Below are 1,002,289 nucleotides of genomic sequence, written 5' to 3' on the forward strand. Positions count from 1 at the left end.
ATATACAAGACTGCGACACGATTTCTAAACATGATACGTCACGTGCTTGTCGGTTTGCAAATATTTCGCTCTGACACCGTCAACTGCGACATGCAAAAACGCAGAAAGACTCGTGAAGCGTCACGTTTTAAGACGCACGTTTAATTAAGACATATCTGACCTACAAGTTGACGACTAGACATAACTCCTTACGAATGAAACTAAAAGATCATTGACAAATGGGTATTTACCTTGCTACAGTTATTAAATGTGTTTATTTTACTTTTTATATCTTTCTTGTTCTTGTTATGTTTTTTTTTCTTATTTTGAAACAAAGGGATGAGGCCGCATTTAACATTACGGATCAGACTCCCTGCCCAAATTTGTGTAAATTGCTTTTTAATTAGATCCATATTAATCAGATCATATCTTAATTAACGTAAATTTCACGTTTCAGAAATGCAGAGGGAACCGGGGATATTTAGAGGGCGCCATGCTATATTAAAACAAAATTAGTTGGATTCGCTATAGACGGAGGCTCTCTACTGTCCATAAGAACATCTGATTAGGGAATTTGCAATAACAAATTAATACTTTGTGGTAGTAAATTAATAATTTGTAATAAAAAATTAGCCTTATTTATTTTAAAAAATGTGCCAAAAACTTAATTATGTGTAAAAGCAGGTGGTAAAAACAGATTAACAACTAAACAAACTGTTAATAACTGAAAGATAAATGAGTAAAGTTTATTTGCACGGCGCTAATCCGACTTTCATACAAACTCCTCAGACGCTCTTGTCAAATGGGTTACTAATAATACATAGTTTGATATAAAAGTTGACGTCAAAATAAAATAAAACTGTTAGCAAACTGCTTATCTACTAGAGAGCCTGTGTAAGAGAATGTGTAAAAGTAAGTTGGCCTGACGTTTCGATCCTAGCAGGATCTTCTTCAAAGGGTAAAAAAGTAAACACGTGACCCCAGCCTTTGAAGAAGATCCTGCTAGGATCGAAACGTCAGGTCAACTTACTTTTACACAAAAGTTGACGTGTGAATTAATTCAGTCATCTTAAACTATTGTAACTAGTAAACCCTAATTCTTTCACGTTTTGGCTTCTTTTAGGATTACATAAGGCTTTAAGCAGTTAAACTATTCTAGAAATGTTACTAATCTGTGTTCAATGAAGATTGAGATATAATCAATACTCAACAGAAAGAATGTATTGTTTTGTTTCTCCCTGTGCTCGAAGTACAAGTTAGTTGCGGTTTCTTCGGAGCCTTTGAGTATGCATTTCCATGAACAAAAAAACACACTTCCTATACGCGAATATCCTTCACCAACAACAAACATTTCCTGTGGATATTTCCTAGCTAGGTTCTGGATGTAGAGTGGAGTAAGTTGCCCATGCCTTATATTGTGTGACTTTACTTTTCACAAAATAAAAAGGAATAAAAAGTGTCTTTTCGCCGGTACATGGAGCTATTTCGGGCCAGGACTGGGGCTTAAGGTATTTACGCAGGTTCTGGGAAAATGATATTGAACTTTTCGTGCCTAAACTCTGACGTTATATGACTTTTATTCAAATTGACTGGAGGATTTGTTTATCATTTGTTTTCATGTAGATATTAACGTCTATGATAACGGTCGTATGTGATTTGTGAAAGTCGGATTACTGAAGGAAATTCCAAACGATGGTAAATCTCAGAGGAGAAGGCCGAGAGAGAGAGATGTACGTCCTTTGCAACTGGGTAAGTTTCCCTGTTCACCTTACATCTTGAATGGATAGTAAGGTATAGGATTTAAAATAAAACTACGTCAATAACAATGTATGCCCACCACAGAGCAGGTAAAACGAAACACATTGGTCCAGATCCCATCTTGATAGCTTGTTACCGTTTCTGCGATATAACAGTTTGAACACTACCCTAGCATGATCTGGAGAAAGTTCATTGCGAAATTATATTTGATGTACGGATCCACGGATAACACCTCAAACTTTTTCCTTCCTTTTTACTGATGCAACTCAGGTCCCTCTAAGAGTGACACCATTTTTTTGTTTCATTTCGATAAAGTCATTTGATCATATACCATACCAACATAAAAATATTCTTCCTTTGTACTGATGCAATGAAGGTCCCTCTACAATTGAAACCATTTTTTGTTTCATTTTGATCAAGTCATATGATCATATACCGTACCAACATCAAAAAATATTGTTCCTTTGTACTGATGCAATTAAGGTCCCTCTACAATGGAAACATTTTTTTCCATTTTGATAAAAGTCATTTGATCACATACCATACAAACATAAAAATATAATACAGTCGATCACACCAAGTGAACTATTAGCCTGAATTTTTTAGTTATAGTCATTTTGTGTGTGTGTGTATCAATTTGAAAGAAAAATAATAGATTGGTTGCAGCCCATGTATGACATCACAGATTATTGAACAATTCACTCATCCAAAACAATTGACTCAATATTAATATATTTAACAAGTTGGAAAAAAATGGCTATACCGTCATCTCACATTAGACCATCTCACATTGGGCCACATACGTCTACAGTATCGATGTAAGGGGACTGGGGGAGGGGGTTAAAAGTGAATCAACTTGTTTAGTTTTCGTGCTCAGGCTCTATCTTGAATGGGGTTTCTTTCATAGCGTCTGTTGCTCTATCAATGGTGTCAAAACACCAAACCTCCCCCAAAAAATAACTTATTCTGTTCTGCTTTATCAGGACGGAGATTTTGTTGAAATGTACAACTGTCAAGTACGCGGAGCGAAGATTCTGCTCTCCGAGAGACTGTGCTTCTCTCCTCTGTGTCATCGACCTTGAAATCTTGGAAATTTAAAGACTTCATTTCACTGCTCAATACATCTTGATACATCCTCAGCCTTGTGGGCATGTTACTATAGTCTGAGCATATTATCTTTTGCATATAATGTTGAGTGCTGGGAGCATGTATAGATACATCGTTAATATATATGTCGGTGTAAACGTAACCGGCGGAAAGTACTGGAGTTGTAATATAATTACGCAATGAAAACAGACGAAAATGGGCACAGGACAGTATGTGGGTTAAACTCGAAGGGTTGAACTCTTATTTTATTCCTCTTTCCAGTGTAAATATACATAAAATGTCATTCTCTTACCGGTACATAAAAGTTCATAACACATTGGGATGTACTCTTCCGGTTACTTTTAGATTGCGCGGAATGCATGACAGTTCATTTTCATTGTTCATTATCAAATATAGTGTAACCTTTATATATCAGTCGTTTTACTTGTTGCATATCTATATATATATGTATACCTACATGTAATCTAAGATTTAATTTTTGTAAACCGTTTCTATTGCCCTCGAATATAAGCATGTTCAATTGCTGAAGTACTTTTTATCGGTTCCCTAACTAATCTTACTTAACTTAATCTTAATCACAAGATATACTTGCCTACCGCCCTCACATTTCATTAAACAGACACATTGTCCATTTTCTGAAACCACTCCCTCTATTACGAGCTGGAAAGCAACGATATCACCGTTTGGTTGACAAATGTACTATTGTATCTGTAGTATACAAACTACGTAGTTTTGGAAAGTCTTTTCTCGGCAATTCATTCACCAAACAAAAAATCTGCGTTTCTGAAATTTTCAGTCCTAAGGTCCTAAGAAGCAAATAATTTATCTGGGTTACCACGGTGACTAGTGACGTATAGATAAATGATTTGTAGTGATTTTTTTTTTATGACGCCAAAGTTACTATAAGTACATGACTCCTATATTTCCTATACACCAACGTGACATCCGCTGTAGCCTATAGGCCTAACCTAGTGTGTTCGGCTTTAAGGTCGGCTTACGTCTCCAAAATTCTGCATCTGAAATTCTTCATGTTTATAGAGGTGGTAACATTCATACAGTAAGTATAAGCCACACCCACGTGACAATATGTCCTCTGAATACGATCTTTTGTTTTTCTAAGGCAATGTAAGTTTGATACCGGACATCTGCACCATTAATAAAAGAAGCTGTGCAGTATATAAAGTTTGCCTTATTAAAACTATAACGACGAAATGTATGAAGTATTAATGTATTTCAGCTATACTTGGAGGTATTAACCAAAATCGGTGATGAAAAATGTGGTAATCTGCACATTTTTACCGATAGTAAATGAACATAAACATGTTAGAGTTATGTTCTTATGACCACAGATCCGTATACGTTATATCCACCCCCTCCGCCCCTACACCCCACCCCCTCCTCCCCGTGGATAGCCACCATCATTTCATAACGGGCGCTATAACACGTCACTAGTTGTGTCATATACGGGGGTTTATAACTAGTAGTGATGTGTAATATACAATAGCTGTCACTGTCGATTTATTACAGTATCTCTTTTATGTTGTATGAAAAGTGTTATGTTATCTATAGAGTTGTGCTTAAGGATTGTAGAAGAAAACAATACAGTTCGTTACAAACCAGATCCCAAGGATATGTGAAACAAATAAACAGTTTCATGTTTCTGTAAGGTGTGCGTTATTTAAACATTAAGATTGGTTACAAATTCCTTAAACACCAATATCCGGTGTTTATTTGATAATGTTACGCTCTCTGTAACCATCTATTAGGTTATGATTAATAAACAAGTGTAACTCAATTGCCTTTTCTAAAAGCAACCGGTTGTAAATGAGCCCTAGCCTGAGATGTGTGGCCACTGTAACTATATAGTCTATTGATAACCAATCAACCAGTGCAACAAGTAGATGAGTGGTTATATAACCACTTATTGTGTGTTAGGAAGAATATAGTATGTGTATACTATATATGCAAGATCAGAGTTTCTGTCAATAGCCTATAGCAACAACAAAAAATGGGGAGGGGGGGGGGGCGGGGAGTTTGTACTTGTATCCAGTAGGTATATGAAAATATAACCTCTAGCTCTCTATGACTGTTGGATAAGAACCATCAAATAACAAAACTCATGATTGGTTATATAACCACTGAAGCTGTGTTACAAGGAATGATGTACCTGTATAACCAGTGGGTATATGATAAGAACGCAGTCTCTGTAACTATAACCTTCTAACAACAGAGAAACAAGTGCAGCAAACTTGGCGTATTGTACTCCGAGGAATATTGTACACAGTGGGTATATGAAAGCAAAGATGTCTTTGTAACTAGTCGGATAATAACCAAGAAACAATTATAACAAAATCGGTGTGTGGTTATATTGATAAAGTTTGTTATAACACTGAAGGTGTTTGTAACAGTATGAAGTATATGAACACATTACTGTCTTTTTAACGAGTGGGGGAAATCAGTGACTAATTGCTATCCCTTCGTGTGAATTCATCCTTAGAAATAACTCTTTCTGATTAACGCGTAGGCCTAAACAATATTGAAGAAATTGAAATTTCGATCTGATCTCAAATTTTTTATCCTAAATTTCTGCAACCGAACATGAAATATCACGACTCTGGGCCAAAACGTCTGTAACAAGATTGAAGGAAAAAATATATATAATTATATTTATTTATTATTTGATGGAAGAATATTTGCCTTTCTATAATTAAGTTTATTTTCGTCCAGTCAATAATTTTTTATTTCCTTGAGCAACTTTCAACATTATTTCATCTATTTGCGAGATTTCGAACATAGAAGTTAAGAAATCACCTAAAGATGGAAATTTCCCTCATTTCAATTTGATTAATTTCACATTTTTTACACTTCTTTTAGCCCTGCAGCATCCCAGTAGAGTAATTAATTCATCACCTTGTTTGCTACAGGCAAGCAATAATTTTTGTTTGCCACATGACAGATGCCAAAAAATAAAAAAATGAAGGTTTTTTAATTTTATATTTGTTTTAATAGCATATATATATATATATATATATATATATATATATATATATATATATATATACATATATATATATATATATATATATGTATGTATATATATATATATATATATATATATATATATATATATATATATATATATACATATATACATATATACCGTATGCAATTATACTTTTTAAGTTATATACACTTGTGTAGAAACCCTGTCCATAGCGTTTATTATTCTGTCGCTATTCGATGTCCAGATGTTTGCCGAGAAAGGGAATCATAGAACAAAATAACTATAAAAATATTTATATAGTTTAAAGAAGTGACGGTTAAGTTTGAGCTAAGAGAGACATCGTTGTTGTGACCAAGATTTAGTAAAGAATAGCACAGATTATATGCGTCGCCATTAAACCCTATAAATACAAACAAATGGCCACAAATTCATTTTGCACAAACACGTATTCCAATACGGTCAAATATACGCTGAAAAGTGTTTGGAAAATTGTGATCATTTTGAGCATACATGTACCTTGTTTTTCTGGGGGGTTTTTTGGTTGCTTTTTTTTTACATTTTTTGTTGCATTTTCTTCGTGCAGTTTCTTTTTTTGCACCTAAGCAATTTCAATTAATTTAAACCTTTAAACATATTGGCAGCCTCTTTTGTAAATAACAAACCTGTTCGCACCCACAAACGTGACTCTCAATTTTCATGTTTTTATTTTTGGTACTGGAGAGAAAAACACTAAACTTTTCTAGACCGAAAATTGCAATTTATCAGCAAACATCACGCATCGTAAAATGTTTCTAATTTGGATGAATATCACTTTATTTCTTAATAAATTTCGTATGGTACGTGATACATCTCAACAGCTGTTAATATCTCATATTTAAATATTAACTTTAAAGGAGATCCGTTTGCATCTTGGAGAGTTATCTACATATAGTTGTCGATTTACTTAGTTCAATATGTCAATATATATAAATATATACATATAAATAAATACATATAAATATATACATATTAATATATATATATATATACATATATATATAAACATAAACATATAAATATATACATATAAATATTAATAAATAAATACGTATATATATATATGTACACATATATATATATGTATTTATTTATTTATATTTATATATGTATATATATATATATATACATACACATATGTATGTATATATATATATATATATATATATATATATAAATATATATATTACACTCACAACCAGTCTTGTTGCCGTCTGAGTGTATAATAATGAAGTAAACAAACTTGATACTAGTGATCGGTGGCATGTTTTTGTAATCGCAGATTAAAACCCGATGCAGCTGTTTGAACAAACTCATTCGAGCAGAAATGAAATTACAAAGTATCAACTAAACTCGAATCTAACACTCATGTCTCTCTGGGGTGCCCATCTAAATTAGATGAAGCACCATCTCGAAGAGGCTACAACTTCTGTGCCCTGCATTCTCACAGCAAAACAACTTTGATCTAATAATTCTTGCGGTTGTTATTCCTAAGAGATATCTTAACAATTCTGCTCACAGAATGATAGGTGGATAGATATAGGCCTATACTTGTGTACTCCACGCTCCGTTTCTTTATACGTGATCGGTATTTTAATACAAAAGGAATGTGCACGCAAGAAAGGTACTATTTGAAAATGTTTAATACAACAAAGTTTGAAGAACACTTACACTAAATGAAAAATAAATAAAAAATATTCATATTAGACTGCACTTGATCAAACTAAGAAACATTTCTAACATTTCCTCGTTTTGGTTTCGTTATCGAATGACCATTAAAAAAATATAGTTTATAAATTATATGATGTATACCTTTGAAGAAAGAATAATCTTCGCCTAGACATTTATTTAAATATATATATATACAACAAGAAATAATGTTTTTTTGTATCATCGACTTATCATCCCCACAATTCTCACTAATTGGGTCGAGGCAATTGTTTTAGACCCAGATCCCTTCTATTGGCTACAACGATTAGACAGAGAGATAGAGAAAAAGAAAAAGAGAAATTGATAAAATAAATAGAAAGAAAGGAAGAAAGTTTATTTCGGAAGATTAAGGTATATTTCACTTGAATGAACTATATTGTTCATTTTATTTAGCCACCAAGCAAAGAACCATGCAACTTGGTATATTAGTATTTTCTATTCTATTTTGTTTCTGGCAATAACATATCTCTGCCCAAAAATACCACTTTTGTCTTTCAATTATACATATCGAATTAGTGATAAAAAGTGTGTTGACTTTGGAAATCGGAAATCATTATTTGAGATCTGTTTATGTTTCATGAGAATGTCACGTGGGCCAAAGAACATGTGATGGTTGAGTAATGACAACTATAACAAGATAATATATATATGTATATATATATATATATATATATATATATATATATATATATATATATATATATATATATATATATATATATATATATATATATATATGAGATAAGGATATAACAGATAGAAGTACTAAAGAGACGACAAAACAAGATCAGTGTCGAAACAGACAAATTACCAACATTGTTTGTCAATTTGATTTGAACGCATTTTGAACGCATGTATAAAAAATAAAACAAGGCTGTTAACAAACTGTTATTTCTAATAATTAACTACAAACAAATTCTTCTATCTAAATGTAAAAGTTACCGAGGGCGATGTGGTCAATACTGGTAGGATCTTCTCCAGAGGCAAGCCGGAACATTCCATGCATTTTTGAATATTGTTGTCTTATTTTTAATATTAGAAATAAACAACCTTCTCATCTGTGGCAGGGAACACACTGTAGGCTATTATCTGTATCTTGATAACCCACGAAGAGCTTTTCGACTTTAAATTTTTACCTTCACAGTCAAGAAGATTTTCTTATTTCATCAATCACCGATATAAAGATCGTCCTCAAGAACTTATCTATAAAAAAAACCTTACATATTTTTTTCCCTTTTCCTTTTTTTTGTTGGCATTTTACATCAAGCACTCCCCGGTTTTTCTGCTCTGGCAGGCAACAGAACCCCCGTAGGATACATTAAGCGATCGCTTGAGAGAAGAGCCTAATCGACCGAAACCCGATCCGATCTCAAATAAAATGAAGAAACTTTTGATGAAAGATGACTGTTTGATAATGGCGAAAAATGGTCGCCTACCATTTCACTTTCATATCCACAGGGAAATAAAAGGCTGGTATCTGACGGTGGGAGAAAAATAAAAGGAAGATAAAAAGGAAAAAGAATTATATAGTGCCGAGTGTCGGAAAGCAATTGGAAGGCGCCCATGTGCTTCATGTCGGTTAGATTGAATAATTTCAATGATTTCATCGTCTAGGGTTTTTGTTTTATATTTCGTTCTTTCGTTCCACATATGGCTTTTGCTTCTTGTGGGAGGGCTGTGGGAGGGCTGTGGGAGGGCTGTTGGAGGGGAGGGTGGGGTGGGATGCGGGTTGGAGGGTCCGCTGTGAGAATAGTCACGATGATAACTAACAAAGAAAGAACAAAATACTTCGTTTTTTATCATACTAGAACGATCGTTTCAAATTGATTAAATTATGGTATTGCAAGTCACATTTTCCCTACCATTTCATATTATATCGTATCGTAGTTTAACCTGACATAATCATATATCATACCATCATACCACGTCATGTCATATCACATCGTATCGTATTTTAACCTGACATAATCATATATCATACCGTACCACGTCATGTCATATCATATCGTATCGTATTTTAACCTGACATAATCATATATCATACCATACCAAGTCATGTCATATCATATCGTGTCGTATTTTAACCTGACATAATCATATATCATACCATACCACCTCATGTCATATCACATCGTATCGTATTTAACCTGACATAATCATATATCATACCGTACCAAGTCATGTCATATCATATCGTGTCGTATTTTAACCTGACATAATCCTTAATCATACCATACCACGTCATATCATATCACATCATATCGTATTTTAACCTGACATAATCGTATATATCATACTATACCACGTCATGTCATATCATATCGTGTCGTATTGTCTCGTATCACATCAAATGTCGTGTCGTGTCGTACTAATTGTCAACATGTCGTCCATTGTCAACATGTCGTCCATTGTCAACATGTCGTCCTTTGTCAACATGTCGTTTGAAGACATAAATTATTTGGTATTATCATTGAGTTTGTGTTTCATCTGGGGAACAGACAAGTGTTAGAGCAACAGCAAACAGCAACATTAACCATGAATATTTCTGCCATCCTTGCAATAGTCAATTTGCTAAAATACTTTAGTCCAGTCACTAACTTTGACAAGCGTTTGTTGTTTTAGGAATAACTTATCTAAACCTGTAACGTGTATAGCTAACACTCAGCCTGCACTGGATACTTTTAAGTATATACAACAAAAGGGTATTGTTGTCTTGTTGCCTAATTCATGTAGGCCTATAGGCCAATATCTGTTGCGTCTAACATTATGTTTTAAGCGTCTCTTAAAAACACATTTATTCCAAAATTTACAGTGATTTGTCTTGCATATTTGTGTACTTGTTTTAAGCGCTTTGAGGCCTTTGCATAAAGCGCTATATAAATATTTGCTTATTATTATTATGACCACTCCAAGTCACTAATTCCTAGGATTAAACTATGGTTTCCAGTCGTTTCCACTGATAAGTTAACCATATACTTATCGGTATACATGGTGATATTAGGCAGATTTTTAGTTTTACTATGTTTTAGTCCAAGATAAAAAGAAAACTTTGAGTGCTACTCATGTTTCTGAAGCTTTTCGCTTTTTCAAGATATTTGCTAAATCTCTGGAATGATCATTTAACGCTATTTTGATGATAACGAAGGCTTAATGTTAATGTTAATCCATTGTCTTATTAATTCTAGGAACTTTGACCCAAAACATATTCGTTTAACTGCATAACGAATCACCCTTCGGTAAAACACAACAGCATATATATATATATATACATATTTTATACGCAAACGACGGATTTCTTTCAAAACAAGCTGAATCCTCGTGAATCTGTGAATCCGAATGAAGACAAATAACACGGATGATATAAATCTTCAGTATACCGTTAGAAACAATTTGTGATTCATGAGAAAGGAAGAAAGAGGGGCTGAAAAACCTCAAATTACTCTTCACGGATTTAACAAGAAGGAAAAAGTGATTGATGGCAAATAAATGCATCATACTGTTTGCCAGTAAGGATTGATTCCTCTACAGAGAACATTAACAACAACAAAAACTGCACTGATTTTGCATTATAAGCTTTCGTTTTCCGTTTTGGTTCTTTAGTAAAAACTGAATCGAAATATTTGTCAGTTTTCTATTCAGACTGGTTTCCGGAGTTGTTTGGTTTTTCGTCTTTCTGCGGCAGACTGATAAATGCGAACTTCCCCTTTTTTTTTTTTTTTTTTTCTTCAAATAATGAGGTCCGGCTGTCTGCATACAGAACACATCAATATCCATGTCACTGCGTGCAGATTGAGATTACAATAAGTAGATCGAAACGTATACGTCATAACGGTTCGGAGAGATTTGTCTTGCCCAACTGACAGACAATTGTACAATAGAGCAACACCCCTCCTCAACTCCACCCCCTCAACCCCCCCTCCCCACCTTACCAATATCAATATAAAAAATACGATAAAGTACAGTCGGCAGAAAATTAAATACAAATATGATTATCTCCGGTTCTACTCTAGAAATCAAACCTAATTTCATAAGCACGATTTTGTTAATGGTTAATGGAGGAAGGAACATTAATATCTTCCAATGTTTGTTAACCCCATTCATCCTGAATAATTACACCATTTGCTCATTGTGCAATCCAATGTTTCACAAGTATCTCTGGGGCTGTTTTACTGTATTTTGTATTTTATCGTTTTTACGTATCTTGCCAGCTTTGTTTTATGTCTTATGTCTTAGTATTTGAAAGTCTGTTATATTTTGTGTGTATTTTATGTACTGTACGTATGTTTTATATTGTGAGCAATCAATTGCCCAGCTTGGGATGCAATAAAGAGAATCTGAATCTGAATCTGAATCTGAACCATATAATGTTTTTGAAGATAGCACAATGCCCAGCTGGTACCCAAACAAACCTGAACCTGGCCGAGTTGTCTTAAGCTAGACCTGCATACAATCGAGACGCATTGAGCTTCTTTAAACCTGAAGTCAAAAATAAACGATGAAATCTTCAATCGTGTAAAAAGATACAGACTTAAACATTTATGGGCTGTAAAACCGAACAGACTGCTTTACCAGATTAGTTGAACAACCTACCCCATGCAACGCTTAGTCCTATATTATTTAAGTTAAATATAGGATGAAATTAGGACGAAAATCATGCGACTCCGTCTTAGAAAAAACCTGTGTCTCTTTCCAAAGTAATCTCACCTATCAGCAATTTTTCGTCAAATTGACAAATATTGACAGAAAGTTATACACATCCTTCCGACTACCTTGTTACAGACTTCAAAGAGAGTTTTCACTTTGTATGTGCAATATTATCAACAAGACGTCTGAAAATGAAGATTTTATCGCTTCTAGTAAAATTGAGAATTTCTCGTCTGGTTTACCTCTTTTTGAAAACAAGAAGAAGAAGATGAAGAAGAAAAAAAACAGTGGCAGTCTTTTTTTCCTTCTTGAAGATGTCATTACCTTTCATTTTCGGAGCCTATACTTTCCCTTATATTTTGTTTAATGCAGTTTGCTTTTATCCTTGCCGCCACTTAAAAGGAAGACTTAATTTACCTATAGCTTCCTGCTGGCAGCCATAGCTATCGAGTTACGATCTTCAAAAAGTCACGCATTCCTTCGATTTCATGTGATATATAGCAACAAAAAAAAGGCAAAACATTACACATTCCTATACGAAACACTAGCATGTTTAAACAGACTAAAATATTTGTTTGTCGAACTAGAAAAAAACAGGAGGGAGAAGAATATAAGCTTCACAGTTTTGTTATATCCTCAACGAAATGATGCTTAAGATGTATTCCCGTTTGGGTTTAGACGTGCCGATGAATTACGAGAAAGCTTATCGATTTTCAAACATCTTTGCCGTGAGTAGATTATTTTTACTCCGGGGGATTAAAGTAACATGAGATGAATTGCAACAATCATGTAGTTTGATGTTTTTGAGGGTTTTCTGTCCGTATCTGTATATTTTGTATAAAATGTTTTTTTTTTCTCTCTTCTGTGGTGAAGGCACAAAACATGTATTCATAGACAATGAATTGTCATTTGAGCCTCTGCCTGAAAGATGGGAAATGCTTTTAGAGTTATCCAATGGGATCTTTTCATAGCTGTCATTAAATGTTCATATATATATATATATATATATATATATATATATATATATATATATATACATATATATATTATGTATGTGTAGCCAGTGGTACTCGGTATGCGATTGGTAAAGATGTTTGAGCGGCTAAGTAAACTATAACGTAGGTCGTTCTTTTCTTAATGTCGTCGGGACGGAAATCCTTGTCATTAAGTGAGTGATACTATTAAGAAAATGCTTCTCAGCTGCAATTGTTTTGACGAGATAAAACATTTCCAAGACTCCTCAATAGCTTCTGCAATCTCCATTTTGTGTATCATTTCAGCTGCTTGGCATTACCGTTAAATTGTAATCTGACGCCTAATAGACGGATAAACTTCACACAGAGTAATCCCTCTGATTTTCAAGGATGTTTTACCTTTTGAAGGACAGATTTCTGAATTTTAGAGATCTCGTAATCACATTTATGAAATGATGTGACATTTACGCCACATTTGCTCGACTATCCGTTGGCGCATAAACCGTCAATCATGCTACATAGGCCTTTACCGTATACGTGTTATATATGATCATCCATGCGTTTCTCACCCAGCCTGAGTAAAGCGCCACCATAAACATAAAGATTCATTTTGTTGTTGGTTTCATGACGTCATTTCCTGGTGGTAGTTTTCTAACTGGTAACAATTGTGGTTGTGAAAGGACCTTGATTTATTGCTGGGGACTTCTGAAGTGGATGGAAACTCCTTTACTCCTCAGAACCCATCCCTTTATAATTTTCACTATTGTTTCCATTTGTAGAATTGCCACTCAATATCATCTCATCAATATATGGTTATTTTAGTATGTCTTATCGTGCTATATATACTGCCTGATATAGGTGCAGGGGAATAGAGGTTTTCTTGCTGGCGTCCCTTAGTTTCTGAGGAAAATATTTGTTTTGTTTTTTGTTCACATAGCAAGTCGATTAATCGAAACAGATCACATTTTTTCACTCACAGTTGCTTCTAAAAGCGACCTGTTAAGAGCTAATACACTTTAAGGAACCCCACAAAGGTCTCCATATCTTATTTGCTCTTTCACAACAATGGGAATAGTCCCTCATCCTCCCCCCCCCCCCCACCCTCTTCGTACAGCATAGGTCACTTCAAATGTCTACCTTATACCTTTCTTATCAGATATAATATAAATAAATCCTAATAAATCATAATAAAAATATAAATAATCATATTTTACGTGACACGTATAGGAGAAGTCACCGGGGGCGCAGTGCAAAAAAGATACCAGTGGCGTTATGGTAGACTAGGAAAGGTGCGTTAGTGTAGTTTCGCGACAAGTAAGTATCGTCGTTCGTAAATAACCCAAACCAGTGAGGTTTTGGGGGTATTAAAGGACTTTGTGGTGGCTCGAGTTGATTTCTGAGCAACTTCTGAATCTTTAAAGGAGAACCACACCCTCATGGATGGATAAATCATTCAAGAAGATTAAAAACCTAAGTCAAGTATTGTAGAGCAGTTGCCCAGATGACTTCACAGCCCCCCCCCCCCCTTCCCACCCCTATTGTGATCCAACTTTCTGGAGTAGTTGAAGGTTTTAGCCTGTGAAATAGACTTATATTTAATCAACAATATATAAACATATTTCGTGTTAAGGGAAATATTGAGATGGATGGGGTTTCAACTAGCAGTGTGGAATACTTCTCTCTTCAATATAAGTTTCACATTGTTTTTCACCATAAAATGCTTTCTTAAATAGTGCCACATCGATTACTACTGGAAATTAGCTTTAAGTATTACATTGTCTACCATTCACAGACGTATATCCTTCAAAATCAGTTCGCCATATACCTTCATAACACTATTGTTTATCATATCAATATCCCTTTAAATATTAAAATGTCAACCGTTATTATGCATATCCCTTTTAAGTGCAACATTGCCAAAATAAAAAGATCCCTATAATTGTCACCAAAATAGCTAAGTACCATTCATATTGTCTAAAGACTACTGGAAATTACCTTTAAGAAATTAACTGTCTGTATACCGACATATCCACGCAGAACCAGTTCGTTATAAACCTTTATCATGCTATTGCTTATCATTATGACTATCCCTTTAACTGTTACATTTTCCACTATACTATGTTGCATACCCCTGTGAATTGCCACATTTTCTGAAATAAAAATATCCCTTTAATTGCCACCGAAATAGCTATTAAATTATACCATGTCGTTTACTAATGAACAATAACTTATTACGTTGTCTTTCACCTATCCCTTTTGCGTTGAATATTGTTATTGAAACATAAGAGAAACATTACCAACTGGCTATCCCTTTAAGTGACACATTTTCTGCATTATACAAATATCCTGTTCATTGTCACCGAAATAAAGGTTTAATTTCCCACTACAGCAGCTTTGGGGCAATTTCTTTCTAAATAATAAAAATATCAATTTAATTTTCACCGAAGATTAAATATCACATCGTAACTATACTGCCATATATTCTTACAGTCTTACATTGTCTACTATCGGCATATCCCATCCAGTACCTCTTTAACTTAATCTTTCGTTATGGCTATATTATATTCTACGGTGAGACTAACCCGTCTATTGCCACAGTCTGACACCCAAATAACCATTTAAGCATTACATTTCTCTGCGATTGCAAATATCATTTCATGTGAGCGTTTTTCCCTAGAGATTTTAACTCATGGTAAAGTAGTTCCGCGCATAATTGAAAGTAAATACATAGCTTTTAAGAATCTTGGATATTTTAATAATTATATCATGTCTCGTATCATCACGTTCATTAAGTGTTAATAACGGCTTTATATATATATATGTATGTATATATATATATATATATATATATATATATATATATATATATGTATATATATGTATATATATATATATATATACATACATACACACACACATATATACACACATATATATATATATATATATATATATATATATAATTATATATCAAATCTTCTGCATCATTATCCGTTTATCAACAATTTTTTGCTATTGGAGAGTCTCTTCAAATGTGAAGATTACATTGCATAAGTGCGAACGCCTTCTACATCCACACGGTCGTAGTATTGGTTATACACAACTGTTGTTTGCAGGACATTGACACAATATGGAAAACAGTATATAGAACATTATTGTTGAATCTAAAGCTCGACTCAGAAGTGGTGCAGAAAATTCATGTCTGTTCATATGACAGACAAAATGCATCACAGTTCGAATACAAAAGATCAATGATTGCTGTAACTAGGTACGCCGAGAGCCAGGGGTCGGGTCCAGGGACAATTTACATCACCGTACTTTTTTTTTTAAATCTTTATTGTACATTCACGAAATGAGAATAAGTCATTCTTTATCCCATATAATCTCCGGCCACCTCATTGACCTCGTGCTCCGGGGCTGTTATCCCATAATCCCTCCCTCTCAGACGTAGTCAGGCACCTACCGCGCATGCTCGACTCGTATATCCGGGTCAGGTCACGTGATACAAACACAATGACGTCATCCACTTGTACATTGGCTACATATATAACCCCCACCCCCTCAGGCAATCACTCTTTACTGCAATTGTCTGTATATGCTCACAACGTCTGTGCTGCCTTTCATATGTATATCCCCCTAACCATATCCACACAGCCCCTCGACTGTGTATATAACCAGTGCGCACCGCCTACGTCTATGTATATAACTTGCGCGCCGCCTTTCGTCTATGTTACTTCCTCATCTGTCTATCCAACATTACCATTACAGCTACTCCTCTGCTTATCACCACAAACGTCCAGAATAGACCGTCCTCCCCATATCCACTTCTCCCCCATCAAACCACCTACCTTACTAACACTCACTGACGTAAATCTCTGATCAATCCGCGGGAGGATAACCCTTCAAAAGCTTGAAGACTTTGTACACTCATTAAGGAAACGCTTTTAGCTTTTAACTCATAAGTCAGAGTAAGTAAGGGTAAGCGTTGCATTTCGACTTTGCTTTAGATCAGAAAAAGTAATCTGCGGAAAATCTTTCCCCGTCCAGAAAATAAATTAAGAGCACTAAAATGAGATACAATTGCTTATGCTACTACACAGGCTGCCTCGAGTATAGTTAAGGAAACGAGTCAATTATGCATACAATGATATTTCGAACGGAGAGACGAGAGTTCAAAGTAGAATTTCTACAAATAATTTAAAAAAATTAATCTAATCATTTGGAGGGGAAGCAAACCAAAACCATCTTCATTTATTCAAGTGTTAGAGATAATATAATGTACCACTCCCCATTCTCTCCAACCTCATCTCACAAGCAAAATAGCCAACTCAACCGTTACGATGTGTCTAAGTGTTAGAGATGATACGATTAATCCAGGCTAGCGATACACACCCCGCCCCTAGTTAAATCTAGGTAAATTGCCAATTTCATCTATGAGAAATTATTGATCTTTTAAAATGAACTAACTTGTGTTTAGTATTTTCCTAGTAACTTTAGCAACATTTTTTACCAACGACTGATTTTTTGCAGCCGACTACAATCATTACGATATCACCATTGACCAGATTTCATCCACTGCTTAAAATGAAACCGCAAAACTAACAGAAATATAATCCAACACATTTTTTTTATAATCTGAATGTGATATTTCATATTAAATATAGCAGTAATTGTTATAAGGTCGTTCGGAACCCAGTAATTTCAAAGTGTCACGATTGAAGAAGGTTAACGTGTCCATCGGTTTGCTGATCCGACATAATTTTTGTTCATGTCATTTTAACATGCTTGGTGGTTCACATCATTCTTTGAAAATGAGTGATTTTGTCTGAATCTTGTAAGATATAAAAATGAAATATATTTTCATAGAATCCAGCAACCTTGAAGGAGTAACCTGGAGAGGGTAAGAAACCGCCAATTAACCGCAATACACATACATTAATCAATGAAGATTTGATAGTGTTACACTTCATAATATACTGAATAAGAGCTAATATCGGTCGAAAGATATGCAAAATCAAATTTATTGGCTTTTTAATTTCCATTTCTCAAACCAAATTTCGTATCATTACCTATTCCTAAATGTAGCATCTTTGTTTATACATAACTTAAATGTATTGTAGGTAGTTTTAAAAACAAGAAAATACGGTAGTAATGTGTGTGTGTTTGTTTGTTTTAAAATTTATTTAGTGTCACAGTCACAGTCAAATATCACTCCCTCTTTTACAAAAGTTATATGTACATATATGCTATACGTGTATATGTTTATCCATGTACCCGATTGGCTTTACTGCGCTATAAGCACAATATACTGCAGTAGCATCCATACATTTTGATCCAATGTTCCGCCTTCTAACAATATTTATACTTAGGTCAACGTTTACCGTTGAAAGAATCTGAATTTTCCACTGGGATCATGAAAAGCATTTACTTTAAAATCGTTTTCCTGCAAATGCCCTGGAGTCTCTTGAGATGTGTTTTTCTTCTTTCCTCACTTTTCGAGTGAGAACGTTTGGTGTCGAAGATTTATCGTCTCAAAACAAACTGTGTAATGAACTATTGATTAAATGTCGTCTTCCTTTACTCACCTTACTAAATCAAATTGCGGGGGTAATGTAGCCTCACTTACCCAGACTAGATAGAGCCGTTCAAAATGATAAGTATATAGAAGTTCACTTTAGTTGACTATATATATATATATATATATATATATACATATATATATATATATATATACATATATATATATATATATATATATATATATATATATATATATATATATATATATATATATATATATATATATATATATATATATATATATATATATATATATATATATATATATATATATATATATATATATATATAGTTGAGGTGATCATTGCTGCAGCAAGACTGAATCAATTATTTATTTCCATTTCGAAGGAACTGTCTAGCCGTGGAACGAATTAAGTACCGAAACTGCGCAAAAGCCATCGATTTCGTGACTATGAATATCTTTCTCCTATTATCCTTGCTATACTAGCTGGTAAAAATATTCAGTCTTTTAGGTGGAGAGAAAAGTTAAGAAAGAAATCTTTCTCTATATTTATCAAACAAAACTCAATAGACAGCTAGCAGATATTCATATAATTATGCAAAATGTTTGTCATTTTGAGATTGAAAAAAATGATTTTGTTAGATACTTTCATCCTCCTTTAGGCCTCCTAGAAGATTCTTGCAGTGGTGACAGAAGATGGTTCAATCTGAAGTGTTGGGTGGGTTGATGGGTGGGTGGGGGGGTGGGTTGGTGGGTGGGTGGACAACATTCGGAGAACGGTGGGAGTATGATTTGAGGGGGCAATTAAAAACTTACCACAAGCTTTCCGACACAAGGGATCCTCTTTGCATTTAGTGTACCACAAATTCCAGTTTTTTTTTTATTTCAGCAAAAGGGCACTTTCAATTATATGTTTCGTCAACATGGTATTTGTAATAACATATTCAGTACCTTTTTTTCTTGGGAATAACACAAGGGCAACTTAAATTTTATTACCAAATATGGATACTTTAATTTATGACAGAGGCAGTTATGCACAATACTGGGGAGGGGGACATGCAGTGCCTCTGTGCGCCCTGTCTCCAACGACCTTGTCTATCAATGCTGAAGGCGAGATGCGATATTAACAGTTTAAGAATCTCTATAGAATCGGCAGTCTTATGAGCGGTGTCGTTACACAAATTCGTAAGCGTATATAGGTAAGGCTCGCTCGTATATACAACCACTTGCTTATACGTGCTTTGCATTACAAAAAAAGACAAAAATTTCGGTAAAATCCCTTTTTAATGTTTATTACAACATTGCTGTTATAGATAAGTTCTTTCTCTTGGTTATTAGTAGTGCTTGAAGTGAGCTGAGCTTGAAATGACGTAGGCCTATTCGATACTGCAGACATTGTTATCAGTTTATTGATCATATATAGATATACTGACAAAATGAGACTACTGTCTAAGTATACTAATTTTCATTACAAGTATCACATTAAGAGATTGAAGATTTATACAATTTTTTTTCAGTAATTCCGTCATTTGGTATACTTTCTGAGAGTAGTGATGACAAAGTCCAAGTCGCTTCAATACTGCTTTCAATACCGGATACTCTTAAATCTGCACATCGCGTGGTGTTGTGTAGCTGTGTGTCATTTTCTGACCAGTTCATGAATATGCACAGCAGACGTTGATTGTGAGTACAATGTCCCAAGCACGAGTACAAGGTCCTTAATTTGAGTACGATTTAGAAGCTATGAATACGAGTAGAGGGTAATGTACTCGGGTACCAGAACGGACTGGAGTATACTACAAGTCTGATTCACACATAGTTCTATACTCCTCTTTCTATACCTAAATGATCTATATATGTGCTTACCATCATCTCGCTTCTCTGAGTTTGCCAGTTATTAACTGTATATAAGTAATATATGTGTCTCACAAATGCAATATATATTGTTTTGTACCACTGCAATATTTTTGGGTTATTTATCATTCCTTTATACTTGATGCGATTTAGGGTGGAATCAAATCGCGAAATGTCTTTCCAGTCTGGTCGTGGTCTTTACTAAAATTTTACGGTTGTGAAAATTTCAATACAAAATGTACATTTCAAAGAACAGGAGGAGCTATTTGTTCTGCATTCGGGACATATACCTGTCTTCACACAACTGCTGCACTTTTACTTGTACAACCAGATGACGTCATATTTCTTATTCGAAGATAACACTATTTATTTGAATGCAGTGTTGATAGAACTATGGAGTTGTGAATGGAGTTATGGATGGAGTTATGGAGTTAATCACATACAGAAATTCAAGAGTCTCAAAGTGGAATCAAATGTATCACAAAATATAACACATGACTGGGCAGCTTGTACTTTCAAGTAACCTCCGTTCTTTTTTCCATATATTTCTTCTTAAATTGAAATCAAATTTGATCTGACAATCTATGGAACTAGATTTTAGTGTATGCAATATCTTTGCAAGGAATGTATACAGAGTCAATGTGTTGTTATGTGTTCTTATAACTTGTGCCTGCGTAATGTTGTGCTGTGTTGTGTTGTTGAGTTGTGTTATGTTTTGTGTCGTGTTGTTGAGTTGTGTTATGTTTTGTGTCGTGTTGTTGAGTTGTGTTATGTTTTGTGTCGTGTTGTTGTTTAGTTCTGCTGTTACCTTTCATGTTGTGTTGTCTGATGTTGTATCGTTGGTGTTTACTTTATGCTGTGTTGTGCTATGCTGTTGAGTTCGGTTGCGTTGTCCTGAAAATGTCGTAACCTCGTCCTCCTGAATTTCGTTTGTTAAGCTGCTTTGTCTTGTTTTCGTTCCATACCGCGTTCCATGTATTGTCATATTTCTTCTTCTATTTTATAACCACCCATTCCTCATTCACTGACGGATAAATTACTAGCGATTCAAGCAAAATGATACCATTTCTTACCTTCCTTTTTTTTTTACTTCAAAGCTCATGATGGCACTAATTGAGTCGGTTATTCTGTCATCGTAAACTTAAGAAGCTCTTCACATAACCAAAGGCACACGTATAATCAATTACTTTGTATGGAAAATGTGCAGTTTGTCCAAAACGAGTTTGAACTGTTATAGATGTAAAAGAGTCGTTATAAGACGGTACATTTTGCAATTTAACATACGAGTATATAACGATCACTCGAGCTTATTGTTGCTCGTTAAAATTGCTAATCGTGTGGAGCACTGAGTCATAACATAAGCAGTCAATTTCACGCGGAACTGTATTAATTTACAACATTTATTGTTGTTAATGTCGTATACGAGAGAAGGAAGATTTATGAAGGAAGCATTTTTTCCCTTTTCCTTTCGTTTAAAACGATAATTTGTAGCAATTTGTAACATCGTCAAGTATAACACAAGTGAAATGAATTGTTTTGTTATTTTCTTCAGTAAAGTCTTGGAAGAGTTTTGCATTAACCACAAGATTACGTTCACGAACCAAATGAGAGATGATTTTACTGGAAGCTGTTTAGTTGCTATTAAGCAGGCACAATTAAGTAGCTCATAAACTTTTTTTTTTTTTGCTTTGTTGCCGATCTCAGAATGTATGGATACATGCATGTGTCAGCATGTTTTCTCGGAATGTTTTTCGGAATGAATATATATATATATATATATATATATATATATATATATATATATATATATATATATATATGTATATATATATATATATATATATATATATATATATATATATATATATATATATATATATGTATATATATATATATATATATATATATATATATAATATTTGTAGCAAGTGATATGCTATTTCAATTGCATCAGTTTCAAGTCAATCTATTCCAGCTCGACATAACAGAAAGATGTCTCTGTAAAAGTATATTTGGATCGATTCTTCAGTTTTGCTCAGTTTTGGCCTCCTATTAGATATTAATAGATACGAACGCCAAGGCTTATAGCGCGAGGCTTGTAGAAAGAAGCAAGGACGAAGAGATATAAATAGTTGAAACTATACTAAAAAGCTAACATGGAGTAATAAAAACCCATCACTCTTTCACTACTGCCTCTATTCGCGATATACAGTTTTAATCCCATTATATGGTATAAGTTGGTTTATCGTGTTATAGATTCCGGTAAATGTCCAAGTTAGAGAGGTATACGATGTTATGTATATTCTCGGAATGTTTCACAAACAAGAGCGTCTTTGAAACATGACTTGCTACTCTATGACCAGGATTCATAGTTTGAAAGATAATCGCCAACGCTACTGTAGCCCACTTAAAAATCTCTTTGGAGGTACAAATGGAAGTGCTTGCTGTATTTATCAGCCGATACGCATAGCTGGTACATCAACTACTTTTATGTCACACAACCGTGCATCAGTAAGTATTACTTTGTGTTCGTAACACGGTAACAAGCGTTACAGGTGGCACTGTAACAACTGCAAAGCTGTTAACTTGTTCCCATGCATGTAAGACAAAGAACTGCGCGACTGGACAAGGAGTCTATGAAGATGAGAATGGCTACGAGATGAAGTAAAGGAGGTACGGTACCGCTTGAGTCCAGTTCACACCTCTCTTTAAATCACGCCAATTCGTCATTCCGAGAACGAAAGCAGACCATGTTCGGGTATATCCATAGGCCTATACTAGCATAAAACGACCAGATAAGACTTCAATTTAGAATCGCGTATTAATGAACTCGCACTAAAGTGGTTGATACAGCAACTACTGTTCATATCACACAACCGTGTGCATCAGTAATTACTACTTTGTGTTCGTAACACGGTAACAGGTGTTACAGGACATGAAACAGTAGTTACTGTACGAGCCATGAGTAACGGGTGCATTTATCTTTCTACATTTCCCAAGCACTACAAACGGGAATGCAAATTCCTGTAAGTACAAACCTTGACAATTACATATAAACCGTATACATTTATGCAAAACGCATACATACATTATGTACCTTTAACATGACAATGCATACATGAAAAGCTACCTGTATGTATCTGTACACGTATCGTGCGGTTCATCTTCTGAAGATCAAATCTGTCGTGACCACTTAAATTTATAGAGGGAATTCCCCCTTGGGCTTCATTCCTGAGAACTCGGAACAGAAGATGATTAAAATCCAAAAGGTCAAGACGAACTTGGGACACACAAAAAGGAATTAAAATTCGTCTATACATCTGATACTTGCCTCTGTCAATATATATATATGTCTTGCTCGTATCACCAAAACAGCTTGTACGTAATTTGTACTGCGCCGTCCATATATCGTAAAAAACTGTTAACAGCTTCGCGACCATAATGACAAAGTACCACGCAGAGAGTTCAAGTAACATATGGCCAAGTTGGAGCGACAGAGGGTCAACCCCCCCCCCCCTTGTATGGGGCACCAGTCTGCATGTATACGCTTATAAACCCCTTCTCGGTATATCGCCATTTACGGTCCCCTGTATGTGCCAGTTAAGTGATGTCGTCGCCCATGGTTGAATCCATAATAGTTTAAATATAGGAAACATCTGTTTCACGTTCGAGCTTATTACGAAAGATATTTTCAAACTATTGGTAGATTATTACGAGGATTTTCAAGTTTCATTCGTGACATTTTACAAGCAAAAAAGTATTATTTTTGGACGAACGTTGTTTTAGTGATGTTGTCGATATTGTATACCAATGCGGAAGAGAGGTCATATTGTTTGAAAGAACATTTAAACCAGGGTTGTCCAACCTTTTGCAGAGGAGGGCCACATGGAATGATTACGATGAAGGAGGGGGCCGCATGAACCCTACGCTCGATTTTTCGATTTTTTGCCCGAAGCCCAAGGCAACAAAATGTGAGCACTGCGCGCGGAGCGCACTGATTTGTTTTCCTTCCTGATAAAACAGATGAATAAAGTCAAGCCGCCCCCCCCCCCCTCCGAGAGTATCACACTAACTGACTTGTATGCATTTTTTTTGGACCCAGAAGGTTCGAAATATTGATTATATAGCTTCAAATTGTTATCAATAAATCTGCTCACTAAAATTTCGCACCGTAGAGCATCTCTGGCGGGCCGGACGCAAACCTGCGGCGGGCCGGACTGTGGCAAGCGGGCCGTAGGTTGGACAACCCTGATTTAAACCATTGCTGTCGTAGTCTGATTGGGTAGAACGCTGATCTGGATAACATTTCTTCAATTGGCACCCAGTATGTCCTCATTCAGTTAAGATAATTATTCATTAAAAACAATACAAAGTACATATTCCCTTATACCGCAATAAAATAGGTGAATATTTTACATTCGAACGCGTCTTTACTGTAAGTGCCTGATTATCTCAAAGGATTTACCAAACAAAAGCTTCCATTACCCTCCTTGACTAAATGAATAAAATGCCTTCGATTTGATGGTCAAATAAATACACTTGTCAAATATCAAGTTGCATGAAAAACGTTAACTATAGACGCTAGTTGGTAGCTTTCTTTTTAGATCTTCTTAAATACGTGTTTGGTCAAATAATCACCGAGAAGTTCAACCTGGGGATTGCAAGCATAATATTATAAGAGGACTTTACTGTCCTATTCAGAGGGTCACTTTCAGATTAACATAATGGAACTAATAGTACCACGATATATATATATATATATATATATATATATATATATATATATAGGCCTATATATATAGGCCTATATATATAGGCCTATATATATAGGCCTATATATATATATATATATATATATATATATAGTCTGTTAGCCTGTCTTCGAATAATTTAAGCTAATTTTACCGGACCTGTAAGAGGCCGCCGTTTGTCTGGAACGTGACTTGGTATAAATTCGTATCTTCGCTTTAATTGAAGGCAGAGCACGTTCAATTGCGTAAAAAATCGATAATCCTGGTCTCTTTGTTATTGTTTACGTATTGGTTTTAACTGTTTATGTTGTTTAATTTCATCAAAAGGCAAATTATATAAAATCTCTATATAAACCTACATTTTGGAGAAGAGAAATAGCTGTCAGTTGAGGATTGTGAATTTCATGTTGATTCATGTTTACGAATTAAATGTCACCCAATAATATAGAGTTATGAAATGAAATACTTTGCGACAACATCGTATTTGTTATATCTGTCGTGGATTGATGAATCATATGTTGATAATAACACGACATGATTGGTCATTTCATTGTCAGATAAATGAATTAGATTGATATATAATATTCCTATACTAATAATAATAATAATAAAGATTTAAAAATATTCTTTTAAAAATAAGTCTCCGAATTTTGAATGTCTTGCAACTCACACAGAAAGACGTCCCTGGTTAAGGAGATAAGATTTCTCAATTTCCTGTCGTATGTAGAAAATGATGACAAAGGCGATCTGGTGTTCAATTGCAGGCAATATTTAGTATGAGGATGTGAGGAAATTGCACGTTAACCTGTATTTCACTGACAGAAAAGAAGGCAATAACATTTGAATGTTAGAAAAAAAGGTAAAAGATTGCAATGAGAAACTTGATGTGAAAATTGAGATTCAACAAGCCTTTATATAGTAGAGGCGACATTTTTCTTCGCGAGTGTATGTACATAACCAAACTTGCATTGAGTCCGTATACTCGTATATACTGCGAGTATTCATACCCATATATTATCATATATCATCATATAGCAACATATAGCATCATATAGCATTATATAGCAACATATAGCATCATATAGCAACTTATAGCATCATATAGCAACATATAGCATCATATAGCATCGTATAGCATCATATAGCATCATATAGCTTTGTTATACTTGTATTCGTACTCGATCATCTTGATTTGTACTCGCACAAGGTACTCGGGCCATTCTGGAAATATAATATATATATACTAGTGAAGCGTGTAAGATTACGTATACACTCGCTCTTAGTGCCTTTTTTTCTCCTCGAATCCAAACTCGTACAAACCGGCAATCTACTTTATTTGTACTCAGTGTATAGTAATAGTCGACATTAACCGACATTTCCGACATTATCCAAGCCAAATGGAGACAAAAAGTCCAACATTACTGATCAATTTCAGTAGCAAGGCCTCCTACTGTATAAACAGAATCCCGGCATCTAAATTGGAACGCCCTTTCCAAACTAAACGTCGAAATTTTTTCCGTAGTAACAGATACGTCCAGGCGTATTAAGCTGTCATATTGTTTCTTTAAAAGTGTTAGACTATATAGAAACCTATGTTTTTTCATATTTCTTCTCTTCCTGTACAATTTAGTTAATTGCCACATTTTTCTTTTTTTTAATTTAGCTCCTATACCTTCTCGAGGATGCCAAGAGTATAATAAATCGGAAACCGTAAATCACTTGAAACTGAAACTCTCACTCTGAAAGCAAAAAGTGTTGAAAATCAAGCATCAATTATATTGAAATCCAAGATGCACTTGGTGTTAAAGTTTTTTATATTCAAAACTGTTTATAAAAGTTTGGATCGAACAATTTATTCGCCGATAATCTATATTGATCCATTATCTGCTCATTAATACTAACAACTGGTGTGAATAAATTTGGATAATTTTGATTAATTAATTAATTAATGAACTTGGTATTTAAAAAAAACGATATTATTGATGATCAAAATATGTACAGATTTCCTACGAAATATGAATCGGTTTTAACATTTAAGTATGAATCAAAACGAGTTTGGAAGATGTTATTGATATTATTTCCATTATGGAGGAATAAATTGTCAAAGGTACCTCCGACCGTCTAATAAAAATCACCTCACGTTTCCCAAGAGCGCTTATCGATATATTCTTCGACATAATCAGACACGGGTCGCCAGAAATTCGTGATAAAACGTGACATAGGTCGCTGCCGGGCAATTTCTGACTGTTTTTACTGTCGACGTATTTCTGAGGCCCTTTGGAATCTATTATGATATTTGAATTTGAGAAAGAAAACGACCTGGAATAGTGAGAAAAGGGTAGTCAAACTATTTTTCTTAAGTTTTCCAGAACAGAGATCCAGTTATATAAAAAATAACCGATATCTATAGTTTATATAATCAAAGTATATAATATTGTGTATATAAGTCTGTAGACTAGCTAAAGTCGATAGCAAACGTTTCGCCCATATTCGGAAAACCAGTTGTTACAAATCTGTGGTATCTCGAGGGCCCCTTAGAGACACCTTACAGTGTAGTCATAACAAATATTCCTTTGAGTTTGGGGGGGGGGGGGAAGGAGCAGTTCGGATTATTTTAAGGAACAAAAGTTTTTTTGTAGGATTTTACTACTGCACGATAATTTTACTTTATAGTGATAATACGAGCATTGAAGCTAGGATGATTTTGTAAAGTTTCGCCGACCGGACCAACCCCCACCCCCCCCCTCCCACCACAAACTCTAGTTGGGACAATGATAGCAAAATCGAACCAAATGTACTGCAATGAAAATGATAACATCTCCAACGCGACATCTCCCTTCCCCACCCCCTCCCTTCCCGACCCCTCCCTCCCCCACCCCCTTCCTTCCCGACCCCTCTCTTTCACACCCATTCCCTTCCCCACCCCCTCCTTTAACTAAAATATGTGTTAAGCTGTTAACGGTCCATTTTTTTAAGGGTTGAAATCAATGAACTTTCACTGATTCAATAATAAAGAAAAGTTATAAATTTAGACCACGAGCAAATTCTAGTGGAACACGTGACCAGATTTTTTTATTAATTTAATCAAGGAGTGAAAAGGGGTAATTTCATATTTATTTTAAAATTTTCAGATCAATATGACCATCTGTCTATCTCTGCTCTAAATTAAGTTATCCAATTGGAAAGTATTGACGTCTTGTGTCTATGGATACCTTTTTCGATGAATCTGCTTGCATCATATAATAGGGGATGAGAAAATTGTCCCAACTCGTACTAGTTTTGTGTGAAAAGTTAATGTTCGTAGTATTTAAGTTTGATTGGTCGAAGACTGCAGGCTGCAGGGATTGAGTGGGGGGAGGGGTCTAGGTGGCGGGAAACTCTCATTTTCTCCAACTTATCGTTTCGAAGATCGTTGGTCGGCGAAAATTGGGAACGTAGAAAAGATGTTTGCGATTCAGAGTGCCGAAAAGATTTGTGACTTTAGAACAAGATTCTCTCTATTTCCATCTCTCCCCTCTGCCGCCTCCTTCCCTTCTCTCATCCTCTCCTCCTCTCCTCTCCTCCTCCCCTCCCTCCTTCCTCTTCTCCCTTTTGCCTCTCCTCCAAACCAAACAAAATATACTTCTCGAGGAAGCTATGGCAGTGAAGGTATATAAAACCGACGGTGATACTAGAACGTATATACGCATTTACAGTCTGTTTATTTGGTCAACTTTTATTCCAAGTTGAAGCTCATACCGAATATCACTTAATAAAGGCGAATGCAGGCCTGGCGAGGTGGGGTGGGGGTCGATGAAGGTAGCAGCCACGGGAGTCCTGGGTTAAAAAATAATACTGGTCAGGGGTAATATGGGACGCGGAACAACGTATTCTCATTTCAGATTATACTTAATAAAATTATGTACCCTGTAAAAAGGTTTGGTACTGCACGACGGCACGGCCAAATGTTCAACATAATCGATGATTCTTGTAACAGCAATAGGTTGGTGATATTCCTCTATGTCGTCCAGAAGTCCACATTTCACTTCACTGCCACCCTTCTGCCCCATCCACTACCCCCTCATTATCACTGCCCCCCTTCCCTAACTGGCGTTATGCGTTATTATCCATAGCGTAAAGTATTCATGTAACACGCTTTTATATGGAAAAGAAACTGTGTGTGAAATTTCCATGTGTTTTGGTCTCGTAGAATTCAGAAGTATTACATCGGTACAAAATCGGTCACGTGAGTTTTAAATTTTGTTTATTATACGCTGAGAACTCTTGTCATTTGGCCTGCGGGAGTAAATTTTTATGACTAAGGCAGGTCGATGTTTTAACTAAGGTTGATTTGTGACAAATTTGTCAGTAAAAATGTGTCTAAATGGCTTGGAGTAGAAAGTATTTAGCGGGTATAGCCAGCCAAGATATACGTAGCTCGGGCTAATAACACAAAATGAGAGCTAATATGTCGGTTACGTGCCAAGGTGATCGGATGCTATGACGTCATCAGTGCCCTGAAGTCAGGGATGGGAGGAGGAAGATAGATAACAAAACATGTAATATAATTTACGCTAGAAAGATTGAACCGGGATTTAAAAAAAAAAATCATTTCTTTTCTGTGCTCCTTGAAAGATGTTGTATCAAATTGTTAGATCTATCTCTTAATTAAGTAACAAAGACCTTTGGAACTTGCAAATAATAAGCAATTAAGTCTCCTTTTGTCGTATCTTTGAGATGATTGCATGGAATGTAGAGACCCGTTTTGGTCTCATATACAGTGGCGGAGCGTCCATACAGTCAGGGGGGGGCGGATGTCCCCCCTGACGGACTCAAATGGACTACTGGCGCCCTTTTCAGCTTTTTACTACTTTTTACTTATTCGCGAATATTGACTTTTTTATTGCTCTCATATCTACCTATTGACATTTGTCACATTTTGTTGGTGTAATTTTCTGACAAAATGCTCTAACGGCTATTTATTCTTCGTTTATCTGCAAATTAGCAATGCCCGGAAAGGGTCATTTCCTGCGATCTAGGGAGCATCTCTACTCAAAAAAATTCTGTACGCTCCGCGCCAACCTGTGGTGGCGCTCCGCTAAGATAGTGTCGAAAGCGCCCCTACAGACCATTCTCGCCCCCTCTGACCAATACCCCTAGCTCCGCCACTGCTCATATACAGGTACAGAACGACCACTTTCGGTTTAAAACGGAAACGGGGAAAGCAAATGGTTCCAACATATCGAAACTCGATATAGTCCTAAAGGGATGTAGTGGGTGGGAGGTAGAGGGGATCATATATGGACGCAGCCGTCGTTCATAAGATCCCATCATACATGCTAGGGACCCACACATATACAGAATTTGGACAATTTGTAGGAAGGTTAATATAGGTTATGTCTATTGGTATGTTGTACTCAATCCAAAGGGCTACAACACTTAAGGCTGTACCAACTCCGTGAAAGAGAAGTATATACATTATATATAGTCATAATATAAAACAAAAAAACTGACGCATTTTCCATATATGTCATATTGAAATATCCGAAGTAGGACTTGCGCCCCAAGGACTATATACAAATTCCTCAATTTTTACATGGTCTAATGTTTCTTTGCTTCTTCGGAACAAATTGATAAGTGCAGTGCTAAAACCTCGCGGACGGCAGAACATCTTGCCCTCTACCCCCACCTGTGGTATAAGTGTTCGAGATGTGATAACACTGTCTCTTAGCGCATAAAACGTAACCAAAAGATAGTGAAGACTAGAAAAGTTCATTTCATTTCTTTAAAATGCATTGTAGGAAACAGAAAGTTATCCAAGTTTAGAGGCGAATGTGCATGGTAATCACATTTGAATTACACATCTTGTTTTGAATTGGAGCCATCACTCAGGTATAATTTCGGAATGATATAAGCTTGAAATGAGATCTGGGCCTGCATGTAAACATATATGATGCACATGAGATTTCTATACGTTAATGTAGAAATCTCGACCTGTAACCTTATATATAGCAGGCTAAAAATATCAACATGAGTGAACGTTCCATTACCCTAAAGAACGGTCTCTTTCACCAAGGTATATTTCTTTCTACTTTGACGTTTTTCTGGGCGAAAATGATGTATTGTCTTCTTGATCCACCCTTTTTTAGCCGTCTTGTTTTATATTTTCTGTTCTCCTTTTTCTTTTCTCTCTTTCAATCTTCCCTGTGTTACTTAATACGTCACGAGTCCCTTAAATTTCTTGTATATAGTCTGTCTGCAATATGAGATTCAAACATCGTATATATAGTGAGGACTGGAGGTACAAAATACTATCGATAAAGGCCTACTATAGTGTTTTTATGAGATAAAACATATAAGAATAGCTTACATATTAGAACTGAAAGACTTACCGGTAGTATAAGATAGGATTGAAGAGAAAAGCTCGGTATGATAACCAACAAATCATGTTGAAAGGATTTTGGGATTTTCTCTACATGTGCTATAGGCTATAGCACATGTATAGGCCTATAGCCTATAGTATAGGCTATGTATGAAACTAATGCGATTAATCGATGTAATAATCCAACCGAAACCGTCGACTTCACGCTCTTCGTGGTACACCCGGTTCGGAAACGAACGGTTTGTGAACTCTCTAATAACCTATTACGATTTTTACTGACCCCGTGATACTAACAAGGACTTTACGTACCAAACTTCGACAGCTTATGCAGAGTTCAAGGAGAATTAATTGTGTATTGGCCTCGCCTTACGGCAAGAGTACGTCGTTTGGCTTTTATTAAGTTTACGCGTGACAGAAACGCAAAACGCTGCACCATGATTCTTTGTTGATAGAGGGATTATTTAGTCAGTCCAGTCCTAACCATTACACTGACAGTGACACGTTAGCCTAATATAACATTGACCATAAAACCGTTACAGTTGACCATATACATTCAGCTTAGGCTCCTTATACTATCGCAATATATCATCGCATATATGCGTAGTCCTTAGATGAATTTAAACGAGCTTGGTCAAATGGATAAACTTCTTCTGCTTCTGTTTGTCTGTAACGTTAAAACGAAAAGGTGGTAACAGTTTGGTTGTAAAATCCAATTACGTCAAGCATTAGAAGCTAAAAGCACTTAGGGGTAATAAACCAGAAGCTTCTCCAATTTATTTTCATTCTTTACAAAAACTTATGAAACAGCTGTATATTTAAGGCCGAGAGTATTTTAATCATTCTTGGATGGTAATGTCATGGATCTAATTCAAGGACATATATTTTCCACGAAAACACTTACACCTGTAATTTTGCAAAAAAGTCAAGACAGAATAGCTGTAAGAGAAAAACATGGTACAAATAAATATATATATATTATGTTCGATGCGGGTGACGGCGCCTGCGGTGGAATTACGACCTTCCTTACCGGTTTCGAACTTTTGGACATACAATCAGCGTCCGTTGCCTAGTGGTTAGGGTGTTCGCGTATAAAGCAGGAGGCCCGGGTTCGAGTCCCGGTGGAGGCTGGAAGTATTTTCACTGTTCTTGATTTTCCAACTCGTTGCGATTTCGGTTATATATATATATATATATATATGCCTATATATATATATATGCCTATATATATGTATATATGCCTAAATATATATATATATATATATGTGTGTGTGTGTGTGTGTGTAAATGTCTTACTTTATTGCATTTAACAATCTACCTTAAATTGATCTCAAGATGTTTCAAATGATAACTCAAACACTCTGCTCATCGCTACAGTCTTATCGAATGATCAAATATTTAGAGCACGCAATTACAGGGGCGTGTAAGAGGAGCAATAGGCGAAAAAATATAAATTTTTTATCTCTCCGCTTAATTCTTTATAGAGTTTGTTTTGGAAGTAAATATATACATTTCTCAGGTATGTGACCCCCCCCACCTACCCTCTCCCCTATATCAATGTGTGAGGTGAGTATATAAGATCTTAACGCTACGGTAGTTTATTGCAGCCATAATGTCCATAATGCAAACTATTAATCGTTTTAATTTCTATGAATAACTTTCGTGAAGAAACAAGCTATTGGTTTTCTATCTCTCTTTCTCTTTTGGCAATAACTCGAATATCCTCCTATAACCACGCACTGCACCAATGCCATACAGTACGTTACCAATATGCCTATAACTCAAGTTTATGTTACCCTGTTCATTGCATTCAATGCATATTAACTTTACATCGCTGCGCATGCGTCTAAAGAATAATTACTGTCCTGGCCGTGTCTCATTTATAATCAGAATTTTAACATCATTATTTGACTTATAAGGGTTACAACTTAATTTATCAAAATTGATCGAAAGCGGAAATTAATGACATGTTTACAAGCGAGGTTCCCATAGATCGGCTTGTATACTATCCATTTCCATGACTCCTGCTCTATTGTACCGGTTTACATATAAAGTATACAGAACACCTATATAGTTGGAATATGTTCGTATAGGTTACCCTCTTCTGACTGTTGTCTTGTTATCTTACTACTTTTCACTTACCGATGATACGCCTTTAGAGAAAATTCACTTCATAAACACAGAGTCACAATGACATGTCATACTGTCCGACTTTGACAACACATAAATGCAGCCTGTATATCCCACAGTCTATATCTTACTAAGATGTAGTAATATACAATATAAAACAATATACAATATACCACATATAACCTACACTATGTATCCCACACCCGAATTGTCCCAGAACGAGTTACAACGGGGACAGATCTGTATATATACTAGTGAAATAACTTGCCAAGATTTACTGAACACTATAGTCTAGTATTGTTTCAAAACGTTCTCAAACAGTGTTCCATACTAACACCTTTACGCGGATCATAACAGGACACACGCGTGTCTAGTATTTAACAGAAATACCGCATTCCACACAGTGTACAGCCTATACCCAACAGTGACCTCTTCCAAGAAAACAGTGGGATGTCCCCCATACGACATATACAATGGTGATGATTCTTATATTTTTGAATAATTTGTCTGCTAGCATATATACACTTTATCAGCGACGTATATCCTGATGAAGTATACTGCCATGTCCTACTATCTGGATGGTAGATCTATGTCTAAATTACCATTCGCCTTTTACCAATAGACATTATTTAATATATATATATACAAGGGCGTAGGAACGCCAGCCCCCCCCCCCAGTGAAAAATGTGGAGGGGCGGAAGTATCATTCCGCCTCCCCCGCTTCGCAAGTCAGAAAACCCCTTTTTCATTTCCAAATGAGAAAAAAATCTCATTTGGAGCACCAAATTGCATCTAAGGCCAGGTGAAAATGCAAAATTATATACAAAATGGAGTGGGTGGGTTGAAGTGTGCTATATTGCACCAAATTGCATCTGAGGCCACCTGGAAATGCAAACAAATTCCCAGGCCGGCCATCAGTCTTCAGCCCCCCCCCCCCACTCAAAAGTACCTTCCTACGCCACTGTTTATATATATATATATATATATATATATAGACAATGTAGACACATGTCCCAATATAGACTACAACGTTGACAGTTAGAAGTGAAGTAACATCCACTTGATCATGGCCAGCTTAATGATCTGTTCAAAATGCCTTACAGAAGCGCTCAACTCTATGCTCTTCTTTGAATTGTCATTCCGGTCAATATGTGCTCACAGTTTACAACACCAAATATTCCAAGCTTCCCTCAACAATATTTTGTACCTCATCGTGGTTTCTCTGAAATCCACTATTCCCTATATCTCACGTCAGTATATGGAACCACTGAAAATAACTATTAAAGATTATTTTTTGATGGATCTATTACAGCTTTTGTGTTATCTTATTCTTTTTTCTTTCTTTTTAAATATTCCTCCATATCGTTTTTTTGTGTGTGTGTGCTCATCTTTGGAAGCTATGCTAGAAACAAGACATAGGCATTATTCAAACAAGCAATCCATAATTGGGCAAGAGTTTGATGTCGCTCTCTCACGACTGCCTGTAAATAACTAAACCCCCAAAACCCGTGACTCGCATATCAAAAGAAATTCAAATATTGTGGAGATTTAAATAAGTAAACTACTTATTGCTTAAGTGAAAAGCCCCCTTTAGCTAGAGGCCTCGTGAGAGGGAACCCTGCCTGTTTTCGATTCTTATTTATTGAAGATGGTTACACTTTCGGTTTACTTATTCAAATGTCGGCGGGATTCGCCCGAAAGCAAGACTAAACAGAGTTGCTTTCCCATAGGAAATCACGAAAATAATTCGCCATCGTCAGATAAGCTTTAAGTTTCTTTTTAAGTCAGACCTTGAAGTGGTAGCATTTGCCAAATCAATGGGGACATTTTACCACTAGAGGGTTTTTCTCTCTGAACGTCACAAGCAATTTGACTCCACTCTATACGCAATACTAGTGAATTTCTTTTAGCTTTGCAATGCCTTCCAAAGAGCGTGGGTCTGTTTTTAAGAAAAGAGGTTGGTCTGACAAACTCTCTTATGACAAGGTCGAAAAACGCACACCATATATACTGAAAGTAAAACTAAAGAAAAACTGGGCAAGGTATAATAGATAAACTTACTTTTTTTTAGGAAGATAAGGGTGTCGAAATTAATCGAAAATATTTATTTCCCTTGATAAAGGAAATGATTTAAAATAATTGCCTAGCGGGAAGAACATATTTTTGGTATACATTGACCGTTGATCGAAGTTCTTTCCATTGGGTCTAACGAAGGTAAAACATTTTGTGCATTGTTTCTAAGCCTTGTGATAAAACTTACCTATAAAGTCAAAGGTCTTATTTTAAGCCATGCTTTGTAAGTATGAATTTGGCCAAAAGTTTCTACGAGGAAATTGTACGTCTAGCATGACTGCTTGGTCGTCGATCTTATCATACACGATATAAAGAGACTGTTTTAAAACTCATCTATTCCGAGATCGGTTATTTTAATTTTCGCATCGATGGTGGTGTTGATTTGTTTCGATGTTCGACATCAATAAATGCTGGTGGGTTGAGAACGGTATTTTTTTATAATCTTTTATTAAAAAATATTCGCCGGTTCGGGAATAGGCATCTTCGCCTGGCTGGAGTCATTCACCGCTCAACATTTAATAAAATGAGAATTAACCTTAACTCCACACGGAAGGCCTGAGGTTTTTCCAATTACTTTGTAATAATGTACGGTAGGCTAGTCTAATGAATGTCGTTAAGAAAGGGATTCACTTACAATGGGCGACGGTTCGAAGTGAGAGAAAGATGCAGCTTATGAAGGATGAGAAGAAAAAAATGAGCTATAAAACTGGTAAAATGATTATAAAGCTATGTTTGAGAAGGATATTAGGCTGCTAAAACTCTCGCATCACGAGAGTCCTTGTGACATTCCAACGAATTAAGCGGGAAAAACCATGGAAACCGGATCCGAGTGTCGTGTCTTCGAATGGTTTTGAGCATACGTCTTTTTCTGGTGTACAAACGTTGCTACACCAGGGAATAAAAATGATACAGAAGATATGAATGTATATTCTTGACACGAGTGACCTGTTTAAGACCAATTTCTACATTCAGATGAGGTTTGCGTGGATTAAATGTTTGTTTAGAATTTCTACTTCGCTATAGCGAGACCTCTTCAGATTTGAATTTTAAGTAATACTCTGCATCTCGACTATTCAATCCCCCCCTTCCCTAACGTGAACGATTTTCAGTATTTCCCAAATTACAAAAAGCTTTTAAATTCATAAAGTGCAAATAATACTTTTCACAATGGCAGTATACATGTGGCAAGTGGAAAACCGAGTAGACTAGTATTGTGTTTTTAAAATATAGGTTGGATTAACTGAGAAAAGAAAACTTCCGCCTCTGCGATTAGGAAAACCTAACCTCTATTTCGTCGATCTTCCTGTCAGTTTAAATCGTGTTTATTTTGGTTTTATCGATTAAACCTCGTAGCTATATATACTCACGAAAAGTCACGCAGACAGAGAAGACAGTAACTTCTTGCAACATCCTATATCCTATACGAATTACTGCTCCCGAAGAAAAGGTCTTTTCCCTCGGCGACAAGTTCACCTTTTCCAGTAAGACCCATTAACTATAAGAAAGTAGGCCGGATTTGATAACAACTGTTCGTGATAGAAATAAAAAAAGAAATCTTCTTCCGCCATCTTGTCAGTGCCTCTAGGGTTTTTAGTTCTATAGTATCGGTATATTATTTCTAGATTGAGACGTTAAAAACGCCTTTAGCCATCCTCACTTTCTTTTTGTTCCATGAGAACAAAATAATATGAAAAAGGATCTTTTACATATTTGATGTCATCGAATTTCCAGACGGAATGGCTTATTTAAGACATAAAACGTTAAATGAATTACCGTTTTTTCGCGCAAACTGTGTGTCCTGTATGTAACAGATTGTATCATTGTGACGTCCTACAATAATGTATAGCCTATATCTTATAGAGTATATATCTTACAGAGTATATATATATATATATAGATATATATATATACATAAATATATATATATATATATATATATATATAGCCTATATATATATATATATATTTATGTATATATATATATATACATACATAGTCTGTGTGTGTGTTTCCTTATTGAAGAAGTATACCTGAAACCCATCCTTTTTTCTGTCTTTAGACAAAGAGTAAAATCCTGGGAGACATCCCGAAAATCAAACGAGCAGACAGGAAGATTGTTTTTTAAGTTTTACTGTATTTCCATCGGTCGAATTACAAGTAATGGTGTTTGAGGTGAATTTGCTCTGGGGAGGTTTGAGGTACCTTTTTTCACGTAGTTCGTTGTACGGAGTTCCATGTGAAAGGACATCCGGAACTATTTTACAGCAACTCTCCTCCCGTTTCATTCTTTGGCAGTGTATCAATTGGATATGTATGTGTTCAATGTATATGTTGAGTAGGTCTTAGTGTATTGTGGATGTAGATATCGATTTGACTGTAGGTATCGATGTAGATATCGATTTGACTGTAGATATGAATGTAGATATAGTATTAGTTGTGGATGTAGATGTGGATGTAGATTTGATGTAGACATATACATGTAGATAAAGATGTGGAAGGAGATATACATGTGGATGTATAGATGTAGATGTACATGAAGATATACGCGTGCGTGTAGATGTACACGTAGGTGTGAGTCTAGATTGTAGGTTTATTTTGCAATTCATCCACACAGATATAACAAACCTTTTAACTTTCATATCGCAAATGAACACATTATGTAAATTAGATATGGCTACTGACGTAACAGGTAAACGTTACATGCAATTTGGAATTCACGAGCAATATATATTGTTGCTTAGTGTAGTAGTATATATAACATATGCCTTCCTAATTGTTATAAATTTGAATCTATACGATGACTTGCAAACAGTACTTGACAGCAAACTATTTGTCAACTACATATATTTTACGAAACTTACACATTATGCGACCCACTTCATATTATGTACTGACGTCACAGTTACTTTGATCTCCCGTATATATTGTATCATGAGCATTCATTCGTGCTGATGCTGAGAACTAGCCACTTACCTCCCCTGTCGTCTCGGTTCTTTAAGGACGCTCTCATTAACGAAATCGTCAAGCTCCTTTCACTATCTTGAACATTGTCATCGTTCCGTCCTTCAAGTTTGTTTCAACGATGACGTCATAAACACGTGTCTGTTACACGAAGCGGCTGATTAAAGTGACATCGTTAAGAGTCTTGTCGGTACGAAACTTTTTTTGGAACAATAAAATTTGGTGACAGCTGAAAGTCTCGAAGACGGTACATAATCCACGAGTGAATCTTTCAAGTAAAAGTGTTACTTGAAATCTTCATGAAGTGTTTAAAGCCTTGTCCTTCTAAAATGTCTGTCGCCAACTCATTCTGTGACGCAGATTCTAATAGGACACTGCTATCTTTAAAGGAAAAAATATTTCGTTTGCTATTCATTAGATACAGTTAGAAGGGTTTGTCGTTTATGAGCATGTTAAGTTTCGCGTATTCGTCACCTTATCTAAAGTAAGTACTTCATAGTGATTGTGAGAGTTTACAACAAACTTGTAAGAACAAAGTTAGATTTCATGGGGTGTTATGTGGAAACAAGGGTTAGAATGCTTGTGTGTAAAATCAATCTCAAGTGAATCACGTTTTCTGTGTAACGAACCTTCCGTGCTTCCGTGTGATATTTGAAAGACACAAATAAAACCAAGTGCTTTTCTAATTTGCATAACCTTTTTTCAACATTTGGTAGCATAATACTCGGTTAGGTTAGAAATTTGAATACTGTACAAGAAATGACGAAAGGATAAGTTTATGAGTTATAAAACAATTAAATAAGGGATGAACGACCATATTGAAAGGAGAACATATACTACAAATAATACGTAAGAATAGTTAACACGTAACGAGAAAATTATTTGATTAACTTTTCTGATAAATTATATTACCTGTTTAGCTGTTTGCTGCCATTTTGTCACTTACAAAATCAAAATTTATCTTTATTTCAGTCACTTTTAGTCATACTGGAAGAACAATGCATGTTGCTACCATAACTATTTAGCGTATTTGTTTAAGGAAACATAGTAAAAAATATGCCTTGATATTTCTCCTTCATTTTTATAGAATGACGATAGGCATAAAAACTAGGTTTGATAATTTTTTAACCGTTAAAAACCACTGTAATCAGTCATGGTTGTATATTTACATATCTCTTATAATATTGGAGAAAAATGATCCTTTCAGCAGCTGAGGTTAAAGAATTGAATTCTTATAGGCTACACACAACGTTCGTTCTGTTCCTCATATTCAACAGAAAACCTAATGTGAAAAGATTGGACTTAATCCTTTGAAATGGCATATTTTTTCACACTTTATAGGCGTACTACAAATTTTGATGGACAAATGGTTTTGAATTTAAAATGCATGTGCTCTGTTGTGATTTGAACGCGAATTGCTTCATTTTTTTAAATAATTTTTGAAACAATGGATTAACATAATCAGTATAAAGCTTGCAATCAGGAGCTGCTGACATAATCAATTTATACCCTTAGAGGAAAATTCCAGAGATTTAGCATATTTTAAAGGAGAATAATTGAAAACCGTAATATATAGATATATGGAAATATTACTATTATCACGCAAGCTGTTTTCTTGCAAGGTCTGTAACATCTTAAGACTAAACTTATATTCCAAAGACATCCTTTAAGTAAGATATATGTAATAAACTCCATCTATGACGTATCATACCAGGTTACAACTCCATTTGATTTTTTTTTTGTCGCAAGCGGGAGGAAGCAAGGGATTATTGTTAATTACTACCATAACATTTCACTCACGTATAGCCTATACTTGAACGCACAGACAAAAAAATAACCAGCAAATGTTTTATAACACTGGCTTTTCAATTTTGGAAGTATATAACGTGAGTAATTTGAAACGTGCTGGGTAAATCTTTCGCCATTGTCGTAAATTATTGATAAACTATATACTGCCTATTTTACAGCCCCTGTTAAGACCTAAAATTGCGTCATATATTTGTCATATATTTACAATATAAATTTCCCTTCGTGATATGGTTCGTAATAGCTTACCCGGGATTTATTTGAGATATATTTCTTTATCAGTCAGTACACAAGGATCCTGAAAGTTTAATTCAAAAATTTATGCCTGCTCATGAATTCTTCCGTTTCTGTTTATTAAACAAAACATATTTCTTTTGATTAATACTTCCGCCCAGCGGTATCAGGTATACACGTATATGTATATTGTAATGAACTATACATAAATTCATTGCTGTCTGAGTGTATATCGATAACACGAGCATTGTATAACTAAGATTACTATATATACATAAGGCATAAATGTGGGGAGATTTTCACACCTATATGCAATAAATTACTTACAGATATAAGATGGCAGACGGGAGGGGAGGGGCGGGGAGGGGAGGGGTGGACCAGGGAAAGGAGTCCAAAATTCTTAAAACGATAGTCCAGACCAATTTTTTTTATAACTCATGAAAGGAGCCCGCGTGAAAAAAATTTAGTTATATTTCTCGGGCAAGTCGTTACAGCCCCCCAAATCAAATTGGGCTCCTACGCCTATGCTACTAAGGCTACTAACTAAGTGTGGTATTCCCCTTCCACAAATAAAAGAACATTTTTATGAAGATTGATATTTATTGATTCTTTCTTTATCAATATTATCAATCTTATAATTTGCATATTAAAACAACAAAATGAATGTACAATGAATATTGATTATCAAGATGATACTTGTGTTGCTTCCTCCATTCTCCTTTCTTTTCATTTACTTTGAAAAATTCCACCCAAGTGGCCTCAGATTTTACCTCAAGGGATAAAATGTCCCAAGGTTTGGAGAGAATAGAAACAATTCTCTCGATTTTATACGTTTTGAAATTATATCCTCTCGCTTAAAAGTATCACATAACAAAGAAAGTAAAATCTATATCTCATTTTTGAAACCAAACCACAGAAATGTGATAATAAAAGAAGAAAAAACTAAGAGATTGACATTAAAGACGATTTTCGGTTAGTTCTAGTATATTTGCTAAATTAATCTTGCAAATATTTCAAGTTTCTAGTATGATGTATAGATATATTAGTTTTTAGTTGACGAGTCCGTGAAATACTTTATTACATGGCTAAGGATATACAGGTAGTGTAATGTATTTTAACCGTGCACACTCAGTGGCTGATCCATATTTCTCGGAAGATGATACGGGAGATGAGCATCGCTACATATTGAAATTAATATTTATCGAAATACCGAAGCGTGCCATTTTCCATCTTGCACCTTTCTTTCTTTCTTTTTGCAAAATTTATTTTTGGCAGATAATTTGAGACGATTTCGGGTAGCGTCCCTGATTCGTATCTCCTGCAACTTAAGTAAGTAAGTCAACTTTACATATCTGCGGTGAGCAACACAATGAATGATAACAAATACAAAGAAAAGCATTGATAATATACAACAGTTATATGTAGTCTAAACAAAATATACACTAACTAGCTCCAACAGCGCAAATAAGTGGAACGGCCCACCCCCCACCACCCTACCCCGTGAAGTTCTTGTTGTGAATGCTAATGGCAGTGCCTATAAACGAAGACCGATGTCTATTTGTGTGTGACGTCAGCGACCTCAATCTACCGCTACGAGCAATGATACGGCTGGTTAGATGATTAAGCCATATTAACAGTTTTTTATACAAATGCTTAAGTAACGTACGCTCGGCTAACTTTTATCATTGCTTTTGAAAAGTTGTGAATCCGAAATATGCCAAATGATTTATACATATGCAGTGAAATAATTGTAATAAAGATAATAACTTGTTCACTCCCCTCAAAAATTGAAAAAAAAATCGCTCTTTAAACAGTGACGTGTTCACATTGTAACTCAGAGGAAGTACATAACAAACATATTCCTATCAGGGACCCCGACAGATGTTTGGTATTATCAAAGGGGTGGGGCAGTGGTCAGACCAATGTCCAGTGGTGGTGAGTCCGCCTGTGTCCGCACCACGTCAGAGTGAAAATCATTGTTGTGATAATTATCCTGTTGAGTGTGACTTAGCCCACTGGCCCTCCGGTGTCGGGGGCCCCGTGCTTGGTTTGATCTTTTTTTACTTAAAAAATTAAACTGTTCCTGAGGAACATTGAATTTATTTCGTAAGTGATCATGGTTAGATATGAAGCATATCAACCCACTATTGTGGTTTAGTTTTTTTTCTGTGTATTTCGATTACTTGTTTGCATCATCGTCATCATCGTCGTCATCGTCATCATCGTCATCATCGTCGTCGCCATCGTCGTCGTCATCGTCGTCATCGTCGTCATCGTCGTCTTCATCGTCATCATCATCGTCATTATCGCATCATCATCGTCATCGTCATCATCGTCGTCATCATCATCATCATCATCATCATCATCATCATCATCATCATCATCATCATCATCATCATCATCATCATCATCATCATCATCATCATCATCATCATCATCATCATCATCATCATCATCATCATCATCATCATCATCATCATCATCATCATCATCATCATCATCATCATCATCATCATCATCATCATCATCATCATCATCATCATCATCATCATCATCATCATCATCATCATCATCATCATCATCATCATCATCATCATCATCATCATCATCATCATCATCATCATCATCTATTTTTTGTGGGATATAATGTGTATATATATACCACTATAACCTAACTTGATTGAATCGATTTAACTTGTTTTACTATTTTCACTATTGTTCATCTTCAGTGGATGAAATCGCGTCACATTTTCGGCAATCGATGGTTACTGTTATATGCATTTCTCTTAACGTATGAATTGAACCCTCTCATGTATCGCACACCCTGTTTTCAATAGATTTCCCTCCTACTGTAAGTAACAACTGAAAAAACAAATTTCTATGTCCTACCTTGCTTTGGGGAATTGAAATAGGGCAGCCATATATTCCGTTTTCTATTTCAACTCTATGGATATTTCCAAACGTAAAGGTTTCTCAAAATGCCCCAAGCTTAGGTCTATTGTTTCCACTCTCAAGATGCGATAAGAGGAAGAAAATGTTGATTCGGATCTTTAAGAAGTGGAACATGAAGAAAAGAGGTCAGCTTTTCCAAGCATTTCCTTCAAGGGAAAATATAAAAATGGAGGTTGGGGGGGGGGGCAGTACGTGACAAGTTCTTCAAAGACACAAATATATTGCACGTTATTCGTAAACGTCTCTTTCCTTACACTTTACATATGACTTTTAAGGATATAATCTGTAAACGTTTACGCCATAAAAATGGAACATTGTAAAAGTGTGGGGTGTATGGGGTAAGGCGTGTATAGATAAGGCGGGATATTGGGAGGGGGAACTGTGGGGTGAGGGGATGGATTTGGTACAATGGACATAGGGTGGGTAAAGGAGGGTGGGACTGGGACGGATTGAGATGGCGTAATGGTTAAGGGATAGGATGAAGATCTGCAATGCCAAGACTCCTTTAAGTAAGTAAAAGAGTCACATTAATGCGGATATTATGATATTATATGAATTTATGTAGGATACTGTAGTAAAAAAGGCATTAAAATGAAACTTCAAAAGAAATCTCAATACACTTTGGAATGCTTCCTTGCCTTGTGTTTAATAAGACTTTATTTAAATTTGTAAAACCAATACTTTCTCTGTGAGCAAGTGATAAATTGTAAAATTATATAGCGAACATACATTTTCAAAGGTAATTTTAGTGAGTTGTACTACTTTAAACCACTTATCAAATTTCATTACCGTTAGATACGACATGAACACACAGATTCACAGATAGAAGCAAACACAGACTCAAAATCCCGTCATTAATTCTCTGATTATACGTATTCTCTGGAATGCATGCGTATAAACGTATACAGTGTGTACGTTTTATACAAACGCATGTTCTGATTGTTTTATACGATAACAAAATTGTTAATAGAGAAGTGTATGTTGTATACTGTGCATTATATGACTGATTAATAAAAGTGTACCACCATTGTAATGATCTATGATTCTCTGTCTAAAATATGTAAACGATAGCAATTAATATTTGATATTACACATCTGAAATAGAAATAACACATCACATGTTATTTTTGTATCCATATTGATGTTTTGTGAACAGTTTTTGTGTGCACTCTTCGTGTACTAAATAGATACTTATTTTACATACCATTGCATATTGCGTAGATACGTACAAGCTGCAAATTCTCCATCGGTCACACTACTTTGGAAACTACACATTATCTTTATATTTCCGTACGCTATGTACGCATGTCAGGCCCGTACGCAGTAAGGGTGGGGTAGGGGCGAGCGGCAGCCATTTCAAGGTTCACATTTTCCTTGGTATAGAGAATGGTCATTCGTGTTGCAGGGGGAGGGGTGGGGAATGGGGGTTAGAGTATACTGCGTCAATTGTCGCAAAAAAACTTGATGTAATTTACAAATTAATAAAAACAGCACCACGTTGCATATTAGCACCATTATACACCTTACAATATACACAATGTACATCTCACCCAGGACGACGTTAAAGAAAAGGTACCAACCACATCTTCAATAACTGCACCACCTTAATTGAATTAATTCGCTCTGGCAATAATTCGTACAATCCCTATATTTGTTTATGATGCTACAGTACTTCATATTTCGCTCTTCCTCCCTCCCAGCCCAGCCCCCCCCCCACCTCCTCTCGCCAACCCTTATCTCCCTTCTTCCCCTCTCCCATAGAGCAAGCATTTCATAGATCAACATTTCAGCTTTAACAAACGGAGAATAACTATCGTGACATCATAGATTCCTTTAAAACTGATTGGCTCATGTGACCTGCCTTTTTTTCGGAATATTAGAAGGTTCTGAGATTCGATAAAACTGCCACCCAAAAATGGAAATTATCGATTTGATACTTAATACATCTTATTTAACTTAATTCAGGATGGATTGATGACTCTATTCCCATAAATGCCGGCGGCAAACTCTGCTATTTGGTAATAAAGAACTACTACAACAGAAATAATATAAAAAAACCCGGGAAGTAACAGAAATTCTTTTGTGGGTGTGTCCAATAATTTTTAAATTAAGCGTCAGACATTTCCGTTATGATAATTAGCTGTGTATTAGTCACATATGCCAGATGACGTCACAGAGCCAGAAGGCAAGGAGACTTGAAGGAGAAAGATAGATTAAAAAGAAAAGAAAAGAAAATTATCAAATATTGTTTACATTTCATGTGACATTAGTATTCCTTCTATACCACGAAAAAGAGTAATTTCCCGCTTCGGCAGTGATTTAAGAACCTGCATGTGTTAGTTATAATATCGACATTGGCTCATATAAATAGTGTTGATTTTTACCTTCAACATTTTACTATCGCCTTTTTTTAATGTTTCTCTTCGGAGCGCTCCGTGAAATTAAAACTAACAATCCTTAGATTGATATGCCAGGGTATCAAGTACTAATTAGATTACACCTACGTGATACCAAAAATCTATATAACAAAAAAAAGAAAAAGTCTCTTGGACGTTATAAGCTCTGGTTGAGGAAAAAATCCCTGTCATTGAACCCAGAGCTATAATCATCTGCATTGGACGCCAAATTTTATTACTCCTCGTCGTAATTTCTTTTGAGAGGGTAAAATTTCACAAGTTTTTTTTTCTCCCCGCGTTACGTATATATATATATACTAATGAGATTTTCTGATCAATCTACCGGATAAAGCCTCATTATACAGTGTGTTCTCATGCAGTTGATGTATATATTGTGACCATGTTTTCATTACTGTATGGATGCAAAGCTTTTCAATATGGTAATCACATTAGCTAGTAGTTTTCGAACTGTAAGAAAGAACATTTCAAGTTCAACAACCATAGTCAAACGAACGAATGTTGATTTTTACCCCGTAACGGTAGCTCAGAAATGTGTTGGGATAACACAATGCACAGGAGTTACAATGTACTCAAATTTGTCCTTTATAATGATCCGTGCGGTGGGCGGAGCGTTGGGAGTGCATGGTTATGATAGCGTCAAACAAATTGTGCGATCCCACACAATCGCACTGACGTATATTCTAGTTAATCCTCGGGTTAGGTTTCTTGTTTATTATTTACCTGCAAAGATGTTTATTCCGACTGTGTGTTTGATGACGTAAATGTATAGAGTAATATCAAACGGCAGTTCCTCCTACAGGACACAAGAAACATGTCTTTTATATTTGTGTGGATTTTTTAAGGTGCAATTTCGTGATTCCTACATAAGAGACCAATTGAATTGGCGTAGATTTGTGATAGATTACTAGAACCGAAGGTCGGTGTATATTCCTGAAAGATAGAAAAGCTAGAGCAACCTTGCCTGCCCCCTCCCCTCCCCCTGGGGTCAATGACACACGTGACAGGAACCCTCAAGTTTGTTTGTATGTATGTATGTATGTATAGTGATCTTCCCGCAAGCAGGAACTCGCGAAAGAAGCCACGGAGGCTTATAGACTCGCAAGCTGACCGAAGCCAATCTCTCGGCACACATCCATTTAACGTCCATGTCGGGAAGTTGTTATTGAACAACACCCTTGCCAGACGACACACATTGCTTTCGGCGTGGAATCGAACCGGGGATCTCATGACTGGGAGACGCCGGCGTTAACCACTAGGCTATACACTCCGCCTAACCACTAGGCTATACACTCCGCCTAACCACTAGGCTATACACTCCGCCTAACCACTAGGCTATACACTCCGCCTAACCACTAGGCTATACACTCCGCCTAACCACTAGGCTATACACTCCGTTTATGACCTGAACAGTGTTCTTTTTTATAAAAGCAATAAAAAACTCCATTATCAAGTTACGTCATATAAAAAAGTACTATTTCTTGTTAATGAAAACGTAGGCTACAATAGTGCACCATTTTTAGGAAAACAGTAGCTGATGAGCCGTGGGTCACAGGGCAATATCCCCTCCCTCCCTCCCCCAACCCCACCCTCCCTTCAATTCTGTGACAACGGTGAAACCTTCCCCTCCAATTACCAGTGTCCCTTTTTCGTTAATGGAAAGTAACATATCATATTTCAGTTCTGTAATATTAAAAAATGTTTTTCATCGTTCTCCCCTTTCACATCCCTGTAAATCCAGTCTTCCATCGCCCTGACCGCAAGGCAGACAAAAAAAAACTTATCAGGGGTTGGAGAACGATTTGGAGAACTCAGTTGCTATAGCACATTCATTTCTCAAGTCACCTTGGTCTCATCCCGGCACTCCAGAGCTTTCCTTACTCTTTCCAAAATATACTAAGCAAACCAGTGACGTACACAGAGTTTAAAGGAGCAAAGGGAGCGGACGGGGGATGGGGGGTGGTCTAAAATCCCCCGAATGATTAGCGTAGGGACAGGAGTCGTTCAGGGAAGATACAGAGGCAGATACTATGTAGGAGGCGGTGTGGCCTGGTATTGAAGCTGAGTTCATGTAGGGAAAGTGGTGCATTATGGGGCATATTTAGACTATAAATCTAGTGTTTTATATCAGGTAAAAACGCAAGAAATGGTCTTATATACTTTCTCGAATAAATGTCAACATTTTCCCGTCCGAACGTTTTTCTCCGTGTGACGATGGAGGTGAGGGCATGCCTCCACAACTCTTGCGCACGTCACTGCAACAAACTGACGAAATCCCAACAACAGGAAACTCTTTCATTATTTATCACGAATTCTTATTTTACCAAGAGCTCTATACTTCGTCTTTGGAAAATTCCTTCCCACTCGGTTTTCTCGGTTGCATTTTATTGAAGAAAAACATTGATGCTCTTCTGGTACTAAAATTACAACCAAAGGACCAATTTTTTTTTCTTTTTGTGTCTTCGGCAACATTTTACTCAACGTTGTTGGTTAGATACAGACCCATGCAGTGTTGGGTAAAACATTTTTCAGTGTACAGTCTGTGTCTTGTGTATAAGATGCTCAAAGACAGTTGTGGTGATCGAATGTCGATTCCTTTAGGTTATATGACACTTATACTGCATCGGTCTCAATATTTAATGTAACAGACCATGATCCCGTATATTTTGGATTCTTTTTATTTCACTTCAGGGATTTATATGTCCAAACAAACAGTATTGTACTAGAAATTTACAGAAACTGTTCGATAGAGTTTCGGGGTATCAGCGATCTCAGGGCAAAACACTGCTTTGATATTTTACTGCTCTGCAAACAACACACAGAGAACACAGTTACTACTGTAAATCTTAAAGTTTTGTAACAAAGTAAAAACTAGATTGTACTTTAAATCGGTAGCATGTGCTATTATAGGATTACAGTAAGAACTTAGGATATGTTTAATCCCAACATATCCAGCTGTTGAGAATTGCTGGGATTACATATATCCTCAGTTATTACAGTAATCCTAATAGCACATGCTACCGATTTACCATATATAGCACGATCCAGTTTTTATACTGTGGTACAAAACTTTAGGATTAACATTATAGTTATGTACTGTAATCTCTGTGTGAATCGGCTGCTGCAAAACATGCGATAATTAATGAACTATGCACAGAACAGAGCAAAACAAAAAAGTTAATGATACTACACTCTCATAAAACATAACACGTAAACAAAGAAAAGACTACGCAACACCACGACGAACAACTTTAGCATGTAGCCTCAATATTATGAACGTAGACAGTTATTACCTCATCAGTGAAGGACTTTAGCTATTTCTTCTTCTTTTTCTTTCTGCATCTTCTTCTTCTTGGTTTGGTTTAGACCTGCTCCTAGTGGCGCCGGATCCACCCAAGAGACTTTCTGTCTTCTTTTGTTTTTATTCTTTTTCGTTAGGGATGTTTAAAAAATTTGATTCGACTTTCATTGATGATCCTGGGAGATTTAATTTCGTTTTATTTTATCGTGGTTTATTTTTTGTTTTTTCTTATATCATGAGGGGGCTTTCTTTTACAAGTTTTCACAAGTAGGGTTTTCTAATTTCCGTTTCATCTGTCGTTTTCCCCCTTTTTCTACATTGAAGCTATTTTAATAAGATTTTATTTAAGATAGCCTTGTCACCCACAAGGGACAGATAGTTTAATTAACTTGGCTCAATCTCATCAAACTCTACATTGAATGACAACAAAGCACTTAAGCTTCAAGTATTTAGCACAGATCATTTTCTCATTTCACGCGTCTTATACAAGTCGATGCTACTGTGTTTCTTGAAACAACATAAGAAACATCGCCTTGGCGTATTCCCTGGGAGCGTATGGTTGAGAGGAAGGTTTTCTATCTGCATCCGAAGAGAGAAGATGCTCGCTGACTGCTTTAGATTCAAGAGAAACAAAAACTAGAAGAATGTTCCGCGGCCAAAAAATAAAAAGAAAGGAAAAAAGAAAATCAGAGTAGACACTAAAAGGCAAAGAAACAAAGATCTCTTTGCTAATGACTGCCTGAAACAATAAGCAATCAATGATCAATGAGATACTATACGAGACACGCGGAGGATTCTAAATGCTGAAGAACTTACTTAAATGCAAATAGCAAAAGAAACTTGCATCATTATATACGTATACATCATATATGATGTTTATATAGCCTATATATATATATATATATACATATACATATATATATATATATATATATATATATATATATATATATATATATATATATATATATATATATATATCATATTTAATTATTTATAAAGGCAGGCGATGATGACTGAGTAAAGGTCGTAAGTATATAGTGCCAATGTGTTTACAAAGATTACATCAAACTGTCGGTTAATTGCATATTTTGGGAGAACGCGCAAATGGAATCTATTTAATGGAAATGGGATACATACAACAGACCTTTTTATAGTTGTATTATCTGCTCTGATGTTTCATTTGTCTAATATCTGTTTAAATAAATTTATGCATATTATCGGTAAATATGATTGGGCTGTCCTCACGCCTGTATTGTAATTGATGTATGTTGTAATGTCAGAGTGGACTTGATATTAGTCTGTATTTTAATAAAAACCCACAATATAAATTTATATTTAGTGGAAAACATGTGAATACATATGGCTTCAGAGTAAATAATGACGTCACCATAACGCCGAATAAGATATATATTTCTTACAAGCGACCTGCAGGAAGCCAAGCAATTCAACAATTGAATCTGAGGTACATTAAAAACACTTGACAACGTATCACTTTTCATCAGAAGGCCTTTGGAGACACACTTGTTCCTTCAAAATTACGTCGCAGAGGACTTTTTCTTGTGATCCATTTCTTGAAAGTAAACTTTTTATCTGGCAAAAATACGTTTTGGCCAAATTCCCTGAAGTGAAGATAGGAATAAAGATAGCCTATACTTTAATTTGCATAAAGTCTTCAACGGTCTGCTATGAATATTTCCCACGCTGCGTAGTGTCACATTTCCTATACCATCGGAATAGCTCTTAAACTTTCGAATTGTTCCCGATATATCGATATTGTATGTATATAATGTATGTATTTTAGATCATTCTGCAAGCAGGAACTCGCGAAGAAGCCATCATTGGCTTATCAAAGCTGCAAGCTGACCGAAGTCAGTCACTTAGATTCATAATTAACGTCAATGATTATGAATTGTCAACAACTCTGTAACTGGACGACATACATTAATCTTGGAGTGACTCGAACTCGAATATTGAATTCTACTAGCTGTAGAAATTTACATAACGCCATGTCTTCATTAATCCCAAATTGTATACATTATCAATTTAAAAATTATACCCTTTTAGCTACATTTTGATCTGAGTATTTTCAGCGCCCCGCTTCTCAAATTTAAAATAAATTAAACTACACATTATTTGTTAATAAACGCTAGAATAGTGAAATTCACATTGTATTTTTTTTGGCCGAATTTTTTTTTGAGGTTTGCCTACCTCAAATGAAAGTCACGTGTCTCATTGCCCCTCGAAGCATGCACCCATCCGCTACCGCCCCCCCCCACCCCATCCACTCCAGATTGAAACCTATTTCGAATAACTCAACTTGTGACCAATTCCCCATGAGAAATAAGATTTCGTTTACTGCCTATAATGTACATTAGTTAGTTTATGTAACTGTCCTTTAGTCAGTCTATATATTGATGGTCACTTATTTAGCATTACATTTCCCAAAATGTCCCCCGTAGCCGTTATTTTCGTCATGTAGCAAAACAAAATGAAGCCGTCAATAATAATGACCTATACATTAACAATTTCACAATCTCTCAAAGAAACTAAAATATCCGTGGCATATATATTCTGCTATGAAGTGATGGAGTGGGACAGTACGAGGTTTTTTGTTGTTAATAGGGCAAGTAGGAAATTGATCTCGCAGCACATCAAAGACCTATTCGATGTTGTTGTGGTTTATCCTATTACAGGGGGAGGGGGGGGGTGTGGGGAAGGAAATGTCATTGCTATTTATATACTTGAATGATAAGCCAACAAGCCAACTGGGTATATTTAGAATTAAGGTTATAAATTACAAAACAAGAAACGACCGGGTTTCTATTTCATCAACTCATAATTATTACGCAAGTAGCTGTTTTATGTAATTACTTATATAATTAGGTATAGGTTAAACCTACTTACGAGACACAAACTGTGCATTGGTGATGTGAGTAAAGCTCACAAGACGACAGCTTATATATTGAGAATTAGGTTTAAAAAAAAGAAGGAAGCAACAATTTATTTTGCTCTGGGCAACTATATGATCTATTGTTATTAATGCAATTAACGCGTTTATATTGACCAAATGTCAATATGTTTTCATATTTTAAATGATCATGCTAGACCTATTTAGTCAATATAAATGATGTGTCAATGATAACGATGCATTTTTATAATCTACTTCATAAAATTTCTGCAAAATGAATCGATATTTATGTTTTGAATTTGGATATTTAAACAGAATTTTGCAACAGCTTTAACTTCATCAGTTATAATGAGCTGTTGGTAATAATTTTCTTAACAGTCAGACAATAGGATTAAAATAGTCATTTTTGGTGGATGTAGGATTTTTAAGACTGCATTTCAATGACGTTCTTGGCAAGCCAAAATGGTCAATAATCTATCGATTAAAAGGGGTTATCGGTAGATAACAACTGCGCTATACGTTGAAGAAGAGGTTTTTTGAACGACTTACCAAGTTGTTTCGGAAAACCATGCATGCTTCGGTTGTCAACAGATAGCTGAAGAGAACAATCATTGATTTCGCTTTGTTTTAACTCTGACATTAGGTTGACGCATGCATGTGCAATTAGCGTAAAACGATAGAGAAGGTTCCATGAAAAAACCTAAAGCACCCGTTAAATTGTTACATAAAGTTGATGTTAAGTATTTACAGTTTGCAATAAGTAAGTACCCACTTTAACGTTTGGTGTACTTGCTATAAGTAGCTATTCACTTCAGAGTTTGTTATAAGTATTTGCTAGAAGTAAATACTCATTTTAGATCTTGTTATAAGTACTTGCTATAAATGTAAGTATTCACTTTAGAGCTTGTTATATAAGTATTTGCTATTTAAGCAAGTTCTCACTTAAGAGCTTGTTATATAAGTGTTTGATGTAGGCCCTACGAGGTAGTCCTCACATTAGAGTTTGTTATAAGTTCTACGTACTTGCCAGTATAGTATACGTATACTTAAATCTGTATTTTGCATTGCGCTATAATATAGTTCTGCACGACCAATCCATGTACAGTGTAAATACATACACAACATTTTTATATACGCCTCAATTTAAACTTAGAAATCTATGAGATATAACCACTTGTATATGCTCATTTCAATACTATATCAATCGTTTGATGTTACGTTTATACGGTATACCGTGCATCGGTTTCATAACATGCCACTATATAGGTCTTTGGCAAATTCAAGATGAAATGCAGAGGTAATCAAGCTAAGAGTATTATCAAGGAGGCTTATACCGTGCACGCATGCTCAGGTATATGTCTCTTCCCAGTAATAGGGTTACTGAAATGTAATTAGTGCTGTAATATAATGACAATCAAATTGTACTCCAACAATAAGAAATTGCGTCAAGGCTAGACGTATATACGGTATGTCGTAAAGATAATGCATGAACCAGATAGGAAACCCTATTTCTCTACATATATTTTGTTGTAATATACATATTAAAAATATAACCACCACAGTAAGTGTTCTTTGGTTTTCGTTGGTTCTCTGCTTAGATGTGTTGTGGTTTTATGCAATGAGTGAATTCTAAACTAAACTAGAGTGCTATAGATAGGACTGAAGTGTGTGTTCTTCCTGATATTTAATATAGATGAAACTAAAGTATGTCATATTTTTGTATGACATTGCTGTGGAAATTTTCAAGTTTCGCCAATTATTAAATCCTGTATACAGAGTTTATCATATATTCCACAAAATTATTACTTGTTCAGTTAACAGTTTATAACAAAAAAACACAAATTTCATGAATCTATAATGAGAGGAATTTTACCATTTTGCTGCAAAAAGATTATGTTTAACAATTGTCACCGATTAAACAATTTGCAACAAAAATTGATAAATTGATTAATTAATATATTTCACCAGTTTTACCTTTTACAAAGAAAAATGATAAATTACGCTCAGGGAACCACAATTGCAACAATGTGTAGAAAAATGATAAATTGATCAATTAAAAATCTCGTCATTTGAACAAGTTTGCCACAAAATGATTCACAATGCTCGCATCAGAATACCATCATTTCAACATGTTTGTAGCAAATTGATGAACAACAGCTTGTCATTTTGACGGCACCTTAACGTTTCCCATATATTATTAGTCATTAGTATGCAGCAAGCCTGTGAATAGCATATTTTATTTGTTTTCCTGTATTTTGAGCTCATTATTTGTCATATAATTTGTTTCTTTCTTGAGAAGAGCAAAGATATAATGGCTAGAACGAGATTCGAACCAGTGAACATCACAGTAACCAGCCCTGTGTTCTACAAACTGAGCTACCCAGATATCAGTTGGTGACGATCCTTGTGTAACGTTTAACCAGAGATCACACCCCAATCTTCAGTTCATTTATTTATTTTTATCTTCCAAAATATACCATTACATAAGAATCTATAGCATCATATATATATATATATATATATATATATATATATATATATATATATATATATATATATATATATATATATATATATATATATATATATATATATATATATATATATATATATATATATATATATATATATATATATATATATATATATATATATATATATATATATATATATATATATATATATATATATATATATATACATATACATATACATATATATATATATATATATATATATATATATATATATATATATATATATATATATATATATATATATATATATATATATATATATATATATATATACAACACATGACTACATCACATACACAACGATACCGGTATACTTTACAGACTTCACACAAAAAAACGGGGCAAAATAATGAAGAACTGGAAATAAAAACTGGCGTGAACATGATGTGGTCAAAGGTGTGAAGTAATCAGTGTGTCGTATATACTATGTTTTATAGGGCTATGTTATTTTCATTTCTATTAAACGCTTCTTTAGAAGATCTGTGGTAGGCGTACTTTTACCGCCATAAAAACTTCTTACCAAAGGTGTTTCAGACACACTTAGAGTGTGTGAAATTAATCAATTCAAAGTAAGTTTGAGGCGTTTTGAATGTGGTAACATCCACTCTCGTTTTTATCGTCATCTATGGATCACATGTTTAAAGTAGCTTGCTGGGTTGTTATTAGGAGTGTTTTTGTCTTTTTTATAGAAATCTCGTTTTACTGTTCCCGCCTGTTTCCACTTGTTTAGTAATAAATCTGGTTGTTGATATAGCCTATATTGCGTATGAGCAAACGGCTGCAAAGTAGACTACTTTTCCTCTCAAAACACAAATTTTGGCAATAGTGTATACCATTGTAGGTATAGTTAATATTCCTTCATTATCGTTTTATGTTAATTAGGATGTAGAAAACGTTTTTCTATATATATTTTTATTTTTTATTTTGATAAAGGACTTTATTTTTATGTAGGAATTAATTATTCCTGATACTTGTGTTTAGCGTAACAACCCTCCAGGGATGGTAATTAATTCAGATTTGCTGTACGAGCAAAACGGCGCGAGTATTAGTACAGGGAACCCCCCTCCCCCCCCCCCCCCCCCACGTATGGCTACCAGTACAAGGCTCTCGGCGGGAAACGAGTACTTAATTTTGTCCTAATATCTATACTAGATTTTCTAAATGATTTTCGACTTCGAGTATAAATCCACGCGGGCGAGTATTGGAGTACACAGGTAATTATTAGCTAGACTATGAGTACGAGACTCACAACATGTATGTCTCTTAACATTGTGGAGCTGTTAAAGGGATGTATGACACATGAGTACGGGAAAACAAAGTTACAATATGTCTTTTGTATATTGAGGGAATGGACATTGACTGCAGTATATAAGGTTTCTCACGTATTTGCATTTGCATGTGAGCAATGCTTTGGTTCCACTCTTTCCTTCCGTATAGTTATACGAGTCATTTGTGATGTTAATGAGTGTTGAAAGGATATAACTATCCAAGCAATTACAACTTTATTACAAATATTCCGGATTGTTCGTTGACATTTTGATATCGTTAATCAAAGCACGGCTGATTTCTTTTCTAACGTATATAGTCTATACTGTGGCAATTCCCAGAGCTTCCAGTGTATAACTTATAATAGATATCGGTTGGGTACAACGTAGAAAAGGGTAATAATCGTTTAGGAAAACCGTCGTAGATTAGAAATTTAACGTTTTCGGTTTAAGATTAAGGTTACCTTCCCCAACCCCGCCACCCCCATTCCTTGCCCTTGTGCCTACTTCTCTTTAACGTCAGTGTCAATATTGAATATAGCATACTGATACGCAGTATTGAGAACGTCACACACGTTGGAAGTATATCAATCCTGGTGTTGCCAATAACGTAGTGTTCAAGTTGCCTTTAATTTAGGCTTAGTGTTTAATGGTGAATTCATATGTCCAAGATGAAGCCGTAGAATGCGCGTTATAAAATAGGTTTTCAGGAAGAGACCATCGCCTTACCTCTATACACTCCTCAAGAAAGAAAAAAAAATGAAGAAATAAAGCTCTCAAGAATCACGAGCTAAAGGTTGAATCAACTGTTCAAGAATCGACAAAATAATTAGATGAGGCGTTACGGAGAAAAAGTAGGGTTTCGGCTCTCAGGTAGTCAAGGTTGAATAAAAGCCAACGGAAAGATTTAAGAACCCCACACTTACAGGGTTTAATGACTCACATGTAGACAACGTGTTCTGATACATGCACACTTGGTGACTTATGGGCAGAAAACATAAACAAACAACAACAGCAACAACGGGGACATGCACTTCTATAAGCTAGTCAAGCTTGTATAGAAAGGTCGGGGGGGGGGGGTGACGTGTAGAAGGGGGGGGGGGGGGGTGATGAAGGATCACAAACTTAGAAATGACTTCAAAAACACAAGGGATCATGTGCAATTGGTGAACACGTCGTAATCAATAGGGTGATATTCATTCTACGGAAGTTGAGATTTCTGACAGCATATGACAGGCCTCAGGAATCAAAGTGCTATTGGGGTTCAAGAATCACTACACTAAAGAATGTGCTTTCAATACTGACCTTCAAGACATCACCCTAACCAACCCCTCACGTATATTACACACTATTCCCTTTAAATATTGTTTTTTTTTTCTTCACACATCTCATTATATAATACCCTTTTTTATTTTCATATTTGTCTCAGGTGTTGAAAAGAAATACATATCCATGAAGACAAAAGGGGACTATCAAGTACTCGAGAAGGTAAACTAATTTTTTATGACATTTTTATTCCAAACAATCATGCGAGAATAAATGTATGTATGTACGCATGCTTTTTAGATCCTCCTGCAAGCAGGAACTCGCGAAGAAGCCATCATTGGCTTATCAAATCCGCAAGCTGACCGAAGTCAGTCCCTTAGATTCATATTTAACGTCCATGATTATGAAATGCCAATTGGCAACAACTTTGTAACTAGACGACATACATTAATCTTGGAGTGACTCGAACCGGGACCTTATGATTGAAAGGTACCGGCGTTAACCACTGAGCTAACACTCCTCAATTGATATGTACGATATGTACGAATCAATAATTGATATATACGAAACGCGTACATGTTTTTATCCTATATATGTTATACACTTTGAATTTTCCATCAACCCCTCTAGCCGAGTGTATGGAGGCCCCTGTGTAGTATTGACATATATCATCTAACCTCAAGCTATGGCGTCGGTTGCACTTTTAACAGTACATTGTTAGCAATTATCAGAGACAAAAACAAAAAGCAGGAAACTTGAGTCACTTTTTCGTTTCTTTGTACTTTTTCTCTTGTTCCTTAGCGATTTAGTTATGTGTATATACCTATATGTGTATTCCATGTACATACGGAGTCTCTAAGCGTTGTTCTTTGAACCACTTGATAATAGATATAAATGTATACAAATATGTAACCAATCTTGTTACGATGTTCATATAGTCAGAAGACTATATAGATACATGAATGTGTGTTTACATAGTTCTGCTTCCTTTGAACCACGTGTTATATAGATCTATGTGGACACATATGGAGTTTTTCTTGTTCACAATTATGATACGAAAATCTATATTGATGCACATTTATATTTATATAGAAGATATATATATATATTTATATATATATATATATATATATATATACATATATATATATATATATATATATATATATATTTATTTATTTATAGATACACATAAGTATATACAGAGGTAACCGTCGTTTGAATCTAGCGATGTATAGATATATTTGTGTATATATCTTTTGAGGGGACTTTCCGCATCATGATACAGTTTTTATCGTAAAGACATATAATAAAAAAGAATCATAATAATTTAGGGAAACTGTATGACTGTTCCTAGCAACAGCAACAGCAGTTAGCAATGCCATCATTTCCATAAAGGTTAAAGATGTCTTTGCTTCTTTTTCTCAAATCATTATACCACTGAGGAAGATAATATATACTTACAGGCCAGTCTTGTATATTGATGAAACTTCTAAATAGGGAGAACCCATGGCTACAGTTACTACTAAATCTTCCAAAATGCATCCTATTTCAAGGATAGATCCACAACGATATTATCGTAAAAGAAAAGTACAGCTATTAAAGGCCATCTATCGTGATGACGTCACATTCCACCTACTGTGAACCACTTGCTATAGAACAACGGTGCCAATTATACATTCAAAACAACTATATCTAGAGTTAGGAACAAAAAATTGAGATGGGGGTTTCCCACTAACAATGTAGAATATAGTTTTCTGTTCTATGTAATTGTAATGTACATTATCTGATCCTGCAATATCCCTTGAAAGAAAGAAGATGCTACTAGCAGATAATGTGACTCTTCTGAGAAAGATATCACGTGTTTTTTTTTCTATTTAAATTTCATGTAAGGACCAGCAATTTGAGAATGTACGGCTTCGTTAACGATTTTACATTATATGTGATGCGAAACAATAATAACATAACATAACGGTATAGACAAGTGTATATAAACGAAATATGATTGTTGCTTCATTAAGTTTAGTCAATTAACTTTCTTTCGTAGCAAAATGAACTTGTGATTTTAACTTTGATCAACTGTCATCATGTTTTAACAAAAGATGACAGATTTGATGAAAATTTAGAAAACAAGAAAGAAAAGAAAATTCCGAACATCAAAATTCTTCTAGATTTGATCAATTACATGTTTGCTCTAAAAAAAAAGAAGGATAGGTTTGAACATATCGTAGGCAAAAAAAAAACCCAACTAAACTCGGTTATAGAATGCTCTGTTATACTGCAGAAGAATCGGTTTTCGTAATGTAACCGATGTGTATTTTCACTTTGTGTGTTATTTGGAGCAAACACGATTCCAGGCGAAGCGAGTACAGTGTAAAATTGTGCATGTTTGATGACTTCCGACGTATGCAGACTGCAGTATGTATATATATGTGTGTGTTCGTAGAGCTGGATACTTTACTGAGCGATAAGCATACACTACATTAAGTAACTGTACAGAGTTACATGCATGATTGCATTATCTCAGTGTGCAGAAGTGAAGTGTCTCTGGTTGAGTAATACTCCACACGGAGAGAGGAGCATATAGAGGGGGGGGGGGGATCGGAAAGGAGTACGTGAAGGAGCGAAGAAAGGTGGGTTGATGGGTAAGGAGTGGGTAAGGAGTGGGTTCTCGTGCTTATTTGCTTTGCTTCAGACTTTCCTTTTAAAGAAATTAGACACTCTTTTTGTTTGTCTTTTCTCCGTTAGCTTCATGTTATCCGCTGGATAATATCAATCACGTGTACAAACTTCTTCTTATAGAAAAGGGCACCTTGAGAGGTCTGGTATTAAATTGGTCGATTCGATATCGATGTGGTCATGTTTTGGGTAGACTCAAAACCACAGACATCGTGAGAGGCTAATTGACTCTGCTTCGTATAATCATTCAGGAGAGTCACGTGACAGTGACCGTACAGTATATATAGTATATTCATGATGGTTTTTAAATCCCACGGATACCCAGTATCTATAATATGCAACATGACGTCATCAAAAGAAACGTTGGGCGAAATTTCAAACCCATGGTAAGATTGATAATAACCAATATAACAAACCATTGTACTCAAATCAATAACATTTAATAAGTCATTTGAGGGGGACAGAATGAAGCAAGAATCTGGTCATACGAGTCCTGCTGAATAGATTCTTCTGTATCACGTACCCATCACATGTACAACACATATACACGTACCCACCACGTACCCAACTCATACACACGTACCCATCACATATACATATACATCACATATACATACACAAGCCACTATTAGACATAGCGAACATTGCGCATTAAGACGTTCTTATACATTATCTCGTGTCTTTACTCTTCCTCTTCGCCTCTCTCCTTTCTGTTTTTTTCTTTGCCAAATTTTCCCTTTTACTGATCTTTCTTTGCATTGTGAATCTTCCTTTATGTCGAACACGTATACAGTCTTTAAACCAACGAAACGTGATAATCTCACTATTTTGTGACATTTTGCAGCCTCTGAATCCTGACGACATCTTCACTTAAACGACGTTTGTACGATGTGTTACGTAAACATATAGCTAAAAGCATATGAAAACAAGTGTTAATTGAAAAAAAGCAAACATACAATAGGTCTATTTGTGACAAAGCGTGTAGGCTTATATAATGTTTAGTGTACGAAGTAATAGGGCAAGAAACTACACACGGTATAAAACATACATGACGAAGCAAAGGTTCTTACGTTATATGTATATCTGCTTGTGGCATGTAACAGAGGCGGCATATGATATAGTACAAAGTTGATGTGTGTTTGTAGTAGTGAGATTATTTTATGTCATATGGAACGTACGTTATTTTGTGTAATGATACAATCCATTTTAGCAAATGAAATTTGTATTATGTGTAGGCCTATAGGGAGCATTATATTATGTGGAATAACCATTCATATTTCACAGAATGAATTTTTTTATTAGAATACACTATTTCATGTACAACGAAACCTATTCTTTCATGTAACGTCACCACATTAAACATTACTTTAAACATTATATTATGTACATGAAATACTCATTTACAGTGAAATATTCTCCCTGCGTTCATGTATCATTGGAAATTCCAAGTCATACTAAATACAGCGAAATTAAACACCATGTAGTTAAGTGGAGATAGACAAAATGTAGTATAAAACTCATTACAATGCATTTATGCAGCATTGATACAATCTATTTTGTGGCACATTATATATCATGTGGATGAAATATTCTGTTATATGGAATGAAACCGTTACATACTTTGCAAACTGTGTCAAACTGTTTCATTTGAACATTCAATTATATGGAATGATTTTTTTTTTCGTATAATGAATTATACTGTACAGTATACAGTGTAGGTTGAAATATTATACTTACATTGCAATGAAATATAGCTAAAAATGAAATTCTATGAAAACAGTAAGAGATCAAATAATGTATCTTTTGTTAAGAAACTGTTTCATTCCGCACAAAGGCAGGTGGTTCCTGTGTTCAGTGAATGCAAAATATTCTTCTATATCGACATGATTAAACTTCAGGAAAACTGCAGTTCTTCATGGCTATATGAAACACTCTTACGTTCTATTAGGCCTAAAATGTTTTACGAGATAAACGAAACGTCATCGAGCAATGCCATTAAATGACGGTCAAGGACAAAACGTGTTTTGAAACATCGAACAAGCATTGATGACTTGAAGAAAGAATCTGAAAAACTTTCCTCTCCCATAGTATAGATTCATTGCTATCATCAGCAGATATGGTCCATTGATTTACGGCCAATCTTCCGTTACAGCAGTTTGACGGGAGACGTTGTGATATGTCGTTCGTTGTAAAAAATTAAATGTTGTGCAAAGACAGAGGGTGTTTTTTTTTACTCTTGATGTTTCCATTTCGACCATATTTCACGGCTTGCTGATGGATCATAAACTTAAGATATCCGACAGTTTCATTCGACGGAGTGCATCAAAAGTGGTATATATCAAATTCACATCGTATAACAACGGAAACCAATGAGACACATGTACTGTAGCGATGTGGATAGTTTATAATCCAACGGAGACGAACTATTGGTTAAGTTTGTGGTAAATTGTGGGAGAATGAGTACCTTTTCCTTGTCATTCGAGATTACATTTTGATTTGGAAAATACCTTGATAAGCCTATTTCCCCAGTATAGTGTTAAAATGGTGCGTTAAACAGGTACAAGCATATATTTGTATCGTTGTTAGCAGTGAAGTTGTAATAAGAGTTCCTTCAGCAGAATCATAACGGTTGCAGATCTATATATGTCTTCACAAACAGAACAGGACTTAGTGAAGTAACACTGTATTTTCATACCAAACACGTTTTTAAGAGGGAATTGTTGAGAGTGTTGTTCACAATGAGAAAAATTCCCTTCTTTTTCCTAAATAGAAATACGTACGTGTAAAGTTAGTTGTTATTACTTGAAAAAAAGCAAATAATGCGTAGCAATTAAGGAGTTACTTCATGAAAATTTAGATTTGTATACTGCAACGACTTAATAATGGTAAATACTGCAAACCTCGTATAACATTTCACTTTGGTTTTTCAGAGGGTGTTACAAGAATGTTTCTACAAGAGGAAGTGCATGGGCAATACGCGCGCACAGCCGATCCAGTCGTTTACATTTGTATACGCTATCGCTCAAAATATTGTAATTAACAAAATAGCTTGCTTACTGTTAACCTTGCTAATTTATACCAGTTAAAACTTTGAAAGCGAAGAAAGTTCATAGACTGTATTCTATTTGAAAAACTTGGAATTGCGTGGAGGGTTAGAGTCTTTTTTTTTTTTTGTATTGTAGGTTAATTAGTACTTTCCTTTCGGCAATTTTTGCAAATTTTATATTTTGAGGTAATATACTGACTATATTGCCAAATACGAAATAAATATAATACTGATTGGAAGTGATTCTTAATACAGGATGGTTTTAGACTGAATTTTAGTGTTGCCATAATGGTATATTCCAACAAGCAAGGAAAAATATCAGAGCTTGTATAACTTAACTATCTATATGTCCAGTACCATTTCTTTTTTAAATATTCCCCTTAAACTATTTTTTTACAAAGGTAAATCGATGATGAATTCAGCTCCTCTGTCTATATAACTAGTACGTAATGGTGATTATCCATCAAATCGGTCAAAAGGGGTGTTGTTTTTTAAACGTGCAAATGAATAGAGCGCTCAAGGATAACTTTACTGCTCGAAAACTGCATGTGTAATACTGTGCTATTTTTGAGGCCATAAAAGTCATTTATGTTTTCCTAATCTAGTATTTAGTGTTTTCTGACCAGCAAAGTTTTGATTGCAGAGCTTCTGGTGTTCTGAGAGCCAGTTCTTAGAAACAAACGTGATATAGCCAACAAACACGTACTGACATTATTAGGTTTTACTGATTTTCAACATATTTAATTTAAATTTATGTTCGCAGTCATTCTTTTAGGTTATAATGCGTCTGGTGGAAATATGATTTATTTTCAGCAAGAACGATACTGACTCTAGCATGCGGCTCAGACTACGACTAACACAGCGCATGCGCAGTTTCGAACCCAAAGGAAACGTCCGCACAGAATTATACTGGGGTTTTAAGTGCATGAGTAAACATGCTATGGTATGCAGTAGAATGATGGTATACAAAACACAACCAGACACCAATACTTTATAGTTCAGCAATAACATTTGTACACATAATCCTTTGATCGCATAGCGCTATGTTAAACTGCATGTGAATATGCTGAAGTAGTATGACATTGTATATATATATATATATATATATATATATATATATATATATATATATAGGCTATATATATATATATAGGCTATATATATATAGGCTATATATATATATATAGTGTATTTTACTGAATTGCTTCAACTAACGAGATAATTACTTTCAGATAGTACATATAGTATCTACATTTTGAAGGTTAATTTTGAACCAAGAAACATAAAAAAAATCCTCACAACCTTGAGCACATCTTAAGAACAATGCAAGGGCTCTGTGTAAATTTCTAGTAACGTAGATCCATGCAGTTTTTAATTATCTACACGCACGGTTTGTACTTTATAGCATGATTGGCTCCAATCATATTCACTCGATCAAATATAATTATGCAAATGCCGTGTAAAACTCTTAGGATAGTTCTTTCCTTTTAGTTGGAAAGGGTATACAATTCGCTCGGGTTAATTATAGACTGACATATTCAGTTAATGGCAATAAAAGCCCCAATTGCCACATGCATATTAGACTAGACCGTGCATCAGTATAGGTGATCTTCATAAGTAATTGATTTGTTTTAAAAGGTTACTGTAATTTATCAACTTACATAACTTGACATATTAAGAACTGCAACAAACTAAAGAATTTTTTTCTGTATTTGATTGTGACAAAAACCACTCGGACAATATTATGTAACACATAGCTCTCACCTGGTCATTTATAGATAAATGTATAAGGCGAACTTTGAATTCATTCCGATGTAAAGTGTGAGGTGACTGGACATAAAAAGAGATGTGCGAGCTAAAAAAGAACTTCCGTTTTTTTTTTGCGAATGGGATAGAGTAGCTGAAAGCTTCAATTTACTTTGTAAACATAAAAATTGTTTGTAATGCATTTAGTATTCTGGTGACGATTCATACACGAATACGGTCGCCAACGTCTATAGTCATGTTACATATACGTCATTGGGGATATACTGATAAAGTATATATGTTTTACCACGTGTTCTCAGGGCTTGAATGAACTTCGCAATAAGCAAACACGTATACCTAACCAGAATTGCAGGGCACTAAAGGGCGATGTAACCAGTTGGTTCCCTACCCCAATCAACTCGTCGCACGGAAAAGAAACTACCAAGGAAAAAATACGTACAAAAAAATGAAAGACAATTGCATAATTTATCATAACTCATGTATTGACAATTTATATCATTTTACATTGGATGTTACAGTTAGGATTAAGTGTCTTATATATTGGTGGGTATTAAATATTTGTACTCAGAAAGTAACATTAATGCCATATTCAAAACTGGCTTCCAGATCTAATGGCATAATATATTAATGCTTGCTAGAAGTATACAAAGTTACATCTACTGCAATGCAAAACTTTCACGTAAAATTATCCCCACCGACGACGGTTGTTAGTTTGTACATTAATAATGCATTAACGATTGATCATTGGATCAAACAGCGCAGAAATAATAAAAAAGCTATAGATAACTTCAAACTGTGGAAGATAATAGCTGGCTCTTACGGAATCAGACTTCCAAGCCAAATGGTTTGTTTAGTTTCATGATTTCCTTTACGAGGAAAATAGGAAAAGGTCATTGAAGATGACCTATAACCTATGACTTATATATTTACAAACTGTCACCGAGGTTCATATCAAATACAAGTATAGGCTTAACTGTCGAAAAGATACAACATATGAATGGCTTAAAGTTAAATACATTGTTAATCTATTAAATATGCTAGACATGCCATCCGTCGATCTGCTGCTTATAGATATGGTCACACTTTTCCTCGATTTAGATGTTGTTATTGATTTTCCAACTCTTTTAAAAAATCGCTACAGGGTTTTGTTCTGTTCTTAACTTATCTTCTTATCTGAACGATGTGTATTGATCAGAAAACCCGAGGAAATTGTTTCTTAAAAGCTTTTAGTGAAAGTAATATTGCAGCCGAAAGTCACAAAGCAAGCCAATTGAGAAAGTACATCGTCCTTTCATCGCTTAATAGAGTTATATTTACCGCAGGGTATATCTTTTCCCTCTTGTGATCAACCATAAAGTTCGTGTCCAAGTTATAGCTAATCATCATGGAAACCACTTCTTGCTTCAAAAGCATATCAGTGTATTTCAAGTCACTTCTTAACACGTTTCAATTAATATAGTGAAATGAATACCTTGATACTTTCTGTTATAAAACAAATAATGGTTCAGTAATTTATTCGTAACTATAAGAGTCGGAAAAATTTGCTCAAAATAATGTGCAAATCAGAATATTAAGCAATAATTTCACATCAACTGGGAATGTGAACCAGATATGTTTTATCTTAAAATATTATTTCATGTCCATTCATGTTTTCTCTCAAATATTACAGTTTGACTTCACTTAATTGCTATTACGTTCTTAATGCGTACTCATCAAAGTTCATGATAGCTTGTATTCCCCCCCCCCCCTTCTTCTTGTGTGGTATACCCTTTCTGCATGGATACAACCGTACAACATTTCAATGTGTCACTCTACATCGAATGTTTGTTCTCGTATTTCATGTATATTTATGTGTATGTATACACGTAAACATACAGAACACACATACATAGATACATATACATACACACCATGTGGTTTAACACACGTTAAGAATACCCAATTGATGATATACTTTTGAAGGTTTAACTGCAAAGATTATAAACAATCACATAATTGCTCGTTTCCATCAAAAGGAGTAATTAATGCTTTTCTATTTTAACTCATACAAAACGTACATGCACCATTACTTTACTTACTAGCAAGGGAAGCAACTGTAGCGAATCGAAATAGCACCATACATGACTTTAAAAAAAAAAAAATTAAAAAAGGATTGTTTGAGATTAGTTATAATTGTTTGCAAGTTGTCACAAGTTTGTTTACAAAATGTTTACTATGAATCAAACGTATACAGAACCATTTCAGGGTGTCATTAGATGATAATGGGTGTTTAACAGACGGCTTCGATAACTAAATTTGTAAATATATTATAATGCTAACCCCAAGACAAATTTTAAAATTGATGTAATGCAGCAAAAGTCAAACATGTCAAAAGTAAAAAAAAAAAAGGTAGTTTTCGTTCTTTATAATAGTTCGGATATTTTCCATATTAATCAGTACAACACTTCATTGAAGGATATTTAACTAACTGATTTACAAGTTGAGGGAAAATGACATTTGAAACTTACCGGATTGACGTTAGTTTCAAATGTCAACTTCTCCTAACCTATAATTCATATGATACGCGGTGAAGTGTTGTTTTGCAATTTTTGAATTATTCAGAGAAGTGCGAAAACCTCTGGACTTCTTTCAAAAAAAAAATGAAAAACAGAAAATGATACGGGTGGAGTCATATAATATTTTGTAATCGAAGACCTAATGAAAGTACATAATAGCATTTTCTTCAATATGAAGATTTTCGTCTGCACCATACTTTTTCCCATGACCATTTCATTAGACAACTGTTTATTTCGTCAAGATTTAAAATGAGGATTCATTGTTCAGGTCAATGAGTTGCATTGTTATGGTATTTTACTGTAGACTTAATGAATATGCATTGATACGTAAATACGCAAATCACGCAAAACAAAAATATTAATTGAAGCAAGCTTTCAAAGTCTATTTTTAGTTTCCATTCATATGGAATTTTTCTGATGATCAAATTTAACTAATAAATTTCCTGGTCTTTCATTGTACTTTAAAGCTCTCCTTTTCTGTGTGAGAAATTTTAGAAAAATATTTCCGCTATTGTTAAATACTGTTGGGGTCATCAAATGTAACAACTTGGTGCGGTTGCCTGTTAAGCATAATTCTGTAACCTAAATCAAGCCATTGTTGCTACAGGAAAACAAGAGATGTGAATAATAAGGGGTCATTGCATTTTGCGATTATAATTTGAAATGAATTCAGACGATGATGTTTCATTACTTTTCCATATATCAAAAGAGCAGTTTCCAGACGACTATGAGATGGGCGGAAAGAGGTGGAAATTCGGTCAGAGCACGAGAAACGTAGCCTTGATCGATTATCGTGTTGCAATATACGTAAGCCGTATAGATCTGGTAATGCCGTATATACTGTAGTGGTTGTATTTGTAAAAGTTCGTGATTGATTTCCCCTATAGACTAAACATGATTACATATTTAGATTTATCATTGAAACTAAATGAAAATTAATTACACTAGCATATTTTGAATGTGAAACTGACCTGCTGGGTTGATCATAAAAATATATAGTCGGAAGTGATTGAAACATAAAAACAAACCATTAACAATAAATCTACACAATGAAAAACATTTGTAGTAGAAGATTCATTTTTTGTTACAGCTGTTTTTACAGCTGTTTCCGACGAAAAGCCTTTGAATTCTGTAACTGACCTGAAATCATGCGCCATGATGCTTTATACACCAACTCGATTTGCATACGTCAGGCATGGCATTGCAAAAAAACTGTGCAGTTCATACTTCATACACTTTATGCTAAGAAGCATGCAGAACTTCGTGACAATTATTCACCACTCAATTTCAGATTCACTAATGGAGGAAGGGGATGAGCCTCACCTACAGTATTTGGGGAAGGGTTGGGGCGTTTGTATAAGTTGTAGCTACAATATCACTTCATATATTATTAATATATGTATCATAGTATTCGCAACTACAAATTTCCAACATTATAAGTATAGAATTTCAAGGTGACTCTCATAGACTGCACACCTACGTAACAGTCTTTTATCTCACTAATGCTCTCATACCACAAAACCACTGCGGAGATCTTAAAGATTTTGCATAAATAATGAAATACAAATTAAAAGGCATTAGAGAGCACGCCGATTCGTGTGACAGTACTTCCATTTAAGTCCTCTTATAATCACAATGCTGAGATGGAGAGAATTTCAACTTACGCTGATTAACTATAGCATACAAGCGAGCTTATATAATTGCGTCAAGTATACAGAAACCACTTGTTCTTTCAAAGTAATATTTCTTTTGAACTACGGAAATCCACCAATCCATTTTGCAAATAGAGTAGACAAGAAGGGAAAAAAAACGAATTATCAATGCCATTCTTAATTGGATGTATAACTGCGTTCGTGCAACACCCATTATTTCTCTTTCAATAAGCATCAAACGACCACAGTCTGCATGTTAAGCAGCAGTGTACATCTACAGTGGATAGTGTCAACATCTAAAGAAGTTGCACGATACACGTTAGCTGTATAAACATTTAAGAGCGCTCACTGTTGGATGGCTTACAAATTGATATTTTAATTACAGGGAGAACGACTATCATAAACTCGTATTCCGTCATAAATCATATAGTCACTAAAAAAATTGGTATGTAAAAGCTGAAAAATATGTAAAAAGGTACAAAAAAAGGTAATGAAAAGGTTCATTCTGAATAACAAATACTGACCATTGTCAACCTGGTTAAGAAAGGTACAAGTATGCTTATGTGTATCAAGTTGAACAATATCCAATTTTCCTTTGTCAAGGTCCAAATATATATTGATAAAGTATTCAAAATAGAAATAAACCTAAAATCAAAGCTATATGTTTGGTTTCTGTTATAACGGTTATTTGCATAAAAATGATGACGAATGCTGCAACTGAAATGTTGAGTTAAAATGTTGATTTACTATAATAATGAAATGTTGACTATTCATGACTACATGTTGCAACATTTACTTTGTGCATAGCTTATTAATCATTCTACTGGAATGACTGTTAAATGGACCGCATAGGAAAGTGTTGAATTTATATTTGGGTTAGAATTTCGACAAAAAATCTGATAATTGCTAAATACTTCAAAATGTTTGGGAAATGAAATGAGAAAGTCGTCATTAATTTAAAAAATACTGAAGATCCAACAAAATTGCCTTATTTTGCTGCATTTCTTAAGTCTTATTTTCCAATCTGCATATTTCATCACCATGACGACTTTTCCTATCAATATTTGCAAACATGAAAAGCAAGTTTATTCAAAGGTTTCAAGTTTTTTTTTGTTTTAAATAGTACAGTACCTGACTAGGGAATCTAATGAACTGCATCATTATTAGGTTTTCAGTATCAAACAATAATCAAAATCAGGACAAAAAACAGCTTCTTTAAGGCATTATCTCGACTAGCATGAAGGACCAACGCAGCTCAGAAAATGAATGACTTCAAAGAGAAGAATCCTTGCATGATCTTATCTAGCATACACTGATTATGATACAATACTGTGTTTCGTTGCCTACACAAAAATGTATTTCCATTCATAACATCCCTGACCACTCAACTAAAACTTGAAGGACTTCCTTGTACCAGCAATCTTACCAAAACTATCAAATTAGTAGAAATTAGTGCCAAATTCTAGAATTTTTCTTCCAACATTCATGGATGGGGAAACAGGATGCATATACCATTCTTTCTCAATATTGATCAGTATCAAAAGTAGTCGGTCATGATTTTTTTCGGGAAACAATTATACCTCAGTGAATTACAGTTTCACTTGAGATGGTAATAAGAAGGAAAAAATTGCATAATTAGAAGTGGTAACTACTCTTTACCATGTTATGCATTAACCAGTAATCTCACATAACTATTAAGTGGAATTTAATCATTTTCTCAATTCCAATTAATAGTTATGTGAGATTACTGGTTAATGCATAACATGGTAAAGAGTAAATTACCACTTCTAATTATGCAATTTTTTTCCTTCTTATTGAGCTTTCCTTGCTAGAATAAAGCCCAGGAAACAATGACACAAAAGTGTCTTAGAAGAAGCTTTTCTGTTTAAATTGAGTTTATTAGTAAACAAATTCTGTAGTTCAAATTTCAATACCACATGTTGGCAGAGCCCAAACAGCCATGTTTTTCTTCAAATCTCTCTCTCTCTACACATATATGTATATATATGTATATATATATATATATATATGTATATATATGTATATATATATATATGTATATATATTTATATATATATATATCTATCTATATATCTATATATAAATATATCTATATATATATACATATGTATCTATATATCTATATATATATCTATATATCTATCTATATATCTTTATATCTATATATATATCTATATATATATATGTATATCAGATATATATATATATCTGTTTCACTACTATTCATCCTTACTGAAAGCCTATTCTTATGAAAGCGAATTTTCACCTCAAATCATTAACTTTAACCGAAAATAAATTGACTGAATACAAACAGAAACTGATCAATCTTTCCACAATCTTCCCTTTCACAGGAGAATTATTGCAATGTTTAACAACTGACTATCAAAGATTGATTATACAGTTGAAGATGCCCTAGTATCAAATTTTGCCATCCCTGTCAATCTAAACAAAAAAAATCCAGTGGGAAATTAACAATTGGTCTACTTGATGGTGATCTTAAAAAACAAACAAGCCACCCGCAAACAAGAGCTTAATAATTCATTCCCAGTACGTAGTGTGTTCCTATTATCTTTAGAAAGCAGTAGCTGTCCAGATTGGTTACTTAGCAACCGTAACCGGGAAGAAGCTCCAAATCGCCTTTATATCCATGCCTCCACGGACGACTGGCAATTTAGCCCTTGAATGGCTTCATGTACACAGAGAAGCAGTCAAGCACATTGCGAGCAGTAAAATGTCTGTGAGAGCTACATAAACATATAGCATTATGAGAACATTATGAAACATAATAGGCAGATCTATATTAAATGGGAAAAAAAATAATGATAAAAAGATTGAATGGGTCGAGCTAAAACTGAATGTAATATGCAGTATGTGCCAACATCCTCTGCTAAAAGAGAAATGGCACACGAAAAATTGGCATAGATTCTGGCATGACATAAAGTAGGTGCAGTATAATATGCTTTCAAATACAAACCGCATACAAGCAAAGCCGACATATTTCTCCCTATGTGAACAAGACAGGAAAAGGCAAGAAATCAATCTATATAAAGTTGTCCGATAAACGGACTTTAACGATTGAAAAAAAAATTTAAAAGCCTATTTTAGTTACAAAACACTTTACTTACTTGCTTTGCAAAAAAATATATGAATAATGCTGAGTCAGATGCTTTCTTGTATCTAACAGTTTTGGAAGTTTCGTTTCTTCTCACCAATCATGACAACTTCTTGATCAATGTTGAGTGATGAATAGATAATAACCAGAATTTTAGTAATAAACAGCTTTTTTCACATCACCAAATGCTGCACCTTCCAAGATAAATCCATTTTTGGAATAGTTTTAAGTAACAGACAGCAGCTTTTCAATATGATCACACCGCAGTGGTATTCAACCCAGTGACAAGTACAGTACCCTGAAAACTGTACAACTGTTGATATTGCGTGTATAAACAGCTGCCTCAAATCTGATTTCAACCAGGGTATAACTGACAGTTCAATCACTGATGACAAATTCATGAATACATTGGAAGAAGAATTCATCCATGTTTCCAATCCCAATTCTCAGAAGAATCATCTCAATTTATCATTTTCACAAACAGACTCCTTTTTAATAGAAATAAAATCTTACTGGTCGCTACCGTATGTTAGACTGGTAAATCGTCGGGCTTAGCACAAAATTCCGGCAAAGTCCTCTTTGGTGTGCTGAAAATACTGTAATTCGCGACAGTTCTAAACTCGGGCATACTTAGAGCTCTCCTGGTCGGCGGAAGTACCTGTTCTGAAATGTTAAACGGGTGGACCCGCTTGTCCCGTAATCGGACGGTGTTAAACGATCGTTTCCTCAAAACGTCCAACAGACTATCGTCTTCCGCTCTGTTCTGGATCGTTTCGTTTATGACCGCTTTCAAAATGAGCGGGACCTCCTTCACGTCCGGCTCCCTCTCTAGAAGATCGCGGAAACGTTCTAAAAGTTTCCCCGTCTCGATACTCAGCACACGTCCGCACATATCCTCTAGTTCCATCTGTACCAAGGGAGGTACTTCGTAATACTTTGGTGGGGCGGCGGCTAGCCACGTGTAGTCGGCGATGTTTTTACGCTGTTTCTCCTCCCGCTCCTTCTCCCACTGTATATGCTGCAGATGTTTCATCTGGTTCTCCAGTTCTCTGAGTATACAGTCCTTAGTCATCGTCGATTCTGCCCGTTCAGGCACGGCCGAAGTTGAGTGAGCACTGAATAACTGACTTAGCATTATGGCAAGATGCGGCAGATGGGAAATCGTTGGCCTTCTAAGCTCTCATGGTGGAAGGTGGAGGAAGCATGTACAACTGTAAAATGATCAAAAAATAGTCATATAAATTAAAAAAAAAAAAAACATGCCAAAAAATAAATTATGCACTCTACTGTAGAAGATGTGTGAGGGATGGAATAAAAATATGTATGTAAATTGATATTCTCTAGTCAGTATGTATTTATAGCAGTAGAAGAAAATTATCATCTACAGCTTTTTCTGCAAAACGCATATTACACTGCTCGGGGGGGAAGGAAAAAATTGAGCGGTAGTTCGGAAGTAGTTCCCAAAGCGCAACGATTGTGTTACTGAACAAGCTTCAAATGACGAATGTATTACGAGTACTTTTTTTCGCCGCAAAATTTAATTGATTTGATGTTTATATACAGTTGTGAAGTACTGTATAGTGTGATAGTACTACTTTTGAGGAAGTGGATTTTCCAATGTGTGCTGTACAGTACATTAGAAAAACTGGCATTGTAACTTTTATTAAACTGCCGGGCAGGTTGGAACTGAATCTTCAAAGGGTACAATTTTCCCTCTGTACAGTGCAAAGTTGTTGCAATGTAACAATGTTCTATGAAAACAGCTGTGAAACAGTACCCCACAATACTACCACTACGGCTTGTGTAGTATGCTTTGAAATACCATACTGTAGGTTATTCCAGGACACTACTTAACACAATTTTGTCTTTTACAAGGCTTAATTTGAAAATATTTTTGGAACTGTTTGAAATGCATGAACATTCTGTACAGTTGCTTTACATCAACTTCATAAATATCCAGCTTCAATAAACATACTATTTCTGAGATGTGAACACACTGTAGAGTTTACAGGATCAACAAATTTTTCAAAACCTTTTTGGTTGATCCAAAATTGGTTGATCCAACAATAGGCTTTGCGACAGTAAGACTGACAAGTGACAACTGTTGCATAATATTACATCAAAAATAGTTTTTCCTTATTTCAATAATAATTGATCACTCAGAATATAGATTGGTATGCCTTTTGGGAAATAAATATGTTATTGTACTGTACTTGGACTAGGCAGATCAAATGTAATGAACAGGATCTCCATGATTCAAATCGTGTCCATGGAGATCTATGTGTTACTTCCTTAAGATCCCATCCCTTTGTATCTATAACCAAATCAAACCATAACCCCTCCACCTCACAACCTTGCATTAAATGGAGGATTCTATAACCAAATATGATACATGTGGTGTTGATCAGTCTACTTAATGCAGCACTTTCACTAAATAACGTTTACATTTACAATATGAATCGGCTGTGATTAATTTATTTAGGGGCAGCAACCGCAATTAAGTGTGGCACACAAATGTAATGTTTGCAAACTATATATATAGTTTTTGACAAGGAAATAAAAATCAAATAAAAAAAAATACTGTCATGCAATGAATTTTATCCTAGAAAATCACAGGAGCCTTACTCACCAACTCTTAAAGAAGTTCAGCTGTCTGCATATGAGAGAGTAAAATTCCCACAAGAAGTGAACATTTATCAACTAACAAAACCACTCCTGGAGCTTAGGCAGAGGAACATGTCTTCCAGTTCTGTTTGCTTTCCTAGCACTGAATCCTACAACCCTATTATGTATCTGGGCCTTTCTGAATTACAATTATTATACTCCAGTTCACTAAATTGAACTTTTGAAGATTGAATTCTTGCAGAGAGACCCAGACGTCAGGCATCACGAAGCCACAATACCATTGAGCAAAATCCTCTCTAATTAGGTTACTGTATTGTGCAAATCTACATGGCTATTAGCACTCCGTTACACAGTATTCTCTGCTATAGAGAACAACAGAGTTGCACACGAAGAAACAACGACAAACACACTAAACAATAGCAATCACTTAACAGAGAGTAACTTACTCGAAGAAAAGAAAGTTATAACAGCGAATAAGGGTAACGGCCTCACAACAGAGCGGTAACTCCAAGTTTAATCAAAAATGAACAGCGATTGCTTTTGTAGCTCAGCTACGTACACGGCAGATCGCGGTTCATTATCTCCGATCGTGACAATGGAAGCACGGAAATTTACTGAGCAGATATACTCGCATCCCCTTTTATCTCAGGCGGCGTTACGTTGCCTGAGATTCGCCTAATGTTTATTTACATCTTGTGTCAAAGGTCATTAACACGGAAGTATAAAAGTTGTTCATTAAAGCCTACGTTCTTTAGGCTACAGTAGACTTTACTTTGGACAGTATAGTGTAGATACGGTAAAATCAAAGTATCTGTGTGTGTACTGTGCACAACGGAACCTGGTAACAAGTGACAGATCACAGTAAATATTGTATGTACACAGGATTTGGGAGGAACGAACTGCTTGTGGGTTCTACGCCTTCCTTGAAACTTACGATGTCTCAACAACGAATGAAAGGTGTTGAAGAGCAGATCCAAGAAGATTGGGCGAACAGAGAATATATCGAGCTAATAACGAGAAATATCAAAAAGATAGCAGACTTTCTCAACTCATTCGGTAGGCAGAAGTTACGTCAAGACTCAACACTGGGCAATATCCAGACTTAGCATAGGCTAGGCTAAGTTAGGCGTAGCTCATTCATACTACTAACTAGGACAATTATAGACAGTATAAGCCAACATCTAATTAAGCTTCAACTTACGAGGTGAAACTTGATAAGTTATGAAGAATTATTGGGCCTAACACAGCTGAAGATTACAGTGTAACTTTGTAACTAGTCGTATTCCAATGGGTCTAAGTTAGATTACATGTCTAATGCAGGCTGTTCCCCAAATCCATTGACTGAATTGTATCTAATTTTAATAATCAGAAACTTGGTATGTAAACCCTGAGATGATATTCAACTCATTTGGTCCTTTGTACCTGAAGAAGAAATAGGAGGCCTAGGCCTACATATTACATGTACAATGTCTGTGACATGTGCTTGGACAGTTTGTGTACACAGTATTTACATTAGTCAAATAGTGCATTGAAGAACTATGGGCCTAACTACCATGTCACTCTTAATGTTTCCATAGATTCCCACTGAAAAAACAAGTGTAGCCTACAGTGAACCATACACATTGTCAAGACTTGATACAGAAATGCTCAATTGCAGAATACCTAGCAACTGAATCTCACAGAACTTGACCTGAAGTCCCTATCGTAAACAATGTCTTTCTCAAAAAGACCTCTGCGTGAGTTGCGGAGTGTTCTGCTATTGCTTCGAAAACGTGTTCAAAAAGTGTTCAAGACTTAGTACTGTACACCAGTAGGCAACTCAGGAAGCTCTCTTCATTCAGTGGTATGTAATTCCTAATGTTGTTATTCCTGTCAAACAGATGTCTAGAAGTAGGCACTGACTGCTAGGTAAAACTTTAATGACACTGAAGGACATTAGTTTTGCTACAGTTATTTCCCACCATTACTTCTGCCATGAAAGCAGTACATTTCCACTTTTTCTTTAAATATAAAGTCTCCTCAAAACTGTAGGCCTACGCAGATAATTCACTGTCGATCAGCTTGTTACTGTGTCAGTCAGAAAGTATTTGTCAGTCAGTCAATCTATAATGCAAGTTTATAAATAGTAATAAGTTCATTCAATAAGGGTGTACAGTATAGGTTAATACAAAAGGCTCTTTATCCATGAAAATTAGTACACTAGGCTAGGCTTTCAAGATAATTGCATAATATAATGGGTTGGATAGCCTTTGATGTGTCAAACAGGGTTGCTAGGCCTATAAGTTAAATGAAGCAATAGGTTTCAAAAGTTATGCGTTTCCGTACTATTAAAGCTAAAGAGCAAGCCTAGAAACTAAATGTAGCTTATGTCGCAATTAAGCAATTTTCAGTTGGTAGTACTATACAACAAATATGTAGAACTACCATCTTTCTACAGTAGTGGCAGAAACTAGAGGTAACCAGTTACAATTGTGATGTATTCCATCATTTCACCAAATTAGGCCGGTCACCTACTGTACTGCAACAAAACAAAGAGTATGAACACAATTTCATGATCGTATCCAAAGAAGTGAAACACCGTAGATAAGTGTCAGATATGTTACAATGTTGTCTAGTACAGTATGTGAGAGTTTGGGATTTATGGTAGCCATCCATATCTGTAAGGTAATTCATAACTTTCAGATTTTTGTTCTCAGATCTATATTATAAAATTGAACTCTGCAGATATTGTCCTCCCCCACCCCTGAACCCACTCAGCACCCCTTGAAATCAGGGTTACACTTTCACCTGTTATCATAAACAATATCCACAGTATCAAACAGGAACAGTAAGTCTCCAATGAATAAAAATCTTGTAAAATTGATGAAAACATTAAAAAAAAAATTAGAAAAAATCAGTTCAGACATTGTCCTATTTTTCTATATCGGTATGTTTCATTCATCCAAGTGATAACACTTCCAATTTGTTTCAATGTCAAATTGTCTCATAAACAAGACTTTTAAATAAAATAAAACTGTTAGCAAACTGCTTATCCTCTAGAGAGCCTGTGTAGGAGATGTGTAAAAGTAAGTTGGCCTGACGTTTCGATCCTAGCAGGATCTTCTTCAGAGGCTAAATGACAAATAACGTACAGTTACAGAAGGGACAAAAACACGCACAGAATACAGACAAGCTAATGAGCATGGTAAACACAAAGAGATAGATGTAAATGAAACATTGTCTGATTAGTCAGTGACTTTACTGTACTTGGCAGTAATGACATTGCTGTGCATTTGTATACAATCTAGTCAAGTATTGTGTTTGCTATCGTTACTGTACTTCTATTGCCCATTATGTCTCTACATTGCCCCCCCCTCCCCCCCCCCCTTTGTTTTCCACTTTGCTTATTGTCTTCCTAATCATAAACAACATCAGGCCTACAACTTACCACTAGCAGTTTTTGACCTTTGCTACATTATTTCATGTTTGTTCTTTCCTTAAAAGTAGTTACTGTAGGTGTAAGGTTACCATTTCATTTAGACCTTCATGTGTTTTTACGTTTTGAGTAAACTAGTTCCTTCAAACATTTTCATTTCATTTCAGATACTTCATGCAGATCGAGACTTGCCTCCTTAAACGAGAAACTATCTGCACTTGAAAGACAAGTTGAATATTTAGAAGCAAGGGTAAGCAGACCTGCCATGTTTACCTTTAGAAGTAAAATGTCTCAGAGCATCACTGAGGCATCGAACCAGTTTTGCTACGTATTTTGCTGGCAAGGCAATTCACATGTTCTTTACCCAAGATGTGAAGACATATTTGGCTATGTTTTTGATGCCATGCGGCCATTGTCGAATGTACAAAGTTTGAGATATACTTTATTCCTCTCTTACCTCTCTCCAAGCAACATAGCCACTTTCCCCTAAGATCTACCCGACCGACATAAATTGCTAACATTTTTAATAGCGCCACCACCAAATGACGCCAAGACCATACTGGGAAGAAACAAGGCTGTGTCCTTGCTCTGCATCCTGCCCTGAATTTTCAAATCCAAGGTTGTCGGAATTTCTCTGTTTTGTTGAGCTAAAATTTGATACCAAATCAGTAGTATTTGAGAATTTGTCATATAGTAGTGTACAGCTACCGAAATTTCTAAAGAGGATTCCATTAATTTAAGTAAGTGTTTTAACTTTCATTTGATTTATATAATCATACAACAAGATGATTTTTAAATTATTTTTGAGTTAATAAAACTCATTATCATAAACTCTCAGCTAAATCTCTGAAATGACTTATGTAGCTATAAAGAGGCATGGTCGTTTACGTATCTTTTGGGGAAGGTGAGATATTTTCCCAATTTCTCAAATTGATCACTTTGCAAGTAAACACTGTACCCCTCTGAGGCCATTGTGTACATTTTGGAAAATGCTGAACTCATTTTATTGTGAGGTATAATTATGTGTAAGTTTTCATTATATATACTGTACCGTACACACTGTTTCGTACAGTAACACACATTTAACAGAATTTTCCTGCTTAACTTTACTCCACAGATTGCTAAGTCTGATGTTTGTTAAATAGATGGAACATATAAGGTTTGATGCTACTACTTTAAGAGATAATTTATATACACTGTACACCCACATCACAGCACAATATTTAAAGCAGACAGTTGTGCTCATAGCTACAGTAGTAACATATAAGTTGTTTCTCACAGAACCACACATTTAACAGAATTTCCTGCTTAACTTTCTTTACTTCACAGATTGCTAAGTCTGATGTTTGTTAAATAGGTGGAATATATAAGGTTTGATGAGCTATTACTTTAAGAAATAATTTATATACACCATACACCCACATCACACCACAATATTTATAGCATGCGGTTGTGCTCATAGCTGGTAACATTCTGTGCCCCACCAGATTTTCTCTGTTGTATTCAAATATTTCTAATCCAAAATCCAAAAGTCCAAAATGGTGCTATTGATTTATTATCATCCGTTTTATGACAACAACAGCTTCTGCCATGATCATTCTTGTAAATTATAAATAATGCCGAAAGACTAGGTCAGGTACATTATGTCTGCAATGAAAAATGTGATATTCTTTCACCGAAAAATACAGCATTATTGTATTTTCTTGCGGGAAAAAAAACATTCCTGTACTGCACTTTCTTCAGTGTTTAACATCTGTTGTGACATCAGTGAAGACCAAAAAAAAAGAGCCTTAAATGGTGTTACTAAAATTTATATCTTGGTGGGAGATGTTACCATGGGAACACAATCAGCTGCTTAAAATTCTGCTTTGGTTATTCCCTGAAAGGGCACTTCAGGTTGTAAGGAATAAAGAAGAGTTGAGAGTTTGCATTACTTTGGGATAACTTGTGTGCACTTGCACAAGTTATGTTTTTCTTGCTAGAAATTAATTTAAATAAATTTGCACATTAATTTTTTTTCAACTTGGTCAGCACTGAAGTTTTCCCTTTGTTGTTATGTTAGCCTTTTTAATGCAATGGATTTATCTGCAATTCTTCACATTCGAACTGCCGTCACGAGGAAATAAGTCTTCTCAGGGTCTTTGGGCTTTGTGTTAGCCGGTTGAAACCTGTTCGAGCTCAGTAAGGAGCTCCTTCAGGACAGGGATTGATTGTTTTTTTTTTTTAAGAAAGACAATAAACATGTTAGAGGGAGGGTCGGACAGAGAGTTTAATCCCCTAGATTATTGTTGGACGAGAGAGGAGGTTTTGGCTTTACAGATACTGTATATATGGCATTTATAGGAATGGTTCCAGGTGGTACAAGTAATTTTCTAGGTCAGGAATCCCAAGAAAGGAAACTGAAGGAGAGGGAAGGCTTCATACTAAGGATGGGTGGCAGCAGGTGGGCTATATTCTGCAGGTGAACCCTAATTTATTTAGTGAAGGTCAGAGGTCATTTTCAGTCAACACAAGTCTGAGAACATTGTAAACGTGATATCTCATGGAGGATATCATGGGTTGATCTGAAGCTTAGTACAGTACTGTATGTGGATGTCCCATACATGAGTAGGTTAATGGAACTGTTTTTAGCTCTGTTTTTTATCTCAAAAGTCAGCAGAGGTATGTGTCAGAAAACTCCATATGAAAACATGATATCTCACATTTGGTACAGTATGTGAAACTCCAATACTGACTAAATAATGTTTTCACTGTATTTTTTTTTTAATGGAGGTTTATTAAGGTCAGAAAAGGTCACAATCTGAAAACTTAAAAACAAAGAAAGTTGAATGAATCTGATACTCAGTAAGGGGATTTTGCAAGATAGGTAGTGGGGATTAAAGGTCACTTTTAGTAAACAGAGATCAAAGAGTGAATAATTTAATAAACCCTGTACAGTATATCTCGTTGAAGACCAGAAAAGATTTCTAAAAGATGCAGGGCTCGATTTGCATCGTTAAATCCTCACTGTTGCCTTTCTGGCAATATCACACCAAGTGAAATAAAAGTCTTGAATTTTTCATTGCAATGGAACTTGGCTTTTATGGCGTTTTATGTATTTGATATTGTGCAGGTGATTTAGAACCAATAGGATAAAAAAGGATTAGACTGTGGGTCACCTAGAGTATCATCGAAAAGATAGACAAGCTGTGCACCTTTTCTGGTTATTTTTTTAATAAGTGGGCAAAATCCCAAAAAATGCAGCACATTTGGGAGAAAGTGAACCAAGAAATGTTTGGCATAATATTGTCTTATTAAGTGTCGTGTTTTGGTGAATGATGCAATATTAGCTGTCCAGATCTGAAGTTCGTATCGGTTGACAACGACATCCTCTCAACAGCCCGGTTATTTAAATTTCACATCGAGTTGCCAATCTGTGTATCTCTCAGGCCGAGTCAGGCGAACACGACACTTTTTTTACTGTTTTTTTTTACTTCTCCAACAGCCACAAAAGTGCAGCTCTGTAATGTCTTATGCATTTATGCATGAAATTTGCTCAGACCTTGCAATGTTTACATTAATTGCAATAATATACAATTAGAGGTAGCTAAATTTGTAATCGAGAAGTGAGATGCACTTTTTTGCTGTATGACTTAAAAAAAAAAAATGAAATCACATACTGAAAGTTGGCAACATTTTTGTTTTCTTTCAAATGTCAAGCTTTAATGTTTCTTTTCTTGTTTTATAATGTTCAAAGGAGTCACGGGAAGTAATGAAGTGTAAAAATTTTGCATAGCACTTTGAAAGCTATGAACTTTGCCTCTGTTACGGTTTCTGTTTACAAAAACTGCTATGAATTTTTGCACTTGTATAGTATAGCAACTTGCCCATCATTTTAATAGCATGTTGCAATATGGATACCGAATAAATTATTTACTGGGTCATTTTCAGCTTGTAAGAGGAGTATCAGTCACCAGAAAGTTCAGAATTAATACTACTGTATGCTTTCGGGCTTAGAAATCCTGGCTATTTACTGACTATATGCAAAGCACTACCGTATGCTATCGGGCTTAGAAATCCTGGCTATTTTACAGACTATATGTAATACTACCATATGCTATTGGGCTTAGAAATATTGGCTATTTACTGACTATATGCAAAGCACTATCGTATGCTATCGGGCTTAGAAATATTGGCTATTTACTGACTATATGCAGTACTACCCTATGCTATCGGGCTTAGAAATTCTGGCTATTTACTGACTATACACAGTGGATTTCACCATTTTGCCAGTAGACATTCAGAACATTAACACAACGATACAAAGCAGGGGAACAATGGCCTGTCACAAGACGGCAACATGAGTTCCGTGCCAAACATAATCCCCCATATTACTACCGATTATCAGCAAACTTTATGGGGCTGTTTCCATAAGCCTAAACAGCGACTAGTGTGTGCTGTAATTCAGGATAAAAGCCATTGGGAACTTTGTTTTAGCAAGTAGGACTAGTGAGCACTTGCATTTTGTCACAAGCTAAAGGTGCAAAATTCCAAAGCCAGACTACGGACAGATTTTAGAGTCAGTGCTCGTATTTCATTTGTGCATGTACTAAGCAAAATTAGTCAACCTACTATACCAATCATCCATTATGTAGATGTGTAACCGTATTACCCTGTAAACTTTTATGTCCACACTGCGATTGTATGGACTTTTGACATAAATTAGGGGACCTTGGGTAGTGGAATGAAATTAGGTAATCGAAGAATTGGACTGAAGGGATTATCAAGTGTTTGCTATGGGTCGTTGTTTGAAAACGTACAAAGGGTTCATTAGTACTGCGATATATATGTTCTTTGGAGTGGATCAACAGTTGCTCATGAATATTCGCGAGACTTATTCACTCATTCTGGGTGTTAAGGATTGTAAGGTCAAAGGTCATGCAGCGGCCATTTCTAACTGTTGTTTTGATAACTATTAAAATACAAGTATACCTTCTATGTACACCAATAAATACAACTGTAGATATTCATGAAATTTGCATATATTTGCATAAATTTGCATATAATGACTTGGAGGTACTGTACTGCAGCTTGGTCAGTTGTTAATAACTTAGTTAGTGGTGTAATTGTCTTGTTATTTTAATGAATAACAACTGGTAGCCTACACAATACTGCATACTTCTGACCCTTGACATTAACATCACATGCAGTATCTGCCCGGTTGTCATGGGAAACTGGGACACTGTCATGACCACATAATCTCCACGCAACAGAAAAAGGTGTAGCTACTGTAAGTACTTAAGTTGTACAATGTCTGGAGAATGTCTGGAGAATCAATAAGTACAGTACATGGCATCAGAACCATTGATAACTAGCATCTCAATATGTCTAGCCTTGGGCAGCCAAGTGAACATTGATTCATTTTTCCAAAACAAAATGGTCTTCCAAATTGAAAAACAAATGACTTAAAATGTAGCATGTTGCTCAGTTGTTCCCAATATGAATAAATACTAAGTACTGACTACAGTACATTCCATTTTGACTCCCCACATGTACAGGAAGGTGATAGTTTGATCCTTAGGATGGGGCATAGTCATTGTGATAATATAACAATAACTTTATCCCACCCCCACCCCCCAAACTTACCTTATTATTACTGAGGATCTACAATGTGGTGAATATGTTGGCAACATTCTCACTGTCATCAAGGGGTGCATAAAGCATCAACTTTCCTTTTGTTTCCCTCCCCCGCCCTCCCCCCGCCCACCCCTTCTCCTTTTATGGGAAGGGGATAAAGGGATGTTGATTACATAGTGTATTATACACAGGTACACAAATACAGTGATTACAACATTAATACAGTAAACACTGCACAAATAAATTTTTGTAAAAAAAAAGAAAAGAGAATTAAAAAAAAGGGACAAATTGATATAGTTGTGTGGTAGTGGTATTCTACTAAATTTAACTACCGAGTTAAATTGCTCAGTTTGTGGAAATCCAGCTTGTTTACTTAAACTTGTATTACTCAGTATTGCAAAGGTACTTAAAGGATTAGTTCAGGTGTCACAAATGTTTATCTTATATGAAAGAGGACAATAAAAGAAACCCAATAGTGAAATTTATGCAAATATCTTTTTCCGTTTAGGAGATATTCAAGTTTAAAGTTCTATCTGATTGTGTAGAAACTGCTGAAATCAGACTACAGTAGCTGTGATGTCATATCCTCACATTCCTGAAAAGTCTTTGTTATTTTATTAAAATATTTTGTAAGATTTTATGACTAACAACCAAAAGATACGTCAGGAGATTTCATATTTGTCAAGGGAAGTATTTGGGATTTAACATCTGAAGAATGTTTGATTATATTTTTTTTAGATTTGTGTAAAAAAATGTAATTATTTTTTAATGAAATATATTGACACATGTTAAGGAAGTGAGGGTGTGACATCACACCCTCACAGTTAGTCTTTCTACACCAGTCATTTGCAAAGAAATTTTGAATCTTCAAAGTGTGATATCTCCTTAACAGAGCATGCTATCATGGTAGTTTCTTCACTATTCTGTTTGTCTTTTTAAGTTCTTTCATACAAGATAGACATGTCAGACACCTGAACCAATCCTTTAACAGTACAAATATGACTGATTTGATCAGTTGTATCCTGGTCACCTTTGTTGCACACACACACACAGTAAGAAATATTACAACAAAGTCTACAGTATCATGTGCCCGAATAAAGCAGCAAGCTTCGTATATATGCAAATGTTCGAAGTGAAGACTCCAATTAAAAGCTGGATTGTCATGTTTGCAAAGTGCTTTATTGCCAGGGAAGTGTCCAACAAATTCACCCTAAGGCACCCCTGCGCTAGATTTCAAGAATTGAATTTGAATGTTAGAAGTAGGTTTGGGTGAAGATAATTTTTTAACAGTCATCCCCTTTGCTTCCCATCTTCTTTATCTGTTCATATTTTTTTCTCTCTTTCTGTCTTGATATCTTTCATTTTTGCTTGCTTGAATAACAAGTAGACCTAGTGATCTGACGTTATCCAGGTCTCTTTTACCTGAGCTATGATAAGAGATTGTCAGCTATTGTAGATCCTTATCTCTCTGACAACTTTTTTGATAGTCATTTTTTGATAGAGAGATAATATCATAAAATACTGTAAGGTCATTTTATAATTTCATTTGAGTGAAATTCAACTGGGAGTGGGGGAGGTAGGGTGTGGGGGAGGGGGGGAGGGGTCAGTGATAGTTCCCAGTTTACCAGAATTAGAGCTATTAAATCAAATATAAATTGGTTCATTGGTTTGTTTAGGTACAGGAGCATCCTACAAATCCCGGAATAATTTAAGTTAGTGTTGTAAATTGCATTGTAAGTACTGTGCATTTTTTTTGGCCCAACAGGGTTGGTAGTGGTGAACACATTGCTCCACACAACCCCACACAAAGTTATAAACAGTAGTTAGTACACTCTCCGAATGAACCCATTTGACATCTAGTTTTTTCCCCCGGATTAACAACCCCAGGGCCAGTCCACACCAGACCACCCCACCACAAAGTTATAAACATCTATTTTTTTTTTTTCTGATGGCAGACCCCTAACTTTGGGGTGGGCTTAAAAACGCCAGGGCCAGTCTACCCCCTCCTTTTTTTTAAATCCTGGAACCTCCCCGATGATAGGCATTAGAGTACATAGAACATCTGGTATTCTCGGTCTGTTATTTCATAGTGACCCAAGTTCAAAAGTTGAATGGACATACAATAACGTGTGGTTGTTAAGTTTATTCTCTGAACATGCAACATTAATGAGACTTACAGTATCAATGCTTCATAGAAGGAAATATCAGAGGTTGCCATGTTAACAGTGCAAGAAATCTTATGATCTTTCCCATATAAGATATATGTAGTAAATATAATATGCAGCATTTAAGGACCCAGATAAGAAAGCAACAAACAAACGATGGTCAAGGAGTATCTGGCCAGGTGACCGAAGGTTTCAGTCCTGCCACTTAAATCAGCTTGAGGTAGCCCCCGTATGGTGTGAAGCAGAGCAGACCCTGGATATGAATACAGTCTCGGCTACTGTTTGATAATTTATATTTAACAAGTATTTCAAACAAGGACCTGCTGAGGCCCTTTATTATCGTGCCTTGGCATGCATTGTCTACTCATCTTGTCTGTAAATGACTGTTTGACTGTTTCTTCTATACCGATAGAATTGTTGTTGTCTTTTTTGTGGCTCACTGTGTATGCATCATGCAGATGTCTAGACCCCTCGGCTAGTGGGCTGAAACCAACCACCAAGTAAATACCAATTAGGACAATTTTGGTCGCATGGGAAACATTTGCATTTTCACTTAGAATTCAATACTGCCTGTCTAATGGAAAGATAAACAGCCCATTTACACAAGCCGGCATAAAGTAGTTACACCCTCAAGGGTCTACTGTACTGTCCTTTGCTAGGGGTGAGTGGGGGGATGGGTGTGTGTCTGGTGGGGTGGAGTGGGAAGCGGGGGTAAATATTATGAATTGTGCCCAAATTCTGGCAGTATTGTCAGTCTTGTAGTGTGAGTATAGCTTAATAGATTTGTACAAGATCCTGATTACGAGTACATCTTTCCTTAGTTTAAGTTTAATTTTCGCTCAAGTACTACAAGCCTGTTTAGTGCGATTCCCTCAATAGCTTAAAGAAGGGTCCACCGGTAATAGAGTTTGGGATATATTTGTCGCTGTTGTGATGAGTCGGGATAAACATTTGACTGTCACAGTATTTGTATTGAATCTTACACAAATTACAATGTATGTAACATGAATCATACTTTTTCACATCTAAGAATATATTTCAGAATGAATAATTTGAGTTTGTTAGATTAATTTTCAGTGTGGTGTTGTCCTAGCAATCTGTAGAGTCTCATTGCTTAAAAGTCACCCCAGACTACGCTTCTTTGTGAAGTGCATCCCCGTTCTGTGTTTCCTAGACACAAACCTTTGGAGATAAGGATACAAAGTTACGATATCCTTATTCAATAAATCTGCAGGAGAGTCCGGATCTGAAACGTTGCTCCACATATTGATTATCAGTCACCTTGATATATCCCAAAGCCTTTTAAAATAGTTCGCTTAATTCGGTTTAGAGTCGGTAATGCACGTAAATGTCGTCTGCGAACCGTGTCAAAGCCTAAAAGAATTTTACCGTTTGATAATTGCTGGAATGTGCAAGTTTAGATACTTAAGATGAATGTAGCCACTCTATAAGATCAATTTATTCTTGAATTATTCCATTTATGAGTAAATTCAATATATGCAGGAGAGAAACAAGGCATGTGGATAAGTCCTTTTTTTTTTTTGTTAAAGTCCTTTTTTGTCAGGGCTAGTGAAAGTATACTGTAAATCTTGTACTTACTAATACACTGGAAATATTGTAAATGGTAGACTACTGTACCAGTTTGTGATACTTCTCAAATTTCTACTTCTGGAAAACAGGGTGTGTCTGCATGGGTTCTGTTGTTTGGTTTTGTTTCTTTAGAGCAAGTTAAAATAAAGTCACCCCCGAAGTAGCCCAAGTTAATTAGCATTATGTATCGAAAGATTATCAAGGTCTTGTTATAGAGAGTTGTATGGTTTTTACTGAGGCAGGCGCGTAGCGAAGGGGCAACCGCTATATTTTTTTGGTATGTTTTTATGATATCGCTAGTAATTTCAAAATAGAAAATGCTTAGATGCAACTTACAAGGCCTGGGAAGTGCGATTTCCAGCGATCTGGGAGGCATTTTCGGCCAAAATTTTTGTGCCTGTTGGTGGCACTATGCTTAGATAGTTTCCAATGCCGAATCTACGGCTCTGATAGTTTGCCTACAGGTTCGCCCCTCCCTTGGTAAATTCCCTGGCTACGCACCTACACTGAGGATTTGTCTTTCAGTCAGAGAATGACTTCTAGCTCTGCGATGCTGATTAGACTACATTTCAATATTGTTAGAACTGTATCTGTGCCGTCTGATGTTTATTTTTAGTTTCACAGCAGTTGCTTTCATTTTACATTACTTTTTGTATTTTTGGCTGAACTTTAGGCATCTCGACAAAATTCAAACATCTCCCCTTCGTATCAGTTTCGACACTCTTTTGTTTTTGTTTCTTTTATTCCATCTCGGTGCAGTTTGAGTTAATTGAGTCATCAGAGAGTAGATCTGTCTCACTTAACCGGGCGAAATATCAACCTGTCGCCGAGTCTATTTTTTTCTTCGACAGACGAAAGACCAAAAATAAAAAACAAAAAAAACCCCCAAAATAAGCAGATTCTTTCGGGTTCTTACATTTCTTCCATTTCTCGACATTCATATTGCAGGTAACGAAAGGTGACACACTAATGTAGTGATAAATCAGAGATTCAAGCAAAGTTGCTGCGACTTCAGATGTGATCAGGGATTGGGTATCATCTCGTGGCGTGTTTGTCGTCCTGGATAAAGTGACAGCAGAGGGTCATGTAAACTATGGAAGAGGGAGAAGGCACCATCCTGTCTGAAAATGACGAGATGAGCGTAAGAGTTTGCCGAGGGAAAGGAAACCAACTGAGGAGAGACAGGAGAGATGAGATGGAGAGAGACAGAGAGAGAAAGAGAGAAGATGATGAAATAAGTGATAGTAATTACAAAATGCAGAGACAGTTGGCTTGAAGGATTGAATCTTGGAGCAAAGATGGACTTTTCCTCAGGATTTTTTCAAACTTTATTAAAAAACAAATAAGAAGAAATTTGTAAATAAAAGGATTAGAGATAAGAAATTAAGTTCTGAGATCATTTTCAAGTTTAACTGTCAGAAAGGTTCCTGTTTGTCATGTAGTGGTATTTTGTAACCTGTAAAGATATTTTTTCAGAATTGTTAACACATGAACTATATCGGTCACCTCTTGGATCCGACCCACTGGACGTTCGCGCATGAAGACATGAGACCTGTATCCTACAGAAACGAGTTTTGATCGTGGTGTCCTCGATGAAAAATCCGTTCTTCCAAACATGTTGAAACTGTGACAAATTTAACATGGCATATTTAGCAAAGGACAATTGCTGTACATAATAATTACCGTGAAACTTACAGTTTCTGAGCAGATGAAGGTACAGGAGTTCTGTAGGTGTAGCCTTCTCTGTCCAAGCGGGAAATGTTTTCATATTATTATTTTTTTGGTTATGTCACTTTACAAATGTAAACCACCTGCTTTAGTTTAACCAACAACTTTTAAGTGTTGACAATTCAAACACTGACCAAGTAGTCGACCAACCTTTATTTTCCAGAGAACTTCATCGTAACACTCTCTTTTATGTACTGGACATGACCAATCCTACTTCTGATAAAAGTTTCCTGAAACCGGCCACGCCCGCCCTGAAAGAATGAGACCTGATTAAGCATGTCTGGCATGACCTACTAGTTTTTAATAGCAGTGCCCCCCCCCCGCACACACACTGAATGACTGATGCACACACATAACTGTCTCCTGTAAACTGCCAGTGCTCATTTTAGGTCATATGCAAAATTACTTTCCCATGGTTTAGTCAAGTTTGACATGTGTATGGCCCAAGGCACTAGATGAACGCCTTTCTAACTCAAAAATGTGAGCAGTAAAATGATCACAAATATCTTTGCATATGTACTTTAATTGGAAAGCCCTCCCACTAAGCCTGGCCACCCTTTTTTCCCCTCAAGCCCCAGAACACTGACATGGCAGTTGGCTTTAGCAGGTTTATAAATACCAAATTTTAATTGTTAAATATCAAAATATTTTCTCTCTGAAAAATCTCCTCTGTGGGACCTTTACTACTGCTGCAATGGAGCCAGGTTGCTCCTTGTAATGTCACCGAGATTGGACTTTATATAATATATCACTGTGTGTTGAACTTGCATTAACTGAAGTACAGTAGGTATTGTAGTGAATGAAAACTCCATTCCTGTTACATTGCAAAAAGTGACATCTTCTAATTACATATCACCTTTTGGGGAAAGTGTCAATTTGCGCTCAGTTATCACATAGTACATTAATTTGATGGTCATGGTTGTTCTAGGAACCCCCTCCCTCAACTACACCCCCCCACCCCACCCTCAAGACTCAATTTTAAGCTGTCATTAGATAAAGAACTTATACAGAAGTAAGACAATGGAATATAATTTGTACTTTTTATATATATTTCATGTAATCTGCCATCTTATATGTTATTGCACTCCATATAAGTACCCTGGAGAATAAAAATTGTACATTTGTATGTGATTGTTTAATAATGTTGATTTTTTTTTCATGTTTCAACTTGTTCTTGACCTGATCTACTTCCCATGAGTTAAGTGTTGTAATTCAGGTATATGTAATATTTAATTAGTTCACATATGTTGTCATCGTTGGATTCCTGCATCTGTTAAGCCAATTGGCAACAGTTATTTTCTCACTGATGTTGTAGTTTTCTTCATTAATTCAGGCAAAGATCCTTGCAGTCTTGGGAGTAGACTCATTTACGGAGTAGTCAAATGTATAATTACTTTTCTTTCCTTCTATTTTTATACTTTTTTCTCCATTTTTACTTGCTCATCCACCATCCCCCCCTCCCCCTCCCTGCCCAACCTCCCACACCCTCTCTCTACACCAGATTAGGCCGGATATAGTTTGCATAGGGCTATAGAGGCATACCCCATTGGGGCTTAACGGTAGCCTCCATACTGTTTTGTTTCAGATGAACACACACTTCGTGATGTACCCAGCACAGCTACACAAATAGATAGCACGAAAAGTGTGCACGACACTTCCATTAATTCAAATAATTATATTTATATATATTTTCCCCCTCCTTAACCATCATCGTTTATTTTATTAAATAAAATTCACGTTATTTACCTGATTACCCACATTCTTCAATAGCGGATGCCCATGAGAAAACACATTCTGTCCATGAAAACGGAAAATGGGTTAGTAACATTAAGTGTTAGGTAAAACATATTTCTGCACTTTATACATACTCTTTACGTTGATGGCAACATAATAACGTGTTGTATTCATGCTGTTACTGCCAAGGTTAGAATGCCATACGGTTTTCATGTACTATCCAACCATTTGGTTCATCGTGCATATTTTGACTTGAGGAAAGAAAATCAATAAAAATTAAATTTAAAGGCTACACTCCGAGGCCAAAAAGTAATGCATGAATGCCGACTACAAGACTGACTGAAAAACACTTGCTTTTTTTTGCCAGTTTGAGAAGATCTGGTTATCGTCTACGGGCGAGAGAATAAAGTAAAAGCCGGTTCGAATAACTGCGAGTTGGAACACTTTTACAAGTAATTATAGGCCCATAGATTGAAACAACCTTGCTGTTCGTGTTTTATTTTAGTTTATTAATGTTATTATTTATTCGCTACATTGCCTGGTTTAAAGTTTGTCTTACATTATTCATTACAGTGGTTACGAACATTAGTAATTGTAGCATATTAGAGTAAGCGCATTAACAATTGTATTAGATAAAAGTGTAGGCTAGTAGTAATAAATGACATTTTTTCATATCCAAACTAATGTGCCATTAGGTACAACCATATAAAGATGCATATATCAGATTTATGTAGACCAGTTTAACTTGCTTCGTCGTAAAGAAAGAGCACACATTAAAAGGGTGTGAAGACTCGCGCACAAAGAAACGTCTGATGCCGGTAATCTGACCTAATTTCGAATGAGGTGTACTGTAACAGAAGTGTTAGACACCACCTTGGATTCCAGAAAATACACACACAGCTTATACCGTCGGTAATTAGACACTAGACATGGTCAATACCCACAAGACATGTACATAGCAGCGATGGACATGTCAGGTCTAGATAAAAGATAACAATGTAGGCTATTACGGTCTGCATTTTGAAGCGACAAGAATAAAACTTCACTTACAAGAAACTGAAAGTAGGGCAGCACGCGGTTTGGGGCGAGTCTTCAATGCCTTCAAACGTTCTATAGGTCATTTTCATCAATGTAGTCAGACTTACTTAATTCTGTTTAACACACATACCATTCTGCCAGTTAGTAGGTTTTTCCATTAGCAACATCAAATAGCATACAGGAAGACATTCCTTCGTAAGGGACACTACTTATAACATTATAAAGCATATACGTGGGCACAACTTCATCATATGGTGCAATATGTATGTATGTACTCAACATATAAAACCATGAAGCAATATAGTCTCAGAGCGTGTATGAAGCAATAACAAGAATATCAGTAATTCGATTTAATCGAAGACGTAACTTAAATCTAAAATGGTTAAAGACGCATTTGGGTGTAGTCTAGACTGCCTTAAGTATTTCATAGGTGAATATATGGGGGAACTGCTCTAACAGTTCTAGTTTGTTGGTAAACTGTCTACCGATATAACTGATCGAAACTATCGATCACATATTATACTCTTCCTGCTTAAAGATCGTATACTAAAATGGTTCAAGATTGAAAAGAAAATTGTTTAAGAAAAAATACAAGACAAAGTACCGATGTAGAAGCCTGTTTCTTTCTTTATCGGGGAGGGGAAGGGGCCTGGCAGGGTGTGATTTTGCCAGGTGTATTATGAATGAAACAAGGGTCTCCATCAAATCCATACGGGTTTATTTTCCCCTCTCCGTCGTCAAATGAGGACGTGCTGTTTTTTTAAAACAACGGTGACAACATTTTTTGATATGAAAGAATGCGTCTGAACACGGACGTATTCGAGCACTGATTTAGTACTTTGCGTCCTTATGCTGCAGGACTAACGGGCCTGCTATATCGATATGTTCTGAAACACTGCTAAAATGGCTGTCTATCTTTGAAACTAAAACGTGTACTTTCTAAGTTTTTTTTCTCGAAGAAAACTCCGATTGAGCGGCAGACCTTTCACAATGACAAATTTACTAATTATCACATGACTTTTTTTTTTTTTTTTTGATGTTGTATAATGTAATAGCTAAAATGCTTCTTTTATAGTCCGAAATCCATTCTTTTCTTCAAATGTTTTATCCGTATTTACAATATTATATTATGGTTATCAAAGTTATTTGTATCGTATAGCTCAGTTTTTCTTCATTCAACAGTTTTACGCTCTAAGGCACAAAATATATGTAAAACATCAAAATTAGGGGTTCAATTATAGTGAAATAGCACATAATAACAGAGTAACACTTGTACTTTTCACGGAGTTCTCATCGCTCAGCTGAGATGCATGCTTCATCGAGAATGCAAGACTAGTATAATTTGTGACCCACTCGGAGGTCATTTCTCCGCAATGCTCAGTATCATGGTGTACTACATTAGTACACCAGCACTATAGGCCTATAGCTGTAAGTATTTATGGAAATGACTGTCAAGATTAATCCAAGTGTCTTTTCGAGTGGAAAAGCCACTTTGCGAGTGATGATGGGAATCGCGAGTGTGTTGTTTGGTTATATATGCTCATCTTCTATTCATGCTAAAATTTGTTCGAGCTTCGAGTCAGTGAATATGGAATGTATGCATTTTGTATGTGTAATTGTACGTCTGTGTATTTAAGTAAGTTATGTGCATCGTTTTTTTATTGTCATAGGCCTATATCATATCAGGCGCGGATCCGGGAAGGGGAGAGGGGGGGGGGGCGATGTACATTTTCCCCCCTCGCAAGCCCACACAAAAATTAAAATTAGTTATCAGTACAACCTTGCATGTAGGCTACAGACCAAATTTATATCCTAATAATACACAGAATGCATCATTTCACGTCAGTGTTTTTTGGTGGGGGGTGGGGTGGGGTTGGACCTCAGATCCCCCTACATGGGAATCGACATCAGCGACTCCGGCCATACACACTTTGATTTCAATTAGGCTGGATCCGTACCTGCTAGTACTTCTATTATAAAATTATGAAATTACCAAATGTGTCACACGCGCTAATCAAAATTATGGAAATCTTGCTTGCAACCGACGCTTTGATTAAGCCACTTTTGTTGAACATTTTGACACCGCATTTTGAAAAGATTCTCATGAATATTTATGAAGATTGTTTCATTACCGCCTTATTGTCAAACTGAGGCATAAACCTGAGGCTATATCGTACAAAGGAAATGCATTTTCATGGACAAAAAACAAAGAACGTTTTTCCTTCACAAACAAAAACATTACGAGCTATAATGATGTGGATAATTGGGTGCCATCATTGTCTTTGAAGATGCCAAGTTTTCAATTGGTCAGAACATAACCCAGCCGGACCTAAAGATTTTCCCATCTTTTCATCGACTTCAACTTCTTTGACCGTTCCTACTAATACAAAAGTGGGGATACGTCCAACGCCCCTCCCTCCCCCCCCCAAAAAAAAACTTTTTCATCTTGCTCAAATTGAAGTTGGGACAAATAAAAAAAAATATGCCCGTTTTCTGAGCATATTACATTTGTTTACCGCCTAATTGTACAGTCCGTCTTTCAGGGCGACTGTATATGCATGAATTCAGACATGCAAGTTTAGCGGTCGGCCCCTATCTTGTGAGCAAATATTGCAGTCAAAACCTTACCGTAGTACTCTCGCTTGGCGCTTGATCCGTACGGAAGCGCAGAAGAGACATAACTTTGCGGGGGGGGGGGGGGGGGGGTTACACGCTGTGAAGACCGTGACGGTGTCAATCTGAAAATTAGCCAAATCGTTTAACAAACTTAATTGCTTCGTTTAGACGTAAAAATATGAAAGTTAGCCTTTTGCACATTATGGTACCATCTTGGACAAGCGTCAAACTATCTGAATATTACGGTAATATTAGTACATCTATTCAAAACCGCAATTTTATATTCATCTGTACTTAGTGAGCAAAACTGTTATTTTCAAATTTCACCATTTTGAAGCTTGGTGTCGAATCTTCCAGTGGAATCGTCTCTTCTATACTTCCGTAGCCCCATCTATAGAAAGAATGGCTAACGCCCCAAATGTTTATGGCGTATTATTTCACAGCCCGACCCAGTTCAATTTTTGGGAAGGCCAGTTACTATCAAGGCCACATTGTAGTAAAGAAATATTCTTTATTTGGTATAGTCTAAGAGACAAGCATGTGTGTGTGTGGTGGTGGGGGGAGGGGGGGGGGAGTGGGTGGTCGATATGGGGTCTCATAACCTTTGATTAGCTCTCCGATGATGATTCGTGGTTTCATAACTGGTCAGCTTCGATGACTATATATAGTACAATCATTATTATGTTAACGCAGAAAGCTGCTTTAATGAATCTATAAACAGCATGGCGACCGCGAAGACACAACATCCCGTGGGTTCGGCTATGTCAGAAAACTCCTAATGACACCAAAGTGGCATGTCTCTGAGAATACCAAAAGTTGTTGGTTGATGGAAAGTATCACTCAAAATTACATTCGCTTGGAGCCCTGGACTCGTTTCCTGATCCCCAAGTTGCGACACATATAAGGTCATTAGGCTCAATGCATTGCAAAAAAAAAAAAAAGAAGCAAAGCTATTACATTCATTCGTTGCTTTCAGAGTGAACGGTTGTCCGTGGGAATATCATATTGCACTTTAGAATACAGACACTGGCGCATTCCAGTTCGCAACAACACCACTGGTAATCAGTGACACATCTTATACATAACTTCAAATGTCTCAAAGGCCATTTGTGGCAATTTAACTAGCTTATGTGTCCGTCTGTTTGTAAATCAAGTACAAAGGACAGTGCCGATGCTTTCATAAGAGCCAATAAAAGGGAAGCTTTAATAAGGAAATAACTGCATATATATTATGGGCTCTTAACCCAGTGCATTTCGAATTGCAAAATTTATTTTAAAATTTAATGTGGTGTTATATTCTGTTAATTAAAGGAATGTATATTTATGAAATGGAGATAAAACAAGAATAGGAACAATCGAAGTGCACAAGTTAGACAGAAGGTGAATATTTCTACCCCCCCCCCCACCCTGGAGATTTCTCCCTCTATACCCCCACGAAAAAATGTCAACCAGTATCACCTCGTAAAATTATGACATTATGCAAATCTTTCACAGCAGTGTCGTGTGTCAATTTTCCTCAGCCTGCAGTAGTATACGTGACCCTAGTACATACCAACTGACTTTGGCGATTGCAACAGGCTTTCGCTAATGCAACTCAGTTGCTAGTGCGCACTATACAGAACTTGTATTTATAAGATACGCTAGTACTGTGACCCACAACAGATAATATTGGCAGGTTTGCACTTTGGAAAAAAAAATTGTTTATGATTTCGGTTTTAAAGTTTCGGTGATTTACACTAAGAATTACATCATTGCTGTAAAGCAAATCTACATATATTGTATTGAAAATTACTCTTGCCCCATTAGAAAAATAACTGGTCCTCTTCTTGTCATGGCTGTATCTAAGTCAAGGTGTATTTAGTTTCCAGGGTTGATGTGTCTACCTGATACATCTCACGAGGCCCAGAAAGAGAGAGGAATACAAAGTCCCAAACTTGCTTCATATCTTATCTCCCTCTTCTTTCGTTCCTTTTCTCTTTTAAACAGAGAGTATTAATTTCAACTTAATTGTTGCTACCGATACAACCCTCTTGATAATGACATAGCCTTTTTTGTTTTTTGTTGCTTGCAGTAATTGACAACTTGTTCTAATCATTCACATCTCTATACATTGTGGTCGATGGAACTTGAGTTTGATAACAAACCCCGAGTTCACCAACCGTCCTCACGTGGCCGTATCTGTTCTAGTACTTCTCCTCGGCGGCGGTGGTGTATATGACCCCCGCATATATACATCTTGACATGTACTTTAACTGATATCAACAGCCAGCCTCGCATCCCTCCATCCTTTGACATATCTCATCCTGGCTTCTTGGCAGATTTTGGAGAGATTGAAACGATAGGCCTCCTTACCATCTCAGAATTTCAATAACTGTTAGTGACATCAGTAAGAAAAAGGGGGGGGGGGGGAACCACCATTTGCACCTTTGCCCTTCATAAAATTTCAGAGGGAACTGCTGTCTCAAACTTGTATGAACGTTATAAACATCAAGAATTTCGTCTTCAGAAAACGTCGCGTATAGTTTATTTTCTGTCAGTTCAGCTGACACGCACTAACATTGAAATGAGCTTCAGGCAAAGAACTGGAAAAAAAATGGGAGAAAAACCTTCCAAAATGCCATCCCTGAAATTAGGGGTGTTAGAAGTGAATGGAAAAAATAGAATCTCTTAGGTTAAGAACTGCTTATCAAGCTTATGGAAACAAGGAAACAATTTTTGATTACATTATCAATAAAAAAAAAAGTATTGAGGCTTATGAATGTGATTTTAATATCTTTATTATTCAACTTTCTTTTCTGAACTATATAAAAAGACCAAGTTTCTGTATGTAATAATAACTAGGAATGTTTGACTTTGTTTAAAACTACTACACTATTCTTTACCCTGCAATGCCAAATTCAGAACAGGTTAAGAGATTGGAAATCACAGAAATGCTAAACAATCTGTGATTTCTATCCAAAAAGGGCAATTAACTGACTTATCATAATAAAAAAATCTTCAGACCCAAGCAGAGTCAGTGTTTCTAGGTCACCCGCTGAACACCTCAATAGGATTGAAGAACCTCATTCAGGATTCAAACCAGAGCACTGCATGGTCACTGCCGGACAGTGGTGTAAATGAGTCATGACTGATATCGCATGAATATCAAAAGAAAAAAGAGTATAAAAGTGACTGATATATAGTCATTACTCGATGCAACTCATGTATGTATGTATGTATGTATGTATGTATGTGTGTTTGCGCGGGCGGACGTGTGCGTGTGGGTGTGGGGTGTGTGTATGTTTGTGAGTGAGTGGGCAAAATTAAGTATATCGCAAACTCCTCCTAGACCCGAAGTCCTGTCAAGTTCAAGCTTGGTTGGTGGGTGCCTGACCATATGTTAACTCATGCCTGCGTGATTGATGACGTCAAAGAGGTCGAAGGTCAAGAAATCTAAAAATTGGGTTTTAACCATTTTCTGCATGCCAACTTGTTGGACAAAGGCATTAAACCACATTATATGTAGAGAATGAAGAGACAAAGCTTAAAACAAGACAGATTTAACTGTTAAGGCTTGTAGTTAACGGGTCAATTGAGTTAATGTTAAAATTGGTCTAAATTGTGCAAAAGTGTGTGTCGTGAACTTCTCCTAGACTGAAAGTCCGATCAGGTTCAAACTTGGTGGGTAGGTGCCTGATCATGTACTGTAAACTTGATCTTGGGTGATTGGTATAAATGTCATAGGTGATAGGTCAAATACCCAGAAACTGTAGCCATTTTCTGCTTGTCAGTATGTTGGAAAAAGTCATTAAACCACAAAATATGTAGACTATAATGGAACAAATTTTAAATTAGAACTTATGCAGTTGTTCAGGGTCAAGGTCAAAGTTCATTGTAGATCCATTCCATCATAGAAGAGATGAGATGCCATGGATTGCCATCTTGTCTTATGTTTTAATCGTAATAGATGCATAAGATCCCATATCAAGGGAGTTTATTAGGCAAGTTTCATTCGTTTCTGTTTTTCTCGACAGGAAAGATATGATTGATAAAGATGGCTACCTTCAAGGTATGCAAGGAATTTAGATGACTAATGAAGCAATCCATGACAGAATGAAGGTGAGATGACAAAACTATTAAGTAATGGATCATTCATCTGTCAATTTGAGTATAGTTTCTTTAGCCTAATGTTAGTTTAATTGCTTTGTTCAAGTGCTGTCCTAACATTGTTAATTGCTTCGTTCAAGGGCTGTCCTAACATTGTTGGTGTTTAATATCATTAGATGCAAGGTTACATTGCGACTAACATGCAACATCATGTAACCTGTTGACAATTTCAAGTTTCATTGCTTGCACTACATTTCGTGTTTAATAGAATGCTGAGTGAAACTACCCACTGCTGTAGGTGATGAAACATTTGGTGTTTAATCCGCAAGCTCCAGCTCATTCATTGGGGCTTAAATTTCAACTCCTACCCAGAATCCAACGAAGAGAGTAAGTGACGACTGCTCCTGTAACGCGACAATAAGCATAAGAGACGGTGGTATATGAAGAGATCTTATGGGCAAAAAGTTAACACGTCATTTAATGAAAGTAAAAATATTCCCCATCTTGGTGGGGTGGAATTCATTTCCCCTGTGGGTTGTATAACAAAAGAGAAATTTCTTAGCAATGATGATTATTAATGCATCTTTGTGTGATTGATTATTAATCCATCTTTCTGCTTAGACTTTGAAGGACAGCGTAGTAAAATCAGAGGATTCCGTGAAGAGACTGGTAGCAGAGATCAAGATGCTAGGTCAAAGGGTCGTTCAATCTCATAAAGCCATACGGTACAGAAGGAGGAAGAGCCAGGTACATTTTCAAGTTTCTTCCATTTAGGTTTGGTACCTTGAGAGTACAAGATGGATATTGTGCTCGCATTGTATAAAATTATTGGTAGCAATAGGCTGGAGACAATGGGTTGTAGGACTACTGTTTGCGAGCGGGTCACAGATATGGTCATGTGCGAAGAAAGTTGGAAAGAATTTCAAAACTAACCAATGAGTCTGTCTTGCGTACAAAGATTTACATCGCTGCTAAATAAACCCGAGCGCGTTTAGCAGGAGTGTCAAGCATAGATCAGGGACGTTTAAATTCGGTTAATATGTACTATTTATGGTAGTTCGCAAGCGAATATGTTTACCTAACTTATATGGAATTGATACCAAGTTTTTGTATTGAATGAGTGCAGTTCAATTTTATGTCCCCGCCAACCCCACCCCACCCCAGGAAAGAAGTATCCCTAACCATGATGAAATATCACTTAGTAATATTCAGTCTTACCAAAGGCGATGGAGTACAACAGAGTCCGAACTTTAAAGAATACATCAAGTTTATTTCCTTGGTCCTCAGATTCAGTGTAAAGTACATTTGGTGAATATTGTAAGGATAACAAGCTCGTTCCCTTTTACCTAGAACTGAATAAGTATTCACGCAAAGCAAATTGCTCTTTTTACCCATCATGAAAAGTATCTGTGCAGTTACTAGTGTATTGGAAACAATATTATACCTGCCATTAGCTTTGCCGTAATGCAACTGTGCATTTTTTTTGGGGGGGGGGGGGTTTCCCTTTAATTGTATATGCATTGTGTCACGTTTGTTTTGACAAATAAGGCTTTGCTCTGTGCAGTGATAATTTTTTCCTATAATCCCAGAGATATAAATGTAAATGTATTTAGAGGAAAATCTTGGAAACCCTACACGTAAAGAGACTATAGGAGAGAATAGGTCGGGAGGATGGGAGAGGGGGGGGGGGGCGGGTCTTGGTGGAATATTTAGGGACATTGCAGTTATTGTGTGTTGTCCTCCATCTATATTAAAGACCTGTAATTTATTTGTAAATAAACACCCAGTTACCGTAGTATTTTGCTGTTTTGGATGCAGCCAGGGGTGGGACCTAGATTCCCCATCTCTTAGATTTTGTCTGTAACCCCACCAAAACACATATATCTAGTACCACTAAACCCATTCCGAACTCTGTTTTTCCATTTACCCGAGAGAATCTTGTTATGAAATTGACTGACTTGCTACACAAGTGCAAAGATATTAGGGTTTTTTTTTTCAATGAACAGAAACTCTAGTATTATCATCAATATAATGATAAACAAAATGGAGAAACTTTCAGCACCTGTATTCACAATAGTAAATACTTACTTATTGCCTCCACCCCACCCTCCACTTTAATATTATGGCTTTGCTTTCAGATTAATATGGGCAGGTTTGAGATGTAGTAAATTTCTCCATCCGTGTTATTGTCAGATAATGAAATGAGAATAAGAATTAATAAAATTGTAAAAGAAATGTTTCCTTCCTCGACAGCATGACTTCATATCCGTCGCTTCTTCAGTATCTACCTAAATGACAAAATGTAGGCTTAATTTAAGACACAATAATATCGTAGTCCACCAGAACAAGGTTAATTTGAGATTTTACACTCATACATTGCTGATCCAGTTTCAAGCTATTCACCGTTAAAATATGCTAAACCTCCGGTATGTTCCTTTAAAGGCTAACTTGATGATGTTATCAGCTCTTCTAGTACAGGCTTTAATGTTAATGTTAACCCATTGCTTTACATAAATTCTAATAACTCACTTAACCAAAGCATGTTCCTTTAACTTGATATTAAAACAATAACACCCTTGCACCCCATTGAATGAAAATTAAACACCATCTGTCCAAAAGTTGACGAATTTGTACTACCACTGTAAACATGTCATTTGAGACAGGTAAAACTCTGTTTGTGATTTTGTGTTGGATCTGAGGAACTGAGCTAAATGGTTAAAGTATTAGACTAAATAGTCCTGTCACTCTATACCTATGAACCTCGGCAAATTAAATGGTCGTTCCCTCAAAAATTAAAAGTGGCTTAAAAAATCCATCCTGGCGTGATAGCACTGTTTTTCAACAGTTCACAACAAATTAACTGAGATTTGTTTCTTAAGTCATCTTTTTCATGAAGTTTTCCTTCATGTCTTTCCATTGTAATAAAGCTAAATCTATTGCAACTCAAATAGTTTTGGCCTTCATGTTGTAAAATATTCCTTTGTATATAATTTTATAATAATATTCTGTAACTACTGTAGTTGATACAACAATACTAGACATTTTACTATTAGATTGGTAATATATATGAAAAGAAAAATTGACATTTCTGACATTACATAAGTTAGGGAAATCATTAAATGTTCTTACATCTCTGTCTGTGGCTCCGACACCATCCCACCAAGAAAGTGTTACTCCCCCACCCCCTCCCATCACCGAAAGCAATCCGTTTTCGCCCTTAAAATTATTAGCTATCGTTGACTCATTCGAGTCTTCAAATGTAGCATGTATGATCTACACTTTATGCAGAGTACTTTCGTCTACATGACTTGTGTATCCCGTTATAATAATTTTCTTTCATACTCTTTTGTTGACAGAACCATCTATGGTGTCCACCATGGAACAGCTCCCCGAGAGACCTCCAGAAGACTTTAATTTGGAAGAGACTTGGGAAGATGACGAAACATCAGACAGAGACAAAAATTGGAATCCCAAGCCCCCTGTAGCCGATTCAGATCCCTTCTCTAGTCTCATTATGGACATGAAAGCCTCCATCTCATCTCCGAGTAAAGTACGGTCTAACTCGGACCAGATCAGGAAAGGCTTACTAGACGATAACCTCCTGAAGGCAGAAGAAGACAGCAAAGTTCGTTCCATTTCTGGTAGCGACGTGCCGAACGCTTCATCAATCCAAAATGACAAGCTGATGGAAGTTTCCCCCGAAGGGATTAGAAATAGGACTAAAGTTGAAGAAGAATCGGAAAGTGATTCATTCCAGCTACCAGATAGTCCTGCCGGTCTCGAACTTTCAGGATCACAAACTTTTTGAGCCATCGATGTTGCAGCTTCTTAAAAGATATATGTATATATTTATTATATATATATTATATATATGTATATATATTTATGTAAGCTTTTCTACTTTTTTGTTGTTGTATGAAGATGTGTGTAAATATTGAAGCACTAAGAATATGCAGTTTTTTTGCCTTGAAATAGCAAGAGATAAAATGGAAAATACTGTTATGAAGGCTGTACTTAAAACACTTGAAAAACTGCTTTCCTAAATTTTAAGGAACATTTTGGCAGAATTTTTTTCTGGAGGAATCTATCTATATTTCATGCATAGTCTTAAATACTTCTGCAATACCATAAGACCATCTCTGCCCTGCACCTTAATATACCGGTGTTTTTATCTCTCTTGTATGTTTTCAAAGTGCTCTTCTCAAGGTATCGTGTTGTAAATTTTCTCAGATTTACAGATGGAAATTATGAAAGGTTTCTCGTTAAGGATGGTCATGTGATGATGCTAAAGGATAATCTGTAAATAGTCTGTAAATTCAGAAGAGAGGAATTTATAAATATCCTACGCCAGGAATCTTTGATTGATTCCTAGCCAAAATGCAAAAGGGAATCTAGACGTGTATATATGCAGGTAAACGTATGTTTATGTGATGTTCCAACGTGTAAACGGGATGACTCACCAAGCATGTCTTGCATGAATTTCATGAAAATTAGGATGTAAATTTACAGCACTGAATTCTTTGGCTGCTCCAGTTATTAAGCGGAGTCAAAGGTCAATTGAGGTCATCAGCGGCCAAAATACAAAAACCTTGTAGTCGAGTTAAGTGAACATCTGTAGCATCTGTAAAATGTCATAGCTGATGATAGGTTCCCCCCCCCCCACCCCCTCACTGAGCATTACACTTTTGGCAGTTCTGTTAAGAGGTCAAATGTAAATTGGAGTCATCAGCTGCCAAAAGCCTGAAATCCTTTTCGACATCCTCATGCTCAGAAATGTACAAGAACTGAATGTTCAATGAAGAGGTAAAAGGTCACTTAGGGTCAAATTCTGACCACCTTGATAACTCCAAAAGTTAAGGTCGGATGAATCGCACACCTGGTATGATGGTGCCCCCACTGTGAGTTCTCCATTGCAATCATTTCCTTTTCGTGAACATAATTTGGTCAACTTCAGTTTTAGTTTTTGAAGTGGCTCAAAGTACAGATAGGTCTGAAGTAACCTTGAACAATGCATAAACAGTCAATGAGGTAAATGATATCTGCTTCAGAAGTGATAATCATGTGTTGGATGATCTTAAAGCACACCTCAAGTGATCCCTGGCAGTTGTCACTAGTTGAGTCTCAAGGGGGTCAACAGACTCTGAAAAGTTGCCTTCTTCTGTGTAGTCTATATATACTAGATGACTTTGTTATTAAAATATTTTAGTGTATTGAAGGGGTAATGTCCATTTGCTCCTACATATTCAACATCTTTGGGTCTATATTTCACATAAAAGGAAGACTGTTCTTTCTGGATTTTAAAACATTTTTGGCCATAAAACCTATGTACTGTAAAACGTTATCAGTGACTGAATAGGTTGATGTCCAAAGAGTGAGTTTGTACACCTTGTTGTGGTCTAGAGAGCTTGAATTGTCTGATCATTTCTGGTTCTCACTTAATTCTTGAACCAATGTTAACTCACTTGACTCTACATCAGTCAGATAGTCAAGTGGGATTTTGTGCAAATTATATGGCAAGAAAATCACAATTCTTTGCCCCTGTCTACAGAATGTTAAAACTCCTCTCTTTGGGGGGTTTGATATAGATGCAATATTTTGTTGTCACTAAGTGGACATAGTTTATTTGCAAGTTTTGGTTATTTTTTTTTTACTTGTAAGCTGCAAAAGAAAATGTGAAAAATCGGTGGTGAGTTTTTTTTTTACTTGTGCTTTCACTGGAAGAATAAAAAAGAAGAACATGAGTTGATATTGAACCAGGGACCTTGTGATGCTTATTTTTTTGTGTCCACCACTAGACCATTAGGTGAGATGATACTGTTCGATGCATTTTAAATATTTAAAGATCCACCTGCTCCAAAGAAAATTAAAAGGCTCTGGTTGGGTCTTGAACTCATGACAGTGTGTTTGTCTGCCTCTCCCAGTCCAGAGCACTAACCACTGCGCCACATCAACTGTTGAGAAATAATGCTCGTTTCTAATATTTAAGGTTCATAATGGAAGGAAAGAGGTATAAGAATAGTAAAAGGAAAACTGCCTTAACTGGGGTTCGAACCCTAGACAAGGAGTTAGTCTTTCTCTCCAGGTACAGGCACTACCCACTGTGCCACTGTAACTGTTGAGAAATATAGCTCATTTCTAATATTTGAACTTCAGAATGGACGGAAAGAGGTATATAAGAATAGTAAAAGGAAATCTGCCTTAACTGGGTTTTGAACCGTAGACATTGAGTTTGTCTTGCACTCCAGGTACAGGCACTACCCACTGCGCCACAGCAACTGTTGAGAAATAATACTCGTTTCTAATATTTCTACTTCAGAATGGAAGGAGGAAATGGCAAAAGATCAAAATGCGTCGAGCGCCCTCTCCAGACACTTCTTTTGCTCAGTTTGCAACTTCAAAGGAACAATAGAAAAAAAAAGGAATCATATAGACAAAAAGCCTTTCCCGGTCAAATAATTACACAAAATTGGTGTATAACAAAAACAAGGGTGTCTTCTACACCACGTCTAATTTTAATGTCGATGGGTGTTTCAGAGAGGACAAGAGAGGAGGCTGAAAAGAGGGGGTTTTCCAATTTGTACACTTATAAAGAACACGTATTTCTATCTTGTACTTTGGGACCACGTATCTCCCGAACGGAAGCAGATATGAGCCTGGGAGTTGCAGATTTGGGCTCCTGAGCATCGATTACTCCCTGTTACGTCTTTTGGGCTAAATCGATTTTGGTTGAATTTTTGGCAATTTTTATTTGCGCCAAAAATAGGTTTTTTGCCTAAAAAGTTAAAAAAGTACCTCTTTTTGGTACCCAATTCCAAAATAAACTTCAGATTCGTAATCAGCGTGTCGAGAACTACCAGAAAAGATACACATTTATCGATTTTGCGACAACAAATTTTTGCACCTCAAACTTGCAAAAGTAAGACCGAAAAACTTTTACGACGAACAAAGGTTTAAAATCTTTTGTTGCCCCTAAAAGTTTTTCTATTGTTCTATTGTTCTGTTGCAAACTGAGCGAAAGAAGTTTTATAAGAGAGCGCTCGACGCATCTTGCCAGTGATACGTGATTTCAAAGCAGTCAAATCAAACCTTTGTTTGTCATTTTGAGTTTTATCTTGACATTTATGAATAAATGGGTCAGTTTTGGCAAAAACTGCGAGGGGTACGTACCCATTACGGTTTTTTTAGGTGAAAAAAACTTGTTGTCGCAAAGGCGATATATGTGTATCTTTTCTGGTAGTTCGCGACACGCTGATTAAGAATCTGAAGTTTATTTTGGAATTGGATGTTGTGTGGGGCGTGCAGGGGGGGGGGGGAACTGATTTATGATTTATGAAAAAAATAGAAATCTATAGACAAAAAGCCTTTCCCGGTCAGATAATTACACGAAATTAGTGTATAACAAAAACAAGGGTGTCTTCTACTCCACGTCTTATTTTAATGTCGATGGGTGTTTCAGAGAGGACAAGAGAGGGGGCTGAAAAGAGGGGGTGTTCCAATTTGTGCACTTATAGGAACACGTATTTCTAGCGGGTCCTTTGGGACCACGTATCTCCCGAACGGAAGCAGATATGGACCTGGGAATTGCAGATTTGGGCTCCTGGGCATCGATTACTCCATGTTACGTCATTTGGGCGAAACCGATTTTGGGTCAGTTTTGGGGACAAAATCAAATCAGGTTTTTTGCCCCCACGCAACATCGAATTCCAAAATAAACTTCAGATTCGTAATCAGCGTGTCGCGAACTACCAGAAAAGATACACATTTATCGACTTTGTCGTACGAGTGAGCTCGACGCATCTTGCCAGTGATACGTGATTTCAAAGCTGTCAAATCAAACCATTGTTTGTCATCTTGATTTTTTATGGTTTATAAGGTTCTAATTTTTGACAAAATTGTTCTACTGAAAGTTGGGGAGGAAAGGGTGGGGGTGGGCTGGGTTGTATTATGCATTACAAAACACATTACAGAATGTTTCAATAGGCTTAAAAGGGTGTAGTAGACCTATTGCTTTAGTTACAAGGCCTTTCAAAGGGCAAAACGATTTTTGAGAAATATCTACCTTTCATATCGACTGCAATATCATCCTGTCTTGTCAAAACAATTTTGTTGGCAAACTAGTCTGTCAGATTATTCATAACATCCTGTTATATGTATGTGTGGGTATGTTAAGCAAGGTCAACTTCCAGTTCCATTTGTAAGGACCAGACAAGTTCTCAAATCGCTCTCTGTTTTTTCTTCTACAACTAGAAATAAGAGAGAGACAGACAAGAAATAAACACGGAAAGAAAAGGAATTTCAGGACTGCCTGTTTATTTTTCCACCTCTTGCGGAACACGATATTACCCCCCCCCCCACCATTTTTGATTGAAAATTAATTCCGAGTTTAGAAAGGTTTGGGTAACAGTAAATTTTGTCCAAAAACTATAAATATTGGAAAAGAGAAGACCCTGTCACTCCCCTGCCTGGGATTAAGAGTCGATCCAAAGTCTACTCTTCCAACCAACCAAACACTTCACAAAACAGAACCTCTTTTCTGGAAAGGAAAAAAAAAACACTTCAGATCGACCTGGGTGATCTTGCTGTACAAATACAACATCACGATTAGTACCATGGCAATTTCTTAACAGCGTTTCTGACCGTCATCATTCACTCTTCGATAACCATTTTTAGGTTTCATTATGTCAATATTCAAATTTGGTTACATAACACTAATTAACTACCATACAGGATATATATACATTCAACTTTTTATCTCAATTTAAACTTTTCATGAACTTTGTATCATTTTACAGCCTTGCAGTTATACCTCGCTTCACCTTCCCAATTTTTTTTTTCCATTCTTTTTTAAATATTTCTGTGCAAAGGATCTTTTTCCAAAAATTTTAGTTAAGCTAACTACATGCATGGACTATACAATCCCTGGGGTATCGGTTCCCATGGTGACTGCAAAACCCTCCATTAAACACGAACGCTCACATGACGACAACATGGAAAATCAGGCATAGGAATCATGCTAATTTTGATATATGACATGAATATTCATTGTGCTTGAAGTTTCAGTACATCTGTAACAAGCATAATTTGCTCCAAACTTGTCTATAAATACTGCCACTTTCCATTTGTAATATTTCCCTTCAACCTCTACTATTGTTACAAATCTCTTAATAAGGCATCACCTGACACACAATGGCTGTAGAATGAGTCATTGCAACCACATCACCATGGTAACCTCACAAAATAGGCAAAATACCAAGAAAGTTGTTGAATGAAATGGGATGTTTTCTACTTGGCTGCTCTCTTCCTGCTGATCTGAATACTTTGATATGTCAATACAAATTCATGAATATTCATTAGCCCTGCACTAAACTAACATCAGCTAATAAATATTCAAAGCCATAACACCAATATTTATATATCCCAATGAACACCTGTTCCTGGGATGGCCTCTGCTCATTGTTAAGTTGTACATGTTTACCATGTGGACACAATGCCAAGTTTTTGGCCCTTGGTAAGACTGTTCCTTTTATCCACGGGACAATGGTACAGCCCAGTCACTGAACCCGCCCAGAGGTACACAGGAATACACTTCCTCGTGGTCTGAAGATGGCTATTCCCTTATTATCAAATCACAGCATGCATAACTACAGGTTTGTTCACACCCCCCGTGCTAGCTTTTTAAACTTGTGAAATGCATTTGAAGTTTACAGGCAAATATTATTCTGCATCATCATCATAGCTACACCTTTCATAAATCAAGATCAAGACTAGATACAAATAACGAGTCAACAGCGGGCTAATAGAATTCATACTTTAACAACCGGTAGCCGTTTTTCACTGCTTTTTCTGTGTTCGACTTTAAATAAAAAACAGAACACAGTTTAATATTTCTATATATATGACATAGATGAAACAAAGACATATATGATAATTACCTTAATTTTGTTTTGTTTTCGATACTTTTTAAATTGCACTTACTAAGGTACTCCTACAACTAAGTTTTAAGTAGGTCTGAATCCAAAGCCAATAGAAAAAAAAAAAAATGGAAAAAAAAAACTTTCCTTCAAATATGGAAAACAGTTTATATATGTCAAAGAGCTGTAGTTATCATGATTTCTATCACTGTGACCTGGCCTCGAAACAGAAACAAAAGACGAAACTTTCTCTTCACAACATGCATGATATTAACAACAATGCAAACATTCAGATAGGTTAAAAAAAAAAAATACAAATGAGAATAACATTTCAGGGAAATACAAAAACCGAACCAACTCGTGGTCCGGTTACGGAAACCCGGGAATGCAAGAAGGAAGGAAGGGGCCTTTATGTGCGCCACTCTCATACATATCTACACAAAATACTAACCGAGGAAAGTGATACGACTCCAATGCTTAAAATCTGTTCCGACAAATACATGATATTATGTACTATACAAAAAAGTTACATTATGCAACTGGAGTAAATAGACCGTGTACGCTCTGCGATCCTGTTAGCCTAAAATTTAAAAGAAAAGTAAGGGGGAAAAATGATAAAGAGAGGGAGAAAACTTTCCCCTGGAACATAATGCTGATCCAGTCTAGAGTTTATTTCACTATTTAACAACAACCCAATAAACTTATATAATGGAAGCCCAAAAAAAAGACCAAAAAAACTGGACATTTTTATACCGTTGACCTCTGCCCTGACCACTTCCCGTAGCCGTGGAAATTCGAGAGAAGCTTCTCGCATCACGGAGTAGGCATATACTTGTCCTACATGTAGCTGTTATAAAGCGTCTACAAACATAGTACTTGCAAAGAGAGAAAATATATATAAAAAATCGTAATAACGAGAGGGGAGGGAGGGTTATTGTGATCAGTACTTGGGAGATATGCTGGCCCCCTCTCCTTCTCACAGCGTTGGACAGTTGAACTCTCACAGTACTGCTTACTAACGTTTACAACCAACTCTCCACACAAACAAACTTATGAAAAGAAATTTGACTCGTCATTTTAAAAGTAGTGATTCTTCCTCTAGCTCTCCACCTTTTTGTCCTTCTTCTTCTTTGACAAGAATGATGGCGTTCGGAACTTCTTTTTCTTCTTGAACAGCAAGAGGGACGAGTCCTTCGAGGGGGAACCTTCCACGCTCTGACTGCCCTCGGGGTGGGGGAGGGTGCCCTGTCATCGTTGCCATTCACGAATGACTGTGGTCGTTTCTACTGTCCCCGGTTGATCTGAAAGAGTTGTGAAGAGAGAGAGAGGATGGAAAACTGCGATCGTACAAGAGAGAGACATTGATGAGATCATAATTAAATTCTACCATGACTGTATCAAACCCAACAGAAACGCACCTATTTATGCATGTGATGTATTGAGTGGGCCATAGTATGGTCTCTCATGGCTTTAGAACTTACATACATACATATACACACTCACATGAACATACTATAGCCAACTTATTTTAAGTTTTAAGATGGTTGTGCTGGGTGAAGAGAGAGGAAGCTGGAGAATATAGGACTAAAATGAATTGTAAGATCACAATCCACAGCTAGATTATGTAGCCGTGTCTTGAACAGGAGGAATGACAACGACCTTCCATCTCTCTCTCTCTACCAGTAAGTGGTACGCTCTAGCAGACTATTACCTCCGTGAATGGTCACAGTCTTAGTTGTAATTTTCTGTGTTCTGATCTTCTCTCCATCCTCTCTCCTCCTTGGTTTCTTTAATTTCAGTCTCCTCGGCTTGCACGATCAGCTCAATCTCCTTCACATCTGTAACGAGGAAGAGGAGAGAAAAGTTGATCTATGAGTGAGAGATGATGATGATGATGATGAAATCCATTGTCTGAGAGTGGGTCAACACCACCCTCCAGAGGTGTGATGCCAGACCATTCTATTTCAGCCTACAAGCAGGGTATAAGCTAGGGTGATGGTGTAAGTAGGTAAGCAGTGGTGGTGGGGGAGGGAGGGTTGGGATGATAGCGGAGTTTAACAGAATTGGAGTGGGAGTGTAGGACTAGGAGCAGGATTTTAATGTGGTGGGATGGGGAGGGGGTAGCATGATGTAAGCCAGAAATGGAACTGCTGAGGAGAGATTCAAATCTGTGTTGCGAGGAGGAGGAAACGTATGGAGATGGGTTTTCTCACTCTCCTTGAAGAGTGAAACAGACAGACCATAACATCTCAAATAGGGTGTAAATCTGTCTTTCATGGCAATTCCCTTTCCTTGGGAGGAGTAGGGGAAGGGAAGGGGGGACAAGGGCTGAAAGGTCATAGACCCAAATCGTGTCAGTGAGCCCTCATATCAGACCAATATGCCCAGCCCCTGGACCCCTCCACCACAAAAAAAAAAAAAAAATTATCTACAGGACTTGTAAAATCAGATGAACAAACCTTGACCAGTTTTGTCCGCAATTTATTTCTTGTAATCTAGGTTTTCTCTCTCTGACATCGACGTGAATGGATTGGGAGGGTAGGCCGTGTACAGTACAGCCTCGTCTTGGTACTCCCTCTGGATAAGTTCTTTAGACTTGGAGTAGACGTGAGCATTCAGGTCGATTGGCTGAGGAGGGCAAAATCAAGGAAGACGAGGTGTGAGCTGTTAATTCATATTTATAAAAACCTCTGTTGTGTTTCTCTTGTCCCTCTTTTGACCAAGACAAGAATCAGCAGAGGATGAAACCATTCATCACATTGGTCAGTTTAATTTTCTCCATATAATACAATTCATACTTCTTTGTTATATGTGTATAATATAAAACGAACTCATACTTCTTCCATTTGTAATATATAAAGGTGGCCATCATGGCATGAAAATATTACATAAAATATTGCAGAAAGACTGTCAAATATACATCCCTCTCTCAAGACGGAAAGCAGAAATGTGATAGTGTTATTTTTGAAATAATGTACATGCAGAGGTTCATCATAATCATAATTATATATATGGATAAATGCATTATAGGTTTAATGATTTGTATCAACTTAGTTTAGTTTCTAGAAAAAAAGGATCAGGAGGGACATCAAGTCCCCATCAAGGACCCTATAGGAGAGGAAAAAAACTGAAGACACAAACACTCAGACCCTATAACAATGCTTAAAGTGCTTGTCCAAAGCATTCTTAAACCCATTGACACTACTTGCAAGTACAACTTTCTCAACCCTATTACAAAAAGTTATGCCGAATATTAATCCTACTATGTGACTTTTGGAGTTTAAGACAATGACCTCTGGTACGACTACTACTAGCAAACATGAAAAAGTCTGTAAAGGAGAAATTATTGTCAAAACCATACACAATCTTGAAAACCTGAATCAAGTCCCCAAGTAACCTCCTAAGCTCCAGTGTGGTGAGATTCAACAGTTGTAACCGCCTATAATAGGGAACACTCTTTAAGGAACTAATCATCCTAGTAGCCCTCCTCTGGACCTTTTCAAGTACTTCCTTATCCTTAGCAAAATATGGGTTCCAAGCCTGCACAGCATACTCCAGATGAGGCCTAACCAACTGCTTATAAAGCCTACCTACTATGTCCTCTTTCAGAAAACTGAAGTTCCTCTTGATCATACCTAAAACCCTATTACCTCTTTTAGCAGCTTCAAGACAATGTTTAGAAGGTTGCAAAGATGAGTCAATGTAGATACCTAGGTCTCTTTCAACAAAGACCTCCTGTAACTCCACACCATTAATATTGTAGGGATACTTTTGGTTACTACTACTGTACCTACTGTATGTGCATTACCTTGCCTTTTTCAATATTAAAAAGCATTTGCCATCCCTGAGACCAGGAAGAAACCTTAACCAAATCCGTTTGAAACTTCTCAGAATCGCTTTTGGAAGAGATATAATAAATCAGAATATAATTTGGTGTCATTAGCAAACTTCTTAGCTGTACACAAAATATCTCTGTCAATGTCATTTATATAGGCAACAAACAACAAGGAACCCAAAACAGACCCTTGTTGAACCCCACTAGTAACATCCTGCCAAGAAGAAGCACAGCCATTAATTACCACCCTCTGTTCCCTATTACCAAGCCAATTCTCGATCCAAGGCAGTAAATTCCCATTGACATCCATACTCTTCAACCTAAGTAAAAGACGCTGGTGGGGCACTTTATCAAATGCCTTCTGGAAATCCAGGAACACAACATCTACAGACTTCTACCTATTTAGTGAGCTTGTTACATCTTCCATAAACTCAAGGATATTAGTGAGACAAGACCTTTTTTGACAAAAGCCATGTTGAGACTCTCTGATCAAAGACTGACTACTGAAGTGACTGACCATACACTTTTTAACAAAAGACTCCATGACCTAACAAACAACACTAGTGAGACTAAAGGGCCTATAATAACAGGGCTTACTCTTATTACCCTTCTTGAAAATTGGGGTAATATTAGCACATCTCCAGTCCTTAGGAACATAACCTTCATTCATAAATTTACTAAAAACCAATGAAAGTTGAACGCAGAAATGGTGTGCAAAAGTCTTCAACAGATACGGATGGATTGCATCAGGTCCAGAAGCTTTAGAAACATTAAGACGAAGCTGCTCCTTTAAGACAACCTCATCCGAAAATAAGACCTTATCCAATTTAGGACTATCACTTCCCCCCCTGAAAATCTGGAATACTACTCATATCTTCCCTTGTAAAAACCAACACAAAATAGTTGTTCCATAGATCTGCAAGATCCTGACTATCAGTAACTATATTATCAGCATGTGGTGCCCTACGAGAAACAATTGCATCTTTAACTTTCTGCTTTGACCTGACATAAGAAAAGAAGGCCTTTTGGGTTATCCTTAATATTTAGGGCAATGTTAATTTCGAAATTCAATTTCACATCAGAGACTAAGCATTCTACCTTCAGCTGATGAATTTGAAACTTGGCCAATAGAGATTCAGAATTAGTCCTCCTAAACAACTTCCACATTACAACTTTACATTTATATACATTCAAGCTTCACTGAGATCTATGATAGCAAAGAGCAATAAAAAGTAAGACTTGCAACTCTTGACAGGAGGAACTCTAAACAGAATACAGATAAATTTGTCAACAACCGGTTGGAAGAAAGACAGGACCCAGTGACAAAAGCTTGTAACGGTTTATCCAAACCCAGGAAGGAAGTAATCATTGACCGTCACGAACGCCCATTACGATAATTACGACCAATTTTAATTAAAGGCAACTGTACTGCTATCTCTTTGTTTTATAGTCTCCTTTTAAAGTAGAACGATAGTGACAGAAAAAAAATCTCTCATTTTCATATATTATGTAGTTTATATGTTACCAATCAACATATTTTTTTAATTTTCCAAATAGCACACCGGAAAGTTATAAAAAAGGGAATTAAAACATCGTTTTTTCGCCTCCGTAATTTAGGAATTTTCAAACACTGCAACGACCTTGAACAGCCCTCAGGTCAGTGAATGACGTCACTGTGATGATCTTTTCTGTTGTGAACTGTTCAGTACGGAGCTGTGCGTGCATTTCGTGTCAGCATAACTGTTATTTTCCGGCGTAATGTTCAAGACATAAATAGATAATGAATATCATAGTGTTTCTTGATTTCTTCACCACGTGTTTACAAGTTTTTTTTTACGAAATTTGCGGCGATTTCGCAACGATTTCCCAATATCTGAAGAGGTAACTCGCAAGCTGACCCAAAGTAACGTAAATCTCAAGATCACGTTTTTGGCGGCTTTTATACAGAGTGATGTATGAATGTGCTCACTTACCAGTCAAACTGGCACAATAACAATAGTGATGATAGTCTCAAACGTAGATTAGTATAACATCCGAAAGAAAATCCAAAGTTCTAAACAAAGTAGATTCGCTTGTATGCACTAGGCCTACTGTAAAACATAAACGTTCCTTGTTCCGTGCGTCATTAAATCCAACAGAAAGGTTTCATTGAGCTTGAAATACAACCGCATTTGAACTCAATCGAGTTGTTAGTCTAGCTCGAACAATTTTCTCACTACATGCAATGCCTATTGCGTTTATTCACATGCATGCCTCGTGGTTTGGGCTTCAGGAGAAATCGTATTCTAGCCCAACTTCACGTAGGTCCGCAAACGGTACTTTCACACTGTGCAAACATAAGTGACAGTGTGCGCTACCGTAAGTAATACTTAACCGATGTTTTGTTTCGCTCACACATTTCCTATTCGTATTACATTTAAAGTGGTTTGGAGGGTATGAACACATCTCTGCCCCCAAAAACTCTGCCTAAGCGACGTCCATGCCCCAATTGAAATTTGCACGTGGATTCCCTCCTCACATAGTCATTAGGTTGTTCACGTCTGACATGTCTTCCAGTTCCAACACTTACTGTTGCATTTATCGGGATATATATAAATAATGCGGCATAAAAGCATCAATCTTTCAAACTTTTATTACTTTAGTGACCTTGCCACACGCAAATTTCAATTGGGCCCGAGAATCATCTTCTGTGAAGTGGGCAGAACAAACTTTCACATTCTTGCCATGAGAAACTCCTGGTGCGATGAAGTCTTTCCTGGTTCTCCTCACAAATCGTATCCAGAGTTTCCGATATCTCTCACTACTTTTTCCGCTTGGAAAATTGAAAAAAACTTATTGTAGAGTCCACATTCGTTCTGTTGCATCCCCCTACAACGCAATTTCTTGGATTTTGCTAGTGGTTTACGTTGTTTGTCGAGTCCAATATAGAGTAGGTTGCAACTAAACTTACACACTAAGTGCACACTGCTGAAGTACACTCACGTTGTTATCATCATAATGACGTCACATGTCACTGTAGATCACGTGATCATCATATCGCTTTTCGCGAAAAGCCCATTTTTTGTTTAAAAAATCAACGAGTTTAGGAATTTTTTTTAAGCCTTTCCCAACATCGGATTAACTTGAATTTTCACATGTGTAAAATGGAAACCAACTAGAATACTCTTGAATAAAATCGTATTTTTTCGTCGATGGTGAAAAATCACTATCGTTCATCTTTAAATTTCTTGTTTGTTCACTCTTCTCTCAACAGTTCAAAGAAGCTCATCTCATTTAATAACAATGGCTTTTAAGAGTCCAAGGTAGTACAGGTGCAGAGGAAAAGAATGCCACAAAATGTGACAACTTAACATGGTCCTGGAGTGAATGCTGATTGGTCGAATCATCCGAAAGATGAGAGCATTGTACATTAAGCAGGACATGTAGAACAACACTGACCACAAATCTTGATATCTCCCTCATTTCAGCCCCCTCTGACGGCCAACAATCTCCCATCCTCCACCCCATCCCAACCCAAGTGAAAGCGGAAATATTACCAGAATTTGTCCCAAAAAAATGTAATTATTATAAAATTTTGAATTTTGTATTCATATTATACAACATTATAACAATTATTTGGAATAACAAGTTTGAAAATATAAAGTAAATGTGAGTGCAAGCATGCCAAAACAAGAGAAAAAGAAAAAGGAAAAATTGAAATGTGAGCAGGCACAGGCAAAGCAGTTAATGTGCAGATAAATAAAAGGAGGAAGAATACAGAACCAAAAACCAAAAAGAGACCTTAATAGAGAAATGAACAAAAGCACTTTAAGTATTGAGATTTGGGCTGCTTGAATGAAGTGCTTGAATGCAGGAAAATTTTTATTGACAATCCACATTTATTGGTTTGTATTTAACTCCTTTTTTTCAGCTTAAATAGGCCGCACAACGTACGTTAAGGCATTATTGTTTTTATAACCATTTCCACAGCTGTTTGTCTGGACTGGAAAGTGATAACGAAAAAACGTCAAGCCGCTTTCTTTTTTGCGGGACAAATTAATTTCAAGAGTAATATTTCTTGATTCTTAGACTGCTAAAAAGTGTTAAAGATCCGCCACGGCTGGATTGTATGCGTTCAACTTGCCAAGAAAACTTCCTCCACAGGTTTGGTTAAATTACTGTTAATCAATCAATTCAGTTGCCCTAAATTCTTCTGAAAGCCTTTGATTTATTAATTACAGAATTTCATTATCAGTAGGGCTTGTTTATTAAAATTACAATTCATTCTTCTTAATTTTAGTTAACCATAAACATAGCTTGAAAAACAGACCTTGTTTCTTACTATTTTCATGATCAGTACTGCATGTGGATTCCTCACATAGTTCACGATCAGCTATCTGCGGTATTCTGTTCATAAAGTGTTGTGTAATGGGGCTGAGCAAGAGTCTTTCCAGTAATACTGTTGGAAAAGGGAAGATCACTGATGGAGTAAATAAAAACAAACAATTAAATGATACCTTAAATAACTGTTCACCAGCTGATAAACATACTTATATTCTTAAATCCAGATTAGTCATAGTAATATACCGAACATGTGTTCATCTGTGGGTGTGAGAGCAATTATTTACTCTGTCACTGAGAATTTCCCTCATGCAGTGACATTGTTGGCACGACTCATGCTCAGCCTATTCTTGTAACATTTGCAAAGAAAAAGTTAAGCTTACCTTCTGAAAGGTTAAGTTAAAGATGAACGATAGTGATTTTTCAGCATCGACGAAAAAATACGATTTTATTCAAGAGTATTCTAGTTGGTTTCCATATTACACATGTGAAAATTCAAGTCAATCCGATGTTGGGAAAGGCTTAAAAAAAATTCCTAAACTCATTGATTTTTAAAACAAAAATTGGGCTTTTCGCGAACAGCGATATGATGATCACGTGATCTACAGTGACATGTGACGTCATTATGATGATAACAAAGTGAGCTCAGCGTAGTGTACTTCAGCAGTGTGCACTTAGTGTGTAAGTTTAGTTGCAACCTACTCTATATTGGACTCGACAAACAACCTAAACCATGCAGAGAGGAGATTTGATACACTGCGTGAGACATTTAACGGTCTAATTTTAATAAGGTGTTATTGTTCCTGCTTTTTCTTGTCGTTTTAGTGAAGCCGACTGCCCCAATGTAAATTACGGAATAATCGGTCATAAAGCCATCTCGGGCCCAATTGAAATTTGCGTGTGGCAAGGTCACTAACGTAAAAAAAAGTTTGAAAGATTGATGCTTTTATGCCGCATTATTTATATATATCCCGATAAATGCAACAGTAAGTGTTGGAACTGGAAGATATGTCAGACGTGAACAACCTTATGACTATGTGAGGAAAGAATCCACGTGCAAATTTCAATTGGGGCATGGACGTCGCTTAGGCAGAGTTTTTTTGGGCAGAGATGTGTTCATACCCTCCACACCACTTTAAATGTAATACGAATAGGAAATGTGTGTATGCTCGAGCGAAACAAAACATCGTGTAAATATTACTTACGGTAGCGCACACTGTCACTTATGTTTGCGCAGTGTGAAAGTACCGTTTGCGGACCTACGTGAAGTTGGGCTAGAATACGATTCCTCCTGAAGCCCAAACCACGAGGCATGCATGTGAATAAACGCAATAGGCATTGCATGTAGTGAGAAAATTGTTCGAGCTAGACTAACTACTCGATTGAGTTCAAATGCGGTTGTATTTCAAGCTCAATGAAACCTTTCTGTTGGATTTAATGACGCACGGAACAAGGAACCTTTATGTTTTACAGTAGGCCTAGTGCATACAAGCGAATCTACTTTGTTTAGAACTTTGGATTTTCTTTCGGATGTTATACTAAACTACGCTTGAGACTATCATCACTATTGTCATTATGCCAGTTTGACTGGTAAGTGAGCACATTCATACATCACTCTGTATAAAACCCGCCAAAAACGTGATCTTGAGATTTACGTTACTTTGGGTCAGCTTGCGAGTTACCTCTTCAGATATTGGGAAATCGTTGCGAAATCGCCGCAAATTTCGTAAAAAGAAACTTGTAAACACGTGGTAAAGAAATCAAGAAACACCATGATATTCATTATCTTTTTATGTCTTGAACATTACGCCGGAAAATGCTGACACAAAATGCACGCACAGCTCCGTACTGAACAGTTCACAACAGAAAAGATCATCAGAGTGACGTCATTCACTGACCTGAGGGCTGTTCAAGGTCGTTGCAGTGTTTGCAAATTCCTAAATTACGGAGACTAAAAAACGATGTTTTAATTCCCTTTTTTATAACTTTCCGGTGTGCTATTTGGAAAATTAAAAAAATATGTTGCTTGGTAACATATAAACTACATTATATATGAAAATGAGAGATTTTTTTTCTGTCACTATCGTTCTACTTTAACCTGCTAAAGTTCTTTCAAAATGGTTAAGAAGGTTGGCTTCTGCAATTGCATAGGCCTAAGCACACATACATTATTCTGGAAGCTCGGCCTAACCTAGTGACAATTAGGCCAGGTCTAGCTGCCTATAAATAGTACTATTCAAACTATTTAGTTTATTAGAAAAAAAAGGATCAGGAGGGACACTCAAGTCCCCATCAAGGACCCTATAGGAGAAAAAAAAACAGAAGACACAAACACTCAGAGCCGATTACAATGCTTAAAGTGCTTGTCCAAAGCATTCTTAAACCCATTCACACTACTTGCCGGTACAACTTTCTCAGGCAAACAATTCCACTCATTCACAACCCTATTAGAAAAAAAGTTATGCCAAATAGTTTGTGACTTTTGGAGTTTACGACAATGACATCTGGTACGACTACTATTAGCAAACATGAAAAAGTCAGTGAAGGAAAACATGATACACAATCTTGAAAACCTGAACCAAGTCACCATGTAACCTTTAGTGTGGTGAGATTCAACAGTTGTAACCGCCTATAATAAGGGGCACCTTTAAGGAACTAATTATTCTAGTAGCCTTTCTCTGGACCTTTTCGAGTAGGCCTACTTCCTTATCCTTAGCAAAATATCGATTCCAAGCCTGCACAACATACTCCATTATGAGGCCTTGTCAACTGCTTATAAAGCCTAACAACTATGTCCTCTTTCAGAAAATTGAAGTTCCTCTTGATCATACCTAAACCCCTATTACCTCTTTAAGCAGCTTAAGAGACAATGTTTAGAAGGTTGCAGAGATGAGTCAATGTAGATACCTAGGTCTCTGTCAACAAAGACCTCCTGTAACTCCTCACCATTAAAACTGTAGGTATACTTTTGGTTACTTCTACCAATATGCATCACCTTGCATTTATCAATATTAAAAAGCATTTGCCATCCCTGAGACCATCAAAAAACGTTATCCAAATGCGTTTGACAAGGACGGCGATTTGTTTCAAATATTGGGGGGGGGGGACATTTGCTTGGGTGCAGGCGCGTAGCATCTTTCATCCCCAAACTTGTTCACGCGCTTCGTGATATTTTGCATATTACTATCTAAGCGGAGCCACCATCGGTTGGCGCTCCGCGTACAAGAAAATTTCTGGTTTTGATAGCCCCCCAGATCACCGGAAATGGCACTTCTCAGGCTTGAAAATGACCAACTAGATGTACACTTTTGCCTGAGAACCAAGTTTTACCCAATAGTTTTTTTTCATCCATAACCCTTTTCAAGATTTTCACCAGTCACACATCATGTTCGACCTCATCGCATCTCCTGTGGATCATTGCTTTTGTAGGTAATACTACATAACGGCCCACAATACCCATCAGCCCCACTTTTCAAGGTTTTAAGGCCATTATTCGTTCAGAATTTGAACAATAAATTCACTTCAAAACATGCCCATAATGTTGCACAAAATATCATCTATGGACAACCAATATAGATAAAAAAAAACTTCAACCCCTAACAGAACAGTCAAAATTGCCTGAGTAGAGGTATGGATGATGAAGAATGTTGGTCAGGGTATTTTCGAAAATTCAGACACAGTTAATTTATTGGTGTACAAATATTAAAACCTCTTATAACAGCTACTGTATTTATACATATCGATGTGGATCATATTGTATGTACTTACACTCATACACAATAGATGTACAGACATTATGATCATAATCATGAGTGACAACATGCTATATGGTCACAGGTCACAGAAACGACCACGAAGAGTCATTTACCTCATGCAGTATGTGTTGGATGAAGTTTTAGCTACCGCCAAATATGATTTGGATAAATAATCTCACGCATTATTTTCTATTTATAGCCACACAAAAAGACTCTCACCAAATATTGGGGGGGATATTAGATAATATATCCCCCACCTAAAATATTAGCCCTGGGGGACATGTCCCCCGCCCCCATCCCCCCATGATCGCCGCCCATGGCGTTTGAAATTTGTCAATCTCAGAATCGCTATTGAAAGAGACCTGTCAGAAGAATAGTTTGGTGACATCAGCAAACTTCTTAGCACGTACACAATTAATATCTCCGTCAATGTCATTTGTATAGGCAACAAACAACAATGGACCCAAAACAGACCCTTGTGGCACCCCACTAGTAATGTCCTGCCAATAACAACATTAACATTGCAAGCATGCATTGTTAATGTTACTTGTTAGGCTACATCACATTCGTGCGAGTCTGTATGCAGCTGCAGTCTAGTGTTAATATTCTGGCTGACATTGGTTCGTTTAGTTGTACGCAGTGTATGTTGTCAGGCCTAGCCTATCGTTACACTAAACTAGCCAATATACTCAAATAGCACCTGCATTAATAATACAACTTACTATTTGGCCTATAAACGTCCCGAATTTTAATGATAAAAGTGCACATCCTTGATTTTCAGTAGATGCTTAGGCTTTGTAATAATACTTGGTGTTCTGGTCACAGCAGATGTCGATTTTCTGTTCCAAGTTGATACGAGACGCGGTCTCACTAATACTAGCAGTAGTACCGTGCCATCTTTTCAATAGGCCTGTGTACCGTACGTGTAGTGTGTGCGCGTGCGCGTGACGTTCACCGTACGTGCAAATGTCTGGAGTGAGCACCCCCCAACCCCATGGCACTAAATTCAGTGTTGACACTCCTGATCACTTTAAATGAGATCTTTCTTATCATCGCGCCGCATATTAATAAGATGTGTGGTACATGGTCGGCCAAATGGGGAATCATGAGCAAGTTCGGAGACCCTTTCCCGTGACCCCCCCCCCCGCACCGCTTGTCAGACCTGGCGATCGCGACAAAATATACGTCGAAATTTACTTACATATTCCATGAGTTACAGTAATGAGCTATGAAAAGTACTATAATTCTTGCTATGTCTCGGTGTGTGTCCTATGGCGAAACGCACAGATTTGACAAATATATGACGGTTCTGTGAAGTCTGAAGTATCCAGATGGGTGAAACTGAAGAGATGACGCGGTGTCGGGGCTGATTCAGGTTTTCACCTTATCATGTGAACTATAAGATGGAAATGTTTGCAACATCCTATAGAAAAACCTTCTAGCCTGAAAACAATGTGAATGTGGGGTACGTGAGGGGGGGGCAGGTCACATGAAGGGAACCTCTAAAGAGCCATTTAAAGAAAAAAGAACAGCACCTTTCGATAAAACAGTAAAATTTTTAATTTCTGTAGTTTAGAAACTCTCCCCCCCCCCCAGCATAAATCCATGGGTTGTGTGGAAGGTGTATACCCCTAGCTCCCCCTTCCCAAAACTCTTTTTGTCAACACAACCAAAAACAACCAAAAACGTAAAGCACATATTTGCACAATCCCAGTGTAGACCTTATGAAATACCTAATTTATAGCCCAAATATGCCTCAGAATGCAGCAATTTATGTCTGTTTAATGGGGAAGGGGCCAATCCCCATTAAAAGGGCGTTGACTTGATGGACCTCCGAGCCACAATCTGTTCTTATTCAAATCACTGATCAATGCTGCATACTTGAAAAACTTGATAACTTATCAAGCGATAAGTTGTGCTATTTTCGTTAAACACACATACTTCAAATGGCATAATTTTATATGCATATTAAAATCTAATCTAAATACATATTATAACCTGCAGATAATATTTGAAAGCTGGTCGTTACAGCTCAAACCAAAGACAAATGATATGCCTTCTATGATCCCTCTTGAGAAATACAAAATATATTAACGACACTAGAGGAAGCAATACTGCTTGACAAGACATGGTATATCGTATCACTTGTCAATCGCAAACACTATACACTACACTTTATGCCCTGATTAATACTTATATAGAATAATTTGATTCAAAATTATTTGAGATGCACTTCAAAGACAAGTATTTTTTTTTTTAATATATAGAAGTGAGGACTGATATGGAATATATGATTGTGATTTGTTTAGCTACCTAAAAAATTATGTAGCTGGTACAAGTTTCCTATAACCAACATAACCTTTTCATATGGTTGTGACAAGAACCTTGCTTTACTATATTACATTTCATCAGTTGTACTCGATACTTAAAGGCACTGAACACTCGCCCTAAACGGCGTGCCACGCACGCGGAAAAAGTGAACTTTCCGTTGCTTGCAAGTAAAGTTTTCTTCTTGTCGCTACAAAATGCAGACAGTAGTGAAATGTGATACCTTGTTATCTTTTATCTAGACCTGAGATGTCCATCGCTGCTAATTGTACACTGTGTTGTGGGTATTGACCGTAGCTGTACACTAGTGTCTAAGTACCGACGGTAGCAAGCTGTGTGTGTATTTTCTGGGATCCATGGTGGTGTCTAACACTTCTGTTACACCTCATTCGAGACTAGGTGAGATTACCGGCATGAGACGTTTCTTTGTGCGCGAGTCTTCACACCCTTTAATCAAGATATCACTACTTTGAAACCTACGTTTGAGTTGAACCATTGACTCGAGTCACTGTATTATCTAGATCTATGGGAAAACTGTCCATGAACTTGTGTTCGAGTTGCTTTATTTCTCTGAAATTTAGTGACTTTCTTCCTGTCTTGTTGCATAACTGGTTATAGTTCCTGATAATTCGACATGAATTGAATATGGACCACTGACTCAACAACCACTGGAGACTAATAATTCTTCAGATCCTTGGCTAGATGAAGTAATGGTTTTGTAATACAAACTGTATACTTTATCAATCCTGTTCTTGAACCATTGACCAGAAAATTGTGTCCGTTCTGGAGAGGAGTATTGAAGGAGAACCGGACTGGTGGTGTGCTTATAATAATCCCTCTGCCAAATACAAATACCAAGGAATTTAATTAAGAAAATAGAGAATTGCACATAAAGCACTTAGGGCAACATCTTTATGTTGTCCTAGGTGAATTCAACTCTTTTCACAACACTTTGGACTTCATAGCATAAAATAAACACTTAGGGCGACAGTGGTGATTTAGTGTACAGTGATTTCGTCACACTGGACCATTGTTAAGACTCCAGTATGTGCACCATTTATAATAATCCCTTTGCAAAGTACATATAGCAAAGAATTCAATTAAGTAATTAATTAATTTCACATATACATGTCACCCTATGTGAAATTAACTCTTTTCACAACACTTAGGGCAACATTTAAGACTCCAGTATTGGTACTATTTATACTAATCCCTTTGTTTAATACATATAGGAAGGAATTTAATTAACTAATTAATTAATTCCACATATACATGTCACCCATTGTGAAATGAACTCTTTTCACAACACTTAGGGCAACAATTAAGACTCCAGTATTGGTACTATTTATACTAATCCCTTTGCTTAATACATATAGGAAGGAATTTACTTAACTAATTAATTAATTCCACATGTTCATGTCGCCCTATGTGAATTTAATTCTTTCCATAATACTTAGGGCGACATCGGCGATTTAATGTAATTACGTCACACTGGACCATTGTTAAGACTCCAGTATGGGTACTATTTATAATAATCCCTCTGCAAGTACATGTAGCGAAGAATTTAATGAACTAATTAATTAATGCCACATATACATGTTGCCCTATGTGAATTTAACTGTTTCCACAACACTTAGGGCGACATTTGAGACTTACTGTTATTACGTCGCACTGGCCCATTGTTAGCACTCCATATGAGTTCTGTTTATAATAATCCCTTGACTCAATACATCTAACAATGAATTTGATTAACTAATCAATTAATTCCACATATACATGTCGCCCAATCTGAATTTAACTCTTTCCACAACACTTAGGGCAACATTGGCGATTTAATGTAATTAAGTCACACTGGACCATTTTTAAGACTCCAGTCCGGGTATTATTTATAATAATCCCTCTGCAAGTACATATAGCAAAGAATTTAATGAACTAACTAATTTCACATATACATGTTGCCCTATATGAATTTAACTCTTTCCACAGCATTAAGGGTGACATAGTATATAAACAACACTTAAGGCGACATTTGCAATTAAGTGTAATTAAGTCCGACTGGCCCAATCTATTCTACTTTATCAGTTTACACAGTAGTTACTGTATCTAATACGAGAATCGGGCTAGGACCATTTGGCGCATGTGCTTCCATTTTGTGACTTTATGATCTATATGACACTGTTTGATCTTGTTTCTTCTGTTTAAAGAGTGGTCCCCCAGAGCATAGGTTACAGGCCCAAAGAAGCTGTTTATGGTGTCAAAGGGAGGGTGGCTTAGGGGGTGGGGGTTTGAGGGGGGTGCCTTAACTGACAAGAGTTCGTTTCTGATAAGAGAATGATCCAAAAACTGGCAAGGTAGAGTTAGAAGGTGCACCTAGATTGTTTATAGCCCCGACTCCACTGTGGACTGCAGATTCTGGTGGGTCTATTTTCCGGGAAAAGTTTTTAATCAGTGTGCCACACGCCGTTAGTAACAGAAGAATAGATCAGTTTGTTCAAGGCTGAGTCTATACTAACCTGAGTTCATGACCTGAGTCCTTATGCAGCAAAGCGGATTCAAGTCCACAGTTTGGTGTTGTGTACTCTAGCACTGGTGCTGCAGACTTATATATAAAGGTGTGTAACTGAGAAACAGAACATGGAAAATAGGAATTTCAACCACTGGTGTAATTGTGAATGTTCTACAAAATATCAACTTTAAAATAGAACATGAACATGCCCTTAAACAAAAGAAGGACAGTTATATTCTAAATGGCAGAGCCTGGCAATTTACAAGTAGTATGCTTTATATTAAGAAAATGTTAATGATTTTTCCAAACCCTGCTATTTTATTGATTTATATGTGGAGGGGGGGGGGGGGAGGGGTTAGCTCCAGGTTCTTTGGACATTCAGGACTATGATATAACTTCCTCCTTCATACTTGCTTAAGACCATTATGATACACAATATAAAAACAACATTTAGGGGGTGACATTAATAATGTTGTAACTAAATCGGAGTGTACTGCATGTGATAGGCCCACAAGCAAGGAGTATGCTGCAGTTGTACCTAACATCAGTGATAAGTTTTAGTACTTAAGCATTCTACATTGCTTGACCACATGTGTCGCATTCTAAATTTCTATTCAAATGGTAAGGTATATACTGTATATAAATGATGTAGTGTACAAATTCACAATGGTTGATCCTATACCATTACTACTATACCATTACTACTGGATTCAGTTTGGAATGACTGTTGCCACCCCCTTCACTGTTATCTTAATGACAATGTAATTAACAGAGGCAGTGGCAGACTGAGACAGCCGTACACGAGAACTAATCGCTATCGTAACTCGTTCACTCCCCGTGCAATCAAACTTTTCAATGTCAACTTAAGTCGCTAGGCTGTTGCAATAATCTTTTATCCTGTCCTTGTCTTACTGTTTTTATTCTCATTCTTTAATCTCCATCTGTATATATATATCCTGTTGCATTTTCCTATGCTCATTTATTTTTGTACTGTTTTGAACTTTAATGTGCGAGACACTAATTTCCTTATTTGGAGCAATAAAGTTTTACTTACTTACTTACTTACAACATAGTAAATGTTCTTCAGAAAATTTTATCCATTATTGTGAGAGGAGGTAGAGGGTTAAACAAATCAAAGATAGAATAAGCTTATATGATCAGAAATTTCCTTTGCTGAAAGCATGCTACATTGCTTGACTACATGTGTCGCATTCTAAAAGGACCCAATAGTTACATTTAGGTTGGCAACTTGATTTTGGTTTTCTTAAAAAAACCCAGAATTACTATCCAAGAATCATTAAAGTTTTATGTTTAAAAGAAGAAGTTTGAGATCTACCGTATGTGATCACATGATTAAGAAATCAGTCTACCGTATGTGATCACATGATTAAGAAATCAGTGTATTGCATGTGATACAGTGGAAACACTTGGGGCGGATTGATATAGACTCTAATAGGTCATGCCACATTAAGTAAATATGAATTTTTAAAAATACAAAATGATACTTTCTGTAGTCGTCACAATCAACATAAACCTGAATTAGATGCAGTCATCCTAGTAGGTCCTTAAAGATGTATTGGCAGAGATTTCAGTATGCACAATATGTAATACAAATATGGGACATTTTTGTGTAGTGTGTATGCAGTATTAACCAGGTCAAAGTCTGCAACTTTTCTGCAACTTTCTTCAAGCCGTTTCATTTTTAGTCCTCTATAAGTTCTCTCAGAAGAGTTGTGGCGTATGTCGACGATGGGAGTTTGAAACTTATTTCCATATTAAGGTCAGCTTCACTGATATCAATGCCACATTTGCAGATTTCTAAACTTCCATCTTTCAAGGCGCTCGGCCTTTTCTCATTGCTGTCATCTTGGGGTCTTTGGGCCTCTCTTGGAGTAAGTGATTCTTCTGAATTTCTTCTCCATCGACCTGCATTTATTTCAGCTTCATGGGAATCCTCAACATCTTTTGTTTCACTCTGGCCTCGGTTGAACTCCGAACAACGAGATACATTCCCATCTTCACGGAACAAGCTCCACTGAAATTCCAGTGGAGTTTCAATGAGACGTCTGTAATCTCCAGGAACGTTCAACTGGAGAGAATTCAGTCTAAATTGACAAGATTCAAGGCCGTATGTCTTGAAAAGTTGTAGGTAAGCTTCACCTGTTCTGTTTTCAGGATATTTCACCATGTTGCCAGGCAGAGGCAACACGACATTTTTGATACTGTAAGTCAACTTATCGGATAAGTCCTCAGGAGAAGCAATCTTAACCTAAAAGGAGAAAGAAAAAATGAAAACAAAAAGTTGACAAGGAAATTAAAACTCATACTTTTGGAAAATCAAATGAATTATTGGTTAGAATGGGGTTCAAGCCAGTCTGTCAGGAATACAAGTTGTATCTTCTACAATGGTGGCAATTAACATCCAGTTTTGTTGTACTCTGCAAATAATCTTCAGTGCATTATTAATCAAATCACCTTGAAACCTTAAGAAGTTTAAGTTTTTATTGATATCTGTAAATACTAACCTCAGTTTTTGTAACCTTTCCAGCTTCAGTGGTTATCAGATCCCCTGGAATGACGTCGAAACCGTGGTCCAATATTCGTTGTGTCACCATATGATTCCATAGCAAACTTGTGAAGCTATGAATGTACAACTGCCTCATACGATGAGGTATTCCTAAAAGTGCTTTACAACATCCTGAAGAGGAAATGAGAACAGAATGCAATATCAAAAAAACAATAATCACACTGCCTCATTCAATGTGGTTTTCCTAATGATATAGCCTAGTATTTTACAACATCATGAAATCCAAGTATGAAGAAGAGAGTGCAATATTAAGAAACAAGTTTAGAACACTGCCTCATTCTGTGAGGTATTCCAAGAGATTTACAACATCCTGAAATATCAAGAAACAAGTTTAGATCACTGCCTCATCAAGTGAGGTATTCCAAGAGATTTAAAACATCCTGCAATATCAAGAAACAAGTTTAGAACACTGCCTTATTCAATGAGGTATTCCAAGAGATTTAAAACATCCTGAAATATCAAGAAACAAGTTTATAGAACACTGCCTTATTCAATGAGGTATTCCAAAAGATTTATAACCTCATAGAATATCAAGAAACAAGTTTAGAACACTGCCTCATCCAGTGAGGTATTCCAAGAGATTTAAAACATCCTGAAATATCAAGAAACAAGTTTAGATCACTGCCTCATCAAGTGAGGTATTCCAAGAGATTTACAACATCCTGAAATATCAAGAAACAAGTTTAGAGCACTGCCTCATCAAGTGAGGTATTCCAAGACATTTACAACATCCTGAAATATCAAGAAACAAGTTTAGAGCACTGCCTCATCAAGTGAGGTATTCCAGGAGATTACAACATCCTGAAATATCAAGAAACAAGTTTACAACACTGACTCATTCAATGACATAGTTACAGGTATATGTCATTTTGTGATGCCACACTACTAAAAATCTGTACCATTTACAGGATATCAGACCAATGATATTGTGTGGTATTAAATCTTCCCACTAGAAGTCACATGGTCCGAGTTTGTTACTATGCAAGAAGTATTTCTAAAATTGTTAAACATTAAGAATGCTTTGTCTAACATGAATGAAGCATTGAGAAATCCTGGTAGAATGTGTTGATCAATAGAATGAATGTTTCACAATTGTCTATATACAAACATTGAGAGATACAGTAATTATTGAGGTTGATGATCAAGTCACCATGGCAAGAATACAGGACAGTGTGATTGAGAACGTTCGGAACATCTGACATGAAATTGACCAATGAAATATCAGGTGGGTGGTACTGTAAATAATACCCACTGCTACACTGCTGTAGCAAAGTATAGTTTCAATTATACAGCTTTTAGAATGGCTAGATGTATGGCTAACATCAGGCTCTATGTTCAATTTAAAATATTGACGTATGTCAAGCCAACCCCTTCAGTGTTCTCACGTTACCGATTGTTTTAACAATAACAACAAGTATTTATGTGCAATGGATTTGTCAAATAGAGCTGAGATTAAACCGTTACAGCTTATACTTTTCGATGATAAACAAAAATACAATTTTTAATGATCCACAATAGGTCACCTTTTGGTCAAATTTAAGTAAATTCTCTGCACATATCCTACAAGTAAATAACTTCTTGTACAGCCCGAAAGCAATAGCCTCAGCTCAAACTTGATATGCTAATGAGTCTAACTAAGGAACATGTCTACTACGGAAATCGGTTGTAGGCCTATGTTTACGTAAGGTAATTTTTGCTGGGAAAAGTATTAAACAGACCCCCCCTCCCCCCAAGCGGTGTTACATTCTGTATATAATACTAATGCATTAAATTTCACACAATAGATTGTAGTTGTGTATCAGCTCCTTACATAGCAGATTCTTCCAAGACTGCCAAATCCTAAACCCACTGCTTTAAATCATGTACTTTTCAAGCTTTTTCCATCTCTTGAAATATCCTCATTAATACAGATTGAATCATCTCATAAGCCCAAGGGTCAATAAGCACTGACAAGATGCTTTTAGATTTATATTGTCCATTAAAGAAATTGATTGAGGGGGGCAAAAATAGGTGCGAGAAATTTCCTTCAAAGTGCAGTGAAATATCAACAGCAACATGTTTGTTCTTTCTCTTCGATTTCTAATACATCACAATTACTGAGCATAACTATGTTATACTGTAGAACGATAACGATCTCATTTATACTGCTAGAGTAGAAAAGGTTCTACGTTTCTGGAAATAACACAAATTTATGTCATTTTGTCTAAACTATAATTACAATCATTCTGATGCTATCCATTATACTTCAGAGTATTTGAGCCCATCATCAATATCATCCACTGAGGAAAACATTTACATTTTCAAAGTTTGAAGAAATATTGCTAAAAGTAAAATTAATGTTTATTGAGCTTTCCTAAATTCTAGTAATGGTGAAAAAGGATATCTGGCCTCTTTTGTTAGTTTTCAGTACTGAGCAATATGTCCTGCTAATAATAATACATCATTTGCAAAGATAAGAGAGACAATTATGAGAATTGTTTGAAATTTTAAAGGGGACATGAAAAAAAATGTCAACCAAGATCCTTGATTGATTAAAGCTGATATCCTTGTAATAAAATTTGCATTCCATTTAACACAGGCACACAAACATGTATGTTTGCACACATGAACACACCCAGGGGTGCTTTACATTCAGACTGGAGACCCCATTGATTTTTCCATTGTTCAAATCCATGTACTTTAATCTTAACAATACCCTGAAACAGAATTCTTACGACATGGTCATTCTTTGCGAATGACATTTGTGTAACTGGAATTCTTTTGTTCCACTCCTCAGGGATAATACAAACAACTGCACATGTGTGCACACACACATTAAACACACAAAATACACACAAAAAAGTCAACTATAAAGTATCCATCGATACCATATTAAACAAATACAACAGTATCGATGTGTAACTTTACAGAAAGTCAGAAGTTCATGTAAACACTCCATTTTATGAATTATTTTAGTGATTATTTCGCCTGCCATTGCTCTCTGATGGATGAGGTGATTAACAGACCTCAAGGAATTAAGAGCGTACACCATTTGAAGATGATGTCCGTTGTGTTTGCATAAACCTTTAAAGCCACTCGACATGTCTTGGCTTCCGACAAATTGCTCTGTAATACCCAGGGAGTTAAATATGTATATTTTGGTAATCCACATAACGAATGTCGAAACCTTCGTTGGGTGACACTTTCCTTACGGATAGGAATTAACAGGAAGAGGCAACTGTGATGTAACACAAAATGTCAGAACGTGTATGCGTATCTTGGGGAAATCAGAACAGCGGCGAAGGGTATTCTCAGCAGTCAGACTTTATGAGTTCATCATGACGCTAACAAAGGGCAGAAAAGGGCAGAAGGTACAGGAGAAAGCATTTGTGGGAGGAGTACTGAAGAAAACAAGTTACATAAACACATTTATCTCTCGATAACTTTATTATTAACAGCCCATACTAACTCTTTTTTTTTTTTTTATTGTTTCTAAGTTCCCAGTTATATTGCTATACTGACTAATGCTTAAACAAACCTCCTTTTTTCTTTTAATTGGATGGATTTTGCTAATAAATTAATACCAAATATCCATAATTTTGTTTAAATGATGTAAAACATTTCCATTTTGATATTTCTTGTTTAGTCTAGTACTAAACCATAAATCTCAATTATTAATGGATATCAAACTTATATTCCGTCTTTTTCTCCTCTGTGTTTAACGGTCAGGATTCTTTTGAGGAAGTCATTCGCAAGCAAATGTTACACATGTACTGCGACATGGAATGTTTCCGCTGAAAATTCAAGACATGTCTGTTTATTCAAAAGCAGCTGGTTCTGTGTATCCTTCGGGCATTTCCCTCCGAGATCATTTCATTTTCCACTAAATTAACCGGTGAATTGTTCCGTACGAATGCTATGAAATATTTCCTCTCATGCAGAAAGAGTTGGGGTGCAGTCGGCTGTTAACAAGCCTGATAATGTCTTGACAATATATAGACAAGCTCGGACTAGAAATTTACATGAGCCAGCCTGTAGGTACATATGTTAAGAGAGTATTGAAAGCCTTCAATACAGAGCGTTATGACTGATTTTGAAGCGAGAAAAATCCTTTTGAAAAGAGTCCACATATTTGTGAGAAAATTAAATTGACACACTGACAGTATTTTTGTGCTCGTCTATTGAGACATCAAGTTGAAGTGTGACGAAACAAAAACTGCTTTAAAAAAAAAACTTTCCCTTCAACACAGGTTAAGAAAGCAACTCCCAACAGTGCAGGCTACATTTCCATATCCCTTTTAGCATTCAGGAAATAACTGATCTGGTCTAGCATAGCAAACTTTTAGTCAAAATTGGTCAAATTGCTATACAAGTTCAAAGATGTATAGCACTTTTTTACACATGAACCACAGTTTTTTTTTTTTTGGTAAAAAAAAATCATAGCCTTCCAAATTTCTACATAAATTTGAATACTTAATTATTCTCAGAGCATTTGACCAAAGCTCATTAATCCCAGCGGTTAGATTACCTAGTCTAGCACACATAACATTGGATTTAAGTTACTTATGAATGGATCAAAGAGAAATCATAAGGCATTTTGGCCTTCACAACAGCTCTTCAAGATTTGAGTTGGATGACATTAATGGCTACATGTTATTTACATGAAGCTTAATGGGTGTTATGCGTTTTATATGAAGAGCTGGATGCTATGTTATTTATATGGGAGACATGTAGTAAGCTATGGATGCTACGTTACTCAAATATTAAGCTATAAGTAAAATAGGAGGATACACTGCTTTATATGAATCTATGAATGCTACTAACTATTGTTTATATGAAGCTTTGGATGCTATATTGTTTATATGCAGCTTATGGTCCTGATATGTTGTTTATATGAAGCTATGGGTCCTATGTTGTTTATGTGAAGCCATGGGTCCTATGTTGTTTATATGAGTCCATGGGTCCTATGATGTTGATATGAAGTCATGGGTCCTATGATGTTGATATGAAGTCATGGGTCTTATGATGTTGATATGAAGCCATGGGTCCTATGTTGTTTATATGAAGCTATGGGTCCTATGTTGTTTATATGAAGCCATGGGTCCTATGTTGTTTATATGAAGCCATGGGTCCTATGTTGTTTATATGAAGTCATGGGTCCTATGATGTTGATATGAAGTCATGGGTCCTATGATGTTGGTATGAAGTCATGGGTCCTATGATGTTGATATGAAGCTACGGGTCCTATGTTGTTTGGTTATGAAGCTATGGATGCTATTTTGTTCATATCCAGCTATGGGTCCTACAGTATGTTTCTTACATGAAGCTATGGGTCCTATGTTGTTTATATGAACACATGTGTCCTATGATGTTTATATGAAGCTATGGGTCTTATGATGTTGATATGAAGCTACGAATGAACAAATGGATGATGTTTTATTTGAAGCTAACAGTGCGTTGTAGTGATATATAAAACAACAACAGAACAGTAACCCTCATAATTGGACTGAGGAGCTGAGTTATCATCAAAAATGAGCTAAATTTCCTGGTATTTCAGAGATTTTATAGCTCAGGTAACTTGAGCAGTGCTATGGAAACATTTAGCTGCACTTGTTTTTGGAAGTTTCTTTTTTGTACTGTTTGATTCTTACATATCATACAAATCATCCAAACTATGGCACTCTCTTGAACGGGTTCAGTACGACGATACATTAAATACTTCCACCAAATCAAAGTAGGATTATTCACAGTAGATATAATAAGTAGTCAGATAGAGAGAGAGCACTGTTGTCTTTACGCCAATGTTTTCCTTTCGTCCAATTAAGGAATGAGGAGGCAGTGAATCATTAAACGTTCAACAAAGAACAGTGATGCCCGCAGTCATACATTGATGTGTAAGCAGCAAAGGTCTCTGAAATAGGTGACTTTTGTTCACATTGATAATTGATCTCAAATAGAATTACATTTATCCATCTGTATCTATGTATGTGTATGTGTATGTCCATGTCTGTCTGTCTGTCTGTGATATGGAATTTTTATTCTTTCGTTGTCATTATTTCTCATGTTTTCGTTCTTTGATTGATTTCATAGAATTTGAAAAGACCATCCAGTTAAAACCTGTGATATATCAGTCCTCGGTAGTTAGTACACTATCTGTTAATGTAGCTTCAAAACTACATTTTACTGAATTTCACATTCATCATCGAAAAAAAATTGTTTTAGCTTTCGGTGAAGTTAAAGGTAATTACCTTCTTGTTCTATACCATGTCGGTGTAGCGCCCTCAGTATTGCACACTCTCTGACCTTGTAATGAGGCATCACTTTAAGAGCAGCCCTGCAGTCATGTGTCTCCTTGAAGATTCGTTTGGCCTTGTTAACAAGGTCGTCTTTGTCAGAATCAGGAGAAAGAATCAAATCAACCGCCCGTTTCTGAGATATGAAGTAGAAAGTAGAAAGCTTATTGGGTGTTTCTCCAATTCTTGTGTGTATGACCAGTGGTCTACTGAGGACACTTTTCAGACTTTAGGGGACAAATTAAGAAGATACCAATATAATCGATGGAGATGGGGGGGGGGGGTTGGGGAAGAGGCTGATTTTCACCATGCCAATTTCTCATCTACATCTATTATCTAATATTTTACGACCAATCTATTTGAATTTTCACATATTGAATGATTGCGATGAAGATTTGTAGAAGGCACCCTGGGGAACCTAACTGTTTTGAAATAGTACTCAGGAGGTATATTTCTCTTGCGTATAGGGTAAGGGGATGCGGGAGGCAAGTTTCCCCAACTTTCCCTAGACTATCAGTATGTCACTTTTTACTATAAAGAATTTGTCCAGAGATCTTTCATCCCATTGGATAGCATGGGATAGCATCGGATGGGAAGTAGGCTGAGGAGGTATTTTCCTTGCATTTGAGAAAAAAAAATTATGCTCAGTTTCAAAATAACTATATATTTTGCAATTATTGACCGTAGGCGTAATTCACGTTCATGATTTTTCCTCTTTTCTCTACAGATAACAGCAAATATGTTATTTCTCTGGAATTTTTTGACTACCCTCTTTACATTTTGAAGGGTCGAGACGCCCAGTTTGAATAAAATGGGTTCATATGAAAACCAAGAACTTTGTTAGTAGTTATTGAGACCATTTTGTAGAAGACATTACTAACATTAAATGTCAACAATAACAGACTTAAAACTTGCCAGAGACCCAAATAATGGTCTCTCATACTCAAACTTCAACACTCACTTCATAGCCACACTCATATATAGCTTTGTTGCTCACTGAGACACTTAAATCGTCTAATTGGATGCTCAAAAATGTCTGTGAATAAATTTGAAAGGCCAGACCCTCCAAAATGGTACTTTTGATGATTTTCATGAATTCTAGAATGGCTAATATGTGGGGCCGATACTCATGACCTTTAATGTGTTGACTGAGATGGTGAGGCACACATCATCATCAAACTTTAAAAGGTGGTATTTAGAGGCATTAAGCATATTTTTAGGTGAATATTTTGAAAATATAGAATGAGAATATGCACAGCTCACCTACACTCGAAAGATTTCTGAGCTATGTTAAAATCAATAGACATCTTAAATAGAAAAGTGTTTATACCGTTTGCAACGTTATTCCACGAACCTTAACTCTATACACGAATCAAATCGTTTGGCAAAGTAGATTCTCTCATTTCATCAAATTTTATGTTCTTGAAAAACTTAAACTTGATACATGATTTTCCAAAATCTACGGGATCCCAGAGGGAAGCTCTAATCGTGATATGAGCCACGGTTAAATGTAAAACTGGAAGTTCATATTCCACATTATTTCTGATTCAAACCCTTGTTACCTTACGCTGCACTCGAGGGTACTCTCAGGGTCTGTTTCACCCTGAGGATGTCTGATCCATTTACCAGATTTAATGAATAGACCAGGAAGAGGCCCCAAATGTCTCTCAAAGGTACAACATTTTGTACATTTTTAAATTGTCTAAAGTTTGTTATAAAAACCATGTAAAACTTTATTGACCACTATTGAAGAAAGTGATAATTAGATGTTACATAGTGAAAACATTTCTAGATATAGCTACTGTAATTAAATATGGGTGGAGAAATGTAAGCACTTTGTGAGAATATTTTTCACTGAGAAATATGACACTCACAACATGAACTAATGAAACCCAATATAATATTCAGGGTAATTTTAAAAATTGTGAGTTTGAACCTTTAAGAACAGCAGCTCCAGAGCAAACAGGAAGTGGGAGATGACCTTGGATCACAGGGGTGACCTAAGGGTCCAAATTCATTTTGGTTTGTAACACACCATTACTAATGACTTCCATCAGTGCAGGTTACATTTCTAGAACAGTTTTAGTCTTTGCAAAATTATTTAATAACTTCATAGTACTTCACAGTGATTCACCAATCAGAGTGGCTGGAACTTAGTCTAGCATTTAGACTATTATTAAAATCAGATCCTTAGAAGCAACAGATAAAAAACAATAACAGGAACTCAAATAGTAAATACAACAATAACAGGTTCATAATATAGTACTAATTAAGTATTATCAATGACATTAAAAAATATTGTTTGGTCAAATTTACTGATTAACAAAATGATTAAACAAAACTGCAGAGGGCTAAGTTCAATACAGCTTATATGTTAAAGACAGAATATTTTATAGGTAAATACCTTGAAAACTAAATAAGATGTACTGTACAGACTGAGGAACAGCACTCAAATGTCATGGAGCAGAGTACAAGTAGAATTTTATTGGGGGAGAATCTGCAAACCGTTCTGCCCCCCCCCCAAAGAAATAAATAAAAAACAAGGAAAACACCCCATAATCACATATAAGGTTGAACCCTCATGCAGTCAGATCATGTGGGAAATTACTGTTATGCAAATGAGCAGTGATATTATTGCTATGATGGAAAACTTACATAATCCTTCTGTAGCATGGCAAGTCCCACATCTGCTGTTAAACTTCCAGATGGTGTCTGACATAGCTCCCCAAATCTCTGTTTACCAAAATAATTGATGAAACCGTCTCTCTGAGGAGAAACGTAATTCCAGATGTAATCATACAAGGGGAACGGCAACCGTTGAGAGAAGACTTCATGACAATATGAATCAAAAGTAAGATATACAGAATATGTAATTCATCCCAATGGCGAAGACCTAGACTTTGACGTCAACTCTGTAAATATTTTCCTTCGCTGTCAGTTTTTTACTTGCGATGATTAATATCCGCAGTATATCATATCAGATCTTGCCATTTTTACGTCGCAACCTTCAAAACTTGACTCCATTCTACTGCAGGAAAGCCCAGCATTAAACTCAACTAATAAATACATTCATGATATATACTAAACAACAGAAAAATACTCTACCTGGAGAATATTGCCTATAAAACTAAGTAGCAAAGAAGACATTTATCAAAAATAATATGATGTCCGTCAATTACATAACCCCAAATATTTTGGGGACTGCCACATTCTTATCAAATTCAATCAAATTAGTACAAAGGTTAGTATTGCAAGGTAATGGAGGAAAGTTTTCTGTGAGTTTTAAGTACATGTGTGATTGGGTTGACTTTGGCATTGTAGTTTACACAACTTTATGCCAGACTTCAACTTAACTGTAAGTCTCTTTCATTTGTCTTTAGACATATTTTTTTTGTCAGTTTTCCTATGAAGAAAGATCCTGATAGGATTGGAACTTCAGGCTCTCTAACTCTCATAATTCCAGCTGCTTCCGTAGGCTTAAGTTATAATCCGCAAAGGTTTTTACCGAAACCTACTAAGTAATATTCAAATTCTGACTGGCAATTATCAAACCAAGACATCTGTCTTGATTTCTGTAACCAAGTGAACGTTAATTAGCAAGTATAATTTGTAATTTCATAATTTTGCTAATTACACTGGCTAGACTATTTACCGTGTTGTATTAATTACCTGCAAAAAATCATTCTGACATCTTCATTTGGGCTCTCAATTTCTTTGTCAAGATAAACTGTACTGTTGCGTGATTTAAATATCAAATCGAGTCGAAAGGTTATCCAAGGGAAGAGGCTACCTCTTCTTTATTGACAAATATCATTCATCAATTGAATGGAAATCAGAACTACATCTACAATTAGAAATCTTCACCCTATTTAATGTTCATGAATAATGACAAACACAATATGCTTATTCAGAGGTAGAACAACACACAACTCTGTAAGGTTTTCACCTGAAAGACTGATAAGAGGCATGGCCAGATTGGCCAGTATACTAATATAAGAAGAGGATGGACCAGAAGCTAATAAACATATCGCCTTGCACACACATCGCATGTGCTGTATATGAATTCCATTATTAGCACCTTACTTTCACAATGGCCTCATATTTTCCAAAGACGACATTTCCTCCCCCTCCTTTCACATTTTTTTCTTATTCTTTCTTTTCCCAAGTTGTTTTATCTTCAAATGTCAATGACTCTAAGTCCCACATAATAATGATGATGATGATGATCATAGTGTTTCTTCTTGTCTTTCCAAAATTGAAAATTTTTCAATTTGCTGGTTGTTGAGGGGAAAAAAGAGGCCGGATATTTTCAATAAAAGGTTTACAAAAATAATCTGCGATAAGATTCCCAACTGATTTGTGACCCTATTTACAAGTCTCTTCAGGGATAGGATAAACTATAGATGATGTGCTTATAATCTAACTTGAATTATCATGCCCAAAAAACAAAAAATTAAGGATAGTCAAGCACTTTTTCTTTTTTCTTTGTCAAAGATAATAAAAGAGGGAGATATTTTCAAAAGAGATTTGCTCTGACTTTCTTCTTCTTTAAAGGAGACTACGAACATTTCTATTACTTCAATCGCTGCAACATTTGTTTTAGTAACTTTCTGTGTAATCAAGTTGTCTCGGGTGCATCATCCCTAAGAGGGGGGGATGCAAAATAGAAAGTTCTTGTAAGAGCCAGGAGCAAAGATGTATCATCCATGATACTTTAATATGTAAAAGTCCAACCCGGGGGACAAAAACATGTGAAACATTGTGAATATTTTATTCCCCTTTTGGGAAACATTACAAGTCATCGAACTCAAAGTATTATTGAGTTGCCCATCTTTGTATTATTTTTTATCAAGTGTGATGAAGACCTTAATATCTCAATTAACAAATTGTCTCAATTCTCAAGAAGAAGAAGATGAAGAAAGAGATTTTAAATGATAATGACACCTCCTTCCTCAAACTGCTCCCCACAATAGATGTAAGTGCTATTTACCAATAGAATCTAAAGTATAATTGCTTTAATATTCTGCTAAGCTTTGCTTAACAAACCTTGAGGCATAAGAGACATGAGTGCTTTGGCTCATTTGAACTGCTATCCCAGTAAAGATTGTGCATATGATTTGTAGATTTAAAGCAGTCTGTCAAACACAATGGAAAACAAACAACATGAAAAGCACACAGGGACAAGAAACTATTACAAAAGTAACTAAAATTTAGAACTTTAGGAGAAAGTAAATGAATATAGAAAATACAGAAATTAAAAATGAAAAGACTAAAATGATAAGTAGGAGTACAGCAGATAAATACTCAAACAAAAGGAAATACTCAGACAAAAGGAAAATATGAAATAAAAGCATTTGAATTTAAAAAAAATTTTAAAAATTAAAAGACATAAGATCACTTTGACTGATATAGCTAATCACAATCCACTTCCTCTCTAGATGATTTTATAGTTCAATGCCTTACTCCAACCCCTGCGGAAAAATATGCTTTTGAATGTCTTAATTTTAAGTGTTACGTCTTTGTGCAGTTACATCTTTTAAGGGTTTTTACCTTCAATCTCTCAATCCTCCTCACTAAGTCCTCCTTCAGATTGGATTCTCTACACGAAAGACAACAATTGGTAGTAGTTTCAACGTCCTTCAAGACCACATTTCGGACGATCAGTCTAAATCGATTCCCCCAAAGTTCACCGGTCGTGATTGGGCCAGTTCTGCTGTGAAGGTTTCCGACTTTCACACTTCTCTGTGCTGCGGCGAGGTCATTCAACAAATTTGATACTCTGTGTAAAGATTGGAAGGTTTCATATAAGGAAATTGTAATAATTCACCTATAATAGTTAATGTGAGTAGTAAAATACTGTAACCAATATTTTTGTAACATTCATAAAGACTGTTTCCATCCAAATCCAAGTGCCCAGTTCTTTTTTTAAGCAATTGCTATTTGGCAGGTGGAGGTCCTAACCATGCCACCTTTTCATGTTCTTATTCTCATTCCATATAGTCATTGTATATATTTTACATAGTCATTGTATATACTTAACATAGTCATTGTATATATTTAACATAGTCATAGTATATATTTAACATAGTCATTGTATATATTTAACATAGTCATTGTATAACATAGTCTATATTTAACTACACTGCACTATTATGACAAGGATTTTCTTTAACCCTTCATGGTCCCTTAGAATTTCTAAAATTTATTAGATACTGAACAATTTAATTTTATGCATAACAGAAACAGAACAAGCATGGTTTCAACATGTGTTGTTAGAGTTTGCCCCTTCGGTACAGTTAGCTAATCAAAAACCTGTACAATAATGATTGCCAAATGAGTTGTGTTTCTGATAAGTTTTAGTTCAAAATAAGTGGCTTTTACTACCTGTGCAATGGTTGGTTCACAGCCATAAACTGCATAGTTATTGCTCTCTTGTCTTTGATTCCTGCATAGCTGATGTCAGATGGTTGGACCCTTATTGCCCTTGCAATTATCTGAATGGCGTCGAGGGTCTCGAGATTGTTCTTCCATAGTGTGAAACCTGAGTTGAAAGAGAAAAAACAACTTCCTGAGATCTGCAAAACTTTCCCCTCATGAGTAGAATTTCTAATGTGAAATTTGTATGTATTATTTATTAATCTTGACCACAATTCAGATGGATAGTTGGAACTGTTTATCATTTTTAAATTCTGTTTAGTAAGGTTATCCATTCAAGGGAAACCATGTTAAAGTTAAGTTGTCTCATTGTTAACAGTTCATTTTCTTAAACCCTGCTTAGACATAACTTTAATCCAATGTCCAAAGAATCTGCAATATTTCTAAGAAGGAACTTTTGCATGTTGTCATTTAAATGCTGCTTGTATTAAGGTACCTATTTGATTGGATACATGGGTAAACTGAGTAATAGGAAAGTCCTCCTAATGTTCTTCAAGGTTACCTCTCACATTTCATTTTTCCACTGAAAGCAGGATCCCAGTCTTTTCCAAATCCCCCTCATCTCAATCATAAGATGTAGCTTGCGTTCTTTAAGGTTTTCAGCATCAGAAAATATAATCACACAATTGATTTAACTTTCACTTTAAAGTCACATCTAGAACCTTTCCAGACTGAAGCAACTGGCCTGTGCAATATTCAGTGTTACAACTAATACCTTTAAATATCTCAGTTGTAAAAATTAATCAATTTATTTACTCTTACACAATTGGAGAATATTATATGTTGTGACTCAGTGCTGACTTTGAGTCAGAGCTCCATAGTTCCCACAGTAATCACAGCACAGTACTTGCTATGAACAAAAGAGATCTTAAACAGAATTAATTTTTTACTATAATTCTGAAATTTGATAACACCACCATAACAAGATAAAATGTTGTAAATATCATGAGTATTGGCCCACGAATATGCTAGAAGCTTTAATAGAAAGTCAAATAATGGTCGCCTGTGCACCAACTTTGCAGTTCTTATGTTAGGGACAGTTAAAAGCAGACGGGACGAGGAACGCAACGGTCTAGAGGGAGTATAAAGAGAAATTAAATCACAAAGGTACTGCGGTGCAATATTGTAAATACATTTAAAAGTGAGTAATAAAATCTTATAAGATATTCTTTCTCTAACTGGAAGCCAATGCAAGTTATGTAGAACGGGTTTTATATGATCATATTTGGAAGTACCCGTTACAAGTCTGGCAGCAGCATTTTCATGTAATTTTACGAATACTCAATGTCTGGAAATAATCCGGATATTTACAACCATCAGGAAAATTAATAATAACAAATATAATAGCTAATACTGATGACCAGTAAACCATGTGTTGACTTTAAAGTAATTTTCCTTACTGAATGATTGATTTCATATAAATTTACAAATACAAAATGTCTGGAAATAATCCAGATATTTAGAACCACCAGAAAAATACTAATAGCAAATTTTATAGCTAATACTGATGACCTGTAAATCATGTGCTGGCTTTACCAGAGTAAAATATCTTGTCCTTGGTGTGATCAGACTTCCTCTTTTGACCTCTTGACTTTTCTTTGATCCTAAGTTGGATCCAAGATTTTGAAATCCCATCTGTGTCTCTCGTAAATGTCTTACTCTCAATGAGTGATCCGTAGTGTCTATGAATAAGTCTGTGTACATCAGTCCTGACAGACTTGCAGGCCATATGATCCAGATCCAGCTTCTCGTTCACTTCTCGTCTCGAAACAAACCTGAGCAAATTGTCTGAGTCCTCTTCAGAGAGAAGTGACCTGAAAGTCAAATACATATCGTCGACAGAAATTTTCATCTCGTGGTCATTGTCTACGACTGCGTGGAGGTGCGGAAACTGACGTTTCACTGCAGAATATAATTGTGTCCTTTGTTTTTTCTCATGAAATATGCCTAGGGACAATGGTGATATCCTGTCAGTTTCATCGAGTTTAGGTGGAGCACTTTTGTTTATCCTAGCCCTCTGTGTTTCTGCATAATCTTGAATGTTTTTATAGATGTCATCTTCAAGAACACTGGTTAATAGCACAGATGAATTCTTATGATCTTTTGTAATGGGTACCAACTTCCTGGTATCTTGGTGGGAATCTAATGATGTGTACTGGTCTTCTTTAACGATGTTCCTGTCTTGTTGCAGTGGAATAATGTGTAATGTTTCACTGGTAGAAACATGTTTGTCTGGTGAACTGAGCACTGCATCCTTCCCTGACAAATTAATTTCAGTGACCTGAAAGTCAGATGGTCTGGTCTTTATGCATCCTTTAAGTCTGGGTGATTCAGATCTGAAGCATATCATTCCAAACATACTGAACTGTATTGGTTAGAAATATGGTCCACTTCTTATTTGATCTGTGGATGAGAAAACAATGGATTTAATGACAAGATCAATAGGTGTGTACAAGTAAGAGGGCCTGACATTTCAATCCTAGCAGGATCTTCTTCGGAGCAGCACATATTATCTTACACTGTAGGCTCTCAAGTGGATAAGCAGTTTGTTAACAGTTTTGTTTTATTTTGTGAGATCAATAGGTAACAAATATGGATCTCTAATGTAATACAGCCTAAGTGCAAACCCTATTCTTGAAGAGCATAAATCAGGGATAAATAGAGAATATTAATTAATAGACAGTCATATTCTACTTTGGTTGTATTTCATAACAATCAACTACAAATTTATACAAACTACTGGTTTGGATTATAACATATGTTAATGAATGTTAATCATACATGAGCACATTATAGCATAACCCACATTACAGGTGCACTACCAACATTTTGGTAAGATTGGTTATAGTGTTTACATGGGTCCAAAAATTGGGTACCGGGTACCCGAGAGCCGTTACCCGCCGAGTGTCAGGGTACCCGGGAAAAAATTGTTTACCCTCGTGTATCCCGATTTTCAAGAAATTACATATTGGATGCTATAATAACTGAATTATATTCTCTACTGACAATGTTTTCATGTACAAATACGTAGGTGTAAGATAAGGTATGAAACCTCCCTCAATAATTTCTATTTGCTTTGTTTCTTTCATTAACTTGTTAATAGCTTCATATAATTAACATCACTACTAACATCGCACTACCGCCGCTGCTTATGCTTGCTCTCCACCTCTTTGGATCAGACCATATAAATATCCAATTTAGCTCTTAAACAGTTGTTACTACTACTATTTTTTAATGAGGCCCAAGGTTCGCATTAGAGGCGAGATTGCGCGATTCATGCAATTTGATCGCATTTGGAATAATTGATTAGAAAAAAGCCACTTGCTATTATGATTTTTTCGTTATCCAGTCTTTAAATCATTAACATCTCGTAAAATTCCTTGTCAGTCGTTCCTTCTATGAAATAAAGGAATGATAAATCATAATTGTGAGAATTCTTTCAGTTTCTTCCACACTAACACCGCACTAAGTCAATGGGGAAAATCAAGCCTATACCGCTGAAATTGTAATATCCTTGGAATACTTTCATTATTGCTGTTACGTTCGACCACATGGTTGCCTAACACCACACTAATCAATGTGGTAATCTAGCCTAACGTCTTGTTTATTAGCTGAAATTGTGAGGCAATTATAAGATATCCATGGAATACTTTCATTATTGCTGTTATCTTCGACCACATGGTAGCCTTAACCCAAACTAAGTCAATGGGATCTGCCTAACCATCGGTTTGCCCCCCCCCCCCCAAAAAAAATCACACAATGTGTAGAATTCAGGTATTAAATTAGGAACGGGTAGTTTCAGGTCGGGCGGGTACCTGGATAACCTATGCAAACACTAGTCGTTAATGAACTGATGAAATGTTAATCATACATGAGCACATTATAGCATAACCCACATAATAGGTGCACTACCAACATTTTGGTAAGATTGGTTAACTGGCTTACACAGTTTTAATGCCACAGTTGATATTCAAACTGTGTCATCAGGCTAGCTATTATTAAATTTAAAAGGGGGAGGTCAAGGCTAGTCTATATGAGTCCTTTCATCTAACGGTATCCAGTCAAAAGGTCCCTTTACCAAAACGTCCCCGCCATTTTAAGACCAAAACGTCCCCGCTTTTTACCAAAAACATACCCGCAGTCAAAACGTCTCCGTGAGTCAAAACGTCCCAGCTTTTTATAATCAGTTGGAAGACAAGTGTGGATGTTTTTAGTTCAAATCAAAGCGTAAGGATAAGTATAGTTTAGGTTGAAAACACAGTTTTTAGGAGTGGGAAGTGCCGGTTATGAGGGCGGAAACATATTTGAGTATCATTTTCTGAGGTAAGATAATATAAATGGAAAAGGGAATGCAAGAGGGTTGTAGGGTAATTGGATTTGTTTAAACACGAGTTGGTTTCTGAAAGAATAAATACGATATTGAGGGAAGGGAATAAAAAAGATTTTTTATAATAAATAATCAGCAGTTATTTTTACGACACTTAAGCGACCACAAATGTGGGAGAAGCCCGCAAGGGCTTATGGATTACAACTTACACGTCGATGGCTTCCAATTCAACATTTAACTCAAATTTTGGAATCTTTTCAATTTAGAAAGTCATTTCAGATGGGAAAACCGTAGATTTCTCTTGGATGAAAAACCCACCTTACTATGACCCGGCCGGGAATCGAACCCCGAACCTTCCGATTGCTAAGCTTCATTGCTTCAAATGCCACCGCTTTTATCCACTCGGCCACAGTTTGTTTGTTTACGTACAACAAGTTACTTTTGGAATATGCGAGACGGGCTGGATGAAAGTGATATTTTCCTACAGCACATACATTTATTTTTTTTTCTGAAGACACTTTATATTTTTGATTTTCGTGATTGTTTGCCTAATTTTCTACCCTATTCCAGAATTTATTCTGCCTTCTTTTTTTTTGATGGCCTAGAAGGGGGACTACGGCTAAAGCCCCCAGCCCCTTTTCCCGTCTCTGCCCTAAACGATATAGTCCTTCATGATTTATTTAGCGCTTGTAATCCAACTTGCATGCCGATAACTTAGCCAAATTATAGGCCGTGGCTATTCTTATGACTAGTCGTAACAATTATTGTTTGCCTAATTTTCTACCCTATTCCAGAATTTATTCTGCCTTCTTTTTTTTTGATGGCCTAGAAGGGGGACTACGGCTAAAGCCCCCAGCCCCTTTTCCCGTCTCTGCCCTAAACGATATAGTCCTTCATGATTTATTTAGCGCTTGTAATCCAACTTGCATGCCGATAACTTAGCCAAATTATAGGCCGTGGCTATTCTTATGACTAGTCGTAACAATTATTTATAAACTATTCTTACGACATAGGCGAATTCAAGCGCAGTAAAGTAAATAAAGCAACGGCGCATGTAGTGGGGTAACCCTAACCCTAAACACTAACCTAACCCTAACCGGAAATTATTGTTACTCCTAGTCGTAAAAATAGTACTCCTAGTCGTAAAACTAGCCATGTTAAAGCAACTGCGCATGCGTATTTATAAATTATTCTTACGACTAGTCATAAGAATAGCCACTTTGTAAATTATAATTTAAAATTAATATATTCACAACTGTGAATGAATGTGACAGACAAGGATGTTTTGACTTACGGAGACGTTTTGACCAACGGGGACGTTTTGACCAACGGGGACGTTTTGACCAACGGGGACGTTTTGACCAACGGGGACGTTTTGACCAACGGGGACGTTTTGACCAACGGGGACGTTTTGACCAAAAGTGGGGACGTTTTGGTACGGGGACGTTATGGTAAAGGGACGTTTTGACTGGTTGGCCATCTAACGTTATGGTGTAGCCTAGCCTTCAATTAATTTGGGCCTAGCCTAATCACAACCTACGAATTGGTTAGGCATAAAAACTATCTTTGATCTAGCCCAGCCTTGCTTGACGTTAGACTAGAGTTAGACTGTTAGTACTTAACCTTGGCTACGATTTTTCATGAATCTTGATATGAAAAACACTGCAAGGTCCTCTTTGTTGATCGTTGTTACGTGTGATGTGTAACGTTATGTGCCTTTACAAACAATTTCGTTTATATATTATCACAATTCTGTGCAGACTGTCAGGTGATATTGTCAGCTGGTTCGGGCGGCACTAACAGTAACAGGTGCATAGAAACTTGAGTAGCAAAATATATTTTTTATTCTTTATTTTCTAAAAGATGAATTTAGTAAATATTCCTTCTATTTTTTAATGAAATAAATATTTCAAAAGTGTTTATTATTCTAATTTTGCCTTTTTTGTTGAATGTAACCAACTTATGTGATAACTTAAAATAGATTTGACTTCGTTTTACCTATCAGATTATCGACTCGCCCTAGCAACCGCTTGCAAGCAATTTCTGATTTTTGATCAGACGAAATGGTAGAAAAATGGCAGCTACCCTGAAATATCGGGCTGCTCTGTCAGTAAAACAAGCCACGTCTGCCTTTTATGAAGGGGATAAAAATCCAGTTTACAATGCGTTCTCGGAAGAGTATAGGCTTTTCATTCAGTATATGCAAAGAAAAGTTTCAACCTCATTTCGAAAGAAGGACGACGAACCCTTCTCAAGAGGGTAGGCTAGACTGACTAACATTAGTATAGTAACAGTAACATGTCTGTCATTAGGACTAAGCTAAATTAAGCCTAGTCTAAGTTGCCTTATAAGTTTAGCCTTTGACCTGGCCATGGCCTAGTGGCCCGTAAGCTCATGCCTTATAAGTTTAGGCTTGACCTGGCAATGGCCTAGTGGCCTGTAAGTTAATTTGTTTCTGTTTTCACACTATGTTCCCTCACAATCCAGCAGGGTATGTTTGTCAGCGCTGGTCCACTGGAATGGATAGTCTGAATAATCAAAAGCACCTTAATGGAACCTAAGGCTAAGGTACCTACCTAAAGTGTATTCAAACTGCTTGTGCTATCAAGTATCATGCACTATCATACATTGGTGCACCACTTTGAAACAGGATAAATGTGGGATCTCATGCTGTATTTGCCTTCTTTCAACATTTATTTTTGATCCTCCCTGCTCACAGATCAAACACATTATTTACACTATGGAACAACTACCAAGCCAGACTTCCAGAGACCTTCTTTCAGAAAAAGGTTATAGAAATGGGAGATTTCCTTGTGACAATCAAGGTATACACATGATTTATATTTTATCCTCATATTGTATCGTTTTGAGTCTTCCTGACACTACTGCGGTAACATTCTCAAGTAGCTTGGCTTACAGTTACTCAGGTACCGGTAATAATTTTTCTGTTATTGCATAATAATATGCTATACTAATTGGGTCAAGTGCTACTTTAAGTGCAAAGATGTATAGCACTCGTTTTGTTTTGTACAGAGTGAACATAGTATCTTTAAAGAGACAAGATTTAGAGCCTTCACAAGTGCGACACAAAGTTGAACACTAAACTATTCCCAGTCAGTCAAGCTAGATCAATTGCCACTCTACTACAGTAAGTTATTTTGTGTGGATGGGATAGGACTATCCTAGCAGGCAACTATTCTGTCTCTCTGCTGTATAGGCCCTAACTATAGCACGCTATCATGGAAAAGTTTCTTGAGATTACACAATCGACCTGCCTTGGTCGTAAATGACCTCTTTTTACCAATTAGTCTGCAATGCCTGTCACATATTTTTTCTTGTGTGAGGGTCTTTGTGTGAACGCTGTATGGTTAACTACACTGTAGACATAAACATATTTCCACACTGTTTACACAAAGAGCCTAATGGTGTTAAGAAGCTATGCAGGCTAATTGAGGTCGATTTACAACTGTGGCAGGTGGATTACATAATTGCAAAAATTTTCTAACTGTAGCGTGCTATAATTGGAGCCAATAAAGCAGATTTTTAACCTGTACATTTGGATCCTTCACCAATTTTAAGCCCATATCAGTGGAGTCCATGCCCTTGTCATTAGCAGTTTTTGTGTTTCACTTTCTGATTTTCTGAAAATGCCATTGCTTATAATGTACATAAACATTTTCCAATTCCAGGAGTACAATCTTGCAGTGTGGCAATGCTATGGCAGGTACTTGGATCAGTTTGGTGATCAGCATATTGAAAACATAACAGACATCAGCAATGTGGTTGAAATATTCTTTCCAGATGGATTGGAAACTCAGCAAGCAAGTTTAACAGTAAGTTGGTTGATGCTTAGTAGTTACACTACTGTTCCTGTTATACTATAACTTTATGTATATGTGAAGTACTGAAATGAAAAGTTGTATGGTTTTAAATATGTAATGTTTTGTAAAGAAATCCTCTGTTTCTCATACTCTATTATTTTGCTTTCCCAAAGGAGATGTAAGTAGTCCATCTGTTCTAGTCAGATCCATTTGGTAGAACCATAAAATTTCGAGACCTGCCCTCAGCCCACCCCCCCCCCCACCTACTACAGTGCAGCCCATCGCTACTTTTTGTTGTCACAACCTGTGCAGTGTAAGATGACCTATAAACATTTGCATTTCATTACTAGAGCTCTTTGAGTGGGAAATAAAAAATAAAAAGAAGGTTATTAATATTTGCATCAATTGGAAAGTTTAGTTGAAGTGTGTTTGGTTGAATGTGTTTCTTCCAGTTCCGTGCATTATATGGGAAGAGCATTTGCAACTACCAGCTGGTCCTCCTTACGGACCCCAAACTTCAAAACTCTGAATCTGTCGCCAAGTGCTTGAAGATTTTGGCTTTCCTCAGATTGATCACCCAGGTTGTTCTACCCAAGGAGCCATTATGCTGGCTTGTTTACAATGGTAATTTATCTCATTTTTCCTTTTTCTCAGTGTTTTATTGTTTGTTGTTAACATAAGTTCTGAGAACCTTCTCATTAACGTTTTTCAAAACATCAATTCTTAATAGAGTATTGTGGTGGCAATTGATTACAGTATGTGCCACACTACAAGTTGAAAACTTTTCTGAATGTCTTCTACCCAACTCTGCTGTAGATGTGATTTTTGCCAGATTTACTTTTGACACCAAGAAGTATGTTACACGTGATATCATAAGGGCAAATCTTAAACAGCTTTTCTTTCCTATTGTATTGTTACTTTCTTGTTTTGTCTGGAAAATGTGTTAAATTGGAAGTGTTTCATTAACTGACAAAGGCGTCTGACTTGAAGCTTTCAACAATGTACACTTTCTGTAGTGAGAATATTTTCTTCCTCTCTGGATAAATATCATTATGATATCATTGGCATTGTCAACATTACACCCTAAAAGGGTACATAAAGTAAATTGTGGATAGAAGAAATGTAATGGATATGGGCATACAAGTGTACAAAGCGGGTTGTGAATCCTCATTGCTGAGAAAACTTTTACTCTTGAAGTATCAATAGCTATGTCAGTAGTGCCCAGTACATTGTAAAATTATTGTCTAATTATTTTGGGGTCATCCTCTCATCGTATTTACTCACAATCTTTCTCCTTTTCAATTCTCAGGAACAATTCACATCTACAGTGTATCACGGCACTTGATGACACTTGGCCATTCTGCCAAGGTAAGCTTTTTTTCCATTGTATCTACCAAGTCATTATGAAAGTGGAAAGAAAAGAAAATCATGAACAAGGCTTATTTATGGCCCAAATTCAGTCCTTTTTTCCCTTCCTTGTCTTTTATTTAATTTATGTATATTTTTTTTTTATATTTACATTTCCATCTCTGTAGGTTCTAGAGTATTTATTGTGGGCCTGTATGTGTACTGAGAATTCCGTACCATTGATGTCGGTCAGATACTTACAGTGGAGGACAACCTTATATACAGCAGTATGCCAGTGTTACTATGACTGTAAAACTCCACAACATGCTGAGGTACTGTGACATTTACTTACTCTGCCTTCTCTCCCTCCCAACCACATCTTCTATTTCCATCACCAGATCCACTGGCGTTAGTTTGTTTCTTTGATAAAATGTGCTATTTAGTATGTTACATTTACATGGAACTAATATGCTACATTCAGTGGATAACTCCATTGGTAGAGCAATTACCTTTTATTCGTAATAGGTCACCAGCTTAAATTATTTTCTAATCAACATCGTCTTTGCTTTTTTCAAAATTTATTTGTCGTGTTCCAGTCGGGCTGCTAATTACGAATTGCTTTAGATGCATATCACATTTTAACATATTTAAGTAGAACATGTAGACTGTAAGAAGTGTTTGACCTTAAAATTTCAGTAACTATCTATAAATATCGGCAATCCTGTAAAGTGTGTCTAGCCCTAGTAATGTTTACATGTTTCTTGTGTACTTAAACTCCAACAGTAAACTACTTTACTTTCTGCAAACTATCTGGGAACTTCCTTTTTGAATGTCTAGACAACTTGAAACTTTCAAATGGTGACTATATCGGCAGTAAGATTATCTTGTCAATTCTATTAAGGGACTTTATCAACCGGCATTCTGATGGCTGTAATAAGCTACCTTGAGCCCTACAGTTGTCATTCTGCACCACTTTTGTTGCATTTATTATTTATGGTCGTGTCTCGTTTGGAACTTCTCTCATCAGAACTTTGCAAGGAGGGCTCTGGGGAAAGTCAATGAACTGAGCCAGCTAGAAAAGATAAGCTCCTCTACATTGACAGCGGAGACTGAGGCAAAGTTCCGTCAGTCTGCAGTTAAGGTGAGCTTGGCACATTATTCTGCATCTTAAAGATTTTTTATTATAGTCTGTATTGTTTCCAGATATAAACTATCAGGTGTCAGTGACCTATAAGATATTAAATCTTCTTTGAAATTCACTACTCTTGCTCCAGACGTGCTTTTTATCTAATGGGGGGAGGGGCTAGGGGGGCTGGCTGGTAGGGGAGTATTGGATTGAAGAAAAAAAATTGTTTAAATGTTGGAGATCGTTTAGTTTACCTTTGACACTTTGATCATTTCTTTGGAATAATTTATTTAATATGTTCAGTTATTGTATAACAAGGATAAAATATCCCATGAAATAGTTTGTCATCATGTTTGGAAAATTTTGCAATGAGAAACACAACTTTAAAAATTATGGGAAAGGTTCAAAAACCTTGTTACAAACTATTAACAATTTGCCACTCATAGTTATGTAGAACTTTGACATAGCTTATGTTTGGTTTTCTAGTAATGCTGAATAAAAAAACACAAATTTTCATAAATATGTCTTCAGATTATTGATGTTTCATTCTTCTTTTCCATAATTCAGCTTGGTATCATGATTTTTAAGCGGTCAGTCTTTGATGCTCGAAAAAGGACCAAGGGCTTACTGAGGCCTAAGACCAGAAGTAATCTGAAGGATTCTCAGTCGGTAAGTTAGGGTTGTGCTAAACCCTGATGCTAATCAAAACAAACAAATTATGGTAATATTAGTCAAAAATAATTTATATAAAAATAGTAGAGAATTGCATTTTATTTGTTGTTAGTGTTATCTGGTATTGATAAATGGATATGGAAAAAGCATGCTTTGTAAACAAACCCATACCAGTATGTTTTTCCTTCTGCTGCATGATATGCACTTGCATGAAATACATTGTATTTATGTACTATAGTATCTTGTTTTCACTACACAGTATTAGATAATCCTCTGTGTTTAATGTATGTATTGTTTTGTGCATGTAACCCATTCAGTTGAAAATATTTCATTTAGGTATCTTTCTGTTGACTTTCACTAATGTGCCTTAATGTATCATGAATATTATCAGGTACACAGTCTCAGGTCGATTAAAGTTAGTATGGAAAATAAATCACTTTTGAGTTGAATTGTAGATACATGTAAAATTTCAGGAAATAGTTCTGCAATCTGTTATATATTTTTATGTTTGTTTTTTAACTACATCACAATGAAAGGGTACTTTAGCCTAGCATTTTGATGATGCGTTTTCCGGTGCGATGTCTCAATTAAAAAGTTCCAAAGTCCTATCCTGATTTATATTAGCCCCTGAATGGCCAAAATAATGCTATTGTTTCTAGGTAATCGCCAACAGTATAGTTTCTAGAACTAGAGCTCCGACTGTTTCAATCAGATTTGAATTATACGAGATTGCTCATAGTGTTTCTGCAGTTTTGAACTCCAATGCGAGGACATTTTTCATGTCATCGTGTAGTAGACAAACAATAAATGAAATTCCGTTGGCTAAGATTATCTCAGTTAAGAATTTCCATCCTACTTTGACGATAGCCCACGGAAGGCCGGACTGTTACTATTGTTGCTAGTGACGGTCGATTGATTTGGCACAAAAACACAAAACAGAGGATGGAGGAATTGACTAAAAAGCACGGCAGTGTAAGTATGATTGCTAGACACTGAAGAGATGCTGTGTCAGTTGATGTGCTACCATCCTTGTCTTCATGTTCCAACTTCTCCACAGTCTCTTCACCATGTAAACTTTCTGATTCAACCATCAGCTTACCACCATTGGTCAAATAAAAAAAAAAATTCTTCTTATTTTCTTGTTTTCTTTGTCAAATATTTTGAAATTACAAGTTTCAATAATCAAACTCATAATAATTCTGATAAACTGTATACTTTATACAGTATGTACTGTAATAGTCAACACTGTAGACTCTTTTAATCATATTAACTCCTCTCTGTATAACTTTCCTATTTCCTTCATTTAGTGCCGTGTCTGTACTAATGTGGATGTCTTTAAATTGAGGGCTTTCTGTGATTTGTATACCACTGGGCAGGGAATATTTTAGTGTTCAAAGTTTGTATAGCATTTGGAAGGCCCTGAATTTTCTCTCATATATACTATGGCTCCCATGTAGAAAACTGCTCAAACGCCTTTCCATTGTATAGAATTTGACCATTTTGCATCGCATTTCGCAATGACTGGCTAAATTATTCAAATTGTTGTGTGTAGTACAGTGAAGCCAATTCGCAGAGTAATTTTTTCAAGGGATTTTTTATCTCAGTTTTGAAAGATGTCTCAGAAATTTGAGGACTTAAATATGTACTTGAATTATAGTCAAGCGGTTTGAAAACTGCTCCATCTCAACCTCTCATGATATATACCATTTTCATTTTATAAAGGAACTGACCTTATGACCACTAATAGTACCAACCAAACTTTGACAGTGTGACAGTGTTCACATATTTTACCATTGTATTCAGTCAAATACAACCAACACATGCCACATGTAGCTGAACAGCACAGCAAGGACTACCTTGGCTGTGAGTTGTAGATTTGTGGGTATGTCCTACTGAATGCCAGCATCCCTCCTAAAAATATACTTAAGAAGATCCTCAAAGGTCTTTCGTAGGTGCACTAATGCTACAAATTATCCCCAGGAAGTTCGATTTAGACAATTTCTCAGTGAGGAAACAATGATAAATTGGGTATTGTTGGCCATCTTAGGTTTGTTGAGGCAATGATTAGTCAACTCTTATGAATATGATTGTTGGCCCGGAATCAATCATGCAAAGTCCTTTGTCCATTTTACTTTGTTTAACTTTGTTAGATATAATTGTACAGCATTACTAATCACTGTGCAAGATATTAGATATGATGGTATCTTTGTCCACTAATATTAACTTCTGGATATAATGTTGGTTTAATATTGTTGGAGTGTTAGTTCATTTCAAACACATATTAAACATTGTGACATGCATTCTACACAAGAATTGTCAACTTCTCTCCAAACTGTTTAAGAAAGCCCGGATGCAAATGGACCTCCGAAGTAGGAGGATTTACATAAGGACAATTTCAGGAAAGGATGGTCCAGTGTTTTCATACATTATTAGTTGCAAGTATTATCTGTAAGGTTAAGTAAGTTGATTTGTGTTTATTTGTCAATTCACTAACAGCAACCATGGCCTCGCACTGCAGTGGAAAAGCTTCTTTCGGACATGTTCGAGGGGAGTGCTGCACAGTTTCTGGCCATTTTGGAAACTCTAGCAGACAGCACTCGAAGGACATTGCTGACCAGTCCAGCGGCAGCAGATACAGAAGATCACATTCTGGACACATTCTCAGAACTCTTCTTTGCTGGTCTGGAAATCATATCAGGTAGGTATCGGTAGTCTTTGAGAGGACACTTGACCCTGAGGATATATAGTATGGAAATTCCCTTGTTAATGAAGTAAACCTAAACTGTTAAAAGGATAAATCCTAAGTCAAAAGTTGTCATTTGCAGGCAATCAAAGATGGCTGGCTAACGTTCCATAGTTCTATTATTTCAGCACTATTAAGTAGTGCTGTGCCGTTTACACGTTTAAACGTGTAAACGAAGGAAACATCGTTTAAACGTTTAATAAAACCTTATGAACGTTTAAACGAAACTATGATATCAACTGAAAATTAAATTATTGGCAAAAATCGCGTATCCATTCCCGTGTTTATTTTGTCGACTACGCGAAATAACAACACAACTTACGATCAGTCGAATCATAAACCGCGAACATAATCCTACTTTTGCCCCCCCCCCCGATGTATCCGGCGATATGAATGGCTTAAACTTGAACGCTGTTATCCTTTTGTGAAAACTTCCTGATTCGCGGCACAAGTGTACTTTATATCGAGCCGACAGCGGCGGCGCAGATAATCCAGTCAATGCAAGTTCGATCGAAATGATTACAATCCCTGTCCATCACGTTGAACTCTCCGACCAGACAATACCGGGTCGAATACTCGACTTGGTAATAGTTGTTCAAATACATGATCAAAGGAAATGTATCGATTGGAGATCGTAAAAAAAACTCTGAAAATCAGTAGAGAAATTACCAATTGTGTACGAAAAGTAAGTTGGTACACCTTTCAAATTTTACGAAAGATCCAGCAAAACACTTTCGAAAAATTCACGCGAAACTGGCAAATCGTGCTAAATGCAACTAATGTCATGTATACAAGGCTCTAGTACACCCATTTATAAATAAAACGTAAGACCACATCTGGTGTTAAGCGGGGGGGGGGGAAAGAAAGTATTTTCTAGAATTTCCAAAAATACGGAAAAAATAATGTCCTACCATAGTTAAGTGTATAGCAAATAGCCTAACCAACTCGTCTGTTACGGATCTCACGTAACTACAAAAACACAACCAATTGTATTTTGCGAACTTGACGTTTTCTACAAGAACATGGAAATAATGTTAAGCATTAGTTAATCATGCCGTGTGGCCTAAAACATATTTTATTACAAGGTTTACTCTCATAAAGATGACCATAGCTTGATATCTTGTGCTGCGTGTATTAACTGTGCCTCGTGTATCATGGGGAATACTCCATGAAACGTTTCTTGGAAACGTGCCAAAAATGTTAACAAGCAGGTGTTAGACAGGGGATGAGCGCGCAGTTTGTACCTGGGAAAATTCTGAGCACATATACAGTATCCTACCGTAGTATTTAAGTTAGGTTAAACCGTACTGCAGTTGTAAACTGATGTACGTTTAGTGCGTTCTATTCATTGTTAGGCATTCTAGAAACGGGGCTTTGCCGAACGTTTTTTGTTTCATAATATCGGAGGTTCTGTAAGTTAAACTTTTTAAAGATTGTAAAACAGATTAAATCTCTTTTCATTTTATAACATAATACAGCTACTCTAACTTGTCATTTAAAATTTTTCATCAGCTTCGTGACAATTTAAATTCAAAAAGTTGTCAGTATTTTGCATCCTCATCTGCGAATTTTTTTATCGCCAGACACGCAAAAAATTCCTTTTCCTTTTCCGGGGTCTTCGCCCCACCAGGGCCCTGGGGCGGTCCCCTGGACCCCACGCCTTTATGCTCGGTGTTTTCTCGCGATTTTCGCGAACGTTTAAACGTTTAAACGAACGAAAAATCGGCCATTTAAACGTTTAGGTCTTTAAACGAAAACTCACAGCCCTACTATGAAGTACAAGAAAGAATTTTTAATAATTGCATAAATATCTCTTAGGTCATATGATATCCATGTTTATATTAAACTTTGTATAGTGTAAGTTCTTTTGAGAATGAAAAGTCTTACAAATATAGACTCTGTACTATTATTGACATTTCTTTAGTGTTATTTTTGATCAACATGTTAAATGTGATCTTCAAGAACTATGTAGTAATGTTTAAGTTCAACTTAGTAGCTAAGATCTGACCGCTAAACTTACTCCCTTATTTATTTATTTACTTCCAATGCTTAAAACATTTTATATTAATATATGGTTACTTGTTGATCTCAATGATAAAAACATAAACTTCTTAATTTCAGGTGGTGGAGGTCATGATCCTCGCACTCCGCAGTCTGTTTCCAGCGTCAGTCTAGCCGGTGTGATCAGGGGTTTTACTTTGATAGACAGAGCAACCAGCTCTGAAGATGGCGTACCCATATCATCTGTAGTCAAGTTCCTCAAGTGTGCTTACAACTACGAACAGTGGGAAGTGTACGACATGTTAGTGCAACATGCCATAGATTTCATTAAGGTAGGAGAAGTGTTTTGACTGCTACAGAATTGAAAAGGTTACATCGTTTCTCAACATATGAGGTTGTAGATATGCCAAAATTATGTTTGCATGATCTATTCTGTTACAAAGAAGTATTTAACTTTTACTTGAAAATGTGTGAATCTGCACAATCTACAAAAACGAGAAAAGATTGAAACCTTCTATAAAGAAAAAAAACCAATTTAATTTTGAAATAACAAATTATTTTTGTCCTTAAACATGAATAGAATGATGGAGATCCACAGCTCGCTGGTGATCTTAAGTCACTGGAGATACTGCAAGTGATGGAGCCATTGAACCCAAAGCGTAAATCCAAGAGATCCTCCGGCCAGAATGATGACGGTACATTGTACAGTGAACCAGTCACCTTACCTCTACCCCCCAGTGGTATGTCTGTCTGAAATATTCAATAACATTCAATGGTTCTTGTCGAATTTTACCACAATTTATCATCCCGAATATAGTGAAGGTCTATAAACTCATATATCCTGCCCAACTTATTGCAAATTAATAAATAAATAAATAATTGAGTTGATTGGGTCAGTTTTATAAAGTATGTTAATGTTCACAGGCTTTGAAATTCAGATTATTTACTGGATTATTAGGCCAGCGGATTTCTCTGTTTGAAAGAGGGAAAAAGCACTGGCATTTTGCTGGCAGTATAGACACACATTGATTTTGTATTAATGAAAGGAAAGTCCCAGTGGGAATTTGGTTTTCGCTAGTAGACTTTCTATGCACAGGCATCTTTTTGCAAATAACAATTGTGAAACTCTAGGCCTGGTTCATCTGATTCTGTAAATAAATGAAGCTCAGTAGACTTAAAATGCTGTCAGTATTGCTTCCAAATAGTACATGAGAGGCCTAAAGGTGGACTCAAATGTTCAGAGTTGTAGGCAGTTTATCTCCTTGATCATCACAGCATGTTTATACTCAATGAAACATTTACTTCTTATAAATCTCAGAGGGTCTGACATTTCTCGCCTATCATAAATTTCACAGATAAGACTATTAAATGGAAACAGGGGAATTGTCTGCCTGTACATCTGTAACTTGTGCCCTCTGTTTCCATTGAATACTCTGCCTCTGATGTACATTCAGTTAGGATCACTTTTGTACATTTTCCTACACTGACTCTTGCAGTTTACCTCCTTTATCAGTTTTTATTACTCTCTGTAAAAGTTCACCTGTGTAATTTCACTTATTTGATCCTCCTCACCATCTAGGAAATAATTTGGAATGTTCAAACCTACTGTAAACTATTGTCAGAAACTGGTGGTATGCCAAACATGTGAAATAATACCAATGATTTAATACAAATGTAAAAATGTAACTAACTCTTGAGCACTTGACTTGATTCAAAAGTAGAATACTTTGTCTTCATCACAGTTCTGGACATAAAAAGTCATTTTCACCCCCCTTCCCCAATGACTATTTTATTGCTAGTGTGTACTCATTACTCCCACAGCTCAACAACATTCCTCCACTGATAACTTGGTTCTTCTGGCTGAAATCATCTTTGCCTGTTCCAGAGATCCAGCATCTGTAAGTCTAGTTTTCACATCATTATCAGTTTTTCTTTAAACATATTCCCTTTATTTCATCGTTCAAGTCATGTTTATTTCTCTTCCAACCATATTGACACAGGTGTCTGGAGCAATGCTCTGTAGGAATGTCATTTCCTTTCTCCTTCTCAAACAGAGGTGCAATTGCAGTACCTGTGATTATAAGCCTCAAGATTCACATGATAATGTCCACTTCATCTCAGCGTGTTATTTTTCTTTATTATTTCTCATAACTTTATTCCCCCCACAAAATCAGAAATTGAACGTGCAATAAATAGTAAGAACCAGTAAATAAACCTGTGTGTTACTTCTAGCTATTACAGGTGTTTTGCAAATGCAAATGTCAAGAGAAGTTAACTTTTTTATTAAAGTGCCTGCCCTTACATAGGTTAATCAATCTGAGTGTGATTGGCAAGTGAAACAAGGAAGGCTGAATACACTTATGCTATCAAACTTCTCCTTGTTGTGCATACATTGTTGATTAAGTCTCAATGAACATTTCAATATTCTAGAAATTAAGGGGTCAGTTTTTTGTCCTTTTAATTATTTATTACTTGTTTTATACACACAGTTAGTTTTGGTTCACTGCAGAATGAAATTATCAATGTGGGGGTTAATACTAAAATTACCAAGAATTTGCAATAAGTTTCTAATCATATCATAACCATTCATGAATACTGTAAACTTTCTTTGTTATTTCTAGAACATGATGGACAAGGACATGATTGTAGATGCCACCCTCTTAATCTGGTCTAAGTGTAAAGCTGTTTTTCAAAAGTTTCAGACCGGTGCTTCTGACAGTACAAAGTACCTACAACGTATGGAAAACCCAGGCAAGGTGAGAATGTCTGTTATTTTGAGGTCGTCACAGAAACCACTAAATTAATGATATTCTGAATGTCTTATCAATATATGCAGTATGTCGATTGAAAGAAAGCATCATGGTCAAGTGGTTAAGGCAAAGGATTTTTAATATCAGAATTTGGCTATTAAGGTACTTAATATCAAGCAGTTGCCTCTCTTCAGCGGGGTGTGTAAATGAGGACCTGAACTGTAATTGTAGTTGTGTACGATGGATTGTGGCAGCACTCTATGGGATGTTCCCAGGGGGATGCATGGATGTGGTGCACTGTAGTGCTCCCAGAGGGAATGTTTGAACTTAAGCACACCAGTGTGTGTTTATGTGTGGAAGTATGACAAGTTACCATTGACTATGGGTTTACTGTTGTAAAGTCATGTGAGAAGGCCTTGGCCTTGATGCAAGATTATAAATCTTCAACTTTCAAAGAAAATACTCCAATAACAAACATATAAATACATTCACATATTGTTGTAAAACTTTAACCATAGGTCACACACATGTGATTCAATAATGAAGTTCAACTTTCAGTGCAACTGACAGTTTGCTAAAATATTATAATACAGATGAACTGACTGACTGTCACTCATGCGAGGCAACCTTCAGTATGATGTCTTACATCAGTATGTACAGACATTTTTTATTAGTTTGCATTAATTACGTCATGTCTTTCAGGCAAATATGACATAATTACTCTGATTAACCCATACAGTTCAATATGTGCAAGATAATGTTTACCAACAACTCAAAGTTTTTCTTCAGTGGATTCACAACTGGACTTCTAGAGATAATGTTCTGGTTTTGATATTGGCAGTGTGTTGGTTCTAGCATAAAGGTTTTGAGCTATGTTGCATTAGTAGCTTTGGTATGTTTGTCCTCCAGTAGATTCATATTTCACATAATGTCTCAATCATTTCATGTCCTATAAGTTTGCTATGTATTTCATATTTGTTTACTTAATTTTGTCCATGTATTTTGCCTCCAGTGGATTCACATTTTGAGTATCATTCAAGAAGTGATGTACTGGTGTGGTATTGGGAGTGTTGATCCCAGCGTAACTGCCGAAGTGGCCATTCGACTAGCACTGGTTCTGGAGAGTAACGCAACGAACACCATCAACAATAAGGATACTGGTAAGCATGTGCTTGTCATTGGAGGACAAAGGGCTTTACAGTAGAGCTAGGACATATTTGACTTTTACTTGTTCCAGTTCCTAAAAAAAAAAATAGTTTTAATAAATCTTTGGTTTTCAATGTTACTTAAAAGTATCCATAGCTCACATTGTTGCTTTCACATATTTTTCAGTTATTGGGCAAGTTATTGAAGATGATATCCTCTCATTTACCTTTGACAGATAAACTCATAGCTAAGGTGAAAGAACTAGAAGTCCAGTCAGAGTCAACAAAGTGTAAGTATATGGATTCATTTTTAAAGTTAGAACAGTTTCCATTATGCCCAAGAAAACTTAGAATTCGGTGTTCTGTGACTTGAAACAAGAATTTGAGAAATCCAGGGATACAAACCCCAGCATAACAAGAATCACAACTTTACTAATTTAATTTTTAAAAAGTTGAAACCTGTTGATACATAATATTAAAGTAAGTTTGAACATTTGTATGACCAGAGCAAAATCGTAGAGCATCAGTCTTGTTGCCTTCCCCTGGTGCTAAAACTTTTCACAAATGCAGACAGTCTCCTACTTGTTCTGACTCCTAACATTTTCCCTAAGACATGGAGCCTCCATGTCTTGGGGAAAATGTTGGAGGAGTAATTTGTTTTATTACATTGGATTGGATTGGATTCTATTTGATTAAATTCACAATGAAATGTCTCTGTAAGGGTAAATGCAGAGAGGCATTGCAAAACAGTTATGGAAGCTTAAACATTCTGCATATATGAAGAATGGCTTTTAAGGTGGGCTTTATATTAACTTTGTTTATACAATGGCATATCAGTTTTATCATTTAATATTCACTCTTTCATCTCTGTGATTATGTATAGATTCACCCGGGCCTCGTTCTGACAAGATATCAGTGACAAGTATCAGCGGCCGGGATACAGGACTCACAGGTGGTGGGGCTACTCTGTATACCACAACAGTGCTTCAGCAGGGACCAGAGGACCAACTACTCCTGGCCAGAGAATTTTTGGAGCGAGCCCTGCAGGGAATGTCGGCCGCAAGGAGTGCAGTGGCAACGACTGATGGTGATGCAATTGCTGATGTTAGTTGGATCAAGGTGTGTGTGCTTCTCTTTAGTTGATATAGGTAGATGTGCTTCTCAAGAACAATGCTACTTACAAGAATGCCAAGTAAAATATTCCTACAGAATAATGCCACTGATAGCTATACTAGAGGTCACCATGCCAAAAGTTACGATAACATCAAGAACAGTAATTCATTGGTTATAATGCTACCAATAAGAATATAATTATATTATACAGAGGGTGGTGCCTCCCATTCTTAACATGGACAACCAATACCCATTCGGTCAACTTCAGTCAGTTTTTAACAAACCTAATGATTAGCTTACTATATTGCATTATCACATATAGGTATTTCTTTTCCGAAATTTTGGTCACTCTGTCACCAAACAAAACAAAACAACTTGTAAATTAACTCATAAAACTAACAGGCATATTTTGGGAACAACAAACTGTTATGTTTTGAATAATATCTTCAAACCATCATTCTCATAGTATGCTGCAATGTCTTGGCTTGTGCTAAAAGTTGTATATGAAGATGCTCGTGGCTTGCAAAAGATATAAGCAATGAGTTATAGTGATTGTAAGCTATCCATCAGCACTGGAAGTTATGATTCAAACTAACAGGATGATAATCTTTAATAAAAGTCACCCAAGATGCGTTTAGACACGAAAACCTTACAAGTTGATCCACTTGCAACTCCCAGCCTCCTTTCAGTGATACTGTAACCATATGATCATGACATATGTTAAGTCAAGTGAGAATAATGATATCATTGGAAAGGGAATAGATACTACACATGATCAGCTTAAAAGTTTGTGAGGATGTGTGTCTTATAGTATTTGTTTATAATGAAATCAGATATGATATTAATGAAATTGGACTTAAAGGAATCTTTTTAAATTGTAGTAATTGTTTGTCTCATCTGCTCATACAGACACCAAATAACATAGAGTTTACTGCCAGTCCTTCCTCTGGTGGGTTGGAGGCTAATGAGAGGAGTGAGGCAGTACATCACACCATCAAAGACCTCCATCTGGAGCTTCTCTACATGTTCCACCGGGTTTGTTTGAAGTTAGCCGGTCTCTTGGATAGCAAGAAAACCAAGAAAGGAAACAGAGATGTCTCAGCGAGAACAGGACAGAGAATGTCAGCTTCTTCTGGTCTTAGAATGGTAAGACCATCAGACACTAACTACATTGGACTGTCAAAGGTCAATAAGTTCTTTTGACACTATGTGGGTTACTGTAGGTAAAGCTCACAGAATGTCAGCTTCTTCTGGTCTAAGAATGGTAAGACCATTCAGATACCAACTAAGTTGGATTTAAATGGTCAATAAGTTCTTTTGACATTGTATGTGTGTGACTTTAGTTAAAGCTCACAGAATGTCAGCTTAAGTGGACTGAGAGTGGAAACACCATCAGATACTAACTACGTTGGACTCTCAAGGTCAATAAGCTCTTTTGACAATGTATGTATGTTACATGTAGGTAAAGCACAGAGAATGTCAATTTCTTTGGTCTGAGAGTGGTAACTCCAGATATTTTGTAACATTGTCAATAAGTAATCAATTGTTTCCCTTTTTCTTCAGTGTAAGTTAGTCATGTTGGATTTTATGGAAAAAACACTTGAGATGAAATGAGTAGCCAGTAATGTTCTGCATTATGTTAGCTTTTACAAACATTTAGTGTTGACACATCACTTGGAAATTCAAGATGAAAACCTGATTCTGACCTTATTTCTTGCCCCCCTCCCTTCTAGAGCCGAGTCGGTCAAGCTGACCTTTCAGCAGCTGTGGACACTAGTGATGAGCTCATAACAGCCTGTGGTAAGAACCTCATCTCCAAAGCATTATTCAACATGCAAAAAGCATTGCAGAGTGGCAGTGGAAGCAGTCCATCTCAAGCCCAGATGCAATGTATGGAGGTAAATTATTAGCCAAAACTGTCAGCTTTGTTTAATGTTTAAACTTCTCTTGTAGTAATTTTTTTAAGTATTTTGTTTTGTTTATACATTTGTTTCCAAAAATTGCAGTTTATCAATATTAAATTCTAATTATTCATTTCATGCCTCAAATTTTGTATATGCTTTCTTTCAGTCAGTGGACTTATTTCTGCATTTTAATGTGTGGTAAATTTTTGTTTATCTGATATCTATAGGCATGAGTGTCAAACACAAACACAGGTACTGTTCTGCTGTGATGGACAAATAGAATTGGGAGTGGGTGGAAGAGATTGGGTAGAAATTCAGAACAAAATATGCAAAATATCTCAGGACAGGGTGTATTGAGAATTATTCCACAAAGTGACTACTAAAAAGCAATGGTGAAATGTGAACCAAATAGCCTCCATTATAAGTATTAGTATGTGTCTCTGTGCTGGAGACGATTAGATAACTTATGAATCTATGCAATTGGTCATCCTACCATGCAGAGAACATTCATTTCTGTGCCAACATATTGTATTTTTCTAATTGTTTTTTTTACCCATTGTAATTACATTTTGATTCAGGAGGCACTGACATTCATAACCAAGGCACAAGAGCAGGAACAGAAGCTGCATGGAACCAACACACAAAGGAAGTCTGGCAGTGCTAGAGTGTCAGGAGTACCTCCCCCTCCATTACTGGTCTGCAGAATGGATAAGACCATGGTCTTTAAACCTGCTCCATTTAACCCATCACAAAAGGTACGTATTCCTACAAGACTGGCAGGTCTTATCAGGTTTATAAGTTTGGTGATAGTAAGAGTGAGAGTTTCCCTATACCTATATAAAAGGTTAATAAGTTAATAACTTAATTGTTTTGGTGTCTGAAATTAGATATGCAGGTGGCAGATGGTGAATATGTCAAAAACATTTCAAAGATGTTTGACTTTTATCGAAGCCACGCCCTCATCACCTGTTTTAGTACAAAGATTATTAAAGATTTCATTAAAGGATTTGTTTTATTTTTAATGTACCTGGCAACAGCCGAGTAACTACAAGATTGTCATGGTAATATTAGACTGAAATGTATTTCCCCTTCACTATGTAAAAGCATTTATCCACAGAGGGAGGTATTAAATGTTCTTCCACAAAAGTGGCATTTTAAGAAGCATTTAATGCAGAGTTCATGTACAACCTTACCATTTGTATTACTTTTCAAAAAGAAGGATGTTACCAAGAACTTTAAAGAATGTGTGCCATAATGACACACAAGATCACACACTGTCTTGTCTTTCACTGCAGAAGGCAGAGTATACTTAACAAAATATTAAGGTTTATTGTGTAACCATGTTTGTATATCTCTGATATGTCCATTTCAGGTGGCCTGGTACAGGATATTTGCTAGACCATTTGTAGGCAGCAATGTCAAAGTTCGTCTCAATGACTACAACCTACCAGGAACAGGAGATGAGGTGAGTATAAATTACATTACTGAAAGTAACTTAATCTTTGCTCTAATGAACTTTTTGTTTTCGGCATTCTTTCAAGAGTAATATCTTTATCTTCATACCCAGACAAGGTATTAATATTCCAATGTATTATTTTTTTCTGTCAGGTACCAGCGTATGACTGCGAGTTGACGGTCTCCGGACTAACTACCAACGATCGTTACGTGTTTGCTGTTGCGGCTTACACTGCTACTGGTGAACTGATAGGTAGCGCTGTAGGAGATACCAGTAAACCTATCCTAGCATCCCATCCGTTACCTATCCTCATGTCCTGGGCATTTCTTAGTCAGGTGAGAAAGACATTTGTCGGATGGCCTCATTCTAGAATTTCAAGTCATCACAGAAAATGTGACCTGGTCATGGTGTTTGATGGTTTGTCTCATTGTCTTACATGAGCACAAACAAAGTTATCTGTCAAGGCAGTGGGCACAAAAAAATACCAGCATGTTATCAATAAACCACTCTCTGTCAACCTTTTCTAGAGAATATAAATTTTTAAAAAGCCAGTTTTCTTTGTGATGGACAGACTTGTTTCAATACATCTGTTAAGATGGAAACATGTCAAATGGGAACTGATAATAATTCATAGAAGTTTCAAAAATGAATAACAAATTTCAAGAAGAGAAAAGTTTCAAAACTTACCCACCAGATATGAGAAACCAATTTGTTAATGTAAAGAACTGTGTGGGTAAGCTCACTGTGCTAGATTTGTGTATTTCCTGTTGGATTTTTCAGGCAGCTTATCAAGTCGGTTGTTACAGCATCGGTCTTCATGCCAGCACAGTTTTGTGGAATCACTTTGTGGTTGATCTTCCCCCTCCTAAATCTGACATAGAGAAGCTGACGGCCAAAGAAGATTACAAGCTGGCCCTGAAACGGTGAGTTTATGAGAGGAAACTTTATTGGCATTGAATCAGGGCAGTTTTTAACCTGGTTTTTAGATCATAATTTGTAACTAACTATCTTGTCACAGGGCCAATACTACCCTTTTGAGGATTTTCAGTGGATTATCCATTTTATTATTTCAGCGATGAGAGCCTATATAAGAACATTTGAAACCCTCTACGAATGTCAGGATTTACCAATGGACAACCTTCTTGTCAAAAATTAACCCTTTTGAAATATGTAATATAACTTAAAATAAACCTCTCTATGTTGTGGGAATCTCAAAATGAATTATAAAGTTCATAAAGAAGAGTTCATGAAGATAAGTGTTTCATGAAGACAAGACTACTTCAAAATGTTTTATTTTGTTTCTCCTTTTACACCATTACAGTCTCAATCCAGACACTGCTAGTGTTGCCTCTCCTCTCCTCCTAAGGATGTTTCTGAGCAGTATCTTCATCAATGTAGATGTCAGCATCAGAGAGGGCAGTATTTTCTGCAATAAACTTTGCGATGAGGGACCTTACTACAGTGGCCAGGTAAACTTTAACTTTCGCTGCTATGAAGTCGTGAAATACTTTCTTGGAAATATGACAGTTTGAGCAACCTTGAGGTTATTACCATCATGACTCAGCAAAGTAAAACAGAACCTTAAATAAGAGACTAAGTGATTTTTTTTTCATCTTGAACTGTTGAAATCTGTATAAATCAATGGAAAATACAATAAATGGTAAAGATGACTCTAACCTTGTTAGAATTTTACTTAAGTTTATCCTCTTTTAATTTTTTTTTTAATTCAGAGTAATTGATATGACATCCTTTGAAGTAAGCATGCTTACAGGATATACAGAAAAAAAGCAGATATTACCGCATAATAATATATTAATTATTGGAATAATATTACATTGCAATGTAACTTTTTTGTTTGATTTGAATCTTGCCTTGCATAACCATTTGTTTTGTATCATACTGTCCCGTGCTCTACCACACTGTGTTGTACTGTACCCTACCATTGCATACCATTTGATTAGCATCTACTTACAGTACTTTACTGCATCCCATCATAGCCAGTGCTTGCAGTATATGTAGTACTTATGCTGTGTATCCTGTCCTCCTTTACTGTTTAGATTCAGCGTCTCGGGGAGTGCGAGAGGATGCTAGTCGCCCTGGAGTTAGCTGGATGGTTGAATGAGAGTAACCTGGCTTTACAGGCTGTGGTTCAGTGTTATGGTCTCCTGGCTCCATTGATATACTACAAGATACCATCTGCTCCTGTTGTACAGGTAATCAGTAACCATAGGGTTGTCTGTTTTATCACTTTGCAATTAACTTGTCATCGGATAAAAGAGTTAATTTAGTAGGTAATCAGAGCATGCTACAATAACAGTAACAACCTTGCTGCCAAGAACTCCAGACTTAGAGACTATTTGGTTGAGAATATTTTGTCTACTGTTAACCAGTCCTAAAGAATCTACTGTATTATGTGGCATCCTATATCAGTTAATCTTCTTTTCTAATATCTTGCAAATTACTAAGTGTGTTCCTTGTTTTGTATTTATGTGTTTATTAACCTGACAAAGGTTTTACAATCAATTTTTGATCAAGAAAATTTGTGACTAAATCATGGCATTAGTTTTGTTGTCTTTTCCCTTCATGTCCACAGATCTTGATAAGATGCTACGCTGTGTTACAGGAGACGCCCGTCAACCTTCGACAACGCAGACAACAGACAACCACTGACAGTTTGCATCACATGTTGGCTTCCATCACATTCTACTTAGCAAAGGTACTGAGAGTCTGGAAGCAGCGTAACCTTAGCAACCATATCAGTGACTCTGGGAAGAAGATGCTAGCCATAGAAAAGGTATTCAAGAGGAGTACACCTATGAAAGACAGGTTGTCTGTTTAAACTTCTGTCATATTACACATTGAAATGTTATATTGTCAATTGTTAGCATTCATTGTTGATGCGAAAAGATAGTACTGACTAGCATTGGGCCATGCCTAATAAAGATGAGAGTGGGTCTGCATGAGCTTGTCAGTAAATGGCCTTTACAATTTTGTGAATTGATACAAAATAGCAATGAGGCATAGTTACATGCCAGCTGCTAGTAATAAAAATTACAAGTGTTTTAGTTAGCTGGTTGCCTTTGCAGTGCACCTTGTACCAACAAGTATTCTTGAATAGAAACTATATTTCAGCTCTTCTTGCATATTAACTTTCACAACTGATTTTTAAAAATGTTGCAAAAATGTGGTATTTGCTTTCAAAACTCACCATGAATAGTTAGCCCAGACCTACTACACTGTGTTTATCAGTTGTACTTAGCCTGGCTTTAGTTGCACATATCTATTATGGCTGACATCAGCAATTTCATGAACTGTTGAGACCAAGAACCAACTAATTTAAACTTGTATGGACATTGCACAGACCTTTATACTAACAATTTAATGGGAGAAAGCTGTGTGAACGATAATAAAAAGTATTTAATACAACCAGCTACTTCACTTCATTCAGTTATAAACATAGAACAACCATTCTTACTCCACAGGAAGTGGACAAATCCAAGACCGACCCAGAGGTCATCGACGATGTGGATTCTAGTCTGCCGATAGGCCAGGCAGGTCTCCAGGCCAACAGACGTAAACGAACCAAGCGTCAGGGCCAGCAGAATGTGAATTTGGAAGGCACTCAGAATGAAGAACTGAGAGCCCTGGAAGCCCACATCTTGAAACTTTCAAAACTAGGTAAGCGCTACTCTGGACCCTGAAAGCATTTTAATTAAACAAAAGCCTCCAGCGGAAGTAATGAATTTATGTTGGAGTATCGCTGCAACGTGAAAGAGTGGTTGCCAAGTTACTGAATCAACATGTGGCTGACAGTAACAAGACATGTTTGTTGGTGATTTGGAAAAATGGGTAAACTGGTGTATAGGAAGTCTTCTGTAATCCCCTTGTCCTCATTTCCCTTCCTCCAACCCAACCACCATCTTCTCCCTACAATAAAAAAAGAAGCAAACAAACAGGGAGGTTGAAAGTATCTATATCCTGCTTAAAGTATTTTGCTTTTAATTCAGGCTGTCCAGAATATTCCAGATATTGAGGGTGTTCAAATAAAAGTATCTAAATGTTTCCTTATGGAAACATACTCTGAAGTTACTATTTTCAAGAAATTAAAGACGTTCACCTTCACTTACCCCTTTTGATGACCTTAATAATGATATATGCATACTTATAGCTGTCAGTACGTCTCTGTTCTATGTACCGATCTCTGATTGTCTTGTTTGTATCGTTGACAGCTCACAACACAGAGGAGCTGACCGGCTCGGAGGATCCCAACATCCTGCACGCATTCATCGCCACACTGCCCAGTAGATACGCGTACAAAGAAGGTAGGTACTACACTCACATAGAACAAGTACTGTACTTGCTACTAAAGACATACGTATCCTACCCAGGTTTAATTGAATGGATGAACCAGGGCCACTTTCTCTTCCTATCAGAGTCTATTGTAGGATGGTAAACTAGTCATTCCCTTCAATCTGATTACAGAATTTATGTTATATTTGATTAAATTTCAGCTGTTTTATGAAACAAAGGAAAGAGCAATAAATTAGTGTTATTGCTAGAATGGGATGTGGTCTACCGAGAAAATTAATTAAAAGTGAGAAGAAAGGAATTTTAATAGAAATGTGATTTGTTAAATATGTATGAATTACAGGACATTGGAAAATAATGCACACACATTGTCTCTAGTTGATTGTGAAATTATGTTCCCTTGATGGGGCAGAAGTTATACTTTACAGAAGTTGTGTGTTGTGTACACTTTAATTCTCTCTCTCTCTCTCTCTCTCTATCTCTCCCGTATTGATAGTTGTGAAGTTCCGGAGGCGTGCTCGATATCTTGAATTCTTTGTTCAGGTCGTTCAGAAGGCCCTCAGTGAAGGACTGGTGGATATTGCTACTGAATGGTGTGAAGAGACCATCCACTGGTTAATCAGGTAAACCTTCTTGAAAACTAGTAGCAGTAGTTGTACTGGTTAATGGGTTCCCCACAGATAAGATTCTCACAAGAGTTAATAAATCTGTCATATTGTGGTAGGTGAAATGGTTTTATGTTCTGTTGTTGTGTTTTGCCAAAGAATACTTCTCATCAAGCTATCATGAAATTTTGTGTAAAAGGAAAGATGTTATTGGCTGGAGTGAGATTCAAACCAGTGACAAACTTGTTCCCAGTCAGTTTTAACATTTAATTTATTCAAAGATTCAATTAGAGAATTACCTGTAAACTGTTTCCTTGACATTGCAGGAGGAATGAACAGCTTTCTGCCATCAAGGCCACAATCAACAAGCAAGCAGGAGGGCTGACCTTGGCCGGCGATGACACCAAGAAATACGCTGCCGCTGTGGTGGAATTTTCAAAGGTAACAAGTTCTATATTACCAAACCCTTTATATCACACCATGTCTTTATTTTGAGGGGGGGGGGGTAACTGTAAACAGTTTTCGATTGCAAAGTGTCAAGTGATAAAGTATTGACTAATGCTGTCAGACCAACTGGTATCGTGGCATAATTTATTTTGCTTTTTCGTCAAAATAATATTTTTGTTTAATTATCTGCCAGCAATGTACTGCCTCTGTGGGTTTATATGAGTTTGGTTAAATAGGGTACATCACAGAGAGGTTTCCAGGGTGCCTGATTATTGTCCGATGGATGTTTAGACTGTTGTTACTTCTATGTAACTTTGATCTCAACTTTTTCTTTCAATAAAGTGTATAATAGATATTTCACAGTAAATGGGATAGTTTCGTTCCATTTCTTACAACTCCTAGTTAATCTTATGATAGTATATTTGGTTTTTTTGTGGTTTTAAGAGAACACTTTTATACATTTCAGGCAAGTGTGTCTTTCTCTGTTTCTTAGCAGAATAAACCAGAGCCAACCAAGGCAGCGACTGAAGCCAACAAGCCCAGTCCCAGGAGAAGGAAGAAGAAACTTCAGCTTCTGGTCCATCTCCGTACCAATCTGAACATGAGCGATGCTGCCCTGGCTGCTCAAGAGGCCAAGGAGATGATGGTAAGATGATAAAGTAGTTGTTTATGTTCAATATAGTCATTTCATTAATCTTAACTGTGCATGGATGTGGAGTGATGCATACACAAGCACTTAATGTCGTTGCATCATTAAGCCAACAAATGAAAGGATTCATAGCTCTTAATTTCTTCTTTTTTTTCTTCTTCTTTTTTTTTCTTTTTTTTTTTCTTCTTTTTTCTTTTCTTCTTTTTTTTTTTTTTTTTTTGGGGGGGGGGGGAAGGATTTCCTTGTTATCTTGTTCAATTTCATGTTATAATTTCATTCAAATAGCTTTTATTTCCATTTTCCGTTTTTCTATATTTTCATGAATTAGAGGTTATAAACTTCTTAACACTATACAAGGTGTTAGCATCTTTTATAAATTCTCACCAACAATTTCACTTTTACTCAGGCATAGTTACTGTTTTTTAATTGCCTTTTTTTGGTTCTAACAACATACTCAGGATTACTTCTCTTGTATATTTCAACAGGCATTCGAAAAACTGGAAGTCTTCTTCGGAGAATTTTACCGAACCCAGCGACGCAAGCAAAGACTGAGGAAGATTTGCTCGGATGAAATGCCATGGAGATCACATGTACGCTACAATCATTTAAATCTAGATTGGAGACAAAAAAACTTATATATGGGCCACAAAAGAGACTCTTTTGCCACTTCATGCAGTGCAATGTATTAATACCAAGCTACACTAAACTTTAAGCAATGACAGCCTGCTAACCCTTAGAGCAAAAGAGAACATTATTTAAATGGAATTCAAGCTCTAACAAGACTCTCTGTAAAATGCTGATATTTTCCATTAATTACGATATCTGCCATATGATGTCACCAATCTTTAGTTAGTCAGTTATATCAATACATGCCTTTATTCCTACTTTCGACACCTTACTTTTATACCTGCAAACATTCCGTCAATCTATAAATTTTATATTTTGGGGGGATATCTTTGCAGATGAATGTCCTCCAGGGTCTGTGCCACTTTGCACAATTTTTGGGCAAGATTGAGAAACGAAACAAGCTGCTGGGACCTACGGCAGGAGATATATACAGGTGAGAAATCTACTATAAACTTCTCTGGTAATGTTTAGAAAAGTCTACTGATGATGGTGCTGTTCCCCATTTAATTTCTCCATTGACTTTATTCAATGTCCTTTCCAGCATTGTAGAAAGTATTTTTCAGTTACCTGCTACCAATTGCTGGATAACTGACACGTTGACCATTCGTGATAACATTGCTTTTCTGTATTATGGCCATGAGCAATTTGTAAACAATGAGTTTTCAAAGAGTTGGGGAAGAGATTTCAAATTGTTTTACAAATGATGGCAGATGAGATATTCTTCCATTGAACCTCAAAGGCATATCATGGTTTGTATTTGCTACAGCATTCGACTTTTTCCACAATTGAAACTTCAATTCATTTACTTCAACATACATGTGTGGACCAGCTAACCTCATTTTGGTGACGCATCAACAAACTTGTCCCCAATACTATACACATACCCTTGATATTATATCCTGAGGAAGAACGCTTTGGTGGTTTAATATTCCACATCTGTTTTTTCATCTCACTTAGATCTTCTTACCTGGACAATGACTGGTTCACCTTCGACACTGTTGGTACTCTGTTGGTAGGGTGGGATGGCGGGCCATCTAGGTCCCCTACCCGGCACGGAGATAACGGACACGTCCAGAACGATCCAATCATAGCTCAGTTACAGCAGCTGGATGCAGATGAGGTTGGTAAGGCTGTCACCACGGCGATAGAGGTGGCTGCTCTAGCCACAGTCGGTAAGTTAACTCGGAATGGAAGATGTGACCATATGACTAATGTACTTAAAGTCTTTAAATTGCTAACAGGAAACAATATATTCTCTTGGATTTAGCTGCTTCACAGACAGCTGCCCCATAATGTCTTTGAAATCTGAACCTGACTAGTTTTACAAAAGGAAATTAAGTCTTGGTAGTATTACATGGACACCTTAACCTTACAGTTAATTCCATAATATGGCACTGTGTCATACAGAATAGCTGCAGATGAAGTACCTTGAAGGTTTGAAACAGTGTTGGACTGCTATGAACCAACTCTGTGAGACCATAATACTGGCCGGCCTTTGTTTCATCATGTGTACAAACATTTTTGTTCAAGAGGGGTCTTGTTTCCTATTGGCAGGTGAGCCAGTTGTACGTGTCCCCCCGCCACCAGACGACAAGGTCTCAGATACATTACAGACCTACCATTCCAGTGAAAGTGATAAAGATGCCAAAGGAGGCGGTCCACAGATGCAACCTCCTCACGATATCAGCGGTCTATCATCTCAGGCTACCCTGGAGAGTCTCTCAAAGAGCTTCAGCTATCTGAAAAAAGCTGTGGTAATTCATCTTTCATTTCTTGTCCCAATGAGCTCAGCATATTTGTCCTTAAAGTGCCTAATAGTGGTTGTTATTTGAATAGCTTTCAAGTTTACCAGAAGAGAGAAAGATATATGTGATCATTTGTGTCTTCCATAGGCACCTGGTTGCATTTCATGTACAAAATTACTTATCTTTGTTGTCCCTTGAGTAGTTGCATTGTTCCAAAGGCATACCCATGAAGTATAACTTCCAGGGGGGTGCAATTATCCATACCTGTCATTGTCAGTAACAACTTCAGCCCCAATTCTTATATGTAAAGTAGACTAAACCAGATATATCCATCTGCCATATGAGAGTTTTGCAAGCCTAGGCTTAGAGTTTGTATTTTTATTGAAAACTCAGTATTTCTTATCATCTGTTGTGACATATAACCCAAACATATAACCCAACAAGCACATTTGATTGAGAGAATGATTTTACATTGCAGTCAACAAAGTCAAAATGTGAAGGCTTAGCCTCGTTCCTCCATACTTCACACTATCTAGTGTGCCTAGTGGTCTAGCTCAATTAGTTAATATGAAACTGGTAGCCTGGCTGAAGTTGCCATGCGATAAGAGTTTTCCCCAGGCTGAGTGAAATGCTTGATGTACGTGATTGGTAAAGGAACAGTAAGGTATGTTAGTGGAATATGATAACTCTGGTGAAAAGTACACTAGAAATTTAAAAAAATGAGATTCAACCTGCAGCTTCAATACCATATCGGGTAAACATCTCTCGGTATGATCCTATCAGAAAAGTTGAACATATGAGGCAATGCAACTGGGTTTTGAAGGATGTCTGTATCAAATCTTGATTTGTTGATTTCCATGATGTTAGAAATTATGCAAACATGCACACAAAATAAAAAGATAAATGAATTATGTCTAATAAAGAAACATTACGAGAGAAACCAAGTTGAACAACCGGTTATTTAAAATTTAATTTTAAGGATATTAAAATTATATTAAACTTGAAAACACTGACTTTCTTTTGGATCCAAAGAAGTTAGATTCTAGTACCGACATGTACTAACTATGTACCACTATTAGTCGGTGTCACCATCAACTTAATCCAAAATATCGACCATATTTAATATTTGTAGCTAATTAGCTCTCGTTAACTTATATTTCACGTTTACTCGTTCTTTCGTGGCTAGGTCTTGGCTCACCGAGGAGGGCATTGGAACCTTCTTCAGAATGCCTGCAGAGCCATGTGGAATTGTGCTCACACTGCACTGTTACACTGTTTCTCAGAGGGGTTCAGCAACACCCTGGTCTCTGTCGATGCCCTCCGGGGTATCGTCTGGAAGCCGTTTTACCTGGCTGTGGATTGTCTCTTGGATATGATGATAAGATTGCAGACTGATAAAGAAAAGGACAAGGTTGGTGTCTTCCAAAAGAGATCATTTTGTAAAGTATTTGAGTATATGTCACCAGATTTGTAATAAGTCACTTTATTTCATGGTCGAGTCAAGTCACTAATCATGATTTTCCTGAATAGAGTCCCTGTATATTACCTCTATGGGGAGAAACAATCACTAACTTCTTCCAGTCACTTGAGTTTTAAAATTTAGTGATCCAAGTCGTGACCCTTTACAGCACTGTTATATGACACATGTGTTATGTAGCCTAGCATTATTATATGTGGTTGGCAAGATTTCATGATAAATGATTAAATATTTTAATATCCCAATTTGCAATAAATTCAATATTGATATGATATGATCCCCTAATTACACAGTCTGCACTGTGGCTTTTGAATGGTATCCCCCTCCCCCCTCCCCCCTCCCCCCTCCCCCCTCCCCCACCCTTTCTTGCAAAGAATGATTAACGCGAGTAAAGCTACCAACTAAGACTTCAATAACTTAGTATAGTGTAGGACTTTTATTTCTGAGGTCTCTGGTGGAATTATTTCTTTGCTCTTTCAAATTTCATATTTTAACCAATGTTTCTACAATGCAGACAAAGAAAGGCCTCTCGAAAGAAGGAGGTCCACGCCAGGCTTGGGTTGGCGACGTTTCCAATGAGAAAGGTGGTGCTAGCCTCAAATTTGAGCCGCTGTGTGATGATGTGAGCTTCATCGATTCTCGTTGGTCACGTCGGCTTGTGGTGCGCGTCATGGAAATGTTGTATTATGAACAGCAGTGGGAACGACTGGCAGATGTAGCTATGAAATTCAACATGTTGACAAAGTGAGTGAACCGTCAAATAAATAAGCTAGGAGCAATATGTGTAATGAAAATGAGGAAAATCATTAAAAGCAATTCTTGGCATCCATTTCTACTATAATTAAACTAAGTTCCTGCTGTTATGCAAGTACATGACCGCAAAATTTGTTGTTAGTTTGTTGCATTAACGTTAAAACACTCTCTAACACTGCAAATCAAGTATCAACACTAAGTCTTCAACACTCTTGTAGTAGATGAACCTAGGCATGGCCTAATTTGCATATAAATCTCTGGGCTGATGATGTTATTGTCACAGTTTGTCACAGTTTGTGCTGTAGGAATATCTTTCTGTGTAACAATGCACTAATGTGGTACTTTTTCATTAAATGGCCAGATGAATGGGGGGGGGGGGTTTGTATAGGACCTGTCAGAGACCAAATTTTAAAGGAACTCAGAAAGACATTCAAAATAATTAGTAGCAAGATACAAATTTGAAATGGCTGTAGGTGTGCTGTCAATATCAGCTGTCAAGAAAGATGTTCCCTTTCGAAGCTTTCCTGTCTATCATTGATGTTTTTAAGTTAATCTTCATAGCATGAATTTGGATAATCTTAAGTTGCTGAGAAACATAAACAATAGATCTATAAAAGTTGTTACCTGACACCTTTGCTAATGATATTTTTCCCCTTTTATCTTCCCTCCCCCCTCCCATCAACCCCCACTTCAACCCCCCATCTGTCCCCCTATCAGTGAGAGATATTCAGAGCATCTAAGTCCAGTCTTAGTTCAAGCCCAGAGGAAACTGGTATCAAGGGTACATGCCTACGGTGGCCCACCCCCAGAGCAACCTCACTTCCGCATCTCGGCGAGAGCCTACGGTGGGGAGTCCATCACTGCGGAGAATTACATGTTCAAACAGCTGAGAGTGGAAGTGAACACTGCCATGTTACCCCCTATAGAGACTGGAGGAAGAATTGATCCAGAGGGACATAATGTATATGAAGGTAAGAAACATTTCATTAACTTTGTCTATGCCACTGTATCCACTTCATTCATGTATTCACCTCATTGACACATTCACCTCATCCACCCCATCCATGTTGTATGCTTCATTTAATCCATCCACTACTACTAAGCAATTCACATCAACTTTTAATTCATCTATTTCATGTTACTCCTTCCATGTGTTCACTTTATTTACCTCATTTCACTTCATTCACCTATAAAATACTCCATCCACTTTGTTCACTTCTTCCACTCCATTTGTGTAGTTCACTTCATCACTTCATATGTACTTTGTGCACTTCATTCTTTCATCTTCTCAATCAATGTCTTTCACTTTATTTACCTCATTATTCACTTAATTACTTCATCCACTTTATTCATTTGTACTCCATGTCGATCACTTCCTGACTTTGTTCACTACACCCACTTCATTTTCATACATTTATTTGAATATAATGTTTCAAAATTGTAAGGAAAGTAATATTATATAATGTATGCATGTATATTGATGTTATGCATTATAATGAGAAAGTAAAATAGAATAAACATTGTCTAATTCTGTCGAACATCTTATTTCATGGATGATAATAAATAATTCTTTGCATGAAATATTGTTCTGTTTTTCAAAGCATAAATTATACTTGAATCACAATTGTTCTTCAACATCCATGTTGTCTTTTTGCTTGTGGTTTTAGGTGCCTCAGATGCATTCAAGTTGGTATCTGTGCCTTTAAATATCAAAGGCAGTCTCTCATCCTTCAGGGAAGTACTGGACCAATCCAGCTACACCTCTAGAGCCCTACAACACAGCAGGAAACTGTTGATCTTGTACCTGGCCTCTCAGCAAAATGGTGAGATGCAAATTTATCCTCTCTCTCCACTCCTTCTGAACCTTTGCCCAAACTCTGCCCCGACTCAACTTGACTTTCATGAACTAGTTTTTAATTTTGTGAAGATCCACAGTCTTACTTCTGATCCCTGCACACAATTTCCCGCATCACTATGGTTGAGTTAAGTCAACTTGCATGCAGTCGGGTAGAGTGTTGCCAGCTTATGACAAAACCGTAAGCTAAAAAGATCATGCCACTTCTTTTGTATAAAGTAATATATATGTAAGTATTAGTAGTAGTCAATATTCAAATCATGCTTTTTCATAATGCCTGTAGCCAGCTTCATGAGTCCAACCGTATAAAAACATGTTCTGTTTCACGTCAGATGTTGGTGTCTTTTGCTTATGGTTAACAGCTGCTTGTGGCAGTCTCGATAGTTTCGATGCACTTATTGAACCAAGGGGTCTCTTAAATACAATTCAATATTGTCCTATTGCCTATTTTGTTTACAGCATCTACATCAACTGTTAGCTTTCAAAGCACTCACAGTCACGTAGGGTTCTCTGAGACGGACGACAACCCTCAGATGCCAACCCCGCCGGACCTGACCAAAGCAGAATTTAGAACCATTCAAGAAATACAGACACCTGCATTACCAAAATCACAGCTCGGAGTAGTCCTTTCATCTTATGACAAAACAATCGGTAAAGTTTGATTCAATCAATATTTGTACAGATGTTCAAGATAATTCCTCATACCTTCAAATTAAAAAAAAAGAAGAGGGATAGTTAACCAAAACTTGCGACAGTCACGATACAAACTAATATTGGCCTGTACTGGCACAAGCGACAAATATACAGCTTGTTTACAGAATGCAGTGCTTTAGTGCTGCAAGTTCAACCACTGCAAGCATACCTTAAGCTTGAAATCTAAGCTATTCATTTAACCTAATCAAATGAGTGAGAAGAAAAATATCGACAAATGTACTAGGCTGCTGAACAAGAGTTTGAGTTTTCCTCTGCAGTTTATGAGATCTTTATAAATAAAGATCTTCAAAGTTTCAAGCAGGATTGTTTTATACTATTGCAGCTAAAAGTGCTTTTCATCTAAACTAATAAAAAAAAACTGGCCTGTTTTGTTCACAGATTTATAGATGCTAAAATCTTCCATCGGTAGGGTTTAACCTTCTCAAGATTTATAACTCTAGTTTTCATTTTTGTGATGAAGTTTTGGTGGGCTGAAGTAACAGTATAATTCTTTAGTACCAAAAGATTTACCCACCATCAATGAGGGTGACGACAGACCATTCAAGAGTACTCAAGGAGGCATAGATGCTATAAGGGTGCTATGAAATGGCTATAAAACTTTATTATTAAAAAGTTATTGATCAGATTGGTTGGTGGTACCTGCCCCCTTAAGCATTTTCAAGATCTGCATTTAGATCTATAGAATTTGGAAGCTATTAAATATGTTTCTAATTACCCATGTATTATACGTGGGTGGCTTAATAGTGAAATTGTATTTGCTAATGCACCTTGACACACTTATGGTACCTAATGGTACAACTCCCTTTATATGTCATTAAAGGTTTATATTACATTGCTGTACTTGTCTTTTTTGTTACAGAAATTCTGTTAGGTCGTAAGCAGAACAGTCTGGCTGCTCAAGCTATGCATGAACTGGGCAACATACATTATCACTCTGGCAACATCAGGTGAGTTTTAAATAAAACTGATTCTGTGAGCTTCATTCTATACTGACTGCATCTTCTTCAACTCACTGGTTACTCTTAACTTGCAAAGACATGTATAGTGTGCATTTACAGGTTTTACTCTCTTTGTGTTTTCTTGCTTTGGTAGGGTGGCCTTCAGATGGTGGTCAGAGGCACTAGACCTCATCATGAGCACAGAGGACACCCTTCATACCTGGAGGGAGCTAGTCAGGGGGAAGAAACAAAATGACATCAGTACGTTCTTCATGAAGAAATGTGGAATATGGGGATGCATTCTGGGAGCTGTCCTTGCTACAAAGATAGCACAGTAAGTCAACAAATGTAATGGCATTCAAACCAATGAAATATGAGCATCTGGGAAGTTGTGGATCCATTCCATGATCATGCAAAGTGAAGTGGAGGTTTCATCAGGCAGCCATTAAAAAGGTTTGCTTCTGAAATGTCTTCCAAATGTTAACGGTAACTCCAAAGTGAGCGACATCTGATATTTTCTTGGTATTGTCAAGCATCAACTACTACTTTTAGTTCATTTCATACACCATTCATCCTTTATCGCTGGTTTTCACTTCAGCCACTTTTTTCCTTTCTCATTTGATAGGTATGTCTTGACCTCTGACCTTGGTCTGAGACTAGACAGCTGTTTCCTTGCTGCTTACCTCTTCAAGGCCCTCTTTCGGACCACCCTTCCCCACCCTACTGCAGACAGAGACTATGCGCTCTATGACATTGGGGAAGGTTGCGAGGTACAATACCTGGTACCGGGGATGGACCTCCTGTCCGATAAGTTCAGATGTGATGGAAGAACCCTGGTAGCAGCTCTTCGATGGGTTACAGAGGAACTGTCTAGAGGAAGACATAATCTCATGGTAACTTCTCTTTCTGTTTGCCTCCCTCTCTCCTCCTATACCCTCCTTACCCATTCAGTCTTCTTCAGATGAAAAAATAACAAATTAAATTCTCTCCATTTGGTCGCCAATAAAACTAAAGTCAGTCAATTTGTTTCTTCAGTTTCACACGCAGGTGTGATTCAAAAAGAAAAAACAAGAGGGAAGTGTGGGAAAGTTATTCCTCAACAATAAACCCACAACAAACATCTTAATAGACTTTTATGTTATTTTATTTGATTTATTTTACAATTATTACTATTATTACGAGATGAACAGTTTGTTTAATACCAACTTTATCTTTCTTCAACATTATTACATAAATAGATTATGAGTTATAATTCTCATCATTATATATTTTTTATTTTCTCTTCTGCATTAATCAGGTGCTGCCATTGTTAACCCTGTATCAGTACCTTACTACATACGTCTGTCGGGATTTACAGAGAGCGGTAGATGGTCGAATACTCAAGGTTAGTATCGCCTTCCTTTGCCGAATTTATTAAAAAGACACATTCACGGTAAGATATCGTAACTGATAACAAGTGATCAGTCTGTAGGTACGAGCAAGGCGTCTTTCATCAACCATATTAGACACAGTGCTTACATCTCTCTTAGGTTTTTGACAATGAGCATGAGTTGGTTAGTTATATTATTCTTATCTATTTCTATATTGTCATATCTTTTGATCTATGTTTAATGGATTTTTGCAGGTTCGGATATTGACGGACCTAGGTCTGTACAGTGAAGCTTTCACGGTTTTGTCCAGGTTACTGCATGGAGAGAGACTTCCACAGACTGCTGATAACAACTTCAGACAAGTGGAGTCCAAAATGGTGAGTGTTTGATGTTATTAAGTTTCGGTGGAGAAGAAATTGGGGTTGTAAAGTGTCTTGCTTTTGTGTAATGATGGGAATAGAATCTTCCATAAAAACTGTTGTGTATTTAAAGAACCTGGAAGTGATGGATAGAAAAGAGTTCTACAATGAATACTAAACAAGAAAATGATAACATTTTGCATATAGAGTATTGTGTTTAACTAGTGAAGATAATCTCCAAAGGACATTGAACCTTTTGTTTTAAAGTGTAACATTAAAAATACATCTGACAACATCAGGCCTAGTAATATGATCCCAGCAAATATTGTGAGAATATTATTTTTAATGAGTATCAAGAAAGGAAGATGAAAGCCTTTATATTATTTTCTTGGCACAAAGTGATCTCTCTAGAAAGTGTTTGGTCAACTTGAAGTGCAACCATTCATGGATACCAGCAACATTTAAACCAGGGATGAAAAGAACCAATGGCAGTGATAGCAAATTGTGGTTGACGCCACTAAAGATAACCCTTTACCAACCCCAACGAATGCTGTGACCCCTGAGAATACTCAAGTTGTTGTAGAGGCCCTCATATATCAATTTGTTCATTTAACTTCGATATCAAACCATAGGATCCTGTGTTTGGTCATTTCTGTACCCTGCTTCTCTAACTTTCTGAACAATGCCTCTGTACACTTTTGAAATTGCTGAATTGGAGTCATTGTGAAGGCTGGAATAGTGCCCTTGCATAAGCTGAAAAATATGGTGTGGTGCTGTGCCATATTATTGAACTTCAAGACAGTTTGTAAGCTGCCTTAAAAATTTGCCTTGCCTCTCTCTATTATTACTTTGAGCCCTGATTTAAATTGTTGGTTTCAAATAGTGGTTTGGAATGTCTACCTACCATGGTCATCCTGTCAGATATTTTTCATACCAAAAACCATATTTTCCTGAAGGTGAGAAACAACACTGATACTAGTTTACCTCTTGTTGTCTCGTTTCCCCCCCCCCCCCTAACAGCCTACTCAGAAATTCAACACAAGCAAGCCACTATTGGAACCCATCAACTTAAAGGTAAGTACAAAGTAAATATAACCTTCTGACAGTGGATATCACCAGTGAATCTGGCAGGCAGTGGGCTAGCCTTATTTTCAATATTGTAAAAAATCAACCAATAAGCTTAATCAAATAATAACTATGCTCTTTTTGATTTACTCAAATTTTCCTTTAATTATCTTCTTTGCTGATTTCTAATTTATATTGAATGAGACCTGGGTGTGATCCGGGTGGTACTGTGGCTACTGATCCCCCCCCCCCCCAAACCTCCTTTGCAGAGTGGGATTGTCGTCAACTTTGGGATGGCTAGCTCTGTTGGTAAAATTGCTGGTCGCTGCTTTGAAATGCACTTTAGCTGACAATCCTTTCCTTCTATCCAACAAAAAGCTTTCTTCAGTTTAAGGTAGTTGTGGAATAACGAAACAAGTTCATTATAGATGTCCTTTATCCACAAAGTGTTGAACTTGTTTGTACATGAAGCATTTTCAAGACTATTTGTGTGACTCTTTCCATATTAAAGTGTGTTTATCAATGTGCTTCTCTAAATTGATTAAAAACTTGAATTCCTAATTTGGTTGACCATTGAACCAGATTTCAAGAGTCTCAAGTCTCAGTGGGGATATTGAATTGAACAGGTGTTCTCTGTCCAGTACATTGGTTAAAATTGATCACTCTTGTCCATCAGTATTCAGCTATGAGTGGTTTCAAGGAGGGTACTTGTCTATGTAGTTCAATTCTATATATATGATGACTAGATAGTCTCATCATTACATGATGGCATATCAGGACAGATTGCTAGAGTATCAAGCAAAGCAACTAGTCATCCACTAGAAAAGAGATAGAGATTGAAGTCAAATCCTGCTAAACACAGGAAAGAAACCTGATATGGTAACTGATGATATGTGATAGTGGAAGGGGGGGGGGGGGTGGTTGGTTCTATATACAAGAAGGGTATGGAAGTAATGTTTCATTTTCATTGCCTGAACTAGATTTTGCAACTGTGAGGGTGAGTGGTAACAAGAGTATAGTAAATTGCTGCACAAGAGAATGGTTACCCATAGCATCAATGCCCTGCATAATAATCTATGCTAGTGCTTACCAGAAGTAAACTGTTTGTCTGCTGAATTTTTCATCCTGTGGTTAAAGGAAAGATGGAAAACTGACTGATAATTGGTAAATAATGCCTAAAATATCAATCACTCAGAATTGTACCATATTTATACCGCCATAGCTTTTCACTAACTGAAATATATTATTTATACTCTTAGATGTTGGAATACCTTTTGGATAAAAGACTGTCCCCATCTTTGGGAACCCTTTATGGACCTCATCTAACCTGCCATCTGTCTCTGGTCCAGGCTCACTTGATGGTCTCATTGTCAGAGACCATCCATGCCTTACCTGACCAGGAGGATGTTAATTTGTGAGTATTTATACCAGCATATGCTATTGACCAGGTCATCCTTTCCACCACCTCTACCTCATCACCATTGATTTCTTATAGTCTACCTTACAAATGTTAATCCAGCTGAACCAGTGCATCATTACCTAACATTCAGGTCTTTAATTCAACTTTTTTGTAAGATTCAGGTTCAGGAGTTGCTTAGTATTACGTGATAAGTTTTTGTTTATTTCTACTATTTTGTGATAAATGTATGCAATGATTACATAATTATACTGTAATTTCGAAATAAGTAAAATCAAAGAGACTGCAAAAAGCAGTATGAGTACGTTACCTATAATACAAGTACAATATCAGTGCAGTATATGCACAATCAAAAAAACACAAGAGCTTTTTTTTTCATGAAAGCATTTCTTTCACAGCAATGATTCAAACCTGATCAGTTATGAATAAGCAACAGTAAAGAAATTGCTGGTGCTATCGTAAGTCAAGTTTGGTCAAAAATAACTACCAGTGTTGACATTTTTGTGAGGCTCATATGTTTTATCATCTAAATATTCAGTTGCCGGAAATTTCTTTTTGTTTTCCTTGTTGAATTTAGCACCCCACAGGCACCTCAGAGGAAGCCGCCTAGCCCCACATCCGTGAGCACACACAGTAGAGCTCCGACCTCTATCGTATCCAAGAAGGACAAGCAGACGGCACCCAGAGTAACTCTTAGAGATTGCGTGGGTGAGTATTCATGCCGCAAGGGAAGGGTCTGAACATTAGAAAAGTCTGTAACATTAGAAACATTAGAACATCAGAAACCAGTATCTGGTATTGCAAATCAAAATGCTGTGCAAATTAACCAAATATTTACACAAATCTAAAGATGTGGAGAGATTCCTTGGTTTGACCCTTGAAACAATTGGAAATTGATACTTTCATAAATAAAGTAGGGCTTGAAATTTGTGACAGCTTTGGAGTCCCCATGAAACTGGTGCATTCTTTCTTTTGTCTACTAACAATGGCAATGTTGAATGCAAAATATCAATAGCAAAAGAAAAGTGTTTTGAGCACGACATTTACTGCCTACTCTAGCAATCGGAAGTTTATTTCTAACTGGTTTTCTGTTTTACTGTATCAAATTTATTTGGATTCTTTTTTTAAGAACTCAACTCATATCATAGATTGAAGCTTCATTTTGAGTTGAATTTGTCCAAATTCTGTACCTATCATTTGAGGAAATATCAGATGCCTTGAAACAAAATTCTTTTTATTTTAGTGCACAATAGTCAGAACAAGAATGTGGCCATTAGCTATAAATATACTTCAGATGTTTGCAGATGAGTCCTTAGTCATTAGATTTAATTTATGGTGCATACAATTTCTGTATTTAATTTGATAAACAGTAGTAGCAGCCAAGTAGTAGAGCTGTTAGCTCAAGTGAGGTGTATTTGAATAATTTGTGAAATATGAAATGTCTTGGTTAGATAATGAAAGAAATATTACAACCTAACATGAAATTCTGCTTTAAGGGCTTTCTTCTTCCTGTCTTTGTTTCCCACAAAGCATCCGATGATGAAGCATCACAAGAGAGCGTGGCCCTGACGGAGGATACCACCAAGAAGTTCACCGGAGGAAAGAAACCTTTGACCCTTGAAAGAATCAAGGTCAGGCTTCACATCAATGTCATGTTTTTGCAAAGAAAAGAATACATCGGGAATACCAAATAGCTGATGGTGTCAGATGTATAAATTGATATTTCCGAGTGATTCATGTTATACTCTGTTTAACTAACAGAGCAGTACAATTTATTGAAAGTAACCAGGAGATCCAGTCTGTAATTGTATATTTAACTATTACAGTGTAAGGGCAAAACAAATCAACTGCAAGATTTCACACCACAATTATAGATCTATCTATGACAATCCAGGGTTACGTGTTAAATCCTATCTGAATTTGTACATTTGTTTATGATAGAGCAGGGGCTATGTGGATCAAGTGGGATATCCAATCTGCATTTCCCAGTTGTTTCTCATTTCACATATAATTGGCTGTTGTGCCCTGCAATTCTGCATGATAGGGTGCTGTGTGGCACAGTTGGAGGATATGGTATACAATTGCACACTCATTACACCTAGATGATGGCAGACACAACAAGTCTTTTCAAGTCCAAAGTATTATCAGTAATCTATTACAGTGTATTTGCTGTATGACACAATGAGAAGATTCAGTTGTGCTATTGCATGATAATGAATGTTACAGTCCAGCACGGGGTATGCCTTGATTCATTGCCAGAATATTACCTGCAATGCAGACATGGTAAATCCTATCTGAATTTTTACATTTGTTTATGATAGAGCAGATGGCTATGTGGATCAATTGGAAGATCCAATATGCATTTGCCAGTTGTTTCTCATTTCACACATAATTGGCTGTTGTGCCCTGCAGTTCTGCATTATAGGGTGCTGTGTGGCACAGTTGGAGGATATGGTATACAATTACACACAGACACAAGTCTCATCAATTCCAAAGTATGATCAGTAATCTCTTACAGTGTATTTGCTGTACAGTGACATAATGTAAAGATTCAGTTGTGCTATTGTATGATAATGAGTGTTACAGTCCAGCATGGGGTATGCCATGATTCATTGGTAGAACATTACCTGCAATGCCAGACATATGGTAAAGCTTCTACTATATGTTTTATCAGTATTGAATGTTCTCATTATTTGTTTTCCTATTTTAAGGGAGTGCTTCTAAAGTCTGCTGAAGACATGCTAAAGCTAATGGTGGAGGTATTACAAGGCCAATGTAAGTCCAAGTTTAACCTCCTCTCTCTAGATGCTTGTAAATGGAAGGTCAAAATTTTGAGAAACTTATTTGGCTTAGGTTGTGCAATTTTATTGTAGACAAGTTTTTCAGTCACAGGCATAAAGAAAGTGCACACAGTTTTACAAGATTCTGCTGAAATTTTGAATTTTGAACCAGCTGCATTATTCTCTGCAAATACCAAATATTTCTTATCAGTTTATAATAGTTGATGCCTTTTTAGTTGCAACCACTCCTCTACATTGCCTCAACCTCCAGGTATTGACATAGGAATGAAAAATTCTGTTCCCTACCTGAAAGTTGTGAATATGCTTAAAAGAAAACTTTAGGAAGGCAGGTTATTGGAGGGAAGCTGTTTGACACTGGTATTTATTACTGCAATTTGCATATCGATACTATATTTACTCTTGCAGAATATAACTCTGTAATCATGATCTTTTCATCTGTCAAAGTGACTGGGCTATGAAGTCTAAGCCACTGTACATTAGGGTCAGATGTTCAGAAGTGACATATAAAGTTAGTAGAAAATTGTGAGAACATGTTGATATCTCAAATAACAGTATTATTACAGTGCTCTGGTAATTTAACAGGGACAAGAAGTGTTGGATACCATCATTTGGAGCCTTGTTGCTGGTATGAAGCTTAACATTTGCTTTCCATTCATAGAGTAAGAACAATTTTTAAAAAAAGAATCAAACATACAAATGCAAGCTGAATCGATTTGTTGGATGAAACTTGAAAAAAATGACTGTCCTCTTTTATTTTATTTTCTAGCCTTTGGAAACATTTCTGCTGCAGAGCTAGAACTGATCACTCTGGCCAAGCTGGAGATGTCCGCTATATTTCAACAGCGCCACCTATCGGTATCGGCTGCAGAAATTGTTGTCAGTGCTATGAAGTCACTTCAAGAGAGTGACCTGTTTAAAGAGGCCACCAAACATGATTTAGGGAAAAGGTACTTTGTTTACAAAAACTTACTTCTTTTCAAGCCTTTCTAGTTTCTGTTGCAACCTCATTGATCTTACTTTGACGAGAAAGTTGAATTTAAGTATACCTCCTATATCAGATTATGCCCACCGTGGCTTGTCACAGTTTATTTGAATTTGATATCCACTGGGGCTTGCCAGTTTCTTTGGAATTTGATGCCCACCAGGCTTGCCAGTTTATTTGAATTTGATGACCTACTGGGGCTTGCCAGTTTATTTGAATTTGATGACCCACTGGGGCTTGCCAGTTTAGTTGGAATTTGATGCTCATCGGGGCTTGCCAATTTATTTGAATTTGATAACCCACTGGGGCTTGCCCAGTTAATTTGATGCCCATCGGGGCTTGCCGCAGTTTATTTGAGGTTGATTCAATGACGGGTATTTGTGACAATTGATAGAACAGATGAAGGTTTTGACCAGAATACACTTTGAACCAGTGACATCAGGAAAGCAGTTCCTGTGCTCTGCCATTTGAACTGTCCAGCCATATGTCATTGTTGTTTGTTATTAATTGAACCTTTCTTTCATTGTCAGTTGATTTCCACATGCTCCCATACAATAGAAGAAAGAAAAATGAAGCCAAATATATTAGAAGACCAGATAAGACAAAGACTTGGCTTTAATTGGCTAAAATTAGCTTAAATTGGCTTTAATTAGCTAAATGAGAGTTGATGAGTTTCCATTAAATAATTTGAATAATGTTTACTCTTGTCTTTCTTCATCCTCTCCAGACCATCTTCAATGAGAGGAAGTAGACAGAAGTCCTTCTCAGAGGCAGAACTGCAGATGACGACCGATGACAGCCCCAGTCAATTCCAGTACCAAAACTCACAGAGCCGGTCTAGATTAGATGGAAGACTCTGGCTGAGCTGTAGGCTGACACTGGTCAAGAGCCTAATGGGACAAGTGCGAGGGATGGGCACACTGGGTAAGAAAACTCCTAAAGACTAGAAAGTGGGGCTGTACTATCATACTGAAAGTGATAGTTGGACCTCAGAATTTTAAATGGCACAGGTTTCTAAACCTTTATTGCATGCAATTCATTTTAATCCACTTTCTGTTGAATCAGGAATACTTCAGAATTTTGAAGTTTTGGGCTTTACTTAAGCCAGTATGTGCTGTAGTTAGTGTTATGAACTATAATGTTGAGAAAAGTGTCAACAGTAACAAGCCAAATGCCAGAACCTCTAAGTAAAGGTCACCAGCATCACAACATATTAATATATAATTTTCTTTTATTGTGAGATTAATTCACAACCTTTCACAATGGATGTTTTTTTGTTTTTTCTGTTTTTTTTTTGTCAGGGGGATTATCACATAGAATATATGATTTCTACTGTTATTGAAGAAAAGGGAATATTGATAATGGTGTCATTCTTTGGCTTATTTGGGATAACCAGTGGATCTACTGCCATTGAAAAGTGTCTATCCATATCTATCTGTCAGTCAACATCAGTTGAAAGGCTTGTTCATGTTGTCGCCCTTGTCAGGGGATTCATTGAAGTTGGTAACAATAATCAGCTGATAGTGGGTTAACAGAAAGGGCACAGTAAAGGTTAAAGATCATACGAAGCAACTAGTAGCAAAACGGAAAAATGCCTTAAACTTGCGTTTCTCTAAGAGGGTTGTTCAGATTTTCAGCAAACTTGATTTAGGCAACACAATCTGTGAAAGTGGCACAATATGTGGTACAGAAAAAATAGTTCAGGGGTCAGTTTTAGTATGTCACAGAGGAAAACATGCAGTTCGTTGCAGTACATGGTAATTTCTCTCAGCAGTCTTGGGCACTCTCCTTAACAGACCATCTAATCTGGGTTTATTTGAGGTCAATATAGGTCAAGGGTTTTCATAGTGTATGATCGTACTGCCCATCAATATGTTAAAACCTAGGGCTGTACTGTGCCCAGGTTTGATGTCATTAAGTTGATGTCTGTTTAATATTTCCCTGAATAATGGGCTTGAGCCCGAAGTTTGCTGATGTGAAAGAGAATGCTGGATGTGTCTGGCACTTAATTGACATACATTAGGAGTTTATTGCAATGCACTGAATGCATTCTGTCATTCACAACAGTTGAAATTACGTTTTCCTTGCTGGATATTGACAATTATTTGACATATTTGGAGTATGTAGAAAGTGAGAAATGAGGTCAAGGCCATGTCTCCTCCAAGACAAGCTAAATCAAAGCCTTCGTTTCTACTTTAAAGGAACTATGGCTTATGGAAGCTACAACAAGTTTCCATAACTTAAAAGAGGACAGCATTGTGACAAGCAACAGTATCTCAAATTGGGTTATGATCTGTTTCACACACAGACAACATAGAATGGCAGTGTTGTGACAAGCAATTGTATCTCAGATTGGTTATAGTCTTTTACACACACGAACAACAATGAAATGGGTTTTTTTTATGGTGCATGAGTCACTTTGTCAAAGCCCATTGAACTGCAACCTCATGTCAGACGGAAGTTAAATGATGTTACAATATGATGCTGCTTGACCGACAGGTATGCAGAGGAGTTCAATTCCTGACTGTCGTCAAATGTGCATGGAAGCTTTAACAGAAGCAGAGGCCTGTGGAGATGCAGAAATGCAGGCGGAGTTGTTCATGCAGGGAGCGTTATTAGATTTACAAGATGGAAGAGATGTGAAGGATATTAAGGAAACTCTACAGGTTCGTGCCTCCATTTCTTTGATGTTTTTTCCCTCTTTAAAAGCCACACTTCAAACTGGACTGATTGTGTCAGATTTGAGCATCAATTAGCAATATTCCATATTCTCAGAATATGTTTTATTGTGTGTAAAAGTAAGAGGGCCTGACGTTTCTATCCTAGCAGGATCTTCTTCAGAGGTTGAATGACAAGTTACAGAAACAGAAGGGACAAATACACACACAGAATACAGACAGGTTAATGAGCAGGGTGAACACAAAAGAGAGATGTAAGAGTATTAGTAGCCTAGGGATATAGAGAAGAAAGAAACCAACAGGTGGAAGAGGAGAGGTAGGAGATCAACTGTAGAGGGACAAAGAGAGGATTAAGGAAAGAGGGTAGGGAGTGAACTAGAGAAGAACAAAGACAGAAAAGTATGGGAAAAAGAGGGAAGAGAGCTACGAGAAGAGGGGTGACAGAGGGGGCAAACAAGGGGAGATGGAAGGGGGAGGGGGAGCAGAATAAAGGTAGTTATGTTCTTCCTGAATGTTGAGCCCACAAGGTTGAATGATGCAAAGGCGTTGCATCCACAGTCTCTCTCTGCTGAATCGTTCTAGGTCAGGATGGCTACCTAAGGATTCAATCCCAATAAGGTGTTCTTCTAAAACATCTATATGACGAATCAAAGAGGAATTGTTAGAGCAATTGCAACGAAGACGAAGTGCTTGAGAATTAATCTGAGGAACAAGATTTTTGATGACGTGGTCCATAAATATCTTCTCGGTTGGGAACCATTGCCTGAGATGATAGGCTTAACAGGGTTACCAGGCTTGTGAATTTTGGGCAGAAGATAAAACCTGGCTACCTCACAGTCTGTGGGAGAAAGGAAAGAGAGATCTGGTTCCGCTGGTACATATCAGTGATGGTCTGTGTTATCTGCGGGGAGAAAATATCTGTGGGATCAGATTCAAGAATAGTGTAATTATGGCTGTTGGAGAGATGTTGTATGGCTTCCTTGATGTAATCCTGTCAATCCTGGATGACAACTGCAGAACCTTTGTTGGCTGGCCTGATGATAATGTCACTGCGAGACATCAGTGAGGAGAGTGCTGCACGTTCATCTGTTGCCAGGTTGTCGTGTTCTGCGGAGAGGAGATTTTGACTGGTTAGTCTCAGAGCTGACGATTTGGGTGAAAGCTTCTAAAACAGGGACTCTGTTCTTAGGAGGCATCCAAGAACTTTTCTTGCAGAAGGGGGTCACGTTCAGTTGGAGGACCATCTAGGAAAAACTCACAAAGGCGAATTCTGTGAAAGAAATGAGTAAGATCTTGGCTCAGTTCCGCTTGGTCAAATGATGGAGGAGTAGGACAGCAGTTGAGTCCTTTGGAGAGAAGCCTAAGGTCTGCACTGGTAAGAGTAGAAGAAGATAAGTTAACAACTGCAGTTGAGGAGGGTGGTTCAGACTCAGGCTTAGGCTGGAGCCTTCTAAAACAGTTGCAGGTGGTAGGTTTGCGTCTTTTCAGAAGGTCACTCACTTTCTTATTTATTCTTTCTGTGAGTTTAATATTCTGCTGAGACAAACAAAACTTATTTTCATAAGTGTACTGAGTCCATTCGTCATCGGTGCAGCATGACTGCAATTCATGCTTCAGCCTCAGGATATCATCGTTGAGACTGTCTAAGGACAATTGGCAGTGATTTTATTAGTTTTATTGTGAGCAATATGAGGTGGTTTCATTTGTTGAAATTTTCTAATAATTATCAGGTAAAAGGTAGAGTGAGGGACCTCAGTGTTTCAGATACATGGTAATAACCTCTTGTATTCTTTATAAAGTACAAGATAATTATCCAAAGACGAAGAATCCAATTTTGTGTTGTTTGGAATTCCTGAAAATTTACTTCAGGTAATTAGCACTCCAAATATCTGACACATCTAAGAAGAACGAACAACCAATAAGTGAAAAAAACTAAGAAGAAAAATTATAGCAATAAAGGGGAATCATATTTCCTTACTCATAACTTTTCCTTGATGATGTAATATAGGATGCTTCTTACCATAGAGTAACAAAAATGCTGAATATTTGGATAAAAAGCAGTTTCTCACTGAAGTAGTTTACTTTTAAAAGGAGCAAGTTTTTGAGTTCATTTAAAAGTTTGCTGCTTCATTTTTGGAAGAGAAGAAAGATCATAAAAGATATTACCAGACCAGACATGGTAATTTAAGAAAATTTTGGAATAATACAGAATTTTTAAATTGATGCAATTGATCTCTCAATCATATTTCAGGAGGTCTTGAAGTTACTTGAGATGCAGCAGACTTTATCTCCTCCAGGAGGACTCCTTCATGCTTTGGCTAAAATACAGTACACAGATCTGGATATTATCACCGGTCAAAGGGTTACAACAGTCTTGAAAGCATACCATAGTGCTCAGAATTTACTCCTAGAACAGGTCTGCATATATACAATATTAAGCATACCATGATACTCAGAATGTACTCGTAGAACAGCGCTGCATATACAATATTAAGCATACCATGATACTCAGAATGTACTCGTAGAACAGCGCTGCATATACAATATTAAGCATACCATGATACTCAGAATGTACTCGTAGAACAGCTCTGCATATACAATATTAAGAATACCATGATACGCAGAATGTTCTCCTTGAACTGGTCTGCATATATATGCTAATCAATATCATGACACTCAGAATGTACTCCTAGAACAGTGCTGCATATACAACATTAAGCATACGATGATACTCAGAATGTACTCATAGAATAGCACTGCATTTACAATATTAAGCATACCATGATACGCAGAATGTACTCCTAGAACAGGTCTGCATATAACGTATAAAGCATTTCATGATACCCAGAATGTACTCCTAGAACAGGTCTACATGTACATTATAAAGCAAACCTTGTAATGTACTCCTAGAATAGGTCTGCATAGACAATATTCCGCATATCATGATACTCAGAATGTACTCCTAGAACAGGTCTGCATATACAATATTAAGCATATCCTGATACTCAGAATGTACTAGAACAAGTCTGCATATGTTTTTTCAGCATACCTTGATACTCAGAATGTACCCCTAGAATAGGTTCTGCATATACAATATTAAGCATATCATGTTACTCAGAATGTACTCCTAGAACAGGTCTGCATATACAATATTAAGCATATCCTGATACTCAGAATGTACTAGAACAAGTCTGCATATGTTTTTTCAGCATACCTTGATACTCAGAATGTACCCCTAGAATAGGTTCTGCATATACAATATTAAGCATATCATGTTACTCAGAATGCACCCCTAGCACAGGTCTGCATGTAATACTGAAAATATTCTGATATTCAGAATGCAGACCTACGACAAGTCTGCATTTGCAATATTAACTATATTTTGATACTCAGAATTTACATCTTGAACAGGTATGCATATACAATATTAAGCATATCATGATACTCAGAATGTACTCCTAGAACAGGTCTGCATATATTATAAAGCAAACCTTGTAATGTACTCCTAGACCAGGTCTGCACAGCATTCTATGTCAAGTATTCAAATGATGTTTTGTATCAAGATAGAGATGACCTTCACACAGCCGCAAACTGAAATGCCAAATCACTTCATGTTAATATGATGGTGGATACTTACCAGTACAATGATGAGTCATTTTACTAATCACAGACTGATTCAACCAGCTTGTTACAAAACACAGATTTCTGGTGTTGTGTACTTAAAGTGTGTCTCAAGTACTTTAACTAGCATGTGCTGGTTATGGTTGACATTTGTTCATGAGGTACAGTACATCATGAAGCCTTTGAAGCGTCACATTGTCTGCTCTTGTGTGCCCAGGATGACTGCTATTGTCTGGAGTTATCAACCTTTTGCAGTTCAGAATACTGATCTAGTTAGTAACCACGGTTCTATCATAGACTTGCTTCTGTCATTTCTGTACTTGAATATAGCATAAATTTTAATTGCCAGTGGCTTGAAAGTTGTATGACTATTTAATATGATCTTGTTTGTAAGGTATTCAATGACTCTGTATGATCATCACAGTGTTCATAGAATGGCAGGATTTTTATCTTAAAACATGAAAAAAAAAATAGTGTAAACTCCAAACTAGTTATTGCTACTCAAATGCATAAAGATGAACCAATGAAAATGGTACCGACGACAAGACAAAGTACAGGAAAACAACCTACGTCTGTATAGTAAAATATGTACACACATACCCATAGCCTAGTAGCCAACATGTTGAGACTTGACTTTACAGCCTAGCTGAATAATAATTTCAATATAAGCTTGACCGTATACACTTGCACAACCACAACATACACTTAAAATATGTACATGAATGATATATGCTCTCAGTTTAGCCTACGTAGAAAGATATTGAAGTTGTGCAAAATTAAACAACATTATTCCAAAAGTAAGTTTGAAGCAGAAAATAAGTAAAGAAACTGAATGAAAATTATGCAAAACTTTTAACACCGAATATTGTTATGAATTTCACTATGTTTACTTGATGTTGACTTGTTCTCATGTACCCGATAATGTTAAATTATTAAGTCATTAGCTTAAAAAAGAAATCCCCTTCCCTCATACACAACATTTTACTACGACCTTCATGACTGACCCAAGAGATGAGGTAAATTCTAGCAAAACGTATACATATTTAGAGGCGCTACTACCACACCATAATTTTGTACTTCTCATTCTACCAGGGCATACTAGACACTGTAGAATGAGGTGCTAAGGTTGTGGGGAGACAGGTTAGCGAGGAGCGAAGTAAATATCATAAAACTTACTGGTTTATATATTTACGAGTGACGAGCTTACCTGTCTCCATTCAACATTAAAAGAGATGTTAAAAGAGATGTCTCCATGTTACAAGGAATGCTTTAATCTTTGCTGGTTGTACAGTGTACATGCTGAAGCAGTGTAATAGTACTATTTTGCGCATGATATCACTTTTAAAGAGTGGTCTTGAGTGCTTGGGAGATGACTGACAGTAATCTAGGGGTCAATATAGGCATACTCCCCCCTCCCCCTTCTCAAACCCCTCCCCCTCTCCTCTTCCCACCTCTCCTCCCCTGAACCCCTGAACATTACTTTTCACTTTGTCAGTCTCATTTCAGTTTTGTCTTCTGTTTGGTCATTATCAGATGATGCATCTAGGAGAGAAGATAGATCAACACAAGACTAACAGCTACCTGTCCACTCTCGCCTCACCCCTGGCAAACATTTACCTCCCTCACCTTCCATACCTTGTCAAGAATAAGATGCGTATTGGGCATACCCTTGCCAGGCAGGCTGCTGTCAAATCAAATCTTGTCCCAGCATCCCCTGGGTGAGTTTTGTTCTATTTTTAATTTCTTTTTTATATCTTTTTCATATTTTCCTTTAAATGTTGACTCATTTACAGGCTGTGGTATTAACATTAAAACAGATGTATGGTAACAATCCTATCAGAACAAAGCAGTCTTGGTATCAAAGCGTAGCCCTCTGATTTGGGAAATTGATCATGGATTGCTTAAAGCCCTATCAGGGATAAAAATGTAAGGGAAAAGTTTTCTTATACCCCTGGCATCTTTGATGTAAACAATGCAGTTGTTTTTAAGATAATGGGAAATCCATATAGCGATCCTCAAGTAACTTTTGGTAACTGCTTTCATCCCAAATGATATATGCAAATTAGGCAGATCTGTTGTGAATGTGTTGTGAGTGTCGACATTTCTTCTTTGTAATAAGTTAAGCAGATATTGTTTCATGTGTAATATATATCGATATATATTATGTGACAATATTCCTACAAACTAAAGGTATGGTTTGTGCTCAAGATCAAGTCATTGGGATTCTGCATTGTGCTGCAAGCAGCAAGTTTCTGGGTAGCAATCGAACATCACCCATGTATCTTTGGTACCTGCTATTCCTCATAGGGCAATGGAGGGTCCTGTTAAAGGTACTTGGCTGTACACTCATGTATCTTCTATTCCTCATAGGGTAATGGAGGGTCCTGTAAAAGGTACTTGGTTGACCAGTGCATCAGTACTGAGCACCGCCTTAGAGTTGGCTCAAATCACAGCTAGTAAGGAGAACACCCTCATAGCCGAGATCCTGCTCCACCTGGGTAAAGTCCAGTGTCAAATCTATCGTCACCAGCTTGGCTATCCATGTAGGTCTGCTGTCAAGACCTTACTGGAAGCCATAGAAACCAGCTTGAAAGCAGATCAGGACTTGGGGTGAGTGTGCGGACAAATAACCATGTTGGGATCATTCTATGTTGTACACATACTATCTTCTTTTTTTTTTTATCTGTTTATTCTTCACTTAAGGGATCAACATATATTCCTGCCCCTCCTTTTTTCATTGGTCTCGTATTTTACTTTTAAAAGACCAAGGTCATATGTACATCCTTGAAGTGAAGAGTATGTACTTTTATTCTGTTTAGTTTGAGCTATATATAAAAGTATTTAGAGGGCTGGACATTCCACTCCTAATGGATCTTCTTCAGAGGCTAACTGAAACAATTCCAGACTAAGGACACATTTAAAAGAGTCTACAGTTTGTTAACAGTTTCTTACTCACTTTGGTCTTCTTTTTTTTAGCTATACTAGGAAGGAAATTCTATTAGTCTTAAATTTAGATTACATATTTAGAAGTAGTATCCTGTGCTATGAAAGATGCTAGTTGTACCAAGAAAAAGGGCAGTTATGTCAAACTTTTGCACCCCTTTACTGACTTCTATTACCACTGCCATGCAATTGTTTTGATTTTTAACTCTTCTTGATTCCTGCTAGTAAGTCACACAGCAAACATTTCCAGGATAGAAATCTTGTAAACTGTTTATCAGTTTTACACCATCGTGCTAAAATTTGGAAGTAGTAGTTAATGACCTGAAATACCACACTTCTTCCATTGCAGATTAATCAGACAGGCTTACACAGAGATAACTCTCACCTATCTGACCAGCTCATCTGAGACTGAGGAGACCTCAGAGAAGAGAACCGAACCAAAGCAAGAAAAGAAACAGGTGAGGCTGAAATTACCTTAATGAGTAAAGAGAAATGACATGAACAGACCAGAAGCCTGGTCTATAGAGAGTTATACAGTAGAGACCCTTCTGGCCAAAACAGAACCAGCAGCTACTACAAGCATCGCATTATTCATTGCTTGTGTACCCAATTTTAACTGTCCATCTGTGCCTCTTTAAATGTGTACTTAGTCTAGTTTTTTATTTTATTAAGTTTCGGAAGACGATCTTGCTAGGATCAAAACATCAGGCCCCTCTAACTGTTACATATTTACCTACACAGGCTTTTGCAGTTGATAAGCAGTTTGCTTACATTTTTTTTCTCTCTCTCTCTCTTTAATTATGAGCATTACTGAACAAATAATCTAATTTAATAGATTTTATGTTCCAAATTGTCTCTTTGTGATCAAATTTAATTGTTCAAACATCTACAGCATATGGTAAATGCCGACTTTGAAGTGACAGGGTACTTAATGTTTAACTCTTTCTCACAACTCTACACATCCTTGCTTCCTAATATCCATAGGAAATGCCCTTTGTTTTTGAAGGATCTATGCAAAGGAAATACATTCTTTTCATGCATTTTGCTTTGGATATACTTTTACATTTATGCCTTCCTGTGATAATTGTGATAATTTTTTGTTCTCATGAATGTTTATTCTTATGTTAATTTATAACTAGAATATTCATGAGTGTTTGTTTGTGTTAAATTATGTCTTTTCATGAATGTTTATTCAAATGTTAATTTGGCACTAGAATATTCATTAGTACAGTAAATACTGCTCATAAATATTCATGAGTTTCTTGGGTGTGGTAACTTTCCACTTGCTGTACACACTATACTAGCATGTGTTGCATTGCTACCCACTAACAGGACAACAACATGGTTTTTCTCACCATTTTACTGCCCTGGTACGAAATAAAGTAATTTCTTCTCATAATTATGAGCAATTCATGGTTGCCAATATATGTGGAGTGAAAGAAATTATATATGTGGTGTAAAACATTATGGGCCTATACCTACAGATAAGTTAGATAGACTTAGGCCTAGGGCCTAGTGTTATTCCAAAACTTGCTATTTTACTGTGAGATTAGTTCATTAGGTAATTGTAACCCTAGGGTCCTTGTATTTCATGATCAAATTTAATATTAAATTCTTAAGAATATGGCCTGCATTTAGTAGCCAGAGCAATCTCCTGCCTTGGGAGCTATGCCTTGATATAGTGTTTCTTTCATATAGAGCTTAACCCGGGCCCCTAATGCAGTATAATGATTCACTAGATGTAGCATGCCCCATAATATTTCTATGTTTAGGTTGTTAGGTTTCCGCCATGCAACAAGATTGGTAGATGTGAGTTAGTCTGCACTGTTTGATTCACACTGTAATATTAAAGAAAATTCTGTCCAATATACATTTGTGTCCTTGCCTGAGGCACTTGCTTCATTCCCCCTCACGGTAGTTCTCATCATCAATCTCCAACTGGAGTTTTGACATGACACTGCCTGAGTTATGAACCTCATAGTAAATGCTGTTATGGTATGTTGGCCACAATGGTTTGAGAATTGAAGTTTACAACACACTTTGATCAATTTGCTGTTGATTTGGGAATATGACAATATAAGCTTTGCTTTGCCCTTTTGTTTCCAAACATTGACATAATGTGTGCTTTCAGTCTGAATTTCAGTACCATCTTCTGCTTTGCATTAGTTTCTTCAATGATAGTTCTTCTTATAATCTTAACTTTTTGCCTGTTGCACTGCAAGCATTGGCTTTGTCGACTCTGCATGTTGTAGAATTTTTATAGTACTATCGTAAGTAAATCATTAAATTTGACTGGAAAACTAAACAAATGTTGAAATTGAATTGGAAATAAAGAATGAAAAGTACCAGTCCTTTTAATATCTACAAAACAATTCAGACCTAATTTCTTTTGTTTATGCATCTTGTTTATTCAACTTTTAACAAAATTACATTGATGATCAATCAATGCATAAAAAACAAAATGAGGTAGGAACATTAATAACAGGCACAAGTAAAGGAAGCAATGTGAATTCAGCAACGAAAATCAATTATTAAGCTGGTAAAATCTCAAACAGGCAGCCAATAGATACCTTAGGCCATGTGTGAATTCATATTTCAACCTTCAAAATGAACTTTTATAGTTTGTTCACAAAGAAATAACAATTATGTTGTGTGTTGTTGAGTTTACAAGAAAAGATATAATATTTGCAGTGCGTTATGCAAAAGTTAATGAATGTAACTAAAATCAAGTGTACCCAAACAAGAAGTCTTCCTTGGACATAGAAGAACTGTCTACCAATAATTAATAGCTGAGAATTAATAGTTGAGAAGAAAATTTGAGGTAACATGGCAGTTCCAGGATTGTGCTCATATTTGATATGACAAAAAGTAGGAAGGAGATAATCACTTTTGCCCATTAAGTGGAGCAGCCAGTTGGTGCTTAGGATACGGGGAGCTTCTACATGGATATGGGTTGGAAGTTTTATAATCGGTGTCACTGGTGCTGTTGGAGAAATGAAATCTATATTTAGGGGGCTTGCAAGTAACATTAGTGTATGAAGAAGTATGAAAAACCAAAAATTTGTGTAAGTACTTTGATAGCAGTGTAGACCTTGGTTAGCAGTTAATTGGAATATATATTACCAAGGTTTTTCATTCAACAGTTTTACATAAATCACAAAATATGTCATTACAGCACAGGAATAGGGTGACTTCATGTATAGCCTAAAGTTTTAGATTTTATATCCAAAACGCAATGCAGGGATGATAGTATACCACCACAGGCTGTTATACTGTCAACAGGTGTTTCAACACTTTTCCAAGTTCTTACTATACAGTTATTGATATGAAATTTGGTTCCCCAACAGATCGGGTCACCCAAGAAAGCTTCCAAAGGCAAGACGCTGTCGGGCGATGATGGGGAGAGTGAGTTTATGAGAGAGAGAAGAAGAGAGCAGTATGCTGCCTGGGTGGCTCTGAGAGCAGCGACGTGTGTAGCTGGAGCACAGCGGAACGCAAGCCTCCTGATCGGAGATCCACAACTAACCTCTGCACCGATGAAGGAGAAAACCCTCAACAAACTCCCTGAGTTTGTTCAGCAAGATCTCCTGGGAAATAATCCAAGTATGTCCTCCATCACTGTAATGGTCATTGTATAAGCATATGAGCTCATATTTGTTGACGTAGAATTTCTGCAGGAAGGTAATTAGATGGTTGCTTTATACAAAGACTTGCTATTGATGTAATTGGCATATATTAAACATACATAATCGGGTGGAGAGGTGGATCCAATTGTTTGGTTTCTGTGACCAGGCTCTATCTTGGGTGACTTCCCTTAAACAGTGATGCTCCGTATATTTGTCTTGTACCACAGCACCACAGAACTATCTAAGAATGTTCTCTCTGGATTTTTTATTTGGGGGGGGGGCCTGGATTTTTTTGTCACTAAATTTTCAAGAAAAGTCCTGAAAAAACATCATTTGTCTTTGTTTTTTTTTTCTTTTGACAGTTCCAAAGGCACCCCCTACCCCTCACCCCAGCCCAATCATGTCCCAGTTAGAGCCAGTGGATGAGTTAGTTGCCGACAATAGGAGTGAAGGGGCTGTGAGTGACATAACACCCTCGTTCCTTGGACCTAACAGACCCTTATCGTTAACCTGGATCCATCTCGTTGGCTACACCTCCGTTCTTCAAAGAATCTGCAATCTGGGATCGATCGTTTTAGGAGACCAACAGGTATGTTGATTCCTTCTTTGTTTCTCTCCATTTCATTCTCGGCTTTGTCCTTGTAGGTTGTAGGCCTGAGTCGGGTATCCAGGTACCCGACCGAACATTAGGGTACCCAAATCGAAAACGTACAAAATGGGTACTTTTTTATTGGGTGGGGGGGGGGATCGCTTTATTACTACGCTTGTGCATTCACGATTTCAATAATTCCGTAGATCTGCATGTTTTGATTAATCAAGACATGTGAATACGGAAGATTATTTTCATGAAATAACTTTCTTGTAGTGTAGATGGTTGTTTTAATTACTTACTATTTCAAGTTTTAGCCATTCTTCATGATTCTTTTTCATGTGTGGATAAAATCACTCACCACCATAAAAGAAAATATTATACCAGTGAAAACTACTCAAAATTGAAACCTTCAATCCATCACAACAGCAACAGTGTACATAAAATACTACATTCCCTCTTCAAAACATAGCACATACTCTTCAAACAATAGCCAATTTCCAGCTAATTGAAAGTTGAAAACAAGGCAATCCGATGGTAAGGCAAAATTTTCCCATTCACTTAGTGTGCTGATTGGCTACCATGTGGTCGAAGATAGAAGATAGAAGTTTTCGGTGATTATTTTTAGTGCCAGCTAACTGCGACACAATTTGAGCAAATAAGCAAATGGTTAGGCTACATTTCCATGTTGACTCTTTGTGATTTTAGGCTACAATGTGGTCAGAGATTTGTGGGGATTTATGCAAACATAGTTTGTTGATTGCATGTGTCTTTGTTGTCATCAAGCAGATAGCTCTGGTAGTCCATAGCAAGTGCTTTCCTCTCACAGTTGTAGGTATTGTATACGATCGTGCAAACATAAATATATTCAAATTCTCAAAATTATTATTTTTCTTTCATTCATTTATTTCATGGAAGGAAAGACTAACAAGGAAAATTATGGGTTGTTAAGATGGAATATAGACAGGATAACAAAACAAAAAATAATGGCAAGTGGCTTTTTACTAAATATTTATTCCAAATCCGATCGTTTAGTCATGAATCGCTACACGGTCACAGCCGTGATGTCTGTTTAATTCAAGTTGAGAGCTGAAATTTATTACGGGAAATTCCGTCTTGGCAACTTTTTACATGCAGGATTTTATATCAAATTGCTGGAATTGCTCAATTCCGCGGCTGGATCATAGTAAATGAAACAGTTGGTATATTTTGCAAGGTTTTACTTTATTTTTTATGTGCATTTGCATTACTATACATCAAAACATTCAGTTGTTCATAACAATAGGAGTATTGCTTGAAAATGTATATTTCGGAGGTGTAATGTGAGGTGGCATAGTGATCTGCCATTATGTACATTGTGTTTGGCTAGTTCCCCTTTTTTTTTTCCGATATTCAGTCCGGAGTTGCGGGTACCTGTTCTCCGACCGGTTAATGATAACAGGTACCTGGTTCCCATTTTTTTGCTACCCGACTGAGGCCTAGTAGGTTGGTTGTTTCACTGTACCTAAACTTTCTGACAACATTGAATGTTCTAAGCCCAGGCAATGAAACTATTGCTAATATATACAGACTAATAATGCTTATATATAGCCTAAAAGTTTGATTAGTCAATGGTAATGGGTGACCAGTCTTGGTTTCTCAAGCATATTTGTAGGAGTAGGTTGGGGGGGTGGGGTTTAGAACTGATGGCCTTTAATAATACTCTAGAAGTGAATAGTATCTGAAACTCCCACAAGACATTTTCAGGAAGGATTGAAACCTGAAGAATGTTGATTTACTATAAAAAATGAATAATAAACTTTTAATATGGTCATCACATTAATGAAGTTAGAGAGCGCATCTTACATTGAATGCTTTCATTATTTATAGCTTCTAACAAGTGTTCAATGCAAAAATTTGAAAATTTGCTCACAAATTTGGTTGGATAGTCACTTCTATCAATATTGAGAATACGTGATAGGAATTGTTGGAAATTGGACAGAATGATTAGGATTTGGTAATAGTAGTCCAGGGTAACAATTGTCTGAAGTTAAGAAATCCAATATTCAAGGTTGATAATCTTTGTATGGAATTGATATTTGGCGGGAAGAGCTTAGACAATGTTTCTCTTGTTGAGAGTAAAGTACATGCTACATAAGTCCTTTAATGCACATTTCATGGAACATGACTCATAATTCTGTTAGGTTATATACTGGTATCTACCCGTATGTTTGATATAGTGGCCTGATGTCATCTACAGATGAGTGATAACAGGGCTGTCTAGACAACAACAACCAGTCTGCATTTTCATTACGTATGTTCTTCATGTAATATTCATGTCACAATGTAGGTTAAGTGTTTGACATGCATTACTATAAAGGCACCCTACAGTAGCTGTCTGGCTCTCAAGTAGTGTAAATTCTCCAATTTTCTTAGCCACTCATGAATTTGATCCATATAGTTACTCTATTTATTACGATGCCGTTGGTGATGTTAGTCAGTTGTATTACTCATTTTCTGAGTAGAATAGAATGATCACAGCAGAATGGGGCTCTCCTGCGTTTCTGCAGAGGGCGCTGTCATACCGGTCCTAATGTGCATAATCCATACTGTTTACATATCTCTGAGTGGTCCTGTAATACTAATACAGTGATCTGTTAGAACTTGAGTATTTCGTCGTGGCTCAAACCCTTGAACTAGTAGTGGACCTTGATTATCCACATATGTTGATGACATTCATTGCCTCTGCCTCAATTCTGATATGGCCAAAGTATATGTACAATTGTTAAAGGCAACTGTGATAGCCTAGTCTAGGCTAAAGTGTACATGTTAGTTCCATAAAGCTTTCTTGAGAATTGAATCAGCTCTGTTCAAAATCTAAATGCAGAGAACAATGTATGCTTTGCTAAAGAATATTTGAGGTGGTTAGTAATTCTTGTCATTGAAAATTCAACCAGCTTCTTTAAAAGGACATTCCCATAATGTGGCACTTATATGGAAAAGAAAACTATTCCACACTGTTAGTTGAAAACCCAGTCTCAATATCTTGTCCCTAACTTAAGATATGTTGTTTGAATGAACTGTATTTTGACAGACTAAAGCCTCAACTCTTCCCTAAAGTGGATCACAGTAGTTGGTATGTGATGTCATAACATTGGCAATTGTTTTTCAATTTAAGCTTTTCTTTGCTATTATAATTTTCTTTTTGATTTATCTTTGAAACCGGATAAGACTTGGAATATTTGCTTAATAGCTGCAAAGGAAATTTTTTGAGAAATATAATTGTCCTCTGTGAATAAGTGAGTTTTGAGTAAAAATAAAAAGTGTTTAGGTGAATTGCCTTGATGACATCATGCACTCTGCTGTTGCCAGATGTATTCACAAAATATCATTCATATCCTTTGCCATACGAAAATGCTATGAGAATGTGGTCTTGACCTAAAGATAGGAAAAGTTCAGACAAAAAATAAAACCCCTCTAATAAATTGTGATTCCTTCTATTATTCACAGGAGTCAAGTAACCATGACAATAGTGATGAGGCAAACTCTGAGTGGGGTGGTTCAAGCCATGACATAGTCCGAGGTCCCCTCTTTAGCAGTGGCATGGCCTTACGTCTTCAGAGTATTAATCAGTACCTGATCACACACCTACCCTATTACCAGTCCTGTCTCCCAATGGCCCCACCAACCCTTCTCAACCTGCCCCCTCAGGCCAAGCCCTTGGCAGATATAGGTGTCCAGAGTTACCGTGGAAACCAAAGTAACATCCCTCAGATCAACCTCCCAAAGAGACTGCCGTCCCTCAAGGTTACTGAGAAACACCTGACAGCTTGCAGCGAGAAAGATATATGCCTGCAGTGGTACCAGCCGTCAATGGATGACATCGGTCAGGGCACCGAGGCCAAGATCCTTCTGTTGTACACGATAGGCAAACCAACCACTAAGACGACTACGAAGTCTGGAGGGAAGAGTTCTTACATCATCAATAAGTTGGTACTTCCCTTGTCAGAGCTGGTTGACCTACATGACAAGTTAGCCGTCCTTCGACAGAGAGCAGACATGTCCCTTAGCGATACGTCCAGGTCAGCTTCTACCCCAGCGAGCACCCCTTCTGGAGGGGGGCCACCAAGTGTGGGGTCACCCGGTGGTTCCACAAGAACGGGTAGTCGAAAGTCAAGAAGGACAGCAAGGATAGCACAGCTTTCAGCCAAGGTCAAGAAAGATGAAGACTTGGAGGTAAGATATAAAATTTACATTCTTTCTTAGTTTGTGCTCAAGGATCCATATCTATTAATAAAATATGGGGAAAATTCTTTATTTTTCCCCCGTTCTCCTAATTAGAGGTTTTTCTAATCTTCAAAATAGACGAAGTGTAAAACATTCTTTATGAAACATTTGTTGGAGGAATAGATTAGCACACTGTTCAGCAAATTCAACTCCACTGAATTTATGGCTGACAATGAAAGAAATTTCTTTGCTTTTTCAATATTTCATTAAGTGCCAAGAAAGTCTTCTGGTTTTTGTTGTATGTTAACTAACATTAAATATGTGTGTTCAGAACACAAATCTATGTTTTTCTGGAAATTGAAAGATATGAAAATTACCCTCCAGCACATTTTTGGTAACCTTGGATTATATGTTACTTCGTTACGCACAACATTGTTCAATGAGGAAATATGTGCTCAAAATGTGATAAAACCCCTGGGGAAGTAAGAGCTGGTTGAATTGATACAACCATTCAGGACCAGCAATAATCTGGTATTTGTTCCAAATGCATGACATTGCCATGGAAACCGCTGTAGTCCCTCCCATCGCTAAGTTTTTAATGGGTGACCTGGATAAAAAAAATCCTGACTGGAAACCTTGTATGTGGGTATGTTTCATTGACAACATCTGCACAATATAGATGCATTGTAAAGCTATAGTAAAATTCTGTACAGAATACCAAATTCACTGATGATTTCTGAAAATGAGATATTCGCTTTCTGGAAACCACTGTGACCCATCCAGACTTGTTAAACAAACCCACAAACAACTTCATCTACCTCTTGCCTATTTGTGACACACCTCATACTACTAAACACATCCCATACTGTCAAGCATATAATTTTCAGAAGCATTAGCATCTCTGAAGAAGACAGATCAATTTTTGGACCAAGGAACTGTCACCTCTTCTCAACGAATGATATTTCTTGGAGTCTGTTGTAATTTGCCATCAAAGTGGCCAAAGACACACCCCTTATCGAAACATTGTATTAAATACAGGCTCATAACTAAAGTTCTAATAGATAACCACAGGTGACTGGAATCTATCCTGGTCTCATTCAACTGGCAAAGATAATGCTGAAGATTTTGTACCATATTCAAGGCAGTAAATGCCTAACATCAATGAGCCCCCAAAATCAAATGACAAAGTTTAATTTTGGTAGCATTTCAGAGCCAAAACAAGCCAAAAAAAACTGCAGGATGGTCATTCTGTTGTACACACAATTGCAAGCCTTGTTGATACTACTGAATTTTTGTCATAGCAACAAAACTGCTCGTAAGAATGAGAATGACTCAGAATAGATTGGCAATCAAACAAAGTAGATAACAGTGAACCAGTTTCCAACCCCTTCAATTTCCCGAATCTTTCAAGAACCTATGTGAAAATTTTGGTGATTCTTGCAATTGACCAATCAGACAAGTCAAGGAGAGCCCAAAGAAAGAAGTTCTTGGAACTTCAATGCCATTTGACTTAAGCATCAAAAGTGAATTGCCTCCTAAGATGGTTTAAAGCGACTCCTTTGAAGCAATGGAATATACCAATCTGATTTATTCAACCTGCTAATACAGCAGGCAATTTCAGACAATGGAAATTCAAGAAGTCTAATTGACTGCATTGCCATGCCAACCCCTGTTATTTCAAAAATGTGTGAAACTCTGTGTTGAAAATTTGCTTGTAAAATTACAGCTAGGCAGTTTTGCCAAGCATATTTAAACCAACATAAACTATCAACTTTTGTAAGACACACAGTATGATAGCTATCTAAAGCCACTCCTCTCAACATTGCAGGCATTACTGAGGCAATGTATTCTCATTGTCGGGGAGACCTTGAAGAAGACGACCCCAGCGGAAGAAAAACCTCCCTCTGCTAAAGTAAGTCAATCTTTTTGTGTTGTTTTGTGTAGTTTTGTGTGTAACAATCTCACCATACATGTCAAGTAGTACTTAAAATAAGATTGCACTTTGAATATTAAACTAACTTACCATTAAGAAATATTGTCAATAACCAAAATTAGTTAGCGAGCAAGACATTGTGAATTACTCACAATCCTGCCTCTCAACCCCCCTCCCCCACCACCCCACTCTCCTCCCCAATAGTTCTTTTGGTGAATGAAACAAAGCCACACCTTTGCAGAAATATATATGCAAGTGGATAAAATCTCAATCTATGGGAAATAGTTGCTGAGAATTCTGAAGTTTTAAAGTGAAAAACATAAGAAAAAAGACAGTTTTACAAGTTTTTTTTTCTCTTTTCTTTCCTTTTGTTTTTCTTTTCTCTTATTATCCTAGTTGCCATTTGAAGTGGGATTGTCAAACATACAGCAGTTTGAACAACTATTTGATCTAAGCTACGGTGATTGGCTTAAAGGCACAAAGCTATTTGATTGGCTCTGTCCCATGCTTGAAGAATATGTCTAAACATGCGAACTTGTTCCTCTGATGACAGGATGTGTTTAAGTTTGCAGATATTGACATTCTGATATGTTTACAAATTAAAGTCATGAGAAATTCTCATTGCATTTCGGTGCTCTATCGCTGTAAATCATATCCTGTTTTTAATATCGTTGGCGGAAATGTGTGTTCTTGATTATTGTTACAGTTGACACGCCTATATTTCACATTATTTAATCTGTGCTAGCTTTCATGTTCAGAGGCGCATGTTTTTTTTTTTTTTTACTATCAGCCATGAACGATTTAAAAGGATTTTGTCTACTGAAAGATTTATGAGTGTAGTTTAGTATTAGTAGGGTATGTAACAGTCAGAAAAAACAAATCATAATGAACCGCATGTGAAATAAGCTACTAAAAATGATATTAGATGCTGTTGAAAGGAACCTTTGAAACCAGATACCCTGAAGACCGCTAAACATTTAGAACAGCATTGACAAGATAATCCTGCTTATGGATGTTAGGATTAGCAAAAAGATCATCTTTCAGATTGTAAAATTGATTAAAAAGAAAGGTTAATTAATTAAAATGGGAGAACCATAGTGGGAGTTAAAGGGACAGTCGACTTCCTACAGAATATCTGAAATGGCAAGAGCTCTTAAATCTTATGAAAGACCAGATCAACTGTTTTGCCACATTCAGTGCATGCAGTGTAATTGTAGTTTGTGTTCCTATGTAATACAAGCATACAGTATTATCCCACCAGGTTAACTATCACATGATAAAGACCCTGTTGTAACATAATAAGATATAAGAGCTGTGCATGGGGCTTTCGTTGCCATGGTGCCATAAAACAAAATTGTCCATACATTTGGAATCCTGCACTCAGTGACTTAAAGCAGCATTTTGCGTCCTTTTCTATGGTTTTTCTCAATCTCACTGATTCCACGATGCCATAACGACATACATAACTAGCATATATCTATTCAAATCTTACTTCAATTGGTGGCATAAAAGTCGAAAAATTTGCAACTTTCAACTCTGTTTTTCTCAAAGATATTTTCCGTTGGGATCCAAATAAACCTCGCCCATAATATGAATATTTAAAAGCTACGAACGTCATTGGCCAATACGTAATACAGCACCATGCTTGATTGTGTAGATTGTCTATGGCAGTCGTGTACCAGGGAGCTGTTAGAGTCCAGCTCGCTGGTTGTACCAAGTTACCAACTCAACGTTTTGAATCTATTTTTAGCAACTGCTCATAACTAAACCTGCATCTCTGATTGGTTGAATACAAACTAGTGGGTTGGGGGAACTGTATGCGATTAATATTAAATGTGTAATTTGTCGTAGGACACTTTTCTCATTATCTGCAAATGTCCTTAATTACTCGCCAATGAATGCTTTTGGCAGGGAAAAAACTTGGCTCATATCTTAGTTTGCTGTTTTGTGATTGATATATGTAAATAACTTTATGGACTGTCAAAAAAGTGGAAACGGCAACAAAACGCAAAATGCTGCTTTAAAAGTATTGACCCTAAATATGCTAGAAAGTCAATATCAATTACTTGTGAACAATGTTTGGCATTTTACAACTAACATCACACCATGTTTCCTCCCTAAGATATCTTCATGTACAATTTAACAGTGATGATCAATATCAGAATTTGAGGGGTCAGAACCTCCAGGAAATTACTGTTGGAAATCGTTACCATGCTAAAATTTGAGGCTACACCGAGTTAAAATTCTCCGCCAGTTGATCAAGATGGCATCTGCTGTTTCGTTTCCTTTTGCTAGGCTAATCTCTCTTAAATCTAATCCATGCAGTACAATATTGTCTTGATCACATGCACCCAGTCCTCATATCAAGAGAATTAGGATCATTAACATGTAGAAATCGTCAATCTAGTATTTGGTCAGTCAGGCTCTTAACATGTTAGCTCAGTCCATACACAGCTGCAGGTCATCAATTAGCCTACAGGTAGATCAGCTACTGCAGTAAGGTAAGACTTTGTTGTTATTTGTTGATAACATAGTAAGCACTTCATATGAATTAACTGTTAATCATTTATGTGTGTGCAGTAGACAAGACAATCATCTATTAAAAAAGGGTGGGAGGAGGAGGAGAGAAGTCCCCAGGGGTAAATGAAGGGTTACATCTTTGTCAAGCAACTCTTTGATAATGGATATTTTGCAATGGTGCTGGGGTGTATGACTTCATGTTCTGTGCCTTAGCCACTTTTGTTGAAAATAGTATGCATGCTCTGGAAAAAAGAAAGAAAGTGTAAACCCAATTTCTGGGTTTAAAAACTTCAATTTGAAGTTTCCTTATATGAACACTTCATGTTTTCATGACTACTTAAAAAAGCTGTCTTCTTCCACAAAAAAACGTACATTATTATGTCTGGAGCTGTATATTTTGGATGTATACTCTTCTGTGATTTTCAATTAATTTGCAATTTTAAGATAGATCTTGTTTATAGTATTTATTATGTCCTCATTGATAGGGGATAGGCTACACACCAAACAGTAAACATATTTTGGTCTGTGATTTATAGACAAGAGTGGGAACCATGTGTAATGTGCTGTTTATTCTGAATGAAGAGTTGTTTAAATTTCACCTTGAAAAATATTCATCGTCCATATATTTAAATGTAAATGTTTTGTTCTATCTTAAAACTTTTAAATTTGTGCCTTGTTTGTTTTCTAACCTTGATTAGTTTTGAAAATATGCATTACATAGATCTATTTGTTAACAATGTGGATGATACTTCCCCTTCAAAAGTGTCTTACTTGAATATTTTCATTATAATAACACCTTGATTTGATATTTATATTTTGAACTAGAATCAATTATTTAAATATTTTTCAGTGATTTGTTAAGTTTTGAAATAACATCATTTTCTTTTTGTTTTCCTTTTTTTTTACCATTCCACAAACTTGATTTGTCTGTATTGCACAAAATACTGTCATATAATGTGATGTATTTCATCAGCCTTGATAATAGAAAGAAGTGAATGTGATATATTTGTAGTCTACTTTATTGCAACAGGGTCATAAGTCTACCAGTTTTTTTAATATCATAACATATACCTTCAAGACATTCTGCAAGGAACAGCAGCACTGGCTTGCCTGCAGAACATTGCATACAGCCATATTTTGATGTGGGGTATTGGTGATGGGATAGGTGGGGAGAAGAGGAAATTGGAGGGCAGAAGTGGATATCTGAGGGGGAGCACCGAATATCCAAAGGGGGGAACGGGATATCCGAGCGGGATATATTGAAATCCGAGATGGGGAGGGGGAATGGAAATCCAAGGGGGAGAAAGGTGCAAAACTAGAGATGAATATTTCATTTTTTATGGAGACTGTCAATCATCACTGACAAGGTGTGACCCACAGAAGACCCCCTTCTGAACACTTAGTCTTTCCCATGTACCGCCTAACATACTGCATGCTAATCCCATTGTTGTTTTCTACTTGTATTGTTTTGGTTGTGACCATCATCATCCTTATTAATGGTTTTGTCATTCTTGTACGTCATGGTAGCTATGGTGATTGTCTTTGTTGTTCTAATTATTATTGTTGTTGTTATTGTTTACTGTTCTGTATCATATCTGTTAGCGATTTGAAATTTCAGTTCGCCATTCGTTGAACAGGAACAACTTTGAAGAAATCCATGGTAAGTACCTTCCAAGATTGTTTTATACCCACTTTCGTATTCTTTATTGTTTTGTAAAAGACCCCTACAATAAGACTCCCCCAACCCCCTGCTCATCTGTACTGAAGTAAACTGCTATCTATGAGTCGGTCAGTGATTCATCATTTGGCTGCACTATTCAGGCATTCCTCTCAAAATAAGCACTTATTAAATCTACCCGACAACTTGTAACATCAATTTCCCTGAGAAAAGAGTAAAGCACAAGTTCCAACTGAACAACTTTTTTTAGTAGAAACAGACCTTTTTGTTCCCCCATCAAGAACGTTCTGCAACATCAGACCTTCAACTATTTCTAATATAGTTCATTGGAAGTGAGATCGGAGTTTAATTTAACACTTGAGCATTGACAATGTTTGATTTCTTCCTTTTTCTTACTTAATTTCCCTTCGTTCTTCATTCATACTGCTCAAGAGGAAACAAAAAAATTTGTTGATATATTGTGCAAAGAGTTAATCAATAACAGGAACATTCAAATCTTTCCTCTGTCATTTAACCGATAAGTCATTAAGGTTCTGACGATCATTTGGCGACACAAGTCGAGCATCTCTTTAAGTCGATCAAATATCCCCCTATGTCAACCAATCTAGCCTTTATTACTTTATAGCCTCACAACATTTGTTCAGCTCATCATCTTACTCTAAAACCTCTCTTGGATTTCTCTCAAAATCATGAGTCATAGGGAATCCCCCTTCTCTGGCCCATTCCCTCCTGGGATAATTTCATCACCAAAGTCGTTGAATGGTTTGTTGCTCATACTCCAGAGACGGAGGGCAAGCTATAATCTTGAGGAGTCAACTTGAAAAAAGAAAACTGTTTTGAGCATTACTTCAGACGATTGTTTTACAGATGTCTGCGGACGTTAAATTGTTCACCTATCATTTAAAGGAGCTGTGTCCATTTTTAAATAATATTTCACAAGTCCATGAAACCTACCAAAGAAATGATCATTGTCCTTGATAGAGCCCTCCAGTTAACACTTATATATAGCCATAGGGCACATTTATGATCTTGCCATTTCATTCTTGCGGCATGATATGTCTTCTTTTACATCTCAATACTTTGTAGGTGCTCATTATTATGTCCTCGGTTTGTTATGCTTAAAAGGAACTTGAGCTTGTTTAACTGTTAGAACAACTGTGCGATTGAACTCCCCCTTGGGATTCTGTTACATTTCTGTCAAAGTAGGTAATTTCACATTTTTCTCCAGTAATAAATGCCCATTCTGACAATTTGCAAGTAATTAGGTCAACTAATATGCTTATAACTGGAGGATATAGAAAAACTAATCGTCTTGTCTTGACAGCTTCAAAAGCGTAAATTATTTATAAAATTACTGAACATTTTTTAATATTTGATAGATTTTTGACAGATCCAATTAATATTCTATCATTTCTCAATCGAGACCATATCTTAATTAGTACATTGACCATATATAAATTCATTTCCTTGATTCAGAAAGATTGAAGGTTGTTTGTGTTATTCATCTACTTAAAACTGGTGAATTACATCAATGACTCAATATGTACACTATACCAAGAGATCCGTCAGCCTTCCAATAAGAGCAGTCTTGCCAATGGCAATGAGTGACACAATGAAACACAAGTTGTCTTGGTTTGTTTCATTTTGAGCGCCAAAAAGAAATGGGTTTGTCCCCGTCTTCAGTCCTGAAATCAAATGAATGTATGTGTGTATGTTTATGTCACTCCAAACGAACATTTTGATGTACCAAAGTAAGGCTTGTATATTCACGAGATTGCTCTAAGGTATTTTAGAAGTTTTACATGTAAAAAGTATTGATTTAAGACTCGTTTTAAGACTGTTTTAAGACTTGTTCTAACTTTCAGACTTAAATTGTCTTAAGTTGTGGGTTTGGTTCCTCTTTACCATTTGGTATTTATTGTTAGCATTCTGTTTATCCATTAGACAGCACTGTTACGTTGCATTAGAGCCTTGTGTTTGAAGCTATAACTCATTTATAATGTAACTAGACACAAGTTACACCTACTATTTCATCTCCCAATGAATTTTAATAGAAACCACTAAACTTGGCTATTGACACTAAATATGCTGTCATTTGTTTTGAAATGATATTGCCTTATCTGTTCACATTTGCTGACTTCAGGGTTAATTTGTTAATATGGAATACCATAATATTGGTAGTGTCAAAAGTTGAAAAACTGAAAATATGAGTCTTGTGTGACATTTACAACAGATCATCACATCCTTGACCGTTGGCATCCGTTGGGTATAATACTCCAGACATAGTTTTATGTTTTAGCTTCAATCGGTGAAAAGGGATCTTTCACTGTCATATTGACCAGATTTGTAGATCTTAAAATATGTGCTACATGTAACAAAACATGTACAGTGCTCCTAAATCATGTTTATAATAACAATTTTATTTTGTAATGTTTTTTAAGTGCTTTGGCTGTGATACTTGCTAAAGTCGAGCTGCGTAACACTTACTTACTTTGTTATGAATTTAGTGAGAGAAAACACAAAATTGTACTCTTAAGAAAAAGAGACGAGAAAATAATGACAAAAGAGAAACCAGAATTTTTTTCTAATCACTTTGGAAAAGTTCTAATTACATCTACCACATCGTCGACGCTTAGTACAAAATGCTATTTGCAAAATAGGGCTGGCTGTAAGCTTGAAGGGTTGAAATACTATACAAGTGCTTTCTAATATCAGTACAAGTGGTCATGAAACTCCTTAGAAAGAGTGGCCTTCATACAAAAGTTCAAAGAAAGATTGCAGACTGAGAAAAACACATCTAATTTTCCCCTCCCTCCCTCCCCCCTCAGCTATCCATATCCACTCCCCACCCCCCCTACCAATTTGAAGATCTCTTCTTAACTATAGGAATACAATTGCAAGTACACAAAGGCATAAATAGAAAGTATCATTTAAGTAATTGTCACATGACATGACTTTCATTCATTAAACATTTCCATTTCATCGAGCAGTCAAACAATTCAAATAGATTAGTCTCCGAGGGTAATTAATTGACCATGATAATAAGGAGACACCTACGGGTCGTGAGAACTGTACGCATGTTCCATTGAAAGAAAGCATAGTAAACATATGCTAATAACAAAATGCGCTAATGAACTAAAAAAGCATATATTTTACCAATAGTAATTAATTATGAGCATGATAATGAGAGATAGTAAAAGCATGGAGTTGAGAATTGACTGGTTTTTCTTTCTACATGCCACAATGAGTTATTTCCTCCAAGTACAAAAAATTGGTCATGGCAATGAAGTCTTATCTGCCAATGTCACCTAGGGAAATCATTTAAATTAAAATAAGATATGTTCAGCAAGATGCAGGAACTTCCATTAAACTTCATTTCATTAGGAAGGTTTGCAAATTAAACAATTCTTGTCCACTCCAACCAAGGCATTGTGAGATGCATAATTGGATGGTTGTAAACCGCCCAGAAAAAAAAAACACAAATTCCCTCTACTAGTGATAATGATGAAACCAAGTGCAGCATAAAGAAACGATTGGATGAAGTGCAAGTTTCTCACTGTCTTATTACCCAGATCCAAATAACCATTCAAAATCATTTCTTTGGGATACCCATTCTAGAGTTAGCCCTGTAAAATCAATCCACTCTCTAAACAAAACCTTAAAGTTAAAGCGACTTCAGACCATGTCATTAGGCGAAAAAAGAAATTGTATATAAGGTATTTAATAGTATATAGGGCTAAACATTGGTTTGATTTGATGTTTCTAACTAAACCGACCTTTTATACCCCCTAGGAAGATTATGCAAACAGCTACATTTACTATTTTATCTTATCCCTCTATCAGCATACTATATTTATTCCCTATATACCATTGCTTAAGCAGCAATATTCCTCTCAAACTTTTAATCATAGAGTCTATGGTTTTAGCCAGCAGGGGAGGGGCTGGGGGGCTATGTCTGAAAGAATCTATCAACTTTAATGGCTGGTTCATTTTACCTTCGATCTGGATAAAATCGAGTGAGATACCGCACATCAATATCCTTGGAAGCATTTTGAAATGCAGGTAGAATAATATCTGTTTTTACCATTCTTTAATGCTTAACCCAGAAAGAACCCATCTTTAAGGACAAAACTGTAAATTGGATGGCAACACTTGGAGTTGAATCACTAAATCACGTTTAACTTACAGAAACAAGAAAAACTGAAGAAAAAAATTGTGACAACAGCTATGCGGATACATTTACATAGATAAAACCCTACTTATGTCAACAAATGTGCTTTATACAGTCATTAAATACTACTAAAAACAAGCAACAAAGCCTGGAGAAAAAAAACACTTTGCTCTTGATAATGTTTACATTTAAATCTTGTCTTAAAAGCATTAGTTTATGAATATGAAAAAGCAAGGGTGAGCAAAAAAGAAACTACTATATACAAATGTTTTTTTTTTTTGTGATTAACAAGAACACGATACGCTGGAAACAACAATCACCAGTACTTGTGATGCTATTAAAAATCTTGAAATTTCTTGTGGTCCCTTATAAGAAGGCTGATGTAAGACTATTTTTAATTCAAAGGAGAAAATGTCCTTTCAGCAACCCACCAAATTATGAGCAAAAAGAATGAATTGTAAATTAGTATTACATAGTAACACTATTGCACTATTCAATACCAATGGTACAACAAGAGAAACTGCTACTTTGAAGGAGAAGTTTAAATCCTTAATGGAGCAGCAGAAATAATGCAACAAAAAAGCAGGACAAATTCTCCTCCCTGACAGGGGAAAAACCCTCATCTCCTTTCGTTTGTTTTAACTGGATGTTCTTTTAGTCCCATTTATTATCGTGACCAAAAACTGTTACCATTTCACAGCTCAGTAATCTGCTCTGAGTGCCCAGGCCAAATTCTGCACTCCTCAAAAACTTGCATCATATTAATCAAAGTAACAAGAGAATGATTCATGAAATATTTTCATCTTTTTGATGTTCGGTCAATGCTCATGATTTAAGCTTCGAGTCAAATTTTCCTTTGCTCTTTTTCTTTTTTAAGTTTTTTAAAAAGTTTTTTTTTCTTCTTCTTTTAGCCTCATAAAATCAGTGTTTCAGCTACTTATTTCAGTTTGGGATATGCAATGTTAAACCACAAGCAGCCCACAGAAGACATGGTACTAAGAATACACACTAGATTGGTCTCTCTCTGGATATAGAAAAGGAATGTCTTTTTCAATTTTTGTCCTTAAAAATTCATTCAGTTTTTACCGTTTCTTTCCTTTGAAGTTTTTAAAATGTCTCCTCATTTTAAACTTACTTTGCAGTAACGGCTGCACGATAACAAACATCATAAGAATGTGTGGCCTTTTAGTTTAGATGGTGACAAGAAGGGGATGCTTAAAAATTTTAAAAAATTGAAATATTCCAAGCACGAGTGAAGAAACCATGTTTCCAAAAGATATAGATAGATTTAAATATAAAGAAAAGTAAGTTTTTCCTAGACAGTGTAAAGCTACCAACACCACATACTCTATTTGAATACAAAGAGTTGTAACTACTAAATACTGTTATAAAATGTACAAAGACTATATAAGAAGCCTTCGCAAGACTAGGGTTTGGTACCAAGCTGTTATTCTGATCATCCTTTTGACTGCACTAGGGATGAACTTTTCCGGGCAATATGTTACTGCCTTTCCCTTCAAGTTTATAGCTTTCTATCACATCGTTAAAAAGGCATTCCCTTCCAAAAACACATCTCTTTTAGGCATAGGCTTCTTAGAAATCAACACTGATTTTGGTGGTGTTCTATGCTGTGGTGTTGTAGGGATGGCTTGTACCCAACTGTGCAGGACCACTTATAACCTCTTTTAAGCAAATGTTTCAGGTATGGGCATTGTTTGTTTGTGATGGCTGTTAAGCAGGCATTTGTGCCTGCTTAAATTTACCCATCAAAACTTGAAGTAAACACATCACTTAGTAGAGTTTTAAACCTTATACTACCAATTCTTACTGATCCACAATTAAAAAATTTAACAGAGAAATTAAAACCCACTCAAGGTGTTGCAGCAATGGACACAATGAATGTACTAAGCACGACTAGAGGGGAGGAGGGCGTATATGGTGTCCGTGGCTAGAATTAAAAAAGAGGGGGGAAGGGGGGTATATGATAAAAGGGGTGCAGAGCTACTTCTTAAAGACTTGGCAATTTGGCAACAATTCACACAAAATTGTGAGTCCTCTTGATAAAAGACAAGAAAAAATTAAAAACAAATGAAAAAGTTAGGCCAAAAAAAATACACAAAGAAGAAATGTTGAAACTCACATCTACAAACTATATGTACAAAAAAGAGGAATACAATGTTTAAAAGTTGACCAGCTATTGCCTCAAGAAACCACATCAAGAACTGTAAAAACTTCCAATGTGAGGGGGGGGGGAGTTCTCCAGCCCCATCTGATCCCTATAAGACCCCCATTTCATCAGCCCCACTCATCTAGTTAAAGCTTCTAACCTCAGAATTGTCTTAAAGAATGGTACAGTCAAGGCAGTGAAACACAGTTGCCAATTGGCAGCTTACAAACCGAACCTCCCTCCCACCCCACCTCCCGCTACAACCATAAAGAAGAGAAAGTTTCTACCTACCAACACTCTATACCCATCTGGTTATCTTGGTTCCAAAATCATTCCCAACCTTTCCTTTATAAATGGAAGTATTTTCACCCCTTGTTCTCCAGAGGGACAACGAGACAAAAAAAAGATATCTCCGATTGGTACAAATGTAAGAAGTTGTAAAAATTGGTTTTGAGTTGTTGTGAGTTGATTTTCAAAATACTTTATATAAAAGAGCATATTGAATGGAACCCTGCTACACATCAGGTATACAAAACAGTCACAAACGGTACCAGGTGAGGTGCACAAGATGTTACCCTCAAAATAGTACCCTCCCCCCCCAATATGCCCCCATTTTGTGTTTTACTATATTAGTTCAATGTTGTAATGCTGATTCTTTGGAGGATAATGCCTGATATCAAATTATGAAATATCTGTTAACAATTACTAGAACTTATGATTTCCCACAAATTGTACCTCTGTAGTAATGAATACAATAGAGATCATATTGTTTGGGTTTGGGATTTGTTTTGTTCATGCAAGATCAGGGCCTTGCCTTCCTTCCAACCCAGAGAGCAAACAGTTATGATATGGTTTTGAAAATTCTCTCTGCACCCTTACTATAAGAACTGATCTTCCACAATAAAAAAGTTAAAAATCCTGTCTAAAAACACTGTCTTAAGGTACAGATCTGTTTGGCAACTACATAGTTACTGTTGGTGAATTTTTAACCCTAGCGTCCCCCTGTCCTAATGGTCGATGATTTTAAAAAAAAGAAAGAAAAATAAAACAAAGGTTCAGCACCTTGATTTTGATCCCTACAATAGCCATTAATATTAAGTGTCTGTCCTAACCTACTTTATAATGAAAGGAAGAAAAAAGAAGGAATTACCATCTTTCCTCCACAAAAGTCTAAATTTCTACAAAACATTAATATCATTCTGATGGATTTAAAAACAAGTTTGATGTTAGAGACAGGAGATGGATTTCACTCAGCTCCTTTTGTTCAGGCAAGTTCCTTGGGGGGTCGAGGGGTGTGCTGGATACAAATCATGAGGCAATAGAGAGGGGCAGGGATTGGTGGTGGTGATGGGTCACAGCAGCTAGCCTTCTTCCTCATAGTCCTCATCTTCATACTCTTCGTCATCATACCCTCCCTGCTGCTGCTGCTGTTGATGATGCTGCTCATGCCTTGCCATGCTGGCAGCCACCGCCTGCATCTGATGTTGCTGGAGGAGCATCTGCTGCATCTGTTGCATGCTGGCAGCGTGATTGTATCCTCCAGCAAGGGCCCCCATTGGCGCCATATGAGACCCCATAGGGATCATTTGGGTGGGAGTCGGGGGGCTGACTGCCTGGTGGGCTTGTCTAGAGGAGGCAGCTTGTACAGCTGCAGAATGCTGAGCGGCGACGGCTTCTTGCACAGATTCTGGTATGTGGGCCATATTGGACGCTGCGGATACGGCTGCTGCAGAGGCAGCCTGGGCAGCTGCTGCAGTTGTTGCAGCAGATGGTCTGGCAGCAACCTCAGTGGTGGTGGTGGTGCTGGGCTTCTTGCTTGCAGTAGCAGCCTGCATTCCCTTCTGAAAAATACAAGAAGACACCCATGGTCAAGAGTTTCATGAACAGTAGCATACCCAGGGTATGTAATATTGGATACTCATTGCATATAATCATATAATGCTCTCACGGCACACTGCCCAACTGACCCGTTGTTACTTGGAAAAGTGTGTAAGGTTGAGCAATATACGTCTTCTCAAGATCTTGGCAGTTTGAAGTCACATTGCCTTCAGCCATATTACTGGCAGTCAGCAGTGTGTTTCACAACCAAAACAGCCCACTGTAATGTAACTAAATGTAACCAATCACAGTGTAATCGATTTGCATGTGACCTAAATGAGCTCCAGTCATTAACAGCAAATAGTCCTTCATTATGAGGGGTCAATTGTAAGACCATGGGGGTGAACTAGGTTATAACTTGTGAGCCAAAGTTTGGTAGTGATCAGGCAGGCTTATTGCTAGTATGTCTGAATAACCATGTATATAACTAACCCACATCAGATGCTCCAGTCCACATAGGCTGTTAAACATGTTATTAAATGTCTTAACATGTCTTTCAAATAACTTTATATATATGATTCACTGGTGTTGCGCATCTACACACTTGAAATGTGTAGAAGACACTTCTACCCTTTAAATTGTAACTGATGACTATCTGTTAACTTTCACAATCCCTCTACTTCACTATAAACCAGTACATGTAAAAGGAGATGCATTTTAAGGTCATATCAGCAGCGGACATGCCAAACATTGATCATTTTATTAATCTTAATTGGCTCATATATGTCAAGCATAATATTGTAACAGAAGCAGAATATTATCAATGGATAAAAAGCAGAGTGCATCGTACTCCATTGTGTTGGTATAACCTGTTTGTATGCCTCATTGAAATAGTGCATTCAATCCACTGAAGTACAAAGGCCAAACTTAAACAATCTTCCAAATACATAGCATCCTTATATGTCCAGATTATATGTGAAATTACCAAAATTTCCTCTTTTCTTGTTTTAGCTTTCAATGGTTGCAACCCAGTTCCAAGTAACGATGTGGACGATGGGGAGGCGGCAAAGAGGAGACGATGGGGGCGAGGCCACTATGGGAAGGAGACGACGATGGGAACGAGTTGATGCTTCCTGGAGTGTTTACACAGGTCCAAAAATCGGGAACCGGGTACACAAGAGCCGTTACCTGTAGTGTTTGCACGGGGTATCCCGGTACCCGTCTGACGTGATACTACCGGGTTCCTAATTTATTACACAATCCTAAGCAAAGTGTTATTTTTTTTTTTTTTGGGGGGCAAACCGACGGTTAGGCAGATTTCCCATAGACTTAGTGTGGTGTTAGGCTACCATGTGGTCGAAGATAACAGCAATAACGAAGGTACCTGCCCGACCCGATACTACCCAGTTGCTAATTTATTACCCGAATCCTACGCAAAGTGTAAATTTTTTTTTTTTTTGCAAACCGATGGTTAGGCAGATTTCCCATTGACTTAGTGCAGTGTTAGGCTACCATGTGGTCGAGGATAACAGCAATAACAAAAGTATACCATGTGTAAATTTGCATTGAAATAGTGCCTTTAATTCACTGAACCACCATGGCAAAACGGGCCATCCTTCCAAATATTTACATACAGTATTATGTCCAGCTCATAAGTGCAATTACCACACTTTGCCTTCTTTCTTCAGATTTGGTTGCATCCCATTCCCAAGTGACGATGGGGACAATGGCCACGATGGGAACGAGGTGATGCTTCCTCAAGTGATTCAAGTAGCAAATCAATACTGTGCTGTGCATTAGATCTTCAAACTTTTGATCACTTGTGTAAATTTGCATTGAAATAGTGCATTTAATCCACTAAACTACCATGGCAAAACAGGCCATCCTACCAAATATATAAAGTATTATGTCCAGATCATAAGTGAAATTACCACAATTTGCTTTCTATTTTCAGCTTTTGTTGGTTGCATCCCATTCCCAAGTGAAGATGGGGACGAGGCAATGATGGGGATGATGGCCACGATGGGAACGAGGTGATGCTTCCTCTAGTGATTCAAGTGGCAAATCAACACTGTGCTGATCAACATCACTGCAGGGGATGCTTACACTTTGCATTGTAATAGTGCATTTAATCCACTGAACTACAAGGGCCAACGTAAATAATCTTCCATATATAAATAGCATCCTTATGTGTCCAGATTATACGTGAAATTACCAAAATTTCCTCCCTTTTGTTTTTAGCATTTGTTGGTTGCAACCCACTTCCAAGTAACGATGGGGACGAGGTGACGATGGAAAGGCGGCAAAGAGGTGACGAGTTGATGCTTCCTCGAGTGATTCAAGTAGCAAATCAACACTGTGCTGATCAAAATCACTGCAGGGGATGCTTACAATTTGCATTGAAATAGTGCAATTAATTCACTGAACTACCATGGCAAAACCATGGCATCCATGGCAAAACCATGGCACCATACCATGACATCCTTCCAAATATAAATAGTATTGTGTCCAGATCATAAGTGAAATTACCACAATTTGCTTTCTTTCTTCAGCTTTTGTTGGTTGCATCCCACTCCCAAGTGAAGATGGGGACGGGGCAAAGAGGTGACGATGGGGATAATGACCACAATGGGAACAAGGTGATGCTTCCTCGAGTGTTTCAAGGCAAAGATGTGAGGATGGGAACAAGGCAAAGAGGTGACGACGGGAACGAGGAGTGAGATGCTTCCTCAAGTGATTCAAGTAGTACTTCAATACTGTGCCATGCATTAGATCTTCAAACCTTTGATCAAAATCACTGCAGGGGGATGCTTACACTAGTGTTAATTTGCATTGTAATAGTGCATTTAATCCATAAACTACAAGGGCCAACGTAAATAATCTTCCATATATAAATAGCATCCTTATGTGTCCAGATTATAAGTGAAATTACCAAACTATCCTCTCTTTTATTTTTAGCATTTGTTGGTTGCAACCCACTTCCAAATAACGATGGGGACGAGGTGACGATGGGAAGGCGGCAAAGAGGAGACTATGGAGACAAGACGACTATGAGAAGGAGGCAAAGAGGTGACGAGTTGATGCTTCCTCGATTGAATCAAGTAGCAAACCAATACTGTGCTGTGCATTAGATCTTCAAACCTTTGATCAAAATCACTGCAGGGGATGCTTACACTTGTGTTAATTTGCATTGTAATAGTGCATTTAATCCATAAACTACAAGGGCCAACGTAAATAATCTTCCATATATAAGTAGCATCCTTATGTGTCCAGATTAAAAGTGTAATAACCAAACTATCCTCTCTTTTATTTTTAGCATTTGTTGGTTGCAACCCACTTCCAAGTAACGATGGGGACGAGGTGACGATGGGAAGGCGGCAAAGAGGAGACTATGGAGACAAGACGACTATGAGAAGGAGGCAAAGAGGTGACGAGTTGATGCTTCCTCGAGTGAATCAAGTAGCAAACCAATACTGTGCTGTGCATTAGATCTTCAAACCTTTGATCAAAATCACTGCAGGGGATGCTTACACTTGTGTTAATTTGCATTGTAATAGTGCATTTAATCCATAAACTACAAGGGCCAACGTAAATAATCTTCCATATATAAATAGCATCCTTATGTGTCCAGATTAAAAGTGTAATAACCAAACTATCCTCTCTTTTATTTTTAGCATTTGTTGGTTTGCAACCCACTTCCAAGTAACGATGGGGACGAGGTGACGATGGGAAGAGGCAAAGAGGTGACGATGGGAACAAGTTGATGCTTCCTCGAGTGTTTCAAGTAGCAAATCAATACTGTGCTGTGCATAAGACCTTCAAACTTTTGATCACTTGTGTAAATTTGCATTGAAATTTACAACAATTTGCTTTTTTTTTTTCAGCTTTTGTTGGTTGCATCCCACTCCCAAGTGAAGATGGGGACGAGGCGACAATGGGGGCGCCGTAAAGAGGTGCGATGGGGACGAGGCGAATATCGGGAAGAAGTGATGCTTCCTTGAGTGCTTCTTTTAAGTGCTGTGCTTATTTGATCAGTCACTGCAGGGGATGCCTACACTAATATGCAATTTGCTTTCAGGTTCAATTTGAACATTTTCCAGTCAGTGTTATACTTGAAGCAAAATTCATATTTTACAAGTTCAACTTGAACTTACAAGCTAGTGACAAATCCAACTTGAACTTACAAGCAAAATGAATATTTAAGTCGAACTTGAACTTGTAACAAATGAATTTTAAAATAAAGTTCAACTTGAACTTGAAAACAAAATGAATAAGAAGTTAAGCTCAACTTGGACTTAAACTTGAACTTGAACTTAAACTTGATAGTAAAATGACTATTTTAAGTAAATTAAGCTCAGCTTGAACTTCAACTTGAACTTGAACTTGAAAATGACTATTTTAAGTAAATTAAGCTCAACTTGAACTTAAACTTGAACTTGAACTTAAACCTGAAAGTAAAATGACTATTTTAACTAAATTAAGCTCAACTTGAACTTAAACTTGAACTTGAAAATGACTATTTTAAGTAAATTAAGCTCAACTTGAACTTAAACTTGAACTTGAACTTAAACCTGAAAGTAAAATGACTATTTTAACTAAATTAAGCTCAACTTGAACTTAAACTTGAACTTGAACTTAAACTTAAACTTGAAAGTAAAATGACTCTATTTTAAGTCCAACTTGAACTTGAAAACAAATGAAGAAATGAATAAAGAAAGGTCCTGCTTCTTAAAGTGGTAAACCCTGCAAATGGCCAATAGATACAACACCTGCATTAAAGAGGGAATTAATGTGAACAATGGAGGGCTGTGAGGGGTGAACAATGGAGGGGTGTGAGGGGTGAACAATGGAGGGGTGTGAGGGGTGAACAATGGAGGGGTGTGAGGGGTGAACAATGGAGGGGTGTGAGGGGTGAACAACGGGGGTGTGACGGTCGATCAACGGGGGGGGGGGTGTGATGGGTGAAAAATGGAGGGCTGTGAGGGGTGAACAGGGGAATGTGAGGGGGGGACAGTGAACATAAGCAAACAGTCACGTGGCTAACCACCAGAATTATACCACAGTTTGACACACTGATGCTTTCAAATATGCAATAAGCTGCTTCACGAAAAAACAGACAAATTCCGCACAGACTTCAGAATCTGAGCATGAAGTAGGGCCCCCCTGAGTAGAGCCAAAAGTTGTGGGCTGGTGCCAACCGAGGGGCCATCTGGGAACCCTGTGTGAATAGCCGCTATGGCCAACCTGTAGTTCCAAATGTTGCTTGTTTTTTCCCCCTCGTTGAAGAGGCGCATGTTGAATCTTAAGATGCCTTTTACATAATTTGCCCTACAGTCTGATTATTCTGTACCTTTTTCCTCCATTCCTCCATGGCTTCTTGGTACTTCTTGTACTCCACAGCCACACGGTCAAGGTATGGTCTCTTCTGGTCCTCTGTTAACTTATTCCATTCTTCTCCGCAGATCTCTGTTAAACGCCGTCCTTTCTCGATAGGCTTTCCCTTCATCCTTGCCCTGAAATCTGTCAGGAAGTAGAAGTACGCTGTGGGTGGCTTCTTTGGCTTGTCAGGATCTCGCACTTTTCTGTACATCGCCATCTGTAACCATAGAAACAAAAGGGTGAAGAAGAATATTGTCTTCATATCCAAAAAAAATCCCTTTCATAGAGTAATTACACCAACAGTTTATTTATAACCAAATCATTTCTTTCTGCAAGATACTCCTGGTATCTCGCCTTTATATAGAGCATACGGTAACATCATTGACGCACTCCTCGTTCCTGCATTTAAATGACCTGCTACTAACGCACCAGGTACCTTCATACTGACTTGAGTCAGGATAATAATTTGTAAATGAGCAATTCATGAAACTTCACGTGACATAACGTCATGAGCATAGGCTTGCAGTCTCGATGTATGGGGACTGGGGGCTTGACAGTGGATCAAGATGTTCTGGCATTTCTTAAAGAAAAGAGTACCTTCTTTACTTAATGCTGTTTGTACCTGCTTTATATAAACCCTAATGCACACGGTATCATCATTCACATAGAATAATAATATCAGGGGTCTAAGATATATGGATATAAATATCAAGAAGATTATAAATATATTTAAATATTTGTTGCAGCTTGATGTATAATTTCTTCTTGAGAAGAGCTCTGTGTTTGGATTATTGGCATACTATTTGCATACTCATAATTAGGAAACGATTTGTATTCTAACATCAATCAATTTATGTGATCAAATTTGGCATCATGTATCGCCCACATGCTCTGCACAGGTAGTTTTATTCCACTTGTCTTTAATGTATTTGCTTTCGTCAGTCAAACGCACACACAGCCTTCACTGATGCCAACACTTTATCGTGAAAGCTTCTAAACCCTTACAGATACTCGTCAAAATCTGTTTAACTAATAAGACATGTGATCACATTTAGAACACAGATGAAGAAAAAACCACAGAGCTCTCTCTCTCTCTCTCTCGCATGGCTGCATAATTAAGCATTTTCCACTTCTCAAAATCCCTTCCTTATTACCGGAAGTCCAATTGCTAGCTGCTCATTACCATGTCAAAGACTGTAACTGTGGGACGTAAATGTCACTATTCACCGCAGGACACGGCGTGACGACAACGAATTTCATAATTATGTTAAGAAACTTTGAATGGCAGCAGGCTTTGCAGCTCGCTGTTAACACGATACTGAGCTTGACGTCGACGTGATGATGCATTCCGATACCAATCTCGTTCCCTATGAGGTAACGATAATCAAACACCTGGAAATCTTCACGTCTTAATTACTTAAGCACAGATCTCACTGCAACTGCTTATATACCCTACGAGCAATTCCAGACGTACAACGCTTCTTACATTTTGAGATTTTTCTTTCACATTAAGTTTGCTTTTCTCCCATTTGCTTTTTGTTTGTTTTGTTTTTTCATCTTCTTATTTTCTCGGCTATTTTATCTGCTGAACTTCATCCTAGTTTACTCCAGATCACCGCTGGCTTGATTTACGTTCATTTTTCCTAAAATTAATGAATTCATCTATCTTCTTCGTTTACGACATGCCAAAGACTGACAATAATAGCCACACCTTATGACAAAAAGCATGCTTACTGTAAACTAACCAACCAACCTTATGGATCATTTGAAACGACTGATGGATAACGACAAAAACCAACTGTTAGATTAATATAAACTTTGAGTAAGAGAAGTGACATGTAAACAATACAGAGGCTGTTCTTCTTTGTAACAAATTAATATACCTAGCTATAGGACATTTGCCCTCCCTCAACCCATGGTTAGTTCCTGCACATTTTAAGTTGACAGCACATAAGACACACACAAACTTGGCATCTCTATCCCATCAGTTCAGCCCCAAAATACTTCAAAACCTTCAGCTTGCCTAGCCACTTTGCATTGTAAAAACTTTACTATATAGAAAGTGACCATCAACAATATGGAGTGTCCTTACATCACTGCCAAGTGCCAACCCCATGTGGACCTACCTCTCCTTCATATCTCTTTCGGTCTGCGATAGCCTTCTCCTGATGTGGCCTCTTCTCTTCCTCATTCATCAGCCCCCATTTGGCACCGCAAGCCTTTGTTATTTCACTCGCCTGTTGGGTATGACAAAACATTTTCCATAAGTCAAACTGTTCTAGCGAGTGCTAAGTAAACCCACAAAACACATGTGGAACATTAAGGACTAATTGAGGGCAGTATCACAAACCATTAAAACTGGGGTAATGTTCACCTTTCTATAGTCAGGTAAGACAGTCATGTTACATTAAGATTTGCAACTAGGCAGACAAATGAAAAGATCAACGTATTGATATATATCAACTAAGTTAATTCAGTAGCTGCCAAACCTACCAACCGAACAGAACATAGGCACAGGCTAACTAACCCATTACTGTAAATAGAACATAGGCACAGGCTAACAAACCCATCACTGTAGATACAACATAGGCACAGGCTAACTATTAACCCATTACTGTAGATACAACATAGGTACAGGCTAACTAACCCATCACTGTAGATAGAACATAGGCACAGGCTAACTAACCCATCACTGTAGATCATAGGCACAGGCTAACTATTAACTCATTACTGTAGATACAACATAGGTACAGGCTAACTAACCCATCACTGTAGATAGAACATAGGCACAGGCTAACTAACCCATCACTGTAGATACAACATAGGCACAGGCTAACTAACCCATCACTGTATATAGAACATAGGCACAGGCTAACTAACCCATCACTGTAGATACAACATAGGCACAGGCTAACTAACCCATCACTGTAGAACATAGACACAGGCTAACTAACCCATCACTGTAGATAGAACATAGGCACAGGCTAACTAACCCATCACTGTAGAACATAGGCACACGCTAACTAACCCATCACTGTTCTCCTTCCTGATATACATTTATAACATTTATGTATCATCTTACCAGATGGCATGGTAACAGTTGAACTCTCCCCTCCCCCTTCCACCAACCAGCTCAAAGACCACACATTTCATGTGTGATCACTTCTTAACCATCGTATCTCCAAGGTAGCAGATTCCAAACCATATAATTACTGATATTTTGTACTCATGTCCAGATCTGGTAATTAAGGGTAACTTATGATTAGTGATTGATAACAGCTTGCAACTGAGCATTCTAGGTCATGTTTATCTTCGCCATGCAAGAATTAATAGATCAAAAGCTGCAATGAGACCCAGGCAAAGTTATCAAGACTATATCACAAGCTCTGTACAGTAATGGATAACTACTATATTAACATATAACATCAACTGCAATTTTACTAATCAATTTAATAATAAATTGTAAGTATCTACTGCTGTTAATTATATGTGATAAATTACTCCTGTATTGACAATCGATGGCCCCCTCCATTGATACTGCACCCTATCAAAATTACATGGCAACTTGCTCACAAATACCCCCAAACCATCCGTACTACATTTTCGACCATGCAGTTTTCCAAATTTGGTTCAATAGTCATTGAACCGTACGCTGCTGCAGCAGTGTTAACAGGCAATTTTAAAACAGGAAGTTCAGCTACCTGCTGTGGCTACCTGTCCAAACAGACGGACCTGGACGTGATCCGTCACTGACAGGAAGCCTTTGGGCCAGCTATGTAAACAAGGAGCAATCATGGCAGGATAACATTAAAACGCCAGACGCTTCCTCCCGCCACATATAATACTACCCCAAAGAAAACTCTTGTATTGACCCAAAAGCCTTAACTGTCAAGAATGGCAATAGACGTGCACAAATCATTCTGGAATGCAGCTATTAACGGGTTAAGCCAACAGCATCATCACAATCTAAATGACCAATGGAAGTGTGAGCTCTGACAGCAGTGCGGAGGCAATGCAGTGAGGTAGCTTAAATATAACCGCCATCATCCCACGGATGTTACTACACAGCAAACTGTCATGCACAACGTTGGTGTTCCGCTGCTTCACAACTATACTGAGGCAGATTCGTTAAACTTTTAACGTACAAGTCCATTGGGTTTGTGTGGAAAAGCAATTTACAACTTGATGCAAAATGAGCATTGTTAGGCTTCTAAGTGTTCTGTCTACAGAGAGAGTGATGTGGTTTCCCATATCAGTTGCACCTTCTGTATCTTGAAAACGTGGAATATATATAATAAGATGCAAACCCATTTTTAAACATTTTAAACCCTATACTCTAGGCACATCTCAATCTATGGTTTGTGAAGACCAATAAACCAACAACCCTGGTGGTGCATAATTGCTTAAAACATGCTAGTGAAATTCATCTCAAAACTATGATCATGTTATGGTATGTGGGAGTGTGAAACAGAAAAGCATGTTTTATGAGCACCTCTGATACTGGACAATGCTAGCACTTTAAGCCCAAAACTCCAAGACACCAAAATCTCCCAAATGATCACGAAACAACTAGTTGCAATCAATCCTAAAGTAAATAACTGCTTGAGCGAAAGCATGCACCATTGTTGACGTGGTCTATTTAGAGGTTTGCAAACGAGCAGGTGATCCACATTACTGAACTATAAAATAAATATTGTTGTTACAGGTTCATACACTGCTGCTACATATGACCAGAAATTAATGTCTTTGTCATCTATGTCATCACTTTAAAATTGTGCAATGTTAATCATAAGCAATATATATATACTAGGTCAACATCTGCAACTGATCAAAATTGTGTATGTAAACCACCTATTATGCATTCATTCTGACCTGGCAGACTGCATTGTCGTTATGCAAAGTGGATAAACTTGTCTCATCTGAATGATAGTCTGAAATGCGGCCACTCATTAATATAATCGCTGGTCAGCCTTGAGGACTCTAGGAAAACACTGAGCTGGTCTGTCAATTGATTTTTGTTCAGTGAAATAACAAACACACACAGAGCAAAACAGGTTTGTCTTGAAAAATGATATGGACAAAGCCATTTCATGAAACTGTTGCCACGGTGACAGCAAATGAACAACCACTGCAAAGAAGTTACACAAGCATGGAATGCAAACAGCCCCCCGGGTATCATTAATTCCACAGGTTCCAAAGACCTGATTTGAATATGCAAATGAGCCTGTTTAATATGCACAAAAACTGTGTTGGCTTCTTTTTCTGGTGCAAGTATGTAATTACTGGTATTACTGCTGCTGTGGCCAGTGGGGTTCCTTATTAGCTATTGCATGAGTAGCTTGGACTGGGAATACAACATGAATAATGAAAAATGACAACCAGTAGACTGGCAAATAGAGGAAAGTGCCAATGAGCAGGAACAAGGCAATCGATATTTTTTCACATTGTTATTGTAGTGTGCATGCATGCTACAATATTGGCATTACTGGCCAAGTGCACACGACTGGACGTTTCATATAATCTAGCTGCGTAGCCAACTTCTTTTGAGCCTGTCAGGGCGCTCACAAGTGCCCATCACTCTGTAGGTACTTACATGACTATACTCCCTGTAGTGTCGTCCGCCCAAAAAATAACACCATGAACAACCGCAAAGTTCTTCCTAATACTGCAAGCCCTCCACGCGCACTACAACACTGTGTATTTGCAGGCAAATGCAGTTCTAGTTACGGAATGTATTTTAAAATTGATTGATGGGAAAGTAGCCTACTAATCATGAATGGAATTTCTTCTGATGATCACAATTTTTCACCAGATAGTATAGCAAAGAATCCCAACAAATGTTTTGGCACTTGGTAAATATGGGGGTGCATGTCTTGAAAAATTTACACTAAGGCTGCCAGTGAGGGTTATGTAATTGGAGGTGGATATAACATGGCTTGTGTAGAAAATTGTGCAAGTTAAAATCCAATGCGAAAACATTGCTCAACACTGTTAAGTCCAAACAGAACCGAAATCCTTCTGCACGTCTGTAAACCAGCTTGTTCCTAACATTTGTCTTCGACTTACCCTAGGAATTTGATCGCCCTCCTTCACGTAATTCTTGCGAAAAACTTCTAAGAAGAAAAAGTAAGCAGTCTTGGCACGCTTGACGTGGGAGCCTGGACGGTTGCGTTTTCTTCGTTTCTTGCCCTTGTCTGCCAGAGGCTTCCTGCCTCTCTTCTTGGGAAAGTAGACAGAGGACATGGCAGGATCCGGGTACGACAGTTCCGTTGGTGTATGGTGCAGACCATGTTGTATGGAATAATCTAAAATCAAAGAAAACAGAAGTGGGTAATATCATACCAACAGGAACAAGACACCAACCGATTTATACCACAAAAGTCAAATGATGTGTAATGATGATGATGGGGATACTGTGTCAGTAGGAAAACAATTATGAACATCTCCAACTACAAAACTCCAGGAATACAAATACTACCAAGTAAGGCTTTGCTCATTTATTTGATAAGGTTCCCTCCCTCAAAGGTTCACTCATCAATAGGTGCAATATTTTGGTCGAATGGAATAGCTCATTTTCACTGACAGTCGAATTGCTCCCAGCTTGGGCTATTGTGGATATGAGGCCAACATTGTTGACCCTCTCTGCCATACTTGACAGACTATGTGACCTTTCATGACACATCATCTACACACAGAAGGAACTACCATTCAACTAGACATCACCAAAGGACTGAAACCATCGGGAACGACAAAAGCAGTGAGTATTTGTTAGGCAATCGTGGGAGATTGTTTTAGCATTTCCAATGATAACCATAGCGCTCAGTGCATTAGAATTCATTAGGCTGTATTGTGCGGGAGTGATTGAGCACATGTATAACAGGAAGATATTACAGATTAATACAGGACTTTATATACATTAGCTGACCCTCAGAGGGTGACCAACAACACATATATGCATAGGCCATAGAGTAAAAGGGTGTGCTTTTGCGTGATTAATATTCCATTGTATAGGGCAACCATTAAAGATCTACAGGCCAGAGAATGAATTCATACAAAGTATTAGTAAATTAGTTAATGGTAGCAGAACCTTAATAGAGGGCATAAGATATGTAGTGAATTATTACAAGGTGTGCTATTGCTTAGATACTACTGAACTCAAATTTTGTTTCATGTGTAATAAAATTGTTGGGGACTTTGACCTGGAAGAGCCTGCACCCATCACTCATTCTTATAGAAACTACTCACACAATTAGAACACCCATGTGGTATGCACATAACGGTGAAATTAATCTACAAAACTGTTGCAATACAGTAAAGACACAAAGTCCAGTGCTTTGTTCTTTAAGATCAACATGTGTCAACTTCAACAAATCGGGACAGTCCTGTTCAAATACAATTTGATTCCAATTTCTTAATTCTCCGCTTCCTCCTCCTACCCCCCTCCTCCTCCTACCCCCCTCCTCCTCCCCCCCACCCCTCCTAAACAACCCTTCCCCCTCTTCGAATCCTGAACCAAGTTAAAACCAATCATCCTAGTAAGCTTGCAGATGACAGAGGTGAAGGCATTATAAGAATCACAGAGGTAAAGAAAATGGTGAAGTACTTAAAGAGAGCTGATCTGTTATTTTGCCTGGCAAGTGTAGTTATTTATCAGACACAAATTCACTGTTCAAGCGAATAATCACCAGACAGTTTCAACATGTTTATGTGTTTACAAAGAGAATCAAAGTGGCCAAGAATAAAGAGCTGTTGTAAGCTTTCACTTCTGAAACCTGTTTGACATGGTAAAGACAGACCTCTTGAAAACTTGTTCACACAATTAGTATTAGACTGATTCTGTCCTGCCAAAATCTTTCCAAGATTCTGTCAAAGTGATGCATACATTTGTTCTAATGTAGTTATGGAATTCCGCATTAAAGGAAGTCCAAACCGGGGGTTTGCAATGTTACTTTCCCCCCTTTGTGGCCCAGCAAAATAAATGTGATAATTTGAACATTGGTATAAATTCCACATAATCTTGAGAAAGCAATGGATTAACCTACAAAACTTTCTTCCTAAAGCCAAAAACCTGAAACTAAGCTATTTTGCATGTCACAACCAGAGCAGTTTTTAAATTTTTTATTTCCCCTTATTAAAATATGGTTCTACTAATAACCACCCAATTGCATCTGAAACACTGTCCATTTAGAACTTACATTTGCACCCACTGTAGCTTTACAATAACAAATAAACTGTTCATTGGTACCGAATAATGCAGTCATTTAAAGGCAAAAGTTGCACATTGACAGACACAAGTCCATTGTCCAACTTTGCACTACTGTTGTCTACATGGGTGAATCTGGGGGCACCAGAATATAACTTTTTTGTTACTAGAAGTAATTAGGTAACCATCTGCTTAAATGTGCTCTGTATGAGGATATCTAGTGACTTGCAGGAAGGAGTTGGAAATCAAAGCAGCCTATATCTCTTTCCTGTGTGATGCAGCTACAGATGTTGGTACCTTTTTATTACACATTTCCACCTACATGACAGGATACTAAACACAAAAGTAATGCTTAGTTTCACAAGTATTTACAATATTAGGAGCCATAACACCTCCCTTCCTCCCTCTATCATTTGTTATGAATTGCTCATTTTATTCCTGTTTGTTTCTTTTCTTGACCTGGTATAAATCAATACTTTCATAATTAAACAATTTTTTTTGTTAAATTAAAAAATGCAAGTTATATGCAGGGTACCGGGAAATCACGCACATGCCTACAGAGAAAACCGCTTCACTTCGGTAACTCCTCTTTCGCTCTCCTGTTCAGTATTTTTTTTACCTTTCTCTTTATTAACGCTTATCGCAGATCTGCACTTAAATCAACACACAGTGGTCTTGCATGCATTCTGCATGCAGCCTACGACATAGCTATGCATTAATTAAAATTATCCCGTCTTCCTTCTCCCCTTGCAAACGTCAGTTTTTTTCTCCCCTAATAGCCATCCCTGAACGAGTTTACCGTGGGTTTGACGCAACCGTCTCCCCGCAAATGAAATGAGTTGTTAGAGAAGTATCGTCTTACCCACTTAGGACACAATTTAATCCTCTATGCTCAATCCCATTCAGTTGCCAATCTGAATACTGCATTAGCAAACTCTCGGAGCTTTCTCTGTTTTTCGCCCGAGCTATACACTTCATTAATATCCCCGGAATGAAATGAACACCCCAGCCAGCCAATTAATGCAATGGTGAACGTGACATTGTGTGTAAATTCAATATTTTTTCTTTCCCTCTCTTGTGTAGCAGAGTTTTCTTGCTTGTGTTCATGTTCTCAGCTGCTTCTAGATGAATAGCTAATCAGTTTTCATCCATTCTCTCGTGCCACTCCTTGCCTCAGAAAAAAAACACAACATCGCAACATGGATGTCAGCAAAGTTTGGTTACGGGGGAAGAGCGTTGGTTTGGGATTATAAAAAATTATTGCGTAGCTGTGTTTAAAAAGACCATATTTGCAAAACACTCGTTCTCCGTGGTGGCATTTAAGTCGCCTCTTGATGGCTTTTTAACGTATTGACATTTGTCAAGTTCTTGGTGTGATGAACATGCTGTCAACCCTTACATATTAAAATACAAACTTAGCCAGCTCGATCAGGACTGGAAATATTCAAAAGAGAATCATTTATATGACACGTAAACATACAAACTTAAAACATTTTCAAGGGCTGGATACATTCATGTGAGGGTTAATCTCATTTCTACTGCTTCTGCCATCTGTTCATTAAGGCTTACCCTTAGAACTTCTTTTTATCTTTCTTTCTCACTTCCTTTTGTCAAACTTTCTTTGTTTCCTTTTCTCTTTTCTACATTCTTTATAAATTTCTACGTAACACCTGACAATGTTTCAATATACACCAACATTTTGGGTAGGCTATGCAGAGGTCTGTATTTTTGACAAATATAAAATATAAAAAGATTGAAGATGACAAGAAACTAGAACAGCAATGCAGAGCTCTGAATGTCAACAATCTATGATAACAGTTCATTGCTGTTGCATGTTGTAAGACAACATAGTCAGACAAATGCATGGTCGCTCGCCCATGTTAAATGTTTTAACTTGCCTATGGCATAAGTCTTTACTCTTTGCTTTGTAAAATGTTTATGGCAAAAAATTACAAAACTGACGGCCAACTACAATCTTAAATTAACAATTAGACCACAATCACATTTGCACAAAATTTGTGGTTAAACAGTATGCCTGTAGTAGGCATAAAGATTATCCACATTGCCTGCTATGAACACTTTTCATGGACCATCGCAAAAAGTTTGCAAAACCATAACACCTTTTGCTAGACGCCTAAATTTATTCCTTTCGATGAAATTATATATCACATTTATTTAATAAACTTCCAAAAACAAAACCGCATATTTCTTTGTAAGACTAGCCTTTTGCATGTTAATTTAGCAAAGTTGCCAAAAGCTACAGGAACTTAGGCTTGCCCATTTCAACATTTTCATACATGTGCAATCCGTGCTCCACATAGCTAGATGCAGAGTAAAGACACATGTGAAACCACTGCTGCGGAGCTAATCTGTATGCCTTCATGTTTCACACCTGAATTCAGGAGGCCTGTCAAGCATTTGTTTTCGAACTAAGCCTTGAAAGGCGGTCTAACCTGAAGAAAAACCAAGTCCAAATCTAATTTGAAAATAGACCTAACATTAGACAATACTGCCATTCTTTGATCTGACAATATTTACAAAGATTTCATGTATTATCTTAGCTAGTTGGCTGCAGTGGGCCAGGCTTTGATAAATACCCATGTTTTGGTTTGGTACAGGTTGGTACAATTTTTTTCCATACTGTATTGTCATGTCCCACTTCAGAGCACTCGTAGTGTCGTTATGAGCAGTATGAATATCATGTTTCTATGGGTTTAAGGTCTGAAACTGTTTAAACTGACAATAACAGTGCTTTGAAGCATGACATTGAGAGGTATTAGCATTAGGAAATTGTCCCAACTGGCTGCAGGTACCAGTGAAATACTGTAAGTATGCATCTCCCATCAATTTGGCCAATCAATAACATTCACACATATGCTCAAGACATGAACCCCGGGGATTTCAAAAGAGAAACATGCAGGTTTTACTTAAGGGGACCTATTGTAAAATGTGTAACAATACAGTCTGCATCTCTAAGGACTTGGGGTGGAGCAGTACTAAACATGACACCCACTAACACGACACACGCTACTAACATGACACCCACTAATATGACACCTACTACAATGACACCCACAACATGACACCCACTAGAAGCATTCACAATATTGACGGTCACAATAAGTAGAGCTTATTTTGTCATTCTGTTCATTTCAGTTAAGTTTATTTCCACAATAAAACAACAAGGATGAAATCAGTAACAATTCCAAAGAAGCGGAGGAGAGCTGAAGAAGCTAGATGCTTTTACTGTATCTTGACGATCACCTATGATAAATATAATGAATTCGCTGAAAAAATAACAAGGACATCGCATCTCCTGTCAAGCATTATCTCAATACGTAGTTAACATACTGAGATTTAGAATCAATAGAAATTTGCAACGCTGTACAAAACTGAACCATATAAATGCTATAACAATTGGGAAGAATCATATCATAATAAAATTGGACAAATTTCATTGCCTTACATACAGCCTTTGATGTTACACATTGCTAAGCTAGACAGGACATACTGTATCTATAACAATTAAAACTCTTACATGGACTTGATGTTCATTGACTCCCAAGGGTTGCTATGTTTTGCACAATGCGTATACTCCAGAACCTATCGGTTTGGGTATTTACGAACAAGGATACTGGCATTTGGGTAGCTTAGGAGAGTGTGTTAGTGTGGTAGGAGACAGGTAAGAGAGGAGTAGATCCATACCATCACAAATATTGTTTGTGAAACATTCTTTTCTTTGCAGAAGATGACTACTAAAGGGACACAACATTCTATTCCAACCTGTCTAAGACTATGCGTACTTAGTTAATCGTATGCCGTCTGGTGTATGGAAGTAATGGTTTGCACGAAGAGAACCTTGTTATACACAGGACGACGACCAAGACGACAAGTTCACAGATCATACGATTATGACATACAGTATTGTATGTAAACTATTACAGTGTACACTAAAAGCTGGGAAAATGTTATTTGGTGTCTTAAAAGAAAACTTTCAAGTACAGTACTACACAGTGTGCGAACAAACAATGTCTCATTGTCCAAGAAAGAAAAACAATAGGAAGAAGACCAACAACAACACAAAACAATAACAAAACTTTGTAGCACTGGACTTGTGAGAGTAATTAATTACAGCACCTGACAAACTAAAGAAAACAGAGAGCTCTGGCTTTTAGGAATTGTTAAGTACTGCTTTAGCATTATTATAGGTTCTGTGTTATCTGTTAAGGATTTGAGAAGCCATGAAGCTACGTGGTGGATCTTACTATGTAACAAAACCGTAAAATATGGATCTCCTTAAATATGCTGTTCAATTGTCATCTGGCCATCCTACCAGCGATTTAACTGATCGACATATATAGCCTAGTCCAATCGAAATCCATCTATCCATCTATCCAGAGAGCTCTATCTTTGTATGATCTAGCAAGAGAGCACTATCTTTGTAGCTAGATAGAGTGCAGTATCTTTGTAGCTAGATAGAGTGCACTATCTTCTCTTTGGCATATTTTTTGCATATTTTTCAATGAGCCTAGTTCGTTGGTACTGTTCAATAAGTACTAAGCACTACAACGATTGATCTATCTTTATACGACACCAAATACGTTTTTTTGCTGCTTTAGCGTAAACTTTGAGAATGAATGTATACATACAAACATATCATAATTTGATTGTATTAAATCAACTATCTGTCACCTAGTCATCCTATAACTAATTGGTAGCAGTAGTGTAACATCTCCTCTCACAGGACTGAAGTGTACTACACATGGAGAATATGAAATGTCCCCAACTGTAGTACTTCACTCCCTTACCACCTTTTGCTATTTATAATCACTCCCTCCCTCATTCCACCGCAACACAACCCACCCTGCCACATATTATACAGTGTTCTATATGTATACATTACTGTATGAGACTTTTGGTATATTGTGTGGCCATCCACATACTGTAATGTAGATGCATGAATATATTATGAACCCTCACAAGAAGTCCATACCCCCCCCCCCCATTCCAGTTTCTTTCTCATTACTATTTCTAATTATTCTCCCTGCTATTGATTTTTTATATATTTTTTGACACCTATCCTTGCCCTCGTGATGAATCTCTCCCCCACCCCCTTACCTTCTCCGCACACTCCTCTATTTTCCTCACAATAATTCATGTATGTGCTGCTCATAGTTGGTACAAGGTGTGGTTGAAATCAAATCTACTGAAAGGATAGCTTTTTATTACTCCTGGTATGTACAGACCCATTAACCACAACATGATTTCAAACTAAGTTTGGGTTTTTGATTTTGTGCTGGTAAGGTTACAAAGCAGAGTTGACTGATATCATCCAAGGACGTTCCTGCTATTTATGTGGTTTTTAACAATTTTCCTATCCACTGCTGCAGTTTTAATGCATACCCTGCTATTATCAAAAAACATGAAGTGGCACAGCAAGAAGATCTCGTTATGACTGTCTACGAATGTATCGTTTTATTGTATAACATTACACTGATGCCCTCAGCTACTTGTGACTTCCCTCTGCAAATTACAACTGCTTACCCACAATCCCTCTCCCCTCCCCCCTCACCTCCCACACACACAAAAGAAAGGTAAAATACAGAATACAAACAGACTTTGTGTTCGTAAATGCGTTTTGAAAATCAAAAGTCAACTCAAAGAGACAGCACACGTCTTCACCGTTACGAACGAATCCAGACGATGAAGCAAGACTTTTGGAAGGAAGGAAACAAAATGATTTGGATCAGTTGGGACCATTTTCAGAGGGAAAAGCAAACCCAGAAAGCCTCTGTTATTGTATCGCTTTAGATCAAATAATGGAAATTGACTGACCAGCCATCCAGAGCAGTATCCTGTTGTCTCGTTAGTCTACAATCTGCAGCACAGCCTCAATCTACCGTCTGCTTGTAAAGCATTGTTCTACAAATCTAATTGATAAAACAGCGCGGTACGAATGATTCAATGCTAAGTTATGAGAGGCTACACACGTGCAGAGAGGATTTTTTATTTCAAGGTCTGACTTCCTGTAGCTCTCATTTGATGTGTTTTCATTGATCAATTATTTTTTTATTTTTTTTTCTTCTGAGAAATAATCCTGACACATTTGATAGTTTGTTATTTTTACAAACATTGGCCTCCTTGAAATATCTCATAAATACGTTTTTACCACTCTCAGTCTCTCTATTGCAATATTTATATCGCAGAACTACTGTACCCTATTTCTAACTTTGCGACCTTCATTCCAGCTAAATCTTAAGTTATCACAACAAATTTCTAACCTTGGAATATCTTACTCACTATAATAACTTTGTTATTATTTATAGTCTCCACCATGAAATATCTATACACTTGTGGCTACTACCATGAATAACCTACATTTCATCGTTACTTACAAATTATACAAGAGCTTGGTTCATTGGAATTTCTGTATACTGTGCTATATAAATTACAGGTTATTTTACTAAATTACTTTTATAACTTACATTGTTACTATTGAACTCACCTCCTACAACTAGAGTATCTCTTTTAATTTCCTTAATCACCAGATTCCATCCTGATTTCTGTGTCATTGGCTATAACATCACTTTCCCACAGAAACTGGATACCAAGTCCTCTATCATCTTAGCCCATGATGTCTATACCTTAGGCTAGACAATCTCAGCATATATTATACTGTTAGGCAATGTTATAGCATTTTTTTTTAGCCTTTCCACTTTACGTCCACCTCAACCTCGACGCCTTCACAATTCATTCATTCTAAATCAATGAATACCACCGCATTCGAAACAATACACATCTGCAAATTACCAAAAGATGACATTCTAGTAAAACCATGTTAGTGTTTCTACAATTTGTACACCGGTGGTTCCCCCCCCCCCCTCCTCTTTTTTTTTATATACATCCTTTACTTTCTCAATCATCCAGTTGTAACTTGTATCAAGTTCTAACTTCCTTCTTCCCAACTTTATCGCATATCACCCACCGTCGTACAACACATGTGTTTGCCAATACTCACATGAAACACATTCTATTTAAATTTGACGCATTCCAAATGTACAAGTGGACTGTTCTCTCGCAGCCAGAAGACATAAATCTTACAGTTTCAATCAATAAAATGTTAGTCATCGTTCTCATATCAACTCATAATCTTCGACAGAAAAAAAAAGGAAAAAAAATCACTACACAGGCAGAAGTTACATGATGTTGCAATACTGCATATGTGAATGCTCACTGCTATAAACAGGGGATTTCCTTGCTTGTGTTTTTTGCCTAAACTGCAACAACAGGTGACATCAAACTAAATTAACTTTCGAGGTATCTAATGAATAAACCACTGTATAGACAAAAATAAACAACGATCATTTGCTATAATTGGCAAAAGGGTTTCAAATATTACTATATGTCATTAACTCACTGCAGGGCATTCAAAGCCTGTTAATGAAATGACGGGAATTCACACATTTCGTTTTCATTGATACTATAGATCTCTACATTTCAAGACAACTACTGTAACTGTAGCTGGTGCTTTACCTCAAGCACAATGACCCCACTCCTAATGGCTTCCATTAATTCTTCATTACTTTTAGCAAAAATGTTTTAAAGCCATCGTTGCAGTCAGCCACCAATGAAAGTCTCCCAAAATACACCTAAGTGGTCCTTTGCTGAAAAGATGTATTTGTAAAAGTTTGCCATTTTTGTTCTGTTTCATGCCTAATTATGCATGCATTCCCTACCTCCCGGAATAGAAATCCCTCAAACACAAAGTCGTTTAATATTAGCCACGTACATCCTCCATAGCCAATAACACCCTATTATATATAATCTGCTAAAATGTTCTCCAGAAAGGTCTTCTATTGTTCATACAACCAAGATTTAGTCCTTGCAGATCTGGACTCCTCACTGTTTTTCTAGTGCTCATTAACAATTGCTCATTCCACCCATTATCCCTGTTCTTGTTAACTATTACTCATAAATACTGAGTATTATTCATGGCGCTCTCCAGTCACGCACAAAGTCAACAGTCTGTCATACAGATCTTATCCTATCCTATAGTTTCATGAAACTCTGACACAACTTTGTGATTAGTGAGATGGGGAATCATTTGAAACAAGTTTTCCAGGTTTCAAGTCAGACTTGATTGTTTTACGTTGCACTTAAACTTGTGTTTTCTTCTAAAAGCACCTTTCTTCATTCGGTCAAGCCCAACAAGTGGAACCTTGTAACTAGTCCGTCTGCCTCTGCCTCTATATTAGATAACCCGGCGTGTTTGCATGCTTTTGAGCCCCTTCATGCAATCATGTTACTTTGATTCAGAGATTACAGTACCTTCGGCCGTGCTAGACAAAGTCTTTGCTTCGATTCAGTGCTCGGTTAACCGTATAGATGGTGCACAATAGGACCAACACAACACTGCCCTCTGTAGAAATGTTGAAGAGCCCCATTATTACTTTAGTATCCTATTCTTTAAACTCAGTAGAAAAACAATAGAGCAAATAGGCAGCAACTTCATACCTTTCACGTGGTCCCATCTTACTTACTCCCATCCACATTTTGATACAGGAATCACTCAATCTCGAAACATTAACTACAGCCAATAAGATCTGGGTCAACCCTGTTGTGAAATTCTGTCTAACACGTTTCTCCCTTTTATATTCCCAACACCCAAAAAAGGTTGTACTTATTTCGTTCCCAAAGACCCTCCCCCGGCCCCCAACCCCACATCCTCTATAACTATATGTCATTAGTAACCCCCCGTATGATCCTTGGTATTGAAATCAAACAGAAATCATACTAAAAAGATACTCCTGTTCTAGTTTATTACTAATGCTGCGTCTGTGTCTGCTGACTCACAGAACGCACTTGATGACTGTATGACTCACGGAAACCTAAACCTAACTCGTCAAAGACTACTTTAATTAAGGAACCGCACAAGAAAATGGAAGAGAAAATGGGAAGAACAGAGAGTCCAATAATGGCAAGTGTTGGTGAGCAGTCACATGCTACCAGTACAATGACGACATACTGTGTAAATAGCATCTGGTCATAACTGACTCTCCTAGCTGATTCTCCTAAGTGAACATGACCACACAATTGCGGGACAAATTTATACGGTAAAGTTTACGGAAAAGTAAGCATTCAAATTTCCTTTGCTTGGGCAGCTAAAATTTTGATCAATTTTCTGGGAGCCCGCACAGTGAGAAATAAGGGCAAAAAAAAAGAGCTTTCTGTCTTCAAACCGGCGAGGGGCTGCAGTCGAAATCTACATCCTAATTTTATGGGCAAACAAGAGATCCCGGTATCACATAGTTTGCAGCCGTCTGGGATTTTTCTGTGACACTTGTAGCCTTTACGACCAATTACGGGTGTAGTGATGCAGGGCTTGTCGGACAATGGTCTGCAAGAGTTGCCAGAGGTTAGAAACTTAAGACTTTTTGATACATATATTGAATGTTCAGCCACCGTAATCTGTAAGATTGGCAATGGAAATTCTTGCATATTAACATTTTTCCAAAGGCTAGACCATGATTAAGAGGATGGATGACCGAGAAGAAGAAGTAGAGAAACAGAGAAAGTGTTCCGGTCATCTGTGTCTTGTAAGAAACCAACTACATTCTTCAAAGTTGTTTAATTCTCTGGAAAGCAATCGCCCCCCCCCCCCTCGTTCTTCCAGTCCCTCCCTCTTCCAGTGCCCCACTTTCTCTCATCCCTCCCCTCGACTTGTTATGGTGTGTTTACACCGACTTAGAATGATGGTTCAACCCTGGTCTTTTTAGAACAGGCCGAGGGATATGTCTATCTTATTTACATGGCAAATATACATACATATCAGTATACATACATATATGACTTGTTATTAACTTTTTTTGTTTTTTCTTTGCTATGGGATGTGATACATCTTCTAAATTTCAATAATTGTTCTCCTCTGACCATCCCTTTATCTTAGCAAATTAAATCTCCAAACACAAAAAAAAGGATAAAGAGAGTAAAACAATTGAAACAATGCACTTCCTTTAAAAAAGGAGTAAAAAGATATGAACTGAGAAATAAAACAGCTCTTAAAATTTTTTGCCTTTAGTCCGTTTTTTCTCGTTTTTTTTTGTTTTTGTTGGGGGGGGGGGTTTCTTTGTTTTTTATCAAAATAAACATGACAAAAACAGGCATTCCCACGAATTTGATCCTCTGCATGAAATCTGTCCCTACTGGTAGTATCCAAAGATTATATGTCTCGAGAGAGAGAAAGATGACTCTAACGACTGGGCAGGCTCCTGCTCCAGTTAAACTTAAACCACATAAAAGAAAGAGATTGGATATCAAATATTACTTTATAACTATCTACAGGTTTTTTTGTTTTTTGTTTTTTCCTTTCTTTTTTGTGAAAATCTCATGTGTTTCATTAAAAAAAAAAAAAATTGAAAGAAAATCACTCCAAAGTGTAAAAAAACAACTGTGTCTTCTATTTCCTGAAATTGTTTTACGGATTTTCATATCGAACACTTGAACTAGATTATGGACAGACAAAATTGATATTTGATGGAATTTTTGACTAATCGTGAAATTTCTTACACCGAGTAAATCTTGACTGTGTAGCAGATGCTGTCAAATGTTTCTCCATGCCTATAGTAACTATGTTGCCAGGTCTATCCTTACTTCTACAACCTTCCCACTTCCAAATAAAGCTTAATTCAACCCCTTTTAAAGACACAGGCTGACTTCTCCTAGGATGAACTTGTTCGTAACAACCTTAGGTGAAAGTTTGGTGGATTCTACTTTGGAGTTATCTATACAACACTACCTACAGTATGTCCTTATAGGCAGTAAAGTCGTCTCTATGGCGCTACACACCAGACGCCAAACCAGAATATTCCAAGAATATTCTTCCAATTGATGCAGAATCTAATCGGCTCATTATCATCAACATCAACATCATCATCATCATCATCTCTCAAGAAACCATATTACGACTGAAGTGCTTTCATTTCAACATGAATATTCCTTAAACCCCCACTACAGACAGCTATGATGTCGACGAGGTGTAGAGCACGCCAGAGATATATCTGCCGTGTTTAGATCAAGTCGAATTAACGAAGCAAATGATATCACCACACACACACACTCACTCACATATATACATCTGCACTGGATTACGTTGATTACTTTGTAACGTCAAAACAACATGCTTTGCACGCATATACGTACAAATCAGAAATATCCTAAACCAAATGCTGGAATAATTAGTACAATATGCTGGGACTGCCGGACCAGCCAAATCCTGAAGATGATGCGGGGAGGACGACGCTTGCAGAGAAAAACAAATAACTTTACAGCACGGTAGATGGATTGGACAAATGCTAGTGACAACAGTGAAGGTTCATTGTCCTATTATAACCTCTCACCCAACCTCTCCCTTGCTAAATCCCTTTCTCCTTACCCCCATCCCTTATCAGATTCACAGAATTTACATCTGAAGAAATATTCATAAATGTTAAGATTGTAAAATCAAACAAAATTTTGCTCCATAGGACTGCATGTCCCCATCCCCACCATAAATACAACATGCATATATCCAGAACTAATGTGACGAATATACAATCAACTGGTGCACATTCCAAATAAGTGTTAGTGTTAGTGATGTCACAAAAACAATAGGGAAGGAATGCTTCCTTAGTATTTCCAACATTTGCACCCACCCTTCATTCACCTCCTCTCCCCCTCCCCCCCCCCACACACACACAAACAGACATGTTCAGTTTCTCTTCAGTGGACCTACTATTTTATTACTCCACAAGTATTCTCTAACTGCATATTAAACTTATACATCAAATTATTATTTTCTATTTTGGTAACATTTCAAAACCAGCTTCTTGTATCAGAATCTGACAAATTCACTGAACTACTTGACAAACCCTCTTTTTAAGTTTTTCATCCAACCAATTATATAATTAAGTATTTAATGTTTCCATTCCATTGTAAAGGTCATATTTTTTATAATCAAAAGCCAAGTGCAATCAGTAAAAAGAGTTGGTATGTCTTCATAATTTGAAAGGAAGCATAACCATTCACACTAAATTAGGCTGCATTTTTAAAAGAATTAATCCCTGGTTTACTACTCTATATACTATATTTCCCATGACCAAAAGATGTACCATGCATTTTACCATAGCTGTGTAGGTACAGTAATGGAAGTTATCCATGGCAAGTCTGTGACATTTCCAACGTCATTGGGCCTGCTTTCATTTCTGCTGGGATGTTATAATATATTACCCACGAACCAACATCTCCATTCCCCACACGACCAACATCTCAATCAAATGAGCAGAATTGCTTGTTTTTTCCTTCTTTCTTGTTTTGTATTGAGAAACAGTCAATTTGTTGAAAACAGAAATTTTTCTATATTATGAAATCTGTAAATGCTTTTGAGAGTCTGAGACCATCAGGGCACTGCACTCGGCCTTGGATAACCTCTTCTATGAGTACAATCGACGACGTCAACTTGTTTAAACATTGTCAAAACAGCAAAAACAGAATTCAAGAGCCCTTTTTATTTCTTCAATTCTACATTTAACTGACTGCAAATTGTTAAATTTTGGATTTAATAGATGCTGACAGCAATATCACAATTTTTGGCAAAATTCTAAAAAGTTTCCTCCAGAACCACATGGCATCCATAGATGTGTAACACTGTGCGGAATACATGCGTCATGCTTCTTTTTTTTCTTTGGGTGAAATTCAGAGCAAGTAATAGACAGTAGAAGACACATTTCTCTGAAGCGAGTTTGCTTTACGGTTACCACTATAGGCACAGTGCCTTAAGCCCACATCACCCCTGACTGTTTGCCCCTCCTTTGGACCTTTACAGAGGTACAGTACCACCCCTGACTGTCCCCCCCCCCCTCCTCGGACCTTTACAGAGATACAGTACATAGCTACATCATCTACAACAACAGCAGCAAGTTCTCTGAATAGAAGAACAGTAATAAGAGGGTAGAAACTGATATGCGTGTGGCAGTGAAAACAGCTCATAAAGATCTATCTGATACTGATCAGCAGATAGGCTGGCGTTGATGAGCATTTGCATTTACCATGTAATATGTTAATAGATCGGTTAACAACAACACTATTGTCACAATGAGAAGTCTGTGTATAATGAGAGAGTAGAAGTTTTACCTTCTGTAATGGCACTATTACTTCTCTAGTTTTACAATCACAGGGATGAGTCTGTTGAACAGGCAATCAGGCATATGACTATATATATATATACTAAACAATTAAGAAATAATTGGCCAATAATCTCATTCTGCTTTCGTGAGTTTAGATGCATTTGACTAGGTCACTATACATCTGAACGTTGTGTTAATTTTGAGCTCATTCTGATCTAGACGCACACTATATATCATTCACACACAATTTAGATAAGCTTTAAGAACTAACCAAGGAGATTAGGAACTACCATAAATGTTAAATTCAATGGCACAATCCAACACAATGCCTAATTTGCCTAATTTGTTAAAACTGCTAGTGTAATTACTTTGTCAAAGACTGTTAAAACAAATGGCTTTTGTGTTAGGATACTTTTGTGTTTAGTTTCAACACACACAGTAAAGAGTGCTGAATGGGTTCATTTCAAGAGCCAATTTACGGAATCATCTTCCTATTCAACAAATTGCTATTGAACTTGAAGCATATCAGTGAACAAAATCATTTTCCAAGCATTGTTGGTGACTCAGTCATCCAGGGACCTCTGTGGCATGTGTTTTAACTATTGTTAGCCTAAAGGATAACACTGAATTCTGAGGTGACTTTCAGGTAACTTTTTAAAAACTGTACAAGTTGCATTATAATGATTATATACGGATTTACTTATTTAATCTGCCAAAGTTACAAAAAAGTTAGAAGAGCTCATATATATGCTGCATCTTTTGCTTAGTACGAAAAAATCTCATTCTGCAACGTAATGTAGTTTTATGGCACGATAGAGGTTGAGGATGTCAAATTAAGGTCATGAAACGATCTTTCTATTTCCTGGTTTGTAAACAAAAAGGTCATATTTTGTTCAAATAATAATTGGATGTGGTGAATGGATAATGTTACTGTCACCAGCTATGCATTGCTCTTACATATTAAAACAATAGGAATCCTTGTGGCATACCCATTTGTGACAGTGGCTAATCTATTCCAAAAACACAATTACCAACTTCTTCTGCCTTTCTTCCCTAAAGTCAATATGCAACTGTTTTTCAAAGGCAGGCACATTTTGTTCTCTTACCTGCAAACTTCTCCTTAATACTCATAAGAGCATCAAGGGTCTTCCAACTGGATGTTTGAATTCAACATTCAATATAAGGGATACCAACCCACGAGATGCCTTACTTATGATTTTGATCTGATTTTTCAATGAGTTCACATGTTCACATATATCGAAAATGAATGATGGATGAAAAGATTCGGCCATGTCACCAATATTGAGAAAACCCAGACCGGATGAATGGTATATAATACATGTATAAATCAAGACGACAATGAAACGCAGAGTAAACACAAAGAACACATGTAACGAGGGGGGGGGGGGGAGGGGGAGACACCAGTGACACCTAGAAACATCTCAGCAACAAACATGGTGAATAAAGCAGCAATGACAGGTGGACGGATATGGGGGGGGTGGAGTTGGGAAAAAGAGAGGGGTTTGGTACACATGAGATGGGACCCTCAATGACCTTTGAAACAGAAAAAAAAGTTATGATTACAAAGTATTAACTTCACAAGACTGTCATAAAGACAACTGTTAATTTTTTTTAAGAGGTGACTTCGAAATGAGCAGAAGAGAAGGAAAACAGAAAAATAAATTCGATAGAGTGACAACAACAGACTCGGAATTAAAGGGGGGGGGGGTTGTTAAGTAAACCGACAAATGAGTAACAGGTGCGGTGTTAAAAGTAAAAGGTTCCACACAAAAAAAGGGGGGGCGGAAATAATAGAGTGATTAGTTTTCTGAAAGAGAAACCACAGGAAACACCACTGTGTGCAAGTAATATATATATAATGTTCAAAATCATACATGCATTTTGCCTGGCACTGGTAAAGTCTGTAGGGCTGGAGGGGCCAGCGGAGCTTCTTTCTGTTAAATATGCTGAATGGAAGAGCAACAGAAACGAATGTTATCATTTAACCATCATCATTCAACATCATCTCAAGTGAAAAAGTTTCACAAGAACAAAATTACACAAGAACAACAAAAATATTACAAGTATATATAGATCTGAAAACCAAAAGATTCCTAAGAACAGTTTGTATGCATGTCATTCTTTACATAATTGATGCTTATTCTGCCCTTTCTTTTCGGTTGTTATTAATATTATTATTTTTATTATTATTATAATTATAATTATTAAATATTATTTATGATGGTCAAAGTAATGTCTGACCAATTTGTGGATTTATGATGATTTTGGATGAATATGAATATTTTGTGATGCAGCAGCTTTGTGATATCAATGGTGATGGACCAGCTCATATCTAAACTGAAATGACCTTTGCATGAAAGGGGAGAGTGGTGAGAAGGCACCAGGGGCAAGGGGACCAGGGAGGACCAGGGGGAAGGGAAGAGGGGAAATAAAGGCACCAGGACCAGGGAGGGGAAGGGAGTGGGGGAAATAAGTATGAATGTACATAACAGACTAAATCATTGTTTGTGATTGTTATGAGTAGATCAAAACGAGATACAGTGAATTTAATATTAAAGCATGATAAGCAAAAACATACTGAAGAACCTGATGAAAAACCACAGGGAACCACTGAATGTTTTGCAAAACAAATTATTTAAGAGACAAATATACAACCCAACAGATATTTCTAACATCGGTTTGCCTCACATCATGTTATCCTCCAGGCATATATTAAAGAACATTAAAGCAATCACAGAAGCATTTTAGTAGAACTGAACAGACAGAGCAGCCTGTGTCGCCAAGAGCTTTTAAGGGACCACGGCGTCACCTTAGATTTATTTCACTGCTAGCTGATCTCTCTCCACAATTTGAGGCTAAACACCCACCCATGGTGGTGGATACTATATATAATACTATGTTCCATCTATGCAAATTCAGGTCTACTTTCACAATTGTCTTATTTCTTCTTGCAGGAGTCGGTAACTGTTATAAACCTGCTTCTGAGAAACCAAATCATCAACTCTGAAACACTCACGAACTTTTCACTTGCTTAATGTGTCTGCGCTATTCTTGTTTCGTGTATGTTTTTGTCACTGTAGTGCCCGTGTGCGCTACAATGTTGGCATCACTGGCCACGTAAACGATACCCACATGACTGCGTAGCCAACTCATTCTGAGACTGTCACGGCGGTGCTTACAAGCACCTCACTTTGTATATATGACTATATTCCCTGGTGTGTTGTCCTCCTAAAAAGATAACACCATGAACAACAGGTACTAACAATACTGCGTATTTGCAGGCAAGTGCAGGTTTTGTTTTGTATTGTTTTCTGTTTGTGCTGTTGTTGTGCATCATTCTCATTGGAAAATACAGATATATAAATAGTTCATCTGATAAAACAGCATACCTAGATCAACAGTTGCTCAAAATACAGAATACCATGGAATGCCTATATACATACTTTACCATTGTAATCTAACAACATGACTTGGGCCTATCCTTTACAACCCATTGAAACTGGTTACGAAACCACAACTGTTGCTCAAATAGTAGATTATAATCATTTGCGACCAGATTCAACCTCACCACCCTTTACGAAATTGTTCATGTAGAAAGGTTACACCCAACCGTGAATCAAAACAATCGGCATTGAATATTTATGAAAGCAGTCCGTGAAAGCTAGCTTTAATGGAAGAAACATGCGGTGAGCACACTATCTGCTTCACAGGTGAAAAATAAAACCTGCATAGAATGCTACCTTACAAATCAAACACTTTGGATGAAAATGTATAACAAAACAGAGGAGCCAATCTTATAATAAGACTTCACTTTACGAAGTATGTTTTAAGTTGAACTGTATACAATTAAAGCTTGTAATGTGAAATATTCCTTAAAGTTAATCAATATCCTATATAGAATATACACTTTAGATTAATGCATCCAACTATAGTCCAGCACACACATCACCACAATCTTCCACCAGACTTTTCACATAAATGATTCTGACAAAGTTTGATTTGTTTCTGGGGAAACATGTTCCCAATCAGTTTTGACCAGTTGTAAAGATTTACATTTTCAGTAGAGTAATGCCCCCCAAAAAAAAAACATTTTAATATCACTAAGATCGGTGCTATGTGAATTTCCTCACTGATTTGTAATAGACCTGTGTTAAGACCAGGATTAACAGCCGCTAGTATTTCAATCTATCTTATTTGCTAATTGCAATGTATCGAGTGAATGCAATACACTGTAACCAGATTCCAAGGATCCAATGGCAACAGCATGTTGGTATGCTGGAAGAACTTTTGTAATGTAGAAAGCCCAGGTTCTACATATAACTTCATAAGACCCTAGTTTTAAGTTTAGGAACTATTAACTGGTACTTTGGTTTCATAGTGGGTACAGTCGTATTGTACTCCCACCACATAGTCAATTACTTGCATGTTGACAAAAATTAACTAAGCTCCTTTAAATCAAAACAAATCATCAACAAAGTCCTACAAATTTACATGTAGGCCTATCACATAGGTACCAATTCCATTCCATAGTAAACTCACTTAAATTTTAATTTGCCTATCCCATAGATACCGTAAACTCACTTTAGTAGTGACAGACAGACACTACTCCCATACCAAGACACTAACTCCCATAAAATACAATTCATTCAGTTGGTTGAATATCAACGTAATGGTGCCATCAACAGTCCTAGTTACTTAACTTAGAAATTTAAAAACAAATTTTTAGGAGTCAACTTCCAACAATTTTTAACAGGTAGTTCAGTGTAATTACTACACTGAGGTTTGCTGTAGACTACAATAACCGAAATATTGGATGTGGTTTCTTTCATCTCAAAAGAAATCCCTTCATGGTCTGACTCAGTACCCCTCCTATCCCTCCTTCCCATCGCCCAATCAGAACATGAGTATCTTATTTTCACCCGTCGACCAATCAGAACATGAGTAGTATCTTACTTTCAGTGTCGTATGTGAAACCTTCATGTGAAACCTGTTGTCCCTGACAAAAACACATTTACCAGGAAACACTGATAGTTTCTGTTTCAGGTACCTACAGTAGTAATAGAAGGTCTCGTATAACTGAACTTAGTTTCAATATCTTTTTTTATACCATGTTTTCTCGCATTGATTTATAATTTATCAATTTATAACTTATCAGTTTATAACTTATCAACTTATCAATTTATAATTTCAATACCCAAAGACCCAACCAAGTTAATGAAGTCTATAAGCTTGACTACTGATATTTCCTTCAAATAGTGAAGATGTCCTAATTCTGTTTTGCAAGTTGTTTAATTATACATACACTCTTTTGAAAAAATCATGGACAACAAATTCATAAAAGAAACCATAACCAGTTATTTCCCAATTTCCAGTGCTTTCCCACGGTCATTAACCAGTAATTTCCCACACTTAGTTTTAGGATGTTCATTTAGTGAAACAACATAGAAAGCTGGTCTGGTGGTGTGCAATCTATCTTTGAGCAATGATTAAAGCAGCATTTTGCGTTGGGTCACTTTTTTCCACCTTTTTAACATGTGCATCGATTTTTTTACATGTATCAATCATAAAACAGCAAACTAAGATACCATCCAAGTTTCATCCTGCCAAGAGCGTTAATTAGCGAGTAATTAACGATTTATATCGATAACGAGTAAAAGTGTCCTCGACAAAGTTTTCATATCTCCAAATCCACTAGTTTGAATTCCACCAATCAGTGAATAGTATGTTTATTCATGAGCATTTTGCGTTTGGTCGCCGTTTTCTACTTTTTTTGACATGTCCATCGAGTTTTTTACATACATCAAATCACAAAACAGCAAATTAAGATATTAGCCACGTTTTTCTCTGCCAAAAACGTTAATTGGCGAGTATTCCACATACAAATTTAAATCGCATGCAGTTCCCAAACCCACTAGTTTGAATTCAACCAATCAGAGATGCAGGTTTAGTTATGAGCCGTTGCTAAAAATAGATTCAAGACTTTGCGTTGGTACAACTCCCTGGTACAACTGCCATATAGACTGTACACAAATCAAGCGTGGTGTTATATTACGTATCTGTCAATGACGTTCGTAGTGTTTAAATATTCATATTATGGGCGAGGTTTATTGGGTTCCCAACGGAAAATATCTTGGAGAACAACACAGTTGAAAGTTGCAAATTTTTCGACTTTTATGCCACCATTTGAAGTAAAATATAAATAGATAAGCTAGTTATGTATGTCGTTATGGCATAGTGGAGTCAGTGAGGTTGAGAAATATCATAGTCGAGGACGCAAAATGCTGCTTTAATACAAGGTTTGTTGAAAAAATGGTGACAGAAACCAAAAAGGCTGCTTTAAAGACCACAGAAAAACTTGCTAAATTAAAAAAAAAAAATTATTGCATCCCACATTTTGATTTCTTCCTTTCTTACTTTGTTTTCTTACAGTAAGTTTCATCACACCTTTACTAAATTCTCGGCAACAAAAAAAGCTACACATATTTCAATTGTTTCATAATTCACTTGTCAACATACCTAGCCATCGATGGTGCTAGTCACTGATTACGATATCACTTTAAACAGTGATGTACACTAACCCGGACACTGCTGCACATCTATCATTTAAGCAAAGTTACATCCACAGTGTGGGCTTGGTGTTGTTACCTGAAACTTTTATGAACTTTCAACAAATTTGCCAACTTCACCAACAAGAGTAAAAACTGTCAGAACTTTAAATTGATGATCATTTAAAATAAATGTAGCAAGCATATATATCTATATAACCACTTTTTCTTTGTCAGAGCAAGTATCAAGAACTGAAAAAGTGTTGAGAGGTTTACATAATTTCTCTCTGTAGTATCGTGTGAGCTACTACGGTGCGGATAAGGACCCATGCAGTCGCACTAAAATCTAAGTGCCAGTGACAATCTGGGAAATAAACCAAAATTCCCATCCCAGAGCAATACACAATGTCACTGGTCTACTGAATGGTCTAATATCAACCCCTCCCCCCCCCACCCCATCATCGTTTTTTCTTTGCGTAACACCAATTTCCAACCTTTAAAAAATAAAACAAAATACAGTTGAATTTACATAGAAAAAGGGAAAAACATACTGTATTCTTTTTAACTGTCCCTCTATTCCAGTTAGTAGTATTTTTGGTTAATGAAGCATGCCAATTTCCTTTGACTATGGCTTCTGCCTTTCCGCACTAGGAGACGGTAATTAGTTAAGACAAAGGAGATAAAAACCTCACTCAAGACACTGTTCATTAACTTTCTGTCATATAAAGGAGTTAATCATCTATGCGCATACATGAGTATGTATATAAATGTCTCTTTACACTACAATGGTTTCACATGGACTGCTGCCAATCAGGTCACTAGAGTGACAACACAGCTGCTGTGATGGCTCTTCACAATTTTCAAGAAAATAATGATGCAACGTAAAGGAGATATATATAAAGAACTGAGGGAGCACCCTACCCTACCAATCTTCCTCCATTGTCACATTTAAGGTATTATTTCTCTGAAGATAGATATAGACATTCTTTAAAATAATTGGGTGCAACCGTAAGAGCGGTGGGGAAGGGGACACATAGTGCTAAGAACCCCCCCTTTTTATTTTAAAGTTTTGCTATGACCCTGTACCTTCATCTGGTAGTTGTGTGGTTGATAACAGTATCACAGCAAATGACAATTGATTTAACAGTAACCAGTCCCCCCACCACCACCCCCTACCCACCCCCCTCAATAGAGATTCCACGATTTGCTACGATATGGGGCCCATTCTTACCCACTTCTTTCACATAAAAGTATACTGCACACAAAATAACAATTAACACATGAATAATATCCAGCAATTAATATCCAGCTCTATTCTTAACTCCAGACTCAGAAATATTGCAAAAACAGTATAATTGAAGGAAGGACCTTGATATTTCTCCTTTTCTTTGTTTACTTTTATTCCATTTCTTTTTGTTACCTATTTTTTTTTTAAAAAAGATAAAAAAAACTGGCTATGCCTTATTGAAGATAAAAAATATGTTTATTTGTTGAGCTCACCCATGTGGAGATTACTAAAGTACAAAGAAAGTTCAAAAGGAGAATATAATAATAGATGTGCAGCTTGTACAAGGCAGTGTATATATAGCATGGTAAACCTGTTATAGGTCACCATTGAGAGTTTAAGATTCTCTCCTCTGGAATGTGTACAGTGTTAAGGGACAAACATCTTTATTGTCCACGTGTCTTTGTGTTGACAACTAAGACAATGAAAAGACAAAGGAGAGGCTATGAAGGCATTTAATGAGGCAAGAACTTTCAACAATGGAGCAAACTTAAAACTAGGTAAATCGATCCCCAGTTCTTCAGTGAGGTGTTCGACTGCACATAATCATGTTAAGCAGCAAAATTTAGATCTACCTAGACGTCACGCTGGGCTTCAGAAAAGGGAATGTTAAAAATGATGACCTCGTACAGAATATTTTACTATTTTTAGGGATGTTGAGTGTATGCAACATAGAACAACATTTAGAGTAACATATGTATGATAGTATCTCGGGAAGGTTCCATCTGAGAAGGCAGTGGATGATGTCATCACCATGTCTCTCCAGGCTGATATTATAACATTAACACAGTCTTACATACCGTAATGTTTATCAAAAACCAATCTTTGTTCCAACTTGCATCAACAACAGAGAACATTGAAGGATCTGGCCTACGATAATGTTTACAAGGTTGGGAGTTGGGTTTAGGCTGAATGCGTAATCAACGGGTACCTAGGGGGGGGGACTACTCAAGTTAGCAAACTGGTGACCGGGTACCTGGGAGCATGATATTGTCGTTCCCGTCACTAATATTTATCATATATATCTATATACACTGTAATGAACACAGTATAATAACCAGGATGGATTTGTTCAATTATGAATCCCTTTCAACTGTGGAGCCTAGGAATTACCGGCAAGGTGACTTCCACACTAACATTTAACTGTGTGATATCCACTGCACACCTTTTCTGTGCAAACCTGAAGAACTAGTACCGTAATCAGAGCCAGTGCTTGGCATTTCTTTATCAAGGTCAGGTGCATTAAATCTATACTTATAATAAAATCTAAACTCATAGCTCTGATTTTTTTTTTTTTTTTAATTAGTGAAGTAATCAAGAAAATCTCTCAAACACTTTTTCCTTGGGTTACCAAAAATCGAATCGAGAGCGAATCCAATCAAATTGTTAACAGTCACCTGATCTTAATTGCAAATAGGCAATGTAAGATGAATCCTGCATAGGGTAGAGAATTACATACAACACTGGTATCATCTTCGTAGAGGAATTTCAGGATTCCCTATCGTCTTCGTCGTCATATGGCAATTCAGATCGCGTTCAGTCAAATGTTTTGATCGAAAGTTGTTTTGTCGGGAATCGTTTTCAAATTCTGTTATCAATTGTGAAGGTTCATAAATACGAAGGTTCCTTTGTACAAAACTGGCTCATACATCATTCCACCTGCACATTAATCTGCATATCATTTTTCTATGCCATACTGGATACATTATTCCCTGGTTGTCGATTGCAAATCCGGTTTCACATGGAAATCGCTTGATCGTATCTAGATTGCAAACATCAAACTGCTCGGAACCATGCTAAACCTCTACTAACCTTCCAGCTTATGGATATGCACCGCAAGTATTGGATTTCTAAACGCCATATCGCTCCCAGCAAATTCCCAATATTTTGGGGGTATTGGGTCAAAGGTCATCACTCATTTGGCTCCAAGATTGAGCAAACTTTTTTTGGAGATTCTTCATGTCGACTATCGGTTGCCTGGAATTGCACACCGGTATGTTACTCAATCTGGCAATTTTTAAAATTTGTGAGTGTATTCTCCAATTGCACTATTGAGATATCCCAATATTGCCAAGATCCAGTCAGCGTATTCAATGTCCGATGCAAGTTATAAGACATTTCCAAGAATCCCTTTCATAGATTTCAAATTCAAATAAATACCCTTCATTATAACTGATTGCTATTGATTGAGCCTATACCGATATATGAGTTAATTCAAACCTAATTGCAAAATTCAAGTCTTGAACATGACTGGCTAATGTGAATGAACCTGCACGAATTGCCAAGCTAATGGCATTGCGCCACAGATTTTACGATCTATGAAACTCTTAAACTGCTTCAAGAAGCCTTTCCAACGGCTTCCGATCTGTATTTTGGGTAAAATTTGCCGCCAATTCTAATGGTAGCATGCTCCGAAGTTAAAGGAAAGATTTATGTTCCTGACAAAAGCAATCTGTTGAATTTGGTCCATAAAATTCACAGATTTTTTTTTATATATTACACATTATATGATTGAAACAAATGTTAATTACATAAACAACCAGTGAAAACACGAGGTAAATTATATCAAGCTTTACAGATACGATGGTTTTTTAAGTTTTTGATAAAATTTTGATAAAGTTTGACAAAATTAAGAATTTTAAAATTGCTATGAATTAAGGCACATCCAATGTGTGAATATTACATGCCACAGTCAGAATGATAAACTTATTGGACAAATTCACTCAACACTTGGCAGTGTCAAAACTTGCCTGTTGCAGCACATACATATTACCACCACAACCCCAGCAGTACACACTTTCATGTTGCTTACTACCACAGCAGTACACATAAACAGACTATATATGAAACAGAAGCTTCCCTTCCTAGCCATGCACCTTTCTTACATTCTCAAGTTTCACCCTCCACTCTTGATGTATACAGTGGCAGGTGTAATTTGATTTTGTGGTAACAAAACATTAAAATGAGCAAAACCATGCAATGACTGCCTGATGTGTCTTTGTGACTCACAGCCAAAGCAGAGCTTAAATATTATGGCAGCTTTATCATAGCAGATTATGTCATTACCATTATGACCACTACAATATACCAAGGAACTCATGGAAATACACAGGTACTGTGGGATTCTTATCAAAAGACAGACACACACACACACAAGAATAAAAAATAGCGTGCAGAATTATCTTGGTCTCAAGCGAAGGACACTCACAGAGTGCTTCAACTTACTTGGATTAAAGGATTATGATATAGGTTGGGTTTCACTAGTACTAGTGAATAAATATTAAGTATTTAATAACCAAATTCCACTCATCACCACCAAAGTCACTCATATTACTTGCGCAATGTTCGGTAAAGAACTCGTTAAGTATCAGATACGATACCACCAAATAGTGCATTAACATCTCCCATTAGTCTGACAGGTTGGAAATTTCTACAACCGATTCTTGGCTCAAAGTAGGCTAGACCCAGGCTGATCCTCACCAAAGAAAATATAGGCTAAGTGTTGAGTGTTCATTTTGGAGAGGAATAAACTTTTGGGAGTTTTTAAGCATTTGTTGAGTCATTCAAGAGCAGAAAGCAGACACTACCTTTCCAAAACATAACCAGTATTTCTTCTTCTTCTTCTTCTTCTTTTAAAATTAAGGGTAAAATTCAAATGTAACATGAGAGCAGATTTGTTATTTTTCCACTGACTGTGAGTGTGATGTAAAAGCTTCTTTATGTAAAAAAATCAGCCTTTGGAAAGTTTGGAATGGAATATCTCTTTCAAGTAAATTTAAAACTATTATTATCATGTTTTATGTACAAGTTATTAAACTACAGACAAATATGTTTTATTTACTAACTTCTCATATTGTATATATTAACTTATGTGAAGAGAGGCACAACTGAAAAAAATATATATCTTTGCAACTTTATCACCAAGATTCTATCGAAATTCAACAATGATTGGATGAAAGTGGTTTTCATTGTCCAAAGAGAGAATTTGATGCTACTTTTGTACTCTCCATTATCTCAGGGACAAAAGAAAGAATAATGCTACTATTGTCCTCTCCATTGTCCGATGGACAAAGAAAGAACAATGGAACTTTTGTAATTGCCTTCAATACCTGAGTTAAGAAGACACAACAAGAACAGCAGAGTTTTAAATTACAATGTTTCAGTGCAATCGGTTGCATATCCAGCAACTATTGGCTGAAGATGATTTCATTGTCCAGAAAAAGGGAAAGAACAATTGTCTAGATACTTCGCCTAATCATGCAAATTTATATTCAAAAGTTACATGCATTTCACCCCATCTATTTTTAATTACCCAAATTACTTCTTTTATAAAGTTCTGTGTTTCTGACATTGTTTTGTTTTTTTTCTTTCTTCTTTGGTATGAATAAATATAGATCATAAATAAATATGGTTATATATATAATATAGAACATTATTGTCAGTTCCTTGAAGCAATGTACATCCAGCCACACTTAAAAATATATATATACACCTTTATAACACGACTATAATGACAAGAAAAACTCATTTTTCAAAAGAATGCAATTCATCAAACAAATATGTACAGTGTCAAAGATATAGTGAAAGCGAGGTTAAACTCTTTGAGGTGCAAGTCAGATTAAATAGAAGAGTGGTGGTGCCATGGTGAAAAAGTAGTGGTTACCGAAAGAAAAAATAGAAACAACAAAATTATGAAGAGAAACGCAGCAAAATGGAGGAATGGATTGCAAAAAGTCCACAAAGCAGATGTATGCACTTTTTGTAGTATGACCATATCACTAACAACCAATATTCATTTTTAATACATTAATTCCAAATAATCATCACTTCAGATTTTGGTACCAGGGTACCAGGGTACCAGTTTACAAATGTCTGTCTGCTTTTGGTTATTAAAATGAATTAGTTTTTTTTGAAGTTTTATGTCTTTCTTGGTGATAGCTATTTTTCTGGCGTTACATTATTTATTACTAGTATGCAAGTATTGAAATAAGTATGGGAAGGATGTTAGATCTAGATTCAACCAGTACCATTTGTCAAGTATCATGATACCCAGCATAACATGCAACAAATTTTATGACCGAATTTTCATATTTGACATAAACATCTTGGTATGAGTATGAAATTTTGGTATGAAAATTCCCTAGTTATTTTTACATATGTATAAATGCACCAAAGTGTAAAACCTCACTTTCAGCAATATGTTCTTTAATAATTTTGTCAAGAGTTCTAAAAGGCAGCAACAAGTTCAACATCCATACATGGAGAACTGTCGTAGCATTGTAATGAGCAGAAAATATGCATTATCCAACATACTTTAAGCAGAAGAATATCGGCTGTCACTCTAACTGTGAAAAGCTCCACACTGCGAGCCAAATTAAAAGCATTTCACCACGACTGATTTCCTGCGTGGAATATTCCATTCTCTAAAACATTTGTAGATCAAAACATATATTGCCTACTATCACAGCTCAAGATGAATTTGGAGATAAATATGGCAGAATGAGATGTAAGCGGTGTATTAGTCTTAGAATATCATCTAGAAATGGTAACAGAAATTTTTCCTGTCCTATTATTTTATAAATTGCAGCAACCATTGTAGAGATTATTCATATAAATTTGGTCACGTATGAGAAAAAAAAAAACCTCAATTATCACTCTGAAGATTTGTTTTCTTTTTCTTGATTTACATAATTTATGCATCATTAAAGTAAGACATTGGGGACCAAGTATCTTGCGCTGAATAGATTTAATGGATTTTCAATATTCATAATCTGTATACTGAGATGCTAACTGAATGGTTGCGACTAAGGCATTCCTTTTAAACTAATACTTGGTAAACCCTCATATTTCATGTCTACACCCGGATATCTAACTCACAAGTTGAAGAAGCGAGTGAGATCTTCAATTTAATAACAAATATATTCAAATTTTTTGTTTATCACCTAAAAATAAATTTGGGGGGGGGGGTGCTAACCTCAAGGACATCTCAAGGGTTTGTTGTATTATGCTTAGGTAAAGATTCCTCTCTTTAAATTTCTGTGTTAGGCTAGAAAGATAGGTTGTCCAAAGAATGTTAATTGCTCAAAAGAACCACTGAATCTCCAGAACATTAGACTACAATAGTCTCTATTCAAATTAATGCAGAGTGAATCTAGTTGCCAATTTTCAGATTCTCAATTCACCTTTCTTCCCCCCTTCCTTCTCTACACTTAACTACTCTTAATTACTTGCAAATACTGCATCATTTTGCTGCAAATTCTAAGAAAAAGTGTTTTTGGAACTTGACAACCATATATGCAAACAAGTGCTGTTAAAGGAAGAGACTGATGTGATGGATGAATAAAGAACTGTGTTAAAATATAAGAATTTCTCAAACCAGAAAAATATTTCTCAAACCCAAAAAATTCTCAAAGATTTTGATCCAACTATTCATATCTTTTCTGTCCTTCGACGATTACTTTTCATACTTGCTTCTTCTTATTTTTTTATATATTTTTTTTTCAACAAATAAGAGGAAATTGAAACATTGAAATATCCCAAACTTCTTATACCAGTGACTAGCATTCATGTCTGTCAAGTTTGGAAGACGAAATTCACTGACTGAAGAATTGACGATATTGATCTTTTCGATGGTTTCTTCATGTCAACAAAACATGATTCTTCCCCCAATCCCCCCCCCCCCCCATCCACTAAACCTTTTCTCATCATTGCACACACAACATTCCATATTTACTTTATTCCATTCACATATCGATTTTAGTAACAGAAGTATAAATCATCTGAGGATCTTCACTGAATGGAGGCAGAAACACTTAAAATGAGTGGAAAGGTAGCATAGAAGTGTGACCAATAGCATCAAAGGTGGTCCATGTTAACAGGTAGATCAAGCACGAGTACGTAACGTTTCCCTACGAAACTGGATTTTGATAATAGTAACAACAACAAAAACCGTCACCAATCAGTAATAATAATGAGAAGGAATAAAAAGTGCCCATTCACCAAACCAAGAAAAAAAGACAGAAAAAAAAATGATGATTTGTGCGGAGCCCACTTACCAACAGCCAGAAAAATGAAAAAAGATACACACAAAATACCTCAATTATCTCAAAAGAAAGAAACGTACCATGTGGAACTGAATAATTTTGTCCAGTATTATTCTTCCATACTTGGGGATGTACTGCATGCAAGGAATAAATAGATAAACAATGTCATTCAAATCAGCATTTTATTCTGTTTTCACCGTTTTGCACAAAGCTCTGCTTTAACAAAATGATCAATATATATGTGAAACAGCAAATAGTATTTTTATTTTTATTTTTATCATTTTTTTCTTTGGAAGGTGAGGGGTTAGTTCCAACACCTCTGGTTTAACAGTATGGATGTATGCTGAAACAGTCCGTGTAACCAAAGTACTCGGTCAAAACACGCACCAAATCTCAAGCTAAAGCGTTACGCATAGTATGAAATACATAGTGTCACTCAAAAAAGTTATTACGAATGTTTTTTTTTTCGAGCTGCTACTTTAAACATGACTGCGAATTGTATGTATGAAGACACTGTGCTATGAAATGCGTATGTACAGTAGTAACGTATTACCCACTGCAGTACTGTAGGGTGCCACCAGCAATTCTGAAAACTCAGGAACATAAAACTGTTTTGCTCAAATAAATATAGAGAAATGGAGGTGGAGTGGTATTACATACCATCTGAAACTTAATAAGGATCTTAAATAGCTAGGAAACGGTAGTTTCTCGTTAACTTGAAATATTGAGGAAGACATGTGTACAAGCAAGGAAGTTCCAACACTGTGCTAACCATTTCCTCTTGAGCTCATCAGAGAGGGCTTAACTCTGACAACACGAGAAAGTCACGAAACTTGAAAAGATTCGATCATTTGACGTGAACTGGACTACTGTACGTAGGTGATACCTCTACTGGGTTGAACGCTAACAAGGTTTATAGCGTTATAGGTAGTTACTAGTAGAAATTAATTAAAGGACAATTAATGCAACTTAGAGGAAGCTTTAATGTTGAATACTGATCTCAGCTACAATAGGAGACGAGGATGAAAGCTTTCAAGCTGGTCAAAGTACAACGACCCATCCTACATCATTTTCCCTGCGAAGTTGAATGTTAATGAGTGAGTAATTAGTTAATTCCCTTTGAATCCCAACATTTCGTACCCCCGACATTTTTTCCCATAGCAGAATAGCAGAATTTCCGTAGCAGAACAGCAAATTGGCAAACTTCAAAAGTTTTCAATTAGATTGTCTTCATCGTTATCATTATTATTCATTATTATTTATATTATTATTATTATCATTATTCTTGTTATTATTATTATTCATTATTAAGAAACACTTGTCACTATTCAAGTTAATGATCTACATTGCTATCGGATTTTAATTTCAAATCAAACCACGCGATTATCCAAAATCGACTCAAAAATCTTCCTGAGATCGCTTACAGCTCCTTAACAACTGCTATCAATTTTTTTTTTTGGGGGGGTAGGACTCTCTATGATTCTCACCAAATTATCAAATTAATCAAACTTGCTCAATTTTTTCTTTCATTTCTGAAAACCCAAGAAAAAGACAAAAAGTTAAGGTGATCTTTTTCCCTGGTTAGAAGCTGCCAGCATTATTCATATCTCTTTCATCTAACTCATCAGTATTTATTAAAATGATATCATTTTCTTTTTTGGTCAAAAAAATTCCAAAGTTAGTTTCACCATGGGGAACAAGCTGGGATTGTATTACCACACCATCACCTAATAACTTTACCATCTTCTTCATGATGTAATTTCTACAAGCTAGAAAGCAACTTTTGCCTTGATTTTTGTTCAATTGTTAGGTATTTATTCAACAATGCATTTATGCATTGAAGATAAGGCACTGTCTGTTGTTCATTTTGCCTTTGACCTCATTTCAAACTTTACAATGATGAGGTAAAAATATGTAGAAAATTTTCCAAAACTGTTGTCATAAAACTTGCAAAGTAATGTGAACAGTTGCTATTAAGACAGGTACTATTACAATCTACAATAGGCATGACTATTTCCATGTAACATCCACGGTGACATACAAACATACAGTCTGGTTTTCATGTTCCTGTAAATCTTACGAAACTAATTACTACATTTTTGCATTCAGCTGTTTTCTAATATATTTGGAAAAATTCAGAGAAAAAATCTCAGTAACTCAGACATTAGTAAAGGGACCATTTTCTCCATAGTATGTTGGAAAATAGACACTGAAGAACAGGCTTACCTGTCTCCTCAGCTCTACTGCACTCCTAGAAACGTAATGAAACATTTTCTGCGGGTCGAGCTGCATCCCCCCCTTTCCTCCTCCCCAACCATCTGAACCTCTCCTTGCCAACTTCAACGGTCCATCCCCATCCCCTCTCTCTCTCTCTCCATGTGTAGTGAACAATAAAACAAATGCAAGGGCTTCTTCAACAATAACCAATTAGCATGACCGTGTTCTCTACCCTCCTTTGTTTCTAGACTTTCCCTTCCAGAACTATGTCAAGCTAGCTGTAATGTGTTTGAATTGACACATGTATCCAGAGGTACAGTAATAACAACTGAGCTGTAAGTAGGCTTACTTTTGAGGAAAACAAAGTGCAAACCACAAAATAAACATGTGTGGGGCCAATGACTGAGATTTTGCTAGGCTGATCATCTTGTTCTTTCTTTTCTAAGCAGTGGGGAAGGTGGGGAAAGGTGGGGCAAGAAGGGGAAAGTAGTGTACTCAAATGCTGTACATAACTCAACAGTTGTTCCTCCGACTCTGAACTATTAGAAAACAGAAAGTTCTCAGCTTTACGTTACAATCACAGAAATTGATTTCCATTTCATTCGGCTCTTCATTTCTTTTGGAAGTGCATACAGGAAAAACATCTAAACACTGCATCAAAAACAACCAGATTAACTTTTTCTACTGTACGTATAAATTCCTACTGTGCTTGTAAACTGTCCAACGGTTGACCGCAAGTTTCATGAACAATCAGTTCACCAAAATTATTATGTGGGTTTTCATCAGCAGCTTATTACTGGCAACAATATGAACAAAGGTCCTTTACCAAAGCGTGTGCCAAGTCTGTACAATACGCAACTTTTCAATCCTTTCAAAGGACGGTCCCCAGTTTTGGTATTCAAAAATTCCATTAAGCCAAACAGCACCCATTCTTAATATATTGTCAATAGATTCTAGTTTACCTTTCTTTAGTTCAGGTCAAACTACCATTTCTAATGGAGTTCAAAATCCAAAACTTCTTGCCTAAATTTTTGGTGGGAATAAATCTGAGGAGAACTCAACCAGATTATATTTTAAGGTATACATACAGTAGTATCCCTCCTTTAAAAGTCCAATACCGTCTCACTTTGGCACATTTAACGTGAAAAAAGGGGCAGCTTTACTATCAACGTTACCCTCCGACTGTGACTCGAAACAAAGCAGAAAGAAAACGAAGAGAAAAAAAACAAGGGGCAAAAAACGAAGCCCTCTGCAAAACTTATAAGCAGTACAGTGAAGAGCCTGTTAACAGCCTGTGTCAATACTGCGGCTGTGCTGTTACCAGCTGGTGCATCATCATAATCATCATCATCACCGACGTAATGTTATGAATTTTTTGGCTTTAATCAGCAGGCAGGCGCAGGAGTTGCTGTGCGGTTTCCATCAAATTCATAGCTAATGAGTAGCGACACTAAGAGAGCGAGCGCCTGCAGCAAACGTATCATCAATATGCATGTCAAAGATGATTTGTCCACATCATAAATATCATGTGCAGATGTGAAACCAGTTCACCCGGCGCTCGCTGCTCTGTGGTGTATGACAGCCTGGTCATTGACCATCACCATCGTCATCCCATCGTAGGATGACGGCGATGATGAAGATGATGATGCCAGGGTGAATGGCTTATCTATGTTAACTACCTCCTCTGTGGCATAACTCAAGATGAATTTGTAGTCTCCATGAATAATATTAAATGTAAACAGAAAAACTGATATTTTAAAAAAAAAAAAAATTTAAAGATAAAAAATAGTAGATGGATTTTTGTGGATAACTTCTAATTTCAGGATATTATTTTGTATACATGTGCAGGAAATAGCTTCTTACTACAAGTCCATTGAAGAGACTGGAATCTTTTGATAATTTGGAGAGACAAAATTTCAGTTATTGCACAAACACCATAGAAGGGGAAAGGAAGAGATATATTTTCAAAATATTCTCACATGTTCAAAATCTGTCATATTCAAAAATTTCAAGAAAGCGTGTTATAGACAGACTTGCGTAAGCTTGTAAGAGCTGTGATGGGTTTTTGCCTAATTTACATTGATTTACATTGATCATGCACCAAGTAGTACTGTAGCATCAAATTTAAGGATTCCTTATAGATCTGTCAGTCATGAATAACAGCTGCTTCTTGCTACAAAACTGTACAACTATAGAACCAGGCTTTCAAAATCATACTTAATTTGACAGCTTAAAAATGAAGCTCTATTTACAGCTGTAAACAGAATGTGGAAAGACCTAACAGTAACTGACCTGCCATACAAACAATTTCACATTTTAATGCAATTGACTCAGGGATAGAAAATCATATTTTTATCCAAATTATCACACAAATGACACACGCAAGATCAATTCACAATTTGATGACTACATGACATTTTTAGTACTAATCCTTGTTTTTTCTTATTTTTTCTTTTTTTTTCTTTCTTTCTATTTTACCTAGAGCAGCAAATCAAAATTTAGATCAATTCAATACAGGTCAGAAATGTGTACTGTTAAACTTAGTTTGATATTTGACTATTAATTTGTGTGTACATGCATGATACCACTATTTGACTAAGGCGGAAAACCATCCTGGTGACAAAAAGACACCAAAATAAATTTGGTTTCCCAGAGAATTCCCAGATCTTGTCCAAAAAAAAACTTTCCTAAATCTCTCCCAAATCCCCTATTGTATCTAGTAGAGTCTGGTAACTAGAGTAAAAAAAATGCTAATTGATCAACACTAATAATAGTATACAATGGTCACTACTACTGTACCTGGGTATTGTTAATTGGAGGCTGCATAGCACACGTATGCACATATTTGACAGCTCATTCGAAAATGAAAATAGTTCTGACACGTATGCATGGTACATAAACACTACGTACTGTACTGTGAACACAGTTAAAACAAGTTCTGCTCACTGGCCAGTTACATGTGTTACATGTGTTAAATTGCCTGACAAATCATTATTTCAAACTTCAAAGTGACAAGTTTTGTTACTATTGATGATGTATTGCCTCGTATATTAACACACTTTAAATCCATCAACGGGGAGAGCAAACAACTAAATACAAGATTACTCACTGACCAATCATCACGATATGTTAGTCACTGTTTTCGTTATTAATTGGAAGATGTATCATGTATTCAATCTTCATTACTAATTCTGCTTCTTCCAAGAGAGAAAGAGAGCTAGCTAGCTTCAAGAATGTAAATTTATACGGAGGAGAAAATGTATAAATCCTGTTTTATGACAGAGTACTAAATCCTTTTATAAAGCTTCTAACTCACAATATATACAAAACAGTTAGTTGTGCATAAAGAAACCAGAAATCGCAAACGATTAGTGGTTCCGATGTCTAAACATACTAATAGCGTAGTAAGCCATACATGGTAATATGCATGAACTTGTGCACACCAAGATGAAGAGGATTAACTATTGACTAATGTCGCAACATATGAAGGAAGGTACTAGGAATCAGTTATTATGTTGATAAAGTCTATGTCGTGACAAAGTATTATAAAATGTTGTGTTTAAATGTCCCAAAAATATTTGGCCCAAACAAATTGACTCAAATATATATATTTGCCCCCCAAAAATTGAACCCCAGGATATGTGGGCCCAAATAGTACCAAAAGTATTGGGCCTCACAAATTTGATACCAAAGAATGTGTCCCAAAATGCACTTGAGGTGGAAAAAAAATTTGGGCCAACCCGGCCCAAAGATGGGCCCAGAATATTTTCGGGCCACGATGGTCCCAAAAAATTGAGGCTTCCATGTACCAGCTATCAACCAACAATTGTCTAAAAGTTTGGCTACAATCTGACCCTAAGGTAGTGGAGTTATATTGCAATGTTAAGATTTTTACATTGGATCCATAACCTCATCAATATTCATAAGGGTCTGCACCAAAGACAACACGGTGCACAAACAAGTATGACAAGTATCCATCACTCGGTTGCTGAGTTATCGCAGACCCAAACAAGTGTCACAGACGCACAAATACACATACGGTAACCTGACTGCATAGGTTTGTTCGCGATGTGATGCAATGCAATGTGATGCACAACTTGAAAATAAATGCAAAGCTTGGAAATTTCGGTCTACCCAATCTGGCTACTGTACAGTAGGTGAGACAAGCTGTTTGGTTCGCACAAGATCCCATACAAGCTACTGTATGTACATTTCTGGTCAACATTCAGAGAATTGATGGATGTACGTTTCACATGCAATTATGTTTCAGCAAATGATCTGCAGAAAGCATGAAATGGCAGCTCCATGGAAATTGCATTTTCCTTTAACTTAGATTGAAGAAGAACCGTCCAATGAGCAGTTACGATCTTTTTTTCTTAAACAGCGTTTTACTTGAGTTGACTAACAAAGTACTGCTTTCAAATAGCTTTTTAATGTACTTAACTAAAAAGTTGTGTAAGTTTAACTTTCCTTACAAATCTTGCATCGTGTTATTGTTTCCCGGTTTTTAAATTCCCGCAATTGCATGTCATATACAGTACAAGATATCATCGGTTACCCTGAACATACTTGTAACTGCAAAAATGACAAACCCAGATATTGGTTCCAAACCCATATACTGGTTCCAAACCCACCCACCCCCCCTCCCCATGCCCTCCTATAAGTCTGGTGTGGTAAATCACCCCCAACCCTTACCCACTGCTGACAAAACTAGCAATTTGTAGTAATGCAGCAAAGACAAAAGAGGTACTGTATGTACAGTTAGTCAATTTGCATTGTATTAATATTATTTCTTGCCAAAGTCCAAACATATAGTCCAATTTATGGAGCACAAATCATGCACAATAATACATCAAAATACTCTAAATTCCCATTGAAACTATCCTATGATCCCATCCATCCCCCCCCCTGACCCATCTCCTTGACCCTAACCCTTCACCCATTCTTGGTAATTTTTGTGTGTGTGTTCTTTCAAGACAACACGCTTTCCTTCATAGCTAAGTACTGTAGCCCATGTTGTACTGACTAGGTGAAAGTGCATGGTTAAACAGATCAACTGTCTTCAACCTGAAGAATACACTGTATATGAGGTCCCCAACATGAAAACCTAGATTTAATCAAAGTCAATGTATTCATGATTTTCAAAAATAAAACAATTCCATGATCAAATTGATCCAATACATTTTTATGGTTTTACACTACCCTTTCTTTATTTTTTTTTTTATAGTCTCAGACTATTTCATTATCATCTGTGCCTGTTAAGTCACCACATGTTGGTAGCTCGACAAAATGTTCATAAAAAATTGAAATGGCTTTGTTCATTGTTCAAATTGTCAGCTTTGTCGGCATTGTAACTGTTTGTTCTTCTGAAATTGCTACTCGTGAAAATGCTGCTGATTAGACATGCAATACAAAGAGAAACTAAAGAAGTGGACTTTCTTCTTCATTTCTATTTTACTTGCTATGACTTTTTTTTTTTCTCGTTTTTTTTTGTGTGTTTCCTTTTTTCCCTCTCTGAAGAGTACTTCAGCTTTCCTTTATCTTCCTAAAAAGAAAAAATCCATTTAACGCTAATTGCTCCTTCAACCGTATGGAACATAACTGGGAATGTTATGATAGTGCAAGGAACCCCTATACGAAGACAGTCTCCGACTGCATCAAGAAAACAAATTCAACTTACGTTTTGTGTCATGATTCTGTAACAGTGCCTGGTACACAGATCGGTCTGAAAACAATTTGATTAATTTGATTAATTCGATCAAACATTCATCGTACGGAATTGTTCCGACAACTTTGAAGGTGAAATCATACATGAATACATTCAATATGGATGGAAAGCAAAGTTATTATAGTCATCCCTTGTGTTGTTGGTTAACATTCTTACTCCTAGAGAAAGTCTATATTTCTGTTTAAAAATTTTTTTTTTTAAATCTTTGAATTAATAATGTATAAAACTGAAGCATAATTTAACTTCTCTTTCTTTAATATAGCTTACAGAAGTACCTTTCGAGATTAATTAAATTGCGTAAATATGACACGTAATCCTGCTTCTCATGTGAGTCAAACTTTTCCTTTGTAGTAGATATCAATTAGAAGCGAACTTAATATTCAATTCACAGAAGTGATGTGGTGGTTGGGGGGGTAAGTAAATTATATTTCTCTCCTCCTTCCAAATCCCTATCTCAAACTCTTCTATCTCTACTCCTGTACTAACATCCTCCTCCCTTCCCCCCCCCCCCAATTGCTCCATCCCTGGTTACTTGTAGTAAACAATTCTTGGGGAAGAGCTCTGCATAATTGATTTAATGAAGAGACCGTAAGCCATTTAGAAGGCAGTCACGTTTAATAACATCTGAGAGAATCACTCCCTCAAATTGGGTAATTGAAAGCTTAATTGAACCTAATTGAACCTTATTTGTTTACCCAAGTCACCAAAAATTGTAACATCATGTAGCACTGTCCAAACAAACTCGCTAGTCCATTATAAACTTCATTTGTGCAAGTTATCTTCTGTTTTACGTCGAAAACACAGTTGTGAGACTGTAATGCACACACACATGGACAAACCTAATTGGACAAAGCTGGGTTTACAAAATGTAATATTTACTGGTATGCAGGTCTCTGGATGGTACAAGTTGTAATCAATATGCAAATATATACAGATGAAGATTATGCAAATTATATACAGATGAAGATTGGTTTGAAAAGAGGACCCATTGGAGTGGTCCATATATTATGCTACAGCACAAGACCTGTTTTTCCAATCTCATCCAAAAGAGGGGGGGAGGGGTGATCTCTTTGGAATGAGATGTGACATGACAGGTAAGAGAGGGATGAATTAAATCTATGGATAAACTATGAACTCTCAATCCTGCAGGCTTGGATAGTTTTTGGATACATGTCCAAGACACCTTTGCATGATGAGGTTTGCTACTCCATTGACTCCTAATAACTGATCCCTAACAACCTTGGACATAATTACTCTCTGTATATTATTGCCAGAATGCTGCTACCAAGGTATGAAAACACCAGCTGCTCAAATGTGGTGACCCTCAAATTTCTTTTAGTGCAATTCCTGTTCTTTTATTCACAATATTTATCAATTTACATATTTCTATTATTACATTTCTGAGATAAAATTGTTCGACAACATAAGACCATTCTCTACCTAAATATTCCTTCTCACATGTTCCAGAGATGGTTCCGTCGTGAAAAAGTCGTACGAATTCGTTTTTAAAAGAAAGAAGAAGAAAAAAACTGTACGTGAAATTTGAAACCAATCATAAAATGGAGAGGATGGTACAACCTTTCCATTTCCTAATCTACCAGGGAAAGTTTTTTCATCACATGATTATGAAGGCGGGCTTTGCCTGTTAACAGCAAGTCTCCACCAACGGTAGTCTCCTCATCTGCTTATAATATGAGTCATCAAATGTCATCCATATTTCATAAATCCACGATATTCCATTACCATATCTCATCTCGCACACCAGTAAAATTCAAAATTATAAACTACGAGAGTACCATAATTGAAGTAACGTACACAAAAACCATCGCAAACTGTCAACTGAGTTCGCCGCTGCGTTAGAATACCGAATGCATCGTATAAAACAAACGCAGTTTCATGGCATATGTAAAACATGCATAAAAAAAAAAATCGAATGTTTCATGTTTTCCTTTTATTTGTAATTTCCATTTTTGGGCTTTCAATTTTCTTTTTTGTTTTTTTTCCTTTTTTTATTTATCTTGGCAATGGATAGACTTGCACGGAATTTGACTTGGGCTATTTTTAGTAAGGAAATTTATTATTCTTCAAAGCAAAAGTTTGTTTACGTTTGGAAATGTCACAAACTGCTAACAAAATTTACCTGTTTCATCTCTATCAGTGTCAAGAAAGAAAGCTCTTTAGGTAAACAATTTTTGTTTTTTTTCATGTAGTAAAGGGGAAAAAACCTTGGTGCATGGATGATTAAGAATATTATGAATTCAGCCTTACAAGTACATAACCATAGGTGTGTTGAGCCAACTAAACTTTAAAGCAATATGGTCACTTCTATTATAACATATAGTTTTGCTAATTTGTTTCTTTGAAGAAAAACTTGGCAGTATTTCACAATTTATTTAAGTTTACGGTTTTATTTTTCTAATTAATTTTGACTATTAATGATATATCTAATTTAAACATGAATTGCTAATTTATATATACCAAATATTACATACCACTGAAGTACAGTATACAGTAATTGATAATTTTCTTTTGTTTACAATGCCCTCGTCAATCCTAACATAGTCAACCACGCTGTACAGTATGTCAGTGACATGATGAAAGCCGTGAAAATGACCAATTTTTCTGATCTCTATATTGTAGTCTTCATGATTATATTTTATTTTTTTTATTCCAATCCAAAAATTTATTTCAATAGTTCTCGTCAATATTGGACATTTATGTATCTCTCAGTTCATATGATATACTGTAATATGGTCAACTGAATAATTCGTTAGGTTTTCTTTCTTTTTCTTACAATTTTTGTTTCTTTATTTTTTAGTTCTAGTTCAAGCTTATACAACTGGTCAAACTTAGCCATTTAATCCAACAAGCTTGGTAACAGATAACACCCTCCCCCCCTGCCCTCCCTCTCAACAAACAGTAACATTTTCTTATTAACCGTTCTCCAACCTCCCTCAGCCTCAGACCCCTTCCCCCTACCGAATCGATCAAATGTAGTCACACAGTGCTCACAGTTTTCAATTTGCTCTTGACTGACATTTTTCACATGGTGATTCTGTTCTCACTGGAGGAAGTAGTCATTTTCCAAAGTGTGAATGATGTTGGAATGTGTTAATTCTTTCAGATTGTCTCTTTTGAGGAGCAATTTTTATTAAAAACTTGTGTGCAAAATTCAAATGACAAATTTCAAAACGGGCTTCAGAGAAAGAGGCCTTCACAATACTTTTTACAGTCTGGGTACATGTCAAAACAAAATGTACATAGTACTGCTTTTAAGATCCTGGGGATGGTGGGGTAGACGGAGGTTGGAGGGTGGGGGTTGTAAATTGGTTGGTGTAGTCTTGTGTATAATGACAGTTATTTTAAATTTAAGTATTCTGAACTGTTCTTTAACACCATCTATAGACTACTGTATAGACTCAGGGTTCGGTTTCTTCCCGAAGAAACCTATTTTTTCCAGGGACGCGGAAGAAACCTATTTTTTCGAGTGGAAAAAACATGGTTTTTTCCACCCCAGAAGAAACCTGCAAACCCTGTATAGACTATTGTATAAATATACGTTTAGATGGCTGGAGATATTATATTGCAAACACTGTTGGTTTTGAGATAAGCGAGGATAACCTTCATCATTGTTCAGCAAGGTTTGCAACAGAAACAGCAGGGGGGGGGAACACATTTTTTTTGTTTTTTTTTCGGATGGAAGAAACAGGTTTCTTCCATTTATTTGCTCTTCCAGTTTCTTCCACTGAAATTGGAAGAAACTCAAATACCTGGGAAATTTCTGTTTAAAAGTTGCAACACAAATATTTTGTGTACTGACTGATTAATGTAAAATGTAAGAACTAAACAAAACTGAGCCACACTGTCAATAAATCAACAACAAAAGTCTTGGGGCATGGAGCTACTGGCTACAACTTCCTGCTTATAGCCAGGAGATAATCTTGCTAAACAGACGTGGATTTTTCAATGCATTTAATTTGGTATGACCTGGATTAATTCACTACAGCTGGTCCAGTTCTGTGTAATTGTAGGTTCTTGGGTCTGGCCACATCAGTTTTTAAGACATTCACATTCCACGTAAAGAGATTTAAGAGTTAAGTACTATTGTGGGAAGGCAATGGTTGGATTGGGAGAGGGAGAAGGAACCAGTATAGTGTAAATGACCGTTTAAATTTGTTTCTAGATGTGTGTTGCCAGTCTTTGTATATCAAAAACCATAATTTGTTTCCTCTCAAAGAATTCATACCAAATGTACATTGTCACATTTTGATGGAAACTGACAAAAGTGTTTTAAATTGCCTATCAACTTAACGGGAGGGAAGCAAGAACTAGGAGACAAGACTATGAGAACAAGGAGACAAGACTATGAGAACTAGGAGACAAGAACTAGGAGACAAAAACTAGGAGACAAGACTAGGAGACAAGAACTAGAAGACAAGACTAAGAGACTAGGAGAACTAGGAGATAAGAACTAGGAGACAAGAACTAGGAGACAAGACTAGGAGACAAGGAGGACTAGGAGACAAGGAGGACTAAGAGACAAGAACTAGGAGACAAGAACTAGGAGACAAGATTAGGAGACAAGGAGGACTAAGAGACAAGGAGGACTAAGAGACAAGAACTAGGAGACAAGAACTAGGAGACAAGAACTAGGAGACAAGACTAGGAGACAAGGAGGACTAAGAGACAAGGAGGACTAAGAGACAAGAACTAGGAGACAAGAACTAGGAGACAAGAACTAGGAGACAAGAACTAGGAGACAAGAACTAGGAGACAAGAACTAGGAGACAAGAACTAGGAGACAAGACTAGGAGACAAGACTAGGAGGACTAGGAGACAAGAACTAGGAGACACGTAAGTGAGGTATGACGTATATATATTCCTATGAACTTTAAAAGATGATGTCCTTTGCACACACAAAAACCTTCCCCCAAAAGTTCCTATCATCAAACTTTTTACACATTTTTGGACTTTTGACACTCTCATTATTGTCTAGGATTTTATACTGTAACCTTTGATAGTCAGTTCACCTGAAGAAAAATGTGCTTGGGGGGAAACTAACAGCAACATTAGCAGGGGCATTAGCTAAAATAAACTCTCCCTGGGTCAGACAAACTCAACAAGATAATTGTCAACATCCAACATAAACTTCAGGTGGGTAAATAAACTATCACCCAATCAATTTCCTCAATAGGATTTTTTGATTAAAACTTGAGGATGCTGTTATAAGAAGGTGAGCTTTCAATCTTAAAACGGTCTATTGAGCCACATCGTCAGGCGCCATAGGAAGAAACGTTTTGCTTTAGGGTTTGGTGAAGTTTTGACCCTACTTGGCAAATTATTGAATACAAAAGTTCTGCTAACATAATGCAGTTCATGTACATTACTAGCATGACCTACAGTACCTTTGCGAAAATTATACTTCAAAATAAAAAAATCAAATACAAATATGCTCTCTGTGCTAATAAAAAAAAATAATATGGAAAAATGACCGGGTAAAGAAATTTTTTTAATTCATAAGGAAGTCAATACATTATTTGCTCATACATGTTTACATTAGGCAACAAACCTAAAGAATGTCCTAATTGCATTTGGTAATTTACACTGAGTGGGTTCGACAAAATTGTGTAAGAAATCAATGGACAATATAAAGCACAGCTTATTGCTCAAGGCTGGATCCCCCACTCAAAGTAGCGCACTGTCCACTGAAATACTGTGTGAAGACAGATAACACTGTTATTTACAGTATATATATAAGGCCAAACGTCCCCCACAGTTTCTAGATTACGAAACAAAGCCCATTGATTTGTTGTGCAAAATGAAACAATATTTTGACTAATCCATTATTTACCAGTACATTAATGAGCCCCAAATCTTGCTATCAACCTTAGCTATATGTTAAACTATTTGTGTGATGAACCACTCCTCCAAATAGCAATCAAATCTTGTTCAGTTTGGGAGGGAGGATGTTTATATCCCGGGACTGTCATTGCTGTAAATCTGTGATGTCAATTATTCCTGCTTGAAACGGAAATGCCATAATTAGGTCGTGTTACATGGTCAATATTGTTTATTCAATATTGGCTAAATCCATCTCAGTTATAGTTACTTAACAGGAAATTAACATTGTGATTAAGACAGAAAACAAGATATTGAGGCACATGTATGTACATGGCTTGTTTACTCAAGTCTTCAGCCTTGGGTGTGAGAGAAGGATCATTCATCTCCCAAACTTGAATAACCACATTACTTACAACCAGAAAGTTTTTTATCAGTGTCACACACACAGCAGACCAATAACGATGGTTGAGTTTGTGTCTCCTCTAACATTAGTCTTCTTCCCATTTCAAGAAACTCTGCTCAAGCATCCAAAGACCTACCAGTGGTCCAAGAAGACTAAACCAAAGACTTAATTTCTGTTCAAAGAACCAAATCTATTCCTTCAAGTGGTTGCAAGGACTACCACTTGATGTATTAAAATACTGTGAAAGCACTGTCATGTTCAGATTATTCATGGCTATTATTGGACTGTGCAGACTTGTAAAACGATATCCAGGTTTGATAACCTGAATGCCTTCCTTCTCATTCCCTCAAAACCTCCTCATCCAACTCCTCCCTAACCTCCGACCCCCCCCCCCCCCAAAAAAAAACACCCTTTACACCATCTAACCTTGCCACCCCAATAAACTACCCCTCGCCCTCTCCTCTCACCCCATCAACAATTTCACCCCTGCTTCCTCTAATCCCTGCTTTCTCTAATCCCTGCTTCCTCTAATCCCTGCATCCTCTCACCTCTACCCCTCACCCCATACTGTCTAACTCTTTTCCATAGGGATCCCTTCAGAATGAAAGGCTTCTCAATAACTGGGATGTTCATGCTGAAGGTCTAATAACATGCACTTTGTCAACTTAGACAATGATAGTAATTTTCCAACATATTTAGTCTAGATAGATGGATAGATAATGACTAGCTTACACACATACATACAGCGCTATGTTGGAAAATGCTCAATATCACAGCTTTACTTTGCCATTAGCAGACACAACAAAATTATGGAAAACTGACTCCTTTCATTATAAAATGGTTGCCTGGAAACAATAGAACACACAGTACAGCATTAGTCACTCAGTAGCTGTGAAGGTATTAAACACATAGGCCTTGCTTTTGTGAGGGATTTGTATATAAACTGTTTGCATGACTGCGTGCTGTACCACTAAACAAACTTTTTAACCGTTTTAGGTGGAGAAAGAGATGTGAAAACCAACCCACTTTCACTCTGTAGTACTCGATAGCTAGCCCTCTAAGACGAATAATGGGAACGAAATCCACTGAGCAAATAGAATTAACTCAAACTGTTGTTACAACTTAACACCAAAGCACTTTCATGATCAACTCCACAAAATATTAAAATCTTCGTCTGTCCCATCCTGGTTCCAGACACAATGTTGTGCACAAGTTTGCAAATTGCAATGTTTAAGGTCAGTCATGAGTTATTAACCCTATGCTGCTATTAACCTAAAAAATAATGTTCAACTGGGGCAGAGAGCAAAGGTTCACAGCTGTGTCCGAAAAGAAATAGTCACAAAAGTTTTGAAAAATTTTAATGAAATATGAAAACTCTTTTTACGTACTTCAAAGTGCAAACGGGGGAAAAGCTTGAAACATTTCCCCCATCATCCCTAACTTTCATGTCTAACAGAAAGTTGTGGATAGACTAGTTACGAATTCATAGGAATATTTCAGGTTTCAAATATTGCATCCTATGAAGGTAAATGAAGTTGCACCAATGGATACAGCAGCTGGCATAATTTCCAATCCTATCCCTACACTGCAAGCACAGCCAATTAGAGATCCAACATAGAATCGACAATCAAATCACAATATTAAAGTAACGGAAATAGGGGACCCCATGAAATGACTAGATGCATCGTATCTTTGGACAGTCAATTTACTTCTCCCAACAGCAAATGCCATTATCCTCGGATAGCCAAATTACGTGACCAATTTCATCATCTTAAGTTTGATGCCCCCCCCCCCAATTGTCTTCAATTTTGACTTTCCCCAATCTGTAACAACACATGACAAATCTAATTCCATTGAAGTCTTCATTGGTCTAGTTCTGACTAACCTCAAAAACTTAAAATTAACTTCCGTCACAAAATCACTTACTTACACTGTACAGGTTGGTTTAAGTCTACAGGGAATTCACATCCACTATCGGGAGAGAGAGAGAGAGAGGGAACCGCTGGACGACAAATTTGACAATGGTAGCTGCTTCTAACAGATATCTAGATCTATAGATACAAAACACATGCTGTGCATAGATATATGCTCACTGTTAATACTATTGTGCATGCATCTAACTAGGTCTATGCATCTGAAAACATAAAAATGTGTTAAACTAAAACAGAACAGCCAGTAGGGTATGACAATATATTTCATATAAGTGTCATAATAACGTTTTTTTCAAATTTTCCATAGGATTTTTTTGTCCCATGCATTATATTGAAATGACATGTAGAAGCAATGAACGACAACTTTGAACTAATCGCAGAGGAAGATGATGGCAAAGTTAACACTCGCTAAATTTTCGTGTCAAAGTTTGTCATACTACACAGGGCAGTTCTGTTTTGTTTTTTTTTGCTTCATTTTTTTTGCAATCTTTCGTCCATAACATCGTAGTGTATAAATGAAATTTGACATACCAGGGGTGCCAGGATAATTGTGGGTTGCAGCGTTACTGGTCCATATGGGAGGAACTGCATGCAACAAAAGAGAAAAGTTAGAGAAAAGGAAGAAATAGTTAATGGATAAACATATGATATATGATGAGACAAGAAAAGTGAATCTCAAAAACAAGAATGGAATATATGTATATATATAGATATATATTCAATTCGAAAGGAAGAGAAATAATACTTATCAGTTACGTAAACTGAATAATCAAATGTAATAATGGCAGGCACATCGCATCCCGTGAGTATTAAGTGAAGAAGAGCGCAAGAAGATAAGCCACTAAAACCAATCAGCAGTTTTCAAATATCTCTAGAAATTTGCTTGCAGGACTATTAAAGCAGCTTTTCGCATTTCGATCTCCCAATTTGAGTTCACAGTTCACAGAATGATAATGATAGAGATTGATTAGTAGTTTTAATTGATGTTTCCAGAATGAGATGCTTCATTAACAATGTAGGAAGGTTCATACATCAATGACATTCATGATCCTTATACTGTTTACTGCATTATGCAATGGAACTCACACATATACAAATAAAATTAAAAACATTTGTCAGTCTTGCTGCTTCACCAAAAATTCTCACTCAAAATTCAAAATTCAATAAAGGGGGGGAGGGGGAGGGGGAGGGGGTTTCATTAAAACCAACTTACATTTGGGAAATGTACACTCATTGCATAAGGAAATATATCATCGACTCATTGCTGCATTGATGATATAAGAGTTGAATGTTTCGTCAGACGTTGTGCATTTTAGATTACATCAAAACAAGCTCCCGAGCAGGTAAACGACCTCATTGTAATCCACCCCACATTTACTGATAAATTCGCTTCTATTAAGCAGCAAGATCCATACTCTAAGCAGATACTTCTTGCATTTGTCATTAAGCGCAATTTTTGCAACGTTTGACAGCTTATAATTAACCCCTCAGCAATCCCATGGAGGGGGGGGGGACTTGATGGCTTTGATTTTGTTTGGTAAAGCAAATTTTACGATCGCTACGGTTTCATTCCCTGCGACATGTCGGAATAAATCCGTTTTCCTTGATCAAGATTTGAAACCTGAGATAAATTATAAACTTTTAGGTACATTTTAAATGAGCTCAATGTTTTTTTTGTACGGAAGAACCATTACTTGATTAACACTAAAGAACAGGACGCAGTGTGAGTTATCTCAAACGTTAACGCTAATGACAATTGCAGTTTTGCAAAACGAGATCTAATTTTCTCATTAAATACCTTGACATGATAAGATGATAACAATTCTTAATTGATAATTAAGACTGTTAATTCCCAATTTTAGGTACTTTTCCTTTGATTAAATAATGCAAGTTTTTTAGTACACATGTGAGCCTTAACAAACCCCCAAGTTGATGTGGAAAATGTCACATATATATCCAACATCCATTGTGTACGCATAAATTTATAGTCAAAAGCTTAGCAATGTAAACCGACAAAACCAATGCATGATTGTTCTAGTTGGCACTTCTGTATATCCTAGCTAATGCATACCCAACTGCTGATAACAGACATAATTGCATATGTGCAGTGATACACTAATTGTATGAAAAGATCGGTTACATCGCCTCTCAAATTTTTGAGAATGAAAAAAGCAAAATAAAAAATAAGAATCAGAAATTCATGCACAAATTTTTGCATGGAACAAATTTCATGGTAGACTCAAAAGCCCATTAGGACAGCATTTCAAAGTAGCTGAGTGGATGATGATCACTTAAACAATGGTAATACAACGTAATACAGAGCCACAAGTGTTGCAACTGAACTTTTCCAGAAGTAGATACTACATTCAATGCTTCTAGAAGACGTTAAAGTACATTTAACCTGTTACTCAATTGCGGCATTAACAGTAACACACAGTCAGTGCTCTATGAAAAACTACTGTTGCTATAAAGTGCTGGTAGGCCAATCATACTCTGCCACTTGCTGTCCATTTCTACTTTTTTAAGTTTGAATACACCCTAAAGGTATACAAGAGCCACCCATGACATAAAAAGTTGTTACACAGCTCAACACTAGGCTATAAAAGATCTATAATATAATAATAATAATGCACTACTTTACCTCCTGTGCTCATACCATAACCACTGGTATAGTCATAACCTGGGTTGTCTGTGATATAGGACATTGCGTCTGCTTTGCTAACTGGCGCTCTGAACCCTGGCTTTTATATATACTGTACATATATGTGTCTACAGTATGGCTGCCACAGAGTGTTGCATTTCTGCCATTACTTGGCTATCAAGTTGCTCTGAAAGGCAGAGTTGGGCTCAAATGGAGAACCAAAGTTTATTCTTCAGCAAAGTTCAAAGAACCACTTTCACAGTTGAACGGTTTTTACCAAGACTACAGGTCACCAGATCTATTGTTAACTAAATCCGAGTGGAGCGGAATTGGAAGTAAGAGAGGTCCCAAACAATCAAAACGAGGTAATCTGCTGACCATTTGTCTTTTCAATAAAAGCCCTATAACTAAATTAGCCTCCAGCGAAGAAGAATACCTTGTGGTAGGTAACAATGAACTTGTTTCACACCCACTTGATGGCTTCATGGCCAGCGCGTAATGACATAAAATAACCTATGGGAAACTTTGTCGGATTAATCAAACCTATGCTTATCTGTGCCTTAATTAGGAGCAACTTATTGAATGCACTAACTTTAAAACTAGTATTAAAAAAAACGTGAAACACTATTAAAGTTGCCGTATGTTTTTTCCAATGTCAATTCACAAAAAGAATTTATGTACAAAACAGTAGCCAGCAATGTATACTAGAACTATAAAACCTATCATGGCCCACAACTAAACATGTTACAAATGATTTCCTTGCATAAATGATTCTTTACAGACATTTAAAAACGTTTACAAATTTATCAAACAAAGTTGTTTTTTTGGGGCTAACTTGTTAGAATACCAAACAAAAGGCAGGTAGGTAATGCATAGGTAATGCACAGTATAGAGAAGGTTCAGAAGGTCCTATATGAAGCTGTCCAAACTAAAGGACTCAAAAGGAAACCTTTAAAGTGACTCAAAACAATCAAATCACTTCAAATCTTACTAGAACATCACAGACTGAACCTCCCTCAATTTGTCACCATGGAGCACTGGCAAACATCAATACAGTTGTAATATCTTCTAAAAATTATGGATACCCACGGAATCAGACACTCCAAATCGGTCAAAATATTTGAAACAGTGTGTGCAATAAGTCACTGAAACTTTCATAGCCTTTTTAGAATATCGTTTACCGAGTCATTGTTGTGCCATCCCCCCCTGTGTGTAGAGTGGTGCAGACCTTAAAAAAATGTTGCTCAGGAAAGGCTGTACAGAGGACTTACTAGCGTACATCTATTGGCATTACAAAGGTTTGCTTAAAAGCTGTGCTGTACTGTGATAGTAAGCATCCACCCAGAGCTTAATATTCCAAACTACAAACCGGAAAAAAATGTGCTATGGGCATTCAGAATGGTAGATTTGCAAGAGGGCGGTGCTCCCTACCCCCCCCACACCCTTCCCAAGAGGGTCATGGGGGAGAAAGAAGTGCAAGAATGGTACCAATTTGTGTTAAGCTGAGTAGATCGGAAAGCATACATGTAAAACATAGGAGACAGGTATGAGAGGGATGAAGTAAATATGACAGAACTATACAGTTTTCTGACCAGAACATTCAATTCCAGTCTGTTAAAAACCTCATAACCAACTCTACAAACTTTGACCACACTGCCGGCCTTTCCCAAATCGGCAGACTGGGCCACAATTTTCTTTATTCTGTCTTGGGGTGGAGGGGGATTGTTTCGTTCTTTACTACATTTGTTTTATCAGCAAAGCCTTTTGACGATCATTGTCACTCGCCTAATGACAGAGAGCTGCTTTGGTATGATATCAAATGTAGGGGCCACTTTCTTTCTACCAATCCCATATTTCCTGGTCCCCATATTATAGCAGGTGCACGTTTTCTTCATCCTCTTGATGGGCAGGAAAAGTACAGCTAAGGGCAACCACGCATATATCATTATCTGGGGATGATCTACTATGGTTCTACTTAAGAAGGAAATTTGACAGTAGCTATTAGTGCACCACATCTACAACCAGATTACCAAAAACTCATTGGTGTTGGATATTTATGAAATACCTGTCCCTACCTGTCTCAGGTGTACATATGCACTCCGAGCTACCCAACAAAAGTTACCACTGCTATTAGCACTTCTACCCCACCGACCCACATCGGGGGTCACTACCCATTACCTCTTCCTCCCAATCTACCACTGTGAAGTCTTACAATGCTACTTTTCATGCCATCAATTAGATAACAATTTTTAAGTTCTCTCCAGATTTGTGCGATAAACTGGTACAGCCATCCTAACGAACACACTATGAGAATACTTCTTCTCGCCTTTTACAATCTGAGCGCAATTAGCAGAAAATTACCTCATGACTTGATAACAATAGCGACTAATGTCCCGATTCTTATCTGTAATAATAGCTAGGACTTAATTGGTACATCTACTATTAAACTGCTGCAGGCCTAGGCTGTGGTGACATTTACTTCCAGAGTTGAGACACAGGCTTGCTCGACATTTCAACCATCTGTTTTCGGCATAAATGCTACACACTAGCAAATGTTACATCTCGTGCTCAAGTGTCTTCCTGGGCAGACGCCAACGCAACCAACTCAAGAGACCTAAATTACTTGTTTGATTTCAGATGCTCATCTTCAGTCAATCCATATTCCATACCAGACAGTATTAGGGAGCTTTTGTTTTATCGTGTGTGTGTGTGTGTGTTTGTATATAAATCATCATTTGTGATAAAATTTGCTAATCAAACCAAATGGCAAACTTCCTGCAGGCCACACTTCTGCCTAGATATATACACACAATTCACACCTGTGTAAAACATCTAGCATATATACTATGTTTGAGAATACGTACATGCATATACATACTAACTTCTGTTTTACTTCATATTATTTGTAGAGCACCACTGATTCGATTTATGCATTGAATCACGGTCTGACTTTCATCATAAAGAGGTGAATAGAAGAAAACCTCAATTAAGAACAACCATCATAGAGTAAACTGACCATAAATGATAAGATGATACATGGCTTCATGATCTATGTCTTTGCTAGATTTCCAACTTTTTGAGACAAAGCCTTAAGGTGGTCACATAACAAAAGACCCATTTCTATCCATCTGTGGTATTCTGGGAGACCTACTGTAGATTGAAGTTGATTTCCCATTCATGCAGCTAGTTAGAACTATCACAACTTGACGTCTCGCTTTGTATCATCAAGAGAGAACCTTACAATCACAGAGATCTTAGGCAGACACAGAGGACACAGGCAAAAAAGGAATCCCAAGATATGTCAGGGTTTCGCACGACAAAGAGACAGAAAGTTGCGATGCATGGATCATGACACTGGACACTGATATGAACATACTGTGACCTGCTGAGTCATTACATATTAAAATTATTTTACAGGTTCTTCAAGCCTGATTTGAAAATTTTTGGGAAGATTAACTCTTTAGGTATTTGGCTGTTCAATGACATGCAATGGTGGTAAAATGTCCAAAAATATCAATGCTGCTGGTCAGAGGAAACCTAGCTTACAACTGTCTAACTTTTGTTATGCTGTCTTTTCTTCTTTTCTCTCTTCTTCCAATTTTCATTTAAAATATTTTATTTATCCTTTTTTTTTTTTTTTAATATTTTGGTTTATTAGCTGCTGTTTTATGTTTTAAACACATGGGTAATTATCTATGTACAGTAAATTACAAAATTTACTTTTTCAACACATCTGAGTTTTAAATATAACAAAATAATTTACTGTAGAGCATTAGGTACTGAAAAGCATAGGAAGTTGCTAGGGTGAAATCTATATGAGACATAGCTGTACCAGATATCCATTCTGACAGCCTGACCCACACGAACACTTTAACTACAGCCTAACCAAATAAATATTGCTTTCAGGATAAGCCTGTTGTAGGAATGTTTTCCTTATTCTTCTTTTTCTTTTTTCAAAGCAACATCCAAATTGTTTTTTTTTTGTACCTGGCCACATAATGTATGTAATGAACAACACTCTACAATAACACCCATGGGAAGCCTTCCCTCTTAAAACAAACTCAGTAGTGACCTTTGTCACCTAGTGCATTCTCTATTTACATGTATATTGTTTGCACAGGAGAATGTTTCAGGAAATGGCATGTTCAAAGGCTTCTGTCTTGCAGCAATTTATTTTGGCCGATACAGCACAAAACACATGTATGTATGTGTCACACAGACACACACAGACAGAGAGCTTAGGTGAGCTAACACTACAAAACCTAACAGCACTTTTCATGGCCTCATGTCTCCACAGCTGACTAAGACAGACTGCACAGTCATGCTGTGGTCAACTCTTGCCAGACCTGTCCTGAAAGGGAGGGAAGGAGAAGAAAAAAAACTGACTCGTAGAGGGAGTTATCACAAAATAGTGACCAGGATATTTATATATACACCACTAGATATAGCAGGTGAACTGTACAATATAGCACTATGAATTAAATGTATTGACTTTGGGTATGATTGTGGTGTATGTACTGTTGTGTACAGACAGGTCTATACAGACTGTCAGACTGTGCTTACTGATCAGTAATCATTGTGTTGTGTAGTCTGCACATTGCTTTGAAGAAATTGCTGGGAGGATTAAACACCATCACTCTGAGCTGTATTGTCTGTCCAACACAGAAAAGCATAGAAACAGTAAAATGCTTTTGTTAGTTGTAATTTTCACTGGTGAGATTTCTATGACTTGAGAGCTTCTTACACTCAATACCAAGAATCACGTAAAAATCATGCAAACTATGTTTAAGAAGAGTTTACTAAGTTTAATGCTAAAACCCAACAACTTTTTCTGGAAACAAACCAAAACTAAACAATGCATCTAGGATAAAGGGGTTTTTAATTATCTCTCTTTATTTATTATTATTATTTTTTTTTTTAAACTAGTTTAATAACTGGTTTGTTCATTAACCAACTGAAACTGAAGTCGATTATGTTGCCCTTCATATCAGACAAGAGTCAACAGACATCCAGCAAATTATCTTTTAAGATGACTTTGAACACCCATTACCACAGGTTCCATACATATCTGCAATTAGTCTGAAATGTTTCAAAGTTTAACATATATATATTACAGTATCTCTTCTTTCTTTGTTTTCTCCTTTTAGATTATGATGATAGCTTTGACGGGCTAAACAGCTGTTAGAGTATGATTACCGCCTCTCCTTATTTGTTTTCGGATCAGTTATTAACTTCAAACATTGAACACTACTTTAATCTTTCGAGGCAGAACATGAGCAAACTATATAAAAAGATCAATTTTGCCGAGGATCAGAGATCTGTCTTTCGTCTCTCCCACGTTTCCGGATGCAAATGTTACCCCGTGCTCAACCCACCGAGGGGAATGACATGAATCAAATTATCATCAACCTGGACAGTATTGACGATATTGTTTCACATCGTTTTGTTTGTATTAAAAGATATTTCGCTTTCGTAACAATGCTAGAAAAAGAAATAAAGAAGAAGAAAATTTGCTCTGCAAGTTGCCTTGTATCTTAAAAACAAGGATACTTTTCTCTTTCCACTTTTTTTTGGGTCTTTTTTTCTTTCTCCTAGACTTCTTTTGTTTTTATTTTCTTTTAATGAAGGAATGATTGATAATTGGTACATACATTTAAAGCTGTACAGAAAGACTGCTAAAACAGAATTTGTCCATCAATTTTCAAAACCTTTTACCATATTATTATTTATTATAATTGTATTGTAATAACAATAGTATAATTATTGTTCTAAATATGATTGCAGTTGATACATGTAGGACACTCTACTACCTTTGTAAAGTTCTACTTCCACAACTACGTCACTACCCACTATTGGCAATACTCACGCCATAATATTTACTTCCAACTAATCAAGTATGACAACTCCCACTTCTACCCACTACCCCTCTACTAATATTGACTTCCCACTATTCAAGTCTTCATACTTCTACCCCCACTACTCACTATTCCACTACCCACTACGATACTACTTCTCCCACTACTCATTATTCCACTACCCACTACTATACTACTTCTCCCACTACTCATTATTCTACTACTATATTACTTCTCCCACTACTCATTATTCCACTACCCACTTCTATACTACTCCCACTACTCATTATTCCACTACCCACTACTATACTACTTCTCCCACTACTTCAGTATTAACAATTAATTCTCAAATCTCAAAATACTTGTACTACCACTACAGTTCACTTTTCTATTCCACTCAACTACTCCCACTTTTGTACAATACTCCCACTACTGTTCCACTAATAGTTACTTCTCCCACTATGCAAGCACTTGTGCTACTTACTAATTCCACTAAGCCCACCATTTTCTACTACTCCCACTACTGCTCAAGTACTAAGATTGACTTCCCACTACCCAACTACTTGTAGACTATTTTTCACTATGATACCATTTTTCTTCATTCCTTTTACTAGGATACTACAAATTATTTTAATTTCTGCACCTAACAAGGTATCTATATATTGGTATAGATAAACAGTAGTTTGTGCCAGATAAGATAACCCAACTGTACACACTAGTAACTTTTTCAACCATATAAACAGGATGTCATTTCTCTCAAATATGGAATGCTGCCCACTATTTTGAATTATTTCAAGCTTACCATCGATATAACTTGCACAAGTTGCTTGAAGTTGGCCTGAGTGAACATACATTCTTCTCACCTACCTAGCTGAAGATTAAATCTTACACAAATAAGAGATGTGATTTAACCCAATTGTTATCCTACAGTTGTTGAGCCAAATCAGAGATTGCCAAAGGTTATTATGCTTAATGAGAACTAGCATGCTTGAACCCATATTTTTATTGGAAAATCCAATTCAGCATTGCACATATTCTACTATAGAGTATTTCCATATAATGAGTTACTTTTGATCAATTTTGTTGATATTATTCGATGCTAAAGCCCTCCAAACAAATGTAGTTCATTAGCTGGAATAGTCAAGTTTCATTTTTAGGTAATGAAGTAAAAGTCAACTATTTTGAAAGTTTTCCAACTTGCATTCTGGAACTGATTAATACAAATACGAAGACAATAGGTGTCAGCAGATCAAATAATTGACAATCTAATCATATTTGTTTATTGCTAACTCATTCATTTTTACTTGTTGTGAAGAACATAATGTAGTACTGTGTCTTCATTTGACTAATTATCATCTTTTAGAAATATAGTTGGAAGGTTTTTGGTACAAAATGTTGACCAGCAGCAAAATAGCTTACCTGAAGCTGATGGCCAGTAAGGTTCATAAGCTAAGTAAATGAAAAGGATAAGAGAGAATTTCAGAGCAAATATTATAGAACTATATATGCCCACTGTTATTAACTGTATACTGTTGTTGTTTTAATTCTGAAATGTGTCTAATTAAAGTTGTTCGTGTTCAAAAGGTACAGTAGTAGTTAGCACGCACTCCCACCTGAGATGTCCTGTTACAGGTTTCATGTACTTTCTTTTGTTCCCTAAGGAAGTAAGGAAAAGACAAACAGGAAATAGGTGCTACCAATCAGACCAGTTCTTCCTACAGTTTGTCAAAACTCCTGCATGCATCTATCTATCAAATGAACATGTTTGGATAAATTTACCAAGGAAAACACTGACACAGGAAGTGCAGAATAGGTTTTAATGTTAGAAGACATAAAATGTTGCATGTCTTGGATGGTGACTGACTTTGCAGCAATATGAAACTTGTTCTTAGTGATATGTTTCTCTCAAGCAAGGTGCCCTCAATAACTGACCAACATTAAACAGGATTCCTCTATGAGTATACCACTGCTATGCCATTATCAAATGTTGGACACAATGCATAGTTTGACAACCTTTTTTCTCAAGATAATAATGTCTTCTTGCTGATATATGTCCACATTGTTTTGTCATCATCTAATTACTTTTAAATGAAACGCATCACATGAAAGTGATCTTGACTGCTGCTGCTGCTGCTGCTGCTGGCTTGACACCATCAGCTGCTCGGAGTATAAACTGTGTGGATATGTTAAATACAGGGAGAGGTGCAGCACGTGGAGGCAGAGAAGCAGGTGATGCAGAGATGGATAAAAGATGGTCGAGAGGTGGTGGAGAAGGATTGTGCAGGGAAGAGGGGTAATGGCAAGAGATGGAGGGTGGGGGAAGCACAGATGGAGGATGGAAGCACAAATGGTAGTGGAAAGGTGGAGGGGAGGTGGGGCAAGTTAAGGGAGTGGGGAAAGAGGTAAGAGTTGAAGGGAGGAGGGGGTGGAGGGGTTTTTGGAGAAGTGGAGGGGAGGTGGAGAGAGGGGAAGAAAGGTGGAGGGGGTAAAGGGGTGTTAGAGGGAAATGAAGGGGTAACTAGGAGGGAGGTACAAGTGAGGTAGATGGAAGATGGTGGGGATGTGGTGGAGAGGTGGAGAGGAAGATCAGTTGAATAGGAAACAGCAAAGGTGTTCATCAAATTATATCAGAAGTAGAAACAGACAATTTTTTTTGCCCTGACAGATGTTCCATTTCTTTTCTCTACTAGAACTTGTGAACCAAACCAACATGTGAAGGACGATGGAACTCATATGTATTACAAGCTTTCAAGTCAGGGTTGATTCCTTTAGTTAGATTCCTTTAGCAATTGGCATGGGATCAAAAGTGGTCAAAGGTCAGGGTAGGAACTAGTCAGAATCTTCAAAGTTTTTGTACTTTAATCGTTCCTTCCTTGGAAGATGTGAAGACTGCTTGACTACTGTGTGAATCCTGTTCCAATCCTCCCAAATCCCTTCTACCTTTGCCCCCCCATTCCTTCCTCTCCCCCTCCCCTCCCCTCCCCTCCACACACACACACATTTTTAGTTGCAAAGTGCCTCAGCCTCATTCTGAAACACCTGAATATATCTGTACAAAACAAAATCAACCATACATGTGCATCATGCTCAGGGAAGACAAACCACCTGCCATTCAAGGACACTCTCGTTTGTTATAAGGATGAATCATGTTGGAGAAAGTGCAGGAAAAGATTGAAACCAGTTAACCATCCTTTAATAGAAAGTGTCTCGTATGTGCGGTAGTACTTCTGTGTGACAATCGTAACCAACAAGGCCAGCAGCATACTACCAGGTGCTACGGTACATGTGATTGGTCCAGAAAGCTGCGCAGGAATTTAGTATAATCAAATCATGAACACAGCATGGGAGTTCTCTTTTGACCACCATTTGTACCAAGACAATAAACTCAAAACATTTGGAAAGTGTTAAGTAGTTCGTCACTTCAAAATATTTATCTACCAATGCTGCACCTGAAACAATCTTATCATTTCCGACACGATTTATGATACTTAGTAGAGTTTGTGTTTGATGAAAACATCAACATGTGCAGTACATGACCAGTTCAGTCTCTGATGTTATCTTGCTTTTACTTTCATTTTTATCTCTTATTTTTCCCATTTTTTTCTTGTGTGTTTGGTTTGCTTAGTGGTTTTTTGTGTTTTTTTGTTTTTTGTTGTTGTGATCATTTCAAAAGAAATACCAAGTGATGACTGAACAGTAGTCTACTTGGCCTTGTTTCCAGTTTATGAATAGCGTCAGGGTATACGCATCACTTGTTTTATAACAAAATCACTATACAAGTCTATACAGTATGTATACAATACCTCTACACATCACGATAAACAAAGAGAAAAATACCAAGTGGAGAGTGCTTTTCCATGCAGTGGTCAACTGTAAGTCCTTTGTGTTGCCTTTTGTGTCCAGTGTAGATTAGTAGTGACCAATACAGGTACAGTAGCTACATGTTATATGATACAGCACACAGGGCTAGTTCTTCTGTATTAACTTGGTTGGCTACAGTGTAATATTTGCACTAAGTTCAGTCTTTTGTGTTGTATCTCTGATATGGGTGAAAATAGGTAACAGGTTTAGACAAAGGAATCAGATATAGCATACAAACAAACAAATCCACAACAACAAAAATTGTACAACAGAGTTAGATTGGGAAGGGCAAGTGGGCAATTTGCCTAGAATTGGATCAGTGGGGGGGGGGGGAAGGAGGAACAATGCTAAAATGTTACCAATTTTAAAAAGCCAGGTAGAGGGGAAAAGTACATATTAGGTAGAGACATGTACATGTAAGTTGAGAGGATATATGCAAATTCTTGGAAAATGGATTGGAACTGGGTGTTTGTCACAGTGCCAATGATGACGTGTGAAGTTGAAAAAGACCACTTATAAGAAAGTGTACATTGTCTTTCACATCTGTTGAGGATTAATTCGACATCAAATAGTTGAGCATGTAAATTGTGCAAAATAAATTGAAAAAGAAATTGATACATTGAAAGTGCAAAAGGCCATTTTTGCATGAAGTCTATATATATAGACAGGTTGACTTTGTTTTGGCTGAAGGTTGGCCAAGCTGTTAATACATATTGGTTTGCCTCTAAAATATTGGGTAATGTACCCTCAAGATAACCTCATAGGATTTAGTTTGGGTTAGACTCTGTTACAAGATTTGGTCTTCTTTGGTTAACCGAACAAACTTCTGCTAAGTAAGAAACCTCCAAAAGTTATCATATTTCATTGAGTCATATTTTATTAAGTCACCCACCTCCCCTCCCCCCCCCCCATTTTTTCCTCTCTTATATCTTATTTCACTCTGTCTCTTTTCCTGTATTCAGTCACTGTCATTCTGAATAGCTATTTTTAATTTTTTTTTCATTCTACTTTTTGCTTCAATCTTTCATATTTATAAGCATTTCTCTCTCTTTCAGACACTGCTCATAATACTGCATTCTATGGCACTTCAGTCCAGTCAGCAGATCACTAATAAAGTTGGTAGAACATTGAATTGGAGAGGCAAACTGTCTACAACAAGAGGGAGAGAGAGACTAAACCTGTTAAAAGTCAAAGAATATACATATCCCAATGAGAATACCCTGGCGTTTCATGCATGAAATGGTGAAAGATGGTGCGACTCAGGAAGATGGGAGAGGGGGGGGGGGGTGTGGATTCTTGGATCTACATGGCTGAATTGTGCAGAGATACAAAAAAAAAATATTAAAAAAAAACATTTCTGTGAACCTACACTGCTCCCTAACTGACCTACAGTACAAATTGTACAATTTAACATTTTTCAAAGATGTACTTCTGTAGCAATCACCCCTGAACTGCTTGTGTGAAGTTGCTTGTGTGAAGGTGTTTATACAGACATGTAGGTTGTTCATCGTTTGTCTACTATTCTTCTATTGCTCTTATACTGGGTAACGGATTACCAGGAACAGTTTATCTTGAGAGTTTGATTTGTGTCCTCATTGTGAGGGAGTCCATTCTCTGTCGATGCGCTAGGTTAATTGTTACTCTCCCACAAAACAGGTTTATATATACAACAAGGACTAAAGCAAAAAGTGTTGTAGGCCTACATAATAGCACATGCATGTATGCTTTCCACACTAAAATATGCAACTGTCTGAAGGTTGTGTTAATACCAGCAGATTATGTGCATTTATAATGCCCAATATAATCTCCTTCTCCTTATATAATCTCCTTCACCTCCCAATATAATCTCCTTCTCCTTGTTAACATTTGAACGATTATAGCAATATTTTATTCAAAGTTTCAAGACAAAACAGCACATGTAGTTCCCTACAGCATGTACCCTAAGAATAAACCTGTGTAACTTGTTTGTAAAACATTTTGTGGTAACTTTCTGTAGAAGGTATATGAATGGGATTCCACTAAAAAGAGAAAGCCTGCTGATTATGATCCCATAGAAATCCTGACTGTATATACAGACATACTACTGTACAGTAAAAGAACGATATCACAACACAAGTCATATTACTTTTTAACAGACCTGTTGGAACCTGAAAATGCTGTTCACAATCAGACCACATGGTTCAAAATTTTCCTTTTGCCAGATGATGGAAAAAATTTTGTGTCATCTGCTCAAGGAAGCTGTCAAAAGAGATCACAATTCTGAAGTGAAGAGAGATTGAGAGAATGGTTCATGTTGCAAAACTTTGAAGAAAACAAATAGGGACTGTGTACCGAACTCCACACAGGAAGGTTTAAGCCAGAAACCAACATTATCCTAGTACTCGAGTGTATGAAAATTTGCACAGCATGGAAGATCTGATTCAGTATGTATACACCTACCTACAGTGTAGTTTTAGCTATCACATAGTTTTGAACATTCTTACAACCATTGACATTAATGCAAACCATTGCAAATCTCTAATACAACAATCAATAAATAAATCATAAAGGTTGTCTCCATCAATCAATGAAAACCTTAAATTTGAGATAAAAAATAGTTAAACAAGAAACAATGACAACTATGATCCAAAAATTCATGTCTTAATGAAGACAATCTGAATATTTATGCAAGAGACTTACTGAAGTGTACTGTCAACCATGTCAATAAATAGGCATCTTACATGAATGCATTAAGTCCATAAGTAGGTTTGTGCAAGTTTTGAGTTGATTAACCTGAGTGCTAGGAGTTGCATTACCTTTGTCATTCAATACAATGGCATCAAAAATAAAAACAATTGGTAAGGAAATACTTATAAAGAAAAAAATTATGGGTCGCAATTCCAAAACGAGAGGGGGAATTGATTGTTTACTCACAAATAGGAATCGTGACTGCCTTTTACGGGGTCAAGAGTCTTGCCTAATGTACATATCTATGAAGGTTAGCTATTTAAGAAATTAAACAGCCTCCCAAACCTTCCATTTCCTTGCCAACCCCCGCCAAAATTTTAACTCTTCTCACTTAATGTTCTGCAGTGCAAATTTATCATCACACAGTGCTTATTTGCAAACAACTCAGATGCAAGTTGCTAAAATTAAATGTATACACTGCTTCCACATGTCAACCATCACCTTCAACATGCCTGTCTTCTGTGTCATGTGTGTGTTCATGTTACGCCCACACTTCTCTGTGTGAATATAGAGTTCAAAGGTCAGGTAGACATCAGATACTGTCATAGTTGGTGCAGGAAGTCATGTGACACCTGGTTTCCAAAATGGAAGCTTCTTAAACAAGACTATTTAACAGTTAAAGTTGGGAATGCAAATGAGTTTGCAAAAGTATTAAAAATCAGTGGGCACTAAAGAAACTGTATTCAGAAACTACTTTCCCCACCCCCCCCCCCCCAATAACCTGTCGACTAGAAGGTAATATCAAGTGAGTATTTGCTAACATATTGGATAAAGTTCAGGTAGATGAAGATCTAGCAACTGCTTTCACTTGTACAGTAACATAGTCTATCTCACAAAGAGTTTAAAGGACTGTTCCCTGGCAAAATTGGACAGCTAGGTGATCTCTCTGTACAGTTTGTGGTACAGAAAGAGCATTACAAAAGCGAAAAGAAAAGCAACATTTACTGTACATAGATGAGGTTTTTCTGAAAATGGATTTTATCAGCCGCAAACAGCCATACCTGGCTAGGTCACGGTAGCTCAGGAACGTACAATTTGAGGTTTACACATAGAGTAGCAGTGCATATATATGTCACAATTGCAGCCTCTGGACCATCCCGTTACTTTGACACTTTGTTGATGCTAACCACTACTTGTTGCTCACGTAACCTAATTCTCTTTAGTCAAGGAAGTCTTTACCCCTTAGGAATATAGTGGGAAAGGTGCTTGTGACCTGATGTTGCCATCAGGGGAAAAAAGGGGGAAAAAGAATCTTGTAACATGTCTGGCTATCTGCACCCCCACCCCCCCCCCCACCCCCAATAAAACATTGACAGGAACAGTTCCTCAGCATTAAGCTTCCATTTATAACAAATTAAAAATATTGAACATGTCAATCGCAAAGTCTTGCTAAGTTAACAGTCTAGACATACTGCACAGTTCTAAGCATTCACATTATATACTAAGTATATGCAGGTACGGTCATGCACCAATGCATACATTATACTGTACATATATGTACTTATTCAAGTTACTTTAAAAATACAATAGTTATTGCATACAGCTGTCAAAACAGTTCACAACTCTTATTATTCTACAGTTCATTTAGTTGCTACTAAAAGTTGTAAATGAATAGCTGTCTGCACTAACTGAAACTCCTGAAGGCCGTCTCCTCCTACCCCTATTGCTTCATGGTTAGGCAAGAACATGCAGACCTACAGTAGCACCCACCCTACACTTTAAGTGTAGGCCTACAGTACATACAGTGTGCATTTGAACAGCTTTCCACAATTGGTAATATTATACATCAAAGAGTAACAGTCAGAATGACCTCTGAAAGCCACAACAATGTTCAGCAATTATTACCTATTTATGATCATATTGTGAAAGAGTAAGGGAATCTCAATTTTTGGGCAGTAATTCACAATAACACTGTAGACTTTTATAGGCTACCACTCTGCTAAAGCCTCTCTTGCAATTTATGTGTCCTGTAACACTGATGCCCCACTTGAATCAACAATTGGAGTACGTAATCAGAAACAATTTCAAAGGCCAAACGCTGCATACATATATACATATATAAATGCCTACGGTGGTAGCAGAGAGAATTGAGATAATAACAGTCTTATAACAATGTATCTACAAAACACAATATTGTAATGAGAAAGAGCAATTTGCTACATAGCATTTAGAATTTAAGTTGGTCAGAAAGGAACATGAGCTGTTGCCTTATTTAGTCAAAGGTTGTGTACAGAATTGGTGAACTATATTTGAAGTAAACCAGAAAAAGAAAAAAAGACACACAAAAAAAACAATTCACAGGGTCAATATGGTAGAGACACTGGGATGAACATGTTTGCTAACATTTTTTTTTTGAGTTTTAATGCTCCTTCATACACAAGATGGAAGAACTGAACAAGTGTCTGGTGAAAGGTGATTGAGCAACATGTGCTTGAATTTTTGATGGTTTCTTTATTTATTGAGGTTACTTCCTGTTATGGACAGAGCATTTTGCAACAATGCTAAATCTAAATTAGTTGTTTTTGTGACCTTGTACTGGCACTGGTTGAATAGTGTCTTCACTATTGGCATTTAGCTTGACAACATGAAACTAGAAAACAAAGGAGAAGGAAAAAGTTTCACATCCGAATGGTAAGCGCACTATGACATCATACAAAATGCTGGTCATTTTTTAAACCCTGACTATCTCCCAAACAATGCAGCATTTTTCTTCAGACTTTAACGCAATTTGTTCCTCACAAAATTATTTTGTTAACATTAATGGGACACACGCACGTGCACAGTCAACTGTATTGACCTTTCTATTCAAGACTGTACATTAGGTTATATGCTGGACTATGGATTTAATGTAGTCACATTACCATTGGCATTACATAATATCTGAATGGCTCTCTCTCTCTCCCTGAAATAACGCTTCCCTAACAGAGCCTGCCGTATGAAGGACACATATAAAAAATATTAGTCATTAGTTCTTCGCTGGCAGTCAATTTCATGATCGTACCAAGTCCAGCTATAAGTGTTCACTGTGTAGACCAACTTTTTTTTCTTTTCTTCTTTTTCATTGATACAGTTCATGTATTACTGCCAATTGATGCCATTGTGCTAAGTGTGTGTTAGGCTACTATGTACATAGAACTTTCTTTAATGAGTTACTGCACTTAATGTTATGCCTCCATCTCAGTAATGACCACCTTCCGATGTGTGCAGTACTGTCTATGCATGATATTGAATAATGTTTTGTAAGCTCCATTTTGATTGATGTAGATTCACAAATTGAACCATGTATGTATGTTGATATGCAAGTCAGCCTTCAGTCCCTCTGTTCTAAGTAGTTAACAAACATGGTTTGCAGTCCATTCTGTATATAATGCATGGTGAACAGATTAAAATTGATGTGCCTGAATTTAAATTCTGAACTTAAAGTCTTGTATTTTTATCAATTTTATCACACACAATTTCTGTTAATCCCATAGCAAAACTGTGATTCTTCATGATTTCGGAATATAGAAAACACAAGGTAAGGAAGACAATGTCAGAAAAATCTGCAAAAATGTCACATCCTCGCAAGGTTGTATTAATCTCTAGTCTCTGCAGATTTCCTGTCAATTTACACCTTTTCATGAAAGTGGATGCCTTTAAAGAATACAGCTGAAAATCAAAATTCCTTAATGTGCATATCAATATATGAATGGTTCATGACAAGCATATGTACTGTTTACACACATGAAGGCATCACAGCTGTTTTTTTTTTCAAATGTAATTAGGCTCATTGCTATCAATTTGGGGTATAAGTTGGGTTTTTTTTCCCTCAAACAACAAATTTGTAATGATTGTTTTAATCCTTTGTTCTAATACAAATCTTCACATGAGAAAAGTTAGAAGCATGGGCTTGGTGTCTCACAGTAGTTACAACCACCCCAATCATACTTGAAACAACAATTGATACCTTGGCAAAACCTAATTGACAAACATGAAATGATGTGCCTTCTGGTACAACCTTGACACCTGCACCATATGATACAGTTAAATAGCATCTAATATTCATGATGGCCTAATCTAATTTGCAAAGTGTTACTAACTGTTAATGTACCAATACATTCGGAACAGAAATTTTTCTTTTGGAACTGATACTGCCAATAATAATTAGCAAGTTACATGTATGCACACATGTATGCACTGATGATACAGGAAAGGCTTCGTTAATACTAAACGCAAGAAAAACTGCTCATTTTACAAATACAGTACCTGCTCAAGCCAACTGACATTGTCATGTAAACCCACAATTCTATATGTACATAATATGTGTACATTTTACTGTGACTGTGTTGGTAAATGCTTTGTCTGTATATGTATTCGTATGTTCATGTACTGTTTACTGGTATTGCTACATCCAACTGGTGATCCCAAATATAAAGCTTTGAGATAATGATCTTAATCACAATGTTTTTTGTTTTTATAACATCCATGTCAACCAATGCAAGGCAAGAAAAAAATCCCATTCAAAAATTAAGAAGCTAAATACACTCCTTCCCACTATATGATGCCAAAAAATTTATTCCACCTTTGACTAACCAATCCTAAATTCAAATATCTATAAAAAAGTGTACTGCTCTTCTTCAGAAAACATACTTAGCCTAGTAGAAAATATTGTTGTTAAGAGAGCTTGGTATGTGTTGAAGTCTATGCAAAGAAGTGTAAAAAAAATTGGACAAAAGGAAAAAGCTGTTGTCGAATAAGTTTCCCATGAAAAATCATAAACAACCATGACAGAACTTGCACAGGCATTGGCTCATAGAAACTGATACCAGTTAATCCACACTTTTTGTAGGAATTTGATGGTAAAATCTAACGCACATAGTCTCTAGGCTACAAAGGCTTGTGCAAGAACCTCTTGTGACCTTGGACAAGCCTAACCATGACTGTACACAAAACTATTTATACTGTTGTGTAGACTACAATTGTGAATTCAATTTAGACTTATTTTTACAGCAATTTTCATTATTATTTCCGTAGTGGGATCATCATGCTTAATATTAAGTGTCAAATAACCTTCCACGAAGAAAAACGTATGCTTATGATCACGATGATGGTAGAATGTGTCATGGGTTCTTTGTAACACTCACAGAGCCTAGCCTGTGAAACCAATATCACTCACTAAAGCCTATGTAAAATAAACAAATTCCTTACTAATGACAACACACGTCTGGCCATTGTAACCAAGAACGAACATTTCACACACCTTTTAAATACTAACTATCCCTTCTAAATATATTTCGCATCAGGATGTTTGCGACTACACCAACTCTCGCGGCTATGAATGACTATTGTTTTACTACATATTCCGCACACATTCATTATTTGTCTATGTCGATCCGCAGCCATTTTCCTCTCCTGGCCTCCCATTGATAACACACATCGCTTCTGCGCACATACAAACGCGCAACTAAACAAAGGAATAAAAAGACATCCTATTTTTCTTCTTATTTCTAGCGATCTAATGTTATCCTTTATCCTTCTATTTTGATCCCACGTGTTCCGCGGGAGTTTGAACTTTGAAAAGCTACAAGAAATTTTGATTCAGAATTTAAGGGAAGTTAGGTTAAGGATTCAAATTCGGAGGTATGTTGTTGAAAATTAGGATGGATTTTGTGGAGCTAGGAGCAACTTGCGGCCATTGAAGACAAGAACAAAGTACAACAAGGACCAAAATGCTGAGAAATAAAGGAAAACATACCATAATAACATCTTGAAATAAGACATAAACTTACCAATCGGCATGGACGACATCGTGGATTTCAACCGTGCGATAGTTTTCTGAAACAAACTGGTTATATTTGGCAGGTTTTCGAGCTCTGGAGTGCTCAAATGGAGCGATTCTTTGTGTAAAGAGAAATAAAGACCTAAACCTCATCAGCGCCTGCACATAGAGCACTGCTACATGAATAATGAGGGCAAGTGCGCCCTCTGTTTACCTGCTTTGGCCTTTGTCAGCTCATTATAGGCCAATCTCTTGGGTGAAGATATTAATAAAAGGCGGGATTTCAGAAAAATTGAGGCTCACAACAGGGAAGACTTGTGAGGAGAGAAAACTTAAAAAGTCGGAGGCAGAAACAAGGGGAAAGAATTCCATTGGATGAAACTTAGAAGCGTTAGATAGTTTATAGAATATGTTGTAAGAATGACTGCAGGTTTTACATTGTGTATGTGAAATATGTTATCATAAGCAACTAAAAAGAAAATTTCCCAACCGAATAACATAGGGCACGCATGAAGAGGCGTCACCGAAATATGGTACAGGTTTATTTCTGCAGCACTGTTTGTTGCGATATAGCTTCCAGAAGGAGAACGTCTCTATTTCCATTCAGATCTACTCGTGCATGTAGCCACTGGTATTGTTGGAGCCAGTTCCATGCTATTTTGGTCCATGCAAACAACATAGTAATATTCACATCGGATTAACTAAACTATAGGGAGCCCAATGGCCACGACTAAAATATATGTATGTACACGTAGGTGTGAAGTCACACTCGGTTGGCATTCTTATTTTAAACCTATAGAATGAATTCCAGTTGTCTACAAAATAAACCTTTCATTCACCGCAATTGACATGTTATGTAATATCTGACACTTGATAGAGCAGTGCAGTAAATTGGGTTTGGCAAAGGGACTTGTTGGGGATGGGGGGGGGGGGGTGGGCTCAGACATGCACACGCTATAGCAGTTCGGGTTTATATAGTACTACGGCAGGGACTAAACTGACATCACATGTCAAACTGGAAAACAACGAGCATTTACAATAGCTTCATAGCCATTTTCAATTCACTTCATCATAAGAGAAAGTCTAATATACTATTGACCGTTTTATATCGGACATTTTATATATCCAGAAAAGTCACGGTGGGAAGACAGTAACAGCTAGGGAACATTTGGTTACACATCTTACCAAACAGAACTTGGAGTTTTGTACTTCGATGTTTAAAGTGCATGGAAGGGTGAAGTAGCCTACATCATATTGCGCGAAATTTGAGCTGCAATGTCATTTTAAACGCCATGAGAGCTGTCGATTGGGGCTAGGGGAGGGGAGCGGGGACATATCACCCTACCACTTTTTAGTATGGGACACTAATGAATTAGTCCCCTCCCCGTACCCTTTTCTGTGGCTTGCAGCCCTACACAAACAATTAATGCACCCATACACTGGTCTTAAATTGTTTTAATTATAATTTACAATACGCATGAACAGGGCGCTGACAGCATTTGGACTGAGAGCAGGAAACTTCCCAGGGGTCACGTTTTGCTGATCTGTGCTTAGACCAACCAGTCAGACTTCATGTCAGTTTCTTCCCCTCCCTCCCCACTACCCCTCCCTCCCCACTACCTCCCCCCTCCCTCCCCACTACCTCCACCTCCCTCCCTCCCCACTACCCCCCCTCCCTCCCTCATTAAGAAGTAACTCGACGCCCATTTTTTTGTTTTTCAAATAGATCACTTGAGGTCTTGAAAGAGCAGCGTAGGAAATTTGCTTATCGTTGGATAAAGAAGCTTGGACTTTTCGTAACTAAAAATCTAAATAGTTGTGATATACGGAAAACTGAAAGTGCCACCAATGAACAACTTCGTGTCAGCTATCTACGAGTGCGGGGTAGCAATGTTAACGTTGCACACGGCCTTGACGGCCACAACATTCTGACGAATTAGTGTACGTGTATGTCGATGGAAAAATTATATGGAGTATGCTACAACTATAAGGGCCCAAACTGTTGTCACGCGACACATAGAATTTGGACATGACCGTCTTCAAAAAGCTCCGTATTTAGAAATCTCAGTTTCCACGCTTTGAGAAGACAATAAACATGGGAGTGGGTATTGATTTGGGTCACCAGTAGTTCTTTTCTTCATTGTGAAAACTGTGGAACACATATTCAGAACATGTGCACTGAAAATCAATATAAATTTGGTACAGCCTATCATCACGCCTACTACACTAGGCCTACTTAGCTTGGCTCCATATGAAAGTTCTTGTTAAAGGTTAACTTATAATAGAAACTAACATAGTTAGGCCATGGGGCTATAAACAGAGCTCCATGGTTAGGCCTATAGTTATTTCGTTAGGTTTAAGAAATTTCTCTCACGTGAAAGCCCAAGGCCAATTTACCCGGCGCCTATCCAACCGCAATCTATATAGTGAGTTGGCCTATACAACCACCATTGACAACAAGGAATTCTTTTCAGCTTTAGAATTAAGTTTTGCAAAATCATTTTTTATAGATATGATGATAAAACTGGCACTTAGGGTCCTGGTGGTTGATTAATATGATGTTGGCACTGTCATGCATTGGTGTCCGCAAGCCTCCCGCCTCCCTCAAATATTAAATTGACTGACATGCATTTTCTCAACAAATTTTGTCTTGATATATCTGAATTTACTCTATTAATATTATTTTTAAATCGGGATGCCTAAATCAACATAAAACAACATACCTTTGCCAGTACTGAGAATTTGGATACTTGTTGCATAATTCGAAAAGGATCAGTTTTCCCACACTATAATACCAACCTATCCTATATATATGATTGAATATGATATGATGTATGTATTTTGGATCCTCCTGCAAGCAGGAACTCGCGACGAAGCAATCATTGGCTTATCAAAGCCGCAAGCTGACCGAAGTCAGTCTCTTAGGTTCATATTTAACGTCAATGATTATGAATTGTCAATTGTCAACAACTCTGGAACTGGACGAAATACATTAATCTTGGAGTGACTCGAACTCGGGACCTTATGATTGAAAGGCACCGGCGTTAACCACTGAGCTAACACTCCCCATGCGATGCGCATGCGATGTAGGCCCTTGGCCAGGCTGGAGCCCGGGGGCAGAGTACTGCACCTCCCGCCCCTCCATTTTCTGCAACCACAAATGGATGCACAAACATTGTGCCCTACTTAATTGTTGGTGTCATTCTTTAAGTCGTTGGTATATACCCACCACTAAGAATTCCTGGCTATGGGCCTCATTGTTCCCCTCCTAAAATTGTTGATGCCCCCCCCCCCCCCCATCCTACTCCTAGATATTCCTGTATATAGGACATAATTGTAATATGGCCATGAAATATTGGTAGCAAGATAAAAGTCCATTTAAGGGTTATCGGTACATAGGATTTTGTTCTTTGGTTTCGGTTTGGTTTTTCATATCGGTTACTACGGAAGTCGAATACTTATTTTCGACTTTATTGGCTCAGGGAGTTATAACAACTCCCTGATTGGTTTCAGAACAAAATAATGTATAAAAGTAAAAGGGCCTGACGTCTCGATCCTAGAAGATCCTGCTAGGATTGAAATGTCAGGCCCTCTTACTTTAACACATTCTCTTACACAGGCTCTTTAGTGGATAAGCAGTTTGCTAACAGTTTTGTTTTATTTAGACCAAAATAATATCAGATAGCAGAGTAAACGTGTGTATTTTGTTTACTTTTTTGTTTACTCATTGTAAAATTGCTTTTCAAGCAGCCAGATTAAGACCATTTCGCGCCCAGTTCCTAAACAGGCGTTTCCTGATATCGAACTATACCCACCCCTATAGTCTCCTATGGTTGACACTTTTGACATTATAAATATCAGTTCTATGTCAGATAAAGAGATTAGAGATCAGAGTTGTTATACGAAATCCTGATTTCGCCTTTGGGTGTGGGGGGTAGGGCGCGGTGGGGTGGGGAACGGGCGGTGTAGGGAAGAATTACTTCATGACGTACATATATTTCCTTGAGTGAAGAAAGCCTATATTCCTCAGGCGGAAATGTGCACTAACGTTATGTACAACGTATGCGTTGAAATACAATCAGTTGCTTGAGGTAGGAATCGATAAAGCTGAAAGGGTCATTGAGACGAGACGACAATATCTCAGAACCGTAAAAGTTCTTTACCCTTCAAATTCAAAGTTGGATGAATTTGTCTTGATCTGGTGGTGCGGCACTCCTGTACCGAGAATGGACAGATGATTATGCCTAAATACATACACAACCGTACCGTTTTCAATTTCAATCCATAGTATACTATATTGTTGCGGGTAGGTGCGGGGAGGGAGGGGGGTGGTGAACTTGCAATACCTGGAAGTGAATGCATGGGGCCGCCAGGCGAGAGGCATGTCGGGATGGGGGGGGGGGGTCCAAGAGCGGCAGTTACAGAGGGTTCAGATACTCAGTCTTTTTCTCTCGTATAGCGAATTTAAAGGACAAATAACAAACGTCAAAAAGAGGAATTACTTTGAAGGTTTGTCGGGGTCAAGCGGTGATTTTTATTGGGAATAATGGGAACATACAATGAAAACATTTTTTTTTTATAGCTATACTAAAGTAGCAAGGAAGTTAAGAAACGTACAACACATATTTGCCAGTTTTGTAAGATATACCTTGCATGATAATCAGTTTGTGATAATGTTTGCGCGCTCACAAGTTGACACGATGGATAGTCAAAAAGCAATGGCGCTTCAGATCAAAAAAACGTTTTAAGAGAAATCGTTGTCACAGATAAATTATTTTGTTCGTATGGTGTAGGCTAGTGACCACAAGTTCTACGAGTAAGGATTGTGTAAATTGTGGCGAGAACGTTGTTTGTCAGGCTATACCTCGCTCTTTACCCCTTTCGCATCACATTGACTCCATCGTTCACCTCTCCGTTCCCTCCACCCCCCCCCCCCCTCTCCCTCCTAGTTCCGTTCTTTCACCAAGTTCTCTCCTACCCATCCAGCCACGTCACGGTGAAACCATTTAAACGGAACAAGACCAAGCTGCTTATAAACGTTTAAAAACCAAATTGAGTCTCTCGTTATACAGTTTTATGATGTACCACACTCTTAGGTTGGGCAAATATGTATCTATACACGCTGGGGTAAATAAATCGATATCACTGGCTAAACCGTCCTTTACATTTATTCAGTATCATCTGAACAAATATTTAATAAGCCTGACTTTTTTATACAATTGTTGGTTCAACATTTATATCCAGCTAATGATACAAAAGATGCATTCGTGTCTCAACGAACATGCTTAGCAACGGAGATAAAGCGAATATGACAGACTTCAACAACAACAACAAAAATGTTTTCATTCGTGTCTCCGTCTCTTCATATGAACTGTACACTCTGGGTAAATCGCAATCGCGTTAGGTTATGAGAATCACTCATTGGCAACATATACTGTTACAATAAAATATAAGGCCTAGAGTTACTCGACACTGTACAAAGAAATGCATAGGATGCAAATGTATGCATGCCAATCACTTTATGGCGACTTCTGATTCAATTTCTAAATTTTGCTGCAAATTCATGACGGGTAAGTTGAGCACGTGCATGCTAATGGGTTGTGGAGGGGAGGGATGGTTTCATATCTTTTGTAGTCCGTTCCGAGCCGGCCTACCACACGCCCGATCCATCATTCATCTGTATTATTAGTGTTGATTTGACTAGTGTTGCATATAGTGTTAACTAGTGTTGCATAAAGTGTTACATATAGTGTTGACTAGTGTTGCATATAGTGTTGCATAAGTTATCAGGGGTTATTACTTTGATTTTAAATTACACCATGTTCTGTTTTAACTTTTTATAGAAGAGAGAAAGAGGTGGGTGCATGGTTAGGGGAGGGAGTGGTCAGTAGAAAATTACGTCGAGCATGATGGTTTGACTAGGGAGACAAGACAACTATCAAATTGTCGCTTCGCTCAAGAATAGTTATATTCAAATATATCATTCATGACTTACGTATGGTTTCATTCCCTAAACTGAAAGCACTGCTCATTTGGTCTGTCAATCCTGACTGAAGTCATGCAATTCGAAAGCCATGGCACTCTCATAACGTTTACTAGCCACATTCGAAACCGTAAGTTGTGTTACCGAGTGTAATTGAATTTAACTATACCTGCAGCCTATACTGCTGATGTATTATCACAATACTTTAGTATCGTTTTCTGTTTTACGTTTTAGTTTTTTTTAGTAAAGGTGGGTCAGTATGTAGTCCAAACTTGGATTGGTTTTCTTACTCCCCTTTCTGACCACACCCCCTCTTTCCCTCTCCCCATCATAATTTGTAACCCGTGATCCATATTCGCACAATTTGGATGAGAGTTGATTAACTGTTTCGGCTCATTAATAATCAATGAGAATGATCAATTTAAGCTTGTTAATTAATGACTATTAATGGCTCCATTCAGTGCGGACGTCGTCAATCACCACTTCCCCTTCCCATTTCGCGCGCCCTTTTGCCAGTTACGAAACTTCATCTTACATTTTTGATTCAGAAATTCATAACTTTGCAAGTCTTTGCACGTCTTCATTACTGCTCGGCTTGACGTAATGGTTCTTGGGGAAGTGCGCCCTCTTTTTTCGATTGGGAACGCATCTGATTGGTCATGTTTCCCCTCGTGACCATAAACCAACATAACTTTTCGTTCGTAACTATATGGTAGGCCGTTTTTGTTTTGCCAGACACTCGAAAGCTTATACCGCAGTTAAGTTGTGCTAGAGGGAGGGGGAGGGGGGGGGGCTAGGCCTACATGTGTAAGGCCAAATATAAAAACTCACAGGTTTCATTAAGCGCCTAGCTTTATAGCAAACTGATGTTTACTCGTATCATTGCACAATAATATTGTCTGAGGCTTCATTGAGACCAAGGAGTTACATACATAAAAATTAGTTTAGTATGTCGGTCATCGATGACATGACTTATTTTTGTGTAAAGAATTGTTTGGAAATATAATGATGTAAATTTCGGAACTTCTTTACCCTTGCGTAAAAAGGGAGAGGAAATTCGATACTAATTGCTGGATCGACTGAGTCCCCCCCCCCCCTCCCCTTCCCGAGTTCATCGATATTCTGTTTCATCTCAATTTTAAAAAACACAGATGGAAATATCGTTTCTTAAAAAAAAAAAGACTCATCACTGTTGGATAGAACAACAATAGCCCGATGAAAAATGGCGGACCCATGTTAGTTAAGCCTCCGACGCAAGCTTCACCCAAACCCGATCCGATACCACCCCCTCACCCCTCCCCTCCCCCGGCAAACAACAATACGGACGAAAACGTGTAACTTATAGAGTGTAAATGAATAATGGCATATCATTCCTTTAACACACTGTATATATGGCACCAAAAAGTAACACCTTCCCTCCCTCCACCTTTGACCCAACCCCCCAGTACAACTGTTTTCCTTCCCAGAAATCTGGAAACAGTCATATTTTTTATTTCAATACGTTGAAGCATGTCGATCCTGAAGTACTAGTGGCTTTCTAAATCAAAGTTACAAGGACCTGATAGCGCAGTCGACGACAGTTCAATTCAAAAGTTAATCTGAATAGTGCAGTCAACGAGTTTCTGATAATTTAAGCGCAAGTCCTTATGTAATATTTCGACACAAACTTGTATATAAAAATCATAAGTTTTGCTTTCAATTACAGAAATGTTTTTTTTTTCCACGAAGTATCTGAAATCCATCGTTTTAATATGAAAGAACAAAAAACAATTGTTTTATATATATATATATATATATATATATATATATATATATATATATATATATAAATATATATATATGAACATATTTATATTACTTTCAAAACAACAAGTTGTGTTGTGAGAACGTTTCTATGCATGAAATGAAACTACACAATCATTTACTAATGGCACCAAAACAATTAACCTATTAAATTTAAAATCTAAATATTGTTTTAAACACCCAGGATGTTTCCCGTTCATTTTTAGCACCCAACAAATTAATTGCATTAATATGTCTTTCAAATAGAATGAAATAACGTCGACTACAAACAAAGAAATGTAACAAAATTGATCAGCTTATAACACAAAGCCACTCTATTAAAAAAAAAATTTGATGTATTTCTTATTATGTATTTCTTATTATAAAGACGCAAATACCGGAGGAACTTGAATGAACTCAAAATTCTCATAAAGATGGGTGAAAGTTGGTGGAAGTCGGTATGTCTCTCATTTGGTAATATTTCTTTAGCTAGGGTGCATTGCAACCCCCTGGGGTGAGAGGCAGGGATCTCAGGGGAGGAAGGAAACCATAGGCATAAAGAACAAACTTCCCTAAAGGGTAAGTTCAAACGCATTCATCAACAGCTGGTAAATGGAGTGTTAGGAGTGTTAGCTCAGTGGTTAAAGCCTGGTGCCTTTCAATAATATGGTCCCAAGTTTGAGTCACTCCAAGATTAATGTATGTCGTCCAGTTATAGAGTTGGCAATTTGACAATTCATAATCATGGACGTTAACTATGCATCTAAGAGACTGACTTTGGTCAGCTTGTGGCTTTGATAAGCCAATGATGGCTTCTTCGTGAGTTCCTGCTTGCAGGAGGATTTAACATACATAATACATACAATACAATGTGGCACAAAAGATGTTTTCTCGATTACTGAGGGGTGCGAATAGAGGAACAGGTTCAGGAAACATAAAAACTGTGAAAACTCATGAAAGGACTTTTCTCATCTGTTTCTCAAAATACATACCTCTATCACACTGACGAAATATTATGGTACAGGTTTACTTCTCCTTTGCGCTCACTGAATCAACAAACGACAAAGCAAAACAACGACAAAATGATAATTTATAGACGGTTTTCTTTGGAAAATTGATTTTATTGGAGATGACGAAGTAATGAAATTAGGCAAATTCTTTATGACAGAAATTATATCTGAGGCACAAAAAAACAAAAAACAATTTTTTACAAAATGTAATTGTAATTCAACTCCATTTGGCCTGCCATACTTATATTATTCAAAACAAATTTCAGCCCAACAGTAATGTTATGGACATTTAAAGCACTACTGTAGTTATGTAAGTGCGGATCTCTAACAATAAGGTCATCACCTAATCTTTCAGTACTGAATATGAAAGAATCTCACACTGAAATTAAACTTTTTTTTTGTAAATAAAAAAAATTAAAAAAAAAAAAAAAACAGGATTCCACTTACCTCTTCAGCAAAAATTTTACAATACAAATTTAAGATGCCTTACAAGGTACCGCACAGGAATGTACAATATACAAAAAAAGTCACTTTAGAAAACCGACAACTTTTAAAAGACACAAGAATAAATTCTGACTAGAATGTCAAACCATAGGTACTGTTTTAAGCCACTTCTCCTTGTTTTAAATAACGATAGAAATTAGACATCAAAAATTGTAAATAACAAAACAGAACCCATCTTGCCCTCACTATGAACTGACTCTGATAAGTCCCCTCACCCCCCCCCCTCCCTTTTTGCTACTGTCCCTGAGAAAATATTTGCACTAAATAAATATCTTAGTGGTACAATAGGGACTGAAATTAGCAAACTGTTCAAACTATTTTGTTCTTATTACCCTAACATTATGGAGACAGCTATAGATGGACCAGTGACCAGCAACACACCGACAACAATGTGTGATTCTCAAGCATGTCTAAATGCTTTAAGTTTAGCATTTCTAATTTTAGCATTTTTAGCAACTCTAATTTTCAAACTTCACTAGTGAAGTTTGGGCTATGGGGGTGGGGGGGGGGGCTGTGCTTAGGTGCAGGTATTTAATGTAAGTGTCACAGCAAATACAGACCATATGGATTAACTATGGCAGTCAAAACTAAATAATCAAACATTGACTTTTCCATTGCAGTTTCCGCACAGTTTTATCAAAACAACGCTACCTAGATTATGAAAGAGTCGAGTCGATGACAGCAGGGAGATAGAAATGATTAAAGTTTTATATTTGATTGGATTAGATTACAGTCCAGCAATATTCCACTTCTATAGGACAGATGAAACGAGAACATTTATAGAGCAGATAGCTTATCGAATAATAAAGTTGATGAGAACAGAACGGGAGTGGGGGTGGTAGGAGGGGTGGGGATTAAAAAAATATATATATCACAAATAAAGCTGCACATTTGCATCCAGTGGTGCCAAAACAGCACTTATAGGGAAAACTTTCAAGGTAAAAAACAGATTATCGACTTAAATTCACCAAAAACTAGCCCCAGGAACGATGAAACTAGGCATAAACCTACAAAGGTTGGCACATGATAAAAACTAAAACTATTATATGAAATTTGTCACTTATGAGGTACAAATTTTACATACTGAATGAAACAATTTAAACATAAATCAAGAGTCCAGTGCAAGAAACTGGTTGTGACTATATCTTTGAATATTGGAAACAAAACTTTGTGCGGTATCTAAACAAATGAGACATTTTGAACTGGCTTCAGTCAAAAACCGAATAGATTCTTTACAATTTTACAAAACTCAAAATGCAGTCACTTTTTCATTTATTTTGAAAAACATGTTCAGCAAATGCAACTTTCAAAATGCGCTCAACTGTTAATAAAATTCAGTCGATGGAAAATTTTTTGTTCTATAAAAGACACACAAAGGTTGACATGAAAACATTTCTTGGCCAAGAAACTCAAAGACACACACTGACGCATCAGGTAGTCCCTTATAGGGGGTGCATAAATGAATTTTGATGAACGATACCCAGCGGCTTTTGCCTAGCATATATAAACCCTACCCCCCGTTTGTCAACATTTCTAGTGTCAAAAACAAGCTTGAATTTAGGTATGCATTCTTGGTCTAGATAAGGTTTTCATCATTTTTCTTCTCTTTCCTTGACTTCAAGTAGCGACGTTTCCTTAGAAGCATTGTTGTTAAGTGGTTAAGGCATTTGTAATCTAAGGCTTGTAGGTTTGAGTCCTGGCCAGATCATTACATTTTGTCCTTGAGCAAGGCACTTCACCTCCATTACCTGTCTTCACCCAGGTGTATCAATAGGGACCTGTGAGATAAAACTGTGAGTTAGGTCCTGTTTAGTTACTGCCATTTGGAGGGAATGTTTCAATGTTTGACAGGTTATCAACGTTAACCAGGCTAATATTGTGATGCGCCTAGCACCGTTATCGGTAGATAAGTCTGTGCTTTATAAATCCTCAATATATATTATTCTATATATATATATGTTACTTCAACAAACGAATATTATTTAATTACTAGTACTACTTCTTTAGCCAATCTTTTGTGCAAATGAATGTAACTGGTGTAGTTAGTTGTTTTATAAAATGTTATGCACTGTACAGCTCCAGTCTAATCATTTTCTTCTTTCTTTGAAGAAACTTTTCAAACTGAATACAACTGATGAATGATTGCAATATTAGTCAATGTATCAAATGAAGGCATGAAAATCACAGCTGCATATTTGATAAGACACAATTTTGTTCATTTTATATTGCATTTTCACAGATGTAATCCAGAAAATATATAAACCTGCCAGCGATGTTTGTATCATGTCTCGTAAGTCTCGAGTATAACATAACACCGCACTGACACTGCGCTATTAATAGTGGCTAAGACTTGCATTTGTTTTAAAAGCTATTTAATATTCGGACAGTTAAAAGCTTGCAATTCTTTTAACTTCATCAACATGCTTAATGAAACATAAAGAATGGTCTGACTTGACAACAATAATCTCAATTCGTTTTAACAGAGGATGACAATATACATATTGGCCATAAATATTTGTCCTAACTGGTTGAAATCTTTGCTGAATTTTTTTTTCTTTTTCTTAAATTGTATATTTTGTGATAAATCCACTGTTGTTTGATTTATCTGTATATATAACTGCATGTGAAGTAAGTTGCAAACACGTTAACATCTAGCCGTTGCTATGAGATACCGATTCGTTTTTATGTGTTATAGCATTCACTGACCCAGGTATTTGCATCTAAATTTTCTCAGAGCTGTACAAAATACCCTGTACCTATAAATTATGCACCAATTATGTAGTGTTTGCTTGTAAGACCAGTTTTCCCTAAAAGTTTTTCTAATTTGCTGTATTTTGCAAGAGTATTTGCAACTAATGTTATTACAATTACTAAGAAAAAAAAGCTAACAAACACTTGCACACTCACAGTGTCTTGACAATGTATACATATAAATGAATATAAAGATCATCGACTGCCCCCCCACCACCCCACCCCACTATAACTGGAGCTAAAAGGAAATCACTGATATCTCACAATCCAGTTTTTTAACTCCCCCCGTCCTAAGTAGATCCAGGATTTGATTAGAGGATGGGGATGTGACCCTGGGGCTGTTGAAGCAGACTAAAAGGTTGCAAGGTTGTGATAATAACTTCAATTGAAATATTTGTCTGTGAGTTGGAAAAAGGGATGGGGGGGTCAAGTACACCCTCCCTGCACCTTCCCTCCCAACCACCCCCCTCTCCCCACCAAAGACAAAAGTATTAAAGTAGCATATTCCCTGTACACATCATACTGTACATTTGTCTATGATAAGCACTCTGCCCCCCAATTCCCCCACCATCTAGCCACATGACTTTGAATCTATAATCAGCATACATGAGAATCCGAGAAGATTCACTTCCTTCCTTCATCTCCATCTCGCCATCTCTCTCTCTCTCTCTCTGAGTCAATTAAGATGTATGTTGTTTTGTGTCATTGGTGACATGTTTCAGCAGCAACTTAAGGACATTCAACTTTTTCTCTAGAAATTACTGTATACATTTACATATCTTTGGTATAAAAGACACACACTGTTACTGCTTGTGTCACATCATGTCAGGATGTGTCCCTTTATAAAGTATGCAATTCTCCCTGATGATATCTCAAGACAGGAATCCAATGTTTAGAAATTAAAAGGTCTGTCAAAAAAATTGAAATAACTAAATAAACAGTTACTGATATTCTATAGACTTCAGAAGAAGTGGTGGGGTGGGGGGGAGGGGGAGGGGAGATAGGGGAAAGGAGGGGGACTGTGGTTTACATGCTTCATGTACACCAATTTACTATTGATTCCTCTTGCTTGGAAATGACAGTAAAACAATATTAAGAAAAGATTCTGTCTGTAGTAGCCGACACAGAATTTGGTAGAAGTGGGAAAGTGAGGGTAAGGAAGGACAGAGAGGAGGTGAGAAGAAAGGCAACATCAATACTTTGCACGTCACAACCCGTCAAATTAAACCACAAATATTATTGATTTGCTGTAAAACACTAGCTGAGAAGGGGGCCAAGAGGAGGGTGATAAACAGTCACATTGCTTTTTGCAAAATTCAGATTCTAAAGAACATATGTGATCTAAATATCTGACCAATTAAGCCCTCCAAAAAGATGCTATGAATGGTCCTACAAATAGCTGCTGGACCATCCCCCTCCACCCCCTTGACATCTCAACAGAGCAGTGGATAAAAATTGTGTTTTCATTATGACAGACACACCATCAATCAAAAATTATCGTTGCTCCTTGTGGAAGGAGATATCATATTCTAATTAATAAATCAAATGTAAACACTAACCTACCTCCCCCCTCTCACCCACCTTAGCCCACTACCAACCCTTCACTGCACCCCCAAAATAAACCATTAATTTCAATTTGCAAAATTACAGAGGAGAAAAAAAAAGCCCTTGAAAACAGCAAAATACAATTTATGCATGATTTAATTCCAACAGCAAAACACTCTTTTTTCTAAACACCCACTAACCAACCAACCAACCTCCCCCCCCCCCCCAAGAATAAAAAAGAATGAAAAATTCTTCTCTTTAAAAAAGACCACCTTTTCCACATACTTAATTTCCAAACTAACTTGAATAAAAACACAAAAGAAACACTCCTACACACTCGTGACATGACATAAATTTGCATACTAATTACGCTTGAAGCTGCTCAACAGAGAGAGATAGAGAGAGAGAAGAATAAAAATAAAATAAATCAACTACATTTACGCTGACTGATTAATATTTTGCAGAGATATGACATGAAACCAGTAAATCTCCTTGTGCAAGATACTTCTCTGTTGCTAGGCAACCAGAAAATTTCGTAAAATAAAAGGCCCTCCGGCTGACATGTCGAGTTTAAAGAGTAATAATGGAAGCCATAAATAATGATGTAGCAGTGAAGAGATCGCAAGCAAGCCATAGGTTATTAAAGACGTCCTGAATTTTTATCTTAATGAGAGAGGAAAAAAAAAAATGATATTTTGAGAAATGCGAATTTGATGAGGTTTTTTACAAGTACCGAGAGCAGTGCAATGTGCGTATGTGCATGTGTGTGTTGTAGGGAAGGTTTTTTTTTTTTTGGGGGGGGAGGTGTGTTTTTGGAAAAAGTAATTTCTAATAAGAAAAGACCTACAAAGGAGGAATGAGATGCTTTGCCATTGTATTATACTAAGTAGAGAATTGATATGAATTGAACACTGTTTTAAAGATAACACAATCTGATGTACATTTTGTTTGAAATTGTTCAAACCCTCTCTCGAATATTGAGATTTCCTCATTAGATCTGTTGTCAAGACAAAAATTCAGATTTTAGAGGGTACTGACGCTTGAACCAGCCAAAAATTATGAAATTTCAATTTGAAAGTAAAAAATGGAACAAAGGCAAGAAAGGTTAGAAATTGAGTTCACGAAATTAGACAGTATAGCTGATGATTGGCTGAATCAAGAAAAGCCATATTTATATAATATAAGCATACTTATTGTAAGTAGTAGTTATATCAATTACAAAGAACTAACAAAAGGCTGTAAATTATTTGGAAGGTCAGACCCTCCAGGATAAAACATAGTTTGTAACCAAAAAAAGGTTCTTAAAACTCAGGGTCAATGCTGAAAGTCCTTTGAAGTAATGATATCAGTATTAAACATCTGAGATGAAATTCCTGAAATATTCCTAACCTTTAGCCTTTTAGTCAACAATCACCAGCAGGTAGCTAACCATTGCACTCTAAATATAATAGTTTTAGGTATTTTTTTTGATATCACGGACCAAATAGGTTGATTAAATGAATTTGATTCATGAACACGATCTATTAAGAGTGCGAGACAATAAAACATAGCTACTACGCATAAACAAATGATTGAGCAGAATTGCATTTATGACCAACCACGAAAGAATCATTTTGTCAGTTTCATCCTTCATGAAAGACTTAAGGAAAAGAAACATTTTCTAAAATGTGGACAGACAGACACACAGACAGACATACAGATACAGACAGGTTGTCTAGCTTTGCTAGTGTGAGCCAAACCTGGCACAGATATAAATCTCATTCGTTAATATGTACATATCCATACATATCCCAACTACAAGCCATTATAAACAGTGTAAATTGTCACACAAACAATCCATTCGTTTTGCAACCGAATATTAAACTTGCGCACGGTTCGGTACCAAAAACAATCACAACTGTCTTAATAACCACCCAAGAGTGGTGTAATATATATTGTACGTAACCGCATAATCCACTGGTGACAACGACGAGTTCCATCCATATTTTTACATATTTTTGCATATTAAAACCCAGAGGTATCAATACGTCAGGCTTCCAAAGTGCAGTACCCCCAAAGACCATTAACCGTGGGTCTGTACTCTAGATCTGGATCTGATCCAGGTCACATATTATACAATCTTGTGTTTAATACATATTAATGTTCATAACGCATACATCTGCATACATTGAGATAGTAACTATCAATTTATAGTCGAGACTATTTATACCGCAGTTTGATACAAGACCACCAACTGACTTGAACACTTTATATCTTTATAGCGTTTCTTTTTTACCTATATACCTTCTATCTGCCAACTCATAAACTGAATCTGAAGACTTCCTGGTACTTTTATGAATCTGTCAAATAAGTCACAAAGATTAGGAAACATCGCCATGGAGACACAACCAGCTGCTTTGACATAATAAATGTAATCATTACACTAAATTTGTTGATTATTTATGGCAAGTACAATACAAACTAAACTTACCAGTCTCTAGGCCTATTTGTGTACAGTGTCTACCGTATTTTACGAGAATATTACATGATCTCAAAGTTTTCCGACCGTTGTCATTATTAGATCGCTGTAGACATCTTATACAATGAAGTTACCCCATCTTTTTAGAAAGATATTAATTAACTCTCTCCTGACAGATTTGAATTTGAATATAAAAAAAAAGACCATAAAAAAAAAAATCCACCAGAAATTGATAAGCTCTAGTAAGCTTAAGGAAGAAATGCACAACATTTCCAATTGATTTCATAGCTCCAGTAGAAATTTTTTAATTTAGCACATCCATTCTTTTGGGCAAGTGGCTAAACACTTGTGAAATTCTCTAAGTTTGTGATTGAAACCAATAATTTTCACTTATGGCCTTGCCATATATGTCAAGAACAATGCTTATCCTGGTTTTGTGAAATATTTTTGCCTTATATTTTAGAGATCAATCACGTTGTTTATCCAACCTAAAATCATTTATGAATCCTAAACCTGCATCTTGGAAGAGACACAGGGAAGCGAACAGCTCCCTGTTCAGTGTACAATGAAAAGATTTAGCCAATCCAAGAGCACTGAGACTTATCTTTGGACGGAAATGAGTCCGAAAATCCAGATCAGTGACCAAACTTCCAGGCCTCCTGTACATTAGTGTGGATACCCTACCCTCCTGGGCTATGGACAGTATACATGAACTTTTATAACAATATATAACAGCCAAATTCTTTTCGTGAAAAATTCTGACGATCAACCATGTTTTTTTTTTTTCATAGTCAGTTTTCAAAACTTTGTGACTACATTCTGTTGTTTTTTTCTCTCATCAAGATGATAGTTATATACATATAAGCATTTTTTCATTTGTCTGGTTTTTTTAAAAATTGTTTGTACAAAAACTAATTCATTTTTTTTTTATCCATAAAGATCTTACACTGAAGATAATTTGTCATTTGTGACAAGTGGAAGCTTTGCAAACGCTGAGCGCGATGAGACGATTGCTGATGTCATCCAAAAACTTTGGATCTAACGAAGCGATTTGATTGGTCAGCTGGAAGGGATCGTGTGTCATGTTGTAAAACTCTTGGAAGTTCTAAAAAGAAAGAAAGAAATTCAGGCTCAGTTATAAAGATCGATCGTTTAAACACCATCGGAGACTGAGGGTTATTTAAATACAAAATGCAATTTTTGCCGTTTTTTATCATCTTTTTTTGAAACTGAGATATTGATGATTGAGAAATAAAATTAGAACTGGTGCTCTCCAACATTTCCACCGATGGCTCCAGTCATCTGTAGAGTGCTCTCCAACATTTCTACAGATGGCTCCAGTCATAAATCAGTCCATAATCCGTACTGTTGCACATGGATCCATACATATTTGAATCAAAGGTGAAGAGCAACAAAATGATCCTGCGAAAGCGGTCACAAGTATGCCGGATTAATGCGCATACAGACAGAGATAATTATAATAATATTGTAAATTTATACCGCGCCCCTATGACACAAGTGTCGTCAGAAGCGCCTAACAAAGCAAAACATTATATATTAAAGTGACGATTAAAATGAGTAGGTTTTAAGTTAACGTTGAAAGCTGGAAATGTTGCTAACATTACTCAAAATAACCGGGAGAGCACTCCAGAGTGCTGGGGCAGCAATACTGAAAGCACGTTTACTGTAAACAATTCGTTTACATTTATGAACAGACAGTTATAACTGGGATATATGTAACAGCCCAAAATCTACGTGTGTCCGGTGATTGACTAGGTCAAGCTTCCAATTGGGCAGTTTGGTCGAACGAAAAAACTAAGGTGCTCGAAGCAGTAAGTGAGACTCGAATGTTTCGGATATTATGTTTCAAAAGATCTCTTCTTCGGTAATTACGGATGAGACTGTAGATATTACCAGAGATCAACTCAAGGTGCTGGCATGATGGTCAAGTCTCGCAAAATTAGATCTAGGACCGATATGACGGCCCCCTTTAATGATTTGGGGCATGGCTGGAGAGCCCAATTTAGTGGCACATATGTGACTGTCTGTGGTTTATTTCAGTATGTTAAGATGTGATCATTGGGTGCAACTTTTGGCATTCCTAGCTCTGAAATATGGGGTATTATAAGGAATAGTGTGAACAAGATTGGCATTAGACTGGGATGAATTATCCGTTGAGAAGGGTGCAGTAAACATTTGGAAATGGATGAAACCTGTTGTATAGTTCAGAAGAAGCCTATGCAAATGAGAAAACATTATTCTTGAGCCCATATTTTCACAGGACACTTATAAATTGACCCTGCCCCCCCCCAATCCCAACCCTTGTTCACACGTGCTGTTGAGACAAGTAATTTCAAGATAGAGATTAGCAGAAAATTTGAAAAGAGTAACTCATCAAGTTCTGCATTCAACACAGTAATTTCTATTCATCTGGATATGTAATTCTGCTTATTACAAACCAAACAAATGGCAGTTTGATATTTACTTATTTACATCTCAGAAAACAACCATGTTTTTGCTCATCCATATGTTGCCATTGCCAGATCATACCAAAAATATCACCAATTTGCATAGATTGTTATTCTCCAATTAACAGCAGTTTCAATAATAATAATAATAATACGACTTATAATGCGCACACACCACTCAAAGAATGTTCATGGCGCAATTGACAATAAGCAAAGATACAAATAATACAAAACAATGACGAAAGAAAAACTTAATGGTTCAAGATTATATAAAAGCTTTTGTTTTGTTTTGTAAAAGACTCCCTCCCATTTGACACAAGACTATAACTCAAAAGCTGCCTCTAGTTTCTATCTAAGGCATTAAATTAAATCAATCCCTGATTGCCTGGTTCCATATCAAACCATGCATATCACCATACCATGCCCCTCTGCTAGGATCGAAACGCCAGGCCCACTTACTTTCACACAGGCTCTTATGAACACAGGCTCTTCAGTTTGCTAACAGTTTTCTGTTTTATTTAAATGTCTTTGAGAATAGCCCATAAAGAGATTTCTCTAAAGAGACTTGTAATAAAACCATAAGGCACAAAAATTTAAACGGTTCAAGGCAAATGTGAACTTTATTAACTTCTCCCAATATTTTTTTTTTATTGTGTGTGTGCATATTCTCCCTCTCTTGTTCCTCAATTACTGGAATTTCTTGTTACCATGACAGCCGAGACGCTAGCAATTAGAACTTATATATAGGCGCTGCTGCAAGCACAAATCTTTGCACTTTTCACTTGTCGATGATAAATCTTGAATTTTCAGATGCAACCTAGTTGAAAGCCTCCAAATTTTCATACATGAGACATTAATGTGAGGTACACAGAATATAAATGTTGGGGGGAATTCAGGGGTTGGCTGAGAGGAATAGTTCAAACACACTTGATGGCCTAAAAACAGACAAAGACTTCACTCAGCTTCCGAATGATGTTTAAAATGCATAGCTGGAGGCAACAAATAAAATTCTTTTTCTTCCGGCTCATAGTGAAGTATTTTTAGTACACATAACAATACCGTGGTTCCCGTTAAGTGGAAAGAGACAGTAATTTAGAGAAATTTGATATCAAAGTTAGCAGATTCTCAATGACCAGAAACGTGATGCGTATTAAATAGCTCATGAATGTACAGGTCACTGTGTGACGTCATTCTGCGGAGTGTACCGCGAACGCGAAACAATAACAATGGACTTTCAACGTACTTCTCGTAAGAAAGTGAATCATTTATTAACTTCACTCTTCCAATTAACATGCAGCTACAAGAGAAATAAATGGTTGTAAGAATTGTTCACACATTTGTTAACTATATTTGGGTAACAATTCTTCTATTAAAAGTAAGTTATGGTTAAAAAAACTCCCTAAATTCGGGTCATTTCGTAAGATTCGCTGCTATTATAGGCCAGTATACATCCTGTGCCGTATGATATCGAGGTCTTGCTGCAATTGAAATGCCTACCTAGTGCAATATTTCAACATCTCGGGTATTTCTTCATTTGTTGCTGCAATTAATCGTATTTGCATTTAGTTTCCAGTCAGTGGATGCAATATTAATCGATTCCAGAAATATAAAGCTTTGGGTATGTCTCAGTCTTGCCGCCATAACGTAAGGCTTTCAGAAAGTCACAACTCCACAAAAGCAGATACACAAACGAATGGAACACCACCGTAATAAAAAGCGCCTGATGGATTCCATATTCCATACAAGTTTCAGAATATAAAAAATTCAAAAACTTTTACCGTCTAAGTACAACATAAACATGCCTACAATACATATCGTCTGTATGCGTTAGTGTGCATCACTCAGTTAGCTCCGTGCGTAATGTCGTGTCGTTGGTTCTGCTCAAGAGAACTAAGTCACACAGGGCCTATTTTACAGTGTATTCTTTTGTAATATGATCTTTTTTTCCTGCACCTATGGGGTTAATCATGGCTGAAGTTGAACAATTAAGTGTGCACATTAGAATAACAGGCCAATTGTGGCTAATGAGTTTAGGCATATATATCAAAATTAGGGCCACTTTACCTTAAGAGGGCCTCTGCATAGACAGTACTGCCTTGGGAGCGAAAATGTCTTTGCGGGTGCTACTTACAAACTTAATCCAAAGCCTGCGACGATTATAGTCGGTTTGATGACTGGGAAACGAAAAGAAACTTATAATTTGATTTTCAAAAGTGTTTTAGCAACCTCCTACTACACAATTTGTTGGCATTTTGATATTAACACTTTAACAGTATGACAGAGTATGGTATCAGCCTAGTGCCAGTGCTAAGGTGAATAGCATGTTGAAAATTTTTCCTCAACTAACTCCGCACATGTATGTCACAGGGTGACCTGCAGTCACGTGAGCGCTTAGGATTTTTTGCGAAAAGAGCAAATTCCTTGTCCAAAAGTGCTAGGTTTGATCAAGTTTTACCGATTCGCAAAAGCAAATAATACAATGTGCCATACATCTATGGAAATGTACAAGTGAAAATATTCCACCAGCTATGCCTTTTAATAACTATTGTTTTCATTTTTGAAATCTGTTGAGTTTTATTTATTATTCTAAAAGGTCACACTACTTTGTGTTTTTTCTTTTTCTAAACACACTTTGTCCATTTTTAAGTCTTATTGAATGAGAGTACATTAAGGGATAGGATGGAGGGGGTGGGGGGGCTGGAGGAGGGATGAGACCACATTGTCTCTGGTTTCTCTCAATGTTTTCCTTTAAAGTTGAACCCTTTTAGCATCTTCTGAGCTAAATAACAAAATCATTCAGTGCATATCAATCTTCTTTTAAACTATAATCATACTTTATACAACTTTCTTCTTAACACTAGGCTCAAATTGTTGAGCTCTGTAACTTGCACACCAATATCACTGTAAATTCATTTGTAGCAAAACCCCTCTTGCTCCCAAACCCTGTTTCCGCCAGCCCAGTTCTTCCTACCAGAGAAACCTGAAAGCCTGGCCTAATGATACCCTGTTGCATTTCACATGAGAAGATTCTAACATTAACTCCGAAAAATGGCTTTTGTACTCAATAAGATGTGAAGTTCATCCTGGCTTTAACTGAATGTGTTTACAATGTTTCAAACGTTCACCTCTGTTGACCTCAAATAACTTTTAACCTCCACAGATAACAATAGGGATCTTGTACCATTAAATGTGGACCCAAATACCATGTAAGAAGTTCATTTCAACCATTTGCTTTTAAGAATTTTCTTGTTTACAAGGTATTCAGAAATATCATCCTCCTTGACCTAAAATGACCTTTGACCTCCTCAGAAAACTCTAGGGGTTTTTCTTCTCCATGAAGTGGATCCAAAATACAGAGTATGAAGTTCACCCATTATGTACTTTTTTTAGTTATCATGTGTTCAAGCCAAGCTGTCATATTCATATATATACACACACACACATCCACGCCATCTGATAGATTTCTTCAGCAAGGAATTGAAAACCAGTCTGTTAAGACCTCATTTGGAAATATCTTCAGTGAGACAAACCATCATAATATCTCTCTTCACGGACCTGATTCCTTGGTGATATTCTAGCCCTCGACAAGTATCGCAGAGCACACTTAAAAACAGTGCAGTGATTTCCGAAAAGAAGGTGCTTGAAACAAAAATAAAATCAGATGGAATAAACACATAACGTATTAACGGAAATCTTTCGAAATAATATAAACAGATATTACCGCCCGATATCGAAGAATTCTGCCTTTTTTTACAAGGAGTTTTAGTACATGCCAATTGTCTAAAGGAAAAACACAAGCCTTTTTGGGTTTTGTTAACTTATAACAGTTACACACTGTAACAGAAAAAAAACGTGTAAATGTGGTAGAAGTGTAAATGAATCTTAATGACGCACCAAATGAAGCCAAATGCCAAATGAAGCATGTTAACATGCATTTGGTAATGTACAGGTATATATGACACAGATAATGCATCTTGAGAGTTACTTCAACCGTAAAATAAAAATGAATAAATTACGAGTATAGGCATGACGGGGAGAAATGTGGATATTATTATATACTAATAAAGGAGTAAATATTTATAAAAGGTTTGAAATTACTAGCCAATCAAGCATGTACAGGTGATTGTATTCGGTAGGAAAACAATCTTTATGGAGAGGTTACGACAAGGTTATTAAGTTTAGTGACATTGTTATTTCATGAGGATTATGACATTTAGAATTTGAAAGGGGACTTCCCTATTGCCCTTAAAGTACACTAGAATGTCCGAGAAGTAGACATTCAGTTGTAAGCTTCGACAAACACTTCTATGTCACCCTCATAAGATTTTTCCTCACTACTATATGACTTAAAAGTCTCCTTTATATTTCTTCAACGTATGAGAAAGTTTGGTGGGGGATCTGGAAAATACTTTTGAAACCTTTTAGCAATTTTAAGCCTTTTAAATTTTGCAAAATGGTAATGCAGATAGGACTGACGCCATTTAATTTTAATTAAACGTCCTGAATGGTATCTCTATCAACTGCCTAAGCCCAACTACTATATTGCAATGTGTGGTATTAGTGTGAGTTTCTCATATCACCTAATGTATATAATAACAAATGTATGCAAATGGGGACCCAACGAGCATACATAACCACAAGAAAATGAGTTTATCCATAAAACAGATTTATTTATTTCCATATCACAGCCAGGTATGACTTTAACTCATTTTTTGGCAACTTTCACTTTGTTTTTTGGTTTTTTTTGCATGTATGTGTAGATAACAAAAGTTAAGCATTCTGAACTTAGTGGATAAATTAGATCGATAAAATATCTATCCTTAGCGATACCCGAACGAATCTGAAAGGTTCTGATTTTTAAAACTAATATATCTTCTGGGATTGAAAGTGAAACAGCTTAAATGACACAGATGTTTAGCATTTGAGATTAAAAACAACAAAACTACTACATGAAACTATGAAAATTACCAGGATGGAATTAATGAGCATACATAATTGTCTATTCCGTGAAAAAAGGCACAGGAATCTATAATTGACAGTTTTTGTAACTATCCATAGCTCCACATTAAATTAAAGCATCCCTGCTTGTGATGTACTGAAGTGAACATTTTCTTTCAAACGTAAACTGCAGACATTTCAAATAAGTCTGTGGATTACAGCGCTATAATTTTTTTTCTCTTTCATCAAATTTAGAAAGATGGCATCAACTCACAAACTATAAAATTGAGTAATTATGTTGATCAAAGACAAGGGTAAAAATGGTTTCATGGTATGACATTTTCCCATTTTTGATCACTGAAATTGGTTTTTATCTTGGTAAAATAAGTTTGTCACTTCAAACAGTAATCTGTAGCATCAGAGGGTAGATAGATTATATAGTGCAAGTCTGCAATCAACTGGCCACATGGAAAGCAGTGATTGCGATTGAAGCAGAAGCTATTGATAAGACCAAACAGCTGTTTTAAGCTTAGCTTGGATTTTCCCTTTTCAAAAACATTTTACACTGGATCAGTGTAGATTGCTGCGAGATGAAAGACCCACTTTATTTGGCATTTCTATGGCTTGAACCCACAAGCCTCCTAGATAGTAGAACTCATTGCCTGCAGATGTCAGTACTTTTATCAATGAGATCAAAGAATGGTGTTGTCTAGTTTAATGTCAGTCATGTTCTGATCTAGTGGAGTGTTTCTCTGTAGATGCTAGGGATCAATGCCTACAAATCTATACCAGCTCTATTATCCATAATATCAAAGAATGGTGCTGTCTAGTTTAATGTCAGTCATGATCGGATCTAGAGAAGTGTTTCTCTGTAGATGTAAGTACTCATTAACTGCAGCTCCATTTTCCATAAGATCAAAGCATGGTGCTGTCTAGTTTAATGTCAGTCATGATCGGATCTAGAGAAGTGTTTCTCTGTAGATGTTAGTACTCATTAACTGCTGTTCCATCATCCATAAGATCAAAGAATGGTGCTGTCTAGTTTAATGTCAGTCATCTTCTGATCTAGTGGAGTGTTTCTCTGTAGATGTAAGTACTCATTAACTGCTGCTCTATTATCCATAAGATCAAAGAATGATGCTGTCTAGTTTTATGTCAGTCATCTTCTGATCTAGTGGAGTGTTTCTCTGTAGATGTAAGTACTCATTAACCGAAGCTCTATATATTATCCATAAGATCAAAGAATGATGCTGTCTAGTTTAATGTCAGTCATCTTCTGATCTGGTGGAGTGTTTCTCTGTAGATGTAAGTACTCATTAACCGAAGCTCTATATATTATCCATAAGATCAAGGAATGATGCTGTCTAATTTAATGTCAGTCATCTTCTGATCTAGTGGAGTGTTTCTCTGTAGATGTAAGTACTCATTAACTGCTGTTCCATCATCCATAAGATCAAAGAATGGTGCTGTCTAGTTTAATGTCAGTCATGTTCTGATCTAGAGAAGTGTTTCTCTGTAGATGTAAGTACTCATTAACTGCTGCTCTATTATCCATAAGATCAAAGAATGATGCTGTCTAGTTTTATGTCAGTCATCTTCTGATCTAGTGGAGTGTTTCTCTGTAGATGTAAGTACTCATTAACTGAAGCTCTATTATCCATAAGATCAAAGAATGATGCTGTCTAGTTTAAAATCAGTCATGGTCTGATCCAGTTGCATGTTTCTCTATAGATGCTGGTTACACATAGCCCTGCAGGAAACAGCTCGATAGAATTCCATCTAGGATACTTTTGATAGCTAGCTGCATTTTACTTCTAGCATTACACGACCATAATTGTGCACTCCCCTCTTCTGATCCACTATGTTTGCTGTTCAGTATCGAATGCATTGTTGGCTATCAGACTACTTGTTTACATCAAATTATGGTTTGATCAGCTGGTAACTGGCCTAAACACTTGAATGAAATAACAAATGCAGCCCGGACTTTAGACAATGCCAATCACAGGTTAGCCTCCTCGTGTACATTGGCTCTAAGAGTGATACAGGTATAGGCTAAGTGCTGATCATTGCTTTTAAAGGTATAATCAAACCACCACAATGAAACTGTCTGGGAAATAATAAAAACTTGAAAGAAGATACAATATTTCGCGCTAGTGAAACTCATGTTTGTGTGTGGGGATGGGGAGAGTGGGGGGGGGGGTTATTAAGCACAGTGCTGACCGCACTGTTCTCTATCTCTGCGTGTGCTACACATCTGTTATAGAAACAACTAATAGAGCAAGTTGTATCTACTTGCCTAAGAATGTACACATTTGTGTGTCTGGGAACGATGTATGAACAAGACTTCCTGAAGGAAGTATGAACAGAAAAGTTCAGATATTTGATCATTATTATTCTGGATTTGCAACGAAAGAAATACTGGACGTTAATATTTTCTTTGGCTGACCACTCACTAATTCACTGAAAACAGAGAAATAGAAGGGATTAAATATCACAAGTTTGGCAGAAATGTAAGACTTGTTTCCATAATCTAAACGACGGCCTTGGCTAGACTTTGTTTTTCAGTTATAATTGACAACAGCTGGGGTACGTCACAAATGTAAAGTAAGAAATGATAAAGAGAGAAAGGGCTCCCTCTTTCATTGTGTAAATGGAAAAATAGTCCAATAAATAATAGTCCAACCAAAGTGTGTTTTGTTAGATGCGATAGCTGGCAACTAGCAGAAATGTGGTATTTGGCTATGGTCTGAAATCAAACTATGGGGCACGACCTCAAACATGGGTTTTGGAAAATGGTCTGTGAGTCACATGATTGTCCAGCAGCGCAAAATTTATCTACAGTTTTCCGAGCTAGCCGGCAGAGATTGATTACGGCAATTTAGCATTAGGTCCATAGCCCAAGCTAGCTTTCATGCATTTTTTGCATCCATTCTGAGGGTGGGGGTCCTGAGGGGTGAGGTTCTGAGGGGTGGGGTCCTGAGGGGTGGGATACTGTGGGTTGTTGCTCAGTCCTCATTGAAGGTCTTGGTTCTGTGAACAGCTGGTTTATGGTCTCATGAAATTCATGTACATGATATGAATTTTTACAATCTCCTGGATGTGAACGGACTAGATATTGCAACAACAACAACAACAAAAAACTTGAAACTTACTTGTGCGTCTGAAAACTGACAAAGAATGTAGTTGTCTGTTGGGGAGAGACTTCTTAAACAGGAATATGTGTTGTTGTATGCATCCTCACAAACACAATTTGGCCAGCATTCCTGAAATATCAACAACAACCAAAAATAATATAAACAATGTACATTCTCTAAGCAAAAAAAAATGGACATTCAGCAAATAATAATAACGGCCAACATTCACTAAATAATGAGAGAAAGCGATCGAAAGATAAATTCCCAGTAAACTTGTCCGACTTTATGAAAAATTGCGATTGTGAATAAACACAATAGAAAAGATGAAAATTACTAAAGCCCAAAATAAATTTCGAAAACAGTATTATCTGCCAGGCAAGAAGTTAATAACATAAAATACATTAGATAGCTGCAAGGGAATGAGTTGTAGGAAATGAATTCTCTGGTGGACTTATATCGAAATGCCAAACGAAGAAGAAAGTGGTATTTGAATTTAGAACAAATTATTACCATAACTTGGTGGAACAAACAGAGTCAATTTTAAAGCTAAACTTCCCAGGGGAAAGAAATGAGCTGTAGGCACTTGATCAGCCTCTTCATCACATATTTCATAACCATGAATATGTAATCAATACATGGAACAAGGTCATGTTTGTGAGGCAGAGAAATTACTAACAAGCAGGAAGTGCAAGTAAAACTATATTTTGCAGGTCTACTTCATGAAAAAATAAAAATAAAATTACAAAAATACCATAAAATTTGAAGAAGAAACAATTTCTATCTTCATCATACAAAATGCTATGACAGTGTGATTCTGACCTAAAGACGCAGAAAATATCTAGCATTTTAATTATGCGATCAACTTCGGCCAACAGAATTTTCACTTTAACAGACTTTGTCACTGGATGACAGCCTGGGCAAGAGAGATGCTTGGATTTCCCAAATTTATTACTAAAAAGTATAAAAAAAAAAATAGATGACACCCCCCCTCATCCATAAAATGTTAGATACCTGTATAATTAGGATAATATTGTAGAAGGCACAGCATATTTTTATTATTTACGATACCACTTAAGTTGTCTTTGTTAATGCAAACCTGTCATGAGTTTGAAGCTAGATGGCAGATCACATTGAACATCATCACTGAATTTTAAATCATACTTTGAGAAGAATATCACTTGGAAAAAGAAAGCAGATATCCAAAAAACTTAGCAGGTTTTTGTCACAACTGAGAACAGACTTTGACCTCTGTTTGACCTCACATTTCCATTGATCCACACAAAAAAACAACAGGATTCTCTATTCATTGAAATTGTTTTACAGTGGATCTATGGATATCATCCAAGTTTTACTTTTGTAGTTATCATGTTAACAATGTTTTCAGACTTTGATATCTGTTTACCTTAAATGACCTGTGACCTCCAGAAAACAAAAAACAATCGTTCTTGTACTCATTAAAGTGGATCTCCACTCAAAGTATGAAGTTCAACACAGAGTCCTTTTGAGCTATTGTGTTTAGAAGCCCTTACAAACATTTGTGTATTACATTCAGACCCCATTGTTTTTCCAATGTTTTAATCCAAGTACCCTACCCTTAACAAAACCTTAACAATAGAATTCTTCTGAGGACAATGGTGATTTTTTCCAAATGACATAAGAGGACTTGGAGTTTCTTTGTTCAAGTCCTCAGTCTGAACACAAAACAAGTGCACAAATACATATATACACATTCATACAGACATCATAACTATCGCATAAATTAATTTAGTCTTCGAACCAAAGAGAAAGAGTTTGAATATCAGCATAATTCTCTTTTGGTACAATTTTAAGGTCTGCCAACACAGATGGAAAAGGAAACCAGAAAAGCCAGTGGGCTTATTGTGATTCCTTGCCATTGAGATTATAATCCCAAGCTTTCGTCATTGTTGATTAAATCGATCAGCAAGGTTCTATCACTGCCTGTGGACCTACCTACTAAAAAATGTTAACTTACCATGTTTACAAGCTATTTTTAGCAGAAATCAACTCAAGCCCTGCCCTGCTATCTACCAACACCTTCACACAAAGTATGATTCAATTCTGAAAATGTTTACAATTGACCCTGTGACCTCATTAATATTCTTGAGATGAGCACCAAAATAAAAAATCGGAAGATTAAATATAGTTTGGATTGAGAGTGTTCCGACCCAATTCATGTCGAATTACTATTTCACATTCAGGTCGCTACATGACCAAATGCTTGTGATCTGATCCGGGCAGACACTTTACAATAATAACACAAAACAACCGGTAAAAAATTTAGTTTTAATTTCAATTCTTTTCATGGAGAGACTGCTTGTCTTGACAGCTACAGCTTTCATTTCTACTTCCAAATATTGCTAAATACATATTTTTGTTTTATTGTTTATGCTTCCCCTTTTTGGGAATGACAGCTTCCTCTTTCATAATCTCAAAAGGCTAGATTTCAAAGCTTGATCTTTATGTCCTTCAAGTCTGAACAATAGAGCAATGATCAAGTTTGCAACTTGCACTTACAAAGGCATAGAGCACGTATATATCGGGTGTCGCTCTAGTGATTTTAATCTCAAACCATGGATGTAACTTTATAACCAGAAAACCTTTGTAATTGAGAAACCCTCGCATTGCTTGAAAAACAAGTTTATTTATAAACAGGTTTTTCTTTCCTTTTTTAATTTTTTTTTTAGATGAAGGTCAAGCAAGGTATGCTCAAAAGTGGGTCGGTGAAAGCTGTGTGGGGGAGGAAAAGGGGGGGAGGGGTAAACCTATGACAGTTGTGTTGTCCCTATACATGCTTGGAATCCGGAGAAACGTTTCTGTGTATTTATAACACTTTTCGATTTAAAACAAACAGAAGATCAAATAGTTTTGATGACATCGGATATGTCATTATTAATGAGGAGAAATTATCTCACAACAACTTTAAAAAAAGTTCAATTTCAAAGTAAGAGGTAGCTGTTCCCGAGTGTATTGGAAGCACTGAGTGTGTTGATGTTAGTCCCCTCATTATTCAAAATAAATTAATAAAGTGTCAAGAGGGAACTGAAGTCTTTCATTACATAAATATATAATAACACAGAGAGTATTTAAGAAAGAATTGGCAGGTCTACTTCCAAGTTTCACAACCTGTTCTCTTTGCTTGTATCTGGACAACAGAAATATCCACACTGAAGTAAGTTGGGGCAAAGGTCACACTATTTTGATAATATTCTGTCTGCAAGTAGGGATGGAACTTAATCCGTTATTTTATTCTGGGGTGGGGATGATCTAAAGTCCCCCTGTCCCTCCCCCCGAAAGGATACATGGTAGGACTAACAATAGCCATTGTTACTTAAAGCCAACAATGTGACTTGATCATATCTAATCAACACAAAGCAACATGTCTTAAAGCTCTAAACTATCATGACTGCTTGTAACTCAAATGTCCGTCATTTGACATCAGATCAACTCACTGTCAGATTACACAATTGAAATCCATTTTTCAGTAGAAACACAAATTTTTGGTTTGGACAAGTTGTCTAAAGAATATTCACCAAAAATCCTACAAACATCATCCAAGGGGACCTCCAAACCATGGAGTGGTCTGCAAACTTTAGGACCATGACCCAAGGACATCCATGAGGACCGAGCATGACCCACCAGACCCCCCCACCCCTCAGAATCGATGCTCGGAAAGTTTGCGTAAATTTTCTTGACATTTGGAAGAATCCTGCAACTCCCCACAAAATGTTTCTTGACCCACTTTTGGTTTTCACACCATAGTTGTGCAGACTGTTGCTTTAAAGAACTACTTACATTAAGATATTCTGTGTGTGTACAATCCTCAAATCCTTTAGCTAAATATTCTCCCTGATGCTCAATCAACATATCCTTCCTCCAGGCCGCGTTCTTCTTTTTCTTCTTCTTCGGTAACTGCACCATGGGGAAAGAAAATAAAACAATTTATAAACTAGAGCAGCCCTTGCTGTAGTATCATCTTAGTAATTCTGTTCTATCTTGGAGAGGCGACATTCTATTGGCAGCAGTCATTGTTGACGAAGATGGAACAATTACTCAATTTTAGAGCAAACGGATGGCTATAGGGTCGCAAGCTGTTATAAACAATGTATTTCATCATTGGGCGGATACACGATCAGTGAAGAGCCCACCATCAGCAGATATATATCCAGCCATCCAATCGTATTGTTGAGAGGGTACAACACAACCATCACTGTGAACACGGTGCCCGCTAATATTCCACAGTGTTCAGTTTGGTGTATAAGGTCACTTTAATGAACAGGCAGAGCAACAATTTACTGCTAGAGGGTGCAAAAAATAGCTGACGAAAGGCTGCAAATCTTGGAATTCCCCATCACCTTTGCAATTGTGAAAATAGGTAATTTTTTTACATCCTTTCCCTATTATTATGATGTGACAAAATTTATCATGCTTTGTCCCAAGATGTTTGGCAGAAGAATAGAAAACTGGACAGTAATGTGCAGTGCTGTGACCAAATACACAAAGCAGACCTCATTCAGATAATATTAACATTTACACACTCTCAATGTTTTCACTTGATGACAAAGAATTGGGTTCATGTTCTCAGCCTTTTAAGCAGAGCGATAATGGAATAGCCCACGGGCAAATAGAAACACTACCAACACGGCAGTTGGTTTAAGGGTTTTCCGTTGCCATGTCCAATATGGCTAGATTTATGTATTTCAGCAGGTTCAGACCAATCCATTTGATGTCCCTATTATCCCAGAAACTTCACACCCCTCCCCCTCCCCCTCTCCAAGATGTACCTTGCAGCAAAAGACAGAGTTACGGTACTTTCCAACCTTTATACCATTCTGAACTAAAGCCATAAGCATCGTGATTTATCTATACACTGTACATATTTGACGAAAGATCAAAGATTCCACAAATAAACTCCAAAATTAAAGTTTGATATGCACACCAATTGCAGAATTTAGAGTTGTGCAATAGACTGGCACAATATTATAGATTTATTCATAGGTCCTCATTCTTCCATTTCTAGGAACTTTGTCTACTACTTCTATCAGATAATCTACACGACTACACGTCACACTGTAAACCCATTGTTTCGTCATAGTTTGTCGTTAGCCAATAACACGTAGAACACAACATTCATGAAGCTTACCAAAAGGGGAACAAAGGATGTGCCATCTACATCTGTTGGTTCAGTACCGCTGGCCAAGTGGACAAACGTAGGCATCAAATCAATCGTCAAAACAGGATCAAGACTTTTGGATCCGGCTTTCACTCCAGGTCCTCTAACAAGAAGCGGGACTCGAATGTCAAACTCGTACATCTGTCTCTTGTCATTAGGTAATGAAAATTGACCTGTCGGATTAAACAGAGTTTAAGATGACGGGTTACAAAGGGTTCGACTCTGGAAACTTTAATTAAGCTATAATACTGTCGACGAACCAACCGTGTACTTATTAACCCCTAACGAATGATGTTTCTTCTCTTTATGCCGTTGACGGTGATCCAAATAGCTCAGTCATTGAAATCAAGGTCTTAAAGTTCTATTCCAACTATCAAAGGGACAAAGCAGAATTTTGTGATGATTTTTTGCAGTCCCCAATCAGTGGATATCACTTAAGCCTAGAAAGGTTCTTATTACATGGTGGTCTATACTTCAAATTAGTCCTCAACCACTTAAACCTAATGGCATCTATTCCAGCTATTAAAAGTACAAATCTTAATATGGTGATGCTTAGGCCCCCAATCACGTGCACAACGATTTACAAGTTTTGTACCTGACATCAACGAGAAAAAAACACAAAATACTAAGTCTGAGTATAAGCCATCTCATGTTTCCAACTGCACAACAGGCTGACTGATAAGTTGACTCTCTGAGAGAGTATATAAGTCATCTCATGTTTCCAACTGCACTACAGGCTGACTGATAAGTTGACTCTCTGAGAGAGTATAAGTCATCTCATGATTCCAACTGCACTACAGGCTGACTGATAAGTTGACTCTCTGAGAGAGTATAAGTCATCTCATGTTTCCAACTGCACTACAGGCAGACTGATAAGTTGACTCTCTGAGAGAGTATAAGTCATCTCATGATTCCAACTGCACTACATGCAGACTGATAAGTTGACTCTGTAAGAGGTAATATGTCAACCATGATTCCAACTCCACAAGAGCAAACTGAAATCATTCATGAGACTCTCAAGAAGCTTGCCTATACCTTCAAAGTCGACAAAATTCAGTATATATAGCCCAACCCATGTAACACTTATTGGAAAAGTCGCTTAACATCCTTGGCAATGTAAAGTCAGAAATGAAGATTAGCATAGCAATCACCAGTAGGAGATATCTGAGACCAAGTCCTCTTCAGGATGGAAATGTCAGGCCAACTTACTTTTACACATTCAGTTTATTTTGGTCTAACAATACATGTAAATCTGATACTAGCTTACACTAAATCAGATAACCTTTGAGAGAAAGATACAACACAAACATGAAAAGTTGGAATCCTGAATCGCTTATTCAAATGACACCACTGACATTGACAATTTAGCTCTCTGTGAGAGAATTCATGGACAATACTTCTGTTTAACTCAAATGTAATGTAAAAGTTTTAATAATGATCCCTTATTCTGAGAATCATAAAACCGAAAGGAACTTTACCAAAACTACCGATATTTTAGGGATCAAAAAAATAATTACTATTGATGAAACCAAGACATCCTCATCTATATTTTCAATTAAGGAGATAAATAATTAATTAAGGTAAATAATGCCATTTTACTCGTCCAGTTGTCCCTTGGACACTGTGTTATAACAGTTTTGTAGAAAGTCATGACTCATGTTGCTTAAAAATGTCTAAAGTGACTCAAACAACATCGTGAAATTTTAGCTAAAATGATCACACAGTGACTGGAATCCACGACTCGACTCGAGTCAGGAAAACCGCTGACAGTGACTTGTATCACAGTCAAGTGACTGCTTACGACATTGGTCAGTACGAATCATGTACGTTGTTGTAATCCCAAATGTACATTTACTTAAATCAAAACAAATTGTCCTGATTTATTTTTGGGGAGATGGAAACTTAAACAGCTAAGCCCCTGAACCAACCTTACCTATAAATCTCTCTTTTAACATTAAACTTTCTATTATATGAGACTGCTCAGTGTCTATTGTCGGGTTAACAGAATTCAGTAACGATTCTATTTTATCAGAGAAACGAAACTCTTTTATTTCGGCACCAGACTTTTTACTGTTTCATATCCCTTTAACGTACAAACATGGCAGCGACGCCCGCCAACCAGAAAAAAAGATTTAAATTATTAACAAAAATGTTTGTAGTAGCATAAAGAGTTTAATGAGCTAGTTTTCAACAAGTTTTATTAACCATCTTTTTATCTTTCTATTTCTTGTTGCATTTGTTCCATACGAATCCTTCATAAGTCATTTGGAAATATGTTAAGCAAAATCAGTCGAACAAATGCATATCTGTAGATTTCCACTTTCATGATCTTTGGGGTCATTAGGGCATTTTAGATATATTTTGCGAAAGACTACGAAAATGAAACACATAACACAACGAGTATGAAATAATCAGAATAGAAGTCTCATAGCACCTTTCATCATAAATGCTGACGAAACAATAATGAAAGTTGTTTTCCTAAATCATCCCTTTCGTAACTGGTAACTTTACTGTCACAATGAGGTCATTTATCTCCCCACAACCCCATCCCCCCCCCTCCTCCGCAAATTATTCAAGAGGCATAACAGTGAAAGACAGGGCTAACACTTGAAAATCACATACAGTTGCATTTTCAATGGTACTTTTGGTCCACAACCTACTCCCAGATTTTTCAACTGGACCGGGATGGTTCATTTCTTGGTTTAAATTTTAACGTTATCGGTTCATTCATTTGCTGTCACAATGTTAGTACCTGAAGAGATGATGACATTAACCCACAAGATGGGGTCCATTCATTCTTTTTCTTTTAAGTGACTTTTAGATTTTAATTAAAAAGTTAACCAAACCTGTTTAAAACATCACCACAATAAAACTAGTGTAACTGACATAGTTTCATGCACGTAATTTTTTGCTGTTTCTCCCTCCATCCAAAATGACTAATTTTTTCAAAATGAAGAAATATGTCTTGATAACATTTTAAACGCTACAATGGAATTTCAATTTAAGGAAAAGGACAAAGTGTCTTTGTACTTAAGTTTCCAAAGAAATTGAGCAAGCATCTTTTTGCATTCTAAAGGTCACCAATTTCATCAGACCTACCTTCTTACATAAATTGATCAAACTGGTTATAAATTCATCAAATCTTCATGAATCTGATTCGATCCTCAACAGTTAAGTCACTTAGGTATTTTTTCTTAAGGTGGTCATCATTATGGTCCCAAATAAACTAGATAGTCAAATAGTGTACACTGATGCTCCAACTTCAACAAGCGTTTTACTACCACCAGGAAAGTTGTGTTTTTTGGACGTAATTTGGAGATGCAGAATTGTCAGGAAGGAACTTCTGGCAATATTTAGCATGCTAAACTTTGCGGCTGATACTGATGACATTTTAATGGCTATCAAACCATATCTCAAAAAATATATTTAATTTGGAAATTTTCAGAATTTCATTCATCAATAGAAATTAAATTTGAAATTTTCAAGCAAATGATCTACATTATTATGGTAAATTTTTAATTGAAAAGTTGATCCAAATCAGCTATAAAATCTCTTTTTTTTGTTGCACCGATCACAATCTGTTAAACAGTTGGTCACAGCAAAATGTTACACATGTAGCAAGGAACGGTGTCACTCTTAGGTGACTTTCACAAACTGTAGAAACCCAAATCTTATAAAATATGGAGGACAACAAAATATTAAAAATAATGATCAAAGAATTTACTGTCATAAATATCAAAAATTATAACCAAACAGAGAATTAATTATGCATACTGTAATCCATATATTCCTGGGAGTCTTCTCAGCTAAAAGACACCAACTTACTTACCGAGGTGGAAGCCATTGTCGGATGCGAAGAAAATGAAGGTCGAATTCAAGAGGGTTAAGTTCTCCAGGGTAGTTATGAGATCGGAGACCATATCATCAACGGAGAGTAGCGTTCTCCATCTATCAAGAAGCAGACGAGGAAGAAAAAAAAACTGCATCATATTTAAAATCTGCTCAAACTTTCCTCTAAATCTGGTGGCAGTATGACCCGACTGACATAATTCTGCGAGCAACATTCCATCCTGGTTTGCAAGACGAAGAACACAGAATGTATGTAAAAAAAATGTCACATTGTTGCAAGATTTTGAAGAATTTTCTCCGTCAGGCCTGAAACTGGTACTAATATTGCTATATTTATGTTGTGTTGTGCCACCAAACTGATGTTCTGATCTAGATATTATTTTCATGTGTTGAAGGGCAATGAAACAATGCACTCTCTCATTATTATGTGTTGTAAAGCAAACTAAACATCTGCATTCAATTATCATTTGTGTGTTTAAATATCAACAATTGCTCTGGACACTGTAACATGATCATGTCTTTAATAAGTGAAGCAACAGTAATTAATATCTTTATGTTGTTTTATTATTAGATTGCTGTGTGAATTACCAATTACCAATCACTACCTCTGTTGTTATGCACAGTTGGTTTCCGATACTATTAGCATGTTGACCCTAAGTAATGAACAGTTCTAAATAATTGTTTGTTATTTATTGGAATGTGCTGTAACATTAACAATCATAACATTCTATTGTTTATAAACAGTCGCAATAATGTCATGTTTCTCAAAGTAGTTAACACTGTTACCGACACTAATTTTGATGTTCATATTTTGTGTAGCAGGTTTGAAGTCGCTGAAGTTTGTCTCGTTAATACTTTGGTTCCTGTAAAAAAAACCTGCTATATATGCAACTTTACACTTGTATAGCAATTTCCAAATTTTGAATAGCATTTTGAGATGCGACATGTGTCTATTACAAACGAGCAGGCAGCAATGAATTGAGAGAACCTGGGTTTGTTATTGGACAGGAGAGAGTTGTCATGGTTTTTAGGCATGGTGGTACATGTGTCCGGGTTAACTGATGCCACCTGTCTAAAAGTTAATCCTAAGTCCCCTGAAACAAAGATGGTCAGTCACTGAAGTCTCCACAAATGATGCAATTCCAAGAACCATTTGTGACGAGCATAAGCGAAGCTTTGAGAGATAAATTGGACCTTGAATCCGATAATTAATACGATGTTTCCCCCACAGTGTGATCCAGAGGTTTCGGACGTGACTAAACATGATGGAAACAACAGTGATGCTGGTTGTTTCTTCTCGACTACTCTCCCTAAAAATGGGCAGCAAAATAAAACATACACGGGGATTGATGAAAAGACAGTGTAATCCTAAAACATTGGTTCAATGTTGAGTACGTCGAACCAGAAGCTGTTGCTGGGGTGCCAAAGGCTATTGAATTAGATAGCATATGTGAGCCGGAAATTCTTGGAAACCACAAAGAACAGAGTCATGAAGTAAGTGTACTTCTGCTTGACCACCACTTGACCACTGCTTGACCAGTGCTCGATCAAGCAGAGCAAGAGGAGCTACAAGAGTGGAACGAGTTCTCCGTGTAAATAGAAATTCTAGACAAAAGGACAAGCAGGTATTACCACCAGATGGGTGTGTACCGTTAAAGTACCTCCAAGAAGACACATTCCAACAGCTCGACTAGTGGCCAGAGGCTTTGAAGATTCTGAGAAAGATTGCATCAAGAAAGCTTCTCCCACCTGTTCTACAGACTCACAGAGACTACTCAAAATGAATAGAATGTTAGTTTCATGAACATCCAAACTGCTTAATTCTCCAAGGATCACCTTTACACAGAAATGTTTAACATTAGGCCTCCCAAAGAAGCTGATACCAACTTGATCTGGCATCTTGTAAAGTGTGTATATGGACTGGGTGATGCCTCCCTCCATTGGTAAGATAAAGTAAAAGGAAGTCATGACCAACTGTGGTGGCAAAGCTTCCAAGATTGACCCGGCAGTCTTCCATTGGTTTCAGGGAGAGAAAAGGATTACTGTAACTTTTAGCCAGTCACATAGATGATTTCGTATTGGCTGGAGAAGTTGTAATCAAGAAAATCAGAAAATGTTATTTGTGTACGAGAAGAGGCATCCACATCCTTTCAGTACATCTTTCCACAAAGACAGGTTGTCTTGAACTTGACCAGAAAGCCTACATTAGCCATCTACAAATTATTCCTGTGTGAAAAGAAAGAGCCACAGAGAGAAAAGGACCCACTAGTGAAAAGTGAAGTAGATGCTTTGAGGGCTTAGACTGGCCAAATGATATGGGTTGCTAACCAGACCCGTCCACATGTCTTGTTTGATGCCAGTACCCACAGTTCCTCACTACAGAATGGAACAGTTTCTGACATTTTATTGGATGTGAACAAATTCAGCAGGTGAATTCAGCCTGAATCCATTCAGCTCAAGTTTCACCAGCTTGGCAGGGATGACTCATTAAAACTGATAGTTTTCAGAGCTGCATCTCTTGGTAATCTTAATGACGGAGGCAGTCAAGGAGGGTACTTTATATTCCTTACAGGAGACAACATCGGCTTAATCTCTCCATTGGCCTGGCAGTCAAAGAAGGTGAGAAGAGTAGTATGTATTACCCTAGCAGCTGAAACCCTAGCAATGGTGTTGACACAGGTATATTCCTAGGTTTATTGTATTCCAGAGCTCACAACTGGAAAAGCGAATCCGAACATCTTACCTCTGACCTGCATTACTGACAATCACTCCCTTTTTTATACCCTGCGTTCCACAAGTCATGTTGGTAAGAAACGTGTAAGGATCAAAATAAATGGAATCAAAGAACTTCTGCTTTCCAGTCAAATTTCCGCCATCCGCTGGAGTGAGGCTAAAGCTCAAGCAGCAGGTTGTCTAACCAAGAAAGGGGTTCTTCCTTCGGACTCCTGAGATATAATCAAAGAAGGATGTTGTGAACCAGTTTCCTGTCTTCCAGTGTATAGTGTTTATTGCCTTTGCCATTTTTGCTTTGACTTTCCATTATTTTCGCCTCTTGAAAGAAGAGGAAATGTTCACCTTTATTTTTGGCACTTTCGGCGTTTCATTTCGTGAGGAGCCATCTTGTGAAAATGCCATCTTGTTTCGTGTAGAGACGAAGAACGCGCGTGCGTAAGGAAGATTAAGAAAGTAAGATCAAAGTTTCAATATTGTTTAATTATGTATTAGAATGGGGGGATAAAATAAACTAACACTACCTTCTATCATAATAAACAGTCAGTCTACTGTATACTATTCTGATGTTTCCAGAGCAGTGAACCCTGCCATCATTCTGTTATTTATGATTATATTGTATTATTACGTATTAGAATGTGGTGTAAACTTAACAATTATTACACACATATTTTTAGAAAAAGTGAGTCTACTATTATATTTGAATGTTTCACAATTAGTAAACACTGTTCTATATCATTATGTCATTTATATTATTTATCTGGATGTGTTGATTTAGTGAATGAACAATTGCAAGCGGTGTTTCTTATTATTTGTTAAGATATCAATATTAGAAACAACAATCAGTATGTCACTCTGTCTGTTCTACAAATTTTATGTAATTTTTTACTGTTTCACATTGCAAACCTGGTGTCTTATCGAGTTTACTTATCTGACAAAATTGTCCATTAGCAATTGTGACATATTTTCCCTGGAATATCCCAGGTAAGAAAGAAATCAAATTTACATTCTGTTTTGGAGAGGCTGGTTAACCCTGTTTGCATTGTAACAAACTTGTTAGGATAGATTATTAACCACCTATAGGAGATCTTGGTTTCATTAAAATCACTTCAACCTTTGACAAAAACTGAAAATGAAACTGAAAACAAAAGAGTGACGTAACGAGACATGAAACGTCAAGTGTAGTTCATAACTTGCCACTTATCTCTCTTTTCAAAAGAATTATTTGACAAGCAGGAAAACAAGTAAGTAGAGTTAGCACATAGATACTGGTTTCGTAATCATGATAAAAAGCCACTCACGTTAATTAAACCAATGCTATGTTCCAGCTTAGGCTCTAACTTCCCACAAGGCTATCATGTTAGGCCACAGGTAGACCATAATCTAAAGTTTTAGTTTCAACATAATAGTTAAAATATATCATAGCTAAAAATACATTAATCAATCTTTTCATCAGATAGCAACAACGAAATGCCCTAAAAAATTCACCAGAAAATTAACAAAATAACTGAGGATAAGTGCAACAGTGCCGCAACCAATATCTATATCTATATAATATAAAATCGATGTCACACTAATAGAAGTCACAGTGAGGTGATGAATACAACAACTAATTTACTCAGGAAAATATTCCAAAAACAGCCGCCCATTCTATTCACTCTGTCAAACTTCCAAAATTGTAGATTATTAAATTAAAGACTACTTGGCAGACCTGTCAATGCCCATAATGTGTAGACCTGGAGATTCCCAATCCCTGCCCCCCTCCCCCCCCCCCATCAAAAACAAAAGAACTCGCAGATTGCTGCCTGAAACCTGGAGATATTGCAAACCATTCTAAAGTCAAATAAAATCCATTATTTTACCACTCTATGTCCACAAAACACTACCAAATCTGTGGTATATTGTGTATAGTGTTGTGAAAAAGACTTTTTATGGCCTAATTCTGTGGGTTTTATAAGTTTTGTATCAGTCACAATGATAAAATTATCCACATCACCATTTAAATCAGCTTTCCTTTGTTTTACTGGTTTAAGATTTTAATCAAGTATATCATTTCTAAACTAGTTTTGACACTTTTACATTAAATAGTTCTTTAAATTTGAAAAGTGTGATGTTGTTCTTTCCTGCACTGGTGAGGGCAATATTTGCTTTTGAAATAATATTTTGATATTTGAATATCAGGAAGTGTCCAAATTCTATATGCATACAAGGTAGTGTTCACTAAAATTTAAACTACCTTTCTTGAAGGGTTTGAAACTGAGGAAAAATATCATTTTTAAAAAAGAAAGTGAAAAAGATATAGTTTCCGGGTTCAAAGAAAAGTTAAGATGACTAATTGTGGGAATTTAAAGGGGTACTCTGATAGCAAACATTTTTTTTCTTTTTTTTTCCTCACAAATTTACTACAAAGGTTTTGAATAACTAAATAAAACAAGTCCTTATAGCCTGATTTCTCATAAAGACACAAATTAGTTTCATGAATTTTTATGAATCTTCTTAGCAACAGTGATTTGGGTCACATCCCCACAGCCATTGACTAGAAATCTACTTCATTTATCCACAGAGAGATGATATTTGCAAGGAAAGAAAAATTTTCACATTGATTGGGGCCTCAATTCTAGAGCATGTTAATAGGCAACATTAAAAAATATCACACTTTAATGAGAAATGAGAAACAACAACAGGAAGGGAGGGCATTTTGGAAAACACTTGTCATTTGGACATAACATACCACCCATTTTCTCATATTACCTGCAATAACAAGGGTCTAATCTGACACAAAATAAGACTCCCATTAAAATGCCATATTATAGTTAAGATGAAAGTATTGAGATGTGAATTAAAAATAGCAGTGTGCAATATATCTGTCATTCTAGGAAAATGTCACATGTCACAAAAACTACTGATAACGTTACATCAAATAATTGAGATCTGATACAGCCCTCTCATATTATGTCTGCCATCAGAATATAAAATTAAACAACTTTTTGGCAAAATTATCCCTTATTAAAGTGTTTGCTTGCTTCTCTTACCTTTTACGGAATGCATCATCAACATAATCCATAGAATCGTTGGACATAGGGTGTGGTGCTTGTTGAATCAGCCAATGTTTATTCTGTAGAGTGAGACAAATGAAACATGTGATAGCCTTGAATTTAAATCTACGGTGTTTACCCTTTTAAAGATCATTAATTTGTAATCTTAAGTTCATACCAAAATCACTTTTTACCAAACCACCTTGCATTCTGAAACTTAAACCTATTGCTGCCACCTATTACTTACAGTAACTCTAATGATTAACTATCCTACCACCATCTGTTGTATGTTTATATGTAGTATTTATTTTAGCTTAGGCACTTCTGCAATAGCCTGTATCAGTTCTGAAATGTTGATATTGAAAATAATAAAAAACACAATTAATTGCCAAACTAGAGTAACGTGTGGGCCAAAATTAACAATTCACGACACCCCTGTATAAGTTAGCAATACATTTTAATTCTTTAGAACACAAAAATACCTATTTGGTTATACAGCGTTCCAAGTCGGTTACATCACTTTTGGCCCAGTAATATGGTATGATAAATTAGCTCTACTAAGTTGTGGGGCAGATTGATAGCTGTGAACTTAAACTTAAGATTGTCTTTCCTACTCTTATTTTCAAATTTATTATTTATTATTCAAATTAATGGAATGGGCAACAGAAGACAATACCGCCACTACAAATTCATGATATCATCCACAGCCATATATCATCCACATTTAACAGCTTAGGGTTAAATTGCAACTTTCTCATCATGCATTTACAAGCACATGGTAGCTTGAACCCTAACTTCACAAAATGGAGGGCCACAAAATGTAAAACATGAGTAACTTGAAAATGAAATGTGCACAAATAAATCTTGATTTCTTTTGGCAGAAAGCACAGCTCTTTGAAGACTTTCTTTTTACACTTCCTTTCTGGTTGCATTTCTTTTCTATAATTACAAATTGAAACCAGTTATAATCATTTTCAGTATAAAAACTGGCCTAATGTGAAACACAAATTTGGCTGCTTAGTATTATGGCCAACAGTTTGCATTTTCGACGTCTGCGTTTCTCTACTCTCTGATAGTTTAGATCCAAATGCAAACTTTGGTGGCAGATTTAAGCAAAATGTGTTATTATGTGCGATTCACATTTTTTAACCACACTAAGTAATAGCCACATCCTGATAGCATGTTATGAAACAAAATCAACTTTAAATTTTTTGTCCTGACATTTTAGGAATGCATCTGGCAATCATCAGAGTGAAGTGATATCATTATTGCATATTTTAGCTTATCCAGAGATGAAGATATTATTTCTAAAACTAAACTTTGCAATTTGACAAAGTCTTGAACTCTGGGTACAATTGGCAGTTAACCAAGCATTCCAAACGGATCGCATTTCAAGGCAACACTATAAACACACACATTACAATAATGATGAAGACTGGCTTTTGAAGAACATCGTGATAACAACACAGAGTACTGGCTGTGCTCAACTTACCTTTTGTTACAGACAGACAATTAGCTATAGCGGAATATGATACCGAAGGCCGGAACCCATCAGAATCTCATATTACAAAGGCAAACGGGTAGGAAGGGGGCATGGGGAGGGGTTAGAATCCCAAAGCAATATATAAACATAAAAAACCTTCCCTTACCTGAAGCAGTCAAAATACTCAGGCATGCAGGATGATTTGTATCTGTTCTTACTTAGCATTCATTAAAACCGTTGAAAGTGTGCACCGTCAGTCACACTTTGCTTCAAAAAATCACTCAACTTGCTAAAAACATACAAAGAAACTTCCAACCCCCACTCATGGCATGTTAAATTACCTTTGCTTTTGTATTGAATGCCTTATCTCTTGGTGCTTTCTTTGTAGTGAAATTCTTCATGTACTGAGGGGCGGAATCGAACGGACGATGACAGGCGGGCGTCGATAGCATCATGAAGAATGGTTGATCGTTGCCTCTATTCACCTTCAAAAAGTCGATGGATTTATTGTGCTGTTAGGTAACGGAGAAGACAAGCATATTGTTGCATGCAATCAATTTTAAAGTTATGAACTTTTAACTTACACATGTGATATGTATATGACAAGTTGTCCAAGGCCTCTGAATAAAAACAAATCAAATGTTGCATTTTGTCCTCTCTGTTTCTTTCTAGAACATCTCATTTTAACTTATGATATAAATAAATAATTAAATAAATGGTATTATCTAAAGTGTCACTGGGATTATCCGGACCTCTTTTATTTCAATCCTGGATTAATTCCAGATCTAAAATCCCAATCATTCATAATTTCATAATTCTACACATCTATCACCACTGTAATCCAGTACTTCAAGTTCCGTGAAAAGCAAAGTTCCCTTTTGCACAATTTTTCTTCAATAACGAAGCTATGACTGTAGGCATGTTACTACTTCATATTATCAAACACATTATGCTATGAATAGTCAATAAAGTGGCAAGATATACACTAAGGTATTGGGAACTTTATCATCCAGACTTTCACCATATCTGGACAACTTTTGGTCCTGACAGCTGTGGAAAATCCTGGTGTTACCATAGCAACAAGATGTTCAAATGTGCCATCTGTGTTTATTAACCTCCTTTGTCTGGACTGTGGATCTACAAATGTCTACACAAGAAATCTGAATCTATACTTAAATATGAATGTAAGAGACTGACTTCGGTCAGCTTGCGGCTTTGATAAGCCAATGAGGCTTCTTCGCGAGTTCCTGCTTGCAGGAGGATCTAATATACATACATACAAACTGAAACAGTTTATGGCTTCTTTAGCTATATATTATGTAAGTTTTGTACCTACGATCCGGGTTTACTAAAGAATTTATCGCAACAAATCTTGATTTACAACATGCTGCTATTCACTTATTATATTCTTTACTGTTGTTCACTGTAATATGACTTACATCAGACTTGAAGATTCTATACTGCAAATGAATATTGATCGTAAAATGTAAAATAACGATCTTCATTACATCAGCCTCCATAATTTGTTTGTGATAAATGTTAACGGAAAAGTAATGTAACTAAAATATTACTGATATAACAATGTAAAATAAGAATAAAGAATGGAACTGGGATACTCACAATAAGGTCTGTAAGGTAATCTTTGTAATAATCGTCATGATGAGTCTCGACGACCCCATTCACTGATATGTTGTAGTTGTAATACACAGAGTTATAAATCTAGGGGTAAGAGAGAATGTAATTCTATCACTTGTAAATTTAATAACAATAATAATATTTGTTTTTTATATAGCACTTTATACCAGCGATAGGTCTCAAAGCACTTTACAGACGTTATATTACCCCTGGTCAATGATAATCAGTCCCAGAGACAATGCCTCCAGTCAGCAGCAGTTATATACTGCGCCCAATGACAAGTTACCTCGCAAGTACCCATTTAACCCCTGGGTGGAGAGAGGCAAGTGAGATAGAGTATCTTGCTCAAGGACACAACGTAATGAACTAGGCAGGAATCGAACCAGCAATCCTTGGATCACGAGTCCGACGCCTTAGCCAATTGGCCACCACACTCTTTTACCTATTTACCTATATATGGATTATTGGGAAAAGTTAATGAGAGAGAAACATGTATATCATATGGGTGTTTGTGTGCAGACATTCACTCAAATAGAACATTTGATACATCCAGTAGGTTGAAATGAGTGGAAGTGATTTATTAAAATAAACTAACTTTTCTGAAACCAATTTTCTATTATCCAAATTTGTGATTGACAATCGACGATGCAGATACAGACATGGTTATATAAAATCTCAATGCTCTTCAATTTTTTTTTGGTACTGTTTGCCATCAGTGCTGCATAAACTAAGCTGCACTAGAAAATGAAGTCAACTTAATAAATCGCACACACAAGTGTAATAATATAACTTACAGATGACACTGAATAAAACTAATAAAAATCACATGATGAGAAGAAAGGCCACATATTTTTGCTTACCAAAGACTGCTAGTATCAATGGAGTAATAAAACTACCTCCAGGGGTCAAGTAAACTACAAACATAGTTGAATACTTGAATTAAGAAACAGTCACCCTATAGTTACTGCATATCTATTAATAACCCTAATGACAATATGAAGTCGAGCTTGTTATTTATTGTTCTCTGATAATGCTATCAGTAGGTTTTTACTATTGCAACCAAGGGTTTTAGCAAATGGATTACACAATAATACTAACTTAGATACTGTCAGACTGTGTGTTTACATTGTAAAACAAGCTACTCAATCAACATATTTACAGTACAAATGCTATTCATTCACTCACTGCATAATTAAACTGGCTGCTTGGCTTCTGTATGCTGGCCATAAACTTTTGGCTATTTACTGGCTAAATGCCAGCAGGTTTTGCTGTTTGCCAGCACTGGCAATGTTCTGCATGTAAACATTAGGAGCTTAAACACAGAATTGAATGATTTTCCTTTCCTAATATAAACCACATAATATTACTTATTATCGGCACATGTTATTGGGATTCTCTCAAAAGCCTGTACAGTAACTACAGTGTGTGTTGTAATTCAGGACAATGACAGTGAAAACTTGATTTTTGTCTTTGTATGTAATCACTTACAAAATTCATGCAACCCTGCACTGTAGCACTTTTGTACAAACATTTCTCGATCAAAGATTTTATGAGGCAATATATTACTCTAACAAAACTTTTAAAGTCCCTTGGCAAATTTAGAGTGCAGTAATTCAAATAAGCATTCTGTGCCTTGTTACAGAATAGTAAACAGGTGCCTCCGGTAATAAAATGCAAGTTTAGTCTTCTAGCTACTGGAATTGATGTGGCTTAAAACTTGAGTAAAATCATAACCAAACAGGAATTTCTTTTAAGGTTGACAATCTCAAGCTTTGACTTTCCGTGCATTGAACGCTACCGTAGGCTTCATCTGAAGAGTTCTTGAGAAGTTTGCTGTTAGTATTGACAATTGAATTGCATTGCATACCCTGAGCATATCATACCACCTCACATGCATATCCAGTATTCTGCTCTCCCTTGCCATTCCCCTCCCTACCACAGGTAAATCAAACTGTATCAATATTTTACACATTTCCTGTATTTATCACCTTTTTTCCCCTGTATCTTTCATGTCTTCCCTGTATTCCCTGTATTTTCCCTGTATTTATCACCTTTTATTCCCTGTATTTATCACCTTTTTTCCCTGTATTTTTCCTGTATTCCCTGTATTTTCCCTGTATTTATCACCTTTTATTCCCAAATATTTATCACCTTTCCTTTCCTTCAAATACTTTGTCACTATCTTTCAGAACATGTAGGTGTCACGTGTGCTGTAATAAAACTGATATTCGAATACCGACAACACAACACGGAGACAAAGATTGTAGAGGACGGAAAACGTATCTTCCTGGCATTTCCTCCATGCAAGCTCAATGACTGTTGACAACACATTCCTCCTTGAAGCTGATAACATCCCTCAAGCCAACATCAAACAAACCATATTATTGTCCGGAAATATTTGGAGGGTCAACAAACACATGGACTTTACTGGGCACTCTAAAGTAAATCAAATGGATTGGTTAGACAACACAGATTGGTATTCAGCACACCCCTCCATGTCTGTTAATTTAGTCAAAACTACACAATGACCTATACACAGGAAAATATATACTGTCTTATAGGAAATGCTGTAGATAACTGAAGGAAACTATCAAGGTTTTATAACCTTTAAAGTTTATCAGAGTTTACATCATGGAATGTGTGCACCAATCAGTGACGTAATATGCAAATTTAAGTTTCCTCTCAACATATCCAAGTCTGCATTATGTCACCAAATGACTCTCTTCTAAAGATAAAATCTTTAGCTGAGTACAAGCAGATATAATTTTGTGTAACATGATAGTATTTTATATTGGTTTGTTCATTGCTGTATGAAAATGTTTATAAAAAGTACTTTAAATTGACAAATATATATATATATATATAGATTAGAAAGTAAAATAGCTTGTATTCTTTCTGTAATATGTATTACTTTTATGTCCAAAACAGTATCCCTCACCTTTGCCCAAAATCAATCAAATTTATCATCATTTGTGCCAAACTTTAATTTTTTCATCTTTGTCTCCATTAATTGATCCACTGATATAGTAGAGACTGCACAGAACTAATGTAAGTATGTACAATTCTCTATGTTTACAATACTAACTGATAACAGGTATTCCTATTTCGCTTTTTGTCCCAATGACTTCAGCCGCAATACCTGAGATGTAATGTACATCAGACCTCCAAGCGGCTCTTCAACAAATATACAAGTTTGTGTATGAAGGGATGCCTTAGTAGGTTTTGCCACATAAACCTAGAATTGTTTGCTGTTTTATAAAAAGAAAAACATCACAGGTTTTTGGAGACCATCCTACTGGGTGTTCCACCCTATATGATGTCACAAGTTACAATGTTCAGGCATTCTCTAAAATTGGCATAATGGCAGAATCTATATTTTGAATGATTTCAGTTAAGCCATGGAATGAAAGAAAAAAAACCCACAATGGATATAAGCACTATATGTGGACCCTCTACCAGGCCCTAAGCCTGAGTACCCTACCGGCTTTATCCTGCGCAATGCTCAATCTAGTTATAGTAAGATTTCAATTCTTTCTGGCCTTTGCAGAAAATTATTTGAGAACTGCTGCCCTACACATTGACCTATCCTACATTGTGTGTCAACCTTCTATGCATGATGCACAGGTCTTTCAAACCCAATATAGGCATATCAAGCATTTAACAAGCCAAGTCTAAAGTACAAAGCACTTTAATTGGTATTAGTTTACAGGCATTTATAACCTGGTAGATCTTATCTGGAGGCTTTTTATCGTGATGCCAACATTTTAGTTGACTGAATCATCCTGCTAACCTTTAAAGCCCTCTGGTTGAAATGCACTTAGTAAGTAATGATGGGAACAGGACATCACTGGAAAACAGAAATGCCTCTGTTGTTGCCGTTCGATTGATACGATAATTGATGTCAAATGACAGTAAACTTGCAGAAAGGAATGACACTTTGACATCATCAGAAAACGCAGCAAATAACTACAACTGAGATATCAGTTCAATAACTGTGCTAGCAATGCACAGGTTACCGCAGCCATGGGTACCCTGAACAGTCATATAGCCATGAGGTAAGGTTCCCACCCCCCCACCCTTGACGTACCAAAGCATTGGCAATGTCACATAAACTATTAGTAGCTCCCTTCCCACCATCCCCCCCCCAAAAAAAGTGGTAGTTATACTTATCTGTTGTAGCTGCCCATTAATTCACCACAAACCTCTAATATATATGAATCTACCCCTACTAGATAAACCAATCTCCTGTTGGATACTCCTTGCTGGCTATTTCCATATCCTTCATAAATATACTCTGCTCACTTCTTAAGTATTGGCACAAACAGATGATGCCTAAATGCTTAAAGAGGCTCAAAAGGCATAAATTGTTTTTCCAAATTGATTAAATGTTTTTCCAACTTGATTGTAACTTCCAAGCAAAATTGCATAAAAAGGTAAAACTTTCATTAAACTAGGTGACTATGACAGAAAATTGGTGAGCGATGAAAAAACTTACCAAACCATTCCAGTCATCCCAGCCAGGTGGAATGTGTCCAGCTCCCCCAACACTTGGATCACCATACTGGAGAAAACAAGGTAACCATAGTAACAAAAATCAAGCAAGTTTCCATTAAATGAAACATACATGTGGCCAATAACTGCTATTAATACAGGGGTTCTCCTTATGAGAGTTTGCTGGTTTTTCCCATTGAAAACATGGCCTTTCAAGTAACAATACTGTTAATGCTAAATATATATACATGAAATGTACCAGAAAAGTGTTACTTGTGTAAAAGCAAGTGGGCCTGACATTTTGATCCTAGCAGGATCTTCTTCAGAGGCTGAGTGAAGACCACTGAAGAAGATCCTGCTAGGGATCGAAACATCAGGCCCACTTTAATACTTGTACACATTCTCTTACACAGGCTCTTTAGTGGATAAGCAGTTTGCTAACAGTTTTATTTTTATTTTGAAGTGTTGCTTTTAACAGACATATGGATAGGGTTTATTGTCTGACAAGTCAGTTAGTAATCATAGACCACCAGGCAGTTAGTAACTAGAACCTCAAACCACCATAACTCCTACAAACGCATTACTGTTAATGCTTTCAAGTCTCAATGTGTGTTTGCCAAATTTATAAATCTTGACCTTTCCAGCTTACTGCCCTAAAAGCTCAGTAAAAATGACACTGTTCTATGCAATTTTCATAGTATTATTCATTTTTCATTTTTATTTATCTGTCGTTAAACATTTTGAGCTAAATAAAATTGGCCAGATTTTTTAATGCGTCCGTACATTCTACAAACTTCAATCAAAATTTGCAAGCCCAGCCCAACAGATCACGCGCAAATCAAATCTCTCTGTTTTATTTATGACTATAAGGCCTATCTTACTTTCATTTTCGTGATTAGCCTGTGTTAGGTGTCTTGAATAGTATCTTTCTTTCAGTCTTACCGATGTAGCTTGCAAAATTGTGACATTTTCTTTCATCGCAATGAATAAACTGGTATTTTCAGACGTTTCCTCCGTGGAATTGGGTAAAAAAGTGGACGATACAAGTATGTGTATAGGTTACATTTGTGTAATGAGCATGCTGATATGGGCGGTCGCAGTGATTTTACTTAAATCATTCGTGCTATAAGAGCAACAGAAAATAAATTTCTTTCTTTCATATGCGACAGCTTTTCTCCATTCCACCTGATCACAATCTGCTTCAGAAGTTTGTTTTCCGAATTCATCAGCAAACACATATTGAGACTAATAACATGATTAGTGTAATTACTTTATGCATTACACATTAAACTGAATAATAACACATCAAGCTATGATGAAAAACTATGAGAATGCTCACAGACTCATAGTCACCCAAAAGAACCGATGTCATCGATTGACAGTACATCACATTCAGCTGATACAAGCTAATATAACATCTTCATTTCCATCAGGAGTCAAGACAAGGACTGTCTATCTTGGGTTTGCATGCATGTGGAGAATTTTCCATATTACCTTAAGAAGACACGAAGGTTAAATAGCTAACTTCCAAAATACATACGTCATTGGCTGTTCTGCATCTGAAAGTTAAAACTGAGTTCAGATTAATTGATAGATATTTCATCACTTCAGTTTAAGTTGTTTAACAATAAACAAAGCTCTTAGAAAGTGATTCGAAAAGAACGACTCAAGACTTTCTCTTTTACCTGATTGAGATATTTTCCGGCAAAGAAGGTGTAGTAGCCTTGAGCTTGCAGTTGTGTAGCTAACGTATTCTTCTCTGGGCCTTTTTGCCAAGTGGTGCTGCTGCAGTTACCGCTTATGCTGTTGTTGACAGCTTCATGATTGTGGACGTAGTTTCCGGTTAAAATACTTGATCGGCTCGGACAGCAGAGCGGGCTAACTGTAAACTGAAACCAAAGAGAAAATTGATCTGGATGAGAAAATACAGGCAGTTTTGTATCTTCAAATGGAGTTTCTGTCTGAAAGATGGAAAGGGTGGGGACTTGCTACAGCTATCAAATGATGTGGAAGGCATTGTTAAGATATCTCACAACAAGTGGTTCCTCATGTCGGGCACCCTGATATACCACAATAATGAAAATACTGACCATTACACTGACAATTCACAAATAAAATCAACTGTTGAAACTTGAAAATCTAAAAAGACTAAAATACTTTTTTCACTTGAAACTTGGATCATGGGATGAGAGGCACTGTTTATGTACCATTCTCCCTTTAACAGCAACCGTGCAGTAACATCTAGAAAACTGGGGCAGCTCACAAATTTTGGCTGTAAGTTCATATCTTCTTTGGCAATATTTATTTTAAGGTACAAGGTTTTTTGACTGAAATGGAAAAAAAAGTATGCTTGAATAATTAAGCAACCCATGGGATATCTTGGTTGATATTAACTGAATTGGAAATGATTCATGTCTAGCCTACTTCTTGTAGCCTACTTCCGTAAGTCCTTGCCACGCAGTCTTCCATTTCATGCTTGAGTATTCCAGAACTGCTAGAAATACCCCCATGGCAAATACAACACCAACCCATTGGGTTAAATCCAAGAATGACATCACAAGTGAGGTACATGGACAGATAGAGTTTTTTGCAGTGGCACCATCAAGGATGCAATAGATTAGGTACACATATAGATGCGGCCATATCTAGCAAGACAGATAGACAGTCCATAAACCAATGAATGTTTGATTGAACTGAATATAATTATGATGCTCTTCTCCAAATTGTTTGTTTGCTTTTGGACAAAGAAAAAAGCTTTTCTGAGATCAAATAGAATGATATTAAACTACGGGATCAGCCAAGGTTTTGCTAGAGAATGGGTAGGCTCCACCCCGACCACTTACCATATTCTGGAAGGTCATGCCACCGTTACCGAGTAACTTCAAGGTTTTCACCATAGGGATCTGAGAAACAGAGATAAAGAGATTGTATGCTTCTCTGTCAGTTGCCTTTGGAGGTTTACATGAAGAATGCTCCTACAGTTACAGTTCAGTTTTTCACAGGCCTGTATAAATATCAATTTCAATGGTCCAAAGAACAATGGATTCAACGTAGCAATGTATGCTCTACAAAGTGAAGACTAAGAGACCACATCCACTCACTATGTAATTGGCACAGCATATTACACAGCCTACCCTAACCTATTAAATATACCCCCAATAACATGACTTAATCCTATTGTCAGCTTTAACAATGTAACAAAATGTAATGTAACACAGAGTGACATCTTTTACATCATCTCAAGGAGTGATAGGTATATTGTGGGTACCGTTGGTATCAAAGGAGATGAGCACTCTTTATGGATTTTATTGTTAAGTTATGCATACACATGGTACCTTTGGAATTTACTCTGTATTATACTGTAGTGCAGTACCTTGGTATTCACAGTGGGGGTCACGACCCTGCTTAGGGTCACCAAAATAGTCAAATGAAAAAAGAAATTGGAAATTATTTTGAACATAAATTAGTGTCAAACATTTTGCAATGAAGCACCCTTGATCAAATAAAAATGCCTCAATAGGAGGGGGTACATCCTCCAAGTAGAACCCTTTCCCCAGGCCACAATATCTGCCCACAGAAGGTTGCTGAGGTAAGGAAGGTGAAAATTAGGGTTAATCAGGTAAAAAAGTTTGGAAACCAGGGGTGCAGATTCTCAACTTCAATGGCAACAAAAGGTTGATTTTTGTACTGTAGTTAGGCAAGTTAAATTCTTATGATAAAATAAGGAATTTTTAAGTGGAAGTAGTAAGATACAGTACTAACACATGTATATCTTCACAAATTAAACTGGTATAAAAATTACATCATCATGCAGCTGGAATTCAATCACACATCTTTGCTTTAATAATGGAATCAAGAAAATTCCTCACCATTCCTCCTAACTCAACATCCTGGTCGTCTGTTAAAATAAATACAATGTTTGGTTTTGTTGTATCAGTTTTCACAAAACAAGAAAGAAGGAGGGCCAAGATTCCTTTGAACAGAAACTGATCCATTTTTGTAGAACCTGGGGAAAAGAGAAAAATAAAGCAATTTCATAACCTTGCATTTAATACTCAATTACAAACAAGAATACATGACAAAACAAGTTTCAAGGCCTTGGAGATATGACAACTTGGAATTTATATTAATCAAAACAAATGAAAGTTTTTCTCTTGCAATTGATTGATGAAATTAAGTGAATATGTTGTCCAAGGATAATATAGTCTGAGAAAATGGTTAGCAATTTTTTTAACCTAAGTTTATATGTATCAATGAGTAGCCCAAAAGGCACTGTTAAGTGTTTATTAATTGAGGTGATGTGCAGGGAATGGGGGTTTGAAGGTTCATATACAACTTGCTACTTATTCAGCTTGAGACACTAGATCCTAGTCTGCCAAAAGATGAACTGCGCCATAATCTAGTTATTTTCAAAAATTAAAAATAGTGTCACTTTCAGGGAAACTCACAAGTTCAATGATGATTTATAGATATGTGGGCAGTTCTCTATTCTGATGGTGGACACAATGTGATACTTTGCTAGGCATTATTGTTATTAATTCATATTATCTTTTTATATATTTTTTTCCTGGGGGAGGGGGAGGGAATGGGAGGAGGGGTGTTAGCAAGACATAGGTTGAAAGGATGAAATGAGTTTCATATGTACTAAAAAGTTGCATGTTCACTGCTGGACCTATTCACATTTTTAAATTTCACATAACTTGCATCTTCCATTGTAGTTTTGATTTGTGTTTACACATTTCCAGTGTTTATATTGAATATTAATCACAAGATTTTGGGTCCCATTTGTTTTAGCAAATATTTGCAAGTACCTAAAATATGCCAAAAAGTGTTTTTGTAGACTTCAAAGGCTGCCTTAATTTTTAGTCAACAGTGCCTTGATGTAGTATCTTACTTCTCAGCAATATTTACCTCTAAGCAGTATCTTACTCCTCAATATGACAGCAGTAACATACATGCATACGGTATCAATACATTTTGCTAATAGCCTTGCCTACACAGATAAATAAACTAAATAAGAGCATAGCATAATACTATTAGCCTAGCTGAATGACTAACTTTAAACAGGCAGCATCACATATATCTAACTTTTGTTTCTGATATCTATTTAACAATAACATCTTCCTAAATTAGGCTGGGCATAACCATGCATACCTAGGAGCATATCTGGTTTATGTTGGTGATTTTCATAGCTTAGTCTAACAAGTAACAAAGGTTTGGATGTACAGGTCTGCAAGGTCAACTTCTAAAAATGCCTTTGTATTGTGTTGCAAAATAAAGTCAACGGCTTACTAAGTTTGTCCTTAAAACAGAAATGACCTGACCTAGGAAGCCTTATTTAGCCTACTAAACGAGCCTAGCCTAAGTTAGATCACTAAGCTGGTGGTCCCTGCATTCATGGCATCCTGCCTTAACACTTTTAACTAAGGCTATATACTAACATTAGCCTTGGCTGGAGCTGATGACCAAATAGGCCTAGCCTTGGCCTACAGTCACCTAGGCCAAATTGTTCAAAATAATAACTGGCAAAGGCAAATGCGCTAAGCCTAACTTTTGCCAATGCATGCAGTATAACTATAAGTAGACTTAAACTTAGAATAAGAGGCCTTCTTAATACCCCAAAAAATACGTTAACCTCCTATCTAACAATTAAGTTAGGTCACTAACTTAGGCCTAGCCTGATTAACTTACTTAGCATAGGCCTAGGCCAAGTCCTTAAATAAAGTCCAAAATACATTTCAATTACCGAAGCCTTGATAACAAACATGAAAACAAACCCGGAACTGATACTAACTCACGAAGATTTTAATAAACAATCAATTCAACAGTTCTAACTTCTAACTGCAGCGACTAGGCGAGTATCAGCTGTGTCATGACTGCATTGTGGTTGGAGATTTGTGTGGGTTAGATACGGTGTCGCGAATTTATACCTCACAAGATTGTGTGCATACATGCAGTGTAAGTCACACCGATTGTCAACAATCGTCATCCTCAAACAGCTCACGTGCAAACACAAGGGACCAGCTCTAGTGCAGACGTTTTGTCATGTGACCTAACTGACCTCGGATCGGTTTGACGAACCCGTCAGGTTGTACAGTTGCGCCCTAATCGCCCACCCAGCCAGAGCGCTTTATTTTCGGTTCTGCGTCAAGCATTATTTTATTGAGACCGAAAAAAGGAACATCACACCAAAAGAGAGGGATAATTACGAAGGGGTTCACTGAATTTGAAAAGGATGGGGTCGGTGGGGGTATATCTACCAAGTTTTTTTTTCTCCTCAGGGGATCCGTTGTGTAGTTTGAGAGAAAGATTGAAGTGTTGTACTGATGCCAACCGATTCACGATTTTCGTGGCTTCATCCATAGTGTTGTATATTTGAGGGGAAAAAAATACATCAGATTAACATTAATGTTAATATTAAGCCTTGTACTGAGAAGCCGACGACATTATCAATTCTCTTACTTCTCTTCTGGCACTATACCACATAAATTAACAATGATGGCATTTGGCTCATTTATCCGTATAATAAAGTAATATAATTACACCGTAGCCTATATTTCACACAGTACTGCTCTGTTCTACTCTCGTTTCCTTTGTTTATATCAAACAAATGGAAGTTAACTGGCCCTCAGTATCGTCGAGAAGCACCGGAAATCTTCATGTAAATTACGTCAATGAAAATACGTATGTGATTTTGTAAATAAAATAAAACTATTAGAAATTGTGTTTTGCTTGTTTATAGAATTACGTGAAATCCATTGTTGATGAAAGAAGTCGATTCATGATCCGTGTAATAACATTCATGTTAGATTCATTTGCATGGAATGATTCTATATACATTAAATGTATATGTTGAGATTGAATTGTCAGGTGATGACAAGTTCGACCATAACCGATAAGAAAAAAGTATATATCAACAACCTGAGGAATGACAAATATGACATAATCTTCAAATTGAGGTTTTCCAGTCAAAATATGAAGATTCTATAGCCTTCCTTCTATTCGTCTCAAACGTCTAAAGTTATTCCAAAACTTACCCTTCCGAGTACACAGCCTACAACGACGGGTTCGCAAAACTCAGTAAGCCCCACGGGGAGACTTGCAAAGTGGGTAGCCTATAGCCGACCGAAAAGAAAGTCGGGGTCGCTGGATTTTTCAGACGAAATTTATCTAACAACTTTCACAGCTTGCAGATGGAAATCAATTAAGTTAATGTTTAACATCAAGACTATAGTCCGAGGTAGCACACTCCCGATGCATTCCGACAGTGGCGGAGCCAAGGGTATTGGTCAGGGGGGCGAGAATGGTCTGTAGGGGCGCTTTCGACACTATTTAAGCAGAGCGCCACCACAGTTTGGCGCGGAGCATACAGACATTTTTGGAGTAAAGATACTCCCTAGATCGCCGGAAATGACCCTTTCCGGGCCTTGATAATTTGCAGATAAACGAAGAATAAATTGATGTCATCGACATTTTGTCAGAAAATTACACCAAGAAAATGTGACAAATGTCAATAGGTATTTGAGAGCGCAATAAAAAAAAGTCAATAATCGCGTATAAGTAAAAAGTGGTAAAAAGCTGAAAAGGGCGCCAGCAGTCCATTGGAGTCCGTCAGGGGGGGGGGGCATCCGCCCCTCTGACTGTATGGACGCTCCGCCACTGTATTCCGATGCATTCCGAGCATCGATTCTGATGGATGTGGGATCTGGTGTGTAATGGCTCAGTCCCGGCGGAAATCCAGAAGATCTTGGGTTGTGGGTCTAAATTATGTTTGCAGACCGTTCGCCTATACCACATTCACTAGTACTTTACAAATGAGTCGACAAATGTTCCATAATTCCTGTCAATAAAAATTATAAAATTAATTACAATGTCATTTCTTAAATTATCAAATTGGCGTATACATAGGTCTAAGTTTCCAGGGCCAAATTTGTATTTTACAACTGAAGCGCGTCAGTGGTGTACAGTGTGTCACTTGTTTCTGGTATGAAATAGTTCATTCGAAACTCTTTTCTGTTGTGGTAGTGCGCCCTCCTGATTTCACCACTGTAACCCCATGAATTCGACAAGCGCCAGGTGGATGGGGTATTCAACGTGACGGTAAGTTGAACTCCGTGTACCCCATTGCCAACATTCCCACACAATCAGAGTGGCAAAACATAATATGCAAACACACACACGTCGCATCTAAGGTCGCTTATCGGCCTTTTGGGTAAGATCATGTGTAGTATATGTTCCCTTTCGAGGGGAATGGTGATGCACACCCGACGATGATCACACAGTCACAGTCCCGATGCAAGGGGACCGGGCTGAGAGCGGATCAATCGTTTGGTAGTTTGGTTTTCGTGCCCAGGTTCCTTCCTGGGCGACTTTTTCTTAAAAAGTATCTAGGGTCTCACAGTCTCGATGCAAGGGGACTGGGGTTGAGAGCGGATCAGTCGTTCAGTAGTTTGGTTTTCGTGCCCAGGTTCCTTCCTGGGTAACTTTTCATAAAAAGTATCTCGGGTCTTCTAAGGGGCTCGTGATATATATTTGACGATGATCACAGTCATGATAGTATCCGTGCAAGGGGACTGGAGTTGAGAGTGGATCGGTATAGTTTGGTCTGCGTGGCCAGGTATTTCCTTGGTGACTTAACTTCAAACGTCTATTAAAAAAAAAACGTTGAATGGTGTGGAGTGTAGCACTCCCCAGAAATTATTGACCTTCGGGAAAAATGTTATGCTATCGGGTAAATAGTTGACGGGAAATTCTAAACTACCTTTTAGGCAATAATCCACCATGCTGTCGGGTAGAATGACGGTCGCTCGGTTAGTTGGGTTTGTTGAACTTATTATAGAGACCATGAAGCCCCACTGTCCGCCTCCTCATCTAGCCCTCCCCGTGCCGGGGACCACGGGATGGTATCCTATCAGCATTGTGACACCAATGTAGTGTACCCAAAACAAACCACATAATGAAACAAGACATTCTTTTGATAGAGAGAAATTGGCTTATTTATATACACACTACACCTTGATTGTAGAAAAAAATCTTAAGGGATTGCACCCCTGCAACTTAGTGGTTACCAATCTACCATTTATTAAGCAAAGATCAAACAACGGCAGCGGTTTTGTCGCTTAATAGCTTTGTAAACATCCGGAATGTACACTGTTTAAAGAGAACAGAACTAAGGTCGTGCACATATATGTGAGTATACTGTACTTTGAAACGCATCCTTTAACAAGTCGGAAATCCCTCACCAAAACTAAACATTCTTATAACAATATATGGTCTAAACAAAAGGCAGTAATCTTATACTTATTATAGGGATCATTAACTCCCACCGACCGCGGCCCCCATCATCCCCTTCCCGTGTTTGGGACTCCAGGATGGGATCTTATCAGCATTGTGGCACCAATGTAGTGTAGCAAACCAAACCACAAAATGAAACAAGACTTTCTATTGATAGATAAAATTTGGCTTATTTATACAAACACTATAGGCAACCTTAATTGTAGACAAATTCTTAAGTGTTTGCACCCTACTTAGTGGTGGTACGCTCATTTATCTAGATATATAGTTGTTAAGCAAAGATCAAACAACGGAGCGGTTTTGTCGCTTAATATAGATGTTGTAAACATCCGGAATGTTCACTGCTTAAAGAGAACAGAGCGTGTATATATAGGTGAGTATACTTTGAAACGAATTATTTTACAAATCGGCACAGAAAATCCCTCGCCAACACTAAACATTCTTGTGGCGATATATGGTCTAAACAAAAGGCATTAAACCTACGGTTCTGTCATCAACAGTGCATGGATGAATATGTAATGTTTATGTATGCACAGTGGCGTAGGAAGGTACTTTTGAGTGGGGGGCTGAAGACTGATGGCCGACCTGGGGGAGGGGTCTAAGGGGAGGGGGTGCCCCCTCCCCTTTGGAATTTTTTGCATTTCCATGCAGGTAGCCTCAGATGCAATTTGGTGCAATATAGCACACTTCAACACCCGCTCCATTTTGTAAACTTAATTTTGTATTTTCACCAGGCCTTAGATGCAATTGGGGTGCCCCAAATGAGATTTTTTTCTAATTTGGAAATGAAAAAGGGGTTTTCTGACTTGCGAAGCGGGGGGGGGGCGGAATGATACTTCCGCCCCTCCACATTTTTCACTGGGGGGGCTGGCGCCCCCCAGCCCCCCGGTTCCTACGCCCTTGTGTATGCATATTCATTGTAATGATTTAAAAGCAATAAAATCAAATGTTGAGTTCAGCTGTTACCTATATGGTTTTTTTTGGCGTCATCCAGGGAATGATAATACAACCTTTTGAAGAGTCCTTGACGTGATAAAACATTTAGTAAAATTGTTAAAGTTTAAGCGGAAATATGATTCAGTGTATATAGCATCACTCAACTGTCTCACGGAAAAAAGAAGGGGGGGGGTGGACATATTACGAAGGTTCTTTGAAGACAGAAAGTGATAAACATATCGACTTTTTGTCGCATTGTAACATATAAAGCAATGAAAGTTATTCTAATTTTCACGTTACTAATGGTAAGGCTGATCTTTACATATATATATATATATACATATATATATATATATATATATATATATATATATATATATATATATATATATATATATATTTATATATATATATTTATATATATATATGTAACATATAAAGCAATGAAAGTTATTCTAATTTTCACGTTACTAATGGTAAGGCTGATCTTTACATATATATATATATATATACATATATATATATATATATATATATTTATATATATATATTTATATATATATATATATATATATATATATATATATATATATATATATATATATATATATATTTATATATATATTTGACAATTCATAATCATGGACGTTAAAATATGAATCAAAGAGACTGACTTCGGTCAGCTTGCGGCTTTGAATAGCCAATGGTGGCTTCTTCTAGAGTTCCATGAAGGAGGATCTAAATTCATACATACATACATACACACACGTGTGTGTGTATATATATATACATAGGCTATATTTATATATTTAAGAAATATATATATATATATATACATCCATTAATGACATAAAAATACAACCTACGACAAAAATGTTTTAATTTGCATTGTGATTTATATCTTTCTATTGAGCTCTTTGTAAAGTGGGAATGATGTAGGTGAAACAGGTTCAAGATTCCGCTTCGTGATCAATGTTAATCGTCAAAGAAAATGTCTAATATAATGTATCAGAGAGCTGCTATTTCGAATAGCAGCTCCGTCCCTAGTTTTGATGTAAACCTCGTCTCATGCCACCACATGTAGGAACTTGCGGTACTGGAATACCCAGACAAAAACACCGGCACATGTATAGATATGCCACATGGATCCACTTGTCCTGTCCGGCATTCTCTGCTCCCAGTTAAGAGGTATTTTTAGCGATTAAATCCAACTGCGGGCATAAAGTGTCTTTTGTCGGGTTACCAGCTCGAGACTATAGTGACTCATGTCGTGAAGTGTCAGTGTGACTCGGTCTGTTCAGTGAATGATGTCACTGTCGGAGTCCAAGTGTATTCCTATCACAGTGGGTTCACCGAATTGTTTGCCATCCAAGTTGCCTATTCAACACTGTATGTGTTTTCTGTTATTTATTGTTTTCAGTGTTTTTTTCATTCAACGCTGCCGATTTGTTATAGCCTGTACGCACAGTGTAGCCTATACACTGTGTATATATTGTTTATTTGGGTATTTAGATTCTATTTTCCTATACAAACCGTGGCCCGTTATCATGTCATTGTGTTTTATCTATCACTGTTCATTCTATAGAGCTCATCCAAGACAGCAGGGGTACTGGATTTTTAACTTCGAGTTTTGAGTCGAGTCAGTAGGCAATAAAGTCAACATTCCATACAGCCCTTCCCTCGCCTTTCATACCAGCTTTCTATCCTATTATTCTACCAACAATCGAGACAATACGGGTGCCTCACCTCTTGTTCACCGGTGCGTAATATTTCTGCTTAAATCTACCAGTTCGACAAGCCGAAAAAAGAAGTCTTAGAACCAACGTTGGTGGAATAGGAATACACAGTTGCCGTATAGACAGTTTGTAGCATAATTTTTGGCAGGTGGTTTTGTAGCAACCAGTATTTTTCCTTCACATTTCTTTATTGTGTAAAAGTTTTGGATGGTCCAATCACGGCCCGTATCGTTCCGTGAGTCATCAGCAACGTTAAATCATTCTTTGGGTGAATATTGCTGAGAAGTATCGACGGACACCCTTAACCTGTGAGAACTATTGTGAAAACTGCGAGCAATTTTGAGATACACCATCAGAAAAATCTTTGTAGAAGCTGGAACATATGAATGGATTAGTTTTATATTTCGTTATTCTAGGTATAAATGGTGGATTTTTTACAAACAAATTGGGGCCAAAACTAACTTGGCAGTTACAGCCCTTTCGGAAGACTCAAAAGAACTCAAGCCTGCAGCTTGAACCATCAACGACATGTCGAGATCTCTATTATTAACAGTTTTATATTGTGTGTTTACACTCGGCCTAGCAGTACCAGCGGCTCATGACTGGGTTGTCCGTGCGGATAGGAGGCCTTTAAAGGAGGTAAGTGTTTTCTGATTAAAAGTGCACAATGTAATTACAAAATTAACGGTAATTCCAAAATTAACGGTAATTCCAATTTACCGTTCTGGTATGCCATTATGTATTTTAAGTTGTGAAATCAAAATTAATTTGAAGATTATTATCATTTGAGAAATCTATAATGCCTTCACACCAATTACTACATGTGAACGGAGACCAATAAGCATATAAATATATATATATATATATATATATATATATATATATATATATATATATATATATATATATATATATATATATATATATATATATATATAAACATATATATTTATATATATTTCAAAAGATGGAAGGAGAATTATTTCTGTTACAACTTTCATTGCGACCCCGAACTAGTCAGTCCTGTTTTACATGCGTCACTGATTCAGCAGTGGTGGCACCAGCGTAGACAAACTGGGAGCATCTATATGGGGCAAGGAATTCTTTTTGGAGGGGGATGGTGGCATAAAAATAACACTGTTATGGTAGAGGGGTCTAAGGAGAGGGGTGTCTATAAAAGACTTAGGCGCTAAATTGTGCATCATTTGACAAATTTTCACATATCTATAACCTTCCTAAAATATTGCACTTGTTATGGTGAGCAAGAGTTGGTTTCGAAGTTTGACAAACTGAGCGCCGGCGGTATTGAGCCACTAAAAATGTTTTAGTGGGTCGACTTGTTTGAAGTATCACCTTAAAAAATTAACAGTAATGTCTAAGATTTAGGCTATCGGTAGTCATGACCTATGTTTATGTTCATTTCATCCTTCTATAAACACTTCAGAGATTTAATGGTCTGACCAACTTTCGAAGTGGCTATACAAGTATGGTATGTTTATAACTGGCAGAGATAACATAAATGCACCAATAGCTTGATGCATCCCTCTTGGAAGCTGTGTTTACTCATACACATAGGCTATAGCACCAGAGCCGGGCTGGGAAACTGGGTGGAGAGGGGTGGAGAGGGGTGACAAGGAAACGATGAATGCTTCCTGGATCGAATTGGAAAGTGATTCTAATACAAACAATTGGCCTATTTTAGATAAGTACCAGATCTGGTTGGAAAGCTGTGTAGGGGGGGGGGGGGCAAGGAAAAACTATAGGAGTGCCCATATCCCGCCTCCTATAGCAGCGCCGCCACTGTGAATCCATTAATTGGGTCCTAGAAAAATTCTAAAAGATGCATGGTCGGGCCTGTCAGAATGGAGGATGTGAAGGGATCGAATCTCATTTATCACCTGTCAACACTCTTGTAGTTTGCAAGGATTCAGGGGTCACTGAAATCGAACCCTTGTCCTAGTTTCTGCACCCGTTGCTCTAACCCACCACCTAAGAACCCACCGGGTAACGGTTGGGGTGTTACACGCGTCCAAAGTTTAAGTATACGTTGTAAAAGGAAAACGTGGTTGCAATACTGGTAAATGGATGCATGTAGTTACCATAGTAACATCGTTCTATGTATCCTACTTCAAAGGATAAAGACACTAGTCTTCTTGCACTTATCATGTATGACACTGACAGACAAAATTCCTATCATGTAGCTAATAACGGGGAACGGTGATGAGGGGATGGATGGGGTGGGAAGTGGGAGAAGGCAATAATACAAGTTGGTATACATAGTCCTGGCATGATTACCACAGGACCCGTGAACGGGAGTGTGGTCTTATTTAGGTCAAAACACTTGATGGTATTATGGCGCTCTGGCGGGATTAGAAGGGGGACGGGGGGGGGGGGGGTAGTGGTAGATACACAAGTGTTTACTGCGGTATTAGGTCTAAAATGGTCAACAAAGGATTCCAACAGTCCTCAATCAGTTTCTATCTCTCAAAGAGAAAACAAATATTGTTACACTAAATATTTTTATAACATTCAATTTGTAAGCTGTTAAAGTTAGAAATTCACACAGTGGTGAAACACATTTCCTTTCTTTGAACGCCTCGCATTTTACGATGACAACATTTCGATAGAAAATACCGTAACATCTTTGAACAATTATGTTATGAAGTTTAATTTCCTGCTCACAAATTCACCTTAGGGATTTCTTATGGCTTTAATCCCTTCTCTCTACACCTTCTTCACGTCAATCACTCCCACTATGCAACATGCGCCCCTTTTTTTAGAAGGTCATGCTTGCGCCCAGCAGGACACATCCAGGATTAGATGTGGTTTCGAGGAATTTCATTCTTACACCAGGAAGTATTTAGTTTATGATATTATTTTTGGCTTATACCGGTAAATATTAAAGGGAAAAATTGTATCTCTTCTATACGTTGTAATATTATAGCATCTATCCCTGTGCCGTACACAACATGTCAATGCATGGAAGTAATTTATGCATGATTTACTGCAGTATTCCAAACAAAGGTGTGGTAAACAATTAAACATTAATTACACGAGAGCTTATTATCCATTAGAAGTTAAAACGATTACAATGTTTACATATATAACATATATACGGTATAAGTAGGTGTAGGTATGTCACCCACACAAATTAATGCCTATCAGCTTGTCTTCCCATTCATGGTCGCACCATGATCATGACATCACTGCACCTGTCGCATAGAAGCGTGTCACTGATGCATGTACCACACAAGTGCGAATAGGGGCGGGGTAACTTGAAGGGTAAGAGGTGAAACGTGAAGCATCAAGAGGTGCATATGGTATGTTGCTGGCTATACTACTCCGACGGACCAGTGTCACTACCACTGTCATTACGTTAGGGGCAAGGACCATCACTCACTCATGCATGTAGGTGGGAGGGAGGTACTCGCTCGTGCTATAAACCACTGTGACACGATGTGACCTGATAAAGTGTTTTTGACGTGGTTGTTGATTATGTTAGCGAATAACGTGTAGGCGGAGGGTGGGGCTCGAATGATGAAGAACATTCTGGTACTACAGTATACGTGTCAGGGGTTGCCTCCGCGTGGGTGTTCATTGGTGTTGCTTTTCATAACAAAGACAGAATTTTCACTCTTAGCTATTTTCTCAACTGTTGTTATGATCTAGAACGAATATGCAAAAACTGAAGTCTTAAGTGGTTGCCATGGAGGGAAACGCCATACGATACTCGTCGTGAATTCTTGTTTATATACAGGTGTATAGGGCCCTATATGAACAGGTTCCCTTTAAGTGTTTGCTCAAAATAATTCATCCAATAGTATTTGGCTAGAGAATCACCACGGAGAAAATAATCATCCCCAAACAGGTAGGGCCAAGGTCATCATCTGTGCAACTAATTTAAGTCAATTACCAAAAAATACTTTCGCTTTTATCTTTAGTTGGACAAACAAATCTTCCTACTTTTGAACACACACTTTTGATAGTTTTCAACATGGCAGGGAGGCATGAGTATAGTACGTTAGCAACACGGTTGTTTTGGACTACCATGATGCGGGTTAGGTCGGTGTAGCGCAGAGAGGGGAAGGGGCTATATAAGAACTAATTGGCTGAAGGTTAGCTGTAATTTCTTCGATATCCTTGTTAAGCTCACTGGCATGGGAACTAAAGTGGCATGTAATACCAGCTTGGAAGTCTCAGCACATCATAGCAATACTTCCATGGTACGAGCAACTGATCCATTACAAAAGAAAACTTATATTACATAGTTGGTGTTCTTCGTAATCGGGTGGAAGAATACGGGGTAAGAAAAATAAGGAGTGGGCGAAGTGGGGCGTAACTTATTGCGCCTTCTGTACTATAACCTGTCGGCGCCTCGGACCCAGCAACGCACCGGTTCTGAGCCGGTATGCTGATAGACCAATCCACCCCTCATGTCACTTGCCTAAAAGTCTATATGTTACCATGTTACCGTGCCAGCCCACTGCAATCGCAGTACAGGAATTGCGAAATGACACCAAAAAAACACAAAACTCAAACGTGTCAAAGGATAACATTTAAAAGTAAATAAATATAGGCATTGGGTATAGCACTTATGGAATATAAAACTTTAAAGCATTGATTAAATTGTTAAATAAGTCGCTGCTTATGAGTATAGCCAAATGGTTGTAATCCGCAAATAGCCCTAGTTATTGAGGTGTTATTTGTGAATACTAAATGGGTTGGTAAGACTCAGAGTATAATTTGTCTTCAAAACAATATCCCAGAGGAAAAATTTAGATTTGAGAGATGAAAGAGAACATATTCTAAGCATCCCGGTGTAATTTACATTCATTTTCTATCTGTCGTTTTCGAGATAACATCATTTAAACAGCAGAAGTATACATGGTATACAAACTGCGACATGATGATCAATTTCTCGAGAATGCCATATATTAATGTGAACTTTGATGCAAACTTTCACCAGGATTCTTAGGATGTGTTCCTCTTTCCGGCATCAGTCAAAAAACAAAAAAACAAAAAAAATGCTCTGGGCTTCTTGCATATAGGTTACGCTACATGACGAATACACAAATAACCACCTTTGTCCATGCACGTTGCTGTGCATTCCTTTGTGTCTGCTCCCGTTTTAGCCCGATACGTCTAACGTTATTCTTTGTCCGGTCATTGACCTCATATCCCCCCCCCCCCCCCCCCCCGCTTAATCGGTGGTATATACTTGTTTACGCATGTAGAGTATTAAGACAGCGTCTTGCGATTCGACAATTTCTGTCACTGGTAAACATAGTTTACCAAACCTACCCTGCAGGTATTACTCAAAACAAGAACAACAAGGATTAATCATTAAGCTTTTCAAGCTTGCACCTAATCTCTTTGACTAATAACAGTATTTGCCCTACTTTTCATTTTTACTTATTTCTAAAAAGGTTGCATCTTAATTTGATCACTTGTAATCGTATATGTATATATTGTGTAATACTTTGGTATATCGGTCAAATTGCCGACCCGACGCCAAATTGAATTTACCTATGCCAGGAATGTAATAAAAAGTCAGTTGTTATTAGATACATCGGTATACGATCTATTGACTTGTAGTTTACACTTGGTTCAAATTTCCTTTTTTTCGAAAAAGAAGAAAACAAACATGATAAAACTTTCTTTCTCATTCTAAAGCAACTCTGGTATCAAAACACGTCATCAGGGTGTCAAGGGGTCACGAAAGTCTGACGACAAGCATTTGTGTTTTTATAAATATGAAAAACAATTGAGAAGATAATATTTCGACGAAACATTATTGACGGCATTATATCACACGGCGTTCGTACAAATATCTGCACAGGGTGCAACGTTCCTCGATAACTCTTCTTCACCCTGGAATCCTGGATGGTATCGTACCAACCAGTGACCTAACCCAAGCAGCACTGTTCACGTATACACAACTTTCACGCGGCATTCGATAACTCTATATAGGCTAGTGTAGATGGAAGGGAAATGGCAGGGACGGCGCCGGGATGTTGGTAGAAAAAGGGTCTGGGATCATATGCAAACTTGATAGAGCCATGAGTTCGTTTGGCTTTCAGTTTCCTTATATGTCTTTACACACATGTATACAAGATGAAAGTATGTAGGCTACCTTTTAAAGTGTACTACACGTGGTGAACGTATGTGTGCCTGTTCATGTGTATTACAAGACACCTTTCAACATGCTTAAAGGGAGTGAAGACTCGCGCACAAAGAAACGTGTGATGCCGGGAATCTGACCTAGTTTCGAATGAGGTGTAGCAGAAGTGTTAGACACCAACATCGATCACAGAAAATACACACACAGCTTTCTACCGTCGGTAATTAGACACTAGTGTACAGTCAATACATACAGCTACGTACAGCCACAACACAGTGTACATAGCAGCGATGGACATCTCACCAGGGAGTTGTTTTGGAACTCTCTGATGTCAGGTCCAGATAAAAGATAACAAGGTATCACGTTTCATTACTGTCTGCATTTTGTAGCGACAAGAAGAAAACTTCACTTGCAAGCAACGGAAGTTAACTTTTTTTCAGAGGGCGGCACGCGGTTTGGGGCGAGTCTTCAGTGCCTTTAAAAAATCGAATAAAACATGACAGCTCTATACTTTGGTATCGAAATTGGCTTGACGCTTTGGCTGACGTCATCGTCTATGGGTTATGCACTATATCTGTAACTGACTGATTGACAATGTAACTGTTAGCTTATGTCTTTAGAAAATTTTTTGAAAGAAAAATGTTATATCGTGCAAAATGCATGCATCGTTATAGATCGGTTATTCGTGACCATTGCACTGTTACTTTAATCAATCAGACTGCAATTAAAGAGGAACTGTACACATCACGTGGTTTCCGCAAGCAACGATATACGTAATCGTTTAACAGTTCTGTTCATACTATATTCAAAAGAATATATAATCCGAATAGATGCAAATCACGTGATGGCATGGATGCTGTACAACTGTACGCAGATCTGCGAAAAGTACACAGTATCAGTAGCTCTAATAAACGTGTGCGGTGCGTCCTTGCATAATGTTCTCACTGAATTGGTAAATGTGTTTCTTAACGTTAAGACTATACCGTCTGCGCATATATGCCATTGGAAGTGTATACGAGACTACTTAGGCTGGTGAATAACATCACGAAATTCGCTCCTGAATGAATAAATGGTAGCAAACTTATATAGTTAAATTCGACCTAAATTTTCCTCTCGGGTTTCTAAACTTTATAAATTGTTTATAAAATCATGGAATAATCTTTCTGATTCATTACAGGAAGTAAGATCACCAGAAACTTCATTTTAGTTTAGTTCCAATATTCCACCCTGAAAACGGAAGGGAGAGAGACACGACCCAGTCCATGTCTCGAGCAACCGTTAAATTGTGACTTTCTCTTTTATTGCCGTACTTTGTGGCTGCAAGTTTCATATAAATGCCCCTGGTAGACGGATTTGGCTGTAAATGACTTATCCAGGTTGATGTTTATTATTGTTGGCACGACCCTATTATGTGAGAGAGTTCAATACTTAGTAATATGAGCCCAAGAGACGCCTTCTTCTGAAAGAAATGTCTCAAAAGGCAGAACATGCATGACGATACCAAGGAAGTAACTTTCTGTGGATGATACATATACAGTAGGCCTACACATGTCTCATGTTAGTGCTATACGTTCAGGCAGCTCATACAGAGGGCGCTGAGGCAGTGATTTTCTTCTATGTGTCTGTTTGCAACATAATAAAACATGCGTCATGTATTAGATCATTTCTAGCATCGAGTATTGCCGATATTAATTAAAATAGGTCTTCCATTCTTCTGTACTATAGGATTTTAGAATCTGCACTTAGCGTCAATTACGATTCAGACATAATTTATAGCCCAGAAACTTTGTTATTAATGTACCTTTGAGATGCACACGAACACTTGTTGTCTATCTACACCATATATCCGCATAAACAAGATGTACTTACCATGTCTTGCAGTGACATCATTAATGTTTTCAGAGATAAATTAATGTCATAGCAAACTCAACGCGTTCGATCGGTCGTAGGTTAGCCTATGTGCTATATATACTTTTAATTTGCACGCACGGATTTAGTGCACCGGCATGCCTAAAGTGCCACCACTCATGTATCCAATCAATTGGCATACGTCAATTCCTTGTGCTCTCATTGGACAAAATCGTAATTTATGTACGAAAGTCGACAACTGACGAATTTACCACAAATAACATTTTCTCGTGTTCTATTTAGCTCATTCACATTCTAGGATTCAGATTGCAAGAAATTGGCAAGTGTCGAATTATATTTGCATTTGTCAGTTTCTGGCACTCTCGGACTAGGTCTTATATGTCACATCGATATGCATATATGTGAAAGAAATCGACATATACACATGTCGATATTATATCATCCAATGAGATTGCTAGAAAGAACGGTGTGGTCACGTCTGCTATGTTGTTGTGCAGTGCGGTGTTCCCATAGAAATTTTCTATGGGTACTCCCCACAACGAAGTACCGTCGCCCTAGTCAGCAGAGCCATGAAAAACTGTAGGTTTTCAAAAACTACAGCGATTTACAAGAGATTAATCATATGGTTTTGCAACTATTGGTGGATCAGTTGACAATAATGTCAACATCTATTAAAGCATTACAATACTCAATCTGGGAATGGGGTGGGGGGGGGGGGGGGCGGGGTGCACGCCCCCACACCAGAAACCGGTGTATACTTTCGGAGGCACAACTAAGTACCATGACGGCATGAGGCCCTTTTCGATGTGTACTTGCCAGTGTCAAGTTAAAATTAAATATACTTTTTTCCCTCTTGCAGCATGAGAAATTCTCGAGGCAAAGACGACAGGTGAACGATGGTTTGGTGAGTATTTTGTGGGGCCAAATCATGAGTGTAGAACGAAACGTAGATAACAATGTAATTAATGGTTACACTTAGGCTAGCCAAGTGTAGGCCCAAAGAAGCCTATAGTCTTACTAGTAAATACTTGGACCAATGTCTCATTCATAGTACACCCGTTCCACGATCCCGTAGCCTTACTAATCGCCACAAAGTATAGTCCAAATGCAAGCCAGCCTATACATTTCTATATTATGTGGTTATCAGCTCAAGTCAAGATCATGGTTCCATTCAGATGTTGCAGACATTAGTCTTGGTTCAAGTTCAAGCAGTCTTAGTCGTGGGACTACTTAGTCCTATTACTACTAGGCCTAGTCTTACTCTTGTTGTGGAACAAGATATAGGCTTTTCTCATATTACCCACAAACTTTGAAATTTCAGGCTAGGCCTTCATGATGACAGTCTTGAAAGTATTCAGTGCACACATTACAAATGAGCTTGAACAATATGACAACAGCCATAGGCTAGATGATTTTTTGAACTATTTTCTTGAGGCTGAACATTAATGAAAACTTACTTCTTAATGTTATTGTCAGGTAAAAAAATACAATAATGGCCTATGTGTATATATATACAGGGAAATAGAATTGGTTGCCACCATAATTTACACTTGTAATGTCTTTTATCATGGCAATGTTGATGTCTGGTTCAAAAGAGACAATAGGGTGTGGCAAATCATATCGGTTGGGATGAAATTGAAGGCACAAAGGCGGATATGGCAAATTGTTATATAATTGTTAAACATACTATTACTGTTTATATTTTGTGCAGCAGTTGTGGAGGTTTATAAAGTTTGTTTACAAACTTTATGATACTGTATAAGAGTCAAGATATAAGACTACATGGAAATTATAAGTTTGTGTAAGTACTGTGTAGTGTATCTGGATATTTTGTATCTGTGGCATTTTGGGACGCTGCAGAAGTGTAAAAGACGTCCTTGCCTGGTCATTTTGTGTCATACATACCTTTCCTTTGCAAGCTTTTCAAATGCAATACATTCAAGCGGAACAGCTTTGTTCCCACAGACCTGTGACTTATATAGTGCAAATGGATCCTGTTGCACTGTATGATTCGGTTCTGTACAACAGTTCATCTTATTGTTACAGTACTATATTGTTCTTACTTGGTTGAATTTTCTTGAAAGAGTACTACTGTAAATACTATAGGAAAGCCATGGGAAGCACACACTCCATTAGATGAGTCAGTTGTAAGTTATGTTGAATGGCTTATCTTGGATCTCAAAACACAAAAACCTTTTCAATGGAATGTCAATTTTGAAATTCTTTGTCCTGACCACATGGATAAAGCTTCTCATACCTTTAATTATTTGTCAGCTACTTGAATTCTGCATAACTGTCTTTGATATGTTCCTAAAAGGTATCTTGTATTGGTCCCAAATATACTATATTCAAATATGGTCACCTTTGGTCAAAATTCTTAAACTTTTTTTATTACAACCTTTGAGGAAATTTTCCTTACTGGGACATTTAGTCATTTTTTGTGTTCCTTAAAACTGTCTGAGAACAATTTGGAGAGTAAAGACCTCCAGGAACACTCTTAGCAATTATAGCGTGCTATAATTTGGGGCCTATACTGACTACCTTTAATTTTGGCTCTACAAGGTACAAACAATCATTGGAATAGCGAATACAGGGGTAACTAAAACAGAGGAGATATCTTGTATACCAAAATCATGGTTCCACAAGAAATTTGGTATCAATCCACGCAGACAGACATTTTTCAAGAAGGCCAGCTTACAAGGCTTGCTATCAAATCCATACCAACGTATTTAACAGTACGTTCTGACATACATGTTTTAGTTTTGGTGAATCCAAACGGTAAAGAAGCCAAAAGAAGCTTATAATATTTGAAACCCTATCCATGTGGTGGCTGTAGATGGAGAGTGGCTTTTATCAAGCTTTCTCTTTTCAATGAGAGTTTAGAGAATTAAGAGGCAGTCATGTAATTGTCACACCCATGCCGGCTCTCAGGACTGCCCTTTAATGTTCCCATCTCACAGATGAGAACTTAACCTCAGCATCTGACCACATTTGCAATAAACTAAGAGAGGTGAAATAGCATCATCCCTTTCATCATCACTGCAGTGCAGCCATTTCTCAACATCGTATTATAACTAGAAATCCAAATCCATCAGAGTCTCATCAGCTTTGTACAGCAGCAAATTTGAAAGTGTCCAGAGAACATAGTGGTTTAAGAACAGACTCTTGAACCACATCATCTCATCATCAGTGAGATACCTGATGTTTTGGTCATAAAATATACTGCAGGGTTGATACACATTATTTAGCCTTGCGTACCTATGTACTGTGACATTGATGAATCTAGGTAGGTTAGCCAGACTTAGCTCTATCAAAATTAGCCTACACTTGAGTTAAAATAATTTCTTGTAACTCTGACTATGTAGCTTCATAAAATTGCTATCAAACTTGGCACTAAAACTGACAAGATCCACCTGCCTTAGGGGGGACTAACTGTTAGATACCAGCCCTAAGTATTAACTAGGTTCCCATCTCACAACCATAAAACACAGTGAATACCTGTAGTTAATGTAGTATCACCTTGCAAAATGCTATGCAAACTGGACAGATTGCTATACAAGTCCAAAATTGCATGGATATGCTCAGGAGTATTTTAGCGCCGGGCGAATTTGTGCGGTAGTGTGATCCACATCCTGGAGGATGGTCTCGAGTGGGGATTCTCCCTCTCCTTTGGAAAATTTCTGCAAATAAAGTATGCTAAGATGGCGCTAACTTCAGTGCCAAGTATTCACCCATATTTTGTTAATGGTAACTTGACTGAATTAATAAAATAAAAAGAGTGCTGGGCAGAACGTGTAAAATACCATTTGTGCTGGACGGCATTCGGAACTGCTGGGCACAGCCACCCGTCGCTACCCGGCTAAGATGTACAAATATATATAGCAGTTTTTCACACAGTAACTTTGACCTTATTTTGTAAGAGTACAAAAATAAAGAAAAGTAATAATGCAGTAAATATTAAAGGAAGCACTTTCAAAATTCAGGCAAAAGTACAGGTAAGCTTGATGTTGTATTATTTTAAAACTTGCTCAAGTTTTCAAATCGGTGCGTTTCCTAATTTCAGTCCATTTTAGGTTCAGAAATTTCTGAAAGATTTTTGTCCTTTAATTTCTACAGTGCTGCATTTTACTCCAAGCAAAGTCTTCAAATTAATGTTTTTAGTCTTTCTTAACACAAACCAAACCTAGCTTATTTTATATGTCATGTGTTAATTGATTGTTTTAATGGGATACCGCATTATTATGATAATACAGAATTGCTTCTTTTTATGACAGTTTTGTCTATGAAAAAATGAGAGAATTCATTGCAGTTATAAGACAGACTTGTTTGATTTATGTCCTTGTGGTGTAGCTGACCCATCCTGAACTTCATGGAGCTATGCACAAATTTGTTTTGATAACCTAGGGCAGAGGGGATGGGCTGGTTTATGGTCATTGAAAACCATGTGAAAGTCTATACTTTCATATATTTTCTGAACTGATCTGCCTTTTTAATTTAAAAAAAAATTATTTTGCATTACAAACTTTATTCTGATCACTGTCTGTCTGTAAACTTTGAAATTATTTCTTCATTGCCATGGGAATCAGCTAAGGATCTGTTCTCATCAATGTTGTTAATTCTTCAACTAGTTGCGTGATTGTAAGAGAGTTTTGCATGAATTTTGCATGATTCATACCGAGTATTGCTTGCGTACAAAAGAGTAAACTTTTACTGTAGTTTAATGATTAAAAAGCAAAGTGAAACTTGTTAAAATGTGCTGTAGTTGTAATGAATTACAGTCATTGATAAAGGCAAAGAAAGTACAGTATGTGCTCAGAAAAGCATTAATAAATCCCTTCTGTAGCCAGATGAGAATTAAAGGGAAGAGGAGGATTATGGAAAGGTACAAAACATTTGACTCATGCTGTTCTAAATGTTATGCCATACACTGTCTTTAAAGCTTAATCAGTTTAGAACTAAGAAGAAGAATTATTTAAGAAGGGGGGAGGCAGGGTGAGGGGCAAGATCATGTTCTCTGAACCCTAGCTTGTCCTTTTGAACTTAACAATTTTACATCTGAATTTAAATTTCTTATCACCGAGCTGTGTTTCTAATGGCCAATTATACATTAATATGCCCTTCCAGATGTCAGGGGCCTGAACTTTCAAAATCTCAGTTCTGATATGGGGAGGGTCTTGATTGATGAGTTGTTTACGTGATATGTGGATTTTACTGCCAGTGAGTAATGGAGTAGTGAAATGATAAAAGGTGTGATGAAATGCTATGCAAAATTTACAAACTTGTGCAAAAATGTATTTCGAGCATTTTATTGTACTGTGACCAAAGAGCTTTTTTTTTAAGAGACTACAATCTGAACCTTCAAAACTGCTACCAAAAATCTGAACAAATTCATTAGATATCAAGGTTTATTTGTTTGTAAACAATGGAAACACTGTTGTGAAATGTTTTTATGTTGAACATGCATACATTCAACATTAGCATGTATATTATCACAGTAATTAGGCATCAATTTTGATTAAAAGGAAATGTGTTACCATAAACAAAAGAATGTATTTCCTTGTTATCTTTTGCAAACAAGAATTTTTTCAGTGGATATTTGCATGCAAAGATATAGCTAATCAAACGATGTTGGGATTTTTCTATGCTAATTGGTCCAATTATATTATTGGAGCGGAGTAAAATGGATCTTGAATGTCCAGCTCTGTGACATCTGGAGAGTTCTGAGAATGTAAGATCAATCGTGCATATGCAACAACATCAGAGTAAATCTTGACTGTCTTTTTCTGCAATGTGCCAAAATGTGACCTACTTTTATAACCATTCCTTTTAATAGAACATTCATAGATTTATAGAACATTTTTACACTCTTTGCTTGCAGGGATCAGGTGTGGATGTTCGCTTGTTCCATGTTAACTCACAGATAGCGGTGAGGTTTGCTGTCGTCACAGTCACTTGTCACATTGTGAATTCTGCACCACTGCCGCAGAATTATGTCTATGAACTTATCTTACCCCCTGATGCGTACATCTCAAATTTTACCCTGTAAGTATTTTACGTATAAAGTAAGTTATTTTATGTGTGAAGTTGTTTGAAAAAGGCCTACAGCATAGTGTGTACAGCATTTCTTACATGTGACGGTAACAATCTTGCTGCCATTATTTGAAAATAAATCTAATTTATTCCCTTGAATAGTTGTGTAACATTAAGGACAAGTTGTACATTGATGCTGCTTCTTGAAGTTTATACTTGACACAAAGTTGATTGTAAGTTGATTGTAAGTTCTTTTTGCCACAAATACCAAGAAATGGCAGACAAGATTGCAAGACAAGGATGTTATAAACATTCACCATATTAATATTTGTTTTAAAGTTGGCACCATACAGTATATTTATCAATTTGATATGAATGATTGGAGCAGGGTGGTTTGTTGTTGTTTGGGGGGGGCAAAACATTATTTTTGCCTCCAGGCTCAACCAAACTTAAAGAATTAATTACAGACAAAATGTGCAAACATTAAAAGAAGGAAAAGTACTTTAAAATGAAATTTAACCAGAAAAATAATAAGAAGGAAATATGTAACTGTTCCAGCAGTTGAAAATTGTTATATGACTTATTTTTTCAAAAGTAAAAACTTGAAAAGAAATAAAAGTTACTTGTTATGTAAATTACAATCCAATATCTGCAGAACTGTAACTACATTGGCTACAAAGAGATTAGTCAGAATTCTGTACTTTTGTGGTTGTTAGGGAGAATTTTGTGGTGAACTTTTGTTTTTCTTGCTCCTCGCTCAAAGCTTGCTTTAGCTGAGATGCCCTCATCAAAGGTCATTGAACCAGACTTCCAAACAAAAGGGGACAAAACAGTTGAAAGATTTTGGCAGAATTCGCAGCAATGGTTATTCCAGAAAGATACTTGAAACTGCTTGTTGCATAGCTTCATGTTTCAATTTTGTTATACTTAAAATGTGGATGATATGATTTGGTGTTGTCTGGGGATTTGAGGAGCATTAGTTTATTTTGACAATATGTGGGTGAGGAATGATTGAAAGGTTCATAACTGTCAAGAAAACATTTGAATGTTTAGTTTGAATCATCAGTCAGCTAATCATTAGGAACAGTTTGTGACCCTGTGTGCATTATATATGTTAGATTTTACTTTGCAAGACTTCTTTCCTCCCTTCCATGTCTCCTGTACATACACCCTCCTCTGATACACCTACAACACAAACAAGGCCACCATTTAAATTTAATGATGTTCATATTGTGCTAGCAAATATTCACTTGTAGCCCAAATAGACACGATATCTGCAATCCACTGCATTTCATAACCAATTCTTCAAAATGTTTTATTCAAAAATAATTTATCTGCTGAATTATTCTGCTGTACATACGAACATTGATTCATTCATTACCATGTCTGTTTTTTCTCAAAAGTTTGTAATTGTAAATTCTAATTTTTTTTTTTTTGTGCTTTAGAATCGTTGATGATCAGGTGTACACAGGTGAGGCAGAAGACCAGTGCTTCCTGGATGATCCGTTCACATTTTCATCTGTTGGGGCAACGACGGGAAGACTGACGGCAAGGTACAGTGATATTTCATGCTGAATGACTTGTTAACCTTTCCTGAAGTTGAGGAGAAATGAATAATGTTTTATAATACCCAAAGTGAAGTTCTGTTTAGACTGAGCTAGGGTTTAATAATTTATACATTTTGCTATTTGCCATATTTATCCACAATATCCTTGAGAGCATAACAATAACATCACATCTTTGACCTGATAGGATATGTGGATGAGTCTTATCTCATCTTTGAGAAAAGCTTTGACAGTTGCAGCAATAGATGATACATACAGATTAATTTTGAGTGAATAATTCTCTTTCTTTTTCTGATTAGTTCTCTGACCAGGAACCTCTTCCAAATCAAGCTAAACATGGCCCCCAGAAGTCAGGCTACGTTTATTGTTGAATATCAGGAAGTGCTGACTCGAGTTGGCGGTTGGTTCACGCAAGTCATCAGCATCAGGCCAGAACAGGTAATTTTGAATCTGGAGAGGTACTGGAAAGTTAAAAAGGGGTGCAGATTGAATGATATTAATATCTCCATGGCCCCCCCTCCTTCTCCGCCTACTTTAGCAATGTGATTCGCAAAGACATAATGAGCTCTCGGTGGGTGCTAAGTAAAGTAAGATGAAACATTTTCTCATATTGTTTTGACAACTGGATGGAATTGGCAAACGGTCTGTAGCTACTTTAGAAAGCACAGTCTGGCAGATAGACCGAGTGGAGGAGTAATAACGTACGAACCAACAGACCAATGAACATAGCAGAAAGCTTGTGAGAATTGGATGGCATTGGTACATAACATGCAGTTACTGGATAAAGGAACTGACAAACAGTCTGACAGAAAGACATACCGAAATGTACCAGTGGACAGATGCAAAGTTTTGCTGGAATAGTGGATTGTTTCTTTCCCTCCTCCTCCTCCTCCTCCTCCTCCTCCTCCTCCTCCTCCTCCTCCTCCTCCTCCTCCTCCTCCTCCTCCTCCTCCTCCTCCTCCTCCTCCTCCTCCTCCTCCTCCTCCTCCTCCTCCTCCTCCTCCTCCTCCTCCTCATCCTCATCCTCATCCTCATCCTCATCCTCCTCATCCTCATCCTCCACTGAGCCTTTAGTGATTTCATTACACCTGTCTTTCCTTCTTACTCTGCAGACTGTTCAAGACTTTATGATAACAGCTTCAGTTGTTGAACCTCAGGGAATCAGTAGCATTGAAGCAGCCCTGGACACACGGACTACCTCATCCTCGGTCATTGCTGCGGCCTTCGCAGGCTACGTCGCTCTACCAAAGTCCTGTAAGAGTTTCATCATGTTTGTTGACAAACTAGTTGTAGATGTACAAATAAGCTATATGGTATGTTGTGTTATGTTTTAACACTGAACCACATAAGGGTCAGTGGGGGTGCAGTTATATAGTGTTACCATACAGTTTCTTGGTAGGCTTAGAACATTTACTGAATATATTCAGTGGAGACAGGTAAGCATTGGGGTGCCATTAATAATCCAACCAGTTAGGGTTTACAAGGGTTTTTATGTACTGTAATCTGCTCCAGGGCTAATGCATGGGATCCATTCATAATTGATGGCTTGTGAAGGAATTTTATCTTGCTTTTATAAGACAAAGATTGTCATTGTTGACAACACATGGATGTCATTGCTTCTTACATGAAAGGAAGGTATTGTTACCTAATAATAGCTTGTACCGGAAAATGAGAAGTTATTAATAGTGTAGCATGGCCCTGTTATGTTCATTGTTTTACAATGATTCAGTTTCTAAGACACAGCAATCTTGTTGTACTGTCACAAAATCTTCATCTTGACAACTTAATGTCACACATCACAAATTCGAGTTCAAAACTCCACTGGAGTTTTTTGTAGTTTGTACAGTACATGACCTTTCCCCGTGAGAAGAAATTGTCACAGATGTGTTGCTAGTTCCTTATCACAAACCTTTCTCCTGCCTGCCTGGGAATGTTCATGAAGGTTTTCAAATCTCTCTGCTTCACATCAACCAAGTTTCAAGTTACAGGAAGCCTTGTAGCTCATTGTTTGGTCCTAAACGAAAGTGACAAGATGTCAATGTGACACGATGCATTTGAAACATGTTGGTATTTCATGTGACATGAACAGGTTATTTGTGGATGAAATAAAACAAAAGAAGACTCATATGCCAGACATTAGAAACATGTTTCAGCTAAACAACATTACTACTCCACTACCTGTTACATAGATGATGATAGAAGATGCCAATATGGCTGTATCGTTGTAACATTTTATTACATCATAGGAAGATGTGCTGAATGGTCCATGTTGGCGGTATCTCTGTCTGTAATGACAGTTATTGTGATATCTAAGCTTCCCTCAACTTACATTGACTCTGTGTTTTAGGATAGAAGTGTAGGATGTCCATTTTCAATGTAAAGCAGGTAGTCGTTTTTCATGATAGTATTTCTCTCACTGAATGCACACACCCAAGCCCGACAAAATCTCTCAAATGTCTTCTCAAGTGGTACAAGGTGCAAGAAAAAATGATAATTACATTCGACAGTTAACAACATATCAACTTTTAGCCTCAATCTTTGTATGAAAAGTTAACCAGGCAGTGTACTAAACATTTACATGTATGGTTGGATTAAAGTAAGTATTTGTGTGCAGTTTAAAAAACTAAAGTATGTTACATACCTTAAGCAATCTACGCACTTTTCTCAACAATTTGCATTGTTGGATGTGACCTAGGTTAATGCGCAAACTAGGAATAAAGTTGCAAGCATATTTGATGCTGGAAACAAGTTACATTAGTAACACAAGCAGCTTGATGAAGAGTGTTTAATGGTTTGAAGGTGCGATAGGTAGGTTCACTATTTCTTGTGCATAGGCCATCCCTGTCACCCACTCCTCTGACCCCTCTCACCCATGAACTGAATTACAAATCAGAAGAGCAATTGGGTCGTACTTTCTTTTTCACAGTTGCTAGGAGTACGGATGAGTTTACATCACTGTCGAATGAACTGACTAACATCAAACGTAACTCGGCTGCATTCAGCTACGAGCCAAGTACCATAGCCCAGGACCGTTACCCTGGCAACAAGGGTATCTATGGAGACTTCATTCTCCGTTATGACGTCAGACATTCCTATGATGTGGGTTATGTCTTGGTAAGTCTCAGAAAAGTTAGCTTCATTTGTCTCAAAGAAGTAGTATTAAGTTGTAATTGTGTGCCAGAGCTGGGAGTTGTACGGTAGGGGGTGAGGAGAATGAGATGTTGGACATTTGGCCTCAAATTTGGAGGTGCTGTTTCCTTATACATGTATCTTTGGTAGTCACAATATGCCATCTTTTAGAAGTTCTCAAATGTTGAGGTGCTGTTTCCTCATAAGTAGACCATTCATGTTTCTTTGGTAGAAATTTGTAAACCTTCTGTGCATAGTTCTCTTTTCACAAATTGTTTATCTTTCGAAGATCTTTTCACTTTCCAGACCATTTCTAACACACACCCATATCTCCATTGTCTTGTTTTAAAGTGGCCTCTTTTTTTAAGAATCATTCCCAATTTTCATAATTGGTTTTTGAGATCACCCTGGTTTTGTACTTAGTCTGTAACTCAAAAGTCGTCAAACAAAATTCATTGGTATCTAAGAAATTTGTTGAGGTTCAAAATGGCACAAACTTTCTTCCCATCCCCCCTCCCCCCTCCCCACCCCCTATCCACTCAAGAAATGATGTTTCAAAACTGCCTTAGTTCAACACCTCATGTAACCATGATGATGGTGGTACATGCACATCATACTAGCATGACAAAAATAACAGATGTAATAAATGCTATTTGTGTTTTGTTGGTTTTGTTGTTTCTCAATCGATTTTTGTTCAGCTTGTGTTGTTTATTAATTATGTACATAGCAAGGTACATGATGGCTGCAGGTTGCTGCACTTCATACACATCATGCAATACTAAACATGGAGTGTTGCACATTATTCATATTGTTTACTGTTTGTTTTAATTCATTTAATAGAATTTATCTTGATTTGTAAAAGTGCACAAAAAACTACTTTTTCTTTGGTGCCCCACAGGACAGGGGGGGGGAGGCCTAGGAGGGAGAGTTGTTGCATTAATTCAAATAAACTTTGTCTTGTGATATTTAATTCAGAGAGGTTGGTTCCATGCAGACACAGGATTAAGTTTGATTTCTTGAGGGGTGGGGGGTTTTGGGGGGAATTGTTGTCATACTTTCTGTGTAACATCATTACATCGTCACCTTTCTAGAAGTTAAAATGTCTACATTTCTTATAACCACCTTCTTTGTGTGCATTGCTAACCACTTTCTTCGTCTTGACCAAAGTGCTTTAATATGTTTCACTTTCGCCTGGAACCGTTTCAAATTTTGAAATCTTAGGAACCTTAAGGGGAAAGAATTGAGCACTCCATATTCTCTCAAAATTGTAGCAAATTTGTGCTAACATATGAGTCTAGTTCAGACGAGGTCCCATAAACTTTGATATTTTGAGCAACAGCCACTGTGGAATAACTATTGTTTCTAACTTGCAGGTAAAGCCTGTTCTTGTCGACTTTGGATCAATGGTGCGTAGGTTTTATCGGTTGCTGCTAATGGCAAGCTCATTGCATCACAATGGACATGGTTCGGGATCGTTCACCTCGGGTGTCATTATAATGTCACCTCCCACAGCTTGTTTTCTATGTTATCTTGGCTGCTTCCCCTTTTATTCCTCCTCCTTTCATAAAATGCTTTGTTTTGTATCAATTTTTCCAGGATACGAGAACGTTCAGTGAGGTAGCATACCGCATGCTGGTAAAAGCATCTAACTTTGATAGGAGTTAGTTCAAAAGGACTGTTGCCTTTATATCTCCCTTGACTGGGAGGATTAACTCTTAGGTCAAGCTATCTGACATGGGAGGCATGATTGTTAATTGATGGCATGGCCTGCAAGTGTCGGCGTGGCTGGGAATTCTATTTGTCTGATACATAATAAAATATTGACGTTGTTCATTGACCATCCTGCAGTGTCTTTAATGTCTAGTGGAAATCTGGGAAATCAAAATTAAGGCTAATTCAGCTTTTCAGAGAGAAAAATGTTAGAGAATATTTTGTAAACTGTGAGAGAAAACAAACTGATGATTTGTACACAAGATGAATGGCCACAACAACTGTTCAACTGTCATTTCTCTCAAATATTTTTTATGTGTAATCAGCCATAGTTCAAGGTTTTTCTTCCACTCTTTCCAGTCCTTTTGAGCTAGCTCATCAACTAATTTATTCTTGTCAGTCAGAGTTGTTTATACACCTTCACCAAATCCTCTCACACTCAAGTATACTCACTTACATTCAGGTAGCTTTGATGCCTGTGTTTGCTTGAGAATGACCTGCACGGCTGCTTAGCACAGCGAGGGCAGCAACCAAGAAACAAAAGTCATGAGGATAGGTCTACACAATGATGTTTTGCCACACCATGTATTTACTGCTCGCAATTTATGCAAATGAAACTAAAAAACTATAGAAAAGCCCTGCAAATAGGTGGTTATTGATAAAGTGACAATTCCATACTATTGTGTATAGTATGACATATATATGAGTCATCTACTGCAGCACAGATTAGTGTGCAATTGAAATGAAACAAACTATGGTACAGAGCTGCGATTAATATGTTATTGATGCAGTGGCTTCTCTATAGTATAGTGCACAGTATGGCATTGAGATCAGTACTTAGTGTATTAAAGCGCAGATAAGTGTGCAAGTGAATTCAAACAACCATAGTTAAGTCATTTCTACAAAAGCAGGTTAGAGTTCATGTGAAATCAAATAACCTATACAAAATGAAGGGTTTTCACATAAGTTGTACTGATGAAGTGACTATATCAGCAGTTCTGTGACTAAGCCTACATTAAAATTATATACATATAGTAGTGGACTTTAATTATAGTAGGACATATCTATGAAACTAAGTGGCAGATATAATAAACTAAGTGACTTTAAAATTGAGATATTTTTGCACAGGTGAAGTGACTTTTAGATATTCAGATAATTATCATTGCATAATTTAATTATTAGTGAAAACCAATCCCAAATCTATCCATTCAATAGTAGTTTTCTTGAAATAGTTTGCACCAATGAATTGCCTTTCCTAGAACACTGTCATAAACTCCACTCAAGAAATGAGTCGAATCACTATCTTTATTAAAGCATACTGATAGTCTAAAGTTAAGAGGTAACTTTTCAGATAACAAATACATTGGCATTCAGTGTTTATGGAATTAACACATAAAAAATCTAAAACCCCAATGCAGTGTTCACTGTTCACAATAAAAAGACTATTCTAGATAGCTGTGAATCGTCCCAGATGGAAGTTAGATAAAAATTACCACAGTGCACTAACATTTGTATGTTTACACTTAGTAACTCACACAGCACTTGAAGTGGTGTTCACTCTTCATAATATAGAAACTATTGTAGATAGTTGTGAATAGTCCAAGATGGAAGTTCGATAATTATCACAGTGCACTTACATTTGTATGTTTACACGCAGTAACTAACAAAGCACTTGAAGTAGTGTTCACTCTTCCTAATAAAGAAACTATTCTAGATAGCTGTGAATCGTCCAAGATGGAAGTTAGATAATTACCACAGTGCACTAACATTTGTATGTTTACACTTAGTAACTCACACAGCACTTGAAGTGGTGTTCACTCTTCATAATATAGAAACTATTGTGGATAGTTGTGAATAGTCCAAGATGGAAGTTCGATAATTATCACAGTGCACTTACATTGGTATGTTTACACGCAGTAACTCACAAAGCACTTGAAGTAGTGTTCACTCTTCACAATAAAGAAACTATTCTAGATAGCTGTGAATGGTCCAAGATGGAAGTTAGATAATTACCACAGTGCACTTACATTGGTATGTTTACACTCAGTAACTAACAGAGCACTTGAAGTAGTGTTCACTCTTCCTAATAAAGAAACTATTCTAGATGGCTGTGAATGGTCCAAGATGGAAGTTAGATAATTACCACAGTGTACTCACATTGATATGTTTACACTCCACTCAGTAACTCACAAAGTACTTGAAGTATTTTTCTCTCTTCACAATAAAGAGACTATTCTAGATTGCTGTGAACTAGCCCCAGGTGGAAGGTATTACAGTTATTACTACAGGGCACTGAAATAAGTATGTAATCAAATTGCTATCACATAATACTAGCATTAGCATTCACTAATGAATTGACTATTCTAAACTTCAATGTGTAAGCTTATAACAGGACTATATGGCAAGTTTCTTATCTGGCTTTACTAAATATATATTTAAAAGTTTCTAATTTGATAAATTTCAAATGTTAAGATTTGTACATGTGACCCAACCAAATTTCCCCAGAAAATGAAGGTGGGGGAGGGGAATAATGGAGGTTAAGTAGACAATTAAATCACTCAATGTGGGAAATTGTTCCAAGGGTAGGGTAACAAAAGTTTGAACATGAGTGACCATTCTTTGTCATCCTAGCATATTTAGGGCAATATTGCTGATCTGATAGTGAGATATCATAACAAGTTAAGTCTGTCAGATCAAATATATCTTTTCAAATGAAGCTCGATATTAAAGCTATGGTTTTTTTTTATCCCAGTAAAGTATTGATATTATGTAATAATAAAGTCTTGTCATAGTGAAGTTCATAAGCTTGGCTAACTGAGTTAGGAAAGGAAAGAAGACAAAATATATAAGAATTTTTCCTTTCATTCTTATATAGTCATTACAATTTATAGGCAAAATTATCTGAGCAAAATTGCTTTTTTTAAGGCATGAAATCATTGATAAGTTCGGTGGCAGGATCTTGTAGGGTGTCGTAACTGACTGACTGCAATCGGTATTTTGAGCAATACCAGATAGGTTTGGTAAAGTGTTATTGCCACTTGGCAACCAAAACACGATGTCTTAAAACCTTACCAAAATATGATACTTATAACTATAAATCTTTGGTACAGGTGACATGGGTGTACCTTTTCATATTCAGCAAAGCTAAATTTAACATCCATAACACAAAAACATCTGATCAGATGTGTAATATTGCCCCTTCATATTCACCTGGTGTTTGTCATTACTGGGTCTCCAATTCATCCTGACATGCACAGATATATAAACCAAATTGCATTTGTATATTCACCATTAGTCTTTAAATTTGCATTAAAGTTGGTTCGGAGAGAAGAAAAAAAAGTTTTTAACAGGCAGGAATCCGTTACAGCAGGATTTCAATTTCTGCGGACTTTGCAGTTGCTTGCATTCTTCAGTTATATCCAATACCCAAAAATTTCCCTTTTGACCAAAAATTGAAAAGGTTCTCTCTAGTTTTGGACATCTTACCTGCCAAACAGCAAATCTGGTAAATTACTGGATTTTGTCCCATCTGGAATTTGTTTGATGTTAACCGCTTATTTTTGCAAGAATTCTTCCATTGGAATAATGGATGTTTTCTTGTTTATTTACTTTATTAGCATTTGGCAATGTTTTTGATTTATGGTACTGTTTCTGCTTCTCAATTTTATTGAAGCTGAAGGCAGACTTGAATTTAAATTATGTATGAATATGGATGTTTTGGACGTAGGATCATGTAAAAAGAGCAAAAGATCAATTAATGACTCACTTTGTTATAAATGAGGCGTTTGGATCTCACAAGGAACCAGCTGACATCCGCAAAGCCTCCCCACCCCTCAACTACCTACCCCCCACATGGTGTAAAGTGAGTGTAATATTTACTATATATCAACAGTATTAGAGCATCAAACTCTCATAATCATAGTTATGCTAACTTTTGATGTGTGTCAGGTTTCTTGTGGACACTATTTTAATGTTCTATATTCACAACGTTCTGTCCCTATGTCATATTTCAGTCTACCGGGGACGTCTTCGTACACTACTTTTCTCCAACTGGTTACCGACCAATCAAAAAGAACGTTGCATTTGTGATCGATGTCAGTGGATCCATGTACGGTCTGAAGCTGGCCCAGACTAAAGAGGCCCTGATGACCATCCTGGACGAAGTTCGCATCACAGATACGTTCAACATTCTGCCGTTCTCTGATAATGTGGCCCAGTGGAGGATAGGACAGATGGTCCGAGCCACTCGAAGAGCGGTCCGTGATGCCAAGCAGTTTGTTGCTGGTTTGACTTCACTGAAAGGTAAGATGCAAAATCAAATGAATATATATTCCTTCAAATTGTACAAAATCCAGTCTTAATAGTTTGTAATGTAAATAAAATAACATGAAGAGTCAAATAACCAGATTTAATCTCGTCTTACAATGCTTCCCTAAATATGTAGCAGCAGTGGTAGTGCAAAATTGATGATGGAGAAGCTAAATTCATCTTGCACCCTGGCAAACATAATTTCTAAATCTACCGATTGGTTGCATTGAATGTTACATGGTGTAGGTAGAAAAAAAATATACGTTTTTAATTATTGTCTGTTTTTCATTCCAGCGACTAACATCAACAGTGCCCTTCTCGAGGGACTCGATCTCCTGGAACAAACGGGATCCATGGAAGTCGACGAGAACGACCCCTCAATCTGCATTCTGTTTCTCCTGACCGATGGCAAGCCCACCGGAGAAGTCACCAGCGTCAGACAGATCGAGAACAATTGCAAGAGAAAGAACAGAAACAGGTGCTCCATCGTCACCCTTGGATTTGGAGCCGATGTAGACTTCAACTTCCTGGCCCGTTTGGCCCTCCAGAATAAAGGCGTGGCTCGTAAGATCTACGCGGATGCGTCGGCTGCAGGCCAATTGACGGGTGTCTACGATGAGGTGGCCACCCCTCTCTTGTACGACATATCGGTGGATTATCTCTCCAACGTCGATCCGTCTAGCGTCTCCAGCACCACCTTCCCGGCTTACTTTAACGGATCGGAGATTTCGATCACAGGCCGTCTGATCGATTCCACCTCACAGATCCTGCCGATCAGGATCAACGCCTACGGAGCCGACGGACAATTCATCATCGAAGAAGACGTCAACCTTGGAGTGAGTCACCTTCTGATTTATGATTAAAAATATGGCTCGAGTCAGAATATAGTTTTGATATATCATAGTCCAACCAAAAGATATAAAAATTTGAGTCGTACTTTTATTTCTATAGCTAAATCCTGTGTTCAAAATTTATACCTTTAGATATGCTAAATCTCGGGAATGCTCCTTTGAGACAGAATCGATAATGACATCGGTTCCTCATTGCAGGCATTAATGTTAATGATAATCCATTGGATTGTAAATTCTAATGAATCAACCCATAAAACACATTTGTTTAAAAATTAATATGACTGGCAGAGCAACCCATCCATGGGTGACATTCAACACCAATTGCCTTTGACAATCTTCTAATGTAAGGTAAACATGTCATTTCAGGTATTGAAAGTATGATGTTTCCCTATTGAGGTTTGTGTTGCATCATGAGGAGCTGATCTTATAGATTGTGTGCTAGACTATGTAGTCCAGCCACTTAAATTGATGTACGTGAGATGTTCAAAGGGTAATTTCTCAAAAATTAAAAGTGGCATTGATAAAAAATACAACTCGATATGTGGTTTAAATGATCTCCAAGGTATCGAAATAAACTCTATTCCTGAAGTCATCCTTTAAATGGTTTAGATTGTTAATCACTAGTGTCTTTCCTACAAAAATATCCTTGATTTCATCATCAGCACCTGGCAACTGTTCGGTTTTTGGTCTTCAAAAAGTTCACTCATTTTAAGTTTAGAAATCAGAGGAAGTCCATATTGCATTATGTCCTGGAAGCTGCTACTGTTGCCACCCATGTTCAATACTTTCAAGTTTGACTTAGTAAAGTGAAATAATAAACTACCTCACAGTTGGTATTAATCCCTCAACATAACATATTTACATATTGCTGGAGTCACCGGGGCGACCTACAGTAACTTAATAAAATGCCTATTTTTCTGTTCCTCCCATAGCAACAATTCTCAAGCTCACTGAGTGGCGGGGATGTGCCAGATGACTTCCCAGAGCGCACCTGGGCCTTCCTCACTCTCAGCGAGCTCTTCAAACGATTTGCACTGGCCGACGACGCCGACGAACGCAGAGTGCTCATCGACAGGTCGTTGGAGTTGTCCGAAAGGTACAACCTCCTGACACCCCTCATGTCTTTGGCCCTCTTAGATTCAAACGGCAACCGTGTCACGCTAGGGTCAGATCCCGATCCCCAGTCTGGTGGAAATCGCGGAGGTGGTAGATTGTCGTCTAACGGTGGGTCTGCCCCCCAGGGGTACGGTTGGAACATCGCTGGACCGTCCTTTGGTACCAGAGGTGACAGCGACACTTATGGAATCGGGGGCGCAGAGTGCACCAGTCCAGAGCCTACAATTCCATCTCTGCCCATGGAAGAGGTAAGGTTGCAGCAGCTGTGTTTCAACCTGATAACTCTGAAATTGTGCATGTATTCAAATGCACTTAGCATTTATGATTTGTAACTATCATTATACTAAGAAAAATACATTTTTCAATTGTTTGTTTAAATTCTGAAATTGGCAAGCAGCATAGAAAGAACACATGTAGGTTTCAAAACCTTGCTGGTCAATTTTCATAAACATTTCATAGTATAAATCAAGTGTCATACCATTGTTGCTGCATTCATGACCAAAATTTTTTCACCCTTCAGAAGTTTATTCTTCAAGTCATGTTTCCAAGGTGCTTTTAGTCCCAAAATTTGGAATCTTTGGGTGTTTCAAATGTTGTTCAGTACTCGTTTTAACTTTGTCCCCAAAACTGGTGTAACATGAATTCCATAGCTTAAAACAAACAAGCCAGAATTATAGTCAAGTTTAACGGAGAACACATGAAGATACGTCTATTCTTCACATTCCTCAATTTGGTTTATTAGAACTTTGAAATACGTGTTTCAAGCGTTGAATACCATCTGCAGGTTTTGCTCATGCATTGATGCCATAGTATTATGATGCCATCAATTAGTGGACTATTGGTTGAAGATAGTTTAGTACACACTCCTATGACATTTATGAAGATGCAGTTGCCTCACATTGTCAATCTGTAACTAAATACATTTTCAAGATGCTGGAATACTCCTTACTAATTTTCTTTGAGTTTTATCCACCTGTTTGTATTAAATTTTGGTATGTTGTTTCCGTTTTGTGTACCGTTCGTCGGTACTTATTGGTCCTACACATATATATATGGAGTTTTGTTGTTTTTGTCGCCTGCACCATTCATCAATAACCCATTCCACTCTACATATTATACTGTCATTAACTCAATAAGGCTTTGTCCATGAAGTCTTACAACATTTATTGTCTTCATCCTTCTGTCGTCCTCTTCATCTCCCTCAGAGTTTCATTGATCTCTTCCGAATGCACATCTCGTCCAAGATATCGGAACGTTACGCCCAGACGGAGGTAGAGGCACACATTGCCAACAGGGGTACCCAACCAGAGCCCATGGAGTTCTCTTACCAAATACCAAACGCAGCATTCATCTCAGATTTCTCAGTGTAAGTAGCATATAATCTCCCCCAAATTTGTGCTCCAGTTATGTATCCGTTCCTCACTTCTGACCTCCCTTACTGTTCCTCATCCCCCACCCCCCCCCCCACCACTCACCTACTCATTCCCTTCATCTCCTAGAGGGCAATTGGTAACAGGCCACATATTTGTAAATCAAATCCTTAATCTGCCAATCTACCAATTGGCAGCATTAAACTCGATTTCTGATCGTAAATAACTTACCATCTTGCTTCAATTTAATAAATCCTTTCCTCTCTCCTATACTCCATCCACGACTCACAGATCCCTTTATATCATCTATGCTCAGGAGGGCTTTTGTTATGTTCCCATGCTTGTAGTTGAATATAACATGAAACACATAGCATTAAGGGTGATTAAGGTGTAGGTTAATTTTTGCATGGTATTGAATTCCTTACAAGTTTCCTCAGAATAGCAATCTTGAGGTCTTGCAACTAAGCCACCACCACATATTAAAAATATATAAATATATTATAAATGACCTCTGTACATATAAATATAGCTTTCTCCCTCCCAACATTTTACCACTCTCTCAAATGTTGAAGGAAGTGAAAGCTGAACCCACAGCCCCCTCCTCCTCCCCTTCCCCCCTCCCATCATCCCAACCACCCAAGACACAGAAATGGTCCTTTTTGTTTGAGCTCTTCTTGTTTCTATATAAAGTACACTTCTTTGCACTGTTACTGTCTCCAAGTTACAATAGTTATATTTTTGTGGCATTTCTCTTTGCAGTCGTATTGACGGAGTGGAATACAGAGGTGTGGTCCAGGACAGGCGTGACTCCAGGTGGAATAGCGCCTTTGCCAGAAGTCAGAGTGGGAACACCATTGGCCTTCAGACTCGAAGGTACTACAGTGACTAGATGCGTCAGATACCTCAAATATTAGGTGTTTTGGTGTAATAATAATATAATAATAATTTATTCTTATATAGCACTTTACATCAAAGAATGATCTCAATGCACTTCACAAAATCACATAAAATATTACAATTTAAAATTATTACAGCTTAAAAATATTACAGCCTAAAAATATTGCATCCTAAAAATTACAAAAATAAATATATACACAATAATTATTAAAGCAATAAAATTCAGAAATTAAAGACGAAAGCAATTAAATATGACAGCATACAATAAAACTAAAATATTAAACTATTACAGCCGAAAATTAGTAACAATAAGACTATCAAAATATACATAGAAAATAAATTTTGATATACAATAATCACTACACACTTGACATTTGATATAATAAATAATGTTATGAATCATTCATCATCACTGCGCAAATGTATTTATGAAGTAAAACTGACACTGAACACATTTAACAGTTCACAGACATGATAAATTGACGTCTGTTTTTAATGTTATCCTGACCTGAAAGCGAAGCATAACACAATTGAGTTTTTTCTTGATTGTTGGATAAAATGTGACAGGTCAGAGGTACTTTCAGGAAGTTGAACCAACATCAGTCTCACAAAAATTTTGTTCAAAGTGCACAGAGTAAGAACACAAACGTCTCATTGACACAACAAGTGTTTGTCAGTATTATTAGCCATATTTGATTTGAAATACAAAAATAGGTCACGGATGTAACAGTTATGGTTGTTTACTCTTCTGTTATTCAGGGATCCATCCAAGAATATGCTGTACCTGCGAATTCCCAGCTCCCAGCCCGGCCAGACTGTGATCTTTAAGCTTGTGTATGATGAACTGCTTCAGAGGTCACAGAACCAGTATCGCCATGCAGTTAATATTTGGCCGGGAGAGGTAATGACATTTAAAACAAAGAAAGAAGTAAATCTTCGATGCAAATATATGTCACTTTTGTAAAGACATGGTATGAGAAAGAAAGGACAGACAATTAAAAGAAGGTTGGATTATTTTCAAATTAGGACAGTGTCGCTCGGTGGTCACTTCACTCTAAATGCTTTTCCTGTAATGTAATATTACAACATCAATTTGATTTGGCCCAATGGTTTGGGATGCTAAAAATTTGCTACAATTCATTTACAAAAGTGCTTTCCTGTAGATTTTGAAGAGTATGTCAAGTACAAGCCCATAAAATTTCTGTTTATAAAAAAAATACAAACGTTTTGAAGGTAGAGGTAATGTAAGTTGATGCTTGTTACGATATAAATCATTCTTTGAAATGTTGACCTATGACCTATCACTAGTTCATCCAAGATCTCAGGTAGAAATGCAGGATGCAGTAATAGCAAAGAAAGAGCTTCATGTTTGCATGTGATGAACTTTAGAATGATAAACTTTGACCTTTGAACCTATGACTAGATTGTGGAGGATCTGACGGTGGACATGTACGTGACTGAACCTCAAGGTATCAGTGAGATCCAGACCCAGTATGAGGGGAGGAACTCCATCTCCCCCCAGAGTATCGACGCGGACATCAATCGACCAGGAAACAACAGGGCCCAGGTCAGCTATAATCCAACAGAGGATGAGCAGCTGAATTTTAGCCCCTTGGGATTAGCAGGGGACATCGTCTTGACCTATGATGTGGAACACGACCGAGCTGGAAGTCATACTCAGGTGCGGTATTATTAATCAAAGTTTTTTTTTTTTTTTTATCGAAGAAATTGACGAGGTATACAACAAAAATTGTTGAATACAACAAATGAGACAGAGAGAGATATAGACACTTGGAAAACTGGATAAGGCTTTAAATGTGAAAACAATGAACCATTTAATTACAAAAGATCAAATTTTGACAGCCAATTTTGTAAACATGGATATTACTTGGTTCCCTAGATCTGTTTTCTATATGATAATTTTCTTTCTGTTTGCTACCTTTGTTTCTTGCAGGCCCAAGATGGCTATTTTGTCCACTTCTTCTCTCCCGCAAACATCCCTCAAGCCCCCAAGCACATCGTGTTTGTGATCGACGTCAGCGCCTCCATGTATGGGATCAAACTACGACAGGTGAAAGATTCCCTGAAGATTATTCTCGACGACCTGGCGGCAAACGATCGATTCAACATCATCACGTTTTCAGATGACGTTGAGTTTTGGAGGGACACAAGACTCGTCCCTGCTACCCTCACCAACATCAGATCTGCGAAGGCATTCGTGGAGAGCCTGACAGATCTGGATGGTGAGTGGATAAACCAAAAATATTCAATATTCAATTTTCAATATTCTCAATACCGAAAGAAATAAGAAGGGAAGTAGTCGTAAAAATAACAAGAAAATGAACTGTAGCTGTAGACACTGTAGAAAATTATGCCTAGTTCTCTCCTAATTATAATTCATGATTTGTTTTTCTCTAACTCACACACTCTAAGTCACACATCAAAAATTGCTTTCCACCTCAAAATTGGTTTACTTGGAAACTAGATCTTGAATTATTTTGATCAATAAACATTAACAGCATCAAACTCTTGGCAACTATCAAACATTGTCAAATATTGGAAGTCACAAATGGTTACATTTTTGTTGTTGTTTTGTTTTCTCGCAGAGACTAATTTGAATGATGCTCTTCTTGCTGCTGATAGGCTGTTGGACACCGAATCGAGATTAGTCCCCCAGAGAGATGAAGTCCTCTCTTTGATGATTTTGTTAACAGATGGCAAACCATCTCAAGGAGTTGTAGACAAAACCCAAATCTTGCAGAATGTTAGGTTTGTGTAAATTATTGACCATTACAACCTCTGTTATTTTTTTTTTTGTCTTCTATGGAATCCTTTCTCTATTATTAAATTCTTCATTTCTTGGGTATATGCCATCTGTATATGACAGTGGATTGATGAATAATTTCTATTTTTGAATAGGGCAAACTTTTTCCCAACTTTAACATTGCAATGTTGGTAATATTCAAAGCATCAGTAGTTTTAATTTTCCTTTTATGTTTTCAGCCTATCCATTCTTTTTTATTTTTTTGGCTTTCCTCTTAATCTCTGTTTTTTTTTTCCTTCTCTCTTTCTTTAGAGAAGCAATCGCAGGAGAACACTTCCTCTACACCCTGGGCTATGGCCAAGATGTGGACTTTGACCTCCTTATACAACTGGCCCTCCAGAACAACGGCTTTGCCCGTAAGATTTACGAGACGGGCGCCGTAAACAGAGAACTGAGGGACGTATACTTTGAAGTCTCGCGGCCATTACTATTCGATATCATCATGGAATACGAAGAAGGGATCCTACAGGACGACACTCTGACACGGCACCAATTTCCTATTTATTTCTCCGGATCGGAATTGGTGGTGGCCTCTAAGGTGTCGCCTACGACAACGGCCACAAGATTACAAGGTACTGTGGAGGCTAACACTGATACCGGTGAACTAAGCAGGACCACGACTACAGATCTCACCGTAAGTGTACATGTGTGTCCGTCGGAAAAAACCAGGGGTCCAACTTGTGACAGTCTCGGTGTCCTTGTCACACTCAGAATCATGCAGGCCTATTTTAGTAATTGTCGCACAATTTGATATAAATCGACAAGGCAAAGGACATGTTTTCCTTGTAGAGTGGGTTTACTAAACTGAACTGGATTGATTTAGTTCCACATTGACAATGAAATGAAACTACCTATATTTAAAATATTTATGAGAAATTTTGGTGGGTTGAAAAAATGAACAGTAAATCAATGGTGCAAGACCTTTACATATAAATTGTCAAATTCACGGTAGATATTTAAAAAAGAATGAAACCATTACAGATATGTTCATAAAAAACAGTACTTTATGACACATATCCTGTGATCAACTTCATTTAACACTGAACTAATAGCTACATACTCTGCTGTATTAAGTACATAAAGACGGAAATGTTTAAACGTTGCCATGACAATTTGCAAACAAAATTCTATTTGCACAAATCACATTTTGTTTTCGCTCCAGTCAACGCACAGAGATCTGCAACGTACCACTGCCGTGCAAAATGTGGTCGAGAAGATCTGGGCGGTGAAGACCCTGGAGGCTTTGATCGATGAATATTCAGTGACTCAAAACGAAGAACGAAAGAGAGCCATCGCAGACGCAGTCGTCGAGATTGCCCAGGCGTACAACTTGGAGACTCCCCTGACTCCCCTCGCTCTCTATGACCCGACGACCGGGTCACTCTTGACCGGGTTGACAAGAGACCCAGTCCCACTTCCAACGGTCAGCCACGCAGAGAGCAGTCTTTCGAGGATGGGCGACGCCATCAAATACGATCCACTGCGTAAGAGAAAATTTACTTAAAATTCCTTTAAGAGGCTGGAACTACTATTGGTAGTTGGTTATAAGTAGAGTGATTATAACCATGTGATTGCTTTTCAGTATGAAAATAAATTTGTGAATTTAGTAGTCAATTTATGTATCTAGCAGAAGAGCACACAATTATCGGGTTAGTCAATATTAAAAAGTGTATATTAACCATTAAAGGGGGTATTGATTTCATTTAATCTCCTCAAGGAGACTTCAATGTTAAACTCGTTCAGAAACAAACGATTCATGGAACTGCTGCGATGAACTTTGACAAGACTTAAAAATAAATTGAGCAGTCAGTTTTATCCAAGAAAAGTTAGTACTGCTTATATGCTGTGTACTACCAATGTAAAGTTGGAAACAAAAAACTCATTACATGGTGTTTTTATTGTTCAGTATCCTCACTGTTGAAAAAGTAAGCTCTATGCTACTACGCTTGGTTGAGAAATGTATCAGCAAACTGAATGGAGAATTATTGTGCATCATATAGCATATTAACAGACCACTGGGTACTTCTACACTTACAAGCATCTTTCCAATTTCTTCACAGCATCCTCACACTCACCACAGAGGCCTAATACACCAGACACTCCACCCGGTATTGATAGCTCTGTAAGTCATCTCGCCATTTCTGACTTTAAAAGTAAAAAATTATAGCCATCAGTTATAGCGTGCTGAAAACTGCTATTTAACGGTTTCATAAGCACAAACAGATAGATATATTGCCTAAGTTAAACCGAGGAGCTTATTCTACTGTTGGCCTGGTTTATATAAGCTTATTATGGTTTCATGTGTTTCTTTAATAATGTTCTCCACTTGACAACCACCCAATGTATCTTACCTCTGGTTTCACAAGCTCTTTAAGTCTTTTGAACTTTTAAGTTATATTGTCTTTTTTTCCTGTTCTGTTCTTGATGTAGTCTGGCATCATCATTGATCGTCTGCATGCTATATCACTGCTGGCTTTGAGGTTTGCATCCACCAGGATCGAACAAGAGATGGTGAACCAAGCCTCCCGTGCTGGACAAGCCGTCTTCAAACAGAAGATTCCTGCCAATGCCTTCATCACAGGCATCTCCATGTAAGTTACCACTTTAAAAGAACATGTTCAAAGCCCGTTGTCAATTATTATTATTTTTTGTGTGTACAGTTTTCCAAGTATAGCCAAACAAAGGATGTCAGTTAAAACTTGTTAAAGTAAGTTTCAGTTGGTTCCTTAAGAATTTCTCAGTAATATAGTGACAGGATGATCTTTAATCTCGAAAACCTCAAATGTGTTTACGATATCACAGCTACTTCATTTCAAAACAGAACATGTAGTACTCCATTTTGCAGTTGAAAATTATTCTGTGTCCGGGAAATCTTGATGTATGAGCTCTTTGCTCCACATGCATCCTTACCCTGATTATTACCTTCTATATACAATGACCTGCGTCCAGGAATTCAGAGATGGAGGGCATCAACAATTTAACGAGGGGCACGAGGGGGAACTTGTGAAGTTTCGTACATATGATGATGGCACAGATGGAGGTCACAGTAAATATGGAGAGAAAGGGGAGGTGGGGAGGGGTAGGCAATTTATTCCTGTGTCCCAGCTTTGCTATATTTACATGCAGGGAAAACAAATTTATCGAGTTCATTGTTCCTCTTCCACCTCCCACCACTTGAGAAAGGAAAAATAATGTGTTGGTACTTTTCCTAGCCCTGTTTACTTGCTGCTAAGAATTAGGTCTAGACAAGTTATTTCTAAGATGTTAGGGTCATAGTATGCCCCCTATGCAAACCCAATCTTATTTAACATTCGTCGGTCTTCTTTTAAGAATGGTGGACGGCAAAGAATATGACGGCCAGGTTGAAGACTTGCTAGCCACGGAGGATTTGAATCTTGGCAGTCTGGAGATAGGCCAAAGTGGTGGCATAGTCACACCTCTGTAAGTTACTATCAATTGAAAAAACACCGCATTTACATTGTAAGCAGTGGTATAGTCACACCATAAGTTATTAAATTGAACACATCATATTTATCGTGAAGTTTCTAGAAGACCTATGGATTTGTGCAACAGGGTTACAAGATCTTTTCCGGTATCTTAAAGTTGTTTATCAAGAAGCAATTCAACCTACGTAATTGTTCCTGCACTTGTGGAGGTTTTAAAAGGAATTTGCAATCATCGCTTTTGAGGTTTAGGGACTTTTCATGACAATTTCTGCTAAGTAGTTTACTGTCAAAACTCTGCTGAGAAGACTTCTTTAAACTGATTTGATTGATATATTCTTTTTTAAAAAGTGGAACTTTGAGTGACCTGTACATTTGTAGATGATACTTGAATCGATTTTACCTTATTTGCTATTTTTAATAGGCTTTGGTTTGAAAGGATTGGGCATCAGATCCCAATATTCCAGGATCTGGATAACAACTGATTTGGATAATCCAAGTTTTACAGTAACTAGATCATTTGAGAATGTTTTCTCTCCCCTCCCCCTCCCCTCCCCTCCCCTTCCCCTCCCCCTTCCCCTCCCCTTCCCCTCCCCTTCCCCTTCCCATTTAAAATGTAGCCAGTAACAAAGGAGATAGGCCAAAGTGGTGGCATAGTCACACCTCTGTAAGTTCCTATCAATTGAAAAAACACCGCATTTACATTGTAAGCAGTGGTATAGTCACACCATAAGTTATTAAATTGAACACATCATATTTATCGTGAAGTTTCTAGAAGACCTATGGATTTGTGCAACAGGGTTACAAGATCTTTTCCGGTATCTTAAAGTTGTTTATCAAGAAGCAATTCAACCTACGTAATTGTTCCTGCACTTGTGGAGGTTTTAAAAGGAATTTGCAATCATCGCTTTTGAGGTTTAGGGACTTTTCATGACAATTTCTGCTAAGTAGTTTACTGTCAAAACTCTGCTGAGAAGACTTCTTTAAACTGATTTGATTGATATATTCTTTTTTAAAAAGTGGAACTTTGAGTGACCTGTACATTTGTAGATGATACTTGAATCGATTTTACCTTATTTGCTATTTTTAATAGGCTTTGGTTTGAAAGGATTGGGCATCAGATCCCAATATTCCAGGATCTGGATAACAACTGATTTGGATAATCCAAGTTTTACAGTAACTAGATCATTTGAGAATGTTTTCTCTCCCCTCCCCCTCCCCTCCCCTCCCCTTCCCCTCCCCCTTCCCCTCCCCTTCCCCTCCCCTTCCCCTCCCCTTCCCCTTCCCATTTAAAATGTAGCCAGCTGCTCCTTGCTGATGAAAATAACAATGTTTGGCAAGTATCTCGTCCTGCAGAGTATGCCTAGAAAGTGTGAATTGTTTGAAAATGAAGTATAATAATGACTTTACGGTGGTTTTGTAAATAGGTTCCCTTGTTCCACTAATAATGCTGTGCTGAAGTATTTTTAGCATGGCAGGCAGAAGTTATGTGTGCAACCTCATACAGGCGTCTTCAGAGGGCTTTCAAAAAAAAATTCCCAAAGAGAGACGGAGAGACCTTTCATAGCACATCACACATTATTTGTTGTAGTTATATCTATATATATATATATATCTATATAATATCCTACTTCTTTTCCGTCCCCAGGGACCATGAGAGCAAAATGGTGATACTTTCGATACCCCTCCAACCCGACCAGAGGGCGCAGTTCAATCTCGACTACCAGATGTTGATTCCGCGTCGGCGAGGAAATTACGAGCACAAGGTGTCTCTGTTTCCAGAACAGGTGAGTTTTGAGGTACCTCGAGGTCATCTCTTATGGATGTCCTGAGAAGTTGTGACCAATAAAAGGTAGAGAATGACACAAGTTTGTGAAAATCTAAATTCTGTAAAGCCTTTCTAATATTTGAAGATAGAGTGTTTCTTTGTAATATGTATTATGTATTAACTTACATGTACTTGCTGTTGCAAATCTGACTACAGTCTCAAAAGGGACTCTTGCATGGAAGCTTACAAATGCCATAATAAAATTTAGTACAGTGTACTAAATTATTAGGTATGCATTTGAATAGGATCACTTCCATCATGGAGGACTGAGATGAGACCTGGAACTCAATGGATTGCCCTCTTGTTTAGCTCGTAGTTGTCTACCTTTTGTCATTGTAAAGCACTTTAGATCCTTGCTCTTCTGAAGTTGTTTGTACCATCATCATCGTGGTCATCTTCATCATCATTATTATTATCGTAATGTGATATGTTATTGAATTACTATGATAAAGAATTTGTTGATTGAATGTCTAATTACTTGATCATTCCATCTCTTTTTCCCATATTTTTTATCAATCCACGCCTTTATTCGTATCCTAGATTGTGGACGATATTCTGGTGGATACGGCCATCGTGGAACCTCAGGGTATAGCCGTGGCCAGTGCTTACTTGAACGATAAGGCACTGGATGGAAATCCCCAAGACCTGAGCTACCTGATTGATCAATCGAGTAATAGGCGATGGCAGGTCCAGTACAGGCCGAGCACCCGTCGTCAGTTGGCACTGAGCAGTGACGGAATCGCTGGAGACTTTGTGCTGCGTTACGATACCGTCCATAACTACGACGCTGGTGTCATACAAGTGAGCATTGGATATAGAAAATGACTGAAGAATTGTAAAAATGTCTACCGTATGCAGACGAAAATAAAGAGATGTGTCAGGTGATATATCAGGTGATATGTCAGGTGATATGTCAGGTGATATGTCAGGTGATATGCTTGAGCTAGAGTAGGGTTGTGTGTAGCATAAGTATGGCAGCGCATAGGACAGTTTTGTTCCGTGTGTTGAAAAATTGTTGGACAATGTGCAAACAAATTTTTTGGCTGTGTGTACAGAAATGTTTCAAATTCTGCAGGATGAAGTTGTGAGCTGTGAACAGGAACTTTTGTGGTGGTATGCAAAACTGCATGAGACCCTTTTCAGTAAAAGTTTGGAGTGATGATGGAAAAATCCTAAATGTAGTGAGTGTACTGGGGAAATAGGGTTAGGATGAAATTGCAGGTTGTGTGCCCATTTATTTCTACAACTGCTATTATAAAGCCATCCTAACATATAATGACCACATAATGTCTTAAGTTGGAGGTCCATGCATTTGTACGAAAACCGGACCCTATAAGGGCCATAGCGAGAAAAAAACGCAGAGGGTTGTTTCATTTGTGTGAAATGTATTTCATACATACTGCGGCCTTACTGATCTTCAGCTGAAATGAAAATTTATCTAACCACTGCTGATTTTTGTGGATCTGAGTTTTTGCAGATAAATGGGGGGGGGGGGGTGAAGGGGGCAGGAGACTCTTTAGCATAAATCGCTATGACATTGCAGTTAACCAAACAATATTCATCAATATTACTATTCTATAATATTTTTGGTCTTGAAAGAGCAACGAAAAATTTCCTTTATTGTTTTTCATTTCCATCCAAAAATTGTTACTTTCTTCTTAGATCAAGAACAACTATTTCGTCCAGCATTTCTCTCCGAGTGGTCTCGCTGTCCTCCGGAAAAACGTTGTCTTCGTCATCGACATCAGTGACTCGATGGCAGGGGCTAAGTTGCAGCAAGTTAAGGATGCCTTGAAGACCATCTTAGATGACATGAGGCCCAATGATAAATTTAACATCTTACCCTTCCACAGTCAAGTAGAGTTCTTGGATCGATACAAGATGGTGGAGGCATCCCGAGCGAATATTATCACAGCTAAGCGATTTGTAGATGATTTGGTAGAACAAGAAGGTATGTGAATGAAGCAGTAAATATAGGTAGTTGGTACTATTTAAGAAACTCTTTAGGCTTTGCAATCTATTGCCGATGATGGACACTAAATTGTACCGTATTTGCAAGATTTTTGAATGAGTGTAAAAGGAGCGAGACGGTTAGCAGTGAATAAGGACAACATGACTGAATATTTAGGTTAGGCCTATAGCCTAACACTGATGGTCACCACAATCTTGCAGTAAGTGTATCACAAACTGAAGTGACGTACCAAGCTAAATAAAGCCTGCAATACCTAGGCTTGTAGCATAACACTGATATGCACCAAATTTAGTTTGTGTTTTTTGCAGTGACTGGAGAAAGTTGGAATGCATGGTCCATGGATAATTTCGTAGAAGGAAAAAAAATATAAAGAAAACCTTTGAATTATTTCAATAGCCAGGGATAACCATCTTAGCACCAAATGTGAGACATATGTGTGGAATAGTTCCAGCTAAATAATACTTGTGTACATGCATATAGTTGATTGGGTCTGATCTTTGTGATAGTATTTTCAAGGACCAAAGGGAAGAAAGCTTTTGAAAGTTTTTTTTGAAAGTTTTTTTTGAAAGTTTTTTTTATTTTCTTTGATGTTTTGACAACAGCCACAAATCTAAACAAGGCAATCATTGACGGCGTAAACCAACTGAGGCAAGAAGAAGAAAGGAACCGTGGCGAAGAGAAGGTGGTGTCGATGCTGATTGTACTCACCGACGGGGAACCGACCTACGGAGAAAAGGACGAGGCTCAAATTGAGAGGAACGTCCGTGAGGTCATCGACGGAGATTACTCCCTCTTTGCTCTCGGCTTTGGTGAAGATGTCGACTTTCCGTTCTTGACGAGATTAGCATTACAGGTGAGGCAATGATTAATCACCATGGCAACTTTAAAATGCCAGTCTGTCTGTGTTTTTCTGAATTGGTGAGAATTTTGACATTGAGTAGAGAAGGAATAGGTTTGCTGAAACGGTGACAAGAGGACAATGTCAGTGGAACCCTTTGCCTAGCACTAATGACAACTCCAGGAAGTAACAAAAAATACAGCTCATTGACATAGTTTCTTGTGATATTTCAGTGTTTAACATATTGCATTGAAATTGTTAAAGTCTTCTACATCATTATCATTAAAATAAGTTAGGTTCTGCATCTATTAATGCCAAACTGATACAAATGTTTCAGTTGGGTTTAGAAATTTTTGTCATTTGATGTGACAATTTGATATGTGAAATTAGAGGTATTATTCCTGTAAGAAGCACATCTACAACTAAGGAGTTGCCAGTCTAAAAAAGTTCTTAAAAACCTTAATATGATAGATCTGTAGCATGTGACAGGTCTATGCAACATTTCTAATGGACAGAGATAGAGAGAGAAAGAATTCTCAAGAAACAGGGTGAAATTTTAATAGATAATCACCATTGCCATAGGATAGCAATCCAGTAATGTGAACAACCAAAGACTTTTACAAAAGCTGATTTAAAAGGGTTAGTGGAGGTACAGAAAGTACACTGATATAAGGTTGAGAAGTCATGCTGTTACTTTCTTGGCAAAATTATGAATTTTCCTAACAATATATTAGATATGTTGTCAAAGGCCAGGTATGACCCTATGGAAAGCATTTCTCTTTCGTATGTCAAGCAGGTGTTAAATGATGACCTTAGGCAGAATTTTAGTCTTGATATGTCATAGTCCATGTCAAAAAAAAGAAACATTGAGGTCTAGTAATAATGTGTCTTCATTTGTCATGGCTTTCGAAATATTTAACTTTTAAATATGTTAAATTCTCTGGAATGATCCTTTAAGGCTAAATTGGTGATGACGTCATCGGCCGCTCAGTGCAGGCCAAATTGTAAACGTTAATCCATTGTGTTGTTAATACTAATAGCCCACCCAAAGCATGTTGTTCTTTACACTTCAGAACATCCTTGGATGATTTTCAAAACCATTTGTCCCTGACAAATTTGAACTAGGTTGTAATTATGTCACTTTGATGCAACAGAGTGTTTTGTTTTCCTATTGAGTTTCCATGTTGCAGCTGAGAAACTGACCTAATGATCTCTGTGTTGGACTAGATAATAACTTTAAACGAGAAACATTAGCTGTTTAAAGTGTCATTCCTCAAAGTTAAAACTGTTATACAATCTGGGCTGATAGCTGTGTTTTAATGGTGAATGGACACCATCTCAAAACTAATTTTGTGCCTAAAGTCATCCTTTGACAGCCCATTGATACGTCATATCCAGTTGGTCCATGATCACAACTGTCTTTTGTTCAATCCGCTCAGGAAAAAAATGTGGTTCATGTAATTACCTTGAAATGTACAGATCAACAAGTCTTCTTATACATCAGTTCATTGTTTGAACTGGAAATTAGACTGTTAAGTTGAGCTAAATCATCAAATTAAGTGATTGCATCATGTATTCATGTCACATGCCATGTTTTGGCCTAACTTGCAAAGACATTTATACTAGACATGACATTCCTGTCTTTGATTTAACAAACAGAACCACGGAGTGGCTAGAAAGATCCCAGCCACGGCCGATGCTAGTCTTCTGCTTGAAGGTTTTTACGAGGAGGTTGCATCTCCACTTCTCTACGACATCGAGTTCCGATACTCGGACGGTATAGAGCCCCAGTCGCTCAGTGAAATATCGTTTGCAAACTACTTCAATGGATCCGAGTTGGTAGTCGTCGGCAAGCTCCTGGAGAGTATCCGGGAGAGTGTACTGGAATCGACAGTGTACTCGAAAACGGCTACTGAAAACTTGCGTCTTACAAGCACTGGAAGTATACGGGTACGTGGTCTTGCCATGGATTGATAGATACTAGTAATTGCAATTTCACCAGTATGTAGAGATGTGAACAAGTGTGAATTTGCTGGATTTAATGATTTGAAGAAATTGTATAATAATATTATAAGAAAAAATTAAATCTCCCCTCCCCTCCCTCTCTTCGTTCCTTCCCTCCCCCCCCCTCCACTGTCAGTTACCATCTTGTTTTTGGGAATCACACTAAAAGGGATATCTGATTGCTGAATTCGATCAGTAAAATTGAGGGCTCCTCTGGAAAGCAGTGCTTCTGCGCTGAGCAGGACTATCCTCATTAAAGGTGACAATACTAACAAAATATAAAGAAATACTGCAATTTTCCTGCATCTTTAGGTCAAGCCCACACCCTCATTTGTGAGACAAATTTGGTGCAGTTTTGTGACTGCATCTGGCAACAGCAGCAGAGTGAATGATGTTTCCATGGCAATTAATCTATAAATGTGTTTGTGTTTCTTCACAATATGTAAATCCTGTATTCATAAATGAAAAAATTCAATATTCTACTAAAGGAGTAAGTTTTTTGATGTAATCATTAATACAGAGAACATTGTCATTGAAGCAAACTTTTCAATTTTATGACACATTTCAAAGGTAAGTCAACACAAAGATTTCATCAGGAAAAATGATGCTTTCGAAGAACAACTACCATGGAGAAAAGCCGAGACCAACTACTGCGATCCATTTCATGGAATATCCATGCAATCCATATCATAGAATAAAGGAAGGCATAGCCAGTCAAAATAGGTTGCATTTAATTAACCATTTCTCGGGTTAGGGAAAACATTTTTCGAGTAGGGTTCAACGAACAGTGTGGAAACTTTTTGTCTTTGAGATCAGTGAGATAAACTTAGAATATTCCCTTACAAGCTTGCCTTGACATCCAACTCTGCAAACGGTTTAACATCTCGGTTGATTTACGGTCTTGTTTTTCATCCTTTTCCAGGGCACGCCTGTCGAGTTACTGTCACCTGATATTCCGGACGATCTGTTGGCAAATATCTGGGCTTATCACATGATCCAGGGCTTCCTTCAAACCAAAGAACAAAGAGAGGATAATCCCGTCTATACTTCACTTCTAGATCAAGATATCATCGACTTTTCTTTGGATCATCAGTAAGTTTAGTAGCAGATATGTCAGTTGCTTAGTTACCCTGTGATATCACCAGGAGCTGAGGTGGCTGTTAGTGTTATCAGCTGTCTTTGGATGATGATGATGATATGATGATGAAGAGCGTTGTCACTGCCTCTTGTAGTTTGGTTGTCAACCATGGTAATGAGCAGCATGCATTCCTTTCTGCGCAGTAAAGGCTGTGGCAGCAGAATCAAGGACACCTAGCATCTGGATGGTCGTGAGTCAGATCCCCGTCCAGCCACTGTAAGGTGGGGTTTTTCATCCAGGAGAAATCCATTGTTTTCCCATCTAAAATGTTTCGTTTTTTTCTCCCCAAACTGAGCAACTATAAATTGGATAGCCACCAGAGGTGTATTGTGAGTTGCAAGCCATTCATCTACTCTCACATGAGGTTGCTTAGTGTTGTAAAGTAATTGACTCTGAGATGGATTATTATTTATGTTATTTAGAGTGTCCTCAATAGTAGCACTTTTCTGTCCTGGCATGATTTTAAGGTGATGTCAAAATATAATTGTTTATATTTGATTTTCAGCTGAGTGTTAACTTTAACCTCCTTTGGTTATTTTCCTGTGTAGGTTCTTCAACCCATTCACGGCGTACATCGTCAACGATCCAATGGCCAACCAGAATGTGGGCAACAGGCAAGTAGCGATGCGTATCGTTGAGGGTGAACTGGCTGCACTCACACAGGAAACTCTCCGTCGGAAATTTGGAACCGGTGCTCTGGAACTCACCTACGTAGATGAAACAAGGAATACAGAATGTAAGTGAAATGAGTAACGATTAAGGTTTCAGAATATCGACATGAGTGAACGCATAAGTGGAATATAAGTGGTCAACTTTTTTTATGTGATGGCCTACACATAACAGTGGTACCTAGTGGGTACTGTAAACAACATGGACCATGTTTCAGTTTTTACTATCAGAGAATGGAGCGGGGGGGTGGGAGGGGCTGTATGCCTTGAAGACATACTATATCTACAGCATGGGTTACATTGTCGTGTGAGAATTGTTTTGCTTGCATTAATCTTTAGTCATTAGTGGATCATTAATTATTAACCAGCCACAGACTATAGAAGACTGGTTTCATATATAACATATTAAGAAACAGATATAGAACTAGTAAAAATAAGTATTTTGCTATTACCCCCTCCCCCACCTCCACCCCTACGTTTGCAAAATCACTTGCATATCACTCACCAGATAAAGAAATTGGGTTTCTTCCTCACAAAACAGTTCTTTAAACCATTCCTCCCCCTCCCCCTCCCCGACCCTTTCCAGTGAGTTCTTGCTCATTCATTAGTACGCATCGTATCTTGTGGATACATTTATTTTACTTTCTTTTCTTTTTTGTAGCTGCTGTGGATGACGATCCTCATTTCTTGGTTTACCTTCCTAAGAGTGATCTACGAGTCTGCTTTGACATCAGCGTCCAAGAAGGATCGGTTCTAAGTCTGCTTCAAGACCCAAAGAGAGGTGAGCGGTCACATCAACAACTTATTTTTGTTTATATTACCTTCAGTGTTACTGTGCGCAAGGCAGATTGGTGGAAAAACACCAAATGGCCATACAGTCACTGGTCAAATACCATTGACAATACCAACTCTCTACCCCAATTCTTATATGTAAATTAGGCGAAACCTTTGTTATTAATCCCACTTTATTCTGGGTCATTGATATAATGCTTTAACATCAGTTTGTACTATGCGAATAGGTGAAGAAACACCTCGACTGTGTTGAACTGTGACAGTAGCAGCTTCTACCTTGATTTTCATATGCAAATAAGTGCTGAGTCTTGGTGCATTTTGGGTCCCTGATATTTTCTACGAGACCTCTTTGAATTGGATAAGATTGTTGCAGAAATGCTTAGTGATCATACCTGACAAGTGAAATCTGGCCCAATCCAAATATGGAAACTAGCTAAACAACCCTAAGTTGATTTGTTACAACAATATTTCCAGGCCTGAGGTACTTTACCTCCAGGCCTACGACCCTCCTTTGATGGCCTTCAACTCTTAGGGTCCCATATCAGTGTGATACTATGTGAGACAATTTATTACTGCTTCTTGCCTCTGGGGAGCATACTGTGTCTTCTAGCCTATGGGGAGCATACTGTGTCAACATTCCTGCCCACCTAGCAGTCCGTTTGACCACATTCATACATTCAACTATAGCGTAATGGGCTCTGTTGAAATAAGTTAATCATGGGACAGTAGACAAATGGAAAATCAGACACCAGCAAAGATTGTGGTCGGCCAGTCCTGGTGCAGAACGGGCAATTGAATAACAAAATACTGACTTCAAAGATACTTAAACATCACTAAACTTTGTATCATTCAAAGACATTTTAAGTGTTGTGTACATTGACAGACTCGATTTAAGGATTTAATTGCACTTGGCATGTTTGCAAGTGATTAAACATTACTGGTTTGAATCATCATCAAAGGTTGACAGAAATGGACCATGTCCCATCTTACAACCAAGTCAGAGAATTCCATGTCATTTACCAACTTCTGAGCAGACATGATACTGACTAATTTTTCTGATTCATTTATTTTTTGGATTTTTTATGAACCACTCTGTAAACATGAAGATAACAAAAACTCAGGATAACAGTAAAATTTACCTTCTGACAAATCAGTATTAATAAAATAATTAATTAATCATTTGACTGTATGCTATGGAATATTACATGCTTTTCAATAGCATTCTAGGGTTGGGTAGCCCCAGTGTTTAGAGCAGAGAGGAACTACACTCCTGAGGCCACTGGTACAAAATCCTGTTCTTTACCAAAGTTTATTTCGGCTCTTTTAAGAGGAAATTGTTCATATGCAGTTAATCGAAATGTTCGTTAATTTATGATACGACACACTACTACTGAGTACTGCTCATAATGTTGACAAAAATAAATGCAGGCTCAGTAAAGCCTCAATCGACAAACTTTGAACTCTATGGAATCAATCAGCCGTCAGTAAAATCATACTTTTAATTCATTCCCAGCAAGAATAAATTCATACTTTTAATTCATTCCCAGCCAAAGTAAAATCATACTTTTAATTCATTCCTGGACAGCCCCAAACTCTCTCAGCCTATTCGAACAGATCAACTTGGGGAGAAAATTTCCCATAAATTGGCCCAAAAAAGGACAAGAAAGCAGTGTTATTTTGTTCAGGAAAGTTTTGTTTTACCTGGAAGCAGTTTTGTAAGCTCAACATACTTTGGTCTTCAAAAATACCTCCCCACAAAAATCTACACACCTCAGATTTTGCTATATCTTTACATGAAACTTGTAACTTATTCATAAATTAAACGACTTGAAGGGTAGCGCAGCGCTGAATCAAATTTTCATGGACTTTATTGATTTTTATCGTTAGGGTTGTACGTTAACGGAAAGATCGTCGGGGCGCCATCGTTGGACGGCACCGGGGATCGAACCTACATCGGAGAGGTGGCGATGCTCTGGTGGTTTTCACCTCGTAAACTTCCCTTCCAAATCTTGTTCACTCCGGATAACGTTACCGTCATGAACAACCACGTCATGCATTGGGGGAAGCAGATACGGCTGAAGCATAAAGGCGTGAAACTGCACATAAACGGAAAGTTTGCACAAGTCACGCTGCAGCATAACGTAACGTTCACGGTGATGAGACACAAAACACCGCCGAAGAACAGAGCTTTCAAACCGGATTACCTCGGGTTCTTCCTGGAACATTCTAAAGGATTGTCGGACGGTGCTCACGGTTTAATCGGTGAGTTCATTTGTGCATTTGAGTCCTCTGATGTAGTCAATAGTGAATATTTTCAAAGGGAGTGGTTTTGTCCTGAATTACAAGCTATAAAGTATATAAAATCTTGCCACCATGGCAAACAGCTGAGTCTTCAGTCACTACGACAGCGATTAAACTCGCACTCTTCCTAAATCTATTTCTCGTTTCCACACAGGTCAATTCAAAACCGTGAAGGCAGACTTAAGACCGCGGGAGAGCGAGCCCGGTCGCACGGCGGACCTGATAATAAAGGGCCGCAAAGTCCACGTCAAAGAGGGCAGTAGAAACCACAGCCTGCAGATGAAGAAACACACATGCTGGAAGGTGGAGAATAACGGAGCTGGATTGATTGATGGACACTACACAGATTATCTGCTATCTGATATCTTTGGTACAGATTAAACCAGTGGAGGGGAACTCATTAGGCTTGTGTACCTGTTTGAGATGGGGAGGCTTGTGTACCTGTTTGAGATGGGGAGGGGTGTTTTGGGGAGAGGGATGCAAGGGCTTGCAAAAGTGTGGATTATACAATAGGAAATATGGCATGCTGCATTTGGTTAGAATGTTGATTGTAATTTATTTATAAAAAAATTCTATTGAAGAGAGAGATCCCTTGATCTGTTCAGTATCATAACTACAATGTAATGAGAAATGAAAAAACACTGAAGGTTTTTTGGTTGTCAATTTTTTGGCTTTAAACCTTTTATATTGTTTATACAATTAGGCATTAATAAATACATTTGAGTACAACATTCGGAGGTGGCATAGATAAGAGAGAATACACCCAACATGTTTGTTTATATTTTATATAGACTATCATACTTAATATTTCAAAAATGTATTCAGTTTTATTGATAGTCAAAACCTCTTCAGCTGTAAAAAAAAATGCATCTTCATAGTATATTTTGTATTTCTTTGTCTACTTTTTGCTTGTAAATGTTTTAAGCAAAGTTAGGAATATTTTTGTGGTGGCATAGTTTTTAAGGAGAAGAGTATAGGAGAATAGCAACAAGCATCCCCACTGTAGCAGACTACTAGGGGGAGGGGGGTTCTGTCTTTATTTTCATGTTTTCTATTGTGTCGAAGAGTTGAATGAAATATGCTCTTAATTTATTACTGGAAAAGGATTCTATGCATTGAGGCAAAGAGAAGCCTGGCTCGGTTGGTTTCAGAATTATTAGTTGGAAGGATTACATCTATCAGATGTAAACATAAATATTTCGATATAAGTATGAAAGTAAAGGGGCAAAGACAAAATCAAAACTTGGTGGGAAAAAAATATTAAGATCATGTTTGTAGCATCTGATGCTTTGTGACCATTTTGAGGAATATGTCTAGCAAGTTGGGTGATTGCTTATTGTTCCTTTTTCATTTGATTTCCAGCTATTTGTTGGTCACCTTCAATAGTCCATTAATTTAGTTATACCTGTTTCTCTTTCTTAACATGAATCAACCAACTTATTTTCTATCCTTACAAAGCACTTTGGTCTTTCATTATAGAGCTATCCCTAACAAAATCATATGTGAGTCACACAATGATGTGTAGGAATGTGGTCCCTAGTTTTGTGCAGCTAAACTGTACTTTTTGTCATGTTATGTGTATATGTACTGAATCAAACTGGGAAGTCAGGGCAGAGAATCGGACACACATGCTATTTTCAGATTTGGTTGAATTTATGTCCTGAATGAATTATGGCCTGATTTGATTTATTGGTAATATTTAGGTGTTACATTTTTTTCTTGGGGGGGGGGGGGGATGGGGAGATTTCTTGCCATGGAAGTTTGGGCATCACTGGAAACTCTCTGTTGCATCCTTTGAAAGAGAGTTCGATCAATTTTTATTTGTAGTCTATTTCAGTACTTTTCATGAGACTGAATTAAAGTAGTTCCTTGTTTCCTTTTGTCAATTTTGAAAATGAAAAAATTTAATCATTTTTTTCCTAGCTTGTGAATATTTCTGTAAAATTTTCAAAAAGTTTTGTATGAAAATGAAACATAGCAGTTTCTGAAGTCTGGTGTTGGAAGTAAATAAAAAACAGTGCTATTATTGTTGTGGTTTGCTTTTCTGGTCCTTTGTTAGAGATATTAATCCTGCTGGGAACTATTTGTAAGTACTCCTAAGATGTGCAATTGTACACTTACCCCATCATATTTCACTCCCTGCCCCCATTTTACCCCATCCTCTTCCCCTCCATTCGGGTCAGTGGTCACTATCACTCTTTTGGCACCTTTCGCCCTTTGGATGTCATCTCATATGGGTTCCATATCACCAGCATATATCCTATCTATAGTTTCTTGTCAAACTGGAGATGGAGGGTTTTAAATCAGTAGCAGACATGTCGTACCAGTAACAACATGAGTGCTTATGTTGCAAGCAGTGATGTGCACATGATATCAAAGATGGGGTGGGGGGGGGGAAGGAAGTGGATTTTAAATTTCCACAACTAACATTAGGAAGAGGCATGAAACTTTACTGATAGGCTTTATTCGGATACAAAGTTTTACAAGGGGTGTTGATGTGAGGTCGTTGAACTGCCAAACATACAAAGTTAAAAAATGTCAAATGGTGAAAATCTGTGGCATAAACAGACTATAAAGTACGTCTTTAATTAGGTCTATATGCAAAGTTTAGCTAAATACTTATGAATTTTGAAGAAAAAAATTCCAGGCGAAAAGTTTTCCCTCCTAACTAACGATGGCGCCTATGCGCTTCCCCAAATCCTCCTCCCCCTCCCTGCGTACGAATATAATTCTTTTTTGTTAAAAGTACGACTGCAAATAAATCTTAGCGCCTGGACGAGTATTTAATATTGCACTATATATCTATCCCATATTTCCAATGTGCCTGTGAAGACTGTGCCTGTGTCAGTATTGGCAACTGTACATACTATATATTACGAGTATGGACTGACTGCAACAAGTATGTCTGTCATTAAACATTAGCAATGTATAAGACTAAATTTCAGTTTAGCAAACACATAATATATAGTTGTTGTTATTGTGCCCCAGCATATATGAACGTGCACAGAAAGTACATGTTATTTGAACTAAAAATTATGTCGTTTAGAAGACACGGTAGATCCGTATGATGCCTTATGATGGAATAGTATCGGTGTGTGGGTGGTTGAGAAGGGGGTTAAATGACGGTGTAACCAGGGCAACTGAGAATTTCTCCAATGAAGTTTGAAGAATAAAATTATAATGTTATAAGATCTTTGGACCTAATTCCTGTTATCGATGATATTTTTCGGAGATTTAGTTCACTTTTATCGTAGAAAAGTATAAATAACTGACTGATGAAAGACAATATAGAGCTTATCGATGATGTAAAACGTTGTTTATAGTGATGTCGTTTAGAAGACACCGTAGATATGTTTCGAGGAGTTGTCGCGGTAAGAGTGTCAAACAGGGACCAGAATCGGAATATTTTGGACCTAATGTTATAGTCGTCCATTGACCTTGAACGAAGGGGCCTATCGTGAAAACGTACGGGAAATTCATCCATTAATATCTCGTTTAGATGATTCCATAAGATACAGAAAAACGACTCTGAAGTCTTTAGATGTTATCATTATTACAACCATTCTAAAAGATAACTTTGAATTGCAGACATAAGACATGATGAAAAAGGAAATTTGGCTCAAAAAACGATGTCACTACGGATGCCGCTTAACGACATTCACACAACGTATTTATAAAGGTACGCTAGCTCTTTTGTGGAAAACTTCGAAATATCTTAAAGCTGAGAGCTGCTCCATGCATTACGTAACAAAGAACCTTGCGTCATGCGTGTCACGAGGAAACATGCTGCTTTATGATGGAATAGTATTGGTGTTGATGGTTGAGAGGGGGGGGGGGGGTTAAATGACGGTGTAACCAGGGCAACTGAGAATTTCTCCAATGAAATTTGAAAAATAACATTTTTAGATTTTGTTATTTTCCAAACTGGGACCAGAATCGGAATATTTTGGACTTAATGTTATAGTCGTCCACTGTTTTTTTACGTAGTAGCCTAAACAGGCTTTGATTCGAGTGGTCCGAATGATCGAGACATTTCAAATAAAACTAAAAGAGGTTTTGGGAAGATTGGAATCAGCTTTGTATTTTAAAGAGGAGCTGTGGCAGACAGTGTAGAATGTGAAGAAAATATAGGGTACGCAAAATTAAAAGAAATATCCATAAACAAAGTCCACTTCTCTTTAGATGTATTCAACATAGTATACCTGGGCAATGTTTCACCCGCTGCAAGGTATCAGTTTTCACCCAGACGGAATGGTGCGGTTATGACTAATATGTAGTCGTCCAATTGTATTGAATGAAACTACCGTCTGGCATCTTCGCCCAGAAATGTAGACCCGGCGTCTATAGGCTTTGTCTGAGTGGGTATGATTGTTGCAGATACTAGGCCGCTGTTTTTGTTGTGGACATTCATTTCTTTTGGCGGTTTTTTAAACACATGTGGTATCACTGCATGGTACACATGTGTAACCAGAAATCCGCATCTTGTGTTCATATATTTGTGTGGTCGGTAAAACATCGTTGTCATTAGTCTAGCATGCGGTATTGGCTAGACTGAAGCTAAGGAATTCTAAGAAATGTAAAGATGCCTGAATTAACACCCAATACTGTAGCATCGTGTGTTTGAGGATCATAGTATTACTCCAATATTTTGTGCAAAAGAAGTGCACCCTTTCTCCCACTATAGCTTGTACAGAATTACAACTGGTCCCTAGTATCCCCGATCGATTATCCATCGATATCATATACAAGCTCGACACGCGACAATACGTCATTTCACTGTTAAATTGGTGATGGTTTCACGTAACCGTCAGCCTCTCCCAACTCCATATATTCTGCATCTTGCGGAACTTGCGCAGAACCACCAGCCGCTGATTCATTACTTATCCGGCCAGCGCTTTGACGTATGGATTCATAGTCGCCGATTGGAAGTTGTGGCGCACTTACAGCGACAACGGTGGTGGGATTTGAGGTGGGATTTGTAGTGGGTTGCCCGCGATTTCGTCTTATGCAGTACATTGTGACCGTCACTGTAACGATTGTGTGTATTATCAAGACCACGAGGCAAACGACGACGACTACCGATACACGACTATCTTGTTGAACACCTGATTGACAAATAAGAAAGAAATATTAGGGAATATTTAGGAAAAAAATCACAACGCATTATGAATGTTTAAAAAAAAAGGAACATCTTGATCTGCCCCGAATATGCTATAAAGTCACTCATGTTTCAAACAAGAATTTAACTCTAAACCTAAGTAGTTTATTATCACTGAAATGTTTCATTATCTTTTCTAATAACCCTCAATGGTTGTGATATATGATGGAGGATTATATATCCTTCAGGAGAGTAGGCCTACTTTTGAAAATTACTGGCAAAATTTTAGCAGTTATAAATGTTTTAGTCGATAGTGATCATATATATTTATTTGATATTTTTTGTTTTTTAACTTACTTGGCAATTCCTCAACAGAAACGTTAAACTGACACGTAGCTGGATTCGAGGCTGAATCGTGAAAAATGTACATCACTGTAGTATTGCCCAACTTGAACTCATCTCCGGGTTGATGAGTCTGGAACTTAAGCTCTACTGTAGACTCGTCTATCGCGTATGGCTCCTTCCAGTATGCTTTTGTAGATGGCGTCCCCTGATCTGTAAACCAAGTGATTCCTGATGTAGGACAAAAAATTACAGTAGGGGGGACCGTATCTGTAAATGAAATGAATTGAGACGTATTAAATGGACTACTAACTTAGTCCTTACTTTCCTTACAGAGCGCGGATCAAGGGTGTGTGTGGGGGTGGTAGGGGGAGGGGGGTACACTTCCTGGTACAACCTTGCGTGAAAAAAACTAAGGGAGGATGGTCACAGCCCCCCATATGGGAGTAGGTTTCAACGACCAATGGGCCACAGCCGCTTTTGTACAAAAAAAAATTATGTTAAATATACTAAAACTTTCGCACACTTCCCAAACCCATGGAAGCCATTTTGGAATATGTTTCACCAGTTTTTATCTATTTACGTGGTATTTTGTGACAGTCGTTGAATGTCTGTATATCAAACGACTGTGCTCCACTAGTGTGTAGTTCCTGTACTGTAGGGCATAGGGCTAAGTGTTGGTTGAATCTTTGGCATGTAATTGTGCATGCCACAACATTATTAAAACCTGACAGATATAAAATCTCTTGCCAGTTACCGTTCAATTCCCGGTGGATGGACAAAGTAGTTTGTACCGACGGCTGGAAGTGAGGCAGCGGAATTGGGACCAGCCTGGGAAATGGTGGAGGGAGAGGGGGGGGAGGTACCCGGCACAACATGTGACTTTGAGTTGATTTCATTTGAGCGGACCAACCACAAAATCACCTCAAAACGCCCTTTGGGTGCTCTACCAAAAATTTCAAGTAATTTATAGTATTTCAAGAAAACTTCACTTTTTAATTACTATTTTTTCTATCATTTCCAACTTAAAGGGCACTTTTTAACTACAAATATAACATGATTAAAAGACAACAGTGCACACTTTATAATTACAATAATAAAGAAAGTACTTTTGAGATATAAGGAAAGGCATTTCTAATTTAGAGCACGTTTGATTTTTCCCCACAAAATGATGGCACGTACGCCTGCCCACCCCCACCCATCCATGGCTCTGTCCAATCCTTTTGATTTTCAGGTTGTTCTCACCCTCAAACACTCTAACGAAAAACTGACAGTCTGCTGCGTTTCCCGCTAAATCGGTGTAAACGTAAAGTACGTCCGTAGAAGTGTTCACGTCGTACTGTCCAGGGAAATTCGATTGCCAGCTGAGAAACGCTGGACCAGACTCGTCGACCACTTCCGGGGTATTCCACTCAACTACACTTGATCGAGTTCCCGGTCTGACGCCGACCATGATGTCACTGGGACAATATAGGACCTCAGGGGGAGTCCTGTCATCTGTGTGTAAGTCAAGAGGCAGGGTGCAAACGTGTTTACGTCTGTAAAGTTGTCGTATTATATACAACAATTAATTGCTACATTGACTTCATATTCTTACTATTATTTATGGGCTGATACTATAGTGATATATTTACAAGTTGACAGACCGTGCCCGTATCGATTTTGAGCTAAAAGTGATCGTCAATGTTAAGCATAGTATTCCCCAACTCATTTGTCAGCTTTTCCCCTCTCCCTCCTTTTAAAAAGGCTTATATTTAATAACACATGACTTTAACAAATGGAAACTTTCGTTACACTTAATATAGTTAAACAGATCATCCACTACACCTTGCCACCCTCCTCCATAAAACCCTCATGGGGAAGTACTCCGAATAGCAATGTAGAATATACCTAGCTGCGATACAGGTGGCTTATACAAAGCGCAATCTGATTAGTCTATGAAATCTTTTGATGATCTATAGATTGCATACGTTCTCAAACATCGGGCAAAATTCGGACAGTTTATAGCCTTAAATTCGGAGAAATAGTCCCAGAGACCCGAGGAAAGTCGATTTCAAACACGCGGAAAATTATCCAACATGCAGAGAGGGGAAATGAAGGGGTTATAAACTGCTATGGCGGCTCAGTAATCCCACCGGACGTTCTAGGCTGGGACCAAGTGACTTTAAGACGGAACTAAGACGTTTCATTACCAAGAGGAAACTCAACGAGTATACCGGCGCCCTCAGATCGAACGGTTCCGAATCTGAAAAATAAATTTTCTTGTGCACCGGTTTTTTTTTTACTCTTACGGACAGTCATTTTGCCAAGTAATTTCTCTTAACATTTTAGCTTACGTTGTAAGACGGTTACAGTAACGGCACAAGAGGCAGCATTCCCCGTTAAGTCGGTGAAAAGATATTCGAGTGTTGTCGACCCAATCGGAAATGCGTCGGGAATCTCCGGGATAACTGACAACCTAAGTTGGCCCGAGTTATCCTCAGCAGTCGGTTGGTCGAAGTAAACGTAAGTCTCTACCATACTAGGGGAGACTTCGGCCATCACCGGCAGCGGACAGTTTATCGTCGGAGGAATTCGATCAACTGACCAAAATGGACGAAGAAAGAAAAGAGTAACGCAAAAAAATGAGAGTGGTTATAATCAGAGAAGAACTTGGTACAACAGGGAACGGAGGAGTCTCTCTGTATAACGTCGCACATAACTATCTATACATCATAAGTTGGTTGTCATAGAGCTGTAATTAAGGTATAAGAGGGACAAGGCACCCCCCCCCCCCTCTTTTCAATTGTAGGGAAGTAGGGAACATCATAAATTTCCTTAATTTTCCATTGAAATGGCTGGGCACACTTTTTTTTCAGACTGCATGTCCATTCTGTTTTACGTTTACCGCAAATGCTTAATAGCCGCTCAAAGTTTGTTGGAGGGACTTTGACCATTATTTTGAATCCCTGACGTATAGCTTGATACTGAAGTTAAGTAAGCAAGGCCTTAATTCGGGTTCCGACGGCAACTTGATTAAACGTTAACGACAGCTGTGGCCCAACTATAGCCCTTTTGTTGAAAAAAAGAAGAAATACATTTGTAAATATTTATATAAAATATAATTGTTACTGAACTTAGGTTGATCTATTTGTTAGAACGTTCTGAGGTTATTTGTGCAGGCTGCAACTTAAAATTCACATGATCCATTGCCAATCGAAGCCCCACCCCCAACCTCCCTCTTCCCTCCCATTGGACCCCCTTCCGCAGCTCTTGGTTTTATTCGCAACCCTGCTGATATTTATAAATATTTGATTAAATAGACTAACCTGCTATGAGAGTAATAATGAAAGTGCAGAATGCTTTATTTTCTGACGGATCTTTGAATGTGTACTCGACATTGATTCTCCTAACGTATCGGCCTATGTATATGCTCTCCCCTGGACGATGACTTTGCTCAACGAAGACCGTCCCTGATTTGTCTTCTGCCGTTGGTTCTAGCCACGTTATCGGCAGCTCACTGACCCCTTCCTCAATCTCCTGATCGAAAGAGGATGGGCAATTTGTTACGACCGGTGGTTCGGTATCAGCTATATTACGTGTAAGAGGCAAAACGAAGGAAAGTGTTTTATATACGCAGGGAGGTAGTATATAATGAGCAACTCTATGCCTATATAGTATGCAGCGAATATGCAATTATTCAAATTAAACTATTGTGCAGAGAGTTTTAAGCACCACCATTTAAGTAGCGAACACTGTATACAGAGACATATGCGTATAAGAAACCCCGTGATGAGGCAGGAAGGATGAGATGGACATAAGAGGTCGAGGTGGGGGGGGGGGGTGGGATGGGGATAGGAGGGACGGACAGTTCTTATTCGTGTGTAACACGCATGTATTGACCTTGAAACCTTCCACTGAAGCATTTTTTGTCGCCTAAGTTGATGAATTGAATACAGTTGACAAACGAAGAGAAAATTTTATACGGAACCAGTTGTACAAGTAAATGATGACTGTATAGGCACACCATTAGTTTTGGTTTGTTGTTGAATGTTAATAAACAATACCAGTCCACTTTTAACGTGTTGAGAAATGTTACATTTAAAATTCAAGGGTCACCATTTAAAGTGACTGGAGTACGTAGTCTAACACACAGATCTTTACAGGTCCGTTCCTCAGATGAGAAACAATTCAATGGGGGAAATGGCAAACAACATGTTAAGAACAGAGAACAAATTTATCAATGACAAATAAATGTCTTCCAAGGTTGCTCTGTTGTACATATGAAGTTAAGCGAACATGTTTTGGTTGAGTTATTATATAATTTATAAAGCAGTGGTTCAACTTGAAAATTTAGTAATAAAATATTGATTCAAAGTGTATAGGTGGTCCAAATTCCAACCCCCCCCCCACCATCGACCCTATACCTCTAAAGAAGAACAAAGCAATGCAAAGAAACAAAGAGTAAATATGAAACGTCTTGGTCTCCTTTAAAATTAAAGATTTTCTTTCTATGTGTATATCCAATAAAGGCATATATATATATATATATATATATATATATATATATATATATATATATATATATATATATATATATATATATATGTATGTATGTATATATATATATATATATATATATATATATATATATATATATATATATATATATATATATATATGTATGTATATATATATATGTTAGGCTATATTACTATATAGGGTAGAATATGATACGATCGATAAGATAGGCCTATAGGATATGATCCTATATAGTGTACTCTATATTAGGGTAAGCTATATGATACTATATAGAGTAGGTTGTACTGAGAAAATAACGTGCTGTGTGCACCACTTACGCACAACAACTATTATTTCGAAACTACATCCGATGTCATCCATCGAGTCCACATTTACATATTCATAAGAAACCCTATACGTCCCAATAGGAATAGGGCCTGGTGTATGGCTCCTGTATGAAATTGTCCATGAGTCAGAGGGTGCAGCGGGTTCCTCCCATGTGACATCTGCGTAAGATTGGTGGTTAGGAGCAAACACGGATATATCCGGGGGACATCTCAGTACCGCAACTTGACTGTTAGCGAACGGAACACCTGGCATATTGGGAAAATATTTGAAAATGGAGGAGCAGTATTTCGAACAAACTTTGCATACAGTGCACTAGTGCAAAATGAGGTTGAAGTTGTAACAGTGTTAAATGTCCCCATTACACTTTGCGTCAGAGTATTTACGAGAAGAAAAAATACGAGAAAAATTGGTTTAGGTAAGGGGACTTTGATGCAAAAATAGTGCTATCATTATGTTGTGGATATGACTGTGCGTGCGTGTGTTATAAACTGTAAGCCCCTTGGAATACAACGGGGAGGGAGGGGGATGGGTTGGAGGAGCCACGTGTCCCCACGCATGCCCCCTGTAGTTACGGCACTGTATTTTTTAACGATATAAAGTATCTGCAAATACGTACAAGTATACGTGTGGTTAGGTAGGTCTATGATATCTCCTACCTCTATATCACATTGACCCGACAGGAGATGTGTTTCTATTAAAAACTACTATATCCCTGATACAATGGAGTCCAACGCGACGCACGGTAGTCTCAACAACTGAATCAAACTTAGCTCGTTTAAGAAATCTCGTTCCATGCTTAATATGGATCATTAATTGTGAGAGAAAGCTCATGCAAAAATGTTAACTACAGTAGGCCTTCTTCAAAGACCTGTCAGTAAGTGCCATCTAACAATTATCTTTCCACTTCTCATTCCTTGAGCATCAGCCTTAGATTAATCTCGCAATCCATCTCAATGTCACAGCTGATTGATAAGTATGTATATGTCACAAAGTGATCTGTGTACAGAAAGCACATCATTGCTGGATCACATCGTACTATGAAAACAATAAAGAAGCCTATCCAGTAGCCAACTATACGATTCATACTGAGCTATTTGTATGTTTGCAGTCCTTTCGTCCATAAAAAAGATGTATAAGACGGGGGGGGGGGGGGGTGAGGGGAGTGCAGGTGGTGATCGGTTCTGAGTTGGGGTGAATGTTGGTCGGCCAACCTGCCACTGGCCTATATATTGCTTCGGGGTGAGTTATAAACCTTCCAATTCTAAATTGAGTACAAGTACAAATCGATGAGTAGAAGTATAACTAATTGGCTAGAATACGAGTATTAAATAAGGAATCTACAAGTCTGATCATAGATCATGGCAACGTATATATATTGGCTAACTTAGTAAGCCCAATACTGCAAACCCTTTCATACTGTTCTGTGTGTTACTTTAAACGCCATATACCCACCCCAGCATCATAACGTCGAGACTCGACTAGAAAGAAAATATGGCGACACATATTAATTAAAAAATAAGGCACCACATATCATAGGACGCTCTTCTCTTTTTTTTTCTGTAAACAGCGAAATACGACCGAACATAAACAATAAGCCGGGTGGGTGGGTTGCTTGTAATCTTACCTTTGAACAGGAGCAAACATCTCACTAATGAATCCCAAATAACTAACGCAAAGACGTCGACGTAACGCATTTTTTATTCACTGAGTCTGCAGTTAAAGTCTGTAAAGCGCTTCGCTCTTGAAAATGTGTAGTCGCTTATATGTAAGAGACGAAGCTTTTGATACTCAGATAGGACGTGTGACTTCTATATTGGAAAACTGATATACTGTAGTTGTTTTAAAGTTATTTTTATTGCCAAAGTTCGCTTTAGGTTTGATCAGCCAACTGTGGCACCTTGACTACTGTGTAAAAATATTACACAATTTGTTGTTTAACGGTTGAACTGGAGAGGATTTTCAGCACGTATAGCCACTATATGTATGGACCGTGACGCATGTATTCGTTTTGTACGGCGTCAAAGACTGTGCAAATTGAATGCAAGTCATTGGTGATATGTAAAATTTACTATTTTGAAAGTTTTTTTTTTTACTATTTTAAGTAAATACAATATATAGTTAATAGGTTTGATCAGTCAACTGTGACACTTAGAGAAAAAAAAAGGTTTTGTCACACAATTTGTTGTTTAACAGTAGAACTGAACAGAATTTTCAGCACGTATATAGCCACTATATGAATGAACTGATTCATTTATTTCTATCACTCAAAATTGTCCTTTTCTCTTGGAACTATGACACAACACGATTTAAATTTGCTCAAAGTCATCATTTAATAGTACTTGCTAATGTGTTGAAAGTTCCGAACATTTGAAACACGAGTGACCATTTTTGTCGCCATCTCCCTACATGAACTAATGTATGTATAGAGAGATGAGCTATTGTACTTCACCCAACATCAGAAATATGAGGAAGTGCGAGTGAGTAACAACAGTGTGTCGTAAACTCCTCCTAGATCGTAAATCCGATCAAGTTCAAACTTGGTGGGTAGGTGCCTGACCATGTAAACTCGTGATTGATGGCGTCATAGGTCAACGATCTGGATCAAAGGTCAATTGAGATCATATGCATTTTTATTAGGTATGCAACTACATGAATTGCCATCTTGTATGTTAGACTTGCTAGAATATCATTTTGGGACAATCTTAACGACCAGACTTAACTTCAAACATTCTACGATGGATTCGCTTTGTTAAGTTGACAATTCTGTTTTAATATAAGAGTTCATTTGTCATACATAGGTTATATGTGTATGAATATCCGCTTGTGTAGGCAGGCCCGTAGCCAGAGTACTGAGCATGAGGGGACCAGAAATTTTCCAAGGAGGGCCAACAATTGATTCACTATCTAAGCGGAGAGCCACCATTGGTTGGCGCGTGGCGCGCAAGAACATTTTTGACACATCAAACGCCCCTGATCACCGGAAATGGCACTTCACAAGCTCTGCAGTGGCTATTCTGAAAGTAACATCGTGTAATAAAATAATGTGCTATAAATCATTCGATGAATTTTTTTTTTGAAAAGCCTGGGAAGGTTTGAACATAATTTGATTATTTGTTGAACACATAAGGTGAGGTGATCTTGTTTGGGGTAAACTCAATGAAATAACAGCTATATGCATGCCAGCTAGTAATTAGTTCATTGCATGATTATTGTAACAAGAACATTTTCCGTTCTTTGGCTTTGGATAGTTTAGCTACAATGGAAGACACTGTAATTGGTGAGCCCTTTCCCCATACCACTTAATATAGGGATGTTTGATTGACACTACAGTAGTTCTATGCTGAGAGCCAAAACTGTTCATATAAGTTAGGAACACAAAAACAATCATCTTGAACTACATAGGCTTCAAAATACAGCCCCATTCAATAGTTTGTGGAATATGAACCTGAACAACCAATGTAAGTTGTAAGCATTAGACCATTTTACCTTATGTGTTCAACAAATAATCAAGTTATGTTCAAATCTTCCCAGGCTTTCAAAAAACAGTTTTTCACCGAAACATTTTCAGACTCAAATTTTCTAAGTGGGGCCAACATATTTCCCCCTCGACAACGGGCCTGTGTGTAGGAACTGGGAATTCGTCAGTAGCTGCCCTTCTCTTTCAAAACTGGTAGACATGATTCTGTGGAAGTTGGAGCATGAGAGACCAATTATTTGGCTATCTTGATAATACTGATGACCTTTAAAGCTGTGACCTGGGTACAGCTTGCGGCGGTTATTGTGTTATCAACTAATATATTCACCTCTAATATGCTTGAAATTTAATGATTTTCTTAGTTTTGGGAGTCAAACTTTTGTTAGAAAGTCAAGTTGATGATCAATAACTAATTTGAAGATTTTTGAACGCTGAACTGCTGTCGATTAATTTGCGTCTTGGGAGCAATATAGAAACATGTATTGTAACTGAGTAACTCAGTTTAAGAATTAGGATGTATCGGTTTGGATTCAGTAGAGTGTGCAACCACCATTTTTGTAGTGGGGAATGTTTTAACTCATCTAGTGGGTGGTCCACAGACATGATATAACCAGAAAGCCAGTTGGCTTGTGATTCCTTGTCATATACTTTCAAATAACTATCTGACTATCTGCCACATTTTTCACGATTTTGGCACCCTAATACGGCACACGATATCACGATATTCGAGTGAATTATATCAACTTGTCACTTGAGTTATGTCAAAGACGTAGTGTCTGTATAACACGCCGGTATACTTTCTTACCGTTCAAGCCGAGCGCCACCATTTGGATGAGCGGCTTCAGTTTATGTCGCATGACGTCATTCTTCCTACTTTAATTTCTATGCTTTTGTCAAAGATTTATAAACGCCCTTTCACAAAACTAAACTGAGCTGAATTTGACCAAACTATGTTCACAATAAGAAACTCATAGCATTGGAGAATTCACTTGTTAATTGTAGATATAATTGTGGAGTTATGTTTAAAAGGTTTCAGACTTTGACAACTGTTGACCTCATTGGACATCTAAAAATATCAATAGCATTCTTGCAATCACTAAGCTGGATTTACATAATAAGTATAAAGATCAAGAAAGATGTACTTATTGAGTTATTGTGTTTACAAGATTTTACAAGACTTTGACTCAAATGTTAACCGCAAATGACCTCCAATTTCCAATTTGACCTTCAATTTCAATCGGGTTAGTCTACTCAATTGAAGGCATCAACATACCAAGTATGAGATTCATCAAAGCGTCTCTTTTTGAGATATCATGTTTATAATGTTTCCACAGTTTGACATAGGATGACCTTTGAACCAAAAAAAAATTGTAGCCAAGAGCTCACTCTGTTACATGCACATGCCAAGTTTGAAGTCCATCCAACTTTAATATTGAGTTATCGTGTTTACAAGCATTTTAGTAAGACCTCAGGTGACATTACCTTTGACTTTCACTCTTGAGATATTGTGTGAACAATGTTTCATACGTTTACCTTTGACCAATACCAACATTGATCCCAAACCAGTTCTACCAAATATGAAATGTACCCCAGTTATCTTTCTGAAAAGTTAGAGCGTTTACGAGCAAGTGTCACATACACACGCCATCACCATCGCATAAATTCCTTCTGCCTTCTGAATCCAAAATGGAGAGTGCTTAGATGCAAAATGGTGCTACTATATTTTGCAACCCAGTGAAACAGTTTAAAATTTGTTAAACTGTTTAGGCTGTACCGCATGTATACCATGTCTCTAGTGGGGGAGTTGGTCCCCATCCCACCCCTCAACCCAAAGAAAATGTAGAGGTAATCCTTGTGTGGCAGTATTTGTTTCAATTCTAACACCTAACTGTAAAACCGCAGGTTTAATAAACAAACCGTCTACCATACGATATTAAACAGATCATCTCCTTGTTCCTGTTTTCCCCATATTTTAGGTTTTTCGATCATCTCCTGTGTCAGTTCTACACCCCTCCCCCCCCCCCCCAATTTATTCAGATATTACATAAATTACGATTTTGTATCTATACATTTCAATCATGTTACTTATTTCACTTTCTTAATCAAGAATTTCTTAGCCCCCAGTGTCTCCCCCTTCTCTCTCCCCTTCCCTTATTTTCTTATAGTTTAATTAGATCTCCGCAAATTCAGGCAAAACAATTGACTGGGTATTAAAAATGTGTTAGCTAGTCTGGATATACCAAATTGTTACTAGAATATATATAGACGAATGATGTAATCATGACAAAAAGCCTCTGAATAATGATGCAATATTGGGTATGGGGGGGGGGGGGGGGATTGAGACCAACTAGTTTGGAGATAACTGCATTGCCTGACCCAGCAAACTTTCTGAAAGTAAAATGAGTGGACAGTTGGGGAAGCGGGGGGGGGGGGGGGTGAAAGGGTAGATGAGGGGGTAAAATGTGTCAGCTGATCATTCATATCTGGTCTCTGGTTATTAGACTGAGAGGACTATGAATATGTCACAAGGCTCAGAATAATGCAACTTGATGACCCGATTTTAATTTACAATTTATCTGGTTTGAACAAATGAACACAAAGCAAAGAAAAATATGGTAAACACAGATGGTGGTGTTGTAAAGCAACTTTTATTATTATTATTTATCCTTATTTTATCCCTATTATTTATACTTTAGGCAACATTCTAGGCTTGATTAATCATAGTCCAAGAAAAAGGAACAATTTGAGTGCTGTTAATGTTTTTGTAACTATTCCGGTGTTCATTATATTCAGCTTGAAAGTAAACCTGATCCCTGGAATGCTGCTTTTTCCCCCGTATATTTATTGTGTTGCTTCTCAGGAATATACCTAACAGTCTGTATGTTAGACTAAGTAGTCCAGTCACTTTAACTGATGAGACTCACATGTTTAAATGATCATTTCTCAAAAGTCAGAAGTGGCATAGAATTGCAATCTGGACTGATAGCAGTGCTTTCTTACTGTCTTTAACATATCAAGATAAATTGCATTGCTTAAAGTCATCCTTAAAAATACAAATCTCCACAATATAATAATAATCCAACTTGAATAAAAACATGAAAAGAAGCCCAAGTACCACTAACTACATAACCATGAACCACTTGATAATATACAGAACCTGGGCACGAAAACCAAACGACTGATCCACTCTCAACCCGTCCTCTCGCATTGAGGCTGACTGTGTGATCAATTTGCTTATGGGTACAATATTTCAACAATACGAGGGAAATACAAATAAACGTTCTCTACATGAATTGCTCATTAATCACATAAATTGCAAGTATAAAGTGAGGACTTTATAAAGGGAAGCAATACCCAATGTAACAACCTCAAAAATTAATAGTACATACAAGAGATGCTTCTTTAAAGTAATTACTACCACTTTTGATATCACCCCCCCCCCCCCCACCTTAGTTTTTTCTATGAGCATCTTATTTACAAAATCAAAGTAATGAATGTCCAACTTCATTTACAAATAGCTGTTCATACAAGGTATAAACTCAACTGCTCAGCATACATGTCTTAGTGCAGTAGAATAGAGCACTAGAATATTACCCCTAGTCCTCTATAACAGACAACCTCACACCCCATGCTGCGATACTTAAGATGCATGATCACTCTTAGAAGTGTAAATGGAATCATAACGAAATAGCCAATAATTAATTAATTTAGGTTTACAGTCTTGTTCAAGGCCAGGCCTTCTCACAAAACTTTTACAACTTAACCCTGGTCATTGGTAACTTGTCACACCTACACACCAAAGTGTGCACAATTCAATCAATCTCTCCTGGGGCACCACAGTGCACCACAACCACGTGTCCCCCGGGGGACTTCCCATAGGGTGCAGCCACAAACCGGCGCACACAACTATATTTACAAGTTACCTCGCAAGTCCCCTTTTAAACACCTGGGTGAAGAGAGGCAATGGAGAAAAAGCGCCTTGCCCAAGGACACAACGTAATGATCTGGCTAGGGCTCGAACCTGTAATCCTTAGATCACAAGTCCACTGCCTCAACCACAATGCCCTCACAATAATTGTGGTAATGATTAAACTACTCGGTGTTCTACATAGCAAACAGGCTATTAAGTGCAGTAATGATAGGAATTGTAATAAATGTTCAAGTGAACGGTTACAGAAGTGGAGTAACGAGATGAAGTTGTCTTTACATAAAAAAATAAAAAAATGTGGCCGGAGACAATGCTCCAGTTTTCTACCGGAAAAAAAACCTCAAAAGAAAAACGTATCAATAAATGAACTCTGTTAAGCAATACCCAACACAAAAACAACCTCAAAAACTAAGTAGTGCATACTAGAGAATGCCAAGTAACAGTGTTTCTATAAAAAAAAAACTTCATGGTGTTTTCTCTTTATCAACTACCACCTCGTGCATTTGGCTGTCACTCGACGCTTTCAATTCTAATAATTGTTCTGAGGTTTGGTCGGACGCAGAGGTGGAATCTGTGGACCCAGACTCTGGACTGGCTGGTTGCTTTCTTAACTTACATTAACATATAACCAAACCAGCTATTACTAAACCTACTACCACCAGCACCACCGGCACAATTACTGCCACATTTGAATTGTTTTGGGTGGGAACAGATGGTGTAGTTGGGACACTAGTAGTAACCACAGGGTCAGTTTGGATCACATGTAAGAGGCTGACTTCACCTTTGCTTCCATTTCTATATTCGCAACTGATAGTTCCATTTACATAAATGGATTGATGGAATTTATAAATGTTTTCGTCACAGGTCAAGTTACTTCCCTGGATAATGATTTTAAGGGGGCTACTGCGTCCATTAACATAGACCAATATGTCATTGTTAGTGGCTGTTATCGCACTAACTGTATCGGGCCTGTTGAACTGCTCAAGGTTCAGTTTTTCCAAAGGGTTGTTCTCCAACCCTAGAATACTTAAGTTTAAGTGGTTCAAGTCTAAGTCTAAGTAAGGTACTTCCGTTATCATGTTGTTCCCAAAGTAAGCAGTCTTCAAGTTTGGCAACATTCTGTTAAAATAATTTGGCAGTTTAGTGATTATGTTTTGCATCAAAGACAGCACTGTTAAGGTTCGCAAGGAAGCATAACTTTCACTAAAACTGCCTATATTGTTACCATCCAAGTCTACCAAGTTTAACTGTGTGAATCCTCTGATTGCTCGATCTGGCACCAAAACAAACTTATTGTTAGCCAGATGTAGTTCATGGACATTTGGGAAATTTACACCCAAATCATATGGAAGGGAAGATGGATTACCTGAAGACAGATTCAAACATCGATATTTTGAACAGCCTTGTGTATTATCACAGCAGTCTGTAGGATCAACAAGGACGATGCAATCCAGACAAGTCTGACCTGAAACAGTGCCCAAGACGCTTGAAAATATGATGAAAATGAGTATTTTCATCATAGGAAATTTACATGATATGGCTGAGAAGGTCTTCCAGAAAGCAAGCCAGTCTGGTAAAATCTTACCCACTTTTCCCGAGGTTTTCTCTGTAAAAGATGAAGAGAAAGTTTGAATGACCCAATGTGTAACTAACTATATTAAAACAATAGACATTTTGATATTCAAATCTTGATCCAAATTGAGCACATGTGTGTCCGGAATGATATCAATATGATATCAGTCAATTACACTCATGCTACTCAAATAACGAAACACAAATTAAAACTGTTATCAATTCAAAGAGCTATGCGACATGCCAAGATTGAACAACTGATAAATTTGAACCTGAGTGAACAATCAGAAACTACAGTGTAATGCCTACCAGCAAAACGTAGATTTGTGCTTGTATGATTAACTTCTAATGATATTCAGTTGATAGCTAGAAACCTAGATTTTTTCCCAGTGTTGCCCATCTTTAATATGCATAATATTGCTTTGAAGAACAATGGTGAACACATCTTTGCCCATGAGCCATCATTAACCACAGATAATTACTCAAGCTACCTTTCATTGGATGTAGTGTTCACAAGCATTCTGGTAAAAGCTATTGTCACCAGTATGTTATTGGAAAAAGTTTGGGTTTTTTATTAAACAGATTACCACATTGAGAAATACTGGGGTGCTTACACCTGTGAAACTGTATAGTTACAAGAACCTCAAATGAACTTACGATAAACCCAATCTGGGACTGCTGGTAAAAGTTTCACCAGGGTGGTCAAAATGCGTTCATTTCCTGAAATAACAAAGTATAAAAAGCACAAGTTAAACACAGTAAAAACTTAACTATGTGGAAATAATAAAATTAATATACGATGGAGAGAAATCCTCTCATACACCCAGACAGTCCCCCACCATCCACCATAAATGTCACCCAATACGGTATTTGTACGAGTTTTAGTTCTTTTCAAAAGATTACCTGTACTGTCTTACTACAGTGATATGCGTATGAAACTTGGACCCTAATGAATATGCTATTGATCAGGTTTTCTTTCAAATGTTTAGACAATTACAAAACAAAAATCTGTTCATTGAAAGAGCAGTCACCATGAAATAAACTTAAATCTAGGCTGGGATTTGCACATCTGGTTAAAAGCCATTCAATAATGGCTGTTTTATGTGATGACTGAACCATCTCAGTAGGTTGTTTGCTGAAAACTCCTCCAATATAGCAAAATTACCAAACAGTGTGCACATGTGGGTTGATATAATTTCTCTGAAGGATCAAAAGCACCCAGGGATACTAATTAATTGGAAAGTAATTTGTAAAAGTTGTGATTGGTTGATATTTCATAACAATCAAGAGCATCTAAATGGTTTTCTTTCCACCACTGCTGCAAGTATGTACATATGTATTTAAATAATTGACCTTTTCGTCCTCCCCACTCACAAATATTGAAAATAGGACACAGAACTTTATTGATTTAAGAGAACTTCCACTAGGGTATATGCAGATGCCAGGCAATACAAATTGCTTCTGTACTTACCGAAGAAACTTATTTGTAGTAAACCAGGATCCATCTGAAAGCCTTTCGCAGGTGATCCATTTTGTCGACTTCCACCACTGGACTGTGGGTCCTCTGGTGAAGATAGATCTTGTAGGAAGCCACCACCAATTGGTGAACACATTTGTGGATCTTGCAGAGTTTCATGGCTGTCAGAATTTATTCCCCCTTGATCTACATTTTAATTACGAATCAAAAATACAAAATAGGAATTTTGAAATATAACAGTACTCTCTGCTACTTGAAGATATTTAAACTTTGTGGTATAAAATCTTCGTTGATAGAGATTAGCCTCGAACTAGATAAAATATTCTGTTACTGGAATAAACTGTTCATTCACCAGGAAACAAAATTAAATCTAGGCTGCGATTTGCACATCTGGATAGAAGCCTCCATTTAAGCAAAAATTAACCCACATCTCAAACAGTGTGCACATATGAGTTGATATTATTTCTCTGAAGGATCAAAAGCACCTGGGGATCCTAATTATTTGGAAAGTATCTGTAAAGTTATCATTGGTTGATACGTCATAACAGTTTACAACAGCTAAATGGTTTCCTTTCCAACACTTCTGCAAGTATGTACATATATATATGTATTTGGATAATTTACCTTTACCTCCTCCCTACTCATAAAAAACTCCAATTTCGTAAAACTTGCCAACTTTAATATCATACATTTAGGAAAACGCCCTCGCTCATTACAATTTTTTTTCTAAGTAAAGCATCAAAGTTAACCATGTCTCAAACAACCTGCAGATATTATCTGCTCACTCTATCACAAGCAATTGAGGATCACAAGCAATTGAGGATCCTAATTAATTGGAAATGTCTGTAAAGTTAAACTGTAATTGTTGATTCTTCAAAACAATCTACACTCTGTTTCTTCTTAATGATTTTCTTTCCAACACTGCTGCAAGTACGTACCATATTTATTTGAATAATTTACCTTCTTGTCCTCCCATTGACAAATATTCAAAATTGGTCAGGATAATCACTGTAAGAGAACTTCATCTAGGATATATGCAGGAGATGCCAGACAATCCAATTGTTTCTGTACTCACCAAAGAAACTTGTTTGTGGTGAACCATCCATCTGAAAGTCTTTTGAAGGAGATCCATGTTGTAGACTTCCGCCACTGGACGGTGTGTCCTCTGGTAAAGATTGGTTGACAAAACATTCTTCCTGTTGTGCCTATGAAATCATAACAAAACAACATAAACACTAAAATATCACACACAGATAAGTGACTTGACATTTTGTAGAAACTGACATTCATCTAAGCCAGGGGCTGAGGCAGGAATAGGCCATTTGGGTGTGCAATTAAAAAAAAACTACACGTTTTGTATTAAAATTATTGCTGTGTATGGTTGCTGAATATAAATAGCTGACATGGCAGGTCAAAGAACATGGAAACCGAAACTCCAGGTTTATCATTTCTGTTAGGTCCTTTCTATTCATTACTCTGTGTTGGTCTATATACTGTCAATATTTTACCCAGGAATGTTTGTGTCTTTATCAACGGCAATTACTTGATATAAATACTACTGTATAAATAATGGCATACTTCCAGAACAGAGGCAGCAAAATTACGGATAAGAAACGCAAATTATGGAGAACAATTTTTTTTATGAAGAGCCACTGCAGTATAACATGTGGTTTAACTATTTGGGATTACAGCAAACAGATTTTGCTCATAAATGTGCCAGCTCCTCAAAGTCTGAAGTTTCCCTGAATGCTACAAGAGTGCTAGTTATATATCAAATATATTACCTTGCTCTCTGGTGGTTCCAATGCGTCAGACGTAGGGACAACTTTCTCTCTTTCCTTTTCGGTGATCATCGTAAACTAGGAAAAAAATGAAAATGATGAAAAAAGTTAACTCAAAGTTGTTGAAGTAAAAGGTCCAGAAAAACGTGCAAAATGTTACAAGCTCTGTTTGTTTACCCAATGAATGAAGTTAAAGTCAAAACAATCAATCATGAATAAAACATGTCAACATACAATTAACCTAGGCGACATAAAGCATTTATATCTCTAAAAATAACCATCAAACACATATCAATTTATGATAACTGTAGTGTAGGCCTAATTGTACATCAATTGACTTTGGATGCTGTTTGCTATGCTCTGAGCCTAAGCTCTGACAGGTCGGGTCCCATAATGTAGTGGTATTATATTGAGGTAATGTTGGTTGTTTTTTGGATGTAAGATTTCCAAATGTCTAAAAAACAGGCAAAACTGGGCGAGAGTGTTAAAAGCTTAAAAAATACCACAATCTGTGGCCTAACTTTAGAATCTGTACCATATGAATGGGAAAGCTTACTTCGAATGGCAGAATAACAACTGTATAAATCTGGCTGTCAATAGCGGCCTCCAAATCAATAGAATAACAGTCAGTGAATAGGTGCGTCACGTGAATTAGGGTTAGAAATTAGGATTAGGATTAGGAAGTAGGGAATAGGGTTAGTCGAATGGTACGGATTCTAAATTAGTACCCAAGTTGGTCAGCAAATAGCTGAAATGGATTCAAACTCATGAAATATGTAATTCTGCTTGAATGCAAAAAGTTAAGGTGGCCTGCTGTATCGTTGCTAGTAATAACGGGGTGCATCAATTATGAAGCCTTGACTATACTGTGTACCATCTTCGTATGTACAATTCGGTGAAACACTGCACTAATTAATTAATGGGCTCGGCCTAGGCTACAGCCTAGCCTAGGCCGAAGTCAAATATTTATATCAACTCGAACATTTTTCTTTACGTGATAATCTTTCATTTTTAAACTAGGCTATTTGGATTTTGTTTTAATACATGATCTTACCATTCCAGTCTTCTTGCGCACAGGTTTTGGTCGTTAAAAAGATTCGATTCTTCGTAACTGAATTGCTGGCTTGTATTGTAAGTTGTGAATAAGTTATGAATGTGTAACTTAACTGTATCAAAGGTGTAAAAGCTGCTACAACACAAAAGATGCTTCTCGAACATAGAAATAAACACGTGTGAAGAGAGGTCTTTGTTCTCGAAACACTTCGAATCTTCGCGAAGACTGTTGTCGTATGGAACGCCAAAATGGACATTATTCAGTAACTTTTCACGCAGCTTTTACTTCCTTCTACAGTAGTAAATTTTGTGTCACATAATGCAAAAAACCAATAAAAGTCATTATTTGAGGTTCTTTTTCGCAGCATAATAACTAAGGCTTGAATTTTTATTGGGCAGTCAGTCAGCTGTCACAGAAAGGCCGCTATTTCAGACAAACTTCTTGTCTTTACCATGAAGTTTTTACTGCCGCATAATGACTTCAAGAAAAATCGTAGTCATGATGCGGCTATATTTTACAATCACATAATGACCAAGAAAGCAAAAACTAATTAAGCGGCTAAGTTATTGTCAGATAAGGACTAACGTAAATCTTACTTATTATGCGGCAGTATGTATTTTCATGGTCGTGTATTGATTGCCAAGTGAGAGTAGATCTAGAATTGATAATGTGACACTGATGGTCATGTCACTTTAAAAGCACATCAATTATGCAGAAAATAAGTTAACTTCTGTATGCCCAAATGCCCTGTTAATTTCCATATACGGTACTAATGGCAATATGGTACTTATGATAGTAGTTCACGGCCATATTGAAAGTTCATTTGGGTTTCTTTCTTCAGTGCAGTGTGTATGCAACAGTTTCTAAAGTGTATATTTCTCCGACATTACATTCTACTGTCATTCTTGTTACTTTATTGTGCATTTTCATTTGGTTTTGTGACTCTTATAAAACACAACTGGCTGGTTATTTTGATTGGAAATTTTTTCAATAAATTGTTAACTTTATGAGACTGGGTGCAAGGGATTATTCAACAGTCCACCATGCTTTTATTGCAGCACCGTATGCACTAACTGGGGTATGCATTAACCCAACATTTGAACGAAGTGCAATACTGGGCAGGACGTAAATCAAAGGGTCAACATTATCTCCAAAAATCAACAAACAAAACTTTTCCATGCTTTCAATTGGCTCAACCCCGTTACGATGAGGTCGGCTCCACCAAACCCTAATACAGCCTTTTTGCATTCTGGTTTAAATATATTTCAAGGGCAGCTTGTACGTAGAACACAACTTTAGCGGTAATTACAGCCTTTGGACTTTTCAGATTTTCTTGAAACATTTATCATTGTTCATTTAAATACAAGGGTGTAGGAACTGGGGGGGGGGCGCCAGCCCCCAGTGAAAAATATGGTAGGGCGGAAGTATCATTACGCCCCCCGCTTCGCAAGTCAGAAAACCCCTTTATTATTCCAAATGAGAAAAAAAATCTCATTTGGAGCACCAAACTGCATCTAAGGCGAGGTGAAAATACAAAATTAAGTTTACAAAATGGAGTGGGTGTTGAAGTGTGCTATATTGCACCAACTTGCATCTAATGCCACTTGGAAATGCAAGACCCCTCCCCCAGGCCGGCCATTAGTCTTCAGCCCCCCCCCCCCAACTCAAAAGTACCTTCCTACGCCACTGTTTAAATATGAACAAAATTCTAAAAAATCCTGTGTCCTTTGTTTTACTAGTTCAAAACGTTTTATTAGTTCAATTGTTGAAGCACGCCCCCATTTTCACAAATTACTTTTGTAAGAAAAACAAATTAATTGTTGTTTTCCGAATTTGCATAGAAGATCCATTTATTGCTGGAAAAATTGAGCATAAGGTATATTTTTGGCTTCTCTGCAATGTATTTTTGTGCTTAAATTTGAAATATAGGACCCCACGCACCTGGGCTTAGAATGCTTTCCAGAAGAGCTCAACCGCTCACTTTGGCATGATGAACTTTTGTGCTGTAAATTGGCTACGAGGGGCAAAAAATTGTAACTAGAATATATATAGACCAAAATTTCACCAGAATCGCACCAACAATGATGTTATCATGACAAAAAGCCTCCGAATAATGATGCAATATTGGGTGGGGGGGGGGTGAAATGAGACCAACTACTTTGGAGATAACTGCATTGCGTGACTCAGCAAACTTTCTGAAAGTAAAATGAGTGGACAGTGGGGGAGGGGGGGGGGGGTTGAAAGGGTAGATGAGGGGGTAAAATGTGTCAGCTGATCATTCATATCTGGTCTCTGGTTATTAGACTGAGAAGACTATATGTCACAAGGCTCAGAATAATGCAACTTGCTGACCCGATTTTAATTTATAATTTAAATTTATCTGGTTTGATCAAATGAACACAAAGCAAAGAAAAATACAGCAAACACAGATGGTGGTGTTGTAATACAACTTTTTTATTATTATTTATCAGCGTATTTACTTTAAAGCGAAAAAGAGATAGGGTGACTCTAGGCAAAATTCTAGGCTTGACTAATCATAGTCCAAGAAAAAGGAACAATTTGAGTGTTGTTAATGTTTTTGTAACTATTCCGGTTTTCATTATATTCAGCTTGAAAGTAAACCTGATCCCTGGAATGCTGTTTTTTCCCCATATATATATATATATTGTATTGCTTCTCAGGAATATACCTAACAGTATAAAGTAGTATAAAGTAGTATAAAGTGAGGCAGTGGCGTAGCCAAGGGGTGGGGAGGCGACATCCCCCCCATGAAAGCTTGTCGCCCCCCAGTTGTGCTCCCACTGGGATTTTGGGTGTCGAAAAAAAAATTACATGTGCGAAAATATATATCATTGGTCTGAATGGTCTTGAATCTCCATGATGACCACTCATGAATGACCCTTCTACCGCAGACCGGCAGTAGGCTATAGTTGCTGAAAAACCGGACGTGACATAGCGCATAGGCCGGGTTTTCACTTCTGAGACGTACCCGATGCTCTTCAAACCGCTAAAAAACAAATTTTCAAGAAAGGAGACAATACTATTGCTGAGAATCAGTCTATCACCCTAATAATGTTTCAGACGCAATCTTTGATGTCAGATTGACATATAGTTCGGTCATTCAGTATGTTACTTGGCTGAAAGCCCAGTCAATCTTTCCTTATTTTCTACGCGCAATTTGCAGATTTGTCGAAAAATGTCAATGTCGGTGTCAAACTCACAAAAGATATGTCATGATATTTCAAAGTAACTTACCAGATTGTTTTTTTTCTTCTATTTCACTAAACTATTTGATGACCATATCAAGACATGGGATATCAAAATATAGGATGTTGAGAAGCATAAGCATAAGCGTTAATCCTGGGGGGGGGGGAACATCTCACATTTCGAAGTGGGGGACACACTATCAAATTTCCCCCCCCCCCCCACACATTTTAGTGTCGTGGCTCTATTTGGTTAGGGCTTACACATCTCAGGATTCATATCATTGAATATTAGAAGTTCAGTTCTATGAAAAGTGATCAAGATTTTCACATCGGTAGAACTGCAACTTTGTCTGTTTGTGGCGACGAGCAAAACTTGAGATTGAAACCACAAGCTGTGTGCGGATAATGGTGCGGCCGGAGCCTACAACTAGTTCAAGAAGTCATGGCACTTCATAGCTAGAGTTTCTGTGGCAGCGCATCCCATGTTACTATAGCTAGTTGTTGAGTGATACCGGAGTTTACTCCAGTCAGAACACTGGGTACACGGTGGTTACATAGTACGCTTCTACCAGAATTCACCCGATTACCAGATGCAGATCCACCTAGCATTATTTTGATGCCTTCATCACTTTAGCCACTACTCACATGGGACCTATTTGAAGTCTGACAATACATGCACATGTGTCAGGTCCTGAAAATATAATTAAAGTGGTTTGTTTGGCCATCCTTGTTTCAAATTTCATAGAAATGTATTCTCGTAGACCTAGCAAAACATTTAAATTGACAGTCCCATTCGTCATTGGTGGTTCTAACATGCTGGCGTATGACGACTTTTGGCCAAATTTGCGCTAAGCTCACAATACGAACTCAGATCTGGACTTTGCCTAATTAGTTACTCATTCAAATTGTTAATCATGGCGTAGGAGGAAATGCACCATTTTGTGGTATAACTCCCAAGACGGCAAGTCGAGAAACGCACATGCAGTCGCCGCAGATGGCTTCCTTTGCCTATAGTATGTTCGGGGACATTTTGGGATATCTTTCCTATAGGCCTATATCTGAGGCCCTGGGGTCATTCCTTGACCGACTTGGTGCAATATAATGTGCCCATTTGGAAGTAAATTTATTCACAGGTTGTTAGTTGTCATGGGTTCGAACAAATGAGGGGTATTCTATCCTGAAACATAGGGCAAAATGGGGCTGGGGTTCCACTTCGCCACATCATTTGCCAACCTGCACTGGGTTCTAACGTTCATGTCAATTGGAATCACTAAATAACAGAAATAATCCACCAAAAATTAAGGCCCCATGAACTATATTGCAGATTTCCTGAGTGATGAATTTGTAATTTTCTCCCGAAATCACGCAATTAGATGGCTGCTATCCAGCCTGGCAATTGCCATCTCCAGCAATCTGGCAAGTATTGAAATCTAAGATTTTCCTGGTACACTGCCCGCCAACCCATGGTGGCGCTCCGCGTAGAAAGTACTTGCGGCCGGAATACTTGAATCAATTACATCTCCCCACATTTCAAATCGGATTGACGCCCCTGCTTACAAGGCCTGGGAAGTGTCATTTCTGACGATGTAGGCCTTTATAGCTAAAAAATTTTGGTACGCTGCTCGCCAACTCATGGTGGGGCTCCGCATAGATAGTAACAAGACACCCTCCAAGGAAATGGTCAAGCCCCCCAGCGCCCCCCCCCCCACTGAAAAAATCCTGGCTACGCCACTGAAGTGAGGACTTAATGAAGGGAAGCAATACCCAATGCAACAACCTCAAAAATTAATAAACCTTAAAAAAAATAGAGATGCTTAAGCAATTACTACAACATTTCAATATCGACACCCCCTCCCCCCTTCGCCCCTTTTTAAATGTCTATGAGCATCTTATTTACAATATCAAAGTAATCAATAGCGGTATAGACTCAACTGCCTCAGCACACATTCTGTGGCATACATGTCTGGTGCAGTAGAAAAGAACACTAGAATATTAACCATTGTCTCTATCACAGACAACTCCACACCCCATGCTGCGATACTAAGATGCATGATCACTCTTAAAAGTGTAAATGGAATCATAAGGAAATAGCCAATAATTGTGGTAATGATTAAACTACTCGGTGTTCTACATAGCAAACAGGCTAAGTGCAGTATTGATAGGAATTGTAATAAATGTTCAAGTGAACAGTTACAGAAGTGGAGTAACATGATGAAGTGTCTGTACATACAACAACAAAAAAATGTGGCTGGAGACCATGCTCTAGTTTTCTACCGAACGAAAAACCTCAAAAGAAAAAAAGTATCAATAAATGATACATCTCTAAAGCAATACCCAGCTCTCTAAAGCAACTCTTTAACTCTCAACTCTCTAAAGCAATACCCAACACAATGACAACCTCAAAAACTACGTAGTGCATACTAGAGAATGCCAAGTAACAGTGTTTCTATAAAAAAAAAAGGGGGGGTTGAGAAACAAAAGTCTGTCATATCTCTGCTAACTTCCTGGTGTTATCTCATTATCAGCTACCACCTTGTGCATTTGCTGTCACTCGACTCTTTCAATTTTAATATTTGTTCTGAAGTTTGGTCGGACACAGAGGTGAAATCTGTGGACCCAGGCTCTGAACTGGCTTGTTGCTTTCTAAACTTTAGATAATATATAACCAAAACAGCTATTACTAAAGCTACCACCACCAGCACCACCAGCACCACCGACAAAATTACTGCCACATTTAAATTGTTTTGGTTGGGAACAGATGGTGTAGTTGGGACACTAGTAGTAACCACAGGGTCAGTTTTGGTCACATGTAAGAGGCTGATTTCACCTTTGCTTCCATTTCTATATTTGCAACTGATAGTTCCATTCACATCAATGGATTGATGGAATTCATAAATGTTTTCTTCACAGATCAAGTTACTTCCCTGGATAATGATTTGAAGGGGGCTACTGCGTCCATTAACATAGACCAATATGTCATTGTTAGTGGCTGTTATCGTGCTAACTGTATCGGGCCTGTTGAACTGCTCAAGGTTCAGTTTTTCCAAAGGGTTGTTCTCCAACCCTAGAATACTAAAGTTTGAGTGGTTCAAGTCTAAGTCTAAGTCTAAGTCTAAGTAAGGTACTTCCGTTATCATGTTGTTCCCAAAGTAAGCAGTCTTCAAGTTTGGGAACATTCTGTTAAAATAATTTGGCAGTTTAGTGATTATGTTTTGCATCAAAGACAGCACTGTTAAGGTTCGCAAGGAAGCATAACTTTCATTAAAACTGCTTATGTTGTTACCCTCGAAGTCTACCAAGTTTAACTTTGTGAATCCTCTGATTGCTCGATCTGGAATCTGAACAAAGTTATTGTTAGCCAGATGTAGTTCATGGACATTTGAGAAACCGACACTCAAATCAGATGGAAGGTCAGATCGATTACTTGAAGACAGATTCAAAAATTGATATTCTGAACAGTCATTTGCATTTCTTCGATAGCAGTCTATAGGATCAGCAAGGTCGATGCAATCCAGACAAGTTTCACCTGCACCAGTGCCGAAGACGCATGAAAGTATGGAGAGGAAGAGTACACAATTCATAGAAAATTTACATGATATGGCTGAGGAGGTCTTCTTCCGAAAAGCATGCCGGCCTGGTAGAAAAAGAATGAGGATCTCTGAAAAAGATGAAGAGAAAGTTTGAATGACCCAATGTGTAACTATATTAAAACAATAGACATTTTGATATTCAAAACCAGATCCAAAATTGAGCACACGTGTGTCCCGAATGATATCAATATGATATCAATCAAATACACTCATGCTACTCATATAAGGAAACACAAAATGAAACTGTTATCAACTCAAAGAGCTATGCGATATGCCAAGAAGGAACAACTGATAAATTTGAACCTGAGTGAACAATCAGAAACTACAGTGTAATGCCTACCAGCAAAACGTAGATTTGTGCTTGTATGATTAACTTCTAATGATATTCAGTTGATAGCTAGAAACCTAGATTTTTTCCCCAGTGTTGCCCATCTTTAATATGCATAATATTGCTTTGAAGAACAATGGTGAACACATCTTTGCCCATGAGCCATCATTAACCACAGATAATTACTCAAGCTACCTTTCATTGGATGTAGTGTTCACAAGCATTCTGGTAAAAGCTATTGTCACCAGTATGTTATTGGAAAAAGTTTGGGTTCTTTATTAAACAGATTACCACATTGAGAAATACTGGGGTGTTTACACCTGTGAAACTATATAGTTACAAGAACCTGAAATGAACTTACGATAAACCCAATATAAGACTGCTAGTAAAAGTTTCACCGGGGTGGTCAAAAGGAATACATTTCCTGAAATAACAAAGTGTAAAAGCACAAGTTAAACACAGTAAAAACTTAACTATGTGGAAATAATCAAATTAATATACGATGGAGAGAAATCCTCTCATACACCCAGACAGTCCCCCACCATCCACCATAAATGGTCATCCAATACGGTATTTGTAAAAGTTTTAGTTCTTTTTAATTAATTATTAAAAGATTACCTGTACTGACTTACTACAGTGATATGCGTATGAAACTTGGACCCTAATGAATATGCTATTGATCAGGTTTTCTTTCAAATGTTTAGACAATTACAAAACAAAAATCTGTTCCTTGAAAGAGCAGTCACCATGAAATAAACTTAAATCTAGGCTGGGATTTGCACATCTGGTTAAAAGCCATTCAATAATGGCTGTTTTATGTGATGACTGAACCATCCCAGTAGGTTGTTTGCTGAAAACTCCTCCATTTTAGCAAAATTAACAAACTGTGTGCACATATGAGTTGATATCATTTCTCTGAAGGATCAAAAGCACCTGGGATCCTAATTATTTGGAAAGTGATCTGTAAAAGTTGTGATTGGTTGATATTTCATAATAATCAACAGCATCTAAATGACTTTCTTTCCAACACTGCTGCAAGTATGTACATATATGTATTTGAATAATTGACCTTTCGTCCTCCCCACTCACAACTATTGCAAATAGAACACAGAACTTTATTGATTGAAGAGAACTTCCTCTAGGATATATGCAGATGCCTGGCAATACAAATTGCTTCTGTACTTACCAAAGAAACTTTCTTGTGTTAAACCATGATTTATCTGAAAGCCTTTCGCAGGTGATCCATTTTGTCGACTTTCGCCACTGGACTGTGGGTCCTCTGGTGAAGATAGGTCTTGTAGGGAGCCACCAGTAGTTGGTGAACACTTTTGTGGATCCTGCAGAGTTTCATTCCCTATGAAACAAAATTAAATCTAGACTGGGATTTGCACATCTGGCTAGAAGCCATTCAAACATGGCTGAATTATATGTATGATGACTTGGCCATCCCTGTAGGCTGTTCGGCGAAAACTCCAATTTCGTAAAGTTTTAGGAAACAATGCCCTCACTCAGTACAAGTTTTTGTTAAGTAATGCATCAAAATTAACCATGTCTAAAACAACCTGCAGATATTATCTGCTCTCTCTCTACCTTTCTGAAGGATCACAAGCAATTGAGGTTCCTAATTAATTGGAAATGTCTATAAAGTTAAACTGTAATTGTTGATTCTTCAAAACAATCTAAACTCTGTTTCTTCTTAATGACTTTCTTTCCAACACTGCTGCAAGTATGTATATATTTACTACATTTATTTGAATAATTTACCTTCTTGTGCTCCCATTGACAAATATTGTAAATTGGACAGGGTTATCATTGTAAGAGAACTTCATCTAGGATATATGCAGAAGATGTCAGACAAATCCAATTTCTTCTGTACTCACCAAACAAAATTGTTTGTGGTAAACCATCCACCTGAAAGACTTTTGAAGAAGATCCATTTTGTAGACTTCCGCCACTGGACTGTGGGTCCTCTGGTGAAGATTGGTTGACAAAACATTCTTCCTGTTGTGCCTATGGAAATCATAACAAAACAACATAAACACCAAAATATCGCACACAGATAAGTGACTTGACATTTTGTAGAAACTGACATACATCTAAGCCAGGGGCTGAGGAAGGAACTGGCCATTTGGGTGTGCAATTTAAAAAAAAATATACATGTTTTGTTTTAAAACTATTGCTGTGTACTGGCTTGCGAGTCACTTCGCCCAACAACCATTTCGCCCAACTGCCATTTCGCCCAACCAGCCTGGTCATTTCGCCCAACCGCGTTGGTCATTTCGCCCAACCAGCATGGTCAGTTCGCCCAACCGTGTTGGTCATTTCGCCCAACCGTGTTGGTCATTTCGCCCAACCGTGTTGGTCATTTCGCCCAACCTTATTTTTACTAATATTCAGTCAGAATAATATTACTTTTTCTATTCCACCAGTTCAATTTGATTTATTTTGGGTAAGGTTACTTCGTAATAGGTAAATAAAGTGAGGTCCGCTCGATATCGATCTGAGTCTGAGCAGTTATTTCGGGTATAATGGGAGGATTACACTACTTTAGGCGTTTACGCATACAATGGAAGTTATATTATTATACAAACAAAGGGGAATCGGTGTGGAATAATATAACCGTTTCTATTTCACTAGTTCAATTTGATTTATTTTGGGTTATATTATTGGTAGTTATATTATTATTATTATTATATGGAAGTTATATTATTATATAAACAAAGGGGAATCGGTCTTCATAAAAACCTATCAAACCTAACCCCTAAAATACTGGTCCATCCTACTGACTAACAATTCCGGAACGTTAAGTGAAAAACAATATATATATATAAAACCCGTCCGTAATATTTATCAATGTAACCACATATGTAATCACATATGTAGGCTAATCAATTTAACCACGACTTCAAGTTTCCTTAATACTCGGTTCGTATCCCGTAACGTTAACAATTCCCGACCGTTTACTATCAAACCTATCAAACCTAACCCCTAAAACACTGATCCATCCTCAAGGTTCCTTAATATTCGGTTCGTATTCTGTAACGTTTCCTTACTAAAGTTATACAAAGAAAAGGACTTCAAGTTTCCTTAATATTCCTTAATATTCGAACGTTTACTATCAAACCTAACCCCCAACACACTGATCGGTCCTCAAGTTTCCTTAATATTCGGTTCGTATCCTGTAACTTTAACAATTCCCGAACGTTTACTTTTCAAGTATCATATTTAATCAAGGTTGGGCGAAATGACCAGGCTGGTTGGGCGAAATGACCAGGCTGGTTGGGCGAAATGACCAGGTTGGTTGGGCGAAATGACCAGGCTGGTTGGGCGAAATGACCAGGCTGGTTGGGCAAAATGACCAGGCTGGTTGGGCGAAATGGTAAGGTTGGGCGAAATGGCAGTTGGGCGAAATGGTTGTTGGGCGAAGTGTCCTGCTTCCGTGTACTGTATGCTTGCTGAATATAAATAGCTGACATGGCAGGTCAAGGAACATGGAAATCGAAACTCCAGTTTTATCATTTCTGTTAGGTCCTTTCTATTCATTGCTCAAAGTTGGTCTCAATTATAACTTACTCACTTGCTAGGAGGGCATTGTGGTCAAGTGGTTAAGGCAGTGGACTTGTGATCTAAGGATTACAGGTTCAAGCCCTGGCCAGATCATTGCGTTGTGTCCTTGGGCAAGGCACTTTATCTCCATTGCCTTTCTTCACCCAGGTGTATAAATGGGGACTTGCGAGGTAACTTGTAAATATAGTTGCGTGCGCCTGTTTGTGGCTGCACCCTATGGGAAGTCCCCCAGGGGACACGTGGCTGTGATGCACTGTTGTGCCCCAGGAGAGATTGTTTGAATTGTGCACACTTTGGTGTGTAGGTGTGACAAGTTACCAATGACCAGGGTTAATTGTAAAGCGCAGAGAACTTGTGGATTATGCGCTATATAAATAACAGCGTAATAATAATAATACTCTGTACAAGTTTCTTGGTTTTAGTGCTTCCAATATTAACATTAAAGGAAACCTGTATTCTGTTTGAGTTATTGTTTATATGTATCCCCTGTCACAATAGGACGAGAAACCCTGAGTGTTAACACTACAATCTTGATCACCCTTGTTGGGGTATGTACCTCATCCCCCCCCCCCCCAAATATCACACCTTCTTATGAAAACTTAACAGCCATTAATGAAAATGTCACCATTAAAGCAGAAGTGCCATATTGCCTAGCAACAGTCAGACATACACCTCTGCAACAAAATGAATGATTATATATACTGTCCATATTTTACCCAGGAATGTTTGTTTCTTTATCAACTAAGCAATTACTTGATATAAATACTACTGTATAAATACTGGCATGCTTCCAGAACAGAGACAGCAAAATTATGGAGAAGAAATACAAATTCTGCAGAAACACAAATTTATGAAGAGCCACAGCAGTATGACATGTAGCTTAACTGTTTGAGATTACAGCAAACAGATTTTGCTCATAAATGTGCACAGCTCCTAAAAATCTGAAGTTTCCCTGAATGTTACAAGAGTGCTAGTTAGCACAGCTGAAAAATATATTACCATGCTCTCTGGTGGTTCCAATGAGTCGGAAGGATGGACAACTTTCTTTCTTCCCTTTTCGGTGATGCTTGTAAACTAGGAAAAAAATGAAAATGATGAAAAACGTTAACTCAAAGTTGTTGAAGTAAAAGGTCCAGAAAAATGTGCAAAATGTTACAAGCTCTGTTTGTTTACCCAATGAATGAAGTTTAAGTCAAAACAATCAATAATGAATAAAACATGTCAACATGCAATTAATCTAGGCGACATAAAGCATTTATATCTCTAAAAATAACCATCAAACACATATGTCAATTTAAGCTAACTAAAGTGTAGGCCTAATTGTACATCAATTGACTTTGAATGATGTACAATTGACTTTGTATGCTGTTTGCTATGCTCTGAGCCTCTAAGTTCTGACAGGTCAGGTCCCATAACGTAGTGGTATTATATTGAGGTAATATTGGATAATTTAAAAAAAAAACACAGATTTTGATCAGCATACACCTGAAATGGATTAAAACTCATCAAATATGTTACTCTGCTTGACTGCAAAAGGTATAGGTTGCCTGCTGTATCCTTGAGCTAGTAATGTTTAAAGGTGCATCAATTACGAAGGTGCATCAATTATGAAGCCTTTACTATACCTATCATACACAGTAAAAGACCTGTATTTACAACCTTCTTATCACATATTTACTAATACTATTATGCAGTAATCTATATTTATACCACACTCATTTCGCAGCCTCTAGTCTACCATTGTCATGTGATTTGAGCTAGAAAGCACTGATAAATCCCACCAATCTACATTACATACAGTAAGCCTAATCTTACACAGATCAGCATATATCTATAAGCAAAACCAAAACTGATATTGCCAAAACTTTGCTGTGAATCTATACCATATTTGCTGTGGTTTCTGTTTCTGTAAGATACACGTTAAAAACCTCTCTCGGGTATCACAATGAGGATGTTGGTGTGCAGCGCAGCAGTGCTAGTAACAAAGAGTGGGCAATCTTGTCTTAAACACCTCAAGATTAGGGCTCTCCTTAACTGCCAAGGATTGCATATTCCAGTCTTTTATAGTCCTAGGATAGAAACTATACCGAAAAGCACGATGATTATGTGGAATTTGAGTATAACGGCAGATCTCCCTGGTTTCAAGAAGGGATTAGTCTCATTTGGGACTGCAATTAGGCCATTAATAATTTGGTAAAAGAGCATAAGTCTGGCCCTTTTCCTTCTTTCTGTGAGGGGTTCCCACTTCAAAGTCTTCAAGATCTCAGTGACGCTGGGTTGCCTACGTAAATCTCGAGTTACAAAGCGTGCTGCCTTCCTTTAAATTTTTTCTATTTTATCTTGGTCTGAGACCTTATAGGGGTCCCAAATCTGAGCTGAATATTCAAGAGTAAAACGACACATAGACATATAGGCCAATTCACGTAATTCTGGTGGACAAGAGCGCAAATTCCTATTAAGGAAGCCAAGGGTTATGCTGGTCCTAGAGCAAATCTTATCAATATGAATTAGAGAAAGATTAATTGTCACTAAACAGGATCCTAAGATAAGGTTGCGCAGTGACGCACTCCAATATTTGATTGTATATGGAGTAAATGAATACAGATTTTGCCCCGCTAGGCTTTGTAGACATCATGAAGCATTAAGAGGGATTGAATTTCATGTCCCAAAGCGTAGCCCAGGATTCAAGAGCCTTCAGATCTTTCTGGAGGATGAGATGATCGTCAAATGAGTGAATGGGCCTATACAGCAAAGCATCATCCGCAAATAAACGAAGTTGCAATTTAATGTGATAAGTAATGTCGTTTATATAGCATAAGAACAGAACTGGGCCAAGAAAGGTGCCTTGTGGAACACCCGAGAGAACAGGAGCGGATGTTGTTGATGATATTCCATCGATAATCACACTTTGGGTTCTATGTGACAAGACACTATTGATCCAACAGGAAAGATCTCCCGAATTCCATAATGGCCGATCTTGGCCAGCAATTTACGATGAGAAACTACATCAAATGCCTAAGAGAAGTCAAGAATATTTATATCAACCTGGGTATTCTTATCATAATAGTGATCTAAATCTGAAATAGTCATGAGAAGCTGAGTAGTGCACGAATGACTTCTTCTAAAACCATGTTGTAGGTCTGTTAAAATGGCATGATTGTCACTTTTATGATTGTCACATTAATATACACTATTATTAACAGTACATGATCTGTATTATACATACAGGGTAGTGTTGCACCATTATTGGCATGTATTGTCATATTGATATCACTTACATCGATATCCACTGAAATTAAGGTCATTTACTGATAGTTTGCAACTGATAGTGATACTGCCTTGTCACAGTTCAAAATGTTTTGGCCTAAAAAGCAATCTCCCCTTTGTGGCATTTCAATGACATCTTAAATCAAAATTGGGCACCTTAGTTACCCAGTGAAGCCCGTGCTACAAACATTTTGAACTGCAACGTTAACTGTATGCCTAAGTAACAGAAACTTGATCATTGCTATTAAACCCCAACTCCATTCGCTATAGCACCTACTTGTACTGTGCACTATCTTCGAACATACAATGCGGTGATAGGCTAGGCCTCACACTGCTACAGATCGAAGACAGTACAACACATATTTATAACTCGAACGTTTTTCTTTACTCCACGTGATAATCTTTCATTTTCAAACTAGGCTTTTTGGATTTTGTTTTAATACATGATCTTACCATTTCTGTCATCTTGCGCACAGGTTTCGGTCGTTTAAAAGATTCGATTCTTCGTAACTGAATGGCTAGCTTGTCTTGCAAGTTGTTATAAGATTATCCTATAATCTGTGTGTATTACTTGATCAAGAGTCTAAAGATTACGTGGTCAGCGCAGCCACGACGACACATGGGCTTCTCGGAAATCTTCGAATCTTCTCGAAGATTGTTGTCGTATGGGAAGCCAAAATGAGGACAAACTAAAACAATGACAGCGAATGACAGCAATTGACTTTGTACAGGGTTAATTATCATTCGCGAATGACAGCGAATGACAACGAATGACAACGAAGGACGTTGGTGAGTGGAGATAGAATGATTAACGCAGTGGAGTAAATTAAAATGCGGTTCATTGGTTTTCTTCGCAAAAATGATTTGAGGAAAATCGCCATTCCAGCTATGTTAGATGTGAATGATTAGCCATAGCCATGATGTTCACGTGCAACGAGGATCGACTACATCATCATATGTGATGAGCAATTGAATGCGTTACGACGAACATTACCCTAAATTGTATTTATATATAAGCCATATATCAACAATTGTATTTTACTTAAGCAGAATAAAATTCCACTTAAGTGAAATTGACGCCCAAAATATAGTCTTCCACTTAAGTGAAATTGTATTCCACTTAAGTGGAATACATTTCCACTTAAGTGAAATGGAATTCTACATAAGTGAAATTGAATTCCACTTAAGTGGAACACATTTTACTTAAGTGAAATAAAATTTCACTTAAGTAGAATGTATTCCACATAAGTGAAATGTATTCGACTTAAGTCTAATTGCCAGGTAACTGTTAAAACGGCTTGCCATACGTCCACTCGGTTTGCGTGGCTTGAATATACCCACGAAGTCTGAACTGTGCTATCCGGTTGAAGCAAATGTCTGTACTGTCATTCACTGTCATTTGTTTTAGTCAACGCAATCATTTTTAGTCTGTACAACATATTGTCATTCGTTATGTGTAACGCAATTGTCATTCGTTTTAGTAGCACCCCCAAAATGGACATTATTCAGTAACTTTTCATGCAGCTTTTACTTCCCTATACAGTGGTAAATTTTGTGTCACATTATGCAAAAAAACCAATACAAGTCATTATTTGAGGTTCGTTTTCGCAGCATAATGACCAAGGCTTGAATTTTTATTGGGCAGTCAGTCAGCTGTCACACAAAGGCCGCTTTTTCAGACAAATATCTTGTCTTATTCATGAAGTTTTTACTGGCGCATAATGACTTCAAGAAAAATCGTAGTCATGATGCGACAATATTTTACAATCACATAATGATCAAGAAAGCAAAAACTAATTAAGCGGCAATATTATTGTCAGATAAGGACTAAAGTAAATCGTACTTATAATGGGGCAGTCTTTACTGCAGCAGAGAACGACTCCCGTAACCTACTCGTTATTCGGCAACATTTACCGCAGCAGGAACGACAATAAAACATTCGCCAAATACGGATATTATTTATGCGGCGTTAAAGCAGCTGTCCCAACTAAACCTCGTGAAAGGCTTTGACTCCCAAGTTGGTTCCCACATCTTCGATGATTGCACGATCATCCTCCCCAGTCACCTCTCTCCCCCTTCTGTCCCCTTCCCCACCAGCCGCTGTGAGCTATATCCCCTCAGTCCCCGGGGAATGTATTCTCGTGATCGTGTATTGATTGCCAATTGATGTTGCCTCATGTGACACTGATGGTCCTTTTACTTAAATTTACTTAAAATTTTGTATAAAGCACATCAATTATGTCCAAATGCACTGTCAATCTCCATCATATACGGTACTAATGGCAATATGGTACTTTTGATAGTAGTTCACGTCCATATTGAGTTCATTTGGGTTGCAGTGTGTATGCGACAGTTTCTAAAGTGTATATTTTCTCCGACATTGCATACTACTGTCATTCGTGTTATCTTATTTGCGCATTTACATTGTTTTGTAACTCTTAACTATAATTAAAGAACACAACTACGGGGTACCGTTTCGAGAAAATGGCTGGTTATTTTCATTGCATTTTTTTTTCAATAAATTCTTAACTTCTTGGACACAATCAATCTTTAATTAGGGGCTCGGTATGAGTGCAAGGGATTAGTCAACGGTCCACCGTGCATTTATTGCAGTACAGTGCACGAACGGGGGTATAGGCCTATACATTAACCCAACATTTGAATGACATGCAATACCGTGCTGGACGTAAGTCAAAAGGTCAACATTATCTCCAAAACTCATACAAATTAACCAAACTTTTTCATGATATCTTATAAGGATAACATTGTCTCATACCCTGTTACGATGAAGTCGGCGTCCATCAAACCTCTTTACAGCCTTTAATTATGCACATTACAAGGGCAGCTCTGTACTTAAGTATTAAAGAACACAACTTTAGCGGTCATTACAGCCTTTTGACCTTTCAGATTTATTTCTAGCATTTCTCATTGTTCATTTAAATACAAAAAAATATTTTGTGTCCTTTTTTTTCAAAACAAATGTTTACAACTATCTTACATTGTAATAACAAACTATATGCTATGTCTGGTATTAAGAAGAATCATACTAGGGCATGGGGAAGAGGAGATGGGAGAAAAAGGGAATGACACCGTTATTCCGTACATATCTTATATTTCTCGCACAAACAAATGTATAACTTGCTCATAAATATTGCCGATCGAAACAAATTCCTCAAATTGAGGCATTTATCTGAGCCTCCGCAGCGTTGCTGCTCTTCTTTTAAATTAACGTGCATATATTTGATAACCGGCCAGATTCGATGAGGGAACACGTTTTATTATAGTTCAATTGTTGAAGAACGCCCCTGCAATTTTGTGTAAACTTCAAAATACCCTTTTTTTCGCAAATCATTTTCGTAAGAAAAACAAATTAATTGTTGTTATCCGAATTTGCATAGAAGATCCATTTATTGCAGCAAAAATTGAGCATAAGGTAAATTTGTGGCTTCTCTCCAATGTATTTTTGTGCTTATATTTGACTATACTATACTATACTATACTATTTGTCCGTAGTTTTGTCTACACGCAAAGCTGCGCTATTAACTACTTTATTGTGTGTGTGGGGTTTACATGGGGAGGGGTCCACACTTCCTGGGTAAGCGCACAGCGGTACGATTCAAATTGTACGATGTTACGTCAGAGTATCAGGTGAGAGAACCTCGGCTTCCGATGACTCATTCTCATGGGAAGTTCCCGCCTTATGTACACGCCCCCTTAACAACATCTCGTGTTGGTATGTCAAGTGATTGTAAAAACTTTGCTGAAAATTGAACGATAAGTTGAGCATAATTTTCCAATGTAGTCAATTCTTACCATTCGCTAAAATAATTTCCTCCCTTACGTACGAAAGTTTTTCTAGTATTAAAGTTAATTGGTAGAACCGATCAAAAGATGTTAACAAAATCTAGCCGAACTTGCTAAATGTTACTATTAGGCTAGTAATATATTGGTCACATTAAAACATTTCATTCGTTACAGGTTGTTAAAAGTACTCGCTCGTCGCTTATATTCATGTCTTACGTAATGGCATTCAATGTGTTAGTGAAAACGGAAATACAAATTTGGATGTTTACCACTTAAATATCAGTTTGTTGTTAATACCTTAAACAGACAAGCGAATTTGGGAGACTCTCAGTTATGTGTAGTTAGGGAAGGCGAACACTTCGCTCACCTGTAGACTGTAACTGTAAGTCGTAATACGCGTACACTAACAAATAACATTAGGCTTAGGCCTAAGTACTTACAAATATTACAAGTACTAGGCTAACCGTCATTCGATACCGACGTGAAGCTGATTTTCACGGAGCACCGTGTATTTAAGTTTGCAACCAGTTGATTGTGTAACTAAAAGGATCATTATCAACGTGTTTGGTTTAAGCAACAACAGTTTGAGGCTACCATAGCCAACAGGAATGGCAGTTTTTGAGAAGAAGAAATCGGTTTTGGCCTTGGATGATACAGTTCCATTACAGTGCACCATAGAAGCAGCTCAGAATGTTGAAACACACATTGTAAGTATATCAACAATCATATTTGTGAGGAAAGGTTTATTGAATAATAAACAACCACTAACAAGCTTAACTTCAAAATTTCCCGGAACATCTTGCATGCATTATAGTCTCCCAGGTATGTTCAGGCAGCTCAACATATATGTAATACACATTAATTGCAAACTAAGAGTACATGCAAAGTTTCAGTATATCACACAATGAGGTATATTGTTATCAAATGTTGTTCCTTTTTGAAAAGGAAGAGGGGTGAATAATTGATGGACACTCAGTCGGTCCCCCCCCCCTACAAAGACAAACAAGGGTGGCCACTTGTTTCAAAATTCAATGAAATGTATTTCATTTGGCTGCACCTCTGGCTGGTTGCATTTCTAAAACTGAAACTAAATAAATGTCGTTTGATATAAGTTTGCAGATCTCACAGAGCATTTAAAAGCAGTTTGTTTGTGCACTGTATATGTATGTGAAATTGTCAGGTATGTGTAACCCATAGAGTGACGAGTACACAGACATTTACTGACACAATACTGACACAAAAACAACCTACCTTAAGATGCCTCCAAGATGTGTTGTCCATTTTGGACAACCAAGACATTAATCCGCTTGGCTTCAAGCTTGCTACCAGCTGCTGTTTCAAGAGGGAAAAGAAACACATTTCATTGTATTTATGGGGTGAATAAAATATGTTAACTATCAACATATAGAGAGGTTGATGTATCCATTATTTCAGCAACATTTTTTTAAGTTGATTTTGATAAACCATAACTTGATGATATTTCATACTACCTGTAAAAGCCCATGATAATGTAGTTCATTTACTTCATCAAGTCACAGCACATGTCAGCTAATTTTTAATAAACAGAAAACCTTGATTAGTTTTTCCAATTTGGTTTGTACTTTATTGAAAGGTTGAGAATGTAAACAAATTCACTGAATTTCCATTTGCCAACCTTCAGTATTTGAAAGAATCTTAGTTTGATTAATTGCAACTACAAGTAAATTAACTTGGTTTGGTAAACTTACCAAGCATATAATAACTGTTTGAAGCAAAGACAGCTGTTCCCATTCCAAATCCACTTTTTTCCCAGAAAGAAACAATGATAGTGCACGCACAGCTATTAAATCTCTACCGTTTTTTTTTATAGCAACCATAAGAACGTAATGGTTATACTAAAAGCTTGACCATTTAGTTTCTTTGATTTGTAGAAATAGCAAACTGTACAAGAGGATTCCCCCCCCTCATGTTTGTACAGTTTAAACCTCATCAGTACAGCTGGTAATTTTAAGCATAATGTTATGACTTGCTAAATTACTGTTTCACAGAATGGTATCAACATTCCAGAGTTTCTGACCCTCCAAAATATTTCCTACTACTCGTTTTAGGGAGTGTCAGATTAGACTTAGGGTATTTCTCAGAGAGGGCTCAAGGTGATTGGAATTCGGCAGTAGAAATGTCGGTTAAAGTTCTAACTTTATCACTGTTTGACTCTCTTTCATAAATGGGGGGGGGGCCACTTATGATTTTATATTAATTTCTATAATTAACAAAACTGCTGATAATTATTATTATGATTTTTATTAATAAGGGTTTTCAACATTTCCTCAGAGCAGTGTACAATCAATCATAAGATGCGCATGCCAATAACTTCGATTTGAAGAAGGAAAACAAAAAAGATTCTTGTGACATCGTTTTTTTCATTTCAGGACTATGTCATCAGAGTTCAACGAGGTCCAGATCCCGAGAAAAATTGGCAGGTAAGAGGGTGCATGCGAATGTTTCCTGTTACATCCATCATCACTTTCTAGTTAAAATTCTCTGGCATCTTTTTGTACTACGTTGATTTCCTGGGATGACCTAATTAAGTCTAGGAAGGGTTCCCAGCTGGAATGAGTTAACTATCATGTTATAATGATGGCTTTGATTTGGATCTCAGACTTTGATGATGAAGTCTTTTAGTCTTTTCTTGTTCAGCAAACCTGTGCATCCTTTAGTACAGTCTAGATTACATACTGTTTGCTATATATATATATATATTATATTCTGACATGTAGTATTAATCAAGAGGTGGTCTCAGACTTGGCAAGTGCTGTAATGTTGTGAGAGATGGAAAAAACAAAAGTATACACTGAAGTCCCATTAGAGTAGGATATATGGTACCAATGTTTTGAAAGCGCCAAATGGTTTGAAGTGCTAAGTGACCCCAGGGTATGGCATGGAAAGTCCAATGCTTTACCAGCCGAGCTGATTTGTTGTAGGCTAGAGTATATATATGGCAGAAAACCCGGGAAGGGTATCAGGACAGTTCAAGAACATAAATATTACAATTAACCTTTTAAGGAATATTGAAGACAAAGCAAGTGCAGCGAAAACCAGTAGATGTAAAAATGTTGATGAATAATTTCAGGACTTCCTCTGTGTTGCATAAAAGGGTAGGCCTGGTCATTACTATAGAAATGAATGGCATGGCAGAGCGGTATATTCTGAGATGGTGTGCCAACTAAATTGTGAATTTGTGAGAAAACTTGTAAAGCACCAGGAAATCTTGTAAAAGACTGACAGATATCGGATACCCCTACAGCATGAAAGTGGCTACAAAGAGATTCAGAGAAAAAAACACATATTTTTTTATTACATATCAGCTTTCAAAAATCTAGCATTGTTTTCATTAAGGTGTTTCTTAATACAAAGCTTATTTTCATAGTTGTTGGACAGTCGACTGCATTTTGACCAGTTAGTGTGTATTCTAAAAGTTGTACAAGTATGAAGTTTATAACATAACAATATATATAATGCAATATGATAAAAAGTTAAAAACCATATTCTTATGGACTCTCGTTATTCTATTCTTTTTTGTTCTTTTTTTTCTACCTTTCAATCACAGATTCACAGAAGATACAGCGACTTTGTAGCCTTGCACGAACAATTGAAAACCAGTAACCTTGAACTACCACTGCCGCCAAAGAAAATCTTTGGGAATATGGAGCGTGAATTTGTAGCGGACAGACAGATGGCACTTCAGAGATACCTTAGCCTCATTCTCTCACATCATATGCTCTCCAGCAGTCTGTTTTTTAAGAAATTTCTAGATCCAACGAACTACCCTGTAGATTTATCAGGTAACGTACATACCAAATGTTTTGACTGTTTGATGCCAGTTTACACTCGAAGCAATATCAGGGAGGGTTTTACTTAAAACATCGTCAAAGTCTGTGAATGTTCATGTTATGGGAAGGTCGGGAGATGTAGCTTTAACAAGGAAAATTCTACACAGATTAAGGTTGATCTTAAAGAACAAAGCTCAGTCTAGGATTTAATAGATAGCTTTCGTTTAAAAGGTTTTATAGCACAAAATTGATGTTTGTCTACTTGTCCTATTTTACAATCAAATATTCACTGCAAACTTTATGTTCCACACTTTAACCCTCCCCCCCCCCCCATCAGCAGTTGTGTAAGTACAAAATTTTATCCTCATATGTTTTATTAAATTGAGCTACTGTTTTGGTTATTAAACCTGCAAGAATCTACTTTGGAAACTATCAAAATTAGTTGCTATATTAGTAAACTATACACAACCTGCGTCAGTTCTTATTCCTTATTCTTTTAGACTTTAGCAATTAAGGCAAATGAATTGTTTTGTTGGCTATTCATCATAAAACCGGGAGTTGCATGTACGATTAATGTCAAGTTTTTCGACAAAACAACATGCATGATATGAATGTGTGCTTTGGACAAATTCATGTTTTCAGTTTTGTTATCTAACAGATCGTTATAATTCATAATTGTATTTTAAGTGGGGACAAAACCTCTAAAAGCAGCCTAATAATGACATTTACATGTGTCATGTTTGGTACATATATGTGCACAGTGTGTCGTACGATCAGGTAAATCAAAAACATACAACAAGCATCATTGATCAATCTTTCTGTCCAGAGGTGTACCATCCTTAAAAAAAAAAAAAAAAAAAATATCATACAAATGGACAAAAGGATACAATATTGTCTATTGTCTCCTTTACATATAGGGTATCAGCTCAAGCACTTTGATATTAGCAATTTTTCAAATAACAGCAAATTTCAGTGTCAAAAGACTCAATTAAGATAGTGGCCTACATGGCTTCTGTATTAAAACTGTCATTCTGTGACAATGTACCAAGTTAGTGGTTTGCAGTTGACTGACTGTAACTATGCTGTAACTCCATCAGATTTTTCCATATACAGTATAGGTATATATATATATATATATATATATATATACACATACGAAACAAATTCACCGAAAATGTAAGCTCTGTATCTCAAGTGGTTTTGATTGAAGTAATGTCGATTTGAAATGTGTTATGTAATCCATATTTCCACTGAATATGTTGCAACAGATTTGTTCCCAATTGTTCCTTTTTTTTTCTTCATTGCAGTTTAAGTTTACGAAAGCTCAAAAAATGAGTTTTGTCACTTTTGTGGGGTGATTCCCTTAATTTCCAAAAAATTCAGAATTTCGGTTGATTATGTTTGACATGGAATGACACATTAAAAATTTCCTATCCTAGCCTGCAATTTGTTTTCATTTGAATGCATGTTTACAGCCCAAACGTGTTTCAAAAAGCATCACTGCGCAAACTGTACATACACATGATTTTGAGAATTGTTAGCTAAATTTTCTATGCACACAATATAACAAGCACATGTACTGTACATGTAGATTGGTGTTGTTGTCAGTAGGACTGTACATTGTATATTATCATAGATTTATACCAGGCTGTGTGTAATGTTACAAGCTTAGTGTCTCTCTCACAAAGGTATTGCAAAATGTGAACTTTGAACAGATGTTGTTGATCCAAGAAAACTGTGGTTTTGTACCGTTGTTGAGCACTAACAGAACTGTTGTAAACATTGGCTTAATATTTGAAATGTTGCGTGATTAACTCTATAGCTAAGAGGTTTTGATTTGTTGGTTGAGGAGAACAGTCTGAAGATTCCAAAGATTATGATTGGAAAGGAGGAAAATCATCATATGTTTCTTATATGACATAGATCTTTGTCAAGAACAACACTTGAAAATATCTATCTCGTTCCATTTCTAGTTTTGAAAATTCTGCCTGGGAGCTGTCATTCCGCAAATCTGGAATGTCATAGTGCCGAACTTTTACCCACTCTCTGTTTTTCATTTCATATTTTCAAGGTAGAAATGTTAACAGTGTTGACACTGAAGCCAAAGATATGTTTAGGTCATGTTAAGAGGGTCAGTAATTTAGAATCATGATTTTTCAAAACTCCATCTCCCTCGCAGTAAAATAAATATTGCAATAGATACAGAAGAAAATACAAAAAACTCGAAGCAGACACGGTTTGATTGTGTCGTAAGACTTGATCGAGTCTCCAGCCGTGTGTGTGTATGTGATGTCTCTATTCAATTTCTGCAGCACTATTTGGTGCATTAGTTCATGACAGGTATATCTACCACACAGACTAATTTCGGTATGGTCTGTGTCTCAATGATACTTAGGGGAAGTTAGGGTGTTTCTTTAAGGTTTCGTGATCTGAGAGGAACAATGTGAACATCTGCACAAAACTCTCTTTTAATACACAGTTTGCCAAGAATGTTGTGGTATTTAGTTACAGTATTACAGTACTTCTGTTCTTGTTGGAGAAACATTTCTTGAATCTGGAAAACCTTAACAGGTCCACCTGGGTCCCCCAACCCCTCCCCACCCCCTCCCCGTCCCATCAAATATGCTATAAATAAAAACGATAGTCAGTTTTGGTCAAAATGTATTAAAGTACTATTTAATACTGTTCTCATCTGAGTATCTTACCTTAGTTAGACATTTTATGATTTACCATTTAAATTATAATCAATTAATCATATAACAGACTTATCTTATCACCTCATCACCTCCTCTTTTATCATCTCTTTATCATCTCTTTATCACATGAGAATAATCTGGAGAGAGAGAGAGGTGGAGAGAACCTCAAGAAAAACAGTTTGTTAATCTTCTAGCAAATGTTGAAATATGCTTAAATATAGGAAGAAACTGGTGTTCCTATTTTAAGAGAAATTTCCAGTCTGTGAAAGTGACAACCCCAGCAAACATTCTTAAAATCAAATGACCTTGTGGTGCATGGTCGCTACTTCTTCCACACATCTTATTCAACACTGATGGTATTTTATGTACTTATCGATAGGTGCAAAAGAAATTGTGCGGAATTTAATTGAATTACGAATGTGTGTATCGGGTTACCCATGTTTTACTCTATTGTTTCTCCTCAGAGGTGGCGCTTCAACACGTGTCCATGTTGTTCAGGTCAGAGCCGTTCTGGGATATGATCGAGCCCCTCAAAGACATGGGTTGGAGGATAAGGAAATGTTTCTTTATGGTCAGGCCAAAAGATCAAGCCAAAGTGAAGCAGGTGTTAGCATGGGTAAGTTGTTTCATTTAAATCAGAGCTGTGAACGAGTCACAGACTTATATCGTAAGGTTGATTCGAGTCGCGATCAGCGATCATCTGGACTCGATTCAAAGCTATTGACTCGAGTCACTGTATAATCTCTACCTGAAAACTATGAATCTTCTACGGGTCCTTTCATCTTGGAGAATGAGTGACCTGGCAACATATTACTACACTGGTGTTAAAGGAGAAGTCGAATCAGTTCGTTGATATCAGTTAATTGCCAAGCTGCAGTTGTACATAGATAATGAGCATGGAAATATGTTGCTAGTTGATTGTACTAGATTGTTTGGTGTTGACCTTCTATGCTCAATGTACAGTTGATCTGTAAAACCACAAGGCCGTATTGTACAGATAAGACACTGTAGGTGAAATAAAAAATATAAAAAATAAACATTTTATTTTATTTTTTATGTTATTTTTTTATTTTTCTGTACTATCAGAATGTTCATAATTTTAATGTATTATGTTCAAAACAGTGAAGAAGGTTGTTGTTCAATGGATTTAATCGAAGGGTAAAATTGTTTCAAAACCCCAAAACAATTTTAATGACAAAGATATAAAGAAGCACCCAAAAATATCATCACAAAACTGGAAATGATTGGATATGATGTTTAAGAAAGATTTTTTTGTCTTTTAGCATTTAGTGTTTTAAAATGCTTACATCAGAGAGAACACATGTATATATTTAATTGCTACTGCGCCAATGTTGGTGAGCGACGTATTCCAAATGGCCATTGTAGTTGTAGTTGCACTGTGCGAATATAATCTAAAAACCCTCCGCTTACATGTTAAGCATCATTGAGCATCGTCTCGGGGACAGTGAAAAAAGCAGGGTAGCATTTTCAATAGAAATGTATACTACTTTTTTTGGGGGGGGGGTTCCTTTTTTTGTTTTGAAAATTGCCCATTTACTCTGCAGTTTTTATTCATTTTCTTGCAGAAGGTAAATTTTAGAAGTACATTATGTGAAAATTTTGCTGGCAGAGAGCAAATTCCCTTTACATTTTCCATGCATTTGTACATTTTAAAGTTTCTGAGATAAGTAATTACGAGAAATTGCATAATTTTACATCTTTTTTTTCTCCCCTCATTAGAGTGCATTTGGAGCTGATAAGGTTCTAGATAATCGAGACTTAGCCCCACTCTTAAAGGTGATGCCTTCACTCCAGCATCCATTCATTTATCCAGTCACGTTTGCAACTTGCCAAGATACAGGCGGTTTCGTTATCAGAACATTCCACGGTACAGGGACGCTCAGAGACCAAATATGTAAAGTGAGTTTAGAACAAAGCTAATTAAAAGATAGGTCTAAATGTTAAAATAGAACGACCAAGATACAGACAGGCTCATGATCAGGACATTCCACGGTACAGGGACGCTCAAAGACCAAATATTTCAAGTGAGTTTAGAATAAAGCTAATTAAAATATAGGTCTAATTGTTAAAATAGAAACACAACAAAATATCACCATCCTCCTCACTTATCTGTCTCACATTTTGGATAGTAAAGCTAGAGTACAGTTGTGGTGGGTAGATAGTAAGTGTGTTGCTCGTAATCATCCAAACCAGGTAATAGTTTTGGCATGTTTAAGTCTGTTGGCATATATTATATATTCCCTCGCAACTGATTTAAAGGAGGTGCTTGGAGCCGAAAGCTGTTTGTTTGTCTCTTGGACAGAACGATTCCCATCGACCAAACTGAATCTTCCTAAAAAGATTGAAGGCTGCTTTATATAGGATACTTTTTGTCTCATTTATTGTTTGTAATTTCATCTCTCACAGACCAAACCCAAGGGACAGTTTCTCAAGAAATATTGCCGACCGAAGGCATACGTTGGATTCGACACGGCAACAATAAAGTTGTATGGAAGACAGATCCTCGAGGTAAGTCTTTTAGGATATTTCAGTGAAAACCTTAAAATTCTCGTGTGATATCAATATAAAAATGGTTACCTTGACTTCAGCTCTCTTCATTCAGTAAAACCTGAGGACTTTTGAGAGGGATCATTGCTGTGAACAGAAGAAATATTATCAAGATGATTTCTTTTCTGTAGAGAAAAACCATTTGTCTATCATGGTTCTACCATTTGTCTATCATGGTTCTATCATTTGTCTATCATGGTTCTACCATTTGTCTATCATGGTTCTACCATTTGTCTATCATGGTTCTACCATTTGTCTATCATGGTTCTACCATTTGTCTATCATGGTTCTACCATTTGTCTATCATGGTTCTATCATTTGTCTATCATGGTTCTACCATTTGTCTATCATGGTTCTACCATTTGTCTATCATGGTTCTACCATTTGTCTATCATGATTCTACCATTTGTCTATCATGGTTCTACTATTTGTCTACCATGGTTCAATAAGTGCTTGCAAAGACTGAGTTTTCTCCCTTTTATATTGCAACATTTGGGTATTTGGTTTTTCATTATTCCAAAACTTAGATCATGCCTCACATATAATTGTTGATTCATTGATGTACCACCCCACCTTACCCCCCTTCCTCTGCAATAAACCTAGCCCATAGTTCATGAAGTGTTCCTGCTTTTTTTCTGGCATTCTTATGCCTAACATTCTTTGCATAGAGCATTTGCCCATTTCTTTATGCGTTCTCACATTTGTAATGTGTAGGCACAGTTAATTTGTACTTCAACGTTAATTTTGTATGCACAAGTATATTTTCACTTCTTTCTCTGTGATGTGACCTATGTCCTGGAAATCCATACATGTCACCAACAGAATGTCCCTTTATCATTGTACACAAATTAACCATTCTGCATTAGTCAAGCTCCTTTTGGTTCACACATCCAAGTGTGCTTGTTTATTTGCTGATTGATTTTAATCTGCACTGTGGTGAACTTACAATCTAAGTCATGTATTGTGTAGTCTGGAATATTGCTTTTCATCCCTTATTTGATTCAACTCTTTGAGAAGATGCATAATAAATTGAATTGAGAAATACAACAGCCCTTTGAGAAGAAGTACCATTTTAACTGTCTCGATTCTGTTTTACTCTTTGCAAGGCTCTCAAGTTCCTCCACGAGAAAGATTTTCCGTACGGTCACCTCCATGCCGGCAACGTCGTACTCGAAGGAAACGCCTGCCGGTTACTGGACATAGAGAACTCGCTTCTTGGTCTTCCTGGTTATTACAGGCCTTACATAGTACAATTCAGGAAGATTAATGTGAGTTTGGACTTCTTCACTTTGCAGGGGGGATTTCCCCGCTTAAAATTTAGATATCGTTGTGTTCACCATGCTCATTAACCTGTCTGTATTCTGTGCGTGTTTTTGTCCCTTCTGTTACTGTTACTTGTCAGTTAGCCTTTGAAGAAGATCCTGCTAGGATCGAAACATCAGCCCAACTTTTTTTACACATTCTCTAACACAGGCTCTCTAGTGGATAAGCAGTTTTTTAACAGTTTTATTTTATTTTAAAATTTAGAAGTTCAATTCAATTATTCAGTTCAATTATTTTTTTATGTAAATCGACAAGAGACGACTGACATGGAAATTATAAACAATTTGAAAAAGAGTAAGGACATCTTTTACTATGACAGGATTTGCACCAGTGGCCTAGGGACCACAAGTTCCCACGGCCTACCCACTGATATATCCAGCACTTGGTTGGTGGCTACCCTATATAACCGTTCTTTTGGTGGGAGGGTGTGGGGTGGGGCAGTCAGAAACAGAACCTTGCCTACCGAGTAACCGGCGACCACACCCCGTCAGAAATTATACCAGACGCTATTGACTAATAGCTCGGTTGGTAGAGCACAGGATTTTTCATCCTTATGTCTGATTCAAATCCTGTTCTTCCCGAAAATATGTTTTGCTCTTTTCAAACTGTATAAATTCAAGTTTGTGGACTCTGGATATAAACCCAGCAAACGCTTTAAAGTCAGTAATTGTATGGGGGTAAAATAAATATAAGTTACTATGTGAAGGGCGCCATGGCAATAAGGGCCTATGTTGTGAGACGCATCATGTGTTTTGAAAGTTATTGACATGCTGCCTTCATAAGATAAAACTAAACATTTGACGTAAATTCCATTCACCCACAAGTTTTTTACCTCTGACTGCCTTTATAGTTAAGATTATATATTAAACCTCACATCTGCAGGAATGAAAATTTCTTTGTGCACAAATTCATTCCAACTGTACAGTAGTTGTTCCTTCTTTTCTGGATTTAAAACTCCTTTTATGTTAATTTTTGTAAGAACATAATTGAACTGGTTCAAGGAAAATATATGAAAAAAAATTGTGAAAAGTGGCTGATGTTTGGATTTTATACTTCAGTTGTATTGACCTGTTTTAATGTGTATCTCTATTTGAAAAAAACAACAAATCAAAGAAAAAAACACAGAATTTGTACACAAATAACTCAGAAAATTATTTTTGTATGAATAACCCATGTTTGTCTGTTGTCTTTTTGGTTTCATAGACAATGCAAGCCGTTGACGTATACTGCTTTGGTCATCTACTGTACGAGATGACATTTGGCAATCCTCTAAATGCAGCTTCCAAGGACGATTTCCCACACACAGTGCCACCTCAAATAAGTAAGTTGACGTAAACCAAAACTGTTTTTAAGAAAGAAGTGTTAATTTTTTTAAAGTGGGTTAAAAATTCAAATTTTAAGTAGCTTAATATTAATTTAAAAAAAAAATCAAAAAAGTTTTTTGATATATGCAGTTCTTAAAAGAAAAGAAATGTTTTCAAAGGAAACAAAGAAGTTGGGATTGGATTGTCTGTCTGTGGTTCTGTAACAATTTTGTTGACCGCGGCTTCAAAGTACATGCAAAAGTAACAGAAGTCAAGTATTTCTGTCCAAATTTACCCAAGTTTGGCCATACTCTGGATTGAAAGACACAGTTTGCAAGGTAATCTGTTCAGTTTAAATGCAACATTATTTTAATAAACACACACACACACGAACACTGATAATTTATACATACATGAAGTGGACTTAAGAACCGTAGCTCTATGTGAATACAATGTAATAGCAGCAAAATGGCTACCAAAAGTTAAAGATAGAAACGCAAGACACAGACATAAGAAAGAAGATCTATTGAACCGTAGCTCTATGTGAATACAATGTAATAGCAGCAAAATGGCTACCAAAAGTTTAAGAAAGAAGCTCAAGACACAGACATAAGAAAGTAGATCTATTGAACCGTAGCTCTATGTGAATACAATGTAATAGCAGCAAAATGGCTACCAAAAGTTTAAGAAAGAAGCTCAAGATACAGACATAAGAAAGAATATCTATAGAACCCTAGCTCTATGTGTTTTGACTCGGATAACAAAGACTCCAAAATAGTATTTCTGATTGATGTCACTTATTCAAACAGTTTATTCAGTCCATAACCCAATTATTTTTTGGTTCAGGTAGATCCATGAATTTTTTCACAGTTGAAATCTAATGGTTTGTTCTGTGTTTCTTCCATGTTTTACATCTTAATTTTGAACCTTCATTGTAATTCAAAGCCTTGTCACTTTGTATTTGGTAAAATTTCCAATGAGTTTAGTGTGAGATAATATGGAAGAGCGCCACCAATCATGAAGATTGGATCGAAACAATGTGCTTTAAACTGTACCTAGAGATTAAACAGGCACAAAAAGAAAAAGAAAAACGAATATTATTTGTAAGTCGACATAAGTTACCTTTCACGTTTTGGTAACACCAACATCAACAACTCTCTGCAGTTCATGTGAATGGGTTATAAAATGAGAGCCTCCATTATACAATACGTAGAGGGCCACAGTTGTCAGGTACCTCGACAAGTAGTAAGGTAGTTCTGTATTTTCCATTTTTCTATCTTTGATATTATAAATCCAAACTCTTTCCCATTTCGTTCTTTCTTCAGAGGACGTGTTAGAAAGTATTCTGACCACTGAAGCCTGCAAAACGAAAATGCCAACAATAGATGAACTCTTAGAAAATCCGTAAGTCCATCAGGAACCCTCGCAAAGCATTTTGATCGACACTGTGTATCAGAGACGGTTGTATATATTTGTGAATTTGCTTCAATATAAGTTTCACATCGTCTGTCACCAGAATACCCTTTTTAACTCTTAGGTTGAAGGAGCTGTTTAGCATTGGATTAGGCTGAATACCAGCTAATGACATTTCTTCCGGGGAGCTCCCCGGAGGGGTTAGTTCTTTCTTCATGTTTGATTCTACCTGAGGATTACATTTAGGGTACTTGTCTAAAAGAAAGCTGCAACCGCTGCAAAGGTTCCTTGCAGCAAAGCTGCACTTATATCAAACAAAATAGATTATGTCAGCAGACCAGTAGTGCTCATTGTGTGAAACTGCAGTGCACAAATGGATAAAGTCAATTGCAGCCTGGCTGCAGCATGCTGCAGTCCCTTCAGCATCCTACTTTTGACACGTTGCCTTAGCAACTTAACGGTCTACAGACACCTATGACAACATCGTCTTAATACACTCTGATATGCGTTAGAAATCATGAAAATATCTGTAATTCCCATCAAAATCCACAAAGATTGACCATTTTATAAGCCTTTTCATAATTCTAGTTTATTTATACATGAATAAACATTAGCTAATTATGCATATTGATGATGCAATGGGAGTGACTGCCTGGTATTCTGTTACGTTATTCCTTGGCTTTTACAACCTTCGTTTAAAGGACACTGAACACAGGTTTGTGGCCTAAGACAATTTTTTGAATTTGTTTCTATTGTCTTCTTTGACAAGAGGAACATTACATTATTCAACTGATATATTTGGGCTTTTAATTACGGGTTAACTTATTAAGGCCTAAAATAAGAAATTTTGACGAGTTCAACACTCCACCTCAAAGTTTGCACATATTTAAAGAGCTTTCCAGATATATCAAACTTCAAATGTGTACATCTTGGAAAGGAAAAGAGCATTTCGAATACATTTCAACAGATGTTGAATGAGATTATCACAAACAACAATTGTACTGAGTATGGGTCAAATTGGCTAGGTGTCCGTAGTGCATTGAAGTTGGATGTTCGAAGTAAGGTCATTTTACACAATGATCAAGTATATTTCACAATCCATATTGTTTACTTACTGAGCAGACAGTAATAACAGTGTTTTCTCATTTCAGTCTCTTTGCAGATGCACCGATAACTCTCGGAGAAAAACCTCAATTCAGAGTGTCCAGCAAATCCAAAGAACCTCTAACGCAAGCCACAGCAGCTGTTGAAAAAAGATTAAAAGATTCACAAAAAAAGGTAAAGTATTTTCAGTATTTCTTGTTTTTTTATCCCAAGCAGGATTTGGACTTTATTGTCTTATGTGAAATGACATTCATGGCAATTTTCAGCATGTTGTTTTAAGATTTAGTGTTAAAAAACAAAAAAATTGGGATTCTTTCACTTTAGGGAAGTCTTCAAAGTTGGATATGAAAGTTAACCGACTTTTGAAGTTTTCGGGAACCAACCGAAAATTGAATTTTATGACAATGAGAAAAATTGTAATTTTCAACTCAACTTTATGTTAATATTCCCCTTACTTTGCAAGGTTTCTGTCATGGGGATACAGAAACTGTTCCTACAATATTTGATTTTTTTTAATGTCATGTATGCTTCTAAACATGATTCTTGATGTGAATCAAACCCATTTTCCTGCTGTAATGCAGTCTCCCAAACTTTACAATCTCATCAATGACAGCATGTTCTCAATAATTTGTCCCAAATGAAATGTTAAAAACCTCGGAAGGGTATTTTGCTTTCAAATCTTACTCCCATCAAACCAAAAATCCTGTCTTTCCAAATTTGTAAATCTATTCAATTACTTGCAATGTTCATCAGAATAGTGCCAGCTTTTTATCATCAATTCACAAACTTTGCAACAAATAATGGCCTGACATCAGGCTACCCAGTATCGGATCATGTAAAATGGTTGATGGTTTGCAGGATTTTTCCAGATTTTCGAAAATCTTTCTATAGTATTGGAACTTGCCGACAGATATGAATTATTGATTTTTGTCCTTAATTTATGTCCCATACATTCTGAGCTCAGAAGTGATTCTGATTGGTGGGGGGTCCGGTGGAGTTGTGTCAGTCCTTATGGTAGATACTGGACCATGGGCCCAATGTTATGGAAGTTAAAAGGTCGGCTTGAAGATGGAAATCAACAGGGTGCTCTGAATCATGGTGTCCTATCAGTTGACCTGGTAAGAAAAAGAAAAAAAAACACCATCTAAAAAAATCATCTAAAAAAAATCATCTAAACATCAAGGACATATGGACCACAATTGTATGGAATTATCGGGAGAAAATTTCAGTTTCTAAACAAAATTTAGTAGTATTTCCTTCCCTTTATTTATCCCATTTATGCAACTGATGTCATTATGTTCTTTGAACTGAAAAAAAAAATTATTCTTTACTTTCTTTGGGGATGAAGACATAAAAATATACAGACCAACAGCAAGAGGAAGAAGTTAAAATAGAATCACAAGTTGAAATCCAACTTTATGGAAATATAGCTGAGCTGAAAAGTAATTTGTATTTTTCTGTGCATTTGACTCCAAAAGAGAAATTTAAAACTTGAACCCCCAAACATTTACAGTAATTAACCTCGAAATATCGTTTGGTTTAAACCTGCAGATATCCTCCTTCAGGAGACTGAACAAAGCTCAGGCCCATCACAACTCTGAGGAGGAGAAGAAGAGGCGGAAGAAAGCTGTGAAGAAGAGGATGTCCGAACAGTCCATGAACCCCAACCCGGACAGCAGCCAGCCTTCAAAACCAGACTCAAACGGTTAGTCTATCATGCAGCTCTATATCAACTCGTTCTATAAACGATGGATTCTGTTTCCCTCCTGATTTTCCATTGAAAATTTTTGAGAAATCCATCGTCATCAAATGGTTTCAAAATTTGGTAGTATTTATTCTGTTTTGTGTATAGTAAGTTTTGCTTTCGAGTAGACTTTTTCAGAGAGGACAATTTTTGTTCTGACTTTGTTAACTGTGTCAATTAATGGACTGAGCATATTCGTATTGGAGAGTTTCACAGCCTAGAGTGATTCCTGCATCATGTACCATTCGCCAGGGCTGGGTGCAGCATTAAAAATTACTGTGGTATATTGCATTGTCCTTAGCTCTTAAGTCGTTTCCATAGTGATTTTATACACTGAATTGAGGAAGGTGCACAAAATATTTCAGAGCAGACTATCCCACACCTTTGGACTCCAAACAGCTAGCCGAATCGTGTTGCTATAGTTACGCAATCCTATTGCGTTTAATTTCTTAAATTACAAAGCGCAACGATTCATACAAATAATAGGAACTATTTCTTCTGATGGAAGAAAGGCGCAGAAAGTGAATAATTAGTTTAATAACCAATTAATTCAAATATTAACCTCATCAGCTTTTCTTGTGTACCAAGCAGGCTAGGCTATGTGCAACTTCTGTGAAAGAATGTTGAAGAAGATAGTGTATCTATCTTCTCTTAGTCTTGATAAATGCAATACCCTTCGTAGCATTTGTTATTAGCATTACAAATGATAGGAAATTTTGTCCTGTTAGCCTGAGAGAAAGAGAAAAATTGGCACTCCACACCACCCCCAACCCCTCCCCTTCCCCTCTCCCCTAACTAAAGAAATGGCTTTACAGGGATTGCTGCCAAAATAAGAGGTGGATAGCTCAGTTGGTAGAGCTAAAGGACTTTTAATCCTAAGGTCATTGATTTGAATCCCATTCCAGCCATAATTTTGAAATTAGAGTGAAAAAAGTAATGTAAACAATCCTCGTATATCTACCACCAAAGGTAAAATCGTAAACTGTGTATTGTGGGTAAGAGAGAGGATCCTAGGAACCATTGTTAACCTGTAAGCTTGTAAACCCAAAGACCACATTTTTCTTGTTAATGCTTATTAGGCATTCGGTATAAGTCACGACAGTTTCCTGATCGACTGCGAAACTCAATAAAGTTGACGCAGTATCGACTTTTCAATGCAGGGTTCATTGGTTTCGATATTGTAGTGCGCTGGTCGATCCCGCACTAACCCAAATGAAAAAGACCCTCCTCTGCTTGCCTGCATTAACTAGGTTATAACTTGTCTTGAAGACACATCACACAATGACGATTTTCGGTTAGCTCACATGCAAAATTAATTCCATTTTATTGGTTGCATGTATGTCAAAACTGAGCAACCAGCTGCTTGTCGGAAATGTTGGAGATGTTTCTGTTCAGTTTTCCGGACTGAAGCTGATATGGATTGAAATTGGCAAAATCTTGATCAGTGTTAGTTGTGAGCTAATACACAACAAATTGAATACTGAATCGAGTTACATTCAGTCGGTCAGTGTGCACCCTGGGGGTCGATAGTCACATTTCAAGTCAATCCGAGTTAACCCTATTATGACAATGGTTTTTGGTATGACCTTTGCTTGACCTTTCATCAAACAGGAGACAATCATAGCACATCGAATGGGGTAACCAGTCCATCTTCTCCATCACCAAATTCATCAGGTAAGAAAAAAAACATTTTTTTTTTGGTGTATGTGTTTTCGCTCTTCACATGATATGCATTGGAGAGTTCTGATCAGGGTAGTGTCTAGATGATTTTCCTCTTTCTGTTAGTCTCTCGAGTGATAATCGCTTGGTTCAGGGTGTGATATCTGTGAGGGTGCAAAGTATCCGTTAATATACTCTTAACATTTCATGAAAGTAACAAATTTTGCTCCAATTCTTATATGCAAGATAGGCACAATCTTTGAGGTTTCAGGTATGCATGCCGTGAAATATTTCTCACCTGAAATGAGTAAAATATTCTGATACGTTAGCCTTTCACATATAAAGAAAATAACAACTTCCGCCCCGATTCTTGTGTGCAAAAACAGACTCGAACTAAAATGTATCTGCTAGAAAAGTGTTCTGGATCTTTAATAGATTAACAATCAATTCCAGTTAAATCGGGGAAAAAGATGAAAATCTTACGTAAATAGATAACGTGACGTCTGAGGTTGGAATGAAAGAAAAGTTTATTTTTACAGGTCACGCAATGGTCTCTATAGCTTTCACTAGATGAAACAGTTGATAACTCGCATGTCGGATGCATTTCAGTGATCATAACCTAATAAATTTTTGAAGCGAAAAGTAGGGGTGCCCCCCAGTTTTGCAGCGTTATTTATGAGGTTTGTTCAGAATGAGGGAAAGATCCCCCAGATCAGCAAGAAAGTACAGCTGTAGCATAATGTGCTTGATGTCATTGACTTGAATGTGTTGGTTGATGTGTTGAAGAAGTATTAATTGGTACGTGTGGGTATAAACAATAAAGAACCAGTTCATGCATACTAATAAAGGAAGTTTATTCATGATACACAGCAGTTTCTGTCTCACCAAGGGGGGGGGGGGTAGGAGGGGGTGCTTATATGCTATGTTGTCAGGGCAGGAGCCTAAGAGGTTGCCCCTCAATTTTGAGAAATTTTTGTTTAATGAAGGATGCTTGGATGTAAAATAATGGTATATTTTGCAACTTTTGAAACAAACGTTGAATAATTTTTTACTGTTTAGATTGCACTTTTTAGGTTGACTGTTTAGGGCTTAGGTTGACTGTTTAGGTTAAGGTTTGACTGTTTAGGTTTAGGTTGACTGTTTAGATTTTACTGTTTAGGTCTAGGTTGAGGTTTGACCGTTTGGGTGTGACTGTTTAGGTTTGAAATGTTTAGGAAGCACATACAAGTTGTATATTTATACCCTCCTTGCTAGGATTTTTTTGGAACATTCTGCCTGCAAGTGGAAAGACAGGGGGTGGGGAAGGGGATTGGCAGAGCTGATAATATCCTGGGGGCTGTACCCCCTCCTCAAGTATATGTGGTTGCGCCCATGCTCTCTGACATTGGATTTCCAAGGTGTAATATGATAATAAATAAATTTGTTCTGATGTTGAGATAATGGTGGCATGATACTGCATCATTCTCGTTCTGATATTGAGACACAGGCTGAAGTCTTTGCAGTGATAATATTTCTGTTGTTTAGTATCAATTCATTAAATACATCATATATATGGTTTATATAGGATTTATTATTTTTTATCACAATAAGTAAGTACATTATTATGCAAGTTGGTTAGTGCGTGTTATTGAGATATCAAGTACATGAAATGGGTTTATCACACAAAAAAGTCAATACAGAATTATTATATGATTAAAGTCAATTGGTGCATGTTATTGAGATGTTAATTGCATGTTTCCGAGTCATTGGGGATCTAATAATGAGTCACTGGATCTAATTATCACAATTGAGTAAATGCACTAATTATAGCAACTCAGTTGTTGCATGTTACCGAGATGCATGATACCGAGTCACTGGGATCTAATAATAAGTCATTAGGTATATATTATCATGAAAAGTCATTGTAACATTATAACAAGTTAGTCAGTGCATGTAACTGAGATATGAAGTACAAGATAATATGTCAGTAGGTTTATCGTAATCCGTCATATCTCATTATATAGCAAGTCAGTCGTTGCACGTTGCTGAGATTTTAAGTGCATGTCACCAAGTCATAGCGATCTAACAATAAGACACCGGGTTGGTTATCACAATCACTTAATTTGTTAATTACTATAACAAGTCAATTGGTGCATGTCACTGAGATATAAAGTCATCGCAGTCTAATGAATAGTCACTGGGATTCAATTCGTTAATTATTATAACAAGTCAGTTGGTGCATGTCACTGAGGTATAAAGTCATCGCAGTCTAATGAATAGTCACTGGGATTCAATTCGTTAATTATTATAACAAGTCAGTTGGTGCATGTCACTGAGGTATAAAGTCATCGCAATCTAATGATTAGTCACTGGGATTCAATTTGTTAATTACTATAACAAGTCAATTGGTGCATGTCACTGAGGTATAAAGTCATCGCAGTCTAATGAATAGTCACTGGGATTCAATTCGTTAATTATTATAACAAGTCAGTTGGTGCATGTCACTCAGGTATAAAGTCATCGCAATCTAATGATTAGTCACTGGGATTCAATTCGTTAATTAAACAAGTCAGTTGGTGCATGTCACTGAGGTATAAAGTCATCACAATCTAATGATTAGTCACTGGGATTCAATTCGTTAATTATTATAACAAGTCAGTTGGTGCATGTCACTGAGGTATAAAGTCATCGCAGTCTAATGAATAGTCACTGGGATTCAGTTCGTTAATTATTATAACAAGTCAGTTGGTGCATGTCACTGAGGTATAAAGTTATCGCAATCTAATGATTAGTCACTGGGATTCTTATCACAATCAGTTAATTCGTTAATTATTATAACAAGTCTGAGGTATTAAGTCATTGCGATCTAATAATTAGTCACTGAGATTCTTATCACAGTGCATGTTAGAGAGATATTAAGTGCATATGGTACTACTGAGCCACCGGCATCTAATAATGAGTAAATAGGTATATATATAGATATATATTTATATATATATATATATATTAAGATTTATATATATATATTTATATATATATATATATATATATTTATTCGGCTAAATTCGACAGTTGGGCGAATTCCCCATTGATTTGCACACTAAAATAAAACATTAATTCCTCATATACTCCCTAACCTCTGACCCTAAACCTAACCAAACCCTAGCTTTAGACAGTGGAGAACAAGATAAGACTAATTGCGACATTAAATTATGCCTAGAAATGGTAGTAAAAACGTTAAGGCGAAACAACATTTTCGCCTTAGCTTCAAATTTCCACTCTCCTATTGTTCAATTTCGCCCTAGCGCCGAATTTAGTGAAATATATATATTTTAGTGATATATATATATACATATATATATATATATATATATATATATATATAAATGTTTACTGGAAAAGTAGTGCAAAAGTGCACAAACTATGTTGACGTTACAGTAGCAACACAAAAAGCAGCAAGGCATTTGCCAATGGGTTGTGTCACGTTTTTTAACCATTTATGGGTGATTACGTTGTTACCAAACATAAGATAATGCGGTAATTTGTGTTGTGTTGTGATGTTTTTTTCAAAGTCTAACGTTTGGGTAAATATCCAAACGTTTCACGCCCCACTTCGAGTCGACGTTAGCAGACGCAGAAAGGAACCGAGCATTCATCAAGCACTGATATCTCAGTGGAAAGAAATGGTGCATTTTTGTTTTCTGTATGTTTTGAAAATGCCATGATGTGAAAAATATGAATTTTCCAACCAGTGCAAAGTCAAATCTTTTCAAATTTCTAATTTTTGACACAGAATCTGAAGAGAAAGAGTAACCCGGGTTACCTGGAGCTCCTCTGTATGTTCATATTTCTTGTAAACCTTATCCTTAACTCCCGTTGATATTTCAAACACAATGCATGCCTGTGGAGAAAAGGTCTCGTCCCCCCCTCCACGATTTACCTCCCGATCTTACAACCCCAATTTTTTTTTCGTAACGATCGCTCATTGTTCCACTTTTCGGTTGACCTCGTGCCCTAGTACTCTTTTTAATTTTGTTTTTGCCCTACATGATCACCCTCGTTAATTTGGTCGATTGTTTATTTGACACGCCTGTAGATTTTTTCTTTTTTCTTTTCCTTTTTCTATTCTTAACTATCACAGATCCATCGCATCTTGCAATTCAATTTTCAATGAACGAAATTCATTTTATTAACCAGCAAAATGCTAGTCAAGGCCAAACAAGGAAGCAAAAACCAAAATTGGAGGGCACTAATTTGATTAAAATGCATTTAGAGTCGCTGAGTATGACATGTGTTTTTCCTTCAGTATAAATAGCACTTGACAAAGCAAAACCTTAAACAATAGGTCGTCGTTTTATTAAATTGTGTACCGAGTGCAAAAAATTGAGAAATGGTGAGATAGCATGTGGTTTGTTTCTCGCTGCATCTGGATTAAAATTGATCTTCTTGAGTGGCCTTTTGTAGGGGAATGCCTTGCACAGGGAACCAGGAATTGAACTGAATCGTCAATTTTTCAAGATTGTGTAATACAATTTTAAAGCGATAGTCTGCACTATAGAGTTATATAATTTATTTTGTATCTGGCATGTTTGTGTTTGGAATGTCATTTCATTGGTTGGGTGACCTCATTCGGTTGCCGCTGTAGTTCACGGATTATGTATGACATGGGACTATTATTATTATTGCATGGGGAACATGTAGCTTACTTTGTTTCTTCTTTTGTTTTGCCTGGTTCCATTGTTTTACTAACACATTTTAAAATGGTGGACACTGTTAAATCTTTTGTTAATCTTGTTCAGATAGGGGGCTGGTTTGATATCAGGTTAAAAGCCAAATATTTTGTAGTTATACCTTTTTGAAATTTTGATACTCCATTGTAATGAACGGGGGGTGGGGGGAGGGGGGGAAATATTTTTCATGGCCCTTTTTTAGTAAAAATTCAATATCATGTAATTATTGACATTTAAAAAACATGAGTGGCATACACTTTTCTATTTCACATTTTCCGTGCCTGCACCTAATTTGCAAATTTTTGGGCGAGTTCACACCAATGTAATAATGTAAATACTCCCTTGCACTACTTACGGGATGTCATCATTTTTGCAAAGTAACAGTACACGTTATAACTTGCTTTCGGTGAAGTTCTCCTTAATTTGTTTCTTTTAATTTGTAATATTTATCATCAATTGGTAGCAACTACTTGGTTCGCAGTTTCAAACAGGCCCACTGCAATTCCACCCTCAGTACCGTATACAAACAACAACTTAAAATTATGTTATATTCTAGATGGATAATAATTCTATGCTCTTTTTACAAATCCAATTTTCTTTATAAATACAAAATCTAATGTCTCCCTTTTTTTTTTTCGTGCACAGGGTTGGGGGGGGTGGTTGGTAGGGGTGGTTTGGGTGACAGTTGGAAAAGGGTTTGACATAGTGTCATCACATCATGGAATGACTTTAAAACTATAAAAAATAAGAAATGTGTGGGGGGAAAGAGTTGTTGTTTCTTTAAGGCTAAATATTATCATAATAATGTTTTTTTTTATAAATTATTATCAGTTCCAAGAAAAGAATTGGTAATACAGGAGCATCTTTTATTAGCATGGTTTCAAAAGTTGAACTCTTGCAAATTTAGACTAAAAAGGTCAACCAATGATCAATAATCCCTGATACCATTTGTGCTCAGACCAATGAATTGTTTTTGTCATGACCCTGCATATGAAAACGTTTTGCTGGAGTCACATACAAACTCAGAAGTCAAAACGAAGAACGTAAGACTTCTCCAGTGGCAAATAACACGTTCAGAATGCGTCCGTACATTTATGCAGGACGGACGGTAACGAACTTGATATTTTACCCAGGGTGCCTGTTGTCGATGTTAAGTTGAGAGAACACTGATGTTTTGGTCGAGCTAGTAGAATTTTATAAAAGCAATGACTAAACATGAAATATTTTGGGCCTGCACTGGAGATCCATTGTTGTCAACTCGAACCTGAAAGATTAAAGGAGCATTCAAATGACTGAAACATATTTTAAAGCCGATATATATTTTGCAAAACCAGAAAAGGTTAAGAAATGACATTAGTCACGCTCGCTCTTTATCGAGCTGCGACATAATATCCAGATTATAAAAATTCCGCCTCAAGTCAGTATTTTAAACATTGAGTAGACTGCATGACGTCAACCAGTTTCATTATTTATAGCTCTATTTGATGGAAAACTCTGTAAACATTTTTACCAAAGTTTTTTTAGCTCCCTAAAGTCAGGAGTACTTTCATTTGTGCTTTTACACACTTGATATCATTTAATCCAATCTCATCACAAATTTAACGAAATTCAGTGTCGTGGTCGGAAGCTGTTTCAAGTCTTCCTGAAGCCTCTTTCAAGTGAAAAGTAGTGGAAAATGAACTCTTATCTTGATTATCATTGGAAACAAGAAAGGTCTTTTCTTTAGCCTGTTACACACACACACACAAAAACAACTAATCTTTCAACATCTCTTGCTTTTAACGGGAGAAAAATTCTGTCTCAAACCTTTTCTCTTTTTGTATAACTTCTAATCTTCGCTGTAGGCAAGCTTATGTAGTCATATTACTAAAAAAAAAAGTTAAAAAAAAAACATGACCAAAGCCAATGTGTGCTGCCACACACTTTGCATGAAGATACATGCATGAAATACAAATATGTCTGTTCTTTATTAAACTGAGTTGTGAACTGCATTATTACCACCAAGTGAATTGGGGGGCAAATATGTGATATTTTGGATTTGACAGTTGGGGTGGTGATAAGTAATAGTGCAGTAGTCTATGTAAGAAGATAGGTTAAAGTTTTTAAACTTGAAAAATGAGTGCATCTAATTTTGGATGGATTTTTGTTTGTTTTTATGTGTAGCAACTGTAGGCTTGTGGCTATACACATATATATGTATACATATATATATATATATATATATATATATATATATATATATATATATGTATATATATGTATACATATATGTATACATATATATATATATATATATATATGTATACATATAGATTGATATATATATATATTGCCTAAATACTTCAAGTGCATCCCTCTTTAAATGCAAAGATGTTGCACCCCCATTTCCTAACTCCCCCCTTCCACCACCCCCCCCCCAAAACACCAGAAAGGAAACCTTGTTAATTTTACATCATTTGGCTGTCGTGCCACTCATTTCAAAGACCTTTTTTTCCTTAAAATCACCGACATCTATATTGTTAAGATCTCGTAATTCCTGCAGATTAAAAACACATTGACCAAACGCTTACACCTTGAGAATATTTTAATAAGTTGTGACTTTAATCTTCACTGAACAGCATGATGGTTTAAGGTCTGTACTTGAATTAAGCTACCTTGATGATGCTTGGAATTTAAGACAGAATATATACATATCTTACAGATGTCACCAGATTTGTGAAAACGATAAAGACCTGGCACACATTTTAAGAGGATAGTCAATATATTATAAACTGGACCATCAATGTCAGTCCTATTTATCTTGACAGCATTTTAACTAAACCTGTGCAAAATAATAATGAGGTGGCTAACATGCACTGCCTAATTCAGAGCTTTACACAATGGGCTTAAAGATCTAACTGTGCTTATTGGTTGCACGATATATTTAGGTCATCAAACTCGGCCATTAACTAGCTTGTTTGGTTTGTGCACAGTGTTGTATAGGCTTAGTCATGTTTTTTTTAATATTTTTTTTAGCAATGGTAGCACAGAGTTTCATTCAACCTGACTTTTTAGGAATTGGATTGATAGGAAAGGGTGGAAGGGGGGGGGGGGGTTAGAGGTTGAAAAGACAACTTGGGAAATTATTTCCATCTATGCCAATACATTGGCTTCTCACTTCTTCTTTTGAATTGAGGGTAACTTTAGACAGACTTTCAATCTTCATAGGTTTGTTATAATTCAAGAAAACTTTTAAAAAAAAATGGATTGCTAGTACTAATGTTACTATAGCTATTCTGATTTCAAGATATTTACCTATAAAAACCGAGGAATGCTGCTTTAAGGGTTTCAGGGAAGATGAGTCAGCTCTTTAGTGCAATCGTAAATGTTAGTGTTAATCCATTGTGTTATAAATTATATGATAACCCAACCCATCCAAACATGTACTTATAACTTTGTGTATGCAAGTTGGCACCCTTAAATGAAATTCAACACGGTTTGCACTTGCCAAATTTGTAGTTTGCACATGGTCATTTTGAAGCCATAAAAGTACCGTTTCCCCATCGAGTTTAATGCGTTCCATCTGAGGAATCAACCAATAATGGTCTTTGTATCAATTAGACTTAAAATTAGACTTAATAGACCAGTCACTTGATTTGATGACCTGCACTCCTTTAAAGAGTCAATTTTTCACAGAAATTAATTTTTATCATAGAAATCCAACCTGGACCCCTTGATAGCAGTGTGTTTTCATGTTCTACATGAATAACATTTAATTCTGTGCCTAAACTTGTCCTTTTAATGTGAGTTACAATGTTCTGGTTTATGGTTTTTTTTTATTTTGTAGACTCGACTGGATTTTGTAACCAAGTTGCTGTCATTGGCTGTTGTTTTGTTCTCCCTTTAATGCATGGTGTTACATTAGTAATGGCTATTAACATAAAATACTTAATTTCTGCTAACAACTTTCCATCGCTAACATTTAATATTATTGTCATTATATTTTTTTGTTTTGTTCTTTTGTTTGATGTCATCATAGTAATAGTATCTCAGCAAATGTCTCTTTCATTTTCCTTCTTAATTTAACCCTCGTACGTCTTCAGTGCCTTCGCCACCCCCGCCACCCCCTCCTCCACCGGTGGCACCTGTGTCCTCCAAGATGGAAAATGGAACCAAGCCACCACCGTCCTCGGAGAGATCGGCCTTGCTGGGTGATATACAAAATTTTAAGAAAGCTGGCCTGAAAAAACAGTCCACTATTGACGAGAGTGGACCTGGGGAATAATCCAATGCAGATACAGCCAATTTCTGTGCATGCAGACGGTCAACGCATGGGGCCAGATCCACACAGAGGTCTTCGCTGGTCAAACGATGTTCAGAATTTTCAAAAGGTCTGACCTGAACTGGTCGATCCGTGTACAGTATGTTTAGATGGATGCCATGAAGCGCCATGTACATAATACAAGCCAAGGCCGTGGAATTGGATATATGATACGGTGGTAGAGTACTAATTTTGTATGTCACGGATAAACGACTTTCCTTCTCCCTCATGGAGACACTGAATCAAGACTTTTGTTGGAATTGTGTAACAGAAAGGGGAAAAATACAAAAGTCACTGGTTATGAAGTGAGCAGAAAATGATCACTGTCGTTAAATCAATGCCTCGGACTTATTGGAGAGAGATCAAATGGACTTGTAGTCTTACTGTGCAATTCTTTCAAGTCAGATCAAGTTGATTTAATTTAAGTTCTAGGTTGTCTAAATAATTGAAGGATGAGTTTTGGGCCGATTTTTAGTTGTTTTAATTCATTGTCCAAGAGAAAAATTTGAGTTCGTATATAAAATGTTTCTATAGCCACTGTGGTGTGCTAAATATTCAGCATTTAAAATATACTTAATCTCTGGAACGCTCCTTTAAGACTTAAGCGATGCCGGCATCAGCTCAGCAGTGTCGGCCTAAATCTTCATATTAATCCATCTTCTTGCAAATTCCTATAATTTTACCAAAATGTGTTCTTTTATTATCGTCATATTTTAACAAATATTCATCTTTATTTGAGATTTGGATTTCTTCGGTATTAAAACTGCAGAGAACTTGTGTTCCTTTTTTTTAAAATTTTACTCAGGTAAGATTTGGTTTCTTCAAAATATTACACAGGTTTGACTTCATGGTTGCAATTGCCTAGTGAACAATACACAGCTTTTGTTTTCGATAGTTTTTTTTTTTATGATCAGGTCAAGCCATTACTAGATATGTGTTTTAAATTAAAGCCTGTTTCTCCTTCTGTGTGATTTACAAGAAGAAAGAAATGAAAGATGGAATAAAAAAGAAAAGAGCCAATGATATTCTTGCATGTTAAAAGTCAAAAGATAAAGCTTAGATTAGAAACAACAAGAATGGCTCTATATTGACTGCCCCAAATTAAGCACTGTAGGAGTTTAATGAAACAAGAGTTTATTGTTGAGTCAAAACAATATTAGAAAAAAACAACTCACTCTGCAAACATAAAAAAATTCACTGGAAAGGAAGGGGTTGTTGTATACCGCCAATCTGCCATCGCCCCGCCCCTTCTTCAGTTGATGGTTGATTCTGACCAATGGCGATGCTCCATTCTGATCATGTGTCTCTGTTAAGACACAACTTCAATAATAAGTTATCGTTTACCACGTAGTATTATGATATATCTTTATCATTCTGTACGATATCGCCATTTTTATGAACCATTCATTTCATATCCTTCTTCCTCTACCTTTCATTTCGTTAATTTTCAGTGCCTTGTTTTTGAAGAACTATGTGTGAAATCAGTAGCAAATGTAAGACTCTCTTCTTTACTTGTTCGTTTGATTGCGATTCAGTTGTTTTGTTAATCGCTTGAGCAACTTCTTCTTGTTTCTGATTTGGCGCTATATTAATCCACTGTATTATTTCTATTAATATTGTTATTATTATCATCATACACTTATGTATTGGTAGCTTATGTCCAAAATGGTCTAGCAAATTCAAGAAATCACCTTTTTGTCCAGTAATTTGGTAAAAAGAGGGGGAAAAAAACACCTTATCTCGACTGCCAAACTAATATTTTGGAAAATCTGCCAAGATGAAAATCCTGAATCCAAACGGTTTCTGATATTTGCTTTTTTTTCTTCTTTTGCTGCCATATGTTTGCATTTGAAATTATTAATAAACTCTTTTTGCAGCAGAGCTAATATTGCACAATTTGAATCTAGAACGATATGGCCAGACATAATTATAACTTAATTTAAACAATAATTATAACATAATTAAGTCTTAAAACTTGCAGTGAAACAGCAATGAAAAAGACTTAATAAAATTGGTTTTTAACAAGAATCCAGTGAAACCAAAAATGCCACAAACGTTTAATCCATTAGGTTTGTGCGTTCATAAAAACTTGATGCAAAATGTTAGTCTTAGCAGTGACAATAGTTTCCTTGTCAGAAATCAATTAAAATATTTGTTCATTGGCGTGTAAATTTCTTTCAGTAAATTATCCTTTCACAGTATGCAAATTTATGTCACAGAAGCTTTTACATTGCCGATACACGCCAGTGGCCGATTGTGGATTTTCTCGGAAGAGGGCCCCAGAAAGACAAGTATTGGTAGACAGCGAAATTAATTAATAACCTAATTATCAAATTAATTTATCTAGTTGCTTCTGTCCGGTTTGTGCTAGAGCGACCTTCGTGCTTGAAATCTTTAATTCGAAACAAAAGCTACATAAGAGTACTCGAGTCGCAAGATATTACTATGATGATGATGGCATATTATTGGAAATACAGAGAGAAGATGATGTTATAATTATTAAAAGTAATAAGCATCTCTCTCTACGTTGTTATTCTATGAAGAAAATATTCTTTGTTTTACTCAGCTTATTGCATTTAATAGCCCATTGTGGTGATATCAAAATTTTGGGAATTTGGAATTTTTCTTGTTCAAGAATTTGGGACTTTGTATGATTCTCAGGAGCTTGGAAATGGAATCATCACAGGTTGGGTAGCATCAGGATGAAATTAGACCAGTGTCGGATCCAGGATATCTCAAATGGGAGGGGCGGGGGGGGGCTGTCTCACTCCTGAGAGGGATAAGGGCGGATTTTGAAGAACTTTGCATGCATAGACTCTGTATGAGTGACCTGATTAATTCACTTTGGCTCCGTCTTTGCGCACAACTTCTCTGTATGCTGCCGAATCTAAAAATAATGGTAATTACCGACTAAGCGATCGGCGTTATATATAGCCATTGCCGACTTTGCTATCCACGGTCCCCCGCAAAATTTTGCAAGGTCGGTATTAGAGAGACTCCATAGTTTTCCCTTTCAGGAAATGGAACAGTCCAAGATTGGGTAATGGGCACAAAAATAGCAGAGTCACATGATAGTGCATTGGTCTTGACTATATAGTAGATACTTCCCAACAGTCATTACTCGGGTATCAATACATAAATCTTTCGTAGCTGAAGTCACCACTGTTGTGTAATTTTTCAATATATATAATTTGTGCTATCTTATATCTATATTTTTTACTTATTAGCCAAACCAAAATGAACGATGAGGAAAATTTAACATCACATGTTACCGTTAATAGATCATCCTACTTTTAATTTGTATTTTAATTTGTTTTCTGCTGGCTGAAAATAATTTCAAACTGTGGTTTGCATAGAAGAGAAAAGCATGCAGTAAGTTAAAAATTCCCGTATATTGAAGTAAACGGTTTTAATCTACCAACTTTTGATAATTACCCTTTCTTCCACAGGAATTCAGAGAGTAAAATTATGGGGGTGGGGGTGGGGAAATGGAATAGCTTTACTATTAAAGCCAATCAAACAGTTCAATTAATTTGTATCATGATAATCATCAAGAGATAGAAGGATGAATTAAAAAATTAAAAATATAATTTGTTCCAAATTTTTATTTTCAGTAAGACAACGGCACCATTCGGTGAATTTTCTTAAAATAGATATTCTAGTTGATAATAAAGCGTAGTTATATAGGCATGGATTAAGATACTCATAAAGTGAAACTATATATAACCCCATCGCACCCTGAGAAAATGCATACCCATCCCCAGACTGCAGGGTGAATGGGGGAGGGGTTGTCTTAATTGCGAACGCCTCAGTAGGTCCAACCGACGGAACTGTAGCCTTAACAAATAGCTGCGCTTTGGCGAAACCAGCACATTTCGCGACCATGAGGTAATAAGCATTTTTTTCACCAATCAACCTGACTATGGCACCTCGTGGACTCCGTGGTGCAATGTTTGGTGTTCTCTCTATACGTTCATTCATTCATTTATTTTTCCATTTCCTCACAATGTTTATATAATAATAAGTCGGTGAAGACAATACCATGCAAAGAAAATAAGTAATAAATCATATAAAAGAAAAATAATGGAAATTATGGAGAGAAAATGGTGGAAGGGATTGGAAGCCGTAGCTTGTACAAGATGCCCACCAAAAATAAAGATGACAAGTATAAAGGATATGGGCATGATAATAAAGCCCCTTACCATGAAGACCTATACCACCCCCCCCACCCCTAAACTAAACAAAAAGGCATTGTGATAATATGGGAAATACTTAAAGTCAGAGACAAATGTAGATCTATAGATGTTGATACTTGGATAAAAGATGATTTTTCAACTTGAATGAAAATGAATTAAGGTACTTAATATTTCTTAATGTATGGAATAAGCTACTCCAGAAATTAACACCATAACAGACGATGGAACGTTTAAATACATCGGTATTTATGGGCAATGAAAATAAATGTCCAGAGGATCTGGTGTAGTAGTTATGTATATTATAATCGAAATTAAAGTAATCATTAAAATTGACTGGTAATTTATTATTAATAGACTTAAAAATAAAAAACTGCACAATGGTATCTGTATCAATCAAAAATATCAAGTAAGTTCAGTGAGCTAAATAGTGGTGGTGTATGTGCTAAGAATTCAGACTGTGTAATAACATGGACAGCCTTCTTTTGTAATAAAAGCAATTGCTTTAGGTAGGTAGAATATGCATTACCCCAAACAATATTACAATAATTAAGATGAGGTAGTATGAGAGTGTTATACAAGTTCTTGAGAATATACATTGGAACAAAGTCTTTGATTTTATGTAAAGGACTCCAACAGTTTTTGAGATGGTAGTTTTAATCTTGGAGATGTGAGAAGACCACATTAGAGCAGGATCAATAAATAAACCTAGAAATTTATAACCTCAACACGCTTTAACTGTGAGTTGCCAATAAATATATCTATGTTCTTGATTTTTTTTTGTGGTTTGGGTGACAAATCATAAAGTGGGTTTTGTTTATATTCAAAGATGATTTATTTACATGACACCAAGTAGAGACTTTAGTTAATTCAAAATTTATAGTAGATGCAGCATGATTTATATCTTTGTGTTTATACAGTATACTGGTGTCATCTGCGAAAAGTGTAAAATACAAGGTGTTTGAACAATTTATAATATCATTTATATACAAAGAGAAAAGCAGTGGACCTAAAATTGACCCTTGTGGTAGCCTACTCCACATGTAATTTTACTGAAATTAGAATAATGATTATCAATATGTACACATTGGCGTCTGCCAGATAGATAATTAACAAACCAATTAAATGCAACCCCTCTTATGCCATAATGATACAATTTGTTGAAGAGAATTCCATGATTGACAATATCAAAGGCTTTAGATAAATCTAAAAATACACCCAAAGAATATTCCTTATTGTTAAAGCCATTAATGATATATTGTGATACATCCAAAGCTGCCATAGCTGTAGAACGCCCCCTACAAAATCCAAATTGTCTATCAGTAATAATGTTGTTCTTGTCTAAAAAAAATGTACAGTACGGTTATATATTCTACGTTCTAAAAGTTTAGATAAAGATGAAAGAACTGAGATGGGCCTGTAATTGTTAATAGATAGCTTATTACCACTTTTGAGAATTGGAGTAACTTTAGCTTCTTTAGTACGAGTTGGAACAACACCTGTAGATATTGATAAATTAAAAATATATGTAAGAGGGGCAGCTATAATAAAACGATTTTCTTGGAGAAACTGAACAGAAATATTATCAAGACCACAAGAGCCTTTTTTTCAATTGCATTATTAATGTGATTATTTCAGAGGAGTTGGTTGGTGAGAGAAATAGAGATGATGGGGTATCAGTAAGAAAATTTGTGAATTTTGAGTGACAAGTGGGAATAGAACTTGCAAGGTTGTTACCTATGTAAGCAAAAAAGTCATTAAATTTCTCGGCCATGTCAAATTTATTTAAATTAACAAATCATTATCTTTAATTTTATCAATTGGCGTATTGATTGAAGTACGACCAAGAATTTTATTAATCGTTTCCCATGTTTTCTCTAAAGGGTGTGAAGACTCGCGCAAAAAGAAACGTCTTATGCGGTAATTTGACCTAGTTTCAAATGAGGTGTAACAGAAGTGTTAAACACGACCATCGATCCCAGAAAATGTACACACAGCTTGCTACCGTCGGTAATGAGACACTAGTGTACAGTCAGTACATACAGCTGCGGTCAATACCCACAGCACAGCATACAAACGATACAGCGATGGACATCTCAGGTCCAGCTAAAGATAACATATTACTGTCTGCATTTTGTAGCGACACGAACAAAACGTCACTTGCAAGCAACAGAAAGTTAACTTTTTCAGATGGACGCACGAGGTTTGGGGCTAGTCTTCAATGCCTTTGAATTATTTTTATTGTCTTTGAAACGTCATAAAGCATTTGTCATAATAAGCTACGCCCTTTGCATTTGAGAACATGTCGTGTAAAATAACCGAGAAAATGTCTTCTAAAAGGCTTGCTACGGAACATGTAGACGAATGCGCTCAAGCAACCCTTGAAAGCAACAATGAAAATGACCGCAGAAAATATATACACCGAGTGACTTAGGTTGTCCTGTAATACGTTAACACAGAGAAAAGGAATCCAGGACAGATAATTAGATATAGTGAGTAGTAATGTCGTGATCAATCCTTTACGCGAAACGACACGCTTTGATAGATTTCTCTGTGGTCGCAAAGAGAGCCCATTTCTTATCGAGGCGTCACTAGTAACAACAGGCTCGGAATTCCCAGGAATATCCTTCACGGTTTGAACCTGTAAAATTAAAGTTTTAGTTTTCCCATTTTGCTGACTACAATCGTCAACGACTATTGAAGGAACTTGTATCCTATGATCAGTCGTGGGGACGTTCAAACCTGTTTCTCTTTGCTTCGCCTGATGACCAGTAGTATTACTTAGTGCAGATGGGTTGGTGAAGTTTCTTTCCTCTGTATCTCGACTTGAACAGGGTTGAGGGCAATGCAGTGGTGTGATCTTTGCCCTGTATATTATCAAGAGTATTCTCGCGTTGATCAGCAGGGTAGGGAGGAGAACTACAACGGCCATAGCGTGGACACTGCGTATTCTGAACAGTCCGTCGTCACTGAATGTTATCCTCATAACACAGAAAAGGACATTTGGATTGTAATGAATGGCGTCAAGGGCGTGTTCATCTGACGCAGTAGTGAACAGAACGATTACCGTTAATAACATGAAAAATACGAGAAGTAGAGAGGCGACCCGAACGGTGAAAATCGTGTTGTATCGCAGTGGATACATTATCGCGATGTATCGATCTATCGCCAAGCAAAATAAGACCGAGTTAGATAAGACGGCGAAATACATGATGAGTGGGGCGGCGATTTTGCAGATTAGAGCATCCGACGGTAAAGTGAAATGATAAATTGTCTGTACTAAGAGAAGTAATGCGATGGCGACGCAAAAATCAAACACGCACAAACATTGAAAATAAAACAACATAATGCGAGGAAATGAATGACGCACATTTCTTAATGTCACCACATTAGCCACATTGAAGACGACTGAGACAAAATTCGTAAACCCAACTAAACAAGCGCGAAAAATGAGAAAAAGTTGTGGAACTTCATTGATATCTATCACTTGGTTAGCTGTCGTTGTGTTCATCCCGAATGAGGTAGGCCTATTATCCATCGCTAAAGATGTCGGAAATAAGTACGAAGGGCTGAGGATATCACATTGCAAATTTGTATACAGCCGCTTGACTTGCGTTCTGAATTTAAGTTCTGTATATCTTTCAGCTTTTCCGAATGTTGCTCCAAGATGAATTAACAAAAATCTTCACCCTCCCATAATGAATTTGAAGTATCCTTATCGCAAATGAACAAATTGCAAGAGAAAGAGCTAGTAACCACAAACTGGCATCGAAAGAAAACCCGTCGGTATTCAGAAAAACGTAAAACGTATTAAGAGATGATGCCGCTGATGCGTGCAAGATCGTGTGTTTCTTCAATTGTTGCAAATTACATGATGGCTATTGAGTTCTTCATAACCGCGAAGACGAGGCTTGCGGTGTAGTAAGTGCTCGATTATGCATAAGAAGGATTATAAAGCGAGTTGGATGATGCCTTGTTTGAAGATTCAAAGAACAGTGGTAGTATAGGCCTACTTATTAACTAACTCTAAATACTGGTCATGACAGAAATCTGACAGGAACTCCTAATCTCCAAATCTAACCTAATCTCCGTGCACTGCGCATGGTTGTTACCACCTATTATGTTGCTTTTCTCGACAGACTTGTAGTAATGGTAGCTCTATTAATAATGTTCCATTAGCTTCACGAACCACGGCAAGGTTTTTTTTTTGTCATAAAGGTGTTATTAAAACACCCATGGTCTGTGTTCTATCTCGATATTTGAAGACATCTCCATAACAAGCTGAAGACGGAATTGGCATAAAACTGGAACATACTCCACTCAAAAGCATTGACTGCAATAATCAAAGAATCATGGGCTCATGAGATAAATTGTGGGACTTTCTTATTGTGCCATGATCGTCAAGCAAATCAAGGCTTGGATGGGTGGGGAGGTGTTAGGAGAAATCCGACGACTCTACACAGTGCTTACGAGTAAAATAGCCTCTGCGAGACAGAGCAAATTAGTCGCAGTGTGGACGTGTTTGGAGTGATAAGAATAAGCTTTCTCCTCTATACTGCTTGGTGTGAATATATCCCGGTCTGGTACATAAATTATTTTTTTCCTAGAAAGGTGCAAAGGTCTTACGAGCACAAATGAGAAGGTAGCATATAGCACACCGATTTAAAAATCCAAGAACTGCTCGATACTTAAAAAAAAAACTGTCACAGCAAATTATGCCGTTGTTAAGATAAGCGATTCATCAGAATGTTTCAAATTCGTTTAAATTACACTGTTAGCTGATCCGACAAGCAATATAAATGAACATATCAGAAAAACCTTATGTAGCAGCAAGTAATTTGATTTTAGATGGGGCATGGAAATAATTTGACAACGAAAAATCTGATGCAGAGTAAGTAAGTATTTTCATATTGTTGTACACCCTTGCTTACTTCGTCTGTGCAGGTGAGCGTGTTACGCGAAAAGACAGTGATTGACTACTAAGTAAGTTGTATTGCAGTGCCGCAACGATGGAAGTGATTAATGAATTAAGTGAAACCTGGTCTTATCGAGGTGAAGGCAATTCATCACTGGTCGTGGCAAATATCAAGGTTGGATTTTATTATGTTATGTTTAAAGAACCTCTTTGGCTATTATGATTGTTTTCATTATTGATTTGTCAGTTTTATAACACAACGTAGGCTAGGCCTAGTTGTGGGTAAACTTAGGCCAGTCCTAACGTCTGCGTATGAGACATATATGCCAAGACTCAATAGTAGAGATTTCTTGCCAAATTTCGCTATCCGCAAATAGGTAGGGCCGAAGAGGGTATGCAGTGACATTCCGAAATAATTCTGTTGTTGCAGGTAGGCCTAATTCAATATACTATAGGCTAGTCCTTAGGCCTAATGTTATAGCTATGTTTTTCCTTTCATTTTTTCAACTTTTGACATTTTGTTTAACCTGGACATTAAGTTACTTAGGCTAGTTAGCACGAAGGCTACAGTCCCATCGTTTACTGGTTGGAGATTTTGGTTTTAATCTGTAAGTGTGTAGGTTAGGCTCTGTGAAGTGTCTTTCTAATATAATCGAGGCCTACTCTAGAGAGAACAACAAAATACCTGACTAGGCCTACTGTAATTGTGCAAAAATCTCTTTCTAAAATTAATTCATTAATTGAAATAGGCCTAGACTTAGTGGTAAACTTTTAAATGTTTACAAAGTTGCTAGTTTCTGTAATGGTATTGGATAATGACCCTATCAACAGGTGAATAAGCATGCAGGGTGGGCCTGTCTGTAATGTGGTCAGACATCCCACAATTCAGTGCACTGTCTTGTATGCACTGGCTGATACATTTACCATGTCACACATACAATTACAATTGCATTTGGTAAATGCAATCTTTGCCAGCTTCGATTCAACTGTATTTAAATTGTACTTATTTATTCTGTTAATTTACAAGTTTAACATTGTGAAATATGAAACTTGCAATGTTTGGTTCATGACTACCAGCCAATGTCATCTTGTCTTGTCATCTCCTCAAGTGGTCTGTGAGTCTAGTCTTGACCAGGGGGGGGGGGAGGGGAGGAAGGGGACATGGGTTAGAGAGGCTGAAGTCCCAAGAACCACTGTCAAGGGGTCTCAGGCCCGACCTGTTTCTCCTGTCGGTGGCTACCCTAGCTGTCCACATTGTACATAGACACAAGCAGTAGACCCAACAGACTTGGCTGTTCCTTAGCAACACAAACTCTCTGCCCTATTTTTTCTTTCAAAGCCTATGACACATAACCATAAACCTAACCCTAACTGTAACTCAATCTATAAGACTCTGACTGTACAGTAGTTGTATTCAAATAGTAGCCAAGGGTCCATGCAGATCAAGACCTTTGCTGACACAGAAAGTCATTCTCGACAATCATACCATCCAATGGTAATCAACTATTCTCAAATTTACCACATAAATGACCTCTGTAAAGATGTTCTGTCGTCTGCGAAACTCCTATCACTTCAAACTGACAAAGTGTTAAATAATATGTTTGTAACACAGAGAGGAGCATGTCACATGACTTTCCATAGAGTATGTTTTCTGACTGTATAGCAAAAATCCATATCTATTTCTGTAGATGGATGGTACTTTATCCATCCTAAAGTTACAGTATGAACTTGCTTTGTCATGGCCGACTACCCTTCAGTCTGCACTTGCAAATAACAAATGAAGAGTTCCATGATCTGTAAAATCTGCATTAAATTTTCTCTAGACTCAGTACATGTGGCATTCAAACTGGAATTCCATCTTGTTCCACCTACCAGGTGAATAAGAAAATGGTTAATAGTCACCGTGCCGACAGCCAAACAGCAAGGCTTGTTTGGCTGCCCGGTGAATAACACTTGGCACATTTTCTTATTCTTCTTACTTCTGACAGTTGGATGAATAGTGCGATTGCGGTTTATAACCCTAATATTGTGCTGTGTGTTGTCATATTTCCCTGGCTGCTGTTTAAATGCGATTGTCACTTCTTATTTGGTTGTATTCACTATAAATGATCCAATGATATCTAATTAGGTCTTTTCCTTGACCTCCAAAATGCATTTCATTCCTTGAAACTAAGGATTTTACCATTCATTTACAATCTTGAAAAAAATCACAGTGGTACAGTATCCATTTATGTTTCTTATTGTGGTTCTCAGTGCATTTGGCCAAAGTGGCAGCCTGGCAGGTAGCATATAGTGGTTGCAAAAACATTGCATGCTTCAAGACATGTTACAAAATTGGCCAAATGGGGTCCAATAAGTTCTCTACCTTCCCCTGGAGTCAACCTTTCTCCAGTGAAACCTTCATATTCCTTTTGTTTGTTTTTTGGGGGAAAAGTTTTTCAACCTAGGTTGAATTTAAAGTATAATACCTGTATGTTTACATAATGATATCAACGGCTAAAAGTGACATTTTATTAATGTTTGCTGTTTGCACCCTCAAAAACCTTCACACTACTCCAGCTGTATTTCTTCCCCTCCCAAAAGATTCCGATCAAATTTTTAGGAAGCGTTTATTAGCATAAATGGTGTCATGATGATCAGATTTACAAGGCTTGTCGTATCATCGACAGAAATAGTTTGCATTATTAGTTCCATTACTAGGCTGGTCCCAGGCGTTCCTATATATACTACATTATGGATACTAATAACTAGTGCACTTCCGTTGTTTTGCAGGAGAGGAAAGTGCTGAGGTTACGCAAGTGTTCAACAGATAGCAATGCTGAGAAACAGGTCAGTATAAATGTGTGTTTCAGCTCTGCTATCAGGTCTGCTGTTAAACATTTCAAAAGGCAAAGGATATAAGATTGATATTGAGTTGAGAAGTTTGGATATACATGTTAAAAGTAACCCATCTGTGTTATTTCCTGAATGGAGGTTTCAGTTTATCAAGTAAGAGTGATATACTGAACATTGGATACCAACTTGGCAATTGCTGATTCAAAACAAATAAAAGCTCAATTCCGATTTGTGATCAAGCGGGTAGTATCTAGTCTTAGGTCAATGCCATGTCTCCTTAATTGTAGCATATACTGTTTTTTTGTTGTTTTTTTTGGTCAAACTAAAACACAAGTTACACAGTCACAGTAATTTTCCCACAGTGCTAATATGTGTAGTGTCACAAAAAGCCACTTCAGTAAGATGTAAAGATGAGAGATTTCACCACTCGTACATTAAAAAAAGAGTTTAATAAACCATTCCCAAGACCAGCTTGATGAGTTAAAAAAAAAAAACTTAATAATTATATTGAGACCTTGTATGGTTGTTATCAGGTGGTCTCAATCGATGAGAGGAAACTCCATTCATTACTTAAGTTCAGTAGTTGGACTCAGTGGAGTAATTCCCAAAGAAGAAATTGCACATCTGATATGCCTGTATCTAGGCAACAAGAAATAAAAGCGAAATAAAGGTACGAATGGAATGTACTCCACAGACAATGGCTTATTTTTTGTCCTATCAGAAAAATAGTAGACTTTATAGTTGTCTTTGTAGATCTGTCATTTTGGAGAATTTTTAATGGAAATTTTTGTTTTGTTTTCAGTGGTATATATGGTATATTGAACTATTGATATAATTATAATATAATAGTGCAGCTCCCCTGCTTCCAATGCTTTGCTGTGACAAGTGATTTTTTTACTCAGAGATCAACTTCTGGGGTATCGCATTGCAAAAAGCTTTGCAAAATGGACCCATTGCAATACAAGTGCAAACGTAGAGTAGTTTTTGTACACAGCAGGTCGGGAACTATTGTTGTATTTTAACAAGAGACAAAACTTTCAGAGCCTCCAAAAACTGCTATGCAAACAATTTGAAAGCCAAATTTTGACTTGCTTTCAATTTGTCACCAGGAGGCCAATCGCAGAGATTGGGTCCTGTGCAAGGACTACATCGACAATGTCATGTTACCGTTGCTGGGAGATATGTTTGTGACAAGTCCAGTGAGTCGCTTGAACATCATTACTTTACTGGTCCCGAGGTCCTAATTGTATACAATTTATGAGTCTAACAAATCATGTGTTTCTTGTGAGTCAGACTAATAGGTTAGCAGAAAACGGTATATTTTGGCACACAATAATGCAAAACTTAAAGCATATGCTTTCTAGTGGCAGTCAATTTGAATTATGCACAAGTTACTTTAACTGGAAGAGAGTTTCCAATGCCCAGCATGCTTTTGGAAATGCACTTGTCAATAGGTGTGAGGATCAATTTAGTTGCAATGCCTTATGGGATTGAGAAATAAGTCATTTGACTTATGATCATAGTTTTTGATCATAAGATGGCCTCTCCATTCCACCTAGATTTTTGGGCAGGAAAATGTGTTACTTTGTTTCCTTTACAACATTAGCACACTCACTTCAAAATATCACAGATCCAACATTTTCTGAAAAAAATTGTTTTTGGGTTCGTGTAGTTGACAGAATGATGATTTTTTGAAATGTTCGTTACAGAATAAACAGTACGATGGATAAACCTACTTGTGTGCAAAACTAAAATGATTCAAAACTTTGATGCATAAACAGGTTTACCTTCCATACGTGTCACAGAAAACATCTAATAAATTTCATGAATGTATCTTACAATAGCCACAGCAGAAGAGAGGTGAAAAAGGGTTTGTTTGGTTCAATGGCAAAGAGCAAATAAATTAACGAAAGAGGAACATAGAATTTATAAGTTTAGTTGTAAGAAGTGACAACATCAAAGATTCTGCCTCATCCCTCATGTATCATCCCTTCACCCCTCATCCACCCCCCTCCTCCCTCACGCTACTCTCCTGTAAATGACTTCTGATGCAAAACAAGCATCTTATACTGCAAATGTCTGGCTTCTTGCCTGATCAGGTTTACCAGCAACCGGTGGACGTTCCTCGATAATAGTAAATTTTTTGTTGGAAGTAAAGTAGTCCTGTTATTACCTTTAGCTTCAATGTTTCTCTCCTCCAGTGGGTTAGAGTTCTGAATTAACTATCTACAAAAAGGACAATTGAGAAATACAGGTTGTCTGGAAGAAAAGGCCAAAAATCTCACTATTTCTAGGATGACCAATGCGCAGGTTAGAATGGTAGGGTGGTCACTATTTGACCCCCCCCCCCCCACATACCTGATTATTGCAAGTGACTAATGAGGGCCAATTTTTTTTGGTTGGCAAGATGGCAGTCTATCGTGGGCCAGATTTTGCAACAGACTGCCTATTGAGAACTACTGAGGGTATTAACTTTTAAAGGGGTTCATACTTGATACATATTAATTGTTTACCAATGATCCCTACTGTAAAACTTACTGTTGCTGTTCGTGTGACAGACAGATATTGATACAAGTCTTATTAACCATCCCCTATTTTTTTGCCTTTTTTTATTTTTTTTTGTGCAAATTTGGCAGAAACTTGTTAAGTTGACACCAGAATTTGTCAGAGCTGTAAATCGAGATTGCCTGGACATACGGCCGAAGAAAAGACTAAATGCTCATGCAGATAGCGACATCCTCGTTGCTATGGTGATGCCCGATGCCTGTTTGCTGAGCCATCCAGTTACAGGCAATGAGAATCCTACATTCTGTGTCGAAATCAAAGTAGGTCAAAAAGCCACTATTTTTTCTTTTTTTTAAATCGATTGTGCATTCATTTGTACATAAAGCCATTTGTGTGTGCATATAAAATTCCTTTACCCCAGGGCTAAAAAGAATTGGTATCTTGCTTTCTGGTTTCGGTTCCTTTTTCAAGTAAGAAAGCAGGTCTAATTAAGGTTTGGTTACATCCTGGGTTTTTTCAAGAGGTGATGGACCAAGTCTTAACTGCAGTATCATACAGTCATATCAGATTGTTTCCTTATAAAGTTAGTCAAACTTGTGAATTATTATTGGCAAAAAAAGTCAGCCTGGATCGCAATGCCTGGGTGGCAGATTACTGTAACAATGGAAAAAAACAATAGAAGACATTGTCGTAGGACAGCTGCGAGTGTTCGCAGTGTAACAACGAGGCCAGACTCCTGAAGTTTACGCGCAAGCCCCAAGTCGTATCATGTAATATGTAACCATGACAAGGGATGGTCTTGAAACATTAAAGGTAGTCAGTATAGGCCCCAAATTATAGCACGCTATAATTGCTAGAAGTTTCGAAAAATTACATTCCTGGAGGGACTTTTCTTTCGAAATTGTTCTCAGACATTGTTAAGGAACACACAAGATGACTGAATGTCACAGGGAGGAAAATTTCCTCGAAGGTTTCATAAAAACAGTTTAAGAATTATGACCAAAGGTGACCATATTTGAATAAGTGGCATATTTGGGGCCAATACAGCACACCTTTAATATAGAACATTCCACAAAAGAAGGATTTGATAAATCTTAATAGTTCTGTTGAGAATATCCAGGCCAGATTCTTATCATTGTTACAATGTCTCTGCACCCCTGGTACCCTCGTCATCGTGTATTGTCACGTTCCCCTTTCAGTGCAAGCAGGGTTTCCTGCCCCCCTACTCGTTGGAGAAGAGCAAGCCGAACGAACCAGTCTGTCGGTTCTGTATGCTGCAACAACTGAAAGTGAGTATGGTGCTTTGGCACGCGGTTATGGACTTTGTATCTATAAACTCTGAATGTGGAGGATTTCAAGAGAATGCACTTTAAGTTCTGTACCACCAGTTCCCACAATGCAGTTCACCAGTCAGGCCATTAACAAAAATGTACATACTGTCGTATGCGGTTGCGTCACAAAATAATGCATCATAAAGGAACTAAAACCAAAGCCTCGGAGTAGCTGCTGCATTAGCCTTTTTTTTTGATCTTGACAATGACCTACATCAATCTAATGGATATTGTATATACTCTCTGTCCAGAGATTGAAGACAAATTTATGTAAATAGCCTCGGGAACTAGTAACTCATTTTGTTATGCAAATTGTCTCACGTCAAAAGTTCTTTCAGTTCCTACGTATCAATACTATCATATTTCGGCTCACCCTATTCTCTTTTGTTTTTTCTAACTGCCTTGTTCATTAGATTTCCAATTATTTCTCAAGCCCTTAATTGCTGAGTGATGCATGACATCATTCTCATGAATTAATATTTTTTTTTCAAATTTTTTTTTTTCAAATTTAAATTCTAAATCTAATGCAGTATTCATATTTGAAGTCTTGAACTATATATATATATTAATTCAGTTTGAATTTTTGAAAGCGCTTCATTCTCTATTGTACTATATATATATTTATAGTAATATATATAAAATAATTCTCACTTGAAATTTTCTTGCTTCTTCGGCAGGTCAAGAGAGGCTCTTTAAACCATCGCAGCAAATTTTGCCCCCTGGATATATTTTCAGGGTAACTATGTTTTATGAGTTTCATTGGATACTTTGATGAGAAATCGTCAATAGAGATTTCAGAATGTCCTGTGCCATCACCTCATCTCAATAATAAATTTATGTTGCACCCGGCATTGTTCTTCTAACATGTCTCATTTTCTTAATTGTTCAAGAGTGAACAAACACTTATCGTGGTTGTTCTTCTCTTAAAAGACCATTAAATTTTGCTACCCTTAAATTCAATTAAATTTGAAATAATGTGTATTTACCAATACAAAAATAAATTTAAAGAAGAAAGGGTTGGGGGAGAGGAGGGGGTGGTTGAGGAGGAGGAACTTGTTTATCTATGGGTTTCACCCTCTTCCCTACTAACATGGTCATTTTTATTATAGAATATGAAATGAGTATTCACAATCAGTCACTTTGAAAAGTGGTTAAGTTGTAATAAGTTAGAAGTTCACTGGAAAGAGACTTTAAATCAGTGTCTTGCTACAAATTTTGGCTTCAAAATGAAAATAAGTATGAAAAGATTTTGAAAATTTTTGGAAAGCATGGAGAGATGGACATTTTGAGATAAAATAGTCAACCTTTATTTTAAGGAGTAGTATTCTTTTTTTCTTATTTTGTTTTAATTTTTTTGACACAGAGATCCTGGGCGGATGAGGCACACCTTGCTAAATCTTCTCCAAACACCGCAAAATAACTTGAAAATATTCAAGGTTAGTTGGAAATGTTTACTTTTATCTCCAAATTTTCTCTCAGATATCGTTATAATGAAGCCTAAACTGTGATAGTAAGGTGTACTTCTTTGAGTACATATGTATATGAGATTCACTGTTTTGCTAATTAATGAATATCCATGATTAATAAGGTGAATCACCCAGTTGGAACAATTTTTGCTATACTGTTGTGTCATATCCCGCTTCAGAGCACTTGTATTGTCAGTACGAGCAGTATGAATATCATGTTTCTATCAGATCAAGGTTACGAACTATTTGTACTGTCAATTCAAGTACTTTGAGGGCATGATATTGGAGTACAGTTTATAGAGGTATAAGAAATAGGACATTGTCCCTACTGAATGGGTGAATTGATGGTTAAGAGTGAATTTGTTTTAAGTGACAATACTCTGGAGGTAATTGTGACTGATAGAATATTCATAGGTTGAGAATATTCATGAGCTTCTTAGCTCTTGTAATGGTTTATGCTAGATAATGAATATTCATAGGGTTGAGAATATTCATGAGCTTCTTAGCTCTTGTTATGTTTTATGCTAGATAATGAATATTCATAGGTTGAGAATATTCATGAGCTTCTTAGCTCTTGTAATGTTTTATGCTAGATAATGAATATTCATAGGTTGAGAATATTCATGAGCTTCTTAGCTCTTGTAATGTTTCATGTTAGTAATGAATATTCATTGAGTTGAGAATATTCATAAGCTTCTTAGCTCTTGTAATGTTTTATGCTGGTAATGAATATTCATGAGAATTGAGAATATTCATAAGTTCCTTAGCTCTTGTAATTTTCCACTTGGTGTGTGTATTGTACATACTTGCACTGTGTTGTTTGTGGACCACATGGCCTTGGATACAATATAGGCTCTTCAATATGCTGACTACATCCATCATAGTGTTCTTTACTCTAAAGCAAGATAAGTATTTTCTCTTGACTGTCATGAAATCTTGATTTATATTCTCTTGTAAAGTTGCAAGGAAATTATTATTTTCATATTCACTATCTATTAAAGCTAGGCTAGCCTACACTTTTTTGTAGAAGCATACCTAGTATGAGAGGGAACTGATCTTAGGCCTAACCCCACACCCTAATGCTAGTGTACCTGTGTGATATTGCATTAACTTTGGGCCTAACTTAAGAATCCGTACCATATGAATGGGAAAGCTTAATTTGAATCGGCAGAATAAGGTTAGGGGTAAGAAAGTAGGTTAAGGAGTGGGTTAGGGGTTAGGAATTAGGGCTAGGAAGTAGGGAATATGGTTAGGGGTTAGGGAGTAGGGTTAGAGGTTAGGAAGTAGGGTCAATTGGTACGGATTCTAAATTAGTACCTTACTTTGTTGTTCCATTTAAAAGAAGGGAGATTTTATTTGAATTATTGAAAGACCTTCACACTACATTTGGCAATATTGTTGGGGGGGGGGGGGGGGGGAATGTTGCCCTTTACCATGGTCCACTGAATATACAGTCATCAATTGTTAAGTTTTCTGATGTTTATTATTAGCACTCTTCTGATCTTGCAGAATGGGTCTCTGTTCTTCTCCTGTCATGAGGGAAACCCATCAACTCTGTTCGATTTACAAAGCCTTGTGCAGCAGCTGCAGTCACTGGATGATACAGAGAATTCATCACCAGATCTGAAGACCGTCGAAGAATGTTTACAAAGGTACAGTCACACTTTTATAAAAAAGATGAGAAAGTAAAGATGTCATATTGGTCACTATTTCCTGTGAGAGCAGTTGGATAAGACCTTGAATATTATATTCTTGCTGTGTGCTTGTGTACACCTGAAGAGTCAAGTAAAAATCCAATCACGTAGAGCCCGTTGCTATGGTGGCTGTGATACTACAGCCTCGTGCTAACTGACTCAACGATCGGGTCAATGATCAAGCGACTGTAGTCCACCATGTGCAGTAGTAATTAAATGATTGTTAACGGCTGCTAATGTACTTCAGTAAAAATCTAACATAATATAGACAATTTGTCACAGAAGAACTGATAAAAATAATAAGCTGGCTAAACTGCGTGGGCTACGCCTGGCGTTATTGCTAAAGGCTAGGCTACAGTATAGATTACACTGTTCTGATATACAATGACATAAAGTTCCTTACGTATGACACTCATAGAATATAAGGCTACAAAATGTCATAAATGTATAAGTTGCATAGATAACACAAAGTTATGCTGTTATGATGCTAGCACTAATTCTTGCGCCCGACTGCCGTTGCTACCACTGGTACAAACTTGAAAGCGAAAAGAAGTAAAGCTTTTTAGTTCGAGCTTGCTCCTCGGAACTATATTGCATGTGTCGTACGTACGATAGTGTTTGTGCAGTCCTATATTGCACTTCTTCTCACAACTTCTCTAAAGAGAAATAGCTAGAAAGTCTGGAAAGAAGTCAAGTTCTCACACCTGTTTCTTTCATCCTGTTGCCATGGTGATGGTACATGTTCTTCCTTCCTTAGCTTTGATATTTCAGCCTGGATTACAGCAGTTATCATTGAATCTGCTGAATTTGCTTCGGGCCATTAATTTACACCTGTTTTCTTTTAATTCTGTTGCTGTGGCAACAGATTTTTCAATGCATTGAATGCATTGAATTCATTGCTTCAATTCCAAGAACTAATTACTACCAAATATGGGCACAAGATTTGTTTCTAAGAAAGGAACAATGTGGAAATATGAACCAAAGCTATAGCAGAATTCTTTGGCAGCTGTACTTAAATAAGCAAAGTTAACCTGATTATTATATCCATTTACTTTTCTTTTTGAATAATTCCCTAGCAACGCAGTCTCAGTAATGACAGAGGTGCTGACAAAAGCCTTGCTACATGTGGACAGTATTACAGATGACCGGACACGCTCTACGGATATATGTGCTGCTAGCTCTTACCATCAAAATTCAGGTAGTTATGGATACAGTTTAAATAACCAGAGAGCAAATGCTATGCCTTACTTCTTGAAAACATAGATGGATACGGTCTGAAATCGACTCATGAATTATTTCAATATGTGACATCATGCGTTCACTGTGTTTGTAAACACACTGAGCATACACTAAATCCACACTACCACTACTCTGAAAAAGCTGATCTGCCAAGCATTTGGTTGTACTAATAGGCCTTCAAAACATGAAAAAAGGCAAGTTTCTCCCAATTCCTGACCCACAGAAGAAACCAAGTAGATATTAAAGCAGCATTTTGCGTTGGGTCGCTTTTTTCCACTTTTTTAACATGTGCATCGATTTTTTTACATGTATCAATCATAAAACAGCAATCTAAGATACCATCCAAGTTTCACCCTGCCAAGAGCGTTAATTAGCGAGTAATTAACGATTTATGTCGATAAATGAGAAGAGTGTCCTCGACAAATTTCACAGTTAAAATTAATCGCATACAATTCCGCCAAACCCACTAGTTTGAATTCAACCAATCAGAGATGCAGGTTTAGTTATGAGCCGTTGCTAAAAATAGATTCAAGACTTCGCGTTGGTTGTACCAGGGAGTTGTTATGCAACTCCCTGGTACAACTGCCATATAGACTGTACACAAATCAAGCGTGGTGTTATATTACGTATCTGTCAATGACGTTCGTAGTGTTTAAATATTCATATTATGGGCGAGGTTTATTGGGTTCCCAACGGAAAATATCTTGGAGAACAACAAAGTTGAAAGTTGCAATTTTTTCGACTTTTATGCCACCATTTGAAGTAAAATATAAATAGATTACCTAGTTATGTATGTCGTTATGGCAAAGTGGAATCAGTGAGGTTGAGAAAAATCATAGAAAAGGACGCAAAATGCTGCTTTAAGCATGGCTCCATGCCATAGTAACCGACAAGATTACGTAAGCGACCTACAAAGTTAAGAGAAGAAAGGTCGTCTGTGTGGACCATTTTTGGGATGCATTCTCCAATGGAATTTCAGTAGTATTAGTGGAACTGGTACCAACACTATTACTACTAGTAATGGCCCTAGTTGTCATGTTCATGAGTTTAAGCACTTTATAATACTTTCCAATGTGAAAATGTAGCCTACAGTGTTGATAGACGGAGTTTATTCAACAAAATGAGTAGTAATAGTACTACTTGGGCTTATGTACGTACGTATTGTTGGTTTGTCAGCCAGTACAATACAAATGGGCTTATGTACGTATATATTAATTGTAGGTTTGTTTCTTGTCATAACCTAGACGGAGCTTATTCAACACAGCGAGTCGTAACAATTCTACATGGGCTTATGTAAATACTTTATTTTTGGTTTGTGTCATGTCATAGCCTATGCCCGCTCAGGTATAATTTATATCAAATGGGATCCAGTCTACTGTGAAAACTGTGAATAACACTGCGCTTATGACTTTAGATACAGTCTAGTTTTGAATAGCACTGTGCTAACTACTTTAGATAATCTGCACAAAGTGCGATAATGACATTGTATCCTTGTTCGTACTGTAAACAAAAGTTATGCTTAAGAGAGTTATTTCTCTTGACATGGTAATGCAGTTGATCTTAGACTTTGGTGTGTAGTGGTATTTTGATATTCTGTTCTTTCTAGAGGATCAAAGTTGAACGCCATGGATTCTTTTAATTTCATATCAAGTCTGAATAAGAAGTCACAAAAGCATAAAATGCTTCAAGTTTTTTAAAAGGCAACTTTTTTTGAGGTTAATAATGTATGGCTCGTTATGCAACATAACCTACTGTATATCATGAAAATTTTGACTTTAATAGCCATCTTGTCCTGTTAATCCTCCAATTTTCTCTCTCTCTCTCTCGCTAGAACCACATAGTTCAGGTCTTCCATCTGGTTGTGTGTTACATTCTGTACTCACTGCTCAATATTTGGATACATCTGGTGTTTACAGGATATACAAAGACTACAAAACACTTCTTGACTACAAGGAAAGCCATCCAAAACACAAGTATTTCATGTTCTTTTTCAAGTCTTAACATGTATTTTAATTATTGTATATTTTTATTATATGTATAAGTTTCTTCTAAGTCTTGTGTGCTGTCTCTAGCTTGTGTACAATCTGTGACACAGCATTTATGCTGCCTGTTGTCTTAAATAGCCTGGTGTGCTGTATTTTTCTTAGTCTTGTGCCCATGGTGTCTTAGCATATTTGCTGTCTGTTTATTTGCCTTGTATTCAATCTATGTTCAGGATATGTGCTGCCTGTTGTCTTAATAGCTTGGTCTTCTGTCTGTTTCTTAAGTCTTGGGTACTTTATGGCTTAGCTGACATGCTGTCTTTTGTCTTAATAGCCTTGTGTGCTGCCTGTTGTCTTAAGAGCCTTGCCTTCTGTCTGTTTCTTAAGTCTTGTGTACATTATGGCTTAGCACACTTGCTGTCTTTTGTCTTTATAGCCTTGTGTTGTCTGAATTGTCTTACAGTAAGAGCCCTTGTCTTCTGTCTGTTTCTTAACTCTCCTTGGCATTGAGTAGACTCAAGATATGTGATGTCACAGCCAATTAGTGATGGTTGGCGACCCTAGTGTGGTGTGAGTTTCTTGTTCCTGAGTACTTTTTGTCTTATTATTTGTTTGTGTCTTGTTTAACTTATTTTGCATTACTTTAGCTATGTACATATTAATTTACCCATAGTCCTCTCTACCAACTATTTTTCGTTTGGCCTGCATCTACGCTAATTTGCAGAAGTGCTTAAAATTACTTGGCATTTTCATATTAGTTTATGCTTAAGAAGGTATGTTAAATCTATTTTCTAAATTTGCACTCAACTCAGTTTGAAACTTCAGGTAGTAAATAAGGAATGGTTTAATGGGTAAGATGGTCTTGGACCTGATGTGATTATGATTAAGGATGATAAAGATTACTACTTTTTTTTAAATATTTAAGATCTCCATAGCAGAAAAAAAAACATTTTGATACATCTATAATTTGAATCCTGTTCTAGCAAAATGTGTCCTATAGTTCTTTTACAATTGGTTTAAAGTGTCCTGGAATGTCTGGTGATATCATTTTGGTTTAGTATCTTGGAATTATTCTAGAATATGATGTTTACATGACCGTTGTAGTTCACAGACATCTGTTTCTTGGTTGTAGTGATTGTCACATTGAATTATTATTTTTAATATTTTTCCCCTCTAAAAATACACTTAGATAGAGGAATCTATTTGGGTGTTATGTGAATGTCAAGACAGATCAATTTACAAGATTTTAAGAGTCTCTTAAAAAATTTTCCTAAATTTTAGATTTTTTCAACATTTAGCTGAGACCTTAAATTGCCTTCGCTGAGACACCAAGCCTAGCCTCCTTTGTGTATAAGAATCGGGATTGGAATAATTTGTATACTGATGTAGCACATTGCGTACAAGAAGCAGGATGTGTAACATGGTAATAGAATAAACCGCTTTTTCTGGTATATATATTAATTTATTTCCTTGTTTTCTTCACCAGGGAACGTCTTCAGGTCGATGGTCCTTATCCCCCGAAATATCTAGCCATGGAGAGCCAATCATGCAACAAAACCGAAGACCAACCAGTCAAAGTGCCCCCAGACGTCCTGGAAGGTTTTCAGAAAGTCCGCAATTTTTTAGTGGCCGGTACAAGCAAGGACCTCTCCATCATGGTGACATTTCAGAAGCTTCCAAGTAACATAAGGTGAGGGACTCTGAAAATTTAAATCTAAGGCACCCCAATGGAAAAATATGTTAAGTGGCAATGTTAACAAAATAGAGAATGTTTGCGGTTGAATGGAAATGGAAAGACGGTGTGTATGTAAAGCTGTAAGGTAGCCTGGATGGGACATTGAAAGGTATTAATGTTTAACACTCATTTAAGCTTTGTGTCTTTCTCTCCGCACCATATATGTTCAATAATATGGATGGTAGCCTGGAAGCGTCGCTCTCCTTTGCTCAGTTTAAGTCTTGGTATTAGTTTACTCTTTTCTCTATTTGTAAAATGCCTCTCTCGTTTGTTTGCCTGCCATTGGTTGTGAGATGGGATTCAGGATTGGCAGTTAATGCTCAACAGCCTAGCTAACTTTAATGGGATATCTGTTCTACATTTGCAGCACCATCAAATTTTCTTGAACAGAATCTCATTTTGTTTGTTGCATTTATTGTATAACAGATTGTAACTCTTAAGGAGGTGTGTTGCTTCTCAGAGCCAGTTTGAACACTTCTGCTAAACACTGTTATTGTTCCATAGCAGAGTTACCTAACCGAGTCAATGTGATATGTAATAGGCTGAGGGTTGCTATTTTAACTAACCGCTGACTCGCCAACTGCTACCTGACCACTGCTTATTGGAACTAACAACCCAAGTCAGCGACTGACTTTGTACATGGAACGATGGAATTTGTCAAGCTGCTACTCAAATTCATATATATGCATTAGAATCATAATGACAATGTTTCTGAAGTAATCAAAACAAAAATAGTAATAATAATCATATTGTTGGGGAGTAAAAACAAATGTGGTAAGGTTCAATGTATCCCCAGCCACATGGTGAGAGTCTTTCAAACTATGATATAAAATAATGTGAGATGTCATATATACATACTGATACTCTTTATACATTCCTAATACAGCTCACAGTCCAAGTACATCACAGTTGGTTCCCTTGGTAACCAATTTCAGCATGCAATAAAGATTGTGGACCTCGACCCCAAACCATCGACCCGTATACCAAAGTATGTCAAACTCGAAGATGAAATTTGGCAAAATTACAGATTTGGAGAAAGATGACAGATGATAACGATGATGACATCAGCTGTGAGGAATCTATTTGTCGGCTTGAGAAGTAAGTCTCATTCTGTAGAAGGGAGAGACCCCAGTGGGAAGGTTACCCTAGTGCTCTATATAAGAGAGCTGGTCCAGTTGGAAGGTTACCCTAGTGCTCTGTATAAGAGAGCGGGTCCAGTTGGATGGTTATCCCAAGTGCTCTGTATTAGGGAGAGGCCCCAGTTGGAAGGTTACCCTAGTACTCTGTATTAGTAGGGAGAGGCCCCAGTTACAAGATTACCCTAGTGATCTGTATTAGTAGGGAGAGGCCCCAGTTGGAAGGTTACCTCGTGTTCTGTATTAGAAAGAGGCCCCAGTTGCAAGGTTACCCTAGTGATCTTTATTAGTGGGGAGAGGTCCCAGTTGGAAGGTTACCCTCGTGTTCTGTATTAGAAAGAGGCCGCAGTTGCAAAGTTACCCTAGTGATCTGTATTAGTAGGGATAGGCCACAGTTGGAAGGTTACCCTTCTTCCCTGTGTACTTAGGGAGAGGTCCCAGTTGCAAGTTTACCCTAGTGTTCTGTATAAGGGAGAGGCCCCAGTTACAAGGTTACCCTAGTGATCTGAATAAGTAGGGAGAGGTCCCAATTGGAAGGTTACCCTAGTGTTCTGTATTAAGGAGAGGTCCCAGTTGGAAGGTTACCTTAGTATTCTGTATTAGGGAGAGGCCCCAGTTGGAAGGTTACCCTCGTGTTCTGTATAAGAAAGAGGCCGCAGTTGCAAGGTTACCCTAGTGATCTGTATTAGTAGGGAGAGGCCCCAGTTGGAAGGTTACCCTCGTGTTCTGTATTAGAAATAGGCCGCAGTTGCAAGGTTACCCTAGTGATCTGTATTAGTAGGGAGAGGCCCCAGTTGGAAGGCTACCCAAGTGATCTGTATTAGTAGGCAGAGGCCCCATTTGGAAGGTTACCCTTCTTTCCTGTGTACTTAGGGAGAGGCCCCAGTTGGAAGGTTACCCTAGTGATCTGTATAAGTAGGGAGAGGTCCCAGTTGGAAGGTTACCCTAGTGTTCTGTATTAGGGAGAGGCCCCAGTTGCAAGGCTACCCTAGTGATCTGTATTAAGGAGAGGTCCCAGTTGGAAGGTTACCCTAGTGTTCTGTATTAGGGAGAGGCCCCAGTTGGAAGGTTACCCAAGTGATCTGTATTAGTAGGGAGAGGCCCCAGTTGGAAGGTTACCCTAGTGATCTGTATTAGTAGGAGAGGTCCCAGTTGCAAGGTTACCCTCGTGTTCTGTATCAGGGAAAGGCCCCAGTTGCAAGGTTACCCTAGTGATCTGTATTAGAAGGGAGAGGCCCCAGTTGGAAGGTTACCCTCGTGTTCTGTATTAGAAAGTGGCCGCAGTTGCAAGGTTACCCTAGTGATCTGTATTACCCTAGTTACCCTAGTGTTCTGTATTAAGGAGAGGTCCCAGTTGGAAGGTTACCTTAGTATTCTGTATTAGGGAGAGGCCCCAGTTGGAAGGTTACCCTCGTGTTCTGTATAAGAAAGAGGCCGCAGTTGCAAGGTTACCCTAGTGATCTGTATTAGTAGGGAGAGGCCCCAGTTGGAAGGTTACCCTCGTGTTCTGTATTAGAAATAGGCCGCAGTTGCAAGGTTACCCTAGTGATCTGTATTAGTAGGGAGAGGCCCCAGTTGGAAGGCTACCCAAGTGATCTGTATTAGTAGGCAGAGGCCCCATTTGGAAGGTTACCCTTCTTTCCTGTGTACTTAGGGAGAGGCCCCAGTTGGAAGGTTACCCTAGTGATCTGTATAAGTAGGGAGAGGTCCCAGTTGGAAGGTTACCCTAGTGTTCTGTATTAGGGAGAGGCCCCAGTTGCAAGGCTACCCTAGTGATCTGTATTAAGGAGAGGTCCCAGTTGGAAGGTTACCCTAGTGTTCTGTATTAGGGAGAGGCCCCAGTTGGAAGGTTACCCAAGTGATCTGTATTAGTAGGGAGAGGCCCCAGTTGGAAGGTTACCCTAGTGATCTGTATTAGTAGGAGAGGTCCCAGTTGCAAGGTTACCCTCGTGTTCTGTATCAGGGAAAGGCCCCAGTTGCAAGGTTACCCTAGTGATCTGTATTAGAAGGGAGAGGCCCCAGTTGGAAGGTTACCCTCGTGTTCTGTATTAGAAAGTGGCCGCAGTTGCAAGGTTACCCTAGTGATCTGTATTAGTAGGGAGAGGCCCCAGTTGAAAGGCTACCCAAGTGCTCTGTATTAGTAGGCAGAGGCCCCATTTGGAAGGTTACCCTTCTTCCCTGTGTACTTAGGGAGAGGCCCCAGTTGCAAGTTTACCCTAGTGTTCTGACTAGGGAGAGGCCCCAGTTACAAGGTTACCCTAGTGATCTGTATAAGTAGGTAGAGGTCCCAGTTGGAAGGTTACCCTAGTGTTCTGTATTAGGGAGAGGCCCCAGTTGCAAGGCTACCCTAGTGATCTGTATTAGTAGGGAGAGGCCCCAGTTGGAAGGTTACCCTCGTGTTCTGTATTAGAAAGAGGCCGCAGTTGCAAGGTTACCCTAGTGATCTGTATTAGTAGGGAGAGGCCCCAGTTGAAAGGCTACCCAAGTGCTCTGTATTAGTAGGCAGAGGCCCCATTTGGAAGGTTACCCTTCTTCCCTGTGTACTTAGGGAGAGGCCCCAGTTGCAAGTTTACCCTAGTGTTCTGACTAGGGAGAGGCCCCAGTTACAAGGTTACCCTAGTGATCTGTATAAGTAGGGAGAGGTCCCAGTTGGAAGGTTACCCTAGTGTTCTGTATTAGGGAGAGGCCCCAGTTGCAAGGCTACCCTAGTGATCTGTATTAGTAGGGAGAGGCCCCAGTTGGAAGGTTACCCTCGTGTTCTGTATTAGAAAGAGGCCGCAGTTGCAAGGTTACCCTAGTGATCTGTATTAGTAGGGAGAGGCCCCAGTTGGAAGGCTACCCAAGTGATCTGTACTAGTAGGCAGAGGCCCCATTTGGAAGGTTACCCTTCTTCCCTGTGTACTTAGGGAGAGGCCCCAGTTGCAAGTTTACCCTAGTGTTCTGTATAAGGGAGAGGCCCCAGTTACAAGGTTACCCTAGTGATCTGTATAAGTAGGAAGAGGTCCCAGTTGCAAAGTTACCCTGGTGTTCAGTATTAGTAGGGAGAGGCCCCAATTGGAAGGTTACCTAAGTGCTCTGTATTAGTAGGGAGAGGCCCCAGTTGCAAGGTTACCCTAGTGATCTGTATTAGTAGGGAGAGGTCCCAGTTGGAAGGTTACCCTAGTGTTCTGTATTAGGGAGAGGCCCCAGTTGGAAGGTTACCCAAGTGATCTGTATTAGTAGGGAGAGGCCCCAGTTGGAAGGTTACCCTAGTGATCTGTATTAGTAGGAGAGGTCCCAGTTGCAAGGTTACCCTCGTGTTCTGTATCAGGGAAAGGCCCCAGTTGCAAGGTTACCCTAGTGATCTGTATTAGAAGGGAGAGGCCCCAGTTGGAAGGTTACCCTCGTGTTCTGTATTAGAAAGTGGCCGCAGTTGCAAGGTTACCCTAGTGATCTGTATTAGTAGGGAGAGGCCCCAGTTGAAAGGCTACCCAAGTGCTCTGTATTAGTAGGCAGAGGCCCCATTTGGAAGGTTACCCTTCTTCCCTGTGTACTTAGGGAGAGGCCCCAGTTGCAAGTTTACCCTAGTGTTCTGACTAGGGAGAGGCCCCAGTTACAAGGTTACCCTAGTGATCTGTATAAGTAGGGAGAGGTCCCAGTTGGAAGGTTACCCTAGTGTTCTGTATTAGGGAGAGGCCTCAGTTGCAAGGCTACCCTAGTGATCTGTATTAGTAGGGAGAGGCCCCAGTTGGAAGGTTACCCTCGTGTTCTGTATTAGAAAGAGGCCGCAGTTGCAAGGTTACCCTAGTGATCTGTATTAGTAGGGAGAGGCCCCAGTTGGAAGGCTACCCAAGTGATCTGTATTAGTAGGCAGAGGCCCCATTTGGAAGGTTACCCTTCTTCCCTGTGTACTTAGGGAGAGGCCCCAGTTGCAAGTTTACCCTAGTGTTCTGTATAAGGGAGAGGCCCCAGTTACAAGGTTACCCTAGTGATCTGTATAAGTAGGGAGAGGTCCCAGTTGCAAAGTTACCCTGGTGTTCAGTATTAGTAGGGAGAGGCCCCAATTGGAAGGTTACCTAAGTGCTCTGTATTAGTAGGGAGAGGCCCCAGTTGCAAGGTTACCCTAGTGATCTGTATTAGTAGGGAGAGGTCCCAGTTGGAAGGTTACCCTAGTGTTCTGTATTAGGGAGAGGCCCCAGTTGGAAGGTTACCCAAGTGATCTGTATTAGTAGGGAGAGGCCCCAGTTGGAAGGTTACCCTAGTGATCTGTATTAGTAGGAGAGGTCCCAGTTGCAAGGTTACCCTCGTGTTCTGTATCAGGGAAAGGCCCCAGTTGCAAGGTTACCCTAGTGATCTGTATTAGAAGGGAGAGGCCCCAGTTGGAAGGTTACCCTCGTGTTCTGTATTAGAAAGTGGCCGCAGTTGCAAGGTTACCCTAGTGATCTGTATTAGTAGGGAGAGGCCCCAGTTGAAAGGCTACCCAAGTGCTCTGTATTAGTAGGCAGAGGCCCCATTTGGAAGGTTACCCTTCTTCCCTGTGTACTTAGGGAGAGGCCCCAGTTGCAAGTTTACCCTAGTGTTCTGACTAGGGAGAGGCCCCAGTTACAAGGTTACCCTAGTGATCGGTATAAGTAGGGAGAGGTCCCAGTTGGAAGGTTACCCTAGTGTTCTGTATAAGGGAGAGGCCCCAGTTGCAAGGCTACCCTAGTGATCTGTATTAGTAGGGAGAGGCCCCAGTTGGAAGGTTACCCTCGTGTTCTGTATTAGAAAGAGGCCGCAGTTGCAAGGTTACCCTAGTGATCTGTATTAGTAGGGAGAGGCCCCAGTTGGAAGGCTACCCAAGTGATCTGTATTAGTAGGCAGAGGCCCCATTTGGAAGGTTACCCTTCTTCCCTGTGTACTTAGGGAGAGGCCCCAGTTGCAAGTTTACCCTAGTGTTCTGTATAAGGGAGAGGCCCCAGTTACAAGGTTACCCTAGTGATCTGTATAAGTAGGGAGAGGTCCCAGTTGCAAAGTTACCCTGGTGTTCAGTATTAGTAGGGAGAGGCCCCAATTGGAAGGTTACCTAAGTGCTCTGTATTAGTAGGGAGAGGCCCCAGTTGCAAGGTTACCCTAGTGATCTGTATTAGTAGGGAGAGGTCCTAGTTGGAAGGTTACCCTAGTGTTCTGTATTAGGGAGAGGTCCCAGTTGGAAGGTTACCCTAGTGTTCTGTATTAGGGAGAGTTCCCAGTTGCAAGGTTACCCTAGTGATCTGTATTAGTAGGGAGAGGCCTCAGTTGGAAGGTTACCCTAGTGATCTGTTTTAGTAGGGAGAGGTCCCAGTTGCAAGGTTACCCTAGTGTTCTGTGTCAGGGAAAGGCCCCAGTTGCAAGGTTACCCTAGTGATCTGTATTAGTAGGGAGAGGCCCCAGTTGGAAGGTTACCCTCGTGTTCTGTATTAGAAAGAGGCCGCAGTTGCAAGGTTACCCTAGTGATCTGTATTAGTAGGGAGAGGCCCCAGTTGGAAGGCTACCCAAGTGATCTGTATTAGTAGGCAGAGGCCCCATTTGGAAGGTTACCCTTCTTCCCTGTGTACTTAGGGAGAGGCCCCAGATGGAAGGTTACCCTAGTGATCTGTATTAGTAGGGAGAGGCCCCAGTTGGAAGGTTACCCTCGTGTTCTGTATTAGAAAGAGGCCGCAGTTGGAAGGTTACCCTAGTGATCTGTATTAGTAGGGAGAGGCCCCAGTTGGAAGGCTACCCAAGTGATCTGTATTAGTAGGCAGAGGCCCCATTTGGAAGGTTACCCTTCTTCCCTGTGTACTTAGGGAGAGGCCCCAGATGGAAGGTTACCCTAGTGATCTGTATAAGTAGGGAGAGGTCCCAGTTGGAAGGTTACCCTAGTGTTCTGTATTAGGGAGAGGCCCCAGTTGGAAGGTAACCCTAGTATTAGGGCGTGTTCTGAAAGAGACCCCAGTTGGAAGGTTACCCTAGTGATCTGTATAAGTAGGGAGAGGTCCCAGTTGGAGGGTTACCCTAGTGTTCTGTATGAGGGAGAGGCCCCAGTTGCAAGGCTACCCTAGTGATCTGTATTAAGGAGAGGTCCCAGTTGGAAGGTTACCCTAGTGTTCTGTATTAGGGAGAGGCCCCAGTTGGAAGGTTACCCAAGTGATCTGTATTAGTAGGGAGAGGCCCCAGTTGGAAGGTTACCCTAGTGATCTGTATTAGTAGGAGAGGTCCCAGTTGCAAGGTTACCCTCGTGTTCTGTATCAGGGAAAGGCCCCAGTTGCAAGGTTACCCTAGTGATCTGTATTAGAAGGGAGAGGCCCCAGTTGGAAGGTTACCCTCGTGTTCTGTATTAGAAAGTGGCCGCAGTTGCAAGGTTACCCTAGTGATCTGTATTAGTAGGGAGAGGCCCCAGTTGAAAGGCTACCCAAGTGCTCTGTATTAGTAGGCAGAGGCCCCATTTGGAAGGTTACCCTTCTTCCCTGTGTACTTAGGGAGAGGCCCCAGTTGCAAGTTTACCCTAGTGTTCTGACTAGGGAGAGGCCCCAGTTACAAGGTTACCCTAGTGATCTGTATAAGTAGGGAGAGGTCCCAGTTGGAAGGTTACCCTAGTGTTCTGTATTAGGGAGAGGCCCCAGTTGCAAGGCTACCCTAGTGATCTGTATTAGTAGGGAGAGGCCCCAGTTGGAAGGTTACCCTCGTGTTCTGTATTAGAAAGAGGCCGCAGTTGCAAGGTTACCCTAGTGATCTGTATTAGTAGGGAGAGGCCCCAGTTGGAAGGCTACCCAAGTGATCTGTATTAGTAGGCAGAGGCCCCATTTGGAAGGTTACCCTTCTTCCCTGTGTACTTAGGGAGAGGCCCCAGTTGCAAGTTTACCCTAGTGTTCTGTATAAGGGAGAGGCCCCAGTTACAAGGTTACCCTAGTGATCTGTATAAGTAGGGAGAGGTCCCAGTTGCAAAGTTACCCTGGTGTTCAGTATTAGTAGGGAGAGGCCCCAATTGGAAGGTTACCTAAGTGCTCTGTATTAGTAGGGAGAGGCCCCAGTTGCAAGGTTACCCTAGTGATCTGTATTAGTAGGGAGAGGTCCCAGTTGGAAGGTTACCCTAGTGTTCTGTATTAGGGAGAGGCCCCAGTTGGAAGGTTACCCAAGTGATCTGTATTAGTAGGGAGAGGCCCCAGTTGGAAGGTTACCCTAGTGATCTGTATTAGTAGGGAGAGGCCCCAGTTGAAAGGCTACCCAAGTGCTCTGTATTAGTAGGCAGAGGCCCCATTTGGAAGGTTACCCTTCTTCCCTGTGTACTTAGGGAGAGGCCCCAGTTGCAAGTTTACCCTAGTGTTCTGACTAGGGAGAGGCCCCAGTTACAAGGTTACCCTAGTGATCTGTATAAGTAGGGAGAGGTCCCAGTTGGAAGGTTACCCTAGTGTTCTGTATTAGGGAGAGGCCCCAGTTGCAAGGCTACCCTAGTGATCTGTATTAGTAGGGAGAGGCCCCAGTTGGAAGGTTACCCTCGTGTTCTGTATTAGAAAGAGGCCGCAGTTGCAAGGTTACCCTAGTGATCTGTATTAGTAGGGAGAGGCCCCAGTTGGAAGGCTACCCAAGTGATCTGTATTAGTAGGCAGAGGCCCCATTTGGAAGGTTACCCTTCTTCCCTGTGTACTTAGGGAGAGGCCCCAGTTGCAAGTTTACCCTAGTGTTCTGTATAAGGGAGAGGCCCCAGTTACAAGGTTACCCTAGTGATCTGTATAAGTAGGGAGAGGTCCCAGTTGCAAAGTTACCCTGGTGTTCAGTATTAGTAGGGAGAGGCCCCAATTGGAAGGTTACCTAAGTGCTCTGTATTAGTAGGGAGAGGCCCCAGTTGCAAGGTTACCCTAGTGATCTGTATTAGTAGGGAGAGGTCCCAGTTGGAAGGTTACCCTAGTGTTCTGTATTAGGGAGAGGTCCCAGTTGGAAGGTTACCCTAGTGTTCTGTATTAGGGAGAGTTCCCAGTTGCAAGGTTACCCTAGTCATCTGTATTAGTAGGGAGAGGCCTCAGTTGGAAGGTTACCCTAGTGATCTGTTTTAGTAGGGAGAGGTCCCAGTTGCAAGGTTACCCTAGTGTTCTGTGTCAGGGAAAGGCCCCAGTTGCAAGGTTACCCTAGTGATCTGTATTAGTAGGGAGAGGCCCCAGTTGGAAGGTTACCCTCGTGTTCTGTATTAGAAAGAGGCCGCAGTTGCAAGGTTACCCTAGTGATCTGTATTAGTAGGGAGAGGCCCCAGTTGAAAGGCTACCCAAGTGCTCTGTATTAGTAGGCAGAGGCCCCATTTGGAAGGTTACCCTTCTTCCCTGTGTACTTAGGGAGAGGCCCCAGTTGCAAGTTTACCCTAGTGTTCTGACTAGGGAGAGGCCCCAGTTACAAGGTTACCCTAGTGATCTGTATAAGTAGGGAGAGGTCCCAGTTGGAAGGTTACCCTAGTGTTCTGTATTAGGGAGAGGCCCCAGTTGCAAGGCTACCCTAGTGATCTGTATTAGTAGGGAGAGGCCCCAGTTGGAAGGTTACCCTCGTGTTCTGTATTAGAAAGAGGCCGCAGTTGCAAGGTTACCCTAGTGATCTGTATTAGTAGGGAGAGGCCCCAGTTGGAAGGCTACCCAAGTGATCTGTATTAGTAGGCAGAGGCCCCATTTGGAAGGTTACCCTTCTTCCCTGTGTACTTAGGGAGAGGCCCCAGTTGCAAGTTTACCCTAGTGTTCTGTATAAGGGAGAGGCCCCAGTTACAAGGTTACCCTAGTGATCTGTATAAGTAGGGAGAGGTCCCAGTTGCAAAGTTACCCTGGTGTTCAGTATTAGTAGGGAGAGGCCCCAATTGGAAGGTTACCTAAGTGCTCTGTATTAGTAGGGAGAGGCCCCAGTTGCAAGGTTACCCTAGTGATCTGTATTAGTAGGGAGAGGTCCCAGTTGGAAGGTTACCCTAGTGTTCTGTATTAGGGAGAGGCCCCAGTTGGAAGGTTACCCAAGTGATCTGTATTAGTAGGGAGAGGCCCCAGTTGGAAGGTTACCCTAGTGATCTGTATTAGTAGGAGAGGTCCCAGTTGCAAGGTTACCCTCGTGTTCTGTATCAGGGAAAGGCCCCAGTTGCAAGGTTACCCTAGTGATCTGTATTAGAAGGGAGAGGCCCCAGTTGGAAGGTTACCCTCGTGTTCTGTATTAGAAAGTGGCCGCAGTTGCAAGGTTACCCTAGTGATCTGTATTAGTAGGGAGAGGCCCCAGTTGAAAGGCTACCCAAGTGCTCTGTATTAGTAGGCAGAGGCCCCATTTGGAAGGTTACCCTTCTTCCCTGTGTATTTAGGGAGAGGCCCCAGTTGCAAGTTTACCCTAGTGTTCTGACTAGGGAGAGGCCCCAGTTACAAGGTTACCCTAGTGATCTGTATAAGTAGGGAGAGGTCCCAGTTGGAAGGTTACCCTAGTGTTCTGTATTAGGGAGAGGCCCCAGTTGCAAGGCTACCCTAGTGATCTGTATTAGTAGGGAGAGGCCCCAGTTGGAAGGTTACCCTCGTGTTCTGTATTAGAAAGAGGCCGCAGTTGCAAGGTTACCCTAGTGATCTGTATTAGTAGGGAGAGGCCCCAGTTGGAAGGCTACCCAAGTGATCTGTATTAGTAGGCAGAGGCCCCATTTGGAAGGTTACCCTTCTTCCCTGTGTACTTAGGGAGAGGCCCCAGTTGCAAGTTTACCCTAGTGTTCTGTATAAGGGAGAGGCCCCAGTTACAAGGTTACCCTAGTGATCTGTATAAGTAGGGAGAGGTCCCAGTTGCAAAGTTACCCTGGTGTTCAGTATTAGTAGGGAGAGGCCCCAATTGGAAGGTTACCTAAGTGCTCTGTATTAGTAGGGAGAGGCCCCAGTTGCAAGGTTACCCTAGTGATCTGTATTAGTAGGGAGAGGTCCCAGTTGGAAGGTTACCCTAGTGTTCTGTATTAGGGAGAGGTCCCAGTTGGAAGGTTACCCTAGTGTTCTGTATTAGGGAGAGTTCCCAGTTGCAAGGTTACCCTAGTCATCTGTATTAGTAGGGAGAGGCCTTAGTTGGAAGGTTACCCTAGTGATCTGTTTTAGTAGGGAGAGGTCCCAGTTGCAAGGTTACCCTAGTGTTCTGTGTCAGGGAAAGGCCCCAGTTGCAAGGTTACCCTAGTGATCTGTATTAGTAGGGAGAGGCCCCAGTTGGAAGGTTACCCTAGTGATCTGTATTAGTAGGGAGAGGCCCCAGTTGAAAGGCTACCCAAGTGCTCTGTATTAGTAGGCAGAGGCCCCATTTGGAAGGTTACCCTTCTTCCCTGTGTACTTAGGGAGAGGCCCCAGTTGCAAGTTTACCCTAGTGTTCTGACTAGGGAGAGGCCCCAGTTACAAGGTTACCCTAGTGATCTGTATAAGTAGGGAGAGGTCCCAGTTGGAAGGTTACCCTAGTGTTCTGTATTAGGGAGAGGCCCCAGTTGCAAGGCTACCCTAGTGATCTGTATTAGTAGGGAGAGGCCCCAGTTGGAAGGTTACCCTCGTGTTCTGTATTAGAAAGAGGCCGCAGTTGCAAGGTTACCCTAGTGATCTGTATTAGTAGGGAGAGGCCCCAGTTGGAAGGCTACCCAAGTGATCTGTATTAGTAGGCAGAGGCCCCATTTGGAAGGTTACCCTTCTTCCCTGTGTACTTAGGGAGAGGCCCCAGTTGCAAGTTTACCCTAGTGTTCTGTATAAGGGAGAGGCCCCAGTTACAAGGTTACCCTAGTGATCTGTATAAGTAGGGAGAGGTCCCAGTTGCAAAGTTACCCTGGTGTTCATTATTAGTAGGGAGAGGCCCCAATTGGAAGGTTACCTAAGTGCTCTGTATTAGTAGGGAGAGGCCCCAGTTGCAAGGTTACCCTAGTGATCTGTATTAGTAGGGAGAGGTCCCAGTTGGAAGGTTACCCTAGTGTTCTGTATTAGGGAGAGTTCCCAGTTGCAAGGTTACCCTAGTCATCTGTATTAGTAGGGAGAGGCCTCAGTTGGAAGGTTACCCTAGTGATCTGTTTTAGTAGGGAGAGGTCCCAGTTGCAAGGTTACCCTAGTGTTCTGTGTCAGGGAAAGGCCCCAGTTGCAAGGTTACCCTAGTGATCTGTATTAGTAGGGAGAGGCCCCAGTTGGAAGGTTACCCTCGTGTTCTGTATTAGAAAGAGGCCGCAGTTGCAAGGTTACCCTAGTGATCTGTATTAGTAGGGAGAGGCCCCAGTTGAAAGGCTACCCAAGTGCTCTGTATTAGTAGGCAGAGGCCCCATTTGGAAGGTTACCCTTCTTCCCTGTGTACTTAGGGAGAGGCCCCAGTTGCAAGTTTACCCTAGTGTTCTGACTAGGGAGAGGCCCCAGTTACAAGGTTACCCTAGTGATCTGTATAAGTAGGGAGAGGTCCCAGTTGGAAGGTTACCCTAGTGTTCTGTATTAGGGAGAGGCCCCAGTTGCAAGGCTACCCTAGTGATCTGTATTAGTAGGGAGAGGCCCCAGTTGGAAGGTTACCCTCGTGTTCTGTATTAGAAAGAGGCCGCAGTTGCAAGGTTACCCTAGTGATCTGTATTAGTAGGGAGAGGCCCCAGTTGGAAGGCTACCCAAGTGATCTGTATTAGTAGGCAGAGGCCCCATTTGGAAGGTTACCCTTCTTCCCTGTGTACTTAGGGAGAGGCCCCAGTTGCAAGTTTACCCTAGTGTTCTGTATAAGGGAGAGGCCCCAGTTACAAGGTTACCCTAGTGATCTGTATAAGTAGGGAGAGGTCCCAGTTGCAAAGTTACCCTGGTGTTCAGTATTAGTAGGGAGAGGCCCCAATTGGAAGGTTACCTAAGTGCTCTGTATTAGTAGGGAGAGGCCCCAGTTGCAAGGTTACCCTAGTGATCTGTATTAGTAGGGAGAGGTCCCAGTTGGAAGGTTACCCTAGTGTTCTGTATTAGGGAGAGGCCCCAGTTGGAAGGTTACCCAAGTGATCTGTATTAGTAGGGAGAGGCCCCAGTTGGAAGGTTACCCTAGTGATCTGTATTAGTAGGAGAGGTCCAAGTTGCAAGGTTACCCTCGTGTTCTGTATCAGGGAAAGGCCCCAGTTGCAAGGTTACCCTAGTGATCTGTATTAGAAGGGAGAGGCCCCAGTTGGAAGGTTACCCTCGTGTTCTGTATTAGAAAGTGGCCGCAGTTGCAAGGTTACCCTAGTGATCTGTATTAGTAGGGAGAGGCCCCAGTTGAAAGGCTACCCAAGTGCTCTGTATTAGTAGGCAGAGGCCCCATTTGGAAGGTTACCCTTCTTCCCTGTGTACTTAGGGAGAGGCCCCAGTTGCAAGTTTACCCTAGTGTTCTGACTAGGGAGAGGCCCCAGTTACAAGGTTACCCTAGTGATCTGTATAAGTAGGGAGAGGTCCCAGTTGGAAGGTTACCCTAGTGTTCTGTATTAGGGAGAGGCCCCAGTTGCAAGGCTACCCTAGTGATCTGTATTAGTAGGGAGAGGCCCCAGTTGGAAGGTTACCCTCGTGTTCTGTATTAGAAAGAGGCCGCAGTTGCAAGGTTACCCTAGTGATCTGTATTAGTAGGGAGAGGCCCCAGTTGGAAGGCTACCCAAGTGATCTGTATTAGTAGGCAGAGGCCCCATTTGGAAGGTTACCCTTCTTCCCTGTGTACTTAGGGAGAGGCCCCAGTTGCAAGTTTACCCTAGTGTTCTGTATAAGGGAGAGGCCCCAGTTACAAGGTTACCCTAGTGATCTGTATAAGTAGGGAGAGGTCCCAGTTGCAAAGTTACCCTGGTGTTCAGTATTAGTAGGGAGAGGCCCCAATTGGAAGGTTACCTAAGTGCTCTGTATTAGTAGGGAGAGGCCCCAGTTGCAAGGTTACCCTAGTGATCTGTATTAGTAGGGAGAGGTCCCAGTTGGAAGGTTACCCTAGTGTTCTGTATTAGGGAGAGGTCCCAGTTGGAAGGTTACCCTAGTGTTCTGTATTAGGGAGAGTTCCCAGTTGCAAGGTTACCCTAGTCATCTGTATTAGTAGGGAGAGGCCTCAGTTGGAAGGTTACCCTAGTGATCTGTTTTAGTAGGGAGAGGTCCCAGTTGCAAGGTTACCCTAGTGTTCTGTGTCAGGGAAAGGCCCCAGTTGCAAGGTTACCCTAGTGATCTGTATTAGTAGGGAGAGGCCCCAGTTGGAAGGTTACCCTCGTGTTCTGTATTAGAAAGAGGCCGCAGTTGCAAGGTTACCCTCGTGATCTGTATTAGTAGGGAGAGGCCCCAGTTGGAAGGCTACCCAAGTGATCTGTATTAGTAGGCAGAGGCCCCATTTGGAAGGTTACCCTTCTTCCCTGTGTACTTAGGGAGAGGCCCCAGATGGAAGGTTACCCTAGTGATCTGTATTAGTAGGGAGAGGCCCCAGTTGGAAGGTTACCCTCGTGTTCTGTATTAGAAAGAGGCCGCAGTTGGAAGGTTACCCTAGTGATCTGTATTAGTAGGGAGAGGCCCCAGTTGGAAGGCTACCCAAGTGATCTGTATTAGTAGGCAGAGGCCCCATTTGGAAGGTTACCCTTCTTCCCTGTGTACTTAGGGAGAGGCCCCAGATGGAAGGTTACCCTAGTGATCTGTATAAGTAGGGAGAGGTCCCAGTTGGAAGGTTACCCTAGTGTTCTGTATTAGGGAGAGGCCCCAGTTGGAAGGTAACCCTAGTATTAGGGCGTGTTCTGAAAGAGACCCCAGTTGGAAGGTTACCCTAGTGATCTGTATAAGTAGGGAGAGGTCCCAGTTGGAAGGTTACCCTAGTGTTCTGTATTAGGGAGAGGCCCCAGTTGCAAGGCTACCCTAGTGATCTGTATTAAGGAGAGGTCCCAGTTGGAAGGTTACCCTAGTGTTCTGTATTAGGGAGAGGCCCCAGTTGGAAGGTTACCCAAGTGATCTGTATTAGTAGGGAGAGGCCCCAGTTGGAAGGTTACCCTAGTGATCTGTATTAGTAGGAGAGGTCCCAGTTGCAAGGTTACCCTCGTGTTCTGTATCAGGGAAAGGCCCCAGTTGCAAGGTTACCCTAGTGATCTGTATTAGAAGGGAGAGGCCCCAGTTGGAAGGTTACCCTCGTGTTCTGTATTAGAAAGTGGCCGCAGTTGCAAGGTTACCCTAGTGATCTGTATTAGTAGGGAGAGGCCCCAGTTGAAAGGCTACCCAAGTGCTCTGTATTAGTAGGCAGAGGCCCCATTTGGAAGGTTACCCTTCTTCCCTGTGTACTTAGGGAGAGGCCCCAGTTGCAAGTTTACCCTAGTGTTCTGACTAGGGAGAGGCCCCAGTTACAAGGTTACCCTAGTGATCTGTATAAGTAGGGAGAGGTCCCAGTTGGAAGGTTACCCTAGTGTTCTGTATTAGGGAGAGGCCCCAGTTGCAAGGCTACCCTAGTGATCTGTATTAGTAGGGAGAGGCCCCAGTTGGAAGGTTACCCTCGTGTTCTGTATTAGAAAGAGGCCGCAGTTGCAAGGTTACCCTAGTGATCTGTATTAGTAGGGAGAGGCCCCAGTTGGAAGGCTACCCAAGTGATCTGTATTAGTAGGCAGAGGCCCCATTTGGAAGGTTACCCAAGTGATCTGTATTAGTAGGGAGAGGCCCCAGTTGGAAGGTTACCCTAGTGATCTGTATTAGTTTCAGAGGTCCCAGTTGCAAGGTTACCCTCGTGTTCTGTATCAGGGAAAGGCCCCAGTTGCAAGGTTACCCTAGTGATCTGTATTAGAAGGGAGAGGCCCCAGTTGGAAGGTTACCCTCGTGTTCTGTATTAGAAAGTGGCCGCAGTTGGAAGGTTACTTTAGTGATCTGTATTAGTGGGGAGAGGCCCCAGTTGAAAGGCTACCCAAGTGCTCTGTATTAGTAGGCAGAGGCCCCATTTGGAAGGTTACCCTTCTTCCCTGTGTACTTAGGGAGAGGCCCCAGTTGCAAGTTTACCCTAGTGTTCTGACTAGGGAGAGGCCCCAGTTACAAGGTTACCCTAGTGATCTGTATAAGTAGGGAGAGATCCCAGTTGGAAGGTTACCCTAGTGTTCTGTATTAGGGAGAGGCCCCAGTTGCAAGGCTACCCTAGTGATCTGTATTAGTAGGGAGAGGCCCCAGTTGGAAGGTTACCCTCGTGTTCTGTATTAGAAAGAGGCCGCAGTTGCAAGGTTACCCTAGTGATCTGTATTAGTAGGGAGAGGCCCCAGTTGGAAGGCTACCCAAGTGATCTGTATTAGTAGGCAGAGGCCCCATTTGGAAGGTTACCCTTCTTCCCTGTGTACTTAGGGAGAGGCCCCAGTTGCAAGTTTACCCTAGTGTTCTGTATAAGGGAGAGGTCCCAGTTACAAGGTTACCCTAGTGATCTGTATAAGTAGGGAGAGGTCCCAGTTGCAAAGTTACCCTGGTGTTCAGTATTAGTAGGGAGAGGCCCCAATTGGAAGGTTACCTAAGTGCTCTGTATTAGTAGGGAGAGGCCCCAGTTGCAAGGTTACCCTAGTGATCTGTATTAGTAGGGAGAGGTCCCAGTTGGAAGGTTACCCTAGTGTTCTGTATTAGGGAGAAGTCCCAGTTGGAAGGTTACCCTAGTGTTCTGTATTAGGGAGAGTTCCCAGTTGCAAGGTTACCCTAGTGATCTGTATTAGTAGGGAGAGGCCTCAGTTGGAAGGTTACCCTAGTGATCTGTTTTAGTAGGGAGAGGTCCCAGTTGCAAGGTTACCCTAGTGTTCTGTGTCAGGGAAAGGCCCCAGTTGCAAGGTTACCCTAGTGATCTGTATTAGTAGGGAGAGGCCCCAGTTGGAAGGTTACCCTCGTGTTCTGTATTAGAAAGAGGCCGCAGTTGCAAGGTTACCCTAGTGATCTGTATTAGTAGGGAGAGGCCCCAGTTGGAAGGCTACCCAAGTGATCTGTATTAGTAGGCAGAGGCCCCATTTGGAAGGTTACCCTTCTTCCCTGTGTACTTAGGGAGAGGCCCCAGATGGAAGGTTACCCTAGTGATCTGTATTAGTAGGGAGAGGCCCCAGTTGGAAGGTTACCCTCGTGTTCTGTATTAGAAAGAGGCCGCAGTTGGAAGGTTACCCTAGTGATCTGTATTAGTAGGGAGAGGCCCCAGTTGGAAGGCTACCCAAGTGATCTGTATTAGTAGGCAGAGGCCCCATTTGGAAGGTTACCCTTCTTCCCTGTGTACTTAGGGAGAGGCCCCAGATGGAAGGTTACCCTAGTGATCTGTATAAGTAGGGAGAGGTCCCAGTTGGAAGGTTACCCTAGTGTTCTGTATTAGGGAGAGGCCCCAGTTGGAAGGTAACCCTAGTATTAGGGTGTGTTCTGAAAGAGGCCGCAGTTGGAAGGTTACCCTAGTGCTTTGTATTAGTAGGGAGAGGCCAAAGTTGGAAGGTTACCTAAGTGCTCTGTATTTGTAGGGAGAGGCCCCAGTTGCAAAGTTACCCTGGTGATCTGTATTAGTAGGGAGAGGTCCCAGTTGGAAGGTTACCTAAGTGCTCTGTATTAGTAGGGAGAGGCCAAAGTTGGAAGGTTACCCTAGTGATCTGTATTAGGAGGGAGAGGCCCCAGTTGCAAGGTTACCCTAGTGATCTGTATTAGTAGGGAGAGGTCCCAGTTGGAAGGTTAAAATGAAAATCGTAATGAGTTGGAAAATGAAGAACAGTGAAAAAACTTTCAGCCTCCACCGGGATTCGAACAACGGGCCTTCCGCTCTGTACGCGGACACCCTAACCACAAGGCTATGGACGCTGATTGTATGTCCAGAGGTTCGAAACCGGTAAGGAAGGTCGTAATTCCACTGTAGGCGTTTGTCACCTGTATCGAACAATACTAGTTCTGTTTTTGGTGACATATTTTGCCTTACTCTAGAGATCAAACATGATGCTATCCAACTCGAAATCATTTGTGATTTCTAAAGCCGGATCTCGAAAGAGATACTTTGAACAGACTTTATGTTAATGCAATGGAGGTAAACGACTAAGGCAAATGAATATATATAAATGAAAATCGTAATGAGTTGGAAAATCAAGAACAGTGAAAAAACTTTCAGCCTCCACCGGGATTCGAACCACGGGCCTTCCGCTCTGTACGCGGACACCCTAACCACTAGGCTATGGACGCTGATTGTATGTCCAGAGGTTCGAAACCGGTAAGGAAGGTCGTAATTCCACTGTAGGCGTTTGTCACCTGTATCGAACAATACTAGTTCTGTTTTTGGTGACATATTTTGCCTTACTCTAGAGATCAAACATGATGCTATCCAACTCGAAATCATTTGTGATTCCTAAAGCCGGATCTCGAAAGAGATACTTTGAACAGACTTTATGTTAATGCAATGGAGGTAAACGACTAAGGCAAATGAATATATATAAATGAAAATCGTAATGAGTTGGAAAATCAAGAACAGTGAAAAAACTTTCAGCCTCCACCGGGATTCGAACCACGGGCCTTCCGCTCTGTACGCGGACACCCTAACCACTAGGCTATGGACGCTGATTGTATGTCCAGAGGTTCGAAACCGGTAAGGAAGGTCGTAATTCCACTGTAGGCGTTTGTCACCTGTATCGAACAATACTAGTTCTGTTTTTGGTGACATATTTTGCCTTACTCTAGAGATCAAACATGATGCTAACCAACTCGAAATCATTTGTGATTCCTAAAGCCGAATCTCGAAAGAGATACTTAAGGAGAGGCCCTATTTGGAAGGCTACCCTAGTGATCTGTTTTAGGAGGGAGAGGCCCCAGTGGCAAGATTACCCTACTTCTCTGTTTACTTAGGGAGGACCCCAGTTGGAAAGTTACCCTAGTGATCTGTATTAGTTAGAGGCCCCAGTTGCAAAGTTACCCTGGTGTTCTGTATTAGTAGAGAGAGGCCCCAGTTGGAAGGTTACCTAAGTGCTCTGTATTAGTAGGGAGAGGCCCCAGTTGCAAGGTTACCCTAGTGATCTGTATTAGGGAGCGGGTCCAGTTGCAAGGTAACCCCTAGTGCTCTGTATTAGGTAGAGGCCTCAGTTGGAGGGTTACCCAAGTGATCTGTATTATGGAGAGGCCCCAGTTGGAAGGTAACCCTAGTATTAGGGCGTGTTCTGAAAGAGGCCGCAGTTGGAAGGTTACCCTAGTGCTTTGTATTAGTAGGGAGAGGCCAAAGTTGGAAGGTTACCTAAGTGCTCTGTATTAGTAGGGAGAGGCCCCAGTTGCAAAGTTACCCTGGTGTTCTGTATTAGTAGGGAGAGGTCCCAGTTGGAAGGTTACCTAAGTGCTCTGTATTAGTAGGGAGAGGCCAAAGTTGGAAGGTTACCTAAGTGCTCTGAATTAGTAGGGAGAGGCCAAAGTTGCAAGGTTACCGTAGTGATCTGTATTAGTTAGAGGCCCCAGTTGCAAAGTTACCCTGGTGTTCTGTATTAGTAGGGAGAGGTCCCAGTTGGAAGGTTACCTAAGTGCTCTGTATTAGTAGGGAGAGGCCAAAGTTGCAAGGATACCCTAGTGATCTGTATTAGTTAGAGGCCCCAGTTGCAAAGTTACCCTGGTGTTCTGTATTAGTAGAGAGAGGCCCCAGTTGGAAGGTTACCTAAGTGCTCTGTATTAGTAGGGAGAGGCCCCAGTTGCAAGGTTACCCTAGTGATCTGTATTAGGGAGCGGGTCCAGTTGCAAGGTAACCCCTAGTGCTCTGTATTAGGTAGAGGCCAAAGTTGGAGGGTTACCCAAGTGATCTGTATTATGGAGAGGCCCCAGTTGGAAGGTAACCCTAGTATTAGGGCGTGTTCTGAAAGAGGCCGCAGTTGGAAGGTTACCCTAGTGCTTTGTATTAGTAGGGAGAGGCCAAAGTTGGAAGGTTACCTAAGTGCTCTGTATTAGTAGGGAGAGGCCCCAGTTGCAAAGTTACCCTGGTGTTCTGTATTAGTAGGGAGAGGTCCCAGTTGGAAGGTTACCTAAGTGCTCTGTATTAGTAGGGAGAGGCCAAAGTTGGAAGGTTACCTAAGTGCTCTGAATTAGTAGGGAGAGGCCAAAGTTGCAAGGTTACCGTAGTGATCTGTATTAGTTAGAGGCCCCAGTTGCAAAGTTACCCTGGTGTTCTGTATTAGTAGGGAGAGGTCCCAGTTGGAAGGTTACCTAAGTGCTCTGTATTAGTAGGGAGAGGCCAAAGTTGCAAGGATACCCTAGTGATCTGTATTAGTTAGAGGCCCCAGTTGCAAAGTTACCCTGGTGTTCTGTATTAGTAGGGAGAGGCCCCAGTTGGAAGGTTACCTAAGTGCTCTGTATTAGTAGGGAGAGGCCAAAGTTGGAAGGTTACCTAAGTGCTCTGTATTAGTAGGGAGAGGCCCAAGTTGCAAAGTTACCCTGGTGTTCTGTATTAGTAGGGAGAGGTCCCAGTTGGAAGGTTACCTAAGTGCTCTGTATTAGTAGGGAGAGGCCAAAGTTGGAAGGTTACCCTAGTGATCTGTATTAGGAGGGAGAGGCCCCAGTTGCAAGGTTACCGTAGTGATCTGTATGAGTAGGGAGAGGTCAAAGTTGGAAGGTTACCTAAGTGCACTGTATTAGTGGGGAGAGGCCCCAGTTGCAAAGTTACCCTGGTGTTCTGTATTAATAGGGAGAGGCCCCAGTTGGAAGGCTACCCTAGTGATCTGTATTAGTAGGGAGAGGCCAAAGTTGGAAGGTTACCTAAGTGCTCTGTATTAGTAGGGAGAGGCCAAAGTTGCAAGGATACCCTAGTGATCTGTATTAGTTAGAGGCCCCAGTTGCAAAGTTACCCTGGTGTTCTGTATTAGTAGGGAGATGCCCCAGTTGGAAGGTTACCTAAGTGCTCTGTATTAGTAGGGAGAGGCCAAAGTTGGAAGGTTACCTAAGTGCTCTGTATTAGTAGGGAGAGGCCCCAGTTGCAAAGTTACCCTGGTGTTCTGTATTAGTAGGGAGAGGTCCCAGTTGGAAGGTTACCTAAGTGCTCTGTATTAGTAGGGAGAGGCCAAAGTTGGAAGGTTACCCTAGTGATCTGTATTAGGAGGGAGAGGCCCCAGTTGCAAGGTTACCGTAGTGATCTGTATGAGTAGGGAGAGGTCAAAGTTGGAAGGTTACCTAAGTGCTCTGTATTAGTGGGGAGAGGCCCCAGTTGCAAAGTTACCCTGGTATTCTGTATTAGTAGGGAGAGGCCCCAGTTGGAAGGCTCCCCTAGTGATCTGTATTAGTAGGGAGAGGCCAAAGTTGGAAGGTTACCTAAGTGCTCTGTATTAGTAGGGAGAGGCCAAAGTTGCAAGGTTACCCTAGTGATCTGTATTAGTTAGAGGCCCCAGTTGCAAAGTTACCCTGGTGTTCTGTATTAGTAGGGAGAGGTCCCAGTTGGAAGGTTACCTAAGTGCTCTGTATTAGTAGGGAGAGGCCAAAGTTGGAAGGTTACCCTAGTGATCTGTATTAGTTAGAGGCCCCAGTTGCAAAGTTACCCTGGTGTTCTGTATTAGTAGGGAGAGGCCCCAGTTGGAAGGTTACCTAAGTGCTCTGTATTAGTAGGGAGAGGCCAAAGTTGGAAGGTTACCCTAGTGATCTGTATTAGGAGGGAGAGGCCCCAGTTGCAAGGTTACCCTGGTGTTCTGTATTAGTAGGGAGAGGTCCCAGTTGGAAGGTTACCTAAGTGCTCTGTATTAGTAGGGAGAGGCCCCAGTTGCAAGGTTACCCTAGTGATCTGTATTAGTTAGAGGCCCCAGTTGCAAAGTTACCCTGGTGTTCTGTATTAGTAGGGAGAGGCCCCAGTTGCAAGGTTACCCTAGTGATCTGTATTAGGGAGCGGGTCCAGTTGGATGGTTATCTCAAGTGCTCTGTTTTAGGGAGAGGCCCCAGTTGCAAGGGAACCCCTAGTGCTCTGTATTAGGTAGATGCCTCAGTTGCAAGGTTACCCTAGTGATCTGTATTAGTAGGGAGAGGTCCCAGTTGGAAGGTTACCCTAGTGTTCTTTATTAGTAGGGAGAGGCCCCAGTTGGAAGGTTACCCTAGTTTTAGGGAGATGCCCCAGTTGGAAAGTTCTATTGATGTGTACAAGGGAGAGGCCCTATTTGGAAGGTTACCTTAGAGATCTGTTTTAGGGAGAGACCCCAGTTGGAAAGTTACCCTAGTGTTCTGTATTAGGTAGAGGCCGAAGTTGGAAGGTTACCCAAGTGCTCTGTATTAGGGAGAGGCCCCAGTTGGAAGGCTACCCTAGTGCTCTGTATTAAAGAGAGGCCCCAGTTGCAAAGTTACCCTGGTGATCTGTATTAGTAGGGAGAGGCCCCAGTTGATAGGTTACCCTAGTGCTCTGTATAAGAGAGCGGGTCCAGTTGGATGGTTATCCCAAGTGCTCTATATTAGGGAGAGGCCCCAGTTGGAAGGCTACCCTAGTGCTCTGTATTAAGGAGAGGCCCCAGTTGCAAAGTTACCCTGGTGATCTGTATTAGTAGGGAGAGGCCCCAGTTGATAGGTTACCCTAGTGCTCTGTATAAGAGAGCGGGTCCAGTTGGATGGTTATCCCAAGTGCTCTATATTAGGGAGAGGCCCCAGTTGGAAGGTTACCCTAGTGTTCTATTTAAGAGAGGCCCCAGTTGGAAGGTTCCCTTAGCGCTCTGTATTAGGGAGAGGTCTAGCAGAGAGGTTATTGAAATTATTCCTAGTTTTTACATTTTGTTGATATGCTTTATCTTAACAACATTGCATGTTCTGTCAGGGATCATTTGTGTCTTCTAACAGTTGTCATAGGCTTGTAGCTCCGACATACACATTTGGCTGTTTTGAGATATTAAAGTCAGCTGGTCTGATGTAACCATTACAATAGAAAATAGGAGTCCATTAGAAGAAACAGACAGAGGATGTGGTATATTAACAAAGTTTATTATTAATAAAGATAAAATAATAAATATAATGCAACTCAGTTAAAATGGCAACTACCTCACTACTGGAAATATTTACAAATACATCAAAATATGTTACCAAATAGATTAAGCAAATTGTTTAGGCATAAGTACACTTAGAAACTTTACATGAAATTCCAACTAGAACTTAATAATATCAACAAAAGGAAGAAAAGACCTCATCTCACCATAAATTAAATTAAACAAAACAGTACAATATCAGCAATGATGTTCCTTTATGGTCTGTATTTTTTGTCCAAATTTGTTTCTGAATATCCACTTCTGTTGCAGCTGTCAAAAAATTTGGATCTTCTTTGTAGAATGTAATTTTTTAATTATACCAAAAATCGATAACCCTTAAAACTTGTCCATCGTGATGTTCCTTGGCTCTCCAGTTGCCCGGAAACATTAAAAGTAATTACCTCAAACCTGATTTAATTCAGATTTAGATCCACAGGGAAAGAGCTATTTTGCAAAGACACAAATCGTCGATTTATAAATTAAAGTTTGATAGAGCTATAAAAGACGACAGCTTGCGAAGCTAAAAATAATGAAAATGTTGAAATTTATACCCTATTTTGTCATACTTTTTTTTGTTTCATTTCTTCTAACAGAATTGAATGTGAAGGACTCCCCCACTGCCATACGAAGAAGTTTGAATGGCCGCATCGGACCGAACATTATTGGTATCATCAGTAAAATCCCACTGATTCAGGAGCTTTGGTAATTGAACGTGTAAATCTTCAGTTTTCAAGTGAAATTCCTCAAAGGAATTACTGGTACTTTATTTGTTTTGAACTAAGTTTTTACCTCAGTTTTTTATGTAAAAATTTTTCATATATTTCTTGGGAGAGGTGCAATCGGCTGTTATTGACTCTAATAAGTCTTTGACAATACTTTACTATGCAAATTCGGCGGTTAGGCATTGCACTGGCTTGTGACAATCTATATACACTATTAATAATACATTAATGCATATCCTTGCAATATCTATCATTTGGCCACTCAATATCTATCATTTGGCCAGAACTAGCAGTTCTGGAATTGTTTAATGCTCGATCCTTTGAATTTGTAAGTAACAGAATGTGTAGACCAAATGTAGTTTAATCTATAAACAGACATAGCAAACTGGCTTTCCTGAGGTTTAAACATACACCTGTGACCCTAATCAAACATATTATGTGTGTTCAAGTATTTGCTAGGCACAGAAAGGTTACAATATACAAACATGATTAGCTGTTTTAATATGTTATCTCTAATGCACAATACCACTAAATATTGTACAGAATATCAACTAAATAAAACATCCCAAGGTAAAATGTATCCCAAAAATCCCATCTGCCTATTGTCCTAAATCAAAATTTGTATCACCCATCTACTGTTTGCATAAACAAAGCATGCTAATCCTAAAACACAAATTGGACTGTTTCACCTACCCAGTGTTTAAATAAACGAGGCATAACATTTGCTCCTATAACCATTTGCCACAAATTCCAGAAAACCTATGTGATGTAAGAAAAAAAATGATTTGTTGCCTTGTCATGTCTAGTAAACAAAATGTAAAGCGAGGTTTAAGTTACGACTGGAAAAAATGGAATCAACATCAAAATCAGATAGGCACAACATTAAATTAACAACATAAATGAAATATTTTTTTCAAGAAATGAAAAAATGGAATAAAACTATGGATTTTTTCCCCTGTTGTTTGCAGCATTTCATTTATCAACTGCGGGGATTTCAAGTTTCTTCAATTGACCCTAATCAGCTAAAGTATTGATTTCATTAGAACAGTGAACAACAATTTCAATGCTAATATTGTGATTGAAAACTGTAATATTGGGTATGCATCATATCGTTGTGACCAAATATGCATGTAACAGGAAAATCTCTCCAGAAATGCAAAATAAGTTTTAAAAATAGGAGAAAAGAAACGTGTCAGGAATCTTGGTGCAATACTCATTACTACCCCACTGCCACAGAAAAAAACAAATAAATAATTGGCTGTGCATACTTTAGATGAGTCTAATTAAGCAACTAACACATGGATTTACAATAATCTCAAAGGTTATTCTAAAATGAAATTAATTTTATTAGTCCTAAAAGATAGTTGATGAAAAATAAACAAAACTATACATAAGTTTTTAAAGGTAATCAAAACATCACTATTCAACAACGTTACGACCAATTGTTGCATATGTAAGATTCTGTACAAATGTTTTGATCTATACCAACCACATATCTAGCACACATAATCTCGTAAAAATTTTGCACTGTGACCTTAAAGCATCTCTGTGATCATGTAGAATCCTTGCATTTTCAAAACCTGCTTTCAAATTTATCCAAGGCTACAATTTGTTGCCTTACTGGTTATATGAATAGCTGCAATGGAAATTCATGATACCGAAGAAAACCACCAATATTTATACTGGCTTTTGTATTCCAAGATAAAACATAGCTGCTGATGACACATAGCTACAATTAGCTACAATTAGCTTTAGCTAATCATGTTGGTATTTCCATTAGACATCAAATAAGAAGTTGTACTTTGATTACTGTACATCTTGTAACTAGACATGATGATAGTTTCTATAATGCAGGCAGCTTCTCAGTAGCAAAAGTGGAAGCAGGAAAATCGATCCAAGATAATATCTCTCTTGATAACAGTATGTGGATGCAACAAATCCCGTGTTGTCTTTGGTTGTAATATATAAAGTACTTTGCCCTTCAGAAGTAGCAATCGGTTTTAGTCCGTTTCTCTTCCACCTTTAACAAGTTCTGCTCATTGTATCTTCTCAATTGCCCCCTCTCGATATTAACCTCTCCTGGTTGTTGTTAGTGAGCATTGATGGCGCTAAGAGTGGATGATAACAGCTGCATCTGAGATGATTTGGTGTCTTCCATTTGTCGTATCTATGAAAAACATTAAATGGGGGGGAAATTGAAGAACTGAAAATGCACCGATCTGATTGATAGCCACATTTGCTACACTCAAATAAATAAAAAAGGGCAAAAAACTATGTTTCCTGAATAGGTAGAGGTATTTAGGAGTCTCAGCATGTTCCCCAAATTGTAATTGACTGTCCATTCTACGGTCTTGAGTGGTTGGATGCCTATTACTCATTTGGCTAGCTTTTGCAGGAGCTGTCATCTTAGCTTAAGCCAAGCTTACCCTCTAACTTATTTGTATTTTGACAAAGTTACAGTTGACCAACATAGATGTAGCTATTTTTGCAGAAGTGAGAGGGGGGGGGGGGGGGAGTTGTAAGTTCCCAAATCAAGTTCCAAGTATGTTCACTTCCACCCAGTTGCTATCTATCACTGTAAACTCTAACATAAGGCCTTAACATAGTCCCCAGGGGTACGATCTGTCTCTCAAGACACTACCTGATGTACACGCTATGCTATGCTTGATTATTGCCATACAGGGCCAATGCTTACCCTATTTTCATATATAATATTTGTCTGTTGCAGCCTAGTTATTTCATCTTTGACCATGTTCAGTTCGTATGTCAGCTCTAGTATAAGCCGCTGCATCTCTTCAAAGTTTTCACATGTCGGACAGGCTGTTAAAAATGAAAGAACATCAACAAAATCATAGGTACAAAATAGTCTGAAAGTATACATCTGTCTGAAGTATGGTAAATAGCTGTACAAGTATATACCCCCCCCACCACCCACCTCACAGTTAAACCATGAGACTTGGCAGAAATGCCGTTGTCCAAAGAGAAGGGGGACTAGTAGGTTTCTATGAGTTGAAAATGTTTCATTGGTACAGTAGATTTTGATAGACAAAAAGGGGTTATCACTGAACTGTGAAGCAACAGTCTCAGTGTTAAATTGTTTTCAAATCATGAGGGTAACATACGCACAAGGGAGAGGAGGAACTGATTGTGAATTCTGACTCTGTACTTACGTCTGCAACTATGTTGATCAATTCCAAGCTTAAAGTTGAGGCTGCAGGAACAGTTATAACCGCCTGGGTAATTGGTACAAATGTGTCCACATCCTCCGTTATCCTAACAGGGAACATATGCAATTAATTTAATAATAAGTAAAATTTATATAGCAAATCAGCAAAGCTGCTCAAAAACAAAAAGTATAAACCAAAATATTTAATATATGGAACCAATACGGGGAAAAAAATAATTGAGACCATATTGTGTGCTGTTTATTCAAATAAGTGCAAGTTTATTTCATTTGTATAATACATGTTAACATGACAATTTCCTCCCTCTAAAAATAACAATTTTTGTTTTCTTTACTCAGGTAAAGTAGATTCCTGTACAACTATCCTAATATAAACCTGCCTAAAGAAATGGAGGTTTAGTTCAAAGAACCAAGCATTTGTATTGTGCAAAGTAAGTTACTGTGCCCTATGACAGCCAAAGGGGTTTGTTTTAACAAGTCTTTGTGCTGCAGACACCACTCAACTTACTCTCACATCCTTTAACCGCATAATAATTGGCTTAAACCAGATTTTGTTTTGGTCTTGAACCCCTTCTCCATCCCAACCACCGTTATATATAGATACATAACTGTACCCTTTGAATATCAAATTAAAACAAATGATTTGAGTACTAGTGTACCTTTCCATTTTATAGAGATATTTTGGTGGCAAATAATGAAAAACTTATTGAAGAAAACAAAATTCACAGAGTAAGTTGAAAATTCCCATATTAGGGGCTGTAATCTGTTCATACCAAAAGCAATAGGATTTGCAGGTTAGGATTTTGTGTGTATGATTTGTCATAAAACAGAGTATTGCATGGGTAGAAAGAGAGCATATCAAAGATATAGGGCAGCATTATTTGGTTTCAATTATGCAGTGTTGACTATAATTCAGATCAGAATCTTCCCATTGGTTTTGCCCTCAAAACTGCTGAAGACTTCTGCTGCAGACAATACATCCTTTGTCTCCTGGCACATTTCTCAAGTTAGGTCTGAAAAGAAAAAAAGAAAAATTTTGTCTTTGTTATTGTCATCAAAATTGTGGAAATTTGCCATCAGAAATAGCAAGCATACGATTTGCATATGTTGCATATGTTGTTAACTCACACTGTATCCAAATTTGTTAGGGAATGAATAGGGCTGAAAAAAAGATAGACCTTTTACAATGAGCTTCTTAAATTCTGATGCAATTGGTAAAGTCTATAAAATCTCAGAACAATGTAATTCATTAAGCTTGAACCCTCAGTCAAGTTGACAATTTTGAAGGATTCCCATCTGCATTATTATCTGGGTGACAGAACTTTGAAGTTGAATAGAATTATTTACTACTTCCCACTGCAAACAAGTTAGGGGGTGGGTCTTAAAGGGGCTTGGTCTTAAAATTGCCGGAAATTGGCAAAAAACAAAATGCTATTTATAAGGCACAGTTAAGTTCCTAATATTCCCTTTTTCAATAGTTGCTAGTTTCTGTAGTCATTCGTTTGCCTTAAAAATCACACTATAAATTTTTAATATATCTAGTCTTAAAATACCTTCTAGGACTATATTTAAAATGTAGCACTTGGAAAGTGTACTATCAGTATTAACCCTCCCTTAGACCCCTTGCAACCATACCCATCACCTACCCTCAAAAAGACTGAATAATGGGAAATCCAAGCAGTTTTTTATAAATTATTTGTGAAATTAATGGAGATATCAATAAATGGTGGCCACAGTGCCAACACTTCACTGCATAATGCTATCTTATTTGCATACTCTGTCCATATTTTTGTTCAATATATTCCTTCCTCCATAGAAGAGAAAAGTCCTTGAAAATGGATTACAGTAACATCTGTAGTGTGGCACCTGTATTGACACCTCCTTTGGAAATGTTCTTTCATTATTCTGTTGCCTAAAAATAGACCTCAGAATTTTGCTGTTCTGACAAGGTTAGGATATATTTGTAGTACCACAGCTATTGCCCAAATAGGCCACATCATGTTGCCTTCTTTACATTCTGGGGATAAATTTTTACCCCCCAAAAAAAACAGGTAAAAGTATTTCCTGTCATTTCCATTTTTCTCTGTGTCAAAAGGAGCAAATGAATTGATTTCTGCTAACTGCTATTCATCCAAAGTTCTCAGGTTCAGATATAGCAAGTAGTTCAATAATTTCCAATTACTATTGTAGCTCAGTGCATAATACAATCTGTGGTTAAACACTTTCCATTTTTCACTCATCTTTTTTATCCTAAAGAATATGAACATGCTCTCCACCTGGAAGTTTTGGGATTCTTTTTGAATTCCAAAACTTCCAGGTGTTTTTTTTTTTAAACTTTCCTGCATCCTTAGGGTTAAGTATTAGAAACAAACAAGTATTTCCAAGAAGGTGTCATAGCACAGTGGTTAGGGCTATGGACTATGGATCATGAGGTAAATCAGGTCTGGGTGTTCAAACACTGGCCAAACCATTTTCCTTTTACTCTTCTTTGGGGCAGGTAGGAAGTATAAAGGCAAAAATGAGTTTATAATCATTAGGAACCGAAGTGGCGCAGTTGGTAGTGCCATTGGAGAACAAGTTCTTCTGTAATCGGTTCAATCCCCCTGGTGGATGGGAGTAAAAGGAGTATGCTTGAAATAGCAGCTCCTGGTGAAAGGTCCCATCCACCTCCCCTCCGGGTGAGAGCCCGCCCCCTCCCCCCACCCCTCCGGGGGCGAGAGGCTCCCTCCCCTGGGTGAGAGCCCTCCCCCACCCCTCCGGGGGCGAGAGGCTCCCTCCCCTGGGTGAGAGCCCTCCCCCTCCCCTCCGGGGTGAGAGGCTCCCTCCCCTGGGTGAGAGCCCTCCCCCTCCCCTCCTGGGCCAAAGGCACCCTCCTCCGGGTGAGTGTCCTACCTCTCCGGGTCAAAGGCCCACCCTGGACATCTGAGGGAGGTAAACTTTTATTGAAAAAAAAAGGGAAAAAAAGTGGATCTTTAAATATATGTTTCAACAAGTGAAAAAGGTGTCCCCTCTTTTGGTGCAGTGGATCCAAAAAAAATTGCCAAGTCAGAGATTGGTGGTTCAATCCCCACTGAAGGCAAGGTTGGTAAAAGGAAAAAGAAAAAAAATAAAAAGCAAAAAAAAAGAAACATAAAGAGTAACCTCCTTTCTATAAGGAGTGACAGCTCTCCTTCCTCCTTGAAAACAAGTTTTGCAATAAGGGCAAGTATAACCCTCAGAACAAATCTTAAAAAGAGGAAGGGAGAGGTGTCACTCCAGTAGAAGGGGGGTGGGGGGTTTCTAAGAGGTACATGAACTAGGACTAGTAGAGAGAATGCATTATCCCCAATTTTGATATTGCCAAAATTGCTCACTTTCTACAATCAACAGCCTTTCTGTGCGAATCTCACCAGCAAGAATAATTTTGGTTGTTTTGGAAGGGACGGCTCTCTGCCGGCAAACAAGACGCTTCCTCGGCCAATGACACCGAGTCTGCATCGATAGTATTTCGTTTGTTTTGAAATTTTTGGGTGTGAGCTCTCTTTAAAGTTTGTTATTTCTTTGGATAACATCCTCTCAATCTACTCCTACAACATCTACCCTTAACATAAAGCAGCTCTTTGCATTCATAGTCGTAAACTATGGGCAGCAGTTTAGATTCCAACAACATTTAGTTAAGTTTAGGTCTGTTTAGAACGATCAGTTGAGGTTCGAACCTCACATGATAATGAAAATTACCAGCTTAGAATGGTCCAGATTTTATTTTAATGTAAACATTTTTTTAATGTTTTATTTTATGTTTCCTGGTCAAGTTTGCCGTTGCATGCGGTACAATTTGTACGACGAAAGCATATCAGGCTGACTTTACTTCGAGGACTGAAGGTAATCCTCAAGCATTGGATATTAAATTAACACTCGCATAGTGAAAACACTCGCATAGTGACAATAATTTGAGCAACTGGAAATAAAAGTTTAAAGTGAGACTCTGAAGGTCTGGATAAGTCTGCCGTTAAATTTGAGACCAAAAATGCAAACAGCTGCTTAACATCTTTAAAATTCAGTGAAATGAGCGACTTTACCTTTCTTGAACCTTTGCCCCCTCGTATTTTCATTTTAAACACTTTTAAAAATGTCGTAAATTTCCCAAAGTTCAAATTAAGATCTCTAGGTCTGTCAACTTTGATGAAGGCACATTTAACAGAACAGTTCAGTGACAAAAGCACTTTTCATTGGGTAACTTTGTTTTTCAAGTTTTCATACTCTCCCATAACAACAAAGTTCTGGGAATGCAAGTCACTCATTTCAATGAATTTTAAAACTAAAAAATATGCAATGGTGTGATGTAACCATAATATTACTGGCAAATAATGCTACAGAAGGATTTGTAAAGTAAAGCAGCGTTGGGAACAACTTGCTGGTACTGACACCTACGAACAATTCAAACAGAATTTTAACGAGGGTTTAATGATATGAATATCGATATTGCATTTTTTCCCTTCTTTAGTGGGAGATATTTGCATAGTTTTGATGGATATAATTTTTGGTCGTACGGGGGGGGGGGGGGGGTTTGCCAGAAATAAGATGATAAAACCACACCAATACCATATACAAACTGGCCTTCCTGTGATGGTGTCTCGTGTAACGATTATGTGCAAGGCCATGTGTAAAGAAATGTTTTATCCCAAATTTGATTTGAATCTAACCCCTTTTTTCCAGAATTCCTCCCTCCCCCCCCCCTCCCCAAATATCACCTGTATTAAGTCAACAATGAGAGTCGCACTTCATTTTTAGAAGTTTGATTCATTACACATGCCACCTTTTTCAAATCGTTACAAGAGACACTACCTCAGTTTGTCTTAAGTTATTACATGGAACTGCATCGCCGATCTTCATCGCTTCTATGGAACTGCATCGCCAATCTTCATCACTTCTCTTCTGCAATGGTGTGATGTAACCATAATATTACTGGCAAATAATGCTACAGAAGGATTTGTAAAGTAAAGCAGCGTTGGGAACAACTTGCTGGTACTGACACCTACGAACAATTCAGAACAGAATTTTAACGAGGGTTCAATGATATGAATCTCAATATTGCATTTCCCTTCTTTAGTGGGAGATATTTCCATCAGTAAGTTTTGATGGATATAATTTTTGGTCGTACAGGGGGGGGGGGTTTGCCAGAAATAAGACGATAAAACCACACCAATACCATATACAAACTGGCCTTCCTGTGATGGTGTCTCGTGTAACGATTATGTGCAAGGTCATGTGTAAAGAAATGTTTTATCCCAAATTTGATTTGAATCCAACCCCTTTTTTCCAGAATTCCTCCCTCCCCCCCACTCCCCAAATATCACCTGTATTAAGTTAACAATGAGAGCTGCACTACATTTTTAGAAGTTTGGTTCATTACACATGCCACCTTTTTCAAATCGTTACAAGAGACACCACCTCAGTTTGTCTTAAGTAATTACATGGAACTGCATCGCCCATCTTCATCGCTTCTATGAAACTGTATCGCCCATCTTCATCACTTCTCTTCTCATCCACGTACGAGGTTGTATTGATGCAGCTCCCATCGGCCCATCAGCTCCCATCGGCCAGAAGGTGAAATTGACCCAAATATACAGCTGCTTCTTCCTGAAGACAAAGAATCAACATTTCCTTTATGAGAACATATATGAAAAGAAAGTATACGTTGACAGTATTGGGCGGAGGGAGAATTAGCTGAGATTTTGTTTATAGGAATAACGTAGTTTCAAGATCATTTTTTTCTATTGGTCCTACTTAACATCAAGCTTATTCCATCGTTGAGATAAAAATATGGGGTATCTACGTACTAAGTATGTCAGTTAATGCATGGTGAGTTATCACATCTACAAGACGAGGCATCACACGCACACACACATGTAGAATTCATCACCATCTCATAGATACCTTTTGTCCATCTGGAAGGACTAAGAAGAAATATAATTTATAGATCATTGCTTTCTTTGAAAGCTTGGACATCAGTGTGATTCTCACTGCTGAAGAAAAAGGCATGAAACAACAGAAAAAATACTGGAATCTTGAAAGGTTGACTGGAGTCTTGGTATTGGTACATTCTTTTGTTTTCAGACTATCAGTTCTATCACGTCATGATGATTGCTCACAATTTCTTTAGTTCTCAACTTTCATTTCATTTTCATGCTTGTGCCAAATTATTTTCTTTGTTGCAACTACAGTTTAAGAGAAAAGTCTTGAAAAAGAAGGGGAAAAAAATCCATCCTTGAAGCAGACTATTTATGAAACAGGTTACCATTGACCAAAGGTTGCCATGGAAATATTAGCAGTAAACTGGACCACAGATATAAATAAGGGTTGCCTTAAAAAAAATAGTCAACAATAATGGCTAAATTTTGAAACACTTATGCATTTGTACTGACCTGCTATATGTGTGGTTGCATTCCTTGGAGAAAGTGCCAAGTATCAAAGGAGTTGTCTTCAGCAGCAGAAGGCTTCAGCCAATCAAATTCTTTGTAAAATCTCTGAAAGATACTCAACTAAAGTGACTGTGCATTAGGTGATGAAGAAATCATAAAACAGAACTGCTTGAGTTCATTAATACCTCTTGTAGTCTGCCGAATTATTGGACTCCTATAGTCTATGACAACCTATCCCTGAATTAACCATCCCAAAGTAAGGATGATACAGACAAATATGACGCCAACAAATAATTTATCAACCTAACCGACACAGTTTTATCCAGTTTGTAACCAGTTTGTGCAACAGTGTTGTAGCTTCTTGAGGTAGACTCAATTCCCCAGGGGCTAGATAGCTGGGAGGTTTTCAAATTTGAGTTAAGCACAAGAGCAGGGGTATAATGTCATAATACATGACATCTCTGCAAAAATTAATTGTGACTTTGCAGAGTACTACAACACAAACGACCATTTTAAGAATTAAGATTCATTTCATCTCATTAGCACATGTAGCCTATGCACTGACAGTTTTCCAAAACTGATTTCATTTTTACAGTGACAAATTGTCTAGTGCTAGAGTAAGCTTCGTAATACTCTTTATGCACAAGTGAGTGTTGGTAATGTGAGAACATTCATTCAGGAGTGTCACTGCAACGATGATTAACCATTGACTAAGTCTTTTACATCATCAAAGTTGTCACCTAGTAGGGTCAGAGTTTTAGCTTAGTGTTCGGACGTTTCTAATTTGGGCCAAATATGATGCCGAGCTGTAATAAATTAAAGCTATGCAAACTTACTGGAAAAAAAAAGAAAAAATATAGCCACTTTTGTAAGTGGACTATAGAGCACTTACGATTTCACATTCGTTTCTGTCGTAGCAGGATGAGGAATTTGATTGGTCTGACACAAATCCCTCCCAACAAGAGCATCTACCAATCAAAAGAAAGCACAAGGTTACGTGACTGTGATAATTCTTATACTTATGGTTTTGTATCATCATCCATTTCTGTGTTAAACATTCTGCATCTTATTTTAATAGGATTATTTCTTGTAGGTTTAAGGGTGAATGCATTCATAAATTGTCTAGTGGTCACTTTTCATAATACAATGCTAAAAGAACAACAGATTCTTAACGACAAAACAATACTACCTGTAGCAGGTTCAAAGCTGTTAATGTAAAATGAGTGAATGATTTGACAAACCTGTTTATTATTCAGTGAACTTTGAAACTGACTTTTGAAACCACAGACTTTCCTGTTCATTCTTTTTCGTCTTAATCTAATATCAACTGCATACCAAGCCAATGGCAATGCAGATGGTTATTAACTACAGCAATGTTTACCATGCAAACAGTCTTGTAATCAGAATACATTGTTAGTTCTATTCCATCTAGTGTCTTTCATACTTCAACAAAGTATGTGACTGTTCATACAACATCAATGCTCAGCCTAGATCAACTTAGCTACAACATTGATCTATGCATTTAACCAATCACAATGATCATATTCATGAAACCAATCACAATGATCTTATTCACAAAATGAATCACGGCCATATTCATGAAGCCAATCACGATCCATTCATGACTCGATTCACAATGATCCATTCACAAAATGAATACATGATGATCTTATTCAGAAGATGAATCACAATGATCTAATTCATGAAACTAATCACAATGGTCAATCACTATCATATTCATTAAACCAATCACAATGATCCATTCACGAAACCAATGATGCATTCACAGAACCAATCGCCATGATCTAATTCACAAACGAACCACAATAATCTACATCATGAAACTAATCATAATTCATGAAAGGAATCATGATCATATTCATGAAGCCAATCACTACAATCTATTCATTAATCCAATCAGAATGATCCATTCACAAAACCAATCAAAATGATTCATGCATGAATGCAATCACTGCGATCTATTCACGAAACCAATCAGAATGATCTTATTCACGGAACCAATCCCATTGATGTATTTGTGAAACAATCACAATGATCCATTCACGAAGGGAATCACTTCGATCTATTCACGAAACCGATCAGAATGATCTTATTCACGGAACCAATCACAATGATGTATTCACGAAACCAATCAGAATGATCTTATTCATGAAACCAATCAATGATGTATTCGTGAAACCAATCAGAATGATCTTATTCATGAAACCAATCAATGATTTATTCACGAAACCAATCAGAATGATCTAATTCATGAAACCAATCACAATGGTGTATTCGTGAAACAATCACAATGATCCATTCACGAAGTAAATCACTACGATTTATTCACGAAACCAATCAGAATGATCTAATTCATGGAACCAATCACAATGATGTATTCCTGAAACAAATCACAATGATCCATTCACGAAGGGAATCACTACGATCTATTCACTTAACCAATCAGAATGATCTTATTCACGGAACCAATCACAATGATGTATTCCTGAAACAAATCACAATGATCCATTCACGAAGTCAATACTTCCATCTATTCACGAAACCAATCAGAATGATCTTATCCACAGAACCAATCACATTGATGTATTCGTGAAACAATCACAATGATCCATTCACAAAGAGAATCACTACGATCTATTCACGAAACCAATCAGAATGATCTAATTCATGGAACCAATCACAATGATGTATTCGTGAAACAAATCACAATGATCCATTCACGAAGGGAATCACTACGATCTATTCACTTAACCAATCAGAATGATCTTATTCATGGAACCAATCACAATGATGTTTTTGTGAAACAATCACAATGATCCATTCATGAAGCGAATCACTACGATCTATTCACTTAACCAATCAGACTGATCTTATTCACCGAACCAATCACAATGATGTATTCGTGAAACAAATCACAATGATCCATTCACGAAGGGAATCACTCCGATGTATTCACGTAACCAATCAGAATGATCTTATTCACGGAACCAATCACAATGATGTATTCGTGAAACAAATCACAATGATCCATTCACGAAGGGAATCACTCCGATGTATTCACGAAACCAATCAGAATGATCTTATTCACGAAACCAATCACAATGATGTATTCGTGAAACAATCACAATGATCCATTCACGAAGGGAATCACTACGATCTATTCACAAAACCAATCAGAATGATCTTATTCATGGAACCAATTACAATGATGTATTCCTGAAACAAATCACAATGATCCATTCACGAAGGGAATCACTACGATCTATTCACAAAACCAATCAGAATGATCTTATTCACGGAACCAATCACAATGATGTATTCGTGAAACAAATCACAATGATCCATTCACGAAGGGAATCACTCCGATGTATTCACGAAACCAATCAGAATGATCTTATTCATGAAACCAATTACAATGATGTATTCCTGAAACAAATCACAATGATCCATTCACGAAGGGAATCACTCCGATGTATTCACGAAACCAATCAGAATGATCTTATTCACGAAACCAATCACAATGATGTATTCCTGAAACAAATCACAATGATCCATTCACGAAGTGAATCGCTACGATCTATTCACAAAACCAATCACAATGATCTTTTCATGAAACAAATCACAATGATGTATTCATGAAACAAATCACAATGATCCATTCACGAAGGGAATCACTCCGATGTATTCACGAAACCAATCAGAATGATCTTATTCACGGAACCAATCACAATGATGTATTCACGAAACCAATCAGAATGATCTTATTCATGAAACCAATCAATGATGTATTCGTGAAACCAATCAGAATGATCTTATTCATGAAACCAATCAATGATTTATTCACGAAACCAATCAGAATGATCTAATTCATGAAACCAATCACAATGGTGTATTCGTGAAACAATCACAATGATCCATTCACGAAGTAAATCACTACGATTTATTCACGAAACCAATCAGAATGATCTAATTCATGGAACCAATCACAATGATGTATTCCTGAAACAAATCACAATGATCCATTCACGAAGGGAATCACTACGATCTATTCACTTAACCAATCAGAATGATCTTATTCACGGAACCAATCACAATGATGTATTCCTGAAACAAATCACAATGATCCATTCACGAAGTCAATACTTCCATCTATTCACGAAACCAATCAGAATGATCTTATCCACAGAACCAATCACATTGATGTATTCGTGAAACAATCACAATGATCCATTCACAAAGAGAATCACTACGATCTATTCACGAAACCAATCAGAATGATCTAATTCATGGAACCAATCACAATGATGTATTCGTGAAACAAATCACAATGATCCATTCACGAAGGGAATCACTACGATCTATTCACTTAACCAATCAGAATGATCTTATTCATGGAACCAATCACAATGATGTTTTTGTGAAACAATCACAATGATCCATTCATGAAGCGAATCACTACGATCTATTCACTTAACCAATCAGACTGATCTTATTCACCGAACCAATCACAATGATGTATTCGTGAAACAAATCACAATGATCCATTCACGAAGGGAATCACTCCGATGTATTCACGTAACCAATCAGAATGATCTTATTCACGGAACCAATCACAATGATGTATTCGTGAAACAAATCACAATGATCCATTCACGAAGGGAATCACTCCGATGTATTCACGAAACCAATCAGAATGATCTTATTCACGAAACCAATCACAATGATGTATTCGTGAAACAAATCACAATGATCCATTCACGAAGGGAATCACTCCGATGTATTCACGAAACCAATCAGAATGATCTTATTCATGAAACCAATCACAATGATGTATTCGTGAAACAATCACAATGATCCATTCACGAAGGGAATCACTACGATCTATTCACAAAACCAATCAGAATGATCTTATTCATGGAACCAATTACAATGATGTATTCCTGAAACAAATCACAATGATCCATTCACGAAGGGAATCACTACGATCTATTCACAAAACCAATCAGAATGATCTTATTCACGGAACCAATCACAATGATGTATTCGTGAAACAAATCACAATGATCCATTCACGAAGGGAATCACTCCGATGTATTCACGAAACCAATCAGAATGATCTTATTCATGAAACCAATTACAATGATGTATTCCTGAAACAAATCACAATGATCCATTCACGAAGGGAATCACTCCGATGTATTCACAAAACCAATCAGAATGATCTTATTCACGAAACCAATCACAATGATGTATTCCTGAAACAAATCACAATGATCCATTCACGAAGTGAATCGCTACGATCTATTCACAAAACCAATCACAATGATCTTTTCATGAAACAAATCACAATGATGTATTCATGAAACAAATCACAATGATCCATTCACGAAGGGAATCACAATGATCATATTTATGAAACCAATCAAATGATCTTATTCACGGAACCAATCACAATGATATATTCATGAAACCAATCATAATGATCCATTCACAAAACTAATCACAATGATCCATTCATGAAACGAATCACAATAATCTTTTTATAAACCACTAACAATGATCTATTCATGAAACGAATTATCATCACATCTGATGGGATGTGTTTTAACAAAATGCTATTGAACTTGCTAACAAACACCTACCAAAGTTTCTACAGAAAACTTTTTCTCTTTTTCTCTTTTCTCTTTTGAAAAACAACGGTAGAAACTTTACTAGAAAGCTGCCACCATCCCTCCACCCATCCAATCCCTACCCTCCACCCTTCCCCCTATCCAATCCCTACCCACAAACCCATATACCACCATAAAATAAGGAAAGGAGTAAACCTGCAAATATGAGAGACACTTACTCAAACCCTCCTGGGAAATTTGTGCAAGTATGATCGCAGCCACCGTTATTTATTTCACACTCATCAATATCTGTACGAATCGTAAAAGAAAAACATTTTATGCTTATTATTGCGGGCAATAGAAAAGGAGCAGAATTGGCTGAAACATGACATGAAAAGTAAATTTTGATGGGCAGCAGAGGCAGCCTAGGGATGGGTAACCCTGGATGGGCCTTTGATTTCCTCCTTGAGGCGTAGGATCACGTTTGCATACCCCATGTCAGTCTGAACCTTACCCAAGCATGTGCAGGAATCTTCTTCTACGTAGAACCCGTGGTCGCAGCTGCAGGTGTAACTTCCGTTGAGATTCAGACAGTTGTGCATCTGGTTGCAGCAGGCATGGCCCTCTTCACATTCATCAATATCTAAATATCGTGGTAGAAACAAGAAATAATCGTGGTTTACCAGTGGCGGTGGGGGCAATTTTGACAAGACTGGGAAAGGGTTAGAACAGGGAGATTGAAGGGTTGGGTCAAAGTCTTTGTTTTAATACGAACTGTTGTTGACAGCTTTGAAGATGCTGGTTATATTTCATTTACTAAATTATAAACCAATAGTTCAGTTCTCTCCAAACTCACTTACTTAGCAATTAAGTTTACTGACCCTACCAACTATTACTCAAAATAAGCTGGAAATTAAACTGAGAAGTAATTTCTATACAATTTCTTCCACCAAGTTGAAGGCTAACAAGTGAGTTATCGATTAATGAATTCTGCACAATTATCAGCAATTTGTCACCCAGACACAATGCATACTGAACAAAAAATTAACAAAAACCTTGGCAGGTAACTCCATCCCCCAGAAGGTTGTATCCAACTTCACAATCACATCTTCGACTGGAAGAGAAATAATGAAGAAATGCAAAGTTTAACAGTTCCAGGATTTGTAAATTAAATAAAGCTCAAGAAGCATTGTAAGGAAATACCTCACATGACACACAATCATGTCACTATACCTCTATGGATACACAACCTCAAGAACATTGTGCCACGACACTGATACTATAACCTCACGGACAAGCAACTCCCAGGAGGCATAATGCCATGTGGCTGGAACTGAGGAGATATACCTTAAGGGACAGAATGTACAAACCTCAAGGGGGCACCCTGCCATGTTACTGGAACAGTGGGTATCCAACCATGCATATTTGAACAGGTTTAACTCCCCACTTTTGCCAATGTTCTGACAGAAAGTGGAACCCATGACTTCTTGACAACGTAGAGTCTCTCTTGACCTACCTTCCTTTGTCGTTGATGCAGATCTGATCGCATTCACCGTTGTTCACCACACATTCGTTGATATCTGAACAGGAGGTGCCGTCGGCTGTCAGAAAGTAGCCGTCTCGACAGGCGCAGAGAAAGGATCCTTCCGTGTTCTGGCACAGATCCCGATGATCACATGGCCTGTCTCGGCATTCATTAACATCTTGAAGGTACAAAAACAGAAGAAAATGATTCTACCAGACCTCTTAATCTATCGAGCCTTTACCTTCCCTGGGAAATATTAACTCTCAATAACGAGCGAAGTTGTCGATGGAGGTCATGTTATGTTACCAATATTTCACACATGTCCTCGATAGTATCTATTAACGACTGTATATAGGAAAGGATGTCTCTGTAAGTAAACGTGTCCTCTCAAAACTCACACTTCCTCATACACCATCCGTCCCCCTCCCACCACCCACCACCCCCACCCCCTTTCCACATGTACAACCCCTTCTACAGAAATTTCTTCTAAAAAGAATAAGAATGACTAATAATTACAATGGAAAGAATCTGATTCCAATTTCATTAACAACATCGCAATCCTGTCACCAATTCAGATCATTTTTAGCCTTGTGTGACGCAGGTATTACCTCCTGTGGAGGGATAAGGTCGAGATATATAACAGGAAGGTCATGCAGAGAAAAGGAACATGTGAATGCCTTTTGTTTTGATTGCTGTCCTTGTTAAACTTGTTCAAGCATCAGTTACAAGGCATCTATGCCAGTGATCTAGTGGGCCCAGCCCTCTCTCCTTTACAGTCAACCGTTCATACCATTGGATTAAAGTTACAATATATATATATACTTCACCCTGGCAGTGTGTGTTGTTGTGTGGTTCATAGCCCTCAAAGCAGGAACACAAGAAACTGTAGGAAGAGAACGAGTAGCATTATGGGTAATTTAAAACAACACAGCTTCATCCAAGTACTTGTCAGTCGCCAAGACTCCTTACTACCGAACACCTGGTTGGAATTGAGTTCCAACAGGGTACCAGGGGTGGGGCATGCGTATATGATGTACCAGAAAGAACCTTTATCAACAGGACGTAATATTTGCCAATATGAAGAACAATTTCCAATTGGGAAGATTCCATCCTGGCCTCCTCCCAACCCGCCCCCCCTCCTCCCCCCTCCATCCAACATGCTAGAGGTTTGCTTCTAGAGGTGTGAAAGCTACATTGCACGTTTCTATGTTCGGATTAAGTTTATCATTGCGGGTAAATTCTGAAAACACTTTTTAATAACACACACATTGGACTATATTCCTGGCATATTCCTGGGTTTGAATCCCAGTGGAGGCTGAAAATGTTCTTTCGCTGTTGTGGATTTTCCAGCTAATTACAATTTCAAATATATTTATTCTTTCTGTAGTAATCTTCCACAACTTTTCAGATAACCTTTAGTTAACTTATACAATTTTCCTTATCTCCCTAATAACTTGAGGGAATAAAAGTGACGGTATAGTTACCTTCCATTTATGTTATTGCAGTCTTGCTGACAAATATTAAGGCCTGCATCTTCACATTCATTCACATCTGTCAGAAGAAAGAAATTTGTTTTCTCTAAGATGATGTTTTCTGTTGTAATAATGTTACAAACTGTACAGGTGTTAAAAACAGAACACATATATTCAGAGAATGGCTACAAGTAAAAGAAACTCAAGCTCGCTGGGAACAGGAGTATTTCCCTGCCTCAGAAATTAATACACTTTTGCAAACGACATTGCTAGTTTTGTTGCAAAAGGGGAACGAACAGATGCAACATACCGACACACATACTTTCACAATTACATGAACATTTACATAAGATGACCACATAAATCCTGTCACCCTGTGCCTCCCCCTACACTCCCCCCTCCACTGTGTTTTGAAACAATCATTTGCGTTGCAGATGAAATGAAATTGTCTTGCGTTTATTCCCAAAAAAGAAACAAGGCGGAGGTGACTAGCCATCTTTGCATACAAGAATAGGTAGAGCTGTCATAGTTTGCCCTTCAACTGTTGCGGAAAAATATGGGACGATCGCAACCCCTTCTGAACATAAATCACAAATCTCGTACAGAACTTTGGTCAAGCAACCCAAGTGGGTCAACCGTGCAATCTAAAACAGAGGATTGTTCAATTAATCTGAACAAAGCATATATCATGTGCTACCTATATTAGCTAGAGCTATTCCATAGGCACAAGATATAAAGAAATATAAAGTTGTATATACTAGAAAACTAACATGAAAACTAACATTAAACTTGTGCAAGACAATACTTGAACACATAAAGACGAGACAAAGACATGCATCATTGAATGTTATCTGGAGAGAAAAGTGATTTGTCCAGATAACTTACCTGTGCAATGAATCCAATCAGTAGTCTCGTAGCCCTCCGGACAAAAGCATGTATAATTGCCTACGCTGTTTTGGCACACAGCGCCCTCACTAGTCACACAGTCATCTATTCCTTCTGCGCATTCGTCGACATCTTCGCATTCTTGACCCAGGTCGTTGATCTGATTGAACCCACTATGGCAACTAGAGAGAGGTAAAAAACAAAAACCATAGTTGACATTCTGTTTGATTTTGTTATGTACATGCAAAACAGGAAAGCAATTGAGGAATAAGTAGGTGAAATGCTTATGAAACCCGTTACAGGGGTACTTCAGTGAAATTCCAATGTGACCTTCATAGGGATAAAACAACGGAAATGTGCAAAGGTTGCAACGATCGATCTCAATACTTTCTTCCTGTAGCTACAAGTTGACTAATTTTTTAGCCAGAAAAAGCTTCAGTTATATAACAGTATGTATCAAAAAAGTGGGTCGTCTGTGAAGGCATATGTTCTTTCAAAAGTATTTACACAAATGTTTTTTTGGCCATAACTATGAAAAGTGCTCGCTGGTCGTCAACACCAGTCAGTCAAGCTATAGTCTGCTGACAAGATCAACAGTGTACACTTAGTTTGAACTTCCCCACACAGTGTATAGTTTTACTATTGACACGGAGATTATAAACGCAACATATATGGTAGAATCATTAATCATATCATGCAGGGATGTGCTCAGGAATATTTGAGTGCCAGGCAGATTGTGCGGTAGTGTGATCCACACCCTGGGAGAGGGATCTCATGGATGGGGTACCCCCTCCCCACTGGACAAATTTTGCACATGAAGTATGCTTAGGTGGTGCTATTTTCCTATTCTGTGCAATGTATTCTCCCAAATTTTGGTTATGGTAAAATTTGTTAAATTATCATAAAAAAAGTGGCGGGCCGAAATGTTTAAAATACTGTTTGTGCTGGGCAGCATTCAGAACTGCTGGGCGCAGCCACCCGGTGCTGCCCAGTGTGAGCACATCCCTGTCATGATAACCCAAAAATGCCCTTTCAACCCACTCTCACCCTCACCCTTCCCCCACCCATTATGGCAAGACAAAGTGAGACAAGAGACAAAAAGCCCTGGGAAACTATTCCACAATTAAGTGCAAATAGTCAATGACATTCTCAAGTTCAAACTCATAACAGACAAAAGCATTATTGCACCATTTTATAGGACCCTTGTCTTCCCCTTTCAAAGTTGACATAAACCCTTCTGTTTGTTTGCATTTAGGCCGGTGACCGTAATCGAAAGGATGAAATGGATATACCAAGGACAGACGATAGTAACAATCAAATGTTTTAATGATTTTCCCAGATCTTGAAAAGGTAATTATCACTTCTCACGGTTTGTGGGAAGCTGGAATCCGATCCTTGGGCATTCACCACCCGGCAGAAACATTATTGATACAAAGCGAGGGTGAGATTGGAACATACCCACATTTCCACGACGACTGGGTGTTGATGCATCTTTGATTGCATCCACCGTTGTTATCGAGACATTCGTTGATGTCTGCGCAAGTGATTTGGTTTTCCCTGAGATAGAATCCGCTCCGACATGAACATTCAAAAGAACCTAGAGGACAAAACACATTTATGAAGAACAAAAATGAAGGGGGGGGGGGAACAATGTTTACTGGAATAATTTACTAAAAATTGAAGGGGGGAAACAATGTTTATTGGAATACTTTACTAAAAATTGAAGGGGGGGGGGTGAAGCACTGTTTATTGGATTAATTACTCACTAATGAAAGGTCATAACCGTTACCACCAACAAATTTTGAGCTGCATAAAATGAAATGCAGCTGAACATTTTTCAAGGATATCATTTCATATCCCATGGAAATGACCCCGGATATAGAATAAGTTGAAAAATGTAAACTTAGTGAAGACAAAATGTCTAACACATGCGACGGAAAATAGATTTATTCTTAACAGATACATAGGTCTTCCAGCAATGATGTAGAAAAAAAAAGTTTTTTACCAAAGAGTTGCATCAATACAGTTATCTCATACAAAAGACAGGACCATATTAATTTAATAGTTCTTAAAGCTATGACTACTAAAAAGCTAATGAGAGGGTAGCAAACTTGTATTAGAATAACAAAGATACGGTATTATAGTGCACAGACATCCCTGACTCCCTGGGACAGTCGCCCCATTTCATGTACAGTCCCCAGATGAGTAGCGTCACTGGAAATGTCATCGGATTTATATGTACTGTCCCGGGTATATCAGCCAACTTCCACCAAGGCGAGTCTGAATAACTTAAATCTGACCTGTCAAATTAGCTTTGCTGTTCATAGAACAGCTTAAACCTAAGCTGCAAATGTCGTCAAGTTCCTTGAATGACTAAGAGATGAAAGGCAACGTACCGCCCAGAGCATCGGATCATTAAACTTACCTTCTAGGTTGTTGCAAAAGTGATCACAAGGGCCTCTCTGAGAGTCTGCGCACTCGTCTATATCCAGACAGATTTTGTTGTCGATGTTCAATCCCTGGAAGCCGTTGCGACATCGGCACTCGTGTTTGCCGGGGAGATTGACACAGACCTGTTGGCAACCACCGTTATCCTCTTGGCACTCATTGATATCGACGCAACCGGTACTGTTGTCGTTAGCTACAAACCCATCACGACATTCACACTCAAAACTGCCGGAAAAATGATTATTATAATCATTATTATTACCCCGTTATTTATATAGCGCATAATCCGAAAGTTCTATGTGCTTTACTTAACCCTGGTCATTGGTAACTTGTCACACATACACACCAAAGTGTGCACAATTCAAACAATCTCTCCTGGGGCACCACAGTGCACCACAGCCACGTGTCCCCACAAACCGGCTCACGCAACTATATTTACAAGTCACCTTGCAAGTCCAGACCAGATCAGATCACATCAGATCAAAATATTTCCAAGAGAGTTCTGACTTCAATAATTATGAAATTAGATTGAGTTCGATTACAAAGAATAGAACAGTGAAATGATGCTGATCAAGGATGTGACTTTTTGAACTCTGTGAGTGAATGACACCTAAATATATCCACATCATGTCTATATAGGAGTGTAATGGGTGAAAAAAAATTCCATTGAAATCCCACATGACACCAAACTTGGTGGTTAACTAGGGGATAACCAATATGGATACTTCAGAGCAAGTATGCAATTTGTATTAAGCTCCCACCCCAACCCAACATGTACAAGTGATTCGTCCTTTATAATTTTAATCAAAGTTGTTTTCTTTCGTTTTCCTTCTTTGCTTGTAGATTTTGAAAATAGCTGTGGGTAATTGAGATAGACATGATTCCTTGTCTCAAATGTCAAGGTGATTAATATGTAGACCATGGTTGTATGCCTTATTCAGTAAACTATAAATCAGTTCTAATTTAAATTTCTACTGGAGGTTAAACTTAAATTTAGACCAGGGGCTCCCAAAAGGAAGGTTGAAAAGTAATAAACTTCCAATAAGCTTCCAACATACATCTGGTGCATAGGCTTGTATTACTTCCAACGGAAACTTGTAACAGAGAAAGACCATCCTTCATGGCAAGGTGAAATCCCTTGAACGTTCATCGATTGCACAAAACAAAAGTTCAGATTTTGAAAAAGTGCAATAGAAAGGGGAAAAAAAGCTCCTTTTCTAAGTACTCTTCTTATGGATGTAATTAAAATAAATTTGCAAACTAGTCAGAATTTCTAACTCCATTAACTCCTGAATAGGAAAACTGTCACTATTGACGTCATTCGAGCCTGGCAGGATTCAATCCTGATATACAAGTGCTAGTTATCTGGTCCCCCTATTTGACCTTTGCAACACGGGGAAGACCCTGTTTTGAAAACCACCCAAGAGATGATTCTTATCGTACACATGAAGCGACAGATCGAGTAGGAATTTTTGAAGCGCTTACCCTCCTTCGAAATTGACGCAGGTGTGGCAATCCTCGGGTGGGTTCAAGCATTCGTTGATGTCCTTGCAGCGCCCTCTTGGTGATTTCTGCCAGCCCGGGAAACAGTCACATCTGTACCCACCGGGGAAGTTGGTGCACTTTTGGTCGCACTGGTAATTCAGCTGAGTTGAGCATTCGTCTATATCTGTTAAGGTGAGGCAAGACAAAACAAAGGTTTAAGATCTTCCCGGGTCATCCTCATAGCCTGCAGATAATGCTATTAAAAATGACGGTAATGTTGCACCTAAGTGATGAAGAAAGCTTTTAACACCATCTAATTTTTACATTGCAAGGGTATGTCTTTAATATCCAAGTGATGGCAATTATTGCCTATGAAGGAGAAATAGCCTTAGAAAATCGTTGGTATTTTTGAGCTTTGTATAAAATTAGCCGGCTATCAGGAACTGGTGGCGTCCTTCACCATGTGGATGTCGGGAATTATAGACCGCTTTCTGACGTTTGTTTTAACCTACCTTTACAAACTCTGCCGTTGGGACTCAACTCAAACCCATCGTCACAGTCACAATAGTAGCTGCCTGGTGTGTTGAAGCATTGCTGGTTGCAATGGTGGCTGTAGGTGCGGAATCTGTTAGCAGGGCGCTGGCACTCATTAACATCTGCATGAGAAGGAGACAGACATCTTGATATAAAGCAATGCTCAGCTCAAATTTAATATTTAAAGGCAGGGGCTCCCTAACTGGGCTGCATGAACCCCCAGGGGGTGCGTGAGTGTCCATCCCAGGGGGTTCGTGAGAGGATAAAGTTAGAGAAACCATGATTTAAGGCATAGTGTGGTAAACTAAGGGAGGAGATGAATGAATCGTTTCTAATGATTTCCCCCAAGAAAGCAAAAAAAAAAAACACAACAAAATTGTTTAACTTTACATATCCAACATAATCTTACAACATACATTTCAGATTAACAATACAGGTCTTCTCCAAAGGTTTGTGGAATAGGCATCGATGAAAAGTTGCAGCTGGTCAGGAATTTGCTGACCATTGTTATGCAAATTAGATACGCTGCAACTTGTTTACAGAGATGTTGCCCTCTTCTTTTTATATTCTCCTCATGTTGTTACCTTAGAACAAGCAAGTGAGGATTTCACTTTAGCATATTTCGTCTACAAGAAAGATAAAATCCTGTAATTTCTTACACATGTCTGATGTACCTTTATGGTAGCCCTACTATAAGTTGCACAATTTCTTCTTTGCATTGCAAATTAGTATGGATGTAGAAACGACATTGCCTTCTTCAAACTACACAAGGGTCCAACATAGCAATCAAAGTTTTGTACGGAAATCGTGGGCAATAGTTCCCAATATTTGTTTGGTTTTTTACAAGCAAACGATGAATGAACTTTATTTCACCTGTTTTGTGCTTTTAATTATCCAACTCCTACAGAACAACACAAAAAAAAAAGACTGGTCTATTATATAGTGCAATAGTTGCAAACTCTGATAAATTCATGTGCACAGAAAAAACAAATAAGGAGATGACAAATTGCCATGAAAATATTGAAATCGCAATAAATGCCAATTGTACTCAGCTATGTTTCCTTAATGAGATACAATCACAACTCTGGGGTGCTACACAAGGTCATGAAGCTACCGGTAACAGGAAGTTCAAAAGTAAACAAACGGTACCTGAACGGAGGTACCTGAAACTACTTGTGTGTGCAACGTGGTGTTAACTGCAAATTCTGTTTTCTGTTTGTTGCATTAAGTGCCAGGAAGGATACATGTGGAAACAAAAGTGCATGCTTCCAAATACGCTAGAAATGCTAGAAATACGCTAGTAATGGTCACTTGCATGCTACCTACAACGAACACTACGCAACACTTGCGGCCTGTTTTTGCAGTATCTTCCTGTAGAGCTAGGCTCATTTGCATATGAAATTCTGGGCTGAGTTTAATTAATATTAAAAGTCTAATGTGATTTATATTAACGCTAACAGCGGTTACCCACACTATTACGGATGCCCTACATACTGGAGTAAATCATGCATTTATAGACATGGATGTGATGTGTTGGAAACGAGATTACTATTTTGAACAAGTTAATAAAAATTAAATAATACCATACGAAACAAAGAAAGAAAAATGATGATTGGAACGTTCTGGAATTTGGAAAAACTTTAACTGGAAGCGACCTAAAGAAAAATGGAGATAAACAAGCAGATACTTTGCTTCCCAGATTTAACCATCACCTCCCTCCAATGAGTTATAGTCTTGTGCATTGAAGGTAGACCTTTTTTTCTAAGAAAGTAAAAGTTATATCTCACAGATTCCCAGAAAAAGTTGGCCCAGGCAAAAATAACCCTCGATCACATTCCTGTAAATATTTGTGTGATCGTGGAGATTTAGTATGTTTTTTTTTCTTTTTCATAGCATCTTTTATATTATTTGCATCAACTTTTGTGTTTATATTATATATTTTGTTGTTATTTTATTTTGCCCAATTTTTGGAGGAAAAAATATGACTTATGAGTCTCATATATTTCTGACGCATCATTCCACACTACATAGCATTGCGGGCCTCATTTTCCATATTATCCTCCCAAAGTCAACTTCATAAATCTCTTAACTTGGTATGGTTCCGGGAAATAAACAAACAGAATTTGACATGACATTAAATAATCTTTAATCGTGACTCCGAAAAGTGTTTCATCCAGCCAAACCTGCCAAAAATTTGCCACGTTTGTTTTCAAACATTTGACAGTGTGTTTACAAAAACCAAACACTGTGCCTGCTATGAGTCATTTACAGTGGTACCCTACTGAACCAGCTTGAATACAAGGATTTTAACCACTTGAGATTCTTGCAACAGACAAAAACATTCCCACAATGCAATGGTGACTTCCTCTCTGTTCCTGAGAGAGAGGTCGAACTTAAAGAGCAAGAAAATGGGTTTGATTCATTCCTAACATCCCAGAAACCTTTTTTTTGGGGGGGGGAGGTAAGGAGGGGGGAGAGGGTTGTGTGTGATAACTTAATGATGGTATAACTAAATTCTGTGCATTTCCAGTTTAAACTTTACATTTTCACTTAGTCTGCAAAATGTCTGTAATTTGAATCGATAAGATGTTTTGATTTCTCTTCCCCAAGTCAATGTTGTGTACACCTCTTTTCCATCATTGCAGTTGCATTGCATCATTCTTTAAGTTCAGTGCAAACACGATGTCTGTTTTCATAATTTAACATGTGAAGTAAATGACCAGGCTGAGTGTTATAAGGATCTGTCAATTGCTACGTTAACACAACCACGAATATAAACAATATATCTGTTTTTTGGATCATGTGCTCAGTTGGATGATTTAGTTATGCTCCAATCACAATCAACTGTTCTAACACTTGTCTGTTACTCTCACTGTCTGTGCGTCATGAAGGAAACAATAAATAAAACCATGGAGGTGGAAAAAACAGAGCACCTACTGTCAACCAAACCCCCCCCCCCACCCACCCTCTATGACATACTTTCAGTTTAAAAGCTTCTCTTCTGGCGGTAAAATAATCTCAATAAATATTGATTCAAAGCAAAAGTTTCGGAAATACAAACCGACTATAAGGTAATTTATATTTGGTGACCACAGAAGTTCACTTTCAAAACTTGGAAGTAAAAGACAACAACCCTACCTGAACAATTGAAGCCATCTGAATTGAGTTGAAAGCCCATGTGACAGGAACAATAGATGGAGGGGGGTCTCTCGTGGCACACCTGCTCGCACTCACCATTATTCTCTCGACAGGACTGTGAAACTGAAAGTGAAAAAAAAAAAAAAAATAAGGACAACTGTTTGAAAGAAAGAATCAAGAATATCCACCTAATCCCTCAAAAAACAGCATGAAACAAATTATTAAACTGTAAATATATCCTGTTATGGTGAATATTTCCGTAAGACTTAAAACCACAAATATGGAAGGAGAGCTAGAGGGTCAACAATTTCATTGGACAAATGCAAGAAGGTGTCATGCCGTCTGAAGTCAAAAGTCTCTATTAATCGGCGAAAAAAGAAGAGAAAAAGTGGAAAACATCTCCCCACAATTGACAGAACAAGAAATAAAACTTAACAGATGGAGGATTGGCAAACAAGTGTTTTTTTTTTGCCATTCCATATATCATAGGATCTTTGTGGGTACACTATACGATGGTTAAAATGATAGATGGAAGTAAGAATTCCTCCAGCACTGAAAGGTTCAGATAGTTTTCCTATATATGTGGCTTTCCAATGACATACATACAGTTTTCTCGTTTACCTTAATAGATGTATTCAATCTTAGATAATTTCAATCTAGTGTTGGCATCCATTACCCTGAATTCAACAACTACACTAGTTCCAAAGGTTTTCAGTAAATTTCGGTTTTGTTCAAGCACAAATACATTAATATTTCATTCCTACAGGTTTCATTGGTCCATGGCGACGAGACTCAGTCTCTTCATATACTCATTGCCCTTATATCCCTAGATTTCTCTCTCCCTCCATTATCAATTTGGTATCAAAAAGTGCTCACATTTCACAGTCGGTGACCAAATATTTAAACATGTTATGTAACTTGATAAATGCATCAAAAGCAAAACAAAACAAAACCCATGTATGTTGTCTACTTCGTGACTGCACTGCCAAGGTAATTGTGGAGAAAATCTACTTGTGGCAAGACATTGCAAATATGTCAGTATGTCAAGATAAACATGAATATATACCAAAGATTATAAGGAAAGAACTAATATGCAAATAACTGTCATCTCTGAACAATCATAATTTTGAGTTTAGATCTGCTTGCCATTGTTCTTTTTCAAACAAGGACTCTACTCCCCCCCCCCCACCCATCAGTGGAACCACTCAACTCCCCTCCCCATTACCCACTGCTGGACACTGTACTCACCCTCACATGTCAGTCCATCTGACATGAGTACCTTGTTTTGATCTGAGCAGGTGCAATAGTAAGATCCTGGCAGATTACGGCAGTCGTCCTGGCATCCACCATTGTTATCATTGCACTCATTAATATCTACGTAAAATAATGAAGAGCGTACACACTACAGGGGTGTAGGAACTATGGGGAGACCATAGAAATATTATTAGAGAAGGATGGCAAGCAGCACAAAAGTCTTTGAAGTGGTCTATTTGTCAAAATAGGCATGTGGCTAACAATAATGTGCTAGCCTAATTTAAAGTGAGTGTAAACAAAATTATGACTTTGAAGCAAAAGTTTTGAAAATCCTCCAGGAAACAATTATATCACTTTTCAGTCGTTTTTTCTTTCTTTCTTCCTGGCCACAAGTTAGTACTCAGGCTTATTGTGCATACATTTAAGTGTCAACTTACATTAAATTGCCATCATTCTCTGGTTACATATCTATGGAGGATGTCAAAATTGGGATATATATCTCTACAGATAATTAGTCAAACAAGTGAAAGTGGTAAAACAAACTTGAGGGTAAGGCTAGACATGACAAAAAAAAACATAAAATCACTGATGTTTAAAGTGAAACATTACGTTTAACTCTAATTACATTGTAATATATTAATAAATGTCAGTGTTAAAGGTTTGCTAAACAGATGATTAATTAATTGAAACTACTGGAAGACATGTTGAAAATATTAAATTTACTACTATTAAATATACTAACGAGAGACTTAATGGGGTATTAATACATGCAGTAAGAGCAGAATTAATTACTTGTCTATTAATTGAAAAACTCAACTGATTTACAACATTTTAAATTGCAAATCCTTCACATGTGATTGCCTTCAGCATATGCACGATAAATATGTCGCTAAGGATAGGACATGTTTGGATGGCGGAATCTATTTTGCATTAACATGAAATTATCGATAGCAGACATAACTGCAAAGTTCTTTCACAATGTCTTTCTCATTTTCAACAGTTTTTCATTTAAGGGCTAGCAATTTATTACTTTATTACCTGAATATTCCCAGGTATGCTAGAGAGATACATGCATGCTCCTCTTTGACCCTCCTTCAATATTGAAAATCTCTTTTACTGCCAAACCTAACGCACTGCACTCTTCGCCAAACCCAAACATGCTCTTAATAATTATCATTATATACAAGGAAAACTAATAACATGGTATTGTTCAGTAGAATAACATTTGGATGGGGGGGTGGGGTGATGCGGGAATACATTTGCCGTTTAGTCTATAAATAAATGCGGATGGAACAGTTATATATTTTAATTGGTCGGGTTAAGAGAGGCAAATAAAGGTTAAACTACTCTGTCTGGTTCACTCTCAGTAATTCCTGCAGGTCACACCTGACACCCTGAGGCGCAGGACTGACTCACCTTCGCAAGTTTTGCCGTCATCGGCCAGCTGGTACCCTTCCCAGCATTCACATCTGTAACTTCCTGGTGTGTTGCTGCAAACGTGAGCACACGGCTGTTGCTCCTGGCATTCGTCAAAATCTGAACAAATGTGAAAGATATTTTTCATCTCAGGACTATCTTATGTCACAAAAGGGGCTCCCAAAGCAATCGAACAAAAATTATTTTAGTATTTTCCATATTCAATAAACGAAACAAAAAGATGAAAACAAAAGGAGGTGCAACTCAAACAGATCTTAGTTCCCCGTTTTGACATGTTTTTATTCTTGTGTTTGAAAATCACTATGAGAGCAATAAAATGATATGAAAGTTCTGCAGCTTCTAGGGGTTTCTACCAGTCAACAACAGCGCACCCCCCAATCAGAAAAAAACCTTCTCACACCTGTGTATTTGGGTGAACTTCTCTGGGGTTTGTTCAGCGAAACAACTGTATGCAATATCTACAAGTTCCAGTCAAGATCCTCATATGTTTAACTCCTTAAACCTACCCTCTTACACATTCCCCTACCTTGCCAAATCTACCCCTCTATCTTTTGTTCCAATAAAAATTACTCTTCCCCTGTGATCTTCAGGATTGAGATTGACAAAGTTCTAAAACACATGCCATTTTTTTTACAGTTTATGTCAACTGCAAATTCAACTGGCGATGGATAAAGCCTAAGGGTGATGATTAATTAGTTTACTTAGAGGAAGGAAAGGAATCAATGTTTTTTTATGTGCTTCTACTGTCAGTATGTAATTGTCTAGTGATCATGTACTATGTGACACACCACCATAGCTGAAGAAAGAAATCATTTGTGGTACTTTTACTCCAAAGTAAACATTGTCATAGGTTGTAAGAGGTCCAGAACTAGCCTCAAAAGTGTTTAATTTTTGTTTTGTTTTTCCCCCCTGAAAACACTGACAACTCAATTTGTTACTGTCAAGTCCAGAAACTAAAACGAAGACAACAAAATTTTTCTCACGATTTTGTCTAATTCTGACAATATTTTGCAATTTTGCAATAGTTTTCATAGTGAAAAATTTCATCATGCAAAATTTTCAACTATGAAACTTGATAAAAGTTACACAATGTTTACAGTTCCCCTACCCACACCCCCCCCCCACAGATTAAGGTTAAGTAGTGATTATTAACCAAGGAATATGACCCAAATTCAACATTTGGTCACCCAGGCACTTTTCCAATTTAACTATATTAATCACACATAAAAGCCATTTTGAATTCAATTTGATTAGTCAACTAGCTAATGACCTCCCTCCTAATGGGATGTTAGTACCAAACATCGTAAAACCTTTTTTTAAATACCAAACTGAACTCAAAAACCTCCTTTAAAGTGCGCTTAATTAAGAGAAAGCCAACTTAGTACAATCAGACAATCAAACCATATTTTCATTGTAAGCAGACCAGCTGATATGGGCGCCGGGTGATATAATCCCACAAACATGACATGTGCTGCTCATAAATTTGGCAGCATCCCAACACACTAAAACCTAATTCAAACACATAGGACAATAAAATCACTGCCAATATTTTCTTCTGTCCTTTTCCCTTCTCCCCTTCTTGGAGCAAAGCCACATACCACACATGCACGCACACCTCTTAATTCTGCCATGAATTATGTTTTTTTGAAATTCATTCGGTAAGAGGAGCTTCCCGGGGCAAGAGTCAATTGGGGAGAATGATGAGATTGACGTAAATGACCTTGATCTGTGAGAGAGATTGATGGTGATGATGACGACAAGAATGTGATATTTGTTAGATGCACACAACAAACATTCTATTTTTGTCCTTTAGAGTGAGTACATATCTGTCATGGGTATGAGAGCTGAGTAAATGATGCGTGCATCCATTAACAGATAGCTGGTAGCTGTAATCAGGGTTGACAACCGGAATGAATACACGATGGGGGGCCTGGGGGGAGGAGATGTAACATTATGAATGACCTATTAGTTTGGATCTAATTTCAGCTATAATCTCATTTCAGTTATAATCTCGACATATCTCAAGATATCAACAACATGGCCAAGTAAGGTCGACGATAAAACTGTAAAGAGACAGTCTAACCTTTAAACAATTCATAAATCAAGTGAGCCAATACTTAAAAATTAGCAACCTTTTAGTTTTAATGTCACTTTCAGGAAAACATTCTCTTCCCAGGAAACTTAAATTTGCTCTTGAAGTCTTGATGTGACAAACTATTTCAACTTACCATCGCAGGATCGTCCGTCTTGGTTTAGATTAAACCCTTCTGGACATTCACATTGGACCCTCCCCCTGTTGTCCGTTCTACATGTATAGGCGCAACCTCCGTTGTTTCTCCTGCATTGGTTGGTCCGTTGGTCATCTGCAACTACCAAAAGTTTTGTTGGGGAAAATAGGTTTTCTATTGTTCTTCTATTGTATTGTTACTATTCTATTGTATTGTTACTATTGTTACTATTCTATTGTTACTATTCTATTGTATTGTTACTATTGTTACTATTCTATTGTTACTATTCTATTGTACTGTTACTATTGTTACTATTCTTAGGGATCGCTGCAAAACACACTGATGCTTTCTCAGACAGATGGGTCGAACCTGTACTTTATGTAGAGTACTTCCACAGACACAGGAGACCACAAAATAACTCACTGGTTTTATATTTTTTTTAAACTCGCATGTTCTCTGCATACAGTTCATATAGCTAATTATGAGGATATGAATTAGAACTGCCACAGTTATTGACTGTCATAGGAATGACTCTTAACAGTTTTGAGTTAGCTAATGATAGCACGAATTTGCCTCATAATCTTCCTGAACGCAAAATGTTGGCTATTTCAAATATCTTCAAATAACTAAGCTATTTGCAGGCAAAGATACTTAATATTAAAGATGTTAGTTTCTGTATCTCAGTATCATCTTTTCATCTCTGTAGTTACATATTAACACACATCTAAATATTATCATAGCATACCTTTTCCAATGATACTCATTGTCGATATCTACTCTCCCCCCCCCCGCCCACTTTTCCAACGGAAAATGTCCCGCAAATGTGTGTCATGAATAATGTGCCTTGATTCCCCCATCCCCCCATCCCCCTACCCTCCACACAGATTCCAACGAACTTGCAAACAAGGTGACCCCTCTCATATATATATATATGGTATTCATACAACTGCTGATCATATTATTTTTAATATCATACAAATAATAATTAGCCGATATATGAGTTTTTTAACTCCAAAATATCACATTTATAAAATTGTGTTTGGTTACAGTTTTTTAAAACCTTCTTATTTTTCCTTGTCTTAATTTCAGAATTACTCACCTTCTGTGATATATTGCACAAGAAAGCCCCTCTCCACGACCGAACCATCGGTCACAAATCGCAGTGTCATGGTGTTGGAGTGTGACACTATCATTCCAGGTGTGTCATTACCACAGAATAGTCCAATCAAGTTGGAATCTGGAGGAAAATATTCAAGCCAGGGAGATTAAAAAAAACAGTTTTACATTGTCTCTGAAAAGTGCTGAAAAGTAAAAACAACTGTCACTCATTGTCCATCCACCTCAAGAGTATCTTATCAAACATGAATTTTCTTTTACTCAGCCAAGTAATTAACTGCTTTAACATCCTCAAGATCTTGGAATAATTTGGAAGGTCTTTTGCAAAATATTTTAGCAATTATTTTGGGAAAGATACTTTGTGATCTTTGATGTTTTCTCACACACTGACAGAATATGTCCGACTAATTTTAGCCAAAGAATGTTTAATTGAGCAATAAACCGATACAATATTTTTTACGGTGGTTTATATGCAGGGGGAGGGGTGGGGGTGGTGGTGGGGGGCTTGCCTAAACACCGGGGGGGGGATATCATGTAACCTGTCACTTTCCTGTGTTAATGTTGGACTTCTACAACCTTGACATTCTTGTCTTTGTCTTCATTCAACAGCGTTTTATTTGTTGGCTTGCAGTTGTCTGGATCCTTGAGAGAGTTGTCATAACAATTATGTCTCCAAGGAGGGTAAAACATATTTGACAAGTTGAAGGAGATACAAGTGCAAGAAGGATTGTTTAACATGAAAAGCTGACAGATCTTTTGAGGGAGTAACTAAATGGTCGTGACTAAATAGGCCAGGAATGAGCTTCATCCTTGAGTGAGCTGGCGGTGTGTCGTACTAGTATAAACTTGGCAATCTGGAACAGGGATGCTGACTATTCAACAAAAATTAAATGTAATTAACACAAAGATCAGGGGTGAAAGAGCAAAGTCAAAAGAAGCCCCAGGAAAAAAAACTGTACTTCTGGCAACACCTTTAATGTCAAACAAACAAATGTAGACACCCTCTACTCCCACACTGCACCACCCCACACTGCACCAACCCCCCCCCCCATACATACAAAGAAACCTCTTGTATTTCATACCAACCTTCCTATTTCTTATTGCATACTATTTGGCCCATCCATTAACTAAATTATATGTTCACACTTTTTTATGCTTGCTTGTGACATTGACCATAACAAGAAATTTGTGCATTCAATACCAAGAGGAGAGACATCACACTTTATTTGGTCCAGAGTGACCTCTGTACAAGACAGAGTGATAAAGAAAATGTGTAAATACAAATAATTCCATTGTGCATATTGTTCAATAATCAGACAATATTGGTAAAACTGTTAATTGGTTGAAATGGCCACTCACTGGGGGGTCATCAGCTGTATACATTTTGGGAGTTGTGATTAATTAGACCCACAGGATATTCCCGTATGATGTATCTTCAAGCCAGGTTACATACAGATAATGATAACCAGTGACTGTGACATAGGCTTGAGATTTGAGGGTGTGGGGTGGCACTGGTGGGGGGGGGGAGCACCATGACCGTTTGTACACCACTGTTGACAATAACTGGGGGGGGCTGATGTCCCCCTCTTCTGGTGGCTGATGAATCCTGATAATACTTACTGCTGTTGCGTCCGTCTCGTATTTCCAAGTAGTCGTAATCGCAGTTTGTTCTGGTATCTCCGTTTTCCAACCAAAAGTCGACAAAGACCAGCTTGACCCTCTTCCTATTGCCAACTTGTATTTTGTAGACACAGTCTAGGTTGGTGTTGTACTTAGACGGGTAGTTTGGGGACATGATCTCTCCAGACGGTCCATAGAACGTCCTCGAACAACCTGAGAAAATGGTAAAAATAAAGATGGCTTACACATGCATTACTATAACCTTGTTCTACCTTACACAGAGAGGTGTAAAACTCAGCAAGTTTTCACTAGGGTAGCAACACTTCCCTCCTCCTCCACGTTACTCTTCCCTCCTTCCTACTCCCCCCCCCATGACACCCCCTCATTCAAACACTCTTGAGATGTATGCACCAGGCTAAAGAGAATAAAGTAATACTCATGTATTATAACCTACATAACACCTACATGACACCTACATGACACACCTACATGACATACCTACATGACATACCTACATGACATACCTACATGACATACCTACATGACACCTACAAGACAGCATGTTCCTCCAGGGAAAAAGTAAATCTAAGAAGGATTTACAAAACAAAACTCGGAGCCAAACTGATAGAAGTTACAAACTCTTCAGGATTTGATATATATTTGTTATCAATTATTTCCCAAACTGCTCAAATTAGTAGTATTTTACATTGACATATTTTGTAAAAGCAACAGACTTGACGAATCCATGAAACAGGATATATATCATTACCCCTGAAGGATAGAAAAGTAAGTGAAGAGAACCTTCATTCCAAACGACACTGCAGAACTGATATTTCATTTTCTGTTATCGAAAAGTATGATTTTTAAATTTCAGGTATGATACCGTTGTATTCTTTTGCAGAATCCATATGTATCTCAAATTAGATTATTCTTTTCACCTTTCTTACGGGAACATTTATAGACCATTTCCATGGAAGACATGTACAAAATTGGGGTTCGTTACACTATGATTGGAGCAGAATACATCCATGAAAATCATAAGCATTTTTAGGAGAGGGTGATTTGTCCTGAAAGATTCACGACTAGTTTCTCTATTATTAGTCTCAGGTCATATGTATCATCTTTACATGTCACGGAAGCACATGTGAAGTCAAATTTTAAAAAAAAAAATGCAAGAATCTATTATTTTTTTTTTTTTGGGCCCATCTGCAAGCCATGCTGAAAGGAGGGTTTGCATGACAAAGTTACTTTAACAGATTTATAGCTCTTCATAACAGAGAACACTAGTTAGTAGCTTTTATATTTGAAAGATGCATTCTGTAAAAATTGTCTCGGCAACCAAGGAAACATGGAGGTATGACATCCCAACCAATTCTCTTCAAACCTCCATTTCCCCTCCCACCAAACCCCTCAACACCTCACCCAAATGTAGCTTCCATAGTTTTCATGCTGTTGCAAAATTCTGCTTCCCTAAGTAAAATCCAAGACTTTCCTTTAGCTTAGAGAGGAGTTAAATCTTCATGACAATATAGAAAAGTCGTAATATTTGGATATTTGCTTCACTTGGTCCATTTAAAGGCTAACCTAATAAAAGTTTTGGAAATCCAATACACTAATTCTATGGACACTGTTATGTGGCAATGCTCAGCACAGGCAGACGCATACATACATTTACCCAGTTAATAACACCTCTCCACTAAAGGAGTATAACACTGGATGTAACCGGCTAACACAGAACAAAAACTCCATTTTCCCCACTTTGTTAATTTATAGAATTTAATCTTTCAGAATTATCGACATCTGGAATGTTTTGATGACAGCATGTTACCTTGGTGACTAAAGAGTAAAGGTAAGGATGCCACTTTGCATCACTTGTTTATTGAGCTCCCAAAAGATTGTCGTCTTGAAATCTAAGTGTCCCAACCGTGTATTTATTACCAAAACCATGTATTTATTACCAACGCAATGTCACTTTACAAAGAACAAATACTGTATGGATGTCACCTATGCAACAATACGTTATGTAAGTTAAATTCATTAGAGTCACTAAGTTTCATATGTCAAGATCTGAGTGTCTGTAGCAACATGCTGTTCTCATCAGTTAATTGACAATGTATACATGTCATGAAGATCCCACTACATACTTTTAGTTATAATGTTTTTGCCATTTTCAGTTTAACATGTGTTTGAAACCTGTGTGTTAAAGTAGCAAGGTGTACTTTTCAATGGAGTTTCATGTGACAACAAGTAATAGGTTACTATAAGGGTTGCCATATGTTATCAATTGTTAAATATCATTTGAGTAACTCAAAATCTCATTACCTGAAATCTGATTATTTACAAGTGGCAACTGTTAGGTCAGTAAACTAATGATGCCACTATGTGCCACTTGTTATTATATTTTCAGCAGCTGGGTTTATAACACGCTATCTAAGGTTACTTGAAAGTGTAAATTAAAGTACGGATGTCACTGAGTGCCACTTGTTATAATGTATTCAGCAGCCTGGATGTTTTTGCCATCTAAGGTTACTTGACAATGTAAATTAAAAAGTATGGATGTCACTGTGTGCCACTTGTTATATTGTATTCAGCAGCCAGGGTGCTTTTTCATAGTCAGGTGACTTGACAATGTAAGTTATAGTAAGGATGCCACTGTGTAGAGCTTGTCGTAATGTATTTAGCAGCTGGGTTATGTTTGCCATGTCTCACCTCTCACTAGTACACAAATACATGAGCATAAACCATATTATGACACTATTGTCACACAAAGGAATGCTGAATAAGTTAAGAATGCCTGTTCCTGTTTGATGGCAAATATCAACATTTATAGGGTACGGTTCCTAGAAAAGTTTCTATACTGATCAACACACTAGCTGCTTACTTTTAAAGATTAAGACACCTGGTGGGGGTCAATGGTACAAGATTTGCACAATTTCAGAACTGAAAATGCAGTCTGTTCCTAATATTTCCTTTTTTCCCATGAAGGAATATCCAAACATGAATTCATCCAATTAGGAGAACCGAAGCTGGGGCAAGCCGATCATACCGTCCCAAATGAAAATGTTTCCATTTGTTTAGATAAATCTGGCTCCAATAAATGTCATCACTGGAGAGCTTTAAAATAATAACAAACAGTTTTAAAAATAGTTTCCTATCCTACAAAACTGGTACCTGGAATTGCTACAATTAAACCAGATTTTTAAATCCTGACTTTAAATCATTTACTTCACCCACACAAGTGCAATTATCCAACCTTTGCTCTCTCGGTTATGACTAATGTTAATGGAGGAAATATTACTATTGAAATTACTGTACCTTGGCTGGTGTTGCCTTTTAAAATAAAAAAAATGAAAATATGGCCAATGCAAGGGGTCAACATGAGGAATCACACGGTTCAAAGTTCAGCTATTCAGTTCTTTGTAATTACATTTTTTGCTGGCAAACAGTAATTGTGATCGCTGTAGTTCATACTCAACAATCACATTTGTTCATTGAAATCTCAAAATTAAATTTCCATTCCGCTGATATTCGCATATTAAATTTTACAAGAATTCCTGATCATTCCTGTTCCCCTGGTGAGAAAGCCCATTGGATTGGTCACATATACTTTAAAAGAAAGAATGAAAGTTCAAAAGGATTTTTTTTTTTGGTTAACCCCATGAGAAAACTTCAGATAAAGAACAGATTTACAAAATCTTTGCTCACAAGTTAAACCACAAGGGACAGCCATCACTAACTTAATTTGCACAGTACACTGACTGCCCATTTATCAGGGCAGGATCCAGGATTCCTTTAAAGGAAAGGGACATGAAAATGGGTGTATACACCCCCCCCCAACCCATGCCCAACTTTTGGTGATAAACTTTGAACTCAAATTGTGTCCGAGGGAATTATCTTGGAGATCCATTAATCCTCCAGAATCAATTCTCTCAAAGCTGCCCTACAGTATCTGAAACCACAGCCTTAATGACGACAAGGATCACCATTAAAAATGGCCATGATTGTGATCGTGGACATAACATGAGAGACCTGCCTAGGATGGGGGGTAAGGTTGGGGGGGCAGGGAAGGGGCTTACCAGTGCTGTAGTTGACGCTGAAGCCGAGTCTTTCGATGGTCATATCCGATATGAATTTCATGAAAATTGATTGGCTGCTGGAAGTGAGAGGGCCCGGCTGATTCATTCCACAGTACTTCCCTATCAACGGACTGTTGGCGTTCCTACCGTCGTAGATCTCCAAATAGTCATAACTGTATCGAGAAAAAAAAGACAAATCCTTACAAAATTGAGAGAAATTTCACTTCCCTTTTGTTTTAACAATTCTGAAATGTTTCAAGTTTGGGAATAGGAGAGATGCAGTGAATACAATATATTTACAACAGTGTGGAAGACGTAGGTCGATAAAAAGACAGACTAGGGTGGGTGAATGCCAATGATGTGTGACACACAGTACGTGGGGAATCAAAGTTAGTGAGGCTCATAGAATGATGTTAGCTTAATATTGAATCATTCTGAATGACTGACTCATTGCGAGCCACTCATGGTGAGTGACCCTGAGCTCCTCCAAGCCACTTTGGAGTGACCCCCATTTGGGGTGAATCCCAGGCCCTATATTAAACACACAGTGGTGGCCCAATTTAATTTTTAATCAATCCTGATAGGTCAAAGCCAGTGAACAAATCATTGTGAGCATTAAATGTCTTATGAATTGATGCCACGATGTGTGACCAGGGCCATCAGTGTGCACGACAGACCCATTGTGAGATTCTCCTTGTGAGCAGTTATTAGTTACCGACAGGGCCCACTCGGTGACTCCCTACACTTGCAGGAAATCAAAGTGGATTATATTTGCAAAGGTTTTGCTGGCTGGATAAAAAGGTAATTCGAGACTTTGTCAGCTAAATTGAATAAATATTGTACTCACTGGCATCCTGGAGACTCCTCCAATTCAAACGTACTAAACAACAAAGTGATGTGGTTGGTGTATTCTGTCGTGATCAGCCATTCGCAGTTGACGTCACTAGGGTACTTTCCAGGGTGGTTTGGCGACTGCACCTTCCCCTCTCCTGCATATAGTACCTCACCGCACCTCAGCGCACCACCGGTGACCCCTTCTATAAAAAGACATGCTGCGATGCTGATGAACAGAAAGACAGGACAGGTTTTCTGGATATAATCACAAATAACAACAGTTTTGCGACGTAATTGACATGAAAAGAAAATGAGGAGCTGACAAAAAGAATTTTCCGGAACAATTTTGGAGTCAATGTCCAAAGAAAAAATTATCTTGAATTGATATAGTCAACATCTTCAATGTGCAACAACTGAAAATTTGATACCGATGTAGCTCTAATCAATTTTTCTGTTGTGATCATGTAAAATTTATACAATATGGAAGCAGGGTAGACAAAATTTTTTATAAAGCTTACTTTACCTTGAAAGTACATTGCCATGGATATCCATAATAACAGCGCTAAACAGGAACTTATCCTGACATATTACAACGACAGATTTATGTTGCCGACTACATTCATTAAGTATACAGGTTGGTTCAGACAATTAATGTATTACGTGCTGTATTTTGCTCCGATGGCCGCTAAAAGTTTAACAAGTGGGTTACCTCCTTAAATGACGAACAATGGTAGCGTTTACATGTCTTTTGCGATAAATAGACGTTTGTGATGAGCAACTACCTCAATCGGATGAGAAAAGTCTCGTTTTGTGTGTAAGGTATATATATACACCCTGGTGCAAAGTATACGGTCAGGACACGCTCACATGTAATCCATATATTAATATTGTAAGAAAGATTAAATCAGCTTCCATTTCTTTTTCGTGTTGTTATACTTTCATGATATTGTCAATTGTCAGGTATTAGGTAAATATCAGCATCTAGACATTTTGACAAACACCACCAGCTCTACCAAGGACAGTAAGCTGCAGTAACGAATATTTATTCAAGCAATATATCTACTCTCTGATGTCACTATCTGCTCTGTGATGTCACTATTTCAACTTGCTCAAGTCTTCAATCTATAGCAAATGAAGGACCACATGATATCCCAAAGTAAGTCACATTACTCTGAGCTGTTTGAGGGGCTTGTGTGAGGGGCTAGTGTGAGTGGCTAGTGTGAGGGGCTTGTGTGAGGGGCTTCTGTGATGGGCTCGCCCAATAAATCTCTGTCATATGATAGGGTTAATTATGATGGTTTGATTTGCTTCTCCTTAAAATCTATGTTAAAAAGGGTCTCTGAATTAAATAAATAATACAACCACCTACAGATGCTGTCTGTTACATTAGATTGATGCAGGAAGAAAGTGCCATGTTGAAAATTTGAAATTTTACACACTCTTAATGTTTGTTTAAATTAATATTACTTTGTTTCAAAGTTGGCTCAGTGAGGGGAAAAATGGGCCAAGTAAAGGAGAAAAAAAAGAAAACAGGAAGAAAAAAGAAAGTAAAGAAGGAATTATAAATCTTATGGCTGAAATTCCAATATTTTAATATTTCCCCGATAGATGTATTTGAACAAAATTATTTTCGTATCCTGTCCATATAACAGGAGTTGACGATGCCACCCAAGAGATAGCTCCCTGCATTTCCTGAGTCATACGATTTTTAATTCCCCTTGACAGCCCGCAGACACTCGCAGACTCCAAATAATTGTTATGTTATGAACGGGGTATGACTTTGCACAAACATGCCTCTAGGTATCAGAGATGAGATATCATTAGAAAGCCATTACATACCACAATATGCTTATCAGGGGTCATTCTTGATATATCCTGATGGGCATCAAATTAGAAGGAATAATAATAAGAATAAAAAAGTATAAAAAAAGGTGATCCCCTGGGTGAAGAGATTACTACTAGAAGGTGATTAGAAAGAGCACAGGTGTACTGAACAGCTGACAGGGGTCAGAAGGTATTTCTTACTTTCCTTGTTTTTCAGCAAGGTAGCTTGAGGGGAGAGGTCAAGAGGTCAATCTCTTTGCTGATTAAAGACTTCCTGACATAGTCTGCTTGTCGTTCTTTTCTTAAGTATATACATCACCAGTATATCCCCTACCACCCACCCCCCCAGATTATGTCACTACCCCAGTACATCACCACCCATCCCCCAGACTCTGTCACTGTCCCAGTACATCACCAGCCATCCCCCAGTCTCTGTCACTACCCCAGTATATCCCGACCCATCCCCAGATGCTGTCACTTCCCCAGTTTATCACCACAAACCTCCAGACTCTGTCACTGTCCTAGTATATCACCACCTATCCCCAAAGACTGTCACTGTCCCAATCATAACCACCCATTCCCCAGACTCTGCCACTATCCCAGTACATCACCACCCACCCCCCAGACTGTCCCAGTACATCACCACCCCTCAGACTCTGTCGCTACCCCAGTCCATCACCACCCATCACCCAGACTCTGTCACTACCCAAGTACATGACCACCCATCCCCCCAGATGCGGTCATTACACCAGTAAATCACCACCCATCCCCCCAGACTCTTTCACTGTCCCAGTACATCACCATCCATTCCCCAGACTCTGTCACTACCCCAGTATATCACCTCCCATCCCCAGACTGTCACTGTCCCAGTTCATCACCACCCATCCCCCAGACTCTGTCACTACCCCAGTACATCACCGCCCATCCCCAAGGTGCTGTCACTACCCCAGTATATACCACCCATCCCCCCTTCCCTCTCCCAGATTCTGTCAATGCCTCAGTATGTAATTGCATACTGTATGTGCTCAAGGACGCTCTTAAAATCAAGGTAACTGCCGCGCCATGTTCAAAGAGCAGGGTGACCCTGGGATTCACTCGCTCACATATCCTTACCTGCATTCACGATTTGTCAACTTGGCACCCCATGCCAAATAGCAGGGAAGCTATGATTAGACTGTCGGACAGACAGGAAATTGATTTGTTTTTGAGCAATCCTCAATAACAAAGATCCACGCAGTAGGTAATCGATATTTGGCGAAACAATGTTTCAAATTAACCGACATAGAAAGAGGTTATAAGAAGTTACTGCAGGTGTCTTTGAAACCGAATATTACAAACTGTGTTTGAGAAATGGAATGCTCTATGTGGCATACATGAAATATATATAGAGCTAACAGAAACACAATACATGAACACCAGTTTAGGACACATGCTGGCATTAGGGTTGCGTAGAGTTCTCAGTATTGACTCCACCATGCGTTAACAAAACTGTCTGAGGAAAAGATGTAAAGTAGGCCTCGTTTCTTGGAGGTGCTGAACCTTCCAGTCATTCCCAAACATTAAATCATGTCTCAATGAAGGAGGGTAAAATACTTGCAGGGTGACACTTTGACGATGAGTGTTGACGTCTGAACACAGGTCACCATTAATTTGACTTTTTTGACATGTGTGACATTTACGGTGAACTGAGTTGTCTATCATATAAACTACAGTTATTTGACTCAATGCAAAAAAAAGGTCGAAGAAGAGAAGAAAGTTTCTATCCATTATTTGTACTGTGATGGAATGCCTTTCACAAGCTATGCTGTTCTTCTACCCATTACTAGGCCCTCTTCTTTCCTCACACACATTCCACGTACCCTTCCTCACCCCTTGGCACACAGACTCGATCCCACAAGTCCCTTCTTTGACTATGATGGAACCTATACCGCATTAAAAAAGTTTTGTTTTGATTACTACATCAAACGTGAATTGTTACCAGACATGCAAAATGAATTGTAAATCTACCCCCTTCTCCTCCCCCCACCCCCACCTGAAATTTGCATTAAGCTGTTTCAATACCACTGAAGGTAGTTTTTTTTTAAGCTGTCGCAAACTATAGCCCCCAATGCCACAAAATGCTACAAAATACTTAATATTAGACACAGTCCAGTTGTTTTGGACTGGACTAAAGTTTGTTGACGGAATTTGGCTTTTCACTTCATACCTTGATAAAATTGCATTGTAATGGCCACAAGTTGTCATCCACAATAGAAACTGTAAACAATCAGGCAATTTGACTTCTAGCCCTTGGAAACAAAACTGTGAACAAGTTACTGCAAAAACAAAATGGGCCTAAACCAGAAAGAGAAATTTTATGACGAGGTCAAACCAACTTCACGGCAACAATATTTAAAGGCCTTTATGAACAATCTTTGTCTCCTTCCACCTGTAAAAAGTTGTTTATTTGTTAAGTGTTTGTTCCATTTGTGTTTTTCATTGTTGAATCATAGAGAAGGCTTATTATTATCTATATATATATTATATTATCTATATATATATATATATATATTATCTATACATATATGTATATATAGGTGCCCAACAGAGATTATTAAGTTTTATTTTGGTCTCAAGGCAGAAGTCATTTGGCTGAAAAAATGCTACTTAATAAATTGCTTGAAACAATGATTTCAAAGTCAAAGTCAAAAAAACTCTAGAAACGTCACCAACACTGAGCACCACTTTAAAGAATTTCACTATAACCATTAACACACAGTGATGTGCACAAACCTGTCAACATGACCTTGACACTTGGGTAAAGGATGAAGGCCAGGGGTGGGGGAGGAGGGGCATGGACTCCCAAAATTGTCAAAGCAAAGATTTACATTTGGGACTGGTGCCATCGTAAGCAGCACTCTTCTACAACACTGCAAATTGGTTTCGCTCTTTGCCCACCCCCCCAAACCTTCGTCAGAGTCCCTGTTCCTGAGAGCATTCCAATTTAACATGCACATGGGATAATGAAAGATAACATTTTCAAGCTGCAATAAAGTTCAATTGTCCATGATTCTCACATGATCCCGCTTTCCACATACTACACAGTACGCAAATATGAGTCACAAAGCGACAAAATCATATGACTCACTGGATTATGGCCTAGTTTTGTTACTCAGATGTGAGGTTAACCTACTACAACAACATGCCACTCAGAACTTTATAATCTGACAAATATAATCCGATGTCATAAATTTTCTCAGTCAGGACACTTATAAAATCACCTTTTTTTTTTTCTTCTTTAATAGATATGCAGCCGCAAATTCAGCCGCAAGTTGAAGTACTTTCAACTATTGTATTTATGGCCATGGTGACAGATCCACCCGTTTAGCATTTAACTTTTCAATACTATATTTTACATGCCAATTAAATACTGTTAAATGCTGTCTGAATTGTCCTGTATACACACATGTCCTTCTAATAAGAGTCACTTAGTGGAGGAGCAGGTTGTTATGAATTGAATGGGTGTGAATGAACTTATGGGCACACTATTAAATATTATCCACCTCTATTTTATCCCATTTTATCAGCACTGAAGCCCTTTAACAACTCAACTACATTTGTCCTTCACCTTTTGAGAGAATTACACCATTCTGTAATACTTATAAATAGTAAACAGATTTGTAGAAACAATGGTAGAGTGGCATGCTGTGCTCAATTGCTCCTGTAGCAAACTTAAAGTGATAAACTGTGGCAGGGTGATAAAAAAGTCAAACAACCCATCCATGTTTGGCCTACTGGTTGTAGCGGTACGTTATAAACACAGGTAGTTTGTGTCAAAAGTAAAAGAACATTGTTCTTCTTTAATACAATCCCTTTAAAATGGTTATGAAAAATCAAGGGCAGAAAGTATCTGAAACCCTTATAGTTCCCAAATTTTTGTGGTCAACCTCTGCACCCCATAGCTAAAAATGTTAAAAACAATGTGTCATCTCTTACACAATCTTGATAAAGGTACTGTATCTAAAAAGTAGAACGGTGCATTGGCCGTCCGTGGCCCCCCCCCCCCCGTACATGCTCCCCCTGTTTGCCTATAGCTTTCTGGGCGTCACACTGTTTACCAAAACTTCCAAGAACAGAGCTGTCATGAACTTATCACCCTACACCTTTTTTCTTTTCCTTTCTTATCTTCAAGAAGCCTGTTTACATGTCACGCTGTAGTGAACAAGTCACTCAAACTGGGTGCCAGTCCTAATATTTACAAAGGCTTAGTATATACTGAATTAGACAAGATGTTGTAAGTGTTTCACTTTTAGACAAAACTAAAGAATCAAGTCTATTTATTTTGAGGTGTGTCGATCTAGCCAATAGTTAGTATTTCAAAATTGTTCTCCCTTCTTGGCAACCAAAACTTGCAATTTTTACTCAAAAATTGGTCACACCTTATCAATTCTTTTCAAATACCTTTTGTAAATTACTGCACAATTAAAAACCATGATGTCAGCAGGCCCAGTACTACCCTCATTAAAATACAGAAATGGCAGAGAGCCACAAGGTTTTCACGTCTTCAACCCCACACTGTATTTTACCTCCAAAAATGGAAGTATAGCTTTACCTTGGAACAATTTCTTCTATACACATAGAACATCCTTCTGATAAAATACCTGATCGCATCTGTAATTTCTTTTGAGTTTTGTCCAGCTTCCGTAACTACGGAATGGTAACCACGTAGTTATGATAGTGAAATATTGGAATTGTTTTTAGTCAATATTGACCAAACCTTGATAATTTCATAAATTTTGCATGGACCTTGACATATTGGAATTCGGGGAAACTGTATCATCCGTGTTTGGAATGGAAGCCATAAACTTGATCCTGACACTGCAGTTAAAGGTAAACACCCCCCTGTGGAATAGAATACATCTTCCACCAACTTCCTCTCCCCCCCCCCCCTCCGGCACCTCAAAAGACAACAAAAAACTGCCCAAATTGACCGATGGTTCATTATATATTTATAAACCATGGAAGAGTAACTTACAAAGTGCAGATCGCCTTTTGGAATGTCTTCTTGTTGACTGCCATGCCCCTCCGATATTATTGTCGATGACACAATTGGGAATAAAGACACGGGTAATTTGGATCCTGGAGGAAATGAAAAACCATAACAAGAGTGAGTAGAGATCTGCAGACCAGGAAATGGAAACAGTAGTAGTACAAGAGTGAGTAGAGACCTAGATCAATGGGTATGAGCTGCAGAACGACTAATAACGGACCATGCAAATGAGTATCTTCCTGTCGGTAGTCTTGCTATGATGTTGTAGATGGAGAGTAAGACATTAATTCACAGTGCTCAAATATTCATTTTTGGGTTTGAAACATTACATTACACGTGTAGTACATCCATGTCTCGTGGGCATCAGAGATGCAACGATTCATTTCCTGTTAAGGTCGAGTCGGGTCTTTGTAGATTATTTCCACGACTTTGGATTCGACAACTCTACTATGGGGAAAGTTGACAAACTTGTTTGAGTGACTTCACCCTTGAAAGTTAGTGATTCAAGCCACGACTGGATATAACACTAGTGGACATATAGCTATGACTGGAATAACACTAGTGGACGTATAGCCACATTTGACTCTATATATACTAGTGGACATATAGCCATGACTGGATTAACACTTGGACATGTTGCCATGACTGGATATAACACTAGTGGACATATGGCCACGACTGGATATAACACTAGTGGACATATAGCCATGACTGGAATAGTCCACTAGTGGACGCATAGCCATGACTGGATATTACACTAGTGGACATATAGCCATGAACACTAGTGGACGTATCGCCACGACTGGATATAACACTAGTGGACATGTAGCCATGACTGGAATAACATTAGTGGACATATAGCCACGGCTGGATATAATACTAGTGGACATATAGCCATGACTGGAATAATGGACACTAGTGGACGCATAGCCATGACTGGATATAAAACTAGTGGACATATAGGTATGACTGGATATAACACTAGTGGACATGTAGCCATGACTGGATATAACACTAGTGGACACGTTGCCACGACTGGATATAATACTAGTGGACGCATAGCCATGACTGGATATAAAACTAGTGGACGTATAGCCATGACTGGATATAACACTAGTGGACGTATAGCCATGACTGGATATAAAACTAGTGGACGTATAGCCATGACTGGATATAACACTAGTGGACTTATAGCCATGACTGGATATAACACTAGTGGACATATAGCCATGACTGGTTATAACACTAGTGGACATATAGCCATGACTGGATATAACACTAGTGGACGTATGAACAACTTGATCCGCTTGAAATACATGGCTGTTTCTTAATTATAGTTCATTTTCCTAATGCATGGGTCACAGAGAGGGCTGTGAGGTATCGTTTTGCCATGACACATACATAGCTGTGTTTACTTGCACTTCTCCTGCGGTGGGAATGGGCAACTCCATTCAACCTCAATACAATTAGTACAATATATACCATTTCTGTCACCCAAAATAGTATGATCTGTACACAGATTAATAAAATTACTTTAGTGTCTTTACCTATTGATGAAGTAATAAACAACAAAGCGTGTATTATCTGTTTTTGGCATCTCTTCTTTTATCTACATTATCTTTGCTTCCACACATGATCACCTACGGCCAGCCCAGTGTCTGTCTAGAAGGGCTGCCTCCAATATAGTCATTGCAAACTGAAGCGTAAAACCGCTGCGTTTATCCTTTTCAGGCTACGTAGCAACATGCTGTTACATTTGCAACAAACACCTGTATGAATAATCCCTACTACAACCAAGATGTGGTTGGTTATGATAAAAGCTCTTAATCCACATATATTCATAGTGTATATATATATATATATATATACTTCTGTTTACTGCAAAATCTGTACCATAAAATACAATTTTTCAGGAGATTGATGGACAAGGTCACAAATTTCAAAATTTTGTCTATTTTCTAAGAGAATTGTGCAAGTAAAAATTTCTTAGCTTGACATTTTCCTTTCATATGAAAATGGTTAGTGATACCCATAACCCAAGGCACAATTTAAAGCATCATTTTCCCACTGAACTTTGATAAATTTTTCCCATTTCTAGAAGAGCAAGGCTTCACTTATTGCAATGATGGGAGACAAATTGAAAACTCCCACAGCTAGAACTGTCTTGGATCGAGTCTGCTCTAATCATTCAGTTCTTCATATTTACATTCATACTTATGAAATAAGAAAGGGTCTTATGGATCTTGTTTCCGTTTGTTCCATTGTGATTTTAAAAAATGGTCGATAGGTTCGTGAAATTTACTAAAAATGGGCAACCAATCGCAGAAAGCTACTTTAACCACATTGGACCTGAGGCTGGGGGGGGGGTTGGGAGTGGGTACATACTCTCATGGGGGCCATAATATCGGTACTATACACATGTTACAGCTAACCTTCTCCATATTGTTATTAAATTAAGTGTGAAATTTAGTTCTGTTCAAAAACTTTAAACGAATGTATAGGAATGATTAACACATGTATCCTACAAGCAACATTTCTTTACAACATGTGACAACATTTTTGCAATCAAAAGGTGTTTGAACTCAGTTTATATCTTATGTTTTTTTGAAACTTGGTCAATATCATCAAAATCATATGATTGAAGAAAAGATGTGTTTTCTTACCTTTATTTTCTTTCTCGTATTTATTTGAAAAAGAAACGGATTTCTGCTTATAAATTTTATTTCCTACCCAAATTCTAGTCAGCTGTTTTGCATCAAGTTTTCCTCAAAGAAATCAGTGGCCGTTCTTGCCATGAGCACAGTGCACGAACCAATACTTGTATTTTCGACACAAAAGGAGATAGATTGCTCTTCCAAAATCTCTTTATTTTCCTCCCTGTCTCGATCCTTTGCTTTTTATAAGCATCTGTTTTGCTTTCGATTTCAAAAGAACTATCATTTCTGCAGCTTTTGCTCGCAATGGCACAAAAGAATTGAACAAAAGATGTCCCTTATCCTGCTGTTTCAAAAGGAACACTTTTGACCAAGTGATCTCTCTCACCAAAAAAAACACACACCAAAAAAAAAAGGAAAAGAAACAAAACCTTGATACAAAAAAAAAAAAAAAAACCTTGATAAAGAACCATTAGCAACTGAGAACAAATATTTTCCTTCCTTACAGAAAAACGATAGAGAGATAGAGAGAGTGAGAACACAGCTTCCTCTTCCCGAATCCTTGAAAAGTTGTGAACAAAAAAATGTTAAAAGCCTTAGTACTAGGCAGCTTTTTATTACCTTTTTACATCAAAACAGTAGGAGCTGTAGCTATTGTAGTACCAAATACATATGAAGGAAGCATGTAACTGTTCACTGTTGGTTACCCCCTTTGTTCACCATGTTCTAAAGCTCCCTGTGAAGAGGTGTCCCTTCTAAATATACTAGCTTAAAGAAATCCCCTGTGTTTGTTGATCACTTAGTGGAGTTGCTGTTGATGAAACACTTGTAGTTTTTGTCACCTATTTATCATAACTGTTTACATACACTACAGTGAACAAACTGCGATAATCAGAAGGGTCAGAGGTTGGGCTGGGAAGTGTTGGTCTGTGTCATAATGGTGTCGTAACATGCCAGGCTGAGTAGGCAATAGAAACGAGAGGAACTGGGAAATTTTATTCGAAAAGCGAGATAAATATACAGTGAGAGATACTGTTGATGGACAAAAAGGGGACCATGGCTCAGTGCACTCCATTGACTACTCCAAACCCTCTGTTCCTTCTCTCATGGTAACAAGTTTACTCATCACATCACAATTGTGTTTGCCCTTGAGGGGGTCAGGTACACCCCCTCCTATGTAAAGGTAGATCCAGATTTGGGGGGTCTGATCCTGAGTATGTGAGCGTCCACATTACGATCATGATCACCTTTACAGGGTTCTTTCCTCCTTTCATTCTCAAATGTGAAGTAATTGTGGCCTAAGCCAATGTCTTTGAAATATTCTATCATCTTCATAGGAACATCACCCTACATATTCAAATGATATATGTGGGCTTGTAATTATAGATGTTTAAAATAAACAAAAGTTTGATGAGCGCAACACTCTACGTCATAGTTTGCACATATTTAACGAGTTTCCCCAGATTTATCAAAACTTCAAATGTGTATATCTTGGAAACGAAAAAACCTTTCGAAAAATTTTTAACAGATGTTTGAATGAGATCATCGCACACGACAAATGTTCGTAGACATTTAAAGATGTACTTTGAAAACTAAAACATTTTGCAAAATCAAAATGAAGTTTGACAAAAAAAACCCAAAAGAAACCCAATTTTTAAACAAGGTTTATATTTGATTGATACTTCTCTCCCCCATTCTTTCCTCCTTATCGGATGATGGATAGTTTTCTAAATACCCTCTGGGAGGATAAATCATAGGTCTTCCGATATTCAAAAAGTATTCTGGTCATAATGGGTCATCACAGCACCATGTTGCGTAGTAATTCTGACACACAGAACCGCAGACTGCCACCGTGCAAGAGAGATCCCATTGGTTTTTATTTGTATTGCATTAGCACCCAACAGAGCCAGGCTTAATATCAAAATATCCACCTTCCTTGGCACAATGAAGCTCGGCAAAAAAACAAAAAAAAAGGAAAAATTAAGGCTCTATCTTCCGGCAGTAGGAACTAACTTTGTCACATGTGATGATCATAAAAGCCCCAATGTTTTTGAGATTGACGTTTATTTTGGGGAAGTAGAATGATCGGGCAGGTGATTGTGGTTGAGGTACCGGCTAAAGAAGGAATTCTAAAAATGGTTGGATAAAGATCAGCTTCCAAGAGAGCAAAAAAAAACACGACAGGGTTAACTCCGTTGGTGCCGGTTTAAAACAGCATTATGTCAGCAGATAAATTTTTTGCCATCTTCTTATTTATGTCTGCTGAATTTGTCTCTTTGCAAAGGCTCAAGGGAAATCATGAACAGTTAAAGAAATAGCATAAATAGTGGAGTTAATATATCAGGTGGGAACAAAGAGAGGAGGTAATTGGAAGGGGGGGGGAGGAAATTTATTTTAAGCCTATTGTCACCCTTTAAAGTCACATTAGCTCTACAATATTGCAGTCGCAATATCTGCAAAACAAAGTGTGGTGATGTCAGATGGTTTATGCAACAGCTTTCTCTTCACCTTATTAATTATTCCTGTCCCATCCATATATAGGTAGGTATGTATATTGCATGTCAGTCAAGGATTCCAGGAAACTCTGCGCTGCATTTTTGTGCCCAACTTATTTTGGAGACTTCTGTTTCATCTATTTTTACCCTAAAATTCAATGGTGTCCACAACCCACAAACGAACCCCCTAACATAGGTTCTAATTGACCTTTCACCTTGAGCCCATGAGAGGGGATGGGAGGGGGAGCATGGACTTATTTTGAAACCAGCATGGTACCATGAGAATCTCAAATACCATGTGGTGAGAATGGTATGTTACCATTTTCTGCTTGTTACAACCACATATTTGTGCACAATGATTGAGAATTGTGACAAAGATTTGGCCAGAAATCATAGAAACATGGCTGAGAGAGTGAATATGCTGCCCTTAGATATATGCAGGCTTACAACAGTCTTAATCATCTAGTGTTTAAAACATTTCTTGAGAATGAAAGAAATTATTTTCCTACCTCATCCCTGACTCCTCCCCCCCCCCTCAAACCATCCCCCACCTGCTCTTTCACCACCATTGATTGTATAAACCAATAATCGCCCAATGACATTTTAAAGTTCCGCAGTTGGTGATTAATGGGTTACAGTCGTATCTATAACTATTCCTCACCATTACAGGAACTTGAACTGCTCTTTTGATGGCATGTACACATATCACAGCTCTCCAAGGGTCAGGTCAAGAAACACAGAAACAAACAGGACTCAGTTTCATCTGAAGAGACTGTGACCCTTAATAGCACTAGGGAATATGTTTTGTCTGTTTTCAATGAATAACTTGCTTGCCTTCATATCTAACTGATCAAATTAGGCAAAAGGATTGCCAAAATGTATGGAAAACAAAACTAAATTCTAGTGGATGGGACAAAACACTTTTTCTGTGGTACTTAACGGTTTGCAATTCTCTTCTCCCCTATCAGTGAAATGGTAAAGCCACAAGTCACCTGGTCGGACTAAGGTGTATTCGATAATTTGTGATATTACATCATATGGCCAGAATATCACAAAGAATCATAATTAACCCAACACAAAAGTATGTACAACATATGTACATACATACACAACAGTTTGTAACAGGGGGAGGGAACAGCAAACTGAGAGCAACATTGGCCAGGGGGGGGAGTAAACAGAATGCAGGTAGTCCAAGCCGGTACCAGGAGCATCGGGGCAAGTGTGGAGCCCCCATGCCCCCTCCCCAACCCCCTTTGTGATTCCACAGGTTCAAAACTGTCAAATGCTATGTATCATCAAAGTGACAATTTAAAACAAAAACAGTCTCTACGGAATAGAAGAGAGAGCGCAGAGAGAAATATTGTGGGCTAAACATTCACGACCTTTCCAATACCCTTCTAAGACAGGCGTTGAACTACAGGGATGTTTAGTTTGTGTGATAACCTCCTTTCAGGTACAGGCCTTTTAATATATATATATATATATATATATATATATACAAGTCATATCAGGCAATATTAATAAACTTAAAACTTTACCTCGGTCGGGTAGATGGATGGCTGCCAAAACTCAAACAGGAACCGATTCCTTCTTTGCCAACTGGAGAATTTCCTTTACATCTAGGGAGAGAATTTTAATAAAGTAATCACCATTGCATATCTACAAGTCCATGAAGACTTGACAACTGATCATTTTTTGTGTATTGTATGTTATTTATTGTGCCATTACTGCAAGGTCATGACCGTCATGTAGATAATGACACCAATAACTGGGTACCATTCCTTATAATTAAGACATCTATGATACCTATATATATCAAAGGTCATATACCATCTTCTGATTGGTTGACATTCCTATACTTCTAGCAGAACAAATAGGACAAGATCTGGGAGAAACCCTTCTTTCAAAATTTACAACCAATGCTGATTTGTGACGACAGAAAAGTCTCCAAAAACCTTGTTTGAAGTTCAGAGTGGTATATAGGTTTCAATTTGAAAAGTAAAGTGGGAGATTAACCTGGAAGTATTGAGGTCAAACAGGATATTAAAGGGTTATAACAAGGGATCATTCTATTGGACAATATAGGAAATAGACAAAGATTGCCATTACAGAGAAAGTAAGAGACCTGTGGGAAGGGTGCATAAGGAATTCATCAAATAGCTAAGCACAAATCCCTGTACAAACATCCCTCCCTGCCCCCCCTCACCCTAAAAAAAAAATAATAAGTCAAAATAAAAACAGTGACAACAAAGGGAAAAAACAGATATAATGCCCACTTGTTTTGTTATATGTTTAAATTGAAATGTCAGAATCTAAACACTAACCCCCTACAAAAATAAAAAATGAATATAAACCTCCCAAACAAATTCTGCAAGAGTAAAAACACATAACAGCTGCATGTTTTTACACATTTCTTCCTTCCATAAATTCTGAAACAATCACCCAGGAGATTTTGCATCACGAATAGATTTTATATCAGACCCTTGTGATCACATCTGAATGTGTGGCAGTTAAGGAAACCAACATGGACACATTGCAAGGTCTATTTCACAGGTTACAAGCAATGGGAATGACATTTCAACACTTGGGATATTGCAAAGTATGAGAAAGCTAACAGAATTGTTATATTCAGCAGTCCATAAAAGATACCATATCATACCAATATCAAGAACGGGTTACATTTCATCACCATCTCCACCACTGTGGATCACCATCTTTGTGGTTCATTATCTCCACCACCATGCATCCTCACTATCAGCACCACCATGATCCACCACCACCATAGTCACGAACACTACATTGTACATCCCCACCATCATGGGTCACCACCTCCATGGAACGTCATCATATCTACCAGTGCCATTCATCCTCATCACCACAATCAGCACTACTACCACCTACAACGTCCATACCAGAATGGATGATCATCATGATCATCACCACCATCATCGACATCACCGTCATCATCATCTCCAGTGTCATGCATCCGCACAATCATCATCACCATGGCTCATCACCACCACCACTACCACCACCACCATGGATCACTACCTCCCTGGATCAGCATCATCACCATCACCAGTGCGATGCATCCTCTCACCTACAACATCAGCACAGTTCATCACCACTTGCAATAACCACCACTACCCCTTATAACATCACCACCATGGATCGCCATGAAGGATCACCAACAGCAGCATGGATCACCCACCTATGTGGATCATCAAAATCATCAGTGCCATCAAGCCTCACCACCAGTAGCACCATGGTTCATCATCATCATCACCACACACCACACCATCACCACCATCATTCATGGTCAGTCAACAACAAACTAACCCTTCCACAAACCTTGACCTTTTCATCAACTTAGATCTTAAAATGTCTTCCCCCCAACCTATAATAAACGCAGGCTATTTTAAACAAATCAAACTTGACCTGTGGCCTCTATAAAGTTCTGTAACCCACAAAGGACCAGTGCCCAATGGTTGCCAACTTTGATTCAAGCCTAATAAAAGTTTTTTTCCTTTTCTTTTGCTCCAAATTTAATGGTGCTAAAAGTATTTCTCCCCCCCCCCCTTTTTTATTACCTCACATTTCAAAGGTAAGTTTCTTCTCATATGTACATGACCAAAATGACATCGGCTTTGGAGAGTAGGGTATTATTACATCATTTTATAGTTTAAAGATGAAGAAATGTAAGAAAGCAAAAACATTTCTAATATTAAGAAAAGTATTTGTATATGAGAGCAGAGATATCAAATTAAAGCAATCAATTTGACAGCCAAAAGAGCAAAAGTGGTTAATTTTAGGATACTTTCTTTCGAAGAAATACAACAAAATAGTCATAAAAATATTTATTAAGCCAAATATATATATATACACTTACCAAACAGTTGCAATGTCAAAGTCAGTAATTCCTTTGGAGTGTAACATCCAACTTCACCGATGTCAAAAACAGATTTCCTTTCCCCTGCCTGGCTGTTCCGACTCTTCCAATCCTGTCAACTGAAGAAATCGAATGTTAATTTATTAATTCTCAAACAATTACAAAAGGTCACGCAATTCCAATTGCAGCTTGAATATTTCCTGCTGCTGTATAGTTGACGACCGACCTACTGGCCCAAACCAACCTCACTGAACAATCCTCTCTTGAACTGGTTGGTAGGCTAAATTCCTTAGATCAGGCAAGCGCACACACGAAAAACTAACAATGACAAGCCAAAAATAAAAAATAGATCCCAAAGAAAATGCTTGACATAACAATGGGTAACAGTCATGCTGGTGAATAAACAGGTTCTGCTTGGCCAGAAGCCAGTGAGGGCTTTCCCCTATGACAAGAAGTGGCCAAACAGGAGAAGCTAATAACAAACAGGGAGTCACATGATAAAGCCAAAACAAAGGCAAGAGGCAGTCATTAAAAAAAAAACGAAGAATAAAAAACACACGGCTTGGGCAGTTTGCCAGGGACTTACCGGTATGCTACAGTAGTTAATGCATTTATAATAACAGCTTAATATTTCCATAAACAAGTGAACAGTCATGAAAAATAGTCAATGCATGTTACCATGGCAACAGAGTTACAGCCGGTAATAAATAACATTGGCTTGGTGTTCATCATTGTTTATAGTCATACCACACTTAGTGTACTTCAGTTATTAATAAAAAAAAATTAAAAAATACCCATGAAGAGAAGTTGAGAACCAAGAAAAGGAAGAGGGGAAAAAAATGTTTGGTGAAAGCTACCGAAAGTCCAGATTTTATGTCACATGAGATCTTTTTGGATCCATAAATTTTCAGTCAGTTAAAGGAATTACACATATTGAAAGTGAGGGGGTGCTGTCGATAACATATTGCCAACTTCAGCCCTCTGTTGAACAATCACCTGACCACTGACTGTCAATTTCATTTGCCACATTTGGGGAAAGTCACCATTTCTTCTTTGACAGCGTCATGGAATTTCTCACGTGACACATCAAACACTAGAGCAACAGTCTATCATTTTTCACTGCTCTCACCATCAGAAGATGCTCCAACAATACCACAAATTCTAAAAGTCAGCAATTTGGTATAAATGCACTGCATGTATTTTGTACCTCTCACCTATTATTATTAAAAATTAAGAGTTGGATAATTAACGTGTATTCTGTGAAAACCTTCTTTTCTGCCAGATTTAGTTTGTTTCCTAGTTTTTGAGTTATTGCAGGAGTAGGCATTGGTAAAGAGACATGGGAAATTTTATTTGGGCAAAATATCGCTTTGCATTTCTTACACGACATTTTCGGGTCTAGTGACTGCACTTTAACGGCAAATAATTAGGTTAAGTCATTTGTTATAAAAATCCTACTAATTAAACATTAAAACCAACAACACACACACACACACAAAACAAGACTGACAAATTCTGTTTCTGATTGTACACAAGCCATATATGATTGCATAATTGGGTACCCCCCCCAAAAAAAAATCACATTATGTATATATCTACACTCGAGTATAACCTTTTGGCTGTTCCGCAGTGTATATAGTTTACAAACCATTAACCTTAATACACAAAATTTTGTGTCCACCAAAATGTAATAAAACATTTTATTGATTCATTTCCAAAACTTTTTCACACATGAAACATATTTCAGCTTTTTACCTTGTTTTGTTTCAATTCTGGTGGATTTTCAGGAGCGGAACAAACAAGTTTGCATAAAGTACCTCTAAGATATTTCCTTTAAAGGTTTAAATAAATGGCACCGTCAGCTTTAAGGTCGCACCACACAAACATTAATGTGGACAGGTTCTAGATGCCTCCTCAGGGAGCAGTCATGTGCAAAGGTCTTAGTTTTACACTGGAGATTAGAGGGACTTCTAGCTTTGAAGTATACATAATAGTGGTCATAAAAACTGTCTCACCCAAGGACCCAAGGCTCATTACAAGCACAAAACAGTCAATATCACTTCAACTTCTACTTGTACACATCTAGGTCAGAAGTTTCCCCCCATCTGTCAGTTTTATCAGTCTGCCCAACTCCATGTCCTTATAAGGTGAAGGTTGGAATGTGGCTATATGTCCTGGTAGTACCTTTCAACATTGTTTGTCAAATGTTTGTCTTATATCTAACACACAACAATACATTAGGAACAGGTTGATGGATTATCTGACTTTCAATGAACTTCTCTGACAAGATAATGTGAGAGTACCTGCTACTGTAATATACAGTGTTGACAGAATCATGTTGCTCCCTAATATAACTTTACATCCATCCTGTTGGTAAGTTTAAATAATTTATGAAAAACATAATAAACAATTGCATTGCTTAAGGCCATAAGCACAACCTGTTTATCTGTTTTAATATTGAGTTCAGAGGGTGAGGTTGGATGAAAGACATCTTTATATGTACTTGTATATATTAGTCAAGTGATTTGAGTTTCCACCTTTAAATTCTGTGGAAGTATTGCAATCTTTTTAAACAAAATTTTGATAACCCTCCCCACAAAGGAGGGAATTCTCCCCTTCCCTATCACCAATCAATCTTCCCCAATCCCCTCCCTCTGTACCCCCCTACCTCCCATCCATTTTCAAAGAATTGAAGCACAATTTGTCACCCTAAAACTATCAGCAAAAATAGTGCAATAGTAATCCTATGTAAGTCAGTTCCCTCTTCCAACCTGTTGACCCCTCCCTTCCTCTCCCCCCAGGGACCCACGAGTGTATTTTTGCAAAGAATGGAAGAATATGTTGTCACCCGAAAACTATATACAGAATTTATGTCAAAAATGTGGATGGTTATTTACTCTAGTCACATATTAGAGTTGCTACCAACCCATTCATCTTTCCTCCCCTCCTCCCCCTCCTCCCTCCCTCCCTCCCCCCTCCCCCTCCTCCCTCCCCCTCCTCCCTTCTCCTCCTTCTCTCCCACCCCTCCAAAAGTGTATTTTGTAAAGAATGGAAGCAATTTTTTTGTCACCCTGAAACTATCATTGAATGACACAAACAATGTGAATTTAGGGTTACCTATTCAAGTCACCAATCAGAGGTGTTAACCTTCTTCAGTATATATCTCATATATGCAAGGTGTTGCTTTGTTTGCTTTCAAAACTCTTGTTATATAAAGTTTGTTTATTGTCACTAGGGTGTGTGCTGTTATCATGCCAATCTTTTCAACAATTCAACAGGAGAACAATCAATAAGGGCAGCTGGCTTCACCCATGCAAGGCCCACCTACAGCTACATGGCTTACCTGTCAACATCATGACTATTTGTAATTGTCTTTAAATATTTATAATATAAGAAGCATTTATACAAAACATGACCTAATTGCAAACACATAAGGAGTGCATGTTCTCATGATATCTGTACTACCCTGGGCTTTGGTCATAAGACAAATCACATTCCAGTGATTTAAAGAGATGTGTATTAATATACAATACTGCATACAAAGAGACAGTCATTTCGCAAGGGCTTCTGCCAATCAATGTACATTTCAATTGCTTAATAGGTAAACTATGTCTGTGCAATGAATATCAAGTTCAGCAGGAAATGATTCCCCCCAACCGTTGCACAGGGTTGGGGTAAAAAACCGCAACTTTCACCTTCGTCTGGTATGTGCGACACAAAGTTATGCACCACAGGGAAGAATTCAGTGTTCCAATTTTGAGTAACAAAAATTCACCACTTATAAAATATCAGGGTTTCCCCTGGTATTCCTTTCGTGAGGTGGTCGCTTTTCTGTTTGTTGCGACAGCCTTGGAAAAATACTACCGACATCCCTGCCTCGCTGTTTCAGAGACGGAATAAGAAAATGCAATCAAACTTTTTCAACCAATGCCATCAGCATCTGATATTGAAAAAATTGGCACAAATACAAGTTTTTCTGCCTGTTTAACTTAAAGGGTGTTAAGACTCGCGCAAAAAGAAACGTCTAATGCCAGTAATCTGACCTAGTTTCGAATGAGGTGTAATAGAAGTGTTAGACACCACCAAATACACACACAGCTTTGCTACCATCGGTAATTAGACACTAGTGTACAGTCAGTACATACAGCTGTGGTCAATACCCACAGCAAAGTGTATAAACGATACAGCGATGGACGTCTCAGGTCCAGCTAAAGATAACAAGGTATCAGGTTTCATTACTGTCTGCATTTTGTAGCGAAACAACAAAACGTCACTTGCAAGCAACAGAAAGTTAACTTTTTCAGATGGCCGCACGCGGTTTGGGGTGAGTCTTCAATGCCTTTAACATTTTTATCCTAATTTATTGTTAGGATGATTGACGTTAGGATGCTTAGCATTGACCTTTCCCTAGACCCCACCCCCCCACAGGTATGGTCAAGTCCTCCAGTGTCACAAACCAGTTACTGCCTTTTAACCAGATAACATCCCAGCCTGGGCAATCCTGTAATACTATGGTTCTGTTTCTGTATTAACTGCTATCCGGTCCATCTTTGAACTTGTATAGCATATTTTGACATCTTGCATAGCATTTCGCGATGCGATACTGGATAAAGAATTCCCTGCACCAGGCTTATTATTACCCTTGCCCTAGCGACCAAAATACTCTCCAGGTAACAAAAGAATTACTGGCGACTCTACAAACGTAAGAACAGTTCAAGATTTCAAAATTTGGAAATTTAAAAGTCCACATTATTCTCTGGTATACTTTGGTGGATAAGCCCAAACTTGGCAAGGACATGCACGCACAGAGAAGCAGAACAAAACACGTTCAAAACTCAAGGAAACCTGAACGAGAGAGAGCATGTGATATATCTTTCAGAAAAGGGAAAGTTGATATATTAGCTTTGCAGATTTCACGAATAATTGATTCACATTCCAGCATTGAAAGGGTCTGAACATTCAACCTTGGGTTTGTTTCATACTTCAAAATGGAAAAAGGGTAATTAACCTTCTTCCTTTTTCTCCAGATGGAGAAAAAATCCCTTATGAAGGTTACTCCAGGGCTAATCTCTTCCACCAACAATCTCAGCTAAATCTCTAAATGGCGGATGTAGGTCAAACCAACAGCCTGTGCCGATTAGATTCTATCTGGGACAATAAAGCAATGAACATGCAGGTATTCCTTTCTCAACTGGGAGCAATGGATCTCATGATTGTGCCTTATAAATTCATTCTTTCTAAGTTCACAGCTGAGCTACTGTAATTTGCAGATGGGATAAGTGGTGATCAAGGTACAAAGATCGCAGGTAAATGCTATGAATGTTTTGGCAGCGAGGTGTCCTACTGTTTGGAAAGGGGTTTTAAGAAGTGGATGGGCAGACAGAGTATGAAGGGGGTCGAGGGAGGGAGGGTCACAATGACAATTATAATTGGTTTGTAGGCCATTTTGTACACATTCCACAAGATTTTACTGTGAAATGGCAAAGTATTTTCTCTGAACGTGAGAGATTTAACTGAATTTAAAACAGCTGTGATTAGTTGGCAGGTCAATTCCTCCAGAAAGGTATTTTTCAAAACGTTTGAGCAATTTCAACCACTTTGCGAGCAGGAATATGGTCCGGCTACTTACTGACCATGGATGAGGCAGATCAATATTGCCGTCAGCTTGTAATTACCCATCCGTTCACTAGTTAAACTTTGCATAGAAAAACATGCAACCTTTTGTGGAAATCAAATGCACAGCCTTTTAAGATTGCAGTTATAATGCATCACAGTCAGTAGCTTTGACAGCAATTATACAGAACATCTATCTTAAATTTAATTTGTGATATGAGGAAGGTTAAAGTTATCTTTATAACCATGAACGTTCAGTGTATATAGAAGACAAGTTGTCACAAGCAGCAATGGCATATTACAAGCATGAGGCATTTATTGGTGCAAGATTCCTGAGCAATCATAACCTCTTGTCAATCGTATTTACCCTTATCATACCCTCTACCCCCCACCTCCCCCCACCTCCCCCCACCTCTCCCAACCTGCCCCCATATAACCTACCCTTTACTTGTCAAGTGAGACTGTAAACTTCTAAAGGAAGGAAGAATATAATAATGAGCAACAATGACTAACATGTTTCGTGAACAGTGCTAAAGTAAGTTATTAACCCTTATGGTACCCTCTGACCCCCTCCCCCCTTCCCTGCCTGCATATAACCCATCCTTTACTTGCCAAATGAGACTGTAAACTTGTAAAGGAAGAAAGAATATAATGAGCTAGAATGACTAACATGTTTAGTGAACAGTGCTAAAGTAAGTATCCCTGAAATGATAAATGCAATTTTCTACACTGTTATGTAATTGAAGAGGCTTTGCATAACGTTTCGTGACTAGGGCCTATATACTACCCTATAACTTCAAAGCAATAGTGCTGTACCAATGTATATTGAATATATATACGCACATTTAAGCAAACACATTGCAAAGCACCTCTTCCAAGTCTCTTGTAGATGAAAACCTCAAGTGAATTAGCCCTCTGCATAGCAACAACCTTTTCACAAAAAGACAGAAAGGGAAAATGTAGGATACCTCATAAAGTAACTTAAAAACTCAAGTCTACTTACCCTTCCAAGTTGTTCAGGGATGCTTTCCAGATGAATCACTGCATAGATTGATGACTGGATCACTTTGATTTATGTATACTCCTGTTTCAAAGCATTCTATAAAGACATCCCAAACCTCCTTATTGTTTATACTGTCTCTACAGCTTAAAACTTGCTTCTGCAGTTCACTGCTCTCATTGGTCGTCTTTGCATAAGATCAGGTAAGAGGAAGGTGGTTTCTCAATTCCAGAAAACTTAGCTTTGTTGTAAAGTCCCCTTTGGTGAGGTGTGAAAAAGAAGTCTCAGCCACATTGAAGGTGCCTCAATAATCAGCTTGAAACTGAATGGATGATTTGGCACAAACGGAATATATTTGGGAGGATGATTGCAGGGTCTGTGACAAGGATTCATCGAAACCTGATCATAATCTGTGATCATGCTTGAATATAAAATGAGAGTCAGAGTAAAATGTGGGGGCGGGAGAGGGGAGGGTAGGGTAGGGAGGGGGACCAGGTGAACTGCAGTCACAGGGTATGGGGATAAATTAAGGAGACGGAAAAAAATATGGGATAAGGATATAAAATGTTTATCATAATATGACATAATAGTGACATAATATTGTCTCCAGGGACCAACCTGTCTGTGATTGCATCCTCCAAGCTTATCCTATAAAACATGTGACACCAAATAACAACTGAATTCCATAAACTATTATATAAACAAAACAGACAAACAAGAAAAGCAACATATATGCAAACAATAAAAGCTCCAGCATCAACCAGTGGCATGGCCAAGAAGAGATATTTGGTGCCCTTCCTGGGTCCCCATCTCCCTTAATACTCAGAGATTATAAAGTAACGTACATTCCTCTTTTTTTAACGTACAATTTTCTTGCTATGATATGCACCAACTGATGGTGACACTCCGCTTAGATAGTGTCATGATGGTCCCTTTTGGGAAATGGCCCACCCACTAAAGAGTTCTTGAAACAATGCCCTAGTATATAAAGGCACATCAAAGCATCACTATGTAACATTGGATGATACATAATGTTTCTCAATATTCCTCAACTGCCCAACCCCCCTCCCCCCGCCCCCCTTGTCCCTGGATTGCATCCTTCCGTGCGGCTTGGCTATGTTGTCAAATTTACATGTCCCTGGTTATGCAACATCTGCCACATATTATTATTTTACAAGTTTCACAATTAAAATATTTAACATTATCAGCATGTTATAATGACAGGATGTGGCCTTGACAACAGTCACATAACCTTAAAAAAGGATGCTTCTAAGCGCCATAGGTCTGCAGATTTATTTCACATCACGTGAACTACTAATTAGACACCGTGTATGTTGTCGTGCTATATTTGCGCAGTCTTCTCACGCAACCGAGTGTACTACGTACAACTTTCTAGAAACTACAAAAACACAAGAAAAAATAAGGTTAGATGGGAAACTCTATTTTTCCACTTGGATAAGTTTTCACGATTGAATCATTCCATAATATATCAACTCTGAAATGCTTTGACAAACAGAAATGTTGCCTTGACAACAAGCAAATGAATTAAAGTTCAAGGGTAGGATAGGTCAGAGCAAATGTACAATTTATATAGTTATGATTTAATAAGGGGATGATATAGTAGTCTTACATGTTATACAACCCATTTCCTGAAGTAAAATCAGCTGTGACTTATATCCTCCTCAGGAACCAAGGACATAGCTTGCCAGCTAGCGTGCATATATTTACATAGTAATCAAACCTGCAGGATTCTGTTTATTGAGTCTGATTTCTAATAATAAAGTTCTGCCTTTTTAATAACAAAATGATACAGGTTTTCCTTAATCTCCCACCCACCCATCCCATCCCCCTCCCGACCACAACCAGTAAGCATTGCATGCTGCAATACTAAATCTTCATTCTAATTGTTAAACTCAATTTGTTTCAACCTTTTCCAATTAATTCCTGTTGGACATTAAAGGGGCTGGTATACATCATTCCCACTTTCACCTCCTTTTTTATAAAGTTGGTTGAACTTTCTATTTATGTCAAAGAGTGGCTCATTCACTGAAACTGGTATTCACTCAGGTATTAATATGCAGCTGTACAGCAAAAAGGTTTCGGCATGAACCAAACTTAATTCCTAATTGTGGTTGTTTGTTGGACCAACAGGTTGCCGTCCAATAAAAGTAACCATTGCCAACCTTCCATTATGCAATGAACTTTGCCAGGTTTGTGTTTGTGGGGATAGAGATGGGGAGGGGGAAGGAGGGAGACAGGGTGGTCATACTAATGTTGGTGTTGAAATTGACAGGTACATGAAAATCACTGTTGTGAATCTGTGAAAGTTGAAGTGGGCACCTCACCAGTTTCCCTTGTCTTGCAGGCCCTGTTTTCTAATCTGATGATTATGCCAATAAAGACTACATCAATCACCTCCTGACCTCCATTGCAACCAGCAAATTTCTTACAAATGAAGGAACTTTTGTTGCTCAAAATAGTAAATTTCCAATTTGTTTTCTGGGGAGAGGAGGGGGGACGGGAAGGAGGAGGGGGGTGGGAGGAATGAAACCAGTGGCTAAATACATGTACATATTTAACTTTTTCATAAAAAATATTTTTTGGCAAGAGGCTAAAATCCAGTTTGTAGCCAAGTAAATACAGTAAATCCCTTTAAAGTTGCGTTTGATCATTCAAATATGAACAGTTCCTGGGATTTCCCAGTAATCCGGAACCATCACCTGACAAACAATGACGGTGGTAAAGGTGGTAAATGTCTTAATACTTTCCAAAAATGGTAGAAAATACCCTTTGTCAGGAAGGAGGGATTTCCATTCTACAAAGTGTTGCAATTAGAGAAGGAATATTTCTTTTGGCCCAACAATCTGGTTCCAGTATTGTTCTGTATTCTTATGTATGCTGTTATAATTATCTTAGAAATGAGACAATTTAGGAGACATGTCAGGGTTGCATCATGGTGTTCAAATTATTTTAGAAGAGAAATAAAAAGATTCACATAATAGTTAAACAAGCTTTTAGTATCAGTATAGTCCCAGAATATGCCAGAAAGTCAAATAAAAATTAAAATTATAATCGGCCTGGAAGGCAGTTATAGTATGATCTAAGCAATCATGTGTGTCTCTGGGAGATGCCAGATGGCTTGTTAAACTGACACTTCAGGTCGGGTGGCTTTAGCCAATTTATAGTTTTAACTCATTTTTGGATATTTTACAAATTTGGATGACCATGTTCATTGGGGAAAACCGTGGATTTCTCCTGGGTAAAAACAAATCTAATTTTGACTGCTGACTGAGGGTCGATCCCACGACCTCCCATAACCTAGGGATTGCTTCTTGTGCCACCACCTTTACCAACTCCACCACCTTTACCCACTCTACCACCTTTAACCACTCTGCCACCTGTATCCAATCTACCACATTTACCCACTCTACCACCTTATCCAATCTACCACCTTTACCCACGTACTCTACCACCTTTATCCAATCTGCCATCTTCATACAATCTACAACCTTTACACACTCTGCCACCTTTATCCACTCTACCACATGTATACAATCAACCACCTTTGCCCACTCTTCCACCTTTATCCAATCTGCCACCTTTATACGATCTAACAACTTTACCCACTCTACCAGCTTTATCCACTCTACCACCTTTACCCACTCTACCACCTTTATCCAATCTACCACCTTTATCCACTCTAACACCTTTATCCACTCTAACACCTTTATCCACTTAACCACCTTTTCCCCACTCCACCACCTTTACCCACTATACCACTTTTACCCACTCTCACACCTTTACCCATTCTGACACATATATCCAATCTACCACCTTTACCCACTCTACCACCTTTACCCACTCTACCACCTTTATCCACTCTTACACATTTATCCACTCTAACACCTTTATCCACTTAACCACCTTTTCCAACTCCACCACCTTTACCCACTCTACCAGCTTTATCCACTCTACCACCTTTATCCAATCTACCACCTTTATCCACTCTACCACCTTTACCCACTCTACCACCTTTATCCAATCTACCACCTTTATCCACTCTAACACCTTTATCCACTCTAACACCTTTATCCACTTAACCACCTTTTCCCCACTCCACCACCTTTACCCACTATACCACTTTTACCCACTCTCACACCTTTACCCATTCTGACACATATATCCAATCTACCACCTTTACCCACTCTACCACCTTTACCCACTCTACCACCTTTATCCACTCTTACACATTTATCCACTCTAACACCTTTATCCACTTAACCACCTTTTCCAACTCCACCACCTTTACCCACTCTACCAGCTTTATCCACTCTACCACCTTTATCCAATCTACCACCTTTATCCACTCTAACACCTTTATCCACTTAACCACCTTTTCCCCACTCTACCACCTTTACCCACTCTACCACATTTACCCACTCTACCACATTTATCCACTCTCACACCTTTACCCATTCTGACACATATCCAATCTACCACCTTTACCCACTCTACCACATTGATCCACTCTTACACATTTATCCACTCTAACACCTTTATCCACTTAACCACCTTTCCCATTCCACCACCTTTACCCACTCTGCCACCTTTACCCACTCTACCACCTTTATCCAATCTAACACCTTTTCCCACTCCACCACCATACCACTGGTGTTGAAATAAAATTTGTTTGACATTTGCATCTATACAGAGGGATTTTCAGAAATCATTCACACTAATTATCTACTGTAACCAAATAAAACCACAGCTCAAACACAACTTAATTGGTAAATGGTTCATCTAATCAAGCAGAGAATGAGGTGTCAAGTTTGTTTTCATAAATGTACAAAAGGTTATTCAACAAGTTACTTGAAATATAATATTATTAACTAGTGTTCTAAGAATTATTTTAAAACGTTTTCCAAGATAGCTATTCCTGATCGATCTGAACTTCAAAATTTTTCAGAGCCATTGAATAGTATAGTGAATTAAAAAATAAAAAAATCCAGTGTGAACAAATTATTTGAGGGGGGAGGGAGAGGGGCAAGAGGAGGAAGAAGGAAAGGAAGAAGGGGAAGGAGAGGAGGAAGGAAAGGAAGAGGGATGGGATTAAGGATGGAATTGGGACTGATAAGATGAATAGTGGGGATAGCAATATTCATTAGTACCAGATGTATGTTACATCAATTTGGTGGTTCCATCAATAATGCCTTATGCAGTAGGAAGTTATTCAGGGCTGTTTAACATGAAGATCAACATAAGCATGTGAGCATTGACGTGCCATTGGTTAAAACAATAGATAACCAATTACTTCTAAACACGTCATGAATTCAAAAGCACCTTCTACAGCTAAGCAAACATCACAGAGTACAGCACTTTGTGAAAAGTACAACTTGTTTATTATTTCTCAAGGCCAAATGACAATATGATTTAACTGGTAATGATATATGTTCCAAATTTGTCTGTTTGCTTCAAATTCACTTTTGTTAACAATGCTTGTTACAGTACTTGTTACAATGTTTACTACAATGCTTGTTAACAATGCTCCTTACAATGTTTGTAACAATGTTTTATTAGCAATGCTTCTTACAATGCTTGTTTACAATGTATGTTAACAATGCATGTGTATCAACTTCAAGTACTGTTTTATAGGCCTAGCCCATCAAACAGTGTCTAAGGAAGTGAACACACATTTCACTGGGATGTTTAGGAATATGCTTCTTATCCACCATGAATAAATTAACAGAATCGCAATTTCTTTTAATTGCTAAAGGAATGGCCTGCACAACTTCGTGAACTCAATGTTCTTCCTTTCCAAACGGATGCAATGCAGTAACATTCTTCCGATCCTTGATTACGATCGTGAATCTGGTCGATAAGCATGAAACACTTAAATATTTGCATAATACATGACATAATTTATCACTGTTGATGTAAGAAGTTTGATCGAGATGAAGGCACAGACAGCATAAACTGTCATAAGCATAGAGAAGCATAAAAGTATGTAACATTAAAGCCACTTTTACCATACTGTGTTTCACAGTATGCGTTCAACATGTACCACATACAGACACTGTAGATCTTACGAACCTTGACGATCCAGATTAATTCACCCTTGGTCTTGACATCGTTCTGCCAACCCAAGCTTTATATGGATCTTTTAATATCAAAATTGGGCTAGTGATCTCATTGGTTTGAATGACAAGAAATATTCATAGCACAGAAGGAGATAAGAAACCAAAAAAACTTATCAAATAGAGGGCAGTCTTCAGAAAATAAAAATTGCTCTTTCCTACAATTTGTAAGAAGAATTCTGGCAAATGTCACACCGGGTTCATGTGAGGCTCAGGAAGGAATAGGGGTGGTGAAACGTCTTGCCAATTATTGAACTAATTCAAGGCAGTAAAATATTAAGGTTTTAGATCGATAATTAAAAGACACAAATTACTCAGCTGTTAATATTATGATACAGACACAGTCATGTTCTGTTCGTGATATATAGGCGGTTCATTATTCTCACACATATTCTAGGAATATTGGAGGCAGTCTTTAGGGAATGAAATTGACAAAAGTTGTTAAGCAAAGCAATAAAGATACTGGAGGTGGGGTCAGAGAAGACTTTATTTTCTCCATAAAGTTACAAATGGGTTGGAGGAGGGGAGGGGGGGGGGTTAAGAAGGTAATAACCATGTGGATGTCAAATAAATATCCTGGCATTTAATTCACTGGCACTATTAGTATTGAAATAACTTAGCTTTGACAGATTCCATAAACATCCTTAACTCGGCTTAAGAATATATATTCCTAGTACAGGCTAATTGCCATATAATGAAAGATCAGAAGACAGAAACAGGCACGTCAACATGTTCTTCTACTTACTGAAAAGTGCTTAAAGGGAGATATTTTGTTTATTATAGTATTTGAGGGTTGGGAAACAGAGGGGTGTCAGATAAATCTCCTGGCTTAATTTTACTATATTGATACAAAGAGTATTAAAAAGAATAACACAGGAAAGGTTGGAGAACAATGATACTTTCTTGGTCTTTCTTTGAGGGACCATATTTAGCCATCACAGGTTACACAAACATCCTACTTCAGCTGTTATCCATTCCTTCATTTCTTCTTCATGGTTCAGGTTAAGTGAACTAGGCCATAACAATTTCCTATTGCCTAATTTTCGCTTCACTTTTGCCTTCAAGTCTGTTCATGTTTTTGGTAAAGAACCATTCCTTCATGAAATGTAGTATGGGACATGTTATATTACGTGTGGCAAATATGGCATGTGGCACATATGCATAATTAACACACAACATGTGACATCAGGCATATATACAAAATGTGGCATGTGACACATATCACGTTCAAAATGTGGCATGAGGCACATATCCAACACATGTCATGAGGCAAATATACAACATACAACATGCGGCAAAAGGCACATATACAACATAAAACATGTGGCATGAGGCACATATATCCAACATACAACATGTGGCATGAAGCAAATATTCAACCCATGGCATGAGGCACATATACAACATGTGGCATGAGACGCATATACAACATGTGGCATGAGGCACATATACAACATGTGGAATGAGGCACATAAACAATATGTGGCATGTGACACATATAACATACAACATGCTGCATGAGGCACATATACAACATACAACATGTAGCGTGAGGCACATATATCCAACATACAACAAGGGGCATGTGGCACACACACAATATGTGTGGCACACATACAAGATACAGCATGTGGCAGGTACTATATATCAAACCAGTGTACAACATGTGACTTGTGGCGATGCAAACAACAGATCACGCTGCTTTAACTGGAATTTAAATCTATTCCACTCTTTTTAAATGTCAAACATATTAGTTCATCCATCGTTCCCAAAATACATTGTTTTGAGGTTTTATTTGTTTATATGGATAATAACTCATGACCGGATCGAAGGGATGTGTTACCCTAGCAACTTCCTGCCATCACAAAGAAAGTATAAAATTAGCAAGGAAAAACATGTCACTGACAAAGTGAATGGAAAGCAGTTGTCTCTATCAAACAGGTGATAGACTGAGGATATTGGACTACAAGTTCATTCAGAAATGTCAGTAATTGACAGGTTGTTTCAAGTTAAACCTCAATTTTGTATCTTTAAATTTAACTTGGCATACTACATACATGTACAGATAGGCCTAGACTATGTATGAAACCACTTTTCTGCAATTACAAGCATTCCATTTAAATACTTTGATAAAGCACAATGATCTTAAGCAATACACTGGACAAATTTTAGGGAAAGAGGTCACATACGACATGTGAATGATCTGCTAAATGTCGTACGATTTTGAAAACTGATAGCTTTTGCCGAAGCAAGAAGCATGTTAACCCAGCAGGAAGACCCCGCAAAACGGGTTGAATTGGTTCACTGAGAAATATGCGTATGAGGTTCTTTAAACCGGTACCACGGCAGGAAGGAATCGAATCACAATTATTTCCTGTTTAATAAATATCAAGATTTAATACTTGTCAATCTGTGTAGCTTGGCAACTTTGTGAAGTTCATTTGGAAGGTGTTCAAAAAATAACTTTCATGAAAATCAGAACATCTTCAAGTTTTAAATCGCCAAAATTGATAACTAGAGCAAGCTCCCCGCTTGGGAGTCTCAAGACCAACATGACGTTCATTTCATGACAAAACACTTCATTCCGAACAGCAGAGAATAACTCTACTGAGCCATCTGTTTGGTCATCGAGTTGAAAATATCCAATTCCTTTCGGCAATACTACAATCCGGGGACTACGAACAGAGTGACAGTAAATTGATATAACCATCCATCCATCCGTCCGTTCGTGTCAAAGCCTCCTAAAAATCCCTTCACAATAGCCTGACTTTACAAACCACAAACTACTTAGTTTTTGATGAGTTGTTTTTGAGTAAGATGACTGGCCTCTTGAGAGACACTCTTGTGGTTTTAAAAGTCAAATAATGTTATCCTCTGCAAACCAAAGTAAAGTGATATATGATGAAACAACTTGTTTTTATTCTGGGTACAACCTCCAAAAAAAAAAAAATCAGTTGTTGGATTGTGGAAGCACTGTTAACCTGTGTATGGGAAAACAGCTAATATTTCAACCCTTTGCCATTTTGTTTTGTTCGTCTTTCTGTTTGTCTCTCTTCTTTCTAACAATGACACTGGTTTACCAAACAGAGGGTTTCCCTAATATGTTTACTATAAGGGCATAATGTAACAGATCAATATCTTTGACTCCTTGACAAAAAAAACATTGAAAGCTGATTTCATACAACTTCCTACCCATTGTCAACTTTTCCTCCTGGTCACCCTCTAACTCCCTCCCGATCTCTCTCCTCCCCCCTCTACCTCCCTGCCCATCTCTCCCCACCCAATCGTCCCTTTTCAAACTTTTCACTGTCTCATGCTATGAACATTCACATAGGGTTCTTATATCCCATCTCTAAAGTACATAGAAGGTCAAACACATTTCTGCAAAAATACTAACAACAAAACAATAAACAAACAAATAATAATAATAATAATAAACAGTTCTTATTAAGCGCCCGTAACAGAAGTCTCAGGGCGCTTTACAAATAAAAAGGTCAAAAAATACATAAAGAATACAAGTCAAACACACAGCTAAAGAAGTGGATGAAAGCTGCAATTCCATTTACAGATTATAAGAACGATTTTCTTTCACAGGAAAGAAGGCTACTACAATATTGAGTGCAATTCCCCAAAAATGTACTGTGCTGAACAAAGAAATTTTCAGGCACTCAAAAGTGTAATTACGAATGACATTCAAAGAAAAATCGTTAAGGTGAATGTTTCTGTTGCAATAAATTGCACTTACTTTTAAACCATGTCTTGTTGACGGGAAAGGACTATTTTGAAATGAAAATTTGAGACCTTCATGATATATAGATCACATTCGAACATGCTCTAAACTTTCTACATTCAAAAGTCTACTTAAAACCCATCTTTTCACTTGTTCTTTTGTAAATTAATCTGTTTTCTTTGTAAAGCGCCTTGAGCAGTGGCTTTTGTCTACTGATTTGGTGCTATATAAGTCTCATTTATTATTATTATTATTATTATTATATGTCAAAGGAATATCAATATATGTCAAAGGAATATCATATTTCCATATTTATTTTATTCTGATCTTACAGGTACTCATCTTTAAAGTATACTGTAAAGTCAAGACTAAAATCCAGTTTTAGTCATAATTTCTTCCATTCAGATGTTAAAGTATGACTTTGGTCACAAAATCAATACTGTTATGTTGTACAGTAGACCGTTTCAAAACTTTACTATATATCTATGACCCTTCAAAACAGCTGAGGCTCACTGATTAAAATGACTGGATTGTATAGTCTAACCAACAGACCATTAGATCAGTTCCTCAAATGTAACACAAAACACAAGAGCTGACATCATGTCAATTTAGCCTTTAAAGGGGCAATCCAGTGACTTAAGCATATTTTTAAAGCCCTGAAAAATCTTGAATAAACAGCAAAGCTACAGACACATAACTAGCAAAATGAGCATAATTAACTTAAACAAGACTACAAGACTCTAACAACAACAATCATGTCTCTTTTACAGAAACTTAATCCCATCTGACTCATCCAATATCCAGTTAAGTATGTCTGGATATTTCTCTGAGGATTAACTTTCCTGTGAGTGACTTGTTTATTCCGGACACAATAGGAGAAAGGAATTTGATTGAATATAACTCTGACTAGAAAACCACAAATATTTGAATCAACATCATTACACCACAGAGGCTAAGCATAGCTTTAGCTAACCACGGTAGCCATTGGTCTTTCAAAGAGAGAAATATATAAACAGGACAGTGGAAGAATGTTATATCATGGTTATACATCATCACCAAATAACAGAGATTAACTTGTTTTTAGTAGTCTGGTAAGGATTGATATTTCCTGACAAACATTTGTAGATTTTATAAACTATGATGCGGCCTAGCAATCACACTCTTGATGTACTGAAATTGTTCCTCTATATTTTATCCATCATCATCTAATGCAGGGAACATGGCCCTAATAAGCTTCTGTACTAAATGCTTCAAAGTCCTTAAAGGTTTTCATTATTGCCACTAAATATGCTAAAAAGTCAAATAATGTCTTCCTGATTTCTTAATGATCCCTCCTCTATATTTCAAAATAATATATGGAAGGTCAGAGCCCTCAGGAAGTAAAAAAATAAATTAAATAATTAAATAAAAAAATACGAATTTCTAGAATGCTCAAATTAAGGGCCAATATTGATCTCCTTTTAACTGTCATGGAGTGGGAGAAGTCCCCACAGTAGTCTTTCCTAAAGTGTCAAAGTATATGTTAATTTATGTACCTTGCAAGGATAGGTTTCAGCTTCTATATCTCCTTATTGTCACATGAGGCAAATCGGCTCCCTCCTGGGTTCTGTACTTCAAAAACTCAGCCACCCCATTAGAATTGTTAACATCTTACCAGACAAATTTGTATGTCCTTGGGATTTATTCAGGTATGACTTTCAAAGATTGTATTTTTATAATGAGAGAAGGGATGGGAGAGGCAGGTTGGAGGAGGGGGGTTGGAGGAGGGGGGTTGGAGGAGGGTTAAAGACAGGGGCGGGATTTGAGTTGTGAAAGTGGGGGGGCAAACCTGCCATCAAGACTATCTAAGCGGAGCGCCACCATCGGTTGGCGCGGATCGTACAAGAATTTTTTTGGCTTTACAAACCCTCCAGATGGCCGGAAACGGCACTTCCCGAGTGCTCTAAGCTGCATGTACCCATCCTTGAAATATGGATCTCATGTCTGCAATTGTATCTAGATAGTTAATTATCGTTTAAAAATTTGAAGAGGATTGATAGTATAACATATGATCAGATTGTGATGTACAACTTTTGTTATACGTCACTATCTAAGCGGAGCGCCATCATCGGTTGGCAAGGAGCGTCGAAATTTAAGCAAAAAGGAAATCCTAGATCAGCAAATATGACACCTCTGGTAACAATAAATCACATCTGGACAGTGCTTTCTCCCTAAAATTATAAGTATATTGTGCATTCTACCGATCAAGAATATGTTCAGCACCCACTTCGAAATTCTCCCCGCGGCCCCCACTTCTTGGAGCACTTGGCAACAGGCGCGGCGGAACGTAAAAATTATTGAGGGGCTAATGTGTGGAGACTATCTAAGCGGAGTGCCACCATCGGTTGGCGCGGAGCGTACAAGAAAATTTTGGGATTTTTCAAACCCCCAGTTGGCCGGAAACGGCACTTCCAGAGTGTTTTATGCTGCGAATACCTAGCCCTTAAATATGGGTCTCAAGCCTGAAATTTCTCAGATTGCACGTAAAAGTCTGTAAAAACATTGTAATTTGTATATTCGATGGTGTTTTAAGAGAGTAGCTATTACTCGTAGTGTACTCGCAAAGACGTTTTTGAGTGTAGTAAGGGCATTGGCGGAGCTAGGGGTATTGGTCAGGGGGCAAGAATGGGCAAGAATGGTCTGTAGAGGCGCTTTCGACACTATCTAAGCGGAGCGCCCCCACAGGTTGGCGCGGAGCGTACAGAAAATTTCTGAGTAAAGATACTCCCTAGATTGCAGGAAATGACCCTTGCTAATTTGCAGATAAACGGAGAATAAATAGGTGTCGTCGCCATTTTGTCGGAAAATTACACCAACAGAATATGACAAATGTCAATAGGTATATGAGAGCGCAATAAAATAGTCAATAATCGCGAATAAGTAAAAAGTATTGAAAAGCTGAAAAGGGCGCCAGCAGTCCATATGAGTCCGTCAGGGGGGGGGGGCATCCGCCCCCTGACTGTATATATGAACGCTCCGCCACTAAGTAAGGGGATGTTGGAGAACTGGCTCAAATAAGGCAAGTCATTGGCCTAAGACGAAGTTGTGTTACGCTTACCGGTACTCACACTCACTGCTTCCACTTTTCACGGGGCGTGAAGACGCGGTTGGGGTGACAATGTGGTCTATAGCAGGGGACGGGCCGAGGGTCCCCCAGCAATTACTAAAATTATAACACCTATATAGTATACGTGTGCATCGGACAGATCGACAAGTATGCATTGAAAATGGGCAGATGCACTTTTCGGAGCCTTGGTAAATATTGGGGGGCTTATCATGCATTTGCCCCCTCAACTTTTTCATTGAGCCCCCCAAGCCCCCCGGTTCCGCCGCCACTGCTTGGCAAATATTGGGGGCTGAACATACCTTCACCCCCCCCCCACTTTTATGCAAAACCAAACGTAAGTGTTTCATTCATCATCGAGAATAGATCCGAAAACGGAACTCAAAGCCACACATTATTTTATCGGCCCTACCGAAACTGCCGAGTGCTGTATACTGTAACAATGTATTTAATGTGTTACTGTGTTAGTGCCAATTTGTAATTTACATTATTCGATTTGCATGCATCATTCCAGGATTTCGAGCAGTAAAGAAATTACATCGGCATTGCCATTGCATATTTTGAATTACATGGGGGGGGGGGGTGTGCCATGTGTCAGTATATTGAATTTAATTATTGATATACCCAATATGCAAATTTGGCTTTCGTAAATCGTTTCTCAATTCAAATCTCAATCTCAAATCAATTCCTGAAGCTAGCACTGTAGCACAACCGCGGATTCATCACATGCAGAATTGAATCGCTAGTTTGTTAGCTCCAGGATTCGTAACCTGTGCTGCGAACCATTGGCTAGCTCTAGCTCCAGTTATTCTGCATGCTTCATGCTACTATGTTAATCACAAATTCGACTTAGATTCGAATCAAATAGGCCTAGTTTGATAGAGCTGTTGTGGGGAATAATTTCGATTAGGGTTGTGCACATTTGTCTGCAAAAACGACAAAAAAAAAACTAAGGTCTGGGAAAAAGTGGGGGGGCAAATGCCCCCTCTTGCCCCCCCGTAATCCCGCCCATGGTTAAAGATAATCCATGGGTGCCAGAAACAAGGTGTTCAATCTAGGGTGCAATCATGTACTTCTGGGGCCTTCCCTACCTCCCAGAAAACTATATGTGCTCGGTCTCCCATTCCCCACCCAACGGCAGACAATATTACCAAATATCGTAGTGTATGGTACATTATTTTATAACATCTTTATATATGCTGTACAACAGAACAGTAAAATAATCTTCAACGGTGTTTCAAAAGCTGCAAACTGTAGTACCATTTGCAACAGCTATTTTACCTAGATTTCTCACCCCTCCCCTCCCTTTAGAACCCTCCCTCGGACCACTTGACATCTTAACCCCCTTCCCCCCTTCTCCAGTACAATAACAATTGGTTGTGCCCCTGATTCAATCCTTCTCCTTGCCTAGGGATGAGGGCAGCCAGTTACCAATTCCACATGACTACATGCAAACCAGGAACAGATTTCAGCTCATTTCCAGAAGTGATAAATTCCTTTAATGTTTGGTCAGCACATATACAGGGAATTTCCTTTTGGCAAATAATCACAGCTCTGTTTGGCTCTGAGCCCAGCTGGTCCCCAAGCAGATCTTTCATCCCTGGGATTTATCAAGGACCCTGTGATATTGCTCTGGACACCAAATTTGACCATAAATGCTGCAGCATTCTGTTTTTCAGAGATTTGCTGTGCATGCAGGTCCTTTTTCTTCACAGTCAATTTTAATTGTAATTTGTTAATGTAGTTTAAATTTGCACAGGTCTGTTCTGCAGCATTAAAGGAAGATCAATTTCACAGTAAAGTATTTTTTGACTGATTTTCAAAGTTTGCAATGCCTTTATAACTCCAAATTTATTTATTGACTTCATGCAAAACAAAACACCTTATTGCAATGGAACATTCTAGGTTTAGACTATTCTTGTGTTGAGAAGAAGTGTGTGCATTTAAAACCTAGAGCAATCACTACAGTAACAAAACTATTAGACTGTAAGAGGGGGACATTTTCTTTTCCTCAAAATCTGCCTACAGTTCCCCATCAAACATGAACCAATTAAGATGGATTCTATCAAGTTCTTCTGACAAATCCAGATTAACCTCATATGTAAATCTGAAGACACAATTTACAGCAGGTGCCGAGCATGGTAAAAAGATGGCTCTTTGAAGGATTTTGTAGATATCCCCCATTGATATACCACCTCTTTTCTTCAAATACTTCAATAATTTGCCGACATTTTTCCCCAATCAAACACAAACAGAAAAAAGTTGAAGGATCACACTTTTAAAAATAGCCCATTTATTCTGTGTGAATGAATGCTGAGAAATCTTAGGAATTATCACCCCGTTAAGCAGCCAGGGACCACGGTTGTAAAACGAATGCTCCCTAATGCTCCTCTATGGTATTATAAGCCTGCTCTTGACTTCAGATATAATCATTTCACGCTCTTAATAATCCTAACCCCTTTTGCTCTGTACAATCGGTACGGCTGTAAACATTACCGCATTATCGCATGAATTTCGCATCATCCCTTGCCTTTACTTCAGTTCAATAACCCCAACATTTATCAACACAGATAGAAAAAGAAGAAAAAAAAGGTTTTAGCTGCTATCACAAACTTCCTGTATTGACATTATAAAAGTGATTGCAAAGAAAAGTTCATTTAATATTTGAGCCTCGGAAGATACTTGCTGTCATCTGAAACATGCGAGTGTGATCAAACCCAAAAGTCTGGAAAGATAATAATAACAAATGCAGAGAAGCTCAATCCTTGAAAGGCAATTAGATTGATATCAAAGTATTAAAAAACCATTGGGAACCCTTACAATCCGTCTTCAGGGAAAGGTCATAACACATTTCCTATCATTTCAATTCTAAAGGTTTGGCTCTGAATCCTTCCAACAATAATAATGGAAAAACCTTTTTTTTTTAGTTTCTTTTTTTATTTTATTTACAATTGATTTGCTGAGATTGTTAACAAATTTTGGGTCCCTTTTGATATCTTTAGTCCATGTCAACCAACTAGAGGTCCAAGTTACAAGCAGATTACTGGGCTAACTCTGGACTCACTGATGGCTGTTGTCCGAGTTGGAGTCTTTGAGAACCGTGTCGCAAATTCGAGTCACTCGCTTATTATTGAAAGTAACAAAAGTATGTTTTTATCCACAACTTGTGACAGAGTACAGCCTGTCAAGTTCGAATACATTATCTCCCTCTCTCTATATGGTTGATTATGATACTACCTGGCGTTAAAAATATTCAATGGCAAAATCTAGCTTAAAATCTGACTCCTACTACTATTAATTCTAAGCCTACACTGTAAATCCTTGGGGCTCCTCATATACCTACACAAAGTTCATTCCAACTTGTTTTCTATTAAAAAAAAGTTTTGCTCAATAGTGTTTGTCAATATCAACTAGTACATTGAAACTTTGATATGAACCCTTTCATATGGTGGTGATGGCACGTGTAAAACATTACTATTGATGTTGGATCAAGATCTTACTCTTAGAAGACCCAATTGACCTGGAATTTAAAAACATGTTTTAAAAATCTCATCGGTTTAAGCATTTAAACAGATTGGTTCAAGAAAGAATATTGTTGTTGATTACAAAGATCAAAACCTGAGTCTTCTTGAGTCATTGACAGAATTATATTAGAAAAAACAAAACTGGTATAAAATTTCCCAGGCCTTTGCTTAGTAGCATTTGAACTTTCGTAGATGTTAACCTATTATTGTAAATTACAATACCATTAGGCTATATTATGCTTACTTTCAAGATCACAGGCATATTGGCCTCAATTTTAGAATGCCAAAGTTGATGGAGTTTTCAAACAGTACTAAATCGCCTTATCCGGAATAGAAGCAACAACTTCTCAAATGCAACATTAAAATTTATTGCACTATTATTTGTTGCTATGGATACCAGACTTTAAACAGATATTGTGCAATACCCTCTTTACAATCTGTTCACAATGGAGGGGGGCAAAAAACTACTTTCCAAAAGTAACAAAATCCAATACAAATTGTTCACCTCTACGTCACTCAACAAATAAACAAGTAATATTTGTAAAAATTACAAACAGACTGAAAATCAAACAAATTACAAATTGAAACCAACCAGCTTTGTGATTTCCAATATAACAAAAGAACAAAAGACACAGACAAATTTCAAGGTTTGACAAAGCAAAACAATGGATGTCGTAAACAACAACTGCTGATTGTAATGAGTGATAACTGCAACAGACAATACATGTGAATAGTTTAATTGTTATCATTTTGGATATTTTTCCAAAGATGGTGTCTATACCATGAGTAATATGTACAAAGTTCTGTAACATTTTCACAAGTATTTATGACCTGTCCTAGAATTGTACTGGTTGTTAAATGCAACTCTGTTAGGATTGGAAAACTTCAGTCCAATCTTTTGTAATATATATATATATATATATAAATTGTTAACTTAAAATTTGCACTTAGACAAAGGAAGTTTTCCCAGAACCTTATAACTGGAAGATTTTATTTTAAATTTACCCAAAAATATTTCATAATACTTGAGAACTTCTGTGTTGAACAAAATGATCTAATTCTTATAATTCTATTTCAAGTTAAAGGAATAATCCCAAACATCATCATAATTTAAATGATACAAATCAATGGTTTAGCTTCTTGCACCGATATTGGTCCATTTTTTTTATGCTATTTTATCATAAATTCCAAAAAGAATACAGTTCTATCAGTATGACTCAGTCAAAGTATCCTTTTTTTTGGAAAATGAAAAAGAAGCGGTAAAAGATTGTTGAAAAGTTCTAATTTGCTCGTTTGCATAAAAGCAGTTGTATTGGCGACGAAAATGTTAAGAATAGAACTTAATTGTGAATTAATTACTTGTTAATTAACATTGCCTATAGAGCACAGTCTTTGGCTTCATCATGTGTACTCTGTGGGTTTAGTCTAGTTTCTGAAAACTGATAATCACATTCCAAAAAAAAAGTTTTTTTATGGCAAAATATGGACACAAAGCCGCAATTTAGTACGCTGCTCCAAAGAAATGATATCAAGTTTGCATTCTTGCATTTTAACAGAAGGTCTAAACCAAATGTAAACTATATATTGAAAAAACAAAATCCGACCTTTTTAATGTATATAAGCATGGTCTTTTATTGTAATTATTAATTTTAAAGTTCTTTCCAGAGAATATTGTAATCCTCAAATCTTGAGGAGGCTGAGATTAGACCACTAATGGTTTTTGTGATAAGAGTACTTGATGTATAAGATGTATGGTGCTTTGAGCGCTAGGCAACCATTTTTGTTTGTTTTTTCTTTCCTAGCTTTTCTAACCAAATCTGAAGGCTGACACTGATAACTTACATAGAGACTGCATTAGTGCATAATTTGCATCAACCAACACAGTATCCTAACCACTCAAGTCAAAAACACACAAAGGTACTCACACACCCACAGAGAAACAAGTCATAACAGTCCAATCGGTTAAATGAATGGGGGAAAAATTTGGTCATTCCATAGCTTACTGTGTCCCTTCTTTGATCTGTGTACATCACTTTATATCTCCAGTGTAAAACATTACTAAATGAACCATGAAGTCCTTGTTTTTCCACTTTATAAATATATGCGAAACAGAAAACAGCTGTGATGCTTCTTCCATCAGAGGGCTCATCCAAATGACGGAATCGGAAAAAAATATTTTGACAAAATCCTCCAAAGTTTGACTGCTCCAAAGTTTTGGGTAAAAAATGTGAACAACTGCAACAGTGCATTCTATTTTAAACCCTGACTACTGAAAAGAGGCCAAATATTGCTTTGTAAAAACGTGTTCATCCAATTTCCTTAACAGGGTCAAGACTTTCCTCCCGATGGGTTTGCCTTAGAGTTTGAATGTCTGTTTCTTCTATTGTTCCTTTGAGTGTCGCGGAGAGCCTTTTGGTGCCTTTTTGTGCCCGCCTTGAAAAAGAAGAAACAATTTCTTTTTTTTCGGTGTCTACTATGGGTTAGCACATATAGCGGATAGTATTAGTACATCAAATTTACAACAAAACTTGTTTAGTAAAACGATCATAAAGAATTCAAAATGAATAATCTGACACCAGAGTTTAAAGTATTAGTGGGAATAAAAAACAATGGAATGGTGGTTATAGAACAAAAGGTCGATAATAATTTGACAAACTCAAATAAATTAACAAGGCAGAATAATCTGTAGGGTCGAACTCTGACTCATTGGGACACAAAGGTAAAATACACAGCTCTCTTGAGGAAATGATGCATCACAAGTTTATATATCTATCACATTACCCAAATTATGATGTATTTGCTTTTCCTATTAAATTCAGCTTTTTTATGACAAGCTAAACATTTTGACAACTTCCATGCTGAGTGTTACAATAAGACACAAACTAACAGGGAAATTATTTTAAGGATTTCTGCTGGTTGTCCCTGGGATTCCCACTTCTTACATTTTGGTTGTCTCACAGCCAAAAAAAAGAAGGAACATGGCAACATCCCAAAGCATATTATCTAAAACTAACAACTTTCAACAGAGCCTAGCCCTGAAACGGACAAGGATGCACCGATTCGTATTTCATTTGCAACAACTTTGCTTGAGCAGTACCGATACTAACTGCAAGAACCACTCCTTCCATACTCCCTCCCCTTTCCCCTCGCCCTAAACCCCGCCAGAAAATGACGTATGTGAATGCCAAATCACGCTGAACAATTTGTGGAAACAGAGCAAAGTAGGCATCATTGTAAAACCGATGGTGAGAAGAAGTCCCACCCTTTCCCTTCTTTCTCCCCCAACAATACATAAACAATGAGGAACAACAACATACTGAAATACAACAAGGTTTAGTATAAAGTGAAGTCAATAAATAAACAATGAGACTTACCCTTAGTATCTCTTCTCTGGCATTATTCCAGACTTTGGTGACATGGGCATCCTTCCCTCTGCAGAATTGATTTGCTACACCTGAGGAAGCAATAAATTATACCAAATCTGGGTAAAGGTTACTTGCTAGGAACACTCACTAGTGATATATCATCACAGAAGCTCTCTCTGACTTTTTATCTACTAATGGCTCTGCCAGGCTAAAGACAAAGTCGAGTTACAATGTTGAATATTTGGAAGCCACCCGGTAACAGTGAAAGTTGTCAATCCATAAACCCTTATGGGATTCTCCCACATTCGTGGTGGCTTAAGCATCGGAAAAAGGACTGCCTGATTATTATCATTATTGATTACTAGCTAATATTCCAACAACACGAGGGTGCACCTGTCGACCAGTTTTTTTACTTCAAAACATTATGCTAAGTCAACAAAATGCTCTTAAATTGTCACCAATGTGGAAACTATTCAATGTAGGGTGATTATAGCCAAGGGCTGGAATACTTTGTTCTCAGCTTGGTGGGCTTTGAGTTAAAGGATGACTTAAAGGCACAATTTTAGTCCTGATAAGTCAATACAGGCCGAGGCTAAAGAAACAAAATGAGTGCTAGTAATGATTCTATAGTAGGTATAGTATTATATGTATAGTATTATCAGTCACTTCAACATAGCATATCTTATCACCCCCCTCTCCCCTTCCTTCCAACCCCCCCTCCCTCCCAGATTTAAATCAAACCACGATCTTTACCTTTCATGCGATCGTCGTCTCTGGTAAAAAAGAAACTCTTGACTGTGGGGATCTTGGTCGGTGGCTCTTCAGTGGTTTCTTGTCTTCAAAAAGAAATGAATTCCAAAAATCAAAAATCAATTAAAATCAATTTATTTAGCCTTTCTTACTAATTGTCTTATTTTTAAGTGGTTTAGATTTCCACACTCCAGTAAGAAACATAGCATCAATAACATCAAGATTTCCTATACCGATGCTAGAAATCTCTCCATTCAAAGAAGACTAAGTCCATAAGGTTATAATGCGGTGAGTCACGCCAAACTTTAAAGATGAGATCATTTCTGAAGTAGTGGTCTCTATGGTAACTCTGTGTATTCTCCAGTAAAACCAGGTGCACCGATTGGCTAATGGAAGTAATTGTCACAGTTTAAATTTATTTCACACCTGCCCTCAGTAGCTGTTGCCGATCAATGTGGGGAAAGTTGTGACGCTAGTCACTTTTGAATTGGTCTCGTAAATCCGAAAAACAAGTAGATATACAGACAGACCAACAAACTAAAATTCCTTGGTTTGTCATCCTAAATGTTCCTAAAGGCCTTCTCAAAGCTTTTCCTATTGAGATTATTAAACGTATTATATAACGTATAATTAAAAGAGTAAATAGTTACTTTTTTTCAGATTCCTGGTCTTCCTTTGATTCCATTTCCTCCTCGCTATCACTACTGTCCCATCGCAGTTTCTTCTTCTGGGTAAAAACATGATCTGTGAATGGAACAGCCTCTTCTACATCTGCAAAAAAAAAAAATGATAAAAAAGACACATCTGTTAATAATTACTCCAATACATGGAAGGATTACATATGAATTTGTTAAACAGCGAGAAAAAGGATGCTTTCACAAAAGAATATAACTTTTGGTGAGGCATTTTGTCAGTATCTCCTTTTTCTTCAACCTGCCATTCCATAGTGCAACAAATTTCTTTACCCTTCATTTTATCCTATATGCAATGCAAAAATGCCTGCTTGTGAAATATAACAAGTCTGAACAATGTGAAATGGCATCCATTATGGCAAAGAGGAGATTTTCACTGCTACAGGGTTTTAAGGCCATTATCTTTGGTTTTGATGATGCATCATTTCAGTCCTTTAAAAAGGTGTCAAAACTACAGCACGATCTCTATGTATTTTTAGCTCTTTAGAGAGAAGCTTAAGGACATTATCCTTCACTTATGTAACAAACAATTTACCTAACACCCATTAAATAATATGGAGCAAAACCTTTCCCCAACTTCTAGGTAGCAATGCTCTACAAGAAGTGAAGTAATGGGGGGGAGATAAGTGTGAGGAGGGGGGATAGCACTAGTTGGTCTGTCTAGACTTGGTCAAGTCCTCACTTGCACATTTTTGGAACAACAACACTATTATACCTACCAAATGAGTGAAAAACTTTGCTTATCTCTTTGAGTGAAGTGTTTATCATAATTTATCTATAATATAGGTAAATTAATGGATGGGCCAATGGGGTATCTTTCACATTCTTCAACCTTGTGTCACTGTTAAATAAGCTAATCTTGTGTTGGAATCTACTTTGATATCTCAATGTACCTCTTGAGCCTATTTTGAGCCTTGTTCTTTCATTTATCAGAGTAGGCATACAGCCAGCTCATAACATCTTTTATTTTCCTCTGAGGTTCAAAGAGAATTAACATTGCAGTAGTGGCTTGCAAAAGGAAACCTTGGTTATGAACCGCATAGATGGTACCAAGGGCTCAAACCTCGACACTCAACGTCAGCGGCGGAGCTAGGGCAGAATGGTCTGTAGGGGCACTTTCGACACAATCTAAGCAGAGCGCCACCACAGGTTGGAGCGGAACGACAGAAATTTTTTGAGTAAAGTTACTCCCTAGATCGCCAGAAATGACCCTTTCCAAGCCTTGCTAATTTGCAGATAATGTGACAAATGTTAATAGGTTGATGAGAGCACAATAAAAAGTCAATAATCGCGAATAAGTAAAAAGTGGTAAAAAGCTGAAAAAGGCGCCAGCAGTCCATTTGAGTCCGTCAGGGGATCCGCCCCCCCTTACTGTATGGACGCGCTCCGCCACTGCTCAATGTAATCTACATCAAACATGAGAGAAATCTTACCTTGGTCATTCTGCTTATCCTCCTTGCTGTCCTCATCAACATTACTAAAGAAACTGAAAGAGGCAGGGCCTTCTTGAGAAAAGGCAGATTTCAGATCAGTTGTAACTTCGGAGAAAAGTTCTTTAGAGACTTCAGGAAGAGGATTGTCAGGGTCATCTTCATCACCTTTCTTGTTCTTCTTCCTCCTCTTAGCTTTTGTTGGTTTGCTGTCGAAGAAAAGAAAGATTTTACGAAATCGTCTTGTTTTTTCTTGGTGTACAATTTATGCTTGGTACTTGTACTTGGTACCAACATTGAATCGTCTTCTTTGAAAGAAAAAATAACAATTTTTAGAGAACCATAGGACCTGTAATAGCAATGCCACTGGTTGAACTTCTGTTTGAGCCAAACAGTTGCTTTCCCTGTTTTATGACTTTTCTTACAAGTTTGTTAACCTTTTCTGTTTAGCCTTTGCATTCATTGCATGAAGAAATAGAAAAAAAACATCTTATAAATTAGCCCACCTCTCTCTTTGATGAAAAAATTGTTAGCAAACCCACAGGGCTTGCCTCATAGAATTCCCTCATTTCAAATGCCAATCTAGGTAACAATTATCCTTGCTTTTTCCACTTTCCTTACCATGTCATAATTTAGGTTAGGCTATCTGTTTAACCTTTTGAATACATGAAATACTTCCTTTTTTTTTGGTCTTTATCAAAATTTGATGATACTTTGTAAATGCAACAAACAGCAGTGTGAATGATGTCGTCATGGCAATTGAGCTGTAAATGGTTTTGTATTTCTTTGCAGTATTTAACATATCCACAGGGGGGAGGGGGGGGAGAATTATTTCCACAAGAGTAGCATTTTGATCAAATTCTAAATACCAATGACTTTGACAGCTTAGCAAACATTTAAAGACTAAATCAAGAAGATTATAACCAGAAAGTAATTATTTGGGACATCTAACATTAAGACATTAAAGACCATCTAATGTGTTCCCTTCTATTAATCATATCTCTAGGTAGGAACAAGATATTGAGATGGGGGTTTTCTATTGACAGTGGGGAAAATTTGTCTTTATTTAGATCATTATTTACATTGATTGCCACTGAATTATCACTTAGTATACCTGATATGTGCTACTTCCACTTTATATTATTAATATAAATATAATATAATGTTAGTAATTTAATGTGTATCTTAAAACATTAAACTGATGTTTAGGAGGTTAAATGGCTATGTTACTAAAGGTCTAAAGTTCCTGAAAACTGTCAACTTTTAGTTCTTTTGGCCAATGTTTGGTGGATTGTATCTTAACACGTCAATGTAAAGAAATCTCACTGCATTTACACTAAGTTTCCCAGGGCTATTATTACCATGTATTTAGTTGTAATTTGTTTTGGATTGGGAAGGAAGTGGACATCTGTCTAAGCAAGAGCTGGGAGTACGAAAGAATATAAGAAACCTGAAAAAACATTTTCTTTGATATTTTCATATCCTAACTGACACACATATATCATATACACAAGACATCTAGCATATCTTTCTGCAAACTAAACCCTTTGCATGTAAATATTACTATTTTCATGTGTTCTGTTCACCAATTGATTAGGTATTATCTTGATGTATTTACTATATATATTGTATATTTATTATATAGGTATTATATAGGTATAATAATGATATTGATTAGGTATTATCTTGATCATGTATGATCTCTTAACCCCACTCTGCTAAAACTTGTGAGCACTATGGTTAGAGGGAGTTAATTCTGTGCTTGTGGGTTTTAATATGTCAGATACATTCTCCACATGCATCGTCCAATTAATTGTATGAAATGTTATTTACCTGTCATCTTCCTCCACCTTTGGCAGTACGAATTTGGAGTGGTCTTCACGAGTTGGATCAAAGTGAAGGTAATTCATGTCCCTGGAAGGAAATGATCAAACAACAAAGTCAAAATTGGGATAAAAATTAACAAATTTGGAGACAATTTTACCAAACTTGGTAAACACAACTTAATAAAGATAGTACTTTATTGCCACAAAAAAAAATCTTCCAGGATTTTTTTTTGCACCAAGTAAACATGAATCAAGATTCTAAATATTTCATCACCATGACACCCTTTCATATTAGCTCTAACCACAACAAATTAGAAACATATTTCAACAGAAGATCAATTTATCTGAACTGAAACTATACAAGTCAAGCAAATGAAAGTGCATTGTGAAGGGACAGTATCAAACCGTAACCAAAAGTCAAATGCAATAAACTCATTTAGACCAACTTTTTTTTCCTTTTTTGCAAATGAATCTACAATTTTACCAAACCTAACCTTTATGATGCAATGTAAGATTGCAATTAATAAACTGTAAGAGGTCCTCCTAGATTTGGTCGGTAACTGAAGATTAACGGGTGAGTAATTAATCAATTCTATGCAATTCTCTCCATGTCATCAATAGGTCAGTTTTTTAAGTTAGTATAAATCACATAAAACCAATCAACTTGGAAAGCTTTCTGATTTTTTAATTCATCAATTGGAAATGAAACTTCATTAGTTCACTTTATAACAAACACCATACAAAATTGAGAGATCACAACCATTCCATAACTACATTAAAAATTAATTTCTCCTTTTAGGTGAGGCAATGTCATATATATATCACTTTGCAGGACTCTGGAGAAAATTTACCGAAACTGTGATTTCTTGTCCTCGCCATCTTTCTTCCGCGGCAGCAGTTTCCCGAGGACGTTCTCGAGAACAGCCAATGACCTGGCTTTCTCGGCTTCAAAGTCTATCGTTTCTGGATCGACAGCCTCGCCCTCTTTCTTCTTGCTTCCATTGCTCTCCGCATTCTCCTCACTGACATCTTCATCATCGATGTCATCCGCATCTTCCGCAAACCTCTCGTCCAGTTTGAACCTCTGGTCGTCCCCAAACTTATCTTGTAACTTCAGCAACTGAGAGTACCATTGAGAAAGTCAAAACAATGTTTTACATATTTACTTCACAGGTATAAAGATAAATGCACAACATGTTAAAACAACCTTTGTTTTTGTTGGTAGTATTCACTGTGTGTACTTAATGTAATTTTGTTTACCAAAACACCTGTTTTTATTGACTTGTGTGTACATGTAAGCAAATAAATTGAATTTGAACTGAATTTGAATATTACCTGAATTGCATTTATTTGTCAATTTTGATAGAAATTGCTTTAAAATATAAATCCCTCAGCAAGTCAAGTTAACAATGCAAGTCTGACTGACCTCATCACAAGTTGATATTGTAAGAGTTCTCACTCTGCAGGAACCTAAAAGATAAGCCCAGAACACCTTTAACGCCATAACTATGCACGTTACATCTGGTGGCAACAGTCTTTATTCTAATCTTTATCGGAGTTTAAAAAATGCAAATTTGGTAGTTTTTGGAATGTGTTTTCTAACACTTTCCTGATAGTCTTAATAATTTGAAAGAATTGTCAACTGTCGTGTTTCATCAAAGGGAATTGTTGGAACCGTGTCACAATTACCGGAGACCACTGAAGTTGCTATGGTGAACGACACCATGACCCAATGGTCGTTTACTTCAACTTATTGCTGTAAATTTTATCCCGGGAGTTCTGCAATTGTAGATGTCTGCTTAAAAGTGTATTATAACCAAAGTTGGACTGACTCACAACATTGGCGTGGATCTTACTTGACGTATACATCTCATAAAACTTTGTTAGGGTCCGCTCCTCGGTATATCGAAAGACAACGCCCTACTCGAAACCACCGTTTAATTGAACCATTGTTACGACAGACACCATGTACAGGACGGGATCTATAATTTATGCAGGCACGTTTCTTGAACTCCACCATTGTTGATGGAGTAATGCAATATTGTTGATTATGAGGTTTTTGTGTGATTTTGTTTTAGGATTTTCATACTTATTTGTGTTGGAAATAGTTCTACACATGGTGAGTTCATCTGTACCTATAAGCCCCACCGTTCCCTATAGTGATCCTGACATCACAACATTTTAACAAGGAAGATTTATATCTTTTTACGGTACCCCGAAAGGACAGGCTATAAGAAATTCTCACACAATGACTGAAACCAATACGGCCTGGACTGAACTTCCTGAACTGTATTCACTCGGGATTGGTCAGAAGATTTGGGCAATGGTGCCGTCGGCTCGAGATGGAAGTATACAAGCTTCAAGCCAATTTACCAATATTGGTCTTGCGCAAATTCTCCTTATTAGATTAGGGGGTCAAGCATTTGCATATTGGGATAGCTTGACCACCTCTGAACAGTCAGATTACGAGAACATAAAGGAGAACTTGAAAGATGTATTCAGAAAGCGCAACTTTATTGCGACATTTTCAAACATTTATTAACGCTAGATCCTGTTTCCCAGCGAACCACTGGAAGTGTTTAGGGCCGAGATATGACTATCTGATCAGGATAGTAGTACAGCAGTATCCGATCACCTGATAAAGGATTTCTGATGGGGAAGTGGGTGAGCTCCTTATGTGTCCAAAGTGGGGTCATCTTACCTTCGTTCCCCGCTCTCCTTCAAACTGAGGTTTTATTTGGAATCTTTCATCGTCAGAAGATGAGTTTTCTTCCGCATCATCAGAGTCATCAAACAGTGTCATCTGCTTCTAAGAATTAAAAGAATGAAAAGAGAACACAATATCACAGAGTGAGTTAATGTAAGTAAGGATTTGAAGTATAAAACAGCCTGAAGCCCCTGCAACTATGTCCTTAGAATTCTGATGGTAGTTAAGAATGTGTTCAAAATCTTTTGCAAATGCAATATCTTTGGTTTGGAAACCACATATGACAATAAACACCTTCCATAGTACGTTATTCCAGCATTCAAGGTCCGATCCGGAAAAATAAATCAAAAGAGTCGAGAATCTTTGAGCAGAATGTTACAGAGCCTAGATTGGAAATGGATAGGTATTTTAAACCATTCTTTTCAACAACCTGTTACACTATGAATATTCATGAAGCAAAGTTAATACAATAACATTGCATAATTTCTAGGTGACTTAATGTTGATTGGCAACATCTGTAGCTTCAGGATACCAAAGATCAACTAAAGCAGCATATTGAGTGGATTTTGATAAAATAGTAAAAAAACACAAAAAGCCACAATAAATCACATTTAATTATCTTACCTCTTTTGGTTGTTCCTTATTCCTGGTTTCCTGATCTTCTTGCTCAGAGTCAGAAAGATCTTCACTGGTTGATTCAAATCTCATGTGATTCTTGCCACTGGATTTCTCTCTTGAGTCCTAGAAATATATATAGGAAGATGAAGAATTACTCACTTTTTCCTCCAAATTCTCCACAAATAATTTCTTACTTTGTTACCACACATTTCCTTCTATTTTGTCCTATAGGACAAATCTGACACATGAGAAATTATATATTAATCAAAGTTTAAACCATAAAAGTAGTGACCTTCACATTTAATGGGATTTTTTTTACTAATTCAAGTTAATAATCTCAAGGACAGTATAATTATTTAAGAGGACCTACCATGAGGTACATTTTAACAGTCAATATCTCAAGAACAGTGTTATCATTTAAGAAGACCTTCTACCATGAGGTGCATTTTCCTGAAGTTTTTTTCAATGTTTTCTCCAGTTGTTTGCCATGAGCGTCTTTTTTGACGGATACCAGCACATTATAAATGTCCAATATTATTATTATTATTGTTCAGATTTGTTTAGGTAGGAAATCCATTCTGCTTGTTTTATCTCACAAGCTAGGTTGAGTCATACTGTATACTTCTTTCACTGTTGTGTAAGACTTCTCAATATACCATCTAAATTTTTTCTAAGAACAAACATTTTGCAATTCTTCAACAGAACTTGAATAAATACAGAGAGAGAACAAAACCCAACCCTAGTTTTAATGTCAGGTGTTTTTATGCATCAGGAACACTTTGAACAAGACGACCTATATATTACAGTATGTATCCTGTTTCTGCTCAAACACACATATACCATGTTGATATCATAAAATATAATAATATTTAGATTGATAAAGCCCAGACTTATCCACTGAGTTCTCAAGGCCAATCACAATATTAACCTGGTCAACGATAACCCTGTCAAACATAGAGACAATCCCTCCCTTGTTCCTTGAAAAGTCAATCGATCTGCAATCGATCGATCGAAGTGCACTCAAAGGGTTTTAAAAACTTTCTACTTGAAAGTAAGCAAAGTATTGAACCTATGAAAATGATTTTGACTTACCACAGCAGCCAATGCCTCTTTTATTGCTGTCTGTTTCTGCTTTAGCTCAGCTTGTCTCTCTTTTACAGCTTTCAGTCTCTTCTGGTTTGACATCTCAGCGACATCCTCAAAACTTTTCTTCCTTCCTTCGGTCGTCAGAGCAGAGTCTGTACCCAGATGCTTCATCGGACCACCTTCCACCACTCGATTTTCTAAGACACTTTTCTCAACCCTGTCCGAAAACTGCCTTCCACTTTCTTCTCTCGACGAAGTCTTTACTCTCTTACTCTTTTTAAGCTTTTCTCCTCTTTCACCCGCTACCAAACTCTGCATCCCTCGGTCTGTTCCACCTTGGGAGCCTTCCCTACCATCCTGACCATCATCACTTCCACCCTTCTGAACATCCTCCTCTATTATGATTTTGCTCCTTCTCTTGTCTCTTTTAGTCCTGCCGTCTACCACCGCGCTCTCCCCTACCACTTTCGAAACCGATGACGTAGACTCTTCCAAACCGGTCGGCTCATTTCCTCCTTTGACCGAGTCGGTTTCCTCACTTACATCATTCTTATCTCTACTTTTCCTCTGCTTTTTCTTGCTCTTCTTCTTCTTCTGTTTGCTCTCGTCCATCTCTGTGCTAGAACTTTCATCGTCTGCATCCAAGTCTCTCCTCTCACTTTCTTCGCCTGCTTGCACTGCACCTGCAAGATGTTTGCTGTTAGGAATGTTTATACTCCCACCAAAGCCAGCATCTTTTCCCTTCATATTCTTAAAACTATTCTTGTTTTCTCTATCCACTTCACTCTTCCCGTCAAATCCACTATTCTTCTCGGATGAAATCGACCCCTTCTCCGATTTCGAATTTGGCTCCTCTGCGGTGCCACTGATCCTGAGAGGTGGGAACCCTCTCACTTGTGATTGTCCTTCCTGCTTGTCATAAGAATCCATCTTTTCAGTTTCATTCTTATCATCTTTTGAATTAACAGTCTCTCTAGCATTGTCATCACTTCTTTCCTCCTCCAACTGTTTCCTAAAATGAAGCATCCCTTTAAATTCTTGAAACAAAATCTTTTTTTTCCTTCTTTTTCTCTTCTTTGATGATCCAGCTTTATCTTCATCAGAGCTATCACTCTGACTAAGAACTTCATCAGAGATACTCGATTCATCTTCTACTGCCTCTATCGCATCCTCTGGGTCATCCTCTGGAAGGTAACCCTGTTCTCTCAGCACCACTCTGTCAAGCACCAGAAGTTCGAATCCTTCGGAGGAATTACGATTTTGCACCGAGAGAGATGAACCGAGTTTTCTAACATCACTCTCCTTATTTTTATTTTTTTCATGAGTCTCTTTAAGTTTGAACTTTTCAAGTTCCTGTTCTTTGTACTCTTTACCTTCTTTTGTACTTCTCAAATTCTTCGCAAGTTTTTCACTACCTTCGACTTCTTCTTCAACATTTTCATCACACGTGGAGTCTGACTCTTCACCCGTTTCCTCGGCAACAGCATCCTCTCTAACCTCGTCCTCATCACATTTCCCATCCTCTGTTTTCTCATCCTCGCCGTCTGAACTTGAACTGTCAACCTCACTTTGCCGCTGGTTTGACAGAGAGATCAAGTTGCGCACAAACGAGGTACTGGCATCTTTTTCGCCAATACTGTCACTATCCTCTGGCACAATCTCCTTCTCCTTAACTTCAAATTCCGACCCTTTGATGCCAAATGTTTCTTTCAGTGGGCTACTTTCTGGCAGCGTATCTAAATTCTCTAACTGAGGCAGACTTGTGTTTGAATCTACCTTGCTGTTGGTTTCCTCTAAAATCGGATCTCTTTCTAACCCTATCAAAGTTGTTTCCTTCGATTCTTCGACATTTCCGACGATTCCTAAATTTACATCTTTATTTTGGGAAATCCCTTTCGATTTCATCTCTTCGATTATAGATGAGATTCCATCATCTGACTCTTCGACTCCCTCGACTACTTTCCCAATATCGTAATCAGAAAGTTGCTCTGAAGAACTGTCTTTTCCATCAAGTTCATCTCCCCGATGCTTATCATCGTCTAACTTAAAGGAGACGTGTAAATCATTTCTTGAGGCCTTTTCTGTTATTTCTTCATGGTCGTTATCATTATATTGCCGGTCACCGACAGGCTTCTGTACCTTTAGTATTGATTTCTCAGTCTCGCTGTTCATCGTCGAGTCTGGGTGATTTCTACTGTCACATTCTTCTGTCAAGGAAGGCTCTGACGTGTTTACCGCTTTAGATATTACCTCATGTGTTACATCTTCTTCATGTGCTTCTGGTGAACTTGAATCGCGGTTGTCGAAAAAATTAAATTGATAACTGTTTGAATCTCCTGTTCTAACCTTCGTTGCTTTCACTAACTTGGAACCCTTGGTCCCTGTCTCATCGATGTGACCTTTGACCGTTTCATTTATATCACCACAGATTTGACGCCTCTTAGCTTTCGTGACCTCTGAACCTGAAATTTTGTCTGCGACAGCGGCACGTTGACCATATTCTGCCTTCCGTTTGAGACTGCCCTCTATGACACTTGAGTCCTCTGAAGAGCTCCCGTCGCTGAAGTACTTCTTCTTCGCACTTGCTCTCTTTTCACTAACTGAGCCAACCCTTTCCAACCTCCGGTCCGCATTTGTCTCAATTTTGTCAATGTCAAACCTGTGTCCATTTTGGGTTTCAGCTATGTCATTCCATTGACCTTTGAACCCAGCGTCACGAATCCTCTCAGAATGCACCGACCGGTCAGTTTCATGTTCCCATGGAAACTGTTTCTTCCTGTTGTGGCTGGACATTTTGCCCTCCCTCCACCCCTGGTTGTTGACTCCACTTTGATCCATTACCTTCTCTCTAACATCTTTAATCTGCTTCAGGTGATGGATATATTTAGATGGGTCAAACTTCACCACTTTCTTCCTATCCTTTGACCTCATGTAGACCACAGGTAGGACTCTACCGTACTTGCCGACCACCCAGTTCTGAAAGAAAAAGAAATTATTTTGTAAGCCAATTAATTAGAAACTTGCATCAAATTATCAGAAATGTCATGACTTGTTCTGTGACTTATTTTTTTCAGCCTCACCTTCTCACCAGCGATGCCAGTACCTGGAACAGCTTTCTTCATCGTGAAATCTGTCACTCCAGCTTTCTTCAAATTTTCGAGTAACCGGTCCCTTCGAGAGGGGCGGATGATGTTTTGAGCAATCTGAGGTTCTGCTACTTTCTCTTTGGACAATCTGAACGGATAAATAAACATATGTAAATTAAGTAATTCACTTAGGAGTTTTTCCAGTTTACCATGTGGCACTTATGGCTATTATTCTTATTTTTTCTTCTTCATCGTATTACTTTTCTTACTGGTTTCTGCAGTGAGTGTAGGGGTAAAATGGGGACTTCAAAAGGGCCAAGTGCAAAATCCTGTTTTCTATCTTCAATTTTTTCTTGTATATTAAGGGTCAAAGTTACTCACTTAAAACAGCATTTAATCTTTGATACTATAGTGAAAATGCGTATCTCTAACCATCGACTTCCACCCCCACCCACCATCCCACCCCCTCCTAGTCATGCCCATCTTCAATAAATTCCAATCATTAACCCTTTGGAAATATGTAGAATTTCCACTTTTTAATAAAGGAGAGTTAGTTATTTCCCCCTCCCACTGACAACAGATACTCAGGAGCAGTGCAGCACAAAGATGTTGCTAAGCCTCACCTGTCCAAGAAGTCTTCCTTGGCTTTCTCTATCTTCAGAGTTTTGCCTTGCCATCTTGTATTGTTGAAAGTACTAATCACTACGGGATGAAACAAAAAGTCAGAAAGAGACTTGATAGAACGATTTATACTGGAGTACTGGAAGGTCTACTTAACAATGTTGTGTGTGTTATTATAATGCTTATAATGCTCTGAGTCCAGTGGGGTTATGAATTCAAAATCGTCAAACCAGTTTTCTTGTGTCCTTCCAGTACTACTTCACTAGCATATTTTCGTTACAGTTTTGGGCATGAAAGAGTGTCTGAAGGGGACGTAGAAAACATTCTTTTTGAGAGGGGTGGGGAGACAAGAACAATGGTTTGTTGGCAATTAAAAGTTGCCTCTGATGAGGTATGAAAAGGCATGAGAAAAAGTTTGGAGATGACCTCAAAAGCATTAGCAATAACATGAAAGACAGTTGAAAGGACATGAACAAGGAGTTGGATTTGAATTAAATTGCATCAAAGGTGAGATGAAAAAGTAGCTGATTATGAAAACACTAGTTCATCACTGAATGTATTAACTAACATCAGTTCCCTTCCTTACCAGTTGAATCTGGTTTGGAGTAGTACACGAAGATGGTGAAATTTTAGAGACAAAAAAACCCACCTAACTGCTTTAGAGACAAAAAACCCACTCGACTGCTTTAGGCAAATCAATGCAGTATGTCTAACTCACAATATATCATACACATAACTCAAAAGTACAAACTGATGACAAAGTCTTCACAAAATTAACCAATGGTTTCTACGGATAACTCTAATTTATTTGCTGATGTGAAAATCTAAGGTACTTACACTTCTTCAATTGCAGCTCGTTGCCATGGAAATTAAAATGCGCGAAGCAATGATCCAACTTTCCTATCGGAAAAAAGTTCGGAAGAATTACACAGAATCTAAATAGGTTTTACATGCATGTACTTTGGGCAGCGATACAATAGTGTTCATCTGTCCTCCTAAGCTCCAATGCGGTGAGAGTTTGGTATATACTAAATAGCCCAGCCATTTAAATTGACCAGCCTATGATGTTTAAAGGGACATTATTCCACAAAACATGAAAAACACATTGGGAGACTTGCTAGAACACTCCCCAGTTTGGCTTACTTTCCATTGCTTTGGTAAAATCATGAAATTTCCCACGGTTTGTCATAATAAGTCCCAAGTAATGACTGTATCTTGTTACCAACTTCACCTGTGCTTTAGGTACAGAACTTTTTATAATTAAGCAACATCTTTCCTGACATAATTGACATAATTCAAGATATTTGAAGAAACCTTACCAATGGTTGGATCATTCCAATGCATATTACACTGTAGTTTACAATTACACTTACCATTGACAGAGTCTTTTTTGGCTAGATTGATGTCAGAGATGTCAGCAAACTTTCCAAACCTATCTCTGATTTCAGAATCTGTAGTGCTACTTGGAAGGCCTCCAACAAATATCCTCTTGACTTGCTCTTCCATCTTGACTTGCTCTTCCATCTCAATGACCATTTCAGACCAAATGAACCATGTTGTGTAGCTCAGTTGAAAAGTGGTAAAGCCCCAAGAAGAGCAAGGTCTGTTGATATGAAAAAATAGAAAACAATTTTTGAAAATTGTGGAAAGGTACAGTATGATGATAAATCTGTGTTTGAGTATTTTCTGGGACAGGCAAATCATTTGTTACTTCCATGTCTGTACTTTGGGCAGCAATACAATAAGTGTTAATCCGTCCATTTGTAACTTCTTATAAGTCGATCAAAACATGTTCTTTTAACTTCATTTATAAAAGAAGGGAGCACCCTTTGATACCCTTCTTGAAACACATTTGACAAAACGATAAAACTAGTATGTGACGTTATTACGTTTATCCCCTTCCCCCCCCCTCCCACCCTCTTATACGCTTAAAATATTGTAGTCACCCGCAAACTCACTTAACTAATTTTAGTAACAACAATCATGGAATGAGAGTCAAACGAAAGCTTATGAAAATAACGCAACTATTAACAGCTGGTTCAAAAAGTGACAGATCAAATCATTAGTTACGTAACGATCTCTTGCATAGGCATGTTACGAATATCACAGAGAAAAAGAAGAGTAAAAAAATCCAGATAGTGAAAACAAACAGTAAAAAGAGAAATATAGTCCCTGACAAAAACAAAGTGATGTAGAGAATGTTCCTCACAAATCGCCAGCTTAAAAATATTAGCCTAGTACTTAACCCCAATAGTGGCAAATTCCCTCGACCCATCAAACCATTTCTGCCGCCTCTGGTCTCTTTTTATCATATAAATCTCCTGGCTGCTGAACAGTCTCTCGCTAAGCACACTGGAATGTGGGCACATAAATACTTCAACTGGTGCTAATTTTCCAAGACGGGAAATCTGTGGTAGTTTAACTCCCACCAGTCTAATGGATTACATTTGCGCCCTAGTAATGGTTCTGAAATGAACATGTTTATGTCAAGTTTAAAATCAACTCCATCTGTCAACACCACATGCTGAACAGGCGCTTTTCTCCATTACGAATTGTGCATATTCCTTTAGAAAAAAGACCCTCGCTTTGAGCTGCATCACCTTCTTGCTGTTGGGCGGCAGAAACTACGGCAGGCGGGTCGTAAGCCACCTCAAACTCCAGCCAGTCAGCAGCTCTTTGATATGTTGCCTTGTCCGAGAAAAAAACTGTTTTAAAACGAGGATCTAGGAAACAGGCAAGTACTAGTAGCTTGTTTTCCTCCACTGTTGTAAAACGACGGTTGAGGGATGCCAACATGGTACTCGTAAGGGTCTGTATGCCCTGGTCATCCTTGTGTTTTGATAGAGAGCACTGCAGCTGTGCAGCATCGACACTGATGGAATAACCATTGATATGGTAGCTGATGCCAAAGACGCTTGCCGCGTAAGTTCTGCAAATCATCTCAATGTGGAAACAATTGTAGCAACAAGGTTCCACTGATTTGCCATTATCTCCACCAGGGCCTTCTTCTGTTCCAGGATTCTCTAACACATAAATGGAGCTGTTCCATCTCGTATAAACGTCCTGTAGTATATGGTGGCTTGGAATGTTGTGCTTTGTCTGCAAGGCACTCAGACGATGGTGGGCAAGAGGTGAATGGTTGAAATGCCCTGCTATACCACGGGCAACACTTAACATGTCATTCACTGACCGCTGGACGTTTATCATTTATCACCAGTTGGAGAGTATGTATTAGGCAGCTTGATGGTCGATGCCCGTCTGTGTCAAGCCTGCAATGATGTTGGCAGCGTTGTCCATCAATATCGTTACCACCTGATCCTTTCCAAGTTCCCATGTCACCAGCATTCCCTCAAGTTTGTCATAATAGGTCCCACGTAATAATAAACCCGGTCTATACTAGCCTAACTTCATACTTTTGCCACTGGCTTTAGACCTACTGTACATGTTAACATTGAACCTTTGCGTGGAGTAATTATTGAATACTCCACAATTTTAAAACAAATTATTTATTGCTATAGTCAGAGTCATAGAGGAGAAACCTTAATTTGATGTTGATTCCTAAATGCTTTTGGAAACACGCATCTCCCTGTTCTATAGATTAAGATGGAGTCAGAGTCGTGATAGGGAAGTCATGTGCTATTGAGTAAGATACACCGTCCTAACAGAATATTTTTGGCTGGAATTGAAGTTTTGGGGAAATTGTATTAGGCCTAGATATGCTTAATTTTACTTTATAAACACATTTTAGAACGATAAATCTCCCTGACACTTGACAGGATATGTTTTTCTGGATTCAGAGAAGCGGTGGAGAAATCATAAACTATTTGGAAGATTTCCTTTTTATTGGAGCCAAGACTTTGGTCGCACTTGCAGTGGAGAAGTTGAACAACTTGGCTGCCACTCCACCAGAAAGACAGGTTATTCTGTAGTTGTTCCCTTCAGGATATGTTTATGAGAGACGTTATGCCCTCACTAGAGCTAAATTAGGCCAATGCGAATTTCAGTAGCTGTACATTCATGCTAGCCTAGAACACAAGTAGGATGAAGAGCGACCTAGCCTAGGCCTATAACTTAGGACTTGTAATGATTGTTGTTATTCTAAGATATCGCCCTCTATTACCAGAGAGAGCATAACCCTGTAACGTATTGAAGAACATAATAAACCGACATAAAAATCCACAAGATTCTCCACTAATATTTACATGGTGACAGAATTGGGATCGATTTTTTTGCAATGGAAGGCCTACGTCCACCGGAGAATCTAATTTTGACAGGAAATGTTGCTGAACAGTGGAAGTTTTGGAAGCAGAAATTTACACTTTATAAACATGCTTCAGGCCTAAGCGCAAAGGACCCTATAGTACAGTGTAGTACGTTGCTACACATAATAGGCGATGATGCATTGCAGGTATACAATACGTTTACTTTCGCGACTGACGAAGAGAAAAAGGACCTAAACGTCCTGATACAAAAGTTCGAAGAGCATTTCTTACCACAGAAAAACGTAACATTTGAGCGACACGTATTCAATACGACATTTCAACGCGACGGTGAATCATTTGAACAATTTTTGACCGAGTTGAAAAATCTTGCTAAGACATGTGATTTTGGCACACTCACAGATGACCTTGTGAAAGATAGAATTGTGGTCGGACTCCGAGATGATGCAGTTCGAGCAAATTTGCTTGCAAAGAAAGACCTAGACCTTGCCAAAGCTGCAGAAATATGCAAAGCTTCAGAAAGAAGTAAAGCTCAGATGACACAACTGAACAAGTCTACGCGACAAAGTACAAGTGAAAGTGAAGTGTACACAGTCTATCATAACAGAAGTAACAAAGCAAATAACGATAAGCCTAGACAGTCTCGAAACTATGATAGGTCTAACACACAAAGCAATAGGCCTAGCTCAACTCGACACCAGTGCAGTAAATGTGGTTATAACCATGATCGCAGTGGATATTGCCCAGCAGAAGGGAAATCTTGTAATAATTGTGGCAAACCAAACCATTTTGCCAATATGTGCCGAACAAAATTAAATCAGTCAAAAGGCTCCAAGATACAACATGACAGGCGTAACCAACAAAAGGTACATACAGTAGACGAGGCAAACAGTGATACCGGTACAGAAGGATCCAGCAATTCAGACTTTTTCATTGACGTTCTAGAGTCTCAGCAATGCAAAACAGCTGATAGTGAATGGAACATCAATTTGTTAGTCGAAGATGAGAAAGTCAACTTCAAGCTTGACACTGGATCACAATGCAATGTGATTTCTTCATCAGTTTTGGAAAACATGGAGAATGTGAAGTTGCAGAGATCAAAGATGCATCTGATAACTTACTCAGGACACAAGCTACAACCAATGGGGAAGTGTGTACTCCTCTGTGAACACAAAAATCGGTACTATGACCTCAGTTTCCAAGTCGTCAAAGGAATGAAGAAGCCCTTACTTGGCTTGAAAGCGTGCACAGCCCTAGGACTGATTCAACGTATCGACAGTGTGGAGTCATCGAAAACTCCAGAACCACAGGACAATTACAGTGATGTATTTAAAGGACTTGGTTGTTTGCCAGGTAAAGTGACGCTCAAAGTAAAAGAAGGTAGTAGGCCAGTAGTTCACCCGCCCCGTAAAGTTCCCATTGCATTGAGAGAAGAGGTAAAAGAAGAGCTTAAACGTATGGTTGATTTAGATGTGATAGAGAAGGTCACTGAACCAAGTGATTGGGTTAGTAGTATGGTAACTGTCATAAAACCTGATAGAAAGAGGGTACGGATATGTTTAGATCCAAAAGATCTGAATGAGGCATTAGATAGAGCTCATTATCCAATGAAAACAGTGGAAGAAATCATAACTAGGCTTCCACAAGCTAAAGTTTTTAGTACTTTGGATGCAAATTGTGGGTATTGGCAGTTGGCCTTAGACTCAAAAAGTTCAAAATTATGTACTTTCAACACACCCATAGGGAGGTATAGGTACAAAAGGTTGCCTTTCGGTATTAATGCTGCCCCCGAAATATTCCAAAGAGTCATGACCGAATTATTCGATGATTTAAGTGGTGTAGAAGTCATGATGGATGACATCATTGTGTGGGGAGCTGATGAGGCTGAGCATAACATTAGGCTACAAAATGTCTTACAAAGATGTCAAGAAAACAATCTAAAACTAAACATAGACAAGTGTAAGTTTAAAGTCAGTGAAGTCAAATATATTGGTCACATATTGACATCAAATGGTATAAAACCTGACCCAAAGAAAATAGAGGCAATTCAGGAAATGCAGCCTCCAACAAATGTAACTGAGCTAAAGAGATTTCTGGGAATGATAAATTATGTTGCTAAGTTTATTAGGAATTTATCAGCTATCTCTGAACCTTTGAGAGTGCTCCTGCGTAAAGAAACAGTATGGCATTGGGAAGAAGAACAGGAAAAATGCTTCAATTCCCTAAAACAATTGATAACTAAAACTCCAGTACTACAGTATTTCGACACCAACAAACCTGTAACAGTAAGCGTGGATGCTTCAAAAGGTGGAGTTGGGGCTGTACTACTGCAAAATGAAAAACCAGTTGCATATGCATCGAAAACGTTCACAGATGCACAAACAAGATATGCACAAATTGAAAAAGAGTTGGCCGCTATTGTATTTGGATGCGAAAAATTCCATCAATACATATTTGGCAGGATGACATACATTGAAACTGATCATAAGCCCCTAGAGGCTATATTTAGGAAACCATTAAGTGTAGCACCCCCGAGGCTTCAGAGAATGTTGCTTAAGTTGCAAAAGTATCAGCTTACAGTTAATTATAAGAAAGGCTGTGAATTATATGTTGCTGATGCTTTAAGTCGTAGTTATTTACCTGATACATCAGATGAAGTTAATGACAGCTTACATATCATGGAATGTGTAGTATCTCCTTTGCCAATTTCAAATTCAAAATTGACAGACATAGAGAATGAAACACAAAAAGATCCAGTTTTGGCAAAGCTTCATCAGCAAATTGTTTCAGGATGGCCAAACAGTAAACAAACTCTGGACAAAGATTTAACTCCATATTGGGCTTGCCAAAGTGAATTGACAGTTGAGAATGGGTTAATTTTCAAAAATGAAAAGGTGCTCATTCCTGTGAAATTGCGAAAAATGATGCTTGGAAAAGTTCACCAAGGACATCAAGGAATCGAAAAAACTAAAAGGTTGGCAAGAGATCTAATGTATTGGCCAAACATGGCAGTGCAAATCACAGAAACAATTGAAAATTGTGATGTTTGTAATCGTTTTAGACATCAAAACCAAAAGGAGCCACTGAAGAAACATGAAAGCCCAGTGCACCCATGGCAAAAAGTGGGAACAGATCTTTTTGTGTATAATTCAGACACCTACATAGTAATGGTAGACTATTACTCCAGTTACTTTGAGGTTCAGAAATTATCCAAGACTAAGTCAAATCAAATAATTCAGTTTTGTAAACAACAGTTTGCTAGATTCGGTATCCCTAGCATAGTAGTCTCTGACAATGGGCCACAGTATTCATCTGTTGAATTCAAGGAGTTTAGCAGAGCATATGGCTTTAAGCATGTGACATCTTCGCCATTGTATCCTCAATCTAATGGTAAGGCAGAAAAGGCGGTTCAAATAGCTAAGAACCTAATTCGAAAATCCAAGCTTTCTGGACAAGACCCCTATATTGCTTTGCTTAATTACAGAAACTCTCCCCAAGAAGGAATCGATTCGCCGGTACAAATGTTAATGAGCCGACGAACCCAAACACTACTTCCAACTTCACCCGCCTTGTTAAAAAGCAAAACACCAAAGAATGTTCAACAGAAATTCAAGAAAAGGGCACACAATCAGGAGAAGTACTATAACCGTGGTACTAAGTCTTTGCCCCCCATAAGTGTTGGAGAGTCAGTGAGTGTCAGATTTGGCAAAGAGTGGAAACCTGCAGTGGTAGTTGCCAAGTCTCCCTATCCCAGATCATATGTTATTCAAGTTGGTTCTCAGCAATATCGAAGAAATCGTAGAGATCTGAGAAAAGTGAGACCTAAGTATGAAATACCATATGTGCAGGATATTGATGACGACCAACCTGCAAACGACATTGTTGACCCTGACCCGGTTTGTTCAAGAAGAGGACGGATACTCAAACCAAATCGTGATCCAAACTTTTCGTATTATTGATCGATTGGTTGACAAATGACAACTTTAGGAAATTATGTGTTTTGTGTAATCATTTATTTATTACATGTTCAGTTTGATTTTTATATGTGATGTCTCACTTCCTTAAAAAAAAAAAAGAAGGGAGATGTAATGATTGTTGTTATTCTAAGATATCGCCCTCTATTACCAGAGAGAGCATAACCCTGTAACGTATTGAAGAACATAATAAACCGACATAAAAATCCACAAGATTCTCCACTAATATTTACAGGACTCACGGTAATAACGTTAGGCTGGCTACGTTTAACAAAAACGACATTGATTTGTAAAGATGAAATTTATTATTTTACTTTACAAGTGAGCTATGAAACCTATGATAACTACTTACATTCTCGTCAAACCAATCGGGACTTTACTTTGTAAAGCTCATTAGATTTTGGTCTCTCCAGTGTTGGTCTACATGTGTCGATTAAAGTTCTCGAGTTGGCTTCACGATCGTACACAACACCAAAAACAATCTGCATTATTATATTGTACGTGACGCGCATGTGGAACCGCGATTACGCAATCCGCTTGACTTGGGCAGACGACAAGTTATGCACAGGGGAGCGATAGCTCCCACTAGTCTATGGAACGCGAATAGGGAAAACTTATTTCGTTGCTAAGTTTAACGGAATTTTAGTCATCAACGTTAGTTTGAGCAACAGCATGGTAAAACAGCAGCAACAACTTTTGTTTAGGCAACAACAAACTTAGATTGGACAACGAAATCAGTTTGCCCTATTCGCGCGTGGACGCGCGAAAAGGGCAAACTGATTAATTGTTTTACCACGTGGGCTTCATATGATTACTATACGCAGGGGGTTGGTTCTTACGAAGATCTAGAGAGGACATGGTAAAAAAAATATTACGTACGTACGTAATATTTATAACGTTCGTACGTAATAAATATTACGTACGTACGTAACATTTATCACGTACGTACGGTACGTGATAATTTTACGTTTATACTGAATATGGTAAGAAGTGGCGGTTCGCGGTACTTAGATTGGACAACGAAATCAGTTTGCCCTATTCGCGCGTGGACGCGCGAAAAGGGCAAACTGATTAATTGCTTTACCACGTGGGCTTCATATGATTACTATACGCAGGGGGTTGGTTCTTACGAAGATCTAGAGAGGACATGGTAAAAAAAATATTACGTACGTACTTAATATTTATAACGTTCGTACGTAATAAATATTACGTACGTACGTAACATTTATCACGTACGTACGGTACGTGATAATTTTACGTTCTATACTGAATATGGTAAGAAGTGGCGGTTCGCGGTACGTACATACTGTAACATATTTGTCAACATGCAAGATACGTATACCACAGAAGTCAAGCTTATACTTATAGTTAACTAAAAAATGCCGGAGACAGACAATTGGTACGTTCGTTCGACTAACACCACAGGAATGTATGTGCTTAGGCTTGCCACAATATAAAAATCTCCACATCCACAATGTCTGAATGTTTCATGCGACAGCAACGTAAGCTTAGACAACAATGTAAGTTTGAGCAACAACATGATAAAACAGCAGCAACAACTTTAGTTTAGACAGCGAAATATGGTTGCCCTTTTCGCGTTCCATATTCGCGTTCCATATTCGCGTTCCATAGACTAGTGGGAGCTACCGCTCCCCTGTGCAAATTTCGCAGACGACACATCTTTATCTGTTCGATCCTTATCAATTTCTATGGTTCGAGCTCAGTCTCGCCAGTCACACGAAATTTCAGCAAGAAGCGAGTTGAAGTAATGATCAACTATAATTCTTAGTTGTGGGAAATGTATGGTGAACATAATAAATACTGAATTCTTAGCAATATTTGGTTTTTATATGCAACTTATATTTGCGGAGGCTTAAATGCTCGATTATTACAAGGAGCAGTTCTGCGATTTTGGCTTTTGTATGCTACTGTGTGTTAGCTTATGTTGTCATAGCAGGACAAGGGCGCATGTATTTGTTTTTCAGCGACTTTTCTCTATTGAATTGTTCCATCATATGACTAAGGGACTTAATTTCTTTTTACTGTATGGTAGATCCTTAATTAATAAAGTAGTATATATATATATTCTAATTCCAGTATTAGCCTGTTTATATAAATGATTGTTTACAGCAACATGGGAGAGGGAAGAAAGGCCACAAATAGTTCAGCATTTTAGTTGGTTAGCTTCCATTTCACAATTTTTTCATCAGAAGCTGTGTGCTTGTCTGAACTGGAATTTTACCACCTGTTGTTTGGATATTTGTAGCACTCATTTGTTTAATAGTTCTTGTATAAGGTTTGCAAAGTTGTGTTTAACTTTCAGCATTCACATTATCCATATTGCAAAAATATATACCTATAATATTATTTTAGATTAATTCTGAGATTCTTGAAGAGATATGCAATAGGCCAACTTGGATTTGCTTTATTCATTTACATCAATTAGTGTTACTTTTCTACTTACTAGTTGTGTAGAAAGTTTTCAACCGAGGGCATTTCAATTTGTCATTCATCATGGGAGAGTCCAACAATGTACTGGCAAGTTCAGCCATGTCTGCATCATACAACATGGTGCTACAGGTAAATATTGAAACTTTATAGTTCCTTACATTAGTAACTCTGTATTATTAACCACAAAATGATCACTAAAATTGAATTCCTTCATAAATTTGTTACTGTGTACTGTGTGGTTTAGTTATACTCAACTTTAGAAATACTTAAGTTAATTAATATTAAATAACAGTACATCCATAAATCTAGTAATAATCTTTCTTATTTTGAAACATAAATCTTGGACAACCAAATTTGCTGTTTGGATGACCAAAGAGTGAGAAAAACTCCTTAAAAATTTGCCCTGCATATACCCTTCACAAGTTAGTGTACGCTTATGTAGTAACTGTTCATAAAATGGGGAGTCGGGGTAGTAAGGGGAAGTATATGACATCAATTTCAGCTGTGCAGAAGCAGTGTTGTGGAGGGTGTTACATTCAAACCTCTATGATGGGTGTTCAAAGCAACAGCTTTATATTGGATAATGGACAATCAACTCTACTGCCGCAGCTTTTGTGATGTCTTAACAGAACAAAGTTCATCAATTGTATGTTGCATATTGCTATATTCCTTTAAAACTTTACTTTACAATGTATTTCCAACTTGTTGCCAACTACAGTAAGTTTATACTGAAGAGACAACTCTCAGTTTAATAGCAAAGTTATATGAGCGTACGTATTCCAGTTTAACTGAAAGCTTCAACAGTCAAAGAGAAATCATCTTTTTTATGAGTGTATAAAGTGTTATTATGGTTCTTTAATTTCTTTACCTGATACTTCCTCTCTCTACAGATCATGTTCCGTGTGATGACATTTCTACTGAATGCTTTCATTTTGAGGAACAGATATGTTACAGAGGATATGTTGGGAGTTGTTAATGTCAGGTATGATTGAAACTGTCTTTAAAATTTTTTAGTTGAAGTTTTAGTTTCTCGACTGTGTCACAGAATGAATAATTAGTTGTTTCTTTATAGAGGTTGTATGAGTTTATGTTTAATAGTTTGATACAACTTAATAGAGTAGCTGTAAGGCATAGAGAGATGGGTAAGAGACACAGATTCAAATGTACATGGCAAGGGTATGCCCCAGCACTACCCAACATCTTCATCTCAATATCTTTCTCCTCACACACAATTTATTTATTTCAAATGACAAAATGCCACCAGTGAATCTAGACAGAATGTCTAACTGGATGCTCTATGATATAAGCAGGGAAAACGTATGGCGGAACATTTTATACCCTATAAGCATGATTAGACTATATAGCATACTGTAGTCAGAGCTTTCACATCCTTTTTGGGGGGCTTCATTTTCATTTTCAGACTAACTCTTCTCTATTCAACTATTCTATTTGTGGCGAGGGAGGCCTTCAGAAGAGCATGTCTGAGTCAGAAAGAAAGTCAAAAGTGGCAGCAGACGATTAACTTAATCTGGTGCAAGTAGGTACCTTTAGCTAACCTCACCATTGGGTGACCCACTTTTAATGCACCGTCAATGCCTTTAAAGTAAAGAAGGTTTTCTCTTTCTTTCAGTAAGATGGCAAAATGGCTAAACAGTCACAGCACAATTATCACATATCATTATTCAAAATAAGTTGTCATTTCATTTTCATTTTCAGTGGGAATGTCCCTATCCTTGAGTTATGGGCATCACTTCTTATTTCTAATGTGTTTTTTTGTCTGAGCTTTTTGAATAGAATATGACAAAACAATACCAACAAAGTTCACTGGCACCTTGAAAAAGTTTGATGAGTGTAGGACAGGTTTTCTCAACCTTATACAATTAAATACTAAATTCAAGTTAGTTTTGATGTCAAAGAATTTAACACTTTACACCCATATTATACTGAATAGAATTTTCCTTCAAAAGAAATACATACATGTTGGGATATATAACTCCTCTTAAAGAACATTTGATAGAATTACCTCACATGTCTTTTTTTTTTTAATATAATCTTTTTAATCAGTCTTCCATTAGGTATTATAAGCGGTGCAGTCTTTGGGTTTGTTTGGTCCACCCAGCTGGAGACACCTGATCCAGAAGTCATCCCTCACTACCATCTGGCCGTTCTAATCTTTGCAACTTCAGCTGTTTTGGAACTTCTTGCAGAACCACTATGGGTGCTTGGGCAAGCATTCCTCTTTGTCAAACTTAAGGTTAGTTTGTTAAAGATTTCTGCCTGCTCTTCTTGCCTATTTCCCTACATTCTTCTTCCCTTCACCATCCCTACCCATCCCCCACCCTCTCCCACTTTACTTCATCTCCAAAGAAACAGCTGAAGTTAATACTGTAACCAAGGGCGTAGGAACCGGGGGGGCTGGGGGGCGCCAGCCCCCCCCAGTGAAAAATGTGGAGGGGCGGAAGTATCATTCCGACCCCCACTTCGCAAGTCAAAAAACCCCTTTTTCATTTCCAAATGAGAAAAAAAATCTCATTTGGAGCACCAAATTGCATCTAAGGCCAGGTGAAAATACAAAATTAAGTTTACAAAATGGAGTGGGTGTTGAAGTGTGCTATATTGCACCAAATTGCATCTGAGGCCACCTGGAAATGCAAAAAAATCCAAAGGGGAGGGGGATCCCCCTCCCCTTAGACCCCTCCCCCAGGCCGGACATCAGTCTTCAGCCCCCCCCCACTCAAAAGTAACTTCCTACGCCACTGACTGTAACTAAGATTCATGTTTTACATACATTAAGAAGCAGTCCCTATCCCTAAACAATGATAGCGCCCCCTAACGTCAAATTGTTGCAGTGTAGGTCAGTGGTTCTCCACAGGCCTATCCAGTGCATTGATCTACAATCGTGCACTCAACAGGTTTCTACAGGATCTTAAGGCTCAAAGCTGTAGCACCGTGTTGGCCTACCCTGCTGCCCATGACTCAATATAGATATGGTGAGATTTTGATTCTGTATGACTCTTTGCTCCTCCTCCTACCGATGTGCCCCTCTTGAACTTGATACTACTTTCCTCTGGTTTGGTTGCCTCAGTAGTCTTCTGTATTCAGTAGGTGGTAATATAAAGCCTAACACTGAATAGTACTTCACATTACACACTACTAGTTGTCTTCTTTGATTGAAATGGTTCATCCAATGTTTAAAGTACTTAGTTCTTTGGTGATATCTGCCCAGGCCTGAATATTATTATCACATGCAATCTTCGACACTACTCTGTCTCTTCATTATTGTACAGTATTTTGGAACAGAATTTGATATTGATGTAATACCCTGGTGTTATTGCACTGTTTTGTTCTTTTCTGAATAGGTTCTAATAGAGGGCATAGCTATCGCTGGACGATGTTTGTTAACTGTAGTACTGGTGGTCTTCTTTCCTCAGCTTGGTATACTAGCATTTTGCTTTGCTCAGGTAAGGAAGGTATCAAACTTTGTTAATAGCTGGATGCTGAGTGCCTAATCTAGGATAACCATATTTCATCTGAAGAAAAGGAGGAAATTTTGCCACCGTCTGGGGGAGGGGGGTTAAGTTGAGGGGTTTCCCCCTCCTCTTTGTTGGACAAAATAAATCAATTTTGAAGGATACCTACATGAAAAGGTAACAAAATTGCAATGTGCCTAATAAGATCAGAATGGTTAAATGGGTGTTGCTATTTACAATCTGCCTGTCTGTACTCAGAGATTCAATAGCTTGATGACCAAACAACTGTGGAGAAAGCTTTGCTATCCTATTTAATACAACTTTTGTCAGAAGTACAACTACTTGATAGTATGTGATAGTATACACTTCACACTTGACTACTTTCTCAAGTACTAAAAGAAGTTGAAGATATGCTTCCAATATCAAAACATTACAGTTGTACTAAACCAAATTGTTTTGAGATGATGAAAAAACAGTAAAATAAATGCAAGTTTCCCTTTAACAAATAGCAAATCCAAATGGAATTAAGATTCTTCTCAACAACATTGCACAGTAGCAGTTGTTAGCAGATAATCTGTTTGGCTTCCGTGAGACTTTGCACAATGTAACCTAAAGTTTTAACTTCTCATGAATATTAATTGGATCAACAGCTAGACCTTTGAACTGCAGAGATTTGATCCCGAATCAAATATATGAATGTTCAAACTTTCAATTCAAGACATCTTTTTACTACTGTCGTTTCTGCATCAAACTTTGCAAAACTTGTTAATTTCCACATCCAGCATTGCAAAGCCAGCTTATTTGATGAATGCAAAGGTCTATGACAAATGTTCCCTGACACTTGTTTCCATGGCAATGTAACTGAAAACTCAAACAAATCACTGATATGGCCCAACCCAGCCAAACCAAACCAACCAAATGATTTTTGGTTGCTTCTTGGTTATTTGAAATAGAAGAAATGCATCAGTGATGACATGATAAAAACTTGAAGAAACAGTCAATTTCAACTTAATTTAATCTTTCTCTCTTTTCTTTCCAGCTTTGTTTCACAATCCTCTTTGTTGGGTTGTATTACCTCTACTTCTTGCGATACATCATCCATTCTTCTAAGAAAGATGATGAATTTCCTCTCAAGAAAATCCAAGATTTCTTTCCTCGGAGAATTCCAAACGAGGTATTTCCTCTTATAAGTAAAATATCGTCTTTGTGGTTCTTCCTGTTCTATGCAGGATTCAAAGAGAGACAACACAATGTTCAACAAAATTTTGTAATTTGAGAACATATAGCAACATGTACAGGATGAGAGAACAGACCTGGGAATTCTGTTCAAACTTCCCAATGTTCTCATGTTTAGCCATGTAGATGAACAACAAAACAATTTTATTCTTCATTTTCAGTTACTTAATTGTTTTGGTATGTGCATGCACAAGTCTGTGAACATGAAAAAGATACTACACACTCACCCAATGTGTCAATGCGGGCATCATTGACACATTGAGAGAACTTAGGGGATTGAATGGGGGGTGATTGTCTTCATTTACTTAAGTCATCTAGTCATAACTATTACTTTAAGTCATAACTATTTACTTAAGTCATCATGAGTTCATATCTTTAGTATTAGTTTTAGTATTCTGCTGTCGGCATCCTGATTTTTTGTGGTTTCACCACAAAAAAAACAAAGTTAGAAAATGAAAGAAAAATGTAAGAACAATGAAACAAATCAACAGTATAAGTGGATGCTTCGTATTGAAAGTACCCTTCTTTGTGTCTGTAAATGACTAGACAGTTTGGTATTTCATTCACCTATAGACCTGTCTCCCAAGTGAAGTTTTATTGTAAATGTAATCTTAAGAAGGTAATTTAACTTTCTTTAAACCATGTCTACACCTCATGGTCATGTTATATTCATGTGGTTTTTTTTTTATTTTTTTTATTTTGGTTCCCCTTCTGTGTTAATAACAGCCGTGGACAAGTTATGAGTTAGCTCTGCTCACATGGAGTTTCTTCAAGCAAGGATTCTTGAAGCAGTTACTGACCGAGGGTAAGAGACACGTTTCAGTTAAAAACGAATCATTTGATTTACCATCAGACTGTGGAATTCAATCTGTGGAATTTAATCTGGAAATGAACCGGACATCTAAGTTAGACCCTTGCAGAGATCTGTGCATTCATTTTGCAAAACATTTTGCAAACCTGGATCACTAAACTTCCCCTTCTTATTTTAGCAACACTCTGTATAGGTATTGGCTTAATTTATTTTATTGATATCATGTCAAATTCATATCTACCTTCACCAACTTAACCTTAGAAATGTCACATTAATGTTAACCATAGCAACAGTGACAGTCTCAGACTAAGTATCCAAACCTTGTGTTATTGATCTGGTAGCCATGCATATTGAAGTATGAGTGTGTGTTTTGCCATGGGGGTGGGGGGGGGGGAGAGGGGAGGAGGTTGTTGCTTTTGTTATGTTCTTATTGTCATCTTTTTTTGTCATTGCCAGGTGAGCGATATGTCATGACCCTCTTCAACGTCCTCAGTTTTGCTAATCAAGGGATCTACGACACCATCAACAACCTGGGCTCGTTAGCGGCACGGTTTATCTTCCTGCCTATCGAAGAGAGTGGATATCTCTTCTTTGCCCAGACATTAGTAAGAGATGTAGACGTAAATAAACAGCCAAAGGTATAAAAACAAAGATATATTGATGCCCATATCCTGTCATTGTCAAATGGGAACAACTCACCCAGATTTACCTGCAGACAACTGGGACGTTTTTAATTATACTCTTGAATAAAGAGCCCTAAAATTGTCTACAAAGAGTATTCAATGATCTAAATATGCAACAGTCTGTACTTGGCAAATAGGCAACAAAACCAAAATTTACCTGCATACAATTATTTGTGATTATACTCTTAAAAGGAAAACCCTGAAATTGTCTACAAAGAATATTAAATAGCCCTATTTTCCAAATGAATTGGCAATGGTCTATCCTTATCAAAAAGGAAACAAAACCAAATTTACCTGTATACAGCCTGGTTATTTGTGATTATAAACTCTTCAACTTCTATTGACTTTGAGAACTTTTCAACGGTATGTCTTAACGTTTACTATTGTTTTTCAGGAATCAATAGATTTAGCTTCATCTGTGTTGAAATGTCTTCTTAAAGTTGTGGTTCTAATCGGAGTTATTATTTGGGTGTTTGGTGCAGCATACAGCTACCTCCTACTGGATATTTATGCTGGTTCTCTTCTCAGCACAGAACCGGGTGAGTAACCAATTATGTCATATCTTTAAGATATTGTTTGTTCTTTATAGTAAGTTCAACGTTTTTGTACAGAAAATAATTCTTTTTTTAATGTATGTGACGTCTAATCAGCAAGGCCAAAATCAATGTCTCTCTTTAAGGATGAAAAACATTTTTGGGGTTAAAAAAATAAAATAAAAAATTTATAAAATGATTAAAAAAAAGCCACCAAATGATGTCTGGTCCTAGTGGATACTACAAATATTGTTAGAGTTGCTACTATTATCCAAAATGAGATTCAAGCCCGAATATATGCGATTAAATTATTCAAGTTTCCCTGGACTAAAGATTTGAAATGGAAGCTTTACCTTGCAAAGTAAGGGCAGTCCCTATCACTGGAGATCGCAATGCATTATTCTGCAGTCAATACAAATTTTATTTGAAATTTGCAAGAGACTTTCCGGTGCTATGGCTCCACTGTTGTGATACTGTGATGTTTAAACTGGAAGGATCTGCTCCCCCTTCTCCCTACCCCTTGCCCCTCCACTCCCCTTCTCCCTACCCCTTCCCCCTCCACTCCCCCTCCCCATTGGAAGGTTTTATCATTTTTTTCCCCTTGCTACAGGTCCAACTCTTCTGAAGTGGTTTTCTTTCTATGTCCTGTTGTTGGCCATCAACGGAACTACTGAATGCTTTGTATTTGCAGCAATGAGCCAAGAACAAGTGGATAGGTATTTCTTTTGTAGCTTATAGTTTTTGAATATTTATTACAGATACACACTTACTATAAAAGTCAATTGTTTTCATTTTCTCTTTGTACAAAGATATTGTAATTACATAAAAAGAATAAAAATTAAATAAACAATTTTTGTTATGCACTTGGTTGCCAGATTCATGAAAAATCTTTATATTGTGGTAATATTTTGAGAAATAGGTCACTCTTTTCACTCATTGGATAATAAAAGATAATTGTTTTGATTATGTGTCTCTTTGTTTTACAAGAAATCAAGTATATTGTACTTTGTTTTACAGGTATAATGAATACAAAGTTTTTTTTTTCTTCTTCTCCAGATATAATAAAAAGATGTTACTCTTCTCGGTACTATTCTTAATATCATCTTGGTATTTAACTAAAACTATAGGCAGTGTTGGATTCATCTTGGCCAACTGTCTCAATATGTCTGCAAGAATTTCTCATAGGTAAATACAAAAAAATTACAAGTTTTTGTTCCTTGGTTTTGATTAAACCCATGTCAGCATAATTGATATATATATATATATATATATATATGAGTTGAAATCATGTTGGCTCATGTTGAAACAATGCTTTGATCTCAAAAGGCTCTGAAAGATTGACCCTGATTCAGAAAACTGCAACATCCGTATTTGATGAATGTCTCGTCTGATTTAAAAACATATCTGCCATGCAAAACATTTCTTTCCATTGTTATTGACTGTAACATGAGATGTCAAAATTAGTAATATAAAAAAAAAAAATGATAGCCCAATCAGGCAATAATTTGTGGTGTTCACCAAAATGTTATGCAAATGTCAAATTATCTACTAGGGCAGAGGTGAGTAGAAGCTTTTTGTATAAACATCAGCGCACAGATTTCTTTTTCTTTTATCTCTCTTTGTTTTTCTGCAAGGTAATCTTAGTAAATGTAATGTGGCCTGTTTAAGTTAATGTCTTAACTATCTTTTAACTTTCCAGAATCCTCTTTATAACTTTCTTCACCTTTAGCATATATTTCACAAGAAACTACTTTAAAGACAGTTCTTACCGACCACTCAGGGGATTGATACCGTCTTGGCCAGTCCTAGCTGTGTGTATACTGTCATATCTGGTCACCAAGTATTCTGAGGTTTGTAAAACATTTTTTTATTTTGTATTCTCTCCAATATTAGAATATTGCTAAAGATTCTGATATTACCCTCTCGTCAACATTTTTGAAAGTTTAATTTCATCTTCTTAGTTTCTTATAATAAATAAGACTTCAGGGAATTAACTGAAAGACTTTGTATGAAATGCTAAAAATTATAAGAAAAGTGAAGAAATTTGCTATTTCCATTTTGAAATTTAGGAACAACAGTTTGGAATTTTATGTTAAATATGTTTTATCTGTAGATTTTTATTTAAAGCATTGATTTATATTAACTGCACCATTCACTATTCTCAATAACATGGAAATTGTCCTCTCTGCACTCCCATAATATGAGGAGCATATGAAGCATTCTGGTGACACAAGAAATAAGTCATAAGATCACAGAGGTGTCACATCAGTAATTAAAACAGTTTTTTGTGTTTGTAAACCACTCAGTATAATCCTATCACACTTTAATTTCAGATATACCTAGCCTACCAATGCATGGTTATTTCTATGTATAAAAAAAAACTTTTTCGCTTGCTCTTTTATTACGTTTAAATCGGTCCATTTCCAATGATGTATTCTAAACCAAACTTGCTCACACTTCATCAGTATTTATCAAATATTTTTTTCCAAAATTGAGATTATGTTTTGTAAATGGATTCAAGTTGCCCCTCGAACTGCAACATTAAAAACCCAAATGGGAATTTTCACCATTTCCAGAGACCAGCAAAATCAGTTACGATTTATGATTTATGATTTAAATCAACTAAACTGTGCTAATTTACTTTGAATCCAATGATATTGTTTTACTCTATACTGCCATTACAACAGTGGTTCAAATCACCTCAGAACACTCTTAAACCTATTGCACTAATGTTAACATTGTAAACACACACATTAATCAGTAACAAGGCTTTTGCTTGACAACGTTACTAACTCTCAAGGCTAAAGCTGACCTTGTTGAATCTTCTAGAGAGTTCTTGCAGACAACTGGGCAAGTAACTTAAAGTGTGGGACATGAAAAATGGTTATTAAAACAACAGATTTTTCCAAAAGTGAAGTCAAATAAAATGCATGAATTTACTGGCATTTCACATCGCAGCAAAGTGCAGTGAAAACACTTTTACAATTTAGTATGAATTGTAAAGTGAATCTTTGTTTTCAACTTTGTTCTTGAGAAGTCTTATGATTGGAAACAGTGGATAAAAGCATCTGATGATGTGGAATAGATTCATTATATCAATCAATAATATCTAAAAAGCTATAATGAAATTGAAACACTGTTTGTTTATGTGACAAAAGAGGAAGGGAGTTAGTGAGATGGAAAATATGATATATGATTACTGAAATGTACACAGGTTACTGCTATCTATGGGATTCAATATTAAAACGGAATATTGAATTAAGGAAAAATCATTCCTCTAATACTTGGAACTGCTTTCCTTTTTAGTTTTCATGGGAATTTGATAAGACTACATATCCAAATGCATTGAAGCATTATTGGAATCTTGTACTGTTCAAAAACTAGAGAAAGAAAACGGCTGTATTTGGTGTACTATTTATATCATTCAGACAGTTTAAGAAACCTCTATGGAAATTTCAGTTGTCATAGAATCTGTCTACGTTTCCTCTTTCCATTTCCGACAGTCACAATTCTGCTGTGAGCGGGGCTGGTTGTTTCGTTTTGTTCACGTTGGTGTCGGGGGAGTGTGTCTTCTACTCGTAATAGCTACCATACTAATTACAGAGAAAGAACTGATCTCATTTATCACCGAGCAGTGGAGGACCAGACAAAAATCAAAGGTGGCAGAAAACACAAAAAGCTCAACGAAAGATCGCAACAGCTCGTCGAGAGGTGGGGAAGACGCCAAGAAGAGCAGATGAGAGTAATTAATGGTCACTGAAGAAGAAACAAGAGCATCGCTTACGGGAGTGGAAGGGGAGCTACCTTTCACAGTTTAATGCCTTCATCCCGTTCCTGCAATCAGAAGTCACAGGGATATTGTATTTTGCAAGAAATTGGTCAATCATTATCGCCCTACTATAAGGGCTGTTTTATCTTTTCTTTTTCCAAGAATTGGCTAATATCAATAATTACAGATTTTAATAAAAAACCTTGTGAAAATGACATCATCCTGGTATTTGTGCTTGTTTTGGCACAGGAAATATTTTCCCAAGCTTCTTACTGCCCCCCTTGCTGCCCCCCTCTCCCACACCCATTCACCAACCCACCATTTTAACTTGTAGAACATTCCTGCACTTTTGGCTTTAAGTACCAGTAACAATAGGTATGAAAACAAATTTTCAGAAAGCAATGGATTTTATATTTTTTTGATTCTTTTATATTACTGACAAATTTCGTTGTGTGGCGCTATCGCTCAGTAAAACAGGATATGTTGCTATTAACTTGCTAAGTATTCAGCATATAACTAAAAAAGTTTGAAAGAAGAGGAAGTATGAGTTGAAGACTTAAGATTGCTTATTTGTTTGTGTTTCAATTTCCTGTTTATGCAGAATCTTTCCTCTGAATAACTGAGTAAAAATATAGCACAATTTTACAAAATGCTGGAAATGTATGTTTATTTTCTTTTCTTCGTTTTTTCATAATGTAAACAAATTATTATCCAAAATCAGGGTTGGCATTTACCCGGGAAAAACCTGTTTTTCCCACTAAGCGGTAAAAACCAGGTAAAAACCGGGAAAAACTGGTAAATACCGGTAAAAACCGCCTCCGTCTCGAAAACTAGTATTAATTGTCCGTAAAATGCAGGGTCATCAGTAGGCACGATATTGTTTCATGACAGGCATATTTTATTGAATATGGGAGTTTCTTAGCTTCATTTTGAGCTATTTTATCACATTCTTATTCTACTTTTTGTGGAAAAAAGAGTATTTTTCGCATTGCACATGTATAGTTATTCTGTCACGATCTCTTTAGCAGTATGCATTGCCTATTGCCCAAACCATTATAGGTCTACACTGGGACATTCACCCCTCCTAAATTCTTCAGGCCTATTATGTGGCATGAACAGCCGAGGATAGAACGAAGTGGCGAACCATGGCATCCAAAGCCTCAAAGCATGGTTTCCCAAACCTGGGTTCGCGACCGCAACTGGGGTCGCGAAGCAATTCTTGTGGGGTCGCAGGCTTGTTTCAAAATATTAAAAAAAATCTGAGGGTACCCAAAATTTACCCGAATTTGAACGTTCGCAGTCAAAATCCTACAAAATTCACCCTGAAAACTCATATTTAGGGTTTTATTAGCGGCCGTTCTAGCGTTTTTCCTGAGTGAATCTGGCGTTTTTTGCTCAATTGTCGCTGGCCACCCTGCTTCTGTATATTCACTATATTGTTTTCACATACAACTACAGTACTGTACTACAGGTACATGTGGGCCTGCACAACTTCATTATTCCGGAGACACAAACTTGGGGTCGCGCTCGGATGGCGCTACATGAAATGGGGTCCCCGCCTTGAAAAGTTTGGGAACCACTGCTCTAGATAATGGAATTATGCATCTCGATAGGAAAATAAAGTTGGTTGATTTGAGCATCCAATATATTATTTATTTGAATTATTTATAATAGTCTAATCGGTAAACTCACAAGTTATAGATCATAGCTGTTCTTTGGATGTAACCCAACCCCCTACCATAAGATGCCATTTTCTTGTAGATTCTATGCTCCTCCACAAGTTCCACATGAGTTTTTAGGAATTCTATATAATTTGAGGTTTTTCCCAGTTTTTCCCACTTACAGGTGGGAAAAACCTCCCGGTAAAAACCGGTAAAAAACTTGTTTTTACCGGGGCGGTAAAAACCGGCCAACCCTGTCCAAAATAGAATATAATATTTTTGCAATTTTTTGCTTCATTTTTTCGATGAAGCCTTGAATTCAAAAGTGCATTGAAACAAAGAAAAGCAAGATGTACCCCATTTCAAAGATCAATCAAGTACAGGAATGGAAGGGACAGTAGAGCTTACAGAGAATGTGTGTGACGATAACCACCCATACTGTGATCCATTTGCTGGAGTTGAGTTTCACTGAAACAACCATATTTAGTATTCAGGAACAAGATATTGACAGGGGTAGTTAAAGTATTGTGGAATATGTTTTCCTCTCAATGAATGTGGTTCACCTACCACTAGAATACATCTCTTTAAATATTGTCAAGATATGAATACATTGATTGACTCGAAGATGATTATCAATGTGAATAAAAACGCAGCATAAAAGAAACAATGCAAATAATTAAAAAAAATATTATATATATATATTATATATAAATAAAATAAGTAAAACCACAACCTTGTCCATCCCTTATTGGTGATGATGACTATCAACCCCTTTGTGGGTCTGCTCAGGGGCGTAGCAGGGAGCAGCAAGGCCCCAGTGCAGCAATAGAAATGGGGTCCCAAAGAGAGTCCACCTTTGCATTCGCCTAACCAGGGTTTGGAATTGGATGAAATGAAGTTTAATAATTGGCACCTCTAAATGCCCTGATATTGCACTCTCAGGTTTTCCATGTTGATATTGAATTACCCAGTGTGGTGGGTATTGGGAGCGAACTTTAAGAGCAGTATTGAATACTAAAGAAAATGAATAAAAATCATTTCATTGTTAAAACTTCCCATAGTTTGACCCTAAAGAGTACATGGGGCCCATTTAGTTTACTTTCTACAAGTTTAATGCCAATACTAGCCGCTTCACTGGCCTACTTCTGTAGGCTGGCTTTGGCAGATGGGAGGTTGTTGTTTTTTGGGGTGCTTTTCACCGGGCCCCTGTGCAACCACACCGGCCTAGTCACAACACTGGGCCATGGTTTTCATGACAGTGTGCATGTATGTTTGTATGACATATCGTGGCTAGTACTGAACATATTTTGGCCACAGTTTGGTTGATTCAAAAGATGTGTTGGAAAAGGAAGAAAAAGAAATGGATGTTGGTTGAGTAAAGTTAAGGGGTGAAAAACGTCCCGTGGTCTCCAAAAGGTCAAGTGCCCAAACACCTGTTGGAACAGTCAGGTTAAAAGATTTAGTGTACAACGAAAAAAAAATGCAAGTAACTCCATAATATCGCTTTAAATTTCCACGACAATGGATTCGTCAATTCAACATTTTGGAATAAATGTTCTGAACTATTGCCTGGCTTACAGTTAGTCATTCCGACAGTCATGTTAACCCCCCCCCCCCCAAGAAATATAAATGAAAGAAAACGTGTCGCTTAAAAATGTTCATGTCACTAATCTTGTAAACAGAACATTGAGGTCATCAATTTGTTGGCCCTACTGAGGGCTACCTTATGTATTTATTAACAAGACAGAAACCTCGGAAGAAATGAAATAGCTCGGTTTTATCTGACTGTTGGTCACAATGTTACCATTATATTAATTCTCATATGAACATTTCAACATTGGAAAGAACACAGAAGACTTCGTATGACCTATAGGTCACCTGATGCCATAACAAAACAATGGAGGCAGAGGCATGGGGGGGGGGGGGCAGCTGCCCTCCCAGTGTTGTGACTACCCTAAGAACCACAAGTGCCCCTTGTTCAGGGACAAAAATTAATGTTACCCGCACGGCAACGTGACAGTTTCGGTCCAGTGTAACAGAAGTGTTAGACACCACCATCTATCCCAGAAAATACACACACAGCTTTCTACCGTCGGTAATTAGACACTAGTGTACAGTCAGTATGTACAGCTGCGGTCAATACCCACAGCACAGTGTATAAACGATACAGCGATGGACATTTCAGGTCCAGCTAAAGATAACAAGGTATCACGTTTCATTACTGTCTGCATTTTGTAGCGACACGAACAAAACGTCACTTGCAAGCAACATAAAGTTAACTTTTTGGGGCGAGTCTTCAATGCCTTTAAGCATACAGCGTTCACACACAGACCCTCATGCAAGAACAAATATGTGGCAGGCGTTGCAGACTAATTGGTACAAAGAGGTCATTTTACGACCAAGGCAGGTCGATTACGTAACCTCAAGAAACTTTTCCATGATAGCGTGCTATAGTTTGGGTCTATACAGCAGACATTTAAAGGGCATTACAGTACTGGTCAAATGATATATTGCTTAATTAGGAGTGTTTAATTAGACAATTCTATGTCACAGTGAGGTTAAATGGTTTGAGGGATGAGGGATGAGAGTAAAAGTGATTTGTTGAGGTTTGAGGATATATTAGTGACCATCATTTAACTATTTACCATATTATTTATATATATATCAATATCGTTGACTTCGAAAGATATACAATTCATAGAGACTTCAACTTATGTAACGGCGTTATTGATTTGATGTCTCTTGCTTGGTACGATCCATTTTGGCACGTAGTTTCTCAGTAGAGCCCCGAAGAGTGAAAACACATATGTTTTGCATAACTCTGACGTAATACACGTGACTACTTCTTTTATTCTAAGAGTTAAAAGTAAATTGAATTTAGTCGATATTTAAAAGTCACGCACTAATTGTTTATTTGTAGATCGAATATATAGGTCCCTGACTGCGAAAATGGATTCCGCTTGAAACATTTTGTTGACAGTAGTTGTCGAAGCTAATGTGGTAACACATGATCTTGATGGAGATGGTATGTATATCACACACAGATACCAGAAATGAAGAAAAAAATAAAGGAATTATGAAGGAAGGTTACCTGTACAAAATATGAAAAAAAATGTTGCTTTATTCAGCCTACACGACCCGTTGCATACGCCGCAAATCTGCCCGTTTACCGGATGCCAATATATAGGAACTTGTTGCCAAAATTAAATCTGGGGGTATCCTTCTCCAATCGGCTATGGAAATGCTGCAGTCTGCTATGTGTTGGACCGTGTTTAGTTTTGAAATGTCCCAGAATAGACCCCTAATATGCTAGAAATTAAAATAATGGTCACCAATGCGTCAACTTCAACAAGCATTTTGCTGCCACCCACAAAGTATATTTAACCCCTCATTCCGACGTTGTCTTGTCTAATTTAACACGCCTCGATGTCTGGAAATAATTTGGAGATTCAGAGCCACGAAGGAAAGTATACTTTTCGAAACCCTTTAAGCAATTTTAAAAACAAGCTTAACTTTGGGGCCAATGCACTGATGACCTTTAAACCTACGAATTTGTGACATTGTGAAAAAGTAAATCGACATGTTTGCGCTGATGTACTGTCGAGACGTAAATCGAGATGTTAAAAAACAGTGATTTTACTGATTTTACTGACAATTTAAATGAAATATTCTATCAAAAATATAAAATATTTCTAAAAAGAAAAGTATACATTTTGATGAAAGTCTAACACATATAGAGGACTTTGACAGCTCAGAAAACATTGTCAATTAAACATCATGAACACTATCGTAAAACAAAAGTAAAGATTTTGAGCAAATCTATGGTTAAATATCAATCAGCTATATCTTGAATTTAGGGTCAAGATATGGAGATAGGGTTTTCTGTCGCATCGTCTGCCGCCGGAAATTACCTCTCAGACTTTGGGAGGGGGACAGGGAAGGATGACTCAAGTGGTTTAAATACTACGAGTATCCACTGAAACCCATCTGATCCACGTGTTTTTTTTTTTTTAACCAGTCCCACAATATCTGAACGTGCATGCACTTCAGCATTATTTCACGATTGGCACAGTAAACATGTTCATTGCCTCATGTATACAATAACACACATGCACAAAACAAAACCGCATTCCTCCCCTCACCATGTCTTTAGTCTTAATGCTGTCAACGATCTATGCCATGCACCGTGGAGGACTTTAAGAAGGCAAATTTGCTTAGCTTTGGGGCGACGATTGTGGGTTTTTACCGTGCTACTTCTGGTACCGTACTAATTTCTGTAATCAACAAGAGAATCTGCATTCAAACTGAAATCGCATTTAAATCCCCCCCCCCTTTTTTATGGAGATATTTGAGGGCGTATATCCCGTTGTTTTGCAATGACCCCTTCCCCACCCCTCCTCGTCTCTTCCTGGACCTTATTAGACGACCGTTTCCTTCTGATACAACTCGACATAAGATGGCGTGAATCAAATATTAAATAAAATAATCGGAGTTTTACCAAGTAAGTTAGGGTAGGCCTAATACTTACGTCTTCGGATATCCCCTCGATGGTATCGTACTTTGCCAAAATCTTCTGTTGATTGTAGCGTTGCTATGGGAACGTAAATAACCGCGGCAAGAACACAGGGAATCTATTTTTAATGGGTTTGTTTCTTCTTCTTTTTAGTTGCGGATATAATGTTCTACTTAGGGATATTAAATACACGTCGTCCACAATCGGTTCAATACGCATGCGCCACTATATTCCATGTTTATGGCAGGGTTTTTTCCTTAAAGAATACACAATATTATTGTTTTTCTTGCTTGACATACAGTAATAATTGTTTGTTGTTGACTCCGAATCGTTTTACTGCCGATCCGTGTAGTTACCGGAACGCGTCGTGTGCAAGATTTTCATTGGTGCAAATAATAAGGTTCCTAAAGCGGGGAGTATCACGTGATGCAGCTTTTCGAAGGCTGAACTTATAAAGGAATGGTAAGTGAGTGTTGGTTGGACTCAGTTTGTTAAGAGGAAAATAGGAAAATGACACAGCTCAACTTCAAGAATCACGCTAAAAAATATCGACAATGATGATGGCGTATACAGGAAAACTTACCGTCTGGATACAAATGACGTTACTATGGTAACCAATGCATCCCTGCATTGAACTGCAGGCTTCTTTGTATGATGTCGATAGAAATGTTATAAAATATGTATAACCTATTAAATGTGAAATTCAATAATGCAAAATCTAACTCAAAAGGGGGATATTTTACAGCAATGTATATGATATTTTGTCATCAGATATACGGATCAATATTTTAAGCACATTTACATAAATGGGGACTGCGTTTTTGTTTTGTCGGTCATTGATCTTTCACTTCTCGGTGAACTCTCGCAAAACACATGGTTTGCAGCCTGGTTTATCAGTTATTTGGGAATAATGATATTTTGTCACTTAATATCTCCATCGACCCGAGTTGTTTTTATTCCTATATACACATCACAATTGTTATCAAACAGAGGGGGTTAACAATACAGTCCCCTCGGGAACTTATAACTGTCCTGTGTTCTGTATAGCACTTCATTTAAAGTGCATTTCCCACAATCACATGCGGGTGGACAAAGGAGCCGTCGCACATTTTTCTCAAGAAATTACAGAACGAACCAGGTTACTGCTGTCATTAATGACAGATTTGATTTAAGGTTCTTGAAATATGTGTTTCATAACTAATGTCATACAAGGTTCAGTTGCCGTGCGTATGACTTTCCATTAAATGTACTTGTTTCAAATCCAGTATACTATAGGTTTAATTGATAAAGTTTCTTTTTTTTTTCTGGTATGGAGGTGGCGTTTGCAAATACTTTATCTAAAGTAGTTTAAAAACAAACTTAAAAAAAATAGAAGCTACACTAACACGAGCTTACAACGGCAATAAAGTTTCAGTGTCAACACTGTGAACATTCTACCTTAAAACCTGAAAAAGACAAACCAATCAAAGAAATTGTAAAAGGGACCAGATCCTATAGTGGCACATATATGACATCACAGATTTACAAAATGGCGGCCTGAAGCACAACTTTTAACTAGGAAATCTCCCAAACGAAACAAGATACTGTTTAAGGGAGTCAAAAAGCTAAATGATGGCGGTTGTGTTTCTGCCTCCTTAAAAGGCGATCTATATACAGGAGTTATTAATAGAAGGAAAGATCACATGATGTAAAAAGCTTTGTTCCTAAATAGTCATAAATTTGAGAATAATATTGTTCGAGATTTTGCAAATAACTGGCAGGAGAAATTCAAACCCTTTACCCCGTACGACTGCCCTCTCCAAGATGGTAAACTTTGTGGAAAAAAGTAGGTTCATGACGTGTTGGAGTAAAAAAAAGCACACAACACATTGGTACGTGCTTTGGCTCCCTATCTGTTCTTCTTGGTACTTCTCAGGCGTGCGTGACTTTGATAATATTTCGCCTTGGTCCGCATAATGAAGACATAACTTTATCCTCCTCCACCCCCCCCCCCCAACCCCATATTCCCTCATCTGAAGCCAGTGAGGTAATAGCAACGCATGTCTGCCCAGGATGCAGGGAGGAAGAAACAAATTCGGAATAACACTGAATAATTGCCCAGATTTAAAAAAAAAAATACTGAGGTGTTTAAAGGTGAAAATATACCCAGACTATACATTGTGTTCCAGGAACCAAAACTGCGAGGATCGTCAAATGTGTCTTTCTTTTCGTTTTTGAAGTCTTTTGGGATTCTTTTACTGAAAGAGATCGAGTTCTCCAAGTGATTTCTCTCAGTCACAATACTTTGTTTACATTCAACTCTATCAGTCTTACCCCTGGGTAGGGTCAATTTTCATGTCACCTTTTAAGTGGAAGTTATAGGAGAAAATACCCCCCCCCCCCAACCCCGCCAAAGAAAAAAAGGATCAGAGGAAAAAACTTCGTCATCCGGCCGCCGTTTCGACGTACAATGACGAAAGAGATATATAAACATCCATGTAAACGTGTCTAGAATGTGACGAAATTTTGACACGTGCCTCGGCTTCACATTTGTTTCTATATAGGGAACGTACAGGGGTTTCTATCAAACCCTATACGTCACAATCTTCGCGGTTGGTCTGGAGACAGATAAATATTTTTTCTTCTCCTTACTTTCTTATTTATTAATCTGAAGCCAATGTGAAGTATTATCATAGAAAACGAATCCGACATGGGCTCTAGCGATGTTTTACTGAATCGAGATAACATTACAAATACTCTTTCTTCGTTCACAATACTTTGTATACATTTTAAAGCATCTGAGTCTTATGCTTTTGAGGTCAATCTTTGACTATCAATTTTGGAGTATACAAGCAGAAAGGGGAAGAAGTTATAAACGGAAGAAGAAGAGGAGGTGGAGGAGGAGGAGGATAAAAGAAGAGCGAAAAGTTGGTTATTCGGTGAACAATGACTATGAGAGGTACTCTGTGTATTAGAGGTTGCTTAGATGGTGACTGACATCCCTACCAACACCTCTTCCTCTTATATATTCTTAAAGTGAAGTTATAGCGGTAGCCAACAATTTGATGACTCCCGACAGATGCACATCAAAGTGTGAGGTAGGCCTATGTTATTTTTTTCTTTTCCGTTTCTCATTATTTCAGGTCTATAAACCCATGTATGCATCATGCACTCAAAGTACCACGATCACTCGGTAATTTCTCAAATTCCGTTTGATTGGCTTATTCGCCTTCCAGCAGTAATATCACTAATATGACATTTAAAACTAACCTTCTTATCGGGTTAATAAATCGTTAAGTATAGATATCGTATATAATATATCATCCTTAGCATATACCCGAGTGTCCTCTTATCAAAACATGTCAGTCATTGCTCTTGTTTAGGAAATATGTCACCTTTTGTCTTTACATCTAAGCAGATACCGCATGCAGTATTTAATCAGAGATGATCTTTGAGTGGGATCTGTAATTGTCAATAAAATGTTATGTTTATCGCTTGTATTAACTACTGGCCAAGGTAGACCTCCTACCGGCGCTCACAAGACGAGGCGTGATCAGTGCAGAGTACGAATAGTTTAGTGTTTTTGCATCAAATATTATAAAAACAAATGTTACATTATTTTTTCAACCACCCCCCCCCCCCTCCCCTCTCACTATCTTTCCATTCTGAAAAGGAAACAAGGTTAAGAATAAACAAATCATTCATTACATTGACTCAAGTTTGTGGGATAAAAAATAGACCCGGCAAATTTCATTTGGCGCGGCGGGGGTGGGGGGGGGGGGTGGGTACATTACATGGGGGATGCGTTGCCTCATGCTCACTCAGCAGCTCCTCTCCTTCCTTGGTGACGCAGGCTACTGCGGATATCTAGCTATACGCGAATATTAAAGGCACTGAAGACTCGCCCCAAACCGCGTGCCGCTCTCTGAAAAAGTTAACTTTCCGGTGCTTGCAAGTGAAGTTTTCTTCTTGTCGCTACAAAATGCAGACAGTAATGAAACGTGATACCTTGTTATCTTTTATCCAGACCTGAGATGTTCTTCGCTGCTATGTATACACTGTGTTGTGGGTATTGACTGTAGCTGTATGTATTGACTGTACACTAGTGTCTAATTACCGACGGTAGCTAGCTGTGTGTGTATTTTCTGGGATCGATGGTGGTGTCTAACACTTCCGTTACACCTCATTCGAAACTAGGTCAGATTACCGGCATGAGACGTTTCTTTGTGCGTCTTCTTTGTGAGTCTTCATACTCTTTAAGGAGCTGGATCAGACTGATGCAAATTAAAGTTACCAACTATCGCCAAGTGATACATACCCACCAGCCTTTGTTTTAAAAGATGCTTGATTCTAGTTTTGCCGGCTTTTTTGTTTGTCTATTATGATCGAACGGGATTGTAATTTATAACACTTAGTTAACGAGCGAGAAATTAATCAATATTTCGAGTTAGCATTTAGAATCAAATGAAATTGTAAAATCAAGTTCAAACTGAATATAGAAACCTTTATGCTTCGTTATTCTTTCATTGGGCGATTATGGTATCTTCGAACAACATTATATCAAAGTATTACAGCGATCAAAGTGAACTCGAAATGCCTATGTAGATAATATTTGATATAACATTGCAATAAACATATCTTCTATAAATCGGACGGAAAGTGAAATATACCGCTGGAGCACAATCAAATATAAGGAGGTTGAGTATCAGTTTATTGTCCTAGCCCCCCCCCCCCCCCCCCTCAAACCCATTTTCATAACCTTCCTGTATCGTTCCCTTCCCAATTCTCGCTACCACCATGTGCGCACGCGCAAATGCAGGCCAGTCACCATGAATTCTGAGTTGGAGGGTGGGGGGGGGGCACGAACAAATTTAAGTTGGGGAATGATCGATTTAAAAGAGGGTCACAATATTTGTGTCCTGTAACTTGTAAGGTTACAGCCGCAACAGCGCAACAAATTTATTTATTTTGTATACGTCGGCGCTGAAATAATTGTTGTGTCACCAATAGTGCAGTGTGTCAGCATTCTGCAAGCTAGACTATAAAAATACAAGTAGGCTATGAATCACACTCAAATGGCTTGGTACTACTTTGCACAGACAGCGACATCATCACGGTACTGTATCGGTTCCATTATTACAATTATAATATTGGGAAGAACCTCCCTGACGCGTGCCCATTCGTGGCTATACGAGCATGCGTGTTCCTCTTTCCTTTCCACAACCCATCCCTTCCTCCCTCGTCCCTTCCTGGTTGCGGGCCTGCGTGTTCTCCCTTTCATTCCACAACGCCCCCTCCCTCGTCCCCTTCTTGGTTGCGAGCCTGCGTGTTATCCCTTTCCTTCCACAACGCTTCCCCCTCCCTCCTCCGTGCCCTTCTGATTGCGGTCCTGCGTGTCCCCCTTTCCCTTCCACAATCCCTCCCTCCCTCTTGCTTGGTGATGCATGGTACCTTATTGGGTGGGTCGACCATGTTCACTCGCTTCAAATGAGTTTTATATATACAAAGTCATTGCAAACCGTTCCGGGAACACCCCTACTCTTAGATCCCTCCCCCAGGACAGTATCACAAATAACCCTAAACCTCCTGCTGTCATAAAAATCTTGATCAGCCCCTGTATTTTTTTTGTAGTTCAAGTTATAATTAGTTGCCGAATCAGCTATGAGTTAGTTTGTGAAGGGAGGGTAATGGGCACAAATTTATCAACAAAACCACAAACGTACCGACCATAGGCATACGAGGTGGGGGTGTCTTCCCCCCCCCAAAAAAAAAAAATCTGAACACCTAAGATACGGGCAAATAATCTGTGCAAATTAGGGCAAATGATAGCACCATTTTTCATATAATCCCCCATATATAAACACAATTTTCAAAGGGGAGGGGATACCCCATTAGACCCCTCCCCCAGGAAGGCAGTCTGAAGTCGGGCAACAGTTCGAAATAACATATATATTTATTCGAGATGAGTTATCTACCATTAATGATGATGCGACCATATTAACTTTGCCTCTCTGGAATAATGGGCTGATTGAAATTGGTAACAGTCCAGTGTATTACAAGCGCTGGTATGACAAAGGTATCCGTTTTGTTTGCGATTTTGTCACAGTTGATGGCAGGTTTTATAGTTTTGACAATTTCATCCAAAAGTATCTTGTTTCCACGAATTTTGTAGAATATTATGGTATTATTAACTCCATTAAAACTTTTTGGAATGGACCTGCTCTGGATGGGAATATGGATATTGCTTTTCCAAACAATTGCTACTTTAACAAAATGCTTTACAATGGTATGTTCCGTTCGAAAGATATTTACAACAAGTTACTACAGGATTCGAAGTTGATTCAGAAATCCTATACGAAATGGTGTGGTACCCTCGATATTACTGAGGAAGATTGGTCTTTTTATTGTTCAGTGCCATTCAAGTGTTCTGGTGATGTTAATTTGAGGTGGTTTCAGTATAGGCTGCTTCAGAGGATTATCCCGTCCAATAAGTACTTGCATTTAATAAAAGCAATTACTCATGACACCTGTACTTTTTGTCATAGGTATGTTGAGACAATTGAACATTTGTTCTATTATTGCCCACTCTCAGCTAGGCTTTGGAATCATCTCCAAACTTTGTTAAACAATATAGATATTGGTATACTACTAGACATTAAGACAGTGTTGTTTGGTGCGGACATTGCCAGAGAGCTGAATTTGATTATAATTTTAGTTAAGAAATTCATTTTCAACTGCAACGTACGGAAAGAAATTCCACTGCAGAATAAGTTACTATTGTTTCTGAGGGACTATTTTCTATTACAAAAAAACATTTTGTTGCGTAATATGAAAAGCAGTGTTTGGAGGAAATATTGGTACCCTTGGTATAATTTTTTACAACTTCAGAATGTATTAAAATAAATACTTTTTAGTTTTTTCTAGGAATTTTCACTAAGTCACCATTAGAGTGCTATATTATGTTAAGTTATAGTTGCAAGAGAAATAAAAAAAAAGAGAAAAAAAAAAAAAAAAACAGTTCGACTTTCCGTCAAGAACGGTCCTGCCCCCTCCCCAACCTTGGCGGCAAGTAGTTCTACCCTTCCCCCTCCCTCCCACCCCAGTCAGAAATGAACCTTTCTATAGTTACCCCGTTATAGTAGCTGTGATTGCCATCCCATCACCACCCCACCACTATTATAGCCTATTCTATATTAAGTAGGGCATATGCTTAAAGAAATATCAGCTTGAAGCATATCAACGATGTTGATGCACGCTAGTCTACTGAACCGGTACTTCGAATGCATCTGTCGGTCTGTCCATTGATGTAGTGGGTTGGTTCTGTCCCTAAATACCCTTTCCCTTCGTAGAGCTTGTTGGTTTTCTCTTTCAAGCAGCCCAAAAGCCATATACATAGCCATCATTGGCATCCATATTAAACACCTAAATAAGCAATGATGTGTTTTGATTGAAATTTCCCGCCTAATTGACATGTGACACTTAAGAACATACTTAAGAATGATCCTGATCATTCTTAAAGTTAAGAACGATTTCAGGACAAAGATAAGAATGAATTCTTCTTAAGTTGCTTTATGAAATAGAAGATAAGAATGTTCTTAAAGTTAAGAACAATTACAGACTTAAGAATGATTATTCTTCTTAAGTCCTAGATAAGAATGTTCTTAACTTTTATGAAATAGGGCCCTGGACATTAAAAAATTATAAACAATAATACTCTTTCGCTAGCTATTCTAAAGAATTTATATGTTATGATAGGACTTCCGTCGTCAATGTAAAATATTTATTCAGCAATTCAAACTGACTTGATTGAAAATTAATTAATAGCGATTTTAATTATCTTACGAATGGGAAAGATCCATTACGGAAATAAACAAAGATGATAATTGCTTGTGGATGAAAGATCAAAACAGCCATTTGTGTTCAACTCATCAAACTTATGGGAAGAATAACATGTATAACTTTTGATACTCTTATCAAGAAACGTCTCACTTAGCGTCCGAGTATAATGACTTCAATTTGTTTCCCCATACTCTGTGGGTGTGGGGGGTTGGGGGTCTATACTGGTACACATACCATAAGTGAATTTAGGGTGTATATATATTGTGATATACTGGCAGTACTTTATATATCTCTCTCTCATTTGGTAATGCTAAATGTAAAATCCTGTCATGAGCGATGACGGATTTTAAGGAAATTTGTGTACGTTAGAACACTGTAGTGATCAAAACTCTTTAGTCAACACGACTTCTTCAAAAGCGTAAAAGCTAACATACAGACAATTATCCCCTTCCCATACACCATGCAATCAAGAAACAACAATAAAGAAAAAAAACAAAATAACATCCGCCACCCCCCCCCCTCCCCACCCAAATCCCCCTCACTTACCCCTATATTCTATAATTAACAGTCCTGGTTCCCTGGCAATGGGCCTACTTTTATGGATTTGTTTAAAGATTTTTTTTTTTTACAAATTTTGAAATGTTTATTACCGATCTAAACTTCTAAAACGTTAGTGGAGGGAAGAATATAAAAGAAATAGCTCAAGAACGATAAAACCTTTCCTAGAATTTTGTGGATCTTTGGGAAACTTCAAGTTAGAACTGCAGTTATATTATCATATATACAGAGACTAGTTTATTGTCTCTAGTTTATTGCCACCCTGCATGCTATCCAATCAATTATATCAACCAGTCGCCCTCTATAGGTAGACGTTATAAAACACGGATAATGAAACGAGGATGTGTAAAGTGAAAGGATGCCTATCGGATTGACGGGAAGGGGAGGGGAGGGAGGAAGGCAGCGAAATTGAGAAGAAAACTCTTATACCACAAAAGGGGATGTGTATAGTAACTATAATAAAGAATTGGAACGAGGCCCATCGGATTTGCGGGGAGAGGAATGGAGGGGCGGGGTGTGGGGGGGGGGGAGGAGGGAAGGCGGCGGCATTTGAAAGGAAACTCTTACCACAAATGTTAAAACTTGCTTCAATAGCTAATCTGTGTTTATTTTAGAATGTTATCACTGCCACGACACCTCGGATGGGATAGCCTCAAAATGTTGCAATTTAAGCAGTCAACCTTGAATTTAAAACTGAATTGTAAGTAAACAATTGCAGACGACAGTACGATGTAGGGTTAGACAACCTACAAAAACAAAATGATGATAATATTAATCAAATTTATTAAAGCCATTTGACTGTAAATAAAATGGAGAATAATTACATTTTTGTTACCGTTATAGCCCGTAAAAAAAAATCCCGTGTACTCTATGTTGCTGGAAGTACCTTTAATATCCGAGAAATAACCCGGCCTATAATCGGCGTTTTTCAAAGTGACTGAACTATATAGTTTAACATACTACTGACCATGTACAAGCAATACTACGATCTGACAATTAATATGAAACTAGGCGATTTTTGTGGTCTATACTTGTATCCAATCATTACAACTGTTACTGGCAAATCATGTTGGAATTCATCCTTGCATGAGCGCTCTGTTGTTTATGTTAAGTTGGAATGATTAATGTTGAAGCTCAGTGCAAGACTCGAACTCGGGAACTGACGTCATCAAATTTTCGTAAAGAAGCCTTCCGCACGTGTCACATACGTGCACATATTGAAATCCATAATAAATATAGATATTGCTGCATTATATTAATAGGCCTACATAATTAATCCACCCATGCAAGTCTTCTAGTTTGCTAGACTATATTGTTGAATGAATCAACACTGGTAAAAATATCTGCAATATCCGCAACCCCATGTTGGAATCATAAGTAACTACCTTCCGATTTCTTCATGGAATTGTTGCTGGACTCCACTGGAAGAGATGCAATATTTTTGATTTTGGAATCAAATTTCTCGTTGGTGGCTGTTTTCGTGTCCTTTGGTGGTTGACAATCCTGTCGCAAAACTAACCTTTTGAACTCTCGGCGGAAGTTTTTGTTCATTACCACGTAGACGAAAAAGTTGAAACAGCCATCCACCATCGAGATCCAATAGGTGAAAAATAAAAGTAGTTCCGGTATCGCGCATCTATCGACTGCTGTCCCCGTTATCAAAATGGTTATAATGTACGGTGCGCGCAAGAAATAAAACGCGAACAAAATAACCACACTGATTTTGAAGGTAATGATAGCTTGTCTTACACCTCTGGACACCATCTTGTTTTCGGAATTGTTAGTTTGCGTGCCCTGTCTCTTCAGCGCTATCTCTTTCATCGCCATGGAAACACGCGCGCATGTATAGGTCACCAGTCCGAAATTTAAGATGGTAAAGACAAACCAGATGAAGACTGCTCTGATTGGGAGGCTGTTTAGTTGTCTCCAATTAACTTGACAGGTCAAGATGGGGTCATTGAATTGATAGCTAAAATATTGGGTTAGCGAAGGTATGCCGAAACAGACAAACGGAGCGATCCACGTCGTAATTAACACGACCAAAATCTTCGTCCGTGTTACCAGTGTCGTGTACTTGAGCGGATGAATTACGGCTAAATATCTCTCGATGCTGAGATAGATCGTCACGAAGAATGAGTTGGTGTGACAAACTTCATAGAAGAAACCCAACAACGAACAAGGGACGGCTCCATGAGGCCAGGATTGTACCGCAGTCGGGTATATGGACAATAAAGCCACGAAACCAATACCTAGGTCACTAAAGGCTAGCGATATGATCACGAGACCATGAGCGTTTCTAAGGTAACGAGATCCAATGAATGTAAATAATGTCATCAAGTTCCCGCCAACGGTGACCATAGCTATAACTGTTACTACGAGTACCTCTAATACTATGGGGTGATAATCTCGATTCGATTCCTCACAGCTATCGTCCTCAATCGTACCGTTATCCAGTCCCACATATGACGTCATTGTTGATCTTGATTAGTATTCAACATTCAATAGAATAAAATTTACCGTACTGAAAAGCAATATTCATGAAAAGGGTGTCAGTAATGAAAAGCGCTGAATCATTCCAATGCGAGCATCCTATCCGTCAGCTGAAATCGCTCATGTCTATACTTCCCGGTTAATCGTTACTCTCTGTTAGTATAATAAATATCTTATCCAAAAGGTTGACACAAAAATACATCTTGCGCATGCACTGAAATTTGACACGCGTGGGATTCTCATCTCTCATGCAATCTCATGCAGTCTATATTGTACTTACTCGATCGGCTAATGAAACATTAAGGATTGAACATACAGTTGGTAATATATTTGACACTGTTTCAATGGTCACTTTCACCAAGAAATCAACATCGTTGAGAAAATGTGACATTAAAGTCCGGTGAAATGCTGTTTTTAAACTCCTCCTGAAAGTTGTAATGCGCGTTTTGTAACGTGAATTATTCAACTCAAGAACATATACGCACACATGAAAAATATTGTTTACGTCAACTGTTAGGAAGCAGTCAAACAAAATCTTGTATATTTCAATACCACGACTAAACCCACCGCTTTTCCACTTAGATATGGCCTTGCATATATTTACTCCAGTAAACTAGCGCGTGCCAGTACATTCAATTAAAACCTGATGATTTCAAACTTGAAGAACCGCATGATAAGATATACAAGCCATATATAAAACAAATACACACAAAGTGTCCTTCACGGGAGCGGACAACGAACTGAAGTCATTGAAAGCCTAAGAAAGGACGTATAACTATCCCTTTTCTTTCTCTCTTTATTTCTTTTTTGTTGCAATGTATACGATGTATGCCACTCACCTCATTTGCATATCAATGCTGTGATTGGTCGTAAATTACGTGACTGGTCTTAACTTATAGAGTTAGGAAATGATCATATATCTTGTTACTGTTGTGACCTAGCCGCAGAAAAAGATCTAAAAGTTTCTCACAGTCAAACTGACTGACCTACACAAACTACAGAGGACTGCAAGAAGTAAGCAGAAGTCTTTCATAACACTTTACTTCCGGTTCAGCTTAATGTCAATATTTCTTTGAGATATTGTTATTTGTCAAGGGTTATTGCCTTATTAGGATAAAGACAGTGAAAGGAAATGACCGAAGATACCAGAACTTTGCTGTGTGAGAAAAATGGAACTCTTTGATCCAACCGGATTCTGAAAAACGTTGTCCGTTTGGTTGTAACTAAGTGTCTCTTTGACCAACTTAAACCATGAAATGGTAATGCATAATTAGATACCCATCAATCTAATTAAACAGGGTGAGATGGGGGGGGGGGTGGCGGAGAGATAGGGGAGGGGGTTGTGTGAAGCTTTTATGTGGGATTTGATTAAGTTGTAATCATATAGTGGTTGGTCGTCAAAACAGCCTTGAAATCGACCTCCGAAGATTTTGCTACGTCATCGTATACGCAAAGCGCTATATACTTGATAGGCTTAGGGAACGGCAAATTTACTATAAAATGTGAATGGAAGCCAGTTAGGCCATAAATGTCACACTACACCGGATTATCAAGTCATCAAAGTACTGAAACGTTTTCCAACCACGTGTAGCACCCATTGTCAATGTAGGACATGAAATTTTGGTTAGTCTTAATTTGTTTCACCTGCAGAAAGAGAGAGAGGCAGAGGACATATTTACGTTCTTATATTAATATAAGAAATCAGAATCAGTGAAAACTATGGCTTTTGCGTTACGCTGTTTCTTATACGTAGTGTGAATGAATCTTCCACACCTAAAACGATGCGAAAAACCGTTAATTTAGCCTTTTCTTTTACCAGACGACAACAAAACTGTCAGCCCAGAGTGTTAGATCATATTTTTTAGATTACCATTTGGTATATCTTGTACGCTTGCATAGACCACGCTAAAAACGTATTGATGATTTCTATAAAAAAAAAATCGTGTTATTTCGAAATCACTTAATAACACTAAATGAGAATAACACTACATATAAGTAAACCGTGACATTATTATAACATGAGAATGAACCTCCGTTGCCGCAGATCGCGGTAGAAATGTTTACTTTAGTAGGTGACCAGCTGTGACATGAAACTTGATGGTTACTATGACGATGGGGTGTACCGTTATCACGACCGGTATCCAACACCGATGCCAGCATCCCCGGTATATCAGAACCTATTTCGCTCAATGTCTTATTGAGTATTGTTGTTCATAATGTATTACATATTAAGATCTTCGATTTAAATATATAAGGCAAGCCAATTTACCTGTTAGTAGTATTTGTTTTGTAACCTATGTGCTGCTAATTTCAAGACTTCAAACTAAGCTATACAAGGGCGTGGTTGTGACCTGGCTATGGACAGAACCAAGGGCAGGAAATGGCTTCAACCAACTGGTATAAAGTTGTTTATATGTGTTTACATATAGGCCTATTTATATACTATCATTGTAATACAATATGTGTGTACAGTTGTGATTATCACTGTACCATTTAGTTATACTAATGTTTGCAACAGCACTATACTATAGTGAATCATTTCCTAGCCTAGTTTTGAAGGTCAAGTGTAAAATTTCCTCTCTTTCTAAACAAATAGAAACAGAACACCTAGGGGACCAGGGTACAGTTAGATCTACGGTTTTCCTGTAACATCATAGCTAGGAGCAAATAGAACTTGTAAGTGTCCGGTGGGGTGACTCATTAATACTGACAGACCGCCGATTGTTTCTATGGTATGATGATGATGTCCGAAAAACGTACTAGTGTGGTTGTATATTGTAACAAAGGAGGGTTCAATCTGTATGCAGGGGAGGAAGAGGGGGAGGGGAGGGGAGGGGAGGGAGGGAGGGGAGGGGAATCGTGGCCAAATTACGAAGGTAATTGACTTGCGATCTAAGGATTGCAGGTTCGAGTCCTGGCCAGATCATTAAGTTGTGACCTCGGGCAAGGCGCTTTACCCAGGTGTATAATTAGGGACCTGCGAGGTAATTTGTAAATATAGTTGCGTGCGCTGGGTTGTAGCTGCCACCTATGGGGAGTCCGTCTGAGGACACGTTAATGAGTGCCCAGGGAGTGGTTTGTTGAATTGTGTACACTTGGATATGTGGGTGTGACAAGTTACCAATGGCCATGTGTTATATGTCGCAAAGGTCGTGTGAGGAGGCCTTGCTTTATATGTATATATTCATGCAAAGATGGGGATCCCCGCCACACCCCCCCCCCAAATAAAACAAGCCACCCCACCAAAACAGAGCGAAACCACAAAGACACCTCCAAATGTTTGGCCAAAATGGATCATCTGTGCCATAATACCAATATGTGATTAACAGGCCACTGCTTAGTTACGGTATATTTTATTAATTATTGAATAAATAATAAAAGGGCACCTTCTAAGGCCATTATGGCAATATCTATTTAAGCAAAAGTAACACTTCTTCTTTATGAAAGAGCAACTTTTGAGGGTTTCCACAAAACTTCGTGGCAATCCCCACACGGACACTCTCCCTCCCCCTCCCATCCGTCGCCCCTGGTTATAGCTTGTCAAATTTTACCAAAAATTTACCAAAGATAATAATAATTTCTTTATTCACATATGAGATATAGTATTAAGTTTTGACACCTGGTTTCTCAGTTTTGAAGATCAGCAGTGCACAAGGGCGGCGGAAGCAATTTTAATCTGGGGGGGCACCGACATCAATTTTTATGTAGAAAAAGGGCACATTTTTACCCCTGAGGAAAAGTGGGGGGCACGTGCCCCCTGTGCCCCCCCCCGGTTCCGCCGCCCTTGGCAGTGCAGAACAAACGCATTATTTTCTTCTCGATTAGAAGACGGAGTCAAAGGCTTTTGATACAAAAGGGAAGAACATTGAAGAGGTAAAAATTTTTTTTTTTTTAAATAACTGATTTCAACACGTACTTCGAACTTAATTATTTCCGTATGTCGTACGTGAGGTAACTATAACGTATGTTAAGTTATATGAGGTACTTCCTTATTCAAATCAATTTGTACACACTATGTTATAGCAACATTTCTGTAGATACGCGGTGACTGAACTCATAGAGGTCAACTTAAAGTCAAGGTCTCGTTTAACTGCATTAGACGATAGAGAATCATTACAAATTTTGATAAGTTTTTCCACTTATTATTTTATTATTTTTATTATTATTATTTCTATTATTTGTAAGCTGCCCCCTTAACATTGCTATCACCCTGCTGCTCCCACAACATATGGGTTCCACTGGAGGCATGCGGTGTTTCCGTCGTAACGCCGTATCAAACATTGTGTCACAACATATATGCCACTTAATAACTTTCTATTGCGTGTGTTTGTGTGTGTATGTATGTGTTGTAGTTCCGGATCACATGTCTATAGTTATTTATAGTTTCTGGTCAAAACAAGTCATACACCTCCTACACAAACATCTATCAGTATCTCGCCTGGTCTCTCAAACTTGCAAATCGCTCGTCATGAGTCCCCCCTCATGGGTAAACAGCATAGTTACTTTTGTTCGAAATTTGTCAGCAGCACTAATTGTGAACGTTTCGTAACGCGATTCTTGATGATGAGTCAAAATCAAGTGTTCCTATTTTATGCTGTAAAGTGCGGAGCGTTTAGTCAATACTCATAACAATTAATGCATATATATTAATTTCTCCTATATCTCACATGCAATAACACTCTGTGCATGCGTGGTTCGAGCCCGGAAACGGCTTAGTTTGTAGCATTAGAGGAGTTAAAAAGTAAGAAAGTCAGTATAGGCCTATATTAATTCTCTGAAACATTGAAATAAATTTCAAAACAAATATCAAGTCATGACCAATACATTTATTGTCCATATTTCTTTTTAATAGATACCTATTGGCCTAGTATCATAATTTGCATGTAAGATTCGGGAACGATATTGCTATCGTTGGCAAGTGATGTTATGCATAAGCACCCGGCCCGCTGAATGCATGATATATATTGCAACACTTATCTAAGAAGACCTCTGCAGCTTTATAGTATAAGAAAACTACTATAGGACTATTTAGTGAATTCATTGTTAACACGGACTGTTTTGTTACCGAGAGTAGCACGTCGACATGGGGAAGAATATTCTTAGAGACTTGGTGCGCAGCGGACGGTACCTAGAATAGCTGGCACCCGGTGCGGATCCTCCCTTTGTCACCCCGTGCAGGGGATGCCGTCCTGGGGGAAGGGGTCTAAGGGGAGAAAGTTTTTTTTATGTAAGGTGGCTTAGATGTAAAATGGTGCTACCTTTGACCTTTGGCAAAGCTTTAAAACTGGCTATATGTTTAGGAATTATCATTCGTATTTCTCTTATTCATTTCTCTCTTTTTTCCCTCTTATTTCTTGGGGGGGGGGTGGTTTTGGCATGGCGCCCCTGACTGGTGCCCGGACGGACCTTCCCCGCCTCCCGCTTAGTACGCCACTGATGGCGCCAGACGAAAGTTGATATAATATAATAAATAATATTGTCAGCCTGGAAGACAGTATTTTACGACGCCAAGTAGCCATGTATATGAATGTTGGAGGAAGTCGAATGGCATAAATATTATACACTCCACGTCGTGTGTCAGTATACAGTTCTAGCTCAATTTGCAATGGATTTCTATAATGAAGTTGAAGTGTTCGATTCACGTGCAGCATGATCATATGCTTCAATTTCAGCCAAGTCAGCCAACATATTAACTATATATGTATGTAAACGTACACGCTTTCTTTCATAACTCCATATTACCACAGCCCGTGTGGTCAGCTGGTGCGGTCAGTTACCCCCTCGCCATAACAATAAAACCTCTGGACTATCTCCATACCACATTTCCACCGACCCATCGGGCAGTTAACCAAACCCGAGAGTTTATCTTTACTTTCAAAACATCTGATTTAAGCTCGTGATGTACGACTTAAACATAATTGTCTCCATTTTATAATTGAGTTCGTGGTCAACCGCTCGTCCCTAACAAACAAGGTCAAGGAAGTAGTTTTTAAGGCTTAAGAAGGTTTCTACAAGTTTTGTTTTTATCTCATTTTGTCTAAGGATAATGAACCTCTTATCACGGTACCCTTCAAATGATTTAATCCTAGGAATAAACAATACTTTTGTTCATGTTTCTCCACACAAAAATGTCCTTTAGGCCAAAAAAAAAAAATTGATATGATATTACCCAGTGTATTTTGAAGACAATAGATACAAACCTATATGGGCTTAAATTTCATCCTCGCTTCGAATAATCTTTCCTGCCACCCTACAGTGAAAGTCAGCTTAAGTTTCCAAATAACTTTTTCATATCGAATGCAAAACTCGGCCTCAAATTTCTTCACGTTGCGTCTGTTTACAGCTTAATCGGTACAGTCAACAGACATGAAACTTTTGTAATGGAAGATGTTAACATTTGCTTTGTTCATGCACATATCGTAGGCATACACACGCCGCTATTCGCAAGACTATGTAGTATTTCCGGGTGATCGATCATGCCATATTTCCATATTTCATTTCCTTTGGCATTTTCTTATTATTTTTTTCTTTGTGATAATTGTATTGATTTCTCTCCGAAAGCAAAAGGGGTTTAGACGATTATGGTGATGGCATGTGTGCGTGTACGCGCGCGCGTGTTTAAAAGATGGTGTCACCTATGTCATATGGGGGGGGGGTGTCGCTATATAAGACACTATGTAGTTATTTCCTCCTGTTGGATGGTAATAAAAAACAATTACTGCCACCATTACGTAATACAAATTATATAAGAAGAAATAGGCCTACCATTATAGATGATGACCTTTGAACTTGTTTCAATATTGAATGAAATCTGTCAACAACGTGGCATGAACCACGAAACTGTCCCGAGGACTTGATAATAATAAAAAAACAAGTACGCGCGCACATGATCACCTCTGGCGAATAACACCTCCTATACGACCCTTGGTATATTAGCGTAAGTGAGGGCTATTGAGACTACCGATGTAGCCTACCGACTACGACATATTATACACACTGAGCCGGTACTCTTATTTAGGAACGCTAGAGTATAGACAAAGAGGTCTAACAGCTTGTATGGGGACGACTCTATCAGCTGTCGGACTTAGTGACCGTGCGCAAACTGGGGGAATGGCGGTGGGTGGCCCCACCTCCGTCAGTTTTCGGGCGGTGGGGGGAATGGTTTAGTCGGCGGATTTCACATTTATCATTCAGTCGTATCATAATTAGACCACTCCTTCCTCCGGGTAGTACACCACATTTCTCAACCTCACACAAAGCTTCAAAAGTCGCTAGTAGCACAACCTTGCGTTACTGAGACCTAATGAAAGACCAACGTTATAGCCTAAATATGCCTCAGAATGCAACCTTTGGCGTCTAAACCTTTAATTGTTTAATTGGAAGGACCCCCAGATACCCCCTCCCCACCCCCCCCCTTCATGAGAATCGGCTTCATCTATCGCAGGGCCACATTGCCTTCTTAATTATAAATCCATTGGTTCCCCTTCGACCTTGTCTTAAAGGTAAACACGCTCCTACCTTAATCATTTGTAATTACAATTTATCCCAATGGCAACCGTATGTTCAGGGTAAACCAAATACAAGAGTTTGAAACTGTATTTCTTATTTCGTTTCTAGTTGTATAGGTGTTCTAAATTTGTAATACCGTGAATTCTTTTAAATGATTATTCCATCTTAGATATTTCAGGAAGCTGCCATAACATTCCATGTTATCCTTAAACTACTAATAACACAGACAATAATCTGCATTTAAAATACTTTGTTTTTCTTCTTTACTAAAATAAAATGTTTTTCCAAAGTGGCGGACATTTCGATATATCAGGAAATTATCATCTTATATACTATTGTAATATTGTTATTCGTAAAATATTAATTACATGTAATCAGTTTATTATTCCTTAGCTTGATATCACCATGGAGCTATAAACCAGGTTTATAGCTCCATGATATCACATAACCTTTACTTTCATTACCCAGTTATCTAGCTTTACAAGCACATCAGTAACTCAATAGCTCCTGATCAACATGAATGATTTTGTTTCCCCTTATATTATTCATTACAGGATGACTATAAGGCACAAAGTTCACTTTGATATTTTATAGACAATTCAAACAACACTGATATCTGTCAAGTTTGTATTACTATAACAGTTTTTAAGTTTTGAGAGATGACCCCTTTAAACAGCTGTGGGTCATCAATTAAAGTGACTGGATGATACAGTCTAATACCACAGACCATACGGTCAGTTCCTCAGATGCAACACAAAACTAGATAGGAAAGCTTGAGAATTTCATGGAGTCAATTCACATGTTTACAATATGTTACAAGGACGAATGACGTTGAAATGTCGTAGGGTGCTCTATTGTTTATATGTGTATAATAAAATGTATTTACTGAGGTGCCGACTTCAATTACGACACAACTCACCGACAACACCCACTATCAACCGGCACCACCCACCAGCACAATCCACTGGTATACGACCCATCAGCTTAAAATGTAAACAGAACAGGGACTATATTAGAACCCAACACAAAATGCAGTTTATAAGCTACACAACTCACCGCCAACACCAACCGGCACCACCCACCGTCACCCAACGGCAACACCAACAGGTAGAACTCAGTGACACCACCCATGATGGTTGGTACACCCATTGCCACAACCCACCAGCCGTAAACATTACATGTGGGCATACCAAGCTCGCAAAGGTTATCATGATTATTTCAAAGTGTTCTCATCATAATTGCAAAAACTTTCCCAAAACTGTGGGTTATGAAGAGGAAGTTACTCCCAGCATGCATTTCCCCAGACGATGGATTATTGGATTAAATGTCTCAGTAAGGCCATAAGTTGTAGAGGAGACAGGAACAGTTAATATTTGACTGTAGCTGATATTTCTTCTTCTTTTCTCGGTGGGGGGGGGGGTGCTATTTGAGTAGTTTTTGGCAGCAATACAAAGCGACCTTAACAGATGATTTTAAAATGACCATGAGTTGCCGCATTCAGTCATGGAATCGATATAGTATGTTTAGCAGGTACCGTACATATAATAGTATGATGTCATCGGACAAAACGATATAATACAATTAATGAGATAGTCTAGGGAAAACTTTCGAGTGACTTTGTGGCAAAGGAATTTATTCTTTAATCATCTATTTGAAAAAAAATGCAGTTTGTACCATGTAGGTGAACTGGAAGCAAAAAGGTATGATGAGTTTACAAACTAACAGCAAACTGTTGTGACCGGAATTGCCTTCAATTGTTAGCTAGCTAAAATAGCTAAAAGCTTACGGCCAAAGTACATTCCTGTAGGTTCTGATCCTGACAACGAGAGCTGAAAATCAAGCTATGTCACGTCTCAGTTTCTGAAAATGTTTCAAGGGTGCACGGCAGTAAACTGCTCACTGGCAAACTATAGGCCGCTGCGAACTCCAGGGGCCAGGGATCCAGGGGGTTGGGGGAGAGAAGACATTGCCAAGGACTGTGAAATATGATCACCAATCGGCTGAAGACAATTTCTAAAAATCAGAAGAGTTTAACAATTTTCTTATGTATTAAATAGTTATACCGTATACAGTACAGCGCTTGAAGGCCTTTCTTCAAACAGAGAAAGTCTGAGAGAGCCATATACTTGGCTCTATCGAGGTGCCAAATAAAAAATAATAAAAACAAAAATCCCACCCAACACCAAACCTTTGTTGGACATGGATGAATGTGGGCTCTCGTTTGTGGGGGGGGGTGGGGGGGGGGTTCTATTGCTGCACCGGGTGCAAATTGCTACTTGCTACGTCACTGAAAATGCTTATAGAAACGAGAGCACCGGTGGTGATCATGACTCGATTATCTAGCATGTTTGGGGAGCAATGTTGAATTATTTTAAACTGTGTGCGGCAAAACCTTGCTAGATGACTCATTAATCTTTCGTCCTATTGCGACTTTAGATCGTAGATAAATGAAAGTTTCAGATTTGAATTATGCAACGACAGTTATACGATGGTATATCTCTTATCTTTGAAACATCCCTAGCTAAGCTTATCTGTCGTCAGCTCGTAGTAATAACTAACAGTTGCCGATTATAGTTACCTTAAATGTGATAAATGATAACACTAGGCTTAGTCATCATCCGTAACACTATAGGCTAAATCATGCATAACACTATCAGATGTTAGTATATCGCTGTATTCGTCGCGAACAATGTCATTTGCGCTAGTTGACCTATAGATGAGAACGATATAAATTACATAGCTCTATATACAAACACAGAAAAGGATACACATGGTATGATGATTAGAATATATGTTATTTATCTACGAAAGATGCCAGGGGGATCTGGCGGGTCAATAGACCTAATTAATTTCCCTTGCTACTTTAAACATATATATTAGAATGTTTCATAAAGCCCACGTAAATACTAATTCCATGGTGTTGGCTTCGCACGTACGCCACGTTTATTTTTCAGAAATCAAGTTAAAGTCATGACTTTGACAAGATCTAAAAATAATTCTATGAAAGTTATATCGCTTAAGAAAGAAAATGCTAAGTATGGAAATGAATTTCCTCTCATATGGTGATAGTTTATTTTGCCTATTTCGTGGGGCTTGACATGTATGAATAAAATGATTTAAAGTTTCCATTTTTACCTTATCAGGACTTAATGTAAAATTTAAAAAGAGAGACCCCACACTAGAATAAAAGTGTTCCTTTTGTTTCTTTGAAATAAAGCTTCAAGCAATCTTACAATCAATCATGTTTTGTGTAAACAGTGGCAAGTAAACTTTGTAAATGTTACGCAAGTTAATCCGAGCACATTTTTCTTCGTAGCAAAAATGTGTATACATGTATATATTTTATTGGGCGTACGTGAGCGAATTAGGGTCAAAAGTGAGAATGAAATTGTCTAGCTGTCGAGTTTAACATTTAAGAATAACATCTGATTTATGTCCGCGTTGTTCGGTTTGTCATGTTTTGCTATTTCAAGAAGAGTTTTAATCGAGAAACTGTTATTCACGCATTGGCAATGTGCATGTGGTGTATGAAACAAGGCTGATGAACTATCTCTCCCAAGCCCCACCTATCTCACTTCTACCTGCCTCCCTCCTACCTCAGTACACTTCCATTACGACCCCTCTTAACCTCCATATAACCCAATCCTACCCTTACCTCCATCCTATCTTCTTCCCCATTCTCCTACCCTACCCTATCCCACATTCTTCCCCACCCAACTTCTTCCGCCTCCCTTACACCCTCCTGACCTTCTTCCCCATGCTCCTTTGTTATACTCTCCTGACCTCCCCATCACTCCTACCCGACCTCCCTCCTATACCTTCTTCCCCATTCTCCTTCCTTACCTTCCTCCAAACCTCCCTATACCCTCCCACCCTAAGCGTACCTCCCTCCTTACCTCCCTCCTACCTTCTTCTCCATTCTCCTTCCTTAACTCCTTAAAACCTCCCTATCTAAATCCTACCTCAATCTCGACCGCCATCCCTACCTACCTACCACGACCCTCAACATGGGTCCCTCACTACCTTCCCTTCCTCCCTATACCGCATCACTACCGTATTGTTACATACCGGGTCCCTCTCATTAGTGAGTGTGAGATTCGAACCAGTGGCTAGTCACAATTGACTCTGTGATATTTGCACTACGTCATGGACATCCACATATATAAGCCTTAGTTGAAGGCTAATTTGTTTACATAGAGGTCTGTAGGTGACTACATAGTGATGGGGGAAAGTTTCTGCATCGCATTTCATTATTGTGCCAGTAGCATATAATGTCTCACAGACGGTTTTAAAAATAGGAATACAAATACCTCCTCTAAGTCTGTATACCCCACAGCAACTCAATACATCTTAGCACCGACCCATTCAGTGATCCAGCTAACATATTTCTTGCCTTCTCTGAAGGAGCCATCAGTCATTAATATGTGAATGTCATAGGCCATGGTAATATCCGTATTTTCATGCGCAAAAAAAAAGTGTAGCCATATACTAGAACTGTGTGTAAATGACCTTTTACCTACTTCTTTTTTTTTTTGAACAGATGTAAAATGGCGCACATCTACGATGAAGTTGTGTCACTGATATCTAAAGAACCTTCAAAGAGACCTGATCTAGAGATCGAGATGTTACTTCCGTGGTTCCTAAGTATGAGTGGACTCTTCAAAGCCCAGAGAACAGGTAATGGTCTATGTTATCAATTTATACTTCGCATGTCACGTGACGTTTACAGGGATTTTTGTTGCTCTCGTTATGTAGAGGAGTATTGTCTCAATATCTTTCCTGCGCAACTTTTCTGCATCATTATATAGACTAAATCCACAAGACGGCAATAATTTTTCAACACGAATGATATATATGATATATATGTATATATATATATATTTGTATGTTTGTGTGTGTGTGTTATCACTGGGAGCGGGTGGGATTGTATAAATTAAATTTTAGTGACAAAATTCAGAACTACAAATTTCGTTAAACAAAAAACCTACCATATCCATACATGCACATGCAGTAAAGAGTCCAATTGAATTCTGATGATTTTCTTTCTTCCCAAGTCTAGCAAATCCCACTTTTTTTTGCGAATACTCTATATCATGGCTATAGGTTGATACATCCATGTATTACAGGCATATATCATATTAAACCTTCCATCAAATGATTCGTTTTCGTTTCGAAAGAAATCTGAGAGCTCTAATATAAACTATATAAATACATATATCTATTACATGTTTTGTATCATTTATTATATATATATATATCATGCTTTTTTTTAACCTCTCGTGAACTTGGTTATTATCTTTGAAGTGATAGCAGGTTTCTTTATATAATGATTTCTTCAGCTCGTACCAGTAAGACGGTGTTCGAAGTTGCATGTAGTGCAACTTGATAACAACGCAAACAGCAGGGAGTTGCTCAAATGTTTAAAATCGAAGCTGGTATATGAATTGTATAGGATTCCTGTTTCGAATTCGAAAGTCCTCATTGCTCTGTTTTAATTCGTCTGTATTTTGAGTGGCTTACGAAAATCTCGACCTCGAAAATCGTCTAGAACCCCGCGTAACAATTTACAATATGCAAATTTATTTAGATTAACTTTTAAACGCACAGGGGTGTACTTTTCGAATCCAGACTGACTCCACTGTTCTGTGTACTATCTCCCTATATTTTATACATTATAGTACTTTGCTGTTCCAATGCATGTTGAAAGGAAAACAGCATCGATTAATTTAATTTGAAATTTACTTTCAGAGGTCGTTAAAGATATTCTGAGAAATTGCGAATTCCGATCTGTACCACCAGATTTAGCTATCATAACGCAGGGAGAACGGGGCGACAGGTATGTTGACCATCTTTCATCATTACAATATATATATACAACATGCTGACTATATTACGTACTTGCTCTCCTTATATGTATTGAGCACATACATATGTATATATATATACATACACACACATTATATATATATATATATATATATATATATATATATATATATATATATATCCATCATAACAAAGGAGTGGGGTATAAGTGGGGTAAATGCTACCTAGTAACCACTGTTATTTGTCATTTTGAAATGTACCATGTAAATGTCTCTTAAACCTCACTGAGGTGATGTGGAGAAAATAAACTGAACTGAACTGTGAGGACTTGTTATACTGCTTTCATTTTCCACAATGGCACAATTTTGACCACACAATTTTGACTGGAACCTTACGGTTTATTTCAGAAATTTCAAGTTTTGACAGTAATGTGTAACAAATGACCCAATTTATATGATGTAAAGTTGCATCAAGAAAATGAATCCCTAATTGTACGACTTACGTGCTACTTGGATGTTTTGTTCTTCTCTTACAGTTCTGCTCTATTCAGAAATAAGAGGCAGAGACGTATCTGACTATAGTTTATCTATTTTTGTCACAGCTTTTACATCATTTTGAGTGGCTCTGTTTCTATCTACATCAACCAGACATTAGAGGAACAAGGAAATGTAACTCGTTCGAAGACCAGTCCATGTGTACTAAACGGAACAGCGCCATCTTTAGATTGTAATGGCAACGTCATTTCCGATGACGACGTCACTGCTGATAACGTCATTGAGTCGAGTCAAAAGCGGACGTCGCAAACTGTCCTAGACAGGTCATCCTTTGGCGTACATATCAGGGACTTAGGTACAAATATAGCTTAAACATGGTCAATATTGAGACCAATATTACATGTATGCTAACTTATTAAATAGTGGTCACTCATCCTCAAACTGAAGAAGCATAATATGGGCGGGTATTGTGTGGGTAGGGGGGGGGGGGTCAGGGAGGAAGAAGGAAAAAGAATGGGAGAACCACACATATCCTTTCCATTAAGTCTGTTTGGCTTTTTCCCCACCACACGAAATCAACGCGGAAATGAGTAAGATACTCCAGCAATTACAAACTATAAATTTGGTTGTAAAAGTGTTTTCATGTATTTTCGATAAGGCAAACTAGTGAATTCTTAGGTGGGGATAGTGTAACCCAATGTAATATGAAATATTCGATGAAGAGCCTATTATTGTTAAGTATTTCTTTCTTCATGGAATTGGAAAGTACAGTAAATGAACTAGTAAATGTTCTGTCATTGATCTCCTAAGGTCCTGGAAAGAGTTTTGGAGAACTAGCACTAGTCCAAACAAACTCTATCCGTAATGCTTCCGTCATTAGTGAAAATGCTACGGATTTGATCGTCATCGACAGAGAACTTTACAACAGATCTCTCAAGGCAGCCCAAAAGCAGGAGGTGCAGGAAAAACTCGACTTTGTGAACTCTCATACTTTATATAGGTAAGTAAAGAAAATGTGATAATGTTAATGTATCAAAGCTAAAACAAGCCTATTATGATTTTTGCCTATACACATATTTGCAATCCAACAAGAACAAAATCTAGAACAGTGAAAAAAACTTCACTACAACGGTATTCAAACCCTCGGCATCTGTTGTGTATACGGACACCGGTTATTCCCACTGTTTTATGGAGACTAGAGATGGTAATTTCCCAATGTTTCGAAGTCAGTACTGGGTTAAACGGGGTGAACACTTTCACTGAAGGGGTTGGGGTTGGGGATTGGGGGTGGAGAGCAACCTGTGTGCCGATCAGCGGCACGATCGAGAACCAGGTCGGTTCACTGGCAGCTTTATCACAGGTCTCCTCCTACATCACCTTAATGATAATACGAAAATGAGAATACACTTCATTTAACCCATTCCAACCAGGGCCCCTTAATTGACCCCGGACCAGATCTGTATCTCCCAACCCTCGACTGCCCCTATCGTCAGGCCTGGTTTCAAAGTAACGTAGTGTGGCAAATCCCTATGGAGACCACTAATGATTGATTACAATATACCTTGATTTTTAACATTGGGCAAATAGCTATATAGTGCTTCTTTAACATCATACCCAGTTGAAGTTTACTATGTGATGTTTTCTTTCCATTGCATATTCATTATGACGTACATGGGAGTGGTTCTACTCGTTAAGGCTATTAAGGTAGTTTTGAAACCACTTCCTTTCTCTTCGTAAGTTTAAAATTATGTTTGTTGCATAAAAGCGTACATATTCAATATTGTATGTATATCGAGAAAAAACTAAATAAATGAAATGATGTTGTATATTATATGATAATCTCATTACGGCTTAAAGTTTCCTTTTTTTTCCATTTCTCAACATAGCAACTGGACAAAGAGACAACGTGCTGTTTTAACTATGAGCCTAATACGAAACAGTTATCAGTACGGTAACACCATAATACGACAGGGAAGTCCCACCAACTCATTAATATTTATAACGAAAGGTCAAGCTAAGGTTACGATGAATCCAGTACAACTAATACATCAGTATCCTTCCGTTTGTTCCTCACAAGACATTGATTTCGGTAAACGAATGAGGCAAGTTTACCAGAAAGTATTCAAGGGTATGGGGGGGGGGGGTGATGTGGACGGGGTAGGGTGGGCGGGGGTTATTTAGAGGGTTAATACGTATGGTTTGTAGAAGACGTTATTTTTTTTCATTTTCTTTTTGCAATTTCACTGAATTTTGCCCGAAAAGTTACTTCATAGATGTTCATAGCGCACACGATGATAGCCGAATGCATAGAGAGTGTGGATCGATCATAACCCTCCCATTCCCGGCATACCTTCAATAAATGATTTTTCAAATAAAGTGATTGATGCTCGGTGATATAACGGATGAAGTGACAAAGTGTGAACATGTACTATAACTTGTGAAACAGAGGCTAGAATTCCACAGAAAACGTTGTACTTTAAAAAAAAAATGGACCAGACTGGTATCTTTGTAATGATAGTGTGTACCCAAGTACATGACGGTATTGTTACCGAGATGACAAAACCATTGTGCACGAGAACAGTCTCCCCCCCCCCTTTTTTTTTCTTCTGGCAGCCGCATGGATTAAAACAAATGATTGTGCTTGTCACGTAAGTTCTCCCGCCCCTGGAATATTATGATCATAAAAACATCATTTCCACTTTATTTTAATCCTCCGTATACTAGTGGTGAGAAGAAAAGAACTTATGCGACCTACCCGTGGAGAGTAGCGGGAAACTTGAATGAGCATGAAGGGGGTGGTGGACGGGGCATGATAGGAGGTGCTAAGGGTTAGATCAACCTTCTTCGGTCCTTTAATCGCATACTCTAGTTGACTGATGGCAATATCACTTGGGGAGGGGGGGGGGCTATGGGTTGATGTAAATGTGGCAGTATTATCTTAACGACTACCCGATTACACACTATCAACTTGCATTTTCTTGAATGGTGATTAATCATGTTTATTACACTTACTTTGCTAAACCTAGATATTTCAAGTTTGTCATTGTCATGTTTTACCGTTTTTATCAAAGATTTTACTGTATCTAACCCTTTTTTTCGCAGAACGAACCGTATTCATCGTTTCAAACACAGACGTCGCCATTTAACAAGTTACCCGAAGATTCGGGAGAAACACGGCAGTCATAAACATGTGTCGGATGTTTGTATCATAGGACCACCAGACTACGTCGGTGAGAGGTTATTTAATATACCTGCAATATTACAAATCATGAAAGTAGGACGGTTATGTGTAAGACTCGTATCGATAAGATTTAAAGGGCGGCTATGTGACGTGCGTGTATGTGTCCCACTTATAGGGGTTAGGTCAGGGTATACACATTACGTACACAATTGTACTACAATGGTGTACCTATGCAAATAAAAGAGATGCATTATTAATTTTAACGTTCTCACTTCTGATGAGTGAAAATCCTTGACTCATATAGTAACGTATGTGTGCGTTACTTTCAGTATACAAAGCTCCCCGTCTGAAGATAACATAACCTATTTGAATTCACTTCTCAATACATGCGCATGCGCAAGTGCAATTCGTATCACGAGAATGGGCTTATTACTTAAAGAGCGATCGAACGCACGTATTCTCACTGGCGGGATAGGCTAATTAAGAGGACTCGGGGTGCAAAGAATCAGTTTACAGAGACTATATGGTGACTATGGTGACCAGACGTCACCGAATACCCGGTGCAGAACCCCGGATTCCATGTACGGTCCCGGTATTGAACTTGTCCCCGGAACTGCCCCGGATTCCATCCACCGTCCACGGACCATTACAAGTATCCCCGAAATTGTCCCGGATTCTTTTAATGTCCCCAGATATTACAAGTATGCCCGGAATTGTCCCCGGATCTCATATACTGTCCCCATACCGATACAAGTGTCCTCGGAATGTCCCGGCCGACTTTGTAATACCACCTAAATCGTTTATAATTTAACTGCTTGATCTTCATTGCGTACATAGCCTATAGCTTTGAACACAACCTGTGGTCTTCTGTTAATGTCAAACTGATTTTCGGGTAGAAACTTTACGCACAACATGACGAAAATACTTGCGGCAATTAACGATACTGAAGTCTTCGTCAGCATCACTTACATTTTTCCTTCGTATTTGTTTTCGCTCTTAGGAGAGTTTGAGGTATTACTGCGCCTTCCAACTTACATTCAAACAGTTACTTGTGTCGAGAAGGTGGAAACATTCGAATTGGATTTTACTAGTTTCACGAGACTCATCGCCAAGAAAAATCCAAACACATACAACCACATGCACCAACTGGCAGAAATGAAATTAGCTAGTCGAGTCGAGCGATTTAAGAAAGAACAGGTCAGTACACTTGGTCCTGTAGTGATTGTACACCCAAAGTCGGGACCGAAGTCGTCATTTCGAAGGCATTGTGATATCAATGCTATTGGTCACAGAAAATTGCAAGTGAGTGATGGCCCGTGGCGTCGAGATCCAGGCTAGGCCCGGGGGAAATATGTTACCGGGAGGACCCGTTTTTGACTCTTCATTTTTCTAATATAATTATATTATGAAATATGTATCCCTCTTGACCTCTTTTCACAGGCCCGGTGATAGCTTCAAAGTGAAGCCTTATCAATATGTTATTTTACCACCAGTTCAAGTTTCAGATCGGATTTACATGACATTTAACAACATTAGCTGCTTGATCAAATCTGAAACTGATCAAACTCAAAGCATTATATTCATAAACTGCATGAACTGTTTAGCTGCTTAGGGTTGCAATCAGGCATGTTTGCCGGTTGGAGAATGTAAGATCATTCCTTTTTTTTATAATTTTTATCACATATGTTTTTACACCTACCTGTTACTTTCAAAACCGAGGCATCCGTACTCGGCTGGGAAGATGTACGGTGGTATACAATGGTCACTTCCTGAAAAATAAAATAATAAGCCACATTCATGCAACATAAAGGTTCAAGTAGCCATTCAATGCATGCCATAGCCACTTTGTTCAGCATTGTAAAGCAACCCCACCAGAGAACTTCCAGTTAGGGTAGGCCTTGTGCCAGTCAATATCCCTGTCCCAAGCCGTCTCCCTATTCAATAAAATATCAACCAATCATATTTACAATCATTATTTTATTCTTTATCACCTTCACACAGATTCGTAATCCAGTTTTGCCACAATTACTACAGAAATTCATTGACGTCAATTCACCGTTTCGCTTCAAGGTCCACATGACCTCTGACCTCGAAAGCGACGGCTACGTCCACTACCCTCCGTGGTATCACTACCGGGATAAACAGCGCCGGTTTCTGCATCACCGGAGAAGAGAGAAAGAGATCAAGGAGAAACAAGAGATGAATTTCAGGAAAACCCAACAATTACTTCTTCATCGGCAAATTCAGAATCTATCCTTGATCTCAAATGACTCCGCTGGTAATGCGCACAGTGACACAGACAGTGAGATATTACCTGTAATATCACCAGATTCGCGTATTAATATAAACCCTGCATCTGGACTGGTCAAACTTCCTAGACGAATGTATTCACTCGACGAAACGTCACCGAGGAGTACTTCCATCGGTCCAGGAGAAATTAAATGGCAACGACCGAGATCCTTCTCCCTCGCTTTACCGACAAAGACGCCACTATTGCGTACAAAAGGCTCGTTACCAATAGACGTAGATGAACGAGAAAACGGAATGGCACTTCCTAAAGCAGATGCTTATTTCCCGGAAGTGACGTTTACGGAAAAACCACGTAAGATGTCAGAGCCAACTGTAGATCTTCACAATACCAACAGAGCGCTGTTTTTGCCTCAATCACGACCGATTACCTCAACACTAGCACTATCGGACAAGACAAAATATGACTAGAGGGAACGTGGTGTGTGGAGAGGAGAAGGCACAGCACAGCTAGCGGTGGTGAATTGGCCTACGGGCTGGGGAGGCATCCACTGCCAGCTACGAGCAACTCCCTAGTCCGAGGAGCCAGAGACTCTGATGCTTCGGGGCCGATTCCTCTTGGTCCACTCGAACATGTAATGAAAAATGTAGGCGTAATCGCGAAAGTTGTTGGTGTCGTATGAGACGCCGATTGTTTCTAGTCTACAGCACCGCAGGTAATTGGATTACTGAACCTGTGGCAATTGACGCCCAGTCTACACGTGGGGCATAGGCGCAGGGAGAAATGAAAATGTTCTGGAAGTTTAATTGCGTAAGTGGGAGATGATTTTACAATTGAAACTTAACGACCTGACGGAAAATACCCAACATGGAGACGCTGATGAGAAACTTCCTCAAATATATTATCGTTGTTCACAAAGAACGCCAGCAAAATTTCATCAGAGACCTCAAGTCAGAGATGACTGTTGAAACATTTGACAATTTTTTGGGGAACTGAAATTATCAAATACTAACTACTTTATAACCTTGTATTCTCGAACTAAGAGCGTGCATCATGAAAGTAAGGTCATTCGTGTATATTTATTACACATGCACACTCTCAACCATCATCACTAACCATTGTTTGCAATCCACATGGGCGGACCCTGGTTTTAATAAAAGAGGGGCGTATGTCCCTGTGGTCGTTCAAGTCGTCTCCACGTCATCTGTCTGGTGGATTGGGGCGGGGGTGGGGGGGAGAGGGGAGACTGAAATCATCTTCCGCAAGAAAATGTTAGACGTCAAACTGTGCATCCTGGGGCACAGTTAGACCACAAATGATGCGTAATTGCAGAGGGCACAAAACTATTTGTGAACTTTGTGTGTACACAGCACCTAGCTACCCTCCTCGCTGGATCAGTGCCAGATCCCTCACACAGTTATAATCATGCTACATGTTGGTGTTAACACTTGTCTTGTAATTGCTGGTATAGTCTTCAAGACCCCCAAGTGAAGTAGCCTACTTGCAAGTTATGCTTATGACATCATCACCTCAGCCAGGTCAGTGCTTATGAATTTCAAAGGGACTTAATTTTAAGAAGTTACCATGATACCTGGTTGACAGCCATCGTTCAGAGAAAAAACATGGAAATTTCAACCAAGTTGCTCTTAGATTGTGAATGCAGATCTTAACAAGTCTCCCCTCACCCCCAGCCCCTCACCCCCTCCCCAGCCCCTTCCCCAACACGCATGCAACCCAAGCTACCTCTGCGAGTAAAAAAAAAAATTAGATATATGATACATTCCAACATGATGTACAATTCTACTGATGAAAGAACAGAAATATATAGAAAAGTTCCATACATCTTTATATTATGGTTTGCCGTCGTCCATGTTTTATTTCTTTCCATTGGTATCCAACAGTTATACTGCATAATGAAACGATACAACGCCCTGCAATGACCACATTCAAAACACTGAACATGTTTATGAGAGCTCGACTGCCGAGTTCCATTGACATGGCAGTTCTTCTGTAATTGATTGTAAGATTTATTGGAAAACTTAAGTAAGAAGAAAGAAAGGTGGGGGGAAAAAAAGAGCCCCAAATTTGGTATGTTTTCACACTACTGTTAGAGTTCCCTCTTTTTACTGGTGGCACAGTAAAATACTGTACTGTTATGCCTGCACAAAACTTCAATTTTTAACTCATTGTAACACAATTTCTGTCATCAATGTAGAGAATGTGTTTCTATTTGGTACTGTTATCATTGGGTATCCCCGCCCTCCCCCCCCCAAGTAAATGCATGAAACCCCATAAATTCCCAACCTCCTGATTGACCTGGGACTGTAGCCCCCCATGACCCCTCCTCTCATCAGGCCTGGCAAGGTCCATTCGTTTTCAGCAATGATGCTCAGTAATTGCAGGCCTGGTTTAAATGCAGTACAATGTGGAAAGTGATGAATCCACTAAACAATATCCAATGTTATAGTCTTGCATGTCAGCCATTTTGACTGGTAAGGCAACAGTATTTACAAAGGAGATATCTTTGCAGATGAAAGATTGCAAATAGAAATACAACCAAGGCGTTGAAAGTCAGTTTCTGTCCAGAATTTCTTGAAGGCCAGTACCGCTAGCATAATCTCTGCTTCTTTAAAAGCATTCTGTAATGTAACTATAATCCATTACCCTGTAACTGAAAAGCTTACTATCTGAAATGTTAAAACATGGTTCACTAGTTGCAGAAGTACTTTCAAGGTTTCCTTTTAACACACGTAAATGTTCCTGTGTAGCAGAAGAAGTAACCATTATACAGGTAACCATAGGTTACAAGTACTTGGCACCTTTCTGACTTTGCATAATGAGTGCCACACAAGTTGACTTGAAAAGTGCACGAACCTACTCTGTCGGTTACAAAATCCATGAAAATGCATCAACATGAGCAGAGAAAGTGGCCTGTATTTAATCCACTAAGATAATCCTCATGTAAAATCCCTCTATCAAAAGACCCTCTTTCTAATTCTTCCAGAAATAGGGGAAAATAATAAGAATAATCATAATCTGTAACAAGCTCATAGCCTTCAATAATGTCTGTTTAATTGTTATCTACTGTGATACTAAGGGTCGATCAGAGGCTACATCAGTTCAGTCCCGAATTACAGAACTGGCATACCAAAAAACGCAATCAAACTGTCCAGGAATTGCCCGAGGACAACAACTTTGGTTGCCAACCTTACGCGATTATTCCAACTGTTGGTTACATTTACTAATTAAACAAGATATAAAATCACTTGGTTTTTCATGAGTTGGCTGTGGTCTGGCAATGTCGATATCATCTCAGGTGACTGTATGGGGGGGGGGGTAATCCTTGTCCATCCACCGAGTACTGTAAAGCTTGCTAAAATGCAGGCAGTTAATAACTAAAAAACTAACATTTTACGAAAGGTGCGGTAGAAAAACAGGACAAAAAGTAGAGAGGAAAAAAAAGGGAGAAATATTTGCTTGATAAAAAAATGCAAATATATTGCAATTCCAGGTAAATATCAGAGCATGTCTTCTTCTCACACTACCGATGCTATTTAGTCCTACATAGCTGTCATCTCCACCATATCATCCAGGGGAAATCCCAACTTTGTAAATCAGAACCGATTTAAATCTCGACGTTGGTACGCGAGTATCACAAAGATCGACGAGTGGAAGGTCTTCTTGAGATAAAACGGCTTTCTTCATTTCCACATGGTAACGATGGATGGTTGGTGTCCACAACACCTTTGAAGATGTGTGCAGTCTCCAATCTGCCTCTCGGTAAGTTATCCAACTCCTCTACAAACACACCGTAAATCACAGACTTGTGCAACAGGATCAGGTATCTGATAGGCTTCGTTTTCATAAATGGTGTTAAGGCCGTCCTCCATTTTTGGCTTCCTTATTTTTCGTTGTTGTATAGGTCTTCCTTCCATCTGATGTCGCTGATGGTGGACGAGCAGATTTCCATCTGGAATGTTTACCCCCAAAAAAACATGTCTTACTAGCAAAGAGTGGTCGTCATGGTTACTTTGCCTTCACTGCTTGTTCCTGGGCTGCTTTCTTGGCTTTAATTATAGCAACCAAATCCTTAAAAACAAAACAAAAAGAACAAACGAAAAATAAACATAAACAATGAAAAAGATCGAACGATATGGATGAGTGAATAAATGAGGAAGTTAACGAGTAACTGAATAAACATCTAAATAAATCAATTAATTGATTAATTGTTAAATAAGGAAGTGTGAACAAAAATGATCAAAGAAATAACAACTGATCAAACAATAACAGATAAAAACAAGGACCAAACAAATGAATAAAGTTAACATTACTCTTGTGAGTGAGTTGCTCGCCCACCAGAACACAGTGATGTCATTCCTGTTTAAGTTCCAATGGCTGACAGCAAAGTAACCAGTAGTTTTCTGAATATGTTAATTGGTGGGGAACAGTGTATATGTATGGATAAGCGGTGACAACATCACTTGTGTTCTATTCATAAACTGTACACCACGGTGCATATGGTTGTAGGTCGTGTTTAGCAAAACAAATTGCTTTTTGTTGTCCTCTTCTCCCATGAACCACATAACCAATCACTAATGCTCCAGCAATAATCTCAGACTGACACTACCCCTGGCCCTCCTATCCCCTCCCTACAAACCCCTCTCTTCTCTCCAGCCCCTCCCTGTTTCTACAGCCCTAATGCTAATGTTACCCATAACATTGTAAGCTATTAGAGACTGTTGATCTAACTATAACATACCTTGTATCTCTTCATACATTCCTTCTTGCTCCTGTTCGGTACAGCGCCAGCTATCTTGTCCCATCTTTCAGCAGTCTGGGCAGGATAAGTCTTCAGGGCCTGTTCTAGTCTCTTCTGTTCCTCTGTCGTCCAGGGTTTCTCACCTGCGAGCATAGAACATAGAAACGTGTCAAGCTTTCAGTTAGAGAGAAATTCAAAATGATTTACTTTCCCTTCCAGATAATCAAGGCTACTTTGTTTATGGATGGTGTGCTCATGAGCTATTCATTTCTTGAAGAAAAACCAGAATATCGTTTAAAACTATATATAAGCATAATATATCACATAACATATATTACATCACAACATACCATATAGTACATCATATCATGCCATATGATGTTGTGTCATCTCATATTATATCATATCATATATATATATATGTATATCATATATTAAAACATAATGCAATCTATCATACCATCATATCATAATCTTATGTCATGGTATTTCATACCATACATCACATATATCATGCCACATCAAGTCATATCATATGATATAATACCGTATCATATGTCATGTCATAACATATCACACCATATCAAAACATATCAATATCATACAACACAATACAAGATTATTTTACCTTTTATTTTGAAAACAGGAATTTAACATTACAACAATTTTCTTCAATTGCTTTGTCCTGCCCAGAATCTTAATGAATTAAGCATATTATGATAAATAATGATCATGATAATAATGAACCTCACAACTGCTATGTGCAATTCTACACATTAACATATTTCACTGATTGAAATATTATTATTACTGTTTGCATGATACTCTCAATTCTGTAAGAATCACAACGTTCACTTACCGCCGTTAGCATATCTCTCCGAGGGGTTGGAACTGGCATCTTCTTTCTTTGGTCGGCTCATCGATTGCTCAAACTTATCAAAAGCTTTCTTGTTCACCGCTTCCTTCATGGAGGGATCTGGAAAAACGTACAAAAAATCACAAAAGAGATTGGCTTGAAGGCATCCAACTTGAAAAGAATGTAACATGTTTACGCTGTCTAGGTTAGAATGTAACATGTTTACGCTGTCTAGGTTAACTTGAATCATATTAATGTGATTCTGAGAATGTCACTGCCTGCCTGAACATTTTCTTTGACTCAAAAACAGTATATTTGGGGCATTTGCATGTTTGTTTTATTTATAGCTGATGAGGTCTAGTGTAAGACTAGATTCCAAACGAGACAGAGAACACATGTGAAAATGACCTCAATAACTTTATATATAGTTTAATATTCTATGGGACACAAACTGTATTTGAACTGGATAATGAACCTTGATACCAAGGGCTGGAAGAGCCACACAAGAATGACTCAAATAATATGCAAACTAAGTCAATAATATTCATAAATTAAACAGACATTTCCAAAGCAGCGTGTTTGATGCTATACTAGTAATAGTGCTTTCGTTATCTTGACTAGTCAATTTCTATTTCATATAATGAAGGAAAAAATCTTATTTTACCCTCCCCCCCCACTTCCCCTTCTGTTTTTGGCTTTTAGAAGAATTAAAAAAAATCTTGACATGGATGGTTATTGGTAAATACTTGATATTTAAACCATCATTTAGTAAGGAAATGGAGAAAAACCTGTTTTCTTTGCACCACCTGAAACTCACTTTGAATCATACTTTGGAAGTTGGCCGAAAAGAGGTGACCAGATGCAATTTGCTTGCATATCAGATATGACATTAAAACATCCAACAGAATGGATTCTAACAAAGCCAAGGATCTAATTGGCAGATACTCACCTAATCTCTGTAGATTCTTCGTTTTATTTATGACATCTTTGGCACTCCTTGATATACCTGAGGTTGAATGACTATTGATAAAGTTAGCTATTACTTCATACCTACAAAAGAGAACAGAAAAAAAGAGGAATTTATTGGGGAATATTTTTTAAAACCGGTATTTATGTCTTCCATCGTAAACACACAGAAACTGTTGCCTGTCATGACGATCTAAAATCATCGCATTTAAACTTTTGACAGGTCCCTTACTATCACAGAATTATAAAGAGTTGATTCTCTTCCGGAGAAATTAGCAGGTTCGCAAGGAATCAAAAACTGAAGTGTCTGTTCATAGACAAGTCGGACAGACACAGAGTCTGTTCTGTAAACAGAACAAGTTTTGTGGAAAAACGCTGGTTGAATGCTGCTCAGTGAATAAAATGGCGGAGAATCGAGCTTGTTATTCGTATATAAATAGCGTTAGTGAGGTTTGGCATGGATTCATATTTTTAATAGTTCTAGTAATGAATTCCGGTTAAGCCTAGTTTTGTGTACGAGTATATCCATCTAATAGCAAGCGATTTGGTTCTGACACGTGCAAATGCAAGAGCATGTGTGTTCCTTGTACAGTACACATGGAGGTCGGTGATTGGGCGATACAATAATGCATGTAGATATACTTGTCTACAGCATATGCTCATTCTTTGTCAAATAGCTATATCCTGTTCACAAGAAGTACCTCATCAAAATATTGCAACTGAAGGGAACCTGTCAAAACCTCAAAAAAGAAAGAGAGATGATATCGGATGCTATGATACACCACAGTTTGTCAGTCTTATTAATAGAAGGCATATCACAGCTCAAAAGGAAGAATAAGGATTTGATGTTTCATTTTCCAAATGACACGGATGTCTTTCAGCAGTATCCTAAAGGCAGGTTTTGATTTGACATTTATAAAGTAATCGTATGAAATGTGAGCAATCACATCTCTTCCTTCTCTACAAGTTGCATATGTATGCTCAATATGAAAAATCTGTGTAAACTATGAAAGGCCAATTGCAACCTTGATGTGTAGTTTAATTTGACGTTATCATGTTTGTACATTTAAGAGATGTTTTCTACCTTTTGCTTCCTGTCTTATCGAGTCGATTTCTCTTGAAAAATATGAGATGATGATAATAAATGGGATGAGTACCTTTGTCCTGTGCCAGCAGGGAAGAGATTGACAGCCTTGATGAGAAGCTTTAGGTCCTCGTCGTTCCACTCCTTCCCCTTACCCCCGCCTCCTCCCCCGCCTCCTCCATCCTTGGCTGCCTGAGATTCCCGCTGTTTCATCAGCTCTTCTTGTTTCTCCTTCTCGATCTCATCGTTGACCAGTTTGACCTACGGATGGATGGTGTATGCAGAATTACCATAGGTACATTGAAGTATGTGGGTAATGCCTTTACCTGTTTTACAAGGATATCAATTACCATATTGAAGACAATATTACCCTGTCTCTAAACTCCCCCACCTCCCTACCCCCCCCCCCCCAAAAAAAAAGAAACAAAAAAAAAACCATGGTAGTTTGCATTGGTTTTACTAAACTTTGCATCACTTTTACAGAGCAGGTAGGATATTTTCATCAAAATCAGTCCCATCACTACATCTAATCCAAATACACAAAGATTTGTGTTGCAAAAATTGAATTTAATCCTCTTTTGAATGGTCCATGATGGGATTTTGGAGGACTTAAGGTGTGATGGATGTGTTCTGATAGTTTCTCCTTTGATGATCCAGGATACTATAACCAGATTAACCTCATACATCTGAATTTGATAAGAATCATCTCATGACCATACTTGGTTAAAAACGCCTACTGTGGACCATTTCACAGTTCATTAACTGGGCAAACTATCTAAATAAGTCATCCCACCCCCCCCCTTCGCCCGAGAAAACAAGGAAAGCATGAACGATGATTTTTTCAAACACTGCGCATTGCTTCTTGCACAAATATGTAACATCAGGCAGTTGCACACACTTAACCTACACTGACTGTATGTACCATAGTAAACACAATTAAAAAGAATGGAACAATAATACATCATTTCTGATTTTAAGAATAAATCAAACCTTGAACACTTTCTTACCTCCTTCTGGAATACAGCCACTGCATCTGCCTCTGAATTTGTCTGCAGGTTCTCAATGAGAGCAGTTAATCTGAAAATATTAGAGAAATCAGAACAATTTATGAAGTCCGAACAAACTTGAAGCAAAGATACTTGTTAAAGCTGTTGCAGAGCTTGGAAAAGTCGATGCCCAAGTGGCAAACCTCCCGCAAAAATGATCCTAATGGGAAATAGGAGAACCCGAGGTGATGCTCATGGTGAGGGAAGTGGGAAGGGGGAGGAGAGGTTGGGGTTGGAGATTTAACCACTGGGATCTAATTGTTCAAAAAAAAAAAAAACTATCTAAAAAATATATATATATTTTCTTGGTACCATTACCAGACATAAATCAAACTCTAATGGTTTGATTTGATTTAACAGTGGGGGAGGGGGGGTTAACACTAGAACCATACAGATATCTCTCACACAAGATCTGTTTCTTTGCCAGGTCACAGGGCATGTGCAAACACTACCACAATCTCAGGGTCCAATGAGATTAGGAGCACTCAACATTTCAATGACAATACGAAAAGGGTCTGATCTTGGCGTCAGGAAAAACGGGTGGGGAATCGGCAGTGGTAAGAATCAAGGGAGGGTGGAGAAAAAAATTGGATAGAAAGGGGGAGAGGGCACTAGGGTGGCGGGGGGGTAAGTGATAGATGCTTACCTGGTATGGGAGAGTTTTTCACAAAGCATTTCAACTTCTTGCATGTTATGGAGTTTCTGTTCTTCATTCTCTGCATAGTAATCATTACTCTGTAAAAAGATATTGTAATTATAAAATTAAAGAAAAGAGGCTATTGTTACCCAAGAACAAAACTTTAGCTTGTACCTCACAGTGATGAAAAAGTACATAGTAACTCTTTCTCTGATTCAACTGGATTTTAACCACTTTACCATTTTAAAACTAAAACATCTTAACTTCAGGAGATGAGCTTTGGGTAGTTTTCACTAAATAAATAACATTGACTTTTCTTTGCTTTAAACACTAACTTCACTCATTTTCAGGCACAAAAAGTCCTGATTTTTATTATAATCATTACCACAAACTAGTATCAATTACTAGCAGTAACTAGAACTTATAACTATCATGAATAAATCTGTATGATGAAGAGTGCTAAATCAATAACAACTAGCACTTAAAGCTATTATCAATAACTACCAGTAACTATAACTATCATGAATAAATCTGTATGATGAAGAGGGCTAAATCAATAACAACAAAGCACTTAAAGCTATTCAATCAAGATCTCTATCCTTTGAGGAGATATCAATCAAGGTTCCATCCAGTATTCTTCTGCACGCAAGACAGAAAACTTGTACAAACCATAGATATTTATAAACCATTTTCATTTCTTTACTCAGTACTCTGTTAGCTTTCATTGCTACCTATTTAATTGCACGTTTGTTTTCGTTCAAACTACTGACGACAGAAACTGCATAGCCTTCACATCAATATTGATACATTGCGTGTCGTGCAGACAAAATTCATTTTAAGACATCGAAATGTAATTAATGTTGCGTTAATATTTGTACATCATTTATGTTCTCGTAAGTATGAACCCAAGAGAAGGGCACTTTTCTATGGCAATATGAGCTACACACTGAGCCAACAGTAGAAAATATGACAGCTCTGAACAAAGCATCTATTTGTGATATCAAGACTCAAGGAAGGGAGAATGATGAAAGAATAATGCTTATCTGTAGTCTGTTAAAAGAAAATGAAGGTGAAATTTCCCACTACCAACCCCCCCCCCCCCCTGCCACCCACTGCCCATCCAACCAAAGCTGTCCTTTTCCTTGTATGTTTCTCTCCCCCACCCTCTGCTCATCCAACCAAACCTGTTCTTACCTTGCATGTTTCTCTGAGCTGCTTCTTGACTTTTCTCAAGGCTTTTTTGTGTGCTTCCTTTTCTTTCTTGGCTACTAGCGCCTAGAAGCAAAGAAGAAAAGATGCTATGGAATGCATTTGCATGGTGGTGTATTTGCATGGTGTTGTTCCTAATCTCTCTTTCCCTTCAGATCACAAGACACACTGTAAACTGCTTTGCACTTTATCACGATCTTCAATGTTCGCAATACATCTGAGTAGCGTAAGTTTCAGGTTCAGCATGGAAGCTTGTTCTCTGTTCACATGGCCCAGATGCTTCTAACAACACCAACATGGAAAATCTTCCGATGCAATACCAATAGAAGAGTACCGACATCAGTGCAGCGACATCCAGCCCTAACACCAGCTGTGAAAACCCATCTTACTCCAGCAGCAAATCTCATCTCACAGAGTCATATATGGACAACATTTCAAACTGTCAGTTTTGCAGTACTTTTCAATCCAGAACTGAGATCATTGTTTGGCTGTGATGAAGTCACTTGATTACACCATAACAACATCAAGTAACATACAATTAAACAAGTGAATTACTTATCCAAGGTTGTATAATCTTTTCACTTTTAAAGACAAAGAAAACAAAGATGGTTCATGGTATTGTCCATGTATAACATTGCAAATTACTTCACAACATACCTTTCTGACTAAAATAAATAAATTTCAAAGTTTTAAATCTCAACAATGGAATGAACTAAAAAGGATGGACGTTTAGACAACGTCTTTTGTATTGACAGGTTCTGCGTTTAATATATTTTTAAATCACAGTCTTTTTTATCCCTTTAAAGGATAATTCTAGGCAACAAATTAAATTTGATACATTGTAGACCATTAAAACACACCACTATCAGTCCAAATTTTGATTTTTATAACACTTTTCAATTTTTGTGAAATGACACTTTAAACAAGTGAGGAATCATCAATTAAAAGTGACTGGACTATTGAGTCTAATACACAGACCATTAGTTCCTCAGATTTAAAACAAAACTCCTTGGAAAACAAAGACTTTTATGGCCTTCAATGAATATGTTAACAATACACTACATGTTCATGAAAAGGACAAATCGTGTGGAATGTCAATCAAGGGTGATCTCTCGTTTATATGAAATTTAAAGAACTTGTTTGGGTTGAGTTATTATAATTCATAAAACAATGGAGTTTCATGCCTGCACTTAGAAGACAATGGCATCATCTCTGAAGACTTCAAGGAAGCATTCCAGAGTTTTAGCATATTTTAAAGGTGTATATCTTGGAAACCTCCACAGCTACAGAATATTACTACCTCTCATTTGATTATTTTTCACTTAACTATAACATATCAAGACCAAATTTCTGCCGAAGGTCACCTACTAAGGATTACGCAGAAACCCACAAGGGAAATGTCCAGTATACTGCTCATGCATAGCCTGTGAATTATGACTGCTGTGTTCTATAAAATTAACAGAGAAATTCATATCAACTGAAAAACTGTAGTAAAATTACTTTGGCTTTTGCTTCCTGTTCTTCTTTCTCCTTTTGTAACCTGATTGTCTCTTCTGCCGCAAACCTCTCCTAAAATGTGACGAGAAAATATCAGAGAACAAAGTTCAATCAACATTCCACTTTGCTTTATATAAACAAACCAGGAAAAATAAAAAAAATGTTAAGTCGCTGGCCCCGGTCGGGTTTTTGTGAAGGAAGAACATTTTGTGATGGGGGTATGAAATCAGAATCATTGAGAACATTGTGACCAAGGTGAACAAAATTACCAAACCAATCACAATTCTCGATGTTCAATCTGATACAACAACCAAAACTTCACAAAGGGGTCACCTAACCCAAACATATTTACCCAGCATTACTTAGAAATGGCAAAAACAAAAAACCTGCATGAAAAAGTTTGAGGTAACGTTGCAAATAATATCCACACAGACGACCTGAAAACAACAGTCTTTTCAAACTTGTAATCCCCATCCTCCCATGCCCCTCCCCATCCTACCATACCCCTCCTCCTCCCAAGAAACATAAAAATCTTTAAAGCTGCATTTCCTGTTGAATTTATAGCCAGTAGCCGAGGGTGTCATAATTAGTGTTTTATCTGAAGACATTACCATTTGCTTGATTTCATCAAAACTCAAATCAGGCAGAAAGTATTAATGGAATTGGCAACATAAAATACTACAATCAGTTTACAGGAAATATAACTTTGCTGCATTGGATTAAATGATGAATTACTAGCTAGGGACAGTAGATGTCAACAGAGGGATGTTGACCCACAGATCCCTCAGATTTATAGGAGAGGTATTCCATTTGTGAGCATAAACAACATAGCCAGGCCAAAATGATACCAAGACCGGCTACTAAATTAAAGTACAGTGTCACATTGAAGAATGATTAAAAAGAAGGTCACAACCCAAAGCAGATAAAACTACAACTTTAAAGTTTTAGAGTTCCCAAAAGAAACAAACCTTTTCTCTTTCTAAAGCAGCTGCCTTTATTGCGTCTTGCTTGGCTCTCTTCTCGTCCGCCTTCCTCTTCTTCTCTTCATCTCGGAATCTCTTTATCCTTGGATCGCAGGCGTGAGCATTATCTGCATAGTGGTGAAAACAAAACAATAGGGTTCACACTGATTCAGGTTCACACTGATTCAGGTTCACACTGATTCAGGTTCACACTGAATCAGGTTCACACTGAATCAGGTTCATACTGATTCAGGTTCACACTGATTCAGGTTCATACTGATTCAGGTTCACACTGATTCAGGTTCACACTGATTCAGGTTCACATCAATTCACATTGATTACACAAGATTGACTTTATTAATCAATTTCCCCATTTCCATGTTGTTTCTTTCTAAAGTTCCATTTTTTAATTTTTTTTGTGTGTTCACAAAGCACTAAGGAATGCTACCATGATGTGATCTCCTTGTTGCGTGTCTTCCATCAGAAGTACTACCTTATGACACCCCCCCCCACCCATCCCAATTCTGACAATTAGAAAACATGATCACAATCAAAGTACTTCTCATTTGAATTTAAATTTTTTTTTTTTAAACTTGACCTGAGATTTAACTGACCTACGAGGGTTCGTATCCTGATGACCTCCTCCTTCTTTCTCTTCTGTCTTGCGACCTTGTTCTGTTTCTCGATCCACTTCCTCTCCTCTCGACTCTCCCCTTTCTCCTTCTCTTCTTCGTCCAAGTACGAATACTCCCTCCAAGAATCAAAGGCGTACCTTCGGAAAAGACAAACAGACGGGAGAAGTATGGTAAGGATGAAAAGGAAAATGATGTAGGTAGATCAAGCAATTGGTAAATGTTTTTTTCTTGGCAATAAATTATATCAGAAAATAAAAGGAGATGGTATACTGTTCTATGACCCTGGTTAATTTTGATTAATAAAAGAGGTTCGGAAGATGTCTTTAGTTTCGTAAATCAAAATACTCGGCAACGATAATTCATCTCATTTCAATTGTTACTTTTTAAACGACTGGGAATTGTTCATAACGACATAATTGTTTGACATTATGTCTAACGTACAGTCAGTGTTGACATATTTTCACATAGCTATTGAGATCGAAGAGACTGTCCCTGTCTAACGGAGCCTCTCTACAAGAATCAATCTTAGGAAGGTGCCGCCTGGAAGATACTCACCAAAATTCGTAAAATCGGTCGACGTCTTCCCATGTCGACTTCTCGTCACCAAGCTTCGGCACCGATTTCTTGGTGGAAAACCTGACAGAGAAAGAGGACAGGAGAACTTTACGGCTGAGTAAACTTGTTATTTTTGCGACGTCCCGGCTGTTTCTATCCTGCTTAACCTCGGTAACAAAGGTTCTGATTTCTGCCAGGGACGCTTTATTCATGTATTATGTGTGTATATATGTGTATATATATTAATGAAATTACTGCAACGTTTGGGGTTTGGTTGGCAATTTTACCAAACTTACAGATACAATTAAAAAGAGAAACTTATAGTTCGAAGTTAGACTTTTTTCCCAATTATTTCTCTCCCAACCGGACAGAAGTTAACGAGCACATAATTAATGGTTCCATTCAGATCTCGACATTTCATTGTCCACACCTTTTCATATTTCTACAAAAGTATCACGGAAATGGAAAAAATGGTAAGGATTTTTGCTTTCACGTCCAAAACTGTTTACCTTAAATGTTTACTTTTTAAGTTCCCCTAAAAAAAGTAGAAAAAGAAAAAAAAAAAATTGGAAAACTAAAATTATTCTGAACAAAGTTACAGAAATATTTTATCAATAGTAATAAAAATGTTTAATTAACCAAAATTTAAAAAGCTACTCTGAAAATTGACGTGACAAAACTACACAAAACAAATAGAAGAAGTAGTTCAACTCCCCATTCGTAAATGCAAAGACAACATGCCAACCAATGGTGGTTATTTCCATTGTCTACTACTTAATACGTTTCCAATTCTGCCCAGGTACTATTATCCTCAGTTGTTTTTGTTCTAACCAAACCTCTTTGTGTTGAATGAACAAACAACACAGGGGGAGGGGCACAGAGGGAGGGGTGAGGGATGGGGAGAATCTTTCTTTAAATGAGATAACTACTGTCACATGACAAATCAAAAGTCCAATTCAAAGTAGATACCTTTCATTTCTCTCAAAGACCTCTGTAAAGACTTCAAAGAAGTTACTTTTAGAGTCCTCGTCAACCTCTGGTATATCGTCATTGATCTCAGGGTCCACACTGTCGTAGGCTCTCCGTTTTGTGACGTTGCCTAAGATTTCAAAAGCTGGAATGAAAAACATTGAGGATCTAAAATATTCTCTCTCTCATTGACCTAAAAGACGTTATACAACGGTGTAAATGAAAAGAAGTTTGTCCAAGTGTGAAATATTTAACATAAATTTCTCAGCCTCCCCAGTCTTTAACCTCCACATTCTGCTGAAAAAACTTCTATATACCCTTCTTTCTTCTTAGAAGACTTAAAAGAGTTTGGTGTCAATCGGTAACAAGTGGTGTCCCTATTGGTGGACAAGGGGAGGGTTCCAACCACAGCCGTCTACTCCCCCATCCAACCATGATTGTGTTGCTCTGTCGTCCCCACTCCCCACCCCCCCATTCCATTTGAAATTGATATGCATCCTTCATCAACATTGCATACATTGTATTTACACCAGTACATAGTCTTCTTGTAGAGAAAGTCCTGCTTTTCCCACGTCCAAACTTTTCGATGATGTTATTTCATCGCCGACAGATTAAAAATCGCTCACCTCTGGTGATGCAAGAGAAGAACTTGTGCTCGTCTTCACCGACATCTTCCCCTCTGGCCTTCTTTTTGTCTGGATGGTATCGAAGCACTCGTCTCTTATCTGGTATAAAACAACACGAAGGATGAACAGTATGAAAGTACCACCAGAACATTATAAAACATAAATGCTTTGATAAATAGAAAACCAGTTAGCATTGTGATTCCTTGCCATACAATGTGCTCTGAATTCAAAATACTGTGGTACTAGAGCAACTTGTCCAAGAATTAAATATTTGTAGAAATCCCTTGTGGGTATCAAATCAACCATGTCATTCACTCATAAGGATTTTTACAGTATAGAATTTTAAACCAAAGTATTTCAATATCCGGAAAGAATAAGTCTTCTTTTTGTGAAATATAGACACTTTTTACTAACTTTGAGCTAGCAAATCCCTTTAAATACTTGTTCAGAGTTGCACGACATTGTATATATACTGTGAAATATTTTCTGAGAGAATGGCCAAGTTTTCCACCATTTGAGATAACCTGTTGACCGCTTGAAGCTCAGAGGGGGGAGAAACCCTTATTGGAGGTTTAAATGTATGTTGAAAGGTCAAATCATAGTCACTCATGGTCATTGTAAAAGTAATTCACCACACTGAGATACATTGTCTACTTTAACATTCATAAATGGTTGAGAATACCAGAATACTGTACCTCGGAAAACTTTCAGCAATTTTTTGGGGCATGCTACAATCTGAGGCCAATAACTGACAAGATTTCTTTAAAGTAACCTATAAAATGCTAGATACTGACAAAAGAAGTGAACAGCAAAGAGCATCTTAGAATTAAAGATTCATTCAGTCCCTAAATTCAGCACTATGAATGATCTTGATATATCCCTGAATCTTGTCATGGTAATTAGGAGAAATATAAAGATATTTCTGCAGATGGATTGTCAGGCCTTCATCCTTGGCCAATGCACTCCACGATGCGTTAGCCTGGACACTCACATGCTTTCTTGACGTCATCATCCGACGCCCTGTACCGTGATTTTGAAATCCCCAAAACAGCGTAATGATCTTGGCTCTGACAAGAAGAAAGAAATATTTGAATTAAGCTTTGCCCTGGGGTGTTTATGAATTGCTGGACCGGGGTAGGAACTTTGTTACTGTTGGCATTGCTAATGACAGATGACGATGACAATAAAAATAAAAAAAATATGAAAAAAACAGATTGTCAACTTTAGTGTTGCGGGTATTGGCTTAAGTGTGTAATCCAATGGCCAGAATGAGTAGCAAACAGCAGGGGTTTTCTGCCCAACGGCGACGGCAGAACGACCAATGAACTTTGTTACTGTTCGCATTGCTAATGGATGTGATGTCATTTTGTTTCCATAGTGTTCAACCTTGGTTCAGCTGAATGCACACTAGAATACACTGCAAAAGCCCACTTCCTCAAACACAAATGTTAAAGTAAGTTCTCAAAAGACTCCAAAACAAAAGGTCTTCTTCTTCAAAGATCAGGAATAAATATCATAATCCATTGAGCTTCTCTATTAATGCTCCTTTGATAAGAAATTGTTTGCAATATCCGGCAAATTGAATCTGTGACACCAAAACCACGTTCCTACTTACTGCCAGGCTTGGGGTAATCGTAATCAGTAATCGTAATAGATTACAATCGATTACATTTTTTGAAGTAATCGTAATCGTAATCGATTACTTTTGTGAAAATTACAAAGTAATCGTAATCGATTACAAGGGCAAAGTAATCGTAATCGTATTACATTTATGATTACAGTGAAATTTGAATGAGAAGGGCAAAATTAGTCGAAATGATTAAAACTAATTCTTACTATTGGCTTTTAATGTGACCAAAGAAGTGTTCCTGCTTCTAGAATTCTCTAGCACAATAAACATAAATTACTGGGGATTTGATCGCCATATTCAAGGATTTTTCATCACCTGAATTATTCTGTTCAAAAAAAATCACTGCAAATTAAGTATTTTGGTGGATCAGAATTTGCTTTACCAGAGTTGACCACTTTTTGATGAAAATAATTTACTTTTACTTTGGCCTTCCATGTCCCATGTACTGTGGAATGCCCCATTTCAAAGCTGTTTAGTTTTATTTTGGTGTTATAATGTAAAAGAGTTTTTAGTTTTGCTGCTATGCAGAAATTATTTGTTTACAACATATAGTGTTGCATGAAAATCTTCATTTGTTTTACTTTAGTATTTGTCTGTTTACTCTTTGTCTGTTTAAATTGTATTTTTTACTGGACTTATGGGTTACACATCTTAAACGTGTTAAGGCATAAATGTGTAATGCCTGGTAGGAATTGTAGATATACTTCCACAATTTTGTCCATATATACTGTAAATGCCCTTCCTTTGCCCTATTTCATTGCCCTATTTCCCGGCAGAGAGTTATATTAAACAGATATGCAGAGGATTGTGCAAGTAACCACAATGTAATCATGATTGTAATCACGATTACATTACAATGTGATCATAATCGTAATCGATTACTTCAACTTTAGGCTGTAATCATAATCGTAATCGTAATCATACATTCTCAAGTAATCGTAATCGTAATCGATTACATTCAGATGTAATCGCCCCAAGCCTAAGTTACTGCTAAAATTTCTAAGGGCACTGGTTATATATTCAATATTTTGAAGGTTACTTCCCATAAGAGAGTAACTGACTTTGTGAAGTATTCTTTTCAGTATTCAGGGATGTGCCCAGGATTTCCTGAGTGCCGGGTATACTGATCGCCGTCCTGGGGGAGGGGTCGATTTTTTAAGGTGCTCAGATGCCAAATGCTGGCACTTGTTGTAGCTTTTTAAGCACCTACACAAGTATTAGTTTTGCTAACAATTTACATTTTTTAATTTTTTTTTGTATAAATATATTACGTACCTGGTAAAGTTATTAGTTTGTTTCAAAGAGATTTTACAAGGGACAGATTGAGAGCCGTAAGTAATGTTTCTCGCATGCGTAACTGACGCATTATTAGTCCTTATTATTTTGGCATAGGCTAGGCCCAATTTATGTTGAATATATTGTAAGGATTGTCGGGATTTTAGATGAAAATAGTGCTGGGTGGGTTTCACGATTTTTAAGACAGTGCTGTGCGGTAATTTTTAGTGCTGGGCGGAAGCCGCCCAGCGCCGCCCAGCGTGGGCACATCCCTGAGTATTTACCTTCCAGTCCGATGGATCTAAGCCCTGCAGTCCTATGTCATCCTCCTCCTCTTCAATAAGGTCCTCCTCCTCCTCGGACTCACTGTCCTCTCCTGTCACATCTTGGGTGGAATCTCTGAGTGAACCAGATGTCCGATGGTGTTGCCTCTTGAATCGAGCTTCAAACCACCTGCCGACGGGCTCTACCTTGACTGTCAAAGCAGCTAACATGAAGAAAGAGAAGAAAAAAAAGCTATAAACAAATACAGGATATATACAGGATTCAAGCATGTTCCATAGGATGCACATTGAAAAAGGTTATCCAGTTTTTGCATTCCTTACACTTGGCACATAATCATCCCTGCAATCTTAGAAATTTAACTAGGATCCTTATGCATATATGCATTTCTTTGTTCCATGCTAGCTGTCCACTGTTACTTTGTATTCAGTTGGTGGCAGTTATTGGCAGTATTGTAGCCAAAAGTTGGTAAGTTCAACAGGTTTAGGCACTAGCCATGTTTGTCAGTGTCATGTTAGTTTGTACGGTTCATTTTTACGTTTCACGTTACATTTGAAGTTCGAATTTCACTATTTACCGTGCTGTCAGGTGTTTGCCGTCATCATTTTTTAGTTAAAGAATGCAGGTCCCCGCTCATTGTTACCAAAGTTAGGGCGCCTAACCCTTAAGCACTATACTGGTCGCTACTGTTACATTACGATATGCATGGCATTTTCCTGACCAGTTTCTTCTTGTGCATACAGCAACTTTTCCTCGCGAAAATATTCTCTGGTTTAGCTTCCGCCTATTTATAGTTTTATACGACTAGCCTGTTCCCATCCATTCCTTGTAAACGCACTGTGCAGCATTGAGTCTTACTGTACTGTGGTCCCTTGCCTTTTCTCTCCATAGGCATTTCCTCTACCGACTGGTCCATGGTAAATAACCTAGGCTCTGAGGTAGCAATAAACTAACAAATTTGTCATGTTCAACCCTTTTTAATTACGGTCGCCATGGTCGGCTGGCGATGAGAATTTCTGGAAAAATTAATGCTAGTCGCCAGCCCTATAATACTGTGGCGATCAGTTTTTGCAACTGAAAATTTCACCAATGCTCTACAAAAAACTGAAATGTACTTACTGACTAAACGAACGTTGCTATGAAATTAATATTGAATGGGATTCCCGTTCCAAATTTTCGCAAAGTTCAGAGCAACAATAATTTCCTAAGACCGCTGTACACACATGTCGTAGTGGTCTACGTACCATACCGTTGTAACATGCATCTAATTCCCATTGACATTGGTCACGGAACATAAGTAGGTCATCGACATTCGAACATGCCCAAGTTCATCGCACCATGGGAACGACCGAACGACACAACAACAACACATTGAACATTTTCCCGCCATCTGGACGCCAAGTGTAAATTTTGGTGTTATATGCAAATTATTGTACTGTGCGGTTAAAACTTAACCTATTGCGACACACAAAACTTTTGGGAAGCTGTTGTAGAAGTAACTTTTGTATCAAATGTAAAGTACTGTAAGGTACTATCATTTATAAAAGATGGTTTTCTTCAGGGAGTAAGGAAAAGGGGTGTTTCAGTGAACTGAATCTCTTTTTATAGTATTTGGATACTTAAAATGACCATGTACATGCAGTTTCTATTTCTCTTCTTAGCATTCTTAGCTCTACTTAGCATTTTTATCCTTTGTAGATCTTTATTGGAATAAATACGAAATGTATTGTTTAACGCCACTATTTAACGGTAAGCATTTCTTAAATTGTTGTACGTCTTTATACGTCTTTATACGATTCTGTGCACGTACACATGTCCAGTTATACGTGAGCGGTACTGTAGCTATCGTTTACGTTACAGTATTGTCCCAAACATGTGTGTACACACGGGCCTTATGTCGCCACGACTATCAAAGCGCGGGAATTAGAACTTAATTATGCTATAGTTCAACATTAGTGTAGTCACTACTGACAGTAGTGCTACTCGATGTTGAGCCTAGGCCTAGTGTTTTTTGTACTAATATTTAGCATATCAAAGTGGCGATCACATTTTCATTCTGGGCGACCAGAATTTGGGAAAAATAAAGATCTAGTCGCCACAGGATTTTCCTCCTGGTCATGTTCCAGCTTTAAAAATTCTCTCTTCAACCCTGTCCATTGTATCTGGTTGTGAAATGAAGTTTTGTCAGTGGTGCCAATGTGAAGCAATCTCTTCATTTTGGTTACCACTTATTCCACAAAAACAATTTAATGCTTGAATAAAGAAACAAGGGAAGTCTTAAATCTGATCAGAGTCAACTTGAGCCTGGCTCTTGGGTTAGGCCTTCACAAGTAGTAGTACTAGCCTAGTAGTATTTAACTTAGTATTAGTAATGAGGCTAAGCTATAGCCCAGGCCTACCTCAGTCATACTGTTCTAACATTAGGCTAATACTAATATATTGCCTACGTTTTGCCCTACTTTAAATGCATCAGTTAGCCAGTAAAGCCATGACCATGTAAGCCTGGTGTCTTTGCATGAGTGGGTAACTAGGCTAGGCTTAACTGGAGATATGCATTGTTAGGCAAAATACAGTGTAAACGTTAGTCTAGCCTATATGTTAATTGGTACTGTAGGTAGGCCTAGTGTTACTGTAACTTGTTAGTGGTAGTTAGTTTAACACTCAGTCAAATGTTTTGTGTTACAGAATCATATTTATCTCACTGTGAAGCTGTCTGAACGCTTTTGTTTGATCGCCATCCGACGAGGGTGGAAGGTAAACGTCTGTCATTTTGGACGAAATGTCACCGAACGTTCATTGTAGTTTGCTGCCTTCGTAAGTTCTGGTGCAGCCTATGTTAGAAAACCTAACCAAGCATTTACCATTGAAAATTACACATTATACTCGGTATATTGCACTGAATCCTTGGCATACTGTAACATGTGCGGAAAACGACTTCTTACAAGTTCAACAGGCCAGGCAATTACACGGCCTTGAACATTAAATGTGGTTAGCGCCCTCTCAAAGAAGTTTCGGTAAGGGCAATAAACAGTGTAGAGCAGGGTTGTCCAACCTTTTGCAGAGGAGGGCCACATGGAATGATTATGATGAAGGAGGGGGCCGCATGAACCCTACGCTCGATTTTTCGATTTTTTTGCCCGAAGCTCAAGGCAACACAATGTGAGCACTGCGCGCGGAGCGCACTGATTTATTTTCCTTCCTGATAAAAAAGATGAATAAAGTTCAGCCCCCCCCCCCTCCGCTGAGAGAGTGTCACACAAGCTGACCTGTATGCAGTTTTTTGGACTCAGAAGGTTCGAATGATTGATTATATAGCTTCAAATTGTTATCAATAAATCTGCTCACTAAATTTCACACCGTAGAACATCTCTGGCGGGCCGGACGCAACCCTGCGGCGGGCCGAGCGCAACCCTGCGGCGGGCCGGACTGTGGCCCGCGGACCGTAGGTTGGACAACCCTGGTGTAGAGCTATATATGGCTCTGATTTGCGTTGTTTTATAACGGGGAAATCGTTTGACATTTAGAAGTAATATTATGAATACAGTTTTGGGAAGCCACGATGAAAATCCATTCAATATGTAATATATATATAGTGACAGAAATCACAGCCCAAATACCTCCCCCACATGAAAAAGGGAGTACGGCCGAATGGTATGAATTCACGTCTGTCACACGACTCCATCAGTCCGTCCGTCCATCCATCCATCAATCTATATATCTATGCATATTAAAAAAAGGATACTTGCAGCCCAGGTAGCTGTGTAGAAGTTGCAAAGGATAAATAAAGAAATATATGCTTAGGAACAAGTTGGGTTAGGGGTAGTTGGAAGTGGGGGAGGAGGGGACGCAGAATGTTATAAGTAGGGAAACACTCCAAATGATGTTTAAAAAAGTCACCCTGCACGAACACCAAACAACTTGATCCACTCTCAACCCATCTTTCCTTTTTACATCGAGACAGTTATCATGTGCATTCCATAGTGCTGTATGTTCAACTACTGGATAATGCTATTGAAATAACCTTCATAAACCTCATTACTTTTGGGATTTAGTGTGTAAGTCAATGGGGCTTTAAATGGGCGTATGCTGCCATACCGGTATGTACACTACGCCGGCTTTAAGTCAGCACACGCCCATTAAAAGCCCTATTGACTTACACACTAAATCACAAAAGTAATGTGGTCTCTAAGTCTAGATAAAAGTTCTCACTAGCTTAACGCTACCCATCACATGGATAGCTGACAATTTGGCCATTCATGGCATCATAAATCTTCCGTATCATGACCATCCAAATTATTTTCTATCAGAGCCTGAAGTTTTCGTCACTTGTATTATAGGAATATTTATGTTCAGAGGGCGTAAACAAAAAAGTTAATTTAAATACATCTTAAACAAGTATCTTTTTAGCTGAGACTTGTCAACAAACCTCTTCACTCAGTAGTAAAACAAAATCGCACTCTGCCCCTAGGAGCCCTTAAGGGGTATAAAATTGCCTCAAGTGACCTAATGTTTGCCCCACATGTACTTCTATCATGCCCTTCAACATGAAAGCCACAAAAACAGATCCTGATTTGATAACATATCCAAAAAGTTGTTCCCCTACTGCTTTGTGGCATTTTTCCTCGAGATAAGAGAACATTCGAGCGGCCTGATATAGACCCTATCATATGAGTATGTCACCACTAATGAACTGATGAATGTATTACAAGTCGGAATATTAACGTAAATAGGGTGGCAGCTCACATTGACTTATTTTTCAAAATTAGCTGCTAGCAAACTGTGTGCATTAAATGTAGGATATAATGGACGGTAGATAATTAGACCTAGTATGTTATGGTGTTTTGAAAGGTTAAATGAGTATGCTCCCCCCCCCCCTTTCTTTTGTTTTGAATTTGTAAGTCAGCATGGTTTTCCGAACTATATTTCTATCATGATGTGCACTTGAGGGCACAAACAAGTTCCAAGCCTGAAACTTTCACCAATGCTCTCTCATCAGAACATTAAGTTTATAAACATTCATTCTCAGAGCTTGCAACATAGCATCAAAGATGGAGCATCTCTGACCTAGAAGAAAGCAACAAGGAAACATATATAGATGTAACTGAAAGAAGCCGTGAGACTACTTAACACTTGGAATGGGAATTGAGCAGTGATGAACTAGATGTATAATTTACGATAAAAGTTTTTTTTGGTGAACTTAGTCTACCGCATTGATATGTTCCCCTTCTTTTTTGTTGTTGTGTACAGCCAGGCAGTGTAATATTACGAGAAAGCACCTTATTTTTTTCCTCGTGTATGCATCATATCTTGCCTGTTTTCACCGTCATAAAATGTTCTTTGTTTATTCATGTTTAAACAGGGTGGTCCCTGGTATATGCGCTAGTCTGCAGTATCTAGGGTATAATTTGATTGCTGGCTGCAAGAGAGTTGGTTCTTGCATGCTGCCGGGGTTTATGTAACCAGTCTGTTGGACAATGTAGTGTAAGTAGAAGTTAATAGAAGTGCATAGACGGTGGGGCGGGGTCAGCTCATGGTATATATGTAGCACTGCGGAGAGCGTTTATGGCAAGCCATATGGGACAATCACCGCATAACATATCCTCGTATTAATACGAATATATACGCGTATTAATTCGAACATATACGCTTATTAAATCAGATAATAACTAGCACAGCTTTCACCCACATTGTAGCCTCTCCAATGCAATAAATGAGAAATTGCAAAGTTATACTCTATTGACGTACACCCACGCAACCGTACTTGATCTAGACAACAGCATAACGTAATACGTGTAGGCTATATATTCGAATTAACACTGTATATATTCGAATTAATCCTCATATGTATTCGAATTAATCCTCATATGTTTTCGAATTAATACGTGTTTATATTCGAATTAATACGCGGATTAATTTCAGCCTTATGATTGGCTAATAATATATACGCGTAAAAAATCGAATAAATACGCGGATATATTATGTTGTGTTGCCAGAAGCGTTGACCGGCTTGTGAGTTCGGGTACGAGTCAATCTTATTGGATATGTCGCAACTGGTCAGTAAATCGTGAATAGGTTTCTACACAGTTACGGGTCGCTTATAATACCATGCATGTAGCATTTATTCGACATTAATTTGGGCGTATATTTTGAACAAGTTGCCAGGCAGAATCCTTTGCCGAAATTTATAGCTTTTGTCAGAGGCGTTTTTTTTTAGGTACTTTTAGGGACATTTTCCTTGACGCAATGAGTATATAGTTAAGCTGCGCTGCTATAGGCAGCTTGCGCATTACAAAATAGCTGTGCCGTGATAGGGTTAGTTTATGTACGTCACCCGTGTATCGTGTTTTAGTCGTTAAGATATTCCCTCTTCTATATATTTATTTGTTTATTACATCGCGAAATATGCGCGACAGGTACATTGTGTAGACAATTACACTTATAAAAATCAGAATGCACTGTCAGTTATTCAACGGTGTCCTCGAGTCTCTACATACCCCAACATTTCAAAACCATCCTCATAGACAGAGAGGCATATGCCTACATTTACACAGAAGAAAACCCTAAATATAATCTAGATCAAAGGTTCATCCGTCTACTAAAGCGGCTTCGTCATTCCTCTCAAATCAAACACCGATAAGCTTATCATAATTGCAAATTAATTGTTAATTGACTGAATCATTCATATGATGAACATCTGTTTTGCAACAAGTTTAGTTATGAATAGTTTGGTATTTATATTTGTTTGCACATCTTTGGCATTGTACACTGACAAGGTTAATGTTATATCATATGTTTATATCATGGAGCGTCACACCTCTAAACCGAGTCAATCTCGAAATATGTACGGATGCTTGTGTATGCCATTTCGATGGCTGGAAGGAAGCGAAAATGTAAAGTTTACAGAGTAAGGTGCCACAAGTATCCTAAGCGCAAGTGAGGTACGTGGAAAGCAATCAATAGACCTAAATGTGTCTGCGGCAATCCACGTGCAATGTTGGAGAAGCTTTTGCAACATAAACTCTATTGGAAGTCACGAAAAGCTATACAATCTGAAATAGTTTAAAGCCTATACTATAATCTGCGGCGATCAGACACTGATTAAATTAATTTTAATGAACATATTGCCTGTCTTGTGGTCAACACAAATTTCTTTCAGATTTTTTTTATGAAACAGCTCTATAGTTAGTAAGTTTTTTTTTTCTTCTGTCAAAATGAAACTGAATCGGCCAACCGTGTTAAAGCGAGTAATTATTATGTGCAGGCTGCAGACGCAATCTACCATCAAAGTTGCAATGTAAACATCAGACGAGAGTCGGTGAAAGAAATACTATTTAAAACTCAAATAACAGAGCTAATGAATCCTTGGGAGATATATAAACATACATGTATATATAAGCCTGACGTGACTAATCTACCATCAGCGTTTGCAATGTAAACATCAGACAAGAGTAAGTGAAAGATAGACTATTAAAACTCAATAACAGAGTCATGAATCATTGGTAGATAAACCAGGGAGCTGCTACTCTAACTGGATAAACCATTCATGTGCAAGCCTGAGATGAACAGATACTGTTACTACTTATTAGATCTTGTAGAAACTATATGAAGAGATTTTTGCATCAACCATGTAGCAATGTTTATACGAAAAACTTAGGGAATGTTTTGTAGAAGCAATTCTCATCACGGAAAGCCTATAGTGACAGAGGTGGTTTAAGGGGTTCATTTAACCCAATATGTTCAGGAGCCCCCCCCCCCCCCCCAATGATAGGCCTACACAGATAACTACTGTATGTGATGTTTTGAATGAATAATGTAATGAGTGCCAACTTAACATAATTATTAACATATTAACTTATTTCACTGCAGCAACTGACTGTTCTTGCTAACACATAAAGTAGTACTGCCCACATGCTTTCGCAGATATGTTGAATTCATGTATCACGTGATGAACAGTGTATCCAACATGCATGCTTTGTGGTAGTTAAGCTTGCACTACATTCCATGATACTGTCTGAACTATATAGTAATGTCAATATATCTCGGTACAGTTAACAACGTACTGTGGTTTACACTTACTGTTTCATTTACATGCAATATGAATATACAGACTATATATTATGGCAAATTATGAAAACACTACCTATACACGTCTATCTTTCGTAATAGTTATTATTATACTAGATAATAGTGTCGCTTCATATTAATCAGAATAATTTAAACTTAGACTCCGAGTGCTCCTTCTCATACAACGTATGATTATTCTGCTCAGTTAATTGTGTGTATATGCGTAACTCTCTGGACTTTTGAGCGGCAAGATGGTAAATATACAATCAAATAACGAGAAAATTTGTCGCTTTGGTGACTAAATAATTAGGAACAGGACATTGTAAGATGCAATATTCGAGCGCCGAACAGAAAACTGTATTGGCCAACTCCGCAACTTGCTTTCCCAAAATGTGAATTCTCAAAACCCTGGCTCATTTGAATACTCGGACAGGTTTTTGACAAGACACCTCGACGGATGATTTTGAGGTACTTTTTATAGACCTATATCACGGAAGATCATTTGGTGACCTGTTATCTTTTTTACTCATCAAAGGATATAATTAAATGAACCAGCAAGGAGCGAATCCCTTGTTATAAAACATGGGAACTATGGGATTGGTTGTCATGGTGTAAGAGGATGATGTAAGAGGCCTTGTTAAAATCCGTCCGTCCATCCAATCATCAATGTGTGTACATTGCTACAGTATAATATTGCATTTCCAAAGCACGAGGGGATACTCGCACCGAAGAAATGACATTGGTGCATCATTTATAAGCACAAATCTCATTATATAGGCCTATATATACTGTAATGCATGGTATAGGACTGCCTATACTGTAATGCATGGTATAGGACTATAGGCCTATACAGTATATGCCTATACTGTGACACATGGTATATGACTAGGATATGTCGACACTATACTATAGATGATCCTTCCTTCTCTCCGCGCGTAGCAACCATTTTGTGTGGATATATGTATTTCGGACAGGTGTTTCGTACTTTGATCACACGTGCTTATAGAGAGAATGTGTCTTACTTATTGATTATTGAGGTGTTAAAAATGTGACACTGAGTTGTGGAATATTGAAAACAGAGATTAGGAGTTCAATTATTGGTAGTCTATAACCCGGACAACTGTTAAAAAAAATCTCTGTGAATTTACAGCCAGTGTCTCTGTCAATTAGTTTCCAAGAGATTTATTGTACAACTACAATTATGCTATGTTTACATACACAAGGTATTTATTTACCTACAATCCATCTCGTGATATGACAGTAACATTTAATAATTGTACAAAAGGTACAGTCACAGTCTTTGATGAAGAGAAACAATTACCTTTTGTTATTTGATGGACAGTGGGTGTATATTCTCTTTTAGTATCGCGATGCAAGGTATATATCAAAGGTATTAAATGCTTGAACCTGTGACCACATTAATATTCAAACACAGAGACAAACACACACATGCATGGTACGCTCATTTGAATGTATACACTATATGTAATTAGTGTATACATTACACGCCTATATAGCCTATCATGAGGTGTGCCGTTAGCTCAAGAAGACAAACTGAACGTAATTTTCGATAATTTATCTAAGCAGCAGTCGATCTTCACCTAAACGTTATTGTGTTACATCATTTGGCCATCAGTTACCATACCTTCAAATTTGCAAATATCTGGGCCTCCGATCGCGGCAATTATTTTCATAAACACTTGTTCGATTGCTAGGCCTGACAATATGGCGCAAATTAGTTGATATGATTATTCGAGTGTGCGAACTAGCAAGCCGAGAAAACTTGGATTCACTGTCATCATGTTCGTTGCAAAAACTATTATAGGTCATCGATTTTTCATATGATGTGTTAAAACTTACATATATTATTTCGTAAGAAAGTTTGGCATTTTCGCAGCTTCGCGTGTTGAAATATATATATGCCGCGTTCTTGTGATAAAGGGAAAGAGGATAGATATATGTATATGATATATCCACAACGATTGTTTTTCCAAATACGGTAAGTTTCCCTAAGATAACGTAAATATAAGAAACAAGACTCTCATGTAGTTGCAAAAACGGAATTCTGAAAATGAACAGAAAACTGTTGTAGTTTTACAACTATTTTTTAACAGTCTATACCCTATGCTGTAGTCACGTAAGCCTTCATATTTTGTTCTCTAGTTTTAAGCCATTGTGCATAACAGAAAAATTTCTGATGATGAGGTATATGAAAGGAAAAAAATGTAATTTCAATGTCCAGCTGAATGATCCAGCACTGAAATGGAAAAAGTATTGATTGACTGACATTGACTTTTTCAAGACACCATAAAGGTTCTACTCTCACTTCAGATTTTACCGGAGAGGGGGGGGGGTAGGTTTCGGAGGGCTCAAATTTGATGACGTTCCATATGGGAAGGGGTATTAGATTCTTTTTCTGTGATAAGATAATTTGTCAATAATTTTTCGGAGGTTGCCGAGGGGTGGTATAGCTATCATATGCTATCATATCATATCTATCATATTATGTTACAGAAAATTCCTGAACTTGTGTATCAATTAGGCCAATGAATGGGAAAATACATAGTGGGACTATTCGTGCGAATACATACCGGAATTGGTGTTATGTTTGGCCAAAGTATCGCTATGCATATATAGTCGGGGCCTTTTGTGTTTAAAAGAGTCCAGCCTGAAATTGGAGAGGGTGAGGGGTACGCTGCATGACGATAAAATGGACATTCACCCTGCACGTGATAACAGTATATACAGGGGAATGTCGACGTGGTTTTTAGCCCCTCCCCCCCCCACCACTTTCCCAACCCCACCACTTCCAATTGTTATGTTAATATTTGACAGGTCATAATTTTGCAAATTGAATGAAACGCTTGAGATATAAAAGACAAGATTTTTGGATAAGACCGTCGAAAATTCGAAACCGAAATTTTGACCTGCTCCTCCAAATTGGACGAAAGAGTGGTATAAAGTGGAAATTTCGAAATTCTGAATTAACATAAAATGAACAATACTGATAAATGCTCCTTTTTTTTATAATCACATACATATACAGAATTACCAGTATATATGCATGCGTTAGACACAGTTTGCTACAAGTCCGTTTAACAATGTTGGCATTGCATATGATATTGAGCTGAATATAACATATTGGCATCTAAACACAAATACATGTAATATGCACCTATATCTTGATACATCAATAAAAATTGTTTTCATGAAAATGTGCGGGTTGTAGTCAGATACATAAGGACATTTTTTTGCTGGTTGCATATAACTGCATGCGTTTCCAAAAGTGCCCAGTTTGCACAGACATGTTTAATATACACTACAGTATCATAAACGCATTTTCATTGTTCAACACTCTTTACAATATTTTTCAGTTACTAATGAAATACTTGCATAGCTGGTTAGAAGTTTCAAAGAATAAATAAAGAAATATATAGGTGTAGGAACAAGTTAGGTAAGGGGGTAGTTTGAAGTGGAGGAGGGGACGCAAAAAATGTTTCTCGCCCTCGTATTTTTATAAGTAGGGAAACACTCCAAATAACATTGAAAAAAGGTAACCCTATAGATAGCGCCAGGGCACGAACACCAAACAACTTGATCCACTCTCAACCCATCTTTCCTTTATACATCGAGACTGTAATCAAGTGCACGCCACGGTGCGGTTGGTTCAACTATACTGGATAATGCTATTGAAATAACATTCAGTAAAAACGTAGCGCGACTACTAAACGTACCTCCATAATTCTGCTGGGCACCTATCAACATAAAATTGTTCTGAGGTATGTAAGGTCAAGGCCCAGCCCGTTCCCCATCCCACCACACACACGTATTGAAAGTTATACTGTAACTATACAGGCTCATTGTTATAAAATAATGTCATAAATTAAATTTTCAAGTTTCATGCAAAACCTCCATATATGTCTCTTGGGCACCTATCAAATATCTTCTTTTTTGTGGGGAATGGGTCAAGGCACATCCCACCCCTCCTCCCTCGAGCGTTCTGAAAGTAACTATATAGGTGCATTGCTATTTCATAACGTCATAACTTACATTTTCAGGTTCCATATGTACACTGCTATACTTTAATGGTAAGAGACTGCATCATCAAATTAGTGTCTCGAATATTAAACCACTTCCGGGCATTCTATTATGTCATCATATGTGACTTCACGGTGCCACCATTTTGATTCTCTTTTATTCCATTTTCGTTGTTTAATTAGAGGCATTATTCACAGAAAACAAACATTCACTTTGAATATACGTATAATGATGATACGAGTTTCAAAACGTCTAATTGGTCGGTTTCTGTGTATTTGAGTGAGTCACACAAACTCGAACGCTTGTTGAGGGTAAGAAAGTAACTGTATACGCTACACCAGCCGATTCACAAAGAGATTACAGTACCTATACTGTAAATCTTAAAGTTTTGTACCATAGTAAAAACTGGATCGCACTATCAAATCTGATAAATCGGTAGCAAGTGCTATTAGGATTACAGTAATAACTGAGGATATTTGTAATTCCAACAAATCCCAACAACTTGATTTGTTGGAATTACACATATCCTCAGTTCTAACTGTAATTCTAAATAGCACATGCTACCGATTTATATCGATATATTTTTACTGTCACTGTGGTACAAAACGTTAAATGTACAGTAGTAACTGTGTTCTCTGTGTGTATCGGGTGGCTATACTACTGAAACCCATCTCAAATCCGGGTCAGATTATCAGGCTCACCTTGTTATTGGGATACAGGCTAACAGTATACGATAGGCTAGTACGGTTGTACTATAGCTAGTACAGTTTCCAGCAGGACTACACTACGTAGGCTACAAACGAACTGATGAATGTATTACAAGTATAGGAATATTAATGCAAAGATAGGGCGGCAGCTCACATTGACTTATTTTGCAAAGTTAGGTTCTTATTTTCTGTGTTGCATCTGAAAACAACACCAATTAATGTGAGCAGTTTTAGAAACATTGCAAAACCATTCTCTCTAACCTACAGGCCTAAATATACACAGAACAAACTTAAATACATCTAGATCATCCGTCTCATATTCGACATTTAAACGGCTTCATCATTCCTCTCAAACCAAACACCGATAAGCTTATCAGAATTGTAAATTGACTGAATAAACATTTGCTTTGCAACAAGTTTTGTTATGAATAGAATAAAATATGCTTCCATATCCAGTTGACCACACGCTGTCGACTGTTAACTGGGGTGTTGTTTGATTGGCCCATACAATTGTCTGTGCCGCTTCATGTGATTGCAATCTGCACTATATTTAGTCTTTTCAAGTTTGGTATATACAGTAGATTGGTTTGCACATTTGTTGGCATTGTAAACTGACACCTACTCACATTCAGAGATCAAATTGTATGCGTTTGGATAAGACAAGTCTCATTTGTTTAATGTTTACTTTGGATTACGGTCCATATGGAAGCTATCCTTCAAGTTGGGGGAGTATAGGCCTATAACACGTCGGAGAAAATACTGTTGCGTTGAATTTTGAGGTAAAGGAATCGTTCACTGTTGATGAAAGTCATGAATTAAACGTTCCGTTTCATTTTGTGTTTGCAATCTCGGACACCAATGATTGTACAGTGCGTACGCGGTTTATTTGTGCTCTCTCAAATTAAAATTTGACACAATATGTTTGCAATACCTTTATTTCAATTATTAAATATATTGAGAAGCCAATTTTTTTTTAATGATATCTGAAGTGAATATATTATTTATGATAAATTATTAAATGTATTGCATAGGGTGCCTTTATATTTATAGCTTGATATAGATTTGTTTTTTTCAGGCCTAACAAGTCTCTGGACAGCGTTATTTTTTATCTGAGCTTTGAAAAGCAATATACAACGTTGATACATAGGACTGAAACTATGCATGGGCTGGCAACCCACATATTTACACTTTCTGTCAATTAGAATAAAACGCATTTGTAACTTGTTTGACTTTTGCTATATCTATATGCCAATCAATGTTTTAATACAATTTTTATGTTTACACGGAGAGTAATTTCCAGCCAACTTACCCTTTTTGTTAATCTCATATATAGTTATTAATTTGAATTTCCACTTTCTTTTCAGGATCCACAGATCGTAAGCTATTTCGCTCGATTACCATGGCAACCATTTCCATTGCGAGACCAGTCTATGACGACAAAGGTCTAAAAGAGTCATTTGCCAAGAAGGACAAACAACCAACACCTTCCTTAAGCGATCGAACGAAACAGAAATGGCAAAAATTTTCCATGAAAGAACAGCTAAAGACTTGGTTCCCAATCTCGACATGGTTAGTGAACTATGATATTAAAGGGAAGCTGTTAGGAGATGTGTTAGCTGGACTAACTATCGGTGTGGTTAATATTCCTCAGGGTGAGTAAAAAACTGTTATCTTCATTTCTTTGACTAAATTATATCAGTTTGATGTATTCTAAACTGTGGTAAATGAATTACATAAAGAATACATAAACAGCCTTGCAGGTTGGGCCCATGCATGGACCAATAAGACGACTACTCTCTTTTGAAGATTTCAGTTTCCCCATATATAGTATACAGGCCTATATCATTGAAATGTGAACACATTATTAGTTATATATTTATATTTTATGTTTAGGTTTACAGTCTTTGTTCAGGGCCAAGGCCCTCTCACACGACTTTACAACTTAACCCTGGTCATTGGTAACTTGTCACACCTACACACCAAAGTGTGCACAATTCAATCAGTCTCTCCTGGGGTACCACAGTGCACCACAACCACGTGTCCCCGGGGGACTTCCCATAGGGTGCAGCCACAAACCGGCGCATGCACGCAACTATATTTACAAGTTACCTTGCAAGTCCCCATTTTATACACCTGGGTGAAGAGAGGCAATGGAGATAAAGCGCCTTGCCCAAGGACACAACGCAATGATCAGTAGTAGAAATTTCGTGACTGTCAATGTCGTCAGCTGTTCAACTTTTCCTTTTTGCTTTAGGAATGGCATTTGCTGCTCTGACTCTACTTCCACCTGTCTTTGGTCTCTACGTGTCCTTCTTCCCGGTCATTTTCTATGTCTTGATGGGGAGTTGCCACCATCAGTCCTGGGGTGAGTTGGCAATTTACATCAATAGTACCACCATACACGTTTTCTATTTAAAATATGGTACTCTTAGGCTATAGTAGACAAAGTTAACTGATTGTTTGTAATAATGACACATTTTTAACATTTCAAGAAACGATTTACTTTTTGAAGTACAGAAGCTTACAAGCGCCAGTTGTGCTAATGGTTCCTTTCGTGAGTGAGAGGATATGCAATCTTAATTCCAAGGTGCACGTTCCTAAGCTCTATTTTTGTAACATAATATGGTCTAAAACAATAAAGCTTTGTAATTATTAATCCTATATCGTGTCCCGCCTGCACTTAGGAAACGGTTTCTCCGTTTTTATTTTTTTTATTTTTATACTTAGTCTACTGTTAGCAAATTGTGAGCAAATATCCAATCTTTAAACAATAGCCTGCCACTGTTGGGTTATGTCGGCTGGAGTTCCATGAATAAACAACATCTTATGAACAATACTGTGACTTGTTTACTTATTGAGATATCAATTATAAAACAATGAGTCAAGATTTATTTTTGTTTGCAGTTATCATTACACTGTTTACCTTTACTAAATATATACTGCATGATGTATGGTGTTACAAATCAAACGTAGAAAAGAGAACGTGCATGCTATTTTAGGACTTGCAACTAAATTTCGGATATAATGGCTCTTGTAAACCTCCGTCGCTTAACCACACCACGTCAGGCCATGGGCTTTTAACATGTCGATCGCAAAGAGTGGTTAGACCCTCTGTAAAATGCCAAGGAGCCACGCACACTTGTATACCTATAGGACCTTCTGATTACATATACCGACCTTCCTCGCATACAGGGTTCTTTTGCGACTTATGACATGTCTCGGAATCGTATAGGCCACAACAGAGCACCATACCACAGCCCGACTATATGTCGTAGCATTCGACATGCCTAGCACGATTTATACCATTAGCATGGCCTTGCATGGTTATGCCAATCATCACTTTTGATTAGCAATTTTTAAGCACTTTTTATCATTAGTTTGTTGACATCTGTTATGTAATGGAATATCCCAAAACGAGATCATATACATCTAAAGGCGCGAGTTATCATGTTTTTATGGCTCGTATAGTATATGGTGAAGGTCGTGGTTAGTACCCTAACTAAATCCATAGCAAAATGGTAAAGTTTTGGTATGAATTTTCCGCTATCCGCATTTCACGGTCACGTTTGTGACGTTATCATATTTAGCGACAGGAACGGTTTTGTATAAACCAGGTGGTTCTCAATAGCCGGCCAACCCGGATATATTTGAATCCCAGCCTTGAACACTCATAATCTCTGCATCATTCTTCTCGATCTGGATAAATTGAGATATTGTCTGCCAGTCGGCCACAAGCAAGGTTCTCTGTCTCTGGCCTTCGTAAAATATTAATTGAGACCCCTTTGCTGGACGCTATTCAGACTATAGCAATGTGATTTTCATTATCCTATATAAACACTAAGTGACGATTTTTACTAATGAAAGGAGACTCCCCCTATATATGGCTGACCGGATGCATTGTTTCCAGTAACAATACATCAAATACTATAGTCTAAAAGACATGTCATTGTTTTATATGCTGTAATACTTTTGTCAACAGAAAAGAGTTACAATAACAAATATATACGCATGCACAAATATTGGCATTTCCAATGCTATATGTGACTAAATGTACTCTTAACTTCCAGGTGGGTTTGGAGTGACAGCTATCATGAGTGGTGACGCAGTGTCTAGAATATTGGATGCTCAGCAACAGTCATCTGTGGCACCCTGTGTAGTGGACTCAAATATCGGAACCACTATACCATTCGAGACTTTGTCTCCCAATAATTCCGAGACCACGACACTGCAGCCTGGGACAGGGGACCCAGATAATCTTGACACAATCGTAGACGTTGCCATTACTATCACAATGCTTGCTGGAATCATGCAGGTAAAAGTATAGCCTATATCAATGGTGAAGTTTTATGGGAATGTGGCGGATGGGGTATGGGTGGGGAGGGGAATTCCATGTTAGTGCCCAGCTGTTATGTTCTTCTTTCTCAGATGAAGGAATTGATATAGCAGTTCGGTTCTCTTCCCCTTCTTAGATGATGATAATGGTTGCCCCAATTCCGTGACTATAAAATATGAGAATATAATGACTGTTACGTACATGCATGGACTGCACTTTTATCTTTTCGGCGACCATGAGAACTTTGGCATCTAAACACTTGTTTTAGCTGCAGGCTTATTCGCGTATACCTCAGTATACATAGAAATGTCGCATTTACAGTGCCGTGCTGTCCTGCGCGCCGTTACGTACGTGGTTCAATGTGTGATTTCCGTGGTAATCAACTCTCTCCTGCTTTTTAGCAATTTTAGATATTGGTGCGATAAAATCGCTTAAATTGAATATCTTACTGTAAATTAAGTTGCATACAATTAAAATAATTAGGAATAGCGACGGGTGCTTGACTGTGTTAAGATCGTACCGAGATTAGCAATGGATATATGTGCATTAAACACAGTGCATAGAAACATGATCCTAACATCCCTCCACGCGAATGGAAACTTTTTATATGAGTTTATATCGTACTGCCCAATGCTTAATACGACAAACGGCCATCAACGTGGCCGAAGATCCCTTAGGTTTTCCAATGATCATTAATTTAAGAAGTAACCTACTGGACTTCGTACCTTGCCAATTTATACCCCAGATAGGGGTATATCCGTCCAAAGACCATTCAACTCAATCCAGTGGGATAAAGTCCATCTAACGTTAGCGATAAAGGTCTAAAGGTGGCGGTACAATGCTGGTGACCATACATTAATCAGTAAATCTCATATTTAAATGCTTCTTTCAAGTGGTCACCGGCATCTCTGATTAACATCTATAATTTTCAGATAACCATGAAAAGTATAATTAACCGACATTTCTGTCGATCCGGCCAAGTGACTTTTTTGTTCAATTTGCATAACGCAATGGGAATGGGTTAAATTACCACGTCGTATCGTTGGTGCAACTTGAACAGCACGCACGTACATGTGTAGATGTAGGAAATTATCTAACATACTCGTCATCTTCCTTTATTCTTACTGTTTTGTACTGAGGGAACTGTTTTGTTCCCTCATTAAGCTTCGTTTGCTCTATACGCTCAAAAATAATCTCAGCTACATATAGTTTTGGTCGCAATATTTGATAACTTTCAGATATTTAATACTGAATTTCTTTGACGATGTAGTTCGTTATGCATGATCATTCGTATTCGTTTGAAATACTTTAACAAAACAAACCTTCACGTTCTTTTGATAAGAACATATAAGAGGTACATACAACTTTTCTTAACTGCACTAATCTAATGGTTTGTGAACGAACGCTATGAAAACTGCTTTAAGCGTTAGACTTTCTTTCTGGTTAGAAAATGACGCTGCTTCTCAATGCGGACAAGTTATGTGTAATTCTGCTGAGATATAAAAGAACTATGACTGTTTACTAGCATCGCCTCATATTCACACGATTTGCATTGATGTGCTGCGATTTGGCATGTTTCATGAAAAGGTGACCGGGATGCCCCGCGGATTCATTCCATGCATCAGAGTCTCTCTGATCAATATGGATCAATCAGTGAAACATATTGCAGGATCGTCTTGAGGCGCGGTCAACTTTTTGTGTCAATATTAAGAGAGGATATACCCAGACGAGGAAATGTCCCACCTTCTTTACACTGTGACGCACGGACAGTTGAGTATAGACTGGCCAAATACTGACATAAGTCATTAAGAACTTGGCAAAAGGTGTACGTTAAGATGGTTGACAGGATTAGCCATTCGATTCCAAGTTTGTAATAACTTGGATCATTTCTCTCTATTTACAGGTCATAATGGGACTTCTACGTCTCGGATTCGTTTCTGTTTACTTGTCTAAATCCTTCATTCAGGCTTTGACAACAGGGGCTGCCTGTCACGTGATCACCAGCCAAGTTCCAAGGGCGTTAGGGATAACCATAGATCGGTTTGGTGGTCCATTTTCTATTGTTTGGGTAAAAATTTCATGTCTGTTTTATTATCTTTGGTGGAATGTGCTTTCTCACTAAAAATAACCTTTCCCAGCCCAGCCCATATTATATGTGTGTGTGTGTGTATGTATTTATGCAAATTTATTCTCATACAGTTATTAAAGACATGTGCTTCTTGTATAGTTAAAGACACTACCATGTTGTGAGGGCAGGCGAGTCGAAGTTTGATATAGCAATCGCTGACTTTAAAATATAGAACAAGTCTGTATGTGACCTTTATGTGTGGTATACTGGTACCAAAATTTGGATCCTCCTTTGGAATTGACGTACCTTGTTTTGTTGCTGATAGAGACGATCATATGAGGTCAAACTGAATACAACCTCCTGTAACCATGTGTGAAATTTGTGAAGATGTACATAAGGCCATAGTCATGAATGGTAAAAGCCTATATTTAATTAGCCAATTTAAAGTCAACAGTAGAGATATCAACATTGAAATCTTGTATCTGAGTTTATATGCATGGGCAAAGAATCATTAAGCCCTGACTTGGTATGGTTTTCTTTATATATATATTTAATTTTCATCTTTCACGTCCAGACTTGGGTGGAAATCTTCAAAAATATTCCAAACATCAACTGGGCGACATTTATCGTATCAGCGGTTTCACTAGGTATGCTAATTGGGCTGGCTTATGTGAACGATAAGTTCAAGGATAAATTACCCGTACCAATTCCTATGGATATGATTGTGGTAAGTTGCACATAATCATTGCTTTGAATGCCCAAAACGAATTTCACCACTATAATCTAAGTGAATCTGATGAGAAGTGTACACAATTGTTTATGTTTCTAGTATCAACTCAGACGAGTCCGTTTCATAAACGAGTTGCAGAAGTTTATATATATTTAAAAAAAAATATGATGTACAAACATTAGGAACCCAGTAGACTATCAATACCATCTTTATCTAAGCGGTTTCCTTATTTAATGAGGAATGAATTAAAGATGATAATTTGCAAGTTCGTGACAAAATAATTTATCAACAGATCAAAGAAATTGCACATTCAAAATCACACGAGATGCAAACTATCGGCACAATTCTGCCCAAAGCTAATTTATCCATTACACAAATTGGGTCATTGCCTCATCTGCTGTTGTCTGATACGATTATTTTCAACCATTTGAAGCACTAACTTGCAATGATACAAACTCGAATTATCAATGATGTTATTATGCTATTTCGCTCTTATTCTAGGTTGTGATTGTCACCATTCTCTCGTTTGCAATCAAGATTAATGAAAAATTTCAAGTCCAAATTGTTGACGAAATTCCTCTTGGGTAAATACATTTGGTAACAATGAATTCCTTTTTTCCTCCCGACCAGTGGCGTAGGAAGGTACTTTTGAGTGGGGGGGCTGAAGACTGATGGCTGGCCTGGGGGAGGGGTCTAAGGGGAGGGGGTGTCCCCCTCCCCTTTTGAATTGTTTGCATTTCCAGGTGGCCTCAGATGCAATTTGGTGCAATATAGCACACTTCAACACTCACTCCATTTTGTAAACTTAATTTTGTATTTTCACCTGGCCTTAGATGCAATTTGGTGCTCCAAATGAGATTTTTTTCTCATTTGGAAATGAAAAAGGGGTTTTCTGACTTGCGGAGCGGGGGGGCGGAATGATACTTCCGCCCCTCCACATTTTTCACTGGGGGGGGGCTGGCGCCCCCCAGCCCCCCCGGTTCCTACGCCCTTGCTCCCGACTGTCTACATATTTGAACGCTTTTGCACGAATGCAAAGTGGTCAAGTTATGATGTGATATTGGTAATGTAACTAACCAAATGATCCAATATTACGTAGATATAAAGGCTTTTTGATTTCATATGCTGATTTATGGTCTCCCCAAGCATAGCTCATGTTCTGCTGCTGTTGTTGTATATATGTGTATGTGTGTCTATGTAATTGTTCTGTTTCAGTCATATCTTTATGGATAAATGAGCTAGACAAAATAGAGTTCTTTCACTCACCAAAATCTACATATACAAAGTATAAAGTTATCATGTTTACAACATTCTCATAATTTGACTTATATGTTGACCGCATATGACCTTTGACCTCCACCACTTTAAATAGGTTTCTACTCAATATGGGACATCAACATGCCCAAGCATGAAAATCATAAAGCTTCTCTTATTGCGATATCGTGTCTACAATATTTCCATCGTTTATCTCTGGTGACCTCAGATGACCTATGGTTCCCCCCCCCCACCAAAAAAAAAAAAAAACAGCCACCGAGAACTCAATCTGGTGCATCTTGGTACAAAGTTTAATATTGAGTTATCGTGTTTACAAGCCGAGGCACCTATTAAACGTAGTCATGACACACAATGATTCATTTGGCTTTCAGCAACTTGATGAAATGCCAGGCAAGCAAACACAGTGGCAAAGAGTGATATCATTTCGGCAGAATCGCACGATCACAAAAGCTCAGCTGCTGAACATCTAGTTAAAACAAACATTTATAACAATGTGTCGTGTCTAATTACATCACGTATGCTCTGCGTGTACAAGATGTTTCGATTTGTGTCTCCTTTTAGACTGACCCGAATTGGCCAATGTTGCGATTTTAGCTCGTTATATGTACGGACAAATACAAAGACATGCAGTTGTAGCAGGAAACTAATCCCCACCTAAGAAAGTAAACATTCCTCTCGACCACGAAAATTAGAAATAATGTACCTTATATTACTTGCATTCATTGCGAGATAATGTTTTCTAATTCTTTTATTTCACCAGCTTCCCAACCCCGAAGTTACCTTCGCCGAGTCTGGCTGGTTCGTTAATGATTGATGCGTTCGCCATTGCGTTGGTGACGTACGCTATAGACATTAGTTTAGGAAAAACAATTGCAGATAAATATGACTACAAGATTGATGACAACCAGGTATTAATAGGTCGATGATATTATATATTAACAGCATTATCGGAGAACATGATCATTCAGGTGTACCGGTGTACACGTCATTATTACATGTATAGTTGGACGTAAACTGTAGGGTAAATATCCGAGAGAAAAAAATAAGGGTAGCCTAATATGCAAAGGAAAATACATTTCCATTAACAAATGATATATATAATATTGTTAAATATTAAATTGTTGATTTCCTATTCACTAAATTTACAGGAGATGCTTGCATCGGGCGTAGCAAATACTATCTCAGCACCTTTTCTCTGCTACATTTCTGGTCCATCGCTAGCAAGAATTTGGATTGTGGATAGGGCCGGAGGAACAACTCAGGTAAGCCCTCCAGGAGAACATTACAACAAGGAGCTGCTACTCCAACTGTTCAGAGTAGCAGCTCCCTGCTTACACTTGATTTACACGTTACCTACATGATATATGTGTACTGGCAGTTAAGTAAGTTTGTCGGAGGCCTTTAGTTTACCTAAAAAAGGACCGTTCGTTAACACAAAATAGTTGATCATTGCACGCTGATAAATTGTTTAGTGTTCGACTATGGGCAACGAAAGTCTTTATCGAAAACTAGGTTACGTCTTTTCCCGTCCTAACTCGGGCAGTGTGTGGCTGATTTAATGGTTCCTGCTCATATTACTATCAAATCTAGTGTTATTGAAACTAAGATACGTTCAATTTCTTTCTGGCTGTAGCTCACCAGTGCTATCAACTGTGTCCTAGTTCTCTTAATGATGCTCTTCTTGGGTCAGCTCTTGGAACCATTACCTCTCGTAAGTACTGTGAACATTAACTAACCTGTCCCCACACCCCCCCCCACATCTTCCATAAAGCACCTTTTTTGAACAGCTCCCTCTCATAATCGCATGAAGCATTTTAATGCTGCTTAGGGCGTGTGAACGAAGGCTTTAATATGAGTGATGTGTGTTCTGTACATATGGCGAAGTCAACTAGAGCGAACAAATTATTATGACTGCTTATATCTACTGTAAACACCCAGTGCGTTGAAATGTTACTGTTCGTGATGAACTTATAGAAGTAAGGTACTTTGTTGCCTACTTTGCCACTCAGTGCAATGACTAGGAAACCTTTGGAAAAATTCCTTTTTGTACCAATTTTACTCAAATTTACGTTTTACATATTTCTCTTTGAAGAGGGGTTTGCTGTCATTTCATTGACTGTTTTTTATTGCTGTCTAAAAATAAAATACAAAAAGCGCCCCCCCCCCCACTTTGGAAAATGCTCCTTTAATTGTGCAAGTATTACCATGTCAACAGGTTTTGTTTTTCTCTTCTCCAACAGGCCGTGTTAGCAATCTTGCTCATCTTTTCATTAAAAGGAATGCTGTGGCAAGTTCGATTTCTCCCAGACGTCTTCAAGCAATCGAAGTGGGATTTTGTAAGCACATAATGTTAAACATTGCTCATCAAGCCGTGACAGATTCGAAGTCATTTTGAATAACGGTTGCAGGTCGTTCAAGAATCCAGATTTATCGTTTAAGTGATTTAACCTGTTACAGTGCAATGACTACGATAATACTGCATCATGAAGTATACATAAAAGTTGAGTATCTTCATGTGTTGCCCAGTAATTTAATCACTGGTGGTACCTGGTTGGGGTGTGGTGGGTGGGAAAGTGGCATGCTTTAAGCCTAAGCCTTATGATGCACAAAGAATCGCCTCGTCTTGAAGAAAAAAATGCAATGATTCGTCATTTTTATTTTTTCGTTACTGTTTCATTTCTTGCTAACATTGGCGATCTTACTCTAGGCTTACTCTTAGCGCAGACGTACGTAATTACGTTAGGCCTATAGATTTCGTAATACATGGTAGCATATACGCCCATTAAAAGCCCCATTGACTTTCACACTAAATCACAAAAGTAATGTGGTCACTAAATCTAGATAGAAGTTTTCACTAGCTAAACGCTACCCATCACCGGATAGCTGACAAGTTGGCCTTTCATGGCACCATCAATGTTCCGTATCATGACCGCGCAGATTTTTGCTATCCGAGCCGGAAGTTTTCGTCACTTGTAAACAGACCTCTTCACTCAGTAGTAAACAATTTTCCTACGCTGCTCCTGGGAGGCCTAAAGGGGTCTAAAATTGTCTCAATTGACCCAATTTTCTCACCACATGTACTTCCATTCATGCTCTTCAACATGCAAGCAATTAAAAAACTAGATCATGATTGATAACAGGTCAAAAAAGATGTTCTTCTGCTGCTTTTTGGCACTTTTCCTGAAGAAGAACAATCGATCGATATAGACTCTAATAGGAGTATGCCACCATATATACTGCACTTTTTGACCCTTCACCTATGACCACTGCGCAAACATTCACTTTCTAGTACATTTATATGGAACGCCGAAACGAAACACAAAAATGCTTATGATTACAACAACCACGCCGAAAGTTAAAGCTTGTAATATACTGCACGTTATCATTGGTCAGGTTTTTCTGTAATTAATTGCATTATAACAATGAATTCCATCACTAATTTATCAATTTTAGCCCCCATTTGCCTTAACTAGTATAATGCATGTCAAATTGTCAATAAACCTCATTGTAAAGTTCAAGTTTGATGTCACCGCATGTCTTTTGTTTTACAGTCTTACAGAAGTCTTTTCTATTGTCTTTGAATGTGTGTTTAGATGGTATGGTTGTTCACAGTACTAACGGTGGTATTTCTCGGTGTGGCTATTGGTCTCTTCGCTTCTCTGGGATTTTCCCTCATTCTCGTCGCCATTAGACTGCAGTTACCCTCCTTTAGAGAAGAAGGAAAGATCGAGGGCTCTGAACTCTTCTTGGACAGCAAAGGATTTGAGGTAGATTTTTCCTGAGAAATTCTCAAAATACTAATATCAAGAAGATTACTTTTAATTTGCCATACACAAGTTACCCCAACACCCCATTGTTTCGCTTGTAGTTTCAGTATTAATAATAATCCAAAATATACCATCTTTCACATAGAAAGTTCTCCCTGTGTCCTGAACGTTCATCTTACGTTGGGTTTTATAATGAGTATACATACATATATTCTTTTAAGTGATTCCATATGCGGTCGGCTTTTTCATATTTATGTTACATTTTCCTCCTATGAATCATCAACAGGTTAAGGTTAATCCAAAATATACCATCTTTCATATGGAAAGTTCTCTCTGTTTCGTGAATGCTGTTCAGTTTAGGAAGAAGCTCATGGCGGTGAGTGGTGTCGAAGCTATCCGGGGAAGTGCGAAGAAGGTTAGTTGATGCTTCTTTCCATATATTATATAACCTTGCAACACAGTCTGATAGTTAATGCATGTTGTAGATGGGACAAATAATACGTCGATCATCATATAAATGCAAAAACAGCAGGACATGGGTGCCGTGAGAAATTAATTGTATACAAACATATTTAGTAAATGTAATGAGACGGCCGGTTAAAGTAACAATTTGGAATAGTATGTGGTAAACCACTACGAAAATACTTTCATGTTTGATCAACCAGCTATATTTACTGCAAATTTAATATGAAACTGGTATTTCCAGATCAACTCAGTTTTACGTGAACATATCCACACGTATATATGTGTGAGCTTATAGATTGGTGTATCTATATTTTTCGACCGGTACTTAACGACGTCACGCGCAGGTATAACAAGGAACATGCATGGTTAAACACTATCGATTCATATCAAAGCACATTTCCACTCAGCTGAATAAAATGTCATTTAAGCGTACATTTATGAAATGCTGCTCACCAACCAGGGGTTGCGGTTCAATGCGCATGTGTATGGTTGGGGGCGGGGTGGCGAAGGTAGGGTATTGAATGGGGACACAAAGCCAAGTTCACGAGGTGCAGTCGAACATGTGACTTTTGTATGACAAAATGGATCCTTTGTGCACTCTACATACCACAAATTTCAGGCCCACTTTTTGTTATCCCTACATAAAGGCACTTTTTAATTACATATTTCTTATATTCTCAAACAAAATGGCACTATCCGCCCTGATCGCGCACAATGATAATTGTATCAATAAAACATATTCGTGCTAAATATCATAAGTACAAGAATTATGCTTCATTTCATCATAGTTCATCTTTTTCATTATCACCTCGTATACTCTTCTGGCAATGATGAGGTATCTAGTAAATATAAATGTCATTCGATCTGTCCAATCCGTTCGTAGGGAAAGAGTCCCGTTAAAGCATCACGTTTGAAATATGGTGCAGTCTGCAGCATAACGCACAACGCCTTTATAAATGAGTTTTCAGAGGACACAACAATTGATCCATGCAATTGGAATTTCTATTCTTGATTTCTTCTGGTATATATTTCAAGGCCATCAAATATCTTATCGGAATAAGAAAAGAAAAAAACATCCAACCTTACTTATTTCGGAAAAGATCCACCAACGCACTATACCGTTCTAAGGGTAGTTGCTTCGTTGATAAGAAAGAAATTTCGAAAAAACTTGATAATAACTACGGTACTTTTAATGGCCATAAAATAGCAAAATTAAATTGTCTGGAAAATAAAATAGAAAAATAAAACATAATGCTTTTATTCTCATCGCAGGATTCAGAATTGAAACTCGAAATTGAAGAAGAGTATGCGGTGAATACATCACGTAGCTTTTAACTTTCATGCATGACTCCTCGCAATTCTAAACCCGAGCGTATATGATTGCTATGCAACCATGCCTTTTTCTTTTATTTCAAATAAAATGGAAAGCACCTTTTGTTGTATATCTTACATACAATCATTAGAGCATATAATCATTATTATAAAACCTTCATAAACAAATCTTCTGCCAATCTATTTCATTGCAAGTAAACACCAATTTAGGTAAAAAACAACAACAAATCGGTGATTTTAAGTATTTTGTCTCGTCTTTATAAGAATAGGCAACGTTTTTTTTGGCATATGAATTGCATCCTGCACGTTTACCACTTACGTAAGTTTTTGAAACAATGTAGGTTTCTTATCTTTCAAGATTAAGGATTGGGGTAGTGGTGGTGAGTGATATGTTGTACACTCAGCGTGACATGATACTGCTATACAGGGACGGCCTACTCTCTCCAGACTCCTAAAGTTTTTTGGAGGCAGTTCATTAAAAGTGACTATTCTGAGATTAATTCTTAAAAAAACATTCATAATTCATGTCATGTGATGAGGAACATTACGTTATGTTATGACGGAGAAACTCCCAGTCACATTGTCATGCTTGAGGTAGTGTATGGACCATCATTTCCAAATGACGTTTATCAATCAACTACTATTGCCTTTGTATGTGTGTAATGAATTCTTGTTGACACAAGTAACGTGTCGAACCGGATGTCAAGTTATTTCATTGTAAACTGAACTTGCACTGCTATATATATGCAACCCTTAATTTGTTGTGCATTCTTTTCCCACACCAACAAAATTATGCATAGTAAATTTCAAGTCCATGCACAGTGATGTATAAACTCTTCTGCCCTGGCTAATTCTCACTCCCGCCTAAGTGTTGTTCAATATATACACAAAGAACAGGGCACACTGCTAAGTATGTGCACAGGGATTCTTTTAGAAATTACCTAAACAAGTCAATAGTATTTTATTGTGTGAAAATTTATCCTTCAAATTAAAAAAACAATGTCTTTGCTTTCACAGCTTGCTTCTTACACCCATCAATATCCATCAACAACAAAAAACACATAATACATTTACGCACTATATGATGTCTTGCGTACATGCTCTAATTCCTCTCCACTGACTGCATGATCCAAACTGTGTAATCGCTGTTTGCTCAAAGAAACGGAGCACAGCTAGGTAGGAATAGCCTACAGTTGAAAATGCATCTATCATGATCGCCAAGGACTCTTTTAGAATATTACTAAACAGTTTAGTTTAGTTTGCGTAAAGTAAGCCTTCAAATTCGAAAACATATTTGCTTTTACTGCTTCCTTCTTATCTTTGCATAGATCCATCAACACAAAAACACATACTAAATTTACTCCGCTTGTCTATACACTTAAATTTTCCAACATTATCTTTCAATTTGATGTAAGACTTCAATACAACGTACGATGCACTTTCTATCAGCATTCTGCGATTAACACCAACTATGATGATTATGCAATATATCATAAAGAGAATACAAGATTGTATTTGCTTGTCAATTATAGGACCCGGGACAGTGCGAAGTTCAGGAGAGCCTGCCGTTGTTGATACATCATAATCGTTCAGTATTAGCGGGCAATATTGCTCAATTAGCATATTTTCTTTATATAATGATAATATATGCAGCTACACTGTGTACAGAATTCAACACTATAATAATCTATTCTTCAGCATTCACGGACAAATTATATATGTATTGTTTCTCGTGCCAGTTGCAACCTCGATTGTCGTAGTAGGGTTTTAGAACTCAAACAGTTCTCGGTGCTTGAGTATATACTGCAAACATGACAAGTTTAAATATGTGGGGAAATAGTATTTGAAGTATAGTAATATAATTGTAGTACTCTTTTACTTTTGTTGTAATCAACATTGTACCAGAAAGTATGCCAGACAGTCAAGGTAAACATACTTACTCATACTTAAACTTCGAGAAATATTTTACAACCACACTAAAAAGCATTTGCTTCCTCTCTCTCTCTCTTATCCATTTGATTCCCTGCTTTGGCACTCTGGTCAAAGGTGTGTGGGTGTATGTGTGTGAATGTGAATGTAAATTGAATAACTTGTTAGCATCTTTTAGCACGCTAAAACTTAATAACCTATAAAGTACTTATGCTCGTGATCTGGATATATTATGGATGATCGAGGGCAATTATGTGAATTATTTAATTTTGGTTATTTCTTTTATTATGTTTGTTTAGCTTATGACCAATGAAGAAGCAACGCAGACACCGGATAAGCAAGCAGGAGAGAGCGAGGACGATACCCCTGATGGTATTGCTACAGTGGAGAATGGGAACCCACCAACGAAAGGGGATGTAGACTCGAACAGCAATGAGATGGCGAGTTCATCATCTAAAGAGGAAGGCAATCATCTAGGAGAGGGAAGAGGAAAGGTCATTATCATCAACTGCTCTAGCTTCAACTTTGTTGACCTGGATGGATCGAGGCTGCTTGCTTCTATCATCAAAGAATGCAAGACCAAAGGAGTCAGAGTCATGCTTGCAGCTTGCACAGGTAAGACTACATGACATTCTTATATATCGCCCCCTCCCCATCATTGTCGGCAATAGAGGGCAGATTGTGGACAATAACTTTATTCAACCTGTTTAAGTTAACTTCGCTTACGGTTATATAAAATCGAGTATGATGCCAACTCAATAATCAAAATGCCAGTTAAAAATGTCAAAGCATATGAAACAGATTTATAGCCATGTAAGGGTCTACAAAAACTATTTATTGAACAGTCTTTCACAGCGATGACACATCAAGTATACAATTTGTGATGAATAATTGAACCTCTAGCGTATAACATTATTTGGTAACTCAAATATATAATAACTCAATATATACAACACAGCGTTAGAATACCGGTATATGTCAACTTCGGTATAACAACAGGTTCAATAATGAATGGTTATACCAGGGAGTTGTTATGGTTATACCAAGATTCATGAAAGCGACTGCCTTGACTCTTTACATATAGGAAGTGTCCACAACACGTTGATGAACAGCGGCCAGTTTGATGACGTAACGGATGTGTTTTACCCTACGCTACTGGACGCCTACACTTCACCGCAGGAGGAGGAGGGGGAGGAGGAGGAGTAACTCGAGCAGGAATGTGTTAAGATGGCTATGCAACAGTTTCACTAAGCATATATCAATCAGTTTACTCAAAATGTAAGGGATGGCTAATCATTTACTCACACGTTCGGTCTTCAGATTCAATTGTTTGTTGATGTTGTTGTTCTTCTTCTCTATCATCACATGGTACATTATGAACCAACGTTGGTAAAACATGATGCATTGATCTTATAGGGTTGACACCGTCATGGTCATACTCAGTATGTGCACACACCTGAACATGGATGATTAGAAATTGTCTTCGCTTCCACTGGTTCCTTCCTATACCTTTACACATATCCATCAACACATAATACATTTACGTACCCTACGACATCTTTCTTACACGATGAGTTTATTCCTATACCCCAATCGCTGGTTCCACCTCTGGAATGGATGCTCTATACAAAGAAACTGAGCATACAGCTCAATATGTACAGATCTCAGGATTGACACCGTCATGGTCACATTTTACGAGAAAACGGCTTTCTACAAGGTTTACCAAACCCAAACGTCTATTGTATGAAGTATGATGTATAACCAAACTAAGAGAAGACTACAGAACCATTTCAGGAATTTCTCTTAGTTTTTATTAATTTCATACAAATTTGTTCTTACCACATATACATTCGGTACTCGATCGTAACAGAGTCCTTTAAATCTGACAAACGTCATTGCCTTTAACGAGTCATGATGAGGCAATTAAAGCTGATAATTGAGGCCTTATACCAGCAGTTTGTTACTTTAATTGTCAACCATTTTTTAAAGTGAAACTCATTCGCAATATGCTCATCTAACTACTCGGAGCAGCGATCTACCATATACCGCATTTCAGCTCAAGTAAAAGAGGAGACGTTATTACATGCATCATCATCTAATACGCAACTAACTGTCTATGGAGTATCTCCAACTTTCATAGTAGAATTCTTGTTTAGGCTGGTTTCCTATTTCCAACAAGTTGAAATATCACACTTTGGACTAATTGATGCGATTCTCAGAATATTTGCATGTTTCACATTTTGTATAACATGTCATTGAGATCCCAAATATATTTTCCTACCGAGCCTGTTGCTTCTGCAAGGTGCAATTTCTATAAAGAGGCATAAAACACTAACATGTAACCTATTTGTAATAGCCTACGGTATTTTTTAATTTTGTGTGTGTAAATTCTGTCGTAAATAATGAGTCCTTAATGGCATAACGAAGAATAACATTATAATTTGAAGTTATTATGTTACTATTTCTCAGCCTTTATTATCCTTTTACGTTACTCATTAACAAATCGAAGGAATTTTTAAATATTCCGTTAAAGACTTCACATTTAATAATATTTCATTGATAATATTCATGATATTTTAACAATATGCCAAATTTACTATTCCGAATCTTTTTTTTTTTTACTATGCCAAATCTATATATGCAATAAATATACTTATTTTGTTAATCAAGTTAAGCGATTTTTATACATCATTGTTGCTTTGTATTACTTTTTATCACATTGTATTACATTATATTGTATCATTTTACCACGTTTTAGAACATAGCCTATACTACTTGGCACTATATACGTATGTAAGCTATACGTATAACATTAACATAATATTCAACAACGCCTCTGAATTGATAGCAAGTGATGGTATGAAAATGTCATATCACAATAATGATATGAATTCCAAAGCAGTAGAAGAAAGAGTGAAAGAATTTGATTAAAGAGCTGCAGTAAATTAAATGAAAAAGAATTGTATCAAATAGATGAATCTTTCTAAGGTCTTTCTTCTCTTTAATCATTTCAATACAGGCGTGGATTTAGTGGTATACATCGTTTCCCCCCCCCCCCCCCCGGCCACACAATTTGTAATAAATTAAAAAAAAAAAAATGAGACAATGAAAACTTGAAGTAATAATTATCATTTATAGCGTAATTCTCTTACATACATTGGCCTATGCGGCGCTTAGCGTCGTATTAGAACTGTCGTCCAGGCAGATTTTCTTATTATAAAAACTAACAATTTGAGTTAGTTTCGAGAAAAGTTTCATATATCCCATGTTCTTAAAAGCAACCGAATGCACAACAATGTTAACATGGAAAATTGTTACACAGAATACATCGCTTATCATTACATCGTGGACGCGTTTAGGTGCCGTTATTTCAACTGCAATTCTTCATTACATTGCTGCAAATGTTGAAATTCCGCGCGTGTAATGCATCATTTGATTGAAAATCTTAATTTAACGAGATTCATTAAACGATCAATTGATCAGTTTGCTGCAAATTTTTGAAATGATGATATTCTGATGCAAGCTTAGGCCTTTATACCTATTATAGTATTATAGTTTAGTCAAAAATATTAAAGGGATCAATTTATTATTTTGCTACATATTGTTGAAATGGCGCATTTCTGGGCATAATTCATCATTTTGTCGCAAAATGTTGAATTGGCGAAATAAACATAAGTGATCAAGTAATTATTTTGCTGCACAAATTGTTAATTTCACAACATTTGATCACTATAATCATTTGGTCATTTTGCAGCAGTTTCGAGTTTCTCACATATTAGGCTACATTCACGGTAATGCCGATCGTGCACAAACTTGGAAGGTTGTTGAGATCTGTAAGCACGAGCGTATGGAAAGCCGTTTTAACATTTATTAAAGAATTTCAGATATCTCGAAATAATTTCAGATATCTCAAATTAAATTACAGATATCTCCAATTTATTTAAGATATCTACAAATAATTGCAGATATCTTAAAATCAATTTCAGATATCTCGAAATACCAGAGAATTTCAGATATCTGAAACTGAATTCGAGATATCTGAAATTGAATTCGAGATATCTGAAATTGAATTCGAGATATCTGAAATTGAATTGCAGATATCTGCAATTCTATTTCAGATATCTGAAATAGAATTTCAGATATCTCGAATTCAATTTCAGATATCTGAAATAGAATTGCAGATATCTGAAATAGAATTGCAGATATCTGAAATAGAAAGTTAATTCGAGATATCTGAAATTTTAATTCAGATATCTGAAATTCTAATTCAGATATCTGAAATTGAATTCGAGATATCTGAAATTCTAATTCGAGATATCTGAAATTGAATTCGAGATATCTGAAATTGAATTCGAGATATCTGAAATTGAATTCGAGATATCTGAAATTCTAATTCAGATATCTGAAATTGAATTCGAGATATCTGAAATTGAATTCGAGATATCTGAAATTGAATTCGAGATATCTCGAATTCAGTTTCAGATATCTCGAATTCAATTTCAGATATCTGAAATTCTCTGGTATTTCGAGATATCTGAAATTGATTTTAAGATATCTGTAATTATTTGTAGATATCTTAAATAAATTGGAGATATCTGTAGTTTAATTTGAGATATCTGAAATTATTTCGAGATATCTGAAATTCCTTATTAAATGTTAAAACGGCTTTCCATACGAGCGAGGGTACCAACATAAACAGTGGTCAACGCGTAACGCTTTATGTGTGGCCTAACGTAGTGCGAACATTAACGCAATAGTCTATATTGAGTGGCACTATAATTGTGTAAATGCTTTGGCCAGAAGCCATCTGAACAACACTTCCGGGTTTGCAGTAGCAGTGGGCCCGCCACTGCTCGTTCGGATAGAGAATATACGCGGGCCACCGACAGCAATAATAGTTGGCAGAAGGCAGCAGTGATCCCGAAGGTCGTTGGTAATGAGTTCACTCGTTTATTGCATTTGTAGGCTATGTACTACTATAGGTTACTGTAGGCTCAGGCCTATTCTTAAGTTATACTGTAGCATATTGTGAGGTTAATGCAAGGTCAACCTTGGCAACAGGTTCATCGAAATGCCCCAGAATTAAACAGAAATGCAATGCACGCACATTTCATATTATGGACGATCGTTTGAACCCTCTTTACCAGCTTGACAAAAAATGAGAGGAGCATCATTCTTCCTTCTGTGAATTGACATTTCAAATGATATTTAGTTTGGTTTTAGGCCTAGGCCTATACCGTAACTTTGCATGTCCCCTAAATTCCCATAGTGTGCTTGCTATACAGATGTAGCTGTAGATTGATACAGTAGTTTTCATGTTCATAATTCAGATTGTAAACACCTTTTGGTTCAACTCCATTAATGGTCGCCACTTCTTTGTTGTTAAACGTATACAAACTAGGTGTTCAGTATGTGTGTACGAATTCTATTTCGTATGAAATCACTAGAAATGACATATTTAGTGTGCAATCGTACGAACTAACACAATTACACAGATAAACATGCTTTCTAATTTGTCCACTGTGAGATAATAGGTTGTGTTCATATGAAACAGTAGAAAATGAACTGCACACACTGCACACCTAGTTCGCAATGGTACGTCTATTCACAGTGACACGGCGACCACTAATTGATCCCACCTTTTCAATTGCAAGTTTAATGTACAAAGCTTTAACAGAAACAGCAACAATTGATACAGTGAAGCAGGAAATATCAATTCCATGTTTGGAGACACTTTCATTGATTATCCACCATTTTTAGCAGATTTATACAGTTAATTTTGAACAATTCAAGATGTAGTTAGGGAACGTTTCTGTGCTTTGAGCAGTTTGACTGTCAACCTTTACAAGTATAACTCAGACCTGTCAACCTGTTTGACCCCAAAATAGGGAGAATTAAATTTTTCAGGGCCAAAAAACCGGGAGAATAAGGGAAAAATAGGGAGGTTGGTAATTTTCAACTGAAATTATATAAATACTCCTAAATAAATAGTCTACAGTACCGCTCATGTATAACTGGACATGTGTACGCGCACAGGATTGTATAAAGATGTATAAACAAGTACAATCGCGTATAAAATCGTTGACAAACAAATTGCCGCGTAGACACCTCGTATAATCCCTGTAAGAGTTTATACGCAGGTTATGCTATTGTGCTCAATGAATAGGGATTTAAGTCGCCGAAAGAATTAGTGAGATGTTTGAAACAGCCGTTTCTTAAATCGTAGTTTAAGAAGTGATATTCACCTGGCATCGAAGAGGACGCAGGTAAAGTGTGTGCCAGCATAGAACTTAACTGTTTTTTGTCGTATACAAGTAGCCTACATGCAAACTGCACACATTCGGTACGCCGCATATACAAACAAGTGACAACTTGTGTTTATTAAACTTGTGCACCATGGCATATGCACAGTGCACGCCGTACTACTGTACTGTATTCAGGACTTGACCAAGGCCAACGTACAATAACGACATTGGGCGAAGTCTGAGAACTGACAAAGCAGCCTGATATTGGTTGAGAGTCCCGCACAGCACTGTGTCAGTCGTAACGTGTTTATAAACAGTCAATCTATTTTTAGATTACACTTATTACGCCATAGGACTAACTGTTGGCTATTTTCAGAAATTTCGCAAGTGATGAAACATTAAAAAACCGGGAGAATAGAATATGAAACCGCGAGGCCGAGAGATTCGGGTAAAAACCGGGAGTCTCCCGGTAAAACCGGGAGAGTTGACAGGTCTGATAACTCTTTCTATTTCTGGTGGAATCTGGTCAAACCATCGATGAAATCACATAGCCTCAGGATAAAGCTAAACCACTGAAAAATCAGCAAGATCGTAATCACCGCTATTCTTTAAAAGAACATAGTGCCCATACTGTTGTTAATCATAGAACTTCAGGTGCTTCCGACGTTGGCCACACAATAATATATCTTTATGGAAGAAAAGGTTTGAAGCTGGCTTCGCCTATATCCTAATGGGAGCCTAACCCAACCGCAGAAATTTTGAGCTGAAAGTTTACAGTAAATCTACCAGTCGTACTTCAAAGATGGGCAATTCCGTAAAGTCGGACGTACATTTCGGACAGTTTGTTGATCCATATCTCAATGGCTATATATAGGAGATAACTTTTCATTTGGGTTTTATGGAACATCTACCTTGTACTATTCTTGTATGGAGTTTCATTCCTTGTCCATCTAAATAAACTACAAAAATACTCAAAAAACCTCCCTGTGACGGACGTACCCAGAGAAAGTGACTTTTTCAGATCGTAATTTTCTTTTGAAAATTTCTGTGAATTGGGATGGGATGCAATTTAAAACTACTATACATGTTATGAAGAAGACTCTTAACTACACATATCAGTAAACAAGCAGTTGAAACCTTTATCACTTCCCTGCAATATATTCAAAAATTCCTCTGTGACGGACGTACAAATTTTTGTGACGGACGTACACGTGTGAAATTATATAGTAAATGTACGTCCGTCACAAACAAAAGTGCTACTTGGTATCCCTAAAATTTTAATTTGTGACAGAGCTTCACCCAGAGTTTCCATTGTTGACAGATGTACACAATAATGCAGCTCATTAACTTGTGGCTAATGGAACAACTTAGGTAAAAGTAATAGTGAAAAGAAGGTTTACCCTCTCACAAAATTTCTATTCTATTGGAAATCTATATTTCCCTTTAAATTTTATGCAAATCATCAATGGTAAACTCATTTAAAATTGTGTGTGCATCATTTCAAACAATACAGATGTTAGACCCCTAGGGAGTTGAAGTTCTCTAGTGGGTCAGAGTAATGGGTCTCTATTAACATTAAGATGGTACAGTATGAGCACCAAACCATATTTCTTTCACTTTTCTTCACACCCTGTTTATTTACTTGACAATTTTTTTTTATTAAAATACATGTACTGCAAGCTTCTGTATGGATGATATACTGTAACAGCACATTTCAGCAAACAAGAAATTCAGAACTTCAGATGTGTGATACATTGTGTTGTATTGCTTCAGGAGCTCTTAGGCTGTGTTCACATTGGATACCCTGTTCTTAGTCCTGTGTTGACAATTTAACCACAAATATGTTTCCAAAATCTCCTATAGTGTTCACACTTGAACTCATGCTCCAGCTCTGATTTCCCACTCTGAGTCAATGAAGAGGAAGTTACAATATTTGTATGGTGACTCTCACAAAAGTGCAAATGCACAAAGTGTATGGCAAATTTCTAATAAAGATGAGTGTCACTAACTTCTGCATGCAATGTATATATAATGATTCAAGATAGAGGTGAAAGTGGGAGAAAGAAGTCAGTGTTATAACACTGTTATAACAAGACTGAAGTGAAGTCAGTGTTATAACCAGGGTGTGCATACTACAAATAGCTATTCAGCAGTATTGCTGAATAGCTATGAGAGCATTTACTGGCAATAGTTCTTAACATTCTCATGTCAACATACAGAGATACAGCAGCACACCCTTGGTTAGTATAGCAACTATGAAACATTTATAAAGGTAATACACACAAACACTGTGAAGTTAAGGAAGAACCATCTGGTAACTATGTCCACCAACATAAAACTATGAGCAAATGTGGTTCAAAATTAACTTTTTTTCCACATAATGATACCTGAAACCCAACACAAACAGTAATGAACCTAAAGCAAATGTAGAACAAATTACATCAAAACAATAACATGCATACTACAGCACTTAACAAATACTAACAATTGCAATAACAGTTCTTGATGACTCTCAGACAATCTTCCTTCTAAAACTGATTTACAGTATTTACTCAAATCTAGTTGAACACAGTGTAATATGTATACAGTATGTTGGATATCGAAAGGAAACCTCATGGTCAGAGGGAAGGATAAATGGCAGAACTGCAAGAAACAATGTTGTACACAAACAAATAGTTTGTAGCTAATAGTTCCATATATGTCCATGGTTAGTTTGCCTAATAGTGAGTGGAACAGGCATGGTGTTATGTAGTTTGTTTGCCTTGATCTTCGGTCACCTTGGTCCCCGAGTGTTCACACTCTGGAACTGATATCCCCCAGAACAGGGGACCAACATGTCACGGTCTGACCCTGAGAAGGATAGTATTTACACTAGGATGTTGATCTCGAGCAGGGGCCATATGATTTGGTCGGATCCCCTCTGTGTGTTTTCTAATGTGAACAAAAGGCTTTTAGATGAAATTTTAAATATCAATGTAGACAATAGCATACTGAACATGTGGTTCAATACCATGCCATTTCTTTGATATCTTGCCAAGTGCTAACCAATAACACAAATATACATGCTAGTTGACACTGAAGTATGCAATGTTTGCATACCACTACATTTATGCTAATGAAGCAACCACAAAACTACCTAATATCTGTGTTAATGACTTAATGGGTTTGATTATTAAATTCAGAGGTAATGTAGTGATAAACATGTTAAAATACATTGTTTATCTAAACAAAAATAATGTGACGGACGTACGCGTGACGGACGTACGTGACGGACGTACGAAAATACGTACGTCTGTCACAGCATTTTCTGAAAAAATAAAATCCTAGGGATTAAATGCACATTATGTAGTTATTGAGTGTTCAAAATGTGCATTGAATTGTAGATGTCTTGAAATCTGGGTACTTCCTTCTGTATGAAATTTGAAAATATGTGATTTTTCTGTGACGGACGTACACATGACAATTTACATTTGTAAAAAAAGTTATTCTCAGAAAACTGAAAATCCCTGCAACTTTATCTGTTTGTCAACTGAATCTATATATTATATCACTTCAGCAAATCTAAGAATATTTATTCTACTGAAGATACACAGGCAAAAATAGGCATTTTGTTTTGGGGTGATTTTTATTAAGCAAATTTGAAATTTTTTCGGTTGACTAATACACACCTTATTCTGCCTGGAAACAATGTGTTCTGTGAAAATTAGCTAAATATTATGAAACTTCAGAGTTTTAGCTTTCATCTGATACCCTACATGTAATGATTCAACGTTTTTTAAGTTTTGGTGAAAAGGTTTACTAGTTTACGGAACTGCCCAGATGCTAAATGCAGGGCAATGCGGCCATTAGAGTTCTGTATCATATGTTTAGGGGATGAGAGTTCGAAAGAAATGATGAATAATTCTGTAGTTTATTGTTATCACATGCTTTGGAAACGGTGTTAATTGTACCATTCTCAGACTATATCAACATCAATGTTGGTTGACCAGTTTTACTATAAATGTAAAAACTGCCAAATCAGTTAGTGTCGAAATGGGCTTCTAACATTTTTATATCTTAACAACATCTTATCTCAGCCAACAATTAACCAATGAGACATCTCAATGTTCATTACATGATAAATTGATCTGGCGGATATTGTGAATAGACATGGCTGTGATAATACTTTAAATCTGGTCACAAAGTGTTACTGATGACATACTTTATTACACACTATCCATGCCAGCTTCAAACCTATTGTGGTTTTCACACAAAAGAAATCAAATGATGACATAAGCAGTAAAAATAGTAAAAAATATCACTACTATCATACATGTAACTTCTTTTTTGTCCCCAATTATTCTTTTTAGAACTTTTCTTTAAATAAAACACAAAATGATAGTACTTGAACTCAGGTCAGGGCAGGTCACTTTAGGTCAAGTGAGGTACAGTAACTTCAGGTCATTCAAATGAATTGTTGGACCCTTCTATCTGTTCTGAAGAATTCATGCACAGGACAGATTCAAGGAGAAATAATCCCTTGGGTTCTGCAGTGACCTCATGGTAGAGACTAATATTCTACACCGTATGTGAAATAACTAGTCAAAACTATACCTTTCCCTGAATTTCCAGGAATTTTCTAATCCTTTTTTTCACACCTACTGTGTCGGCTGCCATTATGTAACGAGGGCGCTTCAAATATGACATCAGCGAGCCACATTGTAAGTTAAACATTTCCCCTCTCAGCACATATATGAATTGTACACTTTCTCTCGGAGATTGTTCGGAACTTGGTGCAACATTCCAAAGTGCCGAGCATTTGGTTGAGTAAACAGGAGAAGGGGTGGAAGGAGCAGGGAAGGGAAACAATATTATGTTATTCCTGAAGGGAAAAGGTTACCAGTTGAAAGACAACCGGCACCAAAGCACCAGGCTTGCTCCTCTGTCACAGAACTGTTACTAGTGATGCCAGTACTAACATCATAGTAAAGTTCTGCCAGTGATGGCCACAGATGCGATATACTGTATTTAGCAAGCTCCATGTCTCGTTGTCTCAGTTCCTCCACTATGTATTGAGGCTCGATTTGATAGCAATCAAGTCTAGATGCATCCATGTTATCTTTTTTACCAAAATTCCTGAGCCCGGAAAGGTGTTTGGGAAGAAAAATTTGACTAGACATTGCTTCAGTTATTGTGCACAGCGCGTAGGAATTGTTAGTTCAATGTGCCTAAGTGCGATACGTGGCTCGCTTATGTCACAAAACAAGCAGGAACTGTCTGAATTCAAACAAAATGGCGAATGCCATGGGTGACAATTAAATCAATTTTTATGGTTGAAAGAAATATTTTCACGTATTCATGTTGCTTCTGTTGAAAAGAGTGTACTGCTAAACGGTATTCTTTAAGCAGAAAAAGCTATGGTATATTTCTCCTTTGAGTTCCACAAAAATACATTCATGTCTCTACAAGGTCAACTATCAAAAGCCTGGAGAGCTCTTTCGTCCCCCCTTTACTTTTCGATAATATGCAGATTGAACACTGATGTTTCATGGTTGAATGGACTTAGAATAATACATATAATCTTTGTTGTCTACTTTGTAAAGTAGGCGAATACTTGAGTTGTAGTTGGTTTATAAGGTAAATACAGAAGTACCGGTAAGGTTGCAAAATTGAGTTGCTGACATATCAAAGTCTTACAGAGGTAAAAGGAATAGGCTGCAGTTTAGTTGCATGCAGGTTAATGTAAGTAAACCAGATTTTTCGTTCCTTTTGTAAAAGCAGAACAAATGTAGTCTGAGTGAACATTCACTACAATTAAACAGTATTTGAAGTTGTAGAGTTCATCATTATATTGTACCTGATCTGTGAAACAAGTGTATATTTGGCAAGATCTGATATCTTGCAAAGATTTGTATTTACTCCTTGCTTCTTTTTCTTTAATGAGGTTTTCATGCAAAGTTCTCTTGCCTCTTCGTACCTCATCAAAATTTGCTATAATCTATCTCAGTCAGTACATCATTTCTCTCTTACAGAAGCATCGTGGAGACGATGAAAACTGTCCAAATTAATAGACCTGTATATAATGATCAAACGATCCAGACATTCGTGAAGCCGAACAATGATCTGAGGCTGAGATGGCAATACCGCATGAAGCACAAATGGTCACGTTACTGCAAGAAGTGGTCATGGACAGATCAACTGAGGAAGTGGTTCCCCATAGCAACCTGGCTGCTGCAATTTGACTATCGACGTCATTTCTTGACTGAAGTTTTAGCCGGAGTGACCATAGCATTTATTAACATACCACAGGGTAAGCAACGGTGGTGGTTGCAAATATGAAATTTAGACATAAATCATCGGAACTTTTGTTCAAGTTTTGCAAGCTTTCCAAATTACGTTAAAAGTATTAAAATTAATGCTCTGCTTTTTGCAGGCCGTGGAATAGGCTTCTGTTTCCCTCCATGTGCTGTTTTTACCGGAAGCCAAAATTTTTCTTCGTTAATTCCTCTGAGTCATGATTTTTGACAATGGTCTCTTTAGATTTGACGTATATATGTGAGACGAAAGAAGTTAGGAACACAAGCTTAAGCCTCTACATTGGGGATACTTTCCTTGAAATTTATAACTTTAGTTTCTGCCCAAAACTTTCATAAAATCAACCTGTGCAGGAATGGAAGATGTTGATAACACTGTAAGCCTTTCAGAGACAATGTACCTGTGTATTGTGGGGCTCATTGCTGGCAGCCTCTGCCACTTATGCACATTTCTACAGTCCTTGGTGCTTGCTCACTGAATAGGGAAGGCAAACACCTTCCTGGTGAAACCGTAACTCAGGATTTTGACATTATAACCCCTTACTCCCTAGAAGATGTTTAATACCGCATAAAGCTACCACTTTGCTTGTGGTCAGGATAGAATATACACTGTAGGGAGTATACTTGTGAAGAATTATTTTATGGAAACCTTCAAAATAGAAATTGCTGTATTTAATGTATGTATTCATGTAGTCTACCATGTAGAAATACTGTATGTATTCATGTAGTCTATCATGTAGAAATACTGTATGTATTCATGCAGTCTATCATGTAGAAATACTGTATGTATTCATGCAGTCTATCATACATAAGTACTGTATGTATTCATATAGTCTATCATCAATGCTTCTTTACAGTACTTCTCTCCTGTCTCATTTCAGGAATGGCCTTTGCTACCCTGATACATCTACCAGCGTATTATGGTCTCTATGTGGCTTTTTTCCCGGTCATTATATATATACTCATGGGAAGTTGTCATCATCAATCATGGGGTAAGCAAGTTTGCTTTCCTAAAGGAGATGTCTTTGTGTGAGAGAGAGACAGAGATAGGGAGAGAGAGAGAGTGAAAGGAGTGGAGAGTAAATATGTTTTTTTCTTTTTATATGAACATTCAACCAGTAACCACTTGAGTAGGTCTTGAATTTGAAGACCTTGTGTTGATTTACCTTTCAATATAAAAAGACAACATTGGAAAACTTGAAATGTACATAGTCCAGGAGGAAAAAAGGAAACATTTGAGTCAGCTGGGTAATGCTGTTCTGGTAATTCACCTTATAAAATATACCAAAGCACTGGAATGCTCCATGAAGGCTTCACAAATACGATGATATCGGCTCCATAGTGGAGGCTTAAATGTTAACGTTAGCCGGTTGTTTTATAAATTCGAATTTAACTCAGTCGAAATGTGTTCTTTTTCTTCCTCGTGTAAACAATGTAGACCATCTTGGGATAACATTCAACACCGAAAATTTCCATGAAAAATTTGGAACACTTTGTATTAAAACATGTCATTTTGAGGCCTTCAAAGAGTTACGCTTCCCCATAGAGTTTTTGGGGTTGCCCTGAGGAAGTGACCTTATGGTCTCAGATGTGTTAGACTATGTATTCCAGCCACTTTAATTGATGGGCATTATCTGTTTAAAGGGTGTGAAGACTCGCGCAAAAAGAAACATCTAATGCCGGTAATCTGACCTAGTTTCGAATGAGGTGTAACAGAAGTGTTAGACGTTGCCATCGAACCCATAAAATACACACACAGCTTGCTACCGTTGGTAATTAGACGCTAGTGTACAGTCAGTACATACAGCTGCGGTCAGTACCCACAGCACAGTGTACAAACGATACAGCAATCGACATCTCAGGTCCAGCTAAAGATAACAAGGTATCACGTTTCATTACTGTCTGCATTTTGTAGCGACACGAACCAAACGTCACTTGCAAGCAACAGAAAGTTAACTTTTTCAGATGGCCGCACACGGTTTGGGGCGAGTCTTCAATGCCTTTAAAGTGTCATTTCTCAAATAGTAAAAGTGGTACAGAACCACAACCCTGGAACTGGTAGCAGTGGGTTATTTTTTTAACAGTATATGCAGAGTCATCCTTTAATGTGTAAGCCGTCAATATACGTACCGCCCACAGATCAGTGCTTATCCTCTTCTTTTCAGCAAATTGGTTTTTTTCGATTCATATTGTTATATCATATCATATCCTTTGATCTACAGAGAACATTTGCAAACATTAGGAAATACTTTTACATGCATGAAAAACAAGTAAGAGAAGAACAATAGTAATACGGATTAGCTCGAGCCAGTCAACCAAATAAATAGTTACAAGTATTGAAAATGCAGTTTCTTGCCAAATTTACTGTGTTAACTGTTCTCAGATATTCTGCTTTATTCAAAGGTGGGTTTGGTGTCACTGCCATAATGACTGGTGATGTGGTAGTAAAATTGGTTAATAGTAATCTGCTAGAAGATACCACTGATAAAGAGTGCTTGATGACAACATCCATGACGACCACATCTACCATGACGACGACATCTTCACCAGAGCCTATTGGTCCATATCCTGTAGATGTAGCCATAACGATAGCTCTGATGGCCGGCATTATACAGGTTTGGTCTTCATAACCTGTAACTTTTTCATTTGGAAAAGTTAAAACATATTCATCAATTGAGCTTATAATTGCAATTATAATTTCTTATGAAAGGGAATTCATGGTATGGAATATCAATGGCTAAACTGCTGACCATTTAGAAATAAAGAGAGAGAAGTGAACTGATGATGATATGTAGTAAAACCGTGCATATACCTGAAAGGTCTCATGAGCATGCTGGATCTCCAGGTTGTGAAATGCAGCCATTCGTAGTTTTATAAACTAACTGCACAAAAATGGGATTCTACAGCCAGACCCAAACGCAACAACGGGCGCTGTCGTACTGGTCTTATTCTAGTTAATTTCATCCATAAGTTTTGTACTAGATGTAGCCATTTGCATTACATATGAAATTCCCTTCACTAGATGCCCTAAAACGTCTAAGAATCTTACAGAAAAAGTTCATCATTTAGTGAACGACCATTTTCATTCGAAATGATTACGTAGGCAGAATTCCTATCATTTCTTATCCTCATAATGAGAATGTCATCGGTTTTAACGTATTTTACAATCGTTTCTTTGATAGTGCGTTATGGGTTTCCTGAATATGGGCTTTGTGTCTGTGTACCTGTCGAAGTCCTTCATTCAGGCTCTCACAACAGGAGCTGCGTTTCAAGTAGCCACCAGTCAAGTCACAAGGCTTTTAGGTGTTACCTTCACAAGACCTTCCGAACCCTTGGCATTCTTTGAGGTAACATCTGTGTAAGCGAACTACCTGGTCGCGGTTATTAGGCATTGACCAAGTATGTCAGGGGATCTGTCTTGGTGGTCAGGGAATCTGTCTTGGTGGTCATGCAGGGATTGGTCTCTTTGGTCAGGTAGTGGTTTTGACTTGTGAAAAGTGGTTATGGGTTGTCAAGGATAAACCAGACACGTCAGGAATGTTAAGAATGACCATATTGGTCCAGGAGTAGTTTGAACTGTCAGGTATTGACCTGGATCTCCAGGGATTTATCTAGGTGGTCAGGTACTGGTCTAGATTTTTAGCAATTGATCTGTGTTGTCACAGAATATTCTAGATTGTTGAGAAAGATCTGGGTGGACAAGGAGTGGTGTGAACGGTCAGCCGTTGACCTTGAACTGCAGGAATCGATCTAGGGAGGCCAGGAAATGGTCTAGATTGTTAGCAATTGATCTGTCTTGTCACAAACTAATCTAGTTTGTTGAGCAAGATCTGGGTGGTCAAGGAGTAGATTGAACAGGCAGGGATTGACCTGGATCTATAGGCATTCTATCTTGGAGGTCAGCAACTGGTCTAGATTATCAGCATTTGACCAGGATTGTCAGGGATGGTTCTAAAAATCAGAGTAAGGCATATTTGTTTTGACGAGAACCTTGATTGCAGCTCTGCTGTAATTTTCTTACATTAAAGCAGCATTTTGCGTCCTTTTCTATGATTTTTCTCAACCTCACTGACTCCACTATGCCATAAAGACATACATAACTAGCTTATCTATTTAAATCTTACTTCAAATGGTGGCATAAAAGTCGAAAAATTGCCACTTTCAACTTTGTTTTTCTCCAAGATATTTTCCGTTGGGATCCCAATAAACCTCGTCCATAATATGAATATTTAAACACTACGAACTTCATTGACCAATAGGCCTACGTAATACAACACCATGCTTGATTTGTGAACAGTCTATATGGCAGTTGTACCAGGGAGTTCCATAAAAACTCCCTGGTTGTACCAACGCAAAGTCTTGAATCTATTTTTAGCAACGGCTCATAACTAAACCTGCATCTCTGATTGGTTGAATTCAAACTAGTGGGTTTGGGGGAACTGTATGCGATTAATTTTAACGGTGGAATTTGTCGTGGACACTTTTCTCATTATCTGCAAATATCCTTAATTACTCGTCAATTAACGTTGTTGGCAGGGAAGAACTTGGCTAATATCTTAGTTTGCTGTTTTGTGAGTGATATGTGTAAAAAACTTGATGGACATGTCAATAAAGTAGACAACGGCGACCAAACGCAAAATGCTGCTTTAAGCTGCTTTATGTATATAATCCTTCAGTATAAATACTGTATGTACTTTGCTGTGATGTTGAAGGGTTACCAGCCACAGAGCTTTATTCTTATCCAACTGTCCTTCTTCATGATGCATATGTCAAACATGCCAAAGGTATCAGTCTACGACTAAACTTCCTGCGTTTTCTTTTTGTGGTTGTTCTCGTCAGTCCTGGATTGGTATCTTTAAATCGCTGCCAGACATCAACTGGGCCACCGTGATCTTATCCATCGTGGGACTCGTCCTCCTGGTAACGATGACACTAGTGAACAGGAAATGGAAGAGGCAGTTGCCTGTACCAATACCAATGGATATGATAGTGGTAAGTTTATAAAACATCTAGATGTTGACATGGCTGAAATCTAGGGTACTAGAAGTAAACAAGCACTTAAAGAAGGTACATGTTGGAATAAGAGAGGAAAAAAAAAGGTGAACTGGTCTTGTAATGTTTCTAGCAGGGGTGTGGAATTTTTTTTTTGATAATTAATCGAATGCCAAATAATTACTTCTGTGCTTGAGTATTAAGGAAAGATGGAAACGTTTGACTGGCAGTGGGGAAGGGGTTAAGGTGAGTCTAGGTTTTGTTAATATCTTTGATTGGTTATCTTGTAGAGGAAGGATGAGGAGGGAGTTTGAGGGGTCGACTAAGATATGGATGGGGGTGGGGGGGGTCATTTTGTGATGAATTTCATAAAAACATACCAAAGTTATATAATTTTGTAGATGATATGTCGTTGCTAAGGCACCCACTTGAATTCAGCCGTTTACTTTGTCTCGTTACAGGTGATTGTACTTACTCTGATTTCCCACTTTCTGGAGGTCGATGATAATTATTGTGTTGCTGTTGTTGGCAAAGTAGAAACAGGGTAAGCTTATATTTGACCAGACATGATGCAGTTTCCTCTTCCCAACAAACACCCCTCCCTTAGCCTTTGCCCTCCCTAGTATTCTGTCTTCTTCATTTGCTCTGGTGACTGGTCGTTGCATGTAGCCACTGTCGTCCAGTAGCACTCATCTGCGTTTACCAAGCTCAGAACATTTTAGGATGAAACCGCCCAACCGTGTATAAACCATGTAGCTGTTCCGATGAAATTATCTGGGTGACCGTGATCTTGTTTGATGGTTACAAATTTTATGCGTGATGTATGCTTGAAACGAAATTCTTAAATCAAGTGGCGAGATTAGTCGGACTACAAGAAAAAAATGCAGCACTGTTTGGTTTGTATGAATGATAGTGTCACAGGAATTGCCATAAAATTTGAAAATGTTGGTTTACATTGCACGCAGAGTATAAACACTTGGACTGTAATTGGCCAGTCTTTTGTTCCATGCGTTGAGTGTGATGTACAGAGTCACATATGACGCCTTTGTTTGAAAAAAAATTTGGTAGAAGGATGGCATACGGTAAACTTTGCGTTGCTAAGGGAACAAAAGTTCTTTTAACGGTCAAAGGAGATGATGCTATCTTTGATTTTGCTCTATGGTTAGTTTGACCATTCAAACTGCATGACGTTGATGCTACACTGTACACCACCCATCAGTCTTTATGATCAGAAATCACTAAAAGTGAATTGATAAAGTTTCAATATTCAACGTGAAACTCACTCTACATTAAAAGATCAAGTGGAAAGTACACTTTTTAGTATAATTTAAAACTTGTTCCACATCAGAAGATCAGGTGGAAAGTAAACTATTTAGTTTAATTTAAAACTCACTCCACATTAGAAGATCAGATGGGAAGTACAGTACTTAGTATAATATAAAACTCACTCCACATTAGAAGATCAGATGAAAAGTACAGTATTTAGTATAATTTAAAACTCACTCGACATTAGAAGATCAGGTGGGAAGTACACTTTTTAGTATAATTTAAAACTCACTCCACATTAGAAGATCAGATGGGAAGTACAGTATTTAGTATAATTTAAAACTCACTCCACATTAGAAGATCAGGTGGGAAGTACAGTGTTTAGTATAATATAAAACTCACTCCACATGAGAAGATCAGGTGGGAAGTACAGTACTTAGTATAATTTAAAACTCACTCCACATTAGAAGATCAGGTGGGAAGTACAGTATTTAGTATAATATAAAACTCACTCTGCACTAAGTTTACTTTGTGTTATTCATTTCAAATGTTTTCCTCCTGCCTCTCAGGATACCACATTTAAGGCTTCCATCACCGAGTTTGTTTCCAGATTTGTTAGCTAACTCTTTTGCTGTTGCCCTGGTAACCTTTGCCGTGGACATCAGCCTTGGGAAGACCATTGCAGAGAGACACGACTACAAAATAGATGAGAACCAGGTACATATAGTGCTCAAAGGAAGGAGAGGTGACATCTGTGGGAAGGGCCAGAGGAGGAAGGGGGGAGGGAGGAGGGTGGGTTGTTAGGGGTCAACCCAATTTAGAGTCCACACTTTCTTGGATGCATTCAGCAAGGGGATTTTGACGGGTCCAAACAATGCCCCATGCTTTGTGCATTGCATATGTTGAACCCTATTATATATGATACTCTGGTATATTTAAGATCTTCTACAAAGGGCTCCACCCCCATCCTATTAATTCCCCCCCCCCCCCGATCCCACACCCCCATGCTCCTGAAACATGGTCAAATTTGGTGTGCGACACAGAACTGTTTCACTGCGTTTGTTTGTTCACATGTACTATTATCCTTGAGGTTCTGCGAGCAGATTAAACCTGTAAGCTGCATCGTTTCTTCCTTCTATAGTTCTTCATAATGGTAGCATTGGGTCACGTATCAATAAGCTCTCTGTAACCATGGTGTTGACTGTGGAGCACAGAGAAAGTCTGGAGCAGGTTACTTTACACCTTGTGAATACCTTTAACAATTTTCTCTGTTATTTCCCCCGCAGGAGCTGCTAGCATCAGGGTTTGCAAACAGTATCTCCTCCTTTTTCCTTTGCTACGTCTCGGGGCCGTCTCTTTCAAGAATATGGATCTTAGAAAAGGCCGGAGGAAGATCCCAGGTAGAACAAGTCACAACTTTGACACAAAATTGGTATACATTGTCATAACTTGGAGCAGCTTGGAGCAGAAGTTTGGCCATGTTTTAATGTACATTGGTCTTGTTGTGTGTAAACAACCTATAGCTATGATATTTAAGCTACAATTTTCACCTTTGGTTTTTGTTGATAACAGTTTAGTTATTAAGATGTTCATGATATAACATGTCTGTGGCTCACGGCCTGTTTTAAGAATTCATAAGTGGGGGTGCCGGGAGTGGGGGATGGAACTCAAAAAAAGGGATCTTCACCCACTTTTGTTAAGTTGGAGGATACAGAATGTTTAGTCAATAATATTTTTTAGTCAAGAAGTTTAACCATTGGTATCAAAATTTGACAGGAGAGAAAATAGTTGAAATCAGAAGATAGTAAAAGTTGAAATTTTGATTAAAAAATAGAAATTAAGAAATTACATAACCATAAGGATTTCCAATGTGGTAATTGTTGTGTAGGTATCTAGATGTGTACTGGCATTTTTTTTCTGATGAAATATATTAGCTATTCTAATATGTTATTTTTTTTAAAATTTTCCCTTTTACAGATCACCAGCGCTATCAACTGCGTGGTAGTCCTGATAATGATATTGGCATTGGGTCGGTATTTTGAGCCACTACCTAAGGTTAGAGTGAACATGTTTGTATGTATGTATCAACGTAGTATTAATGACTTACTTTAATAACAATGGCATTACACTGAGGATCGGTCTTATTATTTTTCACAATTGCTTGACGAAGTAAGTATTTAACATATTGAATGTAGGTTGTGCTGTCATAGGTTAGTTGTTTTGAAGATAACATGTCTTCAACACTCCCTTCAAGTTCGGTTGACGATTTCTGTAGTCTGTGTTATAGATGTTTATACCTTTTATGTTTTTTGGATAAAATCTCCAGAGAATTGACTCATTGAACCAAAGTAGTTACATCTTGTAATGTACTTTAAATATTAGTTCCTTTTGGTTTGTGTGTGTTGGGTGGGGTTGGGGGAAGGTTGATATGGGGATGGGATGGGGTGGATATGGGTGGGGTGGGGGTAGAACAATGTTTCAACTGTTTTTAGTACAGAGTATGAGTACATATAGTCTTCGTCAAGTTTCCTTTCCTACCTTCCCTGTTAGTTTTTTTTGGATATATATATATATATATATACATTCGTATATATTCCTGTTTGTGAGATATAAATTGCAGACCTCGGTTAAATATAATATTATAGTAAATACATGAAACGAAAAGTTCATCAATTGTTTGAATCTCTTTAACCTTCAACAGGCAGCACTGGCCGTGGTGCTCATATTTTCTCTAAAGGAGATGTTCTATCAGCTCAGACACCTACCATCCCTCTATCAGAAATCCCGTTGGGACTTTGTGAGTATCTTATCGCTCTGGTTCAAATCGTTCAAATCATGAAGTGAACTTCTGATTCTCAATGGCTTATTCTTGTCATGGTTTTGCAGCTATTTCAGCCATCCCCTTACAGGCTGTTGCTATGGAGACTTATCAGGTCACAATTTTATACTTTATTGGTAGTACTTTTTTTTCATTTGGTTAATCGTTTGACACAATGTAGGGAGTGGGGGGGGGTTGGGTGGGGAGGGGACTGCAACCTGCAAATTTGGATGATTCTTAGTTGGTGGTGGGGGAGGGGTGGGAGTGGGGAGGGAAGGGGGATGTAAACAGCAAGTTTGAATGTTATTTTTAGAGATTTATGTGGGTCAGAATGTCTTGATTTACAAGGGGATTCAAATTTGCTAGTAATTTTATCATAATATTTTGGTTTCAGCTTGTGTGGGTTGTAACCTTTTCAGCAGTGATCATCCTGGGTGTTGCGGAAGGTCTGTTCCTCTCTCTGGTGTTCTCCTTCTTTGTTTTGGTATTGAGAGTTCAGTTCCCTGGTTACAAACTGGAAGGCAAAATCAATGGATCAGAACTATTCCTAGACCAAGAATCATACAAGGTAAAACTGTCGAGTGTCCAGACGGCTGTCGAATTCCTATATTGGCCTCGTTTTAATGATATATGTTAAATCGTTCTCTCGCCTTCTTTAAGCTTAAAATCTGCAATTTTGAAATCATTTTTGTTCCATTTCTTGATTCTAAAAATCCCATGAGAAATACAGTTCATTCACTCTCGTATTCTCAGTTTAAATTATTGAAGTAGAATGTTACCAAAAATGTTTTTTTTCTTTTTTCTTAATGCATTATGCAAAGTGTCTGTGCAAGAAAATGTTTAGATTGGAATGGAATCATAACGTAATCACTAGTTGCAACATCAGACCATGTAACCTACCTACTAACACCTCTCCCCAAATTTCAAACGATTTTTCACTCATACGTATGCTAGTACACTGTTCTGTTTCAAAGTTTGAAGTTTTTTTCTGTTATGACCTAACATGGTTCAGTCAGCAGATCATCAGTCTGTTTGATTTAAAAAAAACAACAAATCACTTTTGCGAGAAGTTATCGTGCAAATATGAGCAGGCTTTCATTGCCTATATCTGGTATGAAGGTGTTGAAGAACTATTCCTAGACTGGGTTTTGGCCTTTTCAAATCCTTCTCAAGAATCGTTTTCATGTAGGAAGAAGCATCAACAGTGATAGATACAAATTCCATAACCAAGAGGTTTTACTGGTGTGACAATTTTGGTGTCCTAGTCGCAGTACTGACTATAAACTATAGTCCCAAAGTTCTATAAAATAATTTGATGTGAGTTAGCTAGTGTGAAGGAAGTATTAACTTCACTGCTTTGCTTATCTGTCTCATCCCAACATTCACACATTTGTCCTTAGCCTAAAAGAATTAGTAATGCTTTAGCACTGCACCACCTCTGTTGACTCACTTCCTCCTCCTCCTCCTCCTCCTCGTGCCAAATTTACCACCCTGAAGTCATAGAATTTGTATTTCTAGCATAGATTTGTCGACTGCATGTAGAGACACTGCTGGTACTTGTCTTTTCTCAGAAATTTCTGAGCATGGAAGAGATTTAAATTCGATATGACATCACCTACGATATACTGAGGAATCTTTCGGGCCGAAGCTCGTTTTCTTGTTACTTTTTGAATATAAAACAGGTGATATTAATGCTCAGTACTATTGTAGTTTTTTGGTCTCACATATTGTGAAGCAGGTTAGCCACATTGTCACCAAATTATCCCCGAACCCATGGCATGAACTGTTTGTTAGGGGAGAGAGGTTCGGTTACGAGCACTCGCAGCTTTTCTTTGATGTTCTTTACCTTTCTTCATTTTTCATGTTGGTTTCTACAGGTTGATGTTTCTCCGAAATGCATTGTCTTTCATATGGAGACCTCCTTGTGTTACTTGAACGCTGCTAAGTTTAAGGCTAGGCTGATGGATCATCTGATGTCCTTTCGGATGCAAGATTTGGAGGTTGGTGTCAATCGTTTTGGTCATTTTAGGATGTCACCGATGCTGTGAGAAGCATCCATTTTGTATAGTTATCCAAGGAACATGGTCGGGTATTTCATGGACTATTTTTGTGATGTAACTGGGCATTCAAGCATGTTATCCCTTGCTGGTCACCCCACTTGTGAGAATTCATTTGAATGAGTTTAAACTCTTCTCTAACGGTTTAGAAAATGAAAACATCGTAAAAACGTAATCCCTGTTAACCTGCTTCGTTATTTTCACTCAAACCTTATTCCATGGGGTGTGATCTACTAATGTCTTTAAAAATAGTCACCACAATGCAGTATCATTCTTCAGTATGCTTCCAAAAGTATGAGGAGGGACTCAACAAATGGGCGACCAGGATTTTGTGGTGGGTCATGAGCTTTGTTACAGAAAACAAACATTTGATTGGTAAACAAATTCAATGTTTCTGAAGGAATCTGTCTGTAAAAGTGGCCCTCCCTGTCGTACAATGATTTGTCAGAACTACAAGTTTTGATAGTTGTGTGTGTGCTAGTGTTGTTTACTGATTTTCAGTCAATCTTCAATCAAATCAATCAATTGGTAGTATAATCATCAATCGATCAATCAATCCATTTTTGGCTTTATCAAAATATGGGGTGCAGCTAGACTAACAAAATCACAACATTGATTGCCAAGAACAAAGTTTGGGGAGCAGGGTGCTACAGTATTGTTGTATTGTGCCCCTGATTGTTTATCAGCTGGTAACAGGGTTGGGGGGTGGGGGGGGGTGGCAAGAAGCAGGATGATAGGAGAGTGTTGCAAACTTTTGTTTTCTTATGTTTGATTACTGTTTTCGGTGAATTATCTGTGCAAGAACATGTTAGGAACGGAGTGACATACTTGTTTAGTAACCAACAAATGACTTAAAAAGTAGACTTTCTATCATTAAAACAAAGAGATCAAACTATTGTATGCACAATCCTTGATGATCGTAAAGTTTACATCAATGTATCTGGCATGCTTTGGAATGTCTTCTTTTCAACTCATTGCAGAAGCTGGATTCCAATGACCAGGAAGAAGCAAGTTTGGTGATAGCTTTTGTTTATAAAAATGCTACATCATGAATATTTATGAATACATTAATATTTTTAATCATGCATGAAATCCATAGAGCACATGTGTTGTACACAAGCTTGAACCATTTTGCAGATAGCAGTCTGTAATTTATTTTATAGACTCATTCTATGCTTGTCTCTTGTGACTTTAATCCTGCCCTAAAAATTGTGTGTCATATATATATTAGTTGGCCTTTTGAATCATGGGTGACCATGCATGCTTAAAGTGGAACGGTCATTACTTTCGATGAGACCTAAGCCTGACCTTGATGCTACTCCAATTTCCCATATCTTGGATGTACTTGAAGAGCTATAGTCGTACAACTGACCCCAGTGCACCAAACCACCGATGATTGCTTGTGACGACCGAACTGTTTTTTGCTTGATAAAGACTGGTGCTCCTTTAGGTCACATGGAAAATGACTTCCTCATGGTCGGTTTCATTGCTGAAAGTCGGCAGTTTTAATTGTGAAATGCTGCACACTGACGAATGCCACTCTGCTAAATGCTACATGTGGAGCCTCCCCAACTGTATCCCAACACCACTTAAAACTGGCAAAATCATGCTCTACTATGTGGTCTTAAACATACACACAACCCTCTGTCCACGAGTCCACACATTGCAACAGTCAACTTGAGTGGGGTCACATTCAGGAGGGCAGTGTGCCCAGGCCCACATAAGAGGCAACTCACCTATAGCTTTATAAGTTTGATGAAATCTCATCGGATCTTGAAGTATGGCAGACAGAATACTATTGAATGCCTTGCATATCCGTGCCATGTATTGAGGTACCTATGTGGACCTGAATTTGTGTAAAGATTAAAAGAGGAACAGAAGTTTGTTGACATAAACCACTTTTAACGGTATGGAGTTTCATGACCAGCTATGATGTCAGAGCATAGTAGTCCAGAGTTTATTTAGATTTTTGCCTCAGGCTTGTCACACCCTACCTTTCAATTTTTAGCTGATTTTACAATATTGCTCATTGAATCCATAATCAAGAGCCTTTTTTTCATTCCATGCCAAAGGCAAAAGGAATCTAAGCAACCATGGTGATGGTGGGTGTGTGATACTTTGTAAACCATTTTTGACTCAAAAAGCTAATTTGGGATTAACTTCACACCTGGTATATTGATGCAGCTTTATGGGTAGAAGAACCTTATTGTTATCTGCAGTGTTCAAAGGTCATTGAGGTCAAAGTCTGAGAACCTTTGTTAACACAATAACTTCAAATCAAAGCTTGGATAGACTTCAGACTCTGAATTGGTCTTGGAACAAGAACCCTCTTATTTTTCATAGAGGTCAAAGGTAATTTAATGTCACCAGAGGCCCAAGGCTGAAAACATCGTAAACTCCATGACTTACAGAGCAAAGTAACAATGAACTTCATGTTTGGAATGTGGATACCTTAGTAAGTAGAAGAACCCTTTAAAGGCAATAGAATCTGTGTGATAGTAATGGCATGTGGCTGTGTGTGTAGATGTAACACCTTAGCTTGCGAACTCAAAATGCAGATTAGCTTGGCATGAAGTTCATAACATATTTAGATGCCCCATATCGAGTTCTCAGCTGCTTTCATTATTAGTGGAGGTCAAAAGGTCATTTGAAGTCACCAGAGGCCAAAATATGAATCCCTTGTTAGGCAAGTTTAACTCAACAATTACAACTTTAGCACATCCCATTGTTGGGTTGAGGTTCTACTTTTTCTACTTTTCTACTTTTTAGTAGTAGGTTGTTTGGGATAACCAGTGGTTGAAATCTAAAAACCTTTGTAAACCAAGCAATCTCAATATAGCTGGACTAGTCCAGCTTTGATGCATTTCATATGTGAATGCCTCATAATGAGTTCTTGGCTTGGATTTCATATGTCATAGGAGGTCACCAGTAATCAAAATCTGAAAGTTGTTTAATGAATTTAGTCAACAACGACAGCTTTTGTGTGCTTTTTTTTTCCTTTTGCTTGCTTGCTTGAATTCAAAGGCATTTTTGCAGCACATTGGCTTGTGATGTTTGGCAGGGATCATACAGTTAGTCGTGAAATGTATCGCTGCAGAAACCACGTACATCATGACATGCCGCAGTGCATCATCTTACACCAGTTCAGTCGATACTACCTACATACAAAAGATAAAAGGGTTGCTATGACAACACAGTGTGTGATAAAGTGCCGAAATGTAAACAAATGGAGAAAAAGATGTGACAGTTCTTCCTTTCCTTCTTCACTCTTGGACAGCTTGTCACAACCACAGCATCGCACACTGCTGGCGATATAGGAGGAGAGGTCAATAGAAACACAGACAAAGAAGTGGAAACCAATGGTGCATCCATCAGTGTCAAAAACAGTCAACTCCAGCCTGCTACAGAAGAGGGGACACCCTCTCAGCAGGGCGTGGGCATCAGGGGGAGGGTAGTCCTCATCAACTGTAGCAGTTTTAGCTTTGTTGATCTCGACGGCGCTGGCGTCCTTGCTGCCGTCATCAACGAGTGCAAAATGGAAGATGCAAAAGTGCTGCTTGCTGGATGTTCTGGTAAGGAAGCAAATCCTACTTTTAATTCGTAGAGTAGAAGGGGATGATGGGTGGGGGTGGAGGTGGGTGTCGTGGCCTATACAAATGGCATGACCAGTAGTTCACCATATTTAAGCCACCAGCCCAGGCATACGTGTAGTCAATGGGTCATAATCGTACAGTGTGGTCTGATCAGAATCTTCTCATGGCAATGATGTTTTCTTATAGACTGAGTTGAGGTGCAAACTTAGTTTTGATATGTTGCAGACCATTAGAAGACACTGCTATGAGTCCATGTAGTATTGCTTTACCGCTTTAAATGTTTGTGTATGACAGTGGTACCTTGTACTCAACTGTTAAAATGGGGAGAATATGCTACCAGAAAAAATACATTCCAAATTAAAGGTTGATTTGTGTGGACTCTTGCTATCCTACTCTATACAAACTTAGCTGGTTGGAAATCCTGACAAGATCTCATTTGCAGTGAGCTTTTAATTGGTGAACACTTGGTAGACACTGGTTTCCTTTTCCAGATGTAAGCACTGATGTTTATGCCAAGCAACAAGGGTGATAAATATCTTTCATACCTCCTTCCCCATTTAAACCAAACTAGATTAATATTGTTTTAACATTTATCTGTGATGCTCTTGGCTGTGTAGCTTATGTCGTTATAATATTTCCCCCCCTTATCCAACAGAAAGTGTACGCAAGATTCTCCTAGCCAGTGGTCATTTTGACGCTCTGACAGATATCTTCTATCCTTCCCTTGTGGATGCTTACACCTCCCAGTTTTGAGAAACATCTGCTGCATTGTATATATCTTCTAAGACTACGTGTGGTGGAATCGATGTTACCCTTGCCTACAGAGTTTTTGTGAGATTGGTAGAAGATAGCCACCGATCTACAAATTGGAAGGATTCTAGAGAACTTTCATTGGAATGTTATTCCTGCTCCCTGGTTCTCTTGAGATCAGGGGCTGACTGCAGCTACTGGCTCATTGATCCAACCGACATTGCCGGGGCTTTTGACACGAGTGGATCATGTGATGCCTCAGATGAAAACTGGCATCCTTCATGACCGATAGTTTTGGACCCTGCTGGCACCAGTCATGAGCCATTAAGCTTGGAGGTCAATCTTCCCTTGCTCTGGATAATAGAGCATAGCCCACCGATCTTAAAATGCTGAAGGATTAGTAGTCAATGTGGATAATTTAATTTAATTGTTTCTAGTTTCTAAAAGTGAAGCAAGCTGGCAAAGCTTCACATACACCACCATTTTCTTTAGTATTTTCTGGAGAGAGAGGCTGTCTTTCTTCTCAGCATCAATTATGATACCAAGTGCCTTTGATGTATATTTTACCTGAGACCAATTATTCAAGAACTTGTAATCAGTATAGTTTTGTGGAGAATACCACCACATTTTAATATCATGTATCTTTCTTTTCCTTTGCTCTTCTTGATGATGCCTAGAAAGCCTAGTACATTAATGTAATACCTTGTCATAGTGTTGGATATCAGTTACACCTCAAGCAGATGTCAACAGTGTTGGTTATCACAGCGTCTTAGGACTTTCCACAGCTGTCGCTGCTTGGAAGGATACTGCACCTTGATTGTAAAGTAGTTACTTAAAAATTATGTCTTTCATTCATGGATTCTCCTTATAAGTGTCAGAGGTCTCTCTTCAAGAACGTGCCCTGTATGAAATTCGTATGCACTTTGATTACTCTTATCCCGGTAGGCCAAGAACAACTTCTTGCTTTTATATCCTTGGACAAACTTTACCCACTGCTCGGTGCAATAAACAAGTGTGAAAAGGGGGGGGGGGGAAGGAACTGCAATATATATAAAGTAATGTCCATTATTGTTAAATCTTAAACGTAAGGTATGCAAGTATGAAACAGAATTGATATTGAAAGGAAATACTTGGATTTGATGCAAATCATTACAGATGAGGCAACCATCACTAAATACTTGATATATTGATTATATTTGAAATATATTTTGTAAAGTTAAATGTAAAGTAATCATATTCATTGCACAAAAGTACTTTCAAAAACATTAAAATTTACTCTCTTTTTTCCCCTTTACTTAACAAAACATCTTAGGAAAATCTATTATTTTGAATTATAAATGAAAGGAACATAGGAATTTAGTTGTAACCATAGTTGTTGCTGTATAAGTACTTCTATGCATAATTTATGTTGAGTTCTATGCACAAATATTAATAATGTACTTATTTCATGCATTAAGTATTATGATTATTATTACTGAAAGGAAGTACTTGGATTTAATGCAAACCATGAGAGATGAGGCAACATCACTTAGTACCTGATATTATAAGTTAAATGTAAAGTAATGATACTCATTGCACAAAAGTATTTTCAAAAACATTAAAATCTATGCTCTTTTTCCCCCTTTACTTAACAAAACACTTGGAAAATCAATTATTTTAAACTATAAATGAAACAAACTTTCAGGGTTTCTTTATTTTTGTTTATTTAGTTGTAACCAAAGTTGTTGCTGCATAGGTACTTCTATGCATACTTTATGTGGAGTTTTATGCACGAATATTAATAATGTACTTATTTCATGCATTAACTATGATTATTATTATTATCAAGGAAATACTTGGATTTGATGCAAACCATTAGAGATGAGGCAACCATCACTAAATACTTGATATTTTGATTATATTTGAATTACATTTTGTAAAGTTAAATGTAAAGTAATGATATTCATTGCACAAAAGTATTTTCAAAAACATTAAAATCTACTCTGTTTTCCCCCTTTACTTAACAAAAAATCTTAGGAAAATCTATTTTTTTAAATGATAAATGAAAGGAACTGACAGGGTTTCTTTGTTTTATTTTATATTTAGTTGTAACCAAAATTATTGCTTCTATGCATAGTTTATGATGAGTTCTATGCACAAATATTAGTACTGAACTTATTTCATGCATTAAGTGTATTATTGCATGATACAGCCTGGCTGTATTTATGGGACAATGCATCATTTGGTTGGTAGAAGGATGAAACTGAAATAAGGAGTATTTTTTTAAATCAATATGTTGAGAATTATTTTCTCCTTTTGAATAATTCACCACTACCCACAAATAAAAGTCTTTCAAATAATGGTATCTTGTGTTAGTGTGTACTCATTGTCTGGTGAATACATTAACCCCCTAGTAAACTTTACAATGAGTGGGTGCACTGAGTGGCATATTCTAGGGGTTGTGGGAGGGGGGACTGGGGTAGGAGGGGTGGAGGTTACAGGGCGGTCAGTACTTCCTAATAAGTACAATTTTTGCCTTCAGTATCTATTAAGCATTCATTCAATGATTGTCACCCATATCCTCCCTCACTCTTCATTCCATATTGCTGATTGGCTAAATTCAAGGCTTGATGCAGAGGAGACCTGGGTAGATATCCTCTGTCTGTTTATCATGTACAACAAGCTATATAATGCAAAACATTTACGAACTTGTGACACATCCTATCACAGTTACCCTGAAACTAGGACCATTGCATCTTGATCATACAGTAAAGTGGAAGTAATGTTTCCATAGCTATTCAGTATTCGAGATATTCACTTTAGGTGCTAAATCTCTGGAAAGCTCCTTTAAGGCTGACTTGATGATGAAGTCCGCTCCTCAGTGCAGGCCTAAATGTTATTGTTAATCCTTTGTTTTATTTAAAGTTTAATTACTCAACCAAACCATATTCTTTTAACTTTATATGAACAAGAGAGCACCCCCAGGTGACTCTCAACACCAACTATCCTTGTCAAATTTGTATTGTATCTTGAACATGAAAGTTAAGGGTATAAAAGTCTTTTATTTTCCTATTGATTTTTTTTTGTTAAGTCCTGCAATTTGGCCTTAAAGGAGCATTCCAGAGATTAAGCATAACTTACAGTCAAAGTGAATATCTCCAAAACCGGAAAAGCATTTGGAAACATAAACATTGCGCCAATTTTCTGTTTTTTCTTGGACTATGAAATATCACAACAATTCTTACTAAGATCATAGTTGAAGTCTCTGTGTAGTCAATCTACCATATCTTCACTTTGTGACAAGCACCTATCAATCATATATAGCTTGGAACATTGTAGTTTGGTCTTCACGCCCTTAATATGACTGAAGGGTGACTTGTTACAATGATCTGACTAAACAGTCTTTGAGTCTTGACTCATGTGAACAAAGAGCATTACTGTAAAATGTATCTGCAGAAAATCGCATATTTTGGACCAGAAATGACCAGTCAATTCTTGGAATATGGCAAATCTAGCAAGATGGAAATCTGCCAGTTTTAAGAACACAAATCCACAGCAATTAAATATAACTGAGCAAAATAAAATGAACCTTCTTTGATTAAAGTGAAGAGAGAGAACTCTGCAACCGTTGTAGACAGCTATAACCATGTGCACACCTAACGCCACTTCAAACCCAAACTTGTGAAGCAAGGTTAAATTGTAGCTCAGGATAGAAGCTAACACAATGCAAATTGTAGTCTTGGCATTCCAGCCACTTTGTATCTTTTGACTCCAAACGATGGTCCAGGAAAAGAATGGCAAGGTGTACCACTGATCAAGAACAGACCAAACGTAAGACTGAGTCACGATCCTGGAATACTGTACCATGCCGTAGATGCATGACATTGATGCAAAGACTGACATGAGGTACAGGTCTTCATGTTTACGACTGGTGACTGGATTAACGGCAAACGCCACTCTGTAGAGCCAGAGAGATCCGACCAGTAAATAACCAATGTTTACCAGAGTATTCGCAGGCATCCGAATCCACGAGGGGAACTTAAAAGGGCCAAGAGTAGAGTTTGCTCTCTCAGCATAGTGTTCGTATCCAAGATCAACAGACACATTCTTGTATATGCCAAGGTAGACTGGTATTGCCATGGTTACTGCCGCCAAGGCAACATGACACAGAGCTGTGGCTACGAGACTGCCCCGCGATGAAAACTTCATCTTCCGGTTTCAAACGATCAGTCGTGTGGTACAACAAAGTGAGAAATGTAGATCTCCTGGGGAATGATAGACAACATAGCAGTCAACATCAGATAGAAACACATGTACTGAAAAACTTACGTAGTAAATTTCAGAATGATAATGGAGAGGAAAGAAGTTTTAACACATATAAATTACTGTGTAGATGATAATGAAAAATATTCATTGTTGAGCCCTACACAGTTAATGACAACTTGTACTTGTATTTTGCAGATGAGGACTTAATTTATGCATAAGATCCAAGTAATCAATATCCTCTATAATCAATATCTTCTAAATTGTGTACCAGTTGTGGAAATACTGTCACTCTCTTACAGTAATAACATATCATTATGTATGGCTTGACCATCTGGACGATGTTTTTCTTAGCAAGAAGAGAGATGATTTGTGTTTACTAACATCAGTAAAATCTTTGCATGTATAATAACTTCATGAGAACATGAAAGTTTGCTGTTCTTTATTGTGCCCAGTCTTGAATGTACATAACTTAAATGGATGAATCTTGCTTTTTATTCCTCAAATTGGATATAAACTTTCAGAAATGTTTCCTTTCATTATCGTATTAGGAGAAGACTTTATATTCTTTTATTATCTTTATGTAACACCGACATATCAACTGATCATAATTCTGTGGAAGCTTGCTATGCATGAATGATCATATATTCTTCTGTACGCTATACAATATATCCCAGGGCTATATCCACAAAACACAAGCAACAAACTTTCCACAGGTTAGGGCATGGGGACAGTAGGTTACATGCTTAACACCAACAGGCAGTTACATTATTTAGTTAACTCAGTTATACAACTTTAGCTTAGTGGAATCATTAAGTTGGGGGGTTTCAGTCCTGGCTAATGACATGCACTGATGTTACAATCACAACAGAGTAGACTAGTCTGTTATGGGACTCTACACAGCCTTACTGCGACTGGCTAGGCTTTGCAGTCCCCACAGGCGTCAAGTACGTCGGCTGCTTTACAATTTTTATATTTATTGTATCTAGGGTCCCTAATAAACCAATATATAGGCCTAGTATAGCTAGCCAACGTACTTTACCTGCTATAGGCTACATCCTAAGTGGGCTGTTTACTACTAGCCTACTACTAGTGTTAGGGCTGTCGGTTTTCCTTTTCTTATAGAATCCTTTACGTTTCTCACCTGAACTTAACTTTAGTCGCAATCAAAACTGCTTGATATTGGACCCCCAAAATGTCTTCTTTTTGAAGGACTTTGCTAGACAGACTGCCACTAACAGAGGCCTTACGTTTCAAACGAGAAAGATACCCTCTTTTTTAAGATGTGTTGGGGAAAGTCCCTTTCTAAAGTAAGCGAGGTCTCGCTGAAATAGTTAATAGCGTCCTCACTTTTGTAATAACAGCGATTATTATTATGCATATATGTCTCATGGTATAAGACCGCAAAGTTTCTCAATACAATATCGATTGAAATTATTTTCGGCTTAATTTTGACGAATTTTTGGGTGTCCCCTATTGCCCCCCGCAATGTTAGATTGATAAAAGTTCCTCAGCCCACATATTTGGTACCATAGTAACATTCATAAGCTCACTGTGAGGATACGCTGTTTGTGGCATACGCTACATACGACACGGTATATGATATCGAAGGTTCTGCCACACTGTACTAAGCAGACCGTCTGCTAATTAATCGAGTTTGAGCGAATAATCTTTGGGTCAGAGTGACTGTGCTGTGTGACTGTACTGTGCGCGTGTGTAGTGTGGTTGCTGTACTGTGTTGGACTCCGTCATATACATATCGAAATAAGCTCGTAGGCCAACAGTTCGACCGACTGTGTAGCCTAGTGAACTTGTTCTGAAACTGGTGTCGGACGAAGTAAAAAACTCTTCTGTACTAAATACGGGATCGTTTAAGTTTTAGGGCAGCTAAAGGTAACCGGAATTGTTGATTACAGTTTTTTGGACAAAACTTGTTCTTTCAATCATGACGATCGACAGGAGGAAATGTAGAATGCTGTGTGTATTCATCTTCATCTGCTTGAATACCATTCCCGTGAATATCATGTGCCAAGAAGACTTGTTGCCATCTGTATCTCTGTAAGTATTTCGTTTGCCATGAATGCGAATTAGATAATATATATGGAAAGATGCCTTGACGTAATTCAGATGGGTGGATCTGGTTTCGAAAGGCAATGTCTAATGTGTTTTGATATCATCTAGGCTATAGGCCTAGCCTAACGTATTCCCTAGTAAATGCCTATGAGTGACTGTTACTGGTGCTAGAACTTGTACTATAGTCTCTTGAAACCTACTTAGCCTAGACCTAGTCTTAGTTTGACCACAGGTGCTCCCAATCCCATGTTTGCTAGGCCTTCACAGTATTTAAAGAACAGACCAGAAGCTGTCGGCAATGTTTGGTGATCCCCAAAATCCTGATTTACCAAATTATTAATGGGCAAGTCTGCCTTTAATACTAGAACTTGGAAGAGAAAAGGTGATTTGGAAGTTATTACTTTGCTACCTATTACTACTGCCATGGTTATAGCGAAATATCAATATACGTCACCAAGAAGACTAAAAACTTTCTCTTAATTTTGGACAAGAAAATCACAGACTCTCTGGGTGCCTAGTAGTGGGCCTAGAAAAGTAGCTACACTAGATCAAGCTCTCTACAGCAAGGAGGTGAATTTTGCATTATTGATGCTTCTGAAATTTGGAAGTAGCATTAACACTTATTCCAAGACACATCATAGACAAGAGTTAGCCCTGACACTATGCTTCTAAGTTCTAGCCCTTGTCATTGTTAGCCTACAAACCTTCAGTAGTACTACTGCATTTGGCAAGAATGATTGACTCAATCAGAGAACCCAAACTAGTAAAACAATCTAGGTCAAGGCTAGTAATCTAATATTGCTGTGATTCAATGCCATTAATGTTTAACAGTATAGAAAACATGCATACATACATTGTAAATTATAAAATGCTAGAAAATCAACGATAACACCGCCAAGGCATCATCCCCCCCCCCCCGGTACCATTACGTTCACGAACATGCTGATAATTTGCACAAGTGTTAAGGGAATAATTTAGTGTTCAAATTTTGTGTAACAGCTTTGAAGGCTCTGAATTTGATCTCTTATAAAATAGTATGGTTCCTGACATGTTAAATAGAAACAAACACTGTTATGTACATCATTGGACTTGTATGTATAGCAATTTGACCATTTTACATAGCATCCTGCGACCCAATACGGGATAAATTATTCCCCGGTTTATATGCTAAACATGATGATCATTGCATTTTCTTTTCTATCTAGGCTCGAAAGTTGGTCTCAAAATATCAGCAATCATCTCATCGATCTCTTGGACACCAGTACTCACTTTCAGGAACTGAAACAGGTTTGGTTTGGCTTTTTTCTTTTAAAAGTGCTAAAGTGTATGAATGTTTTTCTTTGAGTTTTTTTAACATAATATTCTCATAGCTAGTTGACTTTGGTGTCTAATCAGTACTCTGTATCGTTTATCCTCGGTATCGTTTAAACCTCAAGAAATCTTTTCGATTTGTCCATTTTTGCAATGAAGAAATAAGTATCAAAATGATTGAATGATTTAGTTGTGAGTATCTAACTTCTTGTGTTATAATATAGCAATATTTTACACAATATACAAAATGTCTAAAAGTCTGCAATTTATAAACTGGAATTGTCATGATAAATTCTTCAAACACCATGATATTCATACACATAGGCTAGCTACTGTATAGAACTAAGTAATTGACATGTTTGCCCATTGTATGTATAGAATACATGCCCAAAAGATCTGAATAATCCATTAAATAATAGTAGAAAGCTGCTGAACAGGTACATGCAACTTTTAGTCTATTGTTTGATCTGAAGACATGTCCATGCAGTCCATACTTAGTGACTTGTCTATTTATTGTTCTACAGTACTTTGAGACAAAGTCTTTTCTTACTTTCATAAGTAACTATAGTGCCTCCTGTTTTACACATGCATGATGCCAGTATAAGTGCAGCCAAGCAATGCACACCTCAGATTATATTAAGTACCTGCAGCTTTGCTGTTACACATCTTGTAGCTCAGTATACCTGCAACTTGCCACCGTTTCACATAACAAAGAGTATACTGTATCTATAATGTACATACAGCGTGGTTTACTTGTTTCATACCCTCACACTCACAGTGTGTAACTGAAGCTTGCTATCTGTACAGTATGTATAGAGCCTAAGTTGATAAATGCACACTAAGTACTGCAATATGTTGGATATCTCCCTGCTGGTAGTTAAGGTTCTGTATGTTTTGCTACTGTATCTGTTAAAGAGACTCATACATGTGCAGAACAAGTCTTGTCAATTTCCTGAGCCCTCCTTTCTTACCAATCTGCTATGTACATCTGATTCAGGTTCGCTAACAAATTTGCGGCCCTCACAGGGAATGTTACGTTTGATTAAATTTTAAAAATGGTGTTAACTGCAACACTTTGGTACATTTTCAATTTAAAAATGAGAACAGCTAATATATTCAAAGCTTTAGCCAATGGATACGTACTTTATATTCTATACATAGAAAAAAAAAAAAAATCACCATTTCAGCTATTAGTTTTATATATGGTTAAAGTGCATACATTTTAAAACCATGAACTTTGTGATTTACTATAATATTACACCAGCCTCATTTATCATGAGTGAATTGACACACATCTACATTGTAAACAATTGGCAGGTCAAGATCCAGTTCATTAACTTTTAGGAGAATATAAGGCTTTAATCTACTGTTAGAACAAGCACATAGAAAACAAGATGGCAATCAATGGAGTTGCAGATCTCAACACTTCTCAGATGGAATGGATCTATACTGAACTTTGACCTCGACCCTACATAGAACTATTTTAAATATTTGCTATTATTCTCTACATATTTTGCGGTTTAATTTTTTCCAACATACTGACAATAAGAAAATGGCTAAAACATTTTAACTACTAACCACCTGGTACATATGTGGTAATTGATTGTTGGGGGGGGGGGGGGGGAGTGGGCGGGTGGTGCTTCTAGATAAGGGTTATTATAATTATAAAACAAAACAGCCATAAGGATTACATAAGTAAAACCATACTTCAAGTTTCAAGTTTATTTTCCACTTTCCATATATATAAACAGTAACAGAGTCAATGAGTAATTTACTCACTGTAAACGCGCTCACACGATGTGTTGTTTGTGTATTGTTACGAAGTGTGCGTCATGCAAAGTTGCAGTGCTACTGCGCGTGTGCGTGTTTGTGCGAGTGTGCGTGAGTATGTGTTTGAAATTTGTTGTTTTCGTTGGTTCTGTCTTTACGGTCATATGAGTTCAGTCGATATCAAGAACGTATTGAAGCAAGAAGTATTTTCCAGTGTTAAACCAAAGATTTTATTTACCAGATTGACAGATTAGCAGATTGACAGATTAGAAGATTAACAGATTAGCAGATTACCAGATATCATAGCTAATAAACCACGAATCGACTCAACATTACATCTGCGTTGAATAATCTTTGGATTACAGGAATACGGAATAAAGAAATCTTTATTGATTTACACTCACATTATGATGAAATAACAATAAACAAAGTACAAAACATGCTATAATAGAAGTGGAGGAACCAGAAGTAGTAGAAACTTTTCGAGTCTGGACCCTTAACAAACAAAAAGAAAATTTCAAAAATCACTTGCAAAACCATTGTCATAGAATTTATATTGTGGGACAGAAGTATCGTCACAACAGCAAAACTTGCATCACATTTTGTTGTGATATATATTTTTAATACTGAACCTGGAGGTGACCCACCCCTCAGTGATTCTATAGTTGGGGATCATGGTCTCAAGTTTGTATGTACATGTTTTGGTTTGAACCATTTATATTATCAATGTTTTATGTGAATTTGTAGAAGTGCTTGAAACGTAAAATTGAAGGAATTGATTGTCTACTGTATTAGCTGTGTGTATACTGAAGAGCAATACTCGGGGTACAACACTGGGATTTAACTCTTTATTAAGAGTGAATAAAATATCATCACTCTTTAGAAGGAGTCAAAGTGTACACTCTAAATAAGAGTGTACATTGACTCTTTGTTTAAGAGTGAAAATTTACACTCTTAACTTTCAAGTGTTTTTTTTTCACTCTTGTTATACAGTTAGGGCCGCCCCTAATCCCCAATTCAGCTAACAGTGAAATTGAAGAAGTTTTTCACTCCAAGTGATTTAGAGAGTTTTGCAGCAATTTATGGTCAAGAGATATTACATTCTAGTGGTTCTATCATACACTTGTATATTTGTATTGCACATATATGGGGATACATATGTACACTGTAGTATTCTTCCTTCACTTATCATCAAATATTCCAAAATTGGCTTCATTTTCCTTCCCCGTCACTTCTTCTAAAATTAGGAAATAAGGGCAGAGGTGTGATACGAGAGTCAGCTCCAGCGACCAGCTGAAAAAGAAGGAATTTTTCACATATGAGTGAGCATTATAAGCTAGAAATTTGAAGTCTGAGGGTAATTGATTTATACAGCAACTAGAGCTCACGGTATAATGCCAGTTTTAAGTCAGTTATGAAGAATTGTACATGTTCTGAAAATACCACTTTGTGTGCAGATATAATTTTACATTGTGAGCTGTGTAATTCTTTTGCAACCAAAGCCTGCATTTGATCAAATATAGAACCTATTCATAAACAAACGTAATAAAAAACGAAAAAAATAAAGAAGAAGAATATCATTCAAATTTAAATAAAAATAAGAGCAGTGGTTTAATTTTTCAAGCTTAATGACCTATAATTCCTATAGCCTCTAGAAGCACTCTTCATTCTCCGCCCATTTTCCTCCTAAAGAAAACAATAATAACAAGTTTTTTGGGTCCTCGTTTTGCAGTACGTAGGTCTTTCATATAAAAATTGTTTGACTGCCCCAAAGACCAGAATTGTGTTGTAAGTTGTAACACATTTTTTGTTTTTGACAGTGATTGATTCTGTATCAATTTGCATTTTATTTTAAATTGATGAGAGAATTTTTTATTTATAATTTGTATAAAAAGTTAAAACACTGGCCTAAGCACCATTCTCCTCCCCTTTTCCCTCTAAATGAAAGCAATAATCACAAATTTTTTTTTCTTTGATGCCAGTTCTCATATAATAAATTGTATGACTTATGAAGACCAGAAATGTACTATAACATATTTTTGCTATTGATTGATTCTGCTTCAAGTTGCAATTTTTTTATAAGACTGATGACCAAAAAAAATATGAATTTGGCTAAAATGTGAATTTGTGACTAAAAAATGAAACTAACAAATTTGTTGATATGTGAAAATTGTTTGTCTATGAAAATAAATGCATTTTCTCATGTAAGGAATAAGTATTAAAATAATCACCAAATTTGTATTTTAGCTCCTGTAAGCTGACTACAGGTAGTGGGATTGAACTGGTAATCAAACTGAATGTCTAATTAAATATCAATTATTTGTCTATCCCATTTAATTTTGATCCTCCAGACATGTTTACTTATATTATAAGTACTACATACCAACTCACAAGCAACTTTGAACATCTTCAACATGTATGACTCGCACTTCACATCAACGGACAGTATAAAATTTGACAAGTCCAGCTAAATGAACTGCTGTGGATCAAGTTTAGAAATAAATATTCACCAAATGCAATGATAGTAGCTGTTTTAACAATTTCTCTTTGCTCCAATCACAATTTGCATGAATCTTGATATGACATGTCATCGTGGAAATTTGTCTAAGGTCTGAACAGTTTCATCCCTATATATGTAGATACTGTTGGGAATGGTTTAGAATTATCATACGATTAATTTCCTTAGCAATTTCATGCATAAGCAGCAGAGCTCTTACCCTCGTTGAGAAATTTTCATAAACAGTCCCATAATTATGTTAAAGATCAGCTCCGAAAATGTGTCAATCGAATCTTTCTACAATGTGGGTGACAGTTCATAATCATAAATCATAATCAGTGTGGGTGACAGTAAATCATCATATGAAAGAAAGATCACAGAACCCATCAATATGTTTGCATTTGAAGGTTTATGTATAAAGGGTACCTGTAAATCATACAGATCATCTGTTGGTTGCTGTAGTAGCTCTGGGTACCAGTGTATCATCTGCTGCTTAAAACAACAAGGTTTCTTCGTTTATTGTCTTATGTGTGTAGACCCTATTGTTTTATCAGACAAAAGTATGCACGGAATGTCGGCGAGGAGAAATTCAAGAACGAGCCACATTGTAACATGATTGAGCTTGCCTCCTGACAACACTTAATTAATAGTGGACGCTTTCTCGATCTTGCATGCATCTTTCTAACGCAAGGGTTAATTTATGATGGGTCTGTGTTGTACATAGGCCTAATTGTTTTACATGAAGTAAATTGTACAGTAGGACAACAAAACTGCAATAAATTGTATTTGATGCATTTTGAAATGTCACTTTACTTCGTTCACATGCAGAAACATGGCATTAATAAGGGGCATGGATATTGAGTTTCTAGCCTATTTGAGTATAATATACTGATGATGGTTGATTAGTTGGGACTCCATCATATTGGCAATTACTTGTGAGGACCATTCAAGCCCTGTCCCCCCCCCCCCAACCCCCAACTTCTTTTTTACACTTCATCACTGGCTCACAGCATGTTGTACAGAAATTGATTGCCTTTATATCATTTTACATAGCTTCGACTTTGTCAGCTATATACATAACAGTACTGTATGCATATAAACCCATACATGTGTGCACTGTACATGACACTACTCAAATGATATTTACAAATTTTTCATAAAAACTTTCATTTTGTAGCATTTATGTGAAGTATATATATTGATTTATTTCACCTTTTTGTGAATTAAGAGTTTGGTTCCATGCCCAATCAATATAAAGCACAATAGCCCCTGAACAGATGGTGCTGAGGTAAAACTCCCATCAGCATCATTCTTAGAACTAGTATTGTTCGATACAGATGACAAGCGCCTACAGTGGAATTACGACCTTCCTTACCGGTTTTGAACCTCTGGACATACAATCAGCGTCCATAGCCTAGTTGTTGGGGTGTCCACATGTAAAGCAGGAGGCCCGGGTTCGAATATATGAATGTGTGTAATAAGTGGCATTCAGCGAATTCTAGTACCATCAATACTTAAACCATATGCTGCCATATTTTGCCTGATTAGTCATTATGGCATCTATGGCATATTGTGTTTTTTATACCACTTACTGTAACCTACAGTATCATGTATAAATAATCTGCACGTTGCTGATCATGGTATGAATGAATTATGGTACCATCAATACTTTATATACTTGCAATACATCACCCACATATATGCTGTCTCATAGACTCATTAACCTACACTTTATGGTTATATTTTACAATGTAAGTTACAATGGAACAGTTTCATATATACAGTACACATGTCACATAGCACCTTGCAATGATACATGTGCACTTTTACTGTACCTGTAGCATATCTGTATATATTGTGAACTGTTGATTAGATTACTGTTGGTAAGATGCTGACATAAGTTATTAAAAATGATCAGTCTTGGATCAGTGGTTGTCATTTAACCTTGTACAGTCCACGTCCAAGTCAATATAACCGTTCAATATAATTTCATTTCTCGTAATATTACAGCCAAATTCTGTCTTTATATTGAACTCTCGGGAAAGACTGTGCATATAAAAGATGCCATTAGTTTTGAAAGGACATGTACTGTACAGTAGTAGAGTAGTCATTTTCTTGTGCACAGTGAGATGCTGTGCATGGTAGTGTCTGTACTAGGGATACAAATTATGTTATGGAAGAGAGAACATGCTATCCAGACCAGGGTGGTAATTAAAACTGAATTAAACAACATAGGTTTAGTGATGCACAGCGATACTCTATCTATGCAGGGACTGTAAATTGAGACAGTGATACTCTGTAAATGTGTTCATTCATGTGTGCGCATCAGCCGGATAAATACATGTAATTACATGCAGCCATTTCAAACTAAAATAATAAAATGAGAACAAATAAAAATTAAAAGGGATGAGAAAACTGAAGGAAAGAGAAAGTAAAGGCTGACAGAGTAAACAATTTGTTACTGTAGCAGAACCTTAATAAATATTATAACTTAAACCTACAGTATAATTCTAACAGAATCATGTTTTCTTTATTAAAAATTGTAATTTATAATACGGATGTACAGGTGTGTAAACAAATCGTAAGCTATTAACAGACACAGTGAATCTGAAACTCATAGTGATCTATATATAGTTGTGTTTCTAACATGAATGGGCATGTAATATGTATATATAAATATATATCACCATGAGGTAAAAACAGTTAGTTTCATCAGTTAAACTGTATATACAGTAGTTATTTGACTCAGGTAGAGTAATACATGTATATACCAAAGAAGAAGACAGGGAATAAACAGTGCAGGACCTTAGGCAAGGGTCGTGCGTGTATACCAGAAATGTTTCGATAATAAATAAGTAAAACCACCCTCCACCTCCACCCCCCTCCCACTCCCCCTCCCCTCCCCTCCCCCCTCATTATGTCAGTCTAGATTTCACCAGCTCTGTCTTAATTCTCCCAGTCTTCCGTTCCCTCCTCGTTACTCTAAGCTAATTGTGCCTCGATAAGCACACTCCCGGATCGAAGCATCATCATCATCATGGCAACATGTAATCATGATGACACTGTGACATCCTCTTCTCTTTTTTTCTTTTCATAATTTTAAGAACTACGAGACTTCTAGCTATACAACGGAGGAGATCAATGGAGGCACGCTCCTGGAGGAAGTGGCTAGTGCCTGGGAGGAGATGTTAGAACTGAAGATGGAAGCTGTCAAGGTAAGAAGCAGTGGCTCTTGCCAAGGTGCAACCCCGCCACTGGTACCTCCCAAATATAAGTCCCCCCCAGTAAAAACAAAACATTATAAGGCAGTAAGATACTCAACATTTTTACTTCTATGGATCATAATTTACTTTAACATGTTGACCTTCAAACTTCTGTTGGAAATTAGGAAAACTGTAGAGCTTCATTGGGGCGGGTGGGGTTGGGGAGGGGGGGGGGCTACATCTTAAATTGTACTAAGCTCTCTATAGGTACAGTGTATATATGTGAGTGCAATAACTCTACAATTAATTATCTCTGTTATTAAGACCATTCTGTGATGCTTGTTAGTTCTCATGATTTTTTCACTACATGATCAATATTCTCATAAATTCAAGTAGGTTGAAATGTTTATAACCTAGATCTTATATTTGTGGGCTGAGAGAGGGAGGGGTTGGGCAGGGTGAGGGGGGGGTGGGGCATATGAAAGGGAGTGGGAGTAGAAGATCCTGCCACAATAGTAGTGTGTTGCCCTCTATAATGTTACTTACATGAATTACCAGACATTTACATATACCAGGTTTTTTTTCTCTTTCTCTGTTTGAAATAAATGATTTTTTGTTGTTGTTATTTTCAGAATATTGTTGAAAATCTGGAGGAATCATCTAAACACTATGAGTACGATCCCAATATTGAGGTACTGCACCACGTAATCTACTTTTGTTACATCTGTCTAGGTGTATTTAATTGTCTATGTATGTTGGCATCGTTATTGTAATGTATGTGTATTCATGTCAAGCTATTTTCATATAGATGCATAAGTTAAAGAAACAGTATAATGAAGCGAGGAGAGGACAGGATCATTACAGTATGGTGTAGTGAAAGTTCTGATCCAAAGCGTGGAGATATAACATTTTAAGATTTGGTCAAAAAATCCTTATTATTTCAATGTTATTGTTTCAATCTTATTTGGATATGTATCATACCAGCTGGCAGTATAGTTTAATTTGCATATTTAGCTTAATTGTTGAGGTTCAACCAAATCTTTTATAGGTTCTACAAATCTTTTCAATCAATTTGGCACCCATTGCCCTTAGTTCGTTAAGAGTCTTACAACTAGATATATATTGATGAAATTGAATTCAGCCTTTCATTACAAGTGTACATGGAAGGCTTACAGTACACATGCAAGCTGTCCATGTGTAGATAATGATAATAACAATAATCAGAAGTTATTTTTACGACGCTTAAGCCATCAAGAATGTGGGAGAAACCTGCAACCTGGCTTATAGATTAACAACATACACGTCGGGTGGCTTCCCATTCACCATTTTAACTCAAATTTTTGGCAATTTAGACAGTTATTTCATATGGGAAAACCGTAGATTGCTCTTGGATGATAAATTCACCTTACTATGTCCCGGCCGGGAATTGAACCCGGAACCTCTCGCTAAGCCTAAGCCTCAGTGCTTCAAATGCCACAGCCTATATCCACTCTGCCACAGTACCGGTGTAGATAATAATACTAAGGATGTATAACAATATTTGAGAAAGTAACAACTCAAATTTATCCACTTATAGGAGAACCTTTCGATAATGGTCGTTGTAGCATTTATATACAGCTTGCTTCGGAAGACAACATTAAGTCCTATGTGAACAAGCCGAGACACGGGCAATCCCTTCAAAGGATTACGTTTCTGTGAGACAATAACAATTAGGTTGGCCTCTGTTCCGAGCATTTCCAGGGTTATGCAAAAATGAATTGTGTAAATGATAAAGGGCTATCAAGTTAAATAATTATTTGAAAATAAATGAACACATCTTTATTAATAATGATATGGATTTCTGTCTTATGATATATTGCAGCCGAAGAACGTGACTTTCAAGAATTCCAAAAACTTCACAGACGACATCGTGGTGGAGTACAATGAACTGTTTCGTTCCTTAGTCAACACCAGCTTTAGTTCAATCCAGATACCCACAGACATCTTTGAAGAGGGTGAGAAGCAATTTGATTGGTCCAAACTGGCATAATTTAAAACTGTCATGTGTTGGCGGGGTGCCGGTCTGCACCCCAGCGAACTCTGTTGGACTAGCTGGTTTTGGGCCGTAGGTCTGTAGTTATTAATTAATTACATCGGATAAGCTATGTTTCAAACATGGAAGGTCAATTTGATATAATGCATCCTTTAATCAAGGTTAGGATTTTAAACTGTCATTTTACGAGCAATTAAAAGGAAATGCAAAGGTTTTACTGGACAGAGATTCTACAAGACATAACCTTCTCGGTAGTTTTGTCACCGGCTGGTACGGTATTAATTCTAATCACACAGCAGATGTTTGCACACATTGGGCATTATAAATCAATAACTGTCATCATAATAAAGCAATGCACAGACTGAATATAACTTAGATAATTAGATTATTATTGACAAATGAAACAATATTTTTCCAGTACGATTGCAAAATGACCTACTTAAATCCCTGAAAAAAACTGAGCTTGCAAATTAAGTTCTGGTCTGTGTTTTGTTGTTGTCAGCTTGCGACATGTTTGGGTATTAAAGGTAACTCATGTTAGCTAGCTTATCACAAAGTTGAGACTGTAACTGTGCCAACTTGCTTTCATTTTTGTGCCTTAATTTTAGCTTAAAACCAAAAACTGCTAGCAAATATGCTAGATATTCAAATACGGTCAACTTTGGTCAAAATTCTTAAACTGTATTTATAAACACAACCCTCATGGAAATTTTCCTCATTGGGACATTCAGGCATCTTGTGTGTTCCTTAAAAATGTCTGAGAAAAATTTGGAGAGTGAAGACCTCCAGGAAAGGAATTTTTGAAAACTTCTAGCAATTATAGCACGCTATAATATGGGGCCTATACTGACTACCCTTAGGCATTCAGTGAGTTTGTATAGTACTAATTCAAGGTATTATAGACCTGCCGAATATTTGGTTTGACTGGTAATAACGGAATATATCCACACCATCCTGGTGGAAAACTGCATCCAGTTCCTACGAACCATTTCGAGATACCAACATTCGAAATTGACATTGTTTTTGTACTGAAAGTAAACATGAAGCAAACAGGTTGGTTGTCACAGAAGTACAATGACAAGTTTGTTTCAAAAAAATTTTGTACATCCAATTTTTCCCTTCAAAATAAAGATGAATTAACATGAAATGTACTACTGAAATTGGTGTTATATTGTTCCCTTTACATCTCCTCATAGGTAATTAAAGTTGGAATCTTAATTATCTAATTTATATCAATAGAGTGAGAAAGAGTGAAAATGAAGGTAAACAATTTGAAAGATTATTGTTCTCAGTGTAAAACTATGACATCACTCCTGTTTTTTTTCTTCTCGAAATTTCAACAAACATTTTATCAAAATAGAGGTCAGTGAACATCTCAGTTATCAATATCTCAGAAAATGCTAGGTAGGATTTGCTCGCAAATTTCAGCAGAATGTTTAGAACATCTATCTCGTTCATAGAAGTAAACAATAAATTTCCACCTGGACTTTTGAATTTTGAAAAACTCACATTGAAATCTCCCAAACAGAATGTGAGTTTGAATTTCCATTCAATGACAGAGTCGATGATAACCAGGGGCTCTTTCAACAAGATCTGTAGTTATAGTCGACAATGTTGCTCAATTCTCCTTGTTTTGAGTTACATTACTCCTATAAATTGTTTAATATTTTCTCCAGACCCAGATATTCTGAACAGCATCAGAGCGACTGATTCTGTCGATGAAGTCTTCATCAAGAACGCTCAGCGTGACGATAAGCTTATCTGGCAGTACTTTGGAAGTGCAACAGGTTTCTACCGGTCGTATCCAGGTAAGCGTTAGATGGTGCCACGTGTGTTTATGTAGTTCTTTTGATATCATAATTTTGACCTAGAAAATACTATAATGTTTGTAGGTTAAGGGGTCAGAACATAGGTCAAATAGAAGAAATTCTTGCATAAATATATATATATATTATAATTTAATAAATTATAATCCCTTTTTTCCCTTTTTCGCTTCATTTTAAACAATTTGAAAGATACAAGATCAAACCAGACTACTATTGTCACTTTCATACCACATCAAGTGCAATAAGAATCAGTCTGTTAGTGTGCTACATGATATCTTATAGCATAGGATGCAATACCAGTATATATTGAGTCAAATTGGGGTAATAAATTGTGCTTTACAACCTTAGTGTGATGGTATGACCCATGCTACTGTTTAACTGTGCTTGTGAATATTCAGAGAGGGGATAAGACTGTATCCATACAAAATGGAGGCAATTTTTTTTTTATATATTTCTATTTTTTATAATTTTTTATTCTTAAGACGGCTTTATAAAAAAGGAAAAATGTCAGTATGTGGCAGCAACCTAACATATAATTGTCAAATGTTATCTTTTTAAATTAAAATAGAGAAAGTTTAATGATGATCAAGTAAAGAAAAATTCTACTAAATGTTACTGCTAGTTTAAATAAATTATCATTTACATGCAAATGATGTAACAAATCATGTTAATTAGCAAAGATTTTGTCATTGAAAGGTTACCATGGTACCCATGCTCTTTGATTTAATAAGGGAAGTTAATGTTGAAGTAGTTCAAAAGGCAGGCTCGATAAAATGAAATTAATCAACAGACTAAGTAGAACCTCTCTTGAATATCCTCTCGAACAAGAACTGCAAGATTTCCATATAAATGTATTGATCCCTGAAAAAATTAGGGCTTGCTGTTTACCAATCACTCACTCTGCAAATCAAGCAGGCAGGTGCAACTTCTCCCCCATCTCCTTGCAAAGATTGCGGGTGAAAATCTTGATTTTTAAAAGGTTTTTGAAACACTTTTGCATCTGACTTACAGCCACTGAAGAAGGTGGAACCACACTCCTCCCATATAACAGGCAATGGTATCTGCCATAAATTTGTTCTCTTTGCATGTTTTCAGATGATATGCAGTCCTAACTATTATTGATTCCAAAGACATATTTATTAATTGATTTCCTTGCATGTCAAAGGCCTGGTCCGATATGTAATCAATTTTTCAGCAGCGAGATCGTGATTAACTGGCATGTCTAGTTAATTGGATCCGGACGTATCGTGACGAAAAGTCCACTCTCTCTTTGGTTTATACTTTATTACAATACGGACAGATATATTGCATGAGGGGACTGTGTTCGGTGCCTTCAAGCTTCAATTTAAAAGCTTTCAAACTCTTTCCGGCATTTGTAATCCAGGTGAATTAGGTGATACGAAAAGGTGACGAATGGCGCGGGCTCTTATCCTTTACATGATATTCAGTTAACATACTGAAAAATGATCCAAACAAATGATAAACTAAATGATAAAACATTTAACTCAGGCTACTATAACCTCTAGACTTAAGTGTCTGACTGATGGCTCGTCCTATAACATAACATATATCGGGGGGGCGACATGTTAACAAGCCATCTACGGTAAACACATAGCATGTGATGAAGGTGGTTTTTACCATACATGGTTAGTTGACAGCAATAGTTCAGTGTAAGAGCTGTAAGGATGGTAAGTTGCCACTAATAGGCCCCCCTTTTATTGGGGGGGTAATGGGTATTCTACAGATCTGGGGTTTAATCTGTGGAAAGTTTGGAAATTGTATGAATGTCTTCCCTGTGATACCTTGTAGCTGAATGCAAGGTGTGTAGCAATGGGTTTAGCCGAGTGAATTTTTTATATAGAAGAATCAAATTCTTGGTGGCATGTGTGTGGCTTTAAAGGTTACATATGTTACTCTGTATTAGTGTATCGCTTTCTTCCTTTGTTCTCCTGCTTTTGAATAATTCAGACATTTTTTTTTAAAACACCAGATTATGTCATTTTCCTTGCATATTCAGTAAAACCTTGAATGTGGTGACACATTCAATATTAAGTATACTAAGTGGCTTGATTTCAAGTCAATCTGCAAAAAATGGAAGATAACAATTTGAAAAACTTCATTCTTTTTGTCATGATTAATATGATATCCCACATGTATTGGTGTAAAACCTTTTGCCCAATCAAACGGATTGATTACATGTATGGATCAATATAGCGATATGAGAGAGTGTTATTAATATCCATCATTGGCCAGTATCACTTATGTAAGCATTAGTGACGTTAAAATGTGAAAAGTATGAAAAAATTTGTTGAACTTTTTAGATATTTCTGATCACTCTATTTCCTTTTCTTGAAGTCGATACTGAAATAAGTGAAATTGTAAATCATGTGTAGAACTTCCCGTTGCATGTGTTGTCACATGCATAGAAAACACGGAGGTATCTGTATGTTTAACTTGTGACTTAGGAAGGGAGGGAGGGAGGGAGTTTATGGCCAGGGGAAGGGCAGTGGAGCGGGGGGGGGAATTGTCAAAGGGGGGGTGAGTGTGATGTGATGGGGCTTAATTGTCGAATAGACCCCATACATGTTCTGTAGTTTCCTCTGTGTGATATGTTAATTCCATCCACTTCCATTTACTAATGCTAGCCATGCAATGGGTCCAATCTGATCAATTTGATCAATACGATGTACGAAGGAGAGGATGGTAAGTTCACAACGATTTGTTTTTTGTTGTTTTCAGCGGTGGCCTTTTTTTTCATCTTTCTTCTAATTTTGTTTTAATTGTTGTTGTCGTCGTCATCAGTATACATGGCATTTTCATTGTCTTAGTTTTATTCTATAGAGACATTGTTGTGACTGAGAGCAAGGCTATTTTTGTCCGTGCGATATATACTCAGATATTGTTTTCTCTGTCTATCATAAAATTTGCCGTCTATTTAGCGTAATGTCCTGTTTTGTGTCCAGATAGCCATGGTGTTTTGTGTGTGTACATCAAGTCAACCATTGTCATCGGTAAAATATCTCATGTTTAGTATCCAGACATCCATTTGTTTTAAATGTGTACAATGTGTGTGTCTGTGTGTGATTTTTGTTTTGTTTAATTATTCTTGTGTGGATATTGATCCATGGAAGCATTAACAAACATTGTCAGTCATGTTGGATTCACTGTGAGGGTAATATTAATTTGATGGCTTCATTATACATCTCATTCATCCAATATATTAATAGAATCAATCTATGGACTAGACTAATTAGTGTATTGTGATAACTGCACAGCCCTGTATAAGTTGTAATATCATTTCACCCTTATAAAATGTCACTGTGTATTAACAAATATCAATAATATCCATAGCCAACAATAGGATCGTGTAGCACATCAATAAATATAATAAGCCTTATTCATATACTGTAGCACATGGTCACTGCACTATTATATTCAATATTGATTGTAAGAATTAAATTTAATCATCTGGATACATTGCTCATTTAGCCTGATGGGAAGGGGGGGGGGGTTGGGGAGATGTTGGGTGGGTTGAAGAAGGGAGGGGAAGGGGTTGACATGACACAATCCTCCTTGTATCCAATTCCGCTATGTACAAGTGATGTCATTTTGGGCAAGTACCAAAGTGGTTTAAGAAATTTAAGCTGCAAATTTTATCATTACTATATTGACAAATCTCGAAATTAGAGCTATGATGGTGCAGTTACAAAATAGCTATCAGTTGTGAGAACAATGGGCTCATTAATTACCATAATTAAGATAAAATTAGATGAAGCAGACAGCTGTGTGAGTGTACAGTATAGGGAAGATTTTTACCTCACTCATATGTCAATTTATAAGTGGTATCTTTCAAAATGTAATATGATATTGTTCTCGGTATTGTTCTCCTGCCTCCCAATATGCCAATTGTGTAGTTTTGCACAGTACTACCTGTATTTTTCGCAAACTTTCTGAGCAGAGGTTATCTAGCTATAATAAAAAATGGTCTGGATATTCCGTGCAATTTAATTTACACTGCTAGTGTATTATATTGTAGTTTGCAATGTATAATTGTGCTGGTACAGATACAAGTAAAAACCTAAATTACTTCAGCATTAAGTTAGTCATCTGGATATTTTGGACATTTTGTACTGTATTTTTACACATATTTTGCACATATTTTTGCACATATTTCCTATAAAAAAAAACACGTAAAACTGCAATTTTTTAGCACCAATGCATGTTCAGCAGTATATACAGTAAGGATGTATAAATAGGCAGTAGCAGGATTGAGTTCATTTAGAATATGGATAATAGAGGTTGAATAATCCAGGTTTTACTGTGTCCTCTGACTTCTTATCTGTCCGCCTTTTTTGGGGTTCAATGCCATCTTTTGACAATTTCACAAAATAGTAGTTTTATAGCTCTGGAGAACATGCCACTGCTTCAAAGCTAATATTTTTTTCTTCTCATTTATTAATCCATCCTGTAGGATGTGGAAAGAAAATTGCTGTTTCAAATAAGAATTTCAAGAATTTGAATAACTGAAAGCTGTGAGCAATGTAGCTTCATACTTGATTGTATATAAATTTAAATGTTTGATATATGTCTAGAATTGAATGTGCCTTGGAAGGTAATAAATAAATAAATAAATATTGACTCTGCAAGATCCTGTTTTCCCCTTTAAATCTGAACTTCACAGTTGTTGCATATGATGTGAATTTAAATGCCTCCGCCATGCCCCACACCGTCCCCTCACCCTCCCACAAACCCATGCCAATTAAAGAAGAATGTTTGGTACGCATGTCTCAGACAAGGAAGCTTTTCAGCTACATAGCAACAATGGAAATTAGCACCTTTCATATCATGTTGCCATGATGTTAAACAACAATTCGTTAAACAACAATTCTCACAACATTATTATTAACCAAGCAAATGGATACTTTTGATTTGTGAAAAAATTGTGGTTATTTTACCCTCATGTAATAACTTTTATGTCACTCCATGCAGGCAAAACCAAATTGATTTAACATATTGTTTGATTTTTTAATCTCTCACTTTTGACCAGTCCATCAATTTGAACTAAGCCCTCCCAATTTTTACCTAAATTTGTTTATAACAACATAATTTCCTGCTGCGGTTTTACAGAAAGATCGGTACTGTACTAGTTACAAATAAAGACCCACCCAGGCTAGTGCTGCAGGTATTCAACGTTAAATTTTCTGTAAGACCTTGATATTATAGGCGATGGGTAATTATATCAGCAATTCCATATGGAATTGGAAAATGCAATCAAAATATGCCGCAGACATGAATTCATATATCTTTAGGAATGGTATGGTGGGCTTAGCTGTCAGTGATGGTATTAATTATGGAGTTGAAACATACTCTGAATCTAATATATGAGAAATAACTGGAAGGTGGACGTGGATGATTCTGAGTATAGTTATAAAACTAGAACTTTAACTTGAATTTAGCGAATACAGTTGAAAGGAATCGACGTAAGGCCTTTTGATCATCCATTGTACAATTTACTAAATTTAAAAAAAATCATAAAAAATACATTCTGACTGATTGAGATACACCCGAACGGAAACATTCTTTAAAAAAAAATCGCCAATTTTAGCCGGATAGGCGCACATCAAACGTGTATGGTTGCTCTTGTATAAAGACTGCCTTTGAATTATCCTGATTTTAATGTGGAGTGACGCATATACTTGTGTGATTTAAAGTTGGTTCTGGTTACATCTATTTACATATTTTATCTTTCACACTGTTGTATATATATTTTAGTAATTATGGTTTAATTATGATTAACTATGGTTTGACAGTGAAGGTGAAAAGAAAGTAAGGCCCAAACAAATAAAAAATGTTCCATTTTTCCCCCTCACAAATGCTATTTGTCTCTTTTTAATCTTCTTCTGTGGTGGTAGTGCAATGCATGCTATATTATTTGTGGTTTGCATGGGCTTTGATGTTTTATTCTAATACGTTATTTCAGTATGTTTGATATCTCATATGCTGTGCATTGTGTATTCATGTACGTACATCAAATGAAAAAAAAAGAGATCAGATAATTGGAAATATATGGTTTATGATTGCTGTGGTTGACCATGAAGGTTATATTACCTGGAACTATGAAAGACTTTTAGCCTGTATTGATCTAGTGCGACATTCAATGGGTTCTAATCAATTTCAAATTGATCACTTTCTTTGAGGGGGGGGAGGGGGGGGTTGTTGGGGGGTGAAAGCAATTTATCATTGGGTATGAGTGGTGTAATATATCCTTATTAAAATTCAGACTTTGATTCATATCATGTATGAACTGTTTCCACCTCGATTTATCCATTTTGATTCATCCATTTCAAAGTAGATACCAGTTGGAATTATACATATTCAGTGCAATTAAGTTTGACCTCTGTCTCAATTTAAATTGGGTCTAGACAATATAGGTGGGGAAGAGGTTTACAGGCGATTGCAAGAAAAGTCAAAACAAACACAATTGCACAGATCTGCATTATAATTGGCCTGAGCGGTGGGTCGGTCAGAAGGGTTTGGTATTTAGGCTACAGTAGTAGTCCAGCTATGATCTTGAAACATGCAGAAAGGGTTAGAATGAGCTCTGAGCTCAGGTATAATATTTTGCCTCCTATTGTTTGGTTGAAGGAACCCACAGGTACTGTATGAGTATTCATTGTCTTTTACCTCAAAAGAGACCACAGGTAAAAGATTGACCAGTAAACCCATGTTGAATTTGAGCTCGTTACTAGGACAAGGTTACTGTATTTCCTATGTGACCACGATCACCTTAATCTTTATCAGTATTAAAATCGATCTTTTAGCCTCAACATTTGATCATTAAAAGTGGTAACTTTGTGTTAAATTTAGACAATGGAATCTCTTGAAGTGAATGTAGTGTTATCTAAGGAAATCGGTATAGTTCAAGTTTCATCCTGTGACAATCATATTAATTGGTAATTTTCAATGTTCAAAGCCTTCCTTTTTTCGTCAGGTACATTCAGGCGACCAGTTCCCCAAAGAACGTCATGATTCTGATTGACACGTAAGTCGCACATTGTTCAACACATTGTTAGCGTAAAAATTAACATTAATGTTGAGATCTAACATGCTAGATCATGTTTTAACTGTGATTGTCTTGATTTGAAACAATTTTAAGCACACTTTAAGATTTACAAAGGATTATAATGTCTTTAAAAGTATTGAAATTGGATCATGAAAATAGGGATTAATTAATTAACTTTGCAATATGAAGGACCCTTAAAAATGATAATTAATAAAACCATTCAAGTGACCTTTGAAAGTTAGATTTACTCTCACACTGGAGTAGACTTTAGACAGCGATTTTTAAGTTGCTTATCGGTCAGGATCGTTCAGGATTGCTGGATCTGTACCCGCCAACATTTCAGCACAGTCTAGGAACTGTATAAAGTGATTCCATTGGAAGGCCTGTTGCTATGGTAAAATTCTTAAATGAACACACTCACGTTCTTCTGTTGGATGATCTTCTGATGCATGTCGATTCCCCTACCAGTAATATTAATGGTGCAACGTTATAAAGCACAAAACCACATATAAAATGGTTTCTTTATCAAAAGTACAGTATCATTGCTACATATTGTGTGCCACTATACACGACTTTGAATAGCTCACACCATGAATTATTCAAACAATTTAACAGAAAAACCCTGTGAATTAACTCAAGGAGGGCCTTGTTCAATGTCTAGTGACTCTTTAAGAATTGATGCTAGTTCAGTCTTTCAAGTGCAACAGAATGCTGCACGCAGTGTTAATGGTATGCTTTGAAATCTCCTTAATATTGTTGTTTTGTCTGTTTTGAATGAAGAAATTACTGCCTCTTCCACTACCAGCCATCCAGCCCCAACCACCCCTACCCACCCCCCTACCCACCCCTCCAATCCACCATTCCTGTATTCATTAGGAATCATGCCTTTTGTCACAGTAATGACTCATTGTGATATTCAAATAATCTTTAATGATCTATGTGATAAAAATGAGTGTCATAATAAACAACTTAATTCCCCCCAAAAAACAGCTATAAAAAAAAGAGTCTTATGCCATTTGGAAACTGTCACATATTTAATGTTTCTTCACACATAAGGAAGAAAACATGATTTTAAATCCAAATATGGTAATCATCACGCCACATATGCTTCATTTTTTTGTTCTAACGGTTTTCTTTATTTAGTACAATGTTTAATTTTGTAGCATATGGAGATGAGTTTTTGCTGAATCTACATTATAGAGGCTATTAACATGACGGGCTAATGATTGCTTTGGGGTTTCAGGGTCAACATTGTGAACATGTTACCCTTGGAAATATCAACAACAACAACAACAACAACAAATAAATAAAAATGTCTAAAAAACTTTTTCAGATACTAGCGGCACTGTGACATCATAGATTGACATTATGACAGAGAGAGCTCTCCCATATAAGGATAATCCCCAAAGAGAGCATGATTTTTAATTCTTAAAATTCTTAACAGTTTGTAGGAGTTGTTCTTAATTCTCGTGATCAAAGATATCTGTGCCAAACAGAGCTAAAGAGATGACGGTTTTTAGCTTTGTACGTATCACTTTTAATCAAGGATATTTCATATTTATTCATTCTCAGGAGTGGAAGTACATATGGTATGACTTTGGAGGTGATCAAAGTGTCAGTCTCTAAGGCCTTGGACACCCTTGGAAATGATGACTATGTGATGGTAGCTGAGGTAAAACATGCTGAGAGCTAGTGTATCATTCGAGAATGGTCAGTAGAGTTATTGAAAAACCTGGTCCCTCATTGATCGATAAGTCTGCTCTTTATAAGACTAACTGATAATCCGAACCGGCAGTAATATGGATAGTTATTTAACCCGGTCATGGGTATAAGTTGATGTTAAACTGGGCCATGAGTGATTGCCACCATGGGTCATAGGGTATATAGTTGATAATGTGACTGTTGATGAAACTGAAACCCTGGCTATATTGGTAGATATGGTATAACCACACCAGCTTTATTGGTAGTCATGGTATAACCATGCCATGGACATAGTCATTAAACTGGCCAGTTATAATCTGATAATAGATTGAGAGAGAGAGATAAAATGAAGTAGCTAGTAAAATGATGAAAAGGTGAAATGTACAGTATCACATGTATAGATTAAGTATGTAGACATTGTCATTTCATTCTGGTGATTGAAATTGTTGATAGATCTCATCGTATCAGATGGGAAAGTCACTCAATTGTTTTAGTTATTTTAGTTTTATTTTGTTTTAATTACAAGATGTTATAATCTATAGTGAAAGTAAGATACAGTATGATAAGGTCAATAGTATAGATATTAAGGGGAGGGGGAGGGTCTGTTGGATGGAGGGCTACATGAGACCTGAATTTATATACAAATATTAATAACTATTCTAGCCATTCAGCTTTCTAAGATATGACATTTTATTTGTGTTGTATATTCATGATAGACTTGATTCACATTCCCCCCCCTTTTATATGAAAAAAAGTGCAAAGAATGGAAGATTTCTGAAACAGAGCTCACTGCTGGCAATTTCCAGCCTAAAGACTTCACCTCGATTTTAATTTTCTTTTTTTTTTCTCTTTTTTTACTGACATTTCCATTTCAGTTCAACCAGGAAGCTACAATCGTTGGTTGCTTTGAAACGTTTGTTCAAGCAAACCTGAGAAATAAACAGGTACAGTTTTGGTCCGAAATATTCCTCTGCTTTTCCTCATGTGATTGAGTGCTTGGGCAGAGGGTGGGGGTGGGAATGGGAGGTGTGGGTGGGTGGGGAGAGGGGTAATGGTGGAGTTTTTCAAACTTACTCCTTTATGTCACTTGCCTAAGATGTGCTTTAGATGATAAACAGCTTAAAATTGATATAGATAAAGGTTAAGCAGCTTGTCCCTGTCACTGTTTAAAGGTATACATAGTTGAAAGTCAAGACATTTATATTATATAGATATATAGATATTATACAGATATTTAGTGATCGTCCTCATTTTCGGCTCCATTTCCTCCAGTTATTTCTGCATGCTCGCTTAAAAAAGGGAGATTTGTACTCTACTAGTAAAGAACGGACTAATAATCCCAGTTTTTTAAAAATAGTTACTCTTTTGTGGATGTATGTTTGTGTCTAGATGAGAAGCTCAGCCCTTACGGTTTAGAAAGTAAAATTACCCACAGGAGGAATTTAAGTACTACGAGATCTGTGCAATACTAGTACATGTCAAGTTATTAACAGTTTTAACAATACTTACAGGCTATTATATACTCTTGTATAAATTGCTTCATGTAACAAAGGAAGTGTGGTATCTAGAGAGCGTGGTGGCCAATTGGCTAAGGCATTGGACTCGTGATCCAAGGATTGCTGGTTCAATTCCTGCCTAGTTTATTACGTTGTGTCCTTGGGCAAGATGCTTTATCTCACTTGCCTCTCTCCACCCAGGGGTTAAATCGGTACCTGTGAGGTAACTTGTCATTGGGCGCAGTAAATAACTGCTGCCAACTGTAGGGATTGTCTCTGGGACATGTTATCATTGACAAGGGGTAATATATGGTCTGTAAAGCGCTTTGAGACCTATCGCTGGTATAAAGCGCTATATAAAAAAAAAGCAAAAGATATAAATAAAATAAAATAAAAATATAGGCCCCCTTGTCACATGGTCCACATTGTTCTGTCTACTAGACATTGTGCTTGCAGCGCAAGTTCAACTTTTGTTTACACAATGCATGCTGGTATTGTTTGCTGGTATCCCACAAGATATAATAACATATTCAAGTGTTGGTCTGACAAACTTTGGCAACTTGAGCAGGTCTTAACGAGAGGATCTGGCCACATGCAAGCACAATTTATGTCTAATTAATAGTGATTGTATTCAACAGGCTCCTTAAAATCATTTCTCAAAAAAGTGAATCGTTGCAGGGCCGAAAGTGGTCAACGAACAACTTATTGCACTTAAATAAATGTAATTGCTGTTACTTTCAAAAATGCATATACTATTCTTGTTACCTCACTCTGATTTGTACATTGTGTGATTGGTAAAACATGCATTGTTTTAAATATGTTATGATGTCATACTGTATCTTCATACCTTACAGCTATTGAAAGATCACGTCCAGAATTTAAATGCCTCCGGACAGGTCAGCTTTGATAATGCTCTATCCTTCGCCTTTAAGCATTTTGAAGACGTAAGTACATCAATGTTCTACTAAGTACTATTCTAGCATACACCTACAGGTAAACACAACACTATTCTAGCATACACCTACAGGTAAACTCAACACTATTCTAGCATACACCTACAGGTAAACTCAACACTATTCTAGCATACACCTACAGGTAAACTCAACACTATTCTAGCATACACCTACAGGTAAACTCAACACTATTCTAGCATACACCTACAGGTAAACTCAACACTATTCTAGCATACACCTACAGGTAAACTCAACACTATTCTAGCATACACCTACAGGTAAACTCAACACTATTCTAGCATACACCTACAGGTAAACTCAACACTATTCTAGCATACACCTACAGGTAAACTCAACACTATTCTAGCATACACCTACAGGTAAACTCAACACTATTCTAGCATACACCTACAGGTAAACTCAACACTATTCTAGCATACACCTACAGGTAAACTCAACACTATTCTAGCATACACCTACAGGTAAACACAACACTATTCTAGCATACACCTACAGGTAAACTCAACACTATTCTAGCATAAACATACAGGTAAACACAACACTATTCTAGCATACACCTACAGGTAAACTCAACACTATTCTAGCATAAACATACAGGTAAACTCAACACTATTCTAGCATACACCTACAGGTAAACACAACACTATTCTAGCATACACCTACAGATAAACTCAACACTATTCTAGCATACACCTACAGGTAAACTCAACACTATTCTAGCATACACCTACAGGTAAACTCAACACTATTCTAGCATACACCTACAGGTAAACTCAACACTATCAGGGGCGTAGCCAGGATTATCACAGTTGTAGGCACGACTATCTGAGCGGAGTACGTACTATTTTAACTCGTTTATTTTTTTGGTTTAAAAGTGATATTGAATGAGGTGGCTCAAGTTAGCAAGAGGCCAAGGAACCAGAATGAACACTCGGGAAGGGCCGTTTCTGGCCATCTGTGGGGTTTGTAAAACCAAAAATTTTCTTCAACGCTCCGCGCCAGCCAATGGTGGTGGTCCGCTCAGATATTCGTGCCTACAACTTTCAAAATCTTGGCTACGCCCCTGATAGCTAGAGCTGAAAATGAAATATTTAGATGCTATCAGCAAAACTAGTTGACTAGTGTAAAATATATATATTGCTGTATTGCCTGTACATAAGAGATAAGGGCGAAGGGGAGGGGAGAGGGCAAGACCGCCTCTCCCCTTTGCACATACCAATGTCTGATGACAACCACTGACAATGTCTCCCAAAACCCTACAGTAGGAATGGGTTGTTTTTAATTTCATCTTCAAGACCCACACTTAAACAAGAATACTTTAGTGAGGCCAGAAGCAATTTAGGAAGAAAATAGTTTGGGTTGAGAGAAAAAATGTGTTACAATCACTTTTCTACTCGTATCGTAAAATGTGTTTAAATTTCTGAATTCTGCCTCTATCTTGAGTATGACATGTTGTCAAGGAGGTTCCTGATTGGTTTATTACTTTCCCTGTGTCATTCTTCAAACAGTTTAAAGTCACAGAAGACAAGGACGCCAAAGACAACAATAACCAAGGAGCGAACTGTATCCGAGCCATCATGATATTTACTGACGGAGGTAGAGAAATGGCCAGAGAAACCTTGGAAGAAAGAAACAAAGATGAAAATGGCAATCGATGGGTGAGTGGAAAAGGAATCGTGAAATAAACTCATAACCAAAAGATATATAAAAAAACATCGTTAATTTGGTGAAGACATCAGGTGAAAAACATGTTAAACCGAAAGCGAATAGTAAACTTAAAAAGGAGACACAAACCTCACGTGGCATCATTATTGGGTCCATGTGATATCACAGATTTATGTTTCTTTACACACAAGGGGCAGGACTTGATCAAGTCAAAATACTTGGGCAAGCAGACTTAATTAAGTGGAAAGACTTAATAGTCTAAATATGATATCATCGAGCCATTTACTTCAATTTTTGTTTTCTTATTTTCTTCTTCTTTATTTATGACATTGTTTATATTTTTGTTACGGACACATGGCTTTTGCAAATGGTGAATTAGGAAATATATATATATATATGAACTATATCTTGGCAATGCAGGGTTGCAGAATCGAGAATACTTTTGACTTTCTACCTTGAAATTACAAAGGAGCAAAACAGAAATAAAAGTAAGAACTATCAGATTCTAGTGGAGCTATGACATCACAGTTTTACAAAATGATAGCTCCAGACCCCCCCTCTCCCACTCCCTGGATTGGCACCTGGTCAGCCATTGGTCTAGCGACAAGAGTTTTAGTTTTGTGACACTGCTTATTTGACTTTCATTTACTTTCATCTCGCAAGTAAAAAGATTTTGAAATGTATCTTCTTTATTCTGTTTATATTGAACCGATCTCCTGGTTTTTCTCGATAGGTGAGGATATTTGTTTATAATGTTGGAACAGATTCGATGGTACCCAGCGATGGTGTGAAGTCAATGGCATGTGAAAATGATGGTAAGGTTCTTTCCACTATTATCGTATATCTTTATGGCTGCAGACTTTAATTGTCTTCGCCTTGGAGTCATTTTCTGCACGACATGTTACCTGGCCGTTAGCCTTAACTAAAACTGGGAGGGAAGATATATTGTCCAAGTGAGGCAGCTGAGATTGGGAAAATTATGTCACTTGGGCACCTTTTAAAAAATCTTCATTTTTTTCCTGAAATATTTTATGAAAAAGGGAAACTACATTATGTTTCATCCAATAATTTCTTTGGGCCCTGGGACTGTGTGTCTAATGATGTTCAACGACTGGCCACTATGTCTGAAATGGCCAACCAATGGTCAAACACTGGCCAATAACCAATGGCCATAAACTATTGGCCAGTATGTCTGAAATGGCCAACCACTGGCCAATATGTCTGAAATGGCCAATAACCAATGGTCAACCACTGGTCAATATGTCTGAAATGGCCAATAACCAATGGCCAATATGTCTGAAATGGCCAACCACTGGCCAATATGAATTTTGTAGAACTTTTGCTGTATAACTGCTACAAATGCGAGGGATCCATACAAGACTAATAAAGGAACGATAATGCCCCGGTAATAAAAAAAATCTTTTGGTGCTCTCCAGCAAACTCACACTATAATGTAACTCAGTATAAATATAACTTGAAGGATCAGAAATCAGACACCATATTTTTGTAGTTTCTGGAGATAAAAAAAGTCCCCCCAGAATTTAGCAGATACTCTTGGTAATTTTTAATAATCAAATTTTTAATCGATGACAAAGTTGATGGAGGTAATAAGTTTGATTATTTTCTAGAAGGAAGGAAAAATCCACTGTAACAAAAGAGACCTTGCAGTTTATCTTGGCTTTCAAAAGGTTATCGTGATCTCAACCGTTTGTAATTTAAACTTCTTCTTTTTTTCTTTTCTGTGAATATCTGAAACTTTATTTTACACATTTAATCTGTGTTCCGTCCATCAGGTTTCTTCAGCAACATCAGATCTTTCGGGGCAGTGCGTCTAACAACTCTGGTGAGTTTGTTATTTAACTTTAACTGCTGCTGTTTAGTTGCTTAAATTAATTCACGCAAACATGCAAGACTCACAAGATGGCAGAGTATGTTGTACACCCCTGGTTTGGTAGTACAAGTAGCAAGAAGTGTATAGTGATAGTACACTGGTGACTCTTCAAAGTGTGTTACTGCCATCCTGAAAGTAATGCCCTCACCCAACCCCCACCCTTATCCCCACCACATCCCCCACTGCCCTATTTTGGATACTCAACTCTACCGTTGTGACCTAGTCTACGATAGTTGTTAATATCCCGTAGTCTTTAGACCAACCCCTGCGCACCGAACGACTGCTTTCTCGTTTAACGACCGTGTGCTGGTTTACGTCACATGCAAACTTATGTTTCTGTGATTGGCTGCACTAGTTAAGACTGGGTAGTCTCAGTCATGAACTGCAGCACACCAATCGACTGTCAGTCGGGGTTAATGTTACCTGTCCAGATTTCTGGCTGACCCAACTTTAAACTGGCAAAACCTTGATCAGTCTTAGTCTTAATCACATGCACTTTGCCCGGGGTTACCCAAGATTTTCCTCTTCATGGCGGTCGAGTCGAGGTCAAGTAAAGTCTAGTCAAGTCGAGTCAGGTCGTGATCAGTCTTGCAGTGTGCGTCATGCTTTAGAAGACTTTGGAGGGTCGGAACCATTAGGAAAGTGTTTTGAATACCTTTAGCAAAGTTTATTGTGACCTAAAATGTAGAGGTACTCTTATAGATAACTTTAATTATGCCCTGTATGAGGAGTAGGAGAAGGAGTAGTGGGAGTAGGAGGAGAAAGAGGAGGAGGAGAAAGTGGTTTACATCTTTGTCCATTTCAGAAGTTTCTCATAATAGAATAGATTTGGTATAATTTTGCAGCTCCTTCTTTTCTTGTATTTCAAATCACCTGTCAAGTTGGGCTTTCACCTGTTTCCCTACCACTTCCACAATTTGTTTTCCCTCAATTGTATTTTTAAGTTGAATTGAGTAAGTGCCACAGTTTATAGTCAAACTTTGTTTTGGTTTAAAATATCTTTGTATTTTGAGTATTAAGTGAAAGGCAATTTAGTGTAATAGTCTTTCACAAACTCTGTTCAATCTGTCACTCAAACATGATTTCATTTTGATCCATTGCCATTGTATTCAATCGTACAGGATTATGTGCCCGTCCTGAGCAGACCGATGGTCTTGAGTGATGAGAAAAACTTCCAGTGGTCAGACATCTACCTGGATGCCTTGGTAAGTAACTAATAAATATCAGCAGATCTTGTCCGAGAATCCTATTCTCTACCAGTTAATGGAGAGGCAGTTTAATATCCATATTCCTATCCCATGGAACTTGTTATGGCTTGGGAGGGGATATATGGTTGGAACTAAAGATATCGAATATGGGGACATATTCAAGCTTAAAGTTAATCATAAATTGCTCAAGCCACACATTTTATAAATGGCAATGAGTTATAGTAAACTTTCCCAAAAAGGTTGTTGTTTAAATGATGTGGGTGGGGGATAATATCCACTCCCTACACCTCTTGACCTGCCTTTCAGCCATCCCCCAACCCCCCCCCCTCCCGTACCCTAAAAAATTACTGGATTTAATTATAAAATCTCAACTTCTCATGACAAGTTTTGTTACTTGGTTTATTACATTTTAAGAAAACTAAACTTATTTGGTAATGAATGTAGAACTTTAAACTGTATATTGTTTTGCACTTTTTGCACAGGGTCTTGGCATGATGACAACTCTCACACAACCAGTTTACAGCAAGACGAAAAACGGTTCAGTATGTAGCAATCCCTATTATTCATCATTATTATTCACAACGGGGAAAAACCCCAATATCCTGAGCTACCCCATGGGGCATACTTTCCCCTCCTTCTCTAACCCCCTAGGAAACATTAGGAAGTGTATTTAAACAAGTGTGGGGCTTTGTGGGCAAAGGGAGAATAACTAAACGTGACAAAGTACTGAGAAAAACTTATAGTGCATTGCTAAGTATACTTTGGGCTCCTGAGCTTTTTAAAAAGTCAGTCTTTTGTGATTTGAAATCTATTTCTTAATATCCCTGAAAAGTTTGCTTGATGTACAGACCATTTGTAGTGAAAATGATTTTTTTTTTTCACCTGTCAAAAAAAAGAGGGTCAAACATTACGTGTACTTCCCCTTTAGTGACTTTGAAAGGGACCTTTAATATTCACTCGAGCACACAAACTGAAAAACAGTTGAGTTACTCAGGGAGGTAATTAAGGACCATATTGTAAAGGAGGTCAGCATCTCATGACTACAGTCTTAAAAGGTAGAGGCTGATATTGTCTAGATAATTTTAAGCAGGTGAAGTTGAAGGAGTACAAAGCCGCCGCCTCATTGTTAAAATAAAAAACGAGGAAAGATGGAACATGTGACACTGAAGTTTTGGCAGATTTAACATCCAGACACTTTCTCAAGAACTGGCCCGACATGGGGGAGTACGCCAAAATGAACGGCTAAAAAGTTTTTAGAAATGGCCAAAATATTCCATGGCAACCCGTTCTGCTGTCGGTTGGTTACCCTCTGAAGACTTTCTACAGTTGTTTAATTTAATTCGCTTTGCTTTCTTTTCATAGCTGACGGAAGAGCTCCTGGGTGTGGTAGGAACAGACATCACTACGAAGAATATGGCAGAGACAGTACCACAGAGAAAGGTAGGCCAGATCAGCAAGAGAGAGGTTGTATGCAGCAGCCATATGTCTCCAGCAGGTTAAATTGTTTTTTTTAGTGTACAGTCCAGCCTGTGAATCTCTCATTGAAGTATTACCTGGAGGGACCACCACACGTTTCATACTATTTTGCTTCATCATCATGATCTTCCTGTTAGTTGAGTAGTTTCTGCTCTTGATAATTGTTTAATAGTTTTTGAGTTGTAGTAGTAGTTTTGTATATTTCATGGAAATTTTGTTTCTTTCAACCTGTAGTTTTAATGTAGAAAACAAATGCTACACATAGTCAGGATTGAATTCAAAGAATATGAGAAGGGAAACTGACCATCGCAATAATAAATAAAAATAGGTTGCTCTGTTTTCCAATAAATCAAATTTATAGTCGCAACACAAGTAATCTGTCCCCTTCCTGTTTCCCTCCATCTCCTCACCCCATCCAAGAAAAAGCAAAGCAAGACCATTTCTGTTTGAAAATTAATTGCAGTAGAATAAATATGAATACCCCCCTCCCCAACCTTTCGTTTCTTGACTGTGTTTGCATGCCCCACACTCTATGCCGCCATGAATTCTTATAGAAAAGTTTTAATTTTATATCTTTTCACTACCACTATAACGAATTAGATTAGACATGAGCATGGTATTGTAGCCTTTTATAGTCTTTTCAAACAGCTGTTTGTGATCAGATTTTCCCGCTCTCTTTCATATCTTCGATCGATCAAAACGTTTCTCTTTGCTCGGAAAGTGGTTTGTTTCTATATTGACGTCAGACCCCGTACGGTGGATCAGTATAAACTATCGGTCATGGGTCCGTTGCTAAATATTACTTTCATACCAGATTAAAACGCTCCAATATAAACAAGTGATACTCTAGGACTTCTCGCCCCAAATTAACAGCTCATGACTTAATATATGTAAATATGCATAGTAGGATGTTTGTTCAAAACTAAAACATAAACATGGCAAACCTAATGATTAAATGATGACTTAAGTAGGACACATGATGAGGACATGTGATGAGGACATGTGATGAGGACACATGATGAGGACACATGACGAGGACACATGACGAGGACACATGACGAGGACACATGACGAGGACACATGACAAGGACACATGACGAGGACACATGACGAGGACACATGACGAGGACACATGACGTACAAACATCAGTTGGGGACAGTAAAATTGTCAAATTGAACATGTACTCTTGACTAGAAAACAAAACAGGGACACTGTTTTTTTAATTTTTTTTTATTAAGAAAGATCTTTTTGCTATTTAATGTTAGTGCAGCTGTTTTTGTTTTTGTAGAGAGGATTCATGAAAACAGTCTACTCTCAAGTCAAAGTTCTAGTGACCTGATTGGACTCCCTGAATCCTGCAAGCATTACGATTATGATTGTTTTACATCAAAATCTTTAGTACCGCAATGTAGCAGGTAAATCTGCCTCACAGATAACGATACGGCCAGATATCAATTAGTAATGACCAACTGTGATCACAAGTAACTTGTACTAACTTGTGGCTGTCAAACAGATATTGCTCTTCTATGGTGTCTGTGATATCACCACACACAACAACATTTAAGGTATTAAACCCAAAGCCTCAAATATGTACAGAGAAGGAATAAAAATATTTAAGAAAACGTGAAATGCAAGTCAATTTCGTTTTATTATGCACATGCTGCAACCGTTTCAGAAAAATCGGCCTTCTTTAATAGGCGGTAAATTGTCAAATTAAAATTCAGAATGACCTTTTCAAAGTTGAGTCACCACTAGGTATGGCTGACAGTCACTTTGCGAGGTCATTTCTACCCTAACTGGTTTACCATCGTTTGTTCTATTTTAATTAGCCGTCTTTTCAAAGTGACATAGATTCCTCAACATCTGTGATTGTGTTCAAACAATAAGAAAGCTTACCCAGCACCAGCTACTTTGATGTAAATTTAACTTGTACATTTCATGCTGCCAATGTATCACACACCCCCCTGCCAGAAATGGCCTTTTTTGTTCTCCTTCTTTTAATCGTTCCATTCTTTGAACCATGACTTGATTGTTTGTTTTAAAAAAAAAAAAAAATTGTTAGTAGATTTTTTTATTGTTTTTATTTCAGTCAGTATAGTTCCCTCTGCCAGCAGTCACAGATAATTTTTATTGGTCACTCGCATCAAAGCTTGTCCTTAGACAGAACATAAAATACATAGGAATAATTGACTGCTAGAATGACTTGCTAGTAGTATTCTTCTGCTCATCAATGGGGTGCATGCATGTAGACCGAGGCGTCGCTCTCTCTCTGTGTGTCTTTCAGAACCAATCATCCATCTGCTTTCTCTCCCTCAGCCTTCGTACAATGCAATTTTCAATCGGCCAGTAAGTTTGTAGCAAATATTCAAATTTCCCAAATCCCTCCCTCTAACCTACATCTCCTCGTTTGTCGTGTGTCAAAACATGTGTCGTGTCGTCGCTTTCTCTGTGGTGTTTTTCGATCGATTCCGTTTCCTTGGTTTTGAATTCAGTTGTGTCTTCTATATATTTTTATTTATTTTGTTTTTTAACATATTTTCTTGGTCATTTTCTTGCATGCAATATTGTATATCATGCATGCAAATATTTCTTAGCAAATCCTCACCAGGCTCTGATTAGTCAGGGTTCACTCACGCTCTGTGGGTTGTTACATGCGTCTTTGATTTTCTTCTCATGCAACTTTAATACAACAGGCTGACAGAAAGGCCATTATTTTGACACTGATATTGTCTTTTTCTGCCTTGAGCCCCAGTTTGATGATATTTATTAAAAACTACGCCCACATGGTCCGTGCTCGCCAGCATCACCAATTCTGCCGCTGAGAGCGAAAGTAGAAGTCAAACATAGGAATGAGTTGATGAAAATATTTTGTCCGTTTGCATGGGCGTCAACAGGTGGGGGACGGGGGGGGACATGTCCCCCCACTTTCAAAAGTGGAGGGGATATCATATCATTTGTCCCCCCACTTTTCAGAGCAGTTATTAAAAAAATCACATGCATATGCGCGATTTTCTATCACAATTGCTGAGCTGATTCAAGTAGAATCTAACTTAAGAATCATTATCAATAAATTGCACTGGAAATTAGAACAGTGCTTGGCCCTTTATCCCCCTTCCTCTGATATTCACCCTCCCCACTTCGTCCGAGACCTCTGATAAAAGTTTGTGCGATGTTTGAACGATGTTTTAGAGTGTTTTGTGGAAGCACCCCTTCTCGCCAGAAATGGAATTCCCCTTGCCCTACACTGTGAATCAGAGAAAACGACGCATTTCAACTTGAAAACAAGTCGAAGACCCCACCAGGAAGGTAATATCATATATTTTAGGCCCTACAGACAGTATTCTGCCTGTATGCAGGGTATTATATGATACCAAACTACCGAAAATATTTCGTTTGAGATGGACGCTGTGTAATTCGTTTCCCTTGGTGTCAGAACGGCATCTTTCTACCAGTACTTTGTCGGAATTTAGTTTTGTGAGACAAAATTTCTCCTCACAGATCTGGTTCTGATGTAACTAAAAACGACTCAGGAAGGCCGTCTCCTGCGATCTAGGGGGTCTTATGTACCCAAAATTCTCTGGTACGCTACGCGCCAACCAATGGTGGCGCTCCGCTTAGATAGTATAGTGTCCCCCCCACTTTCTGAAACCTGCTGACGCCCATGTCCGTTTGGTTTTATGTTCAAAGAGAAAGATGAGAAGATGGAAAGATAAAAAATATGACCAACTCAGAGATGGGATGTTTGCTGATTAGTGTTAACAACCATGGATTAATGGCTGGCTTTTGCAGCTTAATTGAGTGACGTTGGAAAGTTGAGTAAAGATTTATTTCAGGAGGTAACAGAATTGCCATAATAGCTGGAAATGTCGCAACACTGTAATTTGGAGGAAGAGAGCTACAATAGGCTCCTCCTTTCATTAACAAAAAGATAAGTTTGTGGAAACAAGATTTCCTTCTTTGTTTACATAAAATCTAAAACCCAGTAGTACTATTAAACCTAATTTTAATGCTTTCTAAAGATGGCCTAGCTGTGGATGTCAGTTTGATTTTTGCTAGAATTCCAAATATTGAGTATAAATATCGTAAATCAATGGCAATTTTGGTATTTCTGTGCCAACTGTCTTTGGTCTAGAAAGCTGAGAGGATCAAATTGTTCACTATAGTGAGATGGAAAAAGAACATATTAAAGAGAAAATGTGGACAAACGCGTGACCAATCACAGAAGGGGAATGCCAACTAATTTTGCTCCTGTCCATTTATATACACTACGCTTCCTTCATACTCTCCATTTATTTTATAATTTTGCCCGCATCCTCTTCCTGCCCAAAGGATTGACTTTTATTTACTCATTCATGCAATATACTCTTTTTTTCCCTTTTCAAATATATATATATATTTAACACATTTTCAAATTTATGCAGTTCCCGCACATTAACAGATGGTGTACCTTTGGATAATATTCATAAAACAAATTGGAAAATGTTGATAACTTTCCCAAAACCACGTAAACTAGATCCAGGTTAATGGGCATTTATTTTCAGGTCCTTGCAGGGTATTTTGTGCACGTATTACTTAGTTTGTAATGAATATGCATCATATAGAAGAAAGTAACAAAGATGAAATAACATCACAAGTGTTTGTATTGAGTAACGAAATGCAGTGTAAAATTCACGTAAAAATTAATAGTGTTTTAATTCCATATTCCCTTCCTATACACTGCGCCATCTTATTACCAAACGTAATTTAAGTCATTGCGTATTATGAATGAATAGATACACGAATAATAAATTAAATATCAAATCAAAACTGGTCCAGTAGGTCTAAGTCAGTGATGACAGTTAAAGAAATGATATGTTATTTGTTATCCCTTAACCCGTAGATTGAAATATGACAGTTACTACCCCAAAAAATTGATACATATTTTTTTTCGCAGCAAGTAATTTGATTTAGTTTTAATGCAGAATTCGAAATTATCAAAAGTGAACATACAAAAGGATCAAATTGTTTGTGTTTAGTGCCAGGTAAATCAATCCCCCACCCCCTCCCCCCAAAAAAACTTTCAAATGGGTAGTACACAATATAAGATTTTTAAGGATGTAAAGACTTGATTTACATGTTTGAATTTGATCAGTAATCGGCAAATCAAGTGAGAGATGAACTCTTTATGATTCTGCATGACCAACCTATACCACTGATTACTGTGATGGCAGAATTGTTAGAATTTGTCGTAACCTACGGAATAGGGATGCACCGGATCCAAAATTTTGAATCCGGCCGGAACCGGATTTTGCCGGATAGTACATGAAATCCGGCCAGACCGGATTTTTTCATTACACAAAGAAAATCATTACTAAGAAGTAGAAGTATGAAACAAGAAGCAAATCTTAGGTGAGGTATACGCATATTATAAAGAAGGTGAAATTAAGACCCCATTTATGAGATTAAATATGACTTGAAGTGGTGTAATCTACATTCTTTAATAAAATAACCACCATATAATTGTTGACAAGCTTGATACAGTATGTAAATTTGTTTGCTGGAAAAATACTGCATACTACCTATGAAGTTTGTTTTAAAACAGGAAGCTACATTTCAAATCTCATACTTTATACTGAATAAAAAGATAATTTAATTGTTGTAATAACACTACTATCTGGATTTACAGTAATTGTATTATTTTGGTTGATCTTTAGAAACAGTGGGTCAGACCATTGAGAAAATTAAATTAAACAAGTTAAACCTAATTTTTCCTTACTTTGAATGTTTTTATTAATTTTTGGAAATAGTTTACATTGATTTAAGTTAATACCAACACCTTTTTAAGGAATAATTCAGGCCAGATTTTGAAAAAGATCCGGCCGGATTTTGAAAAATATCCGGCCAGAACCGGATAATTGGTCACTATCCGGCCGGATAGTCCGGCCGGACCGGATATTCGGTGCATCCCGACTACGGAATGTGAACCACGACACAGTTCTATGACATTTTATATCTGCTCTTGCCGATTTAAAATGTGTAATAATTCCATTCCAAAGTTATCTCTCAAACCATATCGATTGATTTATAGTCACGTGACAATATCCCAATGTGTAGTAAAATCAACGAGGAAGATTTTGGAATTCATTTCATGGCCAAGATCCATCTATGAAGAGTCAAGGTGTAATATAATTTGAATGCATGAGAAAATTTGACCAGAATTTGTCTCCTCAATTTCTTTTCCTATCTAGAAAAAATACTACAAAGTGGTTCTTGGACATTATTTTTGTTCTATATAGCAATAAGTAAGCCGAAAGAAGATAGGAAATTGACTTAGTTTAATATATTTGAAAGCATGTTTAATTTATATGACAGTTATGTCATTCTTAATTCCTATCCTAGGAGAAGCTGGGCTTGATCTACTTGTAAGCCTTCCATATTTACATATTAGAATCTGAAAGAGACAGCAATGAACTTGAATTTAGCACCCTCTCCTGCAAACACGTATTTCGGGAGCATTTGATATATTTTTTATCATTTGAACCTTTCTGGTCCTTCGGCTACTTGAAGAGAGGTTTGAGTAGCTCCCAGATCATTTTTGCCCATTATATTTCTTTCTTAATTTCTTTAATTTCTTTTGGTGGATGGATTATTTTTTTTTTAATCCTGTGTTAATTCTTTGAAATTTGTTTCGATTTACTTTTTAAGTGTTGTATCCAGAGAAAATATGGAAGTCAGGCGTTAAGGTTTCCAATTTGTATGTCCCAAAAAAGAAGAAAGTTTTGTCCTTTTATTTTGGGGCTTTTTGAATATTCTTTTGCTCAGTATACAGAGGTGACCACTAATAATTCTAATCTTATATTGTTGCATGGCTTTTAGAAGGGCTAAATTGTGAAGGTTTTTAAGTCAATAAGTCATTTTCCCATTGCTTCATATTAGTAAAAGAATTTGATATTATTTTTTATGCTAATTTTGTGACTAATGTCTATGAATTGGAGTGCAATGTGCTGAATAAGTAATAAAGGCTGTAGCCATGTCTATCTGTTTTGATTGGTTGATTGAATCAATTTAGGCCTACTCACTAAGTTACCATAGCAACCCTGGAGGTAAGGGAAAAACCCCTTGCAGGTTGTTAAAAAAAAAGTGCTAAGCAGTTTGCCAAAAACCAAGTCGAATAATCCCTCATTATACAGAGGAAAAAAGGACACGTTAAAACTGTTTAAAGAATCCTAAAAATCTTTCAAATATTTTTGGAGACCAAATTATTGGAGAGAAATGTTCACATTTTAGTAAGTTTTCCTTTAAATTTTTTTTTTTATAAAGGAAGACCATATATCAAGGCCAAAACGAAATCTTAGCTTTGGACAGAAGAAGATGTTTGAGTTCGCAAATACTTTGACAATCGCTTCAAATATTTACCAAAAGTACAGTTTTTTGAGCAGCCTTTCATCTTATCGATGGTTTTCTGATGGAATATCAAACAGTTATTTATCAATGCCATTTTGTGTCCCAGAATTTTTTTGTTGCTGTAATGGTATAAATTCAATGGATTTAATATCATGCAATGAATGTCCTCAACCAAAAGCTCCCAGTGTCAATCCTTCCCCATTTGAGAAATTGTTATCAGTTTTAATATCTTGACTGACAGGCAGGTGAAGTTACTACGGTAACGTAGGTGGACCGAAATTGAATTGCACTCATATTGTATGTTTTTGTTGGACTAATGAACTCATACAATTGATTGAATCTGACGTATTGCCTACAAGACATAATCTCCTTTTCAAAATAAAAATTAGATTTATGTCTGTATGTGTATGTATGTGTGCGTGTGTTAGTGTTTGTGTGTATTATAATCACAAGTATATATTTCCGTTGCATAACAATTATAGAATTGCTTCGGCTGTCATTTGTGCTTCTTTTTCTTACCGTATATGACAATCTGATGTGTTTCAAGTTTTTTTTTTATTTGGAAGGAATATTTTAGGTTGCATTAACATAGCAATGTATATTGGGAGTTATAGGGATTGCTAACAATCTACATTTTTGTGTGATATGCCTGTTCTAAACTTTAAATTGAGCTCTTCCCCCCTTCCCCCATTCCCCCACCCCCAGATTTTCAATCACTATACTTCCCCTCATATTACTCACATATCTTTACCCTGCAAGAAGTGTAGCCTACTTAGATTTTGCCCACTTTCACAAAATTTAATTTTAGTCTCCCCCAACGGGTAAGTTTGGCGTTATCTCGTGTCAACCTTGTCAATGAGAATCTCAAGGTAAGTTGCTAATAGACAGCGGACCGTTCTCTGCACTCCGCTTATATTTTTTCTTCTTCAATTTTCATTTTTTTGTTTCATAACTAAAATATCTTCTTTCCACATTTTAATTTTTTAATTATTTTTTTATTATTGTCATCTTTAATGGATTGGAATTTTATGGAAATTGATTACCATATCATCATACAGTTTCCTGATCATTGCATGTACATTTTTATAGTAAAGACTAATTCAATCATTTTTATCTGACAAGTTACTGTCTTCTATACTCTACTTTAAAGACCAAATATGGAGGCAATTTTTTTTTTTTAGATTTTCCATTAATTTAGGAGTTTACATACCCATAATCAACATGTGTAAAAAATAATCTTCGAAAACCTACTATAACCCATCAAAAAACGACCACGAAAATGGACATTTTGGGTAGTCACGTGACATGAACCTCTGGAATGTCTGAAAACAGAGATTGACCCAAAGGAGCCTCTGGTCACCGTGTGACGTCAAAGTTTGTATACCGCGAAAATCAAACGCTGATATAGGCACTGTTTGTACACAGATAGCGAACAATTGTACTGTTTTTGACTTCCAATTTCGAGCGTTTGAAAAGCTGTTAGCTTAAAACAAGATCACATGAAGGTTAACAACAAGTTTTAAGACAATTATAAGCAGAAATTTTAGTTAAATTGCTTATTTTATTAGCAAAATTTCCACTCAAATGGAGGCATCTTTTACATAGCGTAGCGTCAATAGGTCCGTACGGTACAATATACTTAGTACTTACTCGTTTTAATATCCAAAAGTACAAACACAAAAAAAGTATCCTGTCAATAAACAAATTTAGCAGTGAATATCCTAATCCACGTTTCTTGTTCAATCCTGGGCGAAAAACTACCGTGACTCTGTGTAATTCCATAGAGTTAGGTCTAGTTGAAACAGGCCTTGACCAGTAACATCCCACAATCACAAGACAGTCACTAACGAAATAAAACGTCCGATCGCTACATACTACCGTTTTTATTCAACTCCTTGGAACATGCAGATGTCGGAATAAACAGAACGGACAATATTACACATGTATCACGAACTCACGATACTGGAATACAACAAATGAAATAGATAAATCCTAACATGGCTATTTACACATGCTGTGAGCCAACGCCAGCGAGAGTTGTAACTAACTACCGTACATGTACTAACAATGCTATACCCTTGGCACGGTATATATATATATACGGTCATCTCTTACAGTAAATATATTACTGTCAATTGCGTGATATAATGTTACATGTAAGGACGTCCAGGGCGTGTTTACGGTCAATTTCACATTAGCTATGTCCGACCATGGTCCGACACAGCTATCGACAGTATATTATTTTCACAGAATGAGACATTTGCAGCATACACAGAAGCAGGGTCATGCATGTGGACTCATGGGCATGAGATACTCCGGGTGCTGAAAAATCTTTCCGCGTGGATCTCAAAGTCCGTGGCGTTTTACGTCGGTTCTTTTACTCGGAAATCTAAAAAAGCTGATGCTTTTTGTTGGATGAGGTATAACTGCAACCTCCAACAACACAGAATTGTGGCATTTTGAGGAAAAAGGAGTAATATCGTTGATGTTTTTGGCAGCTCAAGTATACGACTTTACACACTAAAAGTATAGTTGTGAGTGAGGTATACAAACGTTGACGTCACATGGTCACCTGATGTCTTAGGAATGTTTCAGGAATGTCTGAAATAGAAGCTGACTTTTCATCCCATTTTTCACGTATTTAACGTCCGAAATTGGTAAAGTTAATTACAGCAATGTAATTGGAGTCAGTTAAGGATTACATACATGAAAAATGGTGGGATTTTATGTTCATCGAAAAGTCTCCATAGTTGGTCTTTAACTGATGTGGATATCAGTGTCCCAGTGACACGAGTCAGGATTCCGTAAGTAAATAGCAGAAGTTTAATTTTCAGAGTAACAACTGTATTGTAAACGTGCAGACATATCTTAAATGTGTATCGGTATATAGCACATCATATGCATAGTGGTACAATCAAAGATTTCTCTATCTGACTCTCTCTTTCTCTCTCTCTCTCTCTTTGTACTTTCTCGTTCTGCCTCTCGTAGATCGGTCCGGAAGGATACGCTTTCGGTATCAACAGAAACGGGTACATTCTTCTCCATCCCCGTCTGAAGGCAGAGGTAAGCACCAAACATTTCATTTTATTCTGAATGTTACGTTCGTGGACACTCACATTTAGTCCGGAGAGTTTGTTACCCTTCTCACACCCCTAGAAGATCATTTCATTGTGATGGTATTATATTCAACTAACCATACTAACAAACTGACCCGATCATGGCAGTTTTTTTGTTTTTTTATTGCAATCTGCCGTGATTAAAGTAAAAAAGTTATCCTCGGTGACTAACAAATGCATATAGCATCATCATCAAACGACTTCATGAAATCTTGGTTTGAATTCCAATTGGAATCAAATTTTGATAGGAAGGAAAATAGGGAACATATTAGAAAATTAAAATGGAAGGTGCATACATACATATATAGACTCTGGTCTTGTATGTAATGAAGGCCTGGAGAAGTTACATCCCCATTACCTTCTCCCCTGAATACCAACCTAAAGTGGTCTTTTGCAATTTTCATGTAGTAACACCCTATAGGAGTTGTTAGTTGGTCAAAAATTCTTCTGTTTCTAAATAATCATGAATTTTATCATTCTAAAGAGAAATTGGTTCTGTTTTGTGAGGTTTGAATTCATTTGAACACATAAAAATGATCAATTCATAATTAATGATGAATGTAAATGACTGATTTCATGAAGCTGTTTAATCCATGGTGTTTGTCTGATGTTCGTAAACTAACATGCATCTTGACTATGAGGTGTTCCTCTCTTTTATCAACATTCGTATGTATTATCGTTTTTGGAATAACAAAAAAAAGAAATTCACATTGAATGTTTCGGTAGTCCTGCCAACTCCCCTCACCACCCTCATCATGTCATCGCAACTAAACTCATTTCACTTCCTGCTTTTACTGACAGGAACCATAATTTTGTTCTTTTGTGTGAAATTTGAAAAATTTAAAGGCTGAAAAATGGGATTGAAATGATCGATTCACAGTTTGTGAGGTTTTGTATAATTTTGTTTTTCCTTATGAGAATGACCCGGCCTCTTTTGGGGTCTCTTTAGGGGAATGCTGGTGGAATTTGAGACGTTAACTCATAATAGTTCTAGTGATAGCAATACGCAGAGGTGAAAATAATATCAGTTTGATTTTTAGCAGCTGTTTTGGCAATGTTGATGGTCATTTTTTTTGTTTATTATAAGGTGACTCATATATATTTATATATCATTAATCAAGCTATTGGTTGAGGATCTGGTATCATTGGTTAGCTTATGTACTATTTTTCAGTTGCATTTTGAAACTGATATATCAGCTCATAGGTTTTGTAACAAAAATGTTTAGCCTTCAAATTTGTATAACAGCTATAGATAAAGTGTTCCAACGGACTCCATGAGATAACTAAGAGACCAAATTTCTGTGAAATTCTCCAAAATTTTCTATAGTGATATAAATTTCGGGCTGGAATTGCTGCAGTTGAACTCTTATGAATGATAGATGAATGCTGTGGGGAAAAGAATTATATATATTTATATTCTCTTATGAGAAAAGTGAAATTCTAGGGCTTGAATCTTTATATGCTTGACACCTGTATTGACAGTATCAGTATTGGATATCATGTATAGAACTTTAGGACATACAAGAGCATCTCGCTAGCATTTGTCACTGTTAAATACTGTGATAACTTATTCAAGTCTACTAGAGTCAATCTGGTGTGTGATCCATTGTATGACTCAACTCTCACTGCAATGTGTGTACCACCAAATAGTGCCACAGTATTTTGTGCTCACATTTATACACAAGCATTGGGATATGACTACAGAATGCTTTTTAGTTTGGCATGTGTATGCCCATGTACAAACTGTCTTTAGTGTGGTATGGGTATATGTTTACTGGAGTTCTCATGGTGTCACACCAACAGTCATCTGCATATTACTCATTGTGTGTCACTGGTACATTGACAGACTATATGCTTGAGACATGTATGGACATTAGGTTATAGATAGGGAAGTGAAGAGCTTCTGGCATATTAGGACATAGTAGATTATCATGCTAGCCTCTATATGTTGCTGCATCACCCCACAGACATATAATTTATAGGTTGACATTTGTATGTCTACATTTCAACTGACATAATTCAAACTAGCTAATGCATCGTGTGTTGCTCATGGTGTGTCACTAATGCGTCCACAGACTGCTCATATGTTATGGCACTAAACGCCCACAGACTACTCTCCGTGTGAGACTAGTATGTCCACAGACTGCTCATGGTGTCACTGGAATATCTACAGAGTGTTGTGTGTCACTGGTACATTCACAGACTGCTCATATGTTGTGGCACTAAACACCCACAGACCACTCATGGTGTGTCACTGCAATGTCCACAGACTTTGTGTCAATGGTACGTCCACAGACTGCTCATGTTGTGATACTTAATTGTCCACAGACTGCTGATGGTGATAAACTAGTAGGTCCACACTAGACTGCTCATGGAGTGTTACTGCCTTGTCAACAGAGTGTTGTGTCACTAGTGTATCCACAGATTTGCTCATGTTGTACTACTGTAGGTGCACAGACTGGTCAAAGTGTGACATTGGAATGTCTACACAAGTGACATCCTATAAGTGTGGCACTGCTACATGTACAGACTTCTGATAGGTGTGACATATCTATGTTTACATTTTATCTGACATATGATTCAACCAAATTAATGCTTAGTATGTTGATTTGACAGCAAGGAGAACAGTTACACTTTATAGAATATAAATTCAAGGAATTTTCTGGCTGTTATAGCGCTGATTTAATTTCGAAAGCTATATAAATGACAATGGGATGTATGTATCTCAGGTGGGACCATTTATGTATCTCAGATTAGACCATATTAGGATACCTGTAATGTATTTGTCACAATTAAACAAACTCATAGTCATGATCTATTCAGGAGGAACAGGAAGGCAGAAATATGGTGTAATTCGGGGCAATTTTCAACGTTATGGGAACAGATCAGCATGGGAAAGGGGGAGGGGAAGAGGTGTTAAAATTAAAAGTGTCTTATGATTAATCTAACAGATTAGCAAGCTTGTTACACTGTATTGGATGATAGCTAATTACTTGTCTGAGAGTAGCACTATGGAGGACATACTTAGATTGTTCATCTGTGGAAGTAGCAAACTATATAACAATGTGACTCTGAAGCAGTTATACTCCAATATAATTCCTGTCATCTTGTGGAAAGAGGTGGGATTGGGGGGAGGGGGGGGGACGGGGGAAATGTTCTCATATACCATGTTCTACTGTAAGTCTCCAGTATGGACAGGTCCCACCCAACCTAGGTATCATAATATAAGCCTTATGTGGTCAAGCTGGACTGTGGACATGCAGTAGTGTCCACTTTGTTTAGTTCCTTTGGATGGATGAATGGATTTTTTCCGGCTTATTCCGAACAGTTTTCTCGTCTCCCCCTTTTTTTCCTCCCTACTCTCTCTCTCTCTCAATCAATCTCTCACTCCTCTTACAACTTTTTATGTTTTTATTATCAGGAAGAAATCAAGTCAATTTTGGAGGTATTATTATCAAACAGATCCATTATCCTCTTCGCTCTCCTGTATAGTCCTCAAGTGTTTGCAAATATCAAAAAGAAAGAAAAGGCTGTAGAACTTGCAGCCAATGATTGATTTATACTGACATTTTCGATGTTGTCTTTATTGTCATCATGTTACACTTGCACTCTCTATGTAAAAATGAAAAGTAAAAAAAAAGGAATTAGAAGGTGGTTGCCGGACGATCAGAATAGATAGTGTGGTTGCGGCAGCAGTGCTGTGTGGTTCTCGATTGTAAAGGGGTGTTAAGATTTCCCCCCCTCTCGTAGCACCCAGCAGCCCTCCTCAATATGGTCGTAGAGGTGCAGCTGCGCAGCCTTGGTCACCCATGGCTCATGCATGCATACAATTACTTAAATATTCAGGCTGCATGTAAAGATGCTTGTATATCACCAGTGTCACAGATGCAATGACCTTTGATAAGTACATGTCGCATGCTCAAGTTTGGGCCAAGCACCTCTTCCCGTACATGTTAGACGGCCCAGTAATTATCGTAGTCATTCATTCATTCATTCGTTCATTTGTACATTTCATTTGTACTTGCTGTCAATAACAAATTTGATGAAACATTACAAATTGCCGTTTCAGTCCTGATGACCATGAAGTTCATTTCGGGCCCTCTTTTTAAGGGCTGTCAAAAAACACAGGGGAGAAACAAAACAACAAAATATCTGGCCAGAAAAATTCTTTCCCAATTCACAGACACAATAGTGGCTTGCCAGAAATCAATTTCCAATACTTTTGGACGTTTTTTTATCCATATCAGCTCTAAAAGTCTGCATAAACTCTGGGCATTCTTCATAAAACACAGGAGTGAGAAGATGGAATCTCTACTCGTTCCTGTGCGAGAAACAAAATTGCCTCTCGGATGGCCTTGCAAGAACATCGAGCATGATTCGATGGAAAAAAAAGTTGCTACAAAGTAGAATTACTTGGTTTTTGCTCTAGTTTTGACAGCAAGTTTAAAATGCAAGTATCTACGACGAGTGAATAAGAATGAAATTCCAAGACTAACATTAAGCCTTTTTCCGAGTGTTTGTATTTAACTTGTTTGGAAATGTGCATAGCAAAGCATGTGTCAAAACTATGTGAATTATGCATGAAGGTACCTTCAACTTTATGTATCACCATCGTGCCATATAGATGCATCGATATGAAAGTCGTGTCTCTGTTCCTCTATTGCATGGAGTGAAATAATTATTTAAAAAAAAAACTAGTTAATACATATTTAACATCTCATACTCTTCTAACCATCATAGTTATTTCTAAAATGATTAATGTAATATTCATGTCATATATGATGCAGTTTTACATCGTTTTCTCCAGGTAAGGAATAAAGTTCACTTTTTTTTCTTTCTTTATATTGGTTGCAGTTTTAGCAAAGTCCAATGGGAAATTTTATTCTTGTCTATAGTTTGGATGAAAAGATGACTTCATTCTAATAATAACAAACATCAATACAAAAACAAACAAACAAAGAACAATAGAAGAAAACAAAACAATGGACAAAAACAATAAAAAAGAAGTTAAAATGCAATACTTGAGTTGGAGGATATTAAATACCAGTACTTAATTTTTCTAAAACATTCCTGCTCTCTCCATTCCCATCTAAGCAATTAATTTGCAGATTATTCAAAACAGTAGGTGTAACAGTAGGAAATGAAACTATGCGTTGCTGCCTAAATAACACATTTTTCACTGATTCAGCAATAGAAAGGATAACTGCACACATGTTAACCATGATTCTCAACTCTTTTAGTATAATATCCCTTATACTTCTCGCTTAGTTTGGTGGTCTGGGAGATGTCGAAAACCAGACGGTGAGTTTTAACAAGTAGGAGGGGAAAAAACGATTCAACTTTTCTGCTTTAATTTGCACAGATTCATTTTGCATAACAAGGAAATTTGACATTTTCTGAATATTTCATTTTCAATATTTTTGAGCATTTGTTTTTGGTGTCTGGCCTGCTGTACACCTTTCTGTTATCACACAGATTTGTGATATTCAATCAGATTTATTCATTTTAATTCATTTGGAAATACCATCTTTGATGATTACCCAAAGCTTGTGCTTAAAAACTATGTAGTGCATTTTTTTTTGGGGGGGTTCTTTGGATACAAAATTTTTACCGTAAGTGGAAATTTTGATCGATTTTTCCATAGTCGGTTTAACTCTCACAACTCAGTGGTGCACCTTCCTCAGAAGTACAATATTTCCACATTGAATGAATTGCAGACAGGTGTTGAATGGGGTTATAACCGTATGTTATGGTTACCATGGAAAAGGTCCTCCTTTGTCAGCGTCAGGGTAGATTAAAAAAATTAAACATGACCAGTGTCTTTTATAAGGTAGTCCTGACAAAGCTGTTATGCAATACCGTGGGAAAACAAATTCTTCAAATGGTGATTGGTCATCTAATCACTCTAGACTAAGCTACTTTAAATTTGAGCAAAGAAAGGCGAAGTGGGTAGATGGCTCTTCAAAGTGTTATTAAATGGCCTTATAAAGCATATGAATTGACTTTTAACCTCCAATCTTATGCCATTTTCAAGTCTGTATCATTCAAAGTAACTTTTCTCAAAAGTGGACTGAGGAGAATGTACATCCCCTCAACTCAGGCCCTTCAGCAATGTCCTAACAACTTGTCCCCTTGTCTTCAGATAAAAGACAGTAACCCTAATTTGTAAGAAACCTCTAGTCAAAATAGGTTTGAAGAGAGTAATAAGAACATGCTGTATTCACCATAATCAATTGGTGAGCTAAATTGTTATCAAATGTTGTGGTAGGTGTTAATTGCTATATGCACAGGGTAATAATGTAGGATATAACATTTCTAAGCTTCTTTCCATTGTTACTATCAATTCAAACCCTCCTATATTTCTCCTTTCCTCAGTCCTGCCCTCTCAACCCCTCCCCCCTCCCCTCCCCTCCCTACCGCTCCCCTCCCCTCCCCTCTCCTCTCCTCCCCTCCCCTCCCCTCCGATCTTCCAAACCCTTCATGCCAATCTCCTTCAATGTTTGGTGGCAGTTGTTTTTGTCGATTTTATTCATCAACTCTTTTCATAATCGTTAACAAATACAAAAGGTGGGTATTTAACCCCTTTTATTTGGAATATTTCTCGTCACAACAAAAGGTGGGTGAACATAGGTTTGTACCTGCTATCATATTCATATTTTAATTAACTTTGTTTTTAGCTGATTGAGCTAAATTTGGTACACTGCATAAATTTCATTACAATCTGTTTTTTTAATTTTGTGTTTTTTATTAATTTATTTTTGCATTTTATATGCCATGGTGAGGTGTTTTTCTTAATTCTGTTGCATTTATTGTGACCATCCTGCACTCTGATGATTGATTATTTGCACTGAATATTTTGCTCTGTTAAGCTCAAGATTAATAATATCTCATAAAGATTCAGCTGTATGTAACTGTAAGGACCAGTATGTCTATATTATTTGATATTTTCAGAATTCATCAAATTTTTTGAGAAAAAATCTGTATAATGATGTTGGTAATTAGTACTGCTGATTATAGTACTACCCATCATGTAACTAGTAAACGGTGGTGTTACCAGGGAGTAGTATATCTCACAAACAAAGGGAGAATGGAGGAAATCAGACAGACAATAACAACCATTGTTTTAGTTTAATTTAATCATTGCTGATGATTAAATCACTCATCATTATATTGAATATGAAGAAGGAATTCAGAGAGACATAATAGACATTCATGAAAATTGACCATTATTCTAAGAACAAAGGTATTTGCAATACTAAAAGATATTGAAGGTCAGTCTTAGGTGTAAGAAAGGGGGTTCAGAGGGGGGGGAAGCTGCCACCTCAGTTTTCAAAGTGGGGGTGGTGGGAGGGGGGTAGAGGGGGAGGAAGGAGATAGGCGCACGATAATATTGCTGTCCCGTTACTTTGCTAACATTTCTAACTGGATTTGTTATCAAAAAAAGCACCAGACAATGATGGTCAATGATGAGTGACATATACCTCTTAATCTGTCAAAATTTGTACTTTCATTCGAAACTGTGAGAGAAATAATGTAAATTTCAATATAAACAGTTGTGATTGCAGTACTTTGAATACTTTAAGGAAGTGGTAGATATTTTGAGATTAAAATATTCAAATTTTTCAATTCACAAAACTCTAAGAAATCAATTGTCCTGCCTTGGCAACTGTATCATCTATAAAGCTTAAAAGCTTCTGGGAAGGATTCACAAAACCTGTCAGCTTTCTGTCCCAGTTTTATAGAGCTTCCTATGCTACTGATTATTACAAGACTCAAGATATGTTCCCCTTCTATGAAGTAGTGATTACAATAGTCTCAGGTAACATTTATTATTTGTTATATATTTTTTTAATTTAACTATTATTATTATTTTATTATTTTTCATCATTTATAATTTTTCAATTTAATATTTTTGTTCTTTTTTTTTTGCAATAAGAAAACGTTATGATTGAGATTGACATTTCTCTTTATTATTCGTTTTCTCTGCAACTTGACTATAATTTAGCTCGGATATTTGTCGGATCCACCCAATGTCGATTTCCTAGAAGTTGAGTTCGAAGACGACCAAAAAATCCAGGTTTGTCTTCTTTTTTCTAAGTTATCTTTTGTTTTGTTTCTTCTTTGTTTTTGATATTTAATTCAAGTACTAATTTGATATTTTTATTTTATTTTCTCCATGTATTGGCGGCTATGTCTGCAGAATAAATTAAACTTAATACATATCAAGCTTTTGCTAAAAGTTGAGTTTATTTAGAACAACTGACAATCTTAAAAGGAGAAGAGGAATTGGGAGGTAGATATTTTGAGAATGAAGCTTAATTTGATAGGCAACCCGTGCAGAGGTACTGTACATGGCATGTCACTTTATTACAATTTCATTTTGAGTAATGCTTGCAGTTTGGAAGACTCATTTCAGACAGCCAGCTAGAGGAATAAATGATTTCTTTCTTAAGATATCTTAAGATATTCTTAAGATATCACTCCTAATAAGGACTTAATTCAGAGTATCATGCTACCTTGGCTGTTGTAAGGCCTATCCATTTAAATCACTCAGACTCCCTTTTCATGTACCTGACCATTTGTTTAAAAAAATGAGTATTTACTGGAGCTAGTTTTATTTTCATATGAATCTAAGTTTCATCTGTAATTCCTCTTTCAGCTACGGAAACAGATGATCGATGGTAAAACAGGGTCGGAAACATTTAGCACATTTGTGATGTCCAGCGACGAGGTAAGGACTAAGGATGCAAAAGCACTTAGTTAACGACGACTGTTTGCTAATGAGATCCGTTGCTTGTAAAGAACAAAATGTTGTAAATTTAAGAGGAAGATTGTTTGAAAGATTGCAGCATTTACTATAAATTTGTGTTGTTATTGATAGGTTAGTCTAACTACCAAAATGAAATATAATAACAGCTGCAAGTTTTTGTTTTGTTTGGGGGGTGGGGTTTGGGTTTTTTTTTTCTTTTTCGAGGCAAAAGAGGTTTTCTGTAAACAATGATGATGAGGATAGTAAGATGGTATAAATATTCAAATCAATGACAGCAGATGAAGACCTCGTAATGATGCTTAGGACCGCCATCCGTTAGGGGGCTTGACTATTATTACATTTATAGCCAAATATTTACTTTAATTGAACTCAAAGAGGAAAGGAAATGAAAAGCTGTAAATTAGAATCAAGGTCAGAGGATGATGACCTCTGACCCACGGCAGTGTCAATCCTAACGACAACGACGATGCTCAGAACTCATCAGCAGAAGTAAGAGAAAGATTTACTAATTGGTAAAGTCATCTTCATCCTTGATTTAATTTGATCAACCTCGTTAGAGAAAAGAAAGGAAAAGATCATCTGAATATGAATCCTGAAATGGCAGCAATGGTTATGTGCGATGGTAGCTGTTGCCTCTTTTTAGGGGCTTGATAATTGTTTAATATTTAAATATTAATTTTTTTAGGTTTAATTAGTACATAAAACAAAGAGAAATAGAAAAGCAAGAGTTGTAAATCAAACCCAAGAAGACTGGGTTCACAATATGACTTCCAAGTACCATTGGTTCTACGGCAGGTTTTTATGTTTGAATAACGCTGCTATGGGAAACTTGTCATATGTAGATCGCCACAAAATTGACTGCGGTGCGATGCTTCAAGGAGATACGACTTGAGGCAGATTTGGTTTACTAATCTCCATTCTGTAACAGGCTGTAATAATGATGTTTATAGAACAGATATTGCAAATATGTGTTCTGTGTGTGCCATCCATAACTGCTGAACATTGTCGACTTGTCACAGATTGACATGAGCTGGGTTTTTTTTGGGGGGGGGGTATAATTTTGAAAATAAGCCAAAAGATGGTTTGCTATGCTTTGTTAACAAAGGCTGCTCTGAAATTTCACATAAGGACACACATATGTATACACAAAGATGAAGAAGAAGAGGAAAGTTGGAAACTACATACTTGAAACTCCAAACAGTTGAACACGTTTTCAAATTTAAATAATGAAGTGTCCTTTCACACTCCAAGAGTTTGAATCACATACTGGAAAATTCAAAGGGGGTGAAGTATATGCTTCAAAATTGTTCCAGACATTTGCCATAAATATAGTAACGGTTTTATTATACCAGCAAATAAACTATTGAGATAAAGACAAAAAATAATGGAAAAATGATGGCACGTCTTCAAAATGTGTCCAGTCATTGACTATAAAAGGTAATAAGTAATGGTTTTATTATACCAGCAAATAAACTGTTGAGAAAAGAAGAAGTAACAGACAAAATTATGGCACATCTTCTACTTCAGTGATGCAATTACAAGCAGGAGAGAATAACATCAGTTTGAATAAATAATGGGAATTTGTAGTACTACAAAATCAATGGCTGACATGAAGATATAACATACTGTACATGTACAATAAGACCAGGGAGTTGCCCTGTGAGGGGTTAGAAAGAATAGCTATGGGGAGGTGGGGGGGTGACTGGTGGGGAGGATCTATACTATGGTTTAGGAGTGGATTTTTATCGGAGGTCCAATATTTTCTTCCACTAAGAGTGCTAATTTGCAAACCAGTGTTTTTCTTACGTGGGCTTTTCGAGAAGTCGTACCCCACCTAGTAGTGCATTTCCATTAAGTTGAGTCTGCAATGGTTCATTCTCACTTTTCTGTCACCACATAAAGGTTTTTCCTCTTTCTAGTGGAGTGACTTAATGTAGTTGATGCGGTAAAAAAAAACGATGTGTTTTGACATGACCCTTAAAACGCCAGGCTTGGTGGGTGCGGGCGGGTTAGTGGGTGATTCAAAAACATTTGTCACTGACTTCATTCTACAGTGACTAACATGTGGTTGTTTTTGCACACTCCCCTTCCAGCAACAAACCATTAATGATGACAGAGTCGCCAAAATTCTCCATGTATTTGTTTTACAACTGTTGTAGCTTTCATTTTTAATAGTTCTTGGAAAATACCTCATGCATTCATGTGTGATTTTTGTTGTAGTAAAGTTTGAACTCATTAAGGGTGCATATATACCATGCATATAAGATGTTACATTTATAACAGGCCGTATGGATTTGAATCGTTGAAACTAATACAGTCCGCCGTGGTGGAATACCACTTTCACGATATTTATACGTCCGTTCTCACTCTCCATCAACAGAGATACGTTGAGGAAGTGGACATGACCTACTCGTTCACGTTCATCAACAAAACGACATTCAGGTTTGGAAGCCATCATTTTTTATTTAAAGTAGGCCTACGGTAGTTTTGAATGTTGTTTGTAAACTTTGAATGTGAAGCAAGTTACTGAGCAGTATATAACGAATGAGCAGTAAGGAGATCTCTTCTCAAGTTTAAATTGATAGGAAAAACTGAAAGCGAGCTAAAACGATTGTTACGCCGTCATCTTTGTCCTACCTGCTTGCCTCTACTGTCACCAAAATACCAGATGATGAGGATCAAAATTTTATGGTTTTCTGCATAACTGCAGTCTCCGAGGATTTTCAACTCCCTGATGCATTTAATTATAAATATCGTGATGTTTTTCTGTATGCCAATACTGACCAACATACTGGTTTGGAGGATCCAGCAAAAATATTTGTTTCCATAATTTTGAGTCATTTTTCACATTTAGGGAATCAGTTTTCAAACTTTGGGGCGATATACGACATGACTGTTTTGCATTTCTTAAAAAATTGAACCACACCGTAATCAAAGAAACCATAAAGACACCGCCCTAGATTTTATCACTAAACTAAGATTTATAAGGGAAGAGAGCAAAGGCATTTATTTTGATCCTCAACAGTTTGTCAGCCAGACAGATTTGACTATAACCACAGTGTAAATTAAGCAGCATACAGTAAATAAAATATTTGACTCTCAGGCTGATTGCACTATTTGGAAATATACTTGACTCATTAATAAATATAAGAACAAATGTTGTGATTTTGTGTATAGAAATGCTTCCATCACTTCTTAGAATCAGCTGAGAAACTTTTAGTAGCTAGCTGCTTAGATCTTAGGGATTATTAACTCTATTTGTAATTAATTTGATAAATAACTTGATCTTTTCAGCCTTCCAGTCGTTCTTTCTCTTGTTAGTCCATGTCACATTTATCCACTCTTTCTGTTCACAGCGTGGCTCTTGCCCAACCATTCTTTGACCTTGTTCAATTTGCACCAATAATTACTGGCACAGAACAAAGAAGAGGTAATTTAATTAATTAAATTAATTACATATAACTCTAAAAGAGCCACAAGTTTATTCTGATAAGGGATTTTTTTCTATCTTGTATGGCTGTAGATATGCCCTGGGAGGGCGGTTTTGCCAGGGCTGGGGGCATCACCCCATGACTACTTTCTCTTCCCCATTCTAGTCTGCTTTAAATTTTAAATTTGTTAAACCTACAGGAGCTGTGTTTGTCCCCCCCAACCCCCCCCCCCCCCGGGTCACATAACTCATTTAGGAATGGAGTTGAGTGGGTGAACTTGACTGACTTCATGATATTTCTATTTGTACCTTTTATTATTAGTTACACTGTCACCTTATTTTTCTTTTTAAAGATGTCAAGCTTGTTGCCTCCTAACCACTTGTGTTTTACGTATAACTTCCTTTTGTAAAAAATGGTTTGTTTTAGTCATGACCATTTAACATATGAAAGCCCATGAGGGCTAATTGAAGAAAAAATCAAATTAATAATAATTTGTCACCAGAAATTATCAATTTATTTGTATTAACAAATGGTTAATTTATTGCTATAAATTATTAACTCATTCCCGCAAAGTACTTATTTCGATGCCATGAATTATTAAATGGTTCTTACCAATTGTTAATTGGTACGAGTTATATAATTCGTCTGTACAAATAATTAATTCGTTGCTAGGTGTGACTGGTAGTAACTTTGTTGCTATGAATCATCTTTTCGTACGAACAAATGAATAGTTCTTAGCTTATTAATTCGTTAGCATGAATTAAGAGAAATTTTTTTTGTTCAAATGACACTTAAATAAGCTATTGTACCACCATTTTAAAATAGATGATGCTAGGTTTTCAATGTTTCATACTTTGCAGCCAATACAGCCCTGAGTCCTGAACATCAGAAGGAGCATGTGGTACTCATTGCACCATGGTAAGTTTCTCTCTCCACCTCTCTCATCTTCTCCATGTCCCCCTCCACCTCTCTCTCACTCATCTTCTCCATGTCCCCTGTCACAACTTTGCCATGTTCCCCCCTCCTCTCATCTTCTCCATGTCCCCCCTCTCATCTTCACCATGGCCCCCCTCTTTCTCTCTCTCATCTTTTCCATGTCCCCCCCCTATCTCCACTCATTTTCTCCATGTCCCTCTCTGTGTGTAAGCATGATTTTATACCAATTTATCCTTGCACAGGATCTACATGACACAACTCTATGTCTCTTTATGTATAGGTCGTTCTGCGAATCTTTGAAAGCAGAGACTAATGATACCTCTCAAGTTTACCAAGCAATCGATGATCCAGATGTCAATTCCTGTAAGTAGAATGCACTAGTTTGCTTCCTTTTCTAATTGGATTTTATAAACAGTCTTGCTCTCTGATTGAATTTGTTTATAATGTGATTAAGCAAAGATTGTACTAACAGGTTAAAATACTTCAGCTAAAAGTCTTCAATATGACAAAGAGAAACATAGGTACTGAAGCAAAAGGAAAGGAAAAAAAAATTAATAATAATAATAGTAATCATAATGATAATGAAATCATAATAATAATCATAATATAAATGTAGCAAATCAACATTGGCCAAAGAAAGGAATCTAACAATTAACTATGATAATAAATTTCATAACTCAAACAATTTTTCATATTATAAAATAACCAAGAATAAAAATTAAGGGAATATTTGAATTATATTACTTGATACATCACCCTTTCTTTATTTTTTTGTATAAAACTGAATCATGAATATTTAATAACCTTAGAAAACAGTTTTCTAAATAAGCAATATGGACAGTTGAAACAAAAACTGTTTATTTAAGTATTTTAATCTTATTATAATCAATGCTCATAAATCTGTAGTATTTGACAGGTAAAAATTAACAAATTGAAACTTCAGCTCCCGTTTTTAAATATCTAAGTTAAAGGTCAGCAGATTTGGTCTCCACAATGAAATCAAATATTTGTGTTTGACAGTGTTTGATAGTTGAAACAAATAAATTATAATATTTATTCTTAGTCCCTTTTACAGATGTTAATAAATTTGAAAGATAAGATCAAATATCAAAATGGAAACTTCAACTTCTGATTTATGTACTTAAAAGGTGTGATCCCCAAAATGAAATCAAATATTTTACAGATGCAAATTTAAAATCTGTAGTATTTAACAGAAAAGATAAAGAAATGAAACTTGAGCTCCTCTTTAAATGTTTTAACGATCATCGTTATTGACTACTGGTTGCTAACAGTACTTAACCTTACATTTTTACAATACCTTCTTCCACGTGATTCTGACCGTCTCAGGCAGGTTAAATTAGGGAGATCAAGTACCTCATGTAAGGAGGAAATATTTTGAGGGCGGCGGCATGTAAAACGCTTGAGCATTGTGTTGTGATGATGATGACGTTGTGATGATGTTGTGAGGATGTGTTGTGATGATGCCTTATTTGACTTCCTAGGATATTTAGGGGTATAGCAAGGTCCGTATACGATCAGATATATCTAAATTAATCTCTTGAATCTGATCTTTCTGAAGGTGACATGGAAGCGATTAACAAACTATGGGGTGATGCTCTGACTACCTCTGATTGGGTGGAGAACATAACAAGAAATGAAGCCTACAATGGATCGTCACCGTAAGTCATTTCTGAAACATCAGCGATGAGTACAATCTTACCGCAGTATTTCATTTCACGGAAAGCATATATAGAGATATATGTACATTATATAGATATTACATGAAAATTAAACTTACTAGTTTCACAGTTTTGTCAGAATTGAATATGAGCTTGAACATGTTTGTTTATTCTTATAACATTTTGTAACATGTTGTCAGCAAAATGTCATTCTAAGCCTCATAATTACGTGTTTCTCTGGGTTTCTCCTGTGATAAGACTTGGCAATATTACTAGCACTGAGCATTTACAATCCATGGCAACTAATGTTTTGGTTTTTGTTGGTTAATGTGATTGTATAGATATTTAGAGGAAGCATTTACATCATTGTCACTGCAAGATAAACATTAACAGTACCACTTCTAAGAGTTTATCAGCACCTGTAACAAGCTATAACCATGTTTTAGGGGAGTGTTTATATCCCACCATTGCACTTTAGGGTGTAATTATATAATATATTATATATAATTATATGATATTTAGAGGAAGCATGTATGCAGTAACATCATGTCACTGCCAGATAGACATATCTGAACCTGTAACAAACTATGACCTTGTTTCTTGTAGAGCATTTATACCCAACCAATGCTTTGTTTTGATAGGTTGTAATTGTATAGATATTTAGAGGTAACATTACATCATGTCACTGCCAGATAAACATTAACAATAACACTTCTATAGTTTGTACGGAACCTGTAACAAACTATGACCATGTTATTAGGGAAGTTGTTATATTCCCACATTTTTTTTTTCACCTCCAGGTGTATAATAATAATAATACTAATAATAAATGAACTTATAAAGCGCTAAAATCTACGAAGTATTCAATAGCGCTGTACAACCCTAATAGAATTGTATAGATAATTGTATAGATATTGTAGTCCTAAATTCAGATAGATTTTCACTTTTTATGGATATTTTTTTTCTTGCCAGTTTCAAAAGAAGTCACATAATATAACTAAAAAAAGCTAAATTTTACCGTCCATTAATTAGCAAAAGGGTTTTATTTATCTACGCACTGAAAGATGATGTACCAGAAATTATAATTTCATAATATGTGACAACAGACATGATTTTTACAATCGTTAGCATTAAGCATCTCGTCTGTTTTTTTCAGGTTGGGAATAAGAAGCATCTTTGTGGCTACTCAGGGAGGCTTGTCCAGGTTTGCACCTGAAAGGTAAGCTGTAAATTCAGTGTATGAGGCTAGTGTGACTGTACAAACTCTAGTCTGCTCTGTGACTTTCATAATGGAAAGAAGAATTATGATTACATTATTGAACTGACAAAACAAGTCTGATACTTTTACATAAACAGTATTCTTCAAAATAGCAATTAATGCCTTAAAGATGATGTTTTTGTGTTATTCTTGGTTATCCTTGGAGACTACAAATCATTCATATTTAAAAGTGTACTGCATACTATTTTTGAGTAGCAACATTGCGTGATTCATTTCATCTGGACCCTTCTTCATAACGAGTGAAATTTAAACACCTGAGAAATGTTGATTTCAGAATTTGTATACCTGACTTCCATCTGGAGTGTTAAGTGGGTTCTAGTTTGATCAACAGTCCAACAGTACAACAGTCCAAATCATCATTTAAGTCGCTCGAATTTGATTATTTAATTGAACCATACTCCTGTTGTTTATCTTTTCTTTCTTATTGTTGTTGTAAGAATGCTTCCCTCAACTCACTCCAAACATTATGTCCACCCTCTCTCCCGCCCACCCCGACCCCCACCCTCAAAAGAAGGCGAAGAAATAACATATGGAAAAACTTGTTTTATAGGCATTTGGAAATTGTAGTTTCAACCAGCATGGCATACTCGGGCATGAAATCTCAGACTCCAAACGCTCAGCCGATATGTGTGGCAGCATTAACCTTTTAGTCACAGATATCCTCCTCTCGAGATCTTGGGCATGATGTTGTTGTTTTTATCTTCACCTCATCAGCTCATTGGACACTGAAGAGGCACAAAGAGCTAAGCAGGATCCTTGGGAACAGAATTATTACCGTCGGCCTCTCTACAAACCTGACACTTACATCTTCTCAGTTCCATACAATGATGGGCAAGGTGAACCAATTTATCCCTTTCATCTCCATCAAAGACCAACAAGTTCTAGCATTCTATATTTTGCTATTGACTTTTATCACCCTATCGCATTTACTAACAGATTCCCCACCCCACCCCGGCCTCCTCACCCCCATGCCCTCCCCACCCCAACACCTACCTATACCTGAGGTACATTTGCTATAATTAAACAACATAGGTTTAGATAGATTCAGTTTGAAAGTAAACAAAACTTTATAAAAAACTTAAAAATTACCCTTGGGGTTGTGAAATATTCTTGCTCACATTCGACAAACTGTTGCAAGAAAGAGTAAATTACCACATAGATCTTTGACATGCTTTTGGAACGTGTCCAAGACTTTTCAGAAATTAAATTGATGAGACTCATTTCAGTTTATCATTGAGAAATGTGTCTTTACTAAATTGTGTTTGATGTTTGTATGGATAGTAATAGCTGTGTCCTAGTGTAAGCCACTCATATCTCATCTTGTTCCGAGGTGCACAACATTTGCGAACAAATGCGAAATCAATAAACGGAGGGGGGGGACAAAGAAAAAGATTTGAAAGTAACATACTTTCTTTATAAGAGCTGTCGTGACAACTATCAACGAAGCAAACAATATTTGTTGCGTTCATGTAGTATTTTTTTATGAGCTGCAGTAATGTGGTAATGTTAGTTACATAAATGAAAAATAATTCTTCTGTTACTTGTTGTATCAATCATATTTTATATTCCATTTCCGTAGCTCTCACATTGAATACATATCGTAGAATATATTTTTTTACCAGATTCAAGATGGTAAATCGTCCTGATATCGGTTTATTTTAGTACTGTCATACTTGGGGTCTCAATTTTTATTCTTATATTCTCTAACAGGCCTAAATAATGAAAGTGTGCTAGATATAACGGCTAGTAAAGCAATACACATCAATAGAAAATGGTCACCGGCAGGTATGTTATTGGTCCTTATGCTTCATTTTGTATTTATTTCTTTGTTTTTTTTTGTCATCTGATTACTTTTGATTATGTATACATGGAAGGAATGTTGTCTCCTAACTTGTTCGTTTTTGTCTGCGCCAAAAGTTTTTTTTTCTTCAGTAAATTGATTCTGAAAAAATTGAGAATAAAGCGATGAATTTCAGGACCTTCAATAAAAAGCGAAATACACAGGGATATGATTATAGAACTCAATCTTATTGGTGTGAACACATATAACATCACTTCCCAGAATATGTTGATAGATTTGAAAAGAATCAATTAGCAGATGAAAATTTGAGCAACAGGCTAGCTAATAATTGACAAATCATTGAGCATAACTTCAAGTTGTTTCTTGTTGATTACTTAAATTATTAATATATATATATATATATTATTAATATATATTAAATTATTAATATGTATTATGATTATTATTATTATTATTATGATTATTATAATTATTAAATTGTTATATATATATATATATATATATATATATATATATATATATATATATATATATATATATATATATATATATGTGCTGTAAAAGAATAAGAGACAGGATTTCCTTCATGCATCACTTTGGAAGGCGTTACTGAAAAGGAAAGACTGCCTAGCCAATATAACAAGCAATTTATACAGATCTAATAATCAAGTAATTAATTATAATCGTAACAAAGATTTCAACTTTTTCCCCTGATGCTTTAGTTGTGGGAGCCATCCTGAATGCCCAGACTTTTGAGGAGTTTTGGCTGCCCAAAACCATGCAGGTAAATTTGCTATGTGTTTTCATATTCACACATTGCTGCATGCAACGACATGGCAAGTTTGAGTGATTTTACTGAATAGCAGGAAGGTTTCATCATTTGGCCACTGATTTGAACTTTCTTTATTTTGTTATCCATTTGTTGCCTTGGTAATGCTTTCTGTTACTCAGTACAAAGAATGTGTAATGGAATGTTCTGTTTTTTCTTTAAATGACAATTTTGAAATATCAATGTTACTCTTTGTCTAATTTATCCCCAATATTTTGTTTTAACTTTTCATGAGTTTGCATGTAACTCATAAAGCTTTCCTTGTTATCTCTTCAGGGAGAAAATGGACTGGATGGGGCTTATTGCTTTCAAAATACCTCTGTAAGTAGCTATTTTATGATACATGGTTGTATATATGCATCACATGCTCTGAAATTTATCTCATTTCTTTGTGCTGGGTGCATGTGATGTCTAAAATTACAGAATGTTATTTCCACCATTCTCTCTTAACTAGTATGTTCCATACACACTCCTTGAAATACCCCTTCTTACATTTCAACACCTTACAATTTGCCAGTAAAGATGATTTTCTGATGATTAATGGCAACATATGCCTTTAATCTAACTTGTTAATTTATGTACGAGTTGTTAGTATAAATGTTTGGATAGGCATAGGCTAGTTAATGTTGGAAGCAGTTTATATTGTAAGGGACCTGGGTCTACTTTAGTCTTCTTCAGGACTTTGGAAGTAAGGCATAAATACTGCACATGACTGCAGCACTCAGATGCATAGAAACTAGATTTTATCGTGATCTTACTCTCCAGTAGAGCTCTCTTTTTCTACTGGACTATTAAGCTAAACTATTCCTATCAACTGTTTACAAATCGTACAAACTATTTACAAGAACGACCCGACACAGGTCTTGACTGGTTGAAGTCGATGAAGTCTCGCTCTTTCATGCTAGAAATCATACCTCTTAATAACGTCAGAGACCTTCTGAGTAGTTAAATATAATTCCTTCTAAAATAGGTGATTGATATCTGGTTAGCATTTTTGCAAATGATAACCAGATATTATAAAATGCTAATCATTTCTAGAATTATAATTGTTTAAAGTATTACAACTAGTCAGCATTGCACAATGCTAACAGATAAAGGGTGTGAAGACTCACGCAAAAAGAAAAGTCTAATGCCGGTAATCTGACCTAGTTTCGAATGAGGTGTAACAGAAGTGTTAGACACCACCATCGATCCCAAAAAATACACACAGCTTGCTACCGTCGGTAATTAGACACTAGTGTACAGTCAGTACATACAGCTGCGGTCAATACCCACAGCACAGTGTACAAACGATACAGTGATGGACATCTCAGGTCCAGCTAAAGATAACAAGGTATCACGTTTTGTTGCTATCTGCATTTTGTAGCGACAAGGGAAAAATCTTAAAGTTAATTTAAAGATGGCGGCACGTTGTTTGGGCCAGTCTTCAATGACTTTAAGCTTGATGTAAATGTAAACAATCATCTTGACAACCCAACTCAGTACACCTAAAGCATAAATGAAAGACTCTCCTGTTAGATGGCCAATAAGCTTGAACAGGCAAACTGTACAGTATTTGTCATCACCCAGCTGAAAGTGGTGACATAGAGAAAGTTCCCGCACATCCCACTACTATTTTAAATACAGGGCAAAATACAACTGTACTTAAAGAGAGGCACTCTTCAAATGCACATTTGGGGACAAAATAAAGGGATTCAATATTAAAGTATCTTTCATACTTATTTTTTTTTTTTATGAAAGATAACCAATGCAACGGTTCTATATAGACAGTTTCAGTAATTAGTTATTATATAGAAGCTGTCACTAAAAGATTTCTCCAAGGTAGCACCTACAATGTTTCATATTTCTAAACTCAATTTAATCTCATTCATATATTGTAATTTTGTTTGCAATGTGTGATGGTTTTGTTAATACTTTTATTTATCAGGCACAACATTGCTATCTTTTGGATGATGGTGGTTTCATCATTTCAACAAGTGCAGAAGATGTCAAAAGTGATGTAAGTATCTTATGAAATGACATAATCATATTTTGCTTTCCTCCCCCCCTCACCCTCCACTCCCCTCTCCCTTTTGTAGTTAGTTAGGCAATATGAATTTTGTATCTATGCAAGAAATGACCCATCAAGATTTTTGTCCTTTAGAGTTATTTATTTATTGTTTAATCTTTTCTTGTCCTATGTGTTACAGGTCGGGCGTTTCTTTGGTGAAGTCGACGGTAGAGTTATGCAGAGCCTGGTTAACAACAATGTCTATGCTAAGTATGTAATGTGAAAGAAACATTTCATCCGATACAATATCAAATTTAGATGAATATGTAAAAAAAAAATTAGCAGAGAAATTAATGAAGTATAATTTTGAGAGAAAAAAAACCCCCAAAGGAACAAAGTGTATAGATTTAATTCTTTAGTATGTATGATTTAATCCCTCAAGTCTTGATATGTCAATTTTTAGCTGTCTCCCTAGACGTTAAAAAAAATGCGAAAATTAGATACGACACACAAAATGTCATAAAAAAAGAATGCAATTTATGTAATAAGTCGAAACTCTAGAAAAGCTAACCAACAGAAAGTGTTTACACAAATATAGGTATCATTCCTATTAATTTTTTTCCCCTTAATTTCCTCACATGAAATTATGCATGGAAATGATTACAAAAATGAGATGTGCATTGCAAGGCATGGACATAAAAATCTCCACAAAACCAGTTTAAATGGTTTGTGTTTTATAGCTATTGCTGCTTTGTTCTTCGCAGACATACAAGTTTTGACTTTCAGGCAGCGTGTCCGTTCATCGCTGAGACGGCCAGTCCAGGAATAAGATCAGCATTCGTGGTGAGTGACATCGACCTTTGAATTTTGTGGCCTAGCGGAACGATCGTCAAATACGATATTCTTTTGGGATAGATGATGTATGACACTAGAGCCTGCTGCTAATTGAACTTGGAATAGTCGAGTAGCGGTCGCCCAAAGTGTCTTTTGAGGGGTTGCCAAAAATGTGCTCTCAGACACACACAAAAAAAGACAGTACCTATAAATATCTTTCTTCAAACGGTATGAGCCCACACAGTATACTGAAGGCTGAACAACTGTTAATGATCTTCTCAAACTTCTGCATCAAGTCTTTTCTCATTGATGTAGCTCTGCTGAAGTTTATGGACTTTGGTTTGTAATAATATATGGAATATTGTATGGTTATGTGTATATAAAGTATCTACACAGCCTAGCATTTGTGTAACAATCTTGCTCTCATTTGTACGGCACGTTGCTTTTTCCGAGACCAGATCACATCTTTCTTGTGGTTTAATATCTATATATGCTGAAAGTGTTTTAATACCCTATACACAAATGAGAACAACTACATTAAAAAATGAAGGCTACATTCCTCATTTTAAAAGCGTGAAATGCCACAGTGTCCATTCATGTTCATATATGGTACTCTAGCTGGCATGCTTGAAACTGTACAATTGAATTTTTATTCCTCACAGCCCTCGTTTAGCTACCTCGCCAACCTGTGGTGGTGGATGTTCTCTGCCATGTGGTAAGTTTTTAGGTCTGTCATTTGTTTTTAGTTGTAATTTTATGGTCAAAATTTGAAAACCAGTATAAATAAATAATCCATTTTAGAGACAGGCAAAGCTTGGGAAAATAATAATGAAAATAATAATAATAATAATATAATGATAATAATATAATAATAGTAGTAAAAGATTTGTAATGCGCACGTATCCACTAAGAAAATGGCGCCCAAGGCTCGTCGCATAAGGTGAGTTTTAATCTTCTTTTCAAAAGGAAACTGAGACACTCTAAGCAAAAAGGGACGAGAAGTAAAGAACTTGTGGAATATGGTAGAGAATTTGCAATAATCAGAAAAATATGTTTAATATCTGGTAGCTGGGGATATAAGTGAGATGTCGTGTAACTTGGTGTAGCATACACAAATAAAGAGAAATCCGCAGCATACAGAAATGCAAATCATTCCCCCCCTCCCCTCCATTTTTTCAATAAAATTTAGTCTTTCATGGAGTTGTCTCTGTAATCCAGACCATGTACTGTACCTTTAGAGTTCCAGGAAATTAAGACAGTCTTGTAGCTGCTTGTTGGATTATTTTAGGACCCACTTTTCCCCATGAAATGTACGGTGTAGCACTGAGCTCACAATACCATCACATTGGATAAAAGCTCAGCACCCACCCACCCCCCGACACAGCCCTGACCCTGCCCACTACCCCGCCCCCTACCGAGTATACTTATTACTTCACCTCATGGCCCTTCTTTTTGCACTCTTAATATACTCCATATTTTTCCAACCATCTCTACATTTTCTTGGGCTCGCATATTGACCAGTGAACCCCTCCCCAACCCCCCCCCTCCCCCCAGAAGCCACTCCTTCCCGTCAGGCATGTAACTAGTTTTTAAATCCAATCTTCTGCATCATTTGCTCTTTCAGGAATATGGTTACACACACGATGTACGACCTGATAGTCTTTGGAATAACAGAACCATCTAGTAAGTTTCTATGTGGAGAAATTTGATACACAGATCTGCAACAGACTCAGTACATTATAAATTAATTCATGTAGCTACAGTATTAACCCTGTACAAGCAGCATCGTTTAGAAAGTTTACACCCACAGTGAACATGCAATTAGAACAGATTATTTAAGGTAGGTTTAGGGTAGCTATAACACTAAGTGATGAGAGAGAAAGAGTTAAATTTTTGGGGGGTTGGGGAGGGGGAGGGGGAGGGGGGAGGTTTATCTTCAGGAAAATTCTTGCTTTAAGTTGAAATGTCTCATTAAAAACTAAGAAAAGTACTAGACTGTAGCTAATCATTTTTTTCAATGCTGCTCAGAGAATGCCAAGGGAATTACTTCATCATACTTGTAAAAATTCTGTAGTTGTTTGCATGAAACCGACTTATCTTTTGTGGTTCCACCATGACGTCACACATCAACGCACCATCTATGTTTGATGAGTAATATCTATGTAGCATCACATATCTGACATCACTACAAGAAATCAAATATATCTTTTGATATGGTTCCTCCATGATATTACACATCAAAGCACCATATATGTTATGGAGTGTTAGCTCAGTGGTTAACGCCGGTGCCTTTCAATCTTAAGGTCCCAAGTTCGAGTCACTCCAAGATTAATGTGTGTCGTCCAGTTACAGAGTTGTTGACAATTGACAATTCATAATCATGGACATTAAAATATGAATCTTAGAGACTGACTTCGGTCAGCTTGCAGCTTTGATAAGCCAATGATGGCTTCTTTGCAAGTTCCTGCTTGCAGGAGGATCTAAAATATATACAAATACATACATATGTTTGATGAGTAATATCTAAGTAGCATCACATATCTGACATCACCACAAGAAATCAAATATATCTTTTGATATGGTTCCTCCATGATATTACACATCAAAGCACCATATATGCTTCATGAGTAGTATCATATTTAGCACCACATATGCAGCATTACATAGTTCAAAAATCATATCTGTTCATGTGGAGACACTTCATGACATCACACATCCAATGCACTATGTTTCAATGTGTATTTCTGTCATGACATGACATAGTAACTCCAATCAAATGATAAAGCTGTATTTGGGCATCGCATGTTTGGGAAATGTTATAGTATTATAAATGTTGCTGAATGTCTTGGAGGAGTGAGTAGGTACAGAAACATACACTGTCTATTTGACTGAACTTTAGTCACGCCATCTAACAACACTAGAATGTCATATCACCGCCAATCCATCAATTTTTCCATTCTTTTTCTTCTACTTAAAAAGTTGTGACTGCTCAAACAGCAGCTGAGGGCAAAAATGTCAGCTGCATAATGACACAGACTCAGTATGCTTTCGGAGAATCTGCAGTGAATATGACTGGCATTGAGACCTGTTCTCATAGGAACTCGCCGAAGGAATGTGACAGGTAAGACCCCATCGTAACATTATTTATCGATTACCGCACTACTACATTCATGTCGGCCTCATTCAAGGTGAATAGGTCGAAGGTCATGTATTCAAGATCTCTGTTGTCATGGATGATCACAGTATGTTGATTCATGCAGCCAATAGGTATATTTAACTTTATGTTAGGTTATGACCTATATTCAAATTATTAATCATTTAATCATAAATTGACAAACTTCTCTCTGTTCTCCCTGCTTCCCCCCGCCCCTTGCTCCCTCCGGAACAAAGTGGGTGGAGCAAAGGATTGCAGGAGTTCAGTTATGATAGAGTTGAAGAGTTCACAGTCCGGACTTAGACTCGGATTCAGGGTGCACTGGACTCATACTTGCCTCAGACTGGGTCTGCATTGGACTAGATCTCAGACTTGGACATATCTGTTGGAGAGAGCCTCTGTTTGTCTGTTGGTTTCTATTATCACTACTGCAGTGACATGTCTTTTCTTTGCCAACAGGAGATGGTTTTCAGCGCAGGTCTCCAAAACGAACCTTCTTCTACTCTTTGTGAATCCTAGATGCCCGACCTCCGAGTGCGCAAAGATTACCGTCAGACAGGTGCCTCAAGAGGCCAGTGCACATATCCTTTTACGGAAGAAAAGAGAGATATTAAACAAATCTAAAAAACGAAAAAGTCCAGTATTTTAGCTGAGACGTTTTTAGTTTATTTTAAAAGTGTGGATAAGAAATTTATTTATGACTCCCATATCCAAAAAGCATTACAATTTCAGAATTGGTAGTATTAAAACAGCATGGTGGGGTTAAACTAGCGTAAAGGGTAATTTATTCCTAGGACTAGTCTAGCGAAGGTTTCTCTGTGACAGTTTTGATGCACTGGAAAATGTACCAATTTATAAATCAACTTGACTCCTGCCCTGCCCTGCCCTGCCCTGCCCACCCCCCCCCAAAAAAAAAGATTACATAGTTAATATTTTGTCTTTGAAAGTTCCTTTTGAATGCAAGCATTATAGTATGTATAACACCATATTGCAAGGTACCACATATTGGCAGTTTAAAAGCCCCTAAGTATCTTGAAAAGCCAAAGAAAACGTGGACAGTATAGTTAGTAGACTTATAGTTTCTTAGGATGTAGTTTGCTTTGAGCAATATATTTTGTATCCTTCTTTTTAATATTATCACCCTTTTTCAATCCAAACGCCCCTATGGTTCCTTGACTGTGATGTGTACAAGAAACAAACCCTTGTTTCGTCACTCCACGATACAGAAGAAGACCGCCCGAAAATTGTTACGATTACAATCCCAACGTAAGTTGTCTTTGTTCACCGTTTTGACATTCTTTCTTTTTCATCGCTAATTTTGCTCCGTTTATGAAATTATACTCCTGCCAAATTTCATGACAAAGATGCTGATTATTATTTTTTCTTGTTTTCTTGTTATTTTGTGAAATAGAAATTGTAAAAGAGGATTAATACAAGGAACTCAGATGTTGACAAAGTGATCTTATTTTGATGAGATTTTGGGTTATTAATGTGTTATAGCATCAACTGTTTTAAGTCAAGTTAAAAGAAAACTCAACTTTCAATCTCACAAATATATTTTGTTTCTGAGAAATCCAGCGGGACGTTAATTTGCATAGTCTGTCCGTATTAAAATGAGAGCAATCGAAAGTATGTAAACATGCCTCAAGTATTTTACATTTAGCTTCCTTCTTTCATCCTGAACACTTTCACCAATGTGGAGCGTTGGGACGTTAATTTGCATAATCTGTCCGTTTTAAAAGTTCAGTTAATATATTTCGCATAAACATAGACCTTCAAAAACAGTGCAGAAATGATATATACAGGATACAAGAAACAACATTAAATGTTTATCACAGCTAGAAAGCTAAAATGAGAGCAATCTAAAGTTTGTGAAAGCCTCAAGTAGTTTACATATAGCTTCCTTCTTTCATCTTGAATACCTTCACCACCTTGGAGCTTTTTTGACGTTTTGTTTAATATTCATTTTCAGGAGAGTTCAATATGTTCCAAAGGTGTGTCAGTGACTATACCCAGGTCATTCACGGTGACCCTCTTACTCCTGGGTCTGGCGAGCAGATATCTTTCTTACTGATGACTATTCCACCAGCTGTACATGGCAGTGCCTATAAAAGGAATTATATAGATCCTATACTTTGTTTTCCACACGACATTTACCCTGTGTTATTAACCCTTCTTTCATTTTATCCATGATTTTTGGACTTTTCACCATGATCATTTATTTCAAATGTGAAATGTTATTCAGATCTGTACTATTATGGAATACAAAGAAGGGCAACTAGTTTAATTGGGAAGTCCTGATGTATGTAATCGCAATTGTAGGCTTTGTTTGACTTCCTATCACAATAACATTATGCAGTACTTTGTCAAATTGTGTATGGTTAGATCTTCTTTGATTCAAACGTAATGCCATCGTCAGTCTGCACTGTAGATTATTGCAGTGATGGTGCTCTGAAATGCATTATATTCTAACAAACAAAAAAACATGTTGTTTGAATCATACATGCTTTACATTCTGTCACTAACTCCTCCAGTCCTTATGAAGTTGTTTACACAATTTCATCGCAATTTAATCAAGGAAATTGCGGTACTCCTCTCTTGCTTCGGTCTTGATGTTAATTAGGAAAGCAATGTGTGACATCACCCGGTATAGAACTTTTACGGTCTGCGATATATATGGAACATCCGAAGATAAGTAGAATGTCAGTTTACTGTTGTATTCAATGTCGTAATGTGTCGCCCTTTCGGCTTCCATTTTATATCAAAACACATGGTTTTAATTGTTTCTGCAAGTTGTCTTTGGTTTAGACATTTCTTCAAACGTCATTAGATGATATATTGCTTTGTTCTGTTTGACGGACGACACGGTTTATCTCAGTTCCGTTCAACCCAAGACCATACTACACAGACCCAATATGTTTAGTTTGGCAGATATATTTATTGTTCTCCACCGGTTATAGACAGTAAAAAAACAGGAACAACTCTATGATAAATCACTCAGTGTGAAAATTGATACAACAGAGAGAGGAACACACATTGTCCATGTGCCTTTAAAGGTTTGCAGGATGGTAAAAATGCTCAATTGGGATTAGCGTTAGTAGTCTAGACCTTAATGAATCTTGTTCATACTAAGATGCGTTCTTTATCATAGGATCGTTCCCCTCTTTTGGGGGTACAATACGTCAAAAGCTGCAAGGATACCATTTTTCTGACATGTTTTTCAGTGTGTTTAAGCCTATACATTGTTTAAAGTTTCTGGAGAGTTGCTCCTTTCTTCGTTTATACGCACCTATTTAATGACATTGTATCATCAATTTTTTGGTTAAATTGTTACCTTTACCCCTCGGTAATTGTAGTGAACTTGCTGGATTTAATTATGTGCAATAAAGATCCCAGTACCAGTCCACCCCCCACCCCACCCCAACCCTAAAACATTTCATGTCAGGTGGCATCTGCTGATGCTATTCCCATGATGTTTATTCATGATGGATCCCCATTACTTTAATACGGAATCTGATAATAAATGTGGAAGGTTCAAAGAAGTCAAACAGATCATTTTAGTACAATGATGCCTCTAAGAATATAAATTTCCAATTTTCTTGTTGTAGTAGTAATGTGATTCTTGATTAATTTACAATCTGTAATATCAGTATTTCTAGATTTACAGAAATGATGAATGTTTGTTTATTATCTCTGTTTTTGGTGGGGGAGGGCTGAGGGGGGGGGGGGGGTTGGAGGGGTTCATTAGATGTTATGTTTTATTTACAACATCTACTAGTGTTGTCAGGATTACAATTTTCTTAAGTGCCATATCTAGAAAACCAAAAACAGAACAACAAATTCAGGAGAGAAGGGGGAAAAAAAGGAAAACCTTTAGATTGCTGTGAGTTGAGTAAGGAAGTCTCAGCAAATTGTGATCTTGTCGTTGCCTTGTGGGATATTTTGTGATACTATCTTTTCACTTGGGGAAGTATAGTTTATTTATGAATTATTAAAGATATGATACATAATTTGTTAGAGATGATTGTATACAACAGTTTCATTGTTTCTCTTTGCACTCGGAAACTGCATAAATAAAAACAGTTTCTTTCAACAATGTTTTGTACATATATACCAGTCAGAATGTTTTATATTTCTCTATATTTAAAATGTTTATCAAGGATCTTTAATAACCATTATATCCGTCATCAATATTATTCTCTCTCCATTATTCTCAGTTAGTTTCATATATTGCATTTGAATTTATTTAGTTAAATTTCATATTTCATTGATTGATATATAGATATAAGCTGTCTCAAATTTAGTTTTTTTTTAGTGCATCAATTCTTTCCATGCACCATTTTCCATGCTTAATGTAATTGGTGGGGCATTAAAGTTAAACATGTTTTGTTTTTTCTTAATTTTTATTATGAACCAATGAGCGATATAAATTTGTAACATAAAATTTGCAATTTGTTTTTGGATGTATCAATAGGCTATCATGATTTTTGTGAGAAAATGAAATTAACTTGATTGAAATTGTTTTTGAATGTTTCTTTTCGTTCTTCTTGATGTTGAATGAGGTTCTTAGATCTCTCACGTTCCTCTTCAAAGTGGTGAGTTGTCTGTTGTCCTACAACTCTAGGTATGTCTATCTTGTAGCTTTTTGCATGCTTCTTCTTTTCTACTATCAAGTAATGCAAGGGGACTGTGTGCAATAAAAACTGTATTACAGTTGGGCTGAAAAGTATTTCCTTGCAGTATCTGTTCTTCATGATCAGGCTGTATTCATACCTCTTAATGTCAACTTCTCTTTTAAGCGGAGAAGATCCTTAGTACATCTTCTACATCCAGTACCTGGCGTGCATTTTCTGCGTAATTACTGTTGCAATGCAGCTGTATACATACCCCTGTGTAGGATACTTTGGTCGCTACCAAGATGGAGAGAATTTTTATTTTTTAGTAGCTGTTGACAATGGCTTCAGTTCAGGTTCAAAAGTGTATCTGGTCTGAACCTCATGTTACAGCAGATTCTCTATATAAATCCAAGATATATAACAAAGCTTAACACCAATAAACCAATATCTGTTAGATTAGTCAGGAATGAATCAGGAATGAAAGCAGTGCAGTTTGACTTTATGAATCAATCCATTTCATGATCCAGAAATAAGTGACCTAAATATCCTGCAATTTGAAGTTATCAGTTTCATAGAATAGAAGTCTGTGGGGTAGATGAAAACTGTATGGATAAAGTTTATTGGATGGACATTATAAGCTTGGACAACCTGTTGTTTAGATTTGTTGTTCACAGCGTACTGTTGTTAGATTTGTTGATCACGATGAGAGAAGAAAGAATTATCCTGCAGTTACAAGTTTTGCAGATGCTTTTATTTGCAAATTAAATTTCTGGTTGATCATCCTATCAGGCACATAGCCAGGAATTATTAGTAGGAGGAACACCAATTATTTCAGCAGGAGACACCTAAATTATAGTAGGAGGGATGCAATACTTGTATCCTGTGACTTGTGAACATTATTGCATACATGATGGTGGCACAGATCAGTGGGGGGGGGGGGTGGGGGAGATGGGTGGGGAGGGTATGCTGCACAGCAATCTGTATGGAGAGGACCACCCTCTTGATCCCCAGTCTAGCTTCAGGCCTCTGTCTTATCCTCCCTGTTAGAGCTTCTCTGCTTTCTGTATTTATGTTTACTATGCAAAACTGGATTAGCCACTCTTTATTTTCATTTGATCAGTTAAATATATTTAAGATCAGTTTATGCTTAATGAATATGGTGTGTGGTTTTATTGAAGTGTTATGTAATTAAGGATTTAAAGTTGAAATAAATTTTAATTTATCTTGAAATATGAGTTTTCTTCCTTTTGTCCTTTTGTTTTTCTCACAACACAGCTTCATTAGTATGTGCATGAACCATGCTTCAAAGCTTGATTAGTATGGGCATGAACCACTATATCTGCTGTGCTTCAAAGCTTGATTAGTATGGGCATGAACCACTATATCTGCTGTGCTTCAAAGCTTGATTAGTATGGGCATGAACCACTATATCTGCTGTGCTTCAAAGCTCCATTGGTATGTGCAATAACTACTATCTGCTGTGCTTCAAAGCTTGATTAGTATGGCATGAACCACTATATCTGCTGTGCTTCAAAGCTTGATTAGTATGGGCATACACTACTTTCTACTGTGCTTCAAAGCTTGAATAGTATGGGCATGAACCACTATATCTGCTGTGCTTCAAAGCTATATTAGTATGGGCATGAACAACTATCTGATGTGCTTTAAAGCTTGATTAGTATGGCATGAACCACTCTGCTGTGCTTCAAAGCTTCATTGATCCATCCACAGGTACACCCAATGTACCCCAAATCATGGAAATTACAGATAAAGGCGTGTGGTATATGCTTACGCAGTAATTAGTACACATGGAAGTTTCCGTCGGGGTTGATTAAAAGTATTCCATTTGATTGAATATATGTTGAACAGTTAATTTCGGTGGTAAATTAATTCAGGGGTGGTGCGATGGGCCTAGGCCCCTAAATACCTGCTAGGGCCCCAAAACTACTTTATAGAAAATATGTAAGTCATGCCTGCCCCTTAGAAAAGCATCGGACCCATGTTCTCACTTTAGTCAATGTTAAGGCAACTTCGTTTATATCGGTCGTTATAAAAAATGGTCGTGAGTGTCAAAGAATTTAACAGAGTATTCTATTGCATTGTGTTGTCTGGAATAACGTCGATTTTATACATAAACAAGACCAGGATGAATGGATACATGAGTAAATTATTTTTGCCGGTGGTTTGGAAAATGGCCGAAGTTTGTATGGGACCATGAGATGCGCAAAAGCTTGACTCTACTGCGTAGGTTATAATACTCATATTATGATGGAGGCCTGATGGGGTGTTGTTTACAGTAAGAGATCACGAACAAGTACTTGAGCTGATATTGAGAGCGCCCATGTCACGCTCGTTTTAAAATCGTATATAGAGCTCTTTTCGGCAGCTGGATAAGCATCGATGTCACATGTAAGAAGAATCCATAGTATCAATCAATGTCCATCACGACACCGTTTTGTAGGTTCATATTTTATAATCAACAATTACGCGACAACAGGCAGTAGGCTTATAGGCTATCCACTCCACACAAAGTGAACACCATTTTATTCAATAAATTTCTTATGTATCTATATTATTCATCATAGTACGTGACATTTCCTTTCCTCTTTCCAACTTCCAGGTACGGGAGTACAGTACGACATGTATAACTTTTAGCCAATCACAGCTCTAAAGTATTTATAGCGCGTGCCTTAAAGTTCACTTGACAACCAAAGCAGCTGCTTAGGTGCTTGTATAGGCTAGAGCTATCTTGAGCGAAAGTCGACCTTATGACTGAGTATACTGTAGGCATTTGTCTGCCAATATGAAAACGATAAGTATACCAGATGTGTTTCGGGCAATGGTTTCGGGACAAACGTTTCCATATGCCTATTATCTGGACAGGTTATGCTACTTGATATGGTCAAACGTCCGTCTGCAGGCAACAACAATAGTATCCTGTGTCATATCATAGGCCTAGGTCTATGCTAGTTGCCGGGCCTAAGTTAGCCTAGGCCAAAATAAGTTTGTGTAGGCGGTTACAGCTGTCCATTTGAACCAGCATTTCACAGAAAGAGCTTAACGGAAGGCAAGAACCCAGAGTGAGCCACACAGTGAGTAGCAGCTCCAATGATTTCATCATTTGGTTAATTAAGTTTAACTAGGCTTATCCTGTTTAGGCCTACAGTAGGTATCTTATGATATAGGCTATAGGCCTAACTACCGCAAGCTCCATCGTGCCACGAGACTTATATTAACACTAACGTGAGGCCTAACTTGATTTCTCGTGCCTTTTTAACCTGAAACTTTAACATAACATATATTTAGATGGGTGGTCCTCGCAACTATTACTAGAACGCAGTAGCCTATAATGTAGTCAACGTTTAGGGCCTCGTATATAGTCGACTTGGCCTACTTTTTGTCGTACAAAATCCGTGCACTAAAACTTTTAAGTGGCTTAGGCTAGCAAGGATAATAGTTAGCCTACTATTTCATACTAATGTGGTTAGAAAGAGGATAACCCATGCCCTTGGCTGTCATTCAAACACCGCGGTGATTTGTAATCCAGTTAAGCTCAGCCTAAAACTCTAGGGCCCTACTAAATTAAAGTTTCATTCTTTCTCCAAACATTTTCTAGGGAAACAGTGGCTATAATCAGTAGTTTGGTTTGCCAAAAAATACCGATTACTGATAACCCTATAGAGCAGAAGGAAGTTGAATAGAAAAGGTGATGGAGATTCGTAAAAAATAATCTATTGATGTCAGGACATTGGCAAAGGATTCTATAGTGAACTGAACAGTTAGAAGTAAGGAAGAATTTTTTTGGAACGGATGGAAACAGGAACATATTTTGGGACTGAACTTCGATACTGAATGGAACATATATTGCCCTCCTGGAACTTATTTATTAAAGCAAATATATTAAATAAAAGAATCGCACAACTCAATTTAGTATCAACATCTACATGACCACAGTTCTAAGAATAAAGAACTCAACCTTCAAGTATTATTTTTAAGTGTACTAGTGGTACCGCGTGATGCCAGTTTATTTAAGTAAGTAATATGATTTACCTGGGCCCAAAATTTGAATGTACATGTATTACATATCAGTTTGCAAATGTTTTGTTAAGGTATAGTAAAAATATGTAATGTGCATGCACATGTATGTTTGTATGTATGTATACTAGATCCTCCTGCAAGCAGGATCTCGCAAAGAAGCCTCATTGGCTTATCAAAGCCGCAAGCTGACCGAAGTCAGTCTCTTACATTCATATTTAACGTCCATGATTATGAATTGTTAATTGTCAACAACTCGGTTACTGGACGACATACATTAATCTGGGAGTGACTCGAACCGGGGACCTTATGATTGAAAGGCACATTGAAAGGCACATTGCATATTTCTACTATATATTCCAATGCAGTTTAGTTCTGTGTTTATATTTTGCATGTGTCTTGCTCTCTGTATGGGTCTCTGTACCACAGAGATAACTGATCAAGCTGGAAAGTTACTCTCAATGCTAGTCCAGTTTTGGCCACTTATTTCCTATTTGATCGACATAACCCGCTTACATACAGTTACTCCAGATCATTTGCAGATAAAGATTTATCTGGCCATAAAAAGTCAGATATAAACTGGATTATCTCGATTTTCTTTATATCAACCAGATAAAGTTGTATCTGGCCCAGATATGGATGGCAAAACATTCAGCCAGATAAAATTTTATATGGGCCATATGAAAGTTTATCTGGATTTTCTTTATATCAACCAGATAAAGTTTTATATGGCCCAGATATGGAAGCCATAAACTTCAACCATATAAAATTTTATATGGGCCATATAAAAGTTTAAGTGGAATTTTCTTTATATCAACCAGATAAAGTTTTATCTGGCCCAGATATGGATGCAATAAAATTTAACCAGATAAAATTTTATATGGGCCATTTAAAACTTCATTTTATATCAAGTTATATCTGCCCAATTTTTTATCTGGCCAGATATAAATTCCAGATCTGGAGCAGATCTGGCCCAGATTGAAATTCCAGATCTGGGCCAGATCTGGATATTTATATCTGGCCCAGATCTGGGATTTCGGAAAGGGTACCTATGATAACCTATAGGTTACCTACTGCTTATCTATTAGCTACATGGGGAAGTTCGATCTAGGCCTCAAATCATACTTTTACTAACGTTACTCGGGTTTAAACTTTAAGACGAAATTCAGCTCAGTGAAACCATGTAGAATTACTAGTCAATCACAGAAATTATTTCCATTAGCATTGAGCATCAGCAACTTTTGACAATTTTTTATAATCTATTCAATAGGCATACCATTTCCGCTACTGTACTTTTTATCTTCTTGAAAAACTACACAATGATGCCGAGCGTTGAACGGACATTCAAAGTTCAAACTCAACTCAATGATAACAGCACTTGTTTGGGCTAGACTTTATAAAGTCTAGAGAATATATCCGACAGAAAGGTTTAGACCTAGACCTAGTTTCTCAGAGTTAGTACGCCCGCGGGTTACACTGAAATACCCAGATTAAACTAGGCCTATGCATGCCACATCATGCCATTATTTGAATATCTGCACAATAGAAATTTGTACATGGCTCGTACAGTTACTCTGAAACAGATACCATTGATCGGAGTTCTATAAGCGTATACGCTTATTTGCACATTTTCTCGTTCTTTTGAATCACGTAAATGATGGTATACGATAACACCGCGATGCTAAGAGAAAATATATGTGCATGATATGTCGTCTATAACACGGTAAGCAATATTAGGGACCATGTTAGAAAAGTCAAGTCGAATTCTTTCAGGAACAAAACTGAGCTGCTGTGTATACACAAAAAATTGCGATGGTTTCATATAAACAAATGTTTCTTTTCTGCTATTACGACAGAGCCTTCTTGTTAATCCTTGGATGATGGCAGGGAGTAAATAAGTAAGGTCAAAATTTCAAAGTTTTTAATAGAGAAGTTCATCAAAATGTTGGCAAGACTTAACTATGTGGAAGAAGAAAAGGAAAAGAAAAATTCATAAAAATCACCGACACACATCCTTACAATTACTTGTTGACCCCTACCTTAACATAGCCCCCCCCCCCCCCATGTTAATGTGTTGCCTAAGTGATGCCACTCAGTAATCATACTTACCCACCACATTTCAGTTCCAGTTGCTACAAGGGACGGCGATGGTACAAGGTCGCACAATATCTCATATTCAGTATATTATGGATGAGAAATGACAACAACAATGTGTATTGCGTACTAATACAAAGTTTAATGAGAAAATATCAACACATTGAATGATACATATTTATAAAGACTTCATATGTTTTATCCTCAAAGCAGCATGCATCCAAATAGTGACGTTGAAGAAACATTGCTTTGAATATTAAATGTAATAAATAATGTATGTACATCAAATTTAATTTAAGTTTAAAGAACTATTTACATTTAAGCATTTCTTATTTATTTATTTTATTTTTTTATTTTGGAGTTTGCAAATTGATAAATATTTTGAACTGGACTAATAAGAAAGGCATCTTTAACTATAACAATGCGCGCGTAACGCTGATAATATGACATACGCATAACACAATCTGCAATCTTGGTAATGTTGCTCCGAACTTTCCAGAACATTTCAATAAATTTGTAAGGTAGTGCCACAAGGTACCCCATTGGACATTAGAACCCTTTTCATTGCGCGCAGAAAATATGTAGTACTAGAATAGGAAATATATATAGTTATAATAGTACTGAGAAATATATAGTACAGAAAATATATAGTACAGGAAATATATAGTACTAGCTAATGATCCATAAGACTCGTGACCCTTAAAATGCTGTTATGTACGAAATTGTAGATCCGACTTGTTAGTAGAATTAATCTAAAAGGGTTTAGGCTGTCGACTAGGCATATGACTTCAAAGTTTTGTTTATACAGTGTCATTGTCTACGGATACTCTCCATTGTGAAAGCTTTAATATCCCTGGGAAATGGTTAAGGGTAATAATTCTCATTTTTCAAGGGGAATGAATACTCCTATCCGAGTCAATCACAGGACTTGAAAATGAAAAGCATTAAAACCAACTCTCAAGTACAACATGAGAGGAGTTATATCTGGAGAGAGAGAGAGTTGATTCTAGATCTCTAACACCACCAAGGAGGCAGGTATAACTCTCAAATATTGCGATCTCAAATATTGCGATGTACATTATGCCGGACTCAGGACTTTTTGTGCCAAAATACAAGATTGTTTTTGTATATACAATCACATGAAAAATAATACATTATTATGATAATGATCAGTGATTTGTATTACAATATGATATCTGAAGCAGTCAATCGATTAGTATTCCGGCTATTACTTGGATTTGCTAGCAATTGACCATTCTAAATAGGTGCATTGATATAACATGTGTCACATGATCAAACTGTATATCACGTGACTTTGGGAACAAGCATTTCTATCAGGCCCGCAGCTAGGTATTAGAGGGGCACCATCAATTGTAGGAGGGCACCAGCAAGTAAAGGATGGGCACAATAATCGTGCCCTGTAACTGTTGAAGTCTTTGTACGTAAAAATGAGGGGAAGGGGTACAGCTGTCTGCACGAGGAAGTGGGTTTCTCCCTGTATCCCAGCTTCGTCATGAGCCTATGAAACCGGTGAAAAGTAGGGGACGGTTCGGCGTGTGTTTTTCAAACAACTTAGTGTCATATGGTTAATTGTACAAAGATTTCCACTTGAGCTATGACAATGTATCCCATTTATCTTGTAAAAGTCAGGACAATTACGGTATGTATCGGTTTTCTTCCACGCTTGATATAGGAACCGTTGCTGGAAAAAATCCTTTGCCATTCGAATAACCGTTTGATGACGAGTGATTTTGGAATTTTGAGTGAGGAGGCATGAATGTATGAGTCTCAATTGTGCAGCATGGTAGTTTCCTTTTCCAATATGACACCACAGTAGGATGACGTAGGCAATACAATACGAATATCATAAATCCTTGCATCGAGTTGACTACCGTGAATAACCATTGGATCGGTCCGTTCAATACGTATATAAGACTAAGAAAGCCTAAGCTCCAAGTTAGACCTGTTAATGTCATAATCGATAACGCATTTCTCGCTCTTTTCAAGTTTTGTCTCTTTTTAATCCTTTCCGATTTGTTCACTGCGTTTGATTTCAAGAGCTGGCGTATGACCAGTATAAATATGATGGTGTTGCTAAGGACGACGATCCCAACAGGGACCAAAACCCCAACTATTAAAGGCCATTGGTCAAGAAAACAGCTGAAAGTAAAATGGGAGAGATGTGATTGAAAATTGCGGATATGATAGACACAAAATAAACTCGAAATGTGCGGTAATATGACCGACACGCAAGAAATAACATTGAATGGTGGTGTTAAAAATCTATAGGGCGCTTACCTGTTTGATCTGGTGTATGCCTCTCTACTAACACCAATAGACACCCCAACTATAAGGAATGGTACACCTGGAATGTAAATAAATAAAAAGTTATAATAAAATAAGAATACACGTGGGGCTAATTTCATTGACTACAGTATAGCAATTTTATTTATTGTATAGTCTTGAATTTGTTTTGACCACTGTAAATTATACACAAAATAATGACGACAGAATATTGAAATGTCTTTTTAAAAATACAATCGTTAGACGCCATACTTGGAATAAGCCTTGCTACCATTGGAGTATTAGATTGGCCTATATAAGTACGAAGACCACTTCTATGTTCATTACACAGCATATATTGAGTTGATATTATATATGCTGGAACGTAACTTTGTTATGACTCACACTAATTCGTATGTCATAGTCGGAATAGCATCATTGACTACTCACTGAGTCAATTAAACGCTTGGGGGGCGTGTAGCGAGGGATATCAGGTTATTCAATGAGGGGGGGGGGAGAAAACAGAAGACTATCATTTCATGTCAAAACATGGTAAAAAAAAGAAAGAAACATGAGTAACTATACAGTACCACTTACCACATGCAATGGCAGCTGCTTTATATATGAATCCTCTGATATGGGTGTTGAACACTTTCACAAAGAGAAGGTACATGTTGGCACCTTCAACTCCCATCCAGGCAATTGCATTTAAAGCAAAGAAGTGGAAAAGTGATGCGACCAGAGTACAGGGAATTCCAGATACGGAATAAGTGTTAGCGATTGCCATGGCGACAAAGCTACAGTAGAGTCCAAGCAGAGCCACACATAGTCCAACTAAGATCTTACTTGGCTGAGGTGATCGTAGGTCTCTGAAAAATCATGAATAAAATAGAGGATGGTTATCGATGACAGCCGGTCCGACGAGAGGGCCATCATGGTAGGTGGTGTAGCCCTGGGTAGGCTTTAGTTGGGGGGGGGGGTGGGGGGGGAACAAGGTAAACTAAAGAATAAAGCATTTCTAGTTTTACAACATTCTTAAGGAAAAATGACTAGTGATGAAATGTATAGTGACATAACGGTCCCTGGGACCCTACCTGGCCCCGATGATAATTCATTTACTGATTTACTCGTAAATAATAGTCTTAGACGCGAGTTGGCAATGCCGTTGATGACTGCAAATTCTCACATTGTGCTTTTGTATTGACTAGGCTATTCTCTTTCCTGTAGAAACGCGAAAGTACGACAAGTACCGCTAACTGGATACTCAGTCTTTCCGATGTCAAATGTTGTTAATATTACAAAGGTTACTTCATTTTTCTGAGATGTACACGGTTAACTTGATGTACTCACTTTTTCGACAAGTAAACTATGACAGTGATAATAAGCCCAAGTGTTGACACAGTACATCCAGTAAAACTTAGAATCTCCAGAATCCTGGCTTGTGTTGGGTCAATGGTACCCTGGCCATAAATATCCTAAAGAGAAGAGTTAAACATGGTAGTAATCCATTAAATAGCACTACACTACACTTTAATGTAGCGTACGTAATACGAGGTAATTTATGTTCGCATAAGTATTATTTGCAATTAGGTTTTTTTGTTTTTACCCTTCTAGCACCAGTAGATATTTTTACGTAATGATGATTACATGGTGGATTAAACCTTGTGTAAGTAAATGAAAGAGAAAGTATAAAATGTTTCAGTCCTTTCGTTTCGATCGTATACCAGAACCTTACTATAGCGAAGGCAGAGTGATGTCTACTACATACATCATTTAGCCTGCACAAATTTCCTATAGTGCTTGCGTTTTTCGTGTGAATTGTATAGGCCTAGTATCAAAGAAAACTTTAGGTTGTGGATCGTGAATTGCACCACTGGTATTCAATCCCTTTTGTTTGGAGACCCCAATTTCCACCTTCATTACCTTCGCAAACCTCCAGTGGCAGATGTCGTGGCTTGGAGAAGGCGTCTACGCCGGGCCGGAGGTATCCGCATCCACTTTGAGAAATTTTTATACGATTAAGGGCATGCTTAGTTGCAAAATGGTGTTATATTTCGTAACGTTTGAAGTCATTTAACATTAGCATGTATGTTCAAATGGTTTCAGTCTTTTTACCCCCACATATACCGGCAATTTCTTCTTTCTCCCGAATTTTCTTGGCGACCCCTCCAACATTTTTGGACAACCTCAAAAAGGATCGCGAAGTTCACTTGCAATACCAAGGAGCCACACACAACCACGCTTACCATCAGGACCGCGAAGTTAGTCAGATGATCACATTGACAGAGTATCTGACCGTTACGTGTCCTTCCCTGGTACGTACATCCGTCTGATGACCAGTTACCATTACCGCCATCAGCGTCAAAGTCCCAGAATACACACACAGGGTTAAAAATCTTCCCATTGGTCTGTATGAAGTAGAATGAATTTGATTAAATATATTAAATGTCGAACAATTTTGATACCCTGTATATTGCACAGTTCTGTAAGTTATAAACAACAGTACAACAATTGAAACTTGAGTGAAATATTAAATTTTTATAAGAAAATACATTCAATCATTCATTTTACGTTCAGAAAGAACATATGGAGAAAAAAAAATACAATTATAACGTCACCGTTGCTCAACTAACCCCACCCTGCCAGGCTCGGAACTCCTAAATCAAAGTAACGCAAGGAATGCGAATGTTCAATATTGCTTTGCCTCACTCAGAAACTCGCCGAGTTGGCGTATGTCAAGTCACAACGCATGGCTACATTAAGTAAAGAGCACAGTGTCAGTAGAATACTCGGCGGGGTCAAATCTATTCCAACCTTTCAATTCAAATTTTTCAAATATTATATGTTTAACATTTCACTCACTGTATATTTACTTCCATAGGATACACACCATTTAACGACGTCACTATGTCGAATAGAGTCATATTGTCTACAATGCGTACGGTCTATAAACTAGTAGGATGTGTTATAGTATTTGATCTACATTGCAATCAATTGGATCAAAACTCTGAACGTTCATCAACCAGCGACCGATCAAACGCATTCCAACTAATTTAAAAATTCATTGTTAAGAAACGTCGTTCACCCAAGATAAAGCCTGACCAAGAGAGAAAAAGCCTTGATCCATTTCCCCTTGTCCCCTTAAATGTGACTGATGTGATGGTAACAATAGTTATGTAAATCATGCATGTAATAAATGGATCAAATCTGGAATGAGACACCCAATTATCCTCGCTAGGAATAGCCTTATGAAATGTTCTTCTTTGAGAAGGATACACGAGTACGAAATGATTTCTTTTGTTCATGGAAAATGGACTTTCTATAGGATATATATCCTTACAACATTATTACTATGATAATAAGGTGCACTGAGATTCCAAGATGCTGAATACGTTGAATAACCATGCACACACATACCTCCAAGGGCATAAACCGTTGTTGCACGTATCCAGGCACGTACGTTATATCTCGTCCTTTATTGGACAATGTCGCAGACAGGACTCGTGTATTGATGGATCGCTCAAACTCCGTCTCGTTTTCATTCTCCATTTGCAGCCATCTTGATCCAAATAGAGTCGGTCTTCTATAAACCAAGAAGACTGCCCTCAGTGATTCCTGATCGGTTATTCTGTCACCGAAGTTATCCGGCAATTGCAAGAATGTTGAAGCACTTTCTATTTCTGTAACTTCATCAGGAGAGGAGAATACCACCAGATCATCATCAGTCAAGTCATCAACAGTGGAAGTTGCATTACTACTGCTGTCCGTTCCCTGCATAGCGGATGTGTCAGAGACGAATGATGCTACGCCAAAGGTATTTAACTTACTCTGTGTAACATCCACGGCCTATGGACATTCAAGGCAATACATAGAAATTATCATTATTTCCATCTTTTTGCTTATCTATACACGTACATCTCTATATCTGCTCGTCATTACGTGACAATAAGGGGCGGATCTTGCTTTCTAAAACAGGAGAAGGTGTGGCCCTGGGGTCGTTGAAGCCGACTCCCATTGTCTTAACGAAAGTAAAAAGAAAAAAATATATTGTATGTGAAAGTGTGTGTTCTGAGTTATGTTTAAGATGTAAATTGGGTCTATATACTAATGTCTATACGCGCAAGGCTAGTTCGCGCTCATAACAACTTGATTTTTTTTGTGGGGATGGAAAGGGTCCGGGGTTGGGGGGGGGGGAGTACCCACCCGTTTTGATATTGGCATAAATTTATCTGAAACAAATTAATGGAATTTATATAGTTGATAAAGCTATATTATTGCGTTATGCATTAAAACTGATCGTCGAAGCTTGAACGTTCTGGTGGTATAATGAAGCCATCGTGCATTCTCTCTATAGAATCAGGGCAAACAAAAGCTATACCTTACATAACAAGAGACTAGCGTTAGATGGGTGGTTAGTTTATAAATGGAATAATGCAACAAAAAGACCAAAGTTGCACAATGCAGCTAAAACGATGCATCAAAAAAATATTATAAAAGTATAAACAAAGACATGTACCTGATGTGCGAATGCCACGCTGAAATCAGGATGGCTGTTATAATTCCAATGTTGTAAAACATTTAATACCAACATGCAGAAATTATTCTGCTTATTTGGGACCTCTATATAGGAATGCATGTGTGCCTCTTTGTTCTAACACTATTGAAAAATAGGATGATACTGGTTTTTATGAAAGCGAATTAGTTGAGGTAAGTTAGCCGAGCATATAAAAAATATCTTCAGCGAATTGACGTACACAACCCTGGCTACCAATACACAGAGAGGAAGGTTTTGCCGAAAAATCCTTTTGCATATCAATAACACTAAACTTGTCCAGAAAGACATAACTTTTGGGGGACAAACTAAAACGAATGACAATTGACTTTGTACAGGGTTAATTATCATTTGCGAATGACAACGAATGACAACGAAGGACGGTGGTGAGTGGAGATAGAATATGATTCATGGAGTTGAGTAAATGCGGTTGTATTGGTTTTCTGGGCAAAAAGGATTTGTGGAAAATCGCATGTTACGTGGTTGCAGGGTTTGGTGTAATTTACGGATAGAAACCAAAGGGCCGCCCCATAACTGGCGCAAATTTTCTCCTTTTCCAGTCCTTTTTACACCCCCCCCCCCTCAAAAAAAAGTTTCATAGAAATGTCCAATATAAGGACTCTTCCTGAAATTTTTAGCCGTTTCAAGACGATAGTATTGTTAGTTTCTAACAACTAATATCGGTTTGCGTGGCTTAAATATACCCACGAACACTGATCTCTGTAGAGATCAGACAGTGCCCACGAAGTCTGAACTGTGATATCCGGTTGAAGCATATGTCTGTGCTGTCATTCATTGTCATTCGTTTTAGTCAACGCAATTTTTTAGTGTGTACAACATATTGTCATTCGTTATGTGTAACGCAATTGTCATTCGTTTTAGTAACACCCAACTTTTGGTCGTGGTTAGGCTTATATTGAAAACTGCATTTCGCAAACTATGTTCGGCTCTCTGAAATCTTATTAGAGGTGTAAAATAAACATCAGAAGATACGAAAAGTCGATTTTTGTTTTACCTCCACAGCGATATTTGGAAGTTTCTTGGAGAAGGAAGTATTGGCTGGCAGTTCCACTCTGATTAATTGTTGCTCAAGTGATCTCGTTATTCCACTCGCATTGTTGTTGGCTTGCATAAGAACTGACTCGTTGGCGCTCAATACGTTGTTCACAATTTCTAGCACATTCTGAGTCGTCTGTCAAAGACAAAATAAAGCGTAGTTTGATTTGAAAGCAATCCTGGTCATCCCGTCTGCTTGACTATTTAATCGTCGCACTACACGAACATGATTAAAACCACAGTTCAAAGACATAACCTCGTGTGGGGAAAATAAAAATAAAAATTACTTCGGATATCCGGGATTTTTTCTTGTCTGACATCTCAACTAGAAAATACCTTTGAATGTGTTCTGTTCCTACGTCTGGGTGGTAGGTCTGTGTCTTATTTATGTGTATGCATATGTACAAGTTGTATGTCTCGGTGATATTTCGTAGTCCTCACGTGCCTTATTGATGTGTGAGTACCGGTAATATTTGATAGTTCTTTGCATATCTAAGTGCTATTTCTGAGTGACATGTCTTATTTCTATGTATGCATATGTCCGAGTCGTATATCGCAGTGATATTTCGTAGTCCTTATTGTGCCTTATAGATGTGTCTGAGTGAATATTTGATAGTTCTTTGCATATCTAAGTGCTATGTCTGAGTGATATGTCTTATTTCTATGTATGCATATGTCCGAGTCGTATATCGCAGTGATATTTCGTAGTCCTTATTGTGCCTTATAGATGTGTCTGAGTAAATATTTGATAGTTCTTTGCATATCTAAGTGCTATGTCTGAGTGATATGTCTTATTTCTATGAATGCATATGTCCGAGTCGTATATCGCAGTGATATTTCGTAGTCCTTATTGTGCCTTTTTGATGTGTCTGAGTAATATTTGATAGTCCTTTGCATACCTAAGTGCTTTGTCCGAGTGATATGTCTTATTTCTATGTATGTCTTAACGTTGTGCCTGAGTGATATGTCTTAGCTCCAGTGGTTTTTCGTTCGTCTGAGTGATATGTCTGGGTCCCGTCTCTGAGTGAGATATTAGAGACTTATATGTCTACGTTCTGTGTTTGAACCTATAGGTATTAGACATCATATATGTCTTGGATCAGTTTCTATACCCATGTACGTCCATTCCAAATAAGAAATGTGGTGACTAAAGCCAAATCCTGACTGAGCGACCGTGCTGGATTGAACGGTGCCTATAACGACGGAGATGAGAGAAGGTAAGCTAATTAATTTGACTTTTATCTGAAAGCTATATTAATCACATTTATAACGTACCTTGCTGTAAATAAATGAAATGAAAGTATATCGATGTAGATGTGTTTACTTAATCTGAAATTCTACTGAAAATATGTGCCCTGAGATTAGGACAAAATAGATTTCCAGGACAGGTCAAACTTCTCTGTACTTATGATCGGTTTCAATATATATTCCTCATTAACATATCAGATTTTAGTTTGACATAGCTTTTAAATACTTCTGTAATTTGTAACGATGTTACCTCTAACGATGTACTTGATGTACTAGTACTTGATCGATGTACTTGTAACGATGTTACTTTAAATACTTCTGTACTTTGTAACGATGTACCCGCATACCTATCGTACTTCGATAGTTCAGTATTTTAATTTTATCACCATCCTACACAGTGGCGTAACCAGACTTTTACATCTGGGGGGCCGGGGCGGGGCTGATGGGGGCAAAATTTCAAGCGGGGGAGGGGCAAATTTCTCGCCCAACCACGTACTTTTGAAACAATGGTAACATTACTGTTATGTATATATCTTTACCCAAATTGAACAGTTTATTCCTGAGTTTCATCCGTTAATAAGGAAAATATATAAAAATATTATCTTGATATGGTGTAGAGAGTCAAGCGCGTAGCCAGGTTTTCATCCTAGGGGGATGGAGCGCATTCAATTTATTGACATGTTAACGAGAACCCTTTGCGCATATATCTGCGTGGGGTTCATGGGGCGAAGGGCCTGGAAGCTATACGATATGATGGACTGTAGAGGCTTAAGAACTTTCAATATTTTATCCAAGCGGTCGCTACGATAGCCATGTAAAATTACACTAAAATGTTCAAAATGCTGCACATGATTAGCCAACTGTTGTCCCCCCCCGCGCTGGTTACGCCACTGGTCCTACAGTAGCCCCTACTACCCTTAGAGAGTTGCATACAGGGTAATCAACATTTTCAAATAAGTCAAATGAAACATTGAGCAGCCTGTTAAGCCTATTAACGGCATTGTAATGAGATGTTAAGTTTGACAGGAATCTTCACTACTACTGAAGTGTTGCGTGTAATGGTCTTACCTCCATATCGGTGACTTCTAGATCAACAATGTCTTGTAATACAGCGGCAGCTGTGTCCAGGTCACCAACTCCCAACATTGGCGCCATCATTTCAGTCATGGTAGCGTATAATTCGCTAGCAGACGCCACATTTTCTTTCGTAATAACTAAGGGCAACATAAGACACAAAAATCACGGTATTAAAAAAGTAGTGACGAACTTTCTATTTTTAGAAACATTTTGCGACGGTAGGTTTCCCTCCTCACATTTGAAACTTTCAGGAAAACACGTAAATACCCAGGGGACATCTTCAAACGATATACGACCCCTTTTAACTTTTAGTCAGTTACCTTAAGAATATACTGTCCTCCCGTTTATAAATTTTGAAACTGTGAAATAGAGAAATATCCTTGTTAGTGAACGGTTGCTCATTTAGGTCGCTACATTCAGGTCGCTACATAGGTCGCTACATTATACGAGGCCACAAGGAGGCCACACAGGTCAGGTCGCTACATAGGTCGCTACATTTAGGTCGCTACATAGGTCGCTACATTATACGATAGCCTTGATAAGAAGAAAACATGTATTGGAATATTCTTAGATCTATCAAAAGCATTTGATACCATTGACCATCGTATTCTGCTAAACAAGTTATCATTCTACGGTATTAGAGGACCAACCCTTAACTGGATGGACAGCTACTTATCAAAACGTTTACAGTATACTTCGTATAAGAAGACCATGTCTGACTATGCTGAAATCCGCTGTGGTGTTCCTCAAGGTTCAATATTAGGACCACTTCTTTTCATTATATATATCAATGACATCTGTCATATCTCTAATATTGCAAAAACTATTTTATTTGCAGATGACACTAGTATATTTTTCGAATCCAATAACTTGAATACTTTACATGACATAGTATCCATGGAGTTGAATCAATTTAACGACTGGTTTGCAACTAATAAGCTTTCACTTAATCTTGATAAAACCAGCTACATTGTGTTCAATAAAAGCAAATCTTTTTCTTGGAAAAAAGACATTTTAATGGATGGTAAGCCTATCAAGCATGTACATAGCATAAAGTTTCTCGGAGTTTATATTGATAGTAAACTTACTTGGTGTGAACATATATCAAATATTGCAAACACTGTGGCGAAAAATGTGGGTATCATTTCTAAGTTGAAACACTATTTTCCTCAGAATATTCTTAGAATGCTTTACCAAACATTAGTGTTCCCCCATTTTTCATATTGCTCTATAATCTGGTCTGGCACCCATAATGTTTATCTTCACCCTCTTGAAATCCTACAAAAGAAAGTCATTCGTCACATAACTCATTCTGAATATCGTGAACACACCAGCTCACTTTTCAAATTGCTCAACTTATTAAAATTTAACGATATTGTTAGGCTGAATGTAGCCACATTCTTTTACAAGGCTTGGAATGGCTTACTTCCTGCAGCCTTTCATGACTTATTTACTATTAACAGCGCCATACATAGTCACCGCACTAGAAGTGCCGGTCAAGCACACCACAACTTATGTAATACAACATTTGGTACGTTAAGTTTAAAGAATCGTGCTATGAGGACATGGAATGATCTAACTGCTACTATAAAATCTAAACCATCTAAAGAAACATTTAGAAAAGCACTAAAAAAAGAAGTAATTTCTCAGTATTGATACATCGTTTATATTGTATGTTATTAATTATTCTTTATTAAGACACTAGTTATATTTTCATTTATGTATATATGTTTTTTTTTGTTTTTGTTTTCCCTTTCTTTCTTTCTTTCCTGGGAGTCCTTTACCTTGTTAAGCCTGAATTGGCTTTTTAGAGGACTTCCCTCCACATGTATATATCCAGTGGAAAATCAAATAAATCAAATCAAATCAAATCAAACATTCCGTCCGACAAGTTTACCAACATTATATATTCAACATTAGATTGCATTGATTCGGACATGTCAAGTATCTACTTTTATTCACCAAATGAACGTAAAATGAATTAGACTATGGCATACAGTGAGTCTTTAAAAATATAACATTAACTTTCACATATACTTTTAAACCTGACACAAAATTGTGGCAAATTTTTCCAGTGTCATGAAAATCTTAACCCTAGCACTATGATCATGTACACGCATAATAACGAACCTGTGTCATGAATGGAATTGAAAGATGTCGGTTATTGGTGTATCATATCCAGTTTGCCTGATAAAAAATTAAACGTTCTATAGATCTACTGACACAATTTTCATCCACGAAAGCATCCCGTGCCCCCCCCCCCACACACCCCCTCCTCCCATCGCCATCTCACTTCCGCGTAAACAAAGTTGCCCAATACCTATACGCTTAAGGCGAACTTACTTGGTCTACCACAATGGTCTCCTTGCCATTCAAGTGTGCATCTGAAAGAAATTTCTGAGATTATTAGATTGAGAAGAATAACGCAATATGTCGTTCAGCAATGTTTTCATTCAGTTTCCGTCGATTATGCGTAAAAACCCACAAAATTGCTGATGCCAAAAGAACAATACATTCTTCATTCAGATATTGAGGGAATATAAAAACACAATGGGAAGTGGAGTAGTTAACAGTTGGCACGCGACATTGTTTGTTTAAGGAATAAAAGAAAAATATCCCGTTACAAGTATTTTTACAAGAAAGATGTTATAGACGAAAAGAAGCCATTAACATTTTACAATACTGTCATTCAAGTTTGCACGTGCCCACATGTATACAACTGACTGTTGTATATAGGAACACAGCGATGTTTCTTGTCGAAAAATCAAACATACTAGCGTCCGCAAAGGGTGGGTGGGTTTTAACAGCTTTTAGTTAGCCGCATCAGTATTAGATTTCCAGTTACGTCACTGTTTTCTCTAGCTAAGAATTCAGTGAATACATACCTTTACGGCATTTTATTTCGTATGTGTTCAAGCACTGCATGGTCACATTTGAAGAATTTAATTGCAAACGAGAATTTACTTTTATTTCTTGCGGAATTCTTTCGGGCGATCTGCTGCAGTTGTGATGATAAAAACTGCTCTAAATATCTCTGATCCTGCCTTATGAAATCGATGGAAATAAATTTCAAATAAATTGCCTTACTTGCATTGCGATTTAAAGAAACTGTTTGCCAGACAACCTCCGCCGTTTGAACAAGCAAACGTCCCCGGGCACACCGCTAAAGTACAAAAATAAAAGAGGTGATATGTATACATACCTTCTATATATATGATTAAATTAATGTGGAACACTAGATTAGTGACGAAGGTGGGAGCATGATCCTTACTGATATATTCCACTGAGGAGGTAAATTATCTGCTAGTCAGTATTAAGTACGCGATTTATATATTTTTTAAACTTGAACTTTCTACATTCAGATAACGTTCCTAATATATGTCGTAAATAACATGAATTATCCTTACGTTACATAATTATATGCACTACCGCATTTAATAACCAGAACAGTATAAGAAGTCTTCCTAATTAAGTGTACAATAACTCCATGCACGTACCATCGACCGCTGTTGACTGTAAAGTCAGATCAGCGAAATTCAGCGTACCATCATTTCGGAGGCTTGTTAAAGAAGAACTGATTTCGCTCTTTGTGGGCTGTTTTCCAAAAGTGACAGCAAAAACACCGACGAGAGAACCCTTGATAAAAGGAGGAACGAATGTAGCGTCTATGTAGGATGGCAGAAAGGTTGATAAATCCGCAAGCTGAAATATAATAACAAGGACAATAAATATACAATGGTATTGACTATGGCGACGCTGGCTAAAAGATCTTTTGCAGCGACTTGTCTCAAAACCGAGGCGGTGTCATTTATTTTTGGGTAACCTGGAATTACGAATTGTTTGACATAGGCTATACGTTACCCACTGTATAATGAACAGGTAAACCATTATTATAATATAATAATAGACCTAAAGTATACGTCGTATAGAACACTATTTGCAGTTACTTTGTCGCTCACCTTGCTTAGTATATTTCCCTCTAAATCAAGGGATTCCTGGCTGGTAGGATCGAGATAGGGAGAAACATTGAAGCTGTTTGGTGTATTGTAGGTCAGTGTGACACGCTCTGTTGCAACCGCTGAGAAATGCAAACATGAAAGGAAATGAAGAAAAAACGTGAGTTGTGTGTTCTGCTGCTGATTCTAGAGAATACAACATTCTGTCCGCGGTTTATAGGCTGATTTTGCAATTTAACATCTGCATGCACAGTCTGCGAGAAATCAAAACTGAACAAACCGTATAGTGATAAACGTTGGAGCAGAGTGGGCTTGTGCCCCTTTTCCACAGTACACAACGTGATAGTTGCACTTACAAGTTGAAATCGACAGTTTTGAAATGAATGAAAATTAGCAGAGTGAAATAAGTAATGGCTCTATTAATAGTTCTGTTAGAACTGTATACCATGACGTCACCTAATTAAATGGGTCATTTATTTATTTCATGTTTTGTTCATATATCATATATATAGGTTCATAATAATGATTGATTTTAAGTCTCCTGTATGTTGTTAAGCTGTCCATTTTACACAAAGAGCCAGTTAATCCGGAATATGGATTATATTGATTAATTACCTCCTATTATAGCTCGCATAGTATGAAAATATGATCTTGTAGTAACCATTTCTCCAGTGGCAGGCTTTTAAAGCATACAGGTAGACGCAAACGCACATGTCAAATGATTTCTATCATACTCAAAGGCAAAACTAACGTGATTCGTCTGATAAGGTGAGGGGTGGGGATCCGGGATAAACACCCGCAATTTCGGTATAATTAATTGGAAGAAGTGCATAGTCCCAAATATACGTTCACCATGTCCTTTCACCGCCACAAAAGATACTGCAGTATGCATTCTGTGGTGCTCCGTTCGTAAAGTGCATGTCCTGCTAATTACGATAGTTCTAGGATATGTGGGAAAGTAACATGTGGACTCACCAAACTGAAAAGAGTTTTCTCTGACAGTAACATTCTCTATCAAGGTATCCATCCTTTCTCCGTTTAATCCTTTGTTGAATTCGATGATGTAATCAAACCTGGTACAGCGGCCGTTCGTAACAAAATGGAAATCAAACTTCACGATATAAGAATCTCCATTCACTGATACGAACATAAGATCCTCGAATTTACTGAACCACTGCCTGCAGAGACTTTCCACAAATATTTGAGTCATCTTGAAGAACAAAATGTGTATGATATGAATAATTTCGTTAGCCTATAGTTCGTTAGCCTACATTAAACGACAGAGCGCTAAATACATGATTTCACTTGCGTATGTCCTTGCAAATACATATGATTGTATATGTGTGTGTGTGTCTTATACACTATTTAATGTTAAGCTTTACACTGTAGCAATGAAGTTGCTCAAGTGCATGTTGGGTCTACTCGAATACAGTAGTGTTCTTAACCAAGTTCTTAACCATTCTGTTCGTAAGGTCATTTGCTCAGCAGATGGTTTTGTATGTCCTTGATACCTTTTATGTATACTGTGAGATAAGAAGAAATGATCAAAAATTAGAAACAAATCGACAAGCACGAAGCCTAAGCGAAGTCAATGTTGTTTAACGTGCATAGTTTGGGACCGTATATATGCATAAACAAATCTATTACCTACATTCGGATAACCACACAACTTACTCTGTCCTGGATCAGTTTCTCAGTCTCATCGGTTATAATCGTTTCTTTTTGAGTGATGGAAAGGTAGAGTTCACCTGGAAATATCTTGATTACCATCTCCGGCGACAACATTCCTGGTGGAGAGGCTGGCATTTCATTTTCACCCATGTTTGGTGGCGGTGATAACATTTCATTCATGTTCGGAGGAGGTGATAACATTCCATTCATGTTAGAAGGAGGTGATAACATTCCATTCATGTTAGGAGGAGGTGGTAACGTTCTGTTCATGTTAGGAGGAGGTGATAGCATTCCATTCATGTTAGGAGGAGGTGGTAACGTTCTGTTCATGTTAGGAGGAGGTGATAGCATTCCATTCATGTTCGGAGAAGGTGATAACATTCCATTAATGTTCGGAGGAGGTGATAATATTCCATTCATGTTCGGAGGAGGTGATAACATTCCATTCATATTAGGAGGAGGTGGTAACGTTCCATTCATGTTCGGAGGAGGTGATAACATTCCATTCATATTTGGAGGAGGTGATAGCATTCCATTCATGTTAGGAGGAGGTGATAACATTCCATTCATATTAGGAGGAGGTGGTAACGTTCCATTCATGTTCGGAGGAGGTGATAACATTCCATTCATGTTAGGAGGAGGTGGTAACGTTCCGTTCATGTTAGGAGGTGATAACATTCCATTCATGTTAGGAGGAGGTGGTAACGTTCCGTTCATGTTAGGAGGTGATAGCATTCCATTCATGTTCGGAGGAGGTGGTAACGTTCCGTTCACGTTAGGAGGAGGTGGTAACGTTCCGTTCATGTTAGGAGGTGAAAACATTCCATTCACGTTACGAGGAGGTAGTAACGTTCCGTTCATGTTAGGAGGAGGTAATAACATTCCATTCATGTTAGGAGGAGGTAGTAACGTTCCGCTCATGTTAGGAGGTGATAACATTCCATTCATGTTAGGAGGAAGTGGTAACGTTCCGTTCATGTTAGGAGGAGGTGGTAACGTTCCGTTCATGTTAGGAGGTGATAACATTCCGTTCATGTTCGGAGGAGGTGGTAAAGTTCCGTTCATGTTAGGAGGTGATAGCATTCCATTCATGTTCGGAGGAGGTGGTAACGTTCCGTTCACGTTAGGAGGAGGTGGTAACGTTCCGTTCATGTTAGGAGGAGGTGAAAACATTCCGTTCACGTTAGGAGGAGGTGGTAACGTTCCGTTCATGTTAGGAGGAGGTGAAAACATTCCATTCACGTTAGGAGGAGGTGGTAACGTTCCGTTCATGTTAGGAGGAGGTAATAACATTCCATTCATGTTAGGAGGAGGTAGTAACGTTCCGTTCATGTTAGGAGGTGAAAACATTCCATTCATGTTAGGAGGAGGTGGTAACGTTCCGTTCATGTTAGGAGGAGGTGATAGCATTCCATTCATGTTCGGAGGAGGTGGTAACGTTCCGTTCATGTTAGGAGGAGGTTGTAACGTTCCGTTCATGTTAGGAGGTGATAACATTCCTATCATGTTCGGAGGAGGTGATAACATTCCATTCATGTTCGGAGGAGGTGATAACATTCCATTCATGTTAGGAGGAGGTGATAGCATTCCATTCATGTTCGGAGGAGGTGATAACATTCCATTCATGTTAGGAGGAGGTGGTAACGTTCCATTCATGTTCGGAGGAGGTGATAACAATCCATTCATGTTCGGAGGAGGTGGTAACGTTCCGTTCATGATAGGAGGTGATAACATTCCATTCATGTTCGGAGGAGGTGGTAACGTTCCGTTCATGTTAGGAGGAGGTGGTAACGTTCCGTTCATGTTAGGAGGAGGTGACAACATTCCATTCATGTTAGGAGGAGGTAATAACATTCCATTCATGTTAGGAGGAGGTAGTAACGTTCCGTTCATGTTAGGAGGAGGTGACAACATTCCATTCATGTTAGGAGGAGGTGATAACATTCCATTCATGTTAGAAGGAGGTGGTAACGTTCCGTTCATGTTAGGAGGAGGTGGTAACGTTCCGTTCATGTTAGGAGGAGGTGACAACATTCCATTCATGTTAGGAGGAGGTAGTAACGTTCCGTTCATGTTTGGAGGAGGTGATAACATTCCATTCATGTTAGGAGGAGGTAGTAACGTTCCGTTCATGTTAGGAGGAGGTGATAGCATTCCATTCATGTTAGGAGGAGGTTGTAACGTTCCGTTCATGTTAGGAGGAGGTGGTAACGTTCCGTTCATGTTAGGAGGAGGTGACAACATTCCATTCATGTTCGGAGGAGGTAGTAACGTTCCGTTCATGTTAGGAGGAGGTGATAACATTCCATTCATGTTAGGAGGAGGTGGTAACGTTCCGTTCATGTTAGGAGGAGGTGATAACATTCCATTCATGTTAGGAGGAGATGGTAACGTTCCGTTCATGTTAGGAGGTGATAACATTCCATTCATGTTCGGAGGAGGTGGTAACGTTCCGTTCATGTTAGGAGGAGGTGGTAATGTTCCGTTCATGTTAGGAGGAGGTGATAATATTCCATTCATATTTGGAGGTGACAACATTCCATTCATGTTAGGAGGAGGTGGTAATGTTCCGTTCATGTTAGGAGGAGGTGATAATATTCCATTCATATTTGGAGGTGACAACGTTCCATTCATGTTAGGAGGAGGTGGAAACGTTCCGTTCATGTTCGGAGAAGGTGGTAACGTTCCGTTCATGTTAGGAGTAGGTGATAACATTCCATTCATGTTTGGAGGCGGTGATAACATTCCATTCATGATTGGAGGTGACAACATTCCATTCATGTTAGGAGGAGGTGGTAATGTTCCGTTCATGTTAGGAGGAGGTGATAATATTCCATTCATATTTGGAGGAGGTAGTAACGTTCCGTTCATGTTAGGAGGAGCTGATAACATTCCATTCATGTTAGGAGGAGGTGATAGCATTCCGTTTATGTTAGGAGGTGGTGATAACATCTCGTTCATGTTAGGAGGCGGTGACAACATTCCATTCATGTTAGGAGGAGGTTGCGGTAATGTTTCATTTCGGTCAGGAAGCGAAGGAGATGTTTCTTGTCCTGGAACACCTGAAAAAGTTCAAGTTGAGATTTATATTGATCTTTGTCTGGGGTTTTGTATCTGATGATAAGCAGTGGATTATGTATCACCAATGCATTTAGAGTTATGCCGTTTAATTTTGATAAATATTCAGCCACAAATATACAAGGACCCCCTCACGTCAAAACCTCCTTCCAGTTGTGGTAACGGGTATATAAGGAAATAACCTTGAATGTACCGCATGGCCGTTACACTCCAAAGGCTGCTGGTTGCCTTGATATCAATAGTATATCTCTCTCTCTCCGCAAGTGTATACACTTAGATAATACTTTTTGAGAGTTTGTTGTTTTATTGCCAGCACAAATCACAACCGAAATCATCACCCGATTGATCTTACTGCCATCGCATTGTCATAGTGAAGGTACCTATGCCTAACACTAATTTGCATACATGAGTCTGGACTGAAGTCCTTTTTGTAACGTATTAAGCATTAAAAACTACCTGGTATATGTGACGCTTTTTTTTAACAATTAAAAAAAAATAAAGCAAAAAATAAAACAAACAAACAAACATGGACTTTGTGTAGATCATTATTCATCTGCTTTGAGTGACTCCCGTGAGAAAGAATACAATCATCAACGGGAACTATCTGCTTCGAATTTTGGAGACAATTTTTTCACGTAACATTCTCCTTTTAATACTTACATTTAAAGCCGTGGAAGAGAAATAAAAACAGTAGAAACCATACATCTCTCTGTATATCCTTCATAATGGTCGGGCCAAACCGTACTTCAGATATCGAAAATTGCCTGTCCGAAGAAAAGGATAAAACCAAGTGTGATGTAGGCCTAATGTGATTTCGTTTATTTAGCACCAGCACATAAATTCTCTCTCTATTCTTATTATCTAGTAGTTTTTGTCAGTGTGTTACTAATTTTAATATGATTTATGTTGTTGTACTTTTACACACTAATTGTCGCAGTTCTCCTAGACTTTAAAAAAACTATGGTATATTTTCATACTAAATATGGTTACTTTAAATTAATATTGTATCTTTAATATGTTCTCTTTCTTTTTCTATGAAAGTCAGACAAGGCTGTATGCTCTTATCATTCTGTAGTTTTCATAGTGTTAACCCCACATGTGAGCTTAACAATATTGACATCACTTCTCCCGTGTAACAGTCGTACGCAAATTTAAGGCCCGGTCACACTACAGCGATATTTTATCGGAATACGGTCCGATATTTCCGATTTTAGGCCGAAGAGTGAGGTTTGTGGTAGTGAATGTAATGAATGCAGTGGAATATTCGAATACCTACTCCAAATCTGAGGGGTTCTGGAACGGACTACATTCTGAAGTGACGTCACATCGAAAAACGATAAAAATCGGAAGAGAAATCGGATAGCTATCCGATAAAAGGAAACGGAGTCAATATCAAAAGTTAGGAGAGGGCTATTCCACATCGGAATGGCTCAACAGATAGCAAAATCAGGTCCTTTATCACTGTGGCTAGAAGACCCGAACGAAAAACAGGCTGTTTCGATTCCTCCGGGAAAATCGGATAGTATTCCGATAAAAAATCGGTATAGTGTGACCGGTGTTGGGTGCTAAGATACGGAAGCTGACTATGGAGGCATTACTGAAAATATTGTTTAATTTTCCATTATTCTGATTTGAATATTTCAGTTTTCAACTTTATTTTGGTTTTCTGAGCTTTGTTTTTCGTTTATCCTGGTTTACTTTCTCCGTTGTTTTTTCTCTCGAGATTTTTTTTTTCGGAGTTTATTTTTTGTTTTTCTTCTCGTTTCTCTGGGATTATTCTCATGAGACAGTCCTGATGTGTTTCAGCTCTTTAAGTCGGCTCTTTGCAAGCAACACAAGAGTCAGTAGGAAAAGATTCCCGACAGACATTACACGTTGGCTACTCTTTAGTAGTACAAAATAACTTGATTACTTTGAGGTAACGATTAGGAGGCGAGGAAACCAGTGACAGTTTTTTTTAAGAGCAACAGTATACCTTCAGTAACAGTAACTTCTGAACCTTAAACAAATTACGATCGTGGTACCATTTTCTGTATGTTAGATAGATAGATAGATAGACAGACACACAGATAGACAGACAGACAGACAGATAGATAGATAGACAGATAGACAGACAGATAGATAGATAGATAGACAGACAGACAGACAGACAGATAGATAGACAGACAGACAGACAGACAGACAGATAGATAGATAGATAGATAGATAGATAGATAGATAGATAGATAGATAGATAGATAGATAGATAGATAGATAGATAGATAGATAGATAGATAGATAGATAGATAGATAGATAGACAGATAGACAGACAGACAGACAGACAGACAGACAGACAGACAGACAGACAGACAGACAGACAGACAGACATATACGGTATATATAGTATCTATATATATAGCTATTTATATATATCTATATAGCACTGACTGAAGTTGTTATTTATAAAGTGGTGAGGCTATAGGTAGCATCTATAAGAACTATTTCATTGCATGACATGCACGGAAGATTACACATGCAAGTTGCTAGAGTGAGTTTACTAGGTAGTCGTAAATGATGAGACATAACATATGCAGACTTTAGGGAGTTTATTGAAATTAGAATAATGCTATCGGTTGTTTCGTCTTTAATATTTGCAAAGAATAATGACGACTAGTACATACTACCGTAGGTATACTTGAATTTAAATCATTGATAATTTTAAGTCATGAAACTTGGAATAAATAAAACAAAATTAAATGTTTCAAAAGTTCACACTGAACAAATATGTCTGTTCCAATTTTGAAATATGTACGTGATGGGTAAATCATGGTAAGTTTAAGGCGCACCCTTCTGTCAAGGGAGAATAAGAGTGTTACTGTTGCCTTAATAATCTTGAAATAATAAATCAAGAAATATGGAACATATGCAATGATAACAGAATAAAACAAAGAACATTCTGAATTTTAAAAATGATTTGGTCAAAACACGGTGACAAATTGACGACAGCTATGCTGTTTACCTATGTTGGGCCACCAGAAATGTGTTTTTCACAAATCTTTGCAAATACATATATTTATTCATATTATATCTTTTCCACAAAATAAAATTGAAAGAATCTTTTAAGAAAAAATCTACGTACCTCATGAATAACGAAAAAAGCGTTTGCAATGATGAAATATAAATCCCAACAGGGTACGCTGAGCGAATTCTAAAGGAGCTGTTTATATATGAACGAATTTGTCGTGAACTTTGGGTATGGTTGGATTGGTTTCTACAAAGAAGAAATAAATTTTCCACCCGAAAGAATCAGTCACTTATTATGCAAGGCATGAGAATTGCCACAGAAATATGATAAACTCAAATAAAACGTTTGTTGTTAGTCAGTTAAACGTGAAAAAGTCACACGTTTGCCAATATTCACTGACAGAACTCGCCAATTCAATTTGACATTTTCTGTTTGGTATTGTGATGTCATGCATACGTCATAATTTCATCTTGTCATTTCTCCATTGTTGTTAGCCCATGGAGCTATATAGCTCCATGGTTAGCCTAACCGTTATTGGATGACACTGCACTAAGTTAGTAGTATTTTATATTATACGTATATTAGACGTATGCCCACAGCTTTATATTAATCAGTATTATATACTCTCACAAGATGACTCGACGTATAAAACCTGGTTATAATGTAAAACTCTATAGGTAGCTACATGAGTGAGGAGAAGGAGAGAGTGGTGTGTGCTACTGGATAAAAATGATGAGGCTCGACTTTCTGTCCATGATCATAATGAGGGTTTGCTGTCCTGAACTTTTCCAAGTTATTCGTGGTTAGTATTGATGTACACTTCTGGAAACCATACTAATACAGTGACGTAGCCAAATGGGGGGGGGGGGGGAGACGGGCAGAGTGCACTCCCAGAAACGATTTGGGATCGCAAAACTAAATATCCATTATATATCCTAAGTTGGCTGGTTTGCTGCAAACTTGTCTGAAATCTTTCAGTTTTCACTAAAATATTTCAGTTTTCACTAAAAAATAGCGAATTCTAATTTTTCTTAGTATTTCTTTAGCGATCACTGAAAAAAAGAAAGGAATAAGAGGGTGGGAATATGTTTTTGTGCAACAAAACTAATAATAAAATGTGACGTTCAACGATCCCTACAACGTTCAACAACCCCCCACACACTGCCATACTGATCTGGTCCCGACTCAACTCGACCGTCGTGAACTAGCTTTTGATTGTCGTGAAGGCCCACGGAGTTAACTAACTCCTCCTCCCTCCCCCCCCCCCCCCACCGAACACTGATCGACTGATCAATGCACAGGGATGACTGTTTGCAATTTATTATCCCGCTATTTATTACATTTGTTAAAACTAAGAGCATCACTGCACATGTCTGTCGACTGTCAGTCGGGAACAACGTTACATATTCAGTATTCCCGATGGAAACCAATGGGATTTTTTTTTAAACGTCAAAATGTTGTCTCTATAGTCATAGTCATATAGTCATATGAACACCCTCGCCCTACCAGACTAGCATGCAGGATTTTGTACGTAATCAAGGTCGAGTTGTAGTCGGGTCGTGTTCAGTCGGGCAGTTTTTTTGGGCTGTGGGCTTTAAGCCTGAATATAAGAGTACGTATACGATATATAGAAACAATGGCTTTGTTTACAACGTATCCAACACGGCATGTTAATAATACGGGCTTGTGTTATGATATACTTGCGACCCGACAGCGAACTATACACGATTAAGAGGTTAAATTCATGAAACGAATTTCATTTTCAAAAGTCTCGCTCGAATAAGGATTTTGGAAACTTGTGTTGTTGTAGAGTTTTCATTAAATAAAAGTTCACTTATCTGTTCAGGGTCGAGGATCTAGTAGAAACTAAACTTGTAGACAATTAAAGGGAGCAGTATAGCAAACATTAACACAACTGTAGGCCTTGCTTTTCGTGTGTTTTTTTTTTCTAAGAAAAGTAGATCTTTACTAAGGAATACTTTTTAAGAAAAAGTCACCCAGGAAAGAACCTGGGCACGAAAACCAAACTACCAAACGACTGATCCGCTCTCAGCCCCAGTCCCCTTGCATCGGGACTGTGACTGTGTGATCATCGTCAGGTGTGTATCACCATTCCCTAAGGGAACAGATACTACACATGATCTTAGCCAAAAGGAATACAGTTAGAGGACAATAACATAAATCTGGAAAGTTGTTTGTCGAGTCAGAACTTCCGTTGTTTTATAGTGTTACGTCACTAAGAAATGAGATTGAAAGAAAAATGAGAGGCTTTTCTCGTTAATAACTCAATTCACTATTTCACCTATGTATAGGCCTAGCTTCCAAACACACGGTAATTAAATAAGGAAAGAGAAAAGTTTGTTATGAGACATCACCACAAAGAAAAAAGCTTTGAAAGGCGGTTATGTGCATTGGCGCGACTACTACTGAAAACTCTAGCACTGTAGGCTATGATTCAGCCATTCTAAAAAACCGTTTGTGTACGTTTCCAAGAGATATACGAAGCGTTAATATAGGTTAACATTGTTTAAAATCGTTGGCCTGTAGAAACCACCGGTGTTTTAGTTAAAAGATAATTACTATTTAGATTTAGTGCATATCAAGATCACAAGCTGGGGTGGTTCGTATTCAACTGTATTTTCAGATTGAGTAGCCTACTAGGAGAGTTAATTTGAAGTATCTGTTCTTATTCATTACAGCTTTTTGGAAATGGTTTTAGTGCAGAAAAGTAAGTTAAGAATTTTCCATATTCTTATACGATGTACTCGAAGAAAGTCTTACTTAGAGGAATACAAACGTAAATGTAAGTTGGTTGATATCGAGAAGTTCAAGGTTTTCTATTTTCCCATACCATTAACTTGATTAGTCAAGTCTACTTTTTAGTAATTAATTACAAGAAAAGACTTAAAGAATATTGTGATGAATTTTGAAATTAACATGGATTAACATGAGATTAATGGTAATGGAAATGCGTCTGGCGACAAAATGTTGAGGTTCAAGTGCATGGAACTCAGCGATCTCTCATTAACCGTCATTTGGTGAGAACATCTAAGAAGGTATCTTAAATCCCATACTTTTTGATAAAATTTTTTTGATTACACCTTACATCATAGACTGTTTTCAAATGGTTATTTCATAACTGGACTCTGAGATTATAGATAGGGTATAATATTGTTATGTTGCAGAAATAAACAAGATTCTTGACGTTTCATCCCCATAGTTCCTGAAACTATAAACATTACCCAACTTGTAACTGGTGCTAATGTAGTAAAAAGCAGAAAAGGCAATTAAAAATATTACTTACTCAAACTGAAAGTGGCTTATAGTCCTAGAGAAAATAGTTAACCAATCATACGTCAAGTACAGTTGGTTCATTGGAAACCCTTTATATATGAACGTCTAAACTACAGCGCAGCAATTGCTATTTTAATTAATATTTAAACTATTAAGTTGCTGCGTAACATGCTGGTCACTTTCTTGTACTCGTTACATGCAGATTAAAAGGCGGTCCAGAAGATGGGTTTGATTGGCCTAGTATGTTGCAAGAATTAATATATATATATATATATATATATATATATATATATATATATATATAAAGCCGGAATAAACTACTCACTTAAAAGAGACACAACGCCAACTATCATTGTTGGCTTAATATATAACAGTAACAACCCCCTACCCCTCCCCCCGCCCTACCCCTTCCAAACAGCTAAGATGTTTCTCTTGGGAGATACCTTGTAATTAGATTAAGAAATTCGTGTCTGGGTTCCGTCATTTTGAACATTCTGTGATATCGTTCAGCATGTATATAGGATCAGGGAAGCTGTTAAGAAATTGAAGCTTATGTGGTTCCTTGTTTTCACGTTGAGGCCTGATCAAGTCTTTAATCTATGTGCTTGTGTGTGTGATGGAAAAGTAAATCTGTTGGCCCGATATTTGATAAATTGAATAAGGGTTTCCTTCTAGCTGTTTGGGGAAGTTATGGGGAAGTATCTGCTATTATGGGTCAGTGTCTTCTTAATCACACAGGCTTCACGTATACAATTTATTGGCCATGGTATTGATATAGGTCACGCACATCTCAATGACATCTGATAGTATTGCTTAGAAGCAACGTATGGTGGAGTTTGCTAGCATTAACGCAACCCTGTAAGCAGGTTATGCTCTTTACCTTTGACCTTCTATAGGACTTCACGTCAGGCCTTCACATTTTTTATACTATTACCTACAAATACTTCCTGCATGGAGATGTCCTGTTAACAGTCTATTTTCTATCCGTTTGTATTTGCCAGGCTTGTGTACTCTAATTATATATCTTGCCAGTATATATATGCTCGAATGTTAAAAAAAAACGTTTTCGTTTATATACAGATATATGCAGATTACATAGGGCAAAGCACTATTTTCTGGCAAACTTGTAAAATTTAGCCTCCATTCTTTGAGATAACACACAACATTGCCTTGCTATGTGTTAGCTGAGTTTGCAGTTATTCTGTAACAAGTTGTAAGGCTATAGACCAAATGCCTTCTGCGTATACAGTGCACCAGGATCATTGTTTCGCACCTGGATTAGTAAGAAGCTCGAATGTTAAAAAATCGTTTTCGTTTAGCATAGAATGTAATACTTGACAAAATGGCGTTTCTTAACTGCAGGAGCCTGTTCATATATATTATACAAAATAACTATAACTATTACTTATTTGACTTTTGTAAACAAGCATGAACAAATAGAGCTTTTGATAATCTAACAGACATGATGCATGACTTACCAACTATTCAGTCTGAGCCTGTTTTGGTTTATTTTACATCTATGAATGCATCGTAAATATATAAGTAAGTAAGTCAACTTTATTGAATCCCAGAAGGAAATTACGTATCTGCGGTGAATGATACAAACAAAAAAAACATATTGATACAATGAATGATACAAAATACGAAAAAAAACCCACTGATAATACAACAGTTAAATGCAGTCTAAACCAAATATACACTAACTAGCTCCAACAGCGCAACTAAGTGGAACGACCACCCCCCCCCCCCCTCTACCTCGTGAAGTTCTTGTTTTGAATACTAATGGCAGTGCCCAGGAAAAAATTTACCTCAAATTTACCGCGGTAACATACCACACTTTTACCCCGGTAAAACCGGGGTAAAAACGCGGTAAATTTGTTGTACATTACCGCGGTGTTTTGGCCCTATGGACGCGGTAAACCGCGGTTTACCACAGTAAATTACCACAAATTTACCATGGTTTTACCTCACTTTTACCCCAATTTTACCGCAATTTACCACGGTGTTACCATACTTTTACCACGCTTTTACTACACTTTTACCCCAAATTTACCACAGTTTTACCGTTCTTTTACCCCAATTTTACCGTATATTTACCATGCTTTTACCACAGTTTACCATTCTTTTACCCCAATTTTACCCTAGATTGACCACGCATTTACTACACTTTTACCCTAAATTTACCACAGTTTTACCGTTCTTTTACCCCAATTTTACCGTAGATTTACTACGCTTTTACCTTAGTTTTACCTCAGTTTACCATGATTTTACACTAATTGTAGGACAGTTTTACCTTACATTGAGCATGATTTTGTCCTTATTTCAATTAGCATGTACACCATATATTTCTTTGAATTTCACCCATCAGTGTACTGTATTATGATTTTATATGCCTTTACCCTTATTGTAATGGTTGTATGCCTGACATATAAGTCCTCAGTTGTAGAATGCATCAGTTTTTAATTCATCAAATCCATGGAGATTTCACACATGAGAAAGCTTTGTTGAATTCAGTTATACTAGCTGGTATGATTCCTGACTCTCTTCTTTTGACTTAATTGGTAGTCCAGATTGGACTTTTGATCTCTTATTGTCCTCAAAGACTTGTTTTTAAATGGAAAGAGTACTCTGAACATAATTACATAGACTTGTCAAGTCATTTATTGGACCTGACAGAGAATACCCAAATCTGAGGACACTGATTGGTCAATTTTTGTGTGCCACAGTGTTGAGGCACAGAAGCTATGCCTTATGTGTGCTAGTTTATATAGTTCTTTTTTCATTTTAAAGGCTTTTAGGTTCTCCCTAATAATGAAAAAAGAATTAATTGTTGTCTCCTCTCAAATATATCAGGGATTCCATGAAGGAATTCTCTATGTATCTATCCTCTGCTTGTTTTTTTTTAGGAAAAGAGATGCATACTATAACATATATAAGAATAGCAGTTTGTCTCTCTTCTTTATTCAACTCATATCCACAGGTAATTTATATTGCCAACATTAAGATATGAGTAGAACAAAAGGTTTGTCATATCAGTATTGCAAAAATATGGGACAAAATCATGGAAAAATTGCTGTAAATGTACCATCATGTTTCATAGTGTGACCCATATATGTTCTACTGTGGTAAAATCATGGTACAATTATGGTAAATTTACCATAGTATAATTGCACCGTATAGTTTTACCCTATTTTTACTGTGGTTAATAATGGCACAATTGTAGGAATTTCACATATGTAGTTTATGTACCATATAAACTTACCCTACTTTTACTACAGTAATATCATGGTAAAACTATGGTAAATTTACCGTAGTAAATGTACCACACTTTTACCCTACTTTTACCGCGGTAATACCATGGTAAAACTGTGGTTAATTTACCGTAGTAAATGTACCGCACTTTTACCCTACTTATACCGCGGTTATATCATGGTAAAACTGCGGTAAATTTACCGCAGTAAATGAACCACACTTTTACCCTACTTTTACCGCGGTAATACCATAGTAAAACTGTGGTAAATTTACCGTAGTAAATGTACCACACTTTTACCGCGGTAATACCATGGTAATATGTACCATATAAACTTACCCTACTTTTACTACAGTAATATCATGGTGAAACTATGGTAAATTTACCGTAGTAAATGTACCACACTTTTACCCTACTATTACCGCGGTAATACCATAGTAAAACTGTGGTAAATTAACCGCAGTAAATGTACCGCACTTTTACCCTACTTTTACCGCGGTAGTATCATGGTAAAACTGCGGTAAATTTACCGCAGTAAATGTACCGCACTTTTACCATACTTTTACCGCGGTAATACCATGGTAAAACTGCGGTAAATGTACCGCGGTTGATTTTACCACAATTTTACCACACATTTACCCTATTTACCACACATTTACCATAGTTTACCGCGGTAAAATTAGGGTACATTTTTTGCTGGGTGCCTATATATAAACGAAGAACGATGTATATTTGTCTGTGACGTCAGCGACCTCAATCTATCTATCTATTAAACAACCGACCTAGTCTTGTGGTGCCAGGTAAAGAATGTATGTATCCAAAAAAAAAAAGGAAAAAAGGAGAAGATATTTCGATAGTAGTTTAACGCATGTTTTTGAATTAAAGCTCTATACAGTTACTATACAGTAATAATATCCTAATGTAGGAAGAAAATAACGCAATTGTTTCGTGCATCATAAAACAGAGATAAGCAATAAGGATATTATTTGAACGTTTTTAATGCGGCTAGTTTCCACTTTTTTACAATCAACGTTCGAGATGAAGGGATCGAAGATGACGATGGAGTCAGAGTAAAAAATGTTCAAGGCACAGCCGTTGATTTTCTTTTCTCACATTAACTCGTGAGAATACTTACTCATGAGAATCACTTGTGAAAACTTTTCACTCGCTCATGGTAATTTACTCGTGAGAAAGTTTCTCACTCTTTAAGTTTAGTTCACGCCGCACATTCCAGAATCTCTAATCTTCTATATAAGTCTTGACGAAAAGGTAAAGAAATTGTCTCTTCCTCTCTGGATTCTCCTATCCTTCTCTTCTCGTACAACTTCTGTGTTGACGATCGGCGCTGGTTACAATAGAAATGGAAGATATGAGAACGACATAGTTTTTCTGTTAAACATCTGTTACTGTCATTGTTACTATGTCATTGTTACTGTCAGTGTTTACGAGTCAAATAATGTACAGTTCTATAGAGTTATGAGCACAGTACATAGTCCGTGGTCACGCAACCAGCGTATGCTTATCAGATTACTGAAACAAAGATACAAACATAACCTCACTGAATAACTTTACCGATCATTGCAATCATTTATAAACATAAGACAAAACGTTTTCATATCTTCTTAACGTCATCTTGGTTGTTACCTTGAGATGACCGACAGTTTCTCGCCATTTGGAATTAAATTATAAAAGAATGTATATGATAGATCATTTTATCCTCCACAGGTGTTCAAACATAACGTTAATACATGGATCAGTATTTCTGAGCGAATAACAACATGGATAACAATTTCATCACATCTTTTCTTTCAAAATGTAAGTACATTTATTTTGTTTCGTATAAGTTTCTTTTACACGCCTCCAAACATTAAGCGAATTAAAGGTGCAGGTAGAGGCATACAACATGTTAGAGTAATAGTGGACTTAACCTGTTAACGTTCTGCATATCAATCATTAAACTTTGTGAAGTTAAACTGATCCCTTAAATAATAAGATATCGAGAAGTATCAGGACATTCAACAAAACCTAAAACAGCGCAGTCTCAAGTTGACTGTTTCATGTTAGGTGACAAATTGACATTAAAGAATGTTAGTTAGAAATGTATTCCGAATAACGATCGTACCATGTGTCAGTTTCAGTAGAAGGAACTTGTAAGGAATACTCAAATATGCCGGTATTTTACATAAAAAAAATGGGGCAAATTCTATCTACTAGACTAAATGTATCCAAATCCGGTCTCTGCATAGATGGTCGACTGTAACTAAGAAACCAAATGTTAAGGAATCCCAAAAATACCTTAACATTTAGAAACGTTAGAAATCTTCATACATTTGAACTGTCTTATTAATTTAAGGCCATAAAAGCCTTGCTTTTTAGTTGTTGAATTTTAATTGCATCTTGGGGGGGGGGGAGGGGGTCCAGCCAATTTAATGTGCCTCAGGGGTTAAAAGGATCATTCCCAAATTAAAAGCAAAACTTAAAACTTGGACTAATAGCAGTGTTTCTTAGCAGACTACAACAAATTAAACTTAATTTTGAAACCTAAAGTCATCGTTTCACAGGTTGACCTACGCATTCATCATTAGCACGTAAATTTCTCGTTACTTCATTTGGTCTTGTTACGTAGTTATTGGATACAGCGGCGTGAACGGAGGTCCTATTGAAATATTTCATGTAGTACCGTAGATCAGTTGGTGAATTTTGTTCGGACAGTTCAATATCGTTGTGTACGTTTAGTGATAAATAATTTAAAAATAGTTTACTACCAATATTAGATTTCTGTATACTCTTCACGCCCTCTTTGAGTATTCACACGGGAATGGACAGAAAGATAACAGTTCGGAACTGATCACAAAAATGATGATCTAGTTATTTGTAATATATTTAATGATACCTTAAATTAGGCAAGTTGTGCACTATACATGTCAGGGAAAACCGGTTTCAGCGATATCCGTGTCCGTGCGTATGGGGTCCGATTTCGATTTAAAATTAGCCTACTGTTTAATTATAAATACATCCCATTATCCGTTTCGTACAGTCTTGTTGTAAAACATTTGTGTAATGCTATTTGAGAGAATGGACATGTTTGACTTTCTTTCAGGCATCACATGTCACTTGTTAATAATCCTTGGAACGAACGTCATGGGCCAGAGTGAAATGTCATCAATGCATCCTTCAAGTTCATCGGAGAGGATGTCAGAGATGGTTCAGATGACCTCAGTGGCTCCGCCGATATCAGATATGCTCCCAACGATGATGACGCCCATGCCGTCCATTTCAGCAATGCCTCCACCAATGATATCAGAAATATCCCTTACACAATCGATGCCTCATCCAATGAATTCGAACATACCTCCGTCAATGATGACTCCACCAATGCCTTCGTCAATGAATCCACCGGAGATCTCAGAGATGTTAACTATACCCTCAAAGCCTCCATCGATGATGACGCCCATGCCTCCACCAATGATATCAGAAATATCCCCTTCACAATCGATGCCCCATCCAATGAATTCGAACATACCTCCGTCAATGATGACTCCGCCAATGCCTTCGTCAATGAATCCATCGGAGATCTCAGAGATGTTAACCATACCCTCGAAGCCTCCATCGATGATGACGCCCATGCCGTCCATTTCAGCAATGCCTCCACCAATGATATCAGAAATATCCCTTACACAATCGATGCCTCATCCAATTAATTCGAACATACCTCCATCAATGATGAATCCGCCTATACCTTCGTCAATGAATCCATCGGAGATCTCAGAGATGTTAACCATACCCTCGAAGCCTCCATCGATGATGACGCCCATGCCGTCCATTTCAGCAATGCCTCCACCAATGATATCAGAAATATCCCCTTCACAATCGATGCCTCATCCAATTAATTCGAACATACCTCCATCAATGATGAATCCGCCTATACCTTCGTCAATGAATCCATCGGAGATCTCAGAGATGTTAACCATACCCTCGAAGCCTCCATCGATGATGACGCCCATGCCGTCCATTTCAGCAATGCCTCCACCAATGATATCAGAAATATCCCCTTCACAATCGATGCCTCATCCAATTAATTCGAACATACCTCCATCAATGATGAATCCGCCTATACCTTCGTCAATGAATCCTTCGGAGATCTCAGAGATGTTAACCATACCCTCGAAGCCTCCATCGATGATAACGTCCATGCCGTTCATTTCGCCATTGCATTCTCCAGTTTTATCAGAAATTTCCCCGGAACAATCGATGCCCCCTCCAATGATATCAGAAACTACATCAATCCCACCCTTGCGTCTTTCCATGATGTCAGATATCAGATCATTATCGCAGGTGCCAAGTTCGATTATGTCAGAAATGAGGTCATTGCCACCGTTGTCACCATCTGTGTTTTCAGAAATGAGTTCAGCGTCACCGTTACCGACTCCATTGATGTCAGAAGTGAGGTCATTGCCATCGCTTGCTTCTTCCCTGATGTCGGAGATGAGATCAACGCCACCTTTGCCTTCTTCCATGTTATCAGAAATGAGGTCGATGTCTCCTACGGTGATGTCAGAATTGCGTCTTTCCATGATGTCAGATATAAGATCATTATCGCAGGTGCCAAGTTCGATTATGTCAGAAATGAGGTCATTGCCACCGTTGTCACCATCTATGTTTTCAGAAATGAGTTCAACGCCATCGTTACCGCCTTCCATGATGTCAGAAATGAGTTCATTGCCTCCTTCAATGCTATCAGAAATGAGATCAATGTCACCGTTACTTCCTTCGATAATGTCAACGATAATGTCAATACCATCACTGGTTCCTTCCTTGATGTCTGAAATGAGATCATTTTCACCTGTATCTCCCTCTGTGATGTCACCGTTTTCACCATCTGTGTTTTCAGAAATGAGTTCACAACCAACGTTACCGCCTTCCATGATGTCAGAAATGAGTTCATTGCCTCCTTCCATGCTATCAGAAATGAGATCAATGTCACCGTTACTTCCTTCGATAATGTCAACGATAATGTCAATACCATCACTGGTTCCTTCCTTGATGTCTGAAATGAGATCATTTTCACAATTATCTCCCTCTGTGATGCCACCGTTGTCACCATCTATGTTATCAGAAATGAGTTCACAGCCAACGTTACCGCCTTCCATGATGTCAGAAATGAGCTCATTGCCTCCTTCCATGCTATCAGAAATGAGATCAATGTCACCGTTACTTCCTTCGATAATGTCAATACCATCACTGGTTCCTTCCTTGATGTCTGAAATGAGATCATTTTCACCTGTATCTCCTTCTGTGATGTCACCGTTGTCACCATCTATGTTTTCAGAAATGAGTTCACAGCCAACGTTACCGCCTTCCATGATGTCAGAAATGAGCTCATTGCCTCCTTCCATGCTATCAGAAATGAGATCAATGTCACCGTTACTTCCTTCGATAATGTCAATACCATCACTGGTTCCTTCCTTGATGTCTGACATGAGATCATTTTCACATTTATCTCCTTCTGTGATGTCACCGTTGTCACCATCTATGTTTTCAGAAATGAGTTCACAGCCAAAGTTACCGCCTTCCATGATGTCAGAAATGAGTTCATTGCCTCCTTCCATGCTATCAGAAATGAGATCAATGTCACCGTTACTTCCTTCGATAATGTCAATACCATCACTGGTTCCTTCCTTGATGTCTGAAATGAGATCATTTTCACCATTATCTCCCTCTGTGATGTCACCATCTATGTTTTCAGAAATGAGTTCAACGCCATCATTACCGCCTTCCATGATGTCAGAAATGAGTTCATTGCCACCATTGTCTCCTTCCATGCTATCAGAAATGAGATCAATGTCGCCGTTACTTCCTTCGATAATGTCAACGATAATGTCAATACCATCACTGGTTCCTTCCTTGATGTCTGACATGAGATCATTTTCACCATTATCTCCCTCTGTGATGTCACCATCTATGTTTTCAGAAATGAGTTCAACGCCATCGTTACCGCCTTCCATGATGTCAGAAATGAGTTCATTGCCTCCTTCCATGCTATCAGAAATGAGATCAATGTCACCGTTACTTCCTTCGATAATGTCAATACCATCACTGGTTCCTTCCTTGATGTCTGAAATGAGATCATTTTCACATTTATCTCCTTCTGTGATGTCACCGTTGTCACCATCTATGTTTTCAGAAATGAGTTCACAGCCAAAGTTACCGCCTTCCATGATGTCAGAAATGAGTTCATTGCCTCCTTCCATGCTATCAATAATGAGATCAATGTCACCGTTACTTCCTTCGATAATGTCAATACCATCACTGGTTCCTTCCTTGATGTCTGAAATGAGATCATTTCCAAATTCTTCTCCTTCTGTCATGTCCGAAGTGAGATCGATGTCGTCGTTGCATCCTCTTCCAGTGATATCAGAAACTGTATCAGTCTATCCCTCGTCTCTTTCCATGATGTCAGAGATGACATCATTATCGCAATTGCCAAGTTCGATTATGTCAGAAATAATGTCATCACCACCGCTGCAACCACAAATGTCACTAACGAGATCAATGCCGCCAGCGCCTCCTCCCGTAATATCTGATGTTAGACAAATGCCATCACTTGCTCCTCCTGTGGCATCAGAAATACAGCCATCGCCCTCAGCTCCGCCCTCGTTCGAGTCCAGTACGAGACCAGTCGTTACAGTACCTGCTCCGCCAATCGTTTCAACAGGTAAGTTGCTCTCCTCATATTTGCTGTGTTTACGTTGCTTATAGAGAAAGTGAACAATATGTAATATCTTCAACGTTTTCGGATTTAAACATTCCAACAAGGAAGTGACATAACTGAACACTAAAATAAATAGAGATACGCACAGGTAAACACAAAATCAAGGCCATTAATTATTCAGAGACAGTGATAAAACGATATCAAAGTATGAGTTGACCATGCAGCATAGAGGTGCCCTAGTTTAAGAATGATATTTTTTTGCCACTCGGTCACTGGGGATTATAGCGAGTATAAGAAAAGGCTTCAGTAAAAGAAAATTGTTTATGATTAAACGAGGGACGGTATATTGAAATGAGCGACAGCAGAGAACCACAGTTAGATGTTGATGGATCTTTCAGTGATATGAAAGTCTTCGTTTGATTTCTCCTGTAAACAAAATATTATCAATTATGCAGCTAGGCAACAACAAGGAACATTAAATCAGGGAGCTGCTACTCTGATTAAATGATACACATGTAAATGAGAACAGACTTCTATAGTAGAATATATCTCATAATAATAATAATAATAATAATAATAATAAATGTACTTATAAAGCGCTAAAATCTACGAAGTATTCAATAGCGCTGTACAACCCTAATAGAACGCCAACTTGAAAAATGAGTCTTCAAGCAAGACTTGAACTGACTGAGAGTAGGAGAACTCCGCACAGATATGGGCAGGCCATTCCAGAGCTTGGGCCCGGCTGATGGAAAGGCACGGTCGCCATAGGTCTTCAATTTAGTTCTGGGAACAGTTAGAGTGAGTGTATTGCTAGAACGCAAGGTATAACGAGTATTAACACTGAGTGGCTACATCAAACCACTAGGAATCTACAAGTACTTTGTTAACATGATTCCCTCAGGCATATATGTGTTTGTTTGTTCTTCCTTCATCCCGCCACCCCAGGAAAGAATGGTTACCCCAAAACTCTTACAGTTGTGAATAATGTTTGACAATTGTCGTTTAAAAATTGTTCTGCTCTCTCAGACACTGGAGTGAGGGTCCTACCAGCAACGATTGCCTTTAAGTCTATACAAGGAAGGGCTGCCATTTCTGATGACGTCAACCTACGGCTACTGGCTGACGTGAGTAACACTGAACTTGGACTTTCTGTTGAGTAAAGGCAATACTCAAATAGATGGCCAGTGCCATGGTCTTCTTTGTACTGGCAAATTAAAGATGACCGCTAAATCTCTATTCAGGTTCACAAATTAATGTAATACCGGTACGCTATTACAACTCCGAAGACATCAAGATTTAAATTGCCGATTAGCAATCGGACAACTTACCATGTCCAGCCTGTTGATTACGTTCCATTAGGAATGCAGGGATATTTTGTACCCCTCTTCTCCGTGCAAATATTCTCTTCTCCTTTAAGCTGTACGGATTCCAAGTACACGTCGCGGCCTGAATACTCTGCTTGAAGTGGACTATATTATAAGAACCGTTATTTGTGGTAAACATTACCAACATTTCAACGATATGTTCGTAAGTGTTGTACAATTAAGGCTGCTGCCTGCAACATTCTCATGTGAATGTGATGACTTATCGTGACGTACCTGCGAACGTTATGCTTTATATAGTGATAGTGAACAGATACATTTCACATTAGGTTAGGTTGTCATGTGTATCACTATTAAGTTTACACAATCTATCCTTATTTTCTATCCTTATTATTACTCTTAGTACATTTTACAGATTTAAGTTGAATTACAGTGGCTTGTTCAGTCGTGACAACTAGCAATGCAGCATGTCTGATCTGTTTCATAGTTTACTCGTTGACGTCATGGATATCGGTATGTCATACCCTAATTAATCCACGCCCCTTACCTCCATCACAATTAAATACACAATACTAATGTGGTCATAATGAAATCATAGTCTTCCCGTTGGACAATCTTTTATCCCTGCACGTTTGACCATTTATGCAAATGAGAGAATCTTATTTTCCATAGATCATATTAATATTCAGGCAAGGTGCTATGTGCAAAGACTGGTTTCTAGGAATCGACAATATGAATTTATCAACGAACGGAGAGACAGTTACTGCTAACTTGGATTTCTTCATCCTCCTGGGTGGACGATGTCAAACGTTCGACTATGTCACAGAATTTAACAACGCGCTCTATGGTGAAAATCAAAATACGTTTGGAAACGAAAATGTGATTGTGAAAGATTCCTTTACTTTCAGTAAGTAGTATAGTTTTAATATTGGTTTCGATGAGACAAAGTTGTATATAGCTCCTTGATATCACTGTCACACTATTTCAATTCCCATGGATGGAAGTTTTACTCAATTTTATAGGTACTGGAAAAGAAGAAGAACCGTTTGTATTCATGACAAGTGCTCTCTGTTACTCATGATCGTTTTACTCAACTAGAACTAATAACAAGATGCATACAAATGTGTAGTCTAGTGTACATACACTTAATATAGAGAGGTGTCTGACGTAAACCAATATTGGTTGTTATAACCAATATCCCAACTAGGTATAACTTTTTCAACGTAGAGATATAAGGAGAGTTAAAAATGATGTTCAATCTCTTGCCAAGAATATATTAATCATTCACCAACAGATGTCGTAAATACTCGCATCAGGATGGTATACGATACATCAGTTGATGTCGATGTCCAACAATTTCTTGATGCTGAAAACGAAGAATCTCTAGCACTGGAAAACCACATTATCACAGAAGTAAGTTGTGTATATAAATACTTATAAACACTTCTTTTCTGTCCGCTGAATGCGCTAAAGTTAATATCTCTATGACTGACAGTTCCTCTCTTAGCTATTACATTTCCGTCAGATAGGCCTAGATGTAAGATTTTAAATCTCGTAGACATTTCTCTCTTTGATAATTTCGGTCTCATTGACACTTCTTTTCTGACTCTTTTTTCTTCTAGATTGTCACTTGTTTCTCAGTCAACATCTCGTTGACAATTCTTTGTTCATCTTCTTCTTCTTCTTAAACGTTTATCGCTGATATAGAGATTATAACTACCATTATTACGACAGCTTAACAGTGTCATCAAGATGATAAGAATATCATTGCTCTAATAAGTGCAGAAATATATTCACAGATAGCAAGATATATTTCCTCGCCATAAAACAGAAAAATGATGAATTGTTCACCTGTAATACCTCACCAACTGTGAAAACATGTCATTGTTGAGTTTTGCCAAAATTTGTGATGTTTTGATAATTTTATGAAGAATGTTGAAACGAAAACATATTTACATCTTTTTATTTCAACAGTTTTCCGCAAAAATGTCAACAAATATTCGGCTTAGATATTCTTATGTGGCTGGTTATCGTATCCAATATTGAACTAAATTGCATTCATCATTTTGGAAGAAAAAGATCCTACTCAGTTATCATACCCCACCAAAACGATTGAATATTTATTAATATATATATATATTTATCGTAATAATGAGCCTTTTTTAGTAAGCCATCGCATCAATTCACATACATGCTCGCCAAAAACCCATCAGTTTGCCAAGTGGAATAGCAAGAATCCTGTATATATTTTCAGTGTTACGATCCTATTTTCAGATGTTTTCCAAAGTTTAAAAGACGACTAGGAATATCATTTACAATTCATTTTATACGATTTACGTTTTTTTACGTTTTATACGATTTATACGATTTACGTTTTATACGAGTAACATTTTATACGATTTACAATACAATTCTATACGATGTCAGTGAAACATTGGATTGAAAAAAAAGAAGACTAAAAACGATGGTGATAACCGACATCGGTGCTTGCTTTCTGTCATGTACGTTAATTATCACATCTTGTAGGCATATTGATCGAATACATTTGTCATGTGTACTATAACATGTACAATCAATGTGTATGTTTCTAATGCGTGCATTCGTCTATTATCTCCGTATTATGATACAGTTAGATGCTATCAAGTCGATGGTAACCAACTACAGTCATGCTACTTTTCATCCTCCGTTTACCAGAGGATCCCTTGTTGCTGTTTTCGCTCTAACGTTCGTACAATCGTTCAGAGTTCCTGCCGATCTTCTCTTGGCTTCCCTCGGGTCCGTTAGACGATCTGACCGTCTCAATTTACCCGGGCTTACTCTGCAATCGTATAGTATTCAAGGTAATGTATAGCCTATATTACTGTGATAGGAACTGAGACGAACATAACACTCTGAAGGGATATTGAATCGGGTGTAGCGGAGGGGGATATACAAGAATAGGAAGAAGACAAAGCTTGTCATAAAATGGGAGAATAAATGCATGCTTGGGGAAAATTCTTTCATCGTTTTTCTGCTGGTTAGTAATTTCGAGGAAAGGCAGTCAAATTGCTTCCCGCTTTGTTGACATTGTTAATAACTGTAAATAGGTTCATAAGTTTAAATGCTTTCACCAAATGTCAATTTAACACTCCTCTTACCTGTCTGTTCTCAAATCGAGCCCTAATTCCCCCCATCTATCTTACCCTACCAAAATAAGTAGCGTGTAATTACGTGCCCCCAACTGATTCATTTCCAGTTCACCACAAACGTTCTTTGCTTTCTAATATCTAACATTCTGAATTAAAACACCAAGTACAAAACGTGTAAAGGAGACGACTGATATTTCATCGTGCGTTGCAGCAAAGGTGATTGTCAGTCTTGATAGCTTCTTCTATGGAGGTAATAATGTTCATGATTTCAATTGCAATTAACTCTGTTATCTACTTTCGTCCTCTAGAAATATGTCCTGATGACTTATTTTGCTTGAATGGTGGCACTTGTGTCCCCGATGACGAGTTGAATTCTATCTGTATGTGAGTAATAGATTATTGATCTTTATAGAATTCAAGAAAACATCAGCATGATTCCTAAGCAATTCGTGAACTATGTTGAGGATTATCTAAAAGTGAGGATTCAGCGAAAGATAACTACAATTCATGCATGAACCAATGGATTTTCAATATTGTGTGTTATGTACTTACCAGTTCAACATCAGCAAATGAATTTTCTTCGTTTAAAATTGACAAATGTGTTAGCAATTTTGAAATTGCACAACTGCAGCAAGCCTTGGGTATATGTTGCTGTTTTGTACTTGCCAATGACACATGAGTATTTTAGGTAAAATATCTTGCTATCAAGCAATCAGCCTGGAATTTCGAATTTAGTTTATTGGTCGATAGAGAAGTCATGCACGTGTTTCTGTGTAAAATTATTGGCATAATATTTGCGGAAACGTTTGCTTTATTTGTCTTTACTTTTACCTAAATTAATTCGGTTGCTTTTCTTTTCATAGTTGTACTCCTGATTGGCAAGGCACACGTTGTGACCGACCAGGTTTGTTTAAGTACTGATTAATCACTCTAGTAAAGTGAGCTATTCTCATAAGATTCTCACTAACGTGAAAGTTTGATAAAACTACAGTGTAAGTTAAATGGTAACTTTAAGATAAGATGCTACGTTGTCAGCCCAGTTATAATCATTTGGCTGTTCCATACATTCCAATCATTCACCATGTTATTCAATACAGAAAATATGGTGTCCCACATATTTCATGATTTTTTTTTATTTGTGTTATACGCAAACGAGTATGCCTATTTGCATCATTCCGATGTTGTTGGAATATCATATAAGCTTTTCATGTCCCTCATTGTAGCAAATTCATTCACCATTACTCAGTTAGTTCCATTGTTTCCTGAATAAATGAAATGATTTCATTCCATGATTATATGTTTTCAAACCTTAGGACTTGAAGCTAAAGTACTCCTAATAAACCACTGGCGGAGAAACAGGGGGGGTTGGGGGGGTTTTAACCCCCCCACTTTTTGAAGAGGGGGGGTTGGCCCACACAATCAACCCCCCCTAGTTTTTGCCAGTAATGTTCTGTTATAGCCTATGTTATGTGCTCCAAATGGCATAATAAATCAAATTATTAAATTTGAAATTGTTAAAGTCATTTCAACCTTTTACCTGGTAGGCTACATCAACAATTAACGACCGAAAACCGAGTTAGAATTGACCCACGCATTATTTCTAGCCCCTTTCCCCCACCTTGCGCATTGGAACTTGTAGCTCATAGCGCTAACTTCACCCCACAACAGACATACACAAAATAACGTTTTGTTGCTGTTGAATAGCTTTGGAACTGTATACACTTGCCAACTTCAACGAGGTGAAGGAAGGAAAAGAAAAAGAAGAAAGAGAAAAGGAGAAAAGGATGGAGTAGAAATACGGCAAGAAAACGGGAAGAGAAAGAGGAACAGTGACAAAATTATTCGAATTTGTAAAGCAAACAGCAGATATCACATCCAACTTTTTCAGTAGTGGGGACATGATATACCGTGTCCCCACCAATTTGTCTTGACCAATAGCTGCATTTCAAGTTCCCCTGTATTGAACTTTGGCGCAGTTTGATCCAGCATTGTGCAAATGACATGCAGCAGTTCTCATTTTATTGTATTTTATCCACAGTTGTTAATATAGGACGGAAATCGCATTTGCCGCAGTCTATATTTGTTTTCTGGGAGAGGACCCCAGACCCATCGTATATACAAAAGTCTACTTGGATTATTTGTCCCCTGATTTTCTTTCTGCAGACGCCCATGTATTTCTCCAAACTAAATTTCTAAGCCATGAGATCTAAAACTTAAGGAGGTTTAGGAGCATCATTAGGTCTGGGAAGTGTTATTTCCGGCGATCTGGGAGGTATATTTGCCCCCAAAAATCGTACGCTACGCGCGAACCCATGGTCGCGCTCCGCTTAGATAGTGTCATAGAACAGACACGCGTCCCCACCATTATCCAAGACTGATCTGCGCCCATGCTCAAAACTGTCGATGTGTGTAGTGTTCGGATTCGGAAATATCTGGTATATTTTTATTTCCTTCAACGAAATTTTTTAGTAGCCGTCTGAATTTTCGAAAATTCCCTAACCAACATTCTTCATCATACTTCATCATACTCGTGCAATTTTGACCCGTCTGTTAGGGTTTGAAGGAAGTTTTTCTATATCGGTTGTCCATAGATGATATTTTGTGCAACATTATGGGTATGTTTTGAAGTGAATTTATTCACGAGAATTGTGAATTTTCAAATTCTGAACAGTGGGGCTGACGGATATTGTGGGCCGCGATGAAGAATCACCTACAAAAGCAATGATCCACAGGATATGTGATGAAGTCGAACATGATGTGTGACTGGTGACAATCTTCAAAAAGGTTATAGATGAGAAAAAAAAAGTATTTGGAAAAAACTTGGTTCTCAGGCAAAAGTGTACACATGGTTGGTCAGTTTCAAGCCCGAGAAGTGCCATTTCCGGTGATCTGGGGGTACCAAAACCAGAAATTTGCTTGTACGCTGCGCGCCAACCTATGGTGGCGCTCCGCTTAGATAGTATAATACGCGTCCCCCGGGTTAGAAAATCCTGCATACGCCCCTGGTTAAATGCAGCTTTTCAAGGCCTGGGCAGTGCCATTTACTGCAATCTGGGAGGCAATATTTGCCAAAAAATTCTTGTGCACTTCGCGCCAACTTATGGTGGCGCTCCACTTAGATAGTGAGCCAGCAGTTATGACTTTTTATTTCATCAATGGCCTGCAACCCCCCCACTTCTGACAAGAAATCTCCGCCACTGTAATAAACTATAGACCAACGTGTTAACAAGATCACTAATCCTCTTTTATGTTAAATCATACTACATCACTACTCTCTTATCTGTCTCCTGTACAAATGCACTGCTTATTTCTACCTAGTTTACGACAATTGGTAACATTTTCTTGTCGTTGTTGCACTGAGCCCCCCCCCCCCCACCTTGACCTCTCAAAGTCGTTGCCCTGTTCCTTCTGAGTGCATATGTAGAGGCAAACAGGTAAGTATCGTCGTTCGTAAATACCCAAAACCATTAGGTTTTGAGGTAACAGCAAGTGAAGATATATTGGAGCTGCTTCGTGAACACCAGTGTAAGATCGAGACTCTTTGTAGCACTTAAGTTAACAAAAGAAACAGAAATCTTTTCTCTTCTTTTCTTCTTAAGTTTTATAAATTTGCAAAAGAAGGAGAGTGATTGATTTTTGTTTTCGTTTTTGGGATATCTTTTCTCAACAGTTATTACAATGGAGAATGTAGTAGAAGCAAGCACTATGTTTGCTGCGATGACAGAAACTATGGCACCCGCATTCGAAGTCACAGATATTGAGACCGCAGTTGCTGTTGTACAAGATATTAATGACCTTCAAGTTACAGACACAGAGGTGAATACTAAACAAAATAGTATAGTAAAAGGCTAAAGACTTTCAGAAAATAAAATTCACACATTTCTTTTTTATGCATTGATATACTAACTTATGAAAAAGGACAATGGCATCGAGTACCGTGTTTTCTACTTTTTTGGGTGAGGGAAGGTTAGGAGGGGGTGGGGGGAGGGTCAAGGTAGGTTATCTTTACTACTCTGTGGCGGAAGTATCACAAACTCCATGTCATACATAATTAAACCTGCTTCCTAATATAAATCCAATTGAATTTTGACCATAATGTTACTGTAACCAATTATGGTTGTTCGAGCCTAGGTCTGACATGTTGAATCATGAGAGTTAAACTACGTCATTTTAAATTTCTGTATAAAAATCGCTCTGGATAGAAGACAAAGAACTCTGTATGTCCGTCATTCTGTCTGTAAGTTTGTCTGTTTGTTTGGTGATTAGCTTCATAGCTTAGATGTATAACCATTGCACGTCATCCAATAGTACATTATATCCCTTTTTATACTCCTATACACAGACTAGACTACTAATGTGGTTTTACGCTGTACTATCAATCTGTGAATTACACTATTTAATTTGCATCTAATGACCTTTTTGTAGAGAAGGTTATCCCATTGTAAGAGTTGATCATTTATTCAAGTTTTCTGCTTTAATAAGATGCTTGATTAATTTTTAATTTGAATCATTTCTCGAAGATTTATGCATTCGTTTATTTTGTGTGTGTTTTTTTTTTGTATCTTTCCTTTAGGTCACTGGAAATGTTATCGATATTGTCAATAACGTTATGAATGCTAACGAATCTGTTCTTATGGAGGCAAATCAAATTGGAGTCACTTCAGGGCTGACACAGTCTCTTGAGCAGCAACTGATTAGACAGGAGTTAACAAGCAATTCGACGTATAGAAGGAGACTACAAAACATTGCAGCGGTGGTAAGAGTTAATGAGTTACCAATTAAAATCAAACGCTACATTTTCTAGAACCTTTTTGCAATACTTTTCCAGTCGTTTACTTTGAAATGCTGGAGTTGGTGTGCACCTCTCTGAGCACACCACCCCTCCCCCCCCCCCCCGCAACCCGTAGCTAACAGCAAGTACCTTTGTCTAATCTCTAAAAGCCAGAAGTGGATGAGGTAAGGGGTGCTCAAGAGTGGTTATGCTGTTGAAAGTATTTTCTGAGAGTACAATAAGTGATTACTGCACTATAATATTTAGAATATGTGGATAAAATCTGATTGATTATGAAGTTTTAAGTTAATAATTTTACAATAAGGGACTTCAGTTTTCTATATAGATGTTGGTTTCGTTCAGCCATTTTCAGCTACTTTATGATAATACAAGTTAACTAAAACTTGACATACATACATACATAGGTGGCAGACATTTCTTCCCTGGGGATAAATATTGGAGTGGCGTCCTTCACAGTTGAGAGCTCGACGCAGTCGTCCGTCAACGAGTCAACTGCTGACGATCTCTCGGACGACGAAGTCGTCCTCCTGACATCGAATGAGGACATCGCTATAGATGTTGGTGACGCTTCGACTTATCTTCGGCTTCCCGACAACTTTGGAGAGAGGATCACCGATCAGGAAAATCTCAGAGCAGTTTTCGTGGTATACCGACGACCACTTTTGTTTATGTCGCGGTGGTTGCAGGAAGAGAATGGCATCGGGAGAGTTTTCGACAGATCCATTAATACGAGAGTCTTATCGGCTACCGTATCTAACAAAGGCAGGGAAATAACGTATTTATCGGGCGGAATACTCCAGCAGAGATTCATGCCATTAGAGGTAAGTAATTAACCCTTGAAGCCTTGTGACGTCATAATAAGATGTTCACGTGATCCACCGCGTCCTATAAACTTAAAGCACACCAGTATTGCCCCGCCAATAAGCTAGAAAGTGAGATAATGCATCACAAACACTCAAAATTCCACAAACAATATTTTACTGCCATTTTAAACGGTAATTTTCCTCACTGAAATATTTCAGTATTATTATATATTCTAGTAATCGTGAGAATGGTGAGGAGTATGATGGAGAGAATCAGCACCTCCAGGAACGTACTTTTGGAAACTTCTAGCATTTCTTTGTTTTTATCGTGCTAACATTTGTGGCTTATACTGATGACCCCTATACTCCTGCAGGGAGCAGAAGGTTGATTTGGTATTTGAATTCGCTTTCTAGTTATAGTCGCTTTGTGTTGGGACCAATTAGTGTATAGAGTTGTTCTTTCCATTGTATATGTCTCGTATATGATGTGTTAGTTAGTGATTCTACACATACGATTGCTCAGAAAAGTAACTCTGTGTAATGAGACAATCGATAGCCTTTAAACCATTATATTTCTCTTGAATGTAAAATTAATAACAATATCCATAAATTCGATTGACTTCATGATGTGCATGGTTAATGGAGTGAGAGGAAAGGAATTACGTAATTTTGTTCAAAATCGAGAAAATATTGTGGATTTCCCCCCCCCTCTCCCCGCCCCATCCTCCAGGCTCTCTCTCTCTGAAGTAAATAATTCTAATCGAGTTGGAATCTGGCTAATACATGACTCTTTTATATGTTTGCCAATAGCGCAGTCATATATTTCAGCCTGACAGTTGAGTCAGTACCATGAATTTTAAGATGCCCGAATGTTGAAATTGGGACGTTTATCTGTCGTCTGATAGGGAACTTTCATCTGATCTTTAAATTTTATTTTTCTTCAAACAGACCAATGGGAAGATTTTTAACCCTGTGTGTGTATTCTGGGACTTTGACGCTGATGACGGTAATGGTAACTGGTCATCAGACGGATGTACGTACCAGGGAAGGACACGTAACGGCCAGATACTCTGTCAATGTGATCATCTGACTAACTTCGCAGTCTTGATGGTAAATTAATTTTCTAATACCTACCTGTGACGGTATCATCACCCCGATTTAATCTCCTCCCAAATATGATATTTATTGTGATACTGTGAATGCACACACCACACTGTGAAAGCCGACTTGGACGTCAAAGTAGAGTTAGCCTTAAAGGAGCCTGATCCATATACAACAACTCAAAAGTATTTCCTAGCACAACCTTGCATTTAGAGCACAGAATACACCATCCGAAGGCTACATATGTCTTTTTCGGGGCTGGCTTGAACAAGCCCAGAGCTTCACCTGCCCTTTCATGTAGGTTCAGCCCCTACCTAAATCAGTCGGGAGATTTTAAAGTTGTCCACCCCCCCATTTCTCCAATCTTTGAAATCCTTTGCACACCACTGTGCTCAAAACATGTCTATTTACTCATCTTAGATGTATCACCATTACTATATGCTATCTGGAATCTATTTGCTGTTTATAACCTTCTGCAAATATTTTGATTTAGTTTTTTTTGTATATTTTTCCTGTTTTCTTAATTACAGGATATTTACGGTCATGGAGTTATCAATCCCACCGAGGAGAAAATTCTAGAGATAATGAGTATACTCGGCTGTAGTATTTCTATTATTGGACTGATTACAACCATTATTGTCTACATGACTCTTAAGTAATTTTAACATTTCTTTTTTTTTTGTTTGTTCTTTCACCAATTTTTCATTCAATTTTCAAGTTTTGTATCCCCCAAAAGTGACTTGATCATCGTCAGTTAATACATATACCATACAATGTGATATAATCCATGCCTGGGAATATACTAGTTTAAGGCATTGAAGACTCGCCCCAAACCGTGTGACGCCCTCTGAAAAAGTTAACTTCCCGTTGCTTGCAAGTGAAGTTTTCTTCTTGTCGCTTAAAAATGCAAACAGTAATGATACGTGACACCTTGTTATCTATTTATCTGGACCTGAGATGTTCATCGCTGCTATATACACTGTGTTATGGATTTTGACCGTAGCTGCATGTATTGACTGTACATAGTGTCTAATTACCAACGGTAGCGGGCTGTGTGTGTACTTTCTAGGATCGATGGTGGTGTCCAACACTTCTGTTACGCCTCATTCGAAACTAGGTCAGATTACCGGCATCAGACATTTCTTTGTGCGCGAGTCTTCACTCCCTTTAAAGAGGGCACGTGGTGTCAATAACCTACTAGGCGTTCTCCATTGTAATATTTTTTGTGAACCCTTAAGAATACGAAAAGCAATCACCATAGTAAAATGAGATCCCTCAATACATCCGGAAACTACCGTATTCATTATTTAGATATGGTATGACATGTATTTATAGTTACCATAATTATGATTATTTTTTTGACTTTCACTGTATTTTAAGTTAATTTGTATAATTTTTTCTCAACCTAGATCTTTGCGTCGGCTTCAACCTAGCCGCATACTGGTTGGTCTCTGTCTGTCTCTTCTCGGTCTTTACATATGTTTTCTATTCGTGGCATCGTTTGACAACGACTCTATACCCACCGTACCTTGCAACATTCTAGCCGGGCTTTTCCATTTCTTTGCCTTGAACGCGTTGAGCTGGATGGCCGTCGAAGGCCTCAACATGTATCTTTTATTCGTCAAAGTCTTTGACACCCATGTCCATAGTTTCATGAAAAGGGCCATATTCGTTACCACTGGTAAGCTTTCACTCATCAGGTATATAGGCCTACATTTATGATAAAAGCAGAAATATTGAATTCATTATAATATGCATGGTTTTAAGTAGTTGTCAATTAATAACTGGCTATTAATAACTTTATTACATTATTCACAAATTTCCTCAATACTTGCAGTATTCATTTGGACTTAAATGTGATAACTTCTCATTTTTATTCAACTGCTTCTGTCAAAATAAGCGAAATGGAATATGACAACTATTGCCATACCCTTCTTAGCATTTTCCATGTGTGCGGAAATAGCATGATGTGGACGTTTGATCAATTTTGAAACATTTTAATGAAACTGGCATGGAGGAGGGAGTGGAATGGGGTTGATAAAAAGAACATTTATTAGGCTTCTGCAAGTTTTAACAGTGCAATTTCAAGAAAATGTTAACAAACGCATCTACCTCTTGGATGCACAAATTATTTGCCACCACCTTCCGCCAAAATGAAAGAAAAATGAAAAAAAGAACTGTTACGAGATTCATCTTGGACTGGTCTTCTTATCAATTCTTGATTCTTTTGATTACACGAAACTGTTATTGATGATGGTTGTGCATGGCGACAACGATCAGTTGGACGCCTACTATTATAATGATAATTGGTACAGTCAATACTTTGGAAAGACTTCTTGGCTAGAAGTGTCAGGCCCTCGAAGATTCTTGAATCTTAACTTTGTATATGCCTACGAACTGTTTGTCAAGCTGGCGATGACGAAAACGGCAACAGGGGCGTAGATCGACTAATTTTTACTGGGGGAGGGGGGGGGGGGGGAGCCAATGCTATTTTTCTAGGCAGGCAGGCAGAACCTACTCAGAAAAAAAACCTTTTTCTGAGGGTTTGTGTATTGGGGCAGACAAATGTTGGGGGGACCCACCCCCCCCCTCGGAGTCGCTAAGCAACTGAACGGCGACGATGCTGGAAAAAAATCGTAAAGAGTAATAAATATTTTCTTTTTATGCATTCTTTACTACATCAGTTGGTCCTTTGGTTATCGTCGGAGTAACAGCTGGAGCTACTAGAAGCAACTACATTCGATCGGACCTGTAAGTATTCTCTCTTTGAATATCTGGCAGGGTATATGCCAAAGTTAATTTCTTAGCTTTAATTAACTATTAATTTATATTTCTTGCTTTGATCAACGTTTGGGATGAGGTTATCGTAGAAGTTATCACAGAATGAAACATAACCAGTAACCGATAGTCATGGCTATAAATAGCATCTGCCTTAAACTGATACCTGTACAGCTCTACAGCCTAATTGTAATACTCCCTCTTCCCTGCCACCCCCCCCCTCACCCCTGCTGTTGCCATCCAATTATCCACCAATGCACTCAAACAACTATACAGAGGATCTGTCAAAACTTAACTGTTAACCATCAAACATCCTATAAGTTTATTTAGAGTAGATTATTGGAAACTGGCTCATCTTTGAGAGATTGCCTGACATGTTATTTCAAGATAATCTTTATATCAAATATAATTTTTTGTTTGTTTGTTCATTGTTTACTCGGAAATCTTGGTGTACTCTAGCAGGCCTTTAGCCAAACTTTGTTTCGTTTTTCTTGGGGGGGGGGTGGTGTTGGGGTTGTAGTGTGGTGGGGAACGTACAATTGTAAGCTGATGTGCGTCCTGGGGAGAGCTTTGAGGGAGATGCTAATTTATTCTTTGGGGCAAAATGGTGCTTAGCAAATGCTCCTTTCTATTGCATTTTATGGTGGGGAGAGGAACGAGCAGCACCACAAGACCCCCCCACCCCCATTCCGTGGTTACGCTCGTGTACTTAAGCCGCCTTAAAAAATCATTGTCGTGTTTTAAGTGGAATCCGTTGACACATTGGTTAAAAGTGACCAGTTCTTCCGAAATCTGCCAGCACTGGATATTTCTAACATCTCACGGTTTATAATTAAAGTTTTATACAGGTTCAGACTATATATACGTACTGTAAGACAAAAATACAGGTTTTTTTGTTTCGTTTTGTGAAAGAACACATGCTTTTTGTTTTCACTTTCCTCCTAAATAAACAACAACACTAAATCAATATTCACAAGCAATATTCTCGTTATAAATGTAATTCTGAGAATATTGTAGAGACACTTTCAAAGTAGTGATCAAACTTTGATGAAGTTCCATTCCTGCACTCTTCACGGCACGTTACTGATGCGTATTATTTACCTCACACAGCTGTTTCCTGCAGCAGTGGCCCTTAATCGGAGGAGTTCTCGTACCAATCGGTGTCATCATTATAACCAATACTGTCATCTTCGTCTTGGTCTTTCGACAGCTCTTAAAATCAGTTGCAGGAAAAAAATCGGAAAAACGTAAGAAGCGGCAGCGTTTGAAAAGGGCACGAAATGCATTGTCCATTATGACGTTGATGGGTCTCACGTGGGGGTTAGGGTTTCTTAGCATTATCTATGCACTCAGTGGTGTTATTCAGTGGTTATTTACAATTATTAATTCAATGCAAGGATTTACAATTTTCTTACTTTATTGCATGCGTCACCCGACTGTTGCAAGAGTCTTCAAAAAGAGGTTACCATGCTGTGCATTAGAAACGAGTTCTGCCGCTACGCCTTCTTCATCGAAGGCCGTAGGATCATCTGCCCAAAATGCCAGCAATGCTTTCACTCCAGCATCTGTACCAATATCTAGCGTTGAGGAGCGGAGATACGTGAGTCATTAACATGAGATGTCAAGTCAAGGGAGCACGCGACGAAATTGCGGAAAGACAAAGTGTTCTTAACTTCAGATTCTCCATTAGGGCTTTTATCAAGCCACCGTTACAGTGGCATCGACTAGCAAGCGAGCTTTTGTTAGCGAAGACGAGCTGCAAGACACCATTTGCGGGTAATTCCTGTAGGCCCTTCTAGTAGTCTACCAATGTACCTGAGTAGGCTATACCTCTCTTCAGAGTCTCTCTACACAATGACTGTATAAATCGTACTGTAAGACACCGTCCGGGTGTTTTTTGAGTAAAGAATTCCCTGCTGAGGGAATAATCAAAACGGAGTTTTTTCGTATCGGATAATTTTGTTGGCGTGGACATGGAGCAAACCGCATAGATCTAAACTTATTGTAAAGTCTTAGATACATCAAAGGTGCGCTGTTACACCTAGTATTTAAATAATACTTGTCTTTGCATATGAACCATTGATGATATATTTTAAGCAAATATTCCAACACAGAATATATATTATGTAAATTTTTAATTTTTTTATTTTCATATTTAATATCTTCAGTGGTCAGCATTCGAAAAGTGTCAGGTGACTAACAATAACAAATTTCATGAATCTACCACAAAGCAGATTCATGACTCTCTACATATGAGTTGATCAAGATTTTACTAAAAAAAATTAAGAATATTAAGAAAATTATAAACAGAAATATATATCTACTGACACAACTACTGATCAGTCAAAATTCTTCTACGATTTGCACCTTTTGCCAGCAAAAGCAATATCTTTTCTTTTTCTTGGAAAGAAAAAATTAAGTACGATATCAAACGTTACAACAGATTGTTTATGTTATTAAGTATCATATTTTCAATACAAAATAATTTTTACAAAACTTCCCACAGTATTGCTTAGATCACACAAGACATATTTACCATATGATAAAGTGATCAGTGAAAACATGGCAATTGATGTTGACTTTAGCAGATGGAATATTCAACTGAAAAGGATCTTATCACATGAGGATTTAAATCATTCAAAGAACCATCCAGGTACTTAAATACAATCAGTTTCTTCAGCCAAAACCACTTAATGAGACGCCAAACACCTACGTTCATGAATTAATCAACTGTGTGCTCTGAGGTCTACTGTTGAGTGTTATAAACAGAAAAGATACATTTCCCATTGACAATATAGCTCTCAGTAAATGTTACTTGTGAACACATATCATAAATGTCAAAATGTGAAGCACTTATGTCAATCTATCACATATGCAAATTGTGCCATAGCTATCTATCTTGGGCCATATCCTGTTGTTTGTCAATGAGTAACAAGTCACAAACCACCAACATTTCAATGTTGTGATTTAAAGTATAATGCAAAAAAAAGGATTAACTATTGTACATTGAGCTATTGTAGTTAAAAAAAAACAAAGATGCTGTAATAATAACAGAAAATATCTCACTGATTTAAATTGTAAAAGAGACAATAAAATCGTACATCAAATCCCTACTTTATGGAATAACCAAGTCAAATTGTTTCTTGAAAGAAGAAAAGTGTCTAACATTCTGTCTGCCATTTTACATAACACTTTTTTGCATTTCAGGACTATGTCACACATCTATATATCACCTTGCAAACACTTTTCACACATTTTTGGCACTTATTGATCCATGCATATAAAACATGTAACAAATTTCATTTCCTTCAAAATGGTGAAATCAGCTGGTAGTTCAATGAAATGCTTAATGAGAATTAAAAAAAAAAAATTAAAAAATGCTAGACCTAGATACAACTGCTTCGAAAGAGTTTTATGAACTTTCTAAATTAGGCTTCTCAGAAAATGATAGAAATAGTTGGTAATATGTCATTGATTCACTTGATGAAAATCACTTCAGCCCAGACGTTTGTATGCAAATTAGACAACTGCAAGATACATGTGCTGTAATGATTTGCAGTGGTAGCCTCAGTGCTGATTTTTGCTATTTCATTGGATGTGTTGAATGCCTACAATGGCAATCTCAGAAGTTTACTAGTAACAGCTTAAGATGCAAAGAAAGCTTGCTTGTTTCAAATATTTCAAACAACTGGTTTTCTTTAGTTACAAATGGAACGAAAAATAGAACAAACTAAAAATCTAAAGACATGATGGAGCTTATTGAAAATTCAAGTGTTGTCACTCAGCCCTCACAAATTCTACCTTAAGAAATAACAAGATACTGTAAAGAAAAGAGGAACTGCTTCAATATCCTTCTTGTGAATTGAATTCATACAAAAATAACATTTTATTACTTGCCAAACTTACAGTAATCTCCTCCCACAACAATAGAAGGGTGACTTTGTTATCATACAGTAGCAGAGTGTAGTGAAAATAAAACAAGAATGCTCTTAGCAATCCTTGGCAGATTGTAAACATTCAACTCTCAGAAAGCACACTTGCACACTTTTTCTTTTTTTTACATTCCGACTCAATTAGGATTTAATGTTGCATTACAAAGTTCCAGTGATTTGGTAGTTCCTCTGCATTACCAGGTAACTCAGTAAGGTCTGATGTATTAAATGGCTTATTTAGCAGTTGTTTTGAGAAATATCAGAAAAGGAAATCATACATATATGAGATTTCGAGGGACTATGCAAAATTTTGAAGCACAGAAAATCTATTTTGTTTACAATTCTTACTCCTCTTCAAGGCCTAATTCCTGCCATTGAAAGGCAATCATTTCAAAATTTGTTTATAGTTGATCTTTCACTCACCCTGTTATGTCAATAATTTAGTACATTTTATGGAAAACAAAATTATGATTTCAAATTTCCTGAGGTGTTAGGTATGAAAAGTTTGTTACTAATTTAATGTTACTTTTTATTCTAATCAGGAACAATTCAATGCAATTTCAAAAAATAAGTAGCTTTTGACACTTGTAGCACATTTAAGAACACATAGATTTCCAGATTTGCACAGAAACCTTTCTAATTTAATATAACAATATGTATTTAATTTGGCCTTGTGATACTGTATTGAACTGAATCTAGGATGTATGGATCAAAAATTGCACGAAATGATTAAATGAACCATTGTGCCTTGTCACACTATTAAAAGTAATGTTATCTACTGAGAGTCCCTTCATCTTTGCTATAGACGAATTTGAGGCATGAAGTTTAATAATTTTCTTTGCTTATAATTTTTACATTTGCTTATAAATTTAAAAATAAGTTCATGAAACAGCCAGGTGAATTCAGCATTGGAAAGTAATGTGCAGTGATATAACATTACAATTGAACTGATCTGTACAGATAGGCCAGACAGGAACAGTGTATGCAATTCTCTGAAATGTTTCAGCCCCCTTGAATGTTCACTCAACTCATTCACATGGAAATTAGTGAATATTTCACGGTATAAAACGGAGGTGAATATCTTTCTTTTCGCTCTGTGTACACTTACAACATTCAGGAAAGGGATCACATGGTCCATTACAGCATGGCTCTACATACGGACTGTGGTTGGCCATCTGCGAATCTCCAAAAACCATGGTCTCTTCAAACTTTGCTTTGACTTGATTGATCTGGTCTATAATGGAGGCGTAATTTGTGTCGTTGCTCAGATCATACTGTTCGGAGGGATCTTGGTGCAGATCATACAACAGTGGAGGGTCATGTGCTGCACGTTTGGTGGATGGCCTGCAATCCTTGTCATGGTTGTTTTCATCCGAGTTCGCACTCCCTTGGGTGTAGTAGTGGGCCTTGTACTGCTTGTACCTCACGGCATAAATTCCATATTCTGGCCTGACAGTGGTTGGGTAGTAGAAGAAACTTTCCCTTGGACTCTGAAAGTACAGCAAAGGTTTAAGAATTTTTAGCAAAATGTACGGTCCAAATGTTACAATTCACCATTTCATCCTAAACCAGAAAGCCAACCGGCTTACCTCTTTTTATGAAAACTTAATGTAAACTTTAATACATACAAGATTCCTCACACTTTTGGCCATTGCTGACTGCAAGTCATCGACATGTGGATCTACAAATCAAGTGTAAACTTTCATCTACAGTTTACCTATGGAGTTGTTGTGTTAGCCATATTTACCAAACTCCAAAATTTCTTAATCTCACATGGCCTTAAACTCCATGAAAAAAAATAGGGCTGTGTAGACACTTAGGTGGATCTACATAATGTAACAAAGTTCATCCAAGTTGTACTTTAAAAGATCAAAGCAAGTTATTTATACCTTGACCTACCCTTAATGCATCACTAAAGTGAAGTACAGTATGAAGTTCCTTTTAAGTACATATCAAAATTTACTGTGTCTATAAGGCTAACAGAACTTGACCTCTTCTGACCTCACATGACTTGTGAGTTCTACAAAAGACAAAAGGGTGCTTGAATTCAGGAAGATTGGTCCACATACCAAGTATGAAATTCAACCAAGCTCTATTACTGCAACTATTGCATGTAAGGTTTTCGTCATTTGAACTCTTGACAAAAATTATAGGGTGGTAAATTCAACAAAGTCATACTAAGTGTGAAGTTTTTTCAAACTTTACTATTGGATGTACATTTACAGAGTATTCAGGCTGTCCTCAGCTAACTTCCAACAAATTCTAACCTCAAAAGAAAAGAAAAAACACTACAGACTTTGATGTATGTACCAACTTCAAACAACTTGTCTGATTTGAGTTATCATGTTTACAAGCCAATTCATCACATACATACATACACGATCTATACTGTTCAGTGTCCATAATACATACTGTAAGTAGATGGGTAGTACAAATGAAAATCTGCCTTCACTACATAACATATCCATAAAGAAGAGAACTCACTGGCTAGACGAAACATCCATGACAACACAGAGTAACATTTGGCCGGAATTTGCTCTTATCTTCTATGTATTGTACAGTAGTAGGTGACACTGTCAAAAGGTTGACTTAGTGTCACATTGGCTTAATACCAAATGGGTCATCCATTCAGGAAAAAGAACTACTGCTCACAGGAAGTAACAAGGATCATTAAACAACCTTGATACAGTTTTAAACGACTATCCAGTGTACACTCTTCCTGCCACCACAATGAATAAAATCTCTCAACTACATCCTTTTGACAGACTGATGAAAATAATCATTCCATTGCCACTTTTGTTGGTCATTGTGTGTGTCCAATGAACTTTTTCTTGCAAGTGGAACATCGGCAATCCAACATTGAATTGCTCTTTACTTCCTACAATGGATCTGTTTCATAACTGTGCGCATAAACAAACGCACATCACGTGCAAACGCTCGACACCTATCAAAACTGTCTTTGGGTTCCCCTGCAGGAGTGAAAAACATTGCAATAGCATGGTGAAGTTCACAATAGATTTTAATAGTAACTGTAAGTCTGTGACTTACATTCATTTCCTTATCTTTGAAGATTTGAAAAGCTTTTACTATTCTGTCACAATAATCCTGATCAAACCACTTACAGTCATTTTGTGAGATGAGATTATCCCAAGTTATGCCAGGTTTATGTAAGTATCATGCCAAATATTGTGCTACCTTTCATAAACTTGAAGAATTTCAAATTCAAAAAGGCTAATAATGTGACATATTTCTATATGTAGTCTTTAATAAATATTCGGATTGAGAATTCAGACACAGAATGCGCCAGTTGGATTTCAGTGTTTGATCAGAAAGACAAAAACGTGTTCAACATATCTGACTTGTACATCCTGTGAAAAAAAAAACAGTTCTAAAGGTTACCTTTCCACCATTAAACAACACAGAACTGATGTCAACACCATCCATGGTGACACTGGGGAGGGGCACTCCAACGATGCTACAGATGGTGGGGAGAATGTCAAGGGCGCTGGTCAACTCAACTGTCCTACCCGGGGTAATACGACCTTTCCAACTGGCTATCGCAGGGACTCGTTGACCACCTTCGTAAGTGGTTCCTTTACCACATTTGAGAAGTCCAGCATTGCCACCAATGTTCTCCCATCTCAGGCTTGGTCTGTGAGGATTTAAATAAAAAAACAATGCAAGCAAAGTAAAGAAACAAACTACAGGCATTACTGTGTCACATTGTACATAAAGAGCATGTACTCTACATCCTGATGTTTGTACAATGATTTCTGTTATTGCAATTTTGATGATACTTGTATAAATGATTCAGTATTTAAGCTTAGTTTAAGAAATTCTACTGCTAAGTTTAACCATTACAGTATTTGTCAAAAAAATGCATTGGAAACTTAAAAAAAAAATTTTTTTTAAGATAGATACGATAAACATTAAGTATTGCCCTCCGACCTTTTCATTGCAAACATACTTCAATACACGTTAAACTGAAAAACAAGGATAAGACAGGTGTTGTAAATGATGATATCCAGTAGTTTTGTATTAAACTTACCCATTATCGGAGGTAAATAACACCAAGGTGTTCTCCAAGACACCGCTATCTTCCAGCTGTTTCATGACTCTCCCAACGCCATCGTCTAATTCAGCCAAGGCATCACCAAACGGTCCTCTTATTGTGCTGTTTCTAAACTGTTTACCTGCATACTTGGGATGGTGGGTATGTTGAAAGGCATAATAAAGGAAGAAGGGTTGGCCCCTGGCTGCATTATCTGCTATAATGTGCACAGATCTGTTCACATATTTCTCATGAAGAGTGACTAAGTCTGCTGGCTGTTCCACGATGTTTAGGCCGTCAAACACCGGACAGCTGGTGAAATCGTCTTTGCAGTCGTTGAGACATGTCTCATTCGGGTAGAAGCAGATCTCGCATGGACACATATCATGAGAGTAAGGTATACCGTAATATTCATCAAAGCCTTGATTGGGTGGTAGATACATGTTGTCTTTCCCTACTCCTAAGTGCCATTTACCTACAATAGCTGTGTGGTAGCCTCTCGGATGGAGAATCTCTGCTACAGTAGTCTCATTCAAAGGAAGACCTCCTACAACATCAGGTTCAAACACTCCCGGCCAAATTCCAGACCTTGTTTGGTATCTCCCGGTTAGGAGACTGGCTCTGAGGATAGATTGACAAATACACACAATAATGTACCAATTAATAGGCCTAGGCTATACTGTTAATATAACATTAGGCCTAGACCCTAGGGTAACAATGAGCAAGGGGAGTGCCTGATGGAAAAAGTAAACCGCTACGTACCTGGATGGACTGCACACAGGTGATGAGACATAAAACTGCGTGAAAAGCAACCCATTCTTTGCCAGATTGTTAAGGTTAGGTGTGTGAGATGTAGGATGTCCATAGGCTTGCAGGTCTCCATAGCCAAGGTCATCAGCAAACATAATCACGATATTTGGCTTTTCCGGATCCTTACTGCAGAGCACTACTCCCAAGAGAGGCATCAAAATGATGAAAGTTATCTTCAAATCCATTCTGTCAAAAGAGTATAAATAGAATGCTGGTATATATAGCTCAATGTATTGGATTCTGTGATGCTATATATGGGTATTGTACACTTTAATATCCCTCTATACTATGTGATGCACTATATAGAAAATTTCCACATGATTCTATACCATCCCACTGGTCAGTGATATCAAATGACTTCAGCTCTTAGGATAGAAGTTTGTTGTTTCTACTCTGACGCTATAACAATATTCCATTCCAATGCAAGCCTCTTATATAAAATTCAATCATATGAAGTGAGGGAAAAAGGCAGAGAAAAACTTGAGTAGAAGATCATTTCTTTGTTAGTATTGGAAAAAAATCTAGATTTGTATAGTTGTCCATGGATGCAACAGGACATATTCTTCACAAAATGTTATTACTTCTAAACACATTCTTAGCACATTACAAGAATCTTAAAACAGATCAGTAACGGTCACCAGTCACAGCTGGCAATGTTTACTATGCCAAACTTTCTCAACCCTAACAGACAAGTAGTTGAAGAGTAGTTTAAGGCTTTCATATATCATTCCATTTCTGGCAACAAAGATATCCCTTAATTGGTTCAGTTTAACTATGTGCACAGTACAGGACCAACACTGTGTTTCTCCATTTGTTAAAAATTTCTGCCAGATCTCTGCATCTCCCTTTATGGACATAATATCATTGACCACTAACATAGTAGATCTTAAACAGTATCAAATGGTCATTAAAGTAGCCTCAAGTGGCTACTTAAAGCCAGGGTTGGCATTTTCCCGGGAAAAACCTGTTTTTCCCACTAAGCGGTAAAAACCAGGTAAAAACCGGGAAAAACTGGTAAATACCGGTAAAAACCGCCTCCGTCTCGAAAACTAGTATTAATTGTCCGTAAAATGCAGGGTCATCAGTAGGCACGATATTGTTTCATGACAGGCATATTTTATTGAATATGGGAGTTTCTTAGCTTCATTTTGAGCTATTTTATCACATTCTTATTCTACTTTTTGTGGAAAAAAGAGTATTTTTCGTATTGCACATGTATAGTTATTCTGTCACGATCTCTTTAGCAGTATGCATTGCCTATTGCCCAAACCATTATAGGTCTACACTGGGACATTCACCCCTCCTAAATTCTTCAGGCCTATTATGTGGCATGAACAGCGGAGGATAGAATGAAGTGGCGAACCATGGCATCCAAAGCCTCAAAGGGACAAGGAACCATATAATAATATAATATTATGTGCTCAGACAGTTCATTCCATTCCATTAATACAGTAGGCAACAGTCTATTGAGGTGAACTTCAATCCAGGAGGCTCAATAGAAACTGCTTTGAAACTTTGTAAGGCACATGGGCCCAATTAAAGTATTAAACGCACAATGGCCCTATGGAGCCATTCACACAACCAAACTGTTTACCTTGATGCAAACATGGTCCAATTATTATACAACTTCATGCATGAGTGATTAAACACTTTGAGGTGGACAGGTTAGGTGATACTGGGCACTTCCTGTGTATAGGCTAACTGAAGAGGTAGGAGTATCAACAACACAAGTAACTGTTCCAATTGTTACTTATTCTCAAATTAGTTGATGTCACAACAGTCACTTAGTACAGTGTCTATAAGCAATATAAGCATAGTACAGTGCCTAGTGCGAAGTGTGAACAGTACAATTTATCGCAGACATGAAGTGATCGTTCTTCGATGTGAATCATCATTTGGATCTGAGCGGACTAATGTGGCATGTATAATATGACGAACCATAGCCCTAGGAGGCACCAACAGTTTGATACAAGTCCATTCTCTAGATAATGGAATTATGCATCTCGATAGGAAAATAAAGTTGGTTGATTTGAGCATCCAATATATTATTTATTTGAATTATTTATAATAGTCTAATCGGTAAACTCACAAGTTATAGATCATAGCTGTTCTTTGGATGTAACCCAACCCCCAACCATAAGATGCCATTTTCTTGTAGATTCTATGCTCCTCCACAAGTTCCACATGAGTTTTTAGGAATTCTATATAATTTGAGGTTTTTCCCAGTTTTTCCCACTTATTGGTGGGAAAAACCTCCCGGTAAAGACCGGTAAAAAACTTTTTCCCGGGGCGGTAAAAACCGCCCGGTAAAAACCGGCCAACCCTGCTTAAAGCAGTTCTGGTAATACTAATCCTAACTTTGTTTTCATACACAAAAGTGAAGTCACATAGGCTAGTAATGTTACAGAGTGCCTGTGCGGGAAAGTATACCTCATTATGACTTTTATGCATTTATTAATACTAGTTTGTTACTACCTGTACTAAGAAGACCAGTTTGGCCAGAAGGCCATTTGATTTTTATGTAACGACTAACGTGTGTGGTAGTTTTAACACAGAAACTGTAAGCGTAACAGACTGTACACCAGCAAGTAACTTCTTTACGATTGGCCCCTTAACCTTATTAAAACATTTACCTGTATACGCTAATGCTGTATGTACTGTATTAGTCTATTACAGCTGCAGGACCAGGCTAGGCCTAGTTACACTTCCTTGGTTTTGTTAGCCTACAGGCCTAGGCTAGTTAAGTTACAGACGAGATCATAATTAACAATAACACATTAAAAAACTTATCACATTTACAGAAATACTGACTTAGCTGACGCAACTGCGTCTTGAATATCGCCGAAGTTCTCGTAAACAGCAGTTCATGACAATTCAAGCAACAGTAGCTCAGAATTATCCTGCGTTCCTTTGCAATCGTCGAATTGGCACAAATCATGTGATGTTTTGGTTTTGCTGGGTGTACGCCAACAATATGTGTTTCTTTCACCCTCTCCGACCGCGGAAGCAGCGAGCGATTGGATATTGTTGTAAGTTGGCAGTTTATCTCAGTTGTACAAATCTGCAGTTATCTTCAATATTGTAGACTCCAAACTGCAGCGTATTGATTTTGGCAAGAAATCACCTAATCAGTATACCTACTTTGTCATGTTAAGTGACAGCATTTATATCACAGTATCCGCACAGGCGCAGTCAACCAAGTTGCCACACAGATGATTTATCTGTAAAATGTGTGTGGCTAGTGGCATCATTTTTAATAACATACGTGAATGAAATTCAGCCTGAGACTTGCTATTGAAAATGTAATACAATTATATATATATATATATATATATATATATATATATATATATATATATATATATAAATTAGGTATTTCATAAGGTCTACACTGGGATTTTGCAAATGTGTGCTTTACGTTTTTGGTTGTGTTGACAAAAAGAGTTGGGAGGGGGCTCAGGGGGAGGGGTACACCATCCACACAACACATGGATTTATGCCTAAGGTGGGGGGGGGGTTCTTAACTACAGAAATTGACAAGTTTACTGTTTTATCAAAAGGTGCTGTTCTTTTCAAGAAAAGGGGCTCTTTAGAGGTTCCCTTGTCACTGTGACCTGCCCCCCACCCCACATTCACATTGTTTTCAGGCTAGAAGGATTTTCTATAGGATGTTGCGAACATTTCCATCTTATCGTTCACATGATAAGGTGAAATCCTGAATCAGCCCCGACACCGCGTCCTCTCTTCAGTTTCACCCATCTGGATACTGCAGACTTCACAGAACCGTCATATATGTCAAATCTGTGCGTTTCGCCACAGGACACACCGAGACTTAGCAAGAATTACAGTATTTTTCATAGCTCATTACTGTAACTCATGGAATAGTCTGTACATAATTGTTATAACTGAACAAAGTTTGAGAAATACATTGTTAATAATACATAACATTTTGTTTTTATTATTGTTTTGATTACATTCATGTTTTGATACATTTTGTTTTGACTTAAGCACTTCAGAAACAAAAAATCTAAATCTGAAATGTCTTACAGATGGAATTATCAGAAGTTAGTCATCTTTTGTTTGTTTGCTATTTATTTTGTCGCGATCGCCAGGTCTGACAAGCGATGCGGGGGGGGGGTGGAATGGGAAAACGGGAAAGGGTCTCCGAACTTGCTCATGATTCCCCTTTGGTCAACCAGTACCATACATCTTATTAACCGCCCTTCAATATGCGGCGATGATAAGAAAGATCTTATTTAAAGTGATCAGGAGTGTCAATACTGAATATAGTGCCATGGGGTGTGGGGGATGCTCACCCCAGACATTTGCACGTACGGTGAACGTCACGCGCACGTGGAGTCGGGAGGTACGCGCACGTCACGCGCACGCACACACACTACACATACGAAGGCCTGTTTAAAAGATGGCAGGGTACTACTACCATTATAGTGAGACCGCATCTTGTATCAACTTGGAACAGAAAATCGACTTCTGCTGTGACCAGTACACGAAGTATTGCATAGCCTAAGCATCTTACTAAAAATCAAGGATGTTCACTTTTATCATTAAAATTCGGGACGTTTATAGGCCAAATAGTAAGTAGTATTAATGCAAGTGCTTTTTGAGTATATTGGCTAGTTTAGTGTACTGTAACGATAGGTTAGGACGACAACGTACACTGCGTAGAACTAAACGAACCAATGTCAGCCAGAAATATTAACACTAGGCTGCAGCTGCATTCGTAGACAATACAGACTCACATGAATGTGATGTAGCCTAACATTAACAATGAATGCTTGCAATGTTAATGTTGTTGTTATTGGCAAGACATTACTAGTGGGATTCCACAAGGGTCTGTTTTGGGTCCCTTGTTGTTTGTTGCTTGTTGCCAATGTAAATGGCAGAGATATTAATTGTGTACAGCTAAGAAGTTTGCTGATGACATCAACTGTACTCTTCTGACTGAGGTCACTTTCAATAGCGATTCTGAGATTGACAAATTTCAAACCCATTTGGATAACATTTTTGATGGTCTCAGGGATGGCAAATGCTTTTTAATATTGATAAATGCAAGGTGATGCATATTGGTAGAAGTGACCAAAAGTATACCCTACAATCTTAATGGTGAGGAGTTACAGGAGGTCTTTGTTGAAAGAGACCTACTGTAGGTATCTACATTGACTCATCTCTGCAAGTGCAACCTTCTAAACATTATCTCGAAGCTGCTAAAAGAGGTAATAGGTGTTTTGGTATGATCAAGAGGAACTTCAGTTTTCTGAAAGAGGATATAGTTGTTAGGTTTAGGCTTATAAGCAGTTGGCTAGGCCTCATATGGAGTATGTTGTGCAGGCTTGGGTCCGATATTTTGCTAAGGATAAGGAAGTAGGCCTACTCGAAAAGGTCCAGAGAAAGGCTACTAGGATAATTAGTTCCTTAAATGTGCCCCTTATTATAGGCGGTTACAACTGTTGAATCTCACAACACTGGAGGTTACTGTACGTGGTGACTTGATTCGGTTTTCAAGATTGTGTATCATGTTGACAATTTATCCTTCACTGACTTTTTCATGTTTGCTAATAGTAGTTGTACCAGATGTCATTGTCTTAAACTCCAAAAGTCACAAACTATTTGGCATAACTTTTTTTCTAATAGGGTTAACCCAATTGTGAATGAGTGGAATGGTTTGCCTGAGAAAGTTGTACCGGCAAGTAGTGTGAATGGGTTTAAGAATGCTTTGGACAAGCACTTTAAGCATTGCAATCGGGTCTGAGTGTTTGTGTCTTCAGTTTTTTTCTCCTATAGGGTCCTTGATGGGGACTTGAGTGTCCCTCTTAATCCTTTTTTTCTAATAAACTAAATAGTTCGAATAGTACTACTTATAGGCAGCTAGACCTGGCCAAATTGTCACTAGGTTAGGCCGAGCTTCCCGAATAATGTATGTGTGCTTAGGCCTATGCAATTGCAGAAGCCAACCTTCTTAACCATTATGAACTAGAACTGTAGAAGGTAAACTTAACCTTTTAGAAGGTAAGCTCAACTTTTTCTTTGCAAATGTTACAAGAATAGGCTGAGCAAGAGTCGTGCCAGCAATGTCTCTGCATGAGGGAAATTCACAGTGACAGAGTAAATAATTGCTCTAGCACCCACGGATGAACACATGTTCGGTATATTACTATTACTAATCTGGATTTAAGAATATAAGTATGTTTATCAGCTGGTCAACAGATATTTAAGGTATCATTTATTTATTTTTTTTTACTCCATCAGTGATCTTCCCTTTTCCAACTGCATTGAACATCCTGAATGTCAGGATTTTAGATGAAATAGTGCTGGGCGGGATTCATGATTTTTAAGACAGTGCTGGGCGGCAAATCATGTATGATATTGTCATCCTTTATTGAAATTGCTTGAGTATCATTCGCCGGATGGCATATATAAGATGGCATATATAAGAAGCTCCTTAGTAGTGTTAGAACCAGCAGAGCAAAGTTGGCGACGAGAAACGGCAAAGGAGGAATAAGAGAGATTAAAAGAGTTGCTCGTAAGACTTGTGTTCGATAATGTAACAACAAACTGCATTCAAACGTTTTACCGTATGCTAATTATTCGTGACAGATACATGCCGTAGGCCTGGATAATGTCATCCACCTACCGGATGAGTCAGAGACAAGGTCCGCGAAGCGACTGCCAAGGGCGCAGGTGGAGTCAGTGAGACGGGACACAAACTGAAGGTCGGTGAACTGGACTTTGAAGCCATGATGAGACATTTGGACAATATGGTAAGATTTCAAAATGCAAAAAATTCCAACACACTTGGCCTGCAACGCCTGTGCAGCAGACGAACTAGCCTTATTTGCATTTAAAGATCTGGGCAGACATAGCAATAATTTACTATGCTAATTGCCAACCGATGGCGTCGCTAGTTAACGTATGAGCTTTTTGATCGTATGCGTACCAAGGGAATGGGCTTCATTACATGAGATAATTCAGTGAGAAGTGAGTTGTGTGAAGTCAGTGTGGATAAGCAGGTAGCTTCGTTCAGTCAAAGTAAACAGCTGTGACTTAGATCTGCACCCAGCACAAAAATTTGATCGCAGGTTAATGTCAGGTAAATGAAATTAAAACCAAAGAAAAAGGAAACAAGGAAATGCTTATCATTTTGAAGGGAAAATTGAAGGGAAAAAAAGGCTAAGATTTTAAGATTAAGTTGCTTCTGATCAGAACATTGAAAAATTGAATGTACTACTCCAAAGAGAAGCAAACCCAATCTGGAAGTTAAGACACATCAGATGCAGTTCTGGTAATTATTGCATGGCACAGAAATTCAGTCGTGTAAACTACATAAACACTGGGAAGTTTTTCTTATATCTTTCATTTTTCCAGAACATTGCAACCATTTTTTGAACACTATTTTTTGCATTCTCGTCACAGTGCCATCGGAGGATTAATTTTCACTGCCAATATGTTATTGTGGGTGTATCAGGATGGTTCAAAAGTTCAAACCCCTGTGAATTGAATGACAGAGAGATGATAAAGAGACAAAAACAAGAAAACATTCATTTGATGGTAATATGACACCAAAAATTGTCTAACAGTTATCCAGGTGCCTGCTTACTTTACAATTTTTGTGGGACTAGACAGGGTATGGTCAAGTTTGTAGTCACAGTTTTACACAGAAACCCACAGTGTCTTCTGAGAGCGCTGTTAGTGGCTATGCAACATCAAGTTTGTCAAGTCCGTCTGGTTGACTTCAACTCACAAATGAGTGTACAAATGAAGACCAAAAGAGAAAACAGCCTGTCTTCCTGATATTGAAATTCTGTAATTAATGAATCCAAGGCTTTCAGAAGAATTCAGGGCAACTGAAATGATTGATTAACAGTAATTTAATCAAACCTGTGGAGGAAGTTATCTTGGCAAGTTGAACGCATACAATCCAGCCGTGGCAGATCTCTTACACTTTTTAGCAGTCGAAGAATCAAGAAATATTACTCTTGAAATTGATTTGTCCCTCCAAAAAAGTTTTTCGTTATCACTTTTCCAGTCCAGAAAAACAGCTGTGGAAATGGTTATAAAAACAATAATGCCTTTACAACGTTGTGCGGCCTATTTAAGCAGAAAAAAAGGAGTTAAACACAAACCAATAAATGTGCATTGTCAATAAGAAAAATTCTGCATTCAAGCACTTCATTCAAGCAGCCTAAATCTCAATACTTTAAGTGCTTTTGTTCATTTCTCTATTAAGGTTTCTTTTTGGTTTTGGTTCTGTATTCTTCCTCCTTTTATTTATCTACACATTAACTGCTTTGCCTGTGCCTGCTCACATTTCAAGTTTTCATGTATTCCCTTTTTTCTCTTATACCTTTTTTGGCATGCTTGCACTCACATTTACTTTATATTTTCAAACTTATTATTCCAAATATTTGTTATGATGTTATACAATATTAATACAAAATTCAACTTTTTTGTATAATAACATTTTTTTGGGACAAATTCTGGCAATATTTCCCTTCACATTGAAGTTTTCACTTTGGTTGGGATGGGGTGGAGGATGGGAGATCGTTGGCCATCAGAGGGGCTGAAATGAGGGAGATGTCACGCCATATCAAGTTTTGTGGTCAGTGTTGTTCTGCATGCCCTGCTTAATGTACAATGCTCTCATCTTCCTGATGATTTGACCAATCAGCATTCACTCCAGGACCATGTTAAGTTGTCACATTTTGTGGCATTCTTTTCCTCTACCTCCTTGGACTCTTAAAAGCCATTGTTATTAAATGAGACAAGCTTCTTTGAACTGTTGAGAGAAAAGTGAACAAACAAGAAATTGAAAAGGAGACTATGAAACAAAGAGATAGCAGTACAGTTGCCTTTAGTTCAAATTGGTCGTAATTATCGTAATGGGCGTTTGTGACGGTCAATGATAACTTCCTTCCTGGGTTTGGATAAACCGTTACAAGCTTTTGTCACTGGGTCCTGTCTTTCTTCCAACCTGTTGTTGACAAATTTACCTGTTTAGAGTTCCTCCTGTCAAGAGTTACGAATCTTACTTTTTATTTCTCTTTGCTATCATCTCAGTGAAGCTTGAACACATATATGCAAATTTAAAGTTGATAGGAATTATTAAAACAATGCATTTATCTATATAATTATGATCATGATGAACCTCTGCATGTACATTATATCAAAAATAACACTATCACATTTCTGCTTTCCATCTTGAGAGAGGGATGTATATTTGACAGTCTTTCTGCAATATTTTATGTCATATTTTCATACCTTGATGGCCGCCTTTATATATATATATATTACAAATGGAAGAAGTATGAGTTAATTTTATATTAAACACATATTAACACAGAAGTATGAATTATGTTATATTACACATGGAGAAAATTAAACTGACCAATGTGATGAATGGTTTTATCCTCTGCTGATTTTTGACTTTGTCAAAAGAGGGACAAGAGAAACACAACAGAGGTTTTTATAAATATGAATTAACAGCTCACACCTCGTCTTCCTTGATTTTGCCCTCCTCAGCCAATTGACCTGAACGCTCAAGTCTACGCCAAGTCTAAAAGGAATTTACCAGAGGGAGTACCAAGACGAGGCTGTGCTGTACACGGCCTACGCTCCCAATCCATTCAAGTCGATGTCAGAGAGAGAATTCCTTGATTACAATAAAGAAATTGCGGACAAAACTGGTCAAGGTCTGTTCATCTCATTTTACAAGTCCTGTATATAATTTTTTATTTTTTATTCAGGTTTTTTTTTTTGGTGGGTGGGGTGGCGGGTCCAGGGGGTGGGCATATTGGTCTGATATGAGGGCTCACTGACACGGCTTGGGTCTATGACCATTCATCCCTTGTCCCCCCTTCCCCTACCCCTCCCAAGGATAGGGAATTGCCATGAAATACAGATTTACACCCTACTTTAGATGTTATCAGTATAAGTCTGTTTCACTCTTCAAAGAGAGTGAGAAAACCCATCTCTGTACGTTTCCTCCTCTGCAACACAGATTTGAATCTCTCCTCAGCAGTTCCATTTCTGTCTTAAATCATGCTACCCCCCTCCCCATCCCACCACATTAATATCCTGCTCCTACCCTCCCACTCCAATTCTGTTTAACTCTGCTATCATCCCAACCCCCCCCCCCCCCACCACTGCTACCTACTTACACCATCACCCTAGCTTATACCCTGCTTGTAGGCTGAAATAGAATGGTCTGTCGTCACACCTCAGGAGGGTGGTGTTGACCCACTCTCAGTCGATGGATTACATCATCATCATCATCATCATCATCATCATCATCATCATCATCATCATCATCATCATCATCATCATCATCATCATCATCATCATCATCATCATCATCATCATCATCATCATCATCTCTCACTCATAGATCTACTTTTCTCTCCTCTTCCTCGCTACAGATGTGAAGGAGATTGAGCTGATCGTGCAAGCCAAGGAGACTGAAATTAAAGAAACCAAGGAGGAGAGAGGATGGAGAGAAGATCAGATCACAGAAAATTACAACCAAGACTGTGACCATTCACAGAGGTAATAGTCTGCTAGAGCTTACCTCTTACGGCTGGTGGAGAGAGAGAGAGAGAGATGGAAGGTCGTTGTCATTCCTCCTGTTCAAGACACGGCTACATAACCTAGCTGTGGATTGTGATCTTACAATTCATTTTAGTCCTGTATTCTCCAGCTTCCTCTCTCTTAACCCAGCACAACCCTCTTAAAACTTAAAATAAGTTGGCTATAGTATGTATGTGTGTGTATGTATGTATGTAAGTTCTGAAGCCATGAGAGACCATACTATGGCCCACTCAATACATCACATGCATAAATAGGTGCGTTTCTGTTGGGTTTGATACAGTCATGGTAGAATTTAATTATGATCTCGTCAATGTCTCTCTTGTACGATCGCAGTTTTCCATCCTCTCTCTCTCTTCACAACTCTTTCAGATCAACCGGGGACGGTAGAAACGACCACAGTCAGTATCGTGAATGGCAACGATGACAGGGCACCCTCCCCCACCCCGAGGGCAGTCAGAGCGTGGAAGGCTCCCCTCGAAGGACTCGTCCCTCTCGGTGACCAAGAAGAAGAAGAAGTTCCGAACGCCATCAATCTTGTCAAAAAAGAAGAAGGACAAAAAGGCGGAGAGCTAGAGGAAGAATCGCTACTTTTAAAATGACGAGTCAAAATCCTTTCCATGAGTTTGTGTTGTGTGGGAACTTGGTTTGAAACGTTAGTAAGCAGTACTGTTAGAGTTCAACTGTCCGGCGCTGTGAGAAGGAGAGGCGGCCAGCATATCTCTCAAGTACTGATCACAATAATCCTCCCTCCCCTCTCAATATTACGATATTTTTATATATATTTTCTCTCTTTGCAAGTACTATGTTTGTATGCATTATAACAGCTACATGTTAGTCAAGTATATGCCTACTCTGTGATGCAAGAAGCTTCTCTCGAGTGTCCCCGGCGACGGAAATAGTCAGGGCAGAGGTCAACAGTATAGAAATGTCCAGATTTTTTGTCCAGTTTTTTTTTTTGGCTTCTCGTTAAATAGTGAAATTAACTCAAGACTGGATCAACATTACGTTACAGGGGAAAGTTTTCCCCCTCTCTTATTTTTTTTGCCCTTACCTTTTCTCTTAAATTTTAGGCCAACAGGATCGCAGAGCTTACACGGTCTGTTGACTTGTTATTTGTATCTACTCTTGATCTTGATTTATGAAAGGTGTAGACAGATGATGATGCAGAATAATATTTGCCTGTAAACTTCAAATGCATTTCACAAGTTTAAAAGCCAGCATGGGGGTGTGAACAAACCTGTAGTTATGCATGCTGTGATTTGATAATAAGGGAATAGCCATCTTTAGACCACAAGGAAGTGTATTCCCGTGTACCTCTGGGCGGGTTCAGTGACTGGGCTGTACCATTGTCCTGTGGATAAATGGAACAGTCCTTCCAAGGGCCAAAAACTTGGCATTGTGTCCACATGGTAAACATGTACAACTTAACAATAGGCAGAGGCCACTCCAGGAACAGGTGTTCTTTGGGATATATAAATATTGGTGTTATGGCTAAGAATATTTATTAGCTGATGTTAGTTTAGTGCAGGGCTAATGAATATTCATGAATTTGTATTGACATATCAAAGTATTCAGATCAACAGGAAGAGAGCAGCCAAGTAGAAAACATCCCATTTCATTCAACAACTTCCTTGGTATTTTGTCTAATTGTGAGGTTACCATGGTGATGTGGTTGCAATGACTCATTCTGCAGCCATTTTGTGTATGTCAGGGTGGTGCCTTATTAAGAGATTTGTAACAATAGCAGAGGTAAAAGAGAAATATTACAAATAGAAAGAGGCAGTATTTATAGACAAGTTTGGATCAACTGATGTTCATTACAGATGTACTGAAACTACAAGCACAATGAATATTCATGTCTTATATTAAAATTAGCATGATTCCTATGCCTGATTTTCCACATTGTCATCATGTGAGCGTTCGTGTTTAAGTGGAGGGTTTTGCAGTCACCATGGGAACCGATACCCCACAGATTGTATAGTTCATGCATGTAGTTTGCGTAACTAAAATTTTTGGAAAAATAGATTCTTTGCACAGAAATATAAATATGAATGAATGGAAAAAATTTGAGAAGGTGAGGCGAGGTATAACTGCAAGACTGAAATGATACATAGTTCATAAAAAGTTTAAATTGAGATAAAAAGTTGAATGTATATCCTGTATGGTAGTTAATTAGTGTTATGTAACCGAATTTGAATATTGATATAACGAAACCTAAAACTGGTTATCGAAGAGTGAATGATGACGGTCAGAAACACTGTAAAGAAATTGCCATGGTATTAATCGTGGCGTTGTATTTGTACGGCAAGATCACCCAGGTCGATCTGAAGTTTCTTTTTTTTTTTTCCAGATATGAGGTTCTGTTTTGTGAAGTGTTTGGTTGGTTGGAAGAGTAGACTTTGGATCGACTCTTAATCCCAGGCAGGGGAGTGACAGGGTCTTCTCTTTTTCAATATTGATAGTTTTCGGACAAAATTTACTGTTACCCTAACCTTTCTAAACTCGGTATTAATTTTCAATCAAAAATGGTGGGGCGGGTGGGGGGGGTAATATCGTGATCCGCAAGAGGTGGAAAAATAAAAGGCATTCCTGAAATTCCTTTTCTTTCCGTGTTTATTTGTTGTCTGTCTCTCCCTCATTTCTAGTGTGTAGAAGAAAAAACAGAGAGTGATTTGAGAACTTGTCTGGTCCTTACAAATGGAACTGGAAGTTGACCTTGCTTAACATACCCACACATCGTATGTATATCAGGATGTTATGAATAATCTGACAGACTAGTTTGCCAACAAAATTGTTTTGACAAGACAGGATGATATTGCAGTCGATATGAAAGGTAGATATTTCTCAAAAATTGTTTTGCCCTTTGAAAGGCCTTGTAACTAAAGCAATAGGTCTACTACACTCTTTTAAGCCAATTGAAACATTCTGTAATGTGTTTTGTAATGCATAATACAACCCAGCCCACCCCCACCCTTTCCTCCCCAACTTTCAGTAGAACAATTTTGTCAAAACTTAGAACCTTATAAACCATAAAAAATCAAGATGACAAACAATGGTTTGATTTGACAGCTTTGAAATCACGTATCACTGGCAAGATGCGTCGAGCTCACTCGTACGACAAAGTCGATAAATGTGTATCTTTTCTGGTAGTTCGCGACACGCTGATTACGACTCTGATGTTTATTTTGGAATTGGGTGTTGTGTGGGGGCAAAAAACCTGATTTGATTTTTTCCCAAAACTGACCCAAAATCGGTTTCGCCCAAATGACGTAACATGGAGTAATCGATGCTCAGGAGCCCAAATCTGCAACTCCCAGGTCCATATCTGCTTCCGTTCGGGGGATACGTGGTCCCAAAGGACCCGCTAGAAATACGTTTTCCCTATAAGTGCACAAATTGGAAAACCCCCTCTTTTCAGCCCCCTCTCTTGTCCTCTCTGAAACACCCATCGACATTAAAATTAGACGTGGAGTAGAAGACACCCTTGTTTTTGTTATACACTAATTTCGTGTAATTATCTGACCGGGAAAGGCTTTTTGTCTATAGATTTCTATTTTTTTCATAAATCAGTTCCCCCCTGCACGCCCACACACAGCACCCAATTCCAAAATAAACTTCAGATTCGTAATCAGCGTGTCGCGAACTACCAGAAAAGATACACATTTATCGCCTTTGCGACAAAAAGTTTTTTCACCTTTAAACCGTAAGCAGTTTTTCCAAAATTTATGCCAAAATTTGACCCATTTATTCATAAATGTCAAGATAAAACTCAAGATGACAAACAAAGGTTTGATTTGACTGCTTTGAAATCACGTATCACTGGCAAGATGCGTCGAGCACCCTTTTATTTCGCTCAGTTTGCAACTTTTCAGAGGAACAATAGAAAACGGAAAAACTTTTAGGGGTAACAAAAGATTTAATCCTTTGTTCGTCGTAAAAGTTTTTCGGTCTTACTTTTTCAAGTTTGAGGTGCAAAAATTTGTTGTCGCAAAATCGATAAATGTGTATCTTTTCTGATAGTTCGCGACACGCTGATTACGAATCTGAAGTTTATTTTGGAATTGGGTACCAAAAAGAAGTACTTTTTTAACTTTTCAGACAAAAAACCTATTTTTGGCGCAAATAAAAATTGCCCAAAATTGCCCCCAAATCGATTTAGCCCTTTGAAATCACGTATAAAAGATCAAAATGCGTCGAGCGTCCTCTTGCGGCCTCGTTTTTGGTCAGTTTTCAACTTCAGAGGAACAATAGGAGAGCGAAAAACTTTTAGGTCGAACAAAGGTTTTGAAATCTTTTGTTCCCCCTAAAAGTTTTTCGCTTTCCCATTGTTCCTCTGAAGTTGAAAACTGACCAAAAACGAGGCCGCAAGAGGGCGCTCGACGCATTTTGATTTTTTTTTTTATCTTTTCCTTGCTAAAGTTGAAATATTAGAAACGAGTCACATTTCTTAACAGTTGCTGTGGCGCAGTGGTTAGCGCTCTGGACTGATAAGCACTCGATCATGAGTTCCAACACCAGTTAAGTTCCTTTTACTATTCTCTTTCTTATTTTCTTTCCTTCCATTATGAACCTTAAATATTAGAAACGAGCAGTAAATCTCAACAGTTACAGTGGCGCAGTTGGTAGTGCCTGTACCTGGAGAGCAAGACCAACTCCTTGTCTAGGGTTCAAACCCCAGTGAAGGCAGTTTTCCTTTTACTATTCTTATACCTCTTTCCTTCCATTATGAACCTTAAATATTAGAAACGAGCATTATTTCTCAACAGTTGCTGTGGCACAGTGGTTAGTGCTCTGGACTAAGAGACACAGACATCACACTGTCATGAGTTCAAGACCCAACCAGAGTCTTTTAGTTTTCTGTTCTTTGGAGCAGGTGGAAGTATAAAGGTAAGAAACGAAGGTTACTTTATTGGGAACCAAAATGGTGTAATGGGTTGTTCCGTCTGCGATAATACTGAGCAGCATGGGTTCAAGCCCCGGGTGGGCCGGTGAATTCTGTAAAAGGAGCTCGCCGGCACCCCTCCCCCTGACAAGGTTCCCAAGTGGCACCCGAGTTGGCTGCCACCCCCCCCGACAAGGTCTCCAAGCGGGTGAGGCTAGTTGGCCACCACCCCCCTCCCTGACAAGGTTCAGTGGAGGTGTATATATTTTATTGGAAATGCATCCTATGGTAGCATCTCACCTTATTCTCACCTATAGTCTAGTGGTAGACAAAAAAAAGTAGGCATCACAAGGTCCCTGGCTCAATTGCAACTCATTTTTTTCTTTTTTATTCTTCCAGTGAAAGCACAAGTAAAAAAACTCACCGCACACATTTCACATTTTCTCACTTTGCAGCTTACAAGTAAAAAAAAATAACCAAAACTTGCAAATAAACAAACTATGTCCACTAAGTGACAACAAAATATTGCATCGATATCAAACCCCCCAAAGAGAGGAGATTAAGCATTCTCTAGACAGAGGGCAAAGAATTGTGATTTTCTTGCCATATAATTTGCACAAAATCCCACTTGACTATCTGACTGATGTAGAGTCAAGTGAGTTATCATTTGTTCAAGAATTAAGTGAGAACCAGAAATGATCAGACAATTCAAACTCCCTAGACCACAAAACATGTACTCACTCTTTGGACATCAACCTATTCAGTCAATGATAACGTTTTTACAGTACATAAGTTTTATGGCCAAAAATGAACAGTCTTCCATTTATGTGAAATATACTACACATAGATGTTGAATATGTATCAGCAAATGGACATAACCTTTTTTTGAGTTAGCAAATCAGCTCTGCCACCAACCTACCCCTTCAATACACTGAAATATTTTCAAAACCAAAGCCATCTAGTATATATATACAGACTACACAGAAGAAGGCAACTTTTCAGACAGCCTGTTTACCCCCTTAGGACTCAACTAGTGACAACTGCCGGGGATCACTTGAGGTGTGTTTTGAGATCATCCAACACATGATTATCACTTCTGAAGCAGATATCATTTACCTGATTGACTGTTTTATGCATTGTTCAAGGTTACCTTAGACCTATCTGTAATTTGGGCCACTTCACAAACTAAAACTGAAGTTGACCAAATTATGTTCACCAAAAGGAAATGATTGCAATGTCAGTGGGGGCACCATGATACCAGGTGTGCGATTCATCCGACCTTAACTTTTGGAGTTATCAAGGTGGTCAGAATTTGACCCTAAGTGACTTTTGACCTCTTCATAGAACATTCAGTTCTTGCACATTTCTGAGCATGAGGATTTCGAAAAGGATTTGACTCCAATTTACATTTAACAGAACTGTTCAAAGTGTAATGCTCAGTGAGGGGGACCTACCACCTAACTATGACATTTTACCGATGCTACAGATGTGCACTAAACTCGACTACAAGGTTTTTGTATTTTGGCCGCTGATGACCTCAATTGACCTTTGACTCCGCTCAATAACTGGAGCAGCCAAAGAATTCAGTGCTGTAAATTTACATCCTGATTTTCATAAAATTCATGCAAGATATGCTTGGTGAGTCATCCCGTTAACAAGTTGGAACATCACATATACATACGTTTACCTGCACACATACACGCCTAGATTCTTTTTTGCATTTTGGCTAGGAATCAATCAAAGATTCCTGGCATAGGATACTTATGAATTCCTCTCTTCTGAAATTACAGACTCTTTATGCATTAGATTATCTTTTAGCATCATCACATGACCATCCTTAACGAAAAACCTTTCATAATTTCCACCGAAATCTGAGAAAATTTTCAACACGATACCCTTGAGAAGAGAACTTTTGAAAACATGCAAGAAAGAATGAAACACCGGTATTTTTAGGTGCAGGGCAGAGATGGTCTTATGGTATTGCAGAAGTATTCAAGAATATGCATGAAATATACATTCCTCCAGAAAAAATTCTGCCAAAATTTAGGAAAGCAGTTTTTCAAGTGACAGCTTTCATATCAGTATTCTCCATTTTATATTTTGCTATTTCAAGCAAAAAACAAATGCATATTCTTAGTGCTTCAATATTTATACACATTGTCATACAAAAAAAAAAAGAGTAGAAAGCTGACATATATGTATGTATATATATATATATATTTATATATATAAATATATATATAAATATATATATATTTACATATATATATATATATATATATATATGTCAGCTTTTCTACTCTTTTCTACTCTATATATATATATATATATATATATATATAGATCTTAGATGGTCAGCTCTTACATTAAGTTTTGTTTTGTACCATAGTTTTACTTGTTTATTGGTACACTGTACAGTGCTCACTGTACAGAGGGCCATGCATTTATACAGTATAATTGTATGTTGTCTTGTGGCAGCAAAATGGTGGATTAACACCTCTACACTGCTAACTCTTCTGGGTTGCTAGGCAACTATCTTGTTCTTCTCAGAAATCAGCCCTCACAGATAATGGGGTCTGTGTGTATATATTTTAAAATAAAAATCAGGAAGGACATGACTAACTTTCTGCTGTTCCCCCCTCCTTCTCCCCTTGTTCCTCCCTCCCCCCCCCTTCATCACTCCTCTTCTCATAGCTCTCTCCCACCCTTTTTCTCCACACCTTTCTCTAGTTTATTCCCTACCCCCCTTCCCTTAATCCTCATTTTGTCCCTCCACTGTTTATCTCCTACTAATCCCCTTACATCTATCTCTTTGTGTTCACCATGCTCATTAACCTGTCTGTAATCTGCTTGTGTTTTTGTCCCTTCTGTTACTTTTACTTGTCATTTTCCTTTAAAGAAGATCCTGCTAGGATCGGAACGTCAGGACAACTTACTTTTACACATTGTATATATTTTAGAAACAAAGGAGTTTTGTGAGGGGTGTAGGGAGTTAGGCAGTTTGCTATGAGTACCTGAGCAAGGCAGTTGCAGAAGAGGAGAAATATAGTTTTAATAGCTGGATAGTTTGCTTTTAACCTTAATTTACATAGTTCAAGTTACTGTAGTCCTTATTATTTTATGGAAGAAGTGATATTCAAATGATAGTCTGCGACACTATTTACTATAAAGGATACTATTTACTAAGGTTATTCCCGGACACCATTTGTTATAAAGGACATTATTTTACTACAAAGAATATTCTTGAACACTATTACTTATAAACTAAAGGATACTATTTGTTAAAGACATTCATATTACCATTTATTGTATTATATTCAACTTTACTGATGTCGTGGAAGATCTGATGTCGTGGAATAATTGATGTCACCAGAAGGCCAACTCATCAGAACAGACTTTTATATTAAGTGTACTTACTTTAACTTTTGGGTGCGCACCTCACGACTGTAAGTTATTTTACTTAATTCTTTGACTTGGCCCAGATCAGCTGTATATTGTTTGTTATTCATAATTATAATTTCTTTTGATCCAATCCAGCGGAGTTTTCCATTTTTTTTTTTATGTGTCTTTTACTGTGCTTGGTCTTCACACCAAACTCAGAGTTCTCTGATCAAGAATAAACATTTATTTTCAGTGGCTTACACCCTTACATATATACATATATCTTTTAAGAAGCTGCCGGCAGGACTATCGGGTAGCTGGATCAAATCATTTTCCGATTCTTCTTCAACTTTAGTCCTATTTCTAATCCCTTCAGAGGAAACTTCCATCGGCCTGTGTCTTTGGACTGATGAAGCGTTCGGAACAAACTTTTCTGTGTTCTTCTGCCTTCAGGAGGTTATCGTCTGGTCAGCCTTTCCTGATCTGGTCAGAGTTAGACCGTACTTTACTCGGAGATGAGATGGAGGATTTCATGTCCATAATGAGACTAGAGTAGGGATCTGAATCGGCTACAGGGGCTTGGGATTCCAATTTATTGTCTCTGCCTGATGTTTCGTCATCTTCCCAAGTCTCTTCCAAATTTAAGTCTTCTGGAGGTCTCTCGGGAAGCTGTTCCATGGTGGACACCATAAGTGGTTCTGTCAAAACAAGAGTATGAAAGAAAATTACTAGATAGGAATACACAAGCCATGTAGTCAAAAGTACTCTGCATAAAGTGTAGATCATGCATGTTACATTTCAAGACTTGAATGAGTTGACGATAGCCAATAATTTTAAGGGCGAACATGGATTGCTTTGGGTGATGGTAGGGGGTGGGGGAGTAACACTTTCTTGGTGGGAGGGGGTCAGAGCCACAGACAGAGATGTAAGAACATTTAATGATTTCCCTAACTTATGTATGTCAGAAATGTCAAAAAAAAATCATTTATAACCCATCTCCTAGTAAAATGTCTAGTATTGTTGTATCAACTACAGTAGTTACAGAATATTATTATAAAATGTAAAAAAAAAAGGTATATATTACAACATGAAGGCCAAAAGTATTTGAGTTGCAATAGATTTACAAGCTATATTACAATGGAAAGACATGAAGGAAAACTTCATAAAAAAGATGACTTTAGAAACAAACCTCAGTTAGTTTGTTGTGAACAGTTGAAAAACAGTGCTATCAGGCCAGGCTGGATTTTTTATGCCACTTTTAATTTTTGAGGGAACGACCCTTTAATGAAATTCAACAACTGCACTCATTCAATACAAAACCTTGGTATCAATTCCATATAAGTTAGGTAATGCTCATCTTCGCTTGAGAACTACCATAAATAGAACATTTTAACCAAATTTAAACGTCCCTGATTTATGCTTGACACTCCTGCTACATGCGCTTGGGTTTATGTAGCAGCGAAGTAATTCTTTGTACGCAAGACAGACTAATTGGTTAGTTTTGAAGTTCATTCAAGTCGTGTTACAGGAACATTTCTGAGCTGGAGCTTGTGGATTAAACACCAAATGTTTCATCCCCTACAGCACTGGGTAGTTTCACTCAGCATTCTATTAAACACGAAATGTAGTGTAAGCAATGAAACTTGAAATTTTCAACAGGTTACATGATGTTGCATGTAAGTCACAATGTAACCTTGCATCTAATGATACTCAACACCAACAATGTTAGGACAGCCCTTGAACAAAGCAATTAAACTTACATTAAACTAATGAAACTATACTCAAAATTGACAGTTGAATGATCCATTAATTAATAGTTTTGTCATCTCACCTTCATTCTGTCATGGATTGCTTCATTAGGCATCTTAATTCCTTGCATACCTTGAAGGTAGCCATCTTTATCAATCATATCTTTCCTGTCGAGAAAAACAGAAACGAATGAAATTTGCCTAATAAACTCTGTTGTTATGGGATCTTAGCATCTATTACGATTAAAACATAAGAAAAGATGGCAATCCATGGCATCTTATCTCTTCTATGATGGAATGGATCTAAAATGAACTTTGAACTTGACCCTTAACAACTGCATAAGTTCTACTTTAAATTTGTCCCATTATAGTCTACATATTTTGTGGTTTAATGATTTTTTCCAGCATACTGACAAGCAGAATATGGCTACAGTTTCTGGGTATTTGACCTTTTACCTATGACATTTATACCAATCACCGGGCCAAGATTAAGTTTACAGTACATGGTCAGGCACCTACCCACCAAGTTTGAACCTGATCGGACTTAGTCTAGGAGAAGTTCACGACACACTCTTTTGCACAATTTAGACCAATTTTAACTTTGACTCAATTGACCCTTTAACTACAAGCCTAAACAGCTAAATCTGTCTTGTTTTAAACTTTGTCTCTTCATTCTCTACATATAATGTGGTTTAATGCCAACAAGTTGGCATGCAGAAAATGGCTAAAAATCAAGTTTTAGATTTCCTGGCCTTTGACCTCTTCAATTGACATCATCAATCACGCAGGCATGAGTTAACATGGTCAGGCACCCACCCACCAAGCTTGAACTTGACAGGACTTCGGGTCTAGGAGGAGTTTGCGACAAACTTAATTTTGCTCACTCACTCACAAACACACCCACCCATCCACCCCCCGCCCACCCACCCACCCACGCACACACACTCACTCACTCAGTCACTCACATTTCTGATGTGGGGTGAAGTACAATATCTCATCTCCCTATACATTACATGTAGGGAGATGAGATCAAAACAAACTCAACACAAAGTCACAAACAGTTCTGCTTTACAGCAAGAAATAGGAAGTGGTCTACTTTAAAAAGCACTGTGCAGTTTTCAGTACAGTCAACTGTTTAGAGTGTTAATTTAAAAATCATATCGTTACAAGCAACTTATTTTAGCCACACAACCCTCCTCCACTCTCCCCCACCCCAAATCGACTTCTATTTACCTTCCCAATCCTTTACAACTTGAGATAGTTTAAAATGTTGTTAAAAAGACACATCGTTACCTTTCAACCAGTTACATTTATGGTAAGTAAACATTCAGTTTTTGATTATCCAATAACTTGTCTCAATAAAGTACATTGCATTTACTTTTCCCAGTCAGTTTCTTATTTTTGAATTGTTTTACAAAAGAATAAAACATAGATAATATGTTGCCAGCTGAAAAAAACTTGGTTCAAATAAAACATGTTTAGAGAGTGAAACTTACTTATGACTGGTTAAAATGTCCCTGTAACTATCGCTACCACCGGACTCCATGCACAGAGATGAGCCGTGTTTGTGCTCCGACTGAGGCGTATCTCCTAAATTTTCTATAGCGACCTTTTGTGGGGAGAATAAACTGCAGCGGAAGATGAAAGAAAAGAGAACTAACAATGTAGAAAGACAGAGGGTGAAAGAAGAACAAACAAAACGCACTCGATGAACGTAAGAATATGTACGTCAGGAAGCAGGTGGATGGCAAAATACCTCTTGCAGTAATGGGCTTAAAAATCATTCATCACTGATAGCAACAACTGCAGTATGCCCTTTAACCCTTTCAATGCCTTAGGTGCTCTCTTGATCATCCTACAACTTTATCATCTAAGTCAGGGCTCTAAGATAGTCCAAAACTCCAGCAAAATTTGCGCCAAGAGCCAGTAAAATATTCAGCAGCTGCGGGAACTGTTAAGGTTTTGATGTACAGTTTTAAAAAAACCACTGAAAGAATTGCTCTTAAAATTCTGTCAATTCTACATGTTTTTTCTCACTCTGGAAACCATGCCCCTTGGTGCCTTTTCACAAGTGTACGTAAATAGCCTTGTTTTCCTACTAAAACTACAAAGTTGCCGTAGTGCCCCTGCCATCTCAATGAAATCAAAGACAATTTCTAATTCTCTCCCTCGAAATAGTGGCTGTGCCCCTCCGGATTCCTAATGAGAGTACATAAATAAACTGGGTACTTAGGTAAAACTGTAATTGCTGATTCAAGGCACCATACTGCATTCAATAAAAGCTTTCAATATATAAATATCTCTGCATCATACCCTGTTGGTTTCTGTTACAGCTTATTGTTGCTCCATTTACTGATACTGTTAATATAATAAACTACTTATTATTGACTTTTGTTTTCCAAAATATTCAATTTTGATTATTCTCGTGTGCAATTACTCCACCGAAATGTTCAACTACAGCCCATCATATATGGAGGGACTACGCCTACATGCGGAAAGAAATATGTTTGTCCAGACGAAGGACAGATTTATCCTCTAACCTTGACAACTTAGGGAAAAGGCCAGAAGAATATTTGAAAGAGCTATTTGCATTAGAAAATATAGGAATGTCTCTGAAAACCTCCAAAATTCAGGAAGGATACAAAAGCTCCAGACACGCTACTTCTCTTGTCCCTTGCATCATTGTCCCTGCACCCCCCCCCTCCGTCCATTCACTGCAAATTGCATGGACGCATGCAATTAAATGCTGCTATTTCTGCCACGTACAGTAGCAGGATAGATTTATAACAATCAAGACAAAACATTGAAACAAATAAATGGAGACAAAGCATCGAGATATAAAAAAACAAACACCACCTTTGTTGTTCTACTCCACCTTTTATACCGCACGGCTTTCCCTATGATGTTGTAACGTTCGGCGAGCTCATAAACATACATATATTTTATATATTCGACACTGGTTTTCGTGGGCGGGAGTATACAAATGCAGGGACCGAGTGGCTGTCAGCAGTGCAGGAGGAAGCACATACAAATCACATTCACCCATATAGGGCCCCTCTAGTAACGCAGTAAATACACATGTTGTTGAGTAATCTGCGCACAACTGTTAAATCGGTTACACATCTCTATGTTCCGACGTCTCTATGTTCCGACTCAATTTTTTTTACCTAAATTTTTCGGACTCAATTTTTTTTGGACCAAAACTTTTGACCAACATGTTTTCGGACCAACTTTTTTCGGACCAAAATTATTTTAGACCAAAATATTTTTATGACCCAATTTTTTTTGGACCAAAATTTTTGACACCAACATGTTTTCGGAACAACTTTTTTCAGACCAAATTTTTTTTTGACCAAACTGATTTTGGTCCCAAAAAATTTGAGTACAAACAATTAAATTTCGGGTCACAAGCAGTTTTCAGTCACAAGCACTATTTGGGTCATAACAAACTTTGGGCCCTTTTTTTTTGGAGAAAAAATTTGGTGCGTCCAAAAAATTAGGTCAGAAGAAATGTTGGTCCAAAAAAATTGAGTCCCCCCAAAAAAATTGGGGCCCAAAAAATTAAGTCCCCCAAAAAAATTTGGTCCGAAAAAATTTTGGTCAAAAAAAGTCCAAAAAAATTGTCGGAACATAGAGACGTCGGAACATAGAGATGCTGGAACATAGAGACGTCGGAACATAGGGATGTCACCGTTAAATCAGCATCATTTCGAGTGTAACCAAATAAGATTTTTTGTCTCTGGTTGAAAGGTTAGCAGAGCTTGTCGCAAAACAAGTTTTGCAGGTCATCAGGGAAAGACAGGTCAACAGGTAATGGAATGCACGTTCCTTTTCATTTATAGCTTAAGGTTGAGCCTGAACTTAAAAAGTGTTCCAAAGTTACTTGTTAGGCTCACTTTATTGTTAGTTGGGCCCACTAGTAGTATCTGTCGAATGCAAGTCAGGTCTTGAGATAGTTAATCCAGCGTAACGTTTAAAAAAATTGATTGCAGCGTTAAACCGCTCCTCATGATTATTTCAGATTTCAGAGAGCTGTTTGGCAATGATATAGTGTGAGTTTACAGTATAAAACTGTTTACCTATTTTAGACTCACCATGTATATCCTACCATGTAGTCACACAGGGTCTGTATAATATGTCTTCTTTCTCTGTCATTAGCCATTCTTTCTGCTTTTAGTCTTCCCTCAAGCACTAGTAGCAGCCTTAGAATTTTGAACTTCTTTGGCCATTAATTCCTATTTTGATAGAAAACAAATAAAACACACTGTTGATTCTTCATAGTTTCAACTTATCAAATATAGTTTCTGTGATTCAACTAATGAAATTCTATGCTGACCGAAGTATGGTAAAATAAAAGTACTAACGTGTTATTAAATTGTTTGTTAACAGGTGTTAGACTTCTGAAAATGTTTATGATTCTTATGCGGTCAAATAAAATGTCCTACACATAGACACACAATATTGCTCAACCAATTGCTGAATGCTAGTTGGCATGATAAAAGGGTCTGTGGTAGTATACACCTATTAAATGCCCCAATACACACTAAATCAAAAAGTAATGTGATCCCATAATCTAGATAGCTCTCACAATTAAGCTACATGCTACCCATCACTTGATAGCTGACAAGTTGGCCATTTATGGCACCCTCAAGTTTCTATATCATAAACATGCAGATTGTTTGTTTACTATAAGAGCCTGTTTTCCTCACTTGTAAACAAACCTCTTTACTCAGCAGAAATCAATTTTTGTATGCTGTTCCAGGAAGGCCTAAATTGGTCTAAACTTGCCTCAACTGACCAAATTTTTGTATCACTTGTACTCTCATTCATGCTCCTTAACATCCATGCCAAGAAAAAACCAGACCCTAATTGATAACATATCAAAAAAGTTGTTCTCCTGTTGCTTTTTCTGAATGAGAACACTTGGTGGTGGATTGATGTAAACGCTAATAGGAGTATGCCATCTTAACTAACAATTGACATTTTTAGACTCCACGTTAAACCTCTTTTTATGATTGTTTGAGAAGTTGTGACTTACACCCAGGGACGTCGCTATAGGGGGGTGTGGGGGGGTGTCTCACCCCCCCCCAAACTTGATAAAACTGACGATAGTTGGAAAATTGGAGTGCGACAGTCTGAATTTCCAACTGTCGCACTCTAGTTTATCTAGGCCTATCCCCATAAATTTCTGTGATTGTGAATGACCTAAAAATTGAAAAATTTTGGTCAAAATTGGCCTAAGTCATATTTACCACGTTTTCCTTGCCACTTTCAGAAATTGTATCCTGCGATTCTTAGACTCCACTACACAAAATTTGGTATGATTTTGAATACTCCAAAAAAAAATGCCTAATAGAACTACCGTCCTAGGCGTAGGGGCCCAATTTGATTTGGGGGGGGGAGGCTGTAACGACTTGCTCAAAAAATATAACCAAAATTTTTCGCGTTTTGCGCAGGTTACATATGTCAATGTGCATATCATATAGGCATGCACCAGTTTTTACATCACATGGCAATAACATACAATCATATGCCGTGTTATTACCCTTCCATATTGGTTAGAATTATTGGGAAAGTCGATACAATATTAATGGTAATAATAATATCAGTTTAACCATTGAAAAACAAATTATCTTTCTTTCAGTAGGTAAAAATATTTGGTGGGGGAGGCTAATAAGTTTGTGAAGTGAGCGCCAGTGGGGACAAATGTATCGAAAAAAAAAGTTCATAACAAAAGTGCAGTCAGTCGCGAAAGATGTCTGACTGACACTGACCATATTGTTGACCAGTAGCGCGAGGGTGGGGGGGAACAAGGCAGCAGTCGGAATTTTCTGGCTCCAAAACCCATCCAGTTGGATTTTCAGCCACTACACCCCCCAATCATCAGGCATTAGCTACGCCCCTGCTTACACCATTTCTGTTTATCTCTGTCTATTGTGTGACTCTTCATATGGTGCCTCACACATGTTGTACAGTCTATAAATACAGTACTGAACTTAAAACAAGTGAGTGCCCAATGATTGACATATTCCCTAGTGTGATAAGCAGTCATTCCATCAGCATGGCTGGCATCTACTGAATGTCTAAATTGTTCTTGGGTCCACAGAATGTGTTTTAAGCACAGTCACTCAGTTTTGTGCTACTTACCCCCTCTTGTGGAAACTTGACACAAGTTGACCTTCTTCCAAATGAAAATTTGATCTCTCCCACCATCCAGTAAGCATAAGCACTTAGCTCTGGCCCTAAAATGAAGGAGAAAAAGTGTATTGTAACTTTGGCACTGCTTTGCAAAGGTATTTTGTTACAAAAACTACTCAGGAGAGCTGTGTACTAGCTGTGACCAGATCTAGAATGAGGGCGCTTTTCAAACAATGTTCCAAAATAGTTGTAGTCGATCATATTGACTAGTTTCTCAGTGTAAGTCTTGTCTTGTATCATTTTCTATGTGCAGCTATTCAACTGCTTAGACTTCCAATAAATGCTTACAAACAAAACTAGTGAATTGGTCACTGGAAAATTGTTAGGAAAAAAAATGATTATTATTTAGAAGAATGGGTAGAAGGAAAGACATGCTTGGAAGGCATGCACAACCTTTAATCCAGGTAACAGGTTTGGCTTTACAGCTCGTACAGCTGATGACAATTGCTCTGTTGATATACCTAGCCCTTCTGATACAGATGTGGCAACTAATTCCTCTTGCAAACCTGCTCATACAAGGCCCAGCAAGGAAGAGTATAGAGAGTAGTTAACTCAGCAGTCAAGGGATATGAGATATTTCACTGCTCAGTCACAACAAACCATGTTCTCAGGCCTAATAAGCACCATGTTGGCAAGCTTGATCAAATGGCTCACAATTGCATTGTTAGTGTTGCAGAATCTACAGGAAACAGGTTAGTAAATTTGCAAGTCTTATGAAGAGACTATCACAGTAGTATGATGGTGCACAGAGAGACAAGCAATGGCTGTGGGGGCCTCTATATACCCCTTTCTGATATGCAAGAATTTGTGGGACTTGATTTTAAGCTTGTGTTTGAATGCATTCTCTGTAGCTACATACGTGATCTCTTGGCCTCCTATCAAGTTTTAAACCAAAGTAGCAAACCTGGCAAGAATCCTTCAAAACTAAACATTGCATTGCAGTTGGGCTTGCATCAGATGTCCATCAGTTCAAGTACAGCTCATAGATTGTTCAGCAGCATCTCTCTTCATAGTCCTGTGATCAGTACAATACAAAAGTCAGCCAACCTGTAATAGAAGAAATGAATGAAAATGATATGACAGCAAAGGTGTGTATAAAGGAGACACTGCAACTGCATGGCCTCTCAAAAGACTCTCTCTAGTTGTTGCAGAATATGATAGTCAATATAATAACCCTCTGAGTAATGCAAAGAGGACGCAAAGATGACTCCATTTGTTCCTGCAAGCCAATGCAGAGATGAAACTGTTGAGAATGTCACCATGGATAAATTTGTAATTGGTTACCATCACAGTAACAAGTTGTACTTAATTGGTGAATTTAATAGAAGAAGGGGTCACAAGGCACAATGTCCAGGCCATGAGAGCTGTTCAGCAAAGATGCCAATGTCAGACATGAACAACATGGTGGAAAGATTGTGAATCCAAATTACTTACTGGTAAGAACCCACTAAAACACAAGTGCCTCACAACTGATGCTGTTGGCAAGGCATGTAATGGGTTCAGTAGTACACTGGCTGCAGCTAAACTCATTCTGAAACAGAGAACCTGTCAGACCAAGTACACCTAAACAGGTCACTCCGCAGAGCACTGACTAAAGCAGTACTCTCCTCTGATATGTTACCTGCAAAATCTGTCTCTGAGAAGCACTTGATACAAAAGTACGCAGAGGACTTGACCTACCCTGTACAGGCAGAGGAGACTGCTTGCAGGAAAGCCCTCAAATATGACCACTACAAAAGTTGTGAAAGCTTTATCGAAATGTTTAGACTGCCTTGCAGAGTTCTACAGTGGAAATCTTTCATATTGCTCAAAGCATTCATTTGGATGCAAGAGGGGCAGGTAGTACAAATTTCCATTCATGCCAAATGCTGCAAAGGGTTCTCTGCTTATATCCCAAACTGACAGGAAAAATTAACAAAATACTTGAGACACCCACCTGCAGCAAACTATTATGGTCCACTCAGTTTCAGACTTCCACTCAGAAAGCATGAGGCAGTCAATAATGTTTTTTGAGGTGACCAATCCAAAACACAGCACCACATTTTCACAAAACAGTCAGTACAGGGACCACAGTACCATACATAATCACAAATAATGAGCCGGGAGAGTCCATAGCCAGGAAGATGGAAGCTGCAGGATTAAAGGTGAGCTCAAATAGTCCATTTTTCCAGACTCTGAAACCGATGCAAAGGAAACAACAGTATGATAAATTACATAAGAGAGGCAGAGCATACAGAAGGAGGAGTGCAAAAGTACAAGTTACATGGTAGAACTAAAAACATAAACCAATGCCATCAAACTTGCAAGACCTGCTGTTGTTCACACTGCGAGATTCTGCTGAGAGATGAGACACCTCCACACATAGGCTGTTGTGGCATATGTGGGAGATGCAAAATGTTTCGGTACTTCAAATTTGTTTTCTTTGCACACGTCTTGAAGAGCATATATGCTGGAATGTGGACCCTGCTGGCTCTTCTCTTAGCTGCCAGGGGTGGCTTTGTTACAATCGCTGTTTTGTTTGACTCTACAACATACAGTATGCTTGACAATCCCTATCAAAACAATCAGTGTCCATTGCTTGCACGATGAAGTAGCAAAATGCACCTGAATTAAAGCATTAGATTCACAATGGGCCATCATAATATCTGCATTCCTAGACAAATGTCCATTAACCACATGAGCTAAAATATGATCATTTAGCAACAAAGACTACGAGGGACCTATTCAGAATATATATAGAATATTCAAATGTTTCTTATTTCCCAAGCATTAAGTCCAAGACAAATTTGAAGTGGTGCCAACATATTAAACTATTGTCTGCCAAACTGAAGTTTCATGGTGGCTCTCAATAGCCATGTGGTCTACTGTATAACTTCAAAAGGTTTGATTTTTAAAAAAAAACTTTGTGAATGTTTGGACAATCTTTCAGATCAAGCCAATTCAACTAAATTATTTTAAAAGACTCAATCTCTTTCAATATCAAGAAGATTTGAGGCAAAAAGTTTCTAAAATTGATTAGTTCTTAAATTCATGTAAAATTATTCTGAGTAATTGTGAACCTTCCCAATTTCATTATATGTATTGCATATGGATATAGATTTGACATGTGGGAACAGGAAAATGGATCATTTATGTCAGCTCCATTTTTTGGAATATCAGAATCATTATCTTCATTACTGATGGGAATTAATATGCCTACATCATTCCTCATAGCCAGTTCCCCTACTGTATATGATAGTTGTTATGAACCTTTTTTTCAGATGTTTCTAGAAAGGGTCAATTCTAATGTAACTCTTCTCACAACTGTTTATTCCACATCTATGGGAAATTTAGGAAAGCAGTATTTCAAGTGTTTTAAGTACAGCTTTCATAACATTATTCTCCATTTTATCTGTTGCTATTTTAAGGAAAAAAACTGCATATCCTTAGTGCTTCAATATTAACACACATGGTCATACAAAAAAAAAAGGTAGAAAAGCTTACATATATATATGTAAAATATATATATATATCTTTTATGAAGCTGCAACATCGGTGGCTCAAAAAGCTTGTGATCCTGAAAGTTCGAGACCGGCAGGACTATCTGGTAGCTGGATCGAATCAATTTCCGATTCTTCTTCAACTTTAGTCCTATTTCTAATCCCTTTAGAGGAAACTTCCATCGGCTTGTCTCTTTGGATTGATGTAGCTTTCGGCGCGTCGCTACCAGAATTGGAACAAACTTTGCTGTCTTCTTCTGCCTTCAGGAGGTTATCGTCTGGTAAGCCTTTCCTGATCTGGTCCGAGTTATACCGTACTTTACTCGGAGATGAGATGGAGGCTTTCGTGTCCATAATGAGACTAGAGAAGGGATCTGAATCGGCTACAGGGGCTTGGGATTCCAATTTATTGTCTCTGTCTGATGTTACGTCATCTTCCCAAGTCTCTTCCAAATTTAAGTCTTCTGGAGGTCTCTCGGTAAGCTGTTCCATGGTGAACATCATAGGTGGTTCTGTCAAAAAAAGAGTAAGAAAGGAAATTACTAGATAGGAATACACAATAATAATAATAAGCAAATATTTATAGAGCGCTTTATGCAAAGGCCTCAAAGCGCTTAAAACAAGTACACAAATATGCAAGACAAATCACTGTAAATTTTGGAATAAATGTGTTTTTAAGAGACGCTTAAAACAGTCAACCGATGGTGCATTGCGAATTGAAGATGGAAGATTGTTCCAGAGATGAGGTGCAGCAGAGATGAAGGCTCTTTCTCCATAAAACTTTGTGTTTGGGGTATGGCTGGTGGAACCTGAACTATCCTATCTCTTATCCCTTGTAGAGAGGCATCTGAGTTTTGCATAGCTATTAGCCTTTCCTTATTAATTGAAACTATTTTGGTTATCCCAGCACTGACAGGTTCTAACACAACCGGTTTTTCTCCTTGTTCCATCTCATTTGTTTCTTCTATTCTATCTTTTACCTTGTCAACATGTTCTTTTGACCGTTGCTCAACATACTCTCTTAGTTCTCTTTCACCCTGTTTAAACTCTTCTACTTCATTCCGTGCTTGAGCTCTGGTTAATACACAGATGTCTCTTCTAATGGCTTCCCCACAATGAGAATCTAAATCATGACCAAGAAGAAAATCGTTCTGCAAACCTTCAATAACAGCTACTCTTACTTTGCCAGTTATCAGCTCACAGTTTAGTTCCACTTCGGCCAATGGGACTTCAACTGTCCCTCCTACACCTAATACTGTTATCCATTTACCACTTAGATAGCATCTACCCGGGACTAAATCCGCTCTTATGGCAGATTACGTGCATGCTGAGTCTCTTAGAATCTTTATGTTTTGGCCTTCTACCCTACCATCCAGCATGCACTTTTCTAGCCTAATGGCAGCTACATCTTCTACCTGATCTGGTGCACAATTATAAACTCTTCTTGAATCTGCATCTCTGTGCCTAGTGTCCTGGCTTGGGGCCCTTTGAGGACAAGCATTACAAAGATGTTACATTTGAAGACTCGAATGAGTCGACGATAGCCAATAATTTTAAGGGCGAACACGGATTGCTTTGGGTGATGGGAGGGGGTGGGGGGTAACACTTTCTCGGTGGGAGGGGGTCAGAGCCACAGACAGAGATGTAAGAACATTTAATGATTTCCCTAACTTATGTTATGTCAGAAATGTCAAATATATTTATTTTTTTCATTTGTAACCCATCTACTAGTAAAATTTCTAGTACTGATGTATCAACTACATGAGTAGTTACAGAATATTATAATTAAATGTAAAAAAAAAGGGAATATTTTACAACATGAAGGCCAAATTAAGTATTTGAGTTGCAATATATTTACAAGCTATATTACAATGGAAGGACATGAAGGAAAACTTCATAAAAAAGATGACTTTAGGAACAAACCTCAGTTAATTTGTTGTGAACCGTTGAAAAATAGTGCTATCAGGCCAGGCTGGATTTTGTATGCCACTTTTAATTTTTGAGGGAACAACCCTTTAATTTGCCAAGGTTCATCAGTTTAGAGTGACAAGACTATTTAGTCTAATACTTTAACCATTTAGCTCAGTTCCTCAGATCCAACATAAAATCACAAAAAGAGTTTTTTACCTGTATCAAAAAACATGTTTACAGTGGTAGTACAGATTTGTCAACTTTTGGACAGATGGTGTTTAATTTTCATTCAATGGGTGCAAGGGTGTTATTGTTTTAATATCAAATTATAGGACACATGCATTGGTTGAGTTAGTTATTAGAATTTATGTAAAGCAATGGGTTAACATTAACATGAAAGCCCAAACTAGAAGAGCTGATAACATCATCAAGTTAGCATTTAAAGGTACACACCGGAGGTTTAGCAAATTTTAACGGTGAATAGCTTGAAACTGGATCAGCAGTGTATGAGTGTAAAATCTCAAATTAACCTTGTTCTGGTGGACTACGACATTATTGTGTCTAACATTCAGCCTACATTTGTCATTTAGGTAGTTACTGAAGAAGTGACGGATATGAAGGCATGCTGTGGAGGAAGGAAACATTTCTTTTACAATTTTACTACTTCTTATTCTCATTTCGTTATCTGACAATAAAACGGATGGAGAAATTTACTACATCTCAAACCTGCCCATAATCAGAAAGCAAAGCCAGAATATTAAAGTGGAGGGTGGAGTGGAGGCAATAAGCAAGTGTTTACTATTTTGAATACATGTGCTGAAAGTTTCTCCATTTTGTTTATCCTTATATTGATGATATTACTAGAGTTTCTGTTAATGGAAAAAAGAAATTAAAAAAAAATGCCCAATATCTTTGCACTTGTGTAGTAAGTCAGTCAATTTCATAGCAAGATTCTCTCGGGTAAATGGAGCAACAGAGTTCGGAGTGGGTTTAGTGGTACTGGATATGTGTTTTGGTGGGCTAACAGACAAAATCTGAGAGATAGGGAATCTAGGTCCCACCCCTGGCTGCATTCAAAACAGCAAAATACTAAGTAACTGGGTGTTTATTTACAAATAAATTACAGGTCTTTTAATTGAGATGGAGAACAACACACAATAACTGCAATGTCCCTAAATATTCCACCAAGACCCGCCCCCCCCTCACCCATCCTCCCCGACCAATTCTCTCCTAGTCTCTTTATGTGTAGGGTTTCCAGAAAGATCTGACCCGACCCAACGTTAATATTGTTATACCCTTTTCAAGATTTTCCTCTAAATATATTTATATCTCTGGGATTATAGGAAAAAATTATCACTGCACAGAACAACGCCTCATTTGTCAAAACAAAAGTGACACAATGCACATACAATTTAAGGGAACCCCCCCCCAAAAAAAAAATAATCATACACAGTTGCATATGGCAAAACTAATGGCAGTTATAATATTGTTTCCAACACACTAGTAACTGCACAGCTACTTTCATGATGGGTAAAAAGAGCAATTTGCTTTGTGTGAAAACTTATTCAGTTCTAGGTAAAAGGGAACGAGCTTGTTATCCTTACAATATTCACCAAATGTACTTTACACTGAATCTGAGGACGAAGGAAATAAACTTGATGTATTCTTTAACGTTCGGAAAATTCCACTCTCCTCAACTCTGTTGTTCTCCATCGCCTTCGGTAAGACTGAATATTACTAAGTGATATTTCATCACGGTTTGGGATACTTCTTTCCGGGGGTGGGGTGGGGTTGGCGGGACATAAAGTTTAACAACTGCACTCACTCAATACAAAAACTCAATTGGTATCAATTCCATATAAGTTAGGTAACATTTTCGCTTGCCAACTACCATAAATAGAACATTTTAACCGAATTTAAACGTCCCTGGTTTTTGCTTGACACTCCTGCTAAACGCTCTCGAGTTTATTTATCAGCGAAGTAAGTCTTTGTAGGCAAGACAGACTCATTGGTTAGTTTTGAAATTCATTCCAACTTTGTTTGCCCATGACCATATCTGTGACCCGCTTGCAAACAATAGTCCTACAACCCATTGTCTCCAGCATACTGCTACCAATAATTTTATACAATGCGAGCATCGTATCCATCTTGTACTCTCAAAGTACCAAACCCAAATGGAAGAAACTTGAAAATGTACCTGGCTCTTCCTCCTTCTTTACGGCTTTATGAGATTGAACGACACTTTGACCTAGCATCTTCATTTCTGCTACCAGTCTCTTCACGGAATCCTCTGATTTTACTTCGCTGTCCTTCAACGTCTAAGCAGAAAGATGGATTAATAATCAATCATGCAAAGATGCATTAATACTCATCATTGCTTACAGATTTCTCTTTTGTTATACAACCCACAGGGGAAATGAATTCCACCCCACCAAGATGGGGAATATTTTCACTTTCATTAAATGACGTGTTAACTTTTTCCCCATAAGGTATGTTCATACCACCGTCTCTTATGATATTGTCTCGTTACAGGAGCAGACGTCACTTACTCTCTTCGTTGGGATCTGGGTAGGAGTTGAAATTTAAGCCCCAATGAAAGAGCTGGAGCTTGACGTTTAAACACCAAATGTTTCATCACCTACAGCAGTGGGTAGTTTCACTCAGCATTCTATTTAACACGAAATGTAGTGTAAGCAATGAAACTTGAAATTTTCAACAGGTTACATGATGTTGCATGTTAGTCGCAAAGTAACCTTGCATCTAATGATATTAAACACCAACAATATTAGGACAGCCCTTGAACAAAGCAATTAAACTTACATTAAACTTATGAAACTATACTCAAATTGACAGTTGAATGATCCATTAATTAATAGTTTTGTCATCTCACCTTCATTCTGTCATGGATTGCTTCATTAGTCATCTTAATTCCTTGCATACCTTGAAGGTAGCCATCTTTATCAATCATATCTTTCCTGTCGAGAAAAACAGAAACAAATGAAACTTGCCTAATAAACTCCCTGGTTATGGGATCTTAGCATCTATTACGATTAAAACATAAGACAAGATGGCAATCCAATGGCATCTCATCTCTTCTATGATGGAATGGACCTTCAATGAACTTTGACCTTGACCATTAACAACTGCATAAGTTCTAATTTAAAATAGCGTTGTGCGGTAGTCGGATTTCACACAACCGGTAGTGTTGCAACATGAATCCTGGTATAGTAACTACAACCGGTATTTTCCTCAACTTTCATCTACGGTTCAAAGGACTTAGTTACGAGACTGTCAATGTCATACATTCAATATGCATAGCCTAGGCGCGGCTATGTACATACTCTTACACGCACGTTTGTAAAAAAAATTAAAATAACGTGCTATATTAGGGCCTTTGTTTTTTAACATACACTTCCAAAAAGAAAAGCACAAACCTTGGAAAAACGCAACCCACACCATCCTTCATTCATACTCGACGTATGATACTAGATTAACACGTTCCGCGTGGATTAAACTTGTAATCCGTACACAAACATAAATTGGGAGTTCCCACTATTCCATGATATTGGAATAGGGCAACCCCTTCAAGTTCAAAAGTTCACAATAAAGTTTTTAACTATCAACAAGTCACCACGTGTTTGGAACTTCAGACAATAAGAATGTAACATAGGGGCTACGTAAATACGGGATTATAAACTACATACATAAGAATAGTACATATTTATCTATTTCATTAATCGGCTGTTGTTTACTCCAGAAAATATACTTTTTCAATACATACAATATCAATCTTTCATACAAAAGTTCTTAAAATTTAAAAAAGTAGAGAAGGTAAATATAAATGACACCGTGGAACCCCCCCCCCCCCCCCTCGCATTAATAAACGAATCCATTTCATTACAGCATCAAATCTCAAGTACTGCACTGCTGTGTGTACAAGTACCATACACTACTGTAGGCTATAATAATATACAGTCCCGTGTGAAGATGGATTTAAACTGGATATACTCTAGGATGCACCGGATCCAAATTTTTGGATCCGGCTGGAACCGGATTTTTCATTACACAAAAGAAAAATCATTAATAAGAAGTAGAAGTATGAAACAAGGAGCAAATCTTAAGTGAGGTATACGCATATTACAAAGAAGGTGAAATTAAGACCCCATTATGAGATTAAATATGACTTGAAGTGGTGTAATCTACATTTAAAAAAAAAATAACTACAATATAATTGTTGACAAGCTTGATACAGTATGTAAATTTGTTTGCTGGAAAAATACTGCATACTACCTATGAAGTTCAGAGGTATTTAACCATATAAGAGATTGTTTCACAAATAAAAATTCAGAGAAAACATGAATGCCAACAATAATGGGAAAGTAAAGATTCAATGGAACAGTATTTTGACTGATAAGTATATGAATGGTCTATTTTAACTGCACAATATTAAACTGATGAAGGCTGCAAGAAATGATTTCACTGCAAACTGTATTTGTTGTATATAGCTTCATATTATTATCCAGTAATTGTATTATTTTGGTTGATCTTTAGAAACAGTGGGTCAGACCATTGAGAAAATTAAATTAAACCTGTTAAACCTAAATTTTCCTTACTTTGAATGTTTTTATTAATTTTTGGAAAAAGTTTACATTGATTTAAGTTAATATCAACACCTTTCTAAGGAATAATTCAGGCCAAATTTCGAAAAAGATCCGGCCGGATTTTGAAAAATATCCGGCCGGAACCAGAACATTGCTCACTATCCGGCCGGATAGTCCGGCCGGACCGGATATCCGGTGCATCCCTAATATACTCCCTGCGGTTTTGGCTCAAAATTTATTAAATGGTTATAATTATTTTAACAAAATGAGGTGAAATGCATAAGGGTAAGAATTTGTACATGGGAACCTTGACAATCATCATTTGAAGGAAGAATAAATAAAGAAAATTTCAGAATAATTCGAGGTCCCGTATCATGCTGAGCGCAAGTAACGTTCAATATTTGGTGTAGCCTTGGTCCAAATTACTACGTGAAAAGTTGATTCGTTAATATATAGGTCTAAGCCAGTACGTAAATTGATCAGATATTATTCAGACTAAGAACACAGAAACCAGAAATAAACATGTTTTCTTTTCTTTATTTCAAAAAGTAACACGTAGATATTTATTATGTCAGGGATTCCCTGGAATGATACCGAAACGAATGTAATAACCGGTTGTTTTCCCACTACCGATAGTATTTACACATTGCTTTGTGATCGGGATTAGTCAATACCGGGATCGGGATACCGGGACTCACTTGACTACCGGGATCCCGCACAACCCTAACTTAAAATTTGTCCCATTATGGTCTACATATTTTGTGGTTTAATGACTTTTTCCAACATACTGACAAAAATGGCTACAGTTTCTGGGTATTTGACCTTTCACCTATGACATTTATACCAATCACCCAAGATCAAGTTTACAGTACATGGTCAGGCACCTACCCAACAAGTTTGAACCTGATTAACAGTCTAGGAGAAGTTTACGACACACTCTTTTGCACAATTTAGACCAATTTTAACTTTAACTCAATTGACCCGTTAACTACAAGCCTAAACAGCTAAATCTGTCCTGTTTTAAACTTTGTCTCTTCATTCTCTACATATAAAACAGACCATATAACACTTCTTATTGAAGGTATTCATTGTTGTACTTGTTCTTGGCATACTCAGTAGTTCTGTTATTATGAATATAAATTACAAAACAACTCAAATAATGTCTGATTGCTCAACATGATTTTTTTTTTGGGGGGGTGGGATTTTTCTTCTTTAGGTGCATGGGAGAGAAGGAGGCATGTACATGTATAAATATGAGGTGGTATAAATACAATAAAATGGGAACATAACCATTTGATCCACAAAAATTGCAACATTTTGCATCCAGAGACCTGTAAATTGCACTTTCCAACTAAGGGGAGGTCCCATGAAAAGATTACGCCCCTCCCTCACCACCATGACCAATCTCTGGCTATGCATATGTATGTTACCTTTCACATGAGTACCAATAGGGGACAAACTACATATCATGAAATTATATTTTTTGTGTCAACTTCTGTGAGTAACATTAGGAGGGCATATTTAAAATATAACTAAATGAATGGTAGGTAGGACATTCAGAATACAACCATATGATTACAGTCCACAAGACCGAAGGTCCGCGAGACCGTAATAAAAAAAAAGAACGCAAGACCGAAATTAAAAAAAATGTCCGCGAGACCGAAATTACAAAAAGGTCCGCGAGACCGAAATTACAAAAAGGTTCGCGAGACCAAAATTAAAAAAAAGTCCGCGAGACCGAAATTAAAAAAAGGTCCGCGAGACCGAAATTAAAAAAAGGTCTGCTAGAATTAAATTAAAAAGGTCCGCGAGACCAAACGTCCGCAAGACCGAAATTGAAAAAAAGGTCCGCGAGACCCAAATTAAAAGGGTCCGCGAGACCGAAGGTCCGCGAGACCGAAATTAAAAAAAGGTCTGCTAGACCAAAATTACAAAAAGGTCTGCGAGATGGAAATAACAAAAAGGTTCGCGAGACCAAAATTAAAAAAGGTCCCCGAGACCAAAATTAAAAATACTATATATCATGGAATTATATTTTTTGTGTCAACTTCTGTGAGTAACATTAGGAGGACATATTTAAAGTATACAGTTAAATAAATGGTAGGTAGGACATTCAGCATACAACCATATGATTACAGTTCACAAGACAGAAGGTCCGCGAGACAGTAATAAAAAAAAAGAACGCGAGACCGAAATTAAAAATAGGTCCGCGAGTTTGAAATTACAAAATGGTCCGCGAGACTGAAGGTCTGCTAGAATGAAATTAAAAAAGGTCCGCGAGACTGAAGGTCCGCGAGACTGAAATTAAGAAAAAGTCCGCAAGACCAAAGTTCTGCGAGACAGAAGTTCCGCTAGACCAAAGTTCTGCGAGACTGAAGTTAATTAGGGGTCAACTTTTAACCTCTAGCCCGTAACAGTTGACACAATTTCCTCATAATAAATTTTAAAATATTTAACTTCCGAACATTTGTACATTTTGTAGCACAAACACACAAAAATGCTTCTGGTTTTTCGGCAATGTGACAGGTATTTTTTTTTCAAGAAATACCCGTAGCGTCAACCTATGGTGACACTTTCATTTTTTGGGCAAGGTTTTGGAAATTTTGGGCAAAGAACGTCATACGCCCCTTCCTAAAGTGAAATTCTTCCGTAGGCTTATGGGTCCCCCCTACCCACCCACCGCCACCATGTCTCAAGACCCTGTATACACCACTACTCTCCCTAGGACGCCGATCAACATTTTTCACATGTTGAGAATATTAATCAGATTAGGGTTTGCTCGTCCCCCCCAAAATGTTGATGATATCTTCGCCAATGTTAACAACTATCAACAATAGGCTGTTGGCAATGAACTGAAGTATAATACCAGCAACCACAGGTACGTGTGCCCCTCCAGAAAAGTTGAGAGTCTTAAACGAGAATTTCTGACGGACAAATGAGATATGCCGGCAGTGGTCATCACCAACACACTCATGTGATATGTGCAATCCCAAAGTGCGCCGGAACTGCACCACCACAACCCGCCCTGCCTGACACCTTCATGTCAAGGTGCCTAAGTGGGTGGAATCGATATAAATTCCCATACATACTTTACGTTTTCGACCTGACTATGTACTCTTGTGGAAAAGCGCCGAAAAGTTACGTTTTCTTCTTCCTTACGCTATTAATTGTTGCTGGATTCACATTTACTGACCAGACTTTTTAAAGTCTGAAAAATCTCCGCGTTTTCAACCTGCTACTCCAAACTCTATAGCACTCGTATTAATGACCCGTCTAAAACTGTCCTTTAAAACTACTGTGTATATGTATAAATTTACCTCCAATTTGACATCCTCTTTTTTTAGTTTTAAACTTTGAATGAGATGTGAAAATGGTTACAATTACAAGTGAAACCCGAAAACCAGCAGGTTTAGTGATTCCGTGCATTTCATTCACATTTGTCAAGTTAAGTGGCATTTAGTAACATTACTACATAAAAAATAGAGAGGGGCTCACATGGATTCAGTCATGAGATCATTATTTTCCATTTTCATGAAATCGACAGTCGTGTATTAATGAATTTTAGTTGCTGGTAAGAACGTTTTAAGATTTACAAATTATTCCAAAAAATTAAAATTGGTTCATCAGAATAAAATAACAAAAAATTGTAAAAAACCAAACATTCTATGAGACCTTAATTACCATAAAATTGATCATTCCACAACGGAAACGTTAAAATTACGGTTGTGTTGAAAACGCGGAAGACCTTAGTTTTAGCAGTATATGTAAAACGCTGATGTATGAAAGGTACAAATTTAGCCACTACCTACCATTTTATATCTGAATTAGGGACGAATCCAAATTACAATCGAAATGTTCTCATAAATTTTCTAATAGATTTAGAATCAGTCCTATACCACTTAAAATTTAAAAAGTAACTTTGTATTCGTCCCTGTTTAAAATACATTGCTGTAGATTCATTTTAAATATAACAAAATAAGAGCGGACTCGACGAGAAAGATAATTTATAAAATACATCGGGACTGTGGAAGAGAAAACCTGTTAAGTGTTAAACATCTTAGAATCAAAATCAATATAGCGTATAGTCTGTCGATTCATTTTCCCCCAGTCTGAATCCCTTAAATCTTCCCGGATTGAACCAACCAAGTGACTTCCCTCGACTGAGTGGTTTCCCCCCACTGGAGGTGGGGGAGGGGTGAGCAGTGGCGTAACTAGACTTTTTCATTAGAGGGGCTTCAGAGGATGTCAAAGAGATTGACAAGGGGGCAGTATTGTTTAAAATAGGGTATCGCTATATCTATAATTAAGTTATATTGTAGTCTAAAATTTCATTTGGGGCAGCAGGGGGGGGGGGGCAACCCAGTCTGTTTACGCCACTGGTGAAGGCCTGGTATCAAATCAAGCCGCCCAGCTCCCTTGCGCATGTCACTGGTATCCACTATGTAAAGAAATGGCTGTAAGTTCTTTTTAATTATGCGCTTTACCAACGTAATATTATTTTTAGGGATCGTTAAAAAAAAGGCAAATTAGCATTATAACACACTCACCAGGTTTTTTCAAACGCTTAGTAATTTGAAGTCCTGTTGAAAAAAAGTGGCGTGTCAATGAATTACCTTTGCAGGTGTATGTTCTTGGACAAGTCAACTTCGTAAATTTCTCTGTTTGAATCTCCACTGCTAGCTTATATCTCCACTACTAGATATCATTGGTGTATCTGCATTCTTTATGTGATCCAAATTGGTATTGACATTCTTATGTGACCCAAATTTTATTAATGTCTCTACCTTTGTTTTATTTTTGGGGGTTGAACTGGACGTATTAGTTATGAAAACTAACCTTATTAAATGAATATTTCCTCTTTGTTTGTTATTTATTATTCTCTGTCAGTACAAGTACTTCCTGATAAAAGACAAACTTTGCACACAAAAAAAAAATCCATAGGAGACACTAATAGTGTAAATAACAACAAAAGAATGCATACGAAGGAAGCTGATATATTTATTGAGATGTGTTTCTTAAATTATTATTAATATTAAATCTTATTAATATGTACACAAAATACCACTTTGGCTAATTAAGTTTCAAATACAATATCTTTTACACATGGGATTAGTATTGGAATAAAGAAGGTTGGACTTTATAAATCTTCCTTTTTTCTTATTTAAAAGTGTAGGACTGGGTTTTCCAAGACCCTTTTTTGTTTACGAGCATGTACAGTGGTTTGGTAATGCACTGTTGTAGCCTTTCAAACAAAAGGGATTTTAGTACGTAACAAACTAACTTAGGCTATGACATTTATACACACTGTTCCATAGTAAATTGTAAAAATATCCTACCTGTAGTAAAGGATTTGTGTATTAATCTCTTCAATTGGTTGCTGTTTTCCCAAGACTCTGTATCAGATTCCATTTCACTTTCACAGTCCTCCTCATATGGATCAACTAGAACAAAAAAAATTATAAATGCTATGAATGATATCTGTTGCAGAATGAGGCATGAACCCAAGAGGTAATTGAATTGCCACTGGTAGTAGTTTTACTGAAGTGTAATCTTTTTGGCAAACAGGTATTGAAAAATCCCAATCTGCTCTTCTCTAGCTATGGTGGTTAGCACAATATAGCTACCTCTAGTTGATCTTAGCATCATATGACCAATTCTTCAGCATCAATTTAAGATACAGTACAGTACTTTACTGAGTATTTTCTAGTGTGACTCCAACTACGACTTGAGCAGATGCAAAAGAAACAGGTCTATGCAGTCACGCTTGTGTGTGTGGATGTATATATGTGTATATGTAAGTGACATGCATGTGATGCCACTTGTAAACATAATCACTTGATACTTAAGGCAAACTTCAGTTGAGCTCATACTTGGTAGGTAGAATACCTTTTTGTGAGTACATGGTCCCTATTGCTTTCGGTTGAGGTCAAAGTTCATCTGAGGTAAAAAACTGTTAACCTTTTAATCATCATAATTTGAGACAAACTTCAATTAAATTCATGCTTGTCATGTAGATTATTCATAGTGAGTACATGTTCCCTATTGTTTTTCTCAAAGGTCAACAGATGTCAAACACTGACAACCTTGTAAACACCTTATGTTGACTAGACACACCTCAATTGAGCTGATACTTAGTATGTGTATTCTTAAAGTGTTTATATGATCCATATTGTTTTATGTGGAGGTTAACAGAGGTCAAACATAGAAACCTTGTAAACAATATATATCTTAATGAGGTAAAATTCAATTGAGCTTATACAGTACTTGGTGGGTAGGTTACCCATAGTGAGAAGGTAGGTAGGTTTTCTTCTGTGCCAGATGGCTCATAAGGTTGGTGCTTAATTAAAACCTGGTTTCCATGATGCAAGTAAAATTAGAGTGAAACACTCCCCCAATCCGTCAATCTGTTGCTTACTAACCCCTAGCCGAAGCTAGCGCCCATTTTAGAGATGGGTGGACTGAAGCAAATGGAGTAAAGTGTCTTGCACAAGGATTCAACGTATTGACCATGCCACGTGTGGGACTGAGACTCACAACCTGTGTGTTGCGAGTCGAATGCACAAGGCACTAAGCCACCATGCCCCATAGTGAGTGAATTATTTCTATTAGTTTTTTTTTTTTTGGCAGTCAAAGGTCATATGCGGTCAACAAAGGTCCAGCAATGTGTGGGACTGTGTGCGTGCCATTACCGCAAAAGTGGACCATTTTCAGATTGGACTCTGTTTGGGGATCCCTGCATATGTCCCTGGCTTAAGGATAATAATTTTCCTTACCAGAAAACAATGCTTTTTGCCTTGTTGGACAAACTCTCTTTGGGGTTGATCTGGAAGAACATGCTTGGTCAAGATCGCTACTTTCACTATCTTCATCCAGGGTGCCTGCAAACCAAAATAAAAGAAACGTACAATTTAATTTTAAGTATGATATTAATTCTTTCAACATGAAATTGATATGTAGATATTGATGGTTTGGCATATAAGAATTTCAGGTATCCTTTGACTCCATATTCAAGAACATCATATTCACTATAAATATTGTATTCTAATAATTAATTTACAACAGTGTGATTTCTTCTGACTAGTAGCCCTAATGGTAGACTTACATGTTATGTACTGTATGTTAATCAGTCCATGTACAATATTCAGCCCATAGCCATGTACTGTTGGACACTTCACTAAAGTATGTCATTCAACACATGTGTTGTTCAGAATGATTTAGTAAGCACACTTTTTTAAATACCTTTTATTTTTTGCAGTGGCATAGTGAGGGGAGCAAGGGAACTTTCCCCAAGGCGCAGGGTATAGGGCCCCCTGCCCCTGGGTGCTGATAATGCTCACTATGCCACTGATCGTACTGAGAGTTTTTGCATGCAAGACATTAATTACAACCATGGAGGTAAAAACAGAAGGAGAGAAAGCTCTTTGAACCATCATCAGTTCCGACAGTATCGATAACCGCAAACCAAATCAACCCTAATCACCCGAGGGTATAAATGCGAGCGTGAATTTTCACTGGAACGAAGACATTACGTAATATGACCTTCTTACTGCAGCTAATTATAGCGTGCCTTCCCATGCCCAGTACAGTAACGTATGTATGCACACAGCTGTATGCATTACACTTGAATAGTACGCCGACTGTTTACAACTTAAAAATGTCACTGAATTTGGGGTAAAATGTGTTGTATGTTTATTTTTAGTGATTGTCGGTGATTATTTTCTTTTATATGGGAAAGGTTTAACATCACGAAAGACAAAGCTGGTCAGTAAATTGCTACGGAGAAAAAGCAGTGATTTCCGTAGCTGTTGCGATCTTACCAACATGCATGGGCAGGATTAAGGGGGGGGCAAGAGGAGGCATTTGCCCCCCCCCCCACTTTTTCCCAGACCTTAGTTCACTTTTTTGTCATTTTTGCAGACAAATGTGCACAACCCTAATCGAAATTATTCCCCCACAACATCTCTATCAAATAGGCCTATTTGTTTCGAATATAAGTCGAATTTGTGTTTAACATCGTAACATTTAGCATGCAGAATGACTTGAGCTGGAGCTAGTTCTACTGAATGCGTTGAATAACTAAATCCAGAGAAACGATTTACGAAATCCAGATTTGCATATTGGGTATATCAATAATTAAATTCAATACACTGACACATGGCGCACCCCCCCCCCACATTCAACAATACTGCTCGAGATCCTGGAATGATGCATGCAAATCGATTAATGTAAATTACAAATTGGCACTAACAAAGTACACATTAAATCCATTGTTACAGTATACAGCATGCGGCAGTTTCGGTAGGGCCGATAAAATAATGTGTGGCTTTGAGTTCCATTTTCGGATCTATTCTCGATGATGAATGAAACACTTACGTTTGGTTTTGCATAATAGGTAATTTCTTGCACACGATTTCTTTCCTGGGGGGGGGGTAAAGGTATGTTCAGCCCCCAATATTTGCCAAGTGCTCCAAGAAGTGGTGACCGCGGGGAGAATTTCGAAGTGGGTGCTGAACATATTCTTGATCGGTCCAATACACAATATACTAATAATTTTAGGGGGATAGAACTGTCTAGATGCAATTTATTGTTACCAGAGGTGTCATTTTTGCTGATCTAGGATTTCCTTTTTGCTTAAATTTTGACACTCCGCGCCAACTTATGGTTGGTGCACCGCCTAAATAGTGACGTATATAAGCTTCAGTTGTACATCACTATATAAGTTCTTCTATCCGTCCTCCCTAAATTTACACACGTTCATTAATTGTTTAGATGCAATTTAAAGCCTATATGGGTGTTAATTTTACCGATCTAACAGGTACCTTTCATCGAAAGTTTCGACACTCCTTGCCAACGGACGATGGCGCTCCGCTTAGATAGTGACGTATAACAAAAGTTGTACATCACCATCTGACCATATGTTCTACTATCAATCCTCTTCAAATTTTTAAACGATAATTAACTATCTAGATAATTGCAGACATGAGATCCATATTTCAAGGATGGGTACATGCAGCTTAGAGCACTCGGGAAGTGCCGTTTCCAGCCATCTGGAGGGTTTTGTAAAGCCAAAAAATTTCTTGTACGCTCTGCGCCAACCGGTGGTGGCGCTCCGCTTAGATAGTCTTGCTGGCAGGTTTGCCCCCCCCCCCACTTTCACAACTCAAATCCCACCCTGCCTACATGCCTATGGACTTTGTGCTAAAAAATACATGTAAACCTTCAGCCTAGTGTTAATGACTTATAGTGACATACTGAAAGCAAAGCATGGCCGAAATTGATTTGGAAAGTGAAAACGCAAACACAATTTTAGATCACGAGTTTGAAGAAGAGGAAGACAAAGAAATATCTTCATTTTACATGTTCATATGTAAAGACACCACAAAAACAGACGATTTTGTATATTGTAATGGCGAAAACTGTGAAATTGAGTGGTTTCACACAGGGTTTGTGTTGGTCTTGATACTGAACTTGGAGTTGGACTTAAAAAACATCAGTTTGCAGCTGATGACAAATCGTTTTGCGACCATTGCAATCTCCATGACAAATCTGGTGAGTAATTTCCCCCCCAACATTACTTTATATTTCACAGCTTTATGACAGGAACATGGAATAAGAAAGAGATGCTTGAAATTATGATCAAACTTCAAAGAGGATGTTAGTGAACATTAGAACTTGTTCATAGTAAAGAGTTTGATAGGTCTTTGGCCCTAGGCCTACTTTAATTTACTTTTTTTTTAGTATGCAAATTTATTTTTAAAATTAAATTTTTTTTTTTATTTTTTTTTTTTAAGTCTAAAAATTTCCAATAATCATTTTACTTTTAGTTCTTGTTTTACATCTTAAAATAAAAGTTTTAAACACATCTTCCTATTTCCATTATGTATTTTAACAAGATATCATTTAATTTTCAATGAAAACTAGTAGCAAAAAAAGTTTCAATAACCCATTGTAGTTTTAGTCATTTGATATTTATAATTTCAGTTCCTTTATATTTATTTTATTCGTGTATTATTTTGAGTCATGATAATTTGTTACTAAAAATCAGTTCTTTTTGCATGTTTCTTTGTTTCTTCCTTGAAGTTTTGTTGATTAATAACCATGATTTTTTCCCAAAAATATCGTGTTACAAGAATAATCCAAAATGAATGAAAACTTCAGTTTGAGAAACTGACACCATGTGGCTTACACATAGTAAATAAAATTACAACAATATTGTTTATTTTAATTTCTTTGTTTCATCTTTTTCAAGGTCAAGGAACACTAGTTTCTGGAACCCCTGAACCACCAGAGAGTGCACCATCTTCAAGCAAGACTTCAACTAAGGGGAAATCAATAAAAGGCAAACGGTCAAAAGGAAAAAAGGTGTGTTTAGTCTGTTAAAAGAAACAATAGGTTCCAAATATCAGTCATGTGTCAACATCTAGATGACTTGACATGTGGCAAATTAAATTATTGCTATGCACTTTATACTTAATATCAGCTATGTGAAGATTAAAAATTTTGGGCATTTATGATTCACTATGCCATCAAGCGAACAAAACAAACAGAATTGATTTGTTAATAAAACAGTAAATAAAACTTTGTTATGTAATGAAAAATAACAATTTTTAATTTGATACTCGTAATTTTTTATTACTCATAATGAAATGGCCTGATAGCGGAACCTATTGAAAATCATGAAGCGTACAATAACTGACTTTTTTCAAAGGTCCATTTTTTCTTCATTACACGTTTTTCTTCATAGATGTGATGCCGGTTTGTTTTCTTCTACAAAGTAACTATAGTCTGGCATATTTCCGATATCATGTAAAATATGTTAATGCGAAGGGAGCACTACTGCAGACTCTGTTGCCATACAGTTATGACCGTATGATATTTGTTTATTCTACTTATGACACTTATTCTACTTATTTACTTGATGATGTTTATGATGTTTATTCTACTTATTTGTTTATTCTACTTATGATACTTGTTTATTCGTACAACCCTGCGTTGCGGTATGGTTGATGACATACTGTAGAAGTCTATTAGCATAAGTTTAGAGACTTGCTTCTCAGACCCCCAGAAGACATGCAGACAGTTGGCAATTGGAATATACACAAGTTATTAAGAATCTTACACATATTGCAAACCACAAGAGAGGAATAAAGAGCAGAGGCACATACTAATTTGTTTTGCCTCTTCATTTGCTTACTAAACATACAGTAGGTAAATTGTGGTGAGATGGTAGACCATAAATCATATTTAAACTAACTATCATGAATTCCTGTTTACCTGCTCAGATATAGGCTGACACAGCTTGCATTTTACCCTCCAATACCTCAAAAATGCAAACAAAACCCACAAGGACCCCCTATGGCAGGCCCATTGACCCCCACTGTGAGAGGGGATTGCTTTGCAATCACAATGATGCCCCAAAAATTATTAAACTTACTGGTTTATATATTTACGAGTGACCCACTTACCTGTCTCCCCACAACCTATGCACCGCATTCTACCGTGTCTAGAATGCCCTGGTAATCTTTTAACACTGTACACCCTCACTGGCCCTAATGGCCTTCCTTCATTTTTCTACCCACAAAGTGTCTCACTGTGTTTTTCGGAGTTAGAAAAATTTTCGCGAAAGTGGGGAACGAAGTAAATAGGTAGGGCACCCACTTTAAAAATTTGGGCATCCACATGTTCCATTTCTGCCTCAACCCCTACTTAGAGGAGGCATATGCTTGCATGTACAGTGTCTTCATCACATAAAGTAGTTGCAAAGGGAAATTTGAAGGTACAGTAAATGTTTTATAAAACAAAAGTTTCAATATTTGTTAATTTGTACAGGATGTGTGATATAGTACATTATCTACATAATTACAGAGTCATATTTATCAGTATATTAAACCAGAAAGCCAGTGGGCTTATTGTGATTCCTTGCCAATTGTGATTATAATCCCAAGCTTACGTCATTGTTGATTTAATTGATCAGCAAGGTTCTTTCTTTCACTGACTGTGGACCTACCTACTAAATATGTTAACTTACCATGTTTACAAGCCATTTCTAGAAAAAATCAACTCAAGCCCGCCCCCTAATAAATGTGCATAATATCACATTGAACATACAACATCATGTACCCGCTATCTACCAACACCTTCACACAAAGTATGATTCAAATTCTGAAAATATTTACATTTGACCCTATGACCTCATTATTATTCATGAGATCAGCACCAAAATCAATGGGGTTCATCTACTCACAATGGCGCATCTATGTACCAAGTATGACTTAATCCAACTTGCCATTGTTGAGTTATCATGTTTACGAGCCAAGGGTGTCACATAAACACACACACACACACACACGCCTACACCCATAATCACCATTGTATAGATTCCTTGAGCCTTCGGCAAGGAATCAAAAAGTCATTTGGAAACAGGCTACAGGCCATCTTCGTTTCCAGGTCTTTTTCGACAGTTACCTCGAACTGATTTCATGGCTTTGCTACCAGCAACCATTAAGGATAATGCATTATGGCCAAATTGCTCCAATGTGGGATTGTCATTATTTCCACCACACCCTCTCTGCTTGGAAAAGTATTCCTCTAAAGGATCCTGGGAAAATTTCTCACTCGAGAGATATTCAACATCTGGAAGTTGGAGGAGTTCCTTGGCTAGGCTCACAAAGGATTAAACTGTAAATAAAACAACAACGTATCACTATTAAACATATGATGATACGTAATAGGGGTACTTGTGGATTTGTATCGGCTCTATAAGCTTAATTACTCTGACGGATATTTACTGCTAACTTTACTATTGACTTACAGGGTTATAGTCATGAGAATAATAACACCTCATGTTCAGCTTGAGTGATATGCCAAACTGATTTGCAAGATTCGTTGCTTGATCCTCTTAGTAGCTATGATGATGGAGTAAAGAAGTCAAGATCTAAAAGTTGAACTCCATCACAAAAACATACCAGGACTCAGGCAACCACCATAGCAGAAATGAGTGTTGATCCCTGCACTCCTAAATATAATATAAATATAAAACATGACTTGACTGTAATTTAATACCTGTAATTTGATGTCCAGTATATGTTTCCCTGCTTTATAAACAGCCTGCATCGTTCCTTCTTTGGGATATCTTCTGCATTTTGTGATTCATGATACCACTCTCTGAGAAATGCAAGGCAGTTGGTCTCAAGCCACTGTAAGTGGAAAAAAGATTGCTTTTAGTAATTGCCCCAAATCTGTCTCTATAAGGTATGTCAAAGTGTGTTAGTAAACTAAAGAGGTATTTCATGTGTTATCAAAGGTGCTTACACAGGTGTTTTATACAGCTCTTATATATTATTATGATTTAAGAAAATCAATCATGAAAATCAAAAACCTGATTTCTCTACTATCAGTCAACTAATACATTTGGTTATCAGTAACAGAACATATAATTGTTGTGCTTTATTTAAGTGCACGTTGAGGTAAATATGGATCCATTAACCTGATTTTAAACCTGATTTTTAAATTAATTTTCAGTAATGTTCGTTCATCTTCATGTGTATACTTTTACAGTTTGCCCTTCTAAACAAGTCACATAGTTGGTAGAACACCACAATTACAAGAGATGCCCGTAGTACTGATGAAAATATGTAGCAAATTTAACATTTCTATTAAGATGATATACCTGAAATCTTTCATCATCAACTGTTCTGTAGGGGGCAAGTCTGGGGTTTCTGCTATGAATGTGCTGATTGGTGTTTGCAACATTCATGCAGTCAAACCATTCATTCATCTTCCTGATGAAAAAGACTGTTGAGGACATTCTCATCATTGCCCATGCATTCAATTGCATTAGCAACCGTGCTGTTAAAAAACTGCAATGATAATAGTGATAACAGTATAGGTCGGTAACAAAATTTTGCACGAAATGTACAATTAAAGTCTGCAAATAGAAACATAATACATTAAAATTAGGGTGTAATAACTATTTAATTGTCCAAATTTGAGGCTCATCAAATTCTCCATATCAATTGTTTTTAAGGTCATTCATGAGCTGAGTGGAGGAAACATTCTCAGAAATGCAAGTCACTTCCTGAGCCTGAATTAGACTGATAAGCAAACACTTCAAGGAAAATTAAAATGGAATAACTTCAAAAATGTGAACTGTAATTCCAAGGGAAATAATTTGTTAAGAACTATGACCTGAGTAATAATGTGGTAATTATGAATCAGGCGCGTAGCCAAGGGGGGGGGGGGGGGCGAAGGGGGCAGCCGCCCCCCCTTTGAGCATATTTTTTAATTTTTTTTTTAATGTTTTTATGATATCGCTAGTATTTTCAAAAGAGAAAATGCTAAGATGCAACTTACAAGGCCTGGGAAGTGCCATTTCCAGCGATCTGGGAGGCATTTTCAGCCAAAATTTTCTTGTACGCTTCGCGCCAACCATGGTGGCGCTACGCTTAGATAGTTTGCAATGCCGAATCTACAGTTTCGCCCCTCTTTGGCAAATTCCTCGCTACGCGCCTGTTATGAATACATGTGAGTATTTGCATAATGTTGTTCTGTACCTGTGCTGCCAAGTATGCACGCATTCTCAAAGATGGCGTGAGATTGATGTGCTCATTTGTCAACTTGTCCACAAGCCCCATTAACCCAGGTGATGGTGCATTCAGTTGCTGGTCCCAGTTTTGTAAAGCAAGTAAGTGATGCCATTGAATATCCTTTCCCCTGAACTGTGAAAAGATAAAAAAAAGATTTGAAATGAAAGGGTAAACTTTATGTTCATTATACACAAAAGTTTTCAATCAAACAATTGAGCACGTTCACAAACTGAACAAATTATCTACCTATTAAGTTTCAGAGGGTAACGTTCGTTCGTGGACAATTTCAAAATCTGTTGACTATTTTATCCATTTGAGAAAAGGTAAATTCCATCAAAGCCATTAGATTTGTGCATACCCCCAATTACCATGATGCAAGTAGATGAGAACAAAGGGCCCCTGGATCGGAGGTCAGTCGACTCATACCTCCATGATCCACTGCAGATTTGTGACCCATTATGTACTCATTTTTACAGCATGATTTTCTCCGTAACTGCATGAAATCTCACAGTGAAAATGGCAGCCAGTTATCATGCTATTACTGTTAAATATTGAGCTTCTTGTTACCATATCGGAAGTAATCATTAATGTAAAATCCCATATGTCAAAAAGTAAAGTAGTTATTTATTATTATTTTCTGGACACTTCAACATGGTCGAATCAGCAGAAATTTTTTCTTTGGAGGCGGGGGGGGGGGGGGGGATGCGTGGGGGAACCAAAAACAACAGTTTCAAGTATCAGAAGTCTGGCTAAAACTATATCGTGTGTAAGTAATGAATTCCTGCAAGTCATTTTTGTTGGGTCAATTAAACCGTTATTAATATTTATTTCAATCATGTAAATGACTAAAATATATACTCACTCTCAAATTTATAGACTTTTGGTTGCTGCCAGAATTCTCCCAATTGTTGCGAGTGGTTTTGAGAAGGTGTGGCACATCACAGAAAAAATATATCCTATCACCATCACCGAAAGGATTACAAGTAAAATATGTTAGTCCATCATTTGACGATGCTTGATGGAGCTTGAAAAACTTCCGATTTGGGGAGGCACCGTCACCTACAATGGCTCTTACATGTAGGTCCAGCAGTTCCAAATAAAGCACACATTCCCACACGATGGGGTACAAATCGTCTCCACTTAAATCCTTTGTTGCAAAGTAAGCAACTGGTGCGTTGAAACTGTCAAATACACTCCTTACCATCAGCACCAGTACATGAGAAGCTAGAGTGAGGGTCTTTGCATCTATGTTGCCACTGAGTCTTGCTTCAAAGTCTTTTAATAAATTGTTGATAGAGCCAGGATAAAAAGCCACTTTGCCGGATCAAATTGTATGCTGAAGGCGATTTGGCATGAAGGGACACACATCATTTTATAATCTCTGGATGCCATCTCCATCGGTTTGCAGGTTTCGTCAGATTTGCTTTTTGCTGTTCCCATAGCAAAAACTGCTGACTTCCTGGTTGCATAAGTATTTTTTAGGTGATCTTCTTGAGAAAGAAACAGATCCTTAATAAGCTCACTTCTCTCACTCTGTAAACTGACACCTTCCACTCAAAAAACATCTATAATTCACTGTTCGAGAAGTTCCCAAAAACATTGACTTTACTTTGCAAAGTTTTTTGCTTCTTTTTCAGTAGTTTAAGTTTAGTTTTTTTGTGGAGGCTTGACAACAAGTCATTACGAGTATGAGAAGCCAGATTTAAGTTCCTTTTTGGGTTCCTCAACCTACTACGCTTAGCAAATAAATCATTCCGATACTGTGCACAGATATCACACCTTTGACTGGATGATTGGGACACTCTATTGCAGTTCTTATGGTAAATTATTTTGAATGAGTTACCATCTTCAGTGAAAAATTGTTCTGTGAGAAAATCATCACCATGAAGCTTGCTGAAATCATCATTGTTAAAAATATCTCCATTTCCTTCACAAAAAGACAACTGCTGCACGAATGTCAAAAGTAAATCAACATCACGCTCATCTTGAAGTTTTCGTGGAATGTCATGATTCAACCGAGATACATCACATATTTTGTGTCCCCTAACATCAAGCTCCCACTCACTTTTTTCTTCGTTGACACAAACACGTTTAAGAATACAAGTCCCAGGCTTGTTGATAGTTACCAAAAGGCAACTTTTCTCAAACATCCATGAATCAAAATCCAAATTGTTTACATTTGTTCAAGATTATGCCATGGACTTCAGTGTTGACAAAGGATCTTTCACTTATCCCTTCTTTGCAAATGTCACATGGATCTGAATGGGCTTCAAACTGATAATAAGTAATATTTAATGGTGATGGCTTCCTAATTTTATTGTAATTGTTTTTCCATCGCTGTAGCTTCAAAAAACAGCAATGACAAACAAAATCGGTACAAATGTCATTATTGTCCTGACGAACATTTATCCCAGTGGCTTTCAAAACCAATTCTGAACACTTGAGCTTATGTTTGGGTGCTCTGTGACTGGGAATAGCTTTGTCACTTCCACAATGACAACAATGTTTCTTCAACTCCTCCATATGATTAGCCTTTGATCTGGAAAAAAAGAGAAAAACAAATCAAAAATTAAATCTAAGCCAGTGTTTCTACTACAGTAAAATGTTAAGAGGTTAAGGGCTTAACAACCCCTACCCTCATTCATAAATGAGCATATGCCTGGTGAAAAGGGATGCTGAAATAAAATACCACAATATAACTGGGGCAAGTTGGCCACACAAAACCAATGGACCTGGTCCTGAAGAATTAACCAACATTATGGCCTAATAATGTCCCTGCTTCTAGTATCATATGCATTTACAAATATAGGCCTACAGTACTGTATATAATTTTTCTCACTGTTTGTGACCAGCCATGGGCTCACATTATCGTAGAATTTTTTGTTTATTACATTAGGCTTTAAAGATCCAGAAATATTGAAACTTCATTCCTTAAGTTACATTAATTTACTAAAAATTAGTGATTAACTAACTCTTCAAATACGCAAATAGGTCAAGAATGTTTGGAGGTAACAATAAAATATCCTCCATTGAAACATGTAAAAAAGGAAATGCTAAGCAATTCCGCGAACCTCCAAAACGACAATAACACGGAGTACTGAATCCAGTTCAACTGCATATAACGAAAATGTACATACCCGGCCATGATTAAGAAATGGTTTATCGTGTAGTGTAGGCCCTTTCTAGCGATGTTGATAACAGAAGATGTTCCAAGTCAAATCCGATTTTAAAGCAATTTCGATTATTCTACGTCCATATTTTCAGAGTTACATGAAGTTTAGTCATATATACCAATATGCCTATCATATCGAAACGAATATATCAATTGATTTAGGAGTTGTTTTAGGACAAATATTTTGCGATGATATTGAACTGCGCATCCGTTTGGAAGAAATATACCCACGCTATGTGAACTGCGCATACACTTTAAACTGTGCCTCCATGCATATTCATATTCTTCTTTGCAGCGCCGTCGTTTTAATCTCTATAAAAGGCGGAAACGATGATGGAACTTCAAAGACCTCTTGTGGTCAGCTGCCAAGGGCAGTTTGTAATATAATAGCAACAGTGTTTTGGTAAAGTGGAGAGTCGGGCACGTGGCATGTTAATTGATTTTGTTATGGTGCAGTGGAAGTGCTTTCTCTCCTTCTGTTTTACCTCCATGCTATGACTAACCGGATTTAGAACATTGGACACATTTATTCATTTATTGTGTTATGTAATATTAAATGACATAGACATTTAGTGCTAAATATGGTGCTAATACAGCCACTGGAGGTCTGTATATGCAAGGGACCCAAAAATGTTCAAACTCCACAGGTTAATGATAACAGTAGAATTTTTCCTTATCGCTGAAAAATAAAGACTTGTACCAATCTTGTAGACTGTGCTACCTACTGTACCTATCTGAAGCAGTCTGTGTTCACAAATTACACATTTATTATTTTCGTATGTTTTGTTTTTATGTTTCATGGTGATGTGGCATCATTTGTAAATACTTACACTGCCTAAAGATAGTTTCTCTTCACTGCCTATACTGCAGTTGTCATCTGATCAGGTTGTTATGCACTGCATATAGTTTCATATCAGCAAAGACATTGAAATTTTTGGCAAATTTTTAGTGTGAGCTTCATTTCTAGTTTAACATTTGAGGGGAATCATTTAGGGGTCTACTTTCACCCAGATTTGAACAATAATTTTTAGTAATTACAATGAGTGCAAGTTACAATCTCAGTGAATAAACAAACATAACATTTGTGCTGGCTCCAACCCAGTTACCTTGGCTATGAGCCTGAATGTCTCTTTTGCAATTAAAATCAATGAATCATATCTTGGAAAATCATTTTAATTCAATCTTCAACAACAACAAGTATATCTTTGTAACACTTTTGTCTTCACACAAAGCCATAAATGTCTTTTTTCCTTTTTATTTCACATTACAGATGTACAGTACATCCTTTAGAGGAACAGTACAGCACAGCGTAGTGTTATGACATGATGGATGTTGGGTTGGAAGTTGAAGTGTTTGTGTTCCATTGTTTCATAAATTAATGTGTGATTCTCTATATCTATTATGTAAGATGATTGTCATTCTCTCTTGTTCTCCAGTGAGAGCTACGGATTTGCATAGTGAACGTTGTTAAAATGGATAAGGACAATTTTGAAAGAGCTGATGTCAAGGCAGTTCCAAACCCTTGTTTAAATACTATACATCAAGGACACAAGAGTGGACAATGGAAGCAGCAAGTATCCAGAACGTAGATATCACAAGCCTTCAAGACAACTGAACAAACTGTACCATAACGGACAACAACAAACATGGTGTCCCAGTGAAATAATGTCACTAAGCTAGTGAAATGTATCATCATAATTTATCTTCTTCATGGTGTCAAACATTGATTGTTGCATTTAGTGTGTTATGTATCTTACTCCTTTCTGTAGTATTTAGCATCGATTTGCATGTTCATTCATAGTGTAATGTAAACTTTATAATTGATGTCATCAACTGTGTCATATTAATAAACTAAATGATTGAATATTGGTTTCACTACATACTTTATTGTACACTATTTGGCTTTCCATGATAGCAATATCTGATCTGTTTACATACTGTAGTTCGTTCAGTCATACCAGTAGTTTTAATGTGACATTGATCTTGGGCTATTTATTGTTGGCACAAAATAACTTGTCTTTATTTTGTATTGTGTGAGATCAATTTAACATATATATTGTGATGTCATGGAGTGTTGAAAAGGTACTCTTAACTTGCAGCTAGTAGTACTGTAGGTGATAAAACAGTTTCATTCAGTGCTCTCATGATAACTCCCAGTGGCAGATGGAGATAGTGGCAGATAGAGATGTTTGAAATGCAGGGGACATTATGGGGTCTTTTGAAGTGTTGGCAAAGTTTCTTATGGATGTAAAGCTGCTATACTTATCATGGAAAGGTCCACAACGGAGGCATGGCGTCTCCTAGCCTTATTTGGGTATCTGTTCCTGCATTCTGCATTTGGAACACTGCCCTACTATTGATTGTATTGCTTATTCTAAAGTTAGGTAAGTCAGTAAATTATAACATGTTTTTATTGTTTATTTTTTTAAACACATTGATTGCACCTGTACAGTTCTATACATTGAGTTCAACTTCAACTACAATAACCATGAGCAAGGAAAACTTACCACTATCTCTCTTGTATTTTTTCTTATGTTGAAGTGACCATCTTCATTCTTTAACCAAAACATTTCTGCCATATTTGTACGTGTTTATCCAGAGAAGGTAGGCTATTTAGCATGCTATATAATTGCTAGAAGATTTCAAAAAGAACGTTCCTAGAGGTCTTTACTTTCCAAATTGTTCTTAAGCATTCTAATTGAAAGCACAAGATACCTGAATGTCCCAGTGAGGTAAATTTACCTCGAACTTCTCGAAGGTGGTAATAAAAACAGTTTGAAAACTTTGACCGAAGGTAATCATATTTGAATATCTGGTATATTTGGGGCAAATAAAGCATACCTGGTTGAGAGTTGCCGCGGAAGCCACCATATGTTTGTAGTATTGCAGTAAAATGTAGTAAAGGCAGCTGGAGGAGTCCAGTTTACCCCTGTGTCGAAGGTCATTCATCTTTTTGGGTTTTCTCTCTCTTACCCATCCCTCGGATTTGTACTCCCACCGCCTCATTTTTGCAAATGGTTACACACTCACACACAAAGGCCTTAATCTTAACATCATTAGGGGGACATATTCAAATATATGTTAAAGATATACAGCTAAATGAATGGAATGTAGATCATGAGCATGCACCATCGTACAGTTAAGACAAAGGTTGTCACTGGACCATTTTATTCCAGGACATTTATAGTTGAGGATGCTAAACATTAGTAGCTACAATCGTCGACAAAAATAGATGGGACACCCCACTCCCCGTATCAATATACAATCCTGTGCGAAGATGGATTTAAACTGGATATACTCCCTGCAGTTTTGGCTCAAAATTTATTAAATTGTAATTTATAATAATTATAACAAAATGAGGTGAAATGCATAAGGGTAAGATTTTGAACATGGGAACCTTCACAATCATCGTTTGAAGGAAGAATATCAGAATAACTTTGAGGTCCTGTAACATGCTGAGCCCAAGTTACGTTCGATATACTGTAGGTCTAAGTTACTACGTGAAAAGTTGATTTGTTAATATATAGTAGTGATCAAACGATTAACCTAATCGGAATCGGTAGGATTATTGCATAATCGGAACATAATCGGAATCGGTTAAAATTACGTGGAATACCAGTTATGTCATACCGATTATTCAAAAACATATGAAAGGTGAAAATATCATTATTCAAAAACAAGTGGAAGTTGAAAATATCAACTGATGTATTAGGTTTGTTCTTTAACTACGAAATATTAAAATAAAGACACCATCTATACGTCTTTCACAATGTAATTTCATCAAATTTGCTTCCCTCGTGGTTAGTGACTTCATATTTCTCGGCACAGTAAGCATGGCAACAATACCAATTTCGCGAATTAACGAATGTGCCTAACAGGGTCGGAAATAAGCGGGGGCGACGGACGATTCACCCTCGCAAGTGCTAAAAAAGCCCTCCTAAAGAACAATTACGAGTGTGAAAAAGAAAAAAAAAATATAAGAAAATCGCCCTCGTTATATCAGATGTCTGTGTTAACTTAATTGTGACATGCGTTTGCTTTAGCTAGGAATTGCAGTTGCAGCACGAATCGCGCAAAAAGTTCTGACATCCCGCATCAAATTTGAAGCAGTGCCGGAGGGTCGCGTACAATCACCGTGAAGTTCCTGTGGCAAATTACGGCCTCCACGAAGCAATTTCAGTACCAGCGACAATAACCTAAAATCCCCACAAATATCCGATAAAATGGTGCCTTACTTCACACTAAGTCAACTGCATGGAAATCTAACCTTGCCATCTGTTTATTCGCTCTAGTTGTGTTGCAAATAAAAAATAAAAATATCCATGGAAACTGCAATCTTCGACCACATGTTAGCCTAACAACCACACTAAGTCAATGGGGAATGTAGCCTAACCATCGGTTTGCCAAAAAAAAAAAAAATGCGTAGCTTAGTTTACAACTTTCAATTTGCTGGAAATCGGCATTTGTTTGGAAGGTTCTGTATGTGCTTTGTCTTATAGAGGGAAAGTTATATTTTATATTGGAGTAGTTTCTAGTTGTTTTTATTTCTTTACATCAATCTGGTAACATTTTAGAGTAATTTTAAACAAGTTACGATGGTACAATTTGCTTTTCAGTTTGATTGGCCTAATCTTACATTTTCTAATTGAACCTGAATGGAGTTAAATAGGTAACGAAAAGGTATGTTTAACTTAAAGTTCGTAACATTTCTATTTGTTCATAAACGGTATAATACTGAAAATAAGTTCAAAATAATGTCGGAATGAAGGCAATATGTAATTAAAATTTACACTTTGGTAAATATTGAAGATGGATGGTTTGTCTGAGATACTTTTTGAGATGGATATTTTGAGTAACTATTCTTAGCCCATTTCAAGCCATTAACAGGTGACATTCACGTCGAGGTGGTTAGGCCATTCGCTTAGCACAGTGTTGACTAGGTAGGATGTCATATTTCCGTACTTTGGAAATTTAAAAAAAAAAAACTTTTTTTTCTTTCCGAGAAACTCCAGAAGTAATTTGGTACATACAAAAGGATACCTAAGGGCCTTGTATTACAACAAAGCAAAAGGAAACTGGAAAATCACAACAATAATTGTTTCTGTCACAAACTTTATTGCCGATTTCGTATAAACGGGATATTTTCTCATTTTCAAATAATCGGAATCGGAATCGGTACGATTATGAACAAAATAATCGGTAATCAGTATTTTCTGTTATGCATAATCGTTTGAACACTAATATATAGGTCTGGGCCAGTACGTAAATTGATCAGATATTATTCAAACTAAGAACACAGAAACCAGAAATAACGTGTTTTCTTTTCTTTACTTCAAATAGTAACAAGAAGATATTTTTAATTATGTCCGGGATTCCTGGAAATGAAACCAGAACGAATTTAATAACCGGTTGTTTTCCCAATACCGGTAGTAGTTACACATTGCAATGTGATCGGGACAAGTCAATACCAGGATCGTGATACTGGGATTCACTTGACCACCGGGATCCCACACAACGCTAGCCATCACTGTATCCCTACATGACCTTAGAATACATATTGCATACTACTTACCTCACAGTGTCCAAAGGGCATATGAGTGGAGGGGGGGGGGGGGCTACAAGTTGGGTAGACCTGCATTTGAAACATGTGTAACTAGGTTATATCAAAGTTCAAACACAAGCGTTAAAATGCCTCAGAATTCAATATTTTTTTTATAGGTAAATATTATAAGTACTTGCCCAATGTTAAATGAATGGTGGTTATGCGATTCAGCACACAGCCAAGTACAGTAACACAAAGTTTGTCACCGGACCTGTATTGGGGTACACTTCAATCCAAACATCACAAAAAACATTTTTTGTATATGTACGCAGAACTTTGTCAAACTCATTATCAATCACTACATGAAATATCAAACCGTTCTTACCTGTCAAGGCTTTGTGTGCTCGCTTCAGTGGATGACTACTGTCACAGGAGCTTGTTTCAGATGCTGTAACATTTTCACAACCTACCTCATCTGGTGGATCTGAAAGATATGTGCAAAAGATGAAGAATTTGTAGCTACAGAGTATAAAGTCCATAATTATTTAAATATGAAACAGATCCAACAGTAAGCTAATGGGGCCTCACTTTACTACTGTAACGTAAGCTAGGCGTTTTGGACTAGTCACTGACCATAACTGTGTGTTATGGTTTATCAAATGGTGGAAGCTATTTAACCGATCGTCAGCCAAATAAGCAGAATTTTTAGCAATTTGTTTATGTACTGTACCTGTAATTATATTGTCATATTTTCCGAGAGTATTTTTAACTCATAGAGACAGATATTTTGACTATTTATTTCTTCATTGTTGTTTACATTTTAGACTGTTGAACAGTGGCTTAATAAATTAGACAGATCATTAAATTTTTTGTTTTAGTGTATTTTTCAATAAAATAAAATTTTTGCGTGCTTTGGGCGCTGTTATTAGACCTCCTAATTAAAGGTTTATTCTTTACTAATTAGGTTATATATTAATTGTTGCTGTTGGATTAACAAAACCTTTTTGTGTCAATGATATGTGTTCCAAGGGATTTAAGTTTTGTTCTGCTTGAACCTTTTATTTTTTTACAAGTTTATTAAATAATTACTATATATAATTATAGTTTTATGGTGTTGCTTCATATTTCTTATTTGTATCGATGACCACCAATACTAATGAATGGGTGATCGTGATCAGGTTAATAAGTGAAGTTCCTTATCTGACCAACGATCGGGTAAATATTAACGTTTACTAAAACCTCCACAACACAGTCACTGCTGTTTGCACGATTCTTACCCACTTTTACTAGTTTTAGCAATAAGTTTTTTTCTTACTAACTGTGCGTAGCACATCTTCATCATGGACAATATCTTGTGATCATATTTTAAAAATGAATTCAGCGATAAAAGACAACAAATTTTGCCAAAACTTAACACAAACAAATTGGCAGGATGGACTTCTAAGTAACCATGCTGTTACCAGGACATATGTACTCAACCCGCCGTATCAGCCAGTGAAAACAAACGATAGATACATTCACTAAGTACTATGGTCTAGCTTGATCGTCAGAGCTAAAATACTGTTATTCAGAAGTTAAAAATTCAAATAACTGTAGCTGTTATTTGCTACAAAACATTAATCGTTTAAGAAATAAGTAAGTCAAGAAACGTTTTTTTTACTTAGCTAGAGCCATTATCTGTATGTTATCTACACTATTCAAGAGTAGAACGACACATTGACATATATGAATTGGCCTATAGGTCTATGTGTCCTTCTACTCTTGAATATGCAGCTCAGATTTGGGACCCTTGTAACGTCTCAGACCAAGATAAAATAGAAACTAGAGCACCAATGGTGCAGAAGCTCATACCTTTTCCAGCTTAAAAATGTAGGGCCCACAAAACTTTATGGCCCACCAAATTTCAGGCCATTTTTCAGATTCCACCAATTTTGGGCCCATGAGGCCAAACATTTTAGGTTCAAAGACAATTTTGAGCCCCCCCCCCCCTGTGAAGATAAGTTTACTTCAAAACTTGAAAAAATATATATATAGTACCAGCTTGCATCTAAGGACTCTTAAATTCTTAATTATTCAAAATTTTCTCAAATTTATACCCCTAGCTCAAAACGGCGATAACCCCACCCCGTGCGAGTGGGAGCGGTTTTACCAATTGTTGACGGATAGAGTGATAGACGCCGCACTGTAACAATATTAGCTCACACCAGCATGCTGGTATGAGCTAACTAGAGCACCAATGGAGCAGAAGCTCATACCTTTTTGAGCTCAAAAATGTAGGGCCCACAAAACTTTATGGCCCACCAAATTTCAGGCCATTTTTCAGATTCCACCAATTTTGGGCCCATGAGGCCAAACATTTTAGGTTCAAAGACAAATTTATACCCCTAGCTCAAAACTGCAATAACCCCCCCCCCCCCCACTCTGTTAGCAGAATCCTGGCCACACCACTGGCTATAATTCCTATTTTCCCCCTTTAAATCCTATTTTACCCACTCTCTCAAACAATACCACTGACCTATCCTATTAAACTTTCTCCCCTCTACCTCAGCAGACATAACTTGTTCACAAGCACACCTTCCCAAAATTTTGGCTGGCTGCCTACATACCTCAGGCTCAAAGACTTCTAAGAATCGGCAAGTGCTGATTGGCTATAGGGCTCTCATGCTAACAGTTCAACAGTTAATAACAACTCCCAGTCCTGCTTTAATTCCACTAACAGCCTCTGCAGAGCTTAACCACAAATATAAACAAACACTGCAGAGACTGGGAGACAAATTAAAGGAGCTTTGGCAAAAAGGTGAAGCCTCAGTTTTTTTTAAACAATGGGGATTAATTGTAATTAATTAACTTTTGACCAAAAATTATTAGGCATCACCTTATTCATACACAATCCAACTATTGTCAGTTCAACTTTGAATATGATCCATCAAAATCTTGAGGAGATTGAGATATTTGAAAATATTACAAAGAATGACCCCCGATGACCCCCTAAATGACATTTGACCTCAATTTTCCGAACACCCCTCGTAACCCTCATCCCGAGGAACATTGTGACCAAGTTTCATTATAATTGGCCATACACTGTATGAACGGAAGCAATTTGAAAATACAGGGCCGCGGCCCGGGCCACAAAAGACCCCTAGTTGATCTTTGATCTCAAATTCATGAACACCCTGAAGGTAAAACTTCCATAGTACTATCGTGACAAACCCTCAACATTGTACCATGGAATCTGTAGGAGAAGAAGCATTTTGCGTATTTCCACAAAATGGCCCATTACGGCCCACAGGTGACCTTTGACCCCAAATTTCGGACCATCTCTGATGGCCCTATACCCAATAGTCCTTGTGTCCAAGTTTCATGAAATTCCATCAAACACTGTGCGATTGGGAGCGGTTTTACCAATTGTTGACGGATAGAGTGATAGAGTGATAGAATGATAGAGTGATAGACGCCGCACTGTAACAATAGCTCACACCAGCATGCTAGTATGAGCTAAAAATTGAAAGAAGGAAAAGGGCCAGACTCATGCTTTTTATCAAATTATTAATGGCCTAGTTGCAGTCCCAAACGAGACTAATCCCTTCTGGAAACCAGGAAAACGTTGCCCCTATAATCAAATTCCACATAATCATCGTGCTTTTCAGTATAATTTCTACCCAGTCCTAGGACTACAAAAGACTGGAATATGCAATCCTTGGCCGATAAGGAGATCCCTATTCTTGAGGTGTTTAATACTAAATTGCCCACGCATTGTTTGTTAGTGTTACTAGCACTGCTGCCCTGTGTAACAATATCCTCGTTGTAATACCCGAGAGGGGTTTTAACAAGTACTAGTAGCATGGACACTTCGAAGTTCGGACACCTAAGATTTAAACACCCCAAAACTATAACTTCCTTTTAGAGACAAATATGTAAGTACTTGCTTGCTAGCACACAGCTTATTTTAGAGGGAAAATAACTGTAGCTTCGTAGTTTTTTGTGAAATTGGCTCTTGCTGTAGGTTATCAGGGTGAATTCGTGCAATTCTTAGGGGTGTCCGAACTTCGCAGTGTTCCGAACTTCGCAATACTGACTATACTTAACAGAAACAGAAATATACTGTAGATTGGTGTGTGCTCACCGGCAAAAATCTGGTGACTACTGAAAAGTGACTTCAGCCCGTGCTGCCCACCCATAGACGTTAACTCGAATTAGGCCAGTGTGATGTAATTCACATATATACCTTAGGCCTAGCCTAATTGTGCATCGTTTTATTGTACATCCACCATGGACTCTAGTGTGAAGGTTTGCGAAAAGTTCCCACTAGTTCATGAGCTACTTAAGGCCTAGCCCTGACTAGCCTACGCAACGTATCGTATACAAGTTGTACTAGCTGGCTAAAGATTTGTAAGCCTATCCCTACTTTAATATCCCATAAATCACTCATCTTGTTATGTATTAGAAAGATTAAAATCACATACCTTTATCTCTTAACGGTAACATAATTTAATTATCCAAGCCACTGTCTTATCTAATCTCTTTGTCCATCACGTTTTTTAATTTGGTCGATATTAACGCGTAAGATGCAAGGGAGTGTGCGCCGAACGGAATCCAGGACCGGACCAGGCAAAAGTATGACGTCACATATATACAACTTCATGTAAAATATTAGCACCGATTTTCGTATACCTCGAATAAAAAATATATTGAAAATATATCTCTTTTTCACTTACATAGGTTCAAGCCAGTGGCGGACTGGCCACACGGGCATTTGGGCAATGCCCGGTGGGCCGGTGGGCTGGGGAGCCAGATAAAAATTACAGCCAATTTTAACAGTAGGTTATAGTTAATAAAATGCAGACGGGCTGTGTAAAAATATATTTGTAACTGGGAATCAGCTCATGAAATCACCATGTTAGTTAGTCTGTTAGTTCGTTACAAAAGAACGTGCTATTGGCAACCCGTCCGTGCTAATAATTTAACGACAAGATACAAGTACGATGACCAATGCATTCTGACATATACATAGCATTGTTAGAGAATACAGATTTTATTAATCTGCACCTCGAACTACAGAAAACGAAGTAAAATAAGGTAAAATCTTATTAGATAATTTGGATATCGCTCAGTAGCTATTATAATTTCTGAGAGATTATGTATAAATAAAAATGACCCACATACAGTAGGGTGTTTGGTTATCAAAATTAGACGAATGTTAGTCGTCGACGACAAGCTTGAGGCGAATTATGTTGATGTCTGTAGAAAAAAAAGGGATCTTTGCCAAACTTGACACTAAAAATATCATTGATGGTTTGGCTGCCAGAAGCAGCGAAATGCCTATGCTCCTATACTCTCGTAGACATGACATGTGCTCGTGTTATTGGACATATAGTAGTGGATTTTATTTATGTTTTTCTTCTTCATTTTTTTCAAGCCATGTTGTCACAAAATGCTTGAAAAACTAAATAGAATCTAGTCTAAAACATATATTTTCGTTTACGTTTTTAACTCAGTTTCATCAAGTGTTGCTTCTGGAAAATTATCTTTGGGTCTTTTTTAAAGGATTACTGTAACCTACAAAATAGAGAAATATCGAACCAGTTTTGCATCTAGGCATTCCTAAACTTCAAAAAAAAAACTCAAATCTTAGACCCCTCCCCCACCCCAGGACGGCGATAACTATGTTAGTACGGTAACATATCAATGAATAATGGACCGGTCTAGGTGAAAAATGCCCGGGCCGGTTTTAAGACCCAGTCCGCCCCTGGTCAGTGGCGGCGGAACCGGGGGGGCTTGGGGGGGCTCAGCCCCCCCAATGAAAAAGTTGAGGGGGCAAATGCATGATAAGCCCCCCCAATATTTACCAAGGCTCCGAAACGTGCATCTGCCCATTTTTCAATGCATACTTGTCGATCTGTCCGATGCACACGTATACTATATAGGTGTAATAATTTTAGTAATTGCTGGGGGACCCTCGGCCCGTCCCCTGGCTATAGACCACATTGTCACCGCAACCGCGTCTTCACGCCCCGTGAAAAGTGGAAGCAGTGAGTGTGAGTACCAGTAAGCGTAACACAACTTCGTCTTAGGCCAATGACTTGCCTCATTTCAGCCAGTTCTCCAACATCCCCTTACTTAGTGGCGGAGCGTCCATATATACAGTCAGGGGCGGATGCCCCCCCCCCCCCCGACAGACTCAAATGGACTGCTGGCGACCTTTTCAGCTTTTCACTATACTTTTTACTTATTCGCTATTATTGACTATTTTATTGCGCTCTCATATACCTATTGACATTTGTCATATTCTGTTGGTGTAATTTTCCGACAAAATGGCGACGACACCTATTTATTCTCCGTTTATCTGCAAATTAGCAAGGCCCGGAAAGGGTCATTTCCTGCAATCTAGGGAGTATCTTTACTCAAAATTTTTCTCTACGCTCCGCGCCAACCTGTGGTGGCGCTCCGCTTAGATAGTGTCGAAAGCGCCCCTACAGACCATTCTTGCCCCCCCCGACCAATACCCCTAGCTCTGCCACTGCCCTTACTACACTCAAAAACGTCTTTGCGAGTACACTACGAGTATAATAGCTACTCTCTTAAAACACCATCGAATATACAAATTACAGTGTTTTTACAGACTTTTACGTGCAATCTGAGAAATTGCAGACTTGAGACCCATATTTTAGGGCTAGGTATTCGCAGCATAAAACACACGGGAAGTGCCGTTTCCGGCCATCTGGGGGTTTGAAATAACCCAAAATTTTCTTGTACGCTCCGCGCCAACTGATGGTGGCGCTCCGCTTAGATAGTCTCCACACATTAGCCCCCCCAATAATTTTTCCGTTCCGCCGCGCCTGCCCCTGGTTCAAGCTGATATTCAAATGAAACTAAAACCACTTAGATATCAAAATATACGGTACGTCTTAGAAATAGGAGTAAAATATGAAAATATGAGAAATGTTCTCTAAAGTTACCAATTTGAACTCTGCAAGATATATGCCCTTCAAAAGCAGCTGCATGCCCTAACACATACATGATAAATGTTAACGAGATAAGACTTGGTCGCCAAATAGCCTTACATGATTGAGCAAACGATTTACGGCATGCACATGCAACGCATATAAATGGAGGTTTACTTCGCTTTTCCAGGTCAAATTGAGGTGATAAATTGCCGTTGGCTGATGGTATACTTACTCCGAAAAGTCATGTTTCCATATATCGTTACTGTAAATTCGTGACGTTCGCATTATATTATTCAATTTATACAACCATTAGTATTCAAGTCACGCCATTGTGTGCGGAGACTGCGAGATACTTCACCGCTCTTCTCTTCAAGGTAAATTAGCTAATTTTTCGAGCAAAGTAGCCAGTTAAGCGTTACTAATTACGATTTAATTTCAATGTATACAGTCATTGAAAGTGTTAATAGATACTGTAACGTCCTTATTTGATCAGATATGAACATAGTCGAGATGATTTGCTAATTCGCACGACACCTCTCGTCTTTTGACGGTTACTTAAGCTTCTACATAAATGATGTACCATCACGCCATTTGTGGATATATCTGACCAAAGCAATGTAGAGAGAATGATTTCATCATGCATGCAAATGAGCTGGAAATGCTTTGTTGTTGTATAACTTATATAATTTATACAGGAGACAAATAAACGGACATACAAAATGTTGTATTGTGATAAAGTTATTTACTAATCCATTATCCGAGGTCCAGCAACCACACTTCAGGGAAGGACTCAAAGAGAAAATGGAGTGTTAGCTCAGTGGTTAACGCCGATGCCTTTCAAGGTCCCCCGGTTGGAGTCACTCCCAGATTAATGTATATGTCGTCCAGTTACAGAGTTGTTGACAATTGACAATTCATATAATCATGGACGTTAAATATGACTGTAAGAGACTGATTTCGGTCAGCTTGCGGCTTTGATAAGCCTATGAGGCTTCTTCGCGAGTTCCTGCTTGCAGGAGGATCTAAAATACATACATACATACAAAATTATACGTAAAAAGTGAAGATGTTGAGGAAGTCTAACTTGCCTGGGCCTTACTTGATGACATGAAACATGATTACACATACCGCCATCCATTTCTGAAGTAGGAGGAAGACAAGGTTAGACAGTCGAAAAGTTTACAAACCAAACGATTCTCGAGTTTAAGGACTATATACTGAGATGGGACACTTTTTGAAGAAAATTCGGCCAATATATATCCTAGGCTGAGCACGAAAACCAAGTTACAATTTGACCCAGTCTCGAACCAAGACTCCTTACATCGAGACTGTAACCGTCAAGTAAGTACCACGAGTCCCTTGGAAAGGAAATAGATACTATATATAAACATATGATCAGGTTTAACACTTGAATGTGCATAATGTATACGTAATTCAATGCTCATGAATAAACATATTCTAATCTACCGTGAAGAGGCCCTGAGTTGATCGATTTGAAATAACTAATTTATAGTGAAATATATAAATATGCCGACGGTTTGGCTTGATTCGTATATACTCAGTGATTTTTGTTTGATATATTCAATATATTACCAGCCTTCGTTTATAGCTGATCGTGTCATTCTCAGGTTCCCCGACCAGTACGTGGTTTAAAGGAGGTATGTATGTGATTATATATATATTAATAAAGTATTTTAACTCTTGGCTGATCGGCATGGGGGAGATTAATACTATAACAATAGTAAGGTAATCGCCCTTAAATATATCAATTTAATCATTAAAAAGACGGATAAGTATCTGATTAAGACACATAAAAATAAGGTTTCATTCAGCTAAGATTTCAATCCAGATATTTCACGTTCTCTAGGCCTATTGATCATTTCAGCTGTGATTCGAAATCTTTTCAGTTCAGATATATCTTGGTCAAACTAGAATTCATTGGTTAATACTGCTTTATATTGCAATATCAAGCATGCTGATAAGCATTATTCTTTGGGTTCGGAAGGCCGAAAATAATGTTATACCTCCGCATCAAGCCTGCACATTAAACTGATGTGAGTCAGGGAATCCGCCTGTGAGTTAAATATTACACTGGTTTGCTGACCGGGTATTTAGGAGTCAATCAGACATTATAGAGTAATTGGAAAGGGATGTTTTTTTTTAAACAAAGTAACATTCATTCACATATAGGCCTATATCAGTTATTTTGTGATATATGTTACAAGAGATTAGTTGAAAGTATATATGATTCGGAGTATAGAGTCAGTACCGTGTACCAATTTATTCTACGATAAAAGCTCACCAACTATGACTAAAAGTGTGTTGACATATACATATTAATTCTTAACGATAATCTATGTGAAGTGTTGTTGTTGTTGTTCTATAAAATCATAAGAAAAGTAATCTAGACATGTTTCAGAAATATCTTTTGAATCACCATATATACAAAGTTATATATACACGCCTGAGATAAATGTAAATATTTAAAATTCAACGTGTAAAAAGGAAAACTTGGTCCCTGATTAAGCTTATAAGGTTGGTAACTATACATTTTTCGATATTTCAGCCACGTTTAAATAGCACGCCGACTTGAAAGCATCTATGTTTCGGTACTTGCCTACATATAAGGCACATATAGCCGCCAATTAACATGAAAATATGAAATCTTATTATATAAAATATATTTCCTATATCCACTATACAAATAGACAAATGTATATTTTGTGCCTCATTACATTAATAAGTCGTCTAATGCAAACCATGCTTAGCTTTGGTTTGATATTATTACATAACGTAATCTAATATTCCAGAGTTCTGTGAAAGACCTTATCAAATGTTCCTTTTCATTGTTTTGTGATTCGGAATATAAGAAAGAATGCAATGAAAATGTTGAAGTTTTGCCAAAAGTACATTAAAAACATGCAGGCCTGACGGAAGGGGAAGGGAAGCGGCCAGAGTCCGGGGTCAATATGGTCCCGGGATAATTTGGAGGGGCTAGGGAGCATGTGTGATAAAACATATTGTGTTCTTGGTTGAAACAGGCAGAGAGCAACACAGGAGAGCCTGCTAACATTATTGTCTATTTGTCCGATCTGGTTCTCGACGCCTCTGGACTCATAAAATGAGTTTATATCTTAAAATCATCAATAGTCGTACTTTCCACTTCATTTTACACATGAAAACAAATAATCATTTTTTAGCTATTCATAATCACGCAGAGCAAACATCTTAACTGAAACCGAAAAGGGTAAGCCTTAGCCTATGAAATATTAAAAGTCTATGTAAAAATTGCGCAGGTGCGCGTAACGATTTCAGAAATCTATGAAGCGAAATACATAACGTCGGCCAACAAAATGAGGATAATGACTTAAAATCCTATACCACGATGTTGGTTTCAATTTTTGATTCAAAACAGTTAAGATAAAACAAAAGAAGCAAACTTTAGGCTCGCGTATCTTTTGTAAAACCACTAATGCCCTCTTAAATAGCTATAGATATACACGATCTAAGCCGTCCATATTCTTGTTGTCATGGAACCAAAGTTGGACGGTGCTAGTTTCCATTAGTAAAACTAACTAACAGTTAGAATATAAACGTAAAATCACGCGATGACATATTTTCCTTTTCCCCCAATTAAACGGCCGTTTGTCATCCTGTTTCGTGTCATGCAACTTTAAATCTGACTTGTTTGTATTCAAAGCCGGTGGAGTGCCGAGTGTGAATGGCCGACATAATATATACTGAGGTAGTCTTAGAAAGAGGCTGTAGTTTGGAAGCTTCGACCATTTCTATGAGACTTTAAAAGGTGAAATTGAACAAAAAATAATACTAATTCATCGCTTGAAAAATGCGCCTCTGTTTCAACAAGAGAGAGAGAGAGACAAGGGAACAACATTAAGAAATTAGCGTTTATTCATCAAATATGTTCAAACGTCAAATACAAAGTACCTTTATTTCAAAATGATTTCCACTCGATAACATATATAGACCTTGGGGGGGGGGGGAATCTGCACCCCTCCTCCGTCTACATAATACCCACAACCATAAACTATAGGCTTACATAATTCATTTATGTGGATTGTTTGAAAGTTAGCAGGTTGTGATTACATTGTGTAGTGACTTAATATCTCTCGCTATTCAAATACAAATCCGGCATATATATGCAACATGTATAACATGTACCGCTAATTTGTCCGATTAATCGATTTATCGATCACAAGAAACATTGATGATACTTTGGATTTAGGAATCGGAGATGAAAAAAACGTTTAATTTACTTTACAATATCAGTTCCTCGATGTTAAGGTAACGTTACAAGTGCATGTTTTAATATGTTTTGTTTCTTTTACATCTTTCCACATACATCGTTCAGTCGGCATGGAGTTATCGAGGGATCACATCATCAACATCAATTTTACCCTCTCCCCTTCACCAGAGAGCGACACAACCACGTCCTCTCATTCATCATCTACATCTAACCTCCAACTTAGAGGTGCTTTAATTATGCTCCCATTCATCTTATTTGTAGTACTTGCCAACATCTTGACCATTTTGGCGTTCCTTGTAGAGAAGCGACTTCACATCTTTTGCAACTACTTTGTCATCAACATGGCGATCGCGGATACACTCGTAGGAATTACGGCCATGGCGCCATCCATGGTCCAGTTCCTCCTAGCCTTTCAGTGGCCTTTCGGTCACGTTTCTTGCAGTATTTTGATGACGATATCTCACATGTCATTTCACGTTTCTATTCTTTCGGTTTTAGTGATTTGTGCCGATCGGTGGTACGCGGTGACTCATCCTTTGAAACATCGCAGTGTGCGCAGTCGCGGTATGGCTTTAAAAGTCAATTCTCTAATATGGTTGATGTCGTTTGTCATTTGGGGTCCATTTACCGGGATATGGGCGCTCCTTGATCCCTTTTCACAAACAGCTGTGTCTTGTTCTCCCGTGTATCTCCGCTTTGCCCTTGGAACCTTTGGAGCAGTCGTTATAGTGTATTGGGTACCAGTATCGATGATCGGTGTATTGTATATCTCTGTATATCGAAAGATACTTACTTCAGGAGGAGTTCAAGTGTCAAGAAATTTCGAGAAACAGAGCAAACCGGAGAGAGAATCTGCATCATTGTCAAGAATAGATATAATTACCATCTCAGAAGCATCAACTGTTAATAGCCATGGAACTAAACCAGGTTCGTCGAGTGAGCCTCAAACAAGCCAAGGAGAGATGTCACTCCAATCAATGATTGATGAAAAGGAGAATGGTAAAGAAAGATGCGGGGTATTGAGCACAGGTAGTAGCCATGACTCGACAGCGAATGATATCAAATCTAAGCAGGACGCCGCAAACCACAAAATTGTCAAAAATGAACGAAATTCAGCTAAAGCTCAGCGAACACTGACTTTTCTCGTCGTGGCATTGGTGGTCACGTGGACTCCTTACGCATGCGTGGTTCTAGCACTGACATACTGCTATACCATACTACAAACGGTGAACTGTTTTTCGCCAATTTTCCCGGTCATATCTGTTTGGATAACATGGGGTAACAGTTTACTCAATCCCATTATGTATGCCGCAGCCCAGCCTTTATTCAGGAAGACTATGGTCAAATTGTTATTTGGGCAATGTAACAAGTAGTCAAGGAGGTATCCAACAAAACGAACAAAAATACCTTTCTTTTTTACGAAAAGGAAGTAGGGTATTAGGAAGAGGAAGGACAGTTTCGACTGAACACGACTGTGTCTGAGGCGGGGCACAAACTTCAAGGAGCCTTGGGATATGTGATTTTTAATTAGAGCTATATAGGTGCGAAACCATAGCATTACCTTAAAACATTCGGGCAACATAGCTCCTCAGTGCGATCCGCACCACTCGGATTACAGTATGTGAACTTTTTTAAATGAAAGAACTTTTTTTTTAAAATTAAAAGGCATTTTGTGATAACAAAAAGAAGAAGCAAAGTGGAAAGGGGGCACTGCACTGCTAACTTATAAGAATGGGCACTTTCAGGTTGTTAGTAACAGTGGGGGTGGGGGGGGGGGTGGTAAGCACCCTCTATTTTCCTTCCTCTTCTGCTTTACATGGAGGGGAGATGTTATATTTTAAAGTAGATGATGGATCAACATCTAAACTGATTTGAAGTATACATTTTACCCGATTGCGCAATGGGCATCTCGTTACTTCATGTTGTTTACTATAATTCCTTTACCCAAGCCGCTATTTTCTTATAAAATTGGTCGGGTGGTTGTAATGGTGTTTGGTGTTTAGTGTTTTGTGTAATGAATGGTTGTTAAAATACCATAATTGTGTTAATCATCTCCTTTTCTTCTTTTCCTATTTTTGTTGTTGTTGGTTGGTTGAAAGTTGAAAAGGAAGGTGTTGTTTATCAAAAGATCGTATGCTTGACTTCAAGTATATAGAGTTTGCATTTGCCTATATAGACAAGCACTTTTAGAATGTTTCTTATATATACAATCATACTTGATAAGAATTGCCATGTTATTCTTCAAGTTAATATGGTCAGCTTCTTTTAATCCCCCTATATACATTTCACTGCAAGAGGGAATTTCCCGCAAGATAGCGTTAGCACGGGTTAAAATTCTCTGAAGTAAGTTTAACAACATCTTTCACTATATAGATACAAGGTGAGATTAGATTAAACTTAGGAAAACGGTATATATTAGTAATTATATAAGTAGTAACAAAATAAATTAGTTAAGTCAGCGGATCAATTCTAAACAAGTTTTACGAGAAGGCAACGGCTTTCGGTTTACGTATTGTGAAGCTATAGTGTACAGGTCAGAAATAGAATGCCAGGAATCTCCTCTACAGGTGCAATGAAATAACAACAAGTCTTGGCAGCTTGAAGAAAATCTTTTGATTAGCCGTGTGCGGCCGCTTAATGAGGAGATGATTAAAATGTTTTACGTGTTGTTAGTCTCATTGATCTTCTTAATGACGGTGTGAAAGTTCACGGTATCGAGAGATGTTGACACTACTATCTGCGTTCACGTGTAGATTAAAGTTTCCGACACATGTTATCGAGCTATATACCACTATGACATTGTGGTAGACATATAGCCCATGCAAACTCTGACTCGGACGTAACATGATTTCTGTTCTTTAGCTGAGAATTGGATTATATCGCTGAAGGAATAAAACTCACACTGGATGGGCCAATGGGTGAAATGATTCTTTTGACTTTGACTTTGTTTCTGTTGGACCCTTTACGATCAAGGACTGATGAATAACTTGCTACTAGCAGTACGTGAACAAACCGGCAGCACTGCGGCAGGAAAGCAACTGAAATACGGCGCCGATTTGCGGCCCACAGCTGGTCCCGAGCCGGTAGGCCAAATCCGCCCCTAAGGATGCACAGATATCTGCATCAAATTTACGTAAATCATTGTAGTGACTTGATTTTTAATATCCTTGTGTTATAATAGAAAGGCAATACAAAAACAGTTCATTTCAACTTGTTTATGTAAATGTCAGAATATTAGCTTAAGAACTGTTTAAATGAATACACTTAATTGGTGTAATTGTGCAACGGTGATATCTCAATAACATGATGCACGGAAAACGCTCCGGTATTAGAAATTGGTTGGCGATGGACCGTCCCATGTCAAGAAGTTTGGTATTTATAGATTTTTGACGTGAAGAATCCGTACAAAGGTAAGTGTCACATGAATTGCTTTTGCGATGCGCAATTTTGTTGCCTGCTCAATTCTCTTGTTAATAATTTATCCAAACAATAGGGTGTCATTTGATGACACCCAACACCGTTTGTCCTTGGCAAAATTAATTTGTAACACAAAGTCATTTGAGACCATCAAAGTTTTACGTGTCCAGATGAGCCCCCCAGTAAAAAAATATGGGGGGCGGAAGTATCATTCCGCCCCCCCCCCGCTTCGCAAGTCAGAAAACCCCTTTTTCATTTCCAAATAAGAAAAAAATCTCATGTGGAGCACCAAATTGCATCTAAGGCCAGGTGAAAATGCAAAAATTATTTACAAAATGGAGTGAGTGTTGAAGTGTGCTACATTGCACCAAATTGCATCTGAGGCCACCTGGGAATGCAAAAAATTTCCAAAGGGGGACACCCCTCCCCTTAGACCCCTCCCCCAGGCCGGCCATCAGTCTTCAGCCCCCCCCCCCCCCCCACTCGAAAGTACCTTCCTACGCCACTGGACGGATTTGTGATTATCTATGACTCAGTGGTAATCCCCTGGCTGTATAATTATAAGCGAAAAATTTAATTGAGTATAGGCTAGTTGCAATAAATAGTTGCAATAAATTAGACGACTCTCTTTGTTAAAGCATTGTATTATCGGCCTCTTCCGATGGGCGTAACTTAGGGTTAAAAGGTTTCAGCAAGAGCAGGCATTAATGATATTAACTTATATATACTTTTTCAAATCTCATATAGAGCGAATTATCAGGTCCCCATGGTTACATCGTCATTTACCACTACCCCGTGCCACCCCCTCCCTGCCCCGCTCTTCCTGAACCCCACACTCACCGCTTCTTTTACATTGTAATGCAGGAGCTATCCTCGTAAAGACGCGATGATCTATGTCCCTCTTTAATCTAATGCATGGGAGCCACGAAATAGCTTCAGTACCTACTATACAAAAAAAATGGAAACGTCACTAGACGGCATCCGCAGTGACATCGTTTTCGGTCCAAATATGAGTTTTCATCACGTGTTTAATCTGCTTTTCATAAATTTCTATTAATATGATTGTTATGATGACTACATCTAACGACTTTGAAGTAGTATTTCTCTTTCCAGTGGAATTGTCTCGCTGAGATATGAAGGGATGAATTTTCCGTACATTTTCACGGTAGGCCCCTCGGTTCAAGGTCAATGAACGACTATATATAACATTAGTTCCAATTAGTGCTGATTTTGGTCTCCCGTTTGCGAGATTGCAGTAAACCAACCCGAGCTACGTATGTACGGTGTCACATAAGCCAATCAAAACATTCAAAACGCACGTCGTGCGTAACCAGGGAGTTTTTGATTTTTGCCTAGATTTATGTTCATCATGTGTTCTACAACTAGTGACACTTGGGAAAATGTGTGTGCAATGTGATGCACTTTGTATCGATTGAAAGTGATAGTTTGCAATCATTTACTGAAACTTAATGGTCAAAATTCATCGAAGGTGGTCGATTTTGGAAAAACCACGACACAGAACGTGGGGAAATCGCTAACAAACTGTTCATTTCCAGAACTAAATTGTTGAGGCCTAGACCTAACTATGGTGACATCGACGATACATTTGCGTCGAAACCTCTAACTTTTCCTGATGTTATTCACCGTCAATGTTACCAAAAATTCACAAATGTGTCCAGGATCGAGTGATTTAAGAAGTAACTCCAGTCTACGACATTGAAGGGTCAGTTCTAATTACACAACAAAAGCAGGAGTGAAATGTATAGTTGTAAATATGTATGGTCTAGTTTTGCGAATTCAAATGATAGTATTGACAATTATATAGCCTATAGGGAGAAGGCCTATAGGCTTAGGCTAGCCTAGCCTTACTTAGGATTGGCAGCCTATATATGTGGTGGCTATAGTTTAACGTATACAAACACCGTTAGAACTAGTAAAAGGAGAAAGTTTGAAACATTTCAGACCTAGCCTAGGCCCATTATGCTGTAAGATAGCCTAGTTTAGGACAACGAATTGGCAAGGATGTAAATAGGCCTAGGCCTAAATCATTTTACTTTCTTAGGGTGACATTGCTATTTGTTTTGGTTTCGGTGATTCCTTTTCTTTGTGATTTTACCCGATGCCCCGTGGCATTACTAATTCTGTCTAGAAGTAGAAGAACTTTAAGGGTAGGGTTAGGCCTATGTCGTTTACGAAACATAGTCACCATTCGCATGACAGCTGTGTGATTAGTGGTTAGCGATCTCTGATTCACACTGTAGGTTTCGACCAGACAGTAGAGAATTGTGTTGGTATGGAACTATTCTAAATTATATATGCTTCGTCTGTACCGGACATCGTTGTGCAGAGAATTTGGGTTGGAGAAGGCTATTCTAGCAGCGTAGTTAACTGCAGTGTAACAATCCACTGACGTACGCGACCCGACGTGGGGTCCGGTGGGGTGGGGGGGGGGGGAACTAAAAAAAAACAACTACTAATATTTCCCGAGAAGTCTGACAAGACCCTCATCATGACCCCTAATGGTGGACTGAAATCCTACATTATTAATAGGCCTATATTAGTCAGAACTATTTGGAATGTGAGACGCCTCATGTGGCCACTTTTACATGCTACAGTATTTTAAGGGAAATTTTACAATTGTTGATACTGAAAACATGGAACCCCCCCTATTTGAAACACTTTCCCCCAACTTAAAAAGGCTTTAACTTATACACAAATATGGACTACGAAACTTAAAAAGTAGAGGCTTTTTCGACCTTCGGCCCATAGTCTAATCGTAAGTTCATTCAAAATGACAAAACAAATGTATGCGCTCATTCCGAGTGCGGATCCAGGATTTCATAAAGGAAGGGGATTAGCCGTCGGGTCTTGAACCCGTCAAATGTTGCATTCTGAGGCATCTTAAGACTGTAAATTATTAATAGGCCTATATTAGTCAAAACTATTTGGAATGTGAGACGCCTCATGTGGCCACTTTTACATGCTATTTTTAGGGTTGTTAGCAGGTTCCTCATTTGATATTTTAGAAGCACAAATGAATAATCGATGAAGTAATTTGCCTGCAGCCGGAAGTCCTATAGTAAGCGATATTTGTTTGCAAATTTCCAATGACGATATAGCGATTGTGTGTACATTTCTATCGTTAGCAAATATGATACGCGACATCCCTGCCATGTCATATATTTTAACTTTATTTAACGGTTTCTCATTTGTGAACTAACATGCTGGGATCATGAGATGCTCCAATTCAGCCTTGCGTTTAGTTTATAGATACGGATATTTCCTTCCGCATGCCTGCGTTCGGGGTAGATTAGAAAATATGTACGCCGAATGCTCAAATAATCCGTGCAATTATTTACCTGGGCAAACGGCTTTCAGACTGCCATTTATCTTCAAAATTGTTCACACAGTGTGATGGATAACTCCTAGAAGTATTCCATATTTCGTAAAGTCTAACGGAGACTATGGAGTTATTGTTAATTTCGTATTGCAAAAGTGTGAGATTATATTCAATATTTATTTCTATAGTGTCACTTATATCACACACATTTCTCCGTAGCATCATTGCATTGAGCAACTTTACATATTATGATCTAGGTCATTGATAACGTTCATTTTCATCAATGTTTTGAAAAGACGAGTTACCATGTCCAACGCAATTCACGGAAGTGTATATTCATTGGATATCTGAAGTGATTATATGAGAGTGTCACTGTGCATGATTGCAATACAAGGAAATGCGTGGTGCAAAGTTTTACATTGCAATTAGCGTTATTAATGGGTAAAGATGTATATTTAATGAATGCGATAGTTTCCTCCATGCTAGCTATGTGCTTCCTAGTCTTTGACTTTACCAAAGAAGGAAAAAAACCATCTGCATTGTCGAAAGAATTTGTAAAAAATAAATAGAAAATCCCTCACACGACTCTTACAAGATGCACTATATAGATCAACGCAAACATAAAAATTCTCAACAGAATATATTCATTTCCGAGGAGGAGTTTACCTATAGGCTACTTTGACGACGAAAATGTACAAACATAATTGCAATAGTCGGGAAGCCCCCCCCCCGCCCCATTGCAGCCCTCTCCCTGCAGACGTCCATGATCCCCATCCCTAACGTTCCGCCCGTGTAAGTGTGCTGCCATGTGGTAGCTGGAAGTTGGAGAGAATGTCTATTGTCACAACTCAGTATATATTGTAGCACATTATATATTAGTAATTATAGGCCTATAATAAGGTGTGTTTTAAATTACCCGCTCCTGATTTATATAGATCATATAGTCATTTATGGCCTATTAAGGGCTTTTCCGTGACCCTAATATATTGTCGTATTACTAATGATCCTGTAGTGTTGAATATGATAGTGCTGTAAAATCCCGTATCGAGTAAAACTATATGGTGGTCGTAATATGATTTCACTGATCTGTTTATACGCTCACGTTATTAGGTTGTAACGGATTTCTTTCCGCATGAGCTGATATTATTACGTTTAGAGCTTTTAAACTGGAAATTGGGGGGGGGGGGTAGGGTGGGAGTCATTTCAGGCTCCACGAAAGAATTTAATCGGAATAATGGCTGGTTTGGCATATGTGTACAAACCTTCCTAAAGCTTCTGTGATCTTCAGATTAATGGCTTAAAACATAATATAAAACTGTTGACGTATAAAAAATGATTTCCAAATCATTTGCCGTTTTTCGAAATTTCGAGCGAAAAAATTAAGCAGTTAAATTTATTTAGGGCGACATGAACAAACCCATATTTTTTTTAAATTCCTGTTAGAGTCAACGTAGGTCCGTGAGTCTTCACCGAAGACCACTAAAAGGACATGTTCCAATGTATATTTCTGACTTATTACATATTTATGTCCCCTCTCGTAATCTAAGATCCACCTCTCAATTTTTATTATCTGAAATTAAGTCCAAACATTCTTGGGGGGGGGGGGGGTAGGTCATTTATTGTTTCTGCCCCTCGCTTATGGAACCAACGTCCCTTAAAAATCAGACAAGCATCTACTCTCTCTAACTTTAAGAAGAGCATCAAATCCCACTTAATGACAAAAGCTTTTATATAATCTTGTACCATTAAGTTTTTCTCCTGTCATTGTTTTGTATTATTTTGTTTTATTTGTATCATTTCTAATTGTCAATTGCGCCATGAACATTCTTTGAGTGGTGTGTGCGCATTATAATAATAATAATAATTATTATTATTATTATTATTAAACGGGGTCTCCTTATTGTACTTATATATATTATGATTATGTGATGAGACAACGCAAATATGACTTGTCTACATCTGCATTTGTCCTTGCAAGTTTCTCACCATATGTTGGTTCATCGTATTCGGCGATCTCGATTTTAATACTCTGTGGGTTTTAAACAATTTGATTGTCGCGAAAGCTCAGCCAAAAATCAGATTAGGCTATAACTGTGGAAGTCTTCCGTGAAGTTACACTTTTTGCGTTAACATTTCGCCAATGTACACAGTGGCTGTGGCAATTTCTGAGAAGGTTGCATCATATTCTAAATCGATACCGGTATGCATTCATGTAAAGACTATAGTCCCACTGTTAGTTGTGCCTTTCCTCATGTTATAATGGTGAATGAATAGGGGGTTGCTGTTTGGTATTACGTATAATAATCAAGAGCTGTAACACTTCACTTTACTTCGACCATCCGAAGATGTGAAATCATTATAAATTCCATTCAATATCTTACAAATTTGGTAAGAATCAAGTTGATAAATTTATGGTTGTTGTACCTTTCCATGCATGCTCCACATACGGATTGCTATCTTTTTTTATGATGAAGTAAATATAATCTGCTTCGAGTCTCAATTACACCATGCAGTTGTAGTGAATACGAATCTCGTGGCTTGATGATATTGGACAGTACAAAGGCAACGATTGCTCTTTCGGCTTCACACGTATACGTGATGCTTATGAGTAGCGTTGCTCTTTTCGACTATATTATAACCCTTGCCCTCTACTACCGTACTACAGATTAAGCAACATGAAATACTTCTTTGTTTTATAAATAGAAAATCGTGTAAAGGAACCTTGTGCAAACTTTATACCCAATAACGTCTGCTGATCAGTTGATGTTATCTCTATTCTATCATAATTATGTCAATAATCCAGTGGTAATATTCTTGTCCCAGCAAAGGGTAACAACCTTTGCTTTACCATACAGGTAATGTCTCAGTCGTTTCTTACGTAGATATTCCAAGCCATACTTTACCTATTCTAACGAATCCAATGAATGTCATCTATAAGGGGAACCATTCTTTTCCTGACGTCCCCCACCCAGTGGCGGAGCTAGGGGTATTGGTCAGGGGGGGCGAGAATGTTTTGTAGGGGCGCTTTCGACACTATCTAAGCGGAGCGACACCACAGGTTGGCGCGGAGCGTACAGAAATTTTTTGAGTAATGATACTCCCTAGATCGCCGGAAATGACCCTTTCCGGGCCTTGCTAATTTGCAGATAAACGAAGAATAAATGGTGTCATCGCCATTTTGTCAGAAAATTACACCAACAAAATGTGACAAATGCCAATAGTAGATAAGAGCGCAATAAAAAAGTCAATTATCGCGAATAAGTAAAAAGCTGAAAGGGCGCCAGCAGTCCATTTAAGTCCGTCAGGGGGGCATCCGCCCCCTGACTATATGGACGCTCCGCCACTGCCCCCACCGCACCCCTTCCGTCGCACCCTTACACGAATACTCTGTTTCGTAATTTCTAAAATGTGATGATTAATAGCTATGAACTTTGCTCTTTTGTTCGCTATGAGATAACAATAGAACAATATGATTATAGTGTTTACTTGTCAGAATAGCTGATGTATTAATCTTTGGGGCTAGCGGGGTTTATATTTTCATCGAGGCAGTGGGGTTCACAGCAGCTATAGCCGTGCATCAACCAGGAAACATCTTTCTAGCCTGTTTTGTGTAATTCTTTGACTTCATGGTATTGGCTATTATAATTTAACATTTGAATTATCTAGTCCTACAGATAGTTTTGACTTCAAACGGCAATTTAGACTGAACCACGTTCCATTAACGTTTCAAGTGAAGACAGCATTCGACGTAACGTGTATCATGATGTGGGATAACTTGTACTGTAGCTACTTTACTGATTGTACTTTAGTACGTATCTGCGTCTCTGTGAAGAAGCCTTTACGATACAGAGTTATCTCTGATAGTTCTGTACGATTTCTGTCGCGTCATTTGTAGCCACACAAAACAAAGATCCTCCGCCTGTCGATACGGTTATAACTACTGAATAGTGAAGATGGAGCCGCACCACAAAAAGGCGCTTAACAGAACTCTGATATTATTCAAGGACAGTTTGGAACCAAACATGATAATTCCTTTCCTTATTAAGGATGGAATAATGTCTTTCCATGATAGAGACGAAATTAAATCTGAGACGATTAGACAAGAAAGAGTTTTAAATTTTATTGCGAACCTTCAGAGGAAGGGTGGCCGTGCGTACGAATGTTTTATGAGGGCTCTACAAGAAGTTGAAGAATACGATACACTTGCAGCAACGCTGAAGAGAAACGAAGAGCGCGAAAATAGAAAATGGAAGGAACAGAATTATACAGGTGAGAAAATATTATCGATGTTTGATAGACAGAGTGACTACAATATATCTTTATATATATATGTATATATACGATATATATATATATATACCATATATATATATATATATATATACGATATATATATACAGGGTTGTCACCACACCGGGCGGCGCCGGGCGGTGCTACCCAGCTCTCAAAATTTCCGCCCGGTACTCAAGGTCAATTTCAGCCTTACCGCCCGGCACAAATTAGCCTACAGTACCGCCAATACCGTAAGTAACTTGGTAAAGATTAGCGCGATTCAGTGCAAAACGCAGCTTAACTGTAATTAACCCCGCGGATCACTGTCACAAATTACCCGGCTCTAAAAATGGTCTGGTGACAACCCTATATATATATATATATATATATATATATATATATATATATATATATATATATATATATATATATATATATATATATATAGTAGAAAAGATGAGGACAGCATGTAATGCCTTTAAATCCCATATAATATATATATTTATATATATATATATATATATATATATATAGTTTGATAAATTGTGTTTGTAAAGTTGATGCAAACGATTAACATGATCCATACTCTTGCAAAGTATGCTTGCTTACCTGTAAAACTTTCTTTCACTTTAAAGAGACACGAAGTAAATCTAATGAACCCGATATCCAGCACACTTATTGGACAAACCCACGTAGCGTATATCAAAACCTTTCACAAACGTCAGCAGCACCGCTGTATCAAGCAAGTACAGAACAAGAAGATGCAGCAACAGGTATGTATTTTACTGTGTTCTTTCTATACTACACTATAGTTGATCTTATATAGCAAAATGAATCAGTCCTCATTATTACTTTGTTCGTTTGTAAAATTGATGCAAATGATCAAGATGATCCAACACTCTTCCAATTATCATATGCTTACCTGTGAAACTTTCTTTCACTTTAAAGAGAGACGAAGTAAATCAAATGAACCCGATATCCAGCACACTTATTGGACAAACTCACGTAGCGTATATCAAAAACTTTTGAAAACGTCAGAAGCACCGTTGCATCAAGCAAGTACATCACGTAGCGTATATCAAAAACTTTTGAAAACGTCAGAAGCACCGTTGCATCAAGCAAGTACAGAACAAGAAGATGCAGCAACAGGTATGAATTTTACTGTCTTCTTTCTCTACTCAACTATAGTTTATCATATCTTTAGCAATATAAATCAGTCCTCAATATTACTTTGTTTGTTTGTAAAATTGATGCAAATCATTGGCGTAGGAACCGGGGGGCTGGGGGCGCCAGCCCCAGAGAAAAATATGGGGGCGGAAGTATCATTCCGCCCCCGCTTGGCAAGTCAGAAAACCCCTTTTTCATTTCCAAATGTGAAAAAAATCTCATTTGGAGCACCAAATTGCATCTAAGGCCAGATGAAAATGCTAAATTATTTACAAAAAGGAATGGGTGTTGAAGTGTGCTATATTGCACCAAATTGCATCTAAGGCCACCTGGAAATGCAGAAAAAATCCAAAGAGAAGGGGAACACCCCCTCCCCTTAGACCCCTCCTCCAGGCCGGCCATCAGTCTTCAGCCCCCCCCCCTCACTCAAAAGTACCTTCCTACGCCACTGATACAAATGATTAAGATGATCCAACACTCTTCAAATGATTATATGCCTAAACCTGTGAAACTTTCTTTCACTTTACAAGAGAGACGAAGAAAATCAAATGAAGGTGCTTTACCCGATGTCGAGCCCATTTATGAGACAAACTTACGTAGTTTATATCAACACGTTTCACAAACGTCAGCAGCACCGCTGCATCCTGCAAGTACAGAGCAAGAAGATGCAGCATCGGGTATGAGTTTTACTGGCTTCTTTCTAGCCCTCCATCTTATCATATTTAGCAAATGAATCATTCCTCGTCATTAATTTGTACGTATCTTTAACCATACAGTCACCACGATCTGTGCCACACGGTTCTGAAAGGAAAATAAAGAAAATAACTCCCGGTTAATTCTCACACTCAGTCAGTGGGTAGGAGCCGGGGGGGGGGGGCACTGGGGAACGTGCCCCCCAATATTTTCCAAAATAGCAAATGTGCCCTACTGGTCAATACAATGTGCCCCTTTGATGAAGAACTGTCCTTTGGATATCTTAAGCCTTTATTAATTTTAATATTTAATTTTAATTATTTATTTTTAGTCTGTACATGCTACTATTAAATTGGCATCCCATATCTGGTGGTTGTGGAATGAGAAAGTACCCCCTGATGTTGTGCCCCTCTCCCCCACTTTTTGGAAGCTTCCTACCCCCTGTACTCAGTCATGGTTCTTTTTGGGAGTGTTGCTCTGATTTTGAAATACTTGTGGCGGGTTAAGTTAAAGAATAGTCCAGGTCAAACTTTTTTTTTATATGTTTAAAGAGTTCACATAAACTAAGCATTCTGGTGAAATTTGCATTTAATTCCGTTTTTGAGATATTGACATTTGAAGTTGCCTCCTTTTGTATCAAAAGCAAACAGGTGTGACGTCATTGTTGCACACTGATAAATAATGATTTGTTTTCTTTTAAAATTTACTGCTAATTTTATACTCCACAATTGGATGCTTCCATAATGTGAATGTACCATAGGTATTGGTATTTTATAAATTTCACATCCCCTTTAGACAAACTCTATAGTAACCCTATTCAACCCAAGGTCAAATTAATAGACTGAAAAATAAAGAAAAAACGAAACATTATTTATCAGTGTGCAACTATGACATCAAACCTGTTTGCTTCAAGTTCGCTTTCGGTAGAATATCAGATAACTTCAACTGTCAATATCTCAAATGCGGTACATAGGAATTTAATGCAAATTTCACTACAATGCTTAGATTATGTTCCTATTTAACATATCAAAAAGAAATTTTGACTTGGTTTATTCTTTTAACTACTAACATGTTATTCAGTATATAATGCATATCCAAATACCGTGGTGGTATTGTACTTAACACAGAACAGTTAAAAGCGACAAATTTGTCAATATATTAGTAGAGTTAACCGCAGTTGACGTATTTACATTAATGTTGCTATTATGAGAATTATTTGATGAAAGCAGCAAAACAAATAAAAAACCTTCTATCAAAAATTAATTAGCCAAGTTTGTTAATGGCAGCTGTGACGTCATTTGGAGTTCCCCATGAGCAAGGGCGTAGGAACCGGGGGGGCTGTGGGGCGCCAGCCCCCCAGTGAAAAATGTGGAGGGGCGGAAGTATCATTCCGCCCCCCCCCCCCCGCTTCGCAAGTCAGAAAACCCCTTTTTCATTTCCAAATGAGAAAAAAAATCTCATTTGGAGCACCAAATTGCATCTAAGGCCAGGTGAAAATACAAAATTAAGTTTACAAAATGGAGTGGGTGTTGAAGTGTGCTATATTGCACCAAATTGCATCTGAGGCCACCTCGAAATGCAAAAAATTCCAAAGGGGAGGGGGACACCCCCTCCCCTTAGACCCCTCCCCAGGCCGGCCATCAGTCTTCAGCCCCCCACTCAAAAGTACCTTCCTACGCCACTGCCCATGAGTGACTTTTGCTTCTTGCTTTTCCTATTCTTAAAAGGTGGAGACTTTTCTGGTATACGTGAAAAGGAAGAAGACCTGAAAACGTTTATGACTGATTCTGGTCTTGTCGATTACTATCCATGTAAGCTGACTTTAACGTACGTGAAAGAAGTCAGAACACTTGATGTTATGGAGAACAACCCAGCTCTATTGTTTATCACTAAGTTGACTTCGTTCGATTGTAGGGTGGTTTGGAGAGAGAATATCGGACTCCAACATGGTAGTTTTAGAGACTTTCTTTTTGCATTATTTCACTGCTCGGATCCACATTTGAGGCAGCATATCATGGAAAAGTTGTCAGCTTGTCAACTAGCAGTCACTGTGTTACTTCCGAGCTTGAATGTGCTGGGTAAACCAGTGTTGCTGCTCTGGGCCTTACGGCGAATTGTAAAGATGTGGAAAGAGAAGGAAGGATCGTTTGCCATCGAAAGAAATATGATCAGTACCCCCATCTTCACCGCAGCGTTCATAAGAGTAGGTGATATCCCCATTTCTAAATCACTCGTATTGAACGATTTATTGGGCAGAGTACAGGGCTATGAAAGCTACCGTTACTTTCTGTCCCACGAAGACGAGAAGGAAGACATCTTTTTTGCTAGTGGGTCAGTAGAAGCACAATGGTATCTACCAATACACGGTAGGAAAGAGGACATTCTAAATGAGCCGACTTTGCTCTTGAATCTGCGTGGGGATTCGAGAGAAAGTATTAGCGAAACAAAAGTGTTGTGCAAAGTAGCCAATGCTGTGTTTCTCTTCGTGGATAACGCGGAAGTAAAAAGGTATGCTAAAGACATCGACGTCATAAGAAATATGTTTCCAAAGGTAGTTATTATATATCTGAATTCACAATCTACGCAAACTCAGAAACAGAAGACTACCTATCTAAGTTCAGTAAGATCTAAGAAGCAGTTTAGATTGCGGGGAAGCGACGATAACTGCATAGAGTTCGATACGGAGAATGACAGAAGCGCAGACCTTAGCAAGGAAATTTGTCATAAAGTATTAGAAGCCTGTTCCTGCACTGACAGTGCAGACTATAAAAGAATAGACACATGGCATAAGTTGTGTGGTGGTGACATCGAGATAGACGAAGACACTGATTGTTACAAGGAAGCGCGCAAGTTGTTTAGAGAAGTATTTCCAGACCCTTCATTCTCTGCTAACGTTAAGAAAATTAAGGAGTCGTTAACATTGCACAAGGACTGGCTAGAATGGGTAAAGATTGACCAGGAACCACTGTCGACGACTGATGAAAGAATTGAGAATCAGTTGGAACAGAAAAGACAAAAAAAGAGCCAGATACGAGATCGTCAAAGCGCGCAAGGTTTATCGGGAACAATGCAACGATTACAAAATAACCTACAACAAATATCGAACAGGGAAAGCGATAATACCATACATTATTTTATGACTCTCTTCCAATCGTATATTGAAGAATTAAACAGTTCAACATTACCTCCACTAATGGCAAAAATTGATGAATGCAATGCTTTCTTAAAACATTCCAAACGTACTATCACTGCAGTGGAGAAAGTCTCTAACGCAGCCGAGAAGGGAGCTGAAAAGGAAGATAGAATCAAGCAAATATTAAAAGAAACGAGTGAACAGTTTAGTCAGATTCATTTAACTTGTGAACACTTTATTCGGGAATTTGGACAATTGTTTGAAGCAAACGTTGCTAGCAAGGCAAATCACGAGGATCCTGTAAACAAAAGACTGACAGATATGGCGGCTACGTTACTAATGAATGGATATCCATTAGAGATTTTAGATGGCGAATGCGCTTACGTTCCAATCAATTGGATTTGCGGAGTCTTGAATTCCGTCAGTAAAACTCTCAACAATCCGAACATTTTCGTTTTATCTATCATCGGCGTTCAAAGTAGTGGCAAGTCCACTCTGTTTAATAGCATGTTCGGTGTAAGGTTCCCTGTGCGTGCAGGTCGGTGTACCCGAGGTCTGTTCTTGCAATTACTGAAAGTAAGTAGTGAATGTCAGGAGAACTTTAAATTTGAGTATCTCGTCGTCATAGATACCGAAGGCCTACAATCTCCCGACCGTACTGTGAACAATGATCGTAAATTTGACAATACAATAGCAACTTTAGCAATGTGCGTTGGAGACCTCACATTACTTAACATTGGACAAGAAACTATTGGTAAAGATATGATTGATATCCTGCAAATTGTTGTGCACGCTCTGATAAGAATGAAGCAGGTTAAACTCGTATCTCATTGCCGTATCATTCAACAGAGAGTAGGGGACATAGGAGCCGCTGGAAGCAACCAGTCAAACATGGCTATTATTAAAGAGGCCCTAAACAAAGCGACTCTCGCGGCAGCGAGAGAAGAACAGGTAGAGAATGTCAAAGAATTTTCCGATCTTTTCCCACTTATCGAGGAACATGATCTACAATTTTTCCCATGTCTGTGGATGGGGCCCATGTCCCCTCCGAATAGCGCTTACAGTGAGAAAGTTCAAAGTTTGAAGACTAACATGTTTTCATCTAAAGATAATCACTGCAAGCTCAACCCCAAATTTACATTCGAGAAATTTATTTCGCTCTTAAGTGACGTTTGGGTCGCAGTATCAGAGGAAGATTTTGTGTTTCATTTTCAGAACACATTTGATATATTAAGCCACCAAAGTTTTCGTTTCGAGCAAAATAAGTTGATCGGAACCATGAGAACGAATATGGTCGAATGGGAACTTAAAAATGAATTGCATGACTTCAGCCAAAGCAATCGGCATAATTTCTTATTAAGCTTAGAGAAAACGGTCAGGAAAGAATGGGAAAGGGTTACTGATGCAATAGATGCCTATGTGAAGGAACACGCCGACGAAGAGGAGGTTAAGAGAAGAGAGACGAGTATTAAGAAGGATGCGGAAGATGTTGCACGTGATATAGAAAGAGCAATCAAGCAAAATCTTGAATACCAGTTCAAAACGCAAAATGAATTGGACTCTCTTCCGCAGTTTTTCAAGAACGCCAAACTTGAATTGAGGAAAGCTGCTAGGGAAAAAGCTTTAGAAGTCCGTTCTGAAAATCCTCGAAAGGATTGGAAGAAAGTAGACGAATTCTTAAGTAACACCTTTGACGACCTTTGGCGACTGAAATGTTCAGATATCGAGAGCAAGTATTCACAACACACAATCAGCAGCGATGCAATTGACCTTGCTTGCGAAAACAGCGTGACGAAGCTATTAACGAATTCACCATTCAGCAAGACACTTAATATGGTTGTAGAAAGGAAAGCTAAGGAGGAAACTGGTATCTTGAAGAGATACGGGAAAAGGGTTCTGGATGGCATATTTGGAAGTAAAGACAACAGTCCAAGTTATGGCAATGAATTTGTTATATTGCTCACTACTCAGCTTAAACTGCTTCGGAGAGAATACCGTTTGAAACCTTTCAACCGAATCAAGGTAGATGGCATTTTAAGTTTGCTTTTTGATGAATTGAAAAAACAAAATCTGAATGATACAGTCATTGTCAATGCTTTGCTAGCTTCAAAGGAAGAAATTGCGAAGGTTTGCAAATATAACCAGAATCAGCTGAGCAAGAAATATTCCCCCACTTTATTATTTCAGGCAGAAGAGAGACAATTACGTCAAGATTTTTACAGTTATTTCGTTGCGACAGTCAAGAAAAGGTCGGCTCCTAGTAGAGCTTATTCAGATTTATTGTCGGTTTGCTTAGATTTGGTTATCGATGAGCTGAACGTGAAACTTTTACGTAAATTGCGGAACATTTCATATTTGAATGATAAGAAGATAATGATAGGAACAGTTTTACAAGAGCTTTGTCGTAGAGAAGACCCTGAAGAATACTATCAGTTTATTCAATATAATGATCAATTCATCGAAAAGTGGTTGCAAAGCAAAATTATCGAAACACTTGTGTCGCAAACTGTTTGGTTGCGTGAAATATGTCAAGAAATTATAGGACCATTTCTTGAGTCGATGGAACTTGTTTTGGTCACTGTTGGAGAGAAATTGCAGCAACAGAGATCGCAGGGGCGGAAGCCAACATTAGCTCAGTGGGTTGAAATAATGTTGAAACAACCCTATGTTGCTGATAATGTAAAGTTCCAACAAGCGTTCGTAATTTCTGACGATACTACAGTTTATTCGTCTAGTTTCACCGAAATACTGCACACACTGATTGACAAGAATCTTCAGAAAGATGTTCTACAAGAACTTCAGTTAAATGCTGCCATGAACAAAGATAGTGCAATGGTTTTGCTATCGAAGATGAAAATTGATATCCAATTTAATATTCTCGATCATCTACAGGGCTGCGAACAAGTCTGTCCTTTCTGTAAAGCTAACTGTTTTTTGCAAGGGCAAAACCATCTCCATCAAGCTATTACCCATTATCCGCAAGGACTAGCTGGGTTTCGTAACGTCGAAACGAAACTTCTTTCTCGAGAGCCCTGTACGATGCTAGTAGCTCGTAAGTCGTATTGGACATACCGGATGAAAACCGAGACAAAATACAAACCGTACAAGAAATATGCTAACGAATTTCCCGACTGGGATATAGCTGCTATGAAATATGGCGAGCCAGCAGACTACTGGAAATGGGTGATGGTAAAATGCAATAAATACTTCTCACAAAAATTTGATTCCAAGCCAGCGTCTATGCCAGCTAGCTGGAAGACATTAACAAAAGACCATGCCCTGCGTAGTCTCAAAGAACTTTATAAAGTATAAGAAAAGAATTACGTAACAGATTGAGGTATTGTAGAACTCTTGAAATGACATCTTGCTTTTTTATGAATACGTGCAAATGTGTCAATTGTTTGAACATCTGTGTAATATGCTTACTCTGTATGTTTTTATATTTTTTCGTGAAACAGTATCCATATAGTTTTCATTTTCCCAAGGCGACCCTACTGCTGTATCGGTTCATATAAATGAATATCAATATGAAAAGTCATCATAGAGAGTTATGGAATGGTTTTAAGTTATAGAGAGAATATCCGCAGCAATACAAGAAGTGACTATTCTTTGTATATACCGTGTCTTGGAATTGCCAATATTAAAGCAACTAGTATATATATTTCATTGCACGGTTGAATTATATGTCAACTTGTCATCAGTGTGGTAAATTAAAAGTAATTGTTAACAAACTATATATATGGAACACATTTTATCGTTTCATGTATAGAAGAGTCTGATGAGACAAATGCCTTCCGGGTTAGATACTTGATATTTGACAAAGTGTACTTAAAACAGACTGATACCGATCGGTATATTTCGAGGAAAATTGTTAAAGTTACAAATCACCTCATGGTCGTTACAGTCGCATATGCTACTTCTTTTTCGCCGGCGTTCGGTACTAAAACAAAACTTCCCAATTAATAAAGAAAAAATAAAAGAAATTACATTCAGTAATATATTTATTATTTTTGCATGAATTCACTATTTTGGGGAAGTTTCCTTCTTCGTAACCAATTTATATGATTATTGTCAACCATCTTCACTTCAAATCCTTTACGTCTATGATTTACTTCATTTTGACGGTTATAACAAATATTTGATAATACAATAGGCTACGTAGCTGAACTTGGACCTTTTTAATTAAAGGTTTTCGCGCAAATGGCTCTTACGTAACCACTACCCCTCGTCAAGAATATTGAGACCGGAGTTTGGTCTATAGAGTTAAGAATTAGTGTTACTGACAGAATAAATGGCTGAAGAACTATTCCGGAATATTCCAGTAAGTTCTTTTTAACTATAAATATCGGTAATATCGCAAAAATAGTAAAAGATGTGCTTTTCATATTGGCATACCATGTACTTTATGCCATACACCGCTGTTAGTTAAGCGACTTGCATTCCTTCGACAGAGGCTACAATAACAGTTTTGCATTTGCATTTTAACATGGACATTATTACTCGGAATCATTTGCTCAACTGACACTACTTTGCGGATTTTATCCTCCTCCTACCCCCCCCCCGCACCATCCCCGCCCACTTGTTCTCCGCTCTTCAAGTGAAGTAAAATTGAAGAATTTTTTTACCCACTGCAGGAATAATTCCGTATGCAGGGAAACTGTAAACCCCCTCAATGGCTTGTGCAATGATTGCAGATCTGAGATCTGTTTTGTCAATCTTAAGGCGAAACGACGATCTAAATTAAAAGAAAACACATTTGGTGAAAGGGTTCAGCCTGAGTATGTCACTTTCATTCATTTATTGTTACTAATAATCTTATACGACTGAGTTCGCTCATGTATAGGGAGCCGCTTGAGAAAGAGAAAACAACGAAGTTCACTCATTTGAATTATGTGTGTTGTTTTCGACAATAATCCTGGTATTGTCAACGTATACCTTTAAATGAATGCCTATCAAGTAGGATTAGACGGATTAGTGACAGGTGTTTCTAGCATCATACAAAGAAGCGCCTTATAAAGGAGGAATGTTCATTATTAATTTCACGCCTTTAGTCACAATATAGCGTTCTACATTCGCTGAACTTTCCAAGCAATACGACACAGTTATATACTTTCATATACAGTCATGCGAATTTGTAGACTTTTTGTCCAAATAACACCTGACAGGTTTTTTTTTCCCCGAAGTGTATCAATACATGTAAAAAAAAAGTGTTCTTAAATGTTTATTATGATATGCCTATAAGTGACTTTTGTATAAGATAACTCAGTGAAGAAAGGAAGCAGACTTATAAAGTCGATGGTAATTCATGTTCGGTTGGAACTTGGTTTTAAATCTTCAAAGTATTGTATGCGACATATCTTTGTGTATATAGCTAAACGAAAAAAAAAGCCTGATCGGCATACGTTTTCTTTGTTCATGCAGGGTGTTAATCACATACTGAAAACACCGCTTAAACCAAATGATTTGCCATCAAAAGGTTTAACTTTTGCCCAGTGATCGGGTTAGCTTCTAACAGTAAGTTCTAATAAACAGTACCGGATGAGTTGGTACGCAGAAAGAATGCGTTTATTGCAGAAGTAATTATCTGTATAAGAACAAAGACATTTTCAAGAACTCTCTTGACAACTAATATTTTCAATTGACGAAAGAGTGAGTTGTAAACGGTTGATTGCAATTTGAGTAGTTACAGGGAGTTCCATAACTCCCTGGTAGTTATATGTGTACCTTCAGTCCGCCAAATCTTTCGATTTCGCTTTTGTATAGGTCTATTCCGGTATTCTGACGTTATAGGAAACGATATATTGTAACTGGCGTGACATGAACTTGTTCTGAAGCTGAGAATGTGATCGGGTCGTTGGAAGAACGTTCAAGCTGTACATAACATTTACTTTCTTCAGTTGGACATTCAAGGAAAACTGTAACGCGCCTAACTTAACCTCTGCTGTAGAATCGGAAACGGGGTCAGTTCGGAGGAAATATTTTTATCATTGGACAGCCATAGAATACTGCAACGCGCCCTCTTTTCAGGGACGGACGTTTGGAACAGTTTCGTGGAATACTATTTATATTGGATAATTAAGTTCATCTCTGGGATTGAGAATGAGATCAGTTCGTTAGAACAATTTTCTATTGGATGCGCAAAGAGCACTGTGTAACACGCTTGAAAAGATCTCTGTTTCGTGCATGACATGCCATTTTGAGACTGGCATTAACTATTATAATGCGTAGTGGTTCAAGTAGGAGAATACGCTGAATTTATTATTAATGACAGCACACTGACGGAAAAAATAATGGATGCTTAACATGTTGATTGGAATGTGTATACTTAATGTTTCTGTCCACGCAACAGATACATTAGGCCTGACTTTAGAATCCGTACCATATGAATGTGATAGCTTACTTCGAATCGCTTCGAATCGGCAGAATAATAAACAAATGTAATCCGGTTGAACGTGTGTGCTCGCATTGAATAGGTGCGTCGCGTGAATGATTCGCTTGAAAATACATTATTATGAACGGGATGGATATAAAGTCGATTACCCATGTATTGCTACAGAACCAAAATTCTCCTGCTGGAAATGGGTGTGAAGAAAATGTGAATGTCTCCGCCTTGTGTTGTGTAGGATGTGTCAAGGTGATTATAAAATATTTTCTATGCCTTTGTCTAACTCATGTCATGGCTCCATGGCTATTTGAATGTCTAGTGAGTGGAGTCAGTCACACAGACATCTTGGAGTTGTATATACACAGGCTACGTAATTTGTATTCTCCTCAAGAGTCCTTGGAAAGTTTGTTAAATAGCAATACGTGAAAAGCACAACACAATGACAAAAACGTTCCTTTAAAGCATTTTTATGCACAATAGACCTATGTTTGAAAATATACCTTGCTGTACTGCCAGTTGACAGCTCAAAATGATAAGAGTAACCGATAAAGAGAATTGGCCTACCAAAAGTGCTACTATATTTGAACCAATTACAAGCTATGACTTGTGTGCATATTTGCTGTGATGCGGTGCAATGATACATGTCTGTAATCAAAGATAAGTTATTTTACCAGACTCCACTGAAAATTTCCTAGCTGTACCTTCAAATTTTCTGGAATGAGACATCATTGATTAATTTACCCTTCCTCGATGTCGAGTAATGGTTGTGAGCCGAAGTATACCCACACGAAAGCACTTTTTGAAAACTGTGTTCAGTGAATTTTAATGCTGAACTTATGAGATCGAAGAAGTAAGCAATATCGGTATATTATTTTCAAATCTTAGTACGGGGTATGATTAAGTATTAAGTAAGAAGAAAAAAGTGCACATGTGGTGGTTTACAGTCATACTTGATACATGGATCAATAGTATTAAGTAGAGGAACCATATTGTTCTCGGTGCAGGTAAAAAGAGGTCAAAGCCTGGAAATCTTGTAAACATGTTTATTATGTGCATAATGTGTTACATATATTTATGCCAGACTTAATGTGGCATAATATGGTGACAAGTATGGAACGCACTTATTAGTTATTTTCCTTGTCAGAACTATGGGGCTTACAGATAGCTATACAGTTATTATTATAAAGTCTGCCCTGGGTGCCTTTGCTTTTCAATTATTAGCAGAAATCGGATCATTAGGTAAGATATTTTAAAATTCCAAGCTGAGAAGGAAATTATGTATCAAATAAGAAAAACGTGTCTTTTACTCCATAACGATTGAAACCAACCTATTTGAACTTAATATATGCATTCCTAAGTTATTTGTTCCTTTTGATTATCTGTGTTACAATGACATTACTCGTATCTATTTTCGATTTGATCCCCATCAAAGATGACAAACCGTATAAATACCCGATCACAACTGAAGGCATTTCTCAACATATTGATGACGTAGTATAACGGAAAGTTGAACAGCTAACCAAGAAACCAATTACATCGTTTGTATTGGTAAATTGCATATGATATTATCTGCACCATTAACGCTTTAAAGTATTCCCTATAGTCACGCTCATTCGTCGAGAAGGTATTTGCAGTTGTAACTTGTATCTTAAAAAGATAATGACGCAGGTTATTATTACTTGATGTGTGATCGGTAACGAATTATTGGCATAGAGATAAATCATATAGAAAACATAACTTTAATATAATCACCCTTTAATGTCTCAAATAAGACCGTCTAATCTAAAGAAATATTTAATCAGCTCTGCTTACGAAAAATTATTGACAGTTACTCTAAATCAGGAGACACGCTAAACTATCATAATTAATCAAGTTAATATATTTATATATTGGTTACGTTGATTTGATAGATATTTTTATATACAAAAATTTCAACGAGAAAAACAGGCAAGGAAACCAAAACTTTATTTAGGCCTACATCTATTGTCAAACTCACCTTTAGTGAACATTTCCGTATATATACATCGAGAATCTAGCGAAGATAGCCTCCTGCTTATAACATGGAATTCCACTTTCACAAATTTCCAGTGGCGTAGGAAGGTACTTTTGAGTGGGGCGCTGAAGACTGATGGCCGGCCTGGGGGAGGGGTCTAAGGGGAGGGGGACACCCCAGATGCAATTTGGTGCAATATAGCACACTTCAACACCCACTCCATTTTGTAAATAATTTTGCATTTTCACCTGGCCTTAGATGCAATTTGGTGCTCCAAATGAGATTTTCTTCTGATTTGGAAATGAAAGAGGGGTTTTCTGACTTGCTGAGCGGGGGGGGGGGGGGGGCGGAATGATACTTCCGCCCCGATATTTTTCACTGGGGGGGGGGGCTGGCGCCCCCAGCCCCCCGGTTCCTACGCCCTTGCAAATTTCTGATATATATCAATGCATTGCAACTAAAATTATTCACAAAAGAAGACACGATTGTATCAATGTAAAACGTGCAAACATGCATATCCTCCTTATTAATCATTAAAAATTAATTACCTGAAGTTTAAATTACCACACACTTATCAGTATGCAATTGAGTCAGCAATATATTCTATAAAGAGATTACGAATATAAGTCTTTTTACAACCGTGGGGAATTGGATGATCAATATCCAATCGATGCATCATTAAAAAAAAGGAAAAAGAAGTTTTTAAAGAAAAAAGGTCAAAATTATTTGTCAATATGAAAAACACAGTTCCTCTCTTGAAAACTATAAGAGCAAAGAAAAAAAAACTGCATGGCAATTACGAGCTCAGAATGTAGAATGTTGTATTAGAGACGCTCCCATTGACTATCACTCATTTGAAGGAGAAGCGACCTCACCATAAACTTTATACTGTGTTGTAGATATGTTTATGACAAACAGCTCCCTCAATAGGCTATGAATAATCCATTTGGGAAATATTATTTAAATGATCCTTCATATGTTAGACGAAGACAAAAAGTGTGAAATGACACCAAGAAACCAAGTGTATATATGTGATTTAACATTTAATGTCTGTCTGTATCCTACGGAAGCGTAGAAGGGACATTGCATTGACGAGTTACCAACTTGACAAAACGACAATTATCTGAAAAATGGCGAGTTGACGAGATGGTAACGTGACAAAATTCGGAAAATTGACGTTTTGACGAGATTTAACGGATCTCGTCAATGCAACAATAAAAAAAATAAATGTTTTTTACTTGCTGCAATGATGAAGTTTGTGGCATTACCTTTCACCATCAACAATTTGAGATACAAAGGAAACTTACGGCATTTTTGGGGGCACTATGGTATCAAAAGTTGACAAAATGAAAGTCCACTGTCATACGGCTTTGAATAGGCTTTCTTCCAAAGGAGAAAAAGATCCAGGGTTAGTGAGGTATCTCAATGACATCAGACAGTGGCGTAGGAAGGTACTTTTGAGTGGGGGGGGGGGCTGAAGACTGATGGCCGGCCTGGGTGAGGGGTCTAAGGGGAGGGGGTGTGGATTTTTTTGCATTTCCAGGTGGCCTCAGATGCAATTTGGTGCAATATAGCACACTTCAACACCCACTCCATTTTGTAAATAATTTTGCATTTTCACCTGGCCTTAGATGCAATTTGGTGCTCCAAATGAGATTTTTTTCTGATTTGGAAATGAAAGAGGGGTTTTCTGACTTGCGAAGCGGGGGGGGCGGAATGATACTTCCGCCCCCCATATTTTTCACTGGGGGAGGGAGGGCTGGCGCTCTCCAGCCCCTCGGTCCCTACGCCCTTGACATCAGATGAACATACGTTGCTTTGCAATATTTTACCGTTAACCGACGAATGAACATGAACATATGCTTTGAAACCGAAGCCAATTTTTCCTAAGTGCTACAGTGAATTACAAAACCCGTTTGTTTTTCTCAGCCGTGGATTTAATCACACTTACACATACGCAAGCGTGCACACATATAGTACAAAAGACGAATTATCGACAATTGGTGTCCATTTGTTGACTTGCAAGAAGTGCGCAACGGTATCCAGTACAAAAATTCCGAACACTCATTCGGATATCAACAATCTTAAAAACGTTCTTAACCAAAGCTTAAATTTGGCTTTCATATTGTAACATGCAACATTGTACATCTGTTACATTAAAATGCTACGTTTGCTTTCAACAATAGAACAATATATACCTTAGGAGAAATTGTCCACTTGTGCGAGATTATTGGTGTCAGTCATTGGACTGTACATTTATTGATGTTCCTATTCCTTTGAATGCTGACGTAACTCTGACGGCTATTCCGATGTGTTACAAATAAATAACGATCGTCACTAGCAACTCTCCTGTAAAATGTAAAAAACAACATAGTATAATGTTTTGTTATAAACCGGTTCATACATATTTCATCGTGTGCTTTTTATTCATCAGGAATTGAAAATCAAATCAAATCAAATTAGTATAATACCGTAGTTGTCTAAATCGTTCAATTGTCTATTTACACAACTTATCATTTTCATAAACGGTGCTATTCAAATCTTTAATAATTTTCTTCAAACTTCCGGGTTGTAATAAACCAATTATTTTATAGTAATAATCTCGTGCAAATGTTCATTTATCTTTTTTTCTCATTTACTCTAGGTCAATTAACTCGTTCAGCTGAATGGCATCGAAGCTGTGGTAAGTTATTTCAAATTGATTCTTTTCCGTTTGGAAACGACATAGTTAATTAGCAGCTGAAATCAAGTTGCCTGTGTGTGATCTTCTTCGCGAAAAAAAGAGAATATACGTTACACGCGGAATTGATCGAATTCTACATTTATATTCTTGGTGAGGAATCGTAGAACCGTGACTTCAGTCACCTATACATCATAAGTCTACGGCATTTGTAAGGTCAAGATGTTGCATTTGGCGAAAACGTTAATCCCTTTTACACGATTTAGTGATCGCAATTTCCATACTGAACTGTGTTGACAGAATCAGCTCCAAGCAGGGAGCTGAGAGCTCCCTGTTCCTACCCAATAACAGAGTAATTCCCAGCCTCTAACACGAGGTTATAGTGATAAACTGAATATTAATCACAGCGTGGATCTGATGTTCTATAAGGATAAAACAATAACAGACTGTCATTCAGGTCGTGAGTAAATTCATGCAGAGAGTAGGAAATATGAAAAGATATTTGCATCTGTGCATACCAAAATTTCCTGCATGACCAATCATTTTCCTGATGATATGTTTAAATAGGGTGCATGTAAATAATATACTGCTATAACACTACAATACATTCGCCAGGAATGTTCAGTGTGCATGCCTGGCAGATTTCCACTCAACAAACTGTATGGAGTAAGAATTCTTCCAATAGGGAGGCATACTTCCAAGTTCAGACAAGAAACCACTGCCTTTATTCTATAGGTTATTGTAATACTTTAAAGTTTGTTTCAGAGATACGGCAGGAATTCCTAAGTTTTGTGGTTCCCGAGGGTCGTTTGCCATATTATTTGACTGCAGCCCCCAACCAAATATTTTGTGAAAATTATATGCTAAGAATTTTTCGGGCACATACTGAAAGAAAAATAATTTGCAATGTGTTTTTCATTGGTTAAACTGATATTTTTATGATCATTACTTTTGTAACGAATTCCCCAATAATTGTAATCAATATGGAAGGGTGATAAGACGGAAAATGATTGTATGTTATTGTCATGCGATGTAATAACCGATGCACACATATATGATATGCAAATTAATATGTTGAACGAATGTTGAACGAAAAATATTGGTTGTATTTTCGGGCAAGTCGTTGCAGCCCCCCCCCCCTCCCAAATCACATTGGGCTCCTACGCCTATGGTTGAGAGGGTAGTTTGTAAACGTCGTTGGTTGCTGAAATGATAAGGGTTTTCTGTGTTATCTTTCACCAAGTTCGGCGGAAGCATTTTTAATCTGGGGGGGGGGGGGCACCGACATCAAAGGGCACTTTGCAGAAATGCGATTGGACTGATGCAGCCTTACATTTATTACCCTTTATAACTCTTATTGTATTATCTTATTTGCGTATACACATCACTCCATCAACACCCCCCCCCCCCTTTCAAGGAAAATATGCATACTAGCACTGCAATATCCAATGTGCAAATTGGGAAACAAGGAACAAGTTTTCTTTTGAGACAAAAGGAGGTGAAATCATGCTAGTTGCTAATGTAGGAATCTTCTGAATTAGACTTTATTTCTTGTTAATATCTTAACCAATTTTTTCCATTCGAAATAGCTTTGAGTTTGACCCACAGATATTCATTAAAAAGTCAGGGGCGTAGCCAGGATTTGCAAAGTTGTATGCATGACTATCTGAGCGGAGCGCCACCATAGGTTGGCGCGGAGCGTACAAGAACATTTTTGGTTTTACAAACCCCTCAGAAGGCCGGAAACGGCCCTTCCCGAGTGTTCATTCTGGTTCCCTGGCCTCTTGCTAACTTGAGACACCTCAATTTTTTGTAGAAAAAGGGCACATTTTTAACCTGAGGAAAAGTGGGGGGCACGGCCCCCTGTACCCCCCCGGTTCCGCCGCCCTTGTCTTTCACCATGAAAATATCAAAAGAAACCCAACGGAAAGTAAAAGATTCCATCTCCTTGGTATCGACAAAATGTCATGATTGTTTAAGTAGAATTAATCTCCTATAAACGATGAAAGAAAACAATGGGTTTTGGGAATTGTTCATCTGTATTATTTATACCATGTGATAAAGATTACGAATATGGATGAGGGTTGCTTCTATATAAGACATTCTACAGTTTGTCATGCTTATCAGTACATATTCGAAATAGAAACAGTAATTTCTAATATTAAAATTGTGACATGCATCTGATGCATCATACCTAACCTTTATTAGAGATTTTATTAACCTCCGTCGCGATATCATTGATTTGGAAGTTTTCTATTCTAAATATTCTCTGTTTATAAAGCATCTACAGTGTACATTTACAACACAAAGTGTTTTAAATTCAAGACATTTTGAGAAAGGTTCCTCCTAAATAACTCCCAAATAACTTAATGTTCTTTGAGTTGATATTGTCCACTTGTTCTGGGAAATTGTTATCATCCCTCGACCGCATGCGCACTCGGGGTTCGTACTAATCTGAATGACGTCATAAGCCTGCTTATCACGTGCCTCAATTGAATGACGGCGATCGTCACCATAAATTCCCCTTTAAGTAGAAAAAAATGTTATTTAATTGTACGCGATATAAACCGGTGCAAGACGTTATCACATATGCTCGTGTTCAAATTCAAAACATGAAAATATTCATACGGTAGATAGCGAAAAAGATCCAATTTTCTAGTTTGAATACCGGTAATCTGTTTTTCATAACGACGCCGCTACAATATCCAATCAGTTGCCTAATTCAAGGTTGTACGTTGTAAATACAACATATATATATGTTATACTCTTATAGTCCTCGAAGTTGAACGAGTATACATTTATAATAATCGGTAAAAAAAATCTTGACACTTTATTTTCTAAAATGATTACGTTACATAACCATTAGTATATTTAAGCTATTACATCGTTCAAACTCGATAATTTTGCAAACCCCAATTGTATTTGTACCGTTCTTACCATTAAGTGACCGTCATTCCTATATATATTGAACTCAGTTATTGACGGAATCGATAAATACCCGACAGAGAGATTACTCATGCAGTAACAAGGTATTTAGTTTCATATAGACCCGTGGTAAACACTAATTGCATCTGCAGTTATAATGAAAAAAAAGCAAGGCAACAACAAGCTGCCATTCAGAAAGCGATGAAATATACGAGTTAATGGGTGCGTTACTTGTTTTCATGTTTAAACCCCTCGCTACAATATTTACAGCGTGACCAGCCATATGTTCCCGATGATAACAAAAAAACAGGTAAGTAAACATCACTGCTAAGGCATCAAATTTCGCTGGCCTGGAATCTTCAATGTCTAGTTACCACTTCCCTATACAGCTTCTTGTCTAGTACCTCGTTATACATACTATTGGAGAATACGGCTATGTTAAGCGGTTTTGTAAATGCTAAATCTATAACTTGTTTGTAATTCCTGATAACAGTTTTGGTCATATTCAGTGGCTGCGCTAGGGGTATTGGTCAAGGGGCGAGAATGGTCTGTAGAGGCGCTTTTGACACTATCTAAGCGGAGCGCCACCACTGGTTCGCGCGGAGCGTACAGAATTATTTTGGAGTAAAGATATTCCCTAGGTCGCCGGAAATGACCATTTCCGGGCCTTGCTAATTTGCAAATAATGTGACAAATGTCAATAGGTAGATGAGAGCGCAATACAAAAAGTCAATAATCGCGAATAAGTTAAAAGTGGTAACCGCTGAAAAGGGGGGGGGGGGGGCATCCGCCCCCCTGACTGTATGGACGCTCCGCCACTGGTCATATTAGACTAGTCTTTGTCAATAAGGCGATAATGTTTAGCACTAAGATTTACAGAATCAACTAGAAGATTGTCTTGTCGAAAAAGTCGTCAATATTCATATACTAGGGGTGATATGCTTTTTTCGTTCTCGGAGATGTAATTAATATATGAAATTGAAAGGTGTAAATAATCTAATCTCAAAATATCGAATGCCATATTAAAAGAGCATCATACAACTATACAATAAAGCAGTGAACTATACAATAAAGCATTGAACTACAATAAAGCATTGGATTATTTAATAAAGCATTGAATTATACAATAACGCAATTCAGCTTATTACTCAATGACAGATTTGTGTAATTAACCCTGACTTGTAATCCGTATTACAAGCAAGCTACCGTGCATTATATCTTGTTCCCCCCCCCCCCCGTATATAAACGGGATGGGGAAGGGGCGCACTGCATTTTCAGCCTTACCAGAATGACTGCTTTTGAATACTTCTTTCAACTTTGCTCTAATGTTGTTTCAGTGAGAGTCACATTGGAACGATCTGGTTTCAAATACGTGTGCCACAGATAGATGATTATGTTTCTATGTTGACTTCTTGGTGTCATTAACGCTTGGCAAAGAGTCTCTTTACCCAAAATGTATCTATGTACTACCCATATCGATTTCACTGTGTAAAAACAAATATCACTGTTTAAAATATATCCGTTGAAATTTGTATTAATTGATTGAAGTTTAGGAAATCACTTTAGCAGCGATTATACTGTACTTCAAGCCCTCCTACTCCTTCCCCTTTAACCCTGCAGAGTTGGAGAGTTCAAACCCAAATGTGTTTTCGCTTGGATTGTTTTTTGTTTTACAAACATACCATTCCTTATTAATCTGCCAATTTGAAGACGTTGTTCTCATTTTGTCTATATAATTCATATCCAGCTATATTTTTTCAACTTATATCAAAATCGACCACCCATGGATTGTATACCTCCGCATCATGGGCTTTAATGGCACATACGGTACAGTGAAATTGCTCACATCGGTATAGTTAATTAGTTTGGAAGCGGAGAGCGGGCGGCTGCAATTACAACTTTCCTGTTTATTAAGGAGAAAGATTCTGGATATCAACTCATGATCACAATATTAATAAAGACAAAAACTTTGAAATGGTGTCGTTTTTCTACATTCATTATTATGTGACATGCACAGTATTCTATAGAATTGCGTTTTCATGGCTTTTGAAGATTTCTCACAAGATCGCCCAAGCAAAATTAACTTGACATAAGGGATTATGACCAAGTTCGGTTACTTAACAAGATGAATAACAGAAACGAAAATGTTCACTTTTGAAACGATTCCACATGATATTGAATATCAAAAGCAACCAGTGCAAACATCCACTTGGTCGGCATTCGTAAAGTACGGAAGATTAGATTTTGCAGGAGAAATTTATTTGATGATTAGGATTACGTTGACAGAATTAAAAAAAAGGAAGATTAATTGGAAGTGGTGAATCACGATACTTTTTAGTGTTCCTTTGCTCGGTGGACTGAGCGACTTTCACTGCATCTTCAGTCGGTGGTACAACAGGTTTCATTTAGCAAGCCGTGTTGATTCCAATATTGATCTGCACTGCGACCTTCCTCTTGACGTGGGTAAGTTCACATTATCGTACATCATACATTAATGTAATATATATTTATATATATATATATATATATATATATATATATATATATATATATATATATATTGATTAATTTCACCATCGAGCCACATGTTCCTCAATTTATTTTTATTCGTTCTTTCTTGCAAAGTTTATTTTCTGTCATGGAGATAGGGCTTGGAAATGCTGAATGTAAACTATTGAACATCTTAATATGACATAATTATGGCAAGGTTTCAGGGTCAACGCTGTTAACAATCTAGCAGTTAGGGTGAGCTGTTTTCACAAAGGTCTCCTTCATATGAGGCAAAGATGATGGTTGAGTTAGTGCCCCCCCCCCCCTCACTTTAAGACCTGCTCAAGGAGAAGAGATTCTAGACGAACTTCTTTCAAGAGGATCATTTTAAGTATCGAAACCTGGCTAACTCTCACTGTCATAAATTCTAGTACCTTTCTTCTTTCTTTTCTGGAAGTCATCCAAAAGGGAAACATTTATTAAAGTGATCTGAATGAAGCTAAGCATCATCGGCTATAGCTCCCTGTAAATTGAAATAATTTAATGCTTTTAACTGATCGCGTCTTTGTTATGAAGCAAATAGCAAGCAGGGGATGGGTGGGTTAAGGGGGTTAACCTCAATCAACACGTAATTTTACACAACAATGCTTAAAGAAGGAATTTATGAATTGTTCGTTACATCTCTTCACTGATTAGTTGAATTTGAATAGGCGGTTTGTAGAGCTGCATGTGATAAATACTAATGTCGATTGTGTCAGGGAGACACAGTTCTCAGAATTATATAATATCGTTAATTACTTGCTAATTAACGTTCGATGTGGGGAAAAAAGTATGAGAAAGTCTTAGTTTTGTCTTTTATGATCGTATTATGATAAAAACTCGATAGAAACGGAAAAATTCTGGACAAACGCAAAATGCTGCTTTAATAACAGCGCATAAATTTGTGTATGTTTAACACTGGCGTTGCATGGAGGCTTCCAAAACGTGGCGGTGCATTCCTGGTTAACAAGTAGTGATAAAAAACTTACATAACTTTCCAAAGTGGTGTATCTTCCCTCTCTGCCCACCCGCCCCCACCCCCATCCCTCCGCCCATTTGTCCTTCGCCTTTGTTTAATTTTGTGGTAATAGGATAATACCATATAACATTTTACTCAATGACCATTAAATATGTTGGATTACTGTGATAAGGAAAACAAAAATTGAGATGGTTTTTGTTGTTGTTATTTCAGCGTTGTGACCATGACGACCACATACCTTTACACTGTGATTTTACAGACGACAGATGAAATGGTTACAACCAATCAGACAAGTTCTACTGACGTCACTAAGTGGAACTTTGACGATGCCTCCTTGGCTTTTGTCATCACCGTCCTGATCTGCCTCTCAAATGTTATCATCTTGTTGGCATTTTTCTCGGAGAAGCGTCTTCGGGTCTACAGCAACTATTATGTCATCAATATGGCGATTGCTGATCTCTTAGTCGGGCTAACTGCGGTAGGTCCTGCTGTGATACAAATCTTATATGGATACCGATGGCCGTTTGGTTACATCTCCTGCGCCATTTTGATCGCTATATCACACGCTGCTTTACACGTGTCTATCATAATGGTTCTAGTCATTAGTGTTGATCGATGGTATGCGGTTTATCATCCACTGAAGCACATAAGCATGCGCAGTAGAAGAAGCGCGATACGTCGTAATCTTTCAGTTTGGCTTTTCAGTGTGATCGTTTGGAGCCTGGTAGGTGGTGTATGGGGTATATCAGATCCAGCTAACCGTCTTTCTACACGGTGCTCTCCCCTATATACCAGACATTTTGCTACCAGTTTCGCTGCAATTGCCGTTCTCTATTGGTTTCCGGTATCTGTAACTGGAATTCTCTACTTCTTGATCTATCGCAGAGTTCGTTCCTCTAAATTTCGAAAAATCGTGAAAGACATCGAGATAGGTGAACGTCGTAAATGTTCTCATGTGAATTTGCAAGTTTCTTCGGCTGATAAGAATCTCAAAGGAAAAGAAGGAATTCCGGGCCTCGTAGATGTGGACAATCTTTCAAGCAATGACACAAGGTCACGTGAAGGTTTTTCAAAGGTGTATCAGAGACATTACAGACCTAAGGCAAAGTTCAGACAAAGATCACAGTCGTTACCTGTTCTGGTATTTACTTTCTCTCAGTCGTCCACAGCTTCCTCCGACACGCTTACTACCACATTGGATGACATTGACATGCAACATGAAAATTCGACTGAACAAAATTCTTCCCGACACAGTTCACACTATAAACAGAACCAAAGGGAAATGCCAGTGACCGTTACCAGGGAAACACAACCAGTCGACCCATCTGTCCAAAAGGCTAGAAGGCTCAATCGAGAAAAGGGACTTAGGGAGGCCGACACAGAGGTCCGAAAACGGCATCGCTCTTCTCAGGACGTCACTAAGACGCAACGTACACTGTCTTTGCTTCTGCTTGCGTTAATCATAACATGGACGCCATATGCATGTTTTGTGATTGCTGTTGCATATTGCCACGTTGTGCTGCAGGCGACGAGATGTTTCCCCGCCTTTCTGTCAACCGTGGCGTTGCTAATCAGCTGGGCCAACAGTCTCTTGAATCCGTTCATGTACGCTGCTGCCCAGCCTTTAGTTAGGCAGACTGTGACTCGACTTATCCTTTGCAAGAAAACACACCAAACACGTTGACTCAGAAGCAGGCAACTTGATTGAAACGCAAACCCTGCACGTATAATGTATACCTCACCTACAAAGTTTGAACGATTTAACAGCTCTCCTCATTTTTCTCATCTTCCCTCGATAGCCTAACTCTGATCTATTTTGAATTGTTATTGTGTTAGTAGACTGCGACTTAGTTTCAGCTATTAAGAACAGCATTACACAGCTGCACTTGGTAGATTTCTGCATGTTAGGGAGCTTTAAAGGGAACATAAACACAACCGTCATATTTTAGCTTATATATGACAGCGATATTTGTGAAGAACACCCCCCCCCCCATCTTACTTTAAAAGTCTTGTCGGGGGACTGCCAGTTAGTAAACCTGTGACGTCATAATGTCATTAGGATCTGAAACCATTAAATTTCTTTTTGTTTTTCTTGTCATATATTTAAGGTATAGAAAATGTTAACAGTGTTGAAACTTAAATCATTATGTCATCGTTAGGTCATTTATGTCAGGTGGTTTAATATTTTAGAGTCATTATTTGCAAACCTGGCCTCCATGATAGAAAAATGAACATTGTAATAAATAAAGAATACCATCAAATAAAATATGAAGGACAGGTGGCTCGATGATGTGATATTAAGACTTGACCAAGTCTTCAAGTCAACTGATCAAGGCACCACGATACTATAGGAACCATTGGTAAATGCAAGCAACCTTCTTTGCATATAAAAATTGACTTTATGAAGATTAGATAAAAACATTTTTAATATAAATGTGAGAAAGGTCTTAGATCAGTTAAGATGATTGTTTTTCGCGCGTAAAAGACCTGTTTGCTACAAGTTTGCTTATGCTATACTAACTCTGACAATTTCAGCAAACCAATATCTCAAGACACACTAAAGGGATTGCATGTTAAGTCCACCAGGATGCTTAGTAGGACAATATATTCTTCTTTCATTATTAAACGTAACTTTTCTTGTGAAAATTCCTTTCATGAATCGAATCAGATTAATTAATTGCATCTTTAGTTTAATCGGGTGATGTGTTCCCTTAATAAAGTACACATACCTAGTTCAATTGATATTCGGTAGTTCTGACGAAAATGTTAACCAAACACAAACCGCTGTTTGAAAATAGATTTAAAAAAAAAAATTTTTTTTACGGCGGAGTGTTTTGTGAAAGGGTGATCATGACATGAATATGATTGACGTTGTAATATTATTTATTTATAATGAGATGTCAAAATATTGTCAATTTTGTCTTACCAACTTGTCCCTAACGGTCTAATTCGTGTTACTTAGAAATGCTAATAAATTATAACTGTTTAGCTGTAAAGCTCGAGCTTCCATACCTCAGGCTCCATTTCTCGCGGATCGGTCTAAATCCACATAAATGTCAAGTGGTAAGTAAATGTCTTTTTTCTCTTTTTCTTCATAATGCCGTATTGTGTAGTGATGTATTTATATTCGTTATTTGCAGCGATATCCTATTGACAGCATGCATTCTGAATCACGAGAGACTCATTAAAAATTAATGTCAAGTGAAAGGATGGTAGGCTATACTTCCAAGCACGTGTGTATAAAGTGACTGTCATGATAACCACAACTTTATATATGTTATAAACACGCCATCCGCTTATCCAATAAATCACATTGAAAAAGATTGTCTTTTACGGGATTACTTTGTTGCGTCAGTATCAGGACATAAACTGAACACAATGAAAAAAAAAGAATACTTTAATCCTTATACAGCTTAGGGGTTACTTCTTTATATTTATAATATAAATATTATATTATATTATAAATTATTATATATATATATATATATATATATATATATATATATATATATTATATTATAAGAGAAGCCACCCAACATGGACACGAGATGTCATATTTAGACTTGATCAAGTCGCCAACCTTGCGTGTGAAGGAACATTACATCTCCCAAAATGAAATAAGACATAACTTTGCTGCTTAGTTGCTCATGACAGTTATGTCTATCATAGTGACCAATAATAAATTAATTTTTGGGGTTTTGCCTCTTTTAAGTGACGAAATACCTTAAGGAAGGAATAAATACTACTCATGATATAGCGATCTCTTAGACAAAGGTATATATTCACTTAGGCTTATATACACATTCCTGCTTCCCTTTTGTATTTTATGCTAATTTATGAGATTCTTGTGACTGTCTGTCCCTTTTGTATTGCGTACGCAGTGGAATTTTATCCATTTAAGAACGATTAGCATAATTAGGACAAGGCGAGTAGCGTACTGATAATGATAAAGGGGTATTGAGATTAAGTTAAGAAATACAGCTGGTGATACATTCTTTTTACAATGATATAACGGGGCCTCCTGTACATTTATTGCGTATAGTCATACGCACAGTTATTACCGTACGTTACACACAGTATTAGGCTATATGTACTTTTGTTGCAATTAACATGGTGGATGTTATTGTAGCGTTACTTTGTTTATAAAGATAACATTTTTACCTCGTTAACGCGTAAACATATTAATGGCATAAAGGCCTTCCAGGGAACAAAACACTCTCTTGTTCTAAAGTGTGACATGAGGAAGAGGATACAGTACTATTGTTTTATCTTGGGAGCGTAACTTCAGCATGGACATTAGTAATAACCATTCTACAGGATAAAGGTATGCTCATTTCTTTATTTCATTTTCTCCTACCATGTTCAATCAAAATGATGTTAGTATATCATTTCTTAATAACAAGAAGTCTCGGCTAATCTATATTCTTAACGATAACGAATAAGAGTTCGTATTTTACTTTTTACTATAGATGTTTCAATAACAGTATCAATTATGGGTAACAAATCCAAGTATCTCGTACTTGAAAAAAATGTCGGCTGAGACAAACACTTACAGTGTCTTGCTGTAGAAATGCAAAGAATACATGGGCACCTGTTTACTTTACACATAACTGACTTTTCCCCCACCTCCCCACTTGACCCCAAACCCCTGTCTTCCAACTCCAATTAGTGTAGAAACTTCCGGTCGGCGGATATAGAATATGCAGCCCCCCTCCCCCCACCAAAAAAAACAAAGGCGAGGTTCCAGGGATGAGGGGCGTTTACAACCCCTTCACCATTTTCAACCTTATGCAACATTGAGCAAAATCTTGTGTTTTTAGAGCTAATTATAAACCCAACGGAGTGGTGGGGAAGGGGGTGAGTTGGCTTGAACGACCCCAGGGCGGGATACCCTCCTTTATGAAATCCTGGATCCCGACCCTTCCCGTATCTCGTAACCTAGTTTCTGTCATAGCTTTTGTTGTATGTCCATCAACGGTGTATATCCCTCATCAGTCCCACGTCAACTGATCAAGCTGCTGGCTACTAGGGTGGTACCGAGTCTATGTCTCGGGAGGTTTGCCAGTATCCCCTCCCCTCATCCCCTCCTTTTTTAATAAGTGTAAGAATAAGTGTCGCTAATCAGAAAATATGCCTTTAACAAACGGGGGGGGGGGGGTTGAGGACATTCTAAGATGAATGTGTACATAAGGTTAGCAGAAAATACTTTTAAAATGACACAAAAGATACTAAAAATTCTTTTCGACGTTCTTAAAAATGATGTTTTTTAAGAGACACCGTAGATACATAACTCGGCTTGGTTTACTGCAATCTCGCAAGTGGGACACCAAAATCTGCACTTAATGGACCTAATGTTACAGTCGTACATTGACCTTGAACAGAGGGGCCTACCGTGAAAATGTACGGAAAATTCATACTTTCATAACTCATCGAGACAAGTCCACTGTAAACAGAAATTCGACTCAAAAGTACTTAGATGTACTCATTATAACAGTCATGATAAAAGATATGTATGAAAAGCAAATTAAAGACATAATGAAAACTCAAATTTGAACCTAAAAACGATGTCACTACGGATGCCGTTTAGTGACATTCTCAAATTTTTGTATAGTAGGTACTGTAGCTCTTCCGTGGCTCCCATGCATTAGATTAAGAAGGACAGAGATCATCGCGTTTTACGAGGATATCACCTGCATTAGGATGCTAGAGAAGCGGTGAGTGTGGGGTTCAGAAAGGGTGTGGCAGGGGGTGGGTAAGCCGTGGGGGGGGGTCAATGACATTGTAACCATGGGGACCAACAAAAGGAATTTTTTTAGTATACAAATGTAGTTTTTAAAATGGAAATAATAGCACCATTTTGCATCTAAGCCCTTTTCTAAGCACTTTTCAAAGAGGGGAAGAGATACCCCCTCCTAATACCCCTCCCCTAGGAAGGCGATCAACCGCTATGTGCTAGAAAATGGGGACAGAAAGTGACTTTGCCTCCCCCCACACACACACAAAAACTTAGATACGCCCCTGGTATATGTCATCTGCCTGTTTTACAAATAGGTGGGTGAAAATAGTAATGCCGCCCCCACCCCACAACAACCCTGCCCCTTTGTAACCAAACGCAAAAAAAAAAAAACACTCGGAATTTCTAGGAAGGTTTATTGAGGCGGGGGGGGGGGCATCATTTATTCGGGTAATTCCGCTACCTTTTTAAAATAAAGTTACTCCAATCATTACTGATGGATTTCCTTGTTACTGATCATTTGGTGAGCTGTATGCAAAATTATTACTTATAACTTTGTAACTTCAACTATTCCATTTGAGAAAATATACTTTCAGTTGGGAGACTCAGTAAGGATCAATTAAAAGAACAAAGATAGTTGCTTACTGCATGTCACAAGGAAGCTTCCTAGATCAGAATGGAAGGGTATCGGGGAGTGTGGGGTTTAGTATGGAGTTAAATGACAGTTAAAAAGTAATTACTACCTGCTCTTGCTGATTTATTATTAGAATAAGTGTCGCTTATCGGAAAATATGCCTTAAACAAACGGGGTGGGTGGGGGAGGGCCGGAGGGGGGGGGGGTTGAGGACATTCTAAGATGAATGTGTACGTAAGGTTAGCAGAATACTTTTAAAATGACACCAAGGATACTAAATTTTCTTTCGACGTTCTTAAAAATGATGTTCTTTAAGAGACACCGTAGAAACATTGCTCGGCATGGTTTACTGCAATCTCGCAAGTGGGACACCAAAATCCGCACTTAATGGACCTAATGTTATAGCCGTACATTGACCTTGAACAGAGGGGCCTACCGTGCAAATGTACGGAAAATTCATCCCTTTATAACTCAGCGAGACAATTCCACTGGAAACAAAAATTCGATTCAAAAGTACTTAGATCTGGTCATTTTAACAATCATATTAAAAGATATGTATGAAAAGCAGATTAAACACATGATGAAAACTCACATTTGGACCGAAAAACGATGTCACTACGGATGCCGTCTAGTGACATTTTCAATTGTTTTGTGTAGTAGGTACTGTAGCTCTTTCGTGGCTCCCATGCATTAGATTAATGAAGGACAGAGATCATCGCGTTTGTATCACCTGCATTAGAGTGCAAGAGAAGCGGTAAATATGTGGTTCAGGAATGGTGGGGCAAGGGGGTGGGCAAGCCGGGGAGCCGTGAGGGGGGGGGGGTCAATGACGATGTAATCATGGGGACCTGATAATTCGTTGGCAGACAGGTTTCATTTGTTGACATTGATTCTGTTGCAGCCAGTTTATTTTGAATATTTCGTCTAAAATTACTGTATGTAAATAATTCTATAAGGCCTATGAGGGTAACCTTTTTGACATTTGACTCCTTTTTGATCGTTTAACCGATGTTAGAACACTCTTTGCCCTTTGAAACTAACTTTGACTGATTCGAATCGTGATTTTCCCCTAATTCCGGTCATGTTTTTAAAATATCAGTTAATAATTAACTTGAACAAGGTGTTTACAATTAAAAAAACAATATTAAAAAGAATGGTTTGTCATATTATCAGCCAATTTGCAAGAGTTGTTACAACTATTATGCAGTTAAATGACTCATTGCAACATGTATGTTGCCTCCAATTACCACTTCTGCTTAACAACATTCATAATATTCATGCTAGCTTTTTTGGGGTGAAATATACCCATAACCATAGTGCTTAATGCCACATGAGAGTGGCTTCAAAGCAGTGCCAGATTAACCTAATAGCAACAGTAGTATATGCTATACAGGACCCGCATTTATTTCAAGGACCCCGCCCCTAAATGCTTGCAAGCTATCAATTTCCGATTCAGTGACTCTTGCTCTATGGTACTATACTTTTATGAACGACTGGTCGTTTACGGTGAGCGATTTTAGCCGTGTGATATACTTTCAACATACAGAATGCTGTATTTTTGTGTATGCCAATTTATTGCATTTTGACCCATCTTTTAGCACTATCGCAGTGCTGTGACTCATTTAGACTTGTTTCTACCGATTTTAGGGGATAAAGGGGGATGACCCCATGTAATTACCCTGAAAACACTGGTTTGACCCACCTTTGAGTGCTCCCCGCCCCCCCCCTTTTTCAACATATATGTTTACCTTATTAATGTACATTGACCCATCACTTTTCTTGTAAACTGACCCACCTAAAAAGGCATTTGGGCTAAATCAGTAAAAACCAACAAGACCCAGAGCTATATCATGCCATATAGTAGGTTGTTTAACCTAGATGTCAGCATACCATACCCAAGAGTTTAATTTATTTTGATTGTAGGC

At 37.5% G+C, this 1,002,289-nt stretch overlaps 28 protein-coding genes and 4 long non-coding RNA genes across 133 annotated transcripts; 15 read left to right on the forward strand and 17 right to left on the reverse strand.

Moving 5' to 3' along the window:
• The first annotated feature begins 1,602 nt into the window (after window positions 1–1,602).
• Window positions 1,603–104,765, forward strand: LOC139961986 (uncharacterized). Of its 7 annotated transcripts, none has more exons than XM_071961757.1 (5): window positions 1,603–1,728; window positions 57,731–57,789; window positions 98,940–99,024; window positions 99,634–99,759; window positions 102,369–104,765. In XM_071961757.1, exons 3-5 carry the CDS (start codon window positions 98,992–98,994, stop codon window positions 102,495–102,497), a joined length of 288 nt encoding a protein of 95 aa, XP_071817858.1. In that variant the 5' UTR covers window positions 1,603–1,728; window positions 57,731–57,789; window positions 98,940–98,991; the 3' UTR covers window positions 102,498–104,765. The 7 variants fall into 7 exon arrangements, 5 of the variants coding, with proteins under 5 accessions (XP_071817858.1, XP_071817855.1, XP_071817857.1 ...); XM_071961754.1 differs by lacking the exon at window positions 1,603–1,728 and adding an exon at window positions 36,041–36,061; XR_011791115.1 differs by lacking the exons at window positions 1,603–1,728; window positions 57,731–57,789; window positions 102,369–104,765 and adding exons at window positions 75,943–76,080; window positions 101,266–101,284.
• Window positions 72,375–75,611, reverse strand: LOC139961985 (protein RD3-like). 2 transcript variants are annotated; one of them, XM_071961753.1, is made up of 2 exons: window positions 75,471–75,611; window positions 72,375–73,610 (listed from the first exon to the last, which is right to left on the reverse strand). In XM_071961753.1, the coding sequence occupies exon 2, from the start codon at window positions 73,532–73,534 to the stop codon at window positions 72,929–72,931; it is 606 nt and encodes a 201-aa protein (XP_071817854.1). In that variant the 5' UTR covers window positions 73,535–73,610; window positions 75,471–75,611; the 3' UTR covers window positions 72,375–72,928. The 2 variants fall into 2 exon arrangements, with proteins under 2 accessions (XP_071817854.1, XP_071817853.1); XM_071961752.1 differs by lacking the exon at window positions 75,471–75,611 and adding an exon at window positions 75,029–75,167.
• Window positions 104,766–107,335: 2,570 nt separating the features above from the next.
• Window positions 107,336–121,737, reverse strand: LOC139961474 (uncharacterized). 3 transcript variants are annotated; one of them, XR_011790896.1, is made up of 5 exons: window positions 121,641–121,737; window positions 117,080–117,196; window positions 111,383–111,551; window positions 110,635–110,761; window positions 107,336–110,224 (listed from the first exon to the last, which is right to left on the reverse strand). It is a non-coding gene; the product is annotated as an uncharacterized lncRNA (long non-coding RNA). The 3 variants fall into 3 exon arrangements; XR_011790895.1 differs by having other exon boundaries at window positions 121,556–121,706; XR_011790894.1 differs by having other exon boundaries at window positions 117,080–117,217; window positions 121,556–121,650.
• Window positions 121,738–125,720: 3,983 nt separating this feature from the next.
• LOC139961473 (pseudouridylate synthase PUS7L-like) lies at window positions 125,721–147,068 on the reverse strand. Its single transcript, XM_071960663.1, has 8 exons — window positions 146,912–147,068; window positions 142,498–143,364; window positions 140,911–141,067; window positions 140,077–140,305; window positions 137,182–137,292; window positions 134,482–134,662; window positions 128,193–128,365; window positions 125,721–127,936 (listed from the first exon to the last, which is right to left on the reverse strand). The coding sequence occupies exons 2-8, from the start codon at window positions 143,318–143,320 to the stop codon at window positions 127,370–127,372; spliced, it is 2,241 nt and encodes a 746-aa protein (XP_071816764.1). The 5' UTR covers window positions 143,321–143,364; window positions 146,912–147,068; the 3' UTR covers window positions 125,721–127,369.
• Window positions 147,069–147,320: 252 nt separating this feature from the next.
• LOC139961908 (cilia- and flagella-associated protein 54-like) lies at window positions 147,321–218,147 on the forward strand. Of its 3 annotated transcripts, none has more exons than XM_071961543.1 (62): window positions 147,321–147,547; window positions 148,008–148,113; window positions 148,978–149,121; window positions 149,562–149,733; window positions 150,419–150,477; window positions 150,645–150,788; window positions 151,484–151,597; window positions 152,150–152,251; window positions 153,122–153,226; window positions 154,751–154,952; window positions 157,119–157,330; window positions 157,579–157,738; window positions 158,820–158,896; window positions 159,620–159,754; window positions 160,761–160,908; window positions 161,130–161,183; window positions 161,777–162,012; window positions 162,916–163,152; window positions 163,740–163,904; window positions 164,489–164,665; window positions 165,283–165,375; window positions 165,519–165,701; window positions 166,147–166,289; window positions 166,688–166,835; window positions 167,424–167,579; window positions 167,960–168,160; window positions 168,849–169,044; window positions 169,596–169,688; window positions 170,171–170,297; window positions 170,606–170,720; window positions 171,220–171,372; window positions 171,861–171,965; window positions 172,338–172,435; window positions 172,960–173,174; window positions 173,557–173,756; window positions 174,934–175,158; window positions 175,739–175,968; window positions 176,695–176,948; window positions 177,645–177,800; window positions 178,292–178,483; window positions 179,406–179,493; window positions 179,639–179,818; window positions 180,110–180,377; window positions 180,782–180,868; window positions 181,109–181,231; window positions 182,234–182,287; window positions 183,538–183,692; window positions 184,273–184,403; window positions 185,226–185,326; window positions 186,407–186,470; window positions 187,263–187,443; window positions 188,206–188,402; window positions 189,978–190,144; window positions 192,408–192,572; window positions 195,311–195,495; window positions 196,148–196,387; window positions 197,070–197,178; window positions 200,068–200,323; window positions 200,709–200,935; window positions 204,425–205,150; window positions 206,970–207,053; window positions 207,471–218,147. In XM_071961543.1, exons 1-62 carry the CDS (start codon window positions 147,363–147,365, stop codon window positions 207,597–207,599), a joined length of 10,134 nt encoding a protein of 3,377 aa, XP_071817644.1. In that variant the 5' UTR covers window positions 147,321–147,362; the 3' UTR covers window positions 207,600–218,147. The 3 variants fall into 3 exon arrangements, with proteins under 3 accessions (XP_071817644.1, XP_071817645.1, XP_071817646.1); XM_071961544.1 differs by having other exon boundaries at window positions 171,223–171,372; XM_071961545.1 differs by lacking the exon at window positions 153,122–153,226.
• Window positions 214,709–298,395, reverse strand: LOC139961909 (uncharacterized). 44 transcript variants are annotated; one of them, XM_071961548.1, is made up of 11 exons: window positions 298,037–298,195; window positions 291,679–291,800; window positions 287,100–287,129; window positions 277,716–277,769; window positions 268,962–269,006; window positions 261,145–261,198; window positions 248,066–248,137; window positions 230,874–231,112; window positions 226,934–227,044; window positions 224,779–225,024; window positions 214,709–219,451 (listed from the first exon to the last, which is right to left on the reverse strand). In XM_071961548.1, the coding sequence occupies exons 2-11, from the start codon at window positions 291,716–291,718 to the stop codon at window positions 218,972–218,974; spliced, it is 1,371 nt and encodes a 456-aa protein (XP_071817649.1). In that variant the 5' UTR covers window positions 291,719–291,800; window positions 298,037–298,195; the 3' UTR covers window positions 214,709–218,971. The 44 variants fall into 44 exon arrangements, with proteins under 44 accessions (XP_071817649.1, XP_071817648.1, XP_071817661.1 ...); XM_071961547.1 differs by having other exon boundaries at window positions 291,667–291,800; XM_071961560.1 differs by lacking the exon at window positions 248,066–248,137 and having other exon boundaries at window positions 291,667–291,800; window positions 298,037–298,395.
• LOC139961912 (uncharacterized) lies at window positions 219,458–223,586 on the forward strand. Of its 5 annotated transcripts, XM_071961596.1 has the most exons (5): window positions 222,002–222,125; window positions 222,387–222,497; window positions 222,745–222,855; window positions 223,103–223,171; window positions 223,313–223,586. In XM_071961596.1, the coding sequence occupies exons 1-4, from the start codon at window positions 222,014–222,016 to the stop codon at window positions 223,132–223,134; spliced, it is 366 nt and encodes a 121-aa protein (XP_071817697.1). In that variant the 5' UTR covers window positions 222,002–222,013; the 3' UTR covers window positions 223,135–223,171; window positions 223,313–223,586. The 5 variants fall into 5 exon arrangements, 3 of the variants coding, with proteins under 3 accessions (XP_071817697.1, XP_071817696.1, XP_071817695.1); XR_011791077.1 differs by having other exon boundaries at window positions 222,745–223,171; XM_071961595.1 differs by having other exon boundaries at window positions 223,103–223,586.
• LOC139961913 (uncharacterized) lies at window positions 223,870–224,772 on the reverse strand. Of its 2 annotated transcripts, none has more exons than XR_011791079.1 (2): window positions 224,058–224,772; window positions 223,870–223,999 (listed from the first exon to the last, which is right to left on the reverse strand). It is a non-coding gene; the product is annotated as an uncharacterized lncRNA (long non-coding RNA). The 2 variants fall into 2 exon arrangements; XR_011791080.1 differs by having other exon boundaries at window positions 224,052–224,772.
• On the reverse strand, window positions 271,943–274,755 carry LOC139961678 (uncharacterized). The gene is made up of 2 exons (XR_011790963.1): window positions 273,818–274,755; window positions 271,943–273,747 (listed from the first exon to the last, which is right to left on the reverse strand). It is a non-coding gene; the product is annotated as an uncharacterized lncRNA (long non-coding RNA).
• Window positions 298,396–313,393: 14,998 nt separating the features above from the next.
• LOC139961918 (N-acetylglucosamine-6-sulfatase-like) lies at window positions 313,394–353,057 on the reverse strand. 4 transcript variants are annotated; one of them, XM_071961608.1, is made up of 13 exons: window positions 352,812–353,057; window positions 350,883–351,019; window positions 349,857–349,916; window positions 348,699–348,902; window positions 347,018–347,083; window positions 342,508–342,606; window positions 341,229–341,399; window positions 339,402–339,484; window positions 333,620–333,738; window positions 329,761–329,963; window positions 328,413–328,529; window positions 324,618–324,728; window positions 313,394–315,164 (listed from the first exon to the last, which is right to left on the reverse strand). In XM_071961608.1, exons 2-13 carry the CDS (start codon window positions 351,006–351,008, stop codon window positions 315,021–315,023), a joined length of 1,503 nt encoding a protein of 500 aa, XP_071817709.1. In that variant the 5' UTR covers window positions 351,009–351,019; window positions 352,812–353,057; the 3' UTR covers window positions 313,394–315,020. The 4 variants fall into 4 exon arrangements, with proteins under 4 accessions (XP_071817709.1, XP_071817710.1, XP_071817708.1 ...); XM_071961609.1 differs by having other exon boundaries at window positions 352,791–353,057; XM_071961607.1 differs by having other exon boundaries at window positions 352,760–353,057.
• Window positions 353,058–359,191: 6,134 nt separating this feature from the next.
• Window positions 359,192–407,784, forward strand: LOC139961916 (uncharacterized). Of its 3 annotated transcripts, none has more exons than XM_071961601.1 (32): window positions 359,192–359,618; window positions 367,829–367,873; window positions 372,848–373,011; window positions 374,445–374,552; window positions 374,864–375,002; window positions 375,677–375,818; window positions 377,491–377,678; window positions 379,067–379,099; window positions 383,417–383,705; window positions 384,006–384,547; window positions 385,495–385,926; window positions 386,884–387,044; window positions 387,808–387,921; window positions 388,705–388,846; window positions 389,369–389,626; window positions 389,900–390,188; window positions 390,552–390,714; window positions 391,022–391,403; window positions 391,932–392,253; window positions 392,830–392,891; window positions 393,200–393,360; window positions 394,100–394,210; window positions 395,861–395,999; window positions 396,581–396,841; window positions 397,703–397,991; window positions 398,615–398,865; window positions 400,510–400,800; window positions 401,777–401,946; window positions 402,541–402,728; window positions 403,322–403,441; window positions 405,340–405,714; window positions 405,908–407,784. In XM_071961601.1, exons 1-32 carry the CDS (start codon window positions 359,508–359,510, stop codon window positions 406,132–406,134), a joined length of 6,669 nt encoding a protein of 2,222 aa, XP_071817702.1. In that variant the 5' UTR covers window positions 359,192–359,507; the 3' UTR covers window positions 406,135–407,784. The 3 variants fall into 3 exon arrangements, with proteins under 3 accessions (XP_071817702.1, XP_071817701.1, XP_071817703.1); XM_071961600.1 differs by lacking the exon at window positions 379,067–379,099 and adding an exon at window positions 379,290–379,328; XM_071961602.1 differs by lacking the exon at window positions 379,067–379,099.
• LOC139961917 (hyalin-like) lies at window positions 407,479–418,006 on the reverse strand. Of its 2 annotated transcripts, XM_071961603.1 has the most exons (7): window positions 417,666–417,960; window positions 416,032–416,286; window positions 414,502–414,762; window positions 413,530–413,775; window positions 412,439–412,690; window positions 411,209–411,463; window positions 407,479–410,858 (listed from the first exon to the last, which is right to left on the reverse strand). In XM_071961603.1, exons 1-7 carry the CDS (start codon window positions 417,733–417,735, stop codon window positions 410,533–410,535), a joined length of 1,665 nt encoding a protein of 554 aa, XP_071817704.1. In that variant the 5' UTR covers window positions 417,736–417,960; the 3' UTR covers window positions 407,479–410,532. The 2 variants fall into 2 exon arrangements, with proteins under 2 accessions (XP_071817704.1, XP_071817705.1); XM_071961604.1 differs by lacking the exon at window positions 412,439–412,690 and having other exon boundaries at window positions 417,666–418,006.
• Window positions 418,007–422,914: 4,908 nt separating this feature from the next.
• Window positions 422,915–443,892, reverse strand: LOC139961919 (uncharacterized). Of its 3 annotated transcripts, XM_071961610.1 has the most exons (7): window positions 443,740–443,892; window positions 441,019–441,093; window positions 438,333–438,462; window positions 437,639–437,806; window positions 426,488–426,679; window positions 425,674–425,736; window positions 422,915–425,050 (listed from the first exon to the last, which is right to left on the reverse strand). In XM_071961610.1, the coding sequence occupies exons 1-7, from the start codon at window positions 443,749–443,751 to the stop codon at window positions 424,062–424,064; spliced, it is 1,629 nt and encodes a 542-aa protein (XP_071817711.1). In that variant the 5' UTR covers window positions 443,752–443,892; the 3' UTR covers window positions 422,915–424,061. The 3 variants fall into 3 exon arrangements, with proteins under 3 accessions (XP_071817711.1, XP_071817713.1, XP_071817712.1); XM_071961612.1 differs by lacking the exons at window positions 437,639–437,806; window positions 438,333–438,462; window positions 441,019–441,093; window positions 443,740–443,892 and adding exons at window positions 427,569–427,698; window positions 428,278–428,352; window positions 429,329–429,495; XM_071961611.1 differs by lacking the exons at window positions 422,915–425,050; window positions 425,674–425,736; window positions 426,488–426,679 and adding exons at window positions 431,762–436,192; window positions 436,814–436,876 and having other exon boundaries at window positions 443,740–443,888.
• A 3,148-nt stretch (window positions 443,893–447,040) lies between these two features.
• Window positions 447,041–474,002, forward strand: LOC139961429 (PX domain-containing protein kinase-like protein). 2 transcript variants are annotated; one of them, XM_071960585.1, is made up of 14 exons: window positions 447,043–447,797; window positions 449,499–449,549; window positions 450,677–450,911; window positions 454,060–454,211; window positions 455,336–455,515; window positions 456,023–456,124; window positions 457,270–457,431; window positions 458,690–458,807; window positions 460,116–460,194; window positions 461,355–461,481; window positions 462,859–463,012; window positions 464,663–464,725; window positions 468,483–468,525; window positions 473,502–473,642. In XM_071960585.1, exons 1-13 carry the CDS (start codon window positions 447,699–447,701, stop codon window positions 468,500–468,502), a joined length of 1,542 nt encoding a protein of 513 aa, XP_071816686.1. In that variant the 5' UTR covers window positions 447,043–447,698; the 3' UTR covers window positions 468,503–468,525; window positions 473,502–473,642. The 2 variants fall into 2 exon arrangements, with proteins under 2 accessions (XP_071816685.1, XP_071816686.1); XM_071960584.1 differs by lacking the exon at window positions 468,483–468,525 and having other exon boundaries at window positions 447,041–447,797; window positions 473,502–474,002.
• A 3,017-nt stretch (window positions 474,003–477,019) lies between these two features.
• Window positions 477,020–481,989, reverse strand: LOC139961431 (uncharacterized). The gene has a single exon (XM_071960586.1). It carries the CDS (start codon window positions 481,448–481,450, stop codon window positions 480,182–480,184), a length of 1,269 nt encoding a protein of 422 aa, XP_071816687.1. The 5' UTR covers window positions 481,451–481,989; the 3' UTR covers window positions 477,020–480,181.
• Window positions 481,990–482,010: 21 nt separating this feature from the next.
• LOC139961436 (inositol-pentakisphosphate 2-kinase-like) lies at window positions 482,011–521,307 on the forward strand. The gene is made up of 13 exons (XM_071960606.1): window positions 482,011–483,002; window positions 485,600–485,656; window positions 486,772–486,861; window positions 488,299–488,487; window positions 489,367–489,456; window positions 490,176–490,234; window positions 490,862–490,934; window positions 492,474–492,616; window positions 493,735–493,856; window positions 495,729–495,870; window positions 497,366–497,569; window positions 498,501–498,712; window positions 521,167–521,307. Exons 1-12 carry the CDS (start codon window positions 482,922–482,924, stop codon window positions 498,655–498,657), a joined length of 1,407 nt encoding a protein of 468 aa, XP_071816707.1. The 5' UTR covers window positions 482,011–482,921; the 3' UTR covers window positions 498,658–498,712; window positions 521,167–521,307.
• Window positions 520,514–576,595, reverse strand: LOC139961433 (uncharacterized). Of its 3 annotated transcripts, none has more exons than XM_071960600.1 (26): window positions 576,454–576,595; window positions 574,103–574,183; window positions 567,401–567,504; window positions 560,576–560,788; window positions 559,729–559,901; window positions 555,653–555,865; window positions 554,016–554,153; window positions 552,917–553,051; window positions 550,668–550,787; window positions 549,246–549,371; window positions 547,998–548,120; window positions 544,838–544,981; window positions 544,326–544,509; window positions 542,818–543,065; window positions 541,851–541,989; window positions 540,393–540,574; window positions 539,520–539,586; window positions 538,863–538,918; window positions 538,027–538,213; window positions 537,566–537,624; window positions 537,025–537,153; window positions 536,750–536,819; window positions 531,773–531,848; window positions 524,466–524,568; window positions 523,991–524,115; window positions 520,514–523,462 (listed from the first exon to the last, which is right to left on the reverse strand). In XM_071960600.1, exons 3-26 carry the CDS (start codon window positions 567,442–567,444, stop codon window positions 523,385–523,387), a joined length of 3,132 nt encoding a protein of 1,043 aa, XP_071816701.1. In that variant the 5' UTR covers window positions 567,445–567,504; window positions 574,103–574,183; window positions 576,454–576,595; the 3' UTR covers window positions 520,514–523,384. The 3 variants fall into 3 exon arrangements, with proteins under 3 accessions (XP_071816701.1, XP_071816698.1, XP_071816699.1); XM_071960597.1 differs by having other exon boundaries at window positions 552,917–553,057; XM_071960598.1 differs by lacking the exon at window positions 574,103–574,183 and having other exon boundaries at window positions 552,917–553,057; window positions 576,454–576,572.
• Window positions 524,575–531,764, reverse strand: LOC139961438 (uncharacterized). Its single transcript, XR_011790887.1, has 3 exons — window positions 530,884–531,764; window positions 529,933–530,098; window positions 524,575–525,492 (listed from the first exon to the last, which is right to left on the reverse strand). It is a non-coding gene; the product is annotated as an uncharacterized lncRNA (long non-coding RNA).
• On the reverse strand, window positions 576,454–695,085 carry LOC139961432 (dnaJ homolog subfamily C member 2-like). Of its 10 annotated transcripts, none has more exons than XR_011790886.1 (18): window positions 678,802–678,918; window positions 677,943–678,085; window positions 672,635–672,704; window positions 617,112–617,341; window positions 616,576–616,638; window positions 615,741–615,819; window positions 615,112–615,265; window positions 612,038–615,007; window positions 610,952–611,068; window positions 610,322–610,429; window positions 608,472–608,740; window positions 607,628–607,708; window positions 605,798–606,003; window positions 604,323–604,443; window positions 603,676–603,758; window positions 602,932–603,011; window positions 583,070–583,487; window positions 576,454–576,572 (listed from the first exon to the last, which is right to left on the reverse strand). XR_011790886.1 is itself a non-coding variant. In XM_071960591.1 (18 exons), the coding sequence occupies exons 1-18, from the start codon at window positions 694,938–694,940 to the stop codon at window positions 583,266–583,268; spliced, it is 1,938 nt and encodes a 645-aa protein (XP_071816692.1). In that variant the 5' UTR covers window positions 694,941–695,084; the 3' UTR covers window positions 583,251–583,265. The 10 variants fall into 10 exon arrangements, 9 of the variants coding, with proteins under 9 accessions (XP_071816692.1, XP_071816696.1, XP_071816688.1 ...); XM_071960591.1 differs by lacking the exons at window positions 576,454–576,572; window positions 602,932–603,011; window positions 603,676–603,758; ... (9 more) ...; window positions 616,576–616,638; window positions 617,112–617,341 and adding exons at window positions 679,748–679,848; window positions 680,922–681,109; window positions 681,856–681,925; ... (9 more) ...; window positions 692,174–692,376; window positions 694,874–695,084 and having other exon boundaries at window positions 583,251–583,324; XM_071960595.1 differs by lacking the exons at window positions 576,454–576,572; window positions 602,932–603,011; window positions 603,676–603,758; ... (9 more) ...; window positions 616,576–616,638; window positions 617,112–617,341 and adding exons at window positions 679,748–679,848; window positions 680,922–681,109; window positions 681,856–681,925; ... (9 more) ...; window positions 692,174–692,376; window positions 694,874–695,083 and having other exon boundaries at window positions 583,468–583,487.
• LOC139961435 (man(5)GlcNAc(2)-PP-dolichol translocation protein RFT1-like) lies at window positions 625,551–637,544 on the forward strand. Of its 3 annotated transcripts, none has more exons than XM_071960604.1 (14): window positions 625,551–625,697; window positions 626,400–626,512; window positions 627,274–627,365; window positions 627,804–627,920; window positions 628,448–628,637; window positions 629,743–629,844; window positions 630,893–631,027; window positions 631,816–631,894; window positions 632,357–632,538; window positions 632,978–633,122; window positions 633,727–633,832; window positions 634,173–634,301; window positions 634,846–634,966; window positions 636,620–637,544. In XM_071960604.1, exons 2-14 carry the CDS (start codon window positions 626,447–626,449, stop codon window positions 636,854–636,856), a joined length of 1,701 nt encoding a protein of 566 aa, XP_071816705.1. In that variant the 5' UTR covers window positions 625,551–625,697; window positions 626,400–626,446; the 3' UTR covers window positions 636,857–637,544. The 3 variants fall into 3 exon arrangements, with proteins under 3 accessions (XP_071816705.1, XP_071816704.1, XP_071816706.1); XM_071960603.1 differs by having other exon boundaries at window positions 625,574–625,732; XM_071960605.1 differs by having other exon boundaries at window positions 625,581–625,737.
• Window positions 645,569–675,910, forward strand: LOC139961434 (uncharacterized). 2 transcript variants are annotated; one of them, XM_071960601.1, is made up of 9 exons: window positions 645,569–646,136; window positions 665,975–666,111; window positions 667,183–667,270; window positions 667,862–668,109; window positions 668,565–668,754; window positions 669,641–669,856; window positions 670,857–670,984; window positions 671,936–672,132; window positions 672,937–675,910. In XM_071960601.1, exons 2-9 carry the CDS (start codon window positions 665,982–665,984, stop codon window positions 673,651–673,653), a joined length of 1,914 nt encoding a protein of 637 aa, XP_071816702.1. In that variant the 5' UTR covers window positions 645,569–646,136; window positions 665,975–665,981; the 3' UTR covers window positions 673,654–675,910. The 2 variants fall into 2 exon arrangements, with proteins under 2 accessions (XP_071816702.1, XP_071816703.1); XM_071960602.1 differs by lacking the exon at window positions 645,569–646,136 and adding an exon at window positions 656,177–656,322.
• Window positions 652,011–653,907, reverse strand: LOC139961437 (melatonin receptor type 1A-A-like). The gene has a single exon (XM_071960607.1). The coding sequence runs from the start codon at window positions 653,905–653,907 to the stop codon at window positions 652,807–652,809; it is 1,101 nt and encodes a 366-aa protein (XP_071816708.1). The 3' UTR covers window positions 652,011–652,806.
• Window positions 695,086–701,710: 6,625 nt separating the features above from the next.
• LOC139961656 (prestin-like) lies at window positions 701,711–723,247 on the forward strand. Of its 3 annotated transcripts, none has more exons than XM_071961023.1 (16): window positions 701,711–702,234; window positions 706,345–706,632; window positions 707,235–707,345; window positions 709,048–709,292; window positions 711,217–711,381; window positions 711,956–712,108; window positions 712,613–712,695; window positions 714,147–714,294; window positions 714,535–714,648; window positions 715,020–715,097; window positions 715,627–715,722; window positions 716,980–717,153; window positions 717,440–717,568; window positions 718,891–718,929; window positions 721,179–721,494; window positions 721,964–723,247. In XM_071961023.1, exons 2-16 carry the CDS (start codon window positions 706,380–706,382, stop codon window positions 722,083–722,085), a joined length of 2,226 nt encoding a protein of 741 aa, XP_071817124.1. In that variant the 5' UTR covers window positions 701,711–702,234; window positions 706,345–706,379; the 3' UTR covers window positions 722,086–723,247. The 3 variants fall into 3 exon arrangements, with proteins under 3 accessions (XP_071817124.1, XP_071817123.1, XP_071817125.1); XM_071961022.1 differs by lacking the exon at window positions 701,711–702,234 and adding an exon at window positions 705,569–705,759; XM_071961024.1 differs by lacking the exons at window positions 701,711–702,234; window positions 718,891–718,929 and adding an exon at window positions 705,572–705,759.
• Window positions 723,248–725,619: 2,372 nt separating this feature from the next.
• LOC139962176 (prestin-like) lies at window positions 725,620–751,234 on the forward strand. 4 transcript variants are annotated; one of them, XM_071962148.1, is made up of 16 exons: window positions 725,620–725,812; window positions 733,136–733,413; window positions 734,299–734,409; window positions 735,821–736,032; window positions 736,600–736,764; window positions 738,257–738,409; window positions 738,871–738,953; window positions 740,245–740,392; window positions 740,962–741,075; window positions 741,653–741,730; window positions 742,377–742,472; window positions 742,888–743,061; window positions 744,371–744,493; window positions 745,531–745,566; window positions 747,828–748,122; window positions 748,799–751,234. In XM_071962148.1, exons 2-16 carry the CDS (start codon window positions 733,152–733,154, stop codon window positions 748,894–748,896), a joined length of 2,148 nt encoding a protein of 715 aa, XP_071818249.1. In that variant the 5' UTR covers window positions 725,620–725,812; window positions 733,136–733,151; the 3' UTR covers window positions 748,897–751,234. The 4 variants fall into 4 exon arrangements, with proteins under 4 accessions (XP_071818249.1, XP_071818251.1, XP_071818252.1 ...); XM_071962150.1 differs by having other exon boundaries at window positions 745,531–745,557; XM_071962149.1 differs by lacking the exon at window positions 725,620–725,812 and adding an exon at window positions 732,518–732,845.
• On the reverse strand, window positions 750,598–754,487 carry LOC139962177 (transmembrane protein 187-like). Of its 2 annotated transcripts, none has more exons than XM_071962152.1 (2): window positions 754,280–754,487; window positions 750,598–753,137 (listed from the first exon to the last, which is right to left on the reverse strand). In XM_071962152.1, exon 2 carries the CDS (start codon window positions 753,079–753,081, stop codon window positions 752,266–752,268), a length of 816 nt encoding a protein of 271 aa, XP_071818253.1. In that variant the 5' UTR covers window positions 753,082–753,137; window positions 754,280–754,487; the 3' UTR covers window positions 750,598–752,265. The 2 variants fall into 2 exon arrangements, with proteins under 2 accessions (XP_071818253.1, XP_071818254.1); XM_071962153.1 differs by having other exon boundaries at window positions 754,178–754,487.
• Window positions 754,488–754,881: 394 nt separating this feature from the next.
• Window positions 754,882–826,370, forward strand: LOC139962175 (voltage-dependent calcium channel subunit alpha-2/delta-1-like). 8 transcript variants are annotated; one of them, XM_071962141.1, is made up of 41 exons: window positions 754,882–755,193; window positions 756,414–756,495; window positions 763,891–764,001; window positions 764,622–764,681; window positions 765,851–765,983; window positions 767,698–767,829; window positions 768,859–768,904; window positions 774,839–774,889; window positions 776,483–776,582; window positions 777,487–777,555; window positions 778,962–779,051; window positions 780,590–780,739; window positions 781,480–781,561; window positions 782,540–782,589; window positions 783,759–783,842; window positions 784,328–784,387; window positions 785,208–785,285; window positions 787,639–787,668; window positions 795,694–795,768; window positions 801,090–801,122; window positions 803,827–803,898; window positions 804,481–804,552; window positions 806,972–807,033; window positions 807,948–808,021; window positions 808,883–808,940; window positions 809,239–809,321; window positions 810,538–810,637; window positions 811,794–811,856; window positions 812,631–812,752; window positions 813,627–813,701; window positions 814,440–814,501; window positions 814,823–814,867; window positions 816,474–816,545; window positions 816,736–816,806; window positions 817,301–817,379; window positions 818,033–818,085; window positions 818,995–819,053; window positions 820,350–820,491; window positions 820,984–821,103; window positions 821,712–821,790; window positions 822,497–826,370. In XM_071962141.1, the coding sequence occupies exons 1-41, from the start codon at window positions 755,081–755,083 to the stop codon at window positions 822,596–822,598; spliced, it is 3,294 nt and encodes a 1,097-aa protein (XP_071818242.1). In that variant the 5' UTR covers window positions 754,882–755,080; the 3' UTR covers window positions 822,599–826,370. The 8 variants fall into 8 exon arrangements, with proteins under 8 accessions (XP_071818242.1, XP_071818241.1, XP_071818240.1 ...); XM_071962140.1 differs by lacking the exons at window positions 768,859–768,904; window positions 801,090–801,122 and adding exons at window positions 770,493–770,550; window positions 799,243–799,266; XM_071962139.1 differs by lacking the exon at window positions 768,859–768,904 and adding an exon at window positions 770,493–770,550.
• Window positions 826,371–831,276: 4,906 nt separating this feature from the next.
• On the reverse strand, window positions 831,277–848,962 carry LOC139961139 (uncharacterized). The gene is made up of 14 exons (XM_071960058.1): window positions 847,116–848,962; window positions 846,417–846,651; window positions 845,445–845,563; window positions 844,983–845,187; window positions 844,573–844,648; window positions 843,829–843,869; window positions 841,477–841,622; window positions 839,120–839,296; window positions 836,970–837,398; window positions 835,799–835,960; window positions 834,903–835,027; window positions 834,150–834,421; window positions 833,568–833,634; window positions 831,277–833,429 (listed from the first exon to the last, which is right to left on the reverse strand). The coding sequence occupies exons 1-14, from the start codon at window positions 848,943–848,945 to the stop codon at window positions 832,925–832,927; spliced, it is 4,389 nt and encodes a 1,462-aa protein (XP_071816159.1). The 5' UTR covers window positions 848,946–848,962; the 3' UTR covers window positions 831,277–832,924.
• On the forward strand, window positions 837,248–883,471 carry LOC139961138 (uncharacterized). Of its 3 annotated transcripts, none has more exons than XM_071960056.1 (19): window positions 837,248–837,366; window positions 839,128–839,532; window positions 840,234–840,377; window positions 861,465–861,554; window positions 862,840–866,454; window positions 867,481–867,578; window positions 868,449–868,683; window positions 869,071–869,189; window positions 870,406–870,616; window positions 871,213–871,288; window positions 871,768–871,808; window positions 874,575–874,720; window positions 875,478–875,660; window positions 876,101–876,517; window positions 877,448–877,609; window positions 878,131–878,255; window positions 879,010–879,281; window positions 880,285–880,351; window positions 881,489–883,471. In XM_071960056.1, the coding sequence occupies exons 4-19, from the start codon at window positions 861,518–861,520 to the stop codon at window positions 881,988–881,990; spliced, it is 6,306 nt and encodes a 2,101-aa protein (XP_071816157.1). In that variant the 5' UTR covers window positions 837,248–837,366; window positions 839,128–839,532; window positions 840,234–840,377; window positions 861,465–861,517; the 3' UTR covers window positions 881,991–883,471. The 3 variants fall into 3 exon arrangements, with proteins under 3 accessions (XP_071816157.1, XP_071816156.1, XP_071816158.1); XM_071960055.1 differs by having other exon boundaries at window positions 839,128–839,528; XM_071960057.1 differs by lacking the exon at window positions 839,128–839,532 and having other exon boundaries at window positions 837,300–837,366.
• A 1,081-nt stretch (window positions 883,472–884,552) lies between these two features.
• LOC139961140 (arylsulfatase A-like) lies at window positions 884,553–892,140 on the reverse strand. Its single transcript, XM_071960059.1, has 5 exons — window positions 891,983–892,140; window positions 889,124–889,357; window positions 888,359–888,982; window positions 887,710–887,962; window positions 884,553–885,800 (listed from the first exon to the last, which is right to left on the reverse strand). The coding sequence occupies exons 2-5, from the start codon at window positions 889,354–889,356 to the stop codon at window positions 885,366–885,368; spliced, it is 1,545 nt and encodes a 514-aa protein (XP_071816160.1). The 5' UTR covers window position 889,357; window positions 891,983–892,140; the 3' UTR covers window positions 884,553–885,365.
• A 65,627-nt stretch (window positions 892,141–957,767) lies between these two features.
• LOC139962219 (muscarinic acetylcholine receptor M1-like) lies at window positions 957,768–962,144 on the forward strand. Its single transcript, XM_071962219.1, has 2 exons — window positions 957,768–957,874; window positions 960,589–962,144. Exon 2 carries the CDS (start codon window positions 960,594–960,596, stop codon window positions 961,854–961,856), a length of 1,263 nt encoding a protein of 420 aa, XP_071818320.1. The 5' UTR covers window positions 957,768–957,874; window positions 960,589–960,593; the 3' UTR covers window positions 961,857–962,144.
• Window positions 962,145–963,712: 1,568 nt separating this feature from the next.
• LOC139962030 (muscarinic acetylcholine receptor M3-like) lies at window positions 963,713–996,253 on the forward strand. Of its 3 annotated transcripts, none has more exons than XM_071961856.1 (3): window positions 963,713–963,893; window positions 987,528–987,566; window positions 994,210–996,253. In XM_071961856.1, the coding sequence occupies exons 2-3, from the start codon at window positions 987,550–987,552 to the stop codon at window positions 995,678–995,680; spliced, it is 1,488 nt and encodes a 495-aa protein (XP_071817957.1). In that variant the 5' UTR covers window positions 963,713–963,893; window positions 987,528–987,549; the 3' UTR covers window positions 995,681–996,253. The 3 variants fall into 3 exon arrangements, with proteins under 3 accessions (XP_071817957.1, XP_071817956.1, XP_071817958.1); XM_071961855.1 differs by lacking the exon at window positions 963,713–963,893 and adding an exon at window positions 965,270–965,623; XM_071961857.1 differs by lacking the exons at window positions 963,713–963,893; window positions 987,528–987,566 and adding an exon at window positions 990,270–992,951.
• Window positions 970,780–981,470, forward strand: LOC139961675 (interferon-induced very large GTPase 1-like). Of its 3 annotated transcripts, XM_071961064.1 has the most exons (5): window positions 970,780–971,509; window positions 972,148–972,285; window positions 972,461–972,661; window positions 973,210–973,356; window positions 975,100–981,469. In XM_071961064.1, the coding sequence occupies exons 1-5, from the start codon at window positions 971,194–971,196 to the stop codon at window positions 979,815–979,817; spliced, it is 5,520 nt and encodes a 1,839-aa protein (XP_071817165.1). In that variant the 5' UTR covers window positions 970,780–971,193; the 3' UTR covers window positions 979,818–981,469. The 3 variants fall into 3 exon arrangements, with proteins under 3 accessions (XP_071817165.1, XP_071817167.1, XP_071817166.1); XM_071961066.1 differs by lacking the exon at window positions 972,461–972,661 and having other exon boundaries at window positions 975,100–981,470; XM_071961065.1 differs by lacking the exon at window positions 972,148–972,285 and having other exon boundaries at window positions 975,100–981,470.
• Window positions 996,254–1,002,289: the final 6,036 nt, after the last annotated feature.

Source organism: Apostichopus japonicus, chromosome 20 (assembly GCF_037975245.1).
Source record: "Apostichopus japonicus isolate 1M-3 chromosome 20, ASM3797524v1, whole genome shotgun sequence".
Lineage (NCBI taxonomy): Eukaryota > Metazoa > Echinodermata > Holothuroidea > Aspidochirotida > Stichopodidae > Apostichopus > Apostichopus japonicus.

Bases quoted from the DNA above. Each gene is read 5' to 3' on its own strand.
- LOC139961985 (XM_071961753.1), bottom strand. From the start codon at position 73,534: ATGCTAAGTCAGTTATTCAGTGCTCACTCAACTTCGGCCGTGCCTGAA.
- LOC139961986 (XM_071961754.1), top strand. From the start codon at position 102,377: ATGGTGTCCACCATGGAACAGCTCCCCGAGAGACCTCCAGAAGACTTT.
- LOC139961473 (XM_071960663.1), bottom strand. From the start codon at position 143,320: ATGTTTGGAATGATATGCTTCAGATCTGAATCACCCAGACTTAAAGGA. The intron at 134,663-137,181 runs GTAAGTTTTCCA...TTCATATCTCAG, and splicing joins CCATGCTACAGAAGGATTAT to AAACGGGCGGTTGATTTGAT. The intron at 127,937-128,192 runs GTTAGTATTTAC...TTCTCCTTTTAG, and splicing joins GAAAGGTTACAAAAACTGAG to GTTAAGATTGCTTCTCCTGA.
- LOC139961908 (XM_071961543.1), top strand. From the start codon at position 147,363: ATGGCAGCTACCCTGAAATATCGGGCTGCTCTGTCAGTAAAACAAGCC. The intron at 157,331-157,578 runs GTAGGAGAAGTG...AAACATGAATAG, and splicing joins ATGCCATAGATTTCATTAAG to AATGATGGAGATCCACAGCT. The intron at 184,404-185,225 runs GTGAGTATTCAT...TTTCCCACAAAG, and splicing joins AACTCTTAGAGATTGCGTGG to CATCCGATGATGAAGCATCA.
- LOC139961912 (XM_071961594.1), top strand. From the start codon at position 222,014: ATGGGGACGGGGCAAAGAGGTGACGATGGGGATAATGACCACAATGGG. The intron at 222,498-222,744 runs GTGACGAGTTGA...TTTTATTTTTAG, and splicing joins TATGAGAAGGAGGCAAAGAG to CATTTGTTGGTTGCAACCCA. The intron at 222,856-223,312 runs GTGACGAGTTGA...TTTTTTTTTCAG, and splicing joins TATGAGAAGGAGGCAAAGAG to CTTTTGTTGGTTGCATCCCA.
- LOC139961909 (XM_071961547.1), bottom strand. From the start codon at position 291,718: ATGTGGTCTGATTGTGAACAGCATTTTCAGGTTCCAACAGGTCTGTTA. The intron at 277,770-287,099 runs GTAAGCTATTTT...TGTTGCATGCAG, and splicing joins TTACTGGCCATCAGCTTCAG to TTCCTCCCATATGGACCAGT. The intron at 219,452-224,778 runs GTACAGAATAAT...TGTATTTTTCAG, and splicing joins TGGAGGAATGGAGGAAAAAG to AAGGGAATGCAGGCTGCTAC.
- LOC139961918 (XM_071961608.1), bottom strand. From the start codon at position 351,008: ATGGATCAGTTTCTGTTCAAAGGAATCTTGGCCCTCCTTCTTTCTTGT. The intron at 341,400-342,507 runs GTGAGTATCCCA...GTTACCTAACAG, and splicing joins ATTACCTTACAGACCTTATT to CACAATAAATCCATCGACTT. The intron at 324,729-328,412 runs GTAAGTAGTTCT...TTGATATTTCAG, and splicing joins CACACACAGAATATCTTAAT to GAATGCTGGCCAAATTGTGT.
- LOC139961916 (XM_071961600.1), top strand. From the start codon at position 359,508: ATGTCGAGATCTCTATTATTAACAGTTTTATATTGTGTGTTTACACTC. The intron at 397,992-398,614 runs GTATGTGAATGA...TTTTGACAACAG, and splicing joins TGATTTGGTAGAACAAGAAG to CCACAAATCTAAACAAGGCA. The intron at 398,866-400,509 runs GTGAGGCAATGA...TTTAACAAACAG, and splicing joins TGACGAGATTAGCATTACAG to AACCACGGAGTGGCTAGAAA.
- LOC139961917 (XM_071961603.1), bottom strand. From the start codon at position 417,735: ATGCGTTACGTCGACGTCTTTGCGTTAGTTATTTGGGATTCATTAGTG. The intron at 416,287-417,665 runs GTAAGATTACAA...CCAATATGCCAG, and splicing joins ATGTTTGCTCCTGTTCAAAG to GTGTTCCGTTCGCTAACAGT. The intron at 412,691-413,529 runs GTAAGCTAAAAT...ACTTACACACAG, and splicing joins TACTGTAACCGTCTTACAAC to ATGACAGGACTCCCCCTGAG.
- LOC139961919 (XM_071961610.1), bottom strand. The intron at 438,463-441,018 runs GTAATATATTTT...TGATTTCCATAG, and splicing joins TGGAACCACCAGAGAGCATG to GCACAACAGGAAGAATGTTT. The intron at 425,051-425,673 runs GTAAGTTCATTT...CATCTTTTACAG, and splicing joins AGTCCCAGATTGGGTTTATC to AGAAAACCTCGGGAAAAGTG.
- LOC139961429 (XM_071960584.1), top strand. From the start codon at position 447,699: ATGGCAGTTTTTGAGAAGAAGAAATCGGTTTTGGCCTTGGATGATACA. The intron at 447,798-449,498 runs GTAAGTATATCA...TTTTCATTTCAG, and splicing joins AGAATGTTGAAACACACATT to GACTATGTCATCAGAGTTCA. The intron at 456,125-457,269 runs GTAAGTCTTTTA...ACTCTTTGCAAG, and splicing joins ATGGAAGACAGATCCTCGAG to GCTCTCAAGTTCCTCCACGA.
- LOC139961431 (XM_071960586.1), bottom strand. From the start codon at position 481,450: ATGGATAATAGGCCTACCTCATTCGGGATGAACACAACGACAGCTAAC.
- LOC139961436 (XM_071960606.1), top strand. From the start codon at position 482,922: ATGGAAGTGATTAATGAATTAAGTGAAACCTGGTCTTATCGAGGTGAA. The intron at 483,003-485,599 runs GTTGGATTTTAT...GTTGTTTTGCAG, and splicing joins TGGTCGTGGCAAATATCAAG to GAGAGGAAAGTGCTGAGGTT. The intron at 486,862-488,298 runs GTGAGTCGCTTG...CAAATTTGGCAG, and splicing joins ATATGTTTGTGACAAGTCCA to AAACTTGTTAAGTTGACACC.
- LOC139961433 (XM_071960597.1), bottom strand. From the start codon at position 567,444: ATGGCAGTCAACAAGAAGACATTCCAAAAGGCGATCTGCACTTT. The intron at 559,902-560,575 runs GTGAGTACAATA...TTCTCGATACAG, and splicing joins GAGGAGTCTCCAGGATGCCA to TTATGACTATTTGGAGATCT. The intron at 539,587-540,392 runs GTAAGTTATCTG...TTCTTCTGACAG, and splicing joins TGATTGGATTCATTGCACAG to ATGTGAATGAATGTGAAGAT.
- LOC139961435 (XM_071960604.1), top strand. From the start codon at position 626,447: ATGGGAGAGTCCAACAATGTACTGGCAAGTTCAGCCATGTCTGCATCA. The intron at 627,366-627,803 runs GTATGATTGAAA...TTTCATTTTCAG, and splicing joins TTGGGAGTTGTTAATGTCAG to ACTAACTCTTCTCTATTCAA. The intron at 629,845-630,892 runs GTAAGGAAGGTA...TTTTCTTTCCAG, and splicing joins TAGCATTTTGCTTTGCTCAG to CTTTGTTTCACAATCCTCTT.
- LOC139961437 (XM_071960607.1), bottom strand. From the start codon at position 653,907: ATGACGTCATATGTGGGACTGGATAACGGTACGATTGAGGACGATAGC.
- LOC139961434 (XM_071960601.1), top strand. From the start codon at position 665,982: ATGGCGCACATCTACGATGAAGTTGTGTCACTGATATCTAAAGAACCT. The intron at 666,112-667,182 runs GTAATGGTCTAT...ATTTACTTTCAG, and splicing joins CTTCAAAGCCCAGAGAACAG to AGGTCGTTAAAGATATTCTG. The intron at 670,985-671,935 runs GTGAGAGGTTAT...TTTCGCTCTTAG, and splicing joins AGGACCACCAGACTACGTCG to GAGAGTTTGAGGTATTACTG.
- LOC139961432 (XM_071960587.1), bottom strand. From the start codon at position 678,006: ATGGGACAAGATAGCTGGCGCTGTACCGAACAGGAGCAAGAAGGAATG. The intron at 615,266-615,740 runs GTGAGGCTTAGC...TTATCCGTTCAG, and splicing joins AAGGAAGACTTCTTGGACAG to ATTGTCCAAAGAGAAAGTAG. The intron at 601,991-602,931 runs GTAAGTCTCATT...TTCTTTTTCAAG, and splicing joins CCAGAGAAGAGATACTAAGG to GCGGGCACAAAAAGGCACCA.
- LOC139961656 (XM_071961023.1), top strand. From the start codon at position 706,380: ATGGCAACCATTTCCATTGCGAGACCAGTCTATGACGACAAAGGTCTA. The intron at 717,154-717,439 runs GTAGATTTTTCC...AATCATCAACAG, and splicing joins TGGACAGCAAAGGATTTGAG to GTTAAGGTTAATCCAAAATA. The intron at 718,930-721,178 runs GTGAATACATCA...ATGTTTGTTTAG, and splicing joins AAATTGAAGAAGAGTATGCG to CTTATGACCAATGAAGAAGC.
- LOC139962176 (XM_071962148.1), top strand. From the start codon at position 733,152: ATGAAAACTGTCCAAATTAATAGACCTGTATATAATGATCAAACGATC. The intron at 734,410-735,820 runs GTAAGCAAGTTT...CTTTATTCAAAG, and splicing joins TTGTCATCATCAATCATGGG to GTGGGTTTGGTGTCACTGCC. The intron at 744,494-745,530 runs GTTGGTGTCAAT...AACTCATTGCAG, and splicing joins TTCGGATGCAAGATTTGGAG to AAGCTGGATTCCAATGACCA.
- LOC139962177 (XM_071962152.1), bottom strand. From the start codon at position 753,081: ATGAAGTTTTCATCGCGGGGCAGTCTCGTAGCCACAGCTCTGTGTCAT.
- LOC139962175 (XM_071962139.1), top strand. From the start codon at position 755,081: ATGACGATCGACAGGAGGAAATGTAGAATGCTGTGTGTATTCATCTTC. The intron at 774,890-776,482 runs GTAAGTCGCACA...ATTCATTCTCAG, and splicing joins GTCATGATTCTGATTGACAC to GAGTGGAAGTACATATGGTA. The intron at 785,286-787,638 runs GTAGGCCAGATC...TCTCTCCCTCAG, and splicing joins AGACAGTACCACAGAGAAAG to CCTTCGTACAATGCAATTTT.
- LOC139961139 (XM_071960058.1), bottom strand. From the start codon at position 848,945: ATGAATGGAATGTTGTCACCTCCTCCTAACATGAACGGAACGTTACCA. The intron at 846,652-847,115 runs GTAAGTTGTGTG...TTGTTCTTCAAG, and splicing joins AGAAACTGATCCAGGACAGA to ATGACTCAAATATTTGTGGA. The intron at 833,635-834,149 runs GTAAGTGGTACT...TTTACATTCCAG, and splicing joins AGCAGCTGCCATTGCATGTG to GTGTACCATTCCTTATAGTT.
- LOC139961138 (XM_071960056.1), top strand. From the start codon at position 861,518: ATGGATAACAATTTCATCACATCTTTTCTTTCAAAAT. The intron at 866,455-867,480 runs GTAAGTTGCTCT...CTGCTCTCTCAG, and splicing joins TCCGCCAATCGTTTCAACAG to ACACTGGAGTGAGGGTCCTA. The intron at 868,684-869,070 runs GTAAGTAGTATA...ATTCACCAACAG, and splicing joins GAAAGATTCCTTTACTTTCA to ATGTCGTAAATACTCGCATC.
- LOC139961140 (XM_071960059.1), bottom strand. From the start codon at position 889,356: ATGGATTTGAAGATAACTTTCATCATTTTGATGCCTCTCTTGGGAGTA. The intron at 887,963-888,358 runs GTAAGTTTAATA...AAATCCTCACAG, and splicing joins TTATTTACCTCCGATAATGG to ACCAAGCCTGAGATGGGAGA. The intron at 885,801-887,709 runs GTAACCTTTAGA...CTGTACTTTCAG, and splicing joins TGTTGTTTAATGGTGGAAAG to AGTCCAAGGGAAAGTTTCTT.
- LOC139962219 (XM_071962219.1), top strand. From the start codon at position 960,594: ATGGAGTTATCGAGGGATCACATCATCAACATCAATTTTACCCTCTCC.
- LOC139961675 (XM_071961064.1), top strand. From the start codon at position 971,194: ATGGAGCCGCACCACAAAAAGGCGCTTAACAGAACTCTGATATTATTC. The intron at 972,286-972,460 runs GTATGTATTTTA...TTCACTTTAAAG, and splicing joins ACAAGAAGATGCAGCAACAG to AGAGACGAAGTAAATCAAAT. The intron at 972,662-973,209 runs GTATGAATTTTA...TCACTTTACAAG, and splicing joins ACAAGAAGATGCAGCAACAG to AGAGACGAAGAAAATCAAAT.